The 1,153,433-nt window shown below is 45.9% G+C and overlaps 1 protein-coding gene and 2 pseudogenes across 1 annotated transcript; all 3 read right to left on the reverse strand.

Annotated features, from left to right (window-relative positions):
- Positions 1–73,050: 73,050 nt before the first annotated feature.
- CACHD1 (cache domain containing 1) lies at positions 73,051–721,072 on the reverse strand. The gene is made up of 27 exons (XM_069641991.1): positions 720,499–721,072; positions 479,079–479,141; positions 405,143–405,291; positions 372,096–372,202; positions 332,939–333,065; positions 309,647–309,791; positions 293,788–294,004; positions 287,489–287,638; positions 275,120–275,353; positions 246,449–246,598; positions 209,299–209,422; positions 207,718–207,835; positions 180,045–180,213; positions 179,520–179,662; positions 176,661–176,842; positions 159,377–159,487; positions 152,241–152,363; positions 142,226–142,325; positions 142,029–142,145; positions 140,590–140,750; positions 139,625–139,711; positions 137,684–137,797; positions 136,630–136,781; positions 129,924–130,085; positions 94,886–94,963; positions 89,972–90,073; positions 73,051–74,811 (listed from the first exon to the last, which is right to left on the reverse strand). Exons 1-27 carry the CDS (start codon positions 720,682–720,684, stop codon positions 74,573–74,575), a joined length of 3,810 nt encoding a protein of 1,269 aa, XP_069498092.1. The 5' UTR covers positions 720,685–721,072; the 3' UTR covers positions 73,051–74,572.
- Positions 131,212–131,837, reverse strand: LOC138522143 (large ribosomal subunit protein uL6 pseudogene; annotated as a pseudogene).
- Positions 133,312–133,936, reverse strand: LOC138522159 (large ribosomal subunit protein uL6 pseudogene; annotated as a pseudogene).
- Positions 721,073–1,153,433: the final 432,361 nt, after the last annotated feature.

A 1,153,433-nucleotide genomic window follows, 5' to 3' on the forward strand; every position in this document is an offset into this window, starting at 1 on the left:
ATATGATAGCAGGGTTGGTCTCCTATGACAGCCGGTGGCGTGCACAAGTACACAGAGTCAGAGAAGGGCGATTCCGCTGGGTCTTTTTCCCTTTGCTATTTGGCCATCGGGCATGCCCTCAAAGAGAGGAGATGTGGGAGGTGGTAAGCAACAAAGGCAGAGAGGGGGAAAGAGAGAGACCCTCATAGGTAGGGGTGCCTCATTAGGCCTCATATGTTTCCCGCTAAGTGGGGAAGGAAATTAGTGCATTGTGTCTGGTCAAGAAAGAGCAAGTGTCCAGGCACTCCGCCATGACTTTCTACATAGATCAAAACCCGCTGACAACCTAAACTGGGGTTACGCTATGCACGGCTGCTGCAGCGGGTGTTAGGGTAACAGCCAGTACCTGCCCAAAGAACAGTGTTAGTCTTGTGAGGGATCTTTTCCCTCAGTACATCGGGGTACGGCGTGTTTGGTATCTGTGCTGTCTGTTGTGCATAATGTGGTAGCCTGCAGCTGCCCGGGGGAATAATAAGTATTTATTTATCAAATGTGACTGATCTCGCTCAAAAGTGCTCCCCCTGAGGTGAAATAAATATTTATAAAATGTGAATGATCTCGCTCAAAAGTGCTCCCACTGAGGTGAAATAAGTATTTATTTATCAACGGCGAATGATCTTGCTCAATAGTGGTCCCACTCAGGTGACTCAGTTGGTTACTTATCAATTGTGAAGGATCTTGTTCGCAGATGTTCCCACTGAAGCAAGAATTTATGAAGAAAGTGGAGGGAAAGGGGCCACCTGAAGCCCATTTCATAAGAACATTTCTTTTTCGTTTTGCACCTGTATGACTTTTGCATTCCAGCCCAGATACAAGTCCAGGCTTTCTGGCTCAGTCACCACCCCAAGGTCGCCTTCCCAGCTGGACATATAGGGGTGAGATGCTTCTTGTGGGCCACTGCACAACTTTCCTTGCCTCATGATTTGCCTGTTTAATTTTGAAATTGTCGGGAGGGTTTTGTAAGCCACTACATTGTAATCGTCTGATAGCCAGGTTTCTGTAATTAACAGAATGCTGGTGCCTCCCTGGCTCATATCACATCACAGATTTGCATTGTTTGCTTTGCCATTGATCTGGTGCCAATGTATTGTGGCATCTGGTGTGCTGTAAAAGTGGATTTTTTTTTTTTACGCCTGGTGCCTTGGTGTTGATGGTTGTTTCAGGACTTGTGGCCATCATTTTGATGAAAGTTCCAACAGGATGCTTGTGGAGTCAGCCTGTCTTGGGTCATTGTCTGATGTGTTTCTGGTGGTGATAATAATAATAATAATAATAATAATAATAATAATAATAATTTTGCATTTATATAGCGCTACGAACCTTCAGGTATCTGAGCGCTTTATTATTACCCACGGTGTGTGGTGCTCATTTATCGAGCTCGGAAGGATGAAAGGCTGAGTTTGGCCCTGCCGGGATTCGAACCTGCATTGGCAAGCTCTGCACAGATGTCAAAGCGCTCTGCACAGATGTCAAAGCGAGCGCCTGGTATGGCCTCTTGTTATGAAGGGTGTGTTCAGTTGACATTTTGCTCTTCTTATTCTTTTTCCTTCTACAGCATGTTCAGTTGCATTTGGTATTATGTGAGATTTTGTTGATGAGGGAGCCACCTTTGACAGGGTCCTTTCTCTTGTTTGGCCATGTGAGGAGCCGGGAATGAGAACCGGACACAGGGGGTTCATGGGTTTGGTCGGAGACTTTTATTAAAATAAAACGGGGTTGGGAAAGGCATCTCTGTGCCTGCCCTAAGAGGAGTTTCTGTCAATGTCAGAATGTGCAAAGCAAAACGTCCTGTGCCCAAAGTACTATTCTGGCCCTCACATTCCAAAAATGAACTCGAAGGTGAAAACGTCTTTCGCCTTTACTATTGTGCAAATGTTCAAAAAGGAAAATGTGTAACTCTAACACACAAGTTCCAGAAGGCTAGAGATCCTTGTTCCAGAGGGTAGCACCCTTCCCCTGGATTCCTCTTCACTCTGTTTTATATTCAAGAATATCAGTTCCTTGAGTGTCTCTTGATCAACAGCACAACTGGTATACAAAACAACGTGGCTGTTATTCTACATCTTGATAGGATACGTGGTGTACTCTCCTGCCAGGTATTTTCTCTCCTCTAATATATTTCCACAACCTTTTTCTAGTTCTGATGTATCCATACCAGGACTTCCTTAGGTACTGTATATTACACACCTTCCCCAGGTGGAGCCATTTTGTGTCTCTCTATCCTTTTTGGGACACCTGGAAGTTAAATGTAAGGTGTATCTCCCTATGGGGCTCCAAGATGAGGGGAAGCAGCAACCCGTAGGAGTCCTGAGCCAGGGATACTACACCTTATTGCACACATATGCGAACGAGAACCCAGGGGGAAAGATGGATGGACCCTCAAATGGGGACCTATAGAAGATCCCTGAATGTGCAGAATGGCCCCATGGAGGGGATGGGAATAGACCTTTCCCTATTGGCCAGTCCAACCCTGGGGGTTAGCTGTTGTTTGGTTGAACCAGGTTAAATAAACAGTCATAGCCTCATGTCATTCGGTAAGAGTAAAACTCCATATTTATGTATCAGTACATAGAAAAAAAAAACAATCAGCTCCTTTGTATTGTTAAGATGGATTTCTGAACTCTGTCCTGGAGGGGCAGAGGTTCAGAAGGCCAGCCTAGTTTCTTGGAACAGGGTAACCTCTGGACAAGCCAGACCAATCAAGGTAGCGATCGCGGCGGTCAAGACTAGGTCTCAAGAGGGGTGAGGGTGACTGAAAGCCCGCAATGAGCACACCAAGCAAGGACACTTACAAATTACTCCAAGCAGGTGTTATATTAAAAATATAGACACATTTATTACAAGGCCTTTGTAACATTGACCGCAGTGAGAAATCACAATAAAACTCAAGTAAACCAACACATCACAAATACAATATATATACAAATGTGCAGACCACCTAGATGGGGAGGAAAACAGGCAGTGTGAATAATAGTTAGACCCAGTCCGCCTTCAGAGGCACCTAACTAGAAGGAAGTCCGAGCTCTACGAGTGGAGCCTTGTGCTCAAAAGTACCTGCACACGCAGGTGCCAATGGGCAAAGGGGAGTCTCCTCGAGGGAATCAGGCAGTTCAGTTCGGTGAACAAAGGAAGATGAACAGAGCTCCGCGACTCAAGCGCAGCCTCCACTGTGAGCAGAAGCAGAGCGCGAGTACGGAAAGGCGTGCTATTTGACACAGTGGGGAAAAGCTATGGGCTACTGCAGTAGGGCGACCAGTTCCTAGCGATGCTACTCACTGGTCCCCGAGGCAGGCAGACCCAGGCTTCTCCGCGTCAGTTTTAGTGCTGGCAGGTTCAGATACGAGCAGGGGACGTCTCGGTGTCGTGTAGATTCCGCGGCAGCAGAAGTTAGAGTTGAGGATGTCCCAAACGCAGTCAACCCGCACAGTTTGTTACCACAGCAGGACAACGGAGCGGTGTGTGTATTTCAGCCCAATGTACACTGCTCACTTCAGACCTGGGAATGCCAAGTGTACGAATCGTGTTAGAGTGGCAAGGACTCGTAATACAGCAGCAACCTGACGGCGGTTACAGAGCAAGACTCCTGGGTAGGCTGGTCAGTCCACTGGATGGCCCAGAGACACTTCTGAAGGCTTACGTGCAGGAGATGGTGAAGATGCAGAGAATAGTTGTTCCCACTATTACAAAGGGTCGAAGTACCAGTACAGGCCTTCTCGTTCGATCAGAGGTAGAAAGGGTTTCACAAAGCGACAGCAGTGCAGAGGAGCAGTACTTCAGGGGGTCACCAGCGATTCCTCGGTTCAGCCTCGTAGTTGCAGGATACTTGGCTCCTGTATCCCTTTGTTCGTGAGAACTTAGGAGATCGACCTGGTAGTGGTGTTTCCAGCCTTATCTTATCCACGGTTCCCTTTGAGCCAAAACGGAGGGGACCCAATGGGAGATCTGCTCACAAAACACTCACACCATACGTGGACCTATCACAGACCACGGTGGTCCCAGGCATTCACGACACACTAGACTCTCTGGCACCCAGGATGTGTATTGGGACCAGACATCCCAGCCCACATCCTGGAGGCACACACAAGGCCTGTAGAAGCCCACGAAAGCATCTGTGTTTCTCAGGAAAGTACATACCCAAATAAGGAAGGCCCCGGGTCGGCTCGACCTGGGGAAGGTGAAGGGGGCAAGACGGTCAGCGGGCAGGACAAAGAGCCTTGTGGTCTGGCCATTTTGGAAGCCAGGCCACCATTTTGGGCTAAGCGCGAGAAACGCACTTAAACAGCCAAAAGGAGCTCAAAACACAAAGAAACGATCGCTGCCACCAGTCCCGTCCGTGATTCACTTGCACCGTTCGTTAACAATCCAAAGAGAGTGTCTAGGGCCTGTAGACGACTAGAGACCCAAGAGAGCAGTAACTTAGCTTATAGTGCCCTCTTGTGCCATGTTGCGCGAAAGCTGCAACATGATGAAAGAACTACGGAAAACAACGTTTTCCGGTACTGGCTGTCTTAAGGGCATGTCAGTTTCCCCGTAAGAATGGAGCGAAAGCCCAGAGGAGTGCGGCAGAAGGCTGCACTTCTCTGGCAAAGTCTAGATCATGGTGAAAACAACAGCAAAAAGTTTAGGGGTTGCCACATGGAAGGAAAATTACTCACAATTAAGAAATCTTTCCTAACAGGTATGTCAGAGTAATATGACTTTTTCAATCCCACTATTTCAGGTGCTACATAAACCTTTCAAAGTCCTCCTTACATTTCCTCTCTTTAGTTTCAACACTCTTTAACCCCCAGACTATGGACAGGGGGAATGAATCCACCCCTGGATGAGTCTCTTGTTCAGGTCGGTTAAACATTCTGGACAACCCATCAGCATTGCTATGTTGGACACCTTGCCTATGCTCAATAGTGAAGTGAAAGCCTTGTAGACTTATGGACCACCTAAGCAACTTTTTATTCTCTCCCTTCATGTTCATTAGCCACTTTAAGGGCTTATGGTCAGTTTGCACAGCGAAGTGGGTCCCATAGAGGTAGGGCCTCAGCTTCCGTAGGGCCCACACAACAGAGAAACATTCTTTCTCCACTGTGGACCATCTGAGCTCTCTGTCCTTAAGCTAGCGACTAATAAAACCAATAGGGTGTTACTTACCCTTCTCATCTACTTGCGATAGTACAGCTCCTATCCCAGTGTCAGAGGCGTCCGTCTGCACGATAAAAGGTCTTTGATAATCAGGGGCCCTGAGGACAGGGGCCTGGCACAAGGAGTCTTTTAAGCCGTTGAAGGCCTTCTCACACTCGTCGGTCCAAGTTACCTTCTTGGGTTTCTTCGGAGTGGTGAGGGCAGTCAGAGGGGCAGCTATGGTGCCATAGCCTGCCATGAAGTTGTGGTAATACCCCGTGAGTCCTAAGAAGGCCCTCACTTGGGTCTGTGTAGTGGGGGTAGGCCAGTCTTGTACTGCTTGTACTTTACTGGGAAGAGGCTGGATCCTCCCTCCACCTACTTCATGTCCAAGGTAAACCACTCAGCCTTGTCCAATCTGGCATTTACTAGCCTTTATGGTCAAGTGTGCTTTCTGAAGAGCCTGGAGCACAATCCCGAGGTGTTTAACATGGTCTTCCCAGGTGGCACTGAAAACTGCTATATCATCCAGATATGCAAGACAGAATTCATCCAACCCATTCAACACATGATTCACAAGCCTCTGGAAAGTGGCAGGTGCATTCTTCAACCCGAACGGCATTACCTTGAATTGGTAAAGACCGTCTGGAGTAGAAAACACTGTCTTCTCCTTGGCATGTTCTGCTAAAGCTATTTGCCAATAGCCAGCAGTGAGGTCAAACGTGCTGAGGTACTTGGAGGCACCCAAGGTATCCACCAGCTCATCTGTTCGAGGCAAGGGGTGTGCATCTGTCTTGGTGACAGCATTCAGAGCCCTGTAATCCACGCAGAACCTCAATTTAGAAGTGCCTGCCTTTGGAACCAAAACCACAGGGCTGGACCAAGGACTACTAGAGGGTTCAATCACCCCAAGGTCTAACATCTTGTTGACCTCGGTCTTAATGTAAGGCCGTACTTTGTCTGACATCCTGTCTCTCCTACTTTTGGTAGGTACACTGTCTCCTGTGTCTATGTTATGTTTGCACCAAGGTGTCAAACCAGGTGACTGTGAAAACAGGGGTGGAAAACTGCCTAAGCAAACTTTTCACCTCCGCCTGCTGATCAAAAGTCAGGTGAGGGGCCACTCGGACACCCTCAAAGGAGCTATCTGAAGGACCGCTTTGGAACAGGTCGGGGAGAGGTTCAGACTCCTCTTCCTCAACATCTGAAGCCAGTAGCAGTGCTGCGATTTCGACTCCTGGGACGAAAGTCTTCAGCCTATTTACGTGGAACACTTTTGGAGCCTGTCCAGGCCTTCCAAGGTCCACTAAATAGTTAACCTCACCCAGGGGCTCCACCACTGTGTAAGGGCCTGACCATTTGTCCTGTAAAGCTCGAGGCCTTATGGGATTCATGATCAGGACTTGCTGACCAGGTGTAAAGTTGATGAGGGAAGCTTTCTGGTCGTACCAATGTTTCACCAGCGCTTGTCCTGCCTTCAATTTATCACTAGCCAAGCCCATCAGAAGTACCATCCGTTTTCTGAGCCCCAGCACATAATCTACTACGTTGGTAGTAACAGGGGGAGTGGGCATCTCCCATCCCTCTTTGACTATGGCTAAGGGTCCCCGCACAGGATGACCAAACAGAAGTTTGAAGGGGCTGAAGCCAACACCCTCCTGCGGTACCTCTCGGTAGGCAAACAGTAAGCATGGTAAAAGAAGATCCCATTTTCTTCTCTGAGGTTCTTCCAGAGCCCCAATCATGCTCTTTAACATTCTGTTGAAACGTTCCACCAGACCATTGGTCTGGGGGTGGTATGCAGAAGAGAACTTGTAGGTGACCCCACATTCTTTCCACATAGCCTGCATATACTTTGACATAAAGTTGCTGCCTCTGTCAGACACAACTTCTTTAGGGAAGCCAACCCTAGTAAAGGTGCCAAGTAACGCTTTTGCAACTGACTTGGCAGTTACAGTTTTCAATGGGATAGCCTCAGGATATTTGGTAGCATAGTCGACTAGCACCAAGATAAACCTATTGCCTGAGGATGTCTGCGGGTCAAGGGGACCAACGATGTCGATCGCTACCCTTTCGAATGGTATTCCCACAACTGGGAGTGGTACCAATGGAGCTTGGATTGTTAAGCCACTCTTACCAGATAACTGGCAGGAGGCACAACTCCTGCAGTGACTTTCTACTTGCACTCCCATCTTGGGCCAGTAGAAGTGCATGGATAACCTTTGCTTGGTCCTCTTAATACCAAGGTGACCAGCAAGGGGCACTTCATGCGCCAGCTGCAGGAGGAAGGGTCTTACAGCAACGGGAACCACCGACCTCCTATGGTCTCCTTCTGTAGACTCTGTGGGCTCACTATACAGGAGTCCACCTTCCCAATAAATCCGATGCGTCCTAGGAGGTTCACCCTCAAGGTGGGAGCAGGCATGTCTCCTCAGGCCTTCCAGAGATGGGCACTCACGTTGGCCTTTACTGAATTCTTCCCTGTCAGGACCACCTTCTACTAAAAAGTCTTTTAGTTCAGGATGGTCGTTGGGGTCAAATACTTCAGGCATCGCCACCTCCTCGTCAGGCCCGGGCGATTGACCAACCCTCCACCTCAGTGGTAGGCGAGTTCGGGGGAATGTTCTCTTTCCCTCGTCTTGACTTTCTTACTCCTTTCGCCTTGGGTTTCCCTTTCGGCTGGGGCGCCGTATTGGTCATGGTCAATGCTGCCCGTGTTTGAGACCGTGTGCAGGGTCTATCGGCAATGTCTCCTACGAGCCCTAAAGCTCTGAGATCGCTGCTCAACAAGACCTTTCCTGGGATGTTTCTCTGAATGCTCACTGGAATCCCGACTGCTGTACCATTTAAAGTAAGATTTACAGGTATGACTGGAAACATGCGAGGTGGGCCATCAGCCAACTTAGTGGGCATCAGAGTAGCTCTGGCAACTTCCTCTGAGTCTACCAAGGTAGAATCCACTACAGTTCGACTGCACCCACTATCCCTAAAAGCTGGAGTATCTACTCCATTGATCAGCACACTGTCTTTAAAGTAGTGCTTGGTATTATCTGCAATCCTAGCATAAGCCTCTGCGACTTTAGGCTCCCAGGAACCCAGGGAAACTAAAACTACCTCAGCTTCTATCTCACTGGGGAAGGAGTCTGAGGAGAACGATGCTCCTGTAATCTCTTCTTCCTCGTAGGAGGAGAAGGCCAGATTAGCGGAGTGGACCCACAAAGATTTAACCTTACACCGGGGATCCCCCTTCACGTGGTCAGTTGCTCCACAAGCAAAACAAGATCCATTGGGTCTGTTTACATAGGGAGGCTTATTGTAACCAGAGTTCTGTTTCGGAGGCTGACCTCCACTACCCTGTGAGTTCTCTTGTGTCTTACCCTTATTTTTCTTTTTGTGGCCCTTTTGAGAAGAAGATTTATCAGATTCTTCACCCTCCTTATCTTTGGACTTTTTCCCTTCCTCCTGCTTACCAGGATGAGTTTTGTCCTTATGGGACACTCGATGTGACACCCATAAATCTGCGGCAATGGCAAGCTTCTTAGGATCTATCTCCTTCGAATCGACCAAATGCTGCTTAAGCTCCGGGGAAGAAGATGCAAAAATATGTTTCAGCATGACAAGATTTATCATGCCTTCAAAGGTAGAAACCTTATAACCTTTGACCCAGCCAGTCAAGTTTTTTAAGGATTCGGTTGCATAAGATACCCAAGTACCACCTTCTTTTTTCTTATACTCTCGGAATCATTTTAAATATTGGGCAGGAGTCTTTCCAAACTTTAAAATGAGAGTTTGCTTTAACATTGCAAAATCCGCTCGCTCAGCCTTTGACATTTCCATAATGGCACTACAGCCAGAATGGGGCAGTCTGCTGAGTAACCAGGCAATCTTATCAGCATTGTCAACTTGTTGAACTTCACATGCATACTCAAACGTATTCAGCCAGTCCATAATGTCATTCTTTTCCTCATACACACTGAGCAGATCTTTTGGAAACCGTGGATGAGAGCAGGCCCCAGACCCATGTCCAGGACCCTTGGATCCATTTGCAACCTGAAGCTTGGCCAGTTCCAACTGGTGATCCCTGTCTTTCTGTTTTTCTGCCTGTTCGATTTTTAGCTTGACCCTATTGAACTCAAGCTCTTCCTGTAGATTGGCCATATTGAACTCAAGCTCCTTCTGCCTAAACAGCAGCTCTTGCTTCTTGAATTCAAGCATGGCCTCCCCATCAACACTGGCAGAGGAAACATTAGACATCTCATCCTCCCTGTCCTCGTGGTTACGGTGGACCAGTGCAGCGGCAGAACCGTCGGTTCTACCAGTGAGAGCAGCCCCACCTCCTTCCGCACTGTCCTCAGAAGTTATAGCGTCAAGCTGCGCTTCTTGCCACGCCACGATTCTTTGGATCATATCCAATTTGGTGCCTTGAGAGGAGACACCTCTCTCCGCACACATCTTTTTCAATGTTTCGGATTTAGAAGCATTTAAAGTTAACAAGGTATTTGTTTCCATACTGTTAGATAGGACTATGGCCTTTTAAAAGTTATACTACGACAATTCACTACGTGTCCTGCTAGGAATAACTTGAAATGCCTTCGCTCATGCGCAACACCGGATACCTTTAGTCGTATCCCACCGCTGTACACCAATTTGTTAAGATGGATTTCTGAACTCTGTCCTGGAGGGGCAGAGGTTCAGAAGGCCAGCCTAGTTTCTTGGAACAGGGTAACCTCTGGACAAGCCAGACCAATCAAGGTAGCGATCGCGGCGGTTAAGACTAGGTCTCAAGAGGGGTGAGGGTGACGGAAAGCCCGCAATGAGCACACCAAGCAAGGACACTTACAAATTACTCCAAGCAGGTGTTATATTAAAAATATAGACACATTTATTACAAGGCCTTTGTAACATTGACCGTAGCGAGAAATCACAATAAAACTCAAGTAAACCAACACATCACAATCAAATACAATATATATACAATTACCAACGAGTCTAACGAGTTAGACGCACAAAATGTGCAGACCACCTAGATGGGGAGGAAAACAGGCAGTGCGAATAATAGTTAGACCCAGTCCGCCTTCAGAGGCACCTAACTAGAAAGAAGTCCGAGCCCTACGACGCGTTGAGCCTTGTGCTCAAAAGTACCTGCACACGAAGGTGCCAACGGGCAAAGGGGAGTCTCCTCGAGGGAATCAGGCAGTTCAGTTCGCTGAACAAATGAAGATGAACAGAGCTCCGCGGCTCAAGCGCAGCCTCCACTGTGGGCAGAAGCAGAGCGCGAGTACGGAAAGGCGTGCTGTTTGACACAGCGGGGAAAAGCTATGGGCTACTGCAGGAGGGCGACCAGTTCCTAGCGATGCTACTCACCGGTCCCCGATGCAGGCAGACCCAGGCTTCTCCGCGTCAGTTTCAGTGTTGGCAGGTTCAGATACGAGCAGGGGACGTCTCGGCGTCATGTAGATTCCGCGGCAGCAGAAGTTAGAGTTGAGGATGTCCCAAACGCAGTGAACCCGCACAGTTTGTTACCACAGCAGGGCAACGGAGCGGCTGTGTGTATTTCAGCCCAATGTACACTGCTCACTTCAGACCTAGGAATGCCAAGTGTACGAATCGTGTGAGAGTGGCAAGGACTCGTAATACAGCAGCAACCTGACGGCGGCTACAGAACAAGACTCCTGGGTAGGCTGGTCAGTCCACTGAATGGCCCGGAGACACTTCCGAAGGCTTACGTGCAGGAGATGGTGAAGATGCCGAGAATAGTTGTTCCCACTATTCCAAAGGGTCGAAGTACCAGTACAGGCCTTCTTGTTCGATCAGAGGTAGAAAGGGTTTCACAAAGCGACAGCGGTGCAGAGGAGCAGTCCTTCAGCGGGTCACCAGCAATTCCTCGGTTCAGCCTCGTAGTTGCAGGATACTTGGCTCCTGTATCCCTTTGTTCGTGAGAACTCAGGAGATCTACCTGGTAGTGGTGTTTCCAGCCTTCTCTTATCCACGGTTCCCTTCGTGCCAAAACGGAGGGGACCCAATGGGAGATCTGCTCACAAAACACTCACACCATACGTGGATCTATCACGGACAACGGTGGTACCAGGCATTCACGACACACTAGACTCTCTGGCACCCAGGATGCGTATTGGGACCAGACATCCCAGCCCACATCCTGGAGGGGCACACAAGGCCTGTAGAAGCCCGCGAAAGCATCTGTGTTTCGCGGGAAAGTACATGCCCAAATAAGGAAGGCCCCGGGTCGGCTCGACCTTGGGAAGGTGAAGGGGGGGCAAGACGGTCAGCGGGCAGGACAAAGAGCCTCGTGGTCTGGCAATTTTGGAAGCCAGGCCACCATTTTGGGCTAAGCGCGAGAAACACGCTTAAGCAGCCAAAAGGCACTCAAAACACAAAGAAACGATCGCTGCCACCAGTCCCGTCCGTGATTCACTTGCACCATTCGTTAACAATCCAAAGAGATTGTCTAGGGCCTGTAGAAGACTAGAGTCCCAAGAGACCAGTAACTTAGCTTACAGTGCCCTCTTGTGCCATGTTGCGCGAAAGCTGCAACATGATGAAAGAACTACGGAAAGCAACGTTTCCCGGTACTGGCTGTCTTAAGGGCATGTCAGTTTCCCCGTAAGAATGGAGTGAAAGCCCAGAGGATTGCAGCAGAAGGCTGCACTTCTCTGGCAGAGTCTAGATCATGGTGAAAACAACAGCAAAAAGTTTAGGGGTTGCCACATGGAAGGAAAATTACTCACAATTAAGAAATCTTTCCTAACAGGTATGTCAGAGTAATATGACTTTTTCAATCCCACTATTTCAGGTGCTACATAAACCTTTCAAAGTCCTCCTTACATTTCCTCTCTTTAGTTTCAACACTCTTTAACCCCCAGTGGGGTCACTTGGGGGCCAAGACCATTCAAAGCTGATAAACAAACAATATCTCAGTGGGATCACTGGTGAGCAAGATCATTCACATTTGATAACTAAATAACTGTTTTCTCTTCAGTGGGAACATCGGCGAACAAGATCCTTCACAATTGATAAGTAACCAACTGAGTCACCTGAGTGGGATCACTATTGAGCAAGATCATTCGCCGTTGATAAATAAATACTTATTTCACCTCAGTGGGAGCACTTTTGAGCGAGATCAGTCACATTTGATAAATAAATACTTATTATTCCCCCGGGCAGCTGCAGGCTACCACATTATGCACAACAGACAGCACAGATACCAAACACGCCGTACCCCGATGTACTGAGGGAAAAGATCCCTCACAAGACTAACACTGTTCTTTGGGCAGGTACTGGCTGTTACCCTAACACCCGCTGCAGCAGCCGTGCATAGCGTAACCCCAGCTTAGGTTGTCAGCGGGGTTTGATCTATGTAGAAAGTCATGGCGGAGTGCCTGGACACTTGCTCTTTCTTGACCAGACACAATGCACTAATTTGCTTCCCCACTTAGCGGGAAACATATGAGGCCTAATGAGGCACCCCTACCTATGAGGGTCTCTCTCTTTCCCCCTCTCTGCCTTTGTTGCTTACCACCTCCCACATCTCCTCTCTTTGAGGGCATGCCCGATGGCCAAATAGCAAACGGAAAAAGACCCAGCGGAATCGCCCTTCTCTGACTCCGTGTACTTGTGCACGCCGCCGGCTGTCATAGGAGACCAACCCTACTATCATATTTTTCAATACACTCCCCTGCGTTTTACTTCCTCGCATGGCAAAGAGAAATGACAGTGCAGCCACGACCGTAAGCGGCGCAACAATATACTTCTCTCCTTCACTAGTACCACACTATGCGGCCCGCTCCGTAAACTTTTCCACTCCTACCTCAAGTCACGTAGAGGTGTAACGCTCACCTGGTATCCACGGGGACATCACTCAGCCTTTCTGACCTCTTACGACCTCGAACCCTTCCCTGGAAGCTATTTGATTGGAGACTGGGCCTGAAACCCAGGATTGGTAGAGTTTAACTCCCTATTGTCTCTGTGTGCTTGAACCCCTTCTTCCCCGGGGTCCAACCCTTCCCTTTGATCCACAGCTCAGCTTGTTTTCTTGGATAGTGTGCTCTCCGTCCTGCCTTCAGCGCAGGGGCGCGTTGATTGATGCGGGCTCGTTGCTGCCTAGTTACTTCACTGGCAAGAGTCCGACAGGTAAGTATAATGAGTCTTTTCAACAGTTCTCTAACTTAGTTCCTTTCCTTCCTTAGATGATGGCCGGCGTCCGGGGATGGCGGCGTGCTGCTGAGATGAGTAGCGCTGAAGGTGAGTGAGAGCGCGATGCGCGATGCACCCCTTTCGTATTTGCATTGAACTGAGTTATTTTTCTTTGTCTTTTACGTGCCGTGACATTTTCAGCGTGGATGCCGGTTATGAAGAACAAATGCGGTGGGTAAGCGCAGTACGCGGCGCCTCTAGATGTTTCCACGCTAACCTGCAGTGTCTTTTCCCTCTTGCAGATGGATGAGAAGTTCCGGAGACAGAGTTCCCCCAGAGTGGCTGGGATTCAGGTAAGCGTTTGAAGCTCGTACAGTATTTAAAAATAAGCGAAGATTTGCAGAATGCTTACTAATGCCTTTTTTCTGTTCTTTTCCCTTTTCCTTAGGAAGCGCCGTGCCGGGATGGGAATGACACCGCCGAAGATGCCCGCAGAACAGAAGGAGCGATGACTGATGGGCAGAAGCGCCGCAAGGTAAGGCTGTTCCTAACGGTGTTCTTGTTCTTAAAGGAGCTGAGCGCAGAAGAAAGATGCAGGCCTACTGGAGACCGATCCGAACAAGGTGAGTGTCACGCTGCAGGTGCAGAAAACGCAAAGCATGTTTCTCAGCCTGGGTGTGGCTTAAATGGTCTCTGGGTATCCCAGGTGCCTCTGGGCTGAACCACACCCAAAAGACTAGACCGAACATGCAGTTCTGGGAACCGAAATATGTGGGGGCATCCATCTTGTCCCCATCAATGCACTACAAGTCCAATCCCCAATGTTATCCTATGGGAATGGGTGAGTCTGGTGCCACAAGCGCCAAGTCTGACTCCAAGTGGGTCTTTGGAGGGATGGAGAGGCCCTTGAGGGCCATGTAGGTGATCGTGGCCTGGCTCCAGCCTGACATCTTGGAGGGCTGGGGACATGAGGGGTAGGAATCATGACAAGAGGAGAACAACAATTTGAGCCAGCTACTGACTGTTCCTCATGAATGGCAAGCACCCACGGGCACTATCAGCTCGCGTTGGGCTGTCTCCCTCACATGCTTGCTCGCTATCTCAACCCTGGAGAGGGGAAAGCGAGAGCCGGCCCAGTAACACGGGCCACAGCGGAACTCTCCACACCAGAGGGCCTGGCTGCCCAGCGCGTTCCTGAAGATAAGCCGACCCACTGTGCCCCTCAGTGCGGCTATATAAAAATCGCTGGTCCTGTCCACCCGTCACCCAGACACGGGGAACCAGTGACAGGATTTATTTTGAAATCACCTCATCCACGCTCTCATTCCCCCTGTGGGCGGGCCATACCAAGCACCCCGGGATCTCAGGAAGGAGAATAATCACAGTCATAAAAACAGAACTGAGCAATATGAACGTAAGCACACCATCCTTTGATCTGCCTTTGACACGCTTAACCATGCCATCCTGCTCAACCGTCTCCGTGATAACCTGGGGATCACCGGGCAGGTCCTGGCGTGGCTGACTTCTTTCCTCTCTGAACGACCCTCCCAGTTTGCACTTGTGTCCTTCCTCTCCTCTATCTCTATCTCTACCTGTGGAGCCCCCTAGGAGTCTAACCACTCTCCCTTGCTGTTCAACGTATACCTGGCACTTCTTGCCCACCACATTGCAGCACTCTGCCTCAACTTCCAGTGCTATGAGGATGATACTCAGCTCATTTTCAGGCTGCCCTCAGCCCCTTCTTCTCCCTCTCTCATCTTTGACAGTCTGTCCACCATCCAGGTGTGGTGTGCTGCCAATGATCTCTGCCTTAATGCCAGTAAGACCGAGATTCTCCTCATCGGCAAACCCACCCCCTCCTTTCTTCTCACTCTCTGGCCGGCCTCTCTTGGCACTCCTCCTGATCCCACCTGTGAGGCAAAAAAACCTCGGGATCATCTTCGACTTCACACTCTCCTTCTCTCCCCACATCTCTGACGTCTCTAAGAAGTCACACTACCAGCTGCACCTTCTCAGAGGTATTCTTCCTTTCCTCTCCTTCCCCCAGAAGCTCACATTCTCTAGAGCTCTGGTTCTCTCTAGGCTTGACTATTGCAACAGCCTCTTTCTAAATCTGCCTGCCTCTACCCTCCACCCTCTGCAACTCATCCAGAACAGGACTGCAACATTTTTCCTTGGCCTCAAGCCCAGGGATCGTATCTTTCCAGGACTGAAATCGCTGCACTGGCTCCCAGCGGCTGTGAGGATTAAGTTCAAAACCCTCTGCGTTGTCCACAAGGCCTTCTGGGGCCTGGGGCTTCTATACCTTCAACTCACTCTTCCTAAATACCTTCCTTCTCAAGCTCTTTGCTCATCCACCTCCAACTCCCTCAGGGTCAGTCGCTTCTCCAAGCAACGAGGTGGTGGTAGATCTCTTTCTTCGCTGGTGCCTCCCTCTGGAACAGCCTCCCTGCCTTTATGAAACTTGAGGAGAACCATCTCCGGGTTCCGGAAGCACCTTAAAACCTTTCTCTTTGCTTCTGCTTTCTCTCCTCTTCTTCCCCTGCTGACTTCCTGGCTGATATTAATACTGCACCCTCTGATCTCGGGCCCAGGTCCCTCCCCCGCCAGGCGCTTACCTGCGCTGCCTTCCTGGCAACCCTCGCAATTGGGGACTGTTTCTGTGCCCCTTCGGTCCCACTACCAGCACTTGACCCCTGATGTCTGCTCTTGCACCTGCTGGCCGTACTTTACCTACTGTTATTTATTCTATTAACCCATGTACTGCACTGTACCTCTTCCCCCTTCCCATGCACTTGCTCGATCTGAATTACACTTGGCATAGTATGATCGTTGTCTGTCTTCCCTCTGTCCCACCTCTTTTGCTTCTTTGCGCCTTGAAGCACTTGTGTATAGGCGCGTTATAAATGCCATATCATATCATCCATACACAACAATGAAACGCCCACGCTGCAATGTGGGGGTTTACATAAATATGATTGCAACAGTGTGGTGCGCTTGCAGCGGTAGATATGCAGGAAAAAGAGCAATGCACTCTGTCTGAGTCACCTACATGAAGACATCTAAACAGAATGCTCAGTACATCGTCCTGTGGACCCCTGCATGGAGCACATCATGCGGAGCGGCACACCTGTCCGCTCACCTGTATGCAGAACACCATATAGATAACACAATGCGCTTGCCTGGGGAGAGGGGGGGCAGGGGGACTCCATTGAAGATCACTATAGCAGTCACTCTGGTGCCTAGATAATGCAAAGCTAACATGCTACTCCATGCGACACCGATTTGCAAAATGTAGTGAGGTAGAAAAGGCTTAAGTGTACTGCAGGATAGACATGTATGGCTCGATTCTTTACTTGGGTGTAGCTGGGTCGGTCCAGGGGGTAACACAGGCCTAGGGTGCCAGGTAAACAGGAGGCACCCATAGCCTCTGCCAGCTGCCGAAGCAGGCTTTTTATTTACAGATCCGCCTGAGCGCCTGGGGACGATATAAATACCGTTAACATTTAACATATGAAGGGTTTCAGATTGCATGCCCCGATAGAGGCCACATCGGGAGTCGGCGAGGGTGGGATAAATTAGGCAAGGGGAGAGGCATGGGGCTGGACGATAGGTCTGATGGCGCAGCCTGAGAAGATGGCCTTGATGGTGGCGAAAGCCAGGCGAGAGGGTTGGGGCACTCAGCTGCAGAGAGCAGGGGTCTGCTGACCTAGCATAGAACAGCTTTTTCATGACACGGTCTGTTGTTCCCACTGTGGCATTTCTGCATATGCTTTGCAGGGGGGTGATATTTTATGAGTATACTGTGCTGCATTCACATATGTGCCGTATTTGCAGCGACGCGCTCCTAGCTTCGACCTCATTCTGGTGCACTCCACCTGAAGCTCCTCCCAGGTTCATTTCCACTTTATGAAGCCGAGGTCTATACTCATCTAGTTGATAAGCAGGTCTGACACTGGGTCTCACCAGTCATCTAGTCAGGGGTGGAGTCCTAAAAATTAAAGTGTCGGGGACTCATCAAACGCAATGGGATGTGACGTTGCCAGAAATTAGCATATAAAGGAGAAATATGCGAATTTTTTAAAATTGTCTTTGCATAACCACCCGAATTGCACAGGACGAATGGCATTTGCCTTTCAGAAAATCAACACACGCAAAACCAAAAGAGGATATTTTCTTCTAATAGTATTTTTGAAAACGTTAAAAGGTGTGCATGTTTTAAACTTAAAGAACCAAAACAAATGTTTTCCCTGTGGCTTGCAGTACTGATTCGGGATATTTCACCCTTAGTTTGTTTGCTATTTTTCATCAGGTTATATATAGTGCAGTGGTGAAGTGTCTGGCCTACAAACCCGACGACTGCAGTTTGATCCGAGATCGGCTTTAATTCATACATTCAAAGAGGACATCCAACCTTTACCTTTTAGCTGGGGGGTGGGGGGACTGAGTCCACCCTCTGAATAAAGTCGGTGGACTCCGTCCCCTGTCCCCTCTTGCGTACCCTCGGCTTGAGCCCTGCATCTGGTGCAGCATTGTCCTCTTCTCTCTCTCGTGAGCCCCCTGCATTCACCTATTCACTGCCCCGCCCCCCTCTACCCCCCCTCCCCAACATGGCACCTTACGGAATTCTAATAACTATCTGGAGAGAACGCCTCCACACGTCTAGGTCACACTTGAGCACATCTTAAGGCCATCCCACAACAATGCTGTGACTGAATTCAACAACAGCCTTCATGAACAATTCCTTGCCATCCGGGTGGCTTTTTGGACTCTTCAACTGATCATTCTTCTTATGATGGAACTACCACTCACTGCACATGCGCCCCTGGAACAACTATCGTACACCCTCCCCACTTTACAACCCCACTTGTACCTAGCCATTTCTCAGTCCCGCTCGATACTCCCTTTTTAATTTCCACCCACGGACGCCATGGTCGAAGTTTTGTCCTGGTGAGGGCACAATGTGCCAATATGCAAGCAAGGCATGGCACTATAAGACCACTACAATCATGATGTGCGCAGCAGAAAAGACTCAACATGTGAATGCCATTTACAACAGTAATGGTTATTTGACATTCAATAATATAAAGTAGTCTTGGGGGGCTGGGGGGTAGAAGTCAACCCATTTGTTGCTTTGCTGCAAGGCCAGGTGCTAAATGAAATACTTATGTGGCTATTAATAATAGTTTTCTGTGGTGCCACAGCTCGAACCTAGCTACAACTGATGCTAGGCCACAAAGGGTGGAGATCTTTGTTCCTTTGCCAGCTATTTTTATTGGTTTTTACAAAAAACACTGTTGAAGATGCAAGTTCAGGAGCTCTACACTGTGGAGGCTCTGGAACTCGGTGAGAGTTCGGTGGTGGACGGTCGAGAATGAAAGCAGGGAAGCCAGCTGTCTCCACACCATCGCTGCAGTCCCCTCTAATAAACCCACCTCCAGATTCAGTCATTTGTTGGCGTGTCCTTTCCTCAAAATTATGGTGACAAGGTGGTTGGCGGGGGACTGTGGCGGAAGCAGTTTCCATGGAGTAACAGGGCGGCACGCGCTACCGACCCTGCCTGTTGTCAGAAAGGTGCAAGGAAGACAGGTGTTGTGTATTAATGTAATTACAGCATTAATCTGTCATGGTGGTTAACATTTATTCTTGAGAGCCCCCAGGCGGGTGCACCCTCTCAACAGCTCGCCAACCTCCAACTCCTCAGTCTCCTTCCTTCTGGAACCCAAATGGATTCCAGAACTACACCAATCCACAATATCACATACGTATTACATCAACATAGCAACAGGGGAAGGCAAGCGGCTGCCCATGCGCTTCACTACAGTGCTATCCAAAAGAGTCAATCCCCATTTTCGAGTGTAGCGCATCAGTGTTTGTGTGCAAGGCACATACCCTTCCTAGCACCAGGGAGACATTACAAATGCAAAGGAAAGAGCACATACCGCTCTGCTCACCGCACAGAAAGAATTAGCGCCACTAAACCCATTAAAGGTCACCCACCACATTAAATAAAAAGAAACAGAGGAGAAAAGAGTATTTTACATGAGTTACAAGAATTGGTAAATAGATCAGTTAGGGAATGTACCCCTTCCCTTGGTTAGGCTGCAGGTTAATTGCAAGTCACAATACAGCACAGCATGAAACAATACACCAAAGCACAAGACACATACAACCTTAGTACAACAACAAACAAAAAAAAGGGAAAGGTAACATAACCTGCACATCATGCAAGACATTGCTCCTCCCTGTTCCTTTGCCACTGAGGGAGAACCCGCAACCCCCTGAGAACAATGGTCAGACTCTTTCCAGGTGTATTTACGGGAAATTGGGGGGACAACATTCAGTTACAATATCAGAGAAGCCTCCCTCTTGAACTGCCTGGGCAGCGAAGGCATACGTATCTTTCGTACCTTGCAGATATACACACAGGAAGGCTCAGGTGATGCAGCTGCTACATCTTCCAAGAAATATGGCAGCCATAGCTAAACTAGAGCAGCACTTTGGCAATAAAACAAATGCAGTACTGGAACGGTGCTATTTTTTTTGAGGAAGCAAAACAAAGGTGGATAACTAGATCACAGCTTTAACAGGGCTGATAGCAACTTGCAAGTTCACTGGCACATAGCAGATGAGTACATAAGAGATCAATTAGTGCTACACACGGCAGACTCACACACTCAGCAATGCCTATGGCAAGAAGCAAAAGATCCCATTCTTGAACAAGAAATAGACATTGCCAGAACAATAGAGTTAGTGAATAAATGCATTAGAGCAGTTCAACAGAACGAACACAATTCCACACACAGAAATAGTGCAGTCTATCACAGAAACTGAGGGAGGAGAGACTGATGTGGCATATATCAGAAGGGGTCCAAACGCCATAAGGGCGAAGCCGAATTGGCTAGAAACAACAACAGAGCAATGACTCACCCAGGATCTAGATGCTATTGTTGCAGTCGCACCAGGCACGCTGGAGGAGAGATAGAGTGCCCAGCCAGCACTGCAAAGTCTTTCACATGTGGTCTAATAGGTCACTTTGAAAGATTTTGCAGAACTATACATGGGAGAAGCACAAAGAAAAGTACCATCAAAGCTTTAAAGGAAATTGGCAGCCCAAGCAGTCTGCTCATCATCACACAAGAAGAGGATGACCCCAAACTCATCTTGTCAATTAACAACAACATGAAGAAAGGCCCATGGAAACGCTTAGTAGTAAAAGGCCACACCCAAGACATGATGATCGATACAGGTACTCTTACATCCAGTCCCCTTTCCTCCATACTGTATGGGCATCCCTTCCAATAGACAGGAGACAACCTTTTTCCCCAGAAAAGGAGGTGCTGTGCAGTAATGAAGCTGAGGAACACATAGGTACTACAGAGACAACATACACGAGCTTCAGGTGTCAGTAGTCTCCCTAACGAAAGACATGAAACTGGTCAAAAGTAAGAGTGATGATCTAGAATCCGGGCCACACCTCAGTCTCCTTTTACGCGTTGACGGGAACGGGCCTAATTCACCAGCGCTCCTGGGTTTGGCTTTGACCATGTAATTCCACGCTCGGCTACTTTTTCTCCTCGGTCTTTTTTTGTCTTTTCTATCATTCAGGTACTCAGTCCTCAAGTGTCACGTTCCTCCCCGGCGCACGTCGATTTCTACAGGGCTCAACAGGTGTCCATCCTGCAATGGGCTCTTCCCAACATCAGACCCCCACGCCCTCTGCCTACGTCGCTTTGTCCCAGACCACGGTTGGCAATCATGTTCGGCGTGTGACTCGCTGTTCTCAAAGGTGCTGAAGAACAGACTAGCCAGGTGGAGGGAGCTCTTCCAGAAGTTGCCTCCAGAGGATCAAGAACTTCATGATGTATCGGCCCAGGCCCAGGGTAGGGCCAATATTTTCCAGCACACCCCACAAGGGAGACTCCTTCCCAGGGACTCCCCCGCACGGGAGGGGCCGGCCAGGTCCTTCTACCGGCACGTGCACCGAGAACGCTACAGCTACTGGCCTTCAGGTCGAGGGTTCCTCAGATCCTCCCAGGCGCAGTGTCGAGGGACTGGAAGTTTCTTGTACTAGGCCTACACCCGAGTGGCTATGCCCTTTTACCGGCACAATGGCCGAGGGGCTACGCCCTAACACCAGCAATACATCCGAGGGGCTACACCCCAATACCGGCAATATGTCTGAGGGGGCACCTAAACACAGCTTTACCGACCCCCCGGGTTGAGGGTGTCACACCTACCGACCGAGGAGCAGGGTAGGCCTTGTGAAGCACACACGAGAGTCTTGGATGAGGCCGGGCCCAGCAGGCTGGGCAAAGCATCGCAGGAATGTGGCAGGCAGCTCGACAAAATGGCTGCCACGCCAGGCTGGGGCACCCGTCCAACAACATTCCACGAATTCAGCGAAGAACAAGTGTCAAGGTGGGACTGGTCACAACCAGGTACGTAGCCTACAGTATTCCCATCATATGCGTAGGGCAACTTTCCCATGCGTCCGTACGGACTGGGTATGCAGCGGCTCCAGCAGTCCCCTGCGACCCCGTTGGTACCCCCGACACCTCTGAGGCCAGTGAGGAGGTGCTCTTCGATAAATTCCTCGGCCTCATGAGGTCTCCTCAGATGGGGGCTATTATCAAAGACGCAGTCAGTGAAGTCCTCCCTGCCATGCTAACGGCACCACAGACACCTCCATCGCGCTCCCTGACCCTGGTGCAGCTGCTTCCTCCGGCTCCACAGCCAACTCCGCAGCCTCCGCCGCCTCCTCAGTACCCTAGCCTCCAGCGCCATATACCCCTCCTCCTCCACAAGACCCTCCAGATCCACAGGATACAGACAAGGAGGAGGATCTGGACACGCCATCCTCAGCCAGGGCCTTCCATGAACATCTTGCTGGCCTGACGGAGTACCTATGCCTCCCTCAGCCCGAGGTCGAACAGCTGGCAGAGGGAGTTCTGGCTGAAGTCCTCACAAGACGCCCCTCGGCCAACACAGGGATTCCACTGCAAACCAATGTAGTCTCCCAGGCCAAGAAGGGTTGGCTCAAGCCCCACTCAGTCCAGCCGGTCAACCGACGCCTGGACACCAAGTACAGGCAGTTGGATGGGGGGACACTCTTGCTCTCAACCCATCCTCATCAGCCACACTCAGTGATCGCTGCAGCATCACTTTACTCCAAGCCTCAGTCATCCTCAGCCTCCTCCTCTGCACCACTGCTAGGCAAGGAGGAGATGATCTTGGAGGCTTACAGCAAGAAGATCTACTCCAACGCCTCCTTGCACCTGTGTCAGGCCAACGCAGATGCCATGCTGGCTGCTGCCAACCAACAGTTATGGCAGGAAATTGCAGACTTCCTCCCGGAACTCCCCACCCAATGCCAATCACGGTTTAAGGTGGGGTTGGCGGAGGCCAAGCTTGTGGCGCATGACCTCATGGAATCCACAGTGGCGCATATCAATATCTCAGCCGTGCCATTTGCATTGCCCCGGACATGAAGCGCCCAGCCTGGCTCCGGGCAATGAAATTCAACCCGGACGTCCAGGAGCGCATCCTAGATCTACCGTTCAGGGGGGTTGGGGTCCTCTTGCACTCCTCTACGGATGAAGAGCTGGACAAAAAGAAGAACAGTTCACAAACGACAAAGTCCTTATCCATTCTTACAAAGACCAAGCCCAAATCATACACCCAATCTCAGCAGCGCTCAGAGAAGGGTTCTACATATGGAGGGTTCCATGGCTTCCAGGAACGCAGATCCAGGCAGCCAGACCGCTCGCCATCTCAGAACCAGCGCAAATAACAAAAAGGGGGGCGAGGGGGAGTAAGGGCTTTTTCCAGTCCCCCTCCTCAGCGGGAAAGTAGCATGACACGCCCCTTCAGGTCCACGTGTCTCCGGTGGGGGGCAGGCTTGCTCTCCATGCACAATTTTGGCACCAGAACTTCGCAGACCCCTGGATCCACTTCGTAGTATCCACGGGGTACTGCCTTCCCATCCCAGCATCTCCTCCCTTCTCCCCTCTACTCCCACAGGTTTGGACAGCAACTCTTTTGGCAGAGATCCAGTCGCTCGTAGAGAGCCAGGCAGTGGAGGAAGTTCCAGCCTCCCAGCAAGTCTTTGGCTTCTACTCCAGGATTTTCACCATTCAGAAGAAGAACCAGGTGGGCCTGAGAGTTGTGCTGGACCTTTCCACCCTCAACCTCTCCTTACCCCAGCAAAAATTCAAGATGGTTATGCCAGCTTTTATAGTGGAGACATTGGACAGGGGAGACTGGATGTGTTCCCTAGACCTGAAGGACGCATACCTACACATCCCGATTTGGCAGCCCCATCGTTCTTTCCTACGGTTCAGGATCATGGGCTATCATTTCCAATACAAGGTCCTCCCATTTGGCCTCAACTCGGCCCTCAGGGTCTTTACCAGACTCATGAACATGGTAGCAGCCCTCCTCAGAGAGCAGGGCCTCCACATCTATCCATACCTCGTCAGGGATACATCTCCAGGGGCGGTTCACCACTCCTCCCATGCCATTATGAACACACTGCACAACCCGGGCTCTCGCTCAACTTCAAGAAGTCACAGCTGCTCCCTACGCAGACTGTGACGTTCTTGGGACTCATTTGGGACGGTGGTCAGTCATAATATCGAAATAAAAATGTCGAATTACAATAAATTCGAAAACAATGTAAAAAAAAAAAAAATTGAATTCTTTATTTCAAATAAAAAAACGTATTAAAAAAGAAATTAGAATTTTTTTTCTGACATTTTTTCGATTTTTTGACTTTCGACATTTTTGCATTCGATTTTATGACTATAAACCATTTGGGACAGATGCTCCGAGAGGGTCTTCCCGTCAGAAGACAAGATCTCGGCCATCAAGAGGGCCACCGTCCACTTCCTCAGCAGAGAGGTGACCTCAGCTTGGTGGCATCAACATCTCCTGGGTCTACTAGCGGCAGTTCTGCTAGCCGTCCCGCACACAAGACTAAGGATGAGAAGGATTCAGCTGCACTTTGCGGCCTCATGGAGTCAGGAGCAGGGCTCTCAAGCCGAAATGATCAACGTTCCTCCATCCCTCCACCCGGACCTAACTTGGTGGTGCAGGGACTGCAACCTACGGACGGGCAAGCCCTTCCTGCCGCCTTCCTCACAGGCCACCATCACATCAGACGCCTCGCTCGAGGGCTGGAGAGCCACCCTGGACGATCTCTCGGTCCACAGCCCCTGGACTCGACTGGAGCAGGAATACCATATCAATTGGATGGAGCTGAACGCCATCTGGCTAGTGCTCAGAGCATTCTTACCACCTCTCAAGGGCAAGGTTGTCCTCATCCAGACAGAAAACTCAACCAGCATGTACTACGTCAACAAGCAGGGAGGCACCAGATCCCCTCAGGTGTGCAGACTGGCGATCAGCATCTGGGAATGGGCCTTGGAAAACGAAAAGTACCTCTCGGCAGTTCACCTCCCGGGGGAATCCAACCTGGAGGCGGACAGGCTCAGCAGGCTGGGAGCGGACAATTATGAGTGGCAGCTAAATGACCTCGTTATTCAGGAGATCTTCAACAGGTGGGGTCACCCCCAAGTGGATCTCTTTGCCACCTGGCACAACAAGGAGTGCACCCAGTTTACATCCTGGAAGGGTCAGGGCCCAGGCTCTCTGGGCGACACATTTCACCACCAATGGACCAGCATGAAGGCCTACGCTTTCCCGCCCACTCCCCTTATCCACAGGGTAATTTGCAAGATCAAGGAGTCGCACCGACTTCTCATCATTCTGATTGCTTCATGGTGGCCGGCCAGACCATGGTTTTCAGAGCTCCTCAGCCTCTCGGAGGTGCCCCTGATACACCTCCCGACGGGCCCAGCACATCTTCTGGCGCAGCAGGGGGGCAGGATCAGCCACCCCGCACCAGGGAAACTAGCCCTCATAGCGTGGTACCGGAGCAGGTAATGCTTTGTCACCTTAGCCTCTCGCAGGCCGATCTGGAGATCATACAGGGCGCCAGGAGCAAAGCCACCAGGGCCCGGTACAAGAGCAAATGGAGCAAGTTCTGCCACAGGGCAGACTCCAAGGGAATTTACCCTTTGGCCTGCAATCTGGATAACGTGTACTCCTGTTCGGCACACCTAGCTCATTCCGGCGCTCATTCCGGCGTACAGGTCGACACCTGCCATACATACCTTGCAGCCATTGGGACTTACAGGAACTCCTCCAACCCTATCGTCAAGAAACACTTGACTGGTCTTGCTCGGCTCCACCCGCCCATCAAGAGGCTGCACCCAGCGTGGGACCTGAATGTAGTCTTGTGCGCCGTGGTGCACAAACCATTCGAGCCAAGGGCATCCGTGGACATTAGGCTAGTCACCATCAAGACAGCCTTACTAGCCGGTCTTACCTCGACTCGCAGTGTCAGCGAGATTCAGGCGCTGGTCGCCTCTGAACCATAGACCACCTTTTACAGGGACAAGGTCGTCATGCGGACGCACCCGGCATTTATGCCCAAGGTTCCATCTGCATTTCACTTCAATGAGGAAATAGTCCTTCCAACATTCTTTCCCGATCCCAAGGATGAAGCACAGAGAGTGATGCACTGCCTGGATGTCAGGCGTGCCCTGAAATTCTACTTGGACAGGAACAAGGGCTTCCGCTATCAGGCCTCAAAGGCTTCCATTTCCCACTGAAGTGTACGAGGGCCAGCGCAAGCCGCTCCCCACCAACATGCATGCCCACGCAGCCAGGGCCAAGGCAACAGCCATCGCATTCCAGCGCTATGTCCCTTGGCAAGTCATAAGCAGGGCGGCCACTTGGGCCTCCCCCTCGGCTTTTTGCAAGTATTACTGTTTGGATACCAGCTGTAGATCTGATGCGGCTTTCGGACAGGCGGTTCTCAGGAACCTATTTGCTTAAGGAGGGTCTCCTCTCCACCCTGGGGCTACAATCAGTTGTAATCGCCCATACAGTATGGAGGAAAGGGGACTTGGCGTAAGAGTAATTTATAAGGTACTCACCATAGTGACTAACATCCTCTTAGTCCATAGTCCTCTTTCCTCCCTACGTCCCACCACCCTCCCGCCTAATAATACTGGTGTCATTAGGCAATGTTAAATCTATTGTCGACGCATGAATGGGGACTGAGGTGTGGTGGCGGAGGCAGGGCAGCGTATGCTCCCTGGGCCGTGACCCCGTGCGCCTCTAAATTTAAAGGGGAAGAAGGTTTTTTCTGGTGAAAAAGGTTCCGTCTCCCGTCCATGGAAGGGACACCCATACAGTATGGAGTAAAGGGGACTATGGACTAAGAGTACATTAGTCATTATGGTGACTAACTTATAATTTCTCTTTACACAGTAACAGACTGTGATACCTACATAAATACCATGGGTGGGAATGTAGAGGAACTAGGACCAACAGATATTAAAGCAGTTGGCTACGGTAAAAGCCTTATCTACATTGATGATTACCAGTGGGTCCACCTAAAGTTCAGAGATAGATTCACATATTGCACACTATATGTGGCTAAAAACAGATCCTCCATTTTAGGGCGGGAGAGTAATCCATGTTACACATCAGAATACATCCGGGAGAGGCCCAGTCCTCTTTGAGCATCACTGAACATGTTTCTCTTTCACAGGATAGCTTAATGAAGATGTTCCCTGAAATGTTTACATCACAGTAGGGGAACTCAGGATTTCAACATTGCATAATCCTCAAGAGAAACGCAAAGTCCATTGTGCACAAGGTACACAATATAGCGGTTGGAACGAAAGATGCCTTGCAGGATGAATTGAAGAAATTGTGCAATGAGCAGATAGTCGAGCCCATTGAGTCATCTGAGTGGTTGGCACCTATCGTTATTGTTCAGAAACAAGACAACAGTATCAAGATGTGTGTGGTTTGGAGATGTCAATGCCAGGATATGAGTCGATAGACTCCCTCTTCCTAACATTACATTAAAGAAATGCTGTTGACGATGAAACCAGCTAAGATATTCACGACTCTTGACCTATTGTCAGCATACCATCAAATTGTTCTGGAAGAAGGATCAAGACATCTCACCTCTTTTGCGACTCCACTGCACTGGGAGCATTCAGATTTAGATGCATGCTGTTTGGAATAGCATCAGCGGCAGGTATTTTTAATTTTTTTTTAGAGACTAATTCAACAATTGTTTGGGGTCTCTATGGAGTATTACTTCCAGGATGACATATTGATCACAGCAATGTTGGAGGAAGAACACGATGCAAGATTGTTGGGGTTGCTGCAAACCATGCGCAACAGAGGACTCACCCTGAAGTTAGAAAAGTGTAAAATTAAGGTAATGGAGGTGACATACTTGGGCCACGTCATCACACAATGAGGGATAAAACCCAAGAGCAAACTAGTAGAAACGATATCAAAAGTACCTTCACCAGTAAACAAGGATCAACTGCGCTCATTTTTGGGCATGGAAGAATATTATTCAAAATGTGTCGCAAACTTTGCAAGCTAGACAGAAAACATGAGAGTGCTAATGAAGAAACATGCATTATTTGAATGATTTGAACGATTCCAAGAGGAGTTTACAGAGAACAAAGAAAGGGTAAGAGGTGCCCCTACACTCAAATGCTTTCTCCCGACCGCGACCAACATACTCACTGTTGTGGCGAGTGGCATTTTGTTGGGATGCATGCTGAAACAGATCCAAGATGGAAACAATGTAACTATAGCGTTTGCCTCACGTGTTTTAAACCAAGCAGAGCAGAATTACTCCACGATTGAAAGAAAAGCATTGGGAATTCATTGGGCACTTTGACAATTCAGGACACTTATATGGGGTTTGCCGATAACAATTAAGACAGACCACAAACTTCTTGTCCATATGATATGTTCATCCAAGTCCCTTTCAATTTCATCAAGAATCAACAGGTGGTTGGTAGACATAATGCAGTACAATGGCAAAGTGGTGTATGTTCCAGGCCACGAACATGTAGTGGCAGACTGTCCATCAAGAGTGCCATGGGACAACACTGACAAGGAAGAGCAAGGGGATGAGGCAGAAGAATGTGTCATAGCAAAAATTCAACCAGCCATTTCTAAAGAGGAATGGAAAGAGGCTATGAGAGGTGATGAAGAGATGACATGGATAGAACACATGGTCCGAGAGGGATGGAAGAACAGGAAACACAAATTCCTGTGAGCAATGAGATAAGTGTAAACAGTGAATGTGTGGTGAGAGGGGAAAGACTAATTCCCCCACAATGTGAGAAAATCTTACTACTTGCACACAAAGGCCACTTAGGGAAGAACCTTACCAAGCATTGCCGAAGGGCGAAATACTGGTGGCCATGCACGATGAAAGAGGCAGAAGAACTGGTGAAAACATGTCAACCTTGTGCCAATAGTGATAAGTCTAAGAAACTACACACAGCCCCATTAGTTATCTAGAGATGCCATGTAAACCGGACCGGTGTTCCTTTCTAGTATGTGTGCTAGAAAAGTGGCATTTAAGGCCGTGGCCATTTGTTTGCGGAAGCCAACCTGAAAGCGGGATAAGATGTTCTGGTTCTTTATAGAACCCTCCTAGCTCTTAAAATCAGAATGGTGAAAACATTTGCAGACATCCAACAAAGTAATTGGACAGAAATGTGCAGGATCAGCTGGATTGTCCTTTTTAAACATTGAAACAATAGTAGATGTGAGCCAAGACCGGGGTAGATTATTTGAAAGGTAGATGTTGTCAAATGTTATCTTTAATATCGAGTCCCAAAAGGAGGGGTCATGTTTGAGAACTCACAAAGTCTTGCCATCAGGACCTGGAGGTTTGGAGTGTTTTAATTTCGATATAGCCCATTCTACATATTCTACAGACCATGGGCACACGATAAGGTTAGGCCTAGTGCATTATTAACCACCACTTTACTGAAACTAAACAGCATCTAACATGTTTCGGTGATGTAGGAGGTCCATAGTTCTGCAGATATGGACGTGACCACATTTTCAAGAACGTTGGAGGAAACTTTCCTTAAAGTTGCCCATACCCATCTCTTGTTATTACAAAAAAGATCTAATCTTTTGGTTGTCCGCAATGTGTAAGTGCTGTTTGATGGATTTGCACTAATTTCTATGTGAATTGCAAATGGTATGCAGCTTATCTAGCAAATGAGCTAAAGTGGTGCAGTAAGTGAGGCCTGCGAAGGCCTTGGCACTTGCTGTAGCGAGTTAGCTGGAGTCAGCCAATCAGGGCCTGGGGCAGGGCCAGAGGTGGGTTGGGTGTTCACAAGCAGGAATAGGGTTCAGGGCAGGTGCACGAAGCGCAAGAATGCCCTAAAATACAAAATATAAACCTACCACAGAGGCAAATGGGATCACACAAAGAGGGGACTTGCAGCTTACCTAGCGCACAAGCTAAAGTGGTGCAGGGAGCGTGGCCTGCAAAGGCATATGCACTCTCTGTTGTGGGTTCACTGGAATCCGCCAATCAGGGCGGGGGGCAGAACCGGAGGCGAGTGGGGGAACACACAAGTTGGAAAGGGATACAGAGCAGGGGCACAGTGTATTGTATTAATCTAAAAAGTTTGCACATCTGCCTGAAGACTATTTTGACAATACTCATGTAGTAACACCAGCAGTTTAATATGATTAGTAATAATATCGATTGGTAAAGGAACTCCCAGCAACAACTTCTCCACACTATGCAAGTATCTTTCATTGCTAACAACTATCACTCAATGATCAAACAATTACTTTCATAGAAAATACATTGAACGATTACAAATATAATATTTCGAATGATCCTTTGAATCGGAAACAACATGTAGTTAATTAATGTCTATGCAAGGCAACAGTAACATTTTGGGAATTATCATGATGGCTCTAAGCTGTACCAGAAGTAAAAGCTTTCTTTATTGAGAAAAGCTCAATCATCCCATTGCATGATTGAGCCGGAGTTTCTTTCACAGAGGTAGGCACAGGCTAATCATAAATGACAGCTATGGTTCACAGAGAGTCAATTAGTGTAACTTGTCTCCAACCTGTGTGCCTTATGTTGTTGATACTGCTGGTAGGAAGTAGCAAACATAAAAATATCATGCAAATGTATAACTACAAGTAAATAAATCAGACCAAAAGTGTATATATACTATTAGTACCTAGTGACGGCCTCCCAGCCAATGGGGAGACTCAGAATGGGGTCTTTACCAGATGGTAAAGACCCAGCTCTGAGCCTCCTCAAAACAGGCAGCGCCATGTTCCCTCTCCGGGAATCAGGTAAGTGCACTCCCCTGCATCTCATTCCCCTTCCCCACCGCCACTCCCTATTCCACATATACAATTCATACCACCCCTGCCCCACTTAACTTGCGTTGCCTGGTTTCTCACTGGCACCAGGAACACTAGTATTCCTGCCACGTCCCTGTCACGGCAATGGCCACCATGGAAAGGGAGAAGAGACAACATGTAGTTCCCTTCTTCCTGATGTCCATCTTGATTTGTAGTTTTATCTCAAACTGAGAAACGGCAAACAGGCAGTTTCCCAACTTGAGATAACCACTATTAGTGCCCTGCTGCAATGTTCCGGGGTACTAACAGCAGTGTTATGCAGATGACACTCAGCTTTCCTTCAGGCTCCAATCAGCCTCCTCCTCTACCTTCTCTCTCATTCCTGACTGTTTATCCGCAATTCAGGATTGGTGCACCTCCAACGATCTCTGCCTTAATGCAAGTAAGACTGAGATCCTTCTCATTGGGACCCCAGCTTTCCCTCCATCATTCTGGCCGCCTGCCTTGGGCTCTCTTCCATCACCTTCCTGCGAGGCAAAACACCTTGGTGTCCTCTTCGACTCCACTCTCTCTTTCTCTCCTCACATCTTGGATGTTGCCAAGAAGTCCCACTAACAGCTGCACCTCCTGAAAGGGACTCGTCTCTTTCTCACTTTCCTCCAGAAGCTCGCCAGAGCCCTGTTTCTCTCTCAGCTGGCCTACTGCAACAGCCTTTTTCTGTGTCTGCCTTCCTATATCTGCAACTAATCCAGAACAGAACTGCAACACCTTACTTCTATAGCCCTTCACTCAGCTACCTCCAACTCTAAGAGTTAGACGCTTCTCCAGGCAGAGAGTGGGGGGTAGCTCTCTCTCCTCTGCAGGTGCCTCCTTCTGGAATGCCCCCCCCCTCCGTGCCTCTCAGACTTGATCCAGACCACCTGAAGTTCCGAAGCAGCTCAAAACTTTCCTCTTCTCCTCTGCTTTCTCTCCCTCCCCTGCTGACCTAAATGTCTGCTGTACCGACTGTTTGCTTGGCTACCCCTCAGAGTTTCACTGGGTACCGGCTCCTTCTTGATCAGTCACCCTTTCACTGCCTCTGGGCCTACCACACATTTAGGGGCTGTAACTGTAACCCTATAGTTCCTTGTTCTCCTTGCACTACCCAGAGCCATGCTGCCCTGGCAGCTCTGAATCAGAGCATTGCTGCCATGTTTTCCACTCTCTCTTGCACTTCCCCCTTGCCTTTTCACTTGCACTTCTCCTTCTCGCACTTGCACAATCTGAATGACACAAGACCTAGTAAGATCATTTGTCTTGTCCTCCCTCTGTCTTCCCTGCTTTGTTGCGCCTAGAAACACTGGTCTACAAGCACATGATAAATGACATATCATACCATCCAAAAAACATTGTGATTTGAGAGGCCTGACAAGTGGCCTACATTTGAGACAGCAGTAAAAGGTGCACCACAACACTTGGGGTACCGGGTTGTTTGCAGCAGTCACTTGGTGACATACATGGGTGTGCTCACTTTTAATACTGTAACAAGAGTGGTATCATTCCAATGGAGTACAGCAGTTACTGCACTCCCTGCCCAGAGCATGCTTAATTTATCAGTAGCTGCTGGTTGATGGGTGCAGGCTTCACAGGCTAACATGGGCAAACACGGTCTTGAGCTGCCTTTTACCTTGGGGCCCTTCACGAGCGCTGCCCGCGAAGGGGGCTACCCTGTGTGGTTGTGCTAAATGCATCTCTTGGGCCAATCAGGGCCGAGGCGGGGCACACGCAAGCAAGAAGAGGCAGGTGCACGGAGCTCAAGGATGCCCAAAAATACTAAAATTCGATCTGCAACTTAAGCAGCTAAATATCTCTTATGAGCTTGTTTTTCTGGTGTTTGGATGCCCACACTTCTCAGTTGTAAGAGTGGGTATGCCGATTGTTCATATCTGATTGGTTACAGGGGAGTTTGTCTAACATGCATTTGATTATAAGATTAGTCCTGTCTTCCAGTTGCTGGATATTAAGGCCGAAATTCAGGTCATTGATGGCCAAGATGAGCTCTTTATTGATCATAGTGGTTAACTTATTGCACAGATAGGAGTTCCAGTTACCAGAGAGAGCAGGGCGATCAAGCTCTAGAAATTTTAGTTGGTGCACAGTGTGAAGAAGAGTACACACTACATTGATAGAAAGAGATAATGAGTGATCCCCAAGACCAGGGTAGATGGTGGTCATCGGCTCACATACATTAAGCAAATTTAATGACTGAGCAATAGTCAGTATATGACTTTTAGTGCCACTATGCCAAGTGTATTGTAGGGTGTGCAGTCATAAAATCGAATTAATAATGTTGAATTACAGAAAATTCGAAAAAATAATGTTGAAAAATAAAAAGTCGAATGTTTTATTTATATATTTTTTTGGGGTTCCGCATGTAAAAAAAAAAAGGTTAAAAAAAGGGGGGTTCGAAAAAAAAGTAATAAAAAAGAAATGCAACTTTTTTTCAACATAATTCTTTCGATTTTGACTATAAACCATATTGTAGATCATATCTGTCAATCTCTAATAAAGGGATATCCCATTGCAAAAAGAAAGTCGACCCATCTTTTGCCTCTGCGTGTGGATTGAGTGTCACCACTGGAGGGAGAACTATGCGCTAAATATATAGAGTTGTTAATACAGAGGCAATTAAAAACAATCTTCTGGCGGGATTCCAATAAAGGCAAATTATTAAGTAGGAGGTGTTATTCACATCAGAGAACGTAAGGTCTATGGCCACAATATCCTCCATAGCCATCACCAGCCTCGAAGATGCCTGCAAACGATTGTTGACCAAGATAGCTAAGCCTCTGTACGGCCTACCCGAGCTACAAATATTGGCCAACACTGTAACCAATACAAGTAACCAAGTAACACTTACACTCAAGTTTTCAGCTATAAATTGTTATTTATTTAACATCAGTTTTTAGTAAAGCATTCTTTAAAAAAAGCAATTGGTTGTAACAGTCAAGCAAACTTTGGAATTACTTTTCAAAATAAATAAACCTGGTGAATACTCTTTGGCGATGCAAATACCTTACCACTACACCCTGAGGTGACTTCAATAACAAGGATAGTATTGCATTCATATATAACACCAGTATACATTTTAGATTCTGAGTCTCAGGAAGGAAGGGTTAAGGAAAAATAGGAAGGTTATAACATTTACTTAAAATGTGAGGACAATTTGAATCCTCCAATAAAATCTAGGTAAGCCTTTCCCAGCAGAAGATGTGTTTCAACCTATGAGGGACAAGCAATGCTAAGGTCAATGGATTCAGAAAGGTGCCTTTAGGGAGCCAGGACAGCCAAAGTCACTTGGACAAAGTCAATAGTTCTGATGCACTTCTTGGATAAAAGTCTTTCACAAAAGTCGGATAGTTCAGAAAATCACTGTAGGAACAATTAAGCCTGTGCAAAGGGGAGTTGAAATCAACCCAGAAAGTTAAGCAAGCGCAAATCTCAACTGAGACAGCACAATTTAAGGCAAGGGACCACTTTTCTTCTAACCAGAGGTACTGTTTGTGCTTGAGAGTACATCTGAATGTCTTCTTGCTACAGCTATGCAGACCGCGGTTCCTGAGCCTCAGTCGTGGGGACAAGAGGGAGGATGTCTGGAGGGCTACTGCGGCAGTACTCAGGAAGGTAGTTGGCAGCTACGGGCTACCTTCGATCTAGCGGCACGTCGCGGATTCAGCTCTCTGAAAACCGCACTGATGCAGAACAAATCTCTCCGGTTGGACATTCATTGCTTCCTCGGTTCTGCACTCTGGTGAGGGGACTCTGGTGAGGGATTTCCTGCTTCTGGAGTGTCCTTAGGAGGCTCTTGGAGCTTTTGGCTTGATTAATTCCGCGGCAGATGTTGCACTCTGTTATGGACACTCAACTCCTGGCATTGGGCTTCTGCCACAAAGGAGATGCACAGCAAGTCGGGGATTACACCAAAGTGGAGTTTGTCTCAGGGTTAGTTGGTCCCTTGGGTTAGTGGTAAGAAGTCATCCCATCCGGAGCTTCTCTGTCAATTCAAAAAAGGAGGTCAGCACAGCATGAGGGCGTCACTGGTACTCCGAGGTCCAGGTGGTTGCAGTGGGCTTCTCTTCACGATTTCTGCTTCGGATGTTTCTTCCAGTGGTCGACTCTGCATCTATTCCCAAAACCATTGCCTTTTAAGCACATTTTCCGATCCATGTCAGCCTAGGCTGTCAATCAAGAGTGGTTTCATTCAGGCACTCCTAGAGACAAAGGTCAGGGGAGTTTCGGGGACCTCCCTCATGTCCTACCCTTCCGGAAACACTGGAGCCAGGGGCAGACTTCGGGCTGAAACCCGTCAACTGCAAAACACATAAATGGCTCAAATATGTCTTAACGCACAGAGTAAAAGCCAAGAAAGACCTCACAACCAGAAAATGGCAAAAAAGAAGACAGGGCCATTTTGACAAAATGAACACCAATGGGTGCTGTACTGCAGCTGAGGGTTCAGCCGGAGGTAAAAAAGCACACTGGTAATAAAAATTAAACCACGGCCAGCAGCCATTTAAAGTAGTGAGGGTAACAAAAAATGTTACATGAGAAAGTAGGATAAGGGGCTACTAAGTAACCCCCAGTATTCCACATAAGATGGTGTGTGCTGGACCTACAAAAAGAAAATGATAAGTAAGATCAATTTCACCTTACTATTCATGAGGAATGGCAGTTCACCCAAGAACTGGGCCACCTTCCCTTTCGCTCCTGTGAGGCAAAAAAACTTGGTGTCATCTTCCACTCCTCTCTCTCATTCTCTGCTCACATAACTGACCTGGCCAAGAGGCAGGTCAGACACCCGAGAGGCAAGTTATAGGAACAGACGCAACTAGAAATAGGAAAAAAGAGGGAGAGGCCTAATTACCAAACACAGCCAGAAATTGTAAAAGCACACAGATTTGACTTCACTAGAGAAGAGGGAAAAGACTAACTTTTAAGCACAGCAGCAATTGCAAAAAACACAGATTCGAATTTTCTGGCCTCAGTAACAAGTTACAGGCTAAGATAAGGAAGGAGAAGGGCGAATGCGGAGTGAAGGCAGAGAACCCAAGATACAATTAGGGTAGAAAGCCTGGTAACAGTGTGGAGGAAGCCAATAAAAGTAAATGCTGGCAAGGATGCATGAGCGTAGAAGATGCAGAGAACAAGGTGAGGCACACACAGATGCTGAAAATGTGGTGCAGCTCCAGGCAAACACAGTTTCGAGCTCAGGAGGGTGGAACAAGGAAACAATGCAGCAAAGAGGAAAAAAAGAAGACAGGGAGAGTTGGAGGCAATGTCAGGGACTCTGCTGCAATGTAGATGACATGAGAGGCTGCATCAAGGGGGAGGGCTTTGCAGGCCAGATGCAGAACATCAAAGGGGGCCCAGTGAAAACACTTACAAGTGCCATGGATTGGGTGAGGACGAAGGGGGTGGGGGGGGTTACCCAATTGTGTACGGCACGCAGGGCTTAGAAGAGTAATATGTTATAGATGAGATCGGCGAGCAGGCGGCAGGAGCCCTTCCAAGCCCAGACAGGGACCAACAAAGGCCATTAGAGGTGACCCTTTGAAGGGGCTGGGGTCAGCTGCCGGCTCCCGGACCAGGAAGCAATATCACCAGGATGTTAGCCAATCAGGCAGTCTTCCTGGTCACAGATGGTGTTCCAAAGCTGTGCAAAACAAGTGGACATGATGGAAAGACCAGGCCAACCAGAATAGTAAAGCAGTTTCATGTGGGTACAGGGGCTCTCGGGCAGGATGTTAGCCCGGATGCAGGATAATAACGAGGCCAGTGTTGTGTGTGTGAAGGGGAGGAATGGTAGGATCTTATTGATTGTATAGAAGAAAGAAGCATTTCTTAATTATCGCGTTTACTTGTGGTTCCAGCATTCGCTCATTGTCCATTAAGATTCCTAAGTTTTTGACTACTTCGGAAGGCTTGGGTGCTGTACCCAGTTCAGTGGGCAATGGCATGTACTGGTTGCTTCCTTGGATGTTGGTTGTAATCACGATTTCCGTCTTGTCCGGGTTGATTTTGTGGTTGTTGGTGTTCATCCATTGGAAGAGTTCTTTGAGAAAGTCTATTAGCGTTGTGTTCTCCTGTTGTCAACTACAAATTTGTAAACAATTTGGGTATCATCTGCGTAGTTTTACCAAGTGAAGCTGTGTCTTTTGATGTGGTTGATTAATGGCGTCATATAATTGTTCATTTATAACGTGCTTAATACCGAGTGGTTTCTAAGCGCAGGATCGGGATTCAAACCTGTGTTGCGCTGCATTGTCTTGCTTCCAAGGCAAACACATTGCCCCTGAGAAAACCTTCCTCCTTTTTTATAAAGATGTTGAAGAGGAGTGGGGAAAGCAAGGATCCTTGTGGTATTTAGGTAGATTTATCTGTTTTTTTGTATGCTTAATCCCCTTTGCTATTGTGACTCCCAGCACGTTTTGCTGGACGTCTGAACCTTTTTATTTTTTGTTCTCCTGAATGAGGGGAGCCTCCCCCCCCTCCCCAACCCCCATCATTCATTCTTGCATGCTTCAACTATGGGAACTCTGTTCTTTATGTTTTACCTATTTTTAATGGAGCCTTGCTTTCCTCCGTATCTCTTAAAGGCATCTGTGTTACACGTTTGCAGAACACAGCATCCTATGTGCAGTGCTCCTGGGGACACTTTGGGTTCTCCTTTCTAGATTTCATTTTCAATGTGAATCCATGCTAGACCCATGCTGGAGAACAGGTAAGTAACTTACTCCTTCTCCAGCATGGGGTTTGGCATGGATTCACATGCTCATGAATAAAGAATACATATAAGTACACACATTCACACCACGGGAGGTGGCACGGCTCAACATAAGCCTCTCCTACCTCCTTACCAGGCTCACCTTCAAGCAAAGAGGTTGCACAGCACTGCTTGGCCGACTCTGGTCTCCTCCCTGTAATCCCTGTCGATACAGTAGAATTTTGTGAAGGTCTGCGTCGACCTCCACGTAGCAGCCCTGCAGATGTCCAGCAAGAGCACACCAGACAGGAACTCCTTCGCAGCAATCGCCCTGGTGGAATGGGCTCTCGGGCAGCGGGTCAGCGGTTGGTTTGCCAACCAGTGACAGTGGGTTGGCAAACCCTTGGAGAGGGCCTTCCCATGGTTCACAGGACAAAAGTTCACAAAGAGCTGAGAAGTCTTCCGGAAGCTAATTGTGAGGGCCACAAACTTCAGCGCTCTAGCCACATCCAGCAAATGCAAAGTCCTTTCAGCAGGCGACAAAGGTGCCGGAAAAACCACAGGCAACACCAAGGGCTTGTTTAGATGAAGGTCCAACTGCACCTTGGGCATGAACGAGGGGTGCGTCCGTAGCACCACCCTCGTCTTGTGGCAAGTCAAGAAAGGTTGCTTACAGGAGAGGGCCTGGATCTCACCCACTCACCGTGCAGAGGTGATGGCCACGAGAAAAGCTGTTTTCCACAACAGAAACTTGAGTGGAACAGAATGCAAAGGCTCACACGGAGGTCCCATGACCCTAGTAAGAACCACATTGAGCTCCCACGCCAGGACCGCAGCCTTCACCGGCGGGAATGAGCGAAAAAGTCCCTGGACAAAGTCCTTGACCAATCGGTGCAACCACAAGGGTCGTCGTCCTGGGGATCGGGTGTAACGTGAGATAGCCTCCAGATGAACCTTGATGGAGGCGTGAGCCAGCCCCGATTTGGCCAACGACAGAAAATACGGAAGTACCTGAGGGACCTTGACCCTCAGAGGGTCTATCTTCTGGGAACGGGACCAAATAGCAAATCTCTTCCACTTGAATCCGTAGCATTTCAAAGTAGACTATGCTCTAGCCTTGGCGAGAACTTCCTTGCAGTCTGCCCGGAGATCGTAGTCACCGAATTCTAGCGCTGCAAGAGCCAGGCCCTCCTGTTCAGAGAACCTGGATCATGGCGAAGAATGGCATCTGCTTCCCTGGCGAGAAGATCCGCGACCACTGGCAGCTTGACTGGTGGGGACACTGACATGCTGAGAAGGTCCGGGTACCAGATCTGCGCCGGCCATGCCGGTACCACGAGGATCATCCGGCACCGTTTGACTGACTGATTGACTGATGACTCAAAATAACAACGGCAAGGGAGGGAACGCATACAGAAAGAGCCTTTCCAAGGGAATGAGAATGCATCCCCCATGGTCCCCTGCTGTGGAAACTTGCTGCAAACCTCTGGAACTTGTGTTTGTTGCAGTTGCAAACATCTGGGATTGCCCCATTTGAGGAAAAGGCTCTCCACTAGGTCCTGCCGAAGTTCCCACTTGTGGCAAGAGTGAAGCTCCCTGCTCAGAGAGTTGATGACTGTGTTCTTTACTCCTGCCAAATGAAAAGATATGAGGAACAACCCCTGGGCGACGGCCGAGTGCCATATGTCCTGCGCTTCTTTGGAGAGCACTGGGGATCTGGTGCCCCCCTGCTTCCTGATGTAAAACATTGTGGTGGTATTGTCTGTGAAGACCCTCACCACTTTGCCCTTCAGGAATGGTAGGAACGATTTGAGGGCCCAAAACACTGCCCAATGCTCCAGAACTTTGATGTGCAACGTCTACTCCTCTGGCAGCCACAGGCCTCTGGCGTGGAGACTTCCGGTGTGGGCTCCCCATCCTTCCAGGTAAGCATCCGTCGTGACAGTCTCCAGGTGTGGCGGGGCTTGGAAATCCATGCCTCTTGTCAGATGCGAGCTCACGCCCCACCACCTTATCGCCCGACGGAACCTTTCACTGAGCGTGATCCTATCCTGGAAGCTTCCGAACACCTGAATCCAATGAGCATCGAGGAACTCCTGCAGTGGGCGCATCCGTAACCTGCAGAGTCGGATGAGAGAAATGCATGACATCATGCCGAGCAGAGACTTAAGTCTCCATGGCGATCTTCAGAGCTAGCAGCCATTCCACCTTGCCCAGGATGGCTGCTACTCTCTCCTCCAATGGTGAGGCCAGGCATGACACTGCTGAGCCGGGATCCCAGGAACCGCGCGTCCTGCGATGGAATTAAGCAGGACTTTGCATAATTCCCTGAGAACCCCAGATCCGTCAATAGGCGGACGGTCCTCACCGTGTGATCGACGGCGATGTCTCTTGAACTGGCCCGGATGAGCCAGTCGTCCAAGTGCGGGTAGACGTGGATCCCTTGTAGTCGTAGATGGGCCGCCACTGGCGTCAGGCACTTGGTGAAGATTCTGGGCGCCAACCTCAGCCCGAAGGGAAGGGCCTTCAATTGGTAATGCTTCCACTGAACGACGAAGCGCAGAAACTTGTGTCCTTTGTGAATGGGGATGTGGAAATATGCATCCTCCAGATCCAACGACGACAGAAAGTCTCCCTCGTGAAACTGTACGAGCAGGTGTTGAAGAGTGACCATTCAGAACTTCTGGGACTTTATGTACTTGTTTAGTCGTCGCACGTTGAGAATGGGCCTCCAGCTTCCGGTCTTCTTGCACATGAGGAAGTACCTTGAGTATACTCCGGAGACGTGGAGTTGCTTTGGAACTTGCTCTATTGCCCCTTTCTTTAGCATGGCACGAACCTCCAGCCGCGGCTGAGGGACGGAGTTTTTCTTTTGGCGCCACTGGTGGTATTTGGTGACACTTCAGTTGGAACTCTAGTGTGTGTCCGTGGGTGAGAGCGTCCATCACCCAACGGTCGGTGGAGATGGTCTTCCACACGCTGATGAAGTTCGCCAGCCGGCCTCGCACTGGGGTGCACGGGTGGGGGGACAGATGTCCCGGCTGGTTCATTCTTGCTTGGAGGTCGATGGACTGCCTTGGAGCGGCCCCTGTTGGTCTCCTGGGCTGAGGAGAGCGGGATGGGGGGGTTAGTGGTAAGAAAGGATCCCCCCCGCTATAAATCTTCGAAGTTCGGGGAGACTTGCCATCTGAGGATTGAACGGGCGGCCATCGCTGCTGTAGCGTGTCCAGGGCATGTGCCGTCTCCATGTCCGCTTTGATGGCTTGTAGAGACTCAACCACAGCCTGCCCGAAAAGATGGTCTTTGTCAAAGGACATGTCCAAAACCTATGTCTGGACCGCCTGTTGAAAGTTGGTGGCCTTGAACCAACCACAGCGGCGAAGGTAAACACCATTGCCAATCAGGCGGAACCCTGTTTCCGCCATGTCTGTTGCCACCGTGTTGGTGTGGTCCGACGCCACTTCACCCTCTTGAAGAATCTCCAACGCCTCTGACCTCATCGTCGGGGAGGAAGTTCAGAAGAGGTGCAAGCTTGAACCACAGCGAGGGCATTAGCGGCCTTGATGGTCGTCGCTGCAGAGGAGATAACTCGCCTCCCATAGCATCCAATTTCTTCCCCTCGCTGTCCGGAGGGGTGGATGCTGCTGAAGACATAGAGCCCAACAACTTCTTTGCCGCTGCAGAAATCACTGAGTCTGGTGACGGTTGGGCCCGCAAGCACTTAGGCGTGGAATCCAGCACCCTGTACTTCTCTAAGCGGCCCGATCATCGCATTGGAACCATCCCATCTCATCAGGCGGAGAGGATCTGGATGGAGGCAACGGGAGGTCCCCCATCCCGCTGCCGTCGTCCGTGCCTTTCGTGTCTGATTCCATCTCATCCGTGGGGGGTAGCAGAGGAGGAGGAGACGGATGGCAAGGGGGCAAAGGGTGCCTCTTCCTCTTCTTGGATGGAGGTTCCCCCATCAGCAGCAGAGCTGACGGCACCACTGGGAAAGCGGGTGGTGACGTCGCCGGCATCCTCTTCTGTATCTCAGATACAAGCGTATGAAGGATGGCGAGAATGTCCATTGAAATATCTCTAGGTGGCATCTGTGGTATAGGGACCGGCAGCTGGGGCATGGGAGTAGGGCCAGGGCCCTCGTCCTGAGGCCCTCAGTCGCCCTCCTCGACGGCATCTCCGTCTCCCTAGTCCGAGCCCTCAACGTAGGGCGTGACTCTGATGTTCCTCTCGTCGTCACTCTCCTCCTGGATGGTCTCGAGGTAGAGGAGTTATTCCTCCTCAGGAGAAGAGATATTCGTACCCTGGAAGACTTCAACGCATCCCCTCTTCTTTTCGTCCAGAGGGGATGGTCTCGGGGAGATGACCGGTACCATCTGCTCTAGGGTCTTCTCAATGGGCTGGACTGAAGACTCCCTCCTGGCAGGGAGGGACACTTGTCTTCCGAAGAGCGCCCTGTGGGTCCCCCCTCCATGGCCTTCAAAAGGGGAGCTACCACCACCTTGATGGAAGGAGCCGCCTTTGTCTGGTGCACCTGGGATTTCACGGTTAGGCCAGTCCCCTTGTCCTGCTTGGCCTTCGTGGTCACCCCAGACACCTTGTCCTGCTTGGCCTTCTCCTTCGGGGCCGGCTCAGAAGCCCGGTCCCCTTTGGCCTTCTGCTCCGAGGGCAGCCCAGACGCCGTACCCTGTTTGGCCTTCTCTTTGGTCGCCTCTGGGGCCACCTTCAGTTTGCCCGGGTGATCCAACTTCCTTTTGGATGAAGATACCAAGCGCTGGCTGGAGACCGATGCAGCTGGGGATGTCGAACGAGCCCTGTCCACCGAGGAGCCCGTCGCAATGGCACTCCCGACAGTAGCGGACATGTGGTGCTTGGCATTTTGTTGACCTCCGCAGGAGGGGCACCTACATAGGACCTAGAAGCACGCTCAGCTTTCCCATGCTCCTGGGAACTGCCCGGTGCCAAGGCCTTGGTCTGCAGCCACTCCTCCAGCCATTTTTACACCAATCCTTCAACGTGCGTTTTGATAGTCCACTGCAAAACACACAATCTTCCTCCTTATGCGTCGGGCATAGGCACTGGGAATGTTTATCGTCCATGTAAACATTCCTCAAACTGCAGTCAGAGCACATCTTGAAAAGGGAATGGGAATCCTTCTCATCAGACATGACCCACGCGGTGTAGGCCTGAAGAATCCTCTGGAAGCTTCCACAAAGAAACTCAACGAAATCCACCCCTGAGCGACACTGAAGAAATCCGAAAACGGGTCCCCGTTAAATCGGAAGGATGATCGATGGTGCGCAAGTCTTGATTGACTGAAAAATACAGTAAAACTCTTCCAAAAAAGCGAATAACGCAGTAAAAGCTCAAGATCTAAGCACGAGGACTCCCAACACTTGAACGTGCGGTAAAAATCTGAGGATGGCTGCCTGAGGAGGAGCTTAGGTAGAGGGCAGTCATTGGCTGGGGGCAGTATGACCCAGAGATAAGTGATTGTTAGGAGAAAGACAGTTCAGAAATTAAACTGAAACTGATTTTTTCTTTTACTGAGGATTCCCAGCCTGATGACTGGTAATATTCATGAGCATGTGAATGTGTGAATGCATGCCAGACCCCATGCGGGAGAACTACACTTACGGAAAATAGAAAGATAAAAGGGATCCGACTTACCCTTTCGTTTGTGGGACCAGCACACACCACTTTATGTGGGCTGCTGGAGGGTGTGTGGGATTACATTCTAACTCCTTCTCCCACTCCTCATGTAACTTGTTTTTACACTGACTCAACTTAAATGGCTGGTGGCAGTGGTTACGTTTTACTAACTTTTGTCAAGGGTACTAGCAGGCTGATTTCTCAGCTGCAGTACAGCACCCATGGGTGACCATTTTCTCAAAATGGCCCAAGTCGTCTTTTTTTCACAATTTTTAGTTTGTCAGTTCCTTCTGTGCTCTTATTCTATTGTTTTGAACAGATGAGTCCTTTGTAGGTTTTGCCTTTGGCGGGCTTCAGCCCTGAAGCCCACCCAGGCTCCAGTGCATCTGGGAAGGTAGGAATTGAGGGAAGAGACCGAAACTTTGCTGTCCTTTGTAGGTATGCCTGACTGAAACCAGATCTAACTCGACGGCTGGCTGTCCTGGAGGACAGTCAACCCCCAGGTGATTGACAGCTCCATGGGAGTGAATGAATGGGTTCCAGCATATAAGGCAAGGATTTTTGGATTACAGGCAGTCGACCACTCGAACAAGGAATCTGAAGCCGAAGACTTGCAGAGACGCCACCAGCACCTTCAACAACCGCTGAAGTACCGGTGAAAACCTGCATCTGTGCTGAACCCGTTTCCATCTCTATATGGAAGACCCGCCAAGGATGGCTTCCTCCCTTAGGCTGGTGGGACCAACTAACCTCAATAATTTCCCTTTTGGACCATCCCTCGACATCCTGCAACTTTCCTGGGATGCAGAACACCAATACCCGGGGTACCTGGACCATTATCGAGTGTATTGTCTTCCGAAGGTTGAATGCGGCTGAAACCTTTCAGGCATCCTTGTATACCTACAGAGGAAAGAATTCTTTACTAAAAGTGCCCTCGCAAGAGTTCAGGACTGAGTCATCAATGAGAATCCAACCAGCGATATTCAATTCTTCTTGGCACTAACAAAAAGGTGCCAAAACCACAGAGAGCCACTTGATTGAGCGGAATCCTTTGCTGCCGACCCTTTCTCCAGAGTGTTGCCGCAGAAGCCCGTCAGAGGTCCCCCCTTTCTTCACCACGACAAAGGAGCAGGAATCAGGGTCTGCATAGTTGCACTTAGAAGAGGACCTTTTCATCTTCACTCTTAACGTACTGTGGGGCTTGGGTTGTATTTACCATAGGCCATTTTTGGTGCTCCTTTGCTTGGGAGTGCTGTTTCCTTCAATTGGGAGCTCACTCCGCTGTGCAGGTCTTATAGCATCTGTGCTACCACGAAGACTCCTCTCAAGCTCCTGTTTTTTCTCGATGAACCACTGACGGGTTAACTAACTTTTCACTCTGAAGATTTACATCAGAACTGGTGCTGTCCATTTGACTTTGGCTTTGCTGGTTTCCCAAAGGTCCATCTTCTTGATTCTACTGCTTTGGCAATGATGGTTCCTCCATAGACTTTAATTGTGAACACTTTTATTGTTAGGAAACAGACTGCCTACATCCCTCTGGGAGAGTGTACTTGATATTAACAGTTGCTAGATGTGTCCAGTCTAACCTTTATTTCCCTACATACTCAATTTAGCAAAGCTGATACTTAAGTGCTTTTACAGACCGTAATTGACTAGACCTCACTCTGTGTGCTGGATATAAGTATATGAAAAATTACTCACTTGCATTATTGTTCCTTCTATAAGTTGACTCCATTTCTAATTCAATGTTATTGTTAGTGGCTGGATTTTAGATTTACTTGTGTGCTTTGTGTATATATAAATACATATATTTTTATATACACTTTAAGAGAGTGTTTTCTTGGGTCTACGTACGTACGGATTTCTTTGTACTGCTCTGCAGCTCACACAACTCCCTCCTAAGATAAGCCTGGCTGCTCAGCCACTCTTCCGACTTGTGTAGTGCAGGCCTAAATTAACACGGGGTCCCTAATACGAAGAGATAAGGCTTATGAAGTCCCACACCAGAGGGACTTTGGAAAATACTTACCTAACAGAGGACAGGAAGTATGGGAGGAGTCGGAAACTCCCCTGTCCTTTGTCTACGGATGTCCCTGAATGGAACCAGTTCCCACTTGGGGACACGCTGTCCTGATTGGACAGTCACCCGCCCCTTTCTGTAAACTACAGGGAGAGTTTGCAGAGGAGTGAATGGGAAATCTGAATAAAAGGTGAGGTTCCTGAAGCAGAAGGCAAGTCGACCACTAGAACAGAAGATCCGAAACTGAAGATGACCAGAGACGTCAGCAGACCCTTCCAGTAACCGTGAAGTGACCACTGATATCATGGCCCTGTTTTCTTAACGACAGAGGAGTTCCGAAGAGGATGACTCATTTCCTTTTGGATGGTGGGACCAACCAGCCCTAAGACAAACTGCAGATCAAGCCATCCCCCAACGTGGTGTGACCTTCCAGGGCTGCAAACCGCAAATACCAGGTGACCTCCGACCCATTTGCAGTGCAACATCTTTGTGTATCCTCCCAGAATTTTGGTGAGCTCTAGTTGGACCTCCAGAGGCACGATTCCACTCATCCAAGTCCCCTCACCAGAGTGCAGGACTGTAGAACGGGGGAAGATCGACCGGGCGGTAATCGTTCATTGTTGGAGCTGATAAAAAGCAACCAAAACCGCAGACTGACATGGGATAACAAAAACGATTGAGATGGTACTTTTGGGGCAGTTTGTGTGTTTTACTGGTATTTGGATCACAAATGGGATAATGAGGTGGTTGCTTGATAGTATTTGTATTGGTGGAGCTGTTGAGATTAGTTTCTTATTGGCAAAGATTGCATCAATTGTCCTGCAGTGTGTGTTGCTCCTTTCACCATCTGCCGTAGTCTCATTATTTCAAGCTGCTTAGTTAGTGATTTCTGTGAATTAGCGTTCTCTTCTTCAAACCATATTTTGAAGTCCCCAAGGATGATCGGGTGCTCTGGTTTGATGGCCAGGTTCGTGACAGCTTTTATGAAGGGGTCTATGAAGGTTGAGTCATAGGTCGGTGTTCTATAGATGAGTATGAATGTGAGGTTGTCAGGTGAAGGATGAGGGATCCGCAGTTTGGAATGTTCAGCGGGTCAGCCATTTTTATTTTTAGGTGTTCTTTTTAGGCTACTGCAAATCCCCCTCTTTCTTTTTCCGTTTGCCTGTATGCATTTGAAGTTGTTGGGCAGACAGCTGTGTAGCAGCCAGGTTTCTGTGATGAATAAAATGTCAAATCCACCGTCACAAAGGAGATTGTAGATCTCTGTTGCGTGTTTGCATATTGATCTTGTGTTGATTAGATTGCAGTGTATCTTTTTCTTTATGGTGTCCAGTTTGATTTTTTGCGTTTGTCCTTGCGTGGTCTTGTTGGTGATTTTCCTCATTATCCTCAGGATGTAGCTTGCGTTATTTTAGGTCAGTTTCCTTATGGAGTAGGTTGGCCAGGTTTCGCGTTGGGTCCACGACTTCTTATCTAGTTGCTGTAGTTCCCCTCGGGCTTTGGTGATGTATGCAGTGGATGTGTCATTTCGCCTGTCTCCTTCCGCATGTTTCTGCCCTTTTCTTGTGGGGTGCCAGTATCCAGGCAGTATGTGTAGAAGCAAAGAACCAGGCAACATGAGTTAGACAGATGGTTTATTGCTTATAAGGAAGACTGGGTAGTAGAGACCCCCAACCATCTCCACAGTGTAACATCAACTGACTGGTTAGACAAGCAATAACATTCTATAAGCAATGCTCCAGAACTTACATGTCATAGCATCATGTCATAGCATCTCACCAGAGTTCCATTCAGCACAATAATAGAAGACTATGCTAAGACATCACCATAACACACCCCCCTCCCTTATCGAAATAAAAAAACTATATACATACATATATTTTAACTGATACCCACAAAAAGAAAAACATTAAAAACTTCAAAGATAATATATGTGCATTTTATCTTTAAGAACTTGAAAGGTAATATATATACATTTCATCTCCTCACCTTGGCTACTCTTGATAAATTCCACACCTGTCCACTTTCCAATTTAACAGCACCCTCAAAAACTTGAGCAACCCTAACTGGGTCTGAATACAGAGGATCACCTTTCTTTGCAATAACAGCTTTTCTGATTCTGACCAGATCACCAACTTCAACAACCGTCTTCCTTCTTGGAAACTTCTCGTTAATTTTCTTGACCCATTTTTTCTTTCGCTCATCCATTCTTCATTTTACTTCATCTACCACCTTATCAGTTTCTCTCGCCCGACCTAACCAAGCTGGAGACAATATAGTGTTGCCCCTCCGGCCTCTCATTAACTCAAATGGGCTAACCCCTGTTTCAGTATTAGGAGCCATCCGCAAAGCATACATTCGGTCCTTGACTGCAACCTTCCTGTCCATACCACATGCACTTGCCCCCCTAATACCCTCCATTATACAGCAGTTAACCCTCTCAATCATAACATTGGCTTGAGGATAATATAGTGCAGTCTTTTTATGTTTAATACCACAGTTGTACATGTACTCCTGAAAGATGCCCCCAGTGAACTGTGGACCATTATCTGTCAACATGCTCCTAGGTAACCCTTCCCTCTCAAATATTTCTTCCAAGAATGCCACTATAGACTGTCCTGTGACATCCCTCATTATTTTGAACTCCGTCCATCGTGAGAACATATCTACCAAAGCCAGCACAAATCTAACACGACCACTACCCATATCTACTGGGCCTAAGACATCCATGGCCAGATCCTGCCAGACACCCTTTGGACTTTCGACTCCTCTCAACGGCTGCGCCACCGCAGATATGTTCTTCCCAGACTTTACACAATCTACACATCCACAAACGGTTTCTCAATCTCACGGTCTAAACCCGGCTACCAATAATCAGCCTTAATTACTTCTTTCGTTTTATATGTCCCAATTTGACCCTGATGCGCAATGGCACTAAGACTTCTCCTTAGACAAGTAGGGACCACAAGCTTGTCCCACCAATATATCAAACTGTCCTTCACCGACAGTTCGAATCTCACCTCCCACAAAGCCCTTTCTTCAACGGATAATAACCTCTTCTCGGGCCACCCCTCTCTAATGAAATGTATTATGCGCCTCCACATTTCATCTGATGTCAATGCTCTAACCCACTCTTCTTTGTGAATTACACCTTCCACGTTGGCAAACACCATATTCTCAAATTCTGCAGACGGCCTTCCATCATCCTCATCTTCAACTCTTATTCTCAATGCATGATCTGCCTGCACATTGTTTTTACCCGCCACAACCTCAATACTGAACTTGTGGCATTGTAATCTGGTCACCCAACAAGCAAATCTTCTAGAAACCTTGTCCAGACCTTGGCTTTCAATGGCTTATGATCTGTTCTCAATACAAAATCCTGACCCCAAACAAAGTTTTTTAGTTTTTCTATCCCCCAATGACACGCCAATGCCTCTTTCTAAAAACAGAGTAGTTTAGTTCAGGACCCCTCAACATTCGGGAAGCGTTAGACAGATGGTTTATTGCTTATAAGGGGGACTGGGTAGTAGAGACCCCCAACCATCTCCACAGTGTAACATCAACTGACTGGTTAGTCAAGCAATAACATTCTATAAGCAATGCTCCAGAACTTACATGTCATAGCATCATGTCATAGCATCTCTCACCAGAGTTCCACTCAGCACAATAATAGAAGACTATGCTAAGACATCACCATAACACAATATCCAACATTTCTGTTGGTTATATGCTGCCTCTGTGAATGGCCCGTAGCGAGGTATAGTATTAGATATGTTTTTTGAGATTGTTCTTGTTTCAGTCACGCTAATGGGCATGTGCTCTGTTGCTGTGCTGTTATTTGATGGTGTGGTTGTCATGAATTACTATCCATCATAGTCTCTGTGGCGCAGATGGAAAAGAATAGGATTAAGATTCTTATGACCCTCATCCAAAATGGCGCAGAATAGTTCCACGGGAAGAAACTGCCGCCCCAAGCCAGTCAAAATGGCTCAGTAGTCAGAAACCCTTTGGATGCAGAATAAGGCGGCTTTCTCCTGCCAGCTCGTTGCATTGCTTCTACTTTGATTCATATGCTCCTGTATTATACTACTCTATTTCTTTGTTGTTTCTCTCTTTTTTCCATTTCCCCTTCCTACCTTCCGACTCGCTTTCTCCCTTGCCCCGTCTTCTCTTTCGAATCTATTTAACTTTTGGGTTTGAGAATTGGATCCTTGTTCCAGAACGCAACACCTTCCCCACTTGCTCATGTCAACTAGCGAGATACATTCCCCATCTACTCAGCTCTACAAGAGCAACACGTGCACCACTTTGCCATTACTCGTTCTGTATTGGTATATCGGAGTTCTGTCGCTCCACGACTTGTTTCCGGGGTTACCATCCTTTACAGCCGCGTTTAGTTTCGGAACTGCATAATGTTAAGCTTCATCACAGCACGTCTCCCAAGCACGCTCAACAGTTGCTACAGGTATTTGTTAAACTACGCATCATTGAATTAAACAGTTTCTTTCTGTTACAAGACTGTGTGATATTATTACCGTTTCATTAATAAACTGTTACTTCGTATTCTCCCTTTTAATTTGCTTAGTTGAACGTTCAGTTACAGAGCCAGCAACTACAATTTGTTTATCTGTCAAGAGCCACACCACATTGGGTTTTATCCCCCAGGATGGTTTCCCAGGCTCTTCCCTGGACCCAGCTGTTTATTTCCAGGGACCAGAGTGGAGTGTGGTAGGCCCCCCCATTTCCTTCTTATTTTAAAGTGCTAACTCGGTTAAGATATTGGGCCTCATTCCGAGTACGGCGCTAACCAATGGCGCTATTAACGCCTTGGTTGACGCCGTACCCGGACCGGCAGCGCCTTGGTGGTTGGCGGAATTACCGCCCCATTCCAAGGTTGGCGGGGCGGTAATTCCCCAATCCCCATTTACCCTTCCCCATTCCCATTCTTGCCCCATAGGGCATAATGGGAGTGGGGAAGGCGTCAATTACGCCACCGTAAATTACGGTGGCGTAATTAACATCAAGGTCCCTTAGCGCCATGGTATTTAACGCCTGCTAAAAGCAGGTGTTAAAAGCACCATGGCGCTAAGGGAACTCGGAGTATGGCGGTAAGGGATTACCGCCACCGCTCTCGTTAGCGGTGGCCGCTATCCCTTACCGCCATACTCGGAATGAGGCCCATTATAATTTATGTATTCTCGACTTGTATTGTAATCATAATAGTGGTGGCCTGGAGTGGTTCCATTTCATTTAACCTTTATCCTGTGTCGTCCTGGTCTGTGGCATGGCCTATTCTGTTATCTTAAGTCCTCTTGTTTTTCCGATTTTGTTGTTTTGTTTGGGTCGCAGGGGCTGTAGCCCCCCATCCAATGCTTTTTCAGAGTTTTTTGATGGGTTTGTTGTTGACTTTTTGTTTGTTTAGTTTTAGTTTTTCTGTCCCATGGTAGAGTTGTTTTTCGGTGTCTTCGGTTGTCTGTGGTTAATTTCATGTGGCGGGGTGAGTGACTTCCTCGAGAGGAGTCAGCTTGCAGGGGTGGGATCTTGGGTTCTAGAGGGCGCTGTGAACAGTGATACTACCTGTGGGGGGAGGGAAAGGTCTAGATTGAGCAGGACTTTTTAAATTTTAACCCTCGATTGGGAGTTTTCACTGTTTTTGGAGTTTTTGGAGTCTGATAAACTCCATAGGAATCTACTTTTTGTATGGTGACATGCAGCACCTTCAGTGCAGTGTCACAGAGGAATCCTTCATAAGGTTTAAATACCTTTTTTGTGTGATCTACCATTCCCAAGAATAGTAAAGTGAAATTGACTTTACTTACCTTTTTCTTTTTGTAGGTCCAGCACACCCCGTTTTATGTGGAGTGCTGGGGGGTTACCCAGTAGCCCCTTATCCTGCATTCTCATGTAACATTCGTTATGTTACCCTCACTACTTTAAATGGCCAGTGGCAGTGGTTTTACTTTCCTACCATTGTGCTTTCTACCGCAGGCTGAATCTTCAGCTGCAGTACAGCACCGATGGGTGACCAATTCGTCAAAACGGCCCGGTCTTCTTTTTTCACCATTTTCTGTTTGTGAGGTCTTTCTTGGGTTTAACTGTGTTGAGCCAGGTTTGAGCCCTTTGTTCATTTTGCCTTTGACGTGATGCAGCCCTGAAGACCACCTCTGGCTCCATTATGTCTGGAAAGGCAGGATGTGACGAGTTTCCCGAAACCCCTGTCCTTTGTCTCTAGGAATGACTGAATACAACCAGTCTTGATTGGCTGACTGTCCTTTCAGGACAGCCACCCTGCTGTGTAATTGACAGCCTAGGCTTTGCATCAATGGGAGAAACCTGCTTAAAAAGGTGAGGGTTTTGTGACTAGAGGTAGAGTCGACTGGCTGTACTACTTCGCTGCTGCAAGGGGTCGAGAAATCCGAAGTCAAGTGCAACATCTGAAATCCAGCCAGAAGCTCCAGGAGTCTCCTAAGGATCCACCAGAAGCAGGACAAACAGAGCTCGAGTCCCTTCACCAGATTGCAGGACCCAAGGAGTGAAGGATGGCCAACCGGTATTCGGTATCCTCAACGGTGCAGTTTACAAAGCACTGAAACCATGAAGTGCCGCTGAAATGAAAAAAAGAGCCCTTAGCTGCCAATGACCTCCCAACTACCACCGCAGGAGCCCTCCAGACGTTCTCCCTTTTGTCCCCATGACAGGCTCAGGAACATGGGGTCTGCACCGCAGTAACAGGGCAGAATCCAGCTGGACCACTCTTCTTGAAACCAGAGGTATTGTTTAGACTTGGGGTACTTATCTCATTGTCTATTAGCTGTGCTTTTCCTTCTTACAGGCCTAACAGCTTGTGACCCTACAAGGGATTTTCTAAAACTCTCTAACATTGTGGAAGATTTTGATTCTAAGAAGTGCCTCAGCTCCATGGATTGTTTCAATTTGACTTTGGCTGTCCTGGCTCCCGGCAGACACTTCTAGCCGATTGACTTTGATATTGTTTGTCCCTCATAGGTGGTAACGTGTTTTAGACTGTTGCTGGGAAAGGCTGGTCTAGATTTCATTGGAAGATTTAAGTGCCCAGACATATACCGAGAACCTGTTTAACCTTTTTCCTTCCTTAAACCTTTCCTTTCTGCAACCTCAGAATCTGAAAAGTATAACTAGTGTGATATATAAATGTCATTACGGTCCTTGTGATTGAAGTCACCTCTGGATATGCTTCTTACACAATGCCTACGCCCAAAGATTATCCACTAACTTGTTTGATTCTGAAAAGTATTTTTTAAGTATATTTACATTGTCACATGAATTGCCTTTTTATAGAACGCTTATTTAAAAATTGATGTTAAATAAATGAACAAGTTATTTACCAACTGGTAACGTTCTTTCGATTGGATGTTCCTCCAACATAGTCCACATCTTTGACATGTAATGTCCACAGCTGTACACTTCTGAAACTTTTCGGCAAAGGGCATCCTCCTTCGCTGGCATCGGGTCGATGTCCTTCGAAGGCCTCTGCCGCGGGCGACATCACCAGGTGTTATAAATGGGACGCACAGCGCCTGTAGTCTCAGTTTATGTTTTTTCCCCCATAACGTGTGGTTCCAATGCCTGCTTGACAGCACATAGCCTCGCGGAAACGTTAGCTGCAATCGCAGAGGAAATTCTCCAGGTGTGCAGGCTGGGAGGGCGATGTGGAATACCTTGGAGGAACATCCAATCGAAAGAACGTTGCCAGTTGGTAAGTAGCTTGTTCTTCGAATGGTTTGTGTCCTCCAATGTATTCCACATCTTTGACAGACTCCCAAAGCAGTACCAGTAAATAGAGGGAAAAGAATTTAGATGGCGAAATAAAGACCCACCTTCCCAAAGGCCATATCTTGACCATGGATGGAATCCAGGGAATAATGTGTAACAAAAGGTGTGGATAGAAGCGCATGTGGCCGCATCACAAATATTGATATTGATAGGAACCCCCCATTGTAGGGCTGTGGAAGTAGCCACAACCCAAGTGGAATGAGCTTACAACCCTTCAGGAGGGCCCTTACCTGCCAATCGGTAGCATTCAGTAACGGGGAGAATAATCCACCTGGACAATCTCTGGTAACAGCTTGGCCCAATCGGTGACCAGCATACCCCACAAAGAGTTGATCGTCCACTCTGACCCTGGACATACTAGAAATATAAAAGCTCAGAGGTCTACTAGGATCCAACCTATGGAGTCACTCCTCTTCCTTACCAGGATGAGGAGGAGGATAGAAAGCAGGAAGAAACATCTTCTGGCTCAAATGAAATTCAGACCGTACCTTAGGTAGAAAGGAAGGGTGTACCCTTAGTACAACCCTGTCCTTGTGGAACACAGTAAAAGGCGGCTTAGATGAAAGTGCCTGCAATTCACTCACTCTGCGAGCGGAAGTAACTGCAACCAAGAACACTGTCTTGAAGGACAATAATCTCAAAGGACAAGAGTGCAAAGATTCAAACGGAGCACCCATCAGAAAAGTAAAAACCAAATTAAAATCCCAAACTGGCACCTGGAAAAGGGGACAGCGGGAACACAGTCAGTCCTTTAAGAAATTGAGAAATCAAAGCAATCTTAAAGTAAGAACATTCTTCAGACGAGCGCTTAAATATAGACAGTGCCCCCAGGTAACCCTTAATGGTACCAACTTGAAGGCCCCTGTGGCCCAAAGAAAGACAAAACCATAGGAATGGAACACTGAAAAGGATCAACATTCTGTCCTCCGCACCAGTCGCAAAACGTACACCAACGGCAACAGTACAGGGATTTTGTTGCTGGACTTCTGGCTGAAAGCAACACCTCCATCACATCATACGGGAGGTCCCAATCCTTATATCTCAACCTTTCAGATACCAAGCATGAAGGTTGAGAGTCCTGACCTCTGGCTGGAGAACCAGACAAACCTCCCACTCACTGCTTCCCTCCCTCACTCGGAAGACGGCGCGAAGGGCAGATGGACATTGCTAGAAGGTCTGGGTACCACGCTCTCCTGGCCCAATCCAGAGCAATGATGATCATGTGGGATCCGAACATCCGTAACAATTGAGGAATGACGGGGACTGGAGCAAACACGTTCAGCAGTGGGAATGACCAATCCACTACGAATGCGTCTAAGGCTCTTCCCGGAGGAAATTCCCTTGAGCAGAATCTCTTGCACTTCCGGTTGGCACTGGTGGCGAAGAGATCCACTTGTGGGGTTCCCCAAAGAGCGAAGATCTCCAGAAGGACATCCTGAGCCAACTCCCACTCGCGAGAGACTGCTCTGCCTGCTCAGAGCGTCCGCTGCCACATTTTCATCTCCGGCCAGATGAACTGCCGAGAGCGAAATTTCCTGCTGGATGGCCCAGAACCAGAGCTGCATTGATTGATTGTTTATATGTAGTGCGCGGCCAAACCCTCAGGTAGCTGGGTGCAAAAAACGTGGACCACATGGTTTCATATCGTTTCGCGACAAAAGTGTATACATTCAAAGGTACATAGAATAATACAGTATGTGACAGGATACGAGTGCAATAGACAGTATAGGACCAGGTTACAGGGTGGTCCAGATCATCTATGGGCTAGTATGTGCAGTGAGGATCTGCAGAGATCTGATCAGTGAGCAGGTGGTTAGTAGTAAATTAGACAGATCCATGATTTCACCATGGCTCTGAAGGGCCAGAAGGAGGTTTCCGCTCTGATAGACAGAGGGAGAGTGTTCCAACATTGAGCGGCCAGAACTGGGAAGCTAGGACCCCCTGCCATTTTTAGGTTGAATTTGGGAATCTGCATTTGGTGCAGGTACAGTGTTCTGGTAGGTCTGGATGAAGTTTGTCTGGTGAATTTGTCAGATAAGTATCGTGGGGCAGTCAGAAACAGTCATTTGTGTGTGATTACAAGGGATCTTAGTTTAATTCTGTCTCAGATAGGGAGCCAGTGGGTTTCCTTTCTGGGCGTGGAGATGTGAGCTTTGCGTGGGAGGTTGAGAGCACATCGGAGGGCGTTATTTTGCAGGATCCGGAGTCTGTTCAGATTTTTGGTGGTGGTGCCGAGGAAGAGTGTATTGCAATAGTCTAACTTGGATAATATTAATGCTCTGGATAAGGTTAGACAGCTTGTGGTGGATAGGAATGGCCTACAGGCATTAATAAGTTTGTTGGTGTAGTTGGTAGATGAGATGTGGCATTTATTTGTTTTTTCAGTGATAGGGTAGAATCAAGGTACACACCTAGTGTTCTGACCTCTTTAGAGACTTTTATAATGTTGCCATCAATGATGAAGGATTGGTATCTGTGTCCAATTTGTTGAGGCGTGCCTGGGAGCCTACGATGAGCAGTTCTGTCTTATTGTTAAGACAGAGGCTATGTGTGGCCATCCAAGCTTGAATTTCTAGGTACATTTCATTGAGTTTAGCAACGTCTTTATCATAGCGCCCAGTGAGTGTGATGTGGACCTGGGTGTCGTCTGCGTAATTTGTGTAGCTGACACCCAGATCATCAAGACGGTCAAAGAGAAGCTTAGTGAAGATGTTGTAAAATGCAAGATCCTTGGGGAACTCCACAATGGATTGGGACAGCGTCAGCAGCAGCTGAAGGGGCGAAGACATTAGTCAGCCTATCAAACAGAAATGACTGAATCCATTTGGTGGCATTCTGGGAGAATGCAGAAGCCGAAGAGGTGTTGTGTGAGGATCTGGTGGTCAACCAGGTCAAAGGCAGCGGATAAATCCAGCAGGAGCAAAATGGCCAGATTGCCCTTGTCTTTGGCTTCGTCCATTTGGATTTTTAGATCCAGGAGGGCTGTTTCGGTCTCACGTCTGGGTCTAAAGCCGGATTGTCGCAGGCCTAGAAGGTTGTCTTCCAAATGTTGTTGTATTTGGAGGTGAGCCACTATCTAGAATTTTGATCAGAAAAAGGTACTGTCGTGATGGGTCTGTAATTCATAAGAGTGTTAGGGTCTAGATTGGGTTTTTTAAGAAGGGGCAGGACCCAGGCTTCTTTGAGATTGTTTGGAACAACTGAGTTCTTAAAGGATAGTTCCGGGACTTTTTTTTTATTGTCCCTACGGTTCGGCCATGTGTTTTTAAGCATAAATTGGTAGATCGTAGAAAACGTTCCTATGGACCTTACCTGACTTTTCGTCCATTAACGCACTCGAAATCAGCCACCATTTTCTGATAATCCTATCATTTCCCCCCATCGACCTGGCTCACCTGCTTTTGCGGCACTAAATCAAATCCCCCGCCCCTGAAACAGACTTTATCAAAACATTCATATTCCCCGCCTCAATCCGTGACGTGACTGTGCTGCGTAGGCAAACGCGCCCAGGCGTCTTCTACGCGACTCCACACAGAACCCGGAAACCAACACAGATTAGCTCACAACACAGCGCGCCACAATTCGGAATATGAAACTGTACTTTTAAATCAAACCGCAAGATTGTAAATTTGGTAAAGTACATTTATTTGACATCAAATGTTTAGAGAATATTCAGCGATTTGCATTTTTATTTGCTCACGTTCCAAAAAGTTCGTTTTGAGGCACGCGATGTTCCTTTGCTGTACACAGGGTCTTAGATCATCTCACAATACAGCGCCACAATTCGGAATATGAAACTGTGGTTTAAAAGCAAACGGCAAGATTGTACATTTGGCAAAGTACATTTATTGGACATTAAATGTTTAGAGAATACTCCGATTTTCATTTTTCTTTGCTGTCGATCCAAAATAGTTCGTCTTGAGGCAAGCGATGTTCGTGTGCAGTACACAGGGTGTTGGATTACGATAAAATAAGCTCTTCGGTCGCACTGATAATCGCATGGCTGTTCCAACAACGAGGCACTAGGCCACCACAACGGTCTGTATGTTGCATCTAGCCGTTAGTACCGCGTAAGGGCATACTTGTACTTGGCGATCGTCCCATAAAATGGTCAGGGTGGTAACGTTGTTCACGCGGAGAAGCAACTGGCGGTTATAAAAGCCATCCGCCGGTGTCTGGTACTCGTGACACATACAATAATGAAGGATGTACCTGTTTTAAAAACATAAAAAATGAAATTAGTCTCACCATCAGATCTTTATTAAAATTATTCATTTTATATATTAGGTCGGGAAATTATTTCATAGCTAGGACAGTGCAACTGGGTATTATACGTCAAGGGGGGGCTGTAGGATACTGAGACAGTCCCCCAGTGCAGGGGTTGACAGAGAGGCAGTGCAGGTGGAGAGTGGAAGGGCCCAGGACCGAGGTCGCAGACAGTGGACCAGTTGTAGCAGGGGAGAGGGAGAGAGAAAGCAGAAGCAAAGAGGAAGGTTTTGAGGTGCTTCCGTAAAAGGAGATGGTTCTCCTCAAGATAGTGCGCGGTACAAAACAATATGCCACACAGAACGAACAAGTACAACTTAACCCGTCTTTAAAGCAACTGTATAGTAATTAAATTGCGGTATAAACTCATCTAAAGAGTTACTTACATTATATTTGCATTTTCCATTGTGTCTGTGCGTAGGGCAGCCCCGAAATACCACTCCTTCTATGCCGACGTTATATCTTCTAATGAACGAACATTAAATGGCTTTCGTTTCTGAAATTATATTCATTATCGTTTACGTTATTGCACCACACCCCCAAAAAGAAGTCTTTCGGGATGGTCCCGGCCTGTCAAGGTCAAATAACAATAGAACCTTATACTGAGTCGTGGGCCATTCCGGCACCCGAGCAAAAAATCAAAGCAGCTGACCTTCACTTTGAACGAGCACACATTCCTAGTTAGCTACATTCAGTGTAAGGCAGTGTCTAATGGCAAGTACCGCACAGGCAGGTATTACTCTCCGAACGCGGTGTCCGAGCCTCCCGTGAAGCCACCAAGTGAAGCAACGATAGGCCACCAGCCTGTACCACCTGTGAAAAAGAAAGATGCAAACTGTATTAAAATGACTTTCTTATCAATGTCGATTCAGGTAAAAAATGTCATTCTGCTTTGAAAAAAATTCTATCTAGAAAATGCACAATATGGAACCAATTTACATGCGTTCGAATGATATGTAGATGTAATTTTATATGTGGGAGACGACCATGAAATAGTAGTGGCATCACTGACATCACAACCAGAGTATACTTACTCGTTACTCGGATTACACGGACGAACAGGGCCGCGAAGTTCGTGCATAAGCACCATCATCATCCTCAACACGGTCCGTGAGAGGCAGGCTTCCCTGAACTCTGGCAGCTCAGTGATGCATTGCGGACTTGGCTCGCCTTCCGAAATGTAGGCCAAGCACCCGGAATTTTCACGGCAGCAGCAGTTCTCCTCCTCAGTTGGCATTAGCTCGCACCGATTGCACGTGCACCAGGTGGAGACGCCATCCATGCGACATGGTCCAGGCTCTTCATCCGTTGACTGGTCCTCCCAACTGCCGTCCGAATCCCCATCGTTTTCGCGTGCTTGCCTTTCCAGTAGTTCCTCCTCGGTGTACTCGGGCTCGTACATATACGGCATTATTGTAGCCATTGTGTGGTAAAGAAAGTAAAATAATTTACAGAGATGGTACAGGTGTTCACAAGACCTAGAAGCGGCGAAGGTAGCTGACCAGAGCACAGAAACGAGTCACAGAATACTCAAAGTAACACAGAGAGAGGAATGGAATCGAAAATCTGCTGCTGTGTGTTGTGAAACGGTGTGTTTATACTTATTGAGGAAAGAGGCGTCCTGCCATTTCCATGGCGACACTTCATTAGCTGAGGCGCAGCAATTGTTGACACGAAACGTGCTTTGGCGTTGGGAAATGGGCGGTACGCGTCTGCTGATGTCAGGCTCAGGGGCGGGGGATTTCATTTAGTGCCGCAAAAGCAGGTGAGCCAGGTCGATGGGGGGAAATGATAGGATTATCAGAAAATGGCGGCTGATTTCGAGTGCGTTAATGGACGAAAAGTCGGGTAAGGTCCATAGGAAAGTTTTCTACGATCTACCGATTTATGCTTAAAAACACATGGCCGAACCGTAGGGACAATAAAAAAAAAGTCCCGGAACTATCCTTTAAAGGAGGAGTTTATCAGTGACGTGATAAAAAGGTGCTAGTCCTTTGGCTCCATCCTTAATGACTGAGGCCGGACATTGCTCACCTTTGCAATTAGAAGGTTTGAGTGTGGAGATTATCTTTACAACTTCATCCTCAGTGACTGGGGAGAAGTGGAAAAGGGGCATACTAGTCAGGAATGGTACTACTCTTGTTGCTGCTAAGGTGGTCTTTAGCACCGAGGGTGGCTTTTTTTAGACTATTTTAGCTTGTAGGAGGGCAATTTTGTTAGATAGGGCTAGTTGGATATTATTTCACCAGGCTTTATCCTTGATGCAGTCCTCAGTGGGTGGTAGTGTTGATTCAAGCTCTTAGAATTGAGAATAATTCTTTTGTGCCAGATTTGGCGCTCTGTATTCTCAAGTTATAAATCTCTTTTTTAGCACTTAAGATAGCGGATTTGTAGGCGGAGGCTGCCAATGAGAATTTATCTTTAGTGGTCGGGGAGGGTGCTTTTCTCCAGTTGGTTTCTGCCGCTCTTCAAATCTTAAGAGATCTTTTAGTCCTGCTGTGAACCATTTGTTGGTGTGGGCAATAGGTTTGGCCTTTCGTTCTTTGAGAGGGGCAATTTGGTTGAGGGGAAGTTCCAGCGTGGTGTTGTAGAGATCTACCAATGCAGCTGGGTTGTCAATCTGATTAGCTTTAGCGATGGGCGTGAGGAGGGGTTTGAGGTTGTCTGTGGTGATGTTGCGATTGTTTCTGGAAATTATTTGGGGTGCCCTGGTGGGGAGAGCAGTTTTAGGTGAGGTTTTGGGTATCGTGAAGGTGATGAGGCGATGGTCTGTCCACGCGCAAGGAGTGATGTCCATCAGTGAGAGGTTGCAGTTGGTATGTGCTAGCCAATCTAGAGATCTTCCTTTAGTATGTGTAGGTTTGTTGATGTGTTGGGTTAGGCCTAAGTGAGTGATGGCATCATTGAGAGAGGTGGCATGGCTGTTATTTGGGTCATTAAGTCCCAGATTGAAGTCACCCATGATGATGATTTGTGATTTGGTGTTAGTGGTGAGCAAGAGAGAGATATCCTCTTCGAAGGTTGAAAGGATGCCTGGCGGTCTATATATAATGTGTAGGAGAATGGTTTGGGTGTTAGATAGTGGAAGTTTGATACAAAGGAGTTCAGCTGGAGGGAAGGTGGTGTTAGTTACTTCTCTGAAGTTGAGGTTGGATTTGGCAATGAGTGCCACTCCCCCACCAACTCTGTTTTTCTGTCTGCTCTGATGATGTTGTATTTGTCGGGAATGGCTAGAGCTAATGTGGGCCCAGTTGCTTGTTGGAACCATGATTCGGTGTTTGCGATGAAGTCTAGGTGGTTGGCCGTGAGAAGGTCAGCACAACGGGAGTGACCCCCTACCCCCCCACCCCCCCTTTTGTGGAGGTAATGCATGGCCACTGTGTTGTCCATCATGATCAGGACTCTTTCCCAGCACAGACCGCAGAAAAGCCTCCAGGGCTAGCCTGATGGCCCTCAGCTCCGACAGGTTGATGTGGAGTTTGGACTCTGACAGAAACCAACGACCGCAGGCAGCCACGTCGTCGGCATGAGCGCCCCATCCTGTGAGGGAAGCATCCGTCACTAGTCACCTCCAGCCATGGTTGCCAAAACAGCTCCCCCTTTATCAAGTTCCCTTCGTTGGCCCACCACAGAAGATCCTTGGAGTCCGAGACTGGAATGTGAACAGGATCCGTCGTCTTGCCTGAGAACTGCGACCACTGCGTCTTGAGGACCCATTGCAGGGATCTAATCCTCAGCCTGGCCTCTGGCACCAGAAAAAAATGCAGGATGCCAGGAGGCCAAGCAGCCTTAAGAATCCAAAAGACGGGAGACTCTAGGCATGTTGAAACTTGTCCACCATCTGCACAATGTGATGAGCCCTCACCTTGGGAGGCAAACACTTCCCCAAGGACGTGTCCAACACAGCCTCGATGTACTGGAGCTGTTGGGAAGGTGTCAGATGGGACTTCTTGAAATTGAGGGAGAAGCCCAGCTTCTGGAGGGAGCGGCAGGTGGGACCGAGATGAGACCGAGGTGAGCCCATGCTTTCTCGGGAGAGCGCGCACGGATCAGCCAGTCATCCAGGTAGGGGTAGATGTGAATCCCCCTCCCCCCCTCGCCTGAGATCCGCTGCCACCACCACCACCCCCATTAGCTTGGTGAAGACCCTCGGGTGGAAGTCAATCAGAATGGCAGGTCCCGAAACTGAAAGTGCGAGTCACCAGCTGCAAACCTCAGGTACTTTCTGTGCTTGGGATGAATCGGCACATGAAAGTACGCATCCTGTAGGTCCAGAGACACCAACCAATCCTGAAGTTGAAGGGCCTGGAGGACTTGAGAAAGAGTGACCATCTTGAACTTGTCCTTCCTGAGAAGTTTGTTCACAAGTCCAGGATGGATCTTAATCCCCAGTCTTTCTTTGGGATCAAACAATAAGGTGAATACCAGGCCTTGTTCCTCTCCGCTACAGGCACCAGTTCTATAGCGCCTTTCTCTAGCAGGGTCAAGATCTCCTGCACAAGGAGTGGATCCAGAAGCTTCAAAGAGAGATTCCCTGGTAGATTTTTGTGAGGCCGCTTTAGGAAGGGAAGGCAGTAGCAGTGGGCAATTGTATCCAGAACCCACACATCCATAGTAATGGCTCGCCACTCTTCGAGATGCTGAGACAGTCTGCCCCCCCCAACTGGCGAACCATTGGACATTGCCTCATGACTGTTTTGGAGCGGCTGTGGCAGCGCCTGAAGGACGAGAGGCAGGTGCCTGAGAAGCTTTGGCACCTCTATTTCCCCAACCACCACGGGTACTTTTCTGCTGACCCCTTTGACTGGTGGCTCCTCTCGTTCTACCAAAGGAGGAGTAGTAACAAAAAGAACGTCCCCTTCACTGCTGTCCCCCAAGATGAAAAGGCAGAGGTTGACGCACGGTTGCGCTTAAAGATTTTGCTGCATCTTTTGAGGTCTGCAACCTCTCAAGGCTCTCGTCAGCCTTGCTGCCAAACAAATGCATGCCATCAAAGGGCATGTTCAAAAGACGGGCTTGCACAACCGGAGCAAAACCCGGCTTTCGCAACCACGCAAATCTGCGTATGACGGTGCTCACAGCCATGGACTGGCTAACACTGTCGGCTGTGTCCAAACCCGACTGAAGGGATTCACACATGGCATCCTTGCCATCTTGCACAAGAGCAAGGAACCCATCCCTTTCTCCCCCCTCGAGAATATGCTCAGCCACAAGAGAAATACAATTCCACAGAGTGTGTGAAAATCTTGCCAAGGCACAAGTGGAGTTGGCTGACTTACATGCCATACTCCCTGCAGAAAACCCCTTGCATGCCCAACCGCAGAAGTGTTTGTCATCATTATCAGGAGGGATGGTAGGGTACGCTGTCTGCCTCGAGGTGGCTGTAGCCGCCTGAACCATCAAACTCTCAGGAGTGGGGGGGGGAGACCAAAAGGTAGCTGGGGTCGCTACCGGAAGGGCAGTATTTTTTGGTCAACGATTTGTTAACAGCCGGAAGAGATTCCGATGACTGCCAAGCAGCCGCCACCCTTTTTTTTAAAAGTATGATGAAAATGGTAACACCAGGTCAGAGGACGGACCTTGATCTAAAATGTCCGTTAGATCATCTTGCACAAAAGCTTCAGGAGGACTGGACCAGCCCAGATACTCTGTGACCCTAGCCATGAGCCGCCTGTAGGACGACTCTGCATGAGCCCCAGGCTCAGGCCTGCCAAATTCCACTTCCAGAGAAGTGTCCAAATGGCATCATGAAGAGTTTGCCTCAACTCTTCCAATTGACTGTCTCCAGAAAAGACAGGAGCCACATCAGTCTCAATAGGGTCCATATCAAAGTCTGACCTTTCCGCCGCCTCTTCATACATGTCACCCAGAGGGAGGTAAAATCCCTGACTCGGGACATAAAGGGTCTGAGTACACCACCGGCCTCTCAGACTTAGAAGTAACCTTCCTAGGAGAATCCACAGTATCTGGGATCTCCAACAGTACATTTCGGGCAAAAAGCCACAAAGTGTTGAGGGCGTCGAAAGCTTCAGCGTCAATAACAGGGTAGAGGGCTGGAACGAAGGCAAAGCTTTGACGTTGGTATCCGACGGACACAGCTGCAAACGACTGAGACCTGGAAGCACGTCTCTTGCGACTATCCAGAGCCTTGTCCGAACGGGACCTCGAAGGTTCCCAATGAGCGTTACGTCGAGGACCCGAGCCTGAAGGCGTGTGAGCCACAGTACAAGACAGTTCCTTGCCGGCTTCATTAGAAGACGCGGACGGAACTGTACCCTGCGATTGGAAAATCGCTAACATCTGCTCCCTAAAGGCAGCCCATTCCTCCAGAGTCGAGGACTTTGTCAGGCAAGCCACTTTCGTCGCGACTCCATCCTCCGAGGAGGACGGGGAAGGCAACCGGTGACGGCGCTTCCTAGAATGCTGAGACGAGGACAAATGGCGAGAACCACTCCGGGACGGGGACCCCCCCGGGACTCCTCCCGATGCAGAGAGTCCCCCCTCGAAACGTCAGTGGACATACCCTTGGACTTGGATTTACAGGACCTACTGGGTTTCAAACCTCTACCTACCTTATGCTCCCGCAAGGGTTTAGCAGTTATCGACTGGCATTTGGAACAGTTCTCAGTGTCGTGACTCTCACCCAAGCGATGCAGGATGGTAATCGACATTTTCGACTTGCAGTCCACGCAAGTCTTGAAGCCAGACCGCGGAGTCAGAGGGGTTGAAGAAGACATTCACAAGGAATACACGAGGCACGCCGAGTCTCCGAAGCAAACACGTTTGCTGAAAAAACTTAATCTGGTGATGTCGCCCTCGACGGAGGCCTTAGAGGGACATCGACCTGGTGCCAGCGACGCAGGATGCCCTCTGCCAAAATAAGTTTCTGAAGTGCACAGCTGTGGACAATACACGTCAAAGATGTGGAATATGTTGGAGGACACAATCCATTTAAAAACTATAACAGAAACCTTTAGTAAGTGTTACTTGTATTTACGAATTTCATTACTACAGTTCTACATCTCACATTTACTCCTCTTGAGCTAGGTCTGGTTGCTCAGTCACACTACTAACTTGTGTAGTACAGACCTATACCAAAATAAAAAAGGTGGGTTACCCAATACCAAGCAGATAAGTGTTGTGTAGTCACACAGTGTGACTGCACCAATTCTTACCTAACACTCGGCTACCTTTCTTTCTGCTAGATTCCCTTAGAAGACCCTAGATTTGAATTATAGTAGTGGTGGTGGTGGGGCAACTGACTTAGGTCCATGTGGTACTGTGAAACATGGTTCTGAAGCACTGACTTAGAGCAAGTAGAAACAGTCTGATTTGGGATACCTGGCAAGTGGGAGAAAATGCCTGAATACAAGATACACCAGTAGTTGGAAAACAGTGAGATGGGTATTAGAGTGTTGATTGTAAAGCTACTTATTAGTTGGTTTGCACAGATGTGCAACATCCTGTATGGTGGTAGGGTTCCAACGGAGTATAGTAATTGCTGTAATCCCCACCCAGACCACACTTACCTTATCAGTCACTGCTGGTTGACAGCTGCAGGCTTCTCGGGTGAACACGGACTAGAGTTGCTTCTTTGGGAGCTGCCCTTTGAAGCGGGTCTGTGCAATGAGCCGCACTGGAGCACAGAAGAACAAGTTACTTACCCCTGGTAACGTTATTTTGACTGGATGTTTCTCCCACGTATTCCTCATCTTTGATATTCGATATCCAGCTTTCGCTGCTTTGGACAAAAGATTTTGGCAGAGGGCGCTGTGCATCGATGGCGTCGACTCGATGTCCATCGAGGGCCTCTGTCCCGAGGAGGCTGTCATCAAAGGCATATATAGCATGTGCTTCGCTCATTGGCTTCAGTTCTTCTTTTCCTTACAGCAGAAATACCCGCATAACCACAGGAATGACCGTACTCCGCCTTGAAGGAACGAAAGCTGTAATAGCATGGGAAATTCTACTGTGGAGTAGGCTGGGAGGGCGATGAGGAATAAATGGGAGGAACAGTCGGAAGACCGTTACCAGGGGTTAAGTAACTTGTTCTTCTAATGGATTGTGTGCTCCCACGTATTCCTCATGTTTGATGGAATCCCAAATCAGTATTTGATTTGGTGGAGGGAATAGAATTTGATTTTGTTCTCATAAACCTAGTGCAGGATCGCTTTAACAAAGCTACCATCCTGACCGAGCGAAGATTCCAGGCAGTAATGCTTTGTGAACGTGTGGAAAATAGGCCACGTTGCTGCTTCACAAATATATATTGGTACACACCTTTGCAGGACTGTGGAGTTAGCCATGACCCTGGTGGAATGGGCCCTTAAACCTTCAGGAGGATCCTTTCCCTGCCAACCTGTAACATTCTGAAATGGCCAGAATTCTCCAGCTGGATAAGTTCTGCTTAGAGACAGCCTGACCCAGGCCAGGTTTGTGGCCTGTATAGCCAATGAAAAGCTGATCATCAATACAGAGTTTTGACAGTCTACATATATAAAAGCTTAAAGCACTACAAGGGTCCAACCTATGTAACCTCTCCTCCTCCTTGCCAGGATGAAGGCCTAGGGGGGCTGGGGTAATTCAAAGAAGGCAAAAAAAGGTTTGTCCAATGTGTAAATCAGAAATGAGTTTAGGTAAAAATGAAGGTTTGAACCTTAGAACAACCCTATCCTTGTGAAGGATAGTAAAGGGTGGCTTGGACGAAAGTGCATCCAACTCGCTCACTCTGCGGGCTGATGTGAGAGCTACCAATAAAATGGTCTTAAAAGTTAACTATTAGGGAGAATTCTCAGAAATGTGCCAATTCCCTCCACCTTAGAGACCCCCAGCAACTTTGCTGGATTTTGAGGACTTGCTTTCTTCAACCTGGAGAGAGTGAGACCTCCCCCTTCCCCACTCTCTCATGCAGTTTAATGTGATTTCTGGACTTTGTTTCCCCTTTGGTTATGGAGCCTGACAAACTCCATAGGCATCATCTTTTACATTGTGTCACACAGCACCTTCAGTACAGTGGCACAGGGAAGTCTTTCAGATTTCCCAAAGGTTTAAATACCTTCTCTGGGATAAACTATTGTTTCCCAGAACAGTAAAGTGAAATTGACTTTACTTACATTTGTAACTTTCTAGACCCAGCACTCACTATCTTACATTAGGGTGCTGGAGGGGTTACCTAGTATCCCCTTTGTCTAGTTTCTCTTGTAAAATGTTTATGTTACCTTTTCCTCACTGAATGGCTGGTGGCAGTGGTTTCATTCTAACTACTGTTGTGTGCATTTACCACAGGCTGTGTTTGCTGCTGCAGTAAAGCACCCAAGAATGCCATTTTTGTCAAAATGGCCCGGACTCTTTTTTTGCGGAAAAGTCCTTCTTGAGATTTACTCTGCGCGCCACACCAGGTTTGGTCCTATTGTTAGTTTTGCCTTTGAGGAATGCATGAGTGAAGCCTGCCTTTGGCTCTACGGTGTCTGCGGTGGGCAGGAAGTGAGGGAGGTGCTCAAAACTCCCTGTGCTTAGTCTCCTAGGAGACTCAAATGCACTCTGTAGTGATTGGACAGCTGACTGTGCGGCAAGGAAAGCCACCCTACTGGGTGACTAACAGCTCGGCTGGAATGAATGGGAGCGAACTGCATAAAAGGCAAGGCTTTTGGCTTAGAAGGCAGAGACGACTACTGGACAAAGGAATAAAGAAGAACTTTACTGGAACTGGACCCTTGGTTTGCCCGGCGAAGTCCTGCTGCTCTGCTGAAACTCCAAATTCGTATCGAAAGAGAAGCCCCTGTAAGGACGACTTTTCCGAGCTGGTTGTTTTTCCACAGAGTTGCTGCTGGAAACCTAATAGCCAGGTGGAGGAACACCAGATTGTGTGCGTTGCATTTAAGTTGGCCAAGAACTCCAGGAAGATCCTTCGGACTCCCAGAAAGCAGGATTGATAGAGCCCAAGACCCCTCAACAGAATGCGGACCCCAGAAGTAAGGAAGGTCCATTTTGACAGCCAGAAACCGCACTGTTGCTATTTGCGGTAGTCGCAGGGAGCTGAAACACCGAAGTGCCAAAGATTGCTGGTTGCGAGCGGTAACCGTCCCATTGCAGTACAGGAGTCCTCCCTCTTGTCCCCACAACTGAGGCCCAGGAACAGTGAGATCTGCAGAGCTACTCAGGAACAGAAGTCATCTGCTGCACTTTTTCTTCAATACAAAGGTACTGTAAAAGTCTGAGAGAACCTACCTCTTATTGTAGAGTTGCTTGCATCTTCTACTACTCACAAGTCTAATCAGCTTGTGGCCCTACATTTGATTCTTAATTTCTTTGAAGACTTCTAAAACATTGTGCAAATACTTTTCTACTTACCTACCAGAGGTGCTTCATCCTATAGAAGGCTTTTGCCCATTGAATTTGGCCTAGCCTGTTATACTAAATGACTCTGCCGTGGGGATCCAAAGTATTTGCCGGCTTAAGAATATTTGTGGTCTCTTGTTTGTTCAAATAACCTTTTCCTTTAATCAATTTCTGAAAGTATTCTAAATGCAACAGTAAGATATTAATGTCCCCAGCACCGTAGCTACTGAAGTCACCTGAGGGTGTAGATTGTGTCTGTGGGCCATCCCAAAAGGGTCTTTACTGATTTAGAAACTAAGTGTGTGTTGAAGTGTATTTGAGTGTTACGGTCATATTGCTCCCTCCTGAAGAAGGCTTCTTGAGATAAGCCTGGCTGCTCAACTCGCTACCAAACTGTGTAGTACAAGCTTATACCAAAGGTTGGGTTTCCCATACCTGTAGTCAGAGTTGTTGTAGTGCACCCTAAGGGTACTGCATAAAAACTGAAGATGAACATTCCTCTGATAAGTGCTTAAAGATGGACAGCGTCGCCAAATAGCCTTCAATAGTACCAATCTGGAGTCCCAGATTGGCTAAAAGATAGCAGAAACGATAAAACATCCAGTGTCTTACATAGAAAAAGGATGTACAGTCTTTTCTCTGCACCAGTTGCATAATTTCTACCAACAGCAATGGTACAAAGACTTTGTTGCAGGCCTTCTGGCCGAAAGCAAAGTCTCCATTACGTCATCCGGGAGGTCCCAATCCTTGCACCTCAGCCTTTCAGAAACCAAGTGTGAAGGTTGAGTGTTCTGACCTCTGGATGGAGATCCCGACCCTCCTATCGAGAGCGAGAGAAGGTCCTCTCTTTTTGGAAGACGTATTGGAGGACAGATGGACATGTCCAGAAGGTCCAGGTACCACGTCCTCCTGCCCCAATCCGGAGAAATTAGGATCATGTGTTTCCCGAACTTTCTCAACCTCCTGATCACGTGAGGAATGACGGGGACTGGGGGAAACGCACACAGAATTCCCAGTCCACCACAAATGTGTCTCCTAGAGCTCCTCTTGGGGGAAATTCCCTGGAGTAATAGAGTTTGCACTTCCGGTTGACACCGGTCGAGAACAGATCCACTTGAGGAGTTCCCAAAAGGGTCAAATCTCTTGAAGGACTTCCTGAACTAGTTCCCACTACTGGGAGACTGTGCTCTGCCTGCTCAGAACATCCGCTGCCGTTTTATCCTCTCCGGCTAAGTGAACTGCCGATAGGGAGATTCCTTGTATTGCCCAGTGCCAGAGCTGCATTGCCTCTCTGCACAGTGGTAGTGACCCTACACCTCCTCCCTTGTTGAGGTAGTACATGGCCACTGTGTTGTCCATCATTATCAGGACATTCTTTCCCCGTACAGAGGGCAGAAAGGCCTTCATCGCTAGTCTGATCGCCCTCAGCTCCAAAAGATTGATATATAGTTTGGACTCTGATGGAGATCAACGACCGCTGACAGATTGTTGGTGTGGGCTCCCCACCCCATGAGTGAGGCGTCCGTCACTACTGTTATTTCCTGCCATGGCTGCCAAAAAGGTTCTCCCTTCAGAATGATGTCCTTGCAGGCCCACCACAGAAGATCCAGTGCGACCCTGCTCGGAACCTGAAGTCGGTCAGACATTTTTCCTGAGAACTGGGACCATTGAGTTCGTAGAGCCCATTGAAGGAATCTCATTCTCAGGCGGGCCTCTGGCACCAGAAAAACACAGGACGCCATAAGGCCGAGCAACCTCAAAAAAATCCAAGACCATCTGAAGAATGTCTTGAGCCCTCACCTCGGGTGGTCGGGCTCTTTCCCAGGGATGTATCCTGAACAGCTCTGATGAATTGGCGTTTCTGAGAAGGTGTCATATGGGACTTGAGGGAGAAGCCCAGTCTGAAGGAGGTGGCAGGCGACGTTGAGATGATCCAGGACTTGTTCGGGAGAACGCGCCCATATTAGCCAACCGTCCAGTTAGGGGTAGACGTGAATCCACCCCCCTCTCCTGAGAATCGCTGCCACTACAGCCATCAGTTTGGTGTAAACCCTTGGGGCAGAGGTCAGCCCGAATGGCAGAACTCGAAATTGATAATGAGAACCGCCAACTGCAAACCTCAGTTATTTTCTGTGCTTGAGATGGATTGGCACATGAAAATAAGTATCCTGAAGGTCCAATGAGAGCATCCAATCCTGGAGTTGGAGGGCCAGAAGAATCTGAGATAGTGTGACCATCTTGAACTTGTCCTTCCTGAGGAACTTGTTCAAGCATCTCAAGTACAAGTTTGGGTATTAGGAAATAAGGGGAATACCAACCCATGTTTCTCTACGCTACAGGCACTGGTTCTATAGCAGGGTTAAAATCTCTTGCACAAGTTGCAGATCTGGAATCCTCAAAGAGTGGTTCCCCAGGGGATTGTTAGGAGGTCTCTGTATAAAAGGAAAGCAGTACCCGTGGGTTACAGTTTCCAAAGCCCAAGCATCCGAAGTAATGTCTCGACATTCTTCTAGATGCTGAGACAGTCTGCCTCCTTCTGGTGAATTGTGACTCAGGATCTCAAAGAGGTTTTGAGTTAGTGATTGCACTGGCAGATGGTCAAGATGTCCCTGCTTGAGCTGGCTTTGCACCGTCCACTACGAGGAAATCTTCTTTGGCCCCTTTGACTGGCCATTCCTCTCGCCCTTCCAACTGAGAAGTAGTAGCGAAAAAATCTACCACTCCAAGGTTGTCCACTAGGTCAAAAAGGCTGAGGTTGCCTAAAAGCGGCGCCTAAAGAGTTGGCGGACGCCTTCGAGGTCTGCAACTTCTCAAGACTCTCGTCAGCTGTGTTGCCAAAAAGGTGAGACGCGTCAAAGAGCATTTTGAGAAGTCTGGGCTGAACATCTGGCGCAAAACCCTACTTCTGCAACCATGCAAATCTGTGCATAACGGTGGTAGTAGCCCCCATCAGCAGAATCCAGACATGATTGAAGAGACTCGCACATGGCTTCTTTGCCATCTCCGACTATGGCTAAGAACCTGGTCTTTTTCATCCCTTTCGGGAATGTGCTCTGCCGCCAAGGAAATGCAGTCCCACAGAGTGAACGTACATTTAGCAAGGGTACATGTGGAGTTGGCAGATTTGAGTGCCAAACTCCCTGTGGAAAATACCTTCCTTGCCCATCCATCTACTATTTTGTCATCACTATCTGGAGGGATGGTAGGTTAAGCACCTTGCTTAGATGTTGCAGTAGCTGCCTGCACCACCAGACTCTCTGGAGTGGGGTGTTTCGACAGGCAGTCAGGGTCACTACTGGGAAGGTGGTACTTGGTCAACTTTTTTATTTACAGCCGGATTGGTTTACAGCGTTTTCCAATGCGTTGCCACCCTTTTCTGCAAATCAATGTGAAACAGTAATATGTGATCTGACGGAGGACCCTTATCTAAGATGCCGTTAGATTATCTTGTTCGAATGGCAATGGAGGCCTACTCCACCCCATGTAGTCCTCTACCTTAGACATCAGTTGTCTGTAGGATGCATCTGCCTGCTCACCAGCCTCTGGTCTCCCAAACTCCCAACTCAGGTGAGGTATCCACCCTACTTGCAGTCTGTAGGTTGTCAAAGAGGTCTCTCAACCTTGACTCCACTGCAATAAAACTTTGCAGTACATTTGGCGTGCAAAACTGAAGGCCAAATGTAACCTCTCCATCTCATTGGTTCTCTCTTCAAATATGGAAGAAAGACTTAAAATAGTCTTTTCTCGGTAGTGGCACACAGGGTTTCTCAGGAATGAGACATTTTATAAATAATGGGTTAGACGCCGGAAGTGTCGTTGAAACTTTCTTTATTGCGCCATAGGTTTTACTGGGGCGCTCAGCGTCAATGGCACAGCAATCAATGATGGCGCAGCTGGCGAAGGTGCCGAAGATGTCCAAGATGTCGATGGCATAGACTACCTCGGCTTATGCTTTCTGCTTGACTGATCCTTCGATGTTACTTCATCGGATTGTGGCCTCAACGGTGCTTGATGCGGATCGGGCCTTTAACCCGGGCTCGAGGGCGCGCAGGATTTAGGTCAAAACCTTTCTTTCCCAGCTTCTTTCGAAGGTGCGGTAGTAGCATGGATTGGAGGCTTCTGCTTTTCAAATATTTAGAGCATCTCTGCTCTGTAAGGCTCCCACCTGGCAATAGTAAATTTTCTTTTTGGGCAAGAACCCCTCTATGGTGTCTTCTATTAGACTTCTTCGAGGACAAAGAAGAGTGGTGAGAGCCACTCCTCGATCTCGTCCGCTTGGCCTTATTCCTCCGAGGAGAGTCGCCTCTCGACTCGTCGGTCGAAGGTTTCTTGGCCTGGGTAAGGGATTTAGAGATCCGACCAACCTTTAACTTCCCTTTTATTCCTTCAAGGCCTTTCCAGTCTTAGACTGGCACTTGGAGCAGTCAAAGGTGTTCTGGTCTGCCCCTAGGCTCCACAAACAGATCTGATGGGGATCGGTCAGACATTTTTGACCAACAATTACAGCACTCTTGGAACCCGGTCTTCGGGGTTGTCGGTTTCAACAAAGAAATGTTCTCTCTCGTTAAATAATGAAGTTGTCACAAAAGTGAAGCAGCGTACCGTATTTCTTGAAGCTAAAGCGGTCGCAGAAAAACTGAACTGAAGCCAACGGGCGCTGCATTTGCTATATATGCTTTCGGTGACATCTTCCTCAAGACAGAGGCCCTCGGGGGGACATCGAGTCAATGCCATCGACTCACAGCGCCCTCTGCCGAAATTCTTTTCCGAACCATCTGAAGCTGTATATCAAATATCAAAGATGAGGAATACGTGGGAGGACACAATCTCAGTAATTGCACACGGCACTCAACTCAAAATAATGGGGTTAAATATAACTGTGGGCTTCAGCAAGGGGCTGTAACAGTCACAACAAAATGCTACAGTGTTGTAGCCAATCAGAGATGAGGTGGGTGGTCTTGGGGGCGGGTGGAGCGGTGAACAGGGAAGTGGGAGAGGGTCAGTGCAATGAGCCACGGTGGCTCGCAAAAATTACCTTTTAAAGCTCAGTATTTGCAAACAGGGATGCTGGCTCACATATAGCACTCACCTCAACAATACTGGGGTCAAAGAATGTTGTAAAAAATATGACAACTTTGTGTACAGCTTTCATTTCTGACCCCTCACACGGCTAGAAGTAGTCCCTGCACCGGGGTGCATAAGAAAAAGGAAAATCACTTACCTTGACACCTCATGACTGGACAAATTGCCTGGAGTGCTGTGGGGAAGGAGATTGTCAAATAATCCCTTACCAAACACCAACCAATGCGAAAGTGTGTCAAAGGGCACACCTACATCCCACCAAGGTTCGGTGCCCAGCACAGCCCCAGAAAAAGAACTGTGGAGCAGTTTGCTGCGCTACTATTGACCCTGCCCACTAGGAAAAAGGGACTGGCACGTGTAACTGGCGGTTGGCAGGCAGGGTCAGCGTGTGTCGGAGCACGAAGCATGCATGAGTAGCCACCAAATTTAAAGGAAATTCTTTTATTTGCTGTGCAAATTTGCCGAACCCTATAAAGTATGGAGGAAAGGGGAGGGGACATAGGAGAAGCAAGGGAAAAAAGCAATAAAAGTGACACATGCAGCAAAACTTTTATCACGTCTCAACATAGGACAACAGTTTAAGGTTTATACAGTAGCTTTTTTTAATATGTACTTTATGCTCCCCTTTGTCTTTTTTCTAAAGCACTTCAGACAAAACATGTTCAATTTACTTACAAAATATATTTACATTTCTCTTCTATACATATGAGAAATTCATCTGAATTGATCATTAAGGTTTTCAGGTTTTTTTTTTTTTCTTCAGAGGTATCTTTTTAATTTGTTAAAAAAAGAAACAGGAAAGGTGAGTGAAATGATCACTGCACAGCCACAAGTAAATTGTGAAGCCTCACATTCATATACAGTTCATTCAAATCAGGGGTTCGCAATTTATACACAGTATAAAGGAGTGTCCCAATATCACAAGCATAATCAAAGTAGTGTTGTAATAAAACGGGTATGTACACACAGTATTAAATATACCATTAAAACAAAAATCAGTGATCCTTATTTTAAACATTCCTTTGAATGGTGGTTGCCCTATGCACACAAATTATTCCAAATATAAAATTAAAATGTAATATGGCACGTTTGTGTGTGTGCCACTTGGTGATGCTCTAGGCAGGATTAGTTTATCTGAAAATGCATCTCATGAGTTCTGAGATCACAATATTGATATCCAATTTGTTTTTAAAAGTAACAATAACATTTTATATTGTGTTTTATCAGCATTGACACATGGACATTTTAAAAACATTTCTCAAAGACATTTTAACTGAATAAATGTTGTTTAAACAATACAGCATATCACAATTGAATTTAAAAGCTGGTAACATGGGAATAACAGGATATTGTAAACACGTTAGAGATTTCTTCATTTTCCCTCTTGTGAAGTGGGGCAGTGGATGCGTTACTTAGGGAAGAAACAGTACTTTTTCTCGAGAACAGCTTTGCAAAAAACAGAATGTGTAGAGTTATTAGATAGTGGATAGTTTCTTTCAAAAGTTTATCGACAACTATATAATCAATAAATAGTAGAAAAATAACGCTTTACTTAAAAATTTTGAGATGCATTTTTCGATATCATAGGCTGCACACAACACTGGTGTCTTTTTAATATAAAACAAAACCCATGAAATTATTTCTCTCTCCTCATCCTTTGTTGCACAGATTTCCACTTTTCCAGTTGAAGAAAGCCAATAACGTCCATGGCTCAGCTTAGTGAGTTACAGTTTCATTTATAAAAAATAGCTCCTTCATTTGAAGGTGCATACGGGATGCTCCGTATGACTGGTCCAATTCAAACTCAACCATTAAGGAACCCTTTTTACAAACTCAAAGATCTCCACAACACTTGTCCAAAAACAACATCATCCATTCAGGAACCTTTTTCAAATAAAAAAACATCCTTGTCTTCTGTATTGGCTGGCTGAAATCCAATCCTTCTACTAAGGAACATGTCTCCTGAACGTAAAATCCTTCTTGTGCCGTAATAGTACACTGATATTAGTAAAACCACTTCAGACTGTAGAAATGGTCTTCCACTTGAAGGCCCTTTGTTGCAAAAGTTCCTTGGACATTCCACTGTCAAATAATTGTCATTAGCATTCTGCATCTACAGTGTGTACTGTGACTGCAGCCTGTAAGTGGTGACTATGATGTAGAGTTGGGTGATGTAATCTGTAGTGGTGAAATTTGTGACTGAGTAAGGCAGCAGTTTGAGGAGGCGTATCAAGCTCCAGATCTTCGTCGTGGTTTCCCACATCTACCCCTGCAGACATCGGGTCGTTATTGCCTGGAGGATTTTCGCTGTCTTCTTGAGGACTCATGGTGCTATAGCCTAGAAGAAATATACAGGAACCATTTGTAAGATGACAAGATCTTCTCAAACCTCTTAAATTAATACATGCTTTGTGTTAAAATAGTTCAGTAGATGAAACATGTTGATCACTCTAAATTTTAGGAAACACTGAAAGGATGGTTCTCATGTTTGCCAAACAAAGGGCAGCTTTGCTGCACACAAGGATGTCTATTAGGACAGTTTTCTGAAGTCCAACTAAGGGCCTAGAAAAACCATACAACTGAGACAGTACACATTTCCACTCTTAGAGTAAGGCTGTACCACCTGAGCATTTGGTAGCATAGACCGAGCAGCCAGGCTTATCGTAGGAGGGAGAGAGGGCTGTAGGAAGGTACAAAGAGCTTGTAGTGTACCAAGGGTTCAACAGAAACACTTACAACCAGAAGTATTATAAAAAATAAAAGGTTTATTATAAATACAATTAGGCCAACATAAGACTTGGGGGCAAGTATTTGGACCTAGTCATAAACACATTATAAAAAACACAAAGCTTTTAAATACACAGACCAAAGCATAGACCCTGTTCAGAAAACAGTATTTCTAGGGAAGTCAGACCTTATCAAACACATTTAGTATAAGACATACCTATTCATGGGGAGTAAAACTATCAGTGACTTTCAGATTACTTTACAGTAAATCAAGGGTGGTAGTAGTAGACTGTCAGTCATGCAGTGACACTCAGTTATGGAATCACTTAGTAAACTAACCCTGTTATCAGGATACTTTTCTGAAGAGTGTAAAACAAATTCATGGAACAGTACAAACCTATAACTCTATTCAGGATAACAGTTATAGCAGGTGAGTGAGACCTTACGGTGTAATACACAATCATAGTCGCTTTTCAGATCAGTGGAACACAGACTAAGGTAAGCAATAAGGCTATACACAAATTTAGGATTGCACCAGACAGACCAAGGTCAGCTACTCCTACAGGACACTTTTGAAGAATGGTGCACAGCTATTCTAGGCAGGTAAAACCTAAGGATGTAATATATATCACAGCTGCTTTTTAGATCAGTGGAACACAGACTAAGGTAAGCAAAAACTCACTTATTTCAGGGTGGCACACTGCTAGTCAAGATAAGTAAAACTTAAGGCAGACTTATTCTAGACAGGCTAAACAGCAGATCAGGGCAAGCAAGACCCAGTTGATATACTTTACATTTATATTGTACAAGAAATAGTAAAGTGAAGCCAACAGCATTATGTTTGGGAAAAGGTACAACCAATTCACAGGCAGAATGGCAAAACACATCCAAGGTAAGCAAGAACTCTCAGTGACAGTTCCAACCAACTCCTTCACAAGCAAGCACACATTTAAAAATGTGTTCTCTTTTCTATGCAACAGGCCCAAACCGTTGGAAGTCTTTTCCTATTCTTGAAGCATGAGTGTTCCAAGTGGCAGAAGGGGTTGACTAGGTCTCTAGTGTCTGTTGGGGAGAATTTTCAGTTTCTGTGCTAACTACCTTATACCTGAGAGACCGCCAGCACTTTTGCTGGACCCTGGACTTTAAAGAAAATGTTATCTCCTGATTGAGTGGAACCTTTTACCACTCCCGCTTTCTTTTTCTGACTGGGATTCTTATTTTCACCGTTTTATGGAGTCTGGTTAACTCCATGTGTTAGTCTTCTGCTTTTTGCTCTGTGACACCCAGCACCCTATGTGCACCGTCACTGAAAAGTCCCTTGGACTTCTCCATGTTTAAAAACATTTTCTTGTGTGGAACTACAGTCCCCAAGAAAAATAAGATCAAATATTACTTAACTCTTCTTTTGTGGGTTTGGTACACAGCACCCTATGTGGGGTGCTTGGGGTGACATTGTAATTCCTCCTTCCACTCATGTAGGTTTTGGTTACAACTGACTAATTTAAATGGCTAGTGGCAGTGGTTACTTTTTACTGCCTGTTGTGCAGGTTACTAGCAGGCTGATTTCTCAGCTGCAGTACAGCACCGCATTGGTGACACATTTTCCAAATGGCCCCGGTCTTCCTTTTTCTGCCATTTTACGATTGTCCTTTCCTTCTAGGCTTTTCTTCTATACTTTAGAATAGATTGGAGTCCTTTGCGAGTTTTGCCTTTGGCGGGCTTCAGCCCTGAATCCCACCCAGGCTCCAGTGTGTCTAGGGAGGCAGGAAGTGTGGGAGGAGCCTGAAACTTAACTGTCCTTTGCCTGTAGGTATGCCTGGCTGAAACCAGTTCTAACTGGGCCGCTGGCTGTCCTGTAGGACAGCCAACCCACAGGTGATTAAGAGCTTCGAGTGTGTAAATGACTGGGATCCAGCATAAAAAGGCAAGGATCTTTGCACTATGGACAGAGTCAACCACTGGAACAAGGAATCTGAAGCAGAAGACGAGAAGAGATGCCAACAGCACCTTCCAGGACCGTGAAAGCACAGATGAAGCCTTGCAGCTGTGCTGACCCCGTTTTCACATCGATAGGGAAGAGCCGCCAAGGACGACTTCCTCCCTTAGGATGGTGGCCCAACTAGCCTCAAGACCTTCATTTTGGGACCCCCCTCACCCCACCCCTTCGACTTGCTGTAACTTTCCTGAGCTGCAGAATCCCAATACTTGGGGTACCTGGACCATTATCGAGTGCATCAGAGATTGAAATCCGGCTGAAACTTTGCAGGCATCCGCATGGACCTCCAGGGGCAGGAATTCTTCGCAAAAAATCCCATCACCAGAATTCAGGGCCATGTAATCGAAGAGAATCCAACCAGCGATATTAGTTTCTTCTTGGCGCTAAGGAAAAGGCACTTAAAACACAAAGAGCCGTGGGAGTGAGCTGAATGCATTGCTGCCGACCCCTTCTCCCGAGTGCTGCCGCAGAAGCATCACAGAGGCCCCCCAACCCCCCTTATTGTCACCACCACCAAGGAGGAGCAGGAATCGGGGTCTGCAACGTTGCACCTAGAAGGAAGCCAGCTACAATTTCTTCTTCACTTTCAAGTTACTCTGGGGCTTGGGTTGTAATTACCTTGTGCCATTTTTGGTGCTTCCTGGCCAGGAAGTGCCATTTTCTTCAATTGAGAGTGGACCTGAACTCCTTTGTGTAGACCTTGCAGCTTGTACACTATCAGGTAGGCTCCCCTTGAGCTCCTGTGTTTCTTTCAGAACCACTGACTGGTTAACTAACTTTTCATCTGAAGATCTTCATCGGAACTGGAACTGTCCATTTGACTTGGCTGTCCTGGTTTCCCAAAGGTCCATATTCTGATCCTATTGTCTTTAGCAATGCTGGTTCCTCCATAGCTTTGAACTGTGCACACTTTTATAGGAAACAGACAATCTATATCCATCTGGGAGAGTTTACTTGTTATTAACAGTTGCTAGTTGTGTTCTGCCTAACTTTGAAACTTTCCCTCCCATCTCAATTTTGCAAAAGGCGATATATATATAAGTGCCGATACTGACTTTTATTGACGTCACTGTGAGCTGGATATGTAAAGCATAGAAAAATGTACTCCCTGCATTATTATTTCTTATATTAATTGATTCCATTTCACATTGAATGTTGTTAGTAGTTGCTGCACTTTAGATTTGCTTGTGTGCCTTGTGTACATATAAATAACTATATTTTAAAATAACTGAGTGTTTACTTGAATACCTGTGTGAACTGATGTCATTGTACTGCTCTACAGCTCACAACTCCCTCCTAAAATAAGCCTGGCTGCTCAGCCACTCTACCAACTTGTGAAGTACAGGCCTATATTATATATAAGGACTATCCAACAAAATAACGCTTTTACAATCTAAAATATAACACAAAAAGCCCCATTACCTCCTACCGTACCCAACTCAACAGACCCCTGCCCACTCGGGCAGCAGCATGGGCCCTCAATTTGAATTCACTCCAGTCACCAATTCCCAAGTCTTAAAAATCATCAATAGTGTCAATCCTTCTAGATGTCAACGTGACCCATGTCCGGCAGCAGTTATCAAAGACTGCGCGCCTGACTTAACTCCCCTCATCACGAGGCTCATCAACGCCTCTTTCAAAATTCATACCGTCCCAACTAACTTGAAAAATACCTGGGTAATCCCGCTACTAAATAAAATTGTCGCTTGACCCGAACATTCAGACTAACTACTGTCCCATCACGACAGTGCCATTCTTACTTAAAACACTAGAGTAGCTTTCCTCCAAAATTACTAGGAAGCCGCCAACCTCCTTGGCCTTAGACAATCTGGCTTCCACCCTAGAAACAGCACTACTGGACTTGAAAATGCTAAAAGACAAAGGCAAATTAGTTCTGCTCCTACTACCTGACCTATCCACAGCGTTTGATCTAGTCAATCATAGCATACTCTGTCAACATCAAGCCTCTGCGGCCTACTTCTCGCCGAAAGCTATTCAATGGATTCAATCCTTCCTAATGGACAGAAGAATGCATTTTCTCACCTACTGCAGCAGCACAGCCTTGCCCAGTCACATGTGGCGTACCTCAAGGGTCATGTGTCTCTCCAACACTCTACAAAATATTTACAAAACCCTTATTCGACTGACTGGATGACTTGGGTTTCACCTCCACAAACTATGCAGATGACACAAATACTCATCCCCATCTGTATCGCATGACATTGATTCTGCCTCTCTGAACGTCATCTACCAAACTATTCAAACTTGGATGGCCCACCATGGTCTTTGTTTGAATGATGAAAAAACGAAACTCCTACTCCTAGGGTCTCAACTCTGTTTAAACAAACTGGACAAAGCCTTTAAGGCCTTCAACATCGATGGTAACATTATAAAAAGGTGCCTAAAGAAGTAAAAATCTTAGGATTTTACCTCGACTCAGCACTCATGCTATCTAGGCAAGTCAATGCCACAACCTCAGCAGCAGCCTATAAGTCCAAATTGATCAATGCCGGCAGACCTTTCCTGTCTTCAGACAGTTGCATTACAGTAGCCAGAGCTCTCAACTGGTGTAGACTACTGTAATGCTCTCTACGCAGGAACCAAAATCACAATATAAACTACAGGTGATACAAAACAATGCCCTCAGTGCAGCCTTAAACATTGGTAAAAATGCTCATATCTCCACGATAAGAAGGACCAATCACTGGCTTCCTGTGCAAGAATGCATTGCCTTCAAAACTCTCACTATGACACACAAATGCTTACACAATGCAGCACACAATGCAGCACCCACTTACCTAGCAGACAAAGTCTCCAGATCACAATCTAACAGGCATACACGCTCTGCACACAAGCACCTAATCTCCAAATCAAGATTTAGACTTCAGAAAGCAGAAGGGAGCAGCTTTCCTGCAATAGCGGCTCGACTCTGGAATACACGTCCAGCTAAACTTATGTCTAAAGACTCATTTTGGCCCTTCTGCAAACAACTGAAAACCTGGCTTTTCACTCATGAAACTCGCGTATAAGTCCAGTCCTCATGCCTGACTGAGGCAACCTGCTGGCTAGATTACTTCAAAGTCCAGCCTGTACTTACTACCAATATCGCCCTAACATACTTCCTGCAAATATGTGTCTATGTAACTATTCTTGAACTAGTATTTGTGTTATCCTGCAACGATAGTAATGACTATACTAATCGTTGTTAAGAATGGTGCCCAGATGCCTGAAGGTTTAGCGCGCTATACAAATTGCAAAAATAAATATTAAGAGTTGGGTACCTAATACCAAGAGATAAGTCTTATGAAGTCCCACACCGGTTGGACTTTAGAAAAATGTACTTAAGTGTCCAACAGGCAGTTCAGGATAGGCACAGAAGTAGTAAATGTTCTTAAGGAAGACTGTGCAAACAAGAAAGTGTTTCACTTTAGTAGAGGAGTTGAAAGGGTCCAGGGACTTCTGTGAAGACAACCCCTAGGAGGATTCCAGCAGTGGGGCTGGGGGAACTGGTTGAGAGGCCTCCCAATCACAAGAAAGCATCCAAAGCTACATAGGAATCACAAAAGCTTAACATAAGTAAATACCCCAGCCAACACAGTACCTTCAGCACAGAAGAAGAGTTGCAGCGTGGGAGACTTCAGGATCTGCAGCCAAAAACCTGGTTGATTAATTCCTCGTCATGAAGACAGGACACTGGAAGGGAATTTTCAGCTGGGATCAACAGGGAAGGCTCCAGGCAAGAGTTTCTTTGTGGATGGATGCGTCTCAGTGGTTTTCGAGCCCTTTTCAGGAGAACACTGAACATCGCTGTTCGGATTCCCGTCTCTAATCTGGTCCAGCACTCTGGTGAGGGGACTTCAAGGGCTTAAATCGTGTCTCTGGAGAGCCAGGAGGAGGCCATCAAAGTTTCAGCTTGATTCGGAAGACCATGCATTGCACAATGGCTCGAGGTCCCCGGGTATTGGTGTATTGCAGCCACTCATGGTCGCAGCATGACATGGTATGGCTCAAAATGCAGTTCTTCTTGAGTCTAGTGGATCACACCAGGCTCTGGGCTGTCCTTTTTCGGGATCCCCAGGTCGATTGGAAGGAAGGGCTACAGCAGGCTCCCGTTACACAGCAGGCTATACAGTCACTAAGTCGCTACAGCCGCCTTATCTTCCTCTTTGGTTACAGCTCCAGTGGTAGACTTGTCAGCAGCTTCCAGGTTTGGAGTTTTTAATCAGGAACTACAGCACAACCTCTGCAATATCTCCCTGCATTTTTCAGCAAGGTGCGTCTGGCTGTCTGAGGAGGACAGCCAGCCCCCCATTGAGAGTGAGCTCCTTTCAGGCAAGATGAAAGACAAAGGGCTGGTCTCCTCCCTTGCTTCCGGCCTTCTCCAACAGTGTGGAGCCTTGGCAGGGAAAATAAAGGATTCCTGCTGAAGACAAAACTCCCACTAAGGTCGTTCCGGCCTAGAATGGCAGGAGAAGAGCTCAGAAACAGCAAGCACAACAGAAAGGACAAAAAAAGGAGCCGACCATTTTAGAAATATTGTGTCTCTTCTGTACTTTACCAAGGCTGAATTCACAGCCTGCGAGTAATAAAGACAAAAAGTCATAAAGGTACAACCACTGCCATCAGCCCTTCATGTAAAACTCACAATTGTAACACAATGTTACCAGGTAAGCAACAAAGGGGATATATTGTATCCCCCCAGCACTCCACATAAGGTTGGGTGTGCCGACTCACTTATACAAAATGTAAAGGGGATGACAATCCTTCTTTACTACTTGGGAACTATAGTTCACCGAAGTATAGGAAAGAGAAATTAACAGAGGATGCCAAAGGGGCAACCTAGCCGAAGCCCAAAAGTTATAGGAAACTATAACTTCAAACGTACCCTATAGAGAGACATAATAAGGTCACTCATAAAAAGAGTAAAAGACTAGAGGAGAGGGGGGGCGGCGGAGATTCCCCTTCTCCTAGGGACAAGGTAAAGTAGTCAAAGTAAAATGTTCTGGGGTCGACACAGGTCAGGACGATTTATCATAAATCTTACAGTTGTTGAGCTTGTTAGTGAAGGGATTGCTGACGTAAATTTAAACATCCAGCGTATTTCAATAGTGGATGTATTGGGGGTTGGCTTGTTTCTAAGTACCCTTAGTGTTTGGGCAAATGGCTGAACAAAAGGGCATGCCAGCTCATGCGATCTGTTGAATACTATTTATTTGTTTATTTTTTTATAACTGTTTATTGAGTTAAAACAACACAACATCAAAACAAACATGAATCATAGGCATACATCAGACCAAGGCCGCATGGCAATATCAAAAGCAAGAGGGGCCCAGCAGGGCCAAGGGCTATAAGACATTTGTACGACAAGACAGGCAACCAATATTAACAGCGGTACAGATCTACTTTCATTAACAAATTTCAATGAGCATCAACCCAGTTACCCCATATCTTTTCAAATTTGCGGGGGCAGCCCCGTGCGTTATAGATCCGGCGTTCCGAAGTCGCACATCTGTCCAGCTCATTACTCAGCGGTTCGGAGACAGTGGGTCGGCAGAGCCCCATTTAGCCGCGCTTAGTCTTTTGCATGCCCCCAATGCTATCGCCAGAAACATTTTTTCATATTTGGAGAGGTCAACGTCACCCCCAATTCCTAAGAGTACCATTTTGGGATCCCTAGGGATTGGCGTCGCCAGGGCAGCCGAGATCATGTTAAGCCAGCTCTCCCAGAAGACCTGTAACACCCGGCAGTCCCATATCATATGGTAGAAGGTGGCAGGCGCCGTTTTGCATCTAAGGCATGTCTCGTCTTCCAAACCCCCCCCCCCCCATTTAGCCATGGCAGCACGTGAATGGTATGAGCGGTGAAGGATTCTCAATTGTATTAGCCTGAGTTTAGATTCTATGCCAGTTTCTCTAGGGAACATTAATGCATCCACCCAGTCTTCTGGCTCCAGATGACCTATATCTCTTTCCCACTTCTCCTTGAGCCCATCGAGTGGAGTATCCCCGAAGGAGTTAAGGGCTTGATAGAGGGTGGAAGTGACCTTAGAGGCAATGCATTGAGGGAGGATATTGGTCTCGATGGGAGAACAGGGGGGTACGTTTGTCGTATCAGGGAATTGGGTGTGGATGGCATGGGCCAGCTGCGCATGTCGGAACCGGTCCATGGATGCGAGGTCGAATTGCCCTTGTATGGCCTCGAAGTCCAGGAGGTGACCCCCTTGTATCACGTGTGCTAATGTGTGTATCAGTTTTGCGCACCAGTGCCCGAAGGAGCCCATTGCCACTATTTCCGAGAGGAGCGCGTTGTGTCATAGGCGTTGGGATAGTGTTGGCTTTCCTTTCCAGCCGATAGTTTGTGTGCATCTCGCCAGGCCTGGCAAATGTGGTGTGTCATTCTGGGTAACATCGGGGGTCGATTGGGGGTGGCGTACAGGATCTGCAGTGGTGTTAACGGGGTCATGACCTCTATTTCAATATGGATGTGGGGAAGTGTGGGGTCTGCGTGCATCCAGTCGTTTACTACCTCGATCTGTGCCGCAAGGTAATAGGTGCGTATGCAGGGTAAACCGATGCCTCCCTCCCATACTGATCGCTGGAGCGTGTCAAGGGAGATTCTAGGTCGTTTCCCGCCCCACAGCAGCGTGCAAAGGTGTCCGTCAATGAGTGCGAAGGTTTCTCGGGGGATGACAAGTGGGGCATTTTGGAGGATGTACAGCAGTCTGGGGAGGGTCATCATCTTGAATAGCGCAGCTCTGCCCATTAGTGATAGGTGGAGTGATTGCCAGTGGGAGGTCTCTCTATTGGACCGTTCGATTACTGGTTGTAGGTTAAGTTGGAGGAACCCCTCAAGCGTCGGGTCGAGCCGTATACCCAGGTATTTAAATTCCCTAATAGCGACATGATATGGGCAGATCTCAGGGATCGCAGATGCGCCCCCCTGGATCGGGAAGTAAATGGTTTTGGCTTCATTCACCTTCAGGCCCGCAAAGTTCTGTTACTCCCTAAGAATGAGGGAGACAGTCGGGCAGGAAGTGCTCAGGTTACTAAGGTATATGAGGAGGTCATCCGTGTAGAGCGATAGTCGGTCTTCCCCCTCCCCTCCCGGCCAGACGAATCCTGTCCATTTGGTGTTAGCCCTAAGCTCAATTGCGAGTGGCTCGATGGCCAGGAGGAAAAGAAGCGGGGAGAGTGGGCACCCCTGCCTCGTTCCTCGACCCAAGGGAAATGATTCAGAGGACCTGCCGTTCACACTTACCATGGCCTCCTGGAATGCATAGAGAAGTTTAACCCATGATGTAAATGTTTGACCTAGGTTCATCTGAGCCACGATTGCCCACAGAGCATCCCACCCCACAGAGTCAAATGCCTTTTCAAAGTCCACCGCCAAGAGGGCAAGTGGGGCTGGTATTTCCTTGGCTCTACACAGCGCCAGTTGAACTCTACGTAGGTTCATGCGAGTGGATTTATTGGGCATGAATCCACATTGGTCTGGGTGGAGGAGGGTCTCTATCACCTGGAGTAGACTGTTGGCGAGTGTTCTGGCGAGGACCTTGGCTTCACCGTTGATCAGGGATATGGGACGATAGGAGGCACATTCCTCCGGGGGTTTCCCGGGTTTATGTATGATGACTATGCATGCCTTCCTGAGGTCCGGGGGTGTGTGCTCCTAGCTCTTTGCTGCGTAGGAACATACGGTCCATGTGGGTGGGTAGTGTACCACCGAGGTATTTCCATGTCTCTGTAGGGAATCCATTGGGGCCCGGTGTTTTCCTGGGTTGGAGCTGTGCAAGCGCCTCTTGCACCTCGGTTACAGTGATTTCAGCGTTCAGAAGATCTGTTTGGTGCTGTGAAAGTTTCGGCATCTCAATCGGGTCAAGGTAGCATGAGGGTACAGAAGGCGAGCTGTCGGCGGGTGGGGTGTAGAGCTTCTTCTAGTAGGCGGCAAATGCTTCAACAATGTCGGAGTCATCTGTGAGCAATGTTCCGTCTGGAGACTTAATGGCCCGTACGTGTCCCCTGCTCTGTTTGCGCCTCTCCAACCAGGCCAGGGTATTATTTGCTTTGTCGCCCCGTTCATAAATTTGGCTCCGGACTAGCTGATGGGCTGTTCGTGCATTGTCCAGAGCCAGGTTGCTAAGGGCGTCTTGTGCCGTAAGCAGAGCCTCTTTTGCCTCTTGGGTGCTGCGTTCTAGGATTTGCCGTTCGCATTCCAGGACTCGTGCTTCTGCTTCTTTGATCCTTTGGACTGGTCGTCGTTGGTGGGCTGAAACCGCCGAAATAGCTTCCCCATGGAGGACGGTCTTGTACGCCTCCCAGATCGAGATCGGGCAATCCACTGAGCCCTCGTTTACAAAATATTCCGTTGTCTTCTTTTCCAGTTCCTCTGCAATTTCAGGGAGACGTAGGTGATATGTGTTCAAGCGCCAGTTAAGATCCGGACCTCGGCAGTTCTTCTTCATGGTTAGGAGGAGCGGAGAGTGGTCCGAAATACCCCTTGCGAGGAATTCAGCATCTAGGAGCCTGTGATTTATGCTGCAGGGGATGAAGGCATAATCAATCCTGGAGAACGACTTATGAACGCCAGAGAAAAAGGAGAAACCAGCCTCATCCCCATGAAGTGAGCGCCATATGTCCATCATTCCCAGAGCTTCAGCAAACATGGTGAGCGGTGTGGAGGCGGGGTGGGTTCCAGATCTCCTGTGAGATCTATCGGCTGCAGTGTCCATCACTTCGTTAAAGTCCCCACCAATCACCCACACATCGGCCTCTTCTTCCAGGAGCAGGTTTCGCAGTTCTTTCGTGTGCATGGGGGGCATAGATTGCAGCGAGGCCCCATTTCTCGCCCCAAATGTCAGCAAGTATCAGTACTTAGCGGCCCCGGGGGTCGGATTTGACCCTCCTAACATGCAGGGGGACTCGCTTGTGGACGAGTATCATAGTGCCTCTGGCTCCTTTCGTGAATCCGGCATAGTAGGTGTGTGAGTAGTTGGATCTTTTGAAAAAGTTGGTGCTCGTGCCTATCAAGTGTGTTTCATTTAGGAGAGCAATGTCAGGCGCGTATCGGTTAAGGTACTGGAGCACCAATCTCCGCTTTATGCTGGAGCCGAGGCCGTTAACGTTCCAGGACAGTACGGTTACCTTGTTGGAGTTCATTCTATCTGCGTGCGTCTCTTATCGGGGCATCTGGAAGGATCAGTGGCGGTCGCAGACTTTCGGGAAGTGTGTAGCGATATACTTTCAGGGGAGATGTCCAGGGGTCGTCTCGTAGTGGTGTACCTGCTGCCTGGATGATAATTTTGTCGACGGTCTTGCCCATAGACAGTGCTCAATTTCCTTGCCGACGTTTATCCGTGTCGTGGACGTTTATCCGTGTCGTGCCTTCCCGTCTTGTGGTTCCTTACCTTCCTTAAACCCCCCTCACCCTGTAGTTCCCCCCCTCACCCTGTAGTCCCCCCCAACCGGGAGCACTTGTCGCCCAAACATTAAACTTCTAACTTGAAAACTTCTTCGGGATAACCCGGACTGTGATAGCACGCGCGCCGCTAGGTGAGCACTCCCATGCTATTGAGCTGTCAAATAGTCCCCATATTGCGTGGTCTTTTTATCCCTTTTCCGTAGGGGTCCCCCTCGCATCGTCGTCCGCAATGGTCGGAGAATGGGTGGGCGAGGGCTGCCCAGACCAATGCTTCTGTGTGGGCGGGCCCGATGGCATATGCCTCACCCTGGAGTCCGTGAGAACTTGGGTTTCAAGCCAGTCCCATGCGTCTTTGGGGTTGTAAAACAGATGAGTAGTGCCCTCATAATGGACTTTTAGCAATGCCGGGAAGAAGAGGGCATATTTGATAGATAGCGACTGGAGCTTCTTCTTGACGGAGTCAAATGACTGGCAGGCTTTTTGGACTTCTTTAGTATAATCGGGATAGAAACCGACCTTGTAGCCATTGTATGCGATTGGGCCGGAGGCCCTCGCCATTTGTAGGATCGCATCCCGGTCGCGGTAATTCAGTAGACGTGCAATTATTGTTCTCGGCGGGGCTCCCGGTGTAGGTTGGCCGGTGGGTACTGTGTGTGCCCTCTCCACGGAAAAGAATTTGGATAGCTTTTTAGGGGCAAAGACGTGGGTGAGCCAATCTTCTAAGAAGAGTTCTGCGCTAGGGCCTTCCTCTTTCTCTGGTATTCCGAGGATCCTGAGATTATTGCGCCGCGCCCTCCCCTCACTATCCTCAGCGTGGTTTTCCAGTTGGGCCACTCTTTGGGCGATCGCGGTGAGCTGCTGTTCCAGTCGGTGGACCGTGTCTTCTGTGTCAGACACACACTGTTCCGCTTCTCCCACCCTGGTCGACAGGTTGCCGAGGTCTTGACGTATGAGTGACACCTCAGAGGATAGGCCGCCCATTTGAGTTCCAAGGATGTCCTCGAGTCCCTGATCGCTTTCATGAGGTCTGAGACAGAAAAAGGGGGCGTGGGGAGTCGCAGGGCTCTTCGGAGGCACCCACCTCTTCTGGAGGGTGAGACTCGCGATGGGGGGGGAGCGCCCACGTGTAGAGGTCCATTTTACTTTGTAGCGTTTGCTGCTTGGATTTTTCCTTTCCCATGTCGTGATCGAGCGACCCTGTGTGGCAGGGATCTGGGTGCTTCTCGTCGGCCCACCAGGGTTGAATACGGGATCGGGAGGGGTCCAGTATAGCTCAGGTGGTCGTGTAGAGGCTGTGCAGGGTGCTCACTGCTAATCCATGCAAAGGTCGCGTCTAAAGTGGCAATGACGCAGTAGTTGCAAGTGGCAATCTCTCTTCCAGGGTCCGAGAGCCAATGTGAGGGGCGCAGCCCGTGGGGAAAAAGATTGTCTCACTGGTAGTAGTGCCTCTTGGGGGTCGTGCTGGTGTGTCTCCACTGACTGCAGTTGCCACTTAGTGGAGGTGAGAGGCAGGGGGGATCCTGGGGGTCCCACTTATTCCAGGAGTGCCTGAGTGAGTTGCAGGGAGGAGTCTTTGTCCTTAGAGTGGTATGGCACTGGCACGTGCCTATCCCCGGCACCCAAAGTGGCCCCCGTGATCTTAGCAGAATTGTGTAGAGGCCTTGTGGGGAGGACTGTGTCCTCGTTCATATGCTGATGTGGGGCAGGAGAATGTCTATCCTAGTCACATGGAGTGGTCCCCCGTGGTTTCTGTGATTCTGCAGATGGCTTGGGTTGTACAGGGGGCTCCAAGGGGGAGATGGAGCAGTCCCTCGGTTCACACACACCCGTACCTTGTGTTGGGCGCGTCCGTGCCCAGCATATCTCGCATCAGCCGGGGAGCGCAGCACACGGGTCTTCTGTCTTGCTGTAGCTCAACCTTAGGCGTTGTAGTCTCGCTGAAGGGGGGGAAGGGGCGCATTGCTCCGGGGGATGAGCTGGCAGCGTGAGCCCAAGCCGCGGGTAGGTATGCTCTGGGGCCCCTCTCGTTCGTGGTGCTGTCAGGGGCGAGAGGGCTGCCAGTCGTGCGTCGGCGGCTGTGTATGTCTCCCTCCGCAGGCCTACGTAATGGGACGATGTGGGAGACTGCGGTCGGGTCTCCGGCGGTGTGGGCAGCTCAGCGGTGTGGTTCGGGACGTTTTCCCGCCCAGGATCCTCTGTCTCTGCCGCTCCGTGAAGGGGGTGAGCAGCAGCCGCGTCGGAGCCTTAATGGCCGCGGCCCGCCAGCCGGGAGGCACAGGCTGTCGCACACTCCCCTCGCTCCGATTCTGCTCGAGGTTGCGGCCAGTGTCTCCAAGGGGTGTCGGGCGCTTCTCATGTGCCACTGGGTGAGATAATTCAAAGAAAAGGGGTTTCATTTTCAGGATTAATGCAGCGGCTGCCGGGAGCCGTTTTTCTTAGCTCTGCATGCGGCGCGCGTGTAGTCCCCTGTTGAATACTATTAATCAATTATGTGGGACAGCCAAAATCTGAACATTCCATTATCCATAGTTGGCAACATTACACTTTGTGAAAAGTGACCAACTTCAAATGTTCTGTTTTTTAAACTCTTGATTAAAAGTATGCCCATAAACGCAACTTTTACAAATATTTTGGGTGTCCCGAAAACTGGCAAAGGTGGCATATTTTTCTCAAGGAATACAGAGCACAATAATAAATCTAGATTTTGCCTCTGAAATTGTATGCATTCCCAATTATCTCAATTGCCTTGCTTGTCTGTTCATGGAACAAAGTATGTGATTTGAAAAAAGCCAATTTAAAGTAAAAAGTATTAATATATTGTTCATTTATAAAGCCCCCACTGCGAGACCCTGACTTTATCGCTCCACACCAGGAAAGGGCAGAACACGTACAATGAGAAGGAGACAGATATTCAAAGCCTTGACATGGGAAAGGGGCAAGTGGCAGGTACACACAGGGGCTGAGCTAAAACAGAAGCAACACAGATATAGTGCCCAGTACAAAGAGCTACAACAAATAAAAGAAAAGGTTGGATAGGTGTCGGGTACATGCAAGGACTGTGTAATAAGCTCCAAGTATGTGTGGTCTAAGAAGGAAATGTAGCGCTAATAGAGGTCTCAAGGTGGGACCACAGCAATGGAGTAAAGAGCTGGACCCCGGGAGCCTGGATAAAAGATAGAAGGGTTCCAAAAATCATGTGAAGAATCCAGGCTCTGCCAACCCAGCGATTTACGTTCACCTTCAGAAACAGTAAGCATACAGAAATCAAGAGGAAAGCTCCTGTAATAGAAGATGTGCTGTGAAGTAGTCATCAGAACAGGCACAACATGCAGACTAGGCAGAAATTCAAAGTCATACCATGATCACTTTCAGTTCCTGATCGTCCCCAGTAGCGGCGCCGGCGTTCTGGACTGTGCGCGTGTCTCTCAATTACTGCTGCTATAAATCGAGTGTTGCTGACTGTTGGAAAGACAAACGTTTACATGGTTTCATACTTGGTCACAGGAGAGTTTGAGTGAAGAGCTTTGTTTTCTCAGAATTCTGCTTTGAGCTACACGTAAATGTGCTTATTCATCTGCTAGCCTCAAACTACAGACATTAGCAAAGTTACTCTGAGTGGGTGTCAAACGTTGAAAGGTGCAGATGTTCAATAACGACTGCGTTCGCATCATTAATATGAATTGGCAGTTTCAGATAAAGGCACAGATTCTCTACTTTGAATCTTGCCCGAGATCACGGCAAGGCACGAATTTAGAGTTTATAATATTTAAGCTTCAAGTAAAGGAAATGTTACTCTTATCAAGTCAAAATGTTCTTACAACGAGCTTGCAGGGTCCTACACATTCACGGTTGATAGGAACCCCAGTGCAAATAACGCTATCCTTTGTAGAAAAAGCATTGTTAACTTTTTCAATCACTGTTGAGTGGGGAGATCGACAATTGGGCATAGTAAAACATGTTGTAGGGAAATACCTTGGTGCAAAATTTACTGGCACTGCCTCTACAACTTCCTTGGCTATCAGAAGGCCTACATCTGGATGGCCCAACAACCAGCTGCTTATGTTCAAAGGTTTGCAGTTTAGAACATATTCTCAGAAAATTGAAGGGTGCACGCTTGAGTAGTCACTTATTCAAATAGCCGTGCTCTTTTTCGAATACTCATTTTTAGAATAGCCAGGTTGTCCCCCATCCTTGCTGGCTTTCCGAATTTTTTTAAACAACGTTTCCATTCCTGTTGGGTAAGATTTTCATATTTATGACTTTTTCCCCTCTAACCTAGTCTTTTACTCTTTAAGGATGAGCTTTTCATGTCTCTCCATAGTGTGTGATTGGAGTTCTAGTTTCTTATAACTTTGGACTAATATACTAAGGCAGCACACAGCATTTTAAATGCAGTTGCTTTCTTTTAATTATCTTATTATTTACTGTTCCCAAGAGATTAAGTGGGATTCACATTCCCTTTACATTGATTTCGGTGAGCCAGCACACCCAACCTTATGTGGAGTGCTGGGGATACAATGTATCACCTTTCTTACCTGGTAACATTTCTGTTACAATTGCAAGTTTACTTGAATGGCTTGTGGCAGTGGCTTTACCTTCATGACTTTTAGTCATTATTACTCGCAGGCTGTCAAATCATACTCGGTAATGCACAGGAGGGTCACCATTCTGCTTGAATGGTGGGCTCCTTTTATTCGCCATTTCTCGTTTACTTGTTGGAGGTCTTCTGCCATTCTAGGTGGGAACGACCTTGTGGAAGTTTTGTCTTTGGCAGGAATCCTTTGTATTCCCCACTGAGGCTCCAGAGTGTCTGAGAAGGCAGGACGCGGGGGAGGAGTCCAAACCTCTGCAGCCCTTTGTCTTTCACCTTGCCTGAAAGGAACCAGTTCCCACTGGGGATCTGGCTGTCCTAATTGGACAGCAATACTGCCCTTTTCTGTAAACTGCAAGGAGGGTTTGCAGAAGCTGCGCTCTAGTTCCCGAGTAATACTCGGGATCGTGTAAGCTGACAAGTCGAGCACTGGAGCCGATTCTGAAGATTTCCATCGACCGGAAAGCCTGCTGTGTAACTGGAGCATGACGCAACCATTCCTTCCAATCAGTCTGGGGGTCCCGAAAGCAACGGCTCCTAGCCATAGGTTCGTGAGATCCACTAGTCTCAGGAAGACCTGCAGTTTGAGCCATCCCACGACTTGCTACAACCTTGCTGGGTTGCAAACCACCAATACCATGGGACCTCGAGCCAGTATGCGCTGCATTGTCTTCCGATTCCATCCAATTTGGTTGACTCATGCAGGACCGCCAGAGACAGTATTCGAATCCCTGATGTCCCCTCAGCAGAGTGCAGGACCGAAAGAGAATCGGATCAGCGATATTCGTTCTTCATCTGGCTCCTGAAAAAGGCCAAATCCACAGAGCTGTGAGAATCTGTGAGGAAACCTTTGCTGGAAGCCTTCTCTGACTGCTGCTGCATGTTCCCATCCTGTGTCTAGTTCTTTCGTCTCCAGATCAAGTATCCAGGAACCGGGTCCTGTGCGGCTGCATCCTGAAGGCATACACTCAGAAGCTCTTCTCCTAAGGTACTGTGTTGGCTTGGGTAATACTTACTTTAAGTCTTGTGTGCATCCTGTGAGGTTGAGTGGGTGATTTGTGTGGTTGGGAATTTGCCCATACCACTTGCCCAGGCCTAATGCTGGAACGCATATTAGGGAGTCTTCTGTGAAGTCCCTGAACACTTTAATTAGTTCTAAAGTGAATACTTACTTGTTTAAGTAGATATCCTCTGGAACTCTGACTTTCCTACAACTGAACCCTATCCGGCCTACAGTTGGCTCCTAGACCACTAGGGTCCCTCTTCTGCCTCTAAGAAAACACATGCTCTAGACTAGGGAAGGACTTTAACTTCTTCAGCAAGTAAGCACTTTTATAATTTTCCAGACAGAAGCCTCATCGTTTAGTGTTGTAACTGTATCTTTGCAACAGAAAAGTTCCAAAGTGTCTAAAATGTAATAATTAGCTGTGAGTTGCATTCTGCCCCTCTAAAAAGTATATAAGTTATCTTACTTGCTTTGAATGGTGTTCCTCCCCCTTCTAAAAAGGAATAAGTGTTGGTACGGTTTTATTCTTCTTAATGAATGAGTGTAAAAGCTTACTAATAGGGGTTACCTAGCTAGAGATTGTCATTCTTAGTGTCCTATTGGACTTTGCTTTCCCTGATCTCCTTTATACAGAATTAAAACAGTCTGAGAGTTGGTACTTGTTTTATGGGTTTGCTTGTCGCCCCTCTTAAAATTACATGACGCTCCTTACCTACCTTGAAATACATATGCTTTCCCTGAAGTGCTCAGTGCTCTTCTAAAACAGTTTCATAAAGTTGTCTTTAAGTTGTAAGTAGCCCCTCTGAAAAGTATAGTATGTCTTACTAACCTTAGAATTGTATCTGACACGTCTGCACTAGTGACATTTTAACTAAAGGTTACTGTGCTAATTGCTGGTGTAAGGCACTACTAGTTAAACAGTGCAACTGTCATTTCTCTGTAACAATTGCTGGCACAAGCCTCTACTATTTAGGTAGTTTCCTGAAATAGTGCAATCAGTTAATTACTTACTTTTAAATACATTGTGTTTTTCTTAAATAATTGAGTTTTGCTTTACGCTGAATTGCTTAGCGCATTCAAAAATAGTTATGTTTTCATACTTATCATTGAGAAGCTTAGGCCCCTTCAGAAGGTATATGTGTTCCTTTACTAGCTCTGAATTGTGTTTCCTTGTAACTGGATTGGTTTATTACGCGAGTTCTGTATCTGAATGTCACTGCATGAGTGACAGGGTCTACTACCCTTGAATTACGGATTGTATTCTAAAAGTACATATAACCTGGTTTTACTCCCCAAGAATAGCTGACTGCCATTCGGAAAGTGCTGTAGGTTGGAATCACCTTGACTCCTTATTGTAATCTAATTAAGGTTATACTTTGGGTTGTAACCAATAAGTATGGAGTTGTTTTTATATAAGTGTGTTTATATGAGATGTTATAGTACTACCTTACCCAAGATAAAACCCTTTATTTTTACAATACATAGTGTTTCAGTGTTTCATTGGAGCGTATGCATGCTACAATTTCTTTGTACCAAGCTACAGCCCTCTCTCTCACCCAAGATAAGCCTGGCTGCTCGGTCTACGCTACCAAATGTTCTCAGGTGGTACAGCTTTGTACTAAGAGTGGAGAAGTCCATAGGTGGACTTTAGAAAAAACAAAGTTAATTGTCGGGGACAGTTTTTCTGTTTATCTTCTATGAATTTTGGCGTGTTTTAATTCTTGTTCTGCTTTTCGTTTTCCTTCAAGTGTGATCAGAGCAATATCAAAAAAATTCAAATGAATAAATATTCAAGGAACTTGATATATATATATATATATATATATAGTGGGTGGTGTCCCTTTTGGACACCTAGCTGATAATGTGCTTACGGTTCTTACCTTGCTGTTGACTTAAGCTTGTGGCACAGAATTCCTTCTTAAAGGAAATCACATTCGTACATATATTTTCCATGTGCCTTGAGTTGACAATATTTTACGCAAGAGATCTGTGCCCTGCACCTTTGGCCATCATTACTAAAAGTGAAGCATTACTGCTCAGTCACATCTAACAGTCGAAATATGGTAAATCTTGGTGCAAAACCTACAGGTTGGTTTCTGCAAACCCCACACTAGTGGTGTCATAGAAAAACAACACTCTTAACAGAAGCACACCATTATCTTGTTTAATGCACAATTAGCCAACACACATTTCTGAACAATTTACAAATGCTTTCCATCCACAAGGAAATCTATAAATATCAGTATTTAATCCCAGAATGCTCACTCAAAAGCAGGCAATGCACACAGCAGAGTAAGCTGGTTTCATTAGCTAGATAACTAGTGCTACCAGTTCAACCCGGTCTACCCACTCTATGCTACCTATATATAAAGTAACTAGAAACTAGAATGCAAGGTTTGGTCACGTTCGCATTTTCACAGCAGCATTCGCTTTTTTGGAGACCAGGCCACTGGGAAACAGCATTATAAATATATACAGAACTACATTTGTTTTCAAGTCTAAAGGAACAGACTCCAATGAAAAGGAGTAGGAGGAAACCACTCAAAACAAGTTTGACAAAGAAAGCATTCCCATGCATTTGAACAAGTGAATACGTGAAATTCCCTGTAAAATGCACATTAGTCAGAACACTGTTCAGGAAGCAGAGCACTGCTACTGCACAGATGGTACTTACTGATCCCTCGGTCTTCATGGCTGTCATCGTCTCTTTCATCCCGGTCGTTTTCCAGGTTCGACATTCGTACTGACATTTCTATGCACAATGCAAGCAGAAAAGTAGAAGTTGCTTAACAAAACCAATCATAAATGCAAGCACTGTGGGCAGGGCGCAAAACAAGGGTATGTGGCCCACCAAGTCTTTGGAACTTAAAAAGGTTGCACTATTTTAAAAGTGTAACGAATAGAGTTCACATTTTATGCAATGGTACATTAAATTAATCTGCTTTTATACTGCAGCAAATCACCACCGTAGCAAATACACAGTGCGTAGGCTAGATTGTGGAGGACTGTGTCCCCAATCAGGGATATCCAGACCTTGGTTTGCTGCAGAAGAGAAAATGAATGTAGGGAAAAGAAGAATGGAAAATTGATGCCGCAAACACAGGGAGAGAGGGATGCAGGGGGGAAATGTATTGCAATACCCTCAGTACAGGGCATTCCTGTTGGCTATCCTGAAAGTTTGGTGGCTCATTTGACCAGCCATCTCTCAGTTGTAAACCAGGTCAAACACCAGGATGTTCATTCAAGAGTGGTATAGTCAAGAATAGACTGTGTATAAATGTGAAATTTGTTAAGAGAATGGAGTTGACAAACTGGCTTCCCTGTTGAAAACTTTCCAAATCCTCGCTATATTGCTCCTAAATACCGTAACTCTTGCATAAATAAGTATGTACCTACAAAACTGCTAAACTCATCACAGGTTAACAACCCAACTACAGCCAGGTTCAAAGGACCCAGAGATACTTTGCAGGCTTAGGTCCGAATTCTTTCATATTTTTTTTTATTGTGTTGTCACCAAAACTATGGTCTTTCACAATTATTTGCCATACAAAAATAACATTAGATTGTACACCATTTGTATACATATAATTCAGGTGAACTGAAAGAAAAATACCAAAGTAAAATTAATTAAAAACAAGGCATTTCAAAACTAAACAACGTATTACAATTCATAATCAGTAATTCAATTGAGAGAAAGAAAGAAAAAGGAGAACAGTAATAGAATTTAAAGCAATTAACATCACAAAAATCCATTATTTTTACAATCACCTATTTCATTTAACATTTTAATGATTTACGTGGTTAAAAATTATTCATGTCCCACACTCACTATTCCCCATACATTTTCTCCAAGTGAGCGCGATGTTCCGATTAAAAAAAACCACCAAGATATCTAGTTCTAATCTCCAGTACCGAGGGACACTCAGTTACCAGGTGCCTTGACTTTCAGCGTATCCTGGGCGTTTACAATTACAAAGCGATTCCGAGGGAGCGATTTTTCATTCGAGAATATGAAATTTCTCCTGTGGGCAAAAGCTTTTGTCTGAACCTCAGGAACTGTTCTCTCAAAGATGGACACAGATATTGTATAATATATCTCGGAAGAGTTCCCAGGGCTTTGTCAGTCTTTGAGAAAGTACAGTGACGTTTGTAGTTTTGGGTTGTATTAATCGTGTTAATCGTCTCTTTTGATGATTTCTTCACCTTTAACGGGTTTTCAAACATCTCTCACACATCTTTCAACTTTGCATCAAAGTGTATTATTGTGGTATTCACATACGCATTGATTATATTTAAAAGGTCAGATTTATCCCTAATCGAATTTTTCAACAATTCATACAGTGTTTCTATTAGCTGACTGTATTTTTCACTCTCCATTGAAACCATGTTCGCAAGGAGGCAAGTCCGAGCTCATATCGCAGGGATGATATTGGTACAGATGAAAGATTCAAAATCTTCCACACTCTGCCCTCCAATCTGTTCCATGGCAAATCGTAGGCCATTTTTTCTACCTCTAAGCCGTACAGCAACTTCGGTATGATTTTACCCACATAGAACCTTATACGTGGTTTTATGGAGAATTTGCTACATTTATTATACATTGATTTCCATTTGGTAAACTAGTTTATCCAGAACGTGTACAATTCCGTGCACCATTTCTTCTCTGTCAGGATAGGATGTGAAGGAGAAACCCAGGTGTACTATTTCGTTGTTTGTGTCAATTTTAATTGCCTGGAAGTTGCCCGGGCACTGGTAGGCTCGAAACTCGACTTCTGCAACTTACTCTGCAGCACCTCTGAGAAGAACCATTGCAAACTACAAACAACTCAAAACAATGTGTTCAGAGCTGCCCTTGACATTGGGAAATGGGACCATATATTGGATGCTAGAAAAGCAGCCTGCTGGCTCCCAGTCAAGGACAGCATAAACTTCAAAATAAATTCTCCCCTTTACTGATATTTTTTTGAAACGATGCACCGAGCAACCTCGCAGACCAACTCCAAAATCACATCTCAGAAAGACCTACAAGATCCGCCTACAGACACTGCTTGGTCGTACCAAGGTTTAAGCGCTCAAAAGCTGGGGGATCCAGCTTCCCAGTCTGGGCACTGTCAGTTTGGAACAAGATTCCCCCTCACTTGAGAGGCGAACCCTCCTACATGGTCTTCCGAAAGCATATCAAAACTCTGCTTTTCAACTAAACTCCCTCCCTACTTTCCCACCATGTCTCCACTCTTGTTGGCTTGCCTGTAACTAGCGCCTAGATGCCCACAGGCTTTGTGCGCTGCTTTAAATGTACAAATAAAATATATATGTGTATGCCGTGGGATTCTCTGGTCTGGCATTTTCGAAAGTGGGTTATACTACACTTACTACGATTTCCCATGACCAGTGAGCCTGCTGTGTAACCGGAGCCTGCTGTGTAACCGGAGCCTGCTGTAGCCCTTCCTTCCAATCAACTTTGGGACTTCGAAAATGACGACCACGACCCAGAGCCTGGGGAGACCCACTAGACTCAAGACCACATGCATTTCGAGCCATCCAACGCCGTGCTGCGAGCTTGCAGGGCTGCAATACCCCAATACCCAAGGACCTTGAGTAATTGTGCGGTGCACGGTCGTCCAAATTCCGAATCTCACTGTAAGTTGGTGGGCATCCTGCTGGATCTCCACAGACATGAATCAAGTCTGACAAGTCACCCCACCAGAGTGCTGGACCTTTGTAACAACGAGAAGCCGACCAGCGATATTCTGTCTCTTCCTGTGCTCCTGAAAAGACGCCAAATCCACAGAGCTGCATCCAGCCATGAGGAAAACCTTGCCTAGAGCCTCCCTGTTGATCCCTGCTGCAAAGTGCCTTCCAAGGTCCTGTTTTCAGCCACCAAAAGGAATCTACCAACTGGGTTTTTGGCTGCAGATCCTGAAGTTCTCTTGCTGCAAAATCTTCTGTACTGAGGTACTGTGCTGGCTTGAGTATTTTACCTACCTTAAGCCTTTGTGATTTCTGTATAGCTTTGGGGGATTTTTTGTGATTGGGAGTCCTCTCATCCAGTGCACCCAGGCCCACTGCAGGAATCCTCATAGGGTGTCTTCCGTGAAGCCATTGGGCCCTCAACTAACTCAGTAAATTACTTACTTGTTCTAACAGTCTTCCTTAGGAATTCTGCCACTGAGAACACTCATGCTCCAAGAATAAGGGAAAGATTTATGGATTGGGCCTTTTGCCTAGAAAAGAGAATACATGTTTAAAAGTTACTTACTTGCAAAAGAAGTTGGTTGTTAACTAACTCAGAGTGAACAGTTACAAAAGTTTTTACTTGCCTTGAATGTGTGTTGCACTATTCTGAATAGTATATCGAAGGTCAAGTTACTCACCTGTGAATTGGTTGTGCCTCTTCCCAAAGTAATGCTGTTGGTTTCACTTTACTATTCCTGTTAGTATAAACGTATGAGTGTTCCCAACTGGGTCTTGCTTCCCGTGACTTGATGTTAGCCTGTCCAGAATAAGTCTGCCTTGGGTTTTACCGACCTAGAATAACTGAGGCATTCATAAAGTTTAACACTGGGGTTTGCTTTCCCTGGTCTGTTGTAGACAAATACAATGAATCTTAGGTTTTTACTTGCTTTTAAGTTGCTCATAGCTCCTGTAAAAAGTTTCACATGCATTACTTACTGTAATAGCATTTCTGATGATTGTATCTGCTTAGATTCACATGCTTTGCAGAAAGTCCGATATCTAGTGGTAATCGAGTATTGCATCTCGTCTTTCGAGGATGAGAAGGGGACGTCGACATGGGCGTGCTTGTAACACTATCCCTAACGTGATGTGTAGTGTACCCAAAATACATCACACGTTGAGGTCCCTCTGGTTGTCTTTTCTGCCATGAGGGAGCCTTACGACTAACGTGAGTACAGATGAAGAGAGAGAATAGTAATATGTTCCTTCTACTTGCAGCGGGGAGGAAGGGTGGGCGCATGTGAATCTAAGCAGATACAATCAACAGAAATGCTATTATGGCAAGTAATGGCAAGTAATGCATGTCTTATGATGCTTGTGAATCTGCTTAGAATCACATGCTGTTCATAGACTAGCGAGCAGTACCCAGAATTGGAGGTAGGTTGTGAGAAGGAACAGTAGTAAAGAGATGTCTCAGTACCGCGTGCCCTACCTGAGAATCTGACCTAGAGTGAGTATCTAGGCAGAAGTGTTTTGTAAAGGTGTGTATAGAGCTCCAGCTTGCTGCTTTGCAAATGGACTTGAGATGAACATTTGCAATGAATGCTATGGAAGCCCCAGTGCCCAGAGTACAGTGTGCTCTAGGCTTGAAGGGCAGATCTCTCTTGGCAAGAGTGTAGCAGAGTGTGATGCAATTAACAACCCACTTTAATGGCTGATTTAGAGACAGGGTCCCCTTCTCTACCAGCCGCCACTGACACGAAAAACGGAGGTCTTTCTTAGTGGTTTGGTCTTTTCCAAATAATATATGACTGCCCTGCGCACATCAAGTGTGTGAAGGCTTCTTTCTGCCATGTTAGCAGGGTTCTGGAAGAAGATGGGTATCTCGATTGATTGGTTCACATGGAACTTTGAAATTAAATTAGGCGCAAACCTTGTGTGAGTGTGCAAAACCACCTTATCCTTGTGAATTGTGACAAAAGGGTCTTGGACTGAAAGGGCCAGTAATTCACTGACTCTCTTATTGAAGTGACTGCCACTAGGAAGGCGGTCTTGTAAGCGAGTGCCTTAAGGCTAGCCTTATGCATAGGTTCAAAGGGAGATCCATTAGTCTAGTTAATAGCACATTTAGGTCCCATCCGGGAGCTGGGTTTGAAATTGGGGGATGAAGTCTTTTAACCCCTTCCATAAATGCCTTGATCACTGGGATCTTCCATCACAACACCTTCTTTTGGGACGTAGTGTAGGTTGAAAGTGCAGATAGGTGGAGTTTCAGGCAATTAAAAACCAGACCCAAGTCCAGTAGATGAGTCAGGTATAAGACAATATGTGTTGCAGAGCAGTCTATGGGATTAATGCTCTTAGAATGGCACCAGATAAAGCGTTTCCACTTATTGGAATAGCAATGTCTGGTGTTCGGCTTTCTAGCCTTTTTAAGGATGTCCATGCATCTCCGAGGGAGTTGCCCGAACTCTATGACTTCAGGAGCCAGGCGTAGAACCAGGGTTGGTGGGCCCACATACGGGCCACCAGAATCATTGCGACTCGTTCCTGGTACATCTTGTGCACTATCCTGCCGAGTAGGGGAGCCCGGGGGGGGAGGGGGAGGGAGTGTTGGGGGAGTGTAGGCAAATTTCCCTGATCATGTTATCCAGAGACCGTTCCCCTTGGAGCGTTTCGGAGGACACCTGGAGGCGTAATCTGGGCATTGTGCGTTCTCCAGAGTTGCGATTGGGTCAATCTTTGGGAAGCCCCATTCCGCGAAGACGTTGGAGACTATGTCTTCGTGTAATCGCCCTTCATACTCTGTGGGTAGAGGGAAGTCTCTGATGAGCACGTCCGTGGCTTCAACTGCGGGGGTGGTGAAGGTCTTCACCTTCAAGAGGTTAACCCTCGACCACGACTGCAGAGAGAGAATGAGGGCTGCCGAGACAACCACTAGATTGTCCCATTGTCCATTGACCTGCCACCATTGACTGTTGAGCCACTCTTGTATGGGACGCATGCGCAAAAGTGCATGTGGGACTAAGTAAATGCAGAAGGCCATCATCCCTAACAGTTGCATGGCTTTGCGTAGTCACCTCGAGACTGGCTACATAGTGAGGGATCTGGAACAGCATGTTTTGAACCCTCTCGTTGGAGGGAGAAGACGAGGCCGTCTACTGTCCTAATTAGAGCCCCCAGAAATTGTTTAAGCTGGAGTCTAGGCTGGACTTTTTCTTGTTTATTGATAATCCCAGACTGAAGAGTAGCTCTACCATCTTTTGGGTGTTTGGTAGGCATGTTCCATACAAATCCTGTTATTAGCCAGTCGTCGGCGTAAGGATAAACTGGAATGGACTGCCTGCATAGGTGAGCCGCTACTACTGCCAGCACCTTTGTAAATACCCTTAGGGCTGAGGCAATGCTGAACGGTAGGACCTTGAACTGATAGTGTTTGTCCTCGATCATGAACCTTTGATATTTTCTGTGCGCTGGCAGCATTGAAATATGAAAGTATGCATCTTTCATGTACAATGTTGCCATGTAATCCCCCTGTGTTAGCAGAGAAATTACCTCTTGCAATGTCATTCAGACCTTTTGTGGTTTGACAAATTTGTTCGTTCAGCGGAAGTCTAGCACAGGGCGCATGGTGAGATTCTTTTTGGGAACAAGGAAGTACACTGAATAAATACACTTTACCTGTAGAACGGGGATGAATTCAATTGCGCCCTTTTCGTGCAGGATCTCGACCTCTTGCAGTAGGATCTTCAGATGTTCTGGCGATAAGCATCTGGACGTTGGTGGTCGGTATCGAGGTGATCGGCTGAAGACGATACAGTACCGTGGGTGACGGTCTTGAGCGCCCACTGGTCTGTTATTCCCTCCCATGCATGAAAGAATGATGTTATTCATCCCCCGACCGGGGAGGTATGGGAGGGGACCCGGATCGGAAAGTCATTTCTGATTTGAGGCCTCTTGGGGTGGAGTTTCTACCCCTTCCCTTTGCCGTGGCACTGCCCTCTTGGCTGATATTGGCTTGTGGCAGCTGCCCCTTGTCCTGAGGACCAAGATATATTTCCCGTTCTGTACCCATGTTCCCCCCACAATGAGAAGGACTGTCCCCGAAAGGAGCGGCGAGTGCTACCCCCTCGCTGCTGATAAGGTCTTTGGGTAATCTGATTTAGAGACTAAGATCCTTTTTTGCAGTCTTTAAAGCCTCATCCACTGCCTTTACAAACAGGTTAGTTTCTTCTACCGGCTTGTTGAAGAGGGATGCCTGGGTTTCAGGTTTAAATACCGAATTCTTTAATCATGCATGTCTTTTTAGCAAAGTACCATGGGTTAGTCCCGCTGATTCTGCAGCATCCATGGTGTTTGAGAATGTTTTGATTGACCTGCCTTTCCTATGACAACTGCGAGCAGGAGTGATCATGTTGGATTTGGGACTTCCTACAGGGCTCCCTGGAGCAAATTCCACTGGATATCGCAGTAACTAGCCAGTAATGTGGTGTTAGCTATCCCGGTGGAATAGGCTGCTGATGTAATGCGTTTTTCCCAGGGCATACAACTTCTTGCAATCCTTGTCCGGCAGTGCCTCAGCCGTAGACGACGGTACCCCTGCTCTTTTCCTAGTAGTTGTGACTACTAGGGAGTCGGGAGTGGCATGTCCCCGGATATATAGCGGGTCTGTTGGAGGGTCGAAAAAGTTTCGACTCGTTGGTTTACTGCTCTTATCTGAGATGGCGTCAACAAAGACAAGGGGGATGCGCCGTTTGATGGAGTTCAACAGAGGCATCGCCTGACTTGAGGGTGGTCTTTCTTTCAAAATATCCTCTACCAAGTCGGTGTCTTGTACCACCTCTTGAGTGGCAATCTAGTGTTCAGCCGCTTTCTTAAGGATAGCATTGAATGTCATCTGGTCATCGATGGGAGAGGCTTGTCTTATAGGAGGTGAGGAGGGAGGATCTATGCACAGTGTGTCTGGATCAGGGGTAGTGGACAGTGACAGCATGATGCAAAATTATTGCTGTACCTTAGTGGACCACCACATACAATTAGGACTACAAGCGCAAGTCAAACCAACCTTTGGTATAAGTCTGTACCACACAGTTTTTGGTAGAGAGCGGAGCAGCCAGGTGTCATGATGCCCGCTCCTGGGGAGCCGGTTCAAGCCCTGCGTCCCCGAAAGCAGACATCCAGTCCCCAAGGAAGGACCGGGCAACCCCATATAGGGGCCCTTTGGACAGTGTCCTGGCGCCTATTGCGCCAGGCTCATAAAAGACATCAGTCCTGGCGCCATAGGCGCCAGGCTTATTATGGGAGTGCTTGGGTGCACTTACCTGATGTAGACCATGCTGCAGGATCCCGGCCTCCTTGAGGCCTGAAAGTACCTGTGGGACTAATTTACCATCCGGGCGTGGTCGGGGAAGGATACATACCTGATTGGAGGAAGGATACATACCTGGAACTTCTTCCAAGGCTATTTAAACCCCACCCGAACAGCCACACATGCTTCGCGTTGTTCTGCATCTAGCAGCTGGACGCTCACCGTGTCTGCTCCTGCATCCTGACTTCTGCCACGCCTGCCAGCTGGATCACCTGCAAAGGAAGAGAAGAAGAGAACAGAAGGAAAAGTCCTTACCTGCTAAATCCGCATCCCGGAGACATCTCGCCGACAATCCTGAAAAGGAAGACTTTAATTTAAAAGCTCATCGAGTCGATCGCTGCAGCGCCGCATTCCACTCACCTTTACAGGGCGCCTCCATGTTCAGCAGCGATCATCCGGATTCGCAGTCACGCCCCAGCGCCTAGGGAGAAAAAGACCAGAACAAAAGGTGAGAGAGAGAAGGGAATAAGGAAAGCTAAATCTCCATGTTAAGATTTACCTGTTGATTCATTCCCTCTTCATTTCGGGTCCGCGCCGCATCCTGGCATTTCCGGACCCCGGCCCCTAAGAGGAAAAAGAGACATCAGCGTTAATGAGCGAATGAAAAGACATTACCAAAAAACGCTCATTAAAGACTTACCTGATTTCTACAAGGATTTCACCTCTCATCTCGGGTCGGTGCCTGTTCCCCGGCATTCCGTACCCCGGCCCCTATGGGGAAAAAGACACTAGCATTAGTACATTAATGCATGGACACAAGGGGAACCTCTTATCAAAAAACGTACCTGGAAGCCAAGCAGGTTTGGTTCTCACCAATCCGAAAATCCAGTGAAGTAACTGGATACCAACGCGCCCCTGCATCAGAAGCAGGATGGAGAGCTTGTCCTTCCAGACCCTAAGGTGAGACGCTATGAGAAATCACAGAAGGGTTTCGAGGAGGGTGAGAGGGGAAAGTGGGAGGCCAATTGCATTACCCCGCAGACAGTTAATCCCCTATTTTCACCCACAGAAGGATACTTCTGCGAGCCAGACAAGCCAGATTTGGGGGCCCGGTCCAGTCCTTCTTCCGAACCCTGCGCATCACCTTAGAAGAGGTCACAGCAGCGCGAACCAGGCCAGCGCCTCCGTGGGAGTCAGGTGAGCGTAACACCAGGCTCATCTCAAGAGTGAATGTGAACAGTACAAAAAGTTACACAGAGGTCTTTCAATCACAGTGGTTCAAGAAGACACTTATACTCAAGGTTTCTTGGTAAAACACTTATTAATTTATTACACAATAATTTAGAAAACATTCCACTAGAAGGAGGCAACTTAATATTATAAACCAATACACTTCAATACAAAAGTCTACGATTTTGAGACAGTTTAAGCTCCCCTGAAGTAGGAGCAAAATAGCAGTTCAGTTACTTAGAAGTGGACAAAAAGGACAAGATAAGTAGAATAGATCACATACTGGTAGACAGTGCAAATAGTTTCAGTTCACCAGAAGAGTTCAATTCAAGTCAATAGGCTTGGGCCAAGGTCAATGGGCTAGTGTTTTGGATATGAAATAACAGTTCTGGTATCAAAAAGGTAAAGTCTTTGCGAAAGTTCTCAGAAGTAGTTTAGGTGAAAAAGGATCATATGTTGGGTCACAAGCCGATTAGGCCTGCAAGTTGGGAAAGTTTCACAAACTTTCACCGCAAGAGTGGCGTTCTCTCAATCGGGTTGGCACAGTACCTTAGTATGAAGAAACAAATGCAGCTAAAGTCGTTGGTTCCTGGCAGTTCCTGCAGATGTTAATGTTAATGTTAAAGGTCATTTGTACCGCGCACTATCACCACCGGAGTGGTCCCCTGGCGCTCTGGCGGCTCTGAAAGAGGGAGGGAGGGGTGGGTTAGTGGGTGGAGGCTGGAAAAGTGCAAGATTGCAGTGATGTGCTGTTGGCAGCCTCAGCCCGGTGGTTCCGTCGGCTGGGCCTGGGGTGTATGCGGCCGGTAGTCGTCGTGTGCTGATGTGCGAGTCTATGTGTGTTTTTGTTTTGTTGTTGCAGTGTAGTGAAGTTTGTGCGGTTTGCTGTGCTGGAGGTTTGTGGTTGTGTTTGGTTTGGAGTTTGAGAGGTGTATGCAGAGAAGGAAGTTGTTAGTGGTATTGGTTAGTTGGCATCTCTATCCTGGATTGAGCCGGTTGGGCTCGTGTAATCTTACACGACGGGATGCTTGTACACCCTGTGCCTCAGGAGGTACGTGCTCGTTTTTTTTTTCCCTCCATTCGAGGCCGTTTGAGGATTTAGCTGTCCCCTCCGCCCGCTCCCTTAATAACTTTGCATGCTCCTCACCCCCCCACATGATCTCACTGTTCCTGAGCCTCAATCATGGGGACAAGAGGGAGGACATCGGGGGGTGGGAGGGACTCCTGCACTACACGGGATCGTCGAAAAAGCAAACAAGATGGAGTCACTTCGGTTCCAGTAGCTGTAGATTAAAGCACACAAGCTGGTGTCCCTCTCCCTGGTTAATCCTAACCAGCCTTGAGAATGGTATCCAGGTGGCTTACGAGTTGATTGGTCCCACCAACTCAAAGGAAGAAGTTGTCCTTGAAGGGGCTTCTCTGTTGAGATGAACTTGGCAATTCTGACCTGCGGCAGGGCTTCACCGGGCAAACCAATGGTCCAGGAGTTGCAGCAGCCGTCCTCTTCCAGCTCTTCTTCGGTTCTTTCGTTCCAGTGGTCGACCCTGCTTTCCAGTCCAAGAGACTCGCCTTTTAAACCGGTCTCTCCCTTTCATTCGAGCCTAGCTGTCACTCACCCAGCAGGGTGGCTGTCCTTGCCGGACAGTCAGCCAGCAGCCAATCACGCCAACCAATCACGCCAGAGTGCATTTGGGTCTCCTAGGAGACTAAGCACAGGGAGTTCCGGGCACCTCCCTCACTTCCTGCCCACCCTAGACACTCACTCCGGAGGCGGTCTTCACTCCTGAAGCCTGCCAAAGGCACATGAACAAAGGTACTAAACCTGGTTTGGCGCGCAGAGACGAACACTAGAAGGACCTTTCCAAAAAGAAACTGCGAAAAAAAGACCAGGACCCGTTCAAACAAAGGGGCTTAAGGTGCCATCTTGAAAAACATGGCTACCTTGATTTTTAGCTTCCGGGGTTCGCAGTCAGGAAAAATCCTGGTAGTCGTTAAACCACAGCCACCAGCCTTTTCAATAGGAAAGGGTAGCATTATATTGCTACATGAGTATTTAGACACATTGGATATTATGTTACCCTTACAGCACTCCATTGTAAGATGGTATGTGCTGGGTCTAGGAATTTGGAAAGACTAGTAAAGTCAATTTCACTTTACATTCTCTAGGAGGAAGTAGTCTACCCCAGAGAAGGTATTTAAACCTTTGGGAAGTCTAAAAGACATCCCTGTGTCACTGCACTGAGGGTGCTGTGCAACACACATGAAAAGATGATGCCTACAGAGTTCTCTAAAACTCCATAATCAAAGAACACAAGTGTAAAACACACATCAAAACACATGAAAGAGTGTGAAAAAAGGCTCACACTCTTTCCAGGTAAAACAAATCAATTCCTCAAAAGGGAATAAGCACATTTATGAGAATTCTCCCTAACACAGCCATGGTGCCTCACCCACTCGTTAATCACCCCAATGTGGAGAGTTGTCTATAGTCTCATCAAAGGGATCCTTTCCCTGGTCATAAGGGTCCTGATGGATGTCTTCTGGCTCTCTAAGGTCAAACACCTCCCCATGAGAAGTCCGACTGGAAACTCTGAAATTTGGACACAGTATGGTAGGAGTCTTCCTCTCTTGGCCTTTTAGGAGTGATGACTTTTTTAGAAAAGAGCACAAACTTGGAGAGCTTGTTCATATTATTATTATTAAAAAATGTGTAAAGCACAAAACTAAGGCCTGAGGGCATTTAGGTGCTATACCCCTCAAACCTATCTCTGGTCCATAAGGATGAACCAGAGGGTCTGGAGAGGGAAAGGACTCTTCTTGAGGACTTGGGTCTGTAGGCGGTCGGGATCTGTCTGACAGTCTTAGACAGGGGCTGGGAACCTTCAGAATATTCTTCCCGACTTTCTCGACGCATCTTTCGACATGTCCTTAGGCTTATTAGCCACCAAAATGATGTTTGCAAGGCTCTCGCTGATTTCCAGGGTATCTGGAAGAGCTTTTGACGGGCCTAATGCTGTCGTCGCGGTTTTCAACGCCGCAGAAACCTTTGGCGCTGACGTGCTCTTATGTGGCGTCTGCGCTCCTGTGGTGTTTGGTGCTGACGCCCTTCTGACTTGGTTGACGGACACATGCCGTATGGACGGTTGCGGGGACGGCAACCGATCCAGAGGACCGGCGGGTTCCGTTGAGAGTTTTGGCATACCCGTGGACGTCTGACCCGACAAGTCCGTCGAGGAGGCTTGCGGGGGCTGTGTGCTTTCCTTTATGTAATGTGTGTGTGTGTGTCCTTGTCGCTGGGGTGTACCTTCCCCATAGCAGAACCGGTGGCCTGCCTGCCAGGGCCGGACCTCTCGGAACTTGGCTGTTCCGTAGATCGGTCAATGGCCTACGGATCAGAGCCATGGCTGTCGCTTACTTGCTCATCACTCGAGGCGCCTGCGCTGACGGGGGAGCTATTCTTGGCCTGCTGCATCGCGTAGTCCGTCCCACCGTTTTGTCCGTCAATCTTTTAACGTCTTCAGACGTTAAAGTCGACACGACTTGCAGGAATGCTCATTATGATCTCGAGGTAGACACTTATTACACCTCTGGTGTGGGTCTTTCCAGGGATATTTGCCTTTGCAAGAAGGGCAAAATTTAAAAGGTGTCCAGTCCATAGCTCAGATTAAGAGCGACAGCGAAACCAACAGCAAAAATAGAGGACAGAAGGAAATGCATTCTCGTAAAGAATCAGAACCCCAGGGCCCCACTCTCCCTACTGTATAGGTCTGCCAGAGGGCCGAGGCCATGTGGTCGACCGGAGCAGCAGCCGCTGAAATCTGCAGTCTTCTGCGATCTTCGGCGTTGGTTTTGAAGTATTTGTTGTGAAAGAATGACGAATATTAATCGACCAGAGGTCGTGGACAAAGAAATATATGTTAGCAATTTTTTAGCTCTGCATAAGGCAATTAGCTAGCTGGGCGGAAAAAAACAATGTGAGGGGCCTTGACGTGTGAGGGATTTTGGGTACAGTACATGTCACGTTAGGCACAGTGTTACAAGCACGCCCATGTCGACGTCCCTTTTCAATCCTCAAAAGACCAGATGAAATACTCTGCGATTACCACTAGATGTCACACTATATGCACAGCATGTGACTAAGCAGATTCACAAGCATCAGAAATAGGTATTACTTACCTTGAGCATAACTGGGTTATCCTAAAATAAGAGAGTTATTGCTTCCCTTAGTTTGTGAACTGAAAAGCAACTGTAATTGAATATTACACACCAAGGACCAACTCCCCAAAATAACTTATCCAGAATCAGAGTTATAGGTTTATACTGTTCCTAGTGTAGAGTAGCAGCTGCATGCCTCTGCAGGAAACCCTGCCGCCCTACCTCCCATATTTTGGGGTCCTGAGATTGTGCCGTGTTTGACACCTGCAGTTGTGTCAATACCACAGCGTGGGTTCAAAGGAGATAACCATTGAGAAAACCCTACCGAATGTTTCCCCGAAGGGATGACAACTTGAGAGGGGCACTCCCTGAAGGAATATTAGAAGGAGCAGAGAAAAGAAGCCAGTGACGTCACAGAAAATATACACGTCGTCTCAGGATACTGACTGTAGAGAATGTATGGATCCTAAAGAAACTAATGACGTAAAGAATCGAGTGAACTCTCAAGTATAAAGGAGGAAGATAATAAGTGCGCAAAGTGCTGTATAAATCAACCATCCAATAATTGTATGGATGCTGAAATGCAAGGTAGACTAAGTCATCATAGAAGCTGGCTATACGTAGTATAAATAGAGCACAGGCGAAGCCGCCATTGTGTAGAAGCTGGACATCAGTGTCAGGCAAGAATTGGTGCAGTCACTCAGTGTGAGACTAAACAACACTTATCTGCTCAGTATACGGTAACCCAACTTTTGGTATAGGTCTGTACTACACCAGTTGGTAATGTGATTGAGCAACAAAGCCTACCTCAAGAGGAGTAAATGTGAGCTGTACAAATTAAATTCGTAGACACAAGTAACACTTCAAAGTTTCCGTTAGAAATAGTTATTTAACATCATTTTTGAAATAAGCAGTCATTAAAAAGGCAATTTGTGTAACAATGTAAAGATACTTAAAATAACTTTTCAGAATCAGAACAAGTTAGTAGATAATCTTTGGATATGGTTTATACACAATTCCTACACCATGGGGTGACTTCAATCACAAGGAAAGTAATGGCATTTATATCACACTAGTTATACTTTGCAGATTCTGAGGTTTAAGGAAGGAAGAAGGTTAAACAGGTTCTCAGTAAATGTGAGGACACTTGAATCTTCCAATGAAATCTAGACAAGCCTTTCCCAGCAGTAACAGTCTAAACAAAGTTACCACCTATGAGGGACAAACAATATCAAAGTCAATGGGATAGAAGAGTCTGCAGGGAGCCAGGACAGCCAAAGTCAATTTGAAACAGTCTATGGATCTGAGGCACTTCTTAGATAAAAGTCTTGCACAATGTTAAAGAAAAATCACTTGTAGGGTCACAAGCCTGTTAAGAGTTGGAAGCAACTCCAAGGGTAAGCCACTGCAATTCCCAACTAAGGAAAGCACAGCTAAAAGGCAATGAGGTAAGTCCCCCAAGTCTAAACAATACCTCTGGTTTGAAGAAGATTTGTCCAGCTGGATTCTAACTTGCTGCAGCTTTGCAGACCCCATGTTCCGAGCCTCAGTCGTGGGGACAAGAGGGATGACGTCTGGAGGGCGCCTGCAGCAATACTTGGGAGGTTGTCAGCAGCTATGGGCTTTTTTTGGCTCAGCGGCACTTCGCAGTTTCAGCGCTTAGTAAACAGCACTGTCGTGGATCTTGGATACCGGATGTGCTTCCTTCATTCCTTGGGTCCTGCACTCGAGCTCTGGTCGTCCTGCTTCTGGAGGGTCCTTAGTATACTCCTGGAGCTTCTAGCCGGATTTCAGACTTTGCTTTCTACTATGGATTTCTCGACCCCTGGCCCTCGGTTCTTGCATCATCAAAGTAGTACAGCCAGTTGGGGACGAAGGTCCAGTGGAGTTCGTCTCGGGGTTAGTTGGTCCGACTAACCCAAGAGAAGTCGTCCCTTCTGGAATGTCCGTCGAATTGAAAAAGGAGTTTCAGCAGACCAGCAGGGCTTCACCGGGCAATTCAAAGGTCCAGGAGGATGCAGCAAGCTTCATTCACGGTTTCTTTGTTGGGTATTTCTCCCAGTGGTCGACTCATCTCTAGTCCCAAAACTCTCGCCTTTTAAGCAGATTTATCCCATTCATGCACAGCCTAGGCCGTCAATCACACAGCAGGGTGGCTGTCCTGAAAGGACATCCAACCAGCCAATCAGGACTGGAGGCATTCCTTGAGACAAAGGACAAGGGAGTTTTGGGACTCTCCCTCACATTCTGTCCTTCCAGACACACTGGAGCCAGGGGCAGACATCAGGGCTGAAGCCCGCCAAGGGCAAGACAAACAAAGGGCTCAAATCCGTTTCGACGCACAGTAAAACCCAAGAAAGACCTCACAAACAGTAAATGGCGAAAAAGACGACCGTGGACGTTTTGATGAAAAGGTCACCCATAGGTGTTGTACTGCGCTAAGGGTTCAGCCTGCGGCAGAAAAGCACAATGGTAGGAAAAATTAAACCACTGCCACCAGCCATTTAAAGTAGTGAGGGCAACATAAAAATGTCACATGAGAATGTAGGATAAGGGGCTACTATGTAACCCCCACCAGCACTCACATAAAATGGTGTGACCTGGACCTAAAAAGAGAAAAGGTAAGTCAACTTTACTTTACTATTCTTGGGAACTATAGTTCACACAAGAAAAGGTAGTTAAACCTTATGAAAAATGTAAAAGGATTTCTCTGTGACAGTGCACCGACAGGGCTGTCACAAGATTTGGTGAAACCTGGGGCAAAACATTTGCTGAGGCCCCCTTACAATATTATGCACTGGGTCAGCGGCAGCACCTACGCAAACAGGAGACTCGAGAAATCTGTCCTTGAGTTTGAGTGTAGGATCCCAAATATGGTTTATTACTAGAACTGCAAATCAACTACAGCAGCGTTAGAATTCTCTACTGAAGAAAGGTTTATGCCACCTTACTAACTTTTGTATCATATGCATAAATATATAAAGGATGGCATGAGCTCGCCACTCTGCCACCTGGCATGAGCTCTCCACTCTGCCACCTCCAACTCTCTGCGTGTCAGTCACTTTTCCGAGCAAAGATTTGGGGCAGATCTCTTTCTTCGGCTGGGGCCACCTCGGGAAACAGCCTCTCTGCCTCTCAAACTTGAGCAGAACCATCTCCAGTTCTGGAAGCAACTCAAGACCTTTCTCTTTGCTTCTGCCTTCTCTCTTCCTCTCCGTTGCTGATCACCTGCCTAATCCATGCACTGCTTACCCTCTGAATTTGTGCCCAGGTCCCTGCCTGTCCAGTTAGAATCCCGCACTGCCTCTTGGCTTCTCTGCAATTGTGGTCTGTATCTGTAACCCTACAGTCCCCTCTCTTGCAATTATTCTCCACCCGTTGGCTGCACTTATGAGTACCCGCACTTGCCGCCTGTTGGCTGCAGTCTTGTTTCTCCTTGCTTCCTGCACTTCTCCATCCTACCTCACCATCTACACTTCTGCTCTCCCCCTTCCCTGCTCTTGCACGATCTGAATGACACAAGGCCTAGTAAGATCAGCGTTTTGTCCTTTTTTGTTTCCCCTCCTTGCCTTGTCGCGCCTAAAAACACTTGTGTACAGGCGCGTTATAAATGCCAAATCATATCATTAAGGAGCCACCTGCCCCTATGTGCGCATTAAAACACACATGATACACCGTGACAAATGATGTACAGTGGAGGCTGGTACATTTCTGAACTTGAGGCTTAAATGTTTGTGCCAATTATGCAGGATCAACAGAGCACAGTAAGGGAGACTAAAACAAACAAGGGTTGCTTGAGGGGGGGTTCTCACTCCCAAGAACATGTTTGAAACATTGGGTGAAAATTATGCATTTTACAGCACTTTCTTTGCAAAATTGGGTAGAAATTCATACAGTTTGCAATTGGTTTTCTATGGAAGCACATGGAAAATCCCAATAGTTGCAAATCACAAACCGTGCACAAAAACATTTTCCAATACATGTCATGCCACCTTTCCACACAACATATGCTAGCATACAAATATATTCATGCTTGTTCTCATGTATGTCCATGCAGGCTGCATCAATATGTGCCATTATTACCATGAACGGACTCCCAGCCAGTAGAAATGCCATGCCACAGAAGGTATGTCCAGGCTGACCGTGCACCATTATTGTTATTACTGGCTATATTGGCCTAAATTCAATGTGGGCCAATTTAGCCAATTAGTATGTTTGCTTTAACCTTGATGTATAGTCCTGTGCATCAAGGGTAAAGCAAAAAGAGCATTGGCAATGCTAACAGTTTGGGCTTTCGTGTAGGCATGGGAAAGGCACTTTGCATTGGTATTAGCTGGCCGTTGATGGTGCCAGGTGCAAAACGGTTCGAGTACCTGAGCAGCTAATAGCAGTGCCTGGAAAATGCCTAATACTTATACACAGCCAAAACTGTTGGCTTTGCCAATGCTTGTTTTTAACAGGACTTCATCTAAAGACATGCAGGGTGCTTTGAAATCGAGTGGCCGAAGGCAGACCTGATCAAGAAATTTGTATTACACCAGTTCTGTGTTTACAACTGCAATGAAGTCATTAACACTCAGAAGACTCCTTTGAGAAAACACCTTCAGTCACATTGAGGGCAAAGTTTGATGGCGAGGCTTGTTTAAAGCTAACTCAGAGTTCCAATGAGGAGGTGTTTTGGATGGGGAGGGCAGGAACTGGATGAGAATTTCCATAGGGATTAGCATGGCCATGAGAAGACAATGTGTGGGCAAATCACTAAACATTTACAAGCTTTGTGTCCCTCATTTGCCATTTCTTCCTATCTGTACTCAATCCTGTCATTGCGATGGATCTTCCCAGATCCAGGATCTCGCAAAAAATTACTCACCAGATCTCAGATACAGCTCCACAATCTGGGAAATCTATGTGCACTATATGTTTATTTTAGAATGCTGTGGTGTGTTCGTGCTTTAAACTATGTTGGGCAGGGATTTGAACCGTGGTTGCTAGGTTCCAAATTGAGATACTTCCCCATAAGACCACTTGAGGGTCTGAGTAGGAGCCCTGTGAAATCACTTGTCAATGTTGCACTGTAGAGGAAAAATTGATGTGCTTTTTTAGGTTTAAAAGGGGTTCAGATTTTGAAATTTGCTGATAAATCCTCTGAGGGGGAAGAGGCAAATTTTCATGGGGTGACTAAAATACCTGCCCTAAACCCTCCTAATCCTCCCGTCGCTGGACCCTCTTTCACTGCGGTAGGAGTGATGCCCCAGAAAAAAGCCTATTTCCACCTCTGTCTGTTCGCTAAAGCAATAGTTTTGGATTATTGGTGGCACACCGAATAACCCAAACAAAATCTGTGCAGTGGCGCAACACCATTGAGCAGATCGTTAAGGAGCGGCATCAGTTTAAAACATGCAGAATACAAAAACCTATCCATGCGATATCAACAGACTCACTTTGATAAAACCAAAGTCTTAACTTCTGGTCTCAGCTTTTAGATAGCCCACATCTCCAGAGATTAACATAGTATTATGAAAGTAAACAGCCTCTGAATTGGGGTGAAAGGTACGACTAATGGCCAAAGGGAAGGTGCAATAGCTATTTGGCTTCCTAGCTGGGCTCTGTGAATTCGGAGGGAAGTGGGAGCAGGGCTGGCTGAAGATTTATCAGGGCTGGTGGGGGCCCATTTCATTTGATGTTTGGGGGCAACCCTTGTTTTACTGATTGGAAAAATAGTCCAAGGCACCTGTGGAGTGCTTAAATCAATAATGAAGTCAAAATAATGCAGCAAGGTGGTTAAAAGCTGCAGATTATCAGTAGGTTTCGGTGTCATAAGACTGCCAATATGGGGGAAACTACTTTGGGGGGGCCTTTTCAACTGTAAAAGCTGAAAGGGCCAGATGCCATCCCTCAGTGGGGAGACCGACAGCACAATGGGTTTATTGGCCCCACTCACTATCCGCTTTCAAAGCCGTCACCCAGCCCCTGCCGGGCTGACCAACAAAGCGTGGCCAGACGGAACAAGACACAGGGGGTCATTACGACCCTGGCGGTAGGGGGTTAACGGGGCCGGTATAGCAGCCGGCCCCATTAACCCCCTACCACCTCATTACGAGTCTCCTCACGGGACCCGCCAAGGCCGCCTGGTTTTACCAGGCGACCTTGGCGGGTCCCGCAAGCAGCCCAGCATGCTAACAACGGGCCCATTATTAACGGGCCCGTTGTTAGCACAACATTTTGCTCCCCATTCCCATTGAGCCCTATGGAGGCTCAAATGGGGATGTACCGGGTCCGGGTTCCTTGAATGAGCAATTACCGGGCCCTGCAAGGTCGGAATGGCCCGGTAATTCCTCATTCAAGGAACCCGGTAAGGGATTAGCCATGCCACGAATAAACGGGGCCTGGGCTTCGCTGTTAACAAAGGCCCTGCAATTACTAACATAAAACATTTCACTGTTGGCACCTGCATTCATAAGCATACATTTTTAGGTAATTGAAATTGTGATGTGGGGTTACAACTTGCATGCCATGGGAGTGATTAGAAGAGAAGTGGTGACATGAGACAACTCATTCTCACAGAAGTACTTAAGTGTGACGTTTCAGAAATGGGGGCGAGAGTTATCTGCTTGTAACATTAAAGCTTCACCAGAAAAGTCTCATTCCAATGTGGAAAGAAGCTAGATGACCCCACACAAGTAAGTTTGCACCCACTCCTCGCTGCCTTTGAAGTTAGCAACTCACCCAACATTTGAAGTGTTAGCCCCCCCCCCACCCTGACATTTTAGACTAGGTGCACCTCTGATGCCATGAACCCACCCCTTAAAGGTGGCCCCCAGATAGGCTACATTTAGGGGTGGGCTGAACACACACTCACATAAAACACTTTCACCCATGCATTCATCCACCAGTTACACAACTCCTTACATGCATGCATACATAAAACCAAACACAGCATTGACACAAACAAAGACCAACATGCATGCATGCATTCATACACATACTAATTTCATTTAAATACACATATATACACATTCAATTTAAAATAAAAACCACTTACCTTACCTCCATGCACCCTTCAAAAGCATCCACGCAGCCGACACAGACATGCTGCCTGACAGGAGAGAACTCCTCTCCCATCAGTCAGCGTGGTCACGCTGAGCAACGTGAATACACTGACAGCACACTAACAGGACAGGAGTACTCTTATCATTCAGCGTGTCCACGTTGTCAGCTGATTAACGGGAGGCAGCAGAGCTCACTTCTGAGGCCTGCTGTCTCCCATTATTTTGCAGTTTGTTGCAGAGCCAAACGGCTTCGCAACAAAAAGCAAAATCATTGCAGGGTCAGCACAGTCCCCCGTGTGAATACAAGGACACAGTGGGCTGTGCTGCCTTCTGCTTAGGAGATGTGGTCACGAGGCCCCCCCGCAAGCGCGATGCCCGGGGCAGTTTGCCCCCCCCCCTGCACCCACCTTGTGAAGGCCCTGTGCACCAAAGGAGCTGTGCGTCACCATACAGAAAGTAGATGCCTATGGAGTTTGTCAGATTCCAAAAACAGTGTAAAAAAATACAATCCAAATCAGGTAAAAACACGTGAGGTAGTGTGAAAAAAGGTCTCACTCACTCCAGGGTTAAAATGAAAAAGTCCTAAAGTTTAGCAAAAGAGCTGGGGGCCTCTAACCTAACAATTGGTATCATGAATTTAGTAAGCCAGGGCCCATGAAGCGGGAAGGGAAAGCTGTACTGCAGCAAGAAGGAACAAGTAACTTACCTGTAACTGTTGTTCTCCAGCATGGGTCTGGCATGGATTCACATGCTCATGAATATTCCCCGTCGTCAGGCTGGGAATCCTCGGTAAAGAAAAAACCAGTATCAGTTTCGTTTCTGATCTGTCTTTCGTAGTAGTAACCAATCACTGATCTCTCCGTCAAACTGACCACAGCCAATGACTGCCCTCTACCTAAGCCCCGCCTCTGGCAGCCATCTTCAGATTTGGAAGCACGTGAAGTGGCAGTATGACCAAGTGAAGAGCCGCAGAGGGGTAGGCGGGAGGGTTCGCATGTGAATCCATGCCAGACCCATGCTGGAGAACAACAGTTACAGGTAAGTAACTTGTTCCTTCTCCAGCATGGGCTCTGGCATGGATTCACATGCTCATGAATAAAGAATACATAGCAGTACACACATGCACAACCACGGGAGGTGGCAAAGGCTCAACATTAAGCATCACATCAAACTCAACATTAAGCAATCTTACCTCCTCACCAGGCTCACCTCAGGCGAACAGGTTGCGCAGCACTGCTTGGCCGACCCTGGACTCCTCCCTGGAATCCCGATCGACGCAGTAGAATTTCGTGCAGGGGCACACCAGATAGGAACGCCGTGGTAGCTGCGATCGCTCTGGTGGAATGGGCTCTCGGACGGCCAGGCAGCGGTCGGTTTGCCAACCGATGACAGTACATGATACAGCCGGAGAGCCATCTGGAAATGGAAGCCTTCGAGAGAACCTTCCCCTGATTGACAGGTCCAAAGTTCACAAAGAGTTGTGACGTCTTCCGGTCCACGTAGAACTTCAGCGCTCTAGCCACATCCAGCAAGTGCAAAGTCCTCTCAGCCGGCGACGAAGGCGACGGGAAAAACACAGGCAACACCAAGGGTTCGTTGAGGTGGAAGTCCGACGGCACCTTGGGCATGAAGGAGGGGTGCGTCCTGAGCACCACCCTCGTGTCGTGAAAAGTCAAGTACGGGGCCTTGCAGGAAAGGGCCTGGATCTCTCCCACCCGTCGTGCGGAGGTGATGGCCACAAGAAACGCTGTTTTCCACGACAGGAACTTCAACGGGGCCGAGTGCAGAGGCTCGAACGGAGGTCCCATGAACTTGGTCAGCACCACGTTGAGCTCCCACGCCAGGGCCGGAGCCTTCACCGGCGGGAACGATCTGAACAGTCCCTTCATGAATTCTTTCACCAGACGATGAGACCACAAGGACGTCCGCCCCGTGGTTCTGGTGTATCGGGAGATCGCAGCAAGATGAATCTTGATGGACGCGTGTGCCAGTCCAGCTTTGGCCAGCGTCAGCAGGTACGGCAGTACTTGGGGAGCCGTAATCCTTAGAGGGTTAATCTTCTGTGCGTGGCACCAGACAGAGAACCTCTTCCATTTGTGTCCGTAGCATTTAAGAGTCGAGGACGCCCTGGCCTTTGCAAGAACCTCTCTGCAGTCGGCCGGTATGTCGTATCCTCCAAACTCTAGCGCTGCAGGAGCCAGGCCTGCAAGTTCAGCGACTTTGGGTCGTGGTGGAGGATGGCACCTCCTTCCCTGGAGAGCAGATCCGCGTCCACTGGCAGCTTGATTGACGGGGACGCTGACAAGTCCAGAAGGTCCGGGAACCATATCTGCCTCGGCCACGCAGGTGCGACGAGGATCATCCTGCACCGTGACCTCTTGAGTTGGTTGATGAGCCGGATCAGCAGTGGCAGTGGAGGGAACGCGTATAGGAACAGGCCCTCCCAGGGGAACGAGAAAGCATTGCCCATGCTCCTCGGCTGGGGAAACCTGCTGGCGAACCTCCGGCACTTGGAGTTCGTGGCCGTCGCGAACAGGTCGATCTGGGGTGTGCCCCACCGTCGGAAGAGGCGATCCACTAGATCCTGCCGTAGTTCCCACTCGTGGCACGAGCGCAGCTCCCTGCTGAGTGAGTCGGCGATGGTGTTTTTTATCCCTGCCAGATGAAACGGCACCAGGAACATCCTTTGGGCGACGGCCCAATGCCACAGGTCCTGCGCCTCCTTGGACAGTGCTGGGGACCTGGTTCCGCCCTGTTTCCTGATGTAAAACATGGTGGTGGTGTTGTCGGTGAGGATCCTCACCACCTTGCCCTTGAGGGACGGAAGGAAGGACCTGAGGGCCCAAAACACTGCACGGAGCTCCAGGACGTTGATATGGAGGGACTTCTCAGTCGGGAGCCAAAGGCCTCTCGCGTGCAGCTTTTCGGTGTGCGCTCCCCACCCTTCCAGGGAGGCATCTGTGGTCACTGTCTCCTGGTGGCTTGGGGTCTGGAAGTCCATGCCCGCCGTCAGATGCGCGCGGGTGCCCCACCACCGGATCGCTCGTCGCAAATTCTCGTCGAGTGTGATCCTCAACCTCGAAGCTGCCTGTCGTTTGGATCCAGCGCGCGTCCAGGTACTCCTGCAACGGGCGCATCCGGAGCCTGCACCTGGGAATGAGGTAGATGCAAAAAGACATAATTCCGAGGAGGGACTTGATGGACCTCACCTTGGCCGCGTCGGCAACCAACATCCGCTGTACCTTGCCCAGGATGGCCCTGGTCCTTTCCTCCGACGGGGAGGCCAGAAGGGACACTGTCGAGCTTCGCTCCCAGAAACAGTGCGTCTTGCGCGGGTACCAGTTGGGACTTGGCGTATTTCACGGAGAATCCCAGGTCCGTGAGAAGTTGGACGGTCCTTGCCGTGTGCTCCACGGCGAGCTCCCACGTCTTGGCTCGGATGAGCCAGTCGTCCAGGTAGGGGTAGACGTGGATCCCCTCTCGGCGCAGCTGCGCCGCCACTGGTGCAAGGCACTTGGTGAATACCCTGGGTGCCGACCGTAGACCGAAGGGAAGGGCTCTGAACTGATTTTTTTTTTTTAAACGTATTTTATTGATTTTGGTGAGAAAAAAAAAAAACGTGCAATACAGCGAGAGATCAAACAGTGGTTCAAACAAGGGAGGGGACGGTGCAAGGGGGATAGGGGAGGGGAAGGGTCAAACAAATCAACAACAGTCTTCATTTTGCAGCGAACTTACAATGGACGGATGGGTTAGGACCAGCGACCCAGAGTTTCAGAAAGCAGGAGGGGTCGCATACAAGGGCTGTCCGTCCTTCCAGTGCTGGCATCAGGGGATAGTGCCAGTGTGATGCTACGAGATTTCAGGGGGGTTTGTGGTCGGCGCTGAAGCGTATGTCTCTGAGGAGGGCCTTCCATGATTCCAGGGTGCCGCACTCGGTTTCGCCGCTTGACATGATTCCTTCTTGCCAGGCCCTGGTTTCAGCTACTGTCCATCTCTCGAGTTCTTTGAGCCATCGTTCATGCCTGGGGCCCGACGGCGTTTTCCAGGCCATCGCAATTGTTCTCTTAGCCAGAATGCATGAGATGTCCATTAGTCTGACAGTATGCTTGGACTTGCTAGGTCTGGGGTAATTCCCCAGGAGGCACTCTCCGGGGGTCCATTCGTACCTCGTCATTCCGGCGTCCATGCAAGTCTGTTTGGCTTTGGACCATAGTGTCATCGCCTTAGTGCAAGTCCAGAACATGTGGATCATGTCCGCTTTATCATTCCCACACCATGGGCATGCAGGGGAGGATGTCTTATTGAAGGAGGCGACCCTATGTGGGGTCATGTATGTCCTATACAGGACGTTCAGTTGAATCTGGCCGAATCTGGTATTCCTGGACACTTTTTTGGGAAATATCAGCGCTCTCTCCCATTCTTTATCCGTGATCGGGGTCTCAAGGTCCGCTTCCCATTTCGCCCTCAGATCTTCGCCTTTAGGGTTAGGTTTGTCGCATAGTATGCTGTAGAGCCTGGAGACTGGTCTCCAGCCATCTGAGAGGTCATGCATTTCTTGAAGTAGAGGATCAGGGGAGGGTTCCTCCGGCCAGCCGGTCCATTGTTTCTTGGCAGTCTGTTTAAGGCGGTGGTACCAGAGGAACTGGCCCGGGGGTATTCCTTCGGCGGCCTTAAGAGATTCAAAGTCCCTGAATTCTCCTTCCTCGTACATGTCGCCCCATGTGTATATGCCGGCTTCTTCCCACCTCCTTGCTGTGGAGAGGTCTGCATCCGTTCGGCAGGTGTCTGCTAAAATGGGATTATCCGGAGAGTATGGGTGTTTTACTCGCCTGATGTAGCAGGACCTGGCCCATATCTTCCTTCCCAGGTCAATCACTTGTGAGGTGACCGGGGATTGTCGTGTGGGGTGCCACAGGGTTTCCTTGGGGATCACATTGTTCGAGGATTGCCTCAGTAGTTCCGTCTCAGCCGAAGATTCGTCCGAGAGCCATTTCGTTATGTGACTCAGCTGGGCAGCCAGGTAGTATAACTGGAGATCCGGTAGCTTTATTCCACCCTCTTTGTGTGGCAGCGAGAGAACAGATAGCGACAGTTTGTGCCTGTGGGGGCCCCAAAGGAAGTCCCTGATAATAGCCTCCAGCTTCTTGAAGAAGGGCGGTCGAACGTAATGGCAAATGTTCACGAAGAAATATAGGAATCGGGGGAGTACGATCATCTTGACTATCGCTGCCCTGCCCACCATGGCCAATGGGAGCTTGGACCAGAATTTTATAGAGCGTCGAAGACTCATGATGGCGACCTCAGTGTTGTGTTCGTGTGTGAGTAGCGAGTTATGGCTTACGTTGATCCCCAGATAACGGAACTTGACCAGTTGCCAACCTATTCCTATCACTGGGAGATTGCTTTCTGGAATGTTGCATAGGCCCGCCAGGGGGAAGGCGGAGGACTTGCTCCTGCTGAATCGGATCCCCGAGTACTTCGCGTAATTATCTAGTACCTCCAGTGCTGTCGGTGCATTAACTTCGGGAGTGCTTAGATAAAGGAGGACGTCGTCTGCGTATAGAGATATTATGTGGTGTACAGTGCCCACCTTGATACCAGCGTCGAAAAACTGCTGCCTGAAGTATAGTGCAATCGGCTCCAGGCCCAGTATGTACAGCATGGGCGATAGCGGGCACCCCTGTCTCGTTCCCCTTTGTATTTCCCAGGCTGCTGATACCATTCTTCCCGTTTTCACTCTCGCCATTGGGGAATTATAGAGGACCTCGATCCACCTGATGAAGCCCCCTCCGAAGCCAAATCTTCTCAGGACCTCCCTGATCCATTCCCAGTATATGGAGTCGAAGGCCTTGATAGCATCGAGCGACAACACCGCCAGGTCCTCGTCCCTCTCGTGTGTTTCAGCCATTACATGCTGTAGCCTCCTGAGGTTAGCAGTGGTGTTGCGCCCAGGTACAAATCCGTTCTGGTCTTCATGGACGATGGATCCCACCACTCCGGCCAGCTTGCGAGCCAATATGGATGTGAGGATCTTGGCATCGTAGTTTAGCATGGCCAGGGGGCGATAGGACTCACAGTCGGTGGGCGATTTGTGTGGCTTGAGCATAGGGACGATTATGGTTTCTTTCATGGTGTTGGGGAGAATCCCGTTCGTGTATGCCTCCTGGTAGACCTCGTGGAGAACTGGGGTAAGGATGGGCTCATACGTCTTGTAAAACTCAGGTGGGAGGCCGTCGCTGCCAGGGGCTTTGTTGTTAGAGAGGGACCTGATCGCCCCTTGTACGTCCTCAAGAGTGATCTCCATCTCCAGTTCCTCTCTCTGCTCGAGTGAGATGCTGGGAAGTTCTATCTCCTCAAGTGTGTCTATAATGTCTTCAGTAGGAATTTGCGTCTTGTGGGCATACAGATCGGTGTAAAATTTGGCAAAGGCTTCATTGATCCCCAACTGGGTCGTGTGGGATGTCCCATCGGCGTCCCGTATCTCCACTGGGAGGTGTTTGGGGCGTTCCCGCTTGCAGAGCCAGGCCAGTAGTCTCCCTGGTTTGTCCGATTCTTTGTGGGATCGGGTGGTATGCGTGGTAAAATCGAATTTCTCCAGTCTTTCCCATGCTTGTTGGCATTCTGCACGGGCTTCCTTCAATTTATTCTCGGCCTCTGTGGAGTTGTCGTGAGCGGACTCTAGTCGGGAGATCTCAGCCTCCTGTGCCTCGAGCGTTCTCTGCAACTGCCTGCGAGTACCGCCGGCTCTCGATATAATTTCCCCTCTGGTCACCACCTTCATAGCTTCCCATAATGTGCCCCAGGAGGATACCGACCCCATGTTGATTTCCAGGTAATCTTCCAATTTTTCGGCAAGGTCTTCCCTGAACTCGGGATCTTCAAGTGCTGCAGTCGGCATCCTCCACATGGGGATCGGGGGTCTGGGGCCCCTCAATTGCCATAGCATGGTCAGTGGGGAGTGATCGGAGATCGTTCGCCCCAGATACTCTGTAGATGCAGCACATGGGGCGAGCTCCTTGTTGATAAACAGGTAGTCAATTCTTGTATGGACTCTGTGTGGGGCTGAGTAGTGGGAGTAAATCCTGTCGGCCGGATGATGTTCCCTCCAGATGTCGACTAGATTGAGCTGCTCCAGAGTTTCCCTCAGGGCACAGGATGCAAGGTTGCTCGGGTGTGGGGGGGGCAGCGATCTGTCCGCGCTTGCGTCAGCAACACAATTGAAGTCCCCTCCCCATATGAAAGTGCGGTCCCGGTGCCGAATCAGTTTTGTAATCATTGTGGCGAAGTACGCCGGTGTTCCGTGATGTGGGAAGTAGGAGTTGACCAAGCAGACTGGGGTCTGTTCCATTGTGCCCCAAATCACTACGTATCTCCCTTCCTTATCTTGTTCACTCCCCTCCATCTGGAAGGGCACATCCGGGCTTATCCATATTAGCACCCCTCTAGCGTATTTGGAGTAGGGGGACCCTCTCACAGTCCCAGCCCATCGGTCTGCAATCTTGGACATGGCCTCCGTCGTGAGGTGAGTCTCTTGAAGGAGAGCAATTGAGACTTTCTTCCTTCTGAGATAGGATTGTATACGATTGCGTCTGAGGTATGAGCCCATACCCCTCACATTCCATGTCATCACAGTGAACTGTGCCGCCATCGGGTCTGCGTTTCGGATTTGATGCGGGACTCGGTCTCCGGAGTCCGGCTCTGTTTTAGTCCTCCGTAGGTGGGCTGCGGGGGGAATATCAATGAATTCCGGTCGTCGGGGTCGCGTCCTGGACCCATCTCGGTCTTTGTTGGCGAAAGAAGCATGAAGACTGTATAACTAATAAAACTAATAACAAAACTCAAACTGGTGCGCCCAGCGACTACAACATTGTTGCGGTGCTCAGGCGCTCTCGAGCCGTTGGAGCCCATCCGGGAGTCGGGCGCGAGCTGGGTCAGGCAGGTGCCCAGACCGGGTGAATTCTACGCTGGGGGTGGGGCGAGGGCCTGGCGGCGGAGCCGAGCGAGGCCGTTTCCAAGTGAAAAACTGAAAGGGCTCTGAACTGATAGTGACGCCCTTGGACCACGAACCTGAGAAATTTTCGGTGCCCCTTTAGGATGGGAATATGGAAGTAGGCCTCCTCCAAATCCAACGACGACAGGAAGTCGCCCTCCTCCAGCTGACCCAGGACGTGCTGGAGGGTGACCATCCGGAACTTCTGTGCCTTGATGAACTTGTTCAGCCGTCGTAGGTCCAGGATGGGGCGCCATCCTCCCGTCTTCTTCTTCACGAGGAAGTATCTTGAGTAAACTCCGGAGCCCCGAAGCCTCTTTGGGACGAGTTTGATGGCGCCCTTCTTGAGCATCGCCTTTACCTCCCGGAGAAGCTGAGGGACGTGAAGCTCTTTCCTGGCCACATGGGGGACGCACGGGCACCTTCTTTGAAACTCGAGCACGTGGCCCTGGGCTAGGGCGTCCAGCACCCAACGGTCGGTGGAGATGGACTCCCACACGCTGACGAAGCTCGCCAGCCGGCCTCCCACCGGGGTGCTTCGGTGGGGGCCCGACCCCACCGGTTCAATCCTGCTTAGACGAGGCTTTGCCGCCTTGACCTCCTTGGCGACGACGGCGGGGTCCGCCTGACTTGCCTCGTCCCCTGTAAGCTTCCTGAGACGACGAACGGGCCACTTGACGGTAGGTGGAAAATCTGCCGCCGGAACCTTTGGAGGCGCCCTTGCCTCCGCCGCTCCGAAAGGGCGGCCGCCGTTGCTGGAGAACCCGAGAGCCCGGGCCGTCTCCGTGTCCGCTTTAATGGCTTGAAGGGAATCGTCCACTGTTTTCCCAAACAGGTTGTTCCCATCGAACGGCATGTCCAGGACTCTGGTCTGTACGTCTTGACGGAAGTCAGTAGCCTTGAGCCATCCACCCCGCCTAAGGCACACGCCGTTGCCCAACTGGCAAAATCCAGTGTCGGCGATGTCCGTCGCAATCGTGATGGCGTGGTCCGACGCCACTTCACCTTCCTGCAAGATCTCCAGGGCATCCGCCCTCTTGTCGTCCGGTAGGAAGTCCAGCAGGGGAGCCAGTTTGTACCACAGCTCCCTGTCGTAGCGGGCTACGATAGCCAAGGCGTTAGCCGCCTTAATCGGCGTCGCTGCAGACGAGATGACCCTGCGCCCCATCGTGTCCAATTTCTTTCCCTCGCCGTCCGGCGGGGAAGTCGACGTGGAGGCCGCACCCCCCCCGCTTTCTTCCTGGCCGCCGCGGAGATGACGGAGTCCGGGGTAGGCTGTGCCCGGAGGCACAAGGGGGCCGCATCCGGGACCCGGTACTTCCTCTCGTACCGGTCTCTTCTAGCCGGCGTCGTGGATGGGTTCTTGAGGAGGGCGAGGCCCTCATCCCAAATATCGTCCAGTAGAGGTACCGCGAGGACAGTCTTCCTCTTGGCCTCGCGCCGCTGATAAAGGAAACCTTCCTTCTTCTCCTCAGGGCAGAGCTGGAAGAGCTCGGATGCCCTGGCGATCATGGAGTGAAAAGATCCACTCTCGTCGGGCGGGGAAGCCCGGGTGGGAGGAGACGACGGCAGATCCTCGTCGTACACCTCGTTGTCCGTACCCGTCGCGGCCGTGTCAGTCCCCGTATCATCCCCTCGAGTCGTGGACAGGGAGGAGGGCTGAACGGGGCGCGACGGCTGAAAAGGAGGTGGAGGGTGAATCCTTCTTTCCTTAGGAGGGGGGCTGCCCGAACCTGGTTCCGGGTCCCCCGACGGGAGTGGTTCCTCCACTGGTAACGGCAGTCTCATCCTTATCTCTAAGCATAAGGACTGTATAGCCAACAAAATGGCCGCCGAGTTGTCTTGCGGCACTGACAGAGGGGAATCCGACGGGCGGTCAGGGGCCCCGTCGGTACCCTCAACAATGTCGTCGTCTCCTGCGTCGGGATCCCTCCCGACGGGCTGGTCTTCTTCCACGCCATTGCCGTGGCTTAAGACCTCGATCAGTTCTTCCTCAGAGGTTGAGGCCGAATCCACGACGACCTCCTGCCCCCCCCCCTTCTTCTCCGTCAGAGGTTTCACAGGGGTCCCGTCGATGGGCATAAAAGAGGACTCCCTCCGCAGTGGCAGGGAGACTGAGCCCCGAGGTCGCCACCACTGGTGTAGCCTCCACAGGCTGAGCCAGGGCCGCCGCGACTGTCTAGATAGAGGCCTTGGCCGGATGGATTAAGGCTTTCACCACCCTAGGTGCGCTCATCGCCTTCTCCTTGAGGGGGGGGGGGGACACTGCCTCGCTCTCCCTCCGCCTTCGAGCTCGACCGGGGCCTCTCCAGGAGCTTCGCCGGGTGCTCGGCCTTCCTCTTACCCGACCCAGAGTGTTGGCTCGTGGTTGATGGTGCCGGGGAGGGTGCGCCCTGCCTGGCGCCCGTAGAGCCGGACCGTTCGGCGCTCCCAGTGCCAGCGGACTCGCGGTGCTTGGCCTCATGTTGGACCCCCGTCGCCGGGGCGTCCTCAAAGGTCTTAGAAGACCGCTCGGATTTCTTCCTCTTCTTCTCGCCGGACGGGCTCTTCCCTTCCAGCCAGTTGGCGAGACGTTGATGGCGGTCCTTCATGGTCCGCTCCGACATGTTGCCGCAAAACGCACAGTCCTTCTCCACGTGCGTCTTGTCCTCATGTAGGCAGTAAATACAAAAGGAGTGTTCGTCTTCTTTAAAGACATTCTGCAGCTGGCATCCAGGGCAGACCCTGAACAGATTTCCCGGAGTCGAGATTCCCTTCTCCTGGGCCATGACCGAGATGGGCCTGAGAAACTTCTGGAGTCCTCCAAAAGCGTAGCTCGACGAATCTTCACCCTTGAGGGGTGTAGACGAATCCGACACGGGTCCCCGTTGATCGGATGGAGAGTCGGTGGCGCTTGAGGCTCTTTTGACCAAAAAAAACGAAATTTGAGAAAAAACGTGAAAAAATAGCACTAACGCTCGAGAGCAATAGCACGAGGATCCCAACGTGCGGTAAAAATCTGAAGATGGCTGCCAGAGGTGGGGCTTAGGTAGAGGGCAGTCATTGGCTGTGGTCAGTATGACGCAGAGATCAGTGATTGGTTACAACTACGAAAGACAGATCAGAAACGAAACTGATACTGGTTTTTTCTTTACCGAGGATTCCCAGCCTGACGACGGGGAATATTCATGAGCATGTGAATCCATGCCAGACCCCATGCTGGAGAATAAGCAGAATCGTGAAGCTGCATGGTGGGGTTGTCTGGCCTGGAGTCAAGACTGAAGCAGCCAAAGTCAGCTATCTTTACTTTACTTTCGTATTTGTACCGTGCACCCGATTACCCGTATGCTTACCACAGAGACGGACATGACATACAGACAGATAGGGGGATTATCATTAGCCTACAAGGGTGATGTGCTGAATTTATAGGTCTAGCAAAACAGGAGCGTTTCCAATTTCTTCTTGAACAGGTTTGTCGATTGCATTTCTCGAATATCCAGTGAAAGTTTATTCCAGGCCAGAGGGGCAGCTATACTGAAAGCTCGTTTTACAATGACAGGTTATCAGTGTTGTGTTCCTGGATCTCAGCCGTCTCTGCTTCTCCACAATGCACTACTTCGAATATGCTGGCATTAAGCCTATCAAGCATGTGCGCGTTATCAGTAACATTCGAAAGGTAATTCTGGCTTTTACTGGAAGCCAATGTAAGCTGCGCCTGGCCTCTGATATGTGGTCCCTCCATTTTAAGTTCTTAATCATTCTAACTACACTATTTTTAATGACCTGCAGGTGTCTGATTTCAGATTGGGCAATACCAATTAGGAGGCTGCAACAAAAGTCGATCGTTGAGTCTATAATGGCTCTAGCTATAGTCTCTGCCATGTCTTGTGAGATAAAAGGACGGAGATGTGCAAGCAGTTTTATGTAATATGGCGATGTCGACACAAGACTGCTCACTTGTGCTTTCATGTTCAGGCTTTGATCTAATGTAATTACCAATGTTTTTAATTTTTTCTGAGTATCTAGTGTGAGTTTGTCTATGATGAAACTGCTACACAGAGGGCTTAGCTTAGCTCTATTCTGGAAAAGAGTGAACGTGCGAAGGATGAATCATCCCTGGTTAAAGTGCAAACAAAGAACACCAAGAGTGCCAAGTTGAATTCCTTTAGAGTATTTAAAACCTGCAAAAAGGGCAACTCGTGGTCTCCTGTCACGTGAGCCAAGGATGAAAATCGAGTTCGAAAATGAGTCCCAGAAACCGATAGCGAGCGCTCGCTCCCATGTATTCTAAAAGACAAGGATACTTTGCAAGGCCGAGTTCAAAGACAATCTTCATGGCAGGAGGCATGGCCGATGAGAGATGCAGGGGTAATTGGGTGGGGAGGTAGTGTAATGCCCCATCTCCTTGCACCTGCGTCTGGGCTTACGTGCTGCTAAGTGAACCGAATGTTCCAGACCTGGCACAAGCGTGCCAACCAATTGAAGTAGTCCATATAACAAAGGACCTTATAGTTTGAAGACCAATGAGAAACTGTATCTAATGTTTCTGAAGATGACATGTTTTAGAGGTAGGCATTTGTGGTCCACCTGATCGTGGGCAGCCAACCACAATCCTAGTTCATATAGAAAATCTATTTAGATGTTCCCCTTAAGCCAATCCCGACCCTAAGTAGGTTTTTCATTATTGCCACATAGTATGACATCACTTCTGATGTATTTTTGAGATAAAAGTTATGATGTGTGATTGATTTTGGGAATTTATAGCATGCTCAAAACAGACCAAAACACTTAATGACGCAGATGACTTTTGCTGAAACGAATATCCAAAATTATTGAAATATCACATTCCATCCATAAGTGCAGCACAATTGCGCCCAAAGGACATGACAATTGCAGCAAAACTGGCTAAACTTTATTTAAACAAAAAGGCTTAGGGCTTTACGAAACTGTGACAAAGAATCCAAAGTCCTGATTTCCCTGGGTAGGCTGTTCCAGAGTCTAAGTCCAAACACCGAAAATCTTCTATCCCCTCTCGACACAAATGTAGATGAGGGATGACTAAGAGCGCTTTGTCCCTTGAATGTAGGCATCTGGACGGTTGGTAATGCTCAAGATTGTCCTTCAAGTAATCCGGTGCTAGGTTGTTCAGCCACTTTAATACCAGACAAGCTATTTTAAATTTAATGCGGTCCTCAACCGATAACCAATGGAGCAAACGGCGTGAAGGTGATACATGGGTGAATTTAACCCACAAACCAGCCTGCCCGCTGCATTCTGCACCCTTTGCAGTCTGCTAAAATTGCTGAGAAATCGAGCATCCGTCCGTTGGTTTTCGTTGTAACTCTAATTTCCCATCTTCCGAGTTGGTTTGGTTATTTGGACATTGAATTTATCTGTGTGATCCCATCCATTACATATGCAAGTTCCTAAATGACCCTAGGCTCACTAGAATCTGTGTTTCACTAGATCAGAAAAGTATATTGTCAAGTTGATATTACTATGTGATTTCTTGCTCAGCGTCACAGTAGAACTGATCGGGTCTACTACCCTGGTATTACTGAAAATAATCTAAAAGTAACTATTGCTTTTGACTTCCCCAGAACTCCTGTTAGGTGTTCCAAATACGGTTATATGCTTTGGGTCTGTGCACCTTCAAGCATAGTGTTGTGTTTTTATAATTGTGGTTATATATAATGTGATATTACTTATTTCCCCAAAGATTTATCTGGGCCTACTTGTATTTAAATAAACCATTTATGTATTACAATACATAGTGTATCAGTATTTCTTTGGGCCATTGTATTACAATTTCATTTGTACTGATTCTACAGCCCTCTCTCCCTCCTAAGATAAGCCTGGCTGCTATGTCTACGCTACCCTGAACTCAGGTGGTACAGCCTTACACTAAGAGTGGAGTCTTGTACTGCTTAAGTTGAATAGTTTTACTAGGTCCTTAGTTGGACTTCAGAAAAACTGTCCTAACAATGAGTCCTCCAAAAAGTTGGGTGCTCAAGGGCACAACCTCGGCTGGGAGTTTCCTGGGCTAACCTTGGGCTCCGGCAACACAAACTTTGCCAGAGTTACGCACTGCTTTGTTCAAGCCTATTTCCTACCCTGCACTAATTGAATGTGCTATTAGTTTCCTTAGGTTACAATGAATGACAACACTTGCCCCACTTCTCTGGAGATTTGCAAAACACCATTTCACATCACATACTGGTTTACTATTCAGTATTCAAATTGAACCTGTTCGCACTTTTCGGTATCTACTAAAGTTTCCACTTTGTTAAGTTCAGAGACAAAGCTTAGGTGCAAGCGTTACCTTGGGAGGCAAGAGGAGACATGTGTTGGTGGCTCCTCCTGTGTATTTGATGACGATATGCATACACTGCCAAAACCAGCACCATGATGCATCCCATTATACCACCAGCGACAGGTCCCACTGGAGCACTTTTGACCATGTTCAAAGCGATCGCGTCATCTCCTAAATCGATGGAAAAAAAATTGCATTTTTAAACGCGAAATCTCATGTAAATAAACAAGGCACACTAGATCGTAAAAGGGCAGATTAACTACATTTAACAACTTTCCATAATCAGAACGCTTGTAGAGGCCAGTTTTCAATCAGAGTTGCCCTGAGGTGCTGTTCGAAGGCATGATTACCCAACTCAAAAGGTAATTCCGGGTCTGGGTGCTATATAAATAAAACAAATAAGGATGAGAGGCTAAGCGGACCTACTGGTATTTGAACCCGTGACCTTACACCTGCATCTCTGCAATAAATGCAGTAGTACACTAAGCTGTGTTGCCATTATGTGCACTCAAACAAATCATAAGCTATACATAACTGAGATATTGTCATGCACAACTGATTATTGAAATTGTATAGGTACTGAAAATAAAAAACATTACATTCAGTATTGTATGTTGTATTGAGAGAAAACTGCCAGTCACAGTGAAAATGCTGAACACCGAAAAACCATGAAATAGCCATTATTATTTTACATTCTAGACTTAAACCATGGTCATTGGGAATTTGGGATGCAGGAAGCTGCAGGACTAACTTTGGAATGGACAGAGTCGGCGAGGGAAGCACTGCAAAAATACAGGGAGGGAAGCGAGGGTAATGACTGCATGCAGTAAGGAGGCGGCAGGGCGCCAAGAGGCACATGGGTGCGCAAAATACGAATGTCGGCTGCAGTGGACGTTGATGGCCGAGCTGGGAGGAGGACACAATTCCAGACACTAGTCGAAATACCTGGAACTCTGCAAACCCCAATGGACGAGAAGTCAGCAACATTCCCAAAAAAGTGCTAATAAAAAGATGAGCGAGAACTTAGAAGGGCATTTGTGTCGGGATGATAGCTCAGCGGCAACACACTAGTCTTGAAAACAAGACGATGCAGCACCACATCGGTTCAATCCCTCAGTCCGCGCTTTGAAACATCTATGAAGCGCATTATAAATAACCCATTACAATTACATTACAGACATAAATGAAGGCCTCTGAACTGTCATGCATTGGAAAATGTTGTGAAGGAAAATTAGTACCAAAACATACTCATTTACTTAGAATATTTTTTATTTTGCAGCTTTTATACCAATCTGGCCGTCAATCAGTATTTACAGAAATGCTTCAAGATGGCAGGAAATACCAAGACTACTCTTCCAACTGCTGTACACTGCCCTTCTCCGAGACGTAAATACCATTCAAGAACTTTCTTATATCCTTGTTCTTTACAGTGGTGGCCTGCTGAATCAAGGCAGCTGAATTAGATAACAGTTCAATGTAATTTCCTTCAAGAATCAGTTCATCTTTCTGGGCTTGAGAAACTGCACTGTTAACACCTTGCCTCATGCGCACTCTGCGGATGTACTTCTCTCCCAAGAAGTGACGGATTTCAACGAGTGTGCCAGTCTTCTGAATAACTACGTTAATGGAAAAGTGAGCGTACACAGACCGCATCTTGTAACGAAAGCCCAATGTGACACCCTTGATCATGTTTTGCACATGGCTGCAGATTGTGCACACTGTGGCCAGCTCCTTGCGATTACCCCACCATTTGCCAACACACAGCTTCCGGTGCTTCTTTCCCATCAGACAGAGCTCTACATTGATGTGGTAGTCCTGACGTAGACTTCCCCTGGGGCCCTTCACAATAACAATACGGCCCTTCAATTTGATGTTGACATTTTCGGGGATGTCCACAGTCTGGTTGTTGAGTTTGGTGTTCATTCTTGGAGGAGACTGAATAAAGCAAAACATACATGTACCCCCCCTGCCCGTCATAATGTCACTGTGTACCATTATATCCTGTTTGCCACATGCCCCGTTTAAACCACTGTTTCTAGCTTGTATGAGGTGATATGGTAGACTATATCGTGCATTTCACGGTTCGAGAAGCGCTTTGCCCATCTCAAATGAATGCTAGCGTTTACCTGTACTTGCTTCTGACGTATATCCCATTTGGCATAGGCAAGCGTGTTCTCTGCTCTCACTTTCCTGATGAAAGGCGGGTTTAGCTGGTGAAGTCATATTACAAGGACTCTCGCCTGCCTTAGAGCGGGTGCAAAGCTTTGGGGCGTATATTCACCTTGGTAAAATGCATTACGCTATGCTGCCTTCACTGATTACACCAATGAGCACGGCAGAGTGCAGCTGGCATCAAAGGCCTGTATCATGAGGGTTTGTTCTTGGTCAGCAATAATGTTTCAGGGTGTGACCATGCCCAGATAGGACGACTTCCCCCTCGCCCCCCTCCGCCACTGAAACTCATGTGTTCATGTGGGTATAAGAACGGTCCGGAGGAGGAAGGGGGTTCACTTGCACCAAAGTCTCGTATGGCCGTCGGTAAGGTGTCTGCTACTGCTCTACTAATACATTGTTCATCAATCCACTGGAATCGTGAGTAATCATTGTTGGGTACGTTTTTCTAAAGTCCAACTGGTGTGGGACTTCATAAGACTTATCTTTTGGTATTAGGGACCCAACTCTTAATATAGGCCTGTACTACACAAGTCGGTAGAGAGGCTGAGCAGCTAGGCTTATTTTAGGAGCGAGTTATGTGAGCTGTAGAGCAGTACAATGAAATCAGTTCACACATGTATCCAAGTAAACACTGACTCACTTATGGTATATTAAAATATATTTATTTATATATACACAAGACACCAGCAAGTCGGCGAGGGAAGCACTGCAAAAATACAGGGAGGGAAGCGAGGGTAATGACTGCATGCAGTAAGGAGGCGGCAGGGCGCCAAGAGGCACATGGGTGCGCAAAATACGAATGTCGGCTGCAGTGGACGTTGATGGCCGAGCTGGGAGGAGGACACAATTCCAGACACTAGTCGAAATACCTGGAACTCTGCAAACCCCAATGGACGAGAAGTCAGCAACATTCCCAAAAAAGTGCTAATAAAAAGATGAGCGAGAACTTAGAAGGGCATTTGTGTCGGGATGATAGCTCAGCGGCAACACACTAGTCTTGAAAACAAGACGATGCAGCACCACATCGGTTCAATCCCTCAGTCCGCGCTTTGAAACATCTATGAAGCGCATTATAAATAACCCATTACAATTACATTACAGACATAAATGAAGGCCTCTGAACTGTCATGCATTGGAAAATGTTGTGAAGGAAAATTAGTACCAAAACATACTCATTTACTTAGAATATTTTTTATTTTGCAGCTTTTATACCAATCTGGCCGTCAATCAGTATTTACAGAAATGCTTCAAGATGGCAGGAAATACCAAGACTACTCTTCCAACTGCTGTACACTGCCCTTCTCCGAGACGTAAATACCATTCAAGAACTTTCTTATATCCTTGTTCTTTACAGTGGTGGCCTGCTGAATCAAGGCAGCTGAATTAGATAACAGTTCAATGTAATTTCCTTCAAGAATCAGTTCATCTTTCTGGGCTTGAGAAACTGCACTGTTAACACCTTGCCTCATGCGCACTCTGCGGATGTACTTCTCTCCCAAGAAGTGACGGATTTCAACGAGTGTGCCAGTCTTCTGAATAACTACGTTAATGGAAAAGTGAGCGTACACAGACCGCATCTTGTAACGAAAGCCCAATGTGACACCCTTGATCATGTTTTGCACATGGCTGCAGATTGTGCACACTGTGGCCAGCTCCTTGCGATTACCCCACCATTTGCCAACACACAGCTTCCGGTGCTTCTTTCCCATCAGACAGAGCTCTACATTGATGTGGTAGTCCTGACGTAGACTTCCCCTGGGGCCCTTCACAATAACAATACGGCCCTTCAATTTGATGTTGACATTTTCGGGGATGTCCACAGTCTGGTTGTTGAGTTTGGTGTTCATTCTTGGAGGAGACTGAATAAAGCAAAACATACATGTACCCCCCCCTGCCCGTCATAATGTCACTGTGTACCATTATATCCTGTTTGCCACATGCCCCGTTTAAACCACTGTTTCTAGCTTGTATGAGGTGATATGGTAGACTATATCGTGCATTTCACGGTTCGAGAAGCGCTTTGCCCATCTCAAATGAATGCTAGCGTTTACCTGTACTTGCTTCTGACGTATATCCCATTTGGCATAGGCAAGCGTGTTCTCTGCTCTCACTTTCCTGATGAAAGGCGGGTTTAGCTGGTGAAGTCATATTACAAGGACTCTCGCCTGCCTTAGAGCGGGTGCAAAGCTTTGGGGCGTATATTCACCTTGGTAAAATGCATTACGCTATGCTGCCTTCACTGATTACACCAATGAGCACGGCAGAGTGCAGCTGGCATCAAAGGCCTGTATCATGAGGGTTTGTTCTTGGTCAGCAATAATGTTTCAGGGTGTGACCATGCCCAGATAGGACGACTTCCCCCTCGCCCCCCTCCGCCACTGAAACTCATGTGTTCATGTGGGTATAAGAACGGTCCGGAGGAGGAAGGGGGTTCACTTGCACCAAAGTCTCGTATGGCCGTCGGTAAGGTGTCTGCTACTGCTCTACTAATACATTGTTCATCAATCCACTGGAATCGTGAGTAATCATTGTTGGGTACGTTTTTCTAAAGTCCAACTGGTGTGGGACTTCATAAGACTTATCTTTTGGTATTAGGGACCCAACTCTTAATATAGGCCTGTACTACACAAGTCGGTAGAGAGGCTGAGCAGCTAGGCTTATTTTAGGAGCGAGTTATGTGAGCTGTAGAGCAGTACAATGAAATCAGTTCACACATGTATCCAAGTAAACACTGACTCACTTATGGTATATTAAAATATATTTATTTATATATACACAAGACACCAGCAAATAAAAATGTGGCAACTACTAATAACATTCACTGTGAAAGTGGAATCCAAGAAACAATGCAGGTGAGTAAATTTTTCTATGATTTTCATATCCAGCGCACAGAGTGACGTCAATTAAGGGCAGTATCAGCACTTATGTATATCATCGTTTCAAAATTGAGATTGGAGGGGAAAGTTAGTCAGAACACAACTAGCAACTATAAACAACAAATACACTCTCCCAGAGGGGTACAGGCAGTCTGTTTCCTAGCAATAAAAGTGCTCACAATTAAAACCTATGGAGGAACCAGCATTGCTAAAGCAAATAGGATCAGAAGATGGACCTTTGGGAAACCAGTACAGACAGGTCAGCTGAACAGTTCCAGTTTTAATGACGATCTTCAGATGAAAGGTTAGTTAACCAGTCAGTGGCTTTGGAAGACACACATGAGCTCAAGGGGAGCCTACCTGATAGTGTACAAGCTGCCAGGCCTGCACAAAGCAGTTGAGGTGAACTCTCAATTGAAGAAAACGGCACTTCCCAAGCCAGGAAGCACCGAAAATGGCACAAGGTAATTACAACCCAAGTACCTTGAAACATCGTTGCTGGCTTCCTTCTAGGTGAAACGTTGCAGTCCTAGATTCCTGCTCCTTGATCGTGGTGACTTAAGGGGGGGACCTCTGGCGGGTTTCTACAGCAGCACTCGGGAAAAGGGGTCGGCAGCAATGGATTCAGCTCACCCCAGCGGCTTTATGGTTTTGGCGCATTTCTCTTAGCGCCAAGAAGAAACTAATATCACTGGTCGGATTCTCTTCAATTACTTGGTCCTGAACTCTGGTGAGGGGGGCTATTGGTGAGGAATCCTTGCCTCTGGAGGTCCACATGGATGCCTGCAAAGTTTCAGCCGGATTCGATCTTCTGAAGACAATGCACTCGATAATGGTCAAGGTACCCTGGGTATTGGGATTCTGCAGCTCAGGAAAGCCACAGCAAGTCGGGGGATGGCCCAAAAGGAAGAAGGTCTTCAGCCTAGTTGGTCCCACCAGCCGAATGCGGACGTCGTCCTTGGCGGGTCTTCACTGTCAATGTGAAAAACTGAGTCAGCACAGCATGCAAGGCTTCACCAGTGCTTTCATGGTCCTGGAAGGTGCTGCTGGCGTGTCTGCTCATCTTCAGAATCCTTGTTGCAATGGTCGACTGTCTGTAGTCCAAAAATCATTGCCTTTTATGCTGGATCCCAGTCATTCATACACTCAGAGCTGTCAATCACTCAGGACAGCCAGCCGCCCAGTTAGAATACCTACAGACAAAAGGAGGTTTCAGGCTCCCCTCTCACTTCCTGCGTCCCCAGACACACTGGAGCCTGGGTGGGATTCGAGCCTGAAGCCCGCCAAAAGCAAAGTTCGCAAAGAAATCAAATCTATTCTAAAGGATAGAAGAAAAGCCCAGAAGGAACTGACAATCGAAAAATGGCACACAAAAAAACACCAGGGCCATTTTGGAAAAATGGTCACCCATGGGTGTTGTACTGCAGATGAGAAAAAGAATGAGTGGTAAAAAGCTTCACTCAGGCGATTAAATTAAAAAAGAAACCAGAGTCCAGTAAATGTGCTGGGGGTCTCTCAGGTAAAAGGGCCTGGCACAGAACAGAAGATTCTCCCCAACAGTCATTTCTGCCACGACAATGTACATCATTTAACTATTCCCTAAATAACTAAACCACATTTAAAATACAAAAAACGGAGCAGTTGCCCATGTTAATATGCATTACCTATTGACCCCATGTCATGGACATAGGGACTTTTGGCTCCCACAATGCCCCCAAAACATTCCTTCTGGAGCGCACAGTAGGCCTTATCCAGATGCGTCTTGCCATCGCTGTCCAACGTACACCACTCGCAGTCCAACACCCCAAAACAGTCCCTGTACAAAGAAGAGAAAACATGTGAGCAGAGTACTTCTGATTTCTCCATCCACCTCCGCTGAGCTTTTACAGTCCTACTCTGATATATCATTCTTGAACAAACGATAGAACAGGGAAAACTGCAGGGGCGAAATCCCATGTACACTGAGAAGAAAGCATTATTTGTGGTTTCAACTGTTGACTTTCTGGGAAAAGGAAAAGCGAGGTGTTTACGGAAGGCGAAGAGGGGACACTAGCTTAACCAATTGATGGAGTTTTCTGTGCGGGTCATCATAACACAGAAACATACATGAAGTGGCATCAAACAGAATAGAGACCACACATGTACTGTGAGGTGCAAAATTGTTTTTTACGCGCTTTGTATTTGAAGAGGAGCTAGGGTAGAAAGGAGGCCACTGCCAATTCCTGTTACAGCAAGTGATCGCCCGCTTCCCCCAGGAGGTACAAGAGGACATTAATCTTCAGATACGCAAACGCACGGGGAGATCTAGAAAATGATCTACTCCATTCCAAGGAAAAATAGGCCCGTTTGTTTTAGTTTTGCCAATGATACGCGTGCAGGTGTTTACAATTCTGACGCAGCTTATCGGAAAAGTAGAAAACATGCTTTCAAGTCCAGCCATCATTCTGCAGCCAACAGTTACTCTTAAAACGCATTTAAATCGGACTCGACTACCAGAATGTGATACTATACATCTAAATGTGGACTACAATACGGGTATTCATTGGTGGTTCTGGAACAGATAATATATCCATCTGTGCTTGCCTGAAAGCTACAAAGCAAGCCATCGTGATTTACATTCACGCATGCCATTGTCCACAAGAAGTAGGTTTCAGACATGCACAGCATGGGTTGTAAACAGAAGCGAAATATGAAGGTGGTGAGTAAAAAGGCACTGACCCACTCTCCGTCCTCTGGTTACAGCGAGTGTTGATACACTGAGGAAGAGCATCCTGATTAGGATCAAGCGCTGTGAAGACCATCGGCTCTTGGTGGACTTCACAACTAGGATTCCTAAATAATGAGAAGAAAAAAAACAAATTCTACGCATCACGCATTGGTTCCTTAGATCAAGAGAGTGACACGGATAATGAGGCAAAGGTGAATAACAATGTTGGATTACACACTGAAATACCCTGGCGAATTACAACAACAACAAAAACATCAGAAATGCTATATTTCATATGCCAAAAATTCCACCAGAAGCCTGAATCCATTTCTACAATGATGAACTAAAGACATACAATGCGGGGAGAATGCAATAACATACAACAAAGCACAGGTGAAAGGACTTCAAAGAACACTGCAGGAGCAAAGCAGCGTCAGAACCTCTCATGTGCTAAAACATACTGTGAACCAGCCACAGTTAGACACAACTGCCGTCCCCAGGACCTTGCGTTTATAATTAGCGAGAACATCACACCTGATGATGGTGCTAGAAACAGAGTCACTCTGGTGTCAACAAGCGTGGGCCTACCCTGCCAACGCATAACGAAAATCTATACAGAGCCGACAATATGCACCCCAACTAAGCAGCTGATGCTATTAAGAGAGTCTATGAACTTAACCAAAGTCATGTTGGGAGAATTCCTTTGTGCTTCTTCTGTGTTGAGGTGGAGAGGAATATTTGCACAACTATGCAACAAGTAAACCTTCAAGCTCTTCCCAAATGTGCGGATGCAGCCAAAGCAGCACTTTCAGCAGAGGGGCAGGGTGGTTAAAAGATGCAGTAAATATTTTTATAAACATTCAGCAGGTGAATGTTCACGGAATACATCTTTCTTTGCGCTGTAGGAAAAAAGGGACTGCAAAATAACAGCTAATTTTCTAAAACGGATAGTTGAAGTCTTTGGGCTGTGACCTGGCCAAATAACGTTCAGCAGGAGAGTTCAAGGTCAACTGGAGGTTCCGGCCACTGCGACCCATTACGGTATGGTGAGGAGAGTCCCAAAGTCTGTTCTATTCCAAAGGGGGAAAAAAACTCTTACATTTGTGGTTATGGGACAGCACTTCGGAGTTGTTAAAACGTTTCTGAAGAGTTTGACTTTCTAGTTTAGTAACAAATATTTCAGTGCTGTAAATGAGGCTTACACACAGTAAGGACGAATTTGAAGTCCCAGAAGTGGTGACTGAAGACAAACGTGACCGGATGCTGGTGACCGTACACAGGTCCAATTGCGAAGGTTCCCCAGCGGTGTAGGTCTGGCAAGCCAGGGTTCCTTCGAATGCTGGGGGAATGTTCCTATTTGGCATTTGACTCTGCCCGTCAGCAGCCCTTGGTCATAAAATTCCTACCTAGTATTTAGTTGGGCTGCACTGGGAAAACAAAGGATCTTCTGGGAGCAGAGGGGTCTTGGACCTTTTAAGGTTGCAAGCCAGCCTGGTCAAGGGGAGAGGGAGCTGCTCATGGTAGCCACTAGTTTAGGAGTAGCCTGAAGTCTGCAGATCTCAGCAGTGATTAATCAGCATTGTGTGATCTTGGGTGGGTAACCACAACAGGGCTATCTTCAGGTTGAGACTTCTCAGTGTGAAGGACCATGGATACAGAAGACTTCCCAATAGGGATAGTATTACAAACACAACCTGTTGACATCCCTTTTTGAAATAGTAAACAAATCTTGTAATCTTCCGCTCCAACCACTAGATGTCAGCCTTTGCAAAGCATGTGATTTTAAGTGGCTCCACAAGCCTCAGAAAATGTATGCATGCTAAATCGCATTCTACTATTCCATGGTGACTGAGGAGCGTGTGATACTAGGTAAACACCACAGTACGAAAAATCGACATTAAGCAAAATCCAAGCTTTTCAAGTTACTGGAAATTGATAGTACATTGTATTACCTGCTCTCTGCATTAGTAAGATTGCCAGTACATTCGTTGACCTCCAGGGGGCACTCGCATGGGCATTCACATTCATTCTGTTCCATCCTTGGAAAAGAAAATGCAAAGATTTAGACGCACTGAAATAAAGGCAACCATTCTGACTTACACATCTAAGCCATTATTGACCTCATTAGGAGCAATCAGAATCGTCTAAATGCAGTCCATAATCTGTTATTTGACCTCATTCGAACAGTCTCCCTACAAAAGCAGATTAACTAACACCCGATACTTTATGTACATTTTTATTGTAACAAAGTGCTAATAGCCCTCTAGACCTCAGGAGGGGGCCATTATAACTTGGAACAAGGTCCTTCTCCAAGGTATGTGCCTCAGTTTTGACAAGAGCTAGAACTTTGTGGCGACAGAAGCCCACGATAACGACCCTCCAACTGGAAGTCTTGATATATGGCGAAACACAATCTTAGATGAATTTAATAGCACCTTCCAGGTTAACATTTAAATATAATCCTATTAGCCACATACTGCTGTTTTGGAAAAATACTATACCATACATCGATGCCCAGGGCCATAGTGCACTTTTTCATGAGAACCACTATGTTACGAGTATGCCTACCATTGCTAGATGCAAGAACTCGGCCACTGCCTTAATATGCACATCTAGACAAGCCACCCACTGCACGTGGGACCTTGTTTGCATTAATTCAGCGCGGTCTCATAGCAAAACTCACGACTAACGAGGAGCTCCATTTATAGTCACACAAATGGAGAGTATTGGTTTTTACTGCAAGGTTGGCAGCGACAATTAAGGTTGCACAGCAAGCAGTACTCTTAATAAAAGAAGAAAATATGGTTTGCCCTCTTGGCGTCTTGCTATGAAATTGACTAGGGATGCACCGTTTCCAAAGCAGCACAATTCACTGTGCAGCCGAGCCGCCTTTCAATTGAAAGCGCCTGTCTCCTACCTGTGACAGTTGAGGCACAGCCGGTCCACCATGCTGCAGGCGCAGAAGGCCAGGGAGTCGCAGGTTTCATTGACTATTCCCACAAAGGCGTTGGTGCCGGGGATCCGGGTCAGTCTGTATTTGGAACAGTGACTGCCGTGCACGAGGTTTGTCAGATCTCCCTGGAGAAAACGAGAGTTGTCAGCAAGATTGGATGGTCCAACATATTTCCCCGGCAGAGGACATATTGTCCTATTTCACACATTTGCTGTTGATTCCAATAACAATGGAGTCACAGGAAACTAGGCGTCCAGCCGCTGTTCTCTTTACAAGCACAAAAAGGTGGGTTTCTGCCACAAGCGTCATATAGTGTGCATTAGAAAAGCGTTGGTTCATAACATGCATTGTCAATGCAGCAGCAATACAAAAGTATGCTCCGGAGAACAAGATGTAAATAAAGGCCGATGGGGTTCCATCTAATTTCTTAGATATGGAGGATTTAAAGTAATCAAAAACGTTCAGCTGAACACAGAGAAGAAGCGAGATTTTAAAAGGAAACTCACTGGAAAGATAATACACAATGAAGCACATATATTATTTTAAAGGAAAAATGAATGTAATGCAGGAATAATAATCTCACATATTACTGAGCTGTTCTTTTAACTTGGATCATACATTATTCTAAACATCGCTTAAGACATGTGAAAAATGTACAAGGAGGGAGCATTAGAAAGTGTACACACACACACACACACACACACAAATTAGCAAATATGTAAGATACCAATATTTAGAGGCAGGTTTCTTCGGTCTATGCAACCCACACTGAGGATTGCATGCATGTTTATGGAACCTGAGCTGGTAGACAAAGAATACAGCACAAAGTCACCCAGGCCTGAAGTCTCGCAGGTCGGGAGAGGAGCCGGAACAAATGACCCACAGAGAAAGCCAGAAGAAAAAGCACCAGAAAGGGACAAATAGGAAATCAAAGCTGAGAGTCGGAAAAAGGAAAACTATGAAAAATTAAAACAGCTGTAAATACACTGAAGAAAGCTGGAGTGGCTGAAACCCCCCCCCCCCCCCCCCCACACCAACAAAACAAGGGGGTGACGGGAATACGACATGCAGGGTTGACAAAGCGTTCAAACTGAATATAAAACTGGCATCAAAATCAAAGCGGATATGTCGAGTCTGTGAGGGAAGCTGCCTCCAGAGAGAATGGACAGAACGTAGCGTTGCGTATATACTTCCTTCTCCGATTCATTTTGCACATTTCACCCCAGCTCAATCAGGTTATTCCCTGCCAACTGGCTAGTAAATTACACAGTTCACGAGACCGATGGTCTGTTGCGTGCCTCCAACCTTCTTGACCTCACAAACACTGGAAAAGGGATGGTGGACTAGTCTTAAAATGACCCTGCCAACACAGATTCATTTATACGCAACACAACACCACTTACCACGAGGCTGGTGTTAAATTTATAAAACCTCTGCACTGTTCGGTCAGTGAAACTGTTGCAAAGGTTTTTCTTCACAAAATTAGGGTGGTTAAGGATGTCATTTGCTACCAGTGGTTCCTAGGAGACAAAACACAAGGGTCACACATCCAAGCCAATTACCAAGTCATCCCAAACGTTTAACTTGACAGCCAAAGTACCTTGTGCGTGATATGCTGCTGTTCCACAGGTGCGTGACCCTTGGGATCGATCAGAGTCGGGTGGGCTACAAGGTAACCTCTGTCCTCCATGATGAAACACCTGGCAAAGAGCAAATGTCACAATTTTCTCATCATGTGTCAAAAATGAACGACGGGAAGATTTGCAATAAAAATAAAGCTGAAAATGTAGCTGTGCAATTTCAACCAATCAGAAGTCAAAATAATTTTCCATCAAGTACTTTCAAATGAGTCAGGGTTATTTCTTGCAAAACGGAAACGCAGCAAATTTCGCCATGTTTCAGAGGAATGTTAGGTGGGTGAGCACTTTACGAAGGATGAACTTCAACTACAACATGTTACACTAACCCATTTTTTTATGAAACCGCAGTAATACATTGATTCGGTAGAAATGCTCTCTGCGCTGCCTTGAATCGATATTTTAAAGTAAGTGACCCACATAAAAAGTTAAACGAACAAAACAAACTTTCAGGGATCCAAACAAGTGCCACCAGGACACATCTAAAAAGCCGCCTGGGTTCTTCCAATCCATACTTCTGGAATAGAGCACTTTCACAGCAGCACACACTGAACCATCATCCATTAACAAAGGAATGAGGGAATGAATCCGAGCATTGCCCAACAACTAGACTTTCAGCCAACCCAAAACACCTAAAGAGGAGACTAACGCAAGGCCTATGTTGTGGGAATGCTTGGTTTGCCATTTAGTAAGTGACTCTACAACCCATAGAAGGCAACATTGATCTTTTCACGGTGTGTACCTTTGTGCGTGACCCTAAAATTGCACGCTTAACTTCGTCCCAGTATTAAGTGGAGTCAGATGAGCAAAACTGGTCGGTATGTGGCTCCTTAAAACCATACCTTTCAAGGTTGAACAACCGAGGGGTTATTCCTCATGACAGCAACAGAGTTTATTTTCGGGCTGCGTGCTATGAATGCCATTTTATAGGGGTCTTAACGATGAACGTCAAAGGCTTAATGTTCTGGGGCCCGCATGCCCCACACGTTAATGGCTTCTTGTAAAGAATGTCTGTGGCCATCATGTTTACTGTCAATTAAACCCCAAAGTACATGAACAGGGATGTACCTTTTGTCAGAGTCGTCACCTGAACAGAATGATAACATATGTGCTTCCGGTGCAGGACAGCATTTTTCATTGCAGAGCCCTTATTTACAGTTTTCAAAGCTATATACACACATCAAGATGCCCTATCCATGCGTCTTCCGACAATGGCACTTCAGTTTTGGAATGGAAAATGCTTCCTTGTGTACAGAGTTGTTAGGGGAGTTTTCCCAAAATCCTACTGGTAGTAAGACTTTAGTAAGCTATCCCAGTGGTTTGTAGATCCCAAACTTTTAGTATCAGTCTGTACTAGCTCAGGACCTTGGTAGAGTGGCAGAGCAGTCAGGATTATCTTAAGAGGAAGATGAGAGCTGTAGGTAAGTACACTGAATCTTAGCTAGACAGGCACAACAGAGAAGCACTTACATTTATAATTATATAAAAAGTATATATTATATTTACACCAGAAACACTTTAAATACTTCAGACGTTTACGGAAGAACCCGTGGGAATACTTGATAATCCACTTCAAAGGGCACTTTCACTTTTGTGTTTGTTCACGGTTACATTTGTAGCAACGTTAGAAAAGGAAAAGACCAGCTTATCGTATTATCGGTTATTACAAACTAATGCGGTTTTCAACAGGTTATACAATAGTACATTTACTCTGCAAGCACATACAGTAAAGTCACTTAAAGGGAGGGAAGGAACAAGTTACTTACCTGTAACTGTTGTTCTCCAGCATGGGTCTGGCATGGATTCACATGCTCATGAATATTCCCCGTCGTCAGGCTGGGAATCCTCGGTAAAGAAAAAACCAGTATCAGTTTCGTTTCTGATCTGACTTTCGTAGTAATAACCAATCACTGGTCTCTGCGTCATACTGACCACAGCCAATGACTTCCCTCTACCTAAGCCCCACCTCTGGCAGCCATCTTCAGATTTGGAAGCACGTGAAGTGGCAGTATGACCAAGTGAAGAGCCGCAGAGGGGTAGGCGGGAGGGTTCGCATGTGAATCCATGCCAGACCCATGCTAGAGAACAACAGTTACAGGTAAGTAACTTGTTCCTTCTCCAGCATGGGGTCTGGCATGGATTCACATGCTCATGAATAAAGAATACATAGCAGTACACACATGCACAACCACGGGAGGTGGCAAAGGCTCAATATTAAGCATCACATCAAACTCAACATTAAGCATCTTACCTCCTCACCAGGCTCACCTCAGGCGAACAGGTTGCGCAGCACTGCTTGGCCGACCCTGGGCTCCTCCCTGGAATCCCGGTCGACGCAGTAGAATTTCGTGAAGGTGTGCGTCGACCTCCACGTAGCAGCCCTGCATATGTCCAGCAGGGGCACACCAGATAGGAACGCCGTGGTAGCTGCGATCGCTCTGGTGGAATGGGCTCTCGGACGGCCAGGCAGCGGTCGGTTTGCCAACCGATGACAGTACATGATACAGCCGGAGAGCCATCTGGAAATGGAAGCCTTCGAGAGAGCCTTCCCCTGATTGACAGGTCCAAAGTTCACAAAGAGTTGTGACGTCTTCCGAAAACACTTCGTGCGGTCCACGTAGAACTTCAGCGCTCTAGCCACATCCAGCGAGTGCAAAGTCCTCTCAGCCGGCGACGAAGGCGACGGGAAGAACACAGGCAACACCAAGGGTTCGTTAAGATGGAAGTCCGACGGTACCTTGGGCATGAAGGAGGGGTGCGTCCTGAGCACTACCCTCATGTCGTGAAAAGTCAAGTACGGGGCCTTGCAGGAAAGGGCCTGGATCTCTCCCACTCGTCGTGCGGAGGTGATGGCCACAAGAAACGCTGTTTTCCACGACAGAAATTTCAACGGAGCTGAGTGCAGAGGCTCGAACGGAGGTCCCATGAGCTTGGTCAGCACCACGTTGAGCTCCCACGCCGGGGCCGGAGCCTTCACCGGCGGGAACGATCTGAACAGTCCCTTCATGAACTCTTTCACCAGACGATGAGACCACAAGGACGTCCGCCCCGTGGTTCTGGTGTATCGGGAGATCGCAGCAAGATGAATCTTGATGGACGCGTGTGCCAGTCCAGCTTTGGCCAGCGTCAGCAGGTACGGCAGTACTTGGGGGGCCGTAATCCGTAGAGGGTTAATCTTCTGTGCGCCGCACCAGACAGAGAACCTCTTCCATTTGTGTCCGTAGCATGAGTCGAGGACGCCCTGGCCTTTGCAAGAACCTCTCTGCAGTCGGCCGGTATGTCGTATCCTCCAAACTCTAGCGCTGCAGGAGCCAGGCCTGCAGGTTCAGCGATTTCGGGTCGTGGTGGAGGATGGCGCCTCCTTCTCTGGAGAGTAGATCCGCGTCCACCGGCAGCTTGATTGGCGGGGACGCCGACAAGTCCAGAAGGTCCGGGAACCATATCTGCCTCGGCCACGCAGGTGCGACGAGGATCATCCTGCACCGTGACCTCTTGAGCTGGTTGACGAGCCGGATTAGCAGTGGCAAAGGAGGGAACGCGTAGAGGAACAGGCCCTCCCAGGGGAACGAGAAAGCATCGCCCATGCTCCTCGCCTGGGGAAACCTGCTGGCGAACCTCCGGCACTTGGAGTTCGTCGCCGTCGCGAACAGGTCGATCTGGGGTGTGCCCCACCGTCGGAAGAGGCGATCCACTAGATCCTGCCGTAGCTCCCACTCGTGGCACGAGCGCAGCTCCCTGCTGAGTGAGTCGGCGATGGTGTTTTTTATCCCTGCCAGATGAAACGGCACCAGAAATATCCTTTGGGCGATGGCCCAATGCCACAGGTCCTGCGCCTCCTTGGACAGTGCTGGGGACCTGGTTCCGCCCTGTTTCCTGATGTAAAACATGGTGGTGGTGTTGTCGGTGAAGATCCTCACCACCTTGCCCTTGAGGGACGGAAGGAAGGACCTGAGGGCCCAAAACACTGCACGGAGCTCCAGGACGTTGATATGTAGGGATTTCTCCGTCGGGAGCCAAAGGCCTCTTGCGTGCAGATTTTCGGTGTGCGCTCCCCACCCTTCCAGGGAGGCATCCGTGGTCAGTCTCCTGGTGGGCTGGGGTCTGGAAGTCCAAGCCCGCTGTCAGATGCGCGCGGGTGCCCCACCACCGGATCGCTCGTCGGAAACTCTCGTCGAGTGTGATCCTTTCCTCGAAGCTGCCCGTCGTTTGGATCCAGCGCGCGTCCAGGAACTCCTGCAACGGGCGCATCCGGAGCCTGCACATGGGAATGAGGTAGATGCAGGAAGACATCATTCCGAGGAGGGACTTGATGGACCTCACCTTGGCCGCGTCGGCCACCAACATCCGCTGCACCTTGCCCAGGATGGTCCTGGTCCTCTCCTCCGACGGGGAGGCCAGAAGGGACACTGTGTTGAGCCTCGCTCCCAGAAACAGAGCGTCTTGCGCGGGTACCAGGTGGGATTTGGCGTAGTTCACGGAGAATCCCAGATCCGTGAGAAGTTGGACCGTCCTTGCCGTGTGAACCACGGCAAGCTCCCTCGTCTTGGCTCGGATGAGCCAGTCGTCCAGGTAGGGGTAGACGTGGACCCCCTCGCGGCGCAGCTGCGCCGCCACCGGTGCGAGGCACTTGGTGAATACCCTGGGTGCCGACCGTAGTCCGAAGGGGAGGGCTTTGAACTGGTAATGACGCCCTTGGACCACAAACCTGAGGAATTTTCGGTGCCCCTTTAGGATGGGAATATGGAAGTAGGCATCCTCCAAATCCAATGACGACAGGAAGTCTCCTTCCTCCAGCTGACCCAGGACGTGCTGGAGGGTGACCATCCGGAACTTCTGCGCCTTGATGAACTTGTTCAGACGTCGCAGGTCCAGGATGGGGCGCCATCCCCCCGTCTTCTTCACGAGGAAGTATCTCGAGTAGACTCCGGAGCCCCAAAGCCTCTTTGGGACGAGTTCGATGGCGCCCTTCCTGAGCATCGCTTTTACCTCCAGGAGAAGTTGAGGGACGTGAAGTTCTTTCCTGGCCACGGGGGGGACGCGCGGGCACCTTCTCTGGAACTCGAGCGCGTGGCCCCGGGCCAAGGCGTCCAGCACCCAACGGTCGGTGGAGATGGACTCCCACACGCTGACGAAGCTCGCCAGCCGGCCTCCCACCGGGGTGCTTCGGTGGGGGCCCGACCCCACGGCCGGTTCAATCCTGCTTCGACGAGGCTTTGGCGCCTTGACCTCCTTGGCGACGACGGCGGGGTCCGCCAGACTTGCCTCGTCCTCTGTAGGCCTCCTGAGACGACGAGCGGGCCGCTTGACGGTAGGTGGAGAAACCGCCGCCAGAACCTTTGGAGGCGCCCTTGCCTTCGCTGCTCCGAAAGGGCGTCCGTCGTTGTTGCAGAACTCCCAGTGCCCGGGCCGTCTCAGTGTCCGCTTTAATGGCCTGAAGGGAATCGTCCACTGTTTTGCCAAACAGGTTGTTCCCATCGAAGGGCATGTCCAGGACTCTGGTCTGAACGTCTTGACGGAAGTCCGTAGCCTTGAGCCATCCACGCCGCCTAAGGCAAACGCCGTTGCCCAACTGGCGGAACCCAGTGTCGGCGATGTCCGTCGCAACGGTAATGGCGTGGTCCGAAGCCACCTCACCTTCCTGCAGGATCTCCAGGGCCTCTGTCCTCTTGTCGTCCGGCAGGAAGTCCAGCAGCGGAGCCAGTTTGTACCAGAGCTCCCTGTCGTAGCGGGCCACGATAGCCAAGGCGTTGGCCGCTTTAATTGTCGTCGCTGCCGACGAGATGACTCTGCGTCCCATAGCGTCCAATTTCTTTCCCTCACCGTCCGGTGGGGAAGTCGATGTGGAGGCCGCACCCCCCCCCCCGCTTTCTTCCTGGCCGCCGCGGAGACGACAGAGTCCGGGGTAGGCTGCGCCCGGAGGCACAGGGGGGCCGTGTCCGGGACCCGGTACTTCTTCTCGTACCGGTCTCTTCTAGCTGGCGTCGTGGAAGGGTTCTTGAGGAGGGTGAGGCCCTCATCCCAAATGTCGTCCAATAGAGGCACTGAGAGGACCGTCTTCCTCTTGGCCTCGCGCCGCTGATAAAGGAAACCTTCCTTCTTCTCCTCAGGGCAGAGTTGAAAAAGCTCGGATGCCCTGGTGATCATGGAGTGGAACGATCCAATCTCGTCGGGCGGAGAAGCCCTGGTGGGAGGCGACGACGGTACATCCTCGTCGTATACCTCGTCGTCCGTACCCGTCGCTGCCGTGTCAGTCCCCGTATCATCCCCTCGGGTGGACGGGGAGGAGGGCTGGACGGGGCGCGACGGCTGAAAAGGAGGTGGAGGGTGGATCCTTCTTTTCTTAGTAGGGGGAACACCAGAAGGTCCCGGTTCTGGGTCCCCCGACGGGAGAGGTTCCTCCGTCGGCAACGGTAGTCTCGTCCTTATCTCTGAGCATAAGGACTGTATAGCCAACAAAATGGCCGCCGAGTTGTCTTGCGGTGCTGGCAGAGGGGAATCCGACGGGCGATCAGGGGCCCCGTCGGTACCCTCGTCGTCACCTGCGTCGGGATCCATCCCGACGGGCCGGTCTTCTTCCACGCCGAGGCCGTGGCTTAAGACCTCGACCAGTTCCTCCTCCGAGGTTGAAGCCGAATCTACGACAACGCCCTGCCCCCCCTTTCTCTTCCCCTCGGGGGATTTCACGGGGGTCCTATCGATGGGCACAAAAGAGGACTCCCTCCGAGGTGGCAGGGAGACTCTGAGCCCCGAGGTCGCCACCACTGGTGTAGCCTGCACAGGCTGAGCCAGGGCCGCCGCGACAGTTTCGATAGAGGGCTTGGCCGGATGGATTAAGGCCTTCACCACCTTAGGTGCGCTCACCGCCTTATCCTTGAGGGGGGGCACACCGCCTCGCTCCCCCTCCGATGGGGCCTTCGAGCTCGACCGGGGCCTCTCCAGGAGCTTCGCCGGGTGCTCGGCCTTCCTCTTACCCGACCCAGAGCGTTGGCTCGTGGTTGATGGTGCCGGGGAGGGTGCGCCCTGCCTGGCGCCCGTAGAGCCCGACCGTTCGGCGCTCCCGGTGCCAGCGGACTCGTGGTGCTTGGCCTTATGTTGGACCCCCGTCGCCGGGGCGTCCTCAAAGGTCTTAGAAGACCGCTCAGATTTCTTCTTCTTCTTCTCGCCGGACGGGCTCTTCCCTTCTAGCCAGTTGGCGAGACGTTGATGGCGGTCCTTCATGGTCCGCTCCGACATGTTGCCGCAAAACGCACAGTCCTTCTCCACGTGCGTCTTGTCCTCATGTAGGCAGTAGAGACAAAAAGAGTGTTCGTCCTCCTTGAAGACGTTCTGCAGCTGGCATCCAGGGCAGACCCTGAACAGCTTTCCGGGCGTCGAGCTTCCCTTCTCCTGGGCCATGACCGGGCCTGAGAAACCTCTGGAGTCCTCCAAAAGCGTAGCTCGACGAATCTTCACCCTTGAGGGGCGCAGACGAATCCGACACGGGTCCCCGTTGATCGGATAGAGAGTCGGTGGAGCTTGAGGCTCTTTTGACCGAAAAAAAAACGAAGTTTTTGAGAAAAAACGTGAAAAAATAGCACTAACGCTCGAGAGCAATAGCACGAGGATCCCAACACATGAACGTGCGGTAAAAATCTGAAGATGGCTGCCAGAGGTGGGGCTTAGGTAGAGGGCAGTCATTGGCTGTGGTCAGTATGACGCAGAGACCAGTGATTGGTTATTACTACGAAAGTCAGATCAGAAACGAAACTGATACTGGTTTTTTCTTTACCGAGGATTCCCAGCCTGACGACGGGGAATATTCATGAGCATGTGAATCCATGCCAGACCCCATGCTGGAGAAATGGTTAGTTGGTGTAGCATGAGCTTAGTTCAAGGGTCTAGAGATGGCTTCTTTGCTTGGAAAGTCTTTTAAGTCCAAAAACGCAACCCCTAGCTAAAGGCAGTTTGTAGACGGCTTGAAGTCTTGACAATCAGCGAATAATGAAGATTTCTTGTGGATTACTTCCAGTGTTTAGAGTTAATGAAGCTGCAAGTTCACATCTAACAAAGGAGACCTTAAAGACTTCAAAAGGGGACACAAGCAATGGCTTGTGTCGGAGGTAAGAGGGGGTTGCGCTGGACACCTCTACGTGCACTCCAATGCTCTGGAGCGACTTCTTGGAATAAGGTAAGCAATACCCTTTTCCCCACAGTACCTTAGGTCCGCCATGTTTCAGCTCTGGGCCCAATCTCTGTATTCCTTGGTCTGGTGACCGAAAGCAGGACAATGGACGGGATCTCTCAGCAGCAGTCTCGAGGGAGGACCTGAGCGCGACATTCAGCAGCTTCTTGGTTTCGGGCGCCTTTTCTGCAGCACCAACAAAGCACACGGATCGCCCCGTCAATCTTCTCTGCTTCCAGCAGTCCCACACTCTGGTGAGAGGGTCTGGGTGAGTGGGATCGGATCTCTGAAGTGTCCTTATGGGTTCAGCAAAGATTTGGATGGATTCGGCCTTTCCACAATGATGGACTCTAAATAGGCAGCTGGATTCCTGGTATTGGGGTTCTGCAGCTCTGGAAGCTCCTAGGACCTTGGGAGATGGCTTGTTTCAAAGTTAGTCTTGGGACTGGTTGTTGCCAACAGCCAAAGGGAAGGAGTCCTCTTCGGAGCTCCTCTGTCGCATACAAAACTGGGTCAGGACAGCAGTGGTTGCTTCATGTTGTTGCAAAGGGTCTGCAGGCGTCTCTGATCATCTTCTTTGGTTACTTCGGTTTCCAGTGGTCGACTTGCTTTTCACTCCAGAAGCCTCAACTTTTATACAGTTCCAGCACACACTCCTCTGCAATCTCTCAGCATTTTACAAAAAGGGGCATTTGGCTGTCCAATGAGGACAGCCAGACCCCCTGCGGGAGCTGGACCTATTCAGGCACACTAGCAGACAAAGGACAGGCGGGGTGGAAAACTCCTCCCCTACTTCCTGCCTGCCCAGACACTCTGGAGCCTAGGCGGGGATACCTACTGGTTCCTGCCAAAGGCAAAACCCACACGCTGACCTCCCTCTCCCAGAACGGCGGATGAAGGGCAAACAACCATGCTAGTAATGGCGAGAAAAGCCGGTAGGCCCCAAGTTGGTACTTGGGTGTCCCTATTGTGGACTACTGAGGGTATGGACACAGGCCGCGGTACAAAAAATACACAATAGTTGGCAGAACACATCCACTGGCACCAGCCATAACTAGGTGATGGTTGATGTGACTAAAAATTCACAGGAGCAGAGAGGAGGGGAATCCTAGGTATCCATTTGGCACCCCACTGAAGTGTTGTGTGCCAATCTCTCAGACTGTAGAGTTTTGGGAGAGCCACTAAGTATCTCTCTATCCTTAAGAACTGTAGTTACTCTAAGATATAGAAAAGACTCAAAGGATGACGCAAGGGGTTCTCAGCAACACCGCCCATAAGGAGCTGTGTGCTGCAAAAGTAAAACACTGATGCCTTAAAAGAGTTATGGAGGAAAGTAGACTCCATAGGACCGTAAAATACAGAACAGAGTTATAAAAAAAGACAGCCCATGAGAATGAATGAGTGGAAAAAGGCTCCACTCATTCAGGTTTGAAAGAAAAAGGTCTAGAAGTCCAGCAAAAAGTGCTGGGGGTCTCACCAGCAGAGGGGATAAAGCATATAAATGATAAATCGCCCTAACAAAGGTCGATGCATGCAACCCTGTTGAATGGTAATCAATGTAACAGTTATTTATAATGCCACAAAATGGCAACACTGCTGTATCAAGCACTATATTCAAAATAGTTACCACTAAATGCTTCCAGGCATCATCCGGTTACTCATTTTGAAGACTTGCACCTTTCCTAATATGTTTCAGGAAAATATGATTTTATCCCCCACCCACCCCCAGGTTGCATGTAAATCTGTAAGAGGATAACGTAAATGTGCTTTCAGCAGATGCAGAACACAAAATATTTCACCAGGTTACAGAATCTTACCTAATCTTTGTGCCACCATCTTGATTGCAGACTGGGAGCAAGTCCATAAGAACTTTAAAGAAGTATCTCAGGGTAAAGTCAATGCCCATCACAGCCACTGTATGGCCAGAAGTAACATGTGCACTAGGAAATAATAATTAAATAAAAATCAAATTGCGGCCGAGTAAAGTTAACTATTTTAACAAATAAATATGAAGATGAACATGAGGATGTTTCACCATCCGAGAAGGATACATAAAATTAGATATTTTAAAAAACACTTACAACCAAAGAGTACACAATTGACATTGGAATTGTTCCATCTGTAGGCTTTTTATGTACGTTTTTTTTAAATGATTTGCAAAATTTCTGGACATGCCAACAGTTACTTGATGATTTTAATCTGACCGTACTTAACACTTTTTTGAAAACATTTCAGTAATTTGTTATTTTAACAGAAGTTAAAATGCTCAGAGTAATGCAGATGAACAGAACAACATGTAGTGGTTTACAAGTAGTTCCTTTATAACATTTAAGAGTACACGTTTATACAACTAATTTAATATGGTGCTATGGTTGTTTGTGTTAGGGAGAATTCTCAAAGATGTGCCAATTCCCTTCACTTTAGAGACCCCCAGCAACTTTGCTGGATTTTGAGGACTTGATTTTTTTATCTGGAAAGAATGTGAGCCTTTTTTCCCCACTCTTTCATGTATTTTGATGTGTGTTTTACTCTTGTGTTCTTTGATTATGGAGTTTTAAGATAACTCCACAGGCATCTTTTCATGTGTGTTACACAGCACCCTCATTGCAGTGACACAGGGATGTCTTTTTAAACTTCCCAAAGGTTTAAATACCTTCTCTGGGATAAAACTACTGTTTCCCAGAGAATGTAAAGTTAAATTGACTTTACTAGTCTTTTTAAATTCCTAGACCCAGCACACACTATCTTCCTAGAGTGCTGGAGGGGCTACCTAGTGTCCCCTGCGTCTAGAAACTCATGTAGCAGTCAAATGCTACCCTTTTCTATCGAAATGGCTGGTGGCAGTGGTTTTACAACAAGCTACCATGATTTTTCCTGACTGCGAACACTGGTAGCTAAAAATTGCAGCACATGTTTTTCAAGATGGCACCTTAAGCCCCTTTGTTTAAACAGGTGTGGGTCTTTTTTTTCCCTCGCCATTTCTTTTTTGAAAGGTCCTTCTAGTGTTTGTCTCTGTGCGCCAAACCAGGTTTGGTCACTTTGTTTCTATGTCTTTGGCCGGCTTCAGGACTGAAGACCGCCTCTGGCGTCTGAGTGTTTGGGGTGGGCAGGAACATGAGGGAGGTGCCCGAACTCCCTGTGCTTAGTCTCCTAGGAGACCCAAATGCACCCTGGCGTGATTGGTTGGCTGACTGTCCAGCAAGGACAGCCACCCTGCTGGGTGAGTGGCAGCTAGGTTGGAATGAATGGGAGAAAACTGTTTAAAAGGCGAGTCTCTTGCACTGGAAAGCAGAGTCGAACACTGGAACGAAAGAACCGAAGTCGCGCTGCAAGAGGACAGCTGCTGCAACTCCTGGACCGTTGGTTTGCTTGGTGAAGCCCTGCTGCAGGTCTGAATAGCAAAGTTCATCTCGACAGAGAAGCCCCTTCAAGGACGATATCTTCGTTTGAGTTGGTGGTACCAATCAACTTGTAAGCCACCTGGATACCATTCTCGGAGCTGGTTAGGATTAACCAGGGGGAAGTACACCAGCTTGTGTGCTTGAATTACAGCAACTGGAACTGTAGTGACTCCATTTTGTCAGTGTTTTTTGACGATCCCGTGCAGTGCAGCAGTCCCCCGACGTCCTCCCTCTTGTCCCTACGACTGAGGCTCAGGAACAGTGAGATCTGCAGGAATTGCCAGGAACCAACGTCTTCTGCTGCATCTTGTTCTTCATATTAAGGTACTGTGCCAACCCGATTGAGAGAGCTTACCTCTTGCTGTGAAAGTGCAGACCTTTCCCAACTTGCAGGCCTAATCAGCTTGTGACCCAACATATATGATTCTTTTTCGTACAAACTACTTCTGAGAACTTTGGCAAAGACTTTACCTTTTACTTCAAGAACTGCTCTTTCCTATCCAAGACACTAGTCCATTGACTTTGGCCTAGGCCTATTGAACTGAATCGAGTCCTCTAGTGAACTAAAACTATTTGCACTGCTAAGAAAGTATTTGTGATTTATTCTGCTAACTTGTGCCATTTTACTCACATTGAAAGTAAGTGAAATGCCATTTTGCTCCTATTTCAGGGGAGCCTAATTTGTTCAGAAACGTATTGGTTTGGTATTGAAGTGTGTTTGTGTATAATATTAAGTTGCATCCTTCTAGCGAATGTTTTCTAAATGATTGTGTGATAAATTAATAAGTGTTTTACCAAGAAACCTTGAGTGTGAGTGTCTACGTGAACCACTGTGATTGTAAGACCTCTTGTACTGCTCACATTCCCTCTTGAGATAAGCCTGGCTGCTCAGCTCGCTACCACAAAACTGTGTAGTACAGACTTATACCAAAGGTTGGTTTTGCTTACACCTGTAGTTCTAATTGTATATGGTGGTCCCAGAGGGTACTGCATGCAATTCTGCCTAACGGTTTGCCACGTCGGGTGTTCTACATCAAGTGAGGACCAGGTATTACGGAGTACATATTGTTACAGTGGACCATAAACAGCTAGGTTGACACAGCGAGGGGTATAATGCATGGAGTACCACTATCTGCGATTGTAGGTTCTCCTATGATCCTTTCACCCACACATTATGGTCCAGACTGCTTTGGTGGAGAATCAAAAGTAGCATATGCTAAACCAAAGTTGCTTTGTTGCAGCATCTGTAGTAAAGCCCGACTAACTACTGGGATCACACACTCGATCTAAATGTTAGCAAAGCCACTCTTTTCCTTGAAACGGCTATGTGATTCCCAACAATAAAATCTAGACTATCAGATTTCTTTTATAGGACTCTCAACCCAACTTACAAAAGGGGAAAAATTAAGAATAAACAAAGTAGGCAACAATCTGATTCACTGCTATGCTGTGTAGTTTGTGGCAAATTGTAGTCGCACATTCTTTTTTATCTTTACAACTGAAGTATAAATAACAAAAAGGGGATTGAGTTAAGGTTATGCTGCAGGATAGCAAGGACTATTTTTGACTTTTTATACAAGCCAGCTAAACTCCGAGTGACCTAAATTCTGGCTGCTAATATGTGCTCGCCCTTCAGGTCCCACAATTCTAACCACAGCACAGCTAACTTAGTTGTCCATCCCTACACTGGGCATCGTTACGATGTGTGATAGGAACAACTGGCATGTATTGCACTACAAAACAAATTTGCAGTAGCAAGTCGGCCTATGCACAGCATGTGATCTAAGCAGAGTCCAAAAGCCTCAGAAATATATATAAAGTTATTTATGAGAGGCAAAGGCATGCTTAGGTACAGAAAATTACAGTAGAACGCCTCAGAACAAAAAGTAATTATTGTAGATGTAAAATAGTAAGAACTGAGTGTGTACTAAAGAATGTACTCCTATTTATCGATTTACATGGCAAGTACTATATTCCAATTTAATCTGCGATTATTTTGTGAAGTGGACTATGCGAGGAAGATAAATTGAGGAGGTGTATAGACAGAAGCCAGCCCCACCCACCCCCAACTCTCCTATTCTTTTCCGGCATTCCCCTGGTGTACAGGCAGTAACTTAGTGGTGGATCTACGTGTCTGCAAACAGTTAAAAAGTCAATACAATATACTACATCTAGTCTAGTTTGCCCACATGTGGGTGATGAAAAGAAACCAGCCCGCATGTACAAAATGGAGCGCTCCATAACCCACTCTGAGGTATGTACGGTGTGCTATACAAGTGTGTACTACAATCAATGGATGACATTTTATAATGGGATTACCTGGTGAAGGCCTGTTGCTAGTCACTGTGGAACCTGCCCAGAGAAGACAATTTGAATGCGGTGATCATTCCAGTGACAAGGCGGCTGCCAAAATGTCGCCAACCAAACAGTTTCCTACACGTCATCCACTATTTTTCTACAGAGGGTCTTCACAATTACTTTGTTCAATGCTCTGATGAGTCCCTGAAGCCCAGAAAACGATGCCTCGAATGAAGGGCCGTGCAGAGTTTCTGCTGGATTCGCAGCCTTTTGAAGACCATTCCTGAATAGCTGAGACAGGTTGGGAGTTAAAAGGAAAATCAGGTGGCTCACGGTTAAGCCCACAGATCTCACGAATGTGTTTGGTGTGTTCTGCATGCAGAGATTGGAAGGTAGGGGTAAATGCAGGTTTGGCAGCAGCACTTTTTTCCTGGCTGTGAAAAAATCCAAAGGTGAAACCCTGCAGATCTTTGAAAATGAGCATCCAAGAATTCAGCTGCACTCCTTATAGCTCTGTTTCTTTATTCTCAGAATAACTGCTCCGTTTTCCTCTTCCGGAAGAAATCGTGACCTACTGTGCACCCCCCAGAGCTCCGCAGCCTCACTGTGCAAGCAGATGTGTTCGGTGTATATGACAGAATTGGTGTGCAGTCATCTGCCCCAATCAGGATGTTATTGATATGTTGGCGAAAAAAAAAAAAAAAGTACACGGTTTCTTAAATCAAGGTCGACACTAGGAATTACTAACTTGAGACAAGGAACAAATGTTCAACAAATGTCACGACTTATGTACACACGTGTACCTTTTGCGTTGGATATACTGCAGACTGTAAGCCTGTCCAATAAAAAACCTAGAAATCTTCTGCTTTGGTGCAACAACTTTAATGGAACTCCAGGGGAAAGGCACAGGGTCGCAAATGGCCGGCTATTCAACCCATGGTCAAACAATACTATGCAGATGTACAGGGCTTTGGCAGAATCCAATGGCAAGAAAATGTAACCCTGGATCAGCGATGACCAATACAGACGCAGAGAGGAAGGATCTGTGCTCCAAGGAGGGTGAACCACCATCCAGAAGCAGCGACTAGGCAGGCACAAAGGAAAATGGAGGCACCTGACCAAGGGGGTCCATGAAGCTGAAGGTGAAGAGGGCAGGAGAAAACAAAGAACGTTCCCACAATGGTGGCAGCAGATGGAGGTGTCCCAGGATGGCCCAAGACAGACATGAAGAACAGTAGTGGCAGCCCACAACTTCACGGCCAGGGAGACAACCTACCTCCAGGCACTTGGTCCAGGAGGTTTTAACAGGAAGGCAGGACAGCAATTACAAACAGTTCCCTGAAAGCCAGTCCAGAGGAGTGTGATTTATACGTCATTTAATCAGATTCATTTGTGCACAAGGTAGACTTATTTTAATTAAAAGGTCCCATCAATACATGTTGCAGAAGACCATGGGCTGACAAAATGTTATCCAGATGAAATGGCATACCGACAACTAGTGGCTGTCCAGCTATGAAACCGTAAAAACAATATCCATGTGAAGTGTCCCACAGGACTGTGTGAAAACATTTTATATATATTATGTACGAAAAGAAATGTGAGCAGTATTCTTAGGATACCGTTGAACAAAGCCAGATTCATATGAAAGTGGTCCAACAAAAATTCACATTACGCAGGCATTTCGAAGAAAAATAGATTGTGTCCTTTAAAAAAGTATAGCCCACAGTCCTTCTCCCAAAGCAGCAGATGAAGAGTAACTGAGCTAACTCTGCACACAGTAGCAGATAAAGGCAGACTTGCCAATTAAGTGGATTTTGCTTAAAAAACGTAGAAAGCCTTTCTGGGAACAATATTATACATTTGATCCAACATAAACAAATCATTACCCTTTTCCCACTGCACTCAATGGGGAAACTGCAAAGCATATTGAAAACAGTCATTTATTTTTTGAGGAAATCGTGTTGAATAGAAAACCGTAGCAAAATGGACTAGTCACCCATTGCAAATTCTGAAAAAAAACGTAATTTTGTTCTTCAAAATTGCACTGACCAATGAAATGTCTAGGTAAAATAATTTACCAAGGCAAAGATTTCACAGTTCCATCCTTTTGTTCACAAGCAGGGAACTGAAGGAAAACAGTGTTTAAGGACTTCTCTTTCTACCGGAATTAACTTTTGGTGGACAATCCTATTTTTCACAAACAGTGGGTATTTCTCTGGTCAAAAAAAAAGGAGATTGCGTGGCAAACTAGAACCATCAAGCCTATCTTAATTTGAAAAGATTCAATAGTAAACATCATACTGGGTGTCTTAGGTCCAGAGTATAAAACAATGTCAAGAAGCAACAGTTTGACTGTGTGATCATATGAACAAGGCCCACTCAACGGGGTAATAGAAAACGATTTATTGTGGCCAAATGTGCGCCAACTGCCAGCACTGAATCATCCACCTCAGAATTGCACTCCACGTTAGGATGCATTCACACTGTACGCACGGCTACATTCTGTGTGGTTGGACAGGTGAAATGTAGGAGAGGTGGCAGATTTTGGTGTACAATTTCTACTTGATACCCATTTCAAAAATAGGAAAACCAATATCATTTATTTTGCTGGCTTCAACGGATCTAAATAGAGAGATGTTGTATAACACACGCAGGCACATTTCTCCAGCAAGCTATTGTCATGAGCCTGCAACAAATTCCCACCACTGGTACAATTCCTTCATGGAGGCGGGTACTTTTTCTAAGCTTCTGCTTCTGTGAAGGAACCATACACACACTCACAAAGGAAGTATTGTTGTGGATAAGCAACGTTTTCTTTTTCGGAATACTCACAAATTCCTACGATTAAAATATTTCTGGGTTCGCGTTGGTGTGGTCTGGAGATTGATAACTATTTATAAGCGTTACCGACCTTATGTTAATGTTAAAGGATATTTGTACCGCGCACTATCACCACCGTAGTGGTCCCCCGCCGCTCTGGCGAATCTGAAAAGGAAAGGGGGTGGGGAATAGCCATACTGCAGACAGATTAACATCTGCACTCTTTTGCTCATCCACTCTATGCTGCCAGACTGCTGCTTCACTGTACAGATGTAAAGGGGAACCAGACTGAAAAATGTTCTAGGATCATAAAAGCCACCAAACCACCAGATATTTATAAAGAGGGCCCCAAAGCCAGTATATCGTCAACTGCAACAATATATTATGTATAACCCATAGAGAGGAGACTCCATAATCCCCGCAACACCACTTACCTAGATGAATGAACAGTATGGCTGAGTGTTACAACATAACCAGCTCCTCCAACATCCAGGTAAGGGCCGGTGAAAGTGATCAACCCAGGATTTGCTAAAGCGTGAAGGTACCTAATGTAAAGAAAATTCAGTTAAATTAGCTATCTACTTCGTTCATATGTTTATACCATTCAACAATACACAGCTTTATACCATTAAATGACATCCATCAGCAAATAACACAAATGATTAAACGGTTTAATGAAACAGTTCAAACAAGATTTGAAGAATTAGGGGACATTTATTGACATGAGCGATGAAAAAGTAAGTGACAGATGGCTAGAAACAAAACATCACACACACACACACAAGATGAATGGGGTTACGAAGAACTAAAATCACTTTATCTTCTATGCCAGAGCAAACGCTTAGTCAGATGGGATATACTGCTCAAATAGTTCTGGGGCTTTGCTTCCCTGAAGCACAGACGATACACATTCAGTGTCATGTTGTATATAAGAATCCCATATAGGTCTGACAAATGAAGATAAAACCAAGTTGCAGTGCACACAGCCCAGAAATGTACAGTAAGTAATGTCCCAGAAGCATCAACACATATTTGGAGCGAACCCAAAGTGTAACGTTGGATGATCTCTCTTTATACATTACATTTTGCCCATTCCTAAACACAATGCTATACAAGCACCATGTGTGGCTTGGCCACAATAAGATCATTGAGCCTCTCAAAATGGGCTTCATTTAGGTGTACTCTATAAAAAGACCTACTGAATATTAACCCCTTCGACTTCCGCCCATCCTCAGTGTCCAGACTTGCACAGCAAAGAGAACCTTTTGGCTGTGGTCCCCGAGACTTGAGGTGGTGGGGAGCACAGACCAGCAGCACACCATTAACATCGAAGGACTATATACCACATATGGGCAACACAGGAGCATTATATTCAGGCGGTAGATGAGTCCCAAGGCCAGTGACTAGGTTGCATGGTCTACCTTTTCCTGACTCCAAGCAGCCAGTAATGTATCCGACCCCTCAAACATGACGAACAATGTGATCATGGGACATAACTTCATCATTGTATGACTAGACTGGTCACGTGACCGCTTGAAAGCATCTATGTGAAAAGGCTAAGAAGTAAAAATCAGAAATTAATTTCCTGGACCTGTGCCTTGGAACGTGCTAGTTTTTTTTATCATCACATGGCGGCATAAGAAGTCACTGTAGGTATTCGAGGGATGTGCAAACCAACGTTTGCTGGATCAAAAAGGAAACCGTAATAACACTGACATTTAATAATTTGAGCCTGCTGCCGCAGTTCTCCCCATATCCCATCACTACCAATAGGTTGCTACAATGACCCAATCTTCGGGGGCTAGCAGGCAAGTTGCCAGAATACTGTCAAACTTTCTTTAAATCGGGTTCGGAGGGGCACTACCAGTTTTACGATATTGTTTTACGATGGAAAGAACCAAAACATCCAACACCAGTTCCAGTGCACAGAGTGCTGTCAATAGGTGTCACCACGTAGCACAATCAGTATCAGGCGACCCTCCACTGAATAAGGACCCAGTGACGAGGACATGAAGAAAAGAACAGCATTTGCATGTGAGTGACTGCCATGTACAAATGCAGTACAAAGATGGATCAACATTCGAGGGTGAAAATATAGTTCATATAATAGAATAAAGCCAGTATTTCTTTTGCAAAGCATCCCATGCTGCTGCTGCCAAGCACTTGGAATGGGAGAAAAATATGGTGATATAGAGGCAATGGCCACTTCGGACAGTGGCAAGTCCATCATTCTTGATCCACCCAGAGTAAGGTATGAAAGGGGACCATAAAGTGGATGAGTCTTGGAAGGATAGCTCAGTGGCAACGTGCTCGCCTTGGAAGCAAGACGACATGGCGTACCACTGGTTAAATCCCCGGATCTGCGCTTAGAAACCTCTGCGTATTAAGTGCGTTATAAATAACCTATCATATCATGAGAAATGCAGTCTGAGGGTGGACCCATCTGATATCGGTGCACGCTGTCCCTTCAAGCGTGAGTGTCTGCCCCCTGGCCTTCCACCCATCTTGCACCGGAAAGTGGCCCTCTGCCTCGCCACCTACCGCGTGCCTGTTCCCCTGCCTTTCCCTCACCTACCAGTCTTCCTCCCACCACACGCCCTCCTGATTGGCCTTGCTGGTGAGCAGCTGATTGGCCTCCATTGAGGAAGCCAGAGTTCCCTTCCAGGTCTGCTCGTTTTTCCACCCCTCTACCCGCTGTTCATGCAAGGGAGAGTGTCTGCCCCTTGGCCTTCCATCCATCTTGCACTGGAAAGCGGGCCTCTGCCTCGCCACCTTCCTCAGGCCCTGTGCCTGTTCCCTTCCCTCCCCTTCCCTTCCCAGTCCAGTCCAGTCCAGTCCTCCACGCCTCCTTCTCGCGATTGGTCTTGCTGGTGAACAACTGATTGGGCCTCTGCCTCATCTTGAGCTCAACCAGGCAGCCTGCCCGGGCAGTGCGTTAAGGGCAGCTTCCCTCCTGGGCAGCTCCGCTCCCTGTTTGCCCAGTTCGCTCTTGGACGCCTGGCAGAGAATCCTGCAGGGACAACTAAGGAAAGGTGGTATGGGTGTTGAGCACAGCCATTACTGTGCACAGCTAAAAACCTACCACTGTATTACTGCATGCTCATGACACCGTACTGATTCACACTGTGCCATTTACCTCACCATTGCACCGCCACCATTGCACATCCAGAGCATCCGACAGCGTTGACAAATTGTTATGCTGGGGAACGAGGGGAGGGTAGGCATTCCTTGCACCAAGTAGAGTTACTGATTTCAGGCAGACTTAAATGTGTGCATTGTTGGATTGTCTCACACAGTGTATAGTGCATTTCCCACCGCAGTGTATATTTTGAATCTAGGTGCATTTTCCCACTACAATGTATGTCTTGAATCTATGCGTTTCGCTAGATTCTGAATTTAGACTTCCTGCAAGCATGATGTTTAGAATTTAGACATATTTCCAGGCTTAGCCTAACTTTTTGAACTTGGATAATCTTGTAAGCATTAGTCTTGCCTCAGGATCAAACTGTTCCCAGTCATAGTTTGTGTTCAGATTTTGACCAACAGTCAGGCACACAAGTCTTAAAACGGCTTCAGGCAGCACCCAGGCTCATAATTAGGCCTTTTATCACATCGGACTGATCGCAGAGCATCACATGCTTACCATAATCTGCCCTCATCAAAAATCTCACAATTCTTTCAGGCTACAGCCCTGCCACAACGCCCAGCTCCGAGCTAAAAGCTGGCACTCCAGAAACCTAACTAATGACCTACCCAGCCCACCTTTCCCCTCCCCTCTTCCTCCACCGCCTGCACCTCTCTTCCCCCATCATACACGCAGCCCCCTCACCCCTCTTCACCACACCCTGTTCAACGCTCGCCTGTCCCCCAAAATCATACCTCCCCGTCCACCATACACGCAGATCTTGCACCTCCCAAACAGAGCTGCACGCTGGCGCTGCAGAATAGAAAACAGCTGCCCCTTGACCCACCCTCCCATCTCTCCTCTCCAACCCCCTCCTCCCCCACCCAACTCCCCTCCCACACACCTACCCCCAACCATTTCTCCACTTCTCCCTCTACCCATATCATCCTTACAACCTCCCCTTCCCTTCACTAACTCACACTTCCCATCACTAAGCGCAAAAAGGGCCACCCTGGCCAAAACACCAATCTCCACAGGCGCCCCACCACACTCACCCACACTTCGAAAGGGCACTGGTCTCATTCACCTCAGGACCTCTGACCCCCATTTTCCTCTGCTCCATCCGAGATCCCACTCTTTACCCCAATCTATTCCTCAAGCCTCTCCTCCCACCCCTTTCTCATCCTAGCTCCTCTTCTCCCTCAAAAACCCCAAGCCCCACCAGTTGCCCACCTACTCCCTCTCCCTACAACCCCCCCATGTCTTCCTCTGAACCCCCCATCCTTTCCACTGCCGCTAACCCCCCACTCCACCCAACCTACAATACACTTTGCCACCCTTACCCGGTCAGACCCGCCCACTCACTTCCGCTCCCTGGCACTTCGGTTCTAGCAGCAGCGAAGTACAGCCAGCTCCAAGAGGATGTCCAAACGTCCCACCAACACAAGGGGAGAAGTCGTCCTTGCAGGGCTTCTCTAGTCTAGGCGAGGCGAATTCGGAGCTTCGGCACAGCAGCTGGGCTTCACCAGGCAAACAACGGTCCAGGAGTTGCAGCAGACGTCTCCTCCAAGTTCTTCTTCGGATTCCTTCATCCAGTGGTTGACTCTGCCCTCCAAGCCAAAAAGCCTCGCATTTTATGCAGGTTTCTCCCATTCATCCCAGCCTAGCTGTCACTCACACAGCAGGGTGGCTGTCCTTGCCGGGCGGCCAGGCGGCCAATCACCTTTGGGTGCATTCCTGTAACCAAGGGGATTGAGCATGGAGTTTCGGGCACCTCCCTCACTTCCTGCCCCTGCCAGACATACTGGAGCCAGATGTGGCTTCACGCGTAAATCCCGCTAAAGACAAAACTAACAAAGGGACCAAACCTGGTTTGGCGTCCAGAGTAAATCTCAAGGAGGACATTTCCAATAAGTGGGGCCTTTATAGCTGCAATTAAGCAAATAACTCGGCATCCTGCTCAGGAACAACACTGGCAGGCCAACGTGTGATGTTCCTAAGTGATAGAGGTAGCTCAAACATATCCTAGAAGGAAGTTTTTTGGGTGGTGAGGTAATGGGTGGCAATGGCCATGGGGATTATAATGGATATGGGCAGTCAAATGGGCAAACCAACCAACCAGCACCAGGCTTATAGGGGGTGCTTACTCTCCACCCAATAGCTAAAAATAAACAGGCTGAGGGCAGTAAGGAAAAGGTGTAAAATAAAATGAATGTGCCAACTTGGCAGAGTGTAGGATATGAAACAAAACGGTCCTTCCTTAGCCACAAGTTGGTCTAATCTGCAGCACTCAGTCTATTGAAATCTCTGGGCAACCTACCCTCTTCTGCACCAAACAGTTTGCTAACCCTGGTGTCAAGTTCCCCAAAACCATTCTTTTACCATATAAGAGTTCTAGGGTCACAGCAGGATGAGGCCAATTCCTACAGACCTTGGTGAATAACAAAACAACCAAACAGGATGATTTCTCAAGGTGAAACATACGAGATGGAAGTTTAACTCAAATCACATCTATTCTGAAAAGTGCAAGTGTCCAAGGTCCAATGGTCCGTTCCTATTCTAATATACTAAGATGCAGGCTTTCCACACACTGGAACACTCCCAGTCCCAGCGAAGGTTAAAGTGCCCCTGCACACATCTTGACTTGGCCTTGGTTGATCTATCCAAAATGTCAAGTCCTCTTCCGCAACTCTATACCCTTGCTAGAATCATATCTGCGCAATACCTGTTCGGTTAGCCCCATCTGGTACTCGGGGCCTCCTGATGACCCTTACTGAGAAAAGACCTTGCAACTCTTTCCCCATCTTGCTTTAGGTGTCTTTTGTGCTTTACTGGACAGGCCCTTGTAGTTTTCGATGGTGTTCTGGGTAGGATTTTGTTCTCTAGATATTTGTCTGGCTGCAGTAATGCAGATCTCCTGCTCTGCGCCCCACCAAGAGCATCTCCAAGGTTGTAAACTGCTTTACTTGGCTCTGCAGCTAATAACAGTATCTGCGCTAGAGCCCTCAGCAGGGTACCGTCAGATTAAGTCTTCTCAAGGTTAGGCTTTCGGCAGGCTCCCTTCTCTAGCCTTTCCTATAAGCCTTGCCCTTCTAAAGTGAAGCTCACTTAGCTGGACCACCTCCTGTTTAGTTCTCCCGATATGCGCCCTATTTGGCTTGGTCATCTTCAGTTCTTCCTCCGTCTCCAACTCCTCACACCAACACTCTGGAACCACATACCAACATCCTCACAATAAGGAGGCTTATTTTTTCTATAGTGAAGCATGGGTGCCAATTGCTTTCATAAGTGTTCCAATTGGTGGGCCAGTTTCCCCTAAAGTGTAGATTCCAGGATTGTTTGAATATGACTAAAGGTTACACATCCTCCAAAAGTATATGCTCCCTGAGGATAAGTTGTGGTTTTATGCTTAAAGATTTGTAGCAGTCTTTCTGGGTTGGCATGACTGCTGCAGTGATCCACATCAAACGACCAAATGACGTATAAGTACGAAATTTTAGGGTATGGCCCATAAAGGCAAAGCCCCACAGACGTTGTGGGTGGTAGAAAAAAAGTTTTGTTTGTGTTTACTTGAGGGGTAAAAGGCAGGGATGTGTTCAATAAGATACACAGGAAGTGAACCTTTAGCCTTGTCGGCGTCCCCCTTTGATGAGGGCCAAGTGATTTGCATAGCGTTAAGATGGGTGATCAGCTCAAATGGCCAGGACTTTAGTTCTGGAAATATTTATCTAGAGCAAGTGATGATTCATCCAATTCTGGATCATTGCAAGGCAGTTTGCAACTCAGGGAACCTCCGGAATCCTTTGGTAGTATGCTGATGAAACTGATTCTGATGCGAACCTAGGCATCATCAGCATACCTGGATACCTCATTCATAACCGTCAAGTATCTTTGCAAGAGCAGCCATGCATAGGTAAAACCATAAAGGGTGTAGTGCCGAGTATTGAGGACATTCATAGTACCTGGGGTAGTTGGCAGCTTTCAGTTCACTCTGGGGTAGCCTCCTTCTAGCCCTTGTTCCTCTGTTATATCATTGTAACTGGTTTCGAGGGTTTGATGAGGCAGTGTACAGTATGGCTTTGCTCTTATGTTGTCAGCATGACCAGGCTTACAATCACACCTTGGCTTGAAAGCCTTACCGATGCTCCACCAAGGACTTTTACACGCCTTTAAACATTTTGCAAACAGGGCAATGCCTATGCTCTCCAAGACTGCTATGGGGGTGAATTGGTGCAATAGAATAACGTTTTAATGTAACAAAATAAACGGAATTTTTAGCAAAATGAAAATGGGATCTTTTTTCTCATTTTTCAGGTAGTCGTGAACATGGCAAACTCAACTTTTTCACATACTCCATACTACCAGTCCTGACATTAAATGGCTTTCCCGGTGTACAGACATCCGACATCACCGTTTTTCTTGCCTAGGATTCGATTTTGGGGCGCTTTACTTCCGTTTTACGCCAATTCTCTGACTTTAGCTGGCTGAGATGCTCTTCAGGGATGAACTGGTGTTCACACGGTTGGCTTGTAGCCTTAAATATTCCACACCTGCTCTGCAGCCCTATAAGGTGACCAGACTGTTGCATAAAACACTGCACAGGCAACAAAGAGTGGAGTAGTATCATGTCAACAGTAAAAGCATAGCAACATAACAGAAGAGTGCTAGACTGTATCTGGCCCTTCTATCCCGATCTACCCCGTTTGTGCACATCCGCTTCAGTCTTTCACACAGTATGCACACGGAGCTGAGGGTAGATCTTAATATAGATTGCGACACAGTTCTATAGTATGCACACGGAGCTTAGGGTAGATCTTAATATAGATTGCTACACAGTTCTATAGTATGCACATGGAGCTTAGGGTAGATCTTAATATAGATTGCTACACAGTTCTATAGTATGCACACGGAGCTTAGGGTAGATCTTAATATAGATTGCTACACAGTTCTATAGTATGCACACGGAGCTTAGGGTAGATCTTAATATAGATTGCTACACAGTTCTTTAGTATGCACACGGAGCTTAGGGTAGATCTTAATATAGATTGCTACACAGTTCTATAGTATGCACACGGAGCTTAGGGTAGATCTTAATATAGATTGCTACACAGTTCTATAGTATGCACACGGAGCTTAGGGTAGATCTTAATATAGATTGCTACACAGTTCTATAGTATGCACACGGAGCTTAGGGTAGATCTTAATATAGATTGCTACACAGTTCTTTAGTATGCACACGGAGCTTAGGGTAGATCTTAATATAGATTGCTACACAGTTCTATAGTATGCACACGGAGCTTAGGGTAGATCTTAATATAGATTGCTACACAGTTCTATAGTATGCACACGGAGCTTAGGGTAGATCTTAATATAGATTGCTACACAGTTCTATAGTATGCCCATGGAGCTTAGGGTAGATCTTAATATAGATTGCTACACAGTTCTATAGTATGCACATGGAGCTTAGGGTAGATCTTAATATAGATTGCTACACAGTTCTATAGTATGCCCATGGAGCTTAGGGTAGATCTTAATATAGATTGCTACACAGTTCTATAGTATGCACACGGAGCTTAGGGTAGATCTTAATATAGATTGCTACACAATTCTATAGTATGCACACGGAGCTTAGGGTAGATCTTAATATAGATTGCTACACAATTCTATACTATACCCCTGAGGCATCACCTCATTTCACTCACTGCATGAAAGAAATTCTAGCACCACAAGACACGGAGCAAGTGCTTAATAACCGTTCTAACATCAAAGCGCAGACTTCACAATTTTACACTAGTTTGCAGCTCCATTCACAGCATTCACATTTATACACAGTTCATTCACGACTATGCCACTGAGGCTTGTCGGTCACAAAATTAACAATCTAGAGTTTAAACCTGGGAACTATGTGTACAGATGCCCAGGCAAATGACCAGCAAAACTTCCAGGATTGCAAGACTCTCATGCCTTCAACATTACATTGTGTACCAACTAACTATTTCTCCAAACTGGCCTTGAAAACACAGCCCAACGATCACAACATTGTACAACTTATCTGCCTCCTTCCTGTTGAACTACAGTCCACCGAATAAAACTGAGATGCACTCATGCTATTGCAAAAACATTCTTTCCCTGCTGCTTTGCCTGCCCACCTCCCTCCCTCCCTACCTCCCTAGCCTCCATTTCTAGCCTTCCCTTCCTGCTTTCCCTTTCTCTTATCAGGGGTAGAAATGTAAAGCTACTAGCCAGCCATAAAAAGCTACTAGGCAGCCATAAAAAGTCCCTTGACCCCCCCTCATTTCTATGCATACAGGTAAGCACACCATTTCTTACTCGAAAATAGTCAATTAGCACTAGCTAGTGGCGAGTGTAGATTTTACACCCCGTTATCTTTCCCATGATCATGTCCATTCCTCCAGCCGACTACGGTCAGGTGGGTGCTCCACATACAAGCCTAGGCTGGGAAACTACTGCTAGTGATTTGGTGCATTATCAAAGCATATTACCATAATATTAACAAAACATGAGACAACAAAAATCGTAGCTGGGTGTATGAAGAATACTGAAGCAATCGGACAACTAACCAAATCTAGTGTAGAGGGTTGGGGAGGGCGGGAGGACGGACAGATGAAAGCAGGTCTACTATAAGAATGGGAACGATGCACCATTCTTGTTGTCTGGAGTCCTACATTTTTAAACTTCTAAACTACGAAGCCTGGCTTCCTCTACAATATGGCCTTTGCTACCAACAAGTGTACACCTGAAGGGAGCATGATGAAGCAGTAAAAGCTTTCAGAGGCCACAAATCCCTTTCATGCCACACTATTTTAATGTTGGAGAACTTGACAATTCACTTCTTTTTCCAAAAACTACTGAACCAACAACAAAAAAGCGTTCACTTTCCTGTTCTTCAAATCCAATATCCTTCCATGTACGACCAGTAAAAAGGAAATTACCACTTCATAGTTTAAGGATACTGCATACAATGATCGGTGGTCCGTACACAGATCCTGCATGCAATGATCGGGGGTCCGTGCACAGATACTGCATGCAATGATCGGGGGTCCGTGCCCAGATACTGCAGGCACTGATTGGTGGTCCGTGCCCAGATACTGCAGGCACCGATTGGTGGTCCGTGCCCAGATAGTGTTTTTGGAAAAGGTAATATGACAACGCATTACTTACCGGAAAAGCATTTCTGATGGTTGTATCTGCTTAGATTCACATGCTGTGCATAGTCCGACATCAAGTGGTCACTGCAGAGTATTGCATTTTGTTTTCGTAGTTGAAAAGGGGACGTCGACAAGGCGTGTCTGTAACACTATCCCTATAGGACGTGCATTGTACCCACAATCCCTCACGCGTCGAGGTCCCTCTGTATTTTTTCTGCCCTGAGGGAGCCTATTAGACGTGAATGAGTACAGAACAGAGAGAGATAGATAATGGATGTCCATGTTCCTTCCATCCGAGCGGGGAGAAAGGGTGGGTGCATGTGAATCTAAGCAGATACAACCATCAGAAATTCTTTTACGGTAATCTGTTTAGAACCACATGCTGTGCATAGACTATCGAGCAGTACCTGGAGTTGGAGGTGGGTTGTGAGAAGGAACAGTAGAAACAAGATGTCTTAATACTGCTTTTCCCACCTGGGAATGAGATCTAGAGTGGGCATCTAGACAGTAGTGTTTTGTAAAGGTGTGTACAGAACTCCAGGTTGCCGCTTTGCAAATGGACTCAAGAGGGACATTTGCAATGAATGATATGATATGGCATTTGTAACGCGCCTATACACAAGTGTTTCAAGGCGCGACGAGGCAGGGAAGGGGGGGGAGGAACAAGGGGAGACAAACGATCCTACTAGGCCAGGTGTCATTCAGATCACGCAAGTGCATGGGTAGAGGGGACGGGAAAAGTGCAAGGGGGAGAGGGGAAAGTGCAGTACAAAGTGATTAGTAAAATACAAGATAAATAATAAGGGTCAGCTGGTGGCAAGTGCAGGATAAGTGCAGATTAGTGCTGGGAGAGGGGGCTGTAGGGATACAGAGACAGTCCCGTAGTGCGGGGGCTGCCAGGGAGGCAGTGCAGGGGAGAGTGGCTTGGCGAGTGGCCCAGTTGCTGATTCAGTACAGTTTCAGTGATTTAGCAGGGGGGAGGGGGAGAGAAAGCAGAAGCAAAGAGGAAGGTTTTGAGGTGCTTCCGGAACCGGAGATGGTTCTCAAGTTTCAGGGAGGCAGGAAGGCTGTTCCAGAGGGAGGCCCCTGCTGCGGAGAGAGATCTCCCCCCAACTCGTTGCTTGGAGAAGCGGCTGACCCTGAGGCAGTTGGAGGCGGATGAGCGAAGAGCTCGAGAAGGAAGATATTTAGGAAGAGAGAGTTGAAGGTATTTTGGCCCAAGGCCCCAGAAGGCCTTGTGGACAATGCTGAGGGTTTTGAACTTAATCCTCGCAGCCACAGGGAGCCAGTGTAGCGATTTCAGTCCTGGAGAGATACGGTCCCTGGGCTTGAGGCCAAGGACAAGTCTATGGACAATGCTATGGAAGCCCCAGTGCCACAAGTAGAATGTACTCTTGGCTTGAAGGGTAGTTCTCTCTTAGCAAGAGTGTAACAGAGTGATGCATTGGACAATCCATCTAGATATAGTGGATTTTGAAACTCATCTCCTTCTCTTCCTGCTGCCACTGAGACAAAGAACTAATTAGTCTTTCTCAGAGGTCTAGTTCTTTCCATATAAAACATGACAGCTCTGCGCACATCTAGTGTATGCAGGCTCCTTTCTCCTAAATTTGAAGGGTTTTGAAAGAACGTTGGTAGTTCTATTGAATGGTTGACATGGAATTTTTAAATACATTATGGTGCAAACCTAGGATGTGTGCGTAGAACCACCTTATCTTTGTGAACTGTTACAAAGGGGTCTAGTATAGAGAGTGCTTGTAGTTAACTCACTCTCCTAATGGAGGTGATAGCTATTAAGAAAGCAGTCTTAAGAATGAGGTCCTTAAGGGATGCCTTGTGCATGGGTTCAAAGGGTGAGCCCATAAGCCTGGTAAGTACCACGTTTAGGTCCCATCCGGGAGCTGGGTTGGCTATAGGAGGGTGTATCCTCTTTACTCCCTCCATGAAGGCTTTAATAACTGGGACTTTCCACCATGACACTGAGTTGAGAAGTGGTGTATGCGGAAAGTGCAGCTAGATGAACTTTAATAGAATTAAAGACCAATCCTGAGTCTAATAAGTGAGTCAGGTAAAGAACAGTATGTGTGGGAGAGCAGTCAACGGGGTTGATGCTCTTATTTGTACACCAGATGACGAATCTCTTCCATTTGCTAGAATAGCAGTAACGAGTGTTAGGTTTTCTAGCCTCCCTAAGAATGTCCATTCATCTTTGAGGGCGCTGTAAGTGTCAAAATTCTATGACCTCAGGAGCCAGGCTGCTAAATTCATGGTCTGTGGGCATGGGTGTATCGTCTTGCCCCTGTCCTGTGACAGCATGTTGTACGGGCAGGGTAGTTTCCCCAGTGGAGACAGAGACATCTCCATCAGGTGAGCGAACCATGGCTGTCCGGCCCACATAGGGGCCACTAGTATCATGGCGACTGGTTCCTGGTGCATCGTGTGCACTATTTTGTTGAGAAGGGGAGTCAGGGGAAAAGCGTAAACAAATTTCCCTGACCATGTTATCCAGAGACTGTTCCCCTTGGATCGGTTCTGGGGGTACCTGGAGGTGTAATCTTGGCATTGGGAGTTCTCCAGAGTTGCAAACAGATCTATTTCTGGGAACCCCCATTGTGTGAAAACGTCGAAGACGATGTCTCCTCTTAACCGCCATTCGTACTCTGCGGGCAGAGGGAAGTCTCTGCCGAGTTAGTCTGCTAGCAGATTGAGTTCCCCTGGTACATGTTGTGACAACAGGAACATCATGCATTTGAGAGCCCACTTCCAGATGTTCTGGGACAGCTTGGACAGTGCGTGCCCCCTTGCTTGCTCAGGTAGTACATGGCTGTGGTGCTGTCTGTGAGGACCATCACTGTTTTCCCTTGCAGGTGTGCCTGGGAAACCTTCAGTGCTTTGAAGACTTCTAGCAGTTCCAGCAAGTCCAAACTCCATGTGCAGTCTGATGGGATAAGGTGAGCCCCCCATCCTGTGAGGTATGCGCCTGTGGTTAGAGTAGCTTCCACTGCGGGGGTGGTGAATGGTTTCCCTATTACCAGGTTTTCCTTCGACCACCACCGTAGCGAGAGAACCAAGGCCTGCAAGACCACCACTAGATCGTCCGATTGTCCGCTGGCCTGACACCACTGACTGTTGAGCCACTTTTGCATTGGGCGCATGCGCAGGTGCACGTGGGGTACCAAATATATACGTGACGCCATCATTCCTAGCAATCGCATTGCTTTGCGTACCATCACCTCTCGACCGGCCACATATTGAGGGATCTGAAACAGCATATTTTGGACCCTCTCGTTGGAGGGGAAGACGAGGCGGTAATTTGTTCGAATTAGATCCCCTAGGAATTGTTTGATCTGGCTGGGGTCTAGGCTGGACTTCTTCTCGTTGATGGAGAAGCCCAGTTGGAACAAAAGGTCTACAGTCGTTTGGGTATTTGAGAAGCATGTCTCGTAAGAATCCCCTGTTATGAGCCAATCATCGAGGTAAGGGTATACTGGGATGGACAACCTGCACAGGTGGGCCGCTGCAACTGCCAGTACTTTTGTGAATACCCTCGGCGCTGACGCTATGCCGAAGGGTAGCACTTTGAACTGATAGCGTTTGCCCTCTATCATGAACCTGAGGTATTTTCAGCGCGCTGGCAACATTAAAATATGAAAGTATGCATCTTTCATGTCCAGTGTTGTCATGTAATCTCACTGTGAAAGTAGGGGGATTACTTCCTGTAGGGTCACCATGCTAAATTTTTGAGGTTTGACAAATTTGTTCGCTGGGCGCAGATCTAGTACAGGGCGCATGGTTAAGTCCTTTTTGGGTACAAGTAAGTACACTGAATAAATACCTTCCATTACCTGTGATAGAGGCAAGACCTCTATTGCTCCTTTTAGTAGCAGCAGTACCACTTCTTGAGGAAGGATGGCGAGGTGCTCCGGTGATAAGCGTCGTCCCTTTGGGGGTCTGCACTTGGGGGACCGACTGAATTCTATGCAATAACCGCGGGCTATGGTTGACAATACCCAGCGGTCTGATGTTATTCCCTCCCATGCTGGTAGGAAAGATGTTAACCGGCCCCCGACCGGCGATGCATGGGAGGGGATCCGAACCTTCAGGTCATTTGGTGTTGGTAGCCGGGGATCCTCTGGGAGTGGGGCCCGACCTCTACCCTTGCCACGGCGTTGTCCTCTTTGAGTGTATTGGCCACTGGGTCCTTGAGTAGAGGACCAGTTGCCTGCAGTGTACTGCTGTTGTTGATGCTGTTGTTGACATTGCCCTTGAAAAAAGTGTTTGTTGCCGAATCCTCGCTTATTGGGAGGCCTTGAGATTTGGCCTAAATTCTTTAGGGTGTCGAAATCCTTCTTCGCAGTCTCCAGTGCGTCATCCACTGCTTTCCAAAAGAGGTTAGAATCCTCTATTGGTTTATTAATGAGTGACACCTGGGTTTCTGGCTTAAAACCTGAATTGCAGAGCCAGACATGACGCTTCAGAAGTACTCCCTGGACTAAAGAACGGCCAGCCGTTTCTGCAGCATCAAGAGTGTTTTTAATGATGCTCTGGTTAACCAGAGTTCCTTCTGTTAACGTGGTTAATAAGAGTTCTTAAGGGCTCAGGGATCTCCTTGAGGTCTTGCCGTAATTTTCCCCATTGGGCATCAGCATAACTTGCCAGTAGGGTATTATTATTGGCAATTCTGGTTGAAAAAGCTGCCGAGGCTGTAATTCCTTTACCCAGGGCGTAGAGTTTCTTTCCTTCTTTGTCTGGGGGTGCTTCGCTGGTTGACAGCGGAACCCCTGCTCTTTTCGTTGTGGTAGTTACCACGAAGGAGTCTGGAATTGAGTGACCCTTAATGTATAATGGGTCCGAAGGAGAGGTAGTAAACAGTTTTTCAATTCTTGGATTGACCCCTCTGACCAGCGCAGGTGTAGACAGCGAAGGGGTGATTCGTCTCTTAACTAAGGCGAGGAGGGAAATGGTTTGACTAGTGGGAGGTTTTTCCTTAATGATTCTTTCTACAAAATCAGTATCGGGAGTAATTTCCCCACTTTCAATCTCAAAGTGCGCTGCTGCCTTCCGTAGTAGCGCGTTGAAAGTGGGTTGGTCATCTATTGGTGACGGATTCCTGACTGGTGTGGTCTGAGGAGAGGGAAAGTTTAGGATCTCAGGGTCTGCAGACGCTGTTGGTGACTGCCAAGGCTGTGAGCCACCTTCATCTAGGTCTTCCTCGAAGCCCACCCCACCTATGTCAAGGTTTTCCTCAAAACCTTCTTCTTCAAGGTTCAGTTGGTCTTCACTATCTAAGAATTCCTCGCCCTCTTGGAAGGGAGGGTCTTCTTCAGTGAGGTCATAAGTATTAGATTCCTCTTGAAGGGGGTTAAATAGTCTAGCATATTTAGCCCTGGGGTCCTCATGAAGTACCTCTCTTGGCCTCTTGGGTGTTTTGTGTTCAGGAGTGGACATCAATCTATCCAGTTTGTCCATACATGATTGGAATCTCTCAAAAGTCCAATGTGGTAACCCAGAACGGTCTGGAGGCGAAAAAAGAGGCTCTTCGACCGGTAGCCGTCTTGATCTGTCCCATAACGTCGAGGATAAAGTCCCTTCGGCTTCTGAGAAACCGTCTTGTAGGCTAGGGCCTTCTTTCGACGGTGGGAGCGGTCCCTGCCTCCCTTCCGGCATTCTCAGCGTTTCCCTGGCCTTGTGAGCGGTCTTCGGCATTTCACTCGCCGTCCGTTTCTGGCCGTCAGTGGAAACTATACGCGCCAAGCTCTCGACAATTTGTCCGTCAAGGGTTCGTCTGGCGTCATGCTGGGCGGTGCAGAGTCTTTTTTTCGGCAACAATAACACTCTTACGAGGCGCGTCGCCTGGCGTTTTGGTGGTAGTGCCCTTGTCTGCAGGTAGCACAGTCGCTAGTCGCGTCTGCGGGGGAGGGCCTGCAACCCTTACGGTCGGTGGAGGACGCCGGTGGGTCCGGCGTCCCTGTTGCCGCTATGGCTTTCTTCGACAAAGAACTGCCGTGGGTTGTGTGCTTATGTCTATATGCCGGGGACAGATGCCGAGGAGTGGGTACGCTCCCTAGAGAGGTCTACAACTTCTGAAACGGAGGTCTTGTTATCACTATCCTCGTCACACTCGGCGGCGGAGGGTGAGGAATCGGCTCCAGACATATCGTAGGCTGCCCACCTCTTGACCCTGCGGTCCTTTAAAGTTTTCGGGTGACGCAGTTTACAGGCCGCACAGCCTTCCTCGTTGTGGTCAAGGGGTAAGCAATGGTTACACCGTTTGTGCTGGTCTTTCCATGTGAATTTGCCCTTACAGCATGGGCAAAATCTAAACGGAGTCCTCGCCATAGCGGAGGATACAGATATGAGTGATAACGACCCGGAAGGAAAGGGGGGAGAGAAAGGCATTCTTAGAAATAGAAGAAATGTCCCACAACCCCACTCTCCCTACTGTCTTAGGCCGGCGAGGCCAGGCCACGTGCTCGGCAGCACCGAAGGATCTCCTCCATCTAAGTCACCGCCGAAGTTCTTACTCAGCGGTGAAATAGCTTTGCAGCTTCAACGTCTAAGGAGGGATCTAATGGGAGGGATCACGTTAAACAATCTGAGGGACCTCGACGCGTGAGGGATTGTGGGTACAATGCACGTCACTATAGGGATAGTGTTAGACACGCCTTGTCGACGTCCCCTTTTCGACTACGAAAACAAAATGCAATACTCCGCAGTGACCACTGGATGTGGAACTATGGAACTATGTGGAACTATGCACAGCATGTGATTCTAAGCAGATTAACAAACATCAGAAAAATAATTACAAGAGTTTAACTAAAGCTGAAGTATGCAATTCTCATTTTGTCAAACACGTGTCTTCCATCATACTGAGCGAACAAATTTAGACTTTGCTTGGGCAAGTTTTCTTTTTCTAAATGTCCGCACTTTAACTGAATAAAATAAAACAAAAATGCCTGCATAGAAATATTACAGCATATAAGAAAACATCTGATGTGAAAAGCTTAAGGGAAATAAAAAAAAACTACTCTTTCCACTTGAAACGGCACATGGAATGAACATAGTCAGTCTCTGTGTAACAACGAAATGTAAAAGAAATGCAGTCAGGTGTATCAAAACTAGTTTGCTTCTGCATTGAACTTGGTTTGATAACATCCATATATACCAGTCAATATTTTAAAAAAACAAGCTACTGCTAAATAGTGTTAAAGGACCACACATTTATTGTATTAGTTCCATTATCATTAACAGTAAATATTTATGATGCTGGTGTAAAGCTGTTGAGTTCAACAGGGGCAACCTCAGACTGCAGAGCGAACTCATGTATACCGTTTAGCACAGAATTTGCCGTTTTTAAAAAAATATATATTTTTTTTACCTTTTTGATGTATTCAGGGCCTAATCCTAATGATTCTCAAAACTCACCACCGTCTCCTGGTCGGATCAAACGCCTTGTCCATAAGAGAGCCAGGATAAATCCTGAGCACCCCATTGGGTGTTGCTATGTAACGCCGAACAATGTAGCTGTTAAGGCTGCTCATCTCCATCTGAGTCATCCATTCATCTGTGACGTGACTGGTAGCCATTACTTCATTTCTGACGGAGAACTGTAAAGGAAAAAAAAAAAAAGACTCAGCAGGACTCCTTTATGAATGGACACTAAGCAGTTACCAGGAGGGCCCCAAAGGCTTAGAGATAGTCTACACCCAATTACTGTGAAGAAAACTCACACACACAATCATTATGCCAGGCCTCATGTATGTATAAGATAACATAAGATGCTATCATTTGCGTTTGATGTATTTTACAAAGTCGATACTCATTGTTAGGTAAGAATTGGTGCAGTCACACTGTGAAAGACTACACAATACTTATCTGCTTGATATTGGCTAACCCAACCTTTGGTATAGGTCTGTACTACACAAGTTGGAAGTGTGACGGAGCAGCCAGGCCTATCTCAAGAGGGGTAAATGTGAGCTGTAGAGCTGTACTGATAATATCAGTCAATCCAAGTAAACAAGTAACACTTACACTCAAGGTTTTAGCTATTCATAATTATTTATTTACACAAGCTTTAGTTAAGCATTCTTTAAAAAGGCAACTGTTTGTAATGGTTTAAGCAAACATTGGAACCACTTTTCAGAATCAATAAAATTGGTGAATATGCTTCGGATATGCTAATTCATTCTCCTACACCCTGAAGTGACTTCAAGAACAAGGATAGTATTGCATTCATATATAACACCAACATACTTTTTAGAGTGAGTTTCAGAAAGGAAGGGTTAAGTAAAACTAGAAAGGTTAGAACATACTTTATCAAGTGAGGACAGTTTGAATCCACCAATGAAATCTATGTAAGCTTTTCCCAGCAGTAACCAGTGTCCAACAAATTACAACCCATTGAAGGACAAGCAATGCCAGAAGTCAATGAATTAAGAAAGGTGCCTTTAGAGAGCCAGGACAGCCAAAGTCAATTGGACACAGTCTATAGTTCTGATACACTTCTTGGATGAATATATTTCACAAAGTCAGGAATCACTGTAGGAACACAAGCTGTGTGCCCACAAGCATCACAAAAGGGAGTTGAAATATGGAAAAGGGAGTTGAAATCAACTGAGAAAGTTAAGCAAGTGCAATTCTCAAGTGAGAACGCACGACATAAGGCAAGAAGGTAAGCACCCCAAGCCCAAAATGTACCTCTGGTTAGAAGAAAAGTGGTCCAGCTGGATGTCGTCTTGCTACAGCCAAGCAGGCCCTGGTTCCTGAGCCTCAGTCGTGGGGACAACAGGGAGGACGTCTGGAGGGCTCCTGCGGCAGACTCGGGCAGAACTTCAGCAGCTATGGCTCTCTTCGATTCACAAACAGCACTGATGCAGATCGAATATCTCTGGTTGGACTTTCCTTGCTCCCTCTGTCTGGGACTCTGATGAGGGGACTCTGGATCAGGATCTCCTGCTTCTGGCAGGTCCTTGGGAGGCTCCTGGAGCTTTTGGCCGATTCACTCCACGGCAGACATTGCACTCTGTTATGGACACTCGACCCCTGGCATTGGGCTTCTGCAGCACTGAGGCACAGCAAGTCTAGGATTGCACCAAAGTGGAGCTCGTCTCGAAGTTAGTTTGTCCCACTAACCCACAGGAAGAAGTCGTCCTGTCCGGAGCATCTCTGTCGATATGAAAAAGGAGGTCAGCACAGCAGCAGGGCTTCACCGGGCAATTCCAGGTCCAGGAGGTTGCAGCGCCCTTCTCTTCACCGTTTCTTCCTTATATGTTTCTTCCAGTGGTCAACTCTGCCTCTAGTCCCAAAACCCTTGTTCTGCGAGTTTCCCATTCATTCACAGCCTAGGCTGTCCTTCCCGGACAGCCAGCCAGCAATCAGGACTAGTTTTGTGCAGACATACCTAGAGACAAAGGATAAGGGAGTTTCGGCATCCTCCCTCACTTCCTGCCCTTCCAGACAGGTGTGGGCTTCAGGGCTGAAGCCCGCCAAAAGCAAAACACACAAAGGGCTCAAATCTGTCTCCACGCACAGAGTAAAAGCCAAGAAAGACCCCACAAACAGAAAATGGCAAAAAAAAGACGACCGGGGCCATTTTGACAAAATGGTCACCTATGGGTGCTGTACTGCAGCTGAGGGTTCAGCCTGCGGTAAAAACGCACATTGGTAGTACAAAGTAGACCACTGCCACCAGCCATTTTAAAGTAATGAGGGTAACAACAAATTTTACATAAGAAAGTAGGATAAAGGGCTACTAGGTAACCCCTCAGCACTCCACACAAAGCAGCAAGGTAAGTAACATTAATTTGACCTTACTTTAAGTGGGTACAGTAGTTCACCCAAGAAAAGGTATTTAAACCTTAAGAAAAAGTTATTTAAACCTTAAGAGAAATCCAAAGGATTTCTCAGTGACACTGCACTGGGAGCGCTGTGCGTCACTAAACAAAAAGCAGATGCCTATGGAGTTTGTCAAGACTCCAAAAATAGTGAAAACAAAATCCAAATCTGGGAAAAACACATCAGTGAGATAAAGTCCCACTCAGGAGTTAAAATTAAAAAGTCCTAAGCCCAGCAAAAGAGCTGTGGATTTCTAAGGTGGGAGGAATTTAGCACAAAAATGAAAATTCTCCGTAACAATCCTTGTTAACTAATGTTTGTAGCAGAAAGATGTACCCACGAGACTGTGATAAATATTCTGTGTGTGTGATAAAAGGATTTGCTAATTATGATTTCCTCAAAAAAGATTGATGTGTTAGCTCTCTGGACTGCTCTGCTTCAATCACTTACCTTCAGCCCAGGGTTTGCAATGAGCCGGGTGTTGTCGCTCAGATAGGCTGTATAGTGCTCCACCATCCGCTTTGTCTCAGGCTGGCTCAGATGCTCATAAGGAGAAGAGAAGCTACCTGCAGACAGCATAACCGTGGGACTTTCTGGAAAAGCAACATAAGAAAACATGGGCATTGAGAAATGAGGATGTGCAGAGGTTTAATTAATCCCAGTCAACCTAACATCCCATGTGGGGGCCCTCATCGAACCCCTTAAGTGCCAGGCTATTATGCAAGTCTATGAAAAAAGGACGAGCATACTCGCCCTTGGCAAGTTTTAAAGCTAACAGAGTGAATATCCAAATATTTCCTATAGCAAACTGTAGGGTTGCGAATCACAGAAATATTAACAATGTCACATGACTGTCAACCTTCTCAAACAGTGACACACACATGAGTCAGGCAATGAACGTCTCAGTTTTGTTGCCAAGCGGAATATTGCATCCTATGCAAGAATGGGGCAGAGATAGGTAGCAGGTTGTTTTACCTAGTGTAGCCAGCTGCTTGAAATGAAGACAGGCACTGGGCTGGCCCAGCAGATCCAGGCGATGGTAGAGAAGCTTACTGCTGGGCCCAGTGTTCAGATTTTTCAGCTGTTTCACAGGAATCTCTGGTTGCACAACCACGATACACAGGATGAAAGACGTATCCTGAACCTAAGGAAAAGAGCACTAGATCAATGTTGATATAATAGAGTCTGTACAAGGTTTTTGGGGCTGCAAGATGGGTGGAGTAATGATGTTCAGTACAAACTACCAGGTAAAGGGGCACTGATGTCCTGTCAATTACACCAAGTCAATGAAGACAGTTCTTATACTCCTAACTTAAGAGGGAACTTAAAAAACAATACAATGAAAATTGTCAAAGGGAAATTTAGATAAATACAAATCGAGAACTTAAAATTATGACTTAAAAGCAAGTCTTTTTAAAAAGAGCCCACCAGTCAGTAATTTAATTTTCAAAGATGCGAGGAAGGGTAATGAAGAGCTTGGTAAAGTGTGGAGAAGGCTTTTAGAGATGGAAAGAAGTGAGGCAGGCAATTGGGGTTAGGGCTGTGCATTTACCCTTTTGCCCCATTAATGAAGTTTTCCTTGGTCTAGAAATTCGTAGAGATTTCCTGAGTAGAGCCATCTACTTTGTGTACTCAAATTCTTTTTCAAGGCCATATAAAATGTTTATATAATTTTTAAGATCATACATATATAGTAGTTATGTGAAAAGGATAGATGCTCAACATATTTTCATTATTATATACACATTGAGACATTCAGAAAGAAACAAAGAAATCAGATGTACTGGTTAACAACATGAAAGCTTAACTGATAGTACACATTATGCATAGGTTGGTCTTCTTCCTCAATCCCCAGAAAAGTATGCGCTTGGCTGGTGACAGTTATAGACACTGCTTCCTTCTTGTTAGGACAGTTTTTCTTAAGTTCTACCCAACTTAATCAAAACCATTCAACTAAAATAGTACAAGACTCCACTCTTAGTATAAGGCTGTACCACCTGAGTTTGTTGGTAGTGTAGACCGAGCAGCTAGGCTTTTCTTAGGAGGGAGAGAAGGCTGTAGAAGCATTACAGATGAAATTGTAATACAAATGGTCCAAAGAAACACTGAAACACTATGTATTGCACAAATAAATGGTTTATTTAAATACAAGTAGGCCCAGATAAGCCTTGGTGAAAATAAGTTATATGTAATCACAATTATAAAAACACAACCCTATGCTTGAAGGTGCACAGACCAAATCATACACCTTATTTGGAACACCTAACAGTAGTTCTGGGAAGTCAAGCCTTTTCATACACATTCAGTATAACGTCACACCTTTTCTTGGGGAGTAATAACCAATGGCTACCTTTTAGATTACATTCAGTAATTGAAGGGTAGTAAACCCTACCAGTTGTACTGTGACGCTCAGTAACACCCTCATTTACTGATGCTCCCCTCGATTCACTACAGTAGGTACTAGAAGGAAGCAACATTTGGAAAAATGTTTGATGTGTTGGTTACCCCTTTGAAATGTATTACTACTGTATAACGTTCAAAAGTGTTCATTAAAGCATTTTTACAGGGAATAAAAAAAAAAGTACAGTTTCATCACACCACTCCAAATATGTGAAATGGCAAGGTTAAAGTTTACTTAAGTTCAATCACGAGAAGAGAGCACAATCTTTCTTAGACATTTTCTAAAATGTGCTGAAGCCATTAGGTAACAAACATGCCCACAGAAAACAAACATCACTTGGAAAACTTCATCTGATGCAAAGCGAAAATCAATATCAAGAGCTTCTGAAACACAACAACAAAAAGCAGCATGACTTGCCGACCAGAGGACAAGAGCAACTTTCTCCAGGGCAAATGAGATGCTACAGCAAACTGAAGCAAGACTTTCTGACATGAGGACAAGAGCAACATCCTCCAGGGAACACGAGACACCACTGGATCAGGACACTGGCAACGCCGGGTGCCCCAGCTAGTGGGCTATAAAGTAAACACTCTGAAACGTTGAAGAAGCTGTGCGAATACCAAATAAATGTTAATGTGTATACTGCGAACGGTGGCCTGTCCTTATTTCTTTCTAAAACCTTGACATGGCTTTATTACCCAACAAATGCATTGCAGATCTTTGCACGGGTTCGAATGCTGCACTCACATTTGTTCGTTAGACTCAAATTACAATTAGAAGGACCAATTATGACTGCATACATCTCCAAAAAAGTGGTAGATGCGTTTTCAAAGCAACAGCACGCTGGACGACACAAGGTGACATTCCGAGAAGGCAGTAGTACTTTTCTTAATTTCAGAAGAAAACCAAACTTTATCATTCTGCACTGGAATGTTTTCCCTCTTTTCCCTCATTCACTGTCAACCTTTCGTTCATGCCTCATACTCTTGCAGGCCCTATTTTACAATTTTATTAAAATGTTCTTCTAACCAAGCACTTCATGATATGAGTGGATGACACAGTTGCAGTACTGTGCAGCCAATTTAGATTATCTTCCAAACCACACAGCATACTTTGTAACTTTTGACCAGAGCCTGCCTCCTTTCTGGTGCCCAAACAATCTAATGTGTAGTTTTCCGCTTTGTAGCAAACTCCCAATTGACGTGCTCCTGGCTGCTCTTGCCAAGAGCCTGAAGGCTTAACCAAAGTCGATCAAAAAGATGCATGTTTTAAACTCCACTTGGCCATTACACAATCCATGCAGTTTAGTTCATTACGACTGTGGATTGCAAGCTAACGAGAATAGTTCCTTCTAAATTATTCCTACATCTTGTGAAGTTGAGCTTAACCATTTCACAACCCATCATAATGGCTCACCTAAAGAGAGTCTAATGATCAACATGTAAAACTAAGCCCAATTAGAACAAATCCTCAACAATAAACAGAAAATATAGTAAACCGGTCAAGTCAGCACAGCATGCTTAGACACCCATTTGTAACATAACAAAAAAGTTTAACTTGCACCAGAGGAGCATTGACTCAGATATATAGCTTCTGCTGCAGGAAACCATCAAGGGTGGACAGAGCAACTGTGCAGAAGATATAGGGGTATAAGATAAATTGAGCTGCAAGACATTATGAGAGGGTGAGATACAGAGAGCACAAACTGCACAAACCGCTAATGGAGAGCGATAAGCATAGCCAAATCATTGCGAGTAAATTTAGAGTTGAATATGGGGCAGAAAAGTGCGATTAGGTGTTTGATATGGTTGGTCAATGTGTCCAGACAGGTAAAAGGGAGAAAAAGCCAGCAATTGCTTAGTATACTGCTGGATGAGCTTGGCTTATGACAAGAGATCACTTTGCTGAAAATGTAGGCTTATGAAAACGTTTTTGTGGTGTAAGAGCAATATTTGTGGTTAAAATGGAAAGGCTAAAATGTCTACATGAGAAAATATGAACAATGAAAAGACCAGAATAGAGAGAAAGAACTAGTGTTCTGGGATCCTCCTGGGGCAGAGGAAAACTAAATTAAGATGGCTGCTGCATGGCTCAAGTTGTAAGAGGTAAATGTTAAGTTGGGTCCCTGGCCAATAATGACACTGACATTTTGTATGAACAGACAACTCCTTTAATCTGTTCCAGGTACATCAAGTCAGCTAAGTCAAAGGGACTGGAAACGTCCACCGGCATCCTCTCACAGTGATCACATCCTCTCAACTGACATTCATGGAACCCACTCATAACACAACATTCTCTCACTCTACATTCCACATCAGTCACTCACAGCATTCCATCCATATACATCAGGTGCAGGTAAAGCTAGTCATAACAGTAAACCGCTCACATAATGGTTATCCCTTGGAAACAAAAGGACTCATGAAAATGTAAAAATAAAAAATAAACCACAGATTTTCAGAAATCCTCCCACAAATATTTCAAAGGTATGTGATACTGTGCAGAATCTTATGCGCAATATTAAAGCCAAATAACATAAGCAAATGTCGAGTAAAGGGAACTGGTAAAGATGAGAAGGGTAAAAAGGAAACACCAATGAAAGGAGGAACTGGGAACAAAGGGAAAGGATGAAGTAGGAACAAAGCAGATAGGGGCAACTGTTAAGGGGTATTGGAGGCAAAGGAAGAGGAAACATGTAAGGTAGAATCCACAGGAAGAAATCCCAGAATACATTAAAATTTTAGCATGGATTTTTTGCTAACAGGCACATGCAATTAAACAGCAAGTTTGGACAAGCAAGGATAATTACTGGTTGGGGATGAGACATGAAGAAGTGATAGGATGGCAGTTCAGTGACTAATCGCCATAGGAGGTTCTCAAGAGTTCTACTACCAATCTTCAGAACTCCAACGGATCTGGTTGAATGCAGAGGGTCAGCAGGAAACAGTTCCATAGGGAGGAGCCTTGGTAATGGATGCATCCGACACCAGAATTACTGTACTTAGGCTGGAGTGACCCACAGATTTCTGATAGGCCAACTTTAGGGGACCTACCCTTCTACGGGTTGTGGTAACTAAGAGCAAATTTGGTTGAGCTGGCCCCTGATGTAGAGTGGGTCAGACGGCACCGGGCGGAAAGGTTTTTCAACCCGCGGGTTGACTGCTCATGTCTGGTTTGGTGTCTCTAGGGAAGGTTGAATCCTTCTATGGACAGACTGTAGAATCAGGATGAATTGGGTGGCAGCCTTCTTGTCCCCCAATTTATCTTCTACAAAGTCCTCGTCCAGCTGAGTTTCTTGGGTTTGTATCCCAAAGTGTTCAGCTGCCTTTATTAACATGTCATTATGGAGAGGTTGATTGTCCACTGGTGAATAATCCTCCTCCTCATCATCATCCAATCAGACTGTTGGTAGCTCTCATTATCATCAGTGTGAACATCATACAGATCCTCTTGTACTGGCTGGACTGGAATTAACACAGCTAGAGAGTATCAGGACACGCTTTTTTAGCTGGGGGCTGGAAGCCTCAGCTGTAGGAGGTGTAACTTGAAAGTTCTGGTAAGCATGTGGATTTTTGTTTGAAGAGATTGTCCACAAAGGTCATCCTAGTCATGACCCTGTCCGTCTTCCGCAGTCCATGTAGCTGGACAGGGAATGACACCAGGGTATTGAGGGGTAGAGTCCTGTCCTAGGGGTGTAGATTGGCCTTTGTTATTTAAGGCTATTTAATTTTATTTAGGGTCTAGGGTTTATCTAGATAAACGGCCCAGAAGCCTTAGGCTGCTAATCTAGCCTGAAGTCGTCCCCGGGTTGGGACGGAACGCGTGGTGCTAACACTACGGCTATGGAGCCAAGCAACAATTTGTAAGTCCATGCTGACTTGTGTTTCTTTTAATGTTTTTTATTGAATAAAACTTACATTTTAGCACTATTCTGGGATGGAGTGCTTTTGCTTCAAGCTGAATAGTGGGAGTGTGTTTTCGACATATAAAGTGCACTTCACTGACATACAGTCTAGTTTGAGATATATGGGATACATTACTCACCGTAATCGTATTTCTGATGCTTGTATCTGCTTAGATTCACATGCTGCGCATAGGCCAACATCTAGTGGAAGCTGCAAAGTATTACAGTTGTTTTCTAAACTCGAAAAGGGACGTCAAATAGGGCGTGCCAGTAATACTATCCCTAGTGTGACGTCCCCTGTCCCCTGTACCCATGATCCCTTGCGCGTGTAGGTCCCTCAGATTGTATTTTACTGACATGAGCTGTAGCCTGAGTACAGTTGAATCCAAGCAGATATGATGGGCAAGCTCATAAGCATCATGCGCCTTATCTCCGAGGGGAGGCAGGGTGGGTCGTATGTGAATCTAAGCAGATACAAGCATCAGAAATACAATTACGGTGAGAAATGCATCCCCTCCGAGGCTTGTGGAATCTGCTTAGATCACATGCTGTGCAAAGATTAGCAAGCAGTGGAAGAAGGAGGTGGGATGGGAGAAGGTTCACGAGCGAATAAATGTCTTAGAATCCCTTGTCCCACTTGTGTATCTGTCTTGGAATGGGCGTCAACGCAGTAGTGCTGAGTGAAAGTATGTATAGAGCTCTATGTAACTGCCTTGCAAATACTGTATAAAAGGGACATTTGCAATGAAAACCAGAGTGGCTCTAGTACCTCTTGTGGAGTGAGCCCTGGGCGTAAAAGGCAGTGTCTTATCTGATAGGGAATAGCACAGTTGGATACATCCGACTATCCACCTAGAGATGGCATTCTTAGAGATGCGGTCACCTTCTCTGCCCGGCACTATGGAGACAAACAGTTGATCTGTTTTTCTTAACGGTCTGGTCTTGTTTAAGTAGCAGAGGACGGCTCTCCTCACATCTAGTGTGTGGAGTTTTACCTCAGCTGAGCTTTTGGCTTCCTGGAAGAAAACCGGCAGCTCAGTTGACTGGTTTACATGAAATTTGGAAATTATGTACTAACCTAGGGTTAGTACATAAAACCAGCTTGTCTTAGTGTACAACCAAGAAAGGATCCTGAACTGACAAAGCTTGAATTTCACTGACCCTTCTTATGGAAGTGATAGCCACTAAGAAGGCAGTTTTATAAGTCAGGTATTTGAGACTAGATTGGTGGATAGGCTCGAAAGGGGGTCCCATGAGCTTACTGAATACCACATTGAGGTCCCACCCTGGCGGCGGGTTAGAAATTGGTGGGTGGAGTCTCTCTACTCCTTCCATAAAAGCTTTGATGACCGGCACTTTTCACCATGAGACCTTATTGTGAGAGGTCGTGTAGGCTGACAAAGCCGCCAGGTGGACCTTTTAGGGAGTTGAATACTAACCCTGCATCTAGCAAATGGAGCACCTAAGTTGATGGAGTACGTGTACATCGAGTTCTGTCTTCAATTTCAATGTGTGATATGTAGACTGCATTGATAGGCCTCCAAACTGCATTGTATGATATTTAGATTGCATTGCTAGGCCTCTCCCACCATACAGGTCTCTCAAATCTAGCTGGTGTTCTGTCTCCAATTGCACTATGTGATATTAGACTGCATTGTACAATATTTAGATTGCATTGACAGGCCTCTATACCCACTATATAGGTCGCTTGAATTTAGCAGACCCTCTATGTCCAGACTGCATTGTGTGATATTTAGATTGCATCGATAGACCTCTCACCCACTATACAGATCTCTCAGATCTGGCAGGGGCTCTGTCTCCAATAGCACTGCTTGACATTCGATTGCATTGATAGGCGCATCCCCCACTACACAGGTCTCAAACTTTGCTGACCAACTCACTCTAAAGTGAGACAAAACCCACTAGTGAACTACTGTAGAGTGACACTCCAATTAGGGGCTCATGCCTCATAAGGCGTAAATCCTAGCTGCACCCCTCCAACCCACTCTTCAATTAGGAGATACCCTTCTCAAACCCACCTAGCTAGCTCACCACAGTGAACCGCATCCAGGGAGACGGACACTAAAGAGAGCCACCGATTACTCCCAATATACAACCCTTATCCACCTCTCCTACCCCTCTCAAGACAGCGACTGAACAAGTTGGCAACATCAGCCGGAATACCACCTACAGACAAAGCCCAAACTAGTAGCGGACAGCCCTCCACACCCACTACTACACCACAAGACAACCAGACCAAAACAGAACCAACCGGATATTGCCAAACAAAGACTAAACAACTCTCAACCTTACAATGCTGCGCAAACGACACATTCCAAGGGAAAGAACAAGAGAAGAAATAAACACTCCGGAACAGCAACAAAGAAAGACAACTACACAACGCACCCCCACAGAAAGGAACAAAAATCGAACCAACACAGAGAAGAGACAAATCCCTCTACTTAACTCTATACCTCGCTGACAACTGGTCGCCACAGCAAACCAACCCAATGCTAGAAGCAGCAACATCAAATAACCGAACACAAGCACGTAGAAGGTTGAACAACACAAAAAACAACAAACACACGACTGATGCGATGACACCCTACTTCACTAAAGCAAGAGGACTTCCAATCGACAAAAAACTCCCAGAAGACAAGCCCGAAAAAAACAAAAACCCAAGACAGAACCTAGAGGAACTCTTCAAAGACAGACACCCCGAAACCTACAGCCCAACAAGAGATCGACCAGGAAGGAAACCTCAACACCGATCAGAAGACAACCTCTACAAGAAAGTCCAAACCAAACAACACCTCCAAACAACACTGCAATCTAATAAACGCAAGATCCATGTCAAAACACTCAGAGATCTTCGACCTACTCGATGACAACGGCATTGACATCCTGTTCATCACAGAAACATGGCTGGATGACAACTACAAAATCACACTCCAAAGCTGCCTTCCAACCGACTTCAAATGCCTTCGAATAAACAGGAAAAACAAAAAAGGAGGCGGCATTGCAATAGCATTCAAAGAACACCTGAAATTAAAAACGGATGAACCACAACATCCTCAACTGTGAAACCATGGTAATACACCTAACGAGCCCAAAAACCAACATCACATTAATCCTGGTGTACAGACGACCGACATATGATGCAACCTTCATCGACAACTTCATAGCAGCCATCACCAACGAACACCTAATCATCCTAGGGGACTTCAACATCTGGTTTGAAGACAGTCAAGCCAACTCCCATAACTCACTGACTGAACAACTAGCTACCATGAAACTACGACAACTAGTCAAAGGGCAACACATTCGGCAGGACACACCCTCGACGCAATTTTCGGCAATAAAATACTCACCACCACGGCATCCCCGATACAAATATTGCAGAGCGACCACCTCATCATCCCATTCATGATCACCATGCCAACCCAAGTTTACATCTAACCTCCTAAACTCACAGCCACAACAAAAAAAAACTGTAAACACGTCAAAGAAAGTAACCTATTCGAACAACTGGAATTAACATAACTAGAGTTAGCTGACCTAGATGGGAAAGCGGAACTACTACACAAATGGATTGCAGACACAATAGATAAGATCGCCCCAGAAAAACCATTCACCACATCAAAAAAAATACAAAAAAAAAAAAAAAAAAAAAGGAGCAATGGCAAAATGGTTCACCCCACTATTAAAACACCACGAAAAAGGAAAACAAAAAGATGGAACTTGAATGGAGGAAAGAATACAACCCAGACAAAAAATAACACTGTTCCAAAAACAAATCTGCACATACAAGAACGAAATTCAAAAAGGCGAAGAGAAGGCATTATGATGACAGAATCACCAATGCCACCAACACACAAAAAGAAACGTTTACCATTGTTAAAGAGATGAGAAACCAACCAGGCTGAGATAACACCCCAACCCTCTCAGAGAAACTTTGCAACAACCCGGCAGACCACTTCAAGACATTTTTTTATAATAAAATCAAAAATCAATGACATCCGACAAACCATACAAAAGCAACCAACCAACCGCAACAGACAACCAAAAGAACCTAACAGAACCACAGAACAAAAAAAATGTCCAGAAATATCAGCAGTGGCATTCGCAATGCTGGTAAAACGCAGCAAGAAAGCTGGATCACCCATGGATCCCTCCAACGGAAATGGGAACCGCACCAGCATCATCTAAGGTAATAAAAAAATCTGGGAGTCCTGATGGACAACACCCTAAACTTAGAACCACAAATAAATGCAACAGTGAAGAAATGCTTTTTTCTCCTCCCCACGGCAAGAATCCTACCTTTCCTCTCCTTCACGCACAAAATACTCACTATCGTCGCCCTCATCATGTCAAGAATCGACTATGCAAATGCCTCTTTCTCGGAATACCAGAATACCTCCTGAAGAAACTACAATGGATCCAAAATGCAGCAGCCAGACTACTCCTCAAACTATCCATAAGAGACCACATCACTCCTACCCTAATAACACTACACTGGCTCCCAGTAAAACATTGCAACACCTTCAAAACCATGTGCATAACGCACAGGGCAATCAGTGGACAAGGAGCAGAATTCCTACAAAAGAAAATCTACAAACCAAAGAGGCCCCTCCGATCCAGCAAAGAAATACACCTGGAACTAAAACCATACCTTAAGAAAAAACTTGGAGGCACCTCCTTACACCACTTAGCCGCAAAAACCTGGAACATCATCCCAAAAGAGATCAGAAACACCCAAGATCACCACAAATTCAGGAAATTACTAAAAACCTGGCTCTTCAAGGCCACAGACTCAAACTGAAAACCAAAACAGAGAAAAAGGATGACTGAACTGGAGAGGACACTGACAGCCTATCAAAGGACGCAGGTTGAATAAATACCCTTGTTTACCTGATGCGCCGGGATGACCTCTATGGCGTCCTTTGATAGAGTCGCGATCTCTTCGAGGAGGATTTTCTGATGTTCCTGCAAGTGTATTTTCTGTCGTGGTGGATGGTCGTGGTGGTGCTGTAGTAACTCGATACAGTAGCCTCCGGACACTGTGGACAGCACCATCTGTCCGAGGTGATCCCTTCCCATGTGTGGGTGAAGTTGGTAATGCGCTCCCCTACTGGGATGCATGGGAGGGGACCTGGAGCGGAGTGTCACTGTTTGGTAGGTGGCGTACTACCTCTAGCGGGGCTGCCTCTTCCCTGCCCGCGACCTCTGCGCTGCCCTCTTGGGTATCCCTGGGAAGATTGTGACTGGTAATTCCTCCACGATCAGCCCTGGTTTTGGCTATAGATTGACCCACTTTGGGAATTCTGTCCTCGAAAGCGTCAAAAATTACCATTTCCCCTCTGTCCAGAGGAGTTTTTCGTGAGTTGACCAAGTAATTTCAATGTATCATACTCATCTTTCGCCATTTTGAGTGCATCTTCAATGGCTTTGCCGAACAATACATCAGGCTCGACCGGCATGTCTATCAGGGTCGTCCGAGTTTCTGGTTTGAATCCTGACAGTCTTAACCATGCATGCCTCTTAATGACCGTGCCCTCATCGATTATTCTACTGGCATTAGCAGCCGCGTCGAAGTTGGTTTCCAGGAGACAACCCGACACTGCCCTCCCCTCAGCTGCTACTTGCGCTAACTGGGACTTTAGTGTTCAGGTGCGGAGGAAAGCAATGCAGATACTTCCTCCCACTTACGGCAATTATAGATTGCTAAGAGGGTGGCACTGTTGCCCATCCTAGCCTGATAAGCCGCAGATGAAGCGACTTTCCTCCCTAGCCCATAGATCCTTTTGCTTTCTTTATCCGTAGGAGCCTCCGAGGAAGCAAGTGGGGTTCCCGCCCTCTTTCAAGTGGTGGTAACGACTAGGGAATCTGGCTTTAGTTGTCCCCTGACATATAAAGGGTCAGAGGGAGCAGCGCAAAATAACTTTTCAACACATGGATTTACTGCACGTGTGAGGTTAGGGGTCTGCAAGGAAGGTAGAATTCTGCGCTGGACTGATTTTAGTAAAGGGATGGACTGCATTACTGCCCTTTTGTCTCCCAGGATTTGTACTGCAAAATCCCTGTCCTCCTGAACTGTGTGTTTTTCTGGAAGTGTTCAGCAGCCTTAGTAATACCTCATTAAGGAGAGGCTGGTTATCGACTGGCAAATCATTAACAGGAGGGTCTTTAGGAATTGGGGAGTCTAAAGTGTAAGCTTCAGCCTCATCTTCAGACTCCTGGTCCTCCTCATACCCGTCGTAGTAAGGGTCTGCAGCTTGTCCCTCCTCGAATTGAGGGTCAGTTTCTTTATGGTAAGAACTTGGGTCATAAGGCTCCACCACTACTAAGTCCTGAAAGGGAGTATCAGTGCAAGCCCTCTTATGCAGGGTTGAGGAGACACAGGAGTGGCCCTGGAACCAGAAGTAGCTGAGGTGGGAGGGGCGTTCTTATAACTGTGAAAATAGTTAGGTTCTTTTTCATTAAAATTTGCCATAAAGTTCATCCTTTTCATTACCCCATGTCCTGAGAGCTCCATTCCTTGGAGCTTGGTATAATCACAGACTGAGTGTTAAGGCCCATGTCCTCATCTGTGGGAGGTATAACTTTGGTCTTGGGGGCCGACTGATGTTCTTTTGATTTTCTTTTTTTAGCTGCCTTGTCCTCCCTATGCTTCTCTTTAGAAGTGTGGGTACCTTTAGATGATTTTCTGATTTCCCCTCACCCCATGGCTAGAAGTGGTCTTACTAGACTTTTTGGGGTTTTCCGCTTGGTCCGACACATCGCGCCAACTTTCGGTGGCGTGATCCGATGTGGAGCGTAGAATTTCAGGTGTAGGGTTAGACACGGAGCGTCTACTTTCGGTAATGGTTTGAGACACAGTGTTGTCATCGGACGACCGGGTGTCGGTAGTGGTTTGATGGACGTCACCTTTTCCGTCCAAGGACGGGTGTGCCTTGTCGTGCGGGACCGCCCAGAGGACCGTTCCCTAGGTGCGGACCGTTGCCGAGTCTCAGCTGGGGCTAGTGTGCTTGGTGGTGGATGTTCGTGTTGCACTTTTTCTGCCGGGTGTGTTCCCCACAACATGGCCGCCGGCCAGTTCTATGGGGTCGGGGGTCTGCACATGGGTAGCTGAAGCCGTCCCATTGCCCTCCGATTCGGCAGCGTTGCTGCCATCGCTGAACACGCCCTCTACGTACATGGCCACGAGCAGCTTGGCATAGTGGGCCCAGTGCTTCGTGGAGCGGTCCTTTAGGGTTTTCGGCTTGAAAAGCCTATAGGCCTTACAAGATGTGGTCCCAAGGGTGACACAAATTGCAAACAGTATGTTTATCTACCCAGGGAAATTTCTTGTTACACTTGGGACAGAATTTAAGCGGAGTACTCGCCATAAGGTCAAAATATGGCAGCGGGGCAAATCTATGTAGGAAAAAAGGGGAATATATATATATCCTCCCCTCAGTCTCTCTACTGACTGGGCCGAGGCCTGAGGTGGCCTTCCAAAGCCCGGGGTCCGTCGCAGCAGTCTTCGACGCAAGCCTTGCATGTCTCTCCGATCATCACTTGCGTCGTTCTTCGTAGTTCAGTGAACAAAGGATAGAGAGAGATCTAACGGTAGTTGAAATATAGATAAGGCTTTATGATGAAAGGAACTCCGCACACATGCGTATGACTAGTATGGTGGGAAAAAACTATCGGAGGGACCTACACGCGTGAGGGATCATGGGTGCAGGGGACGTCACACTAGGGATAGTATTACTGGCACGCCCTATTCAACGTCCCTTTTCGAGTTTCGAAAACAACTAATACTTTGCAGCTTCCACTAGAGGTCTGCCTATGTACAGAGAAGGAACAAGTTACTTACCTGTAACTGTTGTTCTCCAGCATGGGTCTGGCATGGATTCACATGCTCATGAATATTCCCCGTCGTCAGGCTGGGAATCCTCGGTAAAGAAAAAAAAAAAAAACAGTATCAGTTTCGTTTCTGATCTGTCTTTCGTAGTAATAACCAATCACTGGTCTCTGCGTCATACTGACCACAGCCAATGACTGCCCTCTACCTAAGCACCGCCTCTGGCAGCCATCTTCAGATTTGGAAGCACGTGAAGTGGCAGTATGACCAAGTGAAGAGCCGCAGAGGGGTAGGCGGGAGGGTTCGCATGTGAATCCATGCCAGACCCATGCTGGAGAACAACAGTTACAGGTAAGTAACTTGTTCCTTCTCCAGCATGGGGTCTGGCATGGATTCACATGCTCATGAATAAAGAATACATAGCAGTACACACATGCACAACCACGGGAGGTGGCAAAGGCTCAACATTAAGCATCACATCAACTCAACATTAAGCATCTTACCTCCTCACCAGGCTCACCTCAGGCGAACAGGTTGCGCAGCACTGCTTGGCCGACCCTGGACTCCTCCCTGGAATCCCGGTCGACGCAGTAGAATTTCGTGAAGGTGTGCGTCGACCTCCACGTAGCAGCCCTGCATATGTCCAGCAGGGGCACACCAGATAGGAACGCCGTGGTAGCTGCGATCGCTCTGGTGGAATGGGCTCTCGGACGGCCAGGCAGCGGTCGGTTTGCCAACCGGTGACAGTACATGATACAGCCGGAGAGCCATCTGGAGATGGAAGCCTTCGAGAGAGCCTTCCCCTGATTGACAGGTCCAAAGTTCACAAAGAGTTGTGACGTCTTCCGAAAACCTTTCGTGCGGTCCACGTAGAACTTCAGCGCTCTAGCTACATCCAGCGAGTGCAAAGTCCTCTCAGCCGGCGACGAAGGCGACGGGAAGAACACAGGTAACACCAAGGGTTCGTTGAGATGAAAGTCCGACGGTACCTTGGGCATGAAGGAGGGGTGCGTCCTGAGCACTACCCTCGTGTCGTGGAAAGTCAAGTACGGGGCCTTGCAGGAAAGGGCCTGGATCTCTCCCACTCGTCGTGCGGAGGTGATGGCCACGAGAAAAGCTGTTTTCCACGATAGAAACTTCAACGGGGCCGAGTGCAGAGGCTCGAACGGAGGTCCCATGAGTTTGGTCAGCACCACGTTGAGCTCCCACGCCGGGGCCGGAGCCTTCACCGGCGGGAACGATCTGAACAGTCCCTTCATGAACTCTTTCACCAGACGATGAGACCACAAGGACGTCCGGCCCGTGGTTCTGGTGTATCGGGAGATCGCAGCAAGATGAATCTTGATGGACGCGTGTGCCAGACCAGCTTTGGCCAGCGTCAGCAGGTACGGCAGCACTTGGGGAGCCGTAATCCGTAGAGGGTTAATCTTCTGTGCGTGGCACCAGACAGAAAACCTCTTCCATTTGTGTCCGTAGCATTTAAGAGTCGAGGACGCCCTGGCCTTTGCAAGAACCTCTCTGCAATCGGCCGGTATGTCGTATCCTCCAAACTCTAGCGCTGCAGGAGCCAGGCCTGCAAGTTCAGCGACTTCGGGTCGTGGTGGAGGATGGCGCCTCCTTCCCTGGAGAGTAAATCCGCGTCCGCCGGCAGCTTGATTGGCGGGGACGCCGACAAGTCCAGAAGGTCCGGGAACCATATCTGCCTCGGCCACGCAGGTGCGACGAGGATCATCCTGCACCGTGACCTCTTGAGCTGGTTTCGCGAACAGGTCGATCTGGGGTGTGCCCCACCGTCGGAAGAGGCGATCCACCAGATCCTGCCGTAGTTCCCACTCGTGGCACGAGCGCAGCTCCCTGCTGAGTGAGTCGGCGATGGTGTTCTTTATCCCTGCCAGATGAAACGGCACCAGAAGAATCCCTTGGGCGACGGCCCAATGCCACAGGTCCTGCGCCTCCTTGGACAGCGCTGGGGACCTGGTTCCGCCCTGTTTCCTGATGTAAAACATGGTGGTGGTGTTGTCGGTGAAGATCCTCACCACCTTGCCCTTGAGGGACGGAAGGAAGGACCTGAGGGCCCAAAACACTGCACGGAGCTCCAGGACGTTGATATGCAGGGACTTCTCCGTCGGGAGCCAGAGTCCCCTTGCGTGCAGATTTTCGGTGTGCGCTCCCCACCCTTCTAGGGAGGCATCCGTGGTCACAGTCACCTGGTGGGCTGGGGTCTGGAAGTCCATGTCCGCCGTCAGATGCGCGCGGGTGCCCCACCACCGTATCGCTCGTCGGAAACTCTCGTCGAGCTTGATCCTTTCCTCGAAGCTGCCCGTCGTCTGGATCCAGCGCGCATCCAGGAACTCTTGCAACGGGCGCATCCGGAGCCTGCACATGGGAATGAGGTAGATGCAGGAAGACATCATCCCGAGGAGGGACTTGACGGACCTCACCTTGGCCGCGTCGGCCACCAACATCCGTTGCACCTTGCCCAGGATGGTCCTGGTCCTCTCCTCCGACGGGGAGGCCAGAAGGGACACTGTGTCGAGCCTCGCTCCCAGAAACAGTGCGACTTGCGCGGGCACCAGGTGGGATTTGGCGTAGTTCACGGAGAATCCCAGGTCCGTGAGGAGTTGGACGGTCCTTGCCGTGTGGACCACGGCGAGCTCCCTCGTCTTGGCGCGGATGAGCCAGTCGTCCAGGTAGGGGTAGACGTGAATCCCCTCGCGGCGCAGCTGCGCCGCCACCGGTGCGAGGCACTTGGTGAAAACCCTGGGTGCCGACCGCAGTCCGAAGGGAAGGGCTTTGAACTGGTAATGACGCCCTTGGACCACGAATCTGAGGAATTTTCGGTGCCCCATTAGGATGGGAATGTGGAAGTAGGCATCCTCCAAATCCAACGACGATAGGAAGTCTCCTTCCTCCAGCTGACCCAGGACGTGCTGGAGGGTGACCATCCGGAACTTCTGCGCCTTGATGAACTTGTTCAGGCGTCGCAGGTCCAGGATGGGGCGCCATCCTCCCGTCTTCTTCTTCACGAGGAAGTAACGCGAGTAGACTCCGGAGCCCCGAAGCCTCTTTGGGACGAGTTCGATGGCGCCCTTTCTGAGCATCGCCTTTACCTCCAGGAGAAGTTGAGGGACGTGAAGTTCTTTCCTGGCCACGGGGGGGACGCGCGGGCACCTTCTTTGAAACTCGAGCGCGTGGCCCCGGGCCAGGGCGTCCAGCACCCAACGGTCGGTGGAGATGGACTCCCACACGCTGACGAAGCCCGCCAGCCGGCCTCCCACCGGGGTGCTTCGGTGGGGGCCCGACCCACGGCCGGTTCAATCCTGCTTGGACGCGGCCTTGCCGCCTTGGCCTCCTTGGCGACGACGGCGGGGTCCGCCAGACTTGCCTCGTCCTCTGTAGGCCTCTTGCGACGACGAGCGGGCCGCTTGACGGTAGGAAGCGAAACCGCCGCCGGAACCTTTGGAGGCGCCCTTGCCTCCGCCGCTCCGAAAGGGCGTCCGCCGTTGCTGCAGTACTCCAAGGGCCCGGGCCGTCTCAGTATCCGCCTTGATGGCCTGAAGGGAATCGTCCACTGTCTTCCCAAACAGGTTGTTCCCGTCGAAGGGCATGTCCAGGACCCTGGTCTGGACGTCCTGCCGAAAGTCCGTAGCCTTGAGCCATCCGCGACGTCGAAGGCAAACGCCGTTGCCCATCTGGCGGAACCCAGTGTCGGCGATGTCCGTCGCCACGGTGATGGCGTGGTCCGAGGCCACCTCACCTTCCTGCAGGATCTCAAGGGCCTCCGCCCTCTTGTCGTCCGGCAGAAAATCCAGCAGGGGAGCTATCTTGTACCAGAGTTCCCTGTCGTAGCGGGCCACGATAGCCAAGGCGTTGGCCGCTTTAATCGTCGTCGCCGCCGACGAGATGACTCTGCGTCCCATGGCATCCAATTTCTTTCCCTCGCCGTCCGGCGGGGAAGTCGACGTGGAGGCCGCACCCCCCCCGCTTTCTTCCTGGCTGCCGCGGAGACGACGGAGTCCGGGGTAGGCTGCGCCCGGAGGCATAGGGGGGCCGAGTCCGGGACCCGGTACTTTTTCTCGTACCGGTCTCTTTTCGCTGGCGTCGTGGAAGGGTTCTTGAGGAGGGAAAGGCCCTCATCCCAAATGTCGTCCAACAGAGGCACTGCGAGGACCGTCTTCCTCTTGGTCTCGCGCCGTTGGTAAAGGAAGCCTTCCTTTTTCTTCTCCTCAGGGCAGAGTTGGAAAAGCTCGGATGCCCTGGCGATCATTGAGTGGAACGATCCAATCTCGTCGGGCGGAGAAGCCCTGGTGGGAGGCGACGACGGAAAATCCTCGTCGTATGCCTCGTCGTCCGTACCAGTCGCTGCCGTGTCAGTCCCCGTATCATCCCCTCGGGTGGACGGGGAGGAGGGCTGGACGGGGCGCGACGGTTGAAAAGGAGGCGGTGGATGAATCCTTCTTTTCTTGGTAGGGGGAACACCAGAAGGTCCCGGTTCTGGATCCCCCGACGGGAGAGGTTCCTCCGTCGGTAACGGTAGTCTCGTCCTTATCTCGGAGCATAAGGACTGTATAGCCAACAAAATGGCCGCTGAGTTGTCTTGCGGCGCTGGCAGAGGCGAATCCGACGGGCGAGCAGGGGCCCCGTCGGTATCCTCGACGTCGTCACCTGCGTCGGGGCCCATTCCGACGGGCTGGTCTTGTTCCACGCCTAGGCCGTGGCTTAAGACCTCGATCAGTTCCTCTTCTGAGGTTGAGGCCGAATCTACGACGACGCCCTGCCCCCCCTTCTTCCCCACGGAGGGTTTCACGGGGGTCCTATCGATGGGCACGAAAGAAGACTCCCTCCGAGGAGGCAGGGAGATTCTGGGCCCCGAGGCCGCCACCACTGGTGCAGCCTCCACAGGCTGGGCCAGGGCCGCCGCGACCGTTTCGATAGAGGGCTTGGTTGAATGGATCAAGGCCTTCACCACCTTAGGTGCGCTCACCGCCTTATCCTTGAGGGAGGGGGCACTGCCACGCTCCTCCTCTGCCTTAGAGCTCGACCGGGGTCTCTCCAGGAGCTTCGCCGGGTGCTCGGCCTTCCTCTTACCCGACCCAGAGCGTTGGCTCGTGGTTGATGGTGCCGGGGAGGGTGCGCCCTGCCTGGCGCCCGTAGAGCTCGACCGTTCGGCGCTCCCGGTGCCAGCGGACTCGCGGTGCTTGGCCTTATGTTGGGCCCCCGTCGCCGGGGCGCCCTCAAAGGTCTTAGAAGACCGCTCAGATTTCTTCTTCTTCTCGCCAGACGGGCTCTTACCCTCCAGCCAGCTGGCGAGACGTTGATGGCGGTCCTTCATGGTCCGTTCCGACATGTTGCCGCAAAACGCACAGTCCTTCTCCACGTGCGTCTTGTCCCCATGAAGGCAGTAAAGGCAGAAAGAGTGTTCGTCCTCCTTGAAGACGTTCTGCAGCTGGCATCCAGGGCAGGCCCTGAACAGCTTTCCGGGCGTCGAGCTTCCCTTCTCCTGGGCCATCTCCGAGACCGGGCCTGAGAAGCTTCTGGAGTCCTCCGAAGTGTAGCTCGACGAAATCTTCACCCTTGAGGGGCACAGATGAATCCGACACGGGTCCCCGTTGATCGGATGTAGGATCGGTGGAGCTTGAGGCTCTTTTGACCGAAAGAATCGAAGTTTTTGTGAAAAAGCGCGAAAAAATAGCACTAACGCTCGAGAGCAATAGCACGAGGATCCCAACACATGAACGTGCGGTAAAAATCTGAAGATGGCTGCCAGAGGCGGTGCTTAGGTAGAGGGCAGTCATTGGCTGTGGTCAGTATGACGCAGAGACCAGTGATTGGTTATTACTACGAAAGACAGATCAGAAACGAAACTGATACTGTTTTTTTTTTTTTTCTTTACCGAGGATTCCCAGCCTGACGACGGGGAATATTCATGAGCATGTGAATCCATGCCAGACCCCATGCTGGAGAAAAATTAGTGCCACTCAATTCTTTTTGGGGTATCATTGTTTGGACACCCACCAATCTTTTTTACTTGGCCACAATGTGGCCCAAATACACACTCTTCCAGCGCACGCCCTCCTCGCCAAGCATAGGTCGATAAGCTAATACTGTTACCCGAGTCCTTTTCAGATAAGTGACACTCCGTTGCTTTTGGGGACTTCAAAACCTTAACTGCTTGTCTGGTTGGTGAGGGGAATAGTGATGACCTGAACAAATTGTGCAGTAGCTTCCTTCCCCTTTATCTTCTGGTTTAGTTTTTTGTTCTGGATTAGAATTTTGTTGATCCCTTGTAGATTCTCCCACAGCCATGCTCCTCTCCTTTTCATTGTTTTTCCATTGGTTGTGGGCAATTTAGTATTTTGCTCTACAAACCCCTCTGTCGGCCCCAAGACCAGTTCAGGGCCCCCTTCTTCCATCACCAGGGAGTCTTTGCACGATTGGGACAGGCGATTAAACTTCTCCATCAAGTTGAAAGAGGTATCGTTTAGGTCAACCGGCTCAGTCACCATATTTTCACTTTCCTGTGCTCCCTCCATTCTAGGCCTCATTTGGCAAACCTCCTGGAGGGATGTTATATGCGTTCAAGGCATCTGATGAAAACTGGCAATTGCCCATTAGCCCTGTATATCTTCATTTGCTGTAGTCTGTATTTTGGTTTCTCTTTAAGTCCCCAATAAGATCTCCTAAGGATAATGTTACTGCTGATTTCAGACCTACTAATGAGACTTCGCACTTGCTAACTTCTCGCTTAAGTTCGAGAAGGAGCCCTGAATGACTTTGCACATCACCCTGTAGTGATACACTGACCAGAGTTAAGCACAAAACTTAAAGCCAATAAGGTAGCCTCACTACCTTATTTTAATGGCAGATTCTTCCTCATGCAATTCTGACTGCCTTAGTATAGGCTCAGTAGGGGTCCCTGTAGTAATATAGTTCATTATCAAGTTAATGTGTTGGGGGTGGGTATGTTCGTTCCAAGAAAGAAATCTGAATTTCGAGCAGAAAGAAAATTATCTGTAATCCAATGTGACCCAAGTACCCTTTGACCCCAATACATAAGATTTTTGAAAGCAAACAATTGCCATATGTGTTTGGACCAGGACAATTATTGGTCCAGTAGTTGATATTCATTTACATTACTATTTTTCTCAAACATGCTTGTTTATTTGTTTGTAGGACGCACTAAACCCATAGGTAAATGGGCGCAACATGGTAAAGGGATACTTGAGACTTAGGTTACACAATGAAATAGTTAAAACACAAAAACAGGTAATATATAGGGAAGTGAAGCAGAAGGATACATTAAATTACATATATCCACAGGTATGTTCATCGAGGTTGAGTCCAATTTGGATGATATGTCATTGGAACGCAGCCAGCTCAAGGTATTATGCCTGAAGCTAAGGTAGGATAGGCCAGCTCTTAGTGCTGGAGGTAGTGCGTTCCAAGACTGGGCAGCTTTCACCGGGAAGCTACTTCCCCTATATTTTTATAGCTTATTTCTAGGTATCTCCAGACAAAAGGAGTGGGCCATTCTAGTAGGGTGGGTAGAGGCCCTCCTAACCATTCTTTCAGTCAGGTATGGGGAGCTGTGTCGTCCAGGTACTTGTACGTCAAGGAGAATGCTTTGAGTAGGATTCTATCGTTAATATTTAACCAGTGGTGTTCCCTTCTGATTTTGGAGACATGTTGTCTGTTAGGGATTTTCAGGGCCGCTCTCAGGGTATTATTTTGTAAGATTTGGATTTTATCCAGTATATATTTGTTGGCCCCCAAGTATAGAGTGCTGCAGTAATCCAATATTGACATTAGGGCGTTGGCAATGATAATGCAACTTGTTTTGGATAAGAATGGTCTGCAGGGTCTGATGAGATTGCAGGTGTAGGCAGTAGACGTCATGGAATTTACCTGTTTCCTTAGGGTCAGGGTGGAGTCGAGGCAAAAGCCTAAGGTTTTAACTTCCGTAGCTACCTTGATAATGTTGGTCTATGTTGAAGGCGGAATAATTAGAGTGATGTTTTTTTTAAGGTAGTAGCTGATCCAAGAATTAAGATTTCTGTTTTGTCGTCATTCAGGCAGTGGCCATGGGATGCTATCCATGCCTGAATGAGGAGGTATATTTTATTTACCAAGGCTGTATCTATGTCAAAATTGCCCGAAAGGGGGATAAGGATCTGGGTGTCATCTGCGTAATTCATGTAGGTGACCCCCAGTCTGTCCAATTTGTCGAATAGGGGCTTGGGAAATATATTATACATGGTTGGCAATACACAAGAACCTTGTGGAACGTCACAAGCAGTCTGGATAGGGGCGGCCGAAGGGGAGAAGACTTGGATCGTTCTATTGTCAAGGAAGGACTGAACCCATGCTATTGTGTCCATCGAGAAGTGGGCTGCCGTAGCTAGGTGTTTGTACAGGACTTCATGGTCCACCAAGTCAAAGGCCGCCGACAGGTCCAGGAGTAGTATCATGGCAGTTTTGCCTTGGTCCCTGAGCTCATCAATTTGTGTTTTTAGGTCGATTAGTGCTGTTTCCTTGCCATGTTGTAGCCTGAAGCAAGATTGGCGAGATCCTAGAAGGTGGTTGGGGTTTCCAGGTAATTCTGAATTTGCAAGCACGCAACCCTATCGATAATTTTGAGGAAGAAAGGCACCGTAGTAATGGGCCTGTAATTTGTTGGGATGGAAGAGTGCAGAGTTTTTATTTATTTATTTTTTTAGCAAAGGTAGCACCCAGGACTCTTTTAGGTTGCTTGGGACAGTGTTAGTCGTGAATGAGGCATTAATCAGTTTAGTGAAGAAAGGTTCTAGGTCTCTTGCCGCGTCTTTGATTATTTGGGCAGGGCAATTGTCATTCAGGCAGTTCGAGTGTTTCAAGGATAGAATATTTTTTTCTGTTTCCAGGATAGATGCATTGCGATTAGACAAACAGTTTACTTATCAAACCAGACCCTGTATAACATTGCCCACAAAGTACACAACATAAAAGAATACATACAAGCATTGCATAGTGAAGGATACCATGAATTAGTAACTCCTTAAATCTGTTGGCACAGAATTCAACATTCTAAGATCTGCAGTTAAGGTGCAAGTAGGCTTGTAATGCCAACATTGCAAAATAATACTCTCCCCCAGTTGCTTCCATGCTCGAGACGTAGGGAATTTTTTTTCCACAAAGTAGGGTTTATAGTCATTCCATCGACAGCCAAAGCATCTAATGCCATACCATCTAAAAAAAGCATCTAATGCATTATTTATATATTTCTTTTAAGGGGGGGGGGCACCCCGAACCCACTTTAACCTTTAAAACCCATTTTCATTAAACTAAAACCTTTACCATCTAAAACAATGCATTAGATGCTTTTTTTTGTTAGATGCTTTTTTTTTTTTTTTTTTAGATGGTATAGCTGTCGATGCTTTGGTTGTCGATGCAATGACCGGATACCATGAAGTAGTGTTATACTGCAGAGCCAACTGTTTGTGGCAGGCAAATCTGTTCGAGAGATTTATCATTTTTATACTTCCTCCACTCTCCTAGGGAGACCCCCAGCACTTTTTGCTGGACCTTTTTCTGAAATCCTGAATGAGTGGAGCCTCTTTCCACTGCTTCATTCTTGTGGGCTCAGCCTTTTGGAACTCTATTCTTTGTATTTGTACCTATCCTATGGAGTCTAGATTACTCCTGAACTCTTCAGGGCATCTGTATTTTACAGTTGCAGCACACAGCTCCTTATGGGCAGTGTTGCTGGGGACCCTTATGGTCCTCCTTTGAGATTCTTTTCTTTCTCCTAGAGTAACTACAGTTCTTAAGGATCTCCCCTAAAACTTTACAGTCTGAGGGATTGGCACACACCACCTAATGTGGAGTGCCAAAGGGATACCTAGTATCCCCATTGTCTCTGCTCCTGTGACTTGTCAGTCACAGACAATCTCCTAGCTATGACTGGTGGAAGTGGACGCGTTCTACCAACTATTGTGTAATTTCCTACCACAGGCTATGCCATTACTAGCATGGCTGTCAGCCCTTTTACCATTCAGCGAGGGGGAGGCCTTTGTGTGTTTTGCCTTTGGCGGTGTTAGGGAGAAATCTAATTTATGTGCCAATTCCCTTTAACCATAGAGATCCCCAACTCTTTTGCTGTCCTTAGGACTTTTTAATCTTAACCCTGGAGTGAATGAGACATTTTTCTCACTCTCTCATGTGTTTTAACCTACTTTGGATTATGTGCTTTCACTGTTTTTGGTGTCTAACAAACTCCATAGGCATCTATTTTTTGTATGGTGACAGTGCCTTCAGTGCCATGTCAGAAATCCAAAGGTTTAAATATCTCTTCTTGGGTGAACTATCGTTCTGAAGAATAGTAAAGTGAAATGGACTTTACTTACCTTTTCTCTTAGTATGTCCAGCACACACCTTATGTGGAGTGCTAGGGGGATTACTTAGTAACTTCTAATCCTACCTACTCATGTAAAATATTTTATATTACCCTCACTACTTTAAATGGCTGGTGGCAGTGGTTTAATTTTCCTACCATTGTGCTTTTCTATTTCAGGTTGTACCCTCAGCTGCAGTATAGAACCCATGGGTGACCATTTTATCAAAATGGCCCTACTCTTTTTTTCGCCATTTTCCATTTGTGAGGTCTTTCTGGGTTTTACTCTGCATGCCAAGCCAGGTTTGAGCCCTTAGTTCATTTTGCCTTTGGCGGGCTTCAGTCCTGAAACCCGCCTCTGGCTTCAGTGTGTCTGGCAAGGCAGGATGTGAGGGAGGTGCCCGAAACTCCCCTGCCCTTCGTTTCTAGGAATGTCTAAATGCAACCAGTCCTGATTGGCTGACTGGCTGTCCTTTAAGGACAGCCACCCTGCTGTGTGATTGACAGCCTAGGCTGTGCATGAATGGGAGAAACCTGCTTATACGGCGAGGGTTTTGGGACTGGAGGCAGAGTCGGCCACTTGGAAGAACACCAAACGAAGAAACCGTGAACGAAGCTTGCTGCATCATCCTGGACCTTTGAATTGCCCGGTGAAGCCCTGCTGCTGTGCCGAAACTCCCATTTCTGATCAGCAAGAGAAGCTCCGTAAGGGACGACTTCCCCTGTGTTAGTGGGACCAACTAACCGAGAGACGAACACCACTTGATTGGCTGATTGGCTGTACTACTTTGCTGCTGCAAGAACCAAGTGTGAGGGGTCGAGAAATCCGTAGTAGAGTGCAACATCTGCAATCCAGACAAACTCCAGGAGTCTCCTAAGGACCCTCCAGAAGCAGGACAACTAGAGCTGGAGTCCCCTCACCAGAGTGCACGACTCAAGGCGTGAAGGCAACCCAACTGTATTCCAAGATCCGCAGTAGTGCCGTTTACCACAGTGGCGCGGATGCAAAAAGAGCCTGTAGCTGCCGACAACCTACACATTGCTGCCGCAGGAGCCCTCCAGATGTCCTCCCTCTGGTCCCCACGACTGAAGCTCAGGAACCCAGGATCTGCATCACTGCAACAGGACAGAATCCAGCTGGACCACTCTTTTTCAAACGAGAGGTACTGTTCAGACTTGGGGTACTTACCTCAGTGTCTATAGCTTTGCTCTTCTCCATTGTGACTTGCAGTGGATACTTTAGTTAGAGTCGATTTCAGCCCTGCTTTCCACAAGTGTAACAGCCTGTGCCCCTACAAGGGTTTTCTACCAAACTCTCCAACTTTGTGCAAGACTTATTAACTACGAAGTGCCTCAGCTCCATAGACTGTGGTCCAATTGACTTTGGCTGTCCTGGTTCCCGGCAGACTCTTCTAGTCCATTGACTGATTATTTTCTGTCCCTCAGAGGCGATAACTTGTGTTTAGACTGTTATTACTGGGAAAGGTTTTGTCTAGACTCCATTGGAAGATTTAAGTATACTCACATGCCCTGAGAACTTGTTTAATCTTTTTCCTTCAACTTTTCCTTTCTGCAACCTCAGAATCTGCAAAGTGTACTAGTGATATATAAATGCCATTACTGTCCTTGCAAAGTCACCTCAGGTGTAGGAAGTGTGTAAAAAGCATTTCTAAAGAGTATCCACTAAACTTAGGCTGATTCTGGAAAAGTATATTTGATTGTTACATATCTTGCCCTTTTTAAAGAACAATATAAAAATGGATGTTAGATAATTATTCATAACTGAAATCTTGAGTATAAGTGCTACTTGTATTTGCGAATTTCATTGCTACAGCTCACATTTACCCATCTTGACATAGGCCAGTCTGCTCAGTCACACTACCAACTTGGGTAGTACAGCTGTATACCAAAAGTTGGGTTACCCAATACCAAGTAGACAAGCGTTGTATAGTCTCACACAGTGTTACTATATCAATTCTTGCCGAACAGGTGGGAGCCCTTGGCAAGCCGCATAGGTTCCAGAGTGTCTGGGAAGGCAGGAAGTGGGGGAGGAGTTTTCCACCCACTGTCATTTGTCTGCCAGAGTGCCTGAATGGGACCAGCTCCCACTTGGGGTTTGGCTGTCCTGATTGGACAGGCAAATGCCCCTTTCTGTAAACTGCTGAGGAAGATTGCAGAGGAGTAAGTGCTGGAACTGTATGAAAGGTGAGGCTTCTGGAATGAAAAGCAAGTCGACAACTGGAAGCGGAGGTAACCGATGAAGATGATCATAGACGCCTGCAGAACCTTTGCAACACTGAAGACAACTGCTGCCATGACCCCGTTTTCTGTGCGACAGAGGAACTTCAAAACTGACTCCTTCCCATTGACTGGTGGGAACAATCAGTCCTAGGACGAACTTTGATTTGAGCCATCTTCCGAGGTCCTATGAGTTTCCAGAGCTGCGCAACCCCAATACCAGGAGACCTACTGCCCATTTCGGGTGCATCGTTGTGGAAAGGCCAAATCCGTCCAAGTCTTTACTGAGCCCTCAAGGACACTCCAGACCCCCCCTCATCAGAGTGCAGGACTGCAGGAACCCAAGAAGATTCAATGGGCAAATCGCATCCTTTGTTGGTGCTGCAGAAAGGGTGCCAAAACCACAGAGTGACCTAAGAAGTTGCTGAACAGTGCCAGAAGGTCCCCCTCGAGACTACTGCTGAGAGATCCCCTCCACTGTCCTGCCTTTCGTCATCAGACTAAGGCATCAGGAGGTCAGGTCCAGAGCTGCAACATCACACAGCATCCACCACAAATGTTTTCTTCAAACGTAAGGTACTGTGGGGGAAAAGGTATTGCTTACCTTATTCCAGAAAGTCGCTCCAGAGCGTTGGAGTGCACGTAGGTATCCAGGGCAAGCACAGACTGAAGCCGCTGATTGTGTCTCCTTAGCGAGACTCCAACTCTTTCCTAGAGACTAGAAAGTATCCACAAGAACGTTTGACTTCAGTTGCTTTTCAAGTCTTTAAGCCTCTCCGAACTGCCTTTTAGGTATGGTTGCATTTTGGACTTTAAAAGACTTGTTGTGCAGGGAAACTTACTCTAGAACCTGAAGCTGTACTAGAATAACACTAACCAACTCTTTTCCTTCGCAAATATCATTATCTTAGATGTGTATGCCGACTACATGCAATTACCGTATTAATGGGTGCGCATTATTACCAGTAGTACAGTGGACCTGTCAAACTCCTGTAACAATTGTGTGCGTTCAGCAATTACGAACTAAGAAGTGGCCTTCTGAAAGTATTGTAAAGTATACCTATGTGGGTTGGTATAACTGGGTTCAGTGTACTTACCTACAGCTCATATTTTCCTCTTAAGATAAGCCTGACTGCTCTGCCACTATACCAAGGTCTCAGAGTACTACAGACTGATTCTGGTTGGAGATCTACAAACCACTGGGATAGCTTACTAAAATCTTACCTCCAAGTGGGACTTTAGGAAAACTCTTCTAACAGCATCTCTTAGCACAGAGAGTCATAGAGCGAAGACCTGAGGTGTATGGGGTCGCCTGAGACGGACCTACGGAGATTATTGCGAGATGGAAAGATGGGCAACATGCCTTAATCACAGGAGCAGACAATGCACAATTTGCTTTATTTCCAGAATCCCATTAAAGATCTAGAATCTGGGACACATCGGGCAGTGTTGTAGTCAGATATCTACACATTCCTCGTCAAGTACCTGAGCTGGGATCAGAACCCTAGTCTCCAGGCTACAATGGGTGCAACTTAGCCATGGCACCACGCTCGCTCCTCCCTGTGCACCTTTAAGAAATGGCTCGTGTCCCTACTTTTTCCACTAGCACAGGTGAGCTCACACTCCATTTTAAACACAGCTGCATTACATAACTCAAATGCGGACGTGTCTGACCTTTAAAGAATGTGCATCCCTGGTGGCCTCTTAACAAGAATAATTCTGTGATTTTCTAATTACAGGGACCATTAAAAAAGGACCCCCGTGAATGTGATACAGGACTGTTGACAGTCCAATACAGGAAGTTTATATTTAAAAGGTAACCAAGGCATTTACGCGGATCTTCAGAAAATAGTCCTGGACTCACTTAAAAGCAGGCACGTTTTCACTCACCATTTTCCAAGCGTAGCTAACATTGTAGGCGTCTTTGCCAGATTCTCTCAGTTTGTTCACATGCCAAGAAAGTGAGGAGTTAACTGGCACTGCAATAACCTGGCTGCCGAGAGGGAGGCTACGTTGGTAACAAAATACAAAATTAAGCAGTTTAGCAACGAGGTAAAACAAAGATGTACAATCGCTTAAAAAGACACAATGCATGCTAACACACCATCTCCTCCCCAGTCTTCTGTTATGGCTTCCTTTAGTGTTGTGACGGCGCTTGTCAGCACCTGGTTTTAACTTTCCCTTCATGGAAGAATGTTTAAATAAGAGGTGTTGATACATTACGATCGATTCCATAGACAATGAGAGGGGACAGGCGATGCTGGGCACGAGACAGTTTATCTCCAATTCTGATATTTTCGTCAGTACCATGCCACAACCTGCACAAACCCCTTCCCAGAACCAAAGCAAAAAATGTCTCAAGTTGCAACCAACATTTTAAACCAATGTGAGGCAAAAAAAAAGCATTCCTGTAGCAACATTCCCAGTAACCCTGAATGGTGGTCATGTGTATTAAAATCACCACTTTATTTACTCTAATGGTGACAAGTCATTGCGCACACAAATTCACACAAACAATTAAACTATGCATTATATAAAGTGTCGTTTGTGACGCGTCTCTACGATTAAGTGTGTCAAATGCGATCATTTAGTCTCCCTCTAAAAGTTATCCAACCCCATTTAAAATTAAGACCGTTTTGATTTACGTGGGTCTAAGGGGCGGGGGGGATGGGGTGGCACTGTGATTGTTTGATAGTTACCATGTTTATCTAAATGGCACTAAATACATTTAAAAAAAATAAGACCGCCTTAATGTTACAGCACACTAGAGCGAATGAATCGGCAACATTTCTGCAAACACTAGTTTTAATTTTGTATTCTTGTTCAACTAGAAGTCTAACGTAGTCATTCCCGCAGACCAACAGCAAAAAGGACCAGCCCTGCTCCATAATTGTAGGCGTTGTGTGTGATGTAGATTCAATGAACTGTGGCCAAACCAAAGCTACAAACAGGAAAGGGCGCACAATGCTCCATTGTGAAAAAGTTATAGGAAAAAAAAGCTACATTAGAGTTCTTATGACCTGCCACTAGTAGTTGCTCTATCCGCAATAGTGACCATCCTTTTTCTTTTGGGTTTCATTTTCTGGTTGAAGTCTCCCAATACCCCGATAATTTGTTCAAGCGTCTGAAGCTGCATTTAATTCATCACCAAAGGACACGCCCTGAAACTCCCTACGTAGCTTTGTTAACCACGAGGCAACGCCCTGCAATACCATGCATTGCACATTTGTTGTACCTCACGATGTACAGAGACTAGAACTCTGAGCTAGTGAAACATGCACATACATATGTTGTTAATAAAGTAGGGATGCACTTGAGGGTAGATATCAAAGCCACCAGGCAGAATTAAGAGCAGAAAGAGCCATGAGCTAGCTTTTGATCCATAAACAAGGCACTTTGTTTTCAGCTGTTTAGCCACCATCCCAAACTCATTTGTGTTCGAGACTAATTTATTTCAAGTGCTTTGCTTACCCAAGGATGTTTTGCCGGACCAACTCGAATCTTGGAATGTTCTCATAATGTATGATATCTGTGTGCAGCGGAGGTTCAGCCAGCAGGTAGGGTCTAGCCAGGGATGGGTGCATAAGAGTGTAGCCTTGAATGGTTTAGGAAAAAATGAAATTAGTTTTAAGACCAATTAAACAGGGAAAATAGTACATTCAAATCACAACACTTGCAAGTAGGACCAAGGAAATTGGTGGAATGCAGAGAAAGAGGAGTCTAGTACTCATTTAAGGGGGCATCCGTCAACACATCATAGAAACCTCAAAAGGAAACTGGCGAGATTTGTCCCATCTCTAACACTGGGTACTGCTCAGAATCAGGATCGAGATCGTGCTCAGCCAATAAGAAGTGGTTTGTCTACACCATTGTTTCCTATAAAAACGAAATTCCTGTGAGCCAATGCAAGTGCACAGGGAATAATATTGCAATATGAACTATCAAACCAAGTTGACCTTTGACTTCACCGTGGCTGAACTGTATCGTTTATCAGTAAAAGGCACCAAATCATTTACATCGAAAGAGATATTTATTTTAAAATCACAGTTCCATTATATACATATATGCATCTATCCTTCGGGGTACTAGTGAGAACCCCAACTCTTTATCTTAAAGACAGTTAAGCATCAGCTTTGTAGATTTATTGGCAACACTATCAATAACACCAAAAAGATAGATAAGCAGCCGATTCGAAATAAAAAAAAAAACTGGTAATTGATCAGAATCGAACAATACAGTAAAACACCTGAAAGCAATAACAGAACTAGATCCCAAACACTTAGTAAGTTCAGCTCTGCTGTAATGGGGCCTAGAGCCACCAGCTACACAAGTTATAGTGTTTAGGGAGGTTTACTAATTGATTGAGCAATGCCAGTGGTTGCGATTCAGTGTTCCAAGTTAGGAAAAGCTCACGTACATCTCTCTTCCAGTCCCACCACACTAGAAAAGGCTTAGCGGAAGAGGATATCCATGACTAGACAAGCATCCTTTGAGTCTGGCAAGAGAGATAGGGGAGGACTTTAGGGCCAAGTAACCCCTACTGGAGGGGTGGGGGGGACTGAAATGATATGTTAACTTTCCCTCCCTTACTCAGAATTTCCCAGAGACCACTTCAGGGGTTCCAGAAACTGCATATGTACTTCTGTGCTCGGTCCGGTTGAGAGAGGCCCATGTGTTGCGGGTGCAGAGGATTTTAGATGCAGGATTTTGACAAAGTTACTCATCTTAGTGACTACCTTAAGCCTAGTCCATAGTCCCTAGTCCTCCATACTTGTGGGACATTCCGTGAATCGGACAGGAGCACTTTAAGCATTTAAAAAAGAAAAAAAAAAAAATATCACTTTGTCATCCTTTTATTTTTACTCTGGGCCACGGCATGTGACCGCAGCCCGCCTTCCTGAGCCCTGTCCCGTGCATCACACTTCAGTCCTTTTCTATTACCAGGTCCAGGACCATTTAGCAAAATAGAGGATATTTATTAGAGGGGATGGCAGGCGTATGGAGGAAAGGGGACTATAGACTAGGAGTAAGGTAGTCACTACCGTGAGTAACTCATGTTCCTACGTCCCATCCCCTTTCCTCCATACTTGTGGGAGATTCCCCAAGCACTGACCAAAAGAAACGGGAGGACGGAAATTCCCTTATTGGAACAAATTCTTAAGAACTGCCTGGTCGAATTGGGCATCAGCCCGGGAGCTCGGGTCAAGAAAATATCTGCAAAAAGCCAAAGGGGACGCCCACATAGCAGACTTGACTATGGACTCCCAAGGGACATATTTGTGGAAGGCAACATCAGTTGCTTTGCCACGGTCCAAATGTGCATGAATGCGCTTTGGGACTTGAAGGCCGTCAATTTTGTAGGCCTTGGAGATACATGAAGCTATCTACGAAGAGATGGATGCTTTCGAGGCAGGTTTCCCTTTTGGGTCACCACACGTAACGACTTGTGAACAACTTCTAAGTTTGCTTGTTCTGTCGAGGTAAAACTTCAGGAGCTCGTCCGAGGTCTAGGTTGTGTAAAACCCTCTCGGCATCAGAGACCGGGTTCGGGAAGAAAACAAGTAAAGCTATTGACTGGTTTAAGTGGAGCTTGGAGACAACTTAGGCAAAGAAAGAAGGATGGGTGGAAAGCACAACCTTAACCTTGTGGAAAGTTAGGAACGGATTACCGACCAAGAGCTTGAAGCTCACTTATTCTTCTCGCAGATGTTACCGCAATCAAGAAGGCCACTTTCTAAGAAAGGTAGCGGAGCTCGGTAGTAGCCATAGGTTCAAAAGGATTATGACAACGCAGTGAGGACCACATTTAAATCCCATTTTGGATGATGTGGCCTAACCAGAGGAAAAAGATGAAGACCTGCAAAATGTCTCTTGATGACAGATAAGCTGCAATGGCGGATAGGCATGTCCTACATAAGACATGGATGCCGGAGGCTGCAATGTCAGATTATAAAAGACAAAACAGTCAATAGAAGCCTGTCGTGGATCAAGCTGCTTAGCTAGACACCAGTGACAAAATCAAAGCCATTTGCACTTCTACTGAGCCCTCATAGAATTGCTACGTGCCGCCTGAATTATGCGCATGTTATCCTCCGACAGGTTGAACTGCGCTAGGGACCAGAACTCAGGCACTAGGCCGCCAAGCTGAAGGATTGTGGGGAGAGGTGCCACAACAGGTGATTTCTCTGGTGAAGAAAGTCGGGAATCTGTCGCAACCTGATTGGGTTTCACACCGACAGGTGCTGCAGTTCCAAAAACCAGAACCTGGCTGGCCACCAAAGAGCTACGAAGAGGAGAGTACAGCTGGAAGCACTCCCAAGTTTCCAGAGCAACCCATGAATCAGCCGCAAAGGAGGAAAGGCGTAAGCTTTCAAGTTGTCCAAAGGGATCATCTCCCACTCTTAATCACTCTTAATTTGCTGCAGATTGGCGGCTGTGGGAGTCTGCAGCCACATTGATGTGACCCGGAATGTGCACTGCCTGAAACCAGACATTGTGCTGAATTGCCCAATTCCAAATTTGGATAGCTAGTTCCAGAGGATGAGACCTGGTGCCCCCCTGTTTGTTGATGTAGAACATCGTTACGGAATTGTCAGTGCGAATTCGAATTACTCTGTTGATAATAGAGGGCTGAAAAGCCTTGAGCACCAGAAAAACTGCCATGAGCTCTAGGTAATGTATATGGGACCATCTGTCCTGGGGCGTCCACAAATCGTACACGTCGAGGTGACAAGGCTTCCCCACCCTAGAAGGGAGGAGTCTGTAGTAACTGTTACTTGTGGGCAGGGCTCCTGATAGGAAGTTCCCATCGAAAGGTTTCTGGCAGAAGACCACCATTGAAGATCCGCCGCCATGGAAGATGGAACCGGAATCATCTTGGAGTCTGGATTCGTAACCTGAGACCAGCAGCTCCAAAGAGAGTTGAGTGCACCTCCTTTTCAGTCGTGCAAGAGGTAAAGCTAACACACACAAGGCCATAAGGCCCAGGAGTCCCTGGAACCACCTGGCTGACATGTGGAAGGACTGCTGGAAAAGCTGGCACGTGGTTGACAGGTCTGAAATCCTGTCCTCCGTTAGGAACACTCTGCTTCTGACTGTATCCCAAAAGGAACCTTGAAAGATCAGGTCTTGAGCAACTGTCAGACGATTTCTGCCAGTTCACCAACAGCCTGACAAGAAACAGTAGCTAGAGGAGTGACTGATGATTGGGCGTTGAGGCTTGTGGGCAAGGACTGCACCGGAGCCAATCGTCCAAATATGGATATAGATGAATTCCCTGCAGTTTGAGGAATGCTATGATGACCACCATCATCTTTGTAAAGACACGCAGCGTAGAGCTGAGACCAAACGAAGTGCTCGTTACTGGAAGTGTTCCGTTCCCACAGAGAACCGCAGATATTTCTGATGCGGACTCCAGATCAGGATGCATGCAAGTGTCCTGAAGGTCTACTACGCTGAGCCAAACGCCCTTACAGAGAGAGGACTATATCTGTCTGGGCGTAATCATCTTTAATTTCTCTTGGGGTAGAAAGATTTTAATTGGAGAGGTTGAGGAAAGTGCGCAGGCCAGCCTGGTTGGATCTGGGCACTGTAAACAGACAGGAGTAGCCCACCCGGGTCCACTGCTCTGAGGTCTAGAAGTTTCTGTACCTTGGCTCTGAGGCAAGGCTACCCAGTCTGCTGAATAGGAGGGTGAGAGAGTGGGGTAGGAGGGAGGCGCAAGCAGAAGCACATCCGGGCGACTGAAAAAAAACATAAGTCTTCTGTGATCGTCTGCCATGCCTCCAGATGAAACGATATTCGTCCTCCCACCGGAGTCTCGTGCGACCGATGGAAAACATCATTTAGATGGTTTATCGGCGGGGAGACCTCTAGTTGCTAAAGAGGAGGCTGTTGACCGAGAGAAAAAACGGCCACCTTGCCCTTGCTGCTTGTGGCTAGGCCCACCTGAAGGAGCTTCTGCCCGATGCGCACGGCGGTCCTGGAACCCTCTAAAATCAGAGAAGGACCTTGTTTGAGACTGAGACCTCTAGTAGAAGCTGCTTTAGCTGCTGTTTTGGCAAGGACCGACAAAGATTTAGGCGTTTGCTTGCTTGCCTTTGTCTTGGTGAGTTCCTCATCAGTGGAGGAATTGAACAGTTTCTGGCCTTCGAAGGGTAGATCAAGCACTTTGTCCTGAACCTCCTTCGAGAACTTGTAGTATGGAGTGACGCTTGGCTGGAGAGGTCTACTCCAACCATTAGGCGCCGAGCACAAGTGTCGACATGGTGGGCCGCAGCTTCCAGCAGGTTTTGAGCCAGAACTTTGGCATCTGATAAGCCGCCCTTAAAGCCTTCGAGCCTGTCAGGAGGAATACAATCCTGAAACTCTACAAGCTCCTTCCACAGTTTCAGATTCGCAGCCGCCAAGATGACCTCGGTATTAGCCTGTCGCAGCTGAAGAGCCGAATTAGAAAATGTTTTTTTTCCAATGGCATCAAGAAGCTTGTCCTCCTTGACTTGAGACTCTGCAGTGGAAGATGTAGAGGACGGCTTGGACTGGAGCATAGCTGCTGCCACCACTGCCGATGACGGTAGCAGACATGCAGACAAGGGTATGCCATCTGACACGTGTAGCGAGCGTCAATTTTTTTGTTCACATGTCACCCAGAATGAGGTTTTTCACAGCCCTTGTGGGATTCGGCCAGGATATACTTTTGAAGGAAAAGGCCTGTGCACTCCTGTGTCAGAGTAAAGGCTCCAGCGAGAACACCCTCCTGTGGAGCAGGAGGCTCGGGTATTGGAATATCAAGCAGCACCATCATATAAACTCACAGGTCAAGAAAGGCTTTGATAGAGCGCAGCGGGCGGGTCGTTAATCCTGGTCTGCTTGACCTTCATCCAGTGTGGCAGGATCAGAAACTTGATCCGCCGCACGTGGCACCTCGAACCCTCTGGGCAGACTTGATTGCGCAACGGGAGTCTTCAGCACAGGTGAACGTGGAGGCAGCAGTGGTAGTGGATGAGGGGGCCCCACTGGAAGAGGAGGTGGATGTAGCACTACTGTAGCCTGCAAAGGAGGAGCTGGAGCAGGTGGCGGGATGGGAGGCTTAGGATACATTTCCTTGAAAAGATCCTTAAAGTATGCCATCATCGGGTCAGCGTGCATAAGAGTCTGAAACTTGCTAAAAACATCCTCAGAAGGCGGCCTAGTCACTGGAGTGGGTAGAGGCTGCTCTTAAGGGGCATACCCCCAGGACTGCAAAGAGGATGGTTGCCAGGACAGCCCTCCACCAGTTGGGTCCACGTAAAACCAAGGGAGAGGACATAGGAGGGAGCGAGACAGTGTGTGGCAGCGGGAACTGAGCACGCCAATCCATCGGAGGGCGGAATGGGTTCTTATTATCCACATTACGCAGAAAAGGCTGCTCAGCCCCAAAAACAGGCCTCTCGCTACCAGCCACTGAGAACATTGGTGCGAGTCAAAATGGCCACAGCAGACCGCAGGGGTTGGACAGCCCCTTTTGTTATGCCTATAACTGTGTCATAGGTGTCAGTGAGGCATGGTCACCACAGGGAAATCAGGGGACTTGTTCCATTTTAGCCTTGTGACTGGGAACCTCGGCAGAGCCGGTGCTAGCAGGTCTAGGATGTTTTTGCAACCCCTTAGAGTCTAATGAAGAATTAGCCCTCAGTGAGGTAACCTTTGCGGAGCTGGCACTTGAAAACATAAGGTGTTGGTTGGTGTAATGCATGGAGTTGGTATTGTCCAATTGGACAATGACTACCTGGCCTTCCAGTACAGGCTGGAATGATTTTAGCACCAAGCTGATCGCTCGGAGTTCTAAAACATTGATGTGGAGATTAGCGTCTTCTGGTGCGCATGTACCCTTGCTTGAAGCTCCCCGAGGTGTAGTCCCCAACTGGAGTGGGATGTATCCATTCTGAGGTGCTATGCTGAGGTAGGCGCGTGAAATATTATGCCTTGAGTTAGATGTTTTGGCTATTCCACCATTGCAGTGCCTGTGGAATGACCGTGTGAGAAGAACAGCATCTTCCAACGCGCTGTAGCCCTGTGTCCATTTGTGGTCTAATTCCTCCTGAATTGGCCTCATTCGAAAACTTAAGTTGGGAATCTGGTATATACAAGGGGATATCATGCCCAGCAGGGATTTAAACTAACGTACAATGGCAGAGACATTGTTGGGAAACCACGAGACCATGCCCAGCATCAGCAAAATTCACTCAGTTGACGGATGTACCCTGGGGATGCGAGTGTCCAGCTCCGTCCAGAGTAAGAGCGGTTTGGGAATGTACAGGGGCGGACTTGGTCTCGTTGATGGAATAGCCTAGAGTTTATAGGATTGCTCTGGTCTTTGCGACTGCCACAGTTGTGTGCCTCTGGGAGTTCGCCTTTATCAGCCAGTCATCTAAATATGGAAACACCTCTACTCCTGCTCACCTAAGGTGTGTTGCTACTGGCACTAGATGCTTTGTAAAAACCCTTGGGACCGATTTGAGGCTGAAGGGAAGCACGCACAACTGAAAATGTTCTTGCCCCATGGAGAACCTGAGATACTGTCTGCAACAGGTGGACTGGAACATGGAAAATATGCATCTTAACGGTATAGGGTCGCCAAGAAGTTGTTTTTGTTTAACAATGGAAGCACTTGTTGAAGAGACGTACTTTTGAACTTTATAAATTTGATGAATTTGTTTAAGGACCTTCGATCTAATATTGGGCGCGACTGCCAGTTTTTCTTTTTGATGAGAAAACAGAGAAAGGAACCTTTATACCTCCCTCGGTTTGTGGGGCCAGTTCTATGGCCGCCTTTTGTAGAAGCTTGTCCACTTCTATTTGTAGAAGCATCAGCAGATGGACCCTTCGATTTTTGAGGTAGAGAAGACGGACAGCATGGCAATTCAATTGTGTGTCCTGTTTGCACAACCTGTAACACACATGTCGGATGTAATTTCTTGCCAATGGTGTAAGTCTTCGATTATTCGCCCTCCCACCAGATTGCGATGTGGGCAGTGTGGATATCTTGTATCAATTTTCCTTAGACTGGGCCCTTGCTTGGTCTGAACCCTGCCTGCCTCTTTGCGTGTGGTATTTGGTACTTGACAGTTGGTAAAACAAAAAGGTGATGGCTGGAGGGTTTTGAATTAATCAAAACCATGGACAACCGTCCAGACTATCGTTTTCTAGCCTGCCAAGCCATTACAGAAGGGGAAAGACCATATGCAAATCAGGCTTTGTCTACCCCAAAAGGGGCAGTCCAGCCCCAATTGCTAGGTCACATCCCTTCTGCACAAGTCCACAAGCATCCCTAAACATGTTTCGGCCAAGCGAAACATGTCCAGGGTTGCTTGTGTTTACGTGCAGAGGGGACCTGGCCTACTGGCCTAGAAGTTCTGGCTGGGCAGCTACCATTGGTGGCAGTACCAGACTGATTTGCATATCGCTGGACCCCTTTTGCAATGGCACAGGCGGGCTATAAAATGGTGGTGTGGAAGGTTCTACTTACAGGAGAGGCCTGGAACTGGGCATCAGGGAACATCGGGGCACTGCTGGGACAGCAAGGGGGGCCCAGTCAAGAATCTCCTCTGAATCCGCCAAGGGGTCCCAATCATTTTATGTGTCTACTGGTTCCTGTGTACAAATCAAGATTTAGGCCTCTCGGCTGGGATGTTTCTCGCCAGATTTAATCAGCAGGTTGCCTCAAGGAATTAGTGGAAGCAGTCTAGTTCTAATGCAAACTGGTCTACTGATAGGGCAGATGACATCACAAACCTGTCCCAATTCCCCCAAAAGGGATTGGCTGGTTTTCACTACGCACCTCCCACCTGTTAGTTGATATGACAAGGGGATGGGGGAGTGATTTGGGACAGCTGTGGGCAGGGAAACCATCATCGCTCTTTGACAGATGGGCTCGGTCAGCTTTTAAACTAAAAAATCTCTCAACATGGCAAGTACCCTACATTTTCAAATCTTTACATGTATGCATATATTATTGAGAAATACATTTTATGGCGACTCAGATAAGGCTAGTCTGAAGTCAGCACGCCCTTCGTATGCAGAGATAGTTTTTCTTCATTTATTCGGGAGCCATTTGAGTGAAAAACATGCCAATTTACAGTTCACATTTTAATTATTACCTGCACGCACATACCAACTTTCCAATCCCTTGGAATTAAGGGAGGCCCAAATCACAATTTCATGAATAACTTTAGTTATGTTTATCACAGTTAGCATGGTTACAAGGGGTGACTGTCACCGTAACAAAAGTCTGGAAAGACAGTTGTGACGTATGCTGCCCATTTTCTGCGATAAAATGTATTTCTCCCATTTAATGAAACTGCAGTTTCACTCCAGCCTCTTTCATCCCAGCCCCCACCAATCCCGTTTCATTTCTCCTTAGACATGTGATCATCCAGATGTGGGCTAAAGTTTATCTTTGCCTAACCCTCTTCAAGGCCTGAGAGCAACACTAGTGAATATTTTATGGGACCTGTGACCCCAAGGTCACTCCTGCTGCATGAACAGACATGGGCTTATCTGGTGTTCACTGTGTTTTTCGATCTAAGCCTATGTACTTCTTGCTATAAATTCAAGTAATGGCTCCGATTGATGACAACCAGGCCTGTGGCTTTAGGGCAGCAGAGGGAACGTCCTGGAAGTTTGTGTCATTTGGGGAGAAATGACCGTTCATGTACCCAGCAAAACATGGCCTTTTAAACACACACACAATTGCGATTTTAAATGTAATCTTATAAGGCACACAGTTTCAACATGCATGAATATCACTTCTGGATTGTCCATATGTATAAGGCTGTTATATGAGAACACCATGTCCACGCTTTGAAAGTAGAGTGAACATTTCTCTTAGAATACTGTCAGTTTGGGTGAGGGGAAAAACAAAAATTACATTCTTTTATTTATTTCACATGCAGTGAGCTCAGTTTCACTTTAGCTACTTGGAGCACAATTGGGTATTACATCAAATATATTGTGTGCACTGCCGTCTCTCAAAATATCAATGCAGCTCACCATGGATTGAGTGAACTGGCTTTGCTGAAAGGCACTGCGCATATCTTCACACTTTTGCTTGCAAAGCCCACTTTGTTCGTTGGTGATTTAGGTTCAATAGGCCTTAAGACACTTTTGTGCTGACCTTATATTTCAGTGAGCATTCACAAATGAGACTGGCCTCTATTTCTGGCATCCAGGGGCTATATTTCACCCACAAGTTCCAGTGGTTCAGATTCATTCAAAACCTTTCACCCATCACTTTTGTTGTCTCCCTATGTGAGAGAGGGTATGCCCAGACGTGGGTCACTTGCTCGCTGCGCCATGGGGAACCAAGCTGCACCTCCCTGAGGAGGCCCAACAAGCCCAAAACATTTCGGCGGTTCCCTGTGTTTCCGTGCAGAAGAGAACTGGACTAGCAGTTCGAGCTGGGCTGCTACCATTGGTGGCAGTACCTGACTGATTTGCTTATCACAGGACCCCTTTTGCAATGGCACAGACGGGTTAAAAACTCTAGTTTTGCCCAGAACAATGCCAGTGGTTCAGATTCATTTAAAACCTTTCACCCATCACTTTTGTGGTTATAACTCGATAGTTGGTACCCGTTACTTGGCTGGTACGAGGTGGAGGAGGATCCTTGGGTATTGAAGGATCTGGAATACCCTCTGTACTTAGTGGTGGGGCCACGAAAGGCACGATAAGGACGGCGGTCCTTGTCCTCATCTCTGAGCGAGCTTATAGCCCTCTTTGTGTTTATCAGATTTGATTTCTTTGAACGTGATCATTTTTTTTTTTTACCAAAAAGATCCTTCCCATCAAAAGGCATGTCCAGGATCTGGGCTTGTACTTCTAGCCTGAAGTTTTTCACCTTCATCCAGGCCTGCCTCCTGAGAAGTGTACCATGGGCCATCAGTCTAAATCCACATTCTGCCATGTCTGACGCTGTGTCTATCACATGATCGGATGCAGCTTCACCATCCACCACAATGGCCTTTGTTTCTTCTTGGAATTCCTGTGGCAGATGTTTTGCCTGTTTTGACATTCTTAGCCACATTCTCCCTGTCAAAACTTGCTGTCAGTGCCAGCGCATTAGTAGCTCTAATGGTGAGTGAAGTTGCTGATGACACTTGTCTGCCCAGAGTTTCAAGTTCCGACACCTTTGTCAAGAGGGGCTGTCAAAGGTGATGACTGGTTAGCTAGTTTTTTCCTTGCAGCAACCGTAATTTAAGAATCCGGCTTCTGGTGACCCTGTAGACAAAAGGGTGCCATATCTGCAGCATTATATTTCTTCTCGGGAAACCAGAGAGGGGTAGATAAAGGAGTAGATCATATTTTCTCTGCTTGCATTCGTCACCATTTTCATAAAGCATGGATTTCTTTTCTTCGCAGGAAATTTGAATCTAGAACAGCTCTGCAGCCTTAGCCATTATAGTGTATAATGACATGACATCCAGCGGCGAAGTACCCCCTTCTGAGTCATGTTTTCGTTGCTTTTCAATGTAGGTGTCACATTCATCGGGTACCTTGAGCCAGTGTATCCTTGGGTAGTTCCCCTTCCTCTGGCTCATCTTGAGTATGCGGATCGTAACAGTTACTGTATGGGTCATCCATAGGGTCATACGGATCCTCTTGCCAGTCTGAGCCCGAGACTGTGGATGGGGCTGAAATGTCCCGGGCCTTGGAGGCTGTGATGGCCTTGGCCATGCACCTCTTGGTAACCGGGAACCTGCCTCTGGTACATGGTAATGTTTCTGCTTTTGAGGCTTACCAGGAGGTTGTCTCGAGGTGCCAGAGATGATCGATGTGGAGAGGTACGATGAGGAGATGTGCCATGCCCAGGTAACCTTTCGCCTGTTGCTTCCGGCGATCTACTCCTATGTTTCCTTTCCTCTCTTCGTGGTGGTGGTGAGACATGTCCTTGTCTTGAGATTGATGGTGCTGTAAGAGGAGCTTGTCTTTAGAATTCTTCAATGATCCTCTGCATGGATTGCATGAGTGCAGGGTCAAAGGGATCCAAAGTGTCCATTATGGTGGGTTGCCAAGTTGGGCTTTTCTCCTTGGGGAATGGGGGGATAGAGGGTGTGTGATATATGTATATCAGAATCTGAAAACTTTTCCTGGAGGAGAATATCTGGGATTTCAGTCATGGCCCTGTTCGGGGTTAGGTTTCTGGCCATTCCAAAGGCTGCCTGAAATTGCTCTACTTTTTTCCAGTCTACCTGCTGTGTGCGGAGAAGATCTTTTGTCATCGACCACGAAAGGTGGACCCTCCGTGCAGACTCTTTCTGCCGTAGAGCGTGAATTCCCAGTCAACGGGACAGTTGCAGACGATCTTACTGTGCTGTTTTTCTTGGACAGAACCTACGGCGACGGAACCTCCATAGACAGTGCTCCGGACGACTTTGTGGACAAAATGTTTTGTCGTGGGCGAAGATTCTTTAGCTGTCGACGCGGTCTTCAAGGACGAAGCTTTGCTTGTGGACCATGATATTTTAACCATCAATGTGTTATACAAATAAACAAAACAAACTGTGGATGATCAACACTCTGGACAATACTGCATCAACAGCCCACTTTGTCTTGGCGACACACGTCCACTCGTGGACAGTAAGGAGGATCAATGACGGCGGACCCGTCAACAACCGCTCCGATGACTAGAGTTGAAGGAGAGATTCCTTACCTTTTCAACTGGACTTTTCTTCAAGATGATGGCTTTTTTTTTACTCTTGCACCCTTTTAAAAAGGCATGAGTGTGACCTTGTCACTCTTCTTCTTGGCCTTAGAGATCCTACCCTTTCAACTGAAGAAGCTCTTCTCTTCGAACCTTGCTTCTCAGTACTCTTGTGAGAAGATGAAGGCGCAGTCATCCGATGATTGTGGTTTTCTTTCCAGATGAAGCAGGAGCCCCCTGTGCCTGTCCTGCAGTGTTTTCTGAGAGAAAGATTTGCAGATTTGATAGGTTTGAATATCATGAGGTTAGAAGCAGTATATGCAGTGATCATGCTGGCCCCTCACAAAGATCTTCATTTTGCACCTACTGCAATCTTTAAAGAGGGATTGTTGTCCCTTTAGCACATTCTTCCATGACTACTTCTGCCATGCGGTGCCTTGAGGAAGCTTTCACTCAGCGGTTTCACAAAAAAAAAAAATAAAACCCTAACTCACTGAAATAGTCCAAAAACCGGATTGAAGTGAAGTAGATTTTTACCAAAAACAGATGAAAGCTCAGAGAGCTGAGGAGTATTACCCTTTCTAATAGACTAAGGTGAAACACCTGAAGATGGCTCCATGGGGCGGAGCTTCAGCCCTGCCAACTCATTGGTTGGGGTCATATGGGACCAAAGTGAGGAGGATGGACTGCACCAGTTAGTGCCTTTTCATGTAAAATAGGCAATTTACATTGCTTTTTTCCTTAAGGGAAAACATTTGTATGTATATATAATTATTTTTAATAACCGAGGATTCCCAGTCTGACGGCGGGGAATATTCAAGCATGTGAACTATTCAAAAATCCAATGCTGGAGAAATACAAATGATGTAACTTTCTGTAGTGCGGGCCATGGGATTGTGAGCAACGCATAAGTGACCCTCGAGCCCACTGTGAAAAGTTGTCATCTATGGGTAATAACACTTGCCATGTTTCTGTTAACCCATGATGCACAGTAACGGTCTGTGCATAAATGTAGAGCAAATACAAGTGTTATTACGTGGATAACCAATATATATTGTTCAGCCTTTTATACAGTGATGGCACCCACTTTGGTTGCTTGGTTTAGAAAAACTGGTTGATTTTGACAGGGGAAATGCTGAAACATTGGGACTCCTCAGAGGCTGACCTGGGCTCTATTACCTGGATAGACTGGCCTACAAGTTAATGTACATCTACTGTGCAAGAAGGCTTGCGCAATGTGCTTTTGAGAGACACATACTATGAATGGTGTAGGGTACTCATGGGAGCAATTTGATTGTGTGTCTGGTGAGGCCTCAGAAGAAGGCTCATTCGGCAAAAGACATGTCAACCATTAAATGGTCAAAACAAAAATATTCTGGCATAATAGGTATGGTGGATCGTTTGATCTCATAAGAAGACAGTGTGGTCCTTGTTAGGGGGATTTATCATTTGTGTGTTGGTTAGGAAGGATTTCTCTTTATTGCACATTTCCTTCCATCTTTATGGAACCTCCAAACATTTTGCTTTCATTTGTGATTCTGACCTGCTCTTTTTGCAGGGCAAGCTTCACTGCACTGGCTTTTGCTCATATATTATGGGGAAACTGACATGTCCTTCAGGCTGTCAGTACTGGGAAACATTGTTTCCCTTAATCGCGTTACTGTGTTGCTACTTTTGGTTTCTTTTGTGTCACTTGTGGTAACTTTTTATCATGGTACAATACAGCTTACACTGCAGTACAATGGGGTACATTTTTTTTTGCCTCAGAGGATTGTTGGGTTACTCTAGGAGTGCTAAAAGAATAGGCTGGTGGCAGCAGTACCTTTTCACACTTTTGGGGACTTTGTTTTAGCCTTACCACGTTTGGCTACTAACTGTAGCTACTGGTCAAACATGGCCGTGCCATGAGATTTTCCGCTTGTTCTTTTTCCATCTTGTTCTTTAGCCTTGTTCCTGGCCTGAGAGGCCAGGAAAATCCTTATAAGGACGTCAGTGTCCGGGAAAGCAGAAGCTTTTGCCGGGCTTCTGGAGGACTGTGTGTTTGCTGGCAGGATGTGGCTGGGACTGTCTGGTCCCAATCCAGAACCTGATTTCAGTGTGTCCGAGTGGTATGCACAGGATAAGATGAGGACCCTTGCACCCATTCTTCAGAGATCTTGGAGAAACCTGAAGGAGCCAAGAATCCCATCCAGCTGCGAGACCTGCATAGAAACCGGAGACCTGTCGGAAGAAGGCTTGGCAATTAACTTGCTGCTGTCCTGGAGGAGCCCTGTCTTTCTAAAGATCTTTAGCAGTCCTGGGATGAGTAACGACCGCTGGAGTGACCATCAATTCCCGATGTCTGCTCGGTACTCTTCAACAAAGAGCCTTCGGAAGTGTGTCTTGGGTGTCCCCGCCTAGGCTCCAGATTGTATGGGCAGGCAGGAAGTGGGGGGGGGGGGGAGTTTTCCACCCCCCCCTGTCCTATGGCTGCCAGAGTGCCTGAATGGGACCAGCTCCCATTGGGGGTCTGGTTGTCCTGATTGGAAAGCTATATTCCCCTTTCTGTAAACTGCTGAGTGTTAGGCAAGATTGTATGCAGTGCCCTTTGGGTGCACTACAATAACCTTGATCTCCTGGCAATAGGGACCCAACCTTTGGTATAAGTCTGAACTACACAGGTTGGAAGTGTGGCTAAGCAGCCAGGCTTATCTCAAGGGGTCACCATGTGCGCAGTAATGTGACACAGTTTCACAGTAGCATTTATTCAAATAAACACTTGCACTCAATGTTTCTTGATAAAACAATTGATTTATTTCACAGTTTGTTGTACGAACCTTCTTCAGAAGGGAGCAATATATATAACAAATAAAATACACTTCAAAACACTCTGTTTCTCTAAATCAAATGATACCCATTGGGGATGCCACACAGACACTTCCTACGCCTTCAGGTGACAAATAGCTAGGACACTGTGGACATTGATCCATCACTGGTACTGTTAGAGCAATACAGAGTTTGGTGTAACAGATTAGAGTAATAAAAAAAGGTTAACAAATAATTCACAAACAGGTAAGTACTTTTTTTTTAAAACCTTCCAATGTCAAAGTTTAAGCCTTTCCTGGGGGAAAAGATAAAGCAAAGCGTCAAAGGTAAGAAAAGTCTCTCAGGGAGCCAGGACCACTAATGTTAATTGCACAATGTCAAGGGGAGCTGAAGAGCTTATTTGCAGGTAGGTAAAAAGTCTTGCACAATGTTTTTAGAAATGTTTGTAGAAAATAAACACTTAAAGGCCACAAGCTGGGAGGCTTATGAGGGGCAAAGCCTTAGCAACTCTGCAACATAATCAAGACAGGGAGGGAGTCTGGGGACTCCTGCTCTGCAAATGGGACCGTCAGTGGCAGCAATGGGAAAACTTCAATTCAGCGGTCCATTCGTTATTTCGGCTCCTCGTGTCCGACAGCAAATAGCAACACCGCGGTTCACGGATATCACTTCAGACTTTCCTTGCTTTTGGGGTCCAGCACTCTGTTGAGGTGGCTCAGGCTTGGCCAGTCCTGCATCATGGAAGTCTGTAGGATCTTCCTAGCGCTCGGGTCCGACTTAAAAGCAACACACAATCTGGTATTCATCTCCCTGGCACTTCGGTTCCAGCAGCAGCAGCAGTGGAAATACAACCAGCTTTGAGAGAATGTCCAGGTTGCTTACTTTGGAGTTGATTGGTCCCACCAACACTAAGGGAGAAGACGTCCTTGTAGGGCTTCTCTAGTCGAGGCGAATTTGGAGCTTCAGCACAGCAGCAGGGCTTCACCAGGCAAACCAACGGTCCAGGAGTTGCAGCAGGCGTCTCTTCCAAGTTCTTCTTTGGATTCCTTCGTCCAGTGGTCGACTCTGCCTTCCAAGCCAAATAGCCTCACCTTTTATGCAGGTTTCTCCCATTCATTCCAGGCTAGCTGTCAATCACACAGCAGGGTGGCTGTCCTTGTCGGACAGCCAGCCGGCCAATCACCTTTGGGTGCATTCCTGTAACAAAGGGTATTAAGCACAGGGAGTCGGCACCTCCCTTACTTCCTGCCCCTGCCAGACATACTGGAGCCACTCGTGAATCCCACCAAAGACAAAACGAACAAAGGGACCAAACCTGGTTTGGGGCGCAGAGTAAATCTCAAGGACCTTTCCAGCAATAAATGGAAAAAAAAATAATACTAAACCCATTTTGATGAAATGGGCACCCATGGGTGCCTTACTGTGGCTGAGAACGCAGCCCACGGTAAAAACACACCATGGTAGTTAAAAGTAAACCACTGCCAACAGCCATTAATTGTAGAAGGGAGAACATAATGTTACATGAGAAACTAGACAAAGGGGATACCAAGTAACCCCTCCAGCACCCTATGGTAAGAGTGTGTGCTGGGTCTAGAAAGTTACAAAATTAGGTAAAGTCAATTTCATACTGCTCTTGGAAACAGTAGTTTCACCAAGAGAAGGTATTTTAAACCTTTAGGAAATCTAAGACCTCCCTATGCCACTGCACTGAATGTGCTGTATGTCACAATGGTGAAAAAGGCTTTTGCAGACAAAATTCACAAAGCCAGAGAGTCCATTATCCTGACTAGAGAAGCCTCAAAGGAGATCCGCTTACGTAACGCTGTAGAACTGCGGCATTATGAATTGGAGAACTTCAAATTTCAACCCATCTCTGAAGAAGAGATGGTTAAAGTTTTGTCAAAGATGAAACCATCTTCCTGCGCATAGAACTTAATTCCTCCCAAAATAATTGTAGAGAACAAGGAACTGTTTGCCCCAGTCCTGACAAAAATAATGAATGCCTCCTTCCATGATGGCATTGTTCCACAAGAGATTAAGAAGGTGACCATCAGACACCTGGTCAAGAAACCAGGCTTGGATCCTAAGGACCCTGGCAACCTGCGTCCGATCACCAACACCAATTTTATCCTGAAAATTATGGATAAAATAGCGACAGAGCAACTGCAATCTCATGTTGAAGCCAACAACATATTGCATGAGCAGCAGTCTGTCTTCTGTGCTGCACATAGCCAATCATGTATGTTATCCATAGTGGATGAGGGCAAGACCGGGATGCTAATGCTATTGGATCTAAGCGCGGCCTTCGATCTTGTGGATCATCAACTGCTACAGCATGTCTTGGAGAAAACGACAGGATACTCCAAGGCAGCACTGGCCTGGCATCTTTCCTGGCAGATCGAGTAGCAAGAGTACACTGGGAAGAGAATTTCTCGACGCCTGCCCATGTAAGTGCAGGGGTTCCACAGGGAGCCAGTATACCCCCTCTTCTCTTTAATCTTTTTATGAAATGTTTATGTGTACCTTTAGAATCCATCGGCGAATATTTTACCAATTACGCCAATGATACACAGCTGGTGTTGGAGTTAGAGGGTGATTACCAAACAGGAAGGTTAAGGTCATGGCATTATATGGTATAATTGATAAGTGGATGGAAGAAAATTGGATGTGCCCAAATAGCAAAAAAAACGAGTTGATATTTGGCTCCAGACAAGCGAGAGCCAAGGTAGGAGTAGAATATGAGTTTGTTGTCAAAGACTCATGCATTAAGGTAGTTACCCAATTGAAAACTCTTGGGATGATGGAGGCCACTTTGGGCACGGAGGCTCACACTAATTACCTGCATAAAAGTAATGTCGACTACATCTCGCTCTTGAGAGCCATTCACCCCCTTCTAAATGAAAAGAACTCGGCCAATATTGTTAGGGCCATCATTCTGTCGCACCTGGATTATGGCAATTCACTGTTGCTGGGGCAACTAAGAAATGCATTGAGAAATGCCAGAACATGGCGAACAATGCGGTACGTGTGGTAAAAGGGATTAACAGAAGAGACCCTGTGACAGAAGGAAGGAGATCACTTCCACTGGCTCAGGATTGAGGACAGAATTCTTTTCAAAGCCATGACTTTAGTGCACAGATGCTTGTATGAGGTGGCTCTGACATACCTCCGGTCTAAGTTCATAAGATACAACCTTAGCAGGACCCTGAGATCGGAAGCACTTGGTAGGCTACAAGGTGCCGCCGGCTAATCGAGTGACGGGTGCCGGGAAATCCTTCCCTGTTAGGGCGGCTCAGCAGTGGAATAAACTTCCTCTGTCTATTCGCCTAGAACCTAATCACAGAATCTTTAGGAAGCACCGCAAGACTCACCTTTTCAAGTAAATCTCCATATAGACAAAGGTTCTTCCGGCAGCCCTGTTGGTCTACTGTGCCTGTTGTAGGTCTCTGCGCCCTGATGCCTGTGGGCTTTCGGTGCATTACAAACACATAAATAAAAAATAAAAATGTAAAAGATTATGCCTATGGAGTTCGTCAGACTCTAAAGTTAAAAGACACAGTCTAAAACACAATAAAAATACATGAGGGAGTGAGAAAAAGGGCTCCTTTTCTCCAGTTTAGAAATTAAAAGTCCTGAAGTCCAGCAAAAGAGCTGGGGGTCTCTACGGTAGAAGGGAATTAACACATTTCTGAGAATTCTCCCTAACAGAGATTGCAGAGGAGTGTCTGCTGGAAGGGTATGAAAGGTGAGGCTCCTGGAGTGAAAAGCAAGTCGACCACTGGAAGCTGACGTAACTTAAGATTACCAGAGATGCCTGCAGACCCTTTGCAACATCATGAAGTGACCACTGCTGTCCTGAACCCGATATCTGGGTGACAGATGAACTCCGAAGAGGACAACTCCTTTCCTTTGACTGGTTGCAACAGCCAGTCCCAAAACAAACTTTTATTTGAGCCATATGCCGAGGTCCTGTGACTTTCCAGAGCTACGGAACCCCAGTACCAGGAGAACGACAACCCATTTTAAGTGCATCGTCGTGGAAAGGCTGAATTCCTCCAAGTCTTTGCTGAGCCCTCAAGGACACTCCAGAGACACAATCCAACTTGTCCAAGTCCCCTCAACAGAGGTCAGGACTGCTCGAACTGAAGAAGATTGACCGGGTGAATTGCGTCCTTTGTTGTTGCTGCAGAAAAGGCACCAACACCACAGAGTGATCAGAGAAGTTGATGAAAGCCATGCCAGAGGTCCTCCCCCAAGACTGCTACTGAGAGATCCCATCCATTGTCCTGTCTTTTGTCATCAGACAAGCGAATCCGGAGGTCGGGTCCAGAGTTGCAACATCAAGGAGCATCCAGCCATGAATGCTTTCTTCTAACCAAAGATACTGTGGGGAAAAAGGTATTGCTTACCTTATCTGAGAAGTCGCTCCAGAGCATTGAAGTGAATATAGAGGTGTCCAGGGCAACCCCCACTTACCTCGGACCCAAGCCGATGTTTGTGTCCCTTTAGTGAGACCTTTAACAGGGTCTCCACATTGGTCAAGTCCTCTTGCGTCTTGTATCCTAGAGACTAGAAAGTATCCACAGGGACTTTTGACTTCTGCTGCTTTTCAAGACGAAGCCTCTCTGAACTGGCTTTTAGCTAGGGTTGCGTTTTGGTCTTTAAAAAGACTTGCTGTGCGAGGAAACTGCCTCTAAAATCTTAAACTCTGCTAGGATAAGACTAACCAACTATTTTCCTTCCCGAAAATCACTATCTTGTATGTCTTTGCTACCTTCATTCAGATTACCGTATTATTTTGTGGGTGCGTATTATTACTGGTAACGCAGTAGAGCTGTCAAACTCCTGTAACAATTGTAAGCACCCAGCAACTAGCAACCAAGCAGAGTCCATTTTAAAAGTATCTAAACAGTATGCCTATGCGTTTTGCTTCATTGTACTAAGTATTTAAAGTGTAAATATAATACATTTATATTACAATATATAAATATGTGCATGTTTTTCTTTGATGTGCATTACAAGCTAGGTTCGGTGTACTCACCTGTAGTTCACATCTTCCGCTTATTATACACCTGACTGCTCTGCCACTCTACCAAGGTACCCGAGTAGTACAGACTCATACTAAGAATTGCGGATCCACAAACCACTGGGATAGCTTACTAAAATCTTACCTTCAAGTGGGACTTTCGGAAAACTCATCTAACAGTCCTTAAACCAATTATTTGCATTTCTATGTTTCACATCAAACTACACTAAGATTTCATGTATACACTGCCAAAACTAGACAGCTCTAAGTTAAAGTGATGTCCTGAAGGTTGTTTGCACTCTAGCTCAGATGCCGATATATCATTCTCCGAAGAAGAAATGGGTTCATTTCATTACACCAGGAGGATCGGATTAATGGCTGAAGAGGAACACCCCAGGAGAGAATGAGAAAGAAGTGATGCAGTGTTAATGGGATTGCACATTCTACCACTGGCAGTAATTCTTCACTCATACAGACATCCAGGCTACAACAGACACTTGGTTGATAAACTAAGTGACTCCTAGCGGTCACCCACCACCCACTCACCGTGCTAGTGGATAGCAACATATGTTTTGACGTAGCGCATAACCCAATGACACCACCACTCCTGGACAACCTGGAAGCCCTCCACATGACTCAACTGGTTTCAGGTGCCACACACTCTGCAGGACATACCCTGGATGCAATCCTCAGCTTCTCCACTCTGATTTCCATGCCTACAACCCCCCTAGCCACTAATCTGGTTGGACCATGAAGCCATCTTCACACTTTCGACTACTAATCCTCCCCGCCTGACTACCCCTGGAACGTCTACTTGCTTCCCTGTATACAAAAAAGTCATAGTAACTCCAGACCTGGCTGAGTCCCTGCTTGCATCCCTACCCAATCGCCCTCTCCCGAGAGGTCTACCCTCTATCAGCCATTTCAACCAATGGCTCTCCAATGCCCTCAGAACTCCTACCCCCTTCAGATCCTCTATGCCCCAGATGGTTCACCCCAGCTCTCCAAACTCTAAATGAAACCCTAGAATGCAGACGGTGGGCCGAACCACCACCACAGAACAGAGTGGCATTCACCAGTCACATAAAAGCCTACAAGGTACAAATCCGGAAGGCCAAAAAACTATTGGAACAGAATCTCTAACGCCTGTGACACCAGCAGTGAACGCCCAAAAAATATCTCAATTCAAGACCCCTCGATGCACCTTGTCCGCAACTACACACTCCCAAGCACTCTGCAACGCCCTCTCGAACCACTTCCACAACATAGCAGTGGAAAGTAGCTGCACCATCAGAACTAAACTAGCAGCACTCCTGTCCCTATCGCTTGCTCCCATTTCCAACCTCACAGACCCTCCCACAGCCAGACCTATCTTCTCCTTCTCTCCCATCTTGCCGCCTGAATTCAAGAAGCTACTTGCCAGCAGCCGTCTGCTGGGAGACCCATGCCATCCTGATCTCCCAAAAGATATCCTTTCCTCATTCTGTGCAGGCAGCATAGCAAGATCTATGAACTCCTCCCTCACATCAGGCACTTTTCAAGGAGCTTTCAAGACTTTCCACATCAAACCACTGCTCAACAAAACCCTCCCTCGACCCCCCTAGGTACGGCCAACTACCGGCATATCTCTAACAACCATTTCATAGCCAAATTAATTGACCAAACAGCCTACTCCCAGCTCAGCCGTTTCACCGAGTCCAATCTCCTTCTGGACCCCACCCAGTCTAGCTTCAGAACACGAGGAACTGAATCAACCCTAATCTTGATCTGGTATGATCGCAAAGGAACTGCAGACTCAGAAGGCTGTGCCGCACTTATCCTCCTCAACCTCTCGGCTGCCTTTAACACCATCTACCACTGCACCCTCATGGACAGACTTAGTTTGCTCGGCATCAAGGATACAGCATCGATTTGTGGATATTCTCCTACCTCTATAACCAATCGCAAATTACCCACTTACCCACATTCTGCTCAACCCCTCGTCCTGTCGCCTGCCATGTTGTCTCCCCATCCCCCCCCTGCTCGTTAATCTCTACCTGAGCCACCTCCCTGCTCTCATTCGCTCACATGGTAAAACCTGTTACAACTATACAGAGGACACCAAGATCTTCAAGATCCCCAAGACTTCATCCTACCCATACCCATCCTCGCCTCACAGATATTGACCACTAGATGATGGCCAACTACCTCCTCCTCAACCCTGGAAAAACCCCAAATCATGATCTGTGGGAAGACTACCCTTTTCCCCCCAACCCACCTGTGGCCCTCCTCCCAATGTCCTCCATCCGCTACATCCAACTCAGAAAAGAACTTGGGATGTACCATGGATGCAGATCTGACACTTTCACCCCACATCAATGATGTTTCTAAATCGTGCCATCTACACCTTTGCATCCTCTGATGCATCTTCCCCTACAGTTTCTCAGCAATCGCAACTATTGTTCTCTCTCCCTCGACTACACTAACTCCCTATAACTGGGCGCCCCTGCATCTCAACTCAGAACTCCAAAGGGTCCAAAACACTGCAGCTAAGCGCCTCCTGGCCCGTGGCCCTAGAAAGAACATCACAGCTGTCCCCTGAGTGCCCCACTGGCTCTCTGTCAGGCACCAGTCCACTTTCAAAGCCAAGTGCATCACCCACCATGCTCTGCACAAGACAGGCCCAGAATACCTACAACATAAGCTCACCCCTTCCATAACCCATAGAAGCACAAGATCATGCACCACACTTCTCCTGGTTGCCCCCCTTTCAAATCGTCCAGAATAAGGGGATCCTCCTTTTCTGTCCAAGCACCCACTATCTGGAACGCGATGCCCCTTCACATAGGCCACTTACATGATCACCATACCTTCCGAAGGCCCTCAAGACCTGGCTCTCCCCCTCGCCCCGTGTCCTGACAAACCCACACCACCTCTCGGGTTATTGCACCCCCTGCCAGATAGGTGGAGGCATCCATGAGCCACTCATAGAATACACTGAGCAACGGAGAGAAAGTACTCGAGCAGACAGGACATGATCTGCACCAAGTCAACAAAACAAAAAACCACCCCGACTAGCGGGTACATAACACTCCATGTTGATGGATAGTAGCTACTGATAAGGTCACCCACCCGCACGCATCTGCAATCATACGCTACTCGATGACTGTTTGGTAGCAATTAATACATTCCAACTGGTGTGGGACTACACAAGACTTATTTCCTGGTGTTAGGTAATCCAACCTTAAAATATAGGGCTGTACTACACAAGTAGGTAGTGTGACGGAGCAGCCAGGCTTATCTTAAGAGGGGTAATGTGAGCTGTAGAGGGGTTACAGTGAAATCAGTAAATGCAGGTATCAAAGTAAGCACTTTCACACTTAAAGTTATAGAATACATTATTTATACACAGATATTTAAAGCCTTCTTTAAAAAGTAGCAATTAGCTGTAATATTAACCTCAAGTTAGGATTCAATTAAAAAAAAGTGGACAACAAAGCAGGTGAGTAATTAATTCATATGTTAAACATGTTCCAGCACCCAGAGGTGACTTCACTTGAGGTCAGTATAACATTTATATAGGTAACACCTTTGCAATATTGACTTATTTAAGGAAGGAAATGTCAGAGTTAGATCAGGACAGAATGATAGGTTGTAAGAACAGTTAGATTCTGCCAAAGGGAAGCAGGCAGTCTATTTATTATTCCAGCATAAAAGTGTTCAACATTTAAAACCTGTGACGAACAAGCACTGCCAAAGCAAATCGGTTCAGAAGGAGGCCTTTAGGGAGCCAGGACACCAAAGTCAAATAGGCAAAGGTCTGATGCTCTTCTTTGAAAATTGTTCTTAAATAGTCAGTGTTCAAAAGAGAAATCACAGCAACTCAACGGGAGTCACCATTAGAAAGCACAAAGCTGTAAAGCCAGTGCAGGTAAGTTGAGGTCAACTTAGTGTAGGGTTAAATCACACTCCCAAAGATAGGAAGCACCCCAAATGGCAAAAGGATAACGTCCCCTAAGCTCTACAGTACCTTGTTGAAATGAAGACGTTATTCGAGCTGGATGCCTTCAGGATGCAATGCAGTAGACCCTTGTTCCTGGTCCTTGGTCGTGGTGAGGAAAGGGAGGACGTCTGGCGGGGCTGTGGCAGCACGTGAGAGAGGGGGACTCGGCAGCAATAGATTTACAGGTCTTCCCTGTCAATTTGAAAATGGGGTCAGCACAGCTGCAGGGCTTCACAAGGCACTTTCCAGTCCAGGAGGGTGCCGCTTGTGTTTTCTCCCACCTTCTGCTTCAGATGTTCTCCTGTGGTCAGCTCTGCTCTTAGTCCCAGAATCCTTGCTTTTTATGCAAGTTCCCATTCATTCACAGCCATACGCTGTCAATCACACCAGGACACCATTCTCCAGGACAGCCAGCTGGCTAATTGGAACTAGTTCCACTCAGGCACACCTAGAGACAAAGGACAGGGAGGTTTCGGGACCTTCCCTCACTTCCTGCCTTTGCAGACACACTGGGGCCTGGACGAGCTTCAGGGCTGAAGCCTGACAAAGGCAAAACACACAAACGACTCAAACCTGATGAAAACAACAGAGTAGAAGCCCAGAAGAAACTAACAAGAAAATGTGAAAAAAGACAACAGGAGCCATTTTGAGAAAATGGTCATCCTCGGGTGCAGCACTGCAGCCGAGTTATCAGCCTGCATATATACATGTCACTAGGTAGTAAAAAAGGAACCACTGCCACCAGCCATTCAAGTGAGTTAGTGTACCAAATGGTTACATGAGGAATGGGTTAAAGGAGTTACCTATGTAACCCCCCCAGCACTCTACATAGGGTGGTGTCTGCTGGACCCATAAAGTAAAGGAAGTAAGACAGGAGTCATCTTACTATTCTTGGGAACAGTAGTTCACCCAAGAATATTTACATTAAGAAAAGTCCAAGGGACTACTCAGTGGCACTGCAAAAAAGATGTGTCTCACAATGCAAAAGCAAATGCCTATGGAGTTTACCAGATGACATAAAACAGCAAGGCACATAGAAAATCATAGTCAGGAAAACACACGAGTGAGAAAAAGATCCCACTCGAGAGTAAACATTAAAAAGCCCCAAGTTCAGTAAAAGAGCTGGGGGTCCCTAAGGTTAAAGGGAATTGGCAAAGAAATTAAAATTCTCCCTAACAAATACGAATACACAGCAGTACACAACAGCCACGAGAGGTGTGAAGGCTCAACAGAAGTATAACCACTTATCACTGGAACAGACTCACCTCAAACAAACAGATTGCGTAGGACTGCCTGGCCGACTCTGGACTCCTCCCTGGAATCCATGTCGACAGTATAATTTTGTGAAGGTGTGTGCAGACCTCCACGTAGCAGTCTTGCAAGTGTCCAGCAGGGGAACACGAGAGAGAAAGACAATGCATTACTTACCGTAAAAGCATTTCTGATGGTTGTATCTGCTTAGATTCACATGCTGTGCATAGGTCCGACATCCAGTGGTCACTGCAGAGTATTGCATTTTGTTTTTCGTAGTCGAAAAGGGGACGTCGACAAGGCGTGTCTAACACTATCCCTATAGTGACGTGCATTGTACCCACAATCCCTCACGCGTCGAGTTCCCTCTGTTTGTATTTTTCTGCCCTGAGGGAGCCTTCTAGACGTGAGTGAGTACAGAAAAGACATATAAAAGGAAGTCTATGTTCCTTCCATCCGAGCGGGGAGGAAGGGTGGGCGCATGTGAATCTAAGCAGATACAACCATCAGAAATGCTTTTACGGTAAGTAATGCATTGTCTTCTGATGTTTGTTAATCTGCTTAGAATCACATGCTGTGCATAGACTAGCGAGCAGTACCCGGAGTTGGCGGTGGGTTATGAGAAGGAACAGTAGAGAAAAGATGTCTTAATACTGCCTGTCCCACCAGGGAGTCAGATCTTGAGTGTGCATCTAGACAGTAGTGTTTTGTAAAGGTGTGCACAGAACTCCAGGTAGCCGCTTTGCAGATGGACTCAAGGGGAACATTTGCAATGAATGCTATGGATGCCCCAGTGCCTCGAGTGGAATGTGCTCTTGGCTTGAAGGGTAGTTCTCTCTTAGCAAGAGAGAAACAGAGAGTGATGCATTGTACAATCCATCTAGATATGGTGGACTTAGAGACTGCATCTCCTTCTCTTCCTGCTGCCACCGAGACAAAGAACTGATTAGTCTTTCTCAGTGATCTGGTTCTTTCCATGTAGAACATGACAGCTCTGCGTACATCTAGTGTATGCAGACTTTTTTCTCCCAAGTTGGAAGGGTTTTGAAAGAACGTTGGTAGTTCTATAGATTGGTTTACATGAAATTTAGAGATGAATTTTGGTGCAAACCTTGGGTGTGTGCGAAGAACCACCTTATCCTTGTGAACTGATACGAAGGGGTCTAATACAGAAAGAGCCTGTAGTTCACTTACTCTCCTAATGGAGGTGATAGCTATTAGGAAAGCAGTCTTAAGAGTGAGGTATTTAAGAGTTGCCTTGTGCATGGGTTCGAAAGGAGTGCCCATGAGTATAGAAAGTACCACGTTTAAGTCCCATCCGGGAGCTGGGCTAGCTATTGGGGGGTGTATTCTCTTTACCCCTTCCATGAAGGCCTTTATAACTGGTATCTTCCACCACGACACTTTAAGTTGGGAAGTGGTGTATGCAGAAAGTGCCGCTAGGTGGACTTTAATGGAATTAAACACTAGACCTGAATCCAGTAAATGGGTCAAGTACAGAATAATGTTAGTGGCAGAGCAGTCAACCGGGTTGATGGTCTTACTTCTACACCAGATGACAAATCTTTTCCACTTGCTAGAATAGCAGTGGCGAGTATTAGGTTTTCTGGCTTCCCTGAGGATGTCCATACATCTCTGAGGGAGATGTAAATGTCCAAATTCTATGATCTCAGGAGCCAGGCTGCTAAGGTCATGGTCTGAGGGCATGGATGCAGTGTCCTGCCCTTGTCTTGTGACAGCATGTTGTACGGGCAAGGAAGTTTCATTGGGGGAGATAGGGACATCTCCATCAAGTGAGCAAACCATGGCTGCCGGGCCCACATTGGGGCCACTAGTATCATGGTCACCTGCTCTTGGTGCATCTTGTGCACCACCTTGTTGAGGAGGGGAGTCGGGGGAAAGGCGTAAACAAATTTCCCTGACCATTGAATCAACAGACCGTTCCCCTTGGACTGGTTCTGGGGGTACCTGGAGGCGTAACTTTGGCATTGTGAGTTCTCCAGGGTTGCGAACAGGTCTATTTCCGGGAAACCCCATTGCGTGAAGACGTTTAAGACGATGTCTTCTTGCAATTGCCATTCGTACTCTTTGGGTAGGGGGAAGTCTCTGCTGAGTTGGTCTGCTAGCAGATTGAGATCCCCTGGTACATGTTGTGATAGTAGGAACATGTTGTGTTTGAGAGCCCACTTCCATATATTCTGGGACAGCTTGGACAGTCCTGGAGAGTGAGTGCCTCCTTGCTTGTTGAGATAGTACATGGCTGTGGTGCTGTCTGTGAGGACCATCACTGTCTTTCCTTGTAAGTGTTCCTGAAAGGCTTTCAGTGCTTTGAACACTGCTAATAGTTCCAGCAGGTTTATATGTTTGGATGCTAAGCTCGGAGTCCACACTCCGTGAGCAGTCTGATGGGATAGGTGAGCCCCCCATCCTGTAAGGGATGCGTCTGTGGTTAGAGTGGCTTCCACTGCGGGTGTGGCAAAAGTTTTCCCTAATAACAGGTTTTCCTTTGTCCACCACCGTAGCGAGAGAACCAAGGCCTGCGAGACCACCACTAGATCGTCCCATTGTCCGCTGGCCTGACACCACTGGCTGTAGAGCCACTCTTGCATTGGGCGCATGCGCAGGCGCGCGTGAGGTACCAAATAAATACATGACGCCATCATCCCTAGCAAACGCATTGCTTTGCGTACCGTAACCTCTCGACCTGCCACATAATGGGGGATCTGAAACAGCATGTTTTGGACCCTCTCGTTGGAGGGGAAGACGAGGCCGTCCTTTGTTCGAATTAGAGCCCCTAGGAATTGTTTGATTTGGCTGGGGTCTAAGCTGGACTTCTTTTCGTTGATGGAGAAGCCCAGTTGGGACAAAAGGTCTACGGTCCTTTGGGTATTGGAGAAGCAAGTTTCGTAAGAATCCCCTGTTATGAGCCAGTCGTCGAGGTACGGGTAAACCGGGATGGATAATCTGCGCAGGTGGGCCACTGCCAGTACTTTCGTAAATACCCTTGGTGCAGATGCTATCCCGAAGGGTAGTACTCTGAACTGGTAGTGTTTGTTCTCTATCTTGAACCTGAGGTATTTTCTGTGCGCTGGCAACATTAAAATATGAAAGTATGCATCTTTCATGTCTAGTGTTGTCATGTAATCCCCCTGTGATAACAGTGGGATTACATCCTGCAAGGTTACCATACAAAACTTTTGGGGTTTGACAAAATTGTTCGCTGGACGCAGATCTAATACAGGGCACATGGTTAAATCCTTTTTGGGTACAAGGAAGTACACTGAATAAATACCTTCTGTTACCTGCGATAGGGGGGACAGCCTCTATAGCTTCTTTTTTTAGTAGCTCTTCTACTTCTTGAAGAAGAATAGTGAGGTGTTCCGGTGTCATGCGCCGGTTCCGTGGGGGTCTGTATTTTGGGGAACCGTTGAATTCGATGCAGTATCCGTGGGCTATGGTGGATAATACCCAGCGGTCTGACGTTATTCCCTCCCATGCTGAAAGGAACGATGTTAGCCGGCCCCCGACCGGTGATGCATGGGAGGGGACCCGAATCTTTGGGTCATTTGTTGGTATTGGGCGTGGGGCCTTTTGGACTGGAGCCACGCCCTCTTCCTTTGCCACGACGTTGGCCTCTTTGACTGAACTGGGTGCTTTGGTTAGAGGGCCAGTTGGTAGCAGAGTAAAATTGTTGTTGGCTTTGCTGCTGGCGTTGGCCACGAAAGGAGCGTCTATTGCCATAGCTGCGTCTGTTAGGTGGCCTAGAAATTTGGTCAAGAGTCTTGATGGTATCAAACTCCTTCTTCGCATGTTCTAGGGCCTCATCAACTGCTTTTCCAAACAGATGTGTTTGCTCTATGGGCTTATTTATTAGGGAAGCCTAGGTTTCTGGCTTAAATCCCGAATTGCGCAGCCAGACATGGCGTTTGAGAAGTATTCCCTGAACCAGGGAACGTCCAGCTGTCTCTGCGGCATCCAAGGAGTTCTTTACGATGCCCTGGTTTACAAGAGTTCCCTCTGATATAGTAGCCAACAGGCGTGAACGCAGGGGTTCTGGTGCGTCCTCTGCTTCGCTGCGCAGCTTGCTCCACTGTGCATCTGCGTAGCTAGCTAATAGGGAATTGTTATTCGCAATCCTAGTTGAGAAGGCGGCAGAGGTCGTGATTCTCTTCCCAAGTGCATAGAGCTTCTTGCCCTCTTTGTCAGGTGGTGCCTCACTAGTAGATAGTGGTACCCCCGCTCTCTTTCTTGCGTTAGTAACTACCAGAGAGTCCGGAATAGAATGTCCCCTGATGTACAAAGGGTCAGAAGACGAAGGGCTGAAGAGCTTTTCTATCCGAGGGTTGACCCCTCTGACTAAGGCCGGATTGGAAAGGGAAGGAGTTATTCTTCTCCTTATAGAAGCCAGGAGCGGAATGGACTGACTGACCGGGGCTTTTTCTTTAATAACTTTTTCTACAAAGTCTATGTCCGGAAGAGTCTCCCCTGTGTCTATTTCAAAATGCGCTGCTGCCTTGCGCAATAGTGCATTAAGTGAAGGCTGGTCATCTATGGGGGAGGTGTTCCCAATAGGTGAGTCCTTGGGAGGAGAAGGGTGAAAGACATCAGGGTCTGAGTGCACCAATGGGGATTGCCAAGGCTGCACTGATGGGGAGTGCCCGGGCTATGAGGTAGCTGTATCTTCCTCAAAAGCTCCTGCGCTAGTAGGGTCTTCCTCAAACCTCTCCTCCTCATGTTCTTCCTCTCCACCTAAACACTCCTCATCTTCCTGGAGGTATTGCTCCTCTTCATTGAGGTCATATGCATCTGTAGAAGGGGGAAACAGCCTAGGAATCTTGACCCTAGGGTCATCCTGGGTCCATTCTCTTGGTCTTTTGGGTGTGGGTGGGTTTTGGCTACCCAAAAACCTCTCCATCTTTTCCATACAAGAATGGAGTCTTTCAATGGTCTCATGGGGAACCCCTGAATAGTCTAGAGGGGGGAAATCAGTGTTATCACTTTCAAAACGCTTCGAACGCTCCCACAACATCGACGAAAGGTTTCCGTCGCCCTCAGAAAAGCCCTCTGGTAGTTCAGAAGTGCCTTTAGATGAATGGGGCAGTTCCTGGCTACTCTTGTGCTTTTTCGGCGTTTCTATTTCCTTGGGTGCGGTATTCGACGTCCGTTTCGTCGTCCGCTTACGTTTATCCTCGGAAACAATTCTCGCCAGACTCTCGACGACGAGTTCGTCAGTCGAGGGTTCTGGAGTCGGCGTTGCCTGCGCTGCGCGTTGTTTTTCGACGGCCACTCTATGGAGCGTTACGTCAGATGTTTTTGAGGTAGCGCCCGTGTTAGATGAAAGCCCAATTGCTGGTCGCGGCTGCGTTTGCGGGTGGGGCTTGAGACCCTTGCGGTCTGAGGTCGACACCGGAGTGCCCTGCGTCCCCTTCGGCGCTGGTGGATCCTTCGTCCTCAACGAAGAAGAGCCGTGGGTTGTGTGCTTAGGCCTATGGGGTCTGTGTGCGTCCTTGTCGCCGGGGTGTTCATCCCCATAAGCAGGGCGTGAGCCGAGCCCGTCGGGGCCGGGGACGGACGTCGAGGAGCACGAGCGCTCCTTCTGGGGGTTAATGACTTCCGTAACGGACGTCGAGTTATCACCCTCCTCGTCACTTTCTGTAACAGCGGCAGCGGGTGAGGAAACTGACTTTGACATAGCGTAGTCCGCCCACCTCTTAACTTTCCGTTCTTTAAGTGTTCTTGGTTTCAAGAGCTTACAGGCCGCGCAGCTGTCCTCTTTATGATCGAGGGGCAAGCAACGATTACAGAGCTTGTGTTTGTCCTTCCAAGTGTATTTGCCCCTACAGCGTGGGCAAAACTTAAAAGGTGTCCTCTCCATAGCTGAGGCAATAAAAACTGGTGATAACAACCCCAAGGGAAAGATAGGGGAGAAAGAAAGACATTCTCGACGAGAAGATAAAAGTTCGAACCCCCACTCTCCCTACTGTATGTTGGCCGGCGAGGCCTGGCCACGTGTTCGGCAGCGCCGAGGGATCTCCTCCGTCTCTTCCTCTCCGTCGAAAACTTGCACGGCGGAGAAACAGCTTCACAGCGAACGTCGAGGGGAGGGATCTTTACAATAAGTATATATTAAAGGACCGAGGTCCGTAGTAATTGTTTTGCAATGTCTCTCTAGGAGCTCCGCGTAAGGCGACCATAAGCTGGGCGGAAAAAAACAATCTGAGGGACCTCGACGCGTGAGGGATTGTGGGTACAACGCACGTCACTATAGGGATAGTGTTACAGACACGCCTTGTCGACGTCCCCTTTTCGACTACGAAAAACAAAATGCAATACTCTGCAGTGACCACTGGATGTCGGACCTATGCACAGCATGTGAATCTAAGCAGATACAACCATCAGAAATGCTCTTACGGTAAGTAATGCATTGTCTTTCTCTCTCGTGTTCCCCTGCTGGACACTTCCTTTTCCTCTATACTGCATGGGGCGTCCCTCGCTAGGGATGAGAGACTGAACTTTTTCCCCCCCATGAAACCCCCCCTTTAAAAATGTACAAGCTCTGGGGGAGCCCCTGACTCCGCCCACCGGCGCCACTCCTCAGTCCCCCATTGACGCATCAATATTTAACATTGCCCAATGACCCCAGTACTAGGGGTGAGGATGGTGCGACGTATGGAGGAAAGGGGACTAAGCACTAAGTGTACGTTGGTCACTACGGTGAGTAACTATTAATTGCTCGTACGTCCAGTCTCCTTTCCCACCATACTGCATGGCCGATTACAAATGAATGTAGTCCCACAGTGGAGAGGAGACTCGCCTTAAGAAAACAGATTCCATAGAACCGTCTGTCCGAAAGCTACATCTGACTTAGAGCAGGCCACCAAACAGTAGTTTTTAGAGAAAGTCGAAGGGGTGGCCCAGGTGGCCGCCCTGCAGATGACCTGCCATGGCACCTGCCTCTGGAATGCAAAGGCCGTGGCCTTGGCTCCGACAGCGTGGGCATGCATGTTACTTGGAAGTGGTTTGTGCTGCCCCTCGTAGGCCTCCTTGATGGCCGAAACCATCCACCTTGCAATAAAGGCCTTGGATGCCTGATAACCCGGCCTTGACCCCCCGCAGGTGATAAGTGTCTGACTTGCGGAAGCCCTTGGTCCTGTCCAGATAAAATTTCAGAGCGCGTCTGACATCCAGACAGTGCCAGACCCTCTCAGCATCGTCCTTAGGGTCGGGAAAAAACATAGGTAAGACCATCTCCTCATTCAGATGGAAAGCGGAGGCTAACTTAGGTGGGAATGCAGGGTGTGTTCTTAGGACCATCTTATCCTTGTGTAAAGTAGTATAGGGTTCTGAAGCCACCATTGCCTGGATCTCGCCGACTCTGAAAGCAGAGGCGAGTTCCACAAACAGAGCCGTTTTAGTGGTGACCAGCCTGATGTCTGCAGATGCCATTGGCTCGAACGGTTTGTGCGCCAAGGCGCCCAACACTATATTGAGGTCCCACAAGGGGTATGGTTTTTTGATGGGAGTGAAGACCCTGGCTAGAACCGCCAAATGTCACTTGGCCACTGGGTTGGAAGAGAAGCCCTCCTCCAAATTTCTGTAGGCCCCTATGGCTGCCAAATAGGTTCGGCATGTATCCACCTGCCCACCTGAGTGAGAAAGTTGTGCAGAGGAGGAGAGCACGTCATCCAACTTGCAGGTAAGGGGGGGGTGGTCGATTGCATTAGAGTCGGCCCAGTGACAGACCCTGGATCATTTACTCTTGTACTGGCTCCTAGTAGCCTTGCTGATAGCGCCCTGAATGATTTCTAGGTTAGCCTGTGATAGACACAGGTGTTTCAGCATGACCTACACTGCCAATAAGAAATGGTCCTTATAAAATAGACTTATGAAAACAGGGCTTACAAAATACAAACAAAATGCTAACTGTCTTGAATTACACTTAAAGTTTAACCCAGTACTTAATAGCTCTGATTTTATTTTGAACATGCATACCCATTGAATAGGGTGCAATCAGAACTGAATCTAGGTGCATCTATCAATAAAATCAGTAGTTTGCAGAATTATGCTATCCTAAGCTTATCGAGGCTCAGGCAAATTACATAAAAAGATTGATTTTTAGTTTCCTCCTGAACACGGATAGGGATTCGATCTGTCGAAGGTCCTTGGGTAAAGAATTCCAGGAACGAGGACCAAAGTAAGAGAAACACCTATCACCACAGGTTGTCGTTTTGGTAAAAGGGACAACCAGCACATTTTGCCCGACTGATCAAAGTAATCGGGTAGGCTGGTGACGTTGCATTTTAGACACAAAGTATGTCGGGGCCAGGCCATGAATGCATCTAAATACGAGGCACAGAGTCTTGAACAGAATTCGCTGTTGGATCGGGAGCTGATGAATATTTCTCCAATACTGAGAAACAGCCGACCTCCATGACAATGTAGAAATCATCAGTCTAACCGCCGAGTTCTGTGCCACCTGCAATCTTTGTATTTGGAATTTCTGAACACCCATGAGGAGTGCATTACAATAATCCAATTTGAATTTGTCAATATACCAACCACTATTGAACAATCTTTCAATGCTATAAGAGGCAGAAGAGGCTTAATCAATTTCAGTTGGTAATATACAGATTTGATTGTCTGATTAACATACAAATTGCAGTTAAGATTGCGTAGTGGGCATGATGGAAAAAAATAAAATCCCAAACAGGACTAGAGCCATCTGGCACAGTGTTGGGGAGAATTCTCAGAAATATGTTCCCTCTAACTTAGCGACGCCCAGCAAATTTGCTGGATTGTGAAGACTTGATTTTTTTAACCTGGAGAGGGAGACCCCTTTTTGCCACGCTCTTATGTATTTTAATGTGATTTTGTACCCGGTGGTTCTTTTGGTTAAGGAGTCTGACAAACTCCATAAGCATTGTCTTTTACATTGTGTCACACAGCACCTTCAGTGCAGTGACAGGGAGGTTTTTCAGATTTCCCAAAGGTTTAAATACCTTCTCTGGAATAAACTGTTTCCCAGAGCAGTAAAGTGAAATTGACTTTACTTGCATTTGTTAACTTTCTAGACCCCAGCACACACCACCTTACAATCGGGTGCTGGAGGGGTTACTTAGTATCGCCTCTGTCTAGCTTCTCACGTAACATTTTCATGTTACCCTTTTCTCACTGAATGGCTGGTGGCAGGGGTTTACTTTTTACTACTATCATGGGATTTCAGCGCGGGCTGCGTTCGCAGCCATGGCACAGCACCCATGGGTGCCATGTTTGTCAAAATGGCCCCAGTATTCTTTTTTCGCCATTTCCTTGTGGAAAGGTCCTTCTTGAGATTTACTCTGTGCCAAACCAGGTTTGGTCCCTTTGTTCATTTTTCACAAGTGAAGCCCGCCTCTGACTCCAGGGTGTCTGGCGGGGGCAGGAAGCAAGGAAGGTGCCCGAAACTCCCTGTGCTTCGTCTCTTAGGAGATAGGAATGCACTCTTAGGTTATTGGCTGGCTGTCCGATAAGGACAGCCACCCTGCTGGGTGACTGACAGCTAGGCTGGAATGAATGGGGGCAAGCTGCATAAAAGGCAAGGCTTTATGGCTTGGAAGGTAGAGTCGACCACTGGATGAAAGAATCCGAATAAGAACTTGAAGAGGGCGGGGCGCCTGCTGCAACTCCTGGACCATTGGTTTGGCCGGTGAAGCCCTGTCGCTGTGCTGGAACTCCAAATTTCTATCGACCGAGAAGCCCCTGCAAGGACAACTTCTCCCTTTGAGTTGGTGGGACCAATCAACTCCAAAGTAAGCCACCTGGACATCCTCTCAAAGCTGGTTGAGTATCCACTGCAGTTGCAGCTGGAACCGGATAACCAGGGAGAGGCACACCAGTTTGTGTGCGTTGCTTTTAAGTTGGCCAAGAGCTCCAGAAAGATCCTCCGGAATCCCAGGAAGCGGGACTGACCAAGCCTGAGCCACAACAGAGTGCGAGACCCCAGATGCAAGGAAAGCCCATCTTGACAGCCAGGAATCGCTGTGTTGCTACTTGCAGTAGACACGAAGAGCTGAAACACCGAACAGCCACTTGTTTGAAGTTTGCGAGCAGTGACTGTCCCATTGCAGTGCAGGAGTACCCAGAAGTCCTCCCTCTTGTCCCCACGACTGAGGCCCAGGAACAGTGAGAGCTGCAGAGCTGCACAGGAGCAGAAGTCATCTGCTGCACTTTCTTCAACCTAAAGGTATTGTAAAGTCTAAGAGAACTTAGCTTTTGTTGTGTAGTCACTTGTCCTCGTTGGAGACTTGCTTGGTTACATATGAAGAGTTGCTTGCAGCTTCTTTACCTCATAAGCCTAATCAGCTTGTGGCCCTACTTTCATTGCTTCTATTGTACCAAGACTTTTTAAACATTGGAAAATACTTTCTTCTTACCGGCAAGAAGAGCTTCAGCTCACCCTGTCTTTTGCCAACGTAACTTTGGCTGTCCTGGCTCCCTGAATGACTCTTCTCTCTTCTGCTGGTGTGTTTTGCCTTCCTTCCAGGAAAGGGTTAACTAACTTTGCATTGGGGGGTTGTTTTGAAAGTACTGACCCACTTAAGACTAACTGTGTGGATACCTGTTTTATTCTGAACTCTCTTCTCTAACACTACTCCCAATAATATTCTAAATGCAACAGTAATATATTAATGCCAACAGCACCCTAGCTATTGAAGTCACCTGAGGGTGTAGGTAGTGCCTGTGTGTCATCCCAAATGGGTATTTGCTGATTTAAATGAGAGTAGTTTTGAAGTGTATTTGTGTGTGGTTTTAGATTGCTCCCTTCTGATGAAGGCTTACTATAACTGACTGGTAAATAAATAAATTGTTTACTCAAGAAACCTTGTGTTTAAGAGTTTTTGAAAACTTGTCACTGAATATTTGTGCAACTCCCCTACAGTCACACTGATCCCTCTTGAGACAAGCCTGGCTGCTCAACATGCTACCAACCTGTGTAGTACTGACTTATACCTAATGTTGGGTTCCTATTGCCAGGAGGTCAGGGTTGTTTTAGTGCACTCAAAGGCCTGTATGGTCTTAAATGGGTCAGGGCACAGAGCAAGGTTTTTGGGATGAAAATGCATGTTTCTTTCTTACAGTAGGGATGTGGTATAAGGGGCGTCTAGTGCTCCTCAACTCCATGGTTAGTGTCTACAGATTGTGTTACGGGGGACGGGGGGGATATCTTGTTCTGTTCAAATCATGAAACCAGCAGCAGTAAAGGTACTGCTTTCTGGTAATGGATCATTGAGCAGAAGGAGCAAAATATTAAAAATAGGTTTAACAAGCACACCAGTTGATAAAGTCTTTGGTGTATTTATACGTTTTCGTACTCTTTTTTTCACAGAGTACGCCAGAGGAAAAGCATCTCAAAGGAAAGAAGGGAGGACACACCCAGGCACAATGAGCCAGTGGAAACCTCATCCAAGCAATGCTAAAATTCAGCAGATAAAAGGGAAGTAGGTGCCGGAGAAGATCCCGATAGAGTATAGTGGGGGGACACACAACCCATCTACAGGAACATTGCAACCTTAATAAGCAAACATTACAGAGCCATCCAGGATTCACAGTAACTTGTGGTCAAGGGTGTAAGAAAGTCATTACTCATATGACAGAACATCTTCTATTAATTATTGAGCAAGTTTATGAAACTACTATATAAACACTTGGCAACAAACACCTACCTGAATTACCAGTCTTTCCAGAAAAGCTCTTGCCACAATGTGTTTTAAGTACTACTTCCCTGTCTTTCATTAAATACAATTGTTAATTGTAACATACATGAAGGCTGCCACAGAACGGATCCATTGGCTTGCAAGAACAGATAATTGAGACCAAGAGAAATTATTTTCACAGGTACCTTTATTGTCGATAAGGAAGGTGTACGAAGCCAAGGAGTCCTGGTAGTATGTCACATCTTCCAGGATGTATGCAAGATTCACGTCCACGCCTACAATCCCCAGCAGGAGGTTCCCAAAGTAACATGGCTTGCTTACGGTCATGATCAGACCTGGGAACAAGAACATGCAAAGGTTTACAGTGTTAATCAGATACAATTAGTCATGATGCATGTTAAAGTTGCATCTATACAAAATTATAGTAACCAGACTTCACCCAAGGACAAAGCTACAACATTTGTAAATAATTCAGAATTTGGTATAATGTACTTATTTCATTTAGGTTTTAGTACATCAGTATTATCCATAACAGCATCCGTCACTTTGACACTGGACCAGAATAAAATTATCCATGCGAGTGATTAACTGTAATCTACGACAGTATGGGTTTAGTAAAAATATGATATTCTGAACTGGCACTACATCTTGCAAAACAAGTTAAATGAACATATTATGTAAAGTAACAGTGCAGGTTATTGTAAAGAGACAATCATATTCAAACAAAGTGCAATACAGCCTTTGTTATGTGCTGCACCATTTACTGATGACATCACACAATAACCAGAATATATCTGAGCAGAAATCCTAAACTGTGCCTCTGCAGAAAGGCTGCATATAGTTTTGCACCCCCCACTCCCTGACTGGTAACCAACCTTTTCCTGTATAACTCCACATCCCTGGCCTTATTTGGGATGTAACTCCGATTTGCCACCTGAAACACCCTGGGCCCCTCAGAGTTGAAATGTCCCAGTGACAAGCTGTTGCCAGTAGCCTTGCACAGTTTAGCTGCCACTATTTGGTTGGTGAGAAAATTACCCAAGGGGAGTCTGCTTGCTGTAAACCTTGTGGTGCTAGAGGGCTTCCCCTGTGTAAGAAATCCAGTAGAAGTTTCTCAACTAAACCCAAACAGTTTTCCTTTTGTGTAAAAGGAAACAGATGAAGCCATACATCCTGGTCATGGCTTCTGCTCGTCTTGGATGACATGCATTACTTACCGTAAAAGCATTTCTGATGATTGCATCTGCTTAGATTCACATGCTGTGCATATAGTTTGACATCCAATGGTAACTGCAGAGTATTGCACCTTGTCTTTCGAGAATCGAAAGGGGATGTCGACGTGGGCATGCCTGTAACACTATCCCTAACGTGACGTGTAGTGTACCCAAAATCCCTCACAGACCTGGCTAGATACTTGAAAGATGTCCGACATTCCCGACAGACGCCACATCTTGAGTGAAAGCCTGAGAAAAGGTGACATTGGCGATCACCAGTGATTAGGAGTCTGAATGGATTGCACAGGATGCATCCTCCTCATTGAAAGCCTAAGATTCACTCAGCTGCCAATGTTCCATTTTAACCAGAGTCTCTCCATGCTTACTTTACCAAAACCTGGAAAGAAGTCTGAAAGTACAAGTGTTCAAGATATTTATCATGTTTATGCTTCATCCCCTCTGCTAGTGAGATCCCCCACGCCCTAGCACTTTTTGCTGGACTTCTGGACCTTTTTCTTTCTATCCTGAATGATTGGAGTTTTTTTCCACTCATTCATTCTTATGGGCGCTGTCTTTTGAAACTCTGTTCTCTGTGTTTTACTTCTACTATGGAGTCTACTTTTCTCCATATCTCTTAAGACATCTGTCTTTAGCGTTTGCGGCACACAGCTCCTTACGGGAAGTGTTGCCGAAAACCCTTTGGGTTCTCTTTGATTCTTTATCTTCGAGCAACTAACGTTCTTAAGAAAGAGGGATACAAGGTATCCTTCTTAAAACTTTATACTATGAGAGATTAGCACACACCACCTTATGTGGAGTGCTAAGGGGATACCTAGCATCCCCCTTCTCTCTGCTCCTGTGACTTTGTAGTCACTGTTGGGGAGAAGTTTCATTTCTGTGCCAATTCCCTTTAACCTTAGAGACCCACAGCTCTTTTGCTGGACTCTGGGCCTTTTAAATTTTAACTCCCGAGTTAGTGTAACTTTTTCTCACTCGTGTTTTTTCTGATTCTTGTGTTTCTTACTGTTTAATGGAGTCTGGTGAACTGCATAGGCATCTGCTTTTTGCATTGTGACACACAGCACCTTTTGTGCAGTGCCACTGAGAAGTCCCTTTTTAACTCCATTTTCTTGGGTGAACTACTGTGGCCAAGAATAGTAAGATGACTCCAGTCTTACTTACTCTCTCTTTTGTGGGTCCAGCACATACTACCCTATGTCAAGTGCTGGGGGGTTACATGGTAACTCCTTTATCCCACTTCTCATGTAACATTCTGTTACACTAACAAATGACTGGTGGCAGTGGATTCTTTTTTACTACCCTGTGCCATGTACCCACAGGCGGATTCCTCCACTGCAGTACAGCATCCAAGGGTGACCATTTTCCAAAAATTACCCCGGTCTTCTTTTTTCACCATTTCTGGTCAGTTCCTTCTGGGCTTTTACTCTGTTTGAATCGGGTTTGAGTCCTTCGTGCATTTTGCCTTTGGCAGGCTTCAGCCCTGAAGCCTGCCCAGGCTGTCTGCAAAGGCAGGAATTGGGGGAGGGTCCCAAAACTTGCCTGTCCTTTGTCTCTAGGTCTGCCTGAGTTTTGGATTGGCAATCTACTGTCCTGGAGGACCCTGCTGGGTGATTGACAGCCTAGGGCTGTGAATGAGTGGGAACTTGCTTAAAATGTGAGGTTTTTGGGACTAGAGGCAGAGTCGACCGCTGGAGGACAAGATCCAATGACGAAGACATGAGACACCAGCAGCACCCTGCTGGACCGCAAAGTGCCAGGTGAAGCCCTGCAGCTGAGCTGACCCTGTTTTTGTTTTCGACTGGGAAGACCCCCACGGGACGACTTCATCCCTTGGGCTGGTGGGACCAACTAGCCTTAAGACAAGATTCATTTTGGTGCGAACCCCCTGACTTGCTGTGACTTTCCAAGGCTGCAGAATCCCAATGCCCGTGGACCCCTGACCGTCAAGTGCATTGTCTTCGGAAGTGCGAATCCGGCCAAAACTTTGTGGGCTTTCAGATGACCCTACAGAAGCAGGAAATCTTCATCCAGAGTCCCCACTCACCAGAGTCCAGGACCGAGGGATCAAGTAACTTCTAACCAGAGCTGTACATTCTTCTTTGGCGCTGAGAAAAAGGCGTCAAAACCACAAAAGGCTGCTGCATCAAGGATAATCCATTGCTGCAGAGCCCCTCTCTCTCGAGTGCTGCTGCAGAAGCCCGCCAGACGTCCTCCCTTTCATCACCACGGCCAAGGACCAGGAACAAGGGTCTGCTACACTGCAACAGGAAGGCATGCAGCTGTAACAAATTCTCCAGCTCACGGGTACATCTACCTTTTGCTAATTGTGGTGCTTCCTACCTTGGGGAATGCTGTTTTACCCTCTTTAGAGTTGACCTCAACTCACTTGCAATGGCCTTGCAGCTTGTGCTTCTTCACGGTGGCTCCTCTTGAGCTTCTGTGATTTTCTATTTACACTACTGACTTTTCTAATACATTTTCTAAGAAGAGAGCATCAGAACTTTCAACTAGCCCATTGACTTAGGATGTCCTGGCTCTCTAACAGCCCCTTTCTGAACCTATTCGCTTTAGCAGTGCATGTTAACTAACAGGTTTTAATGGTTGAACACTATTATTGCTGGGATAAAAGACTGCATACATCTCTCTGGGAGAATCTGTTTTTCAAAGTATGTTCTGATCCAGCTATAACCTTTCCCTCCTCATAACTCAATTTTGCAAAGGTTTCACAAATAAGTGTTAATACCGATCTCAACGACATCACTCACAGTGCTGGAAAAAGTATAACACATGAAAGGTTACTCACCTGCTTTACTGCTCTTATTTACATTGAATTCTAACTTTGGAATTAATATTAGTTGCTGCTTTTTGAAGATTGTCTAATTCCTTGTGTATATATAAATAAATATTTATACTATAACTTTAAGTGTCTAAGTGTTTACTTCGATACCTGTATGTACGGATTTCATTTTACAGCTCTACAGTTTAATTACCCCTCTTAAGATGAGCCTGGCTGCTCAATCACACTACCAACTTTTGCAGTACAGACCTATATTAAAAGTGGGTTACCTAATACCAAGTGATAAGTCTTGTGAAGTCCCACACCAGTTGTACTCTACAAATTCTTACGTAACAATCACATAGGCATGGCTGGTGGCAGTGGATGTATTCTACCAACAATTGTGGTTTTTTTGTTTTTTGTTTTGTTTTTTGTTTTGTTTAAAAAAATCAGACTGTATTAACAGTCTTGGTTACGCAAAATAGGGTCAGTCAAATACTATCCTGGTAGCTCCTTTCTTTAACATTTCTAGAGTGGTTATTCTTTGTTAGCTGTTCCTAGGCTACAGAGTGTCTGGTCAGGTAGGAAGTGGGGGAGGAGTTTTCCACCCCCCTGTCCTTTGTTTGCCACATTGCCTGAATAGGAACAGCTCCCACTGGGGGTCTGGTTGTCCTGATTGGACAGCCAAATGCCCCTTTCTGTAAATTGCTGAGATAGATTGCAGAGGTGTGTGCGCTGGAACTGTATAAAAGGTGAGGCATCTGGAGTGTAAAGCAAGTCGACCACTGGAAGCTGAAGTAACCGAAGACGACCACCAGAAACGCCTGCAGACTCTTTGCAACACTGAAGTGACCACTGCTGTCCAGACCCAGTGTTCTGTAAAACAGAGAAAGTCCAAAGAGGACTCCTCCTTCCCTTCAACTGGTGGGACCAACCAGTCCCAAGACCAACTTTGTTTTGAGCCATCTCCAGAGGTCCTGTGAGTTTCCAGAGCCGAGAAACCCCAATACCGGGAGACCAGCTACCCATTCCGAGTGCATTGTCATGGAAAGGCCGAACTCGTCCAAATCTTTGCTGAGCCCTCAAGGACACTCCAGAGATCAGAGCCAACTTGCCCAGACCCCCTCAGCAGAGTGTGGGACTGTGAGAAGTGGAGAAGATTGACTAGGTAAATCGCGTCCTTTGTTGGTGCTGCAGAAAAGGCGCCAAATCCACAGAGGGACCAAACAAGTTGATGGAAGCCGTGCCAGAGTTCCTCCCTCGAGACTGCTGCTGAGAGATTCTGTCCATTGCCCTGCCTTTCGTCATCACACCAAGGAATCCATAGGTCTGGTCCAGCATGGCCACATCCAAGAGAATCCAGCCATGCAGTCTTTTTCAAACCTGAGGTACTATGTGGAAAAAAGTATTGCTTACCTTGATCCGTGATGTCCCTCCGGTGAGTTGGAGTGAACCCAGAGGTGTCCCGGGTAGCCCCCCACTCACCTCAGACCCAAGCGCTGCGTATGTCCCTTTATCGAGCCCTTAACAGGGTCTCCATCTTTAGTTGTTAACTTGCTTCATCATTAAAGATTAGAGACTGCAAGAAATCCACAGGAACGCTACATATTCTGCTGCTTGTCAAGACTTTCAGCCCGCTCTGAACTGCCTTTCACTAAGGTGGCATTTTTGGACTTAAAAGACTTGCTGTGGGAAGAAACCACCTCTAGAACCTTGCTAGTATTACACTAACCATTTTCCTTCCCTAAAGTCACCTTCTGATGTGTATGCAGAGTAAATGTCTTACCATATTTCTGTTATGAACCGCAAGTGCGTGTAGTTACCGAGAATACGATAGCATTGTCTTTTCACTTGCTAACTTTGCAACAAATGTAACTGCGAATAATCACAATCTAAGAAGAGTCCTTTGAAGTATATTCCAAAGTGTTCTAGTGTAAACGTATGAAGTAAAGGGATTCGGGTGTAAATATAATATATACTTTTATATAAATTATAAGTCTAAGTGTTTCTTTGATGTACATGTCCAAATGGGTTCATTGTACTTGCCTACAGCTCACATCTTCCTTTTAAGATAAGGCCGACTGCTCTGTCACTCTATCAAGGTTCCAACAGCAGTACAGACTGACGGTAAGAATTGGGGATCTACAAAACACTGGGATAGTTTACTAAAGTCTTACTTCTTGGTGGTAGTCTAGGAAAACTCCCCCAACAGTTAGCAGCACATTCATCTTTCCCCAAAAACAAAACCTGCACCCGACAAATATCTATTTGATTACTGACTCATGCCGCCATGATCTGTGAACTCTATAAAACGTGATTGCTTCACTGCCACCCTGCTCAAGTAGTTGCTATTGAACAATGTATCAATTGGTAGATGGCCAGTAAGCAGTAAATGACCCGCTTAATATGTCACCCTCATACAGCACAATTATTTTTAAGAGTTTCATTGTCAGATAACTTTGGTCCTGCTATAAAAATGCTTCTGCTTTCTGTTTACATCTGGATTAAAAACTGTTCCTTTGACAGGGCTAGCAGAAAGCTATTTAGAAGGAGTGACAGCGCATGCAACACAAGCATTGATCAGATTAAAAGTAATTAGTGCGGTAGCCTATCAGCTCGAACCAAACCTGGAACGAATCACAATCCAAACCCAGGTAGAGCAGGCTGCATGATGCTCAACTGCCCTGCCATCTTCCCACCAGCGCCATACTGGGCCCTTTCCGCCTTCAGTCCGCTTTCACCCAATTCCCCACTTACCTGTTGGTTTACCGGGCTGCTGCACTGCCCAACAGCTCTCGGGCAACCATGGAAATGGAAGAGGGTTTCCTTCCATTTCCACGGCAGCCATCTTGGGTGAGTAAAATATATTGCTATCAACACTCCGGTTTATAAACACTTAGTGCTAATAGCAATAATTCCCCTCACCCCCTCTGCAAGGGTTCAGTTCAGTAAAAGTGCAGGGTTGCTGCTTTAAGGCTGGGCCCTATAACTTGGGCCCTGGCCCATACTCGGAATGTGAAGCCCTGCAGGGGGACAGATTATTGCTAGATCAGCACACAGGCAGGTGTGGCAGCAGACAATCGGATTGGTTAGATCACTGACTAAATCTCACTATCCAAGACTGCGTTTTGAGTACACAGACAGCTGCTTGAACCTGCACCCCATCTTCCTACACCCTCCTCACCTTCCCCTGGTCTGCCTGCACCTGTAGGCTCCCCCTTCCCTACCCACTTTGTTTCACAGGCTGCATCACTGTTCCTCATCAGATCCCAGGCCACCATGGAAAAAGAGGCACTACACATTGAGTTCTGCATTCCATTTCCATGGTAGCCATCAATGGTCCGTTGGCTGAAACAAATACATTGCTATCAGCACTCCAGTTTATAAACCTGGAGGGTTTGAATTACAACAAACCCCACCCCTGCAAGTTTCACAGGCCCCTAGGAGTGCTGGGGCTCAGCATTAAAACACCTGCTTTGCCTGGCCTATAATTTGGAGCTCTGGGCCGTTGTCAGTCCGTGAAGCCCAGAGGAGTGTGTGATTATTGCTATAGTATGTTTTCTAGTGCTGCTGGATTGCAAAATAGCTTTGTGATATTTTCCAGATCAACTATCGTAACCGTCTTGGAAACTACCTTTAGAGTTTCCCACATCATAAGTTTCTGTGGACTCAAACGTCAACAACTGTGAACTGTGTTGAGAGAGATTGTCAGACTCAGCCCTGTGGACATCTTCGAGTGGCCACCCTATTCAGGTGAATAGGGAAAAACGAATGTCTAGAAAAACTATAAAAGGTAGTGTGATTGAGTAACAAGGCTAAGAATTGGGGAAGTGCGAGTGTGAATAGTGAACAGTCAGATAAGCCCACACAAAGCACTCCGAGAACCAACACTTTAGTTTAAAACTGTAAGATCAGCAAGAGAATACAAATGTAACAAAGCAAGTGACGAAAAAGACACAGTAAGTATTAAATCAATTAGAAAACGCATATGTAAAAATAAAGTCAAAACAATATATAGAACTCCAAGTATATGGACTTTAAAAGTCCTTCAGTTGTAGACAAAATGGGGCCTTGTATTATTACAGTCCCAAGTCCCAATGAAATGCTTTGCAGGGGGCTAGGAGTCTATAAAGTTGGCTGGTGCAACAGGCACTTGGGTCAATGCCAACTTGTCGTCATTCTGATGACACGCCTTTGGCACCACTTGTTAATGGTTACGGCTGCAAGAGTGAAGACATTTTGCCCCCACGCCCCAGCAGTGAAAGTGGACTTTCAAGGTTACTGATTGCGGTTATAAGATGCTTGACAAGGTTAAAACAAATGAATACAAAAGAAAAAAGAAAAAAAGCCAAGAACAGTAGAAATAAAGACCCATGGGTTAGGAGGTCCTTTCCCAATTCCACTACCTTAGGGGAAGCCCTGGGGGAGTTCCTAGACAAGCACTCCACGGATCACGGTCAGGCAAAGGAGAGATAGGGTACGGACATGTCACCCCTTACAATATATGGAAGTTGGGGGAGTGGTATGTTAACTCACCCTCATATTTTCCATGGGACTACTTCCTGAGACCCTCAATTCGCTGGGCCCATTTATTTTTGTTCTCTCCAAGACCCAGGGGTCACTGAGTTGGAGGTCAAATTCAGCCGTGGAATTAAGGCCTGGATAAAAGATTATATAGTTGTGTGTGTGAACATACAGATACTATGCTTAATGCGCTAGGTTACTACTGCTTTCCATTATTGGGGCAGCAGCATTAACAAACATTGTGGCCATGCTCAATACCAGTCATAATTGCTTCAGAGGTTTAGGTCTACTTGGTCCAAAATATTTCACCTTTTCATATTTGACCGAATTGGTTTAGTTTTTTTATTGGTCGAAAATGCATGGGGAAAACCCAGCAAAACCTCCTATTCCCTAACCAAACCCCTATATATATTTAATTAAATTTGACCCAATTGCAACCAAGAAAACGATTTAAAAAATTCAGTAAAAAGTAAAAGGTCAAATATTTTTCAAACAAGTAGGCTAATACGATTTGCAGACATCCAAACCGCGGATGAATTTACTGCAGCCGGAACGTTAACATGAGAAAGGTGCGAACTACCAAAAGTTTGCACCTTTCTCATGTGAACACACATGCATACAACCACAACACACCCATAACACCCCCCCACCCACACCCTCACCATAAACCCCACTTACATTCATATTCACGCTGGGTTCTTGCAGCACCAGTTCCCTTTCACTTCCGTGATCGGGAACCGGCGCTACAGGGTCCTTTTCTTTTTTCTTTTTTTAACGGAAGGCTGCATGGGTGTCCCCCACGCCCCCTGCTCACTATACCATAAAGTATAGTGAGCGGGGCGATGCGGGGGACATCCCCGCAGCCCCCGTTTTTTTTTTTACAATGCCATCACCAAAGTTTCAAACTTTTGGTGTTCGAACATTTGGTGGTAGCAATTTTAGAACTTTTGGTCATTACGACCATTTTTTGTCGGTAAAATCGTCCTATACCGGCTAATACCGTTTTAGGCTGTGTATTTCGGTAGGGATGTGCACAGGTCTCGTTATATCCCAAGTTGACCGATTTATGATAGTTATACATAGAGAATTAGTCCTTCCTTATATCCAATAGTAATTTTCTGAAGCAAAAGTCATCCAAATAACATTTAGTTGTACTATAATAATTTCCTGAAGCAAAAGCCAACGTGCGTTTCAACCTAGATGGTCTTTCTCAAGGCTATACTGTGTACGGTGTCCAGCGTCTTGATTTTCACCAATTATACATGTTTCTTATCAAGTTAGGGCGGGATTTTGTCAATATGCACATTATTGCCTTCTTTTATGTGGATTTTCATAGTTTTAGTAACGATCAGTCGTAGTGCCCTCTCTCATTCTGTGAAATATATTGTCTGTGTTCCAGAGCGGCGTTCCATGCAGAGAAGTCCTGGATCATAGACTGTTTCGCACTGTGCCCAGATAGCTCCTGGACTGTTCAGCTGAATGACCCTTTTCACAATGACAAAGTAGCACCACAATGTCTCCTACCTTAGAGGAACACCAGGAGACAACGCAGGTTGAGATCAGCGATGGCCAATTTGAACAAATCACTGAAGTCGAAACCTGTAGTGAAAGCTGGGCCTGCAAGGCCCCTCTTTGTGCTGGAGAGATGGCAGAGGGAGAAGAAATGGGTGAGGAGCTGCACCACGGCTGTGGAGCAGAAACATTCCTGGTGGAGACCTAGAAAGGGAAAGCGAAGCAGGTGAAAGGGAAGAAGCCATTTTGCTGGTTGCAGCAACTCCGATGACGAATATGGACTGCGCCAATCAGAGGTGTTTGGTAAAGACTCCTGGGTTTCATGCAAGGCAGACCTGAATGAAGCAGTCTGGTGAAAGTGGTCACTGTGCAACATCCAAGGTCCCAACACAGACTCAGTCTCTCAGCTGGAATGAGCAATGAGAAACCAGAAAAGGCTGCAACGTTTTGTGCTCAAAGAGCTAAAGATATTCCTGGGAACAGAGTAAGGAGGACCCTGAAGAGCAGAGAGGAGGCACTACATTTGTGAAAGAAAGGCTGTCCCCACCAACCAATAGAAACAAGTCAACTGGGTGATCCAAATAACAAAATCTGGGTCCAGAACCAATTTGTGCTGAACGCTCTTCTGAGAAACAACTTACGCATGTTGGGACATGTATCCCAAGTTCCCTTAGGGAAGGCTTGAATTTTTAGTATACTGGTGCAATCCATGTCAAGTTGGAGAATCCTTCAGCAACAAAGACTGATTTTTAAGAACGTTTTTTGTTTTGTAACTTTCCTAAATGTATTGCGACAGAATTGCCCATTGCATATCTGCTTTCACTGTGTGGGATCCTTGCTAATCTTTCTGGTGGGCAAGGAACATTTGCCTCATTCATTTTAGTTCCGATCAGAACCTGTGGCTACCAGAGCAAGGCATGTCTTCCATTATTTTTCACCTTTATTTTTACACTGTAGAACAAGCCACCTTAAGTGGAGTGCTGCAAGGCACAGTTTCCCATGTTCTTTTCTCTGCCGACTTCAGAAGCTATAGCTTCTCCCTGGTTAGTGCTGCATTTGTGTGTGTTGCTGACTCCCACTTCTGGGAATCTATTTGCTACAGCCAACCCACTCTTCCCACCTGCCCTCCCACTTGCATGCGATTGGTCTGTGCAGGGAGCACATGACCAGGAACAACAGTTCTTCAGTGACCCCCCCCAACCCAGGGGGCATGCCAGGGCAACCGACTAAGGGCCAGAGGCAAAGGGCCGCTCTCATCGCCCATTGCTAGCACTTTAGCCCTGCTTTAATGGCTTTTGCACTCTCACATCCTCATTGATATGGACCGATACCCTGTCTGCATTCCCTGTGACCTCCCCTGCTAGTCAGAATATTTTATCAGCCCTGTCACTGTTCAAATCCTTCATCCACCTAAGCCAGCACCCCCCTTACGCCACTCCCCCGTAGCCCCACCTACTCAATCACCCACTTCTCCCTTGTTCTCTCATTACAGCCCTTTCTGCACTTACCGGTCTCTCACAGAAAACATATCACTGCTCCAAATCCCTAGCTGTAGCAAAGGATGGCTACATTATGTATCTTGGGCGTATCCTATCCATTAAACCAGTGCCCGGTAGACACACTGGTGGCCTCCAATCCAGTTCTCTTTAAATGCACTAACTGTATTGAATCCAGATGCTTTGAACACTACAATCGTTCATACTCTAGGTGCCGCTGGGCACATTGAATGTTTTAAATCTAGGTACATTCCAATTCTTGCAAATGTTTTGAATCTAGGTGCATCAGTTTAATACTGCGTATGTTGTGAATCAAAGTGTATTTCAATACTGCAAAGGTTTGGAATCTAGGTGCATTTTAATACTGCAAATGTTTTCAATATAGGTGCAGTTTTTAATACTGCAAGTGTTCTGAATCTAGATGCTTCTTGGCACAGCGAATGGTCTGATTCTAGGAACAGTTTAATACTGCAGAAGATCTGTCTCTTGAAACATACATTCAACGCACGTACAGTTCATGTCCCCTAACCTAGCCACCTTCTGAGCATCACAGCCGTCTTGTTTTCAGTTGCACCCTCATTCTCTTCACCTGGATACCCACACTACTCTGACACCCCCTCTCTATAGCCATCCCTACTCCAGCATTACCTGCTCTTCCTCCCCTGTATTGAATAGACACACCCAGCCACTAGTCCCCCCCCCCCCAGGCACAGACCATCCCCCCCTTTAACACCGCCTAAAAACCCCTTTATGCATAACTGCTCCAAGGCCATAGGTGCTCTATGGCATGCCAAGAACCAGACCACTACATCTCCCCCCCTCCCTCATATCCAGGATCTTCCAGGCCCCCTTCCTCTCCTTGCCATCTCCCCCCATCCCCCAGCACGCACCTCCCCGATACCCATCGCCCCTGAGCTAACCCAACTCACTTCGACACCCTCCATCCCACTGTCCCCAAGCGCAGCTAGACCCGCCTTGGCCAAGACGGACCAATCAGCAGTCTCTCCAACTCTTGCGCATATACCTCTGGCTCCAACAGTGCTTAAAAGACAAAAGCCACCTTCACCGTAGGCTAACATCACATGTTGGCTCTTTCCCTTCTCCCAGCTTTTTATCAACCACACCATGACGACCATGACTCCCACTCCTAACCCTCCTCCCCTGCCATTTCTCCAAGCTCTGCCATGCCTCCCCAATATACCACCCCCCCACCTCCTCCATCATCATACCACTGCTCCTTCCTCCCAACGACTGCTGAGTCAACTCTAGACCACTCCTCCTTCCCCCTCATGTATACCTCCCTCCCTGGAAACCCTCATCCATGAGCACTCTTCCCTCTCAGTCCTAGACCATTACCAGCACTCACTCCCACATCCCCTCTTAAAATCCGCCCTGCCCGCTATTTCCTCTTCTCTCCTGATCCCCCCCTTCAACTTCTCCTCCACCTCACACTTTCCCCTTTCCTCAGCCCTCCGCACCGAATCCCCTCCTAGGAGCTCGCCATACTGACGCCCAGCCTCTATGGCCTCTAATCCCTCCCCCTGAAGAACCCTCTTTCCCCACTCACCTCACCCTCTCTCATGCATACTTCCCAACACCAGATCTGTTGCCAAAAACCAACACATTTTATTCGACTTTCACATCTGAAAGCCCAAACAACCTCTTACTCACTGAAACCTGGCTCTGACAACTTTAGACCCATCACACACTAGGTGTCCCCTCACCCCCAACCTATGGATACTCCCTGGTTGTGCACAACATATCCAGCAGTGCAGAGGGATTGGCCATCCTCCACAAACTTCACCTCGCAGTCTTAAAGTCTGAGAAACAACCCTGCAACTTTAACATGCGAATCTCTGCTGGTTAAATTCCTACTGTCCCCTTCCCTCGCGCACAGCTTCATATTGACCCCCGGGCTACAATAGACATTTCGTAGAATCCCTTAGCGACTCTTTAGCGGCCATCCTCCTCTCACCCCTCGCTTACCCTTTTAGGAGACCTCAACATATGGTTTGATGCTCCCTCCAAACCCGCCCATTCATTGACAACCTGGAATCCCTCTCCATGACAAATGATATCTGGCCCCACCCACATTGCACGGCATACCCCTGATGCAATATTCAGCTGACCGATCTCATCTCCACTCCCTCCACCAGTCCCCTAGTATGGAATGATCACGCCATCTACTCACTTATGCCCTATGCCCCCAAGCCACAGCAACACTCTCCAATCCCCTTGTGTTCCCCTCTGGAACGAGGTCACTAACGCAGACCTGGCTGATTGTCTGTTTTCCCCTCTTCCCCAATCTCGTCAACCAAGGAGGAACTCAATCTATCAACCACTTCGACCAATGGCTCTCTGATACCCTCACCCATACTAGATCCTCCTGCCACAGACCAGGCCCTTCTCCGAAGTGGTTCACTACCTCCCTCAAAACACACAACCACCGCCTGGAACGCGTAAGGCAGGCCTACACTTCCCACCAGAAACAACTGTCCGTTGCCAGGCAGATCAGGTCATAAAGAGCAGAAATTAGGAAAGCCAAAATATCCTATGGAAAACTGAATCTCCAAAGCCCTCAACCCCAGCAAGGAACTCCACAAGATCATCGCAGAATTCAAGGCCCCTCTCTCATCTCTGCTCCCTCCACACCTCACTCCCAAGCACTCCGACACTGCCAGATCACCGCTATTGAAAGAAACCAGACCATCACCACCAAATTAGCAACAATCACACCCTCTAATCCCACCTCTGCCCCATCACATGCCTTCTCTGCTCCTTTACCTCCAACTCCCATCTGGCATTCCTGAAGCTACTTTTCAGTAGCCGCCCATCAGGATCCCCTAGAGACCGTTGAACATTCTCTCCTCAACATGCACAGGTAGCGTGGCTAGATAAATAATCGACCATTCTCTGTCTTCAGGCATTTCACTGCAGCTTTGAAAACCTTTCATCAAATCTTTGTTAAAAAATAAAACCCTCCCTGTATCCCCTCCTTCCTTCAAACTACCACCCAATCTCAAACAACCACTTTATTGCCAAACATTTATATACTCCCAGCTCTACCACTTGACAGAATCCAATGGCCTAATCGATCCCGCCCAGTCCGGATTCAAACCCTTTCATGGTACTGAATCCTCCCTCGTCTATCTAGGATGACATGAAAAATACAGCAGATGCAGAAGGATGTCCGCACTCATCCTCCTTGACCTCTCAGCAGCATTTGACACAATCAACCACCCCACCCTGACAGACTCCACTCCCTAGGCAATAGGGAATCGGCTCTTAGATTATCTACTCCTTCCTCACAAATCATCATCAAAATCCTCCCTTCTTTCTCCTTTCACTTCACCTCACTGCCCCCGGTCTTCTACAAAGTCCCTGAAGAGGCCACCCTTTTCACTCTTCTCTTCAGTCTTTACCATAGCCGCCTGCCTCACTGAAATTGACCACTGTACGATCCTCCTCCTCCTCCATCTCCATCCTGGCAAAACCAAAATACTGATTTGCGGCAAGACAGCACTCCTCTATCTTGGCCGCCCTCCCTAAGCCCCCACCCTGTAGCATCCTCCTCTGTAAAGTACCTGGGATGCACTTTAAGCTCTGTCCCAACACTCTAGTCATGTCGTAATCGTGAGGAAACCCCCTACGGATAAGCAAGCAGACTGGCTAGGGCGAACCCCCTGCCCAAAAAAAGAACAATCCAGTAACGTGACAAAGTACAGTTTTATTTTTTTAAAAACATGTAAAACAGGGACAGCAATGGATAGCAGCGATTTCCAATTTCACACAACTCGCTTCAGGCTTGTCGACAGTTTTTAAGCAAATATGACATCACATTAAAAGATACAGTTCAGAAACCTAAGGTAGGTTGGGATTGGGCAAGTGACTCAAAGAAGTATAGATTCTATGGGGGGTTAGTGCACCAATTAGTCAGGCCATATCTAGTAGTTCCATCGGAGACCACTGAGAAAAAGATGCATGGGGAAGCATGTCATCAGGCTACACTCAGAGGTGGCTGCAACACTATTGAGGGATTGATCGGTGATGGCCTTCTCAGCCTTAGCACTTTGGATGGTTACCAGCACATGAGCAACAATTGAAGGTGATGAGAACGGCCCCAAGGTGCTGCTTGTCCAAATAAGGTTACCATTTTCTGATTCCTATGCCATGAGCCAGAACATCTAGCTTTCAACTTTACACCGTCTTTTGGCCCACAGAAATGGATGGGAAAGAAGGTCTCTGGTCTGCCCATGTTTGGCTCCAATGAATAGGTATTCTCTGCCAGCTGCAGGTTAAATGTTTAGAGAATGCATCTCAAATTATTCAGCTCCGAATTATATGAGGATTTTAGCCCTTTTATTGTGAGTGTTATTACCTCCCTTGGCCTCTGGAGACTTGTTTGAGCTACTTTCCTTTCGATTTCAGGTCCGAGTTTGTGGGAATCTGACCTAGCAAAATTAGCTTTCTTGGTTGCGTCTCATGCCTGGGATATGTTTACCATCTATACTTTTCAGGTGTAAATCCAAACCTTTCCTTCCCCGATAACCTTGGCAAAATGTGTACTTACTGTTTGAGCTGTTCAGGCTTGGCTTTTCTGCTGGATGAGTAAGGGAGGGTCCCTCTGTAGCCTTGAGGCTTCTCAATGTCTCCCTTTAACCCAAATGGGGTTGCGTCCTCCTCTTGGTTTACACATGGCCACTCATTTTGGTTGTGCTCTGCATTAAGCAAGCTTTATATGTATTCTAGTGTGTATTCTAGTGTGACTTGCGTTTCAGCATAAAAAAACAAAAAGAGTATATGTTTTCTAACCTAGTGGGTGCAAGCATGTTCTTTGTGTGTAAGAGTAATTTGACCTAGTGTTTGGGCATCTTTATTTTGGTTGTGTATGCACTTCATGTCTAATGCACCTACCTGTGTTGACCTCAGCCATGACGTAATTTGCCTTCATGATTACAGCTCGCTCAGTTGTTCCATCGTCTGCAGGTTTATTGCCTCAGTGACATCGTCTGGGTAGGGTCTTTAGGGCTTCCGCAGTGAGTAGTGTCTCTCACTCCGGCGGTACAATGGTGGTGAGGGGGTAGATGCCAGGAACGATGTGCACCGTTCATGTCTAAAGTCGAAACGGCGGGGAGGGCTGATCTAATGCTGGACATGTTCATTTGCTCCCCTTCAGTCACATCAACGCTGTGTTTAGATCATGCCAATTGCACCCCCGCATTCTCAGACAAATCTTCCCCTAGCTCTCCTACCATCAGAGAATCTCAGCAATTCTGACCATCATCCTCTCCCGCCTGGACTACACCAATTCACCATCTAGGTGCCCATGCTTTTCAGCTCAGAAAGCTCCAACATGTCCAAAACTCAACAACACGGCTTCTCCTTTCCCACTCCGCAAGAGAACACATCTCCCATCCCCTCAGAGTGCTCCACTGGTTGCCTTTTACCCAAAGGCCCACTTTCAAAGCCATGTGCATCGCCCGCCGTGCCATCCACAGGAAAGGACCTGAATTCTTCCAAAACAAACACAATACCAACCCGACAGAAACCTCAAATATGGCTCTGCACACCTCCTGGTAATCTCCTCCTTCAACCTTACTAGCATAGGAGGTTACTCTCCTTCCATATTCTGGAACTCCCTTCCATGTGTCCGCCTCTTTGAAGACCACCTCTCCATCAGGCAGGCTTTCAAGAAATGGCTTACCTTCTGCAACCTGACGAACCCCACATTCCAATGACTCCCTCAGGGCAGCCTCGCCTGTGCAGCCGAATGCCCAGGCGAGGCTGCATAAGAATCATAAGAATACATAAGAATCTCAAGAAACGCCAATCTTCAGATCTGTCCCAAATAAGGAGCATCAAAGTTCGTCCGTCAGAATAGATGCAGCCAATACAACGCCATGATTGCCACTGTTGCTTCACAAGCCATCATTCTGTCGAAAAGTTAACCTGCATTTCACACCCCAAATGTCACGGTTCTTTTTGTTGCCTGGGGGCTCAAAGTATGGGTGGCTCTCTGGGGCAACTTCCATCCCCAGTCTGATCATTTCCAGGTAATCATAGAAGGTAGCTATTGTAGTGAATCTAGCTGAATGTAGAATGTAACCTTTGCATTGAATCCAGATGATTGCACAACTGTTACCTTCTTAACAAATCTAGGGGAATGTAGAATGTAGCCAGTGCTTTGAATCTAGCTGAATGTATAATGTGGCCATTATCTACATGTATAAAAGTGAACATGTATGGGTTGGTGGCAAAACATAAGCTCCCTATACAGTTCCACAACGTTTCACCAATCTGCACCAGATTTTGCACAGTCACCTGTTGGGACCCTACTGACATTACTGGCTACATGACATTTGGACACCCCCACCCCCTTTCTCAAGAATTCAGCAAGTGTTCACTGGGAAGGGAAACAAAATGTATGAGAGCCGTATGCACCCGAGAGGGCGAAGGTGAAAACAGGTAGCAACCCAGAAGTTTGCACATTTTTGATGCATCAGGTGAAATTACTTTTCCAGAGGATTTTTGTGAGATGGTGCCTGCCAATGAAGCTGTAAACCATATTCACTGGTAAGGAAAACAAGAAATGTTTCTAAACATGCCTTACAGTGAACATGTACTTTGGTAATATTGAACCTTAGGGCCATAGTTGTTGGTACCATTGCCATCATATCCCCCATCATGCTGCTCACAAAATAACCTGGGCAATGTCAGGTATATCAGCTAGTATGGAATATAGGTTTGCAGAAGGTAGCCATTCTATGTTCAATATAGGTGTTTTAGAATGTAGTTACTGCATTTTAGCTGGTGGCATGTAGAATGTAGCCTAGAAACTAAAAAATCTCTAGGTGATCTTAGATTATTTATGGCAAATGTATGGAATCTAGCCATTCATTACAGTGTAGCCAATGTTTTTAAACCTATCGCACGCCATGCTTATGGAAATGCAGCCGAAGACATGACCGCCAATCCTGCACGCATCTTCCTTCATACACAATTTGATTGACACTTTGCACATTTGTCATAAGTATGCAGCTACCCTTCACGACAGAAATTCGGACTGTAGCTACACACATAATGACTATCCTCTCGCATCCCCCTCTATGACTACATCTCTCCACCCATCTACATGCCAACTAGACAAGGACAGCTAGCAGGAACTATTGGCTATTATGCACACACGCGTACTAGCACCTCCTCGAATTTCACATACCTTGCACTTCTGCCCCTACCTGAGGGCGTTCAACCTACAGCACATTGTGACCATACAAATGGTGAAAGGCGCTATACAAATGACGCATTAAATAACACCCCATTTACTTTAGTGATCAGCACTAACCAGACTGATAGCAGTGACCAGATGTTTGCCTTTTTGCCAGTGCACAACTGTGCACCTTTACTTGTTATTACGATGATACTTTGGAGAGCAAGAGAGGGTGTGAGAGAGAAATTGTGTGAGTGCAGGATAACGAGAAAGATGACGCGAGGGCGACAGCGAAATACACACTTGTACCCACCAGCCTACCCTGGCTGTGAGGTGACAGGCTTTCCATGATTGGACTGTCTCCATATGTTTGAATGCTGATGGCCACTTCCTGCTCAGCCCAAATTATGGATAAGGGGAGAGTTTCAATGCTTTCACCCTGCTCTTAATGAAGGACCACTAGAAACCCACTAGAGGACTGCTGCAGCAACCAGCATCCAATCACTGTGTACCTGACCTCTGCCTTCAAGTCGAAGCAGGCCTTCCTCTCGAGGAGTGGTGGGACCAACCAATCTGAAGCCGTGCTCTGCATCCATCACATCCCCAAGGTTGGAGTAGCTGCCGGGTCTGGATTTGACCTGCCTGGGACTGGACTGCACTGTGGATACCCTGCCCCTTGTTACTGTAAACTTAACTGGCATTCTCATTTCATTGTAGGGACGTTACCACCCTGCTGCGGCAGTCTCCCACCACAAAGAAGGGCCTGCCAGCCCTCTTGTGGTTCACACCATCCCAAAAGCTCTCAGTCTACTGTTCCTGAGGGATCCTCCCATGCTGCTGGAACTGGGATCAAGAATTCTTTGCCCCGTTCAAGGGCTTTGCCCCAGCATGACCTAACAGCTGGTGGAACACTCAGAACCACATCCTGAGAGCCTTTAGCAACTTAGCCCCAATGTCCAGACCATTTCCCTGGCCCAGTTTGTTAGATTTGCGAGTTGGAACTGGGAGTCAAGATACCCTTTCTCTTTAAGTGTTACTCCTATCCCCTTTCTCTTGAATTCAGCAGAATGCCCTGGCTTAAAAGGTAGCCACATCAACAGGCCTTCTGCAGTGGACCTTACATCAGGAGCCCTCTTTACGGTAACCCTGGGGCAAGGGACTGGTAGTCTACCCTCTCCATACCAGAAGAGCAGTCTGGGAACTTTCTCCAATTAATTGTTTGAACACCGCGATTAATAAGACCCCCTGCCTGTAAAGGAATTCACTCCTGAAAGTGTAGGACTGGACATCTAAAGCATTATTCTTCCGTGTACGAGTGTACAAGACATTTTACGTCTTGTGAATTTACCGCCATCTTTTCTCGCTGACTCTAGGCATTTAATAGTGTGCATGCCTATGTCTAACTGGGCTAAAAGCTAAAGTGTCTGGCAACCCATTTTGGTATTATCAGGCTCTGTGCATCTATTTACTAGTTAAGTAAACTCACTATTAGTGTGTTGCTGTTAATGCTTTCTTGTGTCTAATAGTATTTGCATAAACACCTATATGGACCTCTTACTGAACAGACTTTGCACTTGTTAACAGCGCTCAAGGGATTCAGATTCTTGTGGAGTGAGGGAAGTAACAGACATGTTTCAGTTACTTGTACAAAAGGTACCGGGCAGCATAAAGTGCTAACAAAAAAATTAAAAAGAACTGTCCTATTATTTTAAACATTTATTTTCTTGGACGTCTGACAAGTGAACATCTTATGTTCACACCAATAATTAGATGTGCTACAGTTCAAGTGCACCACGCACACTCAACATACCAGTTTCAAAGGTACTGAAAGGCCGTAAGCGTATAGTGACAATGAAAACAATCCACAGGTGGGTCCATATTAAAACCGACCTGCGCTGATGCAGCAGAAATATCCCTTTAAAAATATGTTGGTTATTAATTTCTATTGTTCCATGAGATTTAATTTCTTTAAAAAAATAAAATGATCCGTAGAACATGTGTGCACATTTCACAATATCCACAACTATTTGTCCATGTAACCCAAAAAAACCTCTGGAAATCAGACGCACTAAACATTCAAAAATCAAGCTGCACTTTTCTAATGTAGTTCCACTGCGGTGCCTTCTGGCGTTTCTCTGCTGGTTATTAGCAGTTGCAAAATGTGTGGGTACATTTCTAGAACAAAGCCTCTATATGCTTTTGAAGGCTACAACCGCAGACATACCTGTGGTTTTCCACACGACAACAACAAAATCATGAGATCAACAGGAGAGGAGGCGCAGCAGTACAAAAAATGCATTGTTTCCGCTGTTCAGGACGGGCTCGATCCAAACTGCTTTTCCCCGCGTCATCACGTCAACTAATCCTGACTGCACCATCCATTTGAGTACGCTAATAGGACTCCTTAAAAGAGGCCAGGTTCGTTCTAACCTGTGACCGGAGAATTCACAACCTTCACACGCACAGCCAGAATCCCACGACATGCACCCAATTCGCCCCCTGCTGAGGGAAGACCAGTTTTGCAATACCTTGAAGTTAACCACGGCTGCCCAAGAGGCAAGAAAGTCTTACATATTAGGAGTCATTCTTTAGCTCAAGAATCCCCGTGGTAGCGAATCATTAACACTTGACCGCACCTCAAAGTGCACCTGGTCCCAGGTAAAACTCACCGCCTTTGTGGATTAGTAAATGTTTGTTTTTAAACCGTGCATCCCGCTGGAGATGCTCACTTCCAATGGCTTATGGGGCATCCCGCTTGGGCGACAGGTTAGGCATACAAAAGGGAGGTTCCCATGGGAACAGCCTACACAGCTGTATGTGCCACAGAAACACGCTAGACACCCCCTCCGCCCTCCTATTTGTCCCAATGTCATTTTTGACTAAGTTGCTCATGTATTTTCCTTGGGATTAAATCGGAGGTGGTACGGGCTGCCACTCAGTGCACAGTTGGAAACACCCCTCTTATGTTACTGTGCTGACATTACCTACCTGTCGCAAACAGGATAAGAACATGGCATATGCCCGCCTGAGTACCTTACATGTTCCTCCAGCAAACTGCTGGCTTATTAAATATATAAACTGTTCCCCCAATTCACTGGGCAGCGAAAAAACTCACAAGTGTGCATGTGATATATACACATTTCTGACCTAGTAAAATACCCGTGCCCAAGTTAACACCCGTATCACTTTTTTTGTGAAAAGTACACACAAATAAATCACACAAACCATATGCGAGTACCTGGGTCTTTATAATTGTCTTTATCTGCACTTAGATCAGTCTTACATATTAGGAGTCATTCATACTCCGGATGTTCTGTGCCCATGTGGTGAGTAGCTATATCTATTTATATTCATCTCAGATGAATCCCACTAAGACCTTGGTTGGGAGGTCCGGGTTCCTCTTCTGTTAAGGAAACAGGATACTTAAGAGTAGATTTCATTCAGGAGATCATAATATCTGCCAGCACCATGACATTTTGGGACCTCGCCTTGGGAAGGATAACTTTTAGAACCTTGATTACCCACAGTCGTCTACTTAGCGCGGATGAGCTTCTGAGTGGGATATTACTATTTGCATTGTAGGGCGATGGGTGCTGCATAAATTAAAGATTGTATTTCACTGCCTATGGAGCCATTAAGTCAAACTTAAATCTGTCTTTGTTTGCCCCTCTCACCCACTGAGCCCAAATCCCGCGATTGCAGCAGGTCAAGTCACTCTTGGGAGCGTGCGTACCTATACACAGCACGTAAATGGGTTTTGGGGGGGACAGTCTGGTGTATTGTGCAGAGTAACCCACTACCGGACTTTCCCCGACAGCCATAAGGAGAAGCATGCAAAGTACTCTGGTCCGGTTCGGCAGTGGGTAGCAGGCCAAAATGGAGGAGGCCGTGTAAGAGACCCCAGCCAGAGCCACAGTTTTGAACCAGGGAGCCAACAGATCTGGTGGGGGTGCATTGTGTATGCAGACGGACTGGGTCCCCCCCTCTGGTAAGAACAGACGGGTTACAGCCATCCTGATGTGCGATTGACAGCTAGGCTGGAATGAATGGGAGAAACCTGCATAAAAGACGAGTATTTGTGGCTTGGAAGGCAGAGTCGATCACTGGATGAAGGACTCCCACGAAGAACTTGGAAGAGACGCCTGCTGCAACTCCTGGACCGTTGATTAGCAGGGTGAAGCCCTACTGCTGTGCTGAAGCTCCGAATTCACCTAGACTAGAGAAGCCATGCAAGGACGACTTCTCCCTTTGAGTTGGTGGGACCAATCAACTTCAAATTAAGCCCGTCTGGACATCCTCTCAAAGCTAGTTGCATTTCTATTGCTGCAGGAACCGAAGTGCCAGGGAGAGGAACACCAGATTGTGTGCGCTGGAGTCGGACCCGAGCGCTAGGAAGATCCTCCTGACTTCCGTGATGCAGGACTGACCAAGCCTGAGCCACCTCAGAGTGCAGGACCCCAGAAGCAAGGAAAGTCTGAAGTGGTATCCGAGAACCGCGGTGTTGCTATTTGCCGTCAGACACGAGGAGCTGAAACACTGAAGGGCCGCTGAATTGAAGTTTTCCCATTGCTGCCGCTAACCTACCCATTGCACAGCAGGAGTTCACAGACGTCCTCCCTCTTGTCCTCATGACTGAGGCCCAGGAACAACAGGATCTGCAGAGCTGTACGGGAACAGAAGCCAGCTGGAACCATTTCTTCTAACCAGAGGTACTGTAAAGTCTAAGAACTTAAATCATGTTGTGTAGCCTTACTTGCTCTCAGTTGAGACCTGTCTTGGTTACCTTTCCGAGTTGCTAAAGCTTTGCCCTTCACAGGACTCCCAGCTGATGAACCTTCAAGTGTTCTATTTTTCTACAAACATTTCTAAAAACTTTGTGCAAGACTTTTTACCTACCTGCAAAGGAGATCATCAGCTCCCCTTGCAATTAACATCGGCTGTCCTGGCTCCCTGAGTGACTCTTCTTCCCTCTGACTCTGTGCTTTATCTTATCCCCAGGAAAGGGTTTATTTACTGAACATTGGAAGGGTTCCAAAGTACTTACCGGTTTATGAAATATTTGTTTGCCTTTGTTTTATTCCTCTATTCTATCTTTTCCACCAAACTCAGCATTGCTCTAAATGTACCAGTGATAAAATCAATGTCCACAGTGTCCTAGCTATGTAGGTCACCTCAGGGTGTAGGAAGTGTGTGTGCCATCCCCAATGGGTATCATCTGATTTAGAGAAACCAAGTGTGTTTTGAAGTGTATTTTAATTGTTACATATATTGCTCCCTTCTGAAGGCGTATACAACTGACCGAAATAAATTAATAATTGTCTTATCAAGAAACCTTGAGTGCAAGTGTTTATTTGGATAACTGTACTGTGAAACTGTCACAACATTATTGCTCACATTGACCCCTCTTGAGATAAGCCCGACTGCTCAGCCACACTACCAACCTGAGTAGTTCAGACTTGTACCAACGGTTAGGTCCATATTGCCAGGTGGTCAAGATTATTGTAGTGCACCCCAAGGGTACTGCATACAGTCTTGCCTAACATAATTAAATCTGTAAATATTTTTATCTCCCTGGCTGTTCAACCAATACCTGGCACTTCTTGCCCAGTGCATTGCCGCCCTCTGCCCCAACTTCCAATGCTATGCAGATGACATTCAGCTAATTTTTCAGGATACCACTCTTCTCCCTCTCTCATCTCTCATCTCTGTCCGCCATCCAGGAGTGGTGGGCCGCCAATGATCTCTGCCTTAATGCCAGTAAGACAGATTCTCATCGGCACACCAGCTCCCTCCGTTCCTGCCACTCTCTGGCCGGCTTCTCTTGGCCCTCTTCCTGCTCCCACCTGTGAGGCTAAAAACCTCAGGGTCATCTTCGACTCCACACACTCCTCACATCTCTTTCGTAAGAAGTCACACTACCAGCTGCACCTCCTCAGAGGTATTCTCTTCCTCTCCTCTCCCCAAATGCTCACTGTCTCAAGAGCTCTGGTTCTCTCTAGGCTGGACTATTGCAACGGCCCCTTTCTAAATCTGCCCGCTTCTAATCCCCTCCCTCCTGGCTACCAGTGGCTGCGAGGATTAAGTACAAAAGCCTCTGCTTTGTCCACAAGGCCTTCTGTGGCCTGGTGCCTCAATACCTTCAACTCTCTCTAAATGTCTTCCATCTTGCGCTCTTCGCTCATCTGCCTCGGACTCCCTCAGGGTCAGTCGCTTCTCCAAGCAATGAGTTGGTGGTAGATCTCTTTCTTTGGCTGGGGCCTCCCTCTGGAACAGCCTCCCTACCGATCTGAAACTTGAGGAGAATCATCTCCGGTTCCGCAAGCACCTCAAAACCTTTCTCTTTGCTTCTGCTTTCTCTCCTCCCCCCTGCTGAAATTCCTAGCTGAAACTGCACTGGTTACCTGGCCACTCTCTGATCTCGCCACTCTCTGGTCCCCCCCACCAGTCGCACACCTGCACTGCCTTCCTGGAAACCACTGCACTTGGGTACTGTTTTCTGTATCCCTACAGTTCCACTACCAGCACTTGACACCCGATGTCTACACTTACCCATGCACTTGCCACCAGCTGGCCGTACTTTTTACTTATTGTTTATTTATTCTATTATCCCATTTACTGCACTGTCCCCTCCACCTTTTCCTCGTACTTTACTCCCTTCCCATGCACTTGCGCGATCTGAATGACACCTGGCCAAGTACGATCGTTGTCTCCGTCCTTCCCCCCCCCCCCGTTTCCTCCTCCTTTGCCTTGTCGCGCCTTGAAACACTTGTGTATAGGTGCGTTATAATTGCCATATCATATCTGTAGTGTAGCAGGAATCTACAACTACGTTTAAGGGTTTTCTGACCAGACAACAAAAGTTTGAAAAATAAGGGCATTATTAAATCAATGCAACCAGAGATCCCTTATTGGAAGGAGACTCACAGAAATAAACTCCTGTCAAAAGTGATGACCTATTGTATTGATTTTGCTGCATATTGCATTACATCCATAGTACAGAACGTCAAAGTGCATTATTAAACATGGTTTACTTAGGATTCATATTCAAAACAAATGTAGAACAATTTCAAACGATGTGCTTGCTAACAGTGTTTGCATGTTTTTGTTCACTTGATGCAATTACCTAGATGTATGAATTTTTGGGGGTAAATCGGCACAAAGCCTACACATGGAGACCAGCAAAATACTTGCAAAATATTAAAGGAAAGCTGTTGCAGTGAACTCGCTGGCTCAAAGTTGGCGCGGGATATACAGTTGACATGCTTGCGGTGTACTTCCCCCGTCCCCAGAGTAAATGTTCTGCGTGAATAGCGACACTAGAAAAGTTGTCATGCAAAAGTTGCAGGCGCATGCACAGCAGAGTGCTTTCTGAAGGCAGAGAAATCCACGGGACCGTCGCATACCAGTGGATCACACAATAACAAACAAAATTTGTCAAACTGAATATAGTGTACGAATGGAATGTTGGTATTTTAATAAAAAAATGTTTTGTATGATTGTATCAAATAGTGTTGTAAAGTTAGATTAAACATTTCAAACACCATTTTAAAATGAAGTTCCTAAAATGCCATTGTTACTTTAATTTTCAATTGACTTGAAATAGTCTGGAGAAAAGTTTGGACGGTGTTCGTTTTTATTGCTGCAAGACATTTTGATAACTTAAAATCTAAATCTCACCGTAGGGTTTGAAATGTTCAGCGTTTTCTTTTTGACACGCCGTTACTCTGATGGGAGCGTTGTCTTCTTTTGCGGCCTAGGTGAAAGGCCTGCTGCTGGCCGAGGCCAATTTAGAAACATTGGTTGCATCTCTCGAGGAGAGGACTGCTTCTCTCAAGGTGCTGGGAAGAGGGGCTTCCTTCCATGTGCTTATGGAGGCTCCTGGGAATTATTTCAGTAGCCCGCTTTGATTCCCAAACCCATTGAATTGGTTGCTGAGGCGGACAGGTGACCTGGATCTTTGTTCCCATTTTTGATTGGTTTCTATCCTGCGAGCCTAATGAAACAGTGCTGGATTAAAGGAGCATCACGTTTAGACCATTCTCTCGCAACCGCCTCTCTGGCACCCTCCTGGCCATGACTCAAACTTCCTGGGACAATCTTCCAAACCTATATGGAATCCAGGGCTCGCCTCCAATCTGCACTTCTAAATGACACTATGTGGTGGACCCGGTCAAAGTAAGCCCTATGAAATACGATTTTTATTGTAAAACAATTTACTATATAAACAGAAGACACACAGACGCCACAATTGGCAAACTGTCACCAAACTACTTCTTGCTCCTCTTGCTCAGCATCATATAACTTCTCAATGGGCTCATGCTCCACATCACAAACTGCCTTTCAATCAATCTGTGCAAGCGTGCTCTCTCTCTCTCTCCATCACTCACTGTATGACCTTGTCCGCGAGCGCGCCTCTCACTATGCCGCGTTCACGTGTGCATCACTCCCCCCCATCTATCTCCCCCAGTCTCTTTCTTTCCCCCGCTCTCAGCCCTCACCGTCTCTACCAGCCCCCTTTTCCCACTCCCTCTCCAACCCTTCACTTCCTCCCTTTGAGTCCCTTCTGACCCCTGCATCCAAGGGTACTCTCTAGGTCCCCAGGTTCCATGCCAGTCGGTGTGCCTAGCTAGTATGCCTGCCATCAATGCCCCGCCCTGTTCTCACATCGCAGTGCCTAACCCAGTCCCATGTCCAGTGTGCCTACCTTGCTCTGCTGGAAATGAGCCTACTCATCTGCCTGTAATGCATATGGTTCTGATTTCTGCGCCTTTGTGTTCCCACTTTTCTGTGTAGCCTGCCTGTTATTGCCAGGGGGGTGGCAGGGATTTGGGGGACCGAGTGTCTGCTTAACAAAGCACCTTCACCGGGGTCCGTTGAGTCCCTGGCCCAAAACTGTGGTTCTGCCTGGGGTCTCCCCACACGGCCTTCCCCATTTTGGTCAGCCTCTGAATGTCCACACTACAGTCCTAAGCTGGGAAGGAACCAGGAAACTCGAGTTAAAAAGGGAAGAATGACTAGCGGCCAGAGAATGTGAAGCGCAGGAGTTTCAAAGGAGCATGAAGGAAAACTGCTGAAACCCGGGAGATCCTCAGTCGAGAGGATACGGCCAGGTGAGGAGAAAAGGAAGTGTGCAGAGGGCGAGAAGCTGTGCATGCCTGGGATCTGAAGAGGCAGAGAAGAGCCACAAGAACTGAGTTAACGCCGGAGCTGTCCACACTCTAGGAGTGTTCCCGACCCCGCAGTGAGCAAGCCCATGGTGAAGAAGGTAACGGGAGCAGCGGGAGACCCGGAAAGGGCCAAAGACAACAATTCACTGTGACGAGTAGGATGAAGGTTAAGAGTCAAGCCCAGTGAAGAGCACATAGGGACTAATCCTACTTGTCCCATTGCGCAGATAATAGTTCAAGCAAGTGAAGAAACTTTAGGGACCCAATCTACTCATCGAGGGTCACAGCATCCAAATTTAAGTGAACAAAGTAGCAAAGAGACACTGCAATTTGTCATTAAGGATAAGGGTCAAAACCCAAAAGTGATCAATCAAGTGCCTTTTGTCCAGAAAGAAAAAAAAGGGACCCCGGAGGTGGAAGAGCCCCCTTTCAGAATTGAAAGAAATGATTCAGGAAGTCACCAATAACTATTGAAGAATAGCTTACTGAAGTTCAGAAGGTTTGTTAAGGGGAAGGGAGTCATTCTCTGGGACCTTTTGGTAGTTTTGCTTAGTGGTAGGGTTAGCATAGATTAGCTTTGGGACGGAAGACAGACTATTGATTTGGACTACACTATTGACAAAGAGCATCATAGTTCGTTTTGTGTTAGGTAGGGAAAACGTTTAGAATAGGGGCAGGAAGGCCTTTTCCCATCATATAAATAAAGTAATACATTTTGGAAATGTCACCTTTGGGTCCATCTCCTTCTCTTGACCTACCACAACTAGCATACATCAAAGTTAGTATGTTACTATTGGTATAGTACTGCCCTATTGAACATTATAAGGGCACTCGAAATCACAAGGAAGTTATGGGCTTTAAATATAAAAAGCAACACATCCAACTCATGTTCATTCCTTGGAAGTGTTACTAAAATTCTTAAACATGTAAAACACTTACCATCTCCCATTTCATCAGAGAAGGGCAAGCTGAACACTGCTTCATCTATCATCCGGTTGGGGAGGTTTGTGTAAAATCGTCCAACTGTGGTTTCCAAGTTACTGAGCTGATTCAGGACCATCATGCCCCCCTTCACCACAGGCAAAGTTGTTCGATCGGCCACACTGTACTTTGCAGAGTTCTGCTCTGCCAGATCCCGAAGAAAAGCCAACTCCTTCAAGCCGGTCACTCCCTCTAAAAAGGACATCAGAAATAGTTTGCATTCATCATTTGGTTTCTAGACAAAGGTTTATGTTTAGGACAACTAAGGGCAAAGCCTCTTTACTGGCTATCCATAAAACAAACTAATCCCACCACATGACAACTCAAGAAACATTTTGAATCTGAGGGTCTAAAAGAGTACTAAATGTTCAATTTCAACATGTTGCAAGTAAAAGAATACCGTAAAGGATAATAACACGAATATAAGCTTGGGAAACGAATATAAACTTTGTAAACGTACTTCACCTTAACCCTTTGAGTGCCCAGCCTGGGACCAGAGTGTTGGAAGGCCTTTCCTTGAACTCAAGTTTAGTTTCAGGACAATAGGGCCTGACTCTTCTGAAGTGGTCCCTAAATTCTCAGGAGGAACAACCCATTTCTATATTCCCACACTTCAGTACCGACAAATAAAAGGGGCTAGGATTTAATTTAATTCCCTTTATAGTATGGCTCCCCTCAGGACTATTTCCCCTTTATATTATACTTGCATATTAACTTAGTGTGGCTATTTGATGTGATGTCACAGAAATGTTTTGAATTAAACGTTGTAACATTCTGAAACAGTAAATTCCACACATTGGTCCACTTTACTAATCGGCTCAACAGATTTCTCTCTGGCATGAAATAATGCAATTGTCAATATGATAGTACAAATGGTAAATGACTTACAGATTTTTGTTTAGAACTTACTTATACATTCATACACAAATTTCTTTCCATCTCAATGTAACTGGTTTGCTAATCCACACGCTAAGACTTGTATATCAATGGCATGTGCTGTTTCTATGTGACAAAATGCAAATTTGCATACTCTGCATAATGAAAAGGACTTCAAACAAATTTCGTTTTTATACCACCTAACAGGGCATTTGAAGTCTAACATTTTTAGAAAGAAATTAACTTGCTACGAGTTTCTATTCAAGAATGAGAGAAATAGTGAATCCCACTGTAACATTCAAAAGGCATTTACTTTTCCTTTACCCAATATTCCGTAGAAGATATTTGGTTTACTGCCTGGCTGCAGAACAGCTGATCGCATTACTGTTAGTTCAGGGCTAAAGATAGTCTTTTGAAGTTCTTGGTGTTTCAGGGCCTGGTGGATTTTAGATAAAATACTCTGTTTTTCGAGGTGTTAAGATTCCATCAGGAAGGCCCGGGAAACTGAAATATCAGATTAGACAAAACCTATCCACTGGGCAAACTGAATTCCTTTCCTTTATTTTTAACAGTTTAAGCCCACCATACACAGATACAGCCCACAACCCCCCCTCAGATACCAAGTTGGGCCTGCCACTGTCCTAGTTCCAGAGACTCATCTTTATGGATCCACTTCAAATGAAATCCAGTTCCTTTTACTGGAGGTTTGGTGAATTGAACAGAAAACCAGGTCAGTGCTCAGCCCAGGTCTAATTTAATTTGGTATCATTCACAATTGCCACTTTTAAAGTTACATTTTCTTTTCCCCCCTAGATTACACCTTTTCAGAACAGTGCAGTTTACCCATTGTATTGGTTTATCAAACTCTTATGCACATTTTTCACCATCTGTAAATGTCCTAATCCTACCATTTCTGTATAAAAAAGAAATAGAACCAACAGCAGCAGAAAATACAATTTTATTTTTCTCTGTCTCTTTAAAATGCTGCGATTTTCACCTCGGACTGAGCAAGTCTAAATTTTAATAAACGTTGCAGAGTGCTTTAGTGTCCTTGGGAATGCTTATACAGGGCCTTGCCGTTAAAAGCTGATTTGAGGTGACATGAAGAGATTGTACATTTTTCTTGCACATGTTTTTTTTCTAATGCTGTGGGCAGGCCGCAGCTTACATGTTTGTTTTTAAAAAAGCACGTTGCTCCACATCTTTTATATGAAATAGATTTCCGTACTGCAACCCCAGTGTGCCTTTCTCAGTACTTAAACACAGCTGCTGATCAGTTCTCTACGGGAAGAAATTAAACAGCCGGCTTGTGCCCGGAAATGAAAGGTAATTTCCTTTTCAGGGCAACCCAGATTCCACTTCTCTCCATCAAGAATAGTATTAGATTTTGTAGCTAGTAACAATCAAGGAATGGAAATGAGACAATCTGTCCAGGAGAGTTTGAAGCAGCGCCGTTGCTAGTACTGGTTGGTTGTAGTCCCGGATAGAAGCTCAGGCACTACAACCAAAAGGCTAGCTAGCCCGAGTCCCAACAGTCCTGACATTAGCGTAGCCCCAGAGCTTCTCCAGGCCTAGCAACACCTCGGGGCAGTATTTTAGAAAACATGCAAGCTAGCCTATGGGTCTGTCTTACTGAAATTGCTAATGGCTCTGAAAAGCTACTCATGTCTTAGCCTTATGGAATGGACATCGACACCAACTGGGAGGGTAGCCCAGGGGGCAATGACGAAGCAGGAAACCGTACAATGAGAAAAGATGCCACTGAAGCCTGACTGAACACCACATTCCCTTATTGGGTATGACAATGATGCTTGGGAATTGCCTGTAGACTAGGAAACTTTTTTTTAAACCTTTATTTATAATTTCAACAGAAAATACAATAAATCAACCAACCAAATACCATGAAACAATTAAATAACTAAAACACAACATCCAATAAAAAAAACAAAATGGACGAACCTATATTCAATCATATACATAGACCCCATCCCAACACTTAAACATAAATTGCTAAATGAGACGAGTATAACTCAGTAAATTTTTTACAAATCTTGCCACGAGAAACCAATTTATTTCTCTTGTAAATCACCAATTCAACCTTTGCAAGATTAGGCATCTCCTCAATCCAGTCATCAAGTAGCAGGGCAACTCTAGATTTCCAACCTCTCAGGATTAGTCGCTTTCTGACGATAGCACCTCCGAACAGCCATTTTTTCTGGGAAACCGTCTATTCGCTCAGCAATTCATCATCTCCCAAAATCATTGTTTTTAAATCCAGGTCTATGCTCTCACCCAGCACATCCACACAATTCTCACATACTTTTGTCCAAAAACCACTTACTCTAGCACAGCTCCATGACATATACTCAGGGGTACCGACCTGCTGGACACAACCCCAAAATTCATCTGACTCTAAGATACCACGCTTCATCAATCGCTCCGGGCACCAATAAACTCTATTCAAGATCTTAATTTGCCTAGATCTTTGCCCAAGATTTAGTGAGCAGAGCATTACATTCCTGCACATATTTTGCCAAACTGCCGGGGAAATATCAAAATCAATTCTACTCCATTCCTCAAGAAGATCATCGATCATCATTATTATTCTTGTACTTTGCAACAATCAACTTATATAATCTACTAGCCAATCCTCCTTCCCCCGGTTTCGGTTTAGTCAGAAAAAGATTTAAATCCAAGTAATATGACCAGCCACTTTCACCAATAGATTTCTTCAGACACCTATATTCAGCCTTCGAAAAACCTAAAATGTCCCATTTCTCTTGCACTTCATCTTCAGACATCCACCTTCCACCTCTCTCAAGAACACCGATCCACTTAACTCCACCCAAAAACCACTCTGGCCAAAACAGCAATCTTCCTTTATGTCGCATCTTCGGATTTAACCAAATTGAAGCTTGCAGTGATCTTAGAACATCAACACTCAACCGTTCCAGCAGCTTTCTCCAGGCCTCCCTAAGAAATTCCATAGTAGATAACTTCACCCATCCCAACTTTGATTGAGTAGTCACAAGAGTGCATTCGGAGTCAGCGGGCCAGAAAAACTCTGCAAAAGACCAAACACCTGTATCGCCTTCCAAAAATGGAACGAACGACTGGCCCGAAAACACTAAGTGGTAAGCTCGAAATTCACATTTCATAGATAAAGTTCTTCACATTTTTTTAGATTAAGAGGTCGGTTTATGCCCACACAGGGAAACACTTCAATCCTAATGCTACAAACTAGGTATCAAGATCTAGATGCAGCAGCATAGGAGAAAGATTAATAGACACAGGGGTAATGAGAAAGAACATGAATGGGAAATTTAAATGTATGTAATTTTAGGACTGCCTTGAGAAATTAAGTGGTCTCATTAGACAGATTTCTAGTGGAGGATTAAATTAGTGCTCAAAGCAAATTTCCAGCAATGGCTGCCACTTGGAGTTTTTCAGATGGCTTTTCAATGGCACTAGGAACTCAAAGATCTGCACACGTGGTAATGAATACATTGTATGGTAAAGCACTTTGGCTATTGTCGCTAGATGTTGTTATCTTGGAGCCAATCCAAAAAGGAGATCACAGAGTAGCAGCATCACCCCCAATAACAGACAATTGTAGGAAAACATTTGTTTTCAAGAGTTTACTACATTTTTAGGTGGTCATCCGTATTTGACAGTGACAACGGCACCCTGAACTGAAAAAGATCTTGCTCACTTTCTTCTGAGCAGGAACCACAAGGCCCCTTTGCTCAACTGTAGGCAACAGTTTGAATGATGCATAGCAAATGAACTTCCCCTGAAAAGCAGCACCCTTCACAAACCACTGCCCGACGGAACATGATAGGCAGTTTTAAAAAGAACTAGCTTTGTACAGGTAACCAAGATAAAAGTTCAAAGGATGTGGGTGACAGTCTTGGTAAAAGGTGAGCTGCTGAATTTTGAGTTGCATTTTGAAGTTGCCTTTTATGACAGGCCAAGGTAAAGTTGCAATAAACAAATCTTCAATAAAAAGCCATTGACATACGTAACTGAATGTAGCAAAGAAATGATGCAAGGAAGCCGCTTGAACACATCTAGAAAGCATAACAATCAGATACCAATCTGTTCCTTCTACAGCCTTAACAAAAACACTTTCCCCAGAGCATGTTTTTACACCATTATTACCCAACCTTAATTGCGTCTCACTTTGTCGAGTCGAGATTTGAGCCTGTGAGCGGCAAGTAACGTAGACCTGGGAAGTCGCACAATGACTTACTGGTAATCTTCATTACACCTAGTTCCACTCTTCCTCATCCTAGTATTACTCTATGAATGCCCCTTTAACCCTCCCTTCTATAAAGGATACCGCTTACCTCCTAACATATGAACATGTTGAAGAGACTCTTTGCCATTTGGGTTTTTGAGCAGAATTTTCACCTCCTCATTTTAAGATCTTGTTAATTCCATCTGATCCCCATTAATCAATAGATTGGGTTATTTTGCAGAAGCCTGAGCAATCCCAGTCTTTGGTGGGGCCTTTACTTTAAGCTGTACAACTCATCACATGTACCCAAGATTGCAGAACAGTTTCTGCAGTAAGTAACCAAGCTGCAGTCAGGGGGATAGTTCAGTGAACATCTTGAATTAGTTCGGCAATGGATAGCCACACATCTGAAAGGAGAGTTTAGTGTAATGGATTAGGTGTGCTTGAACACAGCACACACAGACACCATTAAAGCACAGTCCTGACCGCAGCCGGGATGGTATTCCAGTATGATGGAGAATTGCAGGACTGTTTCCTGGTCTCCTCCTGCAAGGCAGTTTTATCTCAAGACTAGTGATGGTCTGGCTCCTAGAAAAACATGTGCTGCCTGAGGGGGGTCAGTTTTGTAGCAAGGCGGGCAAGCACTGTTTGCCATGTATGCAATATAGGGAATTTGCACATTTGAGGAGAATCCTGACAGGGAGAGGTAACCACTATAGATGCCATAGAATGGGGCTAATGCGATCGAATTTCTTTGAACTGGTTAGACGCAGTGTGCTGTGCCACCCTCATAAGGGCCAGGTTTATAAGGAGGCAGTTTCCCCCCTGACCCCCATCAAATGTGCATTCATGTGGGCCTGCATCAGTGTGTGGAAGTCCTGTAGTGGGGCTTAATCTTGTGGAAGAGTGTGAGCTGATACAGAGAGGTCTAAGCCTTTTTGTTAATATGCTGATGGAAGGAGAGGTCACAGTTTATGAGGAACCAGAGGGATTTGGCAAGGGGACAAGCTGAGGAGAGCATGCTAATCAGCCATGCCTTGATTCCTTGTTTGGATGGGTGACCGAAGAGCACACATTCATTTTGGTTGAGTTGAGCTTTAAGTATTGTCACAAAAGTCCTCAGTTCAAGGGTCTTCATTGAAATAAATGGAGGTGTTCACTAAGGGCCACCCCTTTTGTAAAAAAATAACAAAATAAAAGCACCACACCATGCAAGGTGGTTCCCTCCCTAGACTCCCTAAACCCCAGGATGGTCACTAGAGAAACCCTACTGTATAATAACGGTCTGGCTGGTTCTGATGGCCATATACCCTTTTCTCGCTCACCCTCTGGCAAGAATCTAGGCAATTAACCTAGGTCCTGCAATATGAATGCTACAAGAAGCTGTGCGTTCCAGTCACATAGATCCCAGTTGGTCTTCCTTGCAGGCTCTTCCACTCCTCACCCTGATGTTCTATCACTCCTGTCCCTTCTACACTCCTCTCTTCCTCCCACTCTGTTACTCTTACCACTCCTGTACCCATGATGTTCTTTCTTCCTCCTTCCCACCTCTGCCCTCTACTACTCTTCTCTACTCTCCACACAACTAATCTCTTCAACTATAGTGCACTACTCTCCACCCACACCTATTCACAGTCCTCCTCCTTTCAGACTCCCACTCATCTTCTCAGCCAATTTCATTCAGCCCCCAGTCTCCCTCTATTAGTCTCACTCACATATCTTGCACACACTTACACTAACCAATACCTCACCTTGCACACGCCTTCAGCAATCCTACATGCTCCTCTGCATGGTCTTTAATGCCTCGTTTTATCCTCCCCTTCTCCCAACATTCGTTCTATCCGTCAGCTGGTTCCCCTGGGCCAAACACTGGCTACCTTCCCCTAAGGGTTACAGGTAAGAAAATGCATAATGGATTGTCCACTCCCACCCACTTTGAATGATATGATACATGACATGAAATTTATAATGCGCCTATACACAAGTGTTTCAAGGCGCGACAAGAGAGGGGAAACAAAGGGAGGAAAAAGACAACAATCTTACTAGGCCTAGTGACATTGAGACTGCGCAAGGGAAAGGGGAGGAAAGGCAAGTGCAGGACACCGGATTAAAAGAAAGTAGTGCAGCCAGCAGGTGGCAGTGTAAGGGTTAAGCGCAGACAAGTGTGTGATAAGTGCAGGTAAAGGGACAGATCCAGACCCAAGTGCAAGGGTTGCCAGGAGGCATGTGTGCAACCAGGCGGGTGGTGACCTGGGCCCGAAGTTCAGAGGGTAACCAGGTGACCAGTGCAGTTTCAGATAGGAGATCAGCAGGGAAGAGGAAGAGCGAAAGCAGAAGCAAAGAGGAAAGTCTTGAGATGCTCCCGGAACCTGAGATGGTTCTGCTAAAGTTTCACGGAGGCTGTTCCAGAGTGAGGCACCAGCAGAAGAGAGATCTGCCCCTGACTTGTTGCTTGGAAAAGCACCTGACCCTCAAGGAGTTGGAGGTGGAGGAGCAAAGAGCTCGCGTAGGAAGGTATTTCCGAAGAGAGAGTACTAGGTATTGTGGTCCCAGGCCCCAGAAGGCCTTATGGACAATGCAAAGGGCCTTGAACTTGACCCTTGCAGCCACTGGGAGCCAATTGAGAGAATTCCGGGCTGGAGAGATACGATCCCTGGCCTTGAGGCCAAGGACGAGTCTCGCAGTCCTGATTTCCAAAGAGAAATGTGGGTCTGCCAGCATGATAATGGTATTGTTAGGGAGACTTATAATTCTTATGCCACATCCCCTCTCTAGTGAGGACCCCCCACCCCAGCACTTTTTGCTGCACGTCCGGACCGGTTTCTTTCAATCCTGAATGAATGGAGCCCTTTTCCATTCATTCATTCATTCATTTATTTTTGTGGGCTCTGCCATTTGGAACTCTATTCTTTGTATTCTACCTGTACTATGGAGTCTGCCTCCTCCATAGCTCTTAAAGGCATCTGTGTTTTTACTACTGCAGCACACCGCTCCATAATGGGCAGTGTTGCTGGGGACCCTTAGGGTCCTCCTTTAAGATTCTTTTTCTGTACCCTCAAGTAACTACTTTTATTAAGGATAGAGAGATACTTGGTATCCCTCCTAAACCTCTATAGTTAGAGAGAATGGCAAACGCCACCTTCAGTGGAGTGCCAACGGGATACCTAGTATGCCACTTCTCTCTACGCCTGTGACCTTTTAGTCACATACGACAATAGCCTAGTTATTGCTGGTGGCAGTGGACACGCTCTACCAACTAGTGTGTCATTTTTATACTGCAGGCTATGTCCATAGCCCCGATAGTGCACAATAGGGGCACCCAAGGACCAACCCTGGGCCTCCCTTCTTTTTTCACCATTACTAGTGTGCGTGTTCTTTGATAGCCCCCCTTCTACCATTCTGGGAGGGGGAGGTCAGCGTGTGTGTTTTGCCTTTGGCGGGAACCCTTGGGAATCCCTGCCTAGGCTACAGAGTGTCTGGGCAGGAGGCAGTGAGGAAGTGAGAGAAGAGTCTCCCTCCCCCTAACCCCCCCGTCCTTGGTCTGCCAGAGTGCCTGAGCACGACCAGCTCCCACAGTGGGTCTGGCTGTACTGATTGGACAGCCAAACGCCCCATTCTGTAAAAGGCTGCAAGAGATTGCAGGGGAGTGTGGCTGGAACTGTATAAAAGGTGAGGCTTTTGGAGTGAAAAGCAAGTCGACCACTGGAAACTGAAGTAAGCGAAGAAAACGAACAGACGCCTGCAGACCCTTTGCAACACAGTGAAGTGACCACTGCTGTCCTAACCCAGTTTTCTATGCATCAGAGAAACTCCTAAGAGGACAACTCCTTCCCTTTTGCTGGTGGGAACAACCTGTCCCAAGACGAACTTGGACTTGAGCCATTTCTCAAGGTCCTAGAGGTTTCCAGAGCTGCGGACCCCAATACCAGGAGACCTATGAATCGTCGTGGAAAGGTCGAACCCGTCCAAATGTTTGCCGAACCCGTGAGGACCCTCCAGAGATCCGATTCAACTCGCCCAGACGCCCTCAGAGTGCGGAACTACTGGAAGCGACGAAGATTGACTGGACGATCTGTGCACTTTGTTGGTACTGCAGAAAAGGCACCAAAACCGCAGAGTGAACCAAGAAGTTGTTGAAAGTCATGCCACAGGTCCTCCCTCGAGACGGCTTCTGAGAGATCCCATCCAGTGTCCTGCCTTCAGTCATCAGACCAAGGAATCTGGAGGTCGGGGTCCAAAGCTGCAACATCGCAGAGAATACAGCACAAACATTTTCTTCAAACATAAGGTACTGTGGGAAAAAGGGTATTGCTTACCTGATTCCAAGAAGTCGCTCCAGAGCGCTGGAGTGCACACAGAGGTATCCAGGGTCACCCCCTCTTATCTCCGACCCAAGCTGATGCTCGTGTCCCTTCATCAAGTCCTTTTACAGGTCTCACTTGTTAGTTGTTAACTTGCTGCTTCTATAACACTATAGACTGGAAGAAATCCTCAAGAACTCTTCATATTCTGCTGCTTGTCAAGACTTTGAGCCCTCTCTGAAATGCATTTAGCTAGGGTTGTGTTTTTGGACTTAAAAGCCTTGCTGTGTGAAGAAACTCTCAGGAACCTTTAACCAAGCTAAATGTTACACTAACCAACCATTTTCCTCCCTTGAAGTAACTTTACTATATGTGTTTGCAGAGTAAAGTATTACCATATAAACGGTTAGAAACCGCAGGTGTGTGTAATAACCGATATGATATAATATTGTCTTTTCCCAACACACACGAAAGTGAAAGTGTGCTCACAAGCCTCAGAAATTTTAATACGATTTATATGTTTAAGAGTTTCTTTGGTGTGCAGGTCTAACTAAGGTTCAGTGTACTTACCTAAAGCTCTCATCTTCCTTTTAAGATAAGCCCGACTGCTCTCCCAGTCTACCAAGGTCCTGAGTTAGTACAGTTATACGAAGAGTTGGAGATCTACAAAGCACTGGGATAGCTTACTAAAGTCTTAATACCAGTAGGACTTTAGGAAAACTCCCTGACAGGTATACAGATCCAAACAGTCAATTTCAAAGTTCATTTTATAACCGAAAGTGGCATTTGAAGTACCGATTTCACATGCAGATCGCAATGTGGTCGGGTTGAAGATCGGAACAATGCCACAGTTCCTGTCACGCAGAGCCTCTGGTGTAATGGCGTAATATGCAACCCACTCCACTGTACTGTTGGAGGTACAATCACTGTCACAGTCTGTCACATATCAATGAGACTGCTGGTTTGATGTGTGGATTGCTTTGCAAATCTACAGTTCCTTGCTGGCTTTCCCCCAGTTGGGTTGCTCATTCTCTCCACCACTGCTGTGCCTTCTGGGTGATGTAGACCTTTAGGACAAGCAAAAAGTAACTGGCCAGCATTGTGCACAACAGGTATGGGGCAGGGAAAGTTGGTACTCAGTTAATTTATGCAGGCACGATTAGAAGGGAGAGAGAGACATTGGGGCCCTTCCAACTCCCCCTGATCCCCCACCTCGGCAGCTGGACTGGCTCAGGTCAAGAACCTTGTAGGCCTCCTGCCCCTTGTTGAGGGGTCCCCAAGCCTCCTCTTTTCATGGTCTGGTACGCGACCCTATCTGACGACGTACTTGAATGGTGTCAAGATATGCCTGGATGCGTTTGATGTTATGGGACCAATTATCTCTACAACTGGGCATCAGCCACATATTGGTGCAGAGAGACGTTTGGATCATCAAGGAGTGAAACCTGAGGTTTCATATAGAGGTTGATAATCACCGGGGAGCGTATTGCGGCTTGTGGAACGCCACAGGTAACCCGGCCGCAGCGAGATCTAACAGTTACAAAAGGACCATGCCTGTTTGGGCTATGTAGCTCACCCTGACAGACATGGCACATTGGACATGCTAGCTAGGAGCTTCTGTACAACCTGGTCTCCTTGCAGTAAATTAGGAACTGTCAGAGCATTCGTTTCTCAGAACCCCTTTGACATGCATAATGTCTGCATGCTTGGGGATCTGAAACTGAGCTGCTTCCTGGCTCAGCAGGATCCTGGACACTAAATATTAGAGGGATCGAACTGCAAGGAAAGTTTTAAGAAATGGGAGAGAGTGGGTGAGACATATTGGGGGCACAAGCATTATCGTGATTTATAGTTGCAATTATGAAATACTGTGGTCACAAACATCGTGAAGATATGTTTTACAGCACTAGTGCTGGTAGATATTGTGGGCAGAGGCATTAGCAGAATGGGTTTTTTAATTCTACTGTGTATATATTTCAGAGCACAAGGCAAGTGAAGGGAGGGGAACAGGGGAGAACAAAACACTGATCTTACTAGGCCCATTAACACTGAGAATATGCAAGTGAAAGGGGAAAGGGAAAAAGTGCATGGAAGGTGGGAGAAGTGGAAAGTACGGAGCAGAGGAGAAACAGATAAATAAATAGATAATAAAGGCAATGAAAGATGGTAGTGCGGCCAGCAAGAGGCAAGTGCTGTGTTTAAGGCAGCAGACAGGGTATGTCTGATAAGTGCAGAAAGAAAAGAGGGGGTGAGGGACTGTATGGGTACAGATACAGACCCCAGTGCAAGGGGTGGCCCAGAGGCAGTGCAGCAGGGTGGCAGGTACCTGGGCCCGGAGGACAGGTGGTGGCCAGGTGCACAGTGCCAGATCAGCAGGGGTGAGGAGGTGGGGGTGGGGGAGGGATGTACTGTTGGTGAACGGCCATAGATTAGATGTGTTCATGTGTCACTCTACAGCAGTATTCTGAAACCTGTGGCTCTCCAGATATTGTGGCCTAGGACTCCTATGATCCCTCAACATGGCTGATTTCATTTGTAGTCTAAAAATGATTGGGAGAGTCAAAGGATGCAGACTCCTGCCCTACAACGTGTAACCCCTTTTCAGGAAAATAACGTGCAATGTGCTGTAAAATTGCACCATTTCAACTAATTATTTCAAAGTTTCTGAGGTGGAGAAATGTAAGCCCCTCAACTGAAACTGGTTACAAGATGCATTAGGTCAAATGGTGGCCACCCAGGAGGCAAAAGGAAGGCACTCCCTGCAATCTACTTTTGGGAAAGGAGAGAGCCCGATAAACGAGAATGAAATGGCGTCTAAGCATTGGTAATGAATTCGTCCCGATTTGCCGGATGTTCTCGGCCTGTTCCAGCTCGGAAAGAAGGGTCAAGAGAGGAAAACACATTTCTTACCATTCATGACTGCGTAAGTGAGGATCATTACAGAGTTGTTGAGGAAGCCATTTTCTTCATGTATCACTCGGAGGGTAGCCCTTTTATCTTCTTCCGAAGAATCTTTAGATGTAATCCCAGCTGACAAGTAAACGATGACCAGGTCTGTATCTAAACAGAAGATTAAAGAAAGTGAATTGATGATTTGGAGAATAGCATGCAGTTGTCATAACTTTAATCACAGAACATTGGTATTTAAATTAATAGTGGTGGACGGGGAGAGGGAAATAGGAAAAAAAATGGTAGGAATGTGGCACCTGGGAGGGCTGCAGAAGGGGCAGTGGAAAGTACAAAGGGCAAAAGTGCACGAAGGTGCAGGACGGACACCGGTCGCATGAGGAGTGGAACCTAAAGGAGCAGCAATTAACGTGGTCTAACGTACAACAACGGGCCCCGCATCAGAAACTTGCAATTGAGAACAGCAGCACTCCGTCAAAAGGGCCAAATCGTCTCAATACCATCTGTATCCGAATTGCCATCATAAATCAATGTGTTAAATCTATGTCAACTACATACATTTGGGTGTGTAACTGTGTGGCGAGTGTAGGCCCCCAAAGATTCGCTAGCTTTTTGGGAGGGATAATCGACGCTTGGCGAGTAAGAAATGGTGTGCTGTGTCCATGCGCAGAATTGAGCTGCTAGTAGCTTACAACTTGAAATGTGTATGCCTGCAAAACATCACAGTGAGCACGGTTCCAGATAAATTCCCTTCAAATGACTGAGCAAGGCCAGGCGTGCAAGCATTTCCCCAAAGTCTCAGGAGTACCCAGCAGAAGAGGTCAACCATTAACCATAACCAAGATTGAACAGTCGGTCCTGGACAAATGTCCACAGTGCATCCAAACTCTCCCTGGCTTTAAATACATGTCACAGAGGTTTGCCATAACACGGATGCCACGTTAAGACTATGGCTTCGATATAACATGTCTTGTCTAGTGGGTTTAATGACCAGAAAGGACAGCACCGAAACAAAGTTGTCCTTAGTCTGTTGTGTAGGTGCAAAATATGACATGACCAGCCAAAAATAATTCAAATACTATTTGCCCTAACACAGAGACCTGTTCAGTGGGCTCCCGCTTACCATTCCAGCATCCTGAATAGAGAGGCGTGTATACAGAGCTTATGGGGTGTACAGTACAGTTGAAAGCCAAGGTGCCCCCTCCATATCATTTACACGCTGCGCGAGCACTAAGCCCTTTGATGTCGCGCCGCCCCAGATTAGCACGTCACGATGCATTGTCTTTGCTACTGTTGCTCTGCTGCCTTCTTTTTGAACACCCTGCCAAGTCTGCCCCCTCCTCACGTCTGGGAATAAAAGGGTATTCAGGCTTCACCCAGATGGCAGCATTAAAGCCACTGGGGTGTACGTGGGCACGTCTGCGGTGGCATGTCACTGTTCATTATTTCACTAGAGCGATTGGCTTCGTTCCTTTTATTGCTCAACGTACTAACCTGGCACACTCTTTCTGCATTAAGAGTTGCATTTCTAAACGTAGAGGCTTTGAATGTGCAATGGATGAAACAGGTACAGAGTTGGTGAAATGCCGTAATATGAGTTTATTAAAAAAAAAATCACTTGTACAATAAATATATAAGAAAGAAGGATGGCAGGATTTAAAGTTGACGGTTCCAAGTTCATTCATCACCAGCAATTTAAAAGCCTGGCATTTAAACGTGTAAAAAATTACGAACATTTTCAAATTTAACATTTTGGGGGGAGGGGTTAACCCCCGAACTCCTCTCCCCCACCTATTATTTTACCTATTCCCTAAACGCCAACCCCTTATCCGCACCCCCCCCACCCCCCTTAAAAATTTCGATTAACATTTTCGTAATTGTGTTCACGTTTGAATTTCTGGCATTTAAATTACCAGCGATGAAAGGACATCGTACCAAAGTCGGCATCGATATTTTATTTTTCACGCGGTGTTGAAACGACTGCAGGAGCACCTACCTCGCAGCCACCTTCTCTTTACGGTTCATTCTATCCAGTTCACATTCTCTTTACACAAACAAGAATGTCAGGGGCATTAAATCGCAAACGATTAATGGTTCGGAACATAGGGGCTTAAAATCTGGAATACAAGATTCCAATACAGAATTTAATCAATGGGTTTAGCCCTAAAGACTTTCCAATGCAGGGTTCAAAATTGAGGTGAGCTGGGAATAATTTAGCTCCTGACTTGTAGCCTACAAGAATCTAGTTTACTTGATACCAATAACTACCAGGAGCTACTTTTGGCTCCCAAGCCAACTGATGCCGAACAAACATGTGCAGGTAAGGCATGTGGATGGGTGCTGAGGTGGTCAGGAGAGTGCATGAGTGCAAGAGACTTGGTATGTGTCCAGCTAGATCGAATTGGTCCTAAATTGTCACTGCATTCTGATGCATGCAGGTGGGTAGCTGTGCCTGTGGCAGATGTCCACCCAAATGTTGCGTGAATACGCACCTTGAGGCTCAGGTGGAGCTCCGTCTTTAATGTGGCTGTGTGATCAGATTGTATAATATACAGGCTACCCTCATACATCTCCTAGGCACAATAGACATGCTATCCTCATAAATCGTCTAAGTGCAATTTCAAAGCTACCCACATAAGTCTATGTGCAATTCAATGGCCATCCTCCTAAAACTTCTGAGTGCAATAGACAGGTTATCCTAATACATTGCCCACCCCAAATTACATCTAAGTGCAATACAATGCCCACCCCAAAAATTCACTGGAGTGCAAAGACTGCCTGTCCTTCAAGTTCTTCTCTGTGGCGGGAAACTGGCCATCCCCACAACTCCGAACACAAAACCCTGGCCACATTTGCAGTTGTTCTAGTGTCACATCAAAGCTAAACCTCACAGTGGTTCCAAGGGCGATACTATACACAGTCTACCCTTGGGGTCATTTTGAGTTTAACACATTGGTAAACAAGAAAGTGAACCATTTAGGTCATCATTAGGTTAGGCACAGACAAAAGTAATAAGGAGGCCAGGGTTTTACCAGGGCACAGTAATGGCTGAACTCCCCGCCCCTACCACCTTACCTAGAAGTAGCTGTAGGTTGTCCTGCCAGGCAACTACCTACCAGCAGTCCAATCAGGGAGGGGGTGGGCAGGAGAGGAGGTGGTGGACAGAGGGATAAGAGCAAATTGAACTAAAGCGGTAAAGGGAAAAAAGAGCTTGGAGCATGTCTCCAGGTGGAAAGAGGCATGGATGGGCTCAGCTCCATGCTCTTACCGTGTGCAATGGATGGTTCACGGCAAGTGAGACAAAGGAAACTTCCCATGTGGTGGAACCATATCAGGGCTTCTTGGGCCGGCCTGCTGACCAATCAGGAAGAGGGTGGGCGGGAGTGGGGAGGAGCAGGAGGACAGAGTGACTAGAGCAAAGGCGAAAGGAGGGAGCGAGGGAGGGGAAAAGGGAAAATGAGGAAAGAAAAGAGCATGGCGCCAGGTGAAAAGAGGCATGGGTGGGCTCAGCTCCCTTCCCCTAAATTTCTGGTAATGCAATTAATTTGCAGGAATTATCTCAATATTGACTAAATGTTTAGCAACAATTCCTAGAAAAAAACAAAATATTAGTCAAAAGGCAATCCGGCTTCCGGCCGGGTCATGGAACAGAATCTGCTCTACTAGACTTAAAAATACAAATTACAGACATCATGGATAAAGGCAAACCAGCACTACTCCTACTAGATCTGTCCGCTGCCTTCGACCTTGTTAACCATGATATTCTAGGCAAACAACAAAAAAATGCTGCCCACTTCTCTCCAGCAGCCACGGCCTGGATGGACTCCTTCCTCCATGACAGACTCATGAGAGTATTCGCTGACTCTGCCTCTGCCCCACCCACCACCATACACTGTGGAGTATCACAAGGTTCGATCACAGCACCCACTCTCTATAACATCTTCACTCTTCCTCTATTTAATGACCTTGACAGTTGCAATATAGCATACACAAACTATGCTGACGACACTCAAGTCCTAATTCCTCTCAGCAGCTCCTATGACCAAGATGCAGCTACTCTAACCAACATTTACACTGCAATCCAAACCTGGATGGCAGCCAATGGACTGTCCTAATGGAGACAAGACAGAGATACTAGTCGTAGGCACCAAAGAGACATTAAACAAACTATCACCACTATACAACTCCTTCACCATCGACACCACCACCATTACGGTATCCTCGGTTGTAAAAACACTAGGGGTATATCTTGACTCCTATCTATGACACGCCAGGTTAATGCCCTAGCCTCATCTGCAGCACTCGCCACAAAAATCAATGCAGTCAAACCCTTCTTATCGACACAAAACTGTCTATCCATTGCCAGAGCCACTGTCGGCACCAAACTGGACTACTGCAATGTACTCTTTTTGGGCACCTCTGCCAAAAACCTACACAAACTACAAGTGACGCAAAACAATGCCCTTAGAGCCGCACTCCGCATCCCTAAAAGGGAACACATATCCCAAGCAAGAAAAGACACGCATTGGCTCCCAGTCAAAGAGCGCATTATCTTTAAAACACTAGCTATTACACACAAATGCCTCTCGCTCAATGCACCTCCATACCTATCCGAAAAGATCACCCCCTGCACATCCTCCAGACCTACCAGATCCCACCTCACAAGCCCGATCTACATCCCCTCCTTCAAAAAGAACCAAGCGGGTGGCGCCAGTTTCCAATACTTCGCACCGAAAATGCGAATGCCCTCCCCACAGCATTGAGAAATGAGAAATCTTACTGTTTTCAGAAAAATGCTCGAAACAAAACTGTTTAATTAATCACGCCGCACAACTACCTGTATTCAAATCATACTAATTCACCGTTCCACTGTAACCACCGTAACTTGTAACTCGTCTTCACGCCTGCAATTTTGTATGTACTAAACAATGTATTCACTAAAGCCTACTGTAACAAGCGCTACGATGCCGCAGGGCCGCCTGGCGCTATACAAAAATAAATAAATGTACGATACAACATATGAAAATTGTTAAAGAAATGGCCACTGGTAAACATGTATGCTCTACGAGGAACAAATCGTGTGTGCACATTTTCCATCTGTGGTGAAACTCGTGTCTTTTTTACTTCTAGAACCAAAAAGAAGTAAATTGACGCCCTTTATTAAAACATGAACGCATAATGAACATTAAATTCAACTCAAAACATTTAAATAAAAGCATCACAATATGTGCATCAACGCAAGTTTGTAAATCCACGATTAACCTGCCAAGCTTTCTACAAAGAAGGTAAAAGCAAGTATATCAAGTCACAAAGAGTAAAGATAATTAAACCAGAGCGCGAACAGGATCAGACTTCCGTGATTGGGTTGATTTAAGATATAAACCATTTGACATAACTTTATTTACTCAATTTACAGAGAAAATGCCTTTGCCAGGGAGTAAAGAATGCTGCGTTTTTCACAAATGCATGTTATTGAACTGCATTTTCAGGACCCAGGCTCAGGAAATGCAATTTCCTAACATGAATGGAAACATCATATGGTACAGAGAACGTTTTGTATGCAGGTTTAAACTGGGTCACCGGAGGCCCCCTCATCCATAAAGTTAAAGCTGGGAGGAAGGGGACTTTTAACATCTTCGTGAACCTGCAATTTGACAACAGCTCATAACTCCAGGAGTACATCTACAGGGAAAGCACCAACCCCAAGAACAAAAATGCTACCAGGAAAATGATGCCCAGTGCAAGTAGCTTTACCATTCAGAATGTTGGTGTTTACTTAAGCAGGCAGAGAAAGCCGGACACTGCTGATCCACAATAAAATCACATTACATACTGTTAAAAAAAAAAAAGAATACTAACCTTACAGGTGCAAAGGGTCTGAAAACATCCCTTCCGGGTAGAAGGTTTTACATTGTTTTGCATAAGATGTATGTTGCTATTTTACTGGAGTCGCAGGAAGCGATACTGGCTGTCAATCTTTCAAATATCCAGCTCTGTGGCTAAGCCTCAAACCACAGACACTTGTCATACAGCGTCTCTGGCCTGTCAGCGTAGTTTCACGGTCCTCAAGTGCAGTTTAACAGAGGGCGAGACAAAACCACCCTCACCACCACTGCACTGGCACAAGTCCCTGGAAAGGACTCTGCTTTAAAACAAGAAATCCTTACAACCTACAGCAAACTTTAAAGGATGTCGAAAGGCAGATCATGGCCGAGTTAAGAACTCAGAAGTATGAAATCTAGTTTCTCTTTTTAAAGTCTACACACAAACACGTCCGACAAGATCTTTTATAAACCACTCACTTGCGTGGAGCTTTGTGCCATTGTTGGTGTTGCGTATCAGTTGGAAGGCCTTTTGAAACCCCAGTGCATGCTGTGTGGGGCTGTCAGACGACTTAATACTGGACACAAAGGTGGCCATTTTCCTTTTCGTCTCACTCGTGGCAGGAGAAAGAAAGGCCTTGTAACACTGGTCCAGTGAGCAGGTTCTTGCCGCATCTGCCACGCTCAACACGGAAATCTAAGGAAAGATCACAACAATTCACTAGATTGCCCAAGCCAACCCGGGTGCATCAAAGAAATTGCAATACAGGCCATGTTAACGTCATGCTTAAATATTTTCAACAGAGACTGCCATTCACTGGCAGCAAGAATAAACTTTCGATGCAAAACAGGAAAAGAATGTTCAAAAATGTATATTTCTCGACCTCTGCAGAATCCGCATATTTGGTTAAACCGGCACTCTGATTAATTAAAAAATGCAAACATTTCTCTCCAACCGCCCAACTTATCCAGTATTCATCAACAACGTTGAAAGGATCAGAAAAAGGTGAAATAAGCAGTTATAATTGCTTGCCAGCATGGCTAGCCAGCAAAATGGACAGCCATCAGGAAACCATCGCTCCTGGCCGTCACACTGGAGGGATGTCTCTCTTGAGGGCGTCTGGGGAAGAGGTGAAAAGGGCACTGGAAAACCCGGGGCTCTAGGGGACGATACCCTTTCATTCCACGTGCATGCCCGTTTAGGCACAAACACAAATCCAACTAAATTGAAGAGATTGTGTGTATGTACAGGCCAGGGGGCCGACGTGTATCCTAAAATGTTCGGTTATGTTACTAGGCTTTTGTATTGCCACAGGAAGTAGAGTATTGTGCCCCCACTATGGTTCACCAGCGAGAAAGATTAAAAAGGTGTATAGGTTGAGAAAATAGGGTGCATTTATAAAGTAACCGGTACACTAAATATAGGTTGGATAGGTAAAAAGGGGAGTGTTGAGATCGCCTGGGTGCGAGAGGCTCCAGACGAGTATGCAACGTGAATCTGGTGAACAACGTTTACAGGGTGAAAACAGGGTCTTGTAAATCAGTGAGAATTTATTGGCGAGCAGTATAATGACACTTACAAAAATACTCTATTTATGGCCAAACAACACACTATTGAAAAAGACTAATAGGTAGTAATATCACGCAATACTAAATAGTAAAAACACATACAATCACAGCTGAAAGGGAAGGTAAGTGAATAGTTATTACACTAACAGTCCACAGGAATATCAGTCCTGACTTACAAAGTCCATCCCTAACTTGTATGGGGCCTTGTGCCAAAAGTTCAAAGTTTCTAATAGTTTTAGGGAGTGGGGACAAGTTAGGAGGGTCATGTGGATGTGAGGAAGGTTCCAAAAGTCAAAAGGACGTATTCTAGTGAATAAGACTGTCCAGCTTTTGCAAGGCTTTTGTCAACAAGTTGTGCTAAAGCCAAACAATGGTAAAGTTTCAAAGTTATTCAAACTTTTCAAGGGTGGGGTTGGGCCAGGTAAGTATCGCTTCAATTTACCACCTGTACTCTGGTTTTTCTCCAAACCTGGCAGGTCATTGGAGGGTCAGCCGAGGTCCGTTTTCCCCAACACTGGTTCCACTCAAAGGAACGCAGGAGCTCCGGGTGCAAGAAGAGTTCTGGCCTGATACAGGAGTTTGGTGCAACCTCTTCGACAAACAATGCAGCAGGCAGCGTTCCAGGACTCATCAGGATGGTCTAGTAGATACGAGAATGCCAGTTTCAGGGATGGTCACATTTGCATGGCGACAGCAAGGGACACAGATGTTGCAATCGAAGCCCGTCCTCTACGTCGGCCCAGTCTATTCCAGCACACCAAAATTCTGTAGCAAGGACTTGCAGGACAAGCTGATGACCCCTTGAGTTCTAAGCCAAAACGCTTAACTAACCGCTGTAACCAAAACTGGATCTGGTCAGCCCAATGGATAATCCTGGTAAACTCCTGAAGGCTCCAACTGGTTGTGTTACCAGAAGAAGTGGATGAATGGCTGTTCCCACCACTGCTACGGGACGAAACACAGGAAGGTCTTCTAAGATCACTAGCCAGAGAGTTCTACCGGGACTGCATCAAAAGTTGGTCCCCAAGCATTCTCAGGATTGATCCACGGGTCTTCCAACGTCTTCACGGCTATGCAGGATACTTGGCTCCTCACAGGATCTCTGGGGAATGGATGCAGACTCCTCGTTTTATGGAAAAACTCAGGTGAGCAAGGAAACGCAGCCCAACCAATGGTGAAACTCATGCATACACTTCAGACTTACAGAAACCAGTTTGTGTATTGGGAACAACCAGTTCCAACCCATTTCTTGGCTGGCAATACATGCGCTGTACTAGCCCACGAAAACTAAGGCTTTCCCAGAGAAGTACATGACCAAAAAAAGAAGTTCCTGATCTGGCAAGTGTGAGAAACGTGAAGGTGTCTCACCCGCTAGTCCCTCGGGATCTGTGATCTATTTGGCTAGGACACGGCCATCGCTTTGGGATTCAATTCCCAGGAGTGGACCATTGGGGGAGGATCACCTGGATGAGGGGTCTTTGGGGAGTACTGTCCTTGGCTCCTACAACAAAGCAGCACCAATAAAGTCAGCACAGCCGGTGAGTTGGGGAGACTGGCACCAGACTGGTCTGTATTAAAGTCAAGGTTGGACGCAGCAACATTGTGTAGAGAAAAATGAAGGGAACAGTGTGTAAAGCACATGTGACAAGCAGCGCGAATATAAACAGCAGACGAGTGACAACTTTTGAAGCCAAGACAGATACCATAAACAGAGTGGTCCAGCACCACGTGGGTGCTCATTCGAAGGTCTGTTAGGTATTCAACTGAAAGGTGGCCAATGTAAAAAGGAATTGTGAAATCCAAGCAGTCTTGCAATGGGTCAAGCCAAATCTTGTGCACATTCAAAAGTCGATAGTTGATGCCAACTGAAATTGGTCCGAACCCAACTGAGGGAGACCAATTGTATTAAGAATGGGATACGAGCCCGACTGAGGGGGATATGGGGTGAACTGTGAGTCACCCGAGAAAGAATATCCTATGAACATTGTGAAAGAGGATCTTAGCCCGGAAGAGGGGCATCCGGGGTGAATAGTGAATCACCTGAATGGAGTACTTGAAAGATGAAAATAACTATTCTTGCATCAGGCCCTCGGAATCAAGAGAATTTGACAGGCAAGGAGACTTGGGCGCAGAAGGCCCTGATGCTAGTGACTAAAATGTACCCTCGTGCTAAAGAAGCCAGAGATTGCGCTACGCTCGAGTGAACCTCCTTGTCCCGTGGAGAAAATGTGAGGAAGGGAGGCCAGCGGCCTGAACATCCCGACATATTATTGTGAACACCTTTTTCTTTTTCATAAACACTACACCCACACTATTTGTATTCAGAAGTAAGGACTAGCAATAGTTTTCTTAAGTAAATGCCCTTTTATTTTGACAAGACACCAGTAGGACTGTTATTTGATGGTCATAGCTTACTCCCATCTGTAGATTTAGGACTAGATAAGCGTTTATCATACCCTTGTTGAAGTTCAATAAACACCCTAGAACTGTGGTCACTTGTATCCATCTTACTGGTGATACCATGGCCTCCTTACACAAGGCAGGAAGAAGGCCAACAAACAAAATGGCCAAAAGAACAAGTAAAAACCTTGCATCACTGCCCTATTAGGACACTTAAAAGAAGAGTTACATCTAGATGCACGAGAGCTGCCTATACAAACTGCCTCTCAGTTCCCCTGTTCAAAATGACCACAACTGGAAGAAACAGCTTCCCCGTCAAAGCTGCATAGTTGTGGAACTCCCTCCCACCCTCATTAAGGACGGACCAATCATACCCACATTTTAGAACAAATGTGATTAAGGGGCTTAAAGAAAATGACCGATAGCCCAGCCACACGACCTAGCAAACAAATTGGACTTTTGACCTTCGTGCGTGACCTGCACCTGAACTGCACTTCAACTACCTATCGTATTGAATATTCATTTGTAATGCATATGTATTACCTGCTGTACTCTTACTAATCAGCATTTTTGCCTTTGTAACCTATGTAACTATAAGCAACTTGTAAGCCTAAAGTATTCTTGTTCCCGCGTCCTGATACTCTCGGGTCTGGTGCGTGCTACAAATAAACACTAGCCACAATATGTAACGAAAGGCAGTAAAGCTAAAATAGAATACAGTAAAAATAGTGAAATAGTAACCAGAAAATCCTTTGGAGTGTAGTCAAGAGTTATAAAAAAAGAAAACCGATTGCACTGCATTGGAAGATGCATTGTGCAATGTTAAAAAGTTACCCAAACAGGCAAAGCCAAAACACTAAGGGAAGCAGTACTTCACTGCATTGCAAAAGTCAGGACAAAGTGCAAAAAACAAAAGCAAAACGTTTGGGGATCCATAAAAATATGGAGGAAAGGTTGATCCAACTGGAAACCTTCCTATCACTACTCTATTTTTTCCTTTGGTTTTCCAAGGTCTGACTTTTTTGTGGTCAGTGGGACTTCTATTGAAGTGCCCCTACAACGCTTTTTACCATGTTGTCCTACGGTAGCCTTTATGGGTCCAAGGACAGGATGGCTATTTAAGCACCACACTTTGGCCCAAGGGTGATTATATCACCCTAAAATAGCACTGTGGAGTAGGCTAGTGGCAGCTGTACTTTAATTTCCTCTTCACAAAGGGTGCACCCGATTTTAATGCATTACTAGCCCAATGTAGTGTTCTGGCAACCATTGGGGTACTAATGTATTTGTTTAAAGCCCTGGCAGACCTAAAAAAAGCCATTGTGTAAACATGGGCTTTGGCCCACCCTGTAGTGGTTGGACCGATTTAGACTGGTCTCCATTTCACTTGCAAGCCATTAGGCAAAGTGTGTGGGAGGACCTGCGGGTTTGGCAGATTTTAGGGCCAGCCTGATTAAATGGTTGCCAAAACCTGTGTGTGCGGGAGACTTGTGCGATTGGAGAGCTTGCATAAGCCAGCCCATTAGCGTATAGGTATATCTAAGGGGACAGCCCTGGCCATTCTTGAAGTCTGTGATATTTTAAGTTTATTTACCTACATTGCAGGAGAATTTTGCTACAACGCTGTGCTGCTGGATGTTTAGGACATGGTTTTGCCTTACTAGCTGGCAGCTATGTATTGTACCCAAGATATTTTCTTCTGGCTGTTGGATGTCCCCTGGGTTGTCCCCCTCATCCGCTTCCTGGCCCTTACTGGACGGAAAGGATATATAAACATGTATGGTTTTTGTCACTGTCATCCCGATTGTAGCACCTCGAAGTAGGAAGCCTCCATCATTCAAAAGGTTGGTGGGACACAACTTCCCCATCACGGTTCTTCATCCGAGCAATCCTGGGTCGCCTCCAGTGTTGCACCAGTCATGGGACAGTTTTTTAGTTGGCAAGCCGCTTCATTCGGCCTCGTGGCCCGCTTGGTCAGGTTTCCAAGCCTTCTGGTTGCCCTCTCAGATGTCGCTTCAGCTCCTGGTTAGCGAGTCGTCCTCTTGGGAAAGCAGATTCTTTTGAGTCATCTGTGTCATTTGTGAGTAACTCATGGTGAGTACAAGTAAGACAGAAACAAGTGCTCACAGTTCAAGGCTGTTTATTGAAGAATGAAAGGTGTATGCAGTTTGGAAAAACGCCTATTCTAAACCTATATTTAGGATGGGAGCAAGCAGTGACCATCAAATGAAACAAGGTAGTTCTAGTGGCATTTTGTCAAAATAAAAGGGCCTATACTAAGAAAACTATTCCCAAACCTCATAACTAATACAAAAAGGGGCGTCGGATAGTTCTAAAGAAAAGAAAGAAGGGTTCTCAAATGATATGTCAGGATACGGTAGCCTGGGCCTTCCTTCCCCATGTTTAGTGCACGAGGTGGGAGCTTGGAGCACAGAACTATCTCTGGCTTCTCCAGCATGAGAGGACAGTTTCAATGACAGTTCTTAGGACACCCTCAGGTTTGTCTAGCACAAGATGACAGTTCAGCTTTTGACACTCAAGCTTTCAGTAATCGGAGCCGTCAATGGTCAAGTCTCGTTTCACTTGAAAGTCTCTTGCTTTCGAGGACCTTACGTGTTCAAACAACTAAACAAAAGTTCCTTTAACAAAAGGAAGTTTGTTCCCAATATTCGCTGGGGGATGGGTTCACCCCTGGTTCCCCCTCTTCTGGGCGGTCACTTTCTCACTCGCATTTCTTTGCCTCTTTTATTCTTTTCTCATTAGACTTTCGTATTTCAAAATATATCACAGTTCCTTTGTCAAACAACTTTGGGTGATGACTTCACCCCTTGGATCTCCCTCGGTCGGGCTCAGACCCACCTTGATTTTAACGGGAGTCAATTCCCTTGTTTTTTCAATGTTCACTTTCGCTGTGGGATTCACTTCCCTTTCTTTCACAGTGCTTAAAGATCAAAGTCTTTCGATTGTACAGGGATTTTGCTTGACCCTCTGTATGACCACTTGACCCATTTCATGGGTCTTCCTATGGCCTTCTTGTAGTTGTAGTTTCTCTCATATGGGGCTCAACCAGAGTCTCTCAAATTAGCCCTCATGCGTTGCTGCTATTCCTCTGCAGCTGGTCTCCCCTTCACATTTAACAGTTAATTCAAAGTGCATTAGCTTTGGTTCAAAGCTTGCCACTCCTGCAATAGTCACTCAACACAGCCTGGTTCTCATTGGTTTGCCTCTCGACTCACCGGTTGTGATGAACCACTTGGCTTCTGGCTTCTCTGGAGTCAAGGCCGGTACCACGGGCGCAGAATCTTCCCTTGCTCCTGCTTATCGGTATAAGCTTGCCCTGTGTACCGTGACATCTGCTGCAGGATACTTTTGCTATTGTTCACAGTCTTAGGCTTGCCTCTTTGAAGGTTCTACAGGCCTGGGACAAAAAGGGCAAGATCACTTCTCCCCTTGCCACCTTCTCAATTCCTGCCGCCTATGTTTGAACTGCCACGTTGTAGCCTTCTCGTCACGCTGTCTGCCGGGCTCGCCTTGTTCGTACTGTGCTCTCTGGCTCCACCTTTTATCCCTGTGGAGAAGGGAAAGGTCTGTCAGGTGTGTGTGTTTTAAGTCAATTGCCCGACTTTGCCTGACCCTCAGGTTGGGACAGGTCAGGTACACAGGTTTAACATTAGTCTGTCATCTATTGAGTGGTGCAAAGGTGTTCGTGCCAAAAAAAGGGGGGGTTGAGGGGGAGCAGTGTCTTTGAATGTACTACGCGAGAGAATGCGGAAAAGGTGTCAAAGGAAAGGGGATAGCGCGTCTCACCCGTGGGTGTCCCACTCACCCCTCAAGGACCCCCCTCTCTCCAAGTGATCCTCCCTCACTGGTCCACCCCAGTTACTGGATCCAAAAGCAATGGCTGTGTCTTGGCCACCTGTATAACGGGTCCTCAAGGTTTAAACAGTGAGGCACCTTCAGGTTTCTCACACATTACAGGTCACAAGGGGCATATTCCTGGGTGACTGGATCCTAAAAATAGACCAGGAGTTACCAGGTTTGTTGTCTTTCCTGGCCTAAGTTCTCCAAAACAGGCACTGGGAGTACTTGGCCGCAGGGTTAACTTTCAGATTTAATGTCAGGGGCCTCTCAGGGTCTGTGGTAGTGGGTTTCTGTAGATCCATACCCCTAAATCCTGTGCTGCTCCTTTTTTCCGGTTGCTTCCAAGTCTCAAACCTGGAGCTGCAGCTCTGGTCTCCTCTATCACCACCTAGAATTCGCATTTTCCACTCCCAAGGGGTAGAACGGAGACTGACTTTTCCCCCTAACCGCACCTGTGCCTACTGAATTTGTCCCTTTCGTTCCTATTGTGAGCTTTCCTCAATTCTACAATTTCTTTACATGCATTGTCCATACATTTAGCTTACAAGCATGTAGCGTATGTCGATGGCCCTTTACTGTGTCTATGCCTACACAGTCTTACTAATCATTATGTTTAACCCATCTTCTAGATATAAGATTTGTGCTTTTGTAGTAAAGTAGATATGTTTCATTATACCAGTGTAGTGTATTCTCTAGGGGCAACTAGTGGGAATAAATGGTACTTCACTAAGTTAAGCCTGGCTGCTCTGTGATACTTACCACTGGAGAGCTTGATCTTTCTTTTGGTAGGAAACACTGATGGTTTTGCATCCCTCACTAGAGGGCTGTGGAAAAATCTTTAACAATGGGTGGTTTGTTGGAGATATTCATGGGAAAGCAATTAATGCAGAGTTCATTCCCCCAATCCAAAATGCCACACCAATATGTAAATATTTTTGGGTTCTTCACCAATACTGTTTTTCACTCATTTAACACCAATATTATCTCTCACACCTTTGCAAGAAGCAAGCCAAGAATCAGGCCAGTTTGTATAAAGAATACATATTATTTAGTAGATAAAATCAATATCGCTCAAGAATTATCACTAGACACGCCACCTCACTCCGTGGTCCAAATGCTTTTCTTTCCTGACAATTCACCTTTCACACAAATTGAAAACAGCTGGTTTAGGATAACAAAGAGATCAGAGAATATTTAACCAACATCTACAGTTTTCCTTCTTGGTTTCCTTTCCACCCTGGTAACAGAAATACAGGTCTATAGAATAATTCATGTACTTGGGTCACTAACAAAATGCTCTTAATATCAAGTTAATTTAGGCAGCATCCGATAACAGGACATGACAGGTTTGCTTTACCACAGAGATTGTGAATGGTCCGACTTTAAATTAAATGCAATGATTTTCTGTTTGGCAACAGGATAGGCATGCACAGCACTATTTCTAGCCATGTACTCGTACAACCATTATTTAACTAAATGCTTTTCTCACTATATTGAATCTTACCACTACTATGCAGTAAATCGGTCAATTTTGAGTCCCTTTCTTTGTGCGTTTTTAAATAAGTTCTTTCACTTTGTTCAAACGGGAAGACCATTTTCTGTTCAGCACAAACCCAGATATTCAGTTTTGATTCAGTACCCCCTCTGCTTTGGTACAAGGTTCAGGGATTGTTAAACCATTCAGAAATTCATTTAAAAAACTATTTTTTAATTGCACCCGTTCCTTTTAGGGGATTTTGAGGTTGGAAAAATATAGGTGGTCCTAAAGTTACTTTATAGCACTATATAGTTATTCACACTGAGTTGGCGGTTTTAAATTCTTTGAAGATCACCCCGTGTCATTTGGCTATGTGGGAATTAAATTAATAGATCACCATTGCTACGGATATACTCCTGGATGCTCTCCCCATGGTTATCTATATGTGAAAAGATACCAATTCAAATAGAACCCCACCAATGGATTGTCTTGAGTACTTACTTTAAATCACTCTGGGTTTTGTGCTCTGGGTAAATCATCAGGGCTCCTGGATCATCTCATGGGAAGCATAGGGAATTGGATAGATGGCTCTCAGTTCAGTCATGGAGGCTGCCAGAATCAATGCCTCCATTGGCCTCTCCAGGTTCCCTCCACATTTTAGTCTTTCATCGGGTCTCATCCACTTCATCCTGCATTCCGTCCAATTATTTTGTAAAGCTCCAGTCAGCTGAGACAACACAGATCATGATTTTTGACAGAGCCCTTCCCCCACCCCCTTTCCCAGTGTCAGTCTACTTTTAAACCCATAATCACATACCAAAATATCGGAATTATTAGGTGCCAGCTTTTTGCCACATGATTCGGATTGGACATCCATTTGGCCTCCCCCTTAAACAAGAACTTGCCTCTTCCCCCCGATTGGTCCAGAGGTTTCTAGGCACCATCTCTTGGCGTTCTAGCTCCAACCATTTGCATTAGCTTCTCTGAACACTACAGTTATGAACTTAAAACAACTACAACATTAAAACTGTTTCCAATTTACAGATAAGAGTCACAAACTATATATATTTGAATTGGTCTGATCATGCTGGACGCAATGGAATGTGTCCCATGTTGGCACACGACTGCAAGTGCAAATAGCAGATTTTTGAGATTTTTTGAGAGAAAAGTAATGTCACGATTTCAAAAGTATACAGACAGGCGTTGAATTCCATAAATTACCATATTTCCAAATCTCCTATCCACAATTTATTCAGGGAAGCTATAATCACATCTTAGCTTATCAGATCGAGCTTTCAGGAGCTTTTCGGACATATTTGAACCATTTTTGTAAGTGTCACGGTGCTTAAGTTAATGGACAAAATATGATCCTCTATATAACCTATGGCAGATTTATTAATGAGCTCAATGTCTTAGAAATAAATGACAAAACAAAAAAGGCAGGCCATGAACTGCTTACGCCTGGATACGTTTTTCGGGGATGACAACATTTTGGTCTGACTGGAAATTGGGAATGAAATGAGTCGCCCTGAAGTACTCCTCCAAAACGCAAACATTAGGAATACCGACACCCTCCACAGCTGCAAAAAATGCAATCATGGGAAGCGCCTCCAAATGACATCACTTCTTAACAGCCATTTACACTGCAGGTCATTCACACATAGTTACCATTTAACTTTAAAATCTACAATTGTGAATAAATAAGAATCAATACATCATTATGCTACTGTTTCTACGTCACTACATCAATCATACTCATTCCCTATCCAGAGCGAGTGCAGGTGAGTGAAGGCAGCCAATGTCCCTCCTGGGCCTGTTCCATCAGTATTTGGCAATTGTTTGAGCCCCTGACTCGGCCCACGGCCCTCGCAGCGCCTCACACCTTTCTCCCTCTCCCTCCCTCCGCCAGACCCTGATTGGCCCATTCTATTATCGTTTCCTGGTGTGTTCCAACAGCCTCCTCCTGCATGCTTATTCCCCATCCAGAGCAAGTGCAGGTGAGTGAAGGCGGCCGGTGTCCCTCCTGGGCCTGTTCCATCAATATTTGGCTATTGTTTTTAAGCCACACGTTTACAATTAAAAGATTGAGGGGAATTGTTTACCGGCCACGAGATTCATCCCCCCTAAACAACCACCAGAGGCTACTTGACTTAGGAAACTCGTAGCCTCTATACTGAACCTTAGAGGACAAACTTAGAACACCACTGGGATCAAACCCACTTAGACATTAACAAATAATGATAGTCTATTTCCACCTTTAGCTTGTGTATTACACATTTTTTCTTTATTAAGACCATATATATTAAAAATTTATTAAATCATTATCAATAAAAAGACATACAAGCAGGCTACTAATTGCCTGCAATTATCAATTCAGTAAAACATACAAAGTGCAAAAAGTGTTTTCTTACACACCACACGTCATTCATTCACTACCTGATTCATACTCCAATCACCATTCATTGGGATAGATACACCTGTCGAATATAACAGTACATAGTGCCCTCAACAATCTGAGGTACTCTCTCACACCCCTAAGTGTCCTAGTTAGGCGAATCCTTGCTACTCAAGGTTCTTTTTAATTGAATAATCTACTCAACAAAGTTGCCTAAGTAAATGGCAACAGCTTTGCCCCCATTGTTTTTGAGCCCCTGACTCGGTCCTCGCAGCACCCGACACCTTTCTCCCTCTCCCTCCTGCCCGCCCCCTGACTGGCCAGGCTATAACTCATTACACACCAGTTCAGGGCAGTCCCCTGTGGCGAAGGACCCTGAGGCAAAGGGCGGCTCCAACTGAGGCGACTCCAGAGAGTGTCCGCAGGTGTCAACAAGGGAAGCCAGCTGCCAGCCGTCTACCAACAGCGACTAGCACGGTAGGACCTGCCTGGACGGGGAGTGGAACACTTACTCTACCCTTGAAGGCCGGACACTTAGCACCCTACCTACACCTGTGCACTACTGTGAACAATTTCCTCTGCCTCCCTCTCTCGTACTTTACAGGGCTACTCTTATACACATCTCATTGTTAGGTAGCTGTGTTTAGTCTTGTTCACAAATTGCACTGTTAGGTGTAGGCCTCTCTCACACTACACAGGACTCTCAAATCCAACTGTTTCAATCTCGTACACAAACTGCATTGTTGGGTAGCTGTGTTTAGTCCTGTTCACATACGGCACCGTTGGGTAGCTGTGTTGAGTCTTATGCATACATTGCCTTGTCAGCGGTAGGCCGTTTCCCACTATGCAGGACTCACAAATGTAGCTTTGTCTTGTTTCACACACAAAGGTAGTCCTTTTCTACCTGGCACTCAACCTGCATCGTGAAACTTAGTCCTCAATCCATAGCACAGTCATCGAGGCACCATGTCACTCACTGGCCATAGCCGTGCAGCTACCGGGTGCACTTTCCTCCCTCATACTCTCACACTCTCCCCTACCCGTAGATCGCGATCTGCACAATTAAGAGCAGCAAGTTGGAGACAGACCAGAAAGCTCCCACCCATGGAACACAATCCCCGACAGCACATTCCCCCCCCCAACCATCTACAGACCACTCCCACCTCCCCTCACTTAGCGCAGCGAGAGAAGCTCTAACCAACACTCCACTCACCAGAGAACTACCCACTCTCTCCCACACTCCCATGCCAGCACATAATGCAAGGAAAGGGCGAGACTGCAGTCAGCTAATGCCCCCCATAGTATCTCCCATTCTTCAACACATTTCACAACCCCTGCCACCACAATATAGGAGCGAAACCTCACCACCCACACCCAACCCAGTCCTAGCTCTATTCCCCTCCAACCCCTGTCCACCCACTCCAACTACTCCCTCATCCCTACACTCCACCTCCCCAATTCCCCTCCTCACTGCATCTCCCCACAGCAGACCCTGCTATCCCCCCCAAACACCACACAAAAGCATCTCTCCAAATAGCCTGCACCCTCATCAACGCCAGGTCTGTTTCCAAAAACAAACTACATCTTTGAGCTCATCACAGAAGAAAACACAGACATCCTCTTCATTACTGAGACCTGCTTCTCGGATGACTACGAACCTCTCGCACACGAGACCTTCCCACCTGGTTACATTCTCACCATTCAGAACAGATCTCGTAGGGGAGGTGGGCTTGCAATAATACACAAAAACCAATTCAAGCTATTAACCAAGGACACCTCCACCAGCACCACCGATTACGAATCCCTCCTCGTAAAACTCCAATTCACTCCATCCACCCCACACAGCTTCCTACTCGTCTATAGACCCCCGGGTATAACAGACTTTGCAGATACATTTGGTGAAGCTCTGGCCACCAAACTCGTCCAACACCCAACTCTCACCATTTTAGGAGCCTTCAACATATGGTTAGACTCCCCATCAAACCCAATGACCAGGTCACTAACAGTCTAGATTCACTAAATCTGAAACATCACACATCCACTCTCACCCACACGAGAGGCCACACCCTTGATGCAATATTCAGCACCACACAAATCCACCCAACCCCTGCACCCACTGTCATGGTCTGATCACTCAGCATTCTGTTTCACCATAACGCTCAACACTGGGGTCAGCGGCCAACACCCAACACGTCCTGCACAAACTGCCCCTTCCACTTTTCCATTATGGAACAAAGTGGTAATCAGCCCAGACCCTCAACTCCCTCAACTCTCACTCCCCAGCGGAAGGACAACCGGCAATTCACTCCTTCGACCTCTGGCTTACCAATGCACTCAAACCCCTCACCCCGTCAAAACGCTACTTGCAGATATGTGGAGCATCGCCAAAGTGGTTCTCCCCCAATCTCAAACCACTCAAAACTCTCGCCAACATCTGGAACGGGTCTGGAGAGCCGGATCCTCAGCCCAAAACAAAACCGCCCTTGCAAAGACAACCAGAACCTACAGATCGGAAATCAGAAAAAGCAAGAAATTCTATTGGAACGAAATCCAAAACGTCTGCAACCCAAGTAAGGAATTACATAAAATCATAGCAGAATTCAAATCACCCTCTTGTTCTCGCCTGATCATCCCAAGCCTTATGAAACACCTTCTAGCTCCACTTCGACAACGCCGCCAAAGAAAGCCACAACACCATCATCTAAATATCCTACCACCACCACACCCGTCCGCAGCACCCCACACAAACCCCACCCCAATCACAATCTTCATTTGACTCTTTCCCATCACACACCAGGAATTCCTGTCGCTGGTAGCGACCAGCTGCCCCGTCAGGCTCTCCAGGAAGAGCCGTGCCCACCCACCTTACTCAAGAAAATACTAAACGCCACCTGTGCAGGTAATGTCGCTCGCGCAACCCTTAACCACTCACTCGCCTCAGGATCTTTCCCAAAAGCCCTAAAAACATCCTACACCAAACCCATTCTCAAAAAACAGACGCTTGACCCGCTTCTTACCCAAAACTACTGACCTATCTCCAATACGCGTTAAATCGTCAATCTACATGACCACGCGGCTTACAAACAGCTTGGCCAATTTGCTGAATCCAATAACCTCCTAGACCCAGCACAATCAGGTTTCAGACCACTAAGGTCCTGAATTCCTGAGACACAAAATTGTCCCTCACCAACCTTCCAGGATCTCGCAATGCATTTTGCCTAGTGATCCCACCGCATAGCTCCATAAGGCTTGGTGGCTCCTCATTCGTCCAAGCACCAATCATCTGGAATTCCATCCCCATACACAACATCAATAACCAACTGAAATTGAGAAAAGCCCTTAAGACCTGGCTCTTCCCAATACTCTCCTAAGCCATGGCACCCTGTAAATACTCCACTAATCTCCTCCGCTTTCGATCATAACTCGGGGCCGGCAGCTCTTGCAGCGGTTTCATCCGACACTCCACCACTCTCCGCCCAACAGCACTGCCCGCCGTCTAGAACTCCAGGTAAGCCAACAGCTTTCGTTGTGGCTCCCCTGATCCACGACATCTCACCCACAACAACATTCCAACCCTACAAGCACCCGTGCTAAGCCAGCAGCCTTCGCTGTGGCTACACTCGCCTCACACTCACCGCAAAACCCTGCCCACCACACGCACATCATTAAGTATTCACTGCCTCTGTTAACTCGCACTCACCTTGGGAAGCTCTCACCACTAGCAACCCCCTTCACAACCCTATCACCCAAGCTAGGTCCAACAAGCCCTCGATGACTGTTACATCACCGATACTTACTATACAATTGTCTGTAACCCACAGCCTTTCATGCCTAGAGCCCCCTCCACCTACACAAATCAAGGGGTAGCCCCCTCCATTTTGCTTGTTTTATATGGAGACCCCCAGCACCACGAAACCGGGGCCGCCTGCCGACCATAGAGGTTTCTCAACTTAGGCACAGCCTCTCTTGGCTTACTATATGACAAAACATACTGCAGGGTGACAATCGCGACTCGCTACTCAAGGATTCTCTTCTTAGCCCTCTACTCAAAATGCACTGTTAGTGTGGGCTCTAGCTTGTTTACCCTTGTACTCAATTGCATTCAGGTGTAGGCCTCTCTCCCACTATACAGGACTCTCAAATCTACGGTATATATAGCTTGCACCACAAGCGTGGACACAGGCCACAGGCATGGCCAAGCATCCATGCATGATAGAATACACCTGCGGCTAAGCACATCCGGCCTAGTGCACACATAGCCATCCAGACAAACACCTGGCGTACCTCATCACCTCTACCACTAGCACGCAGCCACCACCACCCGAAAGGAATTTGGTATAGCTGGCCCACAAACTCCTTCAACAATAGCAATCTCTCTCTAATCCTCAACAGCACCCACTCATGTGTCGGACCTCTCTAGGGCTGCTTAACCGAGCCTTGCCACCCACCTAAGTCCTAGAACGGCAACATGCACACACGCATCTCCTAAACTAACCCCGCCCCCCCCCCCCCCAGACCTCTCCAACGACAGGCTACTGTCACCAAGGACGTTCAACCAAGGAAAAAGCGCATTGAGGCCACACAAGTGGGGAAAGAGCACTATATAAATAACGAAATACAACGTGTAAGGATCTTACCTTATCATGCTCATCGATGGCGCTGAGGATGACTTGTGCTGCATCTTTGGCAATCTGCAGCTGTGTTTCCGTGACTGATGCCCCATGGTCTAAGAGAACGACAATATGCTTGGACTGGGGTCTGACGGTGGAGACATAGACTGGCCTGCCATTGAACCAGAAATGAAAATTACATTCTCTAAATCTGCTCAGAATATTAAAGAATGCAACACCTCACAGTGAAATCATATTTTACATGTTAAAACATAATGGCTTACAAAGTCCAGCAAAAACAGGTCCAAGAACAAGATGTTACAAATGTATTTAATTCTTTTTAGGCGTATTGTAACCGTTTTTTTATTTTTCTGGCACCTAAGACATATTCCGAAGCCGGTTTTAATTACAGTCTACTTTGATTTTTTTCAAACAAAACATTAAGTAAGCTCAAACAGGCTCCACAAAAATTAATTAAAACGTAAAGGAAGTGCATCCTGCTTCTGAGTGCACAGCAGCCCATGTGCCAAGAAAGCCAACCAGATGGCACAGTTTACTTAAAGCGAACATCAACGCCTTTGCTTAGGTTGAGATGCATTTGTGTTCATGCTCTTACTGTCTCGTGTCCAGGGATCCGTTTAAAGTGTTGTACAAAAACTTGAGCAATCAAGACTTTAGAGTTGCCATGAGTATAGTTATGTTGCATGCTTGACTGTTACATGGCATATGCAGAGCGGTAATCGGTCATTGGTAGAGCCTACTTCATAGTGATGTGCGATGTCAGGGTGTGTAGCACTGTACTATGTCATTCAATGTTTAGATTGCAGACCAATGAAAACCAACACAGTGCAGTGTGCACAAATAAGCAAATGACCAATTTCCAACATGGAGGTAAGGTCACATGTATATGCTTGTTTCTATATGTGTTTATTAAGGTTACAGTGTGTTTCTCAAATGACGTGTCATAGGGGCCATCTTGGATATGGTGTAGTTCATAAGGGGGAGAGTTGGTGAACACCACATTGGTGGATGTTGAGAAATGCATTTTACAAAAAAAGGGAGCAGACATTACAACCAGTAAAGAATCTCAGAACTGAAGAACGTACAGTTTGGGGGTGTGTGTTGGGGGCAATGGCGACAATGTAGGAGTAGGTTAAGCATGATCTTCCTTGGTTTAAGGAGGGGGGTCTTCAGTGAGGTTATGAAGGAGCGTTTTTAACAGGGGAAGGGAGTTCCTGTGATGCAGAGGGAGAAGAGCGAACAAGCGGAAGTGAGAGGAAGTAAAGGATGGTGGTGGGACAGATTTGAGAGTGAGCTAGAGCAGAGAGGAGTAGCCAAAGATTGTTCAGTAGGGCAGGTGCAAACCCAAGAAAAGCCTTCTTGAGTGGAGGTGATGGTTGGCAGCAGCAGAAGAGCATTAAAGACAAGGTAGGGGTAGCAAAGGGCAGTACTTTTCAAGCATGGAGAAGAGTATAGGGGGGAGGCCAAGGAAGATTTTTGCGCAGAAGTGAAGGCAACTGCGTCAGTATGAAGGTTTTGGTGAAGTTCTAAAAGATCAAAGGGTGGATTTTCTTGGGATTAAACAGGTGAATCCTGGCCACAGTAGAAGTGATAAAGTGGCTATGGTCGCAATCACAAAGGGCTCAAAGGTTTTGTGAATTGGAGGAGAGTACCCAATGTTAAAAATAGATGGGAGAGGGAGGGCGGGGGACTTCAGTTTTGGAGGAGTTCAGCATAAGATAAAAATGGCACCAAGTGGCAAATAAAGACAAGCAGATATGCAGACACGGAGGTCATGAGTACAAGTAGGCGATTTTTGTGTTATTCACAAAGAGTTAATAGGTAAACCTAAAGGAGGAGGTGCAAAGGGAAAATAGTAGGGTCCAGAGCTCTGACGGACACCAATATGGAGGGGCAGGGGAGGATTAAGGGAGTTTTTGCAGAGGTATCCTTATTCCACAAGATAACTAAGAACCAATGAGAAGGATAAAGAGCCACACACAAAGCACTGTCCAGTATTCCGGCTTCAACACTGTGTGAAAGGCAGCCGAGAGGTCCGGTAGGATTACAATAGAGGATAGTGTGCAATGGTTAGAAGTATTAAGTTAGAGATGTGGGTGAGGCCATAGCTAATACAATTAACCACAAATACAGATGCCTGCATCAGGATGAAAGGTTTGTAGCCAGGCCATTTGGGCCTTCTTGGCAATGTGCTTCTGGAAGTACAGTATGCGGTCAAAGGTGAAGCCTAGGGATTCTGCCAAATACTCCGCCATCTCTTGGAAATAGGATGAAGAGGATGTGGCGAGTGGGGCAGCAATGTTGAAGAGGAGGATTGAGTGGTCAGACGGGGAGGAGTCAACTTTGTGATTAGAAGTGAGGAGTATAGAAAATGGGGAATAGGTTCAACCTGAGCATCTACCACCTCATCGCGCTAATAGGCGCAACAATATTTTCCTCCCTGGTCCTAAGAGAATGGACAGTCTGTGCGGAATCAAATGGTATAGGGATGGTATTACCTGGGATTATAATTGATTCCTATCAGCATCTACCAGGTAAGCAAGGTAGCCAAGAAATATATGTAGCAAGCATAGATTTATCGCTTGCATTTGACACCAACAATCGTAACATTTTATGGTGTAAATGAGAAGCATAGCACATTCCACGCCCCCTTGTTAAACATTTTGATTGGTCTATATTTCCATACAACACTATAGATTAGACTTATTCCCATACAACACTTCTGATTAGATTTATATCAAAGACAGTTAATACATTCCGGGGCCTATGGCAGGGGTGCACATAGGCCCCTTTTTTATTTATTTATATATATCTTCAGATGTTCAGATTTATGTGGCTTATTGAGCTCCAGCCATTTTGCTGACCTCTCCCTCCAAACCCCCCACCCCACCTCAAACGGTTTGGTGTAAAATTGTCATCTGACATACATAGATGACATTCTTCTTTTGACCGTGCAAATATTAGGGTCCAGAGATTGATTCACACTTTTACAAATTTTGCAGATGACCACAATTGGATAATAAATGAGAAGAATACAACATTTCTACATTTCTCAGCTGGGAAAAGTAAAGACAAGGAAACACAAATACTTAGTAGCTTAAGAATAAGACCCTAGACTAGAAAAAGATAGTTTCTCAGCTTACCTTGGTTTTATGGTAATAGCACGTCCTAACGTTAATATGGCCCTCGTAAGAAAGAGGAATACAATTTAGTTAACAAATGAGGAATTTGATATATAAATACGGAAAATTTACACTGCATTACATACGTATGTTCTACGAGAACAATGTCATTCGGCCAGGACCTATGCCCTTCAAATATATAATTCGTTATTTAAATTGAATCTTACCCGCAATAGAAGGCTCGATCTGGAAAAGTGTTCTTTCGTTACCAAAGTGTGTTCCCATGGCTCTGGTTTCTTCCTCGCTGGGTTCTGGTGTCTCTCAATACCAAATTGTTGTGGAAGAGATCATTACTCTGCTCTAAGTTTAAACGACTCCCTCATTTTTCTGAATTTAAAGAAGTAGCCCTTTGTAAGCAGAAAGGTTATTTTGAAGTCTGTGAGGACTCTCCAGAAATGGGGTCTAAATGTGCTTGAAGCCATGGAGAACATGCAGTCCTTGGAGAATATTTTTCGTTTGGACGCGTGTGAAACCTGTACGGCCATCGGAAAATAAGCGGTTTGGTGATTTAGGATTTGTCCTTAAACAATTAGGAACTATGGCATTTTATTTGCAGTGGTTTCCCTGTCCAGGTTACAGGACTATCTACATGCATTTTAGATTAAATCTACTCAACACAAATGATACATTTGCGCGATCAGGTAAAAGCGGGGACGCTGGCTCGTCTTGCAGATTTTGTGAAGGTGAATGTGAGACGCTAAAACATCTTGTATTATTCTGCCAGAAGCTAAAGGAAGAAAAGCTTGCACATTTGGCCACTCGATTAGCTCTATTCAAAGTGATGTATTGTGGTAAAGAGTTTATACATCTGATTCGATCTCACCGATTTTAGCTTTGCTATGTTTTTTAAAGAAAACCGGATGTGTAATAATCCGTTTTTGATGGATGTTTGTTTTAGAAGGAAAGTTATTTTTTTATTAATCAAAAATTAAATTAGGGTGTGAGTTTTGTTTAAATGTCATTATTAAATTGTGTAAGGTTTTTATGAAAATTATTTTGCGCAACAAAATTACAAAAAATGACCCTAGCACTCTATAGTGTGCTGTGCATTCCATTTGAATCTAAAAAATTCAAACACAAGGAATACATTAAATATATCACACCCTGCCTTAGAATGATAAGGTGGGAACCTCAGCTGAGCAGCCCTTTCCTACCAAGTAAGTGAGCAATTATTCAATTTCTCAGTCACTGTTTCGGTAAGTACCAGGTTTGGGGAGCGGGGAGGAATTCCAAAGTACCCTCCGCACACGTGTTGTCAAAGCAAACAAGTATGTACATTCTTTTTAGTGCTCTTCTTGAAGAAATGAGAAAAACAAACTTGGGTGTGCACTACACAATTACATTACACCAGATGTTACCTCGGCGGGAATCCTAGTTTAGAACTCCACCAATGTCAGTCCAGGTAAGGGTAGCACTAGGAAGTGGACTTTACGCCCATGCTGTCCCGATTGAGCAAGGGGTACACAAGTAGTGGTAGGCACATTCCAAACCCCAACTCCGATTTCCTTGGTGGTCACCCCCAGGGCATCAAGAATCACTGGGGACAGTCAATGCAGGTCTAAGCACAGGTGCCTTGGGTGGACAGGCCCGGAACAGGACAGCAGCCCTAACTGCTTCCTACCCTCAACCCCTGTCCCTCACAGTGAGGATAGATTACCACATGTTCGATGTAGGCAAAGCAGTGTGGACGAGAACACCTGGTCAATCAGTGATCGACAGGCCAGACTCTTGGCGACTGCATTGAACAGGCCCCAGGAAAGTCGCTGTTCACAGGTGAAAGCAACAGCAGGCAGGGATATTCATAGGCTGCAGAGTCTCCGGTTCCAGCTCAGGACGGTGAACAACACATCAGTAAGGGCTAGCCTGTGAATGGTCAGCCTCCAGGACTGTCCCGGTACAATTCCGAAATCCACTGAAAGCAGGATTCTAAGGCAGGCCACAGGACCAGTTCTTATTAGGCCAGGGGAGAAAGTCCCCGACAAGGGTCTAACCTGGTCACAGGAGAGGCAGCGGCTGACACTCGTGGATGGCTTGGACAATGCTGGTTCACTGTCGTGGCAGATCTTATGTAGTCTTCTCGTTTTTGGAATTTTGGTTCCAGTGGGAAACCTCCAGAATGGCACCAAACCTCATCCAAAATACAGGCCAAGTTGGGGGGAGAAGCTGGGAGAGTGGGGGGGTTACCCCAGTCCACCAATGGAAATTATATGCACCATTCAAACAGGTAAGGGCAGTCTAATCATAGACAAACAAACCTTGCATCTATCCAACAACAGGCGCTTCTTGGGAAGGATGTGTATTGGGTTAAGACAGCCCAAGCCTAACCAGTATGAATTTGAACATATTTTTTGAATGAAGCGCCAAAGGCCTCAGAGCTACAGTGAAACATAAGCCAATATAAATAAATAAGCCAATATAAAGAAATATTTGTTGTGACCTGACCTGCAGGTGCATCCCACTGGCTGTAGCCAAAGCGGAATGATTCCATCATTGCAGAAAACAAGGTAAACCCAGAAGGGGCTTGGGATTCCTAATATTGAATTTGCAGAGTGTGTGGTGGTGTAAGCAAAAATATTTTTCTGCCATTTCTGCCTTCCACTTTTGCTGCTATGCACCCCTCCACTCCACCCCACCCCTTTTGGCTGTTCCTGCTGTAGCTGTGATTGTTGGCCAGTGGGCCATGCGGTGCCTTTGTCCTCATTCCACCTTCAAGATGGCCTCATTATTCCATCAAGCAGCAAGTGCTCTGCTTCCTGGCCCTGCCACATTGTCATTGGCTTCAAATGCAGCAGGACAGCCAAACAGTAGCCGGCAGACCGGCCCCGATCCAAAGGCCCACCTTCTAAGGCCCTGTGTCTCTCTGGGCCATGGAGGACCTGGAGAGCCACAGATTTACAACTCTATCTATGATCAGTACCCCAGACTAATTCCGCAACTGCTCCACCGCTACTTGCTCAAAGGCCATCCACGATCCCTGTAGTCATGAAAATGAGTTTGGCTGAACCTCGCAATTATCGTTCGTGATTTTGCACATTTTCAGTGCTTTTCACCTCCTCCCTCATCACCTTAACTTCATTATTTTCAATGCATGTATTACTTTCATTTGTGTTTAGCATTACTTAGGAATCCACCTGCATTGCTATGTTTGCTGGCTTCATTTTTAAAATCAATTTTGTGGGTGTATAGCTTTTTACATCCCTGTGCCACTCTTCCAATGTAATTTATGTCCTGCTGGGCTTCACTTTCAGAAACAATATAGCAGGCCTTCTAATGAGTCTAGACAGAACTGTGCAGTGCTGCCACTCCTCCCTCATTCCTCAACTAAAACCTCTGCCCTCCTATGGCTCTCTCCATCTCTTCTATATTTTCTAACTGCTACACTATTACCTATCCCCCCTTCCCTCTCTCCAAGGCTGGCAGGAAAAAGCACAGAAAATGTATACCGAGTGCAAACACTTACGTCAGTGCTTCCTCTAGAGAGGTTTTCACGGATATCCTTTTCTCTGTCCCCTCACCTAATCTCTGGAGCCTCCCCCCCGCTCATCTCATCTCCACTCTCCCCTTCCTCACACTCCTCTAGTAATAGTGACACCAAGTGGGAAGTCCTCTTGGCTGGATTTGCATCCTCTTGTTGCTTCGTTAATGTCAATCACACTGACACCATTCTGGTTCAGGGTCCACAACCCAACCTCCTCCTCCTCCTCCTCCTCCTCTTTGACAGCATCTGGTCTTTTCTCATCGACTTCCTTCCTTCGCCTGCCTGAATGCATCTCTATCTCTCTCTCTCTCTCTCTCTCTCTCTCTCTCTCTCTCTCTCTCTCTCTCCTCTGAATGGTGTACCACGTCCCTGTACCTCACCTCAGAAAACTTTCAAAAGCACAGACCGCCTTCACCTGGCGACTCTCCACACCAACAAATACTACTCTGAAATCGGTTTCCTCTTCGAAGATATTGACCATGACATTCTCGCTCTAACCAAGACTTGCTTCAATGCCAGCTCAGTCACTGCCTTTGACTCCCTCCTCCCTGATGGATTCAAGATCATCTCCAAGCCTCTAGCTCACTGGCAGGGGGGGGGGGGTTGCCTTAATCTTCCCTGAGTGGGTTCCTGCTTCCATTTTACCTATCCAGACCTATTCCTCTTTTGAAAGCCTTGTTTGCAAGTTGGTCACTTCTCCCACCTCCACCATGACTATTGCTACCATCTACCCGCCTCCAGGTGCCACCTCCCTATTCCTCTCTGAATGGGCTGACTTCTGCTCTTCTTTACTTTCTTCCACCTCTAACCTTCTCCTCCTGGGCGATTCCAACATTCAACTGGACTCCGCTGGCTCTGCATCCACTCTTTTCTCTGACCTCGGCTCCTCTCTTTCCCTCTCCATTCTCCCTTCTGGGCCAACCCACACTGCTGGACACACTCTAGATGCTCTCACACTCTGACCCCTATTCCCCCCCCCATTAGCCACTGCTCTCTCCTGGTCAGACCACTCTCTCGTCTCCCCCCATCTGGGCCCCATTGGCCCCTGACCGCCCTCCCCCCGCAAAGGTCGCTCGAACCTCGTTCACTAAAACCCGCCCGATGAAACGACTGACTGTTGCTACCTCCACCCTCACCCCCCTCACCTCTGCCCTCAGCAACCTCCATCTTTCCATCACCAATACTCTTGACATTCTTGCCCTTCTGTGGTGTCCCCCAGGGCTCTATACTCTCCCCCTGGCTCTTTAACACCTGCCTTACTCTCCTTGCATACCTCATCTTCATCTTCTCCTCCAACTTCCAGTGTAGACACCACACAGCTTTTCTTCTGCTGATCCTCTTGCACCCTCCATCATTCCTGACTGCCTATCTGCCATCCAGTCCTGGTGCACCTCCAATGATCTCTGCGTAATGCCTGTAAATCTGATATCCTTCCCATTGTGACCCTGCCCCCTCTTTCTTCCCCCCCACTCTGGCCTTCATCCTTGGGCTCTCACCATGCACCTTCAACTGAAGCCAGAAACAACCTCTCTCCTTCCTCCCGCACAATCTGGACATTTCCAAGACGTCCAACTATCAGCTATTTCTTCTCAAAGGAATTCTACCTTTTCTCACTTTCCCTCAGAGGCTGAATGTGACTCAAGCCATGGTTCCCTGTAGACTTGACTAGTGTAACAGCCTCCTCAATCTTCCTTCATCCGTTCTGCAACCCCTTCAGCTTATCCAGAATAGGGCAGTGAGACATATGCTTGGCCTTAAGCCCAGGGACAGCATCTCTCCAGCACTAAAAAGTCTTCACCGGCTCCTGGTTGTTGAATGGATTCAATCCAAAGTAGAGGCATGATCCACAAGGCTGGGCTAATGGACCCTCTAGACCACTTCGCACCTCTAGCACCAACTTGTGTGTAAAAGTGTTTTGCTAAACAGAGGACAGGGGGTCGCTCACTTTCCTCTGTGGGCTCCCTACTTTGGAATAGCCTCCCCCTGCACAGGATCTTCTCAAATTCCGGAAGCTCCTTAAGACTTTCCTCTTTTCCTTCTCTCCTCTGCTAATCCCACATTGGCTGAATCAGTGTCCTGAGTCATGCATCTTCTGGGACTTGACCTCCCACATCAATTCTTCCCAGCTTCTGTCCATCCACAGCACTTGTGCACCCTCTGCTCTGGAGACTCGCACTTAAAACTCTCGCGGCCCAGGTCGTGAGCACTCATCATTTCTTGCACTTTGTCCAAGGCTCACCCACGAGCTCCGACTCCCCAGCACTTAACCCACCCTCTTACCTTTTTCTTTCTGCACTTACACATTCTGAATACTCAAAAGGCATAGTAGGTTTGTCCCTCTCCTCTATTGTGTTGTAATGTATTTCTCACCCTCCTTCCCCTCCCTGCTCTGTGGGCACTTCGATTCTGTATATTCTTATTGCCTAAGAAGCAAACAAATAAAACCATTACTACAATAAAATACAAAACAAAGAAAAAAAAGACTACAAAGGCAGCTCAAACTAGTACCAATCCAATCTTCAGTTAAGTCAAATCAGTCAAGTACAATTCTTAAATTCGAGCTGCACAGTGCTCTGCCCAGATGAGGGCAGCGGCTCTAGAAAAACGGAAGGTTAATACGACAACAGCAAATAACAATACAATCTGTGTTAGCCAAGGACCAGCAATCATTAATTGACACCCCCAAAGAAGTTTAAAGTCCTGAGTTATAATGCGGCCATACCCAGCAATGGTCTGTAGCCAGGCCAGAACTTTATTCCCAAGGGGTACTCTTGATTCTGGTCTTTCCGGTTTGCTCACATTCCTTATAATTAGTTTTTGCTGATCCGACATAAGCCCTTTTAGGTTAGAGTTGAAGACAAGCCGTAGAAAGCCAGTAGAAAGCCAAGGGAAGGGAGACATTGCCCCTACGTTGTGGAACTTTGGACAGTTGGCCACTTTAGTTTTTTTTTTTTTTTTTAAGTGTAAGGGATGGAAATAGGATTTTGACATTGGATGGTGGACTTTTTACTTTCGGACATTGACATTTTCCTTAGTGTTAGTTGAGGCAGGGAAACCCTTTTTAGAGCTAGAGAAATGTAGGTTATCCCATTTCATTTCCAAATAATAAAAGTATTTGCCCAAACCCATGACACTTCTGTGTCTGTCTCCTCCTTCTACACCCTTAAAACTCCCTTTCCCTTTTTTAACTTGTATGGCATGATTATATCCCAACAAACTAAAGGTTACTGGCCTTAAAGGACCCATCAATACACCCAAACAACTCTGCAAAAATACAGGGAATTGGGTTGAAGACAACCATACGTCTCCTTCATTAGAAATAGACTATTTGACTCAGAAACCCTTTGAATGAATTATTTTATATTAGGGTACCAAGCCAGCCTATTCTTCTGTCTTGACACATGTACATGCCTGCAAGATTCAACTTTTTTTACTCTGATTCCAATCTATCAAAGTAAGCTACAGAAATGTAAGATCAATCAACTTAGTGTCTATGGTGACAAGGTGTACAAACATTGCATATTTTTTCAGTCACAAAAATAAAATCTAGACGAGAGGAGGTTTCTCTACACCAGGTTGGTGTGCCTTCAAAACCCCCCTGCACCATTCCCATTCAAACAGGACAAATCCCAATCATTCAATACCTTCAACCATCGTCTTCCCTTAGCATTTTGTTGGTGTTGGTATTTGGACATTGTGGAACCAGCACTATCTGGCAGGGGGCACTTTGCGCTAAAATCTCCCATCAGCAACTCATCAAGCGTCCTGTTCACTCCAGTTCAATTGTTACAATACATTTCTCGAATCCCATAAAACACTAATTCCAGTAGAGATTAATGACCAACATATTAAGCCTTTATATTTTTGTACAAAATTGAATTGCCAAAATCCCCACTGTTGAATGCGAAAATATGGAAATATATGCCCATGCTGTTTTTATAGAAGTCATTAGGCCTACCGGCAAGCGCCAAAAAGGACGCCAAATAGCATTTTGTGTCAAAATATAGTAACTATCAAGTACAATATCAAACTGGGAAAATAACTCCTGGAAACATTATCAAACATCCCTCAAAGAGAGTACTTACACCGGGTACCCACCCAATGTTTAAATCCCACAGAATACCCCCAAAGGCTACCATTCTAGAATCCAGGCCTAAAGTGTTTGTCATTAGAGACCCCTGTGGTAAACCAACCGGGGAACAGCCATGCCCAATTCCCCTCACTTTTCTGTGCAGGAAACAAAAGAACACTCCTTTTGCCCTGCATGCCTTGACCACATGTAATATGTATTTCGGAAAGGAATGGGGAGAAGACACGATTCAAAACGGGTTCTATTCAAATCATCCCGTCCTGCCAAGCATTTGCCCAAGCCTCGCTGTCTGAGGTAGTCAGCTTCTGAAAAGCTAGTGGACTGCACCACAGAAGATGTAATATCCAATTTTACCATATCAATACATACAGAATCAATTAAGGTAACGTGAGCATATCCGATCCGATGAGGCCACCTGCTTTAAAAGCAGGAAGACCTCTAAACATTGATAATACCATCTGTCGATTAAGGGTCAAGTGTCCTTGACTTTGGAAAAATGCTTTTAATATGCTGTGTTCTTCCACGTCTCCATGTTGTACATAAGGATGATTCTTAAATTAGATAACCTCTTAGCATTATTACCCATTTTCTCTGTCCGGGCAGCAGTCGAAGACACTTCTTCCACTTCGTTACAAGGCAGTAAACTTAGTTGAACAAACTCCTGCACAACAGATTCTGAAGGAAGAGTGTCTGGATCAAGATTATCTGTCCGGAGTGGAGGCTGCATAATCACAATCTTCTGGCACAGTCTGCACCAATCGCTCCCTCAGTCGTGTCACGCATTTGTCCAAATTCATTTGGGCTACCGCCAACTGCAGAGTGCGTTCCTTCACTTCGTCTTTTAGTAATTCAAAAACCTTTACTAAGGAATTCAGAATGAAGTTCAAAGCCGCCAAAGGCAGAGCTGTGATGAAGAAGGCTCATGTACTCCCATTCTGGGATTTGAGGAGTAAGACTCTTCCGATAAAGAGGAAGAGTCAGACAAGACATTAAGCTCATTCGTTTTAGGAGAGGAAAATCTAGCTGTCATATTCGAGAGCCTCATCTATGGGCGCTCAGTAACCCCATTCTCACTACCTCTCTCACCCCGAGGCAGGAGAATGAGTATCCCTCGGACCACTAGTTGTTACAACAGATGAGTCCTGCATTTTGACTATGTGTCTCGGAATAGATCACTGTGGGATTTAGGCTGATCTCCCACGCCAACACATAATATGGAAAAGTCAAATTTATTTCTTAATTTTGGCCGACAAAATAGTATAGTCTGAAAGCAGGGAGGTAATCTTAGTTGTAAAATAAATTGTTCATGAATTTCACAGGGGGGGCCGTCCATTGTGGATCTAAATGCAGCGACCTAACAGGAGTCGGCGGTCCTTGAACATGAGTGCCATTACCAGTTTTACTCCATAAGCAATACACATTTTAAGATTCTGACAAGCCTGCGCAGGCAGCAAAATTCCTATTACTGTAGATCGAGTGTAGACAATATACACAGCGAAGCAGAAGATTATGTACACAAGACAAATCCTGTCCTGCACACACAGCTTTCTGGAGGCTGACGTGGACTGCAGCACTTCACTCTGTCCAACTCACTCCACACGAAGCGCCCCGTGCTGGTGGGGAGTTTAAGGACAGTCCTGTGTGCTGCTTGTAGAACACTCCTTCCCACAACTTACCATGATGAGGGTTCTGCTCTCCTGTACAATTCCCGTAGACTGTAGCACTGAACTCTGTCCAACTCACTCCCCAAAACCAGAGGATTAGTTTCCTCCAAACTGGAAAGTAGGTGTTAGTGTGCTACTGTCACACGCTCCTTGACCTTCATGTGCTGGTACCCACAGTACCCCTCAGTGCTCACTTGTCTATGCCCACAGATTGTTTTTCCACCAATGGTCAGGAAGAGCGTTCAGTGAAAATTAAATCAAGAGTTTAACCGGCATTTGTGATTAAGGCCTAACAAAACAGTAGATAATGGTGTGCTGCTTCATTATTTGGCTGCTATGAGGTACTGTACTTCCACATCACCCCCATATTTCCTGAGATCTGCCTTACTGCTCTTCCCATCTTTTCTTGCGAGTATTTGGCTAGACCAAGTGTATAACACTTTGCTCACAAACTAAAGCTCGCACAGGGCTGGTTCATAACATCCATAACTATTTTAAATAGTGTACTTTCACACTTAAAACTGTCCATAAAATAAACTTCATCTGATCAGGGGCACCCTTTCACTGGAGTAGAATTCTTCCAAAAACTAGAACAGCACTGTTTAAAAATGCGTTCAAAATAGATTCGTTAAAGTGTTCACATTGACAAAAATATGAAACCGCACTAAGGGAACTAGTCAGTAAAAGTGAAGCAAGAAAGACTGACCTGCTGTTCCACTTATCAATTCCGACACTGCCAGAACACACACGTGTAAGTCTGCATTCGTATTGCACGAAAACAAAATGCAAATAGTACTCATGTAAACACCAACACTGACTTTCCTCCACAATACTACTCATCACAATCTAGGCCTCAAACAGTTTTGAAATTACCTGGACATTATAACAGTGCCTATGATTTTGTATCATGGCTAGCCTAATCTGCCAGACTGCAATAAGTAAACTTGAGCTACAGAGTTTCCTTTTGACATAGCAACAAGTAATGGAATTAACACGTGAATGTTGAACTCATTTTGTTAAGTACAGGTCTTAACTAAGAAGGTTGTTTTTGCACACAACCATATTAAATAAACCTCGACCAAGCCTGGGAAAAGTCACTTCATCAATATTCCAAAATCTATTCCAGGGAAAAGAATAAAAAAATTTAAAGTAAAAATTAAGAAGGTACTAAATTCAGGATTGGCTACAATATGTTCAGTTTTGAGTTCGATACAATGCTCAAACGTGTAAGATTCCATCATACCACACAGTCTTTAGCAACTGACCATCGGAGATCTGCTTGCTAATTTTTAGTACCATTATTATTAAATTATTATCCATCAAAGCTGTCCTCGTTCCAAGATTTTAAAAAGAGAGCACAAGTTTTTGTAAAGGTGGATTCAAAATGCTACTAAAAATTGGGAACATTTCATACAATTTGCACCGAGGCAAAAAATCTAACGAAAAAGGGCAAAGTGACTTTGCAAGCTTTCATTAAAATGGAATGAGCAAACAAATTTAATCCACAACATATTTCGTCAATATTTCTTTGTACTGAGTGAAAATGGGAGTTAAGGCATTTTGATTTAGGTTTGTGGTTTGCATAGTACGACAAGGCGCAAGCCGGTTTTTCTTTTGTCTAGGTTAAAGATTGCGAGCAATGCATTTGCTCTGTTCTTTAATAAGAAATCACACCAATAGAACATAAGCGTGACATTTTTTCCTCTTGGTAAAATATTGCGATATGGTTAATGCCACGGTTTAGGAAAAATATTTCTGCAATAATGCTGCTACACTTGCCAAGGCTCACTTTTTGTACTGGGGAAATCTTAATGCAACGAAGCTCATGATTATGAACACCACATTTTTACATTCTGAGCTGCATTATAACTAGAAATAATTACAAACCCCACTGTGGACATGGTGAGGAAAGTAAAAGGGCAAGGTTGGCTGCGTTTTTAAGAACTGATCCCTAGAGTGGTGGTGGCACACCGGCAGAATTAAGCAACGTTAACATGCAAATTCGGCTTAATGGTGTCAGTCTAAAGTACTGGTGCAGTTGGGTACGTCCATGGTAAATCTATGAAAGCATTTGATTCCATTACAAGTAGATTTGGCTGCTTGTGAAACAAGATCTCTTGCCAAGATGGGACCTGGCCTTAGTTTATTGTAAAGTGAATCTAAGAATCGCGTGCTCAACAATGTTCCATCTGTACAAAGCTATGAATTTACATGTATTTGCGCACTTAAGAGATTTCACGCAAACACTGTATATGTTCAGCTAAATGGGTCGGATAACAATTGGCAGAGTTCTCATCTGAATCATAGGGAGCCATGATCTAGGATGGATTTGATACAAGTTAAGGTTTTGGGGTTCAAAAGCCAAGAAAGCCAATTCCTAGTAAAATGATTAAAACCACTAAAAGCAACATTTCGTCCATGCACATGAACTCCCACATGGAGGACTTAATTATTGACCTGACTTCACCAATGAAAAAATAAAAAGAGGATAGACAGTAACCCTTGATCAAGGACACACTAATCATCAGGGTTATTAAAGCAACTGAGATGGTAGATGTGAACACTTGTTTAAACCAGACAATTTGCTCATAATAAGAACAACTTATTGACGACTGCGCATATGATGTTTTGGCAAAGAGCCAAGGAGAAGATCATCGAAAATGCTTGACGTTTTAGAAACCAATGTGTCTGGTGGGGACGTTGGCGGTATCGGCAGATCTGCCAACGGGTTACACGCATTGCATATAAAACAAACAAAGAGGCATCTTTTACTGTACTACAATTATAAGTAAATATAAGCTAGGTGGTCTTTTGCCAATATAATTTTCAGACAATAGGCAAGGCCAGATGCCAAGTGCACTGTGGGCACACAAATATTAAGGAACAAGTTACTTACCTGTAAATCTTGTTCTATAGCATGGGCTTTGCATGCATTCACATGCTCCTGAATATTCTGCGCCGCTCAGGCTGGCAATCCTCAGTACACTTGAACTGCTCATCTCCTCCTCTATAGCAGTGTCACTGTGGGTCACACTGCCCGAGCCATCTTTAGATTTGGTAGGTCACGTAATGTGGCAGTATGAACCAAGAATAGCCATAGAGGGGAAGGAGGGTGTGTTTGCATGTGAATCCATGCATGACCCATGCTGGAGAACAAGAGTTACAGGTAAGCAACTTGTTCCTTCTCCAGCATGGTGTCTTGCATGGATTCACATGCTCATGTATAGGATTACAGAGCAGTCCATATACACAACTATGGGAGGTGGCAAGGCTCACAGAAGCAATACACTTACCCCTGGAACAGACGCATTTCAAGCAACAGGTTGGCCTATCCGGGACTCCTCCCTGGAATCCCCATTGACCCAGTGGAATCTGGTAAAAGTGTGGGTAGACCTGCATGTAGCAGCCCTGCAGATGTTGAGCAGGGGAACACCAGAGAGAAATGCCGTCGTTGCTGCGATGGCTCTGGTGGAATAGGATCTCGGCCGGCCTGGAAGCATCTGTTGGCTAGGTGATGGCAATGTATGATACAGCTGGAGAGCCACCTGCAGATGGAAACTCAAGACAGGGCCTTGCCATATCTTGCAGGTCCAATATTGACAAAAATCTGAGATCTCTTTCAAAAGTCCTTTGTGCGTGCAACATAGTACTTCAGGGCACGTACAACTTCAAGCGAATGCAACGCCCTTTCAGAAGGTGAAGGATTCACAAAGAAAACTGGCAAAACCAAAGTGTCGTTGAGATGAAAGTCCGACAGAACCTTTGGCATGAAGGGACAATAAGTTTGTAGAACCACTTTAGCGGTGAGGATGGACAAATCTGGGGCCTTACAGGAGAGGGCCTCCATCTCCCTGACCCACCTGGGTGAGGTGATTGCCACCAGGAAGGTGGTCTTCCATGACAAACCTCATAGGGGCTCGATGCATTGGTCAAATGGAGGCCCCATCAGTTTAGACAGTTCCACGTTGGGCTCCCACCCCAGTGCAGGAGCCTTCGCAGGAGGGAATGTTCTGAGAGGCCCTTAAAGAACTCCTTAACGAGCCTTTGTGACCAGAGCGCGGGCTTGCCTGGGGGCTGTGTGAAACAGGAAATGGTGGCCAGGTGGACATTGATAGAGGCGTGGGCGAGGCCAGGTTTGGCCAGAGAAAGTAGGTACTGTAGAAGCAGGGAAGAAAGAACGCACCTGCACCACATGATAAAGCGCTTGTAAGTTAACAGAGAGGGCCCTGGTTTGAGCTAGGATCTTCTTGCATCTCAAAGGAAGTGAATAATGTCCAAATTCGAAGGCTGCAGGAGCCAGGCTGTGAGGCTCGGACACTGGGTCGCGGTGCAGAATTGACCATTACGTCTCTGGAGTGGCCGGGAAGTGGAGGCTGTTTGATAGCCAGGATCACCAACAGATGGAGTACCAGATCTGCCTGAGCCATGTCAGTGCAATGAGTGGCAACTTCTTAGGGTGTTGATCACTCGTAGCAACAGCAGGATTGGAGAGAAAGTACAGGAAGAGGCCCTCTCACAGGAATGAGAAGGCATGCCCCAGTCTCCGCGGCTGAGGATATCTGCTGACAAACCTCAGGCACTTGGCGTTGGCAGCAGTCGCAAAGAGCTCAATCTGAGGGAGACCCCACTCTGAGACGAGACACTTGTGCCTGCTGAAGCGAACATTCATGCCAGGACCGCAGCTCCCTGCTGCAAGTCCGCAACTGTATTCTTGATGCCTGATCAGTGAAACGGGACGAGGAACATGTGCAGAGTAATGGCCCAACTCCACAGATTGTGCTTTCAGGGAGTTTGCGGGAAGCGGGTCCCACCAGGTTTCCTGATGTACAACATGGTGGTGGTGGTGGTGGTGTTTGTGAAACTCTGCACCACCTTTTCCTGGAACTGTGGCAGAAAAGACTGGAGGGCCCAGAAGACTGCCAGTAATTCAAGAACGCTGATGTGCAACTCCTTTTCCTCTGGGAGCTAGATGAATTTGGCGCGAGTGGGCTCCCCAACACAAGGAGTCGGCCGTGACTGTAGCCTGTAAGAGATTTGACAGAACGCTCTGAGTGATAATGGCAGTTTAACAATAGGGTTTTCTTTGGGTATTGCTTTGCTCCGAGCCATGTAAATTAGCTCTCAAAAGCATTTATTTTTTCCTGTTGAACTGTCGCCTGTTTCTTGTTTTTGGGTGCGCCCTTAAGCCTCAGGTTCAATGGTGCGCGTTACAAATGGATTGAAGTAAAATAAGGTGTGGATGTACTGACAACCATAGCAGGGCTTGATGGAATACTCAAACAAGGGGGGGGGGGGGGGGGAATCTCGTCAGTCCATGTGCCAGTAAATTGTTGCCACCTGGCATCCAGGAATTCCTGAAGGGGTCTCATCTGCAGTCTGCAGAAGGGGACCAGATGGATGCAGGAAAACTCGATCCCCAGCAGGGACTTGATGGACTGCACTGTTGCCACAGAAACTGTCTACAGCCATTGGACCTTTTCAGAGAGAGACACCAGACATGAGACCGTTGAGCTGGGCACCCGGAAACAGTGCGTTATGCGATGGCACTAAGCAGGACCATGAATGGTTGATTGAGAACCAGAGCGAATGCAGAAGTTGAATGTTCTCTGTGGTGTGCTGGGTTGCCAGCATGTGGGATCGGACAAGCGAATTTTCCAGGTAAGGGTGAATGTGGATTCCTTTGTGGTGCAAATGCGCTGCCATCAGAGGCAGGCATTCTGTGAATACTCTTGGGGCTGATTTCAGGCCATTAACTGGTAATATCGCCCCTGAATGACAAACTGCAGGAATTTCCGGTGTTTACAAAGAATGGGAATGTGGAAGCAGGTGTCTTCGAGGTGGAGGGTCGCCAGGAAATCCCCTTCTTCCAGTTGGTCGCTTATGTCCTGCAACGTTGCCATCCTGAACGTTTGAGACTTGCGAAACTTGAAGCTCTGCAGGTCTAGGGTGGGGGGCCACCCCCGACTTCTTCCATACAAGAAAGTATCTGGAGTACACTCCAGCGCCCTGCAGACACTGAGGGACTGGCTCTATTGCCCTTTTGCCTAGCATGGCTTCAACCTCCTTTAGTAGCTGAGCCACGTGCAGTTCTCGTCTCTTGACATGAGGAATGCAAGGGCATCGGTCCTGGAATTCCAAAACGTGCCCCTGCTGAAGGGCATCGAGCACCCATTTGTCAGTGGAGATCTTTCACCAGTGATGGACAAAGTTTGATAGTCAGCCTCCCACTGGGATGCAGAAGTGGGGGCATGGGTGCTTGGACGGTCGAGGCCTTCTTCAGTGTCTGTGGCGGCGACGACAACGCAGGGAGCCACTGCAGTAGGCCTGGGAGCATCTCCTAAAAGCCTCCGGGGTGACAGAGTGGTAGGGCTGACGATAGAGGTGGTGAAACTCTTCGAAGACCTGGAGACTATCCCTCTAGAAGAACGAAGGGACGGCCTTCTCTGCTGAAGGGTGCCCAGAGAATGCGCCATCTCAGTCTTTATGGCTTGAAGAGTTTTATCGACCACCTTACCAAACAGGTTGTCCTCACCATCAAAGGGCATGTCAACTACCTTGGTCTTCACATCTGTGTGGAAGTTGGTGACTTTGAGCCAACCCTGGCAACGGAGGACCACACCATTGATCATCTGGTGAAATCTATAGTCTGCGATGCCAAGAGTGACGGTGATGGTGTGGTCAGAAGCCACCTCCCCCTCCTGGAACAGGGCCAAGGCTTCGGCCTTCTTATGGTCAGGAAGGAAGTCGAGGATGGACCCAATTTATACCATAACTCCCTGTCATATCTTGACAGGAGGGCGCAGGTGATGGCGGCCATTATTGCTGAAGCTGCCTTAGTGATGATGCGCTTTCCTGCAGCACCTAGCTTCTGACCCACCTGGTCCCGAGGAACCATGGATGAAGAAAAGTGGTTTGAAGACCTCTTTCGAGATCAGAGTCTGGTGAGGGCTGGGACCTGAGGCACCTGGGGTCGAGTCTGGAACCCGGTACTTCTCCAACTGGTCAAGCTTAGCCGGAATGGCATTTGAAGCCTTCAGGACCTCTAATATGTCATCCAACAAGGAGGACAGATACAATGGTCTTGTTGGAGGACTGCAGTCATTTAAAATGTAAACCCTCCTTTTTCTTTTCTTCTGGCATCAGACTGAACAGCTTGGCAGCCTTTGTTATTATAGAGTGGAACTAATCTCATCCGGGGGAGAGCCCCAGGTGGGCGTATCTACATCCAGGGGTTCTCATCTGCAGGAATGTAGTCAGTTATCGAACTCATCGGCGCGAGTACCGGTCATGACTGTGTCCCGAGTCCATCTGAGCGGGTTTATCTACCACAGGGGATAGCAGCACTGGCATTGGCCAAGGGGTGGAGGCTTTGGAGGGGTTCTTAACGGAACAGGAGCAGTGGGCAGTAGCTGCTGGATTTCAGCCACCAGTGTGTAAGGTTGTCAGCATGTCCAAGGACATGTCCCTTGGTGCAGGAGCAGATGCAGCAGGAGCAGGGCCTAAGCCCCATGGAGAGCTAAACGGCTGGACAGGCCTGTGGGCTAGTGACCCAGAGGGATAGGCAGAATGGGGCCAGGTTCCCCTTGGCCCCTTTCCTGATCCGAGTAAAAATTCTCTGGAAGTTCTTCTTCAGAGCTGGTGTATATTGCTGGAGACCTTCTGGGGGATCCAGAGTGGTGCAGACCTGGTGGGCCTGGGTAGGAAGTCCAGTGAGGCGCACACCTCTCACTAAATCAGAGCCCTTTGGGAAGGTGGTGACGACTGGAGCCCAAGGAGCAGGCAAATTTGCTGCTGTTGACGGGACCATCAGAACCGCTGACAGAGGTTGAGGCAGCAGCGAAACCCTGGGCATGGTAATCGTCATAGTCGTATAGGTAATGGTTGTGGACGAACCTTTTGGTGTTGCAGCTGTTCATGGAAGAGCAGACACTGTAGACCAAGTCGTCAACGAGGCACTCGTCTACAGGACAGTTGACAGGGTAATGGTTTTGTTGGACAAAGTCATCAATGAGGCTCGTGATGACGGTGGAAACGGCGACGGGTCCTTCGATGACTTGTTCTTCGACGAAGTCCTGTGCTTGTCCGACTTTGTGGATGGAGATCAGACGCTGGACAGAGGATGTTTTCCAGCAACGGGTCCCTGCCGCTAGTAATCACAACAGGACAGTAGATGATTAAGAGATTACATTTCTCAAAAATAAGCAAAAAAACTGCTAAAAGCTAACAATTTGAGGAGAGAAAGCACGAAGTCTCCAAACATGAGAAATGTGCAGTAAAATTCTGAAGATGGCCACCAGGTGTAGAGCTTAGGAGGAAGAGTGTCACTGGCTGGGGCAGTATGACCCAAAAAGACACAGATAGGCTATAGAGGAGACAAGCCGTCACTTAGCTTAAAGTTAAACTGCTTTTAATTTACTGAGATTTCCAGTCTGACGACAGGGAATATTCACGGGCATGTGAATTCATGCAAGAGCCCATGCTGGGGGAACCAGAATATAAACTTTCGAGGGATATTAAGTTGGAAATATTCACTGTTCGATTTGAATTTTTATCATGACACCTTTGTACACAAGTATACATTAAATTATTTTAAAATACATTTTGATAAATGTACGTGAAAAGAATAAGACTTTAAAAAAAATAAACCTGATTGAAGTAGCAGATGGAAAAGCAGTTAATTGAACAGTTTTCCTGTACCTCAACAGCTCAAATCTGATTCAAGTCTGGGCCAACCATTTTTGGACTATCTGGTAGCAAATAACGAATAAGGGCTAGTGGCTTTAATCTAGTTTCTGTGGACTAGTGTCCATCTTCCATCAGAACTTGCAGCTGGTGATAGGGCCATAATAGTACAACGAAGCCGTAAAACATCAACAGCTGGAAAATGGTTGAAAACCTGGGTATATGAAAGCAGTGCCTAGCAAATGCCTATGTAATACCCATCAAAACTGGTGGCTTTGCCAAGACTTTTGTTTTTAACAGGTGCTTCAGTGCAAGAAACAAATGAGGACACACGTATTGACCAAGTGTGCCTGCAGCCGCTTCAGTTGTAAGCCACTTTTATTAAACCAGGAAAACATTTGCAGCTGTAACTCTCATAGGACTCCTTAACACTGGCAGTCCCAATAAAGCACAACGTTTGATTGTAACGCTCACATGGGCAGGGAAAGAGCACATGCATCAGCATGACCACAGGCAGCTAACTAATGAGTGGGTCAATAGCCAAAACCACCCATAAACTGTGTGCCCCTCCTCACATTCCCTGTTATGTTAAATTATCTTACACTGCGCACTGTTATCATTGGCAAGGTCGCCAGGCGCTCACATGGCTCTGTAAGAAACAAAGCCAGGGGGGTTAGTGAGGGTAGAGGGATAAGATAGAGGTTGTGCTGTTCTGTTGATGCTAGCAGTACAATGAGAAACTGGAGTCTGTGGGTAACAGCCTACTAATTGAGTTTGGACGGGTAAGGCCCAGTGTCTGGGATTATTTGTTGCATGCAAATGTCTTATGATGCATGTGGGTTGTGTGTGTTTGGTGTGTAGTTTGGCTGGCCTTTGGGCATGTGTGGTACTTGGGCGGTATGCGGGAGGGGAGCAGGGTTTGTTAGTGCATTGGATACCCTCACAATTCATCTAGGTTCAATGTGTTGGCTCCCATCAACAAGATCCTCTAAGTACAGTGTGTTGGCTATCTTCGCAATTCATGCAAGTGCGGTATATTAGCTACCCTCATAAAACATGTAAGTGCAATGCAATGGCTACCTTCACAGTTCATCTAGGTGTGATCCATTGGCTACCCTCAAAGATCTTTAAGTGCAGTACATTGGCTGTCTTCACAGTTTCTCTAAAAGCACTGTAATTGCTACCCTCGACAGACTTGAGTGAAATACGTTGACCATCATCAAAATTTGTTTAATTGCAGTACATTGGCTATCTTCATAATTAATCTGAGTGCAGTGTATTTGCTACCCTCATAAATCTTCTATTTACCACGAGTGAGCCATCTTCACAGTTCATATAGGTGCAATCCATTGCAACCTTTAAAACATCTAAGTGCAATGCTTCGGCAATCTGCACAATTAGTCCCAGTGCAAAACAGTTTAGTACAAAAATGTTGACTCTAAATGTTTGACCTGTACAATACTGTGCTTTTGACCCGTACCATAATTCCGACTGAAGCAGCATTCTGAATTTTGGTACGGGGTAAATGCGGGATCTATGCGAAAAACACACAGAAGTGTGCTGCCGAAAGTTAAGTAGAGAGGGGAATGGAAGGCAGGGTGGGAATGCAGGCCTAAGTGATCACGGAGCCACGCCGTAATTTAAGTCCGCTTTTTCAAAGTCGACATTATGGGCGGTGCAGTGAACACATACATCCGTGCAAACCATTGGCTACCCTCAAAAATCTTCTAAGTGCAGTACATTGGCTATCTTCACAATTCCTCAAAGTGCAATGTGTTAGCAACCCATCTCCCGCCCATCTGTTCCAGAATGTAATCGTTTTGGCATATAGGTGCCACTTCCGTGCCATCTAAAGCATACACTAAAAATGTAATACGATTCCCGCAGGTGGGCTGCCCGTCACCAACATGTGCTTCCATCCATCCCACTTTGGTGTCTGAGTTGATCGACCCTGAAAGAACGGTGCAATGTGTTTTACGAGCCAAGTGAATGCACAAGAGAATTGAATGCACAACGTAGAACCACGTTCAGAAAAGTAAACCATGAGCGACAGGCCTGTAGCCATCCGAAATTATACATAGCAGTCTTCTCCTTTGATGTACGCTGTGCAAATAAGCACAGCAGAGACTGTCACGCAATTTCAGATAGTTTCAGTAATTTTACAAAGTTACAGCTGTGAAGAAAACCACAATGCATCCATACCTGCTGCGGTGCTCATACGCGCCCTTGCATCGGAACTTGTGAGCTGGAAACACAGTAAAAATACCCTCCTCAGAGCTGAAGTATTGCCACTTGATGCCTGGGTTGGATTTTAGGTTGTCGGCAAGAACTGCAAATAAAAAATAAAAAGAATTACAGGCCTGAACATACAAAAAGGCACAGGCATGTTTCTGTGCATGGTGTCTTTGGTACAACTCGTGTTGGAACATCTTTTACCGGCCTGTAAATACCACATGCAAGTTTATAACGAAACGTACCAAACATCGAATTGGCTAAATAACATCGATATTTGCAAAAACAATATTTTTATTGCTTTTTTTCCCAAATGAGGGTAGTGATTTCTAACTCCCTCTTGGCCCAACTACAGAGAACAATTGAAGATTTGAGCAGGAGTGACACAGATCCTAGATTATAGCCTTTAGATATTAAGCAGGAGCTAGTACACAAATGCAACTTCAACATGAGACGCACGCTACAACTTGGCCACTACTCATTAATCTATAAATATCTTCTAGTTACATGTGTCCTAATGCACCTTTAGTAAGCACAAAAGTGATGGGTGGAAGGTTTTCCACTGGCATTGCTCTGGGCAACCTTCCACACCACCGTTTTTTAGCCCATCTGTGCCATTGCAAAAGGGGTCCAACCATATGCAAATCAGTCGGGTACTGCCACCAATGGTAGCAGCCCAGCCCGAACTGCTAGGCCAGGTCCCCTCTGCACGGAAAGACAAGCAACCCCAGACATGTTTCGGCCTTGTTGGGCCTCCTCAGTGAGGTGCAGCTTGGTTCCCTATGGCGCAGTGAGCAAGGGACCCACGTCTGGGCATACCCTCTCTCACATAGTGAGACAAACAGTAAGCACAAAAGTGATGGGTGGAAGGTTTTGAATTAATCTGAACCACTGGCATTGCTCTGGGCACCTTTATACACATTCCCAAACAAAGTTACTGTCAAGATGGGTGTGTTTCTGTGGCACCAGTTGGTTATGTAGCGCCCGATTACTGTGTGTGTCAAACAAACCAGGTTCTTCTCGGCTACAAGCAAGAGCTAAAAAGTACTCAAATAATTTTCTACCCATTCCACTTATTCTAATGGAAGACTGCAGTCTTTTTTTGTGTGGCTATAACACTTCCATTAGCCCACACTGCTACCCAGTGCAGGGCTTTTCCACTGGAAAAGTCACCAGTCTAAGCACACATTTTGCGGTTTCATTCTGAAAGTTTTTTGCACTACTACATATAGAAGTAAAAAGGTCAATTTAATCAAGTATAACTTTTGAATTGGAGCACAACCAGGATTACCGAAGTAACATTTTTCACCAGAAAAATCATCTTACCCTTTAAATTTAGAAGTGTACGGGGCGCGGCCTTTGGAGCATGTGCTCCCCTGACTCTGCCCATCGGAGACCATATGACTAAAGGTTGGAAATCTGATTTCTCTAGAAGTGCATGCAGGTTAATTAGTGCATAGAGTTCCTTTAATATACTTTACCATTCTACTGCGCACCATCATGAAGGTAACGAAGGCTGTACAAATACAAACAAGTCTTCATCAGCGGTTACACATTTTCAATAATCAAGGGCTGTGGAGGAGAAGATGACTACTCAATGTCCCATTGAATGGTTTCTAAAGCACCCATAAAGAGGGTGAAAGTATACAAAATGGAAAACCGAGGATTCCCAGCTTGATGTTGGGGAACATTCACAGCATGTGAATCTATGAAAGATCCAATGCTGGAGAGCTAAATAGCTCCCAGCTCCCCTTAATTTAGAACCCTGCATATAGGCAAATCTTGAACAATTCATAAAGGCTATGGACTTCTAGCATATGAAAGCACAGCATCAAATGTGAGTTCTAAAGTGGTTGGGGGTCTTATGCCATTTGCTCTTCGAGTAGGATGAGTAGGCCCGGTGCCATGATTGAGCATATCTACCTTTACCTCATCTACCTGGAACCTTATTTTGAATTCGTCAAAGAACATTGGGGAGCTTCCCTCAAAGTTTAGTTTAGTTTAGTTTATTCATTTGTATTGCGCACCAGACCCGAGGGTATGAGGGCGCATGAGCAGCAAGGTGATTCAAAGCTTGGTTACAGGATGCTTATACTTTACATTACATAATTATACATTACATTACATAATTACAGTGACGATGAAGGAACATGTGTACAGTTTGGCAGGAGAGAGTGCAGTAGATGTATTTAAAGAATTACAAATATATACAGGTTTAGTATTACAAATTTACAGATTCTCTTAAAGCATGCAACGCAGAGAGCAGCCGTGTGGTATTAGAGGTGTTAGTGGTTCGTGTTCTTTAACCAATGGATGTAGTTGCGTCTAAAAAGTGAGTAAGGTTGGGGAGTTCTGAGCGATGGTGGTAGGGAGTTCCAGTGTTGGGGTGCTTTCACCTGGAAGCTGTTGCCACCCATTTTAGTGCGTTTAAACCTGGGGACGGTGAGCAGATTAGCATTGGAGGTTCTGGTGGGTCTGATGGGGCTGTGTTTGCATATTCTGTCTGCCAGATAGCGTGGGGCAGCATTATTCAGGCATTTGTGGGTGAGCGATGCTACTTTAAGCAGGATTTTGTCTGTTGTGCTGAGCCAGTTATGGGATTTCCTGATATTGGAAATGTGTTCCCTCCTGGGAATATTGAGTGCTGCCCTAAGGGCATTGTTTTGTAGCGTCTGAATTTTGTTGGTGATTTGTTTGGTGGCTCCTATGTAGAGGGTAGTATTCGGAGTAGCCGAATACTACCTAATCCATGTAGTGCAAGGTTGAAGATTGGCATCTGACTCAGGTACAGGTAAGCAAAGTGGTCATAGTAAGCGTTTGTCAATTAGCACAGCATTAGGTTTAGAATTGCGCCAGTGTACCAATTAACATCTTGGATCAGAGTAGGATGTATTCAGAATAGCGCCTGGAATGGGAATAGCACCTAGGTTCAGAGTAACACTTAGTTCAAGATAACACTTAGAATCAGAATAACCCCTAACTTCAGAATAGCACATAGAGCAGATTAAGCACAACATTGAGTTTAGTGGCTATAAAAGTTTGTTGAGCGGGGACACATTGGGCTGCAGGTCAACAGATCTAGAGGCAGTTGGTGAGCAGATCAACAGAACCAGAGCAGATGGTCAAAATGCGGTTAAAAATGGCTGCTAGAATTGCATAGGGTAGCTGAGCAGCAGAGAGGCACAGTGCAGTTATATGTGACAGGGATGATTAGCGACACAGTAGTCTAAATACGACTGAACACCTATGTACTGGAAATGGCAGCAACTTTGGGCACAGATACAGCATGCAATAAGGCCTGAGTGCACGAGAGTGGCAATAAGTAGCTTGTGGTAACAAAGCCTTTTCCAGTGCCTAGGCAGTTCAATTTAAAAGCGAAGTGGCGTTTACCGTTCAGGTTGGTCTGGAATCCGGCAGGGGGTCCGGGCAAACGGCGAGGAAGGCTGGGCCAGGTGAAGACAGGTATTGGCCTTATTATCCTGGGCCTTGCTGGGAGTGGGCCGGCTTCGCCTACCGGCTGGCGATAGGCTGCTTAAGGTGGCTCAATGGCCAATCGGATGCGAGGACAGTCGGATGTGCTCAGTTAGGCACTGGGGTTCCTTGAGACATGGCGGGCGGCCATCTTGGAAGTGTAAAAACCTCGTGGTGGCTAATGGTGGCAGGGGCAAACACAGCAGCTGTAGGCATCAAGTTTAAAACATGCAGGCTGAGTAGATATTCTTGCAGGTCGGCGGATCACTGGTGCAATTAGCAGCAAGAAAAAACGAATCTCGCACGGAATAATGATTCTTACCCGAATTCGAGGGCAATTCAGGATGGATCCAGGAAAGGGAGACCACTGCTCCTGCAGGGTCCGGGGGAGCTCCTGCTCCTCTGGTGAAGGAGGGGGTCTGCTGTTGGGCTACTTTCTGAAGTCCTTCACTTTCCCATTCCACAAATCTATTTTTGTTCATCCTTTGGGAAAAAGCAGGATTACGCCAAGTATGGGACATGGGGCCCAATCCAAGTTTCACTCCCCATCTACCGATCGCTTTGCACAATTAGTGGAGGGATACACTGGTGGATGTTAGTCATGAGGTGTTTTGAGGAATGTTAGAATGGTCTGTGTGTAAAAGAGGAAAGCAGGTATGGTAGGTACCACTGCTTGGTCTATCTGAACCCCTCGCGTCCCAGCAGAAGAGAGATCCACGATGGCAAGCTACATCTGAGCTCCTATCTGCTCCTACACATCAGATATTACTCATCTGATATTACTCATGACTACTGCTTTTGGCATCTCTGGCTTCTCCCACTCTACCCCCCCCCCTCTCCCCACAGCCCTTTTCGTTTTCTGAAAAAACATGCTGGACTGGGATTGGTATTGTAACTTGGAAGGGCTTGGCAATAATACAAAAATCTTGGGTTGAGACGCATTTTTGACAGTTGTGACTAGGCCCGTTCAGGATATCTCCTGCTTAAATCCATCTAACCAAGTCTTCCGTACAGCGATTGAACAATATGGGGAAATTAGACATATCCCCCAGCGAGATTATTGAAAACTGACCCCCCCCCGCCCCCAGATATTCAATTGAGTATTTTCCCCAATTTAAATGACAAATAACCTTTAATCTAAATAGGGTAGCTTGAGGTATGGCAATGCTTAGTCCACTTGATTTATGATAATTTGAGAAGCTCAATACCAATTCAAAATCATTTAGTTATCCCAACATAGATTTAAGAGATGTGTATACATCGGTTAGTGTCAACATAAAGGAATATTCTGGTGGAGAACCATCTTCATAAATGCTGGACCAGTGTGTATATTGCATACACAACCAATGAATTCAAATGCCCTGGTGGCATGGAGAAGTGAAATGTGACAAAGCGCGGGAATTTCTCCCTTCTCTCCAAAGGGGGAGCACCACCCCCACCCAACATGAGGCTAAGGAGAGGAGCCCGCTCCGTAACACCCTTCCTAGGCGTCTGGGGCAAGTGGGACCTCACCGGAAGAGACTCCCCTAAAGGGACAAAGACTCCTGTTCCTGTTAGGAACTCCCTAGAAAACATCCCAACAATACCTCTCAGGACATATCCTGCGAAAATCTGTGTGAAGCAGCAACAAGTAAATGGTATTGTCAAAAGGAAACTGTAAATGTTTCTTTAAATGAAAAATCCTATTTTACAGGGATGAGGAGGATGAGATGCAGAGAAGAGACCGCCTGAGAGATAGACTGACGTACGCTAGGGAAGTCGCACAGCTACGTCATATATGAGAGGGGAGAAGATTGGAGGAGAGAGAAAACCCATGAGTTACAAAGTGGCTTGCAGGCCGGTGCAGAGGTGAAGCTGGACCTGCAGCGTCCTGACACCTAGGAGGAACGAGGAGCAGAATTAGACGTGCTGAATCCTGGAATCCAGAGAAGAAGAGCAGCAAACTCGGACGTGCGACATCCTAGAACACAGAGATGGAAAGTGGTGGTCTAACAACGAAAAGCCTGGGTGGAAATGGGGGTTTCAGAAACAACGCCGAAACCACTCCACGACTGGAGACGGAACCTAGCAGTATTGGAAATACCATAAGAACATCCTAGATGATGGCACAAACGAAGCATTGAAGGAACGAGAGAAAACAGGCTGGCGGAAGAGAAAACTGACACTGAGCAAGTAGATGCTTCAGTGACATTGTCCCTAAGAGCAACAGTTAACAGGCAAAATGGGAGACCCAGGAGAGGGATGGAAAATAACGATGGAACCAATCAGTTATCCCGGTCAAAATATTATGTTACTCACCGTAGTGACTAATATACTCCTAGTCCATAGTCACCTTTCCTCCAAACTGTATGGGCGTCCCTCGCTAGGGACAGGAGACGGAGCCTTTTTCACCAGAAAAACATCTTCCCCTTTATATTTAGGAGTGTGCGGGGCGCGGACCTTGGAGCATGTGCTCCCCAAACTCTGCCCATCGGTGCCAGTCCTCAGTCCCCTTTGACGCGTCGACAATATTAACATTGCCCATTGACACCAGTTCTATTAGTGGGGAGGACAGTAGGACGTGGGGAGGAAAGGGGACTATGGACTAGGAGTATGTTGGTCACTACAGTGACTAACTTATAATTACTTCTACGTCCCATCCCCGTTCCTCCATACTGTATGGGCGATTACAACTGAATGTAGCCCCAGGGTGGAGAGTTGCCCCTCTTAAGAAAACAAGTCCCTCAACACTTCCTGGGCAAATGCTATGTCTGACCTGGCACTGGCATCCAAGCAGTAGTGCTGGCAGAGGGCCGAGGGAGTAGCCCACTTAGCTACTTTGCCGATAACCTGCCACCGATGTGACTTTGGAAAGCTACCTCCGTGCCCTTGGCTCTGATGGCGTGGGCTTGCATGTTTGCTGGCAATGGCTTTCGCTGCCCCTCATACGCCTCCTTAATGGCCATTACCAGCCTCCTTGCTATGGAAGCAATGGAGGCCTGACGGCCTGGTTTTGATCCCCCAAAGGTGATGAAGAGGGCCATCTGATTTACGGAAGCTCTAGGTTCTGTCCAGGTAAAATCTTAGCACACTACTGACATCCAGATAGTGCAATACCCTCTGAGCCTCATCATTAGGGTCCGCGAAGAATGTCGGTAATACCATCTCCTCAGGTGAAGAGGAGACGACCTTAGGTAGAAATGCGGGGTGTGTTCTTAGCACCACCTTGTCCTTGTGAAATGTAGTATATGGCTCTGAAGCCACCAGCACCTGGATTTTGCTGATGTGGCGTGCCGAGGTAAGGCCGACTAGCAGGGCCGTCTTGATGGTAACTAGCCTGATGTCCACAGATGCCATAGGTTCAAATGGTTTATGCGGCAGGACGCCCAGGACCACATTAAGGTCCCACACCGGGTGTGGTTTCTTGACAGGTGAATACAGTCTAGTCAAAATTCGCCAAGTGTTTTAACCACCAGATTAGAGGATGAAAAGGCCTCCTCGCCAGAGTTCTTGTAGGTCCCAATGGCCGCCAGATGCATGCGGCATGTGTCTACCTGCAGCCATGAATGGGCGATGTGCACTGAGAAGGATAAAACGTTGTCCAATGAGCAAGTCAATGGATCAATTACCTTTGATTCTGCCCAGTGACAGGAACTGGTCCACTTGCTTTTGTACTGGCTCCTAATAGCGTCGCTCCTAGCCCCATGTATGACAGTCCGGTTAGACTGACAGGTGTAGATGCTTCAGGGTAACCTGTTCAGGAACCACGCTGCAAGGGCTAACTTCTGCGGCAGGGTGATCCATCGTGCCCCCTTGCTGGGAGAGTGGGTGTGCTGGGCGCACCGGAAGTTGTACCGGGGGCAGATCCGACAGAATAAAGTTCCAAGAACAAGGGTCTTGCAGGCCACCATGGCGCTATCAGAATGAGCCGAAGACCCTGTGACTCCCTGACCCTGCAGATGACCCTGTGCACCTGGGGGACAGGGGGGGGGGAGCATACACATTCATGTTGTTCCACAGGGTCTGCGTCGCCTAAAGAACCCCTGCCTTGCCACAGCCAGGAGGTGGTATTGGTGGCGAAGAGGTCCACCTGCGGATGCCCCCACCTGGTGAGATCGTAGTTGTCCAAACACAGCCGACTGAGTCTGTCCGCCTCTAGGTTGGACTTCTGCAGAAGGTGGATTGCCGATAAGTGCATGTTGTTCACCAGAGCCCACTGCCAAAAGTCAATCCAGGAGGAGATCTGGTGACACCCGCTTGTTGATGTAATACATGAAGGTGGAGCTGTCTGGATGAGAATAGATGTGCTGGTGATCATGGGGAGGAAGGCTTTGAGGGCAAGCTAGATAGCCAACATCTTGAGTCAGGAGACGTGCACCAGCTGCTCCGGATGGGACCATACGCCATGGACACTGTGGCTGTCCAGGGTAGCCCTCCCCATCCCTCTAGGGGGGAGTCTGTGGTAATGGTGACCTAAGGTGCAAGCTGCCGGAAGGGCCTGCCTATCTGCAGGTTGAATTCTGTACTCCACCAGACCAGATTGTGGTGATGTGGGTATGCTGACCTGCTCCGCCTGAGATCCCTTCTCTCGATTCCATGAGTCTGAGAAGTGCAGCTGCAGCCTCATATTGAGCCTCATATCTGGCAGTGCGAGTAGCCATGCAGCAAGGACTCCCAATAGGTGTTGATACCACCACGCTGAGGTCATTGCTCTTCTGAGAAAATGTCCAGTGGCCCTCTTGATAGCTGAGATCTTGTCCGCTGAGGGAAAAGATCCTCTCGGACCTCATGTCCCATATAAGGGCCAGGAAGGTCAGACTCTGCGTGGGCAATAACTGACTTTTTGAGATGGATAGAGATTCCCAGGTCGTATAGTGTATCCATGAGGGGGGATGCTGTCTGCTGGACCGCCTCCGGAGATCTCGCCCCGACCAGCCAGTTGTTTAGATATGGATAAATGTGCTGGCCCTGTGCCCCGAGTAGAGCTGTCACTGCGTTCAATAGCCTTGTAAAGACTGTGGGGGCCGAAATGAGTCCAAAGGGTAGAACCTTGTATTGAAAGTGAAAACCCATGATCCTGAACCTCAGGAAGGACCGATGGGGTTCCCAGATTGGGACGTATGGGTAGGCATCCTTGAGATCCAGGGAGCACATCCAGTCTCCACACACAATGTCTCTGCTATGAAGGCCGGGGTTATCATCTTGAACTTTTGGAGGGGAATGGAAAGGTTCAACAACTCTCAGGCCAGCCTGGCTCTTTGTGTGTGGCAAAAATCTGAATAGAACCCTGAGCCCCGCTGCAAGGCTGGCACCTCTACTGCCCTGCTCGCTGCGAGCAAGTGGATTTCCGCTAGCAGAGTTGCTGTACCAATCTGCGGGAGCGGAGGAAGGTGGAATCGGAAGCCTGTGGATACCACAGAGAGGATCCATTAGTCTTTGAAGTTTGTCCGCCAGCAGTGTACGTGAAGGGCAAGCCTTGTGTATAGGCACGTTATAAATACCATATCATATCATAGATATCACAGAGACTCGTGGATCCGGATGAGTGTCACCATTTCTTCCCCTCTGAGGCTGGGGCTGAGGAGGGGGACTGGAAAAAAAACCCTTGTTAGCCACCCTGTGCTGCTTGTGCCTGTGCTGGCTAGGGGATCTGTCCGGTTGTCTGGACCATCTCTTCTGGAAGCCTCTAAAGCCTCAGAAGGACAGACCTTTGTCTGAGCGCAGGTGCATTTGGCTGAAGGTCTTAGGTGTGGATTTAGCAAGAATAAAGATTTCGCTGTCTTATCAAGTTCCTCATCCGTTGTTGAATGGAACAGGTCACCCCCCCCCCCTCGAAAGGCAGGTCTAGTAAATCTGAAATTCTGAAATTTCCCACCACACCTCCTGGTTGACTGCCGCCAACATGGCCTCAGCGTTGGCCTGGCACAGGTGGAGTACATTTTCTTCCCGAAAGCCTCCAAGAGCTTTTCCTCCTTGCCCAGACGTGCAGAGGCTGAAGTCGCAGAGGACGATTGTGGCTTAGAGCATAGTGATGCTGCCGCTATCACCAAGGAGTGCGGTTGGAGGTGCGTCAATAGGAGGGTGTCCTCTTCTTTTTACCTGAGGACTTATTAGAGGGGACGGCGGGCGTATGGATGAAAGGGGACTATGGCCTAAGAGTAAGGTAGTCACTACGGTGAGTAACTGTCATACTCCTAACGTCCCGTCCCCTTTCCTTCATACTTGCGGGAGATTCCCAAACACTGACCACAGGTCTTATGGGTGGATGGAAATTTCCCATATTGGAACAAATTCTTAAGTGCCTGGCCAATTGGGCATCAGCCCGGGAGCTCGGGTCAAGTCAATAATGTCTGCAAAAGGCCGATGGGGAGGCCCACATAGCCGCCTTGGTGATGGACTCCCAAGGGACGTATTTTTGGAAGGCAACAGCAGCCGCTTTGCCACGAACCAGATGTGCACGAATGTCCTTTGGTGGTTGAAGGCCTTGAATCTTGAATGCCTCGGAAATACATGAAGCTATCCAACGGGAGATGGACACTTGTGGCTCGTTTCCCTTTTGGGTCACTAAACGTAACAGAGTTGTGAAGAGCTTCTGATTTTGCTTGTTCTGTTGAGGTAAAACTTCAGAGCCCGTCTGACGTCTAGGTTGTGTAGAACCCTCTAGGCATCAGACCAGATTCAGGAAGAAGACCAGTCAAGATATGGACTGGTTTAAATGGAATTCAGAAACCACTTTAGGAAGGAAGGAAAGGTGAGTGTGAATCACAACCTTCACCTTGTGGAAAGTTAGAAACGGATGTTCCACAGAAAGAGCTTGAAGCTCACTTATTCGTCTTGAAGATGTTACCGCAATCAAAAAGGCCATCTTGAGTTCGGTGGTGGCCATTGGTACAAAACGCTTATGACAAAGCAGTGAGGACCACATTCAGATCCCATTTCGGATGAGGGGCCCAAACCGGCAGAAAAAGAGGGAGAAAGACCTGCACAGTGTCTTGATGACTGGATTAGCCAGTGAAAAAGAGCAACTGTCTGTAGATTGGTAAGTCGCAATGGCAGACAAATATGTCCTACCTAAGACATGGATCCAGAGGCTGCAAGGTCAGATACAAAAAGACAAGACCGTGTCAATAGAAGCATGCCTTGGATCAAGCTCTTTGGCTAGACACCAATTTCAAAAACAGGTTCTTATCCACAAAACATGGAAAAGGCTGCTCTGCCCCAAAAACAAGCCTCTCAGCACTAGCTGTGGTGAACGTTGGTGTAAGGTAATCAAAATGGCCACCGTGGACCACAGGGGTTGGACCGCCATTTTGTTAACACCTGAGGCGAACTGAGTCACACGTGTAAGTGAGGCTGTGGTCCATTTTAGCCTTGTAACAAGGAACCCCAGCAGAGCCGGTGCTAGCAGATCTAGAGTGTTTCTGAGACACCTTAGAGACTGCTGATGCATTAGCCCCAAGTGAGGGACCCTCAGTGGAGCCGGTACTCAAAGACTTAAGGTGTTTAACCGGCTTCGTTGCCACCTCAGCAGGATCTGTTCCACCACAGGTCTGAGTGTGGGAAGGCTTAGAGTCACTCCCTGAAGCCAGAACCCTCAAAGGGGACCCCCTCAATCTTGCTGGTCTTAGATATAGCCCCAAGAAGCAGAACTTCAGGGATAACGCTGGTACGTTTAGTCACCTTGAGAGGGACCTCAGTTCCCGATGTGGAAACCTCAGGGATGACCCCAGTGACAACAGCCCCAGAATTAATGGGCCTAGCTTTAGCCCCCAAAAGGGGAACCTCATAAGATCTGGTTTTGGCAGCCCCTTTGCAGGGGTCCTCGGAGGAAACTCCAGAGCACTGGTTAGATCCCTTTCGGGGCACCTCAGGGAGATCCCTGGTAATAGAGGCGCTTGAGCCCCTCTCAAAGCCAGAAGACCCTGGGAAGAAGTCCCCTGGTGCTCCAAAAAGGAACAAATTCACTGACTGCTTCCTTTTTTCTTCAATGAACTGCTGTAAATGTGGTGGAGGAATGTGTTAAAACAACTTCTCCCACCCGATAAGCCAATGCTGGAGTGCCAGATGGAGAGGGAGTCGTAGAAGCCGGAGTCCAAACGGTGTTTCAGACCTAAGCACTTCAGGCAAAGAGTGGGGATCTGTCCTCGCAAAACTACGTTCGCACGATGAACAGGACACAATTCCAGACGCTCCACCATAGACGGAGGAAAGATGACCGTGGAACCGGAGCAGGAATGAAGGACAAGGGAACAAAAAGAAAAATATTCCCTGTGATGCAAGTGCGTCCGGCCCCGACCGTGCAGAGAAAAGGACTGAAGGGCGATGTGGAGCTCAGGAAGGCGGGCTAAGGTCACTTTATGATGAATTTTATGATGCGTTAAAGTGCTCCGCTCCCGTCCCGAAGGACAGAATGTCACCACAAGAATGGTGGCAAGGGGACGGGACGTAGGCATATGAAGAAGCACATTACTGAGACAGCCTTAGAGTTAACCTCACTATGCATCTCATGATCCCCGTGGATCAATAGGGACCTTATGTTCAATGGGAAGTGAATGGTTATAACTGTTCCACCCTTAGTGGATACTGGAGCTTGTAGATCCACCATCCGGTCAGAATGCTCCCCCATCCTTTGAGACTATGAAAGGAATAGCAATATTCAATGTTCCAATACTACACCAAGTCACTGAACCTGCAACAGTTACTGCCGGTCAAATCACAGATACACAAGCATTTCTTAGTCCATCAGTTCCAGTTAACTGGTTTGAAAAGACCTGTCATTTAAAAACCAAATTGCACCATTTACTGTACCTCAGATGGAGCGTTCTTGAGTGTCCTTAAGAATACAGAGGCTGCATTAGCTACACTGCATGTTCTACAGGAAAGACCTGTTTCACTTAACTGGGGAGTGGTCACCAGACTTACAGTAGGTTGTATTAGAAATGCCGAACCCGTAAGAATTGAGAGATCAGTCCAAGAGATTACCTTGCATTCCCCAGTACCATTGGAAACCATAGATAGAAAGTATTAGGCCAGTCAGGCTCCCTTTTGATTTCAGGGATCACCATTCCCACCTCTAGCCTTTGTAATATTGTGATTTTGCCAGTCAATAAGCCAGGTAGGAATACATATAGATTTGTAGAAGTCTAGAGGGCCATAAATTCAGCAGTCAACCCAACTCTCCCAGTGGTACCCTATTCTGCTACGAGGATGTCTTGCAAGCCGCTTACTGCACACTTCACTGTTGACTGCTGTTCTGCATTCGTATCTATACCAATACATCCTAAAGTCCATTCTCAGTAACATTTCCCTAGGGCAGAATTCAGTACCTGTGAACAAGGCGTCCCCCAAGGGTACACAATCTCCCCAGACGTTCTCACAGCAATTTAAGAAATACAGATTATAAAAAATTCCCTGGAATGTCTGTTAGTCCAATATGGAGATGACTTTTAGGCCAGCTGTGATAAAGCAAATCTTCTTGGAGGTCGAGAGCCTTCAGAAAGCATTCAGCAATCCCCGAGGATCTGTGGCTCTGGAGATACCTGTAGGATTACAGTGGATGAAGTTACGGAAGAAGAGTATGCGCCTTTCAAGCGAGAGGTCCATTGGACAGCACATGGGCTCCTGCATGTTGACCTGTACGAGGTCCTTGGACAGGCTGCAAATGGAAAAGGGTCGCTCGACGTGAGGCATCAGAGGTGCAACCTCCCGGAAGTCCACCTCACTATTTGACTTCTGTCATAGAAATAACCCATTATCTATGGATATATACAGGCACACATTTGTTCTTATGGCCCTTGCAACCTCTGCAGCTTCAATGTCTTAGTGAGCGGTCAAGCATTGCTAGTGGGAAACAGGTTATTTTGGGAAGACCATGCAATAGGTATTCCTTTATAAGGTATACACTCAAGAAAATGACAGTTGTTTTGAGCTACACCATTGTCTTCTCTAGATGTCCATTTTGTTTGGCAGACAAAAAGACGTTTTGACCTTTGGCCAGCAGAACAAAGTGGATTTTTAAAAGTAGTGGACTGAACGGATTTCCTCCAATGTTTGAAATGCTGTTAGAGTTAATGCCAAAAGGTTAAGAAAATCACTAATGTTAAAAAGGGAATTGCAGATTCTAAAGGTGGTGTTTAACAAAGAAATTGGATCTTGAAGTTGCGCACCCAACTGCTACCCTATGCATCCCCCTGTGATGTATCGACAGTGTAATTACCTTTTCTTAACACCACCTTGTCTTTGATACTATTTTTTGTTCTCTTAGTAGGAATATGTTGCTATAGGTGCCGAATTCGAGGGGATTGCCTCACTATAAATTCCACCCATTCTAGACTCCATAAGAAATTAAACAATGAGGTTTAGTAGACATCTGTTATGAGTCAAGTGATTTAGATGCAGAAGTGTACAGCAGAGGATGCTGAGCACCGATTGGCTATTGATCTGATCTTAGCCACCTATCGTGAGCCGGTAGGTGAAGCCGGCCCACTCCTAACAAGGCCCAGGGAAACCAGGCCAATACCTGTCTACCTGTCCTAGCCTGTTCCAGCCTTCCTCGCCGTTCACCCAGAACCTCTGCCCTTTTTCTGGTCTACTACCCCTGTGACCATCAGCACTGTGTACTGAGCCCTCGCCAAGACTAACTGCCACTGACTCTTTGATACAAACATGTCGCCGTAAGTCTAGCAATTCTATTATTGATTACTTGCGCTACACTGCCTTGTTTTACCTATGCTCCTGTTTCTACCTGTGCTATCTATTAGTATATTAGTAGTATCTAAGCTCCAGTAGAGTTAGGTTTGCTCTGCACCTTATGCTTGTTCTCATATCCGTTCATTAGAAAGAACTGTAAAGGTGTAACTTATTGTCTGCGAGCCACAATATTGCCCACAATGATTGTAGCTCGAGCAAAGTGCAATGCCTCTCTATTATAATCGGCATCTAGCCTAGCACTGCCTCCCACCTGGCCTATCCGAGTAAGGTTTCTCATCATAATATTCACTGTAACCTAATTGCATATTATGCCTATCTTGTATAAACGTGATTAAACTATTTTGTTGAAAATTTGGCAAACTGCATTTAGCCCTTCTGCTAGAACTGCCTCCCAGTATTCTGCTAGCCAAACTGTATGACTTGCCTACTGTGCTGACACTGCTGTATCCTGTAGTACATTTGGTAAAACCGTATCTAGCACCCCTGCTAGAACTGCTTTTCTGCACTCACACAGCTGAACTATATGATATGCCTATGTTGCTCTGTCCTATGCCACATCTGCCATTTTGAGTGTACCTATGGTCGCTTATAGTCCACATTGCCCTCTTGACCGTGCCTCTTGCTGTTCTTAGGCCACATTTTACCATTCTCCTTACCAGGCTTACTTACCACTGGGAACATATGTGTGTTAGCACATTGTATTGCCCCCTATGATCTGTGGCTACAGCACTTGACTCAGACTATTGCCTAGACTATTGACTAGCCCAGTAGCGAAGTTAGAACCTCTGAATAGGTGTTTTAGCCTTATCCTAGTCCACTGTGCCCTAATCGAGTGACCGCCTACGGTGCCAGCCTTAGGATCCTGTGCTCTCAACCCACTAATCTATATGACACATTATATAGTACTATATCCTCAACTCTAGCAGAATGCATTTTAGCACAACCCCATTAACATACACCCCACTGCTGTTATTACAGTTTATACTGGCAACTATGGACCAATTTCAACATGCACCCTGCCCTACTCTCCACAGAAACTCTAGGCTTCGCGCTGGACTCTCCACCCTCTATGAACGGCAGTTACCTAGCAACGCCTATTTGAACCGCCGTACCATACCCAAAAACCAGACTAGGAGCGAAATGCAACCTAAACCACAATTACCTGCTAGCACCTTAATGAAAGAACCCATCCCGGTTACTTCTAACACCAACTGTCTACCTAAAACAACCTCCATAACAGGAGCAATGATCAATGCTAGATCAGTCGTGGCCCACGCCACTGAAATAGCTGACCTCCTTACCTCAGATAACCTTGACCTCCTAGCAGTCACAGAAACCTGGCTACAGGACGCAGCAGGTCCAGCCCTCTCCCTAGCAATACCCAAAGAGTACCAACTACCAAGACTAGACCGCCCTAATGCCAGAGGTGGTGGCTTAGCCATCGTCAAATCCAACCTGAATGTAAGGTTAACACTGGCCACCTTAAAATCCTGTGAACTCCTGGCCGCTAAATTACCGATATCCCCATGCCAAACCCTAACTATTTATCTCATTTACAGGCCACCAGGGTCCTTACGCCTTTTCGAAGAGGAATGATCCAGCCTCTTAGCAGGCAACACAAAAAAGTCATCCCAGGCAATGATCCTTGGCGACCTTAACCTAGCTATTAACGACCCAAATGTCAAACAAGCGCAAGCCATCGCTACCATGCTTGAAGAGCATGGCCTCACTCAAAAAAGTCCTCACCACCACCCACGACAAAGGGAGAATATTAGACTGGGCCGCCACTTCCAACTGCCCTACTACTATCACTAAAATTACACCCCAGCATTGGACTGACCACTTCCTCATCAATTTCTACTTAACACTTAACAAGATGCCCAGAATTGAAAAAACAATGGCACCATCTGTTCCTACTAGATCCAGAAAAAACAAACATCACACCAGACAATATCCTACCCCTGCTCCTCCCAACCTTCAATGCCTTGCCATTTGATTCTGACCCAGACACCATGGTTAAAATATACGACGCCATAGCCATGGACACCATCACCCCACTGAAAAACTGTAAAAGTAAACAATCCCACCTGAATACTTGGTTCATCCCGCCATCTAAAAGAACTGTGACTGGAAAAAAGGAAGCTTGAAACTGTATGGCAACATTCCCCTACAGCTGAAAATAAACTTGAACTCAAATGGTGCGCTACGAATTATAAGAAAGCAATCATCCAAGCTAAAAAAGAAGTCTACAACGACCGAATTTCCAAAGCATCATCCAATACAAAAGAACTATTTGCAATCTTGCAAGAACTCAAATCCCCCATATCACCACCTGATAACGTACCCAAAGACAAGCAATGGTGTACCAATATCCAAAATGCCCTTGCAAATAAAGTAAAAACACTACAATCAGAAATTGCTATAATAAAAGCCTTGCTCCCTCTTAATGAAATTCCCAGCACGCCCACGCTCAAACCTAGCCCAACACCCTTCAAATTCTCTAAAGTTTCCACTCATGAAACTGAAAAAATCATTGCCTCACTAAAACCATCGAATTGCAAAGGAGATTACTGCCCGGCCCAGATAATCAAGGATGCCGCCAGAGACCTTACCCCCTTCGTCACTAAACTCATCAATGCCTCCTCATCTAGCACCGTTCCAAGTATCTTAAGAGTCCTGGGTTCTCCCCCTGGTTAAAAAACAAACCTTAGACTCCTCCATCCCTACCAACTATAGGCCCATCACTACCGTCCTTTTCCTCCTGAAGATAATTGACAGAGTGGCCTATCTCCAAATCCAAAAATACCTGGTGACCAAGCAACTCCTCGACACTCGTCAATCGGGCTTCAGACCGCAACACGGCACTGAGACCGCCCTTATAGATCTCAAAGCCCAAATTGACGAGCTCAACGATAAATGAAACACAGCTTTGCTACTCCTCCTTGGTCTGTCAGCGGCTTTTGACCTAGTGGACCACGTAGTACTCTGCAAACACCTAGCATCAGCCGCCCACTTCTCAAATGAAGCCATAGCCTGGATCAAATCCTTTCTCGACAACGGAAGCATGCAAGTCTTCTCCACCTTAGACTCTGCAGACCCTATCCAGACAACATGTGGAGTCCCACAGCGCTCTTGTTTCTCGCCAACGATGTATAATATCTTTACTAAACCTCTATTCGACAAATTGGACAGACGGTGTCACCTACACAAATTATGCAGACACCCAGATTCTCACCCCCCTTTCGGGCAATTTCACTACGGATACAGCTTCAGTAAACAAAATGTACACCCTCATTCAGGCATGGATGACAACCCATGGCCTCTGCCTGAATGACGAAAAAACTGAGATCCTCATGCTAGGCTCACCTAACAACCTAAATAAACTTGATTCCAACTACAGCTCCTTCAATATCAATGGCAAAATAATCCCCATCGCCAAAGAGGTGAAAACCCTCGGTTTCTATTTGGACTCCACTTTGTCCCTAAGGAAACAAGTGAACTCCCTGGCCTCATCCACAGCCTATACCGGTAAACTTATTAAAGCATGCAGACCCTTCCTCTCACCAGCTAGCTGCATTATCCTAGCCAATGCACTAATCCTCTCAAAACTGGATTACTGCAATGCACTTTATGCAGACACAAATAAATACATCAATAAACTTCAAACCCTACAAAACAACACGCTCAGAACGGCCCTGAACCTCCCAGCTAAAGAGCTTATCTCGACTGTGCGGAGAAAATACAACTGGCTAAAAATTAGCTATAGGATCACCTTCAAAATTGTCACACTGCCATTCAAATGTCTGAACAATGCAGCCCCCCCATACCTTAGGGATAGAATAATAAGAAAAACCACTGCACGACCAACCAGAACAGCCAACTCTTTCTGCCTATAAACCCCTAGATTCCAACTAAATAAAACAGGAGGTAATAGCTTCCCTGTGCAAGCAGCCCAGTACTGGAACGCCCTACCAGTTGAACTAAGAAGGGACCAGCCCTACAACAGCTTCAGGCACCATACCCGCACCTGGCTTTGACACAATGACCTCTGAAACTGGTGACCCTGAGCATTGTGATCTGATGACACACGTACCCCTCCACTCTTACATGTATAGAATGTACATAATGTAATTACTGTATACAATGTATGTTACCAACAACCTTAATATGCAACTTGTAACCAATTTCTAAGCATTCTTGTTATTCTGTGCGCCCAGCTACCCAAGCGTTTTCTGGCGCCCTGTAAATAAACAAAGAGGATGCCCTGATGAATACTGAAATGTAGATTGCAATGTAGGGGAGAATTAAAGGCCAGTATACGTTGGCCAGTTGCCATAAAACCCGAATGTCTTATGACAGGGTGACAGAATAGAACCTCTTGGAATAAAGTTTCTGGCTTGTCTTGGGATGCAATGAAGTGCAAAAAGGGGGGACTGAAAAAGAAACCAGCAGCGACTAAATAGATTAAAAGAAATTTGATCAAATAAAATTCGGATAGACAATATGCATGCAGGGTATAAAGTTGGTCACTCCCCTATCACAGTAGAGTCCCATCCCACTTTTTAGCGTTTTGTTTTTCACTTTCAACAGACTTTTTATATATTCCCCTGATTTCATCCACTTTGCCACCACTTGGTTGCCTAGCGGGCTGATGGAGCATGTGCAAATGCCCACCCATGGGAATTAGCAGGTCAGAAGTATATGATGCAGTAACCAGAAGCAAATACTAAAAAAGGGACTGCACAATAATGATTTAATTGTTTTGACTTGAGGTGGGACAAGGGTCGCGGAAGACCTGGTGACGGTTCAACAATACTCTTTAGATTTGATCAGACGACCTATAAAAAAGACAAGGGGTCTGGAAGGCAGGACAGGGTAAAGCAGTCAGGTCGTCTTAGATGTAGGATGCTATTTTTCCTTGGCTTGCAAGACGACCAAGATGCCTCTGTTTGTCAACACCTGAAATTGATGCATGAGCCTGGTTTCTCTAATGTGAATGGGTTTGTTGCTTAAAGATATTGATGCGCAGCAGGAACATGTTCACATTTTCTCCTTTTTGCAGTACGCTCTAGTGTTGGCTTTGCTCCTTGCCATCTTTGGGGGCTGTGCTGGCCTCCATAGACGGGGAGCTCTTCTGATAAATAGGCCCAGGTGTTGGCCGACAAGGCCCTGTAAGTGATACCGACAAAGATAACTGCACAGGTACCCTCTATGTCACTGCTGGTATTTTATGGGCTAGGCCTCATCCTTGCTTTAGGAATCAAACTATAGATGTATTCATCTAAAATTGTATTATCAACATACAAATATATACTTTTTTCTACTCAAAATAAATATTTCTCACATTTTTATAAAAAGTCAACAAACCATTTAACGCTGAAAGCTTCCCTGTTTTTATACTACACAATATTGTTTTGCTTGGTACCTACCCCCTGGCGCAAATCGCCACTTTCCTTTGGTTGAACATCTAGACTGAACATGTTACACGTTCATCACACGTTCAACAGTATTGATGCCCTTATATACGCCACAACTCTCAACCACTAATCTCCAAGTATTAATTGGAGTACAACCCATATGTTGTCTTCTGTTCTTTCAATATGTTTTGTTTTTTTTATGTGGTCATTACTGAACCTTCTTCACAGTACACAGTCATTCAACTCGATTTCTTAGTATCCAAGAAATTCACCTTCATGCAGAAAAACACACCCACAGAGCAATACATTTGAAAAAAAATGTAAAATGTTTGTTTTGCTTCTTAGTACCAGTATGGTGCCCAGCTCATTAAAACGGACCTCATGGGTAGCCAGAGGTTGTTTCTTACAATCTTCCTACCCCAAACCAACATACTCTAATCTTAGTATTTTTGAATCCACAGGCTCCTACATGTATCCCGTCCTGCATTCGCCAAAGATCTCACCTGCAACTTCAAATGTTCTTATTGCAGTCAAACATGGCCGGAAGCAGATCATTTCTCACTCCAATTTCATATTTGCTTCCAACCTTTGGGACATTTGCCACACTATAAGAACCACAGGCTCGCTTTCTCAAGTTGTCCTGTTTTCCGTGTTTCTCCCTGTTGGTTCCACAACACGGAAAACAGGACAACCGCTTAAGTAAGGGGAACCCATGGTTGTGCAAATGTCCCAAAGGCCAGCAGCGATTATGAAATCATAATGAGAAATTATCTGCTTCGGGACACATTCGAAAGGTATACAAAATGTTTAAGTTGCAGCCGAGATCTTGCATGGGTTGACTTAACAGAGGACAGACCGCTAATATCAAGCTGTTTGCATTTCTCAGCAATGTGTTTCCTTAATAAGACAATGCTGAGGGCTTTTGCATGGGGATGGAGCAATTGTGTAAATACGCCCAATTTATGAAAGCTCCCTGGGCTTGCTTGGAGCAGTTTTTCAGGAGGGTGAATGTTGTTGCTGTGGTGTCTAGTTTCTGGAAGGTGTTTGACGTCCAGGCCTGGATGAGGCAGTGTCGGTTTTGGTGTTTCTCATCCATGCAGCGGATCCTGAGCATGCTGAAAGATCTTAAGATAGACTGGGAGTCCCTCAGTGGGTCTATGTAGAGGTTGAAGATGAATGAGGCGAGGATGGATTCTCCTTTGATGCTGCAGGGAATTGGGGCATACTGATCTGTCGCAGTCCATCATACAAGCTGACAGTTATCCGTGAGGGAAACCAGAGCAGGGCTGTCACTAAACCACTTTTGGGAAGGGCAGTGAGCAAGGCCTTGAGTTCAACTGTGGCCGAGAGGTGTGACACCAGAGGTCAGACTGTCGAACAAGACAAGCGAGCAGAGCTGCCCTTTTTTATCTGTGATATAGAGGACTTAAAATGTGTCTGGAGAACAACTACAATTCATATGGGTTAGTGAGAAAGAATACATCACATGTAAGGCGTATATGGGTTGCTCAGACCCAAAACACGAAGGTTTAATGTTTCCTGGTACAGGCCACATGCCGGTACTGTTGCCACAAAGAATGGGAGGTGCCTTTGCTTTATGTTTTTATTTTAAGCAGCAATGGGTTTGGAAAAGCAAAGACATTCTTTAATATATGCAATCATGAGTCACCTTTTATACTTTGCTTTTAAGAATAAGTGACAGATTAAGTACACGCGACGCGTTTTGGCATCAATACAATTTCGATCTTACATTTACAATACTGCATGGCCACAAAGGCTCTGGGCTCCCTCAATAAGCCAACAGAAAGCAAACCTACAAGGAAACATCTCTCCAGACTTGACTGTTGCCAGACTAAAGTAATGGTTCATCTGCAGGCAGATGTACCGACAGAAAAAAATACTATTCACTTGGAGAAAAAAAAATAAAAAAAATAAAATACTTTTCTATTGCAATCATTTTAAGCCTGGGTGTGGTCAGCAGTACAGATTTGCATTTAAAACAAGAAGAAAGTTTTAGGATGAAAAGTTGCACTTAACGAAAGTCAATTTTTACAAGTGTAAACAAGATAATATGACCTCATCTGCTGGGGGCACTGCTCTGTTATCAGTTATTTACAATATTTCAATTGCCTAGTGTAAATATTTAAAATACCCAATCACGGCTTACCCTCCATCTGACTTTCGGGTCTCATATCCATGGCTATTCCGAGAAGCACAAACAAAGACGGGCATTTTTTGATATATAATTGGACCACCTCTGAGTATATGACTTTATCTTTAGAGAAAGCGTTTCAATCTAGCTCAAAGTTATGGAGTGAGCGTGGAATGTTAAGTGGACATTTAATCCTGGAAGCAGCACAGCTGCTGGAACCTGCAAAGAGCCGCTTTACAGCTGTGTAGCAGATCAGTAATCCATGTGGCACAACCCATTTAGCTCTAAAACATTTGCAAAAACAGATTGCGATTGAATACCCTGTAATACATTTTCCATACAACTTTGTCACCACAGATAAGTTTGATAATGTTGAAACTAAATAGTAACACCACAACAACCCTAGACCAAATAATTCCACTAGTTTTTCCCCCAATTAGCTTCAAGATCTGGCAAAGTTGTTTTTCATGACTTCAAGTCGAGCGTGGATGCAAACATTTTGAGAAGAGGTAACCAATCGTCCTTTGTGATACACATAAAAAGCCACATTCTGCAGCGAAGGCCCACATCCTCTGTGTAGTTTAGAAAGCACGTTTTGGAAACCGGGTTTCTTTTATTTTTCTTCTAAAAAAAGGAAACGCTATACAGTGCATCCCAGCCTGAGCCGTACAATGTAGGTTTTCTTTGGATTGCAAAGCATGCAGGGGTTCAACCAACCGCATATAATGAGGCGAGTAGGAGGCATCTAGGGTTAAGCATGCCCGAGTAAAGGGCTTGGCAAGTCAGTTACCACCACCTACAGTACACGGCCAGTAATAAGGTGGAGCGTAATAAGGCTGAACCTGAAACATGGTGAAAGAGGGGTCAACTTTGCTTTAGAAAGCCAGTGAAATCCTGTTAGTTAAGGCAATCTCAAATATCTAACACTTTACTGTCCCATAGCTCTGTAGCCAGACAAACCTTTCAATCCTATAGGCTCCATCTCCACTGAAAGAACTTCCAATGTGTATAGATACATGTATCAACACAATCACGATATTAAAGTGATATGTCGCCTTACGGTAAATACTATAGCAGGAAAAAGGCCATGCCTCCTGATAAACAGCAGTCAGGGATACAAGTAACACATCTATTAGGCTCCATCCTCTACTGAAGCTAGAGCTGGTTTTGCTGAACACGATGACTAGGACTACCACATCATCCTACCCATTGACCCAAAGACTGGTTATTACATTCAATAGTATGAAGGATACTCAAAAGGTACAAAGCTGATCAGGTGACATCAGGTACATCAGGAGATAAGGGAAGTACAGAGGGGAGCCCACTGGCTCCCACCACCCAGGCTACCTCTTCCAACTGCCCTGGGTGGAATCGCATTCAGCCTCAAACATTTCAGGTGCTCACATGACATTCCATTCATGACATCACACCCTGCATTCACATACACCATGGACCAAGCAGGAAAAACAGTCATAACACTGGTGGCCATACAAGTTATAGATGGATGACATTACACATGTACTAGCCATTTGGGATTCTCAAAAATATGCATCTTAAAATAACATTTTGAATTCATTTTTAACTGTGCAAAATGACCAAATCACTTTAGTGCTTTTTGTGATTTACATTGCCTCGAAGTGGGCATGATACTAAGCAGGAGTTCAAGGTGTTCACTTTAATTACTTTATTGGATAGATTTTCCTTCAATTAGTGTTCTCGAATGTACTCAAAAACAATGTATTGATAACATTACTATTCCTAATGGAAAGGGTGACACCAACTGAATCTCATTGAAGTTAGGGTTGCTGCAGACAGCCCTTCTGTTAAGAGTGCAGATTTCGTAGCATGCAGTGAAAAGTCCACAGTTTTTTCTATGACATGCACTTCAGATAATACCAAGATTCTGTCAAAGGCTCTTAATCATGGGCATTGCCTTTGACATGGTCACAGACTATGCATACGTTTGCTCACCAAGACTCGTTTAACTGCGTCCAATTGAATGCAGTGACACTGTGGAATGAGGTACCCCACCCACCTGGTACAGGGCCAATCAATGAGGACCAAAAACGAATTCATGAAATTCATAGCAGAAAGCATACAATATATTGGACTGCTTCAGTACTGACAAAACGCTCAACAACGTGAATAAGAGACATTTGTCGGGCTGCAAGGCCCAGCAATGCCTTACTGTTCCATTTTCTGACAGGGACGTCGGTGTTTAAGACTCCCATGTCTTACATGCCATGGTTTTCAAGCTTCTTTTGTTAGCTCTCCAATGTATGCTTGTGGTGTGCCTGCATCACACCCTTGTCTGCCATTTTAGAAGGTATCACGCTTAACTTGGTTACACAGCAGAGTGTGGAAAGCGAGATTTTATGAGCAGGGGCTAAAAGCAGCCACTGGGTGAGGCATTAACCAAGGAAGCAGGCGCTACCTTTGGGGACTGAGGAGTTCGTATTTTTTAACGAACAAATCAAAATTCAACACGAGATTGTGAAAGTGGTAGGCAGGCCAAAATGGGGGAGGATGTGTGGGGGCACCAGCGAGAGCCACAGTTTGGACCAGGAAGTCAACAGACCCAGTGGGGGTATGTTGTGTACGCAGACGGACTGGGTCCCCGCCCCCTTTGACAATAACAGGCAGGCTGCACTGAAAGTGGGAATGAAGGCACCAAAGTCTTGGTAGAAACCAGGACAGATGTATTACAGGAAGAGGAGTAGACTCATTGCCACCAGGATGAATTAGACACACTGGACTAGCTAGGCACACCCACTGGCATGGAACCCGGGGGCTGGGGAGTACCCTTGGATGTAGGGGGAAAGGGAGACAGACGAAGAAAGAGAGGGAGGCTGGTAAAGATGTTGAGGGTGTAGGGTGAGGCAGAGGGGAGACAGAGGCACAGGGAGACTGAGGCAGACCGGGGGATGCAGGGTAGAGAGGATAAATAGAACAGTTTGGGGGAAGAGTAAGAAAATGAAGGGTAGACTGGGGACAAGGGACCTTGGATAGGAGGCCTCTCTGCCCTCAACCCCCACGGTCAGCACACACTGACCCCCACGGTCAGCAGACAAAAAAGAAGGCAGAGGCCCCAGCCCTCTTTCCACAGACTTAAGGCAGTTCCTGCCCACTGAAGGGCTGGCCTCTCACCCAGGCAAGTGCTTACTTGGACAAGTGTTGCCAGTGTTGTTTCCAGTGGGAGTTGGAATGCATTGTAGGACACACACTTTCAGGCATTGTGTGATTGAGGTCAGGGATGTTGGCAGTTTGAGATCAGAGGGGATGTTAATTGTAGGGTATGAGGAGATTAAATTATACAGGGCAGTTGGGGTCAAAAGGGCATGCTAATTGTTGGGTAGGGACTGTAGGTTCCCAAAAAACACTTGGTGTGGGTAGCTGACCTGCTACTGTACCCTATCGTTTTCACACACAAAAGATACAGGTCTAAAGGTATGATTTATTTTACTTTCGTATTGTCAATATGTACAACCTACGTTGCCCTCAAACCATGCTAACTATTCCCTCCTGCAGTGGCTAGGCCCATGATTCAGTTTTGTGCCGCTTATCTAGGGTTAGGGGCAGTGGTCGAAGTGAGCGGGAGCGGTGCTCCTCTACTTTTTTAAATTAAGTTTTACAGCGCCTATACTTTTATTTAAAAAAGAAACCGTTCCGGAACGGTTTTGTTTTAAAATAACAGTGTAGGAAGAAGTTGAAACTTGCACTTTCAGTGCACTGCACTGAACATTCCCTTAAGCAGCAGGCAAATGGTTTTGGGGCTTTTTATTGTGTGTGGAGGGAGCAGGGCAATGGGGTTTGTGAGGAGCGGGGCAGTTTAGCAGGGAACATAGTTCCACTACTTCTTTTCTTACACTTCGACCACTGGTTAGGGGACAGTTAGAAGAGGCTTGCCCTATCTATTTGGGACAAGTATGCTAGACAGCATATTCTAAAACACCACACTTCGCAGGTACTATTGCCTAACAGGTGATGGAGGCCATACAGGATAGTCACAATTACTTTTAATTATCCTTTTTAGTGACTCCACAGTAAATTAAACTAAAAATAACTGCTAAAAACAAGGCTAAAACGATTCAAGAGCTGTGTGTGGCATGTGGTACACGGTAGTGTTCCTAAGAGTGGTTTCCTTCGTACTTGGACTACCACAGGAACCACAAAAGGGCCTACTGGTTTCAGTGGCATATATAACTGTCACCACTTTCTTCAGGGCCACAGTGCCAAGAATAGGGACTGTAAAACAGGCTGGCCTGGGCATGATCCCTGCATCTGCACAGAGGAGTGAATGGGGTGGGGTTAAGGGGGCTAGGGAAACATGTTAATTATTTTCCCTCTTGACAGTGCTGTATTCAACTATCTGAGATGCCATGTGGTGCACTCTTAACCCACCATGCAATGTCATGCCTCAGCTCTACAGGGCGTTTAGATGTCTCTTCAGGGGCAAAGACTCATGAATAGTCCAGAATGCCTGCAACATTGTTGAGCAGGCGTGCGTGATTGGAGGGACATTTCTTTCTCTCCTTCTAGTTAAACTGCGCAAAGCAGTCTTTCTGTTCAGGTTACTAGTGTAGCATGAGTGGGGAAGAAAAATCCTAGCCACTCCACTAGATGATACATTTCTTACCTCCACTTGTAGGCACAGCGTGGAAAGGCTCACTCTGTGCCTACAAGTTAGGCCAAATGCATATCCATTATGGTTAAGTCTTGCTACCGCACATGCGTGCAATGACGCATCGCAATGGAGTGATTGGCTCCTCCATCTTGGAATGTCCAATGACTCCAGAATTCTAATGGCAACATGTATATAATGGATTATTAATTTATGACCACCTGGGTCCTTTACATATTTTTATATTTGTATGGGTCCTAAAATCTGTGTGTATCGGAAGGAGAGTGTCAGATTACTTCTAAATCCACACCCGCAATAGCTAGTTATATTGGTGCTCGCTTGGGAGTGCAAAGCTTGGTTAGGGGACCATATTCCTCTTATATTCTAATGTGCTATGCCAGGGATATTCTCACAATGGGATCCAGAGTTGTGTTACTGCTGGAACTCGAGTGGCATAATTTACGAGACTCCAATTCCCTTAGATGGCATATTAGCAGACTACCTACGGTCCTGTATTAGTGAGAAATCTTATTTACTTCTGGGGGGTGTGTATCATGAGAACCATGCTGATACTGCTGTGGCGCACCCATTCTTAAGTGGGTGTGTATCCTGCTAATATACTGCCCAATGTGTGCCCTTATATTCAGTTCAAGCAGTGACTCTGCTTGGTATAGTTCTTCTATTTCTAGGGTAATGTTATTCCCATTGGAAGTACCAGTACCATGTCGTCATGTGTCATCTAAACCACCATTCACAGGGACCCGGAAAGATGACTCTTAATTGGGGCTGGTCAGCCCAGTGGAGTATAAGGTCTTACAGCATGACCAGGGTTTGCAAGCTAGTATGCCGATTAAGGCCATTGCTGTCTGTGCCAAGGTGGAATATCCATATCTGCTCTTCTGAATGGTGCCGCCTGTACCAACATTTTTTCCACTATAGTCCAAGTGAAACTGGCAGTGCCTTGGTCTACCAAAACTGCTGTGTTTTCACTGCCGGATGGTCATGCCAACATTTCTTATATTGCACGGGCACATGAGGTAGGTGATATTGCTGGTGTTTCAGTTGGTGAAGTACTTTTGTTGCCATGGGTGCCTCCAGCCTCTATCTTTAGACGTGGACCTCTTCATTAGTGAGCAAACACTACATTGCCCATTGCCCACACAGAGCATGGCCAACTGGGCCGTGCTGGTTCCATAGGGTATTGGGAGCTTGTTCTATCAGCTCTTTGTATGCATTAATCAATGAGTCATGTAAGTTCTGTCTCTTTTTGATAGCAAATCTGAGGGGGCCGGGTTTTGAAGTCCCCACATTGAGCAACGGCCATAGTCTTGTCACTTTTTTATTGATTTGGTTTACCAAGGGGGAAAACTAAAGACTGCCGTAATTGTGCCTGGTGTGTCAGTTCTCTGTTCATGTTTGAGAGTGATCTCTAGGGATGTTTCTTGCTCTTTTTCTCGCATTCTTGATCGTGCCTTTAGGGTATCCCCGGTTTGGTAGCTTTACTGCTAAGTTTTTTGATTGCTGGTCATAGTCACTCAAGGCTGTACAGTTCCTTCTGTATCTCAGGAATTGCCCGAAAAAGAGATTCCGTCTTAAGACTCCTGGGATGGAAACTCTGAAAGAGTAGAAGGGAGTCCCTGTCGGTGGGTTTGTTAAAGACCCTGCTTTTGATTCACCCGTCTATGGAACAGAGGATCAGGTCCAGGAAATTCACATGGGATCGACTGTTCGTTTCGGTGAACTTCAGGAACATATTCAAGTTTATCCACACCATGAATTTAGCAAGGTCGATCTCACTGCCCTTGAATATCATGAGGATATCATCGATCTATCTCGCCCGAGTTCAATTACATCATTGTTGACATTGTGAATGGTCTTTAATTCAAAATCTGCAACATATAGGTTTGCAAGGCTTGGGGCAAAGGTGGCACCCATGGCTGTCCCCGAGATCTGTTCGAAGCAATCCTTGTGGATAAAGTAGTTCTTAGTCAGACGGATTTCTGCTAGTTGCATTATAAAGGTCACTGGCATTTCTATGGATGGCTGTTCCCTAACCCTACAATCTCGGGCCTAGCCACGGCAGGAGGAAATAGTTAGAATGGTTGGAGGGTAACATAGTTTGTACAGGGTAACATAGGTTGTACATATTGAGAATATGAATGTAGATTCCCAGCAGGAGCTAGCTTGGTGACTTGCAGAGGGCAGGCCAACTGTCACTGGGTAGCGGAGGAGGGTCTCATGGAACGGGAGTTACATTTTCAGCCTAAGACTGCAGATAACACTCGGGCTGGTTTCTGGCTCAAGGAAGTTGCAGAACAGGTTTTCCGACAGGCATCGTCCAGGCCTTTGGGAGGCCCTTTGTTACTGATTGCCTAGGAGTGGCGACCCCAAGCGAACAATGTCCAGTGTGCCAGAAAAAAACAGCCATAGGGATTATGAAGGTACAAAATATATCGATCAGGCAATGTTGGGGAACATGAACGCACTTGCCAGAAATGAACAGCTAGCATAAACAGTGCAATGAATATACAGTCATATGCTGTGCAAGAAAACATGAGTCACGCAATATATTGGTAAAAATGAAAACCCACAGTAAACAAGTGACTTTTGGATACTGCCATTTCCACAAGATGTACATTATTCCTTTCTGTCCATTATATAGATCCTCCATTAAGCTTTGAATGTTGTCTGTTCGCTCCTTTATACACATTCCCAAACACAGGCTGAAATGTCACATAGGTATGTTTGTATAGCACCAGTTGGCCTGGTTTATCAAAAGTAGCTCTTGGTAGCTGTTGATGTCAAAGTAAGCAAGCACTTGTAGGCTAAAAGCCTGATTTTAAAATCTCCCAGCAATTTAGAACCCCATATAGCCAACCCTTGTATTGCTTTTAATCTAACTAAGGCTGTATTTTGTTTACACTAGTGTCCCAAAATTCTTGATGCTACTTGGCATGTAAGCATGGACAGTTTTACATGAATTTGCTCATCTTCCTATGTATCTTCCAAAAATATATAAAAAGGTGCTGGATTGTCAGGAAAAGTCCCCACGAGCAAGGGAGTTGGGGGGGGGGGTTATTTTGTGCCTGCCATATTTATGACTGGGGTGCAAAGAACTGAGCGTGATGTTGCAATTTCATATGCATCCAGTGTAGTTAATTATGGATGGGATATGTTACTGAAGAGTTACTTTTGTATAGAACCGAAACAAATTAGCTTACAGGCGCACAGAAAGATAAAATGAAAAACAATTCACACATGGGATGCTCTGAAGTATGTGGCAACAGATGGGAATGGTTTTAATGCGCATGCAAGGAAGAGGGCTGGTAAAGCCACTGTGAAGAAAATACATTTATTAAACACGGATACAAAAATGTAGTGGGATTTTTACAAATGGAAAACAGCCCTTACCACCGTGTTTTAATCCAAGTTAATTTTGACTTTGGAGAAACTGATTCTGCGGGATTTCAAAGGCCAGAAGATGAGCAAATAAGAAAGTTCATCCTTCGCAGTCGGCTCAGCTGAAGGAGCCGGTAAGTATCGCAGATGTAATCTACTGAATGCATTAAACTGGACAGAAGAGGCGTTGCCATGTTTTTGGGCAGCATTAAAACACGGGGTGAGTCAAAGCCCAAGGACAACGTAATTGAAACCCAGGAGTTTCAATTGTATTTTCAGATGTGCTGTGTGAATGAAGTGGCAGTTATTTTATTTAGATTAGAATGTTCTAATGTAACCAGTTATTAGGTAGTTATTGCAAATTCAAAGAGATTATTTACCCAACCTTGCTTGCAGGGATAGAAATTAAGATTGGATAAGGAGGAGATAAAAGCAGCTCCTGTGTATCCAGCATTAACCAGTGACCAGGAGTGACCACTGAGGAATAAAGGAGCTAGTACGCAGCATTCTGCATATTTCACTTGCAGGTAAGATACAAATGTATTATTTTCTCTATTATTTACAACCCCTTATGCTTTAAATTACATGGTTGATTTGTCCTAATGTGTATTTGTAGATTGGCCCAAATGCATAGAGTTAAATTCACATAGGAGTTCAACATCCGTTTGCTTTGGGAGCGAAAAGTAGCTCCTGTTAGCTGTTGGTGTCAATCAAACCAGGCTCTTCTAGGCTACAAGCAGGAGCAAAATAGCTCCTAGCTCCCCTCAATTCTGTACCCAGTGCTTGGAATATTTATGCAAACAATGTGCAATTAAGAGTTAAGGTTAAAAGGGCTTAGGCCAGTTATTGCTAGTAATCAATTCTGTTTGCATGCAAATGTTTAACGATGTGCTGATGTCATGACCTACCACAAACGAATCCTAAGACGACACGTGTTCTACACATGAGCTGAAGATGTTAGTTAAGAGAACAGCTGCCAATGAAAATGTAGGAATTGGAGAAATATGGGATTTCTTTGAAGAGGTTTTTGTCCAAACATGTGGGGCGGGTATTGTAAGAGTATGTGGGAGTGTTTTAATTGTTGCAAATACATATATAAGTTGTCAACTGATGTGGTTTGTTGAGATTTGGTTCTACAGCACCATCCAACTGCTCCCTGTATGATTGTACAATAAACTTGCTTTACATACTAGACGTGCACTCGTTCCTCAGATGGTGGGCATTCATGGGTTAAAGGTGATTAAGGGTCTCGCCCCCCCCACAAATGACTACCAAAAGTTAGGAATGGAGTCCAAATTCACTTAGTGCTGTGAACTCGTACCAATGTCAGCTGTGTCATACACAAAACCCCTTTGGCATTGAAACACATTTCCAATGTGTTCGGTTCAATGATTAGTTAAATATTCTACTGTACATGCCCCATAAATGGATAGTGTTTAAATGCTCACTGTGATCAAGCGTTCAGCAGGGCTTGCTGGGGTCCTTCATTATTATAAGATAAAATAAAGCATGTTGGGCCCCTCGAGGGGTTATAAGTAAAGCTGTACAGCCTGTAGCTGCCCCAGGCAGCTTTATCTGCTCCAGACAAACATTAAATCATTCAAATGTTCAAAACCATGCCAGCATTCGTTCCAAAGAACAGATGCTGCTTTCCGAGGGCATTAGGGTCATCAATAACAAAAACATAAAACAATTGGAATTATAGCAAAGGATGCAAGTTATGTAACCTGGATTGATTTGAATGAAAAAGGTATGACCACTCTTCCTTCTCAATAGGAGAAAGGGCAACACACAGGCCAGCAATGTGAATATACACAGAGCTCCCAATGAGTGCTGTAGGCCTGGGTGGAGTGGTCCATTTCTGCTCTGCAGAATTTAAAATATGTTCCCCTTCACTTGTTGGCCAGAAACCCTCAGATAACTGAAAAAGAAAGAAAAACAAAATAATGGCAAAAGGCTCGACTATTCGAGACAAAAACAACTATGTACAACTGATTTCACCCACTGCTTTGTACCATAATCTTAAATGTGCTCACACAAGTTAAAATAACAGCTCAGGCCTAAAAGAAACTGACAGTGTTTGAGTCTGAATAAGAGGTGTGGATCATCAGGAACAGGTGCAAAGGAATAATAAATATTTCTTCACTGCGATACAAAAATTACAGTTCTACATCTTGTACTCACCAAGTGTCTGCCAGGAAAGTAACATAACGTAGCACAAGCTGGCACTGAGAAACATTTCATCCCAACCTTTAAATCCATGCAGACGTGCAAAGGGATATAAAAAAGGTTTTTTTTTTTTAAATCTGCAAACCACACGCACCCAATGTATTACACACCCATTTTCATTTCTTGTGATCATGAAGAAAGAATTTGAGGTGGGAACATTTTACCAGCTACTTTTGGAAGCAAAACCATATTTTGCATTTTGATGCATGAATTTTTCTTGTGATCCAAGGACCCTTTGAGATTGGCCAACACCACAAGGAGCCCAGCTTTGTGGCATATGCTAAAAAGAACGGTGCAGGCGGTATCAAAGGACAAGTGCGCGCGTTACCCATTATGTACTTTACTTGTTGGAGTAGTTCTGATTTTAGGGAGTAAAACAGCAGGGCTCACCCCTATGCCCAGTTGTGTCCAACACGGTCACCCATTCAGTGGCAATACTGGAAAATCCCCAAATGTGACTATGTGAATGAATAGAACATTCATAATTTGCCTCGAATGCTCTTGGTTTCAGGCAGCGAGATGCCAATTTCAACATGTAGTCAATTTAATCCACAATCACGTTAAATCTTGTTTGAGTAAGCAGCCATCTCTTCTATCGTATCCACTGCAGTAGCCTGGAAGAATCTTCATCTCTGAAGCGTTGAGGGTAGGGTCTGCTGATCACGCCCAGAACGCTAGCGTGTCTCAGAAATGTACTGCGTCCCATTCAAAGAGCTGGGTTCATGAGGGCAAAGCCAAGGTCCCGCATAAATGACTGAAGGGTTGGAGGCCTGGACAACGAGGATGCACACTTGGCCAGTGCTGCGGAGTATGCTCAAAGGCTGATGGTGTACCAAAAAGAGTGACACTTCTTCCAGTCTATGAAATCACCTGCCATGACAACTCTACAAAAACAAGGCCCCCTGTCCAATTTACATGTTTCTGGCAATAACTTTCTGTAGCTTGACAAACGTTATTTATTGCTCGCACTGCTTTGCATCTTAGTTGGAAACAGACCTGTATGTTTTTTTTGCATTTATTTAAAAACACTAAACCACTAATTTTCACCTTGCATTTGTTCAATGTGTACGTTAAGGAGAGTACAAAATCTGCCCAAATATCTTGCCACCCTAATGCTCCCCCCAACCCTTCTGCAGATCAATCCTTCTACGCCTACTTCTATGAACAACTTTACCGACACCGCTCAAAGAGCCTTTTCCAACTATCACGTGTCCTCTACTGCACCCCGCTCAGCCATCAGCATGCCTTCCACCTACTCCCCAATAAAGTGATTCATGTCAGGTTAGCCCCGACTACAGTGATTGCATTACAGATCAAGCTAGTTCTTCAGTAAACTGTCCAAATGAAGCAAGCAATATAATACTTCACATTTGCTTGAACCATCGGCCACTTGGTTAACAGTGTTACTATTTGTCTTGCAACTCGCTGCCCAATAAAAAAAAAATATTTTTAAAAAAATACAAAAACTGCTCTAAAGCTTCTGCCGTTACTACTGGAGGTTTGCTTGCTCATTTTGCCTTGCCAATCCTATTTTCCTTCACAATCTCACTAACTCTGACCTCTTTGTGCCAATCGCGTCAAGAATGAGGTACGCTGGACAGTCGAGCATGGTGTAGGATCTTGTGCAGAGCCCACCACTGTGAGCAGCTGTCTTGACAGATTTAAGCACGAGAAATTGCAACACTGCACAGATTCACGTTTAATCCCACCGAGTGTGTCACACCAGCATGCCTCCTCATGCCCAGAGTCGACCCTCAAATATTGGTGTGGATTTCTGAAAATGCCAACTGGCTTAACAATCCCCTGCAAATGTTTGTTGTGACCGACTACCAAGTAATACCTGACATATCAATTCAATGAAAAGAATTATTGCCCACAGGGCCTAAAAAACGCAGCCCACTCCAGTACCTTGAAGTCATTTCAATGGTAGTAGTTGTACATTCTACAAATACCCCATAACAAGCCCTCATTTGATAAATGTTACAGTTGAGCCATTTATGCACCGCCCCATCCTCCATCACATTCTCCTCGCATCCGGGGTTATGTCACCAATCTCGGCTTTAAGTCTTTACCTTATTATGGTAATGCACTGCACTCATTTTCAGTTTTGTTTTTGGTGCTCAGTGTTGAGCCAGGCTTCTGAGTGCTTGTGCTGTAGTCAAGCCGATGAAGACATTTGAGTTGATGCAATGCCAATTTCAGTCAGCACTGGACCGGTTCAAAGGTGTGGGCACCCATTGAGTCTAGTTGGCGCTCGAGACAGCGAGATGATTGCGTCCAATGGGTCCTGCGGTTATTGAGTTGGCAACGTGACGATGGCCCTGCTGGGTCAAGTAAGCATTGGGGAGGTGAGTTTGATGGCTTATAGCAGTCTAGTCGGCGCTCAAGTCAGTTGGTCCTACGATGTTGAGTCTGTGATTCGGTCGAGATAAGTCGGTCCACTTTAATGGGTCTAGCTGGCATCTGGATGGCTAGAAGTGTAGAAAGAGTTTGGAAGTTTGCGGAGAGGGCCAAAAGCAGTACTGCAAGTGATTTCAATTTGGCACACACCTAAGTCAACGCCTAGCGTGTAATACACAACTGAAATCCTTATTTATTTGTGTCTAAAAGTTTTTATTCTGAACGATGTACCACTCATATCACGCCCCTCTCCTGGAACGCCCTCCCCCCCGGTCCCACTGAACCAGGAATCAGGCTGGTTTGCAAAGTTAAAATATTTATTTATGTAGTTACAAATTAATCACACTATGTTTAATGGGTACACAATCACCAATGGGGTGATGTAACACTATCTCTTTAATACACAAGGATTAATAGTGAGCAAAACAATTCAGCACAGAAATAATACTTGTGTGTTCAGATCAAATAACAGTGTGGTTACTATTTCCCCCTGCACACCCCTCAACCCCCAACCCCCCAACAGGCAACGTAAAGAGATAAGAGGAGAGAGCAGGTATTCAGGAATGGCAGAATTCAAACAAAATATCAATCCCAATTCCCCCCCGCCCCCAACAACACAAGAGAAAAACAGAATTGATTGCCAAGCTGTCAGAATGGTTTTAAAGTTGTTTTGAGAATGGAGTGGGTAAAAACACATGGTTTAAATTGCTGAAATTGTTTAAATTCTTATGGGAGCCGCTTTGGATAGTTGCACACAAATACTAGCAATGATTTGATACTAAGAAACAATGTGAAATCTTAATCTTATCTTATCGGAAGCAATCAAAAGCTGTTTTACACGCGTCAGAATTTCCTTAAAACGAATTTCTCTGCAAACTTTTCAGTGCGCGGTAATCGCGATCACAGGAGAACCGTATGGATTTGGGATGCGGTTCTAGATGCAAATTAAATATGGATGTTAGCTACAAGCAGAAGTTGAAATTTTGTTTCTCGCACAAAAATTGAGGAAGTTATGGATGTTTTAGTGGAGGTCATTTCTTTCGATATAGGCGCAAAAATGGGAAACAGGAATGCACTTTTAAAAGATAAATGGGATTTCTTACACTAGAGGATGACTATGAATGAATGGGTACCACACAAGAACACAGCCACTTGATCAGGGTGACTGCCTGCAGTGTTCCCGCCTTCTTCAGATGAATAAGATCAGCGCAAAGATGGTTTTAATAATGCTAGCGCAGGAGGAAATAGGAGGGATAGGAAGGTCAGGCAATTCAAAAGTACTCCTAACAATGCAGGTTCTGAAGACACGATAGGATGGATTTAAGATCGGGATTAACTAAGCAAGGTACATAGGCTAATGACACAGTTCTATCTATATATACTCACTAGATATGTTTCAAACGGAACCGTCAGGATTCTGGTCAGGACAGACTGCTTGGCACATTGGATTTGGGCAGCATCAAGGCGCTCTGGGCACGACACAGGACTGAATCTGATCTGCAACGCACTCTGGTCACAGCACGGCACAGGACTGGATTGGATCTTTTGGTTCTGATAATTATTTCAGCAGGCAAGCAGTACAGCATAGCCCTGTCTTTTTTTTATGCTCCCCTTAGGTTTCTGGGGTTGGTTCTGGAAATTTAAGGCCCATCTGAAAGTGGTTCAGCTATGAAATGGGCCTTTCTGCCTTGCCAAGTTTCTGGTGTCTGGAGCAAGTAAGATGGATAGTTCTGCAGCAGGGTGCTCCGCCAGCATTCGGATAGTGGGTGAATCTGCATGCGTTTTCTGCCCTCTGCTATCTCTATGCTTATGATAAAGGGGTGTGTGTGCTGGTTTATCCTAAGCTCGCCCCTTTGACAGGGATTGGGCAGGATCTCCGCTCTTCCTTGATAGGATAAAAACAAGGTGTCACCTCTATGGTGTGGGTTTATGAGGCTTAGAGTCCACCCCTGGCCTCTTGAACACACAATCTACTTTTGGTACAATACATATTTCCACATGTGCAACCTCTATAACAACCATAGATACAGATTACATATTTGAGTAGCAGATACTCCTCCAAACCCCGTCGCTGTAGGATCTTGCGTTTGCTTCCCACAGAATTTTGCCCTTTTCACCTGGAACACAATGTCCAATTTAGGAGCAAATTTCTACAAATGTGCACGTTGAACATGGGCATACGTGTATAAAGTTTCATACTTTTATCAGAAATACATTTTGTGTAAGATCACATTTTCTGCCGTTTCTTCCCAGAACATGCCTGAGTTCTGGCGCCTTTTAACCTGTGCATCCAGAAATTACATTAACAATGCCGTTATTTCTATAGTTTGCACAATTTTACATAGTAAGTTATCAGTCTTTTTAAAATGTGTCTTTTGTCCTTGGTAAGCAACAAATGGTTGTTTAGCTCCACCCCTTTGGTCTCTCCCTGGGAGCATCTCCTCCCTGTTTCTCCTAGGCAGAGGCCATTTACGACCCTTCACACTTCGCATTTCCTTTAGCTGGAGGATGTCCATTGTCTCCTTCCCCCTGCAGACCAAATTATTCCCCCGCCCTATAATCATCACTTAGGTGTGATTTCCTTCTGGAGAGGACTGGAGGGAGAGGCCTTGCCTCTGATGAAAGCTGTTATTCCAGTTTGGGTGGTTTTTAGCCAGGCTTACATTTAAACGTTAATTCTGTTGCATTTGTTTCTTAGCTCAAAACACACTTGTGATTTCAAACTAGCAGCTAGAACACTTTTCATATTTTAAACCATGGGCTCAAACAATTACAGCATAGGCTACTCTCAGGAACAGGCCACTTAGACTTCAAACATTTCATTTCAGTTTACATACGTTTTAAAGTTTATCATGCAGGCTTCTGGCAGCTGTCATTCAGGCAGCCAAGGGTACTGCGCCCAGATTTTGACAGATTCCACAGGCAGGCAACTTTTGCTGTGGATGTTTCTTTAATGCCTTCAGCTTTTCAGGATATTGTATGTTCACAATTTCTTATACTAAATGAATTGTAGCACCCAACAATAATTCTGGATGTTTGAGGGCGTTTTGTTTCAGCAACCAAGAAAAAAGGATTTAAAGCAAGATTTTGGGGTTTCCTTTAGCCAAGCACTGCTTTTCCCTCTGTACTCCATTTTCACTTGTTGTGGAGCCCAGTGACATGTTTCAGGAGTGAGATCTCTGTTCCACCACTAACATGTATGGCAGATTGGGCAGCCATCTTTTTATGCTTTGCAAGTGCGATTGTCAGAGGTTTTGGCACGCACAAGGGTTTTGCAGCCATTTTCATATTTCTGGCACCATCAGAACACAGTGATGCCGCATGGCAGACAACAAGTGGGTTACATCATCCCACAGTAGTGTGGATTCTGTGGCGGCTCAAAGATGTTTTGAGACAATTAAACCAAATTCCATCTGCTTCTGGGTTGCTAAGAGGAAATCCAGGGTGTCAAGGACAAGGCGAGTCTTTCAAAGATGCACTTCCACTCCATAATGTTGGCTGGCACCTACATGGGGCACCTTCAACTCCACCGCTTGATTTTGGTTCATATGTTATAGCCACAGAGCAGCAAATGTCCACAGATGTTTACACCTATTGTTCCCTTGGGATAGTTAGGTGACAGTGCTGTTTTCTGCCTTGGATGCCTTCCGTTTTCACCCCCTGCCAGAGGACATTGGGTAAAAATGTATCCCCAACATAGACCAGTGAATTCTTCCGAGAGTCCAAAGATGAATCAAAGACTGAGAGGCGCCCCTTCCTTATAAAAGGCAAAAGGTCACCAAATCTGCCCAAAGCAAGCCTGCGGCAAAGGGTCCAATCAAGGCTCATGTAACAATTGCATTTTGCTTCTGACATCACATGCACAGAGCCACTGGGGGTCAGGAAGTGGTAGAGAGGCCCAACAGATACCAAGATGGAGGAACCCCTCTCACCCATGGCTACTCTAACTTCCACTCCTTCCCATATCTACTGACGTCAAGCACCATGATGTGAGCGTGGCTTGTAATGTCAACTCCTAGGAGATGATCTGGTGAGGCTTCCTGTTCCCTGAGAGGAATAGGTTGCCCTTCCTGCAGGAGAATCAAAAAGGCAACAGCCTCGCTATTGTCCCATATGGCAACTATGGAGACAGTCAAACCAGACACTAATACACATCAATCCGATCATAGCTGGGCCCTGCTCACAAAGCCAGAACCAAGTATTGCTTGGAAAGATTTAAGCTACAACCAGACTAAGTTAGACAATTATTAAGTTTGGAACAGACACAGAAGATTGAAAAGCTACCTCTGCCTGTTGTCACTTTGTGTTCCAGCAACTGTCAGGGGGTGCACATATGACCTTTGAACCTCCCCTGTGCTAATGCAAGGTTGGGGCTAAGGGAGTCCATAGGCTTGCTCAGTAGTACACAGGTTTGTACTATAATTTTGGCATGGAGCATTTAGGAAAGGGGAGGGGTCTGATTAGCAGACCTACCTTTCAGCAAAAGAATTGGACACATTTGACATTTAAAAATAAAAAAAGAAAAAAGGGGTTTTTACACCCTCACAGATAGTAATTCGTCACAATCGGGTACTGAAGATGTCAAAGCTAGAAAGCATATAATAAAATTATCCATTTAAAAATCTAAGGTTAATCTATAAAAAACCCAACTTTACAGACAACGGAAATAAAGTCAAGGTACAAACACCTAGCACACAGTCTGATTCATTAAATTCCATAATTAAAAAGAATGTAAATAGAATTACTAACCGGAGTTTAAGTCACGTCCAGGGTTAAATGCACGGCTATTAACAGTTGTAGACAATCGATCACAGCTGATTGTTTTAGAAACATTGTTGTTAAAATTCCCATCAAACCTGAAAAAACAAAATCATTTAGCACCATTACAAATGTGCTTATGAATAGAAACATATCTTAAATAGAAATGTGCATAAAGCTGAACAGAGTTTAATACTGCAAAAAATTAGCATGGTATTAACCAATGTAGGGGTGAAGAAGCAATTAATACTCACAAACCAACATTAACTCACCAAAGTTATTTAACAGTTTATGCAAACCAACAACCTGCACTTTTAATTAATTTCATAGAACTGTGTCTCTGCCTCAGCCACAATGTCTATGGATGGCTTAGGCCCCTGAAGTGGCCAAATCATGAAATGTTCATGTAACCCTAAGTACTCTTGTTTAGGACCACCTAAGCAGTTACCAGATTGTACGATTCCCCAACCCCCAGATCAGACTCGCGCATTAATGAGGGGAGAGAATCCTTTCAAGCTTACTCTTGTATACGTAAATATCTGTGTATGGTTTACAAAAGGAGCAATTCAGCGCAGAAAGAGGCTTTTAAATGCTGCATTCTCTTCCCCGTGAGGACATTACACCATTACAATACGCAAGTCCTATTTTACTGGGGTGACCTCACAGCAGAGGAATAAGGCATTCTCTCTACATTCCATTTCGCCACTGATGCGGAGAGGAAAGAAGACAAAAGACTGAGGATCAGCAGAGTGGGAGAATTGCAGACATTGCTTTTTGGTCCATGTTGTGCATGCATCCCTCATTCTTCCCTTATCCACTCCTCATACCACTGGTCCCTGCGGACATCGCAGGGGGTGGCAAAGGAATGCTTAGGGGCCTTTTAGGTCACAAAATAGTACATGGACTCCTGTCAAACAAGGGGGTTTAGTTCCCCCTGGGTTCGACTACATGCACTTTGTTTTCATCAAGTAGGAGTCTCGTTCATAGTTCTCAATCTCAAAGTCTATTTTGTTCTTCACTACAGTAATGAGATTAACCTATGGCCCAGGGTGTACATCTTTTAGGCCAGAAAGATTTGCAGAGCCACCTTTTAAGAGGTTATTACATCGGACAAGTCCCTGAATCCACCCTGGTACATCCCATGGCACAATGTAAACAATGCACGAGTGTGGCCCCGACGCTAGGCAAAGAGGCCAGAGAGGTATACAATTTCTGCAAAATGAGGAGTCAATTCTGAAATAAATGTTATTCTGCAGTACTCGTGGCCTAGGGCCATAGGTCCTTGCGGGGTCGTGGTACCGATTCATGCCTCTGTAAAGAATCTAGTGCGAACACACAAAATGGGGGTTCGTAGTAGCCTACACAATCACCACGATCTGCCATGTAGGACAACCTCCACTACTTGGTATTCAATTCCTAGGTCAGACTGCCAGATGAACCCCAAATTGGTAGCTGCCACAGTGTAGAAAGTTGGTAGTCTAATAACACTGGGAAAAGGGGGACAGCAAGGTGTCCACCAGCAAGCGTGCAGGTACAAAAGTTTGTCTTCCAGTTACTGACCTTGCTCATGTAAATCATCTTTAGGCCAGACACCTTTACATAGGTCATCAGTGTAGGAGTGATAAAGAAGCCTACATTTGTCAAACATCAGAGGCAGGATATAAAAGGTAAATAAAAGAAGTGAGGGGAGGAACCCCATAAAACACCAATTGGTTTAGAATGAGAAACAGACCCAGCTTGGCAGCTTGTTTTCTACTGGACAAGAAAGATCGAAACCAGGTGAGGGCCAGTTTTGAGATGTCAGCTGTGCCACTAAGCGAGGAGGTGAGGATGGGGTCTGATGGATTGCCATTGTGCAAGGATGTAGGAGCATTGGCTTTTTTGATTTGTACTTAAATTAATAAAATTATCAGGTAATTCCATCTTTGAAAGGGTAATATGCTGACCAGATTTCCCCTTCATAAAACTCTATAGCATAGTGTGTGACTGTGTTCTGCTGCATCAGTATAATCATCTGCAGCGCCTCCTCTACCAGTGGCACAAAGCCAGTTAAGAGGCCATTGTTGCCCATTTGACGGCTGCAGTGACAGCCAAGTCTGTGCAGTGCAGGGCTGTTTTTAAGATATGCCCCCTGAATCAAAACCATGATTATCATAAGTAGCCCATGATGGTGGCAGGATGAACACTAACGTTTAGACATGGTGCATGGCACTGAATAGGATTGCCGCCACATCCAGTTTGCTATCTCACGTGTTGGCTCCTGTGAGTCAACTCAGCTATGGAAGGTTATGGGTATGGGTCCAGATGGCTGAGCCTGCCAAATGACAGGAACCTGAATTGCCATGCCTCTTTCTTTGATCTCTTTTTGTAACACGCTCTGCGTAAGACAAACGCCCACCAGGCAGCTACCCTGTGCCCAGGCATCAAAGGAGTACACTCATTCAACGGAGGAAGCCCCACGCAAGCATGCAGCATTTCTAAAGGACTTTTATCCTAGTGACAGGCGGTGGGGACAGTCAGGAGGGCTCTGTTCAAGGGAAGGAGACTTCCACCATTTTGTTTCTCTGACTTTTTTCCCTTCCTGTCCCCTCCACTTCCTCTATAGCAAAGCACTTTGGATGTGATGTCAGAAGGGCAAAGTCCACTTCTTTCAAGAACAGGGATTGGAACACAAAGGCAGGCTAGCTTTAGTCAAATTACCTGTGGACATTTACTTTTAAAAGAAGAGGTCTTCCACCATTTCTTTGATTCACTCTGGAACACCACCAGAGAAGGATAAACTGGAACTCGAGAGAGTTATACTTTTCAAATCCCTAAACCACTGAGTTGAAAGAGTAGTCGAAGGGAGAGGAGAGCTCTGCCCCTACCCACTACCAGGGCATATTGGGGTTGACCCTTTCTCTGCACTTGGACCTACCATTCAGCACAAGACTCTCCCATGGCTGGGAGCGCAGACCCTGTAAGGACTCACCATGTCCTCAAACCCCTGAACCAAGTCTCTCAGCACTTGGAGAACTAGCTCTGCTAAGGCTCCTCGTTCCGCCACCTTGAAAGTTGTCAGACGGCCATTGAAGTGAATTTGACACATTTGACTCTGAGGGATTCTGTCACACTCACCTATGCTCGTGACAGATACTGACAGTGATTCTTTCTGGCACTCCTCCAAATCTTCAAACAATTGCTTGTACACTGAGCTGCTCTACACTGCATCATGTCCTCAGCTGAGCAAGTCACCTGCTAGAATCAACAAATCAACCGCTTGCTGCTGTGACCTGTCTCGAACTGCTGGAGAGTCACTTGCTGAATAAGACCGCGGTTACATCATTACTCGATCCAACTCGCCCGTTGAACTGCCGCTTCGGCCAAACCACACATTGGATCAACAGTATCACCATTTCGACAACCACCGCCTGCCAACTCGAAACCGCTGGAGTGTCACTCATCCACCCTTCCCAGTGGTTACAACCAGACTACCACAAAGAGATCCTGGTGAGCACCCTGATCTGCACCACTGAAAGACGGCTTTGTGCCGCATCGAGTTACCAAATTGTAACCTGCTAGACGCACGCTTCTTGCTTGGGGCCACACAATCCAAATTGTTTGAACTGGGTTTGACACAGTTAACCCGAAACGAGGTACTGTTTACCAATAAATGCCCCCTTGGTCCATTTGGGCCCAAGAGATTGGTTAGGTCACTTTTTCTCACAAAGAGGTGACAACTTTCTCCAGGATCTTAGCATGACAGGGAAGACATGCAGGCCCATCGCTGCCAGACAGCAGAGTCATTGATGAATACAATATGAGTTGTAGTCCAAAACATATGATGAATAACACTTTCTTTTGCAGTTGGTGAGCTGGTGCAAGTGGATTTGGGCCACGTGACCTAAGCCTCATCCATTTGCTATGCTCCTCTAACATCTGGAAAGCTCCCTTGAATGCGTTTTACACCACTCATGGCCAACCTCACTGCTCACCAGAAACCTCATGGACACTGCATCGCAGCCAACTCACCTGCATCACTGTAGACCACATCAGCACTCCATCCTCCACTACACAAACACTGATGCTCACCAATGTCCTCTCAGCAATCAACCATGCAGCAGACAACAACCTCATCACCACACAGGACCTGGAAGCAATTTTTAGTACCGAAACCTGAATGCCATCCAGCTGCACCCACCGCCTAAACACCCAAGATAGGCTAAGGACTTGCCAACATTCACAAGGCTGCATGGCCATGAACCCAACTGGATGTCGCTTCCATTGCCTCTTTTGAAAACCTTTCCTGTCACTTCTCACTTTCCCCAGCAGTTTCCACCTCATCTAGAGACCACCCAAGCCCAACACCTCATTCACCGGAGACTTCATGGACTTCGTCACAACCACATCTCTCTCACATGCCAACATCTTGCTCTGACTTATACATCTCTGGCAACCCCGCAACCAAGTCAAAGAAGGAATATCTCTACTGCCTACTCAACTCTCTGATCATCACACAGCACATGAAAGACCCAACTCACAGGAAAGGTAATACTCTACATCATCACTGCCCTCAGCCACAGATCTCCAATCCGCTCGACAGATCGTACCATCTGGCAATCCACTGACATTAGTCACACCACCCCAGTCAAGCACACCCATCGGAAACACAGCAAACAAGCCTTCAGAATATTCAAGAACTTTCCAGTGGATGCTCTTAGGGAAGACCATTTCACCCCAGCATGACGAGGCACTCTGTCCTCTGGCTTCAACTCAGTGAACCGAGTTAGCAGAACGTGGCATCGTTTCCACAGGGATTTTGCACAGACGAATCCAACCTCTGCTGTTTTCTACTTTCGTACACTGGTTAGGTGTGCTTGCTCATTATAGCACCCTTGGTGACTACTGACTCCATCTTTATTTACTGAAGAGGGACGTGATTTCCTTTCCACCTAACTCTTTGGACAAGTTCTACCCGGAGCATTTCACTAAGCATTTTCAGAAGCGTGACCCAGGTGCGCTCTACCTTTTTCTTTCTACTTGGCTGCATTGTTACACAGCGTACGAAGTTCAATAGGTTTGGAAAAGTAGCCTTCTACGGACTGCACTCCGTTCTTTAATCTATACTGGGGTGATACTATCAACTCACCTCCATCCTGCCCTGAGGAAGGCTCTGACTACTGATGCCAGTTTGGCATGCCGAAACGTGATGTATATAGATGTTGTTCCCTTTAGGAACGAACGTTTGATTTTTTCCCACACGTTGGCAGATTAAATATACAAACTCAGCTAAAATAATATTCTTTTTACATACCTACCAGGGTAATTTTTTATACACCCTGGTAGGCCTTATGTTGCAGGAACTATGGGTAGCCTGTAATAATTGTTTTATCTTGATGTGATTAATATGTTATCCCTTCTTTTGCACTCGATAGATTTGTGATGAATGTTCTGTTTTTCTTTATTTTTTCAATTGCTCTATTCTACTTATTTTTTGCTTTAGAAATTGTGTAAAATCTCAAAAAAACTATGCTTTCAACAATAAATTTATGGTTAGCACTTCTCAGACTGCTCCCTTGGTGTATCCCCAGTGATTTGCCTCGCAAACACTAGCCTTTAAATTACTATGGAGATTTAATTTGAATGTCGGACAGAATCTAGGACTGTCTCGAGTGTGAGTACCCCTTTGTCGGTTTTTGTAAATTCTTAGGGACGACCTCACCAACCTCCACCTGACATGGGCCAATCTATCTCAGACAAACTAGGAATGTGACTCGTTTCTCCAAGAACTCAACACCAACCCGACAACCCACATCAACAGTGAAACAATGCACCCTCAAGCCTAAACCTTCCGCACCCTTGAACACTCAAACTCAACAAACCAAAGAACCATAAAAAAAACATGAACAGGCTGCAACACAGAGCTCGCCCTGCTCAAGGAACTCTTGTGCTACACGCAGACAACGGATCACCACTGCCAAGGCCAACTACTACCAAAACAACAAACTAGGACGATAAAAGCAGAGCCCTCTTCTTCAAAGCCATCAGGCATTGCAATAACGCTCTGCCTGACCCACCCATACTGCACTAATGGGAAAATAAATCGACATCAACTCTTTCTTCATCAACAAGCAGGCAAGCAGGATACGCCAGCACACAGACACCAATGCCACAACTGATAGCACACTACACATCCTGTATCGCAAAAGCACCTCTACTGTGACATCTTTCAAGATGCTCACTATGCAAGACCTCACCTTCCACCCGATCATCCCTCAAGGCGACATTGTACGCATACCTCTTTCAGTTGTACCAATATGGCTTAAGACCCAGATGAATCAGAGAAACTTACCAGCAAGGTGATAGCTGATGCCCTAAACATCCTTGCCTCCTCGTTCTCCTTGACTGCCTAGCAGCATTCAACTCGGACCACAGACAAGCCCCAGAATTCTAGATCGCCACATGGGGGAATCAGCAAGATCATCTGCAGCTGGTTCAAATTCTACTTGCTAGCTGCCACCAATTCAAATAGATTCTGCTTGATCATGAACTCTACTGATCACCTGTGGAGCCCTGCAAGCAGGGTGCAAAATGTGCACTTGCCATTAGCCATTTGCTAGTAGTATTTGACCCTTGGCGAGTAAGAAATGGTGTGCTGTATGTATAGAAAGGAGGTGGTGAGTGACTATGGATAGCGATCAGCTTGCATTTCTGCCCTCCAGTGCAAGAATCCATTCCAGCCGCCCCCATCCCCATGATTTTCAACCTTTACATGGAGCAAGCAAGCACCCTACCCTGCTGGCTCCACCCAACATCCAATAGGCAGATGACATGCAATTCTACTTCAAGATCTCCTCAATCAAAGACATTGTTATGAATTGAGGACGTTCGTCTCTTCTCCCCAAGGGGGAGCCCCTCCCGCCCCTTTGAGGGCAGGGAGGTAAGCCTGCTGCTCCGCAACACCCTCCTCAGGGGTCAATGCAAGTGGGACCGCACCAGGATAGACTCTCCCATAGGGGACAAGAACTCCCGTTCCTGTGAGGAACTCCCTAAGCCAATTCACTTGATGGCAATATAACACTATCTGACATATCCAATACTTCCATGTACGGAGACTAGTCTGATGGGAAAGTTAAAATGTGCAATTATCAGGAGGAAAGAAAAGTTGTCTCTTTAAATGGAAATTACCAATCCACTGTGGTGTGTAGGTTAAATCAGTACTTGTCAAACAAGCGAGGAGAAAGGAATGCATATTGAAGCAGGGGAGGCCCCCTGATAGCTTAACACCAGCAGGAGGTGGAGCCGCAGGTGAATGTGAAGCCTGAGAGATCCAGAGTTGCCTGAAACCAGCAATGGAAATGCTGGAAGCCCAGAGTGTATGAGAGATGAAAAACAGACAACTGTGGGAGGATATTCTGTCGTGACGTGACCACGAGATCGTCATGGTGGGCAGGCTGCCTGTGCAATGAAGCTGACACCATCCCAGTGGTGACAATGTCGTATGGCGAGGATGTCAGCGTCAAACGAAATGTGAGAAGGAGAACAGGAAAAGATGCCAGGCCCATACAATTCCCACAGATGTTCCCAAACAATACAGAAGGTAAACGGGGAACACAAGATGAGCAGGAGGCCAAAAGTGACTCATCCATGTAGAAATAAGAAAAGCTTAGAACAGTTAAAGAAATGGTCTTAATGAAAGAAAGAGTATAATAGACACCCTTGAGGCAGAGATGAATAAGACCAGGATACCACAACCCTGGGAGGAAGGGAAGATAACACAGGGTCACACTCATCAATGCATGGAATTTATTTATTGGTCACTTTTTAGGCGCTTATACAATTAGAAAAAACTGTTTCATATCACCCCAAGGGCAGCAGGGTGGAGGACAGCAAAGATAAATAAATTGAATAGCACAACAAATCATGAGAATAAAGGGAAGGGAGGGGCTGTAACGCTTACCTCTGGTGCCCTGCAGAAGTGCCTGGTCCGGTCTCTCGGCGAACACTGGTCCGGTCTGTGGTCCTTGCAGATTGCCCAAAACACTCCTCCCCACTCTGCTCACTGCTGGTTTAGTCACTCAATGTACAGAATGTGGGGGAGTGATCTGGATTGATGAGTTAGGTCCCAGGTCCCTCAGAGCTGCTGGATTCCTGGGTATGTATGGGCTAATGTAGCTTAGTCCTTCAATGTCTTGTCCCAGTTCCTTCACTGGGTTTTTTTAGGTGGTTCAATAGTTCTAACCCGGTTTCTTCACTGGGTCCAGGTGGCCCAGGCCTGCTGCGGCGCACACATCCGCCTCCAGTATGCCTTGCAGAGGTGGTGGTTTTCCTGCACACAGCGGTAGCCGAGGAGCTCACTGCGGGAGAGGAGAGGACCAAGGTGAGTTCACTGATGGAGGGACCTGGGTGGTATTAAATGTCTTTGCTTATCCTCTGTGTGCTTTATCTTGCAGGAGCTGTTGGCGCTGAGGACTGGAGTCGCATGCTGGACCACGGTGCAGGTGAGCAGTCGAGAGATCAGCTGTTAATGTCCGCGATGAAGAAGGAGCCGCCGAGTGATCATCTGCTGCTGCTGGATCTCACGATGCAGGAGGGGCCGTTCCTAGGGACTCACAATAGGTAGCAGGAAGACTGGAGCTTCTGAATGGTAGCCGGATCGGATTGTGATAGGCAAGCCTCACGCTGCTACAGAGCCAGAGAAAACGCTAAGCGCTGGGTGTGGCTCAGGGTGGGGTTTATATAGCCCTGGGCCCACCCAACACCACTAGGCCACCATGGATGCTTATACAGCAGGGCCTCTAGGGGCCATGTTGGATTTCGCTGAATGGTCCAACCCGGGGGCCATTTTGGAAGGGGGCAATGCCTAAAAACAGTGGCAGCAGACTGTTTCTGCACCATGCCGCCATTCACCTGGACCAAATGCCACCTATGCTACTGACTGGGGTCTTGGGGGGGTGGGGGTCGGGGGAGGGGGAGAGGTCATGATAGAGGTAAACCTACTATGCCTTGTGAGTGTTCAGAACATACAAGCGCGGATAGGAGTAAGGGATAGGTGCTGTGGTGCACAGAGAGGTGCTTGGGGTGAAGTGGTAAGAAGAGAAACGTAAGTGCAACCTTCCGTGGGGAGAGTGAACCTAAGTGCATTAAGACAGCGGCTGGGTTGGAAGATGTGGGGGGCCAGGGCCCAGAGGATACATACAGGCCCTGCACATGAGTCACGCTACTGTATGGTTAGCAGGGAAGAGAGGAGGAGGAGAAGGAAGAGGTCAAGCGAAGGGTCTTGAGCCTTTTTCGGAACTTGAGGAGGTCCTGCTCAAGATGCAGAGGGAGAGGGAGGCCATTCCACAGAAGGGAGCCCGCTGAGGAAAGTAATCGACCACCAGCTCTCTGTTTAGCAAACCGCTTCACACGCAGGGAGTTGCTGCCAGAGGAGCGCAAGAGTCTAGAAGGAGAGTATTTGGTCAGGAAGAGTTGAGGATAGAGTGATCCCGGCCCCAGAAAGCCTTGTGGATGATACAGATGGATTATAATTGAATCCATACAGAAACCGGTAGCCAGTGAAGGCTTTGTAGGGCATGAAAAAAGCGGTCCCTAGGCTTGAGGCCAAGGCTAAGTCTTGCTGCCCTATTTCAGGGTTATCTGGAGGGGTTGCAGGGTAGACAATGGAATATAGCAACAGTCTAGCCTGGAGAGAAACAGAGCACAGGTAACATCGAGTCTCTTGGGGGAAAGTGAGGAAGGTTAGAGTTCCATTGAGGAAGAAGAGCTGAAAGTAGAACTTCTTGACAATTTCCTGAATGTGAGGGATGAAGGAAAGTGAGACGTCAAAGATGAATCAGATTCATAGCTTCAGATGAGGGAGCAGAGGGAGAGCTCATGGAGGAAGGCCAGAGTGCAGGGAAGAAGTAGGGTACTTGGTACCCAACAGAGAGAATCCCTGTTTTGCTGGCTTTGTGGCAGTGGTCATTAACAATCTACCAGACCTGGATGGCAGAAAGGCAGTCAGGGATGAAGGAAGGTGCAAGGGCGTCAGTGGGAAGTTTGAAGAAGAGTGGAGTGTCAGTGTAGCACTGAAAGTTTGGGGAGGAGGAGGAAATGAGGTGTGCTAGCAGAGAAGAACCAGTTAATTACCCCTGGTAACGTTCTTTCGACTGGATGTTCTTCCAACGTATTCCTCATCTTTGACATGTATTGTCCATCTTCGGAAACATTTTTCGCAGAGAGCGCCCTACATCTATGGTGTCGAGTCGATTTCCCTCTGAGGCCTCCGTCGAGGGTGACGTCATCATATGTTAAAAGTAGCACGCACAGCACCCGTTGGCCTCAGTTCTGTTTTTCCCCTTCTCGTGCAGCAGATATGCCCATAACACAGGCCTGACAGTACTCAGCCTTTTTGGAATGAAAGCTGTAATAGCACGGGAAATTCTACAGAGGGTTAGGATGGGAGGGTGATGAGGAATACGTTGGAGGAACATCCCGTCGAAATAACATTAGCATGGGTAAATAACTTGCTCTTCAAATGTATTGTGTCCTCAAATGTATTCCTCATCTTTGACACACTCCCAAAGCAGTATCCAAGATAATAGGAGGGTGAATAATTTAGATAAGCGGAAATTTATATTTTTTAAATTTTTTATTAAAAGGCTGTGTAAAGGACTGCCTTACCAAATGTCACATCCTGAGCATGGGCGGTATCCAGAGCATAATGCTTAGTAAACGTGTGTATTGAGGACCACGTTGCATCACAGGTGTTTTTAATAGGGACACCACTTTGCAGGGCAGTCAATGTGTCCATGCCTCTGGTGGAATGAGCACGCAGGCCCTCAGGAGCGTCCTTGCCCTCCAGTCTATAGCATTCAGAAATAATGAGGATGATCCACCCAGACGAGGTCTGTTTAGAAACAGGCTGGTCTAGTTTGTGTCCTGTATTCCCCACAAAGAGCTGGTCGTCCACTCGCACTTTGGACATTCTGGAAATATAAAAGCTTCATGCTTGGGTCCAACCCATGGAGCCTTTCCTCTTCCTTAATAGGATGCGTAGGAGGATAGAAGGTGGGCTGAACAATTTTCTGACTTAAGAGAAAGTCCAACACTACCTTAGGTAGAAAGGAGGGTTTCACCCTCAACACAACCCGGTCCTTGTGGAATATAGTAAAGGGTGGCTTGGAAGAAAGTGCCTGCAACTCGCTTACTACGTGCAGATGTAATGGCAACCAATAGAATTGTCTTAAAGGTTAACCTCAACGAACATGTGTGCAAGGGTTCAAATAGGGCACACAACAGAAATTTCAAAAAGCAGGTTGAGGTCCCAAATTGGAACCTGAAAAGTAGAAGGCGGGAACACATTTGTGAGCCTTTTAAAGAAACTGAGTGACCAGTCGGATCTTGAAATAGGAACATACCTCAGATAAGCGCTTACAGATTGAAAGCGCTGCCAGGTAACCCTTAATGGTTCCAACCTGAAGACGTTTGTGTGCTAATGAAAGCAAAAAGGATAGAACAGAAGAGTTGTACACTGAAAAGGATCAACATTTTCCCTACACCAGTCGCAAAACATATTCCAGCAGCAATGGTGCAGAGACTTAGTTGCTGGCCTTCTGGCCGAAAGCAACACCTCCATCACGTCATCCGGGAGGACCCAATACTTCTACCTCAAACTTTCAGAAAGCAAGCGTGAAGGTCGAGAATCTTGACCTCAGGATGGAGAACCTGACCCTCCTCTCACGAGAGAAGATCCTCTCTTTGTGGAAGACTTTTCTAAGGACAGATGGACATGTCCAGAAGGTCCAGATACCATGTTCGCCTGGCCCAATCCGTGGCAATGAGGATCCTGTGGGTCCCGAAGCATCTCAACACCTACACCCCCCCCAACCCCCACCCCCCACCTCCCCCCCCCCCCCCACCGAGTACCTGAGGAATGACGGGGCCTGGAAGACACACGTACAGTAGTGGGAATTCCCAATCCACCACGAACGGGTCTTCTAGAGCTTCTGTGAGGAAATTCCCGTGAGCAGTACAGCTCGCACTTACGGTTGACACCGATCGCACACAGATCCACTGGAGGGTTCCCCAAAGGGCAAAGATTTCTTGAAGGACTTCCAGAGCTAGTTCCCACTCATGGGAGACACTGCCCAGCCTGCTCTCAGCATCCGCCGCCGTGTTCTCCTCCCTTGTAGTGCCCAGTACCAGAGCTGCATTGCCTCTGCACAGTGGAGGTGACCCTACGCCACCTCTCTTGTCGAGGTAGTGCATGGTCACTGTGTTGTCCGTCATTATCAGGACATTCTTTCCCCGTACAGACGGCAGAAAAGCCTTCAGCGATAGTCTGATAACTCTCAGTTCCAAAAGATTGATGTGTAACCTGGACTCCGATGGAGACCACCGACCGCTGATAGTCCGATCATTGGCGTGAGCTCCCCACCCCGTGAGTGAGGCGTCCCTCACTACTGTGACCTCCAGCCATGGTTGTCAAAAAGGTTCTCCCTTCAGAATGTTTGTCTCGCAGGCCCACCACAGAAGATCCTGGGAGAGACTGGTTGGAAGCCGGTCTGACATCTTGCCGGAGAACTGGGACCATTGTGTCCAGAGAGCCCACTAAAGGGATCTCATTCTCAGGCGGGCCTCTGGCACCAGAAAAATGCAGGATGCCATGAGGCAGAGCAAGCTCAGGAATTCAGGGCCGGAAGACCCTGGGCGCGCTGGACTTTTGTTACCATCTGAAGAATGTCTTGAGCCCTCACCTTGGGTGGCAAGCACTTTCCCAAGGATGTGGCAAATACAGCCCTGATGTACTGGAGCTGCTGGAAAGGTGCCATATGGGACTTGAAATTGAGGGAGAAGCCCAGCCTGTGAAGGGAGTGGCAGGTAACGTCGAGATGATCCATGGCTTGTTTTGGAGAACGCGCCCTGATCAGCCAATCGTCCAGGTAAGGATAGACATGAATCTCCCGTCTCCTGAGATGCGCTGCCACCATCACCATCAGTTCGGTGCAGACCCTCGGGGAGAGGTCAACCCAAATGCCAGGACATGAAACTGATGGTGCGAGCCGCCAACGGAGAACCTCAGGTATTTCCTGTGCTGAAGATGGATTGGCACATGAAAATAAGCATCCTGTAGGTCCAAGTTGGAGGGCTTGAAGGATCTGAGAAAGAGTGACCATCCTGCATCTGTCCTTCCTGAGGAACTTGTTCATTTATCTTGATTCCAAGATGGGTCTCAGTCCCCCGTCCTTCTTGGGAATCAAAAAATATGGGGAGTACCAACTCTTGCCATCCTTCTAGATGCTGAAACAGTCTGCCCCCCACTGGTGAGCTGTGACTCAAGCTCTGAGGGGTTTTGAAGCGGCTGTAGCAGAGGCCGATGGTAAAGAGGCTGCTGCTTGAGCTGGCTTGGCACATCTACCTTGTCCACCACGAACAAACTTTTGTTGGCCTTTTTGACTGGCCAGTCCTCTCACCCTTCCAAATGAGTAGTACAAAAAAGCTCTACCTCTCCAAGGTTGTCCACTAGGACGAAAAGCCTGAGGTTGCCCAACAGTGGCACCTAAAGACTTGGCCGCCGCTTTAGAGGTCTGAAACTTCTCAAAGCTCTTTTATCAGTCTTGCTGTCAAAAAGATGGGACCTGTCAAATGGCATGTTGAGAAGTCGAGTTTGTAGCCATGGATCTGCTGAAGCGATCTGCAGAATCCAACCCAGACTGAAGGGACTCACACATGGCTTCTTTGCCATCCTTAATAGCCAGGAAGCCGTACCTTTCCTTCCCCCTCGGGAATATGCTCCGCCGCCATAGAGATGCATTCCCAGAGTGTATGAAAAGGTTGCCAAGATACAAGTGAAGTTGGCAGATCTCGATGCCATACTCCCAGCTGAAAATACCTTTTGCGCACACCCATCTACACGCTTATCGTCCCCATCAGGAGGGATGGTAGGGTATGCTGCCTGTTTTGAGGTAGCCATAGCTGCCTGGACCAGTAGTGTTCACAGGTAGGCGGGGTCGCTACTGGAGGGGAATTGTTAACCGCCAGATTAGTCTCCAGGGCTTCCCCAATTCCTGGCCACCCTTAATTGCAGAACCACATGGAGCAGTAACACGGGTTCCGTAGGTGGACCCTTGGCCAGAATGTCAGTTAGATCATCCTGATCATAATGCACAGGAGGTCTAGACCAGCCCAAATATTCAACAACTCTATACATAAGTTGTCTGTACGAGGAGTCGGCATGCTCCCCTGGGTCTGGCTTGCCGAATTCTAGTTCAGGAGGTGTCTATACCATTCGCATTGTGCAAAGTATCACAGAGATCCTGCATCCAACTCTCCTCTGAAATGAGGCATTCAGGCACATTAGGGGTCCCAAACTGGGGACCAAAATGGGCATCATCTGCTTCCGAACACCCCTCCGCCTTAAAAATGGAAGTGAGGAACTTAAATAAAACATTTTTTGGTAGAGGGGCGTAGCTTCTCTGGTGTGGTACCCAGAGGCTTCCAAATTGGCGAAGGCGTCGACTTTGACTTAGTTACCGCTTGCTTTGGAGGATCTACAGTCACTGGGGGCTGCGCCGATAAAATTGACACAGCTGGCGTCAACGGCATTGAAGGCCTGACAGGGGCCGATAACCAGATGGGCGTTACAGATGGCCGTGGCGCCGATGGCATCGATGATCTTGACCTCTCCACATGTCTCGAATGATCCTTCGATACCTTGTCTGAACGAGGCCTCGATGGCCCTCGATGTGGATCACGCCATTTACACGGGCTCGAGGGCACGTAAGTATTCGGCCGAGACCGCTCCTTGCTAGCTTCCACAGAAGGTGCGGTCGGAGCCAGGCCTATCAAAGATTTTAAGCATTTCCACACGGAAAGACTCCCATTCTGCCGGTCAACTTTTTAGACTGGCATTTCACCCGCTCGGGGGAGTCGCCTGATGAAGACGATACTGAAGGCAGCCGGTGGTGCCTTCTCCTCGATCACTTCGACAAAGACGAAGAGTGTCTGCAACCACTCCAAGACCTACAGCGGTTGGCCTTCTTCCTCAAAGGAGTCGCCTCTAGACTGATCGGTCAAAGGCCAAGCAGGTCGGAACCTATGGGGTTTGGAAACCTTGCCTACCTTGAGCTTCCCCTTTCGTTCCCTCAAGGCCTTTCCTGTCATGGATTGAGACTTGGATCATGTATCCGTATCGTGGCCCTCACTGAGGCACCACAGACAGACTCAATGCGGGTCCATGATGGACATTGGAGCCGCAGTCCTGGCATTTCTTGAATCCGGACTGAGGTGTCGTCGGAGTAGAAGACAAAGACATTCAAAAACCAACAGCAAATACTTTCACAAGCACGAGGTGCGCTGAGTTTCTCACGAAGTAAACGTGTTTGTGGAAAAACTGAACAGAGGCCAATGGGCGCAGTGCGTGCTACTTATAACATCCAGTGACTTCACCCTTGACGGAAGCCTCCGAGGGACATCGACGCAGGGTGCCCTCTGCCGGAAAAGATTCTGAAGCAGCCGAAGCAGGACATTACATGTCAAAGATGAGGAATACGATTTAGGCTACAATCCATTCGAAAGGTATATTTTAAAGAGCCAGGGGGCGAGAGAATGGAGCCCTGGGGGACGCCACAGTTGGAGGAGGAAGTGGGGGAGGAGACAGGGCCCAGAATTAGTTCGGAGGAACGGACAGGTAGGAAGGAGGTAAGCCAGTCCAGTGCCCAGAATACACTGGATAGCTAGAATCATAAGTCTCCAATATCATGTGTTCGGTGTAGTGTATTGACTTGGATGCCCCTTTGATGGGAGTGTGCAATTTCCTAGTTTCTCTTTCCACAGACAACAAGGATAGGTCCACAAATATTGGACTTCTAGTAGTTGACTTTAAATCCGGAAACATGAACCCCACCAGAGTGGAGGTGGGATCCTAAGGTGTCATTAGAATATTGTATGCAAACCATTTGTTCAGCGTAATCCTGAGAATGAGAAACACATCCTTGCATTCGTTTGTCTATGTTGGGCCAGAGGCTTCATTACCATTGCAAATAATCGTGGGGAGAGTGAAGTAGGAAGTTTGTTACTCGAGCTTCCTCACAGCAACCTCTGCTCTGGGTCACCGCTTGGAGCAGATCAGCACCTAGTGGCTGCCATTTTAAAAGGGTGTTCATCACTCTCCTCAAGACACATTTAAAATACCATCTCAACACAAAACCCCTGGAGCCAGAGCGAGGCAAGACACACTGGAAGTGGGGGAAAGGGAGACAGGTTTTCAACTATGCACGCATCAGAAGAGCCAGCCAGGTTTGGCATCAGGAAGTATGAGGTGCTGGCAGGATCCAAGCCCTGCAGAAAATTGGGACTAGCTCTCTGCCATCCTGGTCACGGTCCCAGTTCTCATTTTTAATCCGATCACACTTTGCATGTTTGAACTTTATTTACTCCCTCACATCCCACAGCCTAATTACAAATATGGGTGTAGACATCCCAGTGTGCAAAGTTAAACGGACTATTGAGAATGTTAATCTGATACACATTTAAACACAATGGTACATCCAAAATGGGCAAGTTAAAAGGAGCATCTCTGGTAGCTCCTGGTTCCTGTGCAGTAGTGCCTGCCTACAGGGTGATGTCCGCCAGCGAGGAGCTGGTTTTAGCTCCTGCTCATCGAATCTCAATTTCGAACTCTGCACCCCAATATTTTTTCAAAGATGTACTAGTAGTGCTATGTTTCAAAGAGCACACTCCTTAAGTTATTTGTACATACAGGATACTGTGATATATTGTGCATTACCGTACCTATTTAAGGCTCTTAGTAGTGCCCTTCAGTGATTCACCTGCTTTCCTTGGCAACCGGGAAACTAGCCAGCAACATCCGTTACACTTAAGCCTTGCAAGCATGTGCCAATCATTTGTAGATGCATTAAGGCTCCAATTAAAAGAGGGAAACAAATGAAGCCTAATTAATACAAACCACGGAATTCATCGACTGCAAGGGGCTATTACAGGAAACTAAAGACATTCCAGTCTAAGAAAAGCATTGCATTGTAAAAGTTAATCACTATCCCAAGAAGCCATTCCTAATGGTCACATGGGCCACAGTTCAAGAGAAAGAAATGCACAATTTTGCACTTGATTCCATGCATATGATTAAGTCTAAAGTCATCGAAATCTTCTCCAGAAAATAGGAAATATTCCACTGTAATTGGCTTCTCGGCTCCCTTTCAGGAGATCAAACAGAGATGGAACTCGGTTTCATAAGGCAGCAGTTTTTTTTTTGCACAGAGAAAAATCCTGCCTTCTGGATTCTTTTTAATGAAGAATTGATCGAAACTGCATCACGAGGGAGAAGGCAGAGCAGCGACCCCCACTTTGATCTTTTCCCCATGGAGAAATTCACTCCCTGCCCGGCTTGCAGGATGCTCGTTTGATTGACGTTTGCTCTGATGTGCAAACTGCTTTGAACTTCAGACATTTCATTCCCACCAGGCTGCAGTCATTTTTATTCTCATTCACACCACGGTTTACAAGCAGGAGAACAGAATGGTGAAAGGATGCATTTACAGAGGCTTTGAATTGTACATCAAAAATAGTGTTCAATTGAGCTCCAATCGGGCAACATTTGGATTCAATTCTGAGTGCCCATCGTAGTTTGCGAAAAATGCAAAAAGATTTATGATGTGAAGGGGGGCTTAAAACACGTGTTTCTCTAGATTGGGTGAGTGGAGGCAGCTACCATACCACGGACACATCGTTTATCAATTTTCCGTCCAGGCGTGAGAGGCGGAGAAGAATCACTTCACAATGTTTACCATATCAGAGGATTGGTATTGTGGTCACCATGGAGTTACATGATTTTCCAATTAGGGAACTGACATGTGGGCGACAGGGAGGATATGTTTGCCAGTTTGTTTCGGTTTGACCCACAGAGGTATCCCGAAAGCACAGCAGCACAGCAACCCTCCTGTGAATGATCCGTTCCATGGCATTGGCTATGCCACCACTTTTCTGTGCCCCCGGTGAAGCAGTTTGTGCATTTAGTGCTGTACAAAACACCACAATAAATGAACAGGAAAAGGTTTGGGATCGCCATAGGGGACGATATGATAATCCCAATGGATTGGTATTTGTATGCATTTCCTGCCATACAGCAGAGTCACGCTTAGCACTGACAAAATGGGGGAGGCCGTGTGAGACCCCAGACAGGGTCAGGGGAGGACACCAAGGAAGAAAGGAAATGGTTGGAGAGAGAGAGGCTGTTCGAGATGGTGAGGGGGGGAAAGGGGAGAAGGGGCAGGCGCAGAGGAAGAGACACAGGGAGAAAGCACTGGTAGCCCCATTAAGGGAAATATAGAGCCGGTTGAGGCGGGAAGGATGGAGAGGAAAGACAAGGGTACCTGTGGGGGAGAAGGGAAAGAGATGAGAGAGAGAGAGAGAGAGAGAGTGAGAGAGAGAGAGAGAGAGAGAGAGAGTGAGTGAGTGAGAGAGAGAGAGAGAGAGAGAGAGTGAGAGAGAGAGAGAGAGAGAGAGAGAGAGAGTGAGAGAGAGAGAGAGAGAGTGAGAGAGTGAGAGAGTGAGAGAGAGAGAGAGAGAGAGAGAGAGAGAGAGAGAGGGGGAAAAGAGGAGGGGGAAAAGAGGAGGGGGAAAAGAGGAGGGGAGAGAGAAAAGAGAGAAAAAGGAGCAAGAGCGCCCATTTTCCCACCCACTGCAAGTGTCAGGACAAGTTGCATTTGATTTCATGGGATGATGGGATGAAGGCTGCACACACATTCTATGTATTCTGTAAGATTCCCATGCCAGGAGAGTTGAAATTATAGAGTGCATGGCAATTTGAGCCCCAAGGGGAGATTCATTGTTGGGTGGGGAATGGAGGAGGACCCCAGAAAGGGTGCAAGAGGTCAGGAGCTAGCTTGCCAACTTGCGGAGGGCAAGATAATCACAGGGTGTAAAGATTCAACCCTAGGCAGCAGATTACACAGGGGCTGGTTTCTGGCTCAAAGGGGGCTGAATAGGTTTTCCGACAAGGAGCGTTGGCCATGCCGATGGGAGGAATGTGATCTCTCTGTTACTGGCTGTAAGCTGGTTGCCTAGGTTTGGGACAAGGAAAACTTTTTTTTAGTGGAGTCCCCACAGAGGGCAATGTCCAGTGTGTCAGAAATAATCAACTATAGGGATTATTGAGGTACAAAATATAGTGATCAGGCAATGTTAGGAACATGCAAGCACTTGATAGAAATAAACAGAGTATAAACAGCACAGAAACTGTAGTCTGGGGCAGATATGCAGTGCAAGATAGAAAATACATTTTGGAAACATGACAGACACACACAGCCATTTCCACACCAGAATAGAAGGTACAGAGGCAAAAGTGGCTGAAAAAGAAACTAAGTATCCCCAGGGAAGTTAAGGTGCCAGGAGACGTGGCAGAGCAACAACCCATTGGCAATCCTGCAGGGTTAGTCAGTCAGGTTTCATCTTAAATTTGGAACTCAAGAGAAGGATCCAGTGACTGCACCCAACAAAGGAGATAAAAGAAATAAGTGTCTGGAAAGCTTTTCCACTATTCTTGCAGAGACAAATGTGATCAACATTAATGATGCAGAATTCAGAGACGGGTGTTTAAAGAAGTGGCAGTGCCCAAGTGTGCTGCTCCTGAATGTAGAGACGCACCTAAGGTTAACTTCAGGCAGTCGTAGAAAGGTTCTACTGAAGTGCAGACCACAGTATGTCAAACGGCAACAGTCATTTTTGGACCTGGTCGACAATTAAAAACTGTAAATTTGGCCAGAGGCTATTCAAGACACCACTGAATGCACAACATTGTTATTCTTAAATTAACACTTGCAGTGCAGAATTGCAGCCAATTCGAAATATTTCAATAAAGGCACGCAACCATAAAAACTAAAACTAAAATAACACTTTGTCAGGACCTGTGCAATTAAAACATTGGACAATAACAGGGGAAGAGCATTCAGGTTAAGGTCTATGTAGCCGTTTTCCCGTTCTAGTAGGTGCTGAAAGCATATGACCAAAACTTCTCAATCAGCTGCTGTGCAAGAAAGTAGTATTTTAAACAATTTGGGGCTTAGGGGGATGAGGGGAGGTGGGGGGAATCAGGTATTGTCCCGTATTTCAAGAAAGAAACATTCTGTATGAAAGCAGTCTAGGGGGAAAAGAGGAAACTTCGGAGTGCTCAAGAATAAATTACTGCATTGTGTTTTAGGGGTTGTCCAGTGTACTCCAGTGTGCACCCTACAAACATAAATAGGCTCTCTTGGCTGACATATTATACATTAGAGCCAGAGGCGGGCTTCAGGGCTTAATCCCACCAAAGGCAAACCAAAGAAAGGGCTCTAATCTGGCTCAAGGCATAGAGTAACACCCAAGAAAGACCTCAGAAACAGATAATGGTGAAAAAAGAAAATTGTCACCCATGGGTGCAGTACTGCAGCTGAGGGTTCAGCATACAGTAGAAAAGCACAATGGTAGGAATATTAAACCACTGCCACCAGCCATTTAAAGAAGGGGGGGTAACAAAAATGTTACATTAGAATGTAAGATAAGGGGCTATTAGGTACCCCCAGCACTCCACATAAGATGGCATGTGCTGGACCTACAAAAGGGAAAAGGTATGGAAAGTCAATTTAACTTTACTATTCTTGGGAACAGCGGTTCACACAAGAAAAAGGTATTTAAACCTTATGAGAAATCTAAATTATTTTTCTGTGACACTGCACAGAAGGTGCAGTGTGTCACAATACAAAAAGTAGAATCCTACAGAGTTTGTCAGACTCCAAAAACAGTGGAAACACAATCCAAATCAAGTCAAAACACGAGAGTGAGAAAAAGGTCTCTCACTCCAGAGTAAAAATTAAAAAGTCCTAAAGTCCAGCAGAAGAGCTGGGGGATCTCTACGGTTGAAGGGAATTAGCACAGAACAGAATTCTCTGCAATACTAGTATACCACCTCAGGTAGGCCGGGGCAGCAAAGCACTTCCATGAAACCACCGAATGACAGTAGTGATAGTCTAAGATCTCCAGCAGAACACAGGAGAGTGTCCAATTCCACACATGCAAAAACAAGAAGCCAGCCAGAGAACAGTATGTATCACTCCATGCTTAGGGAAGATGGGCAAGGCCATCCACCCACAGGCATCTGCAACCATACACCACTCCCAATGACAACACCTCTGCCATTAGAATGCAGCTATTACCCACAACAAAAATTTGGTCTAGCTGGACACATGGTCAGTCCTACTCCTCTTTCATACTCTTAACTTCAAAGCACCCATCCACTTGCCAGCTTGATATGGGTAGCTAGTAGGGACCTGGCCACCACTACCCAACTTCACTTTTGTCAAAATGCACAAACGGATTTGAAACTCCTCTGATCAATTTTCCCAAACCTTGGACTACGGTCCCTCAAGGGCGTTCACCTACAGCGCTGAGGCCATACCAATGGGATAAAGGAGTTATACAAATATTACATATATTCAATTTGGAATGGGGAGCTTTAAGAGAGTTTCTGTATGCCCTCCATAGATCACGCAGTTTTGATCTTGCAGGTATTGTCTGTACATAATTTACAAGGTTTTTAAAGAGCACACACAAGTGCGACTTGCATGCTCTCTCAGCGCTCTGTCCGTTCTGAGAGAGGGCGAGGGTATGGTAAGTGCGAGGGGAAAAAAAAAAATCAGGGGAGCTGTATTGTGCTGGCAGCTTCTGTTGGGATGCACCGTTCACTGAGTCTTGGCGCGAGATTCAGATGCGGCCGTCGTGTGGTGTTGTGCAAGATTATGTGTGCTATGTCTTGCTGTTGCGTTGTTGTGAAGTATGTGCGGTTTGCTGTGCTGAGGAGTTCTGCTTATCTTTAGGACAGTATGTGAGAGGTGTATGTGAAGGGTTGTGTATTAGTTCACCCAAATGCGAGCGATGGCTAAGTAATATAGTCTGCCCAGAGATGACTAATGGCTAACAGTTCACCCCGATGTGACAAATGGCTGATATTCTCATTTGTCTGGATGTGACACAATTGCAATATAAGGGGGTATATGTTATCCCTCTTTTTTGTTATGGGGGGGCCTGAGTCATGAGGGAGTGTAACAATTGTAAAACAGGGACTCTGGCTACCCCATATCTGTAATGCCAATATCCACAGGCAAGCGAAAACTGAAGCGGTTATTAGTTACGACATGTTAGAAAAATTGTTTTTAAAACAAAAGGATACATTTTGTATGTGTTGCATGTGCTCTGGTGTTCTCTAGATGACAGACTACTGATAGAAATGTGTTCATAGTGTGCTGGATCCTTACACAGCCAGTGTTCACAAGGTGGGGTAACCAGAGTCCCTGTTTTACAATGGATGTGACACAAGCCAATGTTCACAATTCTGTCTCGACAAAATAGCACTGTTAGAGTACAGTTCTCCTAGATGTAAGACATGGCTAGGCAACAGTTAACAATTCTGTGAGTCTATATGGGGCAAAAGTTGCTAAATAGAAATGGGTATATGCATGCTATAAACTGTTGGTTGGTGGGGAAGATGAGATACAAGAGAGGTGGGGCGCAGTGAGAGCTGTGCCTCCTGTCAGCACCACACTTTGTCGCTGCTGGTTGACAGTTGCCCGATTCCTGCTTCTCCGGCGGACACCAGACAGACACTATCTGGAGCTGCTTCTGATAAACCGTCCTTTGATTTGGGGTCCTTAGCTGAAGGGGCATCAACTGGCAGGAGCTGTTCTAGGAGGTTGCCTTAAGGGGTTGGGTAGTCCTGATCACGGTCTGTGGTACACGATGGGAGGCGGGAACAAGTTTGCATGGGGAAGCGGGCAGGTGGGTAGGGAAGCGGAAGAGTGTGCCTTGCGCAAAGGGCAATTAATTAAAGGCAGTTAATATTAAAGAAAAAGAAAACGAAAATAGTTCCTAAACTAACAAAAATGGTGGTGCTGCTGCCAGGCAGCAAGCCTTCACTCACCCTGGCCCCGACTTGCCCATTTCTATATCATAGCAATATGCTATGTCATCTAAGCAATCCCATTTAGTAGGTATCATGGCTATCCTACATCGCGCCAGTACCAGCATCAGACGCCCCAGTTACTTTGCATGTGTTGGGACATCTATAGCATATCCCAGGAGACGAACCTTGGGTGAGATCAGTGTAGGTTCATTGATAGTTTTCCCCAATATCTCAAATACCTCCCTCCAGATTCCCTGGGTTTTGGGGCATTGCCAAGCTAAGTGATAGAAATCTGCATTCTGTGCCTGACACCTCACATGTGGGTGAGGTGACGCTATAATATGTATTCAATTTGGCCGGTGTAGAGTACATCTGGTGCACATATTTAAAATGGACATGTTTGAATCTGCCATTTAAAGATCCATATCTTACCACACTCTTCTAGTCTCATCCGTCCCTCGCCTACTTCCACTACTTAGTTTAGAATATAGAACGGAAAACCACTTTATCTTCTCCTTGTGCCACTATCATTTCCTGTAATATGTCCATTAGGTTAGGTGTTGAGGTAAGGAGCAAAAGGCACTTTTAAATGTATTCCGTATCATTAAGTAGAAGAAAATATCTAAAGCTGCGGTGCCTCCATGTGTCTAGTGTCAAACGTTCCCACTGGGAAGACATCCCCCAATGGTATTGTGTATATTTTTATCAAATATTTAATCATTAAAAGCCAAAGGTCTGTGATCCAAAGTCCTATTCCATTTGGGACCAATTGCAAATGATAGGTAGAAAATAGATCTTAATAAGTGTAAAAACTGCGTATTGTGCGAGGGAAAAATATGGAGATTAATGGAAAAGAATATTTCTACATTGCACAGACAAAGGAGGCTAATGTAATTGTCTACACTGACCTAGAGATTACAGTGATATTGATTTTATTCATCTCACACATTCACATCAGATGTTGCCTTTTCACAGCAAGAGTGAGCTTCCCATCTGTGTCTTGAGACACTGGTGAAACCATACCCAACAACCTCATAACCAATTTGTATCCGATCTTCACACACAGACCATTTGGCTATGTATGAGAAATGCCGGTCTTCTGTTAAATTATGGCAAGTTTGTCAATTTTAGAAAGTGATAGTGGCTCAGCTTTTACATCAAATTTACTCTACGTAATTTGTATAATACTGATCAATTTTGTAATGATGAAAGCCAAATAAAACAATGTATCACTAGAAGTGGACAAAATGAAAAATCTGTCAGGTGAGGAAAGCACAAGAATGGAGGTGTTATGAAATTGAACATAGAAGGTGGCAATATAACCAATAATCCCCACCATGATTTGTGCGCAACTGACCAACAGTGCTGTAGATTCAGTGGCACAAGCTTTGTGGCCAAGGGGTGATGGCAAAGAAACATTATGCTGTTCAGCATATGTGTTGAGTAAATAATTGAATGGTCGTTACTTAAAAAACAGAAGTATGCTCACAGATGGAGTTAATGCACGTTTTCTGCCTTAGCCTCTCAATAGTGTTCAGTCATTTGTCTCGTCACTGGCCATTGCTTTTTTGTACCTTACTGTAAATACGGGGACTGCAAACGATGGCACTCTAGAGGGTTTGTGTAGGGTGACCAGGTGTCCCGGTTTTGGTGGAATGTCCTGGATTTGGGCCCCCGTCCCGATTTTAGGGCATGGGTTTGGTGACCTTTCAGAATTGCAGCGGTGACTGCTTTGCAAGAGCCGTTAACCAATAATTAAAACCAAATTAATGTAACATTTGTCCTGCAATTTTAAACCAATTATTAATGCCAGATGTCCTGCCACCCCAGGGCAGGCTCCAACATCCAATTGTTCCATTAACAGCATTACCTGACTGTGCCACAGATGGTTGCCTGCTTGACAGTCACAGCCAAATGGCAGTTTATATCTAGGGCATGCCATCAATCCCCCACTTACACTAGTTTGTACACTGCAGAAGTGCAATTGTAGGACTGCTTTTTTGTTGGTGGCCTGTTCCTTTCTTATTTTGTTAATCTGGTCATCCTAGGTTTTGGACTATAATTTCCATCAGTCCACGCCAGCATAGCCTATGTGCATTGTAGTAGTCCAAAACCTCTAGAGAGCTGCAGGTTGCAGTCCCAATGCTGTAGATTCTGCCGTTTTTCCGGAAGCGTCTCATACTCCAAAAGAGGTTTTTTTTTCTTCAAAAAGGAAAAAACTATATTTTCACAACAGCAAATAACAAAATTTAGCATTAATCAGCATAGTAAGCAGTATATCAAACCACCATCAAACAACCTATTTAAGGGAAAGAATCGAGGTACATAAAGGAAAGAAAAGAAAAGGAAGCAAGAAAAAAGAAAAAGAACAAAGTAAGGAAATACAAAACATAAAAGCAAAAATTCATGCAGCAGATACAAGAATATCCTAAGAACATTGTATACAACCTTAAACAATGACAGATGACAGTAATCTACAAAGTCAAGGATACATCAATCCCAAATGAAAGTTCAAGATTATCCATAGACATCAAGAAACAGCTCCAAATTTCCCAGAATTTTCCAATTTCATCCTTGCAATTGTAAATGGCTTTTTCATACATCAGGACAGTTAGAAGCTCCTCCATCCACTCATCAATATTAAAAGAAAGGTTTGACTTCCAGAACCTCAATATCATTTTTTTTGCAACCATACATGCACGCAGCAACCAAATTTTCTTGGCAAGGTCAATATCATCCAGTATAGAAAGATCTCCTAGAATGAGTAAAGAAGCACTCATGGGAATTGCAACGTTTAAGACTAGACTCAGTCGTTCACAAACCTTTCCCCAGAACTGCATTGTTTTGGGACATGACCAAATCAAACGACTGAGGGAGCCTCTTGAGCAGTTACACTTCGAGCAAAGGTCAGTGTCCAAAAGTTGTCTTCTGAACAACCTCTCCGGAGTCCAATAGGCCCTAATCAGTAATTTCTTTTGAGAAGCTCTGAGGCCCCAATCCAAACTCAGCAGACGAGTGTTCCAACACCTCAAGGCAACATCTTCCCCTAATTCATCAGCCCAAATGGTCGGCAGCCGTGGATCTCCTTTTCTAGTAGCCTTTAGGAATCCATACATGGTAGAAGCGGGGTGTGCTGCACTGGAGCATATCTCCACAGCTGCCCAGGCGGCACTTCGAACAGTCAATTGTGGCACCTCAACACAAGCTGAAATTATGATCTTTAGTTTCCTGAATTCAGCAAACGAGCAGTTCGCCATGTCATGTAATTGTGCAAGGCAAGCGTACGGTATCCAATTGCCATCTTCAAATAAATCTTTAAGGTATTTTACACCAGCCACAAACCATTCAATCCAAAAGAGGGGCTTACCCTGGAATGTCAATGCTGGGTTATTCCAAATGAATGCATCTGGATGTAAATGAGGATCAGTACCCATACAACTCGAAAACTCGCACCAGCAGTCCTGCAGAAATTAAGTGAGTGCGCTGGCCATTTTGGACTTACATCTTTTAGAAGACAGCAGGGCTTTAGGGTCCAGTTAGGACACCGCACCACACTCCCATGACAACAGATCAGATTGTATATTAATAGAGTCAACAATCTTGCACAAATGGCGAGTGGAGAATGATAAGTGGTAGTCCAGTAAATTAGGTAGGTTCATTCCCCCCAATTTCAATGGGAGTTGAAGTTTCCAAATCGCGACCCTTGGAGGTTTCCCATTCCAAATAAAGTTTTGCAAAAGTCTATCAATCTCCTTGAAGACACTCCTTGGTATCCTAACAGGAAGCATACTCAGGATGTAATTTATCCGAGGTATGACTATAGACTATCCATATTCCCAATTTCCCAATTTGATCGCCAGACAACATAAGATGAAACCAAAAAATGCCATGTTTCCACCTAATAAAGCATACATTTTTGCTGTGAATAAGGAGTAACTATGATTATTTGCAAGCCGAAACAGCTATGCTATATTTTTATAAAGAGAATAAAAGCCCGATTTGTATGCTGTAGAAGGCTTGACTCATCATTAACATTTAGTAGTGTTCTGTAGGATCGCTAGCACTTTCAAACCTCAAATGTGCTGCATCCCTTCATTCATACGTCATTATTTGCGTCAAGAAGTTACTATCGTGAAGCGATCCGCCCGTTTACGGATGAAGCTGAAAATCTTCAATTAAAAAAAAGGTTGCAAGGAAAAAGTAGATTAGAACTTGGAAACCAAGTTTGTCTATCCAACATATCCACGGTTTTCAAAATACTGTTTGCATTAGTCATCTGGCAGCAGTTTGGGTTTTGCCATGCATGCCACCTTGCATTGAATTAGTTTCAGGTCCAATGAAGCCATGTGCTAAATCGCATGAAACAGGGACCCTAAACTTAAAGGCAGATTATATATAAAAAATAAAAAAAATAAATAAAAAGAAAAACACAAAAACACAAGCAAAAGGAAGCTTTAATGATCTTTGATCTACATAACCTTTCGTTGAGGACGGCCCTTTTTGCCTGAAACCTCTGCAGAAGTCCTGAAACTGGCCTCTTACACATCAAATCTCTTTAGCTTGGTGTCCTCCCCTACCATCTTATTTGCTTCTTCAAAGACATTCGGTGTATTTATTGAGTTAAAAAAACTAAACGAAAAACACGTCGCTATTCAATATTTAACTACCTTGCATACAATGGGCCAAGGTGGTCAAAACCTTGGGTTTTTAAAAAGGGGATGGTGCAGGGCAACAGAACTGATCCGCTCTCCAAATGTTGCAAAAGAAAGGTCAAAGAATTCACTCAAGTTGATATTTGGCACGCAAAAAAGGTGCTTGGAAAATGATCTTTTGAACAAATAAATCCAGATGCCAGTAATATTTGGGGGGAGTAGCTGCTTCAAAATGGGCAGTAGAATGTAATTTGCAATTTTGATTAAATCAAGGTGGTCTTGAGGCCAGCAAACATATTCGAGATGATTGGCCAAGAATCCTGACTACCAATTGAAGAAGAATTACCCTGCATAGCTCTGGGGGCAGGCAGGACTTTGGACCAGTATTCAATGGTGATAAAGTAGAATTATTGTTCAATAGAAAAAGTTGGGAACCAGAATGGGGAAAGGCGTTTATAACACATGCATTGGCCTCATTATTTAAATGAGCAAATTTGGTTACAAAAAAGGTTCGCTGCCAGATGATATTGCCCTTTGCTGGAAAAACTAATTCCAAAGTTGGGACATTTAGCAAACGCCTTGTAAACAAGGGATTTTACGGTCACATTATCCTGCTATAAACAGATCGCTGGGCCTTCCTATTGAAGCAACCTATTTCTAGGCACAAGCTGAACATAAGAGAAAAGGGTAATACAGAAGATTCTCTACTAAACCCCACTCTCAGCAAAATGTAAATAGTTCCCATTGCCAAAGCAATCAACACTGACCTACATATAGAACTCTATGCAAGACAAATGAAAAATCAAGACTCAAATTGGGCATGCAGAATGACAGCGGCAGGTGTAGTTTTGTGCCCAAAGCAGGTGCAACTTCTCGTTACTGTTCCGTTAAACTACTTTCACCTAAGCACTGTCACTGCCATCCCAGAGACCGGTTGGTCCAAGTCTCCAGATCTTTAAATCGTGTGTGAAACCCTATTGATATATATTTTTTTAAATATCTCCCGCCGTACCCTTAACTCTAGAACTCTCTGCTTGACAATTTTGTCGACAAAACTATAATATTGTCCGTTACCGTGTTTGCATGCAAACGATATAAACATGTAAATTAAATGAGTTCATTGGACCGTTGTGTCCCATTAACTGAACTCTCTGGTCTGCTCAAGAGGTTACCTTACAGTGGAAGGGAATAGTTGAGGTGTTTTGTACAGTGCTAATTAGGTACATTGCCAACTAGCGCCATGCAGACACTGCAACGCGTTTGCCTGCCTACTGGATGCCGACAATGAGGAAGTCTAGACTCATGTTGATTCTGCCACACAGGTTATTTCCATTGCAGTGTAAAGGAGAACAACCCAGCAGTGTTTTCTCAGATGGAGAGAGTGGGGATCCCAGTACTACTATCAAAGCTAAGCTGGTTCCAGGTTAAATCTATGGTTTGATTCCCCCTCGGTCCAAGGACGGTTGCCAGTCCAAACGAAAGAGGACATTTCAGACTTCTTACCTCAAGCCAGCTTATTCTGGAGAAAAGGCTCAGTGCTGAGCCGAGCTGAGCTATGGCAATGGAGAGCTGCACAAACAACATCTTACTCCCTCAATCTGAACAGATAGGTTCTTTATACAGTAAAGTTGGATGGAACGACAGGAACATTCAAATGACGGTAGCTGGTCAGTGTTAAATGCTTTGGTCTAGGCTGCCTAGATGTTCTCGACTACTAGCGGCTATACCTGGTATGGATACAATGGTGCCCGAGGCTGCTGCTACCTTTTCAACAGGGATGAGGCCATCTACATAAGCCTTTTCTTACTTTTCTGCCTGGGCTGCAGTTATCACCTCCTGTTAAAAGAGGGCAGCAGGGTGATTTTTGGTTGCCATGGCGATACAGAGTGAGCCTACCAGAGGGGGACGAAATTGAGTGTTATATCCCAATGAAGAGCACAAGGCCACTTCATTGCCCTATTTTTTACCCAATAATCCTATTTTCAAGATGAATCCAACACACGTCAATTAGTTTAAGAGAAATTGAGATTTCTTTAAGCACTAGTTTGGCAAGGGGAAATCAGTCAGAATACTTCTGAAATATAGTTATGACCGATTTATTTTTTCTTTTCCATAACCTAATGTTACTACTAGTCCAACAACTGTGGAAATATAATCCGTGCATGGCTATTGTCATGCAAGAATTGTGGTTCAATTAACATGAAATACGTTTACACTCGGTTTTCAAGAATGTTCAGAAGCCGGCTATGGAGCAGGAAATTAAATGAAAAAAGCTTGGGAAAGGTCAATGTAAAACAAATATACCCCAGGGAGAGTTAAAAATGAAACCCATGAAACGTTCTCATCTATAGCCAACGGGTGGAGTGGGGCAGGGGAATGCTCGTACTATATTTTGCAACACACCTGGATTAACTATGCAGCTTGTCTTTCAATCCCTTGTGAAGCTGTAGAAAACATGTCACCTGACAAGGAACTATGGCTTGGAGAGCAGTGTAGGTCAAAGAGCATTTACGTTTTTACAAATATATGATGGGAAATCACAATATATACAACAAAAGTGAGGAAGGAAAGGGGGATGTGTATAAGCGATCAATAGAGGGAAGGGAGCAATTTAACTTTCTCCACAGAAAATCAAAAATATGAATCACTTCTTGTCCAGCTTCATTGGAAGCAACAAGGGGGACTTGCCCCAACAGAAATGAGGACCAGTCAGAAACTAGGAAATAAACATCCATTACAAAACAAGTTCCCTGGAGTACTGAGGGTAATAGAACAATGAAATTAACGTTTGTGATATTCTCTTTTTAATATCAAGAAAGTAAATTAGCATTAACAGGAATGATAAATCACATGCTGAACTCAAGAAAACTATGTGCAAAATTCCAGACAATATTTAAATCAAGGCAGAAATGTCACTAATAGGCCCCCAGTAATTTCATAAATATTTTTCTTTTTGAATTGCTATTTATTATTCCATATCAGGCGAAATGTCTCCCCATCAGACAGTAAGTTATCCAAAAAATAAACAAATAAAAAAGAAGAGGGCAAATGGAAACCAGAAAAAGTGCAGAAAAACGGCTGTTAGTTGGAACATTTTGGAGATATACAAAAAAAGGCCAGGATTGACCCAGTAAGAACACAATAGTGACAGCAGTGCCCAAACATTGCCAGGATTTGCCCTTATAAGGGCATTCCTCATAAATTGCCCCAGCAAGTAAACTCCTGGAATGGCTTTGCCGCAACATGCCGGTAACTGCCAATGTAAGAATATGCAATGTCGTGTATTAAGCATGGTTATTGTAGAAATATTTCAGCTCACCTTGGTGAGGGAACTGAAGTCTTTTTAAAGGTCTATATTTTGTTACGATGCGTTAATACTGCATCAAATCAGCAGGGTTGTTGTTTCAGAGCACCTGGCTGGTCTAAAGTACCACTTATTGTGCCGCTGCCTAGTGTACCCAGACCTTAGCCATCGGAGGATAAGGGAGTGGGAAGAAGATAGAGGGAGCACAGTTGAAATGTCAGACATACCGATAGAGTGATGTCGAAGGGGAAATTAATGTTTTAGGATAGCCTGGGTGCATGTGGACTCAGTAAAATGCACCACAGATCAGGATTGAAGCAAGGTATGTTTTAAATGTGTCTGGACTCAAAACAGACTGCTTATTTGAAGCACTTAAGAGGAGCAATAGGTATCTATTTGGCCGCATGAACTTTAGACACCCAGTTAAACAGTGGTGGCTTTTTTGACCAAGAATTACCCGTCACATTTTTCCATGAAGCAAACTCCCAAAAAGTCATTCAGGACTGCCAAGACTGAATGCCACATGCGTCTGGTCTAGACTAGAGTGAGAACGGTGAATGTAGTTGAAGAACATAGTTTAGGAAGGACAGCTCCGGATCTGTTGACACATTCTAGTATAGGTTGCAAGGCAGAAACTCATTGAAGAGAAGGAATAGTGTTCTAGTCTTAAAATACATTGCCAGAGTGTAGCTGCTACAAAGTAAAGGTTCCAGTTCAGGGGTGCTGCGTTTATTACATGACAGTACAACATTAGGGTTGATACGAGTGTTATATTACTATGTTTTTACATTGTGCTTTTATATTGTGCCGAATCATCACTGTAGTGATAAAGCGCCAATTCCTTGTCAGAGTCATAGCACCCACGCTTGGGTTAAATGGACCCTAGCACAAAAAGCATGGCAGGATTAGATTAAAGCTTGTTGAAACACATTAATTTCCGCCAACACTGATACACTCCGAGACTAAACATTTTGCAACAGTAAGGAGTCCATTTTAGAGGAACACTTTCATGCAAGGTCACTTAGAATCCTGGACAATCAGAGTTCAAAATATAAAACACACATTTTCTAATGAAGTTGCAATATCAGGATAAATCAATTAACAAACAAATAGTACTCGTGCACAATAGCACTTTCGATCATGGCCAACATGAGTTTCGGCTAAGAGGGGCCTCAAAGGGGTGGTGGTCGATCTTCAGGATTCTTGCTGGGCTTTGCCACAACTTGAAATGAATAACTACGTACTCTATAAAGGGCCATCCGTGGTGAAAATAGAGACATTAGCATTGTGCTTTTTATGCCATAACTAACACATTATAAAGTTGTTACCACTTGGTTCAGTGGCCTGCCTCAATATAGAAGGCAAGTGCTATGGAGAGCCTTTAATAGGACTAGCATAATTTAAACCGAAACACTGGAATACAATTATTTTATTTCCTTACTAGGTGCATTTGCACAATGCAAAAACCTACAATTGAGAATAGGGCACAGAAAGATGCGAAAAGAAATAACATTGGGCTTAACAAGCCTAAACTTCTTGTATAGTCCAATGCACAGCGGCTCCATATTATGGCACATTTAAGGTCCCTTCCTTTTGAAGATATTGATTGTGAAAATGGAAGTAGTTAAACTCTAACTAATGTAAAGACATGTTCACAATTCTCTTTACCCATAACATGCACCAACTACCACCATCCACAATAACGATTCCAAAACATCTTCCAATTGGGTTTGGGCATCACTTGACACCACCCACTATAACTAGCCCTTTTAAAGTAAAGGATGGGGTCATAATGACTAAACCATGCAAAACTCTCCTGGTTAATGGGAGAAACTAACAATATTCAGAAGCGGTTGGATGATGGCAAACATTTCAACAAAAAAATAAAAATCTTTGTGGTAAGCATTCTGAAAAGGATCAGCTCATGTGAATTTAACCAAGCCTGGTGTCCAGTGTCACAAATATCACAAATATCCCAGGTATCCTACAACATCAAAATGCCATCATGCATCTTGCAAGTATCTAAGTTCCCAAAGTAAGGCACTATCAGCAAATGTCATCTGTTCCTCTTAATGATTACCTGCCCCGTTGAAAACAATTACAACCTCCATGCCCGCTATCCTCCCTTTTGTCCAGAAGCCATGCGAAAGAGATGTGAAGGAACACTTACTCCATCATGGATGGGGGAATCGTGCAGCAGTCCTGGATTGCAGTCAGCGGGGAAGTGAGATGTGCCGTATAGGAAGCTTCAACCACCTGCTTATTGCGAGTCACCACATCCAAGTAGCGGTTAAACTTCTCACGGATCTTTTTCGCCAGCTGGAAACAATTGCACATGGTGGGTTAATGAGAACGATTGACATTTCCAGCATAACACTTTTTATTCGACAATGCCATTCAAAAAATTGATATAAACCTGAAAACTGTGTAGAGCTTAATCTGATTTTTAAAGTGTGCATTAAGAACCATTAATTCAGGGTCATTAAACACATCCAAGTCCTACAACAGGGATCCTTATAGACCCATAAAGCAGCGAGATTTGCATTCAACAAAGTTTAAACAGATCTATCATGTCAGTTCAAGAGTGCATTACAGCATATTGGGTAAATCCTGGATGTTCAACTATTTTCAAATTGGAAGCTTACCTCATTACGGAACCATGAAACAACTTCAGGTTTCGTTGCAAAGCTGGTTACAACTACAAATGACAAGGCCACTTGGGAGGAGCTCTACAATGTCTGCCATTACAAAGAATACTTTAAAAATTAAAACATATAATTCGCTCTCCGGAATCTCCTTTGAATAAGGCACTAGAAGGGACGCTAAACTTGTTAATTATACATTCAGCACATTTGTTTAAAAAAAACGTAGAACCATTTTGTCATATGACGGATCAGATGGTATGTCCACCTGAAAGGCTTTGAAAATAATAGCCAGGCATATGATGGAGAAGGAATACAGGATGGCTCGAAGAAAAAAGTTGCAATTTGTCCAAACTGTTGGCTGAAGGAAAGACTGATGCAAAGGAATACTTGGGATTAGGGCTAACCCGGTGACTCCACTAAATAATAAAGAGTCATGTTTTATGAGTCACTAACAGAATGTCCAACAATCCTTAATTATATATGTACTTAATCATTTAGATGTTAATGATTTGTCTCCACCATATTAATCCCTTTATTTACATGCCATTCACCTTTCGAAAGCCTTGGCGCACAGGGGCAAGAAAGAAGGAAGGTACACGTCAATCAGGACGAAGAACGTAATGAGATAGATGTTTACAAGTCTGCACTTTACAGGGCATGTTTTGGGGATACATTCTGTGTCTTGTGTGAGCTAGAAGGACAGTAAACCTACTGCACTGCATTAGCCTTAGGCATTTGATCAAAATAATTCAGCAATGCCAATATGTAACTACAATCAACATTCAGCACGGCAAGGTAAAGAACAGCAGACCCAAAGGATTAGGGTTGTCATGGATATAGGAGAGAAGGACCAGTCTTCAAAGCCCATGTGTTATTTAAGAAAGGGTTTTCCAGAGAGTTGGGCCCGACACCAAGAATCTACTCACATTTCTCTTATATCGCCAGACCAGGTACAAGTAATTTCTATTTCGCAAATGATTGGACAGATGTAAACATTTCCGTAATATATCAGATTACAGTTATAGAAGGGTAGGTGTAACAAGTAGAGAGACCACTTTGCCATATTGAAAGCTATAAGACAGACTTCAATGCAGTCGTGATGTTGAAGTGACCAGAGCAAGGAGTAGTGCAATGTCTAGTTATTAGGCGGGTGGAAGAACAAATCGGATGCTGGTAGAATCCATTTTTTTACAGGAAGGTCAATCTCAAGCTCTTCTCCAGCAATTTGCACCATGGTTTTAGAATCATGTCCGAGACCTAATCCGGGCAATATCACTCAGCAAGAACCACAATATAGTGTGCACACCTATGAAGTAAAGTTTATAAGAATTTTAGAACATTCTAAATTTTAGGTGCAGGGGAGGAAAATGCACCTCTGACACAAAAAACTTCCACAGTAATGAGATAACAAATACAGTGTTTTTAGTATTGAATACTCCTGTCCCCTGCACACTGAATATCTACCCCATAATAAAATCAATACTCAAGTCAATACTGAACAAAGTCCATCAACAATTAAACTATATTTTAAACAATGTATGTTCATAATTATGAAATGTGAACACAAATCTTCATGCAAATTCCTTATTAATAAACATTAAAAACAGGAGCTCAACTCCTTTCAGGTAAAACCCTATCTCAGGAGCAAATTTCAAGTAGTGCTTTCTTCAAAATTCACGATAACCCTTAAGAGTAAGTAAAGGATCAAGTTTGGATTTAGAGTTTAACAATTGTCTCTTATTATATTTACAATCTCATATGGTATTCAATGTTCATACACCTTACTGATTTAAGAATTTCTGATTCGCAAGATCCCTTCTCTTGGGATGGGTAACTAGTTCTGTTGTTAAAACAACACCTATTCCTAAAAATATCAAAAGAGGTGGTGGATTTATTAATATATTCTGAATTATAGACAATGTTCGATCTGAAGGTATACCATATAAGCTAAAAGCTTACCACTTGTCCAAGAGGTTATAATAAAGAAAAGCTTAGTTAGCTTTGTATAATATGAGAAAGGGCTCCGCTAAAGGTAGACGTGAGGTCTAATATGGATCTGGTATGAGAATAATACAAAGTGCTATAAAGCCATCAATGGTATTGTGCAACAATAATGTCACCCAAAAATATATGTCAGTCAAGAAATACTAAATAGGTAAACTCACCATCTAGGACTGAGATGGCCGTGTAACCCACACTCCTCTACTGCACTCACTTAGCCCCTGCCTGCATATACTGTATTTTTGATATAGATATGCCAATATGTAAATGTTTGTTAATTATGACATGTTGTCTACATATGCATGCCTCTATACTGTTTGTACCCTCATCCTGTAACACTGAGGAAACTGTTCCTACCTTTGCTCTGTAACCCCTGTAACTAAGCTGTACGTACTCTTTTCACCTGCGTCCCGCTACCTCTGGGTCCGGTGCGCACAATAAATAAACAGTCTTTCAATTGTTCACCGTTCAGGGTTCACAGAGAGGCGTCTCTATAAATGACTCTTAAAATGTGTCTTTCTTCATCCCCAATGTGTGTATTGGCACAGTTACATGAATCTTGCATCAAAAATAAGGAAGGCCCACTCAACAACTGGGATCAAAATGATGGGTGTGGTGAACGGTTTTCAAGACTTCTTGTCCACAGCTATCTCTGTAAACACATCTTATATAATGATAGTAAATGTTGCTCTCTGAATGTGTTCAGACAAATTTGGTATGATTTTTTTTAATTGGGAATTCGGGATTTGAACTTATTCAAAGCTTGGGAAAGTGTTAACATTAAATTCCAGATATCGACCATCTTTACAGGTATTCCCTATTGTAGTAGAAGTACCTCCAGTCTATGTTGCGATCACGGTTGATAATTTAACAACCCCAATATAGCTGTCCAGAGGTACACTAGAGCGTATGTGTTCAGACAGTCTGCAATGTTATCACAGTTTGAGAAACATTCAGCATAAAGATTGCAACCATATTTTGGTATGTTCAAAATAGGTGACCTCTTATTATGTTCTGAGTTCACAAAAGAGGAAACGATAATTCCTTATATTGTTAAAATCACATTAGAAAGTGATATTAAGTCAACCTTTGCCTGGCATCAGCAAACATGCTCATAGGAACAGATGCATCTCTGCTCTAATCCAATAATAAGGGTGTCTCTATAGTCCAAGGAAAAGTATCTTGCAATGCTCATGGCACCAATTGGTGAGTGAGCAGATCGAGTCAGCCTCGGTGGAATGACCATCGAGGACTAAATTCAAAGTAGGATTTTAAATAAAAAGAAATTTAAGATTGTACACATTTTAGATATCCAGACAGACACTCTGATCATTGCGTAGTTATTAATGAAAAGGTCCCGATGATGTAGTAATGTTTGGAACTAGCTCAATATCATTCATGGTACGTAAAGGAATCTGCAATGCTCATACTAGTCTGGTGTGCAACTGTTCACATATCGTTACAAGAGTGCCTCAATGTGATTAATCAGATCTTGCTATACACAAAAGCATATATTCATTATCTTTTCATTTACGTAAGTATAACTCCATTGACCATTTCTGAAAAATGCCTTACGTAACTTATACTAGTAAAAAGCACTTAACCAAATCAAAGAGTTAAGGATGTATCAAGAAATATTGAGCAACTGTCATTCTCCCTCTGCCCATAGAAACTATGTGAGGGAAAATTCTTTGTTCATTCCTGTCAGGTCAAGTGAATCTAATTTATGATGTGGCCGCCTGAACAACCAAACTTTCCGGAGTTGCATAACCAGACAGGGATTCTGTCTTTTGCAGAAGGCCTGTACTTCCTAGCCAAGTCTGTGTTCACTGCTGGAGAAGTATCAGGCTTTTGCCAGTTCTCCAGGACCCTGTTCTTTAATGTTGTATGGAAAGGCAGAATTAGATCCGTTGGAGGGCCCTTATCAGGGTTCTATGTAAGATAATCCTTCACATATTCAGCCACAGGCCTATTCCTTCCTCAATGACACCTTGCCGATACTTTCGACAGTGCAGAAGAGGATGAAGATTGCTTCTACTTGATTCGAGGAGTCGAATCACTCTACACCTTTTGAGGGAGGCTACAGGATTTACTGCCTGGCTTATTGGGTGCACTAGCAGAATATTTCGACCATTGCCTGTCGGCCTCATAAAGCGCAATGTGGTGGGAAGCCTTCTTCGGTTCACCAGTAGGGGTGGATGATGCCACCTTCATGAACACTTGACATTTTGAGGCAAAATTCCTATAATTTGTCCTTAGAAGCCAACTTACTCAGAAAACGTACCCGTTTTCTATTGCCTGACGATCGGGATCAAATGCGTTGCTTCTCAGACTTCTTATGAGATGTCGAGTAGTGGGAAGTCGACAGAGTGCTTAGAAGGTTTGCTGCACTTAGTGGAAGAGGAATTGGACAAGGTCCTACCTAGGGCAAGTTTCCTCTTCCTCTCCTTCAAGGCCTTTATGGTCATGACTAGTCTCAAACTCTGAAACACCAGAAGCCTATTCAGTGTTGATCCATGATGGACATCTGGCACAATCCGAACCCCTCTTAAACTGTCTTTGGGTTCGACATCTCAAAAAAACTCGATAATGCAGTAGATACATAGCTGAGGGTAACAAACCGTGCTGTACGGAAATACAGAACTGGAGCAACGGGCGCGATGCATGCTACTTATACCAGTGTCAACTTCAGGGTCGAGAGCGGAATGGACGCTGCAGAGGGACCCTCAGACGACAAAGCATGGCGCCCTCTCTTGTTGAAAAGTTGCTGAAGCTGCAAGCAGGATATCGGATATACATAAAAGATGAGGAATACGTCAGAGGACACAATCCATTAGAAAAAGACAAAGAAAGAAGAGCGAAAAAGGAGAGAGCGAAAAAGGAGAGAGCCAACAAGAGAAAAAGGAACAATGTGGTGAGGGGAGCAGAGACACAAGGGTGTGGGGAGCTAAGAGGGGTGTGGAGGAGGTGATCAATTTATCAGCAAGGGATCTACAAGCAAACGTCCAGTGCCGGAGGTGTAAGCTTCTGTGTCACAGCTCCCTCCCTTTGGAAATCCCTACCAGCCAACATCAGAAACAAACGCTCCTACCCATCCTTCAAAAGAGTTGTAAAAACCTGGCTGTTTAACAAATATGATTAATGTCGCTTAAATACTACTGCTTTTGCTTGCTCACTACCATCTATGTACAAAACGCTTATATACCTCCAGGTTTGGCCATTACACAAATGCTATAAATAAATCAGGTTAGGAATCGGTGGCAGAGAGGAGGGTGTAGACCTAGGGGTTAGGGAACAGCCATTCCTTGAAGAGTAGGGTCTTGAGCTCCTTCCTTAACAGCAGATCAGGGTAAGTCTGATGTTGACAGGGAGGATGTTTCAGAATCTTGGGGGCATCGACAGACTACATGAAATGGGACCTGTATTTAAGAGGCCAGTGCAGGGTTGCAGGTTTTTTCGTCTTGTACAGACTTAATCCTCCATTACCCTGACTAACCATCTCCACTTGATCTCATACCACCTTACACTACACACAACCACCCAGCTTGCCCACAACCAGCACAGGCTTTACCATTAGAACGTCATCACTAAACAAGCCACAACTAAGAGCTTGCCCACATCCACATCAACTAGACCCCAAAGCACTGGGGTGGAACAGATCCTGGGCTTTTCCCTTTAGCTAACATACTCCCAGGTTTTTCAGACAAACAAATAGAGACAGCAGATTGGCACTCCGGAATCATGTACTTCCGACCTGCAACCATCAATACCACCATTTGGCAGACGCACTGTATGAGACCACTTACATTATTAGTGGTATTTACCAGCAGAGGTAAGACTTCCCTCACACTGCCCCCCCCCCAGAATCCTCCCCCACCTGCCATGCTACACTCCAGGAAGGACTAGAAGACCTTATTTTAAATGAACATCTCGCTTATTAACCCTCTTGGCCCAAGTCTCACCTTCTTGTACTCCCCGAATTCATGTTTTATCTAGGCATCCCAGCTCATCTGCTGCCCCAGAATTGTTACTAGTAAACCTCTAGGGGCCTCATTTACAGTGCTCAAATGGCTCCCAGCTAGGTTTGTGCTGTACAAATCATAGATACTGCCAATTACAGTAAGAAAACTGCTCCAAAATTACCGCCAATGGCAATATTACTACTGGTTGTGAAAGTATTATCACTGCCAATACTCATTACAGGAGCAAGTAATGGCTAAAACGGTAGCAGTTCCCACCGGATACAAGCTGATCCTAAACCTGGTAAGAATCAAAACTAGCTGCCTCTACCTGCAATCTAAATCACTTTGTGTCCGTTCAGATGGGAATGGTGAATACTTCTGAGGCGCTATTCCCGGTCTCAAAAACTGACCTCAGTCAGAATTTCTTTTACTCAGAAATCATGTGATGTCGGTGATAGGTTTTACCACTAGCGCTACTTACCATTTCCAGTTTATCGTCAGTAGTGCTAATGCAGAATTGCAATACCAGCCGAACCATGCCCCTGATGTGTGCCCCTGATCCACAACTACACAGTACACCAAGTGCCCACACTGCTGGGTAGGCAAACCGTTGCCCTTGCCAGTGGTGTTTTTTCCAGTTATCGCAGGGTGGCATTTTTAAGTTCAGACCTTAAGCCTGGTTGAATTATGGCCGATTTTTGTTGCTTGAAGGCGACCAATCCATGGCTTGTGCGGAACCAAAAGGAAGTGAATTCATGGTTAGGATATTGATTAGAAGTATCAGCATTCACTTCACAACTACTGAATTTGATCATCTTGATTTGTGGCTTTCCCATTTTATGATGCCATCTTCACGTCCTCCGATGGCTTTAGGATTGAAGCAGGTAACGTATTAGGAAGGGTGTGCCTCATGTTTCAGCTCCATTTAAAGTGTGTGCATGTTCTCCAGTAGGATTGGTGCCAAAGTATGAGGCAGGTATGTCCTGCTTAATGCATGACGCCGCCGACCAGTTTCCACAGACTATTTGCTTAGTTACATAACCTTAATTGAATAGGTGATCCTACAGATGCTGGTCCATAGCGACTGTTGCTTGTCCATCCTGAAGTTCTAGCTTGTAGTTTCAGTATTAAGTAGTACTTTATTTTGACAAATGCAAGACTATGGACTGGTCAGTGTCTTGTGGATGTATTTAGAGTTTCTGTAGGTTTTCAGAAGTGGTGCCAAAAAACACATTTGCATCGGGTGGTGCATTAATTCAATTTCTTGCTTACGATGCTGGCCAGATCTAATCTGTGTGTCCAATTTGATGGGCGTTTTCTTGCAAAGAATGGAGGCAATGTTACCACCAGTTTCGTTATCAAGTTACTATCTGTCGTAATATAGAATTAGATATTCATTGGCACAAGCAGACTTCTGATAAAAATATATCACTTTCAATGAACACTCGCTCCTGTTGTAGGCTAGAAAAGGCACTGTTGGTGAGGTCAGGTTTGTGCATAAACGTATTGGGATCAAAGATTATTAGTTGGAATGTTTGATATTATAATCCACAATGATACGGACATTCGTCAAAAAAACAGTGCATTCTGTGACGAATCGCAGGGTTGCATCTCTTCTCCCCTAAGGGTAGCCTTTCCTTGTGAGGCTAGGGATGCCACCCCGCTTCGCAACATGCCCCTTAGGGGTGGTGGTATGCAGGACCTCACAGGGAGAGACTTTTGGGGACAAGTAATCCTTTTTTTGTGGGTAGAAAATAACATTCAGACTTCGGAAAGTCTATCAGACAAGCCACTGATGTTATTGTAATATTAGCACCAACATTCAACTTGGTGAATCAACTGATAAAAGTACTGAGAAGAAGAGCGGTGAGCAAGTAATGCCGATTGCTCAATGATTGGAAGCCAACCAAAGTGGGACGATGAAGAATGACGGAGCAAGAGAGTGCTCAACAAAGAGAGAAATTACTTTGATGCTCCGCTGGGGAGGAACCAGAAGTCGAATATGAAAATGGAAGGTCTCATTAAGATGAATGAGACCTGGGAAGGTTGAATCCGCAAGAAGGTGGATGCTGTGGAGTACAGGCAGTGGCGCCCCCAGACATTTTTCATAGGGGGGGGCCTGATGAGGCCACATGAAATCTTGGGGTGGCACACCCGGTGCCACACAGGGGCGGATCCAGCCTCAACATTTTGGCGAGGCTGGATGGCAGTTTTGAAAGACGGGACAATAAACCTATTGCGCTACTGAACCCCCCTCGTCCCAACTCCCCTTTCCCAAACCCAGGAGGCGGAGATATCACGCCTTCCTCTGGCCCATTAGATCCATCTTTCACCCGAACTCACCAGAGGCCATTATTCTGTAAAGAGTGGGGCCTGGAGCTAATGTATTAGGGCCCATACTAAGAAGAGCCCACAGAAGGAAGGGCACTTGTTCTACCCCCAGCCAAATGCATAGGAGTGACAGTAGTGAGGGGGGCGAACCAATCAACGGGGGGGTTTGTCTCCTTAAGAAAGGGTTTTAAATAATGGGTTGAAATAGGGCACTTTTCAGTACACTTTATGATAAATTAGGTAAAAAGCCACACAGTATACAATTGGTTTTGCTAAGACAAAAAAAGTAAGTTAGGCGGCAAGCCACCAACAATGCAGAGGAGCATTTTCAAACACATTTTCATAATGCCTTTGCCCACTATATGCCAGTACTCTGCAAGTGTAAAAAAGCATTTTCATATTGATTGTGCTCACACATGTCATTCTGGTGCACCTATATATGCCACTATTCCCACATAGGAAAATACTCATGTTTGCTTTGTCCATAATGCCAGTAAGGATACTATAACAAAGCATGTTCATGCTGGCTCTCCCAATACATGCCAGTATCCCCATGTAAGAACACACTCCTGTTGGCTTTGCCTTAATGCCAGTGGGGGGGGGGGGAACATGCCACAGTAAGAAAATATAGCTTTGCTGGCTACACAAATCCCCCACTCCACATATAAGAACACCCATGTTGTATTTGCTCCCTAACAGCAGTATAAAATGTCATGCCATAGTAAAATAAAAACAGCTTTGCAGGCAGCACAAAAGCCCCCACTCCAATGTAAGAAAAACTATGTTGCATTTGGCCTCAACATCAGTAATAAACTGCAATGCCACAGAAAGAAATCATGCTCTTGCTGGATTGACAGCAAGATAGCTCAGCGGGCTGAGCGCATGCTTTTGTCAGAGTGTGATTTGCAGGTTCCCATCCTGGCAAGGCCAACTCTGCCTTTCATACTTCAAAGTGACCTCCGTGATCTCTACCCTCCTCTACGGACCTTGTACTAATATGTTGCTTTTGCACCTCGTTACCCCTCTCTTACTCTTTACTGTACCATTTTTCCAGATCACCAATGTGTACCACCGCTGTGATACGGGTTTGGGCTATGTCAATAAATTCAATAAATAAATAAAGCTCATTAAATGAGTGCAAACTTCGGCTGGGTGATACATTTGATGTAAATATGTTCTATGTAGTATATCATAACACAAATCCGCCCCCCCATATAAGAACACTTAAGTTGCATGCATCATGTTATATTGCGCCCCCCATGTAAGAATATGTAATTTGCCTTTGGCCTTAATCACCAGTAAAATAAAGACCCAAGTCAAAACAAGGAAACATGCGCTCCCCCATGTAAGAACACTCATGTTGCCTTTGACCTTAATGTGAGTACAACATTCCATGCCACAGTAAGCCCCAGCCATGCCAGCCCCACTGTAGTATTCATTTCTTGCTGCCCTTAGCAAACTCTCATTTGCCCCCCCCTGCTCCCCCTGTTCTTGTCCCTTGTTGCCCTAGCACCCTTTAGCCAATTGTGTTGCCCCAGTACTGTTATGCCCTTTTCCCTCTCTTGTTAGCCCCTTGTCTCACCCCAGTATCTTCCGTTGCGCCCAAATCTCTTTAGCCTCTTTTATTGCCCCAATCCCTTTCCTTGCACAGCCCTTTTTTGACCAGGACACAGGCCCCCTCGTTTTGAGCATCCTTTTGCTAGACTCGGCTCGTTAGGCCCAAGAGCTCGACCCTGGCTCAACACTTCCCATTAAATCTTTGGCTCCCTCAGGTCTACACCAGTCATGGAATCACGCCACTCGCCCGCCAATCTCCTTAACTGCCCAATAACTACAATCCCCAACCGAAAACAAAATCTGCAGTTTCAACAGCACAGTGTACTCAAATGTTGAGATTTATGCAAGTGTATGTACCCAACACTGAACATTTCCGAACCAAATATGCAATTCGGAAATGTGAATTAATCCTAATATTGCTATGTTCATATAATGACTGCATTCTACAGCAACAACTGCCCGATTTCAACTGAAAATACTAATAGAGCAACAGGTTAAATTAGACTCCACAGTTGCATTTGTCTTACTGTGCAGTATTTTAAATAACCTAACACACATCAACGAAACATAACATGATGCATATGTTTTTCAGAAAGATAACTAGAGTGATCAGATATGACAGCTCCGAAAAAGTACATCACACAAAGAAGCTTTTTAATGAATGTCTACCACTGTATTGTCTCCGCACACTGGTAGCAATGATACAGACTTCAAAGCCTGCCCGGGAATTTTGGAGACCTATGCCCCCAGCCCCAACTAACCTCCCTCCTTGTTGTGTCAGTTTGGGTGTTTCGTTGTGTAAATCACGAGGCTGTGACGAGCTGCAGTGCTGCTTTAGATTTCCTGCGGGGGGGGGGGGGGGGGGGACGGTCGGTTGATTAATCTGTTTCACTTGCCCCTCGCTATTCCTGATGATTTCGAAAGAACATGTCAGCACCTAGACCACAGTGCCCACGGCAGAGGTTGTTTGCTGCTGCCTGCATGCACTAAATCTCAAATTAGATGATGCTGGATGAAGGCACACCCGATATATCTGTGCAATAATCTAGTCACATTTCTCTCTGATCACAGCACATTTTCATCTCCTTGATGCCCACGTCAGAAAATCCTCAGCCAAAATGTTGTGGTAGAGCCGTACATGCAGCCAGCATGAGGAGGAAACCCGGCAATAAACACAGCCTGGAATCGCGCCAAAGCAGTCCAGGCTTAGGCTGTGTACTTGGGTCCATTCGGCCCTGGCTCCAGACCATCAAGTGCCACTGCGGCAAAAAAGCAAAGAAAAAAAACCTTTTTCGCACTGAACTGGGAATGTTATCCATGCACAGTTCAGTTTCGTAGGGTGGCCAATGGGGGACAGCATTTTTGGAAGGGTGGTCATGCCCCTCACCCCCCTGGTCACCTCTTGGCAGCGCCCCCGAGTACAGGGAGATCCTTGGTCGGGAGGAAACGTCCCAGAGAGGAACTGAACATGTATATCCAAAGAATAGTCAAAAACTATTTCAAAATCTTCTAGTAGGGCTGAAAAAGCCCAGTCAGAAGAAGGGAGTCATTTTTGCTTAGTGGTGGTGTTACATTTAGATTAGCTTTGAGACACAGGAACACAGGACAGTTTACTTTTTGGACTTCACCATTGACGATGGGCACCCTAGTTAGGAGTAGAAAGGATATTTTCTTATATTTAAATAATTCACTTGTTAAACATGCCAAAAACTGATTTGTCTCCTTATTCTGACCTACCACATATGGTGTCAGATGTGGGATCCGGTCCAGCGGGCAAAAGTTGGAAGTTTAGCAAACTATGTCCAAAAGCCTCTGCACCTACGCTAGCGACCGCTGAGTCTATTGGCTTTGATTTACATAGTAGCGCTGCTATAACTAAAGAGGTAGGAGAATGACATCTAGTTCTAACAGGCCTAGTTTTATCTCCCCCGTAAGGGACTTAAGTTAGTCTTGATTTTAAGTCAGGGTTGGCCTGCAGCTATGGTTTAAATGCCATGGCTCGAGTAATAGACCCCAGCTAAAGGGGAGACGTAAAGGTCTTAGTACATAATCATCGGAAACAACCATATCAGGTCAAAATAGGGGAGGGGAAAATAGCACAGCGTATATTAGAAAATGCCACCTTCCCTGTCCCCCAACAAGTTCAAGAACAGGATGAAACAGACATGGGCACCCATGGATTCAGAGGCAGACCAGCAGCCAAAAGACAAACCAGTCCCTCGGATAGAGGAGGCAGAGGTTATTCCAGACTTTGGCATTTGCCAAACACAATGATCCTATTTCAACCGAGGCCTTTTCCAAAGTTATTCCAGAGACAAAAGGTATGGCTCAGAGCAGAACTTTTTCTTAAACTTTTTTTATTTTTTATAAAAAGGGCCTTATATATCGGGGTGATATAGCACCTTAAAGCACCAGGCGAAGTCAACTGGTGGTTCCACAGAGTCACTGAATAGTTATGTAATGTGCACATTCTCAGTTGACATCTTGTCACCAGGGGGCGACAAACTAAGCCAGATTATACCAAAAGGTTATTGGCCAGGGATTTATGAAGATGCCAAAAATGTTGCAACCACCTGTACCCTGTGTCAGAAGACTACTACAACTACCCCAATTCTCACAAACTTTACAGCGCATACTTAACTGCGAGGATGACCAAGTGGTGGAGGCTGCTTCAACTAAGCTTATGTTTCAACTAGAAAAAGGACTATTCTTCCAAAGATATTGGATCCCACTGCTAGCAAGAAAGCAAGCATGATCCAAATTATTTTTATGAAGTTACCAAACAATTGTTGTAGGGTATCGGAATAATATGCCTTACTATTGTAGGCGCTTTGAACCTAGTATAACACTTGTGTACGAGCGAGATATAAATAAAATCATTTCATTTCATAGGTTCTCTAATGAGAAAGTGTTACGCTCACCTGGTTCCCACGGGGGCGTCGACCAGAACTGGGCCGGTGTTATTTCCACCAGCGTGACGTGTAGCACCGAGATGACTGACTGGACTGGCCCGCTCAGCCTAGTTTGTCTGGCTCACAAGAATATTCTTCTGCAAAGGAGAAGAGGAATTAACCACCCGTGGAATTGAGTGTCAACCCACCTTCCCCACTCCCGTTGTCTTCCCACTGATCACTCTTGATGTCCCCTCCTTAGTCTCACCTGATGGTTTGGAAGGATGAGCTCTCCATCCTGCGTCGACCGCAGGGACGCGTTGATGACCAGTTACTTCACTGGCGTAGAGGAATTGGTGGGTTCCAGTATTGACTCTAAAGTCCAATTGTTCATAAGAATTCAAATGTCTGCTCTTCACTCTGTCCGATTCCTTGCAGGTTGCCGATTAATCCACTCAAAGATTTCCAAATGGCACTCGGTAAGATTCAGGTAAGTCTATAGTGTTTTTCCCCTTAGGGGCCGGGGTACGGCGATGAAGCAGAGTTGACAGTGCTGACCCGAGATGAGGTGGGACCCCCGTGGTAAATCAGGTAAGTTTTGTGGGGAGTAACTGGTATTGTCCTTGCTTTCTCCCCTTAGGGGCCGGGGTGCGGCGATGAAGCAGAGTTGACTGCGCTGACCCGAAATGAGGTGAGTACCTCCCGTGGTAAATCAGGTACTCCTTGGGGGTAGCTTGTATGGCCTTAGAGAGTTCCCTTGCTCACCTTGCCGTCTTTGTCTCCTTAGGTGTCGGAGGGCGGCCGCGAGATGGAGAGTGTGTGATGGAATGCTGAAGTACCGCCAAGCAGGTGAGTTCAGCGCAGCGCCGTAGGAATGCAAAGCGATGCTTCAAAGACTTGTCTTTCAGTTCCGTGGCGAAATGGATCAGGATTCAGGTAAGGATTAAAGTTAAAACTCCGGTTGTAACCTTTATCCTTTTTGACTTCTTGTTTCAGGAGTCCCAGGACTGAAGCGGGCGTGGCTGAAGACTGGAGCTGCTGAAAACACAGTGAGCGTTACGCTGCAGCAAGCAGAATAACGCGAAGCACGTGTGGCTGTCCGGGCTTGGTTTAAATAGCCTTGGAAGAAGATCCAGGTAAGTATTCTTCCACAGCCCCACCCAAGTAACAAAATAGTCCCTTCAGTAAAATAGTCCCTCCTAAGCCTCATTTGGCTTGAGTCTTCATGCAGCATGGTCTGCTTCAGGTAAGAGATCAATAATGAGCCTGGCGCCAGAGGCGCAAGGACTGTACCCAAACAGCCCCTAACTGGGGCTTTTGGGCATGCTCCAAGTGGCATGATGCCTGCTTCCGGGGCTGTTGGGCCTGGTCTGGTCTTCCGGGGGCAGGCATCATGACAAAGCTGCGCACGTGATTTAAAAGGACCTTAGCTTGCAGAATCAGAATGCCCTTGTTTGGATTGACTGCTTACATGTGCTTGTGAAGTAGGCAGTGAGTTAAATTAGTCAAACAGCTGCGTGGGGCTAAACTGAGATGTTGGTCTCTGTCCACTTTTACCTCATGAGTGAATGAACTGTCAAATCTATTTGTGCAGAAGTGGATAAAGTAGTTTGTTCTTGTCAGAGGGAAAGAGGGTAGGAGACTCAGATGGTTGCCTGAGCACCATGCTGGGCACGCTTAAAGCGGAATAAACCAGTCTCTCTGAAACTTTCAACAATCTCCTGTGTTGGCCCTTTATTTAAGTTATTTGTGAACACAGGCAGGCATGCTGAAAAGTAGTTTCCCACAGGTATGGTTCGCAAACTATGGTAAAAAGAAAATGCTACTCACCAAAGTGACTTCTGTACATTTCATCCATACCTACGGCGGTCCTTAGGGACGCGGCAGAACACTTTTTGCTCACACAAAATAAGTATTCCCCTTTAATAATTGTGTTCTGCATGGAAGGCGCAGCAGCGTGGGCAGCCCAGCGGAGTCTGCCTACCGGCAACTTCAGTCAGTCCTCGGAACAGCTAGACGGGACACCTGACTTGCAACCCATTTACTGGGAAATGGCAGCTGGGGTGTATGGAGGAAATTGGACTATGGATTAGGATCACAGAAGTCACTATGGTCAGTAACTTTTCCTTACTCCTACGTCCCGTCCACTTTCCTCCATTCTTATCGAAGATTACAAAGCATTACTCCCTCTGGGTGGCTGGACAGTACACTTAGGCAAATAGGTCCTGCAGAACGCCTGACTGAATCTAGCATTCCATCTGGCTGCTCCATTTATACAGTAATGTTTGCAAAAAGCAGAAGGGGAATACCAAATTGCTGCTTTATTACTTACTTCCCATGGAATGTTACTCTAGAATGCAATAGCTGTATCCTTAGCCCTAGCTATGTCAGCATGTGAGCCTTTGGATACTAATTGCAGTTTGTATGCTTCCACACTGCAAGAGAAAGTGACAAGGCAATGGTGGCGTTTGAAGCTTTAAAGCCAGCATGTTGGCCGGCAAAGGACAAACAAGAGTTCTGATTTTCTGTATTACTTACATCGCTATAGGCAGAATTTAAGAAGGTGCTGAACGTCCAGTGAATGTAAAATCCTCTCCCCGCCGGTATGATAGTTTGATATGATAATTTATATAGCGCCTATACACAATGTGTTTCAAAGCGCTTCAAGGCAAGGGAAGGCAACAAGGGAAATGATAATCTTACAGGCCATGAACAGTAAGGATGTGAAATTAACTACCGTACTCGGCCTGACGACATTTCAGATAGTGCAAGACCTAAGACATAGATAAGGAAGGGAGGGATGGGGAAGGAAATGGAAACAGAATGGCGACTAGCGTACTAGGTTTTACAACATTTCTGGTAGAGCCGGAGAAAGACAAAAAGGTGAGCGAGAGGGGTGCAGAAAGGGAAGGGAGGAACAAAACAAGCAACTATCGTGCTAGGCCTGACAACATTTTAGATAGTGCTGAAAGGGGGATGGGGATGACAGTAAGGGGAGGTGGGAGGAGACAGACGGGGTGTCTATCATACTAGGTCCAGGGACAATTCTGATAGAGTAAGTGCATAGAAGAAAGTGAGGGGAGGAGATAGGAGAAGGGAGACGAGGGGAGAACAGATTAAGCAGTCAAAAAGAGTGGAGAAGCAAGAGGGGAGAGCGAATACAATTGCAGAAGTCAGTAGTAACACATCATGTTGCAAGTCAGGATACAAGATGAAGACGGGAACAGCATGATTCAGGGTTACCATGAGTACAAGATGCAAAGGAAGTCCAGCATGAGCGTTGAGAAAGGGTGACACTGCGAACCAATGCAGTCCATAAAAGTCAAATCCAGCATTGGCCACAAGACGGTGATGGTGAAACCCGAATGTATCAGGACAGACTCCTGCAGAAGTAGGCTGGAAGTAGGGTAGACAGAGGGTGTAAACACATGTTGGTGCATGCTAACCTGCTGCCTGAGCAGGGGGTCAGTCTCTGGGTCCTTCTGGTCCAAACAGGAATGGCCCTTTACTTTGTTTACCCTTCGTTTCGGGCGCCTGGGCGAGAGACGCCTTTGATCTAAGAGTTGAAGGGCAGGAATGAAGAGGCAGGGCTAAGAAGGTGGGCGGGGATTAGGTCAGGTGACCTAGCTCCACTTGCACCTGCTCCCCAGCTGAAAAGGAAAAGCGGCTGGAGGGCTCCTTAAGTAGGGAAAGAGCAGCAAGCAAGAAGGCACCAGGTGGGCAGTGCTTGCTAAATGATGAAAGTGCGGCAACCAGGAAGGCACCAGATGCACAGGGCTTGCTAAATGGCGAAAAAGAGTAGTAAGCAGGAAGGCACCAGGTTCGCCGGGCTTGCTAAGTGGTGAAAAAGAGCGGCAACCGGGAAGGCACCAGGTGGGCGCGGCTTAGGTCAGGTTGGAGGGGAAGGTTAAAAACGTAGCTAAAATGAGCTCTTCATTCAAGTGAAAAGCTGAAACAACTTTGGATAAACATTTTGGATGTCTTCCAACTACAACCTTATCCCTATGAATTAGTGTAGGGCTCTGTTGGAGACAGAGCCAGAATCTCGTTGATCCTCTACAAAACCAACTTTAGGTCTGCTGCCAACATGGCTTCAAATGTCTTATGAGATATAAGACTAGATTAAGATCCCAAATCAGATGGGATTAAGCCATGGTGGGTCAAGACAAAGGAGATTGTCAAAGCAGGTCTTGATAATAGGGTTTGATGTAGAGATATTAAGATGCAGAGGGCTGACATAAGTCCCCACCGCCGATAAATGTGTGACACAAACAAATTGATATTAACGGTCAAACCCACGTTAGACAAAAAGGATAAGATGTTGTTCAATGATGGAGGAAGAGGATTTAGGGAATGCTACAACATCCAGAAACAAACAAGAACTTCCACCCTTCTATTGAGACCTTGTAGATTGCTTACTGGCAGCTGGCATAATTGCCAAATTGTAATCCGATAGACCTAAACTTGTAAACACCAACTACTCAGGTAGCAGGCCGCTAAATACAGCGATCTTAGCGAGGGATGTAACACTCAACCGTCCTGCTGAGACATAATCTGTCACCGGAAGTAGCTATGGGCCTTGTGTTTTGAGAAGTATCAGGTCTGAGTATATAGTCAGAGTTGGCCAGTTTGGCACCATCAAGATTGGAGTGCTATCAAGCAAATTTCTGACCTTCAAGCGTATCCTCGGAATAAGAGGTAGTGGGGGACATGCATATCACGCTTTGCCATCCCACAGAATATGTAGCACAACCGCTAGAGATTCCGGACCTTGACCCAGAAGGGCTGCAAACAAGGGACATTGGGTGTTCTGCAATGTCGCAAAGAAATCCACCCCAGGGGAACCCCATACCACAAACATTTGTTAAAGAACTGACTCGTTCAGCTCCCATTTGTGGTTGCTGTACGAAAGATGGCTTAAGGTGTTTGCCTTCGTGTTAAGCTCTCCCACTAAGGAGATATGCCTGATGCTGCACAGCCCATTCCCAGATTTGTATCACCAGGAAACACAGGGCAGGGGATCTTGTTCCTCCCTGCTTGTTTATATACAACAAGGCTGTAATAATGTTGGTTCTTATACGGACCCTCGAGTTTTTAATCAAAGGAAGGAAAGACTTGAGCGCACTGAAAATTGGCAGAAACTCCTGTACCTTTATAGTCTCCAATGGAGATCCAGTGGCATATAGTGTGCGAGTCTGGAGCTGACCCAAGGTAGCTCCCCGGCCTGTTAGATGAGTCTTACACTATGGTATGAAGGTGAGGCGGCTCCTTTAAAAGGAACCTCTTGCTGAAGATGTGTGTTGTCCTTCACCAAAGAAAGGTCTGGTGTCAAGTCGGGCTGAATCGAGATTGTTTTCGATTGAGGCTCCTTGTCGTGGTCACATTAGTCTGCTTAAGGTACCTCAAGACCCCTCATTTTGAGACAAGTCAGCGGAAGGGCAAGGATTGATGCTGCCATAAGACCCAGCAGGTGCTGGAACCACCACACCAAGGTGGACTTCAGAGTTGGAAAACGTGACACCCACTGTTTTACGTCTTGTACTCTTTGCTGAGTGAGAAACCCTATGCCCACATTTGAATCCCATCTGAGGAGTTGGGACAAAGCAAGAGTTCCTGTGACTGACTGAAAGCCTCGGGCTGAATAATAAATGTAGCAACTGCTCTAGAGCAGTCTTTTACGACCGGTCTCTGCCCCTACAAGCCAGTCTGGGTAAGGATAAATGAAAACCCCCCTGTGTTCTCACATGTGCTACTATGGGAGGCATCCATTTTGTAAATACTCTGGGTGCGGCATTCAAACCGAAGAGTACTCTGAAACTGAAAACCACACGGAGCAGGGGTAAACTGGAGGACTTTATTGTGGCCAGCATACATAGGTACATGAAGATACAAGTCCTTTAGATCCAATGCGTACAACCATTCTCTCCAGTTCAGGGCATTCCGAATGTGAGCTGGCGTGACCATCTTGAATATTTCCAGGGGAAGGGAGGCCTGCCTGGTTCTTCTTGAGGACCGATTTGGCAGGGGCTCCTATAATGCGCTGACCTCTAAAAGGATGGCAATCTCTTGGAGAGCGTTGCTGATTCTAGCTGCATTAGTGTGTGGGGGCGAGATAGGGAAAGGTGCATAACAAGTAAACCCTGGAGACCACAGATATGGTCATGGAAATCCATGAGATGGTACACCAACTTTGATGGAATCTCGAAATTCTGCGAATCTGGACATATGTCATTGCTTCTTAGCATCTGCTGTTGAGGATGAGAAAAAACACTCAATTTGAGGTCCTTTGTTGTTCTGTTTTCTAGGAACGAGGCGCCCTTTTGGGCTGCTTGCCTTTACTATTGTGGTTGCATCGAAATATTGCAAACTCTTAAGCAGAGCTGGGTTGTCTGGATGCCTGAAAGGGATTTTGTGGACCCTTAGTCAGAATCGTGAGCGATTGGGCTGTGAAGGTAGAAGCAGCCTTTTTATTTAACTCATCCATTGACAAGTGGAACAAATCATTCCCTCCAAACAGGAGGTCCAGAATTTTTTCCTTGTACGTTCTTGGTAAAATGGGTAGCTCTAGCCCAAGCTGCCCGTCGCAAGTCAGTACCAATGCTCAAGGTCCTAGCAGCATTATCAATATGATAGCCTGCAGCCTCGCGCAAATACTGAGAAATGAGCTTTGTCTCAAAAGCCACCATCTTGTCCCACGGCAAATATTACTGAAAATCAGCAATTTCTAGACGTAATCTGTAATTGGTTGCTGACCAAACGTGTCATAGTTTCCCTGGTGCAGATGGAGGCGCATTAGCGTATACTTTTTTTAATCATAGAAATCCACCATTTCATCCTCCTTATACTTGGGGATTACAACTTTGAACCCTGAGTGAAGGGACTTCAATTTGAAAACATTGTTGCCGATGCGACCACCAAAGACTGGATTTGATGACAGACTTGGGGAATCCGATTGCAAATCTCGGTACCGAGCATTAATTTGTTTGCTGATAGCCAGGACTGAGCAAGGATTGTTCCATAGGGTCTTGGCCTCAGCTAAAGCATCCTTTGTCAAAGGAATTCTAGACCGGTTAGCTTTATTAAGTGATAGAACACCAGAAAGAAACCCCAGGTTCCACGTCCAGTTTCTCTGGAACTGGGAATCCCAGGAAGTCCTGAAACCCAACTTTCTATTTTGAAAGGCCTTTGCCAACAAATAAGCTTCTTCCTCACTGTCACCATCGCAAACACCTGTCTCCCCATGTATCCTGGAATTTCACAGGCTCCTGCACCAACGGAATGGTTCACCTAGACTAGTCCGGAATGGGATGCACTGAATGCAATGGCTCCAAAGCAGATTTAACTGGCATCAGAATGGTTGACAGGTGAAGCGACCACAACTAACGTAGTAGGAGGCCCCGTCGGGGTGGAAGGAGCTTGAGGAGTGGTGGTCTGAGGGCTGACCTTCCTTTTAAGGTTCTTAAAATATCCCATCTTAGGTTCCGAATACATAATTCTTTGGAACTTCTCCAAAAAATAAATCTATCCTCCAACGATGCTGATGGTGCAGAAGATGTTGGTGTCCAAGAGGATGAAGCAGATGGCATCAACGACTAAGATGCAGTCAGATAGCAAGTAGGGTGTGTGGAAAGAGGCAGTGTCCCAAATTGGAGAGAAGATGATGGTATGGGGTAGGACATCAACCAAGTTGTCATCAGAGACCATTCGACCCTCACAAAATCCCTGATGGCGACTGTTAGGCAAGATTGTATGCAGTACCCTCTGGGAACACTACAACAACCTTCCCGACAACAGGTAATAGGAAACCCAACCTTTGATACAAGCTTGTACTACACAGTTTGGTAGCGTGTTTAGCAGCCAGGCTTATCTCAAGAGGGGTCCATTTGAACTGTACAAAATGCAATACTCCGCAGTGACCACTGGATGTCGGACCTATGCACAGCATGTGATTCTAAGCAGATTAACAAACATCAGAAACTTCAATACTATACACTTAGTTTCTAAATCCGTAAGGACCCTTTTGGGGATAGCCCACAGACACAACCTACACCCTCAGGTGAATTCAATAGCTAGGGTCCTGGGGACATTATTATTTATTTATTCAAATTTGTAGAGCGCTCACAGCGCGTGGGCATCGTGGCGCTTGTTACAGACAGATTTCTAACAGTAAGTAAGATATCTTACTGTTAGAAGTTGGTAAAAGGAAAAGGTTTTTAGAACAAACAAGAGACCACAGATATTCTTAAGCAAGCAAATACTTTTGGATCCCTTAAGCAGAGTCATTCAGTATAACAGGCTAGGCCAAAGTCAATGGGCAAACGTCTGATATAGGATGAAGCACCTCTGGTAGTTAAGTAAAAAAGTCTTTGCACAATGTTTTAGAAGTCTTTGAAGAAAAGAAGAATCAAATGTAGGGCCACAAGCGGTTTAGACTTGTGAGTGGTAGAAGATGCAAGCAACTCTACAATGAGAGGCAAGGTCTCTCAGACCTTTGCTGTACCTTTGTATTGAAGAGAAAGTGCAGCAGATTACTTCTGTTCCAGAGCAGCTCTGAAGATCTCACTGTTCCTGGGCCTCAGAAGTGGGGACAAGAGGGAGGACTTCTGGGGACTCCTGCACTGCAATGGGACGTTCACCGGTAGCAACCGGCAATCTTCAAATCAGTGGCTGTTCGGAGTTTCAGCTCCTCGCGTCTACCGCAAATGGCAACACTGTGGTTCCTGGCTGTCGAGATGGGCTTTTCTTCCTTCTGGGGTCCCGTACTCTGTTGAGGGGGCTCAGGCTCGGTCAGTCAAACATCCTGGGAGCACGGAGGATCTTCCTGGAGCTCTTCGCCAACTTCAAAGCAACGCACACAATCTGGTGTTTCTCTCCCAGGCTATTCGGTTTCCAGCAGCAACTCTGGAAATTCAACCAGCTCTGAGAAGAATGTCCAGGTGGCTTACTTTGGAGTTCATTGGTCCCACCAACTCAAGGGGAGAAGTCGTCCGTACCGGGGCTTATCGGACGATATGAATTTGGGGTTTCGGCACAGCAGCAGGGCTACACCGGGCAAACCAACAGTCCAGGAGATGCAGCAGGCATCCTCTTCAAGTTCTTCCTCGGTTCTTTTGTCCAGTGGTTGACTTGCTTCCAAGCCAAAAGCCTCGCCTTTTATTCAGTTCTCTTCCATTCATTCCAGCCTAGCTGTTAGTCACACAGCAGGGTGGCTGTCCGCGCCGAAGGTCAGCCGGCCAATCACTACAGAGCGCATTTGGGTCTTCTAGGAGACTAAGCAGAGGGAGTTTTGGGCAACTCCCTCACTTCCTGCCTACCCCCCCCCCCCCACCCGGGAGCCAGAGGTGGGCTTCACTTGTGAATCCTGCCAAAGGCAAAGCGAACAATGGGACCAAACCTGGTTTGGCGCGCAGAGTAAATCTTAAGAAGGACTTTCCACAAAGAAATGGCAACAAAAAAAAAAGACGACCCGGGCCATTTTGACAAAAATGGCACCCTTGGGTGCTTTACTGCACCTGCGAACGCAGCCCGTGGTAAATGCACACCATGTTAGTTAAAACGAAACCACTGCCATCAGCCATTCAGTGAAGAAAGGGTAACATAAAATTATTATATGAGAAGCTAGACAAAGGGGATACTAGGTAACCCCACCAGCACCCTATTGTAAGATAGTATGTGCTGTGTCTAGAAAGTTACAAATGCAAGTAAAGTCAATTTCACTTTACTGCTCTGGGAAACAGTAGTTTATCCCAGAGAAGGCATTTAAACCTTTGGGAAATCTGAAAGACTTCCCTCTGCCACTGCACTGAAGGTGCTGTGTGACAATGTAAAAGATGATGCCTATGGAGTTGTCAGACTCCACAACCAAAAGAAACACAAAGCTCAGACATCACAATGAAATACGAGAGTGTGGGGAAAAGGGGTCTGTCTCTCCAGGTTAAAACAAATCAAGTCTTCAAAATCCAGCAGTTGCTGGGGGTCTTTAAGTGGGAATTAGCATATTTCTGAGAATTCTCCCTAACAGCGACTGTGGGATGTAGTGGGATTTGAGACGATCTTGAGGTAATCGAATGCACCGATGCTGGTGAGAAAAATTCTGATATCTCCTCAGCTGAACGAGACACTAAAATGGAAGCATTTGTATGTTAGTCTAGTTCATTGGCATCCATTTTAAGGGAAATCTGTTGTCCCTGTAATGGAGTAAAACAGTTAGAAGGCTGTGAGATTGCCAAGCAGGTTGACGTAGTTCTGCAACCTGCCATGTGAGACGAGCTATAGACTCAGGGTGTTTTGCGCACTACAGACCCCTTTCTCTTTTGAGACACTCGTGGGTCCACGGGGCGACCCCCGGTGAACACTGGTAAACACTCAGTTCTGGAAAAATCAAGGACCCTCTGGCCATTTAGGACCAGTAGGCTCATGATGCAGAGGCGTTACCTCGGGTCCCAAAGACTCGGTGCAAGACCACAGTGGGCCCTCTGCGCTTACACCAGTAAAAGCTTATGAGGCCTTGCTGCCGCTCCGGTCACAGTTAAAAACTTTGGTGATTAAACCGGTAGGCGTCGACTTGACCTTGTAGCGGACCCCGGTAATGCATAAGGTAACCGCAGAAGGACTCTCATCCCTCCCGCTTGCACGGGGCGGCTGACTTATCTAGAATCTTGAACATTGATAAGATTCTAATTCATTGATGTGACCAGGAAGTGACGTGGGGAAGACCTCCCTCCAACGAGGTAAACCCCAGCAAAAAACATGGGGCAACACAGGATAGGAGTTGCAGGCCACCCACCTGTGCCGGGAGGCAAAGAATTAATTTAACAGGTTACAGTAAACAATTCTGCTTGCTGTGCTAAGCATCCAGTCCCGTTGACGCAGGAAAAAAAAAAAAAAAGACTAATGGGTGTTGCTGGTAGCCGGAGTGAGCAGGACTGGCCATATAAAACATTTTTAAATGGAAACTTCTGTGCTGTGCAAAATGGCATCCTGTCTCGTACAAGGACAGACACCCATAAGTATGGAGGAATGGGAACGAGACGTAGGAGTAAGATGCTCGATAAGAGGCGGGTTCAATTTTCCATATCCTTCACTGTATATCAGGTCTTTCCATTTGTGTCGTCTATTGCACTGGGTATTCACTGATCATGTGTCTAAAAACTCATGGATGTGCTTCTGAGAGTCATCCTTTGACAAATTCAGACCTCATTTTACACAGTGCAGGAGACGACAGGGCCTCAGTCAACGGTACTTTGGATATGGAGGGGAAAATTGGAGCAAACAGGTCAGGCTGATGCTGTATACTGAAATGTACTCTTTGGGTGAACACATTAATCCGAGATCGGCATAGGAAGGGACTGTTATGGAAACGCAGGTTGACCGATACATTTATTTACATCAAATGTATAATGGGCATTCCATGCTCGACTTCCAGTTTTCACGCTGTAAATAGAGGTTGGCTTAAACGAAATGTTCTAAATATAACACTGCTGCAAGAAACTCCTAAAGCCAAGCTCCGGATGGCGTCTAAGACTCCAACAACAACAAAAGAAATCAACCAGTTGCACTCTGGCTGATGAACGCCCAGAGAAAAATATATATATTTTCAGCTTTTACAAACTGCTTTTTAGAAGAACAAAAGAATCTAGAAACTTGCACAGAGCTAGGTCACTAAAGCTGGACATGCAGATTGCAGGATATCATTCCTTAAGGACTCCAGTAGGAGACACTGAATCCCTACTGGACCCTAGTCTGACAGTTCAGCAAAAAAACACAGCTTTGCATTTACTCATGTCCAACTAGAATGTGAATCGGCCTAAAACCACGTGAAAAGATTGTGCAGTCTTATCGTCCGATTCTGAAAGTCTAGGAAAGTGAAGATTTTGGGATTACTTGGGAGAAAAATCCCAATAGAGGGTGTGTTTATTTATTTATTGGGTTTTTATAAAGCGCCTATACACAATGCGTTTCAAGGCGCAACAAGACAAGGGGCGGGGGGTGTAAAGAAAGCATGTTATCAACAGTAAGATAGACACAAGTGACCACAGTTCAAGGGTGTTAATTGAACTTCAAAAAGGGTTTGAAAAACTCCAATCTAATCCTATATCTACAGATGGGAGCAAGTTACGACCATCAAATAACGCAGTACTCTTAGTGTCTTGTAAAAATAAAAATGACCGATACTAATAAACCTATTGCCAATCCTTAACTCTAAATACAAATAGTGGGGGAAACAATGTTACGAAAAAGACGTGGTCACAAAATGATATGTCAGGATATTTAGGCTGTTGGCCTCCCTTCCCCACGTTTTCAGCACGGGACAAGGCGGTACTCTAGGTAAGCACAGTCTCTGGCTTCTCTAGCACGAGGATACAGATCAATCATTAGCATCATGGCCAGATGGTTAAGCGAGTGCCCAGCGATTCCAGGTGGACAGAGCCCAGGGAGAATAGTGTGCAGGGGTAGAAAGGTCCACGTGCTAAGTTCGAAGAACGGGCTGGAAGGGCTAAGGGGGTGTAGGGCCAGCCAGGCTAGTGCAGGAAGAGAGAGTCTAGAAGCACAAGTGCAGGTGGGGGGTGTCGAGGAGACCAAGTGCAGGGGTAGGCTGATAGGGGAAGGCTGGTGCCCTGAATGAATCTGAAGGAACCAGGCGGGCAGTCAAGAGGCAGGGGAGGGGGGAAATGTGCAGGGGAGATGGGAGGAGGAAGAGAGAAGTAGAGTCTTGAGAAGCTTCCGGAATTTAAGGAGATCCGGCCCAAGCCTGAAAGGGGCAGGGAGGCCATTCTAGACACAGGCACCTGCGGGGGAGAGAGATCTACACCCCACTCTCTGCTTGGAGAAGCGTCTGATTGGCAGAGAGTTGGAGTTAGAAGACAAAGTGCTCTAGCAGGGAGGTATTTAGGAAGAGAGACGGATGTAGCGGGGTCCAGGCCCCAGAAAGCTTTGTGGATTATGCAGAGGGTTTTGAACTTGATCCTCGCAGCAAACCGGGAGCCAGTGGAGAGATTTTAGGGCTAGAGAGATGCGGTCCCTGGGCTTCAGGCCCAGGATAAGTCTTGCAGTGCTATTCTGGATTAGTTAAAGGGGGAGGAGTTAGGAAGATTTAGGAAGAGGCTGTTGCAGTAGTCCATCCTGGAGAGGACCAGAGCTCTGGAGACATTGAGTTTCGGGTGGGGGGGGGGGGAGTAAGAATGCCTCTGAGGTGAAGCTGAAAGTGAGCCTTCTTGGCAAGGTCCATGATGTGAGGAGAGAGAGGAGTCAACATTTTTGCCTCAAAGGCGGGTGATGGGAGAGGGCCCATGGAGGACGGCCAGAATGTAGGGGGAAAGGGGGGAGATGGAGACCATATGAGAAGGATCTCGGTCTGACTGGTATTAAGGCAGAGATAAGCAGTACACCACGCTTCAATAGCAGACCGACAGTCGGGTATTAGAGGAAGAGGATGAGGCAGAGGAGGGAAGCTTGAAGGAGAGTTGCTTGTCATCTGCATAATACTGGAAGCTAGGCGAGAAGGCAGAGCTCAAATGGGTTAGGGGGGCAAGGTAGATGTTGAAAAGTCAAGGTGAGAGAATAGAGCCCCGAAGGACACCACAGATGGTGAGTGTGAGATGGATGAGAGAAAAGGGCCCAGTTAAACCTGGGATGGTCGTTCAGAGATGGAGGTCAGCCAGTCCAGAGCCAGGTCCATGATGCCAAGGGTATTGCAGAGCCGATTAATAAGGATGGCATGATTGACCATATCAAGGGCAGAGCAGAGGTCAAGAAGGATGGGAACGGAAGGAGAGTTGGAGTAGAGATTAGAGAGCAAGTCTTCATGGGTGTTCAGGAGTGCACTTTCCGTGCCTCCAACAGCTCGGAAGCCAGGCTGGTGGTCGTGGAGACAGCCAACAGATTCAGTGAGGTGGTTAAGCTGGGAGATGGCCAGCGTCTCCAAGAGTTTGCCCATGAAGGGGGTAATGGAGATAGGGAGGTAGTTAGCAGGACAGAAATGGTCAGCAGAAGGCTTTTTGAGGAGAGGGTGCACAAGGGAGTGCTTGAGGAGTGAAGGGAAGGATCCAGTGCCAAAGGAGTGATGGCATAAATCAGCCAAGGCTTAAGCAAGGGAGACCATTTTGTCCTTAATATTTCAGGAGGAGCAGGGGAGCACCTGTTTGGATGAGACTTTCATAGGGCGGACCTGCCCAGAAACCTCATCAGGTGATCTGGGAGAGAAAGTGGAGAGTAGGCGGGAAGGGGAAGGGGCGCAAAGGAGGTCTGAGAGCAGGTTACAGCCTTAAAGTGGTAGCATGAACACATTGAATCAACATCAACTCCTTGAGGCCAAGATCATAATCCTGGGACTATCGAATCTATCCTCTCAAAAGTGAAGGATTACATTAATGAATTAAGTATCCCTGCGACATAAAAGTCTTTGACCAAGTATTAGTGCATCTGGTACCTATGGGGATATGCATACTAAATACATTTTTTAAATTCTGATGTTATGGAACAGGTTTTACCTAGATTCCTGCCACGTTTTCCTCCCCACTCCCACCTGCCCTCCATTGGGACAGCCGCTGCTCCTCCCAACCTTTAGAGGACTGGCAAGGAGGCAATTATAAAGCTATGGGAAATGACATCCGAGTGTTTGATAACAGTGATCCCCTGTATTATTCGTTTGTATGCTAAGGTGTAATCCTAATACATTTTTTTTAATGAACTATTGCCATCACCTGCCCTCTCACAGTATCATAAGAGCATGGTCTGATCTATGGTTTAACAAAAAGAAACGAAAAGAAAACCACCACAAATTGGAGTATTTCAAAATGTGGGTCTACTTAATTTCCTCACTTAATGGCCACATGACTGAAGGCTGTTTAGAGAAGGCACTACACATGCATCAGGTGTCAATCACATGGGGGTTCTTCAGACTCCTTTAGGGTTGGCGTACCAAAAGAGCAGGTTTAGCCTTGGCTTCATCCAAGTTCCAAAAGATTTGAGGAGGAAGTCCGATTCCCTTGGACCATATAGGCATTGTTATGTTGCAGGAAATTACGACAGGGGCATGAAACTGCATTATTGACTTTCTTCTCCAACTGATTGACAGGCGTTATGGCTTCCTCGTGCAGAACATGGGTGACTGGGCACTGGTTTGTCCATATAAATAGTTTGAATCCAGTGAGCAGTGTCACATGGGTGCAGTGAACGATCATCATGATGTTATTTTGGGCGGCTAACAGTGGCTCGAAGTTTGAGTGCCCACATGATCTATGATATGATACACAGCATTTATAACGCGCCTATACACAAGTGTTTCAAGGCGCGACGAGGCAAGGGAGGGGGAACAGAGGGAAGACAGACAACGATCCTACTTGGCCAGGTGTCATTCAGATCACGCAAGTGCATGGGAAGGGGGAAAGGGAGGAGCGGGGGAGAGGGGCAGGATAATAGAATAAATGACAATAGGTAAAGTACGGCCAGCAGGTGGCAAGTGCAAGAGTAAAGGCAGCACTTGATACAATGAATAGAAGCCAATTCCTTGTTTAATTAAAACCACTTTGCAACAATTTGCTCTAATGAGAAGTATAATTTTATATAACATTGTGTGACGTTCCTTTATTCAAATTCTTATTGTGTGACCCTGTTCTAATCTTTTCCCGTGCTCGGGGTTGGCCTCAATTCCTAGACTCGAATTACCACAAGTAAGGCAGGAGGACTGCAGTTTTGCCTAGTTTTGGGTCAAAAACAAAAGACTTTGAACGAAGGGCTGGATATTCCTCCTAACCCAGATGTCCTGGGCCGGCGCTCAGTAGGGTAGCCCAGGCAGGGGCCCGAGTTAGGGTGCCTATTCTGATTTCTTAACGCCTTTCCCTAAGCATGCATAGGGCGAGAGGCTTACACAATGCAGCACTGAAGGTAAGACAGCGTTAACCCCATCGTTTCCAATTGACAGAAATATGTATGGGTAAGCACTCAAGACTTAGTAAAAATGGTTTGTCATATACATGAGTTTTCCACTTTGGATGTAATTTGAATTTGTTTTTTGGTAAATAATAAATCCTAAATTAACAGGTATGGTTTGGATTTGTCCTGCCACGTTCCCCACAATGACTTCTGGCAAAGGGAGACGTGCATAAACTAAAGTGACCAACTGTTCTGTTCATTTGAAATGCAACACTACAAATCGGAGAGGTTCACGGCATGGAATACTGTGTCAGGTGAAACTGATGTTTAACAACTGCATGTCTTAATTGTTAAACACAACTTTATTAATCTGCATTCTTTACAGACGTTTTTGTACAGTATTTGTGGACGACAAAAGGGAAGTAAACATGGAAGAGTAGCAGGGTTCCTTTGTCACATGTACTAATACTCGCGAGGACGCGAATAGCAGTAGCAACATAACCGGATGTAATGCTTTTGAAATGCAATAAGCCTAGCCGCGATTCCCGTTCCTGAACATGTGTGATTGTTAATGCCCAGTCCTTCAACAACGCCAGGCTGTGCTTGCACTTCCAAACCTCAAGAGTTATTCTTCAGAACTCTGTTATGCTCTCCCCACAGGGTTTACTTCCGCTCTAAGGAGCACTTGGGTAAGGTTTGCTTACACTGTCAGAGGATCCGCCAGCAAGAGGGGACCAAAGCTAACCACACTGAGAATCGGAGACACGATCTGGAAGTGCGGACCACAGCTCGGAGCTCAAATATGACGATTCATTAAGAGTCTTAACTATTCAAAAATAGAAAGGAAAAAAGACAATATTTGTAAAAGTAGTATCAAGCGGCTAAGTCATTTAGATACAGGATTTTTTAAATGAGTAACTAGTGCAACAGCCTACACCCCGGCACTTAGACGTTCTGAATACTCACAAGGGATAGTAGGTTCGTCCATCTTCTGCTCTTAATATTGTGTTGCAACGTATTTCCCTCCCTCCCTCCGGGGCGGTTTGAAACAGTATATTCTTATTGTATAAGTGCCTAACAAGCAAACAATAAATGACATTCTAGGTTGTCAGCAGCAGCAGCCTATTGGGTGCACTGATCTCATTCACCACATGCTCCTCCCACTCAAGTTTGCTTTAGGTACACCGCAGCTTCCTGGACCGTACCTGGATAAGCACGAAGCAGAGTCCTTAAAAATAATTGATATGTTCAACACCAGATTGCTTATTCTGGTGCGTGACCCAGTACTCTACTCATGGGACAGTTTGTTTAATAAGAAATCTATTTCGAAAGCATTCAAAACTGTGTTTTATCATAATTTACTCTGGTACCAAAATAATAGGATCGACGCAGCTACAAACAGACTTTGCTTCAATTGTTGCCATCAAAGACCGCCGCACAATCTCAGATCTCCAAGGACTGCAGTCTTGCCTAGGAAAATTGTTCAAATTAAATGGCTTGTAGAATCGTGCATAATTGGTTTTGTAGAATGATTAATGTCCGCCGTACGGGGTGACTACTAATAGTTCCAAGGAGAAATGTATTTTAAATGATAGAACCGGCCAATAACACCACAACCTGTTCCGTAAAGGCGCATAGGTCACCCTTGGCTCATTGTCTGAGCATGCATCAAATTATTCCCCCAGAGATGGACTTTCTTTAAGGAGCAGAGAGCAACACAGGTAGAGCAGGAGAAAAATATGGCTTAACAAAATACCATACAAAATATGCTTAATTGCACAGCCCACACTGGAAACGGAATGTTCCCAATTGTCTGCATACACTTGGACAATAGAGGTTATTGAAAGTGCTCAGGGCAGTGATCGGGTTAAAAGGTGGTCACGGGGATGGGAGTGAACACAGATTCTGATACAGCTATTTCGACGTAGCACCCATATAGGTGCGCTATTTTGGCCAAGTGCCGCGGAACTGGGCACCAATGGAGCTCACAGGCACATGGGAAATATCAGGGGGGCAAGGGAGCAGTTACAACATGCAAGGGTGCGTAAGGCAGCCCCTGCAGCATGAAGTGAGGCAGCCCGACGCTGCTTCCCCCAACACATCACCCCTCCCAAACACCTACCGCACCACAGGGGGCTAGCAACAATGGAGGAGCCGTCAGGTACAAGCTGTAAGGCAGGAAGGTAGGACAATAGGACTCACCTATGTGTGAATGGCCATCGGCGCCAGCCGGCCAGAGAGGCGGGAAGCTCCTGGAAGCAGACATGCCTGCAGGTATGGAAAAGCAAATATAAGGAGAGAACTGGAAGGAGGAAACCAGTTCTCTGTGGTACTCCGGACAGAGCACCAGCTGTCATTCTGCGTATGCAGAAGCCTCTTTTCCAAAATCCCACCCACCCCAACGGAAGGAGAAGAAAGGAACAGGGCAACGAACGAGGCCCACAAAGTCAAGGGAAGAAGTTGGCGGCAGGGGACAGGTAGATGCCACTGGCACGGTGCCGAAAAGATAAGTCGTTTATCATTGTGTGTTTTGGATAAATACATTGTTACGATTAGACTGTTTGCAATAAAAACCACTGCCTTTTTATTGCCAGTCAGAAGGCTATGCCTCTGGTCGTCATTTCACCGCACCAACCAAGGAAACGGGCCAGTCGGCTCTGGGCTCCACAGATTATGGCCACGGCCAACAAGGCGCAGGGAGCTATCCGTGCCAGGATGGCGCTACAAACAGTAAAATCCCACGCAGGGAGGCATGTGCTGAATGTGTGGTGTTCGGCTTCAATATACAGTCATCCAAAGCAATGCATTTATTAGCGCTTAGGAGGCAATATGTTGCGCAAACCATAACATCCTGGCACAGATAGGCCTGTGCGCCGGGATATTACTGTTTGCAGGGCTATCCTGGCTCTCTGCATCCTGTTGGCTGGGGGCAAAAGAGCCAACCAAAACACAGCATACCGCAGGGTGAGCAGGGAAGATGGGCATGTCAATCTAGTTAATGCTGATGGGCATCACAGACAGCAAGACCTACTTTCTTATTCCCCCTCTAGACTAAACCTACTTTGGAGCATATACTTGGGTTACTCATCATGTGCCCCAATTATGGACTACACCTCCCATGATTCTTTACCATAGACTATGCTGGGCAGGCAAATTGGGAGTTGAAGTTCAACACATTTGGAGGGCTAGATGACGAGTAAAGATGTGCCCCTGGAATGGATGCTGTTAAATCTAATGTACAATGTCGGCTGAATTGGACTACTGCTTGCAGACAATGCTCAAAGCACCAATACTCTGTCCCGAACACTGCAGTGTGCTATCTGGGAGTTAAAAAAATACAAAAATAAATCATTCGCAGGATTCCTGCAAATGAAACGCTGCTCCCAGGCGGGCACCATTAGGAACCAATCACTCCGGCTCCCGACCCAATAGTGGCTAATCAAATGAAATGGAAATGACAAGCAAGGGTCCCCCCACATCATTAGATAGTGGGGGCCCCGGCTACTTTGAAAGCCATTTTGTGTCGCAGATTCTGTGCTCCGAAATCTCGACCGTGACCTGCAAATGCTTCTGCAATGTTTAGGAGCCCAGAGGCGCAGATCTGCAAATATTGCACGAAGCCTAATTCTATGAATGCACATTATTTCATTCCACGGGTGCTGCCATTCGCATACCAATGGTCTACGGTGAAATGCATGCCAGTGACACTGACCACTCGCTACATTTATTTTTACCAGGCTGATCTTTCGCCTGCTGGTGCCACCGGGCTGAACTGATCCCAGGAGTTGAGGCAACGGCGGCATTTGCACGGTGAGCACAGTGCCATCAGATGTGACAAGCCGACGTCCATTGCTAAAAATAGCGCATTGTCTCGCGCGCAGAGGCGGCCAGCATTGCTCGTCGCTGCGGCCTTGCTCACGCCCTCAAAAAGGCGGACGCGTGTCGCGCACAAAAAAAAAAAAGCATCTTGCAAAACTGGAGGCAGCCACTCGCCAGCACTAACCTACCGAGCACCAACCAAACAAAAGGTGTTATTCCCCTTCGACATCTCTACACTTAAAATAGCCCCAAGCCAGTGGACACTGGGATCGAATGAGAACGTCAGAAACGGGTAGAATGAATGCCTCGTTTTTTACATGGCGCCGTCTAGTTATTTTTTTCATTTCATAGTGCTCCGAGTAATTCGTTTTTTTAAATTAACGAATACAATTCTACGGTCCTAACTCAATCACTACTTCCAAAATACACAAATGAAATCTCCACTACTTAGCATCGATTGCGCCCTTTATCATTTTTCCCCTATTATCTACTAAACCTCAATAATGAAAAAAAGGGTATTTTCATTTATTTAAAAATATGAAAAAAAGGGGGCTGGGCTAAAATGCGTTTTCCGATCCCACAGTGATGCAGGGGGTCCTTAATGGGAAATGACCGAAATCATTCAAGCCCACCAACGCAGGCTGCGGCCTGTACGTTATTGTTAAAGGACATTTGTACCGCGCACTACCACCAACGGACTGGTCCCCTGGTGCCCTGGCGGCTCTGAAACAGGAAGGGGGGGAGGGAGGGTGTTAATGGGAGGAAGCTGGAAAAGTGCAAGAGAGTGGTGATGTGCTGTTGGCGGCCTCAGCCCGGTGGGTCAGTTGGCTGGGCTTGGGGTGTTTGCGTCCAGTAGTCGTCGTGTACTGTTGTGCGGGTCTATGTGCATTATTGTTTTGTTTTTGCAATGTAGTGAAGTTTGTGCGGTTTGTTGTGCTGTAGGTTTGTGGTTGTGTTTGGTTTGGAGTTTGAGAGGTGTGTGCAGAAGGGGAAATTTGTTAGTGAAATTGGTTAGTTGGCATCTCTATCCTGGCTTGAGGCGGTGGGCTTCTGTAATCTCTCCAGATGAGTTTCAGTAGCACCCCTACAACTCTATCCCGATTTGAGTCCATCCAGCCTTCAAGGTCCCTTTTACATCTGGCCCCCTCCTCCCACAGCCTGTCTCGCAGCCCTACCCATCTTCCCTTCCCACTCATACGGCCCGTGCATCTGCCAATGTCCAAAGCTCAACTATTGTGGTGATTGCCAATATCCCGACAAACGCCTGGTGGCAACTAAGGGGCGAGTGGGGGTGTTGGGATTATGGTGGGTTTGTTGATTCAGTCTGCATGGGCGTCGCCTGTGTTGCTCTCTACCTAGCGTCACTTGTCCGGGTGCCGTGGGAGCGTCCCAGTCGGTTCTGGGAGTTGTCCGTGTCTAGTCTAGTCATCCCTTTTCCTTTCTGTTTCAGTTTGAGGCTGTGGTGTTGAAGAGCCAGGTTTTTAGTAATTTCCTAAATTTTAGGTGATCTTTGGTGTTTCTTATTTCTGTAGGCCATTATAATATGGTTCACAAACATACTCACAATGAAAAGTCACAAGTGTCACCTGAGGTGGGTGCTTGTGACGTGGTTTCTGTAAACTGTCATTTTCAAAACCATCAATGGAAGCTTATACGAAACCCACGCTCAATGCGTTCCTTCACAGCAGCCCTTTCAGAACATAAACCAGCACTTGTGTAGTATCGTTGGTTTAACAGTTCTGACCCAGTGACCACAATGGAACTGCCAATTTTATAATGGTTTTCATCTTTTAACTTCTTTGGAGAAGCCCTCTAATCCCGTCTCCCTTAAGAAACAAATCAGTCCCTCAATGATGACGTGGTGCGGACCGAGAGGAGAACGCGCAGCCTAAACATAGTCAGAAATCTTTTGTTAGTGTCATGGTCTGTTTCTCCGTGTCACACGGAACCATGCAAATTAGGAAAAGACGATTTTAAGAGATTTAAAAAAACATTTAAATCCAATTTTGAATAAAAGATACAAAAAGCAATTTCTAGGCACTTTGCATTAATTAGATGTAAATGTAATATTTTGACAGACTAATATCTTACGGTCACATATCGCAACACTGAAATATCATATGCGTGTGTGCTGGGCTGAAAAGGGCCGTGCCCAGCAATGTTATCACAGCTGAACCTGACAGCCTCACTTAAGCCCACTAGTCCTCCCTCATCTGATGACAGGCAGGACAGCCAAGAGCTCGTCCCAGGCATTTCTGCTATCTGTCAGCTGTTAGTTTCCATAAGGTGTTATACCAACACCTCCTCTAACACTCACTTTGGTGGGGAATTTCATCCTTGACACTAGACTGACATTTCCTGACCTTTCGAGAAACACACGCATTCATTTAAGATCGCATATCTACTACTGCTAATGCATGTCAGAGATCATCCCAATATCTGCCCTCCCAACGGGCCATTCTGGGAAATCTGAATGCCCAGAGGAGCTATTCCATGGAACTACGTGCATCGTGGTGTTAATCTTGTGAAGCAGCCGTTATAGAAGCCTTTTTGGCGCATGACAAGATACACGTGCACAGGGCGATTCACACACCCAGACTTGCCTGCAACTGATGACAGGCTAGATCAGAGCCGCAGCTGCAGATCACACACTCTAAGTGGAACGTTTGCACAATGCCATAACGAAGACAAAACTGCCCAAGACAATACGTACTGCATATGGCAAAGGCACAACAAACCTGCCCTCCGTCCTTATGTGAGGTCAAAGAGCAGGTTCGCTCATCCTTTAGCACTGTTTTTGTTAAACACTAGCATTTGGCTAGACCAGCCTGCACCTGCTCCCAAGGATTCGGCACATCCACTACAAACCTGCAACCTGTCCCTAGTCATGCTGGACACACGTGTATTCAATTCCCCCAAATAGCTTGAAAGGCGTCCGCCCTGTGAGACACTGCGGAGGGAAAAAACGACATAGCCAAAACTATTCCCAATCTGCAGCTTCACAACCTTAACCTGCTGATGGCCAAAGGGGTCACACGACACAAAATTAGAGTGGCAAAGGATCGCCCCCCACCCTACGACATACCAGATTGGCCTTGGTGGCCTTCAACTCATGACGCCCAAATAAGCATAGCCATGTGTCGGAGGTTGCTGATGGTACTCTGTCCAGCAGAGAATTGCATTTCCCTTGCGATTGGTACCAGATGTGCACATGGTTATTGCTCCTCTATGAAAGGGACAGTGAGCTAACATGTTTTATCCTCTCCTGAATGGCAACCTTCTCAAAGCTACTAACCACCCATAAAGTCACTCTCAACCGTAATGCTACACCTATACACAGCACACCATTTCTTACTTGCAAAAAGTCAAATAGATCACTAGCCAGTGGCGAGTACACATTGTATGCACTGTTTTTGATGGGTATAGCAAACGGCAGCAAAATTCTAGTGTTTAAAAAAAAGACTGGGGGCGGGAGGAATAAAAACACTCGCACCTTAAATGTGAAAGCAGAATGAGTAATTTCACAGCACAGTGCCACCTAGCATCCATCACTGGAAGTTCACTGCCAATTGGGCAATGCATTGCGGGTATACAACTTAACTCAAACGTCAAGCCAGTTAATTAATTTGTCTATAAGGCAGTGTTATTTATTACATAGCGTTTTTCAACCCAAGACAATCCACTTTCAAGGATGCGCACAACAGCAAACAGGTTTCATCCTTATTATGGATCATAAATACAGTATAGTCTGAATGCTTGTGCTTGAAGAATTGGGGCATGTTGAGCAAACACCATCAACGTTATTGCAGGTTTAAGTGTCTTACGGAGAAAAAACGAACGCTAATTACTACGTATAAAATAGCCCTGCTGCCAGAGATATTTTCCTGGAGCAAAAACTTGACATTTGAGCTAATATGCAGACCCGCAATCCATTACCAATTTGGCTCTGAACTGGAGATGAACTTCCAGTAACAGATACTAGGCGGCGCTATGCTGTGAAAGACTTGGCTGAAATGGCCAATTCTGCTTTCAGCTTTAAGGTGGACTTTTTTTCCTCCAAGTCTTAAAAACCCACTATAACCTTTGCTGGTGTTCGCTATAGCATATGAAACAGGGCATAACATTTGCACTACAAGTTATCCACATCCCCTTATGGTGTTACTTTCACCCTACATGCGAACTCCTGGGAGTTGATCCACTGCCTTGCCCAACAGGACATTCCATCTAGAGGGTTAATTTGTGGTGCATGTGTTTCAGGCCTGAAATCTGTAACATGCAACAACACAGTGTGCAGGGTTTACATAAAGTCATAGAAACAGTCTTCATAATCAAAGCCATTGAGGCCCACATATTTAATTTAAAAAAAATAAATGATAACTTAATTCAATTGGTATGGGGGGTATTCTCCAATAATACTGCTTTGGATTCACCTATATCACAACCATAAATATTTCACATTTTATTAATCAACCACATCACCACAATTTCACTCAACAGGAAAAGCATTCATTCAATCTAATGTTTAATTTTAAATAACAAAAAACGAATTTACAACACTAGACATTTTAACTCATGAATCAACATGTTAAATTATATATATTATAGGTTTTCCAGCAAAGTTGTGTTGTGGTTAAATATATACATCATTTAAAAAAATGAAATGCGAGCCTCAATGGATCAGATTACAAAGAATATGTATATGACTGTTTCCCCTGTTCCTCGTAATTATCAGGGACCCTGGTGCATATTTCTTGCGTTTACGGAAAGTAGCATTCGTTGCCTGGCATCAAACTGTTTATGTAGCATTGAGGCTGCTTTTCATTACCGCCTTAGACGCACGCTGGCCTTCCATCACTCACAATACCCTGAGCGTTGAGCTTTCACACTCTGACAGGCCCACGTATTTCTGGTATCAGATCCTGTAATATAGGCCAACTAATGCCATTGTCTTAGCAATTTGCTCTTTATACGTAGCACTATTCCCAGTCTTTCTGCCCATATAAAAAGGCCCTTTGCTCATTGTCCATTGTAGTTGACGTTGGGGTCCCATAGTGCGTGCATGAGGTGGCAACCACCACATAATCTGCCTGCAGCGGGCACCAAAGTATGGGTGAAGGGGTGAAGGCTTCTAGTCTTAAATTCACTTTCTTTGAAGTGGGGTACCTCCCTGGAGGCAAACGGCTGTCTTGACCGATTCAATAAGCAGGATATAGAGCTAAACATTTAGTTCCCTCTAGTGTGTCTTCGATGAAGTCCTTTTCGTCGGCCTCCAGCTGTAAAATGAAAGCAGGTATCCTTTTTAAGTTGAGGACGGATCTTCAGTTGGAGACTTTGAAGTCAGTAAATTCATATCTTCAGTTAAGTCAATAGGGCAGTCTTGCAGGCCATGATCATCTAGATCCGTGTTCTCTTGAGATGCATCAATTTCTGACCAGAAGTCGTCCTCGTGGGCACCTTGTGGCGACAACCACCAGTTGTGGCATTTTTGGGCGACTTCATTCTATCGTTTGTTCCTCCTTTTTCTCAATCAGCAGGTATACATCAGCTATGGTTTGTGCAAAAGTGTGCATCACATGGACAATTCATATGGCCTCCTAGTTATCTTTAATGTCCCCTTCCTTCCATTTCTCTTCATCATACAATGGGTCTTGTTCTAGGGCCCACTCGCAGAGCAGTGTGCTAGAAAGCCATTCCCATGCTGGTACATCGGTGCCTACAGGTTGAAGAGAGGATCTAAAAACAATTAGGAACGATGTTCTTCTCTACTAAACTGCTGGGTAGTTTGTGTTTCAGTGCCCAACTCCTCCAGTCCATGTGCAGAGGTCTTTAGTGGTGTGGTGTGCAGAATTGGGTGAATGCAAGATACCATTATTCCCAACAGATGCATCATCTCTCGCACTGATGGGTTTTCTAGGCTAATCAAGAAGCAGCAGCAGCACCTGGAAGGGCTGCCCTCGTTCCTTGGAGGGGTAGGAGAGTTCAGTCTGATTATTTCCACACAAGAACATATTGACCCCCTCTGGTTTTAGACGTCACTTTACATAGATCGAGAACCCCCTTCATGAAGTAGGTAGATGGGGTTTTGGGTGTGTTGCACGAATTGCTTGGTGCTCTTACCCAGCATGAGCCGGTCATCCATGCATGGGTACATGTGAAAGCCCTGCCTTCAACAGGTGTGCAAACACCACAATCCACACCTTAGTGCATCACCAGCTGGGACATGCAAAGGACCTGGTGGTACCTTTGTGGACTAGAATTATGAGTACCAGGGGTGCAAGTACTACCGCTCTTAATAGCTTCTTGAAGTAGTCTCATCCAATGAGATGAGGTCACCCCAATTATTGCATCTGTGGCAGTATTAAGTTTGAGTCTAGAATGCAAAAACGGGACTCCCCTGCCTCAATCTGCTACTGAGAAGCTACAGGTCCAGCAAGTCAAAAAAGCAGCTAGGGTGAGGAAACCAGTGGGCTCGGACAAGACGGCTGCCGCTCTAGGAAGCTCTGTATTACCTCCCCCCTTTGTTGTTGCTGATGGGAGATTGACGGTCTGTGAAGTTGTATTTCAGTGTGCGGAGTTCACCAGACCAACCCATCGAGCACTGGGGAGAGCAGAGTGCTGCTTAACTTCACCCGTGGGTTAGCAGAGAAGGGGCATTTTGGCCCTCTTAGAGATAACGCTGTGGAATGCCATGACTGACTGAAGCCACTGCATCACTCCCACACGAACATTGTTATTGGCAGGGCGGCACATGGGTCCGGCTGGAAACCGATCCTAGAGAGGTGCGGATGGATCCCTGAACAACCCTGTTGTCCAATGATTGAAATGAAAGGCTCACGGTTCGGGTTCATGATCTTCAATGGAGGGCCCTACTGGAAGAACGCTTGAGAACTGAAATAGGGTGTTGCCCCTCACTGGAAGGTTTGGATTGCTTTTTAGCCCAATAGACGAGTCCCTTCACAACCCAGTAGCCCGATGATTGGAGTGAGGCTCACAATGTTCAAAGAGGACCTAGGATTGGAAGTCTGCTTAAGGACTGAAATCGGGTGCTGCCCCACGTTGACTGCTTTGGAATGCTGTTTGGGCCTCATGGAATATAAGTCAGAGGTGTGCACTGGCTGGAGGAGCGGAAGCTGGCTGAAGGCCTGCTGCAATGGCCGCTTTCCTGGTAGCTGACTGGGCTTCGAATTTAGTGGAGTGAGGCGCCTGGAGTTTTGGGAGGGCGGGGCAGACTGAGCAAGCTTTGAGGAGTTGGAAGAGTGCCCTGCAACAATTTCAGAGGCACAACGGGCAGGGGAACGCTGCAGAAAACGTGGAGATCCTCAAAACCTGCCAGTGGATAGGGCAGACCCAGGGTCAATAAAGAGTGACATCCTGGAGATCTTGGAGGAGCTGAAGGGAATCCGAGCTGATGTTGGGTGCAGGCTGGATTGAATGGATAAGAAGTTAGAGAATATGGAGGAGAGGCTGGTGGGACTGGAAGCCACGCAGATGCCAGTGAATGTCCTGGAAACTTAAATGGAAGTCTGTATCCCAGCGCTGGGGAGAAAGATGAAACTGCAGATGGCCGATTTTTAAAACGGTAACAACCAGCGCCCGTTTCTTCTTTCGGAGAAGGAAGGCGAATCACCCTTGGACTTGGAGATCAGAGTGAGAGAAGTCATGGGTGTTCTGTTCAAGGACGAAGGCAGGATTGAGGTGACTATCGAAAGGGCAGAGACCTGGAAGATGCGGAAAGGGCCCAGAGGTCAGTTCTAGTGCAGTGCCACTTATTCTGAGAAGCTGAAGATCTTGAATGATATGATAGTTTATTTATATATCGCGTATACACAATGTGTCTTAAAGCGCTTCAAGGCAAGGGAGGGAACAAGGGAAAATACAATGACATTCTTACAGGCCATGGAAGGAAGTGAAATTAACTATCGTACTAGGCCTAACGACATTTCAGATAGTGCTGGGGGGATGGGGGTGAGGTGAACAAGTGAGAGGAGGGGGGAGGAGACCGACCAGGTTGCTATCATACTAGGTCCAGGGACAATTCTGATGAGCAAGTAAGCGGAGGATGAGAGGAGATAGGAAAAGGGAGAAAGGGAGAGGAGGAGAGAACAGAGTAAGCAGTCAAAAAGTGTGGAGAAGCAAGAGGAGAGAGCAAATAAAATTGCAGAAATCAGTAGTAACACAATGTTGCAAGCCAGGATACAAGATGAAGATGGAAACAGCATAATTCAGGGCCACCATGAGTACAAGATGCAAAGGAAGTCCAGCATGAGAGTTGAGAAAGGGTGACGCACTGTGAATCAATGAAGTCCATAAAGGTCAAATCCAGCATTGGCCAGTGGTGATGGTGAAACCAGAATGTACTAACACAGACTCCTGCAGAAGTAGGCTGAAGGGGGGGGGGGGAGGAGGGTAGAAACCACCTGACCAATGAAGCCAAGTCAAGTGGTCAGATGGAGATGGGAGCATCCAAAATCTCCATCTTTCAGGATGTCACAGGATACACGCTTGGCCGCCGAAAGCAGTGCTCTGGCCTCACTATGGTTGCAGAGGCAGGAGGTACACTATCATTAGGAATTTCCATTCACGATTGTGTTCAATTGGGAAGGCGCTCAGTACTCCCTGTCGACTAAGGATATTGGAAGGGTTATTGAGGAACTGCTCGGTGCTGAACTAGGTGGGGACATAGAATCGGGTCAAGAGGAAGGTGTGAAGGACGGGGCGAGGAGAGAAGGTCAGCAAAGAATAGAGGCAGTGAGGAAATTCATGAATTTGATTACCCCCTCGCCAAAGAAGCAACTGGCGGTGCTCTCTGGCTGGATGCTGAACATAAGGCTTTCGTGTGTTTTCCGTGTACAGTACGAGACGGTCGTGCATGTTGCCTTTGAACTTGGAAGGGGCGTTAATTACATGAGTGGGGGGTGTGCTTTGAGGGTTTATCTTGCCCCAGTTGGGCAATTGGTCTGTAGTTTGAAGGGATGGAGCGATTCCCCTTCTCGTAAATCAGGATAACCTACTATGTTCTCCAAGAAGAGGTGTGGGGGAGCGGGGGGAGTGGAGAACAAAGTAGACAAAACTATAGTGAAGAGAAAATAGAATGCCCAACCACAATTCAGGGTCACGCTTGATGGTAACTAGGGCGAGACAGTCCGGCCAGCAACCCTGGAAGGATTTGCTTTAAGGATAACCAAAAACGAGTCAAATGACCATTGGGAACCGGGCAATGAGGAGTATTTATCATTGCCAAAAATAGCAGGAAACTCGTCCCCCCCTTTTGGCTTAAACGTAATCCTAGAAAGTCGCCCAAACATTCACCAAAAGTACACGAGTGCTGGGAAGTGTTATTCCCTAGTCAGCTGCCAGAACCTTGCACTAGTAGAGTTGCAAAGCAGCCTGAAGGCAGCTTTACTATGCTTTATATTTAGGAGGGTTGAACGGCCCTTCAAAAAATTCCTATATATTTCTGCATAATTGTCTGCTTATGCAATCCGACATCCTTTCTACTCAAAGTCCCTATGCTGTTTTAGCAGCGACCACCCTTTCATCGAAAGCATGAAGGTGTCACTTAGAGGTGACCAGCGTGCCTTTCCGAAGGATGGTTTTCACACATCTCAAGATGGTCTCATTGAAGCACCGGGCTGAAAAAGCTACTTACGAGTTAGCATTACCGTGACGCAGTAGCTCTCTCGACTTCCCTTGCAAGCTGGATACATAAATATAGATTCCATTTTACCGCTAATCCCCTTCTGTCAATAGTCGGGGCTGCCAGCATCATTTGCATCGCTCTTCTGAGGCGAGGCATTTAAAGTAAAATAAATGGTAGAATGTTCACTATAATCGAGATTATTAGTACAAAGAGTAGAGGACAGAGACAACAGATTGGAAGATGCATATTAATTCTTCATGTGTCTATTTCATGTCATAAATGTGATCGTGGAAGGCCACTCCATTGAAATTAATGCATGAAAATTCCATACATTCAGATCACTATACCACTGTTTTGTTCGGCAATGGGATTCGCCAAGTTGATCCAGCAATTTATATAGGGTATTTCTTTTATCCGAAATGCGGGAGGGAATAGGTTGGTGGTGAAATCAATTTTTGCTTTAGTGTTCTCCCTCCCATTCATATACCCTCCCCTATCACCCCCTTTTTTTTGAGGGCAGGGGGGGCTTTTCTGTCTTGTTATTCTCCTTAATCGGGAAGGAATAGGTGGCTTGGTAGAAAAATATGCTGCTTCTTGATTGGGACTACGTTTCTGTATTCTATTTTAATTAATAATGGAATAAATAAAATTTAAAAACAGCACGGGAGTAGCCAGTAAAAATACTGAGCTACTATCTGTGATGGTGAGGCCTAGGCGACAGATGCAGAAGGCTCCAACATACAAGATGGGATTGCAACTGAGGCATCGCCCATTGGGAATCAATACCATAAGAACGCTGGTGGGTGCAGGAATGCACCGCTGGCATAGCCTGGCGAGACAGCATCAAGGCCACGAATGTCTGTATACTTTGAGGTAAAACTAAGGAAAGAATCAGCCAAGGGTTTTTGAGGTAAAAAAAAAAAAAAGATGGTTTTAACCATGGTGTTCATGTGTGGACGATGTGGGACGTCAGTCCATGACTATGTCCAGGTTTTTATCTATTTTAGAGTTGGTAAGAGGAAGGCCAAAGTAGACTAACAGCCAAGCACAAGATCGGTTTCAGTAGTGTTGTGATTATAAACACAGAGCTGGTGAAAATGTCGTTACCAGACACCAGTGAGATCATGAAAATCATCGGCAATGTCAGCAGGTGAGCATTTGGTAGAAAGCAGTGGTTACAATGATGTACTTCACCTGTGGAAAAGAAAAGGGGTGGTGCATCACTGGGGCTATGATGGGAAGGATATTTAGTACTACTTATTAATTTCATACCATTTGCAAAGGAGCCCTGGTCATGCCACATTGGTGTAGATGCATAGGGAGGACACCATGGCAGAAAATGTAAACATGACATGCAAACAGGTGGTACACACAAGTTTGCATTTGAAATTCTTTCTGAAAATGAATACAACAAGCTAGTACTACTAGCTGGATCAGGGGCAATTAAGAGGAAGAGCCTATTTCTAAATTCTCATACATTCTGACTAAAGGACAGATTGTGCTTGGTATTTAATTGCTCAAACTCTTTCATAACCAGCGTGGCTGGAATCAAGTTCTCACACAAAGCCCATCTGTGGCATAGCTGATGTCAACAGAAGAGTATGTAATCCCAAAAATGTGTAACAAATGGGATAGTCATCAGTCATGAGAAGCGTATCCTCCTCAAATTTCAGCTACAGTGCTTCGGGATTACTTTAGAATTCAAGGTTTGTTTTCATGTCATGATGGATGAACGAATGAAGCAGCCACAGTTCATGTGCAGGTCTTGCCAATGGCTGTGGAATCCAAGCTTTCCTTGTAGGAAGAGTAAAGCCGTCAAGGATGTTGTGATGATGCTAGACCAACAAGCACTTGTGACAAACAAAACGTAATTCAGCACACCTTTATCCAACTCCTGCAACTTTTACTTTAATTATTAAACACCTATGGTTATGATGGTATAAAATCACAATAGGAGGGCCCACCAAGCTTGCTGATGCAACATTGTATAGCAAGACAGGAAAGAAAAAGAAAATATAGTTGTGGGGGATATGAGGCAAGGAATTGTACCAATGCTTGAAGGATCTGCGGTTTGGATATTAACCCAAAAGGGTCAGCTGTGCAGAACTCGGAAGGATGGTGCTCTAAAGAAAAGCAAGAGCCTGTTAAAAAAGAACCATGGTCCTTGTCCAGGACCCCTAATCCAAAGCAGTCTCCGGGATGGAGCGCCTAACATGCTTCGACTACTCTCTAGTTTCCCCATCAGCCCCTATATAGGGGATCATTACGAGATGGGTGGTATTCCAGCAGTAAATCTGCAAGAGTGCCGCACAACAGTATTACTGTTACCGCCACTTGGTCCAGCAGAATTACTGTCGGATTACAAGAGGCAGTGGTGGAGTAATCCCCCATTTTTTCAGAGTCCATTGGACTCTATGGGGCTTTTTCTGCAGAATTACTGCCGGTAATTCCACAGAAAATGGGTGCAAAGTCAGTGCATTTACCTCCAGCTCATAGCTGAAGGTGAAGCTTCCAACGTTCTGCCCAATTTATAGTTGGGCGGTGCGGTAATGCAGTGTTATTTGTTCCTACCGATACATTTAACGCGCAGCACCCAACTCGTAATGACCCCCCCCTAATCAGCATCTCGCTGTGGATCAGCTCCTTAGGCTCCTTCATAAAACAGCATATGCCTTGCAATGAGCACTCCTTACTCCAGCTCGATTTTTTGAGGATTACCTTACCAGAATCAGATTATTTACCCCAAATGACAGGGTCTTACCATTTACTTACCCAGTAATTACCCTCCACCCTTGCCAAGTGATCGTCACTCACCAGTCTAGAGCCAGCCTCATGGGCTTGAACCAGCGACATGCTCTGGCTTTTTCCTTCTGATCTTGATCATGGACTAAGATATAGCCCTAGGAAAGACCGCAACATACATGTCTGCCCTGCTTTCTGACCTTTGGAAGGATCCGAGATCTAGCCCTCAGCAGGCTGATGCTTTTACGTGGCAGCCATCAGCAGTATCTGCATTCTCTTGCTCTGTAGCTGTGCCTTTTCAGTGGACTGCTGCCATGGCAGTGCCAATTCCTACTCTCTCCTGCTCTCTTTTATAGGGTTTTGCCTCATTATAACTGCCCAAAGCTAAGCAGGATTGTTTCACCACTTTAGTTTTCGGCAGTTAGCAGGATTGCTCGTGGTCAAGTCTCCATTCTTCCCCCTCAGGCATTTGACTTCCCTTCGCCCCAAGTCTTCCCACCCTGGCCCCCAATAGCCGGCCGATTACCTTCCTTGGCATACACCAATGGCTTAAAGCCTTAGCATATCCTTTGGGGTCTGGAGCCAATGGATTTGGAGCTGTGCAGCTCCATATCCAGATCTATGTTTCTCCCACAATTATGGTTCTTCAAATTGGCTCTTTCGAAATTGGGTTTTGCTCTATACATCAAGCACTGGGTTTTGTATTCCTGGGGTGTCTTTTTCGCCTTGGTCATTGTTATGCAGATTCCGTTTGCTGCACGCTCCCTATTCTCATTTGCAACTTTATCTCGACTTGTCCACCCCTCAGACCCTTTTTCCATGTTTACCTGCACCCTCCTATTCTCCACCCAGCCCTGCCCTGCCTTCGTGTTCCTTCACTGCAGTTTCAGAGAGGAGATCCGAGACCCTGACTAGCACCTGACCACCAGCCCCCTGCCTCCTCTCCCCCCCCCCCGATCCTGCCAACACTGAACCTTTTCTCTTGGAGATCCCGCACACCCACAATCCCTCCAACACACGCCCTGTTGACTCCCTCCTTCTCCTAAAGTTCTTTGCCTTCACTTCTCCACACTTTCCTCCTGTATGCCTTGCACTTTGTAGCACTCCAGACTTTCTGCTACTTTGGCCAACTTCCAGGACTGACCAGCCTTCACACGCACGCCATCTCAGCACAACATCGAGTGCTCCATGGCACTGTTCAGTCTTCAGGAGTAGAATATCATAATCTATGCATTATGTAATGAGGGTATCGTTTGCCTGCAAAGTTGCCATTCACCCTGATCCAGTAACAGGAGATCAGTAGAAGAGAGAGGGAAACGATAAGTCTACACATCTGATTGAAGCAAGGACCCCTCACCAGCTAGGGAAATGCTTGCGTTTGTCTTACTTGGAGTTCTTTGCCATAATGTAAAACTCTGTGCCAACTACGATCCAACTGGGATTCTGGCTGGCCTAGGAAGTTGGGCAAGAGGGGCATCACAGAGTGCTTAGGATTTGCTGTGGCATGCTTGGCTTAATGGGATGTCAGCGGTTGAGTGAATCCCTCAACGTTATGTTAGCAATCAGTTAGACTGCTCTGGTACTTTATCCACAGATTTGGGTGGATCCTGAGGTTTCATAATTAGGTCCCGAAATAGTGCTTTGAATTAATGTTTCACGGGCTCTGAACGCATGAGGGCTTGGAACCTGGCAAAGCAAACTTCCTCCGATGACTGGCTGCTCCTAACCCGAGGTTGCTTGGAACAGAATTCTATAGAAATTGCTTGCCAGGTCAGCCTAGCAAGCATTGTGTCCAAATAATATAGTGGGGCCAATGTGGGAGCTAAAATCAAGGTGGGCTGGAGCGACATCCGTGTTGGTGCTGACCTTTCACTCTTGGCGCAAACGGATCGTTCCCGGAATAGGCACTAGGGGTAGACCTAGGTTGCTAACCAGAAGACCACCATGGATGAGGATGACTCTGCACCTTTGGTGCCCCTTTACTCTGGTATTTTATCGGACTTTGTGACAGCAGTGTACGCTGGTGGACCCAAATAAATCACAACTTGCATGTTTCCTAAGTAGGCCCAATTGGATGCAACGGTCTCAGAAGACCGACTTTCCCGAGGTAGAGTTTGATGTATTAGCCCTTGATGACCGAACCTAGGTTGGCCTGGTAATAGAATTAGTACTCGATGAGGGAGCCTTGGGAATTGTCCCTGTAATGTTAATCACACAAGGAGGAACCTCTGTACCACAAGGGGAAAATGTAACCATCACTGAGGGAACCACTAAGCAAGTTCCTGTATGGTTAGCCCCCAATGGGGGATCCTCGGCCCTGGCGGTACTGACATTAGCCTGTAAGTGGGGATCCATGGCCAAGGCAGTATTAGCCCTTGACCGGGGAGCCTCAGAGTAAGCCCTAGTGTCCAGGTTATCCCCTACTTGGGAATCCTCAAGACAAGTCCCAGTAAAGCTAGAGCCAGACATGCGCCAATCGTGACTGGAGATCCCCAGTCCAGGGTGACCTGAAAAAGCAATCACTTACTGGACAATGTAATTTCTCTGGGATAAATTCTTGAAGGTGCTTCAGAGCAGGGTGGTGAAAACCTACTTCCAGCGATGAAGCCGATTACCTAAGTAGTGAACCAAAAGTGCTTCACAAAAACACGCATCCCACCAGAGCTCTGGTCCCAGACAAGAAGAGTGAATGCCTATCTGCTGCCGCGTAGGGATGCTGCCAAGACAAAACATGCCACCAGGTCTTTATGTCCTCGCATAAGCCGGAGGAATACCGCCTGTGACGCCCTGGAAGAGCGGCAAAACAAAAGCTGTGGACAAGAAAAAGGGCAGAGAAAAAAACAGCTTGGTCCTACATGCATATGATCCAGAAAAGGAGTGGGGCACACCGACCGGTGCCAGGTAAAATAAAAAACAGGACAACGAGAAAAAAAAAAAAGGTTTGGTCCCGGTCCAAAGGATGCAATGTCCCGTATGTATGGAGGAAAGAGGCGGGGACAAAGGAGTATATTTGTTTTTACCAGTGCTGCTCTATATCTGTTCCTTCAAACCCCGCCCCCCCACTTTTAAGGTCAACATTGGATAAATGGTGATCCCTTTCTATTAAAGGCAAAGGCTCTGGGGTTTGGAATGGAAAGAGGTTTCCCTTAACCGACACCTCTTTGTTTGATGCAAACCATGCACCCAGTTTCAGCTTCGACTGACGGGTATAGCAGCTACAAATAGTCAACTGTTGTCATGAACATGGGGCGGACTGGGGAGATTGACTGGATTAAGTTCTGTGTTCCAGTATGTGTATATCATCTGAAGTTCATCCAAAGTAGTGTATTTTAAAAAAGGTACACACATTGTGGCAGGACTGTTCCTCGGGGCAGAGGCAGGGTGGAAGCTGTGGCCCTACTGTATAAATGGACTAGATGCGCAAGCATTTTTTTAAAATCCCTTCCAATGAGATTACCTGGGCTTTTGATGGTAATAGCAACTATAACACTTTGCATATAAAGTAATAGATAAATGATACTATTAGTAGTTTGGCAATAGATGGCAAAAGGTTAAGGTCTTGAAAATACTTAAATAAAAGCTAATACTATTGTTTTGTCTATGCCTTTTCTTTACCTTTAAACCACAACCCTATTGGAGGGTGCTAGTGAGCAGCCAGCAGGATGGCTACCCATCTACAGAACTCCATGGCAAAGCTAATATCCTGAATGCACACATCCTGAAGAATGGCTTTGTGCATGGTGGAGAACATGGAGCCCCACACTGCTACGAAAATCAGTGGTGCCTCTTGTGTGGCAGATCCCTCAAGCAGGGCATCTGCAGCTCGTTCTGCCTGGCGCTAACCTGGCAGCTACATTCAGCAAGGTAACCTGAAATCTAGCACCAATGGGGTAGCCACTGGTGAATAATGATTTTACGCTGCATGTTTGCCCATATCTTTGCCCGGGGTTGCCGCCTGAGCGACTGCAGCGTGAAAGACCAGTGCAGAGCTCAGGGATTTTTGGACCAAGTTGAAAAGCGTGCAGTTCCTTGGTGCTGGGCCCAAATACTGTGTTAAGTGAATCATGGAGGCAGGACTTGTGAGCAGACTGGGATGGCAACATTGCTGGGGCTCAGAGAGAGAAGAACAAGGCTGTTAGACAGTGGCAATCTCTGACCGAGGCCTGTGTAGGGAATAAAAGTATGCAAAGAAAGAACAGTACCAGTCTAAAAACAAACATGTGAACTGCAGCCTGCGCACACCATCTGAAAAAGGAGAAGTGAGGAGGGGTGCGATGTTAGCAGCCCATCTACAATAATAATACTGTATTTCTTATATAGTGCTAAACGCCCATAGGTCTCAGAGCGCTGAAATAACAGAAGACATTATTATCCCACAGAGTGGCACTCAATGTATCGACCTTAAAAGGATGAAAGGCTGAGTTGACTCTGCTGGGATTCAAACCTGCCACAGAAGGTTGCACACAGATATCAGGGGTGTGCGCTTAGCTCACTGTGCTGACAATCAGAACATATGTCCTAAATAGCTGGCAAAGACAGATAAACATTACCGGTTAACAGAAGATATCAGCAACTTTCATTAAAATGTTAAACCAATCCAATCTGAGATTTAAATTAAAACAGTTTATAGGAAAATGAAAAACCGAATTGGGCCTTGCATTGTGTCCATTTCTCTTTACAGGAGTAAAAAAAATCAGCTTTGGATAAAGAAACGTACAAAGATATTAAAGATTTGTCTTTGATAGGTGTGTGACGCTGTTTAAAGTGACACTTGCAACAGGGAAAATAAAATGACTTAATGATTAAAGCCAGTTTGGCCTGAAAAACAAAAGTGCAAGCAGCCCTTACGCTACAAGACACGGGGGTGGGGGGTTACTTTCCCAGAAATAAAGTGTGAAAACTGGCTTTTGAAGCTCATCGATACGTTTATGATTGTCTGGAGTTGGTTCAGCCAGGCCTTGCAATAAAAATAAAATGCCCCCCCCCCACATTTACAACTTTATCTGTCTCTGAGCTTAGGCTCATGTCCCTTAAAACACTATTTATTTGCTCTGGGAAGTGGTCTATAGTGGCCCCAAATCAAATTTCCAAAATTCCCCATCTTCCAAATAGAAGGAAAAATCACCCCCCCTTTGGAGACTGGAAGTTTGACTAAAGTGATAGAAAGGACATTGTCCATGAAGACTAGATCTCTTGGTCATAAATGTCCCAGCCCTGAGCTCCAAAAATAAGCAACACCATTTGGCCGCAACCAGCCAGGAACTGGAGATGCCATTCCAGACAGATTAATCTCATTACATTACACCTCACAGTGTTAGGAACGACTGTTAGGAATGCAAACTCCCAATGCAATCCAACAAAATATTTTGAAAGGTCACCCCCCCAAGTTTGAGGCATTATTTATGCCAGGTGTTTTCAATGAATGTATAGGAATGGGCGCTTGGGGTGTGAGCTTGTGGGAGACAGACATTCTGTGTCTGACATGGCCACACTCCTCCCCTGGTCTCGACATGTTTATGCTGCCTTGGAATGCAAGAGGTCTCAAAAATCACAACAGTTAGGCAGCTACCTGTGTATGCTACCAAGCACACAGTCACAATTCTACTGTTGCAGGAGATGCACTTATAGTGGAAAGATTGTCCCAACCTACTCGGTTGTGGGGCTGTCAATTTACCTTGACTGCATTCAGCGACAGAAGGGTTGTGACCTTCTTAATCCTTACAGAGTCCTCTCAAGAATAGGTGATGTTGTTGGAATTGGTGAAGCTGGCCAAAGTAGAACCAGAAATGTTCTATGCTGTTGCAGAACACCTCTTTACTTTAAAAAAATATATATTTAAGATGACCTAATATGCAGCGGGTCTTTAATCTTGCTCTTAAATTGGAATGGGCAGGTTAGGGCCCTCCATAGAGTTGCTATTAAATGTGTGGAAAGAACATCTATTTATTTAGCTGACATAATTGCAATCCAAGGCCAGTGCACGTTTTAAATTGCATCCCCCACCCCCATTTGATTTCATGCTCGTTCATGGCACTTTTGTATATAAAGGGCTACATTGGAGGCAAGGGGGATTTAACTAGCAAAGAAAAATGTAATATTTGAAACTACGCACAGAAAATTGCATTCTATTGAGACCACACAATAAGGTTTGGAAGCTAGCTATGTTAACACTGGGGACAAGTGTATACTGTGAAAGATACAGTAGAATCGACATCATGCGGCAATGTTGGAGTGCAAGCAACCATCCCATAAATATGGCAGGGGGGTTGGGAGGGAGCAGGTGAATCACTGGCATGGGCTAGCAGGAATCAAAATATTAGAATAAAATAATAATATTATCCCTAGTGTGACGTCCACTATACCCATGATCCCTCACGTGCGTAGGACCCTCAGATATTTTTTGTGCGGCGTTCCCTGGCTTTCAGCCATTTTGCAAAAAAATCAATATTAATTTCCCCGTCTTTCACTCCCACGTCGAGACACTGAAGATAGACGCCGGTCCGAAGAACAACCAACCGTCGAGACTGCATGACGGACTTTGGGCCTCGGAAGGTCTCTGGCCTCAGCCCTGCAAGTAGGGAGAGTGGGGGGTGGAAACATACTCGCTCATTATTTCCTACATACACTAGCCTGCTGCCTTAAGGTGACATATGGAGAGTACTCCATTTAAATTTTGCCCCAAGTGCAAACGCAAGTACCCTTGGGTTGACAAACACGCCACCTGTAAGCTCTGCTTGCCGAGGGACCACCCCGAAGCGAACTGCAGAGCGTGCAAGCTTTTTGAAGCAAAAACACTCAAGGACCGCTCCACTAAGCATTGGGCCCACCATGCCAGGCAGCTCGAGGCCATGGAAGCGGTGGGTGCCTTCAGTGATGGCAGCGAAGCCGCCCTTTCGGACGGCGAGGGCACGGCGGCGTCAAAAGACACCCAAGCGCTAGTCCCCGACCTCGGAGGATTGTCTGGCAGGGCAGTTTTGGGGAACACGGCCGGCGACACGAGCGCTACCCAAACTACTTCTGCACCTAAACACACCAAGTCCAGCCGAGTGTCGAGTTCTCGGAAGAAAGAAGCACATAGAGAGCGGTCCATGGAATCAGTGTCCTCTGGGCGTTCTGGTCGAGATCGCCGCACAACACACGGCAACCATCCACAGTGGTCAAGAGTGCCTTGCTCCCCAAAGTCATGGAGGTACGTTCGTCAGAAGACTAATCCGACCTCCACCCCCAAGCCGCACACCAGAAGTCAGCTCTGGCAGCCCGTTCGGCGGCTTTCTCCGAGTCCCGACGTGCAGACTCGAAAGAGGCAGTACCCCCGAATCTCGACGCCAGGCATCAAAAGATTCAGTAAAGACCAAACCATCAGGGAAACACTCTTCCACCGGTGGGAAAGGGGATAAACAGCAGAAAGAGCCATCACACTCAACTTCTGCAACCCATGCGCACAAGGACAAACACAGGTCATCAGATAAGGACAAATCTAAGACCCCTGTCCCAGTCACTACACCCAGGCTCATCCCGCCCACTCCTCAGGATATGGGACTAGAAGAGGAACCTCAACAGGAGGTTGTCATCCCCAGTTCCAAAGAATGGAGCACTGAGGACATAGGGTGATGAGGAGAATGTCTTTCTTAGCCAATTATGAAAAAAACCCACAGCATTTTCTTAGCTATACCCCTGACAATGCTACTCCTTCAGGATCCAAGGACCCTCAGCCTCCTAATAAGAGATCTCGGTTTGATTCTCCAGCTCAGGGCCTGACTTCAGACCCTTACTACATCCAGCCTTACCAACAGTATCAGGATGACCCAGAAATACAAATGCTAGACGACCAAACAGGGGTCGAGTATTATGACGATGACCAGGAGGAGGACGAGGAAGAAGTCTACAATATGGACTCTCTGGTTCGCAAGGAACCACAAGTTACTGACTCACCAACAGATAACCAGCCCCTTCTAAATGAGGTCTTGGCTAAAGCTGCAGAGCACTTCCACATAGACACTCAGGGGGGTGCAGGAAGAGAGGGACTTTGCAGAGGAGCTAGTGGGGGACAAAAAGGCCCATTGCTCAAGCCATTCCTATTCTCAAGTCATTCCAGCGAAGAATTGATCCTTCCCTTCTCACTCCTAATCTCACTAGGGCTGTAAATCCCAGAATTGAGAAGTTGTTCAGGGACGTCCAGTCAGACCCATTTTCCATAAGGGGTCAACTTAAGCCAAACTCATTGGTAATCACAAACACCAGAAAAAGAACGGGGACACCCCAATCTTCATCTGACGCTCCCCCAGACCATGAGAGCAAGAAAATGTATGGGTTAGGAAGGAAGGTGGCCTCCACCTCCGCTTACCAGGCAAGAATCGACAATACCACCACTCTGCTGGCAAGCTATAATTGCCACCAGTGGGAGCAGGTAGCTGCTCTCATTGACTCCACTCCAGAACCAAGGTGGGTGGTCATAATTTCGAAAAAAAAATGTCGACAAAAATGTCGAAAAAAAAAATGTCGACTTTCGTTTTTTTAAATTATATATTTATTTTAGGGGTTCGGGAGTTAAAAAAAAGGGAAAAATTTAAAAAAAAATTTAAAAAGGGGGTTGGGGGGGAACCCCCCCCATTTAAAAAATAAAATCCATTGAAAAAAAAAGTCGACATTTTTTTTTTCGACTTTTTTTTTTTTCGATATTTTGACTTTCGACATTTTTGTTGTCGAAATTACGACTATAAACCCAGAACCACTAAAGGGCCAGCTAGCCCAAATCGCGTCGGAGGGTAGAGCTGTGTCCGGTTGCATTCTGAAGATGACCTTTTACGCCGCAGATAATGCAGGCCGGCTCATAGCAGAGAGCACTGTCATTAAGAGGCATGCTTGGCTAAGACAGTCAGGGTTTAAACCCGAGACACATGCTACCATTATTGACATGCCGGTGGACCGAATGTCTTGTTTGGCAAAGCAGTAGAGGACGCACTCAAAACTGCCAAAGACGAGTATGATGCTCTGAAGTCCCTAGGACAATTGACAAATAAGCCCACCAATCAAAGAGGGAATAGTAATTTACGTCGCTCACGTGGCTAACATTCCCAGAGGGGATCCAATTACGCACAGGGACAGGCAACCAACAGACTACCCAAAGTTACGCAGAGGTAATAAAAGGAGCTGTGGTAGAGGAAGAGGCAGCCCAGGGAGAGGCGGTACGCCTCCCGCAAAACAGTGACGTTCCGCTCAGGGTCCCTTCCCACGCATCTCCAGTAGGGGGGTGCATTTCCAACTTCACCCAAGCATGGGAAGGGATCACATCGGACAGATGGGTGCTGTCCAGTGTCCACAGGATACTGCATCGAACTGCTGGAGTGCCCCCGCAACCACCCTCCACGGCAATAGATACATTCTCTGGACCACCAAAAGATCCTCTGAGGAAATCGTCACAAAGGACGCGATGGAACTCATCCCGGGCAACCAGGTAAACAAGGGTATTTATTCAACTTACTTGCTTGTGCCCAAAAAAAGATTTGACAATGCGCCCAGTATTAGACTTACGCCCTGCAAACAAGTATGTCAAGTCCCAAAAATTTCGCATGACTTCTCTCCAAGAGGTAATTCCCCTCCTAAAAAGAGGGGATTACATGGCAACATTAGACATGAAAGATGCCTATTTTCATATTTCCATGTTCCCAGCGCACAGAAGATTCTTGCGCTTCAAGCTGGACAGTCAGCACTACCAGTTCAAGGTGCTGCCCTTCAGTATAGCCTCGACTCCAAGGGTATTTACCAAGGTACTGGTGGTGGCGGCGGAAGCACACCCACGCAGGGTGGCAATCCCAGTGTACCCTTACCTGGATGACTGGCTTATCACGGGGTAAACCCTGGTAATTTGCAGATCCAACATCCAAAGAACTATCGACCTCCTCTTCGAATGGGGTTTCTCTATCAAGCACCTCCAAACAGTTCCTAGGAGCTGTCCTAAACACTCAAGAGGGGTTGGCCTTTCCATCAGAGGAAAGAATTCGGAATATACTACTGCAAATTCCTCAATATCAGCCCGGTCGTCAGATAAGGGTGCGCAAAGCGATGCGTTTGCTAGGCATTACGGTGTCATGTATTTACCTGGTTGCCTGCGCATGCGACCTATGCAGGAATGGTTGGCGAAACAATGGTCTCAGGCAAGTGGTCAGTGGGACGATCTAGTGGTCGTTTCGCCAACACTTGTACAAAGTCTTCACTGGTGGACGAGAGAGAACCTGTCAAAGGGGAAACACTTTTTCGATCTGGAGATACAGGCTGTAGTCACTACAGACACGTCCCCATCGGGGTGGGGTGCACACCTCCTTCACCACACAGCGCACGGTCTCTGGTCTCACAAAGTGGCCAAGAATCACATCAATTTGCTAGAGCTTTTGGCAGTCTTCAGAGCGCTTCGAGCGTTCGAACCCCACCTGATGAACCTGTCAGTGCAGATCTTAACAGACAGCACGACAACAAGGTTTTACATAAACAAACAGGGAGGGACTTGTTCGCCAAATCTGTCCAGGCTTGCCCAGAGAATTTGGACATGGGCACTCAGCCGGAACATTCACCTGTTATCTCAACATGTTCCAGGGGATCTCAATTCACTAGCAGACGCTTTAAGCCGAGATCCCCTCCCAGAAGAACACGAATGGTGTCTACACAGAGAAGTCGTAGAGGACATCTTCTCACTGTGGGGTTTCCCCACTATAGACCTATTCGCCACAAGCGAAAACAGGCAATAAGGGATACATTACTCACCGTAATCGTATTTCTGATGCTTGTATCTGCTTAGATTCACATGCTGTGCATAGGCTGACATCTAGTAGAAGCTGCGGAGTATTACAGTTTGTTTTTCGAAACTCGAAAATGGGCGTCAACACAGGGCGTGCCAGTAATACTATCCCTATTGTGACGTCCACTGTACCCAAGATCCCTCACGCGTTTAGGATCCTCAGATTGTATTTTTTCTGACATGAGGTAGCATGAGGAGTAGCGTGAGTACAGATAATCCAAGCAGATAGAAAGGTAAGACTACAAGCAACTATGCGCCTTCTCTCAGAGGGGAGGAAGGGTGGGTCGCATGTGAATCTAAGCAGATACAAGCATCAGAAATACGATTACGGTGAGTAATGTATCCCTTCTGAGGCTTGTGGAATCTGCTTAGATCACATGCTGTGCATAGATTAGCGAGCAGTACCTGAAGAAGGAGGGGGGATGTGAGAAGGGTCATGAGCAAATAAGTGTCTTAGAACCGCTTGTCCCACTTGTGTATCTGCTTTGGAATGGGTGTCAATGCAGTAATGCTGAGTAAAAGTGTGAATAGAGCTCCAAGTAGCTGCTTTGCAAATGGTGTCAAGGGGTACATTTGCAATGAAAGCCAGAGTGGCCCCAATGCCTCTAGTAGAGTGGGCTCTTGGTGTGAAAGGCAGAGTTCTTTCAGAGAGTGAGTAACACAGCTGGATACAGTTAATAATCCACTTCGAGATGCCACCTTTAGAGACACGATCCCCCTCTCTGCCTGTAGCTACGGAGACAAACAGTTGATCTGTTTTACTTAGCGGTCTGGTTTATTTACATAGTAGAGGACCGCCCTACGCACATCTAGGGTGTGTAGTTTCACCTCAGCCGAGCTCTGAGGGTCCTGGAAGAAAGCCGGAAGCTCGATGGACTGGTTTACATGGAATTTTGATATAAACTTAGGCGAGAACCTAGAGTGTGTGCGTAAAACCAGTTTGTCTTCATGGACAGTAAAGAAGGGATCCTGCACTGACAGAGCCTGAATTTCACTGACCCTTCTTATAGAAGTAATAGCTACTAAGAAGGCCGTTTTATAAGTCAGGTGTTTGAGACTGCTTTTATGCATGGGCTCGAAAGGGGGTCCCATGAGCTTGGCTAGCACCACATTAAGGTCCCACCCTGGTGGTGGGTTTGAAATAGGAGGGTGAAGTCTCTTTACTCCTTCCATGAAGGCTTTAACTACTGGTACTTTCCACCACGAGACCTTGCTATGGGAAGTGGTGTATGCCGACAGGGCTGCCAGGTGTACTTTCAGTGAGTTAAAGACCAATCCTGCATCTAGCAGGTGGAGCATGTATGTAACAATAGTGGAAGGAGTGCAATCAACAGGGTTGATTTGTCTACTCTGGCACCAGATAACGAACCTCTTCCACTTGTCAAAGTAACAGTGCCTTGTGTTTGGTTTCCTAGATTCCTTTAGGATGTCCATACACCTCTGTGGTAAATTGAGATGTCCAAACTCTATGACCTCAGGAGCCATGCTGCCAGGTTCATCGAGTTGGGTTGCTGGTGCACTGTTTGACCTTGGTGCTGGCACAGTAGGTTGTACCAGGCTGGAAGTTTGATGGTCTCGCACACCGCCATCCTGCGTAGGTGTGGGAACCACGGTTGTCTTGCCCACATGGGAGCAACTAGGACAAGCGTCATCGACTCTCTGTTCATCTTGTTCACCACTTTCCTGATGAGAGGAGTTGGTGGAAAAGCGTACGCAAACATCCCTGACCAGTTCATCCACAGGGCGTTCCCCTGGGAGTCTGGTTGGGGGAACCTGGATGCAAATCCTGGACATTGTCTGTTTTCGCTTGTGGCGAATAAGTCTATAGTGGGGAAACCCCACTGAGAGAAGATATCTTCTACGACCTCTCTGTGTAGAACCCATTCGTGTTCCTCTGGGAGGGAGTCTCTGCTCAGAGCATCCGCTAGGGAATTGAGCTCCCCTGGAACATGTTGTGATGACAGGAAGATGTTCCGTCTGAGTGCCCATATCCAGATTTTCTGGGCAAGCTTGGACAGATTTGGCTAACGAGGCTAACAGCCATGTTCTAACCTGCTTGTTCAGGTAGAACATGGCTGTTGTGCTGTCCGTCCGGATTTGCACTGACAGGTTTAGTAGGTGGAGCTCAAACGCTTGAAGCGCTCTGAATACTGCCAGAAGCTCTAGCAGGTTGATGTGGTTCTTGGCCACTGAGAGTGACCAGAGACCCTGAGCTGTGTGGTGGAGATGGTGAGCTCCCCACCCCGTCAGACATTAATCGGTAGTGACTACTGCCTGTACTTCGGGATCGTAAAAGGGTTTCCCCTGTGCTAGATTCTCTCTTGTCCACCAGTGAAGGCTTTGTACTAGTGTTGGCGAAACGACCACTAGATCGTCCCACTGACCACTTGCCTGAGACCACTGTTTCGCCAACCATTCCTGCATGGGACGCATGCACAGGCGCGCGTGGTGGACCAGGTAAATACATGACGCCATCATGCCCAGTATACGCATTGCTTTGCGTACCGTTATTTGGTGACCGGACTGATAATGTGGAATTTGCAGTAGTATATTCCGAATTCTTTCCTCTGAAGGAAAGGTCAGTATCTAGGATTGCTCCTAGGAACTGTTTGGAGGTGCTTGGCACCAGGCTTGACTTTTTCTCATTGATTGAGAAGCCTAACTCGTGGAGGAGGTCGATAGTCCTTTGAATGTTTGTCCTGCAAATTACTGGGGTTTCCCCCGTTATGAGCCAGTCGTCCAGATAAGGGTACACCGGGATTGCCTCCCTGCGTAGGTGTGCAGCCGCCACCGCCAGTACCTTGGTGAATACCCTTGGTGCCGAAGCTATCCCGAAGGGCAGTACCTTGAATTGGTAGTGTCGGCTGTCCACCTTGAAGCGCAAGTACCTTCTGTGCGCTGGGAACATGGAAATATGAAAATAAGCATCTTTCATATCCAAGGTTGCCATGTAATCCCCTTTTTTAGGAGGGGGATTACCTCTTGTAGCATAGTCATACAAAACTTTTGGGGCTTGACATACTTGTTGGCAGGCCGTAAGTCCAATACTGGGCGCATTGTCAAATCTCTTTGGCACAAGGAAGTAAGTTGAATAAATACCCTTGTTTACCTGGTGTCCCGGGACGAGTTCTATTGCGTCCTTTTCTAGCAGAATGGCGATCTCCTTGAGGAGAATCTTCTGATGTTCTAAAGAGTGTACTCTTTGTCGTGGAGGATGGTTCCGGGGACGCTGCAGTAGTTCTATACAGTACCCTGTGGATACTGTTGACAGCACCCATCTGTCTGATGTGATCCCTTCCCAAGCCTGGGTGAAGTTGGAAATGCATCCCCCTACTGGGGTTGCGTGAGAAGGGACCCTGAACTGAGCGTCACTGCTTTGGTGGAGGCGTGCCGCCTCCCTTGCTGGGGCTGCCTCTGCCTTTACCACGACCTCTCCTATTACCCCTGCCGTAACCCTGGGTAGACTGTTGGCTGTTGTTCCACTGTGTACCCTGCCCCTGGGAAGTTAGATCCTCTCGGGGAATTTTGGCCGTATGGGCGATGAAAAATTACTATTCCCTCTCTGGTTAGGGGGTTTATTGGTTAACTGGCCAAGGGACTTGAGTGTCTCGTATTCATCATTGGCATTCTTCAGTGCGTCTTCGACAACCTTACCAAACAACAGATCAGCTTCCACCGGTTTGTCCAACAATGATGCCTGGGTTTCTGCCTTAAAACCAGACTGCCGTAACCACGCATGTCTCTTGATAACAGTGCCTTCTGCTATCAATCTGCCTGTGTTGTCCGCGGCGTCAAAGGTTGCTTTCAAAATGCAACCAGACACAGCTCTACCCTCTGCAGAAATCCGAGCTAACTGGCCCTTTAAGGGTTCAGGAGCAGAGGCTATGAGTGCCGCGACTTCTTCCCACTGATGGCAGTTGTAGCTGGCCAACAGGGTGGTGGAGTTTGCAATCCTTGCTTGATAGGCGGACGTTGAGGCTACTTTCCTGCCGAAACCATATAGTTTTTTGCTCTCCTTGTCGGGAGGAGCTTCGGACGATGACAAGGGTGTTCCAGCCCTCTTACGAGTGTTAGTGACAACTAGGGAGTCTGGCTTCAGATGTCCTCTTATATAGAGAGGGTCAGACTGGGCTGCCCTGAAAAGTTTTTCAACCCTGGGATTGACTGCTCTGGTGAGGTTCGGGTTCACCAGGGACGGTTCTATTCTTCGCTGAATGGACTTAAGGATAGGGATGGTCTGGGCAACAGGCCTCCTTTCTCCCACTAACTCCTCTGCGAAGTCCCTCTCCTCCTGGACACCGTGGGTGTCAATATGGAAATGTTCTGCTGCACGTGCGAGAACCTCGTTTAGGAGGGGTTGGTTATCGACAGGGGAGTTGGTAACCGGGGCTTAGTTTTCTACTGGGGAATCTACTCTGTAGGTTTCAGGGTCTTCATCTTCCTGTTCTTGGTCCTCGTCATCCCCATAGTAGCCAGTCCCGGTTTGCTCTTCTACCATGCCAAATTCTTGGTCCTCACCAAAGGAAGCCTCTCCTTGATACAGTGAGTATGGTCTTGAGTATGGTTGTACCTCGAAGGGGTCTGTAGACCTCATTGGTGTTTAAAACCGGGGCTTCTTACTCGGGGGGATAGGATCATTAGAGCCTGAGGGTGTCGCCCCTTGTGGATCATACGAAAGGAAACGGTCTGGATTTTTATCGTAAAAATCAGCCAAAGACGACATCCTTGACATGACCCTATGTCTTCACTCGACCATTTTTTGGAACTGGGAATGACTCTCTCAGCAAGTCTCGGGGATTTGTCTTGAGTAGGTTTGCTGGTTTTAGACATATCAGCAGACCTGGTCTTGTCTGTCTGTTTAGGGGGAGTGGTGTTTCACAGGTGTGGAAGAGTGCAAAGGCTGCTTCTTCTGCTGTTTTCCCACCCTCCCCGTGCGTGGAAAAATGTTTTCGCTGTCCTTTTGTGGCTCCGGAGGTTTTTGACGCCTGGCGTCGAGGATCGGGGGTAGGGTCCCTGTCCTTCGAGCGTGGGGCCTCACTGATTTTGTCTGCGTGCTCCGACTCCTGGAGCGCAGCCTGGGGGTGGAAGTCGTCTTCGTCCTCCGACGATCGAACTTCTGTTAGCCTAGGGAGCGAGGCACTCTTGGCAAGAGTGGATGATTGCCTGGAGTCATGCGGCGATCTCGATCGAGAACGCCCAGAGGACACCGAATCGGACCGTTCTGTTTGTGCCTCTTTCCGAGAACTTGACGTCGTCGAGTCTCGGTTGGACTTCGTGTGTTTAGCGTGTGTGGTGTGTGAAGCGCTTGTGTCGCCGGGGGTCTTCCCCATATCCGCCCTGCCGGACGACCTTCCGAGGTCTGGGACTTGCGCTCGGCTGTCTTTCGACGCCGTAATGCCCTCGCCGTCCGAAAGTACAGCGTTGCTGCCGTCGCTGAAGGCGCCCTCCGCTGCCATGGCCGCCTGCCTGGCGTGGTGGGCCCAACGCTTCGTCGAACGGTCCTTAAGTGTCTTAGGTTTAAACCTACTACACGCTCTGCAGTTTGCTTCGGGGTGGTCCCTCGGCAAGCAGAGATTGCACGTGGCATGCCTGTCGACCCAAGGGTATTTGCGATTGCACTTGGGGCAGAATTGAAAAGGGGTACCCTCCATACGCACCTTGAGGCAGCGGGCTGTTAAGTGTAGGAAATGTATAAGGTGTACCTATATACCAAGAGTGTAGAGTATGTACAACCCCCCACTCTCCCTACTTGCAGGGCCGAGGCCAGAGGCCTTCCAAGGCCCGGGCCGAGGCCAGAGGCCTTCCGAGGCCCAAATCCGTCGTGCAGCAGCCGACGATCGATTTCTTCTCCAGCCGGCGTCGAGTGTCGAAGTTCGACGTTGGGATGGGGAAGGATGTAATAAATTAATATTTTAGCAAAAGTATGGCTAAGGCCAGAGGACGCCGCAAAATGCTTCCGACCAGTATGGCGGAATAAAACAATCTGAGGATCCTAGACGCGTGAGGGATCTTGGGTACAGTGGACGTCACACTAGGGATAGTATTACTGCCACGCCCTGTGTCGACGCCCATTTTCGAGTTTCGAAAAACAAAACTAATACTCCGCAGCTTCCACTAGATGTCGGCCTATGCACAGCATGTGATCTAAGCAGATTCCACAAGCCTCAGAAATATATATATCTCTCTCTCTCTCTTCAGGGAGGCCGATTGGATGCAGGTGTGCAAGGTTGAATCCCTCGAATATACCAGGCAGTGGCAGCAGGGAATTCTGGTAACTGTAGTGTAGAGCCAGCCAGGATCCAACTCGCCTCCATTTTCAACGTTAGCCCTCAGCGGGGAGGGGACGGGAGTTACCATCTGTATGGCACTCGAATGTTAGGCAAGAGTAGCACAGGTGCAGCCCCTCTGGTGCCCCAGTCTCCAGTTAGATGCGCAAACAAAACTTTAGGGATGGCAGGGGCGCTACTCTGGGTCCCAGCTGCAGTAAGCTCAAACTACAGAACCCGAATTCCGTGCTGCTACAGACTGGTACTTCCCAGAGGGATTCAACCCTGAACACCTAAAACCACCTGATCCCAATCAGCCTCTCTGGTGATTGCTTTGCTGAGACATGAAAGCGCGGTAAGAAGAGAAGCCTTTGAACTGTTGAGTAGATTGCAGATGGGACACAGAATTGCTCCGCTGCCACCCCTCTTTTTGGATTTATTAGTGCGGCAAGGTTGAGTATCAAGTGCCATAGGAAACCCAAAAATTGAATTGCTAATAACTTTTGACTTGCATGACGGATTTGACTGATATTTTGCTAACAACGTTCGTTACACACTCTCAAGGACTCAGGCTGGACATTGTGGGGAAGATGAATTACAAAATGAAAGCTATTTAGAAACTTTTAAAATGCTGTTTTTTGGCTATTCATTTCCCCATAGAGAAAAACAAAAAGTCAAAATGTCTGTGCTGCGCACAACAAAAAACTGAGCAGAATTGGACCAGGTATGAAACAACTTGGGCATGAACTTGGGAATTGGTCATTCCATCCAGTATTTAAAATATTTGACTGAGAAGGGGGGGATGCACCCTTCTCCCAAAAGTATAGCTGTAGCTCCCATGGTGGATTGTATATGAGAGGCTTTTCAGAAGTTAAAAAGCCTCCATTTATTTTGTTGGATGCAAGAGATAACCACAGTTAAAACAGGAATAACTGGGTTTAGCTGAAAACAGAAAATTGGAATAAATGCCATTTGGAGGAGGAAAAAGGAGGAAATGGCATCAAGGCAGAGGTGGGGAGGATGGAAGAGGACAGCATGTGACATTGTGGAGTTGGGGGCAGTGCTGGGGACAGAGTTCAGAGCTCCCACATTTCCGTGGGAGATATAGCTATAATTTTGAGAGGAGGCGGCACTCAAATATTTTTTAAAAAATACTGGCCGCAATAGCCTTAGACCCCTTCCTAAAAGCTTCAAGCCCAAGTTGTTTCGTACCTGGCCCAATTCCGTCCAGCAGTTTTGGTTGTGCACTGGAAAATGGGAAAATGAAGGGACTAGGCCAAAACAGTATATTTGTACTTTTTTTCTTTTCTTTTTAACTCCCTTTATTAGCATTTTCAAACACAACCAGCACCCAGTGCGGACACTAACAGCCCAACCCCACTCATACATTCGATACAGTACATCAGAGTGTTACATTCTGTTTGAATTCTCTCGGGCCACTTGTGCGCAGTCTCCCGACACCTCTAATCATTCTGCTTCCAGGTCACCCATTCATGTCCATCTTGAGTCATAACCCTATGTCCATTAGTATGGGGTTTCTTCCCCCTGTTGCCACTTCGGATTCCTTAGTTCCCTGGCATCCATGATGGGTTTTCATCTGGCTTCGGAGGTTGTTTCATTAGGTGATTAATATATTGACCCCATATGTCTCTTGTATCTTCTCGATTGTTACTTAGGCCGCTGAATTCCGTTTCTAGGTCATCGCAATATAGAATTTCCGCTCTCCGTTCATCTACCTTTGGAGAGTGTGTTCTACCCCACACCATCACCACCCGTCTTTTAGCCAACAATAGAATCAGCCCAATCATTTTCCTCAAACCTCTAGGTATAAGCTTTGTGTAACCCAGCAGAGCTACCAGCGGATTCCGTTCCAACCTGTCCCCCATTATTTCGCCCAGTATTTCAAAGACCTGTTCTCAGAAGGCAGAGATCGGGAGACATTCCCATGCTGGATGCAAGAAATCTGCTATCTTGCTGTGACATCTTAAACAGCCTCTACCGGTCTCGGAGAAGAATCTTTAGAGTTGGTCAGGTGTGTAGGAAAATTGATGCAAATATTTAAAGTGGATTAACTTAAATCTAGCATGGAGTGCCACTTTCCTCGTCCCTTCACAACAATACTTCCATGTCTCATCCGTGATCCCACAACCCAGTGAAAGCGCCCACTTTTCCCTGGATGAGGTAGTTGGCTCCTTCGTGGTGCTGATGCATGGCATATAAGGTCTAGACCACCCTATTGTTATAAGCACCCTGAATCACTGAGTATGGCGGTCCCCTACGGTTGCTTCAGGAAGGTCGGGAAAAGCTCTTGCATAGTGATTCTTAGCCTATAATAAAAGAAACCTCTAAAGCATTAAATGCTCCCCTTGCTCTCATCTCCTCTAGTGTCATAAATTGCCTATTTGGGAATAGATACCTACAGCATGTTATCTGCAACGTTTTCATAAGGGCGGCAGCTTTTTTTGCTAGTGCGAAGGATCCCACGCGTGTATATGATTGGCAGTTCCAGGGTATATAGGACATCACCCCTGGATTTATGTTGGATGCGTGTCCATGCTCTACATGTCAGTTCTACCATATTGCCTGTGCGTGTTGTTCTGTTGGGCGGTATAAGAATAAATCATAGCAGAAACGGTGCCGTTATCGCACGTTCCACCTCCATGTGTGTTCCGTCTCCCCGCTCTCCAAACCAATAGAGAATAAAGCTTTCCTGGGCTGCGTTATAGTACGTTTCCAACTCATGTAGTGCTAGGCCCCCCCTCCTGCATTGGCACTGTAAATTTGTCCCACAATATTCTGGCTCGTTTCCCTGCAAAAACAAATGTTAGCGTTACAGACGGTCATTCTCTGAAATATTCCCCAGGAAGCGCCAACGGAACCTTGAGTACGATTTACAGCAACCGGGGTAATAGCACCATTTTAACCAAGGAGATTCTACCATAGAGATTAAGGGGAAGATACCCCATCTATCCATTGCAGATTTGACCTGTTACAGCACCTTCTGATAGTTCTTCCTGTACCATATGCCACTGAAACCCCCACCTGTCCGCATATTGGTCCACTCTATCCGTTAGCGGATACAGGACAGACTTGGCATTCACCCTGAGAAGTCCCCAAACCATCGCGCATAATTGATAGTATTTTATTTATATTGCGCTTGTACACATGCGTTTCAGAGTGCAGCAAGGGAGGGGAACAAGGGAGTACAAAAACAGCGATCTTACTAGACCCAGTGACATTAATAACGTGCAAGTGAATGGGAGAAGGGAAAGGTGAAAGTGCTTGGGGGTGGGGCGGGAAGAAGTGGAAAGTGCTGAGCAAAGGAATGCAGATAAATCGATATAGTAAAAAGCAGTGAACAGTGGTAGTGCAGCCAGAAAATGGTAAGTGCTAGGTATATGGTAACAGGCGGGGTGTGTCTGATAAGTGCAGAAAGGGGGTTGGGGGACTGTACGATTACAGATATAGACCCCAGTGCAAGGGATCGCCAGGAGGCAGTGCAGATGGGTGGCAGAGTGAGCACGTACCTGGGCCCGAAAGTCAGAGGGTAAGCCAGGTGCATGGTGACAAGACAGAGCAAATCAGCAGGGAGAGGCAGAGCGAAAGCAGAAGCAAGGAGGAAGGTCTTGAGGTGCTCCGGAACCAGAGATTGTTCTCCTCAAGCTTCAGAATATATATCGTCCCTGCATCTATCCTCCTCACTACATCTCTGAACATCTAGCTCCTTTCTTCTCAGACCTAGTATGATTCTTTCGGGCATTCCACTCCCCACATAATTCTATTATTCTCATATACATATACATATATACATATATATATATACATATACATATATACATATATATATCTTCCTCCTTGCTTCTGCCTTCGCTCTGCCTCTCCCTACTGAGCGAGAGAAAGAGAATAATAGAATTATTTGGGGAGTGGAATGCCCAAAAGAACCATACTAGGTCTGAGAAGAAAGGAGATAGATGTTCAGAGATGTAGTGAGGAGGATAGATGCAGGGACGATCTTCAAGAAGCGCAAAGACTTATTATCTGAATCCATTCAATGCTCCAGTAATAGCAAAACGTAGGTGGTTTTGGTTGTGTATAGCTTGTTTATAACAATTCAGCTGTCTTTTGTAGATGAGCATCAGTCCGAGTAAGAGGTGCCAGCGACGTTCTTCCAATTTAGTCTGTGTGTTTACAATGGTAATGTCTTGAGTGAAATCATGAAGCACACATGAGAATTGTCCAAATTCGTGGTTGCAGAAAAGGGCAGGAGATTTGAGATCACATTCCAAGGAGCAGACAGAAGAGCAAAGTGTATCAACCGTGTTTTTTTCCAGGGATGGTGAAGTGTTTTGATAGACTGGTAACAGAGCAGCAGAGAATAAAGTAGGGCAATTGAAAAACATTATCTCATGACACCTCATCACTCAAGCAGGCAGGGAAATACGATAGAACACCCTGGAGGTGAAGACCAGCAGGATAGCTAAGACAGTGGCAGGGTCGTCCTTACCATGAAGCCAAGTCTCAGTGAGGTATAACAAGTCTAGGTGGTTGTACAAATTACTGCGCCTTCAAAAAGCAGACTGAACATTTACTCAGCAGTCGGCATTTAAAAAAACTACGACTCCCATTACTACAACCAAGCAGAGCAGGGTTTGCCCCCCCTCCACTACCCTTGGTCGCTGCAATGGGAGTCAGGGGTTGCGGGGGAGTCCCCCGCATACCACTGTGGTAAGCAGGGACAAGAAAGTAAAAAATGAAAAGATAAAAGAATCCTGTGGTGTCAGCTCACACCCACGCAAGTGGGAGGAACTGATACCGCAGGGATAGTGAGGATTTGGCGGCACTCACAGAAGTGTGCCGCCGTAAAGGTAAGCAGGACGTGAGCGGGTAGGGCAATGCAGGCCGGGAGATGCAGGCAAAGTGATCTATCTGATCGTTGGTTTTACGGGTGGCACAGTGATCACATAGATCCGTTAAGCGTATGGAAAGAGTGGGAGGCTTTGCTGAAGCAAACGTGACTGCTGGGAGTCCAGCAGATCGGGCAAGGTTGTAGTCCATGAGGGATCAAGCAGGAAAGGCCTCTAAGAAAACCCGGGCCCAACAAAGTGTTACTTTGCAGAAAATCTCCATACTCTATCAAAGTCCAGCTTTGGGAAAAGCCATGGAAAGCCTGGTTTGGATCTCTGTACGGATGAGCACAAACTGGCTCCTCCATGGATTGTGTAAGGGAGTCAATTGGCCGGTTTTCTAGCTGAGATTTTACACCCATCAGAGCCAGAGATCGCCAAGAGGGGATATCCTCTTTGTTCACGATGCATCCTCCTCATTACTGTGCATAGCTTGTAAATTAACTATGAATTGTCTTGTGACTGCTTTATTTTACAGGTCTGCTTTTCGAAAACACAATTTAAAAAAATGTATGAAACCGCAAACGCCCCGACTTTGAATGCCATGTTTGAGCTTGTGTTTTAAAAAGTGGTCATACTTCAAACTTTACTCACACTTTCCTTTTTGTCACTACTGTTTTCATATGTAAAACCAGCTGCCTTTTGATCATGGGAACTACAGCGGAAACCCATTGCTGAGCAAGCCATCCTTAGATACTTCACCTAAACTTCACAATCGCCCCCACTGCCAACCCTAGAAGTCGCAATTGACCAGTCTGTGGTGAGTATTTTTGTGTCTCAGAGCCAAGATGATGCTTCCTAGATTGTTACATGCTAGACCACCAGACAAAGGCAGCCACAGCAAACGGAGAGCATGCTGGGTGCTTGGTGCTGTGGAACCAAATCTCAGAGCACCTCTGAGAAGGCCCAAGGGCTATGTTGTACTGTATGCACAAGAGACATGAGTAGTAGCAAGGGCGGGCCTCAGTTTCTAAGTTCCGAAACGACTGCAGGACTCTTACGGCAGTGTTAAGCTCTACCGTAAACCAGCTGATTTTACCACTCGTTGCCCACCCTGACTGGACTGTAGTTCTCCACCCCTCTCCGCCCACTCCATAAGGAGGCAGCTGAGTGAATCCTGAATGAGTACTTCGCCGACCGCTACACTCTTTTTTCCAAAAGGAAGCACCTTAGATTTTCACATAATTTTCAAACAAAATACACAAACTCCAATTTATATCCACTCGATATCCAAAATGAAGTGTGATGCTTCGCCCGAACCTTTGGGAAACCAGATTGCAGGGAATGGGCTGTAGTATACCCACACTTCACGACTGATTGCAGGCATCCCTGAACCAACATGCAATGTAAATAATTGAATGTGGCTGGGGAAACGTACTTGCTTCCGGAACTCCTCCCTTTTGCACAACTATTGTCCACCTAACTGCAAGGACATGCACCCGTTTTATCACAAAATAATTTCCTGCTGCATCCTTCCTTCCTCCCTGCCTTCCCTGTGTTTGTATCATCTATTTCTCACAGTCCCATCCTCTTATCTTCCTGCTGGCAGGGGTACAGAACGCCATTTAAGACAAGCCGGGAACTACTATGGTGGTCATTTATGGAGCACATGCTCTTCACATGAAATACCGCATGAGTGAGGATGCCCCAAATCAGCTGGCCGTGGGTTGGTAGAATAGAGGAAAGAACGGGCTAGACGACACGGGCATAAAATAGCCCTCAGGCACCAACTGTGATGTACATTTTGGTGACTCTTGCTCTAAGCTGCCGAGGGTGAGGAGGGCGACAGGGAGGTATACTTTGGGAGATTAAGGACCATTTCATGGACAGAGTTCTATTTAAATGTATTATTGTTTTGGCCCGCGGCTACAGGTTTTGGTTTTGAGTTGTTGGCAAGACAGTGGTGAAGGTTGGTTACACTTTCTAAAGGAGACGGCTGCTTCAGGTGTCCGCAAAAAGCAAAATTCCAAGTTAACGATAACGGTAGAGGCCAACAGGGTTTGCTCTTGTGTCACGAGAGTGACTGGTTGTAGCAGGATGTGTACCCTGGGCAGTGAATCAGGTTGCTGTAGCACACTATTGTTGCGTTGGCATCCCGTGGCTGAAACAGTCATAGATTACCTCTCAAAGTTCAATACCAACTTTTATTTTTAAACAGATGGCGAAGTCAGCCAGGGATATGTTGTAGTCTAGAGGGACAGCCGCAGGCAACACGACTTGCTCTACAGAACATGGGGATGACTAATGAAGCCAGTGTTTGGCGTCGTTAAGTAGTCACAGTGTGAGTCGTGTTACTTCGGGAAGCATTCCAATTAAGAGTTTTTGCCTCGGTCTGAAAATGCAATGCACAGACCAGGTCTTCATTTCTTGGACAGTCACAGTGTGGCAAACATTGAATATAGAATAGTTCAGGATTGTTACAGCAGTCCTTAGAAAGATAACAAAATAAACATTTGATATTACGAAAACTACCAGGGCACTTGAAACGCGCAGAAAATATGGGTAACCATATGCCAAACCGGTCAACACAGAAGACAATAGAATTCAAACCACATAAGCCAGTGTTCAAGATCCTCAAAACCTGCTGTAGCTGGATACAAATCAACGTCTACTGAAACCAAACCAACTATTCAATCGAGTGAGATGCGGACTGAATGCAAATGCTCAGCCTTGCTCGCGAGGTATTCTTGTCCTCTTACACACCGTTGCTATGGTTTCTCAGACATCACCCTTGAGGTATACACAGAGCCATTAAACATTCATCCTACCCTACTTCCGGCAATGGGAAAGGAGCACGAAGCTATGTAACCCCTTTGGGTATAGACTATAGGTACACTATATTTTGAACAAGACCAACGAATATCTTCAAAGGATGAGCAGAGTTATTCTTACAGTTTAACTACGTCCTCCAATGCAGTCATTCTAGAGAAGAAAAATACAGCCAGCCAGGGAAAGGCGCATGAAGGACCAGAGGGGGGAATGAGCAGTTTGTTCGCCGTTTCCGAAGCTTATTTGAACACGAAGCACGACGGACATTAGATGGCGGCTGACACAGCAAGGACACTATGCAGATCAGTTTATACTAAGCAACGTGTTCAGGAGGCGTTTCAAGAGCAGAAGCTAGGATCCCCAAAGGACCACCTTCTGCATAAGAGGTTCTCTTTCGTCAGACAGATGTGAACCGAGGCATACAAAATGTATTCAAGACTAGCTCCATTTCGGAATATGTACAAATATTCTGTAAAGCAGAACAAATGCACACAAAAAAAGTAAAATGTATGCAAATACTCGAGCGTCCCAGAATGCAATAATTGTCAGGGGAAGTTTCACAAAGGAGAAACCATAAACCACAATTACCATCAGTACAATTAGCAACAGCTCTTCATCAAGGCTCCTCCCTTTCTGCACCCCTCTCCCTCACCTTTTGTTTTCCTCCGGCTCCACCAGAAATGTCGTCAGGCTAGTACGGTAGTCGCCTGTCTGTTTCCATTTCCTTCCCACTCTCCCCCTCCCTTCCTTATCTATGTCTTAGCACTTGCACTATCTGAAATGTCGTCAGGCCGAGTACGATAGTTAATTTCACATCCTTACTGTACATGGCCTGTAAGAATGTCGTTGTATTTTCCCTTGTTCCCTCCCTTGCCTTGAAGCGCTTTGGAACGCATTGTGTATAGGCGATATATAAATAAATCATATATATCCATTGGTATTCCGTTCTTTCCACAAAGTAAATTAATTTGCAGTAATTTACTTTGTGGTAATTACTTTGAATTACTTCTAATTATTTAAAGGTAGTTGTGAGTTAAGAGATAAGGGGGTGTGGAGGGGTTTGGGCTGAAAGTAAATTGGGACGGGGTCATGGGGGGACCCTCCCAAGTACTTAACACAAAGTAAATGCATCACAGAAATCTATGACTACTGTGGAATTGGCTGTGCATGACTTTCATATTTCCACATTTTTCTTGGCTTTCATGAATTTCGTGTTTCCTGCTTAGCGGCTCCAGCTCCCCTGAAAAGCGAACAAAACAGCAGACTTTTTTTTCCTTCCAACATCTGCACGGTTTCCATTGTGTCTTTAGGGGGTTTGACTCCCCCGTCGTAAATCCAGCCTCTTTGAGCAGAGACCATTCTCAACTACCCAGTGACAATTGGCCTGCTTTTTAGCCCCCCCCCCCCCATCATCAGTCCACTTGTGTCCATCAAGGTTAGGGGGGGAGGGTCCCTCCGTCATACCCACCCTGTAATTATCTCGGAGTCACCAAGCTATCCTCCCTACAATTAACCTCCAACTGCAACTTGTCCCTGACAACCAAATAGACAGACTAGTTGCCTGCATCCAATCTCCCCTGGCACCCACATTTTGTGGCTCTTCAGCCTTATATAAGACTGGAGAGAGGGCTTGCCCCCCCCCCTTTTCCTTGGCTACTTGCAGTGTGGTGTGCTGACGTGTGTTGGGGCAGAGGCTGCAGAAGCCCTTCTGGCAGGTACCTTTGCCCCTGTCTGGCCTTATCCTTCTCCCCTGGTTCCCTTACTCCCCAACCCTGCTCGATGTTCCCACCAGTGGGTCTCCTGTCCTCCCTCTCTTCTTCCACTGCTTCTCTCTCCAGGCCTCTCATCCTCTACCCCCCTTGACTTATCAACAGAGGGGGGATCCAGACTGCGTACACGACGCACCCCCACCGGGTCCGTTGACTACCTGGCCCAAAACTGTGGATCCGACTGGGGTCTCCCACATGACCTCCCACATTTTGGCATGCCTCCCACTTCCACACTGTATGTTAAAGGTATTTATATCGTGCACCGTCACCAACAAAGTTGGTCCCTAGATGCTCAGGCAGATCTGTAAAACAAGAAGACGGGCGGCTTAGGTTAGTCGAGTGAAGAGGGAGTAGGAGAGCGAGAGAAAGTGGTGTGCTGTTGGCGGCTTCAGTTCGGTTTCCACCGTGCACTGAGCTTTGGTGCAATTAACGGACCGGGGCGAGACCTCGTGTGCTGTTTGTGTGTTTGTTGATGTTGCAGTGAAGTGCGGTTTGCTGGGCGAGAGGTGGTTTTGTGGATTTTCGGGTGAACTAGGTATGCAAAGATTTGAATCTGGCATAGTGGGATACACATTAGAAATGGTCATGGATAGTACATTACTGTCCATGGACATGAAGTGGGCACCAACATGCTACAGTAACATAATTTAATAATGTGTGTATATAAGCAGGGTGCTATTGTTTATTCATAGGTTTTTAAGTGTCACTTTCAGTTGTGTGCCCTGATGGACTAGTCCAGTCCGAAATGCATTGGTCAACATGGTCTGCCTCAATGTGTTTGGAGATAATGGACTCGTAATAAATGAATCGAACCTTCATTGCATAAATGACTGCACAATATGTTTACAAACCTTGAAGTTGTAGTCCAAGACTACGAGGGTGCCATGGTTGCCCTCAGTGGAAAATGGCAGACAGCAATGTACCACAAACAAATGTAAATTAGAGCAATGACCCATACAAGATCCTATTGAGATGTTTTATTCTTCCTCTATATTTATTTTGCAAATGCACAAACAGTGCAGTAATGACCTTCTGCTTATCATGCATATTCTAATAGGCTATTGCGGGCACAAGTCATGAATTTGTGGTTTGTAGCACCAAGCAAAGGTATTGGTTTTGTTACTTAACATTCATCAATCACACCGGCAAAAAGCGCCCCACACAACAGAAATTAAAACCAGTTTCACCATTCGGGTAGAGAAGGGTCCGTTTTAGCTTGGGCTGTAGAGGACATGACTCCAGAGAACATGCTTAAGTTGGCTAGTGGTGGATTGACCATGCTGTACCGGATACAAACCAAGTACTGCATGTATGTGCCACAGCGCAGGCGTGAGGAATTATTTATTGCGGGTGAATCATTAATCTCACAAAAAACCCCATTGCACATCATCGACCATAAAAAAAAATGCATGCATGCAGTCATATTGGACGAGGCATTTCAATGGTCCAACAAGTAAGTGCGGGCCTAGTTGGAAGAATAAATGTACTCTAGAATTTCCCATAAAAGGAACTTTCCATGGCATGTCTGCAATGAAGTGTTCATCCAAAAATACTTAAAACAATTACGAAAACACACTTCTGCAGTCAAAGCTAGAACCTCCATAAACCCGACCATGGCTGAAAAGTAAGATCCAACCTTCTGTTGAAATTTTGGCCATTTTAAAAACGATATCAGATTGTAGCAATGATGCTCTCCTTTTATACATGTCCAATGGCTGGTGCACGCATTCATCAAGTGCAACCCCATGCTGCCACCCTGGGAGGTCTCCAAATGCATATACTATGCCAAATAAATAAAAAAAAATCCAAATGTCGTAAGCCTGTAGGAGACAGGATTGCTGCTTCTAAGCAGACGTTAGCCCTGAAACAAATCTTCACGACATGTACACTCATTTCTCAGAAACAGGCTTCACACCTGAAAACAGCACACAACGGTGCGCGTTGCCTACTGCTGTAACACAATCGACGTTTTAGTGTTTGCTCAATTCTGGAGCGCATGGCAAACCGAGTTACCATTTTTAGAGGAGCCTTCAGTCCGTAGGTTTGTGTTTCACGTTACATATTCTGAATGCACATACGTTAGCTGTGTCTTTCGTGCAGTCTCGTTCAATCCAAAAAACGCTTATTTAACAAAATCGCTCTTACCTGTTGAACTTCAGTTTCTCCATTTGAAATTTTCTCTGTGTACACGAACGAGTTGAATATCCTCTGAAAACAAGCAGATTTTAAACGTAAGAAAATTTGACTGAATGGACTATTTTATAATGTTCAATAAATACAATGTTTGGGAGCTATGCAACATGGATAGTGTCTTGTTCTCGTACGCATGAATGTTATTTGACTATTTACATCAGGAAATAAATCGAAGCAAGTGTATATATTTTTCTGAAGATCATTTATCTTTATTTCCAGTATTTGTCCAGCACGGGCCTAGCCACAAGGAGCAGCAGAGAGCATTTGTAGAAGCAGGAGAACCCAAATACAATGTGTGCTGGATTCTAGAAGTGCCAATGCGATTGGGAGGCACGTGAGATTACTAGATGGGACAGCCACTACAAAAAAAAAAAATAGATTTAAAAATTTAGAACCAGGGATATTGGATTTGCTCAGAATCACACCCTTTGGTTCAACTGCTGATGCTGGGATTATAACTTCAGATTTCAAGGGCAGAAATCGCTATGACACCTCTCATGCCAAGACTCTTCTTAACCACCCGCCTCCATTCTCCAACAGGTCAGGATGCCCGCTCAATTGAGCAAAACAGTTAAACAAATGATCCCATGCTAGCTTTTTCTTTGGTAAAGCAGTGCTTTCAATTCTCATGAGTTTCAACCATAAAATAATTACTACATTTTTAACCGTTTCACTGAAGAGAAGGTAACTCAAATGGTTTTAGCCCCCCCATATTCCTAAATTACTGGTGCTTATAGAAAAAGTGATTCTAGTATCAGCCTGCCAAGAAGCCACTTCCTCGATTCATCTGTTGCAAACTGTTCTGCGAGCCTCTGGATAGTAGCCCACCTAGATAATGCACACCCACGTAGCCTGTCACAGTAGTCCTCAGAGTTTGGCCAAAAATGTAATAACACCAACAAGAGAGAGAGTTGGCTGACATTGGTCAAGAGTAGAGCAGCTGGGTAAGGTTGTGGTGGGGCAGAAATACGGTGGGATTGACTTTACAGAAGTAGGCAATTGCTTGCCTGGCTTTTGAAGCTGGGCAAAAGATACAAAGCCCAAAAAAAGGGCCGCTGTGGAAGTGGGAGGCAAGCTAAAACGGGGGAGGCCGTGAAGGAGACCACTGATAGGGCCACAGTTTGGACCAGGGCCTCAACAGACCCAGTGAGGGTGTGTTGTGTTCACAGACAGGCTAGCCCCACCACACCCCTCTGGCAATAACAGGCAGGCTGCACTGAAAAGTGGGGACACAATGAAGGTACTTTGTAGAAACCAGGAACAGATGTATTACATGAAGGAGTAAACTCATTGCCAGCAGGATACATTATACACACTAGACACAGGTGATTGCCTGCACTGATCTGCGGGCACAAAGCTGGGCATTGATGGCAGGAATACTAGCTAGGCACACCCACTACATGGAACCGAGGTGCCTGGGGAGTTACCTTGAAGGCAAGGGGGAGACAAGACCCTAAGGGAGAAAGAAGGGTTGGAGAGGGGGATGGCAGGGATGGCAAGGGGGTGGGAAGAGGGAGGGGCAGAGAAGAAAGACACAGACAGAGAGATGGGGACAGACAGGCCAGGGGCCCTACTGGTAGAAACAGAGCAGGTTGAGGAGTGAAAGAGGGGGGGGAAGGATGAGAGGGCAGACAGGGGTACCTGTGGACGAGGGCCTCCTGAACTCTACTGCCCCCTCCTGTCAGCACACCACCCCCAGCAAGAGAGAGACCCCAGTCCTTTCTCCACAATCTTATACAAGGCTGTTGCTCCCGCCCACTCCAGAGCTGGCATCTCGCCCAGGGAAGTGTTTTTTGGCTGTTGCCAGGACACACTGTCGTTCCATGGTGTAAAGACTGGAGGGGGTATCTATTTCTGCCCTCTATACAGTTGGGGTGGAAACACAGAGCACCCCAGCCAAGGCTTGCAATGGTTAACGTTAGACGTGCAGCCAGGCTGATACTTTCAGGTGGTGATGCAGGCATGTTCTTAAGTACAGTGAATCCCCAATCCCCCACAAAGGAATGTCCACACACTGTTACATTCCAACACAGACCTTTTATTACAATCAAGGTTTAGATAAATAATGTTTAAAACAATATACACATCAATAAATAACACTTTGTACTCAGGCAGCCCTATTCCAATAATGATAAATATATAAACACATCTATGTGGTACCACAATAGACTTTAGATTCCATTCAGAATGCCCCAACTGCATGCAGTTACTAAAAAGTGTAGGAATCCTAAAGCATGGGTTAATGCATAGACATTACTGTAGAAAGGCTGGGTAGATTAAAAAAGCATTGTGCCAATGTCCCTAAAAATAGACAATACTGTGTGAGGATCCCCCATCCGGGCAACCTGTAAGGGAAAAGTTAAGGTGTACCTTATCTTGTCTATTACAACACAGTCCAAATACGTTCAATAATGGTCTGCTTCTTTTTCTACAGGACCCACTACCCCAAAGTACCTGGGAAGCCACAGGAGACCAGGATTCAAGACGAATCTGGGACCCCTGGATGATTCCAGAGGATGGAATATGCTCTTCCTCGTCACAGTACCTTGGGTGTGGTGGAGTTTTTTAGTCTTACTCAAATAGACCCCTCAAGGATGGACCCCTTTGGACGAAGGAGTCGCTGGGATGTAGATTGCGAGAAAAAAGCGGGAAACAAGCAGTGTCGGAAAGGCAGCACTCAGTCTTCGTGGTGGTCTCCATTTGCGGGTCTTTACTCTTTGTATGTCCTAGGATAGTGAAACTTGCTGTGGACCTCGACAAGGCCTGGCTGAAGATTAGAACCTGAGTGGGCTTCGATGACTTTCGGTGGAGACGGGTGCAGTGGCAGAAGTCTGTCAGGTTTTGAGATTTCCCGGTTTACCGCCTTTCGGTTCTGCAGTCGCAGCATGGACCTCTGCATGGCAACTGTGACCTAGACATGACCACTGGACTGCAGACCCTCACCAAGTCAGGACATAGTCTTTGGATTTCGGTGGTGGGAAACCCACTGGTGGACACTCCAGTGCAGGCAGCGACCCTGGACCTTCTCCAGCGTGGACAAGTGGACAGATGTAGTGGCAGGGTGCCCTTTTAAGTATTCTTCAGAGATTTGCAACTCCCAATTCCGGGTGTGAAGCAGCACTATGCCAGTGTACCCCCTCTTCTGGGCGATACTCAGCAACCTGGCTTCCAGCGGTTATGAACACTGCTCCAGACCTCGGGCGACACAGATGAACTTCTTGGCTTCAAGAGGTGCAGGCACTGCTCTTCTGGACCCACGAAGATGCTTTTTCCGGATGGCAGGAACACATGACTTGCTTCCAGGACACTTCGGGTGCAGAGCAGCAGTTGCCTATCCAGGTCCTCTCTGGTTCAGCCCTTGAGTCAGCAAAGCAGCTTATGGATTGCTTGAAGATTTGCAGCTGAAGACTTCTTCCTCCAGCTGGACTCTGGGATGCAAGCTTAAGATGACTTCAGCTTTCTTGGTACAGCTTCTGACAAGGAGGAGAGTGTGCGTCCCCCTGTTCTACTGAACACTCCCGTTCACTCAGGATGAGCCAGCCAATCACACACAAGTGCATTTACTTAGTTCGTTTATTGACAGTGCCCAAACCCAGAGGTATCGCAGCGCTGGTACTTCATCGGAAGGAAAACAAGCAAGCAGGGTAAGGATGGGCTGGAGACAGCAGTGGTGTTGCAGTCAATGGAGAAGGAAGGGAACACTGAGTCCAAGTGCTTTAGCCGATGTGGTGATCCTACAATGAGGAGCTCTCTGTTTTATCGTCTTTCAGGCAGAGTTGGTGTTGAGCCATCCATGCCTGGATGATGCTATAGACCTGGTTGAAGTTAGCAGAGTCTAAGGTGTGGTTTCTGGTGAGCTTGGGCAGGACTTGCACATCATCACCAACGTTTGTGTAAGGGATCTTGAGATTGTTAAGGTAGTTGAAAAGAGGTTCAGTGTATTGTACAGGGGTGGGTGAGATGCAGGAACCCTGTGGGGTACCATAGGTCACAGGGATGGGATTGGCAGCTTCAGAACCAGTGAAGACCCTAGAGGAGCGCTCAGTAACAAAGGATTTGACTCAGCTGGTGGCTTCCTTAGAGAAGTTGAATTTGGTAGTGAGGTGCTGACAGAGGATGTCATGGTCAACAAGATCGAACTTTGCAAAGAGTAGGCAGCACCCAATCAGGCCCACAGGCCATTAAACAGAAAACAGACACCCCCGACACACAAAGTGGATTGGGGATACTCCACAGCCTTTCTGTGCACCACACACTACTTACATTCAAGTTTCAGTCAGGGCTGGCTCAGACATTGTCACACACATCCAAAACCAGACACGCGCAACACTGAATGCATATCGACTACTCACTCCATTCACGTAGGCCCCAAGGGTGTACCCACAGCAAGCAGCACCCGTGTTAGGATATAATATGCATTTTCTTAGCCCTAAGCCAATCCCTTTTGGCGATCCAAATCCCATTCGTATAGTGAATGTTCAAAATGGGGGGGTCGCATTTGGCAGTCATTGAGTAAACAAAATGGAAATGTGTTCCTGGCTCCCTGCGCCTGTCATTACAAGAAAAGAATGGGTCCGTGTAGAGGGCATCTTTTATCCGCCTGGCCTTCCCTGGTAAACATAGGTTAAACAACATTAAGGACAGGTCCTCCAATCTTGAGAAGTAAGACAGGCTGTTCCAATATGGTTCCACTCTCTTAAATGAATGTTATGTAAAGACTGGCTGCACAAAGCAGAGGTTAGTTACACAATGAGTCAGTGTTCAGCCCTTCCACTTTGTTAAACGCACAAATGGTATCTTTTAAAGGTTGTGCAAATAGGGTGACCATTGTTGGAACAGAGGGCAAGTGGATTCTGTGTTTAAGGCCTCAAACATAAGTAACTGTCCGTGAACTGGCGGAAAGAGCTTGTAACTAAAACCATAAGAAAAGTGGCGACTCTTGACATAACAATAACATCTGTTGAATGTGCCATTTGTTCTGCCTTCTTGGGATTAGGGTAACATTGTGAATGTAGTCTGAACATATTTGTGTTATCTTTAGCAAATGAATAACAAATGACCCTGAAGGCTAGAAATCAAGATGACAGTCATTTGTAAAAGACCACAGACGTATAAGGCCAGCACAGAAATGGTGATGTCAGACATAAGGCCAATTGAACCTAAATCACCAAGGAAAGAAAGTGGGCCGGAAGTTCAAAAGTGCGAAGATATGCGCAATGCATTTCAGCAAGGACATGCGGCCGATAATGCCATTTCGCTCAATCCATGGAAAGCTGTGCTTTTATTTAAAAGGAGACAGCAGTGCGTACATCATCTTCAATATGATTCCAGATGGTGATCCAGTCATTGAAATCAAGTTCCTTGCATTTACAAGAAATAAAAAACTTTCCCGTTTGTTTTTCTCATAAAAATGACAGTATGCAGAGAAAAACGCTCACTCGACTTTCATAGTTTGAACATGGTTTTCTCATATAACAGCCCTATACTTATGGACAATCCAGAAGTGATACTCATGTATTTTGACACACTGTGCCTTATAAGATGACATGTACAAAATACAATTGTGTGCGAGTTTAAAAGCCATGTGCTTGCAGTGTACACGAGCTGGTCATTTCTTAACCTTCAAGACCTTTCTTCTGCTGCCCTGAAGACAAAAAGGCCTGGTTGTCATCAATCAGCACCATTACTTAAAAATATAAGAAAAATACACTACTTAGATGTAAACCATGTTAAGGACTGATAAGCCCATGCCTGTTCTCTCAGCAGAAGTGACCTTGAGGTCACAAATCCCATAAAAGTGCCCATTAAGAGTTGCTATCAGGGACTCACAGGCCTGGAAGGGGGAAGCGAACATAAACTAGCCAGGCTCTGGCTAGTCACATGCTTAAGGGAAAATGAAACTGAAAGCAAATAAAGAAAAAACCTGCAGTTTAAGTGAATGGAAAAACACATTCTTGCATAAAAAGGGCAGCGTATGTGCCACAACGGTCATTCAAGACTTTTATTAAAGGTGATAGTAGCCCCCAAGTAACCATGCCAAAATGGTTTGGTGTGATTAACCTAAGTTATTAATGAAAATTTGATTTGGGCAATCCCTGGATTACGAGAGATTTGAAAGTTGGTATGAGCGTGATGGAATTAACATTATGACTATACAGTGGCATATTTTTCACTGATATGACCCCAGAGTAAATGACGAAAAAATGGTTCACTGCATGGGAAGGGTGTTCTGACTTTGGACAAGCATCTGATGCTCCTTCAAATGTAGTTCTTAAAAATGTATTTATACAAGTAAAGATTTGAAAATGCACGGTACTTGCCATGTTGAGAGATTTGAGAGTCTTAAAACATGCCAAGCCCACCTGTCAAAGTGAAATGACTAAGCTTTCGCCTCCCACAGCTGTCATAACTCACTCCCCCCCCCCCTCCCCCATCTCCTTGTCCTATTAGCACACAGGTAGGAGGTGGGTGGAGAAAACCAGCCAATCCCTTTTGCGGGAATCATGACAAGTTAGTGATGTAATTTGCCCTATAAGAAAGCCAGTTTGCATTCGAATTGTACTTTTTCCACTTATTCCGGGAGGCAACCTGCTGCTGAAATCTGGTGCCAAACAAGGCCCACACCTTGCATTGGAGACAGGAACCAGGAGAAGGAGAATCTGACTGGGACCCTCTTGGAGGATTCAGAGAAGATCTTAGACTGACCCCCTTGCTGCCCCAGCGGTGCCCTGTTCCCCGATACCTATTTCAAAGCTTCTCCTGTAAGTAAAACTACCCCAAAGCCATAGATTGTGTAGGCCCTGCATTCTTTTTCAAGCATTGTTTTAGTTATTTCCCCATAGCAAAATATCCTGTTTGTGTAGATTGTTAGCATATTTAAAGTAAATCAATTTCCCTATAGAAATCACTGGGTGGGTATTGTTGGCATTCGAAACCAACAAGCTCTCCCCAGTGTGTTTTGAAACGGTATAGACAAAGATGTGCCAAAATAACTAATCAAAAAAACCCTGTTTCCACTGAGTGTGCAAGGGAAAAAAAAAAAAGACATTTCCCATTGTTCCCCTTAATTTTAAATCAGAAGTGTGAAGCCTGATAGTGCATGTGCATGGTGCAAAACGAAATTGCCCCCTTGTTGTCATTGTCCTATGACCAAAAACACAAAGCCCTGTCTGTTCTTTTCAGGTGTGGCAAAACAAATTTCCCACTGCTTTTCTTTCCCTCGCATTGCATCTGTGATTAGAATCCCAAAAACGATTTTCCCATTGTGTTACCACTCTCTGCCACTGGCCTTCAGTTTAGAGGGGGTGAAGTCTAATGTGTGGAGGTGGGGGGTTGCGGGGAGAAAAGTATCATAACCAAACAGGCAATCACTGTGTCATAAATAGTTCTTTCTGCATTGGTGGGTGATTTGAAATTACATTGTGACTGCATATCTCAGTATTAACTCGGTGTTAGTGCCTTTACGGAAGACATTTTTGTTCTTGTGCTGCCACAGCATTGGTGTCTGATGTTAGTCTGTTTATTAATTTATTTAAACCAAATTTGACAAATATATTCTTACTACACACCGGCCTGGTTCCTAGTCCATTGTGACACTGGGTACTTGTTGGGGGTTGGAGCAAGATGGGTTGGAAGCCTTACCAAATACAACCTGAATCAAAATCTTAGTGATTTGTTGTGCGCCACATTCATTAGGGGGGGGGGGGAAGGAACTCCCTGAGTTGAGTGTGACTGCATAGTAAACCACAACAAAATGCTGATGCAGGCTTCATTTGTGTATAAAATGAGACGATGTGTACTATTCAGACACTTGACTTCTCCACTCTCCATGAAATACTGGTCGTGGATGAATGAACCTGAAGTCCACTCTAGTATACGATATGCGCAACATAAATCTTGCCTGACAATTTTGAAACTGTCTCAGATACTGTACTTTGTTTGAATTATCACTTAGAAGTCTCAAAATGGTGCTCAACATGGGGCCCCACCGAGGATGAGGGCACCTTGTCTAGACGTGACGGAGAAGAACCTGCCGTATGGCCTGCTTGGTTTCGGGGGATCCCTGCTATCATGGAAGTTTACTTACTTACAGCTGACACTAGCCTCCATCAGCAGACTTCTCTCCATAGATGCCCTGTCCCAGCTGGGGCTCTTTGAATTGCACGCGATACTTCGCCCAGAGCGGCTGAGACAGAACTTTGTCAGTAAGTATAGCGGCTTGGCAGGTAAGACTTGGTTGGTGGGGTTAAACTGAAGACATTTGCAAATACCTACTTTTGCCCGGAAAAATCAAAGTTTCATGATACATGGTCCCAGTAAACTTTGTAAATGTTGGTCCGAACATTGTTGCCTTCGCACTGTGAAAGACTTAGAATTTTGTCAGCCTGCACCCACAGAAGGTACCCCACCATACGGGATATGTCAAATACAGGTAAGGGGCGATTGTATTTAACAGTTCATGGCACAGACTAAAGATAGGCCTAGCTTACGATGTCCAGAAAATTGCTCTTTTGATGTATCCATAATTCAGCATTTAGAATCTGCATTATTTAATAACCAGGCTAAACTCTGCACCTTTAATGTTATCCGCGATTGGCGCAAGGAAGCCACGTAGAAGATCAAAGACGAACAGAAATTTGCTTGAAGACATTTGTCACAGGCTGATGATAAAGCTTTAGTTCATGATCAGCAAAAATACCAACAAAATAATAGCGAGAGACACAGATTGCCAGCTACAAAGAACCTGAATGTTCCCAGTTATACCCATTGCTACCCAAGATACCATAATAGAACAGATTCATAATTACCCCCGTCAACATCTCCTCCTCCATATGGTCAACCTCAGAGCACATTAGTAGTAGGGCTCCTGGGCCCTAAACTTGCTCCCACTCTTCTCGATCCCCAAAATGTGCCCCCCCTCAACAGAAGATGCATCAGATGCCAGCCTAGATTCCCCCCGCCCCCAGTGAATATATACATGGTCTTTTGACTAAAGAAAAGGCACAGAAATTAGAACCTTTCTATTAGGAATACACAAGTCGCTTTAATGCCTACCCAGCGCAGGACATTGTGGGAGCAGGCTATTCAGTTAATATCGAGAGGAGTCAGACAGAATGTGGTTGAGGAAGTACTTTAAACCGAAGATCCTGAGCAACTTATTTTGTTAGAATGTTTGGGTGAAGAACTATGAATCCGGTGGGAATAAAATGTGCCTTCGGCAGTTCCTAAGGAATTACAAGATTTGAATTTTGCTGCCTTCTCTTGTCATACAGAGAAGGATGTCTTTTCACATGTTAAAGAACTTTGGGAGTTATTCGATTAAATGAAGGGACTAGATAAAGCCCGATTGGAATTAAAAACTGAAACTAATACTTCTGGATATGTCCAACAACCGGTTATCATTACAGCATGTACAGAATCTTGTGGGTCAGATGAAGAATTACAGTTAATTACAAATACCGCTCTTAGATGGTCCACCACTCTAAGCCCTCTTTCAGTCATTTGCAGAACTTGCGTCAGTATTTCCCCCAGATGCAGATGCATGCTATGAAAGTAATTTCAGATGCAATTATGCAACTGAATGAGAAAGGCGAGTTAGAGAATTCTGCTGAGTTGCAACACTTGAACCTTATAATAGATAATACATCCATAATAGATACTGCATCCATAATGAGTACCCCAGAGCAACCCATCAACTTAACGGCACTTTTAAAATTACAAAAACTACCTAGTTGCCGGCTACCTATGAGAGAGGTGCAGCTGTTCATATACCACAGCAGGCTATGCTTGATGCTCAAGGAAGACCTGTCCTTGATAATCAGGGGAACCCAATTATGCAGCCCGCTAAATATGATACCCAATTTATTCATGTACCCTTTTCCAGGCAAGAATTAAATGCATTAAAACAGACAATCCCTGACATTAGGAAAAATCCTACAGGGATTTACAAAGAATTAGAGGCCGTTTTGAATACCTGTCTCTTCACTAGTAGGGATTTGGAAACAGTGTTCTCAGTAATTTTGCCATCAGATATTTGGATAGCATTTAGAAATGTAACTGACTCTGCAACTTTGGGGAGGACATGGGACGCACCTTTTCAGCTCGACGCCAACAGGACAGCTGGCGCAAGGCCCGCTCCCGCAGTACTTAACCTTCCCACTATGATAGTTGCACAACTTAAAAGGGTGGTACTCGAGAAAAAGATTAATTGGGATAAGCTGGCCACAAGTGTTCATTATAAAACTGATGGGGTAACTGAATATTTTAATAAGTTTGAGCAACTATTTAATGATTTTTTAGGAAAAGAAATGACTACGCCGACAGGGAAACAATTATTTGTAGATAAATTCGTCCAACAATTGTTACCTGAAATTAGCAATTTTGCATATGGCGCAACAAAATACAGTAAATGTGGACAAAGAACGCAAAAAAAGAAAAGTGGATCTTAAGCCAAGAGTGTTAATACAGCAGGTACAACAGGTAACGAGGGGAGGGCCGCATATTGGTTCAAGAGGAAGGTGGTGTTGGTCCATTTGTACCATATTAACCGCCAGGGGCTAATCAGTGTGCATATTGCAGACAGGAGGGCCACTGGAGGGCACAGTGTTCAGCCTTGTTGAATAGGGGAAGCATAAAGTATCAAAGAAGGGGAAGAGGAAACCAGGGAAGACAGGTATGAAGTAGGGGCGGATGGGTACCACCTGGGCCGGTGATTGGCCCTGCAGCAACTCCTACAGTCCCCCATTGAATCCAATGTTTGATAATCCAAGCAAGTATTTTGTCACTAATCAATACAATATTGAAGATTTCTCTTGTGATTTCTCAGAATAGGACAGCCCTCAAATGAAAATGGAACCAATCCCCATCCCTGTGGATCAGTCAGGACCCTACGTTCACATGGGAGTTGGGAGCATCGATTTCTAGTAGAGACAGGGGAAAGTGCAGTCTACGTTTATCAGCACTGTGAATAGAATATATGTTGAACTTGTTGGGTCTTCAAGAATAATAATGAAAGTCTTTTATTGCATTTATTCTTATGTAACCATTACCAAGCTGGGGGTGACGTGCTGCATAGTATGGTAGGCAAAAGGTAGTATAGGTAACAGTAGGTTTGGACTATCCTGCACATGCTGCATTGACCCCTCCAATTGACTGGAAAACTAGACCAGAAACAGGAGCTTTAAACCTTTCCAACACGACTTCTGGTCCATCCCAGTGCCGAAAAGCTAGAGGGAGAAGTTACAGGCAGCAGCGACAATCAACACATGCTGTCCAGCAGAAAGCGGCAGGCAGAGAGAGAAAAAAAAAAAAGTTTAGTGTACAGTATTTAGGGGTGTTGAGACTCGTAGCCGACCATTCCCGGCCAGACTGCACTCTCCACCCCTCCCCAATTCCAAGGGAATTCAGGAATTTCAGAAATGTGAGATCCGGCTTCTAAACCAACATTTTGGAAGAGGGCAGTAAATCGCTACGGCTCTCGTGGAGTTTAAATGGGGAAGAAAGTGAAAACAACAGCTACTAAAAGCAGATACTAAAGGCCGCCTTCTCCACAAAGCTCACTCCAAAAGCACTGGCTGCATGTTTGATCTTCCAAGGGGTTTACCATTAGGCGAAAACTAGAGGTTATGCATAAATGGTTCGAGTGATTTCTATGCTACAGGGGACAGACACTGCTTCAAGCAAATCACTTGAGCCTTCAACTATTATTTTAAGTTACTTGAAAATAGTGTGTGCTGGGAAAACAAATGAACAGCAGGCCAGCGATCCGCCCTAAAGGCTTTGGGCTGCAGGGGAACTTGCAATGCCCGTCTGAGCTAATTATCTAACCAACATCGGTTCTTGATACTTTTTAAACCCAGCTCTTTGAACTATCGCTTTCAGGCACCCGGGTGTTCTAGCTTTCATTAAAATTGTGCAGCCAAGGTAAAATCGTATTAGCAAACCTGCCACTTTCACAGACGGACCCGATGCAGTAATCCACATAAAATTAGGATTGCACCCAATGGTGAAAAGGCCAAGTCAGCCGGTAATGCGCAGATAAGGCACCCTGAGCCCTAGGGCTGTGTAATAATTGCTCTTGTTCCAGCTCAGGAATATTCCATTGCTTTGCTGTCTGGTTGCAACTCCCTTCCATTGTCCAGAGCTCAACCGTAAAGCGTCGCGTTCTACCCCGGCACACGTACACATCCCCTGTAACGAAAAAGGGCTACGCATATGGGTAAGCATGCTGCACCTTGTCCTTGAGGATTAGTGTGGATTTTATGCAGTGTCTGTTGCTCAACCGCAATGCACATAATAGGAGGGACAGGCCAATGCGCAATTCCCAAAAATCCATGCAGTCCGGTAATGAGAGAAACTCTAGCAGTGCACCAAACCTCAAATGAGCAACTTGTGAAGCAAAGTCCAGCTGTGGTTCACATTCACAATGTTGCAAAAAAAAGGAATAGTCCATTTCCAGCAACTCGCACGTAATCATAATGCCTTGATTGCCTTGGCATATTTGTTTAAACACAATGGGAATCAAAACTGCATCCCAAAATAAAATACAGCCCCTCTGGATACCTGGCAAGGCCAGCAGGTTCACAAGGTATAGTTCTGGTGATTTACTGTTACGATCCATTTTGTACGAGAAATATTCATGTATCCTAGTGTGCCCAATGCTGAAACGTGGTGCAGTGCCTCGCGTGCCGAGAGGACCCACCAGCTAGCTCTTATTGAGAGCACACTTGTACTGATAGGCATGCGCGTGGTCCCCTTTGGCAATAATGGCAGATAGAAGGACACAATGGGCTTGCAGGGGGTGGGGGGTGCACAAAAGTCAAACGGTAGGTAGCGAAAATGCCCCAGTGCAAGCAATTCCATTGTGCTTTCACGAGAACACAAGAATAGATATAAATGTCCACCATGACAGAGCCCTGTACATATTCGTTATACTCCCCAGAAAGAACCCTTTGGAAATGTGCAGATGGTAAAGTCCACGAGAGGGCTGGACCTTAGTCGCGTGCACTACAAACAATGTCTTGGGCTTAATGCTCAGAGACTGCATCAAAGAAAAGGACTATTTCTTTAATATGCAACTGTAGGTATGAGTAAACCAAGAGTCCTTTTAAAGGAAGCCCTGTGCAATTGTAGAGAGAGCCTGGGCAAGGGGTTTAAGTGTGCTCCATTACCCTAGATTTCACATGCTCTGAACATACAGCTCTGTGTAGCGCTCTACGCAACACAAACTTGTAGTTCCGCACAAATACAAGCCACATAATAGATTCCTTGCCCAACATGCAGACTAGAAGAAAAGACTACATTATACAGTACAGTTCAAAAGGGAATTCCATTGGAAATCCTTTTGAGGTTGTACTGTGTACAAAAAAGTAAAGCGTTTGGAAAACTGACAAAGGAAATAAAGAAACGGTGATGTGGGCAGGTTATGGGAAGACATGAAATGAGTTCCTCATGTTTAAAAAAAACAATCTGCATTAAGTTCATGTAATTTGACTAAAGTAATGAGCAAAACAATGAGGACATCCCCTTTCCCCCATAAAAAGCAGAGCCTTCAATGCAAAACAGATGCAGCCATGACCCAGAACGCTCACACATTTTCAAAAACACTTGCCCTAACTTGGAGGCTTTTAATTGTCAAACATTGGCCACTGTTTTATCAATCACAGTTGCTGCACGCAATCAACACCTGCACAGATCCCAATAAAGCCTCCCAGTATTTGGGTGGGGGCGGCGGGGGGATGGGAATGGAGGGAGGCAGTATTTTGATTTCCTAAAAACATTCCTGCGCCAGGACCCGTTTCAATTTCCTGTGGAGGCACAGCAGGGACATATCCAATTGTGTATATTTAGTTTCCATTACAAGCCCCCTACTCTCAGAATGATTTCACCAGCTGCTTAACTTCCATTCTGACAAATGACTAACGGATGAAACGAGCAGACCTCCGGCTACAGGGCTCGCCATTGCACCCAACAAAAAGTGACTTGATTTTTTCAAATGTCTCACTGCTACGGGAATAATGCTTAAGGTGAGCGAGTAGCATTTTGTATTTAACAAGCAGCCCTCACATTTAAATTGCCTTAAGTTTCAACTTCAATGCCTTTTTTGGGTATCAAAGCACCACAAGTCCAAGAACCATGTATATGGTCCCCCTCAATCTTTCAGAAATGTTGTTCACAGTTAGGGAAGTGCTATACTGCTATGGTCTGCAGTGTAAATGTATTACCCACTAACATTCCAAATGTTAGTGTGTCACTGTAGCGAATAGTGGAGGTGCACAACAAATCTATGGGAGTGGGGGCGTTGGCTACTCCCCAATGCACCCTGGTAACGTAATGCTAAATGACTTTCCATACCCTCGCCCTGCAACATTCGAACAGTGGGACATGGAGCTGTGTGCTCCTGCCCCTTATTGGGCCTCCAATGCAGTCAACGGCCTGGAGTGGGACAATGTATTCCTGCTATGCCCCCCCCATTGTGCATAGAGGGCGCAGAGCGGGAGCATATAGCCATGCTGCTGTCCCGGACAGGATGCCTATAGAAAATGTCGGGCCACAGTACGAAAGGACTAGCCTGCCTGCCCCAAAATGCCACTCTAGCGAAATTATAACGCATACCATACTTGGTTAAGTATGGTGTACGTTATTACTTGGCTACAGTGGCATTTGAGGCAGCCAGTCTAGCCCTTTACCATGGCATGATGTTCTTTTCTGGGCATCTAAATCACTGGTTGTGGCAGTGTTTTGGTCTCCTCTCCTGCTGGGTTCAAGCTTGGTGATGTGTTAGGAGGCCAACCCCGAGGTGGGACTGGGCAGAAACAATATTTTTAATCAAGGGCAGCTCGGTATGAAAACATTTGAATACCACAGCCAACTAGAGCCCACCTGAACACATGGTTTACACCACAACTAAAAGCCCTTCGAGCAGAAAAAAGGAAAATTGTAGTTCAGTGGAAAAACCTCCCGACTAAGGACAACAAATGTAACTTGCTAAAAATCTCTGCTAAATATGAAACTGAAATACTACTCACTAAACGAGAAACCTTCAACGACAGAATTAAAAAAGTCAGTTCAAGGAACTATTATCCTTCGGGAATTGGAAGCCCCCATCCCTCCGGTGGACTCGTGCACCAAGGATAAAGTATGTTGCACTAACATCCAGAATGCACTCTCCAGCAAAAACTCCCTCCTCCAAAAAATAAATTATATCAGAAAAATAAAATCTGAACCGGACTACAACAGGCTCATTAAAAACAAAAACAAATCCAGATCATATTCTGGAACCCTTCCAGAGTTTCAAATTTGCTCAAGTCACTACCCGAGAGGTGGTAAATATTATTGCCTCGCTCAAACATACAAGGTGTCAAGGCGATATCTGCCCAGCCCAGATTATCAAAGAAGCGGCCAGTGAGCTGGCTCCCTTCATTAGCAAACTAATTAATGCCTCATTTCTATCATGCAACGTCCCTACAAATATGAAGAACGCATGGTCATGCCACTCATGGAAAAAAATGTCCTTGGATCAGTCTAGCCAACAAACTACAGACCGATCACGACAGTCCCTTTTCTACTCAAGATAATAGACAAGGCAGCTTATTTTGAAATACAAGCTTACTTGGAAACAAAATCTTTTAGGGCTCCGGCAATCTGATAGATCTGAAAATCCAAATTGATTTAATGAAAAGACAACAGGACACTTGCCCTCCTACTCCTATTGGATCTGGTGGACCACAAAGTGCTATGCAAACACCTTTCTACAGAAGCCCACTTCTCCCAAGAAGCAACAGCATGGATCCTTTCATTTCTTATTAGGTCAAGGAGAGTGTTCTCACCTGCAGCCTCAGCAAAGCCTATACCTATAACATGCGGAGCACCCCAAGGCTCTTGCGTATCACCTACCATGAATAATGTCTTTACCAAACCACTGTTTGTTGACCTTGACCATCTGGGTGTCACCTACACTAAAATATGCAGATGACACCCAGATACTGATCCCATTCACTGGAGACTACGATACTGACTTGGCCTTGGTGAACAAAATCTACTTAATCATTGCATGGCGTCTGCCTGAATGACGATAAGACGGAGCTCCTCATCTTAGGAACTTCAGCTACCATTAACAAACTTAGCAGTAAATACTCAGCCTTGAACATCAACTGCATCAACATTAATGTGGCTAAAGAGGTTAAAACCGTAGGTTTTTACCTAGACTCAACCCTCAACCTAGGCAAACAAGTTAAAGCTACCGCCTCAGCAACAGCTTACACCTGCAAGCTGATACAGGCTTGCAAACGCTTTCTCTCCACAGAAAGCTGCATCACGCTAGCGAGAGCATTCATTCTCTACAAAATTAATTATTGTAATGCCCTTTATTGAGGGGTGAATAAATACATTATCAACAAAATCCAAATACTGCAAAACAATGGCCTGAGAACTGCCCTTAGTATACCTAGGAGACAACATATCTCGGAGGCTAGACGGAACATTAACTGGCTCACTATTAATGACAGAATTCAGTTCAAAACAGTCTCGCTAACCTACAAATGCCTTAATAATTCAGCTTCACTCTAATGAAAAACATTATCAAAAAATATTCCTCACACCCAACTAGGTCAGCTAACTCTCTCTGCCTCAGACCCAAGATTCAATCTGAAAAAAGCAGGAGGCGGCAGCTTTCCTGTTATGGCCGCCCAACTGTGGAACTCGCTTCCCACTGCTCTGAGAACTGACCAGTCATTTCACAGTTTTAGGAAAAACACCAAAAACTGGCTTCTCACCATGGACTCATGAAGTGTTGCTGGATACTCTATATCTCCTTCTCACTGCATAATTTTGTCTACGCTCTTGTAATTAATTGATGTAAAGCTAACTATGTATGTTCTATTTGACGTGTTTGTATATGTCTTCTAAATTGCCTTCCTGCAAGTTAAACCTATTTTATGATTGTAACCTCATATGTAACCTTGAAACATACCTATATGACTAACCTGAAACTTGCCTGTTGGTGACCATATGTACATGGGTTTGGGCGCTTTATAAATTAATAGAACAAAGAAGAACGCAAGGCATAAAATAAGCAGTGTCACATAGCAATTTGCTATGCAATTCTGCAGGTTTGCTAATCAAATGAACACTTGTGTAGTAAAGTTAGCTATTTAAGTTGCCCTCTTCAATAAAAAAAAAAAACAAAGCTCGCCCTGCATTCCTCTCTTGCAGTCGGTGCTCTCTCCACCCTCTTTGCTCTGTTCACTTCAGTACTAATGGAGGGAAAGTGCAGCAGTAATCCTCTCCTCCACTCAAGTGCCAAAGGAATTTGTAGGAGTGCTAGGCAACAATTTCTTTTTCAAATAATTGCAAACCAGAAGTAATCAGGAAGATACTTTTATTAAGCTTTTTATATCCTGTCTGGCATAGACCAGTATTTGTCAACGTTATATCTTTTAAAAAGACAGTCATGCAATTCCGTTCCTAAAATGTAATTTGTTAAGTAATGCATAATTACAGTATTAAAAGTCTCCATGCTTTACAGTAAAGTTTAGGTTTGTGTATCTGGATTTCATAGTATCAACTATATTTCATTTTGTTGGGGAAGATGCATCATTTTGACAGTGAACCTTTGAAAATGTACATCACACGATCAAATGCTTTTTATGGCAAACCCAGTTCTGTAACCTGCAGGTTGCATACATCTTGCAACTGGTGCTCAACCTACACTCCTTGACAAACTATATTATCACACTGTTGCTTTATACCAGGTACCCTGAAAGTGAGATGACCACAAACTACAATATTCCACGTAGTTTGGACAGTTCTCTGTCTGCTACGCAATCCACTCTGCTTAGTCTCTTTCATAATAAATACACAAAGCAAACTAAATGCTTACGCAAAGTACTGATCAATAGTTCCATCCGATCTGTACACCTACAGATCTACTACAATACCAAACACTGTAGTTAGCCTGTAGAACTTGCTTTGCTTTATTATTGTGTTATATATTAGCACCTGCAGCTGGCCAAACTTTTTGAGCCTTATCATATATATTTGTGTCCATTCTTGTAGTTAACCGTTTACATTTTACAGACACTCGGCTATGACTCGCAAAGTTGTTTCGCCCATTCAAAGAGTCGAGTAGATTTTATGAAGGACGAGTAGCATTCACAAAAGATGTTTGACACTTTTATTTAACATCTACTTTGTTTGCAGTAAATGTCAAATAAAAGTTTCACTGTGCATGGCTGGCATCTAGGTGGCAGCAGTGTGCAAACAAAGTGGGTTTGTAGTGACATGCATCATTTTACAGAAATCGCATTTTAAAATGTGTTGTCCTCCGTTGCTATGGGTCGAATGTATTTCTCTTAGATTGAAGAGGTAAACTAAGTTACCCGACCTGCAGGTCAACCTGAAGTTTAAAGAATTTGCAGGGCTTGACTCCTCTCACAAATGTCTTATTTCAGCGGTACGCAAAACTACAGTATTGTTGCACATTTCATGTCTTGGGTACAAATAACTTCTGGTGACATTAGCAATATTAGTACAACATTGCTAATCAAATGGGTCTGTTTGCTAATCAAAAATATTTTAGTTAGCAAACTATGCTAATCAATTTTTTAAAACCAATTTATGCCTTGTGAAAGTAAAGAAACATGAGCATTTGCTTTTCAAAAAAACTATTCAACAGAAAAATAATCAGAGGAGGATTTCCAATAACTATGCTGGCCAAGTATAAAAAGGTGCCCACCTTTTAAATCCAACAATTTAGGATATATTACATGGAAAACAAAATCCAAATATTAGGCGTGTGCTATTATGCCACTTGCGTGTGGTCTTGGGGGCAAGCTTCTGCACTGGAAACATGATAATCTGGGGTGAAATCCTAGTGGCAGAACACTCAAGCAAATGCCGGCCTAAAACTGGTGTTGCATCTGCCCTCTAAAAATAACCCCTCCAAGTCTTCCGGACTACAACCTCTGTCACAATGTGTGAAAATATTCATGACTCACTAGCCATCCTCATTTCCACTTTTCATCCCACTTTTGTCTTTCAACCATACTCCGTTTTATAAAGAGGAGTTAAAAAGCACAACGCCTATAGAAAAGTACTTACACAAATATATAACTCCTTATAGAAATATGCTAAACAAATGGTGTGCATGGCCTTAATTCCCCCACCACCTTCAATGGAAGACTACAAATACCAGAATGCAATTCAGTAGAAGGTAAAACATGGCGTGTGGATTTTGAAAGTGTACTTTCAAGACTTAAGACTTAAAAAAATGTTATGTTTGAAAAGATTAACTGTTTGTGTTCCAATGTTTGACAAAGTCATGCTTCATACATAATGTGAGAAAAATTTTACATCTACCCAACGGCCGTTTTTGGTGCGTTAAACATGAACATGTGAAAAGCAGATTAAAACTGTTGTGTGATCTATATTTAAACTGTCTGGGAGGAGGACATATTTTGGGCAGCTAATTTGTATTTTGCATGTACTTTGTACGTGCTTTCAAAATAAAAATGCTCCTTTGCCATTCTTAACAAGGAAACGCCAAGAATGGCTTGTCCAAAACAATGGGTCTCTTAAATGAGCCATCACATGTTATAACAAAGTTACTCACAGTAGTGACTACCTTACTCCTATTCCATAGTCCCCTTTCCGCCATACTTGTGGGACATTCCATCCTTCGGGGCGGGACCGGAGCACTTGTCAAAAAGCATCAGGAATTTAATTGTTGTCCTTTTATTTTTAAGCAGGGCCACTGCATGTGGCTGTAACCCCGCCCTCCTGAGCTCCACCCTGTGATTGCCCTTCAGTCCTTTTCTCTTTTCTATCACCAGGTCCGAGACCATTGAAGAAACAATAGAGAATACTTTTTAGAGGGGACGGCGGGCATATGGAGGAAAGGGTACTATGGACTAGGAGTAAGGTAGTCACTACGGTGAGTAACTTTGTTACACTCCTACATCCCATCCCCTTTCCTCAATACTTGTGGGAGATTCCCAAGCACAACCATAGGTACTACAGGTGGATGGAAATTCCCTTTACTGGAATAGGCTTTTGTGAACTGCCTGGCCTGGCCAAATTGGCCATCAGCCCTGGAGCTCAGGTCTAAGCAGTAATGTTTGCAGAAAGCCGATGGGGAGACCCACATGGCCGCCATGACGATGGACTCCCAAGGGATATACTTTTGGAAGGCAACAACAGCCGCTTTGCCACGGCCTAGATGTGCATGGATGCCCTTTGGTGGTTGAAGGCCTTGAATCTTAAAGGCCTTAGAAATACATGAGGCAATCCAGCGGGAGATAGAATAATTGGAAGCTGGTTTCCCTTTCGGGTATTCAAATGCAACAAAGAACTGTGAGGAGCTTCTAGCGAGGTAAAACCTCAGGGCTCGCCCGACGTCCAGGTTATGTCAAACTCTCTCGCCATCAGATGCCGGATTAGGGGAAAAAGACAGGCAAGGAAATCGATTGGTTCAAATGAAAATCAGTAACCACCATAGGCAGGAAGGAAGGATGATTACAAAGTACACCTTATCCAGTGGAAAGTGAGGAACGGATGTTCCACGGAGAGAGCTAGGAGCTCGCTTACTCGCCTTGCCGTTGTAATTGCCATCAGAAAAGCAACCTTCCAAGAGAGGTACGCAAGATCGCTAGTGGCCATGGGTTCAAACAGCTTATGACATAAGGCAGTGAGGACCACATTTAGATCCCATTTGGGTTGAAGAGTTTGCACCGGCGAGAGGAGATGAAGAATACCAGCAAAATGCCTTTTGATGACCGAGTTAGTCAATGAAAAATAAACAGCTGTCCGTGGCCAGGTAGGCCGCAATGGCGGATAGACCAGTCCTGCATAACAGAACATGAATGCCAGAAGCTGCCAGGTGAGACACAAAGGATAGAACAGTGTCGACCAAAGCATGCCTGGGATCAAACTGTTTAGCTAAACACCAATGGCAAAAATGGAGCCATTTGCTCCTGTACTGGGCCCTTGACGGTTTCCTGGCTGCTTGGATAATGCGCATGTTTTCTTGGGACAGATTGAACTGCGCTAAAGATCTGAACTCAGGCACCAGGCCGCCAAGCTGAACGATTGTGGGGAGGGTAGCCACAGCTGGTGATTTTTCTGGTGAAGAAGGTCGGGTATCTGCAGCAATCTGATTGGGGGAAGAACCTACAGATGCTGTAGTTCCGAAAACCAGAATCTGGCTGGCCACCAAGGAGCAATGAACAGGAGAGTGCAGTTCGATGCGGTCCTGAGCGTGCAGAGTGACCAATGAATCAGTGGCAATGGAGGGCAGGCATAAGCATTCAACTTGTCCCACGGAATCTCGAGAGCGTACCCCAGGGAGGACACTCCGAGCCCATCCCTGGATGCATAAAAGAGGAAGTTTCTTGTTTGAAGTTGCAAAGATGTCAACATCTGGAGTGCCCCATTGATGGAAAATGTTTGAGAGGACATTGAGGTTCATTTCGCACTGGTAACTGGCTGCCGACTGAGTGAATCCGCAGTCACAATGATGCGACCCGGGATGTGTACAGCCTGGAGCCAAACATTGTGCTGGATGGCCCAATCCAAATTCGTATGGCAAGATCCACAAGGAGAGGTGACTTGGTGCCACCCTGCTCGTTTATGTAAAACATTGCCACAGAATTGTCTGTGCGAATACGGACTACCTTGCTGGTGATAGTCGGTTGAAAAGCCTTGAGCGCCGGGAACACAGCTGGAGTTCCAGGTAACTGATATGAAACTGCCCGTCTTGAGGCGTCCACAAATCGAATACTTCGAGGTGATGCAGCGTTGCTCCCCATTCCAGAAGGGAGGAGTCTGTAGTAACCGTTACTTGTGGGCAGGGTTCCTGGAAGGAGGTCCCCACTGAAAGGTTGTCGGCAGAAGACCACCATTGTAGATCCGCCGTCATGCAGGATGGAACTGCAATCATCTTGGAATCTGGGTCTGGGATCAGCAGCTCCAAGAGCTAGATGAGTGCGCCTCACCATGAGACGTGCAAGAGGTAGAGCCAACATGCAAGAAGCCATGAGACCCAGAAGTTTTTGGAACAACCAGGCCGTCATGTGCGAGGATTGGAGGAAGAGTTGACACATGGTCAACAGGTCTGCAATCCTGTAACACCTTGGTACTGACCGTATTCCAAAGGAAACCCAGAAAGATCAGCCGCAAATTCACCGACAGCCCAAGATGGAACAGGAGCTGAAGGAGTGACTGAAGAATGGTCAAGGCCGTCTGTGGGCAAGGACTGTGCAGGAGCAAATCGTCCAAGTATGGGTATACATTAATCCCCTGCAGTCTGAGGAATGCTGCAATGACCAACAGCTTCGTAAAGACACGCAGTGCCGAGATGAGACCAAAAGAGAGTACACTAAACTGGAAGGGTTCTGTTCCCATGGAGAACACAGATATTTTTGATGCAGACTCCAAATCAGAATGTGCACGTATGCATCCAGGAGGTCTACCACGCTGAGCCAGTCACCCTTCCGTATAGAGGACTTTATCTGGCAGGGGGTAATCATCTTCAATTTCTTTAGGGGAAGAGAAAGATTGAACTTTGAAAGATCGAGGATAGTGTGCAGGCCAGCCTGGTTGGGTTTGGCCACTGAACAAACGGGAGTAGTAGCCCTCCCCTTGCACCCTGAGGGAAACAGGCTTCACCTCTCTGAGGTCTAGAAGTTTCTGTACCTCCGCTCTGAGGGAGGGCGACCCAGTCTGCTGGAAAGGAGGGTTGAAGTAGGGGAAAGCGGACCTCACCAGAGCAATTTACAAAACCCATCGGTCTGGGTGATGGTCTGCCACACCTCCAGATGAGATGAAATGTCTCCTTCCACCAGAGTCTCGAGCGAACAGCGAAAAATATAATTAATGATTTCAGGAGAGGAGGCTGATAGCCGAGAGTAAAACTGCCCACCTTGCCACTGCAGATTACGACAGGGCCCACCAGCCGGAGCCTCATTTCAGCGCGCACACCGATCGTATAAACCCCTGAATCCAGTGAAGGACAGTTTGGCACCCTGACCCCGGTGTATAAGGAGCCGTAGCCAGAGCTTTCGCCAGGAACGATAAAGACTTGGCTGTTTGAGTGCTTGCCTTGGTCTTTTAGTTCCTCATCTGTGGAGGAATGGAACAATTTCTCATCATCAAAAGGAAGATTTATTTATTCGAATTTGTTGAGCGCTCAACAGCCCGGTCGCATCGTGGCGCTGGTTACAAACAGTTTGCTTAGTTACATAGGTGAGAACAATTGCAGTGCATATGTATTTGCAGAGAAGAGGAGATAGCAAAACATGTAAGAGGGAGTATAGAGCAGGGGGTCAAATTAAGAGGAAGGTTTTACATTTTTTGTGGAAGGTGAGGAAAGAGTTTTCTGATCGGATGTCTGTGGGCAGTGTATTCCATAGTTTGGGGGCTAGAGAAGGGAATGCAAGTCCTCCCCCTTTAGATCTGTAGATGTATGGAGTGAGTCATTTGTTGGTGTGGAGGGTCAGGATAGGTCTTAAGTGGGCAGGTTTGGCTATGGTTTGTGCAAGATATGAAGGTGCAGTGAGGCCAAGACATTTATGTGTAAGTGTGAGGATCTTGAAGCTGATGTGTTCTTTAACAGGGAGCCAGTGCGCTGCTCGTCTGGCCTTGGAGATGTGTTCCCTTTTGGGAAGGCTTAGTCCGGCTCTCAGCACGTTATTTTGGGTAATTTGAAGTCTTTTGAGGTTGCTTTTAGATGTACCTGCTAAAAGGGCATTGCAGTAGTCCAATTTGGCCCCAATAGTTGCTCTGGCTATGGCAAGGCAGTTGGGCTTGGATAAGTAAGGTTTAATTGCATTTAGGAGTTTGATGGTGTGTGCTGAGGATAAAGTGATGGCACGGACCGGTCTGGACATGGATAGTGTGGAGTCTAAGTAAACACCTGGGGTCCTGACTGAGCTGGATACAGGGATGATGGTGTTGTCAATGGTGAAATCGTACTACAAAATGTATTTTTTAGGTCTAGAATGATGATTTCTGCTTGTCCCCATTGAGGCAGAGACCATTGGCTGCCATCCAGGCCTGGATGGTGGAATAAATTGTGTGAAGTGCTTCGGCATCTCTGGTATAGGAGCCAGTGAGTGGTAGAAGTACTTGGGTATCATCAGCGTAATTTGTATACGCAATACCTAGGGCGTCAAGCTTGTCGAAGAGGGGCTTCATGAACAAGTTGTATAGGGTGGGTGCAGTGCATGAGCACAGTGATAGTTGGAAGACCCCAGGAAGTTGTCCCCTGGCCGGGGTGCCCAAAAAAGAAAGAACTCAACGGATGTTTCTTTTATCGTTGAAGAGCTGCAAATGCAGTGGAGGAACCCGTTGAAACACCTCCTCCCACCTGACAAGACGACGCGGGAGTGCACGGACAGAAAGGAAGTCGCAATAAAAGCACGAGTCCCAATGGTGTTCGGGGCCTAGACAAAGAGTGGGGATCTGCCCTCAGGAAACGAGGTTTGCAGGATGAACAGGACACAAATCCCAGACGGTCCGGCATAGACTGAGGACAAGATGACAGTGGAACCGGAGCAGGAAAGAAGGACAAAGGAAATAAAGAAAAAAATCCCAGTGATGCTAGTGCGTCCAACCCCGACCGCGTGGAGAAAAGGACTGAAGGGTAATGCAAAGGTGGGGGGGGCAAGGGGGAGGAGCTCAGGTGGGCGGAGTTACGGCCAAGTGCAGTGAGCCCGCATAAAAATAAAAAAGGACAAAAATGTAATGCTTGATGCTTTTTAATAAAAGTGCTCCAGTCCCGTCCCGAAGGACGGAATGTCCCACAAGTATGGCAGAAAGGGGACAGGAAGTAGGACTAATGGTTCTATGTGATATTACTGCATTTTCAAGGTCAAACACCCAAAAGCCTAATTTCTATTGGTCGTTTTGGAGTCGCTTACAAAATACTGTAATATCACTTTGGGTCCAAATCTCGCTCTACCCTCGGTTTTTAAGGTATTAGAAGGGTTTCATCACTGCCAACCCCCCTTTCACGTCACCACTCCTGTACCGCACCACACTTTCCTGTCACACACACACCAATCATTAGATTTGAACAAGCGCTCCTACCATTCCCATTACATACAATCACACACCTCTCCCTCACATACAAGTACACACACAGATGCACACATCCTAACGCTTAACTTACTTCCAGGATGTCCCTCGCACAACCATGCCCATCAGCCCCTGAGCGCACTCATGTGCGTCTCAGGGAGCAGCCGTCATTCCCAAAATGGCCACACACCGAGAGGAGGACAGCACCGACCGAGAAAGGTAAGTGCGGGTGAGGGGTGGAGATAGTGTTTGAGGTGTGTGAGGGGGCTTTAGGGTCAATTTAGAAAGAATCATCGATTTTATTCAGTCTTTCTAAATCCATCTTTTTTTGGTTCAGTCTATAGAAATCTGTTTTCACCTAAGACCGTGTAAAATCGCTCCCAGTCTAAATGCTATGCTAGAAGGAAGAAAGTGATAAGCAGTACTTAGGGCAAATGAGTGCGCCGAGCAAGAACACTGCGCTCCTGCTCAGCACCCTCATTGTCCAGCCAGCGTGACACCTTGCTTCCACGCCCAAATATCCCAGTCTGGCTTTTCAAAGAGCCACTGTGAGGCAAGCTACGACTCCCCTCCGCTCGGTACGCCACTGAAGAGGGCTGTCCTAATGGAATTTCTACCTGGGTCCCTAGAACAGGGGCAGGACCTTTATTACTGCTGGCCATGACCTCACTGTCAAGACCTGTGAATCCACGCCTACAATGTGGACACACCAGGCACTATTCATGGCACAATAATGTACTTGGTTGTAAACAACAAGAGCTACATTCTGCAGTGGGTTCGAAGTAAGGACGTACGTTCTTCTGTGACAGCTCAGTGGAATGCAGTGGGACTTTACCAAAGAATCAACGAAGTTTAAGCGAAAGTACCAAAGGCAATTTCAAATGATTTGACAACTACTTGTTTTTCCTTTAGGACGAGGGAGGATGAAAGGAAATTGTTTTAAAAATTAAAATACATGAATACATTTTCAAGACCTAATTTTAACCATACTAAAAACAAGCATTGGCAATGCCAATCGTTTTGGATTGTGTGCGGGTATGGGAAAGGCACTTGCCAAGCACTGCTAAAGTGGTATAAAATAACTATTTTGGGTGCTAGGTGTAAAATGGTACGAGTACCTGTTCATCTAATAGCAGTGCCTGTCAAATGCCTAATGATACAAAAGCCAAAATTGTTAGCTTTGCCAATGCTTGTTTTGAACAGGATTTCAGTGAATGGCATGCATAGTACTTATAAATTGAGTGGCTGAAGACAGACTGGGTTTAGACATTTTATTAATACACCAGCAGGGCGTTTAATGCTCAAATTAAGCCATTAACTCTTAGACGACTGCTCTGTCAAAACACTGGCAGGTACTTGTGAGTGCTATGTTTTATGGTAAGGATTGAATAACGCGATCTCAAAGTGTGCCCATGGTGAGGTGTTTTGGGCGGGGTGAGGCAGAAACTGAGTGGGAATGGCCACAGCAATTAGTATGGCCATGGTAGTCAAGTGATGGACAAATAACCAAACACCTACAAGCTATGTGCACCTCATTGTATGCCATTTCCCCCTATCTGTACGCGAATGCAATAGTTTCGGCTTATTGGTGGCGCTTAGCTCAGTCTAAATAGCATAAAGCATAGACAGCTTTCAACTGGCAGGAACATAAAACGTCTTACCCTCAGATCGGTTTAAAACATGGGGATAAATTAGAAGCCACATGTGAAGCATATAAACCAGGTCTAAAAAGAAACACTGCAAGGCATAACATAAGCAGTGTGGCATAGCGATTTGCTATCCAATTCACTAGGTTTGCTAATTAAATTGACACTCATGTAGCACAGCCAGCAATTTAAATTACTCTGTTCAATGCAAAAAGCTCCTCTCTTGCTCTCAAAGCTCTCCCTACCCTCTTTCTCGGTTTGCTGCAGGGGAGGAAGGGGGAGACGAATGAGGGGGCGGGGGAGGAGAGAAAAGCAGTAATCACTTCAACTCTCAAAAGTACCAAAGGCCTGTGTGGGAGTGGTAGCCAGGAAATGTCATTTTCTTTTCAAACTATTGGAAACCATAAGTAAATACTCATTATACTTTTATCAAGCCAACTACATTCAGTTTGGCAAAGGTCAGTACATGTCAGGGTTCAAAATTGAGGGGAGCTGGGAGCTATTTAGCTCCTGGTGTAGCTTATAAAAACCTGGTTATCTTGACAACAGCGACTTTTGAATTCCCAGGCCAACTAGTGCTGAACAAAAACACATATGTAAATTTAACTGTGCGGTTGGGACAGTATATAAATATACATTAGTGCACATGTATGCAACATTTAAAGCATATGGGTTCATAAATAATGCACAAAAATGATAATATTTGCAACTTATTGCAATTTATGTGGAAGTTAGATTTGTGGAACGCTAAGTAGTAGCATCTTTGTCCCCAATGGTAGCGCCTGGTACATGGTTAAAGCTGGATTCCCAGGAGCCGATTTTAGCTCCTGATTGTCCAAACTCAATCCATGCATGTTAAAAAAAAAAAGTTAAGGACAGTCCTCCAGGTCTATTCCTAAAAATGTAAGTCGTTACATAATCCATAATCACAGCATTTGTACTATAAAACACTGCATTGTTTCCATGTTCTTCAATAAGGTTTAGTTTATATCTCATGGTGTTAACTACATTTCATTTTGTAGGGAAAAAGGAGCCCATTGATGAACACACTTTTGAAAACATGCATGTTCACACAATCATATGCTTTTGATGGAAAACCTAGTTTTGTGGCCTGCTGGTTGTATACATCTGTGCAGCAGGTGCTCAACCCATGAGCTGATCCTAAACTCCTCGACTTTCTCTCTTATTACCCTGTTGCTTTAGACCATCTACCCTGAAATTAAGAGGTGGGCAAACTACAATATTCCACCGGGTTTGACCAGTTCTGTGTCAGCTATGTCGTCCACTCTGCTTAGTCTATTCCTTTTATATAATGAATATGCACTAGGGTTGCATTATATGTTAGCACCTGAAGGAGAGTTGGAGAATCCAGAGGCCAGGACCGCAAGCAGAATTTGCAAGTAGCACCCGCATTCACCTTGCTCACGGAGGCTGTACCCCGGGCCAATTTTCCACTTGAGTGCCTCATCTTGACCTCTTACCCCACCAGGGCCCCCCCAAGCGAAACCCCACTGCACATGTATTGGCCCAACTCCAGGTCATGGTAATAGTCATTTCCCAAACTCTGACGGATGTGTAATTTCTTTTTAAGGGAAGCATGATTGTGCAAAACCTAGTTCCCTTAAAAGCAAACAAAAAATTATCAGTGCCTCAGATGGAGGCTCAGAGGGCTAATAGAGATACAAATCGTTTTTGTGGGCTTGCAGGGCTGGAATGCTTGTGCTTTGGCCCACCTGTCTCGGGTAAGAGGGCTGTTCGCTGCCGTTCCATCCCCCAAAAGTGGTATTTAACACTATATTGTAAACAGTTGATATCAATGACAGGTGAGGAACATCTTGTTCAATTGAAGTTGACAATTACCTTGCATGCCAGAATACCATACTGCCTACTCGGTCGCCAACTATAACTTTCCTTTGACGGACTTGTGTGGGAGGAGTGTTGGGGTGTGGAAGGAGCGGTCTGAGTGTCCGGCTGTCAATTATTGCACTCCACAATCAGATAGCTGCTTGTATGTCTAGCCTGCCAGGCCGCTACCAATCACAAACAGGTTTTCATATCGATACCCAGGTAACTGGTACTTCTGATCTGCATCCACCAACAGCAAAGGTTTCTGTATCTTCCTTCGCGCTATCCGACTAACACACCCTTTCCGCCTTTCTCACAAAGCCATGCACAGCAAGGGCAGCATTACCGAAAATAGGGTGATATAGAAGGCCAATTTACATTACATTGTGAACTTTTTGATTCATGAAACATCTGAACTTTTCTTTACACAGCAAACGATGGGCCAAGCTTGCTGTTTATAGAACAGTGCCCTAAGCGGCACTGACTGCAGCCAGCTGCACTGGGCCTTGCACTGAAAACTGGTTTCAGAGCCTTAAATCTATTTATATCCATTCATGCAGCTAATGTTTACATTTTACAGACACTCGCCTTACTAATGTCTTCCTTCAGAGGTACACAGAAATGCTGTATTGTTGCCCATTTTGTGCCTTGGGGACAAATGAGTTCTGGGGACATTAGAAATATTAGTACAAAATTGATAATCAAATATGTTTGCTAATCAATACATTTTTAATTAGAAAACTATCAATTTTTAAAAAAATGTACGCCTTGCACTGCATAATGGCATCTGTTTATTTTTCTAAGGATTTGTTTTATGGAAAAAGGATGCTAATTTAATTCCCCAACCACCCCCATGCAACAATCCCAAACCCAGAATCCTAGACATGAAACAGGCTATTTTGTTATGTTTCAAATAATAAAATCAAGTGATTAAAATGTGGTTCTGTAACTTTCAATGCTGGGGAAGTCACCCAATAATCTTAAATGAATACATGCAGCTTGTATACACACAGAAAATGCAACCTGTCTGCTGTTTCGTTAATGTTTTCACAAACATACATTTTTTATTTTGACATTTGTAAAGTGTGCAAAGCACAGAGGCATCTTAGCGCTCATACTTAAGAGATTGGTTACAATAAAGTATAGTTACAATAGGTACAGTTACACTTCAGCTGAAACATAAGGGATTGGCTACAATGGAGTACAGTTAAAGTTCAGCGTCTACATTACGAAGTAAGGCAGAGCAGATATACAAGACAGTTATGACATATCTATTGTGGCAACAGTGATTGAGCATGGTAAAAGTGCTGTGGTGCTATGTGTTAGGATTTACAGTCATTGATATAGTTTCATTGTAAGTTAGTCGGTTTGGAGCGAGTGGTCACGCCTAGACCTGGTATTTCATTGTATGGTTTCTAGGTTTTAGAGTCTAGTTTTCAAAATGACCACAGGGATGGGTCATTTATCAATTGTGGCGGCAAGGTGTTCCACCGTTTGGCTGCTACTAACAGGAAGCTGGACCCACCTGCTTTCTGTCTCTTAAATCTTGAATCGCAATGAGATTGATGTATGGTGCTCGAGAAGGTCTGTTGGATTGCGTTGACAATTTGGTTGCTGAGATAAGCTGGTGCATTGTTGGCGAGGCATATATGGGTGAAAGTGGGAATCCAGTGCATGTGTCGTCTGGTTGATGAGGTGTGGTCCTTCTTGGGAATATTCAGCGCAGCTTTGATAGCATTATTTTGTAGTATTTGGAGTTTAATGTTTCTAGTACTACCGCCTGCAAATAGAGCCTTGCAATAATCTATCCTCGAGAGGATCAGTGCTCTTGCCAAGGTAATACTATTGTCCATCAAGGGGAAAGGTCTACTAAATCTAATAAGTTTAGAAGTGTATGCTGCGGACGAGGCAATAGCATTGACCTGTCTGGTTAAAGTAAAACATACATGGAAAAACAAATGTGAATGACTTTTCTAGACATTAAAAGTATACTTCGCTTTGTAGATACAACTTGACATTGAAAGTATGAAACAAAACAGTTCTTCGTTTTCTCTAAACCCATTGACAAGTTTTTGCAGATAAAACATTTTTCTCCAAAATAGGTTCCTCTCCTTATTGGACTATTTCTAATCAAAAAGTTGGACACTATCTGTGACAAACTATTCTCTGGTTGGGCATGAATGCAATTGTATATCTTTGTTGTGAATGGTTGCAATTCTTTTATTGGCTGGAGTTCAGGAATTATGTTTCTTTTTGGAATATTGGGATAACCGCTCCTAAATCAATATACATTTTTTTTTAATTTAAAAAGAAAATCGGGAATCAAGTTCACACAGCACCCCATTTTCCATGTGCTAATAATTGAAATATATTCCTTAATGAACTATGGCAGACACCAATCACAAAGGCCTTTCATTCCACATTTCAACTCAGGCCTCCAGAGATCCCAAACTTATTTTTGTAAAGCTACGAAGGGTTGCAATTTTACTTCAGAATCACAACATATGCCTTATTGTTATAGCCCCCCCCTTTTAGTGATGTTACAATTAAAAGTATTTTGTGGGAACCTTGTTTCGAAGCAATCTGGATTTAATTAATTCTTGGACATTTGTCTACTCTGGAATCACTGTACTAAAGTTTGGTTCATTTTTTAAACGGCACTGGACAGGTAGTGACATCGACTAGCTTTAGGCAGCACTGCCAGAGAAGCCTTTTCTGGTTGTCTTGGGTGTGCTCCCTGTATTCAGGCTCAACTGGAAAAGGCATTATTAAAGAGATTTTCTATTGGCTGTTTCCAGCAGGAATCCCAATCAGTGCAGCGCCTGTTGGACAGGCTATCTTGCTTTTCTGCTTTCCCAAGACTCTTCTTCCTATGCGTTTGTGCCTAAATACCTTACAAACTCCACCCATGCAGCGGTTCCCTTCACTTACTCCCAGCCCCCTGATCCATCTTCTGTTTCATAGGCACATATAAGTGTAATAAGATGTGTAGCTACAAATTAGCCCACCTCTCAGGAATGGGGAATGAAATTGGACAGAAATCTTCATTTTCTGATAATTCACAGTATGGGCATGTCATTTTATTAATAATATTTTCAGATTTGTACACAAATATTCAGAACCCAGAGATATACTTTGTCACAGCATGCAGTACATTAAAATATGCAAGTGTTTGCATAATTCATACATTTTACATATCCTTTTTTTTACCTATTTAAAAAGCTTGTTAGATACATGTAAATGTGCAATTCAATTGCATTTGGCCTTGTCCCCATCAACAAAGAAACTGCTGAGAATGACATTGTATGGAACAAAGATTATTTGAATAAGCAGGCTAATGGAACAGATCCATGTCCCTCTTTTATGCCCTGCCAGGGTTGGGTCGGTGTAATAAGTTGCTTCTTTTGAAGTTGTACCTTATGATCAACCAGCCAATTTATTTCAGGGTCAAGTTCAAAATTAGCTTGAAAATAGGGAATAAAAGCCCTTACCCTGGAATTCATTTCAGCTTGATTTTTGCATTTTCAAAACATACCTATGAATGCACTCATTTTTTCCTGTTTTTGACAAATGTGCATTAATAAAACCATTTCACACTAAAAAAATTAAAATTAAAAAAAAAAACAGACCTATGGCCTTGTGTAAATACAGATGGCTGTGTTAGGTCTTCATTGACTTGATCAAAGTGATGGATAATAGAGACACAGCTTTTGGGTTTTGAAGACACTTGTACAAACAGTTTAAATGAACAGACGTTCACAGGCTACGTTCCCAGAATGCCAAAGTTAGAGGAGATCTACTCTGTCCAATATAACAGTAAAATGTTCACTTTAAATCAAATAGATTGTTCCATTAACAGTTATTATACCAATGCTTTGATGTTTAATGATTATAAGGTGGTACCTAACTTACTTTTCTTCAAAGAAAACTAACATTCAAGTTGTAAAACTCACATGTTACAGTAACATGGCAGAAACATATGGAAGCAGGTTTTAATTTACATTTCCTGTGTTACTGAATTGTACAAAATTGTTTCCCATGACTATTGTCAATAACAATTACTTGATAGTTCAGGGCAAGATAAAATGCAAAGCTGCCATTATTAAAATGGAACGCATTCCTTCAAATAATGCCCTTCAACTGGAAAAATTAATCATGCTTTCTGCATCACAGATGTAGAAGTAAACCAGGACAAAAACACAGTTTACATTTCAATGGAACCTTGCATTTCTACCAATTAAACACTAATTAGCATATTGAAAGCCTTGCTCTCAGGGGCCCCTAAAAAGTTTGTGGAAAAGGGATCAGGGAGACCGATGAAGACAATCGAATGGCTAGAATCACAACCTGCTTCTAGACGTACAATCAACCTCTGAGGTGAAATGGCCATCCACAATCTATTTTCAATATAATAGATCACCCACACCATGGGAGGCACTGAGACTCGGGACAAGCATAAATAGAGCTGCATAAATATGTAAACCGGGAGTGGGGGATGGAAAACACTTACCTCGCTTCCCGGCAGGGGAGGATGGCAGCCTCCAGTCGTGTAGTGGCTCGGTGTGGGGATTACCCTGTGCCGAGCCTCATTGGCTGAAGGGCTGCAACACACCCCCCGCCTTGCCGGGGACAAAGGAAAAGAACATTGGGAGAGGGATTCCCGGTCGGGTAAAGCCCAAGCAAAGGGCCAATCAGATTGCATGTAACAATCTGATTGTCCGTCGCCGGGTACGAATAAAATAAATGCCCTCGTGCTATATGTGAAATGGATTTCACAAAGTATCTAGGCCTTGCGAAGTCTTAAAAATCCCACTAGACCTGCATGCCAAGTTCCTTCATTTCCATACTCGACCTAAAAGAAATGCATTTGCTCCATGGTGAAAGCCACAAAATATTTACAAGTGTTTTCTGTAAAATGATGCATGCATGTCACCATAAGAACACTTCATATTCCAAAGGCAGCAAATGCCAGTTAAACTTATTTGCCATTTACTGCCAGGATCTTCGAAGTTTCAAACATCCCCATACTCACCAGCAAGTGAGAGTACCATGCAAACTCTTCTCACCCTTCATAAAATCTCCTCGCCAATGCAAGTGGGCTAGTAGATTTTGCAACGTTCTTTCGATGGGATGGTCCGACGACGCATTCCATATCTATGACAGTAATCACCTCAGCTGTGCTGCTTCGGAAAATCGTTCGGCGTATGCGTCCTGCATCGATGACGTCGATACCCTGTCCTCGAGGACCTCCTCCGACGGCAGACGTCACCAGATGTGATAAGTAGGACGCACGTAGCCTCAGTTGTCGTTTTTTCCCAGAACGTGTGGCACCAATCTTCTGCCAGTATGACCACAGAAAGCCTTGCGGAAACGTAAGCTCCAATCGCATAAGAAATTCTGTAGCGGGGTAGGCAGGGAGGGAGCGATATGAAATACATTGTCGGACCATCCCATCGAAAGAACGTTACCAGGTAAGAAAGTAACTTGTTCTTCGAGGGAATTGGGTCCTCCGACGTATTCCAGATCTATGACAGACTCCCAAAGCAGTACCAACGTAAGGAGGTTGGAAAAGAATTTAGAATCTACAAATTTAGAATGCCCAATCAAATTGCAGAGTAAAGTACCGCCTTGCCAAAGGCCAGATCCTGCCCCCTAATAGAATCGAGGGAGAAGTGACGTACAAAACTATGGACCGAAGCCCAAGTGGCTGCTTCACAGATGTTACGAATAGGAACACCCCTCTGCAGGGCAATAGAGGCAGCCATACCCCTGGTAGAATGGGCCCGTAAGCCTAACGGAGGGTCCGTACCCGCCAAGCGGTAACATTCAGAAATTGCCAAGATGATCCATCGAGACGTCTGCTTAGTAACAGCTTGTCCCAAACGCCTTCCAGCATAACCAAAAAAAGAGTTGATCGTCCACTCTGACCCGGGACATGCGTGAAATGTAGAAGCTTAAAGCTCTCCTAGGATCCAGCCTATGGAGCCTCTCCTCTTCCTTACCAGGATGTGGAGGAGGATAGAATGCTGGAAGAATAACCTTCTGGCTTGATGAAATTCCGACACCATCTTCGGAAGAAAGGAAGGACGAACTCCAAGGACAACCCTGTCCTTATGAAACACAGTGAAGGGTGGCTTAACTGAAAGTGCCTGTAACTCACTCACTCTGCGAGCGGAAGTGACTGCAACTAAAAACACAGTTTTAAGAGTCAACAGTCTCAAAGGACAAGAATGCAAAGGCTCAAAGGGAGCACCCATTAGAAACTTGAGAACAAGGTTCAGATCCCAACCAGGCACCTGGAAAGGTGACGGAGGGAACACATTAGTGAGCCCTTTCAGAAACTGAGAAATCAAAGGGATTTTAAAAAAAGAACACACCTCAGACGAGCGCTTAAATATAGACAGCGCCACCAGGTAACCTTATACGGTACCCACTTGCAGGCCCTGGTGGGCCAAAGAAAGCAAAAAAGACAGAACGACAGGAATGGCACATGAAAAAGGATCCAAATTCTGAACCCTGCACCAGTCGCAGAACTTCCTCCAACGGCAACGGTACAGGGACTTTGTTGCCGGCCGTCTGGCCGAAAGCAACACCTCCATCAAGTCTTCAGGGAGGTCCCAATCCTTATACCTCAACCTTTCAGAAGCCAAGTGTGAATGTTGAGGGATCTGACCTCTGGATGGAGAACCTGACCCCCTCCTCCCGTGAGAGCAGATTGTCTCGGTGGGGAAGACGACGTGGAGGGCAGATGGCCAAGTCCAGAAAGTCTCGGTACCACGTCCTCCGGGCCCATGCCGGAGCAATGAGGATCATCCGGGAACCGAACCTTCGTAACCTCCGCAGCACTTGCAGGATGACGGGGACTGGAGGAAACGCATACAACAGTGGGAATGACCACTCCACCACGAACGCGTTTCCCAAGGCTCCTCTTGGAGGAAATTCCTGCGAGCAGAACCTTTCGCACTTCCGGTTGACACTGGAGGCGAAGAGATCCACTTGAGGGGTCCCCAAAAGGGTGAAGAGCTCCAGGAGAATCTCCTGAGCCAGCTCCCACTCGTGGGAGATCATGCTCTGCCTGCTCAGAGCGTCCGCCGTCTCGTTTTCGTCTCCGGCCAGATGAGCTGCAGAAATCTAAATTTCCTGCTGGTTGGCCCAGAACCAGAGCTGCATCGCCTCCCTGCACAGAGGCAGTGACCCTGACCCCCTCCCCCTTTTTGTTGAGGTAGTGCATGGCCACTGTGTTATCTGTCAGAATCAGGACATTCTTTCCTCGCACAGTCGGCAGAAAAGCCTTCAGGGCAAGCCTGACGGCCCTCAGCTCCAACAGATTGATATGGAGTCTGGACTCTGACGGAGACCAACGACCGCTGACTGTCAACTCGTTGGCATGAGCTTCCCATCCCGTGAGGGATACGTCCGTCACGATCGTCACCTCCGGCCAGGGTAGCCAAAAAGGAGCCCCCTTCATCAGATTGCCTTCGACAGCCCACCACAGAAGGTCCTGGGCCAACGTGGTCCGACATCCTGCCGGAGGACTGCGACCACTGGAGCTTGAGTGCCCATTGCAAAGATCTCATCCGCAACCTGCCTTTGGCACCAGAAGAATGCAGGATGCCATGAGGCCGAGCAATCTCAAGAACTCGAACGCAGGGAGACTCTGGGCATGTTGGAACTTGTGCACCATCTGCTGAATGTGATGAGCCCTCACCTGGGGAGGAAAACACTGCCCCAGGGACTTGAAGCCTCTGAGTTGGCGTCAAGTGGGTCTTCTTTAAGTTGAGGGAGAAGCCCAGCCTGTGGAGGGAGTGGCAGGTGACGGACAGATGATCCAGGACTTTCTCGGGAGAGCGTGCCCTGATCAAGCAATCATCCAGGTAGGGGTAGACTTGAATCCCCCTTTCCTGAGATACGCTACCACCACCAGGAGCTTGGTGAAAACCCTCGGGCGGAGGTCAATCCGAATGGCAGGACCCAAAACTGAAAGTGCGAGTCACCAACCGCGAACCTCAGGTACTTCTTGTGCTTGGGATGGATCGGCACATGAAAATAAGCGTCCTTGAGGTCAAAAGGCACTAACCAGTCCTGAAGTTGAAGGGCCTGGAGGACTTGAGAGAGAGTAACCATCTTGAACTTGTCCTTCCTGAGGAGTTTGTTCAAACCGCGCAAGTCCATGATGGGTCTCAATCCCCAGTCTTTCTTTGAAATCAAAAAATAAGGGGAATACCATCCCTTGTTCCTCTCTGTTACAGGCACCAGTTCTATGGCGCCTTTTTCCAGCAGGAATTTAATTTCCTGCGCAAGGAGCGGATCCAGACTCTTCAAAGAGATTCCCTGGTGGATTGTCGTGAGGCCTCTGCCGGAAAGGAAGACAGCAGCCGTGGGCTATGATCTCCAGAACCCACACATCTGAAGTAATGGCACGCCACTCTACAAGATGCTGCGCCAGCCTTCCCCCACCCGGCGAACAATGGGACATGGCCTCATGACTGAGCTGAAGCGGCTGCGGTGTTGCCTGAGGGCAAAGAGGCAACTGCCCGAGCGGCCTTGGCACCTCGAGTACCCTGCTTTCCACCTCTGGCACTCCTACAGTGGCCTCTTTGACTGGCGGCTCCTCTCGCTTTACCAAATGATGAGTAATAACGAAAGGAAACTCCCCTCCATTGCCATCCCCTAGGACGAAAAGGCGGAGGTTGGCGAACTGCAGCGCCCAGCGACTTCGCTGCAGCTTTGGAGGTCTGCAACCTCTCAAGGCTCTCGTCAGCCTTGCTGCCAAAAAGATGTTCACCGTCAAAGGGCATGTAGAGGAGCCGGGCCTGCACATCAGGAGCAAACCCCGACTTCCGCAACCACGCAAACCTGCGTATTACGGTGCTCGCGGCCATGGACCGGCTGACGCAATCTGCCATGTCCAAACCCGGCTGAACAGCCTCACACATGGCATCCTTGCCATCCTGGACCATAGCAAGAAAAACATCCCATTCGTCCCCTTCGGGAACATGTTCAGCCGCTAAGGAAACAGTTCCACAGAGTGTGCGTGAAACGTGACAAGGCACATACGGAGTTGGCTGCCTGAAGAGCCATACCCCCTGAAGAAAACACTTTCTTCGCCCAACCATCAAAACGCCTGTCGTCCCCATCAGGAGGGATGGTAGGATACGACGCCTGCTTTGGTGGGGCCGTAGCCGTCTGCACCAAACAACTCTCCAGAGTGGGGTGCTTGGTCAAGTAGCAGGGGTTGCTACTGGCTGGGCGGTATTTTCGCGCCAAAGACTTACCCACTGCCGGGAGACTCTCCGGAGCAGTCAGAACCGCTGCCACCCTCCTCTGTAGAGCCATATGGAACGGCAGTACCGGGTCAGTTGGTGGACCTTGGTCGAGGCTATCCGTGGTGTCATCCTGAAGAAAATCCCCTGGGGGAGCAGACCACCCCAAGTACTCTGTGACCCTAGACATAAGGCGCCGGTATGAGGAGTCGGCATGGGTGCCAGGCTCAGGCCTCCAAAACTCCACCTCCAGAGAGGTGTCCAGACCACTGGCATCGTGCAGGGACTGACGCAGGTCCTCAATCTGGCTATGGCCCGAGAGAATCTCATCTGGCACCGTATCAGGAACCAGGCCATCATCAGAGCTCTCATCCACCTCCGATATGTACTCAAGATGGCGGAAAGTGGCCACAGAATGGGGAACAAAGCCATGCTTTCTAGGGGGGTACCACCGACACCACAGCCTCGAAAGGTGTTGAAGGCGTTGAATGAAACGGCGTCGACCGCGGTGCCGACAGCATCGACACAGGCCTCAGGGCGGAGCCCCGAGCGTGTCCCTCGACATCCTGGGCGCCGATGGCGTTGACAACTTCCTCGGAGGCGGAGCCTCGAGAGTTCCTCGACGACCTCGGCGCCACAGGCGTCGACGTCTTCCTCGAAGACATCACAGGCTCACACGGTCTCAAGCGTGTCGAGGACCGGGACCTGGAACGGGCAGGACTAAAACGATTCCCCTTGTCCGAGCGGGACCGCTCCCGCAAATCATGCCGACCACCCGAGCCCGAAGACGTACGAGCGGTGTCTCTAGTCCGATCACAACCGACCCCACTCGGAGGCACGGAGGGACCAGTGCTCTGCGATTTGATAATCGCTAGCATTTTCTTACCGAAGGAAGCCCATTCCTGCTTGGGTGGATAAGCGACCCGCCGACGGGCAGAGTCCTCGGATGAGGACGGGGAAGGCGACCGATGACGGCGCTTCCGGGAGTGCCTCCAAGAGGCAGAGGAGTGGCGGGACCGAGACCCACTGGACTTCCTACGACGATGCGGAGAGTTGCCCCTCGAATCATCCGTCGAAAGCCCAGTGGACTTCGACTCCGGGGCTTGGACACCTTACCGACCAAGAGTTTCTTCTTGCGCTCCCGCAAGGCTTTGGACGTAAGCGATTGGCAGTCGACACAATTATCCGTGTCATGGGCCTCCCCGAGGCACCAGAGGCAGGCGTTGTGCGAGTCAGTCACCGACACCTTGGACCCGCAGTCCCCGCACTTCTTGAAGCCCGGACGCGGGGTGGAAGAAGTAGACATCTTGAAGACTCAAACTTCACAAACGAACAGGTTCGAAGAACCGAAAGAACAGAACTTTAAAGAGTCGAGGCGCGCTGAGATCTCCGAAGCGAACACGTTCGCAGAAAAAAACAGAACTGAGGCTACGGGTGTCGTGCGTCCTACTTATAACATCTGGTGACGTCGGCCGTCGGAGGAGGTCCTCGAGGACGGCGTATTGACGTCATCAACACAGGACACAAAGATTTTCCGAAGCAGCACACCTGTGGTGATTACTGTCATAGATATGGAATACGGAGGACCCAATCCCCTAGATAAAATCAGTTTCAGTTTAGTTTCTGAACTGTCTTTCTACTTGTAACCAATCACTGAGCTCTGGGTCATATTGCCCCCAGCCAATGACTGCCCTCTACCTAAGCCCCTCCTCTGGCAGCCATCTTCAGATTTGGTAGCACGTAAAATAGCAATAGGACCAAGAGAAGAGCCGAAGAGGGGTAGGAGGGAGGGTTTGCATGTGAATCCATGCCAGACCCATGCTGGAGAACAGTTACAGGTAAGTAACTTGTTCCTTCTCCAGCATGGGGTCTGGCATGGATTCACATGCTCATGAATACAAGAATACGTAGCAGTACACACATGCACAACCACGTTAGGTGGCAATGCTCAACATTAAGCATATCAACAACTCAACATTAAGCATCTCTTAACTCCTCACCAGGCCCACCTTCAGGCGAACAGGTTGCGCAGCATTGCTTGGCCGACTCTGGACTCCTCCCTGGAATCCCGGTCGATGCAGTAGAATCTCGTGAAGGTGTGCGTCGACCTCCATGTAGCAGCCCTGCAGATGTCCAGCAGGGGCACACCAGACAAGAACGCCGTGGTAGCAGCGATCACTCTGGTTGAATGGGCTCTCGGACGGCCGGGCAACGGTCGGTTTGCCAACCGGTGACAGTGCATGATGCAGCCGGAGAGCCATCTGGAAATGGAAGCCATCGAGAGGGCCTTCCCTTGGTTCACGGGTCCAAAATTCACAAAAAGCTGTGATGTCTTCTGAAGGTCCTTCGTGCGGTCCACATAGAACTTCAGTGCTCTAGCCCCATCCAGCGAGTGCAGAGTCCTCTCAGCCGGCGACGGAAAGAAAACAGGTAGCACCAAGGGCTTGTTGAGATGGAAGTCTCAAGATCGGAACAGTCCATTCATGAATTCCTTCACCAGGCGATGGGACCACAGAGATGATTGTCCCGGAGTTCTGGTGTAGCGGGAGATAGCCGCCAGATGGATCTTGGAGGCATGTGCCAGCCCCGCCTTGGCCAGCGATAGCAAGTACGACAGCACTTGAGGGGCCATAATCCGTAGAGGGTTAATCTTATGTGCACGGCACCAGACAGAGAACCTCTTCCATTTGTGTCCATAGCACTGGAGAGTCGAGGACACCCTGGCCTTAGCAAGTACCTCCTTGCAGTCTGCTGGGATATCGTACCCTCCAAACTCTGGTGCTGCAGGAGTCCGGCCTGCAGGTTCAACGATCCTGGGTTGTGATGGAGGATGGCACCTCCTTCCCTGGTGAGAAGATCCGCATCCATCGGAAGTTTGACCAGAGGGGACGCTGACATGTCCAGAAGGTCCGGGAACCAGATCTGCCTCGGCCATGCCGGTGCGACGAGGATCATCCTGCACTGGGACTGTCTGAGTTGACTGATGAGACATAGCAGCAATGGCAATGGGGGGGGGGGGAACGCATACAGGAACAGGTCATCCCAGGGGAATGAGAATGCATCGCCCATACTCCCAGCTGGGGAAACCTACTGGCGAACCTCCGGCACTTGGCGTTCGTCGCCGTCTCGAATAAGTCTATCTGGGGATTGCCCCATCGTCGGAATAGGAAATCACCAGGATCCTGCCGAAGTTCCCACTTGTGGCACGAGCGTAGCTCCCTGCTGAGCAAGTCGGCGATGGTGTTCTTTATTCCTGCCAGATGGAAGGGTACTAGGAACATCCCTTGGGCGACGTCCCAGTGCCACAGGTCCTGCGCTTCCTTGGATAGGGCTTGGGATCTGGTGCCCCCCTGCTTCGAGATGTAGAACATTGTGGTGGTGTTGTCGGTGAAGATCCTTACAACCTTGCCCTTGAGGGACGGTAGGAACGACCTGAAGGCCCAGAACACGGCTCGGAGCTCCAGGACATTGATGTGTAGTGATCTCTCCTCCGGGAGCCAGAGGCCTCTTGCATGGAGATCGCCGAAGTGCGCTCCCCATCCCTCCAGGGAGGCGTCCGTCACAGTTTCCTGATGTGCCGGGGTCTGGAAGTCTATGCCCGCCGCAAGGTGCGCACGGTTGCCCCATAACCGGATCGCTTGTCGGAAAGACTTGTTGAGAGATCCTGTCTTCAAAGCTGCCCACCGTTTGCCTCCAATGGGCATCAAGGAACTCCTGTAGGGGTGGCATCCGCAGCCTGCATAAGCGCATGAGGTAGATGCACGAGGACATCATGCCGAGCAGGGACTTGATGGACCTCCCCCTGGCCACGTCCATGGTCAACAGCCGTTGTACCTTGCCCAGGATGGCTTTCGTCTTTTCCTCCAATGGTGAAGCCAATCACGCCACTGTCGAGCCTGGCTCCCAGGAACAGGGCGACTTGCGACGGTACCAGGTGGGATTTGGCGAAGTTGATCGAGAATCCCAAATCCGTGAGAAGTTGGACTGTCTTCGCTGTGTGATCAATGGCGAGTTCTCTTGACCTTGCTCGGATGAGCCAATCGTCCAGGTAGGGGTGGATCCCCTGCAAGCGCAGCCACCACTGGTGCTAGGCACTTGGTGAACACCCTGGACGCCAACTTCAATCCGCAGGGAAGAGCCTTGAACTGATAGTGTCGCCCTTGGACCACAAATCGTAGGAATTTTCGATGTCCCTTTAAGATGGGGATGTGGAAGTAGGCATCATCCAAGTCCAGCGACGATAGGAAGTCGCCTTCCTCCAGCTGTCCCCCAGCACGTGCTGGAGGCTGAACTTCTGGGACTTGATGTACTTGTTTAGACGATGAAGGTCCAGGATGGGTCGCCACCCGCCGGTCTTCTTTCGGACGAGGAAGTATCGCGAGTACACCAGAGCCCCAGAGCATCTTTGGGACGAGTTATATGGCTCCCTTTCTTAACATATCTCGAACCTCCAGAAGTAGTTGTGGGGCGTGGTTTTCCTTTCTGGCCACGGGTGGAATGCAGGGACCCCTCTTTTCGAATTCCAGGCTGTGCCCGCAGGCCAGGGCATGTAGCACCCAACGGTCTGTGGAGATGGACTCCCACAGGCTGATGAATTTCGCCAGCCGGCCTCCCACCGGGGTGCTTCTGTGGGGGCCCAATGCCACGGCAGGTTCAGTCCTGTTTCACCACAGACTTGCGTCCTTGGCGACAACGGGATCCTCCTGTCTTGCCGCGTCCTCTGTAGGCCTCCTGCGACGAGGAGCAGGCCGCTTGGCGGTACGAGGAACCACCGCCGAATCCTTTGGAGGCACCTTGTTTGCCTCTGGAGCTCCGAAAGGACGGCTGTCGCTGTTGAAGAACACCCAAGGGCCGAGCCTTCGCGGTGTCTGCCTTGATGGCCTGCAGCGACTCGTCCACTGTCTTGCCGAACAGGTTGTTCCCGTCGAAGAGCATGTCCAGAACCCTGGTCTGCACGTCCTGACGGAAATCGGAGGCCTGGAGCCAAGCGCACTGGCGAAGGCAAACGCTGTTGCCCATCTGACGAAAGCTGGTGTCGGCGATGTTTGGCCAACGTGATGGCGTGGTCCTAAGCCACCTCACCTTCCTGTAGGATCTCCAGGGCCTCAGCCCTCTTGTCGTCCGGGAGGAAGTCTAGCAGGGGAGCGATGTTGAACCACAGCTCCCCGTCATAGCGAGCCATGATCGCGAGGGCGTTGGCGCTTTGATAGTCGTCGCCGATGAGATGACCTGTCGTCCCATGGCATCCAGCTTCTTCCCCTCGCCGTCCAGTGGGGATGTTGAAGTTGACGCCGTCGCCCCCGCTGCTTTCTTCTTGGCCGCCGCGGAGACCACCGAATCAGGGGACGGCTGTGCCCTGAGACACATAAGAGCAGAGTCCAGGACCCGGTACTTCTTCTCGTACCGGTCCCTCCTAGCAGGAGCCGTGGACAGGTTCTTCAGGAGCGCCAGCCCCTCGTCCCAGATGTCGCCCAGTAATGGGATTGAGAGGACAGTCTTCCTCTTGGTCTCCCACCGTTGGTAGAGGAAACCTTCCTTCTGTTCTTCGGGGCAGAGCTGGAAGAGCTCAGATGCCCTGGCGATCATGGCGTGGAAGGAGCCAATTTCGTGGAGGGTGGGGTAGCGGGGGGGGGGGTTGTGGGTGCGGCCCGAGGAGTTGGTGAAGGCAGGTCCATTCCGTCGTCACCACTGTCGTCGTCCGTCCCTGCTGTTGCTGTCTCCATTCCAGTCTCATCCCTCGGAGGAGGGTATGGGGGTGAAGGCTGGAAGGTGGGGGGGATGGACTAGTCTCCTCTTGTTAGGCGGGCTCCCAGACAGACCAGGCCCCGCTAGGTCATCAGTGGGGGGTAAGGGCATCCTTGTCCTTATCTCCGTGCACAGGTTCTGTATCACCATCAGGATAGCTCCTGAGTTGTCCTGCTGCAACGGGACTGACGGTTGGGGTGCGGGTGCTTTGCGGCCCCCTCGTTGCTCTCCTCGTCGGGATCCTTCCCGTGGGCCTTGGATTCCTCAAACTTCTTGTCCACAATCCTTTGGACACCTGTCAACTCATCCTCTCCGGTGGTATCCGTGTTGTTAAGGCTATCGCACCCCCCCCCTTCTTTCTCCTGCTGGGGTTTCATGGGGGTCTTCTCGATAGGCAGAAAAGGATTCCCTCTGGGGTGGCAGGGAAACTCTAGCCCCTGAAGTAGTCTCCACTGGGGAAGCCTCTGCAGGTTTCGCCAGGGCCACCACGACTCCCTCAATCGAGGCCTTAGTCTGGTGAATCAGGGCCTTCACGACCTTGGGCGTGCCCGAGGCCTTCACCTTCGAGGGACACCGCCTCGTTCCTCCTTGGCTGAATCAGTCGGGATCGACAGGGACTTCTCCCAAAGCTTACCCGGGTTCTCTGATTTCCTTACCCCCCTCCCCCCCCGAGCCAGAGAGTTGGCTCGTAGTTGGTGGCGTTTGTGATAATGCGCCCTGCCTGGCAGCCGAGGAGCCCAACCGATGGGCGCTCCCGGTACCCGCAGTGCTTAGCCTTTTGTTGGGCCCCCATCGCCGGGGGAAACCCTCAAAGGTCTTAAAAGGCCGCTTGGATTTCTTCCTCTTCTCACCCGCTGCTGGGCTCTTCCCCTCCAGCCAGTTGGCGGGTGTAATACAACAATCCTTCATAGTCTGTTCGGACATGTTCTTACAAAACGCACAGTCCTTCTCCACATGCCATTTGTCGTCGTGAAGGCAGTACAGGCACCGAGAGTGCTCATCTTCCTTAAAGACGTTCTGAATCCTGCATCCAGGGCAGCTCCTGAACAGCTTGGCTCCAACAGGCGTCATGTTTCCCTTGTCCTGGGCCATGTCCACGCGGGGTAGGCCTCAAAGATCTTCTGCAATCCTCCGAGAAGTGGAAATGCAATGAGAAAATGCCCTTGAGGGGTGTAGAAAAATTCCAAGAACGGATCCCCGTTGATCGGAAGTGAAGACGGTGGAGCTTGAGGCTCGATTGACCGAAAATAAACTTCAAAAAAATGAAAAAAGCAGTAAAAGCTCAAGAGCTACAGCACGAGGACTCCCAACACTTGTACGTGCTGTAAAAATCTGAAGATGGCTGCCAGGGGGGGGGGGGGGCTTAGGTAGAGGGCCGTCATTGGCTGGGGCAGTATGACCCAGAGACCAGTGATTGGTTACTAGTAGAAAGACCGTTCAGAAACTAAACTGAAACTGATTTTTTTCTTTACCAAGGATTCCCAGCCTGACTGGGAATATTCCATGCCAGACCCTATGCTGGAGAACCAAGCTCCCAAATAACTCACCCCTCTGCTTACACCTCTCAAACGGTTAACAAAACACAACCATACCGATATTGCACAACAAACCGCACACACTTCACTACACCTCAACAACGAAACAAACCACACATAGCCTCGCACAACAGCACATGACAACTACCGATTAGCGAACGGTGTAAACCGAACTGAAGCTGCCAACAGCACATCACAGATCTTTTGCACTTTTTCCCGCTCAGTCCTAACTTACCCTATGTCTCGTTTTTCAGATCCGCTAGGGTACCACTCAGGTGGTGACATTGCACGGTATAAATATCCTTTAATCTAACAAACTGAGCACCATTAAATCATACAGTAAATTACACCTATTACTACAGTGCGCAGGAGGAATGTGGCAGGTATAACTATATACAAACAGTATGTAATCAGTATTACTCTGACTTTTTAAAAATATCAGAGCATGGCTAATACGATTTCTTGAAGGGTTGGGTATGTATGAAGACATTTCCCCTTTTAGAAACGAAAGGGGGGCAATTTCTGCAGTTTAGGAAAGTACGCCGGTCTCATGCAAAACTTGAGGCTACACGTCTCTGCGTTTCACCCACATGACTTGTGGAATAGAGCACCCCCATAAACTCTGAAAACAAGTTGGTCTATCGAGTTGTACAGTTCCAATGTAACCATGCACAGCAATCGAATGCTTTCTATGGTGTTTGGATACCTAAATTAGGCTCCACTAAATTAACCAACGAAATCTTGCTTAATGTGCCAATCACCTAAACATCTCATGGTCCCTACGCGTAGGCGTGCCATCACACTAGAACAAACAGAAACCAAAGAGTATTCTTTATTTCGGATAAGAGATTCAAATCCACCTTAAGAGTTTCTGCTACAAGCGTGTGCCTGCGACAAGCCAAAAAGATTGAGATACACTGCCAATAATAGCAAAGGGAAAACACATTGCTACATATTACATTCTCTGAACTGTAACCGATATTAGTGGGGTTTCATATATCCCAGCAGCGGTTGCGATACCGAGTTACTGGTTAAGGTACCCGTTGAGTGAAATTCATGGAGCGCCAAAAAACAAAAAGGGCCTTCATTAGGTAAACAAAGCAGAGGAAAAGGAGAAGGAAGACCAAAGAAGCCACAATGGCCTCCATCTGTTTTATAAAATGAAGGTAATTATCAATGTGCAGGTGTGTTCTGGCAGACAGTTTGATAGCTTAGCCCCGTAGAGGGGTGAAGAGGGTGAGAAGGTCAACAAAAACCGTACGTTGCCGTGTGGTGACCCCCATTGGCACTCCTAAGGGCTCAAACAAACCCAAATCCGGTAAGGTGGTCCGCCTACAAGTGCTCATACACTGGATGTGCATCAGGTTGATGGCTGCCGGCCTCCATGCAAAATTGGTGAAGCTGCTCTTCAGGCCCCAAATCATGCTTTTCCAGGTCACCACGCGTCTGCTGAGATGGTGTGATGCGCCTGGAGTGGGTGGTTTTGCATGATGGAAAAAACACAATGACCCTATTAGCATTATTAACCAGTCAGCCGCACAAAATAAGGCAGTCCAAATCTGTAGAAACTTGGAAGAAAATCCACACACATGCATTTCAAGTTCATGCAGGAATAAAGAAAAAGCGGTCACAGTTGAAGACCTAAGTTAATCAATATCAAATAAATTAAAAGGGAATGCTAGCCGCACCCGTTGCACACCTGTTCCCTTGTCTGTATAATCTGGCGCTAGGACCTTTGCCACCGACACATTACTCTATCAACTTTACCCTTCCCTTGTGCGTTGTTTTTCTCCAACACTCTCCTGATTGGGCACCTTCCCACAAACGGACTACCAAGGCGGCCAACTTGAATGTGAGCTGAGCTGCCATGGCATGGATGTGTCAAGCAAGGCAAACAATACCGCAAGCCTATGTGGTTCCAGTCCCCCATCCACACCATCCAAGGTTTCCACGAGTTCATTCCCACGCACAAGCTCTTTGCTGCATCTAGAAGTTTAGAAATTATTCCGACGCACAAGAAAGCCTGCAGGTAAATTCACAAAATCGGAGCATGAGAAAAAAATCTGGTTCGTCTGCAGAAGAAAAAAAAAAACTCAAGTGCAGCACAGATTTGCATTGTTTCTACTAAGAACAAACCCACGATGAATGGTGAACACAAGAGCAAGATCTCAACAAGTTCTACCACAGAAACTTTATGCACATCGCCCGCAACCCAAGGAGATCGGTTACTCTAAACTGGCGTCGGGGCCTCCTGAACACAAGCAGATCTCTGAATGGAAAACTAGAGGAAGTGGTGCTGGAGAAGACAGCAAAAAAAAAAACCAAAAAATGAGCAAGCTCTAAAAAGACCAATCCTAGATTATTTATTTCTAATCTAGTAATGGAAGGAACCGTGAAGAGAAACTTTTTTCTCAAGCAATCATGAGTCTTGCGGTCATTCTACACTCTGGGGTGGTCTGTTCTGCATGTGGCATAATACAAAACAAATTCATAAAGGGTCTGTGCTTTTCATTAGCAGGACCCACAGGACAAGAGGTGCCAATAGGAAAGGTTGCGCTGCGTAGCGGCCCAGCAACATAACTTACACGCGAGTAACCACACCCCCCCCCCACCCAAAGTCTTATTTTAAAGTTTATTTCGTATTATTGTAACACAATGTCCCATCTTTAAACTGCCTGCAAGCTTGACGTGAATGATCCAGGTCACAAACTGTGTGGGCAAGTAGCCAGCATTTGGTTTATCAATCTTACATCTGTATTTCTTCACAAGCGACTCGGCTCGTTGGCCTTGGCTACGGTCGCCTTTGAAGTCATTTCACTGCGTTCACCCTTTGCTGACACCCCCAATGCGCTGTTATCGTACAATACAGCATGTGTTTTCTTGAGGGCATTGAGAAGGGGTTGCGAACCCACCTATAGCAGTGCGCATTTGGGAGTGAATGACAATCGACCCCAAACTGGCCTTTTCATCTAAACCCGGACGGGAGCACATTCCAGTGGCTTTACAGAACAATACGAATATCTATTTTTATATAGCCTACACACGCATGGGTCTCAGAACGCTGAACGAACAGAAGACATTATTATCCCACAGAGACGTACTCGATGCATCGAACTCGGAAGGATAAATGGCTGAGTTGACCTCGCTGCAATACGAACCTGCCAGAGCAGGCTGTACACACATCGGGGGTGAGCACTCAACTCGCTGTGCTATCCGACTAGCATGCATGAATTGTGCTCAGACCTCCCGTGGCCATTAATGTGTTAATTTTCTCTCCCATGAAAGCAGTCATTTCGCAGATAGCCGACAGGTACACCCGCGCCTTTACCATTTCTTTGTGTACGTTCCTCTCGGCCCAACGCGCCCCGGTCTTAAAACAACATTGGGTGGCATCCATTTTGGATGTTCTCCGAGGTACGCCCGTGCAGCAGGAAAGAACCCCATTTTCAGACACATTCTTTCAACTCGCGGACTTAGCTCACGTGCCGGCTTGAGCTTGCCAGACGTGCGACTTGCGCATTGCACAGCCTTAGCTTAATGTGGGCTAAGAGCAGGCGTTTATTAAAATAATATAACATTTCTGCTTCTTGTATCTGCCACTCAAACACTTCTATTTGTTGGCGACAGGAATTTGTTTATAGCCACACAGTTAATTTTTAGCCCCATAAATATGACCTAACAAAATGAACATTATGATTACGCAGCATCGAAGGGGGGCGTCACCTTTTAGGGGGAGTGGAAGGATGCACACAAAAACCAACTGGGCTTTCCATTTCATACATTAACTTTATTAAAAGACGTTTGGAAGGATACCTTTAAGACGTGTTTAAAAAAACAAATAAGTAAAACAGACACGTTTAGGAATAACAAGCCTATTCACATGTATGCAAACCCTCAAGCGCACTCACTAACTTTGGGAAGTTTTGGGAACCATTTCAGAAAGAACCTTTGCCACACTGCAACAACTGTTACAAAGTATCGAGAATAAATTGAGGACTGAAAGACTGACATGTTTAGCCGTGATCATAGTCTGTCCAAAAGTAAAATGGGCCACATTGTATCAAGAGCCTAAACAAATCTCCGCCCCCAGAGAGACATTTCGTTTTCAGCTATACATGGTCTATGTAGAATGTTGCCCTGCTTGCGATTTGGGCAGGATGTGGTTTCATACAGTCATCCTTGCAGTATACCAACTACTGTTGGAAGATCCTTCTCTGAAATAAAGGGCATTAAAGGCTTTAGTAGTTTTAGTTGGTAGTACAGATTTAACAGTTTGATATGCAGAGTATAGTCCATACTGGACTGCCAAATGCAAGCAAGATTCTTATTGCAAAATTGGACTATTGCAACAATGGGTGTTCCAAAATTCCAACTACAGAGATTACAGGTTGCTCAGAATTCTGCAGTCAGGATGATCTTTGCACTACCTAGGAAATCCACTGTCGCGCAGTACCGAAAAAGCCTTCATTGGCTTCCAGTGCAGCAGAGGATCCTATTCAAAATCCTATGCCTGGTTTTTAAATGTATCAACGGCCTGTCGCCGGCATGTCTTGCTTCTAAAATTGTCATCCACTGCCCTAATTGAGTCCTTCGATTCATGGGACAAGGCCTTCTGGTGGTTCCTTTTTCTAAAACCGTAACATGGGGAGACAGCCACTTTTCCTTCTTGGGCGCCCGTTCCTGGAACTCCTCCTCTCCCCCCTCCAGTGGAATTACGACAGATTGATTCCCTTTCTATTTTCAGGAAAAAAAAATGGAACACACCTTTTCTTATAATTTCAGACTCTGCCTGGACCCCTTTGGAGTATGCGCGTTAGAAATGCCAAAATCAAATCATCTGAAAAACATCAGGCTCAATCTAGTCAATCTATTCTTACTACTTTCTAACAGTGGCAGCAGTGTGGCAAACCGCAAAGTAGTTAAGTTGAGGCTTCCTTCCAGGGACAATTTACATACTTCCATATAGTCTATTGATATTCTCCAAGATGCCATTGATGATTACTGCAAGTTGTTGAGCATTAATTTGCGATTCATACTCTATTCCCTCCCAAGCATGTGGAAAATCTCCCAGCCATTGTGTTCAATAGGAAAATTGCAGCTCCCACTTAACCCACGGGAAGCGGCATTCAATTTACGAGGACACAGTGTACAAGCAGAAGACAGTTGGAGCTGCTGTGTGCCCTGGACATGCATGAAAAGCATGACTACTCATTACGTTGGCCTTGCTGGTGTTTTGGACTTCAACTCCCATCAGCCCGGACAGCATACTCAGTGGTGAAGGATCATGGGATTTGTTGTCCAAAGCATCAGAAGGACGAATAATGAGTGACCATAAAGCAGAGGAAATGAGGGCCATGGGATGAGAGCGGGACGTAAAAGTGTGTGTTTCCACAGTATTACTTTAAGCAGGTGTAGTAGAGACTTCTATTCACTGATTAACAAAAGAAGTCTTTACTAATGCTAAATGTAATACTGTGCAAATCCCAACTTGCACGCGTTTTTAAGCACTTAAAAGGGGTTTTCCTGGGTATGGGAACACCAAGCAGTTTATTAAAATTATGGAACATTGAGATGGTGACAGCATCAGCACCGTGAGCTGTGATGAATCCAATGGATTCATCAATGATTCCCCAGCACTGACCTACCAAGTGGCCAGAGGACGGCAGCCGCTACCTGGGGGCAGCTTTATGAGGGAGGAGACAACTAAAGGGGCCATGTCAAGACGAGACACAGCTTCTCCCACTTTCCCATAAGGAAGACCCTCTAGTACCCTAGACCATAATGGCATACTGTCTGTCAGCTGTTTGTTCCCCGTGTAGAGGATATTTGTATGGTCAAACACCCACTTGTGACAAATGCACACAGCCCCAACACAACCCCCTTTGCTTCTGAGACCCCTTTATGTAGAAGCATTGGAAGGGACCATTTAAACATGTGTCCAATGGCACATATGGACTTCTACTCCCAGAATCACTCAAGTACTGAGACGAGGAAGATGGAGTTTGAACAAGATGACAAGCACTTAAAGTACAACATAAAGTCTAGTTGTTTCCTATTCAACTCACCTGTGCACAGGACATTTGGCCCAGTGATTGGAGTGGGAGTGCAGGAGAAGATGCCGGCGCCTGTGTGAAGGCTCACAAATGCTGAGATCATGTATCGGTGTAGCGGAGGAAAGAAGGCAGCCAAGTCAGAAGGGGAACTGCTGCACGAGAAACATAAGTGCAGTGTAGAAGCATGGAGCCTGGAGAGAGGTCCTGGGTGCTCAGCAGCTTGCAGAGGTGGCGTACTCCATTCCGGGACCTGACGGAAAGAAGGTGTGTGCCCACAGAGCCTCTAGGGAAGCCAAAATGACGTCCGCACCAATGTGGAAAGTGGGTGAAAGCCTCACACAGCAGAAGCGTAAACCGAACTGGTGACGCTGGAGAGAAACAGTGAGTCTACCCGAAGCCGGTGGGGACCCTGGGGCATACCAGTGACTGAACCTAATGGCCACTTGCATGTGCTAATGTTGTTAAAGCTACAAGAAAACTGAATGAATACAGACAAGGCAAAATACAATCCCTAATGAGCTAGGGATGTGTGAAATGCAAGTGCGGGGTAAAACCTAAACAAACCTTACCACAAGCATATTTTCCAAGCCAAGAGCAATACATACAATATTGGTGTTAGAGAAACATACAAGAGAAGTCCTAGCAAGGCAAGACCAGGCAATTGAAAGTGTAAGTCGTCCTGGCAAGGTAGTACACCAGGCAAGTAACACCCACACAAGTGCTGTCCTGGCAGGAGAGTACACCAGACAATTGACATTGCATAAAGAGACCTGGCAGGGGAGTACCAGGCATTTTGCAAAGCTTCCAGAAGTGTTAAAGACAATCTTCTCGTTGGTTTTTAAAACATTGTGTTAAAGAAAGACTGTTCGAGAACTTATTGCCTAAACGGGAACCTTGGGAATCAAGGAGAGATGCCAAGGAATTGCTAGCAAGAGAGACACTTGCTGGCCTACTTAAGAATCCAGAGGAAGGGGTCCACCCTCTGAATCCAAGGACTTCCAACTTGGAGAACATTTTGTTGGAGATATTCTTTTTAGTTATGAACACATTTTGCCAATATCACCCTGAAGACAGTTCCTTGCACATTTGTATGGTTTGTTTTGTAGTGTGAGGGTCAGGATAGGATGTTTTTGACATCCTGACAGACAGATCCTTAGTTTTGGTTTTAGTTTGGGAAGTTCCTCTTTAGCATAGGGTCAGAGAGGCATTTTTCAATCCATTTTTATTCAATAAATGTCTTTGTATGAAAACATGACAACCTTGTGTCGGACTACCATTTCTAACACCTCGCAGAGCCCTCATTGTTCAGGCATTCGAGAGTTTAATTGCTGCCCCAAATGGAGCCCATTCCACCCACTCAAGGTAGAGCATAGCTTCCGCGGCCCCCAGTCTGTTCCACCATCACTCTAAACATCAGATATATCAGGATTGTGTATACAGATCACTGGCGCTGATCACTACATCACCAGTTACACCTGCCTGTGCCGTTGCTGGCCGTGGCCTTATATATTTTTTTTTAAGTATCCAAGTGAGACCGCTCAGAGACTCTATTCTGTGTCCTTTAATGTTCTGTCATTTTCTTGGGGAAGCTCTATTTACTTCAGGCTCGTGTGTCGCTCATGTCAAACTAGGTCACTAATAACCACTACATTGGAATTCCTTTCAAGGACACTTTAATATTTAAGTCATCGTAAACCAAACGGAAACTAATTTCTAGATTCACAGCTTGTAGAATACATCCAAAACGTCTAGCATTTTCTTTCACATAGTCTGCCACCAGAAGTAGGGTGACGGGTGCTTCCAACCACTACTTTCAAATATAAATTCATATTTGGACACAGGCGCATTGCAAGATGCTGAGCAAATCTTGCTTCTACAAGTTAATGTCTTGTGGCTGATCACTCAAAAAACAAACTTTCTCTGCAAGCAGCAAGTGCTCCGATCTCAGAAATGGCAAACTGCCATGCGATTAGGATTCCCAAGAAGTGGCTATTGGTGTTGAGCACGGCCGGTAACAAATTGGGAAAGTTCAGCATGGCGGGCTCTGCTCTGCACCCCTCCTCTGACAGCATTTGGATGGGACATGTATAGGAACCCTAGGTGCTCTGTTTGAATAACACTTTCCCCATGAATAAAGCATACGAAGTTTACTGAATAATACACCATTTTTACAAGAAGAAAAAAAGCAGACCAACTCAAATTCTCTGTGCCGACAGAAGATCGGTTTTCAGATCAGAGATTTTGGCCATTCTCCGTGAGCATATGTTATCATGAGGGGTTTCTTTCTTGCAGACTTACAAGATTAAGTGATAAGCATGCACCACAAGGGCCATAGAAGACAAAGAGGGTGCAATTTAACAGCCAAATGAGTAGGAGTCCTTTTTTCGATATCAGAATTTGTCAATGGTTAACCAAAGGCAGTCGGTCAGATAGCACAGCGAGTAGAGCGCTGGCTTTGACATCTGTGCAGAGCTTGCTAACGCAGGTTCGAATCCCGGCAGTGCCAAACTCAGCCTTTCATCCTTCAGAGGTCGATAAATGAGCACACCACACCGTGAGTAATAAGCAGCACTCAGATACCTGAGGGTTCGCAGCGCTATATAAATGCAAAATTATTATTAGTCACTTCATATTGCCTTACAGAAAAAGGAGAGGGAAGAGGGACTGATCCTAAAAGTCTTAGAACATTTAGGTAACCTCTCACTATATTCCCCCATTCCTTGAAACCTGCTATCTGAAGCCCTACTCGGATAGTTCCCGTGCCACCTCCAGCTTCTTCACCCTCTCTTTGTAGTCACACCCATTTCTGAGCCCCAAAGAAAATCAAAACATAACCCCCATTCTGGATTGCATATTCCTTCTACCCATCTTTCTACTCATATGCCCACAGTTGACTGTACTAAACTCAAATGCAATTAACTGTAAACAATGTAAAAAATATTGGTCTGTATTGTGCAAACATGTCCTTCGGTGGTGTTCCCCGTCTATGCAGCCACTGGTTTCCTCCCGCCCCAGCACCTGAATTAAAACCTGCTGAATTTTCAAAGGAATTGCTCCACTCACTGTGGTCCTCTTGGCTCAGTGGTCCCGACTTAAGTGCTAATCTTCTTGGTCATTAAATATACAACAAAAACATTAATTTAGATCGTCCCAGATCAAATCCAGCACTGAAGAATTGGTGCGTGGATGAGCTGGCTTAAAAAATAATCCTTCACACACTGAAATTTTTTGAAATGCTGGAAATTCATGCTCCTAGGAGTTTTGGCCAGATCTTGGGGTAGGCCCTACCCCAGTTTCTGATGGCAGACCACAGCTTTTGGGAATTCAACTTGTGTTGTGCTGACTTAGCTATGCGTGGAAAGATCATCCTTCTAGTACTTTTCACCCAAGTGCTCTATTTCATGGGTAAACTACAGTAACAGCATATTAAAAATGTTAAGTTGTAAGCTACTAGCCAGTCGTCACTTGCCCCCTCATTTCTCCACATGTACATAGCACACCATTTCTTACCCGCCAAGAGTCCATTACCAGTAGCCAATGGATAGCAGTGAGTAGACTGAGGCACATCTGTGTATTATATGCATACGTATACAACACAATCTTACATGGAGCAAAAAGGGATGCTTTCATGCGGATTTGCACAGACAACACATTGGTAAATGGTCCTGAGCTGGAGGTGAACTTCGAGGTACGGCTACTGGGTGTCTTTGTGCCATGTGTTTTTTGGGTGATATTGCATTTTCTACTTCATTTTAGGTAAAAAGGGCTTTGCATGAATTTTTAAACGCACCATACATAGCATGAATAGTGGTACACATAGTAAGTTGCAAACTACTAGCCAGGCATAAAATGCTACTCTCCCCTGCATGAACCAAATCTACTCGGCACACCATTTCTTACTCAACAAGACACAATAAGGACTTTGAGACCGATATACACACACCACACTCCTGGTCTTCCAATTTGTCTCAGGCATAGACGAGTCATCTAGGAAACATCCATCTGCTGATTAGAGTTGGAAAAAGGGGTCTCCTTTACCAAAGAGTGTCTCTGCGCTGGTTCCACAAGCTTAGGGCATTGTTTTTAAATCTACTTAAATAGCGCCGAGGGGCAATGGGACAGGTACCCTTTTCGACCGCTAGAGGCCACTTATGGTACCTGCACCCATGCGCACCACACAGTGTTAGAAACGTGTGTGGAAGGCCAAACGCACTACTGGAAGCTGTGCTACTTTAGGATTTGCTCCAACAGGCTATGAAAGCCATCACAGATTATTTTGAAAGGGTTTGAAGTGGTTTCACCACCACTGGATGGAGGCCTGCAAGGGTGCAGAAGGTGAAGATCGACACACACGTGGCATAGTTATATATGATAGGTTATTTATAACGTGCTTAGTACCCAGATGTTTCTAAGCGCAGATCCGGGGATCGAACCTGTGTTCTCTTGCTTCTAAGGCAAGCACGTTGCCACTGAGCTATCCTCCCGAGACACTGAGCTATCCTCCCGGATAGGATAAATAAAAGAGAAACCCTGCCATTCCCTCATTTAAGCAGGGTTTCCCTACCTCAACCAAAAATACTGTGGGAAAATACTTCTTGGTATTCCCGCCTATTCTTAGACAATATCTTTAAGGCAAAAATCAAACAACTGGAACAGAATTCGTTTTTCTCAGAGACCAAGGTCTTAATATAAAGCTGCAGCTATTCCACATGGCCGTAAAATTGTGCCATGGGACCCACCTGCACTCTTTATTTATATGGGTCTGATTCTTCCCCCATTCCAAGCAGTCTCTTTGCAGCTAGTGTAATCTTACAAAAGTTCTTTAACCCTGGCTAAATTGGCACTTCGGCCAGGGCATCAACTTACTCTTACAGCTGTTCCTAGGCTCTGTAACAACCTAAAACATGCTCTATAAGCACAAGTGGGCAACTGAATCCATACATAGGCATTCACTTAAATTGCAAGCTAAGGAGTTCTTATGCAAGACATGTTCGCAGTTTTATGTTTCTGAGAACCCATGTCAGAAACCGGCTTCCAAAGCCTACAATATTTAATACAAATCTCACAACACTAACGATTCAGTCAGGATGCCCAAGTAAACCAAGAGTGCACCGTCCTGTGTCAAAACCCTGCTTTTGTCCCTTACACTTGTAACTAAACTAAAGGGTTAATGGATCTTCTTGGCCCAGAAGGATGACTCCCTTCTCCTGGGCAACGGATCCCACTTCGAACTGTAGGTGGGACCTTCAACTGAGGGAATGACTCGTTTCCCCAGGTCTCGATCCCTTTCCAAGGTATCAAAAGCAAAGCTCCAGGTTGAGATGTCATCAGCGTTAAAGATCTCAGTTCAACTCAACGGATAACGTTCCAGTACAAACAATATTCCTTCTAGTCCACAGTTCTTCCTTTAGTATGTGTTTTCTGGAGAGTTCCTTGCTTCTCTCGGTATCTTGAAGGTTCAACTACCAGAAAATGACTTGGTGCTTTCCTCCAGGCACATCATCAGGGGAATGACTACTTTCCCCTGAACATTTCTCTTCAATTGGTTTCACACTCCCCCAGGGCCAGAGGGAATGTCTCCCTTCCCCAGACCTTTCCTCCGGCTTCTTACTACAGTTCACAATAGTTGGGGGAACATTTCCCATCCCTTGGCCTTTCCCAGGCTTCTTATTGCAGTTAACAGTTGGGAGATTGTCTCCCTTCGCCTGGCTTCTTATTTTGGGTGCGGATCCCAGACCCGTGTTGGCAGACCTGATTTCCTTTCTTGCCAGATACTGTGATGAGGAAGAGCGATTAGAAGGGTTTGCAATCCATGGGACCCACATCCTCTTAGAAAATCATAAAGCCCCACAAAGCATCCCAGCAACCCTGGTACCAGTCAGGGCCGTTCCGATTCTCTCCCGGCATATGCAGCTTGTTCGGGTCTCCACTTTTGTTCTTCTAGGCTTCGCTCACTTTTTCACATGTCACGGTGGCTCCATAGTCCTTGGCCGTTGGTCCCTGTCCGCTGGAGACAGTCTCCTGCAGTCTTCCAGCTCGTCTGCTTTCGCAAACGGGGTGGGAGCACCTTAGCAGGCCAGTTGGCATTCCGGACGCAGTCTTCGGGTTCCTCTACTGTCCAGATCTCGCAGTCTCGGTTCCTTCATGGAGGTCTGCCCTCTCTGCTTGGTTTTCCCTCATCTATTTTGTATTGGCCAATAAGAATTCCTGAAACACTAGACAGCTCCATAGTGGTTGGAGGATAGCTCTTCATACCTCTGCACCTCCGCCTCGTCCCAGTATCCCTCCCCTCTCCCCAGAGAGCTCTCTCCAAGGTAGACCTGATTCTTCTTAGTCTCTATACCTTTACCATAGATCTTTCTTGCGTCGACTCTTTTCGCGCCATGTCCACATTGACCAATATGTGGATTTCAGTTCCACAGGCCGTTCAGCATTGTTCCGCCCCTCTTCGTCGTGGTATTGATGTTCCAATTCTGTACTGGGTCAATTGCTGCATTCGTCATCCCAGTCTTTGAGAAGATGTTAAATGGGTATTTCCTATGCTTCCTTGTCTCAGTACTGGGCAAAGGAATTGAATTTTCTATTCTACACATGCACGGGAGTAGTGACCGGTGTAGAAAAGGAGGGTGTGCTGGAGTGTGGGAATACTGTTTTCCACTTGGATAGCCACTTCTAGTCTCACAGAGGGTGGGGGGGGGGTCCCTCCCCATCAGATCCTCCCGTTGCGTACCACCCTCAGGGGTACTAGCTTCCTCACCTCGCTGGCATCATGGGAAGCACCCCCACACACCCCCTTTGGGGATAAGTGACATCTATGGATTTATCACAAGGCCTCAGATTGAATCCGTGAGAAAAAAAAAAAACTCATGGAAGAAAACCATCATCTTATCTACATAAATGTACACAATTTTCAGATATTGTACATTTGCACCCTGGGAATGGCCCTCATCCAATCAGGTGGCTGGAAATGCGGGCTGAGCACAGTGTCCACACACATTGTCCAGAGTCCCAAGGCACTTCCACGAGTGCCGCCGTCTCCCTGTTGCGTCTCCCCCACAACCCTGCACCCTTTCCTCACCCACGCTGGACTGAAGCATTGTGCCTTGGACCTAGGGCATTAGTCACCTTGGTTTTTCTAATGGGAGATTGGATACGTGCAGAGCCCATCTCCGGTAAAAAAAAAAAAAAAATATTTGCGACCCAGGGTGCAATTAGCAATCACCCTCTGTCAGGGCCGTTAATGGCGGTAACGGCCCACAGCGGTTATTAGTCATGTACGCCCCCATATTTCATGCTGACTGCTCAGAGCTTTTGTGAAATTTGGAACAAACAGATCTAAATAGAATAACTTTATGCTCCTCGTTTCTATGACATGAAAGCTTGACCCGGAAGATTGTTAAGTCAAATAAGCTCAGAAGAGAGGATGTCAGAACGCTGCGCAAATTAAGTAGTGAAAAGCAAGTTGAAAATGCCAGATCTGTAATTGCCAGTGTATTGTCTGTAGAACTGGCCTCGTCATTTGTGTGTTCAACCTTTATCAGAGTTGCATACACGCGGGTGGATTTATTATTTCAGATTATTCCCCATGGGTGGAAGGAGGAAATACACACAAACTGAATAAGAGAAAAGTACTTCCAGATGTGGCCGAAGAAACATTACGTTTCTACAAACATTGTCTCCATTTCTCTTTCCAAGGCTTTTGAACACACCTACTTTCGGGTTAATATTCATCCAACTCTTTCCCACACATCCTTTTTAACAGAGTGCTCCTGCCCATTTTCTGAATAGCAGCTCTGCCTTGCTTCTACCATTCGTAATATGGCAGACAATGCCACATAGGAGGTACAGCAGACAGAGAAGTACAGCAGACATCTTTTGATGCCTGTGGCTTACAGTACCGATATGAAGGAAAGAACCTGGTCCAAAGTAGCTGACAAGGAACTCATTTCTTTCCACGCTCTAGTAACAAAAGTGAAGCCACTTGCTCTTGTACAGAGCTCTTGTGGAAGGCTTACATGCAGCCAGAGGCGTTGCTAGGGGGGGCTAAGGGGCTATAGCCCCTGATCTTTTGGTTGTAGCCCCGGATAGAATCTCAGGAGCTACAGCCAAAAGACTAGCTAGCCCCCAGTCCCAACAGTTCCGACATCAGCTTAGCCCCGGGTCTTTTCCAGACCTAGCAACTCCCCTGCATGCAGCCTGTATGATGCATAGGTTTTCTTTCGAAAAACTAAGGTGACTAGTGACTATCCCAGGAACCACAGCACTGAGTTCAGCAATCATGGGGGGATGTAGTACTACATCGTTGTACTGATTAAGCAAGTCCGGGAGATCCGGTAGACCAATGGGTTGATCAGGATAATCAGGTTGGTAAACTAGAACCTCACTGGCCATCGAGAAGTTAAGAATAGGAGCATGCAGTTGGTTATATTCGGCAGTTTCAGCAGTGCCCGATGGATTAATGGTTGAGGTGGAATGCGAACAGTCATATTGTCCCAGGAGATCTCAGAGGATTACCCAATGAGTCTGCAAGTTTCTTGTTCCCGACTCTTATGAATAGATGGATTTGGGGGTGTTTCTGCTCGTAGATCTGTTTCAGGACATCAATGTTAAATTTCCGTTTGTGGCATGTCGTTGCCAGGTGACTGAGGAAATCTGCGGCTACATTTTCTGATCCCAAGATATTAACTGCTTGAAGTCGTATTCCTCTTTGTATTGACACTTCCTAAATACTGTACCCGCAGCAAGCTAAGGGGAAAAAGATTTGGTTCCGCCAAGTTTGCTTACATAAAACATTGATAGCACATTTTAAGTTGGAATGCGTACTGTTGTCTGGAAGGCCTGGAGCACCAGGAAAGTCACGGTCAATCCCAGGGCATTTATAGATTTCCTCTTCTCTAGTAGAGTCCACATAGAGCAGATCATTCTAGATGGTTGGAAGTTGGACCCTCACCCCTGCCCTCAACCCAGCGAGAAATAATCAGTCATAATTGTAGGTAAATGACAGGCACAGAGAAAGGTGCACCCTCAGATTGTTGACGTTCACCCACCACCATATCAGGTCATGTCTCATATCCATTGACACAAGAAATAAATTAAGACCATGTGTGTCCTCATAGTTAGCCTCGTAAGCGGTACTGCTCTTGATCACTTACAGGTTTTGTTAGTGGTGTAAGAGGATAATCCAGTTGACAAAGCGGTATGGCGGAAGCCTCTACCTGCTGTGTTTTTTGTTTTCATTGCTGCATGCTAATTGAGCAGAAGAATGCATAGACTTTGTCCTGAAAACCTCAAAAAAAGAAAAATAAAAACAAAATAAAAATCAGGCCTCTGTGAAAAAGCTCATCTTTTAGGCACAGGTTTAGCTACAACTGACCGGGACTTTGCGGTCACAGTGCCCTTTTCTCTTTGTTAGTTCCCCACCCGTGAATCTGTAAAAGGTCCTTACCAAAGGGGAGATTTAGGACATTTCCCTAAATAGTGAACTTTGTGGCATGAAATCATGCCTGGCGACAGGCATCCATGCCAATCACTAGACCTTTGGCTGAGGTACCTACACAATGTGCTGCAGATGCAAATAAATCCTAAAATACAATTCAAGCATCTGTCAAACCACTTTTAAAGTGCTCAATTTTGTCCGAAGGGATCCATTTTTAAAATTCTGATAATTCCTTCCTGAATTTGAGATTAGCCGTGGCTAAAAATAGCCATAGCGTTCGCGTGACTGAATTCCTTCTTTAAAAAGCCTCTCATCCATCATCCCCTTACCCCCGACCCCCAACTCCTTCAGAAGATTTTATCCTTAACTTAGAAGTTGTGCAGAGGAACTTTAAGATGACTGCCTAGAGTAAAGGGTAGCAGCCACCCCTTCTGTAGAAGATGGGAGAGGGCAGAGAGTTAATGGTACCTCTTCTTACAAGAGCAGTCTGTATCATGAGTAGATACTTAGATCGATATGCAATGTTGAATGTGACTGTTTCTACAGTTTTGCTTGAAAACATTTCCTTTTGTAAGGCACGCACTGAACGTTCGGATACTTTCAGGGATAAAAATCCTACTAGAACTCCAACTTCAGCCATCAGAGTCTGGCCAGGGGATATGCAAATAGTACAAAAAGTCAGTCGTTCTCTTCTTTCTGCATGTCAATACTGCCGTTCTCCGTGGGGGTGTCTATCAAATCTGCAGGCAACAGAGCCTCAGGCTATGGCTCTTGGGGGGAGCGGGGTCTCTTGGGGGGGTCTTTTGGGGTTTTGGTGGTGGAAGAGGAGTCTCTGGAGGTTATGGGGTATATTGCTGCTGTGGGATAAGCTCTCTGAAGAGTTATTTAAAGTAAGCCTTCATCAGATCAGAGTGGATTCAATATTGTGAAAAATGCTTCATCCAAAGTCTAGCGTGGTATGGGAACTAGTCTCTAGAAAAGGTTTCATCTCCATGAATCAACCGAAACGGGTTGCCACGCAAGGCCCCCTAGGCCAAGGGTCCACATAGTGAAGGGGAGACAACGTGGGCGAGAAACCGGAGAGTGTAAAGACATTCTAGTATGTGAACCACTAAATTCTTGGTGCAAAGGGGTCTCTGCCTAAAGAAGCAATAAGTAGGATAGGTACCGATGTGGTTGAGTAAATGGCAGTCACCGGAATCTCCTGATGGGCAACAATTCTGAGAACTGGTGAGGAAAGGAGTCACAGTCTTGTCAGAAGCTTCGGTCGATTTGGCAGTTTCCTTGGAGGCCTTTTATTGTGACTTCTCAAGAGGATTCCAAGAACTAGTTGAATCCTTTGGTGAGGATTTAGTTTTAGCACTTTTCGAAGGATGCTCGGCAATGCCAGCTGCATCAGTCTTAAGGCGAGCCACTAATTTTAGCCCCTACTGGATCCTCGGAGTGGGTGGTACTTTTTATTAGCCCCTGTTTTGGTACACCTCTGGTAGTTTCAGCTTCTGATCGGGCTCCTGAGCCTTTTCAGTGACTTTCTGAGCCCCCCAATAGGGACGGGGGGGGACGGAGGGGGGAAAGAGATCCCTGGGTTGACGCTGTACTTTTAGTCCCTTTATGGGAGACCTTGGAGGAAGCCCCAGTCTCAAGTGTAGACCCCTTGTGGGGTATCTGAGGACGCCCAGGAAGCAAAAGAGTCCACAAGACCCCACCTTGAAGCAGACACCCCTGAGAAGAGGTTGCCTTGCCAGGACAGTCTGAAAAGAAATGTACTCACCAGACCGCAACATTTCGCTTCAATGAATTGTTAGAGGCGGCTTAGGGGAATAAACAAAAAAAAAAGTCTTTCCACCTCTGAAGTCTTCCCTTGAGAGCGCATATGGAAAGGGAGCAGAAAAGGCAACACAAGCTATGCTGATAGTCAGACCTAGACACTCTGGGCTAATATTTTGGAGGGGATCGGCCACTGCGTAGTGAGGAGCGCAGGAAACAACACTCTTTCCCACCTTCTGTAATCTGCCCTTTTCCCAATTCTGGAGAATAAAGAAAGATAATTCAATTAGGACAGGACCAGAAAAAAAGCCAGGCAGAAAGTACCTGCATGTGCTACTGCGTGTTCACTCCCAACCATGTAGAGGAAAAGATTTAAGGGTGAGGCTCTGGGTGGGGGGGCATAGGAAGGCAGGGTGAAGGCCATGCATGCACCTGCCATTTTGTAAAAAGTATTCTATTAATTACTATTTTCGTTTTAAAAGAACTGATTTTGGTGCTACGCAAAAAGGTGCTTCACTCCATTCCTTAAATGGCAAAAACATCTCTTGGGTATGAAGGAAAAGGGATGTGATGTAGGAGTATTGAAAAGTTCAAGTGAAGAGGAAAACTCACACCTTCTCCATCCCACCCTAAGGGAAAAGTGAAAAAATAATAGCCCAAGACTGCTAAGGCTAGAGAGAGAACAGTGAATAAGCCTAGGGCAAGAGTAAGTGAAAAGCCTTGCCGGAATTTTCAAATTGTTGATAGCTTGAAATAAATATATGACAAGCAGGAGTTAAAAGCAGTTTCTTGCTATTAGACCTCTCCCAGTAGACAGGCTCCACCAGCAGGGAACTAGCCACTAATGCCCCACGTGCTACAAGTCAAACTGGAACCCGAGATATAACTTTCTGCCCATTACATAGGACTCCAACTGTCTTCAAGAGGATTCCTTCTGCACCTCTTTTAAACATTACAAAATGCACAATTAATGTCTCATAGGTATGGCACTTGTTGGCCTACTCAAATGTATGTCCTGGTAGCCAGCGTGACACTAACCAGACATGTATAGGGATCGAAGAAGCTAGTAACCTCCTGTTTCAAGCCATTAAAGCATGCAGAAATCAAGTGCATGTTCACATTACTGCTGTAAATTATTCTCAGTGTTGATATTTTTGCTGAGGAAAATATGGTTATTGGGCTCATGACACAAATGCAAAGACATCTGCAGACACTAATTCTTATGCAATACAAAGCATGGGCCTTACACATATATTAAAAAACAAAAAGTGAACATGCACCGTCTAATTCACATCAATCGTTTTTACCAAAGTTGCGTGCCCATTTCTTTGCTCATGCTGGCGGCACAAATTGTATACGGTTTCATGATCATAGCTAGTATAAAACCGAGTTGGAAGGTTGCAGGCAGGAAAATCTAATGGGTTTTGCTTGTTAAACTCATTGTTATTGCACTACCGGGGAGGAGTCAATGCACTACCAGAGGAGGGAGGGGGTGGGTGGGTGCCAATATAATTCCCAAGAGTCAGTCACACAATTTAATTCAGTATTATTTGAAAATATTAGCTACATGTATTTTTCAATAAATCATTGACATTTTAATATTGACACGACTGTTCGACCAGACTTTAATGAACAGTACATTACTGGAGAGCGTTTGCAATCCAACATCCGCAAACAAGTGCTGCCAGGGTTAGTTCCAAGCATGTAATTATTAACCTGATCTGGGATGCAGCACTGCCTGGTGCCAGCATAATCACTGTAGCTTACATGCTTGGTTAATGATATACTGTGAATCTTTCAGCACATGTCTTGGGACCCCGTTTCCCACCACACTGCGAACATTACCTTCCCAGTGCTTCCGAATCTGCACCAGGTGTCTAGTGCATGTAAGATCGTGGTAAGGAAATATTGTATGCTGTGCTTTTGGCAATATGGTGATAACAATTAGTTCGCATTGTCTACTAGAGGCAATAAAACATTTTGAGACAAAACACCATCTGGTGAGGGCGGGAAGGACTGAACTTTGATTTTTAGTAATACAATTAGAGAGATTAATTCAGTTTCTGAAAGGGAGGCTGACCAATCGGACCTCCCTCCCCCTTTCACTGTGCTCAATGCACCCTTGTACCTTTGCTCAGAGTTTCCGGACATCCCCAGCACCTGCCCCGTAGTGGCAGCAGGGCAGGTTTAAACGTCACACGTAGATTCCTGAACTTAACTGCAAAGTTCCAGAAGGCAGAGGTGGCTCCTTTACTACAAGTACCACACATTCAAAATATAATTGTGTGCCTTTAAGTCTGTCAGGTGGCATGTTAATATCTAAATATAAGAAATGTCTAGTTAAGACATGTTGGCTACTGAGGTTCCATAATACAGCCACAAGCATTCTGATGTCCCATCATTGTCACCTTGGTGAGATCTGCTCGTGACCGGACAGGGAGGGCACTAGCTGTCTGGGAAAGATTTCCCAGTTCAACCATGCTGGACGCTGCACACGAAGCTCCACTTTGGTCCCCTTCAGGATGGATGAATCCTTCCTCCAGGAGAAATGACCCCTTTCCAGAAGGCCCCCTGGGAAACGGAGCTTAAAAGACAAGCCATATGACAAGACAACGACCCTCTCACACCAGGGTGCAGATTACTGTAGCCCGTTTAAATTTGGCAGCCAGTGAAAGGGGGCCCAGTTAGAATAGCACAAGGTACGTTTATTCTAAAGAGGGGTTCCACCATCGTGGATGTTGTTGGGCTCCCCACACATCCTGCACCCTCCACACTCTGGTCTAGGCACGCTGGGTATGACATCAGAAGGCAACACACTTGTCAGGTGTCCAATCGAGACAGCCATAACAGGCTTGCTTTAGAACATTCCACTGTAGTAGTTGGCCTTTAAAAAGGGGCAAACACTCGCTTTAGTCGATTCATCTTTGGACAGGAAGGATTCACCTAAAACCTTTGTGGGGATAGCCCTCTGGCAGAGTCTAACACAGAAAGCTACAATGAAGAAGAAAGCTATTCTCCCTGCCCACCTCAAGTGCACACTTGGGGTGAAACTGTTAAGGACCAGGGCCCCTTTGCTGCCTGTGCACTGCAACCAAAATAATGCTCAATGGGAGGTAAATGACCCCAGTAGGTGCCAGACAATCTCTTTGAAGTGCAAAATGAAGAACTCGCCTTATCCGTCAAGGCCCCCGTCAGGTAACCCAGGAACAAGTTCACCATCTCAAGTTGCTACATGACCTCTGGTGCTGCTTTTGGCAGCTTCTTTGGGCTGTCTCAACGCGGACTCAACCCAGTGAAGCAGCTTGTCACTGTGGCAACACGGGACTGGCCGCATCCCAATCACCTACTCACATCCACAGCCCCATAGTGTCGATCCACTGGAGCCGTTGATTTACCAGTCTCATACCCAGACTCGACCGAGCATAAGCATAATCTTGACTAAGGCTGGGTGATATGTCACGTTTTGGCAATATATTTTCAAAAGCCCTATTGGATTATACAATATCGTTAACATCGAGAGAATATATTAATTACACGGCCTGCAGTAGCGGCCATGTAGTTCTGGTTTAATTGCTCAACTCATAGAAAGATCACTTTTTGGCCAGCTAACTTTGGCGCTGTTCGACAAATCTGCACCAAACTTTGTAAACAAGAGTATATGGCCACATTGTGACGTTTGGTGCTGTTTCTTTCAGGGCAGGGGGCAAAGTAATAGGGGGGCGTCCCAAAACCGTTGAAATCCTCAGATATAAAACGGGGAAAAAAAAATGTGCTTGTGCTTCCAGCCCAAACCGCTGTACAGATTTTCACCATTGGTCTCGAAAGATTGCTTTTGCAAATTTGGTGTAAATTCGTCTAGTAGCTTTTTTAAAAATGGCCAACAAGCTGGTTAAACACAATTTTGACATCTGGGTCCGGTACGCATACTCATTTCACGATTCGGAGTCCGGACACCTCTGAGCCAATCAGAGATTGCCTTGCTACCCGCCGACCTCAAAGACTCACGCTGAGTGGATGTTCAAAAAATGCTGCATCATTTTTTAAGCGGTCGCCATATTGGATTTGCGGACCACAACCTTTGTCAGGGGAGCGCGGCGAGGAAAAAAGTCTGGAAAATACATTAGGAGTTATTTTGTGGCCGAAAGAGGGCCTGGAAAGGGTGTTGGGGGCGGGGGAGAGTCGAGTGATATGGCGCTCTTCTTATAGGTGAAGAAAAGCTGTGCAGGTGCCGCCGAATCCGCGGTCAATTTTAAATTCTGCGGACGTCGTTGGTATTGGGGGGGGGGGGGGGAGGAGAGGACTGGGTGAGTCTGGTTATTTGAAAGTGTTATATGGTTTCATTGTATTGTGGTGGTTGTGTCCAGTGGCCTAAAATCTCGGGGGCATAGCCGTAGGCCGTGCCCCCAAGAATCTACACACACACACAGTGTAAGTAATGTGTATAGTAATTATAGGTACTATGGAGGGGTGGGGGGGCGAGTATACCGTATTTGTAATATGGTGGAATTATATCATTTTAGTGTTTATGGAATTTATGATCGCAGTACAATTGAGGATAGTGCAAATGGAATCTGTAGGTGTTTCTTTGTAAAGAGACAACAATAGGATATTACTGGATATGATTACTTAGTTGCATATTGTTATACAACTCTATACTTAAACAAGATAGTGTTGTACACTGTTTTATTAAAATGAAATAATCACTGGGTCATTGGGAACAAGAAATCCATAGTGGATTGAAAGACTCCCTACTGTATTTACAGTTTTTGGCATTTACATAGTTTAAGAATATACATGTTACAGAATATATGGGTGTTGTAGCATGGATATATTAGGTGAGTGAAAGTGTGATAGGATGTTTGCGTGAAGTGTGTTGTAATTAAGGGTATGCTTAAAGTAGTTAGATATCCGCTGGCGTATTCTAACTATATTGGATCTTAGAAGAAGTATTGCAGTAAGAATAACTGAAGTATAAAATAAGTATATTTATGTGATGGGGAAAGGGTAATAGACTATCGATAGTGGAATGCGTTTAGCACTACTGGTGTTAGTTAGGGAGTGGTGGTGTGATGGAATATTTAGTAACATTATGAAGTTTTGAGTAAAACAGTGGTTGTTATAATGGTGTGATTTAGTGCATAGGTATAGATATTTATAGTTGTTTTTTTTTTTTTAATATGGTGCTTATAAAACAAGCCTGTTTCAAAGTGCCACAAGGCAAAAGGGAAGGGAGCAAAGGAACAAATGAACAGTGGAAAAGACAATGAATATATAATAAAACAAACTGAGGTCCACATTTGGAGCGTGCAAGTGCAGAGAAAGAAGGGGGCAAGTGCTAAAGGGTCACCCTGGGGTGGGGGGCCGGGCGGATGCTGGTGGCGATTGGGCAGATGGCCAGGACCTCAACCAACTCTTGAGGGACCAGGCCGCCAATCTCAGCGGCTGTGGGGATGGTTAGCACGGGATGGAGAGCTGGGAGGAGAGAAAGGTCTTGAGTGAGTTACGGAACTGGAGTTAAACCGGTTCAAGACAGAGAGAGGGAGACTGTTCCAGAGGAGGGACCCAGCCGAGGAGAGAGATCTGCCGCAAGCTCTCTGATTGGAGAAGCGTTGGACCAGCAGAGAGTTGGAGCAAGAAGATTGACAAAGTTACTCACCGTAGTGACTACCTTACTCCTAAGTCCATAGTCCCCTTTCCTCCATACATGTGGGACATTCCGTCCATCGTGATGGGACCGGAGCACTTTTAAAGCAGCAACAGATTTACTTTGTCCATTTATTTTCACGCGGGGCCACCGCACGTGACTGCAGCCCCAACTTCCTGAGCTCTGGCCGCACATCGCCATTTAGTCCTTTTCTACTGACAGGTCCAGGATCATTTTGCAAAAATAGAGGATACATATCAGAAGGGACAGCGGGCGGGCGTATGGAGGAAAGGGGACTATGGACTAGGAGTAAGGTAGTCACTGCGGTGACCAACTGTCATACTCCCACGTCCCATCCCCTTTCCTCTATACTTGTGGGAGATTCCCAAGCACTGACCACAGGAAACAGGAGGATGGAAATTTCCCTTATTGAAACAAATTCTTTAGAACTGCCTGGCTAAATTGGGCATCAGTCTGGGAGCTCAGGTCAAGAAAATGACTGGAAAAAGCCAAAGGGAAGCCACGTAGCAGCCTTGGCTATTGACTCCTAAGGGACATACTTCTGGAAGGCAACTGCAGCCACCTTGCCACATATCAAATGTGCATATAATCCCTTTGGGGGCTGAAGGCCTTGAACTTTGTAGGCCTCTGAGATACACGAAGCTATCCAACGAGAGGAGGATGCTTTCGAGGAGGGTTTCCCTTTAGGATCACCAAATGTAACAAAGTTGTGATGAATTTCTAAGTTCACTTGTTCTATCGAGGTAAAACTTCAGTGCTTATCTCACGTCTAGGTTGTGTAAAACCCTCACATCATTAGAACCCGGGTTCGGAAAGAAAACCGTAAAGATATTGACTGGTTTAGGTGGAACTCGAAGACAACTTTGGGAAGGAAAGAAGGACGAGTACGGAGCACCACCTTATACTTGTGGAAAGTTAATCATAGATGTTTGACAGAGAGAGCTTGAAGCTCACTTACTCTTCTTGCAGATGTTACCACCATCAAGAAGGCCACTTTCCAAGAAAGGTACTGGAGCTTGGTAGTGGCCATAGCTTCAAAAGGCTTATGACATTTAGCGGTGAGGACTACATTCAGATCCCATTTGGGATGAGGAGACCTAACCGGAGGAAAAAGATTACCAACTGCAAAAGGTCTTCACTGGGTTTGCCAGTGAAAAAGAGCAACTGTCTGTAGACAAATAGGCAGCAAAAGCGGATAGGTATGTTCTGCATGTTAAGAAATGGATGTCAGAGGCTACAAGGTCTAATATAAAAGAAAAGAAACAGTCAATTGACGTTTGTCTAGGATCAATCTGTTTAGATACCAATGACAAAAACAAAACCATTTGCTCTTATACTACTGAGCCCTTGTACAAGGCTTACGTGCCGCTTGAATTATGTGCATTTTATCCTCCGAGAGGTTGAACTGCGCTAATGACCGGAACCCAGGTACCAGGTCGCCTAGCTGAAGGATTGTGGGGAGGGGTGCCACAACTGGTGATTGTTCTGGTGAAGAAGGCTGAGAATCTGCGGCAACATGATCGGGGCGCTCACTGATTGGTGCTGCAGTTACAAAAGCCAGAACCTAGCTGGCCATCAAGGAACTATGAGGAGAAGAGTGCAGTTCAAAGCAATATTCAGTTTGCAGAGCGACCAATGTATTATCGGCAAAGGAGGGAAGGCGTAAGATTTCATGTTATCCCAAGGGATCTTGAAAGCATCCCCCAAGGAAGATACTCCGAGACCGTCACTGGAAGCATAAAGAGGAAGCTTTCTGTTCGTTAAGGTTGCAAAGAGGTCCACCGCTGGAGCACCCCATTGCTGGAAGATCATGGGGAGAACATCAGTTTCCATCTCCCACTCGTAACTCACCGCAGGTTGGCGGCTGCTGCAACATTGCTGTGACCCAAAATGTGCACTGCCTGGAGCCAGACATTGTGCTGGATAGCCCAATTCCAAATTTGGATGGCTATATCCACCAGAGGAGGAGACATCCCTCCCACCCCCCGTTTGTTGATGTAGAACATTGCTTACGGAATTTTCCACGTGAATTCGAACCACACTGTTGATGAGGGCTGAAAAGCCTTCAGCGCTACAAAAACTGCCAGGAGCTCCAGGTAATTGATATGAACAGTTTGTCCTGGGGCATCCACACGTCGTACACCTCGAGGTTGACGCAGCGTCGCCTCCCACCTTAGAAGGGAGGAGTCTATAATAACCAAAGAGTAAGCCGAGTGCACCTCATTTTTAAATTGTGCACGAGGTAGAGCCAACACGCAAGAGGCCATAAAGCTCAGGAATCTCAACCACCAGGCCAACATGTCGAGGACTTCAGGAAAAGCTGGCATGTGGTCAACAGGTCCACTATCCTGTTTTCCGTCAAGAACAGCTTGGTACTGACAATATCCCAATGGAAATCTACATCAGGTCTGGAACAACCAGACGACGATTTCCTCCAGTTCACCGACGACACCCTGAGATGGAACAGGAGCTGGGGGAGTGACAAGATTGGCTGTAGTGGCTTGTGGTCAAGGACTGCGCAGGAGTCAATCTTCCAAATATGGATATACATGAACTGTAACGCTCACCTGATTCTCGCAGAGGCGCCGGTCTTGACTGGGCGACTACCGTATCTTCAAAGGTGATGTGCAGCACCCGGTTGGCTCTTTGGGCTGGACCTCTGTGCCCTGTATGCCTGACGTGCAGAGAGGATGTCTTAGGTAAGTGAATGCCGAGCTCTCCATCTGCCTCGGGGCAGGGTGCTGTAACCAGTTCCTTCACTGGATAGGTAGCGCAGGCCTCTTGACTTCAGAGGACTGCTGTCCGTCGTTTACTGCACGAACGGTAAGTTTCGAGTAACTCAAATGTCTTTAAAGTCTTTAATAATGATGTCTCTTGTTTTGCAGGGTTCCGGCGATGGCGGATGACGGGCTGAAGTGAGTTGAAGATGGAGCCCGTGTGATGAATAGAAGCGCCTGGAAGCACGTAAGTGAGCGCTTGTTGCCAGCTTCACGATGCGCTCTAACTGTCTTTTATTTTGCAGGTACAAGTTCGGAGCGGCTGCAGGGTGCCGGGATACCCACTGGGTTAGATGTGGAAAGGAGTAATGGCACGTGAGTATTAAAGTTCCCCAATGTCTTTAAACGCACCTGGTTTTGTCTTTCAGATGCGGGATGCAGCGCCGACGGCCTCCGGAGCATGCGAAGAGTTGGTAAGCCTTTGCCTTTCGGATGCCGGAATGCTAACCTGTTTCTTGTCTTTATAGGAGTTGCTGAAGACTGGATTCAGGATGGTAAGCCTTTTTCCTTAGGCCCAGGACCGGATGCAGAAGACACGATGAGCGTTCTGCTGCAGAGGGTGCAGAATAACGCAAAGCAAGATTCATCCACCGGGTGTGGTTTAAATAGCCTCCTGTAGTGCTTAGGTGTCTTCTTCCACAGCCACGCCTAAGTAAGAAAAGAGTTCCTGGTAAGAAAAGAGTTCCTGCCTTCCAGAAGAGTTCCAGTGTTCTGAATCTAGGGAGTGGCTCCAGCCCCACCCAACAGGAAAAGTAGTTCCAAACAGAAGAGGATCAGAGACTCAACTGGCAGGCAAGTAAGCAGCATGGTCTGCTGCAGGCAAGTCCACCCAAGCATTATGAGCCCGGCGCTTCCAGCGCTGGGACTGGGCATATTTATGAGCCTGGTGCCACTGGCGCCAGGACTGGGTCCAAAAGGTCCCAATTGGGACTGGTTGGCACTCGGAACCTGGGTTATGGATCTGCTTCCAAGGGAGTTGGGAAAACCCTGACCTTTTGGAAGCAGAGACCATGACATGAACTCCCTGCAGTCTGAGGAATGCTGGCATAGCCGCCATCATCTCCGTAAAGACGTGGGGCACCGGGCTGAGACCAAACGGTAGCACACGATACTAGAAGTGTTCCGTTCCCACAGAGAACTGCAAATATTTCCAATGCGGGCTCCAGATAAGGATATGCATTTAGATTTCCTAAAGGTCTACCACACTGAGCCAATCGCCCTTCCGGAGAGAGGACATTATATGGCTGCGTGTAATCATCTTGAATTTCTCTTGGGGTAGAAAGATTGAAATTGGAGATGTTGAGAACAGTGCGCAGGCCAGCATGGTTGGGTTTGGGCACTGTAGACAGGAGAAATAGCCATCTCCTTGCTCCCGCAAGAGGACAGGCTCCACTGCTCTGAGGTCTAGAAGTTTCTGTACCTTGGCTCTGATGGAGGGTGACCCAGTCTGCTGAAGAGGAGGGCGAGAGGTGGGGCATAAGGAAGGGCAGCAGAATTCCGCCCGGGCGACATACAAAACCCATCGGTTTTCTGTGATGTCTGCCACGCCTCCAGATGAGACGATGTCTCCCACCAGAGTCTTGTGAGACCGATGGAAAACATTTAGATGGTATATCGGCGGTGATATTACCCGTTTCTGAAGAGGAGGCTGTTGGCCAAGAGAAAAACCATCCACCTTGCCTTTGCTGCTTGTGGCGAGGCACAGCAGTGGGAGCGTCTGCCCGGCACACACAGCGGTCCTGGAACCCTCTGAAACCAGAGAAGGACCTAGTTTGTGACCCTGACCTTCGATTATAAGCTGTCTTAGCAGGGGTTTTGGCAAGGACCGATAATGACTTAGCAGTTTGCGTGCTTGACTTAGTGTTGGCGAGTTCCTCATCAGTGGAGGAGTGAAATAGTTCCTTACTTTTGAAGGGAAGATAAAGTACCTTGTCCTGAACCTCCTCCTTCGAGAACTTTGTGGCATGCAGCCACCCTTGGCAGGTGATGTCTACTTCGACCATGAGGCCCTGAGCGGAAGTGTCGACATGATGGGCCGCAGCTTCCAGCAGGTCCTGCGCCAGAACTTTAGCATCAAATAAGCCACCCTTAAAATCTTCCAGCTTGTCAGGAGGAATACATTCCTGAAATTCAGCAAGCACCTTCCACAGCTTGAGATTAGCAGCCATCAGGATGACCTCAGTATTAGCCTGTCGCAGCTGAAGGGCCGAATTAGAAAATACCCTCCCCCCCTATCCCCCGACTGGCGTCAAGAAACCTTTCCTCCTTGGAAAGGACTTGGGATGCTGCCGTGCAGGATGCAGAGGATGGCTTCTATTTGAGCATAGCTGCTTCCACCACCGTCGATGAGGGGAGTGGACATTCAGTCAACGATATCAGACGCGTGTAACTTGTAGTAGGCGTCAATTTTCTTGTTTAGATGCTGCCAAGAATGAGTTTTTCCTCAGACCATGCAGGCTTCTGCCAGGACATCCTTTTGAAGGAAAAGGCTAATGGGCTCCAGTGACAAATGAGTAAAAGCCTCAAGAAAGTAAACCTTCTTGTGGAGCTGGAGGTCCAGGAATTGGGATATCTATCAACGTCATCATATCCACAACCCGGGTGAGAAAGGCTTGAATAGAGCGGGGCAGGTCGTCGCTATCCTGGTCAGCTTGGTCTTCATCCCTGTGGGCAGGCTTTACTGTGCAACAGGAGTCATTAGCACAGGTGAAAGTGGAGGCAGTGGAGGCGGGGGCCCCACTGGAAGTGCTGGAGGAGGTGGCACTACGGGACCTTCTGAGGTATTACCGGAGCAGGATGCAGTTCAGATGACTTAGGATAAATTCTTAAAGTATGCCTTCATGGGATCAGAGTGCATAAGCGTCTGAAACTTGTAAAAACATTTATCCTCAGATGAAGGGCTAGGCACCGGAGTGGGCAGAGGCCGCTCGGAAGGGGCATATCCAGAGGACTGCAAAAAGGATTGTTGCCAGGACAGCCCTCCACCAATTGGATCCACATATACCAAGGGAGTGGATGTAGGAGCGGCGGAACGGATTCTTACTATCCCACAAAACGAGGAAAATGCTGCTCAGCACTAGAAACCAGCCACTCGATACCAGCCGTTGGGAACATTGAAGTGAGAGGTAGTCAAAATGGCCACCGCAGATTGTGGGGTCTGGACCGCCATTTTGTTACTGCCTGAGGTGAACTGCGTCACAGGTGTCAGTGAGGCCGTGGTCACCACAGAGGTATCGGGGAACTTATGTTCCATTTTAGCCCTGTGACTGGAAACCACAGCATTGCCGGTAGTAGCAGATCTAGAGTGTTTTTGCGGCCCCTTAGAGACACTCCTGGAGAATTATCCCTCCGTGAAGGAACCTCGGCGGAGCCGGTACTTGAAGACTTAAGATGTTTAACCGGCTGCTCTGCCCCCATCAGCAGGATCGGTTCGACCACAGGCCTGAGTCTGGGAAGGATTAGGGTCACCCCCTGTAGCCAGATACCTCGGAGGAGCCCCCTCGATCTTGCCGGTCTTAGATATAGCGCCAAGTCGGGGATCCTCCTTGGTACCCCCGGTGCGTTTAGCTACCTTTACGGGAACCTCAAGGCGAGTCTCGGTACACTTGGTTCTAGATTTGGAAACCGCAGAAATTACCCCAGTGACAACAGCCCCAGAAATACTGGGCTTAACTTTAGCCCCAGAAGGGGAACCTCTGATGAAGATCCAGTCCTGGCAGCCCCCTTGCAGGGAACCTCAGAGGAAACTCCAGAGTCCAAGTTAGATCCCTTCCAGGACACCTCAGAGATCCCCGCTACCAAAGACACTTGACCCCCACCCCCCGCCCCCAACCCCTGCCTAGCCACAGCCACATCCACAGGGTCCTGAAATCGCGCCCTGACGAAGGTGGCTGACCAATACCAACAGGTTTGCCGTGGGGTCCTGTTGTTGGACCCATCTTTTAACTCAAGGACACGGACATTGTTTGGTTTTCCTGTTAAGGAATGACCCCAGACCGCGTTGGAAGACCCTGTTTGAACCACATTTTCCTGCATCAAGGGAAGGAGCGCTCATATTGACCCGAATTAAGAAGTGTATTTTCTAAACAATTGGAGCATTTAGATGTTAATTTGAAATTTAAAATATACCTCGAATGGTAGGACCTAGTCCACTATCCTTTCTAATTTAACTAATGGAGCTCGAAATTTGTAAGACATTAGTGGCCCCTTATATGTACAGTTTACGTATATATTCCTCTGTCTTTTCCCTTTCCTTTCTCACTTTGGGGTCTTTTTTTGACGGCCAGCTCGGGGTCTTCACATCCGTCCTTACACTGGGTCTTCTGTACAATTTATGGGTTATATATCCATCCTATTTCCATTTGTGGACAATTACAACATACTGAACACCTGTAGATATACCTCTAGAACACTAGAACATGAAAATGTGTGATGAACACAGCTTAAAATGCTTTGTACTATTCCTATGCAGAGTTAATTTTGAATAGGCAATACATCAGTTTTATGTATAATTGTTATTAGTCTGTGTTGTATTTTTTTCTGGCACCCAAATAAATTGGGCATTGATTTAATCACCATTTAAATTTACAGGTTGATACTATACGGTTTTGAATCAGTTACCTCCTTGTTATCAACCGGTGGCAGCAGTTTCTGTTTTCTGTTTAATCATCGTTCCCGATTCCCCCCATCAGTAGTCCCTCCTACTGGGTGATGCCCGCCAGCAAAAGAGTCGGTTTTAGCTCCTGCTAATTGAATCTCAATTTCGAACCCTGCATTTGAGACCTGCGAGGTGGTTAGTGGAGCACATGGGACAACCTAATGTTAACCAACGTACAGGACAACTGTACATGAAACCAAGTGAAGTCTGTGATGGGGTCTACCTGTTCAGAGGGTCGAGTGCCACGTCATAGTTCTGGGAGCATCCGCTAGAAGAATGGCAGTCATAGAAGTGAAGCATGCACGGTTTAGGTTTGTGATGGTGGAGTCGAGCTACATAAAAGTTATATGCGTCATAGGAGTGTAACTGCACAGCTCATCTTTCACAGGGATGTGTGTGACAAGACAATGGAGATTTTAGTTGTAAAAGCATATCTATTGACTGCATAGGTAAGTATGCAGGTTGATTTATTTAGGTGTTGAGTAGAGCTACAGGTCACCTGTCCACTTCAAACCGTGTATCTGCCTGTGGACATGCCTGGCTTAATTTTGACAGCTCCCTCCAAACACGTGAACGGCCGACGGGCCATTTCATTTGTAGCTTGAAGGAGAGCAAACCAGTGGTAGGGCAGGATAAAAGCCGGGCTAGGTCTAGAAATGTCCTGGAGAATGTCAATACGTTCCTACTACATGAGAGAACAGAAGCTTGCCATGTCCATATCAATATACTGCCCATGATGAAGCCAATGACAGCAGCTCAGCTTTTTGATTGTTAACAACTCCCAATGATTAGCATTGCTTTGAGAATGCCACTCGTGAACCACTTTGAAAACAGTAACCCACCCCCTAAAGCAGGTCCACCCCTGAAAATGTGATAAACATTTACCCGCAGTTTCAAACTGTGCGTGCCCTGCACAAGTATGGGTATATCGGGGGAGAGGGAGTTGTGGGACTCTAGCCCAGACAAAGGGAATCCATTCCCTCAAAGGCCTGGCTTAGGTGCCAACATATAGAGTGTGTTTCTTAAATTGCAGGAGGGGAGGGACAGGTTTTAAGGGCCTTCCAGAAGGAAAGGTGGTCCTCTACAGAGCGGATGCTGAGTAGAGGGGAATGGCCAGTTAGACCAAAAAAGTGGATCCCCTTTTCTGGTGGAATTGAAGGGAGGAATCACAAGGATGAGTGCAGCGCATGATCCAAGGTTTCCGTTGGAGTGGTAGCATGTACCTTTGTTTTGAAGGAATTCAGGGCCTGTCTTGTGAAGTGCACGGCGGGTGATGCACACAGACTTGAAGGTGGCCAGTCGGCAGATAGGTCGCTACTGGAGCACCCGGAGGGCGGCAGTGATGTGTTCTGTGGGTGGGAGCAAAAAGGAGCCTAGCTGAGGAGTTTTGGTTTCATTGGCGTTTTCTGAGTTGGTTCTTGGGGGCGCCCAGATAAAGGGAATTGGTATAGTTCGGCAGGGGTGGGGGGAGGATGATGGCCAAGATTGCTGTGACTCTGAGGGTAGGAGAGATGGGGGGAACATTCGTCTGAGGATGTGAAGGTGTAGATGTCAGCATCTAGATACTGCATTGATGTGATGAAGGATGTATCCAAATCTATGGTGCATTCCAGCTATTTTACTGAGCAGGATGCTGTGGGCATGGGTACTAGGGAGGGTGGCCAGGGAGTGGGGGGAAGAGCGGCGCCTTGCCACAAATAAGGATTTCTGTTTTACCAGGATTAAGGAGGCGGTGGTTGGCTGTCATCCAATGGTCGATTTCTGTGAGACAAGAGGTCGGGTGGGAAGAAGCAGGGGTCTTGGGGATCTTGAAGATGATCTGGGTGCCAAACCAGGAATTGTAGCAGGTTAGGTTATGGGAGCGGATGATGGCGTGGGGGCGGGTCAGGTAGAGGTTGAAGAGTAGGGGGAAAAGGAGGCCCCCTGTTGGAGACCCCTTTTGGCGGCAGGGGAGAGAGGAGTAGGAGGGTGATTTGTGAGCGGTTAGTGAAGAAAAAGGGAGATCCATCTTAATGCAGAGTCCCCAATGCCTAGAAAGTAGAGTCTGTCCACAAGGATGGTGTGGTCGCTGGTGTATGGCACATCCTTCCAAGTCTGCGGTTCTTTACAGGTAATTCCAGATGGAGACTAGGGATGATTGTTCCTTGGAGGGGTCTGAATCAGGATTGTGAGGGGGGGGGGGGGGGGGTTCGAGCAGGGGGTTGGATTCCGTGAAGAGGCAGAGCAGTGAATGTTGCTGGGAAAATTTCAAGGTCAGTGAATGGTTAGTTATTGATCTTGCAATGATGCCTGCACAGGTTGAAGAGAGAATTTTCTTCAGAAGGAAGGGGGGAGGGAGGCTCAGGGATCCAGAAAGGTGGCTACTGGCTAATGGTTTCTGGAATTCTGGATGGGAGATGGCAGAGAAGATAGGCAAACCTGGGTGAAAGAGGGGTCAGGAGGTTGTAAAAGTGGTCTGACAGGGCATCACAGAGTGCTTGCGAGTGGAGACTGGAAGGGGGAGAGCAGAGGCGGGCCTTTAATCCCTACCCCTTTTCACTCTCGCTTTTGCCCCTTTCCCCTCCCCCCGCCCGCCTTACATTTTTAGAGTACGGAGAACATGCTTGCTTGTACTCAGTCCCTACCCTTCCAGTGTTTCTGAATAAAAGCAATTTGTAGGAGTAAGATAACATTTACCAGTTTAGTATTTATATTTAAGCTTTACTGTATTTTTTGTAGTCCTTGGAAATGCACTCATTTATTCAAAGTAAACCCTTGTGGCACGTTCCTTAGTGGGACTCTTTCCCTCCCCCCCAACCCCCTTTGCATTAATTTCATTATTTTCACTCGACCACCATCCCTCTGTTCCCCTGCTGATCAAGTATGTACTGGGTTTCCCATTCAATGAATCCAGAATTCCGGGGCAGGCATTTGCTGTGCTGCAGATGGAATCTAAACGTTCTTTTGCCATCTCAGGATTTCCAAAACCTCATACATATTTCATAATGGAGGACGCTCTACTGCACATGAAATATTTAGCAGTAGCTTGTTTTGCTCCAAATAAACTAAATGCATTATCTGTACATTAATTATAAAGCCATCCATCCAAACAAATACTAGAGAATGACTTAAGCGTGCAGCCTTTGCTAGGGTGTATGGCTCAGATTCAGTAATTGGGAATGGAGGAAGGTGTTTGAACTAGTCAGGTCAACCAATTCCGATGTGCAGCAATAATTATATTAGGTCTTTAAATAACATCGCGTTTTATATAGCCGTTAATTTCCGACTCCTCCCACTTTTAAGCACTGCAATAATAGTCACCATATTCAATGGCACTACATTTATCGACCTCAGAACGATTAAGCGCTAAGTCGCCTGTGCTCAGTTTCGGACTTGTGAAGGGCAGGACTGCCCCATTCCAGAGGCGGCGCTTAACCCGTGTGCTATCCACCCACACATGTAAATGGAAGGGTTGTCACAGAGATCCTTAACATGGACTTACATCAGTGCAGTCAATCATCAGGCGACTGTCCAAAGAAAACACTTATTTATTATGGCTAAAAAATGATTAAAACAAATAAACGCTGAATAAGCACCTAACTTCTTAACCAGGTCATGTCTCCTCACCACCTCTGATGATGTCAATCAATGCCAACTGCAGAATCCTCCAGTGCCCTTCTCATTCTCTGTTCAAATGTTGCTCATTTTACACAAACCCTACGATTCACAATAGCCAAGCACCCACTTTGCAGTCGTCCTTCAAAAGAGCAGAGTGAGTGAGAGCGATTGACCCATTCGAATATCTTATTTGGGACATGCTACCATTGCGGTGCTGTTATTCTGAGGTTTTTGGTATGCTACTATATGCCATTATTTAAGTAGCTATGCTATGACCTGCTTTGAAATGTTGCGCTGTTTCATACGCCGTGTCACGTTCAAGCTATATGCTTTTAATTTCCACTTTACTTTAGCGATTAGGTGCCCCACCCAAAAACAAAAAAAAAAAAAAACTGTTTGGCCTCCCATTTTCTCAATCACTATAGCCAAACCTAACCCTGTTCCACCCTTGTGTTTTTCCTTTAATTCTCCTTAGCAATTCTGATCTTTTAACTGAATTTGAAGTGTTTTGTAAAAGGTGTTTTGCACATTTTGCATTTGCATTGGGTTTTTTCTAAAGTGCATTTATCCCTTCATTTCTCTTTTTTGGGAACTTTCTATGCTAGCTTGTTCGGTTGTGTTATGACAGGGAACATTGCATCATATTTTGCCACTAATGTCAAATTTCAATCAATTAGAAGCAATCATAAGATGGCAGGAACCACTTTACAAAAGACGTAAATAAATACACGTGAGCGACACCCAGTTCAGGAAAAAGGCCATTATTCCTGACGGAGACCTGTACATTTAAGCTGCCAAGCATACCCTACACCCTTGCTGGACCCAAGAGCCCCAGGCTGACCTCTATGAACAAGACAAGATAACTGCAGCCCAGGTTGGAAAGGGTAGACGAGGAGGCTGGATTAGGACTATTAACTCACAGAAAAACCCAACCGCAGCCCAGGAAGAATCTTGCCTCCCACACAACTATAACCAACCCCATGAAGTTCTTAGCAGGCCTCGTGAACTCCCATGATGCCTGGCACAGGGTTCTGCTCCCATAGGAACCGCAGTTAAAAAAATAAATAAAAAAACTATAATTTAACAATGGGCATAGTTCCTCCTAGATTTCACGTCTATAGAGCCTGGCTGTCTGTGGCCATTTGAGATGCATACAGCAAGTACAAGGGTGTGTACCTCCCGGTTCACTTAGGCTGGCTTTTAACACACTCAGCGCGCAGAAAGACATCGTGGCATGGTGGAAGGCTTAAAAACCTGACTACCCATGAGGCAAAGGCGTACTCGCATCAGTTTACACAAAAGGGTGTCAGACTGCCACTGCATACAGCTAAACAGACAACTGGCCATTGTCACCCACGGTGTGTCTTGCATCCACATTCCTATTACTATTCGGGTATTTGAGCGCTGACCTAGTTGTGGAAAGGAATCGAGCTCTTAAAAAGCCATCGGACCGGGGCTCTAACGGGATGCAGGAAATGGAATACAAGCTACTCATACGCAAAAAGGTCCTGTGAAACGCTGCTCTTTGAATACCAATCATTATGTCCTAGTCTGCGAAACTCACATGTTAACGAAGTTGGAGAGGTTCACTACTCAAATGTTAAACATGTGATTGAGTTGTGCCACCACACATGTATAACCCATCCCCCAAAGTTGCCATGCTGCATGGAATGCTTGTGAAAACACTTGGGAAGCGAGTGGTACAGCCCAGATGTCAGGGTCTTTTTCAAGTTTGGGGATATTAGAAAACAATGTGAACAAGGAGTGCTCGAAAGGACCAGAGATATCAATGGGACAGCATCTGTACCAAACCCTGGGTGCGAAACACCCAGCAAAACACAAACCAGCAAGCTACTGTCAGATCTGCAAAGTCCACAATGGGCAAGAGAGACGCAAAGGCCAGAGGGAAGACGCACCCACATAAACTCTTAGGGAGAAAATCAGAACACAAAAACCACTGATTTACTTTAAAAATTATAATAGAATAGAGCTGGGTCTCCAACCTTTGGTTCTGCAGATGTTGTGGCCATCAGCCCTAGCCAGCAGACAATAGTGAGAGCTCGTGGGAGTCCTAGATCAAAACATGGAGAACTCTACACCCCTGGAATAGGAAGATGCACTGAACGTGAATAAACCTCTCCCGAACATAATTCAATCACACTACACAGGGTTCTGCAAGGAAGACAAGTGTTGGAACAAATGTACAAAAAAACATGACGTGTGTGGCTTGTTGCCAACCACCACCGCTTCATAACCCAAAATAGAATGACTAACTTTTAAAATGTGTATTTTAGCAAATAAATTCTGATTGCTAATGCGTCAAACTGCTTGCCTAAGCACATCATCTCTGGCGCTACATTTGTTTGTACGGGCTATTTTTGCAAACCTGTTTTAAACATGTTAGAATAACGAAATAAGTTAAAATGAAAATACAATGTTGGATTGTTTTGAATGTGGAGAAGCCGAGTGAGCAAACTACACCAGAATGCTTCTTTTGGAAGCTGCGCAAAAGAAAAAGGACGGCAGATTCTGCCACCATTTTATCAGAATAACATGTTAATTCAAATAATGGACATCTCCACAGTTAAGATGTAAATACATACCATCTAGTGTAATGAAATGGTCGTTGTGCAACAGAACCATTGCAAGAGTTCCTCCCCCATCGCCAATGAAAATGCATTTTATTGAGTGTGCACACCTTTATGCTAAACACTGCCGGAAGGCTAAAGCAGGGCTTTTCAATTATTCATTAACCCGTAGATTTCTATTTCTCGCCCAAGAATGCGGCACTCCGAATATAAATAATACAGAGTGAAATTCCCTTAGACATAATGCAATCTAAAACGCCATGCATACACTATAAGTAAAAGCAAAATGATAACAGAAACAGGAGTTGGGACCCATGCATTAAGGTAAATGAATCGGCTTGCCCTGGAGATGCTCGAGTTTAAGGTGCCGCTTAATTCAGGCAAAATAAAACTCGCAATTTCAATGAAATCTCTACAGCGTGCGTTAGACTCGACGAGCTAACTTATTAGCACAGATCAAGTGGCATAATATCGAGGGATGCATTCGGCAAAGGCTGCTGATGTTTCAATCTTTCTATGGTCCTCCGCTTGATGGGGTGGTGACGAAACAGGCAGAGACTCGCAGTGTCCCCAGACGGGTCATGGATATTTGGTTTGCATGCCCTGGGGTTCACTGCACAATGTAGACTATTCTTTTGTTTAGGTATTGAGTGAACTTCTTTGGAAGCGTAACCATTAGATATCACAAAGTTGAAATTTGTGAATCTCCTTGCAGGCTCTCTTACGTGACCTGATCCACAGAACGGTTGCCTTGGTGATGCACAATTTTCTACAGCACAAGACAGACATGCGCATCTGTAGGGGCAACTGAGTCTGCTCTGTTGCGATACGAACACTAAAGATGGCATTATAGGGAAGCAAGGTGAACCCTCAGATGCAACCTCAATTTCACCAAGATCTGGGACAGTGACAACTTGAATCATCGACTGGGGAAGATGACGAGAGGAAATGGTCAATGACTGGGATGGACAGGCACCATTCCCCCCCACCCCCTTGAACCCTCAACCCCCCAGCCCCTGGGAAAAAGACTGGGTTAGTCAAGTCGGCAGAGACACAATGCCGATTCACCTGGAGAGCAACTCACCCATCTTGAAACTGAGCAGAGGGTCTCGGGTCCATGATGCGCTACAAAAAGGTCTCTACAGCCTGGTCAAAGAAGACCCATGGGAGTTGAGGTACCAACCAGCGTCTTGAGGTCTTTATATACGGGTAAGGCAGACAGGAACAGGCTGGTTAGTTTCTGCTCTCAGCTTGCCTATAAACTCTGACCTGGATTTCCTCCATCTAGCTCAGATAATGCCTTCACTCCTCAGCCTCAATGCTGTAGAGGGGCATATGGCCTATGACGAATGTACATTTATTAGCAACCTGCTACAATGACTTTACTCCCAAATAAAGGTATGTTGCATTCCCCCCAGCCCTACGTCCATGTTCAGGTATGCAGCCAACGCAATTTTACTTTTTAGATGTTTAAGTCAAGCATATATGAGCAATCAAAGCAGGCCATTCAAATGTAATCTAGAATATAATGCAACTAGGGCTTGTATTGCATGACTTCTGCCATTTGGTCAGCGTATTGGCCTTCCTCCTGTAAGAAGGGAAGACGGCTTTTAGTTAATGGCGAGACCAGGACAGCCAGGTTGCAAAACCTGAAATGGCAATACATGCAGATTAGAAGCACTGGTTTCTGCTGCACTAGTAAGATTCTAGGCTAGTTGGGTAAATGCATGTGGCACGATTCTTGCTAGAGGTGCTCCAGGTGTAATTAACCTGCCTGAATGCTTGCCAAAGCATTCAGCCCGGCAAGCATAGGTGGTTGTGTGGAGGGCTATCGTGTGATGGGTTGTCGCTGTGATGTAGAGGTTGCTGGCATGACGTCGGACGCAAAAGTAGTACAAGCAGCCAAATTGCTGATGTGTGTGTATATTTTGCCGACTGGTGTATTCAGTGTAAGGTGGAACGATAGCAGATGAGTGAGTTTAGGAATATTTATTAAAGTGCATAACTACATCTGGGCGGAAGGGTTTCTGAAGATATTGTTTAGAAAATACACTAACAAATGTGATCCAAACTAGTACAGTGAGCGCAATGGTAGTGCAATCAAAGAGGAAGGTGTGCAGATGTTTATGGAAAAAACGTCCAGCGACTCCAAGGAATGGAGGGAGAGGCAGATTATTCCATACCTGTGGACCTATGACTCAGAAGTGTCGGTCGCCCCTGGTGATACAGTTGCTCTTGGGGTCAGTCAAAAGAAGCGTGACAAGCAAATTGAGCGAGCTGGTTGATATCATTGGATTATGTCAGCCAGATAGGGCAGAGCAAGTCCATGGACACACTTGCATATCAGGCAAAGGATCCTGAAGTTGATAAGAAGATGTATGGGTAACCAATGTAGACTACGTCCGGCAGATGATATTGGAGAATCTCTGGAGAGCTTGAAAACAAGACCGACAGCATGTTGCGCACTCTGAAGACATTGCACCAGATCGCTCAGGAGTCCAGCAAACGCATTGTTCACGTAATCAAGTTTGGAATTAACCATTGCACCAACTACTGAGGCATGATTGCAGTGTGATCGATATGGTAGAACACGTTTGAGGGACTGAATATGGAAGCAGGAGCATCTAACAGATTCATTCATCTGCTTGGAACAAAAAAGAGCAGAGATTTTTTACCTTATTCACTAGTGTAATAGGGAGGCCGAACAGCAAGTGTGGTGAAGGGTGTCGCAAAGGGTCCTGGAAAAGAAGTTTAGGGCCCAAACAGAGGACCTCTGTATTTGTAGGTTTAAGCTGAAGATGGTTAGTCAGCTAGGATTTAATTTGAGTAATATAACTGAAGTGGACTAAAAGAATTGGTATGACTGGAGATATTCAAATAGGAGGTGGATGTCATATGCGTAAAACTGAAAATAAATGGTACATTTCCGAATAATGGCAATTGAAGGCAGAATGTCAATGTTAAAACAGAAGTGGTGATAAAAACGAACCCTGGGCTACACCATATGTGATTGCAACTAGGGATGAGACCGAGTCCACGTTTTACGGCTTGTATTCTGCCTGACAGAGCACTACAAAAATCGCTCAAGTGTCGCAACATGAATGCCAATCGGTTGGAAAGAGTCGATAGACGGATGGGGTGGTCCACAGCGTCCAGTGCATCGGGCAGGTTTACCATAATGACCAAGGACAGATTACCTTTATCCACATGATATATAGCATATCATCCCAGACTGCTACCAAGGCAGCGTCCATACTATTCCCGAGGCAACAACCTGATGGCAAGGAGTCTAAAACATGGATGTTTTCCAGGATATTGGTGAGCTTTTGTGCAGTGACTTTTTCCATATGTGTTGGCATCCAGGGAAGATCAGCAACTGGTCAGTAATAATTTAGAGCCGATAGGTCCAACAAAGGTTTTTATTTTTTATAAGAGAGGTAAAATAAGGCCCTCTGAAGCCATGGGGGAAAATCCCCTGCTTTAAAATGGGCGAGTCACAGGAAGTGAGGATCTGAGCCCTTATCTGGTAAATTGGTCACTTCCATCAGTTCTGATGCAAAAGGAAATGATGGTTCAACAAGCATGGCTGGTGGGCAAATATTTAATATTTACACATTTCTATCAGGATAGATTTAAAAGTGGGAAATGGGTAACTTCAGCAATTCTGGTGGACAGTCCTGTGCAGTTTCAGGGCTGACAATAAGCAAAAAGCAACAAGGTAAAAATATCATGAAAGGTTGCAGGCAGGGGAGTTGCTAGGTCTGGAAAAGACCCGGGGCTAAGCTGATGTCGGAACTGTTGGGACTGGGGGCTAGCTAGTCTTTTGGCTGTAGCTCCTGAGATTCAATCCGGGGCTACAACCAAAAGATCAGGGGCTATAGCCCCCTTAGCGCCCCCCCCAGCAACGCCCCTGGTTGCAGGGTTATGTTCTGAATTGGATGCCACGTATTATACCCACAAACCAGAGTGGATTGTTATTGGTTGAGCATCTCCAGGAGTGAGGAGTTAACACAAACAAGCAATCCGTGTCATTGCACTACAGGCAAACGAAAGCAAGATCACTATGCTTTACAGCACCACCACTCCTAAAGAATGCCCGGATGGCACTAAACAAGTTGTTAATCTACTCCATCCTTGGATTTAATATGCAAGGGTCCATGTATTAATCTGTTTTATTTACAGAACACAACTATAAAGGTGAGCCCTATAAAGACCACTCCAACTGGTAACTTTTTAGTATTTCATAGTTAAACTAACAATCTACCTACACCTTGAGCCAATTAGAGCCTTTCTTTGAAAAAACAAAATTGCATGGATTAATAAAGATGGAGGCAAACTCTACCGTTCTTTTACAGGGCCCAACGCCAATGAGTACATGCTTGCTTCCCAGCCCATTTCAGGAAATGAATGCCCGCATTCCCTGATTGCTTACAAAACGATCATAGGGTAAATCTGTCCGAACTCAGCCAGTACCATTGAATGGTTTTTAAATAATAATTTTGGGTACTCACTGGATAAAACAATGCAATGACTGAAATAAGTAGGCTCATCTCACTCTTGAACCCCCATCTCCTTGGAATCTGCTCACCAAGCATTGTTGCAGCATATGGATCAACAAACGTCAGCCCGCAGAAAGGCAATAGTGGCTTTTCAGAAAATAAATAATGGAAGCACATTGACAGAGGAAAGAACAGAGAAACTTACTAGGAACTCTCCAGAAGAGGACACGCTGCTGATGTGGTACTCCGCGATTACTGATCCCCTAGATAGAGGAACCGGAAATCCACTGGCATGATCTGCCCAAGTGCAACACAAGATGTAAGGCACACATCACTTTCATTATGCACCAGCCCAACAATTCATGCCAGTTTCCTCTCAAATCGGTCTGACCATCACACGCCTGCAGATCTCTGCTCAGGTAAAACGCATCATATGCTCCATTCACTGCTTGAAACCATTACATTCTGCCCGGTCTGCGCAGCAGAACTGGTCATCTCTGTCCATTTTTCAAGGTAGAAGTGACTCATGTTGGCATCTGAACAGACTACAAAGAGGTGGAGGTAGGAATGCTTCCTAGGGTAGAGGGCATCAATCTATTTTAGAGGGAGTGGAGATCAATCGGTGTACAAAAGAAAACTGCGCTGGAAACCGTTCACAGTGTTACAATTTCCCTGGCGGGTTTCCGTCAACATCGTAATCAAGCCTGCCAAAACAGCCAATTATGGAAATTTGATACCGCCCTCGTTTTATTTTATTTTTTAACATCACTGTGAAGATAATCCAATATCAGTTGTGCCATCTTTTGAAGATATCAAGTCAAAATTGACAGGACCACCATGCAATGTAAAATACACTTCACTGAATACATTCATCTCCCCTTTAGCATATCCCCTTCTTAAAAAGGTTTGGGCAGTGGCTGCTGCGCTACTTATACAGCATTTATTTGATATCACAGAACGAGTAAATGATGTAGAACAGAAAGAAACGCCTTAACGGTTCCTGGTTGAAGCAGGCAGCATGGTGGCTAGGAGGTATGTTTTGAGTTTATCTTTCTGTGCGCCATGATGAATCTTAACTATTAGTCCCTTCTCCCCACAGAGGAGCTACCTCCTTTGAGTCTAGGGAGGAGAGCTCTCAGCAGAACCCTCCCTTTTGGCCTCGGCAAGTGGGACCTCACGGGAAGAGACTTCCCTCTTGGGGACAAGGACTCCGATTCCTGTGCGACGGTCCAGAACACATTATCCACCTTCAAGGGTGGATCGGAAAGACTGCTTGTAACCACGTTTTGGATTCACTGAATAGTAATATGTCTTCAATCGCTTTGGCTTCAGGTAATGCTGCATCTCGCCTGAACTCAACAATGAAAGAGGAAAGACACACCCCTTTTCTTTCTAATGACGTACATAATACCACAAGGAACTTTGAATCAAGAAAGAAGAATGCTCCGCAGGGGTGAGCCTCTGACAGAGAGGACCCTACAAGACATCAGAAGGCTGGCGTCCTGACCGGCAAAGAGGCCTGGGTCAGGAGGAGACTGGGATGGTAAAGCAACCATCTCACCTGGTGGTGCCAACACAGAGCTTCCCTGTGAAGGTCCTGGGGTTTGTTGACCTATGTGGAGACCAGATTGCAGAGGAGAGCCCAGAAGCCAAATCTCCACATGAGAAGTGACTAGCTGCTGAGCAGAGTGGCGGAAAGGAAGCCAACACTCCCAAAGAGATGATGTTAATGTTAAAGGACATTTGTACCGCATACTATCACCACCGGAGTGGTCCCCTGGCGCTCTGGCAGCTCTGACAGAGGGGGAGTTTGGGTTAGTGGAAGGAAGCAGGAAAAGTGCAAGAGAGCAGTGATATGCTGTTGGCGGCCTCAGCCCGGTGGGTCCGTTGGCTGGGCCTGGGCTGTTTGCGGCCGCTAGTTGTCATGTACTGTTGTGCAAGTCTATGTGCTGTTTGTTATGCTGTAGGTTTTGGTTGTTTTGGTTTGGAATGTGAGAGGTGTATGCAGAGGGGAAATTGTTAGTGGAGTTGGTTAGTTAGCATCTCTATCCTGAATTGAGGTGCTGGGCTTGTGTAGTCTCCCCTGATGCGCCTGTCCTGAATTGCGGTCCCTCTGAGATTAAAGGTTCCTTACTCCTATTGTCCCTGCCTCTATCAAGCTCTCTCATAGCCCCACCTGTCCTCCCTTCATACTCCTGTGGCCAGTGCACCTGCCAATGTCAATAAGTAAGGTTGTGTGCTAGTTGCCAATGTCTCAGCAATTCCACAACAATGTGGTCTCTGGTGGTAATTAAGTGGCGGGTGGGGTAGTTGACAGTCTCTGTGCGTGTCGCCTGAGTTCCAGTCTATCTGGTGTCACCCGTCCAGGTGCCGTGGGAGCTTCCTTGTTATTTCTGGGGCTGTCTGTGTCCTTTCCAGTTTAGTCATCCTTTTCTCAGTTTCTGTTCTCAGCGTTAATGCCATTGAGAGGGGTGAACAGAGACATATGAGGCTGGTAGAGCCATAATGGTTATGGGACCCTGATAAACCCGACCAGGCAGACACCCTCCCTAATTCGAGTTGAAGAAAGCCTATTATTAGAGAGTCAGAGGGCTTCAGAAAGCCCAGACAAGCTGAGACACTAACATTTGAGGCTGGAGAAGCCTTAAGAGCTACGGGAGCCTAGAAAACCTGAATCGGCAGATTCCCTACCAAGGCCCTGCCAAAGCAAGCCTAGCAGAGGGCCAGAAGACTTGAGAGCCCTGAGAGACTCCAATCTTTGAGTCTGGGAAAGCCACCAGGGTTACGTGAACCAAGAAAACCCAAAGAGGCAAATGCCACACTGAGACCAGGTAAGCCTGTCAAAAGGCCAGAAAACTTTGGGAAGTCCAAGTACACAAAAGATAACAAACATAACTGGAGAGAGGGAACCTGCAGGGTTCCATGGCTCGAGTAGAAAAGAAGAACATTGTACAGCACTAAATCGAAATGGGCGGAATTGTATTCGAAACTCCTTTTCTTACTGGAGAGAAACAATTATAAAGATCTGAGATTTCACCTACAGAATCCACAGGGAGGTTGTGAACTGTGTTTTGTAACATTTACGAACTTTGAAAACCTATTGGACAGACTGCCTAGCTCTGGCAGATGGTCACTGTAGGGATAGGAGGGGAGCAGAAACAGACCAGAGAACTGTATGCTTCTACACGAGTCCATGGCACGGACCCAAACCATAAATTCCACATAACGACCATAAACACTATTCATATACCCAGGTTATTTCGCTGAGGAGATGACCAGTGTGTGACACAAATGGCTCGAGAAGCATACATGGTATCAGTGTGCAAGGGCTTTTAGAGACCTAGGGTCTTAGCCAAGATCTATGAATAAGAAGACAGCCACACTGAAAGTCAGAGCTGGTCTAGCTGGAGACCCCTTGTTCTTTGAGCTAAGACTGATGGAAAATAAATTCTCAGCAGCAGTGTTAAAGGCCAATCTTGAGGAGGCACGGAGGCTGACATCACCCTGGGCAGGGGAGTTTGAGAAGAGAAGTCCCACACTGCCATTTCCAGAAAGTAAACCATAGTGATGAGTGGCAGAGCAAGGGTCATTGCACTCTTGGGCACTGCTGGTTCTGCCAAATGCACACTGTGCTTTTGTTGCAGTTGTACATGGAAGGTGCTCAATAAATGTCTGTTTGGTCCCAGATTCAGAGTGGAACATCAGTTATTAATAAATGGTCTTTCTTTTTTCAGTTTATGGTTGTGCCGGGCAAACAAAGTGGAGGTAACATGCTGTAAGTATGTTATAGGGTCAAATGTTATGGAAAGTATGTTGGTAGGACACACACACATCTCTCTACTACCTAGTAGAACACGTAACTCGTCATGATCTGGGTTCCCATGATTTAATATCAAGTGGCAGGCTAGTCCCTTCCTTTTAATCTCCCGGGTAGATGGAACCACGAGAATAAGCACAGTGCCCCAAAGCCTACCTTAAAGGGATTCAAAAGGCTACCTACAAGGGGTTTCCTCCCTGTGGCTTTGGAGAGAGGATTGATTTACGGGTCAGGCAGGGATCTTCAATGTTAATCAGGAATTCATGGGAGTTGGGGTGGCTGGCTGAGCTTACAGAGTCCATTTTATTACCAGTCACCTTACATATAGAAATGTTGCTGGGAAGCCTTTACATCCCAAAATCAAGATATTGCAGGTTGCAAAGGGAAAAGGGCACTCGTCACATTTTGTCCATGACCTGATCAGCAAATACCTTTCATTCTTACCTCGGGTACACATGGTTGAAAAACAAATTTAAAAATGGCTACTTTGCTGGTCTCAATCTAGCCCACGCCTCCAATGTCCAGATCCTGAGAGTGAAGCCAAAAGCGGAGTAAAATTGCTCTATATGCTAAAAGCCAAGTTGAATGTCCTGTCGCCCGAGTTAATTTCACTACCCCCCCCCACAGCCCACTTGAGCCCCCTCCCCCCCACCCTCCAGGGTGAACTCCCAATGTACAGCGGTATGTTGCTTCTCAACAAGGTTCACGCTTTATAAATCCCATAGAGTAGCACAAGATATGATCAGTACTCAATAGAATCATAAATTACACAGCAGAAGGGCAGCTAAACCCATTTTCAGAGCAGGGGGAATTTTCAAACGGTGGCTTCACAGGGAGAGTTGGGGAAGAACGAGGACCACTGGAGTGCCAGCAGGGCCCAAGTTGAACAACACTTGAGTGGCTAATGTCGTCTGCCCAGCGCAAAATGTTTAAAGTCACCATCCCGCCTGCCTGTTTGAGTAATTGAAAAAGTAGTTTGTGCCGTTCAACTGTTTTAGTGTACCCAGCCACTACAAACCATGCCGAAGCCAGGACTTGAAGAAAGATGGTCCGTATTAGTGGTGAGACAGCAACCCACAAGACGACATGGAGGTTTGCGGACAGATTCGTAGGTCTTCAAAACATGTGTAGCTTTTTTACATTGCCAGCAACACTATGCAAAGCACTCCTACATGGAGTTATTTTTCGAATGTTCATAATAAATCTTCTGAGTGGCAGATGCTTTGTCATGTGCACTTTCTTCGATTGTGAAAGACAACCGTAATTACAGTAACATCTATGCACTTCCTAAGACATCACTTTCCATTATATAAATTTATGAGCACTCCCCTCCCCCCAACAAGTGATCTGCGCCCTGCGTGCCATGGAAATGGGAGTTTAAATCAAAGTGGTTAAATGCAAAAGTAATGCTCTAGGGTAGCAGATGTTGGTGGATGGTTTGCAACATTGGGCTTAGCATATTGTAGGGAAATCTATACCAAATAAAATTATGCAAAAAAGAACAGCGCCAATTTGAAAACAAACATGTGAGCTGCACAAACATGTCAGCTGCAGCCTGCGCACAACATCTGAAAAATTACACGTGCAGGGAAATGTGCAAGGTTAGCAGCTTATCTACAGTAAGTGAACATCTCCAAAGCAACTGAAAGCCAAGAAAATTAAATCCTTCTAGTTACCAGAAAGTGTGCAGTAATTTATTAAAATGGGAACTATAGAGTGCAGGACAGTTGGGGCCACAAGGGGAGAGTCATTGCAGGAATGGGGAATGGAGGAGGTTCAGAGAAAGGGTGCAAGAGGTCAGGGGCTACCTTGGTGACTTGGCAGACGAATTACAGTACGTGGTAAAAGTGGCTCATCAGAACCTCTTCCCCCCGTCCACCCATGATGGACACAACAAGTGGAACTCGTTTTGCAGGGTTCAGAGAGGCTTCATGCCGGGACAAACAGGAGAAATAAAAAGATTATAGGGTGGGGCTAGTGGGAGGAAGAGTTGAAAGGGGTTTCAGGCTGCAGCTGAGCAACATGTAGAACTGCTTCTGGGAGGGATCATGGCTTGGGTCCACAACCCCTGCACCCTCCACTTACACAGTACAGTGGACACAGAGGAAAATACATTTGGGGAAAAAAAGTCATCCAATAGTTTGGAAAATTAAAACCCACAGTAAACAATTGACATATGATACTGCCATTTCCACAAAATGTTCCCGATTTACAACTTCCATCTGTCTTTGAGCTTAGCCGAATATACTTGGGTATTCTTGGAATTCATCTTGATCAGATGTCCCTCAACTAATCTGATCTTTCAAAAAACCAGGCCTCTAGAAGGAAAATTCACACCTGGGAACAGGAGGCAGATGCGTTGATCACAAGGAGTCGCACTTAGGTCATAAATGGCCCTTGTCTGACAGCCCTGAATGCAGTCAACAACTCAAAACGCAGTGTATCAGACAGATTGTGGACTTTGGACATGATCAATGTTTTATCAGAGTTACGTTTCCAGAAAATGCAGGCCTTTCAGATGGCAACTGCAGACATACACTTCTGAACCTCACTGGCTGGCGATTACAAGTCCTCCTCCAAACTGCTAGGACTTGTGCATCTCTGAATCTATACAATTCTTTAATGTAAGCAATGGAAACTAGTCTAAAGAAAAAGGCCAAAGATGACCCTTGGGGTGCACCACATGTGAATGGGATCTAAAGAAGTGGTAACAAAGGAAAACCACCAAACGGTGGTTGGAAGGAAAGAAGGAACTATCTGTTCTTGGACAGTACCATTTATTCCCACCTGGTGCCTTCCTGCTTGCCGCTCTGTTTCCCCACCTAAGGAGCCCTCCAGCCTCTTTTCCTTTGCAGATGGGGAGCAGGTGCAAGTGGATCTAGGTCACCTGGCCTAAGCCCCACCCACCTGGTGCCTTCCTGCTTGCCGCTCTTTCAACACTTAGCAAGGCCTGCCCAACTGGTGCCTTCCTGCTTCCCGCTCTCTTTCACCACTTAGCAAGCCCCGCCCACCTGGTGTCTTCCTGCTTGCCGCTGTTTCCCTAAGGAGCCCTCCAGCCTCTTTTCCTTTGCAGATGGGGAGCAGGTGCAAGTGGATCTAGGTCACCTGGCCTAAGCCCCGCCCACCTGGTGCCTTCCTGCCTGCTGCTTTTTTTCACCACTTAGCAAGCCCCGCCCACCGGGTGCCTTCCTGCTTGCCGCTCTGTTTCCCTACCTAAGGAGCCCTCCAGCCTCTTTTCCTTTGCAGATAGGGAGCAGGTGCAAGTGGATCTAGGTCACCTGGCCTAAGCCCCGTCCACCTGGTGCCTTCCTACCTGCCGCTCCGTTTCCCTACCTAAGGAGCCCTCCGGCCTCTTTTCCTTTGCAGATAGGGAGCAGGTGCAAGGGGATCTAGGTCACCTGGCCTAAGCCCCGCCCACCTAGTGCCTTCCTACCTGCCGCTCTTTTTCACCACTTAGCAAGCCCCGCCCAACTGGTGCCTTCCTGCTTGCAGCTCTTTTTCACCACTTAGCAAGCCCTGCCCACCTGGTGCCTTCCTGCTTCCCGCTCTTTCCCTACTTAAGGAGCCCTCCAGCTTCTTTTCCTTTGCAGATGGGGAGCAGGTGCAAGTGGATCTAGGTCACCTGGCCTAAGCCCCGCCCACCTGGTGCCTTCCTGCTCTTTTTCACCACTTAGCAATCCACGCCCACCTGGTGCCTTCTTGCTTGTCGCTCTCTTTCCCTACTTAACGAGCCCTCCAGCTTCTTTTCCTTTGCAGATGGGGAGCAGGTGCAAGTGGATCTAGGTCACCTGGCCTAAGCCCCGCCCACCTGGTGCCTTCCTGCTCTTTTTCACCACTTAGCAATCCACGCCCACCTGGTGCCTTCTTGCTTGTCGCTCTCTTTCCCTACTTAACGAGCCCTCCAGCTTCTTTTCCTTTGCAGATGGGGAGCAGGTGCAAGTGGATCTAGGTCACCTGGACTAAGCCCCGCCCACCTGGTGCCTTCCTTCACCATCATCATCATCATCATCATCATCTTGTGGCCAATGCTGGATTTGGCTTTTATGGACGTCATTCATGGTGCGTCACTCTTTCTCAACTCTCATGCTGGACTTCCTTTGCATCTTGTACTCCTGGTGGCCCTGAATCATGCTGTTCCCTTCTTCATCTTGTATCCTGGCTTGCAACATCATGTGTTACTACTGACTTCTGCAATTGTATTCGCTCTCCACTCTTGCTTCTCCACTCTTTTTGACTGCTTACTCTCTGTTCTCTCCTCCTTTCCCTTCTCCGATCTCCTCCCCTTAACTTCTTCTATGCACTTACTCTATCAGAATTGTCCCTGGACCTAATATGATAGCAACCTCGTCTGTTTCCTCCACCCTCCCATTACTGTTTTTTTCCTCCCCACCACCCCCTCCAGCACTATCTGAAATGTCGTCAGGCCTAGTATGATAGTCGCTTATTTTGTACCTCCCCTCCCTTTCTGCACCCCTCTCCCTCACCTTTTGTTTTTCTCCGGCTCTACCAGAAATGTCGTCAGGCCTAGTACGGTAGTCGCCTGTCTGTTTCCATTTCCTTCCCACTCTCCCCCTCCCTTCCTTATCTATGTCTGAGCTCTTGCACTATCTGAAATGTCGTCAGGCCAAGTACGATAGTTAATTTCCCATTCTTACTGTTCATGACCTCTAAGAATGTGGTTGTATTTTCCCTTGTTCCTTCCCTTGCCTTGAAGCGCTTTGAAACACATCGTGTATAGGCGCTATATAAATAAACAATCATATTATAGACATGGTATTGGGTTTATGGCGGTATGATAATCTTCTTGCCAAATGACGGTATATCATGATTATCGCGGTATAGCAAGTGAAATTAACCAATCTTAAATATTTTCTTAAAAGGTCATAAATTGTCAGCATTTTGAAACTGGTCTCTGCACATTTTTAGCTGATCCTCCAGGAATCTAAGGCTGCTGCAGATTTAGTCTTTCATGGCGCGCACTGGTTGATCGCCTTGAATGAAAGAGTGACTAGTGGAAGTGTTAAAATGCACATTTTGAGCAATGAGCTTGCTGCTCAGTCACAGGTCATCGCTAAGAAAATCGGCCTTGACCTGCATTATTTTGGAACCACATGGCATGGACATCATGATCCCTCGCTGCGATCAGTCAAACGTTTGTTTCTACAACGGTTTATCCCATTAAAGTGAGAAAAGTCACTCATTGGGTTTCTTTTGGTCAAAAGGTAATAGCCAACACACTCACCAAAAGGTTGCATATTGTTCAAATCACTATAGCTTATTTACCATCTGCCTGGCGCATTATAAAAGGTCTGATGTTGGAGTCACCACTGACCATGTAATCTAACATGACAGCGTTCAGTGGGCGCTGTTAATTTCTTTCAATACATGTTCATTTACCTTAAAGATAGTGGCACAAAACCTTTTTGAAAATGACAGTTAAAACACATATTGGCACAAATATGGCCTAGACCACCACCTCACCACAGCCCCATCATTACCATTTTCCTCAGGTCTGAGCGCATTAGGACCCTTGTCATGCGAGTTGAGATGGAGGAATGCTTTCATGGATGGTTTCACAAATTGAGGATAGACTTGAGAAATATCTCACCCCATTGCTCTGGATACTTCAAATTGAATGTATAATCTGTCCTGCTTGCTTGAGTCCAGTGCCATATGCAGAAGGCAGGTAGGTGAAGGATCAAGCGAAGCAACAACTCTAGTGCCAATGTGCAAATCTACACAGAGGACAGTGGGGCGGGCAGGGGGAGGGCAGTTTATATACTAGCACAAAGAACTGATAGGCCCAGTGTTCATACAGTCTACAGAGCTAGCGTTTTTGTGGACATGCATCAGAAGGGCATCCAGTCAATTCCCCCTTTGAATTATGGTATGTGTAGTTTCCCATCTTTCAAATTGGTGCCAAAACTACATATCGGCTGATCTTTAACCCGACTCTACTGATCACAGAGAAAGAGCAGTCACAGCATCAAAGCTGCATTTACTAATGTGGCCTCACTTTCCCTATGCTCTTGTCTCCCCAACAAGGCCCCATTGGCAGACGCCACATCCCACGGTGCAAGATCCAGACTGCGCAGCACTTGCTTACTGCAGCCTTTCCAAATCAGATTGAAAAGCTCACATAATAGCTGCAGGCCCTAAAACGGTATACCGGTATAAACAACGTGTCGGTTATTATAGTTCAATTAAGCTGTTCACTGTATCTTTAACAGTATACCGTTATAGAGTTACACCCCTACAGAGGAACACTTAAGGTAGTCTAGCACAACAGTGAAAGATGTTCAATACCGCAGCTAGGATGGAAATCTGCCTGGCATATGTGTAATAGCAGATGGCATCTAGGCAGTTAGGCAGTAACCCATGCTTCTAGACTCTTATCGGGGGGGGTGGGAGGAAGTCAAAATATAGGGCAATAGTTGAATGTTTTGAGATGCTATAAATAGTTTATATTTAGTTTCAATAGCAGGATGAGTAGCTTTTCAAGGCATCAATAACTATACCAGAAGAAGGATTCAGCGCAAGTGGAAGATGGGGAGCAGCACTAGTAGATACCAATGTAAGACTGCTGATACGGCACACATTAAGAGGGTAGCCAGAGTTAGTGCAAGGACAGCAGAAAGCAGGTGGAAGAACCAATGGGTTTGTGAGAACTAAAGTTAAAGAAGGAGGGTGAGAAACTTGCACAAATTGCCATAATTTTTTATTGTATAGGCCGTATTTTCATACCGGGTTTAACAATTGCAAGCGTGGGAGGATCAGATCATACAATGAAAATTGTTTTTTACATTCAAGTCTTGCAGTAAAACAAGAAGAAAAAAAAATGTTCCCAACATGAATGGCAGCTTCATAGACCTTACGTTTTAATTTGTACAAGGTTATATCTGCAAGTTTATAAGGGCAGTGCCAGCGCATCTGGCTGCCTTAACAGAGGATTTCAGTTCCAGAGAGCAGGAGAGAACCATTTACAATTTCTTTCCATGAAGCGGCAGTAGATGGAAAGGGAATTTGAAGATCAAGAGCAGCAGGGCCTCAGCTGCTAAATGCACCCAGTGCTGCAGTAAGGCAAGGGTAAGCAAACTATTTAGTAGAGGCAATAAGATTGTGATGAAATTGTTTCGTTATAAAGCTTATCAGGCAGCAGATAAAAACAGATTATGGTCAAAGAAAGCATGCAGGAATAAGCCTTAATATTAAAATATACACTGAGATGATTAGTTTAAATCAGAGGATATCTTCAAGGTCAATCGTGCAGGTAGGGGCCAGTAAAATACACGACTGGCAGAGGGTGGGCTTAGTAACAAAATTGAACCAATGAAAACGTTTCAGAATTTTGCTAAAAATAACAGGAGGAGAGAAAATCCATGTGTGACAAAGTTTAGTGGAAGCAATTGCAAAAACGCTTAAAGCATTAGAAGGATCTGGAGGAGTATAGTAAACAGCCAGAAATAGCAGCTGTGATAATATAGCAGGAATTGATAGGTGGAAAAGGTAGCAATTATAGCTAAAGGGAATCTTTAAATATAATCGTGAACCGTTTCCGACCAAGGTTTGATGGTCAGTGTGCAAAAGGAGATAGCAGGTCAGAATGGCAGCTGTAACAGCAAGTATACACATGGCCCTATGTTACATTGTCTTGTACCACTCAACGTTACCACCCCAGGGCGGTCTGCGGGCACTCAAGTGTATCTGCAAGAAAAGAGGGCGAGGTGTGCGAGTGGGGATAGGATAGGTTCAGAACACGGAGAAGCTGGCGTCTGTGTGTTATCTTGCGTGTGAATTGGTTATGTGACCTGGCTTGTTGTATCCGTAAGGGTAAGACGCAGTTTCTCGGTTGTGCATTTGTGTTCGGTTGGGTGTGTGTTTCATTTGCGGTTTGGCTGGTAGTATAATCGTGCACACTTGCTTGTTGTATCCATAAGGGAGGCCCAGTGTTGTGGTTGTATGTAGGAGAACGTTCTGTTGGTGTGTGTTCAGTGCGTTTTATGTGTAGTTGGGTTGGTGTTTTATGGTTGTGTGCACTGGTTTGTTCTGTCCGTAATGGTAAGGTCCAGTGTGTGGGATGTTTGTTGTGTGGTGTTCGATATGGTTGGTGTGCGTTTGTGTAGTTTGTATAGCCCATTGGCATGTATTGCTTGTGAGTCTTGTAGGAGGGCATTAAGGGTAGGGAGGTTGGTAAGTATGTTGGTTACGCTCAAAATCCTATCAATAAATCCTGAGCAAGATTACGGCTATCACCAGTCTATCAATATTGTTTGAACCAAATTCTAGACACCAAAAGGTTACAGCTTTAGAAAACTGAAAAAATAAACAAGAACCAACATATCCCAAGGTAATGTTCTTCGAAAACGTTGTTCATACGGATGTTTGTGGCTGAGGCTCACATTTGTCATCTTGTAATATGCCAGAACTAGATGGAATCTAGTGCATCACACTTATGGCTATGGAGTGTAGACTAGAGAAGAGGACATTCAAACCACCAATGTGAAGGAAACCCACATTTCTGCAACAGGCACTTAACACAGAACTATTTAGAAAGGTTGACATGCTGTGCTAATTTTCTCTGGTGCCAAAGCTCACTTTTTTTTCACAGAAATCTCCATCGATGTTCTGTGTCAAGACCACACAGAGGAATGCTCATGAGGTGCGAACAATGTCCATCACTAACAGCAAAACTCCAATCCACTCACAAAAGTAGCACTCTTATAATAAATGACATTCTGGCACAGCATCCAATTACTCCCGAGATGCAAATGCCGAATATTTAAACCCATGCCAAAACTGTTGGCTTTGAAAATGCTTGTTTTTAACAGAACTTCAGTGAAGGACCAGCAGATTGCTTACAAATCGAGGGCTGAAGGCAGACCTGGCTAGGACATTTTTATTACACCACCAGCGGGGCTTACAACTCCAATTAAGACATTAACTCTCAGAAGAATGCTTTGAAAAAACACTTGCTGGCATTTGAGTGTTAAGGCTTGATTAAAGCATACTCAGAGTTCCCATGAGGGGGCGTTCTGGGCGTGGAGGGGTAAGAACTAGGTGGTAATGGCCACAGGGATCAGCATGGCCATGGGCAGTCAAAGGGTGGGCACATAACTAAACACCTACAGGCTGTGTGTCCCTCATATGCCATTCCTCCCCATCTGTTCCCTAATACAATAGTTTTGTCTTATAGGTGTTGCAAGCGACATCAAATAGCCCAAACTAAAAATGACAAACACTGTTAAAAACCTAGGCAGATGGTGGAGCACTCAGCATGTCCCTGGAATGCTTTTGGCACACCACAAAAACCACAACAAAAAAAACAAAAAAAACCCACAAGATCCGCAGAACTGTGCCCCTTCTCTTTCAGAGTGCTTCTTAGATACTTTGCCTCTTAACTCTTTAAAGTAATAATGGGGGCATAATGGCAGGATGGAAAAGATAGTCCATCAGGTGGTTCAATTATCCATTATGGAGTTGTGAAATCCCCAAATCACAGGCTTGAAATTTAACAGGGAGGTGCTAGAGTTGTCGATGCCCATAGGTTAGATTTCACAGGAAGAAACAAGTGGTCAGATAGCAGTAGTACAATTGGTTGTATAAAGTTAATTTTATCAGAGGAAGTGGACCCGAAAGCCAATGTATCCATTTACCATATCTACTTATGCAAAGCATCAATAAAGGGTTTCTACTTCCATTTGACCATGAACGTTGCATTCATTAACAAAAGTTGCTTTTAGGTTGATGGTTCTTTTTATTAATCTTTTATTATGCCAAACAACGGAGAACAGTCTCTTAAGTGCGAGATCGGGATTTCAACCTGGGTTGCTCTGCGTTGTCCAAGACAAACATGGTGCCCCGGAGCTATCCTCCTTGCCCACCTGTTTATGTTCACACAGTGCTCCAATACCCTCAAAGTGGACTTCTTGGTGCTGTCTTGGCATTGAAAACTGCTGGGGTTAAGAGAGATTTCTCAGAAAAGCATGCATCAAGTGACGCCTGGGCATTGGAACACTTGAGAGCGCAGTTTACCAGGGAAACGCAGGTATTAAGATGTTCACAAAATAGGAGACAGCTACCTTAAAACAGCAATAGCGACAGATTTTTCCTACCACCGCTACACCCTTCGCATCCCCACAAGAAAGCCCAGACTCCCATTCAAACTTGGTGAACACCATTTTAATGCTTCGCCATCTTTTAAACTTCGGTTAGCCGTGTACTGCGTGAACCTTTGAATGAGATATGTAGATCCCACACTACATATGGTGGGGATAGTCACTCTACAGCACCAAATGCACACGGGAATTCACATGCACACTTAGGATTACAATGACGCGGACGCACGGCTTTCATTGGCAAAAGTTGTAAATGATATTAGTATCGTAGCAGAACTCTAGCAATGCCTGGTGTAAAATGCGAATACCTGGTGTGGTGGCCTGAAAGAATCACAGGACGCAGGTTGGTGCGATAGCAGGCTTTATTAACCCGATTAACACATAGGATATATACATATGAACACTGGAGCGCTGGGGAAGGTTCTGGGAGTACCACTGCAGTGACCTCACTGCTGCGGGATTATGTCCATTAAGTGTCAATTAGCACAGTCTATGTGGTAACCATTTGTGTTGAGTCACACCATGGGTTTATGCCTGCTTGTGTACCACCACGATCTGGTGGCAGTGGTCACAGTTAGAACGTGAGCCTAACAGCAGGAGGACTGCCAGGAGCAAACTCCTGTCTCCCGGTCTGTTCCACAACAACTGGGTTGTATATGAATTGTTCGAACTACAATTGACCGAATTGTGAAGGTCAATTGTTACATATATGCGGGGGGAACCCCCCCGTAAAATATATACACACACACACACACAGTCAATTGGGCAAAGGTCAATTAGGACCCTTGACTTTTGGTCAATTAGGTAATTCGAACAAATTGTGTTCAAACAATTTGGGTAATACCGCGCGCACTAGGCACACGTAGTCTCAAGATCACGGTCCTAGATCTCGCGAGACAAGTTCCTCACACCTGGGTATGGCAAGGGAAAACATGCCAAACTCTGTTTGGGGCTAGTGCCATACAGTGGCAACCGTTAGCAAATGGCAGAGTACCAGTGTATATGACGACAGGGTCTCAGAAAAGCCCATTTACTGCACATACAAAAAGCAAAACTGTTGGCTTTGGGAAAGCTTGCTTTTTTGGTAAGGTTTCAGATAATGTGTCCCCATCAATGAAAACCTAAGCCTTCTGAAATACGATTGTTTTTTTTACTAAAAGGAGCAAAGGAGGCGACGTTGTTAATTTAGAAACTAGACAAGTGTATATTTTTCAAGTAATCCTTTGATCTGGAGCTTTGTTAACGTTTACAAAAAATATAGCAAATGTACCACGAAACCCCGTTGAGAAAATCTACCTATTTCACGTCTCCCCACGTAAAAACGTTCACAATGCGTAATGACGCATCAGTCTGTTGACCCATGGTTTAACAAAAAGCTGTCAGATTGACCAAGAACGCCAAGAGGCATACATACTTTGTTTTTTTTTTAAATATAAATTCCAACTACAAAATACTCTTCCTGAGAAATCAGCCCACAAGTATTCTGCGCAATATGAACAGCGTACACAAATGGTGTCATCGCAAGATCCGAAAAAAGACTCAATAAATAATCAAGACCAACCACATAGCCCAGCCCAGGCCGGCAACTGTTTAGGAGAAAAGGCGGACAAGGAAAGCGCGATCTAGAGAAAATATGGGTAACCTGGATTAGTCAACCAGCCGACGGGAGTGCATAAGAGATTATATATGGAATAATGATGTCCGCAAACATAAAATAGTGGCATGTATGATGGTGAAATACAGACAGTGAAGTAAAAGGGAAACGGTGCATAACCTACAGCAAAGCGCAGGAAGGTAAAAACACCCTAAATTAATTTCCAAAGAATGGTAAAAGGGAAGAGAATTCAGTGCTCAAAATTGAAAATAAGGTTCAGGCCCTTGTTACCACAGGAGCTTGAAAAAGGTTGGTGTAAGTGCACTATAAAAATACCTGAACCACCATTAAACAGGTCTGTAATCTGTAAGGGTGCAGCAGTAGACTCAGGATACAAAGGTGGCATGCTTGTTGGCATACATTTATTTAACAGAATATAATCCAGAGTCCTGCCTGTCCCCGTAACTAAAAGAGGTTTCACTGCCTCAAATAAAACCAAGGATGATATCAAAAACGTACATCAAAAGTACATCAAAAGTACATAGAGCACTGTCCTATGTCCCAGACCTATTTCCATCACTTACAGTGCAAAAGAAACTATATAACAGGTTTTGCCCTCACTCCACTAGAGTCTCTCCTTCCTTCTGGATGGTTTCAAGCAGTTTGTAAGTGATGGGGGGGAATATCCTTCTTCCCCTGGCCATCACTACGGCTTTCTATATAGGTCTTTAAGGCAGTTCATAAATGATGGGTGAATATCCTTCACCTGGCCGCCACTAGGCCTTTCTATATAGTTGTACACAGATGAGGAGGTCTCCCTTCCACAAGCCTCTTCCAGGCTCACAGTGATATCTGGATGTTTACCAGAAGATACATCTTCCCTACTCTGGTGTTCTCGACTTTTGCCAAAGGATATTTCTCTGTACCCTTGGTCTTCTCTTGGCTTTGACTAAAGAATGCTTCCCTTTCTGTTGGTCTTCTTCTGACCTTCCCCAAAGGATATCTCGCTCTCTCCCTCTTCCCCTGGTCTGCTCTTCGGTTTAGCTGGGTGCCAGACCACTTTCCCAGGTTTCAAATGTCTCCCTCAGGCCCGGTTCACTATCCACCTAGGCGTCATCATCATATATATATATATCTCCCTAAAACTCTCCACATTCGGGCCCCAGATCCTCATCTCTCTTCTGGTTTCTTTGGGGTACGCGCTCTGGCCAGTATGTTTTGTTTCTCCGTTTGGTCCCACTGGGTGGAGGAAGATGGCTCTGCACTTCCTCGCAACCATAGCCCTTAGAGTTTTCCAGTGGCTTCCCAGTCCCCCCTCTGCGTACCTTCTGACTTGCCCCGCGAGGGTCTCGGTCCTCAGCAACACTAGCCAGGCTGATATCTGTAAGTAACCGGGTGAGACGAAGTGAAAATCATCCATGTTTATGGAATGTTCTATTTTTTAAGCCAAACACTACTATATGGATATAAAGCTAAATATGTATGCCTAAACTATCAGATTACAGACTCCTAGGTAATATGGCTTGAAGTGTAAGCGTTAACAGCATTAGGGTTTGGATCTATGTGTGCATGGAATGCTCGTATTAATAGTATGGCTCCGTTAATGTATTTAACTAACGTTTAATTGTTGTAGTTTAATATGGCTGCGTTAATGCATTTAACTAACGTTTAATTGTTGTAGTTTAGTAAGTCTATGTATAAATATAACAAACCTTTTAAATGTCTAACTTAAAAGTAAATCCTGAAATATGCGACATAAAATCAGTCTTCTAAAAAAAAAAAAAAAAAAAATGAAAAGGGGGTGGGTGGAATGTTTGATGTACCATCGTTTATGATTTCTGAATGAATTAAAAAGTGAAACTGACCAATAGTGCAACTGTTCGGTTCCTTCTAGATTAAAAATATTCCTTTTTAAAATGCAAGACATTTTGACGGATGAGCTTTAATTTTTATTGTTTTGTTAGTTTATGCATCAGAAGATTTGGAGGATCTATCCTCAAACAGAACCAACTGTGACCAAAGGACTGAGAACATGAACTGTTCAGCAGTATATTACTGCTGACACTGCACCGCCCCCTGCACAGAGATAGTTAAATGTGTTCCACCTGTTCTTGTTTGTTGCTTCCATTATATTTAATTATAGATGTGTATGGCCCCGCCCATTCCTCAACCCTTTGGCTGCCTCCATTATCCAGCATTGTAGGTGGTGAAGCTGGAAGACTAAGAGTTATGGTTGTCAACGGGAGCCATGCACGGCGAATGAAATGGTAGGATAATCTGATTTGCCCTAGCAGGGTATATTAAGCAAAAAACAAGTTGAGGGAGACGATGGCCAAGTAGAGCAGATTGATCTGTAGCTCCGCCAAAGTAGGCATGACCATAGGAACCATACTGGGGCTCTCATTTTTGACTGCACAGACATGATCGCCTGAATGAGCACCTAAGTGTACACATTCCCCTCTGTAGACCCAAATCTGGGCGGGCACAGGTTTGTGTGTCACTTTGTACCATTTTCTGAATCAAAATCGTAAATGTATCCCACCATGTGTAAATGCATTTGGATTCTTATGGCAGAGCATATGGGAGTGGCCCATTAATACAGTTGCATCAGTGCCCACGCTTCAACATATAGAACACCGAAAATTAGGAGTCTTGTCAAATAATTATTACAATGTTCCTCGTATGTATTTTATACGCTGAATATTTGCAAATGAGGCCACTGTGTCTTTTTAATTATGTTTCAAAAAGCTATTACTACTAATTGCACAGATCAGTCAATGTTCTAATTTAAAAACACTGATATCTAGAATGAATTGACATTTTTGATCCCAGCTAGTACGGTTAACTCGTTGCCTAATGTGATGTTGACCCGTTTGGCCTACGGTGAACCTTGTGCCCCGATATCCCACATCATTTTGACCATCATCGGTTTCTGTCTACATGGTAACCAACATAAATTGCCCACTAACCACCCAATAGAGTCGTTTTCCACACTCAAACCTGCCGTGTGCAGGCGAACTATGCCACACACACTGCAATAAAAAAACCCTCTCTACAGACCTCACCTCCAATCAGAATTATACACCCTACAACTTCTTCCATACTGCCACTAGGCCCAATGTATCCTAGCACCACAGGCACACGAGGGCGCCACAGCTCGGTATAAAGTCCAATATGCCCTCTGTACAACCCATGTATAAAAACCGATCTGCATGCTGAACCTAGATACTTCTGATCTGCACGCACAAACACAACGCTACCTTGCACTTTCCCCCTTTCTCCAGTAAAATAACCAATCTAGAACTTTCCCTCTCGCCCCACTAACCTAGTTCCAGATCATCCAGAGCACCTGTAGACCCTGCACCTGCCAGAGGTGCATGGTATAAATTCCACTAACATAACTTATAAAAGTCACACAATAGTAAACCATTTCATATGGAATGCCAGTATATAATAACCTTACAATTATGATAAACCCAAGTCATGTTCTTTGTGGGGAGTCTTGCCAGCGGTTCCAATTGACAGCAAAAAGGCTGCCTGCACAGATGAATCCAAGACAGCCATTTCTGAAGCGCTGCCCAGCACTTCTCAAAATCATGAATTTGAGACGGATTATGTGCAGAAATCACCCAAACGTTTAAATACATAAGCACAATTATGAAGATAAAACGCCAAGTTGAAAGTATTTGAACCTGGTTAACTGCTATAGTTATTAGGAGACCTGGTAGGAAATTCTAGAAGGTAAAGGCCAAGATATATTGATGTGCTGCTCCCTTTTCTGGTCACAGTAGGTCCTGGAGGCCACTGGAGAACTATTGAGCACGTTTCCCAGTGTCCTAGTCAAGATATGGGGGATATTAGATTGCCAAAATCATGCAAGGTCCAGTGTGTAACACACAAAGCCTTCCACCAGGGCCAGTCAAAACAAAGGCAGTCCCGTTCTTGGAGAAACTGGTAGACAGGAACCCACTGTAAAAAAAAAAAAAAAAGAGTAGCAATTGTGGGAGTGAGTTAGCAGTGGTGGGGTAAATGTCTGCTTCAACGAACATTAAAAATACGAAGTTTCTGAACAACTGGGCGTCGATTATAGATTACACACGTTAATCGTCTCAAATGCTTAAACCTCAATTACTCGCCCGTGTAGAGCCAAGCTACAAAACTTCTTTGGGTACCTTTGATTTGTGGAGTCTGCGGGCAATTTATGTCATAGGCAAGTCTTCAGCCAAGTCTTGGGTCTCTAGACTACAATCTTTTTAATCTGAGGTGGAAGTGGGAGGAGCGGTAGATCTCGCCCCGGGAGAAATGTTCATTGTGAACAAAACATTAAATGAACTTGGCAACTCTTTAATAGATTTTGCTTTCATTTTTGAAAAGCGGTAGGTAGCATACCGATATATTTTGCCGCCATGAGTGCATGGCTTTGTTAACTGGGGGTATTGTAAGCATCTTGAGGGAGATAAAGGATATTCTAAGATTTGTGAATGCTTTTTTGGTGTTATGAGGTATTTATAGAGCACACTTCCCCTAATTTACTGGCCTCCTGTGCCCAGGAATTCTGTCGGTGGGAGAAAGTGTGTACTAATGATATGGCATTTATAACGCGCCTGTACACAAGTGTTTCTAGGCGCCACAAGACTGAGGGAAGACAGTGTGAAGACAACACAAACGATCCTATTATGCTTTGTGTCATTCGGATTGTGCAAGGGCAACAACAAGTAGTACAAGAGGAAGGGAGGGTGGTGTGTGAGGGGCAGTGCAGCCAGCTCTACGTAAGTGCTAGGAAGCAGGGGGCTGTAGTGGTTTCAGCTTACAGCCCCTAAGTGAGGTGCTGTAAAACAGGATGCAGTGCAAGGCATACTGGTTGCCTGGTACCCTCGAGTCTCACTCGGTTCCAGGCTCGTACTAGACCAGTCAGCACAGTAGACAAATAAGTTAGCAGGGAAGCAAGAGAGAAGGCAAGGTAAAAAGGAAGGTCTTGAGCCACTTCCGGAACTTCAGGTGATCCGGCTCAAGTCTGAGAGGGGCAGGGAGGCTGTTCCAGAGGGAGGATCCTGCCAAAGAGAGATCTACCCCCCAATCTCTGTCTAGAGAAGCATCTGACCCTCAGAGTTGGAGGCAACTGTTAGGAAAGATTTCTCAATTGTGGGTAATTTTCCTTCCATGTGGCAACCCCTAAACTTTTTGCTGTTGTTTTCACCATGATCTAGACTTTGCCAGAGAAGTACAGCCTTCTGCCGCACTCCTCTGGGCTTTCGCTCCATTCTTACGGGGAAACTGACATGCCCTTAAGACAGTCAGTACCGGGAAACGCCGTTTTCCTTAGTTTCTTTATCATGTTGCAGCTTTCGTGCAACATACACAAGAGGGCACTGTAAGCTAAGTTACTGCTCTCTTGGGTCTCTTGTCTTCTACAGGCCCTAGATACTCTGGATTGTAAATGATCGGTGCAAGTGAATCACGGACGGGAATGGTGGCAGCGATCGTTTCTTGTGTTTTTGAGCTCCTTTTGGCACTATAAGCGCGTTTCTCGCGCTTAGCCCAAAATGGTGGCCTGGCTCCCAAAATGGCCAGACCATGAGGCTCCTTTGTCCTGTCCGCTGACCGTCTTGCCCTCTTCACCTTCCCCAGGTCGAGCCGACCCGGGGCCTTCCTTATTTGGGCATGTACTTTCCTGCGAAACACAGATGCTTTCGCGGGCTTCTACAGGCCTTGTGTGTGCCTCCAGGATGTGGGCTGGGATGTCTGGTCCCAATACACATCCTGGATGCCAGAGAGTCTAGTGTGGTGTGAATGCCTGGGACCACCGTGGTCCGTGATAGGTCCACGTATGGTGTGAGTGTTTGATGAGCGGGTCTCCCATTGGGTCCCCTCCGTTATGGCGCGAAGGGAACCGTGGATAAGAGGGGGCTGGAAACGCCACTACCATGTCGATCTCCTGAGTTCTCACGAACAAAGGAATACAGGAGCCAAGTATCCTGCAACCACGAGGCTGAACCGAGGAATCGCTGGTGACCCGCTGAAGGACTGCTCCTCTGCACTGTTGTGGCTTTGTGAAACCCTTTATACCTCTGATCGAACCAGAAGGCCTGTACTGGTACTTCGACCCTTGGAATAGCGTGGACAGCTATTGTCGGCATCTTCACCATCTCCTGCACGTAAGCCTTCGGAAGTGTCTCTGGGCCATCCAGCAGACTGACCAGCCTACCCAGGAGTCTTGCTCTGTAACCGCCGTCAGGTTGTGTTGTATTTCGAGTCCTTGTCACTCTCACACGATTCGTACACTTGGCAATCCCAGGTCTGAAGTGAGTAGTGTACATTTGGCTGAGATACACACGGCCGCTCCGTTGCCCTGCTGTGGTAACAAACTGTGCGGGTTCACTGCGTTTGGGACGCCCTCAACTCAACTCTGCTGCTGCAGAATCTACACGACGACGAGACGTCCCCTGCTCCCCTGAACCTGCCAGCACTGAAACTGACGCGGAGAAGCCTGGGTCTGCTTGCATCGGGGACAGGTGAGTAGCATAGCTAGGAACTGGTCGCCCTCCTGCAGGAGCCCATAGCTTTTCCCCGCTGTGTCAAACAGCACGCCTTTCCGTACTCGCGCTCTGCTTCTGCCCACAGTGGAGGCTGCGCTTGAGTCGCGGAGCTCTGTTCATCTTCATTTGTTCAGCGAACTGAACTGCCTGATTCCCTCGAAGAGACTCCCCTTTTTTCCCCGTTGGCACCAGCGTGTGCAGGTACTTTTGAGCACAAGGCTCCACTCTTCGTAGGGTTTGGACTTCCTTTTAGTTAGGTGCCTCTGAAGGCGGACTGGGTCTAATTATTATTTCGCACTGCCCGTTTTCCTCCCCTTCTAGGTGGACTACACATTTCGTGCGTCTAACTCTTTAGACTCGTTTGTATTTGTATATATATTGTATTGGTTTGGTATGTGTTGGTTTACTAGAGTTTTATTGTGATTTCTCGCTACGGGCATTGTTGCAAAGGTCTTGGAATAAATGTGTATATATTTTTAATATAACACCTGTTTGGAGTAATTTGTAAGTGTCCTTGCTTTGTGTGCTCATTGCGGGCTTTCAGTCACTCTCACCCCTCTAGAGACCTAGTCTTGACCGCCGCGATCGCTACCCTGATTGGTCTGGCTTGTCCAGAGGTTACCCTGTTCCAAGTAATTAGGTTGGCCTTCTGAACCTCTGCGCCTCCAGGACAGAGTTCAGAAATCCGTCTTAACAGTAACAGAGCGAAGGGCTCTAGAAGGAAGGTATTTCTGCAGAGAGTTGCTAGAAGGAAGGTATTTCTGCAGAGAGTTGGATGTCGTGCGGGCCCCAGACCAAGAAAGCCTTGTGGACAATGCAGAGTGTCTTGAACTTGATCCTTGAAGCCAGTGGAGAGATTTCAGGGCTGGAGAGATCTGGTCCTAGGGCTTGAGGCCAAGGATTAGGCTCGGAGTCCTGTTCTGGATTAATTTCAGAGGGCGGAGAGTAGAGGCAGGTAGATTGAGAAAGAGGCTATTGCAGTAGTCTAGCCTTGAGGGAACCAGGACTCTGGAGACCGAGATGTTCTGGGGAAAGTGAGAAAAGGTACAATACCTCTGAGGAGGTGCAGTTGGAAGTGGGCCTCTTTGGCAGGGTCCATGATGTGAGGAGAGAAGCAGAGAATGGAGTTGAAGATGACACCAAGGTTTTAGGGTAGAGGGCCCAAGGAGGACGGCCAGAGTGAGAGGGAAAGTGGTAAGAGAGGTTCCAATGAGAATGATCTCCGCCTTACTGGCATGAAGGCAGAGGTCGGTGGATGCACACCAATCCTGGATCGCAGATACAGTCAGGAATGAGCGAGGGAGATGAGGCGGCTGAGGAAAGCCAGAAAGAGAGCAGAGTGTTATCTGCATAACACTGAAAGTAAGAAGCAAAGGTGGAGATCAAGTGGGCTAAAGGGGCCAGATAAACATTGAAGAGCAAGGGTAAGAGGATAGAGCCCTCAGGGACACCACATGTGGAGAGAGAGGTGATGCAGAGAAAGGTCCCAGGTTGGACCTGGGAGGGTCGGTCCAGGAGGAAGATTGTCAGTCACACCAGGGCCTGATCCGTAATGCCCAGGTTCTCATGGTGTCTACTGATCAGGGTGGCATGATTAACTGTGTTGAAAGCAGAGGAAAGGTTGAGGATGAGGACAGAGGCAGAGCAGGAATCAAGATTAGAGGGGAGATCTTCACAGGTGTGCATGAGAGCAGTTTCCATGCCTCTGGCAGCTCTCAAGCCAGACTGATGGTCATGGAGACGACCAACAGATTCAGTGTGGACAGTCAGCTGGGAGACAGCCAGCTTTTGCAGTAGTTTGCCCAGGAAAGGAGTGATAGAAATCAGATGATAGTTTGCTGGATAGGTAGAATTGCTTCCCCGGCTGACACGGCAGACACCATCTGGAGCCGTCCTTTGCTTCGGGGTCCTTTGCCAAGGGGGCTGTCATGTCTGGGGCTGCCTAGCGTGGATGTCTAAGGGCCTGCTGTCCAGCGGGAGCATGGTGGGCAGATTGGTACTGATTTCTTGAAACTGGAGAAAGCCTACTCCACAGCAGTGCCCGTAATGCCATACGGGGTTAGGCAATTAAGATGTAAGCGTCCACAGAGAAAGAAAATGGTCGATCATTACATTTTCAAATTTGTTGATTACTATGCAAGCGCAGATTTGCACTCAGCACTATGATACACAGGAATGAGGAAACCGACTGATGTGGTTTATGAAGTCTCAAGAAATACGTAGAACCACAAATAGAGGACAATGGAAAGCTTTTTTGTATTCATTTGGATATATTGGTGAACCTGGGAAAAGCTTTGTAAAGAACTGCTATACATAGGAAAACGGTGGCCGAAGCAATACCTAATTAGGGTATTTTACAAACGTATTAAGCAATGCACACGTAGGCCGAGATCTAGGTGGGGCAGGTGAAAATAATGGTAACGGACTACAGTCTTTACAAGTAGCCAAATATACTAGAATTATAGTATTTACAATAAGGAAGATGATATAAGATGTGTGTTCCTAAAGACTGTAGGTGATGTGTGCCCTTCAAGGTAAGAGAAGGTTGAGTTTCAGTGTTAATTTGAATGCAAGAATAGTGGTGATGTTAAGGATTGCATTTGGGGGCTGGAGAGCAAAATAATGGAAGCGGGAGGTAACATGTGGCAGGGAACAGAGAAAGAGCCGGACACTGCAGCATAGAGTGAGTAGGGAAATGTGGATTTAAAGTGAATGAATTAGCTAGATAGAGGGGAAAACTACATTGAATGCATTCAGAAAAAAGTAGTAGAGGGATTGACGATGTATAGCGAGGACTCCAACGAACAGCCAAGGTTGTAAAAAGTGGCAAAATTGAGAATGTTGTAGAGAAGGGTGGATTAATTAAAAGGGAGACCCCAGAAGCTAAAACAGTCAAGACGATCGAGTACTAGGGAATATCATCTTTTTGCTGAATAGAACGGATGGGAGATTTTTCTGATTTGCAGGAGTATGAATCGTACAGCATTGGAGGAGATGAATATATGTCAAAATAGACCACACGCATGCAGGTTTGGGCAAGAAGTGGGAAAAGGTTTTGGGGTGAGGTAGGGATAGGAGGGAAAAGTTGGGTCGGAACAAAAAGTACTTCAGTCTTATTGAAATTGAGCATAAGGCAACGAATGCCATTTCTGTATATGGGAATATCTATAATAAAGCATAGACACACAAGACCTGTATAGCATCATGGAATGTATAATGTGTTGTTTGCATTGCACATGGACATTAGATTTGCAGTACACCATCTACTAGCTTCTGGTTCTCTAGTGGTAGCTCCTGCCGAGTATGCGATGCCAAATAATCATGAGCTAGGTTTAGCTCCTGCTCCCAAAATCTTACATGTCAACCCCTGCAAAGGGGTTTATCTCCGTTAAAGATGGGAAAGGAGACCATCTAGGTATTATCAGCAAATCGGTTTTAAGAGAAGCCCAAAGGAGATGAGGATGCAGCTCCCAAATAGGAATATGCAGGTAAGGCCTCCTTGAGATCCACTGCGCAGATCCAATCTCCATGGCAGAGCACACCTGTGTCGGTGTGATCATCTTAAATAGTTTGAGGGATAAGTTCTTGAAGATAAATCCAGGATGGTTCACAGGCCTGCCTAGTTCTCTGGCACCAAGAAATCCCAGAAAAATAACCTGTCCCCCTCTGGGAGGGTGAATCCTTCTCCACTGCCCTGATGTCCAGTAGCTTTAGAATGTCAGAGGCTAATGGAAAAGGTTCTTGTAAGTGACTTCAATCCACCAATCCAACTAAGTCAATGCTTAGGATGGGATGCCCAATGGAAGCCCTTATTTATATATTTATGTCAAAGTTCGTTAAATCTGGATGATGAACCCTTATCTAACACCCCTCTCTTTGAATCCCCCTGACCTCACTGAGCCAAGAAGTAGGTTTGTTTTGCAAATTAAAAGATTTATTTGAAGAATGAAACAATATATATATATATCACACTTTTATGAACAAAATATCTGAATAGCACGCTTATGAATATGGACGGTAATGAACAATGGGTAATATTACAAAATTGACACTCTTAATCACTTAGGAGTATGAATATGAAAGATACTGTGGCAGAGAATACCTTATAAGATTCAAGGAAATGCAATGATGGGAAAGAATGCAACACAGAAATAACTTGATATGATTTCAATCAAAAGATAATGTGATCACTTTTTCCCCTGTGACTACTCACCCCCCCCCCCACCCCTATGCAATATGAAGAGATGGAAATGAGGGCACACAGGTTTCAGGAATACAATCAAAAATGCAGTTCAATTCCAGTTCCCCCCAGCAAGCGAAACAGGAATGATTTTAAAAACACAGGTCAAAACGCTTTGGAATGCGATTGCAATGGATGGAAAAATATGCTAAATTGATTTTAATTCAATAAAGAGATTTAGGATGAGTGATAGTTACTTTAGATTGGTTCAGGTGAACACCAGCAATGATTCATGAATGATTATCAGATTGAAACGAAATTCAGCAGTGGAAAGCAAGAAGCAGCTATTTTTACAAGTGGTGAAATGGAGCTAAATTGCAATTCGCTGCAATTTTTCCATGTGCGTAAATCGCGATTACGGAAAAACTATAATGAATTATTGTTGTTGTTTTGGGTTTGTTGGAAAGCTTAAATTTCGCTCCTAGGACATGCAGTTCAAAAGATACGGATGTTTTTGTGAAGGTAGATTTTCAGAAATAAAGCCAAGATTTCAGAATGACAGATGGTGCTTTATGGATTTGGAATCAACAGGATTAACATAGGATTCTATAATGCAGTTCTGGATAGGTTGAAATGAATGGAAGAGGATTACTTCAAACTAAGATTGGTTCTGTACAGTTCTAGACTAGATACTCACTCCTAGTTTTGGAATGGAATGGAATGGAAATGGGCCTCATAACCGATCTGGTCAGGTTTGGACTTCTCGCCACCGGACGGTCTCAGGCACTGGTTCTGCTCCCAGCACGGCCTCTGGTCTGGGTCTGACAGTTCTGGATACAGCACTGCGCTCTCTGGGTCTGGATCTGGGTTCTAGCACATGGTTCTTAGCTAGAACAACAAAACAGCTCAGCCAGGCTGTTGGATTTTGAGATGCCCCTTGGAAGTTTAGGGGTTAGAATCAGGTTGCAAAAGTTCTGAGGCCTGCTGAGAAGGATTCAGTTTGCGAATTAGGCCTTTGCTTCAAAGTTATGGATTCTGGAGCTTGGTTCTAGAGTCTGGTCTCTGGATCCATCTGGATTCTGGAGTCTTCCGGGAGAGTGCTTCACAAGGAATCGTTGAAGAGTGGAAATAGTGTGTCCCATCTGTCCTAAGCAGTCTCTTTTTATGTGTTTTCTAAGTGGGTGTGGAGGCTAATTCTACATGCCCAACCCCCCAAAGATTTGATAGGTTAGATCATTTCCTGTCGCCTGACTGGAGAAAGGAGTAGTGTGTCATCCTGTGTCATCAGGTGTCATGTTTATGGCTTAAGGAAAGAACACTCCCCTTTGCTTTTACTTAGAAAATCAATTTTTCATAAAAAACATATTTCCTCGATACACAAGTTGTTGAGAATACATGTACACATCACAGATTACTTAAGGTACATTCTTGTCCAACCCTGATCTTCCCAAGAGCTTTAGTTCAGAAATGACAACTTATTTGCGATTTTGGTGGGTTTGCCAAGATTGGTTCTGCACCAACTTTTACACAGACATACACACCCTCTCTGAGCATATTACTGTAGGTTTTTATGTTTCTAGCATAAATACCGTATCTACAATATTAATAAATCCCAGGGTTTGGTCTCAGAACATCACCGGCGTCCAGCTTAGTCTTGAATTGTGAGTGAATTTTTCATATGAACCGTCTCAAAGTTTGACATTTTGGTCAGCTTGGTACAATATTTTAGAACCATTTTCCTTAAACATATTTGGTGCAATGTTAAATTCACATCCCAGTCTGATCCGTCCCCAGAGCTGGGTGAGTCAGATGGTCACATGGCCCGTCTCTCCCAGAGCAGTTGTTGTTGATAGTTACACCCAAATTTAGCATATTCTATTCAGTCAAGGAATCTATGGTCTCTTTTTCCTGCCAGCAGGGTAAATCTCCTCCTCTCACAACAGTTCTAATTAACATGTCCATGCGATATCCTCTCCTGTTGGTAGGAAGGCCAGATGTGAAGGGTTCCCATGGACAGAAGGAAGCTTCTTTTGTCCAGGGGGAGGTGTGGAATCTGTTTGATCCCAGTGTGGGAACACTAACTCTGCAACCAATGTCTACAAATTGTCTCTTCTTCCAATATAACCCACATTTTTAATACATACATTAAACAATTGCTTCCTTCAAGTCATTTCAGAAGACAGTTTTACATTGTCTCTACCCCTTAGGCTTCTGATAGCCAGTATTTCTTTGGCATAGTTTGGGTTCAGTTCATTTTTACAAAGAATGGTTTTAAAACGCCAGCTTCTGGTAGTCGTGAGTACCGGTATTGCACCCATTTTTGACAGCGGTCTATCTTTAAAAGGGGATTTAGCTTGATAGCATATGATTCTTGCTGACATTGTATTATGTGGATTCTTGCAGTAGAATAATGTGGAACACCCAACAAGAAGGTTGGATCTTTTTGGTGATTTGTGAGCCATGATTTTAGCACATTTTTGACAATCAAGAAACGGATTCCCACACAGCTCTGTGTTGCTTTTGACAATCAGCATTGCTTTTTCCAAGTGGTTTCAGGCTACTGTGTGGGTATCCCAATGGTCGTTTTTGGCAGTGGTCTCCTGTGCTCACTAATATAGGCAAAAGTGGATGGCAGCCTATCTTTCAGATTTTTACTGCGCATTTATTTGGATGGTTTTGAGCGAGCAGCAGGCTTTCCAGTGGTCATTCTGATGTTTCTGCAGCCTGCAATGCACAGTACTGTGACAGGGCTTGGATAAGTGGGTTAATACATCCTACATTCTGAGCTGAAGCAGTGGAGGCCAGGAAGGTGGTACCAGAGGAAGAGTAAGGCACTACGCCCCAACCAGAAAACAGACATATCCGAAGAGTCTTACGTGGAAATGGCATTTTCTATGTCCCTTTTCATATGCAATGTAGTACATGACTTAATTTCCCCACTGTATTCAATGTATTGGTCAACTTCATTTTCCAAAGTATTGGGTGACTTATTTTTCCCAAATGCATTTTCCTCTGTGTCCCCTGCACTTGGGGGGGGGGGCAAGCCATGATCCAACACCAAAGAACCAGTTCTATCAGTTACTCAGCTGCAGCCTGGAACCACTTTTAACTCTTCCTCCCACTGGCCCCACCCTACAATTAAAATCCCCTTTGTCTTGGCAGGAAGTCTCCTCTCTGAACTCTGCAAACCAGTTCCACTTGTGTCCAACAAGTAACCCCCCACTTTGGCCCCAGCTGCCCTGCACAATTTCATCTCCCCAGACCCTACAATTAACATCCCCTCTGGGCACAAACTGCCAACCCCCATGACATGGGAATCACAGAATACCTGAAAGTGTGTGCGCCACTCTGCATTCAATCTCCCCTGGAACCTACCCTGGCAACAGCCAAACAAACCAGTTGCCTGGTTTCCCCCTCCCCCGGAAACCTCCCAAACTCATCCCTGGCAACCACATGTTGTGGCCCTAGAATGGGTTGAGCAACAGCCTTATATAAGCCAGTGGAGAAAGGACTGGGGGACTCCCTTTTTCCTTGGCTGCTGGCAGCGTGGTGTGCTGACGTGGGTGGGGTCAGAAGCTGCATCCCCCCAAATCCTGCTCTATTTTTCACCAGTGGGTCTCCTGGCCTCTCCTCTTCTCCCCCTGCTTCTCACTCCTGGCCTCTCAGCCTCTTCCCCTCCGCCTGCTTCTCTGTGCCTCTCTGCTTCTCTGTCCCTGTCCCCCTGTGTCTCTGCACCTGCCCCCTTCCCTTTCCCACACCATCTCTACCAGCCCCCTTCTCCAACCCTTCCCCTTCTCCATTGGTATCCCCCCAACCCTCCCTACATCCAAGGGTACTCCCCAGGGCCATGTCAGTGGTTGTGCCTAGCTACTCCTAGCTACTCCAGTGTCCTGCTGGCAATGAGTTTACTTCTCATCCTGTAATAAATCTGTTCCTTGGTTCCTTCATTGTTTTTCCACTTTTCCATGTAACCTGCCTAGGTTTACCAGAGGAGGTGGGCACAGTCTGTCTGCGTACACAATGCAGCCCCACGGGGTCTGTTGACTCCCTGGCACAAAACTGTGGCTATGACTGGGGTCTCCCACGCAACCTCCCTCCCACACCTAGACTACTGCTCACTACTCCTCCCCCCTCCACCAAAGAAATGGGGGCGAATAAGCCGGTCATTGCATGGGTTTTGGATGTGAAGAGAGTAGGTGTTTGCTTCTTAATCTGGTGGGAGGGGGAGAAGTTGAAATCACCTTGCCCGTCTATATAAAAACCTTTGAAGCCTCCAAAAAGGAGTGAGGTGCTTACTGAAGATCCATGGGAGCTGCTAGCAACTATTCTAAAGCTCCTCATCAATTGAGGAGCCATATAGGCCCACAATTTCAAATGAGGTCCATGATTTTGTCCAGGACATTGGAGTAACTTTGTGGCCCACAAATGGACCTGCCTCCTCAAGTCCACTCCTAGTCATCCCCATGACATATGAACCTGTTGTTCTGCTGGCTGCAAATGATCCACAGTGATGTGTTTTGCCTCTGCAAGTCCCAACATAAAATGCTTTCTGCTCATTTGTCAGCAGAAACCTGTAAAAAAACAAGCTCCTGCCACAATCTCTGGTTGGCAGCTGCTAGGAGAGACAAACTATTGGCCTGCCAGAGCTGCAAGGCTGAATTTGAGTACACCTTGCAACCTTTCTTTTTTGTATAACACGGCTAATACCGTACCAGAGTTTGGTTTCTAAGCGCAGATCCGGATTCAAACCTCTGTTGCTCTGCGTGGTCTTGCTTCCAAGACCAGCGTTTTGCCCTCGTGCTATCCTCCGTTGAGCATTAAGGAGCTTATCTTTTCCAAGGATCGAAGCAGCAGGAGCTAGCCGAAGATATTGATTGAAGAACTGCTTCCACCACCACAGAAGACAAAAGATTGAGGTTGAAAGGCCAGACAGGCAGACTTTCATGGGAGAGACGGATACCTCAAGTCAACCCTCCCGTTTATCCCGAGCCCGAATGAGGTTTTAGTTCAACCTTGCAGGCCTCTTCCACAACATCCTTTTACAATGTTCCATGCTATTTTATTGGGCATTTGTATAGCACCTTTAATCATTGGTATGAATCCGAAACGCGCTGTGGGTTGAACGCCCCCATGGACCGTAGTCCAGGTCAGTTTAGACAGTAGTAGAACAGAGTGCTTGGGTGCACTCGGTATGTGTGCAGCCATGGTGGATTAAGTGGTGTGTAGCTGCATTCTAGTGCTAGGTGTGGTGCCGTGGTTGAATGAAACGCCCGACTTTTTGTCTGTGCAGCAACGCAAGGCTCCTGGCAACACTCCTGTCTCTACCATTGGGCTCACTGACGTGGGGATGTCAAGGAATTCCAGCATTCGTATCACCCGCTTATGAAAAGCTCATGCCGAAGAAGAATTTCTCTTGTTCATCACCCATATCTGCAGGATCAGTGGGGGGTGAAGAGCTGTGGGTGGGGACAGAGGCAACCCAGGCCGCAAAGGTGGCTGCAGTGGCAGAATAGGAATCTCTGGACCTGGAAACTACAGACTTCTGCCCAGTGGGCCCTGACAGAGGTGCCAGGGGAGAAGGAGCCCCAAGCTGAGCTGAGGGAACAAATGTCACAGGTGTGGAAGAATATGGGCAAGATGCAACAATCCGACTACTTGCTGAGGCGGCAACATCTCCCAGATAATGTCCTTAAAAAAGGCCCATACGGGCAAGGACTACATGCATCACAATAGTGGTGGCCGCCTTTTTGTGAATTCTGGTGCCATCTACTACCTTGTGAAGACATTTAGGCTTATGAGCCTTGAAGGGAAGCTCACGCTTGCTGCAAGTCTCATCTGATGCATTCCCCCCCCCCGCGCCCTTGGAGGAGCCGTCCAACAGAACCCTTTTCGTTTAGCAACCGGGGTGGTGGGGGCTAATCATTGGGCATTGTCTCGAATTAACCCTGGCATGGGGATCCTTAAGGATTCTCCTGGACTTTGTTCCTGAACAGGGAATCTCTGAAGATCCTCTGGTTAGCTAAAGTGTCCGAGATCCCTCCAAGCCAGGGAAACCCAGGAAGGATTCCGTTGACCAGGGTGCCAAAAAAGGGGTTACGATCACTTAACTGCTGTCCTTTCTTTGATTCCAGGACGTCATGATGTTGGTGCAAAGGAGGCTTGGCGAACATTTTTCCAGCGCTGAAGATGGCAAGTAAGCATGCATACCAAGGGGTAACAACATCAGTGCCATTGAATGGGGATCTGAGCGGGCATCTACTTCTGACAGCATGTGCAGAGCACAAAGCCAGAATTCGACATAGGCAAAGGAACTAAAGTTCCACTGAGAAAGATTATGAAAAAAGAAAAACAAAAGTGCGCAAGGAGTGTAGCACCAGAGCTCTGTCCAGTCTTGTGCACAGGAAAAGACTAGTGGGGGGCGGGGGATGGGTGCCACGCGCCACACACAGAAACCACCCCACCCATGATGCTATGCGCCTAAAAATGCGTGTGAGAACTCCCTTCACTAAGAAAGGACGGACATCTTGAGTATGAAGGGATTATTAATTAAAAGAAAAAAATGTAATATTAAAAACGTGTACAAAATACAGTTGTTAAAGACCGTTTGCAAACTTCTGCCATTCAACCAAAAGCGACAGGAAAAGCCTCTTACGCGGTGGTTTTTGCACCTTTATTTTTGTTATTCTTGCATGTCTAACATCACAAATCCAATGAGCACAATCGATTGAGCGATCTTCATTCAATTACAGCAGCAGCATGGCCAGCAGGCAAGTCTTAAAACAGGCGGAAAGCAAGAACGGTTACAGTAATTCACCACCCTCTCTCCCACGCCCGTGGAACCCACAAATCAAGGTCCCTGTTTAAAGGGCAAATTCGGGGTTCAGCAATGCCATGAGCTGGGTGCTATTTAACTATCTAGGCTAAGAAACCCTGTTTAGCTGGACATCAACAGCTAACAGGAGCAACATTTCATTTCCCCAGGCCAACTAGTGCCATATAAAACATATGTAACATTAACTGTAGGTGTTTGGGAATGGGTATAACGGAGTATTAAGACACATCTAGAAGTCATTTGAACCATAATGGGTTATATATAAACAATGGACCAAATGTTACTGGTTTGTCTTTTCTGCGGATGTTAGACTTGCAACTCGCTACAAACTTGCTCCCAGTTCTCCAAAGGAAGCTCTTGCTTACTGGGTGATGTCCAATACCCAGTAGGTGTTTTTAGCTCCTTGCCAACAGATCCATATTTTGATCCCTGTAAAGTAGTGGGGGTACTTCAATCTTGGCTTTCAAATGCATTTTATTAAAATTATTACTATTAAAACAAAAAACAGAATGAGTCCCAGATGGTGCGCGGTTTCATATGGATTTTTTTTTCTAGGCCGCTCTGTACTGGAAAGTTTTCATTCATTTTGACTGTTCGGGTCCAACATTTCATCAATTCCTTCTGGGCTACACGCTCTACCAGCTACACTCTACCACAAAGCATTGCCGGATGGGTTGAGCCTTCCACAAATTATTAACACATAAGGCAGCCCACATTTTCATCTCCTTGCATAAACGCTCAGAACAGTGTGGATATTTTCTTGGCCCGTTAGCAAGGATTTCCATTCCCTGCCTGTGTGTTCGTCCCAAAGCCAAGGAGTGGTGTCATAACCCCAGAAAATTGCCCAATCGTCATAGGCTGACAATCTACAAGGATTGCCATCAAATTATCAAATATCTGGCCCACTGCCAAGGATGGGCAACAAATGCCCAGATACTTGCAGAATTGCCCGGGACTGCCCTTCAAAACACAGGAGCTTCTACTGCCAGAAACGGCCCATTACATTGTTTTTAGCCACCGCTTCCTGCATCTGCCCGCTCCAATCCCATTTGACACACCAGTTTCCCTCCGACAAGCAACTCCGGGCATCTCTTCAAATTCGTGTACAGGCAAACAGTGAGGCTTCCTGCCAACAACTGACACAGCGTTGAGGATATGGGTATGGCAGGGATCGCCTCTACTGCCTCTACCCATGCCCAGGACTCCACAGAAGAATGGTCGTAAAACAGTTAGCAATATTTTTTACTGTTGAAATGTTTGTTTTTCCAAACGTGTCTAGGCAGAAATTGATTGTCCAAATCTCAGAAAGTGAAAATATCTACTGGTTGTTTTTTCCAATTAATTGAAACATCAAAATAAACTAAACAGAACACAACCACAATCCACATAAAGCATTGCAAAGCAAGAGGCTTCCTGAACCCTTGGACCCTGGGAACCATTGTGTCCATCATGAGGGACTGGGGGGAGGGGGTGGGGAACAGCTATGGAAAGAGGACGTGTCACTGCCCATGTTTGCACACCTGCCTCCCCTTCCAATGTACAGCCATTGTAAAATCTGCAACATGTGTTGTCCCTTCCTAGGTTTGCCCACATGCCTCCTCTTCCCCTCTGGAACCTGGCAACAGCTGCATTCATCCTGGGGGTGGCCTCTCGAGAAGGGGCAAGCAACAGAATGTGTCGGTCCTACACTCTGAGCCCTGCCTCCTTCCTCCGTAGACCCTGTGGGTGGTCTCTGGAGTAGCAACAGCCTTATAAACATGTTGCAAGAGGCTCTGGGTCTCCTTTTAGTTGGTGGCGGTGTTGTGTGCCGACCGTGAGGGTTGGGGTTAGAGAAGTTGCAGAGGCTCTTCTAGCAGGTACCAGCCCCCACACCCACCTTCCCCGTCTGGCCGTATCCTTCTCTCCTGGTTCAACTTCCTCCCCATCCTGCTCTATTTTTTCACCAGCTGGCCTCTGCTCCTGCTGCCTCCTGCTCGCTCTCTCCCTCCCTCCTTTTCTCTCCTTCTCGTTCCCTCCGTATATTTCTCACTGTCAACCCTTCCTTTCCCCTTCTCTCAGCCTTCACCCACTGCAACAGTCCCCTTCTCTCCCCTCTCGCACCGTTTCCCCGCTGGATATTTCATTCTCGCTCCCCACACATCCTCTCACTGCTCCCCAGCTGCCCATTCTTTATTCTCTCGCATCAGTACCTTTCCCTTGCTCCTCCTTCCCAGCAGCCTCCCCACTCAAACTTCCCAAACAAACCCTTCCCTTCTTCCCCCAAACCATGTCCTGCATCCACTGGTACTCCCACAGCCCCCGTGTCCTAAGGCAGTAGGTGTGCCTAGCTACTATGCCTGCCATCAGTGCCCCGCCTTTTGGCCGCAGCCCAGTGCAGACAATTATCCATGTCCAGTGTGCCAAACATACTCTACTTCTCTGCCTGTAATAAATCTATTCTGCAGAGACTTTGTTGTATTCATTAGTGTTACCAATATTCGGTGTAGCCTGCCTGTTATTGCCAGCTGGCAGGAGGGGCGGGGGGTGGCAGTCCGTCTGCAAACACATCATCCCTCACAAGGTCTGTTAATTGCCTGGCCAGAAAATGGCCCTGTCTGGGGTCCCCCACATGGCCTTCCCCATTTTGGCCTTCCTCCCACCTCCACACATTCTAAAGATCATATGTGACCGCAACCACTTCTGCTCTGACTCGAAAACCCCCACCACTCTGCTATGCACCCTCACATACAAGCAACACAAATAGACCCTGGGAAACTGCCAGACTGCCACAGACATTCGGATGGGCAGGACTTCAAAGCCGAATTGAACTTCTCAACACCGAATGCAGCAACAAAACCTCAGTAGTAAGAAAGATAAATTAGAAGTAATCTTGAGACTAAAACGTGGATCCAGCCAATAGCAGTCGGATTCATTATCAACTGTAGATGTGACCTACCTACCTCAGACTTCCAAAACATCAAATCTCCCATCCAAGATATTAACACTGCATGAAGGCCGTATTGTGGAGTAGCCGCCTTTGGACTCAATCAGCAACACTAAAACCACAACACCTACCTTCTGTCCGTACCATTATGAAATTCAAAACCCTCTACCTCACCTAGAAATGCATCCATCGAAACGAGAACTACCTTGAATTGCAAGCAACATCCATCTACGCCTCAATTGTTCATCTGGCAAGAACGTCCCCAGAATAGCTCTCCAGGCCAACTGGTGCAATACAACAGGGTGCTAAATGTGCACTAGCCATTGGCTGATTTTTTACTCTTGGCGAGTAAGAAATGGTGTGCTGTGCCCATGTACAAAACACCCTCAGAGCAGCTCTAAACATTCCTAAAACATCCCACATCTCCACAGACAGAAAGAACTCCCACTGGCTTCCGGTACAAGAACGCATCCTATTCAAAACCCTCACCTTGACACAAATGTCTACATAGGTCAGCGCCCAAATACCTGGCAGATAAATTCTCTACCACCCAATCCTGCGGGTCCACGGGCTCAGCTCACCTGCTCTCCACACCCAGATTCAAATTGCAGCAAGCAGGGGGCAGCAGCTTCCCCCTAGCAGCAGCTAACCTCAAACACACTGTCAACCGCAACTAGGTCAGAAAAATCATTCTGGACCTTCCATAAACAGCTGAAAACCTGGCTTTTCACACAGGAACAAATTAACTTTTTTTACACTCATCACAATAGCCTCAAGAGTTCAGTTCGAAGTGTAACCATTGCCTTAACTTACCAGCCACCAACCAGCAGCAACCACCAAAGTAATTATGACATGGGTGGGGAGCAGAGAAATTACTCTACTCCGGAAAACCCTGCCACTCAACATTACCTTACCTCAGAACTGTTAATGTTAGCAATACTGCATTTAGTCAGAATGGTGAACATTAGCCTGCATCACATCTAGACAGGATTGTAATTTTCTAAGGATTGTGAATGTTAAGTTGTGCAACATCTAGAGAGAATTGTGAATATTAGCCCGTATCACATCTAGATAGGATTGTGAATGTTAGCAATGCTGCACTTCGTTGGAATTGTTAACTTTAACCTGCGCCAGACAAGGACAGCATTGTTAATACTAGCAATGCCACACCTAGCTAGAATTGTGAACATTAGCCTGCGCCAGATAGGAACTACATGCAACATGAATGTAACAATTTCCACACTTGGTTAGAGTTGTGAACATTAGCATGCATCTCATCTAAAAGGATGATAAAATCTCGGCAAGTGCCACATTTCTATAGAAGAACAAATATTATCAGTAACTTCAACCTAGAAATTGCTCCTGCTGCATTGGCTCAGAAACCCACGCAAACACTCCCATCTCATATCATTACGCCTACGGTCTACTCTACACCATCATTCAATTAGAATGCAGCTATACCCCTGATCAATTCGGCCTAGCTGTTTACATACGAACATTACCGCATGAACACCTCATCACTAATAAAACGCAGCTATCCCATGACAATCCAGCCTAGCTGCTCACATAAGTGACCTACAGGCCTAATGCAGCCAGAACCCAGTCTGGGCATTTACCCACCAGACTGCACACATTCAACTGATATCTTCTCCACCTAACGCTAGGATGCAGCTATCATCTGGCAATTACATCAGCTGCACACAACTGGTGCACCCACCGACACACTCTCTCTACTGACCTTGACTGTGGTCCCCGAGGGCGTCCAACCTACCAGCGCTTTGAGACCATACCAATGATATATAGAGCACTATATAAATGCCACATAGCATACTTTGATCCAATGTTATATGAAATGTTTTGTTTTCTTGATGTATATATTCAACCATGTAACCTTGTTGTTCCTTACCTTGCCTAAAACAAACAAGCCGATGCTCTATCTTAACCATGTAACCCGGTTCAATGCTTCATGTGTATATTGCATTGTTTCCTTCATGTATACACGCAACCATGTAACCCTCCTATTGTTATCACCTTGCTTAAGAAGCGCCGCCTAAATGCCTCCGGGCTAGGGCGCTATACACATTCCAAAATGAATAAATAAAATTCTGGCACCATAGTTTTTTCACACCCCTCAACTATTTGTCTCTTTTAGACCGGGTTTACTCTGGACACGGCAAGTATTATAAGGCCACCTGGGCTTTCTTTCCTTGGTATTTGTGATGAATGGATTTCTCCTCCAGAGTTTATCCTTTACTCCCAGAGACTGCTTTGGTAGGACTCACCGCCTTTCTTATGCTTCGATTTACCCTGGACTGAAGAAAAACCCTCATCCCGCCAGTGGCCTCCGGGTTTGATTTCCTAGGGCCTGGAAGGGGCAAGTGAACTAGGACACTTTGGCTCTTTGACTTCCAGCCCACCGTGTTTTAGCAGCCTTTCTTACAGGAGAGTTTATAAATTCAGAATCTTTTCTGAACAACGGTTCTGGAAAGTCAAGTGGTTCTGCTCTATGGATAAAAAGTAGAAGGGACCAATTCCCGGTCGCAATCCCCATAACGTCATGTTGCACTCTGCATTTAATATTTCAATATACTTCTGATCAGTTCTGGTAAAAATGCCGAAACCTGATTTTTTGTGGACCCATAATTTACTTGATTTTTGACTGGGTCAATGGATTCTAACTTTGCACCACACGCATAAATGGATTAGGTGATTTTCCTTTGACTGTCAAATTCCCTACACCTGCTTTCCTTACCTGTGTGGGAAGAGTAAATTGGCTCCAGGAGTTGTTTTTTAATCTTATACTGTTGGGCCATTCTTGTCACCTTACTATAGCTATGTGCCCAGTCGATGCCCGGAAACCTGAAGTGCAACTATAGCCAGAAAGCAGATGTCTTGTTGGGTCACATCATACCGGTCCTGCCCAATGAGCGACAATATCACTTTGTCTGTGATAACTTTCCTTGTGTTCTGTCCAATTTATTACATTTCCAGTCTCCACACTGGATTGAATAAAACTTGATTTGGGGGTTGGAGGGTACGATATGGCATTTATAGTGCACCTATACAGCAAGGCAAGTGTTTCAAGGTGCCTGAGGTTTGCCAACCAATATACCTGAGCCATCCCTTCCCAAGGCCTTACACAGGAGTCCCCTTTCTTTGTCTTCTGAAGTCCCATGAATTGAAGCTGTGCATTGATGGTTTGCATGGTGCTATAATGATCTTTCTGAAGCGTTTCACAATATTTTATCCCCACCAGCACTTTGCTCCATTTCCGTACATCTGATGATTTAATGAGTCCATCTGCCTTTCAAAATACTCCATTCATTTTTACCCAAGATGACCCCTACGACAACAACATTTTCATCACTCCTGCTCAAGGCGCTTTGCCGATGGGATTTCATCCACTGAGATGCATCATCTAAAATGATCCTCTCTTAAATGGGATTGAGCTGATATAGTAGCTGCCTTATCACTCACCACATTGGAAAGATGGGATAGGTTATAGGAGCTCTGCTAGTTGGCGCACTGAAGGCATTCCATGTATCGAGTCTGATGAGTTACAGGATACATCGTTTCCCTACTTGGCTAGGACTGTTTAACTTTGCACTGGCAATCGTTTATGCTGGAGGTCTGACAGTTCTTTAGTATATTACGTGGGCACCTAACGCTATTATCCTTTCTGAGGGGTCTTAATTCAGTGATTGGCAACTCGGTTCTCCAATTCTATTCATATTGTCTTCTATATATTACTGGAGAACTACCTGGTGTCCTTTTTCCAGCCATAGCTAATTGTGGGTCCAGGCCACTTTCCTTCCCCTGGTACATAGTTGGAGCCCAACAGTCCGAGTACAGGCTACCATTGCTGAAATGTGTAGACATGGAGGACTGTAGGCTCGATTATGTATATTGTGGACAGATAAATCCTCATTTGTGGTTGTGTGCCAAGTGGCTAGATGCCTACTTCCATCGCTAGAGTCGAAGTGGAGAGTATGCAATACCCCCCCCTCATCCTCGGTGGGTATACTGCTCTGGCATGGGGCGGTTACCCCCCCCCCCCCGACCCCTCATCTTCCAGGGGATGAAAAGATGGCAGACATTGCATTTCACGGATTTCATTTTAGATAGCAGTACGTTTCTTCATGACCTTGCAATGGACTCCTTCTGCAATCCTTCATACCCTAATCCCTGGGGTAATGATGAACTAGTTGGAGACATGGGGGTGGGGGGATTCTCCCAAAAGAGGGTAGGGCAAATCTCATGCTCAGGTTACATATACACCACCAAAAGGCATCAATATGCCATCGCCCCTATAAGTACAGCGACTCCTATAGCTGAGGCTGCTGCGACTGTCAGGGGCCCTTGTTCATGCTTGGAACACAGCTCTCGGGCTGGGGAAAATTTCTCAGCCAAGAAAGAACATTAAGATTTTCCTCAAATATATGGGGCGATGGAAGAGTTTGGGGATAAAATATGCTTTCGATAAGAGGGATTCTCCCGGAGGGGTTTCCCACCTCCCTTGTGCAGGCAAGAGCAGGCTTTTCTTGCCAAACAACTCTAGATCGGCGATGAGCGGACTCAATAGTTCTAGTTAATAAAGGAGGAGCTGCACATAATTTAAATCCTTGTTCCATATATTTGGCAGAATAAATTCAATATTCCCCAGGCCCCTCATGCAGCTTGTTTTTTTCCTTCAAGCATGCAATGCTTCACTTTGCTAGCAATATTAGGTTTTTTAGTAAAAATCCAACCATCATTGTTTAGGTTACTACTTAGGTTTGTTCTCCATCAAAGCCATTTCACAACATCGAGCTAGCAGCATCTTTACTAGGGCCAGGCACCAGGTTTTTTCTGATTGAACCTACACGTGAGAATTTGTGTTTTAGGACCTTCTACTCCTGTGTAGGTAAAGTTGTCTTTTCTGAAGCTTGTGGTGCTCAATTGTGTTGGGAATTCTGTAATGATTGCACTTCAAAAAGGCAACGGGAATCTTAGTAAATCCTTGAGTTTATAATTTATTTCCTTGCCCGTCAATGTCCTCTTTGTCCAATGATCAAATGGTGGATGGCAACATGGGGTTGCTGTCCTGGGCTTCAATGATTGAGCTGTTTGGGGCAGGATCGCCTAATCCATGCTGCTGAGAGCCAATCTCTCCCGACGGACTTCTACAGACAACCGCCTTCTGAGTTACCATGGCATCCTTGTCAGGCACTTAGACCGCTTGCCAGCGTCTTGCCCTGGTGCTGTGTATCTAACATTTTCTAATAGTTGGTCTCTCTCTGGGGGTCTTGCTGGGGAACTTATAGGAATCTGCTCAGGTTGCTGAAGTCCCATCAGTGTCTCAGAACAGCCAGGTAGATCACCAGGATTCCCCCCGTCCCCCACACAAATTTCAACAGAATTATTCTTACCCCAGCAAGAATCCACAAATGGTATAGATTAGATAGCCTGTGGCTTTACTGCCCTGTTCCCTTTATCTGAATCAATGGCACCAAGATCCACAGTAGAAATTCAGTCTGAGGTAGTAAAAGAGGGAAGTCTGGTTGGACTTGGAAGGAAATTCCTTCTTGGTACTTATTTGCTAACCACCTACTTCACTGACAGTTGTGCATATGGTGTCTCCCCACAATGTGCTCGCAAACTGCAAGCAAACAGCGTGTAGTGAAGTTGAGGCTGCGTAGTGGTAAAGCAACTTAGGCCATAGGTGGTGGGAACTTTGCGGTCCTCCACAACCCACTTAATTATGCCCTCATTCTCCACCGACCCCCATCACTGTATTTTCCAATGTAAGGGAAGTTTATTTATTCGCATTTGTTGAGCGCACAGCAGACCGAAGACATCGTGGCGCTAGTTACAGTGTTGCTTATACTTGGTTACATAAAGTTCATGTCCGTACGGTTACATTGGACGAAATATACTTTTTTTTTTTTTTTACAGATATGCAAGAGCAGCAGGAGCACCTGAGAACGGGGTTAGTTGAATAGGGCAGTTTTTCGTTTTTTTCGGAAGGAGAAGAGAGATGCATCAGCTCTGAGGTCAGTAGATAGGGACTTCCAGAGTTTAGGTGCGAGGAAGGGGAAGCCCATTCCTCCTGCTTTAGTTCTGTTGATGCAAGGTATTGCTAGTTGATTTGTGTATTGTGCTCTTCTTGGTCTTGTGCATTGAGATCTACCTATCGTGTCAGATAAATAGAGGGAGCTGTGAGTTTGATGCATTTATGGGTGGTTGTGAGAATTTTGAAGGAGATACGGTCTTTGACTGGGAGCCAATGAGCTGCATTTCTGGCATGTGTGATGTGTTCTCTTTTTGGTTTGCTGAGGGCTGCTCTGAGAGCGTTTTGGGTTGTTTGGAGCCTATGTATGTTTTTATTGGAGGTGTCGGCTGGGAGCGCATTACAATAGTCTAGTTTGGCTCCTATAGTTGCTCGGGCGATGGAGAGGCAGTTATCCTTGGTTAGGAATGGTTGTATTGCATTAATGAGTTTAGTACTCAGTGCTGAGGACGAGACTATGGCGCTGACTTGTTTGTCCATGGATAGCGTGGCCTCTATGTGAACCCCCAGTGTTTTGACTGAGGATAGGACTGGGATGATACAATTGTCTATGTTGAAATTGATGTACAGTGGGTTGAGGTTGGAGAGGGTGGATTTCTGTCCTAGAATGAGGATTTCGGTCTTGTCGCCGTTCAAGCAGACGCCGTTAGTAGCCATCCAAGCTTCTCAAAACTCCAGTAAAGGAGCCTGTGATGGAGCTTGGCGGGCAAGCCAGTTTAACCCAGATTCTAGCGTGCGGCAACTACTGTCAATCCCGCAACTCTTCTTGACCAACAAACCCCTTCCACAAACGAAGGCCAGTGGAAGAAGAAATAGGAAATCTCTCTGAAGTTACCTTAGCGACCAAGTCAGTAAACCACAGGGCCCCCAGGTTCAGTCAACAAGCTCAGATCTTCAGCCACAAAACGTGAGCTGCACTGCGACTGCACGCACAGCTGCCTCTGCAGCTCCTCCACGTGTCAAGTGAGAGTTGGTAATTATTTATTTATTTGGCATCAGGGAGACATAGAAAATCCCGAGGAGTGGAGCAGGATGGCAAACCCTACGAGAAAATGAAAAACAGGATGGTAGAACGAAAAAATAACTGCATCAAGTAAAGACAGTAAAAAGACCTCTGAACTTGTTCAATAAATAGTGTTGATCTGGAGGATGTTCGGTGCAGAATGTTGAAATGGGGAATGAGCAAAGATCTATGAAACTGAAAAATGCGCACCAAAAGTGGACTAAACCTACTAACTTTATTTTTGCAGTTAAGGTCCGGCACAACCCAATTTAAAAGGCTTGCTATGAATAGGGAACTTTAGGGTAGGGAAAGGCATTAGCAAACAGCATGCTATGGAAAACCCATCCCATGTGCTGAAGTAGCTGAAGTGCACTTAAACCACTATTAATCTCCATTGTCCATGTCAAGAACTTCTGTAAATAAAGGCGAACAGGAACAATCGGGCAAAAGCAGCTGTTTGCTCTTCGGAATTTAATGGGCGTCGAGCAGGATGTAAAGGGGGGCTTATGGAGTGGAGTGCTGGAGTACACTATGCACTCAGCCACCGAGATAAGATCATCTTCCATCCCCATCTTCCTGGCATAAGTGCGACTGCTCAGAAAGAGAGCAAGATATATGCCTTGCCTGATTCTGGCCCGGCCGCCTACTCGCCGTAGCACCTCTGTAGCACTACAAAAAGGTATTTACAGGTTTCTCGAGTCATCACGGTTTTTTATCAAAACGGACCCAGCTGCGTGAAGTCAGACGTCATTATGTTTAAATGTACAGCTCTGTCTCTAGGAATCCTCGTCATGCCTCCATAGCCTTATGGCTCCAAATCTCCAAGGTGGCGTGCTCTATACCCTCAATGAGACCGGCATACAAATACAGAGAATAAACAGAAAACGTTAGGCGTGAGGGAGTGACGGACCAAACAGTACTGCAGGACAACATGGTCGTTTCGGCACGTTTTCCTGCACAGATCATCCGTTCAAAGCATCAGTCTCGTAATACGCAGGCGCTTGCGGATGTAAATTGTTCCACTTTTGCAAGTCCAAGTGTTTCCCTCTTGCCACTTCTATATTGATGAATTAGTTGAAATAGCCTTGTGGCTGGCGTTGCTCCCATTCAGCTTTCAATGCTTGGGGACTTTCAGGTCCAACTTCCCAGCAGAGATGCCTGCCATTGTGAATGGGGCGTCTTGTGCCGGCATCCGTTTCCCATTTCACTTGTGTAGTTCGACCTCACCAGCTTGCTGGCTCCTCTTGGCCTTTTCTGATCACACCCTCTGCCTCCCTGGTAAAAGTCAGTCGATCTTTGTACTGATGGAGAAGTGCCAGATGATAAGCAGATGGATAAAAAGACTGATATTAGCCAGAGAGCTTTAGCGCGGTCAACTGACACTTGTGCGGGGGGGGGGGGGGGGGGGGGGGAGGGCTTGGGTGCCATTTCATTGACAGCAAATGCTGCAGAGCAAGTCTCGGGCTTACTGAAGTAACTTCCGAGGTGTCCTATACTTCAGGGCTGGGGAGCAGGGAACAGTAACACATGGTGTGCAGTCCGTCTATATCCAGTCGAGTAAGGTGCAGTCCGGCATGTAGCCAAGACCAATCATTACAGAGGCCAGGATCCCACAGATGGACGCAGTTATTTTCACTTTTGCAAAGCTTATAACGAGCAGTGATTGGATTAAAGGGCTTCCAAAACCCATACAGTCTCTGGATGGCCCCTGAACTCGTCACCATTTCACTTAGTGGTCTGGCTCAGCCAGGGCATCTATGCCTCTAGGTAGCTTCAGGCAAAAGAACCAAATAAGGCATACCCCCTACTTGTGTCCAACACAAAAATCACTGAATTTAAGTAAACACTTCATTTTGAAGGATTTGAAAGAGCATTCGATGAGGCTACAAGCACATTATAGCAGCAGTGGGCATCGGTCTCTTCTAGATGGATGCGTGAAATGTTTGAAAAAACTTCAAGTAATAAACTACATACCATGGAACCTCCATTAAAAATAGCCTTTCAGAACGTATTGGCAATTACATAAAATTGATTATCAGCTTTCAGGTGGATGTAAAAAGGGTTAGGATACATTCTAACAGTACATTCCCCCCCCCGCCCCCTGTGAAACAGAATCTGACGACATAAGAGGGCCAACAGTCTCCTCCAGTTTGCCCTTTTCCACCTATTTCCCATTCATATTCTCGCCGCTTCGAGGAGGAAATAGTTCAGCACGACATCCATCGCCAATTGTAGACGTGTGTGGTACCGCTAGATGGCTTGCCGCCTTTACAGTTTTAATTACCTGAAATATGTATTTAAAAAAACAACAAAAAAACCACCTTACTTTCCTGCAGAATATCCATTTTATAATTCGAGTCTCTAGGCCTTGCAGTTTAAACTAACATGCTAGATCACAATACTATGTTCAAAGACCCTGCATCATCACATCCCTGTTCCTGCAACCAGGTATCAGTGGGTCCGAACACACCATTATGTGGGGCCATCAAGTGACAGAAACGTAGCCTGTAGCACTTAAATTACAAATAAATGTACCGAACCGAATGTCAGAAAAGCTTCGGCTAAAATCTACTCATTGCTGGAGCTAGGTCTGCAAGAGGCTTCCAAGCACTTTGCAACAGACTGAGTCTACGTTGCGAGCTAATCGAGTCATTTAACAATGGACAATGTAGTTGGCTCGAAACGGTCCAGCAATGCGATCTGGTCTTGCAGCGATGACCGGCTTGAAAACAGTAAACAGGCTGGTGATGTTCGAATAGACATCCCACAGCGGTCGAGTCAGCATGCGGTCCAATGATGCAGCAGTTCTGCTGGGGGCGATCGGATTGAAAACAACTGGTGCACAGTCAGGAGACAGCCGTGTCAGCGGCTCAAAGCGCATTGAAGAGGGCAAGTGTCAAAAGCAACTCCAATGGGTGTGCAGCAGCTCAAAAAACTCAAAAGGGGATTGGGGTGGGGCACAGAGCTGGGAGTACTTCCTTGACTCCAGAGTTGCTGGAGCGCCCCACTAAGGTCTCCAGCGGCAAAGAGAGTCCTTGCTGTGCTTTTCCTAGTCAGGAAGGTAGGTAGAAGGCACTTGCAGTGGCAGTCAACTCCAGTGACCAGGATACTGGTTCCAGTATTAAGGCAGCAGGTAGGCCTTCTTCACTCAGTTCATCCCAAATGTTCCTCTGGATAGGTGGAGGGGAGCATTTTCACCTCTATTGCAGAGGACTTGGCCAGACTACACCTAGACAGAGGTCCAGACAAATGTTAACGGGGTGGTTACACCTCCATATATAGTCAACCTGTCACAGCAGCTTGTCCTTCTCAATCCCACAGTAAGGGTGTAATCTTGTCTGCTGTGACCAGTGTCTTTTCCTGGTGATGTCAGTGCCAGGGTGCTTGGTCTGCAGTAAGTCCACAAATATATTTCACTGCATGCAATGGCACTGGCCCAGACACAGGGGATTTTAATGTGTTATATGAATATTGTTCCCACCCCAGGCACAGCTAATAGCAAGTGAATTGCCTCTTCCTGAGGAACTCTTCCCCCTCCCCAGTCCCTGCAGGTGTAGCCAGCTGTCCCCATCCTGTGACCTCCTCCGCCCCTGTCAGTCACTTGGATTTTCCTGCTCTCCCAAGAGGGTCTGCTATGCTCCGATTCCCACCCCTTCGTCCCTGGACTCGTGAGAACAGCTGTGATCACCACAGGGGTGGGTGAGGGAAGCCCTTCCAGCTCCTCCCTTTACTGTTGTCCCTGAATGTTTGCTCACCTATCACATCCCTGCCCCTTCCTCCTTGATCCCTCCATCCCCTTTCTGGGACAGCTGTGGAGGAGGGGGGGGGAGCTGTGTCTGCATGCGTCAGTCTACCCCTCCTGTGAATCTCCACCCTTTGTCACTTGGACAGCTGTGTTCATGATGGCCCCGCTCCCTTCCTCCTGGGACCCTGTCGGCGGGCTCTGCAGAGGTTGAGCAACAACCTTCCAAGTGGACAGAGAACCAGGGCTGGATGTGGGGGTGGAAGCAGGGGAGACCCAGGTAAGTCTCAAGTACTGTGGACTCCAGTTAAGATTTAGAAGTTGGGGAATTTTACTCATCTTTTGAGAATGGATTTTGAAAAGAATAAAAATGGTAATCCTCATTTGGCTATTTTTTGTACATTAAACATACTGCTTAACTCAAACTTATCTTGTAATCCATACTTCGCAGAGTAAAGCATGCAAAATAAAAGATACATTTGTACATTTTATTTCCGCTTCAGATTCAGGCAGTACAGTAAAAGCTTGATAAGGAATTGTGCTGGGCGATCAACAACTCTGGTTAACCGAATGTCTGTGGTGCTAGCTGGATAGCAACAATTCCTGGCCCATTTGCTCTTTTATCTGGCATTTTCTTAACTGAAACTGTAAAGATTACCGGGAACAGGGGTGCTGGTTAATAGAGCATTCTAGCTAATAAGGGACTAGAGGAGAAAAAAACCTCTACTGTAATAACAGACCTCATTCCTGCAAAACTGATCTGCTAGTAGAAATGTCCCAAAAATGTCTGTGGCACAGTGTCGCTCGAAGCATGGGTATGGTTTCTATGCGTCTGAATTTCCTATTTTTTTGCTGCGAGTATTTGCCAGTTGTTAGGGAATAAAAGTAGCTTTTTATAGTCTTCTAGAATGTGCCGACCACTTATAAGTATCCATGTTTAAACATACATTATTATCTTTCCTACCACCCCAGCGTTGTTGCAAAGGGCTCAGACTCCTGCTCGATCTTTCAATCTCCTATCTGGAGCCTTAAATACCAGCCACCAAATCCAATTTAGTTGCTCATTTTTACCTTTAGAGGCAGAGAGTGTCTTGGTCAGCTGCAACAAAGTGGGTTCTGGTAGGTGTAGGACAAGTGCCCAAGGACAGGCTTGGAGATGAATCAATGCCTTGGACATCTGCCAACATTCTGTGTCGTGGTCCTTGCACACAGGCAGTTGGGAGGAGCGAATCCACATTTGAGATTTTTCCAACAAACAAATCTGCAGTCACTTTTATAAAACTACCTTCTAACTTCTTTTTCTCCATGGAAAAACATTTAGTGTACACTTGATACTTTCTACACACAAAAAAAAAAATTCAAAAAAAAAAAAAAAAAAAAACCACGATTTCCTCCTCCATTACCCAAAAATAGGTCATTCCCTAAACAGTTAATCTGGGAGGCTAGTGTGCTTGCAAAACTCTGGACAAAGTGCTTGCAGGGAAGGAGTTAACTATTAAAATTGCTATTTAAAATGTTGAGTTTGCCATAGCACTCTCCTGCATAATGCTCCATGTACAAGGAGGAGATGTAAAATGGCAATGTCACGGTACGCCTACATACAATTCCAGCAATATCCATAGACTAGAAAGTCAAATGCTATGGGAAGCAGCAATAAAAGAGATAAGCATAACAATCGCCTCCGGTCTTGTCATAGCATGTCAAATGATCACAGTTCAACTGGCAAATCAGATAATCTGATTTTTGGGCATATTCAGGGCACACGAATCTCACCCACATCAGTCGCGCAGGCTCAGCTGTTGGTTTTTACCACTGAAAGCAGTGACGATCTAAAAACCATGGTGTTGGCCAGGAACATCCAGGGACGTTCACCACAACTGGGATGTAGTGGATGGAAGACAACACACAAAATGGACAGACAGGAGAGGATACTGGTCACACGTGGTTTAGGGTAGGAGGACAGGCCACGGAGGGGAGAAAGACTGGCCACACGAGGGACGGACGGGTGGGAAGGGGGTGTGAGTGACTGCACAAAAGACCTTGAACAACAAGAGTGTGATCAAAATAGGTCAGACGGAGCATAGGCAACAAGGGGGATAACGGACCACACAGAAGAGAAGAGACAGGACAGGACAGGTGTGTCATGACCAGACATTGGGGCCAGCCATAGACTCTTTTGCGGACACACCCAATTTTTGTGACCAGATGGGAGGGAGCGTGTTCCACCTTCTAGAGTATCTTGACTACAGGGGAATTATGAAACTTATTTAGCGCTAAGGCTGTTTATCAAACAACATTAATTAGGCAATGAGTGACAGACCAGGCAAAGATATGGACTGATAGGTTGGAGAGGAGAATAAGAATGCCTTGCTTTGTTAAACGGTATGTTTTCCCTCCAATCCCATTGTGGTATAAAAAAAGCATTTTAAACAGGATTGCCTGTTAGAGGAGGAAGTAGGTTATTAACAGTGGCACAGTTTACTGACGCACAAAATACACACCCTGCTCCTAGTCAAGCAGGGGCTCTTCAATGAAACATGGACAGTTTAGTCTATTCCTTGTGTCAATATTTAAGAACGTATTTGGAAGATTTATTTCCACTGGAGCGCTACACTTTCTTGCTGGCTTTCCTTAACTTGCGCTTCTATTGCACGCTCATCCCACAGGATATTTTTGTAACCAAATATTTATATTTGGCAGCATAAAATCTAGAATGTTCTACTACATTATGTGCCTTTTTCCCAAATATGTTCACAGCATCAGATCACCACTTCGGATTTATATTTAAACAATTCGGGCATTATTCCCAAAACGCCTAGTGACAGCAAGCGTTCTGCATAGACCTCTGCATCCAGAATTTGAGCGAACCTTGAAACCAGATTCAATAGCTTGTAGGTGTGCGATATGTAGCTCTCACCATGTACGGCAATTGCTCTTCACTGAATGACCCAACACCACGGCTTTACCTAAAGACCACCCCAGATTTAAAATTAAGAGAATGAAAAGAAAAATAAAGTTACGCAAACACTGGATCAAGATTTGATCAATAAAATACAACTTATTGTGAACCACATGTTCTGGTTATTGTGAGGCTTTTCTTCATGTACATTACTTTGGCGAAAGACATCTACCAAAAAAATGCATATTTTTTGGGTGAGGAATAGATTATTCTCATCATGAATAATGATACGCCTATTATCGTTTGGTTTGAAGTAACTGCTAGTTACAAAGATATTCAGCTTGGCCAGTGGTCCACTTCAAACGCAATACACAGTAGCACTGGGAAGGGGGAGATGTGAAAGATGCCAGCCCCAGCAGAAGTCAGTCCTGCTGCCACGGTATATAGCCTGGTTCCAGAAGTAGAGCGTCCCGGACTTGGGGCAGGGCAAAGTTACGAGGTGAATAGCCAGAACATGGATCCAAGATAATTACTACAAATATTTGCTGTAGGAAAAGAGGCTCCGGGCAAACATTCCCATTCAGAATAATGGATCAAGTGGGCAGTGATCACAAGAAATCTGCTTCAATTGCCAAGACTACAGTGGCTCCGTGTGCAAGGGCAGTGTTTGTCAAGGGTTTTGACCCATGTTGAATCAATAGACTGGGTAGATGTGGGGATGAGCTGTCGCCGCCCATTATTCTATCCCAGAACAAACTAAATCAATAGACTGGGTGGATGTGGGGATGAACTATCGCCGCCCACATTCACGCCAGAATAGGAGAACTGCGCAGTTGGCACGAGACCACTCCAAAGATACAACCTTCTTGTGGGGGATTCCACATCACCACTCTACTGTGAGGATGCCATCAAAACAATGTTAAACAAGGGTCCTATACTATCAAGCAAAAGACCACTCTATTGAAATGCAGTAATTCAAGACAACTCAAAAATGGATGCAGTACCGACAAATTCCCCAAGGTGGCGGTAGCGGTCTAAACTCCGACAGGGAAACTGTATTTAGGAGTTGCAAGAGGGGCAGGAACTTCAAAGCTTGTTAGTTAATTGAAAATCTAGCCACCTGCTGTTCCCAGAGGCCAAAGGCTGGGAAACCTCAACACCTCCGAGATTCCACACTAGGAGGCAGGATATCACATGACCCTGTTGATTGATTGAGGAGAGACTTCCAGGCAGCCTGCTGGAGCCCACACAAAAGGCTCTTTCTGTTGAATGGGGTATGTTAATTTTGAGTGTTTCCTGTCAACAGCCCTCTGCCAGCAAGGAGAGACATGTGATCATTGACCCACCCAGACTCCTGGAGGCGGACCCAAACACTTGGGGGGGGTCGAATTGCAACAAATATATATTTTATAGAAACAGTGATAATTTATTGTAACCAAATGACAGGAATGTACAACTTTGAGAGTTTTAGTTTGAAAAATGCCCATGGAAAGTTACTGGGATATATGTGGAAGGGAAATGTACCTTTGTATAATTTATGTTGAAAAACCAATGTTGCAAAACCCACTAAAATCGAAAATAAGTTGCCATTTTTGAATGCAAGCTCCTAGAAACGCCAGAGTCGGGACAGGGGCTATCTTTAGTAATATATGATGTGTGTATGTGATGTCAAACAACTGTGTACCTGGGAAATATGTATTTGGATCAGGAATAGATTTGTGTGCACATTGACCAGGGGAGTGTCATTTCTGCAGGTCATAAAAATGACATCACTCTGACACACTATCCCTTCCCAAATCAGGGACCAAAGAATCTATTGACCTATCAAATCAAGAGAGGGGCAGGTTTAGGGATGCTAGTCTCTCCACCCACTTTTTAAAAAAACAAAGACTGCTGGGACAGGTAGGGACATTCAATTTCATTTGCTGCGGAGCATGTTGACCGACGTCTTCACATCCAGAGATCCAGACTTCAAATCCATCAATCTCCAGAACCTGTAGCAGAAATCAACTCCAGAATTTGTAGCAGAGAGGCCTGAATCCACCAGCTGAATCCTCTTCAGCAGGCCTCAAACCAACCAAACTATTCAACAGCCGGGCGAGCTGTTTGAATTTTTGCAAGAACCTGTAGCAGTATCCAGAAAGCAGTGCTGTATCCGGAACCCGAGAGAACCACAAACCAGACCGTTGTGAGCAGATCCGGTGCTTGACAGACCCAGAGAGCAGAGCTGACCCAGATAGTCGGGACTTCAGAACCACCCGCCGGAAGTCCCGTCAAACCTGACCAGACCGTGACGAGGCCTATTTCAAATTGATATTGTGAGTACCTAGCAGAACTGTGCAGAACCAATCTCTTAGTTAAAATAATCTAATCCAAACTATTTTAACCTAAGTAGAACAGCCTCCTAGAAGTCGTGTCATCTGTAATTTTTAAAGCTGCACAACTGTCACCTGTCAATTCTGCAGCTGCAAGCTGTCACCTGTCATTTTGAGTTTTACTTTAAATCCGAAAATCTACCTTTATTAAATCGTCCGTATCTCTGGAACCATTTGGGCTAGGAACATGGTTTAACTTTCATTTTAAAGCTGTGATTCTAGGCTTTCCAACGAACCTACTCCTTATACTCGCAATCACGATCTACGCACTCGCGAAATTTACCACGATTTGCGATTTTGGCTCAATTTCTCCACTTGTCAAAATAGCAGCTCCATTCTTTCTTTTGTTAAAATCCGTTTGCAACTTGGTAATAACTCATAGAGCATTGCTAAAGTGAGCCTGAACTAATACCAACACGCATCTCCCACTCACCCTGAATCTCTAGAGAGAATTAAAATCAGTTGGCACATTTTCCCATTATTGCCATCACATTTAAAAAGCATTTTGGGCCTGTGTTTCAAACTCCTACCTGTTTCCTCGGGGCTTGCTGGGGGGGAACTGAATTTCGTATTGTATTAGATTGCATTCCTGAGAACTGTGTGCTCCTCTTTCCATCTCCTTCCATTTCTTACATTGCATAGGGGAGGGGGGTGAATTGACGGAGAAAAAGTGATTATTTTATTTTTTGCTAAAATCATATCAAGTATTTCTGTACTGCATTTTATTCCTCATTGCATTTCCTTGAAACCATCAAGCATTTTTAGCTACCTCATCCTCTACACTACTCCTAAGTAACCAAATCAGTGTACCCCTGTAACATTATCCATTGTTGATCACGGTCATATTCTGAAGTGTGATATCAGTTATCAATTTATTTATAAAGTGTGATATATACATATATAGTTTAAATTTTCAAATAAACCTTTTAATTTGCAAAACAAACCTACTTCTTGGCTCAGTGGGGTCAGGGGGATTCTAAGAGGGGGGTGTTATACAAGGGTTGTCATCCAGAGTACTGAACTGGACATAAAAATACATCAATAAGGGTTTTCCTCAGTATCCCAGACTAGGCATTGACTTAGCTGTAGTGCCGATTGAATATCGCTTACATGTTGCAGCAAATATTAGACAGGGATCCAGTCCACTACAGCTCCTCGACTGCCTACCAGTAATTCTGTTACCTCATCACTGTGCCTTGTGCATACGCTACACTGTGCTGAGGCGGTCATTCTAGTCTCTGCTCCCCTAACATCTTCTGGTTTATCCTTGCTGCTCCTGGTCCTCTGCTGAATTACTCAGAGGCAGGCAACTCCACTTTCTTGGGACTTGTGTTCGACACAGTGAATCGGCTGACTTGCCTTCCATGCCAGAAGTGCAGACAGCATCAATGGACAAGGCATGCACAATCTAAGCAGTACTGCATTTATACAAATGAATTAAGTTTCTTTAATTGTTTTGGCTATTGAAATATTTAATCTTTGCAGTTAATTCTGAAACTCGTGAAACTGACAGATAAAAGCGGTAAATACTAGCCAAACCAGGTTAGATCCTCTTACCATCAGCATACCTCTTTGCTTAGAACGCAGAAATAACCTTTTTTTAATTCCAACCAGATACAATGTAAACCACTGTTCCTTGTAAAGAAGAACGGTCACAAAAAGCGCTTTAGAAACAAAAACACAAAAAAATGTTTAAATGCTTGCTCTGTTAATTGCATTACCAACAGTACCGTCTTGTGGTGATAGACCTTTTGAATGAACCTGGCAGTTACCTAAAACTCCACAAAGACCCCACTGCGGACTTTAAAAACAACATTCAAGAAATTACTAGCTATGCACTACAACGAAACTGGCTTACAGAAAAAACAGCAATGTTTCTTATAACCAGCCAAGGCTCGACTCAATCTTTCTACGCCATCCCCAAAATCCATAAAAATGCTCTTAACCCACCCGGGAGACAGATTGTTGCAGGATGTGGTACAGTTTTAGAACCCATCTGCCAGTACATAGACAAATACCTCCAACCCATTAGCCAAAGTACCAGCACTTACTTGAGGGACAGCACCTCAGTCATTGAATTATTTGAAGGCAAGGTTTCTGACCCCACAATTAACACTGGTCAACATGGACATCAGGGCTTTGTATACTAGCATCCCACAGGATGAAGCTATTCAATGCATACAGGATTCACTTTTGCAGACTATGCGATCATTCAAAGCACCAGTGGAATTTATTGTAGAACTTCTTTCACTGGCCTTACATAGAAACTTTTTCAAGCACCAGGATCAATTCTTTCAACAAGCTCAGGTCACTGCTATGGGAGCAGCATTCGCTCCCAGCCTAGCAATCATGTTTATAGCCACATTTGAAAACAGCTTCATTCTGACTGACACAAACCCATGTAGGCAATACATTGACACGTGGCATTGCTACATCTATGACATTCTGATTTGGAATGGGTCAGCTGAGCTCCTCAATGAGCTTTTACAGTGCCTTAACCAACATGGACTTCGCCATGACAGCTAGTCGCCAAGAAATACATTTCCTTGATCTCACTTAAACACCACCAGAATAAACTCATCTGTATACTATATAAAGAACCTGACAGAAATACGCTGCTGCACTTTACGAGCTGCCACCCACGCTGTCGGAAGGTGAGTCTACCTTATGACCAATTTCTTAGGCTCCGACGTAGCTGCACCCTTCCGTCAGACTACAATCAGAATGCTGAGCAGCTAGCAGCAGGCTTCGTGCATGAGGCTACCCTAAAAAGAATTAGGAAACCATTCACTCAAGTGAGCCGACACCCTCCTACAAACCAGACCCAATACCAGACAGGGCAAACTGGTCGGTGTGCTCACCTATAGCCCAGACATATTTTCAGTCAAAAAGCTAATCTGTGATTTCTGGCCTCTACTTCAACTAAACCTGCCTAATGAATTTCCTCCCATATTCGCTTTCAAGTGTCAGAAAAACCTGAGACCAGATAGTATATGCAACCCCCAAAATCAACAGGTCAACCACCACCAGATGGTAATTCAGACCACTTACAGGACACTTTCCATGCAGCACATGTTCGATCTGTAAATTCCACAAAACAAACAAAATCATTTGACATAGCGGGCAAAGCGTGACATCCGCCAACAAACTAATTGCAGGATACCATGATCCATATGGTGCATTAAATACCCATGTGGCCTCAGCTATGTTGGCAAAACATCACATTCAGTACACACTAGAATTATCGAACACCAGTCATGCATCAGGTGCAGAAATGCCAAAGCCCCTATGGTATGCCACTATGCCGAAGATATGGTCACTCAGCCGATGATATTGTTTGGTGGGTATTTGACAGTAAAAAATGCCTCGAAACCCCACGCCCTTTTGGCAAACAAAGAGGCCAGAGTGATATTCATGCTCAACACTATTGAACATGGCCTCAATGGTGCAATGGGGCTCTGGTAATGCCCTCTGCATTGCCATGACTATGTTCTCTTACTTGACCCCATGAGCAGACCTGGTACTAATCAGCCCATGCCTGGCATTGAGACCTCATTCAAGCTACCATAATGTTTTTTGTAACTGGACTTGGGTCTACACTTCTGGAACTTAGAATGTTCAGGTTCCTCCTGGTCCAACATGGTGCCCGCCTTAGGTGTCCTTCACTACAGTTCCTGATTCTCCAGTCCTCTCTCGCTTTCAAGCCCGGGTCTCACGCAGAGTCCTATTCACTTATTTTTTTACAGCCCTTCTGGATGTTCGTGACCTTCATGCTCCTCTAGGACTCTCACCCGGAGCTCCACGCACTCACTACAGGTCTCGTACACAGCAACCTTTCCGACACGGCTGCAAGTTAGTACTGCCTCATGGCTTTTGACTCCATTCAATAAACCAGACCTCTGGGGACCCCTAGTTCACTGCCACAATACTGTATTTTTCCGAGCATAGATATTGATGTTTTATGCCGGGGGTCCTTTCTTTTTTCCTTTAGTCCCATTTAACTGTACTGCGTCTTCCGCTGCCACACACGAAGGGGAATTTACTCATCTTAACCTCAGCGTGCCCTTTCTACGCCTGCTTCTCCTGTTCCTACTCATTAGTCATGCATGAGTAGCAGTTGGCAGCAACCTCTGAGGTAGGCGTTATTTTCCTCCTTTTCTCGTGACCCAAGTTTCATTCACGGCCCTATTCCTTTGATATATGTGTACCAGCATTTGGTTTCTTACCATCAGCTCATAACTAATTTTGTGCCTTTGCATTTTCTGCATTCTCTGCTGCTTTAGGCTGGGCACACTTTCAAAGATCGCAGCGGGCACCACAGCCTAGTGAGCAGTGGTTAGCATACCAGGATGTGTTTCCAACTGTCTGACTAGATCGGGCCGACTTTTCTATACCCTTTTTTATAGCATCCTCGGCCGCACTTCCTTCTTTACGCCTTTCCTCTTTAGGTGACCTTATTGGATCTCCACATGGCTCAGAATGCACAGGGACAATTTGGTAGAGGTGGCACTATGTGATACTCCCCACTCCCTGGTGATTCATCGCCTCATGGCTGCAATTGCACTTGGAAAACAATTTCTTTTGACTGTATGCCATTTCTGCATCAAACTGAGAATGCTTCGGCCATGTTCTATTGGGCCCAGTAGTGGTTTTTGGTCCCAAATTAAGTGGCTTGAACTCGCCCATTCTGCCGAAACGTCATAGTGATTTTTACATCTTGGTTACTCTGCACACAACAGCATCTCTTTTCCCTTTGGCGTATGGCGTAGACCCTAGCCACCGCAATTGATTAACTTTGTTGGTGTGTTGTCATTCCTTTGTTTATGTTTAAGCCAACTTGACTTATGTCCGTAGAATGTTCATTGATGTATTGTCCTCTGGGACTTTGCATCCTTGCCCTCATTGACTTCATGCATCTACAAGCACCTCAGGTTATGAACACATTTTTTGTCTTTGTTCTTTGCTTAAAGTTTCGAATACATCATTTAATTTTATTACTTCACATTACATAAAATCATTTGTTGTATGCTCATATTACATAGCCTCTAAGAATCCAAGTACATGTATACCTAAAATAATGTGATTTGACAGTCAGCATCTTTCGATGTCGTATTATTTGTGATTTCTTCATTGTAAATTATGTCTAATGGGAACACCCCCTTTGTGTGTGAAGTTAACCTTTTAACAGCTTAAGTATTATTCTAGTGACATTTTTGGAAAAGACCGTCCTGCAAACACCATTAAACCTATTTTGTGTAGCATTTCAAAACTCTGGCCCAACCACATGTAAATGGACTCTGTTCATATCCATTTAAAAATGGATGCATACAAAACGAAAACCCACGTAAAAAGGAACACCTTCACCTTTTTCTTCTCAGGCCTTCCCTGAGCAACTTATCTATCCCTCGCCAGCAGCGGAGGAAGCAGGCCTATGACAGGAAAATAAATCATTAGAGTTTCACCTGAATGTAGCTGATGGAAATCCTCCTTAAGGAGGCCTTTTCCAGAGGGAGCTGAATGCAGAAGCCTTTCCCAAAACAGAACCTAATTGCGGAGAAGGAATTTCAGAGCAGAATGTCAAAGGAAGAGCTTGCCTGACATAGCTGACTGGAGCTGTTAACATCCCTATATTTTCTGGGCCTTTAAAAGAAAACAAATGCGAGAACAATAACCCCAGCGCATTTATATATTTGCCTCGAGTTTTCGTTAAATCCCAGATAGCAACTGAAAGTATTCTGGGGTAACCCGTTTACAATCCAAGTTCCCGAAAGGGGACTGGACCTATAAATGAAGCTTTTGAAAAGTATATTTAAAATAAAACACTGGAATCTACAAATGCAGAGAGCATTTTAGTCTCTGAAAGTAGATGATTGTAAATGAATGCCATGAGTTTTAACAGTAGCAAAGTAGATCTGGATTTGTGAGCATGGTGTACAATAGGACTCACTATTTTTCAGAAATTGATGGACTTCTTGACCTATGAAAAGCATAGTTCACATTAACAAAATCCAGAATAGTTTTCTCTACCCCCTTAAAGTGGAATAAGAAGGTGGTTAGTTCTTCCCCTTAAATCCCAAGAAAACAATGTCAATTTAAATAACCGTAATTTTTCCAAATTTCGTTGTGCAGAAATGAAAGGATTCTGACCCCCCCCATGCCAAGTAAAGTTAATTTGCGGATTCCTTTTTTACATCAATGTTCATGCTTACGTGAACAATACAAAAAGATATGTTGCACCCTAAAAATAAGCTATGTTCAGCTCCCCAGGCCTACGGATGCCGAACAGCTATGTGAATTTAACTATGTGCATTTGAACAACATACAACATTTAAAGCATAAGGGATCATAATTAATAAACAACGATAACGTTGCACCTTATGTGACAGTCCGATTTGCGGAATGCTTTGTTCTAGCTCCTGGTCACTCGTTAACTCTGGATATCCAGGAGCTGCCTTTAGCTCCTGCTTATCCAAACTTAATTTTGATCCCCTTTTAGGCGTTATACTTATGTGCATCTAGCTTTAGCATAAGGTTGAATTTCTTAAATGAACAAGCAGTTCTTTCAGCGTGTTGTGAGGAAAAACAGGAATACACTTGGTGGGCTAATTCTGTCGACCTAGTTTGCCGATGCACTTTCCAAACTGTGAAGTGACAAACCAGGTGGCCGACTGACAATCATGTGCTAAGACTATGTCTTCTGCATATTATGTTTGCTGTGCTCCTTTTTATGGTAACCATGTGTCATGTAATCCTGTTGGTCAATGTGTTTAAATATGATGACTTCATAACAAGAAGGCAGAGATATGAACGAAGCATTTGCTGTCATTATGCTTCTTTAAACGCATTCTGAATGAATAAACCTTTGACTGCTAAATAGCGCTGTGCCGGTATCTCATTCTCTTGGTGTGCGTCCACAAGCGGGGATGGATTTCCCACTATTATTTATACTGCACACTGCTGCCATTTGCATGGACTCTGGGGCTCTGTAAGAAAAGTGGGTGGTGTTAGTGAGGGATAGGATAGTAGTTGTGCTCTTCTGTTGATGCATATAGAACCAGGAGGAACTGGCGTTTGTGTGCTTTGTTGTGTGCACTGGGCTTGTGGTGTCCGGTGGAGAAGCATCCAGTGTCTGGGTTTGTCGTTTGGTCTTGTGACATGTTAGCAGTGGATGTGTGGTTTGTGTGTGTGTGTAGTTTTTCTGGCCTTTTTGGGCGTGTGTAGTACATTGCTGTTTCTTCGATACGTTTTGTGCCAAGTTTGCTTTGGTCTCAGGGTATGGTTTGTGGGGGTGCACGTTTTTATCCTCGTCTCGTGGGTTAAATAGACCGGTTTTCAGTAATTTTCTGAAAGTTAGGTAGTCTTCCGTCGTTCTCATTTCCTTCGGTACCAAGTTCCATAGTTTGGCTATCAAATAGGAGAATGGAGTTCCTGCGAATTTAGTTTTCTCGTAAGGTATTGTTTCTATTTGGATGTAGTTGCTCGATCTTGGGATTCTTCCTTGTGTGGTAGCGGTTGATTTTAGCTTGGAGAAATTCAGCTCCTTGTGCGTGTGGTGATTTGTGGGCCATGCAGAGGGCTCGAACGTTCATGTGTGTTTTTTTTTTACTTGTAGCTAGGGTAGATTCTCAGGACTAGTGTGATGTGGTCTGTTCTATTTAGTTTCAAGAGTAGTCTCGCAGCAATATTTTGGATGTGTTGCTTTTTTGCGACGCGCTCTGGCTGTTTGTGTAGTCTAGCCTCGATAGTACCAAGGAGATTGCAAGGGTTCTGTGTGGGAAGTTGAGTAAGGGAGAATCCCTCTCATTAGTCTCAGTGCATTGTGAATGTAAACATGAGTGAGAACAGAAGGCAGGCTATGTTTTTATGTAGACAAGCTTTATGTGGAAAATGGTGGGTAACTTGCTAGAGATCACATCATTACTTGATTATTTTCAATAATACCAAATATTCAGATTAAAAAACAGCAGGTTTGTTGTCCTAGATTTTGGGGTCGGAATGTTATGGTGCGGGTGTTGCTCTGTTAACTGATTGAAGTCATTACACAGTGCATGTTCTGACCCGGCATTTTTGAAGGCCTTATGAAAACGTCTTGGAACACGGAAGAGAATGCTCAATATGGCAGCTTGACAATGCCAACTGCAGGACTTTAGGACGGGTTATGCAAATAGTTCCTGGGAGAATGAAAAGTTTTTATTTAACCACTTAAATGCGGCAGGAATTCCTGCCACAATGCAGGCCGGCAATATTAGCAGATAAAGGAAGGGGCAAACATGTCAATGTCCTCTGCAATTGCACGGAATGTCATTAAGAAGGAGGAGTAACCCTTACTCTACCTGTACAGTGCTCCGTCATTTTCCAACTAGGTTTGCGTGATATGAATCACATACATACATACACAGATGCAAATAAAAATAAGCACACATATGTTGATTTACAGCTATAGGTCTGTATTTCTAACCTAACTTCTAAAGCTATTCTATTAATTTTGAAGAAAAAAAAAAAAACACAAAGCAGGTAGAACATCGCCTCCAAGCTACCAGGACTGCCAGTGGGCAGCTTTTCAGTGTTACATATAGAAGCAAATACACAGTTTAAAAAAAGAACACTAAACAATGTCCTTTCGGAAGGCTGCGCCTGCTGAGTGGTCCCACCAAAGATCCAATGTGAAAAAAAAGCTACAACTCTCCAACCCTGCCCCCCTGTTGCACCGAAAAGAGATGGAGCGACATGCTAATGTCTGCACTTGTGACTAAGTGCATTGCCACAGTGCCGGATTGCAGGTTTTCCTCCTACGTTTATCTTACATTATCTCCTTGACCTGGCAGCCAGGGAGCGAACAGTCAGTGGCATGGGCACAGTCTGAAAGAAAGAGCTGGCACACAACAGTGACAGCTTTATGCAAGTTTCACCACACTGCCAGCTAGCTGAGCATGGTAGGATTGTTTAATAGGTTTTGCTTCTTCTCTAAACCTGAACTCAAGCCTTTTTATTTGGACGAGCTAGCTGCACAAAAAAAGGACTACAAAGAATAGTTTGTCGATTTACTGGGAGATGTGTTGTGGTGGCTAGGTTCCTGACCTTGGCACCTGGAGACCCAACCATCGATAATCATTTAATAATCTCAAACTAGGGAAACTAGGCACTATCCAGTAGGAGCAGAGTTTAAAAAATATTGTCAATAATTCGACATCTGAATAACCGCAAGTGTTTGGCATTCCACAGCTTTGAGGAAGGGGGTTCCTTACCTTGATCATGTTTGCAATGTGGGATGGAAAGACATTTGCTCTGCAACCCAAGGAGGAGAGTAGAATATGAATGAAGTTTATTTCCGAGGTAGTAAGGGGCGTGTCTATATAATGCTTCTGGGCCAGTACAAGTGCCTTTACCTTTACTATGGCACATGAAGAGCAAGCGCAGGTCTCTTCCGAGCATGGGAGAGATGTGGCCACCTCTGGGTAGATTTGTGACCACTGTGGCGGCCAGACTGAGGTCTATTCCTAGCCTGCAAAGTTCCATCTGAGGGACACCAATTCATAGAATAGAATATTCTAACAGCCAAGCTTGGCACCATTAACGAAGTAGTTGCAATAGTGTATTACAACCGCTGCAAGCTGGATCATAGTTAGCTGCCATGCACCCCAAAAACACTGTCCGTTCCCCAGAACCTTTACTTTGTTGTTCAAATAAATCTAAAAACGACAGGTGGCAGATCGCTTCTGTAAATAAGATGGTTTTGAGCCATTCATCTGCAGGATCACATTGGAATGGTGGCAGTTCTGTGGAGAATGGGGAATGGAAGAGCGGGTAACCATGACGATGAGCATCTTCCTGTCCCACAACCAACATTTCAGAAAAGAGGCTCCGATCTTCCCCGACCCATGTCATACAGCGCTATGCAAATAAACAATCAATCCACTTGGTCATAGCTTCCTCGTGTTGCGCTCACACAGTAGCGGTGTGCTCTTCCACAGCGATATTACTTTGCCCAAGAAAGGATGGCCGATGGTCATTGGAAATCTTCTTCCTCACCATCATGAATTCTATGGTATCAGACACGTGCTGGGTGAACTTCCTCACAGCTGTAGGACTACCAAACCATGCTCCTTTAATTAACATTTTTCTGTGGGTCACTGCATGAGAGTTTTGTCATGGAACTGCTCTCAGTTAGTGCAAGGAGCAATTCCACAAATAGAAATACAGCTCACAATAGAGGGGCACAATCGCCTTGAATAGTCACTGGACTTCGGCAAGGGTCCCTAAGCCAGGTGTGGCTAATACCTACCATAAAGGTAAATTTATTATTCTGACGTAATGTAATCCACATCATGTGTTCGACATGCAGCCCTGTGCTGTTTAAATGTATTATTGTGTCTGTAACTCGCCAGATTGACTCGCAGCCTGTGCTGCCTGTAACTTGCTGGAGTTATCTTGCAGCCCCCGTGCTGCTTTACCATACTGCCTTTGAACTCTTGCATTTGCATACCTGATGTATCCCCCTGCACCTGGAGGTGAGGCTTTGCCAGGTTATGCTACAAAGATCCACTTTAGTACCCTGTTTCACGATAATGTTGCTCTTTTTCCACTTCGCACTTACTACTAGCGCCCTGATGCCCGAGGGTTTAGTACAGTGCTATAAAAGCAAAAATAAATAAAGTTGTGCAACACACCAATTATGCCCATAAACAAGTGACAATGCTGGATTATCTGAACTGTTACTCCTGAGTCAGTAGCCTTCTGCAGGATAAAGTGACATTTCCATTGGCGGTCCCGTTCCTCTAAAAACGGACTGTCTGCCACGCGCCTTCCCAGGGAAAATGAAGCATAGGGCAGTAGGTTTCGAAATCGCTATGCATCAACATGAAGTCTTGAAACGTAGAGATATATTATTAACCAGAGTAAAAATGCAACGTTGCGAGCTACTAGCCAGTCATAAGAAGTGCCCTGCAGCCTCGGTTATAAACACTACACCATGCCTTACTCGCCAAGCGTCAAGAGCCAGGTGTTAAAGTAGCCAGAGAAGCGCAAGAAAGTTACACGCTCACCTCGTACACGGGCTAGCTTGCTCTTCGCAATTTCGATTGCAGACTTTCACTTCTGCGTTCCAGGGGAGTGCCATCACATTGGTTAATAGTCCCCATTATTGCAGCGCAGTCAGGAACGGCACAACTACTCCATGCCATGCACAGGATCTGAGTGCGCGAGAGCCTTCCTCATCAGAAAACTGATGAGCAAAGACTTGCCGCGGCATATGCAGCAGCAAGCAAACGAGAACCCTTCCTCCCCCCTTGCCAAGGCTTTGTTGACAGGGGAATTGGTTAATCTCTACCTATTTGCACCATGGTACACACAGTACGTTTTATGCTAAGCGTCAAAATATCAAACAAAAAAAACACAGAAATGTCCAAATATGAAAAGAAAACCCCAAGTAGGAACAGAACACGTCACGCCATATGTTACCACAGAGAAGGCACGCCTCCTCTTTTTAATTACTTGGGACTGCAATTATGTTTCTGAACTCTGCTCTGCCATATTTAAAGAAAATCCTTTCTTCGCGAGAGAACTCAACGAGGTTCATTGTACGGTAGACATCTTAACTGCAGAATTGCGAGGAGGACCTGACCCTGCATGACATGCAGTCAGTATAAAGCACCCCCCCCCCCCCAAGAATGTGCTTTTATTGTAGTCTGGCCTGTGGGGTGTCCCTGTCAAATAAGTGGGCTACCTCCACTTTTCAAACCATGCGCCTTCTTATTGCAAGCACTGATTTAGTATTCTTTGCTCCCGGTTATCCCGATCAAACGCTGCGACTAATGGGCCTAAAATGTTTCAATCTTGTGTCATTTAAAATTACATTTGTCTGCTTTCAATCTACACATATCTTAGGTTGTTTAGACCAATTCATACTCCAAGTTTTATATACCTTTGTATATAAAATAACTGCTCTCGCTTTCTTGATTTTTCTTCTCTTTTGCACGTTCTATTATCTAAAAGTATGGACATATTCAACTAGAGCACTCATATTACAGACATCGAGCACCACCAACGACATTTACTCAATTCCCTCCACCCCCGCTGCCCATGTCCCGTTTTTCTCAGCCCCCAACCCCTCTAGCCCACAGTCGTGCCTCCTCCACTTTGTCCGACTCTCTTTCCCCGAGTCTCCCATGAGAATTATGGCTAGCGGCTTTGGCAATAGGCATCCTATCGGGCAGGGACTCTGCGCCATAAGCCCACTACAGTAGTGACTGGCGAGGTACAAAGGTGAGTATACATAGTACGGGCATGATGCAACTCTGAAGACCCCACTGTGTTGGACAAGGCACCTCGAGTGGCACACGTTCCTCATAAATGGAAAAATAAAAGGATAGCCGTCACGCCAAAGCGCTGCATTGACCAAATCGGACACGATCCGTTCATTTTCAATGCAACACAATCGGAGCTGGTAGAGCTGCACAAGGGAGCTCGTTTTAAGTTTTAAAAAGAAGGCTAGCAGTCTGCCCAATCCACATGCAGTGTGTTCTGGTGCTCATTTTTAGAGTGCTGCATAATTTATAGTACATCTTTGACAATGTCCAGCGTTTGCACCCGAAACGTAGGTGTTTTGCCAATAGGTATTGCCCCCTGAAAACAGGATGGAGCCCGTCTGCACACAACTTCTGGACAGATGAGTAGATGGCAGGATAGCAAAACGGGAGGGCCCTTATTCCTAAAGACAAACAAAAAAAGATGCAATACGCCCATTCGTTCAAAAAAACTTAAGATCGCCTTGGATCATGTCGCTTCTATTAGAATGAGTTCTGACTAATGCCATCCATATCCGTATAGTCTACTTTTACAGAGCCTTGAGAAACATCCACCAAGATCATGCATGTCTCCACTCTGCCACCCAGCATTCATTAACCACCAGGGAAAAAGTTGATCCCGCCTATTAAGCAGGCAGGGATTGTTAATAAGACTGCTCCTCTATTACACAGCTTTTAAAAATGTTCCTCCTTCCACAAATGAAACAATGCATTCAATTAAATCCCCAATTGTCAAAAGTCTTTCCTTCTGGCACCTCAAGATCTCTGCCTTATCTACTTTGAACGTAGTAGTAGTAGATCATCATCATTGGGTCACTGCATAGACTACCCTTTATTCATCACAATTATTACAAACATTAACAAGCTTCCATTTCAGTAGCACTCCCACCCTGGCACAAACCCGCTGGCAGGCAAACAAAATAACAAAATGGTTTCCTAAACGATCCACGTTTATAAGGTGCTCACTGGGTGTTTTAGCTTCCAACAAAGCTATAGTTGCTTCTCATGTTGTATACTAGGGATGTAACGGTATAACGGTATACCGGTATACCATTAAAGACACCGTGAACCACTCAATTAAACAATAATAACCGGCATACCGTTAAGTGCGCTTTTCTATCTAATTTGGAAAAGCTGCAGTAAGCAAGTGCTGCACAGTCTTGGTCTTGCACTGTTGGATGTGCCATCTGCCAAGTAGTTTCAGTTGGAGCAGTTTTTAATGCCATTCCATAAACCACATGTGCCTGACACAAAATCAATATGTTAGCAATAGGAAGAATAAATACAGTACCAAGAAGGGAAAGGGTTTACTTTGGGTTGGCGGCTTTGGGGTATATACATTTATAATGGATAATGTTTGCTAAACATAAGACAATGGGGTATTTATTTATTTTATTTATTCAAATTTGTTGAGCGCACATCAGCCCAGAAGCATCGTGGCGCTTGTTACAGACATCTTAGTTGCAAAGGAAACCGTAGTTACAATCAATACATAAATTACAGAGGAAATATATACAATAGCAAGGCAGTATATTTACATGGCTTCCTGAAATTTGCTAGTTATTTAGCAAGGAACGAGGTTTTCAGTTTCCTGCGAAAGATGGGAAGTGAGTTTTCCGTTCGGATGTCTGAAGGGAGAGCGTTCCATGTCTGTGCTGCAATGTAGGGAAAACCTAGACCTCCGGCTTTGGCTTTTTTGATGCGTGGGGTGCAGAGTAGGTTAGCGTATTGCGTCCTGGTGGGACGTGTGGAGGAAGGTTTGAGGATGGTATCTGAAAGATAGGACGGGGCGGAGAAGGAGAGGCATTTGTGAGTGAGGGTGAGGATTTTGAGGGTGATCCGTTCTTTGACTGGGAGCCATTGGGCTGAGAGCCTGGCCTGGGTGATATGCTCTCTTCTTGGGATACTAAGAGCGGCCCGGAGAGCGTTGTTCTGTGTGATTTGTAGTCTATTTATGTTTTTGGCTGATGTGCCTGCTAGGAGAGCATTGCAGTAGTCCAATTTGGCTCCAATGGTTGCCCTCGCTATGGAGAGGCAGTTAGGTTTAGAGAGGTAGGGCTTGATGGCGTTTATAAGTTTGGTGGTGTGTGCGGATGCGGAAGTGATAGCGCTGACTTGTCTAGTCATAGATAGCGAAGAGTCAAGATATACTCCCAGTGTCTTGACGGCTGTGGACACGGGGATGATGGAGTTGTCAATTGAGAAGTTAGTGTACAGTTTGTCCAGTTTGTCTAAGGTGTTCTGTTGACCTAGTATCAAGATTTCGGTCTTGTCACCATTGAGGCAGAGGCCATTAATTGCCATCCATGCCTTGATGATGGAGTAGATAGTATGGAGTGCCTTTGCGTCTTCGTTGTATGAGCCTGAGAGGGGTAGAAGTACTTGTGTGTCGTCCGCGTAGTTCGTGTAGGTGATGCCGTATGAGTCAAGTTTGTCAAAGAGGGGCTTGGTGAACAAGTTATAGAGTGTGGGTGCAGTGCAGGAACCTTGAGGGACCCCGCAGTGGATTGTCGTGGGTGTGGCGTTAGCGATGTCCGAGAAGACTTTCATGGCCCTACCTTCGAGGAAGGAAGTGATCCAGGCGGCTGCTTTTTTGGAGAAGTTGGCTGAGTGCGTGAGGTGGGAGGTGAGAATCTTGTGATCAACCAGATCAAACGCGGCTGAGAGATCTAGAAGAAGCAGAAGAGCCGGCTTGCCTTTGTCCATGATTTGGGTGATCTGACTCTTCAGATCTACCAGGGCTGTTTCTGTGCCATGTCCTTTCCGGAAGCCCGATTGTCTCATCCAGAGGATGGAGTGGGTTTCCAGAAAGTGTTGGATTTGGCGGTGTGCGGCTTTGTCCAGTAATTTCAGCAAGAATGGCACAGTGGTTATTGGTCTATAGTTGTTGGGTTGTGAGGGGTCAAGAGTCGGTTTTTTTAGGAGAGGCCGGACCCAAGCCTCTTTGAGGTTGGCTGGGATGATGCCTGTTTTAAAGGACGCATTGATAAATGCCGTGAGGAGCGGCGCAAGGCAGTCTGCGCAGTCTTTGACTAGTTTAGGTGGGCAGATGTCGCCTTTGCATGGGGAGGGTTTGAGGTTTATTAGAAGGTTAATAACTTCTGTTTCAGTGACATCTCTGAAGGAGAAGTCAGGTGTGGTGGGCTTGGAGGAGGTGGGTGGGGTGTTGGTCGGTTTGGTTCCTGTCTGGTGAGGAAGTGCTTTGCAGTGGTCTTTGATTTTCTTTTGGAGAAGGTCAATTTTGTGAAGCATGGCAGCTTGAATGCTGGTACACCACGCTTCATCTTTGATTATTTCATCTGGAGTATTAGGGGGGGGGGATGAGCTCATTAAAGATTGCGAAAATCTCTTTGGAGTGTGACTTGGCATTGGCGATACGAGTGTTGAAGGCATTGGCTTTGGCATTGGAGATAGCTCTCTTGTATTGGTGGGAGATTAAATTGAATATGTTTTTGGTAATGGTGCAGGGGTCAGATTGCCAGTTTTTTAGAGCTGCTCTTTTGTGGGATCGCATTGAGTGCAGTTCTTCAGTAAACCAGGAGTTGGAGTGTAAGGATTTCTTATCTTTTTTCCATTCAAGTGGCGCTATTTCATCGATGGCTTTGGTGAGGACATCTTTGTATATGTCGGCTAGGATATTGGGATCGCTAGCGAATGGGGGGGCTAACACTGGGGTATTGAGGTATGGGCGTAGGTTCTCCTCTGTGAGTTTTTTTTTGCTTCTGACTTGTGCAGCGCTGGCAGGGGTCAGAGTCTTAAGGTTTTTGGTGATAGGAATAGAGAACTCTATGCAGTTGTGGTCAGTCCAAGGCAGTGAGGAGTTGGAGGCGATAGTGGAGAGGCAGTTATGGTCTGCGATCCAGTCAAGTATGCGGCCTTTGATGTGAGTAGGACTTTCTACTTTTTGGATGAAGCCCAGGTCATCGAGTTCCTTGGTGAGAGTGGCTGCAGATTTGTCCTTGGGATCATTAAATCCGAGGTTGAGGTCCCCTAGTAGAATGGTTTTGGTGGAGCTTTTGATATTGTTGCTAAGGATGTGCAAGATGTTGTCCTGGGAGTCTGGGGAGTTGCCTGGGGGGCGGTATAATAGGTGAATGTTGATGGTGCTGTTGGGAGACAATGAGAGTTTGGCCGATAAGAGGTCAGAGTTGTTGGTCGAGGGGTGACTGATAGGTCGGAGCTGTAGGTTCTCTTTGTAGATGAGGGCTACTCCGCCTCCTATTCGATCTGGCCTATCTTGTCTGAGTATGGAGAAGCCCGGTGGTAGCGCAAGTGTAACGGCAGGGCCTGATGCTTCATGTAACCATGTTTCGGTAATGGCTAAGAGGTCAATGTTATTACTGGTTATAATGTCATGGATATCAGAGGCATGAGCTGGGAGTGATCGGACATTGAGGAGGGCACATTTGATGTGAGGTGTGTGATGTTTGCTTGTGGAGGTGTGAGTGATGGTCGTGTCTGGTATGTTCTGTGAGGTGGTATTGCAGGGTGTGGCTAGGTTAGTGGGTGGTGGACTGTGGGTGTGTGGGTATTACGTGCGGGGGCAGCGTGTGGAGGTGGTGCGGGAGCTCAGTCTATAGTTTCTGAATTCCGTGGGAAGGGCTAGTGTGCTAAGTTCTGGGGTCTGTGTGCGCGCTCTAAGTCTTTCTAATCTGTGCAGAGTTACTACACAGGGTGCACGATCTGTCATGGTAGGTGTGATATCCTTAATAGCGAAATGCTTAAGGCAGAAGAGTGGGCTGGGTGGTGTGTGGATGTGGGGATGGATGGGAGGATAGAGTTTGAGAGTGGTGAGTGTGGAGAGGAGGGTGAGCAGCGTGGTGGTAGCAGCTGTGAGCTTGCAGGACGCTAAGGGCATGATAGTGTACTTGGTAGTGCTGTGAGTGGGGGGACTCAACACAACTTGAAAAGTGGTCTGTAGGCGACCATAGGGCACAACACAACTTCAAAAAGTGGTCTGTAGGCGACCATAGGGCACAACACAGCTTCAAAAGTGGTCTGTAGGCGACCATAGGGCACAACACAACTTTAAAAGTGGTCTGTAGGCGACCATAGGGCACAGCACAACTTCAAAAAGTGGTCTGTAGGCGACCATAGGGCACAACACAACTTCAAAAAGTGGTCTGTAGGCGACCATAGGGCACAACACAGCTTCAAAAGTGGTCTGTAGGCGACCATAGGGCACAACACAACTTTAAAAGTGGTCTGTAGGCGACCATAGGGCACAGCACAACTTCAAAAAGTGGTCTGTAGACGACCATTTGGCACAACACAACTTCAAAAAGTGGTCTGTAGGCGACCATAGGGCACAACACAGCTTCAAAAGTGGTCTGTAGGCGACCATAGGGCACAACACAGCTTCAAAATTGGTCTGTAGGCGACCATAGGGCACAACACAACTTTAAAAGTGGTCTGTAGGCGACCATAGGGCACAGCACAACTTCAAAAAGTGGTCTGTAGGCGACCATAGGGCACAACACAACTTCAAAAAGTGGTCTGTAGGCGACCATAGGGCACAACACAGCTTCAAAGTGGTCTGTAGGCGACCATAGGGCACAACACAACTTTAAAAGTGGTCTGTAGGCGACCATAGGGCACAGCACAACTTCAAAAAGTGGTCTGTAGGCGACCATAGGGCACAACACAACTTCAAAAGGCAAGCGGAAACAGGCTACTATGAGCGCAAGTTGCTAATGTGACTGCTAATCAAGGCAGTTCAAGCGATCAGGATATAGTTAGGTAAGCAGGCAATTGAGGGCGATTAGCAAAACAGTTTTGGGGTAGTCCAGCAATGAGTGTTTTTTGCACACTAAATGTCATTTCCTTGAGTGCCACAGGCGAATGTGGTATTTGCCTGGTTCTATCATTGAATTTACATACAATAAGTCACACTGCGAAATTCACTCATCTCTGTGGGTATTCCCTGCTGCCATACCAAATGGTAACATCTCTGCGATTACATGAACACCTTCTTTTGGCCCGCAAGTAAACTAAGGCTGTAACGTAAAGAGAGCGTGCGTGTGCATGTGTGTGTATGCCCACAAGCGTATACTACCATCAGCCTCCATTGATCTTTGGCATGCAGGTTATAAAGATGGCAACATGTTCATCTTCACCAGTAGCCAGTGGGGGAGCTAAAAGCCAAAATGACCACTCAGCAGGCCCCCACACCCCCCCCTCCACACGTGTGTTTGCGTCACGCCCCCCCCCCCTCCACACGTGCGTTTGTGTTTGGTGGAAGCAAGGGATGGCATTTCAGTGGAAAGTATGTTGAAAAGCCCAATTCTGGCCCTGGGTGCCTGGTTTTGTTTGTGATGATAAATCTGACAATGTATGACCTTTTAGAAAATATTTGTTAAGATTGGTTAACTACACCTGCTATACCGCGACAACCATGATATACCGTCATTTGGCAAGAAGGTTATCGTACCATCATAAAACTAATACCGTGACACCCCTATTGTATACGATGCGCCACATTCTGCAGCAGCGAGCGTGAGCAAGGTCACATCACAGAAAAAGGTGCCCACAGGCATGAACATGTGCCAGTGAAGAGACGGTACCAGATGAATGCAGTAAAAGATTAATGGCACCGTTATGATGTAATGGAAAAGATGGGTAAAGACTAAATGAAGAGTAAGCAGCAGGACGAACTGACAAAAAAGGAATTTTAAAGAAATACAAAGGGAAAGCAATTTAAAGAGAATGGAAGAATTAAAGCAACACGACCAGACACAGAATATTCAACAGAAACGCAAGCAATAGCGTACAAACTGAGCAACAATGGAATGGAAAGAGGGGGGGCAGGGGTTCAAGAGGTGCATTTGTGGGTGCATGCCAGCGTTTGGGCGGGCTGGAGAGGTGGGGCAGGTTCGACCATCTTTCAGGCACTCCATTCTTGAGACTGGACTTTTAATAGCTTCCGGGTCAAGGCGAGTAGCACCGGGTCAGGGGAAAATCCCAACACCCAGGAGCTACTTTCAGTTCCTGCGCCATGAATAAAAACGTATACCCCCATTATTGCAATTCAAAGTGCAGGGTTTGTAGCTGGCTGTGCCACGAGGCAAACTTTAAAAACATTCTTGCAGAAAATGAAACGCAAAATAGAGGGTTTTCTCGATGTCGTGGTGAAGAGCACGAGATACCGGACCTTAATCAGTAGCGTGGAACCTGCATGGGGTTCACTTGCCTGCAATGGGTGCAGGCACTAGTTTGTGATACTGGAAGAGATGCAGCCTTTGTTTACTTGCACCCAGCTCATGCAAGTCCAAGATAAATCACAATCCATGTGTGCTGAGAAAAGGAGGATTAAAGAAGAATAAAAGAACTGTGTGGGGGAAAATGGAGGACGAAGGAGATGGCAAGAGCATGAAAGTTGAATATGCCACATTTCTAGATCAGTGGCCTAGCATGGGGTAGCTCATAGCCAGCAAACTAGTACACCACAGTAGCCAATGGATTAGTGGCAAGTGCACATTTCGAGGCCTGGCCCTGCACCGCAGGGAGCTGGGCTGTGGTGTTGGAGCATCTAGGATGCCAACAGTGATACCTAAAAGAAAAAGGAAGCAGAGGCAATGGTGCTGGCCCAAAGAGAGGTGGGACATTCACTGCACCCTGTGCATCAGCACACAGCTCAGAATGCAGCACTCAAAGAACACGGATGGCTTCAACTGTAAACACTACAATCTGGCGGCTTCAAAGGCCTTCCCCCTATAACAAGGGCTGACAATTTTCTCAGCTAACAACCATTTACACCCATACTTTATTACACCCACATTTTTCTGTTTCTTTCAAAGGAGTTTGTCGTCTGTGTCTTTAAAAGGGGGATCAATTCTACAGAGGTGCGACCATGTGGCCCAACATCCTGAAGCGACTGAAGCCAATTTCGAAAAAATAACGATCCAACTCAGAAGGCGGCTGTGGTTCCCAACTGGAGCAACATGTTCATGTTCTGGATCACCCACTGCCAGCAGCATGTTCATCCATATTGGAATAAATCCTCTGTGCTCAATCCAAGCGCTTGCGGCAAAATTCAATCAAATAAGGAAACCACTAATCGCTCAATCCCCCCCCCCCCCTTCAGTCCAGAACAACAAGTATTCATTCATTTTCATGCGATAAAGCAATGCTTTTTTTGGTGCGTCTTTTCAACAGGCACAGGATCTGACCCGAGATACGGTTTCCATGACATCCCGTCACTCATCCTTTCGGCGGAAAGATGAAAGGCTGAAGCTCCCTTTTGATAGTGAGGAACTAATTGGGCTGGATGATCCATCCTGAGTTTCAATGTGAAAAGGAAGAGAGAAGCGGTAGCAGCTGTGCTTCTGAAACCATCACAGACCAAGCATACATCATTATGAAAAAAGGACAAAGAAACCAATACTAGACTTTCAAAAAGAAATATGAAATAAGAAATATCTTAGCTAAAAGAAAATTTGTGAATGAATATAATTCTTTTAAGAACTGGAATTTTGTGGTTAATATTCTCGTTTTTATGTTCGGTTTTTCTAAAAGCATACACCATGCCAGTGGACAACATGAAAAATGAAATGCATACTGTGTGCGCTTCGTGATCTGCTAAATATGGGGGTTTCTTTTTCTCTGAATAAGAAATCGTGCTTCTGTGCTAATACTGACGTAAATAAATACTGACAAAAAAATCCCACATACATTCTAGGAGGCAAAGAATCTAATCCTTCCCCCGGCAGTCTTGCATATGAATAGATGATTAGAGCTTCGCAATTACGCCAGTTAAACAATTGTGGTTATTCGTTGCAAACCCATCTGGCAGCTTTTAAAGATGAAGACCACAGGGCATGCACTGGGCGCGGTTGAAAGCTTTCCTAGAAACCTATACATGCTCCAGTACGCAATGCTGTTCCCATCGAAGCTCCGGGTACAACACCGAGGGCAAGCACATTTCAGAGGCCAGGGTCTACATTTAGGCCTCGGTCCCGTTGGGGCGACTTGGGAGCTGCGAGATCCGGCAGTGCTCTGGCGCCGGGCGCGTCAGATTTAGTTGAATGAAATTGGTGTGATTATTGGTTGTGGAATTCTAGGGTGGTCATCTCGGAACCTAGATAGTACTGTAACGGCCGGGGACACTTAACCACATGAACTCTCAAACGTTCGGGTTAGTATATACACCGTCAAGTTGGGGGTGATGGTGGGGGCCGGGAGGTTGATCTGGTTAGGGAAAGTTTAAGTCTTGCCAGGCATTGCGTTCCTTGATGCAACTGCTGGTGAAGGGTGTATGAGTGACGTGCGTCTCATGGAACGTTTTGGGGATTGAACAAACAAACTAAGGCAAGGAAATTGCTTGCGTATTTAGATTGACATTCCCCCTCCCCTGCATTTGGGGAACATTTTAATACCATCCTGGACATGTACATGGACCGATCTAAGACACCCATGCCCCTTTCTGTGGTGGCACAAATCCAATCACAGATTATTTTGTGACATCTGGAGAGCATTGCACCCGTTCAAGTGGGAGTACTCTTATTACTCCCTGGTTCATGATGCCGTGTCCAGGATAGATTTTTGGCTCATCTCCTCCAGCCTAATTCTGGAAGTACATGAATGCCAAATCTTCCCACTCACTGATATGGCCATCTATTGCATTCTGTACTCACACTAAGCCACATCCTGAACTGGTAGCCTTGCTGCATGATAAAATTGAGGAGTTCGTCGAACTTCACTCGACGTTATGGGACTCATTTATTCACGGGATACTCCTGTCAAGGCCAGTTCGGGCTCTCAGGTTGGAATTTGCAGAGGTAGAGTGACAACTTCGACGTCTCGAGAATGAATATGCGGTTACTAAGAACAAGGCCGTGTTGAGACGGATTAAAGGCAATTTGATGAAATATAAGAGCTGGCACAGAAGGCGGTATATTATAGATCACGTCCGCTCTTGCGTGCAGGTATGGGGAGGCAGATAGGCCGGGGAGATTCCTGGCCAGGGTTAAGACAAAGTGGTTCTCATACAATAGGTGGGATCAGCAGAGCAGGTACTTCATGCGGACGGGGATATTAATGTGGAATTCAGTGGGTATTACAAAACACTATGCAAGCTCAGATGTTTGCTCGGAAGCAGACATAGGGTAGTATCTGGGGAAATGGACTTTCCACATCTTCCCGAGGATGCACAGTTGGCCCTTGACTTCTATAACTGTTTAAGTGGTGGCTGCCATTACTGCTCTGGCATCAGTCAAGGCACCTGAGGCTGATGGATTGACATGGGAGTTCTAGAATGTGTACCAACTCGCACTGGCGCCACACTTGCTTAAGGTATGGGAGTGATCTATGGAAAGGGGTGGGGCGGGCGGGCTTCCACCGTCTCTTAGTGAGGTGCCATTATAACAGTATTACTAAAGCCTAGCAAGCCGGCAGTTGGTGTACTACCGGCTGTCCTTGATTAATGTTGATGAGAAAAATCTTTGCCAAGATACTGGCCACGCGGTTCTTAACTTACATGACAACATTAGTACATCCTGACCAGCTTTATCCCAACGCAGTCAACAGCACTGAACCTGCAGTGTCTTTTCTGCATATTAGCACAAATCAGCCCACAGGCAAGCAGCTTCATTGGATGCCGAGAAGACGTTTGACTGTGTCTTGGCAGGAAACTTGGATTTGAGCAGTACTTTGTTGGCGTCGTCCACCTCCTGTATACCCCTCCCCCCCCATTGCCAATGTTCACACAAACACTATCTCCAGGAATACAATTGGAAAGAGAAACGAGGCAGGTGTCCCTTATTGCCCTTGCTTTTCACGCTTACGATCGAGCCACTGGCTGCCTTCATATGGCTCGGCATGGCATTGAGGGATCCGTATAGCTGGGACGCCGCAAGTGATTTCACTATATGTCAACAATGCTCTACTGCATGCTCGAGATACCGAGACACACCTTAGTCCCATAATGGATGAGGTTTACAATTTCGCAGGATTCTCAGGGGTATTAAGTCGACAGCACTTAGTCTGAGTTATACCTATTGACAAGTCCTCCCACCAACCCCACCCAACTTGAGGAGATTTATGTGGGAATTAATGTCTCAAGAACTCCGTAGTCCCTATACACCGATAACTACGCGACTACTTGCCACACCTCAGCATGAAATGGAAGGTTATGGGCCGGTCTCCCCGTTTCATGTATGGCCGCCTTTCATTATTAAAAACAATAGTGCTCCCCAAGCTATTATACTTTTTTGCAACATCCCTCTCTGGACGGGTAAGGAATAACAGTGAAAACACTACCAACTAATCTAGTGTGGGGAACGTGAGTGGCTGGGATAAACTGGTGGAACCAAATGACCGCGTGGGTCTGGCTGCACCGGATTTCAAATTCAATAACCTTGCAGCACAAGCTCAATATGCAAGTCACTGGTACCATGCTGACTCCACTGCGGTACCTTTATTGCTGGAGTGGCATGGGGCATCACCAACCGATCTGCAGGCAATGATTTTCAATGATAAATATATAGACTCCTGTACCTTCAACCCAATGCGGACCACAGTAAATGCATGGTCCAGAATCTTTCGCAGGCTGGGTTTATCAAACCTGTACAACAAGGCAGTCCCACAGTGGGGCTTCTCAGGAATTCCCCTGTCATAAAGACAAAGCTATACAGAGGTCCTGGGGCAAGGCAGTTGGTGCTAGAAGATCTGTCCCCAGATGGACAGTTTGTATCGCTGCAGGATTTCACAAACAAGCTGGGCAGCAACACCATGAACAATCTGCAGTACTATCACATGAGAGCTGCGGTTAAGAAGTTAGGGCCATCTTCCCAGCAGGAGCCTGAGTCGCACCCATACATAAAAGCGATAGCAGCGGAGGGGGGAGCCCAGGTGTATGGTCTGCAGGCTGTATGGATTTGTCCAATCTAATTAAGGCCTTAAAAATGGGGTTTGTTCTCATTGGGAGTGCAAACTAGGAGTTCAGATGACAGATGCAGTGGGGGAAATATTGCCGGTTGACGAATGAAGTACCCATGAATGTCTGTTACTGACTGATCAAGGTCAAGATATTGAACGTCTTACACTGCACGCCCACCAAGGTGGCGCAATTCACCCCCGGTATCCGTGATACTTGCCTTAAATACTGGGTGGCACTGGCCACATTTAATGCATATGTCCTGGGAGTGCCTACCGATTGCGCAATTCTGCCGGCAGATGGCGGATACTCTGTATGATATTATTGGCATCTCTCCTGTAATGGCTCCTATACAATATCTGCTGAGGGATATAGGAAAGGTCTCCTGTAGTGTGTTTAATGTGGCCTGCATTGTGGCTATAAAGTGTATTCTCAGGTATTGAAGTCAAAGCATCCTCTGCAAAATTATGAAAGGCTGAGATACTTGACCTATGTCAATGACCGAGAGGAGGCTTGTGTTGCTATGGTGACAACGGAGAGAAGCCAAATGACATTTGGGAGCCATTTCGAACGTGCCTAGCACATAAGGCTTAGATAGATGGGCACGGGCTACCCCGCCCCTTGAGGGGTGAATGTATTTGTGACACAATTTTCAAAATGCAAGCAGTGTGTCCTATTATATGGTCACTGTGCGTTTCTGTTAAAGGTACCTCGCCACCATGTGTAAAGGTTTGTAATCTGTGTTTTTGTTGTTTACTGTCTGCCAAGCGTCAAAATAAACTTTAAAAATAAAAAAGTATGGAAAAAAAGAAACCTACACATGTTAGGAATACAACGCAACACGCCTAGGCCTTCTCCTGTACTCACTGGAATAAATTACCTCCACCAATATGGCTGGCCCCACTTTCCTGCACTTCAAGGAACGGGCGGCCTCTGCTCTTCAAATAACACCTTATTGGACAAGGACTGCTGAAGCAGCGATGCGTTCCCACCCCCCTTTTGTTTCAGGTTGGTGCCCCCATCTGTAAACTCTGAACAGCACCTTTATTTTACACAGCACCACGTCTTAATCCACCTAGTCTAGCACATCACATACAGGGCCAAGAGTACGAACAAGTTTAAATAAATACGTAGCTGTTATCAGGGTTCAACATTTGCATTGGCCATTGGCTAGTTGTAATGGACTTTCGGCAAGTAAGACCTTTGGTGCTGTGTGTATGTATAGAATTGAAGTGGTAAGCGACTATTTATGGTTGGCTAGTAGCTTGCAACCCCACATGGTTACCCCTGGCTATATCTTCTTGCCTCATTAGTAATCGCTGGCAACTGACGGGCACAGCTGCCTGGTGGCAGTTTTGCCATTTGTCACATGAAACCTCGGTGTTGCAAAGAGATAAAAACTTTCAAAATGAATTTGCTTCACTCGCTTGTAAATCAATAAACAAGATTAAAAAGTTATCTAATCTATCTAGTTTGAAATTGCCGATAATTTGTCAATCCACAGAGCAACAGAACTTCATGATTTTTGGGCACTGCAGGTCTGAAGAAAAAAAACAATCCACCCACTAACTAGCTACACAAAGAAAAGGACATTCTGGCCAATATCTTTTCACTCATTCGTAGAAAGGAACGCAGAGGCTGGTGTGAGACAGGCCACCTAAGGAACTATACAATCAGTTCAAGGTTTATGCTGCAAGTTGTTACGCTACTGACAACTTACTACCAATAAAATCTAAACCAATCTAGTTGGAAAGTACATATTGATGTAGTGAAACAGGGATTACTTGGGTCAGGTAGTGCGACACGTTTCAGGCCCATCTTTGTGCAAGGCCACTTTACCTGGTGAATGGTTTCACTCGCTGACTTCTCTGCTGAAGTCCCCACCAATCTCCTACAGAGCCACTTAAACTTGGCTGGGATGCTCTGTGACCCTCCTGCACTGCCCACCCCCCACATCGATGTTGGCTTTCGGTGCCCTCACCCTATTCCAAATGGTGTTCTAGGACCCTACTCACGGTTCCTCGAGTACTTCCTGCTTTATGGACGAGCCTACACCTTGGGGTGTCCATTTCCTTTGCTCTGAAGGGGGTGGGGGCGATGCCATATTTTCCCTTTTTAGCTTTGGCTATAGTGGCGCTTTAGTGCCACATAGAACAGGGTTCAAAATGTGCACTTGCCACTGGCTAGTGCTTAGGGACCATTAAAGAGAATTCTCAGAAATGTGCCAATTCCTCTCTACCTTAGAGACCCCCAGCACTTTTGCTGGACTCTAGGACTTAATTTTTAACCTGGTGGGAGGGAGACCTTTTCCCCACTCATGTATTTTTCTGTGATTTAAACTGTTTCTTTTGGTTATGGAGTCTGACAAACTCTATAGGCGTCATCTTTTTACATTGTGACACAAAGCACCTTCAGTGCACTGACACAGGGAAGTCTTTAGATTTCCCAAAGGTTGAAATACCTTCACTTGGATAAACTACTGTTTCCAAGAGCAGTGAAGTGAAATTGACTTTACTTACATTTGTAACTTTCTAGACCCAGCACACATCATCTTACAATAGGGTGCTGGAGGGGTTTATCCCCTTCATCTAGTTTCTCATCTAACCTTTTTAGGTTACCCTTTCTACAATTAATGGTTGGTGGCAGTGGTTTACCTTTAACTACCATTGGGAGTTTTTACCGCAGCCTGCATTCACAGCTGCAGTAAAGCACCCATGGGTGCCCATTTTGTCAAAATGGCCCCGGTCTTCTTTTTTCGCCATTTCTTGTTGGAAAGGTCCTTCTTTAGATTTACTCTTTTTGGCTTGGAAGGCAGAGTCGACCACTGGATGAAGGAATCTCGAAGAACTTGGAAGAGAAGCCTGCTGCAGCTCCTTGACCGTTGGTTGGCCCGGGGAAGCCATTGCTGCTGTGCTGAAGCTCAGAATTGCCTTCACTAGAGAAGCCCTGCAAGGACGACTTCTCCCCTTGAATTGGTGGGACCAATCAACTCCAAAGTGAACTTTTTTGGACATACTCTCGAAGCTGGCTGTACTTCCACTGCTGCTGGAACCGAAGTGCCAGGGAGAGTAACACCAAATTGAGTGGATCGCTTTTAAGTCAGACCTGAGCGCTAGGAAGATGCTCCGGACTTCCCTGATGCATGTCTGTCCAAGTCTGAGCCACAACAGAGTTCTGGACCCCAGAAGTAAGGAAAGTCTGAAGTGGTAACCGAGAACAGCAGTGTTGCTATTTGCTGTGAGACACAAGTAACTGAAATGCTGAAGTGCCACTGAATTAAAGTTTGCCCATTGAGGTGCCGACCGTCCCGTTGTGTTGCAGGTGTGCCCAGACGTCATCCCTCTTGTCCCCACAACTGAGGCCCAGGAACAAAAAGGATCTGCAGAGCCACACAGGAACATAAGCCAGCTGGAATGATTTCATCTAACCAAAGGTACTGTACAGTCTAAGAACTTACCTCTTGTCTTGTAGCCTTACATGTTCTCAATTGAGACTTGTCTTGGTTGCTTCTGTAGAGTTGCTTGAATCTTCTACAACTCACAAGCCTCCCAGCTTATGGCCCTACTTGATTGTACTTTTTCTACAAAGACTTCTAAAACATTGTGCAAGACTTTTACTTACCTGCAAGAAGTGCTTCAGCTCACCTAGACTTTTGCCCAATCGACATTGGCTTACCTCGCTCCCTGAAGGACTCTTCTCTCACATGTGGGTTTTTACCTTCCTTCCAGGAAAGAGTTAACTTACCTTGCATTGGGGGTTTAAAAGTACTTAGCTGCTTCAGAATATTTGTGTGATTTCTGGTCTTATGCTGAAACCTCTTTTTTTACACCAACTTTAGTATTGCTCTAAATGTACCAGTGAAATATTAATGTCCTAACTATTTAAGTCACCTGAGGGTGTAGGAAGTGTCTGTGTGCCATCCCAAATGGGTACTTGTTGATTTAGAGAAACTGTGTATTTTGAAGTGTATTTGTGTGTTACTATTATATTGCCCCTCCTGAAGAAGGCTTATTCAAACTGACTGTTAAATTAATAATTGTTTAAATCAAGAAACCTTGAGTGTAAGTATTTATTTGGATCCTTGTCACTGTGAATCTCTGTGCAACTCCCCTACTGCGCACATTGACCCCTCTTGAGATAAGCCTGGCTGCTCAGCCACACTACCAACCTGTGTAGTGCAGACGTATACCAACGGTTGGGTTCCTATTACCAGGAGGTCAAGGTTATTGTAATGCACCCAAAAGGGAGGTACGAGGAAGAAATGGTGTTCTGTATGTAGCTCTAGAATTGGGGTTGAGAGCTACTGGTTAGGACTAGCTAGTAGCTTGCAACTTTACCCCTTATGAGCCAATACTAGTAACGAAGAAGACTGAGATGGGATGTGAGGGGAGAGATTGTTTGTACAGGTATGGCTTTTTACCAGCCAAGTGACCACCCATGGCCAGGCAAATCCCCATGAATATTCCAACCTACTACCTGCCCCTCACCGCTCACAGCAGACCCTCTTAGTATCTCTTTGCGCTAGCTCCATCAGTTATATTAAACGTTTGTGCTATATGGGGCCTGGAAGTGGTATTTTTAAGAAGTCCTCACATTTTTAATAGCCGAATTGCAGTATTAAATAAGATCCAGGTGTAATTATAAGCAATGTGCATTTCCTTGCATCTCTTCCTTGCTCTGAAGTCCTTCTAAAACGAGCACTGGCAACCCCAACAGTTTCAGCGTGTGTATAGGCATTCTAGTCATTCGGTAGGCACGGACATATGCCCAGTATGCCCAGGCACTCGTGCCTTTTTCCTGGCCATGTGGAAAAGGACCATAAGATGCCAATCTCATGACTGCACAGAAGCCAAGACTGCCTTCAGGGCATTTCTCAAGCTAGAAAAACTGATGCACTCCCCTGCCATCCACGGGCACCTTTTCCCAGACTCACCTTTGTGCTCTGCGTCCAATGTTTACACAGCGAGGCACATCTAGTAAAGTAATTCACACCATCAAGTCTCAAGTGTTCATTAGGATATTTACTCCACCACCACCACCACCACGCCCAGTCTCCTGCCAATTTGCAATTGGAATGATGTACAGTGCTCCCTCTGCTCCGATTCTATGAAGACATTAAAAACATCAATAGGCGCAGTGCGTGACTACAGTATATAACATCAGTATGTATATAAAACATCTTCCTCATCAGAACTTTAAAACAAAATGAGGGAGAAAGCAAAGGGGGAAAATGGGAAGGAAATAATAAAACAATGTAAAAATCACATCTAAATACAAGTCTAACACTGTACTTCTCCCTGCATCAATATGGTTTCCTGGCCTCAGAGCCTGCTAGGAGGAAGCATTCTTCCGGGAGTCATCCCACTCCGGGCTCTGACCTAGCCCTCCTGCCATTGCCACAGTCACTCTTGCCACACGTTCTATGTTCAAGACTTGATCCTCACAGTAGATGAGGGATCCACTCTCACAACCCTGAGCAGTTCACTGCATTTAGAATGCCCAATGATGAAGACATCTATATAAAAAATAAATAAAGTAATAAAAGCATACGAGCACTCAATAAAAGGAGGGTCTAGATAAAAAAAAATAACCTTGACAAATAAAAAATAAAGAACTCAGCAAAAAGTACAGACATTGGTCACGAACACAGAGCCCAACATGTAACATCCATGATAGCCAAGTCATGCTTCAAGCCTCATTACCGAAACAGACAAGAAACTTCTGGTTGATATTTAATGCCAGAACCCTATCCCAAGGAATGCAGCAATCATCCACAATCTCAAGCAGTAACGTGGGTAGAGATTTTTTACTGAGACCATAAAAACAACAACCTTGGACCCAAGTTGTTAGTAAACAGAAAATTAAATGGAAAATCGAGCGTCTCATTATTAAAATCGAGATCTAGGGCCGCCGGCCCAAACGGATTAACAAACTTTCTCTTAAAATCCGACACAGCAACTTGGTCGAGAATCCTGCATGGCCTCTTTGAAAATATTATACAAGCCGAATCTCTGCCCGAATCTTGGAAGTGAGCCATTGTCATTCCCGAGTCTTGGAAGCGAGCCATTGTCATTCCCATTTACAAAAAGGGAGATCGGAAGATAGTTGGTCGGGTACATTATATCTCCCTTTTAGATTGCGAAAGCAAGATCTTCTCATACCGAGTGCTAAGAGATCTAGAGAAATGGGCTGAGAGTAGAACAATTCTTGCTAGACAACAAACCGGCTTTCGAAAGGGACTTTCTACTACATTAGTTTCATTCTTTACACCATAAAAGACCAAAGTGCATGTAACAAACTAAAACCAACATATATTGCCTTAATTGACCTAACAAAAGCCTTCGACTTAATAAATAGGGCAGAATGAAGACATGGGACATCCCAGAAGGGTTGCTTGCCATCATAATAGCTCTTCATCAACATACCACCTACCTCTCAAGTTAGATCAAACCTAAAAGGTGAACTCTCACCTGAAATATCCATTGCAAACGGGGTGAGACAGTGTTGTATCTTGGCTGCATTCCTTTTTAATCTTTATCTAGCAGATCCGGCTCACACACGCTCGCGTGCGTGCTTGCTTGCCCTAATATGTGCAAAAGTCCTGTTCACTTTCTAGCTGACGCAGATGACATAGCCTTGATTGATGATACTTCCATCAGATTACATCTAATAAAGCTATGGAACAGTATGCTGCCTAGAAATAAATCCCTCAAAATATAACAATGATCTTTGGACAACATTCAAACAGAAGAAAAATTACCTAAACGGTGTATGAACAACCACACTGTGCCGGTTGTGTAAAAAATAAAATATCTAGGCTTTAATCTCAGAATAACCCAATCGTTAAAAGATCCGACTGATGAAGCGATAAACACCACACAATATATAAGCCAATTTAAAAAAAACAAATGAAGTAATTATGTAGATTCTCGCCCTCACCTTTGCTAAAATTCTATAAAGGGAAAGGGATACCAGCAATTCTGTATGGGATGGAAATTGATCCCAGTGCCCGCAAATTGAACTGGCCACATTTAGAAGGTTGCATATGGAAAAAAACGTTATCACTTCCAATGTATCTCCCAATAGCACGTCTCAGATATGAATTAGGACTACACTCTCTCCATTCACATTTTGATTGGAACATATTACTCAAATTCTGATCTATTTTAGATCCATGTAAACACTCTTTGTATGAGAATATAAGAGACCATATAAATAAACACACAAGAGCACATTCTTGTCCAAATTACAAAGACGCTGACCAAATCCTTCAGTACTGCGAAGTAACAAGTGAGATCTTGGTTACAAACACGGATAAAGCAAAGAGAGCTATGATAAGAACTGCATCACAACCAGAACATCATTCTGCGACCTCAAAAAGGACAAAATAATTTAGCGTATGCGAGAAATCGAGCAAATATGTGCTGCCCCATGTAAGAAGATTTCCAATTCCCAAATGGTGTGCTGAACTTCAGCGTTTGTTTAAATCTGGTGAAAACAAATGAAACCTCTAGAATATGGAAACATTTAGAACATAAAGAAGATTTTTGTGACCAAGGGTATACCCATGATGTAAGACACCTTTTAATAACTTGCACAGCCACATTTCCAGTAAGAGTGAAATATTTTGCTAGATTTGTGCATTTTATAAACATTCCTTTATAACAAAAGACAAAATGAAAAATATTTTTAATGGAAAATGTAAAACATTGATGTTTGTCTTCTTCCTTTTTTTCATATGTATGAGTAATAGCACAATAAAAAATAAAACAAAAAGAATGCCCTTTGGGTTTAACCCCAAAGTGCAATTTAATGTGCTCTCTCTCTCAACAACAATTCTTTGTACAAGCTTTAGGATGAAGTAGGAGTAATAAGAAAGATGGGGCAGATTTATGGGGCGCAGGGATTGTTGTGCCCCCTGTCCGCACCACACCAAGCGTGTTCGACCGCTGCTGGCTTCTTGCTTCCCTGGCTGACACACGATCTGGAGCTTCTTCTGTTGGAGCTGCCCTTTGCCTTGGGGCCCTTAGCCGAGGGGTGCCCGGGCATGGCTGCCCTGAATGGAGGTCAGAAATGGCCTACCCTGGCCAATCAAGGAGGCGTAGGAGGGGAAGTGAGGCGGAGAAAGGCAGAGCCAGCAAGCTGGCTGCTTGCAAGCAGGGGAGGGCAGAGTTGCAATTTAACCAATCCAAATGGTGGGGGGGTCACATTATGTGTTGCTTCCCTCATAAGGGAAGAAAGGAGGCAAAACTGACCAATCAGGGAGGAGGGGGGGTGAAGAAGCAGAGCGAGAAAGCAGGTGAAAATAGTGAGAGTGAAAGCAAAGGCAGATGGAGACAAGATGGAGGATGGGACAGAGTGGCACTCACCTTGCCAAAAGCCAGGGCAGAATGCACAGTACCCGCTCGCACGGGCCTACTGCTGGCAATACCGTCCTGGTTGCAGGTTAAATGTGTGGAGCACCAATCGTGGGCGAGGGAGGGGGGCTGGAAGAGGGAGGGCAAGAATCGCAGAGCAGAGCACTGGAGCGAGAAAGTTGGCGAAAACAGCGAGTGAAAAGAAAGAAAACAAAGAGATGGAGACTTGATTGAGGTGATTAAAGGCCCAAAAGCATTGAGGGTCCTTTAACAAGGGTGGCGGGCCATTACTTACAGGGTGGGCCCAGCCACAGAGGGGCATAGCGCCATTAGCAACCTTGTAGATGTCTACACATTGCTAATGCTTTTTTTGTGGAAAAATAAAAACCTTTATCTCGCTGCCTGAGGCTGCACAGTGCCTTCCGCCTGAAAGTCAGTTTTCAATGCTGATGACTGACAGCAACATTGAAGAGGGGACTGACTGAAAGAACTGTGCAGAGATTGGCGTTTAGATATAAAGGTAAACATTACCAACCGTGTAGTGGTCTACAAGGGTGCCAATGAGAAGAGGAATCAGGGAGCAGGAAAGGGAAGCACCCACCGCTAATAAAAGATCGGAATGCAGGCTTTCCTTTGTCAATAAGGTGCAGGCTACCCAGCATTTTCATTGGCTACAGGCGCCTACCAGGTTGCTAATGACCAGTGTACCTGTGAATTAACAATCACCCATATTGCTCTAACTAGCACTTGTTCCCGCTACACTGGGTTCCACAGTTGGAATGATATACAGTACTCCTTTAGATCTGTGCAGTTATTGCAAATAATAGTATGTTCAGAGCAGTAGGGGGATACAATATTTAATAGAGGGGTCAAAATAGTAGGTTGCAAGCTACTGGTCCGGCATACAAAGACAATCGCCGCTCAATTGTCCAAATAAACAAAGCTCAGTTTTTTACTCTCCAAGCAGCAATTATCACTGGCCAATAGTTAGTAGCATATGCACATTTTGAGACCTGAACAAACGATCTGTAAGTAACGGCACTGGACTCAATGAATGGCAGCTTTCTAAATATGGGGTGCAAATTTCATGTTGCAAGCTACCAGTCGGCCTTAAAAAGTCACTTGTCTCCTCAATTCTACACACAGCCCACCATGTCTTACTCACCAACAGCCAATTATCACTCACCAATGGCAAGGAGAGAGTGCAAATGTTACGCTCTGCTCAAAATGCTCCGAGCTTAACAAAATAGAACTATATTGTCAGGTCCATGGCCACGTCTGCCATAAATGGCAGCTCTTAAAGATCACAAAATATAGAACGGTGAGAATGGTAGAAACCAAGTAGAAATCAGCTGTTGTAAAAGGACTAGAATGTCAATTGTCAAGGTGCCCTCTAAGGATTAAGAGGATGGCAATTCTTAAAATGTAGCCCTGCACTAAGAAAAAAGATTTAAACAGCAGCCATGAAGGAGCTCCTGACTAACGAGAACTGTAGATTTCCATGAGCCATTACTATAGAAGAGGGATAGGGGGTAAGGTGGGGGAGAAAGGGATCCTTCACTGGAAGGAAAGGGAATAAACTTGCAGCCCTCAAGGAGGACCTACAATGAAGAAGGCTGAGAATGAAAGCTTTTAAAAAGGAGCTTGGCACTGCATAAAGGACAAGCACTGCAGCTCCACAGAACCTGCTTGCTTTGGAGCAAAGCCCAGGCGGATAGGTCACACGTTTTCTTCCAACTGAGGAGGACGGGACAGCCAGTATCAAGTATCACCCGGCCATAGAAGGTAAAGAATGGAAAATTCCACCACATTTCTTTTTTCCACAACAGAAGTAAAACAATGGGCATTACAAATGTTCAAAGATCCCATCGTCGTACAAATAGAAAGTCTACCATTACACCTCAGGTGGACCCTTAAGGGCTCATTGCACACAGATACAAGACTGGAGCAACCGCTTCTCTGTGAAATAATAGAGATGTTGACCCTCGAGGAGTTCTCATATAGAATAAAAACATACATTTAAAGGAAAACCTTGCACGAAGAAACAAAGAATTGCATAACAGCCCATGAGAAGCACTGTCCTAAAATGGCTGCAAGGGTAGCTCCCGAGTGCACAGGAGCAGTTGGAAAGATCTCAGTAAGCCTTAGATCATATGCAGGCAGAACGATGAGGGTGGCATATTTGATTCTTCCGTCATACAAGGTAAAAGCAGAACACACTTAGTGCTGTTAAAGTGTAATGAACAAAATCTAACAATAACATAGGCATGACCAGGGCTACTGGTTTTTCCAAATTTTTTTTTCCGACTGCTTCATTTGTTCATTGCTCGTCTGAATAATCCGATATTTAAGTGTTTAATACCCCTCACTATTCAAATACCTTTCCGTGAATTTAGATATGCTACTACTGTTGCCGTTAAAAAATAAAATATGAAAAGCGTGTTCTTGTATGGTTACAAACCTCTTCAAAACAAAAAATACTGACAAACAAAGAACTACATAATCCCCACTGTGGAGAGCTAGATTTACACTGCCTAGACACATGCTTACGTGAAAAAATCAAAAGGTCCACAGATTAATTCAGATGCTCTGGCGTAAATTTGCTGATTGCCAATTAGCCTCCCAATTACCCATTTAATTTGCGGTTAATGCTACTTGTATCAACTTAGTAAATTACAAACGTTCCCTGTTGGTTTCAATACATTGTACAATATCATTTGATTGGATATGAAGCTCTTTTAAATGCAACGCGATTCTTTAACATTAAATGTTTGCTATTTCGAAGTAGACAAAAAGTCTAAGCAGAATTTACCAATAACTGCTCTAAAACATGCTACACTTGCGCGCTTAAAGATAATGTAACTTCCGAACAGATTTTTTTATGTTTAACATTTTTATTCAGAAGCACTACTGCCAAATTCATACAAACACAATCACAAAACATGTTCATAGAAAAATCACAGCAAATCGCAGAAAATGATGCCTACAATCATTGCCTAAAGGGGTACTTACTAAGCATCCTGCTGCTTACTGGCTAACAATCACCAGATTAATTAACAAATGAATTACTGCGCCAACTAACCCCCCTTAAACATTCATTTCCTCTACCAAGCCCGAAGTCAACCCCTCAATTCATATAGATAGATATATGCATAGCCAAATGAAATGTTTTTTGGGAAAAGTAGTGTATGGGATAAGGAAAGGGATTCAATACATATTTACATACCAAAGCAAAACAGACATGTTTACTTGTAATTGAAAATATTCCTTTTACATCTCACAGTGTGACCTTTAATGAATAAACATCTGTCATATAGAAACAACCATTGGTAAAGCTTTTTGTAAAGCAAGAATATCGAGACCCCCAATGTTAAAATAGCCCATCTGTGTTAAACAAGGGACCCTGCTTCCAAACTTCAAAAAACCTTATATGCAAGCTTAATATTGGAAATTCAGCCATGCGCTTGTGCTTTTAAAGCGAAGCTGCAAGACCAGCTGGTATTGATTACTGGTTAATCGCAATTTCAAAGAAGCAGAGGTTTAGGAAACGGTAATCGATTAATAAGCCATCTATTAAAGATTTTTTGTTGGAACGAAGGTCTCAAAACATGGTTCGTAGATAAAGGGGCAAGCCACACAGAAATGAAATGCAACATAGACATGTGCAGCACAAAGGGTGCAGCAAGGATACCAGTTGGCAATACATTTGTTGCAATTTCAAACCGCTTCATTAGCAAAACAGACTACAAGTATGGATTCAACAGAAAAACAGGGATCATAGGCGTATAAACTCAAATTGATACAACCACATGTAGGACTAATGCATAATGTGCATATTTTAATAACTTAATGCATAAAGTGGCAGAAACCTAAATGGCAAGTCTGGATTCAGAATATTTGTAAGAATCTGAATATGCAAGTTTTACCAATCTCACGTGTCCCTGTAGAGAATATGAAAAATGTACATTCCTGTTTAATATTGGTCTTACATTGGGGGCCGGGGAGGCACTAGTTCATATATAGTATCCACTTAGAACATAAAAATCCAATAGCCTGAAAGGAGCTAGGTTGATGGCCCTGGTTAGTGTGAGAAAGTGAAAGCAACTTATCATAAGGTCAGTCAGATTTAAAAAAATATGCCAACTAAGGCTGTGTGGGTGGACTTTTCTGGGTATTTAATCCCAAACACATATAAAGAGGTTGTGTTTTAGGAAAACGGAATCAAGTGAACCCCCGACAGGTGAGAAGATGATTTCGATTCCATTTGGATGTAGATGAGGAGATGTCTTTAAAAGAGCACTGAATGCAGACACATTTCCTAAAGCAGGATAAAATTATCCAAGTGAGTTTTAGAACAGCTGCACTGACTGAAGGTGAGAACATACCAGACGGAACACCAGGAAACCAGTGGGGAATACTACCTGTCCAGGTCTTTGAAAGACTGAAAAAACTAAAAAAGTAACCAAGCGCCAGGTGAGACATGTTTCCTGAGAATTAACATCCCACATAATATTTTGGTATTTACTGAATGCTAGAGTTTATAAACTAGACCGCTGAAAGAGGGGCATGCAGTGCCAGATGTACGTGCTTTAAGATTAAAATCTTAGGTAGCATCACCATAATGGGGCTTTTTCTCCTGCAATTTGGAATTTCTGGAAGCTATCAACTCGAAATCAAATATGGAATGACAAGTCCTTTGATTGGTGTTGGCTACAGTCCAAGTAATTGAAATGTATTCCTTAATGCACACAGTACTGTTGTGTTGTAAGAGGGAACACGAGTCTTTGAAAACCGGATGAAAGTTAGTCTCTGCTGCCCAAATGCAACAGAAATCCAGAGAAACCCAAACCTTTACAATCATTTGCAGCAAATTCAGCACCGCACCATGTCTATGTCCAAGTTACGAACCATCAGCTTGTCAAAAAGCATCCAACATTTTATCTTTAAAACAGTCCAACAATTGGTGAACTATATTTTAAAGTAATTAAACTTCCCTGAAGCCAATACTTCTTAAGGGCTTCAGAGAAATCTAAGCAAATTGTTTGGTTTCGAAATTTATTCGAAAACGTCTCCACCTTTTGATTTCAAAAGGTGATGTGGGTTTAAGAGACCATTCTATACTGTAGAGTACTGTAATGCTTGTGAAACAGTCAAATAATGTCTATGTGAGTCTACAAAAGTAAGATATCTGAGCCCATTGTCTAGAATAGGTATTCAGGTGGTTTTTCCTGTGTATGAATCTTTCAGTGAAGATGCAAACTGGGCTGGATGGTCTATGTTAAAAGAACATCTTAGTGAGACAGAAAGTAGGGAGACTTCAGTGCATTCATTACCTTTGTAGTCCAAGGTTATGCAAAGTGTTTTAAATTAGACTTCCCTACCATTGGAAGTTAGTTAGGGGTGGATTTTTTGTGTATCCCATATGGTTTGTAGACCAAAATGCCAAGAAGTAGCGTCCTTTACAGAAGACCATGAAGGGGGTCAGAGGATCGTAGTGGAGAGGCCAAGGAAAGGGTGCAGGAGCACAGTGGCCCCGATAAGAAACTGACAGAAGAGGTACTGCAAGTGTTCAATGTACACCCCCTTCCACGTAGAACCAGATTTCCGGTATCGACTTCACCGTAATGAAGGTAAATCAAACATGGTACCCTTTACCTCCTGGTTGCAAATCACAGGTACGGCCCAACTGGGGGCACTCTTTGCCAGGAAAATTGCATAATCCTGTTACAAAAGGTTTAAGTTACTTACCTGTAACTATTGTTTGCCAGTATGATCAGACGCTTCCCCAGCCTGACGGGGAATATTAGTTATTCATGAGCATGTGAATCCGTGCCAGACCCTAGGCTGGAGAACCACACTTGCACTTAAGGCACCTCATGTTTGCACGTACTGCATACTCCTGTGCATCCTGAATGCTCAAGTTGGGCCTTTCCTTTATTACATTTTCATGGCATGGTAGAGCTACTATTATTTTTCCCATCGTGCTTTCCACCCACAACGGACCAGACCACGGTATACAAACCGAAGCAGATTTAAATGATTGGCAAAAAACCAAAAAAAAAGAAGACAAATTTAACAAGACATTTCCTGCAACAACATGACCATGCTCAGATCTACCAAATTATGCCCGTATAGCAATGTAATATTGCACACTGAATTTGCCACTTTGGATGCATGTAATTAGAAGTATTGCATAGCTTGTGATTTTAGAATCATCTGTAATCAGGTTTCCCAAGCATAGTCAAGTGGCACAGCGAGCAGAGCGCTCGCTTTGACACCCGTGCAAAGCTTGCTAATGCAGGTTCCAATCCCGGCGGGGCCAAACTCAGCCTTTCATCCTTCTGAGGTCGATAAATGAGCACCACAAACCGTGGGTAATAATAAGCAGCGCTCAGATACCGGAGGGTTCGTAGCGCTATGTAAATGCCAAATTATTATTATAGTCGAAAAATACACACGCTGTTATCTTCGTGCAGTCATCATGCCACCAGACTGCGTCCCATCCAGATTCAATCATGCCAACAGACAGTCATTGACACAGCAAATCGCACATCACCATGCATGCAACCGCTAGTGCCAAATATTACCCTTCATTGTAAGCCAACTCTGCTAAAACTTGAATTCGCCTGCAATTGTGAAAGTAAAATAATGCACCGTAAGGGGTTAACAAGTAATGTTTGATAATATGCACGCAATTTAAAGTAAGGTTTAAAATGATTGCAGAACCCGCAATTGCCAGAGCTGCATACATACAGGTGTTCTTCACATTCGTTGGCACTCCGTCCCCTATTAGTTGGCCGAGTCCCACGCCAACACTCCGTCCTCCTAGCAGCAGGCATATTCGCCGACAACAAATCGCAGAGCCCCGTGCACCCAAAACAAACCTTCCACATAGAGCATTAACGTTATAGTCTACCTGGTCAAATTGTCATTTGCATGTAATCGTACATAAAAGGAATATTTAGATGTGGACTGACACACTCCCAGACAAGTCAAAGCGCTCTGAGGCCATAAAAAAAAAAAAAAAAAAAAAAAAAAAAAAAAATAGTAGTTGGCGCCTTAAATATCACATAGGATATCGCAGCACGTGCAAATTGAAACGGGTGCCCTTCATGTAGAACTGGCTGCGACAGCCAGGGGCCGGTTAAGACTGGTAAGGATTATAGAAATCAGTTTATGGCTTGGGGTGGTGGTAGGGCACACGGAATTACTAGGATATTGCAAGACAGCACACTGTTGTGCCTACATTTTACATTCTGTGTGATGTAAATATGTAAGAACACGGAAGCTCTTACTTGGGCACAGCCCGTGAAAAATTAACTGGACTGTTCTAGGGAGATAACACATATTAAAAACACACGTGCACAGACTGGTCGGGCTCCCGCAGCACAATCAAATGCACTTATTTTTCTGCCAAAGGACATATTCCAGAGTTCAGAAATGACAGGTGAAACGCAGCATTTCAAGCAACAGCACAGGTATTTTCATATAGAAGTGCAACATTCCATTTGAGCAATGTCACTCACATATACACTCCACGCTCTCCCATTTTTGGAAAGTTGGGAGTAAAAGTAAATGGAAATCTGCATGAATCATATAGGGTCTGGGGGGTCTTCAGATCGAGCAGCACTATAGCACAGGGATGTCATTTCACCAAAGTGATATCACACGACATCATAGAAGTGGTGTAATTTGACCCCGCCCCAAGTGACATCACAGGAAGTGATGGCACGCGACCCTTCACCCTTTGACAAAACCCACAAAGTAATCTTTCTCTTGGCTTGCTCGTGGCAACACCACTTCCCTCCTCTGAATGAAAAGTGAAATAAATGATATGTGCACTGTTTAGTGGTCCCGTGTTTAGATGCATATGTAGAGGGCATAACACGAGTTACTGCCCTGCGCATTGATACTCGCATTATCAACCATGAAGTCAGCATTCAAAACGGTCACCTATAGATCGCTAATAAACCCACTCCGGAACATGCACACGATGGTGCACAGGCCGGATATTCTCAACAACCTTTCATACTATCATTATGTAAAGTGGTGCTTTTGTACCACACTATGCCAAAAACACTGATCTGTGAGCTGTTACTGGGTTTTTGTAAAGTTAGCATACCAGCGTCACGCATCGTTTTAGCCAATACGAATGTCATTGACAGCAAATGCAGTAAAAAATAACGGCATATGTACGTAAAAGCATGCGAATAAGCGCGATGTTGGCAGTCAGGCGGTCTTATTGACTATGCTCCAATCCAATCGTCCACCAACCGCCTAACATTTTCTGAATGGGGTGAAGATATTTCATGAAGGGATAGCAGAAACTGTTAATGCACTCAAAGCAAGTTATTAGGATCAAAGCTAGACCACAGGTAATTCTGCTGCGTCCATTGTACTTTGCACAATTATCAGATCTATATAACAGCTGATTTGCGAACGAGACAATTTGAGTGGCCTCTGGCACGAGTTGTACTGAATCATACAACTACCGGTCCATAGCAAAGGAATTGTAATTTCAAGGGATTTCACTGTGAGTCGTTGGTCATTTATAAATACGGTATTAGCAAAGAGTCCTACTTGAATCCCCAGTTGAATATCACTTCACAACTTGCGCCTAAAAACGCATGCAAACCACGAAAACATGGCTATTTAAACCCCACAAAAAGTACTCCAATCACTCTCTACCCAATAGAGCAGAACAAAACGGTTACCAGCGTTTGATGAGAAAACGTTGCCCACAGTGTCATACGATTTGTACCCCCACCCTCTCGCGCTATGCTCCCACTAGCAAATCCATATGCTCTTCGCCCCCTTCAGTCCCATTTTATGGGAGAGTGCTCTGAGCCCAGAGCTTCATCGTGGCTGCTGGCATACACCCAAGTCAACAGACGGGTACACAAGCACTACCCTATTATTTGTTCCACCCTGAATTTTTGCACAGTACTCTCAACTTCCATGCCAGTGCCCCTCGGTTACTGTGCGACCCCCATCTGCCTCACGGCCAGTTCATTCAGACAGCTAACCCCACTCCTTCACCCAGCTCGACTCACCCTTCTCCTTAGTTCCTCACCCTCCTTCACAAATGCTCCTTCTCGGTCTTTCAACCAAACACCTGGTGTCCCATAACCACTGCAGATTGCATCTCTCTACCAATTCCACCCATTTGTCCAGCCCAACTCCTCTCTTCTGCTTTCGCCCCCACTCTCTTCTCACCAGGATATGGGGTGGAAAAAAGAGACAGGCGAGAAGCACAGAGGCGCAGGCAAGGGTGTGGGAGGGGCAGAGGTCAGGAGACCCACTGGTGAAAAAAACAGCAGGTTGAGGAGGAAGGGAACCAGGGGAGAAGGAGAAAAGCACCTGCTAGAAGAGCAAGGGCCTATGTAAGCCTCTGCCCCCAACCAACACGGTCAGCACACCCACCAGCCAAAACTAAGAGAGCGGTTCTCTCTCCAGAGGTCTTATATAAGGCTGTCGCGTGCGTGCGTGCGTGCGTGCGTGCGTGCGTGGTCTCCAGGGAAAGGGAGACCAGGCAACTGCTTTGTTTGGTTGTTCAGGGACGAGTTTTGTATGGTTTCTAGGGGAGATGGGATGCTTGACTAGACACATTTTTTAGGTATTCCTTATGATTCCCAGGTCAGGGGCAGGACAGTTGGGGCCCCATGGGAGGTTAATTGTTGGGTGAGGGACAAGTGGTTTTCCAGAGCCCACCTAACCCCATGATGGGCACAAGTGGAACTAGTTTTACAGGGATCAAGAGGGACAGACAAATGGGAGATAAAAATTACAGGGCAGGACAAGTGGGGAAAGGTCAGGCTGGATTGTTAGCTCTGGAATTCTGGTAGCTGGGCGGGGAACAGGTTTTTTTGGGGTCCTTTCCCAGGGCTGAATGGAAGTGGAACTAGTTTTACAGGGATCAAGAGGGACAGACAAATGGGAGATGAAAATTACAGGGCAGGACAAGTGGGGAAAATGTCAGGCTGGATTGTTAGCTCTGGAATTCTGGTAGCTGGGCGCGGAACAGGTTTTTTTGGGGGTCCTTTCCCAGGGCTGAATGGATTCCACCAAACTACCCCCCTCCCCCATACCTCCAGGTGCAGGGGAAGGGGCAGAGTGGACTAAACCCAATGGCAGAAACTAGCAAGGCAGGGTCACCCAAACACACTAAAGACGCAAGGTCAATGATGGGCAATGTCCAGCGTGCCAGAAACAAGATACACAGGAACATGGAAGGACTTTAGCATAAACAGCGCAGAAACTAGTCAGGGGCGAATACACAGTCATACGATATGCAGGGCAAGGTGGAAAATACATTTGGAAAACATGTAAGTCACACATAGCCATTTCCACATTGGCAGTAGCTTTAACGGCAGTACCAGACAGGACGGGAATTGCACAGGAAATAATGGTTGCATCCCTGGCAAATGACAAAGCAACCCGCTATCCGCAAAGCGCAGTGCGCGCTTTCAAGCAATGCCAGTCATATGGACACCACAGCTGTGTGCGCGGTGTGTGTGGGGGGGGGGGGGGGGGTAGTTGGGGTTGAAGGAAAAATATATATGCTAAAACTTAAAAAATAAAAGTCGCTCGCACTGGCGGTCAATGTTCTTTCAGTAAATCGGGGGCATTTACTGACAAAACCTGGACCGCTGCTTCCGTTTTTTCCTTCCCCAGCACCCAGTTTAAAAAAGAAAAATATATTTTAATGCCTGGGCAGGGGGTCGCAAGGGTGGCTGCAGCTGAGACCGCAGGGGTCACAGCTGCAAACCCTAGCGACCCCCAAATGACATCCCTGGTATAGCAGAGGACCTCTTCTTGGAAGGTGCGGCATTTCCACTGCTCTGAACATTTCACCCCATCACTTCACGTGGCATAAAGGGTCAGAGGAACGCACACCTGCCACTCGCTACTTTTCTCGCAACTAAAATCAGGCCACTAGCCCCAACAAACAGGCCGGTATATGTCGCTCATATGGAGCCCAAGACTCATCCCCTAATCGAATGCTAGATACAGGTGCAACAAATATTGCTGTCAACTTTGCCTGCTGCGTTTCCCCAAGTGATGAGCTCATTTTGAGTCTGTTGGGAATTTTCAAAATAAAGAGAATTTCAGATACTAAAGCAAAATCTCTTGTTTTGCATAGTCACCCCTTGTGGTTCGGGTATGCCCAGACATGCGTCCCCGTGCCTGCTGGGCCTAGAGACCCAAGCTACTCCTCACCATTGAAGCCCAAAGAGGGGATGCTTGTGGTCTCGTGCAGAAGGGATGTGACGAAGCTCTTCGGATGGAGGGCCCGTTTTGGGGTGGGACCAAGCCTCATTTGAATATGGTATTGGCCCTTTTTTAATGGCTTGGCAACGAATACTGATGGTCTCGAGGGAAACCCAGAGAAAGCCAAATTTAATATTAATACGAAACGTTACGGCCATCACCTCTTGTGTTGAATTTCAGATGCTGACAGTTTTTAACAACCATGGTCATAACTGGGGGCACTAGGTCAATGTTATCTTATACATTTAGACCAGTGTACTTCAAACTTTGGGGCTGCGCAGCCGACCCCAATAAGGGAGGGGGCAGGAGGGAGGCGCGCGAGTGGCTGTTTATGAAGTGATTATGATGACCGCTTTGAATAGAAAATAAGCATTTCATAAAGAGTGAAAGCAGTTATGACTTGTGGGGGGGCGGAATATTTTTACTGTTGGGGGGTTGAGTGGGGGCAGTATTAAAACTTTGTATACCACTGATTTAGAGGTATTACGCCATAATGCATCTTCACCCAAAAAGGTGGCAGAGGAAAAAAAATCGTTTTTGATCACCCACATGAGAAAATGTTCTTTCAGCAATGTGATGCGCTGCACTCCTACATCGCCTTCACTTCGTGCCAACATGAAGCAGAACGATAGCTCAGGGGCAACGCTTGGGTCATGGAAGCAAGAGTACACCGAGCAGCACGGTCGGGTACCCCGTCCCGATATTGCACATAGAGGCTGAAGTCCGGCACGAAGTGCAATATAAGTAACCGATGTAATTATAGAGCATCGCGTAATGCAGGAAGGTGAGTGGCAGCCTCTGTGAACTTCGGGTTCTCAGGCCCTCTGCGCGTGATGATGCACAAAGCTTTAAAACTGCAGCACAGTGTCCCCCCCCCCCCCCCCCACTGACAGCAGGACTGCCATCAGCTGCTGTTTTGCTGGAGAGGATGAAAATCTCAGTTTACTTTTTTGGAGACGTGGCTTTGGTGCGGCATTAAAGTAACGACGGACTTTATCAAGATACCAAGCGCGGTGAAATACTTACCGCACGGGTTACAGCTGGAACACTGGAAAGGGTCCTCATGAGGCGAAAAGCAAACAAAAGTTACAGCTCACAAACAGAGTAGGGCCAGTGGACAAAAAGGTTCTAGGCAAAGATAATTTTAATATTTAGTTAAAACTCGCACTGCACGGGGATCGCAATTTAAAATGGTCGCATGTTAAGTGCTAATGTGTTGGCGGGCAACTGGTGCCCCACACATTGACTGCAGACATTAAAAAGTAATTCTGCCCGGGCACGCGTTTGCTATAGTGACTTGGGGAAAGTTCCTCGCGGCCCGCGGAGCCATTATCCATCTCCTGCTACCTCACAGCCCCAGCAAAGGCCTCATTCTAAATGCTAAGCCGCAGTCGTGGGTAGACGAACCAAACGGGCCAACAAAAGCGCGGATCACGTGCGCCAATACCGATCATCCAAGCATTAACATAACATTCCCAAACCAGCGCCGCCCCGCCCCCACCCAAAGCCCTCCCCCATTATCCTCAGCTCAGGCTGAAAGTGAGAAGGCCGCCGCACCCCCCGCCCCGCCCCGCCCCGCCGCTCTGCAGCACAGACTGGGGAAGCTCCGCGGGCAGGCCCCAGGGGCACACAAAGGCTGCCCTGCACAAAGCGCCCATTCATTTGGCTGATGTGTCCATTAAACGTGGTCTCCATTCTGAAGGAAGAAATTATAAAGTGGGGTTCCATTTAACAAGGCCATACGAATTCTAAACCCATCATGACAATATCTGGCAGGTCTGTACAGCTGTAGAACAATATTCTAAAAATCGTTTTCACACACAAAGAAAGTGAAGGCCACTTCAGCCCGTGGACGCGCTACAGGCAGTCGCAGCTCAAGTGCAACCTTGGGAGGGATGTGATCGGCTTATTCAATATTGGCCAAACATGCCAAGATAGCCAGCATTTGTACACAAGGCTTAGAGCACGGTGTTGCCAACCCATCCGGTGGGGGTGGGAAGAGCAGATCAAAGGGTAAAACTAATCTCACGAGTAAACATGATCACTTCAAAACAAATGAACAATATACAAGAAAATTTAAAAAAGTGACAAAGAGGCGAAAGGCACCCTCTCCGATTTGGTAGAATAGCCTCTGCCCTCTGCCTCACAAGTAAGGAGGGAACTGCAGACCGAGGGCATGTGACAGCTGAGGCGGCATAGGCGAATGGTGAATTTCTTAAGTGGAGGTGCGTACATTTTTGGATCCAAGATGTGGGAGTGACCGAGCATAGCGAGCGAGAACCAGCCAAAAAGGGTTCAGGGTCATTCTCCCCACAAGGACATTATACAAATAATGGATTAAAATGGTGCATTATTTAGCCCACTTTGTGAAAATTTGGGTAAAAAGACATAGTTTGCAAAGTGGTTAGTCAGACCTTCCAGGATTTTGCGGCATGAAACGGCAAATTTTGCGGCACAAATCAATTTATTGCGGCATTTTTGCGGGACATTTTGTATTAACTGGAGGGTGTAAGATTGCCACATTGCAGGAAATAGGCAGCGTGCAAGGCTGCAAGAGAGCCAGGGTATCATTATGATGTATCTTTTGTATTAATTTAATAGGAAGAGTCCCAGATGTCTCTGGCTTGGCAGAACAGTTTTTGATTTGGCTACATTCTTGGTTTAATGTGCATGCCTATTTAATAGTATTAACTAAATTGATCATTATCAGTTGTAATGCTGAAAATATTCCCCTTCTATGTTCTCCAATCCCCCAAACACCCACACACCTCTCTCACCAACACACACCACATATCTCACTAACTCCCCATTACAACTTGCATTCCTGAACCTCTCACTCGGTCATACAAATACTCACGTGCTATGTCACAATATGCACTGCCCATCACCTGCCACACTCCAAATCATACTCCCAACTCACACCTTACACTCTACAATTCCTCCCGCAATATACAGTCCTTAATTCTTTTGTGATGCTTCTGCATCTTGCATCCTTTCTCCCATTCTATCGCACTCTTCCCTCATCCTTTTTCCCAATCTGCAGCTCACTGCCTCTTTCCGGCCCACCGCTTCCTCTCTGCTTTCTGGCTTACTGACCACACGCTCCCTCTACTTTCTGTAACCTCTGCTCGCTCTCAGATTTCAGGCCCATCACATCACTGCTTCCTCTGCTCTCTTGTGCACTGCTTCCTCCTCTGGCCCACTGCTCTCCCTCTGCTTTCTTGCCTATCACTTCACATCTCACCCATCACGCTCCCTCGCTCTCTTTTCCCTCTCATAGTGTAACCATTTTTTAAATGTATATTTTGATCCACACCCTCAAAAAATGGGGCATTTAAAAATGGAGCTGAGGATATGCTATTTTTAGACAACCCATTTTTGGAAATGAGCAGGTCACCTTATTCTCAAAGGTCACCGGTGCATTTCCACAGGCTTGAGCTGTAGCGCAAATTGTGCGCTGGCTAGCTGCCTTGAATGGTGTTCTGGGTTGTTTGACCGAAGTGTAATTATTTGCGGCGGAATTGACAGTAGTCCATTTCGCTGCAAATTAATTAGTACTTCAGCCAAACAACCCAAAATGTACCTTTCACCACCACCCTCTCCCCTACTTAACTGCTTGGTCGCTGCCGCTTCCCCTGCAACCCTGTGTTGTCAGATCCGTCCCTCTAACACGGGTCGGATTCGGCTTCGCAGGGTCCCTTTTTTCGTTATTTTCTTTTTTCTTTTTTTCTGTCCCCGCCTCCAATTTTCAAAAGTGGGGAACACCCCTGCAACCCCCTAACCCAAGTAATACTGAACTTGGGGAGCGGGTGACACCCCCGCAACACATGTTCCGTATTTATATTTAAAAAAAAAAAAAAAAAAAAAAAAAAAAAAAAAAAAAAAAAAAAAAATCGATCAAATAGTACTGGAGTAAATAGGTCAAATTGTACCATTCGATAGATTTTTGTCATCAAAATGGGTAGTACCTTGAATAGAATCGCTCTCCCGACAGTGTTCTGCAAGCTCCCGGCGCCTTTCACAGGGACAGGCCCTTTAGGGGCCTGCCACTGTAAAATGTGACCCAAAAAATGCATTTTTATCCTGTTTGAGGAACAGAAATGCAAGAGACACAGCAGCGGTTCATACCTTAAAGGAATGCATGATAGGGTCAGGAAAGACCCTGTCATGCAGTAGCTCCCCCACATCCCGTGCGCGTAGGGTTGCCTACAATTTCTACACATTTAAAAGTGCATTTTGCTTGGAAATGACTGATGCAATTTTAAATTGGCAGAAACACCACTTTATTTGATCAAGGAGGTGATTAAGGCCATCTGAATGGGTGCACATATAAAATGGCCCATTCATGTGTCCCTTGTGGATTGGGCTGCTCTTTTTTTGGGTGCAAGTGATGAAATGTGTTGGCGCATGTCATTTCTTGCGAGGAAAAAAAAAATTGAGAACTTGGCACCCTGATTATTTTTTTTAAACAGTAATTTTTGCAGAATAATTAAAAAAAATATATATTTTTTAAAAGTTGCTATTTTTGCACAAAACGGCCATTTTCACGGCATTTTGTGCAAAACGGCCGTTTTCGCTGCATTTTGCGGGATCGCAAAATCGCTATAAGCTGGATGGTCTGGTTAGTATGGTGGCACATGGGGAAAAAAAAAACAACCAAGAGATACAACAGTGCACAGGAGCTTTCCATGATGCCCTTGCCCACAATATAGGCAAGTATAAAAATGTCATGCTGGCTGTGACCATACATATCCATGCAGACTGCACCAAGATACACCATATAAGAACTTATTCCGGTTGACTTGGGCAATACAAATAATTAAAAGACATACCAAGACATGTCCAGACTGGCTGCACTAATGTAGGCCAAGCTATCCACCTAACACGTAGGTTTGCTTTAGTCTTGATGCACAGTAAAAATGCAATTCTACAGTAAGAAGTATAGCTAGACCAGCTGCACCCAAGTATGTCCATCTAGCTATGTAGCACTCACGTTTGCTTTTCCCTTGATGCCCAGTATAAATATGTCCTAGCACCATAAGCACCCACCCCTCCCCAAATGTATAGGTCCTCTCCCTCTCATACACACTCGGCACAGTGGCACAAATGCCCTTATTCTTCTACAATAATATACACTCGCCATGCGTACACAAAAATCATTTGCACGCACACATTACCACATGCGCACTGAGACTCACTTTCAGTATTGCATACATATACATTTTCTTTTTACATAAATGCCAATATTAAGTCATGTCACTAAAAGTACCCACCCAACTCTGTGCCCAACAACAAAACAACACAGCGATTAACACCTCTCCTCTGGTGTACCTGGAAAGCCCTTTCAACTGCACCACAAGTTATTTACTAGACAACCATGGCAGAAATTAAACTTTACGTGCTGAATATTGCTCAACACTGGCCTATGGTACATTGTTGACCAACACAATAATTCAAGAATCGAGAAAGGGGTGCAGTGGTTAAACTGTCAATAAGGGTCGAAATCTATGCATTGAACCAAAATTTGTGCGATTTAGGCAAATAATGTTTTTGGTGATTAAATTGCCATTAGGTTACAAGCTCTACCCTCCCAATTACATTGTCTCTCCTCGGGAACGTAGCCTAGTTTCTGAAATAATGTCTTTTTAATTTGTATTTTTTTTATAAAAACACTACACTTTAGTAGTAAGCAGTACATCTTCCATGTGAGGCACTTCTGGTACAATAAATACCATCTGTAAAGACACTCCTCTGCTTCGTGAATTTAGGTCGGCACTATATGCAATACCATGCATAATAACGATAATACAAGTGATGCAAAATGAGCAATGAAAGGGCCCAGATAACCACGCGCTACAACATCCAGCACATCAACTTTACAGAAGAACAGAGGCGGCCATGCGCTCAGCCACATGGCCTCATGGACATTCATGTCCTGCCTCTTCTCCAGTCAAGTACACATAGGTCATGATCTACCACTTTCTCCACTCCTACTCTCAAACACCCACCTACCTTTGTAATCTACTAATCACACACGAAAGCCATCAACTGCTCCACCAGCCTACATGATGCAGCGGGTCACATATCCCCACCTAAAAGAGGCATACAAGATCACCTGGTTCTCATTGCATCCTCAGACATCTACACTAAAATTAGAAAAACCACACGGCCAAACTTCAGCCCAATACACACCACTTGGCAATTAGCAATCAAACATACAAATCCTCCTCGCCCCTAAAAGGGGAGATTGTATCATCCCAGCCACCACATACTGTCATCTGAAGTCAACACATTGTTTATGAATTTAAACCTCATACTGTTGAATAGCACCAATATCAATAACACTCCAGACAATTAAAACCAAGCTCTCTGTACCATTATATATGGATGGATGAATTGTCCATCAGCAAGCGAGACATTCCAGGGTTAGAAATTGCTGGGCACTATTTAGTTTCTGCTTCTAGCCCCCCAAGGGCCTGGTTAGCTTGACACAAAAAGCTACCAAAAGCTACTTTCGGCATCCAAGGCCATCTGGTATGATACAAATATACCTGTGGTACTTAACTTTCTGTATTTGGAAAGGTCGATAAAGAAGCATCAGACATCTAGAAGACATGGATTGTATACAATGCACAAAACATTCACATTTGCATCTCACATAAACATTAGATTTGAAGCACACTATGCACTAGCTCCTGGTTTTCGGTTTTCTAGGAGGTCGGGCTTGCCCACTAGGTATTGTCAAATAGAGCTAATTTAGCTCCTGCTCATGAAATCTTAATTTCGACCTCAGAAACCCACGTGCAAGAACATCTTTACGAGACTGGAAGAAATCACCAGTCTGCAAAATCACAGATTGACATGCAGAAAAATGATCCCCAAAGTACATGACTTGGCTCTACCCATAGAAGAAGCCCCAGAGTGAAGCATGTGTAAAATCCATTAAGTAATGTACCAACTCCAAGTATCCAACCCAAAGGACACAAGGAAATCCACAAGTTGTTCACAGGCAAGATTCAATGCCACACTGGCAATATTCAACCCAACTAACATCAATTTGGGCCAAGTCATATTGAAATTCAAGAAGCAATTGAAAACCTTGCTCTTAAGGGAATAAATACTACACCAACCAATGAAATATCTTTCTTCATTCAACTCTCGTCCCTGCTCCTCTCTTCAGTCTATTATATGTTCTGCAATTTGTTAAGTGATCCACTATTTTCTAACGAGATAATGCACCAGAGGAATCATCACCTAGGTCTACTCGCCCCTCCCCGTCAGTACTGGGAAATTGGGTAATGCACTGTAAGCGGATTCAATTCAACACTACAGCTATGTCAATGCCTAGTCTGGGATGCTGAAGCAAACCCATATTGATATATTTTTATGTCCAGTAAATTTACTCTGGATGACAACCGTTATATAACACCCCTCTCTTAGAATCCCCCTGACCCCACTGTGCCAAGAAGTAGGTTTGTTTTGCAAATTAAAAAGGTTTATTTGAAAATTAAACAATCTATCACACTTTTATAGTAAATTAATATTTGATAGCACACTTGTGAAGATGATAGTGATCAACAATGGATAATGTTACAGTGATGGCTTTAACATACTCTTTTTGATGGCTTAGAAGTGATATAGAGAGGATAAAGTAGCTGAGAATGCTTTTATGGCTTCAAAGACAATGCGATGATGAATGAAATGCAGTACAGAAAATAAAACTTGATATGACTTCAACAAAAGACAATGTAATCACTTTTCTTTGACAATTCACCCCCCCCCCTTTTATGCAAGGTAAAGAGATGGAAGGAAAACACACAGTTCTCAGGAATGCAATCAAATATAATTCAGTTCCCCCCCTAGCAAGCTTAGAGGAAAACAGGTAGGAGTTTTAAACACAGGCAAAATCATGTGGTGGCAATGAAGTGAAAAATATACTCAAATTGCTTTTAATTCCCTATAGGAGGTTCAGGGTGAGTGAGAGATGCTTTGTATTAGTTCAGGATCACTTTAGTATTGCTCTAGGAATGATCGTCAGGTTGCAAACGAATTTCAGCAAAGGAAAGCAAGGACAAATATTTTTACACTTGGCTGAAATTAAGCAAAATATCAAATCGCTTGTTGAATCTCGCTTCTATCACAAACGGTTCCGGAGATACGGCCGATTAGTAAAGGTAGTTTTTCGGATTTGAAATTTGAAGGCTCAGAATGACAGATGACAGTTTTCAGGTTTAAGAATGACACGATTCTAGGAGGCAGTTCTAAATAGGTTAAAATAGTTTGGATTAGATTATTTTAAACTAAGAGATTGGGTTTTGCACAGTTCTGGCGGTACACGCACTATATTTTGGACAGGAATGCGACTTCGCCACGGATCGGTTCAGGATTGGACTGCGGTTCCCTCGCCACGGACGGTCTCGGCCTGGTTCTGCTCACTGGATAATTCTACCTTCTGGGTCAGCTCCGCTAGTGGCACTGCACAGCGGTCTGGATCTCTGGTTCTGACAAAAGTTCTCGGCACTGCACGGCGGTCTGGTCTCTGGTTCTGACAAAAGTTCTTGGCAAAAATTCAAACAGCTCGCCCGGCTGTTGAATAGTCTGCAAATGATTTGGAGGCCTGCTGAAAAAGGATTCAGCTTGTGGATTCAGGCCTCTCTGCTACAAATTCTGTAGTTAATTTCTGGTCTCTGGAGATTGATGGATTTAAAGTCTGGATCTCTGGATGTGAAGTCTGAAGTCAAAATTCTCTGCAGAAAGTGAAAAAAGAAAAGACCTATCTGGCTTCCAGTGGCTCTTTTTATGTGTTTAGAAAGTGGGTGGGTCGGCTAATTTTGCATGCCCAACCCTCTCAACATCATTGGCCAGTTCCTCCTCTCTTCCTTGATTGGGGGAACTGGGTTGTGAGTCAGAGTGATGAGGTAGGTTTATGGTCAGAGGATCCTCCCCTTGTCAAATTGCACACAAATCTATTTCTGATCCAAATACATATTTATCTATGTACCATTTTTCTAATATTATACATCCAGTTAACATATTTTCTGTAGCACCAAACCATCCGATCCCTGTCTTTGTAAGATGTCGTGTCCACTTATGACAGAATTCTGCCCTTTTCAGCCAGATCACGACCTCTAAACCTTTCCAGATTTTTACACAAATGTGCACCAGGGATATGGGTTTCAGATGATAAAGTGTCTGATTTTTAACATGCATACATTTGGAGTAACAACCTTTTTTTCCGCTACTATCCCCAAGAACATACCACAGGGTCCAAACACCTCTTAAAATGTGCACAGAAAAATCACAAGAATGATGATGTTATTTATATAATTTTTACAAGTCCGCACTATGAATTATCCATCTTTTTAAAATTATGCTGTGGCCCCAAAGGGGTGTGGTTTTCCAAAGCACATGGTGGAATTTCTGGTTTATCCACTCCCCCCAACTCAGCTTGCTCACAGAGGCACAGCTGCCCCCCCCCAGTTTCTCCCAAGAGGAAGCTATTTTACGACCCCCCCCCCAATATAACATTTGCCTGGGCCCAAGACAGTGCTTTGTTCAGTTTCCTGCAGTCCCTAGCTGCTCCTCCCCTGATCCAATTAGAGAGGTGTCATCTCCCTTTGGTGGGGGCAGGAGAATGCAGCCAGGCCTGGGAATGCATTTGTTGGGCAAGTCCCAACTCCTGACGGGGGTAGTTGTCAGGTAGAATTCAATCTATTTAAGCCAGGCTTCAGCTAAATGTCACTTTTGTTCCAGTTTTCTACATCCAAATCAAACTTACAATTTTTTACACATGCAGCCAGAGTGCTGATTCTAAGTTGAAAACTATGACATTTAACAGTTGCAAACTATGTGACACTCAACAGTAGGTCACTCATTTATTTTAAACATTTGAATTTTAGTGGCTTTAAGTCCCATTTAACTTAAGCTGCTGACAGCCACAGCTCAGCCAGTTTCCTTATGAACATTATTTTAGGCTCTTCCTCTTTCCAAATTGTGTATGCACACAAGGCTTCATTCTGCCAGATGTCTGCTGGTGTTCATTGAGATTTTTGCAATGTTTGAAATGGGCATTTTGAGCTTGCATTCAGAGAAACAAAGGGTGGTTTTAAAGTGATTTTGAGCTAACAGGCACTGTCGTTTTTCCTTTGGCACCACATTTCACTCATGGCGCTTCTGACCCAGCACGCTTGCACTGGTGGGTGGCAGGTCAGGTGACTATTTTGGTGTGCGCACAACTGCGCGTTTCTCCTGGATTCTGGCGCGAATGTGGGCGGCGACATCTCATCCCCACATCTACCCAGTCTATTGATTCAGTTTTGTTCCGGTATAGAATGATGGGTGGCGACAGCTCATCCCCACATCTACCCCGCCTAATAATTCAACATGGGTCAAAACCCTTGACAGCACTGTGCCGAAAGATACATCTTTTACAGAAAAATGACAGAGGAAGGCAGTGACATGGCTATGTAAAAGGGACCCCCTGCCAACAGACAAATGTTAACAATAGAACAAGCCACACATACACGTAATCAGATCACATTCCATGACATAATCAATATCAATACCATTTATTTTGGGGGTATTGACACATTGTTGTCAAGACTTTTTATTATAATTTATAAGACATATTTCCCAACGCTCAAACAAACAACAAAGACAAGCAAGCAACAGCAGGAGAGCAATAGAATTTGAGCCAATTCAAGTAAAGTGTAACAAGCGACACACTTCCACCTACTTTGAGGAGACCCACATAACAGATGCACGCATCAAAGAAATAAAGCAACGTCCAAATGAAAAACTATCAAGGGCACTCTTGGTGAGGAGGGATGAACTCCACTACTTCCCTGCAAATTAACTGCAATTAATGGTAGGGAAAGAGCAATAACAGTGGCGGTCAACACAACCCTAAACAATGAAAAAACTAAAATATCAACATGGCAGCTAAACAAAGTGACATCAAATACCCACTCAATTACAACTAATCGAATAATCCAACACCTCCCCCCCCAATATGGTTTAAACTAAATTGGGGTTGAAAGTGAGAGAAGGAAGAGTCCACCAAAAAACAACTGATGGTCCATGGTGGCAAGCACTGGAAAATCATCAAGAGGAATACAAGTGATTAATTTGAAAAATAAATAAGTGCCAGGGCCCAAATATTTTCTAGCACTTCTGTGACACTGCAGGTTGTAATGCAGTTTTGTTCCAGTATTGTGCCTACACACGGAAGCCGTTCAGGAATAGAACTAAAAAGAGCTAGAATCATCGGGTCTAATCAAGACGCTTGAGCAAAAGCGGACTCGAGATCTGCCAATTTGAGACCTTTTGCCACCAATATTGATGCAAAAGAGGCATTGAGAAGCTGCATAGTTGAGGAGTAGTTGAAGGAGTCAACACTCCTACAAGGAGTCTGAAAACAAAGCCACTGCACACACCACAGCTGGAGCCATTTTGGGTAGCGTGGATCCGCAGAGTGGTCCCTTCTGCCCATGGCATCGTGTTTGAAAGGTTATCCATTACAGTCACTTTGTACAGCAAGGACTTGGCATCACGAGGCAACTTCAGCCAGCTAGAGCAAACAGCGATTCTCCTGCGCCATCAGATGCAGGGGAGAAAAATTAAACTACGAGCAAGCACTCTGAAAGAGCAACTCAGATTCCTAAGGAAGAGATGGTTGGTTATCTTTCCCGTCGTTAATCAAACGACAATGTCGACGTCATTGCGAGTACTTTTTTTGCATGGGTTACTGCGACGAACTTAGCCAATGTACAGAAGCAGTTTGACCAAATAGGATTTCCATCTTTGCAGATAAAACGGCGTTACATTCAAAGTAGTAGTCTGAATATGCTCAAGCCAGAGTTCATTTCTGCAGCATCTGCCAATGTGTACAATCTTTACACGCGGAAAGACATGACTTGCAGTACCTGCTGTGATAAGCAATACAGTTAACCCTTTTCGATATGACAACAGATTCATTGTGGCCACGTTTCATTGATAATCTTCTTGTATAAAGATTTGGAAAGAAAACATTAAACAGCATTCCAAGAATAAAATGATATTCGTTTCATATTGAACTACTGTCAAGCTGTGGCCCCGGATTTAATGAATATCAAGTTGAGCACAGGCAATATTCATATTCGACCCCCCCGCTCCCCCAAGGGCTTTGGGGAGGTGGAAGAGAGCGCTAGGGGGGGGGGGAGAAAGAGCGCTAGGGGGGGAGAAAGAGCGCTGGGGGGGAGAAAGAGCGCTGGGGGGGAGAAAGAGCGCTGGGGGGGGAGAAAGAGCGCTGGGGGGGAGAAAGAGCGCTGGGGGGGGAGAAAGAGCGCTGGGGGGGGAGAAAGAGCGCTGGGGAGGAGAAAGAGCGCTGGGGGGGAGAAAGAGCGCTGGGGGGGAGAAAGAGCGCTGGGGGGGAGAAAGAGCGCTGGGGGGGAGAAAGAGCGCTGGGGGGGAGAAAGAGCGCTGGGGGGGAGAAAGAGCGCTGGGGGGGAGAAAGAGCGCTGGGGGGGAGAAAGAGCGCTGGGGGGGAAGAGAGCAGAGGGGGGGAAGAGAGCAAGAGCAGAGGGGGGGAAGAAAGAGCAGAGGGGGGAAGAGAGCAGAGGGGGGAAGAGAGCAGAGGGGGGAAGAGAGCAGAGGGGGGAAGAGAGCAGAGGGGGGAAGAGAGCAGAGGGGGGAAGAGAGCAGAGGGGGGAAGAGAGCAGAGGGGGGAAGAGAGCAGAGGGGGGAAGAGAGCAGAGGGGGGGAAGAGAGCAGAGGGGGGGAAGAGAGCAGAGGGGGGAAGAGAGCAGAGGGGGGGAAGAGAGCAGAGAGCAAGAGAGGGGAAGCGAGAACAAGAGGGTGAAGAGAGGAGGGGGGGGGGAAAGAGAGACAAGAGCGCAAGAGAGGGACAGAAAGGGGGAGAGATAGGGGGGGGGAGAAAGGAGTGGGAAGAGAGAAGGGGAGAGGGGGCGAGGGGAGGATAAACACAAACGCCAGGAAGCAATGGATAAAGGAATGTAACTTACACATTTTGACCACATTATATTAATTTGAAATTGAGGCAGATACAATAATTTTCCGGTCACACCACTGTTGGTCCAGGGAATAACCTGAAACATCCAGATTCCAAACACTACAATTTAACAGCTAGCTCACACATCTGAACTATAGCAGACGAAAGACGTCAAAACAATTGTACAGATCCGCAACAAAGTCTTACAAATTCCCGTCAGCTGCACGCAACCTTTCTAACATCAGTTAAGTGCTTTGAGAACATGTACCAATAAAGGCGTTTACTTGTTTTTGTTTAAATCACAAGGGAGGCATAGACAGGTCAGTGGTATAGCGCTAAATGCCATGAAGTGCTTCAGAACTGGGGGAGCAATTTGCTATCAGAAGAAAGCCTGGTGGCTGGCTCCAAGTGAAGTAGGCCCCCAATTGATTTAAAACACACACACACTCAGTCACCACAGCTGAACCGAATGTTCTGCAAGCTTATACAAACATGGTTGTTCTCCCAAGGGATGGTTTATTAAAACAAACAACAGCTGCCGGGAGCATCATAAAGATAGCAATGTTTGGTTCTTGGCTCTCAAGGGCAAAGAGAACTCACTTGTAAGCTGGGATAGGATCCCCCTCATGCCCCTCCCCCGACCCGTCTTAGTGTGTTCCACACAAGGTTAAAGGAGCGCTGTGTTTATAGGTAGGATGTGCTAAATTTAAATAAGGTCCATTTCAGATACGTTAGCCACCCTCTTCTCATCGTGGGAGACAGAGAATAGCGTGCAATGCCACGCAGAATACAATGAGATTAATGCCTTTTATAAGCGTGCACACCACTAGTGATGCTTCACAATACACAAGCACATGGGTTGGAACCAGAGTAAGAGTACTTTGAAATGGAACATAAGCTGCACGGAAATCTACGAGAGGCGACGAGGGATTGACAGGGGATCAGAGTGTCGAGTTTCAAACACGCAGGGTACTAGAATAGGCCTCCAAGGGAGCGCGTCTCCATTTTAGGAAGCACGTGCACATTAAACCACCCCTCTGGGCATAATGAATGAGCTCACCGAGTAAAGAGCATTTTTGGTAATTGAAGCCTGCGCTTCTTTAGAACGCGTTCTGTCTTAGCTCTTAACACCTGGCAAGCAATGCAGCACCAGGTAACAGGACATCACTATTCCAGGTATGGCCTTTACTGGAACAAATCATTGGTGCTAAAAGCCAAGATGGAGTTAGTTCAATTGAAGTTAACCAAGATTATAAAACTGCCAGAATGCCTTAGCTACGTAAGGGAAAGACCAGGACTAGAACATGGATGTCCCAGCAACACTGAACCATTCATTTACCATACTGTGCGTGTGTGAAGACATGGTGTGATGCAATTTCACCTTTCACATGAGATTTGTGTACGTTACATGAACCATTATGCTTTTACACCTGAAGTGTGGCGCACGTGCCATCTCGTCCTCTGCACTACTCTCCTGTGGGGTAGGGGGGGAGGGAGGGGGGAAGGGGGAAGACTAACTCACCATGTCAATGCCATTGTGTCTTCCGCCACCCACCAAAATGAAAACATTTTGGCACAATGTTTTGCCTTTTTTGGAGGCAGATGGGTGCTGTTTTGCTCCCATTTGACCCCAAGGAACCAAAAAAAAAAAAATGTGCCAGAACGGCACACTTGGGACATCCCCCCCACAGGGAGGGGCATATTCTTACGTATCAGATTTCAATTTTGCCCCCCAGGGAAGCAGAAAGGACCACCAGGGATAAGATATTGGGGTTATGAGGGAGGGGCCAAGGGCAATCGGTCCCCCACCCCTAGAAAATGCAAACCAGAGGGCATGTTTTAACTTCTTTGGGGGTAATTTGGTGCAGTTTTGCTGGTGCACAGGCCCGGTGGCAGCACCCCAGACTGTCCTGGAGCTCTGCCCTTGCCACGTTAAAATCCCATTCCCCCCCCCCCCGGGGGAGGGATGGAACCCTGCCAGGACGTCCATGACTGATCCACATGCGAGGCAGTCGCCCAAGTCCAAGGAAAGCACTCCTGCCTGTCCTCGAGCTCTGGCTGGGCTGCATTGCAACTTTTCCCTCCAGGGAGGGACGTGGACCCTGCTGCGGCTTCCTGCGACCCCTACAAGCTGAGTGGTTTCTACCATGTGCGAGGCAGACGTCCAAGTCTCCCTGGTATCACAGCTGGGCATGTGGATGTCGACCCACATTGGGGCCAGGCAGCCAAGGCGGGGGCTGAACTCCCGGCCGTCCTGGAGTTCTGGCTGGGTCGGGTCACAGATTTTTTTCTCCATGGAGGGATGGTAACCCTGCCAAGGCTCCCTGGGACCGCCACAGGATTTGGGGACGATCAACCCTTTTTCTTTTCTACCCAGGTAAGTGCACCCACACATGTGAGGTACCATTTTCGTCGGGACACATGTGGGAAGGTAGGACATGTGTTTTCTCTTGGTTTTGTTAAGGTCTTCATACATTTCCCACAGCACTTTTGTTACACAACCCTTTCATTTTCCAAACGTGACCTACATTTAGTCACTGCTGTAGGCAAACAAGAAAAGGGAGAGTCAAAAAACGACCCCTATTCAGAGACGCAGTTAAGCTAGGCACAGGATGCAGCATCGGCTAGGTTGAGCAAATACTAGCCAGAAAATCAGGTCACAAAGGATTCTAAATCGTAACGAAAAAGACATTCATATTAGACAAACATCTAAAAAATATGGGCCTATAACTAAACAGGAGGCCTTAAAAGCATGGACATGAATAAAGGGAAAAGGTACAATTACACAATTAGCTACACATTTTTGTGAAGGTTAGTAGCAGAATTATTTGTGCATTTTCATGTACTACTCGGCAGTAGTTATACGCAATTGTTGTTGACACAAAGAATGGGTGTTTCTGGTTCAGAACAAGAGTAGCCGACAGATGTTGCTGGATGGAGCGAACAGTCATCAGGACAGGGTTGATGAAAAAGGTATTGTGATGCACCTTAGGGGTGTCGTCTCATGACTGGATTGAATGGAGATACAGTGTCCGGTGGTACTGGTGAACTTGATGGGTGATCCTGCAGTAGCTAGGATCTTAGAGCGAAGGTTCGTAAAACCAGGACGGGTTGGTGCTGGTTTACGACAGCGTAGTGGGATGGATCGCAGTGCTGTCGTTCAAAAACTTCTTCACCACATTAGTTTTCCTTATTTTTAAATGCCAAGAAAGTCAGTTTAGACAGTCAGCATACAAATCCTGTGTACCAGGACTCAGTTTTTGGCACGTGGTGTTGCGAAATATTACGAAAGATGTTTGATTTCTTAACTAGAAGAGTTGGGGGTATAAAGCTGTGCATTGCTTTTCCGAATATTGACAGAAGCCATTACTTACAAGTGCAAACATGTCCACCACATGTCACATTTCCAATTCTTTTCCAAACGATGGGAATTTTAGGTACAAAGTTGTTGCCTGATCTGTGCAAATGACCCCTTCCTGAACTTGGAATTTGGTCTACTTTTCAGAAATGTATGCCTTTCCATGTTCCCATTGAGCTTTCCTACCCTCCTCTTGCATTCCTCCGTCCAAGCAGGTCCATATTGTACATCATTTTTTTGCAATTTTCTGGAGGAAAAAAAAATTACACAAAATGTGGTCACTTGTTTCTTACTTTCTCACATGCCCCTACAGCAACCGACTAATCCTTGGTGGTGTTATGGACGCCTACATGTGGGAAGAAAAGGGTGCAAATTTGCATAGGATATGACTTGTAAAAAAAAGTTACAGGATTGAATGCGCAATACCGAAATGTCCAAAAAAAGGGTTCAGCACTGAGAGCTAAAACCCTCTGCAGCTAAAGGGTTTAAGGGCTTCTGTGATCGAATGCGCCTAGATGTACATTCTTTGACAGTGCTGTACATGCGTCTCATCAAGCAAGGAGGTCCATGTGCATTACAGCGCTAGAACCAACTGACCCGTTTCAGCCAAATGAAAACACTGAACGCTATGGCTAATTAAAACGGTAGCTCGATTTAAAGTAACTAATATTACGCACGTCTAGGACATGAGGGATACTTTTTCAAGAGGCGGGATCCACATATGTAAAAGAACGGACTCCTAAGGTTAGATAAGACCGTAAAAATAGTCACCTGAAGACCCCCTCAGACTGCAGGGAAGAATTGAGAGGAATAAGGGCATCCAAATAGTCGGCAGGGGGTTGATGGAGGCATGTATGTACACGCACCGCAACCGTACACTGAAACCCTGCCTAAACATGCAACCTGTAGCCTTTGGAGTAGAACGAGTCGCCAGACCAAAACAGGGTGCACTGAAAACGAAGCAAGCAGCTTTGTACAGAATGAATCCAAGTACTTTTTTCCTTTAGACTGACGATTAAAAGGAGCATTAGAATATTCAATCTTCGCCTCCACAATAGCACACGTAATGGCTGCTACAGAGTAGAAACTGCAATAAAGGGAGGAATTGGCTACGTTCTAGACATGAACAAAAGAGAGACCGTCAGGAATGGAAAAACAGCACAGGCGGTGAATTGCGGTTGATAAACCTAAAGTGTCATTATGTTGCGTTTTGTACCTACGTAAGCCTGGCTTTCGTGGTGTTGAGGACAAACCAATTCGAGCCAACCCAATGCTTAACGAAGAACAGGATGTAAGACGAGCATTATCCCGAGCAATGATCACGTTTGAGTTTAAAGCACAACTAAATGTCGCCCGTATAGCATCAGAAGCCTACTGTATTGTTCCAGTTCGATAAGTTAGCAAGAGTTGGATCATTTCGTATTCATCGCTGCTTGCAAAGTGCAAAGCAACTCTGTACTAGGCATGGAGGGCAAAGGCAAATAAATTAGGAGCCTGAAGGTGGAGAAATCTGTTTGGAGGAACTACTTATAGATTCAATTGAGCAAAAAAAAAAAAACATGTAAAAAAGGGTGGGTTTAGGAAGTGGTCATGCCCGTGTGACGGATGTTTTATATTGTTTTTTAACAAGAAAAAGTCCCTCTTGTTGACACAGTCTCATTTGTACAGACGCTGATGAGCTTTCTGAAATTTCAAAAGAATATTACTAAGTTCTTGAGTGTTTGTTGGTTGTTTCGGGACGACATTTCTCTCACTTTTATAGGAGCTACGGTACTGGTAATCTTAGTTAATGCAGGATGATAATGGCTTACCAGATAAAGTACAAGACGAGATGTCAAACAGTCATCTAAAAAGAAAATGTTTTACAGTAGCAACTCAGTATTTGGAAAGAGCAAACTTTCTTACAAACAGGTGGAGAATGAGAGGCCTTTGAGCACTACTGCAAGGTACAATGAAAAGGTAGAGCACGATCAGTCTGACATGCCAACTCTATGCTGAGAGATAAGACGTTTTTTCGAAAATATGCAATTTAAGGTGTCTATGTTGTGACAAAAGGGCCATATAATAAGGGCAGGACAGCCAGGACTTCTATATTTTTTCTGTTGCTGAAAGGGAGGCCTGCTAATCAGAGCACCCCCTTCATAAATGCTCCATGCCAAAATTATAGTGCAAACATAAGCCTTTCCTGAAATTGCCAACACGCGCCTTAGCTCCAGCTCCCGGCACTGCAGTATCACATGACAGGGTCAATGGTCATATAGGCATTCCTGACTGCTGCTGAACACCAAGTTCCTGCAGGCAGAGGTGACCTTTTAATGTTCCGTTACGTCAAACCACCCACCTCCCAAATCGGACAATTGTATTCCTTAGTCAATTTTGTGGCACACAAATCTGTAAATTTACGACATGGCTGGTTTTGACATGGTGGCTACTAAGCTCTCACAATTATACCATCACTACAATTAGAGATCATATTAGTGACAGCTTTGCAAGCAGAGCCTAGTTGCAACAGGACTGATACATTTTAGCCGACTGGCCAGGCTTTAACAATTGTCAGGAAGCTGCCTTTTCATCCGAATGAAGGGAGGGCAACACCTTTCTCGGAGGACCCTGGAACCATCCTCAACAGATCTCCAAGGAACTCGATGCTTCAAAGGCAGCACTGAAAAACCCACACACCAATGTGCCAATCACTACAGTCCCTCTGAAAGTATCAGAGATAAGAAGGGGTGGAGTAGTCAGAATGGAGAGGGAGGCTGAGAAAGGGGGTTTCACCATCTTGGTTTCTGCTATGGCTCTCTACCTCTTCCGGTCGCTCTCCCCTCCATAGATTCCTACAGGACAAGACACTCTGGGTATGAAGGCAAAAGGGCACATGTTACAACAGCCTGGACTGGACCCTCACACTGGGCTTGCCTTGGGCCAATTCACCTTCTTGGATTTATTTTGGACTCACAAGAGAAGGATTCACTGGCCCACTGTTCGGGATACAGCCTACCCCAAAGTCTTTTGCCCAAAAGGTGAAGAGATAAGGCATCCAAGCAAGGTAATGTGCGTCTTCTAGACATCCCCTGGGAACAGCAGGGTTCGAAATTGCTGGGAGCCAAATAGCTCAAGCGTTGAGCCCAGGAGAGTGTGGTAAAATGAAAACCAGGAGCTACTTGTGGCTGCACAGGCCAACTGGGGCCATACCAACGTGAATGTATAACATTTACTTTGATTATTTGAAAACGTTAAGAAGGTACAATTAGGACACATTCAAACACAATGGATCATACATAATGGGCAAAATGTTATTGAAGCTTACATTCATGTGAAAGTTAGATTTGCAGTATGCAGTGTACTCGCTCATGGGTCCCCAAATATTACCTCCTTCCTGCTGGGTGATGCCCGGCATCCTGGAACTGGTTTTAGCTCATGCTAATCAAATCAGAATTTGCAACGCCGGAACAGTGAATATGAACTGCTGTGGATCAAGCCCTCTCTGCTGGCTGCTGCACTAAACAAGGATCCGCCACTGGAGGTGAAGGAGGCCCTGCAGTGCCAGCCAATTTAGAGAAGAAGCACAAAACAGATGTACTTGCTTTATCCGGAGACCCTGGATCAAGTACGGAAGCAGTTTGGACCCCGTTTCATTCTCTCGAGACATCTGCATGCAAGCCAGTACGACCATGCACAATGCACTTCAAGCAATCACAGGACCCACAGTTCTGCTTTTGGCACTGTACGCATCTTTGAATTGCTTGCTACACACCCAGACACCAGCTCAACCAAATCGACATTGTGGAAACAGCTGTCCAGAGCTCCAACGCTACCTGATGGAAGTCATCAAATAAGTTTCTTGCATGCCGGCTAGACCCAGTCGGGACATTGTCTTATCGCAGGCTCGACGGCCACCAGAATCATCAGAACCATAATCTGAAAACACTGGTTCGACCCAACGGAAGCATGCACCTTTCTATCGACTAGGTGCTGACCCATCAATGAGATTGCATTGATCTGACCACAGAGAGAGTCCCTAGAAGCCGCGCGACATGCAGTCCAGCACGAAAGACTAGAAACTAAAAAGGTATTGTGAAGAGTCCCGGTTCCACTAGCCTACATTTTTGGGGGCAATAGGGACAAGCATCACTCACTACTTTTTTTTTTTTTAAGATCATATCCTTTGCAATTGCAGAAATATTTGCCTGAACACCCCTGCTTAACAACCCAGAGTGCACTTTCACATTAAGTACACATTCTCTGTGCTTATTTTACAAGGGCGGGTTTTTAGTGTTTGGCTTGTTTGCATTGATTTTTTAATTAAAGTTGCTATGTTTTTATAGGATATGCCTTCATTGTTTAACCACTGTACTGAATCTGTTACTACTGTGAGGAGCTCACACCTCGCCTGAAGACTACATCCAGCCAATGTCCACGTTACCATAAGAGAAGCAGGTATACCTTTTGTGCTGTCGCCTTTATGGTTGGCATCACTGATGGATTGGTAGCAGTGTGGGGCTTGTTGAGCAGTTTAGCCACTACCCTTCAATGTACTGTTGCAGAACATTGAATATTACGCTACGGTGTGGGTGTGCGCGCGGTAAACGTCAGTGGGGGGTGGAGGGGGGGGAATCATCATTGATCCAAAGATGAAGTATTTCTAGTCTATTTCAAGCAAATTAGAGGGATGGCTGCTTTGCTCATGCATACAAAGTCCACAAACATTAATCTATATGGGCTCAAGTCAGCGAATTCCCAAACAAAAAAGGTAACAGTTGTGAGAAAAGCTCAGCTGTGCTAACAAAATGAGACATATGGTAGATATCTTCGCGTGCCACAGGGCGGCCCGATGTTTGAAGTAGCTCCTGGTAGCTGTTGCTGTTGCTGTACACACCGAAAGAAGCTCAAATACTGCCCCGGGTTTTTAACCCAGTAGATTGTATTGTTTATCGATTTATTGATTGGTTATCTCCCTTCCTGGTGTGAACCTACTTCCCCGGCCCTGCCTGCGCTCCCTCATTTCACCCAGGAGCCCAGGTGAGTGCATCTGCCCGTTTGTGCACTGCTGCCGACTCCATTTTAGTGTAAAACCCCCATCCATAGGCCCGAACCAGCCGCTTGCTGCCCCCTCTCTCCCCCGACCCCCTCGTCCATTCACTCCCATTTGTGCCGCCTCCCGGCCCTCCCACCGCCCCTGATTGGTTATCTCCCTTCCTGGTGTGAACCTACTTCCCCAGCCCTGCCTGCGCTCCCTCATTTCACCCAGGAGCCCAGGTGAGTGCATCTGCCCGTTTGTGCACTGCTGCCGACTCCATTTTAGTGTAAAACCCCCATCCATAGGCCCGAACCAGCCGCTTGCTGCCCCCTCTCTCCCCCGACCCCCTCGTCCATTCACTCCCATTTGTGCCGCCTCCCGGCCCTCCCACCGCCCCTGATTGGTTATCTCCCTTCCTGGTGTGAACCTACTTCCCCAGCCCTGCCTGCGCTCCCTCATTTCACCCAGGAGCCCAGGTGAGTGCATCTGCCCGTTTGTGCACTGCTGCCGACTCCATTTTAGTGTAAAACCCCCATCCATAGGCCCGAACCAGCCGCTTGCTGCCCCCTCTCTCCCCCGACCCCCTCGTCCATTCACTCCCATTTGTGCCGCCTCCCGGCCCTCCCACCGCCCCTGATTGGTTATCTCCCTTCCTGGTGTGAACCTACTTCCCCGGCCCTGCCTGCGCTCCCTCATTTCACCCAGGAGCCCAGGTGAGTGCATCTGCCCGTTTGTGCACTGCTGCCGACTCCATTTTAGTGTAAAACCCCCATCCATAGGCCCGAACCAGCCGCTTGCTGCCCCCTCTCTCCCCCGACCCCCTCGTCCATTCACTCCCATTTGTGCCGCCTCCCGGCCCTCCCACCGCCCCTGATTGGTTATCTCCCTTCCTGGTGTGAACCTACTTCCCCGGCCCTGCCTGCGCTCCCTCATTTCACCCAGGAGCCCAGGTGAGTGCATCTGCCCGTTTGTGCACTGCTGCCGACTCCATTTTAGTGTAAAACCCCCATCCATAGGCCCGAACCAGCCGCTTGCTGCCCCCTCTCTCCCCCGACCCCCTCGTCCATTCACTCCCATTTGTGCCGCCTCCCGGCCCTCCCACCGCCCCTGATTGGTTATTTCCCTTCCTGGTGTGAACCTACTTCCCCGGCCCTGCCTGCGCTCCCTCATTTCACCCAGGAGCCCAGGTGAGTGCATCTGCCCGTTTGTGCACTGCTGCCGACTCCATTTTAGTGTAAAACCCCCATCCATAGGCCCGAACCAGCCGCTTGCTGCCCCCTCTCTCCCCCGACCCCCTCGTCCATTCACTCCCATTTGTGCCGCCTCCCGGCCCTCCCACCGCCCCTGATTGGTTATCTCCCTTCCTGGTGTGAACCTACTTCCCCAGCCCTGCCTGCGCTCCCTCATTTCACCCAGGAGCCCAGGTGAGTGCATCTGCCCGTTTGTGCACTGCTGCCGACTCCATTTTAGTGTAAAACCCCCATCCATAGGCCCGAACCAGCCGCTTGCTGCCCCCTCTCTCCCCCGACCCCCTCGTCCATTCACTCCCATTTGTGCCGCCTCCCGGCCCTCCCACCGCCCCTGATTGGTTATCTCCCTTCCTGGTGTGAACCTACTTCCCCAGCCCTGCCTGCGCTCCCTCATTTCACCCAGGAGCCCAGGTGAGTGCATCTGCCCGTTTGTGCACTGCTGCCGACTCCATTTTAGTGTAAAACCCCCATCCATAGGCCCGAACCAGCCGCTTGCTGCCCCCTCTCTCCCCCGACCCCCTCGTCCATTCACTCCCATTTGTGCCGCCTCCCGGCCCTCCCACCGCCCCTGATTGGTTATCTCCCTTCCTGGTGTGAACCTACTTCCCCGGCCCTGCCTGCGCTCCCTCATTTCACCCAGGAGCCCAGGTGAGTGCATCTGCCCGTTTGTGCACTGCTGCCGACTCCATTTTAGTGTAAAACCCCCATCCATAGGCCCGAACCAGCCGCTTGCTGCCCCCTCTCTCCCCCGACCCCCTCGTCCATTCACTCCCATTTGTGCCGCCTCCCGGCCCTCCCACCGCCCCTGATTGGTTATCTCCCTTCCTGGTGTGAACCTACTTCCCCGGCCCTGCCTGCGCTCCCTCATTTCACCCAGGAGCCCAGGTGAGTGCATCTGCCCGTTTGTGCACTGCTGCCGACTCCATTTTAGTGTAAACCCATCTGGTGGTTTCCGTGGTCCCCCTGCCCCCTCGATAGCCCATCCGCCTTCCTCCCCCTCCCCGCATCCATTTCCTGATTCCCCGGCCCTCCCGCTCCCGCCCACCCCCCCCCATTGGTCACATCAAGGGGACTTCCACTCATAGCCAATCTCCCCAGGGCAGCCCCTGCCCGGCAGCCCCATCGGCTAAGGACCCCAAGGCAAAGGACGGCTCCAACTGGACGGCTCCAGATCGTATCTGCAGGTATCCGCAGGAGAAGCAAGAAGCCAACAACAAGTAAGTGTAGCAAAGGCAGGGCCAGAAGCAACTACTTCAGGCCATACTACCCTACCACCCCTCTAACTCAGCATCAATCCCTCTATAGTCAAACTCCGAATCCCAGCATTACATTGTTCCCAATTGCATTTAGTAGTGCTCCCAATTGCATTTTTGGAGTGTCCCCAATCGCATTCAGGTGCTGCGTCCAATAGCCTCTCCGAGGAAAGCTGCATTTAGAAATGTTCCCAATTACATTCTGTAGTTGCGCGCAAACGCCTCTCTGAGAAAAGTTGCATCTAAAAGTGTTCCCAATTGCATTAGCAGTGTACCCAATTTGGATTTAGGTGCTGCGCCCAATAGCCTCTTTGAGGAACGTTACATTTAGAAGTGTCCCCAATTGCATTCTTGAAGTGTTCCCAATTGCATTCTTGAAGTGTTCCCAATTGCATTCTTGAAGTGTTCCCAATTGCATTAGTAGTGTCCCAATCGCTTTCTGAAGTTGCGCCCAATAGCCTCTCTGAAGAAAGTTGCATTTAGAAGTGTTCTCAACCGCATTTAGAAGTGTCCCCAATTGCTTTTACTAGTGTTACAAATTGCACTTAGGTGTTGCGCCCAATTGTCTTCTCTGAAGAAAGTTGCATTTAGAAGTGTTCTCAACTGCATCTAGAAATGTTCCCAACTGCTTTTACTAGTGTTCCCAATTGCATTTAGAAGCTGCACCCAATAGCCTCTCTGAGGAAAGCTGCATTTAGAAGTGTTCTCAACTGCATTTAGAAGTGTTCCCAATTGGATTCTGAAGTTGCGCCAAATAGCCTCTCTGAAGAAAGTTGCAACTGCATTCTTGAAGTGTTCCCAATTGCATTCTTGAAGTGTTCCCAATTGCAATCTTGAAGTGTTCCCAATTGCATTTAGAAGTGTTCCCAATTGGATTCTGAAGTTTAGGTGCTGCGTCCAATAGCCTCTCTGAGGAAAATTGCATGTAGAAGTGTTCCCAATTGCATTAGTAGTGTCCCAATCGCCTTCTGAAGTTGCGCCCAATACCCTCTCTGATGAAAGCTGCATTTAGAAGTGTTCTCAACTGCATTTAGAAGTGTACCCAATTGCTATTACTAGTGTTACAAATTGCATTTAGGTATTGCGCCCAATTGTCTCTCTTAGGAAAGTTGCATTTAGAAGTGTTCTCAACTGCATTTAGAAGTGTTCCCAATTGCTTTTACTAGTGTTCCCAATTGCACTAAGAAGTTGCACCCAATAGCCTCTTTGAGAAAAGCCGCATTTAGAGGTGTTCTCAACTGCATTTAGAAGTGTTCCCAACTGCTTTTACTAGTGTTCCCAATTGCACTTAGAAGTTGCACCCAATAGCCTCTTTGAGGAAAGCCGTATTTAGAAGTGTTCTCAACTGCATTTAGAAGTGTTCCCAATTGGATTCTGAAGCCGCGCCAAATAGCCTCTCTGAAGAAAGTTGCATCTAGAAGTATTCCCATTTACATTTAGTAGTGCTCCCAACTGCATTTAGCAGTGATACCAATCGCATTCTGAAGTTGCGCCCAATAGCCTCTCTGAAGAAAGTTGCATTTAGAAGTGTTCCCAACCGCATTTAGAAGTGTCCCCAATTGCTTTTACTAGTATTACAAATTGCACCAAATTGCACTTGAAGTGTTCCCAATTGCATTTTGAAGTGTTCCCAATTGCATTAATAGTGTCCCAATCGCTTTCTGAAGTTGCGCCCAATTGTCTTCTCTGAGGAAAGTTGCATTTAGAAGTGTTCTCAACTGCATTTAGAAATGTTCCCAACTGCTTTTACTAGTGTTCCCAATTGCATTTAGAAGCTGCACCCAATAGCCTCTCCAAGGAAAGCTGCATTTAGAACTGTTCCCAATTGCATTAGTAGTGTCCCAATCACTTTCTGATGTTGCGCCCAATAGCCTCTCTGAAGAAAGCTGCATTTAGAAGTGTTCTCAACTGCATTTAGAAGTGTTCCCAATTTCATTCTGAAGTTGCGCCAAATAGCCTCTCTGAAGAAAGTTGCAACTGCATTTCTTGAAATGTTCCCAATTGCATTTAGAAGTGTTCCCAATTGGATTCTGAAGTTTAGGTGCTGCGTCCAATACCCTCTCTGAGGAAAACTGCATTTAGAAGTGTTCCCAATTGCATTAGTAGTGTTCCCAATTGCATTAGTAGTGTCCCAATCGCCTTCTGAAGTTGCGCCCAATACCCTCTCTGGTGAAAGCTGCATTTAGAAGAGTTCTCAACTGCATTTAGAAGTGTGCCCAATTGCTATTACTAGTGTTACAAATTGCATTTAGGTATTGCGCCCAATTGTCTCTCTTAGGAAAGTTGCATTTAGAAGTGTTCTCAACTGCATTTAGAAGTGTTCCCAATTGCTTTTACTAGTGTTCCCAATTGCACTAAGAAGTTGCACCCAATAGCCTCTTTGATAAAAGCCGCATTTAGAAGTGTTCTCAACTGCATTTAGAAGTGTTCCCAATTGCTTTTACTAGTGTTCCCAATTGCACTTAGAAGTTGCACCCAATAGCCTCTTTGAGGAAAGCCGCTTTTAGAAGTGTTCTCAACTGCATTTAGAAGTGTTCCCAACTGGATTCTGAAGCTGCGCCAAATAGCCTCTCTGAAGAAAGTTGCATCTAGAAGTATTCCCTTTTAAATTTAGTAGTGCTCCCAACTGCATTTAGCAGTGATACCAATCGCATTCTGAAGCTGCGCCCAATAGCCCCTCTAAGGAAAGTTGCATTTCGAAGTGTTCCCAATCACACTAGTGGTGTTCCCAATCGCATTCCGAAGTTGCGCCCAATAGCCCCTCTGAGGAAAGATCCATTTAGAAGTGTTCCCAATTGCATTATCAGTGTTCCCAATTGGATTTAGGTGTTGCGCCCAATTGCCTCTCTGAGAAAGTCACATTCAGAAGTATCCCCAACTGCATTTAGAAGTGTTCCCAACTGCACCTAGCAGTGTTCCCAATTGCATTTGAAGTGTTCCCAATTGCATTTAATAGTGTTCCCAATTGCATTTAGGCGCTGCGTCCAATAGCCTCTCTGAGGAAAGTTGCATTTAGAAGTGTTCCCAATTGCATTAGTTGTGTCCCAATCGCTCTCTGAAGGTGCGCCCAATAGCCTCTCTGAGGAAAGCACCTAGAAGTGTGCCCAATAGCACCTCAGAAAAGTTGAATCCAAAAACGCACTTAGAAGCTGGATCTAGAAGTGTACCCAACAAGCTAAACTGCGAATCTAGAAGTGCGCCCAACAACCGTCTATGCAACTCTAACTTAGAAATAACTAACAGTATAACTACACAATGTAGAATCTAAATGGTGACTACAAAGTTGATTTAGATCCACACAACACCGTCCCTGTATAAAGGCGAATTGGAAAAGTCCACCACCACCGTGCCCTACCCAATCCTATTCAGTATAACAAACAATACCACGGTATATTATTGAATCTAAAACTGTGACTAATAATCTAACACCCCCTCTAAGCTAATAGAATCTAGAGGCTGACCGAATATCCTCCTGGGGACAAACAGACTTAGAAGTGTACCCAATAATCTAAAAGAATCTCTATCTACAACTGTAACTAGAAAAGCTCCAATTAAACCTAATACCATCTTCGACCGAATATCCTCCTGGGGACAAGCAAACTTAGAAGTGTACCCAATAAACTAAAACAATCTCTATCTACAACTGTAACTAGAAAAGCACCAATTAAACCTAATACCATCTTCGAACAGTTGAACCCTGAAGCATACCTAAAAGCGTGTCACCACCGATCTTAGAACTACAATCAGAAAACCCTCCTAAACCATCCTTTAAGCTTACACCAATCATGAGTGCACCCACCCCACCAGAATCAGTCAGAAACATCTCCCATAGACCACCCCCTTCCTCCGATAAATCTTCCTTCCCATCCCGCCCCCCCGAAACCCCCGCACCCTCTCCCTCTGCCTTTCCCCTCTCCAAACACCAAGCCAGAGGAGCACGATGGCGAACCACCCACCCTAAAACCACTCTTCCCCCGAACCCCATTCCCGACCCACCAGCACTCCCCATACCCGCTCCCATCACTATCCTACCTAGCACACCCCACCCTGCAATCACCCACCTCCCGCCCTCCCCTCATACCCCTGCCATCACCCACCTCCCGCCCTCCCCTCATACCCCTGCCACCCTCCCCCCCCCGGCCACACCGTTTCCCCTCCCTAAAAACTGCACGGCTAGCCCTAGCAAGAACCGAAGCTGCCTCCTGCTCACCCTCCGACCCCCCTACTCTCTCCCACACACCAGTCGCAACAAAGAAACTAAAGAGGAAACGTTCTTGGTCCCCCTCAATCGCCCAGCACTCCTCGCCTCCCCTAGCTCGACCCATCACCTCTATCCCGCAATCCCCTCCCTCCCCCGTCGCTTCTCCCTACCTGAAACCCCTCTCCCTCGATTTCTCATCATCTCCAACTGAAACTCCTAACCGCCAACATCCCTCTCTCAAACCCCCCAATCAAAACCCGACCTTCCTATCACACACTGCCTCCCAACCCCTCCCGAACCCTGCCAATCTCACTGCTCGCCCACTATTCCCATCTATCACCACCCACCCTACCCCTTTCCGTCCACACCCCGCACCACCGCCCCGTCCCGCTCCAGCACCGAGACCATCCTTAGCTGCCGATGTGAACTGCATCCTATTTAACGCCCGATCGGTAGCAAAAAACAGACATCCCATCTTTGACCTCCTCTCCTCTGCCACACCAGACCTAGTTTTCATCACCGAAACCTGGTTCTCTGATGACTTCGGCCCAATCGCTAATGAAGCTTTTCCTCCGGACTACTCCCTCATCCCACTGAACCGCACGTCCAGGGGAGGAGGGGTAGCATTCGTCTTCAAATCCCTCTTCCGCGCCTCAATCATCGACAACCAACCCTCCATTCCATCCTGCGAATCGCTCCTTGTTAAACTATCCCTCTCCCTTTCACTCTCGTACAGCTTCCTAATAATCTACAGGCCCCCTGGCTATGATAGACACTTCGCAAACAACCTTTGCGACTCCATCTCCACCCTCCAACTAAACCATCCCAACCTCACCCTTCTTGGAGATTTCAACATATGGCTTGACATCCCCTCCAACCCCATGACATACTCCCTGATTGACGGTTTAGATGCAATTAATCTCCAACCCCACATAAACGGCCCGACCCATTATAAAGGACACACTCTTGATGCCATCTTCAGCTCCAACACCCTGATTCATCTAATGCCGCCCACACCTATCATCTGGTCCGACCACTTCATTCTCTCGTTCGCCATCCACTCACCTGAACCCCTTCCCATACTCGTATCTGAACCTCCGAACATTCGCAAAAGCTGGAAGAAACTAATAATCACCCCGGACCTAGCCGAGGCACTCCTCCAGTCCCCACATCCTACCTGCCATCTCAACAATCAACTAACCCCTGAGGCCTTTGATTCATGGCTCAACTCATCCCTGATGCGCCTGACCCCCTCGTGCAAACCATCATCCCGACTTGGCCTTTTCCCCAGATGGTTCACTCCTGAGCTAAAAAACACTAAACGACATTACAAATACCTAGAACGCAAATGGCATAAAGAGAAAACCCAAGACAGCAGGACCACCTTGACACAACACCTGTACCAGTACAAAGCCGAAATCCGAAAAGCAAAAAAAGCCCACTACAACTCACGAATCCTAAACTGCAAAAACCCATGCAAAGAACTTCACAAAATTATCTCCGAATTCACCAAACCGGCATGTAACACAACCATCCCGACCGCGTCACAATCACTATGTGACTCACTCTCCCTCCACTTCTACTCCACAGCCATTGAAAGGACAAAATCTCTGACCACCAAACAGGCTCTCTTACAACCACCAGGCAATCCTCAGCCCGTACCAGCCAGCCCTCCAACTGCGACCACTACGCAACCAACTTTCGAATCCTTCAGTCCAATATCACCAGAACAATTTCTCAAACTCCTATCCGACCGCAAGCCATCTGGATCACCACTAGACCTTTGCCCAGCCACAACCCTTAAAGAAATCTTTGCCTCCACCTGCGCAGGAGAACACGCAAGATCTATCATAAACGCCTCCCTTTCTTCCGGTATCTTTCCAGATGCATTCAAATTAGTGTACGTCAAACCTCTGATTAAAAAACCCTCACTCGACCCTTTCGAACCAAAAAACTACCGCCCGATCTCTAACACCAGGTTCCTTGCCAAACTCATTGACCGAACAGCCTACTCCCAACTAAACACCTTTGTTGAAGCCAACAATCTCCTAGACCCCGCCCAATCAGGATTCAGATCTTGCCATGGAACTGAAACCACCCTAACCTCGATCTGGGATGACCTAAAAATGACTGCTGACTCTGCAGGATGCGCCGCACTAATCCTTCTCGACCTATCAGCCGCCTTTGACACGATCAATCACTCAATACTCCTTGACCGCCTCCACTCCCTAGGAATCCGTGGAACCGCCCTTAAATGGATAGCCTCATTCCTCAAAGACAGGCACCAAATAACGACACTCTCCAACTTTACATCACAAGCCCGACCAGTTGACACAGGAGTCCCACAAGGAGCATGTCTATCCGCCCTCCTGTTCAATCTCTACCTGATCACCCTCCCACCAATAATTCGCGCTCACAACATCCTGTGTTACAATTACGCAGATGACACTCAACTAATTCTAAAGTTCCTGAACGCAAAACCCAACTCCCAACCTGACCTGACCTCTTGCCTCCTTAACATCGAGCGCTGGATGACCCAAAGCCACCTCCTGTTAAACCCCTCCAAAACAGAAATCATGGTCTGCGGCAACTCAGATTTTCTTCCGCACCCACTACCCTGGCCACCCGCCATGGGCAACTCACCGACCCCCTCTAACACAGTAAAAAATCTTGGGTGCACCCTGGACTCCGACCTAACACTCTCGCGCCAAGTCAACAATGTCTCTAAGTCCTGCCACTACCACCTCAAAAACCTTAGGCGCATCTTTCCATATCTCTCATTCCCTAACAGAGTCTCCGTGGTCCAATCAATCGTCATATCCCGACTGGACTATGGTAACCCTCTGTACCTCGGAATTCATGCCTACCAACTGAATAAACTACAAAGAGCACAAAACGCAGCTGCCAAAGTGCTTCTCGCGCTCGGTCCAAGGGACCACGTATCCCCAGCCCTTAAGACACTGCACTGGCTTCCAGTAGCCCGTAGGGTAGCTTTCAAAACCCTATGCCTCACCCACCGTGCTCTACATAAAACTGGACCCCATTATCTTCAAAAAAAGCTAATACCCTATCTCCCTACCCGCACCCTTAGATCAAGCTCAGCCGGCCTCCTAGTAATTCCTAAAACAAACTCAGTCAGGTTAGGCGGAGCATCATTCTCAGCCCTGGCCCCAACCCTGTGGAACTCGCTCCCACCCCACATCCGCCGAACTCAGGACTTAACGGCCTTCCGCAAACTACTGAAAACCTGGCTCTTTCCCTAAAACCAACCAGCCCCAAACCACCATCACCCCAAAAAAAAAAAAAAAAAAATATTAAAATAAATAAATAAAGTAACCGAACCAGATTGTAACCTACATTGACAAACAGAACTAAAACGAATAAACTAGATCTAAACAGGGAAACGATTAAATAGAAAAACAAGCACTGAATAATGGAAAGAAGAGAGCGTGGAGAGCGGATGAACAAGGAGAGCGGATGAGCCTGGAGAATGTGCAGAGCGCAAGATCACGCAAAACGGAAGAGCACTGAGAACAGACGCACATATAGAGCGGAGAAATGTGGAGAACAACCGAATGGGGGGATAAACTGAGTGTGGGGAGCGCATGAATGTATAGAACATATGAGTGTGGGGAGTGTATGAGCGTGAGTAGCGGATGAGTCTGGAGAGCGGATGGATCTGAAGAGCGGATGAGCCTGGAGAGCGGATGAGTCTGGATAGGGGATGAGTCTGCAAAGCGCATGTATCTGGTGTGCGGATGAGTCTAGAGAGCAAATGATTGTAGAGCGCATGAGCACAGAGTCTGCAAAGCGCATGTGACCGAAGAGCGGATGAGTCTAGAGAACAAATGATTGCTGAGCGCATGAGCACGTGGACTCAGATGAATGTCGAGAGTGGACGAGTGTGGAGAGCTGATGAATGAAAAGGGCGGAAATATGTGGAGGAGGAGAGGGCGGAGGAGAGAATAGCTGAATGTGGGGAATGGCTGAATGTGGGAAATGGCTGAATGTGGGAAATGGCTGAATGTGGGAAATGGCTGAGTGTGGGGAATGGCTGAATGTGAGAAATAGCTGAATGTGTGGAATGGCTGAGTGTGAAGAATGGCTGAGTGTGAAGAATGGCTGAGAGTGGACAATGGCTGAGAGTGGAGAATGGCTGAGTGTGGAGAATGGCTGAGTGTGGAGAATGGCTGAGTGTGGAGAATGGCTGAGTGTGGAGAATGGCTGAGTGTGGGGAAAGGCTGAGTGTGGGGAAAGGCTGAGTGTGGGGAACGGCTGAGTGTGGGGAACGGCTGAGTGTGGGGAACGGCTGAGTGTGGGGAACGGCTGAGTGTGGGGAACGGCTGAGTGTGGGGAACGGCTGAGTGTGGGGAACGGCTGAGTGTGGGGAACGGCTGAGTGTGGGGAACGGCTGAGTGTGGGGAACGGCTGAGTGTGGAGAACGGCTGAGTGTGGAGAACGGCTGAGTGTGGAGAACGGCTGAGTGTGGAGAACGGCTGAGTGTGGGAAACGGCTGAGTGTGGGAAACGGCTGAGTGTGGGAAACGGCTGAGTGTGGGGAACGGCTGAGTGTGGGGAACGGCTGAGTGTGGGGAACGGCTGAGTGTGGGGAACGGCTGAGTGTGGGGAACGGCTGAGTGTGGGGAACGGCTGAGTGTGGGAATGGCTGAGTGTGGGGGAATGGCTGAGTGTGGGGGAATGGCTGAGTGTGGGGAATGGCTGAGTGTGGGAAATGGCTGAGTGTGGGAAATGGCTGAGTGTGGGAAATGGCTGAGTGTGAGGAATGGCTGAGTGTGAGGAATGGCTGAGTGTGGGGAATGGCTGAGTGGGGGGAATGGCTGAGTGGGGGGAATGGCTGAGTGGGGGGAACGGCTGAGTGGGGGGAACGGCTGAGTGTGGGGAACGGCTGAGTGTGGGGAACGGCTGAGTGTGGGGAACGGCTGTGTGTGGGAACGGCTGTGTGTGGGGAACGGCTGTGTGTGGGGAACGGCTGAGTGCGGGGAACGGCTGAGTGTGGGGAACGGCTGAGTGTGGGGAATTGGCTGAATGGCCGAATGTGTGGGGAATGGCCAAATGTGTGGGGAATGGCCGAGTATGTGGAATGGCTGAATGTGGGGAATAGGTGAATGTGGGGAATGGGTGAATGTGGGGAATGGCTGAGTGTGGGGAACGTACGTAATATGCATTGATATGCGGGAACATTCGAAGGAACATATATCATACCACACCTCACTCCTACTCTCCTCTTTACACCATCACTCAAATAGAACACAGGGATACTATGACACCATTCGGTATAACTGTTCTCATATCAACATCTCCCGCTCACTCCCCATCACTCTAAGTAACCACCGCTGGTTTAACACCCCCAGCCATGCGTTTCTCCTCAGGCCTAACTCTCGAGCTGGATTAATTCTGCCGGAGCGTACACATTCTCCTGACCTCTCAGCCACCACACCTACCACTAAGAAGCAGCTACCACATTAACCACGCACCAGCTGCACACATACTTTGTGCGCACACGCACCTTTTGTCTCTCTTCACCCTCTCTACTGACTCGAACCTCGGTTCCCAAGGGCGTTCAACCTACCAGCGCCTTCAGACCATACCAATGGTATATAAGGCGCTATATAAATGCAAAATAACAACAATAACAATATTGGCAATTCATGTGCCCGTTAAAGAACGTGTGATGCTTTAATGAGAAAAACAGAAGATGGGGTGTGGAGGAAAGGGGCAGACGAACTGGGGGTCGGGTTAGGAAGATGGTGAGAGAAATACTCGCGTACAGGAAAACCTTCAAAGTAGGATATAAATACATGTGTCAGGATACCCATGTGCAAATATAGAAACGTGCAGTGAGCGCAAGTGCAGCATTACATTTGACACGTTCGATATGGATGTTAGAAATGTAAGCCACACACACATCCGCAATTAGTAGTAAGTAGAACATGAATTACTGAAGTAAGAGTGTATGACCCCATCCAATACAGGTAGCTTCTATTAAGGGAAAGTAGGCAAGAGGACCTGGAAAGTGAATAGAGTAAGAGCACGTGGAGATTACCACCGTGGGAAGGCTAGGTGGTTTTTAAAAGTTACTGAATATAAGTAGACTACTTGCACCAAAATGAGACCACATCCGCTAACATTTCCCGCCCCGCCCGTGCCATTTTGATTTCGTTTACAAGGGAGCATCAAGAGCACTTAAATCCAGGCAGTCACCTACAGGTCACATGCGACTTCGCATCCTTTCCAGAAATTAATGAAAAATGCCTCCAATCTTGTACATGCTGGGAGTGAGCCAGGATAAGAAGTGGCAGAGAGGTTTCAGTTTTTTTTTTTGTTTTTATTTTTTTTTTTTTTTAAATCAGGCAGCGAATGCTGTTGGCGGAATCAGTAATACTACTGTCTGTGCCTCCGCTGCGCAGTGCCAAAATCACCAAAATGAAGCCGTTTTCAAAAACTAGGCATACGTTTTACTTGTGTGTACTAAGCATCACTTCATTTCAAATCGCCCCTAACGAGTTCCGCTAGTTGTTCCAAAACCTACTAATTGACACCCATGGATTAAGCATATGATGTTAAGCCATTGATGTATGTCACGTCAGAAGCATATGAAGTTTCTTGCTTTGGCAGCTGCATTCGACCTTCATCAAATTATCCTGGAAAGACTCACAGTAAAACATGACACTTCTGCAATGAAGTGGTTTTGTTCCTTCCCTCAAAATAGAGGCAAGTCTGTCAAGATGGAGGAATATGAATCCAGCTTTGAGATCCTAACTGGCAGGGTTCCCATCGATCACCCATTCGGTTTAACATGTATATTAAACCCCAGGGCTTCCCTGAGAAAAATGTGGCCAGGCCGCGTGCCCTCCGCCCCAAACAGTGCCAAATTGCTATGAAATATCATGCGCCATCGCTGCAGCCTGCTCCCAGCACAGTCCCTGGGCACCCCCACCTGCTCCCACCATAGTCTCTGGGCACCATCATCCCACTTCTAGCCCAGACCTTGGACTCTCCCCGCCACCATCCCAGGGCTACCCCGTCCCAGCTCTCACCACAGTACCTGGCTCCCCCACCCTGCTCCCAGCACAGTCCCAGGGCCAGTGGCGGCTGGTGAATTTTTAAGCGGAGGGGCATACATATTTCCCCCAGATATGCCATAGCCACCGCGCATAGTAAGGAAGTCCGAACCAATAAAGGGCGGTCCTGGGGGATTCTCGCCCCCCTTTTTTTTTTTTAAAGATTGTTAAAATGCTGCATTTTAGAGCAAATAAATTAGTAAAAAGTCAAACACCTGTAAAAAAAATATGAAGGCACACAAATGTTTCTGAAAACAATTCTGAGAACAAATGTCCACAAAACTGGTTACATCACCTTGCATATGCTTCTGCAAGTTCACTTGGATGGCACACAATGCTGATTAGCTTTTGACACTGGACATCAGTGCTCGAAGACTAGGCAAAGCCAAGCTAGTTGTTAAACAATAGGGTATTAAGGAGGCCACGAACGCAAAGACAATTATAATATAGTCTGTTTTCTGGCACTCTAGTAAGCAGAATGCTCTATTAACTAGCACTTGTCTTTACATCTAATAAATCCATTCCATATATTGGAATATGACGATTAGCAATGTTTTGAGGTTGGATGACTGGGTTATCAGAGTTCAGACTCTAGCCTCCCAATACACAGAAAGGACAAAATAACATTTTTCCTTTTATTAGACCCTGGGTGCACCACCCCCCTGGACACGGGGCTGTGCCCAACTCCCCCAGGGTTGGGCACAGAGAGATGGGTGTGAGGGCGATTTATAAGCATAGGGGGAAGAAGGGAACCCCGTTTGTTGTGGCACTGATCTTCACCAGTTAAGGTAGTAGGTCAGGCGCGAGTGAATGATGAGTCTTACTACTTTGGTTTGAATGCAGTGTCGATTATTGCAATATGGTTGCCACAATCATAAAGCACTTGTAGTGCCAATCACATTAAGAGTGCCAACACGTGTTGCGACGATAGGGTCTTTGTCAAGGTGGGTTGGGTGATGCTAGTATATATTCCCGTTAGGGGAGTGCTTTTATCGAAAGATCGCCGTAACCATGCATCTCTCTCTCTTCCAGAAGCCCCGCTGGCCTTACGTTTGCTATCCAGCACTCCCCTAACAGGAGTGTATACCAGAATCTTCACTGGCTCCCCATCAAGGAGAACATTCTGTTAGACGGGAACTTTGGTGCACAAGTGCTATTTTGGTCAAGCCCCCACCTACTTGAAGACCTCTATTCCACAGTACTGTCCTAACAGAACCCTTCGCTCCTCTAACAGGTAGATCATCTGGCCATAGTATAAACGGACTGGGAAGATCTTTCCCTGTTGAGGCAGCGACTTTTTGAAACTCGCTTCCTTTCGCCTTGCGGTCTGAAGCCATCCTTGCTACATTCAGAAAATCTCTGAAAAACACATCTGTTCAAATGAATTCTTCCAGCCTAATCCAGCTGCTCGTGTCCTGTTTTCTTGATGGTTGTGCTTCTGTCTTTAAGTTACGGCGCCGTGATGCCTGTGGGCTTTCGGTGCCTAATAAAATGCACGGTAAAACTTCATCTTAATGGTGCAACAAAATATGGATTAAAAGAAAGATTTGCTATTTTTATTTACTTTAAAAACCTTGCATTGGGAATGAGAATTGGTGTGCTCCGTGAAAATCCTTTACTGCAAACTTCAAAACGCAGGGAGTAAAATAAACACTGCCACAGAAAAATGTCATCCTGACCCAGAGACCATCCTAATGTTAAAATCCTGGTGGCAAAAAGCACTGCAGTTACATTTACTCATTTAAAGCTAAAAAATACTTTCAAAAATCATTTGCAAAACACCAGAAAAGTTAGAGGGTCTATTAAGAATTAAAAAAACCTTTCACCTGAAAAGCGACAGTAGTATATAATCCATTTGAGTCAAGTCACATATGCAAAACCGTAGCCATCACTGGAAGTCCACCTCCAGTTCAGAGCTACATCGGCAAGGCATTAAGGGTATGCCAACTGCCCTCAAAATCCTTAGAAGTATCACTTCTGGCACTTGGTTTTGCAGGAGATGCCTGAACGCATGAGGTTCCCCCAAGCGCAGATCTGCGATTTGAACCACTCAAAACATCACGTGGCACGGAGGGATTTGGATTTTTTGTTTTTTTTAATGGCGTAGAATACCCTAGAAGATTATATAAACTCTACATTCGGGTTCCTTACTGCCGCTAAAAACGATCCAGTCCGCAGGATAAATTCACAGAGGGAAGGTCCTGTTGCCACAGCTTGACAGAGTTGCTGGAATATTAAGTGCTTGCTATTATATCAGCCCAACATAAGAAATGCTGTGAAAAGGCACCCCCGCATCAAGCCCGTCCAAATGCTCTGCTCTTTCAAGCACGCCTTATCAGCCTGGCAGCAGAACTGCTCTACGAACCATTCCCGATTCCCTCCCTCCCTCCCTGGGCGTGATTTGCGGCGCTCTTCGCAACGGCAGCAAAGGGGGACAGCTAATTATCCACCAATCCACCTCGCTGCACCACATCCCCAACTTTTATCTGCATAGGACAGCTGTACTGCCTGCGTTTGAAGTGAAATGTCAGTCTCGGCTAATGCAAGGCGGCTTACATCGCTAATGATGCATCCGCGCTTTGAAGTAACAACTCAAAGGCCAATTAACAATTCAGATTCATCCGCCTAAGCCCGCCTGTTCTCGCGGTCCTGCCGCTGGCTCCTCGCTCCCGCTTTTAAAATGGACGCTGGGAAACAAAACAAAAGTGCACGTAGGAAACGATGCCACACTGCTGCAGTCTTCGGCTTTCATGCAGCTTTTGGAACGGAACCAACACACAATCATGTAAAACAGGTGATATTTTACTCTCCTGGTTGCCACTCTATACTTAGCATAATATACGCCATGTCCAAAGAAAACGAACCCTAAACCATTAATCAGGTAGCGCATATGTTTAATTCCTTAACATCAAGGAACCACAAATCATAAATCTTAAGTCAAACAAGCAAAAGCATCTTTGTGAACTTAATTACTGCATTTACTGATGGATGCAAACGTAAAGAGCGTTTCTAACATGAATGGGGACGTTCCAGAGAAAGAGGTAGACAAAGCATGCACAGTTCAGACTGCACACACTGCTCTACTGCAGTTCGGGGGCCGTGCACCAGTACACAGATGGGCGGAAATCATGTTAGCACAGTAAGTGGTTATTGGCCCAAGTAGCTGCAGCAAGCACAATAAGCGCAGGTCACTAGTGTACAGCAGGTAAATGAATACATGCAACCCACCATAAGAGGGGGGGGGAGGCAGTTCCTCCCAGAAATCAGCCTCTAGCTGTGAAAACCCGTCAGAGGGGAAGCAGGCCGATTTGTAACCCGGTTGACCTGTGCATATGGCCCATCATCCTCCAGATTCCATTATATACCCCATCTTATGGTACAATTAATAAGCCCACCTGCCTGTGGCGATTTACCTGCAGCATTTAAGAGGCAGAAGGAGGCATGTGGTCGCTTGCACATACATGGAAATGGACCCATGAAACACACGGGTAACTCATATGCACTCCAAGGCGGGCAAAAGGCCCATTTTAGGAATGCAGTGCATGCGAGTTACCCGTGTGTCATGTGTGTATTATTATGCATGTATTGCTGCTTCTTACAGACCTAGGACATTACTCACGGGCACCTGAAGTATATCTGAATTTCTACTTAAACACTTACCTTGCTGGAACTAGCCGTGCACCCCCCATTTCTTGATTTTCGTATGCACGTACAGCTGCGTTAAGCCCGACATCCATACAAACCAGCTGAACACCGAAAGTTTAAACAGAGGAAAGATAGTCAAGTCAAACCCACAAGATCCATTTGCTGGGGCTCCGAGCTGTAAGGACAGGCAGATCCAAGCGATGACTGCACAAAGTACAGCTTTAAGCTTGTTTCAGTTTTATTTTAGTGACCACAAAGGATGGGTGGACGATCTTAAAGTCCAGTGCCAGGGTTCTGAGCTGCTGGGAGCCATTTGCTCCTAGTAATAGTCTAGCCAGTGACCACTACCGTTGGCTGCTGGTGCCCTATAACCATGCTTATGAATGACGGGTCACCGTTTGCATCGCATATGAAAGTCAGATTAGTGGCCCGCTATGCATGAGCTCCTCATTTTGCAGGAGAGAAGGAGCAAAGTGGCATCACAGAAAAGAGATGGCGACAGAGATAAGAAACTTGTGGCAATAACTCAACCAAGATGGATGCAGTAACAGAAACAAACATAGTGGTAGAGTTAGATGTCCCAGCAAAGATAGCAAATGGCTAAACAACAAGTAGCAGCAAGGCGGAACTGACGGGCAAGAAATGTAAAAGGCAAAAGAAAAACAAAGAAAGAAGGGGATGCAATGAAGGATGGCTGAGGCAGAAGAATCAGCAGACACAGTCAGCAATAGAGAAAATGGACAGGGGGGTTTATGGTGTGTGCTGCCACCGTTGACGTGGAAGGCAAGCCAAAATGGGGAAGGCTGTGTGGAAGACCCCAGGCAGAGCCACACTTTTGGGCCGGGAAATTAACAGACCCGGTCAGAATGTGTTGTGTGTGCAGGTGGACTGGGTCCCTCCTGTGGCAACAGGCAGGCTACGCCAAAAAGTGGGAACACAAAGGAAGGCACCAAAGTCTTTGCAAAAAATCAGGAACAGATTTATTACAGGCCGAGAAGTATACTTCTTGCCAGCAGAGTACGGAATGCATAATAGACATGAATGATTGTCTGCACTGGGCTGTGGGCACACGGTGGGGCATTTATGGCTGGCATACAAGCTAGGCACTCCCACTTGCTTGGGAAGTACCCTTGGATGCATGTGGGGGTGCAGAACATAACTAAAGTGGCATGCCTTCCAGCAGGTGGCGCCATTGGAAGGGGGTTAAAAAAATACAAGAATCTTCTTCAAAGTGAAGTAGTATGATATTTGACAAAGGAACTAGACTTGGCTGTACTGTCTGGAAATTGAACCCACATAAGAGCAATCAGACAAAAAGAGGAAGCCTTCGGGATCACTGCAGAGGTCTCCCACAAGACCCTGCTTTAAGTAGATGTTGTGCTGTCCTCTATTGGGTCTGAGGCGTCAGGCCCCTCCCCCGCTTCCACCTGCCAACTGCGAAACACAGCTTTTTTCATGATAGCATGCCACAAAGTCAACTAGAGTAAGCTTTGAGTCATGTGCTCAAGGGTACAGTTCGATAATTGGGGAATTAAGGAGCCCAAGGACAGCGAGAAGTATTTGTGGATCCATTTTGTAAGGGAACAAAGAAAGTGATGTAGAACTTGTAAATACTGGCCTTGTGACTGGAGAACAATTTTCTTTTGCAGGGACAAACTGAACCACGCTCGGAGGGGAGACAAAGCCTATAAACATGTGCAGTGTTGTATGTGCTACAAATGCTCAGAGTGATAGTCTGCTCTAAAAAGGTTACAAATCCCTTTGCAAGTTGCCTAGAATCTTACTAAGGGAGGGAGGAAAGAACCTCTTTATACCTCTGTGTGTAGCGAACAGGGGTGTGCGTTTGGCCTTCCCCTGAATAGAAGGATTTCATCAAGTATTTACATGGTGTTTGGCAAATTTCTCTTGCAGCGGGATCTCGAGAAAGGACCTGCTCACGACAGTGTGGCATGCACCCTTATGGACACATACCGGTTACTCTCTAGGGGCGCGAGAATGTTTCAGAGAAACGCATCTCAAAGGCTAAGGCATACCGTGAAATATCAGCCAATCCTGTGGGTCCCTCCGGCAAATCTTTGTAGAATAAATATTAGGAGCTTGAAGAGGAAACGCTGAATGGAAGGGGACATCCAACATGTAGAGGATGCCTAAAGGGGCAACTCGCCTTCCTTGCTTCAACGGTGACGTGCTAGGTTTAGCAAGGGGAACATTTTACACTTACCACTAGATAATGAGGTGGCGAGTTATGTTTTCCTGCCTGCCTAGTAGCTTGCAACTTGAAATTGTGCACCCTGGGTTTAGACTGCTCAAGGTATAGGGGCAGCACTGTCATGTGAGAGGAATTTACCAAGAGACTACGAAATCCCATACCCTGGGGACAGAACACAAGATGGGCTGTCTCTTGGGGCAGTCTGTCCTAAAGGCCCGAGACAGTTACAATCAAATCAATAACGTTTATTCAATGGCTTAGCCAAAACATGTATAATCATCAAATGATAAAACAAACGATTTAAAACATTGCATAAAAACTGTTGGAATGATTAATACAAGTAATTAAGATAAAATAAATACCCTCCCACCCATTGTGAGTGTACTTGAAGGGGAAGCAGATTTGGAAAAGGTACTGTGGTACTGGTATTAAGACCTAGGGGCAGAACTGTAAAAAAACTAAAAGGGCAAAAAATGACCTCCAGGGGTGCGTAGTAGGGTAGACCTTTCATTGATGGTCAACGATCAGAAAACACCATGTTGGTAGTACTGGACTCGGTCCAGATGCAAACCACAGGCTCTTAGATTCAGACAGTTGCAACAAAGCCTCTCGTGACCATATGATGCAACATTGCCCATGGGCGAGGGATTTTTGGCAATAGACATGGATAGACTTCCTCTTAGGGAGTTAGTTTTAACCCTTGCCAATACCAACTACACTTCAGCTATTCGTACCTTTGGTCAGGAATGGCATGGCAACTCGCTAACTTAATCATTGCCCATAGCTAATAATCAGAGTTTAATAGTATTGAGGGTATGTTTAAAGGCTGTAAAAGGTAAAGACATGATGTTCAAAGGTCAGGCGTTAAGGATCATCTGTATACAAGATTAATTTGGGGAGCTCTAGACTTGGAAAAATTTAATTGGGGCACTTGTGACATGTTCACGCAGATCGCGTTTTGTCTCCCCACGTGTTCACTTATGTGCTTGTCCCTAGCCCTATAGCTCATTTGTGCTCTTTTGCTCTATGAACAATGAGGTAGAGAGGTGCTAGGTGCCGCCTTCAGAGGCCAGCTTCAGGCTCTCGTGCATGGGTTCCCAAAGACATGCTATCCAGCCTACAGGTACCCCAGGTGCATGCAAACCACAACAGACTCCCATAGGATGCATGCATGTATCCTCAAGATGAGCCACACTACCTGCAGGATGGGGTCTGTGAGACAGAAGGAGAAATACTTGTATATACGGATGATAAATTGGAGAATTAAAATGCAGACAAGCGCAACACAAAAGCGCCAGCTACTAAAGCATGGTTTATTTATTTTTTACATTTATATAGCGTGCTTAACCCTTGGGCATCTAGGTGCTTTTTACATCGTTTTTCTTCTCGAACACAGTATAGGAGGGTTACGATCTCAAAGCAGGAGGGTGGGGTCGAGGTGGAAAGAGGGCGTTCCACAGAGTGGCCGAAGAAACGGGAGCCTCCGGCTTTGGCATGCTTGAATCTTGGAATGCAGAGGCGGCTGGCATAGGCAGACCGAGTGGGCCTGGTCGTGGCTTTTTTGGACAGTCTATCAGACAGGTAGCCCGAGGTGATATTGTCAAGGCAACAGTGAGCGGTGGTGAGGATCTTAAATTTTATCTGTTTTCGGACTAGGAGCCAGTGTGCTGCTCTCCTGACTGAGGTGATGTGGTCACGTTTGTTAAGCCTCAGCACGACTCTCAGGGGTTGTTCTGAATGGTTTGCAATTTGTTCAAGTTCGCTCAGAGGTGCCTCCCAGGAGGGCGCTGCAATTATTCAATATTGCACCAATAATGGCCCTGGCCAGGTCCAGGTAGTTGTGCGTTGAAAGGAAGGGTCAAAACACATTGATAATGTCTCTGTCCAGATGGTGTTGGACTCATTCACCAGAGACACTGGCTAGTATCATGAAAGTTGAAGTCCAAAACATCTGGAAATCATGAAATAAGTAACCATCTACTGCTTGACAATCTAGTGTCTTTTTTGACAGCTGATCTAAAAATGTATCAACACTGTTCGACCTTCAAATGTCGAATGCAAACAGAAGCAATATTTCCTGTATTATCATCATCAGTATCTACACGAGTCATCAACACTATGCTCACACTGGATCAAAATCGAGAATCATGTGCTCAGATTGTTAGGAAGACACTCAGTCCATCTTTACCAGTAAACAAGATAAGAAGTATAAGACCACCAACATTTTATTGTTATGCTCACAGAGACATCCTCAACCAAAGTCAATGATCACAGGCCAAAGGCTTTATCAAAACTGGTCCTCACCCTCATCGTTCCAAAAGGACTAGTAAAGCTTTATGCCTTTGAGAAAGGTGCTCTACAGGAGAACTGCCAACACCCTAGCTATAAAGCCATGCTTTAGATGCACATGTGGTAGAAAATGGACACGTTTTATCCAGTATCCACCACACGACAGTCAGATTGAGGCTCGAGCTATCTTTAAGGATGGTGCGACAGCATCCGACAGCGGGTAGTGCAGATTCCAGCTTTAGATAGATTGTCAGATACAGTTTGCATTTATTGCTGGGGCAAAATTCCAAGAAGCAGCCTAGTGGGCAAGGATTTAAAGCACCCCCCCCCCCTCAGGTCTCCATATGCGATTTCCTACTTGCCAAGAGTCAATTATCACTCTCCAGTGGCTAGTGCAAATTTTGAGACATGGATGAACAACATACATTTTAAAAAAGGCACAGTGCTCGCTTGACAGTAATGTCCGATCTATCAAGAAAGTTGAAACCCCTCTCATGTCCCAGAATACAAGGGGCAGAACTTCCAAAGGCATTGAAATTATATTAACACTACACCATGGTGCCTCCATTGTACCAGAGACGGAATCAAAACAAATTGCATGAATGGTGCCAGGCACCAAATCATGCACTAGTCTCTTATCGCACACGGGCAGCCACCATCTTCACCCGTGGCAGGAGATGGTCCGATCAGTGGGTGTTCCAACATTAAAGGGAAGGTCATACATTATGATTTGTGAGCAAGCCGCAGGCATTACAAAAAAGCAAACGTCCTTTCCCATTGGTATCAAAGAAAGCATCGTCACTAATGTGGAAAAGGACAATCAAGCCGTTGCCAAAGGAACAACGGGAAGGAGCGGGTGTGAATACACTATTCAGACACCACTTTCTAAGGTGTAAGAAAGAGTACAGAGACATTCTCAACATACTTTGATTCAGGCAGATTAAACAAGTCAACAACTAAGGAGTGGAAGGAAGATATCTTTGAATTGTTAACACTGGCATTACTCACGACAACCAACTAACTATCTCTGCATGCCATACCCTTACAACATGGGACTCAACCTATGAATATCAAGCATCGCCCTAAACCAAAATGGGAAGTCCTGGGTCACATCCCTTCTGTACGCCATGACGAGCAACCGCAGACATTCTGCTCTCGTGCTCGGTCCTCAGGAAGGTGAAGCTTGGCAATCCTCTCACATCGGTCCCATTATGTATGGCGATTATGGCAAAACGGACAAGTGATGCATGTAAAGTATTGCTTTGGGCAAGCACATCCGTGCCATTAAAGAAAGGAGCTGCACCAAGGTCTATGGCATTGCGCATTAAGAAAAGACATAAATGTCTAAACTATCTGCATAAGAAAGGAAAAAAAATAAAAATAAAAAAAAAAAAACACGTAGGAAAGCATATAGATAAAAACGCTGCTCCCCCTAAATCAAGAGGCAATCCGAAGGAACGACTGACCAAAGTTAAATTCCTCCTGCCAGCTCTCCCATCAACCAAGATTGCAGGCTGGACCCAAAAATGGCATCATCACCTGGTTATAGTATTTCGTTCATACTTACTTTTGGTAAAATTACCATAAATCAGCAAATGCAATGCAAAAACAGTCAGAACAGAATATCAGCATTAGTAAAATCCAATGCTAGACAGTAAAAACACAAATCTGAATTTATGATCGACAATTTTAAAACATTAAAAACAGTTCTTATAGAGCAAATATGCAATCGTTTTAGCCAAGTCAAAATATCTATGTTACAGGGGCAGTCATTTCAGCTGGTCATAGTATTAAAAAACTTAGTAAAATAAGTGTCCCCAAAAAAAATTATAATAATAATAATAAATAAAAGACTAACGGAAACAACCAACCAAAGCACACGAAGGACGTTTTGTTCCCACAAGCTAGAAAGAGATCCACCTGCCAGGCTTACTCAATAGATCCAGTGGTGTACCGAGTGGAGGGGGGAAGAGTTACACCCCCCCCCACACCCCCGCCCAGGACAGGCTCTTTTGAGAGCCTCACCAGGACATTTGTCAGTGGGACACTTCTCGCATTTGGCTCCTCCATGAGGGTGCTCAATGGGAAAGTTGTCCCGCTGGCAGGACAATGAGTGCTGAGCAATTCCTGCTCAGCACGCTCATTGTCCTGGCAGCAGGACACCTTACCCTTTCTGAACGGGAGAGGTGTCCCGCGGGCAGGACAACGTCCAATGGAGCTCTGGACAGCAACAGGCTCTCACGTTGCGCTGCGTCAACCGAGCATTTCATTGTGAGCCATTAGTCACTGGTGGTGGGGGTTGGGAGGGGGGGGCGGGCACTATTTGCAGCGACTTTGGTCCCTTTGAGAATGGGAGGAAGTGATAAGAAGTGTAAAGGGTGCATAATGCTGCAGGCTTTATGAAATAAGGACTAAGGCTTTAAAATCCAAGGGGGATTTGTAAGGCTCACATTAATCCGCATGCTGCTATTGGGACTGCATGTAGGATTGGCCATACTCTTCTTGCGCAACATATTTCTATGACAATGTACATAGTGTATGGTTAGTTTACTATGAAAGGCTACTTTATTATGTAAAGTGGTTTGCTGCCAAAGCAAAACCATAAAATATATCTTTATCAACTAAAGCTGGGAAATGTGCTCAGTGGCTTAAATTCTCCACATCCCAGATTCACCATTTAACCAAATTATGTGATCCTGGGCAAATCATTTAATCGCACGGTCTCTAATCTGCAGCTCTGTTAGTGATTCACTTTGTAGCGTATGTTAATATATCATGATGTTACTTAAAACAGGGTTCAAATAATAGGGGGGGTGGGGGAATACTGAACAGGTCATTTTCTCCCTGCTCCCAGTAAGAGCTGGATCTTTCAGAGAGCCACCACATCTGAGTGGCATTTCAAGGGTTTCCCATACCAGTGTAAAGTGAGCAAATGTTTTGGCGCTATGTAAAAGCGCTTCCTTATGCATCTGTACCGTGGTATATCTCTGTAAAATGCTTGATGCTTCTCAAAGCCAGGTCAGCGCAAAATATATATAATAATAAGTAAATACAAAGTAAATGGTCTAGGTGCTGGTTTACGTAAGGAGGGTCAGGAGGCAGCGATGATAGTTGGCACCAATCCCCAGTAAGATGCTGCCTGCGCAGCAGAATAAACAGCAAAACACATAACATCCCGAGTTCAGGTGAGACATTAAACCTACCTACCGAGAAAGGCGATCTTTAAGAAAAGAAAAAATACATCACTCTAACAATCTAGGTGCTACTCATAATTCCTTATAGTGAAAAAACCGTGTTAAAGTGATGTTATGGTTGCAATGCAAAAGGACAGAAGCAAAACAACTCAAAAGCGCGTGGTGGCAGCGAATTATGGCTGGGTTTCATTGGTTTGCGTGGCAACTTGACGCTCCTTTAACCAAAGTTGGCGTCACTTTTTAGGTTTAGCGATAGTATAGATCAGTTATTGGTATGGCATACGGTGACGCTTTAAGCCTGGCTTTTGCAGCAAATATAAAAGAATGAAAGGACTACACAGTTTACTGATTACATACACACGCACTACATTCAGTGAAAAAGAGAGCAGTGAAAGAGTTCAATGCCACAAAAGCCTTGAAATGTAGTTTAAAAGCACTCAGACTCCGTGGTGCACCCAAGTGCACGTTGATGATGTCTCTGGAAAGTAGATCACACCGACCTCCCATGCCCTGCTGCCATTGTGCCCAGAACATGGCTGAAGGCCATGCCTCAGGCCCTGACCACACTCGGCACAGATGGCCCTTCGGACCCCAAAGCAGCTTCTGCGTCTAGCCACAGGCCAGATCCAGTGGCTACTTTACCAATGTAGCGGGTGCATTCATTACATCGCCTTTAAAACTCCTCCTATACACTATGTTCATCATACCTCTTGATTTGCACTAGCATAATATTTTACTCTGATGGGTAGGTTCCCCATGTTACCCGGGGCGTTCGAAAAACGAAGGGGATAAAACAGATACCCCATCTCAAGCCCGCCCCAAACTCGCAAACTTTGCGATATCAACTATTTCGGCTGCTCAGACCCTCCTGAGTGGAACATCCCTCTCCAACACCGCTAATATTTTCAGAACTTTTTTTTTGCATTTTATTCTGATTTACAGAGAGATTTACGCCAAAGCACTTGACAAGTTTGAAATGTTTCATTCTTGTGAAAACAGCTCAGAGGCTGCATGGACTATGGGGTAAGTATACAAGATTGTGGTGCCGGGGGCACCCTGTTCGCCATCACATTGTTAAAACAGACTGCATCATACCAAAACTCCACGCGGCAGATCTGCACTGCGCGGTGCCCAAAGTATTTCAAATTTGGAGCAAATCCTTACAGCAGTTTGCGATGTGTGCCTGTTTAATGAAAGAGAATGTTCCTATGGGAAAACTAAAAGCTGAAAAAACCACCCATTTTCAATGCTTTATAAAACTTTTAAACCCAAATATGCAGGTGCACCATCCACCAATTTGCCGGAACATTTTACACAGATGTCAAATGAGTCAAACGTTATTAACAATACAATTTTCACCGTAACTACAGAGTGACAACCGACGCCCCATAACAAGTACGATGTATGGACGCACACACTTCTTAACCCTCCTATCTCAGTGCACACACACACACATTCAGAAAGCAAGCAGCATAATCACGCATGCGTCCTCTGCGGTCCTCTAGGTTCATGCGGGCAGAGAGCCAAGGAGCATAATCACGCATGCGTCCTCTGTGGTCCTCTAGGTTCATGCGGGCAGAGAGCCAAGCAGCATAATCACGCATGCGTCCTCTGCGGTGCGGTCCTCTAGGTTCATGCGGGCCGAGAGCCAAGCAGCATAATCACGCATGCGTCCTCTGCGGTCCTCTAGGTTCATGCGGGCCGAGAGCCAAGCAGCATAATCACACATGCGTCCTCTGCGGTCCTCTAGGTTCATGCGGGCAGAGAGCCAAGCAGCATAATCACGCATGCGTCCTCTGCGGTTCTCTAGGTTCATGCGGGCAGAGAGCCAAGCAGCATAATCACACGTGTCCTCTGCGGTCCTCTAGGTTCATGCAGGCAGAGAGCCAAGCAGCATGATCACACATGCGTCCTCTGCGGTCCTCTAGGTTCATGCAGGCAGAGACGTATACAATAAGGCCAACTAGGCCCTGTGCTAGGGTGACAGAGCGTTTCAATGCTGTAATTTTTTTAATATAAAGTTAATTTTGTTTCTCAAGAGTCGGGCTAATCCACAACAATGCCCGAGTAATTATGATAACTATAATCCCAATGTGACAGCTAAAGTCTTTGATGGCCAAACTTGATATTTACAGAAGCTTTATTAGGACAACTTTTTTTTGGTTAAACATTTTTCATAAATAATAAGGAAATGCGTACCAATCCCAGCGTGCATTAGGTATTTAGTGATTCAGTCATACACTCTCACAGACATATGACATATAAACTTCAGTTCTTGGGTCAATCTTACGTTGCCAAAATGCTCTTTAATATGCAAAACTGCCAGAAGCTCATTGGATTTATTGGTGCAACTCCCCATTTTTTGATGTGCATTTGGTTAAATAACAACCTCTACACAAGTTAACAAGACAACAGTTCATCAATGTATAAATCATAAATACTTCAAATTAATAAAACAATGGTTCTACATAGTAACAACCTCATAAATTGGATCACATAATTTCATAAAATGCATTAATAGATAATAAGAGCCATCCGAAAGTAAAACATACTTTAGGATTACAATGTGTATCAACATCTCCTTATAAAATGAGCAGCCAAGGAAATAAAGACTCTCCTGAATAGACCACTCCAAAATTGATCGTTCGTAATAGCTTCAATGTCTTGCACAAAAGATGGGCTTTTTGGGTAGCAGTGGGCAGCCTGTAAGAATAGGTCTACCAGTCTCAATACCCGACTTGCATATCCTACACATTCTTAAATCGTGTGGTATTGTTTTCCAGGCGCCCACGACTCCCTTACTATGAAGCAGATTAAATCTCAAATTAATTATAAATGTCCTTAATTTAGCACATTTTTCTTTTAAAAAAAATATGAAAATGGTAGGGGGAAAGGGAAGCCTGGCTAGAGAATACAGAGTACTTGTTTAGACCAGATCGTTTTTTGCAGCACAACCAAGAGTGATGCCTTTTGCTTCAGCTCTCTAAGAGATAAACCAAATTTAAATGGTTCATCAACTTCAAGACCAATCATTTTGTGGAACTGATTAATCTCTGCCACGTGGGCCTTTAATTTCCTGTGGCTACACGTTCCCCATTTATCACAGCAAACAAATATGAATGCAAAGAGTCACTGTCGCTATGATTCATCAGTTTCAAATAAAGGGTGCTATGCAAGATCTCCAATCTGTCATTAAAGATATGAGACAAAGCTCACAACAAATAGCATCTATCGGCACACATTGTGGTAGTCCAAGATTACCCCACCAAATCTTTCCTTCAATTAGATATAGCCATTTTACCCCCTTCTACCCAAATGCCTCCAATCCATACACGATGCAGGGAACGATCACCATTGGAGTTCTTTCTAATCAACACACACACACAGTGTTGAGCAATCAGTTTTATGTTTAAATACATACGACATGCATTTTTTTTTAAAGAGCTGGTAAAGGTTAAAAACGATGCATCAGTTTACAATATTTAACTCAGACCTATGCTTAAGTCAAGCACATATGCTTAAGTCAAGCACAGAGTTCCCACAGTTGGGCAATAAACCGATGTTCAGAAGCAAACGCTACTTTCCCACGCCGGCCCCACATTTTGGAAGTCTCTGGCCGCCCAAAAGGTGGAAGCATAATGAGATTGTACAGAAGTTAAAATGATGAGTAAATCCAAACATGCAAGTGCATCAACAAACCTGTGAAAGGATACCCAAAGCTATAGCAGCGCGAGAAAGAAAAGAAACGTGGGCCACAGCTGTAAACAAGAAACGGTCTGTTGTATCCAGTCAAGAAATCCATTCAGCCATCTTCCAAAAGCTGTCAAATAAGCAAGCACATGGCACCCCTGCTGGGTTTATCATGTGTCCGATGACATTGAACTGCATGCTCAGTACTACCAGGAGAACAAACTGCTAAATATGCCACATAATGCATAACAGTTACATTTATGAGTAACCGTTACATGAATTCGATTTTAAATACAGGTTGGACTTTAACTGTGAAACAGTACCTCAAACGACAGAAGGAAATCTAAATATCACAAATCTCAAAATGTTCTATGCATTGTACAACCAGCTCTGAGGAGATCAACATTTTAAGTTACCATAAACGTCAGCTGGGTAAAGGGGCTGGCAAGCACCCAAACCACAATGGTCATTTTGTGCTGGTACGCCTGACTCATTACTCAGTTTTACTCATCGAGCGTTGGCTATTTTGACCAAAGGCACAAACATCAATGATGTAAGCTGCACGTACCACATCATTTGTTATAAAAACTGCCCGCGCAGTGCAGCTATGAGGAATACTGTTGCCTCCCACCCATGCATGTTCAGGGTTGCCCTATCTATTGCTGCACTGTGAGAAAGCATGTCTAAAGGTTCCAAGAACCTTCTGAAACTGTCTTTACTCCACTGGTAGTGTTTATGCTGTACATAGCTTTATTCAGCATAAAAAACTAAAGCACTGATCATTACATACATATCATGAATAAAACAGCATTTCATAAATAACAATAAATAAGTTTAAAACAAAATCTAAAACACAAATACTAAACAATTTTCAACCTGAGTAGCCAAGCTCGGTGTACACATTTTGTGTACACATTTTGCAATGTAACCAATTAAATTTACATCAGAAATACTCTTACAAAATAACAATGCCGGTTCTGATGTTCCGATTTCCTTTTGGCAGAAAACTGGTAGTAAATATGTCTCTCAAATGAGTGTACCCACGATAGAATTTTTTAAAAATTGATTGTCTCCTCGGGGTCACCACAAACTTTACAGTGACTCGCCAGAGAACTTGACCAAGTTGCCATAAATTTGGTTACCTTAAGTGACTTGGTTTGTAGTTGTATGAATAGAGCATGGGCATAAGCAGGAACCACACAATCCAAGTAGGGTTCAAATCCTTCTTGCGGTCCCGACGCAATGTAAAATGTACCCGTCTTTAACTGGGTGCAAGCATTTTTTATTGGGTTTAAAATGGCGTCTTGGCACTTTTGACATGAGTCTTGCAGCTCAAAGTGATCCCCATTGAGTCTTCCGAAAACGTTGCTATATCCATAGTCTCAAAACTTCTGTTAACAAATCTGAGCCATGCTAATGAGCCAGAGCCTAACACATTTTGCAACAAAATCTCCACAGTCTGATCCAATAAAGCATAGGCTTGGTAGCAATCACCTCATTAATGGGCTTAAAGCCACTTTCCCAGCATACGCTAGCCATTTGGCTCCCTGGGGTTGCATCAATAGACTCTGCAAAAAGATGTCATCAGCCACTCAAAACTCTGTTAATGAGTTATAAGCCCAAAGATCGGCCCAATACATTGCGGCTGCCCAGCCTTGTCCTTGGTAGAGTTTAATAGCTGGCCACACTGTACCTCAGTCAAGATGAGGATAAAAACAGCAAACTCCACCATTATATGTCGCCAGAGTAGCTGTAGCCTTAGAGAGATGAGCTGACCAAGTAAGATCTTCTGAAAATCTAATTCCCAGGAAATCGTTATAGCATACCTGTTCCAGTTCATAGGCCACAACCATCACCTTTAGCTTACATTTTTTCCCCAGTTCTTTCTGTCAAATACCATCGCCTTGGTTTTGTCTATATTAAGCATCGTTTAAGGCTCTTGGCATTTTCCTATAAAGATGTTCAGGTTGTGTCTCAGGCCCGACGGGCAGGTGGCTAATAATACAGCATTGTCAGCATAGAAGAGTGCTGGATACCTGTCCCGGCCCAATCTAGGGGTAGCGAGACCGACAGCCAGCTGTTCCTCTATGATGACGTCTATGTACAGACAAAATAGGAGGGGGACCACCAGCAAACACCCCTGGCGGATGCACCTCTCTACATGGAAAGAATCAGCAAGTTCCCCATCCAACCCACATCTTACTGATGCCCCATTATTACTATAAAGTGAATAGATGCTGGTCAGAAGAGATCCTGGGAGACCCTTTAAACTTAACACAGACCAGAGTTTTCTGCGGGAGATACGGTCAATCACAGTACCACAGTCCACAAAGACCACATAAACTTGTGTGAACTGCAACATATTTAGCCAGGATGGCATTCAACCAAAAGCATTGATCTACTGTGCTTATACCAGCCCTGCTTGAAGGCAATTTAAAATATGTCCTTCAAATACCCATGTTTGAAGGCGGGTTATTAACATTTTGGCATAGATCTTGCCCACAGCCTGCAGGGGCGACAGTCTAATTACCCGGCACCCTATGACCCCCCCCCCCATTTATAGATAGAAACTAAAGTGTATAGTGTCATTTGTACACGAATGACGTACTGTTCCCATCACAGCTACAAAATCAAACATGTTTGAGGAGCAAAGGGGCCCATACACTGGGTTCATCTTGGAACAGATCGATCAGCACTCTGTCTGGCCCTGGGGCTTTCCCCACACCCTGACCTTCTATGGCCTCGTCTACTTCGGCAATGGAATATGATGCATGTGCCCCCACCCAATCTACCCCTTTCAATAGGTTATTTGGATTCTTCCAGTCCTTCAACAGAGTTAACTAAAACGTTGCTACCAATCACTCCGGGAGATGGGAACAGTCAGTTGATTACCCTTTTTACTATCACAACCACAAACTAGCTTCCAAGAGTTAACCTGGTCACCTTTCCTACAACATACTAATAGTTTAGCCCATTTATCCTCTTTAAATAGTACCTTTTTTGTTGCTACTACTGACAGGCATATCTTCACTACCTTAAAAGTAATCTGTCTATCTGGACTATATTCCTTAGATAACCCAATGGATCATTCTTCCTTCGCCCTCTGGCAGTCACTATCAAACCAACCATTGTTGGTCAAATCCGGTTTCCTGAAGAAATGAGGAAGAACGTTCATCATATTTTCATAAGAATCTCCAATACTAGGAGAGGTGGCACCAGCAGAAAAAATGTCCATGATTATATTTTGGTTTAACTGTACACATCTAATGATGACCATTTGAGCACCCTTTTGAAATGCCCCATAAGCATGATAGAGCTCCCGTCCCCCCCTACCTCCATGGATGTTCTCTCTGTCAGGCCTAACACTCAGTGTGCAAATCAGGGGGGCAGTGGTCACTATCAGCACGCATGACTAGTTCCATACTGGTTACCATAGCCCAATTGGCCTGGATTATAGTTGCATAATCTATCTGGGAGCTACCCAGGCTACCTGCATAGGTTGGTCTCGCGGGCTTGTCTGGGTGAACCCTTCAATTACAAGCGTGCACATTAATCTTGTTACTTCTGCAGTGGCTGGGTGTGTATGCCCAGGCAAAGTGAACACATTTTAATTGCTATTTGGCCATCTTTTGATGGCGTTCCAGTCCAAAAGGATTAGAGGTGCATTGGCTGCAGCATATGGTAACTTGCCTTAATTACATTTTGCCCCCTGCCAACACCAGAGCTGTAGCAATGAGAGAGATGTTGTGTTCTTTCTTTTTATAAGAGGCGCCAGTGCCACTTACATATATTTCATATGTAAACTTTGACAAGACCGCATGTATAAATGTATCTATGTTGCATTCATATTACAGACCAATCCTCTGCATATTACTCCAAAGTACTCAATGCAGCTAGGCCCGTCTTATCTCGACAAAACTGCCTCACCATTGCTAGGGCAATAATCGGATCAAGACTGGACTACTGCAATGCACTCATTGTAGGGACCTCCAACAAAAACTTGCCCAATCTCCAATTTATTCATAACAACGCCCTAATGGCGGCCACAGGAACTTCAAGAAGGGACCACATCTCTGAAGTTAGAAGGCAGGCTCACTGGCTCCCCATCAAAGAGAGAATTGTCTTTAAAACCCTATCGCCCATGCAAAAATGCCTCCACAATTTGGCACCCCCATACTTGGTCCAAAGAATCATCAAGCATACTTCCTCTAGGCCCTTGAGGAAAGACTACACTAACCTGATCATCAGGCCCAAGACACAAAGAATCTGTGCTGGTGGCTCCAGCTTTCCCACCATAGCCGCCTCACACTGGAATTCTCTTCCCACTCACATAGGTATTATTGACTCCCACCGAGCATTCCGCAAAGCTATCAAAACTTCACTTTTTGTTTAATCAGAACACCTTCACACATGAAATGTACTCTGCCTGAATGTTTTTGCTTTCCATGTGAATCCTCTGTACCTCTGTCTGATCACCTTTGTTCCTGTAATCAAGCATGTTGACTATTGTCACCCGTCTACATTTAATCAAATCTACGTACAATCTCATGTAACAGCGCCTCAATGCCTCTGGGCTGCAAGTTCGCTACACAAATGCAAATAAATAAATCTAGGTGCTTATCATAGGGTGACAGCAGGCAACTCACAAGGGAGCAGATATTAGCATTGAAACCAAACTTTCTTGTTCCAACTTTCGCTCACCTGTGCCCAGTTGACAGCTTATGTTCTGATCACTTCCTCTAAAAGATTGTTCTCCGACCTAACCAAAAGTAGGCAATTGGACTCTAGGGCACTTAACTTTAGAACAAACTGCCTTCTTCAATACTGGGGAGCAGAGATCTGAAAACACTCTTTCAATTAACATTCCAGAGAAGACAAGAGGCTTGAGTTAATAGAGTGGAAGAAATAACTATAATCCCTGCAGCCTTAAAAACGTCTTTATGTTGTTAAGGAGCGAAAATGGGGGACAAAGCGGGATGAAGGGGCGTAGTTTGGCCAAGGAGGCCAGAGTCTGTTGAAGGGCCTGAATCTGGCAATGGTGCATAGTCTGGCAGAGGTGGAGTAAATTTAGGAAGGTGGTGCATGCGCTTAGTTGGGTTTAGGGCTGCAGAAAGCCTAAATACGCCACTGCATGAGGATAGAACAGTAGAAGTAAAGTGTTAAGAAAGCTCAGGGTTAAATTCCCACCACAAACATTTCTGTTCAGTCTGCAAGACACGTTCATATCCCAGCAAGGACAAAATCAGCCTTTCAGATTGATAACGAGAGATCATTAAACCGAGTAACATCAATACCCATTATCGGGAATCAAAATGTGCACGCACTAGAAGCCATTGGCCAGCGGCAACTGACTCAATGTGAGAATGGCGGCAATCCCGGTGAATGCCAGGAGCAGCCCGATTGGGTGAAATGGCAGGAAATGCAAGGTGCTGCACCCGTCCCTCTCCCGGACCCGCCCCAGCAATCCCTCTATGCACGGTGTAGGCTGGGGCACAACTACTACATTGGCGGCCTTCTGGACGCAGCAGCACCACGGCAGGAACGTGGATGATAAGTGGGACTGCCCTGGCGAGTGCAGTTTTTTTAAGACATGCATGTTCATATTGCAATACATCTAAGAACGCATTGCTTTTGTACTGGTTCTTCTATGTCTCTAGGATACCAATATACATATCTAGCCACACACTAACAGAACACTAATCTTCTGGTTAGCCTGTGCGTTGATTAGCACAATAATAGCGTTTCTATTATTGGGAACATTAACAAAATTTAAAGAAAGATTACTTCTAAGTTTACTTTCACCAAACAGGTTTCGAGGAATTTACAATTCGCCAGATCAATGAACGTGTACTACCCACAAGAGTTCTTCTATTGCTATGCTATCAAAATGCACACCACAGGAGATGCTACAAGCAATTCAACTTTATTTTGGTGCAGTCTCACAGTGTTTTGGGGTGGCAGAAAAATAAGGCATACAGGCAGGCCAACGGACAAGGGTTATATCAGACACCTTTATTTCCGGAAAAAATATACATATTTTAAAAAAAGTTGGAAACAGACATGTAGGGCCTTGTGCTACTGCTTTCACCCACACAGCTCCATGGATATGTTTGGAGCAGTACTGTCCATAGTCACAAAGGAAGAAACTATTATTGCTGCCTGATTGGGAGAAGTAACCTATGAATTATATATATCAAAATGTTTGCCGTTTCAAGTAAAAAATTCATTCTTATAAAATATTTCCATTGGGAATTGGACTTAGATGTGTACTCTCTATTACGGGATGTAGTAGTGTGTGGTGTGTCTCTGTTTAGTGGGGGCGGGGGGCACGAGGCTGCATCTGGCGAGTGCAGCTGTAAGCGATGACGCCTCTTGTGTGGTGATAGGAGGCAGCACATGGTGGTCATCGTCCCCATCACGCTGTTGTGACCAGACGCCCTGCTGTCTGCTAGGCGCCACTTCACTGGCTCCCACAACCAAGTGCACCAAGTTTGGTCAAGATGCTCCCGTCCATATATGCACGTAAATGGCCCACGGCGTTTGAATGGGTGGGGGAGCCGGGCATCCACGGGGGGGGGGGGGGGGGGGGGGCGGCGCTTCACGAGCCGGTGTTACGCAAATAAAAAAACGCTCTCAGAATGTCCACGAAACAAATGGCAAGGAACGACCACCACAGAAAACCCCGGAGAGGCGGAGCGAAACAGAGCACGTTTGTGGCCCCCTGGCAAATGCACCCGTGCATGTACAATGAGTGCATTCATTACTGAAAACAAACACCTCGTGGCTCTTTGAATGCCATTCACCGGCCTTTCAAGAAAGATACCAACCGCCTCGGGTGCATACTTGCACACCCAAACGAGCCCAAATGCCAAGCACTGCAGGGATGTCATAGAAATGCAGACTAATGCTGCATGCGGCCCGTGCAGCTGCAGAGCGTGGACCCAATACACAAAACCACTTGAATTGGTCATTGCAGTACAACCAACGGCGTTATTCACATTAACACTAGAGTGCACCAAGGGGCCGCTGCACACAGTATCCAAGCCAGCTTCAGGTGCAAGAGCCGACTGCAGCAAGTCCCACAGGCGACACAAAAAGGCACGCTCGCTCAAAAGCGGGCAACTTTAAACGGCAACCGCTGGGGATGCCAACAGAACTCAGAGCCTGGCAATGTGAGGAAATCACGGTGAATGCCAAACGGAAAGCGCTTCACTAAGCTCTAGTCCACCACAACAGACCAATAAATGGAACGAGTGCAGGAGCAATAAAACGACAAAAAACAAAGAGAAACGGGCTCACACCAGGAAATGCAGCGCACCAGCAATTCATGGCGCTGCATAACTTATTGCTACATTCGTTGCTACCATTTATAGCACAGCCCGAATTATAATTTAAGCAAGGCCTCCTTCTAAGTAATGAGTTTGCATGGAACATTGTGTTGCATAATTTGTTGTTGGATACAAAACAAGCCTTTCACACATTTCAAGAATTAAATCTTCCAAAATAAAAACGCATTTAAAAGCACATATTGCATGGCACGGTTCTGATTGGGTGTGTGGCGTTTTCCGCCACTTAAGGCCCGGTTTTGACTGTGTGCGTTTATAAACAGAGCCCCTGAATCGGCTTCGATGCGTACGTATAGCGTGTTTACTAACAGGTGGACAGAATGCATGCGATGCCTTTTTCTTTTGCTCGGGGAACTAGGTGGCAAAACTTGTTTGTACACCAGCGATCACACACATGAAGACACCTGCCATGAAAGGGTTTAGCTGGGCGCTTAGATTTCTTAAACCCACATTAATGGGGGGCTGATGCCCTGGGGTGAACAGGTAAGTGGATCTAGGGAGGCAGAAAGGCCAAAACAACGTTTGTTTCTTCAGTAAATCGGCAGGGCCGCATATCCTCGGACCATGGCATGATCAGTGACACCGCTTTTACGATTTGTGAACACATAGACCCTTGCAAGAGTGGATAGCTATGCGGGCAGGGAAGTTATGGCAACCGTCTGAACCCCCAATATCAGCTGCTCCTTGAGGTAGCCGTGACCAAAATCCGCAAAATAGTGTCGCGAAACGTCCAAATCAACAAGACAATCATTGCCCGGGAAATCAAATTCCGAATCCATGGGCCGTCTGGGGAGGGTGTGTGTGTGTGTGTGTGTGTGTGGCGAAGAACCATAATGCACGGAGTGTACTAAAATTAAATGCACACACGCAGCCGTAAACACACCACCAGGAGAGCAGGCCTCCAGGGGCTATTGTGTGCACAAAAGGCGTGTAATGAACAATCAGTCCCCTCCCCCACCCGTGCACCGAAAAGTGGCCAAATGCAGACAGCATACCCTCTGTAAAAAGTACACCGAGCGTGAAGGTAGGGCCTGGGTGCCTCCCACCTCCCCCCCCCCATTGTACACCACCACTTCAGTTCTTTCAAGCACCACGACACTGATTCATACCCCACCCTATACATTCGAGCACAACATGCAAGCCCCATATATTCCAGAAGCATAGAGACTATTGAGCGCAGATTTGAAACAGCGACACAGCCGAGTGGAAGGTTGTAAATTAGTTATTTTTAAAAATACTCAAGTGTTGGAATCTACAAGTGGGCAAATTGGGAGGGGGGGCATTCTCGTGCAAGAGGCAGCGGCGTGGGAATAAGACAGGAGTGGGGCCGTGGCCTGATGCGGGGAAAGTTGCAAGATGAACACCTTCAGCTGGACCGGAGAAACACTTCACGTACAGAGCGTGAAAGTGCAAGACGATCCCTGTGGCATAACAACCGTGCCATGCATGATGCAAAACAAAACAGCACAGGGGCTAGAGTGCAAAGTGCATGTGGGCAACCCAGCTTAGGCAGGCACTGTAAAGCTGCGGCACGGCGGCAAATGGCAGGATGCGGGGTGGGGGAGATAACTTAAGGTGAGGAACCAGACACACACAGCTTCAGTGGCGTGTGATTGGGGGGGGGGAGCAGTGGCTGATGCGCCTCCTGGTAAAACACTCAAGAGTGCAACGGTGAAGAAAGGGGCACGTGTTGCGCCCCCAAGGTACTTGTGGAGCCTGTTTTGTGTTGATGGGTAGTTGTGGTAAAGTACGGTGTGCACCATCAGTCACCGGATACCCTGTGACTAGGGATCTTCCAGCCCGTGGTTAGCAAAGCCCCCGGCCCTGCAGCCAGACATACCTGCATGGGGAGCACCCCCAGCTCCTCGGTGGCCAGCCTCCGCATCTGAATGGCCAGCACTTGCGCCTCGTTGAGGATGTTAAACTCTGCGTCCGCGGCTCCGCAACATGCCCAAAGCCCCCCGCAGAGGCACAGCAGCAGCGGCGGCAGCAGCGCCCAGTCCCTCCGCGGCCCCCGGCCCATCATGGCTCCCCACTACTCCAAACTTTCCAAGCGCCACCCGCCGCCGCTCCACAAAACTTCCCGCTACAGCCCGCGACTCCTCCAGAGCCACGCCGCGCCGCCGCCTAGCCGCCGCCAGGGAAGCGAGCTGTGCCCGCCCGAAGCCACCGGCGCCCGGGGCACCACCATCGTCCGCTACCGGCGCCCGGGATCACTGCTGCCTGCGAGTCCGTCCCGAGAAGCGCCCGCTGCTCCAGACTCCAGAGGCGCCACCGAGGGGGAAGACGGTCAAAGCGCGGCCCGGAGCCCACACGGCACGGACGGGAGCCTCTGCTGCTGGAAGAAGCGTCGCCACTAGCACACACAACAACACAGCCCGGCCTGGAGCCGCTGGGCCAGGGAACGGAGCGGGAGCCAAACAAAACAAGAGGCGAAGGAAGGGGGGCGTGGGGGGCGGAGCCTCGTGCAGGACTGGCCACCTACAGCTCAGGCAGGACACTGGAGACCTGTGCACACCCCCCAAGCCCGCCCTCTTCCCCCGGCTGCCTCACTCTGGAACACCGCAAGCACACACCATGAGTTCCCACGTTCTCCCTGCCAGCGGCCACGCGTTCCTCTGTTTTCCTGAAGTCGCATATGCCTTTAGTTAGTTATTGGTGTGATATTGTTTATTTATATAGCGCATATACACAGTCGAGAGATGTGTGTGGACCCGCTTTTATCACAGGGCGAATGCACCTCCTTCCCCTTGAGTTTAAAGCAATTAAAACCCGGGATTAAAACTCAAACAAATGGAAACAATGTTACACGCGTTTGATTTAAGCTGTGCCCAGAAATCGAACTCATAAATCACTGCAATTTCTTCATTTGACAACCTGCCGCGCAGACCACGTTTTGTTAAGGATCCTTACATCTAAAAGGTGAATACCTTTTACAATTAGCCAGAAATGTAATAAGAACTTATTTTCTATGGGCAAATGCCTGTTTAGTCTACACGGTTTCTTAAATTGGTAAAATCGCATATTTAATTTTAGGATATGTTCACTTCATTTGATGTTGCTTCCCAGTGCTAGCCCACTTTATTTTTAGGACTTGAGCGCTGTACTATACTCATTGGTGGACATGGTAAGAAATTGGTGGGGGAAACTACAAGGACCGGGGTGGGGGCGGAGTTTGGGGGTGGGGGGTCGGTGCCCGAGGAGGCAGGGTTAAGGGGGCGGAGCTGGCAGTTGGCCTCCGATCAAAGGAAATGTACACAATAACAGTTTAAAACAGCGCTATTTCTTTCATGCTGCTTCTTTTACAAACTTTATATCAATTCCACTTTAAACCACTTCCATGGCACTGATGAGGAGTTACTTCACTATGAGGATGATAGTTTTGACCATTGTTACTGAGTAAATATTCTTTAAAATGCACAATTTGCAATCCATTTTTATAAAAATAAAACCTTCCTCTTGGGTACTATTCAAACGCAGTGATTTCTGTTCCTCATAAGCAACGCTTTCCTTTACTTAACCCACACCCAGCACAGCTCCTGCAGCACCCCTCTAAAGCAGTTGGGTGGCTGCATCGTGCGTGATGTTAACAGAGCAATGCAATTTAATTTAATGCAATGTTTGTCTGATACCAGTATATTTATTTATTTATGCAATGTTTATAGGATACAGGTATCCGAAAAACATTGCATAAATAGATAAATAATCTGGATCTATGTACCCGACAAATATTGCATAAATACATAAATAAACCGTTTCGTGGCTGAGGACTGTAACTTCCTCTTGTGACCTCATGCATGGGGTCACCAGAGGAAATTACAGTTTGCTCGTGGGCGCTTTTTAAAATTTTTATTTTTTTCTTCTCCCCAGCCGCACAGCAGGGATTTGTAGTGGCTGACTCTGGCCGTATCCCGAGATCCGGGTACACATCTGGTGCCGGATCGCAGATCCGGCGAGAGCCGGCCCAATGACCAGCACTGACTATACTGTGTTAAACTTGCCCATCAGAATCCATCTGAAGCCTACCTCCAAGTGTAACTCTTGGTATGACTCCAACCTCACCGCCATGAAACGCAAGTGGAGGGTGGCTTATAGGAAGTGGAGGGCTTCAGCACATCCCCTGACAAACTGACCTCCCGCCTGCTCCAAAGGCAATACAGACTCTCTCTCCTGTCCAAGAAGAGAGTCCACATCCAAGCCTGTGTCTCTGCAGCCTCGAACAACACAGCCAAACTCTTTAAAATCTGCAAGGAGCTGGACAACCCTTCTGCAGTCTCCACCTCTCTTGTTCCCTCCCAGGCCCTCTGTACAGCTCTGGCTTCTCACTTCACCACTAAAACTCAGCATATCCCGTCCTTGCTCTCCTCTTCCTCTCCCTCTACCTCTCTTGGCCCTCCTCTGGCCGCCTCTCCCTCTCCTCATTTCTCCTCTTTCTCTATGACAACACATGATGTTTCTAGCCAAGTTCGATCTATGTAAGTGTCATCCAAACAGGTGCTCCCCTGCTCCTACAGAGCCATCAAGGACTACATTGACACCCTCGCTCCAGCCTTGACTGATTTCTGCAATCACGCTTTCACCACTGGACCTTTCCCCTCTCCCCTTAAGCACTTCCTTGTGCACCCCCTCCTTAAAAAGCCTTCGGCCGATCCTACCTGTCTGGCAAACTATTGCCCGATCTCTATCACTCCTTTCTATGGGCAAACTCTGCGAAAAGCTGGCCATCTCCCAGCTTACTCTCCAAACTGAATCTGTTGGTTGTCTCCATGACCATCAGTCTGGCTTCAGAGCCGCTAGAGGCACGGAAACTGCTCTCCTGAACACCCATGAAACTCTGCTCTCCACTCTTCACTCCACCCTTCCCTCGGTCCTCATCCTCCTTGACCTTTCCTCTGCTTTTGACACAGTCTATCACGCCAGCCTGATCACTCGACTCTGTGAGAACCTGGGCATCATGGATCAAGCCCTGGAGTGGTGGACCTCCTTCCTTATGGACCGACCCTCCCAGGTCCAACTTGAGTCCTTCCTCTCCACTACCTACCTCCCTCTCCACATGTGGTTTTCCCCAGGACTCTATCCTGTTACCCTGGCTCTACAATGTTTACTTGGCCCCTTTGGGACACCTGATCTCTACCTTCTCTAACTTTCAGTGATCTGCGAATGACACTCAGCACTCTTTCAGGCTCCCCCAGCCTCCTGTTCTCTGTCGCTCATTCCTGGCTGTCTATCCGTGATTCAATACTGGAGTGCCTGCAACTATCTCTATCTTAATGCCAGTAAGACAGAGATCCTTCTCATTGGGACCCCTGCTCCCGCTTTCCCTCTCTCACTCTGGCCGCCTTCCTTGGGCCTTCTTCCTTTGCCTTCCTCTGAGAAAAAAAACCTTGGTGTCATCTTTGGCTCCACTCTCTCCTTCCCTCCTCACATCACAGACCTTGCCAAGAAGGCCCACTACCAGCTGCACCTCCTCAGAGGTATTCTTCCTTTTCACCACTTTCCTCCAAGAGCTCACTGTCTCCAGAGCCCTGGTTCTCTTTAGGCTGGGCTACTGCAACAGCCTCTTTCTCAATCTGCCTTCCTCTACTCTCCGCCCTCTGCAACTAATCCAGAACAGGACTGCAAGACATATCCTTTGCCTCAAGCCCAGGGACCGTATCTCTCCAGCCATGAAATCTCTACACTGGCTCGTGGTGGCTGCAAGGATAAAGTTCAAGACCCTTGGCATCATCCACAAGGCTTTCTGGATCCGGGGCCCACACTACATCCAACTCTCTTCCAAAATATCTTCCTTCTCGAGCCCTTTGCTCAGCTACCTCCAACTCTCTATGGGTCAGACGCTTCTCCAGGCAGAGAGTCGGGGGTAGATCTCTCTCCTCTGCAGGCACCTCCCTCTGGAATGGCCTCACAGCCCCCCTCTCTAACTTGAGCCGGACCAGCTCAAGAAGCAGCTTCGAGACCTTGCTTTTCTCCTCTGCTTTCACTCTCCCCCTCCCCTGCTGACCTACCTGTCTGCTGCACATACTGGCTGCTTGGTACCCTCAGCGTCTCACTGGGTACCAGGCTCCTCCATGATCAGTCTCCCCTGCACCGTCTCTGAGCCTACCGCTCACTTAGGGGCTGTAACTGTAACCTCTACAGTCCCCTGCCTCCTTACACTTACCCAAAGCCGCGCTGCCCTGGCTGCAATTACTCAGAGCAATGCTGCCCTGATTGCACTTCCCCCCTCTCCCTGGCACTCACCCCTATCACTCCCCCCTGCACTCTGCTTTGTCGCACTTGCTCAATCTGAATGACACAAGGCCTAGTAGGATCGGTTGTCTTGTCCTCCCTCTGTCTTCTCTTCCTTGTCTTTTTCACGCCTAGAAACACTTGTATGCAGCTGAGTTATGAATGACATATATCATATCTTATTGTATATAGGGCATCAAATTACCACTGTAGCAGGGTACTGTGCATTCACCAGGGGTATTCAAACCTTAGTATGTTGAAGGAAAGAAAAGGAGCATGGGGAAGGTAAGACGATGGAGGCGAGAGAATAATCCTGCATCAAAGAGAGGAATGAAGCAGGTGGACAGTGCTTTGTCATGACTGTGTCCCCAAGGCAGATTTGGAAAAGTGTGAGTTATAATGCAATGCAAAGTTGGTGCATCAGGGGTTCGAGTGTGTGCTCAGCCAATGCTAGAGGTTTGGGGGCGTATATGCCCAGACATCTCTATGGGTTGAACTCCAGGTCAGACTTCAATACTTTAATTTGCCGCCTGCCATGCCTGATTCAAAAGTGGCATAGATCAGATTAGACTATGTGTAAACATGAACATTTTAATATAGGATCAAATACACCAATAAAGAGAAAAAACTGAAAAACAGAGTAACTCCAAGTGCACGAGTAAACCCAGCTTTATTCAGATGCAAATGACCGCTGGGAGAGCATATAAAGGTCAATCTAATAATGGCGTTAGGAACAACAATGTTTTAAACACAGAAAATGTCATAACTGATGTCATAGTAATCATCATAAAAACCTGCTCCCTCACGCGATTGGTTAGTGGAATATAGGACATATAGGTAAATCTTTTACTATTGGGTTTTCCACTAATAACTCCGCCTAGGTTCATCCTTCTACAAATGATGCATTTCAATCTAACATGCAATTAGTTGGCACTCTACTACAATAGTCGTTAGGAAGAACAGGGTTTGATTGGTCAGCTATTTGCTCATCCAGCCTCTGGCACTTTTATATGGTATGTGGTGGGGAAGGAGAGGTGGGCGAACCGCTATGATCCAGTCTAAAGAAGTTACTCCCTTCTCATTCCCAGGCCTGAGGCCTTATCTGCCAGTCTGTTCGTGGCCTTGGAATGTTGTCTCTGTGTCTGGATGTGCCAAGGAAGTGACAGGTGTACTATCTAATTGGGCCTGGAATAAATGACTATTGGTTCCGTCACGTTGTAAGTGATATTCGATTAACACTACAGCTAAGTCAATGCCTAGTCTGGGATGCTGAGGAAAACCCTTATTGATGTGTTTTTATAATCAGTTCAGTACTCAGTTGAAACACAGGCAGTGCTTTAAGTGGGCCGGGGCCTGCCGGGGCCGGGCCCCGGCAGTCTCCAGAAAGTGGGGCTGAGCCGGGGCCCAGCCGGGGCCCCCCATCCCACACAACATTGGCGGGATGCATTATCCCGCCGCGGCCGCAGCCGCGACGGGAGATGCGCCCGTCATTATGTCGGCCAAGCTGGCAGAAGTGCCAGCCAGCCACAGCAACGTTGAGGCTGGCGGCACTTCTGTCAGTTAGTGTAACTCCCTCTGATGACCCCTCATCAGGGTCATCAGAGGAAGTTACTGTCCCTTTGTTTTCCCTCCCCAGGTCACTGACCCCCGCGGGCTCCGTGATCTAATATGCAGATTAAATCACGGAGCCCGCGGGTTCGCAGAGGGTGAAAGACGCCTCGGGCTCAGTGATCTATGTGCTCTGAGCAGATAGATCACAGAGCCCGAGGTGCCTTTCTCCGTCGGCAAAGCTTTATAAAAGATGCCTTGAACTGTGTACGTTTCAAGCCATCTTTTATAAAGGTAGAAATATTTATTCTATGTTTATAAAAGACGGCTTGAAACGTGCACAATTCAAGGCATCTTTTATAAAGCTTTGTCGACGGACAAAGCCACCTTGCGGTTTGTTTTGTCCGTCATCAACGCTTTATAAAAGATGCCTTGAATTGTTTAAGTGTCAAGCCATCTTTTAGAAACATAGAAACATGTTACAAATATCTATGTTTATAAAAGGTGGCTTGAAAAGTACACAAACCATAGTAAGGTAAGCACACAAGTGTGCGTAACTTACTATGGTTTGTGCACTTTTCAAGCCACCTTTTACAAACATAGAAATATGTAACATTGCTATGTTTATAAAATATGGCTTGAAAAGTACACACACCATAGTAGTAAGCATACAAACATATACATGCTCACATACATTTATGTGTTTGTTTGCGCACCTTACTATGATTTGTGCACGTTTAGGCCACGCCCCCAATGAAAGCCACGCCCCCAAACGAGGGCCCCCCCTCAATTTCTTACCCCACTTAAAGCACTGAACACAGGCCCAAAATGCTTTTTAAATGTGATGGCAATGGATGGGAAAATGTGCCAACTGATTTTAATTCCCCCTAGAGATTCAGGGTGAGTGGGAGATGCGTGTTGGTATTAGTTCAGGCTCACTTTAGCAATGCTCTATGAGTTATTACCAAGTTGCAAACGGATTTTAACAAAAGAAAGAATGGAGCTGCTATTTTGACAAGTGGAGAAATTGAGCCAAAATCGCAAATCGCGGTAAATTTTGCGAGTGCGTGAATTGCGATTGCGGTAAAAGTATAGGGAAGTCGGTTCTAGGCTTGTTGGAAAGCCTAGATTCTAAGCTTTCAGAGGAAAGTTAAATCTCGTTCCTAACCCAAACGGTTCCAGAGATACGGACGATTAAATAAAGGTAGTTTTTCGGATTTAAAGTAAACTCAAAATGACAGGTGACAGCTTGCAGCTGCAGAATTGACAGGTGACAGTGTGCAGCTTTAAAAATGACAGATGACACGATTTCTAGGAGGCAGTTCTACTTAGGTTAAATTGTTTGGATTAGATTATTTTAACTAAGAGATTGGTTCTGCACAGTTCTGCTAGGTACTCACAATATAAATTTGAACTAAGCCTCGTCACGGATCTGGTCAACACGTCCGGCTGCGGTTCTGTCTGTTCGGCGGGTCATACAGGCACCGGTTCTGCTCACAGCGATCTGGGTCAGCTCTGCTCTGCTGGTCTAGCCTCTCTGGATTCTGGATGTAACACTGCTTTCTGGGTACTGCTACAGGTTCTTGCAAAAGAATTCAGACAGCTCGCCCGGCTGTGGAATAGTTTGCAAATGATTTTGAGGCCTGCTGACTAATACTTTTGCTTGCAGTGGGGCTTCTTGGTTCAAAGTTCTATAGTCTCTGTTTAGCTTGGAAGTCTAAGTGTTGGATCTCTGGATGTGAAGTCGTCGGTCAGCATGCTACGCAGGAAATGGAATTGAATCTCTCTACCTGTCTCAGCAGTCTCTTTTTATGTGTTTTGAAAATGGGTGTGTGCCTGGGCCTAGCTTCGGGGACCAATTTTGTATCCAGCGGAGGGTTCTGGGAACTCCTTCAGCCATGCATTCCCTACGCCGGCCACAAGTTCTTTCTCCTCGTTGTTGTCTACATGGTACGAGCATCCATCCACATAGACAGTGGGCATTCCCCCACACTTGTCTTCTTCAAAGACTTTGTGTGGGGAATTAAGGTATGCCTCCATGTTGTCCTTGATTTTTAGACTTTCGTCCTCGAGACAGTTTTCTCTGGCACAATCATGCAAGTCAGCCAGACCTTGCTCGAGGGGACTCTTCTTGTTTTGGCCATATCTGACCTCCACAGGAAAGCCTTGTATTGACAGAATCCAGGAAGTAATTCGGGAATTACTCACATTTCCGGCCCGGATTCTGTCACTTTGGAGATATTGCAGAGGCTGGTGTGGAGTCTCCACTATGATGTGTTCCCCCTGGATAAACGGGCGGTAATTCTTCAATGCCCACACCGTTGCCAGGAGTGCCTTCTCACAATCGTTGAATTTTTCCTCCACAGAGGATAAAGTTTTGCTCGCATAGGAGATTACTTTATTGACCTTGTCATGCTTTTGGTATAATACTGCAGTCAAGCACGTATTAGAGAACCCTGTCTCCAGGAAGAACTCCTTGTTTCTGACAGGGTAAGCTAGGCATGGCGCTTGTGAGAGGCTTCTTTTGAGTTGTCTTACCACCTTGGATTGTTCTGGACCCCATTCCCACTTGACCCCCCCTTCAAGAGATGAATCAGGGGTCTAGTGATCTCTGCGTAGCCTTCAATGAACTTTCTGCTGTAATTAGTCAGTCCAAGGAGGCTCCTTAGTTCCCGCAGAGTTGTGGGGTCTTTCAGTTTCTGGAGTGCTTCCACTTTCTTTTCTTGGGGACAGAGACCCTGAGGAGTAATCTCATGCCCCAAGAAATTAACACGGGTTCTACACCACTGTGCTTTCTGGAAGGAAAGTTTTGCTCCGGCGGCCCTCAACTGTGTCAGAACAATACGGATCTCCGCTATGTGTTCCTCCACAGATGAACTTTTGATGAGGACATCATCTACATAAGCCAGGTTACCCCTCGCACTCAGGTCGGGCATGGCCTTATGTAGGAAAATGTTGAATTCATTGCCGGAGTTGAGGTATCCGAAGGGAGTCCGGGTCCATGTGCACTGCTGGCCCTCAAAGGTAAAAGCCAGTTTGCATTGGTCCTCCCTATTGACAGGCACGGTCCAGTATCCATTGGTCTGGTCTATTGCTGTGAATACCTGTGACCCCTGGATCTGGGCCAGTCCTTGGTCAATGTAGGGCAGAGGCCATCAGGAAGTATGGACCCGTTTGTTGAGCTCCCTAAGGTTGGCACAGAGTCTCCACTGGCCGTTTGGCTTCAATATTCCCAGCACCGGATTATTGAAAGTGCTGTGGACTGGACGGATTATTCCCCAGGACTCAAGGTTCTTAATTATTTCAGTAAGGGACTCCATGGATGCGAGAGGCAAGCGATATTGCTTCACAAACACTGGAGTCATTCCAGGGTCCGTGGGAATTGTTGTGGTGTGGATGTCGGTGCGACCACAGTCATATGAGTCTACCGCAAAGAGATCTTGGAAATCCAAGAAAACTTGTTTCAACTTTTGCTTCTGTTCCAGAGTCACACAGGCATCAGCTAGGTTGACTCTCTCTTCCACCATCTGCCTGAAGCCTGGAAAGACTTCTGGTCTGGCTATCTCAGCGGCCTCCTCCAGCTGGGTGGGGAAGTCCCTGGTCAGAGTGCTGATTTGGACTGGAGGCTTCAGGTGGGAAAGGTAGCTCTCATGGACCTGGAAAATCACCTCATCCCTCCTGAAGTCACAAGTCACATGTTCCTTACCATAAGGGCAAGAAGTGTACACCAGGAAGTTCCCCCCATGCCGGGTGAAAATCCTGTCTGGTGTTGTATTGTCCTCACTGTCACTGTCAAAACAGTCCTTGGGGATCGGTCCTAACAGTTCATTTCCTAAATCAATGGAGAAATGTCGGTCATCAACCGCCATTCCAATAATGGTGCCTGCGGCTAAAGTAATACTCTTTAAGTCGCTGTTATCCACCTCTATTGGAATGGTGTCATGTTCTATGTTGACTAATGGTGTTGGGTTTACCCCTAACCCTTGCTGTTGGAGAGAAGCATTTAGATGAATATGAGCATCAGGGTTTTTCAATTTTTGTCCTCTTTTAACTTTCACTTCCAGGGATAATTGTCGGGTCCTTTCTGGGATGGTGACTTCCTCTTTAATCTGAATTTCAACTGCATAAGGTAGCAATTGAGCTGACCTAAATGCTTTTTCTGAATCATCAAAGCCCATGGGATTATCCGCTAATCGGGAGCAAGCTTTGAAGTTTATTAGGTCCAAACTAATGGCAAAGCGATTGAGAATGTCACTGCCTAAGTAAAAGGCGGCAGTGACGTCTCGCACGTCCCAGCAATTATGGACTATGCTCTTGTTGCCAATGGAGATTTTGAGCATACACCTGCTTGGCAGGAGATGTTTGGAATTAGGTGCTTCCAGGTCCATTTCCCATTTGTCTATCAGTTTAAATGTGGGAATGGCTGGATCTTTTGGGAGTTGGCGGAACATGGCTTCGCTGATGAAGCTCTTACCGTTGTTCACACACACTCGAACGAGAACAGAGTCCTTCCCATCATTTAACTGAACAGGGATGAACAACTGCTCTCATTTTGCTGAATATCAGCCAGGCTCTGAGCTGATTTCACATCTTTCTGGACTATAGGAGTGGGAGTTTCTGATTGTGGATTAGTAAAGAATTTCAGAGTGTTTCCTTCCAGTGTGGAATACCACCTTAAACTGGAAGGAAGGTTGATTTTCAGAAATAGAGAGGACCCCCCATCACCAGTCTGTTGTCCTACTGCTATTACTGTCACGTCTGGAATTTGGTTGTTCTGGAAGTGAAATTCTACTTGGTCAGATTTTTGTTCAACCATGTGGCAGGTGCCATTTAAACTAACATGGTTGACACTCTGTTTTAATTTTATTGGTCGGGTAGTCTGGGTCCAGAGGACCTTGTTTACACAATCTATTAGGGGTGACAACCTTCTCAGGAGGTCATTCCCTAGTAAACAAGGGGTGCCCTCTGGAGTCACTACTATGACCGGGTGTTTCACCTTGTGTCGCCCAATTTTAATGTCCAAGTCTGCAGTCCCCTCAACGGGAATTTCCTTCCCGTCAAAGTTCTGCAGTTGTATAGAAGAGAGGTGAGAGGAATTCGGTAATTCTACCCCCTTCCTGCATTTAGTTCCTCAAAGGCCCTTTTGGACAGAAGGGTAGCTTGGGATCCAGTGTCCACCAGTGCCAAAATTGTACCCTGCCCCTGTATTTGTACCGGGGAATAGTATCTTCCCTCCTTCTCCTCAAGGGGGCACAGATAATGCACATTTTTGGACAACTGGTGGGCTAACTTTCTGGTTTTGGACATTGCTAGCGAAGAGATTTGGGCAGAATTCTGTGGAGAGCCTTGGGAATCTGAAAGAAAAAGTTGGCAACTGGAGATCAGAGCCATTGTGGGTTCCCCTGGTTCCGGTTCTGGGCCGCCCGCCCTTTTTGGAGGCAGTCATCAGGATGGGTTTGACCCTTGGGATTTTGGTATTGTCGGTTCTGGGATGAGATGATGGCCGGCGGTAGCTCAGTCTCCACATCTCCCCAGTCTGGATTGGAATCCCTTGGGACCCATTTTTCCTTGGGAGGAGTTCCCCCATCTCTGAAGGAGAAGATCCTTTTCCCAGGATCTTCTGAGGATCCCTCTCCCTCAAATTGGAAGACCTATACCTCCTCCACAAAGTGGGTCTGTTTGGGTCCTTTGTTTCTCCTACCCCCCCTCTGCTCCTTGGGAGGCAGGCTTTCAGGGGCAGGAGATTTTGTTTCCGCTTCCTGGTTTTCCAGGGGCTGTTTACAAGTTGGGAAGGAAGCTTCCTCCAAGGCTTTACACCCTCCTTCCCCTTGTGCCTCCTCCCTGGGAACCGGTGGGTTATTGGGGTGATGCCCCCGTCATTGTTCTGGAGCACCAGGTCCAGAGTTTGGGGCATTCTGTGGTGGCATGCTCATCTGAGGGTTCTGTTGAGCCCTCAGTATGTGACCCAGATCCCGTGCCATATTTTGGACCTGGCGCTCAAGTTGTGAAACCCGCTCAGGCTGATACGGGGCTCTATTTTCTCCCCTGGGCTGATCCCGGGAAGGGTAGCTATCCCTTCTCTGGTAGTACCCCTGGTTGGGAAGATTTTGGTACCCCTCCACCCTTGGCCTCCCCTCTCCCGGATTAGGTTGTCTGGGCTCAGGGAATTGGGGAAAGAAGGATGGATGATTTTGGGGCTGGAAATTGGGTGGATACCTGGGGAAAAAGTTCTGCCCAGGATTTGGAGAATGTCTGCCCTCCTGTGGGAAGTTGGGAGGGAAGTTCTCTGGGTTAGGTGCTTGGCTGGATCCCCCCCTTGGGCTGGAGGAGTCCACACATAACCCAGGATTGGTCGGTTTCCCTTGTAGCAGGGATTTACATAGTCAGGGGAGCGGGGGACCCCATTTGTGGGACTACCTCCTCGACTCCCTGTCTGTGACTGGCCCGAGGGCCTTCTGGGCTGTGAATTATTTGGTGCAGGCAGGTTTTTAGGCCCCCCATCTCCAAATCTAAAACGGGGGCAACCTTTACCTCTGCCACCTTGGCAGCAGCAGGGGTGCTGTTGGTTTTGGGGTTTCTTGGCCCTTTATTTTTATTTTCGATGGGCTTCTGCACCTCATAGATCCGGGTAGCCTGTTCAATGACCCAGTCTAAAGATCTTTTCTCATGAAAATCTCTCACGAGCTGGGTCATTATGTATTTGGGTAAGGCATGGAAAAACGTATTGATAAATTCTCTGCTATCCGTGCGCACCCTTCTGGTGGTCTGCGCAAAAGCACGCTTTAATTCTTGCACAAACTCTTGTGGGGCCTGATCCTCCCCACATTGCAAATTGTAGGCTGCCTTGCGAGCCTCTTGAGGATTTCTGTGCACAGAAAAATGTTTCAAGACGGCCGCCTTATAGGTGGACCATCTTAAATGATTTTGGTTCTCCAGCCCCGCAAAGAAACTGGAGTATTCTGGGGAGAATGTCCATTTGACGTACTGAATGCAGCTACTGCTGTCCTTCAAATGGAAAGTCTCCATCATTTGCTCCAAGTGTTCCCAAACGGAATACTTGGCGTTCTTATGATAAGGAGTGATGACACTCCTTATTGCCTTTATTTGTTTCAATGGGTCCTTAAGCAAGGCCCTTTTTGCCTTATTGGCCTTTTTGGTTCAGGTAACCCTGGTCCATTCATCCTCTGACTCAGAAGCGCTACTCCCAGAGGTGCCCGTCTGATCTTCCAGGTTTTCCCGGATTCTGCGAGCCTGGGAATGGCTGGCAGAATGTGGGGACCTGGTCTCCTGTGTCCTGTGACGCTCAGAGGAGTCTTTAGATCCCTCCTTGCTACCAGGATTTGCTGGGTATCCCCCCAGCTGACCTAACTGGGCAGAGGCTTTCAGGATGCCCTTAGTGGGCCTACTCTCCTGGGGTTCCCCACTAAATTGCACTGTGCTTGGGTGCCCATACCCGGATGCCCGCCCATCCATTCCTGGGAGGTACTGGCCTATGATCCCCATACTTCTAGCTGGATAGTAATCTTCCATCCCCGTGGCGCTGGGCTCATGTGTGCGAGGGGACATGGGGGTGGCAGAGTCCAGGGACTGGGAGAGATGAAGGCCTCTGGTACTAGGGCTCCTGAGGTTATGCTCAGGAGTTTCTCTTTCCCAGCGAACCTCATCTCTATCCGCCCCTGCTTCCTGTTGCAATGCAAGTGCCTGCACTTTCAGTTCCTCAGTTAAGGCCTTACTAGACTCTATCAGTCTCTCCTGCATGGGTACCTGTTGCTGGAGCCTATCATTGTGCTGACAGAGAGCCTCATTTTCTCTCTGTGCCTCCTGATTGGTCCTGGAGTACTGGGCCAGTCTCTGCTGCAGGAGGGTTACCTCCTCAGTCCCGTCCCTACTGGCCTGCTCCTTTCTTGCCAGAGCATTCTCCACCCTCCTGGTGTGCTCTAACAAGTTCTGGTGTTCTTTTTGGAGGTCACCCAGCCCCTGGAGGGCCAGGTGATTTTCTTCCATTTTCCTTTTTAAGTGGCAGACTTCCTGGCCTAAGGTATCCCTTTCCTGACTAAGAGCCTGCATCTGTGCCGCCAGGTCGTCCCTTTGCCTTTGGAAGGCACCAGCTTTCTGGCGCTCCTGGTCAAACTCTGCCTGGGTATCCAGGTCTTTCCTAATCAGTTTATTGCTCTCTGCCTTCTCCCTATCTAGGTGGCTTTGCAGGGTGACTACCTGCTCGGCACATGCCCTATTGAAATCTAATTGTTGCTCCAGCTTTTTCTGGCTCTGCAGTAGGGAGTCCAAACCTTCTTGGTACTCCTTCTGCAAGGCCAGAAATCTGGTATCCTGGTCCGCCTTTTCCTGTTGCAGCACATCCATATCCTCCTTTATTTTAGTGATGTACTGTCTGCTGTCCTTTTCTGACTCCTGGCTCCTGAGCAGCCTCTGCTCAGAAGAGTCCAGATCAGATTGGGCCTTCTCTAACGCCATCTGTTGCCTATTTGCCAGATCTTGGCCTTCAGCACATTTGTCCTGCATGGCTCCCATATATAGATATAAATATGCCGCTATCCTGGCAATCTTATTATGTTCATCTTTGGCTTTAGGGGCCATATATAGTTCACTCAGGGCCACATGTAGGGGACCTGATCTCCCCATATATCTGACCCTGTTTCAGTGACCTGTTGCGCGATTGTCTGCAACCAGACCGTTTGGTCCTGATGAGTCCACTTACCTCTCACAAATAGCTTATGTAAGAAGTGCTCTCTGGCTATTTTCATATCTACCAAGGTCGTCATTCTGGAATTTGAGTTCCTTCCTGACTTACAGAAGTTTGTATTTTATTTTGCAAAACAGACCGTTTCCTTAGAGCGTTCCTTTGAGGAGTGCTTTACAGCGTAACACAGCGTGGTGATCCGACCGGATGTATGTCTCCCGTCAGTTAGCACACTGTATTAATCTGCACAAGTGATAGATCTAACCCAGAATATCCCGGCTCCGAGCCCCCACTTTTGTAAGCGATATTCAATCAACACTACAGCTAAGTCAATGCCTAGTCTGGGATGCTGAAGAAAACCCTTATTGATGCATTTTTATAATCAGTTCAGTACTCTGGATGACAACCCTTGTATAACAGCCCCCCAGCAAGCTTAGAGGAAGCAGGTAGGAGTTTGAAACACAGGCCCAAAATGCTTTTTAAATGTGATGGCAATGGATGGGAAAATGTGCCAACTGATTTTAATTCCCTCTAGAGATTCAGGGTGAGTGGGAGATGCGTGTTGGTATTAGTTCAGGCTCACTTTATCAATGCTCTATGAGTTATTACCAAGTTGCAAACGGATTTTAACAAAAGAAAGAATGGAGCTGCAGTAAAAGTATAAGGAGTAGGAAGTCGGTTAGATTCTAAGCTTTCAGAGGAAAGTTAAATCTCGTTCCTAACCCAAACGGTTCCAGAGATACGGACGATTAAATAAAGGTAGTTTTTCGTATTTAAAGTAAACTCAAAATGACAGGTGACAGCTTGCAGCTGCAGAATTGACAGGTGACAGTTGTGCAGCTTTAAAAATGACAGATGACACGATTTCTAGGAGGCAGTTCTATTTAGGTTAAAATAGTTTGGATTAGATTATTTTAACTAAGAGATTGGTTCTGCACAGTTCTGCTAGGTACTCACAATATAAATTTGAACTAGGCCTTGTCACGGATCTGGTCAACACGTCCGGCTGCGGTTCTGTCTGCTCGGCCGGTCAATCAGGCACCGGTTCTGCTCACAGCGATCTGGGTCAGCTCTGCTCTGCTGGTCTAGCCTCTCTGGATTCTGGATGTAACACTGCTTTCTGGGTACTGCTACAGGTTCTTGCAAAAGAATTCAGACAGCTCGCCCGGCTGTGGAATAGTTTGCAAATGATTTTGAGGCCTGCTGACAAATACTTTTGCTTGCAGTGGGCCTTCTTGGTTCAAAGTTCTGTAGTCTCTGTTTAGCTTGGAAGTCTAAATGTTGGATCTCTGGATGTGAAGTCGTCGGTCAGCATGCTCCGCAGCAAATGGAATTGAATCTCTCTACCTGTCCCAGCAGTCTCTTTTTATGTGTTTTGAAAATGGGTGTGTGCCTGGGCCTAGCTAAACCTGCCCCTCTCTACTTGTCATTGGCCCAATTCTCCCCTCTCCCATGATTGGGGGAAGGAAATGTGAGTCAGAGTGATGCTGTAGGTTTTATGGTCAGAGGAACCTCCCCTTGTCAGATTGCACACAAATCTATTTCTGACCCAAATACATATTTATCTATGTACCATTTTTCTAATATTATAGGTCCAGTTAACATATTTTCTGTAGCACCAAACCATCCGATCCCTGTCTTTGTACAATGTCGTGTCCACTGATGACAGAATTCTCCCCATTTCATCCAGATAACAACCACTAAACCTTTCCAGATTTTACACAAATGTGCACCAGGGATATGGCTTACAGATGAAAAAGTGTCAGATTTGTAACATGCATACATTTTGAGTGAGACCCTATTTTCCGCTAGCAACCCCCCAGAATACACCACAGGGTCCTAACGCCTGTTAAAATGTTCACAGAAAAATCACAAAAATAATGATATTACTTATATAATTCTGACAAGTCTGCACTATGAGTTATCTATCTTTTTAAAATTATGCCCTGGTCAAAAAGGGGTGTGGCTTCCCACATCACAGGGTGGAATAACTGGTGTATCCACTTCCCCAAGCCAGCTTGTTCACAGAGGCACAGCTGCCCCCCAGTTTCTCCCAAGAGGAAGCTATTTTACGACGCCCCCAATATAACATTTGCCTGAGTCCAGGACAGGCCTTTGTTCAACTCCATGTAGTCCCCAGCTGCTCCACCCCTAATCTAATCAGAGAGGTGTTAACTCCTTTTGGCCAGGGGCAGAGTGGCTGAGCATCCAGTTTCAACTCCTGTCGGGGGTAGTTGTCAGGCAGAATTCAGTTTCACTAAGCCAGGTTTCAGCTAAATGTCACTTTTTGTTCCCAGTTTTCTACATTCAAATCAAACTGACAATTTTTACCTATACATTAAATAATTACTTCCTTCAAGTCATTTCAGAATATAGTTTTACATTGTATCCACTCTTAGCAAGTCTTTCCTTGGTCTGGTTTTGCTTCATTTGTTCAGTTTTACAAAAAAGTCTGGTGGTTTTAAAACGCGGCTTTCTGATAGTGGTGAGTACTGGTAATGCAACCATTTTTGGGATTAAGAAAATGAATTCCCCACAGTTCTGGGTTGCTTTTGGCAATCAGCATTGCCATTCCCAATGGTTTCAGGCTACTGTGTGTGTAGCCCAATGGTGGTTTTAGGCAGTGCCCTCCTGTGCTCACAACATAGGCAAAAATGGGTGGCAGCCTATTCTTCATGTTTTCCCTGTGCACTCTCTGGGGAGTTCTGGCCATCATGATGTTTTCCATGCCATACTGCACAGTTTTATGGTAGGGCTTGGATGCATGGGTAAAAACATCCCACAACTTCGTAGAGGACCACTGTTCAGAGCTCAATTTCATCGATTTATTGGAGTTTCTGCTACCCTAAGGTGTGTGTGCTTTCCTTCAGCAGCCATTTGGGGCGCTGTATTTTCATTAGTTATGCGATCAATTGACACTGTAAATACTTGTACCTGGCATTCAAGGATATATCCATTTCTCACTACTATCAATTAAAATGAATTAACTTTGATAACTATAAAGAGAAAGTGCAACCTACTTGCAATCTTGAACGCAAGCTTCTGTTGTAAGCTTTCAGTTTTGTGTTAAATATTCTTTGTGGCTGCAAGGTAATGGGTTCATTGAGGTTGCACAATGCTTGAAAGATTGAAAATATGAAAAAAATACCTTTGAGTTTCGCCTACAGATTCCTGTAGAATTGTATGTCAAACAAATAGACTTGTTATGATTGATTATCATTTATTATTTGCATCACATTTTTAGCATTCATACATTTTCAAATGTTATTCACAAGATTGGATTCAGTTTGATTATTCGGTTGTTAGTCCTTAGTATTTCTTAATATTAAGGTAGATGCATTGATGAATAATCAGTAGTTGAAGTTCTTAATGTTACATCACATTGAGTTTGTTGTTAATATTGGTTAGTGCAGAGTAGATCCTTATGAGTACTTGAAGTCATTTCACATTAGTTGTATCTTGTATCAACTTGGGTTTGTTGTCGATGTTGGTTGGTACAGAGTAAATCCTTGTGGGTACTTAATGTTACTTCACATAAGTAGTGTCTCTTGTCCGATTTGCTGTTGATTGACATCTGTGTGAAACCACGGTTCAATAGTCTTAGTTGGTTATTGTGTAGGTTAGAGTTAGATTTCCCTTGACACGTGTTTCCGGGATAGCTTTTTAATGGTTCTTCAGGAGGGTGATTAGGGTTGGTCTTTCTATTACTGTCAGAAAAAGAAATAGAAATAATTATGTTGTGGCTGGTTGGTAAGTATGACATACGGTTGATACGTGGGCTCATTGATAAATGAAGGTAATGGTGAGGCTGGACATCTAGCTATGAACATAATAGCTTGTTGCTTAATTCATATCTTATTGGTGTTTCAAAATTTACCGTAATGATGCGAAAAGAACACTTACTTTGCATGCTGAGAATCCTGCATGTGATTAATGTTTTTATGGAGACTGTTTTGATAACTGCAAGCTGTGTGCCCTGGGAAACGTTATCTGGTACGGTTTCAGCTTCTAAGCAGAACTCGTCTCCGCACACTGACCTGAGTGCTTGGGCTACTGTCTGAACATCTTGGGGTCTAGAATTTCATGTTAAGCAATTTTATGTCTGGATGCAGTATTACACAATTGGGGCCTTGTAGGGTTTGCTCTGAGCAATGGCGGTACTTTGGTTCTTTCTTTGCCATGTTAGTGTTCATGTCTTTTGCATTCCAGCATTCAATATGCAACCTCTCCCTGCTGCCCCATCTCTATACTACTTGTCTAACCCTGTCTAAGATTCTGCAACCTGTCCCTACTCCTGTGAATTCAAAATACTTCTTGCCCTGCTTGTGTCGCGCAACCTTTTTCTTCTCTTCATGGCGGTTGTGTGACCATTGGTGGTTTACTGAAGGTTTCTCAGCTTGTACGTTTGTTCATACTCGGTCACAGGTGGGGGCATTCGAAACTCTGTGTAACTCATCTCCATTATCACAAATGCTGTTGGTGACAGAAGGTAAGAGACAGGAGTGTTCAAGCTAGGAGAGTAAAATTGTAAAAAGCCTTGCAACTTGATGTGAAAAAAGTTTGTATTAAGGGTCTGTTCTGTTTTATGTCACGCTAGACATTAGTTCACAATGAGACAGGGTGGCGCCTTACTTTGGAGTAAGCTATAAGTGCATAGTAATACAAAGCCATCTATAGTGATACAAATAGCATGAGCTACCCATGTAGGCTGAGTTCATTATTATACAAAAAAGGGGTGCCTGATTCAAGTCCCTGGTCCTCCAGGCGTCATATAACAATAATATAATTTTGGACCAACAGAACAGGGAATAGCTATTCACAACATTTATTTATTTATCAATACCAATAAATGTTCCATTTGTTGATTTCTAAAAACCTTTATTCCCATATCAAAAATTCAAAACAAATATCTGCATCAAGCATTCATACTGATTCACTCCTACCAATCTTTCCACTCTTTGTTTTGTTATCGCAGTATATATATTTTTTTGTCTTTTGGCCTCCTACATGGACACCCTCCAATTTTTGTTTACACAATGATCAAAAAAGTCCTCTATCCACTCCTGTGATGGTACTGCCTGCGTGTTCCTAATCACACAGGCCTATGTCTACACGTGTTTCGGTTGTCTTTTCGGGACATCCACATTCGTAGCCCCTTGGATCCTGCAACCTTCTTCAGGACAGAAAATCGGGAGTATCCTTGTTCCCGTAAGCCTCAAGTAGGGTGAGTATCACCACCTAAAATACAATACAGAATATCAACAGACCTGACTAACCATCACTCAAACTTTCATATATTCTATTTCATTATTATAAGCTATTCCCTCTTATTCACGTCACATTAAATGTGTAGAAAAATTGATTCTAACAAGTAATCATAGTATCAATATTAATGAGCGATGAACTCCTTAACACCCATTCAATTGATTGTCGGATTTAATCATTGCATAATGGCCACTCTAATCTGTCCACATCAAAAGATGCAAATAAACCCAAACTAAACATAATTTCATTCATGTACTTACTCAAATCAATTTGCTGTATTCAAACATCAATGTATTTAATATGGACTCTTCAAGAGAGGTTCTTCATGTTTTTGACAGGGCTATCAATTGCAAAATAGCTCCTACAAGGAAAAGGGGATTCATTGATACTCTTCATAATTTATATATAATGAAGTGGAAAAACTATGATTAGTGGTGGATTGAAAATACTTACACCTGTTGTAACGTATTCTTATACAGGGGGTTGTTTTTATCCACCTGCAGCCACAAAGTACCGCTCTGGTGATGATCCTACAGCAGGATCTGAAAAAATAGATTACGGGAAGCTGACTGAAAAAACTGGCCTTTTTGCAAACTTATATCGTAATGATACACACATCTTTCTGGGTAACTATTTAAGAATAGACATTTCCGTTATAGCTTGTCACTACTTTTCCTTGTTTCAGTTCTCTGCTAATTTCCATTTCAATACTGGCCCTAAAGAGCATTTTTTGTTAATTTAAAAAGTGTCAAATGCCTATCTTTAAGGTATTTAGGTGTTGAACCCACTCCCTCTGATCTATATTCCCCTCGTTTCCTCCCGGACTGCCATTCGCCCTCTCCTGCTTACCTGATTAATTCCGCTAGCAGAGTCCATCTATGTGTCGTGTCGCATTCGTCTTCCAGCGCCGATTTAGTGCCTATCTTGCGTGTTTATTTATGCTCACGAATCCATGGAGGCATAAAGAGGACTATCGCTCATCTTCCGTTTGTGAACACTGAAAAGGGACTCATTCCTTTATTTGTAACCATCAAAGATGAGAGAAAAAAACTCTCTTCCTGGATAAATTGACACTGACTGCCTACTGTTTCGAGAAATGAAAGAGATCTGAGTCTCAAATTCTGAGACACGCTGTAGTGCAAACAGAGCCCGATCTCCACATTTCATTCGTTAATGTGTGATCAGTGCTCCCCATTCAACTGAAAGGTTGAGGCCATTCCTCACTGTATCTAAACGATATATCCATCATTGTTCCAATTTGTGCAGCATGGTGGATATGTCTCCTCCTCTTTTTGAAATTTTTATGGTTTGTAACACAAACCATCTCAAATCTGTATCTTTATGCTGTTTGAGACTAAAATGGTCCACCAGGGGTTTTTCAGCTACCCTATTCCGGATACAACTGCGATGTTCCCCTATGCGCTGCCTAATCTCTCTTGTTGTTTTGCCCACATACAGGAGATTACAGGGACATCTAATGATGTAGATCGCTTTTTTCGTGCGGCAGTTTGTATGTGCGTTCATTTTCCATTTTATAGCCCCATGGTTGAACTCATGTCTTGTCTCAGATAATGGACATGACACGCAGTTTCCACATTTGTGGTGGCCTCGAACTGGGGGTAATCCCCATTGGTTCAGTATCGTTTGTTCTACGGTCAGATCTCTGTATCTATGCAATAGACATTGTCTCAGATTTTGATTCTTTTTAAAAGCGAAGATAGGTTTCTTCGACAGGCTTCCTGGTTGTTTGATTATATCCCAGTTTCGATTCACAATTCTTTTAATTTCATTGCTTATTGGATTAAAGGTTGTAACACACACTAATCTCTCATGTTTCTTTTTCTCTTTTGGTACCAGGCATTCGTCTCTATTCTTGTTCAGGGCTCTTTTTAAATCATCCTTGACTAATTTCTTTGGATACCCTCTGTTCAGTAACCTTCCCTTCAGATCCTCTGCATGTTTTTTATATTCATCCTTTTCGGTGCAGTTTCTCCGTATCCTTAAAAACTGCCCATAGGGTAAATTCTGGCGCAGACCCACTGGGTGAAAACTAGAATAGTGTAATAACGTATTCTTATCAGTGGTTTTACGAAAAAGTGTGGTCTCCAACTGTTGATGTGATTTTTTGATGAGTAAATCTAGAAAGCTTAGCTGGGTTTTGTTCCATTCCATAGTAAATTTGATGTTGTCGCATGTGTTTAACCATTGATGAAATTGATTCAGGGTTTCACTAGTTCCTCTCCATATCAAGAATACATCGTCAATGTATCTGTACCAGGCCCGAAGGCCCTGGTACAGACCCCCTTGTTGTTTCAAAAGACAGTGTTCACCTAGGATATATTTCTCTTCATAATCCGCCATAAACAAGTTCACAACGTCTGGTGCAAATGTTGCCCCCATACTGACTCCCTATCTCTGCTTAAAGAGAGTTTGTTTAAACAGAAAAAAGTTTTCGGTCATCGCAATGCTGTGAGAACATGGGCATCATGGATCAGGTCTTTTCATATGCGAAAAATTCAGGAGATATGATCAGAATAACACAGAACCAGACAAATGAGGCCAACGACATCTTGTTCACAATGGATGTAGAGTCACTCTATACCTCCATTCCCCAGACAGAATGTCTAGAGGTGTTGGGCACAATCCTGAACAAGAGAACTGAACCATATACTCCACCTATAGAGTTTATTTAATGCCTCTGAAGCCAAGCGCTTTAGAATTAAACAAGAACCAGTAGGGTAGGGTTACCCTATTTTCCACCTGCAAAATTGGTTTGTAACTTTAACACATAGATAAGGCTCCAGGACAATATCAAGAGGCACAGGAAACAACTGTGCATTTGTTTTACCCTTTTGGGTCAAAGATGACTGGGGAAATATATTGATCATGAAGAGGTGACATTTATTTGGATAAACCGAGTACTTCTGTTTCAGCACCTGGAAGACAAACACAAGTATTGCTTGCTGAATTAAAATGAAGTGATTTGGAATAACATAATGGAAGAAACCCGAGGGAGTCCTCACTTCCTTCTCCCCTACACCCTCTGCTGAGTTGGTCAGGGAAAGGCCATCACTTTTGGATCCTGTCCCTGGGGGTGGATATTCGAGGGAGGATCACCTGGGTGAAGGAGATTTGGGGAGTGGAAGGAGGATGTCCTTAGCTCAGACACAGTATCACCCATTCCCATTTCAGAATGAACCTTCAGTCCCAGAAGCCTGTTAGGGTACTGTCAAAGCCCCTCCTTTGCTTCATTTCAAAATGGCCCCTGGAAATACCATCAGCATAGGGACAAGGAAGAGGTCAATTAGGAGGTCACCTCCTTATATGAGCAGGTTAAACCCACATCAACCTCCTCTTGTTAATTCAGAAACATGTCAGAGCCATAACAAGATAGGGAAGAAACAACTAGGAATTATGCTCCCTTGCATTCAGTCTTCCCCTCTTTCACACACACAAACTGTCCCACATTCATATTCCTTTAAGACAGGGACGAGACAGAGGCAACTGGGAGTTATGCACACTTCCATTTGTGTGCACCACTGTAGAGGAGGAGTCAAGTACCCCCACAAAAAGCTCCGCCCCATGCTGCCTATATTTTCAGAGCCGGAAATTGCAACCCGTGCAGTGCCAGTAAGGATCGTTGGACCGCAGAAAATCATGGAAAGAAGGCATCCATTGAGAAAACCTTATATGCACTCACAAAGAAATAATAGCCTTTTGGACAAAGTCGCAGAAGAAGTGTGAAAATGAGTGAAAGAGAAGACTGGTGACGTCATGCGGAGCAGAAGATGATGCACCTGGAAAAGATGCACGGGGCAGAAGAACATAGACATTCTATAAGATTTGAAGAGGAGATGGTAGAGATGAGCAATATTTCGGGCTTGAGATGAAGATGAAGAACATGTCAATCAGTTTACACTTATTGCACAATGCACTTTAAGCAAGGCTTAAACCTGTGATTGGAAAGAGCTTTCAGTGTGGCGCAGGTGGAAAATTACTGTTGGCGAAAGAGAAATTCAAGCAAGGCTTGGCTGGCCCAGCACCAAGGAAACGAGGCCACCGTGAGCCTAGGTGTCCATCCAGTAGTTATAATGAATGTGAGAAAGAAAAAAATGCTAAAAAAGGCTAGAAAATTGCTGTCTCCCAGTCACGTGGTCAGATCAAAATAGACATTGGATCGAGCTACACTGAAACCAAGAAGATACTCCCTTTATTTCTCAGGCAAAGAGAGCCTCTACAAGGCCAAGTTCTAAGCCTAATTGACTGGCAGACTGCAAAAGTGATGTTAGATGTGGGGCTGATTGGAAGGGGAGGCATGATCACGCCGATGTCACGACCCTCGCCCAAAACCCCCTCTGGCAAACCCATTGGCTAGGTGGAGTCAGGACTCGGGCCTTTAGAGCCTGGCATCCTCTTCAAAAGCCCTCCTAGGGCCAGTCCTGGTGCCTATGGCACCAGGCTCATACACCATGAAAACAATGTGCTTGGGAACTACTTTATTGTATTGTCAGCCAACATGGAGGCATCCACATAGCTTGGTTCCTAAGAACCAAGCTATGCAGTCTAGAGCAAGACAACACACTTCGCGTTACTTTGCAGCTTGCAACGTGACGCTCACTGTGTCCAGCTATTCCCTCGAACCTCGGAGAAGCAGAACCTGCAAGGAGACAAAAGACAAAAGGAACATCATTGGCAGCAGCATTTTACCCGTAGTCTTCATCTTTAAACACTCGCAGCTACTGAGAACAGCTTCCTCGAATCTGCACGCCTCCCGGACAGATTGACCTGAAAGAGGAAGATAGAGGCAACATTAAAGAAAGCAGTAGAGACATTTATAAATTACGAACTGCTCAAAAAGCTTACCTTGCTGGTCGCCTCTCGGCTGGCACCACTCCGGACATTCCACTCGCGCTGAAGAACACCACGACCTACAAGGAAGGAAAACACAGGTTAGCAAAGGCAAGACTTCGCAGCGCTGTGCATAGCGCTTACTTACCGCATCATAGCGCTCTTAATGCGCCATCATTTACCAGCGGGGCTCAACCAAGCCAGTTCGCCGCGCTGAAGCTCCGCATACCTAAGGGAGAAAAAAGAGACATTTTAAACAAAGAAAGGCATGCAGGATAGCAACAAAACTAAAGAACAGCAATAAGACCTACCTGAACAATATCCAACGGGCCGGCGTCAGTGAAGTAACTGGACCGCACTCGCCCATGAAAGACAACGAGCCCCTGCAAAGAAGGCAGGACGGAGAGCACCACTCTACCACAATTCTACCACAAGGTGAGGAGAGGGCGCCAGAGGGACTGAAATCATATGGGGGTGGAGGAAGGATACCTACCCCAGTCGGTCATTCTTGAACACAGTCCTCCTGTATTTTCAGGCAGAACCTTCCCGACAGACCACATCAGGGCAAAGCTGAGAAGCATACCAGCGAGTAACCCGCCTGGGTGGCGTTCCTGTGGATACCAGGTGAGCGTAACAGCCGACCTTCCATACACCTGGTATGGTAGCCTGCATGCTACTAGCATGTGAAAGATTCCAGAAGTGTAGAAAGGTGCCAAACCAATGGTAGGGGACCACGTACCATAGAGCCCTATAGTTCGTGTAACCAATGAAGTGTCAAGTATTAGTATGACACAAAAGATGATTTGCACTTGCGATGGGCTTAGGTGCCCACCTGACAGTAGAGACCCAATCACTTCACCCCGTCAGTATGGAACCTATACTTAGATGTTCGCATAATCCTATCACATCCCCAAGTAGGTTTTTGTAGTTTGCCACGTAGTCTGACGTCACTTATGATGAGTTTTTACTATATAACTGTGTTTTTTCATGTAACACGTTGAGAGAAATCGAGCGAATGTCCCTTGATGTCCTTTGTAACTCCCTGTTTTAGACAGTTGCAAATAAAACAGCACCGTTTTCCAACTTCCTGAGTCGGTTTGATTATTGATGTTTGGGTAACCTCTGCATCCCCATCCATCTCAAAGTATTGCTACCTCGTCTTAAACGGCCCTACATCACTGGGTTCACCTCTTTGGTACTGAGTTAAAGAAGATGACTATGGATCACAACTACAATGGCCGGCCATGTCCCACTAATGAAGGTAACTATGGTCGGGCAAAGGACTTGCACTTGCAGCCAATTGAGAGGCTACAGGTGCATAAAAGGAGAGACAGGCAAGAGTCAGGGAGAATCCCGACTGTGGAGAAGGACGCAGCAACCCGACGTGGAGCAGGCTGGAGAGGGGCGGGCAAAAAGGATGGCATACGTTGCATAGGAGTGAGGAAGACGCTCGGGCCAGAACAGGCTGCAAGAGTGTTGAGAGCCCTGCAGTCCCCTGTGCCAGAGCTGTGGGACACAGAGTACTCCAGTGTGCTGCCGACCACTGCAGCAAGGTTCCAGAGAGGCGAATGCATCTCGCTGGTGCACCTGCCAAGAATAAGGGTAGCGAGAGAAAACAGTGAAGGGAACGAAGAGGCCCAGAGGAGCTGCCGGACACCAGTGAATGAAATAAAGGGAACACTCATACCGGGGCGCTCCATGGGCTTGCATTCGGCAGATGGAAATGCCGATCGAACAGAGAATGATAATGAATGGGTTTGGAGACCAAAAAGAAGCATTTTGATTACTGAACAAGCTGCAAAGTACTTTTTTAATTATTGAATTCCAAACTAAGGAAAAGATATATAAAGTATATGAAAATACTGAACGGGTGAAACAAAAGTGATGTGCATTGACAAGCACAGTGAAAACTAGTAATGAGCATTGATGGACAGTGTGAACGAATGAACAAAGTGAAAACAAATAATGAGCACTTATGAATTAAGTGGAAAGCACGTGATAAGCACTGTTGGACAGTGTGAAAGCAGGGTGGTGACAAGGAATAAACACCACAAATTGAGTTGTCTGAAAGTCACATTGTGACATGGTCAAGAGACTGCCAAGGAGAAACAGAATTGAATGTAAACTAATAACACAGGTTCAAAGGAAAAACCTGTGTTGGCAAGGAAGTCCAATGAGAACATATGAATATAGCAAAGTGCCAAGGGTTATCGGTTGCGTACCTGTAAAGGGTGCACCGCGTGGTCTGACAATTGCACCTAGACCGAGTAACCCCTAATTGGAAAGTACCATGGAAAGTCTAGATACAGAAACTGTGTTCAATAATAAGTGCTGAAATGATTGAATAAAAAACCAATCTACGTGAACTGCTGAAAAGCCGGAAAGGTTACAAAGTTGATTTGGAACATTATTGAAAGCAAAGAGATTTGAACTAACTGTTGTTTTGAAGCTGGAAAAGCTGCATTCTTGGGGAAGGGAACCCTGAGACCTTTTGAATTCTGTTGCACTTTGGCAAGGAAACCCCAAGGCCTTTTGCAGAACTGTGTTGAACTTGGGGAAGGGAACTCAGAGGCCTTTTGGAACTGTGTTGAACTTGGCGAAGGCAACACCAAGGTTTTTTGTGCAACTGTTTGAACTTGGGCAAGGGGAATTTGAAAAGCAAGCCAGTAGTAACTGGCCAGTAGGCTGCTTGTTCGTTTGGGGATTTGGCCCATGTTAATCCTGGTTCTCCCATTCTGGGACTTAAATTGTTCTCATTAATTGCTGCAACCTGTACAGATGCCCTTAGGGGGTCATTCCAATTTTGGATATCGTGCTGTGCTGAGACTCTTATGCTTTACCGAATTGGGTCTTAGTACTTCTTTGTCAATTGAACATTTCGGATTTCTGGATCAGGCCAGCACATATATTGTGGACACTATCACTTTGAGACATTTGGGTCTTTGCAGATAATTGTTTGCTGGGAGCAAGATTCAGGCCTTGAAAACGACCATTGTGTCGAAACACGTGTCGGCTGTTCGCATTCTATATTAAAAATTGGATGATCTTTCACATCGTGATCTTTGGTGATTTCTTAGTGATATAAGCTCCTTTTCATATAATAATCTGGTTTTGAGCGCAAATCACCGTCCCACACTCCCAATCTTTACAGTTACTGGTAGAAGCTCAGAACTTTATGGTGGAAAACTGTTTCTTTAATTGCTGATATCCCTACACATTGTGTATCTTTAGTTGTGAGTGCAAGTATAGGTTTTGGACACAGATTGACTTTTGAGCTGAACTTAATGACTATCCTTAGTTTATTTTGGTAGGGAAATCTCACCTTAGCATAGGGCAGGTTAGGCCTTACTCCATCCTGACATTTAAGAGAAATAAATAATTTTGTAGAAAGGTGAATCTGTTGTCTGTGTCTTACTTCATGATGCCTTCACAAATGGTGTCAGTAGTGGGATACAGTCAATTGATACAAATTAAGGGACCCCCTATGTGGCTGGTAGTTCAACAACCCTCAGGGAAGAGTCAAGATCTGTTCTATTGCTCAGATATCCTTCTTGATACGCTTCCTTTGGTCACCTATCATTTGAAACACTGGGATAACATGTGTTTAATTATTAGAAAACCCCATACCTTTATTCGACCTGGTGCCTTTGTCCCTTAAGTCTAGTAAAAGGCTTCCCCTCTGCTCCTTTCCCTCCTTCTCTTTCATAGTTAGTGGAAGTGGAAGGCAGAGAAGGGACTCCAAATGCTATATGTCCAGCTGAAATTGATGTTAAAAATGAACACTACAGAAGACCTTGAATCTTTTTCTATGTCCGGCTCTGAAGGAAGTTCAAGTGAGACCATGTCCTCTCCAGGCACTAGGACATCCTTAGAGGAAGTGTTAGCTCAACTAGCCACACATCAGATCCACTCTGAAGACTGAAGAAAGATTTCAAACAGGATTGTAACGACTGATTGCCAATCAAGAAAAACCAAACATTCCCTAGGGAGTCCTTCAACCATACAAAGAAGCGGATGATATTGGAAATATATTCTTGAATTTTGAGAGACTAGCAACTCTGTTCCAGAAGGGGGGCTGAATTAAAACTATGTTACGTAGGTCCCTTACACAAAGGAAAATTACCGACTTCTTACCAGTTACGAAACCTCCCAAGGACAGCCTTTGAAATCAAGGAAGGCCAGAAGTAAAGGAGCCTCAAAATGAACCCCGGGTAAATCCCAGTAGAATTGGGAGAGCGAGTTAAGAATACACTATCTTTGAGGTTGGGAAAACATTTATTTTGCCTGAAGTGTTGGAAGCCCTAAGCATAGAACGATAGATTAATCCCGTACTTCACTCACTTCAACAAGCAGTCTTACAACTAAATAAGCCAACCCTCACTTTAGCCATTGAAACAGCTCAACATTTTGCTGATGCTAACACACATTTCCATATATTACATCGAACAGAAGAAAGGAAAGACAATAAGGGGCCTCTTCGACAAAGGATCATTCCAAAAGAGAGAACCGATTTCCTTAATTGACCCAGGAACCTTAACAGCGGGAAGAGAAGAAAAACAGATAGAAGCCCAGGCCCCAAACCCAAAGAGGCGATGAGGAGAGAAGAGAGTAAACAAGCAAATGTCATGAACCCAATTTGGTTTTCAGGTAAAGAACCAGGATACTTATCTAGAAATTGTCCCCAGAATAAAAGGGAAGAACCCATGGAGATTGGATTTATGGTAGGGGAAGAGTTTGACTATTCAGGTTCTTATGAAAATTATGAAACTCTGACTAATTTCTTTTGTGGAACGTCATCAATTTCCACTTAGCCGACTCTGAAGGAAGACTTGGAACTAAGGCCCGCAACGAGGCCCGTGAGAGTTCTTTTTTCCCACTCTTTTGACCTGGATAGAAGAACCTGATGCTAGCGCTCTAACAGCCCAACATCCTGGCTGTCTAGGACTGCACAGTGCCTCCTGAGCACCGGTATGCATTTACTGGCACTCCGACTATGTGCACCTCTGTGCATACAAAAATCTAATTGTGAAGCTATTTGAAATCGAAATCGTCGCTCTTTGACTGCAACGTTGTGCAGAGCTACCATCCTGTGCAGTCTCCCCGGTTCCTCCAGAATCCTTGCAAATAGTTTTTTGCCTAACTATCCTTGAGGCCCTGCAAAGATGGCTGCTTCATTTTAGCTTTTACAAACCACTGCTGCCTGTAAAGCCTGCTCCCCCTCCTATTGTCTGGGTTGGTCCTTTTTTAAACAATCACAGCAACCGGGAGGCGGGAGCCGGCCTGATCAAACTAAGGCCTGCAACGAGGCCCATGGGGGTTCTTTTTTCCCACTCTTTCGATCTTCATAGAGGAACCTGATGGCAAAGCTCTAACAGCCCAACATCCTGGCTGCCTATAACTACACAGTGCCTCCTGAGCACTAGTAACCATTTACTGGCACTCCGTCGATGCACATCTCTGTGCATACAAAAATCTATTTGTGAAGCTATTTGAAATCAATATCGTCACTTTTCGACTGCAACGTTGTGCAGAACTACCATCCTGCGCAGTCTCCCTGGTTCCTCCGCAATACTTGCAAATTGCTTTTTGTCTACCTATCCTTGAGGCCCTGCAAAGATGGCTGCCTCGTTTTAGCTTTTACAAACCACTGGTGCCTGTAGAGCCTGTTCCCCCTCCCATTGGCTGGTTTGGTCATTCTTTAACCAATCCCAGCAACTGGGAGGCGGGAGCCGGCCCATTCAACTAAGGCCTGTAACAAGACCTGTGGGAGTTCTTTTTCCCACTCTTTCGACATGGATAGAAGACCCTGTTGCCAGCACTCTAACAGCCAAAAATCCTGGCTGCCTACGAGTACACAGTGCCTCCTGAGCACCGGTAAGCATTTACTGGCACTCTGACAATTCTCACCTCCGTGCATACAAAAATCTAATTGTGAAGCTATTTGAAATCAAAATCGTCGCTCTTTGACTGCAATGTTGTGCAGAACTAACATCCTGCACAGTCTCCCCGGTTCCTCCGGAATCCTTGCAAATTGCTTTTTACCTACCTATCCTTGAGGCCCTGCAAAGATGTCCGCTTTGTTTTAGCTTTTACAAACCAATTCTGCCTGTAGAGCCTGCCCCCCATCCCATTGGCTGGTTACTTCCTTCTTTAACCAATCCAAGCAACTGAAAGGCGGGAGCCGGCCTGATCCATCTAAAGCCCACAACAAAAGCCCTGTCTGCTCCCTGTCCGCTGCCTGGACGGGTCTCAGGGTCCACCATGCACCCCACACGAATCCACTGTGGCCTTGCGATCCTGCATTCTTCTGCATAGCTGAATCCATTCGCGACCAGGGCCATTTTAAACATGTTTTGGGCCCGGGAACGGACACCTTTGGGGCCCCCCACCACTGAACCAAAGGAATTAAAAGATCCAAAATATCTGATCGTGCCCCCCTCATCGTACTCACAACCCATAGCTTGATATGTTGCTTTGCCATTATCAAAATAATCATGGGTACTCCCTTTTTGTCCCACTACCCTGTTAATTCCTGCTGTAATCTGAATGATAAACAAGTAGCATTTCAAAGCCAACATTAGAAGTCAACAACAAGGGTCCTTGTGTTCTAGCATAAGTAAAGCACACTTTTCATCAATACCAGGCACGTGGAAAGTAGAGCGGCCATAGTCTAAATGCAGAACATAGATCGTATGAAAAAGGTGCACATAATCCAGAATAGACAGATGACTCCAATTAGGTGCCTAAAAGAATGCAAAAGTGCTCGTGCATGCATGCGGGAAACCAATTGAAAGCAAGGAGAAAGATACAGATAACATAGAATAGCTAGTGGATGAAGATTAAATTAAATGAAATTATATTTTAGTTATATCGCACTCGTACACAAGTGTAGAAGCTAACAGGAACAAGTCCATATCCAGGCATACTGAGATTAGAAGAGGGACATGGATATTGTTAAGTCCCGGTTGGGCAGACGCCTGTGGGACTGCTGGCGTCTGCCCCGCCATTACTAGCGCCGTCACGTCTTTCGACAGTGCACTGTAGCGGTCTAGTTGTTGTGGCACTGCCCGCCGGAAGGTTTTTGTTCCTTTCCCCTTCCGGCGAACAGTGCGTTGCAACCCTTGGCTTGGCGTTTCTGCTTTTCCTCTTTGGGAGGCTCCGCTAGTGTTTTCCCTTCCTGTACACACGGTGCGCTGCTCTCTTCTACTTCCCTTCTACCCCCGCTTCGGCGGCTGTCTCTGTTCCTCCTCTCTCTGCTTTCTCGTGCTGTGCTGCTTATCCGCTTCCTTGCTCTACCTTTTCCCCCTGGCTACTCTCTCGTTCGCTTGCTACTTTCTCCCTCTCTCTTACCTCGTACTTACTTACCATTATTCCCTTTTGTTTTCCCTGTACTTCGCGCACCTGCACCTCCTCTTGTAGTTACCTTCGCACTCCAGTGAACATCCCGCCACATATTCTGACGTGTCTGCTCTCCTCCAAATCCAGTCTCCACGGGCACTTCTTAGAAGAACATCCTCTGCCTACACCTGTAAGGGATTTTTGTGCCTTAGGGCTTTTTCCCCTTTTTCCGGCTGTTCCGGGAAGGGGCCACTGGGTCGTTGACAACAACTCCCACGGTGGCTTCATTCCGTGTCAAGCTAAATCCACCTATAAAAAAAAAGAGCATTTGGGAGAGGAGACTACAAGAGCTACAACAGGAGGACTCTGATTCAGGTGAGGAGGAGGGGAATACACAGCAAACTAGTGAAGAGTGTGTAAACGCTGACAGGTTGCAGCGCCATAACCTAACCATGGCAACTGCCGAACAAATACAGGAATTGGTAGCTGCGGTACAGAACCTCAATCTAGAGGTTCCGAATCTCAAGGCTGAAAATACAATCCTGAAACAGTTGGTGACTACCCGGGAAGTACAGTCTACCAACCTACCTCCCATGGCACTTTCTTTAGGAAAATATGATGGCACTCCCAAGAAGGTGAAGGAGTTTGTGGATGCCTGTCAGCTGTATTTCAAGTTCCGGCCTCACACTTATGAGTCTGTTAACTCTCATATAGGGTTCATGGTTTCCAACATGATGGGGAATGCTCTGTCCTGGGCAACCCCACTAGTTAATAATAATAATCCCGTCTTGCAGAATTTTGATGGAGTCTTACAAAGACTTAAAGATACTTTTGAACGTCCTGAGATTACGTTCACAGCTTGTGAAGATTTGTTGGATGTGCGCCAAGGATCATCCGAATTACTGTCCTACATCTCTACATTCAAACACCTCGCAGTAGAAGCCGTTTGGCCTGAACAGGCCCTGAACAGGCCCAGTATGTGATCTTCCAGAGAGGACTTAAGGAAGAAATAAAGGATGAACTTGCAAGAATCCCCAGACCTGCCACGCTTTCTGATTTGCTTTCTACTGTCTTGCAGATCGAGCTTCGTCTTGGAGAACGTAGGGCAGAAAGAAGAAGGGTTAGGCTACCACAACCAACTGTCCCTCCCTCCTCCTCACCGTTACCTCCTGTTATGAGACCACCTAGAGATGAGCCGATGCAGATTGGTACCGCTAGAGTCCCGTTGACCCCAGAAGAGAGGAAACATCGCTGGTCTATGTATGTATTGTGGCTCTGATAGGCATCTTCGCAGGAACTGTCCCGATGTACCACCCAGGGGTTCGGTAAACGATCGCCGTTGGACCTATTAGGGACAGGTATCCGAGTGTACCCAACGGGTCCCTACGTTTCCTTATCTGTTACACCTACACAGAGTGAAGAGGATTCCCGCCTCATGGTAGTGTCTATACAGAAAGCCACCCCAGAACAAGTGTTGGACACTTTAGCACTCATCGATTGCGGCGCAGCAGGCAATTCTATTGACACATTATGGGCTGAGAAGACCGGTGTGCGCCGACTCCGCAGAGAAGAAGATCAAAAAGTGGAAGGGGTGGATGGTTCCCCCCTCAGCTCCGGTCTGATCACCCATTTCACTGAACCGCTTCGGTTTGAAGTTGTTAGGTCATACTGAGGAACTCACCTTTGACATAATCCGGGCAGGCCATTTTCCCATCATTCCCGTCATTCTGGGTATAACCTGGATAAGAAGACATAACCCCACCATTGATTGGGCAAAAAATACCCTGACATTTCACTCTATGTACTGTCACCGTAATTGTCTTTCAGATTTGCCTCAAAGAACTGTACAAATACTCCCTACAGAACTGACCACCATTAGTAAGATTTGCTGTATATCACCCAAGCTCAGCCAATATAAAGAAGTCTTTCTACACAAAGAAGCTTTGGGCTTGCCTCCCCACCGTCCCGGGGACTGTGCTATAGAACTCGTTCCCAATGCCTTGGTACCCTTCGGACATATGTTCTCCCTGTCCCTGACCGAGAAGAAGACCCTACGGAAGTACCTAGACACCAATCTAGAAAATGGTCTAATCCAACCTTCTAAGTCCCCCGCTGGTTCTCCATTATTCTTCGTTCCCAAAAGGGATTCCAGTGACCTTAGACCTTGTATCGACTACAGGGGTCTTAACAAGGTCACAATCAGGGACCATTACCCAATGCCATTGATATTGGACATCCTAGAGGCTGTTCAAGGGTGTTCTATCTTTACTAAATTAGATCTACGCAGCGCCTACCATCTGCTTCGCATTCGCGGAGGGGATGAGTGGAAGACGGCATTCCGCACACCTTATGGACTCTACGAATATAAGGTTATGCCTTTCGGTTTGGTGAATGCACCAGCCATATTCAAGCGATTTATGGACCGGATATTTTCGAACAGCCTGTACATCTATACCATTGTCTACCTGGATGATATCCTTGTCTTCTCTCACGACATACAAGAACATACCCAACATCTACATTCCGTGTTTCAAAGACTCAAACACAACAAACTTCTGATAAAGCCTGAGAAATGTTTGTTAGCGGTTTCTTCTGTGCCGTATTTAGGTTTTGTACTTTCCGAACAGGGTATCAGGATGGATACCAATAAGGTGAAAACTATAGCATCCTGGTCGTCCCCTACAAATGTTAAAGAGGTTCAGATGTTTTTGGGCTTAGCTAATTTTAACCGCAAGTTTATCTCAGGTTTTTTCAGAGTAGTCCTATCTATAACAGCTCTTCTCAAGAAAGAAGCAAGACCTTTAAGGTGGACAGACCAAGCAGAAGAGTCATTCCAGCATTTGAAGGTTTTGTTTTGTTCGGCACCCATTTTCAAGCAACCTAACCAATTGAAACCATTCATCATAGAGGCTGATGCCTCAACAGGAGCGATAGGAGCTGTATTACTTCAAGAAGAAGATGGGATGGAACAACCAATAGCATACATGTCCAAGACGCTTACCTGTAGTCAACGGAATTACTTCGTAATTGAAAGGGAGTTATTGGCCACCAAGACCGCCTGTGAAGAATGGAGAGATCTTCTTCAGGGAGGGGCCATTCCATTTACAGTTCGCACCAACCATAAAAATCTACAAGTGTTATGTAACCTGGAATGTGTCAACTCCCGTCAGGCCAGGTGGGGCCATTTCTTCAGTCAGTATGATTTCATAATAACTTACATACCTGGCAGTCAAAACATCCTGGCAGATGCCCTTTCCCGTAGGTTCTTCAATGATCCAACACAAGTCTCAACTAACGATCTCATGTTTCGGAAGGAGTGTGTCATTGGAAGCGTGACTTTGTTCCTTACAGATTTCAAGGTAGCTACCGCGGCCTCAACTAGCATCTCGCCGGATCTGTGAAGGAACTTCCGAACCAAAGCCAAGGACGGACCTATCTTTGTCAATCAAAGACTGTTCATACCCTCCTTGCCCCTTCAGCAAAAGGTGATGGAATGTTGTCATGATCATCCCACTGCAGGACATTGCGGAGTAAAGAGTACTACTGAACTCATTGCCAGGCATTTCTTTTGGCCTAGCATTACCACTGACGTACAAAAGTACTGCTGATCTTGCCCTGTTTGCTCTAGGAGTAGGAATTGCTCCCAAAGACCTTTAGGTCTCTTGAGACAACCCTCTGTACCTACCAGACCCTGGTCTCAGATATCCACTGACTTTATAGTGGACCTTCCACTTTCCAATGGACAGACCTGTAAAATGGTCACGGTGGATTCTCGCACACTTCTCCCCACTCCCAGGACCACCATCAGTCTCAGTTATGGCAGAAGTGTTTATCAAGGACATTTTCCGATTACATGGACTACCTGATAAAATAATCTCAGACTGTGGGTGTCAATATACCTCCAGGTTTTGGAAGTCTTTATGCAGTCGTTTGGGTTTCGAGAGGATGCCTCAAAAGAATGGGCAGGCTGAGAGGCTTAACGCATCGCTCGAGCAGTACTTACGATGTTATGTCAACCAGCATCAGGACAACTGGGGCTCTCTCCTTCCAACTGCAGAGTTCGCCTATAGTAACACTGTTCATTCTTCCACCAAGTTGAGCCCTTTCTTTTGTACTTACGGTCTGCATCCCCGTGGTATAATTCCTACTGTATTACCTCCGAGCAATATTCCTACCATTGAATCCACTTTAGCTGACATCGCAAATGTCCACAGGACTGCCCGGAACAGTCTACACGAGGCCCAATGCCGTCACAAATTGCAAGCGGACCAACATCGCACCCCATGCCCAGTTTGGGACGTAGACTCTAAGGTCTTGCTTTCCACGAGTTATCTTCCACGTTGGGTACACCCTACCAAACTCTCTCCTAGATTTATCGGTCCATTTGAGATTGTAGACAAGCTCAATCCTGTAGCCTATCGTCTTAGGCTGCCCAAAAGTTTGTCTCGCATCCATCCGGTGTTTCACTCATCTCTTTTGCGCCCCGTGTATCTGTCTACTAGACTCCGATGGTCCACTCCATGCCACAACACCCCTTGCCCAGCCCCTGTGGAATACGAGGTATCTTCTATTCGTGATTCTAGGTACAGGAGGGGTAGATTGGAATACCTGGTGTGCTGGAAGGGGTTTCCCTCACCTGAAGACTCCTGGAAAACATGCTCTTATGTCCATGCCCGACGGCTTGTTCCATCGAGCACACCCGGGTAAGCCGGGAGGAGCCCGTCATGGCAGGGGTCATACTGTCATGCCCCGGTTGGGCAGACGCCTGTGGGACTGCTGGCGTCTGCCCCACCATTACTAGCGCCGTTACATCTTTTGACAGCGCACTGTAGCGGTCTACTTGTTGTGGCACTGCCCGCCGGAAGGCTTTGTGTTCCTTTCCCTTTCCAGCGAACAGTGCATTGCAACCCTTGGCTTGGCGTTTCTGCTTTTCCTCTTTGGGAGGCTTCGCTAGTGTTTTCCCTTCACGTACACACGGTACGCTACTCTCTTCTACATCCCTTCTTCCCCCACTTCGGCGGCTGTCTCTGTTCCTCCTCTCTCTGCTTTCTCGTGCTGTGCGGCTTATCTGCTTCCTCGCTCTACCTTTTCCCCCTGGCTCCTCTTTCGTTTGCTTACTACTTTCTCCCTCTCTCTTACCTCCTACCATTATTCCCTTTTGTTTTCCCTGTACTTCGCGCACCCGCGCCTCCTCTTGTAGTCACCTTCGCTCTCCAGTGAACACCCCGCCGCGCATTCTGACACCTTTGCTCTCCTCCAAATCCAGTCTCCACGGGCACCACTTAGAAGAACATCCTCTGCCTACACCTGTAAGGTTTTTTAGTGCCTTATGGCTTTTTCCCCTTTTCCGGCTGTTCCAGGCAGGGGCCACTGGGTCGTTGACAACAACTCCCACGGTGGTTTCATTCCGTGGCAAGCCAAATCCACCTATAAAAAAAAAGAGCATTTGGGAGAGGAGACTACAAGAGCTGCAACAGGAGGGCTCTAATTCACGTGAGGAGAAGGAGAATACACAGAAAACTGACAGATATCAATAAGTGTTGCCATTAGAGAGCAAAGTAGCACAGGTTTGCAATATATCAAAGCTCACAATTATTATAGCGGAAGCAACACTAGAGCCAGTGAAACCATGAGTAAGGCTTTTTTGAAGATGACACACTGAGAACAAAATCCCTCTGAAGAGAGCCAATTTCCAAAGTTTTAGGGACAGGTCATTTTGAAAGGTTAGGCAATACCAGATTAAATGAGATGACCAGGATCACACATTGGTTAAGAGTTGACACTGAGATTTGCACCCACTCTGCAATGTCTGCACTTTACCATTTTCTTTTCCAGTTCTTACCATGAACTTAAATAATCGCATTTGATAGAACTGACATGCAAAGTACACAATTCACATAATCCAACATGACAATTTCTAAAAACAAAAAGTTATGGAAGCATATTATGCAAATGGGAATTATTGTAGCTTTATTTATTTTAATTGATGTGATCCTAAAGGATTTTATCTGGGTTTCTATTTTGCATTTAAAAGCTTTAAATACACCAGAAACACAGGCGTGTGCAACTGTTATTTCTAGACGTGCAGAAAAACCTTTGAATTGTACAAAAGGACCACCCATTTTTTGTGTCAAATAAGAAAAATATGCTTGCCAAAGGCCTACGATGCATAGTCCAGTGTCTTCTCTCTAGAACCCCTTCCACTACAGGAGGAATGCTACAGGAGTTGTGATGCAGTGACTGCACAAACTATGAATGCCACAGTGAACACAGAAAGAAGAGCAGCATGTACCTGTACACAAAATAGGCTTAGAGCCTCAGCAGCATGCCATAAAAGGTACCTTATAAATCTGGTGAACAATGTAAGTTACTTCTTTGGATACAGCAGGCTTGTGGGGGCCCCCCTCCAAGGTGGGGGCCCAGTACAAGTGCCCCTTTTGCCCTCCCATAAAGGCGTCTCTGTTCGTGACTCTTTCACTTCCATATGGGTTGTGGGGAAAAACGCCTCCTACCCCTCTGACTGTTACTCCCTAAATTTGTCTCACCTGAACTCTAACTCTTATTGCCTCTAGCTGTGCTCATTGGCTGCATTGCGTTAATTCTGTTTTGCTAAATTTCGAATTTAGCTGTGCTCATTGGCTGCATTGTGTTTGTTCTGTTTTGCAAAATGTCGAACTTAGCTATGCCCAGTGGCTGAATTGTGTTCATTGTGTTTTGCAAAATTTCGAACTTGGCTGCGCCCAGTGGCTTCATTGTGTTTATTCTGTCCAGCTGTTCCTGTCTTTTTCTGTCTCCTCTGCTGGCACCCCCCTCATTTTATTTGTCTCCACCCCCACCGCTCTTCTCTGATTCCCCACCCAATCGACCCTATCTCCTCTTCCCCCTCCTCCACATCTCCCATGGTTCTCTCTATCTCTCCTATCTTCTCCCACTGTTTCACCATCGACTATCCTACCCTTCTCACTAAGTCTGGTAGGAAGAAGTTCAAAAAGGCTATCCTGGTCTCCAATCCTGGCCTCTCGCTGACACCTACATCAGCGCTTCCTTCAGACAGACCCTCACCGACATCATCTTTGTCGTTCCTTCACCAGACCGACGGACTCTTCATATGGTCTCTGTGCTCTCTCGTTTTTCCTCTTCTCCCATTAATGGTGGCACCCGTTGTGAGGCCCTCCTGTCCTCCTTCCACTCTTCAAAGGCCATCATTAATGTCTACATTAATGGCACCGTCCTGGACCAAGGCACTCAAACTAACCTCCTTCTCTTTTACAGATGCTTCCCAAACCTTATCAATTTTCTTTCCTCCCCCACTGTCCCTTCTCTCCCTTGGGCTTACTTGCCTCCACCCTCTGCCACTTCTCTGGCACCCTCTTCCTCGGCTGCCTTCCCATCCCCTCTTACCTCCTCTGCCCTCACTTGGGTTCCTCCATAGGAAGTACTGTTGATACGTATCCCTCCCCGGAAGTCTTTCAAGGATGACAACCTTCTCCACTCTTATCAACAGTCACAATAATTATATATTAAATCAGTACTGTTTCGTTATACAAATAAACAATTTATTCAAAATGTCCAAAGTTTAAAAATGACATCAGAGACTTTCTGCTGTCACATAAAGTGTTAAATACTAAAACACTGTCTAAAAACAGACAATTAGATTGTGACAAAAAATACCTAGATCAAGTAGGATAATGTATATATTATTAACATCATTGAACTACTAACTATTATAGAGGCATTTGCCATCTTAATACAGTCAGAGCCCTTTTATTGGGATATATACTTATCCCTGATTAACCTTTATACCAGGATGGGGGACTCAACATGTTTCAGTTCTCTTATGTTGTTCTTGGAACATTCTTCAGGAAATTCAGGAAATATGTCACTATACAATTGTTATTACAATAAAAACAAGACAACCGGCAATGACATCAGTTGAAGACAATTACAACTCTAGTTGACAGTGAAAAAACACCAATCCATTTTTGAAGATGTGACTGTTGATAAAAAACAAAAGAAAAGAAGGGATAAGCTATCATTGCTCAAATTCCTCTAGATAATTCAATTTTTATCTTGTACTAGGCCTGGAATATAAATTACCTGGACTCTCTCTAAAATTAAGTGCAATTCCTGGTACAACCTCGCTATCACCCTTAAATGCTGAGAGGAAACAGTTGGCATCTGGTATATCTTCTGGCAAACTGGCCTGCCGCCTGCTCCAGAGGCAATACCGGCTTTCTGTCCTCACTAAGAAGAGAGCTCACATCCAGGCTCGCATTTCTGTGGCATCTAACAATTTGGCTGTCACAGTCTCTACCTCTCCTGTCCCTTCTCAGGCCCTCTGTACGGCTCTGGCTTCTCACTTCATCTCTAACACCCAGGACCTATTCCCCCTCTTGGCCTCTTCTGCTTCTCCCTCCACTCTCTCCTCTTCCTCCGGCCCCCCTGTGGCCACCCCCTCCCTTCTCTTCAATTTCCCTCTTCTCCCCCGATGATGTTTCTAGACAGGTCTGATCTATGAAAACCTCATCAAAACAGGTTCTTCCCTGTTCTTCCAAAACCATTAAGGACCACATTGACACCCTCGCTCCAGCCTTGGCGGACTTCTGTAAGCACTCTTTTGCCTCTGGAACCTTCCCCGCCCCCATAAAGCACTTTCTTGTGCAACCTCTTCTCAAGAAACCCTCAGCCGACCCCTCCCTCCTGGCAAATTATCGCCCAATCTCTATCACTCCTTTCCTCAGCAAACACCTGGGAAAGCTGGCCATCTCCCAGCTTTATCGTCACATTGAATTTGTTGGTTGCCTCCATAATCATCAGTCTGGCTTCAGAGCAACCAGAAGCATGGAAACTGCTCTCCTGAACATCTGTGAATACCTGCTCTCTAACTTTGATTCTAACCCCCCTCTGTCCTTATCCTACTGGATTTGTCCTCTGCCTTCGACATGGTCAACCATGCCATTCTGCTCAACCGGTTCCATGATAATCTCTATATCACTGATCAGACTCTGGCTGACTTCTTTCCTCTCTGAATGACCCTCCCAAGTCCAACTTGGGTCCTTCCTCCCCTCTATCTCTCTCTCCACCTGTGGTGTTCCCCAGGGGTCTAACCTTTCTTCCTGGTTGTTCAACCAATACCTGGCACCTCTCGCCCACCGCATTGCTGTTCCCTGCTCCAACTTCTATTGCTACGTGGATGACACACAGCTCGCCTGTAGGCTCCCCTCTGCTGCCTCTTCTCCTTCTCTCATCCCTGACTGTCTGTCTGCAATCCAGGAGTGGTGTGGCACCAATGACCTCTGCCTGAATTCAAGTAAGACAGAGATCCTCCTCATCGACACACCTGCACCCCTCTTTCCTGCCACTCTCTGGCCAGCCACTCTTGGCCCTCTTCCTGCTCCCACCTTTGAGGCTAACAACCTCGGGGCTATCTTTGACTCCACCCTCTACGTCTCTCCTCACATTTCCAACGTCTGTAAGAAGTCAAACTTCCAATTGCACCTCCTCAGAGGTATTCTTCCTTTCCTCTCCTTCCCCCAGAAGCTCACTGTCTCCAGAGCTCTGGTTCTCTCTAGGCTTGACTACTGTAACAGCCTCTTTTTAAATCTACCTGCTTCTACTCTCCGTCCTCTGCAACTCATCCAGAACAGGACTGCAAGACTTGTCCTTGACCTCAAGCCCAGGGATCGTATATCTCCAGCACTGAAATCTCTCCATTGGCTCCTAATGGCTGCAAGGATCAAATTCAAGACCCTTTGCATTGTCCACAAGGCCTTCTGGGGCCTGGGACCACAATATCTCCAGCTTTCTCTCCTCTGAAGTATCTTCCTTCCCAAGCTCTTCACTCCTCATCCTCCAACTCCCTGAGGGTCAGTCGCTTTTCTAAGCAACGAGCTTGGTGCAGATCTCTCTATTCGGCTGGCGCCTCCCTCTGGAACAGCCTCCCTGCCTCTCTGAAACATGAGCAGAACCATCTCTGGTTCCGAAAACAGCTCAAGACTTACCTTTATGCTTCTGTCTACTATCTTCCTCTACCCTGCTGATCTCCTGTCCGATACTGCACTGGTTACCTGGATACCCTCTGAACGTCGGACCCAGGTCCCTGCTCTCCCAGTTGCTCACCTGCACTGCTCCCTGGCAAGCCTGCACTTGGGGCTGTATCTGCAACCGTACAGCCCCCCTACTTGCACTTATCTTACACCTGTTGTCTGCACTTAACCCCTGCACTGCCACTTGTTGGCCGCACTCTTTTTCTGTCTTGAGCCTATGTCTTGCACCTCTCCTCCTCCCTTTACCCTGGAACTTTTCCCGTTCCTCTCCCCTGCACTTGCACAATCTCAATATCACCTGGCCTAGTAAGATCGTTGTTTTGTCCTCCCGTGTTCCCCTCCCTTGCCTCGTCATGCCTTAAAACACTTGTGTATAAGTGCGCTGTAAATAAAATATCATATCATATCACTTACGAACCAATTCTTGCCAACGGGACCCCGGTTCAGTCCCTAGTAGATTCTGGTAGCAAACAAACAGCAGTACGAGCAGATATCATACCATCTGAGAAATTTAAAGGGGCATCAGTAGTGAAGATCACCTTTGTCCGAGGGGACCAGGAAATGTATTCTAAAATGGCTATCCCCATCCAAGTACAAGGGACCACCACCAATTGTTTTTGCGTTCTGAGTCATGTGTGAGGAGACCACGATTTTGTCCATTTTGCCTTTTATTAAGTGCTATTTGATTCGATTATTTCAGGTGTCATTACCTTCTTCAGCCTCCAGAGAGGTGGTTGCTTGCATGGGATTTTCTGCATATTTGATTGTCAATACTTGCCATCCAAAAATCTTCACTCATTTACTTAATCTAAGGGAAATATGTCCTGCGTATCTTGCTTATCCTCAGTAACTCCCCTTGCACCCTTCAGTAGATTTCCGCTGTGGCATTCTTGATTTCTAGCCAGCAGCTATTCTTTGTTCATGCACACATTTGTATTTCCAGTCTATGTTGGTCTCTGCAGCTCTAGTCTCTTTCCCTCAAGCTCTTTGCTTACTATCATTGAGAACCAGCGTCCCTTTTTATAACATGGCCGCTTCACCCATGGTATGTTTTCTACTGCAGAAAGCTTCTATATGGCTCATCTACCTTGCTTTTCTTTGTATATACATTCACTACTCTTTTGGTTACTTATCTTCTCTGTATATATAGTTTCTTCTCACTTGTACATATGTTTACACTTATTTCTTCAGTTACATCTTCATTCTTTAAGTATTCTTATATCGTTTCAGTGCATCATTATATCTTCTCCTTATGACATCACTTTGCAACTGTCAGGTTTTCTTTATAGTTCTTCGATATTTAGTTGTGCCTGCAACCCTCTTGCTACCACTTCAGTATGATGGTACATTCGGTACGATTGTCTGAGCGCATAGCATCTCTCATACACTCGATGAAGTATTGGAATGATACCTGGTGTCTTCCTGTCTTTCATCCAGTATGAGGGCGGTGAGGGGCAGAGCCTATCAGTGATGTACACGTCTGCTTCTCTACACCTGGCAAGTAGAACCTTTTGTACCTCCAACTTCTGTGTGGAATTGGTCATCGATGCCAGCAGAATTGCAGCCTGAACCACCCCTGAGAGGCTATCAGCATATGTCCCTTGTGGAGGAGGCCTTATTGATAGGGGAAGGGTATGGGAGAAACCTGAGGGCATCCTCACTTCCTTCTCCCCGACATCCTCTGCTCAGGTGGCCAGAGAAAGGCAATTGCTTTTGGATCCCAACCCTTGGGGTAGATATGCAAGGGAGGATCACCTGGGTGGAGGAGATTTGGTGAGGGGAAGGAAAATGTCCTTAGTGGAGACATGGTATTCCCCATTCCCATTTCACAATTAACCCTCAGTCCCAGAAGCCTTTTTAGGGTACTGCCAAACCCCCTCCTTTTCTTCCTTTCAAAATGACCCTTGCAAATACCAACACTATAGAGGGACAAGGAAGAGGTCAATTAGGAGGACATCTCCTTATGTTGGCAGGTTAATCCCACATCAACCTCCTCTTAAATACTGGGATGAGGAGAAGGCAACTGGGAGTTATGCACACCTCCATTTGTGCACACCACTTTGGTACTGAGACATGGAAGGAGGACTATGGAGCATCACTACAATGGCCAGGCATGTCCCACTAATGAAGTTAACTATGATCAGGCAAAGGACTTGCACCTGCAGCCAATTGAGAGACTACGTGTGCATAAAAGGAGAGAAAGGCGAGAGTCAGGGAGGAACCCGCCTGGGGAGAAGGACGCAGCAAGCCTACACAGAGAAAAGCAGGCGAAAAGGACACTATTTGTTGCAGAGGAGTGAGGAAGATGAAGGGGCCAGAGCGGTCCATGTGAGGGTCGAGAGCCCTGCAGTCCCATGTGTTGTGTGTGGCGTGATTACAGACAGAGCTGTGGGTCTCAGAAGATTCCAGTGTGCTGCCAACCGCAGCTGTAAGGTTCGAGGAAGGCGAGCACATCTCACTAGAGCTACGGACAAGCAAACAGGGATCGAGAGAAAGCCAGTGAAGGGAACAAAGATGCCCACAGGGGCTGCTGGACACTGATGAGTGAAGGAAAGCAAACACTCACACCGGGGCGCTCCATCAGATGGAATTGCTTATCGAACAGAGAATGATACTGAAGGTTTGGAGACCAAAAAGAAGCATTTTGAATACTGAACAAACTGCAAGTACTTCTTGAATGATTGAATACTGAACTAAGGAAAAGATATGCAAAGTATATGAAAAGACTGAACGAGTGAAATGAAAGTGATGTGCATTGACGAGCATGGTGAAACTAGTAATGAGCATTGATAGTCAGTGTGAAAGTATAAACAAAGTGAAAACCAATAAGGAGGACTTATGAACTAAGTGGAAAGCAAATGCTAAGCACTATTGGACTGTGTGAAAGCAAGGTGGTGACAAGGAATAAACACCACAAAGTGAGTTGTGTGAAAGTCACATTGTGGTATGGTCAAGAGACAGCCAAGGAGAAACATAATTGACTGTGGACTAATAACACATATTCAGAGGGAAAAACCTGTGTTGGCAAGTAAGTCCAATGAGAACATATGAATATAGCAAAATGCCAAGGGTTGTCGATTGTGTGATCTGTAATGGGTGCATTGGGTGGGTTTGTATCTGAAAACCAAGCCAGGAGCTGGAAGAATCTCAACACCTCATGTTGGAACATTGTTTCTTTTCTTGACGACTTCCCTAATCATTGTATATCTTTAGTTGTAAGGGCAAGTATAGGTTTTGGACACAGACAGACTTTTGAGTTGAACTTAAGGACACAGACTATCCTTAGTTTCTTTAGGTAGGGAAATCCCACCTTCACATAGGGCAAGTTAGGCCTTACTAAATAATTGTCTGCATTAAAAAAAAGTGGTTCTCATAAGATTTTAAAAGAGCAACAGTGGACTGTGCAGACCAGAGGCCATGCTGACCCCCATAGGTCGACCATTTCCACATCCTGAGGTCCTTCGAGATGATCTCCCTCCATCGTTGGAAGGGTCTGACTCCATCATAATTCCAACGCTGACTCGCCACACTAGTGCACTAATTAATATGCACTCCTTACAATGCCACGCATTGAAAATATGTGCCTTTATCAGCACTCATGACCTTACTCAACTAGCCATTACTGGAACAAGACTGCAGGCCCATTCAGGACCCTCACCATAAATGGTTATCCCTGAGTGGTTAGTCTATTTTGAACATCAACAGAGAGCAGGGACGTCAAAGCGGGGTTGCATTTATTTTTAAATCTTCATTATACATATGTATTACAGGGCCTGCAGTAGCGGCTTTGTAGTTATGGTTAAGTTGCTCAGCCCAGAGGAAGAGCACTTTTTGGGTGGCTAATAACTTCCACCCCCCCAGACGAATCCTCACCAGACTTTGCCAAAAAAGTATATGGCACCCTCAGATTGATTCTGCGAAGTTTGGTGCGGTTCCGTTTAGGGGGGCTACGCAAAATGTGTGGTTTTCACTATAGATACAATGGAAAAAATATTGTGAATCTGTTCAGTAGTAAAAAAGTACTGATATCTGGGTTCCATCCACAGACTCACTCACCTGCTGGTTGGATGGTGAAGATTGTGAGGTGCTTCATATTTTTTGAAACAACCGCCATGTTGGATCAGCGGACATCAGTTGGTGTCCGCGGATAGCGCGGCAGAGAAAAAATCTGGGAAACACATTTTGGGTTATTTGGCGGTGGAAAGAGGGGCTGGGAAGGGTGGGGGAGTGGAAAAAAGATCATATGGGGCTATTTTCTAGGTGGAAAAGGGAGCGCAGGTGTCATAGTAGTCCGCGGACACTGCAGTAGTCCCCGGACAGCGACGTGAACAGACGGCTTGGGACACTCATTTGGAATTATTTGGTGTGTGAAAGAGGGTTCGGAGAGGGTAGGAGAGTGGAATAAAGATGATTTGGAGCTGTTTCTATAGGTGGAAAAAAGGGTTTGCAGATGCCGCCGAGTCCGCTGTCAATTTTGGTGTCCGCATACATTGTTTGCACTAGGGGGTTCTGGGAGAGTTTCAATATGTATTGTATGTACTTGCTATAAGGTTTCATTATATTGTCCGCTGTCAATTTCGGTGTCCGTGTACATAGTTTGCACTAGGGGGTCCTGGGAGAGTTTCAATATGTATTGTATGTACTTGCTATATGGTTTCATTATATTATGGTGTTGCGCCGGCCATGCCCCCAAGAATCTGCGCACTGGCCACACACTCTATAGTAAAATGTGTACAGTAATTATAGGTACTGCAGGGGGAGTATACAGTATTTGTAATATGGTGGCATAATACAGTACAATTGAGGGTAGTGGTTATAGAATTTGTATTTTTTTGTTTGTAAACTTAACAAATAGGATTCCATTTGGTAGGTTTACTTAGTTGCAGCTGGTGATAAAGGAGACATCTGTGGTTCTTCGTCTGTGGAAAAAACAGTATAATATGTTAAGCAGTATAGTTTGAAATGTTTAATTGCACACAATTTCACATATTCATGAACATTTTAGACCCTCATAAACAGTCAATTCTATGTACTATGTTTGGTACAACATTAGTGTGTGCTACCCATGCCATGTATATTGCAGTAGTATTGTATTGTATATAATATAATAATTTGAAACTTAATCAGAAATGTAATATAACCTTATTGTGACTTTGTATATAGACTGCTCATGACTTTGTAACTAAGCCTGTACTGCAACAAGTGACAATATGTCCTCGGGCTGATGTGCGCTATATAAATGTTAATAAATTAAAACAAACTATTGTTCTATTGACATTAAATAATCATTGGGTCATTGGGAAAAACAATCCATGCAGGATTAAAAATGAAAACACTACATTTATGTGAGTGTAAGTTTAACAGTATGTTTGTTTGAAGTGTGCTGCACTTAAGGGAATGATGAAAGTGCTTAGACATCTGTTGGTGTATTCTAAGTATATCTGATGTTAGAAGTGTTGTAGTAAGAAGAATTGTGATGGTGTATTTGAGGTGTTGTGCAATGAATGGTATTTTTAAAGTAGTTAGATACCTGTTGGCATATTCTAACTATGTTGACTTTTAAAAGTAGTATTGTAGTATTATGGATGTGGTTAGATACTAGTTGGCATATTCTAACTGTTGATAGTGCTACAGTTCATTGACTAAATTTGGGTTTAAGGAATATTAAGTAGGCATTTATTAGATTTGCTGTTAACCTATGTTTTAGAGTAATGGAAGTGTTGTTTAATTGAAACCAACCACTTGCTTTTTTTAACATATGCAGTATAGTGGCCTGCAGTGGTTCTGGCACCAGTGTGGTAGATTAAGTAATTGTTTGTACAAAAAGGTATATTTGCATGTTATAAACATTAGTAATCATGTTATGTACATCTGTTTGTTGGTTGATGTGTACAGCCTTTTTGGGTCTCCCCTATGATTCTAAGCTTTGTGGTTGTTGTCCAACATCCGCAGACTACTGCACTGTCCGCCAACTCCGCCAATCTACCACATTGGGGGTGAATATAATTTGCGGAACGTGTAGCACGTTAGGGGTGCACTAGTAAAAACCTATAAAATTCACTGAAAAAAACATTTAAGGGACATCATTGGTAAGTTGCACTAATATAAACCTATGAAATTCACTGAAAAAACTTTGCTAAAGTGATGTTATGGTTAGGTTGCACTAACAAAAACCCAAGAAATTCAATGAAACAATGTTGTTAAAGACATCGTTATGCTTACAAGTGAAATTGAAAAACCGTTGAAATTCACCAGTTATGGTAAGTTAAACAGCCATAACTCATGGCACCTCCATGCATTGCTAAGACTAACACCCAGGACATCAAAGATGTCATCACATATGCCATTGATGACATCAACGATGACATCACATATGAAATTCATTTTGATAAAAAGTCTCTAAAAGGGGTTGTGTTTATAATGTTAGTAACAAGATGTCAGGGGTGATCGGTAGACCTATCTTGAACTACTTAATGTATTAAAGAATGTACTCATCTGAACAAAACATGATATTGGAGTGTTGTTAATACAGGAGTCTAATCATACATACACATAAGCAATGGGTGCAGCATACATCATAGAAGTACAATATGTTTAATCTGGTAATTTTGGATAGTAAAATAATGAATGGTACCTTATCAGAGCTTTGAGTAATGATGAACATGGAATAATTAGCTAATAGCTAATAATTCAAGACTTACTACATACTTGTGCTAGTGTGGAAATGACTGTGTGTGATTTTCATGTTTCCCAAATGTGTTTTACCTTTCACTGCATATGACTGTATATTCACTGCACTGTTTATGCTAGCTGTTTATTTCTGTCAAGTGCTTGCATATTCCCCGGTGTGTGCCATTGGTTTTATTCCACTCTGTCCCCTACACCTGTGTTATGTGGGGGGTTTGTGGAATTCCTCCAGCACTGGGAAAGGACTCCAAAGAAAAGCCGTTACCTCTGTCATTAAACCTGTTCCCTGCCCAGCTTCCCACTTGTCCTCCATACCCACTTTGTCTTCCTCCCTGGGCCCTGCAAAACAAGTTCCACTTGTGACCATCATGTGTGGGGCGCTCCGGAAGGCAACTTGTCCACACAATGTAATTATCCTCAGTCACCAAGCTAGCCCCTATTCTGGGAACCTTCTCCATTCCTTAGTCCAACAAGTAACCTCCCCTTTGGCCCCCAACTGCCCTGCACTGTATAATTTCATCTCGCCATACCCTTCAGTTAACATCCCCTCTGTGCTCAAACTGCCAACTCCCCTGACCTGGGAATCACACAGAATACCTGAAAGTGTGTGTCCCACCCTGCATCCCATCTCCCCGGGAAACGACCCTGGCAACACTTGCCCAAACACTTGCCTGGGTGAGGGGGCTGGCCCTGGATACGACCCTGGCAACAGTTATCCAAACAAACACTTGCCTGGGTGAGGGGGCTGGTCCTGGATACAACCCTGGCAACAGTTATCCAAACAAACACTTGCCTGGGTGAGAGGCCGGCCCTGCACTGGGTGTGACAATAGCTTTATATAAACCTGTGGAGAGAAGACTAGAGGCTCTTTGTCTTGGCTGCTGGTGGTGTGCTGTGCTGCTGTGGGTTGGGGCAGAGGCTGCAGAGGCCCTTCTGGCAGGTACCCTTCCCCTGTCTGCCTTTATCCTTCTCCCCTGGTTCTCGTCCTCCCCAACCCTGCTCTATTTCTCCCCCAGTGGGTCTCCTGGCCTCCTTCCACTGCTTCTCTCTCCTGGCCTCTGAGCCTGTGCCGCGCTACCTGCCTCTCCGTGCCTCCCTGCCCATTTCTGCTTCTCTGTCCCCCTGTGTGCCTGTCCCCATGTGTGCGTGTCCCCATGTGTGCCTGTCCCCATGTGTGTCTGCCCCCCCCTGTGTGTCTGTCACCCTGTTTGCCTCTCTGTGCCTCTCTGCACCGTTATCTCTCTCATTTTCCCCTCATCATCTCTACCAGCCCCCTTCTCCAATCCTTCCCTTTCTCCCTTTGTGTCCCCCCCCCCCCCCTTTGCATCCAAGGGTACTCCCCAGACCCCGGATTCCATGTCAGTGGGTGTGCGACCTCCATCACTGCGACCCCAAAATTGCCAATTTGTTATTTTTATTTCAACCCTCTTTACACCACATATATATGCGGGGGGAGACCCCTGCATCCCCCATACTTGCATTATATACCATTACATCCTCACATATATATCTGGTATAAAGGGGATGGAATAAAACAAGTAGACATTTTTGGAGGTTGCAGTGAGGGGGCGCAGTTATGGTGTAATTCCTAGCTAGTCCACTGTGTCAAATCTATCCTGCTGGCAATGAGTTTACTCCTCTTCCTGTAATAAATCAGTTCCTGGTTTCTACAAAGACTTTGGTGCCTTCATTGTGTTCCCACCTTTCAGTGCCTGTTATTATCAGGGGGGGACCCAGTCCATCTGCAAACACAACACATCCTCACCGGGTCTGTTGACTCTCTGGTCCAAAACTTTGGCTCTGACTGGGGTCTCCCACACGGCCTCCCCCACCTTCTCTGAGTAAACTCACCCCTGTTCTGCGGCCTGCACTCCTCGTCTGTCCATTTTCCCTCTTTCACAATCTACAGACCAGTCCCAGAGAAAAGGTAAACCTGCCCTCCATGCTGCCTGCTGTACCAGTGTCCAGCTGTCTGTCTGCCGGGTCCAATAGTAAGGTAAGAACTGAATTATCAGTCATGCACACTGCCATTGCCAGCTTGTAGCTTGAGGGGAGGGCTCCTAGTCTCTGAGGGGGATGGTAACACAATGGATAGGTCAGTGTACCCATCCAGTCAACCCAGGTCCCACTGCCACAGTGTCAAGGTGCTGGTGCGTTGCCACTGTCAGAGGAGGATATGCAAACCCACACAACATCACACAATTGTACTGGCAAATTGTAGGGTGTACCTTTCCAGATAATCTACCCAACTAGTCATATCATCCAGTTCTCAACCCCTAATTTTATCCAGTGTTTGGTTTTAACCCTGAGAGTTCCTCAGGTGAGATGAGTCACCTACCGCGTAACAAACTCACCTTCTAGGCCCATACTGGAGGGTGAACAAGGGTAGCTGTGGCTCATTGCTCACCTTAGGGACTGGTCCACCAAAAGCCTTGTTTTAGAGTACACTAAATGTCGCTTAATTCAGTTTACTAGTGTGTTTGAATCTGGTTACAAAGAGTGGTGAGGTGTCATCTTAAAAGTAAGTCATTCTGTAGATACCTTTGTGGAGTGTGCCTGATATCCTTCAGTTTGCTTGTCTGGTTGGCTGGATCCTTCACCTCTGGGTGAGGTGGCATCTTTATGTTATGTCCACCCGTAGATACCTCTCTGGAGTATACCCTTGGCACCCTTCATTTTGCTTGTCTGGGTGTCTGGAGCCCTCACCACACCAAAGCACCTAATTCAGTTCACTAGTACCAGAGCCACCTAGTTTGTACCAAACTCATCTCCTAGACACTCACTAGGAGGGCCCAGCCTCATCCACTCACCCATTTTATATTGTGCCCACATCCTGGTTGTGAGAGACATGTATTTCTTTATGACCACAGGAATGGGCCTCTAGAGATCGTTTTTGCCTGGAACTCTTTTGTGCGGAATGCCAGACCTGCCTGCCTGAATCTGAGTAGTTTTCCAGGGACACCTGGGAATTGTAGTTAACACTACCTTTGGAAGTGTCCCAGTAGCTTGGCATTACTGTGCCCCCTGTCCTGCAACAGTTTATCATCCAACCCCTTCCCTAGCTGAGCGCCTGTGAGTGTCCATCTGTGAGTGCGTGTGAGCGATTGTGAGTGTGCTAGAGTAACCCTGGGTGACAGACTTGGATAGTAGGGACTCAGTGCTGCTGACCTGCACCCTCTAATGATTTAGTATTTGTCAAGACATCGACCTGTCAGAATGGGATATTCTGCAAGCCAGGGAGTGAGCCTTTCCCCTGATTCATCTGTGGCCCTCGTGGCTACAGTGTATGGCCGAGACATTGTCAGATGGATTCCAGTATGGCATAAACAGACCAAGCGTCAGACCCTACTGGTCTGGACCCTAGAAGGGTCCTTTGATGAGACTCACCTAGCTGCAGTGCGTGAGGTTCTTAAAATGGAGAAAGGGAACTCAGAAGTTAGGCAGTAGTCGTCCAGCAAAGCCTACGGGAACTACACAATGGGTCAAAGGGGTCTGGAAGGGAACTAGAGTCACAGACTGGCATACTTATGCCTCCTTTACATTTACATAGGCGCAGTCTTGAGCAACACTACTGCAGTAACTGTACAAGCGCAGAGGGAGAAGCCAGATGAGGGCGAACTAATCCCTGGGAGGGCTGCAACTATTCCCCAATGCCCTCGCAGAGACCAGGTGAGCGTAACAAGTGAGCAAAAAGCGATGGCAGCACTCTCTCATCTCAATGTGGGAAAAAACCACAGAACAGGTTATCATGCCATGTTCTTTCTAGAGAGGAGCGCCTGCTACCTTTTTTGAAATACATTTCAAGGATTGTAAAATGTATTCATAGATGCTATAATTTTGTATTTAATGCGTATACAGCATTAAATGAAACATTTTCTATTGTGTGCTGGAAAAATAATAATTCTAAGTTTTATGAATCCATGGATATGGTCTGTGTTTATGTGTTCTTTGGCATATATCAACCTTACTGGGATTTGTTTTTCACCCAAACCCATTGTTTGATAGTACAAGGTTTCGTACAAATCAATCACACTGGTATCAACATGCGGCAGTAGTTTCTCTTCTTTTGATGTATGTATTAGTGCCCATGCTGCTGCATGTCCATTAGGGAACCCCAATATCCTTTTTGCTTTGAAGTTCAACACACAGTAATAATCAACAGTAACACTTTTAAACCAACACAATCCTACTAAAATACATATATACAAGACCAGTGGCCTCAAGGGTTAAACGCACAGAATCGGTCCACAACCTGCAAGGGAAGGAAAAAACAGTGCAAATTATAAATAGGAAGTTCTGCCGTAATCACAATCCTAACTGAAAGGCAGTCCAGTCCCTAAGAAGAGGGGAGCCTATTCCTCAAATGTACTTGCAATGCTGGTGCACGCGGCAGTGCAGATGGCCGAAAATGGGGTCTCTTGTAAGGTCTGTAGTAGCTCAGGAATCTGGGTGAGGTAATGCAGAATAAGTTCCCACTATTCGTGGAGGGTCTCCCTGAGAGGGCAGAACAGGTTTCAGGAGTTGGGAATAGTTTGATAGCTCAGGCTATCTGTGGAAAGGAGAGGGACCCTCAGGGGCCAATTATGCTTTAAATGGATGGATGCGCAAGGGGCCGACGGTAAGGGTTGCAATTATTCACCGATCCCTTGCACGCTCCGGACCAAACTTCGGCAGTCAAGTCCACTTCGGTTGCAGGTTCAAATGCTGCAATTGTGCGGCTCTGCGGCTTTCAGCGGCGAAGTTACAGCGATGATTCCCAAACGGGACATTGGCGATTTCTCCGCTCTGGATGGATGGATCAGGACAGTTTCACTGCATCAGGCTTCAGGGCACTGAGGGGCACATCTGCAAGGCACCTGCAAAGTTTGTCACCACGGCTGGGCGACATGGTAACCACGTGTACTCCGGTTCGGGTGCTCTCTCTTTACTCCAGACCTGGGAAGGCCAAGTGTACGAAATTCGCTGTGAGACTGCAGTGAACACAAAGCCTGCAATGTACCAAGTTTCAAGGGTCTCCTTGAAATGGGAGCGGTGTCAGAGCAAAGGTCCTGCTCAGGCTGGTCAGCCCACTGGTTGGCCCAGGGACACTTCCAAAAAGGATTATTTGCAGGGTTTGATGAAGGTGCTGAGAATAGTTGATCCCCCTATTCCAATGGGTAGAAGCACCTTTGCAGACCTTCTAGTTTGATCAGATGCAGAGAGGTCCAGCGGGACAAAGTGTGCTCAGGGTGCCAAACCTTCCAGCGGGTCACCAGCGGTTCCTCGACTCGGATTCTTTGTTTCAGGATACTTGGATCCTATCCTTCGTTTAGTGAGAACTCCAGAGATCAACATGGTATGGGTGTTTGGAGCCTTATCCAGAATCTCCTTCGCACCAAAATGAAGAGGACCCAATGGGAGATCTGCTCACATACAGGCACACCATACCTGAACCAAATAACGGACCACGGTGGTCCCAGTCAGTCAAAGCACACCGACTCTTTGGCACCCAGGATGTGGATTGCAACTAGTCAGTACAGCCCACATCCAGGGAGCAAACTCACACGACATGCAGAAGCTCGCGAAAGCTTGGCGTTTTGTGGGAGAACACATGCCCAAATAAAGACTGACCCGAGTCGGCTCAACCTGGGGAAGGTGAAAGGGCAAGATGGCCAAAGGATAGGACAAATAACATTGTGGCATGGACATTTTGGAGTCAGGCCACCTTTCTGTATCAAACCCGGTAAACGCGGTTTGCATGGCAGGAAAGGGTTAAAAATATATGGAAAGATGAGCTGCCACCAGCCCTGTCCAAGGCACATCCGCACTTCTCATAAAAAAGCCTTCGAAGGTGTCTAGGACCTCTAGAAATGACAGGAAGAATCAAGTGCACTGTACTGTAAGGTACCTGTCATGATTCCTGCCCCTCATGTCCCTAGCCCTCCAAGATGTCAGGCTTGAGCCAGGCCACGATCACCTACATGGCCCTGAAGGGCCTCTCCATCCCTCCAAAGACCCACTTGGAGTCAGACTTGATACTTGTGGCACCAGACTCACTCAATCCCATAGGATAACATTGGGGATTGGACTTGTAGTGCATTGATGGGGACAAGATGGATGCCCCCACATATTTCGGTTCCCAGAACTGCATGTGTGGTCTAGTCTTTTGGGTGTGGTTCAGCCCAGAGGCACCTGGGATACCCAGAGACTATTTAAGCCACACCCAGGCTGAGAAACATGCTTTGCGTTTTCTGCACCTGCAGCGTGACACTCACCGTGTTCGGATCGGTGTCCAGCAGGCCTACATCTTTCTTCTGCGCTCAGCTCCTGCAAGAACAAGAACACCATTAGGAACAGCCTTACCTTGCGGCACTTCTGCCCATCAGTCATCGCTCCTTCTGTTCTGCAGGCATCTTCGGCGGTGTCATTCCCATCCCGGTACGCCGCTTCTTAAGGAAAAGGGAAAAGAACAGAAAAAAGGCATTAGTAAGCATTCTGCAAATCTTCCCCTATTTTTAAAGACTGTACGAGCTTCAAGCGTTTACCTGAATCCCAGCCGCTCTGGGAGAACTCTGTTTCCAGAACTTCTCATCCATCTGCAAGAGAGAAAACACACTCCAGGTTAGCGTGGAAACATCTAGAGGCGCTGCATACCGCGCTTACCCACCGCATTTGTTCTTCATAACCGGCATCCACGCCGAAAACGTTGCGGCACCTAAAAGACACAGAAAAAGAACTCAGTTCAATGCAAATACGAAAGGGGTGCATTGCGCATCGCACTCTCACTCACCTTCAGTGCTACTCATCTCAGCAGCACGCCGCCATCCCCGCACGCCGGCCATCATCTAAGGAAGGAAAGGAACAAAGTTAGAGAACTGTTCAAAGGACTCATTATACTTACCTGTCGTACTCTTGCCAGTGAAGTAACTAGGCAGCAACAAGCCTGCATCAATCAACGCGCCTCTGCGCTGAAGGCAGGACGGAGAGCACACTATCCAAGAAAACAAGGTGAGCTGTGGATCAAAGGGAAGGGTTGGACCACGGGGAAGAAAGGGTTCAAGCACACAGAGACAATAGGGAGTTAAACTCTACCAATCCTGTGTTTCAGGCCCAGTCTCCAGTCGAATAGCCTCCAGTGAAGGGTTCGAGGTCGTAAGAGGTCAGAACAGGCTGAGTGATGTCCCCGTGGATACCAGGTGAGCGTTACAGTACCTTGTGTACTTGCAAAATGTTGCAACATTGACAAGGACTAAGGGAAACACATTCTCCCAGTACTGACTGTCTTTAAGGGCATGTCAGTTTTCCCATAATAAAGTGAGCGAAAAGTCCAGGGGAGTGTAGCTGAAGGATGTGCTCCACTGGCGAAGTCAGACTGTGGCGTTAAACAGCAGCAAGAAGTTGGGGGTACACAACTGGTGGGAAAATTACACATGAAATGGAAATCTTTCCTAACACTTAGCAACCATGTAAAAACTTGCAACAATGGGAGTGGAGCACACAAAGTGCGGCGGCCATCTTATACAAGGTAAGATGCGTGCAATATTGGTGAGAAATATTGGTTCTCTACTGAGTCAGTGCTCCTCATGGCAGACAAGGCACAATGATGCCTGGGGCAGCAGATAGTTGAGAGAAGGACTCCTTTAGGTGCGGGATGACACGGGATGCCGCGAGATGCAGAAGGGTTCCAATGGAGATCCTGTGAGGGTCGATGATCATGGGAGGCTTCTTTCCAGTGCGGTCACCTGAGCAAGGACCGCTCCTGCGACTAGGAGGACGATGGGGCTCCAGCCCTTTCAATGGTGTGTCTGTGGCTTCATTGCTACAGGAGATTAGGTCATTCCCCCCCGTATGGACTGCACGCTTCACAACGGCAATGGCTGCTGGGAACTGTAGTGCATATTTGAGCCTGTCCAATAGGGGTGTGTGCTGCACCGGTGTGCTGTCACCACGTAGGAAGCCCCCATTTCCACCATGACAGGCCTGTGTGTACTGTTGACACCACATAGGTGGAGTCTGAACATACTATGATTTCCTCATCCTCATGCGATTCAAGGGCTACAATAAGCGCTACTAACTCTGCTGCTTGCGCTGAAAATGTGAGGGCAATCTTGCACTTGCTACTACCTAAAAAATCCCACTCCATCTCGCCTTCGCTACTGCCATCCCAGTGTTCCTTTCCCGCAAAGTCTGATCAATTGTTGAAGAACTGTCAATTAAGAGTACCCCCCCCTTTGAGGGCATTTTCTCTCATGTGGGATATGGTGTCATAGTATTCAGTTTATTTGGTGCAGTCGTGTACATAGTCTCCTTCCTCAACTGGTTCTGCTATGAATGTTGCTAGAGTCACTACTCTGCACCTCACTACCTTTCACTGCTTGGTTTGAAATAATTGCTTCGTACCTGGACGTTCTTTGCATCGTCAATGTGCTCTTGGGTTTCTCAAGAATGGTGAAAAAGGTATTCTCCACATAATGTATTCTTCTGCAACTCCTGGTGATGTTTGCTGACTTCTCCAGTGCAAAGGCTGCTGCAGGCAAAGCTTGCTGACAAGGGTAATGACCCTTCATTACTGGATCTTGAAACTCACGGTAGAATGCTAATAATTACACAAGCCCAATAACTGTTGCATCTCCCTTACTGCCTTTGGTGGGGTGTTTTAATGATCGCTTCTGCTCTTTCTGGGGTTAACTTCCTGTCCACCTGCAAAATCAATTGCCCAATGTGTAGAGCCTCTTTCTGACAGTCCTATAATGTTACTTTGTCCACCTTGTATCCCTTATCTCCCAAGACTTTCATCAGTTGTATTGAGTCTCACCTGCACTGTTCCTCTGTCTCACTGCACACCAAGATGTCATCCACATACTGAATTACTGTGCTATTCATGTGTACATTCCCCAAATCCATCTGAAGTACTCTGTTAAATAAAGACAGGGACTCAGAGTACCCCTGTGGTAATCTTGTATGTTTCCACTTCTGGTTTCTATATGAAAATGAGATCAAATCTTGTGGTTTTTCATGAAGTGGTTTTGAGAAAAATGTGTTTTTAATGTGTTTGATTGTGAAATGTGTGGCTTTCAGTGGAATGTTGCATAATATGATATGACTGATATGTTGGGAACTAACGGAAATTCTGCCTTATCGATATTGTTTTGGGTGTGCAAATCCTGAATAAATCTCCATGAGCCCCGTTGCCTTCTTCACTGGGTACACAGCCGTGTTACATGGGGACTGTGATGACACAAACATTCCCTGTTGTGCTAGGGCTGAACTCATTTGAAAAATGCCTCTGTCTGCTTCTCTGGACATGGCATAGTGTTTCACCCTGGGTAAAATTGGTTCTGGTTTTAATTTGATTTGACTGCCCCTAATCCCTTTAGTATGCCCACGTCATAAGGACTGTCGGTCCACAAGACAGTTGGCCAAGTCGTCTTCAAGAAATGATGGTTTCTTTTTCATGAGTGCCATCCTCTGTGGCACTTCGTTGTGCTCATTTTTCATCCAATAAGTAATGCTTACAGAAAAAAACACTTCACTATCTGAGTAGTTGTCTCTAAACAACTCCTTGTCAGTCAAATCATTCAGTCTGAGTCATTCATCCAGGGCGATCATTGGCCGCCATGCTTTTCCCTCATCATCTGTCCCATGGACAACTACTATCTTGTTTTTTATTATGGCGAGTTCTAGTTCTATTGCAAACACGTGTCCCTCTTCCTCATCCATGGGGATTTCTGGCCTGAATAAAATATCTGTGGGTAGCCGTAATATTTTACCTTGTATTCCTGGAACCCATGCAAGTATAAGTCTCACTCCGCACTGGAGTACCTCGGGCTCAAGGAGCCCCTCTGTACTGTCTGCCCACCCACCAAAGATGTTGCTAGGTCTGGAAAAGTTCTGGGGCTAAGCCAATGTCAGGACTGTTGAGACTTGGACTAGCTAGCCTTTTGATTGTAGCTCCTGATCTTTTATCCGGGGCTACAAACAAAAGACCCGGGCGATAGCCCTCTCAGCGCCCCCTAGCAATGCTTCTGCTTCCCGCAGAATGCTAGAATACATTCTCGTGCATTCATGTAGTGGATCCCTGGAGTAGAACACATTATCCCCTGGTCAGTAAATGAGATGGTCATGTTGAGCTTGCTCATCATATCCCTTCCCATTATGTTCACTGGTGTCTGATGGGAATATTATAGTGGCATTTATTTTATTTATTTATTGTTTATTTGTTATGCGCGCAATACAGCAGAATTGTGTTTCTAGGTGCATCCAGACAAGGGGGGCGGATAAAGGTGATAGGGGGATAAAACAAGAACAAAAACGTTCTTAAAATGTTTTGAATCATTCATAGCGTTAAAGTGCTATAGTTTGAGAGCAGGGGGGTAGAAAGTGAAGTGAGAGCGAAAGGGCTACAACAAACAAAATGCTCTGACTAGGTCATGAGACAATTTAGAACGTGCAAGTGCTGAGACATACAAAAGTGAGAATAGGTGGAGGAAGGGGAGTGCAGGAGGGGGGAAGGTGAGGTTGAATGAAAACAATGAATATGTGCAGACACAAGTAGGTAAACTGCATAAGGAGAACCAAATATGCAGTTGGGACAAGCAGGTTAAAAAGAATACAGGCTGGAAAAGCCTCACCTCAGAGAGTGAGGGGCTACATCAGATATGCAGAGAATTAAGATTTAGTCAGGGAAGTGACTTCAGCCTGGAAAAGCCACGTCTCAGGGCTTGAGGGTCTACATCAGGCATGAGGGCAGGCAAAGAAACAAGGTTACACATTCAATCCGTGGTTGAGGTAAGTCAATGAAGAGCACAGCAAGGATCCAGTGATAACATTTATGTTGCAGGTAAGTCAAGTGCAAGCAAAGCAAGAATCGAGAGTCAAACCAGGGTTGAAGGTAAGTCAATGCAAAGCAAGGATCCAGAGAATGTTGATGGTTGCAGGAAGATAATGCATAAAAAGCAGGATGCCAGCATCAAGCCCAGGGTAAGGATAGGCGAGGAAGTTAAGAAAGCAGAGCATGAAGATGTGCCGAGATCAGTGAGGAGGAAGGGGAGAGAAAGCAGAAAGAGCCCCAGACTTCGAAATAACTCCTAGTGGGTGTAGGAAAGTAAGGGGAGATCGAACCAAGAGCAGAGACAGCAACTAAGAACAAAAATAAAAGGGGGAAAAGCAGGGAGACAGATAGCAAGGGGGGAGGGAGAGGAGAGAAGGGAGGTGGAGAGCCATGGAAGGCAAAAGGGTGTGGGGGACCAGATAAGGAAAGGAGGCTAAGAGGGAGAAATAAAACAGAAAGGACCATCAGACCAAAAAGGTGGAGAAGAGAAAGGATTGAGAAAGGTGGGGGAAGGGAACCACCGGGGAGGAGGCAAGACAACAGAGGAAATGAGACGGGATGGCAGGGAAGAGGTTGGGAGACACCCGGGACACAAACAACAGGAAAATGAGAATGGGATGGCAGGGGAGGGGATGGGAAACAAAGGGGACGCAAACAGCAGGCAAACAAGAAAACGAAATGGCAGTGGAGGGAGTAGGAGACAGAGGAGATGCAAACAACAGGGAAATGAGAAAACAGGATGGCGGGAGGGGAGTGGGAGACAAAGGAGACCCAGAGAAGGGGAAATGATGAAACAGGTTGGCTGGGGAAGGGGTAGGAGACACCGGGGACCCAAACAAGGGGCAACGAGACAACAGGATGGCAGGGGAGTGGATGGGAGACAACAGGGAGGAGGAAAGGACCCAAACAACAGGGAATGAGAACAGGATGGCAGGGAGACACCGGGTACACAAACAACAGGGAAATGCAAATGGGATGACAGGGTAGGGGGTGGGGGAGCCATAGGCCCACAAAAGAAAGAGGAGGGAATAAAGGAATGAAGCAAAAATGCATTGAGAAATCAGGAAGAGGCCAATGTAGGTATGCAAGAACAGACAGCGCCTCAATGCCCCCGGGTTGTATGCACACTATACAAATAAATAAATAAACAAATAAATAAACAATGGGCACAGTACAGCAGGGCCTTACCCAGGTTAGACAAATGAAGGAGAGATGATGTGCAGGCCCGTATCGGCACAGACAGGCCAAGACAGGCATCAGGCCTTAAAATGGTACCTTCATTTGGGGGCCCAATGAGGAAATACCAGGATTCCTCCAATCAGGAACGGGTAGCCATCATAGAAGTGGCCACAGTATGAAGAGTGTTGCAGCATGCAGTTGTATCAGGCTCAATGGTGAACGCCATGCAGAGGTGGCCATCTTCAAAGTGAGCTCATGCTCCGGTGTAACAAAGGACTTAAAGGCCTCGGCCTCCTCCTGTTGTGCAGTGCCCTGCAGGAGGAGGCTGGAACCACCACCCCTGATGTTGTAGAGTGTAAGAATGGCCCAGACAGGCATCAGGCCTTAAAAGGGGGCCTTGATTTTGGGGCCGTCGGCACATGCTGCCGGCTGGGAGCCCAATTGGGAAATACCAGGATTCCACCAATGAGGAACAGGTAACCACCATAGACGCGGCCAGAGTATGTAGAGCATCGCAGTCTGCAGGTGTATCAGGCTCAATGGTGAATGCCATGCAGTGGGAGCCATCTTCAAAAGGAGCTCATGCTCTGGTGTAACAAAGGACTTCAAGTCATGGTGAGGTCTTGCTCCCGAACTGTGAGGGGCAATTTGTCAGTGAATGGAACCACATTTGTCGCCCCAGAAAAGCCTTGTGCATTCATGGCAGTGCCTGACATTGGGTATCTCCCTTCCCTAACACAGGATCTAGTGTCCCCGGTATCTACAACAAAAGGGAACATTTTGTCACTGATGGTCACTCCCACTCATGGCTACTCTTGTGGGTCAGGTGTAATGAACACATCAAGCTAGTCTGTTGGTTGTCCTATTGTGGGTAAAGGTTCATCCCTGTCCCGGTCGAAGGATTCCTTTCCACTACTGTCACATTCCATATCTTGGGTGCAGACGTCTGTACCGCAGTGGTTTGATTCCATGCAGACACTGTTGCATTGGTGATTGGGGTGGTGCTTGTGGTTGGTGCGTCCGCATGTGCATTTCTGTGGTGGCGTCTGCATTTATGTCTCCTGTGGCTGTGTTTGAATGTGTGTCTGCTGTGGCTGAGTTTACACTTGAGGAGCTTGTTGCATTGTGACGTATGTTTCTGATACTGCGTGGAATCTTGGGCATAATAATCAGGTTGCTCTGTGGTTTATGAGGGTGGATATGTTGTCCTCCCTTTTGGGTTTTGCCAATTCTGTTGCATCCCTCCCCTGCTTCTACACACCACATCGGGATATATGGCCAATCTTCCTGCATGTCCAACATTTTATAGGGGTCCCATGGACCTGGACTGACCCCCGTTAAACCCTCCTCCTCCTTGGGGTGCTTGGAATCTACCCCCTCTACTTCTGGGCACAACCCCTCTTCCCAGGGCCAATGATTGTACTCTCCCCTGGTGGATCCTACATAACTACTCCCTCTCTGCTTGTCAGCACTGCCCCTTCTATCGAATATTTTAACAATTTCATCTGAACTAATTTTGCTTCGTCCTGCTTGCTTTCCTCAAGTTTCTTTCTTGCATTCTCTTGCATTAACCAGTACTAGTGCACTATAGTCAACTGAATCTCTGGCCACAGACTTGCTTCCATCCCCACTAATTTCTTCAACTGTTTTTGTCTATGTTTGGGTAGACCCTGACATAATATGTGGTCAAAAAGGCCCACTGTCTTATCCCACGGATCTCGAGTTTCGAGACGCTAACGCTCTTGGATCTCTTAAATATAAACAATGGGGTCTTCGTCATCGTGCATTTTGCGTGCCATAATTGCGCTCATGTCTGCTGTCTCATGATACAGTACTCTGAGTGCTTGCCATATGGCTGCCCTGCAGTTATTAAATGGTGCCCTGTCATGTGATGTGCTCATGAATCCATTTCCTAGCCCCTGCTGTCAACAATGGCAATTTACATCTGAAATTGTCCTGATCCATTTGGGGCAGGGTATATACTGTGGCCCTCCTCCCCCTTTCTCTAACAGTGGGTATTGAGTTATCTCTGCGTTATCTCCGCACCCTTCGTTACTGTAAACGCTTGGGTCATGCTTGTCTTTTTTTCATCCCGATAACGCCCTCAGCTTCTGGGCATATGGGGTAACTACATTTAGGCTGCACAAGTGGCTCTTCAGGCACTTGGCATGTGTCTTAAGCACTGGCTTTTCCACTTCCCCCTCTGACCACTCTGCCTCTCGTTCTATGGCTGCCACTTGCCTCTCTTCCCTCATCTGACCCCATGGTCCTACAACTGTCATCACTCCCAAAATTCTGTCATTTTAACATACTTCTCCCCCTTGTCCCGTTCATAGATCTGTCTATCGATCCTGGATCCTACCTTTGTGGTGACCTGACTGTGCTCCTTGCTGTCTTAAAAGTAGCCCCACCATCCCTTCTACTTTGATATAATGTCCCAATCCTGCTTCGAAAACCTTCTCGCTCATCTGGAAGCGAATTATCCCTTGTTGTTTCTACCCTTTCCTTAACTCGTCTTTCCCAGCTCCTGTCTCTTTCCTGCACCTGCCATTTATTTTCGTCCTCACTCTTGCACAGATGCTCTCAAACAAGCCTCTCAACCGCCCATCTCTTCCTTTCTTCATTTAGTTGCACTTGGCTCTCCCTTTCCTCCTCTACTCCTCTTGCTGTTCTCTCTGCTTCCTCTTTCTGCTTCCCTCTTTCTTTCTTCCTTCTTGTTTCCTTCTTTTTTCTCATTGCTTCCATTTCCTTCTCCCTCGCTGCTTCTTCTAATTCCCTCCTTTTCCTCTACTTCTACCGCTTTTTCCCATGTTCTTTCCTCCTCCTCTAACCTCCTTCTCTGTCATGCTTCATCTTCCTCTCTGTCCTGTATTCCTTGTCTTTAGGGTCGGTCTCATATTGTCCACCTAGTTTAAGCAATATCTGCCCTTCCATCCATTCACTCTTGTCTGCGGTCGCCACTTCCTTGTCACTCTCTGCTGGCTTCGTCTGTAATTTGCAGCGCTCCTTATACTCATCTCGCACAGGTAATGACTTTGAATTACTTAACTTAGCTCCATTCATTGTGCCTTTGCTACTATATGCAGGGTGTGCGTACACAGGATTAGTGTAACCTGCCGCTGCATTTCATTCTTTAAATGGGTAAAATCCCTGTCCCTCATTTGGCGGGGCGGTTCTCTGGGAAGAAGGAGGAGGAGCTACTGCCTCCCAGAGGGGTAGGGGCTACTGCCTATTTCCAAACGAAAACCCAAGATCTTTTCCATCAACTTATTACATTCCAAGCACTGCTTATCCTGGGCCACAACCTCTTCCTGCCAATCTTCCAAATTTCATTAACAACCTATCTCTAACAACAACCCATATATACATACAACACATGGGTGCACTTGTAAATACCAGAATAGTCCCCCCATGGCCGTCATCTTGCCTAAACTATGGCAAGGGAACTCTTCTTATAACTGACCCATTAAGCCATCAAGGCTGTAGTCCTACTTCTGTGCCTTACTCGGTCACAGGGTAACTCCTTTTTATTAATTTTTTTTTCTATAATACGTCATAAGGAGTCACCTTCCATACCTCTAGCAATGCTCTAGCCACAGGGTATCTCCTTCATCATACAACATATATAGTCCTCAACTCCCCCCCTAGGTTTGCCAGATTACCATTCTCATGCTTACATCCGTTGGCCAGCTGATATCTTCCCACAATCCGACTCTCTGCCTTCTGGTCTGCAAGGTGTCCCGAGGGGAGCGGGCAGGAATTTCTGAAAAGGGGCTCCTGACGACCATCACACGTGATTGGCAATCCGGTCCTCATGGGTGTGACACAGTCCTTCAGGCTTCCAGCGGGAAAAAGATGGCATAGTCACTGAGGGTGCTGGTGAACCGCCTCTGATACCATATGTCGAGATTGCAGAACAGACCCCCTCTCAGGTATGCAGCGGACAGTCGGGGAGCATCCCACGCCAAAAACGGAAGAGTCCAGCAATATGGAAAAAGTATTGTTTTATTAACAGCATCCAAATAAACCAGCGACAACAATGGGCATCAGGTGGTATTCAGTTTTCTCTTGTCTAGGTAGAGGCTGGTCACAGAGTTTGAATCCACTATGACATCACAAACAAATGATACATTGCACAAACCTAGGTGGGATATGATTGGGCTATTATTATGGTAGAGTAGACATTCTATGTGAATAAGGGATCTTATTGGTCCAGCGATATTAGGTAGCTCTGCCTGAATCACCTACAAAAAGATACACGGGGAACATGTCATCAGGGTGAATATGAGTGGTGGCTGCAACACTGTTAGGGAGAGTGTAAAAGGTGGACAGTGATTGGTCAGGGATAGCTTTCTCAGCCTTGGCAGTCTGGTCAATTATCAGCACATGCACAACAATTGAAGGTGATGAGAATGGCCCAAGGTGCTGCGTGTTCCACTAAAGTTACCATTGTCTGATTCCCTAGGCCTTGAGCCAGGACATTTAGCTTTCAACTTTGCACTGTATTGTATCTTTCGTTCCAAAGAGATGGATGGGAAAGAAGGTCTCAGTCTGCCCATGTCTGGCTCTAATAAATAGGTATTCATTGCCAGCCACGTGTGTGAGGACCACATTTCATATTATTCTGCTCAGTAATTTATGAGTATTTTAGCCCCTTTGGCTATGGGCATCTTCCTTGGCCTCTGGTGTCAGGTGTGAGCTGATGGGAACCTGATCTTCCTACAACATTTGTTTCCTCGCTACTTCAGATAGAGTCATGCCCGTCATCTGGAATCTGTTCATTGTCTGTGCTTTTACAATGCTGGTCCAAACCTGTATTTCCCCGCTAACCTTTGCAAACTGGGCACTTGCTATATTCATTGTTTAGGCTTAACTATTTTCGCTGGCTCAGCAAGGCAGGGTCTCTCTGCCATATTTTGGCTTCTCGATGTCTCCTAATGTGATTGTCCCTTCCATCTTGGTTTACTGGGCCACTCACTTTAGTTGCGTTCAGCATTAAGCAAGCGTTTATATGTGGGACTTGTGTTTCAGCATAGAAAAAAGAGTATGGGCCTCAATACGAGTTTGGAGGCAGCCATGGTGCTGCTAGCACCATGGCTGCCTCCAAACCGGGCTCCATTACTGGGTTCCTGCAATGGGGACTTATCGGGTCATTTTGACATAGGAGGACATGTAATTCCTCCTTGCAGGAACCATTCCCCATTCCCGTTTGAGCCCCCATAGGGCTCAATGGGAATAGGGAAGGAGGTAACAACGGGCACATTACAAGTGTCCCGTTGTTACCTCCCTCTTCCCCTTGCGGGACCCGGAAAAGACTTCTGGCTTTACCAGATGTCTGGTCCGGGTCCCGCAAAGGGAACCTCGTAAACGGCGCTGATGGAATGAAGGGGGCCGGTCCCGAACCGGCCCCCTTCATTCCGTTAGCGCCAGTGTCGTAATGAGGCCTAATATGTTTTGTACCCTAATAGTTGCAAGCGTGTTCTTCATGTCTAAGTGCAATTTGTGAGAAACCAGAAGGTGTCTCACCCGCTAGTCCCTGGGGATCTCTCTCCCAGTTGGCCATGTATACCTATGCTTTGAAATGTATCCTTGTGGCAGAGAAGCCAGAGTGTGTGCGAAGATCGAAGGTGCTGCCTTGCCCAGTGCTCAAAACATGGCAAAGGGAAGGCAACTGCTCAACTATCCTGACATATGATTTCTTGAACACTTTTCATTTTGCATACACTATTGTTTGTTTGTTTGTTTGTTTGTTTGTTTATTTATTTGTATAGCGCTCTTGACCCAGGGGTATATGTGCGCTTTGAGCATCAAGTTACAGGCAGCAGTAGGGAACAATAGTACAGTAGTAATGAGGCAGAGTAAACAGAAAGACAGTTAGTGCATAATAAGAAACATTTGTACATTAGGAATGTATACAAACATGGTTGGTTATTTGTTGAGTAACCAGGTGATGACCTTAGTTCTGAAGGGTTGGAAGGTAGGTGTGGATTTGATATCCAGTGGAACAGTGTTCCAAAGTTGTGAGGCCAGAGTTGGGAAGCTGGATCCACCAGCTCTTTTGAGGGAGTATTTGGGCACCGTCAGTTGTAGTGTGTTAGAGGATCTAGTGGTTCTAGTGTTCTGTCTTAATGTAAATTTGTTAGTGAGATAGGGTGGGGCTAGATGGTTAAGAGCTTTGTATTTAAGGCATAAGGTTTTTAGGTCGAGTTTTTGTTGGATGGAGAGCCAATTGCAAGCGATTCTTGTAGCGGAGATATGTTCTCTTCTAGGAATATATAGGGCAGCACGGAGTGCGTTATTTTGTAAGACTTGCAGTTTGTTGATTACTGTTTTGTTGGCGCCTACATAGAGGCTGTTACAATAGTCCAATTTAGATTGAATGAGTGCTCTGGCTAAAGTGAGGCAGTTGTTAGGGGAGATCAGTGGCCTGCAGGCCCTGATTAATTTACCAATGTAGGGAGTGGCTGAGGCGGTCATATTAATTTGTTTGGCTAGGTTGGTATTTGTGTCTAAATAGAAACCGAGGGTTTTTACACTCTTGGCAACGGGTAAGGTGTTGCCGTCAATGGTAAAGCTGGTGTAGCTGGGGCAGAGTTTCCGGATAGTATTAGGTGAGCCGACAAGAAGCAGTTCGGTCTTATCATCATTCAGGCAGAGGCCATGTGTGGCCATCCATGCCTGAATGATGGAGAAGACTTCATTGATCCATTTGGCGTCCGCGTTGTAATTACCGGATAGGGTGAGGAGTATCTGGGTGTCATCTGCGTAGTTCGTGTAGGTGACACCCAGATTGTCCAGCTTGTCGAATAGGGGCTTTGTAAATATATTATACAAGGTATATATATTTTGAAGGTAAAGCCTGAGCTGGTGGTGGTGGGAGGAAGAGGGGTAGAGCTGGAGGTAGAACCAGGAGTGAGTTGTTGTCGTTTGTTGTCAATTTTGGTTTGGAGCCCTGAAATTTTGTTAGCAAGAGCATTCTGGATCCCTGTGCACCAAGATCTATCCTTGGTGCAAGAGTCAGTGGGAGGAGTGGGGTTTTCTAATTCTTTTAGGATGTTAAAGAGCTCTTTTGTGCTAGAGCTTGCCTGGGAGATCCTAGTGTTGAGAGATTCTTTCTTAGCGCGTGTAATCTCATTTTTGTAGAGAGTGGAGATATTAGCGAGATTAGTTTTGTTGTTTACTGAAGGCACTGATTTCCATAGTGCTTCAAGTTTACTTTTTTGTTGACGGAGAGTTTTGAGCTCCGGGGTGTACCATGTATTCAGGTGCGCTTTAGGTTTCCCTTTGCGCATTTTCAGTGGGGCAATGATGTCAATGGCTTTGGTCATGGAGTCGTTATAGACTTTGACCAATTGGTTCAGGTCAGTTGTAGCTGGAAGTGCGTTTAGAGTCGGGATCACCAAAGGTATTAGTGCTTCCGCTGTGATGTTACTCTTTTTCCTGGTTCAGCAGGCAGGTGCAATAATGGGTTTTTTGTGCACTAGATTGCTGGTATTAATGTCAAATGGGAGGAGGTAGTGATCGGTCCAAATGAGCTGTGTGGGATCTTTCACGGTAATGTTGCAGTTGAGGGCGGTTATCCAGTCAAGGATTCTACCCTTCGAGTGGGTGGGTTTGGAACAGAATTGTTTTAGGCCATGCTCCCCTAATGCCGTGGCCAGGGCAATGGCTGGTGTGTCGAGAGGGTCATTAAACCCAAGATTAAAGTCTCCAAGTATAATCATTTGTGCTGATGGTTTGGAGCTTTCTGCAACTAGTGAGGTGATGTCTTCTTCAAATGAGCCAGGTGGGCCCGGGGGTCTGTAGATTAAATGCAGCGTAATAGTGCTATTGGGGGAAGTTTGTAATTTGACTGTGAAATGCTCACAAGATTTAAGTGGAGGAGAGGGGGCTAGTCTAATATCAAGCGAGGACTTAAAAATAATGGCTACACCACCTCCTCGCGCGTTAGGTCTATCTGCTCTGTGGATGGTGTAATTGTCAGGTATGGCTAGGGTGAGAGATGGTCCTGCAGCATCATGCAACCAAGTTTCGGTTACAGCAAGGAAGTCCAAATTGTTAGTTAGAATAATGTCTGCGACTTCAATGGAATGGGTGACTAATGATCTAACATTTAGAAGAGCTCCTTTAGGAATAGGAGGGGTAGAATTCGTAGGTATTACCGAATGAGTGTTGGTCTTATTGGGTGGTTTAACTGGGCAGTTGCTAGATCTATGGTGGGTTCTGGTACCAAGTCTAATGTTCCGATCGGTAGTGGTTCGAGAGATGGTTGGGTTGGCAGTTATGGGGGTGCTATAGTCAAGGGTGGGGTAGGGTGCTCTCCTGTCGGTGGTGTTCCGCTTGGAAACGGCTGAGTGCATAATAGCTGGGACATGAGAGGGGTGTTCATAGCTGCAGGTAGGGTTGGCGTAGTGTGGTACCGGGAGGAATGCCGGTGTGGTAGGCAGAAATGGTGTAGGGCAGGTGATGGGGTGATGTCTTGGGCAGGCAGGTCTGACTAGACCATTGTTGAAGGCTGTGTAACTATTGCCAGTGCAAAGTATTTTACTTTGCAGGACACAAAAGGGGAACATGATCACGGTAAAGCAGAGTAGCATGCTAAGGCTGGGGTGGTGTGCAGAGGACTGGCGAATAGGGGGTATTGGTGACATAGGGTAGGCGGAGTACAATTTGAGTGTGGACAGGAAACGACCATGGGGCACAACACAAAATCGAAAGTGGTCCTGAGGCGACCATAAGGCACAACACAATGCAAATGTGGTGTGGGGGCGACCATAGGGCACAACACAATGCAGGTGTGGTCTGGGGCGACCATAAGGCACAACACAGAATCAACTGTGGTCTGGGGGCGACCATAAGGCACAACACAATGCAGGTGTGGTCTGGGGCGACCATAAGGCACAACACAGAAACAACTGTGGTCTGGGGGCGACCATAAGGCACACCACAGAATCAACTGTGGTCTGGGGGCGACCATAAGGCACAACACAATGCAGGTGTGGTCTGGGGCGACCATAAGGCACCACACAGAATCAACTGTGGTCTGGGGCGACCATAAGACCATAAGGCACAACACAATGCAGGTGTGGTCTGGGGCGACCATAAGGCACAACACAGAATCAACTGTGGTCTGGGGGCGACCATAAGGCACAACACAATGCAGGTGTGGTCTAGGGCGACCATAAGGCACAACACAGAATCAACTGTGGTCTGGGGGTGACCATAAGGCACAACGCAATGCAGGTGTGGTCTGGGGCGACCGTAAGGCACAACAAAGTCTAAATGTGGTCTGCTATTGACCATAGGCACAACACAGTCTAAATGTGGTCTGCTATTGACCATAAGGCACCACACAGTCTAAATGTGGTCTGCTATTGACCATAAGGCACAACACAGTCTAAATGTGGTCTGCTATTGACCATAAGGCAAAGCACAGACAGTGAGGTCAGTAAGTATTCATGAGCCAAACAGGTGTTGGGCTCTATAGATAGACCAGCAAAAGGAAACAGTGTAGAAGATTGAGAGATATATTGTACGTCTTAGCAACCAAGGCCAGGAAGGCTGCAATCTCTAGCTATAGCGCCTAGAATCAGAGTCCCCGTGGGACGCTATAACACTTGAGACTGGTTTACTTACATGGCCTGGTGGGTATGAGGAAGTTTGAAAGCATTGGCACATCAGTGACGCCTTGTTGGCTGATGAGGTATTTAACAGGGTTTCAGGGTAGTTCTGCAGACGGGTAGCGAGTGTTCCGGGCCTTCACTTGCCAGAGTTAAGGGCTGGGGGGGCTCCTGCCCTCGCCCCTCAAAGAGGATGGAAGAAGTGGGGCACCGACAAGTCTCACGGCACCGCTCGTAGGTACCACGGTTCCACAAAGGGCAACGTTTCTGGCCCCTGGCTCCTTTGGCTCACGACAGGAAGCCTTGGTGAGTGGCCTTAGGGGGTGGGCCAGCGTTCGCCTGCCGGCAAATAGGATTGGCTGATGAAGGGTCAGGGGGCCAATCGGATCAACCCTAGGCCATCAGCAGGCTAGTGAAGCTCGGCGACTGATGGCGATCGGCCATCTTGGAATTGGAAAAGCCTCCTCGAGGCTAATGGCGGCGGCGGCGAGAATCCTGCTTCTTTGTTGCAAATATGCAGGATTTTGCAGTGGAGGAGCACAGAGCAGCATCCCAATAAATATGGGATGTGAGGCAGATTTCGAATCTGTTCGTGAAGATAAAAGTAAAAAGTGAGAGACGGAGCTCAGTGCTGCAGAGAATTCAGCCCTACCCTCACCTAGGCTCAGGCCAGCACTGAGAAATCGTCCCACACAATTTTGTATTTAGAAGTAAGAATTGGCAATAGGTTTATTAGTATGGGCCCTTTTATTTTGACTGAGACTCGACTAGGACTGCGTAATTATTATTTGATAGTCACAACTAGCTCCCTAGATTTAGGTTTAGATAGGCGTTCAACCAACCCATTGAAGTTGAATAAACACCCTTGAACTGTGATCATTTGTGTCTGTCTTCACTGTTTGATACCATGCCTTCCTTACAAATTTGACCTAGTGTTTGTGTGTCTTCGTGCTTGGATGTATATGTGCTTTGGGTCTAATGCGTCTACGTGTGTCGGCCTCAACCATGATGTCATTTATCTCTTTCATGATTTCATCCAGGGCTTCCATTGCCTGTCGATTTATGGCTTCAGTGACGTCATCCGGGTAGGGTCTGTAAGGTTGTCTCAGGGAATAATGTCTCTCACATCGGTGATGCAATGGTGGGGAGCAGGTAGATGCTATGAACAAGGTAAACCGTTTATGTCTATACCGTTGAAATGGAAGGAACTCCAACGCGATGATAGACACATTCATTTGCCTCTATTCACATGTTTCAAGAAATTGACCCCATTCATCTTGTTGGTTTCCTTTCATTCCATATGCCTGTGGTGATGTCCAGTGCGAAAGGCAGACCTCCTCGGGGTTCGGCAATTTATATTGCAATTGAACTAGGGTGGAACATACGATCTCCCGCTCAGCCAGAAGCAAATATATTCTCTGTGACAGCTAAAATTCAGAGTGGAAAATCTCTTGGACTGGTACATTTTTACAATAACAAAAGAGGCAAAGGGATGATCACCTGGTTGAAAACCTTACAAACATGTTGGGTTTTCCCTGTTTTAGTAGGGGAGATTTTTCATTTACGTATAGGGTCAGGTGAGGCCCTCCCATAATAATGAGACATAAACAGTCCTGTCAATACCCCAAACAACATTTAATGTATCCCACAACTTCAAGCAGTGCACTTGTGAGCCATTTTGTTGGAGCAGTAAATGGGAGATATGACTCTTAAGCAGCCAGTAGTTACACTTTTGGCAATGGCAGATACCACAGTATAATAGACTTCATTTTGCTTCATATGAAGGTGTGGGAAGGTATTGGTGGTTTTGATGTTCTGAGGCGGTGTGAGAGCGACCATTTACCACTCTCACATTCCTGGGTTTCGTGCGGCAAGGTAATAAACGCTCTTACAGAAGTCTATACCAAACCCGAGAAAAAGGGATACCAGGTCTGAGTGCTCCATTGGAGAGCAGAGAAGGAGTCTGAGTTGGTAAATAAGGTAGTCCTACTAAATAAGGGAGCCATTCTGACTTTCCTTAACAACCTGTAATATTCTGTGGATATTATTAATGCCTTTGGACTTTTTGTGGCCAATTGCAAGAATATTTTTATGACTAGTAAGTATAGCAGGAGGTGTAGCCAAGATAGGTAAATAATTTGCCCATTGACTAGTTCTAAGACCAGAAAAGGTTTACTGCTTGTAGCTCTTAATGCATTGCCTGATAATTTGCTGGACATCAGGCTAAGGGGGGGGGGACTATAAATCTTAACTGACACCCAGGAGGGCAGAAAATTGACTGTAATCACTGGGAGGATCTTTGTCAGGCTGCATTGTCCAATGATTCAACATCCTTCTGGAGAAATGTTACTAGAAATCTGAATGGCTTATCTTGGAAAGGTCCAGAAATAAATGATCCAAAAAAGGATTGGATTAAGCACTTTCTCACTCTCTGTAGTCCCAATAGCATTTTTAGGTCAGCTGGCGATCTTGTATCAGCAGACGGGTAATCCTGACACCTATTGTAGTAGGGGAGCTAGTATTGGAAATTGGAACACAAACTATTTTAAGCCCCTGGCTATGTGTCACAATTATAGGGTGGTTGATGGAATAACGCACCCTAAAAAGGACACTTCACTTGAAAGTCCTGGAACCGACGTATAATAGACTTTCCCCACAAGAGCGCAGCCTGCAGGATAGTAAATCACCTGACAAGCCAGGGGCTTGAGTGAAAAGGCAGGAGCAGCTACCACAGAAATAAGGGAACACAAGAAAAACAATACAACAGTTCAGAATAATAGCCCAATATGCCGGACCTTGCTTACCACCACCCTCTATTTCCCACTCTTATCTGCTGAGTAAAGGAAAAGGCCAGAAACCTACTTGGTGCCAAAAGGAATGTGACTGGAGCTTTAGATGTCTTGTTAGTGCCTTAGAATCCCAGAATCCCAAGAAAAGTCTGTGTTGAAACACCTAACCCGAACGGCACGAGGGCGCACACTAATGCAAAGTTCAAAACAACTGCTGTTGGAAACAGCAGTGTCCACAAGTAATCAGCAGAGTGTCCCGAAGTAATCTGTAAGGAAAAGATACCGATGATCCTCAAGAGTGACCAATGGTGTATTCAGGAGAGCGTCCAAGAGGTCACCTGTAGTCCACGGTAGAATTGATTGTGGGTGTAGTAAAGTACCTTGAAGGGTGCAGGAAAAAAGAAGGAGTGAATTCCAAAATCCTTAAATAATGAGGCAGGACGTGACGGCAAGAAAAATTAGGATAAAGTGAATAGAAAGGCACAGAAATGGAGTGCCAGTCAGGCGGGTGTCAAAACGCCTGAAAGGTAGCGTTGACACACGAATGGAAGCAGAAGCTAATGGCGTATTGCAGTAGGGCTGAGCAGGAGGAAAGCCGTAGTTTCAATAGCCAAGCGTTCGGTAGCCAAGGGAACCAGCGTTAGGAATCAAGCGTCGGAGATCAAACGGGCAGTTCCGGAATGCAGAAGTCCGTATAACACATAGGGCCGAGAAGCTAGAATTGGATCAAGAATGCAGGCAGCATCGCACTCAGAAACTAAGTAGCACAATACTCAGTTAAGGAGCACCCAGGGCGCGGCTTGAAAAGGATTAAATAACAAAACTGCGCGAGGACATGAAAGCACGCTACATGCACGTCACGTGGGCCATATGGGGAAGAATTGTTGGGAATTGTGGTCCGCTCATGAGCGCTAATCCTATGGCACTGAGAGAGACGCCTGGGCAATCTCCAGGTGTTCTGATGTATGCCCAGGCGCCACCACATAGGACCCCTAGGCATGACACTACGATGGGGTGCCAAATGACTATTGACGAATATTGAGTTGTGGGCTCCCTTTCGTACACAAGTTTGTAATGCCATTATTACATTCCAGAAAGTTGGAAAATGGGTTTTATTGTGCCACTCTACAAAAACGTCAGTAAGTCCATGCCAACCCCCTCTTAGCTCCAGTTACTCTGCTGGATGGGGCGTCAAATATGTTCTCAGGGATGCTACTGAACAGACTGGAAGATTGGGTCTTTTGTCAGACACGCAACTGGTGTTTAGAGCAGATATGGACACTGTTAATCAGTGCCTCGATATTTAATTGATTCTGGTGAGATATGCTACTCTTCTGGATTCCCCTGTCTATGAGGCCTTTTTGGATTTGAGGTTTGCCTTTGACCATGTTGACAGGAGCCTCCTTTGAGTAACCCTTGAACAGATAGGTTTCTTGAGGCCCTTGATAAGGATAATAGAGGCACTCCATCACCAAGTGTGTTATGGCAAAAGGTTTGAATGAAGTGATCAAGTGATCCCTTTAAGGTGAGGGAGTGAGGCAAAGGTGTGTTCTCACACCCCTTTGTTTATCCTGTATGTAAACTCTCATCAATCCTAAATGCCAAAAATGCTGAAGTACATCTTTGCCAGGGCAGCCGACTGCCATTCTAAGCTATACAGACAACACAGTGCTGCTTGCCAGGACTCTTAAATCTTTACAGGTACTCTAAGATGACTATGGTAACTATATGAGGGACCAAGGCCTGGTGCCGAGAAATGTTTTATCATGTGTGTTTGAAAAGGCAAAGACACGTTTTCACATATCTCACTAAATGGTCATAGACTGTCAGACTGTTCACACTTTTAGTTTAGCACTTTCAGAGCAACTGACTTGAACAACAAATATTGATATCCAGAGGACCAAGATGAATCAAGTCATGCTTAGATTCACAAAAACTCAGAGGCAGCACTCAGGTGGGTATATGCTAGAATCTAGAAGGGCAAGACTTTAGCTGTCGGTGCCTATTGTAGTGAATATGGGGTTGCGGGAAATTAAAGATCTTACAGAAGGTTGAGAATCTCTTCCTTTACAATCTCCTCGGTGTCCCTTTTTCGACATATTTGGATCTTTTGCAATTGGAGTCAGGCTTGGTTTTCCAAACCGTTTTTTATCTCTAATGCCGCTTTTAATGTGGCATGAAGTATGGTGAAGCAAATATGGGTCCCTAACCAGGCTGGTTGTAGAAAATATTTTAACGATAGGGAATTGCCAAAACATGGAGTGGCATACCTATTTTAAATGATCTTTGGGGACTATGGGTTATAGGATGTTTTAAGGGGGTGACATCTAATTTAGGAGAACATTTCACTCACCTCAAACCAGGTACGCACAATTTTCCTTTATTTAATAAAGTAATTTTTATGAATCTGGGAACCCCAATTTAATCGTATTGATGCCTTACACTTTCTCTGCTTCAGGACAAGAAACACACATAGTTGTAGGTTCAACATGTATGTAGGCTAGATTCCCTTCAGTGATGTTGCTATTTAATTACCATGTAAAAGCGTACATTTCCCACTTTCAATGGAAAACCTAAAAATACATTGAACAATAGGTAGCAAATAATCACTTTCTCGCTTTTATATTGAGCAGCTCAGCATGAATAACAATATTCTGCTTGATTATATACCCAGGGATTACTTCAATTATAATCTTTTTTTAGGTATGCACACAGTGAGATGTCCATTTAGCTCCCGAGCATTCTTCCATGCTAGACGTCTTCACACAGAGAAACAGTGAGAGGACCTAGTCTATGAAGTATATATTTTTCCAGAAGCAGATACACTTCTGAAATGTTCCCTAACCTCTCAGGATGCACAATCAATTTATATATTCCAACCGCTCAGTACTGAAAAATAATAGGGGCCAGGATTGAATCTAATTCTCTTCATAGTATCAATCCCCTCAGGAGTGTTTCCCCTTTATATTTTTGGCCTGGATCACAAACAGGTTGGCACCTTCTTAGGGACTGGTTCAGTTCTCACCCTCTAGGAACAGGTGGACATCAGTCAGCAAGATGGGATCAGCTTTCCTTCACAGACTGTCTGCTATATCTTCACTGAAGAAGGCCTGTGACTTTAACTACTACTAGGCCCCACTTTCAGGGCTGTGATTAATCAAAATGGGTCCAAAAGGAGAGCAATCTATTCCTTCTCATTCCTGCAGTTATCAATTCTTCTTTCTCTCCTCTTCCTCAGTCAGTGAGTGAGCGAGTGAATATGTCAGTGCCGCTCTCCCTCTGTGTGTTGACTTCTTTCTAGAACAGTAACCCCACCTTTTTGAGTTGAATATAACTTCTATTTCTCCAATCTAATTGGCCAATGTATGTGATTGGACAGTGTTCCAAATGTGACATCACAGTAGACATACCCCTTGACAGTCATTGGGCATATTGATGAAGAGGGCAGTCTGATGGGAGTAACTTGCATTAAATATAGTAACATTCTGAGATAGTAAATTACGCACATATGACCACTTTAGTAATCGGATCACCAGATTTCTCTCTGTGCCACGAGTCAAACAACACAATTTTCATCAAGATGTTATAAATAATTAATGAGTTCCAGATTTTCTATTTAACTCACTCCTACCTCTCTATAGAAATTATTATGTGTGCTATTTCGACACCTCAAAAAACAAAGTCGCACAATTTGCATGATTAATAATCACATTAGAAAAATTGTTTTTACATCACCAAATAGTGTATCTCAAGCTGAATGCTTTATATAAAGAATTATTTTGCTGCAACATTCCGTCTGGGAGATCTCACCAGAAATATGAATCCAATGTAGTACATTTCTTTTTGCACAACATATTAACTAGCATCTTTGTATTTTTTCTGCTTGGTACCTGCTGTCCCTACTGTTAATGCAGAGCAGAAAAGTAGTAATGACGGGGTGAGGGGCTGGATTTAGTAATGTCTTTGAAGTTTGAAGTCCTCAGGGTTCATGACTTTTGTTTCTGTTGTCTTGTACCAGTTCCCGGGTCTGGTAGATTTACAGATGAAAACTCTGTTTTTCCAGGAATCAAGGTTCCTTTCCTCAAGAAAGGCCTGGGAGATGAAAATCTCAGATTAAGCAACATAGATCCGCTGGTCAAGCTGAACTCCCATTAATTGTTCATTATCTTAGGCCCACCATACACAGATGCAGCCCATCAAAATGCTTCATTAGAATTGATTGCACATTTGGCCTCCCTGTAAACTAGTTTGCAGGCAATCCATTATCCCCACCGCTGAGCTTCAACTGAATTCTAACTCCTTTAAAGTGCAAGGCAGATAATTTCCATTATTTATTTACTGGGTGTGGTGAATTGAACAGAATGGCAGATGTCAGAGTTCAAATCTATAGTGGACGCTTGATTCAGTTTGGTTTCTCCCAAATTTTTCTGTGACCCTAGATGTTACATTTTCAACAAAAACACAGCACTTTATCCATTGCACTGGCTTATCAAACTCCCAACAAATGTCCACAATTTGAACATCTGTAATTTTGTAAAGGAAATAAACACACACAGCAGCATAAAATGCAAATCCATTTTTCTTTCTGTGATTTTAAACTATTGTTCTTTTTCTCCTCAGATTAAGCAGTTCCTGATTTTAATAAAAGTTGCTTAATGCTTTCTGGTATTTGAAATGTTCATCTCCCGCCTTGGAACTATATTTTGATGTGAGGGGACTTGAAAACATTACACATGTATTTTTCATATGCTGTGCACAGCTGTCAGTTTACATGTTGGTTTAAAAAAAAACATGTTGCTCTGCATCTTCTCTTTGAATTAGATTTTGATAGAGGGTCTGGGTGATAGTTTCTAAAAGCCTGTGAATATTGCAAGTATTCCCTTTCAATGCCTAACATTAGGCAATATGGAAACCTATGCAAACCCTCTGTTTGGATGTATCTTCCGCTATGACCTACAATGGGGATAGCTTGGTCTCTTGTCTTGGTACCAAACATTCATCACCATTACCTTCTAACTAAGGCCCGGTTAAACAATCGACATCTCAAAGCTACAACCTGTAGATGGTCAGGTGCAATAAATAGTGATGGTAGTTGTGTGTGTGGCGAGTTGGAAACACTGTTGCCACATCTACTGTTTTGCCCCATTTATAACGATTTCTAGAAATCCTGTTTACTGAATTTCCTCAGCGAGTTGGGTTTTAGACAGTGGAGAGTGGCATGTATCTGCTTGTTGTCCCTTGCTGAATCTGGGGTCACCTTTTCCTTCGCAAGTTTTTTAAAAGCTGCATGGTATCATTGATATAAATTAGTGCGTGTGTAGTACTGTATTGTGTGTGAATTATTTGTCCTACTGTTCTGTTTTTGGGATGAGATGATGAACTAATTGTATTTTGCATCAAATATTGTAGATTAGTTTTTTATGCAAAATGTTTTTTTTGTGAGGTGCCAATTTTATCTGTAATGTTTAATGAATACTAAGTACTCTGAAATAAACTTTGATGATGACCTTACTTCTACATTGATTACAAGTCATATTTGGAGCCAGTGTTGACTGTCTTTTTGTCTAACATGGGTTCAGAAGATGGTGTAATGTGTTTCCCATGGCCCTGGTGTAGATCCTCAGCAGTACCTAGTGACCCCCATCTGGCTCAATTTAATTATCTCCTTCCTCAAAGCTCTCTTTGGTGTTAATGCAACATCTGAACCATACATCTTAATTCTGTCTATAATGGGGCAACCAAAAGCTAATTGTATTTGTAATTGGTTATTTATTACATGCTTAATACCAAGAGGTTTGTAAGAGCGGACCCGGGGATCAAACCTGTGTTGCTCTGAGTCATCTTGCTTCCAAGGCAAGCACGTTGCCCCTGAGCTATCCTCCTGAGACGATCATAAGGTCACGAAAACAGTCTTAATTAAAGACCTGCTACAACCACCAAATAAATCTTCAAAGGAAGCTCCTCCACTTCACAGAGTTCAGTGAAGCTCCCCTGCCCCAGTTCTACAGTGGTCATGGCAGAGGGTGAATCTAGTATTTTCCCAGGAACTGACCGGGTTATAGAGGCTGCAAAACCTGCATAACGTCATTGGCTGAAAAGAAGATCTAGCCAAGTCCATCTCAGAATTACATAAAGCTATCTAGGCTGAACAAAAGTATGGCTGAGTCTGAGGACTCTTTATTTGATCAGGCATGTAAGCAGTCAACATTGGTAGAGCAGGTACAAGTGCTTGTGGAATAATGGATTGCAATGGCGGAGAAGCTGGAGAACTATAAAAATAGTTCAAGAAGGAACACCTTTCGGATTATACAAGGCCCAAAGGACATCAACAATGAGAACTTGGAGGACTATGCTCGGCACTATAATGCAACATTCTAGGAGCTGGTGGCACATTCGTTTTGTAATGGAGGGGCTGGGAATCCCCAGTCCTAAGCGGAGCAGATATGACATGAAATCTCAGGCACAATAACGGAAGAGTCAAGGTAATTGACAAAGGCCTGTTTTATTAACAATCAGCATAAAACAGGGACAGCAGTAAACACTAGGTTTCTCCACACTCAAGTGTTTCTATATTAGACAACAACCTATAATAAAACAAATGTCATGATTGACTTTAAATTTACAAAAACCTACAGGAAGGTGGGATTGGTTATGGGAATTGTCTACATATAGAATACATACTGGTTAGTGTTTTCATTGGATATAGAACTTTGTTGCCCCGCCTTGGACCACCCATAAATGTGGTAAGGTAAGAGAATACAACATTGCAAAAATAATGAATTGGCTCTTGTAACAGTTGCAAGACAGCATTATCGGTTGGTACTGGCTTCACCAACCTTGGGTGTTTGGCAGGTGACCAGCACATGAGCAAAATATGGTGGTGGGGGAGAGACACCAAGGAGCCACTTTTCGAGTTAAGTGAGATTCCATCTCTGATTCCCTAGGTGAGAAGTCAGGGCTTCTAACTTTGAACTTGGCGGCCTTGTTTGGCATTTCTCTTCTGAGAACTTTTAGGGGGTTGATGCAGGTGCATATTTGTGTCAGGCACTAATGAATGAACACTGTTCTGTAATCGTGAGTCACGTTGGAGGAGATGACATTTTGAATTATTTTGCTTGGCTTTTACCATGAATTTATCTCTTATTAATATAGGTGCTTTTACCCTCCTCAACCTCTGTAGACTTGGTTGAGGTATTCTTAATGCAATTTTGAGCTTTTAATTAGCCAGCACATGGCATTCGAATGTACTCTTGTTCAGAGAGGAATTGCCATAGCATTTCGGTGCTGGACTGCCATGTGGGCGGGACCAAGACTGATATGCACATGGATATTTCCCATCTGTGAAAGGTACAGTGAGCAAAAAGTGTGTGCTGCAAACTCTCATCTCAGAACAGGTTATCATGCCATGTTCTCTCTGGAGAGGAGCACCTGCTATCTTTTTTGAAATATTTACAAGGATCTTGGGGTTGCTCACTCTAACTTACCTGGGGGCAGCCAGACGTGGACTCCCTGCTCACTGTGCTCAGAGGGGCACAGCTTCACCTCACTGATGAGGCCCAACAAGGCTGAAACACGTGTATGGGGTTGCTGTTAGTACTCTTGTTCAGAGAGGAATTGCCATAGCATTTTGATGCTGGACCGCCTATGTGAGTAAACGGGAGGGAAAGCCCAAAAATAGACCAGGACAAAGGGCTATCTATGTATGAAATACAAACAAGGGGAGGTGTCCTGTCTATGGGAGTCAAAGCTTTTTGTAATATGTTTAAATGCAAATTTAATCTGTGGTGTATCCAATCCCCTACTGTAGCTTTATGTGTGCATATCAAAAGGGTAGGCGTACATACAAACGAGTAATAAGACACGTGCGCTAGCTTATGTGAGACTGGGAGTAGTTTTTATTTACTAACCTCAGTCACTTTGGAGAAGAGTGCCTGCTATCTTTTTTGAAATATTTACAAGGAACTTGGGGTTGGTCACCCTAAGTTACCTGGGGGCAACCAGATGTGGACTCCCTGCTCACTGTGCTCAGAGGGGCACAGCTTCACCTCACTGATGAGGCTCAACAAGTCTGAAACACGTGTATGGGGTTGCTGTTGGTACTCTTGTTCAGAGAGGAATTGCCATAGCATTTTGGTGCTGGACTGCCCATGTGGGCGGGACAAAGACTGATATGCAAATGGATATTTCCCATCTGTGAAAGGTAGAGTGAGCAAAAAGTGTGTGCTGCAAACGCTCATCTCAGAGCAGGTTATCATGCCATGTTCTCTCTGGAGAGGAGCACCTGCTATCTTTTTTGGCATTCAAAGGTTGTTTGTTCTTTTACTTAATCTAAGAGAAATATGTCTTGTGCTTGGGATTGTTATCGTCTGTCGTACTTAATGGCTAGCTGACCATCCCTTTTCTGCAATAACCTTGAAAGGGGCCGCATAGGTCCTGTCTGGTCTGTGCAGATATGGGTTTCAGATAAGTCAGCAAACTAAATTTCTCTGCAGCTGTGAGGCATTCTTATATTCTCCATTCAATCTAGCATAGCGTCACCGTCTATTCTCTCCAAAATGCCCACTTGTTCCTGCTGATCTTCTGCGGTAAGCACGCTTTTATGTGTATTCATATGCGTCTTGCATTTCGGCGTATACATTGATTAAGATATGTTTCTAGTATCTATTGAATCAAGTAATATTCATCATGTCTAATTGCGAGTTTGACCTAGATTCCGTGTAGCTCCCTGGTGAGTGCATATCTGCTTTGTGTCTTGTGCATCTATGTGTGTCAGTCTGGCAGTGAGGCTACTTGCTCTTGTTCTCTTCAATTACTGCCTGTTCATGTCTTCTTGGGCTTGTAAATTGATCTCTTCTTCGATGGCTCCAGGATAAGGTCAGTAGGGTTGTCTTACTGAGTAGTGTCTCTCGTACTTGCAATATTTAGGCGGGTAAGTGGCAAGTGCCGTGAATGACATACATCTCTTGTTTTGAAGGTATGGAGGCAGGGACGAGGCAGATGTGATGAATGACGCATTCATCTACCACCCAACACGTTTAACTCTAGACAGAACCCACATAGAGTTCTCAAATTTCCAGAAATGTAAATGATGTATTATGTATTTGCTGTCAAGTGTCAATTATTTCTAGTTAAAGAAAAGGTTCTGGCACAAATACATACTCTGAATAGCCTTGGATTTCAAGGGGCCCATCTGCATAATTATCAGGATCTGGCACCCGTAAAAGTTTTAAAGCTTTGACAGATCAGTCCTGTTACATCTTCAGTTCAACAGCGACACGTCCAATATTGTTGGGGGTTCCCATTCAAGAACATTTTCTTTTTTTTTTTACTTTTGTTTATTGGCAGAAAGTTAAGACAGATATAGCATATCTTACACAGAGATAAACAGAAATCATAATGTCACATTTGGGCATTACATCATGCACTTTTTGAGACAGCTCAAAATGGGGTTGGGGGATGATTGACAACACAAGGGGGCGCGAGGTGCTCAGTACTTATGGGGATGTGTCGGGCGGACCCGGCGGGGTGGTGGAGCTCCACTCAACCTCATCCCTATTGTTCAGATAGCTGCAGAATTCTGTCCACACATTCTTTGGGCGAGATGGCGTGGGCAGGGATCCAATATACTCTTCTTCACAGATTTGTACCCAGGTGAGGGCTTTCAACCACATCTCGAGGGTGGGGGGGGGGTGGGAGCACCTCTTCCAACCTTGTAATATACATCTTTTAGCGACAATAACACTTACATTTAAAAATGTTGACTTTTTTTTGCATTTTCTCCGGACCATATTCCAAATAGTAGGGCTAGCGGGTCAAGGTCTACTGGGGACCCAATTATCTCTGTGAGCGCTTTTGTTATCTCCAGCCAGAACGCACTCAGCGCAGTACAGGACCAAAACATATGCATGTGATCTGCCTCTTCAGAGTTACATTTCGGGCATGTGTGGGTCGGGGTGTGTGTAAATATCGCTACTCTGTGCGGTGTGTAATGAAGTCTGTTAAGGAGTTTATATTGTAGCGGAATCTAGAGCTAAGGGAGACTTTGCACGTGTGTGCACACATTTTGTTCCACATACCATCATTGATTTCCATTTCCAGCTCCTTAGCCCAAGCTTCCCGTGGTTTGAGGGATGTATTCTCTCGCTTTTCCAGCTGCATTTTATAGAAAGAGGATATTATGCCCCTGCCGCCTGTAGAGTTTGCTATGTATTGGAGTTCGGGTGAGTCTGGGGCTCATCTGGGTAGGAGAGCCATACTCCACGAACCGCTGCTCTTAGCCTGAAGTATTTTATTAGCTCAAGCGCTGAGTTGGAGCAATCGGGCCGCCACATTTGGTGGGTGATGAATTTACCGTCGGGGTATAGATCAGTTAGTGCTCGATATCCCAGGGCCTCCCAGTGTTGCATGAAATGCTGGTCGTGCGTGGGGGAGAGTCCTGGGAACTGTTGTATGGGAAGGCATTTATAATATGGGTGATGCTCTTGTGTCGAGTTGAAAATCCTATTCCATACTCTGATCGTGGTGGCCACAGGGTCTGCTGGGGTGTCTGTCCGGAACGTGTGTGGTGTAATAAAAGGGTCATGATGTTGGCCCCATCCCCTGCCAGTTTCTCTAATTTGACGTGAGGGGGGAGGGTTCGAGTGTGCGTACCAGTGCGTGGCGTGTTGGGCCTGTGCCGCAATCTAGTACAGGGTTAGGTCTGGGGCTGTAAAACCCCCTTTTTCGTAAGGAGGGGTCATATGTTGCCAATTCTTGTGGACAGCTCTGGAATGCCAGAGGAATTGGGCGCACGCCGAGTGGAGCCTCTTGAAATATTGCTTCCTGGGTCTCACTGGTACGTTGGCAAAGATATAGAGAAGCTTAGGGACCGTGATAATTTTTACTAGGGACAGTCTGCCCGCCAGGGACAGAGGGAGGTTGCGCCATTTAAGCATCTTGGATTCAATGAGCTGTGCCGTTGTCTCGTAGTTATCCGTCAGTAAGGAGGCTTTGGTTAGTGACACTTGCACCCCTAGGTACTTGATGCCCCCTGGGGACCAGCGTAGGGGAAATTCACATGATGGTTGCTGGGTTGCCACAGTAAGGGGGAATATTTTGGATTTAGAATAGTTGATGGTAAATCCAGAGTACGTTCCTATTTTCGTTATGTCTCGGATGATCGGGTCCAGGTGTGTGGAAGGGTTTCTGACATATAGGAGTATGTCATCGGCATACAGTGAGATGAATTCCAGTGTATCCTGTAGGCGAATACCTTTGTGGGTGTGTCGGTCCCTAACGTGGTCTGCCATGGGTTCAATGGCGAGCGCAAAAAGGATGGGGGAGAACGGACATTCCTGGCGGGTACCCCTGTGCAGCGCAAAGGGAGAGGAGACGATGGAGTTGACAAGCACCCTGGCCATTGGATCTGTATATAGCAGTTTTATATAGGAGATCATGTTTGGTCCTACTCCCATTTTTCCCAGCACGGCCCATAAGTATTTCCATGAAACCACGTCAAATGCCTTCAGTGCGTCTAGCGTGACCGCCACTGCATCCGCCTACGGGTCAATTCTGGACATTACATTGAATAGTCGGCGGATATTGAGTGCAGTAGAGCGGCCAGGAACAAATCCACTTTGATCTGCATGGACCAGGTGGGACATAAATGGAAGGAACCTATTTGCAATTATTTTAGCAAAAATGTTCATGTCCGTGTTGATAAGCGATAAGGGCCTATAGGAACCACAGTCGTCTGGGGGATTCCCTGGTTTGGGGAGGACGGTGATTAGGGCTTCCCTTAGGGAGGTCGGGAGGGAGGCTAACCGGAGTGATTCAGTCCAGACCCCGTACAATATGGGAACTAGGATGGCAACATGTTCCTGGTAGAACTCAGATGTGAGCCCATCAGGACCCGGGACCTTATTTTTTGGAAGGTCAGAAATTACCTGGACTATTTCATCCAAGGTGAATGGGGCATCGAGTTGTTCCTTTCTGCTTTGGGAGATGAGGGTCATAGGGATGCGTTCAAGCAGGTCCTCTAGGTCGTGAGCATTGTGCTCTGGCTGGGGGCCATATAGACTGGCATAAAAGCTAGCAAAGGTGTCAAGGATGGCTTGGTCAGACCAGTGTCATAGGCCCTATTTGTCTAAAATGCTATCTATTCGGGACCTGCCTCCCTCCGCTCGTACTAATTTGGCTAGGGTTCTACCGGGTCTGTCACCCTCACCGTACCTTCTGGCAGCCACGGGGCGAGCAAAGAACCGCACCTCGCTCAGGGCGTGAGATTCAAAAAGTTCTAGTTCTGTTCTGATTTTTGCTAGGATTGCCAGAGCTGGCGTGGAAGCATGCTCTTCTTCTAGAATTTTGAGCTTCGTTTCGGAGCTGTTTAGGGCCTGCCTTATGGCTTTGAGAACCCCAGCCTCCCTTGAGATGCACATCCCTCTGATGTGTACTTTAAATTCCTCCCAGCGGGTCCACTCGTGTGTGTCTTGCGTGTTGTTGTTCTCAAAAAAAGTGTTTATGTCCGATACGATCTCAGCTTTAAAGAAGATGTCAGATAGAGCCTCAGACCTAAAGCGCCAGGTGGGGCGGGCGGCCAGAGTGTTACCCAGTGGATCTGCAGCAGCATGGGGGAGTGGTCAGAGAGCGTGCGTGTGAGTATCTTGACGTCTGTCACCCTGCCCACTCGGCACCCCGACAGTAAGAACATGTCTATTCTCGAAGAGCTGTCATGTACTGTGGAGCAGAAAGCGTAATCTCTATCATGGGGATGAAGCATTCTCCCCACATCGTGTAAATTAAGGGAGTTCATGTGTGTAAGGAGTCGTTTGGCGGCTCGGGACATGACACTGCGGGTCGTGGTTGTTCTATCCAGGACATTGTCAAGTATAAGATTCATGTCTCCGCCCATATAATGGGAACTTCCACATATCTCATGAGGATGGCGGTCACGGCATCTATACATTCGGGGGAGTCAGTGTTGGGACCGTATGAGTTCACGAGCAAGCATTCCTTGTTAGCCAGAGTGCATACCGATTTGTGGATGAGAGTCAAGACTCCTCTGGATTGAGTGCAGAATTAGGTATAAAATCTGTTGGGGCCCCAGGACTGTGCAAGGTTGGAGGATAGGAGTTTCAGAGCGTGTGTCTCCTGCAACAGGAGTACCTTGATCCCATGTCTTTGTGCATATGCTGCGATCCTACGGGACTTTATAAAATTCGTCAATCCCCAAATATTCCATGTCATCATTTTAATAGCCATGCTGACAGTTTATGGGACATCCAAAGTAAAGGAACTAAAGGATCTGTCTCTGTTTACAAACATATGTGCAGCTGTGGCGTGGATGCGCCTCTCTTCAAAACCAGTCATTCCTTTCCTGCCGATATTTTTATAACATTCCCCAACTTCACCACCCCCCGCCCTCACCGCCCGGAACAAACTTGCAGTGTGTTAATACCCACCCCCGGAGTGACCAACTGCGTGCTGTTCCCAATTTGGCGACGCTTGACTAATAGCCCAACATGGGCTTAAACATAAACACTCCGCCTTAGAAGGCATTGCAGCTCCAGTGGGGGCTACCGCTGCCGTCTGACCCACATTTGTTAACGCATGTTATGATGGTACATCATTAATCTTTTGAACGGCTGATGAAACTTAAGGTTACAAAAAAGGCAAGTATGTTCTTAGGTCATGAGAACTGAGCAATTTCTGGCATAGTCCGGTGCCTAACAGTAAGGCTTAGGTATCGAGGTTCGGGCCCAGTGTGTGCCATTATAGTCAGGCACTTTAGGGATGTACCCCCTTTCAAAAGTTATGCTCTTGAATATAGACATTGGGGCTATGTTAGGCCGAGAATGGCATAGAGGAGGGGGACAATTTTGCCCCGGAGGGGGGGGAGTCTCTAGATGGGGCACAGCTGGTGAGGCCTCCAGTAGGGTCATGCAAGCTTTGTTCTTAGTCATCGTTCATCGGTCCATCTGTGGGATCCACTAGTGGGATTTGTGTCTCGATGAATTTGACTGCCTCGTTCGGGACCGTAAAGAAGTACAGCTTGTTGCGGTGAGTGAATTTTAGGCGAGCCGGGAAGAACATTGTGTACTCGATTTTCCTTTCTCTTAGCATCTTTTTAACACCTCCGAACTGGCGTCGCTCCATCTGCACCCCTACAGAAAAGTCAGGGAAAATCCTAATGATTTGTGAGTCCAGCCTTAGTTCCACCTTTTCGCTGGCCAGGCAAAGTATATGGTCTCTGTCTTTGTAGCTTAGTATTGCAATTATTGGTCTAGGGAAGTCTCCTGGTTTAGGCCGGGGTGCCAGTGAGCGATGTGCTCTTACTACAGTGAAGAATGGTGATAACTCTGGGTTATCGAGGAGGTCTTTCAGAAGTTGTTCGAACGCAAGTTCCATACGACCCTTTAGAGCAGATTCGGGAACCCCCACTATGCGAATGTTGTTTCTTCGCGACCTCGATTCGAGGTCGTTGCACTTAGCTTTGACCTGTTTCATGTTGCGGACGAGCTCCGTGACTGTGTTTTGTAAGGTATGAACATTATCATCGTTGGTTCCTATTCTTTGCTCTGCCTCTGTGATTCTGGCCCCATGTTGGTCTAGTTTAGCTCTCAGGGAGGCTACATTTGTGTTTATATCATCCAGTTTTTCATGGAAGGCTGCAAAGTTTTTGGCCATGGACTCCATCATTGTAGGTAAGTCAGGCTGAGGGGGTCCGGCAGGATATCGCCATCTTCGTGTACTATGGAGGAGGACGCTTGGTCCGCCCTGGGCGTTGCCTTGGTGAACTTATCCATGGCGCCCACCTTGTTAGCTCCTCGCGATCTGTTGGACATTGCTATGATGGGGAGCAGCTCCCAACTGGATGGGTTTGGTGGTGACTCTAGTATAGGAATCCTATAGTGGGGGTGGTAGCTGGCCAGTGGTTTTGGCGTGCAGGCAATCCGCGCCTGGTATTGCAGGTATTTGCCCCAACAAGATGGGAGTGGCCAGCTCAGGGCTGGGCAGTGGTAGTGGGTGAGCTTTGAAGAAGGGATGGCCAGGGGGGCTGTATAATTGTGGGCTCAGCAGGTTCTCTGTGACAGCCGCACGCACAGTGGGTTGAGAGAGCTGGGGGGGGGAGTCAGGTGGGTTCCTGTGTAGCCAGTATCACTTTAGGTGGTATTTAGGCTCTCTGGGTGAGATGCAGTGGATGGGGTGAGTGTGGGGGGACCACAGGGTGAAGAGACGTTGTTGTTTCAGGCTGCGGGCGCTGGTGGAGTGGGGTGCCTTCACCCCTTATGGTGCACTGTGCAGTCCCAGTTCCCCTGTGGTAGATTCCCGGCAAGTGGAGGGGAGAAGCCTTCTGGTATGGGGGGCAGCCGCGTAAAATGATATATGAATGCAGTATAGGGTGGTCGCGCAGCCCGCAGCGTCAGCGACACCTTCCTTTGACTTTTTTGTGCTCCCAACCCACAGAGCATGGTAGCGGGCCATCAGCGCGTGGGGGGGGGAGCTGGGGAAATTGGTTTGTCCATGTGTTTTCTGCCGCACCAACCGGCGCTGGGGCCGGGCTGCAGCTGTTGTCTATGAGCGGATCTGGAGTCTGGGGCTGGGGTGCCACGTACCGCCACCGCGCCCACGGGAGAGCGGCGAGTGATGCTGGGACAGGGAGGCCGGGCCATGACAAGCATCCCTTTGAAGATCCGGAGCCCAAGCACGGGTCGCTGCAGACCGCTACCGCGCCCAGGGGGGGACGGCGCATATTGCTGGGGTTGAGAGGGCAGGGGGGCGAGCCACAGCCACCTCATAGATAAAGCAGGGGCCCAGGGGAGCCAGCAGGCAGCAGAGGGGGCGGCAGCACCACCAAAACATCCCCCGGGGCACTCACCGTTGCCGCCCGCCGTCGGCAGGGCCCGCGGCGGCAGATTGGAAGGCGCTCCAGCTGGTGTTGCAGAGCGGCAGTGCGGTCCCTCGCCCCACGGCGGCAGCGCCGCACCAGCAGCACGTCGGGAGGCCTGTCAGCAGGTTTCCCTATGGCTCAGCGGCAGCGTCCCACGGGGCCGCCAAAGCAACACCGCCCTCCGAGGTTTCAGGAGGCAGGCCCAGTGGGTGTACAAGGCCGGCCGGCGTGGTCAGCTGTATCTCAGCCGCAGCTGAACCGCAGGCAGCATTATTTTTGCAGTGTGTGTCCCGTAGTCAGGGGAACCATCCTGTGTGGTTTTTAGGGTAGAGATGACCAGATTCCGCCGTTGTTCGCCGATAGTAATCTGTGGGTCACGGAGCTCTGTAGCTAGGCGGCCATCTTGTTGGCTGCTCAACAACGCCCCTTCCATTCAAGAACATTTTCTCATTGGAAAACAGGCAACACCAATTCTCCACAATTGATGCAGCAGCAAAGTGTGCTTCCCAGTGTGTGAACTTGACCCAGGGAAGGTTCCTCACAAGCTTTGCCCCAAATGATTTGGTCTCACCTAGAACATACAAGAGATTGTCAACAATGTCGGCATTTTATAACAGACAGGAGACAGCTTAGCTTTTTTGAATCCAGCCTGATGGATATTGTTGTGTGGCTGTCCTTGTCTCATTTTCAGCTTACATTCATACTTTAATTATCTTTGTTACAGATTCTTTTAGGCTTACCTGTACAGGATGGTCAATACATGCTTGAGTGGTGACTTCAAATACTTTGCCAAATGTAGAATTCATGGGCTTCCCTGGAGCACTCATTCCTTTTTTCTCCATATATGGTAGTTCAGAAAATTATTGCTTTTCTAAGTGGAAATAACATAGATGTTCACTCTAATCCAAGTAAAGCATACAGTTACTTCATAGTGGTTGTAATTGTTCTATGTCTTCTACAGATCCCTCCAGCCTTAAAAGTGTTAGTACATTAGTTAAAGCTCTCTTTGTATCATGGGGACATTTTGTGATTACGACCCACATTATTGTGGTGTACATTGCAACCCCTCTCCCTGCACTGATAATTGTGATGATACATGCAGACTCATCACTGATCCCCAACCTAAAGTCTTCACACATGTGGCCAGGGGAAGGCAGCCGCTACCTGATCCTGACCCAGGTGGTGGTATTCTTATGGTGGATCACATGGGAGGAGATGGCTGTCAGGGGAGAGGGTGACTCCAGCAGGAGAGAAGAAGTGTTCTTCTCTTTATCGCAAGGAGGATCCTTTATTTCAAGAGTTTTTAATGGCATGTTGTCATTATTCAGAACCATTTCATTATAAAACTCTGAAAACTACTTTGGTCAAACAAAACCCTATTCTGTCTTCATGTGTGCATGATAAACCTGGAACATATCTAACATCTAATGCTTCTAGTGATTATTGTCTGCATAAAATTGTCTAACAAGGTAACATTGAAATCATTTAGAACCTCCTTGGACTCCAAGTCCCAGAAAGCCTCAAGTACTGAGACGAGGAAGAGGAGCATGGAGTCAATGTGGAGGAAATGTGACACCAAGTGTAAAGTGCAGTTTAGTTGTCATGATCCAAGTCAGCTGCGCGGGACATTTAAATGTGGAGATCCCCTGCAGCTGACAGATAGGAGAATTAGAGGTGAGAAAGGCTGCAGTGTGCGCAGAGGGGGAAGTGAGTCCGGAGGCAAAGGCAAGCCCATGGAGAAGAGCTGTGAGGAGAGCAGGAGATGCCTTCCAGTAGCAGATTGGTGGCGTTCGGGACCTGAGAAGAGTAACTCTGGTGAAGCTAATGTGAACGGTGTGCAACGGCGCCCAGGGAGATGCGGTCCTGCAGAGCTGCACAGGTTCTGTAGGCAAAGGCCTCAGAAGCCAACGCGGGAACCAAAATGAGACTCTGCAGAGATGGGGAAGCTGGCCCCACGAAAGCCTCTCCCAACAACCGCATGGTGAACCAGTGAGTCAGCCTAGACAAATAGGGGACCTTGGGACGTGCAAATACATTAAAGAATATTTCAGAAGAAGTGTTGAATACCGACCAAATAGAATTGAAACGAATAGTCAAATATGGTACAGTTCTCCTAATATGAGATGTCAGTTGGGGGAAACCTGGAACCAGCATTGCCTAAGCCAAAAGACATTGTAAGAAAAACAAATCTGCACACGCTGTCCAATTCTCCTGACATGAGATGTTAATTGGGGGAAATCTGGAACAAGCATTGCCAAGATCCAAGAGACATTGAGAGAAAGGCTGACAAACAGAGCTTGAACAAACACCCTCATAAATGCAATGTGATTATGGGGGAACTTGGTACAAGTAATAACTGAAGCCATAAAAGTTGTGCTAATGAAGAAATACAATGTGTGATACCTAAGAAAAATGTGAATTTTGCAGAGAGACCCGATAAGAGCATTAGGTGCTGAAACATTTTGGAAAGAGATACCTGGCAGGAGAGTACACCAGGGGATCTGTGTGAGCCAAAAGGGGAGATATTCCTGGCAGGAGAGTAAACTGGGATATCAAGAGTTTCAGTTGGGAAGTTTCCTGGCAGGAGAGTGTACCAGGAAACTCATTTTGAACCGGTGTGTTGAAGAGAAACTTTGTCATGTTAAGTTGTTGTTTCAATTGAACATTTTGTCAACCAGAGAAATGGAAAAGACGTGCCTTTTGCCATATTCTAATAAGTATTAGAGAAAATACATTTGTTTAACTATCCTGTAAATTAGGAAATAATTGTTCAACCAAAAGGCAAAGGAAGATATTACGGATGAAATGCTAATAAATCGCCCACAACGTGCAAAGATCAAGTTGCAGCACAATGATTGGTCCAAAACAATAGCAGAGAAGGCATGCTACTCAATGAATCTACAATGCTCAATTGACATACGAGCATTGAATGAACTCCCACATTACTTGGAACTTTTTCCGGACCCAACTATATGCACAATTTTTATGAAAATGCGGTTAAATATCCTACCTACCAGACAAAGACTATCTCAAATTCGATATTTACAGAAAGAGGAAAATTTCTGTAGTTTTTGTAAGAACAAAGATACACCGGAGTCTCTTAACCATCTAATGTCATGATGCCTACTCCCGGGCATCCAGACCAAGTCCATAAACCCCGGAAGCAGGCATCATGTTACCTGGAGCAAACCCAGCAACCCCTGTTAGGGGCTATCTGGGTACAGTCCTGGCGCCTATGCCACATAAATCCTGGCACCATAGGCGCCAAGCTCATATGTTAAAGCATACCTTATGCAGACCATGCTGCAAGGGATCCAAGCATCCAAGCCCATGTGAGGCTTGAAGGGACTATTTTATTTTAGGAACTATTTTGTTACTCGGTGTGGTTGTGGAGGAATACTTACCTGGGACTACTTTGAAGGCTATTTAAACCACGCCCGAAGAGCAGCACATGCTTCGCGTTATTCTGCAACCAGCAGCGTAACGCTCACTGTGTCTGCAGTCAGCATCCAGCTTCTTGCCACATCTGCCTCGAGTCCAGAGCACCTAGAAAGAAGGGAAAGAAGAAGAAAGGTTAGAACAAGAACTTTACTGGATTTCTTACCTGATTTCGGATTCAGCGCATCTTCGAACCAGAAACAGACTTCATTTTAAACGCGTTGCATCGCCAGCAGCAGTGCCGCGCCATACTCACCGTTCCTCGCAGTATCTCTACGATCCGGTGCTGTCTCCATCATCAGGTTGCCTCATTTCAGCACCTAAGGGGGAGAAGAAAACAACAAGGTGAGCCAAGGGTACAAACAAAGACAATCTCTTGCCACCATAAGCTTACCTGATTTTACCGCAGGAGGTATTATCCACCAGCACGCCAAATCTTCCTACGCTGCACCTGCAAGAAAAGAGAAAGCAGCGAGTTAAACCTTGGCATCATTTACCGGACAGTGTTACAAAACACAGACTCTTACCTGAACACTTTTAGCTGCCACAAGACGATCATCTTTTGGGTCTAAGCTGCAAAAGAAACAAGGAATTGGACAAGAGTGATTATTCGGACATTTTGAACTCTTTAGAACTATATACTTACAGCCTTTTGCCCGGAGGTTTGGAGCCAAGATTTGTCCAGAACTCTTCCAATACCCTCAAGCCAGTGAAGTAACTGGCCATCAACGCACCACTGCATTCTTCACAGGATGGAAAGCTCATCATACAAAACTATAAGGTGAGCTTTGTGAAAGGGAATGTCAGAAGTGGTAAGTGGGGACGCAGTGAGGTGTTACTACTCAAATCCACAGGTGGCTAATTCCCTTTCCCCGTCTTTAGGAGACTACTTCTATGGGTCAAGCAGACGAAGCTAGGTGGGCCAGTCCAGTCAGTCATCTCTGCAATACGCATCACGTTGGTGGAGACCGTGGCTGTCCAGTTCCGCTCGACACCCCTGTGGGAGCGAGGTGAGCGTAACATCTAATTATGAGATGCCCTGCACTAGCCGACAAGAGAAACCTTTTTGGAGACCTATTTAAGATCTCCCAACAACAAGAACAAGGCGACACCAGATGGCTAAAACTTCTCAAAGGACAAAATAACCAACTGATATACACAGTAGCACAATTTCTAGCCAATATTTTGGAGCTTACTTAACTTATTTAAAGTGATCTTTCTTGACTTTTTTTTCTCTTTTTATTTCATTCTGTATTCTGTAATCTGTAAATAATGAGAAACGTTGTATGCAATCCAAATCAAAAGTTTATGCATAAACTATATCATTTTAATAAAAAATAAAAAAAAACAAAAGACTTACCTTTGCCATATTACAATCAGTGTGTGCAAATGACATCCTGCTTTGCCATCTTGAAAAACTAGGAGAGACTTCCTCTTTGTTCTATTCCAACCAGGGCTGTGGAAGGGATATTTGTTTTGCTATCCTGAGGAAAGTATTAGGTAAAAGAGACATCTGCAGTGCCTATAAGAGACTGTTCTTGAAACAGAACATTGTGAACAATTTTCCTCAAAAGTCCAGGGAGGGAGACAACCCCTGGACACAAGGATTGCTTGGTTGATGTTACACATTTAAGGTATTGCACATTTTTATTGAATTAAAGTCGGAAACCTTTACCTTGAACCTTTTGTTTCGATATATTATTTTTTATTGATTTACTTGTTTATAGTTCAGCAAGAACTTTAACAAAAGACGTTAAAAGAACCAATACAATTTTATAAAACACATAATTCCTGGTAACAGAAAATTGATACATTCACACTTAAAACCATAACAATGTCATCTGTCAATCACAGCAATTGGTATTGCACTAAAATGTTAATACATCCATATCGATTAAATATCACAGTTCGTACTTACTCAAAATCATTAACAACAGTTTAAAATGTATATATTTGTAATAACCCCTAGTGTATCAGCTACTTCCATCACACATCTCTAAAATGTCTCATTCCCAGTTGCTTTTCCACTATTTTCCATAATGAATAAAGTGCAATGTGCATTTGTTTGAAGTCTGAATTTAGGCAATCGTCCCAAAACGAGTCTGTTTGAATAGATTGGTAATTATGCAATCTGGTGCCTAGCAGGCACATATATATTGGTCCGAGTGCACAGCATTCTGTCATTACGTGCCTCACTGTCTCTAAATGCTCAGAGGATTTAAATACCCGACATATTCTCAATTCTTTCGGGATTCACAATTGTGGGCCTTTAAATGTTAGCAATGGTAAAGACTGAATTCTTAGTCTCAACATAAAAAGCAAGACCGCAGGGTTTGGACTTAAAAGGAGATAAGGCTGAGGTTTCAGTTAGCAGTGAATAACATGTGTGACTGCACCGTAATTACTGAGACCTGCCCAATGGGCCTCATTACGACCCGGGCGGTAAGGGAACAATGATACGGGTAAAGGATTACCGGCATCACTTACCGCTCTGGACGATCATGACCCGCCAATCCGCTATTAGCGGCACCGTAATTAATGGTGCCTCTAATAGTGGCATGGGCGCGGGCACGCGAGCCTTCATGTCGGCAATACCGGCATGGCGTAAACAGGAGGACATCACAAGTCAGGCGGCCATGCAAATAACGGCCTATTGAAGGCCGAAAAGGACCTTACCGGCATGGAGCAAATACCGGCATCGTGGACCACCCCTAAACGGCCATGTGCAGTGTTCCCAACTGCCACAGGTGCACACAATCAGCACAGGAGGAGGAAATATAGACTGGGCCAGCACAAATGGAGCACACCCCACCGCTTCCCACACCCAGTCACACACCAAAATGATTCCCATTCTATTAGCAATGCTGAGGCTGGAGGACATGATTGCATTGGAACTCCAGCTACTACAACAACAACAACAACAACAACAACAACAACAACAACAACAACAACAGGCAGCACAGAGGAGACGCAGGAGGAGAATGAGGATTAGGCAGGCCCAGCATGCCCCACCAGTGCAGCCAGAGGTACCACGCAGGCAGCCCCCAATCCCTCGCATCAGAGCCAGTCCATACAACCAATCCCCTGAGCAGATCCACACCCTGTACCGACTGGACCGGGACACCATCACCACCATTGTGGACATGATACATGACGACATTGTCAGCCTGATTGAAACACGCACTGCCATCCCACCCCTACTGAAGGTAATTTCTGTGCTCCACTTCCTGGCCACAGGCACCTACCAGCACACAGTGGGGCACATGCATGGCATATCACAACCATTATTCTCACGTACACTGAGCCAAGTGCTTGATGCCCTCCTGAAGCACCCAGGCAACCACATTTACTTACCACGGACTGCCCTGGAGATCTCAAACACCAAAGTTGGTTTCCATTCACTGGCCGGATTCCCTGGTTCCATTGGCACCATCTACTGCACCCATGTGGAATTGGTGGTCCCACATGCCATGGAGGTAGCGTACCGCAACCGTAAATTATACCACTCCATCAAAGTGCAAATGGTATGTGACTCAAACAAGATCATCACACATTGTTGTGTCCGATTCCCCGGATCAACCCATGATTCAATGGTCCTGCGGAACTCCACGATACCACGCTACATGGAGGGACATGCAGGGAAGAGATCCTGGCTTGTCGGTGCGTTGCATGTTAGGCTCATGGAAATGCGATGTGGGTAGGTGATTGAGGGAGAGATGCATACTTCACCTGGCTGAGATGGGGGGGGAGATGCATACTTCACCTGGCTGAGATGGGGGGGAGAGAGATGCATACTTCACCTGGCTGAGATGGGGGTGGGAGAGAGATGCATACTTCACCTGGCTGAGATGGGGGTGGGAGGGAGAGATGCATACTTCACCTGGCTGAGATGGGGGGTGGGAGAGATGCATACTTCACCTGGCTGCGAGTGCTTGAGAGAATGGACCATGCTCATACCCCAAAGCAGGCCAGGCCGGACCTGACACCTGACCACATAATGCAAGATGTAAGCTGCTCAACCATGTAAATGATGCAGTGTCCCAACCATTCCATAGCCATATACATGTGCACTGTACTCAATCAGACCGTATCCCGTGCAACACAATGCAGCTACAAGCAATTAGTATGGCCAATACACAGCACCAAATACCATCAACAGAAAGGACAGTCCTCCATTACTGCGTACAAATGAGTCACATGAGGGGCAAATACATTAATACACCACCACACTGACACAGAGGTCCAACAAAAATGCATGCCACCATTTGTTGTGCATAGTGAGATCATCATGAGGCTGACATCAACGGTGACAGGATGAAAGCATACAAATGACTGCACATCAGCCAGATCATGGAAACAACTGGCGTGGACTAACACAGTGCATGAGCACCCACAAGGAACAGGACCCCCCTGAGTCCACTAGACGATGGCACGCACACCTGTCCATAAGAGGAATGCAATGCACACATAGCAGTCACATCATGTGTCTCCATTCATGGATGTAGATTTGGTTGCAATCAGGAAATAAATGCATGCTATGGTGTCATTGATACAGGTCCCATATGATGTGATGACTTACACATATACATTGTTGCCCACATGCAGGTGATGCAGGCTATCACTTGAAGAGGTGGCTCCTTACCCCAGTCCGGAACCCGCAGAACAGGCACGAGGAGGACTACAATCATGCGCATACACGTTCCCGTGTGGTGATTGAGCAGACATTTGGCCTCTTGAAGGCACGGTTTCACTGCCTCAGCAGGTCTGGCGGAGCACTCCTGTACAGCCATGAGAAGGTGGCCAAGATCATCATGGCATGTGTCATGCTACACAATATGTGCATCAGACGAAATGTGCTTCTGCCCCCTGATGCTGAACTGCAACCACCTGACGATGAGGATGAGGAGGGTAGAGATGGGGCTACACTTCAGGGAGGCAGCGATGCACAGGAGGGACGTGCCATGCGTCAGAGCCTGATCAACCAATGTTTCTAGCACACATGGACGGGGAGTGTGACATGGAGGTGGCACGCAGGGCACTGGGTGTGTCAGGGACATGGACACTGTAGGCTGTTCACCAATAAGGCACACGTACACAATAAGCAATGTCCGCACATGTGAATTATGATTTCCCAACAGGTGTATTAAAGAAATATTATTAATTCGGAAGGAATCCCGGCAGTTAATGGTCCACTTAGGCGTGGAATCCAGAAAAACTACTCTGTCTAAACCCGGGAAGGGAATCTCTAGGACGCTGCAATTAACCCTGGATACCGCACAAGAGGATTGCCTAGCTGCGACGTACCGACTACCCTATTGAGACGAAGACGAACTGCACGGTTAAGGATCTATGCCTTGCAGAGTGATAGTGTCGAATGCCAGAAGGAAATACAGGCATTTTTTTTGCCCAAAAATCAGGCGAGACTCACCCCTCTCTTCTCAATTTTTGGCCAGTGATCGACCAACTAAGAATATCCTCACTAATAAAGCAAGTTGAGGAGTCCCCCCGAGCTCCTGCTGCCACCTTCACACGTACAAGTTCAAGCATTGTTCTCCAGGAAGTTTCTCAGCAATTGTCTAGCTGATGACAAGTCGATTAACTTATGTTGTGAGCCCCCACAAATACCATGAAAGGTTGCACCCGTACACCATACTGTTTGATTTACATAACAGTTGATGTTTTTTAAGTTGGATTTTCGTAATCTTGATAAACTCTCCTGATGAAAGTTCTCTGAGTAAACCTCCCAAGAACTGAAACATGTCGAGACAATGTCCTGGATATATACAGGATTAGATTAACCAATGTTATCAGTTAGCAACCAGAAACTGAAGTACATTGTCATATGCCTGTTGAATGTACCATTTATTCATGTGTCACCAAACCATTTGATGGGAATTAACAAAATCCTTGCTTTTTAGTTTTTACCTATTGTTGTTAACGAAACATTGTATGTAAGATTTGATGTTTGTTGTTGTGAGTTGAGGGATCTAGAACCCCTTCTATGTATATTAAAGATTTATAAATTGAATTAACTTTTTTGTGGTGTACAACCTGTCCCTGAGCTCTGTCTCCTTTGTATATTTATGTATTAAAGAAATATAACAAAGTGCACAAACCCTCCACCCCACATACCCTCTCCCCCCTCCCCCCTCAACTCCCCCACACACCCTCTCCTCCCTCCCCCTCAACTCCCCCACACACCCTCTCCCCCCTCCCCCCTCAACTCCCCCACATGCCCTCTCCTCCCACCCCCTCAACTTCCCCACACATGGTGTGCAGTAGCGTGCACCATTAGTCCACATGGCACCAGTATGCCTGGCTGTACCTACAGCCCTCCCCCTCTTCCAGCACCAGGTGCACCCCTGTCCGATCTGCGCAGGTTCCGGCCAGACCTACGCATGGGGCTGGTCCTGGTTGAGCTTGCATTGGAAGATGTCCCAGGTTGTTCTGGCAACTGTGGTGGATGCATGGCCTGCATTGCTGCCACCATTTCAGAGAGGACCTGCCGCACTGCTGCCAAGTTGCTGCAAATGTCCTTCGAGGTGGTCTCGATTGCTGTTTTCAGGGATGAGCACATTACCTAATGTCATCCCTTGCCCGGCCACATTCCGTTATATTCTGTGTCAACAGCCCTGTCAGCTCCTCCTGGCGCTTCTGAATAGCCCTGATCCCCTCTTGGCTGGTTGGAACTGTGGTGGATGTGTGAGGGGTTTCCAACATGCTTTGTACCTCATGCACAGTGTGCGTGGGACGGGGACTTGCGGGCCATGAATCACCAGGAGACAGCCCGTGCATGCTGCTGTTGTGCAAGCTGCATGGGGAGAGTTGTGGTGAATGCAGGGGGCCTGTGGCGGTAGTTGTGCCATGCAGCTGAACATCTGCCTCATCGTCCGACACAGCTGCTGTGGCAGCTGTTTCACCCACTGTGCTGCTGGCAGCCGATGCAGTGCCTTCTGCCATTGGCTCCTGGGTGCTGGTGGCTGGTGTGGGTGCTGTTGTGGGGGCCGTAGTGCACATTGGTGCTGTGGCCGCTGGGGTTTTCTTGGCCTTCCGCAGTGGTGCAGGTTGGCCTCTACCCCATGAAGTCGAGGGGTGGTGTTCTCCCTCCTCGCCCCTGGCCTTCTTTTGTGGTGTGGCATCATCCTCCCTAGTGTCCTCGTCACCGCTGTCTGAATGCTTGCCTGTGGGGGACCAATAGAGGGAGAGGGTTAGTGATGGGTCTACAGGCATCAGGCATGCATTGGTGTGGCTGCATTCATATGGAATGTCAGTTGATTAACATTGTGGGAGTGACATACGGGTTGCTTGGCTTTTGGGTGGGTGATGCATGGAAGCTTCGGGGTTGAAACAACTATGGGGTGCATTATGCATGTGGACAAGATGATGCTGTGCACTGACTGTAGGCAGTCTTGTACATATGTGTCTGGTGTACCCTGCTCTACATCATTGCACTGTCAGTTCAGGTGGACATAATCGTGTTGGTATTAGCATTGTTTCATTTGGGACACCTACCTGCATCGGCCGATGACGGGGCTCCTCGCTCCATGTCCCCCACTCCCTCAATTGCCTCCCTCCCTATGGTGCTGGCTCAGATCTCCTCCCATGTTTGCAACTAAATGGGGGAGTCCGCACCTCCGCCTGTCACCATTCCCAGGTTACGGTTGGCAGACAGGATGCTCCGCACGCATAAACGCAGATCGTTCCAGCGCTTACGGGCATCTTTGGGAGTGCGGGGTGTGTTGCCAACGGCACTTACTTTCTGGGCAACCTCCACCCATATCTGTTTCTTGCGCTGCACTGCAGGGCGGGACATGTCGGAGGAGAAGACAACATCTGCATGTTCCTGCAGCGTCTCCACCAGCATGGTCAACTCCTCTCGGGAGAAGCGCTCCTTGCGCAGGCGATCTGTGCTTTTTTTAACAGCTTTCGGCATGGTGAGATGCAGCAGGTAGTGGTGGAGGTGTGGTAGAGTTCTGGCGGTCAGATGGTTCCTGGTTGTGGTGGATGGCAATAGATTGTGTTTTTAATGATGGCCGCCGTGTTCTTTGCCGTTCCTCTGCGATGACGCTACTTCCGGATCCGATAATTAGCAGTGACCACTAATAGCGGTTACTGCTATTAGAGGTGACCGCTAATGCCGATGGCTTGGATGCCGGTGGAGCTATTTGCACTTCGTACGATGCTGGAAAGGGAGATTTTTCGCCCTTTTACGGCATGGCTGTGGGGTTTCAAAATTCTTCCCATCGTTTCCTACTTCCTGCCGCAACTCTTGTCTAAATCCTCTAATAGTGGGCACCTAGGTGACATTTTTTTTTTTAAACTTGTATTTATTAGTTTTACATAAATACAATCAGAGAAATAACATTGAACATTATTAACATTCCCTTCGTCCTCCCCCCTCCCTTCCCTTTGGTCGGATGATCTCAAATTGTCCCTAGTTTCAATTATGCGTTGAAGATGTCCAAAACTTTGATATTTTGGGGGCACCACTGTTCCATAAAGTCTGACTGGAGGTATTGCAAGGTCCCTTCCCATTCCTTTCCGAATTTGTCTCCAGTTCCTTGAATTTTGTGGGTGATTTTCTCCATTGTTATGTGGGCCCCTACTTTTTGCAGCCATGTGTAGTTCAGTGGGGTATCCTTATTCTTCCACTTCTGTGCTATAGTGGTCCATGCCGCAATGAGAAGTCCCATGAAGGCTCTCCATTATGATTTACTGTATAGCCTTGCTGTATCATCTCTGATTCCACAGAGCCAGACTTCCTCCCCAAGCAACCCCACATCCGGGAAAACTTTGCCCATTTCGTTTCTAATTTCTTCCCAAAAGGGTTTAATACCCTCACAGTCCCACCAAATATGTCTCCATGATCCCACTTCGTCACATCCTCTCCAGCATTGATTTGACGTGTTTAGGTACATGGAGTGGAGCCTCTCTGGAGTATAGTGCCACTGTGTCATAATTTTGACCCACATCTCCCTGGTTTGTGCCGAGCGGGTCATCTTGGGGATCTGCTTCCATAGGTCCTCCCACTGTCTATCCGTTGGTTCCCTCCCCAGCGTTCTGCCCCACTTTATTCTATATGACCATTTAATGTCCTCCCCTTGTGTGTTTATGTATTTATACAGAGTTGACACCCACTTTTTCTCCCTCGTGTTGGAGATGATGTATGTCTCGAAAGCAGTGAGATCCCTGGTTGCTGCCTCAGTGATTTTCGGGGAGTTTAGCCAGTGTTTCAGCTGCTCATATCTATAAGTATCACCTTTGGGGAGATTTGAGCCTGTAAAGCAGGATTCTAGTGAAATAATTTCCTTGCCTGCGAACATCTCGCCAATTTTAGTTATGCCCTCCTCTTCCCAGCGGTCATACGCCCCTTGTTCCATCCCCGGGGGTAATTGTGGATTTCTACAGATGGGTGTAAAGGGTCCCAGCTCCGTGGTCATAATACCTATTCGTGTTTGACAGTCCCATGCTTTCAGCGTGGTCCTCATTATTTCGCTAATTCTTAAGTTTTCATTTCTGTGCTGCCTCTGTTTCCAAAGAAGTTCTACCAGAGGGGTCCTTGCTACCGCTCTATCTTGTTTGGCCCAAATCTGCTGCGGGTTCTCCCCTACCCATTCCCTCAAGACTTTAAGCTGTGCCGCCTGATAAAAAATTTTAAAATGTGGGAGCGCCATCCCCCCTTCTCTGGTTGGGGCCGTGAGGACCATCTTTGCTATCCTGGGCGTTTTCCCTTTCCATACAAAGGATGATACCAATTTTGTTAGGGTTTTGAAGAATGTGTCGGGGACCCCCACCGGGATAGCCTGAAAATAGTAGAGGACCCTTGGGAGGACAGTCATCTTGATTGATTGTATTCTGCCCCACCACGAAATCTGTAGTGGGTTCCATCTGCCTAGTTCCCTTCGAATGTTTGTGATTAGCGGCGGGTAGTTTTCCCCGTAGAATTGCTCAATTTTTTGTGGTACTATTATTCCCAGATATTTTATACCTTTTTCTACGATCTTAAGGTCCTGTATCTTTGCTTCCCTTTCTATGTTTGCTCTGTCCCCTGCCAGGATTAGGATCTCTGATTTTTTTTCTATTAATTTTTAGACCTGAGATGGCCCCATAGTTCTCTAATTCCCTCACCGCTGCTGATAAAGTGGATTCGGGGTTTTCTAGGGTTATTAGCATGTCATCCGCGTACGCAATCACTTTATGTTGCTGTCCAGCCATATCTATCCCTTTAATGCGTATTGACTCCCGTATTTTTATTAGGCGGGGTTCTAAGAACAGAGCGTACAGTAAAGGTGAAAGGGGGCATCCCTGTTTCGTTCCTCTTGATATTAGTACCTTATCCGTAACCTCGCCGTTAATGACTATTCTACTTGATGGGGAGTTATAGTTTGCTCTGATGCTCGCAATGTACTGTTCCCCAAACCCCATGCACTTCAAGATTTTGAATAGTAGAGACCATTCCACTCGGTCAAAGGCCTTCTCGGCATCTACCGACAGTAGTATCGCTGGGGTGTGGGATATACCTATTTTTTCCACTAGACGGGCGAGCCTCCTTGTGTTGTTATGGGTTTGCCTGCCTGGAATGAAACCTGATTGATCTTCAACGATTAGATTTGGGAGTAGCGGAGACCAGAATCTTCGTATAAATTTTTGCATCTAAATTAATCAGGGAGATTGGTCTATATGATGCCGGGTTTATTGGATCTTTACCTGGCTTGTGGAATACCAATACTTTCGCTTCATTCATTGTGGGGGTCACATTGCCGCTCTCTTTAAATGAGTTCAAGAGCCTGGTTAGGATCGGGGTCAGTATGTCTGAATATTTTTTATAGAATGAAGCCGTGAACCCATCTGGGCCTGGGGCTTTGTTACCTGGGAGTCCCTTTATTGCTTTACTGACTTCCTCTTCCCTAATAGGGGACTCTAGTGACTGTTTATCCTCTTCTGAAATTTTCGGTATCTGTAAGGCCTCTAAGTATGAGTCTTGGGCGCTTGTATCAGGGCGTTCAGTGGAGTAGAGAGTTTGATAGTATTGCCTCAGTGCTTCCCCCATGTCATGTGTGCGTGTTTGGATATCCCCCTTCGCATCGCATATGGCCTTAATCGTTGTTTCTTTCTGTTTTGCCCTGAGCTGTCTCGCCAGGAGTCTATCTGCTTTGTTTGCTTTAATGTAATATCTCTGTTTCAGATAGAGTAGGTTCTTTTCTTCACCCTTCGTACGTAGCATCTTTAATTGGCCCTGTGTGTGTTTCAGTGATTTTTTCAATATCCTCGTGGGGTGTGTTAGCATTTTCTCTTGGATGTCCTCAATCGCTTTTTCCAATTCCTTTTCCCACAGGAACTTTTGTTGGTCTCTCGTGATTTTTAGCGCTATCATCTTTCCCCACAATACTGCTTTGAACGCGTCCCAGACTGCGCTCATTGCGACCTCCCCTGTGTCATTTTGTATAAAGTATTCCTCTATCATTTCCCTTATTGACTCCCCAGCTACAGGGTCCGGGATCAGCTCCTGCAGTAGCTTCCACCTCCACAGCCCATTCTTCCTCCCTGGGAAAGTGACGTCTAACCATAGTGGGGCATGGTCTGAGAGGGCTATTGCTCCCTTATCTAGCCCTTGTATTTTTCCCAGTAGTCCCACCGACACCCAGAAATAGTCTATCCTAGACATGGTGTTATGGACATGTGAGAAATATGTGTAACCTCTCTGTTCACCCTTCCGCTCCCTCCAAACATCATTCAGGACCATGTGGTCCATTTGTTGTCTCAGACGCTTTGTTGGCGCCCCCTGGCCCTGTGTGTTACCCGTACTCCTATCTAAGTGTGGGTTCCACGCCATATTAAGATCCCCCCCAGGATCACTTCCCCTTTTGCAAAGACTTCCAATTTTGACAGGGTGTCTCTGAGAAAACCATCCTGTCCCTGATTGGGTGCGTATATTGAGGCAAGTGTAATGTGACATCCCTTGATTTCCACATTGGCGAAGGCGTATCTGCCTTCTTTATCTACGGATATATCTAGCAGTTTAGAGTCCTTCGCTTCTTTCACCGCAATCAGCACCCCAGCTTTTTTTTCCGTTGCTGTCGCCTGTGCCCATATTTTGTATCCTTTTATTCTTGTTTTCTGCTTATCCCTTGTTCTGATATGGGTTTCTTGGAGAAGCAGAATGTCTGCCTTCCCCCTTTTGAACTGTTTCTCCAGTTTCGCTCTTTTTGTTGGGTGATTCATGCCCCTAATATTGTAGGTCAAAAAGCATAGCATCCCCATACTGTTATGCTCGTGTGCCGTTGCGTCGGTTCACCTGCTGTGTTTGATTCATTTCTTTGAATTCTCCGACCTTTTCCCCTCCCTTGAACTTCCCATCCCCCCCAACATTTAACTTTAAACCAAACGAACTGTCCCCCGAGTAGGGCGAGGGTTCCTATTGACGCTAGTGCGTTGCACCCTTCGCTCCCTGCCCTCCCAACTCTCGGGGGGTATGTTATGGGGATTTCTAAACCCCATTGATCCATTAGTCTTTACCAAGTTCCAAACTGTCGGGTCTCGACCAGACCTCCTTCTGTGTATTGTCCGTTCGGCGCCGCTCCCGCACCCCCCCCAAAGGGTTCCAGTATCAACATTCCCGTGTCAGCCCCCCTAGTTTATACTTTTCTTGAGTTCCTCATGGGACTTTTCTCCTGGTCTCCCTCCCTGCGTTTGCCTTCTTCTGCTTGCTTGTTTCCCAGCCCATAGGTCTTCTCGTTCGCTCTCTCCTGTTTGTGGCTTCCCCCCGCTCCATCTCTTCATCTTGTAGACCCATAGTGCTGAGGCCTTCTTCCAGTGTGGTCACTCTCCTCTGTTTTCCTTCCCAAGTAAATAAGAGTCCAAATGGGAATGTCCATTTGTAGCGGATTTGTTTTTCTATTAGCACTTTCACCAATGGGGCCATTGCTCTTCTTTTTTGGAAGGTTACCAGAGACAAGTCCTGATACAGTTGGATGTCTTGCCCATTCATTTTAATATGCTCCATTTCCCTGGCCCTTCTGAGAATCTGTTCTTTCTGCGGGTAAGAAGAGAGGGCCACTAAGACATCGCGTGGTCTTTCCCCTGGGGCCCCAGATCTTTTTGGTCCTACCCTGTGGACTCTGTCGATTCCGATATCTTTGGTTTCTTGCACCCCCAATATGTCTCTAAACACCTCCTTTACCGCCTCTTTCAGATCTTTGTCTAGCACTGATTCCGCCATGTGCTTGATTTGAATGTTAGATCGTCTGGAGGGGTTCTCCAAATCCTCACATTGTATTTCCATGTTATGAGTGAGTGTCACCAATTGTTCTTGTGTCTCGCTTATCTGTCTCGTATCTTCTTCAAGACTTTGCACTGTTTTCTCCACCATGTCCGTTCTCTCTTCAAGGTTATTTATGTCGATTCTCATGTCTAGCACCGCTTGTTTCATTTCATTCTTCATGGTCGCAAATTGCTCTTGGACTGTAGACATGAATTTTTCTTGCAGGTCCGTGAACCATGTTTGCATGTCTCCCCTAGTCAATGGTTGTTGATTCTGGGAGATAGTCTCTGCATCTCCCATCGGTTCTCCCTGTGTTCTCCCTCTTGATTGCGATGACCCTTCTGTTGACCACAGTTGTAATATATCTGCGCCTTGTTTCGTCGATAGGGGTGTCTGTTGGGTGGGGTTACCCTTCCCTTTTGCTCTTGACATGGTATTGTGCTTCGTTGGAGTGTCTATGGGGCTATTGCGCCTTCGTTGCACCCCTCCGGTTCAGTTCCCCTGTTGTGCTTTTGTGAGTGGGGGTTTGCCTTAGCTTTGTGTGGTGTCTGCCAATTCCGCTCCTTCCCCCGTCGTCCCGCCGTACAATATGCTTGTCGCTGCTTGTATCTCCTTTTCTGATTACCCCTTCCGCGTTTCCCCCCTCTGGCTTGCTGGGGAAGGGGGGGTCCTGTGTTGCACCTTCCTCGATCCTGGGTCGGGCTGTGTGGGTGGTCAGGCGTAATGTTCATTTATAGGGTGAGCCCCTCTGCCGACCAGCTGCCTGAGTATGGGCCTTGCTGGGACTTTGTTTTGTATGTCCCCTTTTTTTTTTGTTTTTTGTTTTTTTGGACTCCCCCCGGGGGTAAAGCTCTGTCCTTGTATGGGTGGATGGGAGGTTTATTTGCCCCCCCCGGTTGGCTCACCTCAATTCCTCCAGGTGCCCTGTTCCAGGGCGGCCCCCGCTTCCCCTCTCCAGCAGTCCGCCCTGATCACCCCCGCGCCGTTCCTCTCCTTGTCGCAGGTGTGGTCGCGGCGCCTCCGCTCTTCTCCCAGAGCCCTGCCGACAAGGCTTTGCAGGGGAGGGCGGTCCTTCTCCACTGGGTGTCGTCCTGCTTTCTCGCTGGCCGCCACCACGCCGCCTCGCCGCCTCGCCGCTGCGGTTTACCGCCCTGCGCTTGTTTCTTCCGCGCGGAAGAGTCCTTCTCGGCCCCGGTGGGGGAGGGGCCGGTCTTACCTTCTCTTCGTTCCTCTTCCCGCGCTCGCTTTACAGCGGCGCCGCGTTCCTCCAGGTGGGGGGAGAAGGGGGGTCCTTCAGCTGTCGGGGGGGGGGCAAGAAGCGGGACATTACTGCTATGTTTTGTGCCTAATTTTGGCGGCCCGGGCGGAGCGCTGTTTAGGTGCGACTCCTCTCCCCGGCGGCCATCTTGGATGTAGGTGACATTTTGCACTTAATATACAAGGCACCTCTCTCTTTGAGCAGTAATTTGCTTAATAATATGATACCAAGTTCGGGCTGTACATATTCCATAGGGATGGAGACCACTAGAATTAGTGCTGTACGTTAGAACATCCCCTCCAGGCGGTCTAACTAACTCAGGTCCCTCATTGGTATTGCCTCCAGCCCATACAAGATCATTGGACAGTAACATTGCTTGTAAAGAACCAGAATACCCTGCATATTGTATCCTGCAGTATCGTAAGCAATGTTTTTGGTGTCGAGGAGAACCGTCAGCGGATGTACTTTGCTTGTTTTGGTCTTTATGATGCCCTCGTAATTATTTTTTGGTTCATTTCGAGGCCTAAATACGCATAGCTTGCCACATATTCAATCTCCCCCAGATTTGTATTCAGAGCTGTTTAATATACTTTTTTGTTTGCTACTAACATGCATTTGGTCTAAGAGAGGTTCGTGCACATACTTATAAAGTTATTTTAGTATGCCATTCATCCCACTGAGTGTGTGGTCGAAAAACACCAAATCGCTGGCATACAACGTACTTCCGACACTCTCCATCCCAATTTCCGGAGGGCAGTTAGAATTCACCAGATGACGAGCAGGCAGGTCCGCAAGATACAGATTCAGTATGGGAGTCAGCATACAACCCTGCTTGACTCCCCTGCTTACTCCAATCAGTCCGGACATACTCCCCTCATTATCCAGATGTACTCTTATGTAAGTGTTTTTATGAAGGAGTTAAATTGCAAATGCCAACCATTCTGGACATTGTAGCTCCCGCAATTGTGACCACGACCTTTCTTGTCTACTCTATCAAAAGCGGCCTTGAAATCCACAAATGTCACGTATAAGGAGGGACAACCTTTGCACGCAGTTCTTTTTAACAATGTATCGAGACGCATTTCTCTGTGACACTGCACTGATGGTAATGTGTGTCACCATACAAAAATTAGAGGCCTATGGAGTTTGCCAGACTCCAAAAACAAAGGAAACACAAAATCCAAATCATGTCAAAACACACAAGAGAGTGAGAAAAAAGGCTCACTCACTCCAGGGTTCAAATTAAAAAGTCCTAAAGTCCAGCAAAAGAACTGGGAGTCTCTAAGGGAATTAGCACAGACATGAGAATTCTCCCTAACACTGAGTGATAATTAAGGAAGCATACATGCTTTTGTTATGTGGCTAAAAAGCGGCATGCTTTCTCCAGAGGTGCTGACACACAACCTTTCTTTTCTTCCCCGTGTACTGTGTAATACCAGACGAGAAAACACAAAAACATATTGAGCCGAGTAAAATACTGGCTGTCCAGAAGCTAGTAAAGAGTGTGCGATAAATACAAGGTATGCACTGGCATGATTGAATTAATATTTATCTTAAATTGTTCTATATGATTCATTCATGTATAGAGTTATCGTACAGACAGAACTCTTAAACTGGTACAATGTGTTTTTATTGTAGACACCCTGAATATCAAAGTTTGGTGAGAGTGGCACATAATTCAGAGGCCATTCCTGTCATGGTGATCATGGAGCAGCATTTAGTCTGAGTGTATGGCTAACGAGATCTGGCTGAAACACGTGTCAACGTAGTGTCAAAGAAATAGACCTAATTTTCATCAATCTATGAATTGTGCATCAAGTATTTTGGTCTGTTGTTCTGGTTATTAGACTAGATGTATTATAACCAGGAGGTTGTGTGTGGTAAAAGGAATTAATGTGTATGATGTTAGGATATGCATGTATTCAGTATGATTAATTGTGGTGTCAGAAATATTTAATCCATTTGTATGAATAAATTGAATTTTTGATGAAAAATAAATTAACAATAAGTGAGAATTTAATCATTTTTTTGACCAGCTAAGAGGTATGAAAATATGAATTCAGACATGTCTAGTTATGATATGAGACATTTCTAGTTATGATATGATATGGCATTTAGGTACAATTGGTCTTGATCACTATTGCATGCATACATTTTTTATTCAATGCCATACGTGTAACTCCATTTGCCCACCAATTCGGTTCATTCGACGTCATGTGCACGAGACATGCACCACACGTTAGATGTGCCATCATTTGCCCACTTATTTGTGCAATGTTTGCACATGGGATTCGACTATGTTGCACATGGCACATTTTCTGTTCAAGAATTCAGGTAGCGCAATGAGATGTGAGATGTTGTGAGGGTATCTTTGCTCAATCACGCAATTAATTGAAATACAAATGTTTTTGAGATTCTGACCCATTATATACTTATTAATAAGAAAACCTATAAAATATAGTGGTAACAGTTACCGTAGGCAAGCAAATCACCAAAGACATTCTTAACACATTACCAATGAATACAACAGATGGCCCCAATAAAAGATGTTTGTTTGATTTATTCACTTATAATGCGCACCAAACCCCAAGGTTGCCAGATGCAACAGTACAGAAAATGCAAAGCTTAAGTTACAGGGTAGGGTCATGGGTTGTATACAGAATACTAAATCCAAAATACAGTAATTTACAGGTAGATGGCAAGTGCAGTTTACAAACAGGCATAATGAGTACAAAGTACAATGAGGACAGTATATGTACAGGCACTAGATGGATGTTAGCTCATCGGCCAGATGGGCACGGTCAGGAGGTCCATAAGAGCAAAGGTAAGCAGGACAATGATGTGCCTAAACAAGGGTCTTGTGGGGATGAGTAGGCACTAGTGGGCTAATCATTGGCAGACCTTAGCAGATTAATGTAGTTGGATCTAAATTTCGGAAAGGGCTGCTCCTCACATAAAGGGTAGGGCAATGAGTTCCATAGATGGGCCGCTCGAACCTGGAAGCTACTTCCCCCCGCCTTAGTTAGCCTAATTCTTGGTATGATGAGGCTATTGGCATTTGAGGTTCTAGCTGGGCGTGTATGGTGTCTAAAATCTATTTAAAGGAAAAAATATAGGATCTTTCCATTGCATAAAGGTCAGGAATTGCAACATATCTATAACAAAAGCACATCAGAGACAAATATGCATGCAGTTATAGATTGAGTAATAGGCTCCTTACCTTTACAGTCGAACTATCTTTCCGGCCGACACATCATTCCAACCAAGCTATCACTGTGAGATCCTCAGATGGGCAGAGGGACATTTCCGACTCCAACTCTTCATTATAAAGATGCCAGGGAATGACATGTCTTACGTGACAGCCGCTTAAAATATCCTGCTGGGAGCCAATTATATGGCAGTGGCGAAAGCACAGGCCTTGTAAAACGCGTAAAAAGCACGTGAAAATCATTTTACACGTGATATTTAAGGACTGTGTGATTGCGATTGGTGTGTGAGATGGAGCAGGTGAGCGGATAAGAATGACCAATTCTGCTATCTCTAGGTACCTGTCTCACAATTCTGACATCACCGCCCGCCCATCTGATTTTGATGCAATCGGGGATGCTTTGGATTCCCATGGAATCCATAGGTTTTTGCACCTGTTAAAAGCAACCAGTTTCCACAGGAATATATGTAAATTCCTCCCGCCATGTACAGTCATTCTTTGCATGCTTAGGTGTCCTGGACCGCCCAAAAATCCGCTCTTTTTTTTACCACTTCAACATGACAATCAAAATTGCACGGAGAGGACTTCTTAAACAGACCTCTCTTCATAAGCTGTCCTCTGCAGGAGATTTATGGGCTCATCAAAATGAACCCCTTACAGTTTTTGCACTCGCTGTATACGTGCGCTGTCCATCATTTCATTGTGTGCCTAAATGTGCAAGGCGGACGTGCAGCACATGCGTGGCAGTCGGGCAAGGGACAAATGCCCACGAGCCCCCTCTGCCTCTCTCACCTGAAAGGCAAACAGCCTGGGCTATACAGGGCCCTCTTACTGAGATCTTATCTTTTCATCAGTTTCAGCAGCAGACCATTTACAATGGGAGGTGATTAGTGATGTTAACAGGTAAATGCAGTGACCATTACTGTGGCACTTTTTCCCTTTGGAATTCTAAAAGGATTAATAAGCTATGATTGTTAGGCGATTAAACTGTATGGGGGAACAGAGAAAGTTGCAAGCAGTGTGAAACAATGACCCTGTAATGCATTTTGTTTGACTTTGTGTCTTTAGGATATGCCTCTGGGCTAGGCGCGCTATACAAATAAACGAAATACAAAAATACAAATACAAATTCACGTAGCTTCTTATTAATTTGCCCGCTGAAGTTTCTACACTTACCTTCAGGATGTGGAAAATAAAGCTACAGTCATATGGGATAAGTTACCATTTCCTGCAGAGTGGAAAAAGTGTTGGTAAAATCACCACTTTTTACTCGGCATAGGATTTTCTATAATTTGCCAGGCAAAGTTGCTGACTTGATGCGAACGGGGACTTAAAACGTTTGCTTGCTTTTCCAGATCCACCTGCCAACTTTTCCACCAAAATGTATTTTTATGCTGGTGGAAAAAGGATGTATTCCTGTGGAATCTGCTTGACTTGTAAACCTGATAAAAAGCAGACAGATTCCAGAGGAACCCAGATGGCGCCCACAATCTTTAAGGGGTAGTGGCATTTACACTTTTTTAGATGCCTAGTACAAAAGTGAAGAGTAAAGTGGATTTCACCTGTGTTTTACTATTTACTTTTCCAGTATGTGGTGGAACAATTACAATTGCACACTGAGGACCTTTTGTACGAAAACAGAAGTGATCCCCTTCATGCAACTTGGATTTCAAAACAGAACTACCCCAATACACATTGGCAGATTGTTTTAGTGGACTCTTAAAGTCATCTGTATAAAATGAAGTTTTATTTTTTTCCCAGAGATTAATACATATTTGTACGAACATTAGCTAGGAAATTACCTGGCCAAGTAACTACCTTTCAGATGAGACTCCAATTTCGGCTTCATCACTTGACCAACACGTGTGTGACCTTAGGCAAGTTATTTAATCTCACTGTACTTGACCTGCCAAAATGAGGTGCCATTAGAAGTGATTCAGTGTGCAGTGTACACCATTCCAAAAAAGCCCCACTCAAGGATTACTAGACTAGTTTTGCTCCATACATTAGCACAGTGACCCTTCATATTAACCATACAAAGTAGAAGATGTTTCCAAACATACATGTTGCCCTGGGGATAATAGATACATTTTCTGTTGCCATTGCGTCCTGGGTCTGCAGCATACAAGCACTTCATCACAGCCTCAACTCAGTTAAAAATGTGCTGCAAACTTGCAGCAAAATACAATTTTGTGCTTCAAAATCCCATTTATTAAAATACAAAATGTCCCATTCCAAGCTGCAGTATACCTGGGTGAGGTTCTCTCTTTCACAACAAGATGCACGGACCAGAAGTTCCTCCTCCATAGCCTACTGGGAGTAGCTGCCTGGGAGTAGCCGCAGTGTTCAGGGACAAATGGTAGGAGTATACTGAAGCTAAAATGGAATAAGGGCTGTGGGACTCCTTACTCAGTACTTGCAGAGGAGGGGAGGCATCCTAACATCTGCATTTCCCCCAGCCAGGCAAAGGAGATGTAGAGGAGCAGGTGGACACCTTCTCCCTGGTCTCCGCCCCTAAGCAACATCCCATTGGAATGACAGATGAAGAGCCACAATTGTGAACCCATGGATGAATCCTTGCAATATTCCAGCACCACGTTGAATATATGAGAGCCAATATGCACTCAGGCAACCATTTAGAGTGTACCCACAGGCTGATATAATGGAGGAATGTTACCAAGAAGGATGCCCTTTGCTGAGCTCTCAAAATGCATCCATAAACAGAATGGATGTACATTAAAACAAAGTCTGACGACACCAAAAGACTGTCATGAAGTATATATAAGAAATGAGGCTGAAACGATATGAAAATACTTAAGAATGACGATGTAACTGGAACACTAACAGAAGCATGTACCCAATGATACAGTAATCATGAACACAAAGACGAATGAAGTGACTCACTGGTCAATAACTGTAAATACGCCATAACTTGCTTATAAGAGATGCATATTCAATGTTTAGGACGACCATTAGAAGAAAATGGACGTCGGCTTATGTCAATCAACCCAGCTACCTAAAAAAAAAGCCCAGGATCATGAAGTGAAAAGACGATGAAGAGGCTGTTTTTCACTTTCAAAATAAAGGAGTACATTGGCCTGGGTTCAAGGATGATGTTTTGAGAGATTAAGGCAAAGTACGAAGGGAGTCCAACAAGAAGATCATGTGCGAAGGACATATTTCTCAAGATTAGGAAGAACAAGAACATTTGCAGATGCCAAGTATTGGACAATTAAAAGTGTATACAGTTTGTATAGGATAGAGTGAGCAAGTCTCGAAAGGCCAAGAGGAGCAACTGCACCCAATATAATTGAATCAAATAGTGTTAAATACACTGTCAAAATGGACAAATTCTTTGGGGGTCATTACCATTACGGCGGTAGGGGGTTAACGGCACCGGTAAGGATGTCAGTGCTGTTAACCCCCTACCGTCACATTCCGAGGTCCCTTAGCGGATCCCACTAGGGCCAGCTGGTTTTACCAGTCGCCCTTAGCGGGACCCGTTAAGGGACCAGGGAGCTAATAACGGGCCCGCAATTTGCGGGCCCGTCATTAGCTCCTTCCCCGTTCCCATTGAGCCTTATGGCTCGAATGGGAATGGGGAATGGTTTTCGAAATGGGGATTTACCGGGTCCGCAAGGGACAGAATGTCCCGGTAAGTCCCCATTCCGACACCACGAACCCGGACCTCCAAACTCGTAATGACCCCCTTTGTCTCTTAACACGTGATGAAGAGCTAGAAAACAAGGGCTATTCATCAGGCTTGAAACTAAGATAAAGGTGTGCCTATACTCCCTTAAATGTTCCAAGACAATGCAGATTGGCAAGGTCAAATAGAGGATACTGGCATGAGGCCTACGGATGAGACAGGATAGACTAGTTGGGAAAACAAGGGGAAAGCTGACGTATCTCAAAGCACCTGGGTTTCGTTTCTATGTACGTGCTGCTAGCAAGCCGAATGTCCAAGGTTGGATTTGGGTTGCCAACCAATCAGAAAAGCCTGCCATGCACTTTTACATACAATGTTGCAAAGTATTATTCCGCTGCTATATTCTCTGTTGTAATCAGTACACTACGTATGTCGAAGTACCTCATGGCGTATCCTACAGACAAGGGACCGCCAATGAAAGACTAATACTCATATATTCCATATGTAGACATGTTCCCCTAATCCAGTCCCATCCCTCGATAGGATTTTGTAATATGTCATGTAGGATGATGTCATAGATGATTCATCAAGCATTATGTAAACTAAATATAATCAAGAAATGTTGTGATCCTGCATACATCGATTTGATGATGATTAACCCTACTTTCCTTCATTGAGATAAAAGCAGTATTTTACCATCTTCTTGGAGTCTGTCCGGTTATTTGGTCTGAGACATGTTATTGGTAATTCCATCTAGCACAAGGCGCTTAAAGGTGCTAGAGCACAGAGACATGGTGGGAGTGCGGTGTGTGAAAACAAAGTTAAAATATCGAGGCTGAGTACCCTAAAAGGAAATACACCGAACACGGTTACAAAGGAACATACAAAGATCTTTTATTTTATACTGAACAGTTTCAGAGGACAAAATTAACGGATAGCTATCGGCCCTCAGTACAACACAACAAACTCCAGCGTGGTTCAGTGTGCTCAGTGAGTGGGGCTGTACATTAGAATAGACCCACTTTATATACGTTTGCAAACATGATGTCGAACCCTACTGCAGGTTAATATTCTTCTAATACATTGCTAATCTAGGGTTCATGCCGAGTTCACACATTTATATGCATAGGGTTTGCCTTTAATACATTCGCCAACAAGTCTACACGGTAACAGTGTATTTTAGGATTTCTCATAAAGGTCTTCTCAAACATTAATACAATGTAGTTAAACAAGTGTTCTCAGTTCAGTATTTGGATACATTGTTCTTAACATATGCTTGCGGATTAGTTTTATTTAGTACGAGTAATCCTTTACACACAGGTCAGCGAAGGACAAGGTCTCAGTTCACGACCCTAACAAGTGGCCTGCAGGCAAGTTACATATTAATTACACACAGAGGTCAAGCCGGCCATGTTGTATTTCCGAATGACATTGTCCACCATTTTAACTCACAGGGTGACTTTTCAGAGAGAACCTTAAATGGCGGATTGACCTAAAATGGCGGCTTACATTGATTCTAAGGTCAGGACCTTGCAACACGGATTTCTTCGCAAATGACTTATAAGCAGCTTGGCATGGGCCAATATACATATATTCATTACAATAGGAGGTACGATATAATTTCCAGTTTGACAAACCCTCCTTTTAGCCTATGCCAAGTGCTAAACTACTTCTGATCTCCTTGCAAACAACTCCATGCATCATCGTCCATGCACCCTGAATCGCTGTCAGAAATTTCTATTGCCATCAGATCATTCGCTAAAATTTCTTTTAACACATATTCCTTGGAAGTTTTATCTGGGGCATACACTTTATGTCCCATTGTACCTACCGCTTGTGCGCAACATCCCCCTAGCATCGAACATATACTAGGTAAACACTGGATACAACAACAAAGAAACAACAGAATTCCCAAAATGATCAGTAAGACCGAAAGTACCTTCCAACCCCAAGATCGCAAGAAGTCCCAGAACCAAGTGCTAAGATCCCAGTTTCCCTTGGGAACATGCACTTCTGAACTAAGGACGTGCAGATTCTGTATTGCTTTGAAGATAGTTGGGGAGGAATCTGGCACGAAAACACAGCAAGCGGATCCCACTAATTTAAACACTCCACCACGTTCAGCCAGAATGACATCTAATGCCATCTGGTTCTGGAGCGCTACTAGTCTTATCGTTTTCTGTTCTAATGTCATATTATAAAGTATGTCCGTAGTCCGGTTGATGGTTCTCTCCAGTACTCTGGCTAGTCTTCTGATATCTTCGGAATTCGCTATCTGCCCCCAAAATGGCACAAATGATTTTGCTACATCTCCCAAGACCTGTGCTGGAGTGTCACCATTCTCATCCCGCCATGGACGGGCCTTTGAAACCTCTATAGTACTCGCTATGAACACCCCAGGTAACAGGATCCCCAAATAACAGGTTCCCTGCCAATCCCTGGGTAACCATGGAAATGCTTCATTACCGCAAACAAAGTAGACAGGTTCGCCTACATACAAAGGTCTGTCTTCCCCAGTCAAATATGCAACATTGGCACAACCTTTAAAATCTCCCATTGACTGAGTACCATTCCTCTGTATGCAGAAAGAAACTGAATCGGGGCTATGGTTAACAGTGTAAGAAGGAGGCATGGCATCCTTATTGCCTATCAGAGCCATCTTGAAGGAAATCAAAGATTGAAAGGGACGAGACAGTCTATCAGAAGGCCTAATAGAAGCAACGTTGAGCTTACTCCTATTTGCGAAAAGCGAGTATCCCAGGGGAGTCAGAACACGTTTCTAAAAATTATTAAAATTAGTACTATCAAAGTTCCCCGAGATGCTATCGTTCCATCGGCCAAAGAACAGTGCTCTAAGAAAAGCATAACAAGCAGTTGTCAAAGGTAAAGGATGAATATACCAACCTAGCCCCTTATCCCCATGTTGCGGTAAATGTGAACAAACCCAACAGTTGGACCTATTGAAAATGGCATGTGTAGCATTCATGATATAGTAACAGAGTATTGTTATGGTACCTTTGTCTATGCTGGGAGTCCCTAGGGGACAGAGTATGCAAATGTACAAAGGAAGTAGGAACAGTGGGTACATTTTCAGTTGGTAACAAGGACTCTAAAGGATGAGTTTCCTCGATATACCATAAGCCTGAGACAGTGACTATTATAAAACCAAATATTATTATAAAAACACAGCAATACGTTTTCGGGGCCCAAGTGCTTTGTCCATTATCCCGGCACGATCATTTACAAGTCCCATACGAGCGGTAGCGGTAGCAGGCATTGTAGTCTTCAAACGACAAACCCCAATGTTATTAGCTGGCAACCTCCCGGCCGTGCGACTTCTTAGTCCTTCCACAACCCTAGCCAACAGAATCCCCTTTTTCAAATTTGGGCAAAAACAAGCCCTCGATGATCCTTTCCTTCTCCGAATGCACAGCTGAACCGTGCCATAAGTCTATCAGATGCACAGCAAAACCGTGCCGTAAGTCTATTTTCTTGGACGCAGATTGTACCTTGCTTTTCCCGGTACTGATTGATCCGGAAACAATGTGTCGTCACTTCCCGTTGGAAGCAACGTATCAGGAGCAAGTGAAGATGTAGAATTTGAAACGACAGCTCCGGAAGTAAAACTTTAAAGCTATTTACTGCTTTGGGATTGTTGGTTGCAGCGTTAGCGAGGGGTTCTGTTTCTTCTGTATCGTGTGGCACTGGGTGAGGAAGTCTCTTGACATGCGACACGTGGATCCAGTTTTTTCGGCCTAAGACACGCACCGCCGTTTGTGTGACCAACAGGACCTGGAATAGGCCCCGCCAATGAGGTGCAAGGCAGGAAGAACGCTCAAATGCCTTGATGGACACCTAGTTCCCAGGCCGCATGCTGTGGCCCGGGCCCTCGTACCGCAAAGGTAAAGCCTCTCGCACCTGGTCATAAATCAAATACAGCTTTTTAGTCATCTGGCTGCAATAATCTGAAAGAAGTACATGTTCAACATTTTTTAGGAAGATTCCAGATATTGGCAGGTCTCCCCATTACCACCTCAAATGGAGAGAGCCCAGACTTAGTTTGAGGGGTTGTACGCATGGCTAATAACACGATCGGTAAGGCGTCCTGCCATTTTAATTTAGTGCCGGCACACGTCTTAGCGAGCTTGTTCTTGATGATACCATTGTGTCTTTCTACTAGTCCGGCGCTCTGAGCGCGTCTGGCCGAATGGAACCGTTTGTCGATCTGTAATGCCGCACATATCTGCAGAATTACAGCAGCGACAAAATGTGGACCATTGTCCGACCAGATGACTCTTGGTAGCCCGAACCGAGGAAAATGCTCCTTTAACATGGTTTTCGCAGTAGTCATGGCTGTAGCATCTTTGACAGGGAAAGCCTCGACCCATTTACTAAAAGCACAGATGACAACTAATAAATACTTCATATTATTGCACCGTTCCATTTCAATAAAATCGAAGTGAATGACTTCGAAGGGGACAGAAGGAGGCCCAAAACTTCCCCTTGGAGTTCATGTCCCCTTTCCCACATTGTGTTGTAGGCAAACCATGCAGTCCTGAACATAGCGCTGGGCAATTTTCGAAATTTTGTCATTTGCCCAAACTTTCTCTAACATTTTCGTAACTTTCTGGGCACATATATGCGTAGGACCATGGGCCATGACGACCATCATCATTACATAAGCGTCAGGGAGTAGCCATTTCCCTTAGACTATGTCCACCCAACACCCATCATCATCAAGTTTCCACAAGCCTTCAGCCCACCTCTTGGATTCTTCTAACGTGGCATCGGCTTGGATATCCCGTACAGATCCAACACCCGCATCCATTGCATAGGCATTTACAGTCTCCCTTGAAACATACAACGCACAAAAGGAAACCTAGCTGCAATGAAATACCCTGTACCAAATCCTCTGAAACCTTGCCCAACAAGGTCCACATTAGCAATAACACTAAAATAACACAAAACCTCAAGGGAGGTCTCATCAACGCCAGATCTCTAATAGCCCACGCCTCTGAAATTGCTGACATCATCACCTGTAACCAACTCGACTTCCTAGCAGTTACTGAAACATGGCTACACAAAGCTGCTGGCCCTGCCCTTATGCTAGCCATACCCCCAAACTTTACCATCTTCAGAAAAGACAGGGAAACTTCCAAAGGAGGAGGCATAGCTCTTATCTGCAGAGCCAACCTCACCATCAAAGAAATAGACAGCATTACTATGCTGTCAGCTGAACTACTCTCCCTAAAACTAGAAATCTCTGCCTCACGTACAATCACGGTACACCTTATCTACAGACCCCCTGGTCCACTAGGCACCTTTGAAGAAGACTTAACCACCCTCTTAAACACTAATGCCAAAAACGGGAACACAAATCATTCTACTAGGCGATTTTAACTTAGGCTATAGGGACCTAAAAGACTCCAATGCCTCCACCATAGCCAACACTATTGTGGAAGCAGGCCTCACTATACGGAATAACGGCCCCACGCACTCTAAAGGCCGCACATTGGACTGGGTCTCAGACATCAACTGCGTTTCCCTCATAACGGCAATTGAACCCTGCATATGGACTGATCACTATCTGATCTCATTGACCATTTCAGACCTTCCCCAACCTAAATCTACTAAACCACATGCTCCTCCTGCCCTCACCCGCTGCAGAAAAATATAACACTCTCGAATCTTCTCCCTCTGATCCATCCTATCACTAATCACTCTAGCCTGATCTCTAACCCTAACAATCTAGCTGACCTGTATAATAACACCATTAACTCAGCGATTGACGCCATTGCGCCGCTGAAGCTCACCAAATCTAAACCTATTGCCCATCTTAACACCTGGTTCACTCCCACGCTAAAAGCCCTACGCAAAGAGAAACAACACGCAGAAGCCTGCTGGAGAAAAAACCCTTCTCCCCATAACAAAAACCTCCTCACTGCCCTAACAAACAGCTACAAAAAACAAATCATTCAGGCTAAAAAAGAGACCTTTAATGACAGAATCAAAGAAGCAAATTCAAATACCAGGGAAATCTTCTCCATCCTGAGAGAATTAGAATCCCCAATTGCACCCATAGACTCTTGTACCAAAGACAAAGTCTGGTGCCCAACCATTCAAAAAGCCTTATGCAACAAAATCACAATGTTACAAGACAAAATATCAGCCAAAAAATCCTCCCTCCACAACATTGCCCTCCCCACGCAAGAAACCATCCTTCAGGAACTTGCCGCCACCCAAACTAAACCTCCTAACCAATTCAGTTTTAGAGCCATTTCTATTGTGGAAACTAAGAACATCATCATGTCTCTTAAACCGTCTCAATGCCTTGGTGACACCTGTCCAGCACCAATTATTAAAGAGGCTGCACATGGACTAGCCCCCTTTGTCACATCATTTATCAACTCATCATTCAAATCATGCTCCGTGCCAACCAACCTTAAAGATGCCTGGATATTACCTCTTCTAAAAAAAGCTAACCTGGACCCCAATGTCCCAACAAACTATAGGCCCATAACAACTGTCCCGCTCCTCCTCAAAATCTTAGATAAAGCTGCATATCTACAGATCCAATCTTATCTGGAGATCAACAATCTACTAGGGACAAGACAATCAGGATTTAGAGTGAGACATGGAACCGAAACGGCTCTCCTTGATCTTAAAAACCAACTAGACGAACGCAAAGATAGAGGAGACATCTCTATTCTCCTACTCCTAGACCTATCAGCTGCCTTCGACCTGGTAGATCACAAGGTACTCTGTAATCACCTCAAATCGGCGGCCAACTTCTCCACAGAAGCCACGGCGTGGATAAACTCATTCTTGGACCAGAGAACCCTAAGAGTCTTCTCACCTACATCAGCAGCGGATCCAGTCCCCAACACCTGTGGAGTCCCTCAAGGGTCATGTGTTTCCCCCACTTTGTACAATATTTTTACAAAGCCTCTCTTTGATATATTGGACAAACTAGAAGTCTCATATACCAACTACGCTGATGATACCCAGATTCTTATCCCAATCCAGGGTGACTATGACAAGGACACCAACCTCATAAATAAAATATACCAAATCATCCGAGCCTGGATGGCCACACATGGCCTATGTTTTAACGAGGACAAGACAGAGCTCTTAATCATCGGGTCTACCAGTAAACTCAACAAATTACCCCATTTGTACAATTCCATCACTATTGATGGCATCAAAATCAAGGTAGCTAAGGAAGTTAAAACCTTGGGATTCTACTTAGACTCAGCTCTCACCCTCGACAAGCAAGTAAATGCTACAGCCTCAGCAACCAGTTACACCTGCAAACTTATTCACGCCTGTAAACCATACCTATCCACAGACAGCTGTACCACCATAGCGCAAGCCCTCATCCTCTCCAAATTAGACTACTTCAATGTACCTAGGCACCAGTAAACATAACATCAACAAACTCCAAACCCTGCAGAACAACGCCCTTAGAACAGCCTCAGGAATTCCCAAAGGGCAACACATATATGTCCAAAGAAGAGACGTCAATTGGCTGGCCATCAATGATCGTATCAAATTTAAAAATCTGAACATTGCATATAATTGTCTGAACAATAAAGCACCTGCATACCTCACAGGAAAATTCACAAAGTACACTTCTGAACGACCCATCAGAAAGGCCCACTTAAACAACATCAAAATCCCCAACTTTAAACTGAAAAGAACTGGTGGGTCCAGCTTCCCAGTTCTAGCAGCTCATCTCTGGAACTCCATCCCTGATGCACTCAGAGCCACCCCCTCCTTCCATGTGTTCAAAGCTAACGCCAATCTTTGGCTTCACACCAACGACTGCTAAAAGCCTTAACTGTACTAAATACTCTGTACATTTATTGTAAAATACTTGAAAGTCATTGTAACATAAGAAATGCTTGATATATGATCCTGTAACATAATAAATATAATATATGTATGTACATGTAACGATTTTTATTGCAAGCGCCCAGTTGCTTAACGGCCAGGTGCACTCTATAAATAAATAAATAAACAATACAATACAAACAATACATCTCCGTAAAGAGATCAGTGGCAGTTTGTCTAGCTATCTGATCAGCGAAAGCATTTCCTTTTCCTATATCATCTGTAATCTTTCGATGTGCTGCACATTTTACGACAGCTAACTGAGTAGGGAGTTCAAGCACTGACAGCAGTTGTACTATTAGGGAGCTATGCTGGATCTTTGCACCATGCGAAGTTAAGAACCCTCTCTCTGACCAAAGTCTCCCAAAGTTGTGAGTGAGGGGAAAGTCACCGTCATTGAGAGGGACGGGTACTACAGATATTTGCATCACAATGGCTGTAGATAAAACTAAGAGTTATGACGAGAAATACGTGGAAGAATTATTAGCCAAAGCATCCTTCCTGTTGGACGAAGGTGAAGGAACAGTGACAACTAACCTCAGCAATTGGGATGAATTTTTACAATGTAAAAAAAGACTTGTGCGGACAGAATTACATGATCGAATACCTACGTTCGGGCACTTTACCACAAGGGCTCGTAGTACGTAATGAGCCAAGGATTTTCTTGGATAACAAACAGTTTATATTGCAATGGAGCTACATTGCGAAAAAATGTGCCACGATTGGGTGATTTTAATCATCGACACAGCACAAGAGATGCTAATCAAAATTACAGGGCACCTGGATGAAATGGAAAATAATATTAAAAAACTGGTCTCCTTGGACATCTATTAAAAACGCTTAGAAGAGATATCTCAAGAAATCACAGAATTCAAATCTTTTTGTACTAAAGACCGGATCTCAAGGATGAAAAAAGACTTGATCCAATTCTCCCATGAAAATGCTTTTTATTACACAAAAGAAGGGTATGTGCCCGCGAACATACAACAAAAAGGACAAACCCAACCAAGATCAGGGAGGACAGGCAACACCTCCTTCAGCTCATGCAATTCAAGTGATGGAAGTGGTTATGGCAACAGCTACAGAGGTCAGAGACATATAAGAATAGAGGAAGATCACAAAGAGGCGGTAACCGGAATAGACGGCAACAGAGAAGTGGTGGAAATTACAATCCAATGTTTTCTGGCCAAACCAATCCACAACAACAACAACAATCTTACTCAGGCTATTCGAACCCACAGCAGCAACAACAAACCAGCGCGTCAGTCTCTTTTTTAGACCAGCGCATAGTCCCCAACAGTTGGGAACAGGAGGAAAGAAGGACCAGGAGCAATCACCTTTATTAGTGAATTTATCACAGTATGTCCCTACGGAAATCAAAATAAAAGTCCTGAATAAAGGATTAGGTTTTGTACCCACAGCCACATACGATAAATTTAAAACCCGAATCGATGTAGAGTGTTTATTACGTAAAATACATCTGAGACAATACTTTAATGACAATGCTCACGATTCACCTGAGAACGAGAGTGGTTTGCGCAAAAAATCATCATTAGAACCTCCAGTCAATAGTAGAACACCTGAAGCTATAGTTTATGCGAAAGATTGTGGCAAGACATTGCGGCATTGGAAAAATCTAAGAAACCTGAGAGCTACCACAACTTCAGCAATGAAGAAAAAAAGGCTACTAAAAGTTTATCCGATAATAAGGAAATAATTATTAGAAAAGCTGATAAAGGAGGAGCAGTGGTGTTGTTGGACAGATCAGCATACATTAGAGAGTGCGTCAGACAACTGGACAATAAGGAATTCTACACACTAATTAGTGTGGACCTCACGGCAAAACTTACTACTCTCATTTCAGAAAAACTGGAGAAAGCATTACAACGTGAGTGGATCTCAAAACAGGAGTTTGAGTACCTCAGTGTCATCAAACCATCCATGCCTAAATTTGACATTTTACCCAAAATACATAAATCTTCCCGGACACCCCATCGTATCCAGTAAAGGGTCCTTGTTAGAACCTTTATCAACATTTGCAGACAAATATTTGAAACCTTACGTAGCTACTATGTACTCTTATATCCAGGACACAACAGAGGTGATAAACCTTATAGAAAATTTGAAGGTTATACCTGAAACTCAGTTTCTTGCAAGTTTGGACATAGTTTCACTGTATACATGTATTCCTCAGAAAGCTACATTGGAGGTACTCGAAGAAGTTCTCTTAACTAAAAGGACCACAGGAACAACGGCCAACAGCTTTATTCTATGCTGCGCAGAAATGGCGCTTACAGAAAATTATTTCAGTTTCAACAAGCTTTATACCATCAAACCCATGGAACAGCGATGGGCTCCCCAGTAGCTCCCACAGCTGCTAATTTATATGTTGAAGCATTTGAAATCATGCACATTTACCAGAGTTCCAATCCTTACCTTGACCAAATTGTTTTATGGCCAAGATTCATAGATGACATTCTAATTATTTGGGAAGGCACAGAGGATTCATTCAAAGAATTTACTCATTGCATGAATCAACAAAATCAATTCTTGAAATTTACATCTACATACAGTAGGAAAGAGATATTTCCATTTGGATTGATCAAGAAGAATGTGTGCTCAAAGTCAGACCCTATCACAAGCCCACCGATCGCAATGCATTATTGAACTTCAGCAGTTGCCACCCGAGGCATACCCGGGAGAATCTTCCGTTCGGACAGTTTTTGTGACTTAAACGCAATAGCACACTGAACCAAACCTTTCTATCCGAAGCGGCAGTTCTGAGCTGCAAATTACAGGACAAAGGTTATCCGAAGAAAGTAGTGAAGAGAGCCCCGAAGAGAGCTAAAAACAACAATAGAGAAGCACTACATGAATATTGGAATAAGAATGAAAAGAACACTGAGATTGTGTTTGTCAGTACCTTTAACACCAGGTCGAACGAGATCACCAAAATCATCAGACAGCACTGGAATATATTGGAAAGAGGAGAATGCACACTACCCAAACCTTTATGTGCTTTCCGGCGGAGTACCAATTTGAAAGAGCTTTTGACCAAAAGCGACATTTCACTCAAGAACAGTACACAAACTAGGATCACTGAACAATGGGGACTACCCAAATTAACGGGACACTCACCGTGTGGAGAGTGTGTGAATTGCAAATATACGAGTAGATCCACAGTCGTTGATCTAGGACTGGACAAACCATGGCGACAAACAGGCTTTACCAATTGCAACTCCACCAATATAGTATATGCCATTTGATGTCCATGTGCTAAGATTTATATTGGTATGACAGAGAGAAAAGCAAAACAGCGGATCAGCGAGCATCGGAGTTGCATCAAAAATAAAGTGTTTACAGCACCTTTGGTTCCTCACTTTTTAACTATGGAACACTCAAGTGACACACTAAAATGGACCATCCTGTGGCAACAGACCAGAACCAATGACAAAGCAGAAGATGCGAGGAAATTATTTTTTAGAGAACAATGGCTTATATTTCTAACCAAAGCATCTGAAACAGGTTTGAATGAAATGATAACCTGGAATAGTTTCTAAAAATACCACAAGTGCCAGCTCATACTGCTTGTCGAATTCAGTCAGTTCTGTACGTTACATCACACACCTTGCAGCATCAGCTTTTTTTTGCACTTGTATTGCAGCAACTCACAAGAGACACTTTCAAAAAACAACCAGTTGGCACGCTTTACATCATATGAGGTTGCTAGTTGTGTCATTCAGTTTCAATGCCCGTATCTTTTTGTGCGATTTGCACCTCCCATGACACACCCACAATGAGACCCAATGTTTATTTAATGCAATGAGGCATTACAGACCTTTATTTTACTGCATCCGTAGTTGTTACATGTGGTTTACGGCGGACGATGCAGCTTGCAACGTAATTAATGAGCCGGGGATCAGCTCAGACTATGTGTGTTTACATAGACCAGTGACGAGGCCGTGTTCCGTGATTAGAACGGATGCTAAGTGGAGGTACACATCAACACGCCGCACGTTTATCACGTGAGGCTCTGCATCACGTACTTTAAACGCAGCACAGGCAGCTGCAGGAAGTAGATGGTGAGGGGAAACTCACACGCCCGCAGGTGATCCGAATAGTGACAAGGTCCGAAGGAATCTACGTCGCTCGGCAGATGCTACAGAGCACTCCAACTGGTGAGCCTACTTTTTTATACAGCGTGTCGGAATATTGAAATCCGCATAGACAACAGAGACGTAGTGGCCCGGCGCTCATTGTCATTTTTCTTCCCCAATCCCAGTGGAAGAATCTCGAGGCCTCGTGAGAACACACATTTCTGATTTGCAACGCAACCCCTCGGCACACTTCAAGACCAGAATGATCTCCTCAAGTATAATTCAGGTAATTGCCAATTAGGTAATCCGTTACCCGTTTATTGTCATGAAAGAATTAACTTTGTACATTAGATGTCAAGGGAGAATACGGGTGGTTTAGAGCACCCTGTGTTTCCATCCCTAATGGTGAAGTCTTGCCACCACATGCACAGGTGGTGTGGTCTCGCCACCACACAGCAATGCGTGTGCAATGATGTAACTGTTTAGAACCTTCGGTGTGCGTAGGTTTTATGTTTCACCACACTATATAACGAGAGGATCAGTAAGAAGCATCTGCAGTTAGAATTCATGTTTTAATTATAAATAGAAGACTGTTGAACAGACCTGACTGATTGTTTTATGTCTGTCTTTGCCTGTCCCTTGTTTTGACGGGTGGTCTTTTTCTCTCTCTCTCTCCCTCTTTTTGTTCTCTAATTGTAGAGAAGGTGTCGTCCATTTAGAAGATGGGAGACCCAACCGATTCCTGTGCCCAAAGGGAAATAATCTATACCTTTGTTGACAAGGTAAGCCCATAGTGATGTTATTAGTAAACTCCTTGGGTATGCAGGAGGAACTGAACTTAGAATCACTAATAATCTCCTGCTTTTTGTTGTTGTTTTTCCCTTTCTCCCTTTTCTATGTCCATCAGTCCACCATTGCAAACATTTGATTGTTCACTGCGGCAACCCCTCGAAGGTCTGGCGTTGGGACTTCAAATTGCCATACTTCATTGTGTGAAGGATAAGAATATTAGCCTAGTTTGGAACAGGCTAAAGTAAATGTTTTGAGGCTGTTTTTTGTTTTTATATACAGTTGTCTGTTGTTGGTTCCCCTGAAGAAGTCTACAGATATTTAAAAGTACTTGTCTTTTGAAGATAGACGAAACATGTTGGGTAATATGCACTGAACAGTACACAGTGTTGAGAAATGTTATTAGTTAAACAATTAATGTCCCCTTTAGGCAGATAAAGGGCGACTATCAAGTACGGATTCTTCCAGTAAGGCATCCCCTTATGAGAATTGGTGCCTGATGCTGCCCAACCAACATTGTATTGCACTTTAGTAGCGAATGTGCACTTTACTATTGCACTGAGAAATGAATTCGTGTTTACACTGCACTATTGGTTTTAGTTTTGTATAGGAAGGGTGTGGTTTTATCAATATATTTTGATGTATGTTTTTTACTTGCCATTATTTTTAGGATGTATTTTAGAATAGGCAAGATGCTAATATTGTAAATCAGTGCCTCTGAAATGGTATGTGTGTTATACTTGTATATATCTATTTTGTTGAATTTGTTTGTATGTCCCGAGTGACTAAATAAATGACATGATTTAAAGAAATTCATTGACTCAAGACCTATTTGGTACATGGACTGAGTCGTGTAGTAGATGGATTGAAGTAGAAGAGGGAGGAAGACTGTTGGGTTCTTTAGTTGTTGATTGTCCATTTTCTAGCTAAGGGCTGAATCCAGCGGTCTATAAATTAGCCCGATCCAGTCTCTTCTTTGTTTTTAGTATTTCCCAAAGTTGTGGACCACCCCAAAGGCAGACTGGCTATCAGTATATATGTTTACTGTAAGCCCTTCGGAAAGTTCACATGCTCGGGTCAATGCTATAATCTCTGCGGCCTGCGCAGAGTTATGCGTGATTCTCTTGGTTTCCACGACCGTGCTTAATGTGGTGATTGCATAAGCAGCTGTGGATGTACCATCTGGAAGTTTGAAGCAGGAGCCATCACAAAACAGCTCTCCTTGTGGATTGTTCAAAGGAGTGTCTTTTAGATAATTTCTACCCTTTGTCTCTTGTTCGGTAGTATACAAACAGTCATGTGACTCTTTGTCGCCGCATGCAGTACCTTGCGGGAAAGGTAAGAGTTCAGCCGGATTAAGAACACAACACCTCTTAATTTGGATGTGAGGAGCAAACAAGATCAATTCATATCTCGTCAACCGTGCGGAAGTGAGGTGTTGCGTTTGGGTTTGGTTCAGTAGAACATCTACAGAGTGAGGCACCATCAGGGTTAGATCATGGCCTAGGACCATTCCCTCACTCTGTTTTACAGACGCAGCAGCAGCAGCGACAGCTCGCAAACATCTTGGCAAAGTGCATGCTACAGGATCAAGGGCGGAAGAAAAGAAACCACACGGCCTATTCTTCCCTCCATGCTCCTGCGTTAATACAGACAAAGCACATCCTTCACATTCATGCACAAACAACACAAAGGCCTTTTCATAGTTTGGTGTGCCCAAAACTGGTGCGGAGCATAATGCAGTCTTGAGCAAATCAAATTATTGCTGGTGTTCTGCGTTCCATGGCAATGGCGAAGAAATACCCTTCTTTGTCAAAGCCAACATCGGTTTAATCACTAGTGAAAAGTTTGGGATCCACAACCTACAGTAAGAAGCCATACCTATCAAGGCCCTAACTTCCTTCTGTGTATTTGGGACAGACATGCCAGAAATGTGTTTTATTCTTTCAGGTGTCAATCTTCTTCCCTCCTTTGACAGGAGATAGCCTATATATTGAAACTTTTTAAGCAAAGCTTTGTGACCATGTTTAGCTAGATGAATCAGCAACAACACAGTGCCCTCCTTACAGGCACTTTTGGAATCTTCAGCTAAAAGCAGGTCATCAACATACTGAAGCAATGTACAGGTAGAGGGCAATTCAATGGTATCAAGCTGTTCTTTTAAAGCTCTACTATAAATGCTAGGACTCTCTGTGTAACCTTGGGGTGCACGAGTAAATGTGAACGAGCGTCCCCCTAAGGTGAACCCGAACAAGTATCTACTGTCCTTGTGTATAGTAATACTAAAGAAAGCATTCTTCAGATCCACAACACTAAAGTAAGTAGCTATAGCTGGAATCATGGTTAATATCGTCGTCACGTCAGGCACAATTAGAAATTGCGGAGCGACGACTTTATTAATGGCACGTAAATCAATTATAAAACGGAATGGAATTACATTATCGCCTTTCTTGTACACAATTAAAATTGGACTATTGCACACACTTCCTGAAATTTCCTCAAGCACCCCGCGATGCACAAAATCGGAAACAATGCACTTCAAAGCTCGCTCGCCCTCAACTGAAATCTTATACTGTGGAATGCGTGGCAGCTCAATTCCATGTTTCAAGACTATTTTAACAGGCTCAATCTGTAAAACACTGACATCATTGTCGTCAATTGCCCATAAACTCTCTGGTACATCAATGAATTCTGGCGGCAAAGGTCTAGTCAAGAATTGAGAGACAGAAAGTTGCTGTGGTGAAATCGTCGAACGCACTCCGTCAGGAGAACAATGAATTACTGCATTCAATTCTTTCAATAGATTCAACGTAGATTTCAACGTAGGGACATTTCTGATTAACGGGAATAGGTGTAGGTTCCAAACCCTGCTTCGGGCAATCCTAACGAAACAGAATGTCACCAAAAGGGAGCTCTTCAGATAGATATGCAGCAAAAGGGTGATCAAATATGTTTCTAGTATTCCCACTTTGTACCTGATTATCCTGTGAAAAAGGTTGCTGAGGATCCTGTGCAAACTGACCTCTACCAGGGCCCCCTAAACCCGGGCGACCTCTGGATCGTCTACCCATATTTCCAAATGTGTTATTCGACCTCTGTCAAAGGACGGGGCATTGTGCACGCCAATGACCCTCTTGTCGACAATAGGCACACTGGGTAATGTTCACAGGACCCAAGGGCACATTCCCTTGTGGAACATACTGACCTCTAATCTGCGAACTACCCCCTCTGGGGCCTCTAACGATTTGCTGTAATAATACTTTAGTCTTTAAATCACCTTTTCGCTTCTCAACTCTATCTTTTTCATTGTTGACAAGATTCTCGTAGTACTGAGCCATGTGCAGTACTTCTGATTGGGACTTCACCTGCCAAGCGCTCTCAGAAGACATCATTTGTGACTGGATGTCAGGCAGCAATCCACGCACACATTTGTCCACAAATAACCTTTTCCCAGACTCTGTACCTAAGTCTTGCCCGCTGAAATCCGAGAATACCTGTTCGAACCAATTGAAGAACTCGGTAGCACCCTCAGACTTCCCTTGGACACAGGCCGTAAGCTTGTCCCAAATAACCCTTTTTTCGTGAATTATGGTTTTCAATTTTGCAATGATTCTATCAGGCAAAATTAGTATCACCTGGGGCGGTCTTACACCAGCTGGCCTTTCTCCATCGAGTCTAGTTATGTTAGCCCATGTATCTCCCAACCCTGGTACGTCGTCTTTAGTCCTAACTTGTTTCCACAAATTTACGGGCAGGAGTACAGGAAATAACAAATCAATGTCACCCAGGGTGAATACTGAGGACTGCAGGACAGACTCTATTTCTTTATAGAATCCTGTCGGATTTTTCCTGATGTCAGGAATTGATTGTCTAATAGTGTTCACTTCCTGTCTTGAGAACAGGACATGAACAAACTGTGATACATAATGTGCAGGAATGGTCACAGCAACTGCATTTGTTGCAGGATCAGCCGCAATCTCAACCATCGGGACAAATGTCGGAGGAACCTCTCTCATAGGCAACTGAGAAGTAGGTGACTCCAAACGCTACTAAGCAGCAGAGCCAGGTCGAGCGCTAAAGCTGTTGAAGAAGTGTCAAGTGAGAAAGCTCTCTTATATATACTCAATAACTCTGTGGGACAACACATTTTTCTCTTCACACAATCATCCTGTAGGTACTCTATCATTACCTGTATCACTTTCCTCTGCATTTCCAGCGTATACTGACTGTATGTGTCATATACCCCAACTGGAGTTATCGACATATCTGAAATCCATCTAAGCGCGTCTTTCGCACAAATACGTGCTTCTTCAGATATTGATTTACGACAAGGAAGGAACCGTTTCTGTACATGCATACTTTCCCCCTCGTCATCCTCATTCTGTAACCTTTCCAACTTCTTTCTATACTCAAATATCCTCTCAACATGCTCATTTACTTTCTCCACAGTGTCTCTTGAAAACGCTAAAGTGTTTAGATCCATTAACCCTTGCGGGAGATCTGTATTATTTAATTTGCCCACCATTACACATAAATTAATCCCTAAACCTTCAATGAAAACATTTTTCTCAGGAAAATTATCCATATTAGAAAGTGTGGCAAAACCGTTAGTTTGATCATCTCTCTCCATACAATGCTTAGTCCATGCAATCAATTCATGTTTCTTTTCTGGAGATACAGTATTATGAGTGACAACCCTTGACCACGCACCCTGATCGACCACAAGCGGTACAAGACCACTTGGAAGAGGGGGAGCAGGCAAATTCAATGGAGTTACTGTTACCGGTGCAATAGGAAGGGGTGGAGGAACAGGTGGAAGAACTACAACTGGAAGAAGAGGAACATTAGGAGGAGCAGGAACAACAGGAACAACAGCAGGAAGAGCAAGAATAACAGCAGGAAGAGGCAAAGCAGCAGGAAGAGGAACATACCGAGGTGGCGCAGAGGCACCAGGCCTTCGTTCATTTAACAATTTGTCAATGAATTCATCAGAAACATGGAAATCTTTAGAAGGATAGATTTTCTGAATGCCAAGTGAGAAAGCCCTATCCATATTCCTAGCTGACTCAGACTGTTTATCTTGGTCATACAACAATGCTTTTTCGGCATTCGTCTTATGACGGCGCGCTGTAACGCTCTTAAGTTGCTGTAACGCTTCTTTTTTCCAATTCTGCAAAACATCGAATGCTGCAGGTCTAGCCTTTTTCTTTAATAGAATCAACTCTAAATACTTAATACGAGGGATTTCAAAACTACCATTGATTGGCCACTGAAGTTCGGAGGCATGTCTGGTTTGTCTGTGCCAAATATCATTAAACACTATACTTCCAATGCCATGCTTACAGTACATAGTACATGCCAGCAACCCCTCCTGTGGTGCTGGACGGCTAAATTCCAAAGATTGTCTATCGCTGCGGAATAACGCCCTGAAGCAGGTAGACAATTTCCCAGGCATATCAAAATATTGGTGTTACCTGGTCAATAATTGTGTCTGCAGATACAATACGCCAAAATCAAATTATCAGGATATTTAAGAATCGGGTCATGACTCACCTGATCAATCCTAAGGAGGTCCGATCAGATTACAAAGAATCTTACCTAACTAATCTTACCTCGTGTTTGGTGATTTCGGCAAATCTGCCCGTCTCGATAAGTGGACCCTCGTCAAGATGCCGTCTCGGACCACAAGCTAATCGTCCAGGGATCGGGTTGTGAGGTGCTGCTAAGGTGTCGCGTCTCGTTTAGAAGGGGCCCCCTTCACCGTCCGATCCCGGTCCGATAGCTTGTGTCAACCTTCGACAATCCGGCATCAATCTTGAGGGTCCCTATTCGGGCGCCAACTGTGAAAACAAAGTTAAAATATCGAGGCTGAGTACCCCAAAAGGAAATACACCGAACACGGGTTACAAAGGAACATACAAAGATCTTTTATTTTATACTGAACAGTTTCAGAGGACAAAAGTAACGGATAGCTATCAGCCCTCAGTACAACACGACTAACTCCAGCGTGGTCCAGTGTGCTCAGTGAGTGGGGCTGTGCATTAGAATATTTCCACTTTATATACGCTTGCAAACATGATGTCCAACCCTACTGCGGGTTAATATTCCTCTAATACATTACTGATCTAGGGTTCATGCCGAGTTCACACATCTATATGAATAGGGTTTGCCTTTAATACATTCGCCAACAAGTCTACACGGTAACAATATATTTCAGGATTTCTCATAAAGGTCTTCTCAAACATTAATACAATTTAGTTAAACAAGTGTTCTCAGTTCAGTATTTGGATACATTGTTCTTAACATATGCTTGTGGATTAGTTTCATTGGCACGAGTAATCCTTTACACACAGGTCAGCGAAGGACAAGGTCTCAGTTCACGACCCTAACAAGTGGCCTGCAGGCAAGTTACATATTAATTACACACAGAGGTCAAGACGGCCATGTTGTATTTCGGAATGACATTGTCCACCACTTTAACTCACATGGTGACTTTACAGAGAGAACCTAAAATGGCGGATTGACCTAAAATGGCGGCTTACATTGATTCTTGCAACGCGGATCTCTTCGCAAGTGACTTATAAGCAGCTTGGCGTGGGCCAATATACATATATTCATTACAATAGGAGGTACGATATAATTTCCCGTTTGACAGGTGGAATGCTGGTAAACAGGAATGGTGGTAAGGGAGAGTGGCTGGAAGGTGACTGGGCATGAAATTTGAAAAGGGAGTGGATGAAATAGAAAGGAGTAAACGTGAAGATTGATGTGTCCACACTACTGGTCTTGTTTCTCTTTTGCTCTGGGTTTGTACTGTTTTTTCCAAACTCCGATTATGCTTATATTTTGAATAAGAGGCACACAGCCTTTTTCCTTAGGGAATGATTAATTGGGATTCATCGCTCAAGCTCTTGCTAGGGGTCTCTGGTTTATAGTTTTCATTTTTCGTGTTTGTTACATTAATTTGGGGAAAGGGAGAGTGGATGGGGACAGATGAAAGATGAAAGGAGTAGAGAAAGGAAAGTGAATGGAGTCGGGGGCTTATGTAAGGAGATGAGGGAGCGATGGAAAAGCAGTCCTGAAGATTTTGTAAGGGGTGCACAAGAGCATGTGATTTTGGATGACATGAACAGATGGAAGGGGAGAGTGGATTTTCCATTTGAACAAATTCAGTGAAACCATGAAAAAAATACAATAAACTTAGTCTACAACAAAATACAGATTTGGATGGCGAAGAATTCTCTCGTCCTAAACAATTGTAAAACCCAATTGTAAAACCGTGCTTATTATCATGGCGTTGGTTCCTCGTCTGAAGAAGCTACATACCAAATACTCACACTTTGCAATTGCTGGTACTACTATTGCTGTTCACAACACAGTGAAGACTCTGTGGTGTATCTAGATGCTGAACTGTCTATAAAGAAACAAGTATCACAGTTATGCTCATCTTGTGGTTATGTGATAAAGCTTCTCCATCAGATCAGACAATATCTTTCCATTGTGAATAGAGCACACCTGACATCATTTTTGGTGAACTTGAGGCTAGACTATTGCAATAGTCTGCTATTGGACACCTCTCAAGGCAATTTTCAACGTCTCCAGAACTCAAAATGGAGCTGTGAGAGCAGTCTTTGGACTATCCAGGCTTGATCATATAACGGCTTTCAGGAGAAAACTGCACTGGCTTCCAGCCAAGCAGAGAATAAGGCACAAGCCACTCTCTCTGGCTTTTAAATGCCAGAATAAGTGTGCACCCCTCTATCTATCTAAGAGATGGTCTTCGAAACGCCCCTATCCGGTCCTGCGCTCCTCTGACACTCCTCAGCTGACTCAACCCCATTTTCGTCTGAAAACATTTGGCAAAGCTACTTTTGATTACCATGCCTCACGGGAATGGTATGCCCTCCCGCCCGACATTAAAGCTTCTCAATGCACAGGAATCTTTAAAAAGAACATTAAAATCCTTCTCTTCAATTTGGATGATTAATCGCCTTTCCCTGTCTGGTCGTCTGCTTTCTGTTCTATATTGCTTGCAGCACCCTAAGGCTTTCGGACATGTAGCGCCCTACTCGAAAACGAAAATAAATAAATAAATAAAAACATAAATAAAGCTGGACAAATCATTATGTCAGCAAGACCCAGTGAAGTGACCAGGCTGTTTTCCAGGCATTCATACCCATAAACACACAAGTTGAATAGTAGAAAAGGGAACTTACAATACATGGAATATTTGTTCCTAATATTCATCAATGTCGCACTTGTGACAGCCATTAACCCCCGACGGTAACCTCTAGTCAGGGCCCTTAGTCAATCTTGCCAGCAGGGACTGTTGCCTTAAATCTGACACTGGTGTAAGCACATGCATTTGAAGAGTGTTAGTGTCACATCTCAGTAAATATTTCATTGACCTTCACACACGGAGGACATCTTTGTTCCCTGCGCTGCAGGGACACTTTGAGCTCATCCAGCTGCCAAGGCTCTATAATACTATCTTTGGAGAGGTGTTCTCCACCACAACACTCCACACAAGTGATGCATACCGAGGCACACAACCTGCCTTCGTCTGATGGTTACACCTCTCCCAAAGCAAAACCTCATCCTTTTGCTGTCTCCATAGTTTTTGTCATATTGTTTGGTCAACATCAGATCACCCAGTATGATAACCCCAGGGTGCCTTTGCTATTTGGTGTCCTTTATTAGCTTATATTAAACCCTTCCTCATTACAGAAACGTTCCATTGGTGCAGTTCTATTTCGCAGGACATTAGCACTGCGTCATAAATGTGCCCTATATATACATACTTGCTGTAGGGCAATTTTTATCTAGTGGTAATACCGTGCAAAATGGCACTTAGTTCGTATAAAGGTTTGTTTAAATGAGGGCCCTGTAGGTCTGTACCCTAAGGGCAGTACTTTAAATGTGGCTGCATTGAACCTTAGCCGCCACCTGTTAAACCAGTCTCTCAGCATTTCTGAATTATGCCTCATTGTTTAGGCACTCTCTGGGCTATCAACAATATGTGAGGTATGCATGCTTTCCTGCAGATGCATACCACACATTCCAAATCCTTTGCAATGTCACTTATGAATGCAAACAACATCATTGTTACAATCCCTTTAGAACTACATTTACTACTCTTTTCCCGCTTTATGATTTGTAGCATTCTCTGCCAAAAGAAAAACAATTCTGGTATTTTATATAGCGCCACTCTAACCGAGAATCCAGTTTCAGTGTACCTGATAGCCAATAACAGCCTCACTATTAGCCAGAATCTTGCACTCAATTTATCGATCTGGGAAGGATTGCGTGCTAAAGCGGTGAATCGACCCAGCATGCTTTTTTTTGTATGTCGTGAAGATGGCTTGGATATGGAAACCACAAACAGTACCAAGCCGAAACTCGAGTCGACACTTTTTGCCTAAAGTTCTATTGGACTACATAAAGTTGGGGCAGTCATCACGACTGCCAGGCAGAATGTAAATATCAAAACTAGACTATTGATATGTGCCTATATTATATTGAACGGGTGCATTCATTGTGTAAATATCACTTTCCACTGTTTGTTTTTCTTATCAGTTGTTTACTTTGCGTATCTTGCACAGTATGAGTGGATTATGAATGTGAATAAATAATGTGGGTTGAATGCGGTACAGTACAGGTTGTATTTGGTTGAGAAGTGTGTTGTTGTTTCAAAAATATAATTTTTATTAGAGATTCAGCTCAGGTACTTTGTAACGAATGAACGTAATTTTGTATTGACTGTCTTTTCATTAGATGTTAATGAATGATATAAAATAAAGAATATTTTGCTAAAATTAAATTATATGGGATTTCTATGCAAGGAGATCGCTATTATAACAAAAATAATTACGTAATGCTATGAGAGTTGGTATATACCCTTGGGTCTATACACATTGTGCAGTGCTTTCTTTTCTGTGGCAAAAGGCAGAGCTGACCAGGATATCTGAACTCATGGCATACAGCCTCTTCCAGGTTGCATAACAAGTGTGCTGTGCTTGAGCTATTTTGCCTCCTAATCTAGGTTTGGACCATGGCTGTCACCCGAAGACTGCTTACTTGTTAACAAGTCTCTTGCAAGTGACAAAGAGACCAAGTAGTTTCACCTCCATGAAATCTCAACTATGTGCTACTCTACGATGAATCCTGGGCTCAGGGCAGATTTATTTATTTATGTATAGAAATCACAGGAAAGCAATCAATTTTGGGCTAAAAAATTTGTACAAAATGTAACATTGATAACAGAGCAAAGGACATGGGGCCTTGGCAATGGGGTTAGAGAACGTGAATGAAGATCAGATGCTTCAGGGGAAGGTAGAAATATAAACCAGGGAGGAAGATAGGACAGAATAACAGGCAAAGATAGGTTTTCTCACAATGTTTAAATTTGCCACCGTTGATGTATAGCCAATACTGCACTCTTAAGTCTAAAACGTAGCCTTCCATAAGGAGGAGGCTTATGCCCAGGTGTTGGTCTCATGCTCCTCACTACAACAAGGCTAGCCTCCTTTGGGGTTTGCATTCGCCCAGATATTGTTCCTGTGCTGACTGTGCATAAGCACTCATGTTCACACCCTACTAATAAGGCCCAAAATTACTAAAACATGCCTGGGTTCTTTGTGTTCTCGTGCACAAGGGATATGGCCTAGCAGCTTACATTGGACTGCTCCCCTTTGAAGGTAGGCTCAAGGCTGTTAACCATGTAGCTTTTCCCTTTCTGTAAAGGCAAGTAGCAAGACAGCAAATGGTGAAATGGAAAACTACCCAGCACTTAAGTGCTGGCTTAATGGTCTAGCCATCAGTTTTGGTGTTCTACAATTCAGCTACTGCTTATTTATGCATAGGCCTGTCAATTAAGATGATAATCTACACTTGCTGAAGATGACACTGTGGCCAGAAGAGTTTAATGGGTTTGTATAATTATTCGTTCTGGCTAATAATGTGCGTATTATAGGCATGATAATGGCACAGAAAATAAAGAATACTCAGAGATAATTTTGTTTACATTGAGTTAGAGGTCCCTTATGGAGGGCCAGTTTTAGTTTTGGCTATTAGGTGGCACGGATAGCGCAACCTATAAGCTTTATTTCACTTTGGAATGGGAAATGAAGATAGAAGATGTATTAATTTATTTATTGATATAGTGCTTTAGACCATTGGCATATAAACAATAATACGAGTAGCAAACAAAGGACATAAAGACAGGGCCAATTAGAAATCTAATCCACAGAGGATCATGAAAATTATGTGAAGTATTTTCTGAAGAGATGTGTTTTGAGGTGTTTTTTAAAAGAGACAACATTGGAATCAAGGCACAAGAACTCCAGTTGCATGTTCCATCAAATTGAGGCAGAAGTTTGAAAGGATCTGCCACCAGCACAGCTACGCTTGGAGAGTTTTTTGTTTAGAAGTTGTTTTGTGCTTGCGTAGAGAGAGCGAGATAGTTTATAGGATGGAGTAGGGCCTTAATGTATAAAGGGGCATCCCCATACGCACATTTATGGATTATAGAAATGGTTTTGAACTTTTTCTTTGAGCTACTGGCAGCCAGTGTAGACACTTCAGCGTGGGAGTAATATGAGATCTTCTAGGGATGTTGGCCATGATCCAAGCAGCCACATTCGGTATCACTTGGAGCCTAGCAATCGCATAAGATGGTGCTCCAACAAGCAGTGCATTACCATTATCAGGGTTACTCCCAAGGATAGCCCTGACTATAGAAGTGCATTGGAATCAGAGATAGATGGTCTAATCTGACGAAGCAATCAAAGGTAGTAGTGACTGGAGCTTAAGGCTGAAACCTGAGCATCCATATTAATCTCAGTATTGAGATAGATGCCAAGGATTTAGCTTTTCTCAAAATGGGGATAGTGTGCGTATCTATAGACATAAAGTTATAAGAAGTGCCGAACCTTTTGATGGTATTATGGGCCGCCAGCACAAGTAATTCTGTAGTTTGATTATTCAGATATAGACAACTGTCTCTCATCCATAGACTAATGACATTACAAATGTTGTTTGTATGATTGGTATCTCTGGTAATATTTCCAGATAGCATAAATAATAGCTTGGTATCATCAGCATAATTGTGAATCTGGACCTTACTGTGATGCAGTAGACCATGGAGGAGTTTGATGTACAGATAAAAAAGACGGAGAGACATGAATGCTCCCTGAGGGACTCCCTGCGTAATAGTGTGGGACTGAGATGAATACCAGCCCAAAACCACTGAGGCGGACATTCCCCGTAAATAAGAATGATTACAACTGATGGCAGGATGGTCAGGATTGAGACCCTATGTAAGTCGTGACAGTAGGGGATCATGATAAAGCATGTCAAACTCAGCTGAAACTGCCAAAAAAATTAGCATTATCTTCATCCAAGATATCGACTATGCTGAACTGGGTATCCAACATGGAGGTGTCTGTGCTATGCGCTGGTCGAAAAAACCTGACTGCTGAGTACCCAGTAGGTCATGAGTGGTGAGAAAATACTGTAACTGTAAGTTAGCAATTTTGTCCAAAATTTGAGGAAAGAAGCTGGATGACACAGGTCTCTTTCAGAGAATCGGGTAAGAAGGCAGTGGAGAAAGTCTTATTGACTATATCAGTAATTACTTGTACCAAGAGTGGAGCACATTACTTAATAATGTTACCATGACAAACATTATTGGGGCAATAAGTGGCTTTAAGCTCATGTATAATTGTGGAGACTTCTTCAAAGCACATGGACGAGAATGTGAACTGCGGATGGGATTGTTTGTGGCTCTCACGGGCTCAGAAGAGATCCCTAGGGAGTTTGGGGAAGCATCAGATGGTCATTTTGAGGGCAGCTTAGCCCTAATATTATCCCGAATCTTGGTGATTTTTTTGTCAATGTATGCCATTAGTTTGTTACACCAGTCAGACCAGTCAGACGAAGAAAAGGGCCCGGTTGTTATGATATGGCCTTTCTCGAGGGTATGCAATAGACAAAAAATGTCTTTGGTCGTTTATTTGCAGAGAAGATGTTGTTGTTATAGAGCTCCTTCTTAGAGGCAACAAGATCTAGTCTATATTGAGCCTGTGCATTAGCCCATTGTATTTTATGCTCTTTGAGTCCACACTTATGCCTTTTCCTTTCGGCTTTTCGCTTGTCTGTACAAAGATTTGTAAAAGTGGGGTTGTCAGTAGTTGGATTTTTTTGGCTTGAGTGGAGAAACAGCGTCCAGAGCTGACTGTAATACGGCATAATAAAGATCAATCTTTTGTTCCAGAGATTTCCCACGAAAAGAACGAGTCTTCTAACAGTGGGTTGAGCATGGGAGCCATGGCTTGGGGAGTAATTTTACTAAAGTTACGACATAATATTTTAGGTAGAAGTCGTCTTCAGTTTCCTAAGCATTAGTAAATCAAAAAATATCTTGAAGTGGTCAGACCATGGACAGGTAATGGGGATTATGTTTGAGAAGACATTATTGTTGGCAATTATCCAGTTGATAGTGTGACCCTTCACATGCGTAGGACCTCTGACTAATTGGGACAGGTTAAACTCATCTAGGGCGATTAAACAGTCAATTGCTTCCCTGTCATTAGGGTCAAAGTAACCTAAATTAAGATCCTCTAGGATAATGTTAGTTGACGTGGCTCTAGGGCCATGATTCCAAATTGGCTGAGCTGCGGGCCCTCAAGCCTGGGGCAACCTTAGTTCCCAGCCCGCTAGACACCTGTTCATGGTCCATGTGTCACTGCTATCCTTTCAAGCTCCTTGATTGGGAAAGCGAATAGCCCACAAATAACTAATGGCAGAAGTAGGTCAGTATAAGTGTCAGCAATCAGATCAACAATGAACAAAAAGGCACTCTTACCTTGTCTTCAAAACCCGAAGGCAGAATAGAGAAATCTACCCGACACCCCTTCACCGCACCTCACCGCACCTGAAAAACAGGCGTGGAGAGAAGGTGCCAGGAAAACCCTTGTGGGGAAAAAACCCTGTGAGGCTGGGGTTTGCTGAGAAGTCCCAGGAGTTTGCTGTTGGAGCTAGCGAGCGTAGATAGATTGCATCGGGACAGGACTAAGTGGTTGACTCGTGTCTGTTGTCTGAACCTTTGGAAGTGACTGTAGGTATAAATAATATAGGTTAAAGGATGTAAGGGAATAAAGATGTTTGATATGGAAGACTAAGTAACTTATGCAGGTGCGCGTACCTTAAGTAGAAGTCTTTGGTGTCCTAAATGGATTTGAAGATGACGGAAGCCGTGGGATCTCTGAAAAGGGATAGAAGTAGGCAGGGCTTATCCGAGCCTAATGGAGAATAAGAAACCGTAAGATTAAAGGGGAGATTTATAGTAGTGGAAAAGAAAAGGAGAGATGTCAGACACACCAGGTAGCGTGAGGTTCTAAGAAGTCCTTCGGTTTGAAATGGACCGTACGAGATCAAGGAGCATGTTGGGGCATGTAGTCCGAAGGAATCTGAAAGTGTGCCTTCACTGATACAAACAAGGAAAGGGTTAATATTCTAGCATTTGGAGCGGGATAATGGGCAAGTCCGGGAAGTTACTGTAACCACTTATGCTATTGAAGGAAATTAATGTAATCCGCTCGGATCGTATACAGGAGAATTCCAGCGGGGACATTCAGACAACAGTGAGCCACTAATAGTAAAGAACCAACAGTGGTAAAGTTAGGCTAAGACAGATCTACTGAAGTAACAAAGATAGATCGATTCAATATTCGCTAACTCACAGAGCGTGGCTGCAGATAGTTGAAGCAACACAACTCTGTGCTGATTTCAGTTCCGGAAATACTCTTTCCTGAAGACGGGGAGGAGTTACAGTCACCCTAGGCAGCCAGACAACTGATACTACAGTTGCTGGAAGCAACGCCATCTTGGTAGGGGGTACCTTAACACAGTGAAGATGACGCCAACGGTGACACAGGCCAGCCTCGACGACCACCCATGACATCATGTGCAACTATGTGTTGGTGATGTTTAACAATGTGTCTGCAGCATAACTGTGTGTAAAGCATAACTGCCATGAGAGCGCTCTGTTTGCTCAGTTGCTTTAAACAGTAGGAGAGGGCGGGGATTTGAGGAGCGACCCAGTTTGTGGGTGTTGTTTGGATCCACTACCTGCTGTGACAAATCACAGGGTCACTGCTCCCATGGGGGGAGTCCCTTCCCATGGGGCCAAGGAGGTGAGGCTGCTAACTGATATTCCCCCTGGGGGTGGTACTCATGGGGAGGGAAAGTCTCTATGGGACCAGTGATGACTATCCTGGGAGAACACATTATATGAATCCCCATTTCAGTCCCCTCTTTCCTCTCTGCACTCTCAGGCTTCATACACATCTGTATACCTCTGTGGTGTGGAGGACCCAATCAATATACACCATACTGGGACAAGGAAGAGTGAGGCTTACCCAGATGGAGGTGACAAAATTACTGAGACAAAGAAGAGCTGGCCAGGAGGCAGAAGCCCACTGCGGAACCAACATACGCGGTACAGTCCTTCAGAGTCTAAGCCAAACATAAAAAGGGAAGAAGGACTATGCTTTGAGACAGAGCCACCCTGGAGGAACCGAGAGCCGGTTGGAGGCTAGCCAGTGAGAACAGAAAGGGCTGTTGGAGCCTCGCCGAACACATGCTGTGTTGTTAGTTGTCCAGACTGGAGAATAGGTTACCCAGGAGAGAGTCGGACCACGCAGTCAGACCTAGAAGCTGAATCCGAGAGGGACCAGACTTGGAAATGTTGCGAGGAGATGCAGTGACCACTGACAGGCATGCGGGAGCTCGGAGCAGGAAGAAGCAGTCACCCAAATCTGCCCGAGCAAGACGGTAACGCCATGAAAGGTACCTGGGTTACCGTAATATGTGGTGGAGGAAAGAGAGAGCCAAGGAGATGGTTGTGGAAGTCTGAGGAACCCCATTTAGCAGCCGTTAAAATCCATGGTGCTAACCTGCCATGATGCTAATTACGCCACCGTAATTTACGATGGCGTAATTAGCGCCTTCCCCACTCCCATTATGCCCTATGGGGCAAAAATGGGAATGGGGAAGGGAAAATGGGAAATGGGGATTTACCGCCCCACTCACCTTGGAATGGGGCGGTAAATCCGCCATCCACCATGGTGTAAACATAGTTTACACCATGGTGGTAAAGTTGGCGCAATTAGCGCCTGGGTCGTAATGACCCCCAATGTATAAATAACCACGGTACACCAGCTCCTGGTATAATAAAAATGTGTTTATCAAGTGAGCCTTTTACTTGCTGTAAACGTAATATATGTGCCTTTCCATCTGTTTCTTGTATTGAATTCCTATTAAAAGCAAGCATTGGCAAAGTCAACAGTTTTGGCATTAGATAGACTTTTGATAGGTACTGCCATAATATGCTCAGTTACCAACACCACTTGCTGGCTTTTGTCATCTTATGCCTAGGTAGTGCCATTATGCTAGTGCCTGGAAAATTCCCATTTCATGCCTACACAAAAGCCAAAAGAGAAAACATGTGCTGCAGGCTGACAGGGGAGCCTCACAGTGCCAGCGACACGCAATATCCTCATAACGTTGATAAGGCCAAAAAAGATTTATTTAAAGAAAAGTAAGAGGATCTTACGGTGACAGCTGAGTGCTTTTTTAGGTGGCAGCTGGCCAACTTTATTGGCCTCTTTGTCAGGAGATGATACATTTAGGATGCATTTCCCAAGCTTTGTTGATACCTGCACTGCCTGGAGCATCCGCTGTCCTGTCGATGGTGTCACTTTTTAGATACACTCAGATCGAGCAACTAGGCATGTTAGATATAGAGGTTTCAGAAGCTACTAGAAAGTACATGTTATTCTTGTGGACTAAATGCTTTGCAGTTTTGGAATATTAAACCGAATATTAAACGCTCAATTGAAATTTTTCACTTTATTTTAAAATTATAGTTTAAAAAATATGAATTGTTAACAATAACCTTTGAATGCATTGAATGCCAGAGTGAATATATTTAGGTTGTATTTTGATCTGTCAGCTGCAATTTATACGGGCCTTACATTCTTCACGTATTTATTTATGTTAGGATTTTTGTGGAGTGTTCACTTTGCCATGCAGCCACTTCGGAGCACTTAGGTTGTGCTATGTTATTTGACTTGTATGCTGCGCCGGGCACCACTGCAGTGGCCTTAAAGCCCGGAGGCCTCAGGTGAGCGAGTTGTGCCCCCTCCCAGGGAGGGTGATGATACCAAAGTGTAGTCTGCTGGAGGAGCAGCGGAGAAGAAAAGACAGGCGGAAAGTGCAATTAGGTGGAGAATAGGTGGGCAGAGTGTTAACAAGGTTCTGTACCAGATCAATAGGGCAGGACAAACAGCGTATAATGAGCATGTGAGCAGTCATATACACCAGAGATATAGGGCTGTCTGTAGGAAAAGGAAGGGTATGTCAGGAGAGAGAGATGAACACTTTATTGGCAACCGCATCTCAAAAGGTTAGGCATAACTTGGGTGTGTTGGGAAATGCATTGATACTAGTTATGGATGCATGACTCGCTGGTAATGTCAGAACTCTCCCCTGATAGTAGTACTTCTAGTTTAGTTTAGTTTATTTACTTATATAGCGTGCCTAACCCAAGGGTATCTGGGCACTATTACTTGAAAATGCAGCAGGTTACAAGATTGCACGCATGGTATTACATAATTACAATATAGGCATGAAACATAATTACAATATATAATATTAGTGTTACAAGTTTACAATAGAACCAATACGTAGTGGCCATGATAAGTGGGCCAAGGAAGACAGCTGACTTGAGTTACCGAACATACTCAGGACATGCATGCCTAGTTTAGTCAGCGCAAGAAGATTCTATACAATTATATAAAATGGTGCAGGAAAGTGAAGGATGGAACTTTGCTGATAACTGAGTTAGATTGAGTGCTGAGCGAAGAGCCAGGATTTGACTTTAACTCTGAAGGCCCAAAAAGAGGGTTCTGCTCTGATGGTAGGGACGAGTGAATTCCAACATTTAGCCCCAAGCACCGGGAAGCTGGAACCTCCTGCAGTTTTCAATTTATATTTTGGGATGCTGAGACGATTGAGGTAGAGGGATATAGTGGGTCTGTCTGACTGATTCCTTGAGAATGTGTCTATGAGGTATTTTGGAGCCGTGTTAGATAGGCATTTATGCATGATGACTAGACTGAGTAGGGTAAGCCCAATTGATAGAAATGTCTCGGGGCAAAGAGTTGGCTTACGTTTTGAAAGGTACGCAGGGAATACAAACCAACAACAGGAAGATGGACCGAAGGGCTTTCCCGCCCTGCACCAAAAACATAGGGCCCAGGGCTGAAAAGGAGGAATAATAAATACTTCTTAAGGAGTTCAGGTCTTTGATTTGGATTTTATTTTTATTTTTGTATTCCATTGTTATTGGTTAAAAAACCTTTAACAGTCAACAATCAATAAAACATAACAAACATATGTTTACATCAATCGATATACCACATTAATTATACAATTCTATCAAGGTCGCATTAAAACATCCAGGATCAAAAATTGAGATTCAAAACTCATACAATTTCTTTTCACCCTAATTACAAAAGTTTATATTTTAAATCCATAATGTAAATTCCTCTAATAATTTCAATGACTTGATAAAACCAACACACACAATCACATCTGATATTGACCTCCCACTCAAATAGTGGAGCCAAAAAGCTTTTGAATTAGTCGCACTGTCCACCGATAGCATTTTCCAGAATTAGACAGAAGGATTTCCATTTTGAGTCGGACATATAGTTAAAAGATGCACTGTCATTTCTACTACACCCTCCTCTTTGCAGTAACAGCAACACTCCTCCTCACAAGTATTTCTTATATACCTAAGTATCAAGTGTCTGGTCGAATGCAAATGTAGTCTGAACCTGGCAAACTAATTTCTTAAGTGCATGTTGGGATAAAGTTTTAAGAAAGCAGCTGAAGTTCCACGTTTTTTGTGTTCAAACCAGAGATGTTCTAGTGAGGGATAATTGTGTATTTCATCGATAGTGTTAGACCAGTCCCAATCATAAAGCAGTTTTTTCACAGAATCTCGGCGAGATACTAAATCTTCCCTATTCGCCCCAATCCCATTTAACAGGGATTCCCAATCTACATCAAAGTCTTTTAAGTGAATTACGTTGTCACCATTTAGCATTCAATTCATTTCCATGTCTAGCGAGTTGGGCGGAGGTGCTACCATGTTTAGAAAAAGGGTTCAAAACTTCCAATTAGCAGCAGCAGTTAGAGATTTACAACCAAGCTCATATCTTAAAATCGATACCGGTGTAGAGGAGGGCAGTCCAAACATTCTTCTCCAAATCCAAGCCTCCAATTTGGGGAGCCACTCTAAAATCCATAGGTCTAAAAGTTCTATGCCATGCAAAATCCTAGGTATCACTCTGCCATCATAAAACATTAAAACTGGGATCATAGAAAATTATCCATATTTATCATCGATTTTATACAACTGATTACCTTGCAAATTCATTCCATCCCACAACCAATCTTTCATTTCCATCATGTGATTTTTCTCAAAGATTGTGAAACCCAAGCAAAGTAAGTCCTTCGTTTTTATTGAATTATTCTTTAGGAACAGTACTAAAGGTGTCGGTTGTCAAATCGGCAATACATTGGTGGTGAAGTCAGTTATTTAAGGAATAGATAACGCAACAGAATGAATATGCCGTTGAAACATCAGCATGTTCAGGCCATTGGGATAGGAGCAACATTATTTACATATTTTTGGGTGCTGATTTCTTGCTATGCCCCATGTGCGCTTGTTAGCTACACTTGGAGAACAGGCCTAGCGCACAACAAAGGTGAATGAGTAACGCAGAACAATGTTTGCAATGTGGAAAGTCCTTGCTAAAAACACTGCCTGAGGATTTCCTTATGCCTGTTCTTACTTGTATTTGACAGCCATTTACAATGTTTTCCTTCATACTAACTTACTTTCCAACTGTTGGTATTGAAGTGAAGTGGAAAGTGCTAGAAGCGAGTCCAACCTCATGCTGGAGCCCTAGAACTAGCTGTATGGGTTGGAGAAGGGCTGGGCCCCTGAGCCGACCGCCACAGACAGGAGTACCTCATCATTCATTAGATGAGAGAGAGAATAGAAAGAAAGAGCGAGAGAGAGAAAGAGAGAGAGAGATAGAGAGAGAGGGAGAGAGAGTTAGAGAGAGTGAGGGTGTGTCTGACTGACTTATTTCCAGTTTCAAGAGCCGTATTAGCTTTGAGAGGGCTTTGGGGCCTCTAGGTTAGGCCATTGCATATTTTGGTTATTCTTAGGAAAAGAACCAGGTACCATCTGAATGGACTACACTCTGGTAGAACTTTGATGTGGACCTCTAGCTAGGGTATTTTCTTGGAAGCCGGGTTACCTGTGTATTTGGTACAGCTTGCCAGGGTGACATTGGAAGGGTCATTTATCAGCAGCCCATACGACTAGCTCTTTCAGTTGTGCTGGAAAGCTGGACCAGTGCAGAGAAGCACTGTCTCTCTTTTAGTATACCCGAATGGAGTGTGAAGAGGGTATGCCTTGGAGAGCACACCTCAACCAAGAAGTGATTGAGCATGGAGGATGGTAGCCCTGCCCCAGTCCTGGAGAATGTTTAAAGCAAATACAAGGGAATACAAAAGGAATAATCAGTAGGATGATGAAAGTGACCAGAAATATGTTTGCTCACAAATAAAGATACTGTTAAAATGAGAGCTTCTAATCTGCATGTTTTGCGATCAGGATGTTGTGTTGTTTAAATATGTATTTACCACTGATCATGCCAGAATCTTCCAGAGGGCTCTAGTCTATCCATCAACATCCAGAAATGTTTTTAAGTTCCTGAAGGCTTTAGATACTTTCTCTCCTCTGTGTACTTCTAGAAAGGTGTGACAGTCTCGAATTATTGTAGTCAGAGAGTGACAATGGAGCTTTTGTTGCCATTGAAGACCCAGGTAGTAATCTGCAACCACAACAGCCAACTCAGGGGTGGCCCATTCTGAAGACTCTTGCGGGTCCCTTCTTCTGGAGCTGGTTGAGGGGTTCCTATCCCCAATAACTAATGAGATGGAGGCGGCCTCTTTGCTCTGATGTTGCGGCATCCCAAGAATGGGATATAGCTGCTCCTGACGATTCCGAGCCCCGAGTGGGAGTTTAGCTCCTTCATGGCGGAGCGAGATGGACACTGTCAAGGACTAACACATGGGGAATAGAAAGAGAGGGGTAGGAATGATGCAGCCTGCAGCCATGTGAAATATCCCCTGTAGCCTGTGGAAGAGAGGTGAAGTGAGAAAGGGTTTGGGGCAGCCTTGGCCAATAATCATGAAAGTGAAATCCTGTAGACCCTGTTAGGGGGAAGATAGAGGTGAAGGATGATTTGGCCCACAGATGTGCAAAAAAGCCCTATTCTAAGTAGCAGACAGGAATAGGTAAGGGGCGATTGAAGCCACACCGTGCAACATAGGTCACAGCCTCAGAGAGTAGGAGGGATTCACTGCGGTGGTGCTGGTCCAGTAGGATGGGACCCAGACTATTGATATTCCGGCTTCTCTTGACCCCCCGCCAGAATCTTCTGTTATGTGTACCTGTCCTGTTCTCCCTGTTGTCTAACGTTTTTTTGTGCGCTTTGAGGGGTCTGTGCTTAGGCGCGTTATAAATCTAAATAGAAATCTAAATAGACATGCAGGAAACAGCTCGTCTACAGGAAGCAAAGTGAACCTCACACCTGGCATGTATGCTAGTTACCCATAAGGGATCTATGCCTTTTTGAAAGGCATAAGCAGAGAAAGTGGAAAATAAGAAAACTGCATAATACACCTGTCCTACTGTTACACAATGTACTGCAGGGTTCGAAATTGAGGGGAGCTCAGAGCATTTTAGTTCCTGCTAACAGCCAAGAAGAGCCTGGTCAACTTAAAACCAACAGTTACCAGGCTCTGCTTTTGGCTACCCAGGCCAACTGATGTTGAACAATCACAACTATATGAATTTAACTCTGTGCATTTGGGATCATCTACATATAAACATTAGGACACATCTACGTCACATTTAAAGCATAAGGGGTCATAAATAATGGCTACAATTGTATGTTTGCATTTTATGTGGAAGTTTGATTTGCGTAATGCTATGTACTTGCTCCTTTTTCTCCGGGGCAGCTCCTGGTGAATGGCTACTGCTGGATAATGAGGAGCTGCTTGTAGCTCCATCTTATACAATCATAATTTCGAGCCCTGCCCTGCAGGTTCCACAGGAAGGGTTTTACATCTTGAAGTCTAAAGGGAAACGCAAAAATCGGGCTGAATACTGGATTGTAAATCAGTTGGAAGTAAGCATATACACGGAGTAAGTCGAGCCGGGAAATTTAGCTATTTACCTGGATGGTGTGCATCGGTGAGTCCGTACAGAGCAATTGGCGAGGAGAGCAGCGTAGGACCTGCGCCGTGCTGAAAATGTGCTTGCAACGTTAAGCGTTTAGAGAGATTGATTGAGCATCCGCGTGGATGTTCTGGAGAACAAATCACAACAATGTCACAAAGACAGCGTTCCCGCACACAGAAAGAAACAAAAGCATGGAGTAACCTATGCACGGAACCATCCAAAGTGATGTTAGGGATGGACACCCAGGCAGGCCAAGCCGTGCTAGGAGTCGGCGGATGCCAAAATTACGGAAGGCCTAACTCCTATAGAAGTGGTATTATTGGACAAGGCTGTGTCAGGTTTTAGACTTGGACCATCTCCGAAAACGAATACTATTTGTTACAGTATGCAGACCCTGTGATTGGTCAGTCACACCTGCTGCCCACCTCTAGGGCCATGATTCCTAATTGGCTGAGCTGCGGGCCCTCAAGCCTGGGGCAACCTTAGTTCCCAGCCCACTAGACACCTGTTCGTGGTCCATGTGTCACTGCTATCCTTTCAAGCTCCTTGATTGGGAAAGCGAATAGCCCACAAATAACTAATGGCAGAAGTAGGTCAGTATAAGTGTCGGCAATCAGATCAACAATGAACAAAAAGGCACTCTTACCTTGTCTTCAAAACCCGAAGGCAGAATAGAGAAATCTACCCGACACCCCTTCACCGCACCTCACCGCACCTGAAAAACAGGCGTGGAGAGAAGGTGCCAGGAAAACCCTTGTGGGGAAAAAACCCTGTGAGGCTGGGGTGTGCTGAGAAGTCCCAGGAGTTTGCTGTTGGAGCTAGCGAGCGTAGATAGATTGCATCGGGACAGGAATAAGTGGTTGACTCGTGTCTGTTGTCTGAACCTTTGGAAGTGACTGTAGGTATAAATAATATAGGTTAAAGGATGTAAGGGAATAAAGATGTTTGATATGGAAGACTAAGTAACTTATGCAGGTGCGCGTACCTTAAGTAGAAGTCTTTGGTGTCCTAAATGGATTTGAAGATGACGGAAGCCGTGGGAGCTCTGAAAAGGGTTAGAAGTAGGCAGGGCTTATCCGAGCCTAATGGAGAATAAGAAGCCGTAAGATTAAAGGGGAGATTTATAGTAGTGGAAAAGAAAAGGAGAGATGTCAGACCTACCAGGTAGCGTGAGGTTCTAAGAAGTCCTTCGGTTTGAAATGGACCGTACGAGATCAAGGAGCATGTTGGGGCATGTAGTCCGAAGGAATCTGAAAGTGTGCCTTCACTGATACAATCAAGGAAAGGGTTAATATTCTAGCATTAGGAGCGGGATAATGGGCAAGTCCGGGAAGTTACTCTAACCACTTATGCTATTGAAGGAAATGAATGTAATCCGCTCGGATCGTATACAGGAGAATTCCAGCGGGGACGTTCAGACAACGGTGAGCCACTAATAGTAAAGAACCAACAGTGGTAAAGTTAGGCTAAGACAGATCTACTGAAGTAACAAAGATAGATCGATTCAATATTCGCTAACTCACGGAGCGTGGCTGCAGATAGTTGAAGCAACGCAACTCTGTGCTGATTTCAGTTCCGGAAATACTCTTTCCTGAAGACGGGGAGGAGTTACAGTCACCCTAGGCAGCCAGACAACTGATACTACAGTTCCTGGAAGCAACGCCATCTTGGTAGGGGGTACCTTAACACAGTGAAGATGACGCCAACGGTGACACAGGCCAGCCTCGACGACCACCCATGACATCATGTGCAACTATGTGTTGGTGATGTTTAACAATGTGTCTGCAGCATAACTGTGTGTAAACCATAACTGCCATGAGAGCGCTCTGTTTCCCAATGCAGAACTGTAGCTTGAGTGTAATGACTTTGTTGCGACCATTGTCTGATCCGTGAGATGGTTGGCTCTTCCCAGCCACCAATTCTTGGCTCCTCATCAGCTCGGCCGGATCACGTGCTTGGAGACCACGTTTGTGAGCACAAGCGCTCTGAATTATTCTGTATTTGTCAGAGAGCGCACCTCCCCTGCAGCCGGTGTCGCTTAGATTCAGGGCGAGGATTGTCATTTGCAACATTACGACCTTGGCAGTGGTTTTGTTCCCGTCGCGGTGGTTCTGATTGCACAGCAGTCTGTGAGGCTTGAGGTATCTCGGAGACGATCGTGGCCTACTAGATTTTCCTACACCATGGCCTGGCTTCTACTAAATGCGTCTTCCATAATGTCCATAGGTTAGTGTGTCATGGCTGTCAGGCCCATTGAGTGCTCCTGCCATACCATGGGGTTATTTGCATGTAAGCATCTGCAAGCATTTACACAAGCTCTTCTTTGCATCTTGCCTTCCTGCATTGCTGTAGAAAGCCTAATGGCAAAATAATAAACGTGCAGACAGTATGTATATGTCACTGTCCTGTGACTAATAGAGCTGTATACATGTGTTCTTCGTGTAGTTAGGTGTGTGAGTATCCCGACTGTGCGGATGGCACGTGTGCTTCATGTCTGACGTAGCTATGTTGTCATGATGTCTCTAACGACTAGAGGCATGGCTTCTCAGTGCTTTAGTCGATTCTGTCCATGTAGCAGTTTCCAGCTCCTTCTTGTGTGTCTTTGTCCACTCTAGGCAGAGTAAGAACTGCTGCAGGATTGTAGGGCCTGCTGAGAGGGTATCTTTTTTGGTAGTTGTCCATTATAGGAGCAGTGGGAATTGATGTGAGCTCATATAATCGGCGGCCATATTGCCTTTGGTGCTTCTTCCGGTTGGGGGGTCTTTCTGGATAGAAGGCATATTTTGATCTTCCCTCTTCAGTCCCCCCTCTGGTTGACTTGTTGACCACATCATCATTGTTCCTTCCATCGTCTATCAAACGTCACATCTTTGTTATCCCGGCCAGGTGTCCATAGTAGTTGACATGATCTTCAAATGACCAGTACATGTAGACGCATACACCTTCGGGTTTACAGTATACCCACTTTCCTACGGTCTTCTTTGGGTTATGTGGGTTTTCTGCCTTTATTCCTGGTGGGAATATGTCAGATTCTGCTATCCTTTGTCTTAGTCTTTCTCTCTCTTTTATTATGTCATCCATTGCCTCTCCCTTTTCCAGCTCCATTAGTAGCTGCATTGCAACTACCTCTTCTGCCATTTTCTGGCATCTTGCAATGCATATCTTTATTCCACATAATGATTCTGCTCCCAGTATCAGTCCTCCAGCCAGTACTTTCAGGCCATCAGCCAGCCAGGAAGGCATCCATGACCAGAGGTAGGCGAACCAGCTCTTGTCCTTTCCTGTCCCCCTCAGTTCTTCTTCTATTTTTGCGTGCATGTGGGCCAACTGGGCAACTGAAACTGACAGCATTCCATTATCTTCATCGTTGGCAGGTATGAATATGCAACAGGAACTCCCTATTTTCACGTAAACTATCTATTCTGGAGCGCCACCAACCTTATCGCTCTGAGCTCTTCTTTTATTGCATTGAATCCGTTCACCGTCCAGTTTATGGTGACCATCAACTCCCATCTAGTGATTTGTAACCATTTGACATTTGCATATGCCTGTACTTAGGGAAATAATGACGCAAATATCATCTGCGTCCTGATGAACAATCTGTGAGAAGCTGGTACTTCGTCCAGTACTGCCTCTGATCTTCCCCATAAGTCGTTGCCCTCCCTCTTCACCCTGCTGAGCTTTTAGTGATGGTTGGTGCTGCCTGGTTGAACAGTTGCAGAAGTGTTGAGCGATCTTTTCTTCCTTTTGTTGGGCTGCATTTTCGGTAATTCGTCGAGCTGATGGTTCTTCCTTGGTACCACTAGAGAGGGTATGTTGACGTGCGCTAATGAGCACACCCCTCCCAAGTTTGGTGGTAGCTTGTCATATGCCTTTGTTCCACAAGACCAATAATGTGTTAGGCTCACCTGGTCTCTGCAGAGGCATTGGAGCACGGTTGCAGCTATCCCGGGGGTTAGGTCGCTCGGGTCCGGCTTCGCCCTCTGCGCTTATGTGGTGACTGGTGGTAACAGGTGATGCTGCTCAGGACTGCTCCTGCGTGGAGAAAAGGGGGCATGAGTATGCCCGCTTGTGCGCCTGATCCCCTTCCAGACCCCTTCTCCCAAACCGTGGTACCCGTGGGATGCGCTGTCCTTGGAAAGCTCACCTATTGATTAGTCTTGGCGAGCACTCCGTCCTGCTGCTTCTGGCAGGGGCGCTTGTATGATCTGGACCGAGTTCCTTCACTGGTCCCTTGCACGTGGTAGTCCAGTCTTGTTGCCACTAAGCCACTATACTTCAGGTAAGTGTTCCTGTTTCCCTTTGTCTTTCCTCGTCTGTTTTTGTTGTATTGTAAGGTTTGTTATTTTGTATTGCTGCTGTTTGATCTTTGCTCTTTTGCTTTCTTCCCTTGCAGGAGATGTTGCCGGCCCGGTAGAAGCTGCAGAGCTCGAGGCGGCAGCCCGAGGGAATGAGGAACGAAGCTGCAGCGGTACAGTAGCTGGTAAATTGTTAACTAGGGGGCGCGCAGGGTTCAAATGCGGCGCGGCCCTATGACGGTTGTTCTAACCTTGTCTTTCTTCTTCTTCACAGGGTCCGAGTTCGTGGATGCGGAGTGCAGTGCTGCGACGTCGGGATCAAGATCACTGGATGTCAGCAGATGAGTCTGCAGATGAAGCGATGAAGCACCGGTTTCCTGGAGGTGAGTATGCAGGAGAATGCCTGGTTTCAAAGGTAAGTAAACTGGTCCAAGCGGCGGTGAACATCACGTTGCACGCAAGCGCACAGTAATGCGAAGCACCGGCCTTAAGGATGGAGCAGTTTATATAGCTGAGCTTCTGAAGCCACGGCCACCAGGTTCAGCCTGCCTGCCACACCCTGCCACACCCGATGAGTCAGCACATGAAACCCAGTCCTAGGGAGCCACACATGATGAGTTAGCACATGAGGATGTTCTCTGGAATAAAGGCTTTCAGCTCCTGGAAAGTTCTTGTAAAATAAAAGCACTCCTGCACTGAAATAAAGTAAAAACACTCCTGCACTGAAATAAAGTAAAAACACTCCTGCACTGAAATAAAGTGTTCCTGCTCACATCTCTATATGAGCCTGGTGCCAAAGGCGCCAGGACTGAGTCCAGCCAGGGCCCTTGTGTTTATGGGTCCCAAAGGGACATAAGTGAGTCAAGTGACCCATTGCCCGCATCACTAGATGGTGTGGTTTTTGTGTTCTGGGGCTTGTGGCCATGACATAATGGTCCATCTGTACAACTGTTCCTGCCCGCATCTCTGGCATTGTTTCTATTCTCTTGCACCTGACATTTTCTCCTACTTCTTCTTCTCCATTGTGTTTGTAACGCAGTGCTGGTGTTGTAAGGGCAACTATTTGCATAGGTTTAGCCTCGTTGTTTACCCATGTCACTAGTTTTGCACTCTTGTCCCACTCCTTGAGGCACTTATCATTTTCTTCTTGCTCCTTGTTCACTGCTGCTTTTGCTAATGTTACTGTTTTGCTCCTCACCACTCCATATACCCAGCCATCATCTGTGTATACTTGTCCATAGATCAATATATGTGGTCTTTCGCAGCACCCTGTCTCTCCTCCGATTTCTCTCACTCTCCACTTGCATGGTAAGTATTGCAATGTCATTCTCTTTGTTTTTCCTTTCTCAGGTCCTTCTGTTATGTATTGCAGCCCCTCAGTGAGTTGCCAGTAATTGTCCATCATAGGTTACTGTTATGCTCACCTGATATCCACGGGGACGCCTGTATGCTCTGGTTGCCAGATTTCCCCCAGATGTACTCAGTTCGGGATGATGTCTTCCATGGCAGGTGGGCCTGAAAACACAGGATGACTGGGCTTAGTTTCACAATTTGTTTCCACCCACGAGCGCCTTGGACTCGACCTGAAGGCCCCCCTCCTCACCTTGTTATGATGTCTGGCGTGCTCTCCGTCCTGCTTTCTGCGCAGGGGCGCCTTGTTTCTGCGGGTTGAAGCGACCAAGTTTCTTGCAGGCTATTAATGTCTTTCCCTGATTGTTTCCCCTTTAGGTATGCAGAGGTTCGCTGGGTTCGCTGCTTGGGTTCGGCTCCTGCCGGGATTTATGGACGTGCAGCGTATGAAGAAAGGTAGGTTCAGCGCGAAGTGCGGCGTGCTAATGTCTTTTTGGGCTAACCTGTATTCTTTATTCCTTTTCAGGTTACAATGGTCTTTCTGTGTTTTCCGGAGCGGAACTGGCCAAGATATGCCAGCCAGGTGAGGAGATTTTGGTTACTGCTGAGCTTGCCGTGAGTAACCTGTTTAACGTTGTCCCTTTTTCTCTCCTCCCCAGGTGCTTTGTTCTGGTGCGAGCGTGATGCCCTGAAGATGCTGCCAATGGGATGGAAGACCGCGAGCAGCTGGGATCGAAGGATGGAAGACTGCAGGTAAGCTGGAACTGCTAATAATGTTCTTTTGTCTCCTCTGCAGGTACACGATTCCAGGAACACAGGGTGCTGGTCTCTGAACATGGTGAGCATTACGCTGCTGGCTGCAGAATAATGCAAACACATTCTTTAGCTTGGGTGCGGTTTATATAGCCTACCCTATAAAGTAGTCCAGGTAAAGTAGTCCGGGCTACCACACCCTAAAACACTGCACCGCACAGTCTTGTTCTTAGGGTCTAGACTGTATGGGTGCCTCCATGTTGGCTGCAGGCCTCCATATGAAAAGTAGTCCCTTCAAGTCCCATTCCAAGTATAAGCCTGGCGCCAAAGGCGCCAGGACTGACTCCAGGAGAGTCTCCGGTGACAATTCAAGGCCCTTGGGGCCCCAGATGAACCCCAAGCCCTAACCCTACCTGGCATGTGACCATGCCAGTGGGGTGCTGGGTCACGGGACATGACAGTAACATCTTAATGTAATTGTCCTTGTATGGGAAGGTTGCCTTGGACATCCATCTCAAGGTGAATGTTTTCCCTTGGAATCTTCCTCGTGTTTGGAATATTTCTAAATACATCAGGCATTGTTCTGTTGCTGCAGGCATTTATGTTGCTGCAAAGGTTCTGGAAGCACTCACGGCACAGCAGATCAATGCGCAGCCATAGCAGCTCTCCCCGGTGGTGTCCCTACCAATTCTGGACATGTGCTTATGCCACATGTTGTTTGTTATGTGTACATTGCCTGTCAGATAAGTATCAACTCTCTTGGGGGCGTGGCTTGGCGGCCATGCTAGAGTGAGCGAGTCGCCGAGAGCCCCCGGGTGATCTGCTACATGATCCTTACAAACGGCTGAAAAACAGCAGGAGAACCTGAACAAATTGCAGGGACGGCACCCGGAGTATCCAGGGCACGCACGGGCAAAGCCCAAACAAAATCGGAGGTCGGGAAGACCTGAAACGAGGCAAGGAAGAGGCGTGGGACTGCTACATGCAAAATGGCGGCCGCGGCCCACTGAGGATCCACCCGCGCTCCGAGGGCCAGTGGAAGATAAGCACGTTAGACGGCTAGGCGCAGGGGCACGGACCGCTGCCCAGCAGACACCCACACATCACCCGGCGGAGGACCGGGAGAGGTGCCAAACCCGACCGCCCACTCCAACAAGGGCGAGGAACGAGGTGTGCACCACCGCACCGCGTGAAGACGGGCAGAGGAGGAGCAGGCAATCAAGGATAGTGGGCGAGACACAGGGAGGCGATGCCCCCTGCAGCCCGAGGCACTGACAGGGTGCTCCCCAGCACACAGAAGTTCTGCGGGAGCACACGCACGCAGCCGCAGGAGAGCCCCGCGGGGGGGAGACTCTGTCCCGGCCCCCAACATTGAGAAGCAAGCGGACACCAGAGACGCAACTGGAGCATCTGGTAAGGCATCCCATGAAGCTGGGGTGGAACAGCAGGAAAGCCAGGCCCCGGGCCCGGTGATTAGCCCACAACTCATGAGACGTACGTGGGAGGACATGGCCCACATGAAACAGCGCTTGGGAGGTGCACAGAGACCCCAATCCACATGATACGGCCATCACACAAGGCGGCAGACCCCCTCCCCCAATATGCCGGGGCAGATCAAATAGCTGCAGCTGAGCAGAGTGACCACAAAGAGACTTCAGCCGATGTGTGCCGGTAAGCCCGCACCTTCTAAAATGGTATAGACCCCACAGAACAGGGCCCAAGGAGGTGTTGGGGAGCGGAGGAGCCGATGAGGGCCTGAGATGGACAGGGCCAAGTCTGAGACAACCCACAAGGAAGGGAGAGCACTGACCACGGAGTGGAGGCCGCCCTGGGGCACACTGCCTCTACCCAAGCACAGAGTCACAAGGCCACAAACATCAGCATGCCTGACAAACAGAAAGGTGCAGAGGGAAGCAAAAAAGCATGGAGCCATTCGCCCGCAAGAGTGAAGACCCACAACCTGGGATGACGGCGGCGGACACAGCTACATCATACACCACACAGGGGGAGCTCAAACAAGTGGAAGGCACCATCCTAGAGGCCATAGAGGCGCTAAAGGCCTCAATAGAGGGCAAGCTGGATGCAGTGATTGTAGATGTAGGGCTCCTCAGGCAGGACACGAGGAACCTGGCAGAGAGAGTGACAACGGTGGAACAGCAAGTGCAGAGCAACACAGCAAACGTGACCACCTCTGAGTCACAAATGTCAGAAGCGCTGGAACGGATCAGAACACTAGAACGCAGGGCCGAATATGCGGAAGGCCGGGCCAGATGCAACAATGTGCGCATCGTAGGACTGCCGGAGGGGGAGGAAGGCAGAGACCCCACAGAATACATAGAGAACTTATTGCTCCAGGAAGTAGGTGCAGGGACCCTGTCCCAGGGCTTTGTGGTGGAAAGGGCACACAGAGCACTAATCAAGAAACCCCTCCCGGGCGCGCCACCGAGATCCATGATCGCGAAGATCTTGAACTTTAAAGATAGGGAAAAAAATCCTGACATTCTCAAGAGAAGGCAGGGAGATAACACGCAACGGAGCCAGGATAACCATCTACCCTGACAACACAGCACTTGTGCAAAGACAGCAAGCCCAGTTCTGGCCGACCAAAGAGCACTTTCAGGCAGCGGGGGTGAAATTTATGTTACTCTACCCGTCCAAGCTCAAAATCCCGCACAGCGGGAGGACACAGATCTTTGAGACCACGGCAGACACCCAGGAGTGGATGGACCAGCAGGGGATCCCACAACTAAGAGAGGGGGTCGAGGGGAACCGACAGACACCCCGGCGAGGCAGGGAATGAGGGTGTGGACAATACACACACCCCAATGACACAAATTAATGGTTGGGCGGAGAGGGGCCCAAAAGACACCCCAGTGGGCCACCGGACACCATAATACCTTGCTAGACCAAGACACTAAGGACACCCTGCCGAATCGAGATGCAACAGGACAATCAGCAGAATGAGATCCGAAAGCTTAAATTAACGGTTTAACCCGGGAGCTCGAGGCCTCCGGAACTGGACCGCCAAGACCCGCAGAGGGGACCCCAAGCAGCGGTAAGTTAGCAGTGTCAGTTTCAAGGCACTAAGCCGCGACGAGTGCACCCGCGGAACGAGGGTAGCACCTGGAATGCGGCGGGCCCGAGTAGGGGGAGGGATGCTGGGCATTGGTTTATAGTAGTTGTACTTATGTGGTTAAGTTTGTTAAGAGAAGGCACGAGAGGAGGCAAACATAATGAGCGAGGAGGACACGGACACGGCAAAGACAACAAAAGGGCGCAAGTGAGGTTGCTCTCAAACGCGGGTACCCGGCGAGGAACACCAAAGAGAAGAAATAGTGAGAAACGGACACTGGCAGCAGGGCGGTCCGCCAGGTCAGGGGGAGACAAGAGAGAAAGAGGACTCGTAAGCTACCAGGAGAATAACAAGGGAAAGATGATGGACGGACCTCCCAAGCCAGCATACCAGGGAGGGAAAAACCGAACAGGCCGATGGGAACGAGTGGGCCGCTGGAATCTGCAAGACACAGGAACCGAGATGAGCTAAACATGATGACGTGGAATGTCAGAGGACTAAATGCCTACGTTAAGAGACTGAGGGTCTACGCTTGGCTAAACAAGGCGAAAGTCCACATTGCAATGCTGCAGGAGACCCACCTGACGGCTGAAAAACAAGCCAAAGTGGCCAAGAAGTGGGGCGGCCAGATATACAGCTCTACATACTCTAACTATGCGAGATTGGTAGTGACCTGGATTGCCCCGGGCATCCCATTCCAACTCATTAAACAGGAGAGAGATTCCAAAGGCAGGGTCCTGATCGTTCACGGAATGCTGGAGAACCGGGAAGTGTGCCTGGTGAATACCTATGCCCCAAACCACGATGCAACAGATTTCCTTAAATCATTCACACCCCGGCTGGCCCCATACAGGAACGCCACGACTATCTGGGCCGTAGATCTTAATTGCACATTGGATCCCAGGCTGGACCGGTCGGACGACAAACACAAAAGAGCCGCACCACCAGCGCGGACACCCAGGAGTGGATGGACCAGCAGGGGATCCCACAACTAAGAGAGGGGGTCGAGGGGAACCGACAGACACCCCGGCGAGGCAGGGAATGAGGGTGTGGACAATACACACACCCCAATGACACAAATTAATGGTTGGGCGGAGAGGGGCCCAAAAGACACCCCAGTGGGCCACCGGACACCATAATACCTTGCTAGACCAAGACACTAAGGACACCCTGCCGAATCGAGATGCAACAGGACAATCAGCAGAATGAGATCCGAAAGCTTAAATTAACGGTTTAACCCGGGAGCTCGAGGCCTCCGGAACTGGACCGCCAAGACCCGCAGAGGGGACCCCAAGCAGCGATAAGTTAGCAGTGTCAGTTTCAAGGCACTAAGCCGCGACGAGTGCACCCGCGGAACGAGGGTAGCACCTCGAATGCGGCGGGGCCCGAGTAGGGGGAGGGATGCTGGGCATTGGTTTATAGTAGTTGTACTTATGTGGTTAAGTTTGTTAAGAGAAGGCACGAGAGGAGGCAAACATAATGAGCGAGGAGGACACGGACACGGCAAAGACAACAAAAGACACTGGACCAGCTTGAGCTAGAAGACGTCTGGAGAAAGGTACATGGGTGCGAAAGGGGATACACACACTATAGCGCCCCACACAGGACATTCACCCGAATTGACTATTTATTTACGGGCAAAGAGACACTAGGTGAATTCACTGGGGCACACATTCACACACAAACCCTGTCTGACAACACCCCACTGGGGGCAACATGGGCACATACATACAGGAAAGCCCCCATACCCACGTGGAGACTTAGGGCGGAAGCACTCCTAGAAGGGGATTTCCAAGATCATATCCAAACTACAATAGACGACTATTACGAGCACAACATAGGTAGCGTGAACAGCACGGGAACGACTTGGGAGGCCTTTACGGTGGTGATCAGAGGGGCGGCGATTGGGAAAACAGGAAGCTTTAGAAGGGAACCCTGGCTGAATTGGATGAGATAGAAAAGAAGATAGAGAGGGCGGAAACACGGGTGGGGCAGGAGGGGGGAGAAACGGGCGACCTCACCACTCTGAGACAACAGTGTACGGCAGCCTGGGAGAGACTAGGGCGGTTAGATTATGGGAAGTACATACAGAGGTTGCATGCAGAAGGGGATAAGCCTAGTAGACTTCTCGCCTGGCTGACCAAATAGGAGATCAAGCAAGAACCGATAAACGCAATTTGAAACAGTCAGGGGGAGGCTGAAAGGTCCCAGGAGGGTATAAATACAGTGTTCTCGCAATTCTATGCGAAACTATACACCAAAGTACAGGAAGCAGAAGAGGGAGACCTTGAGGACGCATTTGCGGAAATCAAACTCCCACGACTGGCAGAGGAGCAGGCCCAAATGTTGGACGTCCCCCTTACTGTGGAGGAACTGACGGAGGTCATCACCCAGTTACCGACAGGAAAGTCCCTGCGGCCTGACAGATTACCAGGGGAATTCTATAAACAATACAAAGATATCTTGCCCCCGAGACTACTAGAGATGCTAGAGGGGGCATACAAGAGTGGGCGACTCCCCAGCAGTATGTCAGAATCTGTAATAGTCCCGATACTTAAAGCAGGGAAACCGCCCCTCGAGTGTGGGTCTTACAGACCAATCTCTCTGATAAATCAACATTCCAAGATACTGACAGCGGCACTGGCCAACCGGCTAAAAAGGGTGATACCCACACTGCTACACCCAGACGGGGTATGTGCTGGAACGAAACACAGCATGGAATCTCCGGAGACTCCATCACGTCATTGACAAGACGAACCAAGAAGAGGGGGAATACGCAGTGGCGTCATTAGATGCAATTAAAGCATTTGATTCCGTGAACTGGGACTGGCTTCTGGGGACGCTCGCCCACTTCGGGATAGGCAGGGGGTTGCTACGTTGGATAAAGCTGCTGTACAAGGACCCGAGGGCCAGAGTTAAGACGGGCAGCATGTCTCAGGGGAGTGGAGCATAGGGCGGGGTACGAAGAAGGGGTGCCTGCTGTCACCGATGCTATATATATTGGCTTTGGAACCGTTCACGGCCTTCCTAAGGGCGGAGTACGGGGACACTGGCATAGTGATAGATGGGGAAACGCACCAGATTTCGATATACGCAGACGACATACTGCTCTACGTCCAAGACCCACGTACTTGTGATGCTGGAAATGCATCAGAGGGACAGGGCCTCTGTATCCTTGTCCTTTACTGCTTTTTATCGTGTGTTCTGTCATGTTTTCTGCCCAGGAGTCCATGTGGGACTCCTGGCAGTGCAGCTCTCTCTTTTGGTTTGGTGAACAGACCCATGGGATACCCTTATGGCACCCATGGGTAGGGGTACAACCCTGTGCCCCTAGTGTATGTTTTGGGCACCTGTGGGTGGCCCACAGAGCAGGGTATGGGCTGGTGGCAGCTCCATGCTGAATTTGACAGGTGCTCTGGGTGTCCTCCATTTTGGGATACCCAGGCCCTGCCATTGGGGTCAGTTGATTCCTGATAGGAAACAAGATGGCCCCTGTGGCCTCTTGCTTCCTATTGTCTGTTACCTTGTTTCCCAAAGTCCTGGGATACCCTGACTCTGTCCCTTCCCCCTGACTGGCTGTTGGGTGGAAGTTCCATATATGGTGTTGTTGTGAAGGCCCAGCTAGACTGACTGGAGCCTTCCCAGTGACTGTATGTTGCGGGTACCTCCTGTGGGTGGGACCTGGGTGAATGGAGTGTGTGACCAATATACACTCCTTGTTGTGGTTGTCTGGTTTCTGGCATGAGAGACAAAGACTGAGACAGCCCTGCCCGAAACTGGCCTGAATGCAGTGTGTAGTGTTGAATGGCTGGGTACTTGTCCCAATCCACATTCCTTGTTGTGAGTGTCTGAAAGGGAGGAGTGTGGCCTGAATGCACTGTGTGCCTGATTGGCTGACTGACTGCATGAATGCCCTCCTGTATGATTGGCTGCTGAGTGTGTGCCAGCAGTGTGGATGAGAGACAGAATAGTATATCTGGGGACCTCTCACCACTGGTAATTGTTCAGAAGCGTTCAGAAGTGTTCTGGAGCTGAGTCTCCACTCTAAGAGTAACTGGAACTGCTGATCCTCGACGTCCAGCTGGAAGAAGAAGACTTGCTGCTGCATTTGCTTCGATCAATCCGAAGGCTGCCAAAATCGTCGAAGACTGACCCGAGAGAGGACCTGGTAAGGCGCCCTCTTCCCGTGCTCCGAGGGACCATCGAGCACCGCTCCATCTTCGCCGAAGCGCCCTGGAAGACAGACCCTCGAAAGGCTGCCGACCCGAGACGGGACCGCCGAGGAGATCGAAGTGAAGCACCCGGACATCGCCGCCGTCGAAGTCCATTGCCATCGACCAGGGTTTGCAGGTTTGTGTAACCGCTGGAGGCCCGTCGAAGTTGTGGTGCCCAGCCGTGGGAACCACTTGACGCCGTGCCGCCGACGACCGGAGCCGTCCGCTCCTTGCCTAAGAACATTTGAATCGAAGGACTCCCTCGTCCGCACCGTCGACCGCTTTATCCTGCCGGAGAAAGTCGAGGACGACCAACGCGCCGAGGAGAAACCTACCGGTGGGTTTCCCGCCACCCGAAGACCACAAAGACTCGAACGACTCGACGCCCTTGCTGGGCCTCCGTCTCTACAATCTTTGCGGTCCAGAACTATTGTCACCGAGGTGCCCCGCACGCCTCTGCCTTGCAGGACGCCGACGCTCCGACACCGACGAGCACCGCTCGGACGAAGCTGGCGCCTCATCGACGCCGTTCTACCCTGTTTGTCGACGGACGTTCGATGCCCCGTGTCTCCCGCTTGAAAGGGAAGGCATTCAAGAAGGGCCGTCGATTCTCCGCCGCCGAACGCCGAGTTCCTCAACGCTTCTCGACGATCCGTGACTCCCGCTTGAAAGGGGGTCACTCAAGAAGGATCTGTCGACGCCTCTTCGAAGAACTCGACTCCGCCAGGTACATTGGGGGGGTAAAAACATTATAGGAGGGAATAAGACTTACAGAACAATATATGGACTGGGCTTGTGCTATATCTTTATTTTACAGGTTGCCCAGGTGGGGGGATCTCCACACAGAACTGTGTCTAGTGGTAGGGGCCATCTGTATTGATCTGTGTGACATTGTTACAGTATTGTTGATGCACTTTAATGAGATCTAATCCAAAGGGTGGTACCACTTTAGAATTGTATATATTTGTCATTGTTGATTTCCCTAAGTACAAAGTGAGTTATTATGATAAGTGTACATAACCTTGAATATTGATTATATAAAGACTGTGTTCTAACCAATACAGTGTGTGGACATTCCTTTGTGGGGGCTTGGGGACTACACTGTACTTAAGAACCAGCCTGCATCACCTCCTGAGAAGCTAGGCCTTGATTGCTCGTCCATTGCTACCGTAATAGAGAATCTTGGCTGGGGTCTTCTGTGCCTCTCTTCTACCATATAGAGAGCAGAAGTACAGACACCCCCTACCAGTCTTTACAGCTGGTGGCAGCGGTGGGATGCTTATGGTTTTAAGAATCAGTGTATATCCTTGCCACTTACAAAATATCTGCACTTTATTAAATTAAGGTTTAGTTGTGTACAAGATAACTGCATTACAAACAATGGAGTCTATTGCAAATGGCAAATTAACTCGGATGAGCTTGGAGGCTCTCCAGAGTGCTTGTGAAGCCAGAGAGTTAGACTTTGTGGATAAGTCTAGGGCTGAGCTGATAGCTGCCCTGGTGGACTACCAGACTGATAGTGAAACTCTTGATGAGGGGGGGAATGCAACCAATGAGGACTCTGCCCCTGGGGTTTCCGCTGAATCTGTTTCTGGGAATGCCGCCATTCCTGCTGCCTCTGTTCCAAACCCCAGCAATTCCTTGGAGCTTGAGTTATTAAGGATGAAATTGGCCTTTGAATACCGCAAGTTGGAAATAGATGCTGAATTTAAGAAAGAGGAGTTGGCTCAACAAGTGGAGCTCAAGAATAGGGATCTTGAACTCAAGAGCCAGGACACTGAATGTCAGAGAATCCAGCTAGAGAAAGCTAGAGTGGAGACTTCAGCTAAAACCAGTGAGAGTGTCAGGTCCCCAGCCACCAAGTTTATGAAAGATTTGGTTGGTGTATTTGTGGAGGGTTCAGATATCCTCCAATGGATTGAAGCGTTTGAGATGGCTTGTGCGATTCATGATGTTGATAAAAGAGATTGGGCTAAGTGTTTGTTAAGCAGAGTGCCTCAAACTGGATATGACTGCATTCTGAAGCTGAGTGTGGAAGAAAGTGGTCAGTATGAGTGTATGAAGTCTGCTTTGATTGCCAAGTTTGGCAAGACACCTACCCAATACCTTAGAAGGTTCAGGGATTTTAAGAAAAGAGAGAATGTGTCTTGGGTTGACTGGGTGAGTGCTGCGCACATGAACATGATGGGGTGGATCGATGGGTACAAGGTTAAGACTTTTGTTGAATTGTCCCACCTCTTGTTTTTTGAGCATTTTTCTGAAGCCTGTTCACCAGAGCTGCGTCAGTATGTGGCTGACCAGAACATTTTGGACCCCTTTAAGCTGGCTAGGTTGGCTGACAAGTGGGTCTCCCACCGGGTGTCCCCTAAGGACTCCAGTGGGAAGGACAAGGACAAAGAAAAGGGGGCCTCTCAGAAGGCTGAGGAGTCCCACAAGCAGTCACAGACAAGTAAACCTAAACCTTCCTCTCCCAAGACCCAAAAATCTAGTGGGGATAAGTCATCTGTGGGTGGGAATAAGAGTAGTGGTCCACCTGCTGCAAAGCAGGCTCCCAGTGGTTCCAGTACCGTACCCCGCACTCCTGGCACTTGTTGGGACTGTGGGGCTCTGGATCACAAAAGGGGTGACTCCAAGTGTAAAGGTAAGGCACTTGGAGTACAGGCTGTCAGCCTGACCTACCCTTACCCCGTGTCTGAGGTGGAGGCCACTGTCCTCCCCTCCTCTACCGGGATCACATTTGGTGCTCCGGTAGAGATTTCCTTAGTGTCCCTTGGGGCCTGGGACCAGTATGCAGAAGTACTGGCGACTATCCCACAGAACACCCGTAGGTTTTTGAGAAGTGTCCTCTTGAATGGCCAGCCTTCTACTGGTTTGAGAGACACTGGGGCAAGCATGACAGTGGTGGACAGGACCCTGCTCAAGCCAGAGGACTATGTAGGTGCTCCTCTGAGAACCACCGGGTTAGCTAGTGGGCCTCCCAAATTATCGCCTGTAGCCTTAGTCACACTCATGATTGGAGTTAAAACAGCAAAGCTTCCTGTCCTGGTTCAGGACAATGTCCCTGCTAACATTCTGTTAGGAAATGATCTAGTAGAGTTGGGGTTGATCTCGGATGGTCTTCCCATGACTGCTGCTGCAGTCACTAGGTCACAGGTGACACCGGGTCTGGCTGTGAGCCAGGTACCCGAGCCAAAGGCAAGGCCTAAGGCAAGAATAAGGAAGACCAAGAAGGCCACCTCTGTGGAGGGAACACCTTCCCTTCCTGCTGTTCTGACAGCACCCATTGGGATCCATGCTCCGGACGGGCTGGGTCCAGTGGAAAACCCAAACTCAACTCCTGTGGGAGAAGAGACAGAAGACTCTCCTGTGGGAGAGATTCTCAACCCGGAGGATCACCCCGACCTTCAATGCTTGTTAGCTGAAGGGGGACCCTCCCGGGCAGACTTCTGTAAGGGACAGAGAGAGTGCCACTCTCTCGAGGGACTGAGGAAACAGGCCCTGTCCCAGGCACAAGGAGAAGTGCCTAGGACATTCCGGATTTATTGGGAGGGTGAGCTCCTTGTTAGTGAGCCCACTAAGCCTGAACCTGGTGCCCTCAAGAGGTTGGTGGTACCCCAGGTTTACAGGCCCTTCCTACTGCAGTTGGCGCATGAGGTGCCCTTGGCTGGTCATCTTGGGACCAAGAAGACTAAGCAGAGGCTCTCTGCCCATTTCTACTGGCCACGGATGGGAGTAGAGGTGGAGTCCCACTGCAGGACCTGCCCAACTTGTCAGTTGTCTGGCAAGACTGGAGGCAGGGTCATTGCCCCACTGCAGCCATTGCCAGTGGTTGGCACACCATTTGAGAGGGTGGGCATCGACATCGTCGGTCCCCTTGACCCTCCCACTTCAGGTGGACATCGGTTCATCCTGGTCTTGGTAGATCATGCCACCAGGTACCCTGAGGCAATACCCCTTCGGACTGTTACTGCCAAGGTGGTTGCCAGGCTCTCCTGGGCATTTTCACCCGTTTTGGATTCCCCAAGGAGGTTGTCTCTGACAGAGGATCCAACTTCATGTCTAGTTACATGAAAACCATGTGGAAAGAGTGCGGGGTAACCTACAAGTTCTCCACCTCTTACCACCCCCAGACCAATGGTCTGGTTGAGAGATTTAATAAAACTCTCAAGGGCATGCTAGGGGCTTTGGAAGAACCCCTAAGGAGGAAATGGGATCTCCTCCTGCCATGCCTGCTGTTTGCTTACAGAGAGGTACCTCAAGAGGGTGTTGGTTTCAGCCCCTTTGAGTTACTCTTTGGACATCCCGTGAGGGGGCCCCTCGCCTTGATCCGAGAAGGCTTGGAAGCCACCCCTCCCAGTCCCGCCAAGCAAGTGGGGGACTATGTGTTAGGCCTCAGACGGAGGATGACACAGATGATGGGTCAGGCGACAGCAAATCTCAAGGCCAGCCAGGAATTGAATAAGTACTGGCATGACCTTAAAGCCTCGCAAGTGGATTGGACTCCGGGACAGGAAATCCTTGTGATGGAGCCTACCAAGCGTAGAACTTTGGCAGACAAGTGGACTGGACCCTTCAGGATCATCTCCAAGATGGGCGAAGTCAATTATCTGGTTGACATGGGAGCCTCTGGGGTAGCCCCTCAGGTATTCCATGTCAACAGGCTCAAGCCTTTCTACCGGCGAGCAGAAGTCTCATGTCTCTTGCTAGCTTCAGGGCAAGAAGAGGATGAGAGTGAGCCCCTTCCTGATTTGCTGCACAGCGACCCTCAGGATGGCTCAGTGGAGGGAGTACATCTCTCTCCGGATTTGACAACAGAGCAACAGAGGGCCTGCAGGGCTTTGCTCCAACAGTATGCCTCTCTGTTTTCACTGACGCCAGGCCTTACACCGTGGTGTAGGCATGAAATTGACACTGGTGACAGCGTGCCTGTCAAGAGCAGGAGCTACCGTATGTCAGATACCGTCAAGAACCACATCCAGGCTGAGGTCGCCAAGATGTTGGATCTGGGTGTTATTGAACCCTCAACCAGTCCCTGGTCCAGTCCAGTGGTCCTTGTCCCCAAGGCAAGTTCCCAGGCGGGTACCAAGGATTGGAGGTTCTGTGTGGACTACCGAGGAGTCAATGCCGTCACCAAAACTGACGCGCACCCATTGCCCAGGGCTGATGAGCTCGTGGACACCATAGGTGCTGCCAAATTTGTGAGCACCTTTGACCTTACCTCAGGCTATTGGCAAATAGCTCTGATGGACCATGCCAAGGAAAAGACGGCCTTCTCAACACCTGAGGGACTCTACCAGTTTAGGGTCATGCCTTTTGGGTTGAAGAATGCCCCTGCCACCTTCCAGAGATTGGTCAACCATGCGCTCAGTGGGCTGGAAGCCTTTTGTGTGGCTTACTTAGACGACATTGCCGTCTACAGTTCCACCTGGGAAGAGCATTTGACACATCTGGATAAGGTGTTGCAGGCCTTGAAAAGGGCTAACCTCACTATCAAGGCCACCAAGTGCCAGATAGCTCAGGGGAAAGTTACCTATCTTGGTCATGAGGTAGGAGGGGGTCAAATCCAACCTCTCTCCAGTAAAGTACAGGATGTACAGAACTGGGAGACTCCCACTACTCAAACCCAGGTGAGAGCCTTTTTGGGCCTCACTGGGTACTATCGCAATTTCATGGCAGACTATGGAACCATAGCTGCACCCCTGACAGCTCTAACTTCACCCAAACAGCCTAGGAAGGTTAATTGGACCGAAGACTGTCAGAGGGCCTTTGATGGCTTGAAAGAAAGTCTGTGTAGGGCACCTGTGTTGTGTGCGCCTGACTACAGCCGACCCTTTATCGTCCAGACGGATGCCTGCGACACCGGAATTGGAGCTGTCTTGTCCCAGTTAGATGACAAAGGGAGAGAACATCCTATCATATTCATCAGTAGACAACTCAAGGGTAGAGAACTCAGGTGGGCTACTGTTGAAAAGGAGTGTTTTAGCATAGTTTGGAGCCTTAGGCATTTTAGGCCCTACCTTACGGGGTCTACCTTCAAGGTCCAAACAGATCATAAGCCCCTGAAGTGGCTTATGCAGATGAAGGGGGAGAATCCGAAATTGCTCAGGTGGTCCATTAGCCTGCAAGGGCTAGACTTCACCATAGAGCACAGACCAGGGAAGAGTCACGATAATGCAGATGGCCTTTCCAGAAGGTATGTTGACCGTCTGGATGAGGGTGTCTATCCCGTGGGAGATTAGACACCCTCCACCTCAGTCTGGGGGGGGCGACTGTGATGCTGGAAATGCATCAGAGGGACAGGGCCTCTGTATCCTTGTCCTTTACTGCTTTTTATCGTGTGTTCTGTCATGTTTTCTGCCCAGGAGTCCATGTGGGACTCCTGGCAGTGCAGCTCTCTCTTATGGTTTGGTGAACAGACCCATGGGATACCCTTATGGCACCCATGGGTAGGGGTACAACCCTGTGCCCCTAGTGTATGTTTTGGGCACCTGTGGGTGGCCCACAGTGCAGGGTATGGGCTGGTGGCAGCTCCATGCTGAATTTGACAGGTGCTCTGGGTGTCCTCCATTTTGGGATACCCAGGCCCTGCCATTGGGGTCAGTTGATTCCTGATAGGAAACAAGATGGCCCCTGTGGCCTCTTGCTTCGTATTGTCTGTTACCTTGTTTCCCAAAGTCCTGGGAAACCCTGACTCTGTCCCTTCCCCCTGACTGGCTGTTGGGTGGAAGTTCCATATATGGTGTTGTTGTGAAGGCCCAGCTAGACTGACTGGAGCCTTCCCAGTGACTGTATGTTGTGGGTACCTCCTGTGGGTGGGACCTGGGTGAATGGAGTGTGTGACCAATATACACTCCTTGTTGTGGTTGTCTGGTTTCTGGCATGAGAGACAAAGACTGAGACAGCCCTGCCCGAAACTGGCCTGAATGCAGTGTGTAGTGTTGAATGGCTGGGTACTTGTCCCAATCCACATTCCTTGTTGTGAGTGTCTGAAAGGGAGGAGTGTGGCCTGAATGCACTGTGTGCCTGATTGGCTGACTGACTGCATGGATGCCCTCCTGTATGATTGGCTGCTGAGTGTGTGCCAGCAGTGTGGATGAGAGACAGAATAGTATATCTGGGGACCTCTCACCACTGGTAATTGTTCAGAAGCGTTCAGAAGCGTTCTGGAGCTGAGTCTCCACTCTAAGAGTAACTGGAACTGCTGATCCTCGACGTCCAGCTGGAAGAAGAAGACTTGCTGCTGCATTTGCTTCGACCAATCCGAAGGCTGCCGAAATCGTCGAAGACTGACCCGAGAGAGGACCTGGTAAGGCGCCCTCTTCCCGTGCTCCGAGGGACCATCGAGCACCGCTCCATCTTCGCCGAAGCGCCCTGGAAGACAGACCCTCGAAAGGCTGCCGACCCGAGACGGGACCGCCGAGGAGATCGAAGTGAAGCACCCGGACATCGCCGCCGTCGAAGTCCATTGCCGTCGACCAAGGTTCGCAGGTCTGTGTAACCGCTGGAGGCCCGTTGAAGTTGTGTTGCCCAGCCGTGGGAACCACTTGACGCCGTGCCGCCGACGACCGGAGCCGTCCGCTCCTTGCCTAAGAACATTTGAATCGAAGGACTCCCTCGTCCGCACCGTCGACCGCTTTATCCTGCCGGAGAAAGTCGAGGACGACCAACGCGCCGAGGAGAAACCTAACGGTGGGTTTCCCGCCACCCAAAGACCACAAAGACTCGAACGACTCGACGCCCTTGCTGGGCCTCCGTCTCCACAATCTTTGCGGTCCAGAACTATTGTCACCGAGGTGCCCCGCAGGCCTCTGCCTTGCAGGACGCCGACGCTCCGACACCGACGAGCACCGCTCGGACGAAGCTGCCACCTCATCGACGCCGTTCTACCCTGTTTGTCGACGGACGTTCGACGCCCCGTGTCTCCCGCTTGAAAGGGAAGGCATTCAAGAAGGGCCGTCGATTCCCCGCCGCCGAACGCCGAGTTCCTCGATGCTTCTCGACGATCCGTGACTCCCGCTTGAAAGGGGGTCACTCAAGAAGGATCTGTCGACGCCTCTTCGAAGAACTCGACTCCGCCAGGTACATTGGGGGGGTAAAAACATTATAGGAGGGAATAAGACTTACAGAACATCATATGGACTGGGCTTGTGCTATATCTTTATTTTACAGGTTGCCCAGGTGGGGGGATCTCCACACAGAACTGTGTCTAGTGGTAGGGGCCAGTATTCTGCCTATTGCTCAACCATCTTATTTTCTCTCCTCTCTCTATTGCTGGTTTCACTCTATTGATCTGTGTGACATTGTTACAGTATTGTTGATGCACTTTAATGAGATCTAATCCAAAGGGTGGTACCACTTTAGAATTGTATATATTTGTCATTGTTGATTTCCCTAAGTACAAAGTGAGTTATTATGATAAGTGTACATAACCTTGAATATTGATTATATAAAGACTGTGTTCTAACCAATACAGTGTGTGGACATTCCTTTGTGGGGGCTTGGGGACTACACTGTACTTAAGAACCAGCCTGCATCACCTCCTGAGAAGCTAGGCCTTGATTGCTCGTCCATTGCTACCGTAATAGAGAATCTTGGCTGGGGTCTTCTGTGCCTCTCTTCTTCCATATAGAGAGCAGAAGTACAGACACCCCCTACCAGTCTTTACAGTACTCACCTGCCGGACCTACTAGAGGCACTGGGAGCGTTTGGCAGGTTATCGGGAATCACCATCTACATGGGAAAATCCTCACTGTTCCCCCTGGTGCACATGAGGGCAACGACATCAGACCAGCTGCCACACCTGGGCCTGACATGGACCCCAATCACCTTCAGATACCTGGGGGTGGACATATACCACAACACTACGGAAACACACATGGCCAACACACAGGCAGCCTTGGACAAAATAGAGAACGCCATGCAGTTCTGGAAAACACTACCACTGGGGATGATAGGCCGGACGGCCCTAATGAAGATGATAATTTTACCCCGACTCCTATATTATTTTACCAACATCCCCTACAACATCCCCGGGTCCTTTTTCAGACGACTGCACTCCATGACAAGGGCCTTCCTTGGGGAGGAGAGAGGAACAGGGTAGCACTAATCACATTACAAAGGGGCTACGAATGGGGAGGGATTAAGCTCCCAGACTTTGAGCGATACTATTTGTCTGCACAACTTCAATTCATGGTCCGGTGGCTGGGGGAGGACACCTCCATAGACGCAATACTGTTTCTACCATCGCTCCAGCGATACTATCTAAAAGAACTCCTGTGGATAAATGAGACCCAGGCAAAAACCCTTCCCAGAATAGTCCAACTAGGCCGAGCACTGTTGAAAAGAGCATGGAAAGCGCAGGAGATCCCTGTTCAAGGCACATCCCCCTGGCGGGACTGGTAGACACCAGTATAGCAAGCCTGGCAACGTTCAGAACACAGTGGGAAGACAAAGGAGTGGCCCAAATAGGTCACCTGTGGCAAGAAGGACATTGGGTAGACTTTCAGACCATGGCGGAGGAGCAAGACATACACAGTGGACAATTTATACTGTATAATAGCATGGTCCAAGGAATAAGAAAGAGGTGGGAGACCCTGCCGAAGAGGAAGATATGGGAGGGTCGCTGGACGCCTTGTACGATGCATCCGAGGGGACACACACTGTGTCCAGACTCTACGAACAACTGTTGGGCACCATCAACTCTAGGACACTGAACAGTCGAACAAAATGGGAGGACGAACTCCAGCGACCCCTCAAGGGCGAAGAATGGAACAGAGCCCTCCAATATACGAAGAAAGTCTCCAGAAACGCAAGGTTCGGGCAGCTGCAGCTCTACATAGTGCACAGGGCATACTTAACGCCTAAAAGAATTTCGAACATGGGGGACAGACAAATACGGAGCTGCCCTTGCTGCCAGGAAGAACAGAAAGATATGGTGCACATGTTTTGGACATGCCCAGGAGTGACAGCCTTCTGGAATACGATACAGGAAAGAGCGTCGAAGGCAGGAATCCATATGCGTGCCTGGTCGCCGGCGTCCTACATACTGGGCCTTTTCCCCATGGGCGATAAGCAGAGGGTCCACGTGGCAAAGATGAAAGACTTGATGACAATACTGGCGAAACGCAGCATCGCAATGGCATGGAAAGCAAACGCAGGACCCTCGATAGAAGGCTGGTGGGCGGACCTACAAAAAAGGGCAGTAGCAGAAACAACGGTCTGGACCAGGGCCTCGCAAAGGGGAGAAAATAACAGTGGGGCCAGAATACTAGCGTGGAACACTCTGGTACAGGACCTATTTGGAAACGACGATGAAAACAGCACAACTGATTCGAGCGAGCCGGGAGGAGAGAAGAACTGTCCCATCCGCACCCGTGTGAGCACACAGACCAGAACGAGGCACCATGATGGAGGAGGAGGGAGCCTAGCCGTGACCGGAACGGATAATGCATAATATGAACACAAACCCGAAAGTACCAGAACAAATGTTGTGAGTTGTTGTTTATTTGTTTTGTGTTTGTTTGTTGTTAAATGAAAATAAAGAAAAATTGTTTAAAAAAAAAAAAGTATCAACTCTCTTCATCCCTGTGCTAACACAGCGCTTACCTCTCCTTGCCTTATGAGCAGTGTCTTTTGTACCACCTGACACAGCCATCCGTGCTGCTTGGGACGGGGAAGTGTTAGTGTGGGATACAGCGGAAACGTGTAAAGCAAGATACAGCTGCCAGAGGGCAGTGGCTAAGAGTCCAGTAGATAGCAGTAACCACACAACAGACATAACAATCTTTATTACATTTGCCATAATTACTTATGCTGCTATTGAGCAGCTGATGAGATGATGAAGTTTCCCTCCTGAAAAACCCGATAAAAAGCGTTTTTATGTTAGTATTTGTGAGTACGTTCATGCTCCGCGAACTACATAATCACTAAGTGCCCATGCAAATATCCCTTCCCAAATCTTCCATATGGACGAGTTTCTCGAGTGTGGGCAGAACTGGGTATGCACTTTGCTCAAGTTGTGAGTATTCTTGGGCCAGGTATTCTTTGAATACTAGGAAGTAAATCTCGGGTGATCGTGCTCTAAATGTCTGGGTCTTCTTTTAGCTTGGACAAATTGATTGGCGAAAGCTTCAGGGCGGTCAACTGAAGGCAACATCAAGGAATATTTCTAACACTTTCCTAATACTGTACATCAACAGTCGCAGAATCATGCATGTACGAGGAAGGAGAAATGTTAAGACATTTCAAATTGTTTTTCTCAGACTGTCCTATATGAAGGAGTTTTCCAAAGGATGGCTAGTATATCAATTTGAATCAGTTCAATGTATCATTTTGGCTTTGTACTATAGTGAGGCAGTAGTTAAATAAATACATATTTTGCATAGAAATGTCTTTGGAACATTGAAGCTCTTGAAACATTACTCGATATGTCAACATGACAACGTTCTTTTCTTCCTACATTCCTACAGAATGGGCTTTATTACGAGGGCTCAAATGGGAATGGGGATGTACCCGGTCCGGGTCCCGTGAAACGGAATTACCGGGCCCTCCAAGGTCGGAATGGCCCGGTAAGTCCCCTTTTGCAGGACACAGACCCGAGTTTGGAGGTAGCCATACAGCTAAAAACGGCATGGCCACCTCCAAACTTGTACTGAGGCCCAATATCTTGCTCACCCCTTTGCATATTGTCTGATATTAACATGTATGCAACACAAGTCATTAATTTACTTGCCTAGCCAAGTTGTGAATTGGGCCTTGGTGCTTTTGGATGCAAGGGGCTTTATTACTCTTCTGTTGTTGAAATGAAAGTTTATTACAAACTTATTCCTTCTGTGTTAACTTGCATAAATGTTCCTGGTGAGTGTGTAAAAACCTCACCAGGAATGGCATTTTGAAAATGTGGCGTTCGAAAATATCACTATAAACCGGGTCTAATTTTTTATACTACCTGTTTTAGACTGCTAAAATGCACTCCTGAAATTATGTCTGGAGGATAGATCGCTGTAGATCCTGAGGGGCAGGACCTGGAGGACCACTGCTGACCACCAAGACATGACCTGCCTAGGTAGGAGAGCAAGCAGCACATTTAATGATTAGGCCAAGACTGTAGTTCTTATCAATGAGCCTAAAAATTGGCACTTTACCATTGTTTCCAAATTCTGATATGTAATGCTTGTGTCAGTAATTCAGAGAGAAATCTAAATTACAGAGCTGAAGTTTCCTGGAAATTAGAAACAAATAGCTTAAAGGTGCCTTCACCCTGAGAGAGGTAACTGCACCTGGGGCTAAAACTAGTCATTTTGCCAATTTTTCCAAATTCTCATTTTCTACTGCTTCCATATAGTGGGTATTGAAATAAGCAATGTTTACCATTTTTGCAATATATAGTTTTCTATTCCATAGTAACACCCTTAAGAGACACTTTGAGGCATTTTTGTTAGGTAAACCTTTCAACTTTCCGTGGGCTGGTGAAAACAGAGTTTATAGTAATACATAGGGCCTCATTACACGGTAGGCGGTAAGGGTTTACCGGTACCGGCACCGGTACCGGTAAACCCTTACCGCCTTACTACGAGGTCCCTTTGCGGGACCCGACCTTAACGGCTGGTGTAGACCAGCCATTAAAGTTGGGACCCGCAAAGGGACCTTGGTGCTAATTACGGTACCGCAATTTGCGGTACCGTAATTAGCCCCTTCCGCATTCCCATTGAGCCCTATGGGGCAAAAATGGGAATGGGGAAGGGCCATGGAGAAAGGGGGAATTACCGCCCGGCAACCTTGGAATGGGGTGGTAATTCCCCTTTCCTCCATGGTGGTACCGGTATGGTGCCGGCGGCAACCATGGTGCTAATAGCACCATGGTTTACCGCATTCCGTGTAATGAGGCCCATAGTTTCAGCACAGCATACAAAGATATCCTGTGCTGCCTTTCAAACTTCTTTGCCAAGGATACGTTGATTTATCAAAGCACAGGGAAAGGGGGCAAGAGGAATGTTATGTTATGTTGATTTAAACAGCGCAACAATAGCACCCAAGGGCAGTCTTCAGGTGCTCATGTGGCTCTGCAAGAAAAAGGACGGAGTTGGTTAGTGAGGGGAGAATGATAGGATAGATCCAGAACCAGGAGAAACTGGTGTGTGTGTGTGTTTGGCTTGCAGATGGTAGATTGCGTGCACTGGGTTGTTGTATCCGTACGGGCAAGGTCCAATACCTGGGATGTTTGCTGTGTGGCCGTTTGTTGTGTTGGGTTGCGTCCGTGTGTTTTATGTGTAGATTGCTGGTATTTAGGGTTGTGCACACTGGCTTGTTCTATCCGTATGGGTAAATCCCAATGCCTGGGTGTTTCTTGTGACTGTTATGATTGGAGTTTGTATGTGTGTTTTATGTGTAGATTGGCAGGTGTTTAAGGTTGTGCACACTGGCTTGTTGTGTCCATACGGTTAGGGTCCAATGCCCTGGTTTGATTGTTGTAAGTGTGTGTTGCTTGTGTTTGGTGTGTGTTAAGGTTTAGGTTGGCTAGCAGAAAACAAAAACCATAGCCTATCTGGCTGGTGTGTGAGTCTAACTACAAGGGCATGTGCACTGTTGAATTCGGGGGTGGGGGCAGAAAACACCATAGCCTACCTGGCTGCTGGGTGAGTCTAACTACAAGGGCATGTGCAATGTTGGATTATGTGCATGTATAACACCGATCAGCAGTGGCTGTGCACACTGCAGTGTATGCATCAATTCATTTGTTGTTCAGCTATTATCTGCTCATACAATTAGCAAAATACCCCAAAAGCGCAGAGAGGACAGACAGGGTGGGTAAAGGGGAAGGTAGACCATGAATAAGAGCAAGGATCAGTAATTGCAACAATAGTACAACAAGTAATGATAAAAAGGTGAGGGGAGACAAACCTACTTTGGGTTGTGAGTGCATTAAACATGCAAGTGTACAGGTGGAAATCAAGATGCAACATAGTAATAGAATGCCTGAGTGCAAGGCCTTGACATGCGTGCCTCAATTGAAGTAAAAGATCCACAACATGCATAACAACATCAGTTCCGGACACCAATACAAAAAGCACTACATGTACCAGTCTGCCCCACACCAAAGTGACAAAAACAAGCACTCACACAGTCAACAAAACCCACAATACCTGATCCACAGACAGAGAATACTCATGCCCCCACCCACATACCACCATTGGCCTGCACACAAATTAGCCATGCCCCCTGCCTGTTAGAAGTGCACAATCACATATGCCTCTGATTGTAATTTGAATTGTTTTTCAGTACATATCTATGATTTAGTGTCATGGACATAATCGTCATTGCATTGAAACACAATAATGAAACATACACCAGTTCCATTTATGTTAGTTGTACTAAAAGGGTCAGAGGTCATGTTGGCTGTGAATGGGCCATGTCAAACTGCACACCACACACCCACCACGTATTCTCACAACGTGCATTTCTGGTACCTGAAATAGGACATATGCTAGCTAAACTGCGTTTTGCATGTGCATTTATGTTTTCTTCAGTGAACACTATAAAGCCTCTACCAAAATGATATGGGCAGAAGTATGACATTGTACACTTTCTGTTGCTCCCGTGCAGGTGATGCTGGCTATCCCCTGATGCCATGGATGAAGACCCCTGTGAGGCAATCACAACAGATAGGAAGTTTGGAGGATGAAAACAGCCCAACACCACCCGCCCTGGAAGTGGGACTGGGAGATGGAGTTGAGGTGTAGGCAGGATCATGAAGGGCAGCAAGGGTTGCAGAGTAAGAGGGAGAGATCCAGGTTTCAATAAGGGTAATGAGGTCAAATGAAGGTGAAGGAGAAAAGAAGAAGTTGGACATAAACACGCTTTTATTGTAGATTGTGCATTCCAAAGAGCAAGAGAAAGAGAATGAGATGTAGAACCATAGATGTTGAGCCTAAGAAAAAGAGAATCAGAGTCACTGAGGCTGCCAGTATCGGCATGAGTTGGGGGGGTCGTATGAATTACCAGCAGGCCGGTGTCAACGTTTCCGGCATGCCAAAATGCATGTGCACGCCAACACAGAATCATCCAAAGTTTTTGCATTCAAGGGTTGACGGACATGGTGGCACCGTCATGCCGGTAATTGGGAACTTGGACCGGCATACTTGTAATGAGGCCCATTGAATCAGAAGTGCCAGAGGGAGAAAAAAAAAGGAATGTTATTTGACTGGAAATGACTTTTGTTTTTTTCTACCACTGACATTTCTAGCAAACTGCTCCCCCACCCCCTTACTTACCTTTTGGCGGCACATTTCTCTTTGTGCCACTGACTCCCTGTCTCCCTGCAACGCCAGTTCCCTTCATTTCCTTGGATGGGAACTGACGCTGCAGGGCTCCTTATTGTTACTTTATTGAATCCCCTGCTCCCCTTGTTCACTATCATGGACCGACTGGCATATTTGATCGAAGTTTTCGGCTGTTTGAAATTTTTGAAAAGCCGAAATTCGATCAAATCTAGTATTCTTTCTTTTTATTATTAGTTTTTTCTACAGATACCTATTTCATAGGCAACCAGACAATCTGACGACGGGCAGAGGTAGAGGTAAAACGAGAAAGGTTGAATATTATGCAGACAGCTATAGTGAAGACTGACACAGTAGTCAGATCTAGAAAGGATTAAGGATGAGATTAACTGTTTAGCAATTTTTAAAGGAAAAAGATGACATATTGATCTGTAATTGAGGAATTTACGTCCAGCTGCAGTGGCAGATTTGGAGATGAAGAGCAAGAAGTTGTGTTATTGGCTGAAGATGACACCAAAGTTACGAGCGGAAACCGAGTAAGGAAGAGAGTCAGGATAGAAGACATGAAGTGGAGGAGAGGAAGAGATAGCCTGTTTGGCTGGGAAATAGAGAACTTCAGTTAAAGGAGTTGAGCATGAGTGAGTGAGATACCATTCAAAATTTGATGGAGGAGAATCAGTTTGACATTTTTGTCAGCAGCTCATCGGATAAGGAGTGAAAGGAGAAGAAGATCTGAGTGTCATCAGCGAACAGTTAATAGGAAAAGCCTTCAGAGGAGATCAGGCACCAAGAGCTGAAGCATAGAGAGTGAAGAGAAGTGGACCAAGGACAGATCCCTGGGGAACTCCAACAATAAGGGGTTGAGTGGGATGGTAAGGCTGTTCCAAGACACCTGAAAGTGTCTGGCGGCAAGGTATGAAGCAAACCATATGAGGACATTATCTGTGATGCCAAGGAGAGATAATGTAGACCGAAGGTCAGAATAGTCGACAACAACGAAGCCAGCAGCAGGTTGAGAAGAATGAGAATAGATGAAAGGCTTGCATGCCGAGGAATATATAAAGTTGTTGACATTGAAGAGAGCTGTCTCGGTAAAATGCAGAGGTCGGAAGCCAGATTGAAGAGGGTCCTGGAGGTTATGAGTTTCAAGGAACTCAGTGAGTCGATTGAATACTTCTTGCTCTAGGAGTAGGGCAATAATCTCATCAGCATTTGTGGAGACAAAGGAACATATAGTAGCGGGAGAGGAGGGCAGGAGTGGTGGAGAAACGTGAACAGAAGGAGCAGATAGAAGGTAATTAGGGAGTTTACTGTGATTGGTCGAAATTCTGCAGCGAGTGGGGCGCAAAGTTAGGTGAATGAAGTATGTGTCTGCACGTACTGTGTCTGCCTGTGTTGTGGGAGTGGATGGAGTGCGAGCCGGGAAGGACGACAACGAGAATTCGGGAACGGGAAACCTGAAGATACAGTGAGAAATAAGTCACGCAGAATGTTAATGGGAACAAGATACAGAGTGAAAGCAATCGAACTCGCAAAGCTTCTCTAAGGATAGTAGTGACGCGCTGTTCTGATAGCCAGCACTGCTGGTAACCTCGGCCCGGATCCAACGTGGGCGGAGTCAGGGTGCCATACTGAGACCAGGGAAAAACTGCAACGATGCATGTCGCTTCCGGGGCCATCGGCGATAGTACACAATCTTCTCCTGCCCCTCCACCACGACCATCGCTGTAAATGAGATGTGACAAGGCGTCGTTTTGAAGATCAGTGAGAAAGAGTTGGAGATCAGAGGATTGTCTTGACCTTTAGCAAGTGCAAAGCTTTTTCTGCATTGTTGTTTTCAGGGTGCGGATGAGAGGTATAAAAAGGGACATTGGAGGGGAGGATTTAGAGGTGAGTGTAGTAAGAGAGTAGTGAGAGGAAAAGGGAGCGCAAAGAGCAGTGTTAAAATTAGTGAATGCTTTTTCAGTGGATGGAAAGGTAAGTTCAGCGTAGGAGGAGAGAGAGTGGTGTAGGTCACAGACGTAGTCAGGGAGTTTGGAGGAGGGAAACTTGCACTTGGTAATAGTTGTAGTAGATGGAGAGAGTGAAGAAGAGGCAGGAGACGAAAGAGTGATCAGAGGGAGGGACCGCAGTGGAGATATTAGAGGCAGAGAGTTAAGAGGAGATGAGAATAAGGTTAAGGGAGTTTCAATTTGAATGGCTGGTCAGAAAATGGACAGAATAGAGAGTGATAGAGAGTGAGTGGTTAAGTAGAAGAGAGTTAAAGTCAGTGGTAGAGCAGCAGAGAGAGAGGAGTTTGAAGTCACCAATAACAATGATGTGGTGATCGGGAGGAAGAGAGGTGATACTATGTATGCCATAGGGGCAGTGATTGTAGAGAAAGGGCCTCATTACGACCTTGGCGCTAATGGGTTAACGGCGCCGTAAAAGGCTGCGGCGCCGTTAATCCATTAGCGCCTGATTACGAGTTCCCTTTGCGGGACCCGACCTTAACGGTGGTCTACACCAGCCATTAAAGTAGGGACCCGCAAAGGGACCTTGATGCTAAGTACGGTACCGCAATTTGCGGTACCGTACTTAGCGCCTTCCCCATTCCCATAGACCCCTATGGGGCGAAAATGGGAATGGAGAAGGGCCATGGTTCAATGGGGAATTACCGCCCCGCCAACCTTGGAATGGGGTGGTAATTCCCCATTGAACCATGGCAGACCCGTTACAACACTGGCACCAACCATGGTGCTAATAGCGCCATGGTTTAGCGCCTGTGTTGTAATGAGGGCCAAAGTGTATTCAAATGAGGGAGAATTAGCAGGAGCTAGGGAGTAGGAGAGATAGGAAGTGTGGAGGATGAAAACAGTCCAACACCACCCACCCTGCAAGTGGGACTGGAAGATTGAGTTGAGGTGTAGGCAGGATCATGAAGGCAGCAAGGGTTGCAGAGTAAGAGGGACAGATCCAGGTTTCAGTAAGGGTAATGAGGTCAAGAGAAGGAGAATGAGAAAGGAAGAAGTTGGACATAAACAAGGTTTTATTGCAGATTGTGCATTCCAAAGAGCAAGAGAAAGAAAATGAGATGTATAACCATAGCAATGTTGAGCCTAACAAATAGAGAGGCACTGGGGTAGATGCAAGAAGAGGATGTGTAATGGAAGTTCGGGTTGGAGTAGGCTTTGTGAATAAAAAGAGCGCGTAGTGGATCGAGGAGAGATGTGGCATCGAGGAGAAAATATGACAGGGATGGAGAGAGAGTTGAGATGGTTCTGAGCGGAGCAGAGTGAAGAGAGAAGTAGAAGGTAAAAGAAGAGATAGCATGAGAAGTGCAGCTGAGAAGAAGCAATGAAGGAGACCTACAGTAGCAAGACACAGCAAAACAAAAGTTCATAGGTTAAACGGCAAAGAGGCTGGTCAACAGCTGGTCTTCACCCTTCACTGTTTCTACCTTAACTGAAAACGCCCCTGGCTGAACACTCCTGGTTAGACGCCCCTAAGGAGTTCATAAGGGATGACACACAGTCTTGTCACCTAATTGCCTAGTCCATCAGTGATTGGTCTCTCCGATATTATCTCTGGTGTTGCGGGTATGAGGCGATTTCTTTCTGATTGGTGATCCCAGAAGAATCTCTTGTGGTCTTCAGATGGAGATAATAAAACTGTGTTGGAAAGATCATAATAGCATCTAATTTTTATCATACACACAAGTGAAATAGATATTGGTGTATATATATATAGTTTAAAGGTAGATCTTTGACAATGGAGCTCTTCAATTTTAAACCTGTCAGGTGCTCAGGGATAGTAGTTTCTCTTGCACTATAAAGCGCAGTGATCTAACTTTCTCTAGAACCTTGCTTTGGTTACAGCACTATTCTCTGATGAAAAATTTGCTGCAGCCCCAGGTGGGCATTTCAACCATCTTTGAGGTGGAGGGTAGGCTCGGGCATGCAGGGTATGATTGGAATCAGGACAGTTGGCGCCCATACATGTAAAAACACAGAAAGGTCTGGGAGCCTCTCTACCGAGAACAAACACGGCCAAATAACAAGAGGTGAACATGTGCATCTTTAAGCACAGTGAGCAAGGGGTCCACATCTGGATTACCCTGAGTACCTTAGGGTGACACCCAAAGTTCCTAAAAATGCACAAAAAGGTCTGGGAGCCTCTCTACTGAGAATTAATCCAGCCAAATAACCTGTTCTATGGGAAGGTGCCCACTCTAGAGAGTTTACAGCCATGTTTTAGCTCACTGTGACTTTCACAGAGGAGAAATATATATTCGCATATCAGTCTGGCACCAAAATGCTAGGCAATTCTCCTCTGAACAAGAGTACCGACAGCAACCCCAGACATATGTCTTGGCCTTGTTGGGCCTTATCAGAGAGGTGAAACTGTTTCTCTGTAAGTACAGTGAGCATGGTCTCCACTTCTGGATTACCCTGGGTAATTTAGCGTGACACCGCAAGTTCCGGAAAATGCACAAAAAGGTCTGAGATCCCCTCTACCAAGAACGAACACAGACAAATAACCTGCACTATGGGAAGGTGCCCACGCGAGAGGGTTTACAACCACATTTTTGCTCATTGTACCTTTCACAGAGGAGAAATATACTTTTGAATATCAGTGTGGTCCCACCCTCCTGGGAATTCCAGAACTTAAATGCTAAGCAGCTACATTTGAAAGCAAAGGGAATTAGGGAAGATTAAATCTGAAAGTTCTGAACTAGTAGTTGTTAATTTTGGTTGGGTGTTGCAGTGAATCCAATCAAAATGAGACACTTCCCTGACATCTCTCCAAGGCTCATACGACAAAGACACAGAGATACTACACAAAACGTATGCCACCTTCCAAGCATGGATGGCAGTCAATGGACTCTGCCTCAACGGGGACAAAACCGAAATCCTTCAGGTAGGCCCTAAAGAAATGCTCAACAAGCTTGACAAACAATACAGCACCTTCAACATAGACAACACCAAAATCACTGTCTCACCATCAGTCAAAACTCTGGGGGTATACCTTGACTCCACTCTCCCCATGATGCTCCAAGTTAGCGCCATTGCCTCATTGGCTGTATTTACGACCAAACTGATCAATGCAGTTAAACCCTGCCTGTCCACGCATAACTGCCTCTCGATTGCCAGAGCCACCATTGGGGCTAAACTTGATAACTCTAGGGTCCTTTTTGCTGCCACCTCGGCAAAAAACCTCAACAGACTACAAATCTTTCAGAAATAATGTGCTCAGAGCAACCTTGAACATCCCCAAAAGGGAGCATATCTCCCATTCCAGGCGTGAGGCTCACTGGCTCCCGGTCAAAGAACGCATCCTATTCAAGACCGTAGCCATAATGCACACTTGTCTCTCACTCACAGCCCCATCTTATCTCTCAGAAAAAATAATCAGAGCCACTTCTTCTAGACCTAAGCACAGGGGTGTTGCTAGGAGTGGAAAAGATCTGGAGGTATGCCAATTTTTGGGACTGTCAGGACTGGGGGCTTGCTACCCTTTTTGGTTGCAACCCCTGAGCTTCTATCCAGGGCTTCAACCAAAAGACCTGAGGCTATAATCCTCTCAGCCCCCCCTAGCAATGCCTTTGCCTAAGCGATCACACTATTCCAATCACCTAAACGTCCCCAACTTCAAAAGGGCTAAAGCTGGAGGCTCCAGCTTCCAAGTCCTAGCTCCTAAACATTGGAATGCTCTTCCTACTACCCTAAGGATTGAGACCTCCCACCTATCTTCCGAAAGGCACTGAAAACTAAGCTCTTCAACTAGCCCACCCCACTCTACTGTGCCCACGTAGACAGCGGGTTTAGGAAGGTTTGAGTTATCACTGGCTCACCTGTAACCATGGAATCACTGAAACCTTCCTTTTTTCCTCTCTTGTTGAACAATAACCACAAACCACAGACATTAGGTCTTGCTGTATAATGTAACCAAGTAAACCTCATTATTATTTTATGTAACTAAGTAACAGCACTATAATGCCCCAGGGCCGCTTTCTGCGCTTTATAAATGTTAAAAGAAAGAAAACGTGCAAAAAATCATACGAAAAAAAACATTATTAATACCATGACAATTAGGTCCAGTGTTGTGGGGGAAAAACACAATGGGGGTCATTACGACCCAGGCGTTAACCATGGCGCTATTAGCGCCATTGTTGACACCGGTATTTTACCGATTGCGCCATGGTGGATGGCGGAATTACCGCCCCATTCCAAGGTTGGCGGGGCGGTAATTCCAAATTGCGGTACCGTAATTACCTCAAAAGTCCCTTTGCGGGTTCCTTCCTTAACGGCTGGTAAAACCAGCCGTTAAGGTGGGGACCCGCAAAGGGACCTCGTAATTAGGCGGTAAGGGGTTAACAGCGCCGCCAGCTTTTACAGCGCCGTTAACCCCTTACCACCTGGGTCGTAATGAGGCCCAATATCGCTGAATTGGACCATAAGTGTATAGAAATGACGAATATACATTCTCCCAACCACAGATACCAAGACATATGGGGTCAGCATCCAAGGGAAAGCAGAAACCTGTGAGAAAGCCACACAAGAAGGCAGTGAAAACGCAGACAGAAAAGCTTCAAGCAACACATTGAAAAGCTCCAGACACAGGATAATTCCAGTAACAAACGATGCCAGTGGGTGGATAGAAGTGCTTTTAGATTTTGATTCAGACATTTCCATATTTGTAGAGCAACACAAACAACCAGTTAATTAACTAATACACCTACAGGAAAGCAAGTTGACATAATTACTCCCAGTCTCACAGGACAAGTGATAGAAAACAATTAAATTAATTTAGTTATGTTAAAGAGCCCTGGAAAGTCCCGGCGCTAGCGGAGCTCACTGGCCGGGAAATCCTGTACCCAATCACGGAACTAGTCAAAGTAAATGGCAAAGACCTGTTTCATTAACAGTCCACATAAAACAGAGACAGCAATAATAAGCACACACGTTTTCCAAAGCTCTCTCTCCTTACAATGCAAAACAGTAGATTATAAAACAAAAATACGTCACAACTGACGTCACAATGCAATCTTGGATATGAAAACATATGGGTTGGAGGGATTGGCTAGGGGAATTATCTACATATATGATACATGTGCTTAGTCTTTTCTTTGGACATAACTGTCTGATGACCCCACCTCGGTGCTGGTTGAGTTCTATTCTTAGATTTGTGGGACGAGCCAAAGGTTTGCTGCATTAACTGTGAAGTTTCTACCTCTGTGTTGAAGTCTCTTAAACATGGGTGTGCTCAGGAGGTTTTCATTTGAGGATCACAGGATTTGCAAGAAAAGCGGTGCCCTACCGGTAACCGTTGTAGGCCTTTGAGGCGAGGCCTGATTTAGTCACATGCTTTAAGGCAGCCTTGACACAAGTCTAGCCACACTGTTTTGGGTCAGTCTCAATGGGTGTATTTGGTTTTTGTTTATTTCTTTAGAAATGCTATTACAGTAGCTAGTTTGGAGAGAACAGAGTCTTGCCAACTCACCTTTCTGTATCGTCTGATGGTACTAGATGATTTTGCATAGTATTGAGATTTGAAAGTAGCAATTGCTCGCAATCTCATCAATGTGGAGGATAAGGGACATACATGGGCCATGTAGAATGTCTAGGTTTTTTAGTCATTCTGACAGCAGAGGCTGTGGTCCTAACACTAGTTGAAAGGAGGGTCCTAACTCTAGTTGAAAGGAGGTGTCATCAGTGAGGTATAGCACCATCAGTGTTGGAAGCCTTTAGTTGTCCTTTTTGGATTGGCAAAATCAGGGAAACCCATTGGCATGAGGGGGTTAAGGGAAGCGGAGCAGAGATTTGGTGGGGGGAGTGTGTCGAGAGATGTGTGATGAAGTGATTGAAAGCATCCACACCAGTAATAGGATCATGAGAAGCTGGCGGAATGAAAGATGCCGAAATAGATTGAAAGTCAGAGGGGATATGTATTTCCAAGGATGAATTGAGGCAAAGGTTGGAGAAAAACTGGAACAAATGGTGAGAAAGGGAACAGATACTATCAGAGGGAGAGTAGGGACGACGAAAATATGTTTAGGTGTGCTAAAAGTATGATCAAACGTGTGACCGGCTGTGTAAGTGGGGTAATGCATGTGCTGGCTAAGACTGAAGGCAGATATATTTTTGAGAAATTAATGAGTAGGTAGAATTTTGGGGCAATCCCCCAAACTCTAAAATGACCCATTATTATGGGATGAGATGGTACGAGAAATGGTAACAGAGCGAGGAAAAAGAAACTAAACCCTACGAATTTCAGCAGTGGAAAGAGAGGGAAAAGGGACAGGTTGATAACTACCGCAAAACATTGCAACGCCCCCACTTGTAGATGTCTTTTTGCGCAGGTGTAAGAGGCAGTAGCCCAGGCAAATGTGGTAGTGATAGATGAGGATGAAGAGTTCCAAAGGAAGGTTTCTATGAGAAAAAGAAAGTCAAAGAAATCTTGGAGAAGAAGACCATTTGTTTCATCAAAATGCTTTGGAAGGGAGAGCATGTTGATGAAGGCAGCAGAGAGGGAGGCGTAGGTGTAAGGCAAGGGGTGCCATGAGCAAAGCAAGAAAGCCAGAGGAGGGCAGAAAAGGATTTAGGGATTGATGCCATGGGGGAAATACGTTATTTCTTAAAATGCTAAGGAGGGGTCAAGAAATCACTTCTAGAGGTGAATAGGCATGAGGTGAAAGCATGGTTGTTGAGCAGTACTGTGACAACTGAGGCTCATCCCTGGCAGGGGTGAACTAGATTGCCTCTAACGCGCATATGGCATGTTGTGATGCACCCAATGTGCTTGTCTACTGTACTAACTGGGCTCCATAAAAGAATAATAGAAGCTGTAGTCAGGTGACTTACTCAAACAATGGCAGCTGAGCTTAAAAGGTGTACAATGTTTTGAGCGGGTGTCAGAGTCCAGGAAAGCTCAATATATGATTATTATTAGTAGTATTATTATGGTATTCATTGAGCATGGACATCGCTTCGAGAAACAACAGAGTGCTTTACACGGGTATACAACAATACAGATGCATAACGGAGAACTTTATAGAGTTATACAACAGTAGAAACGCATAACAGAGCACTTTTAAGGGGTAACAACAGAACATATATACAGTGGGGGTAGGAAACAGAGGGGCACAGAGGAGGGGTACAGCTGCACCAGGTGGCAGGAAAGAGAGTGGCGGGTGACATCTAGAAAGTCAGGTGACGCAATGGGCAACGTGATGGCCTAGGTGTTGAGGAGACACTCCTTAAAGAGGTGGGACTGGAGTTATTTTCTGAATTGTAGGAGCGTGGGGGCGAGTCTGATGCTGATGGGGAGGAGGTGCCATAGTCTTGGGGAGTAGGCAGAGAAGGCTTGATTTCAGGTCCTTTCCAATTTGCAGTAGCAGATTTTTAAGTCTGCACGTTTGCTGGCTTCTGGTGGTGGTCTGTCCACCATAGATGCTGAGTTTCTCTGCGAGGCAGCTGGGTGACTTGAGGGCGACTGCCTTATAGATGATGCAGCAAGAATTGAAGGTGATTTGTGCATGCCGGGGGAGCCAGTGAAAGTCAATGAGGGCCTACGTGACGTGGTCGTATCTGTGTGTATCCTTGATGAGGCATGCAGCGTCATGTAGGACACTTCTCAGGGCTACAAAGGAGGACGAAAGGCGGCCTTCAAGGAGTGCATTGCCTCCATCCATGTGGGATAGGACCAGAGATTGAACGGTGGATCTAAAGCTGTCCGGAGGGAGGAAGGGCTTGACTTTCCGCAGGAGGGCGAGCCGATACCAAGCTGCCTGCGTTGTCTTAGCTCTGTTTGTCTTGAAGGAGAGTTGTTTGTTGATGTGGAACCCGAGGAACTTGGAGCAGGAGGTGAGCTCGGGTGTGAAGCCCTCAGAGTTCATGGTTGATAGCCAGGTCTGTATGTCTGGGTGTTCAGTGTTGTTGGTGAGGAGTGGGAATTCGGTCTTAGAGGGGTTGAGCTTTGTTAGGGAGAATTCTCATTTTATGGCTAATTTCCCTCACCTATAGAGTCCCCCAGCAGCTTTGCTGGATTTGAAGTGTTTGTTTCTTTTTACCTGATAAGAGTGAGACTCTTTTTCCACTCTTAGGCATCTTTTCTATGTGCTTTCTAGGCTATTTTTGTGTTTAATGCCTATGGGATCTTTTCTCTCACCGATAGGAACCATCTTTATGCACATGTGTTACACAGCACCCTCCGTGCAGTGACGCAGGGGTGTCGTAGCGACCCCCAAACATAGACTCCATACCCGGGGACTGACTACTGTCTCCCAGGGCATGTAAAGTCCCCATTGACTTTACTAGGCGATCTCTACAAACTAAACACGTTCACCCCATCTTAATATGGAAGTACTGGAAGGAGTTAATAGTTTTTCCCCTATGTTCATTTTCGAGAGGGTACCTTAAAGTCCCCCTCTACAAAGTTTCTGACTGGTGGCAGTGGTTACTACCTTTTATATTCGACTGTGAATATTTTCCTGTGGGATTTTCCCATTGTTCAAGGCTAACACTTTTACTGACAGCCTCTAACATACCTCCGGGTTATTTTATTAGTAACTTTACTCCGGTAGGTTTTATTTGCCAGAACTTTGATATCATTTCTTTCTCGTGTCTTACTCTAAACTCCAAACCCAGGTCGGGGATCCTTTGTTCGCTCTTTTGGCGGGCTTCTGCCAAGAAGCCCTCCTTTAGGCGCCTCTGAGTCTGGGGTGGGTCTGTTGTTTGGGAGGGTGAGTAGAACCCCTGGACAGAGTTGCCACCGTAACTCAGGTCACACTCTAACCTGATAGGCTGGAGGGTCTCCTGCCAAGAAGACCACTCCACTGTGTGAGTGACGGCTAGGCTGTATGAATTGGTCTCTTTCTGCATAAAAGCAGGGTCCTGAGGACTGGAAGAGCAAGACGTCGCCACTGGAACTACGGAACCGAAGGGAAGAGAAGCCACAGACATCTTCAGCATCTACACCACCGGTGAAGCCCTGCCGGATCGTCTCACCACTTTTCTTCCACACGATGAGAGGAGATCTTCATCGAAAGAGCCTTCTTCCCTTGAGCTGGTGGGGACAACGAGTTCACCCATCGCTTCTCCGGACCTGCCTTGGTCGAATCGACAGTGCCCCGTACTTGGAGACCGGATAGCCAGGCAGCCATCGACCCGGACCGCGATTAAAAGGAGCGTACCTATTAAACTTCGTTTGGCAGCACCGCGGCTGGTTTCATCCCTGGGTAATGCAGTGACTCGAACCTTCCTCCACGATGAGAGCCTCTCTTCCTCTGCTGGAACCCTGGAACTGCCGGAACTACCAGGAACCGGTTTAACTTGTACTTTCCCTCCCTTTCAGTAAATTGTTAGAGTGCCATTTGTAGTTGGTTTTCACTGTGCCGTTTTGCTCAGTTTTCACTCTACCTCAAACCTGTCTACAATTGAATAGGGAGTTGTATATATTTTTCCTTGACTAAACTTGACTTACTTTATTGACTGTGATTTATGTGTTGAACTAGATGTCTGTAGAATAAATATATTCTCTTTTTGATACAAAGCTTTGGTCAGTGTTTCCTTGTTCCATAGTAATGTGATACCTATTTTGTAAACCCTGAATACTGCTCATCTCCCTCTTGAGATAAGTCTGACTGCTCAGCCACAGCTACCAACTAAATCTTTGTGGTACAGACTAATACCAAAAGGGATGTATTGCTCTCACCTGTAGTCTTAAGCTGGTGTAGTGCTCCTTAAGGGAACTGCACTGGATTCTGCCTAACAAGCTTCAAGTATGCACTGGGCATCCAGGACTGGAACATATGTACGGAAAATAAATGTAAAGCATTCCAGCCATACTCTTGAAGTTAAAGGCTTCTTACAATGAAAGAAATAATACTGGTAACACAAAGAAAGTAATGGGTGGTATCTAATAGACAATCTGTTACCTTCTCTCAAGCTCAGATAAAGCAGTGGCTAAAGCCAGGCTTTCTAACCTTATGGTGGCAGCCATCTTAAAAAGTACCAAAACGATAAAGGGGGGCTCAAAATGAACAACGAAAGTAAACAAAAAAGGTTGCAGAGCAGTTGGGTTTTCAGGATATGTCTCATTATTTTTCATGTGGAAAAATGTGCATATATTTAGAATCATTGTATGCAAATTTATCTCATGAATATTAAGAGGACGTATCCTGAAAACCTGGCATGGATCAGACCCATGAGGCCTGAAGTTAGACAACCCTAGGCATGCCATTGAAGCCAAAAGACTTCCTACAAGGAAAGGAAATAATGCTGGCCGCACAAAGAAATTAAAGACTGACATAGAGATTATCCACTTCCATGAGTTCTTAAAAGCTCCCTGACACTTACCCCTTCCTTTTCTGATCCCCAAAATGTGATCTTGAAGCCAAAATCACCTTCAGCTGTTTTGTGTGCATACTTGTCGAATACATGCAGATGCCGTGCAATAAAACGAGGGATGGGTAACCCATCTTTTCGAGCTAAGGACTGAATTCTTTTGTGATGACCTGCAACTGACAATTTCTGTACTTCCTACTTTACATACATATTTAAACTGTTGTATGTATTGCTTTCAAAGTTTGCCCAAGATCTAACAGTAAAAGCATTGAGAAACCTCGGCCATATGCAAGGCAAGGTTATCTAGTGCAGCCAGCAGTACCGATTCCATACCCCTTGTAGGGCAGAACCGGCCTGCAATGGCTCCAGGTAATAGGGGGTTTGAAATGAACTATGGAAGTTGAATAGTAGCTGCCCCTCAGACGCCTCCGCCTCAATGAACAGTAGGGTGATAAGATGAAGGTTTCATGGATTAGTGGGATCCAATAGCAGCTTCTTCAAAGTAGGCCTGATTCTAGGATGCAGACAGGCAGGTAGCACGAGGCCCATTTTCAGGAGCCTATCAGCGACCTGATAAAACACTGGGGCCATATTGGGACGATGTTCCTGTGTAATCCTGCTCTGACAGGGGTGCAAGGGGAACCCATCTTGATCTAGCCAGCCACGACTCTACCTCTGGGAAGAGGGACAAGTCGGTGACTAGAAGGCCACCAGCAGTGGGAAGTTGTGCTAAACTCTCCGTCCCATAACTTCGGTAGATTTTTTGGAAACTTTTCAGGGAAAAACATGCCCCTTGCACATGTCTACCCTAGGAGGGAGAGCATCAAATAATGCTGATGCGGAGGAAAGTTCCCGAGCGATGTAAAAGCCTTCTACTGTATATTGAAGCAGTTGGCCAAGCGATTTACATAAAAAGAATGTTTTTGCTGTAATAACATCCTTTTTGCTATATAATCTTGTTTGGCAGTGTCCCTGTAGGTCAGACACCATTACCGCTCCAACATCCTGTTACGTTTTTTCAATGACGTAAGTTTGACCGAGAACCATTTAGAGTTTTTTTAAAACCTGCCCTTTCCTAGTGGTACATACTGGAGCCAAGGTGATGGACACCTTGGTGCTGCAACTATAGTAGGAATCGTAGGCAATGGATGGAACAAGGCTTCCTGATGAACGAGCAGAGAGGCTAAGGGTCCCGATGATGTTGATATGTTTTCCCGAGGAAGTAAAAATGGTGTAAACATACATTTTAGGTGTATGATTGCTGGATACTTCAATGGGTTTAAGCACCTGCTGCTGAGGTTTTTCTGTTACCACGCGTTCACATGCTCGAAAACAAGTAGGACTGAGTCAAACACCAAACCTTCAAATATTATTAAAATTTGTACCTTTTTGGTTGATTTTTTATTTGCGCATGGCTGAATTCGTGTTTTCCTTTATAAACTCTGTTACTTTAAATCCCACATTCTAAGGGCCTGGACCAAGTAATCTCGGCTCCCCTACTAGCTTTCTGGAAAGTGGAGATCTCGAAAAGTAAGATAGCTGATGAATGAAGATTCCGGAAGGGGGCAGCCAAAGCGTCATCAGACAAAAGACTATGCGCAATACCACGTGCTGTCGTTGCCAGTGGTTCCTGTTGCACATTCCTGGGGCAATGCTATCTCGATCATGCATGAACGGAAATAAACGGGCTTCTGCATTCTGCATCATCTGCAGACTTTTGACCCTATATGTATGGAGTCCCAGGGAAAAGCTATTTGCACAGTTCAACCCAGATGACATCATAGCTTGGTGTTGATGCACGTGCACAAGGCAGAGGACTTTGAAGTCTGATTGTTGAAGCATGATTTTGTGTTTTTTGTAGTTTGATCATAGGATTAGTAGGGAAGGTCACATAGATACAGTTCCAAAAGACCAGGTGAGGTGATGGCACAAGCTAGTGTTGGTGACAAAGTTGACTTGTAAAATGAGGGTTAGAATTAATTAGTAGTAACATGACACCCACGTCGCAGATATTCGGCTTGGGTTTGAGGGGGCGTGAATGGGGACCCATGAGCAGAGTAAACTGGCTGATTGGAGAAGAACTATTGGTAGATGGGGTAACAATGATGGATAGAAGCATATTGGATAAGTAGAGTTAGCATAGTGTTTTTATTTTTTTGGCTACAGACAACGCAAAAACGATCCTGTAAAACAGGGTTGTCCAACTCCAGGCCTTGAAGGCTGGATCCATGCTGGGTTTCCAGGATACCCCTCATTAATATTCATGAAATGCATTTGCATACAATGATTCTAAATGTATGCACATTTTTCCTGATGCAGATTAAGGAGGGATGTCCTGAAAACCCATCAGTATTCTGGCCCTCGAGGCCTGGAGTTAGACAACCCTGCAGTAAAACCTTCAATGAGTAGATACAGCAAATGCACAACTGGGCACAGGACTCACCTTTACATTGTGGTTAAGACTTAAACAGAAGTACACTCACTTCAATCAAGTGTACTTTATATACTCAACATATTACTCCTGTAAAATCACAATTATAAGAACATATCAATACGAAGCTGGCCACTTTTTTAAAAATGTTACTTTTCTAAACCTTCCAGCTATCCCTGAAGTATTCTGTATTATTTTCTTTGCATTATGTCAGCTGTGAGACTGCATGGAATGTTAGAATGCTATGACGCCTGTGTAATGGTTGTGCGATGGGAGTTCTCTAAGTGACTATTGGAGAGATACAGGAACCAGAAGGATGCTCTTTTACTTCTCTCCATATCTGATCTTACCTGTAACTAAGACATAATAAAGAAGGATTCCTTTTCTACCTACCAGGGCTGGAGTGGTTCCTGCTTCATGATTACTTACCTTAAGACCAGGAAGAATACTTCAATCACCGCTTTTGTTTTGCACTGTAAAAAAATGTGGCCATGAACGAAAAGCACAAGGAGGGGCTGATTCATGGAATTTGTGCGCCGAAAAACGGGAATTTGTGCACCATTCTGCCCGCAAATCCCCATTTGTTAAACACGGATTTGCAGACATAATGGCGCACAAATCTCCGTTTTTCGGCGCCCAAATTCCATGAATCAGCCCCGGAATGTCTTCTTGGCGTCACTTGCCTCCTCATATACGCCGCTAACAGCAACATATATAGTCGTCATAAGTCTTTGCTTTCTCACAACTGGCAGCTCAGTGGAAACTCTTCCTGAGAGACTTACATCATTCACCAAACAAGCTCTCACACAGGACATGAGATTCCTTGCACCTTCGTATCGCCAACTGCTAGAAAAACAGATGCATTGCAAGCCCTTCAGTAGCACTCCCCAGCAAACCCGGCATAATGTCCACGATTAACATGAGCAGATTATGAAACTGCTCTGCATGCAAGCCCGGGAATCACGCAGACCTCTACACAGCTCCAAAAAGCACTGCTGTGTCACAAACCTACCTGGAGAAATAGCTACTGATCAATTGCAGTGTTCTGTGGGCATAACAAAGCACCAAGAGGACTCAAGAAGCCACCCTTACCCTCTTCCGTGCTTTACTGAATGAAGATGCCTTTCAGCTTTAAGGGCACCTGTTCAAAAAGGACATTTCAGATCTTTTATTTTGGGCATGGATCAAGTCCCAAGTTGCTTTTTTAATGAGTATTCAGTAATGCACTGTATAAGAGAGCGCAATTTGGACCTATCACTCTTCTTCTCACTTGAAACAGTCTTATGAGCGATATCATCTCTATTTTAGTTCCAGAATCTCCCAGAGGCAAGGCCAATGTGGCCGTGTGTGACACTGTTTATTGTTTCACCATTAAGGGCCTGATTCTCAGAGCCTCACTATAACATTGCCGGTCCTGTAACCGGCACCATTGTTACCGGACCAGCAAAGTACAAGTTTGCGGCTGGGATGTCCTCCCACCTGCTAGGTCTGACCTGGCGGGCGGAACGGCACCCGCCCGCACACTTTGACGGATGCACCGGCACTGTTGCACACAGTGCCGGTGCATCTGTCCTCCCCATTCCCATGGGGAGCTACTTTTTCCGTTTTTAACGGCACGGCTACCGCCAGAGTTATAATGATTGATAATGAGGCCCATTGTCATTCAACAGGGGTCCTCATGCCGCATGCCCTGTCTTCCACGCACACAGGTGCACAGTTATCAGGAACGTCAGAACATGCGAGCCAGAGCACTCGTGGACAAGACGTTAGAACTCTCAATCCGGAAGCAGAGTGATCTTGCAGATTTTTGAGGATAATGGCACAATCATGGTTGAAAAACAGATGCAATGAAGGAATCACAAAGCACATCTTGGCAAATTTAAATGCAATTGAATAAGGTGTAGAAATTAAACACAGGGTTTCTGGTTCTATTTGTAACTATGTATTCAGGTACTCATTTTAATAAAGAAAACGTCTTAGCACAGTGAGTAATGTCTTACCTGAAGGAACGCCTCTCGCCTCAAGGCTTCTGGCTCTGTCATGCTCCGAACCCCATCTTTCTCCCATGCGTTGGCAGGTGGAGAACTTTCAAACAGAGGGACACAGGGTTTTCTGGGTGGGCGAGGTACTAATATTCGCTGCAATGGTGCCTTACAAAGCACTTATCAATAAAACATCCATACTGTTGAATTTACTGGGAGTTCCTGCTAACATTATACCCACACACACATTATTGCAATACTTCAGATGTGCCTCAGTACACATGAGCATCTTGCCACAGCAAATCATACATGTGCCCATCAGAAAATGTTGCCCTCCAAAGAAAGAGTTGTTTTAGGACAGTAAAAGGTGGGCTACATCACTGAAGGAGTGCCTGATAAAGTATGCTACTACTGCATTGGGATAAATGGCAGCATGTGCCTTTTATCCCAATGCACACTGGGATAAATGGCACTGGATGAGTTGTACCACTTCATCCAGTCTTTGGTTTTTTTCTTTGCATTCTGGTTTGACGTTTTGATTTTACCATTAACAGTGAAGGACTGCATGCCACAAAATGCAGTGACAAAAACAGTACTGAGTGCGCTACTGGAACCAGACTTTGTACAAATTGTGAGAGAAGCAGACACAAATTCACTTGGTTACATTCACCATTCTCTAATCAAACAATCCTGAAAAGGTGAACTTTAGGATGGCACACGTTGGACTGAAAACCTCTGGCTCAGATATCTTCCAAAGCTGCACACTTGACGTACAGAATAGTATAAAAGCAGCTCAGGGCGGTTGGAAGAGAATCCCGTCTCTGCTCATTCGACCCCTAGACTCGCTGCTGTGAATACTGACACGCATGCCACATCTGTGCCAAATGTGAAATCAAGCAAACAAACTGTATCCAAGCATTTAGCAACTAATAGATGGTGAGGGCTTGTTCTGTGGGATCCATGAACAGTAGATACCAATTAAAACCTGTATCACACATACCCGACTGGCTCAGGTCTCATCTTTTGTGCCTACCTTGAAAGAAATCAGTGAAAACCACTAAACTCAGCGCGTATTATAAAACGTGGTCCCAGCACCCTCCACATTTTCAATTTAAGTAGTATCAAATGTAATTACTTGAGTGGTGCCCACCCCTTTCCTTTATTTTTCTTTAATTTCTAATACACCAAAATAGGGGCAAAGGCAAACATACTATAATGTAATATGAAGATATATCAAATGCTACAAACAAAAAGGCAGATACACTCGGATTCACATCCGATGAGGCAGAGACAATTCTCAATCTTATAAAAGAAACAGGAGGACTCCACACACATGTGTCTGACCCTACTAAGCGAATCAAACAATTAGAATATCTCATTAGGAAAGAAATCAATAGGAAACTCTGCGCAACAACATTAACCAAAAGCACAGAGAATACCGGACAGCCTTTGAATGCCTCTGCGACCCCACCTTATGCAAAGAAAAAAAAGGGGGTTTTAAAGTGGGAGAATTTTCTGAATAAATGTTCCTTGGATGTGACCCTCCAGGAACTCTCCAGTGACCTCAACTTAATTACAAAAGAAATAGAAGACATCAAAACTGAATTTATACAATCATGAAGTGCAGAAGAGATCAGTAAAACCCTAGAAGACATTAACAGGAAATTGGGGAGCTACAAATAGGAAACTCGAGAATAAAAAAATACGAAAAAATTCCAACGAGATACATATGGTTACCACAACAACAAGATATATACATGGATGGATAAGTACAGGAATCAAGGACATCAATTTCACCGGAGGAATTCCACCGATCATTCCAGCTATGATTTGGATATAACCACAAGCACCACCACTGGAGGGACATCTATACAACAGGCTCCAGGAGAAGAGTCGACCACAGCAGGGACAAGTACAGGTAGAAAAGCAAATGCGAGGCTGACCTCACCTCAGAGACAACCTTTATTAGGACAGGACACAAGAAGAAAAGAACTAGGAGGGGTAGATGGAAGAGGGAGAGCCCAGAGAACACAAAATAGGTACCTGAGCAGGAGGACCTAGTTGTGAATATCACAGATACAACCCTCAGTCATGTAGAGAAACAGATTCTACAGAAAGGTCTACACTTCGTACCCACGTACGGGACTAATTTCTTTGATACTAAGATAACAATATTTAAGTTTATTCACAAATTGAAATTAAAGGCATATTTTACAAACATAGACACAGTCTGAGAGAAAATATCTTGAGTTAAAAGCAACTATGTGCCTCAATTACCACACAGCACCATTGACGTGTTTCATGAGAACATCTTAATATCTGAAGAAGATTTCATATAAGAATTTGGAACGCAAGCATTTGAGTAAAAATGATCTATCTACCATCATAAATGTATATGAGGATGAGAAGATCGTTATTCGTCCAGATGATAAAGGAGGAGCCTTAATCGTCATGAATGTTGAAGAATATGACCTTGAATGCGCCAGACAATTGAATGACTCCAACATATACAGAAGCTTAGATAACAACCCTACCAGATAGATCATGGAGAACCTAAAACCCAACCTAAATATGGCTGAAAGCAATGAGTGGATTAATGACAAGACTCAAACATTTCTGTCACAAAGTTATCCTATAGTACCACGTGTTTACCTACTCCCAAAAATCCACAAATCTTTGGTGAAACCTCTGGGACGCCCCATAGTGACAGCCACTAATGGAGTTTTACAACCACTGGGTGTGTATATAGACACTATACTGCAACCGATTATTCAGAAATATCCCACTTACATCAAGGATACAACTGGTTTTCTCAACAGACTGAACCACATATACATTGACAAAGATGACACACCATCGAGGTTTACAGCCTATACACCCCCATTCCTCATAACCTAAGACAGCAGGCAGTGGAGTGGCTATTACTGAAGGAAGATGAAGTAGAGGCCTCTAAGGAATGGAATGGAATTGGAATTTATATCACAGGATGCTTACTTTGAGCACAATGGCAAGTTCTATCTTCAAACCAGCGGAACAGAGATGGGCACCACTATGGCACCTGCCTATGACAACTCCGTCATGCTAAAATTTGAGAATGACTACATAATTCACCACCCAGTTTGGTATAAATATATATGCCACAGGGGACGCTACATCAATGATATCTTCATGGTTTGGAATGACACAACAGAGACTCTGACATCATTTCTAGCGTACCTTAACATGATTGACAACAGGATTCAATTCACCTTCGCAATTGGAGACCTCAGTCTTTATATTCAGCAAGGACCATATTAACTGCTTGGAAAATGTACTCATCAGCATACTATGTGTAAACCCGCATTGCCTGTGGGTTTTCATGTGTGCACGGTCTATGTGACATGTTGTTTGGCAGGCATGTTTGTTTGTTTTCCTTCTTGTTGTCAGTTTCACCTCGCTGAATGGGTTTGGCACGCTGTGTGTGCAATAGCAACCATGGTAGGGTCCACCAGCAGGGGGAGCAGGGCTGTCTGTGAGGTGATTTCACCTCAGGACCGGCACAAGCCCACCTGTGGCGGGGACATGTGGAGAGTTCCCAGGTAGAATAAGAGCCTGAGGGGATCGGCAGCAGAGAGAGTGAGCGCCGGGTAAGAAAAGCTAAAGGGAGCTCCATTCTGCCACGAAGGGAACTAGGCCCTCTGTAGTGTCAGGCGCAGCCCACACCCGTAGGCCGTCCACCTGTCTAGGTACGAAGTCCTCTCTCCCCCACCCGGGGTTGAGAGAGTGTGCCGAAGGTTGAGCTGAAGGAGCTCTGGGTGGGTGCACCACCCTGCCCGCCACCGCTCCTAAGAGAGAGAGCGGATTCGGTTTCTCATGCTAAGTATCAACAGTCAGGTAGGAAAGAGAAAGAGTGAGAAAGGGACATTCGTGACCTGTGTGTACCGGTAATCGGCTAACACGTGGACAGTGAAAGACTGGACGGAAGGAAATATTACCCTCACCTGTCCCCAGGACACTTAGAGGCAGTACACAAATAGTAGATCAGTGGAGTGTGGGGTTGGTTCACCCTGGTAGGGAAGGTTTCCTCTTATCTTTCGGAGGCCAGTTTGGCCCACTTGTTATGTTTAGAATCACTCCGATCTCTCGGATACATCCGCAATGGGGGTCGGAACCCTTGATTTAACCAGTTCTGAGTTTGGTACTTCGTCAGCTTTGTGGTGAAGCTTAAATTTCCTGCTGGGATCTATTCCGAAGAGCCTCTCCTAGCGTGGTTCTCAGGTGTCTCACGGCTCGGTAGCCTGACTGGGTGATTGGTGTATGGTTGTGATAAGTTTTGTAAATCCCAGTGGCAGTCTGCAGCTAGCAGTAATGAGGGAACGCTGATCCGATCAAATGATTATTTATTTAAATGTGAATACGCACTTCCTGAGGTAATCCCACTGATATATCTGATTATTTATTTATCAAATGTGAATGCGCACGTCCTCAGGTAATCCCACTGATATATTGGATTATTTATTTATCAAATGTGAATGCTCACGTCCTCAGGTAATCCCACTGATATATGTAATTATTTATTTACCAAAGGTGAATGTGCTTGTGCTCAAGTGACCCCACAGATATATTTGATTAGTTATTTACCAAATGTGTATGTACTGGTCCTCAGGGACCACCACAGGCCCTACTAAGGAATGGGATGGAATGAGAACTGTAAAGTATTGTTCCTTGCAAGTACTAGTAGAGAGCACCTCCGCTAGGAGCACAGTGGTGTAATATTGTTCATATGTACTAGGGATTGGTTTGACAGAATTCTAGTGCATAAACAAAAGTGGTTCACGATTGTTATAAGAAGTAAGACTGTGTCTGTGTATTTAATTAGGGGCACCGGTCCCACTGTCAATCATCTGGGCTGACCTACTCTTGGCCCTCATAAGGTCCCTCCATCATCCCCCTGGCTTCTTCATATTTTGCACATGTGTGCAGTGAGGTTTTGTACTCCTATGCTCAGGTCTCCTGCAGGTTGCGACTCATTCATTCCTACCAACAAAAGGGGAGAAACACCTTACACATGGAATTGTTGTATTCTTTATAGGCAGTGCAAACAGGGTGAACGTTCTTGTGTGTTTTTGTAGTTTCTTGTATGCCTTCCCAGTGTGTGTTAACCTTGTTGCTGTGATGTCATGAGTGAATGATAGAATGAATGCATATCATGGACTGTTCCTTCCAATAGGTTCCAGGAGCTACACTTGGCGATAGCTACCTGGGTGGTGGGGACCGGTGGGTCTTCGCCTTCCCCTGTACTTGTAACTTGTGTACCTAAGATCTAATAAAGGAACCTACTTCTACCTACATGAGCCTGCAGATTGTGTATTACTACACTGGCGACGCGTGGTCCTTGAGGGGGCTTGGAAACTAACCTGCCATGCAGTCAAGGAGCTGAGGAAGGAGACAGCCTGGTGAGCGGACTCACCACCCCAGGAGTGGGGCACCCACCACCCAGGGGTGGCATCAAGAAAAGGTAAAGCGCCGTAAGCATGCCAAAGCGCTATTGATTACAGAAATTCTGGGAAGGACCAGCATAACAAGAGCATAAACGCTTCAAACTGGGTATAGGACTATAAGTGAAAAGAACTTGATTTTTATTTAAGGGAAAAAAGGGTAAAGCGCTTCAAGATGGACAGTGCTATACATTAAACCAGGGCATTGCGTAAGAATGAGGATATAGCCCTGTAAGGAAGGCAGGGAGCCTGACATAAAGTGAGATGAACATAAGTGGTAAGGCACTGTAAGCACGGCATAGCTCCATGATCAAGGTCCTGAGTATTGGGCACACGAAGAAGAGGCTCAGCACCTTCAATTGAGAAGAGCGCTTGAAAAATTGGGAAAATATATATTTATTTTTTGTACACTTTATTTATTGTGTGCTTGACCTTACAACAACAGGGACAGATAGCAGCATTGACAGGTGTAGCAACGTTACTTTCTGATCATCTGCATATACTTTACAGTAATTGAAACGTAGTTCATAGTATACAGAAATTGAGGGGCAGCGATCCAGTAACAGGACATGGGGAGGGAGAGAAACACTAATAGGCCGGTGAGTTCTCAATGTCTAGTTCGTACGTTCGTGTTGATAACAAGTAATTGCGGAAGGGGGGCCATATGTCTATTGGTTTACTGTTTGTGAGCTGTAGTGAGGACCCGCTCTCCTCCATGTCAGATGCACACGTAATGGTCCATAGCTATTGTGCCACATTAGGGCATGCAGTGTGCAGCCACAGCAGTAGAACACATCGGATTACTAATAGAATACAGAGGCTTGCTAGCTTGTGAAAGCCACGTTGCATTTGTTCGAATAGTTGAAACAGGCAGTTTGATGGGGTGGGCTCAATAGTACAATTGAATATAGCAGCCATGATATCACAAATCCCCTTCCAGAACTCCCCCAGCCTTGGGCATTTCCAGAGCATGTGAAGGTATCCCACTCGTCCATGTGACACCTGGGGCACAGTACAGAGTGGGTGCGTGAGAAGAGGTGCAGCCTAGCAGGGGTGTAGTGAAATCTGTGTAATACTTTGAACTGTATCAGCTGCAATCTGGAATTTAGGGATACAGCCCGGGTGTGTAGGCACATGAATTCCCAGACTTTGTCAGTTATGTTTATATCTAGATCTCTAGCCCAGGCGTCACAGAGTTTAGCCAGGGGTTTATTGCCATGATCTTGCAGCTGATCATGCAGTATAGCGACCCCACCCCGTGTAGAGGTTCGTCTCATGATGTTATCTAGCAATGGTTCGTCAGATGTCTGCACCGGGAACTCGCCCCACTTTTTTTTGGCTGCTTGGCGGGACCAGTATACTGCAGCAAACATGAAGACTGCCTGCGTAGGGGCACAGGTCGGTCTTGGAATGTTATAAAGGATCCCATATTGAACCTATCGCTTGTAGTTGTGTACCCATTTTAGGAGGGATGGGAAGAAATTCCATAGTGGTAAGACGCTGTGGTATGGTTGGGGGTTATCTAACATATTCCATATTTTATTCCAGGCCATCGCTGTTATGGCGATTGGATTGTTAACTTCAGGGTCTTTCCATAGCGGCGGTAGTATCAATGAGCAGACATCGTGGGTGCCCGCGACCTGCGTCTGAATTTTAAGAGATGGTGTTGCAAGTCTTCATCGAACCAGTAGGCTGCGTACTGCGCTTGGGCGGCCACCCAGTATTTTTCAAAGTTTGTTGAGGCCTCCATGCTTATAGGGTCTTGTTAGGGTGTCCCAATTAAGCCGGACCACGCCTGCATGCCACATAAAGTCATTGATTACCGCCTTTAATGCACGAAAGAATGCGGTTCCCGGCCACAGCAGTATATTTAGGAAATAGTATAATAGTTCGGGAGGATAATCATTTTGAGGAGTGACACCAGGTCCACTACTGTCAGTGGAAGTTTCGCCCAGATGCGTAGCTTGGCCGTTAACTAGGGTAGATATGTGCCATAGTTGCGGGCATAGAGGGATGTTTTTTGATGTGTTACGATGACCCCCAAGTATTTAATTTCTAACGGGGAACAGGCGAACCCCATAAGATCCGGCGGGGCAGTAGTTGCATCGGTAGGTGGGAATAGCTTAGATTTGGTACAGTTGATCCGTAGTCCAGATAGGGTCCCGAAGGAGAGGACTTCCTGTATGATTGGGGCTAGGTGTCTCTCTGAATCACGCACAAATAGCAGTGCGTTGTCAGCATAAAGTGAAATGATATCTGCCGCTCCTCACTGTGCATGTTCATAGCGAACCTTGTATGCAAATGGCTCCATCACTATCGGAAATAATAGGAAAGTTAGTAGACAGCCCTGGCAAGTCCCGCTTTTGTATATTGATGGGGGCTGAGAGGACTCCATTTACATTAACTCTGGCAGAAGGCTGCGTGTATAGCAATTGCACCCATGATATGAACCCAGGCCCAAAGTTACATTTACTTAATACTGCCCATATAAATTGCCAGGACACTGAGTCGAAGCCCTTTTGTTCATCAAGGGCTGCTGCAACTGCCTGTGCCTTTGGATTGATCTGTGACAGGATATTAAAAAGGCATCTCAGATTTCGTGCCGTCAATTGGCCAGGGGAAAGGCCAGATTGCTCAGGATGCATGATGTGACACATGTAAGGGGCTAACTGTAGTGCTAGGACCGTGGCAAATATTTTGACATCTGAGTTTGTGGGGGGTAGGGGACGATAGGAGCCACACTGCTCAGGTGCCTTGTCGGGTGTAAGTAGTATTGTAATTACTGCTTTGCGTAGTGTGGGAGGGCGTATCCCTGAAATGTTGGCTTCGTCCCATAGGACGATTAGTATAGGTATAAGGTGGGATTTGAAGTGCTTAGAAAACTCCATTGTGAGGCCATCTGGGCCAGGGGCTTTACCGGATGGAAGGGTTTCAATTTCGTGGGATATTTCCTCAGGGGTTATTGAGCGATCAATGTTTTCTCTGTCTTCATTGGATAGTACAGACAGCGAGATGCTGTCTAGGAACGCATCTATGTCTGGGAGGGTCGTTGTTTCTAAATTGGCATACACTGTAGAGTAAAAGGAGTGGAACACCTAGTTCACTTCCAGTATGGTATGGAACTGCATCCCAGACATGTCTTGCACAAATGGGATATGGTGATTACCTTTTGCTTGTCGCTCCATCCTGGCCAGTAACTTACCATGGCGTTCGCCCTCGCCATGCTATCTTGCAAGTCCAGGTTTGTCCAGGAACCTCCATTCCCTGTCCGTATATGTCCGAAATTGATCAAGTTCGGTTTTAATATGTTCCAGCCAGTGTAAATTGGCTTCACTGGTGTGAATACCCCTTCGTATTGTTTTGAGTAACCGGGATTCTGTGGCTAAGACTATGCCGCGTATGTATACCTTAAGAGCTTCCAGAGGGTAGCTTGCTTCTCCACGGACCCAGTGTTTATCTCAAAGTATTCCTCTACCGTCTCTCCATTTCCGTCCTAAATACAGTGTCTAGCAATGACTACGGCTTAAATCTCCACTCTCTTCTAGTTTCCTGAGCCCCTCCTAATGCCAACCCAAGTACCGGGGAGTGATCGGAGAATGTTATGGGTAATATATTGGCTTCGCCAAGGTGACTCACTAGTGTGTCGAATATACACCACATATCTATCCGGGAGTGGGAGTCATGTACTGTGGAGTAATAGGAGTATTGCTGTGCTGCTGGGTTAAGCACCCTCCAAACATCTACCATACCCATTTCACCTAGACCCCTCCGTAGTTCCTGGGCAGCTTTGATCAGTTGACAGGGTTTAGATCCAGACCTGTCTAGGTCTAAGTCTATTATCGTGTTAAAGTCTCCTCCCCACAACACGGGTATTAAAGGGTATAGTGCCAATAGGTCTATTATTTCGATATAAAACTCGGGGTCATCGACGTTAAGCCTGTATATATTCAACAAAACCATTTCCTGGCCCGCAAGCACACCATGCAATATCACATAGCACCCCTGTGGGTCTAGGTGAGTTTTTTGTGGGTGTAGTGTACAGATTTAGGGATGAGCGTCATGACCCCTCTGCATTGTGTCGAGTATGAGGTGCAGTAGCACTGTGAGCCGCAGCTTTTAGAGAATCTTTCACAGCCCTTGGTCAGAGCATGTGTCTCCTGCAAGAATAGGATGTGCACTTTATGCCGTTCTATATATAGCTGGAGCCATCTCATTTGCATTGGATTTCCCAGCCTTCGCATGTTCCAACTCATTAATTGTAGTGGTTCAGCTCCCATTGGGTCTGTGTGTAATATTGGTCCTGATCTGTTTGGTGGTGGTTATTAAGCATATCAGTTTAGTCCCTACCCAGTGATATTGCATGCTATCGATAAAGACACAGATGTCAAGCACATTTTGCATAACTATTCCATAACTTCTGTCCCCCTCTCCCAATCCCCCACCCCAATCAGGGGAGTGAACAACCCATAGCAAACTTCCCAACTTTTGCAACTTTTCATGGGGGACTACAGCCTGACAACGATGAAGCATAACTTTACATCTTTGAACAGGTTTAAGTTGCATGTATTTCAGGTGTGTAGCAACATAGTTGGCAAATGGTTGCAGTCACTACCGGGGGGACAGGGCACCACCACTCAGGTACCCGTCGCTCCTGATTAGAGTTCCAATTAGGATGTATTGATGAAGGTTTTAAGAACAAGAAAACGTGCCGACTGGGGTCACCTAGGAAAGTTTTTGTCTATAAATTTCATGGCTCCCTCGGGCATGGTGAAGAAGTACACCTTGTTGCCATGCTGTAGTCTCAATTTTGCAGGATATAACATGGTTGACTTCACATTGAATTCTCTGGGTCTCTTCTTCGTGGCCATGAAGGATTTGCGCTCTTGTTGTACCGATCCCGAAAAGTCTGGATATAGGTGGATCCTGTTAGAGCCTAGCAGTAGCTCGCCCTTGGCTCTGGCGGCCCGCCGTAGTGTATCTCTGTCCCGATAGTTTAATATTTGGGCAATTATTGGGCAGGGAGGGCCTCCAGGCTTGGGTTTAGGTGCAAGTGTGTGGGATGGGCCCGTTCTATAGCAAATTGTGGTGACACTTTAGGGGCATCTAGTACCGACAGTAGGGTATGCTGCACGTATTCTTTCATTGGTCCTGTTATGTTTGTCTTCCAGTATTCCTATTATTCGTAGGTTGTTGCGCCGCAATCTGGATTTGAGGTCATCATTCTTCTTGTCAATGGATACCACTTGTTTTGAGAGCGAGGTGCGTCTGCACGTAGTGCCGCCACATCGTCTTCCATCACGCCCACTCTAATCTCCACCTCTGTGATACGGGCATCGGTTTTGTCCATGCAAGATTTTATAGAGCAGATTGTGCCACTCATATCTTCCCAGGTGGTGAAGCCCTCTCGCATGTGTGCCATCATGCGGTGTAGTTCGCTGGGTTCATTTTGTTCAGATACTCCACTCGTGGCATCAGTAGTACCATCTGCCCCCACCGCAGCTTTAGGCGCAGTTTTAGCAATCATGTTGATTGAACTTTGCCCCTTTCCTGCTCCTTTAGTCATCGTACCACTGCTTGCCGGTGGAGGAGGCAATGTGTGGTGGTGGAGTGACAGAGGTGTTTGAGGTCGAATGGCTGTATTATTTTATCCTGTTTACTGTGGGCTTAGCAGAGGCGCCACAGCATGTGGTTGTAGAGCACCAACAGGAAGTTTGGCAGCAATTTTAGGAGTTTGTTTGTCTTATGGTTTGTGCAGAGTCAGTGATATGAATATTTATTTAAAGAGCGCATCACCGCTGCGCGCCAGGAAGCATAGTGTGGTCTGTGTTGGAGATGAGGATTGTATGTACGTTTTGTCACAGTGGGGTCCACACAATTACCCTGTTTGGTCCAAGACAGTGCCATCTAGGCAGTTGCTGCAGTGGGGCGCTTGAGGTCACAGCTCTGTTAAGCTGGTCCTGTGAGGTAGTAGTGCCGGAATCTGCTCTCTAGTGACTCTCAGTACATTTTTGCGGGAATAGCCGCAGCCTGTAGGTGGAAGGCCAGGGGTGTAAACAGGATCTGACTTGCCGGTCCGACCAGAAGTAGGGTAGTCTGGGAGCAACAATGGGGCCAGCTGAGGCCAGTCCGTGGCTCTCCATCACCCATGGATCAGTGACTCTCAAGACCTACCCCAGCTTCCCACTGGCCAGATGGTCCCAGGCCGTGCGCTTCAGCTGGTTCACAACTGACGGTGGACTCACTCACCGCAGTATTAGGAGCTAGTGGTGCAGCTGGGGCCACCAATGATCCGTCATGAGCTACAGTGCACCAGTGGGAGGCTGGTAGCAGTTCGGTAAGCCTGTGGTTCCTGTAGATAATGAGGTGCAGATAGTAGCCTGAAGCGCATCCTGCCGATGGCTTGGCCTAGTTCTGGAAATGCAGGTTGATTGCCACCGTGGAGTCAGTACAATTCCACTGTTTGTTCCAACGCAGTGTTGTGTAGGCAACTGTTGTAGTGAAGCGCCCGGGCCTCTGTTTTTTATGCAGTGTGCTGCAGTTAGGTCACATGCAGCGTTCCGCTGCAGTATCAGCTGTAGGTGGGAGGTAGGAGGCTTGAGCCGGACAGGCCGTGCCGATCCGCATGGAAGTAGGGTGGTCCTATGAGCCGCGTGAGGGCCAGATGGGATCGGGCTACAGCTCTCTGCCACCTAGGGGTCAGCACCTCTCGTAACTCAATCCAGCTCCCAACGGGTAAGGTGATCTCTGGCAGTGTGCTCCAGATAATTCAGAAACAGTGTGGGGCCCCACTTACCGCAGCCTCCGAGATTTGTTGATATGGATGGCGCACCGATGATCATCAGCTGGGCTACGGTGGTCAGGTCACTGCTGTGGGAATATATTTACCCACTCAGCTGTACTCCCTTCCATAACCAAGCTGCACTTCAGTGGAAGCAGCAAAATGCCTGCACTGGCTCCTGGAAGTACCACTGCCTCACGGCAAAACTGCGTTTTGCTACTATAAAAAGATGGCTGCACCATCTTGCCAAGCACATATTGGGCAGGATGGAACAAGGGGGCACACTAAGAAAGCCTGCCAGTGTGTTTCTTACATGTACAAAAGAAAGGGAGTGAAAAAGCAGCACTGCTTTGTTGCAGCCCAAAGTTCCCATTGAAAAAGGGAAATATTTACATTTAAAAATGATGCCGCTCTGATGCTCTTTTCCTCTGATTCCTCATCACACTACTTTTATTAATGAGACCCTGCCATACCCATCCACATTCACATTGTGCTCCAGCAGACAAGAACAGTATCCCTGAATGACAGGCTGTTGTTCAGCTCTGAAGAGTTCAAAAGAAGCTTTACTTCAGCTACACGGGAAACGCTTGACTTTTGGGCTACAAAATATCAAAGATCAATGCGTCAAAGAGGCCCTGGCTCTCTGGTCCTATGTCAATTTCAGTGCATCTGTGTTTAATCAAATTGCTGCATACAAGAAACTAACTATGGCTACTAAACAATGTGGAAATTCAGAGGGAAGAGAAAAATCGAATTTGAAAGGAAAAATGTCAGCAGTTACCACATGTTTAAATGTACATTTGCAAAGAAAGAAACATACTTGTTTAAAAGTGTATGTGGATAAAGCCCTGCCCTTATCTAGCAATGTGAAGCGGTTTTGTGCTGTGAAACATATAAGGGAGATCTTATTCAACAGGCTTTATTCTGATTTATACCAACAATAAAGAAAATAAGGAATTAAATCGCATTGGCTACATGGGGGAAATCAGCCCCAAACAGGTTTCTGCTTGGGGGTTGCCAGCAACAGAAGGCCCCTCACTGTAGATGCTCGAACACACAAGTGATAATTGCTACCTTGGCAGACTTTCGTCTGGGATGAGGCCTCTTACAATGGAAGTTCTGGGACACCAACATGTGAAGTGGAGGGGGCCATAAACCTTCAATCAAACTGGGAAACCCCCTCCCCACACTGAGCTGAATTGACAGTTGGTGGTAGCTGGAGAGAAAAAAAAATGGTCCCAGTGAAGGACAAAGGATGCCCATTTGTTTCAAAAGACTATTTTATTATTAAACTTTTAAAGACGGTTATTTTTGCAACAGATATTCGCAGAAATGTAAAAAGTTAACAGTTTTAATGTAATTTTGTGGGGTTTAATTTAAGACTTTGTAGCCTTCACTGCCACCTTGGGAACAGAAATGGCAGAGAATTGGGTATTCCGAGGAAAGTGTTCCTGATGCCAATGTAAAATTCAATACTGATGCCTGATGATAATCCACACACACGTGTAAAGTTGTAAAATGTTCGGCGGAATAGTTCACACCAAAAATTACTAAAAATCATTAGAAGGGCGAAACAATATCTCACAAACTGATCAGTTGGACTGGCATGTTCTGCATAAAATATGTAACCTGCTTATGTAATTTGTTAAATGACCCCAACTGTACAAATGTGCCATTTATGGCAAAAGTGGATTTTAGCTAAAGTAAGTGTGGGATGTTCTGGGCATTGTAAAACTCACATCATAGAGTTGACATCATGCCCATGAAACCCATCCAGCTGACAGGAAGGCAGTAACTATCACCCCTGACCAATCCAGTTGTTTAGAGGCGTGCTTAGGTAAGCCTGCCCTACCATATAATTCTATGATGTCACCATGCTCTATAAAAAGGGTGGCTGACAGAACTCTGGACAGACACACACTCTTTCCTGAATTTCCTGCACCTGCGTTCCTGATCTTCTATATTCATCTTGCCGGATTCCAGATCCCACTGCAAAGCGAAAGTATAGATGATTCCAAATTCCACTGCAAAGCCAAAGCATAGCTGATCCTATCCCAGCAAGGCCAAAGCATTGCTGACCATCTCAGAAAGGCCTCAATCCAGAAACCCACTAAAATAAATCCCAATAACCAAAAGGAAAATCTGTGGTATTCTTTTGGGAAGCATCCTGAGACCTGACCGGCTTTTTGCCCATTAACTGCATGTCTGCTGCAACCCTGCCATCCAGCTGTCCTGATTATCCGGTGACCAGACAGTCCCAGCTGTTGTTCTGCTAGGAGCGTCCGCCGCTACCTGGTGACCCAAGCCCTGGAGTCCAGAACCCAGTTGACTGTTCCTAATCCCAAATTTAAGAGCGGACTGTGTTACCCTCACATGGTCTCTGCGGAGGCATTGGGGCACAGTTTCAGCCCTCCCAGGAATTAGATCTCCCCCGTCAGGCCTCTCCCTCTGCAGATAAGCTGTGAGTGGTGGCAATTGGTGACACTGATCCTGAGTGGATATGAGAGAAGGTGAGTGCACTGATCTATGACTATTGCACCTCTCAAACTCTTCTCCCCAAGGTGTGGTTTCTGTGTGCATGTACCGGCCCATAAGGCTCACCTGTAAATTATTGATGATAAGCTCTCCGTCCTGCTACTTCTGGCAGGGGCACTTGTCAATGGGACCTAGTTCCTTCACTGATCCCTGGTAAGTAATAGTCCAGTCCAGCTGCCACTATGCTTCTCCTGGTTGGTAGTAAGTGGCTCTCAATGTCTCTATTCTCTTTCCCTTTCTATTTTCTCTTTGTTTCTTCTCGTTTTTAATGACTTTGTATTATTGCTTCTAATATTGTTGTCAATTCCTGAATAATGTTTATCTTCTGTTTTCTTCCCAATATGTGCAAATGCGGCCCAAAAGCAGCTGTGGGGAGCGGAACGCGGCCGGGTGGAAGATGGATGAATCCACAATGTCCGACAGCAGGTAAGAGATGGTTTAAGGAAAAGCGCGAGGTTCAGTGGTAGCGCGACCTTAAACTGAATGTCTTTTAAGTGTCTAACCTTGTCTTTTGTTTTTCCTTGCAGGTGCTGCTGTCGCGGAGGGAGCGCATCGTGCTGCAGTGCCAAGATGAAGAGTTCAGCGTTCTGGAAGATTTGAAGATGAGCGCGGTGCCAAGATGAAGATTTCAGCGTTCCGGAAGATTTGAGGATGAGCTGCGGTGCCAAGATGAAGATGTCAGCGTTCCGGAAGATTGAAGATGAATGCCAGGATCAACGAAGACGCGCACAGGTGAGAGCAGATTTCCCTAGGTGGTAAGTATAATGGCAGGAAGCAGGTAAGTCTGATCCCAAGCGGCGGTGAGCGTTATGCCGCATGGGAGCGCAGAATAAAGTGAAGCGTCTGCCTTTGGGATCGGAGGATCTTATATAGCCGCGATGGTGGGCACGCCCACTAGGCCTTGCTTGCCTGCCACACCCTGCCACTCCTAGAGAGTCAGCACATGCAAGGCAACCCAATAGCAGCAGCCGCACCCAAGAGTACACGTGGGGCTGCTTAAGTGAATGGAAGTTCCCTTGTTAAATGCACTTTGCACCCAAAATTAGGTGTTATGTTCATAATAAAGCACTCTTGTCCCAAATAAATGTTCTTGCTTACTGTTATTCATGAGCCTGGTGCCAAAGGTGCCAGGACTGTGTCCACCCGGGCCCCCTGTGTATGTGGCCCTTTAATGTTTGCGTTCTCGGCCGATGACCATGACAGCACTCCCCCTCAAGGCCCCTCTCAAGGGTGGTCCTCCTCCCGGTCCTAGTTTGATGGGATTATTGCGATGGAACTGCTTGATTAAACGTGGGGCATGGACGTGTTCACTGGGTTGCCATGTTCGGTCTTGAGGTCCATAAATTTCCAGTCTATAAAGTTATCCAATTTGGACCAAACCACTCTGGAGTCCAGGATAGATTTGACTTCATACTCCGACTCCCCATCTAGTAATTCGGGCTCTGGTGGAGGGCTAATCCGTGTATTTTGTCATTGGTGTTATTGGTTTGAGGAAAGAGACATGACATACTGGGTGAATCTTCATGTGAGTGGTAACTCCAAATTCATGGCGGCAGGATTAATTATTGCCTTGATAGCATAGGGGCCCAAGTATCTGGGGCAGAAGGCCCTTGGCCCTTTCAACGTTATATATCTGGATGCTAACCAAACTTTATCTCCAACCTGGTAATCGGGATGTTCTTTTTGGTGCCGATCAGCAAACAGTTTTTTTCTTTCTTTGGCCTTAGTCAGATGTTCTGTTGCTTTCTCAAGAACCTGAGAGATGGTTTTATGCAAGGTTTTTATTGCTGGCATTTACAAAGTATCGAGTGGATCAAACACTTATGTCCGCGGATGTCTTGCGTGCACAGTATAGAATGGAGATTTTGGCAATTGTACAACACCTTCTCCAGAAGGCAGAACAAAAAAAATTGAGTTCCACAATCAGATATTATTAATGATGGGAATCCATGCAACCGAACAATTTGTTCTACAAACACAGTAGCGAGAGTCGACGCAGTTGGGAGTCTCTTCCGAGGGATGAAATGGGTCATTTTGGAGAATGAATCCACAACGACTAAGATGGTGTTGGATCGATTGCAGGGAGGAAGATCCGTGATAAAGTCCATTGACAGAGTATGCCAAGGTAATGGTGGTGCCATCAAGGGACGTAGTAAGCCATCAGGGTTTTGCTTCTGAGACTTGTGTTGTACGGAGACACCACAGGTTGCAATAAACTGGGCAATATCTTTTCTCCAAGTTGGCCACCAGTAGTTTTGTTTTATCTTAACCTGGGTTTTGGCTATTCCTGGATGTCCTTCCACTAATGAATCATGGTAGTTCGTGATGATTTGATTTTGCAATTTCTTGTCCTGAATATATAAGCGTCCTTGAAAATATGGTAGGTTGTTTTCAATGGTGCACCGGTCTCCCTTTAAAAGCCATTCCTGTTTTGCTGACTGATTCATCTGGGATTGCAAACTGGATTTTAAGTCATCTACACACGTGGTGGCGGCGATCTTGGTTTGGATTTGTTCTTCAGGAATGATGGCCATTGGATCGGATGTTGTAACAGTCTCTTTTTCTTCACTCATGCGTTATAGTGTGTCTGCTTTTCCACTCGGTACTCCAGGTGATAATAAAGTCATATTCCGCGAAAAAGAGAGCCCAACGAAGTTGACGTGAGGATTGTGCTTTGGCGGTCTTCAAGTATTGTAGGTTACAGTGGTCCGTAATGACCGTGACTGTGTGTCTTGCCCCAAGAAGATTTAATCGCCAGTAATGCCTTAGTAGTTCAATTCAGGGGAAGAACATTTGTTGTCAATTCCTGAATAATGTTTCTCTTCTGTTTTCTTCCCAATACGGCCCAAAAGCAGCTGTGCGGCGCGGGATTTGGCTGGATGGAAGATGGAAGATGGATGAATCTGCATTGTCCGACAGCAGGTAAGTGATGGTTTAAGGAAAAGCGTGAGGTTTGGAGGTAGCGCGACCTTAAACTGAATGTCTTTTAAGTGTCTAACCTTGTCTTTTGTTTTTCCTTGCAGGTGCTGCTGTCGCGGAGGGAGCGAATCGTGCTGCAGTGCCAAGATGAAGATTTCAGTGTTCCGGAAGATTTGAAGATGAGCGCAGTGCCAAGATGAAGATTTCAGCGTTCTGGAAGATTTGAAGATGAGCTGCGTTGCCAAGATGAAGATGTCAGAATTCCAGGAGATTTGAAGATGAATGCCAGGATCAACGAAGACGCGCACAGGTGAGAGCAGATTTCCCCAGGTGGTAAGTATGATGGCAGGAAGCAAGATATCCAAAGGTAAGTCTGATCCAAGGCGGCGGTGAGCGTTACGCTACATGGAAGTGCAGAATAACGCGAAGCGTCTGCCTCGAGGATCGGAGCAGCTTATATAGCTGCGATCGTGGGCACACCCACTAGGCCTGGCTTGCCTGCCACACCCTGCCACTCCTTTTGAGGCAGAATCTGGAGATTACATTAAAAAGCTAAAAGAGGACTTGGTGCTGCAACAGCAGAATAATGTAGACCAAGAGGCCCAATTAGATGCATTAAGAGTAGAGTGCCAGGAAAAGGTTGACTCTGAGTCAACGGAAGCTGACTCAACAAGTAACATATGACAGGGCCTGCTCAGGTCAAATAACCATGCTGCAAGATCAGGTCAAAAGGGTGGAAGAGGAAAATAATAAATTAATTATGAGAGACCTCCACTCCCAAGCAGAATTCGATGAAGAGCGCCATGTGGGATGCATTGACCCACTAGCTCTGCCCTGCGACATCAGTGTGTGCTGGTGGCACCAGAACCAGCAAAACCGCTGCAAGAAGCCCTCTTTGTGCTAAACCTATGAAAATTGCGCTGTGAAACCCGAAAGTTGGCTGCCAATCTACTTTGCCTGTGTCAGTGGTGGAACAGGAGATCACACTGCTAAAACCTGTCATTGGGCTGCCCAAAGAGTGAAAATGGAAACTTCATGAAAGGCAGTGCTTTATGGCCAAGAAACCCAAAGGTGCTCTGAAATCCTTTTTCCTTGGTTGCTGAAATTACAAAATAATGGTTCCCAAACATCAAAAAAGATCCAACATCCTTGCTGGGTGTTACTCGTCACTTATTTAAAGAATCCACATAAGCACACAATGTCAGGAGAAGCAGGTTTCATCACAAGAATATCCACATTAAAATAAGGTGCTTTCCTGGGAAAATCTGTCAGATATGGGCACAGTACCGACGGCTGCCTGTATGAAAGCTGTCATTTAATTAAACTGGAAGCTTAAACTTGTACAGTAAAATCAAATGGTTGAAATGAAGTGACTTGCTATCAAAAGCAATATAGGTTGCACTATTTAATTTCTATGTTTAAAAAGGCTGGAATTAGAGATTTGTTTGCCTGATTTAAAAATTGTGACTTTAATTTCAACACTGCAACAATTTACTTTAAAGTAACCTGATTTAGCAAAACTTCAAAGAAGCTTCTCCCACTGGGAAACACACCACCCTTCTGCTTCCTCCTGCTCTCTGCCACAGGAGCTCCCAGTCAGATGTTAATGAAGAGGGGAGGAGATTTTGCTCTGCTGCTCTGGGGAGAGACAAAAGACTTCCTGGATTGAAAGGGTATGCAAATTCAAGTGTCAACAGAAACTCTGGCCAGAGGGAAGAGGCAGGGATTTCTCTTGACCCATCAAAACTTTGGAGGCGGGACAGACAGTTATGTGTATTCTTAAAGCACAAGAAAGTATATTTTTGAAAAGGACTGACAGAGGACTGTGCAAAATTGTAAACATTTGTAAAATAACAGTATTGTTAATATGAAAATTCTGGTCACGTTGTAAAACTACTCAGAACTCTGTGCTATGTTCTGGGACAAGAATTTGTGGTTTTGTAGCAATTGTGGTGATGCCAGAAACATGAAACTTCACATGATTATGACGAGATGTCGTGCGCACATATGTGTAAAAATGTGGATAAATCTGACATTGGGTACTGGACCAAAAGTGTGAATAATTGCCAAATCTAGACCCGAGCTCTCACCAAGATGGGGCTCGGATGAATACTTGCTCCAACAAATATCTGATATAAATATGATATTGGTATTAAGGTTGCAAAATTGTAAATATGTCTTGTATGAAAAATAGATTTCATGTGCAGAACCAAAGGGGAGGTACTCCCTGAATTACAAAATACAGCGCCATCATGACACCATGTTTTCTTCTCAAATCAGGGGAGAGGAAAGACCCTAACCAATAGAATACCAGGGGGTGTGCCTAGTAGAACTCAGCATACCCACCCATTTAGAAAATACATAAATAGAGATAGCTTAGGACCTAGAAGGACAAACATCACTCACCATCCGATTGCTGGCGAAGCACTTTGCAAGAGAAATCTATATTCCAGACTCCAGAAGCTGAACCATTCTCAGCTTGGCCTTTAATAAATCCTGAAACCAGATTTTACCCCAGACCTTCAAGGGGAACAGCAAAAAGAACAGCCTGGCTGAGCTGTGCTGCTTTCTTGCTAAGAATTATTGCCAGAATCCTGAGATCCGACCCAGTAGAGCAGAGCTGTGACCAGATAGCAGCGAACCAGAACCAACCCGTCAGATTCAGTCCCATTCTGTCGTGTAGTGTCCAGAGTGCCGTGCTCAGTGCCGAACCAGAGCGCCTGAGTCCAGTCTGGTGTGCTAGCAGAATTCCAATCCAGAAATCGTTGACCAGATCCCTGACGGGTCCATTCCAAACAGTGGTAGTGAGTATCCATAGCATAGGATTGTCAATAGCATATGTATTATCCATAAGTCATCTCTATCCAAACCCACTCTCTTATATCCAGAACTGCATTGTAGAAAATCTTTGGTCTTACCTGAATCTTTCTCTCATCCCTATAGTCCTTTGGTAATAGTAGTGTTAAAATCAACTTTGCGCTAATATATTTTCTGAAGAAAGACAAGCGTCTCGGCGGGCAAAAACCAGCCAGAGGCGTCGCTGGACTGGTGGCTGTGCTGTCGTGTAGTTTGTGGCTTCATAATCTCCATAGTATAAGAAACCTTGTTTGTAATTTTAAAAAGTGCAATCTTGATTTACAAATTTTTACTCTTTTGGAAAAAATGACCTCTACAAAAACCTTCATAACTTCTACACCGTGTATGCTAGAAACGACTTATAGTTTTTCCGCAATCGTGCTTACTGTGCACATAAAAGTTTGCCGTGATTTTTTCATTTGGCTCAAATCTATCACGTGTGAAACAGCTGTACATTGCATCTGACCTCAGAATTAATTTTTCAATCTGCTAGTTATTCAATCATCATGGCTAGTGTTTATCTGAAACTATACAAAGCGGCTCCCACTAGTATTGAATCCATTTTAGTGAATTAAATCCATTTTCAGTGTTTTCCCCATTCATTCAAAGCACCATTCAAAACCATTTTTACAAGTTGCAACCATTCCTGTTTTTCTCTGTGTTTGCTGGGGGAAATTGGGATTGATACTGTATTTGTTGAGTGTGTATTCCTGAAACCTGTTTCCTCCCTTCCATCTCTTTATACTGCAAATTGGGGGGATTGAGTAGTGTGCAGGGGGAAAGATTGATCAGTTGCATTTTGATTGAACCTACACAAAAGTATTATTATTTCTATGCTGCATTATTTTTCCTACCAATACTCTGTGTGTTTAAAGAGATTTATTGTGACATCACCCCATTGGTGATCATTGTATAAATATTAAATAGTGTGATATATATATTGTGAAATACATAAAATAATTCCTTTTAACCTTGCAAAACAGCTTGCTTCCTGGTTCAGTGTGCCCGGGGCATTCAAAGAGAGGGGCGTGATATAAGGGTACACCATTCAGTAATAAAAGAACTTATAGACATAAATGAATAATTAAGGGTTCCAGCTGTGCATCACACACTAGGCATTGATTTAGGAGGAGTGCCGGGTTGAAATCACTTACAAGATTGGAGGCTCGTCACGAGATTTCTGAATTAGACATACCACTTGGGACAGTCTAATACAGTGTGCTAACTAACGGGGTACATAATCCCTGTTGGGTTACCACGCTGTGTTACACTGTGAAAAGCACCCCTCAATAGGAACGCTCTAAGGAATTGGTCTGTTTTGCAAAAATGAAATAAACTCCTGTAAGTCAGAAAGGAAATCAATATTTCCAGAATGGTGACCTTGGTAGAGATCAATATGGCTACAGAACACCTAATGCATACATTATTTGTAAGGGGTGAATGGAGATAGCAGGATCAGAATGTGTGGTTGCAGGCAATCACAGAACAGACCACTGCAACAGGGTTAGTCATATGGCAAGATCAGGGTCCATTACATGGGGCCCTGAGTGAACTGTATATGGCCCCTAAGGTAAAGGAAGAGCAAAGCAAGATTGCCAAAATATCTGTACCTCCATATTGGAGCAATACAGGACAAATATGCAGAGGGCCAAGATCTTGCAAACAAGCAACTGCAGGCATTAGAAAAGGCCCAAACTGATCTGGACTCTGTAGAGCAAAGGCTACAGAGGAGCCATGAATCATAAAATGAAAGTAGGCAGTACCTGACCAAAATAAAAGAAGACATGGGTATTCTGCAGCAGGAAAAGGTAGAACAGGATACCAAAATGCTGGCCTTGCAGAAGGAGTACCAAGAAAGTTTGGACTCTCTACTGCAGAGCCAGACAAAGCTGGAACAGCAAATAAATTTCAACACGGCATGCGCGGAGCAGGTAGTCACCCTGACAAACCGCTTAAGCCAAGAAAACAAAGAGAATAATAAACTAATTCTCAAAGACCTGGACACGCAGGCAGAATTTGATGAAGAGCGCCAGAAAACTGTTCAGTCCAAAGACAGAGGGATGACCTGGCTGCACAGAGGCACTCTCTTGTTCAGGAAAGGGACACCTTAGGCCAGGAGGTCAGTTACTTAAAAGAGACGATAGAAGAAAATCACCTGGCCCTTCAAGGACTGGGTGAACTCCAAAAAGACAATGAAAAATTGTTAGGGCACACCAGGAGGGTGGAAGATGCTCTAGCAAGGAAGGACCAGGCCAGTATGGACAGGACTCAGGAGGTAACCCTCTTGCAGCAAAAACTGGCCCAGTACTCTAAATTGACACAAGAAGCACAGAGAGACAATGAGGCTCTCTGTGAGAAAAATGACAGGCTCCACAGACAGGTAGCTATGCAAGAGCAATTCATAGGAACTAGCAAGACCTTGATAGAGGAATAGAAAGCTCAGGTTCTTGCATGGCAACAGGGAGCAGGGGCTGAGAGGGATGAGGTCTGCTGGGAAAGAGAAACACCTGAGCATAACCTCAGGAACCCTAGTACCAGAGGCCTTCATCTCTTCCAATCCCTGGACTCTGCCAACCCCATGTCAACTGGCGCACATGAGCCAAGGGACACGGGGTTGGCAGACTTCAATCCAATGAGGAATATGGGGCTCATAGACCAGCACCTCCCAGGAATGGATGGGCGGGCATCTGGGTATGGGTTCCCAAGTACTGTCAAATGTAGTGGGGAACTCCATGAGAGTAGGCCCACTAAGAGCACCCGGAAAACTCTGCCCAGCTAGGACAGTGGGGGGAGGAGGGTACACATCAAATCCTGGGAGCAAGGAGGAACCAGAAGACTCCATTGAGCGTCTCAGGACACAGGAGACTAGGTCCCCACATTCTGCCAGCCATTCCCAGGGTTGCAGAATCCAGGAGAGCCTAGAAGACCAGACGGGCACATCTGGGATGAGTGCCTTTGAGTCAGAGGAGGAGTGGACCAAGATTACCCGAACCAAAAAGGCCAATAAGGTAAAAAAGGCCTTGCTCAAGGATCCCCTAAAGCAAATCAAAGCGATAAGGAGTGTCATCACGCCCTATCATAAGAATGCAAAGTATTCAGTTTCGGAGCACCTAGAGCTCTTTGAACAGATGATGGAAACTTTCCAATTGAAGGACAGCAAAAGCTGTATTCAATATGTGAAATGGACCTTCTCTCCAGAATACTCCAGCTTTTTTGCGGGGCTGGAGGACCAAAATCATTCTAGATGGTCCACATATAGGGCGGCCATCTTGAAACATTTTTCTGTGCACAGAAATCCTCAGGAGACTCAAAAGGCAGCATACAACTTGCAATGTGGGGTAGATCAGGCCCCACAAGAATTTGTTCAGGAATTAAAGCGTGCCTTTGCGCATACCACCAGAGGGTGCACACTGACAGCAAAGAGTTTGTGAATACTTTCTTCCACGCTTTCCCCAAGTACATCATCACCCAGCTAGTGAGAGATTTTCACGAGAAAAGATCACTAGACTGGGTCATTGAACAGGCCACATGAATTTATTAGGTGCAAAAGCCCATAGAAAACAAAAATATTCCAAAAAGTCCCAAACCAACCAACACCTCTGCTGCTGCTAAGGTGGCAGAGGTAAAGGTTGCCCCATTTTAGATTTGGGGATGGGGGGCCCTAAAAACCTGCCTGCACAGAATCAGAATAATCCCAAGCCCAGAAGGCAAATCGGGCAACTCACAAACAGGGAGCCAGGGAGGGAATCCCACAAATAGGACCCCTAACTTTCCTGGCGACAAGGGGAACAGACCCATCCTGGGTTATGTGTGGACTCCTCCAGCCCAAGGGGGGGGGGCGAACCAACAAAACAGCAGCTAATCCAGGAAACTTCCCTCCTCACTTCCCCCAGGAGGGCAGTAATTCCGCAAATCCTGGATAGAACTTCTTCCCCAGGTACCCGCAAAACTTTCAACCCCAAAACAATCCATCCTTCTTTCCCCACTTTCCTGAGCCCAGACAACCCAATCCGGGAGAGGGGAGGCCAAGGGTGGAGGGGTACCCACATTTTCCAAACGTGGGGTATTTTCAGAGAAGGGATAGCTACCCTTCCCGGGATCAGCCCAGGGGAGTCAACAGAACCCCGTATCAGCCTGAGCGGGTGTCACAACTAGAGCGCCAGGTCCAAAACATGGCACAGGATCTGGGTTGCATGCTGAGGGCTCAACAGAACCCTTAGATGAGCATGCTGGCGCAGAAGCCCTCAAACTCCAGACCTGGTGCTCCAGAGCAATGACGGGGAAGAACCCCAACAACCCACCGGTTCCCAGGGAGGAGGCACAAGGGGAAGGGGGGTGTAAAGCCTTGGAGAAAGCTTCCTTTCCCATTTGTAAAAAGCCTCTGCAAACCCAGGAACTAGAACCAAAATCTCCTGCCACTGAAAGTCTGCCACCCAGAGAGCAGAGAGGAGGTAGGCGAACTAAAGAGCCCAAAAAGACCCATTTTGAGGAGAGGTACAAGTCTTCCAATTTGAAGAAGAGGGATCCTTAGAGGATCCTGGGAAAGGATCTTCTCCTTCAGAGATGGGGGGACTCCTCCCAAAGAAAAATGGGTCCCAAAAGATCCAAATCCAGACTGGGTAGATGTGAGGACTGAGCTAGCGCCGCCCATCATCCAACCCCAGAAACAACAGCATGAAAATCCCTTGGTTCAAACAAAGCCTGGCGACTGCCTCCAAAAAGGGGGGGCAGTCCAGCACCAGAACCCGGGGAACCCAAAACTTCTCCCATATCTAGCTGTCACCTTTTCTTTTCAGATTCCCAAGACTCCAAACACAATTCTGCCCAAATCACCCCTCTATCAGTGTCCAAAACCAGGAAATTAACCCACCAGTTGTCCAAAAATGTACATTATCTGTGCCCCCTTGAGGAGAAGGAGGGAAGATTCTATGCCCCGGTCCAGATACTGGGGCAGTGTACAATTTGGGCACTGGTGGACACTGGGCCCAAGCTGCCCTTCTGCCAAAAAGGGCCTTTGATTAAATGAATTCGGGAAGGGGGAGAATTACCAAATTCCTCTCACCCCTCTTCCTGGACAACTTCAGAAGGTCGATGGGAAGAAAATTCCCGTCGAGGGGACTGCGGATTTGGACATTAAAATTGGGCGACACAGGGTGAAGCACCCGGTCATAGTTGTAACTCCAGAGGGCACCCCTTGTTTACTAGGGAATGACCTCCTGCGTAGGTTGTCACCCCTCATAGACTGTGTAAACAAGGTCCTCTGGACCCAGACTAGCTGACCAATAAAATTAAAACAGAGTGTCAACCATGTTAGTTTAAACGGCACATGCCACATGGTTGAACAAAAATCTGACCAAGTAGAATTTCACTTCCAGAGCAACCAAATCCCAGACTTGACAGTAATAGCAGTAGGACAACAAACTGGTGATGAGGGGGGGGTCCTCTCTATTTCTGAAAATCAACCTTCCTTCCAGTCTAAGGTGGCATTCCACACTGGAAGGAAACACTCTGAAATTCTTTACAAATTCACAATCAGAAAATCCCACTCATATAGTCCAGAAAGATGAGAAATCAGCTCAAAGCCTGGCTGGTATTCAACAAATTGGAGAGCAGCTGTTCATCCCTGTTCAGTTAAATGAAGGGAAGGACTCTGCTCTCACCTGAGTGTGTGTGAACAACGGTAAGAGCTTCATCAGCGAAGCCATGTTCCGCAAACTCCCAAAAGATCCAGCCATTCCCACATTTAAACTGTTAGACAAATGGGAAATGGACCTGGAAACACCCAATTCCAAACATCTCCTGCCAAGCAGGTGTATGCTCAAAATCTCCATAGGCAACAAGAGCATAGTCCATAATTGTTGGGTCGTGCGAGACGTCACTGCTGCCTTTTACTTAGGCTATGACATTCTCAATCGCTTTGCCATTATCTTGGACCTAATAAACTTCAAAGCTTAGTCCCGATTCGCGGATAATCCCATGGGCTTTGATGCCCCAGAGAAAGCATTTAGGTCAGCTCAATTGCTGCCTTATGCAGTTGAAATTCAGATTGGAGAGGAAGTCACCATCCCAGAAAGGACCCGACAATTCTCACTGGAATTGAAAGTTAAAAGAGGACAGAAATTGAAAAACGCTGACGCCTATATTCATTTAATGCTTATTTCCAACAGCAAGGGTTGGGGGTGAACCCAACACCACTAGTCAACATAGAACATGACACTATTCCAATAGAGGTGGATAACAGCGACTTAAAGAGTATCAATCTAGCCGCAGGCACCATTATTGGAATGGCGGTTGATGACCAACATTTTTCCATAGATTTAGGTAATGAACTGTTAGGACCAATCCCCAAGGACTGTTTTGACAGTGATAGTGAGGACAACACAACACCAGACAAGATCTTTACCCGGCATGGGGGGAATTTCCTGGTGTACACTTTCTGTCCTTATGGTAAGGAAGATGTGACCTGTGACTTCAGGAGGGATGATTTTCCAGGTCCATGAGGGCTGCCTTCCCCACCTGAAGCCACCAGTCCAAATCAGCACTTTGACCAGGGACTTCTCCACCCAACTGAAGGAGGCCGCTGAGATAGCAAAACCGGAAGTCTTTCCAGGCTTCATGCAGATGGTTGAAGAGAGAGTCAACCTAGCTTATGCCTGTGAGACTCTGGAGCCGAAGCAAAAATTGAAACAAGTTTTCTTGGATTTTCAGGATCTCTTTTTGGTGGACTCATATGACTGTGGTCGCACCGACATCCACACAAATGCAATTTCCACTGACTCCAGTGTTTGTGAAGCAATGTCGCTTGCCTCTCGCTTCAATGGAGTCCCTTACTGAAATAATTAAGAACCTTGAGTCCCGTGGGATAATCCGTCCAGTCCACAGCACCTTCAATAATCCAGTGCTGGGGATTTTGAAGCCAAACGGGCAGTTGAGACTCTGCGCCGACCTAAGGGAGCTCAACAAACGGGTTCATACGTCTCGATGGCCTCTTCCCTACATAGACCAAGGGCTGGCCCAGATCCAGGGGTCACAGGCATTCACTGCAATAAACCTGACCAATGGGTACTGGACTGTACTTGTCAGTAGGGAGGACCAAGACAAGCTGGCCTTCACCTTTGGGGGGCAGCAGTACACATGGACCTGGACTCCCTTCGGATACATCTACTCCAGCAATGAATTCAACATCTTTCTACATAAGGCCATGCCCGACCTGGGTGAAAGGGGTAATCTGGCCTACGTGGATGATGTTTTAGGCAAAAGCTCAACTGTGGAGGAACACATAGCGGAGATCCGTTATGTTCTGACACAGTTGAGGGCTGCCGGAGCAAAACTCTCCTTTCAAAAGGCACAGTGGTGCAGAAACCATGTCAATTTCTTGGGGCATGAGATTCCTCCTCAGGGTCTCTGTCCCCAGGAAAAGAAAGTGGAGGCACTCCAGAAATGAAAAGACTCCACAACTCTGTGGGAGCTAAGGAGCCTCCTTGGACCAACTAATTACAGTAGAAAGTTCATTGAGGACTATGCAGAGATCACAAGACCCCTGATTCATATTTTGAAGGGGGGGTCAAGTGGGGTCCAGAACAAACCGAGGCAGTAAGACAACTCAAAAGAAGCCTCTCACAAGCGCCTTGCCTAGATTACCCTGTCAAAAACAAGGCGTTCTTCTTGGAGACAGGGTCCTCAAATACATGCTTGACTGCAGTATTGTACCAAAAGGATGACAAGGTAAAGTAATATTCTTTGCGAGTAAAACTTTATCCTCTGTGGAGGAAAAATTCAACGATTGTGAGAAGGCACTCCTGGCAACGGTGTGGGCATTGAAGAATTACCGCCCGTTTATCCAGGGGGAACACATCATAGTGGAGACTCCACACCAGCCTCTGCAATATCTCCAAAGTGGCAGAATCCAGGCGGGAAATTTGAGTAATTGCCAAATTACTTCCTGGATTCTGTCAATGCAAGGCTTTCCTGTGGAGGTCAGATATGGCCAGAACAAGAAGAGGCCCCTCGCGCATGACTTGCATGATTGTGCCAGAGAAAACTGTCTCAAGGATGAAAGTCTTAAAATCAAGGACAACATGGAGGCATACCTTAATTCCCCACAATAAGTCTTTGAAGAAGACAAGTGTGAGGGAATGCCCACTGTCTATGTGGATGGATGCTCCTACCATGTTGACAACAACGGGGAAAAAGAACTTGTGGCCGGTGTAGGGAATGCCTGGGTGAATGATGCCCCAGAATCCTACGCTGGGTACAAGATTGGTCCTCGAAGTAGTCAAGTGGCAGAGCTGATGGCTGTGCATCAAGCCACCCTCACTGCTGTCCAACACCAACTCCACGAACTGGTCATAATCACTGATTCGGATTATGTACGGAACGGGTTCGTGGAGCACCTGGTTAACTGGAAAACCAGAGGCATGCCATGTGCTAATAACAAACCATTGAAACATGGACAATTAATCAAAAATGTTGATGATCTGGTCACCTCGAATGGGATGACCATCTACTGGAAAAAGATCAAGGGTCATTCTAAAGTAGAGGGACCAGACAAAACTGGAAATGACATAGCTGATCATCTGGCCACTTGAGTCCCTGTTGGGGGAAATCCAGGTCACTGCTATCACTAGGTCCCAGACAAATGCTCATAATGAACTCTCAACTGCACAATGGAGTAAGGAGACCCCATATGCTGATTTGATTACAGCTCAAAAAGGGGATCCAATAATTGGGAAGTTTTATCAACACATTGAGGACCCTGAGAACTTTCCCCTGATGGATACCGATTACATAGGGAAAGAGGACCTCAGAGTGTTGATGAAATGTCCAAAAATATTCTGAATCCAAGACGGTTTGTTGGTAAGGAGATCCCTATCTGGCCATGATCAGTGGGTGGTCGCTACCTCATTCTGAAGCCTGATGTTAAGTCACACCCATGATGCGGCCACAGCCGGTCATAGGGGGTTTCATACAACACTTGAAATCTTAAGAGAGGTTGCATACTGGCCACACATGGGGCAGGACCTCAACCAATATTTGAAGGTGTATCTTGTGTGTGCATAATTTCAGCCAACATCCCTCACACACCGTGCGCCTCTCCAAAAGAAGGGGATGACACTGCCATGGTCAGATTTGCATGTCGATTTCATCGGGACAGTGATTCGCTTCTCTAGGGGGAACAAGTACATGTTGACCGCAAATTGCTTGTTTACTAAATGGGTGGAATGTCTCCCGGCCCCAAATTGCAAGGCAGAAACAGCAGCTGCCCTGATGATCAACCACATCTTCTCGCGTTTTGGACTACCCCAAAGGATCGAGTCAGACCGAGGTAGCCACTTCACTAGTGAAGTAATGACAAAGATGTGGGAGCTAATTGGTGTCAAAAGGAAATTAAACATTGCCTACCGGCTAGCCTCTAGTGGTGCAGTGGAGAGATACAGTAAGATATTTGTGAACATATTAAAAAAGTTTGTGGCAGATTCTGGGCCAAGTTGGGATATTCGATTACCCCTTGTCCTGATGGCCATCAGATCTATCCCTTCATCTGCAACAAAAATGTCACTGTTTGAGCTGATGACTGGATGCAGGATGGTGCTTCCCCAGCATCTGCTCTACAGAACCCAAGAGCAGACACTGATCAATGCCTCCACAACTCATGAGTATGTTGAAAATCTGAGAAAACACTTTCAACATGCTTTTGCTTATGCTCAGCAAAATCTAGAGAGATCTGCAGACAGCATGACGACCCACTATGACTTAAAGACTACTAGAAAAGAATACCATGTAGGTGACCGGGTCTACTTATACAATTTCCAAAGGAACCAGGCCAAACAGCGCAAATTTTCGCCTAGCTGGAGGGGTCCTTTTGAAATAGTAGACAAAATCTCACCAGTCGCCTAAAAATCTGCATCCCCAAAGGCAGTTTGGCAGAAGGGGAAGATAAGTGGGTCCATATCAACCAACTGAAGTGTTGCCATCCTAGGCACACTCTGCAGCAACTAGAGGATTCTCCTGGAACCTTAGAGGGGGTCACTCCAGCTCCCTAGAATTCCAACTATAAAAATATTCCATCTATATAATCAATAAATTGCCAATAGAAAAAATTGGTCCTGATTTGTCAAAATGTATGTGTCCGCCCCATTACATAAATAGTGGTGGGGAAATGTCTACAAATATGCTTTTGCTTTGTCATCCTAGAATTGGAAACCATGGAGACTAAAACCAAGGACCACCCAGGGACCGGAAGGAAAGATCCAAAGGGGCCCGGGGTATCGCTCCATACACTCACCAGGAATTGGCGAGGAGAACTGGTTGATCCACCACTGATGGGAGAAGCTGATGAATTTTGACATTTTTTTTTTTTTTAAACTTTATTTTTTGAGATTTTCGTACCATCAGAAAACAATTGCACCAACATGGTGCATTGTCAAGACAACAAGAGAAGGAAAGGAGGGAAAGGAAGGGGAGAAGAGGAGAAAGAGAAGGAGGAAACAGGACAAAAAAATCACACAACATTCCCCACCCCCGGGTTCGTCTATAGAGCCACTCCCCCTCCTCCAGCATCCACAGCAACAAATATCAATACATTATTTGCTTGATGCCTATTAGAATGAGGTCATGAGTATGTAATAGCTCGCAGTTCCAAAGCTCTATGTCAAGTTCAGTTGCTCTCGGCATCAGATGATTCTGTACAGTTTAGCAAATATGCAATATATGACGAGCATGTAATGGTAGGGTTCTTATAAATTCACTCTCCACATCCTGACAATATGTTATGTCTTTTTTCAAATCATCGATTTTGGGCAGGGGGCCTCTGCTCCATGCCATGGCGATTCGTCTTCGGGCCAGCACCAGAAGAAGGGCTGCTAGTTTACGGGACGTGGGTTGTAGGTATTTAGTGAGGCCAAGAAGGGCTTCTAATGGCAGTGGAGCCACCTGTTCCCCTATAATGTCAGCAGTAATTTGTAGAACTGAAACCCAGAAACGTCGAATACCCAGACATTCCCAAGCTAGGTGAAAAAAATCTGCGTGTGCCGCCGCACATCGTCCACACTGTGCCGATGTTTCTGGGTGATACCGATGCTTTTTAGCAGGGGTATAGTATGTTTGGGGCACAAAGTTGAAGTGTATTAGGTTATAGCGTGTATTCACTGCGACTTTTTGAGTTTGAGGTAGGATACAGGACCAGACTTCAGCGTTTATTGACTCCTGGATGGCTGATTCCCATTTCTGCTGTGTTTTAGCATTAGGTGACGTGGTGTCCGCCACAAGGGATTTATAGAGCAGCGAAACCAACCTCCCTTCCCCCTGTGCCTGGATGGTGTTGTGCAACAGATCCCATATAGGGGGTTGTTCAGGAAATGTGGGAAACATTTTGTGTAGGGTGTGACGTAATCTAAAGTAAAGGAAGGTGTCAGGGAGGTGTTACTGCCCCTGTCTTTGGCCATTTGTGGGGTTAGGAAGGTGCCCTCCGGGAATAGATCACCAAAGGAGTGGATGTTGATTTTATCGGCCAATATTAAGAATACTTTTTCATTCGTGAGCGGGATGCCCGGGATTAATCTGATAGGTAGTAGAGGGGAATATCTTACGGTGACGCCGTATTTAACAGTCATCTTTTTCCAGATTGTGTATGTGGATAGGACCATATTTAGTGTGTTGTACGGGACTGGGATTTGACTTATAATAACTGCACAGAGCAAGTCGGGTGAGGCAAGAGCTCGTTCCACCTGCACATGTGGGCGAACGAAGTGGCACATGTACCAGTATCTTAAAAATGCGCCTGGGCCGCCCAATAGTATTTTTCTATATCTGGGAGCGCTAGACCACCCTTCGACGTTGGTAGAACTAGAGTGTTATACGCTACACGCGCAGGTTTGCCTGCCCATAGTAGTTCCAAGACTGCAGTTTTAACTTTCAGGAGAAAGGATTTGGAGAGGAGCAGCGGAATATTTGTGAACAAATACAGAGCTTTAGCGGGAGCATTTTCCACCTATGTATTCGGTCTTGAATGGAATTGAGCGTGGTGACATAGTTATCTTTATAAATCTCGTGGTGATTGCAAGACATATATATATATACCCAGGTATTGCACCCTCGAGTTCTCCCATTTAAAACCATGATCGTCTACAAATTCCACTGTGTTAGGGCTCAGGGGAAATACCACAGATTTGGAGTGGTTAACTTTTAGACCCGACATTTGACCAAATCTTATCACTTCACGCATTACCGGGTTAAGGTTCTCTTGGGGGTTGCCGATAAACAATATGACATCATCAGCGTAAAGGGAGACAATTAATTTATGTGGATCTAGTTTAAGACCCCTGTGTATTTGGAATTTGCATAGTCTCGAAGCCAAGGGTTCCATAATAAGGGCAAAAATCAGAGCGGAGAGTGGGCATCCCTGTCTCGTTCCACGCTCTAGTGATATGCTTGAGGGCCTAGTGTTTCCCAGTGTTACATATGACCGTGGGTCGTTGTATAACAGCAACACTAACTTAATGAAGAAGTTGCCAAAGCCCATTTGTCTAAGCGTTGTCAGCATGAATGGCCATTCCACAGAGTCAAATGCCTTCTCGGCGTCGAGAAGCACTGCTATTGCCTGCTGTGTTGGGTCCAGGGCCTCGATGACGCCGAACAGCCGTCTGATGACATAGGTGGTTCTGCGCCCCGGGATAAATCCTGCTTGATCTTTATTACTAGAGCTGGCATAAGAAGAAGAAGTCGTGATGCGAGAATTTTTGCGAGGATTTTATTGTTCAGGTTGATCAAAGAAATTGGCCTATATGATGCACATTCATCAGCGGGTTTGCCGGCTTTATGCAACACTATTATATTGACTTCACGTAGTGTGGAGGGAAGGCAACCGCGCTCAATAGATTCTACATAGACTCGTAGGAAGAGAGGAGCCAGGATGGCTGAGTGGGCTTTGTAAAACTCCCTGGTGAGTCTGTCTGGTCCCGGCTCTTTGGAGCTCGGGATGGCTTTTATTGCATCCATTATTTCCTCGGCTGTTATTGGTATGTTCAATGGCTCTCGCAGGACTGCCTCCACCCAGTACATCGCAGTGTCATTAAGATATTCCTGTAAAGAGTTAGGGTCTGAGTTGCATCTGGAGCTATACAGGTTCTGATAGAAATCTCAGAATGCGTTGGCGATGTCTCCTTCCGAGTATACCAGCTTCCCTTGTGCGTCTTTAATGCATTCCACGCGGGTTGGGGTTCGGTCTATCGATAGTAATCGGGCAAGCAGTGCGCCTGGCTTCTGGCCCTCACCATATTGTCAGTTCTGATGCTTGCGGCCGAGGAATTTTAGTTCCCTTTTAGCTGTTTCCCTGAACTTCTGAAGCTCTTCTTTCAGCTCTGCCTGAATTTGAGGGTTTGATGCTGTGGTGGTTTTCATCTCTAGTTCCTTCAACCAACGTTCGCTGTCAGAGAGTTCTTTACAGATCAACTTTAAAATACTGTTTTCTTTAGCAAGGCATATACCACGTACAAAGCATTTCAGTGCTTCCCAGACGGTGATGGTCGAATCGACAGAATCTTGATTTATCTCAATGAAGGCTATTATTTCTTGACGCAATTCAGCTGCGAAGACTGAAAGTGAGCCTGGCTTGAATCTCCAGTTTAGTCCGGGTACTGTTGCGCCTGCCAGGGAGACTTCAAGTGCGACCATTGAGTGGTCGGAGAACGTGCGTGGTAGAATTTGACTCGTTCCCCAGGAGAACGGACAGTGGGTGGATGCCATAATGTAATCTATCCTGGAGCTGGTGTTGTGAATGGGCGAATAAAATGTGAAGTCTCTCGCATCACGGTTGTGATGTCACCAGGTGTCAGATAGATCAAACGCTCGGCATATCTCTCGAACTTGAATGCTGGCTCTAGACAGGTTCCCGGTTGTATTATGGGATTTGTCGAGTTTGGGATCGATTGGCGTGTTAAGGTCAGCTCCCCATATGATGGTTTCAGCGTTGATCCTGCCAAGTTGGGACATCACCCAGTTGAAATTGTCAGGTCCATCAGCGTTTGGAGCGTAAGAATTCACAATCACCACTTCCTTCCCTGTGATTATCCCTCTCACCAGCAGGGCCCTTCCCTCAGTGTCTTTCTGCGACTCGATGAGACTAAAGTTTGACCTTCTGTCAATGAGGATTGCAACCCCTCTGGCAAAGGACGAATACGACGAGAAGTACCTATGGCATCCCCAGGATTTGGCCCACTGAAGTTCCGACGCTGGCAGGAGATGGGTTTCTTGGAGTATGGCGATGTTGATCTTATGTCTGCGGAGATACTGGAAGATTCTCCTATTCTTCGCCGTTCGATTACCGCCACAAATGTTCCAGGTGGCGATTTTAAACATTGTTACTGTCATTCAAGGGGCCAGGTAGATTTTTACTCGTCAGGATGTGAAGGTGAGACTGATATCTTAAACTGGATAGGTGACTGAAGGGCTTGACTTCTGGGGCATCAATGGAGTGCATCATACTTGCTGTCAAATAGGAGTGGGGTGAGTAAGGCGAACGCGTAGAACCCGATTCCCTCCCTATTGTGGGCAACCCCCAACTGGCCCACGGAAATCCCTCCCATGGAAACATAACTGGAAACATTGCTGCGCTACGGGCGCTAGTAGCCCGCCAAGAGGCTACCAGGCTCCCTTTGACAGCAGGATTTTGTTCCTGTGGTGATTAGCATGAATGAGAACGGGGCGTGCTGACATCATCCGCCTATTTTTAGAGTTATGGGTTACGGAGGGTCTCTTCTCACTCGATCCTCACGTCGAGGTCTTGGATTGTTCCCGCAGGGCCTACAGCCAGCCCGGTCTAAATAATCGCTGGCCTCCTCAGGGGTATCGAAAAATTGTGCCCTCCCCTCATGTTGAATACAGAGTTTCGCTGGGTACATCATAGAATAAAGGATATGATTCTCCTTGACTGTTATGTATGACCTCCTCTGTGTCTGTACTGCCTGGGAAAAGTCTGGGAAGAGCTGAATGGGGTCGCCGTCGGACTGGAGCTTCCCTTTGTCTCTGGCTGCCTTGAGTATAGCATCCCGGTCTTTGTAGTTTAATAGCTTAGCTATTATCGGTCGAGGGTTTGCGCCTGGTGCTGGTCTGGCATTCGGGATTCTGTGTGCTCTTTCTACCACAAAAAGCTGAGACAACATTTCTCTTCCGAAGAGTGCTATGCACATCTGTTCGACATGATCTTCCATTTTACCCGGAAGTTGTTGCTCTCTTACTCCGATGATCCTAATGTTGTTCCTACGGGAACAGCCCTCTAAATCTTCATTTTTAGCGCATACTACCTTCATCTGGGTTTCAAGCGCAGAGACTTGGGAGGTCAACGCCGCTGTCCCGTCGTCTAGGTCAGACACATGCTGTTCGACGGTGTCGAGCCTGTCTGCCTGCTTATCGAGTCTGTGTTGGAGTTGATCTACCTTTGTCGATAAGGTGCCCAACTTGCTTCCCAGGCCACTGATGCCAGCTTTTAGGTCCATCAGGATCTCTCTGATATCTGATTGCGGGGTCTGTACCTCCATTGGCGCCGCGTCCGCCATAGGGGATTCAGATCTGCTGCTGGCCGTTGGTTTGTACAAGGAGCCAGTTTCAGAATTCAGTTTCTTCTGAGTCTTATCTGTTTTCCCCATGATGGCTTTGAGAGAGGCTCGTGGGAAAAAGCTAGGTTTTGTTTGGTCTCATCAATGACAGCACCTGGCTGGACCTAGATGTCCTTAGCTCCTTTTGTCCAGGGGCTCATATAATTCGTTCAGTGGACGTTGCAGGGTGTGTACGGCAGGCAGGGCGTTGTTTCTTAGGTTCTGTGGCGAGCCTGGGTCAGTCGAGGCGCGCTGGCGTACTCCCGACAGATTTCCTATGGTCTTGGCGGATAAGGGGGAGCCACATGCCTTTGCTCAATTTGGGCAATACTTTCTGTGCTTCTGCGCCTCTGGAGGGGGCCCTCGGCTGAACCTGTTGTTTATCTCTTCTCCAGCAGCGCCAGCAGGCAGCAGCGCGCGTTTCTATTATCGGAGCAGCGTGGGTGCTGAGTTTGTGTGACAGAGGATGGAGTGTCTGAGTGTGTTTCCAGCTCCCAACAGTGCAACCATGAGGCGCGGCCGCTGGTTCGTGGGATCTAGCGGTCGAGGCAGGCCAATTTCAGGTTGTCTGTTGTCCAATTGTCCCCAGGTTTCATGCAGCTAGTGTATGCTGACTCTACAGTTGTCTAATGACCCAGTCGGGTCTCGATAGAATTGCATTGAGTCCGATTGGCGCTGGGAGTGATTTTGCAGAATTGCGTGTCCTGAATCAAGCCGTTGGTAGGTGGCTTAGAACGCAGGCCTCCCCGCCGCACTGCGTGTCTGGCTTGCGCTGCATTGCTCGCCGCCCCAACCTCCCGCCTCCACGAAGATCGTCGTTGTGATAAATCCAATGTACAGCGGCAATGTCTTAGGTGCTTTTATTGCTGGGGCTCGGGGCCCGTTGGCCCGGGGGGACCTCGCCTGCTGTATTCTGCCGGAAAGGGCTCAAAGGAGACAGGCACGCCCTGCCCAGAGACCTCGTGATGGACCGCTCCCTCGCCTTGGCGTCTCCGCGCCGGGACCCGAGCCCGCAAGAGGAATGCCCGGGGTGGGGGGAACGGAGCGGGCCTACCCAGCCGCTGGTCGCACACGCCGCAGCACACTCCTACCTGGACCGCTACGGAGCCCCGGCACCCCGGGCTGTTGCACCGCTGGTCCTGCACCAGGCCGCCGCAGGGACGGAGACCGCTGCGTCTCTCGAGTGCCGAAATGCACACGTCCACCCGCCTTCTTGAGCGGCACAGTGCACACTCCGGATGACTGTGTTCTTGCCGGGTGCCCGCCCCGTCCGACGGCACGAGTCTCCAGAAGACCCCTCACACGTTTTTTGTCGGCCTGCAGGCCCCGGATTCAAAAGTTTGTATCTCGGGCTGTGATAGAGTCTCAGAGATAAGATTTATCTGAAATTAATCAGCAGAGCACCGTGGATGTACACAGCAGAGGATTGGGATTATCTAGCTACCACAGGAGCGGCGATGTCGCAGGTTTCATTAGAGCTGCACAGAGCTCACTCAGGAAGTGGCCATCTTGGGTGGCTCTCTAGCACTCTCTCATGAATTGAATTTTGACATTTGAACCAGAAAGAAAAGAAACTGATCATCCCAATCTCGCGACTTCCCTTGACGGACGGTCAAAGCCAAATCGGGAGGGGGGGCTTGTGGGATGCATTGACCCACTAGCTCTGCCCTGCGACATCACTGTGTGCTGGTGGCACCAGAACCAGCAAAATGGCTGCAAGAAGCCCTCTGCGCGTTAAACCTGTGAAAATTGCGCTGTGAAACCAGAACGTTGGCTGCCAATCTACTTTGCCTGTGTCAGTGGTGGAACAGGAGACCACACTGCTAAAACCTGTCATTGGGCTGGCCACAGAGTGAAAATGGAAACTTCATGAAAGGCAGTGCTTTGTGGCCAAGAAACCCAAAGGTGCACTGAAATCCTTTTTCCTTAGTTGCTGAAATTACAAAATAATGGTTCCCAAACATCAGAAAAGATCCAACATCCTTGCTGGGTGTTACCCGTCCCTTATTTAAAGAATTCACATAAGCACACAATGTCAGGAGAAGCAGATTTCATCACAAGAATATCCACATTAAAATAAGGTGCTTTCCTGGGAAAATCTGCCAGATATGGGCGCAGTACCGACGGCCGCCTGTATGAAAGCTGTCATTTAATTACACTGGAAGCTTAAACTTGTACAGTAAAATCAAATGGCTTAAATGAAGTGACTTGCTATCAAAAGCAATATAGGTTGCACCATTTAATTACTATGTTTAAAAAGACTGGAATTAGAGATTTGTTTGCCTGTTTTAAAAATGGTAACTTTAATTTCAACAAAGAAACAATTTACTTTAAAGTAATCTGATTCAGCAAAACTTCAAAGAAGCTTCCCCCGCTGGAAAACACACCACCCTTCTGCTTCCTCCTGCTCTCTGCCACAGGAACTCCCAGTCAGATGTTAATGAAGAGGGGAGGAGATTTTGCTCTGCTGCTCTGGGGAGAGACAAAAGACTTCCTGGATTGAAAGGGTATGCAAATTCAAGTGTCAACAGAAACTCTGGCCAGAGGGAAGAGGCAGGGATTGCTCCTGACTACCAAAACTTTGGAGGTGGGACAGACAGTTATGTGTATTCTAAAAGCACAAGAAAGTATATTTTTGAAAAGGACTGACAAAGGACTGTGCAAAATTGTAAAAATGTGTAAAATAACAGTATTGTTAATATGAACATTCTGGTTATGTTGTAAAACTACTCAGAACTCTGTGCTATATTCTGGGACAAGACTACAGAATATGTGGTTTTGTAGCAATTGTGGTGATGTCAGAAACATGAAACTTCACATGATTATGCCCAGATGTCATGCGCACATATGTGTAAAAATGTGGATAAATCTGACATTGGGTACTGGACCAAAAGTGTAAAAAATTGCCAAATCTAGACCCGAGCTCTCACCAAGACGGGACTCGGATGAATACTTGCTCCAACAAATATCTGATATAAATATGATATTGGTATTAAGGTTGCAGAATTGTAAATATGTCTTGTATGAAAAATAGATTTCATGTGCAGAAACAAAGGGGAGGTACTCCTTGGATTACAAAATACAGCGTCATCATGACACCATGTTTTCTTCTCAAATCAGGGGAGAGGAAAGACCCTAACCAATAGAATACCAGGGGGTGTGCCTAGTAGAAGTCAGCATACCCACCCATTTAGAAAATACATAAATAGAGATAGTTTAATACCTAGAAGGACACACATCCACTCACCATCCGATTGCTGGGCGAAGCACTTTTCAAGAGAAATCCATATTCCAGACTCCAGAACTTTGAAAGCAGAAAGGCCCACTTCCAAAGCTGAACCATTCTCAGCTTGGCCTTTAATAAATCCTGAAACCAGATTTTACCCCAGACCTCCAAGGGGAACAGCAAAAAGAACAGCCTGGCTGAGCTGTGCTGCTTTCTTGCTAAGAATTCTTGCCAGAATCCTGAGATACGACCCAGTAGAGCAGAGCTGTGACCCGATAGCAGCGAACCAGAACCAACCTGTCAGATCCAGTCCCATTCCGTCGTGCAGTGTCCAGAGTGCCGTGCTGAGTGCAGAACCAGAGCGCCTTGAGTCCAGTCCGGTGTCCTAGCAGAATTCCAGTCCAGAGATCTTTGACCAGATCTCTGACGGGTCCATTCCAAACAGTGGTAGTGAGTATGCATAGCATAGGATTGTCTCTAGTATATGTACTATGGTCATCCCTATCCAAACCCACTCTCTTATATCCAGAACTGCATTGTAGAAAATCTTTGGTCTTACCTGAATCTTTCTCTCATCCCTTTAGTCCTTTGGTAATAGTAGTGTTAAAATCATCTTTGCGCTAATATATTTGCTGAAGAAAGACAAGCGTCTCGGCGGGCAAAAACCAGCCAGAGGCATCGCTGGACTGGTGGATGTGCTGTCGTGTAGTTTGTGGCTTCATAGTCTCCATAGTATAAGAAACCTTGTTTGTAATTTTAAAAAGCGCAATCTTGTTTTACAAATTTTGACTCTTTCTGAAAAAACCGACTTCTACAAAAACCTTCATAACTTCTACACTTCTACACTGTGTATGCTAGAAAATTGCCGCAAATTCTTTGTTTGGCGTAAATCTGTCACGTGTGAAACAGCTGTACATTGCATCCGACCTCAGATTAAGTTTTCAATCTGCTAGTTACTCAATAATCATTGCTAGTGTTTATCTGAAACTAAACAAAGCGGCTCCCACTAATATTGATTCCAGTTTAGTGAATTAATCCATTTTCAGTGTTTTTCCCATTCATTCAAAGCCACATTCAAAACCATTTTGACAAGTTGCAATCATTCCTGTTTTTCTCTGTGTTTGCTGGGGGAAATTGGGATTGATACTGTATTTGTTGAGTGTGTATTCCTGAAACCTGTTTTCTCTCCTTCCATCTCTTTATATTGCATATTGGGGGGATTGAGTAGTGTGCAGGGGGAAAGAGTGATCACTTGCATTTTGATTGAACCCACATAAAAGTATTATTTCTATGCTGCATTATTTTTCCTACCAATACTCTGTGTGATTAAAGAGATTTATTGTAACATCACCCCATTGGTGATCATTGTATAAATATTAATTAGTGTGATATATATATATATTGTGAAATACATAAAATAAATCCTTTTAACTTTGTAAAACAGCCTACTTCCTGGTTCAGTGTGACCGGGGGGAGGGAGATTCAAAGAGAGGGGCGTGATATAAGGGTACATCATTCAGAAATAAAAGAACTTATAGACATAAATAAATAATTAAGGGTTGTGCATCACACGCTAGGCATTGACTTAGGTGGAGTGCCGGGTTGAAATCACTTACAGCCAGAAATTAGGCACCATAACACAACAAAGGGATGACCCGGCTGAACAAAGGGGCACTCTATATCAGGAGAAAGAGGCCCTCCACCATGTAATCTAAAAACCAATCTGGAGAGAAGGGAGTCAGACCTTCAGGGACTGACTTGCCTAAAAGAAGAATATGATAAATTAATGGGACATAGGAGACAAATGGAACTTGAGTTAGAACAGGCCATAGAGGCGCTAAACGTGCAGAAAAGGGAGACTCACCTCATACAACAGAAATTGGCTCAGGGTGCCCAAACTATACAGGTAGCACAAAGAGACATTGAGGCCCTCTGTGAGGAGAATGATGGACTCCACAAACAAGTGGCAGCGTAGTAGCGGGTCATAGAGGCCAGTAAAACCCTGATAGATGAGCAAAAGGCACAGCGCTTTGCCTATTATCAAGAGATGGGGGCTGAGAAGGAAAAACTAGCAAGGTTGGAGAAAGAGTATTCTAGATCTAATACCAACTGGAAGGACCCCGAACAGGTGTAGATGTAAATCATTTATAAAATGAAAGACCAATTATTATAACTAATTATTATAACAGATTTTTTCATAACCAAGTCTTTTTAGGCTCCTGAACGTGTTGGAATCGTTTTATGACAGGACACCAGGCGCCACTTAATTAGGATCTTGTAAGCTTTTCGTCTACACAAGATAGAAAATAACCAGTGATTATAATTATAATTGTTCTATTCATAATGGGCTTAAACAGTTCAATGTGATAATGTCCCCGTGAAAATGTCGCCATGCAAAATATTTGCCGAAAAATTGCTGTTTTTTGCGGGGACATTTTTTCATGGAACATGCAGGGGACACCCCCGCAAACACCTAAACCTTTTTTTTTCCAAAGGAGTTTGGGCGATACCTCTGCAACTCCCGCTCCCCCCTGCCCCTATATATATGGTCACCTATATAATGTTGCCACAAACTTTTCCCAGCGACAGTATGTACGGCGACCATATATATAGGGACACCAACCTCATCAATGCCTCCTTCAAAACTGGAGTAGTGCCTGATAACCTAAAAGATGCGTGGGTCATCCCACTCCTTAAAAAACCTACTCTTGATCCAGCCAACCCGTCTAACTATAGACCGATAACAACTGTACCTTTCTTATTAAAAATACTGGATAGAGCAGCCTATTTACAAATACAGGCCTACTTAGAATCAAACAATCTCCTAGGACTTAGGCAGTCAGGTTTCCGACCGAGACACGGTACGGAAACTGCATTAATAGATCTCACTACCCAGATCCAAATCCTGAAAGACAATGGTAAACTTGCACTCCTCTTATTGCTTGATCTGTCAGCAGCTTTTGACCTGGTCAACCATCAAACACTCTGTCACCACTTGAAAACTGCAGCACACTTCTCAGACGCAGCCACAGCCTGGATCAGTTCCTTCTTGGCGAACAGAACCATGAGGGTCTTCTCTCCCACTGATTCTGCTGAACCTTCACCAGTACCCTGTGGAGTACCGCAAGGCTCCTGCGTGTCCCCGACACTCTATAATATATTCACAAAGCCCCTCTTTGATATCCTTGACTATCTGGGTGTCACGTATACCAATTACGCGGACGACACCCAGATACTCATTCCTATCTCGGGGAACTATGAAACAGACAGCAAAACCCTTAATGAAATCTACTCAGCAATTCAAGCATGGATGGCACATCATGGACTCTGTCTCAATGACGAAAAAACCGAGTTGATCATCCTTGGCACTCACGCCAAACTCAAAAATCTCAATCCCGCATTTAAATCCTTCACCATAGATGGCAATCTCATCCCTGTGTCAAATAACACCAAAACCCTTGGGGTTTACATCGATGCCACCTTATCCTTCTCCAAACAAACTAATGCAGTAGCATCATCAGCCGCTTACACCTGCAAGCTGATCACTGCATGCAGGTCGTTCATCTCCTCACCCAATTGCATTACTCTTGCTAGAGCATTAGTCCTATCCAAGATAGACTATTGTAATGCCCTTTACTTAGGCACTAGTTACAAAAATATCAACAAACTGCAAGTAATTCAAAATAATGCCATCAGAGCTGCCCTCAACATCCCCAAAAAGATGCACATCTCGGAGACCAGACGCAAACTACGTTGGCTTCCAGTCAAGCACAGAATATCCCTTAAAACTCTGGCCCTTACGCATAAAGCCAGGGCCAACCTTGCACCAGCCTACCTCACCAACCAACTTACACCTCACACTTCTTCTAGACCACTTAGAGCAGCACAAGCTAACACTATGTCCATACCAAGATTTAAACTTCATAACTCGGGTGGTGCTAGCTTCCCTGTACAAGCATCTAAATTATGGAACACAATACCTGCGCTTTTGCGAGCAGAACCTTTATTTAACCTATTTAAACATAGTGTTGGCTTCACAACATGGACTCTATGACACCCTAACCGCCTGATCCCAGCATGATCGACTGTCACTGGCACACTGTTGTAATTAATGTACTTATACTAGACTATGTATATATGCATTTGCATGACTAAGTTTGTACCCACCTGTAACTGCAATGTAATGTAACCCTTATTGACTGCTTTCAATTGCAACTGTAACCAGATCTAATTTATGCGCCCGTATGCCCATGGGCCTGGCTGCGCTTTATAAATAAAATAAATACAAATACAAAAATACAAATATTACCTGATACCGCTTAAACCAGATTGGTTTCTAAGAGCGGGATCGGAATTCGAATCAGGGTTGCGCTGCGTTGTCTTGCTTCCAAGACAAACACGTTGCCCCTGAGTATCCCTCTTCAACTGGAGCATCTAGTGTTTTATTGGACAATATTTACTAAGTAATCAAGGGATTTTAAAATAGTTTTCTAGGGTTAAGATTGATAGTTATTAGGGAAGGTAATTAGTGTGAATTGTAACAAATTTGATAAGGTTTTGGAAAAGAATTTTAGGTAAATTGATATTGACGAAACTTTCATTTGTACTAATCAATGTAAGAATTTAGCAAAAGATTTTATGATGATTTAGACGAGTTCTGTGTACGTAAGACTCTATTAATATACATGGTCGGTAATGACCCGCCAGCTGGCGCCTAGACAGCCCAAGTTTTACTGAGTTTTTCTCTGAAGAGAGACCACTCTGTTAAAAGTGTAAGTTACTTAAGAACAGTCGCCTGGCATCTGTGAGGTGGGTAAAAAGCATTAGTTTATGTTGGCACAATGTTGTAACTCCCCTAATAAGCATTTATTGAACCTATCCTTGTGTCTGACTGGTGTTGATCCCACTGGACATCGTCACAGTATGCGCATGGCTGTGCACACGATTTAGAAAGACCACTCCGTGACCTCACGGAGCAGTCTTTCTAAATGGAACTGTCACGCCCCTGTGCAGGGGCTGACAGGCACGACAGGACCCGGAAGCGCAGTACTAGGAGAACGGGTGTGTGGGTATGTGTGTGTTGTGTGTATGCACATGTTTTGGTTTGGGTGGGGTGTGGGGAATGGGGGCTCGGGCTGAAATTCTGCAGGAGCAGGTGCGGGTGGGGGTGGGTTTAGCAACAAGCCGTTGTTCGGGGTAGAAACCCTCTGAATATTTAAAAACTAAAATTAAAATGCATTTTAAAGATGTCAAGAGAAAAAGACCTTTACAATGTTGTTTATACGTTCAAAAGAGAATCGGGCATTGCAAATCAGGCTTTTTCTCTTCAGCCCTTTAAAATTAGGTCTTTTCACATAGAACCCCCTAAACATCTCTTTTTATCCTTTAACCTTCAAAAGGGAGGTGTAAATGTACAAAATGCATTCGAAGTTATAGGCCCTTTAAAGCCATCACTGCAAATGCTCTCTCAGACTCTATGTGGGTGGGGTGCTACAAAAGCCTTTAATGACCCAATGCATACCTAGCTTTCTGGAACAAGCCTGACACTTTAGTGTGCATGGATGGGACTGATGCAGTTCTCTAGTGCCACAGCTATGGTACCTACTCTAAGCAAGTCACTGCTATGAATCAGAGACTTCTGTGGTGGGAGCTGAGAGTGCTGCGTTTCGAGGGGACACAATGCCCTATGGATTCAGCACCTGAGAACTGTTGCAAATTGTCCCCTTTATGTTTGGTGACTAGAATGAGCCATAACCCGGTCCCCGCTACTTGTCAAAAGTCTTCTGCTGCTACCAGACAACCAGATGAATAAGGTGAACCTCCAGCAATGTACATGTCTCCCACCAGCCAAGACTCAGTTTGGCAGTAGAACTCTACAAGCAGAAGGCTAAGCAATTTGGAACTCTGCAGCACTCCATTATTGGTTGGAGAAAGATCTAGTGATATTCCGCAAAGCTCTGGAGATGCACCTATTCCTAGTCTATTTTGTCACTTGAGGTTGACGCTACCTTATATTCCTTGACTTGCAACCTTGAGCTCCTTCACCCTTGAGTTATGCACTGGACCCGCGGCCAATCCGTGCACATCAGAAAAACTTCTTTTCAAATAAACACAATATATGATAAAGTTCCACAACCACCCTCTTCTACTTGTTGTACCTCTCAGTTTTTCATCTCAATCTTCCCATTGCTCACACTGCAGACTTGGTGCATTTTTTGGCCATCTTGTGTCCCTCCAATAAGATAACTCCAAGGACCTTCTCCTGTATGGTCACCTCGTCGCCAGTATCGCCCTTTGAAAGTTATTTGCCCTAAAAACATGCACTCGGATTAATCCCAGTTCACACTTTTCACCCTACCCTACCTTCATCCGTGTACTACCCGTCTAACATTTACAGAACTGAACAAATAAGAAAGCTTGATATTTGAGTTTTTCTAAATCAACTTACTACATTCTAAGTTGTAACATCACCATAGGGATTCACTTCAAAGGTATTTCATTTTACACTTAATTTTGGAGCAAGATAAAAATATGTAGTTATACGCACCTAAATATCTAGCCTTTAACAAAAACATAATACCATTTATTTATTAGAATTTGTATTCAAGAAATAAGTGAATGGAGAATTTATTTTTTCATAAAGTTGTTTCTTGCTGGAATTTGGCACAAAATGAACTGGGGCATGGTTGAAATTACAGTCGAAGACTTCTTGCAACTGGAAAGACTTTAATGTTCTAAACAGTGCACCAATGAACTCACTTCAGGGCGGCTATTTTTGTAGCAAGCGCTCCATTGACGCACTAATACAATTGAAAACAGCTGCTCATTAAACAAAGCAAAACCAAACAAAAGAATCTATGCACCGACTCAAGCGGCTGGTGTCTCAGCAAGTGGGTGGGGGATGGAGGATGAATTGTTGTTAAGCCAGGTCTGGTGGCTAAATGTGTGCTATGTGAAACTTGAACGGCTAGGTTTAATCGCAGGAGTTGTGTTGGGATGGAAATGAGTATATCCCACCCCCCCCAAGCGCTGTCAGGTGAGGCGAGTACCCTACGAGATAGTGTAGTGTACAAGGGGGAGAGAACTGCACTATGAAACTTGGTGCGTAAGCAATATTAATACAGCAGATGCCTGGCATTAAGAGACACATAGAAAGAAACACCATTTTGTAGTTATGACGAAAACACAGGCTTGTGTGACTGCACTGCACCAGCCTGGCTGCACTGAAAGATTTCACTAGGCCCACTAGGCTGCACCGAAAGATTTCACTAGGCCCGGCACCCTCATGGCAGAGCTAATGCACCCCGACCGGTTCCCACGAAAGTCCACTTCCCCCATGTTCCATTACTGTTGCAATCATTTTGTATCGTTCAGATGAATTCCCCCTGCAAGAGGGTGAGACAACATCCAGCTCCGTGCAGCATCCATTCATCACCAGTAAGCTGCCAGCAGGCCTCTAACCCCCACCCAGACAGTCCAGAGTCAGCCCCATACGACTGACCCGACACCCACACCTCTGCATTCCATGATGAGCAAGCAACCTCCTGTCCCAACACAAATCAAGTGTCCATAAAAGATCCAAGCATGCACAACTGTTTTCCCCCCAGCATAAAATGCATCCTTTGTAAAAAGGAAGGGAAAAATTAAAGATCAAACCCAGGGTGGACACCTTGAGTGCGGGAAGCGTAGTATCAACAAAGTCCCGAATGTGTGCGCCCAGCGTGACTGTATTTGATCCTTCCTTCCCCCTGACACCAGTAACCCCAGCCGCCCAGGTGCATGCCACAGTGATATAGTACTTAGACTTAGTAAACTAGCTTAGAAGGAACATTGTACTCTGTGTATGCCCTCACCTTCAACCAGCCTCAAAGAGCCCAGCTGACCCACGGGGAGCCTGACTGACGGTGATGGACTAACCAATGATAGCCTGGCATCCCCTATGGAGCAGGCCCATGTATACAGTATTGCCAATCTGTGGCGCTGATATGTACTGTATGTGATGATGCCACAGCGCCTCAGATTGTGCATACAATAAGATTTCAAATGTATACGTACAGCACATAAACATCACCTACTCCCAAGAAAAAGCAGAACCACAGTACAATATGAGGTGGCTGTGCAGACCTTGAGAGAAGTGATGAGCTTGCCAACGGGAAAACACAGAGACTATCTAACAATTACAGACATCATCACAGCCTTGGGAGAAACAGTTACAAAAGGCAGTATTTACAAATAGCGCCTATTTTGCTGCTGGCGAAATTACAGGTTGTAAATACCACCTGCTTACAGGTGGAAAACTGCCATAGAATATCTCTTCTTTTACCTCCAATGAAGATGCAGTGGTAAATATTGCAGAAGGTTCCCTGATGGTTTTATGGTATTTTTCCTCTAGTATAGGGACTCACAAGTGCTCCCCTTCATTGGAGGTTGGAACGTCTGTTTGGGGCCCCCAATGGGTGAGAAAAATTGAGCATCTCTGATACCCACCTTCTCACCCCTTTGGAATCTAATACAGAGATGGGTAAATTGTGAGCTTTTCCTGCATTATAAAAAGTTGGGAAGTAGCAATATGATACGCTGCTGTCCACACTCCATTTCCAGCTGCAAGGCAAGGCTGGAAAAAATTAAGAAATGCTGCAATAATGAATGCGGATTTACTGACACAATACAACACCCATTACCATCATCCCTGTAATCGTGCAGAATCAATCACATTACCGCCAGTGGTAATAGTAATTACTGCCGGGGTAATCACGAAATAAAATCAATAGCTGTAATGAAGCCCTTTGAGTTAGTTGTAAATCCAAAATGGGAAACTGGAATGGCCCAACTGGAGACTATCTGAAAAGGCAATTGGCAAAGGAAGTCCTCACCGTTGACCATCTTTTTCCAATACATGCAAAGAAAGGCATGGCTTTGTTGAAATTGTTTGAAAATGAGCGCCTGGTTTTGGCCTCCAATTCCTTCTACGGTAAGAAAATGGAGAAGCCAACATACAATGCAAGAAGGGCTAACACAGTGATAGAATACATTTTACTGGAACTTGCAGCAATGCAGCATGGGAGAAATATGACATTTCCAAGATGTGCTGATTGGTAGAAAGTGAACATGATGCCCTTAGCTTAGAAGCAAGGTCTGATATGCAACATATTATTAATGCTGAAAAAGAGATGGATTGTTTGTTCGGGAATTACATTGAAAGATAGAGTTCTGTATGGAAGTGCACTAAGGGAGAATAATAGAGCCTTACACAGAGAGGGAGGGGTCATTATCTTGGTATAATAAACCGCCACCTGCCATAAGTTGGGGAAGGGACTCTATCCCAAGATATAATTAACTCTCTCAAGGTCTATAAGGCTATTAGCAAATAGCGATAGTAACAAATCATGATTTGGAGTTTTGGTGCTGAAGTTAAAAACGTTAGTTTAAAAATTCGATAGAAAATTGGCAAACTCTAAATTAAATGTGGTTTTACTTTGTAGTATATAAATAACAAGGTTGTTTGTATACGTTAAGCATTTCAATTGCACACTTGGTTAAGCTGGAGATGATGTAACATGGTGTGCATGTTTGAGGTTCAATCTCTATTATTTAAAAGAAACATGTCTTGTCAAAGGCATTAGTTTGAACTTGTGTTCAGGCTCTGTTAAGAACACTACTTATAAAGCAAACTTTTTCGTTATTTACTCTCTGCATCAAAGTCAGGTCATATAACATTGATTCATTTTTAATTCAAAATTGATATGAAACATGTTTTATATCAATTTTTAGGGGGAACTTTATATAAAAAGTGTAGATAAAAATGTTATATAAAAATATAAATTTGTATATACATTTCTATATTAAAAATTATTTTTATATTGAATTTTATATACATTTCTATATAAAAATATTACTTTTTATATATATTTTACATATGTTTTTATATTAGAAATATTACTTTTTATGTTTTGTTTGTTTATTTGTAATGCGCGCCAAAGGCAAAGGTATCAGGGCGCAAGGGTACAAGAAGGCTTACAGCTTAGTTACATAAAAGGTAACGTACGGTGGATTTTACAGCTTAGTTACATACAGGTGAAGTACAGTGATTAAAAATTACAGACATAGAATGGATACATACAAGATAGGATTACATAAGGTATGTGACGAGGAGATATTAAAGGCAGACCTTAAATAATATAATACAATATAATACAAGTGTGCACATAGTATGCATGTTATATATACTAGGTGGTTCTAAGTTAGAGGGGCAGGGGTGGGGAAGTTTGCTGGTTGCGGTATTCATTATCCGGGAGACAGTTACTGGTTGGAATCTTTAAGCCACTTAATGAGGTTCTGCCTAAATATAATGTAGGTTTGATCAGCTCGAAGAGGATGAGGTAGGGAGTTCCAAGGTAGCGCTGCCTTGACTGAGAAGCTGCTGCTGCCGACTTTGGAGAGTTTGAATCTCAGCACAGAAAGGCAGTTAGTGTTCGGTGTTCTAGTAGGCCTGCACAAGGCTTTCCTGTTGTTTCTCTCGGTGAGGTATTGAGGCGCTGCATTGTTTAAGCATTTGTGTGTGAGAGAGGCCGTTTTCAACTGTATTTTATCCCTGGGAGATAGCCAGTTATATTGTCTTCTCCATTCTGAGATGCGTTCTTTTTTGGAAATGTTTAGGCGGCTCTAAGGGCGTTATTCTGGAGTGTTTGTATTTTTTTGATGACGTATTTGTTAGCGCCAATATAGAGGGAGTTACAATAATACAGTTTGGATAGGATTAGGGCAGTAGCTAAGGTGATGCAGCTGTTTTTTTTTATTTAAAATTGTTTTTAATGCAAAGCATCTTTACAATTATAAAACAAACAATACATTTCTTTTAGCACATTAAACTAAAAACTCTCGTAAAAATCTATAGATGAAAAATAGCAATCCTAAAATCAATAAGTGCAAATATCCTCTATCACATTTCCAATCACCTATAAGATTACAATGTTTTACCTAAGCATTTGTATCTTTGAAGTAGTTGCTTGATGTTTATTTCCAAGGATGACATTAATTAAATATCCGTCTAGCACATTTAGTATTTAAGATGTAAGAGAGACTAGATGATACTTGCCTAAACACAGGTTAAAACAATGAAAATGTTATTTCATACTTCATCTATTTTGGTTTGAATGAAACATAGAAAACGTGTTAACGCAATGAGCAGGGTATTGCTATCTCCCCACATACAGAGGCACCAGAATAATTCTAGTGCAAAGATAGACTTATTTTCTAAATATTTGCTCAAATATAGCAAGCGTTGCATTTGAAAAAAATTACAATAAAGTATGAAGTGTTTTAACGTTTCTGTTTCCTTTGTATTCTGACAAAAACAACATCCTTGATCAAAAAGCTTAACATAATTATCATTCCAATATTTGGTGCGCTCTTGGGTGTTGAAGAGGTTGAGCCTGAATCTCATGAACATTTGTCTTATACGTTCACTAGGACAAATCTTTAAATAATGCATCCTTGGGATTTGCTTACGTCTAAATTTTGCGTATTCCAAATATTGTACATAATGTGCTAGTTGGTCACCAGTAGATATCCAATCCATTTGGAAAAGTTTTTTCTTAACATGCCCTGATCGGTAGACTGAATCATACTCAACCATTCCCAATTCCGCTAGTATGTCAAGCATTTGATTTTTGATTCTAGCCATGGAGCCCGGAGACTCATTCTTTATCATATCAGCCAAATATTCATATAAAGAATTTGCTGGTGGTAAGAGGATTTTACTAAAATTGTTGAGACATCGCCATTTTAACCGACAGGCTAGAGATGAAAGACCTAGTTCATGTCTGATACAGGCGTTGGGCAAACTTTTAGGAAGAGATAATACCTTTTTCCAGATGAGACCCTGCAACCTGTTTAACTGATTGTCTATATTTAGCATACAGATATCTAGACCATAGAGAAGAATAGACTCCACTTTGAGTAGGTAAAAGTCTATTAGTGGTGTCAATGAAAATTTACATAGTTTATAACAAATGATTCTCATTTGTGCAATAAAAGGAGCTGCTTTGATAGTAAGAGAATGATACCAGGAAGATAATGAATTTGTAGTAGTTAAGTTGATCAATTCCGATTTAATAATTTGTATTCCGATGTAACAGAGCAATTATGGCCATAAGATGCAATGGAATACCCATTTTTGTCATCTTCGCCCATAAAATACTTCTGATGACACTATCAAAAGCTGAATATAAGTCCAAAAAGGCCATATATATGGGACCATTTGAAGATTGGTTTGAAGCAGCCAATAAATGTGATAAAATGGTCGCATTTAATTGTGTGCCAAGATGTTTCCTGAAACCAGTTTGGCAATGTGACATGATGTTATGCTTATTAATGAAGGAATTCAGATCTTGTAGTATCAACGAGGCAAAGATTTTAGCAGCAACATCAATAATGGCAATCGGACGATAGTTTACTGGAAGATCCTTCTGTCCTTTTTTATATAAAGGAATGATGAGGGACGTAAGCCATGAGCTTGGAATACTCCTAGATAGAAATGCAATATCAAATCGCCTTTTTAGAACGGGTGCCCAGAAGTGTGGATCATCCTTTAGCACACATGGTGGTAGACCATCAGGACCAGCCGCCCTAGAACTTTTTAGCCTGGTTATGGCTTTGTGAATGTCATTTAGTTCCCACGGACACACCGGAAGAATATCTTTCGCATAATCATGCCGTTTGGATTTACAAAATATATCTGGAGGGAAATACTTAAATCAATAATATTGCTCCCAGGTATCACCGGAAATTGAAGTTTGAAAATCAATTTAGTGTTTGCCTGTGGGGTTTCTAATCATCTTCCATATTTGCCTTGTGTTTTTTTTACAGATGAAATTGATAATCCTTTGATTGTTAGTCAGATAAGCCTCAAATTTGATTTTTTTGATCTCATTTTTGTAGGCTGAAATAATACATTTTTTTGTTGCCATAACTTCTCTATCACTACTAAATGCCTTTTTCAGATGTCGTAACGCACGATTTTAATTTTTTGTCAGTGTACTGATCAAGTGATTATATTGATTTTGCCAACCCATGGATTTCGTTTCAGAGATTGTCAAAGCAATGTTCTCAAGATGCTGGCGAATCAAATTTAGATTCCATTTATCAATTTGTATAGCATGCGCCTCACCAATAAGGTCGATGTGAGAGACCCAGAGATCGCGATTAACTAAGCTATTCAATTTTCTACAAGTTGACGGAAGCCATTGAACTGAAAGCATCTGTCTATCAAGCATAAGAAGAGTTATGAACGAGTCAACTTTATAGGTGCTAAGTGGCACAGCTATAGTGCAATTCAAAAGAAGATGATCACTGTGTCCCGCTCAAACTAGTCCTAGGGGACCAGCCATTTTGGCTAGTACATTTGAGAGTACCAAATAGTCTATGTACGATTTATGTGGGCCTCTTTGCCAAGTGAATGAGTTGGATTGAGTGTTATCAGTTATTGTCTGAAGATCCCAGTCCTCTAAGAATTGTGTCCAAGCCAGGCCCTTTCTCTGCGAATGAACGTTCGAAGAAAAGAAGCTGTGCACACCATGGAGCGAGGTATTAAAATCCCCTCCGATCAAAATTTCAAATTTGTCGTTGAATATAAGAGCATCAGTGAGAGTTGCATTTAAATTGAAAATAATATTTTCAATAGGGACCACGGCTGGATTCCAATATAAAGAAATAATCAAAATAAACCGACAAGGAGTCGAGAAAAGAGTCAGCTGAATAACTAAAAATTGCGCAGAAGCTGCGAAGAGACAAGAAGAACACTCAATGTATTTTTTGATCAATATCGCCAACCCACCATACGGTCTGCCTATCATTCCTTTCTCTGCCCGGTATGAATAAGCAGTATAACCATCCGAAACGATGTCCATCAATGACATAGTTTCTTGTAAGATGATAATGGATGGCAAGTTGGATGGAATTAGAGATTGGAACCATGTGTAATAATTCTTAAAGCCACCACAGTTCCATGAAAAGACAGAAAGCAAGGTATTTTATGAAGTCTTGGGGTGATGTTAGCAGCCGTGAGCGTTTTGATCAATGGTTCTAGCCTTGCCAGACCTTTTACTATATTTGTGACAGATTCTAATTGCTCTTTTAAGGCATTGCTAGCCGCTTGTGTGTGCTGCTCCAAGTTTGTTAACTGTGGGGGCACATCGACATGTTGTGGTTGATGTTCAATATAGGCGATGGATTCTTCGATGGTTTGGAACATAATCAATTGGTACCCAAGAGCAAACAAGTCTGCTGCTTCATGGTCCCAAATTAGTTTAGATATAATGCATGATTGTAATTTGCAAAGCATGCGATTATTATTTGCATACGGAAGTTTGATCCATTCTACGTCCTCTGAAATCAGACTACGAAGAGCAGGAATTAGATCGAAGAGTTTCATTAAGGATGACCTGTTTAAATTTGGAGGACTATTCATATTAGTAGTGGCAAACCAGCCCATCAAAAGTTTCATCTCTGATGGTAGGTCCTCAAGCATAGACGTTGACGATTTTATTTCATCAGGACACTGTGTAACAACTTTCCTATTGATATTAGGGTTTGCCGCAGTTAAAATCAAAGTCGTGTTGACTGGATGAGAATGATCATTTAATTGTGGTAAGTTGTTACTCTCCTCCATGTCCTCCCCTTGTTCCCTTGTGCGATCTATTTTTACCTTTGCCTTGTTTGGGGAACTGGCCGGACTATGAATACATTGTGTTGATGTACTCTCCTCAACTAAAGTTGTGCCATCATTAGAGTTTGAGGCTTGAGTTTGAGTGCATGAGGAAGATTTTGTATTCTCAGTCATCGGAAAGTAATTAAGCAGTTGAGTTTGAGAAGATGCAATGCTCGAGCTACTGAGTTTCACAGAATCTTTAATAGCACTATTAGAAGGTACAGTGCCAATCAGATCATTTACCTTTGCTTTAATTAAGATAGGGGGGGTCAACATTTTTTAGGTCCAAATGCATTTTACTTTCCATATCTAGTTGGTTTAGATCGATATTTGCATCTTCTGGAGGTACGTTAATGATTTATGTTGCTTATTATTTTTTTTGAGGGAGGAAAGATTTTTTGATTTAGACTCTGCTGAAACTTCCGACTGTGTGTCGGTTTTAGCCCGAGCTTGTGCTGTCCTTCTTCTTTTAATTGCCCTCAAGTTGGATTTTTTTACTTTACGTGACATAAACTGAGTATTTTGTTGGCTTTCAAGCTGATTGAGAGAGTCATCATTAGATTCAGTAGATTCTACACATTTTGCCTGTTCAGCTTCAATGATGTCAGTTAATTCTGACGGACTATTTGGAGTGATTGCATTTGGAACAGGGGGTATATTGCTATTAATTGCAGCATAAACAGAGTGCAAAGGATCCTTAGGCGCAAGATTCGCCTGCAACAAGATATTTTCAATTACAAGAATTCTGTCATGCTGCAGTTTGGCAACCATCATATAATCAATAGCTAGATAAGTCTCATCTGTGCTCACTGGAGGTGGCGGTTTTTTTTATGACATCAGAGAAAAGAGTTTCCTTGATCAGAGGTTAATTCAGTAAACGACAGGTTTGTGTCTCCTGAGAGATACCGATATTCGGTGGGACATCCTGAACATCAAGTTTACCAAGAGAAGCTATGCAAGAATGATGAATAGAGGGTGTTGAAAATGTTCGCGTGCTGGCATAAAACGTTTGATTCTACTCAGCTTGATTAGAATATCAGAAGTAGAAGCATTTAGTGCAAGAATAGCTGAGTGTGCGTGTTCATGTCCCTTATCAAGAAGGTTTAATATGCGAGTAAGAACAGGAACATTTTGTAATTCTTGCTCATTTAGGTCAATTAAAGACTCTTCTAATGGAAAAAATGGAAGATTAGTGTGACTAGACTGAAAAGCCACCCCTGACGAATGATGTGCAGACATGTTGGTTAAGTCAACCGGCGAATGGGGAGGTAAAGGTTCTAGTAATAGGGATGCAGCTTCAAGAGTCGGAGAACTGGCGGGCATTTGTTTGTGGCCTTTATCACAGCTTAATTGCCCTCCTATGTTAGACTTAGTAGTTGTACTTAATCCTACAGGAGTTTGATGAAAATGGACCTAATCCCTCGCGCCTTGAGTTTTTGAAACAGGCGTGGAAGGTCCATTCGATAAGCATACTCGCTTGTGTAGCTTGGCCATGACAACAGGAGCCACCAGTGAGGTGTCAAGATTAATAGCATGTGGATCAATTGTTGTGCCAAGAAGTGAATTATCCATGATGGGAATGTTATGGACTATATTAACAGGAGGAATCACCACAGGTTGTTGCTGAACGCTGCTCATAAGAACATTTATCCGTTCAGTCCCTGAAATGCTTTTAGCAACTGCAGTGTTAAAAGAATGACAGTCTGCCTGTGCGTTTAAATGCATAGGTGCTACCTGATTGGGTAAGGATTTCAAAAGCCCTGCATTATCAGATAAGGACTTGTTTGATTTTTTAGATATACTGGCTAGATATTTGCCGTTTCTTAAAGTACTCGTCGCAATCGTTAAATGCTGTTTGCTTGGAGCGTAAAAGTATCAACACTTGTTAGTTAACCGGAGTGCAACAGATTGATTCACTCGTAATTGTAGGTGTGAAATTGCGATAGTATATACTGCAATAGAAGGGAGCCACTATGTATGGGTGCACATACAATGTATTATACTAATCTTACCTGCCCTCGCGCCCACGCCGCACACCCGAACAGCCAAACAGCCAGACACTTACGGGGCAACTACGGGTGCACGCACGCGGTGCGCAAGAGTCAGGCAGATGTAGAGTGGCCAGGCAGCCAGCAGTAGGAGGAGCCAGTAGGAGAAACTGCAAAGAACAAAAACAGAAAAGGGGTAAGTAACGCGATCAAGGACGTAAGAGTCCTAGTAATCACTGCATTAACACAAGCAGAACACAAGCAGCTCGAATCCAGAGAACAAAATGCTGCTAGAAATTACTTTTGCAAAATGAACAGTCCGAGTAAAGCCGTGGCAAGTTACGGCACAATTCGAATGAAAGGACCTTCCTCTTGCCGACAGCCGTATTTCGTTTCTGAGGAGGCTGGGAGCACGACGCAAGGGACACAGCCGAACAGCCAGACACTTACGGGGCACTTCCGGGTGCGTGTGCGCTGTGTGCGCGAGTCAGGCAGATGTAGATTGGCCAGGCAGCAGTAGAAGGAACCAGTAGGAGAAAGGGGCACTTCCGGGTACACGCGCGCGCGCGGTGCTTGCGAGTCAGGCAGATGTAGAGTGGCCAGGCTGCAGTAGGAGGAGCCAGTAAGAGACATTTTGCAAAATGAACAGTCCGAGTAAAGCCGTGGCAAGTTACGGCACAATTCGAATGAAAGGACCTTCCTCTTGCCGACGGCCGTATTTCATTTCCGAAGAGGCTGGGATGCAGCTGTTTATAGAGAGGAAGGGTTTACATGCTCTGATAAGTGTGCATGTATATGCAGTGGCAGAGGCCATGGAATTTACTTGTTTGGTGAATGTAAGCGTGAAATTGAGGTAAAAGCCTACGTTTTTTTACCTCTTTGGCAACTTTGATAATGTTGCTGTCAATGCTGAAGGACATGTAGTCAGGACTGAGTTTTTTTAGGCTGGATGTAGTGCCCAGGATGATAAGCTAATTTTTATCATCGTTCAGGCATAGGCCATGCTACTTATCAAATATATGACTAACGAGCAGAGGACATCCTAATTATTTAGAAATGTATCAAGTGGGAGAAGTCGCTGATTTAGGGTCGACGGACCATTTTCCAAAAATTGAACAAAATGTTCTCGAGTCTTAGAATTATTCCTCTGACCAAGTCTGTCCAACCTAACAGAGTACTTAGATAACTAAGCACTTAGTTCTCAGTGTGAGTCTAGTGTGGAGTTTTCCTGCTAGGTGTCCCTCAGAACAAAATCTGAGAACCTCCCAGTCACTGATTTATAATTACACATTTTTATTTTCCAACTTTTCCCCACACCATTCTGCATACATTTGCATTTTGAAACGACGCTGGTATTATTTTGTTTGGTTATTTGCATCGTGCCCTACCGTTATGTGTCTTCTTTCTCTAAAAAGATGAACATTTATTTCTTATTGTTTGTTGTACTGAACGAAAGGCTCAACCAGGCCCAAGGTGCATCCGAAATCAAATGATATGAAATCCCATATGCACAGCGCCCCGTGTTCTAAATGCTACCCCTACAATACATTTTCTCAGGAATGTGCTCTGTTGTTTCTTGGAGCTTGGTCTGCGCGCTAAAACATTCCAACAGAAAAATCCCTTTCCTTGTGTCGACTTGGGACCTAAATTCTGGAGTGCATTGCCCCCACAGGCCAATGTAGAGAATGTGTTATTTGCTAATGATTTATATCCATAATACATTCCTCATGTTGCTGCAGAGATATTCAGTCAGAATAAGAGTGAACTTTGGGATAGATGAAGTTAGAGTGGGGGTGGGGGGTCTCTGTGCCTTGGACCAGGTGAGGGCATACAGTGTTCAGATGTCACTGTTCATCTTCTTCAAACAGATGCAATAATACTAGGTGTTTATATAGTGCTTTTCGGTAAGAATACTCTGCTTAACAGCCTCAGATGGATGAAGGGCTGAGCCGATTTGCTGGAAATCAAACAAAAAAGCGCAGATTTACGCTCTTGAGAGGCAAGCACTTGATCCTTGATCTATGCAGTCAGTTGCGCATAATTGGATTCACATGAAGCTGGAATTAGAACCCAAATCAGTCTGCGTCCACCTAAACACGGTAGGTACCACCAAGCGGGTTTCATCAAAATATCCTGCGGTAGATTTTCTCCAGCTATGGGAATTCACCAACCAGACTGTTACGACACAAATTGATGAGGTTCCTGTAAAACACCAGTTTGTTCCTGTGATACCATGACTACAAAACATCCATGGTACAAAACAACAATATCTTTATATCGATTACCATGATATCGTCTCTTTTCGCTGCTACCACGCTATACTTTTTTGCTTCAAAATGGCAAATGCCACCCAGACATTCAAGAAATGCCTTCGGGCACAGACTCAACCTTGTTGGAGATGCCAGGTCTAATGAAAAATGCCACCCAAATAAAAGATGGAAAGGAAAGTGATCAAGTGCAGCAAACTCTTTGAAGCACGAAAAAGTAGGTGAGGCGCAGTGACTATCTCCTTCTTTTGCCACCTAGAGGTTCATTATGAATATAGTAATAAAAGCACTATGTTTAATGCTGCTTGTTTCTACTGACCATACTCACTGTGATTAGTAAGGTATTTATTTGCCTCATGCTGCACTTTTTTTTATCACTGCATTTGGTAAATACCACACGATTAGGCGTTGAGACACATCCCAAAAATGTGAATTATTACCACATAATTTCACCTCCACCCACAGTGTGATGGAAAAAACATTCTGGGCCGCCTGCATTACAAATGCTTTTATCCCCTAAGCAACGTGGGGCGCTGCGAAAATGTGAGTATCTGCAAAGCACTCATTCTTGCCTGCTTTGGCAGTGGGGATCCAGACTGGGTAGTAGGAGCGTTACAGCAGGGGTTGAAGTTGCTGGGGGCTGGGAGCTACTTACATCTGGCTTATAGCTTGACACCAACAGCTGCCAGGATCTACCCCACTCCCCCCCTGCGCACAAGCCCATCTAGTGGCATACAAATATACATGTGTGACCTTAACTTCGTACACTTCAGAATGTGTTTAACTGAGCATTCAGACATGTATAAGACATTTCATTTCTAATGGATCACATGTAATGGACAACAAGTTATCGTTTGCATCACAAGGGGGAGTAAAATGTGTGGCACACTATGCACCTCTGCTCCCAGTTCCCCAGAAATAAGTCCTGTGTACTGACTGAGGGCAGATACCCAAGAGGCGCTTTTAACTCCTGTGTCTAGGAATCCACAGTGTCAGCTGTTGTCATTTGCATTGCCTTTACAACTCTGTTTTCTTATATCCACTTATGAATAGCATGGTACTATACCCCCTTATCTCATATTACTATGTGCTTGTGAAGACCTCTGCTAGCACTGAGGTGGTTTCCTAGAATTGGACTGTCTATCCTGTCTTTGATTGCCTAAATCATGGCGCTACATAGCTTTCTTTGGTTGCACGGATCCTGTTTCGGCATTCCAGTGTAACCACTTACTTCAATTTCACGTGTGTGGCACTACCTGTTTCTAAAGCAAAACCCAAAATTGATTGCTGGAAGGTTTTGAATAAATCATAACCACTTGCACAGCTCTGGGCACCCTCCAGACCATCGTCTTTCAGCCTGCCAAGCCATCACTGAAGGGGAAAGACCATATTCAAATCAGGCTTGGTCTCACCCCAAAAGGGGCAGTCCAGCCCGAACAGCTGCATGAGAGCACAAGCATCCCCAGACATGTTTCGGCCTTGTTGGGCATCATCAGTGAGGAGTAGATTGGGACGTAGAAGAAGTACAAAATCTCCAAACAACGCTATAAGATACTAAAGAGTAAAGAAAAAAGGGGAATATAACAAAGGACAACAAAAGTCCATGAGGAAATTTTACAAAAAGAACCATGAAGTATCAAAGCTCCTGATGAAAGTCTTGCACTTCCTAGCATCCAAGACAGAAACATGACATGTTGCACCAAAATAACTTGTAATAAAACAATGGGCCTCATTCCGAGTATTCCGGTCTCCTGGCATTGCCGCCGGATTACGGGTGCCGAAGGTACGGTGTAAATCCCCATTCCTTGAGTCCCATCGTACTCCATGAGTGGATTCTCAGGCATTTCGCTGGAGGTAACCCAGGTGCCCCACCGGCAATCACGTAATCGGACGGTCTGGTAAAGTGCCGGTATCCACCGTTAACAGCACTTTTTTACCAGGCTGTGCGACTCAGAATGAGGCCTAATGTTATATGAAAAATAAGAATCTATTACGATCTCAGTACCGAGACAGTAATTTATATTGGCTACTATTACTGATTTTTTATTGAGCCACAACGGTGAAAAGGTACACAAGGTGGTGGTTTGTTTGTATACAATTGTTTTTTTATACCTTTGCAATTGAAGATATGGAGATAAAGTTATTTCTGATGAGAATTAAATAATTTTTAAGGACGTGAAATCATTGTTTTAATTCCCCTAAACTGTAAGACATTCCCCACAGCCTTTCATTGATTTATGGACTTGCTATTGGCTGATAGATACAAACAGTTGCTTTGTTTTAAACTCTCACTCATCAGCTCTTCTCAGTCAATGGGCCTCATTACACGGAAGGCGGTAATCCAGGGTGCTATTAGCACCCTGGACCATGCCGGTAAATTACCGGCACCGCCTTGGCGGAAAGGGGATTTACCGCCACATTCCAAGGTTGGAGGGGCGGTAAATCCCCCTTCCGCCATTGCCCTTCCCCATTCCCATTTCTGCCCCATAGGGCTCTATGGGAATGGGGAAGGCGCTAATTACGGCACCGCAATTTTGCGGTGCCGTAATTAGCTCCGAGGTCCCTTAGCGGGTTGGTACTTAACGCCTGCAAGAAGCAGGCGTTAATTCCTCCAACCCGCAAAGGGACCTCGTAGTACGGCGGTAAGGGTTAACGGTCACCGTTGCCATTAACGGTGACCGTTAACCCTTACCGCCGTCCGTGTAATGAGGCCCATGTGCTCTTCTGGTTGCTGCCAGAGTCCATCCAGGGGTCACGTAGGGCTAACTCCCGAGTCTTACTCTCTTGGGTTTTTCTTAGTGTTTAGTGTTTCAAGGTCATGCCTGTTTGCAGCATGAGATGGGGACCTCTCCCCTGCATTATTAAGGAGGGGACCCAGCCTCTACATAATGAGGGGACCCCCTGTCACAGGTGTTGTCTGTACCCTTACTTTATCTTTCTTCAGAAACCCTAGGAAGAGAAAACTGCTGCCTCCACCCTCTGGGTTGAGACTCTTCTATACCTGATTCGACACACCCCTGGGCTGGGCCACTCCGCCCACCTTTGGAACTGGACCAGCCTGTTGCTGGGGCTATAACATCAATGTGCTGATCTGCTGAAGAGCTCTCATGGAACACCATTAACACTTTGCTATAGAGTGATTTCAGGCAGTCAAAACGTATATACCAACTCATATGAGTTTACATTACTGGTAACCCCCAAATGGGGATTACGCTAGTCTTCAAGCCGGTCAAGTAGCACAGCGAGTAGAGCGCTCGCGAATAGAGCGCTCGCTTTGACATCCGCGCAGAGCTTGCTAACGCAGGTTCGAATCCCGGCGGGAATTCCGAGGTCGATAAATGCATGAGCACCACACACCGTGGGTAATAATAAGCAGCGCTCAGATACCTGAGAGTTCGTAGTGCTATATAAATGCCAAATTTGTATTTTGTATTTGTTCAGCTACAGGTATTCAGGAACTGCCTCTAAATTCCAAGCTTTAAATCAAAGCATATTATGTAGCATAACATACTGTATACAAATCTAGAAGGTGACATTTTAGAGGTCCAGAAGTAACCCCTCACTATCAGCAAAGTGTACACGAAGAACCTTGACTTACAAGTGTGAATAAGAGACGTTTGAAAATCATATTCAAAGCTGAGTAGCATTACATAACAACATGAATAGCAAATACAACTCTGCAAGATGACATTTTAGAGGCCCAAAAGCAGACTCTATCAGCGAAGTTTACTGATGCGGAATTATACATTTAGAAATGTGATTAAGCAAAGTGTGGAATTTACATAATTAATGAGGAGGCAGAGTTAGTAATAAAAAAAAACACATGTACTCCAAATTATACTCATCTACAGTAGTTTGAGCCCAGAAAGGCAATCAATATTTACCAGATATTTATTGCATAAGTACAAAATGACCAAAGCCTCTTCTACCACTTAGGACTCCAATGTACTCTTGGAAATTCAAACAAAGTGTAGTATGACTTGAGCACAAGGAATCACCAAATTGAAGATGCCAAGCTGTCAACACTAACTTAAACTGAACCGTGCTAGCCTGCTCTACTAACAGTTCTTCACAAATAGTCATCTTCCTGACCTAAACAGTCTATTCTTGACTAGGCCACTCATAGTCCTGTCGGCGTGGTAATTTCAGACTTACCATTCTGGAGTTTGGCCTGCAGTATAAGTTGAAGGTATACCCGGACAAATAAGCCACCAAATCTATTAGGATTGCGTGAGCACATCTTAAACTACTCGTTAATGTTATGTATGGTACGCATTTTCTAATTCTCCAAATTTGCGTGGTAACACATTCCAACTGAGACTATAGGCATTAGAATATACCCATCTTTTTAACATCATGAATTCAATGGCCTCTTCCACCACCCATCACTATCTTTTTTTGTCTATGGCACTTATCCCCTCTTTCCCATATAGCTAATAATTACCACACTCCTTTTCCTTCAACAAACTATGGTCTGGATACTCTGGGAGAGGGCACAAAATGGCATCCTCCAAACACACCCAGGCTCTCTGAGAGCACTACCGTGATAACTTGCCTCAGTATAAAAACTTTTTAACATAACATGACATATGACTCTAGTGATCTTGTACCTGTACTGCTGTGCATGGTCTTTGTGTATTTTGATATGAGGGTGAAGCGTGGTCTTTGTGTATTTTGATATGAGGGTGAAGCGGAGCAGTTTCCCATTACTATATCTTCGGAGACATGAGCATCTGTTTTACATTATTATGACCTCACAGCCGAGGACATCAACTTCTCACTGCAAAGGTGCAGTCCCTGTAACCTCCCACGAGCCACCTGCCCTTTTGGTCTCCAGAGTGGTGGAGGAGAGATCGACATCCGGTAAAGAAGTACCTCATTGGTTGTATTGCTTATGCTCTCAACCTCATTATGATTGCTCTCTTGTGAGAGCCAGAAGGGCAAGCGTGTATACGGAAGTAACCCTCTGAAGCTGAGCAGCTGCTACTATCAGGTTCCTCTCGTTTTCGTTCATGCCAAACTATGAAACTCTCTTCCTCTGGATATTTGCTCTTGTTCTGACCTTGTTCTGTTTAAGGAACGTCTTAAACCCCACCTTTTGCAGTCAGCTGCCTTCACTCATTATGCTTTCTCTTCACCTTTGGTTACACCATGACTTCCATTCTCTTCATGCTTTAGTTGTCATTTTACTAAAATGTGTGAACTGTGAAAACCATGTGCAGCTTCTTGGATAAAGGCGCTATATAGGTATCATATATAAATCAATAAATAGCTACCTAGCGCCCTGTTTCTTCAGGACCGGGGTCAGGCGTCAGACCCTTTCCCATGATCTGGCCCGCTGGCTTATCCGGCCTCTTTTCCCGCCGGCAGTGGTGGGCTGTTTTGTTGTAGAACCACTTGGCCCTCCAGGGTTAACATAAGTCCTTTTATTCGGTTCGTGTTCTTGTCTCTTACCCTAACTTCTTTTCTTCTCCACCCTCATCTTTCCATTCTTCTTTCCTCACTTCCGCTTTTTTCCTCTCCTTCGTCCCTCCTTCATTCTCCCTCTTCCCCTCCTTTGTTTTTTTCACTCTCCTTCTCCCCTCTCTTCTTTAACACATTTTGACCACTGTCTCGCTATCTCTCTCTCTTCTATTTCCTACCCTCCCTTTTCCACTATTCCTCTTTCTCATCCTCCTCCCTGATCTCTTCCTCGTTAGCCTCTGCTCTTCTTTTCTTCTCTTCTCTGTCCCTCCTCCAACTGCACTTTTCTTTCTTCCACCTTCCCTCCCCTCTTGTCCCTCATACTTTTGACTCTGCTCTTCAGCTTCTGTTTCTCACCTATGCTCTTTGTACTCACTCTTCAACCCGCTCTCTTCTGTCTTGCAAGCACTCTCTGGCTTTGGAGAGAGAATAGTGCTTCATGGCTTTACTGTAACCTCTTCTTTCCTCCTGGGAACACCACCCCACACTAAACTCCACCGGGCTCTCTCTACGCTTGTCTATCCAGAAACCCAGACCCTCTTATTATCCCATGAGTGAGGTCAGTTTGATGCCTTCGGGTGCAAGAAGAGGTGTGGTGGCAAGTGCCCCCTGTTTATGAAGCCAGCTTGCATGGCACTTTTACTTTTCTTACCAATGCCCCCAGTAGTAGTGCTGTCTGGATTGAAGAGGTCATGGTTGACATAGTCAAAATCCCAGGAGGCTAAGAATTTTCAACTCTCAAATTGGGCATTCCCAAGTTTTGGAGCATTTTGCACACCTGCCAGAAGCCTGACATTCTCATTATGGCCCCATATAAGATTGAAGACTAGCTGTCTGCTCTTACAGGTCCCGCAAAGACATACAAAAGCACTGGATTCAAAAATCGTGCTTCTGCGATGTACTGTTTATCCCAGTTCTCCCTTTTCTTCTACAGTGTTAAGCACCTTGAGATGCATTTCTAGGCAGCCCATCCCTAACACAACCATCCTCCACAAATGGCCCCAACCACATGCTGGAGTGGAACTGGCCCCCCCAAGTTGTTAGCTTTCCTCCTCTGACTTCGGAATCATGCACTGCCCTTCTATGTTCTGTGAAACCCATTTTGAAGATCCATTTCATACTGCTCTTTTGAAAACCGCTGGGCCAGCCATTACACCTTTTTTATTTTTACCTCTAACCTTTCTCTTCACTCTGGCCTTTTTACTTCACACTTTAAAAATGGTCACTTGCCGCTCCTGCTAAAAAATGTTTCTTTGGATGTCAGTGATCTAAATTACTTTGAGCCATTCACTGGTCTCCCTTTCTCAGGTAAATGTCTGGACAAAAAGAGTTTGACCACTTTCGATTTTCTCAGCTTGTAAGACACAAGGGGTCATTCCGACCCTGGAGGTAAGGGGTTAACGGCGCCGGTAAAGGTGCCAGAGCCGTCAACCTCTTACCGCCTCATTACGAGTTCTGCTCGCGGGACCCGCTAAGGACGCCTGGTTTCACCAGGCGGCCTTAGCGGATCCCGCGAGCAGCCCAGCATGCTAACAACGGGCCCGTTGTTAGCATGCTCCCCATTCCTATTGAGCCCTATGGGGGCTCGAATTGGAATGGGGATGTACAGGGTCTGGGTTCCTTGAATGAGGAATTACCAGGCCCTCCAAGGTCGGAATGGCCCGGTAATACCTCATTCAAGGAACCCAGACCCAGTACCCGGTAAGGGGGTAGCCATGCCTCTAATAGCAGCATGGTTACCTCCAACCTCGTAAGGACCCCCATAGTTTTCTGCTGATTTGGCAATATAGTGTAGGAGCTGGAACTGGGACTGAGCCAGCTAGTTTGCAGGAGCTGAATGGTACCATGGCCATACTTAACTGGAGGGGATCTTTCCTCGTTGTGCTATTGGGTCTCACAGATGCGTTCGATGTGGTCCACCATGGTACACTCCTTAACATCCTGGTGGTATGCATGGGGTCTGAGGGCACTGTTGGCCACTGGTTTACTTCCTATCTGACTGGAAGATCTCAATGGGTTCAGGTTGGTTGCTCCAGTTTAGGCGTCCTTCCCATTGCCTCCAGTGTTCCTCAGGATTCGAGTCTGTCGCCAACGCTATTGAATATGTATATTGAGTCACTCACTCCACCAGTTTTCTGATGATTCTGATGACACCCAGCTTTATCTTAGGGAGTCTTCATCACTGTCAATAACCTGCAAGAAGCTCTCAGTGCCATCAAATATGGGATGTCTTGACACCCCTTTAAATTGAAAAAAAGCCGAACTTCTATTGTTCACTTCTTTCGTTCTTTTACAGTTGTGTGGTATAGGCTATCAACAATATGCCCTGTGTTATATATTGCCGTCATTCTGTATTTGGGGCCTGGGGCGTCACCTCTTCGTACTTCCGCCTCGTGCTTTATCTGTGGCACATCATTTGCGCGTCCCATTGTCATCATCATTAGTGCGCCGTTATCTGTGGCACATCATTTGCGCGTCCCATTGTCACCATCATTAGTGCGCCGTTCGGTACTGCATTTACACAGCACCTAAGTCCTAATTGGCACACACAAAATATTAGGAGAAAAAAGACGATGAGGGGCATAAGGAGTTTTACAGTTATTCCAAGCCACGACAGCACCCATGAGAACAGATTGTCGAACCAGGCGTGGGCTGTGCTCCTCCTTCGTTCTTCATCCGCTCACCGAGGTTGTGTACCGGAGCTATTATGTGTGAAAGGGAGCCATTTTCTGCAGATGGTACAAATGTGCAACATGCACTCCCGATTTTTCGCCAAACGCCTCCATCGATGGCCGTTAATAGGTCTAGCACGTACCGATTTTGCATTGTCATCAATCGCAGGGCCCGAAGTTCCACCTTGATGACGTTGAACCCTTCTTCAGTATCGTTGGCCAGCTGGATCAGTTCCCACCTGGTGATCTGCAACCACTTGGCATTTGCTCTCGCCTGGATGCTGGGAACAAAGGATGCAAAAAACTTTCCACTGAACTGAATAGTCTGTATTTGTCCGGTATCTGGGCCAGCAATTCGGATGACTTGGTGGAGATATAACTGGATGACCTTCTTCTCCTCCTGTATGTGCCATGCTCCCTTTCCTTGTTTAGGACGTCTGCAGGCACTGTTTCGAATGGTGCTGGGGAAGATGCATCTGCATTTTCTGTTAGTTTGCTTCTCCCGTTGATGTGGCTTTCTGGGATTATCATTTGTGCAGAGTGCATTGTTGCCAGGGAGCATGTTCCTTCCCACGACTGCGGGAGATGCAGGTACGCCATGTTGCCACAAACCCAGTATGTGTCCATCAAGGCTCCGGTGACTTTCTTCATGTCAGGAATTATGAGTGACTTGCTGCAGTTTTCGTTTTTTCCCCATGTCCCTTTTTCCTTCTCCATGGAAGCACAGTCCATAAGAAATGTTTTTCTGTAACTTGAAGGGCATTGCGATGGTGGTGACCCACGTGAGTTTGCTTATATGTTTAGTACATGTGGGAGTGCATGTTCCTTGTACCCATGTGAGTTTGTCCTCCGAGAGGCCTCAGAGTGCTTCTGCCACTTGTTGTCAGCGTGCAACATGCCTTTTATTACAAAAAAAGGTTACCTTACGCAAATTACCCCTTGCGGTCATGCGTTCATGCTGTAAAAGTTCAAAAGAAACTGTGTGTGCTTGAAAAGTATTTTTGATTCGGCACAGCGTAAGATGTACAAGACATTGGGCCTCTGAAACTGGTATTTCTTGTGGAAATAACACCTTGGGGGTGCCTTAGGCGTGGGGAATAAGAGAACAGACATAGCAGCTTTCGTTAGCCATTTGCTGGGCTGTGTGGCTCATGTCGACATACCATTTGTTTGCTTGATGCGGGTGTTGAGGGTTATCAACTGTGTCTAGGTCAAACTTGTATTCTTCTTCCCACCCGTCTGTTCCTGCTTCCCTCCGTTTCCTTTTTAATGTCTTCTCCTCCGCACCCCCCACCCTTGTTTCCTCTGTACAACAGTGTGAAAGATGTCATCACTCCTTAACCGCATCCCCCCTTCATTATTCCCTCCTCTAGTAGTTGGGTCAGGGTGTCTGTTTATTTCTTCTATCGCCACAGTGGTGGGATATGGATGGTTTTGCACCCATATTAGCTCTGACGGTGTTTTATCGTTCATTGTATATACATTAAAATGAGAATCATTCACCTTTTGGGATGGCGTTGTGTTATGCGCTTTAGTGGTACTGATTGTATAGTTCTGCTCGTGTTCTGGTGTCCAATGACCCCATACGAGTCACTACCCGTATGCTGCACATGTACTTACCTAGTCTGCCTTATTTGAATAATTGCATTTGAGTCATTGATTGCCTGCACATGTACTTACCCAGTCGGCCATATTTGAGTATTGCATTTGAGTCATTGATTGTCTGCACATGTATTTACCTAGTCGGCCATATTTGAGTATTGCATTTGAGTCATTGATTGCCTGCACATGTACTTACCTAGTCGGCCTTATTTGAATAATTGCCTTTGAGTCATTGATTGCCTGTACATGTACTTACCTAGTCGGCCATATTTGAATAATTGACTCTGAGTCATTAATTGCCGGCACATGTACTTACCTAGTCGACCATATTTCAGTTATTGCCTTTGAGTCACTGATTGCCTGCACATGTACTTACTTAGTCGGCCATATTTGAGTAATTGCCTTTGAGTCATTGATTGCCTGCACACGTACCGGTTACCAATATGGTATTCTAGATAGGCCACCACTATACAACTATGTATCTAACAGCCATTTACTCAACCCTACTGAGGACTATCCTACACTTACTCATCATGCCAGATGCTAACGTACCTAATTCCTTGCCACCTTTGACGTCTGTAGTACACGATAACTCTCCTGACCAATATTTACGTCCTAGCTATGAGCCCCTTAAGACAGCCACCGTGATTTCTCACCCATGTGATACACCTAGCAGAAACCTTAGACTCCGTGCAAGACTATCTAAACTGCATGAACCCCTCCGCAGATCTCTGCCCTCTACCAACATTAAAACAAACCTCAAGCAGGTCTGTAAACCTCGCCATACTAGACGACCTTCACAACCTAATTCCTAAATTTGCCTAACTCAGAACAATAAGTCCACTATTCTACCCCTTCAAGCCACAGAGGTCACTAAGACCCCAACTATTGTTGGAGCACTCCTTAACGTGAGATCGCTTGTTGCCCATGCCTTAGACATTGCCGACATAATTACAGAAGGCAACCTTGACTTTCTCGCAATTACAGAGACCTGGCTACACAATGCAGCAGGACCTTCGCTCATGCTAGCTATCCCTGATGGCTACATGATAGTTAGACACGACCGAGAAGGTGCTAGAGGTGGCGGCATCGCTATAATCTCTAAAACAAGCCTTTCACTTAGATTAGTACCCACCCAATCGATTCAATCTTGTGAGACCCTATCTGCCAAACGTCAACTAAATAATAATCAAACACTTATCATTCACCTTTTATATAGACCCCCTGACCCTCTAGGCACCTTTGAAGAGGATCTCCATAACTTACTCACAAATAACCTCATACCTTGTTCTCAATCAATCCTTCTTGGGGACTTTAATTTAGGTCTCCATGACACCACAGATACCAATGCTACATTGGTAGCCAACACTATTCATGCACCTGGCCTAACTCAAAGAGTTGACAAGCCTATGCACCTGAAGGGAAGAACATTAAATTGGATAGCTGATTGCAACTGTACATCCACTATTTCATCTATAATGCCCTTACCCTGGACAGACCATTCCCTGGTGTCCTATAACCTAGCTACTGCCAGACCTAACCCTACGGCCCTTCCACCAGCGCCACCTTGCCTAACCAGAAATAAAAAATGTATCACTGTAGAGAAAGTGATCCCAGCTATATTACCGACCCTTAACGCTCTATCAGCTAATCTAAACCCTAGCATCCTAGTGCAAGAATTTAATACTATCATGCTCACTACCCTAGATAAAGTGGCTCCTCTCAAACTTAGACCAAGCAAACCAAAAGCTCATCTAAACAAATGGTTTACTCCACAGCTAAGAGATTTACGCATTCTGAAAAGAAAGAGCGAAACCACCTGGAGGCTTTGCCCATCAGTCGATAACAAAGCTAAACTATCCACTCTCTCCTCAATTTACAAAAAAGAATTTTGCCAGGCAAAACGTAACTCATATGATGACCGTATAGCTAAATCTAATTCCAGCATGAAAGAGCTCTTTTCCATTCTAAAGGAACTCGAGTCTCCCATCGCCATTCAGGACACCTGTACCAAGGACAAACCTTGGTGCACGGATATCCAGCAAGCCTTAGCAAATAAAATTATCACACTCCAAAATAAAATCCAACAAAAAAAAGAAGTACTTAAAATTCAGGATTCGCCTAAAATGCCTCACACCAATAACCCACTGGCGCACAGCAATACCTTCCACTTCTCCAAAATGACCACTTTGGAAGTAGAAAAAGTTATCCTGTCGCTTAAGCTTAAACCATCAAATTGTAAAGGTGACATTTGTCCAGCACAGCTAATTAAAGAAGCTGCCAGAGAATTATCTCCCTTTATCACTAAATTGATTAAAGCCTCCTTTGCCTCAGGCACCATCCCTGCCAAACTTAAACAGTCCTGGGTACTCCCCCTCCTTAAAAAACAGACATTAGATCCCCTCATCCCTACTAATTACCGCCCTATTACTACAGTACCGTTTCTTCTCAAGATTCTGGAAAAAGCCGCATACAACCAAATTCAAAAGCACCTAGAATTACATAACCTATTAGGCGAAAGACAATCGGGCATCCGTCCCCTACACGGAACAGAAACTGCCCTCATTGACTTGAAATCTCAAATTGATGAGCTGAGAGACAAAGGGAGAACAGTACTCCTACTACTCCTGGACCTCTCAGCTGCCTTTGATTTGGTGGATCACAAAGTCCTCTGCAGTCACCTGGACTCCGCCGCCCATTTCTCCTCGGAAGCCTTTGTATGGATCAAGTATTCTTGAGCGAGAGAACGATGAGAGTCTTCTCCCCCTCAGCAGCGGCAGATCCCACCCCTATCTCATGTGGTGTTCCCCAGGGCTCTTGTGTATCCCCAACTCTATACAATATCTTCACCAAGCCCCTGTTTGATGATCTGGACCATCTTGGTATCACCTACACTAAATATGCAGAAGATACACAGATCCTCCTCCCGCTTTCTGGGGATCATGCAAAAGACACGGAATTGGTGAACAAGGTATACCTTATCATCCAGGCATGGATGGCCACTCACGGCCTTTGTCTAAACGAGGATAAGACAGAGTTCATTATCCTGGGTACCTAAGCCAATATCAAAAAACTAGGTCAGGAATTCTCCTCATTCAACATAGATGGGAACACCATCCAAGTATCCAAGGATGTAAAAACCCTGGGATTCTATCTTGATTCTACCCTATCACTTGATAAACAGCTAAAATCCCTTGTCTCCTCCACGGCCTACACGTGCAAACTGATAAGAGCCGGTAAACCATTCCTTTCCAATAAGAGTTGCCTAATCCTGGCCAGAGCCTTAATACTCTCCAGAATTGATTATTGTAATGCTCTATACTCTGGAGCTACTAAAAAATAACCCAAAGACTACAAATATTACAAAATAATGCCCTGGGAGCAGCATTAGGCATTAATAAAAGATCCCATATCTTTTCTGCCAGACGCCACCACAACTGGTTGACCACGGAGAACAAAATAAAACTCAAGATGCTATCCCTGACCCACAAAGCCCTTAATAACTCTGCCCCTAGTTACCTGACTGACAAATTCCACAGGAGAACATCTCTTAGACCAACCAGAGTTGTCAACTCTAATTGCTTGACAATACCGAACTTTAGACTCACTACTATTGGAGGAAATAGCTTCCCAGTAAAGGCTGCTAAAACTTGGAACTCACTACCACAAGACCTTAGAGCGGACCTGCCCTACCTTTGTTTCAGGAAAAAAGTCATTCAATTCCTTACCTCGGCTGACCTCAGTTGACCAGTGTTACTTACCTCCTACTGGTATTAATCAATAGACCTTTACTCTAAACAGCTGTAATTCTGATTGACCTACTTGAACCTGTATATTCTGTAATTATTTATGTGACCTTATTGTATTTTCTAATGTACATTTTGCTATGATGTAACCTTGTAAGTTTCGCATTTTCTTGCCATTGCGCCCTGCTACCCCTGGGTCTGGCGCGCACAAAACATGAATAAAACAAACAAACAAACAATATCAATCTTGCCCCATCCCAAATCAGGTGAGTCCCTTCCCTTATTGTCTCCATGCCTGCAACCCCCTGGCTGGCATCAATTGATATGTACACTATGGCCCAATATAGAAACAAGCCAAATAATACTGAAAAGAACACCACGGCACACAAAAACAGCACACATTCATACGAATAGCTATGATACAGCTCTGTCCTCCGTCTACCCCTATCTACACTATTACTAGTTGTCGTCGTAGGCTTTTGCATGCCCGGTGAGTTTCCTAATAAATGGGACACAGCATTTGTTAATCATGCATAGTAATGTGTTTGTTATTCATACCCATGAATGTACTAATTTGAGTTTCTTAGCATCATTATTTCACATATAACTTTTCTTGTCATTATAATGTATAATATCTATATTCGTGGTCTCAGCTATGTCCGTCCGTTCCTCCTCCCTCATTGTACATCTGGGGAGTGGAAAGGGAGGGAGGCGCATGCGATGCTAGTACCACACTTCACCGCTACAGGGGGACAAAGTGTTATTCATACATTGTCATTGTACACCCTACTGTTTAACCACAAAATAGGGTTAATTTCATCACTCTTCTTCTCGGGTATCATCATCAAAGATTGTTACTATGTTTACCATCCCTGAGTTTTCCCTGTGCTGTTACGTTTGAGTGCTATCCTCTCCTACACTTTCTTGGGCGTTCTGATCCTCTATGTCTCCACAGGCCCTACGCACATCTGTCAAATGCACCCAATACCGCAACCCTTCCACTTTGACATTTGTGGGTGTACAGAAGATTACTTTATACGGACCATGGAACCTTGGCCCATTCCACCTCCTCACGAAACTTCTCACGTATACCATGTCAACCGTCATCAGCTGCCAATCTGTGCTTTTTGTTGCGTGCACTGCTGTGTCTGTTGGTGTATCGTGTGTGGAGGTGGGCACTATTTGTTTTTCTATTGCGAAATGCAGCTTCGTCAAGTTTCTGAGATAGTCATGAAACTCTTCACCTAAGACCATGGCGGTTTGGTGAGCATCTGACTGTCTGCGCAGGGGTGAGTGAGCCCTATGCATTCTCCTACCTGCCACAATTTTGTGCGGTGACAGGTGGTGGTCCTTGCTTGGTCGGTCCTCATTTCAAAAAGCGCTAGGGGTAAGCAATACACCCAGTTCTTCTTGAGCGTATGGCACAGTTTAGACAGTCTAATCTTAAGTAGGATGTTCATTTTTTCTACAACACCGTTCGATTGCGGATGATAAATCATGCAGAGCTTGTGTGTTATACCTAACATTGCTGTAATGTGTTTGAACATGTCATTCAAAAAATGCGTTCCTTTGTTGGAACGGATGACGTCACAAATGCCCCAGCGAGGGAACACCTCCCTCACTAGGAACCTGGCTGCACATTGTGCATCTGGGTGGGCGCAGGGTCCTGCTTCCACCCACTGGAAAATGGACACACGATAACGATCAGGTACCTGGCTCCATTACATCGCTCCATGTCGGCGTAGTCTATGTGTAGTTCTCTAAAGGGACCTTCAGGTTTTGGTAGTGTTCCTCTGAGAGTTCGTAGAGTCATGCCAGAATTATATGTCTGACACGTGATGCATTCTATTATTAGCTTTGTGACATGCTTTTGTAATCTGGGGGCAAACCAATTTCCCTGATATCCGCAATGATGTGTTGTTTCGCGTTGTGAGCTGGGAAGTGCAAGTGCTTAAATGCTACTTCTAGCAATTATGTTGGCATCACTACTTTGCCGGTGATGTTTTGTCTCCATAGTCAATCAGTGGGGGAATGACTACACCCCCTTCTTACCCATATTTCCTTTTCCTCGCCGGACGCATCATGTTGAAGTTCAATTATTTGGGAAACTGGCAAAGAGTTAAAGCCCTCGGGCTGTGTCTCCTCTATTGCCTTCTGCAGTATGTACTCACCTGATGGGCTTTTAGGTAGGTAGGAGGCTTCTTTGGCAGCAGCATCCACTGCCGCGTTTCCTAATGAGATGACGTCATCACCTCGAGTGTGGGCCTGACATTTGCGACAGGTGTGGGCTCTTTCAGGGCGTCGCTCAGATCGCTTAGTAGTGCTGCATGTTATACTGGGGACCCATCAGTTCTCCTGAATCTCCTTCTTCCCCACCGTGCTAGTCCCCCGTGTACCGTGGTTGTCATATATGTGGAGTCTGTGTAAATCGTTACCATACATTCTTTGCTGCGTGCAGTGCTTCTACCAGTGCTACTAGCTCTGCCGCTTGGGCTGAAAAATGTGTGGGTAATCTCTTTTGTACAATCACTTCAAACTCCCCATCCTCCACCCGTACTATTGCTGCTCCTACGTGCTTTTCTCCTGTCTCACAATCTATGGAGGCAGACCCGTCAACAAAGTACACTTCTCTTTCTGATAGTGCAGTTTCGTGTGCATGTTGTGTATCATGTCATTCCCTGCATATGTGGCGCAATCATGTTGTTGCATGTCTTCTACTGTGCACGCCTCTGTGATGAACGTGGCTGGATTTACACTCTTGCACCGCACTATGTGAATATTGGGGCTGGAAATGATTAGTTCATACGCTGTAGCCCTTTGTGTGGTTAATGTGCTTTTTGACCTTTCAAGTATGACAAACAGGGAATGTTCTACGTACAACGTGATGGAGCATCCCATCACGATATTAGAGCTCTTTTCTATTGCGAACGAAGTGACTGCGAGAGCCTGTTCGCAAGCAAAATGTCCTTGCATCACCGTGTCCAGTGTTCCACTATAGAATGCCAGGGTATGTGGCCCAATGATGTCTTCTGTGCTAGCACGGCATTCATGAGTGAACCGTTGCAGTGTGAGAAAAGATAAAATTCCTGTTCATAGTTTGGGGTTGCGAGAACTGGTGCAGTGGATATCAGTTCCTTGAGGGTGTCAAAGGCTGTGTGCATTTCTTGTGTCCATTGCAATTTAGCGTTCTCCCTCTGTGCTTCTTTAAGTGCCTGGAGCAGGGGTTTTGTATATGAGGCATAGTCCAATATACATGCGCGGCAGTAATTACACATACCGAGAAACTTCTGCATCTCTTTTACTGTACTGGGCTCTTTTACTGCTTTTATTGCTGCTGTTCTGACTGGGATCATTCTTTTACCATCTTTTGAGATCAATTGGTCTAGGTACAATACTTCTGTTAGACAATATTGCAGCTTCTGCCTGTCTACCTTGTACCCCTTCTGGGCCAGGTGTGTCAGTAGGATAATTTAATCTTTTCTGCACTCATTCTCGTCTTTCCCACAGACCAACAAATCGTCTACATACTGAATTATGGGGCTCGCTGTGCATATGTTTCTGAGGTCTTTGTGCAATATTCTATTGAAGATGCTGGGGCTCTCACAATATCCTTGGGGCAGACAGCAATGTTCATACCTTTTCCCCCTAGGGTGAATGCTGTCAAGTACCAAGACCCTCGATCGAGTGGTATTGAGAAGAATGCATTCTTCAGATCCACCACCATGAAGTGGGTAGCCTCTGTCGGAATGCTAGATAGTATTGAGGCAGGATTTGGAAAAAGAGGGAACTCCTTCTGTACTACGTCATTAAGGGGGCGTAAATCCTGGATCATCCTCTATGCCCCTCCCTTTGCCTTCTTAATCGGGTAGATGCAGGTGTTGCAGGGTGAGCTTGAAGGAACTATTATGCCCTTTATTATTAGTGCATAGATTGTGTCTTTTATCCCCTCTTCGACTTCCCTTGATATAGGGTATTGTTCCACCCGGGGCAGAATGGCCCCAGGTTTGAGTTTAATTTTCACTGGTGTCACCTTGTATAGCAGGCCTACGTCATGTGGGCCTGTTGTCCACAACTGTTGCGGTGCTAGAGACATGTCATCTTCAAAGTAGGCTGGTGGGGCTTTGATCATTGCTATGAGTGGCAACTGTACCACTCGTCTTTGAATCATGACATCACAAGGAATTGCAATTTCCATTACTATTTCCTCTGTGTCACTAAAAAGTTCTTCATCTGTTAAATCCTGTAGTGGCATCGATGCACAGTACCGTTCTCCACTGGCATCCCTGCATGTCCACTGCTATCACTGCTATCCTCTGCGTGGACACTTGATGGCATGTATTTCTAAGGACACGATGGACCATGGCACTATTTCTGGGTCTGCTATTGGGCGAAATATGAACTCAGAGGGCACTCTCTACTTGTTATTCTTCAGCTCTGGCACCACTCGCGTTAGTATTCTCAGCCCCTGTATGAACATGTCAGGGTTCACTGGTATGCCTTGTGTTTGTGGGAAACCTGCTTGTATGTGTATCACCATCATTGCACAAATTTTACATATGCCTGGCGTAGAGCACGCTATCCCTCTCTCTGTAAATGAGATGGACATATTGAGTTTGCTGAGAAGGTCCCTTCCCAACAGATTAATGGGTGATTCCTCGTAATATAGAAGGGGGGGACGCACAGTTTTCCCTCCCACTGTTATGTCTAGTTCTTCTGTGTATGGAACCTCCACCACCGCCCCAGAGAACCCCTGCGTTTCCAAAGACCGATTAGAAAGTGGGAATCTGCCTTCCTTAAGGCATGATTTTTCCGCTCCCGAAGCCACTACCAAAATAAATTGTTTGTTTCCTATCGCTACCCCTACGAGTGGTTCCTCTGCTGCATCGCGGGTTATCGATACTACTGGACATGCAAGTGCTTTCTGTAGGCTGTCCTATGTTGAGTGTCACGGGAGTTCATCCATGTCGAAAACATCCCCCGTTACTAACGCGGTTCCCCTGCATGGTGCTGCTGGGGCCCCGTTGGCAGTAGTGGCATAAGTTTGGTTGCGCACGTGGGTGGCATGGTTGTGACACTTCGAGTGTGGGGGTGTGTCCTGCGGGGGCATGGGGCGCTCACTCACGTACCTATGGTCGGGGTTGCTGTCTCTCCTACTGGTGCCCATAGGCAGCCCATACGGGCTTCCTGGGTGTGGATGTCCATTTGTGTATGAATTATTTGGTCTGCTTCGACATTCTCGCATAAAATGGCCCCACCACCTGCACTGCCAACATTGTCCCTGCATTCCCCCTCGTGGCCCTCCATACCCCGTACCACCTCCTCTCGCCCCCCTGAATCCCCCTCTGTTGCCTCGCCCTCCTCTCGATTGCCACTGCTGCTCCTTGTCCTGGTTATCTCCTGCCCATTGCTCCTGACCGTTATCTGCCAATTGGCCACCATCTGCATTGGTATTCCCATCTGACTGTCTTCTTCCTCCCTCTCCCTTCCTGCCGCACTGGTGACTGCCGCTGCACTGACCTTCAACAACTTGCTCTGTACCAATTTAGCCTCGTCTGCCAACCGCCGCTTCACCCCTTCCCTTTCTCTTTGATCCTCTTGCAGTGGTGCACTATAATGCTTTGAATTTCAGGCCACCCCTTGGCTTCTATCCCAGCTATTTTATCAAGGGCCTTCTGCACTTCCTTTGGGCGCCCCCTTTTAATAATGAAGTAAAACAGGGACGTTGATTGGTCCCAGGCCATACCCGTTTCCGCTCTCCACATGTCCTGCACCCGGAGAATGAAAGACATTGCATCTTTCTCATCATTCATGGTACATTGCATCACTGACTGCAAATCGGGAGTGTCTGGGAATGTCTCCCTCAATGCATCCCACACGCGCACTCGTACTGTGTTGAACAAGGCCCCATCATGGCGGTCACAATCTAACATTATTCCTGGGAACCCCGCCTTTGCATAGACCCTGTTAGCCTGATCTCCCACTGCAGACACAAGCAAGCTTTTAACATCCCCCACTGCCAAGGGCACTCCTGCTGTGTGTTTTTCGAATGCGTACATCCACTTGCTGGCGCCTCCGGAGAGTGGCGGTAAATGTTTAAGCAGGTTGGCCTTGTCCATTTGGGCCCATGGTATGTAATTTGGTCTTCCCGCCCCCCCGGTGCATCAGAGGCAGCTGCAAATTCCCCCCCCCCTTCTTAGTACTCACCTTCTTTCCTTTCTTTCTTATCACTGCTATACGCCCTTTCCTGTTTCTCAGCCTCCCTGTCCATTCTTCTACCGGAGACAGCCCCTCTCCGAATGATGCACCGCCAGCGGCAATTCCTAACCTTCTGCCCTCCTCTTGTTCTTCCATGTCACTCCAGCATTCTTCCTCTCTGCCGACACTTCCCCTCCTTCTTCTGCTTCCCGTTCGCTGTCTGCAGTATTTATTTCTACTATTCGCGTTGGGGTGTCATTTATTCTGAACAAGATCTCTCCTTTCTTCCATCTGTCTTTCCCTGCTCCTTCATTCAGCGGGGGAGTATCGTCTTGATCCGCCCGTGGGGTGGAAGTCCCTCCCCCTTCTCCCAGTGCCCTTATACGGGACAGTTCTGTGCAGGCCATTGTGAGTTCTGATTCTAAATCTTCAGCTAATTTTCCGATGTCGACTGTTGAGGTGTCCAGGGGCCGTGTTAGATTTGGCTCTCGTATGGGGGTGGTGCAGTGGCGGATAGCTTGTGTAATGCGGGGCTGTGGGCTGTGCTACATACATGGGCTCACTATACCCTTCTGCAAGTACGGGTTTTGACAACAAGGGATAGACACGTGTTACTTCTGTGTTCTTTCCATCTAGAGTGGGTGGCCCTGTGCTGCCAGCTGTTGTCAGGGGAGAGGCATTCTGCTCGCTATCCTTACCCGGGGGCAGCTCCGCAAATAGGCGCCACAGATCCAATATTTCTCTCCTATTGTGCAGCTGCTTCCCTTTATACTTAATAAACAAACAAGTGGCAACCATATCCAACACTTTCTTGTCAAACGACCCCCCTTCTGGCCACACCTGGGGTAGTCCCTCCCCTTTTAACTCTGTGACCCACTGCTCATGATATTTCTTTATCTTGTCTGCATACCCTAGTAGCGTTCTGCAGATATGAGCAAGGGGTGTTTCTGCGCCCATTACACTTCACTCTCACTACACCTTACCTGGCGGTTCTACCCTGTACTTATTCACTTCTCATATACTCAACTTACTCTGTGTTACAATTTTTAACTGTTTAGTCACCTTTTAATATTTTTACACCACGTTATTGACCATGTAACTCTCTTCTCAAATCAACAGGTCTGTTTTGCACATTATACACCAAAAATAGTCATTTCACATACAGACTAGACGTTTAACGTTTGACATTAACAACGAAAAACAGATACAAGCATAACACTCCCCACCTTCCACAATATCCCTCTCTTTTTACACTCTCCCTTATTCTTTTCCAACTTGTAACCTCTTCACCTACCCCTTGCACCAGTCCACCCACTCAGGAGGGGCAAAGAGGGAAACAAATAAGGTAAAGATCAGAAAAAAGCATTTCTACTTGATACTTGATACTCTGGGTCTACCTAGTGACCCCTCAATACTTCTTTTTCTTTCCACTTTAATTTCTTACACGTGTATATCCTGTACTAGTCGAGCGCCGCCTTCTACTCCCCATGGAGATAGGATTCCTTTTAACTTCTTGTCCTCTTTTACTCCATTTCTGTCCTAATGGCCATATGAGATAGAAGGAGAACAGTAAGAAAAAAAAGGAATTTGAATTTGCTGCCTTCCTTTCACATTTCCATATGTGCACTGTTCATGGTACTGGCAGTGTAAAATGCGTTATTCTTACCTCTTTATTATCAGTCATGCTTATTATTTGAAGGATTTTATTGCATATAGAAATATAGAAAATACATACAATATAGCCAAGAAGGCCCAAACAGTTTGGCTCTAAATCTCCTCCCTTCGCAAAATCAAACCCTTCATCCCACCACAGGACTTCCCGATCATAGTGCAGGGCCTTGTGGCCTCGCACATCGATGGTTGAAACACCCTATTTGTAAAGGTTTTTTGAGATGCCACCCTCAACACAGGAAGTTCCTTCCCTCCCCAATCCAGGTAGCACCCAACAACCTGTCTAATGTGTACAGGAAATGTATTCATATTTATTTGAATCACAGTTCATGGAGATCTACAACTACACACACCACCTTCTCTGTGGCTCACAATTAAACTTCTTTTTACATAAATTATACACGTCGGTTGGGAAAAACACAAATCACAATACTTTACTTTGAATAATAATAATAATAATAATAATATTTCTAATAATCATAATAATAATAGTATCTTTACTGTGACTCATAAGAACTTTTCATAAACAAATACAAATGTAAAATATTTACAAGACATCAATAAATAACAACCAAACGGAAGTTGGCTATAACATTCCTAAATTCTATCTACTAACATTTAAGAACTCCTTTGATTTAAGTCACACTCGATATAAGGCCTCAGGTGGATGACATCAAGATCTCATCACTAATGTATGGTGATGATTTGGTTGTAATTGATAGAACCTTTTCTGGTATGAGAAATATATTAAATGCACTGCAGGATTACAGCTTACAGTTCAGAAAATGATATGACCATTAATTTAAATAAAATCAAAGTGATATTGGTTACCCGCCATAAGATAAATAGACTAAAGATCAGTACTACACAGGCCATTATTGATTATACTATCAATTATGTTTATTTGGGTCTTGAGTTTTCACCAACCAGCGATTATTTTTTAATAACCGAAGACAAAACTAGAAAGGCAAAACAACTTTCAGGCTTAATATGTAGTTTTGCCACTCAGACTGCGGATTTCACTATGAAAGGTGTCTTAAGGCAGTACTGTACGGGTTAGAATCTTTGACTATGAGCAATTTGTTGTGGTTAAACCGCATAGAAGTATATTTCGGGCAGAAGATCTGCAATTACCTCAGTCTGTACCTATTGAATACCTTCCATTTTCTTGTATTTATTTCCAGAGTTTCAGCTTCCCTTTATTGCAGCCTCTCCCACATCCCAGTCACACACTGGCTAGGCCATATACAATGCACAGAAATGAGCCTTCATAGACAGCAGGTCTGGGGAAAGTTTGTTTTCAAAATCCTTCAGGCCTGCCACACTTTATGGTAGTTGTATATAGTTGGGTGCACGAACCAGGCTTGCAGTGGTGGAAGCCATTTGCAAATTCGGCCCTGAGACCCACCAATTGTCCTTGGCTGAAAGGACCTAACAGATTTCATTTTCTAACATCCGACTTTATTCTTTGACACATGGTGTGTTTTACTTATCTGTGTTCACTTTGCTTTTGCAGCAATGGATTTCCTCTTTCTTTTCACACAGCATTGCTTTTTTTCAATATGACAGCTGAAAGTACATGGCTGTTTCTTTCAATCATTAATCAAATACACTTTTAATTATCTGCTATTCGTTTTTATGCTGAAAAGTGGATCTCAATTGTCACATGCACCACCTTTTGATGGTTGGCAGTTTCAGTGAAAATGCTGCATTTACTTCTCAGCCAGCAATGTGATGTGCTTTTCCAATCTGCACTTGGCTTCATTTTTTGTTTTAGCTTTCTCTGGACCATTTTCTGCATGAATGTTTTTGAATGCTTGCAGGTCATTTTCCCAGTGGGCCCTTCATTTCTGTTGGTTTGGGGCCTTTGATTGAACCCCACATCATAACATGGCTCTCAGTCGGTCACTTGGTTCCCCTAAAAGCAGTCCACCACACTGCATCACATCTTATTATGGGTGCACTGAAATTAGACCGATTCACTCTGGTCCTACATGAACTACCTTGGCTTCCTTTCCAGGCGAGGATACTGTTCAAGACTTAATGTATCATATACAATGCAGTCACGAGTGGAACACCAGCATACCTGGCAGCTAGGCTCCACATAACTGGTGGCACACGCTCAAATCAACCAAATGGCTTGAATCACAAATAGTTAAAAGAGTCTGCAAAGAGAGGACGCGCAAACAGTCAGTCTCTAGTCACGCACCCACCTTCTGGAGCTCGATCCCAGTATTGGCTCGGAATGCCCCCACAAGTCTCCAGTTTTGCAAATCTCTCAAAACTTGGGTTTTTCAACAGCACCTGACCATGGACTAATCCCAATGGATGCACAGAATGCAACCCACAGTACTGCGCTACTGTTAAAATATGCTAGCCCAAACACTGGCTACCCTAACACTCTACAGTGCTCCACTGCTCTTGAGCTAGGTCCACGCTCCAAACAACAAAAAACATGAAAAAAATTGCAGTTTATTATGAATCCCATAATCACGGTCCATGACGTCACAGTAAGAGGATACGGCATTCAGAAAGACACATTGTTGCTAACGGCTTGATTCAGAAGGCAGACACAAAAGAGGCAGTGTGAGGTTTTTACAACCACTAAGGAATTTGGGAGGCAGTTAAAAGAGAGAGATGGAGTCATTTCAGAACCTAATAGGCAAAAAGCCGGGCGCACTATTTTGGAAATGACCGAGGCTTACCTCTGTGGGGGCCTTTGAAAAAGGGCAACTTCGAGGAGGTAGGTTTACATAAATGACTCAAACACCAATTCTATTATGTTAAAGATCATTTGTACCGCGCAGAATCACCACCAAAGTGGTCCCCTGGCGCCCTGGACGATCTGAAAGGTAAGAGTGTGGGGTGGGTTAGTAGGGTATAGCGGGAATAGGTAGAGGGAGAGTTGTAATGTCCTGTTAACAGCTTCAGTTCGGTTTGCACCGTTCACTGAGCTTTGGTGTGATTTGCGGCTTGCTAGATTCCTGTGTGCTGTTGTGCAGGGCTATCTGTTGTTTGCTTTGACGCTGCAGTGTGGTGGAGTGCGTGCAGATTGCTGTGCAGAGAGGTGGTTGTGTTGTTTTGCGTTTAGAAGTGTATGTAGAACTTGACGTTTTAGAGTTGGGTTAGTGGGGAGAACAGAGTGAAAATGCAATGCTCTGCCAGTAAAGCAAAGAAAGTAAAAAGTAACATGGTATATAAGAAAAAGACTGACACATATTTTGGGCCAGAGAAAACGCATGGGAACAAGATTGGGAACACGATTGAGAGGTTGATAGATTCAACAGGATATCAAGATCCCCATTCCAAAATACAGCATATGTATATATTGACCTCTCGCGAATGTAGAAAGCCCAACTTTACTTGCGCAAACATTAAATTGGCCACCATGGTTAAATGAGGGTGAAGAGGATATTGTTTCGAAGGAAAGAGAAGATGGACCCAGTAGCTTGCCAGTCATCGCATTTACTGCTTGGATCTAAATAAAAAAATGAAAAGAGGACCCAATGCATGATGTGTTCGAGATATTGCAGAGCATCTGGAGGGGATACAAATCTGCACTTAAAAATGTTTATTTAGAAAAGGGAGTTATATGCCCTGTAGTAACAAAAACCACCTGTGCAGTTTGACAGCTGGAGCAGCCTTTCTAGGTCTGATGATAGAGAGCTCTCCCTGGTTTATGTAGCTGAGAACATAAATGAAATACACCGGAGCCTTGTGGAATGCACTGCTGTGCGTTTTCATAGGTGTTTATTGAGGAAAGAATAATGATTATCCAGTTAAGGTTGCACTGTTTTTTATTGGCTGTTAGTTACGCAGCCTGTTTTTGTTGGTTGTTTACTTTCCATGTGTTGGTCAGAGAGTGCCACCTTGTCTCAAGGGATATGTCTGGCGACATACAGGCTGTGGGGAAAGGGGTTGTGCCCGAAGCTGTTTCTTACTCCAACCCCTGTGGAGGTGATGTTGTAGGTCACAGCAGCGCACGGTTATACTCAAGTATCCCTGTGCAGGAATGCCACTGCGCTGCAGGTGGAAGAGCAGCGGCATGCATCCCCACCACACTGATGTGGCATGGGTGACCACTTGCATCCCTTGCAGGCAAACCCATGCAACCTGAAACTGGTACAACTGCACTGATGTATATTGTAAAAAGAAATAAACAATTAATAGGGCTCATCTGGTGAGATCTCTGTATGCTTTGACTAGATCCCTTTCCCCCTTCATGCTCACGCACCTCCTGGGTGGAGATAGAAACTGATTTTTCCTGCATAACTGTTCCTTATTCTGCATTTATCTCACCCTCTCTTGCCTGTGATTCCACTAGCAGCTTTTGCTGCTAAGTCCTGGCTTAATGTAGAGAGTTGTGTGTTGTTGTGGCTGTTGTGTTTTTTTAGAGGGCTGTTGGGTATCCCATCTGCTAAAACAGACACACACGCACGTTTAACCACACACACACACAAGCACATACGCGCGCGCGCACGCACGGTCTCTCTACCAGGAAAATCAAAGTGACCCCACCCTGGTTATAAGATAGCTAATGCTGTTGGCAGGAAGTGGTAGCCTACTTACAAACCACATGCTCCAGGTCAAAGGTAGCTTGGGCCCAGGTTGCCTACAAGAGGCTACCTGCCTCCAGTCTCATGCAAACCTTTCAACCTGTTCAGTCTCAATAAGGGTAAATTCATGTTTTGCGGGGTGATCCCACTGAAATATGAATAAGAGGCAGTTAGCTTTTTTGAAGGGTGAAAATGAGTTGAAAGAGGGTGACACCCTGCAAACATTACAGAGTTTAGAGCTATTCTCTTGTTCTGTCCTTCCCCACCTAAAACCTCACTCCTTCTTCCCTCAGAAGGGAGTCATTCTTCTGAACCAGGAAGATCCACTACTTCTTTAGTTTAGTTACAAGTGTGAGGGACAGGAGGAGGCATTTTGACAGTGGACTCTTTTCATTTACTTGGACATTCTGGCAGAATCCTTAGTTCCTTAGTTGAGGCAGGGAAACCCATTTTAGAGTTAGGGAGGGATAGGATTCATCTTTATTTTGATTAAATGAAAGTTTATGCCAACAAACATGCCGCCTGTGTGTCAGTCTCCTCTTCTGCACCCTTGCATTGCTTTTGAGATGGGTTTACCGTACCTATTGCGCTCCTGAGTGTGAATCTGCTCCATTTTATTTGCTAGCATGATCACTATGATTTGTGACCCCAGTGAGATTTTGTTCCTTGTGTATTACCACAAGGTTTTGGCTAACTGATTTATGCCATGGGGTTGTGCTCCATATGTGATTTTATCCCTAGGTGCGTTCCAAAATGATCCTGCCACTTGGTTTGTCTCTTGGTTCTTCCCACTGGGCTTTGTACAACTGCCTGGCTACTTTTTATTGCCTACTGCACCCTACTACATTTGTGATCCTCAAATAATCCTGCCCCTGGGTTGTATACCAATGCGATTCAGTCCTTAGATGTTCCCTCTCTGCACTTTGCCTGAGGAACTAATGAGCTTAAGGCACTAGAATGGGTCTCACTGTACAGGCCACAATATGCCAGGTTATGTCTCCTTACATCAAGCAGCACAGGTGATACAGTCCCAAACCTTCATTGGTTATACTCACCAATACAATCTATTGCCATGCATTTCCGGAACAGTAAGAGACAGAATCCTACCTCTTCCTTTCTCCACTTCCTTTAATGTTTCCTCATGCAGTCTCCTTTTTGTCAGTCTACTTTTTACTCTGCTGCTCTTGGCGTTCAGGCAGGGCAGTCTTAGAGTTATGATTCAGGATGTCGTTATTGGTCAGTAAATGCAAGAACAAAACAAATTGGACTCTCTGCTACACAAGGCCACTTGAGCACATCCTAAGATCATCACACAACCGCACAATACTTCTACGAGTGTATCACTCAAAACCTACTGTCTTGTACAGAAGCAATGCCACAGACTCTCCAAATTCTGAACACCTTGCGATCCACCCTTTGGAATGAACATGCTTCCAAAAGGCTACAAGCATTACCCTTGCCATCAGACCCTCATCTCTTTCTCCAAATCTCTGTCTGTTAGCCCAACCCTGTACCCACTTTACCCTCCTCCCCCTCAAAGCCCTCTTTCTCCCTTTGCCTTTCTTCCACAGGCAATGGTCTGGATCCCCCAGAGTGGGCACAATATGTTCACACACATACAACCACAGGACTGGGAAAACACTGCAGTGGACATGTTGTACAGTATAAACGCTTTCTCACATAATGTAACGCGTGTGTATGCAAAGGTTTTTGCAAGCTGGATGTACACCAGGATCATGCGGGTATATATTGTGGGTGCAGGCACCAATATGCAATTATTTTACAGTGTCATTAGTGGTATATATTTGGACACAGGTATCACGACAAAGTGACTTTCAGGGTCATGCTGACATATATTGTGGGTATCGTCACGGAAGTGTTTTACAGTGTACTACTGGCACATATTTGGGTGCTGGAAGCATGACAAATGTTTTGCATGGCCATGCTAGCTTATATTGTGGATACGGGCTAATCAGCATGAGCATGTGATTCACAGTGGTCATGCTGGCAAATATTGGGGGCACAATCATGAAAATGTTTTACAACAGGAATCTGGCAGATGTTGAGGGAGTCGCCTCATGAAAGCTCCATTGTACCGTTGGTGACCTGCAATCTGTTGGCTTTTTTCCATGAGTTACCCTTCAGAACAGATAGTACATTCCTTCACAAACTATGGTGTAAAATTCAGTCAGTCAGTCAAAATACTTATATTCGGCATACAACCATCGAAGGTTTGGTTTACAATGTGAATCCGGGGAGGATAGCTCAGCGGCAACGTGCTCTCCTTTGAAGCAAGACGACATGAAGCAACACAGGTTCGATCCCCGGGTCCACGCTTAGAAACCTCTGGGTATTTAAGCGTGTTATAAATACGCAACTAAGAAAAAAAAACAATTACGCAAAAAAAGAAACATTCCTGTAACAGAGCCTCGATGCCCGCGGTCTGTGTGAGACCTTTAAAATAATACATAAATAAATAATTAAATGTACTTTCATCAAAAACAACGGCTGAATAAAACAAGTTAAAACCAAAATTAAAGACATAGAATCATAAAACACATATTCCACATACAAATACGAATCCTTAAGTAGCTGGGTCTTCACAATAACAAGGCGCTTATGGCATAAATACAATATAAAAATATGTAGCAATAAGAAAACACCAGAGTGGGAGAGAATACTCGCAGCCCAACTAGTATGTCATCAACTAGCAAGAAAACAACCCTGGGCTTACACTGGGCTTGGAGCAACCATTAGCAACACGTCCAGAAGATCGGCAAGCACACATCCAGTTCACGAACTACACATTCACATTTGATCTCAATAGCCAGGCCTGATGGATGAATCTAGCTACCTTGTGAACCTTGTCCAAATCCTCAGTTCGTCTACAATACTCCAGTGCTTCTGGGATTGTACTGATGCCCTGGATCTGAAAATATTTCAGGTACAATGCCCTCAGCCCATTAAGCCATGAGTAAAAACATAAAAAGTGAGTAAAGGTGTCTTTATTGGAGTTACATAAGGGACAGGGTCCAAAGCCCACAGTGCCACATGATTTGGTAAAAGAGGACAATCTCAGGGTTCCCATCCTAAATTTAAGGAACAAAGCATGTGCATATGGCGGGTTGATGAGATTGAGGTATATTTCAAAACCAAAATCATGTTTGCTCCTAAAATAACTTAGGCCTAACTGCAGAGTGCAACACACTAATTCCATTTTTATCCTACTGTATACTACAAAAGATTTCCTTTTTATTCTAATAAGGTTGGATCAAGGCCTCACTATCCCTACCCTGACAAGGATTCTGTGCCTAAAATAAACTAAAGGAAACATTCTAACAAAGGGATTCTGTCTCTCACACTTAATCACCCACCCTGGCAATATAAGTTCAAAATCAACAAATATAACAGTTAAATTCATATCATAACAATGGTTTCTACTTATAATCTAGGTGAATTTATCTACCCCAGATTCAAGCAGGATTTTGTTCAACAGTTCCAAAAAGGTTAAGGAAACCTTGCCTAGTATTGAAGTTCCACTTCAGTTCTCTTTTAGTTTCAATTTGAAAACACAAGGTTCCAGCTTGTACTTGACCAATAGTTCATAAGTGGTTAACAAAGATATCTGTACCTCTTCACAAAACCACGTGTTTGACAATATTAAATACTACTAAAGCAGTTCACACAACACTTGCTTCAATGATGTTAATTTGTCAGGATGATTCTGCATTAATCCACAAAAACACTTTAGTAACTCTTCAACAACTTCTTCAAGATTTTATATCACACCACAGTACTTGAGTGGCTTCCACCTGGTCCACTACCCTGCGAGGCTTAAGAAGACAACATTCGCTGACCTGGTGTACTCTCCTGCCAGGCCAGAACAATCTACTACTTGAAAGTACTTCTGTGGTAACGGTTAAACTCAAACAGGTTAGCAATGCCTTTTGCTCCACAACATCAAATAGAAGAAACACTTCAAGGGAAACAAGAACCACACTGGTGCTGTTTAATACACCTGTGAGATTGCCAAACTCTCTGCAGGTTATGGTCCACTCCCTCTGAACATCTTACTTCAGAAAGGCAGCCTTCCTGCCACTCTTGATTCTTCCCTTTTCCAATAACCGATTGCTGATAAGGCGTCTGTTTCATTTTCACACTACTTTGGCTTTGGCAATTTGGGTTTAAGCCATTCTCTCTTAGGACCTCAGTTTCATATGGGCAATAGTTTTTACCAACACTGAAAGTATCAACAGCCTTCCTCTGGCTTTGTCAATTCTGGTTCTTTCTTAATTGCCATATTTCTCTTTTGGCTTTACCAATGATGGTTGATCTTTTCTCTTATAGCTATTGTAGCTTTTCATTGTTGGCTCTTATAATGCCCCGCAATGTCACATTCACACTCTTCTGGTATGGAAATCAAGTTCTTAATTTGCCATCTGCGACCTTTTAACTCAGCTTGGTTCACAACAGAAGAATTAACTTTCTTTATATTGGTTAGGTATTCAAAAAGTTTTTTTCACTTATATTACTCCATTTATCATGTTTCTATAGTTAAGCCCCTGGACTTGGCCAGCAGCCAGTTATGGAGCAGTTCTCAGGTCACAATCTGACAATCAGCTCACCGGGTCTAGCGTGCATGTCCGCTCGCTTCGCTTCCAGGTCCTCTGATTCTGTTTCCCCACATGGCCAGGAAATCTCTCCTTGGTGGCCTTGCGCAACTCCTGTCTGTCACGAGCAGGGCTTTCATGACTCCCACAACTCTCAGGTGCATGGTGGCCACCGATGCTCGACAAAAAATGGGGAAAACGATTAAAGGGTCCGCGTTCCACTGCGCAAACTCTGCAGATGCGATCCTCAGAGGGAGAGTAAGCACTCCCAATGCTTCCCACTGCATCAGCTCTGCAATCATGGTCTTGAGCAGAAAAGACCCTCTCAGGACCGGTATCTAATTTCCATGCCACTGTGGTCCCGGCATCTTGGCTCACATCCGACCTTTGCTTCTGCTGCCACATGGAGGTAGGAAACCTCCTCCACCCTCTACTACTGCTCCTTCCAATGGCCTGCACCTGAGGTTGATTTTTATGCCTCCCAGTCCTCCTCAGGTGTGGGTCATTATTCCTGATTGCCTCTGCAGTCTTCTTCTTCGTCCCAGTACTTAGGGAGTTATGGGACTTGAAGTCTACAACATAAAATTCAGCTTTCTCAGTGAACCTATCATCACCAAGTTTATTACTCTTCATATACATATTCCCCAAAGTACTGTAAGGATTCCATAAAGTAGTTAGCTTTACAGAATAGTAGAGTTTCTCAGGATTTCAATTGGTAACATTTAAAGACTCTTCTTCCTTATTTCTCTGGGATTCATAGGGGTTCCATTTTCCGGTAATTTATTTTTAAATATTTGTATTGGCATTTATGATTTACGTATAGTTGCATCTCAGTTATCATTTTAAATCGTCGATGATTATATTACATTCATAACAATGAACCGATAAACAACATTGTAACAAACAACAAATTGTCTTCACATCTGCAAGTTTGTTAGTAATACAAAACAGGTTATGGAGTTGCCTACCATGTCATCAGGGGCCTGGTCACAAGGGGGGGAACACTACTAGTCTCATGTCTACTCCAGCTACTTTATCCTGTCACAGCTTTGCCAAATAAACTGCATTGTATTCATGGCGGTTTATCATCCGATGGATGGAACATGTCTGAGATCAGTGTCTTCCACGCTTCATACGCAGGACGAGCATCACCCCCTGCCCTGGATGCTCCATTGCCCCAAACTCTAGTTTCTGCTACTGCCCAGTGTTCGAGTTCCTTTAGCCATCTGGTATACTGTCGGCCCGCTGGTGCTTTCCATACCATTGCAATAAACCTTTTAGCTAATATGCATACCATGTCCATAAGGTTAACAACATGCCTAAATTTACTTATTCTCGGGTAGTCTCCTAGCAAACATTCTTTCGGCATCCAGTTATATCTTGCTACCCCAGCACTCCTGCTGGCTCATTCTATTTTGTCCCAGAAGTGTTGTACCTTTGGGCATTTCCAGAACATGTGTAGCATCCCTGTTTCACTCGAACCGCACCAGGGGCAGAGTGGGCTTGTTTTGGTGCTAAAGCTAGCTATTCTGCTTGGTGTCATATAGGTCTGGTCGAGTACATTCAACTGTATCAGCCTGAACCTGGCGTTTCTAGACACCTCGCCAGGGTACATTACTATTCTCTCCCATTCTTTTTCAGTTATGTCTATCCCCAGGTCTACTTCCCACCTCTGCTTCAGTGATTCACTCTTAGAGTTTGATCTGTCCAGTAACTGGCTGTACACTCTAGACACTGGTCTCCAGCCCTCCCCCAGTCCATTTTCCGGTAATAAGGATATTCCCTTCCTTGAGGAAGACAAATACTGCATCTTATCCCACAAAGTCCTCCTATTTTCTTGGGGCCCTTCTCCTCCCAGGTGATCCTCCTGGCTAACACAGCCCAGAGGGTTATGATCAGGAAGCGTCTGCCTTTCCCTGGCCACCTTGGAGGAGACTTTAGGCAGGTTTTCTGTGAGGACTTCATAGGATTCATCACACTAGATAATTATAAAAACTTGACTTGCTCGAGTCTATGGCCTAATACTGTTATGTCCATGTCCTGTTGTTTAACAGATTTAGGCCTAAATACCAGGGTCTTGGTTGGACTGATATTCAGGTGCAGATTCAACTCCCTGCACTTTTTCAAGAATTATGCCAGAGTGGCTCTAAACCCCTGAGGGAACGTTGAAAAAAGTACATCGTCATCCTCAAAGAAAAGAGTGGGGTATCTATCTGAGCCCAATTTAGGGGGGGTCCATATATTCCTGCAAAAGGCTAGGAGCACTTCTTCAATATAAAAGGGGGGGGCGAGAACACATTCCTGCCTCACTCCTTTCTTAACATTTAACTCTGGTGTGATCTCACCAGATAACCAAATTCGTACCACTGCCTTGTTGTTACTATAGAGTGATTTGCAAGGAAGGCATGGTATCAGGTAGTAGACACAGACACAATGGATACAAGTTTCGAAAACATTTATTTGGGATTTTGGTTGGGTTGGTAGAATTCCTAACTGGCCCTAACTGTAGAATGGGAGCGGTCTCAGCGATTAAATAAATAACAAACAAGTCCAAGTCCAAGTCAGTCTAGTTAACATAAAAAGGCCTATACTAAAACAAACTAACCTTGCCCTCCTTATCAAAATGACAAATGTGTTAAGGGAATACAAAAGGCAAATAGTGTCTCAAAATAAATGTCAGAATGGTTTAAATAACAACTCCCTTCCCCACGTTCAGCACCACAGGGTCTAGAGAGTTTTGTATAAAATATAGGTGGATGGCACAGTTCTATCAGTCTTGCATACTTTGGCTTATTGGTAACATTCAACAGTTCAGGCTTGGGCTTCAAGGGTTCGTCCGACTTGTCATAAATACACAGTTCCACTTTTGAGCTTTACTTTCCCACAATTCAACACAGGCTTCCTCCCGCTGGGCTGTTGCCTGCCTCTCTTTTCACATTCACTTTCTCAATTTCTCACAGTTCTGCACAGGCTTCCCTCTGCCGGGCTCGAGCCTGTCTATTAAATTTATCACACAGTTCTGCACATGCTTCCCTGTGCCGGTCTCGAGCCTGTCTTTCACTTGGTGGGGGTTTCTTTCATCACGTTTTGTCTTAGGTGTTTATTCCCTGTCGAAGACTTTCAAAACTGCAACAATTTTACGCGTAGACCTCTGCATGACCACTTCGAACTCTCTTTCCACAATTCTACAATCCATAATATTTCTCATCTTGCAGCACCAATGCCTCTTGGTACTTGTAGTTTCCATTCTCTTTGTCCTCTTGGCCTCTTTCAAAGTTCATATACTTTGCCCTCTTGGCATATTTAGAGTTTACATATTTTGCTTTTCATTCATTCAACTTTCCTTCGGGATCACGGTTACTTTCTTGCCTTTAGTTCCGGTTCAACTCAGAACATTTCACAGAGACTTTCAAATGTACAATTTCACCTTGCAGGACCACTCTGTTACTTTGTAACCATTCTTTTTACAATTCTGCAATTATCCTTTCTATTACATGTTTTTTCGGCACATGCGCAACCTTCAACTTGGAAGTTAAAGCTACTATTGCTTTTAACACAAACTGGGCTTTTGTTGCCTTTCATAACTCGCCGGTCGTGTTAATTGTTATTCCTTCACCAACGCTCTTCATGCAGCAGTCAAGGCCATTACCAACGCCTCATTTGCTCCTCCCCAACTATGTTGTTAACTCGGGAGGGTTGTGGGCCGCTTTCCAGCACCTTGAAGGTTCCTTTCTTCTGCACACTTGTTTTCAGTCTTCAAATGCTTACGGCTTCCCGCAAGTGTGGAATTCTCGCCTGGCTCTCTCTCGATCTTCACACTTGCTGATCAGCCCCTTGGCCTTCCAACTTCCATCGCCTGGTTTGCATTAGCCCCAAAAGTGCTGTTCCTTCTCGCTATCGGCCTTGCTCCGAGTGTGTCCATGCACACCGTATTTTATCTGCCTTGCAGGGAGTGTTAACAAGTGGCAGGTGTGTAGAGTTAGGATTAGGTGCCTGACTCTCGCTGGCCTCATTACATCGACACAGCCATTGCAAGTTAGAAGAGGTAATCTTTCTGGCCTCATTCCCCATCGTCTTTGGCTCAGTAGTGTTGTCAATGTAACGTGGGGAAGAATCATCAGATTGGAGATCAAGCAGTGTGGCATGTTCCTTATTTCTAAGACCTGCCAAAGAAATTCACAAGGGATACTGTTGAATGCCGTCTTTAGATTGACAAAGACGGTACACAGTTTCATCCTCCTCAAGAGTGTGTACTTCTGGACCAACATAAATAAACAGAAGCACTTATCCGTTGTACCTTTGCCCCTTTGAAATCCTGCTTGTAGGGTGCCAATGATTCCATTATCGTCAACCCATGACTGCACATATTTTAGACTCACTTTGGCAAAAACCTTGACGGAACTATCCAGTAATGAAATTGCTGATAATTAGCCGGTTGGGCTTTCCCCCCTTTTTTGTAAATGGGCACGATTTCAGTATGACGCCAGGATTCAGGAACTGTATTCATATAAGGCAGAAAAGAGCTTCCATAGTGCGGGGGCTCAATTTAACTGTCAATTTTTGTAAATGTGTATTTATTTTTGTATTAATTATGATTATAGCTCAAAGAGCTTTAACATAATACATTTACAATTAAATTCATACAACACCTGATTTTCGTACAGCATAAAATGTTACTATATCACTACATAATGACATTCTTCAAATATAAAAGAATAATTCAAATGTGATTACTTGAAATTAATGCGATTTCACTATATTTGATTTCATGAATCTATTTATAAAATTCAGAAAATACTTGAGGTTAGTACTAAAGTCTCATAATCAAATATGCCATACTGCTGTATCAAGACGAATACTGAGATACAAAGGCTCACTCTCTGCATACTCCCAACATACCGCATTAAAGTACATATTCCATAATTCAAGTCTTGTCATATGTCATCAGTGCATTAGGTAAAGTACAAGCTCATTTATCATTTTTAGTATGATATGATATGATATGGCATTTATAACGCGCCTATACACAAGTGTTTGAAGGCGCTATGAGGCAAGGGAGGGGGGACAAAGGGAAGACAGACAACAATCCTACTTGGCCAGGTGTCATTCAGATTGTGCAAGTGCATGGGAAGGGGGAAAAGGGAAAGTGCGAGGGGCAAGGGAGAGGGGAAAGTGCAGTACATGGGATAGTAGAATAATAAGATAAATAAATAAAGGGCCAACTGGTGGCAAGTGCAAGGTAAGTGCAGACAAAGTGCTGGGTGGGGGACTGTAGGGATACAGAGACAGTCCCAAGGTGCAGGGGTTGCCAGGGAGGCAGTGCTGGGGGCAAATGGCTGGGCCTGGGCCCGAGATCAGTGAGAGTGGCCCAGTAACCAGTGCAGTTTCAGTCAGGAATTTAGCAGGGGAGAGGGGGAGAAAAATCAGAAGCAAAGAGGAAGATTTGGAGGTGCTTCCGGAACTGGAGTTGGTTCTCCTCAAGTTTCAGGGAGGCAGGAAGGCTGTTCCAGAGGGAGGCCCCAGCGGCAGAGAGAGATCTACCTCCAACTCCTCCAACTCGTTGCTTGGAGAAGCGGCTGACCCTGAGGGAGTTGGAGGCGGATGAGCGAAGAGCTCGAGAAGGAAGATATTTAGTAATCAGTATCATTTTTAGTATGTATCCCTAGCTTTCCCTGTTTTAAGAGTTCCTTCCAGATGCTAATAAGTGCAAAGTGCATTGATTTGTGGCCTGAATTCAGGCAGTAGTTCCAAAATGTTTCTGACTTAATATTGTTAAGATTGGAGACATATGCCCCAACCTACTTACGTATAATGGGCAATGTTCCTTGCACTCCATCAAGACATGCTGGGTGGTCTCTAAGCGGTTCCCAAACCCACAGGAGCGACAGTGCCTCACCTCCTTTGGAATCCCTTTCTTTGAACCGAGAACCGAAAGTACCAGCAGCTTGCCAATTCTCAGAAGGAGTAGAAATCTGCACCATTCAGGGGAAGGGCACACCAACAGGTATCACTGCAGTGATTTATAACTATGGACAAGTTGTTCCATTAGACTATGATAACTAGTTAGGGTGGCTAGATGTATATGGTTTTTGCACCAATCCCATTGCTCAATTTTTCGGGCTGCTTTCCTGGTCAAGACAAGCAGGCTACCCTCCATTACAGGTTTCCAGCCCGCATTGGTAAGATCTCCAAGTAACAAGGACGATAATGTTACAGAATGTATCGAAGGTGGTAGTTTACCTAACAAGTTCAGCAGGGGGCAAATTGGATGCTTACAGGTCTTTAGATATAATAAACAGTGCTTTTTGATTATCATAGATGAGAGTAAAATAAGACCCAGCTCAAGGCGTAAGATTTCTATTGGGACACTAAGCCCAAGCCCTACCATTTTTAGCCAAAATCTTCCCTCCAGAGCTTTCAGCCATGATAAATCCTTCATGCTAAGTGCCTCCAGGCCATAAAGCAGTGAGGTACAGAAGCACTGTTTGTAAAGCGTCGGGATGCCTTTAAGGTTCAAACTGGATGCAGACCATACACATCGCAATATCATGTTTAATTCGGAAATGGCCTTGCGATTTCTTCCCTCCCTCAACTCTACATAATCAGACTTGGTGGTAAATTCCACTCCCAAGTACTTGTAGCAGTGCACCCGCTCAATAACATTTCTGCCGATGACCAGAGTAGGAATCGTCACAGGTTTATGTGAGCAAATGTCATTTGGGACCCTGTCCGTCCCCAAGGCCTTACCCTATTTCTGGTTCCTTATGGCTGCTAAGACATCATCAATACCAAGATCAACCTAATTCCCTCCAGCACAGAACATGTACATATATAAATCAGCGAAATGGTCTCTCCACCCATCTGAGGTGATGCAACATTGGGTGTCCACGTCCCCATTCACCTCGTCCACAGTGACAAGTTTCCAAAAAGTACCATTGTCACCATTATTATAGGCTTTTGCAAGACACTCCCACTTTGATCTCAAATATGCATCTTTTTCCCCTTTGATTACGCTTTGATAATGAGCTCTATTAGAGCACAGACACAGTTTGTATACAGGGGGACCCGTTGATAAACTATCCAGCATAGATCGTTTTGCTGAGTGATGTGCGCTCCTGATGAAACCATATCAAAAAAGATCCAGCACCGAAATGCTATGGCAATTCCTCTGTCCCATGTTCTTTCTGGAGAGGAGTGCCTGCTACCTTTTTTGAAATATTTGCAAGGAACTTGGGGTTGGTCACCCTGGGTTACCTGGAGGCAACCAGACGTGGACTCCCTGCTCACTGTGCTCATAGTGGCGCAGCTTCACCTCACTGATGAGGCCCAACAAGGCTGAAACATGTGTATGGGGTTGCTGTTGGTACTCTTGTTCAGAGAGGAAATGCCATAGTATTTCGGTGCTGGACTGCCCATGAGGGCGGGACAAAGACTGATATGCAAATGGATATTTCCCATCTGTGAAAGGTACAGTGAGAAAAAAGCGTGTGCTGCAAACTCTCATCTTAGAACAGGTTATCATACCATGTTCTTTCTGAAGAGGAGCGCCTGCTACCTTTTTCCTGATTAAACCACTCTACCTTTGCTAGGGCATGCTTTTGAAAAGCCGGCCTTGAGTAAGTGACAAAAGGGTAGATTTCTGCAACCACCTTCTCAAACTTCTGTTGGACCTTGTATTCACTAGTATTTTCCATGCAAATGTTCCCAATATGCGGGAGAATAGCCTCATAGAGGCTTGGCTTTAGATTTTGATGCATAGGTTTTGCCCATTTGACATCCCTGTGTGCATAGCCTGTTACAATCAGGGCTACCTATGGCCGGATTAGACTAAAAAGAAAAATTAATTGCCAGGCACCTGTGATCACTATCACAAATTTCTACAATCTTAAATTTGAGTAAAATGTTCCATTCCTATTAGGTCCAAAGAAAGCTGGCCTATCGTTATCAAATCGCCCATTGCATGCTCTTAGTTCCAGCACATATAAAATTGTTTCAACTGCACAGCGATGGGCCTTTTTTTTTTGGTCGGGCAGCAATTAGAGGAGGAATGTCACATGCATCATCCTGGTCATTCCAGAGCCCTTCAAAGTCTATCAGGGGTTCAATTTAGAAATTGAAGTCCCCAGCTATCACAACATGGATCTTATTCGGGTTGAACCCCTTCCATACCTGGACCAATTTGTTAATCTTGTTTATAGTTGCCAAATAATTGGTCTATTATAAACATTGAACAGCAATATGTGCTACCAGATGTTGGGGGTGTAACATATTTGTTGGTTGGTGCTCGACATGTTAGTTCAATAGTGGGTCAACCCATATAAGCAGCCCACCACTAGCGTATCGCCCTGGACCTTTTTGTGCTGGGATCTGGAATGATTGAAAACCCTGCAATTTTAATTGATCTGTAGCTCAAGTTTTCTACATTTGGCACCTCCCCAAGCTCATCCGCTCCCACAATCTCACCTGTTACAACAATGTGGATGACACCCAGATCATCCTCAAGATTCCCAACCACCACTCCTCACGCCACCCAGACCTCACATCCTGCCTCTCAGACATTGACCTCTGGATGACAAGCAATCACCTGCTACTCAACCCCAGAAAAAACAAAAGCCCCCGCTGCATCTATCAAAAACCTAGGATTCACTTTTAGCTCAGACCTGACCCTTTCAGGTCACATCAATGCAGTCTCCAGATCGTACACCTTCTACCTCTGCCTCCTCAAGTGTATTTTTCCCTATCTCTCTTACCCCCAAAGAGTATCCGCAATCATGGCTATCATCCTCCCACGCCTAGACTACTCTAACTCCCTCTACCTAGGTGCGCCCACATACCAAATGAGAAAGCTCCAACAGGTTCAAATCTCTGCAGCAAGACTCCTCCTCGCACTCTCCCCCAGAGAACACATCTCCCCGCACTCAGGACGCTCCACTGGCTATCGATCAGTCGACAGGCCTCCTTCAAGTCCATGTGCATTACCCACCAGACTATCCGCAAGAAAGGCTCGGAATTCCTCCAAAACAAGCTCTGCCACTTCCAGCCCACCAGAAACCTCAAGTCAAGCTCTGCACACCTCCTGGTAGTCCCTCCTTTCAGGTTCTTAAGATAAGGAGGTGCCTGCTTCTCTGTCCTCGCACCCACATTCTGGAACTCCCTCCCCCTCGCGCTCTGCCTCATAGAGGAACACCTGGGCTTCAGGAAAGCCCTTAAAACCTGGCTTTTCTCCCTGACCTCATGATCACCCGCCACCCGCATGCCCAACCCCCACCCATCAAACACCTGTTTCAGCCAGCAGTCCCCCTTCACACACCCTCTGCCCCAGCCCACACCCTCTCCCACCTGCCCACTAGCCACTTCTTCCTCTTAAACAGCCCCGTTCTGCCATCCATTCTCCTTGTGGAACACCAAGCACACATGGAGGACTGAGGTAGTCACTCTAGAAACCTGCACCTGGAACGAACCCTGATATTGGAACAGGTATTGCACCCACATAGACTTTCAGGGTGGCAATGCTTTACACTTTAAATGCACTTTGTGAAATCACGTTGATCTTGCCGCAGGAGGTCAAACAGGCACCTCGGACCCCTCGCTCGTGATTGGCATGGCAGGTACCTCTAAAGCATAGGCTGATGGGCCAGGCCGTCACACTTAATCAGCAAACAGGTTCCTTGTCTTCAAACTGGAAGGAACCAGGGATGGCAATCTCTTTCTCTGAGTACCTCTCAGAGGGAAAATATTATGCATTCGTCAAGCACTTAACTTGCCTGTGAGACTCAACAATGATCCTTGTACATAGATGGAATCCAGGAATTAGTCATTGTTGTTTGTACAACTAAGCCATTTCTTCCTTTGCACATACCCCACCTTTGCAACTTAGTGGAGGCAGAGATTCACTCCACACACCCTGCTCACACATACAACACAGACACTATTGCACATCACCTCTGCCATAAGAATGAAGCTACTTTTGTAGCTTCCCACATAACTCTCTATCTCCTTAAACACAATCCCTCCCTTTAGTCCACAGTATTCCTCTGCTGCGTCCATACAAACTCCATCTAGACATGGGTAACTAAAACGGCTCTTGGCCACCCTCAGATAACTTTAACGGCTGAAATGCACACACCCATAATACTTTCTCCCAAACTTTTCCCACATTTTTTGACTCGGGTCCCTCCCAGGGCATTCAATCAAAAGCGCTTTGGGACCATAATTATGGTGAAAGGCACTATAACAAATAACAACATGAATGAAAGAATGAAGGAAGATAAACTGATATTCTCTAACAAAATGACACAAGCTCGGGATTGCCAGGTGCTTAGAGACACCTGCTATTTTCCAGGAAAGTAGGTTACATGTTGTGGTCATGAGCTCCATTCTGCCACCCTGCAAATGTCAGTCAACTCTTTCTAATCCATTGCTTATGGGGGGCAAACAAGCATTTCTCAATTCGGTGGTGGTAATGAATGGGAATACCCTCCCTACCCCCCTACTCTATTCCCGCTTTGACCCGGGTGGTGCTCCAGCAGAGGCATGGTCGGTCTTAAGCTTATCAGAACTCAAACAGCGGGGTATGCTCAATAATCGATGGCCAAAGGTCTGTCGACCAACTTCCTGTCAATAAAAAAGACGTGGATGCAGTCAGATGTACTATTGTGTGTGCAGCCTCCTTAGCACAGACCTAACAATATCCTAACTGATAATTGAAACACACTTTCACAAATCAGGTTTGGCTTTCATAGAGGTTAGGGGTAACCTAGGACACATTATTACGGATGGGGGCTCAGTCCTAATGGTCTCAGGCTTGTGTTTTGATATCCACATCCACCTCCTCCACCTCTCAGTCTAGTGCTGTGCAGTTGACCGCAGGGAGCATTATTCCTAGCTGCACATGTACGGGTGGTCTAAGACTATTTTGGGGATACAGATCCTTAGGAGGCGAGTTTGAATTACCCAATGCATGTGCATGTGGCTGGGCAGGCACTAATTGGGTGGTCCGATCTGTCCCTCCCACTCTCTCTCATGGGATAACATCCGTTCCCTGGTCATGATTGTACCCCTCAGCTCCACCCACGTTGCTGAGGGGATTTCTACGCCCAAGGTTACCCCGTTGGTCAGGTTTAGCTGAAAGATTATGGACACTACAGTATAGGGACCTGATTTCGCCCATCAGCTCCTGCAAAGTGCTAGCATTCTGCTGGCTCTTTAGCAGATTAATGAGCTCCTTAAGATCGCTCAGGGTGGTATCCAATTGGGGGTTTAATTGGATATCACCATCAGGGGGGCATCTCTTTTTCTCTGTCATCGCTTTGAGAATCTTTCCCTTAGTCACGCTTGGATTTCCCTAACTTACCCTGCAGATCATCTTCCGGGCCTTTGTAGTAGCCGCCTTCTGTTCCTGCTGCTTTGTACCCAGCAGCTCATCGCCCTGATTACATAAAGGAGCAAATCTATGGGGTAAGGGGAAAGCTGGAGAAATCAACACCACGCCCTGTGTAAGCGTCTCTGGTGGAACTTCTAATCTGCGATCCCCCTCATCATCTGGCAGTTGTAGAACCTCGACTAGCACCTCGGTTACCTCACCACCACTGTCAGGAAACATTCATTTAGATGTCATTTTCCCTCCATTTGTGGATCCCCCAAACTTTTTGCTTTTGTTTGGCTATCCTATCCTAAACCTTTACCAGTGGAGCCCAGCCTTCAGCTGAACTCACCTGGGCTTTTGCTCACTTGTTATGGGGAAACTGACACGTCCTTCAGACTGTCAATACTGGGAAACTATGTTTCCCTTAGTCTTTGACTATGTTGCCATTTCTTGGTAACTTTTTAACAGTGCACAGTGTACCTTCCAGTAGCGTGTGCTTTCTGTTTTAAGGCCCTTGACACCCTTGAATGATTTTTTGGTGAGTGCAAGAGTGTGCCTGGGACGAACTGGTGGCAGCAGTTACTTTTTATGATGGTTTACTTCCTTTTACTGAATCACACCGTGTTTGGGTCAAGACTGTGGCCAGGTCTGAAAATGGCCGAGCCATAAAGTCTTTTGCTCTGTCCCGCAGCCACTGAGAGACGGAGCACCCACGAAACTGCAGGAGTCGAATCTACTAGCGACCTCGACTAAACTGGCAACGTTTGGTCTGGACTGTGCCGAGGGTCAGTGAGTACCTGCATCACTTACCGGTGGCAACGTGGCACAACTGATCACTTTTACACACGAATATCCCTTAAAAGGTATTCGATCTTGGCTGGGCTAGCCCGTGCTCCTTATCTATTCTCACCTTTTGAAAACTGATCTGCCGCCAAGGGCAGATCCTACTCGAATAGTGGGAACCAATTCTTCACCGCCTCAAGTCCCTTCCTGACTTGCTACAGCCTGCCAAAGAAGACACACTTTTTTCTGCACCTACAAGATCATGGATTTTGTACGTGCAACTGTACTGATGAGCACAAGGCTGCCCGCTTTTTAGGACTGGACTCCGGGAATGACTAGAATTGTCCAGATTTATTTATTTATTTATTCATTTATTTAATTTTTTGATAACGCGCCAACTCGCCCGAAGACCTGAAGGTGCACAATGCTCCTAGTGTGTTAACGCAACCCTCATAGACCTTCACTGGTTGTGGATGTGTGTTACTGCTGTGTTGCATTAGGAAACGTAATGTATATATGACATCTAGTATAAGGATTTTGTGTGATAACTGTTTTTCAATAACTAAAGTTTACTTGTGTCTATTGGTCCGGCCGACAGTAAATGTATAGATATTTTTCTTATACACTTGTCTAAGTGTAATTTGTGGTTTGTTACAGTGTGTGCTCATTGCGCTCATTGTGGGATTCTGATCACTCTTACCCCTCCTGAGACTTAGTCTTGACCGCCCAGCAAGCTATGTCGATTGGTCTAGCTTGTCCAGAAAGTTCCCCTGTTCCACTAACCTGAGGGTGGCCTCCTAAACGTCTGTACACCAGGTCAGAGTTTAGAAATCATCTTAACAATAACCTAGCCCATCACCCAGCCCTTCCACCACTTGTTGAGTATAGATTTCTACGATGTCGCAGGGGGGTAGGGGCACCAAAAGTGCAGTATCCTGCTATGTCAGCTGGTAAAACAAAGTTTCTACCCCCTTCTTGCCCCAATCTTTTTCCAACCTCAAAATCTACAAGGGGCTAATTGGTTTGCTTTGTTTTGCAGATAGGACATATTACTCTGGAATTAGGCACCTGGTTGTCCTGGGCAAGCTTGATAAATTCACCCCCCCCACCCAACCACACGATTGCAGTCAACACAATTTACCACATCACTACTGGCATTTGGCCCCTCAACAGGCCTGTTCTCCCCTTTCCCGCTAGTGTTTAAACAGTCAATGGCCTCATCCCAACCTTGCTGGTATCCTGGCGGTAAACCCGTCAGGATACCGACAAAGGCTGTTACCGTTTCCGGCGGTCGGTCCGCCAGCATTGCCGCCAGATTACGAGTGCCGGAGGAACGGAGTTAATCCCCATTCATGGAGTCTCATAGGACTCCATGAGGGGATTTGCTTTTAGCTGTAGGTAACACAGGTGCCCCACCGGCAAACCCGTATTGGCGAATAGCAGCACTTTTCTTACCGAACCGGCCTACTCAGAATGAGGCCCATCTTGAATCAAGTGTTTAATTTAGCAGATTAAAACATTTAATTCTTTTATGGGTTCAAACATTTTATCAAATTTGTTTTGTCTGTCTTTTGGTGATATCGAGTTCATGGATTTCCTTTTAGATATAACAATCTTGTGCCTGGCCCTTTATTAGCAGTATGAAGCCACGGGTAGTTTGAACACTTCCTTCCTCAACCTCTGGCGTTCCTTAAAATGTGTGTAAGTCAAAACTCAATGTACAATCCAGGGTTAAGGCAAATGATCTGCTAATGTGTTAACTGAGTGGGAGCAGAGCACGTCCGATTGGCTCAAGTGGCAGCCAGAGGCTGTCTCCCCCCCACCACCTGCTCCCCGCTAGCCTTCAGTAATGTTAAGGAGGTCCCCCTCCAGAGGCCGCAAATCTACATGCAGCAAAAAGAGGGAACATGAAGAGCAAAGTAGAACAAAATAAGCTTACTTCAAATGCAGAACGAGATACTGGGGCTCAATAATGCACGCCAAACTCCACAACCACCTTGACCGCTGCAGCCCACAGATTAAAGCACTCAAGTATAGCCCTAATGTGCGGGTTGTAGTAATAATGGGAATCGGTGTGGCTTAAAAAAGGCAGAGGCACGGCAAGGCACAGCACTGCAGAATCCACAGTTAAGTCATTTCCAAAGCAGGGGCTGAGGTTAAAGCTGGACTGAACAACAGCCCAGTAATCCACCAACAAGGAGGTCCATCTGCTGCACCTAAAACCTGCAGCACACAACACTGCCCGCCATCTGCAGCCTGGGCTTTGCCGCTCCGGGCTGCTGGAGAGGGTCTTATAGGCTGAAAAGGTGAAGGGAAGAGTTTCCAGAGTCCATGGCCGCCGCACCTGCAGCGCCTAACACCGCCCACCCTTTGCATCCCTGGCTTCGCCACTGCAACTGGCTGTCTTCTTCTTGCTGATAGATTTTATCCATCAGCAATGATTTTTGGATACCGAGGCTTGAGCCTCATTACTCGATTTTCTCGGGTGGAGAATGTAGTTGTGGGATAGGATTCTTCATGGTCTGTGTGGACTTGTCACAGTAGAGCTGGTTTCACATGGTCTTCGCCTTGATGGGCCGCAGGTAGCGGTCTAAAGGGTTTGCAGTGATGGCAGTGAGCATTCTGATCAGAGGGTTTGGGTTCTGATCCAGTCCTTGGCAGAAGTTCTTACTCAGCTTCGCTTGATATTCGTCCAACATCTCAATGTCGAGTTCTCTGTGAACGTCAGCTATCCTCGTGAAGAGTGGAGCTCCAGACGATATCTGCAGGGCCTTATTATGGACTATCTGAAGACTCTTCCGGTGTCGCTCATGGCAGGTCATCCATGCTGGGGAGGCATACACCAGGCCTTGTAGACCTTGATCTTTGTCTGGAGGGGCATGGACTTGGTCTTCAGGAGTGGGTACAGCGTTACCATCTTTCCTGTTGCCTTGTGCTGAGTATTCTCGATATGGCTACTCCAGTTGAGTTTGCTGTCCAGCATCACCCAGAGGTAGCGGCTGCTGCTCTCCCACTTGATGGTCTCCCTGTTGAGGCTGATGTGCGGGTGCTCGCTCCTTGATCTTCTTTCAACATGAGGCCTTAAAAACACAAGGGCCCGTCAGGGCAAAGACAATGATACATTTGGCTACACATTGTAGTGAAGGGTTAGTAACAAAATTATATGTGCAGATTCATGTACCACTTAGAAATAGTAGTACGCCATTATTGTCTATTGTCTGACGGGCCCTTGTGTTTTTAAGGCCTCATGTTGAGTTATAGGCCTGCAATTTTTAGATGTTTTGTCCATTTATTAATTAAAGTTTGAATTTTGGGTTCACCTTGCCCATTTTTATGACCTTGTCTTTCGGCTAGTATTTGCTAAACCTAGCCTTTTGCTGCAAACCTACTCCCTATTGCGTCTCTGAACAGGGGTAGATTCTGACTCTCTTCTGTTAACATAACCACCTCATGACATATCAAGGCAGAACCCTAGTCAGGATGCGGCTGATATCGAATTATGTCTGCGTTAGTGCAGGTTTGGTATTTTATGTAATGTAAGCGTAGGTGTGTCGTTTACATACCTCTGTCACTTCAGGTGATGTCATCAGGGTTAAATGTCAGGAGTTTGTTTCTTCATGTTATGTAACCAGGGTCGAAGGTCATATGGCATTGCTTCCTCTAATGTCATGTGTGATTTTACTTCCCTACCCCTGGCATTTTAGTGAATTACATCCATGCCTCCCCTAAATGTAACAAAAAAAGTCCACTAACTAATCATTTACCAATTCGCTCTTAAAAATGTCTTCACTTTGTTTTAGTATGAAAGAAATGCGAGTATCACACCACAGATCAAAGGATACATCCGGATTCTCCAGTCACTCCCAGAACGGTGAAAAACAGGAAGGGGGAGTGGTATAGCCGATCTGTATCAGAGTCTGATGTATGCCCATTCTATACCTCCACCCTCCTGTCCGCCCCTGCCGGAAACCTAATGCCGCCCACTCCAAAACTCCCATTCCTGACTATGTATAAATGCCACATCCACCTTCTCTCAATGGTGGCGCACTGCGGTTTCGTTTCAACTGTATTCCCCTAAACTCCCCTCACGTTTCCTGAACCTGCCCGCCCCTCCTACCTTGTTAGTGGCCCCTGCGTGCTATAAAGCATAGGGTGACCAGACGGCCTGGTTTTGCAGGGATTGTCCCAGTATTTGGTGCTCCGTCCCCCTTTCTCAAGATTATGTTCCCATTGGAAACCAGTGGACCCGGTTCTTTGTAGTAGGCCTTTAGAGCTGGCAGGCAGGAATGCACAATCTGACACGGAAGAAATGCTGCAGTGTACAACTTAAGATAGTGTTAGTTTGTAATAAATTAATTATAATATGTGTTTCTTTTAACAGTAACACTTCAACCCCCTTCTGCTCCAAACGCTACTGAATTGTAGTGCCTTCACAGCCACTTCCAAGAGTTAGTCCTGCTTTTATGAAAGTTGTCCTGTCCTTTTTTTTTACCTATAAAATCTGGTCTCCATAATATTGCAGGATGCACTGTCGCCCCCCTGGCATGTTTTTCGTGTTGGCATTCTACAGACCATCACCCGACCAACAAAGCTCCATCCTGCTTTCCGCCTGCAATGTATGGACTTGTTCTTCTAAATCTTTCTTTGACCTGGAAGTAATTGGTTTCTGAGAAAGTGATTTCAACAAATATTCTTCCATGGTCCAGCGGGAAACGTTAGCGGAATTTGTTCTTTGATTACAGCTGTTTGCGCAGAGGGGGAAGGGGCATTAATAATACCCTCGCAAAACTCGATTTCTGGGCATTGAATACTGCGTGCCAAAAATAAGCAATATTGTGAAGTTTGCAAAGTTTTGCAGGAAACTCACTAAGTGTACGGAGGTGAAGTGCTCAGGTTCGCATGTCACACCTGTGCTTCATTTGCGCCACCTTTTAGATGCAGTAGCATTTTTGAGGAAAACTTTGGGCCTAATTCATGGAATTCAGGGTGTTTGTTGGCAGTGAAAAGTCACTTCGCCCCAGTGCAAAGTCACTTTGCATCAGTGAAAAGGCACTTTGCAATGAGTTAAAAATTCCATGAATCAGGCCCTATCCTGTGTTTAGTGTTTTCCCACTCATAATTTCATAGACTTTCTACGTAGGATGTGTGTTTTTTTCATTCTATGTATCTGGAAGCGTTGTGTGCCCACTCAGATTCGCATGCATTCTCTGCCCTAGCCGCTCCTTCTTTCCTTCGAGTAGGGTTTAGTAGATTTCTAAGCAGTAAAACCGGAAATTCATGTTTCATTGAATTCTGCCAAAATCCTAACTCAGGTCCTAAGTGGAAAGAAGCAAATGCCTGCATATCTGAGGGATTAAGCACTACGCAAATAACACAAACCACATGCAAGCAGTAACCCCTGGTTATTTGCAACAGGAACCTGCAATCAGAAACAAAACTAGCATTGGCAAAGCCAACAATTATAGCTTTTCCTTAGCCATGGGATTGGCATTTCCTGTCACTGCGACAATGGAACTACCTGGGCATAAGATGACTACGTTTGGCAAATGGTGACAATACCTGGGCATATTGTGTAAGTACCTGGAACATGCCTATCTAATGCTTTTATATAAGCCAAAACTGTTATCTTTCTCATGCTTATTTTTAACAGTTTTAGTGTAAATGGGCACACATGTTTCTTATGAATCAAGAAGGCACACATTTTATTACACCAGGAGCTGGTTTACAGCTGCAATTAAGGCATTATGTTTCAGAAGACTGCTTAGAAATAACATTGGAATCTCCTTAAAGGCACGGAGCTATCTCAAAAAGATATGAAAGTGCATGTTTTTTGGCAGAGTGGGACAGGTAATGGATGGCAATATTCATAAAGACTTACATGTCCATAGGCAGTCAATTATTGGTGGGTAAAATGATAAACAATGCTCACAGGCTCTGTGTCACTCCTCAAATGCCACCTCTCTCCTATCTTCACATCCAATAACAATAGTTTTGCTTTATAAGCAGTGCTTATAGCTGCAGCTAATAGCCAAAACTAAATAGCACTAAAATGCTTCAATAGTTCTCGTTTAGATCTAGCACATATAAGCCTGCTTAATAAAGTAAAATAAGTAAAATAATTGGCAACATAAATGTAAATATGAAAAACACTAGTGTTGTTCCCTTTAACCAACAGTACAGTACATTATAGTAAGGTTTTGTTGTATCCTGAATCTTCCATCTTTCTGAGGGAAGCAGGATTGTTTATGGAATCTTAGCTGTCACATGCGGTCAGGTTTTATGAACAGCAGTTAGATGGGTAAGACCTGAAGGAGAGATTTAACAAGACAGATGACCGGTGATGACCTCCACTACTTCTACTGCACCATGCACTTTCTGAAACTGCATGAATGAACATCCCAACACTGAAGCTTTCTCTCTGCGTCATCTCTGCCTGCGACTTTGTTATATAACAATTAGGTGACAGGGTACACCTTTGCTGCCATAGATGGGCAGCCAAACCAGCAGAAACGCCTCAAGAAGACATCCATCCACCCTGGCACTGCACTCTGAGAAGCCTGTGAGTCAGAGCCTGAAGTGGGAGACAAGAAAGTAGCCAGTGAGCCATCATCTGCCAGGGGAAGCATTCACCAGGAAGTGAGACACTTCAAAGCCGAGAGCCCGATGCTGCCAAACACCCAGTGTACCCACCAAATGCAAGGGAAAGTCTTCTTCAAGAGAGAGAGAGAGAGAGAGATTGTTTCTCTGGAGACATTGAACTAGTGATTCTAACTTTCCCTTCTTCTGCCCTGCTGCACCACAGGGCACAGGAAGTGCTGCACCACTGGCCAGAGGCAGAAGGTGCTTCATCAGACTGCCAGTGGGCAACACATTGGGTGACAACATTGTGCTGCTGAATTATAAGCAGAGCATTGTGGAATTTTAAGAAACACTATATATAATCCGGGTAGGATTTATGCTACCTTTTAATGTGAGATGCAATGTCCATAAGATGTTGGGGTTTGTCAGGAAAGGTCCCCATGATTATGAGGGGTTCATGTTGCGCGCACCGTATGGCTAACTGGGGCTGGTGGCGAGCTGGGCGCCATGTTGCAATTTCCTAGCTATGAAAGTGTAGTTATTTATGGATGGGATATGCTACTTTAGTGTTCCTGTTGGTCTATAAATTGATACATATTAGCTTACATGCTCACAGAAAGATAAAATGTTAAGCCCACCAAATGAAAAAACATACATGTAGAATGATACAAAAACATGGGGATTCATGAATCTCACAAATGAAAACGGAACATGGAAGTTGGGACCCTTTTTGTAAAAAGTACTTTGACTTTTAAACTGACTTGCCAGGTTTTCAGAAGGGAAAAGACAGGTGAATGAGTAACGTCAACCTTCGCGGTCAGTACAGTTGTAGAAAATGAAATCAGCCAAAATGACTGAAATGAAATGACTGAATGCATGATTTGGCCGAATTTCAGCCGGTAGTAAATTCGGCCAACGGCTGAAAAGTTTGACCAGATCATGCATTCGGTGCTGGGGGCTGCGGTAGCTGCGGGGGTGTTCCCCACACCCATACTCACTATATTGTGAGCAGGGGTTGCTGGAGTGTCCCTTGCCGCTGATCCCGAAAAGGCCAAAAGAAAGAACAAAAAAAGAGCGGTGCGGGTGTCCCCCCTACATCCTTACTCACTATCTTGTGAGCGGAGATTGCGGGGGTGGCCACCGCAGCCATCCAAAAAAAATAAAAATAAAAGGCCCCTGTGCCGCCAGTTACCGATCACAGAAGTGAAAGGGAACAGGTGTTGCATGGACACAAGGTAAGTAGGGGGTGGGGAAGTGGTGGGGGTGTGGGCCAAGTTGTAAATGTTCAGGGGAGAAAAGACCGAAGATTATTTTGGAAAAATAATCTTCAGTATTTTCTCCCTCGAACATTTGGATCACAGGCTTTCAACCATGATCCGTAGAAAATAGCCATTCGTTTTTTATGGTCTGATAAGTATTGTAGATAGTAGATATAATCTCCTGATGCCAGAGAATGTGACAGAGGGATTTTCGTTATTTATTTTGGTCAGTAGTAAAACACAAAGTAAGCCAGTGCCTAAGGCTATTCAGGGGTTTCAATTGTGCGATGTAGTGGGAGTTTTGTAGATTGGAAAGTTTCAATGGAATGGTGACCTCGGAAATGAGGTAGCATCACTAACTGAAAGAGAAATCATTCACCTAGCCTTCCTCATATCGCGGAGGAATATTCATGTGAGCCATGTGCAAATCAAGAGTTAGGGTTTAAACGGCTTAGGCCAGTTATTGCTAGTAATGAATTTTGTTTCAATAACAATGTTTAACCATGTGCTGATGTCATGACCTACTATGGACGAATCCTAAGAAGAGGTATGTTATGAATAAGATCTGAAGATGACTATTAAGATAAAACTGGCCAGTGAAAACATAGGACTTGGGAAAATATGGGATTTCGTTGAAGGGGTTTTTGTCCAATCATGTTTGATGGTGGATTGCAATAAAGTATTTGGGAGTGTTTGCACTGTTACAAAACTGTATAAAAGATGTGAACTGATGTGGTTTGTTGAGACTTGGTTTAGTTTGATCCTGCAACAACATCTAACTGCTCCCAGGAGAATTGTACAATAAACTTGCTTTATGTACAAAGCGTGGACTCATTCTTCAAGTAGTGGGCCCGCTTAGGTTGAGGTCATTAAGGGGACCACCCCTACAAAGGCAACAGGCACTTAAACTAAGAACAGACAGGTGCAATGTGCCACCAGATATAACTCAGGGTTACCCTCATGGGTGAGAAAGACTATCAAACGCTGTTGAGCTTCAGACTAATTGGGTACCAAGGTCTACCTGTTCAGCCCTGTGGCACCCTGGGGCACAATGAGTGCTGCACGTCACTCTCCCGCAGCCCTGCTGCATCACAGGGCACAATGAGTGCTGCACTATGGGGCAGAGTCAGAAAGAACAACAGAACTACCTGTGAACGATTAATATAAAGTAAGAAACTGTGAGTACAGTGCTGCCCGACTATACGGCCCATTAGCAAGGAGCATTTGAAGTTGCCTCAATGTATGTTGGTGTCAACTTACGGGCATCCTGAGCAGTATCTGCCACAGAAATGTGATCTGATCATTTTCAAATTACTGTGTGTAAAAACAATAATAATCCACTGTAGGAGCAACATAATATTGGGGAACTATCAAGAACTTGGCAAAGCAGTTCCGAAACAGCTGGAGTGATTAACTGAGGTACCCTTTTTAGTTTGGGCTAGTAGGTGTTTCTTGCAACACCTATAAGCTGAAACTATTGCATTCGAGTACAGACAAGCAGGAATGGCATATGAGGAGGGGCACATAGGATGCAGGTGTTTGATAATGTGCTCACCCATTGACTGCCCATGGGCATGCTAAACCCTACGGTCAGTCCCACTCAGTTCTTGTTGGTGAGCATAGGTGGTATAAAATGATCTAAAATGTACAAAATGTACAATTGTGTACCACATGGCATTATGACATTAAATGCAACTTAATAAGCACACCAGTCCTAAGGCTAAAGGCAGAAGCACATGATGCATTCATTCTGGGTGCCACAGGCACACCGAATATTAAAAGTGCAAAGGTGCATTTCACCTGAGCAATTCATCTGGGTGCCACTGACATTCCGGGCCTCATCATGAGTTGGGCGGTAGCCCTTAAATGCAGCGGTAACGGTATTAGCGCCGCCAATACCGATCAGTCGGATTACGACTGCAATATAGCAGGTGCTATTCCAGCCGGGCGCTATTACAGCAGGCTGCAATAGCACCAGTTGTAATAGCGCTGACAACACAACGTGCTTCACAGACTTATCACAAGTACAGTATTGGCGCTACTAGTGCTGGAAAACCAGTGCTAATAGCGTCGGAAATAACCCTGGCTGCCTGCTAGAGGTAAAAGAACACAGGTGAGAGTAACAAAGCCACAAGTGCAAACAATGCGCACATGAGGCCTACAAAAGACCCACCCAGGCTTCAAAGACACTTCCCAATACCATGTTGCCATTAGGAGCAGGGGGGTGAGAGCAATAAGCCACTGGTGTAAACAATGCACACAAGAGGCTTACAAAAGACTCACCCAGGCCCCAACACACACTTCCCAACAGCATATTGCCATTAGGAGCAGGGAGCATTGACATGGCCCTCTACATGCTGCTCCTAGAGCTTCAGAGGCCTGACAACGAGCCCCGGGCACAGGGAGCACAGGGAGGGTGGGGGGTGATGATGATGAGGTGCAGGAGGAGGAGGAGGAGCAGGAGGAGGAGGAGGAAGAGACCAGCCCCAGCAGGGCATTCAGCCATCCCCAGGGTCAGGCAATCACCCTCGGCCCCGACTGACGGCCAGTTGGTAGCAGAGTACAGGCTGGCTAGGGATACCATCACACAGTTGCTGGACACAATTCAAGGGGACATTGGTAGCAGGATTGCCATCAGCACCGCAGTGCCCCCACTCGTGAAGCTGGTGTCAGTCCTGCAATACCTTTGGACAGGCAGTTTCCAACACACAGTTGCTATGATGCATGTCATGGCCCAGTCCACATTTAGTGCAGTCCTGTGCCAGGTGCTGGATGCGCTGCTGCGCCATGTGAACCAACACATGGCATTGCCCACCACCCAGGCACATGTGAATGAACTCAAGGCACAGTTCTATGTGAATGCACAAGTGCCCAGAGTAATCTCAGCCCTAGACTACACACATGTTGCACTGGTTGCACCCCGGGATAATGATGCAGCGTGTACCGGAATAGGAAACATTTCCATTCATTGAACATACCGATGACCTGTAGCCCAGACCTGACCATCAGCCACTGCTGCACTCGCTACCCTGGATCCACCCACAACTCCATGGAGCTGCGCAACAGCACACTGCCAGCCTACATGGAGAGTCACAGAGGACAACGCACATGGATAGTGGGTGAGTACAAACCCTCCCTGAAATGCATGCTAAAGTACAATTAATGAAGGGGGGAAGAGGCACAGGAAGCCTTGCATGCCATCAGAAGCCATAGCCAGCACCATCACAGCACCAGTATCATATATGTGTGGGACACAAGGTCACCTGCACACGGCCACCACACCTGGACCCACACAAGGTGATGGCCACACACTTCTCAAAGCACCATAACACATGGGACCACAACAACCAGAATGCTCCTTGTCTGTGTTGCAGTGCTGCTTTCCACCCTGACACCCAAGAGTAACCTCGGCCAGGGCACCACACAGGAATGCAAAGAGAGAGGAATGAAATACCCATCCTCTAAACCAATGTAGATGCTCAGGATCAAACCCGAACATGAACATCCCTGAGAGAGTGACCCATGAATGCACATTTACATGCATGAGAAACAAAACAAAAACTGGTGCCATATAGCTAAATCTCCACCATCCACTGAGCCAGCCACATCCAAATACAAATCTCCACTGGCCCTGAACAGCCAGTGATGACGGGAGACTCATCCTGAGGGTATGGATGCACCATTGTGCCAATCACATCCAGGAAGCGGTGCAGGTAGAAAGAGGGACATGGTGCACATTGCTGAGTAAACCCATGGAACATGAATACACCATATTCCAAGTACAAGTGGTTGCATGGCGGTACTTGATGAGCAGGTGTGTCACACACAATCCCATTCACATAGGGCATTATCCACTGGTGTGATTTAAGTCGTCCCATGTGCAGCCAAATGTAATCTGCCACAGGACAACCCACTCAATCACACATGGTGCATGTACGGGTCAGATGATGCATGGCCTGAAAGATGATGGATGTATACCAATCAGCCAATCACATTGCATGTCCCTATTGCACACAAAGAGGACCACAGCACATAGTGTATTGATGCTTAGTCCTTGCACACCAATTGAAGTGACCTAGGCCTCGTGTACTCATTTCATCCCATGGAGCTGATTCAGAATACGTGCAGCTCACCTGGCTGATGACCCCTGTGCGGAATACACAAACTCTGGCAGAGCAGGCATACAACAATGCCCACAGTAGGACATGCATATGTGTAGAAAGGGCATTTGGATTGTTGAAGGCAAGATTCAGGTGCATGTACTGTACTGAAGAAGCGCCAGAAAAAGTTAGCAAGATTGTCCTAAATTGTGCTATGCGGCACAACATCTGCTGCCGTAGGAATGTGCCACTACCCCCTGACGCAGATGGGCAACCGCCAGGAGATGGGAGTGACGATGACCATGTGCCCGGTGCCATGGCTATTGCACACATGGATGGGGGGTAGAGGGGAGGTTGGCCAGACAGGTGTTGATTGACAATTTCTTCTAACATGGTGTATGGGCACATACCACAAACAGCACTTGTATACAATCATGAATGTCCTTGCTTTATGTCATGTTTGAACAGGCTTTAATAAAAGTGGAACCAACCCCCTGCCCCCACCAACTCCCCAGCACCCATACCCCTCTCCCCCACAAACTCCATATCCCCTTCCCCCCACACAGTGAAAATGAGTCCATGTGCCCGGCTACCAGCTCAACTATGCATTTTTCATCTAACATGGATCTTGACGCTTCCCATGTGAACCGCCTTCAGGTGAGCGGCGTTACAAATGACGCAGTGACCTACGCCTGGGTGACCCCATGTACAGAGCCCTCTGTGGGGTGGTTGAGGTGGATGGCACAAATGCAGTCAACTGCAGCTGCTGGCGGAGAAGATTGTTCGCCTCACACATCTGTTCTGCATGTGCAGATTGCCCCTCGCACAATTTGCGGACTCGCTGGCCAAAGTGCATGCCTCCACGACCTTACGTGTGCATGCATTGTCACGCGCCATGGTCTTGGCTGCCCCCTAATTGCACTGGTGATGGCCTTGATGTGGTGGTTGTGTTCGCTGGCCAGGCCCTCGATCCTCATTAGGCGTGCCTCCATCACATACAGGCATGCCATGACAGCGTTGGCGGGACCTGTTCCGGTGTCCCGTGCCATGCAGGGCTGCGCTGTGTTGTGTGGCTGCTGTGCCGCGCAGGGCTGTGAAGTTTTGTGGGGCTACTGTCGCTGGAGGTGCTGGGCTATATGGTGGTGCTGCTGTGGATGGAGGGCTGTCAGCAGATGACCCATATGAGGGTGTGTCATCCGCCATTGGTGTGTGTGTGCTGCGGCGGCATGCACAGACATGTGGACTGTGGCTATAAGTCCCCACTATCGCAGGGGTCTCATTTGCTGCACTCGACTGTGTATCGATGTCAAGACAGATACAGCATGCTGCTCCTCACCGGATAACACAACATCCTCCGTGGTGGTTGCACTCGCAGCAACTTTCACATCCTGTGAGCCCCCGGTGGCTTGGGACGTGCTTGGTGAAGTGGCCTTGGTGGCTTGTGTGCACTGAGGTGTTGCACCCCTGGTGACTGGTGTGCGCCAAGGTGGTGAGCCCCTGGTGGCTTGTGTTCGCCATGGTGGTGAGCCCCTAGTGGCTTGTGTGCGCTCAGTTGGTGTGACACTGCTGCGGTGGGGTGGGTCCTCCGACTTGGAGTGTCCTGCAGGGCCCTTCGTGGGGTGGTGGTGCTGGTTTAGGCACATCTGGGCACAGGTTGGGATGGGCCTGACTCCTCGTCATCCACTTTGCCCTCAGATGATGTCTGCGTGCCTATACGGAGCATAGGGTAATGGCATGAGGACAGAGCACCTCAAATTATTTGCATGTATTTCATTGCTTACAGGGGGTGTTGTACAGGACAGTTTCACTCATGCTTGGGCTGGACGTGTTTGTTTTCACGGTGTTTGCATTACTGGGGCATACTACGTGTGTGGGGGACACAGTTATGCATTGTTGGCCTAACTATTTCATGCATATGATGCACATGCACAGCTGGCATGCCGCAGTCAGTGAGGGGGCATTGGTACTGCACACGCCCACCTGATGATGCTCTGCCCCTGCCATGGATGTGTGTAGCATGGTGCTGTGTCCATTGGTTGCCCTTACTCACAACTCTGGATCACAGGGGTCACCTAGGTGCACTGGTACAAGGGTGCTGTTGTGGGTGGCTGTGGTTGCTCCCACCCACTGCACAAACTCACAGTGCCAGTCTGTCGGGCATTCACACTGGGGATGGAGTGGTAGCCTATTCACAATGCACCTCCAGCCTCCTGGGTACCGGTGCCTGCCTCTGCTCCTCCCCCTCCCTCAATGGACGCCGTGTCGATGAGGCTGGTGCACTGCTCCTCCCATGGTGCCAGCTCTGGTGGTGGTGGTGGAGGCCCTGCCCCGGTCGCCATGCTATCATTCCTGTGCTGTGCCAGGAGATCCTGGACACGGACCCGCAGGTCATTAAATCGCTTGCAGCAGTCCTCACTATCCCTGGGGACATGGCACGCCACAGTGACCTTCTCACTGATGTCTGTCCAGATGCGGTTAAGCCGCTGTGACCCCGTCTTTTTCTGTTGGGGTCCATAGAGTTCATCCTGGTGGGAAATCACCTCCTCCACCAGTATTGTGAGTTCAGAGTCTGAGAACTTCAGCTTTCACAGCCTATCCAGGGCAGACTTGCCCCTCACACGTTCCTGGGATATTTTCTGCAATTTGTTGGAGTGGATGGCTTCCAAGGGCTCCATTTTATGTGGATTGTGATTTCCAAAATGGCTTGGAGTGTCCTGCAGGGCCCTTCGTGGGGTGGTGGTGCTGGTTTAGGCACATCTGGGCACAGGTTGGGATGGGCCTGACTCCTCGTCATCCACTTTGCCCTCAGATGATGTCTGCGTGCCTATACGGAGCATAGGGTAATGGCATGAGGACAGAGCACCTCAAATTATTTGCATGTATTTCTTTGCTTACAGGGGGTGTTGTACAGGACAGTTTCACTCATGCTTGGGCTGGACGTGTTTGTTTTCACGGTGTTTGCATTACTGGGGCATACTACGTGTGTGGGGGACACAGTTATGCATTGTTGGCCTAACTATTTCATGCATATGATGCACATGCACAGCTGGCATGCCGCAGTCAGTGAGGGGGCATTGGTACTGCACACGCCCACCTGATGATGCTCTGCCCCTGCCATGGATGTGTGTAGCATGGTGCTGTGTCCATTGGTTGCCCTTACTCACAACTCTGGATCACAGGGGTCACCTAGGTGCACTGGTACAAGGGTGCTGTTGTGGGTGGCTGTGGTTGCTCCCACCCACTGCACAAACTCACAGTGCCAGTCTGTCGGGCATTCACACTGGGGATGGAGTGGTAGCCTATTCACAATGCACCTCCAGCCTCCTGGGTACCGGTGCCTGCCTCTGCTCCTCCCCCTCCCTCAATGGACGCCGTGTCGATGAGGCTGGTGCACTGCTCCTCCCATGGTGCCAGCTCTGGTGGTGGTGGTGGAGGCCCTGCCCCGGTCGCCATGCTATCATTCCTGTGCTGTGCCAGGAGATCCTGGACACGGACCCGCAGGTCATTAAATCGCTTGCAGCAGTCCTCACTATCCCTGGGGACATGGCACGCCACAGTGACCTTCTCACTGATGTCTGTCCAGATGCGGTTAAGCCGCTGTGACCCCGTCTTTTTCTGTTGGGGTCCATAGAGTTCATCCTGGTGGGAAATCACCTCCTCCACCAGTATTGTGAGTTCAGAGTCTGAGAACTTCAGCTTTCACAGCCTATCCAGGGCAGACTTGCCCCTCACACGTTCCTGGGATATTTTCTGCAATTTGTTGGAGTGGATGGCTTCCAAGGGCTCCATTTTATGTGGATTGTGATTTCCAAAATGGCTGCCGCTTTATTTCCGGTTCCGGCGGTGACACATTTCCCGCGGCGCTAGTAGCGCGTGCTAATAGTGCTAGCCACCGGCATTAACGCAATGTTCGCTGAGTTTTTGTGTTTTCAGCCACTATTACTGCTGAAAGCTATTTGCGTTAATGCCCGGGCTGTGTCTGCGTATCCGCAGACTCATGATGGGGTGTTGTTTGCGCCAAAATTCACGGCATTAACGCAAAGAACATTAGGTGGTATATGCGCCCGGATACCACCCAACTTGTGATGAGGCCCAATTAAAGGTGCCAAAGCACAATTTGTCCGGCTGCGCTAGCGAGTAGGAATTGTGCAAAGGCGCACCTCCTTGAGATGCCAACGACACACTGTGTTCAGATGGCACATAGACACACTCTTTCCATGTTCCACAGGCACACTGCACATAATACGGCACCAGGGTGGGACTACATCCAAGCACAAGCTCATACTTTACTTATTACAGGTGGCATAAGCCCACTGAGTGGCTCAGGCATAAGAAAATAGAGCACCCCCAGCAGAAAAAAAGCGGGTAAAGATAATGACGTTAGCATGATGTGCTGTGTTTGATGATTCAAATCATATTCTCTTATAATATCTGTCAGGATGGGCGCAAGCGTCCTGCTATGGCATTGTGTAAGTGTGGGTAGCTGCAGAACTTACATTTCTTGTTTTCACCATCAGCTCTATGTCCCTTGCCGGATTTTCCGCAGGGAACCTTTGAACAGATATTCTACATGAGTATAGGTCACTGGGCCTCCTCTGCCTGGTCTACACATGTGATCAGAGTCTCCTTGCTTGCACGCAGTCTTCTGACACTGGCATCTTTGTGGGTTTGTAGTGTGAGCAGCGGGGAAGTGCTGTATCCTGCATCTTCCAGACTGGAAAAGGGAAGCAGGACTGCTTATGGAATCCTAGCTATGTCACCTGTGGGCAGGTTCTATCTGCAGTAGTTGGATGGGTCAGACCAGAAGGATGACAGGTGCCTGTAGCCCACTGTATAAATCGCTACTATTTATTCACGGGCTACCCAAAACTGCATGAATGTACAGCCCTACATCAAAGCTACCTCTTCGAGTCCTCGCTGCATGCAGCTTGATATATAAGAGGTTTTCATAACACCCCCAAATAGTAGGTACACACCCATCTTCATATATAAAGCAGAATGTATGTATGTGTGTATGTTTGTCCGCCTATACAAATCCACACCGTTGAACACACATCTACCAAAATTTGCATGGATTCCTCTTTTGTCTGGGTCAAGATTGTAGTCTATGTTTGGATGCAAACATCTTCTATGCAAAAGAAATGTGGATGTGTGTCTGTCTGTATGTTAGTCCGGCTATACAAATCCACACTGTTGAACGCACTGATACCATATTTTGCATGGCTTCCTCATTTGTCTGGGGAAGATTGTAGTCTATGTTTGGATGCAAAAAATGTACTCTGTAGACACCCTCATTTACTGATGCTCACCCCAATTCACTACAGTATGTACTAGAAGGAGGCAACATTTTGAAAAGTGTATGAAGCATAATGTTTGATGTGTTGGTATTACTACTGAATACAGTTTAAAAGTGTTTATTGAAGCATTTATAAAGGGAATTTAAAAGATTTTTTTTTAATGTTATGGGAAATGGCAAGCTTACAGTTTACTTAAGTTCATTCACGAGAAGAGAGCACAATCAATCGATATTTCTTGGACATTTTCTCAAATGTGCTGAGGCCATTGAGTGGTTGAAACATGCAGCACAATAAATGAACATCAATCACTTGGAAAAGCTCCACCTGATGCAAAGTGAACATCAATATCAAGAGCTTCTGAAACATAACAACAAACAGCAGCACGACTGGCTGACCAGAGAACAACCTTCTCCAGGGCAAATGAGATGCCAGAGCAAACTGAAGCAATACTTGCTGACATAAGGACAAGGGCAACATCCTCCAGGGCACATGAGACACCAGAGCAAACTGAAGGAAGACTTGCTGACATGAAGACAAGAGCAACATCCTCCAGGGCACATGACACACCAGAGCAAACTGAAGCAAGGCTTGCTGACAAGAGGACAAGAGCAACATCCTCCAGGGCACATGACACACCAGAGCAAACTGAAGCAAGACTTGCCGACAAGAGCACAAGAGCAACATCCTCCAGGGCACATGACACACCAGAGCAAACTGAAGCAATACTTGCCGACATAAGGACAAGAGCAACATCCTCCAGGGCACATGACACACCAGAGCAAACTGAAGCAAGACTTGCCGACAAGAGGACAAGAGCAACATCCTCCAGGGCACATGACACACCAGAGCAAACTGAAGCAAGGCTTGCCGACAAGAGAACAAGAGCAACATCTCCAGGGCACATGACACACCAGAGCAAACTGAAGCAAGACTTGCCGACAAGAGCACAAGAGCAACATCCTCCAGGGCACATGACACACCAGAGCAAACTGAAGCAAGACTTGCCGACATGAAGACAAGAGCAGCATCCTCCAGGGCACATGACACACCAGAGCAAACTGAAGCAAGACTTGCCGACAAGAGGACAAGAGCAACATCCTCCAGGGCACATGACACACCAGAGCAAACTGAAGCAAGACTTGCCGACAAGAGGACAAGAGCAACATCCTCCAGGGCACATGACACACCAGAGCAAACTGAAGCAAGACTTGCCGACATGAAGACAAAAGCAGCATCCTCCAGGGCACATGACACACCAGAGCAAACTGAAGCAAGACTTGCCGACAAGAGGACAAGAGCAACATCCTCCAGGGCACATGACACACCAGAGCAAACTGAAGCAAGACTTGCCGACAAGAGGACAAGAGCAACATCCTCCAGGGCACATGACACACCAGAGCAAACTGAAGCAAGACTTGCCGACAAGAGGACAAGAGCAACATCCTCCAGGGCACATGACACACCAGAGCAAACTGAAGCAAGACTTGCCGACAAGAGGACAAGAGCAACAGCCTCCAGGGCACATGACACACCAGAGCAAACTGAAGCAAGACTTGCCGACAAGAGGACAAGAGCAACATCCTCCAGGGCACATGACACACCAGAGCAAACTGAAGCAAGACTTGCCGACAAGAGGACATCAAGAGCAACATCCTCCAGGGCACATGACACACCAGAGCAAACTGAAGCAAGACTTGCCGACAAGAGGACAAGAGCAACATCCTCCAGGGCACATGACACACCAGAGCAAACTGAAGCAAGACTTGCCAACATGAAGACAAGAGCAACATCCTCCAGGGCACATGGGACACCACTCGATCAGAACACAGGCAACACCGGGTACCCTTTACCTCTTCAGATGAAGAGCCTGGGGAAAGGATGGTTTCGGGGTCACTATTTAGGCTGCAACTTCCGTATCTTATGTTTGTCTGATGTTGATGTATTGTAAGTGCAAGCGCCCTGATGCCCACGGGCTACCGGCGCTATACAAAATGAAATACATACATACATACATACCCCAGCTAGTTGTTCATATAATCAAGTTAAATGGTGATTATTTGCTCGTGTTGTGCTCAATATGAATATTCCACAGGATTTTACTAAGTAGCAGAAGTCCAAGCCCATTTGTATGAAATGTGGTTGGAAGAGCTAAAAAGGGAGGGATAGGTGTGCACTGAGAAGCAGGCCTTCCTACCTTCCTTCCTTGAGGCTTCAAGCGTGCTCTGAGAAGCAGGCCTTCCTGCCTTCCTTGCTTGAGGCTTCAAGCGTGCGCTGAGAAGCAGGCTTCCTGCCTTCCTTCCTTGAGGCTTCAAGCGTGCACTGAGAAGAAGGCCTTCCTACCTTCCTGCCTTGAGGCTTCAAGCGTGCATTGAGAAGCAGGCCTTCCTATTCCTTGAGGCTTCAAGTGTGTACTGAGAAGCAGGCCTTCCTGCCTTCCTTCCTTGAGGCTTTACCTATGAAAGGCGAGTGAACTGCAGTTGGAAACGACTGGCATGTCTCCACTAGTTACTGATTTTTTTTTTTTTTAAATGAAAGTTGGCTTTTAGACCATCTTTCCATTTTATTTTTGCAAAACTATGCTGTGGCCCTCAATGTTGCTAAATGTTTATTTTGCGAGCCGAGCTCGAGTTCCAAACAGCACACCATTTCGCCATTTTACTAAAGACCATCTGGCGCTGAAAGGGGGGCGGGGGGCAATACATTTCCTGATCTGAAAGCTGGTGCCAGGGTTTAACAATTGCACCTTGGATTTCCAATCCTGGAATTTAAAACAGATGTAGAAATAGGCATTGCCTTGTGGGCTTGGTGTAGAGTAACAGCAAATGGACCCGACCTTTCAGCTGCCACCTCAACCGGGGGAAGTGACTAGCCCTGGTTGAGTCTATGTGATATAACTCTGAGACACAAAATGTGTGGCCGTTTCAGAGTCTTCGAATGCAGCAAGCTTTAGTGCTATTTAGGCCTGAAAGCATTTGCCCAGGAAGAGCCCAGGGGTAAGGACAGACGGTCATCCACTCAGGATCCTAAAATGTGCATTCTTTAAAAAAAGCTTCCCCGCAAGTGGGTTCCCACATGGCAAGTAGAAAAGAAAGAATGATAAGAAGGAAGAAGTAACAAAGGGTAAACCGGTTCATTCAAGGGCTATATCAAGGGGGGCATTTGCCGGGATTGCATACATTATTAGAAGGGCACATTGTGACGTGTCTGAAGGGGAAGGTGATGTGCACATGAAGCAGTTTTGGAGAGAAACATAGGCATTTCTAAAAGTAGTGTGATTGGCTTGAGATATTGATATTGATAGTTTATTTGTATAGCGCCTATACACACACGTGTTTCAAAGCGCTTCAAGGCTAGGGAGGGAGCAAGGGAACAAACAATGACATTCTTACAAGGCCTTGAGACATTCAGAATGTGACATCTACTCAAGCTGACCCTTCAAGCATGCCAGCTTTAATAGTCAACGAGTTTGAATACGATACGCTCCTGGATTGTAATTCTTTGACTGCCACGTCTGATGGCCAACTGGAGAATAAGCTGTGTGAGAGGCCAGTGTGACCGAAGACAATGAGGGTCAGTAGAAAGAGAAGTGGCAAATAAAGGCTGGCACCGCTTTGTGTGAATATAACTTTTCTGCATATGGCCACGAATGATCAGTAATAACATTACCCTCATGGGCAACACAAAAGAGAAAAGTAGATTTGATCAAAACATGTAGCAAAGGCAAATGGTGCCTGTTGTAGTCCCATTCATTCTTTGATGATGTCATTTTGTAGTCCAGTCCACAGTCGTGTTGAGTCTTTCAATACATCACAGCTGACTTGGATCATTTCTTGAGTGGCGGACACATGTGTTGGGCTTTGGCCTCTTGCCCTTGTTCTCTTTGCAGACCTCTGCTGCTCTGCTGCTTTGTGGATACTTCATTAACCTGTAACGGGGAGAAGATGGGCGCTACCTGTCTAATTTCTTCTGTATACAGATATTTTTCAATGCAGTTGACAGAAATTGTGCTTCTAATGAGAACACTTGTGAAATTTGGATGCAAGCTTGTAACATTACAGGCTACATGCTATTATAGTATGTAGTGCTTGCTCTAATCACATGTGCTAGGCGCTATGCACCATGACTCCCCTCAACCCATGAAAACATCATGCAGGGTTTCAGCAAGAACATGAAACCAAAACGATGGAGCTGCCAAAAAAACAGCTGAGTGGGGTCCCTTTTTGGCCTGCGGCTGTGTGCACTGGGGGACTTATTAAGGTCACCCTCTAGCCTGGCTGAAAATTGACTTTTGGTGCAAAGTAAACCTTGTGAAGGTTATATCGCCTAGATGAAATACAGTGAATATATTTTCATCTATTAAAGACACTAGAACATTTCTGTACTTGGAACTCTTGCATGTCAGAGCCATTCAAAGTAATGCATTTGGTGTTATTTAGGAACTCCATGCTCACCTGTGAAAATAACAAACACTATTGTGACTGCATTTGACATCTGTATATGTTTGAAATAATGTGACAGGTTGCAAAGGCATGACGCAATGCCCATGCTGAGCTTTGTTATGACGATTGCATGAAGTAATATGTCCGATGTTCTTTAGCCTAACTCTACATATCATTTGTAAAAATATGTATATATGCACTGCATTCTGTGACTTTCAAGTTGTGCGTTTTTCACATATGTTACAAAGTGCATATATTTTGAAACACAAAAAATGGGGCAGTCATGAATAATAAATTGAGCACCATTCCCTTTTGAGTGTTTTACTCTATTTTCTGTACACAGCAAGGCAGTGCTTGCCAACTAATGATATGCTGGCAGACAGCTCTATAAGAAATAATAACTGCATTAGAATAAAAGTGCAGTAGATTAGAAACCACATAGGCAGGACCCCCTTCTCTTGTTTATAGCCTTGGACAGGGGATTGAGACATGTGACATGTGGCATAATTTAGGGTAGACTTCTGGGAGAAAGATCGGGGATTCGGAGCCCTACCTCGAACACCTGCTGAATGCCATTCTTTGCAATATGGGCATTGGGTTGATGGACAAATATACGAGCAGGCTCCAGTGGGCATATCACATGGAAAAGGTACAGTGACGCCGGAAAAGGCTCTCAACCTGATACATCCCTCCACACCACAGTAAAGGCGAAACTAACCATTCCACACACCCTTTCCCACAACTTGAAATAGCATTTCTTCATTAACCCAACTGGGTCCCCGCTTAAAAAGCCCTAGAGGTGTACCCCAAAGAGCATTTCTTCATTAACCCAACTGGGTCCCCGCTTAAAAAGCTCTAGAGGTGTACCCCAAAGAGCATTTCTTCATTAACCCAACTGGGTCCCCGCTCAAAAAGCCCTAGAGGTGTACCCCAAACAGCATTTCTTCATTAACCCAACTGGGTCCCCGCTCAAAAAGCCCTAGAGGTGTACCCCAAAGAGCATTTCTTCATTAACCCAACTGGGTCCCCGCTCAAAAAGCTCTAGAGGTGTACCCCAAACAGCATTTCTTCATTAACCCAACTGGGTCCCCGCTCAAAAAGCCCTAGAGGTGTACCCCAAACAGCATTTCTTCATTAACCCAAATGGGTCCCCGCTCAAAAAGACCTAGAGGTGTTCCCCAAACAGCATTTCTTCATTAACCCAACTTGGTCCCCGCTCAAAAAGCCCTGGAGGTGTACCCCAAACAGCATTTCTTCATTAACCCAACTGGGTCCCCGCTCAAAAAGCCCTAGAGGTGTACCCCAAACAGCATTTCTTCATTAACCCAACTGGGTCCCCGCTCAAAAAGCCCTAGAGGTGTACCCCAAACAGCATTTCTTCATTAACCCAACTGGGTCCCCGCTCAAAAAGCTCTAGTGGTGTACCCCAAACAGCATTTCTTCATTAACCCAACTGGGTCCCCGCTCAAAAAGCCCTAGAGGTGTACCCCAAACAGCATTTCTTCATTAACCCAACTGGGTCCCCGCTCAAAAAGCCCTAGAGGTGTACCCCAAACAGCATTTCTTCATTAACCCAACTGGGTTCCCGCTCAAAAAGCCCTAGAGGTGTACCCCAAACAGCATTTCTTCATTAACCCAACTGGGTCCCCGCTCAAAAAGCCCTAGAGGTGTATCCCAAACAGCATTTCTTCATTAACCCAACTGGGTCCCCACTCAAAAAGCCCTAGTGGTGTACCCCAAACAGCATTTACCGCACACAGAACCCTGTTCCCTTCGACATGCACACCCCTACACCACACCAATAGCTGCCTTCTCTGCTCCCGCTGCTCCTTGTCATTTCTCACTCCAATCAACTCCAACGCACATGAAGCGTCAAAGGGCCATTGTATAATGGACGCCATAGAAGACCCAACCCATGAATGTTGAATATGGAAATAACAGTGGAACATGACATTTCAGCCCTGGTTTTGGCAAGAAACACAGCATGCATGTCTTCCAGTGGACTTAGATTAAACACGAAGGCTGTTCCTACCTCTCTCCTGGAAGGAGGGAACAGTAGGAAGGGGAGATATTCTACCAAAATAAATTTGATGGGAATCGATTATACCCAACCATGGTTCTGGGGCTCCCAATTATTAATGCAAGATCATGGTGGAGTTTAGGATGCTGGGGTGAACCACAAATATCCGAGTGCCACCCACATTTTAAACAACAGCATTCCAAGAGACTCACATCTACCACCTTGAATGTCTTGCTGGACTAGGCCTACACGCTTCTTACCTAAAAGTGTGCTTAGTTAATGCTTGTTTCACCACGTTTTATGCCTCTTGTAATCGTTGACAGCAATACTGACTTATTCATGATGACCAAGACGTGATTCACGGTCACTGCTTTCCCCTCATTTACACGCAATTCATCTGCAGACTAAACCATGACATCTCCCAAAGACAGTTTGGCTGTGGTAGAACCAGAGCCCTCATTCATGAACCCCACATAGAGCACCCAGCCTTCCAGGTCCAGGGATCAGGTCGAGGGTACACCCACCTTTTTCAGAAGGTGGATTCAGTCTGCCCCCACTAAAATGACAACCTTTGAATGTTCTCTTTGAATTTATGAAATAATGCCAACCTCGGGGATCGAACCCAAACGTCAGGTTTGCAGACGGGACACTTCACCACTGCACTATATGATCTGATGAAAAACAACAAACTAAAATTGATGTGTCTCATTTCGCTATTACAAGTTCCAGGGAAGATATTTATTTTGGTTCTGGGAGTTTGAAACGTGCACACCTTTTAACGTTTTCAAAAACACTATGAGAAGAAAATATCCTCTCTTGGTTTTGTGTGTGTGTTGATTTTATGAAAGGCAAATGCCATTCGTCCTGTGCAATGTCAGTGGTTATGCAAAGCCAATTGAATTAAATGTGCATAATTCCCCTTGATATGCTAATTTCTAGCAAGTCACATCCCATTGCGTTTGTTGGTGAGTCCCCCCACTTTAATGTTTACGAGTTGAGCCCTGTCCAGATCCACATCAAAACAGCTACTACTCACAACCACACTGATACCATTTGTGATGCCTTCAACCCGTCCTGGCTTTTTGGGCAACAGCACTTTGCATGCTAAGCGCAGAATGCAAAAGTGCGTGCGGTTGATTGAAAAGCCAGGACTTGGCTGCAGGTGAGGTACACATTCATCCAGTGTGCCGAGGTTTCAGATGTGGCCGCAGCATGCCGGATTGCACTCGAACAGACTGCCTGGTGGATGTTCTTTCTGACATACAATAGATGCGCGTGTATCTCCTTCTTGCACAGCGATTAAAAAAAACTGCAAGTTCCAACGTTGTCTTTCATGAAGTGCCAATCGCGCTGTTTATTTATGCGCAGTTTATTCTAGTTTCAATGGCACAGGCAAGCATTGCGTGGACCAACCTTGTCCGATTGTTAGGTTGTGTTCCTTTGTGCAAGTGTACACAATGCCCGCGGCTTACCGGGCAAGAAGTTACTGCGTGCTTGGCATAGGATGTGAAAGAACTTGCAACCATCGAATGAAAGCCATGCTCGCTTTCCCACAGCCCTGGCAGCTGCGCAGAACAGCTCTGCTATTTACCTATTAAAAAACAGGGAAAGATTCTTTCTGTTGCATAAGCCCAGGCAGAGTGCACGCTGGGGCGTTTACCGTCTATAAGGCCCGATTCATGGAATTTTCTGCACGATTCAAAGTGACTTTACACTGCTGAAAAGTGGCTTTGCACCAGTGGCGTCGCCAGAAATCAAATTTAGGAGGGGCACAGAGGGGGCCAAAGACATAAGTAGGGGGGCACAGACAAAAGTAAGGGGAGAACATGGTCACTGCTCGTTTTAGGTAGGGGGGGCACATGGGGGGGGCACAGGGGGGGCCCTGGCCCCCCCAGACCCTCTCTAGCGACGCCACTGCTTTGCACTGCCGACACAAACCCTGATTCATGGAACTGTGCAAAGTGTATTTTTGCAGTGCAAAGCCCACAATGTCAGTGCATAGTCATTTTTGCAGTAGAGAATGGGCCCGATTCATGGAATATTTGCATGGTTCAAAGTGAATTTGCACTGCTGAAAAGTGACTTTGCACTGCCGACACAAACCCTGATTCATGGAACCGTGCACAAAAGTATTGTGCACGGACTTTGCCTGGCAAAAAATACACTTTGCACGGTTCCATGAATCCGCGTTTGAGTCGGCAGTGCAGTCACTTTTCAGCAGTGCAAAGTCACTTTTTAACCGTGCACAAAATTCCATGAATCAGATGTGTCAGATCCGATGGGTTGTGTATCACTCATTAGCCACCAACCACTGGAAATGGGCATTCCCTCAGAACCATTCCATACAGTGGTCATTGGCAACTATCACAAGGGCATGCTGCGCACTGTTAAGGCAGCCCAGCTATTTCTCGCCACCCTGCTGGGCAAATACATATGAGTGAGAACTATGGGCTTCATTACGGGTTCGGCGATAACCCTGCCAGTGCGACCGGCCGGTTGCAGCAAGACCTGTAAATAATTACAGACGCCTGACTTTCCGGTGCCACCGGGCTATTCCATGTCCGGCGGCCATGAAGTCAGGCGCCAGCAATTTCATTAGTCCGCATTCCCATACAGTTCCATAAGACTCCATGGGAATGGGGACACTGGAGCGCCGACGCCGTTGTTAACGGTGCCGGTGCTCGAGTAAAGAGTCTGCCTACCGTGCCCTCTGTGCCCAGCAGGGTCTGACCTGTCAGGCACAGTGGCTCCGGCAGGCAGACTCGCAGTTCACCGGTCCAGAAACAAGGGCGCCAGTGAGCTTATCGGCACCCTTGTATCTGGACCGGTAAACTTATAATGAGGTCCTATATGTCATGATGCTGTTAGTCATTCATTTTTACAATAGTCCTCACAAAACTGAGGCTGTCAGATTGAGCACCTTGAAGATATATATTGAGGGGTGTGCCTTCCCAGATCTAAAAGCCGATAGCCTCCTCATTTCGGGGGAGGCTTTAACCTAAAAATGGGGAATGGTCTCCTAGAAGGTTTTTTGTGATGTCAATGTGTATGCTGCATGGGGGATTCAAGCACATTCAATGGTAGATGTACAAACATGTGCCAACGGTTTTCAATTTCTCTCCTGGGCTTTTGGAATGGGGGATGCAACCACTTAATGGTCGAGTGGACCCTGATATCCCAGGACAGGTGACTTTTTGTAACCATATGGGTACCTCGACAAAGGATTATTTCCTCATAGAGTTGAAAAATTGGCATCTGATTCAGGAATTCGAGATCTTGAGCTATCCACACAGCGATCATTTTCCCATTCACCTGAAAATACTATGGCAAAGGGGGCACATGAATTTAACGTCTCACTGGCAACTCAGTTGCGCTTCAATTAACCCATTTTGCGAAAGGTGAATAAAATGGGAAAAACGAGACTTGACAGGTCTGTATCAGAAGATAGGCCCTACATGCTCTTCGTGGCTGTTGCAGATTCTAGACTCAGCCATACCTCCCTTGGCGATCACTCTGTTGTTTTGTAATCTTATGGGTATACTAATTTGTTTCAATAGGACTTTTTGACCAAGCAGAGACCAGTCAGGGGATGGGTCGATGATAACTGCAGCAAGTGTAAATGCAAATTCCTCGCTGTCCTGAAGGCACCTGGACGAGAGAGCCGTGACATTATTCAGGCAAGATCTGCATATCTCCATGCCATAGCCAAGAGGAAACAGGAAATGGAGGCCGAAGCATGAGAAGCATTGCTGAAGGCAATGGAAGGAAACAATGCCAAAAGAAGCTTTGGCAATTTGCGGCAAGTGGCCCGTCCTGTAACCGAACATCAGTGGGCACAGAAACACTTGGAGCAGCTGGGAACTGGGTAGATCACTTTTCAGGACTCTATTCTGGTGTCCCCAAGCTGGAGGTAGTCTTTCCCCTCACACAGTCCGTGTTTTGTTCTGTGAGTGGGGTCTTGCGAGCTATTGACAAACAAGCCCATAACCGGGCCTCGGGACCTGACACTATACCTTAAGATCTGTTTCAACCCTGGGGAGACTTGTAGGTCCCGCTGCTTACACACACATTTAATGTAATTTTGGCTACAGCGCCATACCACCCGCATAGAAAATAGTTATTATTTCCCCGATTTTTAAGAATGGCAACCAAGCCTTCCCTAGCACATACAGACACATTTCTCTTCTCAACACCTCCTTTAAGATCTTTGGAAGAGTCATTCTGGGCCACAAGGAGCAATGGCTCTTGGAATCCAACGTCTTAACTGACATACTACTTGGCTTTAGGCCGGGGGTGGGCACAGCAGAACACTTAACCTATATCTGCTGATTGCCAAGTCTGTTTTCGTTCGCAGAAGATCTATTTGGCATTCACAGACCTGAGCACTGCCTTTGACAAGGTTAACCGGGTGAAGTTGTGGGTCGTGCTCAGGTCCATGGATTAGCCTGAGGATCTGACCCAGGTGTTGATACTGGTGCATAATGGGAAACCAGGCTTGTGTTAGACAAGTGGGTCGGATGCGCCCATGATTGAAGCTCCTTTTCACCCTAAGTAACCGAGGGTAATCTAGACGTGGGGCCCTTGCTCACTGTATCTTAGAGAGGCTCAGCTTCACATCACTGAGGAGGCCTAACAAGGCCGAAACACGTGTGTGGGGTTGCTGATGGTGCTCCTGTTCAGAGGAGAATTGCCTAGCATTTTGGTGCTGGACTGCTCTTATGGGTGGGACAAAGACTGATATGCAAATTCATATTTCCCCTCTGTGAAGGGTGCAGTGAGATAATACATGGTTGTAGACCCTCCTGAGTGGAAGAAATTCCATAGAACAGGGTTTTGACCATGTTCGTTCTCAGTAGAGGGGCTACCACACTCCTTTCTAACTTTTTAAACCTAAAATGCAGACTTTTATGGCCAAATATGCAAAAGACATAAGGAAGGGTATCGATAGATCCTAGTCCTCATGCAAGGATAGGTTGCTGGAAGTACTGGGGCCGCTCATCAAAATCGAGGAGATGGCGGAGGAGGCCAAGCGGCTCCAAAGCAAGATCGACCCACAGGCGTAGGCAGGATGGACGAAGAGGGCAACCTGCATGATAGGAAATGCAAGCTGAGCCTTGGCAGCCGAGATATGGTGCTCCATCCTAGTAAAAATCGACCGCAAATAAGGTTAGATTAGCAGTGTCAGAAGTGGTCACATCAACATAGGGGTGCCTCTTTCAGAGATACATTCATGAAGGATGTCACAAGGTTTGCGCAGACCTTAGCGGCACTGGACAAGGTACAGGTGTCACTGAAGAAAGTTTTTGTCCTTAAGGTTTTTGGCTGGGCTGGCAGAGGACGAGGACGATCTGCCAGCCATGCAGGAGGAAGGTCCTACTACAGGGATTCCTGGCAAGCACATGAAGCAAGGAGACCGAACCCCTTCTTTCCCAGCAGGGATGAGGCAGAGGCCGAGGTTGGAGAGGTGCCAATGGAGGGCAAGGAAATAACCCACGTGAGAGCAAAGGTCACAGCAAAGAGCACTGGCAGCGCAATTCTTGCATTAGGCGGCAGGTTGGCCACACGGTATGGAAGGAGATCACCGGAGACACCTGGGTGCTGGGTACAGTCCATGTTTTCCAACTAGAGTTTCACACAGAGCCTGTGCAAAACTGCCCAGACCATTCATTTTCTCCAAAAAGGAGAGAGGGCTTTTGTCAAAGGAAGTCTCAAAGCTTTTAAGGAAAGGGGCTATTAGGGAAATCAGCAACGGAGCGTCAGTCTTCGTGCGCAATCGTTTCCTGGTGCAGAGGAAGGAAAAGATAAGGCCTGTCATAAATTTCAGGGCTCTCAATTTTTCCTGGTCTATCGGCCTTTCAAGATGGAAGGCATCCATTGACTAGGAGACATGCCACCGGTTGGGGATTGGCTTACGAGCATAGATATCAGGGATGCGTACCTAGCAGTCCCCAGGTACTAGCCGCGCCAGTATTTCCTTCAGTTCATATGGGACGGTCGGACATGGCAATTCACCTGCCTCCCGATTGGGCTGTCGTCAGCGCTGTGGTACTTTACCAAAGTACAGTAGTGATAGAGCTGCACCAGCACAGTGCTATTGATAGTTTATTTAGACGATATCTGTATTATGTCACAGGATGCCGAGCTGCTACGAGAGCACGTGGCAAAGACGACGTCACTGCTGGAATGGCTGGGGATTGTGGTGAACCCCCACCCAGAGGACAGACTTCCTGGAGTTCGTAGTAGACTCAATGCAGGCGACACTGAGTCTGTTGTTGCAAAAAGTCAAGGACTTTAGGAAGGAAATGAAGGGGATTCTCTCCAAAGGACAGGTGTTATTAAGGGAGTTGACCACAGTAATTGGGAGGCTCGTGTCCTCCATCCAGGCAATGTTCCCCGGCCCTCTGCATTACTGGGCACTGCAGCGGCTGAAAATACAGCATCTGCGACAGGGCCGCTTGTACGAGAACAAGCTCCGGCTGAGCCAGGAGGCAAGGACAGAGCTGCATTGGTGGATACAGCGCATGGAGGCCTGGAACGGGAAGGCCATTTTCGGTTCCTGGTCGGACCTAGTGATATAATCAGACACCAGCCACAGGGGAGCCTGTTGTGGGGCGATCTCGAAGGGGTGACACTGGTCTCCCTTGGAACCAGGTGGCGGATTGGAATTCCTGGTACTTGAGGGATTCAAGCGACTGGCAACTGGACAAGGAAGTCTTTTGCAGTCTGATGAGCTGGAACGGACCCTGCAAAACTGACCTGTTCGCATCCAGGCTCAGCCAACAACTGACACACTTTTTCAGTTGGAGGCCAGACCCAGAGACAGCCGCCATGGACGTATTACTGCAGGCATGGGGCTCGAAGTCGGTTTACGCGTTCCCACCATTCACAATGATAGTGAGAACACTAGCTCAGGCGAGGAGGCAATGCTCGAGATGACTGGTGCTCGTCACACCGGCTTGGAAGAGTCAAGAATGGTTTCCCGATCTGCTTGATCTGTCATGTGATGATCCAGTGTTGTTACCCAGTTGGCCAGAGATTCAAAGGTATCCGGAGAGGCTTTCCCATCCATTGGTGCTCACAGGGACCCTTCAATTGGCGGCCTGGGTGATTTCAGGGGTGGCTGGGGAAAGCAGCCTGGGTGAAATGGCACAATTGGTGTCTGGCTAGGGACGTCCATCCCGCTTTGGTGGATGAGGTTCATGTGGTCCATTTTTTGGCAGCCTTAGCTGCACGGGGGAAGGCACTCAGAACCGTCAAAACACCTTCCGGTCAGCCATCTCAGCGGGGGACAAACAGGTAGCAGGCGCTCCTATAGGGAAGCACATCATGATCTCAAGGCTGCTCAAGTGAGTAAAGGCCATTCGACCTCCCAAGCCAAAGTATACACGTTTGTGGGATGTAGATATCATGTTGAAGTTCTTGCTGAGATGACCAGACAATTACGGGCTGACATGGAAGGAGCTCCCTGCCAAACTAGCCATGGCGCTGTGTTTAGTGCCATGCAGGAGAGTGTCAGACATAGGGGCATTAGAAGTGGATAGGAAGTCCTTCTCCCCGGAAGGAGTGACGTTTCTCATGAGGAAGGAGACCAAGATGGTTATCACTTCGGTGTCGTTCCCGAGTTTCACGGGACAGCCTAAGTTGTTCCCAGTTAGGAGTCTCAAAGAGTATGCGACGAGGTCTAATCCACCCAGGCCGGCTGGAGAGAGCAGCCTATTTATTACATTGCAAAAGCCTTTCAAGGCGGTGTCAGTGGCCACCTTGGCCCGGTGGGTCATATGGATAATGCGCCAAGCAGGGATCAACATAGAGTTTCGGAGCCCATTTGGTGCGAAGGGCGATGGCCTCAAAAGCCTTCGTAAGCGGAGCGCGTCTCCAAGACATAATGAAGGCTGTGGATTGGTCCAGTTAATCAACGTTCAAAACCTTTTATTTTAAGCCCATGGATTGGGTGTCCTCCTTGGTGGTAAGTAAGCTTTGAACAAACATAATATAAGCCTCCATGTCCTGACGTAGACCAGATTTTCCAGACTCACTAAAGATGCAGAGGCGAAGTATTATGCTACTCATGCAATCACTGAGTGACTAGAGAGGGCCATAGGTGCACGCCGAGTGATGCGCGGGAAATGCACAAGCAACGAGGTCAGGTGATGGGGAGGGGATAGCGAGGAATGCATGTGATTGCCCATACCAAATCATATATCAGTGTCTACAAAATGTATTTTCCTGTTTAGGAACGGACAGCAAGCCAGCAGGCTCGAGGAAAAGCCTGGAGCAAAACCCAGTTAGGAAGTTGTGCTACGTTGGTGCGGACAGTTAAATAGATGGACTTGGAAAGCTTCAGTTCCAGAGCTCGAGGCAGCGGCAGAAAGAGGAGGAGACAGGATATGCAAGGACAGTTATGTGAAGAGTCATGCCCGGATTGAAGGGCAGTATCACGTGTGGACATTCAAGTAGTTTTTGGGGTAAAGACTGTCCTTTCAGGAAGTGTTTATCTGCAAATGTTTTATGTTCAGAACTCGGTTTGATATGCTGCTCGAGTGATAATAAAAGAGAGCAAAGCGTAATACAGGCCTCTGTGTCTTTAACAGAATTATGACTTTCCTGAACGTTAGTCTGGAAAATCTGAATTGAATTCCTAGGATTTTTAACCAAATTATGTGTTGTTCCAGTCCAGGATAATCTAGCCTTCTGGGTGCTACGGTAGGCTATTTCAGAGGTAACAATTTTGCCTTCATGGGCGGATTGAGATGAAAGTCACAATATTTCATAGGTGAGGAGACTGTAACAAGGCATGTGATTAAACGTGACATTTTGTAGTGGATTCTGTTGAAATCAGCTACATACAAACACTTAGCATTTTTATTTCTTGGCCGATACACTGAGGGGTGCAGCATGAAATGTACCTCAGGGTTCGGTGCGCTTTATAAATAATAAACAAATACAAAATACAAATGTGTATTGATACTTTATTCACATAGCAAAAACAAAGAGGTGATTTTTTACTTTATTCACATATACTTTTATTCACAAGGTTTCATTTTAGATTGTTGTAAGAAGTGCATGTAAAGAGCCCCCTCACTGTGTTTTAAAGAATATTATTCAGTATTTGAAGCTGCATTACAAACACAAGAATGCATATAATGAAAAGTGAAAGGTAGGTTTTTAATAAAAAGGAAACAAAAGCATCCACTCCCCCTGCTGATCATACCTAGCTGAACTAGCCCCTGTCAGCCGCAAGCCTGCTAGCCGTACACGGATCTTGTGTTTATTTCGTTGACAAGCATGCTGTATTACTATTTAAATCTTTGGGAGGACAATGCCCTGCCACCCCATGGAACCACCTTCTTACCACTAATCTTTGCTTCAGCACGAAGCGATTGTACATCCTCTGCCTTGTGGTTTTCCAGTCCCTCACATCGCTGATTATCAGGGCCGACTGGAAGCCCAGCATCTGCAGCATTTGCCATGGTTTGGCAGGGACTTTATGTGTTGACTCTCATTGCAATGGTATGCCATCTGCAAGGGTGTGAAAGCTTTCTCTTTTTATTTTTTAGCAATAAGATGGTGCAGGGAATTTTTTTTCTGAAAGCAAGCTCTGCTAATCAGACTCACTTTCACAAATGCTCCATCCAAAAAGCATAGTGTGTCATGTAGCTTGCTGTGACTGTCTACTGACATCCACCGGCAGGTGCTCTGCAGTGGCAAATTGGCAGGTTGAAATGTCAGATGTGCATTCCTGCACTCAGCTGCTGGAACACAAAGTTCCAAAATGCAGAGGTAATTTATTAACTGCAAGCAGCTCTGCTTCAGAATATAATAATTGTGTGCCCTTAGTCAGCTTGGTGGCAGTGGATATAACAATTCAATGTAAGTCATGCCTGGGTTGACATGGTGGCTAGTAGGATCACACAAATCTAAAGCCACAAGCATTTGGATATCATATTGTCAGCATGGTGAAATGACTCATTCATAACAGGTCTGTGTGTGTTAGCCATCAGGCCTGGGTGACGAGCACCACTATGTGGTTCCCTGCCCAGGAACACTCCTTGGGTGGTGCCATGGGAACTGGTGCATCAAAGACAGTCCTGGCATGATAAAGACCCTCTCACACCAGGGTGCTGATTACTGTAGTACTTTAGACATAGGCAGACAAAAGAATTGGTTCGAGTTGGACTAGCCCAGAGGGGAGTTCCACAATATTGGATGTATCAGGGGCTCCACAAACTGCCTGTCACCCTTCCCACTTTCTGCAGACAAAACAAGACATTCTGGATATGACATTCACAGGCAAAGGACCCTTGTTAAAGCAGAAAGGATTGGACTCTTGATGTCAGGCTTTCTGTGGGCCAATCTGCTGTAGCATTTTGCCTATATGAGGGAGCAAGCCCTCCCCTTATTTGATTCATGTATGTTTGTTTGTTTGTTTCATTATTTATAATGCGCGCCAGACCCAAGGGTATTAGGGCACAGAAGAAACAAGACACTTTACAGCTTAGGTTACAGGGCTGTGCAAAATATGCAACGCAATATATATACAGTGGAATACAGTCAGCATATTTTCTACAGGTACAATTGAGAAGTGTGTTATATACAGGCAGGTTGGGGGAATATATTCACAAATGCAAAAGTATATACAGTGCTGGGTATAAAATATTTAGCAGTCATTTCTTTGATCCAGTTGGTAATATTAAGTCTGAAGTGCGAGTAGGTTTGGTCTGCTCTCAAGGAGGGTGGTAGGGAGTTCCAGAGCTGGGCAGCTTTAACTTGGAAGCTGCATCCTCCGGCTTTGGTAAGTTTAAACCTAGGAACCGCTAGGCAATTGGAGTTGGCTATTCTTGTTGGCCGGTTGGATGATTTTCTAATGAATCTTTCTGTGAGGTAGCGTGGGGCGGTGTTGTTCAGGCATTTATATGTTAGGGAGGCAGTTTCTAGTAAGATTTTATCATTGGTGGTAAGCCAGTTATTCTGTCTCCTTATCTGTGATATATGTTCTTTTTTTGATATGCCTAACGCCGCTCTAAGGGCGTTATTTTGGGGAATCTGAATCTTATTGATGACATACTTGTTGGCTCCCAGGTATAGTGCGTTGCAATAGTCCAATTTGGACAGAATTAGCGCTCTGGCCATAATGGTGCAACTGTATGTAGAGAGAAAAGGCTTAGCAGCTCTGATTAGTTTACAAGTGTAAGCAGTGGCGGAGGCCATAGAGTTTACCATGTGTGATGCTGAAAGCCTGGCTCAACGCTCTTCAGCCCCAATGACAAAAACATAAATTATTTTAAGAGGCCCTGCACCCTTGGTCCAGGAATAAGGACCCTAGTGACTTTTACACCCATGTCTTTACATTTCTAAAGACATATACTTGAACATTGACATTGCTTGCTGAAATATTTTGCCTGCCAATCAACCAAGTGAGTCCTTTATTCTGTAAGCCTGCTTCCCTCTGTTTCCTTCACAGGGGTGGGTCTTTAGAGTTTTTAACTTGTTATGTGCATTATTGTTAGTTTTGTGAAAGTTGATATTAGTATAGAACCTTGATTGAACATTCCTTTATTTCAGTTCCCGTTTACTGCTGTTCGTGTTTCATCTGTACCTGCTCACACCCCCCTTGAAGATTATAGCCAGCTCTTGTCTCACGTGACCAAAAGAGGCAAAACAGGCATGCCTCTCGGTATGTGGCTATTTTACCTTTATGATTGAGATCACTGTTGGTTTAGTAGTAGTGTGGGGCTGAGTACGTGCTTAAGCAACCAATGATTTTGGTACTTCTGTGGCGTAGGAGTCATTTTGCCGCAAACACCTTCCAGGGCCACAGCTGCCCTGCGAGATTACTTGAAGGGAGTTTAAAGTTTCTGTTGCCCTTCACACATCAGCTGAGAGAGGATTGTCATTATGCCAACATTACCCATTCCATTTGGAAGATGCTAGTCCAGACCTGGTTTTAACTTTGCATTCTGAGACTGCAGTCCTGCTTTATAATAGGGACATTCAGGACTACGAGTCCAAGAATGCAAACTTCAAACCAGGACCGGACAAGCGCTCCCGAAAGGATGGATAATGTAATTTCTGTGGATTTGTACATCAGAATATGGCTTTGCTACACACCTGAGTCCCTGTCAGAATGACAGGGAGAAATTAATGATGGAATTGTGGAACACTGTGGAGCTCATTTTGAGCATTGCATAATGGAAATTACATGCATAAAAACCCTTTCTTAAAGCTGCCGTTACAGAAAATTTTCCTTAATTTGTATGTCGGAAAGGAGGGGCAGAACGTAACTTACATTTCCGCTGCTCCCTTCCTCTTTTCCATGCAAATACACCAGCATCCGTGCAGGCATGGATTTTCATGCTGGCAGAAATACTGGGGATTCGTATGGAGTCTGCCAGCTTTTTGCACCAAGCTTTGTTTACTTCATTTGCATGGGAGATTGCAAAAGAGCAGCATACAAGCATGTTCTCTGCCCTTTTGACCTCCCCTTTTGTACTCCGCCGTGCAAATGAGGAATATTTGGACATGGGGACCTGTCTTTCATGTCGCGAGTGCGACTGACTAGCCTTCCCACATCGTTGTGTGCGACGGCTTGTGTCTGGGCCGTCCTACTGGAGTGACATTGGGGTTAGTGAGGCAGGCGGTGAGGGAAGTTTCAGTTTCGTTGTTAACGTTGAATAAAGAAGTCGCATTGAATGCTGCTCCGCCTCACGCCTGTGATGGTATCACATGAGCGCGACGGCGGCTTTCACCATTGCGCATGTCAAGTAAAAACAAGTGGGCGTACCCGTGCCTGCCAGTTCATGCCGGGAACCCAGAGTGTTAAGACTTGTGTCCTGCGTCTCATTAAGGTACAGGGGCAAGGCCTAACCACGGGGGTCCTGGCACATAATACCGAGCATCACACTGGTGACGAGGACGGTTCTGGGCAGGGTGTTTACGATCCGATGGCATTTGCTGCTACGGTATTGTTCTCAGACGCCTGCCAGGAACGTACAACATCGCGGGGAAGATTACACTGCCATTTTGTGTGATCTGTGGTTGTGGCTCCTCACAGGGAGTGCTTGTGCGCCACAGGGTCAAATTCTTGGAGCCCACAAGGGCTAACTCTGTTCTACAAGGCCACAGGGGCCACAGCAAAGGGGCCAGCAAGGGCCCATCCATCTCATACCCATCCATCAACGCAGTCAGGATGGCCCTCCTTCCATGCAACACCTGAAGCAGCTATCGTTCTCCTGAGGTGGGAGCCCAGTACAAGGCTACGCTGCGGCCCTAGGGAGGGAGCCTGTCCAGTCACAACACCAGTGAAGATCACCGGAAGAAGCAGATTTGCAGCCTCTTCGTGCGTGAGAGGTGCCTGTGCGATCTGCCAGCATGAACGACGACGGTGGCGCTGCCCAAGGTGCAGGTGTAGCACCGCAAGGGGGGAGAGCGTCCAGACAGCAGGGCACACTGGCCCAAATGCCAGAATTCAATACCTCAGGTCCACCCTCGGAATTGGGGCCAAAGTGGCTGCTGTGGGTCAAAATGCTCAAAATGTACTTCAAAGCAACTGGCGAAACCGATGACGAAGCAAAGGTGGCGACCCTCATCTACGCAGCCGCGCCATTGCATTTTTGAGACACTTGCTCCCATCGTTAACTCATACTAGGGTGTGAAGGACGCTTTAAAAGACCATTTCATGCCGCTGGCAAATCAGGATTTTGAGAGATTTGTGATGTGCAGCGAGAAACAACGGGAAGAGGAGTCGCTCAACCAGTTTTGTGGGAGACTCTGCCAACTCGCGAGCACGTGCCAATGGGACAATGACGAGGGGATGATCAGCAACCAGCTACTGCAGGGGTGCAGTTCAGACAAACTACGGAGGCAACTCCTTCGCGAGCCAGGGTTCACGCTTACCCGCTTCCTTGAAATGGGGCGATCGTATGAACTTGTGGACAGCCGCGCCACCATGATGGACCCCACGGCCAAGTCTACAAAAGATGAGGAGGTCTGTGCAATAGAGCGACCATTGAACACAGGCACGTCGAGACCCAGATGGGCCCCATGAAAGCCTTGCCCCAAGTGTGGCTACGATATCCCGGATGCAGGTGACTGTCCGGCGAGGAGAAGGGTGCGTGGGCGCTGTGAGGCCGCAGGACACTTTGGAAGAATGTGCCGTGCCGCTGCCCCAGTCACCATTCCCAGGGGGCCAAGCCGAATGGTCGGCGAGATGCTGCGGCATCAAAGACAGGTGGCTGCGATTGAACAGGAAATGCAGAACCTGGACATACCCAAGGAAGAGGAGGAGGAAGTGGAGGTCTTCATCATATTCGGCATTGACGCCGTGAAAAAGAAAAGGAGGGAACCCACATGCACAGTGTCAGTATGTGGGACAGCGACCCCGGTACTAGTGGACACAGGGGCATCTAGCAGCTCGCCACTACGAGGCGCTCCCTGGGCCTCTGGCGCTAGGAAAGGCACGCTCCAACATATTCTTGTTTGGAGGAACCAACCCGCTACCCCTCGAGGCACTTTTGTAGCCCAGGTTACCCACTCTGACAAGGCCATTCGAGCGAGATTCTTTGTAACAGACATCAGTCAGCACTCACTCCTGAGGTGTGCGGCATAGGAGACACTAGGTATCGTACACTTTGCACTCACGGTGCACTTGGAAGATATCAATGATATGTTATGAAGGTTCGGTGAGCTGTTCAGAGGGGTGGAGAAGCTCAGTGGTGAACCCATCAAGCTTCACATTGATGAGACTGTATACCCAACGGCGCTCAAGCGTCGGTGCATACCGTTCCACTTAAGGGAACAGGTGGAGAAAGAGCTCCAGAACTTGGTCGACATGGACATAATTGAAAAAGTAGAGGGCCCTACCCCGTGGGTATCCCCCATAGGGATGGCAGCCAAACCGAAACAGCCAGGAGCGGTCCGCATTTCCGTGGACATGAGACTACCCAACCTTGCCATCCGACATGAGAGGCATATCACGCCAACACTAGATGATGTGGTGGAGGAACTACAAGGGGCCAAGGTTTTTTCCAAACTCGATGTGCAGTCCGGGTACCACCAGTAAGAACTGCACCCGGACTTGTGATATATAACAACCTTCACAACCCACAAAGGGCTGTACCAATATAAATGCCTAAGTTTCGGAATCTCCTCAGCGGCCGAAGTCTTTCAAAATGTCATCAGAGGCACCCTTGTAGGTCTGGAGGGAGTAATCAACCTAAGTGACGACATCTTGGTTTATGCAACATCACAGGTCGAGCACATGCTTTGTCTGGAAAACACACTGGAGAGAATCAAGAAGCTGGGACAGACATTGCACCGTGAGAAGTGTGAATTTCTCAAAGACATTATCGACTTCTTTGGATTCGTGTTTCACGCAAAAGGAATATCACCGGACCCGTAGAAGGTTATGGACATTCAAGAGGCGGCACCTCCCAGAAACATCTCGGAGGTAAGGAGCTTCCTTGGCATGGTGACCTACTGCGGGAGGTTTATCCCGAACTTGGAAACCCTCTCAGAGCCTCTCAGGATCCTGACGAGGAAGGACACTGCCTGGGTGTGGATGGAGGCAGAACAAGGGGCATTTGACACCATTAAGAAGGCCCTCACGGGTGATGAAACAATGGCATTTTTTGATCCAGGGAAGGAATCGGAAATCATTGTGGATGCCAGCCCGGTCGGGCTAGAGGCAGTCCTTCTCCAGCCGGACACCCAAGGACAAATTAAACCAATCGCCTAAGCCAGCAAGGTGCTCACTGCAACTGAACAAAGATACTCACAGATCGAGAGGGTGGCGCTGGCGGTCCTATGGGGCTGTCGGCAAGTCTGCATCTACATCTTGGGGAAGGCTGTATCAGTGATTACAGACCACAAACCACTGATTCCCATCCTGGCAGGCTCCTCATCGAAACCACTGCCCAGGATAGAGTGGTGGATGCTAGCCCTCATGGAGTACAGAGTGAGGCTAAACTACAGACCGGGAACCCACAACCCGGCAGACTACCTATCAAGGCATCCCAGAGGCAGCAGTGACCAGGAGGAAACTGCATGTGTGGCTAGCGAAGAACATGTCAATTGAAGAGGTTGCATAGGCCTTGAGAGAGGACAAGCGCATCCAGCTCATTCAGGGGGCCATAGTGGATGGCGATTGGAAGGCAGTGCTGTCGAGTACCCCACGCAGAGACCAAGACACCCAGTGTGAACTGGAATAGCTGTGGCGAGTCCGGCACGAAATATCCGTAACAGAGGAGGGGTTGCTGTTACTAGGCCCCTAGATAGTGCTGCCGAGATCCTTGGTCAGAAGAGTGGTGGAAATAGCCTACTGTGGTCACCAGGGCCAAGACGAAGGCAAGACTACGTCCCAAGGTATGGTTCCCGGGGCTGGAGGTGGATGACTATTCTGGGTCCCCCGTGTCTTCCTCTGGTGTCGGTTCTCTGCCCGCAGTTCGGGCCGGTGAGGTTTCTGCTTGTCTGCTTGTTTGTTTTTCCCCTCCACCAACCCTTCGAAAGAAACTCGAGTTTCTGGTCGCCGCCCATCTCTGATCCACAGCAGTAACCATGGACCCTTTTACCTGGGTGACATCCATCGGCACAGGTTCATAGTTGAGGGACAGCTTTCCTTCGGGTGGCGGTTCTGTAATAATCTGGCTTCGTGTTTCCTATGGGAGGAGAAGTGTATTAATGTGGCTTACTGAGTAGCAGTGTCTGTGAGGTCATATGCTTGTGGAATGTTGTGGTGGATATGTTCTGCTGGGTGACGGTTGGTCAGAGAGAGAGAAGCAGTGAGCAGAGAAGATGGGTGTGGGGGTGAGCCCGGTGTTTCCCTTGTCATCTTGTGTCCCCTACCATCCCTGTGTCTTGTGGAGGAGTACAGGACAAGGACAATAAAGGCACTGAGAACTTACCCGGAGTACCGTATTTCCCATAAATAAGTTCAAACCCCAATCCACACCCCTTGAGGTTAAGGCGTTCCACCCCTAAAATGAAACACATGCAATGGTACTAGACATTTGCAGAAATGATTACATTACACATTTGCAATTAATTACATTACAACCCCCACCCGGGAGATGAAAGAGGAAAAACACTAGCCCACCCACAGGGTTCTATTCTCCCACGAAAGGCCACAACACTTGACACCACAAGGAAACGAACAACGGCCTTCAAAACCTTACTAAGGACACCCCCCCCCGGGACTTTATTAAGGGAGCTAGGTACCTTCTAAAACAAATGGGTCACAACATGTAATATGCACCCATGCTCACTCACACGGCCCGATACACTAACCTGACCCATGTCCACGCCGTACACCAGGCAAATTCCAAACCCATTATTGCCCAGTACGGAATCGGCGAACCCTGCAACAGATGCTCCAACTGCTCCAGCTCATGGAATGACAGGCATGAGCTCGCCACCACAAAAACCAGTCCAGATCCATAACTCTCCAGCAGGGGAGTTGCTAGGTCTGGAAAAGACCCAGGGCTAAGTTGATGTCAGAACTGTTGGGACTGGGGGCTAGATAGTCTTTTGGCTGTAGCTCCTGAGATTCTATCCGGGGCTACAACCAAAAGATCAGGGGCTATAGCCTCCTTAGCCCCCCCCCCTAGCAACGCCCCTGCTCTCCAGGTGTGATATAATCCAATGTACACTCCATCAGAGGCGAGTTCCTGCTTCCTTTAGACCCGCTGGGAACGAAACCTTGATACGCAGACGTGAGCAACGTACATTCCGCTCATGACGATGCAGGGAAGCCTCATAGATTCCCCCTTGTTTACATTCTCCCCGCTAAGAACAGGCTTGAAACGCAGTGAACAACGTTCCCTGCACACGTGACCAGCTAGGAACGCCACACTGCGCTGTGACGTCACCAGTTAAACTGGAGTCGCTTGCCCAGCAACACCCACCAGAGGCGCCTGCAAATTCCCTCCATGCTCCCCTCAAAAGGTAGGCGTATCACTGCCAGGCAACGCCACGGCACTGCCCCAGGCTCTGAGACCCTCTCCTCCAGAACACCACGGTGTTCGTAGGAATGCAGCTAAAAGTCTCCGAAGATATATCCGGCACCTGTCTGCCAGCCGATACAATGGAGAAGGGACCAATATGCTGCCCAGCAATGCGGCCAGTACATAAAAACATTCTCTGCGCTGCCACAGATGCGGGAACACGGAAAAGGCCAATGAAAGGGCCACTACTTCCCTGGATGTCTCAAGGCATTCACTGCGCTCGCCCACCGGCAGAAAGTGCCCGCTCCCAACGCTGCCACGGCGGCAGGCACATGGCCGCATACCCAGTAGCCACTGCGCCCGAGATGTTGGCGCATAGCTGGAGCCGTGCTCAACTCCTGGACAGAGGAGCGCCAGCTAGTTCGTCGGCCATCTGGCCAGCTATCTCTCTTGGCTCCATGCAACATGAGCAGTAAGCGCTACCCCTCGTGACAAGAGATGCGTTATGCTCCGGACACGGACCATCCTGGAGAAGGGGCAACAACTTGCGTAAGGCATCCAACTGGATACAGGCCCGCCTGGGTGTGGGGGAAAACATGGGGGCGGTGTTCCAGAAGTGCTGCACCCCCCCCCAGTAGCGCCATAGGAAAGGCTGTCCACCTACCATCCCATCCTCGTCGCCAGTGTAACAATGATGACCTGATGACCGCCGGTACTCCAGGTAAGTTCTCAGTGTCTTTATTGTCCTTGTCCTGTACTCCTCCACAAGACACAGGGATGGTAGGGAACACAAGTTGACAAGGGAAACAGCAGGCTCACCCCGACACCCATCTTCTCTGCTCACTAATTCTCTCTCTCTGACCAACCATCACCAAGCAAAACACTTCCACCAGAACATTCCACAAGCATATGACCTCACAGACACTGCTACTCAGTAAGCCACATTACTACAATTCTCCTCCCATAGGAAACACAAAGCCAGATTATTACAGAACCGCCACCCGAAGGAAAGCTGTCCCTCAACTATGAACCTGTGCCGATGGATGTCACCCAGGTAAAAGGGTCCATGGTTACTGCTGTGGATCAGAGATGGGCGGCAACCAGAAACTCGAGTTTCTTTCGAAGGGTTGGTGGAGGGGAAAAACAAACAAGCAGACAAGCAGAAACCTCACCGGCCCGAACTGCGGGCAGAGAACCGACACCAGAGGAAGACACGGGGGACCCAGAACTGACACAAGGTGACCCGGCAGGAGGGGGAGGAGAACCTATGACGCAGGGACGCTATCCCTGCCGGGAGGGCCATCAGTGTACGGCCTGGTTCAAGGACTACTTTATGGTCCCATGCTGAGACGATCAACCAGTGCTTTCCTGCATCGCCCACGTTGGGCACATTGCATGTTTTATGTATGAAAACCTATGTGTCTGTCATGTTGACAGTGAGTTATGCAAAACGGCCACGTTGGTCTTTGTTATGAAAAAGGAGGAATGTGATTTTATCACGTGAGCGCGACGGCGCATGTCAAGTAAAATTAAGTGGGCATATCCGTGCCCGCCAGTGCGCGCCAGCAACCCGAAGTGTTAAGACCTGTGTCAAGCGTCTCATTAAGGTATGGGCGGGGCAAGGCCTAACCACGGGGTTCCTGGGGTATAATACCGAGTATCAGAACACCTTTCATTGTCACCGGCGGTGACATTACGCAGGTCAGCAGGACGCCGGGCAGTCCCCGTGCGCCCTGTATGTTACACTGTCTACTCTAAAGAGGAAAGGTAACAAGTCCCTGCTGCCAAATTACCAGAGACTCAAATATGAGCTCCTCTGAGTTTTATACTCTCTATGGGTGTGCAGGGTTGGGATATACAAAAAAAAAAAAGTAATTGTTTCTGTCATGGAGGCTGCTGGTGTCTCAAAAGTAATGTCTTTGCTGGTGAAAAGATACGTGGAGGTAATAAACATGTACAGACATGTGCCAGACTTCATGACAATGTAGGAATGTTTTTTCTGGTATGAAACGAAAGCCATCACACAGATCTAGACGCACGCACAGCCAGGTGTCTGAGTCTGCGCTGATGAATCGTGGCGCGTTGGTGACGTCCGTGGAGAGGGCACATCTGCTTTGAAAAGCGTTTGATGTTTTACGTGTCTGGCCGTGCCAAGGGCTTATCTGATTAAAGCACTGACTGGAAAGAGCACAAGCAGCGATCGGGCAGGTGGTGGTCGAAATGAACGCCTGCTTGACTTCGAAGGGCCTTTGCAGTGTGCCACAGTGCAGAGGACCGGAAGTTGCGCATGACACAGATCGGACAAATTAAGTAGGAATGTGACAAACATATAATGCAGATTTACCAACAAAGGCTTAAGTCCCCAGGTTCCCTTTATCCACGAATTGTTTTCTGGGTAACAGCGCTATGCATGCTCAATCTTGTAGGCCGAGACGTTTTTATGGGAGGGCAAAAGGGGTACTTACCCAGCCCACAAGGCTAGCTGATCTGAAGAAGTACGATTCCATTGTTCACCAGTCTTAAATAGCACACGTCAGGATTTTTTATGGGGTGCTGCTGACGCTCTAAAGCCGTTGCCTTTCTGTTTTGGCAAGTGCATTCTGCCTTGATCAATTCATCATGTATTGCTTTCTGCGTTCACTGTGGTATACAGAGTTTGTGTGTTCCTTATGGCACAACTCTGTAGCATTCTTTCCTTCCTGTGGGAATTATGTTGATCATGTGCAATAGGCAATGGTGAAATGCGTATTGATAAATTGAGTGCCACAATGGTTCAGAAGATAGCTCAATGTGTGAAGCACCCATTGCAGAGATATGTGTTCATATGCAAAATTAGAATATCACATTCCAGCACGGCTGTCTGAGCCTTTCCTATGTCTGAATCTTATAAACCTGCCTGCATATGTACTTGGTTTCGTAGACAATGGGCCTCATTACACGGAAGGCGGTGATCCAGGGTGCTATTAGCACCCTGGACCATGCCGGTAAATTACTGGCACCGCCTTGGCAGTAAGGGGATTTACCGCCCCATTCCAAGGTCGGTGGGGCGGTAAATCCCCCTTCCGCCATTGCCCTTCCCCATTCCCATTTCTGCCCCATAGGGCTCTATGGGAATGGGGAAGGCGCTAATTACGGCACCGCAATTTTGCGGTGCCGTAATTAGCTCCGAGGTACCTTAGCGGGTTGGTTTTTAACGCCTGCAAGAAGCAGGCGTTAAATCCTCCAACCCGCAAAGGGACCTCGTAGTACGGCGGTAAGGATTAACGGTCACCGTTGCCATTAACGGTGAGCGTTAACCCTTACCGCCGTCCGTGTAATGAGGCCCAATATCTGCTATTATCAGCAATGTACCTGCACCAGATAGGGGTTGCTATAAAAAATAACATATCATCCGTAGGGTGAAGGTCTAGAAATTGGTTTGTTCAGATGGGGTGTTGTAAGACGTAGGCAATCACCTCTACTGATGGCATAAACTGTTAGTACAAGGTGAATAAGCATCCAAATTCAAGACTATGGAACGAAAGTGTTCATGCTTGTATCCTGGATTTGCCAGCAGACGACACAGTGATCCTGGTCAAATCATCTAATATATCTTACATTACTGTGCTACGAGGTTTGCCTTCTCATATGCTGCTAGTATCGTTTAGCCCATTACTTGATCTTTCTTCTTGTGTAGGCCATTTGGGCGGAAGGGTTGGTAAACAGAAGAGAGTGCACCATATGTTGCAGGCCTCAGGCAAGCATCTTTTGAGTTCTGCTTATTTGACACAAAAAACAGTTTGCTTTTTGGTAAAAGTCAAAGCTTTTTAATGCACGTTTATAAATGAAAATGTCACAAGCCATTGTTTTGGAAGTATTTAAACCTTTAAAATACAGAAGACAAACCCAGATTAAATTTGTTAAATCACATCGATTGGTATGCTGGTTCATATATACTTCCCTTGATGATGGAGAGAATGAAGCTAGAATCGTTCCCATTTTGCATAACACCCTTCTATAATATTTTGTTTAAAAATTGTCATGTTTGGTAATGTGATTTATGTGCTTTCCAAGCCCTTTTGTTAATAAAATGAGATTGTTTTAGTTCATGGTAAGAACTGGAAAAGAAAGTGTTCAAATGCAGAAATTGCAGAGGTGGCACAAATCCCAGCCTCACCTCTTAACCAATGTGTGATCCTGGGCATCTCATTTAATCTTGTATTGCCTAACCTCTCGATATAGCCAATCCCTAAACCTTTCAAAATTGTCAGCCCTTCCAAGTGATTTCCTTCTCATCATGGGCGTAGGACATGAGGGGAAAAGGGGGACAAACCCCCCCACAATTTTAAGTGGGGGGGATACAATGGCATTTATCCCCCACAGTTTCCCCCAGTTTGTGTGTCTCTCTGGAGTCTGCAGCATGTGCAGTGATGCATGCAAACTTCAAACTCTGAGGTTTGCACCCAGTTCAGCAGCAGCGGGTTGTAAAGATTCGTTTTACAACAGCAACGCTCTTGTGTTTCCCGTCCCCCTCACCCCTGCGCCTGCTTGGAGCGTCAGGTGCCCAGACAGGCCAGGCCCGGGGTACATACTGCACGTGCCCCTGCGACTCAAGTGCGTGGTGCGCTGCTGCTCAGCCTCTTCCCTTCCAGTAGAAGCCACTAGCCAGCAGGCAGCGACGCATACTCGGCTTCTGAGAGTGTGATTCTCCGACAGACTGCTCTTGCAACGCTGACTCGACCTGGAGTCCTGAGAGGCTGAGACTCGATGAGAGGGACCTCACTTAGTTACTCAGCTAAGGTAAGTCAAAGTGGCCCCCCCTTTCTGTGCTGCAGAGCTTGGAAGCAGCCGTCATGTGATTGCTACATAAAATATCAACAACGCAGTAAACTCTACCAGTTTGTGCTTCTGAGGAAGCTTGCGGCAAACAGACTTTTTTCCCACAAGCGCTGCAGGTGCGGTTTGAAGGGAAAGCCCTGCAATTACTTGGCAGGTCGACCATAACAAAGCCCCCCTACCCTCCCTGCTCGACTCGCCACCCCCACACACACCTCGCCACTAATGCAGGCCGGTCCGCAGTACCGGCCCATGCCCACACACCTGCTGCTGGCCTTGCAAATGCTTGTATTGTTCTGAAGCCATACTTGGAGCAAGTCTCTGCCTTCAAGGGTCGGCAATGTGTCCATTAGACCATGCCTCCTCCATCACGCCCACTTGGACTGGGCAACAACACAGAGGCGATTCCCCTTGTAAACACCACAGTTGTGCAACTTGATGGATGATGAAACGGGTCCCGTGTTTGATGGGACTAGCACTGCTCAGCACGGCTAGACACCGCCGGGCTGTTGTGTGGGAACCATGGCGGGGCGGCTCTTGCTCTTTGCAACAATAACGTCTTACTTTCACACATCAAGTCATGTCAGGCGGGATCCTGGGCCCTTGCATAGCTGCACTGCGCTGTGGATATTGGCAGGAACGCGTGTTCTTTTTCACGCACAAGGACAGGGCCAGTTCAAGTTGCAGGAAACAGCAACGTATGTTACATGTATTGTAATTGTGGCCGATGCACATCTAAAGGGGATTGGCCTGGGTTGCTTGTGGCTACATTGCCTGGGGCATAGCAGGCATGTTACACGATTAGCAGCCAATGTCAGATATTCTCTACTGTTAATGTTAATGTTAAAGGAGTATTTGTACCACGCACTATCACCACCGGAGTGGCCATCTGGTGCTCTGGCAGCTTTGAAAAAGGAAGGGAGGGGTGGTTAGTGGGAAGAAGCTGGAAAAGTGCAAGAGAGCAGTGATGTGCTGTTGCGGCAACAGCCCGGTGGGTCCGTTGGCTGGGCCTGGGGTGTTTTGCGTCCGGTAGTGGTCGTGGTCATATACTGTTGTGCGGGTCTATGTGTTTTTTGTTTTGTTGTTGCAATGTAGTGAGGTTTTTGCGGTTTGTTGTGCTTTAGGTTGGTGGTTGTGTTTGGTTTGTAGTTTGAGAGGTATATGCAGAGGGGGAAATTGTTAGTGCAGTTGGTTAGTTTGCATCATTATCCTGAGTTTAGGCGCTGGGCCTCTGCAATCTCCCCAGTTGGGGCTCGGGGGCCCTCTGTGTCTCAGTCCTGATCTGGGTCTGTCCGGCCTTCAAGGTCCCTTTCACAACTGGTCCCATCCTCCCCCAGTCTTCCCTCCCACTCATACGGCTAGCGCACCTGCCTATGTCCACAGCTCAGATAGTGTGGTGATTGGTAATATCCGATAATTCCACTATAATGTGGTAACTGGGGGCAGCTGTGGGGCGAGTGCGGGTGTTGGGTGGGATAAGGGTGTGGAGGGATTAGGGTGGGATGTTGACTCCATCTCAGTTTGGGTGTCGCCTGTGTTCCCCTCTAACTGGCGTCCTTCGTCAAGGTGCCATGGGAGGTTCTTCCTATCGGAAGATGTCCACAGTCTGTACTGGGGTTGTCCGTGTCCACTTCAGTTTATTCATCTCGTTTACTTTTGTTTCGGTTTTCAGTTTGAGTATGTGGTGTTGAAGAGCCAGGTTTTTAGTAATTTCCTAAATTTTAGGTGATTTTTGGTGTTTCTTATATCTTTTGGGATGTTGTTCCAGGTTTTTGCAGCTAAGTGGTAGAAGGAGGTGCCTCCCAGTCTCTTCTTGAGGTATGGTTTAGGTTCCAGGCGGATTTCGTTGCTTGACCTGAGGGGCCTTGTTGGCTTGTAGATTGTTATTTTCTTTTGTAGGAATTCTGCTCCATGTCCACTGATTGCCCTGTGCGTTATGCACATTGTTTTGAAGGTGATGCAATGTTTTACCGGGAGCCAGTGTAGTGTTTTAAGGACAGGAGTGATGTGTTCTCTTCTTGATAGTTTGAGGAGTAGTCTGGCTGCTGCATTTTGGACCTGTTGTAGTTTCTTCAGGAAGTATTCTGGAGTTCCGAGGTAGAGGCTGTTTGCATAGTCGATACTTGACATGATGAGGGCGACGATAGTGAGTGTTTTGTGCATGAAAGAGAGGAATGGTAGGATTCTTCTTGCCGTGTGGAGGAGGAAAAATTATTTCTTGACTGTTGCGTTTACTTGTGGTTCTAAGGTTAGGGTTTTGTCCATCAGGACTCCTAGATTTTTTACTACCTTAGATGGTGATGGTGCGGTTCCCATTTCCGTTGGCCACGGGATGGTGGTTTCGTTCATTTGGTCTTTGGATATGATAATGATTTCAGTCTTTCCTGGTTTGATTTTCAGGTTTTTAGCAGTCATCCGGTTGAAGACTTCTTTTAGACACTTGATTAGGGTTAAATGATCCGCTTAGGTGTCATTGATTTTGTAGATGATTTGGGTATCATCTGCGTAGTTGTCGCATTTAATGTTCTACTTTTTGAAGTTTCAGATAACCAGAGTCTGGTAGATGTTGAAGTACAGTGGTGATAGTGAGGATCCATGTGGTATTCTGCAGTCGTTAACTCTTGGAGTGGATTTGAAGGGTTTAATCCATACAGTTTCTGTTCTGTTTGCTAGAAATTATTTAGTCCAGAGTAGTGCTGTGTCTGTTATGCCTATGTCTTCTAGTCTTCTGGTTAGGGTGTCATGACTAACTGTGTCGAAGGCTGCAGACAGGTCGAGTAGAATGAGGGCTGAGGTTGTGTTTGAGTCTGCATTGGTTTTTAGGTCGTCCCAGATGGATAGTAGTGCTGTTTCCGTTCCTCTTGCGGGTCTGAAACCGACTTGCGCTCGATCTAGCAGGTGGTGTTTTTCTACGTATTCTTGGGTGAGTTTATATACCTAGGTTTTCAGGAGTTTTGCCGGGTAGGGGATGTTTGAAATCGGCCTATAGTTGGAGAGTTCTTCTGCGTTGCCACTTGTGTTTTTCAGAAGTGGTTTGATATATGCTGATTTGAAGGTCTTTGGTACAGTTCCTGTTTCTAGAGAAAGGTTCATAAGGTTTCTGTAGTATTCTGCTGGCGTTCCTTGTGCAAGGATTGATTTGTAGATGTCCGCGGGACAGGGATCCATGGGTGATCCAGCTTTCTTGCTGTGTTTTACCAGCAATGCGAATGCCTCTGCTGATATTTCAGGGAGGTTTTTGAGTTTGTGCTGAGGTTCTGTGATGGGTTCGCTTTGTAGTATGTTGTGGTCAGTTGGTATGTTTTGTATGGATTGTTGTATGTTGAAGCGGTCTGCCAGGTCATTGCATAATTTCTCTGAGGGGGTTGGGGTGTTGTCGCAGCCTAGTGGGTTTCTCATCTCTTTAATGGTGTTAAACATTTCTTTTTGTGTTTGGCGGCATTGGTGATTCTGTCATCATAATGCCTTCTCTTTGCCTTTTGAATTTCCTTCTTGTATGCTCGGATTTGTCTCTGGGACAGTGTTTTTTTGTCCGGGTTGTATTCTTTTCTCTATTCCAGTTCCATTTTTTTTCGTTTTCCTTTTTCATGGTGCTTAATAGTGGGATGAACCATTTTGCCACTGCTCTTTTTTTTGATGGTGTGAATGGTTTTTCTGGGGTGATCTTGTCAATTGCGTCTGCTATCCATTTGAGTAGTAGCTCCGCTTTCCCGTCTAGGCCAGTTAGCTCTAGTTCTGTAGTTGAGGGTTTGGTTAACTCCAGTTGTTCGAATAGGTTGCTTTCTTTGACGTGTTTCCAGTTTCTTTTTGAGGTAGTTGTAAGTTTAGGGGGTTGGGTGGAGACTTGAGTAGGCAGTGTGATCACGATTGGGATGATGAGATGGTCGTTCCACAGTATTTGAAACGGTGGTGACGTGGTGATGAGGTTTTCTTCCGCGGAAACTGCGTCGAGGGTGTGTCCTGCCGAGTGTGTTGCCCCTTTGACCAGTTGTCGCAGTTTCATGGTAGTGAGTTGTTCAGTCAGTGACTTTAGTTAATGGGCATGACTGTCTTAAAACCAGATGTTGAAGTCCCCCAGGACGATTAGGTGTTCGTGATTGATTGCTACGTTGGTGATGGCTTCTATGAAGTTGTCGACAAAGGTTGCATCATATGTCGGTGGTCTGTACACCAGGATGAATATGATGTTGGTTTGTGGGCTTGCTGTTAGGTGTATTACCATGGTTTCACAGTTCGGGATGTTGAGCGGTTCGTCTGTTTTTATTTTCAGGTGTCCTTTGAATGCTATTGCAATGCCCCCTCTTTTTTTGATTTTCCTGTTTATTTGAAGGCATTTGAAGTTGGTTGGAAGGCAGCTTTGGAGCATGATTTTGTAGTTGTCGTCCAGCCATGTTTCTGTGATGAACAGGATGTCAATGCCGTTGTCATCGAGTAGGTCGAAGATTTCTGTTGAGTGTTTTGACATGAGTCCTGCATTTATAAGATTGCAGTGGAGTTTGAAGGTGTTGTTTGGCTTGGACTTTCTTGTTGAGGTCGTCCTCTGATCAGTGTTGGGATTTCTTTCCTGGTTGATCTCTTGCTGAGGTATGGGTTTTGGGGTGTCAGCGTCTTCGAATAGTTCTTCTAAGTTCTGTCTTGGGTTTTTGTTTTCATCAGGTTTTTCTTCCATGAGTTGTGGTTGTTGATTGGAAGTTCTTCTTGCTTTGGTGATGAACGCTGTTATCGCCTCGGAGGTGTGTTTGTTGTTTCATGTGTTGTTCATCCTTCTGGGCGATTGTGTGGGATAGTTTGCTGTTGCGGCTTCTAGCTTTGGGTTGGTTTGTTCTGGTGACCCCTTGTCAGCGAGGTAAGGAGTTAAGTAGAGGGATTTGTCTCTTCTCTCAGTGTTGGTTAGAATCTTATTCTTGAGTTCGGGGATGCGTTCTGTAGTTGTGGTTCTTATTTACTGTTCCGGAGTGTTTCTTGCTTCTTCTATTTTTCTTTCCCTCGGAATGGGTCGTTTGCGCGGAATTATAAGAGGTTGTTTAGACTTTATTTGTTTGCTGATGTCCAGTTGGTTCTGTTTTGGTCCGGTTGTCCTGTGGTGTCGTAATGTGTGTGGAGGGCTGTCCACTAACAGTTAGGTCTGTGTCTGTGGGTGGTATTTCCTGCTGCTGTTGTCGGCTCATTCAGTTGCTGTCAAAAGAGGGGTAGAGGAGGTGGATTAGGGGTTATATCGTTAGGTGTTCTCGATGGCTCTCCTTAGTGTCCTTCTCGGTATACGTGGTTCACGGCAGTGACCAAGCAGTGAGGGTTTAAGGAGGATATTTACTAGTTGAAGGGTGATTTGGAGGGGCGGAGCTAGGACATATGCATTATGAGGTGTTAGCCTCTAATCAGGGTGTCACTTCATAGTAGTTCACTGGTGGGTTCTGTCTCCCTTTAGGATTGAGCGGGATTTGAGAGACCTGTCTAAGGATCAGTCAATGAGATCTGAAAATTGCACTATGCAATCTAGAACTAGAACTCCTACTAAGCTTGAGAGACCTGTATAGGGGGAGGGAGGCCTATCAATGCAATCTGAGAATCACCCGGTGTAGCCTCAAAATAGAGTCCCTACCAGGTTGGGAAACTATATAGTGGGCAAGAGGACTATCAATGCAATTTGAATACCACACGATGCAGCCTGGAAATATAGCCCCTACCAACTTTGAGGGACCTGTATAGTGGGAGAGAGGTCTATCAATGCATTCTAAATATCTTATATTGCATTTTGGAGATAGAGCCCCTACTAGATTTGAAAGACCTGTATAGTGGGAAAGAGGTCTATCAATGCAATCCGAATATCATACAATGCAATTTGGACACAGAATCCCGTGCTGGATTTGAGAGACCTGTATAGTGGGAGAGAGGCCTATCAATGCAATCTAGATATCATACAGTGTAATTTGGAGACAGAACCCCTACCAGATATGAGAGACCTGCACACCGGGAGGGAGGCCTATCAATGCACTCGAGAAATCACACAGTGCAATTTGGACACAGAAATCCCTGCTAAATGTGAGAGACCTGTATAGTGGGAGAGAGGCCTATCAATGCAATCTGGATATCATGCAATGCCATTTGGACACAGAATCCCCTGCTAGATTTGAGAGACCTGTATAGTGGGAGAGAGGCCTATCAATGTAATATAGATATCATACCGTGCGATTTGGAGATAGAACCTATCAATGCAATCTGAATATCATCCAATGCAACTTGGACACAGAATCCCCTGCTAAATTTGAGAGACCTGTATAGTGGGAGAGAGGCCTATCAATGCAATCTGAATATCGAACAATGCAATTTGGACCCAGAATCCCCTGCTAAATTTGAGAGACCTGTATAGTGGGAGAGAGGCCTATCAATGCAATCTGAATATCGTACAATGCAATTTGGACCCAGAATCCCCTGCTAAATTTGAGAGACCTGTATAGTGGGAGAGAGGCCTATCAATGCAATCTAGATATCATACAGTGCAATTTGGAGATATAACCCCTATTAGATTTGAGAGACCTGTATAGTGGGAGAGAGGCCTATAAATGCAATCTTGATATCATACAATGCAATTTGGACACAGAATCCCCTGCTGGATTTGAGAGACCTGTATAGCGGGAGAGAGGCCCATCAATGCAATCTACATATCATACCGTGAAATTTGGAGAAAGAGCCTATCAGTGCAATCGGAATATCATACAATGCAACTTGGACACAGAATCCCTTGCTAAACCCGAGAGACCAGTATAGTTGGAGAGAGGCCCATCAATGCAATCTAGATATCATACCATGCAATTTGGGGAAAGAACCTATCGGTGCAATCTGAATATCATACAATGCAACTTGGACACAGAATCCCCTGCTAAATTTGAGAGACCTGCATAGAGGGAAAGAGTACTATCAATGCAATATAGATTTCATACAGTATAACCTGGATATAGAACCCATACTGGGTCTGAGAGACCTGTATAGTGGGAGAGAGGCCTATCAATACAATCTGAATGTCATACAATGCAATTTCAGCACAGAATCCCCTGCTAGATTTGAGAGACCTGTATAATGTGAGAGAGGCATAACAAATGCTATCTAGATGTCATACCATGCAATTTGGAGATAGAACCCCTACTAGATTTGAGAGACCTGTATAGTGTGAGAGAGGCCTATCAATGCAATTTAGATATCACACAGTGCAATTTGGACACAGGATCCCCTGCTAAATTTCAGAGACCTGTATAGTGGGAGAGAGGCCTATCAATGCAATCCGAGTAACACAATGCAGTTTGGACACAGGATCCCGTGCTAAGTTTGAGAGACCTATATAATAGAAGAGAGGCCAGTCAATGCAGTCTAGATGTCATGCAATGCAATTTGGAGATAGAACCCCTACTGGATTTGAGATACTTGTATAGTGGGAGAGAGGCATATCAATGCAATCTATATGTCATACAAAGCAATTTTGAAGCAGAACCTCTAATAGACTTGAGAGACCTGAAAAGTGGGAGTGAGGCCTATCAGTGCAATCCAGATGTCATACAATGCAATTTGGAGATAGAACCGCTACTAGATTTGAGAGGCCTGTATGGTGGGAGAGAGGCTTATCAATGCAATCTAGATGTCGTACAGTGCAATTTGGAGATAGAACCTCTACTAGATTTGAGAGACCTGTATAGTGGGAAAGAGGCCTATGCATTCAAACTAGATATCACACCGTGCAAATCGGAGATAGAACCTCTACTAGATTTGAGAGACCTGTACAGGTCTTGAGTGGTGGTTACATTTTTCTCTAAGTTGAGGGTGAAGAAGAGAGATGCAGTGGGGAGTAATCACCTTGTTTATTATGGGTTTGGAAAGTGGTTCAGGATCTAGGGTAGGGTGGTTGCCCTTACTCCTGACCCCGGCCACTCCTACCTTATTGGTCCTTGTAGTTGATGGTTGACGGCTGGCCGCTGCTTCCCCTGCTAACACCTCTTGGAGCTGCCTCTGTTGGAGCCGCCCTTGGCCTTAGGGTCCTTAGCCGCAGGGCTGCACGGGCAGAGGGCTGCCCAGGGTGGGCCGGTAATGAGAGCTGAGAGGACCAATGGGAGCAGGGGGGGCAGGACGGGAGGCGGGAGGGAAGGAGCCTCGGGAGGTGGGTGCGGGGTGGCGGCGGGGTCTGCACGGGGCCTCGGGGCCCAAGTACAATCCACAAAATGACAACAGAAGGCCAAAACCAGCCAGAGCACACAGGGGCAACACTCACCTAGCTCCGATGGAGATGGGGCTGCTGAGCGTTGCTCTGTGGCTATACCACAGGCACCAAGGTCCACGGACCAATGGGAGCGGGGGGGGCGGGACGGGAGGCAGGAGGGAAGGAGACTCGGGAGAACATGAAGTTAAAATAGCATGCTCTAGAGGGTGTGACCAACTCAGGAAGACCTCAGTCAACCTTCGCTCTGCTATACTCTAGAAGAATATCCATGATGGCATGTCTGTCTGATCTCGCTCAAAAGGACCTTCCAGCCTAAAATGCCAGGCAATTCACTGCTGAGCAAGGGTACCAAAAGCAACCCCATCCATGTGTTTCTGCCCTGTTGGGCATAATCAGCGCCATGCAGCTGCCTCTCTAGGAGCAACGTTTCCAGCACTCACTGTGGGAGAAATCCCAAACAATTCAATATTATCCAGCAATCTGAGTGATCCCCTAGCGAGAAAGAACAAAAACTAAATAGCCTGTTCTATCGGCCATAACTCACCCAGACGGACTGCCATCATGTTTTAACCATCTGTTGTATACTGCAACAAGGATATCTTTTTTTGTATGTGCCTGACTCTCCACACAGGGGCAGTCCAGCTTGAAATATTATGCACATCTCCTCGGAGCAAGAGAACCAAAAGTTAGCGTAGAGCATGATTTTCTCTTCTCTGTTAGGCCCGGATTGCTATGCAGATGCTAGTCCCTGGTCAGGCACATTCGAGCTAACACGCGGTCAAGGTATCGTGAGCTCAGGCACTGCCCTTAGTTCCTTTCCCTTCTCAAGTCGCTGGCTTATTGCGATACAGGCTCGCAGTCACGTGCTAGGTTGATGAAAAGACAATCACACATAGTTTGTACTGGAAATAAAAGTGATGTCATGCGATCATCCGCAGGAGCTTTATTATCTGATCTGTCTTGACCGGAGCCGTGATATGATGATGTTATATCAGCAAGCGGGGCTTCATGCTTTGCAGCATTGACATTTAAGTCCAAATGTCAAGCGGCACCTCCAATTTCAGGCATCCACCAGACATATGAAATAAAAATGAGAACTGCAATGAATAGTTTCATAGAGGTTTTTTGTTTTTTGTTTTACTATCTCTGTTCGCTAGTCTGTAATAACCAGTCTTTGAACATTCGGAGCTCCAGGGCAATACCAACTCATCCTCTGCAGCAAACACAGGGTGCCCTTTTTCTCACTGAAATGAGGCTGCCACGTTGGAGAGGGTGCAGGGAGAGCTGGCGTTTTTAGAGTCAGGATGCTGCTTCCCAGCTTGTAGAAGGGCTGTGACCTTCCAGTTCATGCTGACTGCACCTTTTGGCTGCAGCCTGATTTGCATATTAGTTTTCTTTTTCTGTAATGGCACAATGAGCTGATCAGATGTGGATTGGAGAGTTGCCCAAGCCAACGTCAGTGGTTAAGATTGATTAAAAACCTTCGAGCCATCACTCTTTGGGGTAGCATAAGTCATCCTAGGTTCAACGGGTATGCCCAGACATGGGCACTAAATTTGCTGTGCTAATACTGTCAAGCTATTCTGCACTCATGTTTCCCAAGGACGTTGCTTGTGATCTTGCGCAGAAGGGATGTGATATAGCAGTGCAAGCTGAACTCAGTCTTTTGGGGTGGGACCAAGCCTGATTTGCATAATCCACCCCATATCCTGTAATGGTGTAGCAGGCTGAAAAACAATGGTTGAAGGGTTCCCCTAGTAATTATGCTTGATTAAACAAACATCCATTAATCAATCTTCAGTGCTGCCTTTAGAGCTCCCAGCCCTACTGTGCCACAGGTTTCTGTCAGTACTTGTAGAGTTAGGTGCTGTTTTATGACATGTAGAGTAGATGCCAGTGACTCCACCCTCCTCAGATTCCTCTCTGTCATGTGCAGACACAAACAGATCTCCCTTTTCACCAGTACTCTTCAATATCTCCCTTTGGCACCCCGGGGGGTCCTAGATCTCTGCAAACTACTCTATCACACCTGCACTGATGTCACCCAACACTCCCTACATGTTACAAACAGCAGATAATTATGCATCTCTAGCAACATGCCTGACTACCATTGATTCATACATTGTAATTGTAATGGGTTATTTATAACGCGCTTAATACCTGAGGTTTCTGAGGGCAGGGCTGGGGATCAAGTCGTGCTTCCAAGATGAGCGCATTGCCCCTGAGCTATCCAAGAGATATGGGAAGAGCTTTCCAAAACACTTTTGTAGAAAAATTAAATGTTCTGTTCTTTAACATAAAATGTGTCATCAACTCCCCTTCAACCAAAAACCCTGTCAATTGTCTGTGGTCAGTCAATGACACCAAGTTCTAAGGTAAAAAACCAAAGAGTAATTTTGAATGCCCCAATAACCCAAATCAGGTCTGTTGGCAGCACATCATAACACTACTCCTGCCCACAGCAGTGCATCCCACCTTCGTCTCTCCCATAGTAGTATTAGCCATCAGCTTCAGTCTTGACTTTGTGAGCTGCCTGTAGATCAGCGAATTTGTACAACCATTGGATATCTGAGGCCCTGTGGCTGACCTGATCTGGCTTGGTGAACACCTAGAGCGCGGTGCACTCTCACACTCGATAAACTGCTCAGCTTCTGTAGGTAGGATTAGGGTGATAGATTCATCAGCAATGGCAGGTAGAAGGGGAGCTCCGTAATACCCCGGCAGCTGGTGCACGTCATACCTGCACCACTTGCCATCTGAGGATTCTCAGTTGAACAATACTAACAGAAATATGAGCTAGAACATAGAGTTGGATCAGCATAGGTACAAATATATTTTAGGACCCTTTCCAGAATGTTTATGGTGGCCAACCCAATCAGAGTTGTGGAATTCTGGGCATTATTAGCTATTTGTTGCCCAGAATTATCCTCTCATGGACGGCCTTCTCCAATGTTAGTTCCATTCCCTCTGTGACTGTTTATTCTGTTTGTCCCCTCCAATTACATAATCCTGGATCCCAACTCCTCTTCAATCCTTGCATACAGAACTCATTCTCTCCCATGCCCTCTTCCTTCACACTCTGCCTGAACTGTTCTCTTTCCCATCACCAAGCTCTTGGGCTTTATGACCTCTGGGCTGTTACTGACACCCTTCCCCCTCAAGCCATTTCACACTGCCTGCATTTAACCCAAATGAGTCTAGTCTTCTTCCTTGACCCACTGCCACTGCCTCTCACTTTACATGCACCATTCAATGAGGGTGGGCAGCTTAACCTACTCTTTACTGTGCCATGCTCTCTGGTCTAATGCTGTTGGATATCCCTGGTCATGCTGTCATATCCAGGCTCCTCTTTTTTAAGAATTGCAGTGCTCCCAGTTGCCATGGCAACACTTCACAGGTGGAACATACTGCTCAATAAAACCACTTTTGTTTCTTTATGGGCCAACACAACCACTTGGACAGTACTCTGACACCCTTGGTAAGAAGCAATGGCAACCATTATGTGGCGTTAGTTACCGGCCAGTTACACACACGCAACACACAGGGCCATATTTTACCCGCTCCATCTGCCGTCCATAGGGAATCGTGGCTTCTACAGGCAGGGGAGAGCCGAGACAACCTCCTGAACACAGTTGCTATGTAATGGGATGGAGACGCATGAAAAAACCAGTATAGCAGTAGGGCAGCACACAGCAGGGCACACAACATGGACTGTCCGTTTGCTGGCCCGGCCTGGCCTGGCCTGATGGATCGCCTCATCTTACTATGCAAAGTCCCCAAGGTATCCCCTGCTCCTCATGGTATGATCTTCATAAAAGCCTTATTCATGGTTTCACTGTGTTAATAGTGAGCATATTTATATCGCACACCACAGGCATTTGTTCCTTTGATACTTTGATATCTAATAGCCCTCTTGGTAGCTTCTAATCTGCCTCCACTATCCATGCTACGGTGTGTGTAGAGTTCTTCTTCCTTCCAATTGGTGGTCTCTATCCATGCATGAGCACTTTTGCATTCTGTAAGGCAGCTAATGTGAGTTCTCTGTCTATTATGGGTTACATGTACCTTTTACATTCGACCCTGCATTAATACCTATCTACATTCCTGGATGTTATTGATAAAAAGTATCCTGTATGTACTAGAACAGTAACCCCATTGTAGACTGCAAATGTTGGTCTTCAAATGCTACTTGTTTATCATTCTGATTAGAGCAAAAATGAAGAGGGCAAGGGGACTTAAAGGGAGTAAGTGTGCTTATTATGATGCGAGACAGCATATCAACCTATAGGATGTGAGCGCGACGGGTGGGGGCGCGACCAATATTCTTGATTCCTTAATTCCTTTGGTTTGGTGGAGGGGGCCCCAAAGATGTCCGTGCCCAGGGCCACAAAAGTGCTTAAGATGGCCCTGCTTGTAGGCTCATACTTATAGTGAAAACACAAAAGTAAGTTCTCCGAGCGAGTACTTTTCTATTGGCCAATCAGTCAGTCTGAGTAAATGTTAAAATGAATAATTTAAATAGGCCGGCACCAATTGACTGGGTTTTTGTGCTTGTGTTTTTTGTCCCTCTGATACATCAGGTCATAGTGCAGAGCAGTGAATCATAAGAAATCCTCACCCATTCCCATCATCCCCTCAATTCCAGCTGATGCAGCACACTCTTGCTCGCTAACTCACACATAGAGAGGACCCTCTCTGTCTACCTTCTTCTTGCTGATGGACTGTATCCATCAGCAGTGATTATTGGATACCGAGGCTTGAGCCTCATTATTCCATCTTCTCGGGTTGAGTATGTAGTTGTGGGTTAGGATTCATCTTAGTCTGCGTGGACTTGTCACAGTAGGGCGGGTTTCACAGGGTCTTTACCGTGAAAAGGGTATGCAGTGGTGGCAGTGAGTCTTGTGATCACAGGGTTCAGGTTCTGACCCAGTCCTCAGTAGAAGTTCTCAGCTTCGCTAGAAGTTCGTCCAGCATCTCAATGTCCAGGTCTCTGTGAAGGTCAGCTATGCTTGTGAAGAGTGGAGCTCCGGACGCTATCTGCAGGGCCGTGTTGTGGACTATCTGAAGACATTTCTGGTGTCGCTCATGGTAGGTCATCCATGCTGGGGAGGCATACGTCAGGGTAAGAGGACCCTCATCGCTCACTCCCTGTATAAATAGAAACAGGCGTGCAACGTCATTGAGCTGATTGGGCTCCAGCTCCCCCACACTCAATTTGAGCTGAGGGGCGGAGCTTCTGTGTCCTGTTCTGCCCACCACGGCTCTGTAGGTCAGCCAGGGGGAGGGCGCTAGAGCCCTATCTGCTCAATGGTGTTGCGCCCCTGCTGTGTATTTATATCAGCTCCTGCTTCCTCCCCGGCCAAGGGGGAGTGGCCCTGGAACCAGCTTTTGTCTGCACACACCCCGGCATTCATGCAGAGGTTCTCCTCCCCTAGGCCTAGGGCAGATGGAGGGTGGGCAGCTTGAGAGGCCAGGCACTCCTCACAGGGGGCAGTGGAAGTTTGACTTAATGGCATCGAAGTCCCAGACACAATGTTACGTTATGTTATTTTATTCGTATAGCGCCAAAGCCCCAGGGCGTCCAGGCGCTGAACAGAAAACATAAAACTATATGGGAGAAGCATCCAACATCTCAGAACGTTTACAAGAACAGACTTGTTTTCAAAGATTTCCTGAAGACAAGATGATTTTCCTCCTTACAGAGAAACTCTGGCAACTCGCTCCAGGCTCGTGCTGCCAGAACTAGAAAAGAACAGCCACTACCACGGGCTCTTTTTACACGGTCCACTCTAAGGAGGCAGGCCTTGGCAGATCGAAAATGTAACATTTAGGAAGTAAATTCTTTTTATATGCATGACCTGGAGGACCATTTAAACAAATTGCAAATCACAGTAAATCCATTAAAACTAATGTTTGTCTCAGAAATGAACTCTTCATGGAGACAGTTTGTTCGTTTATTTGTTTATTGATTTGTAAAGCGCTCCAGACCCGAGGGTATCTGGGCCCAAAGCTTACAAGTAAGTTCTCAGCTCAGTTACACAATAGATAAATGAACAATACAGATACATATATGCGCATACATATATGCACAGGAATAGTCACAGGATAGCAGGCCACAAAAAGTTATACATTTCGTTGCTGTCAGCATTATGGTATTTTACAGCTAGTGGACAAAAAGCTGGTGTTAGATATCGGAAGATTTGAGCCAGGTGGTACATTTGGAATGTAGATGACGTTTGTCATCTACATTCTCATGACATTGGGCCTTATTAAGAGAATGGAGGCTGCCTCCGTTCCGGGCTCCATTACCGGGTTCCTGCAATGGGGACTTACCGGGTTACTCCGAGATAGGAGGACCCGGTAATTCCTCCTTGCAGGAACCCATCCCCATTCCCATTTGAGCCCCCATAGAGCTCAATGGGAATGGGGAGGGAGGCAATAATGGGCAGATTACGTCTTGTCCGTTATTGCCTCCCTCTTCCCCTCGCGGGACCCGGAAAGCACGCCTGGTTTCACCAGGTGTGCAATCCAGGTCCCACGATGGGAAGCCTGTAATCGGCGCTCCCGGAATGAAGGAGCTGGTGCTGTACTGACCCCCTTCATTCCGGAAGCGCCAGCCTTGTAATGAGGCCCATTGTGTTAAGAACTCTTGCTCTGTCATATGGGCCTCACCACAACGAGACCACATGCTGAGAGTCATTTGTTTTAAATGTACTCTTGAAAAGGAACATTTCTCACTTGTTTCCCCTGTTGAATTGATTAGATAATATTTGATTTTCTTTGGTTTAAATGCAAGGTCTTTCAGCATTGGTTATTTTGACCTGATGCAGACATATAATTGAATTGGTCTGGAGTAGAAGGAGTCTGACCCTTAGGCATCTATGAAGAGTTGGCAAGTCCTTAATTCAGTGAGGGTTTGTGATGAACTGTCCTAAGTCCCAATTCATTTGGGCCCAGTTTTATGTGAGGGAAGGGAAAGTCTGGCTCACTTCAGACAAAGCTTGCTGGCTTCAGCGTCTGTTGTCCAAGATTCTTAGTAGGGAAGTTTTGACACTTGAGGGACACATGGCCTCATGTCTCTTTGTGGTCCCCCATGGCCGAGCCTCCATTTGAAACCCTCGATAACCATCCTCCTCTCCACCTGGTTTCTAGTGACCCAATGTTACGATAACAGGATTCCAAGAACAGACTCTCTAAGACAGAATTTAAAATGCTGGTCCTCTCTGGTCCACCTGAAGAAGAGTGTGAGTTAAATCCATCCAGAAAGTTCATCCTTACCGCTGACACCATCAGCTATAGGTCGGGGGCAACACTACAAGTCCAGGGTCATCAGGAGAAATTTTCTCAAGGAGATCTCAAGCATTCCTCCAATTGGAAGGAGCTAGCAGCTATTGGCAGAGTCCTGATATTCTTAAAGTCCATTGCCCAGAATCAGTCTGTGGTAGTGAAGAAGGTCACTACCACAGTTCAGTCTTGTATAAATCAGCAGGAGGGTGCCAAGGCATAGTCCTTAGTAGTCCTGGCAAGAATAATTGGCTTCTGGGAGGACAGTCACTTGTCTTCTCTAGAAGCTGTCCACCTAAGGGGCATTGACAATGTAAATGCAGAGAGAATCATCAGTCCCTCCAGTATCAGGGGAAATGACACTACATGCACAAGTCTTTGGGGAGATGTACAGGAGGTTCCGAAATCCAGAGAGAGATCTGTTTGCATCCAATCAGAATGCCCAGGTGCCCAGATTCTGTTTCTGGTGTCCAGCAAAGAGGTTATGTGGCCAGCGTGTGAGACATGATGGCCAGTGGATGCCCAGTAAGCAAGGCAGGATGATACATGAAGGAGGCCACATGACTATGATCAGTGAAGGAGAGCAGAGAAATGAGGAGGCAATAGATTGGCGTTCTGAAAGGGGACGGGGTATCCTTTTTGCAACACCCATTCATGAGAATCTATGTGCGGCGGAGTTATAGAAAAGATCATTTTTGCAAAAAACAACATAGAACCATTCCTGCTGTTTGAACTTAAAATAGTGCATTGGTTTTATTACATACAGTTATATCACATTTTGGATTGTATTTTTGTGACCAGAACATGGCTATCACGTTGACACGAGGGTTCCACTGCATGATGGCATAAGCGTGCTGCGATATTCATTGCGAGGTGACATCATGGCCCAGTGTCTTGTTCGGTATGTAAGATGAAGGTGTAATGATGGCCACTTGATTTTCTTTCTGACGTGTGGCAAGTCAGCAGTGAAAGTGTGGCCAAATCTGGACCCTTTACAGGTAAGCACAGTCGTTGGCAGTTTAAAAATGTAAAATTAAGAAAGTAAAACTCATGTTGGGGCATACTCTTCAGAAAGATGTATTGATTCTTTTATCAAAGTTGTTCTAAATAAGTTGAATTTTGTAATGTGCATGGACCTGGAGGTCGACATTTATCCCAAAGAAAATAGTAAGGCATTATTACGAAGTTAATTAGGATAAGTGCACTCTGGTATTTAGGATTTAAAACGGGCCATTTAAGAAACATTACAAACACAGTAAATCCATTAAAGCTACTGTCTGTTTCAGATATGAACTCTTAATGGAAACAGTGTAGACGTTTCTCAGCTACATTCTCATGACATTTTGTTAAGAACTTTTGCTCTGTCACATGGGCCTCAGCACAACGAGACCACATGTTGAGAGTGACTACTATCTAACTGTACTTCTCATTGTATCTTTGTCACTACTATCTAACTGTACTTCTCATTGTACTTGTACTGCATTTTTGTAACCTTGTAAGCTGAAAATATTCTTGTTCCTGCGCCCTGATACCTTCCGGTATGGTGTGCATTATAAATAAACAAACAAACAAACAAACAAACATTTGTTTTAAATGTACTCTTGAACAGGAACATTTTTCACTTGTTTCCCCTGTTGAAATGATTACATAATATTTGATTCTTTTTAGTTTAAATGCAAGGTCTTTCTCCATTGGTTATTTTGACCTGATGCAGACATATCATTGAACTTAAAATGCCAAAAAACCTTGTATGTCTACCACTTTGACCATATTGATAATGAGGGACTGTGCATTTGAGTATGAGCATACTAAATATGAGCCATCAAACCTGAATTACCGGGTTTAAATTATTAAAACATAAGTATTTGGGTCAATATTTTTGATTTGGAGATACGGTCTTGAAAATCCAATTCAGAGAACTTGAAGTTAACTGAGATTCAAGTGATCAACTGCTATTTTCCATAGATATCATAATTTGATTTTTTTTGTGTGTTTTCTTCGCCAATGGTTTTGATTTGTAAAACATTCTTCATAGTTTGTTTGCAAAATAACTGTGGTCTTTTTTTCTTTGTTTAAAATTTTGAACTTTTGATTTTTCCTTGCATTCTATGTTGGTCGTTTCTTCAATGTGTATATATGGTTCAGTGTTGAATATATTTCCTTGATGATTTCTTTTTGCAATAACTATAATAATAATTACTTCTAGCATTATGGTGGATTTACGCAGTGGGGTGAGTTGGACCCACTCCCCATCCTATTTAGTGAGGAAGACATGAGCAGAGAACGACCAAACCTGCGAGCCGCAGAGGTCTGTGGATTGAAACCTATTAGTACTCACTAACTGTCAACTCTGTTTGGCACTTAACTCAGTGCCAAAAAAGTGGACAATGTGGATAGTTCACAAACCTGCCACATAAAAGGCAATGAGGCGGCAGACGAAAAGGAAAGGTTTCCCGATACAGGGGAAACCAAACAGTAGCGCAAAGAAGGCATACATTGTAAGGGCTCCTGCCACCAGGAATTTTCACCACTGGAAACCGCACAATGCCACAGAGTAGCATGTTTTTAAGATGGTGCAGCATGAACGGGTGCTTATAAAACATTGAGGTTCCAATAAAACCTAATAGAAAACAATTACTCCATGAACCAGCTACTGACCTCAATTAATAATCAAATCATCACAAGAGGAAGTAAGGGGAATAGCCAATCCCAGTAGACAATAGAATAAAGGGTGAAGAACCAATTAGAGGCAGACTTAGAAAATACCCCACAGCCTCAGGGGTATAATAGGGGTTGAAAAAGTTAATTTAGTGTCTTGGAACCAGTGGAAGCAGACATGTGTGCTGAGGCTCTCTGGCTACAATGGAAGATCACTGCTGAGAGGGCTGCAGGAAGGACTACTCCCTACAGGTAGACAGTGGAAGACTGGAGACACTGGAAAGAGAGGTGGGGAGATGCTAATCCATGGAAGCCATAGAAGAGATGGGTTGACTTGAAGGGCACAACAGCCATTCCCAAGCTCTTGGGGAAATGGAAAGCCAAAGCCAAGCATTTTGCTCCAGCAACCCTAGGATATCTGACACATGGCTGGTGGGTAGGTGTCAGGCACACTCCCTCAGAAGGGTTTACCATCCCCACCTTTCATAACACTTCCTCACATCCCTTCACAATATCAATTTTGCACATTCAGGCTTATACCAGTTTACATCACATGCACACAAAGGTTCTTGGTTCGGAAATCTACAATACAGCAGTTTTTGTTTTCCAGTCCATGCATGACAAATAAACACAAGGGGCCTCATTATAAGTTTGCCGATCCAGTATCAATGGTACCACACCAGTAAGCTTGCCGGTACCATTGTTACGGCACCGGCAAACTACGAGGTCTGCGAGCGACTGCCTTTTCACCCACCAGGTCCGACCTGGCAGGCAGACCAGCACCCGCGAGCAGACCATGTCGGATGCACCAGAACCATTCACAAATGGTGCCGGTGCATCCGACCTTCCCATTCCCATTGAGTCCAATGGAACTCAAATGGGAATGGGGAGTAATATTTTCAGGTGCCCGGGAATGGGTAATTACCGGAACTGCTGGAAAAAAATGACTGGAAGAAAAATGACTTCGGCAGTAGCCGTGCCAGTTTTACCGGCACGGCTGCTGCCGTAGTCATAATGAGGCCCAAGATAAACATAAAAAAAGCATTACCAAAGCCAACAGTTAGTCAATTCTGAAGTGCACTTGAAATAAGCGGAAAGAGAAACTGTTAGTTCAGGGAGTAAACAACATTTTACTGGAATTCAATTATTTGAGCTTTTGCATAACTCACTGAGAAAGACAAATGAACATAATCTGCACCCACACCAGCAACACTAGATGGCTTGCCCTGGGAGCAGTGGGCGGTCCCATTTTACAAAACACAATTAATTGAAATATTGGGAGTGGGACAGATCTTCCTTATCGTCCCCATCTCCTGAAAGAGTTTGATTGATTGATTGATTGATAGTTTATTTGTATAGCGCCTATACACACATGTGTTTCAAAGCGCTTCAAAGCAAGGGAAAATACAATGACATTCTTACAAGGCCATGACACATTAAGAATGTGAAAAAAGTAACTATTATACTAGGCCTGATGACATTTCAGATAGTGCAAGAGCTTTGAGCATAATAAGGACTGGAGGGAGGGGGGATAGGATATGAGAACAGACAAGCGACTATCGTACTGGGCCTAACGACATTTCTGGTAGTGCAAGAGATTGACAAGAGGTGGGGGAGAGAGGGAGGAGGTTGGAAGGAGAGGACCAAAACAAGTGACTATCATACTAGGCCTGACGACATTTCAGGTAGTGCTGGAGGGGGCAAACAAGTGCGGGAGGGGGTGGGACAAACAGGTTACTATCGTATTAGGTCTGACGACAATTCTGATAGAGTAAGTACATAGAAAATAGTAAGGGGAGAGGAGAGAGGGAAAGAAAGAAAAAGATAGGGAGAGAAAGAGAAGACTGAGTGTAAATACAGTGATGTAGAGTGGAAAGCAAGTGGATAGAGCACATCAAGTTGCAGAGGTAAGCACTGAACAGATAATGTTGCAAGAACATGAAGTGAAGGCAAGGATTCAAGTCATAGATGGGCACAGCATGAAACAAGGCCTCCATGATTACGTGATGCAAAAGGAAATCCAGCATGAGAACGAAGAGATTCGAGATAGGTGAACCAACATGAGTCACATGAGTCCCAAAAAGTCAAATCAAAGCATCATCAAAAAGGTGGTGATGGGATCACTATAATGTCTCAATACTCCCGCTGTGGGCAGGGGCGGCTTGAAAGATGAAGGGGAGGATAGAAGGAGAGGGCTACCATTGGGGAGAGGACAGCAAGATGAAGGATTCAAGCATACAGGCATCACATGCATAAAACAGGGCGGGAGTGGCGAGAAACAACAGGCAGGCATACAGGCATCACATGCATACAACTGGGGGGGGCGGAAAATAACAGGCAGGCCTACAGGCACCACATGCATACAATAGGGGGGGGCGAGAAACCACAGGCAGGCATACAGGCATCACATGCATACAACAGGGGGCCAGAAACCACAGGCAGGCTTATAGCCATCACATGGATACAAGGGGGGGGGCGAGAAACCACAGGCCGGCATACAGGCATCACATGCATACAACGGGGGGCAAGAAACCACAGGATGGCATACAGGCATCACATGCATACAACAGGGGAGGCAAGGAACCACAGGCAGCATTACAGTAGCGGACAGGAAGCAGACAGGGGGCTTAGGAGTGGGCCTTGTGAGGAGGGCAGGCAAAGCCTGTCGGCTCTCCAATAGGCCGAGTTGAATCACACCCCAGCCAATCAGGGACCGCAGAAAAACCAAGGCCCAAGCACTCGGGTGCATGCAAAAAAGGCAGCCATCATGGAATGCCTAGGCAGGGAGAGAAAGTCAGGGAGGAAGTGGGCTGCCTTCAGGCAGGCGGCGGCAAGCAGCATAATTTTAAAATTCCCTTTTCAGGGCAGCAAAATAGAACAGCTGATTGACAAAGTCAGCAATTGCAGAGACAAGTTTTGAAAAATGAGCTAGATCGCGCAGTGATGGTAGAAGACCCCAGGGCTTACCTTCGCTTCATGCTTATGTGCAGTGGAATGGTGTTCTCCTAATGGCAGGGGTGGAGAGGCCAAGAGCAGCCAGCCCCAAGCAGCCACAGGATGGGAATAAGAGTCAACACAGTGGATGGAAGCCAGGAGTGGGCTTTGTGAGTAGGGCCAGTCAAGCCTGCCGGCTGTCCAATAGGCCGAGTTGAAACACCCCACAGCCAATCAGGGGTCAGAGAAAAACCAAGGCCCAAGCACTCCAGTGCATGCAAAAAAGGCGGCAATCATGGAATGCCTACGCAGACAGAGAAAGTCAGGGAGGAAGTGGGCTGCCTCCGGTCAGGCAGCAGCAAGCAGCATAATTCTCAAATTCCCTGTTCAGGGCAGCAAAATAGAACAGCTGATTGACAAAGTCAGCAATTGCAGAGACAAGTTTTGAAAAATCATGTGCTCGATCATGCAGTGCTGGTAGAAGCCCCCAAGGCTTACCTTTGATCCATGCTGATGCGCGGTGAAATGGTGGTCTCCCGATGGGAGGGGGGGCAAAGGGCAGCCAGCCCCAGGCAGCCCCAGTTACTGGGTGTATATGTGGCAGGGATGGATGTCTTGGCTTGGCTGTCTAGTTGGGTTGGGTTGCATCATTCAAATACTGAGGGAGGAATATGTGGCGCTCTGTTTACTTTGGTACTTGCCACTACGTGGCAACAAAATCTATCTGGAACTGAATAAGAGTGATCAGAATTTATACCAGAACATGAAAGAGGTGTTTACCAAGACACTGACCTATTGACAAAAGCAATCAAGTTTGAAATGGAAACCTTAGGTTCCCGGGATTTCCAAAAATGTGAATGTTGGACTTTGTGGGTCGTAAAGTGACCTAAAGGCACTTGGCCTTCTCTGTGCTCCTCCAGGGACTTCCTAATAGGTATTGAAAGAGTGCTTTGAAGTTATGCTGTTTGATTCAGGTTGGTTCAAACATGCCTATGCTCACCTCACCCTTCTACCCTTACTTCCTTCCACCAATCTTCTATCCCATGTCACATTCTATCCCTGTCTGTCTCGTCCTCCCTGGTCTTTCCTAATTCCCTAGCCCAGGTGTCCCTAACAGGGACGCAAGTTCGAGCCAGCGGTAACACCTGACTGTCTTTTGTTGCTTTACTTTACTGGTGGTTCCCCTAAGACATCAGCTACTAACTCACTGGGGATGTTCTAGGCTTTCCCTAACCTAGACCGCGTAGTAGACTTATGGATTTAGGGATGGTACCTTATTCTACCCAGTGTCACTCTCCCTTATCTCAAACCTGCTCATACCTGATCCTTCACTCTACTGGGCTCTCAAGATGTTCTCCTTCCACGATCCCACTATCCCTCGGATCTCTCACTACACCTTTCCACCTCCACCTTTCCACCCTTGGACTGACTTCTCCTCTCACTTCTTAACTCTATCACATCCTACTGTTGCTACCTCCTGCTACCTTCATTGTTCATTTCCTCCCATTCTAATCCCTTGCCTCTTACTTTTCTTCTATTATTTTATCTCTCTCTCTACACTTACCACTAGCTACTTCTATTCTCTGTCTCACTGTTGCTCTTACTATTCTGTTGATCCAGCTATTTCTACTCTGTACATAACCATCTCTATCATCCTCTACTGCCTACTTCATCTGGCCTGCTTGTTCTACTCACTACCGCTCTCTATTACTCACTCCACTTCCAATATCATCCTTTTCCCCAATACCACTACTATTACTTACTCCCTCTCACTTTGCTACCTACCGTCTCTTCTCCCATCTACTACTTCTACCTCGGCCACTACTACCACTACCACTATGCTGCACCAACTCTACTTCTCTTCCTCACAATATCCACTGTCACGCACAAAAACCTTGCCGATCCCCTCCTTATAACAGCCTCTGGATTTGTACCAGTGGTGTAGTTGTTGTGGCACCCCTTGGTGCTGCACATCGCTTTGTGTCCTCCGGCATTGGGCAGCCAGTGTTTTGTGCCGCTATCTGCACCCCGTGACAGGATGCACTCTACTTCTCCTACATCCCCTGGCTCCAACACTGGTCCTGGCATTCCTGCTGCCGGTCCCCTTGGGTCCTGTTGCAGGTTGGAGGCCGCCATTTTATCAGGTAAGGTACGGTAGGCAGAGGTGTGCCCGCACTCAGGCGCCATTGTCGGGTTGGGTCTCTCCCCCTGACAGGCCACAATGCTGGCCCTGGCACACCCTTTTATGTTTCCCTCCTCCTAGTACTCGCCTCCACCCTGTGATGTTACTCCTCCTGCCAGCTACGACTCACCTCATGCCTTCTATGACTCCACGCCACTACTATTCTCCTCCTTCCACTACTATTCTCCTCGTTCTATCACTACTGTCCTCCCACCACTACTCCACCTCCTACCACTGCTACTCTCCTCCTCCCACTACTACTCTCCTCCTATCCCTACTACTCAAACACTTAACCCAGTACCATTCACTTCACATCCACTCCTTACACTCACTTCTTCTACTCACTTAACACACAAACACTCATGCTGCAGAACCACTATCACTCCTAAGCCAATACCTCACCTGCTCCTCTAATCTTCTCCACACGTTTCTGCTCCCTCCTTCCTTCTGCTGTTCTCTTTGTCTTTGTCACCCTCCAACTCAGACCTCACCTGAAAAACTCACACAACTGCTTCCTGTTCCCTGCTCGAAAATCGTTCCGCCTGGGAGGATTGGACAGGCTTCCCTGGCCAATCTGGCCCTGTCTTTCCCACCTGGGGCATATATGTTCGAGGAAAATTCATGAAAAGGGGGGCTAAGCCCTTCCCACATTTTCTGCGTACCCGAAAAGGACGGCATAGAAAGTTCAATGTCCCTGTTCGTGTTCCGGGTTCTATTCCCATAAGTTTAGGGAATGAGGGTTTATTTAGAATTTTTGTCCCTGGTGGGTTGGTGGAGGTATAGCTGCTTGTGCAAAATCCCTAGTGAGTGCTACTGATGTCGTGATGTGGGACTACACGCTGTGTCTGTGCGTGGCTGTAGCTGATTTCTCTCTTTCTTCTGCTGGTGTGCTACAGTGGTCTGGTCTCTGCAGGGTTGTGTTTTCTTGTTGAAGTTCTCCTTCATCGGTCTGCTTGAGGAACACTTACGTTAATTTTCTTGCGTGGTCTTTGTTGGTGGGAATTTGTAGCGGGCTGGTGGTTACTGAAAGTGAAAGAAAACACTGGTAAGTATCTTTTATTTATTTTTTTGAAAAATTTGTTTAGTTGAGTTATCAACTTTTTCAATTACAATTTACAAATATCTTTTTCAATTAATTTAATTTCTTTCTCATTTTCAAATCATTACACATTTTAAGTAGATTGAGCATCAACGCAATTAATATAACTAGTACAGGAAACAATTTATCTTCTGTTAGTTGTTTGAAGATAACATCAGTCTAAGATCATTCAATATACGAAGCGGATAGGCTTAATATCAATTTAAATAAAATAACAACTTGAATTTTGGTGATATAGATCAAGAACAACATAAACGTCATAAGTGTTTAGAAAAGATTGAAAAATACATATAAATACAGAGGAGAAAATTACCAAAACATTACTTGATCACTTCTAAAACAAAAGGGTACATTGATAACAAATTCAATTCTGTTAAACATTGTACAATATCAATTATGAGTGAGGATTTAGAAGCATTAAATACTGCCAACCATAATTATTCTTTTGTTAGTAAGGTGAGATGACGAAAATGTTTATAGAGATATCGAGTCATCATATCAGCTAATGATGAACAATCTATCATGAGATGTCTTATGATTTCAATGGAATCAACAAGCTTGCAATAGCCACATATCCTAGATGAATTAGGAAGATTATTGTAAATTGCAAGCTTATCCTTTGTAGGAAGTATATTTAGTCGAAAACGTAAAAAGGAGTCCGCATATTTTCGATCTGGAAATTTCTCTAGGTATTGCGGTAGTACGTTTACAGCACACAATTGAAATGAGCTGTCCTTGACTGCTTTGCTTTATATGTGTTAATTTTATCGAGTGTTGTAATCCAATCGTGTCTCCACAATTTGATCTTTGTTTTGTCTGGAGCATCAAGTAACAAGGATTCAGAGCTATCAGCCTCCTGAAGTATTGAACAACATGCCTGTTTCCATTCATGGAGCGGAGTAGAATTAGGAGCCTAAATGAGCTTTTCAAGAATAGGAAACAGACATTTTCTGTAGGTTGCTAACATTAACCAGGAGACTGATGCATTAAGAGAGACAAAACCAAGTTCATGTCTAATGAGTGCAATTGGGGTACTTACAGGAACAGGTAAAATATGCTTCCAATAGATACCCTCCAAGATCTCCCACCTCACAGACTTTGGAAATATCCTGGTTTGACTTCCATATGTAATTATGGGTATAACTCTTTGAGTATAGAATACTCTAACCGATAAAAGGGAAAACTTTCCATAGGATGATTGCAAAGCTTTACCTTGAATTGCTAGCAGGTTCATTCTGGTAGCAAGTTCCCCCTTATAAGGTTGATCTGAGGGATGTGAATTTATGTTAACACCAAGATATTTGAATTCCTGTATCTGTAATAGCGAGCACTTGCCTAACTTCCGATTTAATTTATTTCTTGACTTAAGACGCTGGTGGTGAAAGATAAGGATGTTTGATTTTGATGTGTTCATTACCAGGTCATTCTTTTGGGCATAGTCAAACAGGGCTGTAAGCTTCCTCTGAAGACCAATTGGGGTTCTATCCAACCACCAACATCAGATCGTCTGCATATAATAAATAGGATATCTCCCGGTTTAGGCGGAAATGAACGTACAGAGTTAAAAGCAAAGTGCATATCATTAATGTAAAAATTAAAAAGAATAGAAGCAAATGGGCAACCTTGTTTTAAGACAGCATTTGTCTCGATTTCCATAGATAAAAGACCATTGGTTGTCAATTTGACTCTAATTGAAGTATTGGAATAAAATTGATAAATTAAAAACCTGATGTACAAAGGACAATTTGCATTTAAACGTTTAGACCATAAAATCTGTCTCTGGACCGAATCAAAAGCTTGCTTAAAATCTATAAATGCAACAAAAACAGGTTGTTTGGTAAGAATGGCTTGGTGTTTTATAGTAGACAGAATTAAAAGATGTAATGCTGTACCAATGCCTGGTACGAAGCCAGATTGGTTTTTGTCCATAAGTTGATTCTCTATGAGCCATTTTGTAAAATCACATACAACTAGTCTTGTGAAAATTTGCCGGGAGCGTCAAGTAGGGCTATGGGTCTATAGTTATCAGGTTTAGGCCTGTCTCCTTTTTTAAAAATAGGAATGATAATGGCCTGTTGCCAGGATAGCAAAATTTGAGTCGTTTTTATCACTTTTGTAAAAACAGTTTCAAGGAGCGAAGCCCATGTCTCTGGGTTAGATTTAAAAATTGTATTTGTTAGATTATCAGGTCCCGGCACTCTAGAAGAGCTCCATTTTTTAATTATGATGAGAATGTCTAGAGTATCAAATTTTAGTTGGTTTAAGTCAGGATGAATTGGAAAATGTACACACTGTTGCGTGCAAGATTTTAACAAAAGTGTTTGAAAATGAGTGTTCCACATTGACTCAGAAATTGTATTAAGAAGAACAGATCTATGTACATTGGAAGGCATGTTGTTGATTACTTTCCATATTTCTTCAGATGATTTGGAGATAAGAGCTTTAGCATTAATTCCACCTTTTCTTGCTTGTATAATAGTAGCAATTGTCTAGATCTATTTTTATATCTCGTCTTCAATTGAGTTCTTAGAATTATAGACGATTTAGCGGGGGATGTTCTTAATGCACGCTTCAGCTCTTGTTTGAGATTGCAAATAGCTGCTATTCGTGGATATTTATGAACAAATACTGGCCGAATTGAACCATGACTCTCTTGTTTTATCATCATAATACAATCATTATAAAAGATGTGCATAGACAAGTGCAGTTTAGAGTCAGTTTGTATAAGCCTCTGTTGCAACTTCAGAATTTGACCAGGAAACCATTTGAGGCGATTTATGGCATTATTTATTGTAACTTGATGAGTAAAGTAAGATGAATTAGATTGAGTGTGAGGAGTCCAGAAAAACTTGAGAATATTATGGTCACTGGCTGTGATGGATATGATTTGAAATGAGGCTATTCATTTATTCGAATCAGTAGAAATATGAATGTAGTCTAAAATAGAGGTACTCAGATTTCTGCTCCAAGTGGGTTTTGGGGGAGAATCTTCGGGAGTGGGACCATTAAGCATAGTACATTTTCTTGAATTCATTAAATTCAGCCATTTTGAGGCTCTTGAATTGTGGGATGTTTTTACCCATGCATCCAAGCCCTACCACAAAACTGTCCATTACTGGCATTGAAAACATCATGATGGCCAGAACTCCCCAGAAAGTGCACAGGGAAACATGAAGAATAGGCTGCCACCCATTTTTGCCTATGTTTGTGAGCACAGGAGGGCACTGCCTAAAACCATCATTGGGCTACACACACAGTATCCTGAAACCATTGGGAATGGCAATGCTGATTGCCAAAAGCAACCCAGAGCTGTTGGGAATTCATTTTCTTGATGTCAAAAATTTGCTAAAATCATGGCTCACAAGACCACTCTAAAGATTCAACCTTCTTGTGGGGTGTTCCCCATCACCACTCTACTGTAAGGATTCACATCAAAACAATGTTAAGCAAGGATCATATACTATCAAGTAAAATCCCCTTTTTGAAATGGAATTAATTCAAGACTGATCCCAAAAATGGGTGCAGTACCGGTATTGGACACAAACCGGCGCTAGCGGTCTAAACTCTGACTGGGGACCTGTATTGCAGAAGCTAAACAGCATCCTGAGCTAGCTGGGACTTCAAAGGTTTGTTCCCAGGAGGCAGTCTGATTCAATTAAAACAGTTCAAAGGGCCTCTGTCCATGGGAAGCATTCACACCAGCCCTTACCAGCAACAGCCCAGGAGATCACATGGTCATGCTAACCAAATGCAGAGTGGCCCCCTGGTCTGCTGACCTCAGTCAACACATTAGACTCTTTCCATTGAATAGGGTATGCAGATTTTAGGTATTTGCTGTCAACACACTGCTCTGGGAGAAGCCAGACATGTGATCTCTGACTCACCAAGCTTCTGGGGGCGGACCCAAACACTGAAGTGAAGTGAATTGAAGGCAAATATATGTTTTATAACAATACTGATAACTAATTGTAACCAGATGACAGAAATGTACAACTTTGGGATCTTTAAAATGACACATTCACTTCCAGTTCAAGACTAGGCTGGTCGCTCTGTGATGTTCTGAGGCGAAACCCCGGGAAGTATGAATGCTGCAAACACTGTATTTATGCTAGAGACACAATAACTTAGATTAATATGCTCAGGAAGAGGGTACAGGTCTGTGTAAAGATTTGATGAAAAACCAATTTTGAAAAAGCTACCAAAAACGAAAATAAGTTGTCATTTCTGAATGCAAGCTCTTAGAAACATCAGAGTTGGAACAGAGACTACCTTATGTGATATATGATATGTACATGTAATGACAATGACGTGTGTATCTGGGAAACCTGTTAGTTATGAAAAATTCATTTTCTAAGTAAAAGCAAAGGGGTGTTTCTTCAATAGACTGTAAGACTCTGACTCACTCTGACTCACTGCTCCCTTCTCAAATTAGGTCAAAGAGAAATCCTTGACCTATCAAATCATGAGTGGGTTGGGCATAGAAAGTTAGCATCCACACCCATTTTCAAAAGACATAAAAAGAGCCACTGGAAGCCGGACAGGGACATTCATTTTTCCAACCTTCAACTGAATTCCTGCGCAGCATGCTGACGGAGAACTCCAGATCCAGAACTCCAGAGATCCAGACTAACTCCAGAACAAAAACTCCCAAGAGCTGAACTCTACAGCAGGCCTCAAAATCTTTTGCAAACTATTCAACCACCGGGCTGTGCGGTTTGCTGCTTGCTAAGAATCCTGTGTATCCAGAACAGAACCAGAGACCCAGACCAGACCGCTGTGAACAGAACCAGTGCCTGATTGACCCGCCAAGCAGAGAGAACCGCAGCTAAACTTGTTGACCAGATCCGTGACAAGGCCATTGCTTTCAAATTTATAGTGTGAGTATCCAGCTAGAACTGTGCAGAACCCATCTCTTAGCTTAAAATAATCTGATTCAAAACATTTAACCTGTCCAAAACTGCATCATATAATCTTGTGTCCCTTCTCCGATTTTAAACCTGTAAAAGTGTCATTTGCCACTTTGAATCATTATTTCATTTCTGAAAAACTACATTCCTAAAATTGTCCGTATCTCTTGAACCGGTTGTGCTAGGAACGAGATTTCCAGCTTTCCACCAGGCTCTAAACCAACTTGCTACTCCTTATAGCGCCTCTGTAATTGCGCTCGATGCACTCGGAATAAGTGCCGCGATTTGACATTTGCTTCATTTCAACCACGTGTAGAAAGATCTGTCCTTTGCTTCCATTACCGAAATCCGTTTTCAACCTGATAATCCCTCATTAATCATTGTTAGTGTGGACCTGAACTGATTTAAAGTATCTCTCACTCACCCTGAACCTCTAGAGGGAATTAAAATCAATTTTAGCATATTTCACTCCCTTGCAAATCACCTGAAAGTCTTTCGCCTGTGTTTCAAAATCATCCCTGGTGCTATAAGCTTGCTAGGGGGGAACTGAATTCATATTGTACTGTGATTGTATTCCTGAAGACTGTGTGTGTTACTTCCATCTCCTTACATTGCATAGGGGGGGAGTGAATTGTCAGAGAAAAAGTGATCATATTATCTTTTGCTGAAATCATATCAAGTTTATTTCTGTACTGCCTTTTATTCATCTTTGCATCACCTTGAAACCATAAAGCATTCTCAGCTACCTTATCCTCTATACTACTCCTAAGTAATTAAACCAGTGTGCTAGTATAACATCATCCATTGTTGATCACTGTCATATGTCTAAGTGTGATATCAAATATTAATTTATTATCAAAGTGTGATATATATCTATTGTTTAATTTTTCAAATAAACCTTTTTAATTTGCAAAACAAACCTACTTCTTGGCTCAGTGGGGTCAGGGGGATTCTAAGAGAGGGGCGTTACACAAGGGTTCATCATCCAGATTACAACTTGTCATAAAAATATATAAATAAGGGCTTCCCTTGAGCAATCCTAGTCAAGGCACTGACTTAGTGGGAATGCTTGATTGGAGTCATTAACAGAATCAGCACAAGTATTGGAAGTAAGAAGACAATTAAGATTAAAATCACCTGCAATTATTGTAGTTCCAATATCAGATTCAAGTAAAATTTTATTCAGTATGGCTTCAATTTTATCAATAAACTGTGGTTCAATAGGGGAAGGAGGGTTCCAATAATTATTTATTAGAACAGAGCTGGGAAACAAATGGTGATTTATATTAGAAGTAGTCACAACTTGGATGCCTGGATCGGGGGACAGTCAAGCCTCGAGAGAAAGCTGAGAGTCGTTACAAATTGCAACTAGTAACCCTGCAGCCGGATGACCTCTAGCAGCTTTGGAGGCTTGTATGACTTTCATTTGATGGTTTTCCCATATTGGAACTGTCAGCATCCAAGTTTTTTGCAAGGTGACTATATCAAATCCATTTAATTGAGAGGATTGAGTAAAAAGTAAATGAGAAAAACCCCCGGTATTCCAAGATTCCAAGGAACAGACATGGGTGGAGTCTAAGAGGTTGTCCTAATGGGCTATTGGATTAAGTCCTCATTTTTATCAACTCTAACCCAATCCCATTTAGATGGAGGGGGTTTGATACTTGGTCGGGTGTCATTCATACATCTACACAGGCATTTTTGTTGTTACCATGAACTCCTGGAACATTTATATTTGCATTTGATTGCATCGGGCCCAAAAGAGAAGTTGCCTTACTTTGAGAGGGAGGAATAAAAGCTTCAAGATGCATCCCTTTGGAAAACAGTTGTTGTCTTTCACTCCACTCTAGATTCTTAACTATTTATGAAAGAATAGTGATCACTGTGATGTTTTGTTGGGCAGGAATTGGATATCTCACTGATTCAATATCATTGGAGTTTATCTGTTTCAATGAGGTGATGGAGTTAAACACTGTGAGAATTGTTGTGCGATTTGGAAAAGGATCTGAGTATAATCTGTCGAGCATAGTAATGCGAATGCTCTCATCTTTAAGGACCAAGGAGTTCAGATAATAAATAGCTGGTCTGGATTCTTCATAGATTGGATCCAATGTCATTTGATCAGGGATCCTAGAAGGAGGTCCTAAATTTATGGAAGGAATTGGATTTGTAGCACCGATTATCGGCACAGGATGTTCAAGATGGATTTGAGCAGTCTTTAGGTGAGGGCCATGCGAAGTCGAGGGTAATGAGTTTGGCAAGGATGTTTTCTCATGTGGCCTAGTTACGCTCATAGCCGTTTTGTTGCGCCTTTGATCCATCGTTTTAAAGGAGCTAGGATCGATGTCAAAATTTACATGTAAAGTCGGTGGCAAACAAAGTCTGTCACGAGGAAAATCGTGTAATCCATTATGAACATCCTCAACAATAGAATTATTATTATGAGAGTATACTGATAAGTTCATGAGTTGATCATGCGCTGTGTTCAAATTTTGTTGGTTAGAAACCCCACAATCAGTCAAAGGTACATTACATACAGGGTTCACAAGGTCGGAGCTTTTACCTTTGGAGATGCTGATGACTGGATCGAGGGGATTGGCTAATTCTGGTGACACAACAGGCAGATTTGTCAAGCGAGGATTCAATTGATCATCTGCATCATTTGTCAAATGTTGAGGTGATGAAATATTTGCCACAAATGATTTAGTTTTTGAATTAAAGTTTTTGTTTTTTATTGGAGAGGGTAGATTTTTTGAATTTTTTGATTTTTTCTTTGTTCAATTTTCTGATTTGGGTTAGAATCATTGAAAATTTGGGATGTGTGTTTTCTGTTTCCTTTTCTCTTCCTCCTTTTATTTTGGGAGACTCTAGAAAAAACATCATATAGAGGTTTTTCTATGATTTGTATATCTGAAGAGTCACATCCATTATCATCATTATGAGGCGGCATAGGAGATTGAGATTGAGCCGGAGTAATGGTGCCTTCCTTCTCGATCTGTGGCATCTCCAAAGGTGTTTCAACTTGATGTTCAAGTGTCGGGTGAAAAACATTAGGAAAATCCAACACAACATTAGCACAGTTTGGTCTATTGGTAGCAAGCCAGTCACATTTACTGTGAAGTAGAACCATTGACTCATTTTGAGTAGCTGATCAAATAGTTTAGTTAAAGTAAAAATGCTCATAGAGCAGGATTTGAGACTGAAGGAAACCCAAATGATGGACGTGGAACTGGTTTGGAGAATGAGGCAACCAGGGACGACTCTGAGTCGCCAAATGAAATTATATCATCTGGAGCATAAGTGGGATATAACTCTGGAGAGTTTAAAAGAGCTGAATGTTCGGCACTGTTTTGCAGAGGGATAATTGTGGGTGCTTGAAGTGGCACAGCTGGCGAATCAATAGATTGGATGGAATGTGAGGATGTATTGGAAGAGGGAGAGTTAAATTGTGTTGGTTGGCCGCAGAATGACAAGGGTAACTCTCAACTTCATTCCTCTCTATTATGGGTCTCACTGCTTGAGAGTACAGAATACCCGGCAACAGAGTTTGGACTGGATGAATGGAGCCAAGAACCTGAGGTGCCATTGAAAACTCTGTTAGGTAACTTGGCGTGTGAAAAGTTTCGACCTCGGATGGACTGGTTGTAGATGAAATGCAACCTTACATAGTTAGGTCAGAAAGCAAGGGAAGCTGGTCTGCCGAGGTTGTTTGGAATTGAAAAGCAGTTTGGTGAGGTGCCCGAGGGAAGCAGGCAGTGTTCAGGACCTGTGTTTTGGGAAGTATTAAAAGAGTGTCATCCCATTCTACTGATCCAACCTTGGATATCAATATGTTACACCTGAAGGATCAGGGTTTCGAGTGCAGGACTACCCCTTTATTTTTTCTCTTTACTTAGCACAGCCCGTGGCTGCAGGGGTTTACACTGTAATAGGTGTGAGGAGAGCTTCCTCGTATTTTATAAAAATGGAAAATGTGAACATTTTTTCGTTTACTGATGACCAATATAAAAAATTGTTGGAGTTACCCATTACCCCATTTGGAGAGGGCCTATTAGCTGAAAAGGTGGTTGCCACCAATGAAATTGAAAGAATTCTGCAAAAAATGCAAAAATTAACAAGGACATACCTACATGGCCAGTGTAACGCTCACCTGATTCCCACGGAGGCGCTGATCTTGGCAGGAAGGTGTCTGTGACTCGAAAGGTGATGTGCAGAACCCGATGGGCTTCTGGGGTCGGACCTCTTCGCACTGTGTGTCGAACTCATAGGGTGAGGTTTCTGCAGGTGAAAGAATATGGGGGTTAATGGTCTGGGTTGTTCAATGTCCCTCTTCCTCTCTCTCCCTCTCCGTAGAGCCCCCAGGTCAACGTGCTCACCTTAGATAGGTGAATGCTGGGCTCTCCATCTGCGTCTGGCGCAGGGCGCTGTTGCCAGTTCCTTCACTGGTGAAACATAGGCCTCTTGGACTCAGAAGACTGTTACCGTCGTTAACTGCACGAGCGGTGAGTTTCCAGACACCTTTTTAGTCTTTATAGTCTTTAGGTGCAAGGCATGTTAACATTGAACAGGACTTCGTATAATGCTTTTCTACCTTTTGTCTTGCAGGACTCTTGAGGAAGATGGAGTGAAGCGCCTGGAAATGCGTGAGTAAATGCAAGCGCTCTAACTGTCTTTTCTCTTGCAGCGTAGTTCGTGCTGAAGAGACGCGGGAGTATTGCAGGCGTTCTATTGCGAAGAGCGCGATGGGCATAAGTAAATACCTGTCTAATGTCTCTTCTTTTGTCTTTCAGAAGTTGGTTTGCAGCGCCGGAGTCCGCGGAATGTCCGTAAGTAGATACAATGCTTTTATCTCCGCAGGCGGCGATGCAGTGTGAAGAAATCCAGAATTCACGGAGTGCCGGTAAGTAGTGACAATGCTTTTATCTTTGCAGGCGGAGGTGCAGCGTGCCGAAAATGACCGCAGCCGATGGATCATGTGAGTAGCACTGCGAGTTAAAGCTGCCTTGCTAACCTGCTGTTTCTTGTCTCTGCAGGTGCTGCTGTCGACTGGATGCAGGAATGGTGAGTATGATTCTTGCAGATTCAGGATCGTAAGAAGAAAGGCTGGAACAGACTCGGTGAGCGTTCTGCTGCAGATGCAGAATAACGCGAAGCACGTTTCGTCTATCGGGTGTGGTTTAAATAGCCTTGGAGTGATGAGGCGTCTTCCTCCACGGCCCCGCTTAGGTAAGAAAAGAGTTCCAGTTCCAGAAGCTTTCCAGTGTTGAATCCAGGGAGTGGATCTTGCCCCACCCAGGTAAGAAAGTAGTTCCTGTTCACAGAGGACTTCTAAGTGGCTGGTAAGTAAGCAGCATGGTCTGCTGCAGGTAAGTCCACCCAAGCATCTCCACACATATTATGAGCCCGGCGCTTCCAGTGCATGGACCGATGATTCTGATGAGCCTGGTGCCACCGGCGCCAGGACAAGGTCCAAAAGGTCCCCGTGGGGACCGGCTGGTGCCTAGGATTAGGGTTAGGGGCCTGCTTCCAAGGACGTTGGGCTGGTCCTGGCTCCTTGGAAGCAGTGATCATGACAGCCAGTTCATGTTACAATACCTAAGGGAGGGAATTATCCCAGAGGGCTTACAGGTCAAAAATATCCCGAGGATATGTGTTGACAAACCCAAATTTCAATTTTTTTTAGTGGGGTTGGCAACAGATGTTCTCGGGACTGGATTATGCTAATTATTGAAACAGCCCAAGAAGAAACTAAGAAACAGGGGGAGGAGTTGGAGATTTTGGAAAAGGCATTCCTTGAAAATACTACAATCAAGGATGCTAAAAAACAACTTGAAGGATTAGAAGAGGAAATAAAAAAATGTAAAGATCTGAACCTAGAAAAGAAAATTAACAAGTTGAAGTTATAAGTTATATTTCAAGTTATAACGAAGAGAGAACTTACCCTTATTTAAGGAAGGTATTCTTCACCGATCCCCCATCAGGTGGTTATAATTTCCGCAGAAACAATTGTTTTTCCAATTTCTTTAACACCTTAGGATCCTCTAGTGGGTCAGATCCCGCCCTGAATGTGCCACCTAGCACCGGCACAGGCGGGAGGGGCCAAAACCAACAACAGGTTTTTTTCAGGGGGGGCAACGAGGCAGACCCCGGCAGCAACAACCCCAGTGTGGACAGAGACAGGGAATGAGGACCAGACAGTGGTACCCCAATCAATGATCCAAGGTACCACTGATCGGATGCCCATTTTCAATTTGTCTAAACGCCATCTTGACAAATCAGATATGGATCTTTTATCCAACGGGCTTTCGTATGTCCCTACCATGAGAGCTGATACCTTCAATATGGAATTGGAACTGCACAGATTTTTCAGGAATATCAGGCTAAAGCATTTTTTTGAGGTGTATCTGCCCGCCCATCCGTATGAAAAGGGTTCCCCTTCAGACAAAGTACCCAACATTAGTGGTCTGAAAAACAAATCGAGTTTCATCCCACCGCCCCACACCAGTCCACCAGAAATCATGGCATTTGAGAACATTGTCACAAGAGAAATTCTCGAGGTTATAAAATCAAAGAACTACAAGCCTGATAATTTGTCCAAAGCAGAGAGGCTGAGCCTTACCAAATTGTGCAATGATGAGTCTATTACCATAAAACCCGCTGATAAGGGGGGTGGGATTGTCATTCAAGACACACTTATGTATGAAGCAGAATGTAGGCGGTTACTGGATGACGAGAAATCCTATAAAAAACTCCAGAGGGATCCCACTATGCGATTACAAGAGGAAATAAAAAGTCTGACCAACCATGCTATGAAAGAAAAATGTATTAGTGAGGAGGAAGGCCGTTTCTTGAATAAACTTGAACCCAAGAGAGCAGCCTTCTACACACTTCCGAAAGTCCATAAAAATCTGACCCAGCCACCGGGGAGACCCATTGTGTAGGCGATCGACTCCTTTTTAGAACCACTATCAGTATATGCCGAGTTCTTTCTAAAACCATTTGTACAAGAGATGCCATCATATGTGAAAGACTCGACGCATATGATTCATATCATCAGCGGTATCCCAATTGAAGAAGGAGATATCCTTGTAACGATGGATGTTGAATCGTTATACATGGCAATACCTCAGATGGAATGTTTGCACATGTTGGGTCTCTATTTAGATAAAAGAACTTGACCACATTTGCCCCCGACGGAGTTCATCCAGGAATGCATTAGGCTTGCAATGACCGAAAACTTCTTCCTGTTTAAGAAACAGCTTTACAAACAGGAGAAAGGGGTCAGTATGGGGGCCACTTTTGCCCCCGACATTGCAAACCTGTACATGGCGGACTATGAAGACAAGTTTATACTGGGAAGGGACAATCTGCTTGAGATTCACCCAACTCTGAAGACACATTTGAAAATATGGCATCGCTACATTGATGATGTGTTTATAGTGTGGAGGGGCTTGATTGCATCCCTCATGGATTTTCATGAATGGCTGAATAAATGCGACATGAATATAAAATTTACGATCAAATACAATCACCGTCAAGTCAGTTTCCTCGACCTCTTGATCAAAAAGGCTGGGAATCAACTAATTACTACTCTTTTCAAGAAACCGACAGACAAAAATACCCTGTTACACTTTAACAGTTTTCACCCTGCTAGCTTACGCCAAAACTTACCCTATGGGCAGTTCTGCGTATTAAGAGGAACTGTTTGGAAAAGGATGAATTTAAATTGCATGCAGAACAACTTAAAGAAAGATTGACCAATAGGGGGTACCCAAGAAGGTTAATAAAAGATCAAATGAAAAGGGCAGAAAACACTAACCGGGATATTTGTCTCACGAAACAACAATGAAACAAAAATGATCATCTGGTATGTGTCACAACATTTAATGCAGTGAGTGGGGATGTAAAGAGAATCATTGGTAAACATTGGAATCTCGTTAAACAACGTGGATCTCTGATGAAAAAACCTATGTTCGCGTTTAAGCGTAACCAAAATCTCAAACAAAAACTGGTCCATACATATAGGGAGCTAACAAGAGAACCCACTATCAATGACCAATGGGGACTGCCACCGATTGTAGGACATTTTAAGTGTGGTGGGTGTGTTGCGTGCCCCCTAACTGAGACGAAACGTGAATTTCGATATGGTCAGAGGACCTGGAAAATTAATTGTCACACCAACTGTCTGACGAAAAATGTAGTGTACATCATTAGTTGCCCCTGCCAATTGTTATATGTGGGTAAGACCACACGTGAAGTTAGACAGCGCATTTCCGAACATAGAAGTTGTATACGGAATAGAGTGATAGACAAACCGCTTGTCGAACACTTTGTTAAGATGCAACATAAGGATACAGACTTGAGGTGGTTTGTATTGCAACATATCAAAACTAACATGAGAGGAGGTGACATTGATGGAACCCTGCATCGTATTGAACAGAAATGGATTCACACCCTGAATACTGTTCATAATGGTCTTAATGTTTCAGTAGAGTGGAACAATTTGATTACCAAAAGTTGAGAGCCAACTGAGCCAATTGAGGGACCAATGTGAGTTACTGATATGGGCCTTGACAGTGGAACTACATTCTGGGGAACAAAGATAAAGAACGTATTAATAATGTAGACTTATACAAATAATTATGCTGAGTCTTTACAATTGAACAGACTTAGTATGCATTTACTAAAGTATGGGTCCGCTATTACTAACCCATTCGATTTTGTATCTGTATATGAATATATACGTTTTCTGTGGGAATAAGAAATGGCACTGTCTACATGAGGAGTCCAGTGTTGGATATCAAAAGTTTCAGGGTACTGAATTATCAGATACGATACTGAATGGGGACCACAGATGATGTGCAATTGTTCTTTCTCTCGCGTGAAGAAATGGGAGGCTGTCATTACTCATGTGTTTTCATATTATGGACATGTAGATACAATGAATCCACAATGAAAAGGTTTGTAAAAAATGTTTTTAAAGTATGGGATCCGATCCTGTGTCATCCCCATTTCCATACTTGATAAGGGTTACTTCGAAAAAATGAAAGATTCTGTAAAGTGGAACTGTTTACATGTCCGTATTGAGGAATGGACACAGTGCCTTTAATTAGGGGGTGAGGTTAAATTTGGCTCTAATAGTATGGTCTTTAACATGATAATACAGCTAAATGGTTGGTTAGGTGGGATTTTTGAAACTCACACTATGCCGTCGCGCCAGTGGCCTGATGTAGACGGCTGTCTGGTCCTATTTTGAGATTTTGTCCCTTTTTAGTGTTAATCATTGACTTTGAAAAAGACAGTCCTTCTCTTATGTCGAGTTCCACTTGGTTCGAGTGACTGGAGCCGACTGAATGGTGGCGGCCGGTGGTAGGAATCTCCCTGGCGTACTAAAAGGTAAATGCTCGTTTTTAAGTTTGCTTGCTTTTGCAAGCACAAATGGTTGTAGTGGCTGGATTTGTCATTTCCCGACGTACCGCAGGGCAATGCTCTGTATGTCTGGGTCGGCTTGTTCTCGCGAGCACACATGGGTCTGTGGTGATTGGTAGGCATGGGTTGGACTGTGCTTAGAGTTTGGATAAAGTATCTTCTTTATTGATAGCGTGTTTTAGCGCCACGGTACAGCCCCACATTTTTGGGGGGGGTTTGTTCAACAAATTACACGTACAAAATCGCGTGTTTACCACGGGATTAGACGGAGTGGTGTTTTGGGCCATGGGGTTATGAAACAAGGGTCTTTTCGGTATAAAAAGAAAAAGGAAAAAAAAGGACCAGCATGCCACATAGTGATATTGTGTTGTGTTGTTGCACTGGTGGGTGGGTGCCACTAGTGGTGTAATCACTGAAAATTTCCTCTTGAAAAGATTTCACTCTGGATTGGTTGGAGCTATACACACCTGAAGCTGCACGCTGGGTGATATGGACTATGCAATTGGTTTCAACGGTTTCCGTTGTGTGGAAACATGTGCATAAGAGTTTTCTATGTGCTCACTAGGGTCCCACTATGTGTTTTTCTTACAGCACGTTATATGGCCTATTGAGCCGGCATTTTATACTCTGACCCAGGAGTGTCCTTGGGTCATGAAATCTTGGTGAAGATTTTCGAGCCACATTATGGGAGCCTGTAAGTGTTTTCTGTGGGTTATTCTTAATCTCACTGTATGTTTTGCAGTGTTACTAATATCATCCCGGACACTGAAATGTGTGTTTGTTTGTTGTTGGTTTCACAGGTACAGTATTTGCACTGTTTCCAGTGGAGGATTAAAGTCCATTTTCCCGTTCACCTACCTTCTATTTGGAAATTGGGGGGTGAGTAGGAACTGGTGTGTGAAGAGATCTGAGTCACACTGTGAGATTAACAGTCACTATCTAGAAGTAATAGGGATGACACTCTGTTTTTATGATTGCTTTTAGATTGTACGGGCCCATATCTGATTAGAACAGGGTGAATCATTTTTCTTTGCCCGACGTCCTGAAGAAGGTCTCCGACCGAAACACGTGTCAACGTTTTTGTGAAAGATACCTGACCGCAATTCGGTATCAGATATACCACGACACCTTATATTAGGGACTGGGTCATTGCTCAATGTATTAAATGAAGGGAAATATTATTTTTCCAATGCCCATTGATGCATAAAACACCTTGGGTGTTCTTACTGTTTAAATGTCTGAATGAACTGTTGTATGTGGCCATGATTGTTGGTATGAAACTGTGTTTTTTTATCAGGTTTTATGATATTTAGATGATTTTTTTCTTATGTAACAAATTAATTGAATAAAATTTGAATATGGAATAAAGTATTAAAAGAGTGTCATCCCATTCTACTGATCCAACCTTGGATATCAACCTGTGTTTTGGGAGACATGGATCTGGCGGTTTCCACATTCGAGAGAAAACTACAAATGTCAGGTGAAAACCTTATGTTTTTGGGGAGAGAACACTGAGATTTTTGGAGACTTTACCGGGAGTTGTTGCTGAATTAGATGATTTGGGAGGCGCGGCATGCCTGCAGTAAGGCAATACATTTCAATGTGGACCGAGCTAGTCGTCACAGAGCAACAACAAAACACAGAATGTTCTATGTTGAAAACGGTAGCAGCCTCGTAATCTTAGTTATGCAGACAGCACAGAGTCAGCTCGGAGTCAGTTCAGAGAAAGAACTAGCCAGGTTCACAAGACCGAACTAGTAATGGGTATACAAAGGTTGAGAACAAGGCTGTAGCGCGAACACGCTGCACCACGGCTCAGCGGTCAGTGCTCAGCAGGTACTCGCGCTGGGTGCATGTGCGCTGGTGCGTGTGGGAGCTGACTAAATAGTCATAGGGGGCGTGGTTACAGAAGCTGAAAAGATAAAGAGATTATATCAATTACTTGAGGCACATATAGCAATTTAAATAGTATATGAGTCCAATATATAGGGCTATGTACCCAGTCCGCAAGTAAAGTTGAGTTGAAGTTGCAGTGTAAATCCACAGGAAAATGGTAGAGCGCGATGAAGACAGTGTACTGTGCAGACGTGCAGTCAGTACTCAGCAGGTACTCGTGCTGGGTGCGCAACCAAAACTAGAGTGCTTGAAGCTGAGCATATGGAAGAAACCGGCATCTTAATATACCAGCCCATGCATAGCACGGAATCCTCCTTCCTCGTTGGGTTGAGTCTCTCCCCTGACAGGACACAATGCTGGCCCTGGCACACCCTTTTATGTTTCACGCCTCCTAGTACTCGCCTCCACCCTGTGATGTTACTCCTCCTGCCAGCTACAACTCACCTCATGCCTGCTATGACTCCCAGCCACCACTATTCTCCTCCTTCCACCACTATTCTCTCCCTCCTATCAATACTGCCCTCCCACCACTGCTCCCCCTCCTACCACTGCTACTCTCCTCCTCCCACTACTACTCTCCTCCTACCCCTACTACTCAAACACTTAACCCAGTACCATTCACTTCACATAACGCCTTACACTCACTTCTTCTACTCACTTAACACACAAACACTCATGCTGCACAACCACTATCACTCCTAAGCCAATACCTCACCTGCTTCACTAATCTTCTCCACAAGTTTTGTAAGTCTAGAAACGACCCTAAACCAAGCAGAGAAGGTATATTATGTTGGCCCTAAACCAATCGCATCATGTGCGATCACAGAATCGGCTATAGAACCACAGGGCATCCATCTTGTGTAATAGGTGCCATTTTTGCTGATTTCTCTTTTTGCTCTTTCGCTCTTCTGTTAAATGCTTTGCTAAACATATTATATTCTGAAAAGCTCATATGCAGTACGAGGCCACAGCCTGCATGTTGAAAGACCAGCCCAGACAGGAGTGCCAAACAGTACAGAAATACATTTTTTTCCTCCCTCATGAAATCCTTGAGAACAAGCAGAAACGGCATTTTATCAGCGGCCCAGGTGCCGGACTGTCTCACTAAAGCTGTAGAAATAGGCATTTAAAACATGAATTATACTTTTCTAGCTGTCCTCCTTCATGGATCTTCCTTGGTACGGGCTGACCCCAAGTTCACGAATAGAAACTAGTAGATAAGGTGCTTTGGAATGTGTCTCTCCCGCGAACATGATATCCTCACTGAACGAGTGCTTTATGTTCTTTATAACAAAGAACTATGTCTGCAACTGTTGCTGAGAATAATAGATTAAGAAACTTGTCATAATGTGTCATATGTGCCATAATTGTCAATCACCGAACCCTAGCTGAAGAAGATACATTATGGGCTGTTCTGATGTACCTTGAAGGCTAATATTTTGTATATATGTAACTGTTTGTATGATGTTCGCTCTCTTATGTCTCACGAGGTCTGGGTGACACACGTTGCGAGATGTTAGACCCAGTCGGCCGACTGAGCATATTTTTTAAAATTGAGGTCTGGGTGACACACGTTGCGAGATGTTAGACCCAGTCGGCCGACTGAGCATATTTTTTAAAATAAACCCTAATACTTGGAAATCGAACCTCGTGTCTGTCGTATCATTAGTATTAGTATTTGGTGATTGTCTTCAGGAGGGTCTTCAGGGCCTAGCAAAAATGGCGCCCGAATAGGGACCCTCCCCCTTTTGCTCCATCCTATATCTTAAGATTGAAGAAGGCGAAAACGAAACGAGGACGAGACCGTCGAGCCGGGATCAAAAGGTGTTTGGGGTGCCCCTGTAGAAGTGATGAGAGACTCCTTTGCAGATCTATACACAGCCGATCCCTGATCAACGAGCATCCAGAGGGCATTGAGGTGAGGGTCCCGAAACGAGGCAGATTGAGCCAGATACGCAGTTATGACGATTCTTGGTTGCGTATGTATACAGACGAATTGTGTCTTGAGTGACGAACTGATTGATCAGGTGAGTCGTGCCCCGATTCTTAATCGCCCTGATATTGATTGAGTGTTGCTCTTGCAAGATCACACATCCCAGGGTAAGATACGAGTAAAAGATCAATCATGCCTGGGAAATTGTCTTCTTGTCTCGTGGGATTTTTCCACTGCGGTAGACAATCTTTGGAAACTGGCCAGGTTGCGCCACCCGTAGGGTCGCCAGCATTTGAAATGTATGTGAAGTATGGAATAGGGGCAATAATGTTTAACGCAATTTGGCATAGGCAGACCAGACATGTAGCAGACTTGCATTGGCCTAACAATGGGACTTTTGAATTGGCACGTATAGAACACTTCAGTATTGCTACTCAAAAAAGCACGCCCATCGGCATTCGATGTCGTGAGAGATTGGAGGAAGGAAGCTAACCTCCGTCTGAGAAGTAGTGAGAACATGCACGAAGACACAAATCAAACACAGAGAAAGCACTAGAACTTGATGAGCTTAAAATAACAGAGGATCTAAGAAGGATGGACAGGGCCTTTCAAATAGGTGTAGAAATAATATATCCACAACAAGATTTGCATACATCAGATGAGCTAATGAACAAAATTTTGAATGAACGAAGAAATGAACGTCCTCAAGGTAGTGCTGACACTATGGCACCTCTACCCATTGCTCCTCCACCTCAGTTGCCACCCCCCACTCCTGTTGTTCTGTCTGCACCAGCTCCCCCTGTGCATGTGACACAATTTCCTCCACTGCCGACAGAGCGTTAGTTAGCAGCCGCCGCAGGAGACAGTTCCAGAGAAGTGGGGCCTGCGCTGAAAGGAAGCACAAGAGTGACTCTTAGTACGGTTAGAAAAGAGAGGAAAGAGCAGCTGAAAGAATGGGCAGAAATGTACATTGAAGGCAATGATGAGCGATCCATGCAGATTTCCATGTATGACTATAAGAAGCTTGGCGAACAACAGGTATTGTTAGAATGCATGGGGGAGTATCTAGTGGAAGAATGGAAAAAAATTGACTGGAACACTAGCACCGCAGGAGTTGCGGGAGCTAAATGTTTTTCCTCACATACGGGAAAGTGCGTCGGAAATAAAAAAACATGTAGGCCGGCTATTTATGCTTAAAAGTGAGCTTGATCAATTGACTGAAGAGATGAAAAGAGGAAAACGACAGGTAGTGCCATATGTCCAGCAACGATTTTTGCCACCGTTACAGCCTGTTAGTGAAGAAACGAAACTTTGTACACAAGAGACGCTTAAATGAATTACTGATGTCACCATTAGCCCAATAGAAGTGCATGATACGTTTAGTCAGTGCACACTAGAGATGCAGAGAAAGGTATTGCAAGTAATGGTTGAGTATTTGCAAGATGAGTGATTGAAAAAAAAATTATGTTGCCCTTCTGTTTTAATGACAATATATAAAAGGGCATTTTTGCCTGAAACTGGAAAGGCTGCTCTCTCTCTCTCTCTCTCTCTCTCTCTCTCTCTCTCTCTCTCTCGATTTAGCGTTATTACTCAGCAAGCGAACAGAGGAGGTAACGCATAGCTTACAATTGCCTATGAGAGAAGTGCCCTCCAACGTTTGTCCCGAAAGTAGAGATTGCTGCCGCTGATGGAAAGCCACCGCAGGTAATAGAAGCTCATTATACTCCGCAGTTCGTACATGTCCCTTTTTCTAGACAGGAGGTAAACAATATTAAGCAAACAATCCCTGATCTCAGGAAAAACCCAACAGGATTTTATAAGGAAATAGAGTCTGATTTGAATTTGTCTGTCTTTGACCTATTATTTCCCGTGATTCTTCCTATAGACATATGGAAACAGATTAGAAATACAGATGACATTGGTATTTTGGGTGATACATGGCAAAATTTGATTATGAGTGATGCGAACAGAAAAGCTGACGAGAAACCGCCGCCAGTCATGTTGGCTTTACCAGCGCAAATAGTACAGAAATGGAAAATTTTAGTACTTGAGAGAAGAATTGTTCGGGACAAATTGACGGCTTGCGTGCAGGGTAAAGATGAAGTAGCGACAGATTATTTTAAGCGGTTTGAAGAAGTATTTGCAGATTTTAGTGGCCAAGATTTGAGTACTGAACCCGGGAAAAGGTTGTTTGTTGATAAGTATGTACAAGGGTTGTTACTGAAAATTCAAAATCTAATAATGACATCTGAGAGTGCATGGCAAGCAAAATCACAGAGTGAAGTGTTACACATGGCTCAATATTATGAGAATAGAGTGAATGCATATAAGGAGAAAGAAATAAGGGACAAAGGGAATTTGAAAACAAGGGTATTAATGCAACAATCAGCAAACAATAACACAACAAGATCACACAAACAAGATCTAACTTTTCCAACATGCACGGTGGTCCAGTTGGACTCAATCAATGTGCCTATTGTAGGCAAGAAGGCCATTGGCGAGCACAGAGACCGCAGATACATAATCGAAATGGGAATTTCCCGAGAAGATAGAATAGAGGTCGCCCGGGAACACAAGGACGGAATAGAAACACAAGAACGCCACAAAGTCAGAACAACCAGGGGAATCAGTATCAGAACCAAAGCCAACAACAGCAGAATGGCGCGGGAGATGGAAATGTTTTCGATAATCAGGCCAACGCATACTATTCTGGCGACTTCACATCTGATGATGTATTGTTTTACTAGGACAGCCCAGGACAGGGGTTCAAACCAGTATCTATTCCCATAGACCAGAAAGGGCCCTACGTAGAAATGAAGGTTGGGAATAGGGAGCACACTTTTCTAGTGGACACAGGTTCACAGAAATGTTCAATTGACCATCACCTGGTTCCAGATATACCACTGTCAGGGCAGAATAATGTCTCAGTAGGGTTCGCATGTACACCAGTAATTAGTCCAGTGTCACAGTCAGTACCTATAACACTAGGTCCATTCACTGAATCTTGCCCATTTCTTTTGACACATAATTTTGGTGAAAATCTATTAGGTTTAAATTTGTTGAAAAAATTGAGTGCGGTTATTCATTGTTCTCCTGATGGAGTGTATTTGACAATATCACCACAAAAAGCTCTGGTATCACAATTTGTGTCCAAACCATTACTGACTGAATTGAGTAGAGTACCAACATACAAATGGACAATGAATGATAATGATGTGGGCTGTTTAAAGACAGAGCCAGTGAAAATTGTGTTGAAAGAAGCAATTACATTACCACGCATTCCACAATATAAGATCTCGGTGGAAGGGGAGAAAGCATTGAAGTGCATTGTCTCTGATTTGATTAAACAAAACGTAATTGAAGAGATTTCAGGTAGTACATGCAATAGTACAATTCTTCCAGTTTATAAGAAAGGAGGTAACAATATACCATATTGTTTCATAATTGACCTGCTCGGATTGAATAAAGTAGTTGATCCCCAATTTCAATTAGTCCCAGACGTGACAACAATTTTAACTATGATTCCACCATCTGCATCGAATTTTAGTGTTGTAGACTTGAAGAATGCATTTTTCAGCATTCCAGTACATCCAGATAGCAGATATTTATTTGCTTTTACTCTAGGAGGACGTTCATTTACATTCACACGAATTCTGCAAGGTTACACTGAAAGCCCGAGTATTTATAGTAGGGCATTAAAAGAACAACTAGACATGTTAGAACTACCAACAGGCTGTGTATTATTACAGTACATTGATGACTTACTAATTGCTGTAGATACAGAAGAAATGTGTAAAGAAAGTACAGTTGCATTGTTAACACATTTAGCAGCACATGGACACAAAACTTCATTGAAAAAATTCCAGTATTGTCGAAAGGAGGTGGCTTATTTGGGCTACCTTCTTTCGAAGGAGGGAAGGAGACTGACACCAGAAAGGATAGAAAGTATCTCTGGTATGCCTATTCCAAAAACGCAGAAGGAAGTCAGAGCTATAATAGGCATGGCTTCATATTGTAGGTAGTGGATTGCAAATTTCGCCATGATTGTGAAACCAATGGTGGCATTGGCAAAGAAGGATGTTGCCTTGCCTCTGCCATGGAGCATGGAATGTCAAGAAGCATTTAATCTGCTGAAAGTTGCATTGTGTTCAGCTCCAGTTTTGGGCACACCAAATTATGAAAATAATTTTAAGTTATTTGTGCATGAGAACAATGGTTGTGCTTTTGCTGTCTTGACACAGCAACAAGGAGGGAGAAATAGGCCATGCGGTTATTTTTCTTCTGCACTGGATCCTGTTGCATGTGGTTTTCCACGCTGTTTGCGAGCTGTTGCTACGCATGCCGCGTCAGTAAAACAAACCGAGGGGATGGTTTTGGGTGACGCCTTGACCATAATGGTGCCTCACGCAGTAGACGTTCTTTTAAATAGAACGCAGACACAGCACCTTACATCAGCCAGGCTAACAAGGTATGAAATAGTTCTATTTGCACCACATATCCAAATTATGAGGTGTTGTGCTTTGAATTCAGCTGAGTTAATGCCCCCTCCCAATGAAAGAACGGGTGAAAAAGAATTCCCCCATGATTGTTTAATGGATACGGAGCAAGAAAGGGAGACTCGATCTAACAGACACACCACAAAAAGAGCCAGACAGAGAACTTTTTTTGTGACGGTTCTTGTTTCAAATTACCCGATGGTACATCAACTGCTGCATATGCCATCACAACACTAAAGAGTATTGTGGAGAGCAAAAGAATCCCATATAATTCAGCACAGGCTGCAGAGATAATAGCGTTAACCAGAGCATGTGAAATTTCTGAAAACTTAAATGTGAACATATATACTGACAGTCAGTACGCATTTGGAGTGGTACATGATTTTGGTCAATTATGGGCTGAGAGGAGTTTCCTGACATCACATGGAACAAAGATCCAACATGGCACTTTAATAGTAAGATTGTTGTCTACTCTTGCACTTCCTAAACGATTAGCAATAATGAAATGCGAAGCGCATAAAAAGGAAACGCATTTGCAGACAAAATTGCAAAACAAACTGCCACTGATTTACATACAAAAATGTGTATTGAAAGGTCAAAAGAGGTACCCTGCATGGTAGAAAATGGAATTGCCACAGTTAGAGAAATGCAAACAGAAGCAACTGCGAACAAAATAAAAGCGTGGTCTGAAGGTACAGCAGAATTAGACATAGAGGGTTGCTGGGTGGACAAGACGAGTAAAAAATGGATGTTGCCCAGTGCCTATGTAACAGCGATGGTCACTATGGCCCACGCACATATGTGCTAAGAAAATGGTTCAGCATCTAGACAAAGTATGGCATAATCCGCACATTAGAAAAACTGCTGACAGATTAGTCCAAAACTGCATGACATGTTTACAACATAACATTGGAAAAGGAACCATGACTACAGTGGGTAGTTTTGGCCCACCTCAAGTACGTCCTTGTGGTGGTCTGTGCATTTAGTAAATGGGTGGTGGCCTATCCCCTTAAAGATTGCACAGCAATGAGCACAGCGAAAGTGATGCTAAAAGAGTACATTTGCCGATTTGGCAGGACTCAAGATTGATAAAATATTCCACTCGGCCAGACACCCGATGAGTGCTGGTCTTGTGGAATGCCAGAACGGTATTTTGAAGAATAAAATTAGCAAAATATGCTCAGGGAGTCAGTTGAAGTGGCCTGATGCGTTGCCATTAGCTTTGTTGTGTATGAGAATGTCTGTGCAGGCAAGGACTGGACTCTCCCCATATGAAATTGCAATGGGGAGACCAGCAAATGTTTGGGGCGTCCCGCAGCCTAAGCGCCTAAGCGAGATTGAATACCCCTTGCTCAGCACTTATTGTAAACTGTTAACTCAGAACTTGCGTTTCATTCATCAGCAGGTGCAGGAGGCTCTTCCTGTCAGATATACAGGAGCAGGGCATTGTCTGCAGCCAGGAGATTGGTTATTGATGAATAATTTCGAGCTAAAATATTTACTTGCACCAAGGTGGGAGGCCCCTATCAGGTCCTCCTGGCAACACAGACTGCAGTCAGAGTGGATGGTCGAAAGGCATGGATCCATGCTACGCACACAAAAAGAATTCCATTTCCTCTGAAAGAGCTGCCTGATCAAAAAGCTGAGAGAGAAACAGCTGCAACCGATCACAAAGACACAATCACCAGTTCTCTGCCAGAAGTGCTTCCAAACTTGAGAAAGGGCCGAGGGAGATTGCAACAAAGATAAAAGGTCCAAAGTTGCCCCAGCCTTGCCCGACAGCTACTGTATCATCACTTGTTGCATTACAGGCTGACACTAAGCCTTCCTCCAGGAAAGAAAATGCATTATTCATAGATCACACAGCACCTGGAGCGATAAGGTACAACCTACGTTCTCAGAAAAGGAAGTGATCTGATCTGCAAGTTTGTTTTGCCTCTGCTCCCAACACGGATGAATTGGGAATTGGAGGCCTAGGGAAGTGGAGCGTATGAGCTGTATCAATCTGCATCAAATTGAAAGCTCTGGAACGTGGCTTCCTGGTGCTACCTATTGGAAAGTGAATGACCAATGCAAGCCCGTGGGGACAAGCGGGGAGACTTATGGTACCAGCACAACTGACGCTTGCTCTAAAGTTTTGGAGCACTGTGCATAAGCTTGCTGCTTATTTATCAAGCAGGCTAACAAGAACTGGCCTGAACGCTTTGCTGCTATTTCTACGCTTTGCTGTCCAACGTGTGCTGCTGTGAAACAAATCTTAGTGATGAACATTGCCGCAATAGACATTGCAGGCAATGCCTACACTAACTCCTGCTCCCTCCTGCACCACCACCGATGATATTATAGAGATAGAAACTAAACTAAAAAAAACATAGAATTTGCTGTAGGAAAAATATGTTAATCATTATGACGCTACTTTGCATTTTGGTTACGCTGGTCTCGATCTTTTGGTATTTGGAAACTGTGCATCCTTTAAGCTTGTTTTTACCTGCCCCGAATGCTCCTACCACAGACAGTCCGGTACATGTGCTGTGGGATGTTTTAACCCACTAGTCCATGCCCTGCAACATCATCGTGCACTGCTTGCATCAGAAACCTCAGAATGGTCACTGGAAAGCATTATGCACGCTGAAATCACCCAGAAGTGCGCAGGAAAACCTGAAAAATAGGCCGCCAATCCACTTTTGCATATGTCCGTGGTAACACAGAGACCACTGCCAAAATCCATCCCTTGGCTGCCCACAGATGAAAATGAAACTATTTGAAAAAAAAACAGTCCTGTATTGCAAAAGAAACACAGAGCTGTTTAAAAATCTGTTTTTCCTTGGCTGTGGAAAGTGCAAAAATCTTGGTTTTCAAACATCACAAAATATACAACATCCCTGTTGGGTGTTAAATATCACTGTATATAAAGAATTCACCTAAGCACAATGTCAGCAGAAACATATTTGATCAGAAGAAAATCCACATTTAAAGAATCTTGCTTGGAAGAATATGTAAAAAATGGGCGCAGTACCGCTACTCGCCTGTGTGAGAAGCGGCGATTATTTAACCTGTCAATTTAAACTGATATATTGAATTTAAAGTATGAAAAGGAAAGACTTGCTATCAGAAGCAATAGAGGTGGATACAATTCAAAATGATATTTTAAAAAGGCTGGAATTAAGAGATTGGTGGATATATTTGTTAAAAATGTAATTTGTATTTTAGGACAAGCCTATTTTAAACATTGTGTTAAAAGTTAAAGCCAGCTACACTGAGCTTCAAAGACATGCCACACCTTCTCCCGAACAAAGGAATCTTTTCCCCTGCTCTCTGCTAAGGAACTGGCAGGGAGGTGTGAAAGGAAAAGGGAGGAGCACTTTGGCCTGTTGCTCTGCTAGGAGACAAAAGACTCCCCTTGACTCAAAGGAAATGCTAATTCGGGTGTAGGCTGAAACCAGATGCCAAAGTCAGAGAGGCCTGGGAATGCTCTCTAGCCCAGCCAAGACCTTGGGGGTGAGACAAACAATTTGTGTATTCAGAAAGCACAGAAAATATATGTTTGAGAAAAAGACTTATAAAAAATTGTGCCGAACTGGCAAAAATATGGAATTTAGAGGTTATTAAAATGAAAATGTTGCTCACAAGTAGAAACTTCTCTGAAACTTGTGCGATATTCAGAGACAGAATTATCAAAATGTGGACTTTGTAGCAGTTGTGATAATGTTAAAAATATGAAACTTTACAGGAATATGCCCAGATGGTATGTGCGTGTATGTGAAAAAATTGGTACAGAACTGACACTGAGTAACCGACCAAAAGCGTGAAAAACTGTCATTTTTGAACCAAACCTCTCCAGAAGATGGGACTTTGACGGATGCATGCCTTATTTAATTTGGGATGTAAACATGTAGTATTAGTAAATTAGTGATATCATAAATATGCTTTAGGTGAAAAATAAGATATACTGTACAGAAACAAAGGGGAGGGTTTTCTCCCTGGACCATAAACATGACACATCATGACACACTGTTGCTTCTCAAATCAGGGGAGAGGACATTCTCTGACCTATCGGCTTCTTAGAGGGTTGGGCAAAGTATAATCAGCCTACCCACCCCCTTGAGAAATATATAAATAGGGACTGTTGAGGGCACAGAAAGACACACACATTCACCCATCACTGATCTACTGGCAAAGTGCTCTGAAGAAGTATCCAGATCCAGAACTATCCAGACTCCAGAACTATCCAGACTCCAGAACCCTGAAGCAGAAGGCACAACTGTCACGACTCGCTCCCTTCGCTCCCGTTCCCACCACTTGGGGGCATGAATTGGGGTTTATTCCCTACTGGACTTTTCCTCCGAACCTTATGCTACAGTGCTGTGATGAATTGGGAGCGCTAAATCCCTATTTTCCAAGCTACTTCCCTTCCGGATCCATTCCAGGTTTTTGGCAGCCAGCATGCTTCTTTAACCAAATGACTATGCTTCCCAGAATGCCTGGACCACTGCTTCACCTCCACCCTTGCAGGGCAAGGTTTGGTGGAGGATAGGCAACACCTGTGGCTGCAGGTGCAGCAATCAGCACACCTGAGGCGTGTGCTCGTTAAGCAGCTTTAAAAGCCTCAGTCTTACTTCAGTCCAGCGCTGGTCATCGTTTGCAGTGTTCCTGTTGTGACTAGTCCCTTGTTCCTTGTTCCTTGCCTTTGTACCTAGTTCCTAGTTCCTGTTTTCTTGTTCCTCCGCCCTGAATCTCGGATTCATGCGCTAATTGATTTCTGCTCCCTTGATTCCCTTTTTGTCTTCCTCTGTTTGCAGGCAGCATTTCTCAGTGCTTTCCCCTTTTAGATGCAGCCCAGTTTGTCTGTGTTCTATATTTCTTTGACTCTGTCCTTTGCTGCTGTAAACCCATATGCCTTAGCCTTCCTCTTAGATTAGCTTCCTGGGGAAGGGAGAAGTTTGCATTGGTTATTTCGTTTTTCCCTTCTCCTGATCCTTACTTTCTATTGGGATCCATTCCATGTTTTCCATTGCACTTCTGCATTTATTTCCCATTTGATTATTAGGTGTGGTGTGCGGTTGTAGCTAGCTCCTGTGTGAATGCTTATGTTTTCCTCACTAATTTGTAATCACTATTCCAACTTAGGTATTTAGTTTTCCTCCAATTGCTGTTCTAGCCTTTCTGGGTCCCAGTTTCATCAACAGGATTCGTGGGCTAGCTGACATTCAAGAGGTTTATCTCGTCCTCGTGAGTACAGTTCTTTAGTTCCCTTATTTAATACCATCAAGAGTGTTAGTTCACAGATCCTGTCATTGCTTGCCCTCCACGTGGGTTTAGCGCTGTCAGTACCTGTAACAGCAATTGGGGGTAAGGCGCTTGCCGACTTTCCTCGCGGTCAGGTGCTTACCCCACATCCCTTTTCATATATTGGTTTTAAAAATCTTACAAAAACTGGCTTAAATCGCACCGTGCCATTTTGTACCAGGAAGACTCTGAGACTATGCTAAAGACCCTAAGTGGTAAACAATCTAAAACTTTCTGGGCCTTGATCAACCCGAAAGGAAATAACTCAAATGAGGCCCTAGCTAACTCAATTGGAGAGAATCACTGGAGATCATTCTTCTCGGATATGTTCGCCTCACCAAAGGGCAACACCCAAGAAACAATAAGGCCCCAAAAAAATCGATGGGACATTGAAAAGGATGAAAAGGAAATCTGCGAAAAAATAAGGAAACTGAACAACTCAAGGGCACCTGGACCCGACGGAATCTCTAACATGGATCTCAAAACGAACACCGAAGTATGGGGCGGACTCATAGCCCGAATATTCCAACAATGCGCGGACACCCAATCCATCCCGAAATCTTGGAAATCAGCAAACGTGGTCCCAATTTTCAAGAAAGGCGATAAAGGCAACCCAGCAAATTACCGCCCAATAGCCTTACTGGACACCATTGGGAAATTGTTTGGAGCCTTTCTTCTAGACAAATTTAAGAACTGGGCAGCCACTTCCGAATTACATGATGACTTTCAGACAGGATTTGTAAAAAATATCGGAACACTGGCTAACATAATGTTACTCAGTGTATTGAAAGCCAAGGTGCTAGAGGGACGACCAAAGATACACCTGGCGTTCATAGACCTCTCTCACGCATTCGACACGGTGAATAGAGAGTGCCTATGGACTAAACTGAGGACAGGGAACTGCCCGACATCAATCCTGAACCCAATCATGGAGCTGTACTCTGGAACATCCATGAGGGTCAGACTCAATGGAAAAGGACAACTTTCAGAGGAGATCAACACTTACAGAGGCGTGAAACAAGGTTGCCCACTGGCCCCCGCACTGTACAACGCGTTCATTGGAGACTACCAACACTGGGACCCCACCATTAGAACATTTCCGCCTAGAATTGGAGATGAAACGGTTGGCAGACTACTCTATGCCGACGATATCTTATTACTGGATCAAACCGCCATAGGGCTACAACGCAAACTTACTTCGCTCGCAGAATATCTTGAGACCAACGATCTGATTCTAAACTCATCAAAAACAAAAATAATGACTCTGGAAAAACCCATTACACAAAAAGAAAAATCTAAATGGTTCTTGGCTGGAGGGAAACTGGAGAAAGTAAAATCATTCCGATACCTGGGAGTCATGATAAGCGCAAATCGCTTTGAAACCCCCATGCAGGAATCCTTGATTGCCAAGACCAAAATTATGATAACAAAAGCTCGACTCATGGACAAAAAATACGGAAAATTCTCACTGAAACCAGTGCTGAACTTCTACACAGCGAAAGCGGTACCCGCTATTACCTATGGTGCAGAAGCGATGCCCATGATTCCCGAACGGACCTGGCAGAAGCTAGAAGGCTTATTTTGGAGGAAAATTCTAATGCTCCCAAATTCTATTCCGATGGCATCTATTCGCAGAGAAATCAACGTCATCTCTTTAAAAGGAAGAGTCAAGCTAAACACCTTAATGCTGAACCGGAAAATTAGACTATCCTCTGTGAAGATCTTCAAGTTTATAAAGGAAGAACTCAAAACGGGAGAGAACAATATCCTAGCCTCTTGGGAGCAAAGAAATACAGAAACCCTTGAGGAAATTGGAAGCTCATGGGAAGAATTAGAAAGCAACCCCGCCAAAACAGTAAAAAAATTTAAACAAATGGACTGGATCAAAACGCTGGAAGAGGCCGCTAAATACAAACTGGCCGCGGACCTACCAGACAATTACCAAAAACAAAATGAACCCATGAGCTATTTACTACAAGGTCCAAGTAAGCAAATTAGAAACACCTTTCTAAGGGCCAGGCTGAATCTCTTACACACGAAAGAAATCCTATTCATCAGAGGCTCTGCTGCTAATAACCTCTGCAGATTCTGCAACAAACCCGAAACAATAGAAACCTTGAGGCATCTGCTGCTGTCATGCCCGGGACTAGCGGCCAAAAGAATGATACATATGGGCCACTTATCCAAAAACAGCAGTTGCGGGGAGGAGGAATATTGGTGGAATATCCTGATGTCAGGTGGAAATGTAAAATCAGTAATCGCAGTCGGCCAGTTCTTCCAGAACATAAACCTGAAGAAAGAAGATCCAATCTGACAAGTACATTTTCACCTGTCTAGACATAGAAGCGCAATAGATCAGAATTCCTTCGGGATCTCAAATTCTCTGAACAACAAACTTTGTTAAAACTGTGAAAACAGTTGAATCAAATAAAAAAAATATATATATATATTGGTTTTGTTGTCACACTCTATTTGCACTCCTGGGTTCTAGCATACATGAGTCGTTGTTCCTGTGTACACGTAGTTTAATTCGAAGCTATTCACTGTGTGATTTAGTGCACATTTCCCTTGCCACATTCGCTGCCTTTGTACTCGCCTGACTAATCCTGACAGAATGACCAGCCTAAAATTCCCATTGAATATGGCAAGTTTAAGAAAGAAAGGCAGCAAGGCCTCTAACAAGTTTGTACAGAAAGCTTCCCCTACATTTACCTGTGACAATCAAATCACTAGTCCTGACTTAAATGAACTCCTTGTCACGAATGGGCATTTACGTGCAAAGTATTTTTCCCATAGGATGGCACATCCTACATTGCCTGATCCTAGTTCTATCTTTTGTTTTGATCCCGATTCTATGTCAGCGCAAGCCTTAGCCGCAGAAAACAACACACTGTTAGACTTATTATACAAGAGTACCTCTGTTGTTGAACCCCATGATTACAGTTGTGCTTCATTTCAGATAGAACAGTTTCATGGTACAAACATAAAGAATGGAGGGGTTCCTTGCATAACTTCTGTTTTCTACCCTCAGTCTAAAGCATACTCCTTTGCACAGGTACATACTGTAGTCCCTAATGCCAAGAGGTCTAATGTCAATAGTTTGCTTAAGGGAAACACAGACCAAGTTGGTAAGAGAAACTATAAATCACAGAACCTGCAAGCAGTAGAGGACAATGTACAATCGGTGCACATCCAGATTGCTAGTGCAGGATCCAGCCCTGATGCCACTATGCCTCCCCCTGTGCCTACTGATAGTGATGTACAGTTAATGCAGGGCATGCTAAGAGCTAAGCTTGAGGAGCTAAGACAAGAATTCATTTCTTTACAAGAGGAGAATAAAACCTTGCACTCTTTACTGAATACACCTCAGACTTTATCTGTTGATGTTGAGGAAGTGAACCCTGTTCAGCCCCTGAGTGCAGAGACTTTGGTAAACCATGATATTTGTCAATATGTTAGATCTATTGGGAGTGAAGGTCTTTCGTCTAGCACAGCGCTTAATCTGGGCACAGTTTCTAACAATTGTTCTGCTGTTTGTCAGGGATTGCAGTTAGCTGAAGATTTACAAGCCACTCCTTTACCTAAAATTTCCTGTGTAGCAGTTTGTCATAATTCTGAGCTAGCACACATACAAGCTTCTGATTTCCAAACACAATCCACAATGGTGGCATACACAGATTCAGTCACTACAGTAGGCTTAGGCCCTGCTCTTGATACAGCTGCTGAGACTGAAGTAGATGTTAAAGCTGATGTGGAAAACAATGTTACCTCTGGGTTCACTCTTCCTTCTGCCAATTCTGATCAATACGAACAGTCAGAGACAGTACAGATTTCATGTACTGATGGACTCATTCCACAGTATACAGAACCAAAAAACCGGCAGGCGATTTCTGAACTGTTGATTGATAATCTGCCTCTTTCAGAAGCTAAAACAGAGGAATGGACAATTGACGAAATCGTGATTAACAGAGACTTTACTATGGTGATTCCACTGGTTGATTTTGACTTCTACAAAGAAAGAGACTCTGTGTCACCCACTAAAGAAAGGGACTGCAAGGGTACAGCTCAGTCTTTGGTTACTGGTGTCAAGGAGTCTACTGCCCTAAAGGTGCCCTCCATTCCTGAGCCACCAATGTGTCTGTCAACTTCTGAGACTTCTGTCTGTCCTCCTACAACCATTGACTCTTCTATGATCCAATCCACAGCCCTGCAGTCATCTTTGGCACACGTGTCTTCAACCAATGAACCGCTGCCATGTCTGCCATTTACTCAAGAGCCAGTCCCAAAGACCTGGACATGTTTGTATCCAGCAACTGAGATTGCTTCAGCTTGCATGCCTTCAGCCTCAAGGTTTCCCCTGGCCTGCCTGTCTTCAGCTACAGTGACTCATCCTGCAGATCATCCTTCAGCTTTAGAGCCTCCGGTAGTCCATCAAAGGTGCATGTCTTCAGTCCCGGAGTATACTGAGTATTTACCTTCAGTTCATGAGACGCCTGTATCCTGCTTAGCCTCGCTGCCAATATCAGAGGTATACCTGTCTACACCATCAGATCCTGCTGTATTTTCTTCTGCTCCAGCGATTCCTCCTGAATCCCAACCATTTACTGTCGATGAACGTCTAGCTTGCCTTTCTTTTGCTTCAGGAGGAGCACCAGAATGCCTGCCTTTTCCACAAGACGATTCTCCCAACTGCTTCACTTTAGCATCAGAGCCTCCTAAAAATGCAGCATCAGAGTTTGAGACTTTTGCCAGCTCCCGCTTCAGAGTCATCAAGCTGGACCAAGTGGTGAGTCAGAACCACTCACCTGGGTGTGCACAGGGGGTGGTGCAGACCGGCGTATTACCTACAGGACTTGTGCAACAGAATTCCGCCAAGAAGCACCAGTTGGGTGCTAATAGCCAAAGGAAGGGAATGACTGCTGCAGTTCAAAATGTGTCTGTTATTGCTCATTCTGCGAGTGTGCCTGAAATACCAAGTACTGCGTCTATCACTCCTATCAGTATGCCAAACGTCCCTGCTGTTGTATCCCACGTGCAACAAGGTGGTTACACGACTGTCACCAGGAGTACCAGCCTTGTACAACCCATTGGACTTTCAGGTCTCCAAGGCGTAGAACATGTGCAGTCAAACCTTAGTCACTTTCAACCACAAGCCTTTTCCCAGATGGATGACAGAAGAAAATCTGAACCTCTACCTCAGCCGCCACCTTCTCTAATGGCTGAACATAAACCTTTCCTGAAGCCAGCAATTTCCTCACCTCCCGCATGTCCACTCTCGGCAGAAAGGCTAACAGGGCTTCTACCATTGTCTAAGGCATGTTTCACCAGCCTGCCTCCCTCCTCAAAGACTTATAAGTGTCCACTCCCAGTGACTGAGCTTCCTGGACCTTCCAACTCTGCTTCAGGTCCTGCAAGTCCTTCATGCCTTTCTTCGAACCATGAGTCTCTTCCTCACCAGAAGCCACCATTTCCATCAGTGCCACCTCCAAAGAAAAAGCACTCCCATCATGGAAAGAAGATGTCTCGTGCGGGTGGCGGGCACCAGAAGACGGCCGTGGGAGGGGGTATACTGTCACGACTCGCTCCCTTCGCTCCCGTTCCCACCACTTGGGGGCATGAATTGGGGTTTATTCCCTACTGGACTTTTCCTCCGAACCTTATGCTACAGTGCTGTGATGAATTGGGAGCGCTAAATCCCTATTTTCCAAGCTACTTCCCTTCCGGATCCATTCCAGGTTTTTGGCAGCCAGCATGCTTCTTTAACCAAATGACTATGCTTCCCAGAATGCCTGGCCCACTGCTTCACCTCCACCCTTGCAGGGCAAGGTTTGGTGGAGGATAGGCAACACCTGTGGCTGCAGGTGCAGCAATCAGCACACCTGAGGCGTGTGCTCGTTAAGCAGCTTTAAAAGCCTCAGTCTTACTTCAGTCCAGCGCTGGTCATCGTTTGCAGTGTTCCTGTTGTGACTAGTCCCTTGTTCCTTGTTCCTTGCCTTTGTACCTAGTTCCTAGTTCCTGTTTTCTTGTTCCTCCGCCCTGAATCTCGGATTCATGCGCTAATTGATTTCTGCTCCCTTGATTCCCTTTTTGTCTTCCTCTGTTTGCAGGCAGCATTTCTCAGTGCTTTCCCCTTTTAGATGCAGCCCAGTTTGTCTGTGTTCTATATTTCTTTGACTCTGTCCTTTGCTGCTGTAAACCCATATGCCTTAGCCTTTCTCTTAGATTAGCTTCTTGTCTTTTCCTTGGAGGGGAAGGGAGAAGTTTGCATTGGTTATTTCGTTTTTCCCTGCTCCTGATCCTTACTTTCTATTGGGATCCATTCCATGTTTTCCATTGCACTTCTGCATTTATTTCCCATTTGATTATTAGGTGTGGTGTGCGGTTGTAGCTAGCTCCTGTGTGAATGCTTATGTTTTCCTCACTAATTTGTAATCACTATTCCAACTTAGGTATTTAGTTTTCCTCCCATTGCTGTTCTAGCCTTTCTGGGTCCCAGTTTCATCAACAGGATTCGTGGGCTAGCTGACATTCAAGAGGTTTATCTCGTCCTCGTGAGTACAGTTCTTTAGTTCCCTTATTTAATACCATCAAGAGTGTTAGTTCACAGATCCTGTCATTGCTTGCCCTCCACGTGGGTTTAGCGCTGTCAGTACCTGTAACAGCAATTGGGGGTAAGGCGCTTGCCGACTTTCCTCGCGGGTGGTGCTTACCCCACATCCTTTTTCATATATTGGTTTGTCACACTCTATTTGCACTCCTGGGTTCTAGCATACATGAGTCGTTGTTCCTGTGTACACGTAGTTTAATTCGAAGCTATTCACTGTGTGATTTAGTGCACATTTCCCTTGCCACATTCGCTGCCTTTGTACTCGCCTGACTAATCCTGACAACAACCCAAAAAGCTGAACCCCTCTCAGCTGGCCTTTAAAATCTTGCAACTTGATTTAAACCCAAACTTCCGAGGGGCAAATTGAAACTAACATCCTCAGCTTTCAAACAAACTAAGAACTCCTTATAGTTTTTCTGTAATCGCATTTCTTGCGCGCTGAAAAGTTTGCCGAAATTCTGCATTTGGCTCAATTTCATTCCATATAAAATTGCTATTTCTTGCATCCAACCATTGAATTCAGTTTCCTTTCTGCCAGTCATTCAAACATCATTGCTAGTGTCTACCTGAACCTATCCAAAGCAGCTCCCACTAGTTTTGAATCCCATTTAGCGAATTAAAGTCATTTTTAGCATTTTTCCTATTCATTACAACATCACATTCAAAAGCATTTGACCTGTTTAAAATCATTCCTGTTCTCTAAGCTTGCTGGGGGAATCGGATTGAACTGCATTGTTGATTGTATTCCTAAAACCTGTGTGTCCTCATTCATCTATTCATATTGCATATTAGGGGGAACTGAGTAGTAACAGGGGGAAAGAGTGATTACATTGTCTTTGATTGAATTCATATCAAGTTTTATTTATGTGCTGCATTAATTTCATATCATTGCATTTCATTGAACCCACACAAAGTTATTCTCTGCTACATTATTCTTCTCACCCATACTCCTATTGATTAAAGTGATTGTTGATTGTTGTGATATCACCCATTGCTGATCAGTGTATAAGTAGTAATAAGTGTGATATCTAGATGTTGTTCATATTCATAAAAATGTGATATATATGTATATTGTTCAATTCATCAAATAAATCTTTTAACTTTGCAAAACAACCTACTTCTTGGTTCAGTGAGACCAGGGGGGATTCAAAGAGAGGGGTGTTATATAAGGGTACATAATCCAGAAATAAAAGAACTTTTGACATAAAAATATATTATAAAGGTTCCAGCTGGGCATCTCACGCTAGGCATTGACTTAGGTGGAGTGCTGGGTTGAAACCACTTACAGTGCTCTCTTCCACTCTTCCTCCTTTAGAAGTAGGACACAGAAGAGGGTATGATAATAACATATTGCTTTTGATTATGAATATGACTCACACTATCATGAATAGGACGAATTGTTGGGTCTGCTCCCATTTACCCCAGCATGGGGGAAAAGGAATGGGTTGGTACGTACAGCCATTACCGCTTAATACAGCATGTTATGCATCATTGAGTACACTATTTTATGGGAAATGGAACAAGAGTGATACGGGTCAATTGGATGGAATAAACATGGATGAGTTCGAAAGATGGTGATGGAACCAATGGAACCAATGGGTTGTTCCATATTTAACAGGGCGAGAGTAATAAAAACAAATGTAATGCCGGTAGATAGACTATTTGTGCCTTATAAATCATCAGTAATCACTTTCCACATGAATCCAGTAGGGAATAAGGATGTTGAGCCACCCTCATATACTATCAATTACAGCCCACGTACTGTCCCATTTTGCTTACGGAAAAGGGGTTCCTGTTCAGTAGGAACATTCACTAGATGCATGAATATTGCAGTACTCGAGAAAGAAGAAGAACCAATATATGTAGGTGATCCCATTTAATTTATATGTGGAGAACAGGCCTGACCTTGGTTACCTAGAAATTGGGGAGGGACGTGTTACTTAGGGATCCTTTTTCCTGGTGTGTTCCTTTCCAAAACTATAGACATATCCAGACTATCCAGATCCAGGCCATGATGGGATGATGCTGGACTAATCGGAGAAGACATAGCGAAATCATTCATACCATTTTGTGGACAAGCAATAAATTCATGGAATATAAGAAAATTGTCCAGGGTACTAGAAAAAACAATACATGTTATGTTATATAAACTTGGTAAAGAGCTCGTACACCTAAAGGCATCTTGGCGCTAGTTACAGAAGAGGAATAAAAAGCAAAAATGGCCGACAACACTATAAGAGAGAGATGGCCTAAAACAGAGTGGTTTTCAGCAACCGGCGGAAGGTAAGATGGTCTTCAGTTGCACCGAGAGCAATAGGCAACTTGTTCCACGCTATGGCAGCCGCTACCGAAAAGGCACATCCTCCCATACGTGACAGACAATAACGGGGGGCAGTGAGAAGACACGCAGAGTGAGAGCGCAGCAAGCGGGCAGGAGTGTAATGAACAAACTTTGCTTGGAGATACTCAGCACCCAAGATCCGGCTGGCCACAGGAAGCCAGTGAAGTTTCTTCAGCAGAGGAGAGATGTGGGATCCAAAGGGAGGATGGAGTATAGAACGAACAGCAGCATTTTGCAGTAGTTGAAGCCTTTGTATCAGATAGCAAGGGTGGGCTAAATAGAGAGAGTTGCAGTAGTCAAGCGTGCTGAGGACCAAGGCGGCCGCTACTGGGGCCTGGCATTCAACAGGAATAAAAGGCAAGACTTTCCACAGGATGCTGAGTTTAAAGTGCCCGGCACAGCAGACACTAGCCACCTGATTGTCAAGGGACAGAGAAGCAGAGATCTTGACACCGAGGGTTGCAGACCAATTGAACCAGAAGAGGAAGAGGGCCAAGGCTCGATTTCCAGAATTGCGAGGTCCAAAAGAGAAGGGGGGGACGAAGTACCCACAACCAGGACCTCGGTCTTACTGCCATTCAATTTTAGCCAATTAGTCATCATCCAATGCCCCAGATCCTCCAAGCAGTTCCTGAGTCGTAAGGCAGTCTCAACTTGAGTAAGATTCAGGCGGACGAGAATCTGTGTGTCGTCCGCATAAGAGTAGTAGCGGAAACCATGTGAGTGTATAAGAAGCAGAAGAGAGCAGAAATGGAACTACAGATATAATATATAACATGACACTAGAGGAGAAAGCAGTTAGATTAATGACACTTCAGAATAGAATGGCTTTAGATATAATTTTGGCTGATCGTGGAGGTGTGTGCAAAATCGTGGGGTCAGTGACTCCTCCCCTATGATTTTTAAAGCAATCAAGAAATTGCACATCCTGAGTTCTGACATTCATGCCCCGACAGGTGGTTGGAATCTGAACATAAGCACATGGTTTTAGGAACTGCTGCGTTCATGAGTTGTAAACTAATCACAATATTAGTAACATCACTTGGGATCCTTATGGTCTGCTGTTGTTGCATACACTGCCTACCAATCTTTTGCTCTGAAATTACAAATGAATGTGTACAGGCTATAACGGAAAAAAGGACCCCCATATTGAATGAGGGTGTAAATATCAAAATGGAAACAATTAAATAATTCATGTCAATTAATATTGAAGATGATGATTACAGTAGCATGCACAGTTCAGAATTAGACACATGGTCAGATGAAGATGAGAAGTATGGATGATGCGTTTGGCTTACAGCCAAAAGGAGGGTTTGTAAGTCTAGAAATGACCCTAAACCAAGTAGAGAAGGTATATTATGTTGGCCGTAAACCAATCGCATCATGTGCGATCACAGAATAGTCTATAGAACCACAGGGCATCCATCTTGTGTAACATCCGCCATTTTTGCTGATCTCTCTTTTTGCTCTTTTGCTCTTCTGTGAAATGCTTTGCTAAACATATTATATTCTGAAAATCTCATAGGCGGTACGAGGCCACAGCCTGCATGTTGAAAGACCAGCCCAGACAGAAATGCCCAACAGTACAGAAATACATGGTTTTCCTCCCTCATGAGATCCTTTAGAACAACCAGAAACAGCATTTTATCAGTGGCCCAGGTGCTGGCCTGTCTCACTAACGCTGTAGAAATAGGCAGTTACAACATGAATTATACTTTTCTAGCGGTCCTCCTTCACGGATCTTCCTTAGAACGGGCTGACCCCAAGTTCACAAATAGAAACTAGTAGATAAGGTGCTTTGGACTGTGTCTCTCCCGCAAACACGATATCCTCACTGAACGAGTGCTTTATGTTCTTTATAACAAAGAACTATGTCAGAAACTGTTGCTGAGTATAATTTATTAAGAAACTTGTCATAATGTGTCATATGTATCATAATTGTCAATCACAAACCCTAGCTGAAGAAGATACATTATGGGCGGTTCTGATGTGCCTTGAAGGCTAATATTTTGTATATATGTAACTGTTTGTATGATGTTCGCTCTCTTGCATCTCACGAGGTCTAGGTGACACACGTTGCGAGACGTTAGACTTAATCGACCGACTGAGCATATTATTTGCAATAAACCCTAGTATTTGGAAATCGAACCTCGTGTTTGTCATATCACTAGTATATGGTGATTGTGCCTTGGTTTCAATATGCAGAGGGTCTTCAGGGCATAGCAGTTTCTGCTCCCTCCTTCCTTCTGCTGTTCTGTTTGTCGTCCTCCAACTCAGACCTCACCTGAAAAACCCACACAACTGCTTCCTGTTCCCTGCATGAATCTCCCTCCACTTGGGGCATATACGTTCAAGGAAAATTTATGAAAAGGGGGTAAAGCCCTTCCCACATTTTCTGGATGGGCTTGCTGCATAACCGAAAAGGATGGCATAGAAAGTTCAATCGTGTTCTGGGTTCTATTCCAATACGTTTAGGGAATGAGGGTCTTTTCCCTTTTTTGTCCCTGGTGGGTTAGTGGAGGTATAACTGCTTGTGCAAAATCCCGGTGAGTGCTGACGGTGTCGTGACGTGGGTCTACACGCTGTATCTGTGCGTGGCTGCAGCTGATTTCTCTCTTTCTTCTGCTGGTGCGCTACAGTGGTCTGGTCTCTGCAGGGTTGTGCTTTCTCGTTGAAGTTCTCCTTCATCGGGCTGCTTGAGGGACCTTTACGTTAATTTTCTTGTGTGGTCTTTGTTGGTGGGAATCTGTAGTGGGCAGGTGGTTACTGAAAATGAAAGAAAACACTGGTAAGTATCTTTTTCATGAGGTAAGGCTGGAGATAAGGGTCTGCAAGCATGCATGCAAGAGGTTGGGGGCTCTCAACAGGCATGTCCCAAAGGGGAACAGCTGGTTCTGGGTTCCTCCCTACACCGCCCGCCACCTGCAGAGAGAGGTTTTCACCCTTTTCTGACAAGGTCAGGTCCTTGACCTTGTCACACTTCATATAGGAATTTACCAAGGTAGTCTTTTTGGCGTTCTTTCTAGTCTATGGCGTGGTCTTCTTTAGATTTGCAAAGGATTTCATTATCAAAAGCTGGCCATAAAGGGAAGCATACCTTGTCTTATTTCGGTGACTTAAGATACAGCATACTGGTCCCTTAAGCCAGCATCCCAACCTTGTACATAAACAAGGTATGACAGGTTGACAATTTGAGGTGAAAAGGCCAAATGAAAAAAACTTCCAGATGTAAGCAAGAGAGTCTGTCAAATACTGAAATCCAGAACAAGCCGAAACAAACACGAAAATAAGTTGTCTCTAAAATGTGCCCAGGAAACAAGAGATTTGTAGTGTTACTGATATAGTCAAGGAAACTAGGGAATTGTGGGCCGATAGACTTTTCAGGTGACACAGAGAAGACACAACACACAGAGACATGATTCATTGATTCGTTGATTCAGTCCCTTAGATTGTTGTACCTGACAACAGAAGTCATTAGTATTGTTCCTGGCAACAGAAAAGCACAACAGGAACATTGAACTGAGCAGCCACCCTTAGATCTCACAGAATGATGGCCATGCTGGCAAGGTCATGACACAAGTCTCAAAAACTGTAATAGCTGGATGTAAAGTCTGTGCAGGTTACTTCTGTCCACAAAACCTGACAACACTCTAAAGTTCTGCAGTACCACATTAAAGCAGGAGAAAACACATGCTGGCTTGCATGTAAGCTCACTGAGGAATGCACAGTCTCCTCGGCAGTAGATAAACCAGCATTTCCCCAAGTTACTAATATTCGTTGTTTACCTGCCTGCCGATTTCAGGTGATATTCCAAGTTGTGTCGTTTTCTTTTAATCATTGCCAGTTATAGGTCTGATGAAGACCCTGCCTATGCTTAATGGTCAATGGTGAGGTCTCCAATGGGGCTTGATGCCGCCGCAAGCCTCATGATACTGGGCCCAGTAACGACTTGGGCTGGATCCCCAGTGTAAGGGAAGCCATTGCTAGATGGTGCCCTTACGTGGCATTGCCCCTTTAAGAAATCCGGACTGGTACGTAAAGATGTAATACAGTCTTCCTTGTTGCATACCCTTAGACCCGCATAATACTAATGAAACCAGCCCATCACCTTTTAAAGAAATTATTATAGTACAGGTGGATTCTTATCAGAAATACGCAAATCGATAGAAGGAGTAGCCATTCGCCTGTTCGAGTAATTCATGGTGAAGAGTCAGAGGGTGTGGTTGAAGGCTGAGGAGGCACTGAGGCTACTGGAGGGCCAGGCTTGATCATTCCACTCAGTGCACAAGAGCTGCCTGTGTGGGAAATGAGGAGGACGGCACAGAATCTTAATTCTGCAGTCCATTGGTCCACACGTGGAAGCCCTTCCCCTGTTACTCTCAGCTGGGTAACCTGTAGTCTTAAACACAATTAACCAATCCAGAACACACCCAGTAAAACACACATCAAGGAAATGCATACAGACATTGCAGCAACAACTACCGGCTTGTCCAGGGACAAAAAGGGCCTGGCATAGATCTTGTTAGTGTAGTTGCTTGGATCCTTTATGAAGAGGTTTGGCAGTAGGAGGAGGCAAACAGCTTGAGAGAGGAAAGGATGGTAGAAGGAGGTGGTGGGGAGTTGTCAGGAAGAACAAGAATGGGACAGCAGGTGGAGGTCAGAGGAAGGTGCCAGGAAAAGGAGAACATCAGGTGGAGGTGGCATGAAAGGGGTAAGGAGGAAGGAGGAGAAGGTGAATATGAAGTGACGGTTAGAGGAGAGAACAAACATTAAGAGTTTAAGGGGAGAAGAAAAGACAGGTGTGGGAAAAAGGAGGATAGGAGGAACACCTGATATTGGCGGAGAGAGAGACTGATGAGGAGGAAGAGGTGGAAGGGAAAACACACCAGACATCAATTAAAGGGTAGAGATGCAAACCCTAAAATAAAAGCAGATGCTTTGAGGAATTAAGCTCATGGCAAATGGCTTGGGACTATGAGGAGGATGAAGAAAGTAGGAGAAAGCTGGTAGGTATGAGCATGTGATGAAGACCATATTCCCACAATAGAGCTGGTTTTCCTCACGACTTTGTACTTTTCTTTTCTTCAACAATGCTTCTTTTTCAGGCGACTCTCTATCATCCCGCAATTCAGAACACATGAAATTACCTATGTGTTTTAGGAATTTTAATTTGTAACAGAAATACAATTAGTTTAATTGTTCTCACTAATCCCTGGCTGTCCGGTAAATATTGTTACTAAAATCTGAACCTCGACGAAACCTACAAAAACAGTGATAATGTATGACCTTACTAATACATAAGAACCTTTACTTCATCTATAATATGGCCTTGTATTTATATCATTAAAAAGTTGAAAAAAATGCGAAGGGAGATGCGCTTACAGTAGTATCTACCTCATGTGTTTCTCGCCTTAGATCGTGCCTTTGAATCCCAGGTCTTCAAAACTCTTAGGGAATTCCATTGTGTGAAAAGTTTTCAAAGATAACCTGGACACGGCTACCAGGGGCCTAAATCTGACAAGGTTAAAAATAATTCTGTGGGATGTTCTGCCTGTCGCGGGAAGAAATACCATCAGAAAAACTACAGCTACGGATAGTACTGAGTGCTCCTATTTTGTGTTTAAACATTTTTTATTCAGATCATTAAGCATACAAGATTTGAACAATATTTAGAACATCATAGTATGGTCCGCATTGAGATCAGCATAGAGGAGGCTATTATAGCAAGATGTCTGTCAATAGTGTGGTTAAACGGCAAATACACCTTGTATAATGAGTATAAGGAAATAAGCACAAATGCAGTAGGCTGCACGTTTGCATAAACTAGTAGATATATACATACATTAAACTAACAAGACTAACACGAACACGAGGAGGGAAGGGGGAGGGTGTAATAGTCATTAAGGTGTGCAAAAACAAGTGTTATAATCTTTTCAAATTGTCTATAACTAAACATTATCTAAATAGTCCAGAAATGATTGCCATTTTAATTCATGCTTATATAATAGTTGTGGGGATGAAGCATTACACTTTTCCAATCTGTGAATATTGCAAACTGAATTCCACCATGCTTTAAAATGAGCACTCTTGATATCCTTCCAATTGGTAACAGTTTGAATGGCAACAACCATTAAAAGATCAAACAGGTAACATTTATTCTTATTTATAACTGGTGGGATGCTTTTGCTGCGAAGGAATAAAACCGTAAAGGAAAATACTAATTTAATCTTAAAAATGTGTTCTAGAATTGACCACACCTGCTTCTAAAAATCTTGTACATGTGGGCATTCAAACACAATATGTCTAAATGTTCCCTGATTACAGAGACAACTCCAACATTTATCATCTGGGGATAGGTCCCCTTTGAACAACATTACTGGGGTGATAAATGTCCTATGATGAAAAAAGAACATTGTTTGAAGCAGGCTAGCTGAAACAATTGTCTTGGAGATATTGGACCACACACAAGGCCAGCTTTCCTGGGGGTAATTGAGAAAGCAGTCTTGATTCCTTGCCTCTAGACATTAAAGTAAGCTTCCATCTAATGACGCAAATGAGCCGGCTCTGTATATCATGGCAGATGAGATATCAGAATTAGATAAGTGAAGTAGTCTTTGGGTGGAAAAGGTATTTGTATTACAAATTAGGATATTATAATTTTCCATAATAGCCTCTAATATCCTAGCATATTGCTATAAAAAGGACAATGGTGCATTACATTTGGTTACAAACTCATCCAAAGTAAGAGGAATGCCTTGATTAAACAGTTGTCCTACATATGTAATACCAAGAGTAAGCCATGGTCTCCAACATAGGGTTATTTTGTTAATTTTAATTAGAGGGTTCATCCAAATATATTGGGAAATGAGCTGAGATCTGTTTGAAGTTAGTGGTAGTAAATATGATCGAAGATACATAATAGAAACTCTGATACTCGTACTATTGAAACATTTAATATTATTTTTGATATAGGGGCAATCCATTAGGGAATGTGGGTAGACCTTTGTCTTTTCTATAGCATACCAATTAGGCATATCCGGAAAAGTAGGGATGAACCACAGTTGAGCTTGTCATGAAATAAAAGCTGAGTGGTAATTTTTGTAATCTGGGAAACTGACTCCACCTTCTGTTCCAGGCTTCTTAAGCTTACACAGTGGTATCCTTCATTTATTTTTCCCCCAGAGAAATTTGAGGATGCATGTGTCCAATGATTTGAAAAAGGAAGTAGGAATATGAGTAGGAAGCATATAAAGCTAATAAAGTACCATAGGGGAAATCATCATTTTAACAGTTTCAAGTCTACCCCACTAGGATAAGAAAAGGAGGGACCAAGAATGTGTTAATTCCTTCACCTTAGTTAGGATATTGGCTGTGTTATGTTTCATTATATTTTTCACTGAGGATTGAATGTGGATACCTAGATATTTGATACCGGCTGGACACCATTTTATCGCCAGCCTTGCAGTGTGGTGTTTGGTACAACGAATATTAAGTGGTAAGATATCTGATTTGTCTGAATTGAGTTCATATCCTGATGCAAGAGAGAATCGTGTAATAATGTTAGTTAAATGATGTAAACACTTGTCAGATATATTCAAAAATAATAAAATATCATCGGCATAGGCCGCTGTTTTAATTACAATATCTCTATATTGAATTCCACCTATGTTTTCATCTTGTCGAATTGCTTCTAGGAAGGGTTCCAAAGCTAGAATAAATAGAAGGGGCATGAGGGGGTAACCTTGGCAAGTACACCTATAGATAGGGAAGAAGGGGGATAGATGATTGTTTATGAAAACTGATGTAGTGGGACTGGAATAGAGTACTTTAATCATAGAAATTAATGAATTAGGAATACCATGCTAAGTGAGAGTTTCAAACATGTAATTCCATTCTACTCTGTCAAAAGCTTTCTCAGCATCAAGGGCTAATGCTGCATATGGATTATGGGAGTCATGAATGACATTAATAATTAAGCAATATGCCCCGAGTGGCGGGGGCATTACTGAGTCAGGTAATGCCCTGAGGCCCATAATTATAGACCCGAGCGAAGCGAGTCCTTAACGAAGGCCCGGGCCATTACCTGACTCGGTAATGGCCCCGCCGCGAGGGGCATATTGCTATTAGTAACCCGGCCTGCAAGATCTGCGAGACCGGGGTACTAAAAGCATTTTTTCCATCCCAAAACACTGCAGCGTCTCAGAACAGAAAAAAAAAATGTACTGAGAAAATGGCCGCCGGGGAAGGGAAAACAGAGTCTGTTTTCCCTTTCAATGGCGGCCATCGGGAGCGGACGTGCTGGGAACACTTCTGTTCCCAGCACGTCCGCTCCCGAAAAAATGAAGAGAAGAAGGTAAGTGGGGTTGGGAGGGCGGAAGGGGACGATGGCCCTGCTTCGAGAATCCTCATTGGCTGAGGGGCTGCCACGCCCCTCCGGGGACAAAGGCGCATAATCCGAGGGATTGCTGGCCGGGTAATGGACCCGGCGAGGGCCAATCAGAATGGTTGTTTCATTCTGATTATCCCTCGCCGTGTACTAATATTCATAATGAGTCGTTGGCTGAATATGATCTGCCTTTGACATAACCTACCTGATAATTTTTTATTAAGTTTGGAAGAAAGGGGGTAAGTCTGTTTGCTAGTAGTTTGGCAAAGATCTTGCAGTCTGTATTGATTAAAGAGATAGGCCTATAATTCTGAGCCAATTCGGGATCTTTATTGGGTTTAGGGAATACAACGAGCATTGCTTTGGAAAAGGTACCCACTGCTTTCTCATATACAACAAACGTGGTAAAGAGTTTGTTAAGTTTAGGGATAAGTATATCTTTGAAATGTGTGAAATAATCGATTGAAAAACCATCAGGGCCTGGTGCCTTATCTTTTTTGAGATAATAAATGGCTTCATGTACTTCGCTAGATGAATTGTAAGTTGGGATTTCCATAAGAATTTCAATGAATCAGCCTAAGGAAATCTACAGCTTCAGTGTTATTGGGCACTGCATCTGAAGAATATAATTTTTGATAAAACGTTGAAAACACCTGCAAGATATCTTTATCATTCATAACTCTTTTACCATCGTGATCTGTAATCACAGTTACTTTTGCTTTATTCTTTTTAGTCTTGAGATAGGAAACTAGAGCTTTTTCAGTTTTATTTGAAAACTGATAAATCTTGGATTTATACCGTAAAAGATTATTGCACCAGTATTCAGTCACTAAGTTATTATACTGTATTCGTAGTTTGATTATTTTCTGAAGAATAGGGGAAGCATTAGTCCGTATATATTCTGATTGTAAGAGTTTTATATGTCTGAGAATGTCTTCTGATTCTTTTTTAAGTTTCTTCTTCTTGGCTGCGGAGCATGATATAATGTGGCCCTTAAGTACTGCTTTACAGCAATCCAAATGATTATGTAGTGAGGTGTCAGCTGGGGAGTTTTCATTGAAGAAATAAGCATGTTGTTGGTGAATAACTTTCACAAATTGTTCATCATTCAGGCGAGCCGAGTTAAACATCCATCTGTTATTATGATGAACAAACTATGTACTGGATAATCTAATGTGGACTGGGGCATGATCAGACACCGTGATACTCTCTATTGTTGCCTCTAATAGACCATTAGCCATTGATTTGGATATAAAGACATAATCAATTCTTGAAAAGGAGTTATGGGGAGGTGATTAAAAAGTATAGTCTAGGTAATACACCAAGAATCGATGAGACCTAGTTTGGAGACAAAATTGTGAAAATGTATATGAGATTTGGTGGATTTAAATCGTACAATGGACTTTCTGTCAAGAAGAGGATCAAGAATCTCGTTACAATCACCACACACAATAAGGTTATTGGATTGAGACTTGAAAATCTGGTTCCTTAATTGATTCCAAAATATAAGATCAGGGTATGTGGGGCCATAAACATTTAAAATAGAGTATTCTTTGGAGTTAATAAGGAGTTTAGCTAAGATCCATCTTCCAACATTATCAGTTTCCATGGATAGCACTTTACATTGGAGATGATTGTATATGAGAATAATAACCCCATTCTTTTTCCCTTCTGCTCCACTAGAGAGCACTTGGCCCATCTACAGACGTTTCAATTTGTTAGCTTCAGCTTCCGACGGGTGGGATTCTTGTAGTCTCACAATAGCTGGCTTTGTCCTATTCAGGCGAGAGAGAATTTCCTGCCAATTGATAGGATTGTGTAGTCCTCTGACATTCCAAGTGGCAATGTTAAATGTCATGAATGATGGTAACTGCAATATATACACATTTGTAGCTAGCAGTAAGGCATTAGTTATATGAAACATGAATGGGAGAGAAACACAAGGAAAAGGGGATGTCAAACGGGAAAGAAAACATGGAATTTCCTAATTTCCATTTGAACCAACAAGTATATAACCAAGTAGTGGCTAGCCGGATACAGCCGCTCCATTCCATGTTTGAAAGAAGTCCATAAATGGTAGGGTGGTGTCGGGGTGGTTATCCCGGGGTCGGCTGAGCCGTCCGCGGACCTCCGGGCTGGGAGGCCCCAACTCCTCCTGTGTTCCCCAAAAATGAGTATGAGACACACACAAGAAGCAAGGCGGTTCTGCTCTTTATTAAAACAACGGCAGGGATGGGTCTAGGATCATACGCATCCGTCCAGACTCTCAAAATTCGTGGGGCTCGCAGACCTTTTTTGCCGCAGTATGACGCGCTACTTGTGTCACCTGGGAAAGTTAGCAAAAAAACCTATTGCCACTCCGGATTACTACACGAAGACCCCTAATGATTGGCTAATGTTAGTGGCGTCAGTGATGAGTGCTCCCATGTTCTGATTGGTCCTCCCGAGAGCCCCCCAGTCTGGGACCATCGTTGTTCCCAGCTCGCGGTGTACCTGTCACTAGCAACAATGTGTAACTATGTGTTTGTGCAGACAATGTGCGGGTTTGCTCATATGCCTGAGAGCAGGCCATTCCCATCGCTGTAGGTGTCCATCTAGTCATTTCACTGTTGCAACCTGTGTCCCAGACGTGGGATCCAGGCGACTTCTTTCTCGTGGGTCTGGCACTTTGTCAGGTCGGCTTGGTCATGTGTGGAGAGACCGTAGCTGGGGCGGAATTCTGCACATTTAAAGTTGTATTTTGCTTCTGTGTGCTTGGCTTTGCTTACAGGTGTGACCTTGGCGCCGGCGGGTAGCATACGAGTTGCAACATCGCCCCCTTGGCTGTGAGCTCTCGCTGGGCTCGTTCTGTGTGATCAGCACTTGTACTCTCGCTCATACACTGTTCATGGCGGTTCTTGCTTGCGGCTTACTTGGGCCTGGTTCATGGGTGGGGATGTGTAATGCACGGCACCTGTGTTGCGGTTTGACATGGCTTCATAGGCAGTATTACGTCTTCTTTATATTCTCATCAAGATGCGAGGGGTGGGAGAAGCGTCAGCAAGCGTATACGCAAGTGCTTTATGCGTCTTGCGTTTCTGCATTACTAAAAAAAAAACTATGTGAAAAATAATAAAGATGCGCGTCAGTGGGTGTATCCATTACCTACGTCATAGCACTGAATATATTCTTCGTGTAGTTTGGTGCGTGAGTGACCAGTGTGCATGGTGGCACGTGTGTTCTTGGCAGTTGGCTAGGTCGTTATGGCATCTCTAACGATGTGGGTGCTTGTTGTTAAGGTCTTAGTCGAGTTCATCCATGCCGCAGGTGTCGGCTTGAGTAGGACAGGCTGGTGGGCATATCCTTATGTTCTTGAACCAGGGTAGTTTGTCATCTGGTAGATAGACAAATTCATCTCGTGGTGGGTGTCTGGGCCGCGATCCTCTAGGCTATGGTCGCGAGGAGATTGGGGGGAGCTTTTTCTCCCATTCTCCCACTTCAGTGGAGAGGGGGATCCAGACGGGTCCGTCCTTTGCAACATCCCCGCGAGATAATAAAGTTGATAGAAAAATGTAGTGCATGTATTAACTTTAAATAGATGATGGCCTAGAGGTGTCCATCTCTTCCCTTCTGTGGCTCTGGATAAAACTTCGTAAGTCTCCTGGATTTTGAAATGTACACAAGTGGCCATTTAGGGTAACCTTTAGGGCAGCTGGATGGATAATCCTATATGTGGCATTGAATTGCCTTAATGCCGGTCTAAACGTTAATTACTCCTTTCTTCTCGCTGCCGTGGCATTGGACACATCTTGTGAAAAAAAGTGAGTAGTTTCTTTTCCTTCACCTTGTCCATAATGAGGATAACATGTGTATAGTCTAATACATCAAATATTAGAGTTCTCAGAGAGTTCCTAGATGGCGTTTTAGGCCCAATGCGATGGGCTCTTTGGATTTTGAGCTGCATCGTTGCTGGAAGATCCAGAAGCAGGGGGTGATAAAGGAATTTAGTCGGATTATCTTTTTCAATGCTTTCTGGAAGTCCAACTATACGAATATTATTCCTCCTATTCCTATTTTCTAAATTCTCTGCTTGTTTCTGTAAAGACGTAACTGTATTTTCAAGCTGGATAACCTTTCCAACTACATCCTCGGTATTGCTGACCCTTCTCTCCACTTCATTTATCCTTGTTTCAAAGGAAGACCACTTATCATCTAACACTTGTAGGTTGGCTGTGGTTGCCTCCATGAACGGCTTAAGTGATTTAATTTCATCTAAAATTGCCTGCATGACAGGATCCTGTACGTCTTTCTGTGTAGGAGAGTCCCTTTTGGGGGCATTATTAGCAGAAGATGATGGCGAATCTTTTGAAAGTGCTTTTTTTGAGGTCATGAAGAAGTATAGAGATAAGGTTGCAGATATAAATAGAGCTCCTGCAGAGTGCTTGATGAATAATATGAAGTACACTTTTTAAAGCATGTGGCGCAGGGTATCCCTTGCTGTAAAGATGATTTCTTTTCAGTATTTAAACTGGGCATCTATTGTACAGCTTTGTTCATAATGAATCTGCACAGAGACAATGATTAATCGAGCTTTTATCAACCGGCACTGTTGTATAAATTTAAAGCATTCAGGATATCCAATATTTTCACTAGAAATTTGATAATCCAAATACATGAGGTTGTGATTATACTATGCAGAATAAAAAGCCAGAATGCTTTCATGTTTTTCCATTCTTGTTTATATGAGAAATTGTATGCAGCTCAAAAATGAATTCCAATAATTGCATAATAATTGCAAATAAAAACACAATAAACAGTACTTGTCTATGATCTTGTACCTTACAAAAGGATGCGTGTACCTTTAAAGCTAAAATGGCCTTTGTTATGAGGGAAGCACTCCTCCACGCATCTACCGTAGTCTTAGGACTGCGTCAGCCGGCCAGCTACTAGACGCGTCGGGTTCTTTGTTAACGCAAACTCCCTGTCGTAGGCTGTGCCGCCCGGTGGTGCGCAATTCTTACACTATACTCCGGAACACGGTTCTTTTGGGCTCCGCTGTGCTGTTCAAATTACCCCTGAGACGGGAGCTCCACATCAGGCGTCCGTCTTCATTGGTGCTTGGACACGCCTCTCTGAGTGCTCTTATTAATATACATGACCCGCTTATCTGTTCCCAATGGAGGGAAGGTGCCTTGGGTAGCGCTTCTTTTAACTGTAACAGGACCAACCTAGCCGCCCATGCAGGAGACAGGCATGCAAATCAATGCTGAAAAACATGTAGCGTGTGGAGCGAAGAGCAGGAAATGTATGTCTCTGTGTGTGTGGATACAGTTTGCTAAGTAACCTGAATAGATGCTCCCATTTCAACGAATGGTTGTTAAGTAACATGAATGGGCGCTCCCTTTGTCGCGTCATTAACATTAGAGATAAAAACGGATTCTGCATGTAGGCAGCACCTATTTACAGTGCTCTTTTGGTTCCCAGCACAGTTCATGCTTTATAAATCCCATAAAAGCATACATACCTAGAGGTTTTACACATTTTACCAGTCCCAGAAAGAAGGGAGGCCAATGCTCTCTTTGAAAGTCTGCAAGTCTATGGACTCAATAAGCAGTGAGGTTACAACAGTGGTGTACATAGAAGTATACACATTGCCTGCCATGTAGTGTCTGTTCTGAGGCTGGTGTGGGCAGGACTACTGGGCCCAACCCTTCCAGTCAGCTCCAGGTAATATCAGACGTTTCCATAGTCGAGGTGTACTCCCATTTTGAACAACATATATCAAGACCTATCATGACAAAAGAGATCATGATATGCAATGTTACGGCATGACATCATGACATGGCAGAATGACATGGCATGAAATGTCATGACGCTCACAGTAAAGTTGTATACAAATTAGGTACTTCCTACTTTTTTGATTTCGGGGGACCAGTTTCAAGTCAGGAAGATGCGATAAGCACAAAATATAATGGGAAACAGGTAACCCCTCCCTTTACTTCTTACGCAGTTTGGCCAACAGAAGGTTTGTTTAAAAAAATAGATTATTTTATTCATTGGTGTTAAAGTTTTTTTTGTTATTTATAATAACATTCATGGTTCAAAGCCATTATACACATTCAACTAGTTTGATACACTATTTCAGACAGACAACATTCTAAATAAACATCATAAAACAGTTGTGCCTTGGGGTTAGTAAAGTCTGACTTACTTCATTACAACACACCACATCTACAGTAGAATATATCAGGTCTAATCAATGTTCCCACTTTTAAACCTGCGGAACAGTATTGACCACTTTAAAAGCCTTTACTTAGGTATTTTCTATAGACCTGAAGTTGTGATGGTGCTAAGACAGATATTTGTATGTCCTATATGGAAAAGGAAAACTAAACCAAACATTCCATGATTTCTAGCTATGTTCTTGCCGACACATGTTTCTGCCCCTATGCCAGGATACACTTTTCCAATGTTCTCGGTCAACTATTTATTGGGCCTTCATCAGGATGGGACTTTATTTGGTGTTAGACTCGATCAGGTATAACCCCAATTTTTCAGAGCAAACACTCTAAAATGCAAACATAAAAACCTGCTTGATAACACAACTATTTTTAAAGTGTGATATGCAGGGCACGGCTATCGATTAAATCTCAACTACATTTCTTCTGTGAGAGAGCAGGCAAAGGCTTTCTTTCGCTTTCCTAAATGGAACATTGACCCTTAGTTATATCGCTTTTTACTTCATCTTTCCACATACTCGTGATTTTCAGTTGTTGACCTTACAGTCTTTGATGCTTCTGATTTTTCCTTCTTCTTTTTTAAGTTCTTCTTTGTTCTTATAATTTCTAGAGATTAATATACAACCAAATAGTTTGGATTATTTTCCCTAACTGTAGCTTCCTGCTATCCATTTAATATGTGCTGCTGTCATAAATCACCAATGTATCAATTGAAAAGGATACGGTAACCAAAAAAGGATACAATTGGTAGGGCTCTTCCGGATCCTATTTTCACACGACTTGATTGTAGGTGGGTCAAATTAGACCTTCCAAATGATACAACTCTCTGACTGAATGAAACAGGCAGAGAGATGGATCACTGGAAAGGGCGTGGGAATTGTATAGGAAGTATGCCTAGGATAGATAAAGTATCATAAGAAACTGTCCCAAACTCAAATTACTAAGATAGCACAGTATTAGCATTAATTCAGACACTGACCTTATGGCAAAACTGAAGTAATCAACGAAAGTCTCTTGAAGAAAACCAGGAGTTGAACAAACGACAAAGGAGGGGAAGATTAGTAAGGGAGACTTATCCCGAACGGCACGAGGTTCTCGCTAGATATCGGGTTGGTGCACCACAGGATAGCGTCCAAAGTACTGTGCACAAACACCTTCCAATAGTTCATGAAATACTTCCTTTCCCACGAAGAACAAAAATTAGAATTTCACCTGTTAACTGTCACAGGTACCAAAGGTTCAAAGTAGTTCAGAAAACCACGTGCAGGATTGCACGTGACAGCATACACGCAGCCAGGCCAGCCGCGCTTGGAGACATCATTTCCGCGTGGAGATTTAGCACGCGAACTGGATACACGCAGCCCAGGACAGCCGCGCTTGAAAACAGCATCCGCGTGTGGAGATTTGGCACGCGAACAGGATACACGTAGCTCAGGACAGCCGCGCTTGCAGACAGCGTCCGCGTGGAGATTTGGCACGTGAACAGGATACACGCAGCTCAGGACAGCCGCGCTTGCAGACAGCGTCCGCGTGGAGATTTGGCACGCGAACAGGATACACATAGCTCAGGACAGCCGCGCTTGCAGACAGCGTCCGCGTGGAGATTTGGCACGCGAACAGGATACACGCAGCTCAGGAATTAGCGTGTGGAGGAAAACACGCTCCAAAAGGCCAAAGAAGTTGCTGAAGGGAATGCGAGGACGCAGGTCCGGAGTTCAGCAACAAAACGCCAACAAAGAATTAATCAGAAGCAGCGATCAGCATTTCCACGCTGCTTATGTACGTACTGCCGTGATACACGTGATGGAACTAAGTCACGTGAATTTAACGACGTGAAAAATGCAGACGTCGTTTACCGGGCAATGCATCGAACAACCTCCATTTCGAATAGAATTGTCTGGCGGTTCTATGGGCGTAACTCATTTTGTATGGAGAGGTCGTTCCTGATCCAGAGATATGTCCAGCAGGCATGACAGCTGCAGGGGAATTATTTTTGCTATTTCACCAATAATTTGTAACATGCACTGCCATTAGTTGCACTGGTTTAACATTTCCCCTCAAAACAGGTCCAGAGACCCTATATTTCCATTCTGAATTCCTTTTTTTGCTCCTGTTATTAGACCTGTTTTGTGTATAAGGGACTCAGTAGGCTACTGCACGCCAGTCGCAATTTTGTGACAACACTGTTTATTTGACAGTATTACTTGTTGGAGTTTCATACTCCGTCTCGAATTGTTAGCAACCACATATTTAGTGTAAAAAGTGAGACCAAGTGGTGCATGTCGTATGGTGTACACACAACCTTTTATCAATAGAGAATAACAATTTTTCTTCCTCCAAATGTGTCTCTTACATGTGTTACAACCACTCGCTAGCTTGCCATGCTGATCTCTATTTGCGTTCAATAAGATTTGCAGTAGTCAGCACTAGTTGAAGGGCTTGATTGCACCAGCGCGGATATAAATCACTTCTCGGCATGTAATGTCTTAGCCGGGCGGCCATCTTGGAGGCAACATTTTGAATATATGTATACATCATCGAACAATTGGAGAGAAGTGCGTTTCTCATGAGTCTGTAATATTATTCATTGTGTGTTTATATTTGGGTATAACAATGAAACAAATTGAAAAGATGATGTCTGACACACAATACTGTCACAGCCCAAAATTACACAAGCACGAGATCCCAATTTTTGTTGTGCTAAAACATAACTTTCATTATTGATAAAATTCCATCAAGTAAAAACATTACAGTCAGCACAGTCTTGCGAACTGGTTGCAACCACTGTTGTTGTGCCATGTGTTCCATCCCTACTCGGGGACTTCCTCAGGCTTTTCTTTACAGCCTCAAGCTAAAAGGCTACCTTTATTTCTTAACACAGGATGTTCCTTAACTCCGGTCATGTGCCTCTCACTAAAAACACCATTGAATACGGTGAAAACAGGGTGGCCATCTTAATCTAGTATATAATGGCCTTCTAGTGCACTGTTTCCCTATAAAATACTCTTAAACATTGGTTACATCTATTTGTTTATGAATTAATGATCCCATATTCATCACTTAATTTACATTATTGGCTGCCCTCTGGATAGAATAGCCGCAATTCAATTAATTACGATTGCAGTGAATCCTGCAAGGCCGCGTGTTATACATTGCAGCCTTCCGAGGCCTCGGATTACACATCTGCAATCATATCATTTGTCACATTACATAAACTACACAGTACATTTTTCTCATGTCACCCCTATTTCTTACAGTCTAAATCATTATACAATAGTAACATGGGAACAATCATACTCAATGACACTCGTGATCTAATGGCCAATCTATTTGTATTCTAAAGTGACTGTGTGCATCGATGTGGAAATAAGCAACCTAGCTCCACGACTCATACCTTAATGACAATCTATCATTGAACAGATATCTAATTATTAGTTAACATCTAGAATCTCACATCGCCCAAATAAGCTACCCATAAAACTGACGCTTGCTAGATGTAGTATGTAATTACCTTTTGATAAAGCGACTCTGTGCATAGCCGTGTGGTTAGATGCCCCTAGTATATCAAGTGACAACGTTGTCATTATAAAGTGACTAAGTGCATGTTTGTGCAGAAATGCTAGCTCAATAACTATCTTAATGTTACCTTGATTACACCATATATATATATATATATATATATATATATATATATATATATATATATATATATATATATATACACATATATATATATATATATATATATATATATATATACATATATATGATTAATGGCTTACAACTTGCCAGCCAATGTATGTGGACTGGATGAAGCTCAAGTGGGCCATCAATCAGCCTACAGCAACCAAGAACTGTATTACTGCAATAATGAAGTAACTATGTGCAATATGGCTGACCTACCGCTATATCTCACATCTCCAAGACTAACTAATTACTCTGAATAGTCTTGAGCATGGACCATTTGTTTAAATAGGGACATTTCTAGGCACTGTAACTTGTACCAATATCTCTAGATCTTACAACTTCAATATGCCAAACGTGTAAAATAATATGTCAACTGTCCATTACTAAATGTGGGAGGTACACATAAAAGGCCATTTAACTTCTAATCCAGCTCTTTTATCTTCTAATGATTTCTACACAAAACATAATTCACCGTTAATTCTACCTACAACTAAACACAAGCACCTTACAACTCAAATCAGGAAGCTTACATTGTGTTGTATATTCATCACATTCAAGATGAACTTATCAAAATTCAGTCGTCCATAAAATGGATTGCTAGTTCTTCACCTGCATTATGTCTTTTTGGTTTTTTGGTATTTAAAGAGTCTTGATTCAAGTTTTCTCAATTTCCGCTCTTTATTACCACTTCTTTTATGTATGGGTACCTGTGGCAATGCAAAGAATCTCATCTCATTGGCATACTTGCATGCTTTTCATAGAAATGAACTGCCAAAGAGTAATTAGTGTTCTAATTTAAAATAGCTCTATAATGTTGCAAAATTCTCAATTTTAGTTGACAATGGTAGAGCCTATGTACAGAAAATTACAGGGACAAACAATTGCGTACACTACACATTTCGTAAGACAATTGATTCGCTGTTTGATCTTCCAACTTTTTTCCAAATTGTACCCATATTTGACTGTTTCTCTATGCGTATTTACACATTTTCCAATTGTTGCATTTAGCAAACCTTTCTTTTGATTTCTGTTATCTAGCCAATTCTCTGTCATACCTTTCGGGTCTACCATACTGGAGTCTCTAAGGTCTTTCAATGATTTAGCTTTGGCAAAAGTCATTGAAGGCCTATCTCCTATTGACTCACACCGATCTTCACCTGCACCTAAAATCAACCAATGCTTCTGTAAGCTTTGTCTTATCTCTTTAGATTGTCTACTGAAAGTAGTAATGACTCTGATTTGCTCTGTTTCATTACTCTTAGGTTGTTTAACTCTCAGAGGCTCTTTCCTTTCCCCTGGGACAGTTTCATTGTATGCCTTAATGATGTTATTTTTGGTGTAACCTCTCCATATGGTATACTGTCCTTCAACCTATTTGGGTGATGGATTTTACCATGAAGAATAGAATTAGGTGAAACTGATTTTCTATAGTGCCTACTCTCAATTTTGGTCTCTCTAATAAACAGTTCCAGGTTTAGGAATATTAGTTGTTCCTTAATACTTACACAGATAAGACTCAGATTCATGTCATCAGTGTTTAATATGCTAACGTATTCTAGTAAAGATTCTTCACTTCCATCCGTGTTTCAAAACGTTTTCTAAATGTTCTTTATTAGAAAATCGTCTAAGTATCTAGATATGTTTCTGCAAGCATTTGTTAGAGAGCTTAATTATTTTGTGAGAGACACTACAGATTTACTTGTCAAAATACGAGAAAAGCAATGGGATACTAATTATTGGCTAGTATCAATAGACATCATCTCGTTATACACATCCATTTAACACAAGAATGTATTGTTATCTTGTCAATTAATTCTCAACACAAGGTCAGTTAGCTTCAAACAACAGACCAAAATGATCATGACCTTACTGGATTTCTGTCTAGAACATAATGTGTTTTTATTTAATAAAAAATTGTTCAGACAAAAATGTGGAACAGCCATGGGCTCATGTATAGCCTTGACATATGCCAACCTGTATATGGGGTGGTGGGACCAAACTTTGGCCTGGTCGGAAAACAATGATACATTTGTGAATCAGATAGTATGCTGGTAATTCGCCGTATTCAATGGTGTTTTTAGTGAGAGTCACATGACCGGGGTTAAGCAACAGCCTGTGTTAAGAAATGAAGGTAGCCCATTAGCTTGAGGCTGTAAAGAAAAGCCTGAGGAAGTCCCCAAGTAGGGATGGAACACGTGACACAACAGCGGTTGTAACATTTTGCAACCAGTTCGTTAGTCTGTGCTGACTGTAATGTTTTTACTTGATGGAATTGTATCAATAATAGAAGTTATGTTTTAGCACATCAAAAATTGGGATTGAGTGCTTGTGTAGTTTTGGGCTGTGACAGTATTGTGTGACAGACATCGTAGGCATACATTTACAACACAGCATTGTGTGCATTTAAAAATGGTTATCCCTTAACTGGCACAGTACCCGTTAGAGCAGGCAGGAGCGCCACTGTGAAGGAACGTTTTTGAAAGATATATATATATATCACTGGGCCTGCGGTAGCAGCCCAGTAGCTATGGTTAAGTTTCTAAACCCTTAAGCAGAGTACTTTTTGGGCAGCTTATAACTTCGCTCCCCCTGTCCGAATCCTCACCAAACTTTGCAAAAAAAAGTATATGGCCCGCTCTGAATTTTTTGGTGAGGTTTCGTGAAGGGGGGGCAAAGTTATAAGGGGGGGTCCCAAAAATGTTTTTTTTTCCATAGACATAATGGGAAAAACTTTGCTTAGGCCTACAGCCCAAACCGCTGGACAGATTTTCACCAAATGTGCAGCAGGAGCGGCGGCTTGGTCCCCAAAGCAGGCTTTTGTAAATTTGGTGTAAATCCGTTCAGTAGTTTTCTTTAAAACGGGCTAAACTTGTCATAAAAATTAGTGATATCTGGCTTCGCTCCGTGGACCCATTTCCCTGTTCGGTCCGCGGTCTGTCATCTGATTAGCCAATCAGATGACGTGAAGGCCGCGGACATTGGGTGTGCCTGCTGATTGGATGAGGAAAAGCTTGAAATGCGTATGTTTCCCTGAAACGCCCGCCATGTTGGATTTGCTGACTTTTGCCGGTGTCCACGGACACCGCAGTAGAAAAAAATTAAAAACCGCAACATTGCACTTGTCAAACTCAACAAACAATCTCTGGGGAGGTGCAGGGATGAGGATGGGATGGGATATGGCCATAAAAAGCTAAAGAAAAGGGTGGGTTTAATCCCTGAAAGTCTGCAAATATTCCAGATGTTCTGGGACAGTCTTGTGGTGTTCGCGGACACTTCAGATGTCCTAGGACAGCTGTGCCCATTTCTGCATTACAAGGTTGGTGAAAAGCAGTTTTTGGGTGGCTTATAACTTTGGCGCCACTCAATCAAACAGCATGTTGGAATTTTATTCTAGACCTAATTGTGAATGGTTTTGCAAAGTTTTGTGGGATTCTGACAAGAGGGGGCAAAATTAGAGGGGGGATCTCAAAATATTGTAAAGGCTTATACATGTGGTGCCATTAGACAAATCTACACAAAAGTTTGCAAACAGATTTTAGATTGAGATATAAATGTTTTTCTAAAGTTTGGTGGGATTTTCTCAATAGGGGGCGAATTTAGAGGGGGGTCTCAACTTTTTCAGATGGCTTATAACTTTGTTGCCGTTTGATGAATGTGGACAATTGTTTTGAGAAAGATTATAGACCCAACCTTCAATGTTTGTATAAAGACTGAATGGATTTTGTCAAGTGGGGGCTAAGTTATATGACTATTGTATTTATATACATTTTGACATTTGAAAAAATAAAACATGGGCCGATTTCAAACAAACTCGTGTAAGGAGCATTGGCAAGGACATTAAAGCATGGTTTTGCAAATGTGCCCGTGTTTTATTTATTGACAAGTGTCATAATGTAGGTACAAAAAATAGTGATATACCTTTGGTGACGGGTATAGCCTATGGCCATGGGCAGTGGCCAGATTGGCCTGATCATGGTATAAGGTCATGACCAAGACAATCTGGCTACTGGGCATGACCTGAGGGATGACAAATAGGGTTAAAGTGTCCATGTCCACTTGCCACTTTAACCCTATTTGTCATGAGGGATGACAAATAGGGTTAAAGTGTCCATGTCCATGGGACTGGCTATGTGGTAAAGTTATTTGAAGGTAGGATAGGTTTGAAAGGGAAAAGAAATGTGCTCGTGGTAATATGGTCATAGGGTTCTGCAGGCTGCCATGGAAAGGGAAGAGGGGCTCTTTATGGACCCCGCCTTCTCTTTCTATGGTGGTCATGCGTCCCGCTGTAGGAAGGCAAATCCTTTCCTCCTACAGCAGGACGCTGCACATGTCCCACTGTAGGAAGATAAAATCTATTTCTTAGCACCCCGGGTTCCCGCTTTGGGAACCAGGGGTTCTAATGGCCTTTATCCCCCATTGCATGGGCTGCAATGGAGGATAATGGTCCGGAGCACTCGTTATGTATTTATTTATTTATAATGCGCTGAAGCCTGCAGATATTATGGCACACCCAGACACACTTCGCTTGGGCCGATAACGTGGGCTGCTGGGCTGTTATCCGCTGTTCCGGTTCATTATTTTCCATTAGCATAACACAAAATGCTAATGGAAATGTTGGAAAAACGTATTGAGTCTTTGTACTTTACTGAGAAAGGAAAGTAGATGGAGTCTATTAAATTTTTTTAGTGTTATTTTTTAACTGTGAAAGGTGGTTCCTAAAGGAACCTTTCTTTTGTTGTTTTAAAAAAAATATGTTTGCAGGAGAGGTTAGAAAGTAAGGTGAGGAGGGAAATGAGGGAAGAGGCAACAAGCGCTAATGTGGAGGGGCAGGTGGACAGGGGAAGATGTTACACATGTGTTACTTCTAAGGTAGTGGACAGTGTTTCTCATGCTCCTTGATTGCAGCTTCAAACACATGTCGAAATTGCTTCCCCCTGCAGAGTGGTGTGTTGCAGTTTATACAGAGAACTGTTGTCTTCCAAAGATATGGATCAAAAGGCTCTTTTATTGCTTGCAAGGTAGCTGGTGGGATTTTGTGTACCACAGAAGTAGGCTGTGTGGTTACAGTATTGGTTGAAGAAGATTAGGTGGGGAAGACAGCCTACTACTTGCTGAGAAAGGAACAACCTTTCTGAGAGCATTGCAGTGGTTGGACTTGGTGTGGCAGAGCATGGAGGTGGTCCCGTAGGAGTACTGTGCACGTTGTCCGCAACTGAGTACGCAGTGCATTTCACTTTTGTAGCTTTAGCCTTTGGTACATTCCCAACAGTGGTAAAGAACTGCCACACCTATGATTCTCTCTGGGTGCTAGAGGTAGGCACTTCCTCTACCTCATCTTCTTGGTCCTCTTCATTGTCTTTGGAAGTACTGTGCTTTTTTTGTTATGTAGGTCCGCCAGCTGGTGGTGGTTGTGGTGGCTCGTGGGGAGGAGGGATGGTAATATCTGATGCCATTTTTAAGTGAAATATCAGTTTTGCTAATATTCTTCCAAGTATGTGCTTTGTAGTAGATTGTTAATGGATAATGAGTAAGTATAGGTGTAGGAGCTGTGCAAGGGTACATTTTGAGCTTAAAGGTTCCTAGATTAGTCGAAAAATGCAGTTCCAAACAGTCCTCGAAGAATGGAATCGATTGCGAAGTGCGGACGCCTTTGCAGACACATCAGCATGATGTGTGCGAGCGCATGGTCGCGTGGCACTGTCCGGAAGGTCTGTGATGATATCAGACATTCGTGGAAGTCAACGGATGCAAAAACAGTGGAAAAAGTTGCAAAAAGTGTATAGAAGTGTTAATAATTATGCTGAGAGGTGGGAAATGGTAGAAATTCATTGAAAAAACGTTGTTAAAGGGACGTTATGGTTAAGTTGCACTAATAAAAACCTATGAAATTCAATGAAAAAATGTTGTTAAAGGGACGCTCTGATTAAGTTGCACTAATAAAATCCTTGCAAATTCAGTGCAAAAACATTGCTAAAGGGACGTTATGGTTCAGTTGTCCTAATAAAAACCTTGAAAATTCAGTGCTAAAACTTTGTTAAAGGGATGTTATAGTTACTTTGCACTAATAACCTATCCATATTATGGTTACAAGTAAAACCAAAAAAAAACAGAAATTCACCATTTATGGTAAGCTAAGCAAACCATAACCCGCGCCACCAGTGTGCACTGCTAAGACTAACACCCATGACATCACAAATATGAACACTTCTTTCTTTTCTTGTGAACATTATCCCACACTCTTTTGTTGCATAGAGGTAAGGATTGCCAATATATGGGATTATTATTATTCTTTGATGGTCGTAGCCTTCTCCCATCTTAGAATTAGGTTTAGTTTAGGAATTTATCTCACCCATTTTACAGTTTAATAAACACCCTTCAACTGTGATCACTTGTGTCTGTCTTACTTTGATGCCATGCCTCCCTTACATATGGTATAAGGAGTGGGATGTGACTAAATTGAAACTAATTGGGGAACCCTACGATTAAAAGAACTCAGTCATAGAGCTTCTAGCTTCTGTGTTGCCACGAAAGAATCGATAGGTTTCGATATCTGTAGCAGTAGGGATGCTGTTACCCCCCTGGGAAAAGAGGGATGATTCCTACCGATTTGGTTTTAAAAAACATATCTCCAAAACACGGTTGGAGCATGTCAAAACAGCCTCTTAACAGGCGAGGGCAATCGTCACACATGAACCAGATGCAAGAGTCAACACCCGTACCTCAATTCGTTCCGTTCCAGTGATTTCCAGCGTCTGGCAATGGTAATGCACGCCGCTAGTAGTAAGTGTGTTAACAGTTTAGCACGTGCCCCAGATTTCGGGTATACTTCCTGAAGTGGGACCCCCAGCAGCAGGGTCTTGGGACAGAGCGGGAGTTTGCTACCCGTAATAGCTTCTATGCACAATAGCCTCCCAGAACACAGAAGGATCCGGGGACAATTGGACCACATTTGGAAATACGAGCCCTGAGTCCCACAGTTTCCAGTTTTGCCAACAGGTTGGGGGGCTTGGGGCTTGGAAGTGATGTATTTGGGTGGGGGGTAGTGCCAAAGAAATAAATGTTTTAAGGCAAATTCATTGTTCGTCACACACCTAGACGATGTGTGTGTCCTGGCCCAAATGTCCAGCCATTCTGTATCCTCCACTTGGTGGCCCAGGTTCATGGGCGTAGGCCATGGAGGGTACAGGGTGGACAAATCCCCCCCACAATTATAAGTGGGGGGATGTAATGTCATTTACCCCCCCCAGAATATGTGTTTGGTGTGTCGTGCAGGGATCTGTTTTTGAAGTGGGGGGGGCTGCTTACTATGTGTGATGGGTGATCATCTGCCCCTAGGGAAGGGGGGGGCAAACAAAACAAAAAAAAAAGATATTTTTTTAAACGTACTTTTGGGTGGGGTGGGTGCAGGTGGGACCACTAGCCACCAGGGATTTTTAAAACAAGTTATAACATATATATTTTTGTTTTGCCCTTCCCTAGGGGCAGATGGGCACATGTTTGTGGCCATCTGCCCCCAGGGGGGATCAAAACGTACTGCCCCAGGCTTGGGAGGGGTGACTCTGCCAATATTTGCAGTGGCCCTCTCCCCCCCCACCCTAAGTGGATGGGGGCACCTTATATAGCCCTCCCTTGGTGCAGTTTTCTGACCCTAGGAAGGGATACATGAGATGCCCTCCATCTATTTGGAGTGGGGGGGAGAGGCCACTGCAAATATTGGCAGAGCCACCCCTCCCAAGCCTGGGGCAGTACGTTTTGACCCCCCTTGGGGGCAGATGGCCACAGACATGTGCCCATCTGCCCCTAGGGAAGGGCAAAACAAATATATATATATTATAACTTGTTTTGGGTGGGGGCTGGGGGCCCACCAGACCACCAGGATTTTTTGTGTTTGAAAGGGGGACGGCCCTCCCCCCCACCCTAAGTGGATGAGGGGGCACCTTATGTAGCCCTCCCTGGCGGAAGATTTCTGCCCCTAGGAAGGGGTTCATGAGATGCCCCCATCCATTTGGGGTGGGGGGAGGCCACTGCAAATATTGGCAGATCCACCCCCCAAGCCTGGGGCAGTACGTTTTTCCCCCCACGGGGGCAGATGGCCACACACATGTGCCCATCTGCCCCTACGAAAAAGGAGCTAAACAAAAATAAAACAAATTATAACTTGTTTTGGGTGGGTGTGGGGGGCCATTGAACCACCATGGATGTTTTTAGTGGAAAGGGGGGTGGCCCTCTCACCCCACCCCGAATGGATGAAGGGGGAATCTCATGTAGCCTTCCCTGGGGGCAGATTGCTAGCACAATCTTCCCCTAGGAAAGAGGCAAAACAAAAACAAAAATAAAAAAAATGATAACTTGTTTTGGGTGGGTGTGAGGGTCACTAAACCACCATGGATGTTTTAAGTGCAAAGGGGGGTGCCCATTGGGGTATTCTTTTCGGAAATGCATGGGGTTCTCTGTTTTCCTTGTTGGCTTCGACACCCTAGGCCCAAATCTGTAGGTTGTCCACATGAGCAAAATCTGCTTTGAATAACAAAGGCAAAGAAAGGCTAGGCTCTGAAGCCAGAATGAGATGGAATAAGAGGGACCAGACTCATCGTGAGAGGCTGGCCTGGCCCTCGCAGGGGCGCTAGAGGGGCAGCCCACATAGCGGGCTGCTCCTCTGGTCACCCCCCGGGTCCACATACACCCCACCTACTAGGCATCCCCCGGGTCCGACACATCCAGCCGCGGACCTGGGGAGTGCTTATAAGGGGGTGGTCTTACGATCGCTCATCCTCCTTGTTTTCTGTACCCCCCACCCCCCAGAGAACAGTCAAAGCGGCAACATCACACACCTGGACCCTCTAATCCCATAACAGGGCTTACTCAGAGGTACAAACAAGATTTCCTCTTTCTTTGAAACCCCCATCTTTCCATTCCAAGTGACACACACTTCTCCTTGCCCCACACAAAAAAAGTAGCAACTTGCAGTTGGTAGAAAAGGCTTCAACTCCTTTATTTGGCAGGAGTCTGCCTCTTAACGAGCTGGCGTCCTAGCTGTGGCCCACTGGAAGTAATTGTTATTTCCTCTCTCTTACCATGAGCTCATAGTCAAATGAAAAATCCAGAAATGCAACATACAAAAACATGTTCTTTGCTGCTGCATCCTTTAATGTTCTTCTTCTGTTTTCTTTTCTTATTTTCTCTTGTTTTATACAGTGATATTTGTAATTTAATACGTACTGCTATTTTAATTCTAATTTTGTGAAAAGTCGAGTTCTTTGACTAAAACACAATAAATAAATAAAGCAAAGTCTCCAAGATGTCCCCTGTGCCCCCTAGATTTTATGTGTCTCCTACGCCCCTGCCCAGGTTTGTTTCCCATCGGGACAAATAGTCTGGTCTGCGTGCGGTTAACAGGTCATCGCTCAAGAGTTTGTACAGTCTTGAGATTCCACCCTTACTTAGACCCTCCCAGGTCATCAGTTCGAGGTGGCTCAAGGTTCAGGTGGCCTTTTGTCTAATTTTGGGGTGTGAGATCCAGTAGAGTAATTGAGAGTAGCAGAACCTTTCTGATTCTGACAGGTTAAATTCCCTCTTGCAATCTTCAAATGAGCGTGGTTGGCCCCCCTCAAATAGTTGTGCTTATATAAATAATCCCCCCTTTTCCAGTTCCTAAAGTTCCCCGGGGTATGCCTGGAGTAAAGGTAGGGTTGCCGAAAACTGGGGAGAGTGGGCCCAGGTCCCTGGGAGTCCCCTTCCCTTTAAGCGCCTCGTCCCAGGACCTTAAAGTGGCCTTTGTTGACGAGAACAAATGCAGGCAGTGTTTTCGTGACGTGGGGAACAAACCGTAAGAAGCAAAGGTGGAGAAAACTTCGAGCTTGCTCAACCTCCATCCATTTTGGTGCTGGAGCATTGGCTGTCCAAGTCAATAAGTGTGTGAGCTGGGCTGCCACCACATATTTCTGTAAGTTCGGGACCCCCAGTCTCCCTAGTCGGGATCCACCCATCATTACCTTCTTGGGGATTCTAAGTTTTTTACCCTGCCATATAAATCTCAGGACTTCATGTTGGAGCTGATCCAGTGTTATTTTCAGAATTACTACCGGGAGGGATGAACAGCAGTAAAGTAAGCGAGGGAGCAGGTTCATCTTCACTGCAGTGATTCGACCCATTAAAGAAATCTCTTGGCCTGCCCATTTCTCCAAGTCCTTTTCCAGCGCTTTAATGAGAGGGGGGAAATTGGCAGTGTAAAGCTCCATTGGAGAGGCTGTAAATTGCACCCCCAGGTAGTTAATAGATTTGGTGTCCCAGTGGATCGGGCATAAAGGTTGGAGGGCGCTAAGGTCCTGCAGTGATAGACCCACACCCAGCGCCACCAACTTCCCATAATTTATTTCAAACCCTGCCACATTACCAAAGGCCTCGCGTTCTTGTAAGGCCACTTGGAGGGAAGGCCGAATGTCAGTGATGGTGAGAAGCACGTCATTGACGTATAGAGATACCTTATAGGAGGTGTTCTGGACCCCCACTCCCAGAATTAAGTTGTTCCTCCGTATGTGTTGCGCCAGTGGTTCCATAATAAGGGCAAACAGAAGGGGAAAGAGGGGGCATCCCTGTCGTGTGTCACATGTCAGTGGGAATCCGGGTGAATGTACCTGGTTAACATGTAGCATAGTGTTAGGGGAAAAATAATTGGAGGTTATCATCTTCCTAAATTGGGGGCCAATGTCAAAAGATTCCACTGTTAGGTGCAAAAAGCTTTGGTTCCGTCTAGGGCTAAGAGGGCCATCTTCCCACTACACAGAGTGGTGGATTCCATTAGGTTTACTGCCCGTCAAATATTGTCCCCTGTCTTTCTCCCCAGGATTAAGCCTGTTTGATCGGCCTCAATTAGTGTAAGAAGGAGAGGAGCTAGGCGATTTGCTAGTACTTTCGAATAAATATTTGCATCAGTGTTCAGAAGCGAGATCGGCCTGTAAGAGGCACATTCTTTGGGATCTTTGCCAGGTTTTAATGACAAGATTGTGGTTGAAGAGGAGGGGGGAGGACGGGAAATGTATAATGTGCTGGCTTGATATTGATTACGAACGTCCTAAAAGTTGTAATGTTTGAAGTGTTGTTTTAAAAAAAAAAATAATAAAAATTGTTTAAAAATTAAGATTGTGGTTGAAGTTAACATCGAGGGGGT

This window comes from Ambystoma mexicanum, chromosome 1q, assembly GCF_040938575.1.
Source record: "Ambystoma mexicanum isolate Mex_15411 chromosome 1q, UKY_AmexF1_1, whole genome shotgun sequence".
Taxonomy (NCBI): domain Eukaryota; kingdom Metazoa; phylum Chordata; class Amphibia; order Caudata; family Ambystomatidae; genus Ambystoma; species Ambystoma mexicanum.

Excerpts from the sequence above, each read along its gene's own strand:
- CACHD1 (XM_069641991.1), bottom strand. The coding sequence starts at position 720,684 with ATGATGGGCCGGGGGCCGCGGAGGGACTGGGCGCTGCTGCCGCCGCTG. Across the intron at positions 94,964-129,923 it reads GTCTCCTCTTGCCTCCCAAG|AAATGTCAGTACGAATGTCG; the intron begins GTAACGCTTGCA and ends CATTGTGCATAG. Across the intron at positions 74,812-89,971 it reads AGGAACTGAAAGTGATCATG|GCTATAGCACCATGAGTCCT; the intron begins GTATGACTTTGA and ends TATTTCTTCTAG.